The 1,153,433-nt window shown below is 34.1% G+C and overlaps 3 protein-coding genes, 3 non-coding genes and 2 pseudogenes across 11 annotated transcripts; 5 read left to right on the forward strand and 3 right to left on the reverse strand.

Moving 5' to 3' along the window:
• The window catches only part of LOC105085538 (chromatin target of PRMT1 protein-like), an 11,855-nt pseudogene extending 6,978 nt beyond the window's left edge, over positions 1–4,877 (forward strand).
• Positions 4,878–15,313: 10,436 nt separating this feature from the next.
• Positions 15,314–15,386, reverse strand: TRNAG-ACC (transfer RNA glycine (anticodon ACC)). Its single transcript has one exon. It is a non-coding gene; the product is annotated as a tRNA-Gly (tRNA).
• A 53,724-nt stretch (positions 15,387–69,110) lies between these two features.
• On the reverse strand, positions 69,111–659,876 carry PCDH11X (protocadherin 11 X-linked). Of its 6 annotated transcripts, none has more exons than XM_031445557.2 (8): positions 659,572–659,876; positions 615,285–615,868; positions 586,149–588,644; positions 378,594–378,674; positions 335,207–335,236; positions 237,882–238,080; positions 170,853–170,876; positions 69,111–70,125 (listed from the first exon to the last, which is right to left on the reverse strand). In XM_031445557.2, the coding sequence occupies exons 2-8, from the start codon at positions 615,822–615,824 to the stop codon at positions 69,515–69,517; spliced, it is 3,981 nt and encodes a 1,326-aa protein (XP_031301417.1). In that variant the 5' UTR covers positions 615,825–615,868; positions 659,572–659,876; the 3' UTR covers positions 69,111–69,514. The 6 variants fall into 6 exon arrangements, with proteins under 6 accessions (XP_031301417.1, XP_064339064.1, XP_031301418.1 ...); XM_064482995.1 differs by lacking the exon at positions 170,853–170,876 and adding an exon at positions 105,297–105,417 and having other exon boundaries at positions 70,039–70,125; XM_064482994.1 differs by lacking the exon at positions 335,207–335,236.
• LOC116151080 (small nucleolar RNA SNORA72) lies at positions 349,485–349,574 on the forward strand. Its single transcript, XR_004134864.1, has one exon. It is a non-coding gene; the product is annotated as a small nucleolar RNA SNORA72 (small nucleolar RNA).
• On the forward strand, positions 513,049–513,442 carry LOC105085515 (DET1- and DDB1-associated protein 1-like; annotated as a pseudogene).
• On the forward strand, positions 552,671–555,722 carry LOC105085520 (cytochrome b5-like). The gene is made up of 2 exons (XM_064482860.1): positions 552,671–552,726; positions 554,962–555,722. Exons 1-2 carry the CDS (start codon positions 552,671–552,673, stop codon positions 555,464–555,466), a joined length of 561 nt encoding a protein of 186 aa, XP_064338930.1. The 3' UTR covers positions 555,467–555,722.
• Positions 659,877–813,288: 153,412 nt separating the features above from the next.
• LOC116151100 (small nucleolar RNA SNORA18) lies at positions 813,289–813,419 on the forward strand. The gene has a single exon (XR_004134884.1). It is a non-coding gene; the product is annotated as a small nucleolar RNA SNORA18 (small nucleolar RNA).
• Positions 813,420–931,079: 117,660 nt separating this feature from the next.
• PABPC5 (poly(A) binding protein cytoplasmic 5) lies at positions 931,080–933,274 on the reverse strand. The gene is made up of 2 exons (XM_031446358.2): positions 933,060–933,274; positions 931,080–932,488 (listed from the first exon to the last, which is right to left on the reverse strand). Exon 2 carries the CDS (start codon positions 932,345–932,347, stop codon positions 931,199–931,201), a length of 1,149 nt encoding a protein of 382 aa, XP_031302218.1. The 5' UTR covers positions 932,348–932,488; positions 933,060–933,274; the 3' UTR covers positions 931,080–931,198.
• Between the last annotated feature and the right edge of the window lie 220,159 nt (positions 933,275–1,153,433).

The following is a 1,153,433-nucleotide window of genomic DNA, read 5'->3' on the forward strand; positions in this document are numbered from 1 at the left end:
ACCATAAGTGGGTGGATTTCTCTCTGGGCTCTCAATTTTGTTCCATTGATCTATGTATCTGTTTTTGTGCCAGTACCATACTGTTTTGATTACTATAGCTTTGTAGTACAGTCTGAAGTCAGGGAGTGTGATACCTCCAGCTGTGTTCTTCATTCTCAAGATTGTTTTGGCCATTTGGAGTCTTTTGTGTTTCCATACAAATTTTAAAACGATTTGTTCTAGTTTTGTGAAAAATGCTATTGGCAGTTTGATATGGATTGAATTGAATTTGTAGATTGCTTGGATAATATAGTCATTTAAACAATATTAATTTTTCCAATCCATGAACATGGTATATCTTTCCATCTGTTTGTGTCATCTTCGATTTCTTTCATCAGTTTCTTTTAGTTTTCCAAGTACATGTTTTTTAACTCCTTAGGTAAGTTTTTTCTAAGTTTTTTTTTTTTTTGATACAATTGTAAATGGGATTGTTTCCTTAATTTTTCTTTCTTATAGTTTGTTGTTAGTGTGTAGAAATGCAACAAATTTCTGTATATTAATTTTGTATCCTGCAAATTTACCAAATTCTTTGATAAACTCCAGTAGTTTTTTGGTAGCATCTTTAGGATTTTCTATGTATATCATCATGTTATCTGCAAACAATGACAGTTTTACTTTTTCCTTTCCAGTTTGAATTCCTTTTATTTCTTTTTCTTGTTTGTTGCTGTGGTGCATTGCAGTTTTTATTTATATTTCCTAATGACTAATGATGTTAAGTATATTTTTATATGCTTATAGGCCATTTGTATATCTTCTTTGGAAAAATGTCTATTGAAGTCCTTTGCCTATGTTTTAATTGACATATTTTTTGTTGGTTTTGAGTTTAGGGGTTCTTTATATATTCTGGATATTAAATTATCAGATACATGATTGCAAATATCCTCCCATTATGTGGGTTGTTTTTTTCCCCTTTCTTGATAGTATGATTTGATTTACAAATTTCTTAATTTTATTGAATTCCAGTTTATTTATTTCTCTTTTACTGCCTTTGTTCTAAATGTCATATTTAAGAAACATTGCCAAATGAAAGATTATCACAATTTGCTCCCTCTGTTTTCTTCTAAGAGTTTAGCATTTCAGGTCTTAAATATAGGTCTTTAATCCATTTTGAGTTATTTTTGTATGTGATATAAAGTACTTATTCAATTTTATTCTTTTACATTTGAATATCAATTTTACCAGCACCATTTGTTAAACACTGTTCTTTCCACATTGAACTGTCTTGTCACTGTGTTGTAAATCAATTAACTATATCTGTGAGCATTTATTTGTGTTGTAAATCAATTAACCGTTATCTGTGAGGATTTATTTTTAGGTTCTCAATTCTATTTCACTGGTCTTTATGTATATCCTTATGCAAGTACTACACTGTCTTCATTACTGCAACTGTGAAGTAACCTAACTTTATATCTCAAGGAACTAGAAAAAGAAGAAGAAACTTAGCCTAAAGTTACCACAAGGAAGGAAATAACAAGGATCAGAATAGAAATAAATGAATTAGAGACCAGAAAAAAATACTAAAAAGACAAAAACTAAGAGCTGATTTTTTTTGAAAAGATAAACAAAATTAACCAACCTTTGACCAGACTTAGAAAAAAGAGAGAAGATTCAAATAAATAAAAGCAGAAATAAAAGAGGAGAGAATACAACTGGTACCACAGAATTACAAATCATCATAGGAGATTACTATGAATAATTATACATCAACACATTGGATAAGCTTGAAGAATTGGATAAATATCTAGACATAAAGCCAAGTAAAACTGAATCACAGAGAATTAGAAAGTCTGAAGAGAACAATAATGAGTAAGGAGACTGAGTCAGTAATCAAAAACCTCCTAACAAAGAAAAGCCCAGGGCCAAATGGTTTCAAAAGTTAGGTTGATTATTTTCGATCTTTCTTTTTTTAATGTTACACATTTATCACTATAAGCTTTCCACTTGGACTGCTTTTGCTGCATCCCATAAGTTTTGGTATGTTGTGTTTCCAATTTTGTTTGTTTCAAGATTTTTTAATTTCCCTTTTGATTTACTTTTTGACCCATTTGTTGTTCAAGATTGTATTGTTTAATTTCCACACATTTATGGATTTTTCATTTTTCCTCCTGTTATTCATTTCTGGTTTCATACCATTGTGGTTGGAAAAAGATACTTGATATGATTTATGATAATGATTTTCTTAAATTTGCTGTAACTTGTTTTGTGAACTAACATATATTATCCTGAAGAATGTTCTATGTGTACTTGAGAAGAATGCATATTACGCTAATGTTGGATTGAATGCTCTGTATATCTCTGTTAGGTCATTTGATCTATAGTGTTATTACAGGTCCATTTTTCCTTATTGATTTTCTATGTGGATGATCTAGCCACTGTTGAAAGTGGGTATTAAAGTTCCCCATGACTGTGGAAGCTGGGCATTAACTCACAAATTTTTCTTTCCCCAGTGGTAGAAATCACAGGGCAAAAAGTTTCTCTTGGCACTGAACTTTGTTAGCTTGAGGAAGGGTGTTACATGGGGAAAGTGAAACTGTTCCTCTTACCCTCTTCAATGTATCCAATCTCAGAATTTTTTTTCTTCAACTGTGTGCTGGAACTTCTCTGCTAGACTCCCAGACTTCCACAAAGACACTGTCATATGTAGGTAATTGTCAAAGTTGTTGTTCTTTCTTTGGGGGAGGTGGGGTGGAGAAAACAGAAAACTCCTATTCTGTCATTTTGATGATGTCAAACTTTGTAATATATTTTCAAATCAGGAAGTTTGATGCCTCTAGCTTTTTGTTCTTTCTCAGATTACTTTTGCTGTTCAGAGTCTTTTTCAGTTACATACAGATTTTAGGAATTTTTTTATATTTCTTAACAAAATGCCATTGGGATTTTGATGGCGCTAGCATTGATTCTGTAGATCACATTGGCTTAGTATGGACATTTAAACAATATTGAATCTTCCAAACCATGAACATGGGTTATCATTCCATTTATTTATGTCTTTAATTTCTTTCATCAATTTTTTGTAGTTTTCACCTCCTTAGTTAAGTTTATTCCCAAGTATTTTGTTATCCTTATATTATCATAAATGGGATGCTTTTGTTAATTTCTTCCTTGGATAGTTCATTGTTAGTATATAGAAATGCAACTAATTTTTACACTATTTTTTTATCCTTAAATTTTATGAAATTCATTAATTAGTTCTAAGAGCTTTTTTTTGTGGAATCTATAGGATTTTCTACATATAAGATCATATTACCTTCAAACAGAGATAATTTTATTTCTTCCTTTCCAATTTGGATGCCTTTTACTTATTTTCTTGCCAAAATTTCTTGCTCTGGCTATGACTTCCAGTACTATTTTGAATAGAGGTAGTGAGACTAGATATCCATGTCTTATTCCTGATCTTAGGGGGAAAGTTTCATTTTTCCTCCATTTAATATGATGATAACTGTGGGGTTGTTATATATGTCCTTTATTTGGTTGAGATACAGATCTTCTATACCTAGTTTGTTCAGAGTTTTTATCACATAAGTGTTGAATGTTATCATTTTTTTTTCCTGTATTCATTGAGATGATCATGTGACTTTTATCCTTTTTTTCTGCAAATGTAGTGTATCACATTAATTGATTTGCATATGCTGAATCACCTTTGCATTCTAGAGATAAATCCCACTTTGTCATGTTATATGATCCTTCTAATGCCCTATTGAAATTGGTTTGCTAATATTTTCTTGTGGATTTTTGCATATATATTCATCAGGGATATTGCTCTGTCATTTTCTTTATCTGGCTTTGGTATCAGGGTAACGCTAGTCTCATAAAATATGTTTCTATGTTCCTCTTCTTCAATTTTTTAAATAGTTTGAGGATGATTGTCACTAATTCTTTCAATGTTTAATAGCATTCACCACTAAAGCTATCTGGTCTTAGGCTTTTCTTTGGATTCAATATCCTTACTTGTTACTTGTCTGTTAAGATTTTTTATTTTTCATGACTCATTCTTGGTAAGCTATATGCTTTTAAGAATTTACCCATTTCGGTGGTGGCCATTTTGTTTTAGACACTGAGCACGAGTTGGTGGCAGCTAGCCCATGCCAGAAACAGAAGACTGGCCCAGCAGATGGAGAATAGACCCTCTGTCCAGGCAGCATTAAAACTTAAGCAAAAGAGCTTAAAGCAGCACCTGGGTAAGAGTAACATCCAGGCACGGTTAGGCCGACCCATAGGGGCCCTGTCCAGGGGAGCAATCAATGGATGAGGCCTGCCCATAATCCAGAGAGCGTTGCCCAGAGGAGGACTATGTGGGGGATGTGCCACAAGAACCCTACTTAGGGGTGGGATGTTGCTCTGAGGTCAAAACCTGCTCCAAGGTGGAAGAGCCGTAGCTCCCCGAATGGCTTAAGAAGAGGTGGTGTTCGAGGTTGTGGAGGTCCTGGGAGAGGGGGCCTAGAGCGTGGAGCTATGGGTCATGGTGGAATCGGTGGTAGAGGTCGGGGTATGATAGGTCAGGGAAGAGGGGGGCTTTAGAGGCCGAGGCTGAGGCTGTGGACGAGGGAGAAGTGCCCTTGCTTGCCCTGTACTGACCAAGGAGCAGCTGGACAACCAATTGGTTGCATACATGTCAAAAACAAGAGGACACCTGGATGATAAGTTGGATACCTATATGGCACAGACAGATCCTGAAACTAATGATTGAAGCCTGCCTTCCCTCCTGTGACAGACTCTTGTTAAAGTCACACATCTGTAAATAACCTTGAGATAACAGATAAGAAGAAGCCTGATTGATGCTGGAAGGACCTATCATAATAGGCGGAGTGACTTGCCACCAGTTTGTGCATTTAGTGTGTTCCTTTGACTTTTTGATACTGTGTTATATGAAACCCTTTTTTCCCTCTGACTTGGGTTTGGTTTGGTTTTGTTGTTGTTTGGGGAGTTTTTCCTTCGCCCAGACTTCTCTATCACTATGAACGTGTTAGCCTTGTGGCTAGGACACCCTCTTCCCACCTCTGCCTTCCCTCACCTGTCATAGTCTTTGACATTCTAACGTTTCCTCTGTTCATCTCTGTGCCCCCATGAAAAAGTCCCAGAAAGAGCCCATCAATGTTCCTTCTTAAAATCTAAATTTCTGAGATACAGTTCTGTTTTACATCATTTTTAATAGCTTCTTAAAAGTGTTTAGAAAATCTGGAGCTCAAAAATGCATTCTGCCACGTTGATGTTTTAGTATCATAAATTAGGAACATTGACATAGCTATAGGTCCACCTAACAGGTTACACATGGTAGTAGCTCTGATTTCATTGCAGTTATTACCATGTACATTGACACCACATAACCAGTGTACTAGGTTGAGTATGTGCACTTTCTACCCTGGAATGAAATGTATAAACATTCCTCTTGGCTTTGCATCATGTCCAAAAGGGCATTTTGGTGTTGGCTTATATAAGCAAAAGAGGGAAAAGCCATTTGGTGTGGCAGATATTTTGGAAGGGAAAGGGCTGGGGAAAAGATAGCAGATACCTGGTGGAAGGGGTCAGAGGATACTCATGCTGAAATGCTATTATCTTTATGTTTATCTCAAACCAGTTTTGGGCTTCTCCATTCATTGGCTTTGTTTGACCCTCTTCTTACTTGAAGGTTTAATTAAGTTCAATCATATGCTGTCAACTGTTCCACTTTAAGTGGAATTTTTTGTTTCTGGTTCATTGTAATAAGAAATGCTTTTCTCAAAAAAAAAAAAAAAGAATTTACCCATTTCTTCTAGGTTACCCAATTTGTTGGTTTATAATTTTTCACAATAGTATTATAATCCTTGCTATTTCTGTGGTATCCATTTCAATGTCTCTTCTTTCATTCCTGATTTTATTTATTTGAGTTTTTTCTCTTTTTTCTCAGTTAGTCTACTTAAAGACTTATCAATTTTGCTTTTCTTTTCTAAATATGAACTTTTGGCTTCATTGACTTTAGTCTGTTGTTTTTCTATTCTTTATTTATTTCTGCTCTAATGTTTATTATTTCCTTTTTTCTGTTAACTTTGAGCTTAATTTGTTCTGTTACTTGCTCCTTGAGGAATAAAGTTTGGTTGTTTATTGCAGATTTTTCTTTTTTAATGTAGGCACTTATAACTGTAAACTTTCCTGTTAGTACTGCTTTTACAGCATCCCCAAAGTTTTGCAATATTTTGTTTTATTTATTTATTTTTTCTCATATTATTTTCTGATGTCCCTTTGATTTATTCTTTGTTGTTTAGGATTGTGTTGCTTAATTTCCTCATATTTTTGAATTTTCCAATTTTCCTTCTATTGTTGATTTCTAATTTCATTCCATTTTGTTCATAAAAGGAACCTGATATTCTTCTGTTCTTAATATGCTTGTATAACAAGTATTTTTGTTTTCTTCCCTCTTTTAATTTCTTGTTATGTAACGTAAGACCTACTGATTGTTGTATCATTGTATTTAAGAATTTTTAACTTTATACTGTTTTTGTTACAAGATAGAATAAGCATCACTCAAAGGCTGAATTTCATCTTCTGGGGACAGATTTAATGCATTTTGTATTGTACACAGGATAGTTGTATCATGATAGGTGGAATTATGACCTTGTTACTGTCTTTGTTTGGAGATTAAGTATGGTTTAAGGAGATGCTTATGGGTGCCAAGTGGACAATGGGTGGACTTGTGACAGTTAATTTGATGTGTCAACTTGACTTGGCCAAGGAGTGCTCAGATTAAACATTATTTGTGAGTATATCTGTGAGAATCTTTCCACACAAGATTAGCATTTGAATAAGGAACCCAATAAAGTATAATGCCCTTCACAATGTGGGTGGGCATCATTTAATCCATGGAGGGCCTGAATAAAACAAAAAGGTGAAGGAAGGAAGAGTTCATTTATTGTTCTTTCTGCCTACCTGCTTGAGCTGAGACATTGGGGGTTTTTTCTGCCCTTGGATTGGAATTTATACCATCAGCTCCACTGGTTCTCAGGCATTCAAACTCAGACTGGAACTACACCACTGGCTTTCCTGAATTTCCAACTTGCTGACACCAGATTGTAGTACTTCTCAGCCTTCATAATCATGTGGCCCAATTCCTCATAATAAATACTTCATATATATATCCTTTGGTTCTGTTTCTTTGGGGAACTGTAACACAGGTGCATACATTAAGGGTTAGGTCTTGAAGAATCAACCCCTTACTTATTATTTAATGTCCTTCTTTATCCCTGATAACTATCCTATATTCAAAATCTTCTCTGTCTGAAATTAATTTAGCTATTCTGCTTTATTTAGATAAGGGTTAGCATAGTGTTTTTTTCTCTATCCATTTACTTTTTAAAAGTATAATCAGTTTACAGTGTCATGTCAATTTCTCATATACAGCATAAAGTTTCAGTCATACATATATTCCTTTTCATATTCTTTTTCATTATAGGTTACTACAAGGTATTGAATATAGTTCCCTGTGCTATATAGTATAAACTTGTTGTTCACCTACTTTATATATAATAGTTAGTATCTGCAAATCTAGATCTCCCACATCCACTTACTTTTAATCTATATGTATCTTTATATTTAAACTGGGTTTCTTGTATATACGTGCTTACTGTTAATCTGAACATATCCTGTGGTTATAACTTGAGGAAGGTTTTCTGTAAATAGAATTTATGTAGGCTTCTGCCAGTAGCCAGTGGGAGTCCTTTAACCTATGATAACTCAGTCCTCTATAGAGGTTTTGGCTTAAAGTAGCTATCCCGAACCAAGAATTTATAAGCCTGAGTATATAATTTTATTTCCTTAAGCTCTTAAGTGCAGTCAGAAATAGACATCCAACCCACAAACCTTGTATTCCTCGTTCCAACAATAACAGTGTATCATAATACCTCTTCATTACAGTCACCAGTGAAAATTTAAGTAACTATTTGCCACTGTTTGCTATGAACTAACAGTGATGCATTCTCCAATAGTAACAAGATTGTCACTGCTTTTATACCCAATCAGGTCAGATAACCAATCCCAGATTCCCAATCTTAAAGTTTTATTGCCTGCAGTTACTTCTAGTATCAAATACTTTATGGGTCGGGGCTTGGTTTAGGTAGTAGAAGCTATTCCAAATATTTTAAGTAAAATGGACTTAAAATAGTAAATTCAGGATTTATGAAGTTTTCCAAGTGTTGGAGGATGAAGCTCAAGACTAGACCTCCAGTAGTAACACCTAGTACTCCTTAGAACATATATATTTGAAGCACTAATATTTTTCATCATAATCAGGAAGGTGGGGAATCAAGAGGTGACCCCGTAAGTTATGAACTTTAATGTAATATCATTGTAGCCATGATCCAGGGATAAGAAAGGCTGGTCAGGAAGCTATGACTACGACTACTACAAACACTGCATCTGTCCGGACACTGGAATGTGGAATCTAGACCATGATAACCACTATCTTTCTCAGCACCCATAATGCTAATGGCTGGACTCAGAAATGTGGAGTCTGGCCACTATTATTGCTGTAATTGCCACTTTCATGAAACTGGAAATTGAGCAATGACATCTCTACAGCCAATTTTTGCCAGCCAGAAAACTGGAAAGCCATTTTAATGGGCTTATGCCTAACTTCTGCCTTCCAAATCTTATGTTAGCACAACTCATTAGCAAAACTTAATTTGACTCTGTTGTTGTTTTATATTGCTGAGTAACAAGTTACTACAAACTTAGCAGTTTAAAACAACATTCATTTTTTAGCTCACAGTTATCTAGTTCAGAAATCTGACATGTCACCACTGGCTTCTCTGCTCAGTATATCACAAGGCCGGAATCAAAGTGTCAACCATGCTGAGTTATGGTTTAAATGGTCTGGGAAAACAGCTGTTGGCAAAATTTATCTCCATGGAGTTATAGGACTAAGGTTCCCATTTCCTTAAAAGCCATCAGCTAGGAGTCATTCTTTGTTCCTGGAAATCACTCTCTGTTCCATTTATACATGGTTCCCTTCATCTTCTAATGCTAGCAAGAGCAGGCCCATTAAATCCTCCTGCTTGAAAACTCTGACATCTTTCTGCCATCAGCTGGAGAAAATTTTCAGATTTGAAAGGACTCACTTGATTGAGTCAAGTCCATCCAGATAACCTCTGTTTATTAACGTCAACTGACATGGGACTTTAATTTCATCTGTAACATTCCTTCACAGCCATACCTAGATTAATACTTAATTGGATAACCAGAGTATGGGAATCTTAGTAGAGTCTTGTCTATCATGGCCTCCATAACTCCAGTCACAAGAGATTTCTGGATATTTATTTTTTAGCTTTCCAGTTACTATAGTACTAAAAAATCATGCTAGAAGGAACTTAAAATTTTGTCTTTTAAAAATATCCAGCCCAGGATATTGGGAATAAATACTTTTTTTAAGTAGCATATTTAGGAAACTGCAGAAGTTCATTATGGCTAAATTGTAAGGTTGGTACATGATGAAAGAGGCAAGAAATGAGCTTCTCAGTGTGGGTTGGGAAAATTGTGAAGAACTATGTATGAATATAAGGATTTTATGCTTATTTCTGCGGTTGACGAGAAGTTATATAGGATAGAGTTTAAATCATAAATATTGAAATGATATTGAAATCAGTAAATACTGGTTTACATCCTGATTTCACCATTAATTAATTTTTTACTTGACATTTCTGAGCATCAAGTAGATGAGGATAATAATAGTCATCTATTATCTGAAAAGGATAAAAAAAAGACTGTATATGTTAAGTGAATAAGATGTAGACAGCACTTTAAAATGCTAGTTTTTATTGTCATTAAATGTGTTATACAGTATAGTTAAAATCCCCAAGTTTTAGAAAGAAAATCCCATCATCAATGTGTAAGATAGTTTAGAATGGAAAAGAGACCAGAGGCAGTGAGACAAGTTAGCAAAGGTCCAGATAATAGATGATAAGAATGTGTAAACTAAGACACTGTTGATCAGAATGAAAAGGAGAAGAACTGAGAATCATTTCAGAAATAGATTTGGTTTATCTGTGCTAATTTATTTAATTCACAGGGGTCATCAATCAGTCAATCATAGTACCAACTAGGTCAAAGCCATTCCCCTGCTAGGGGAAGTGACCCCTGGTCATTTCTTGATCATATTCTACTTACATGATGTCCCACTTTATACTTTTCCACAACCAACACTTAGCTATAGGGTATTAGACTATGAATGGTCACTGCATTGTGACAAGCCATTCTCTGAACTTAATCCAGAAGCTTATGAGGTAACAACACATGAACAGTTCTGGCCAAATGAGGATAAACTAAACAATAATATTCTTTTTTTAATAAATATAAACTAGGAATCCCAAGATAATGGTGTAGTTAATAGACACAGCTGAGGCTAAAAGCATGTGCAGAGGGATAAAATGGCAAGGGGGACCATAAAAAAGGTGATTGAACTGAAGTTCATGGATTGGTCAAATTATAAGCAAGCAGACAATTTGTATAAGATGGAGATTGTTTTATAGGATGTTAATGTTACACACAAATTTTTTAAATTATTATAAATTAAATTTAAAATATTGGAATATGGTGAGTTATGCATCATCAACCTGGTTAATAGCAGGGAAGAGAGAAAATATACTGAATAGAGTTTAAAACAGTCAATGCATAGAAGGAGGAGAAATAAGTAGAAACAAAGAAAACATCAGAAACCAAAAGAGTAGCTGTGTCACATTAATGGTACAACACTAAATTGAAAATCCATGAGCAACTGCTACAGAGGTTCCTGGAAGTCTTGACAGTCCATAAAATGGCCTCAGAACTATGTTATAGTTCTCTCTGTGAAATCTGACTACTGTTCTGCTCAGCTTTTAGAATTCCCAGGGAAGCCCTGTCACAATTTTTTCATATTTATCCTCATATTATCACCCATGACTTGAACTCTTCCAAGAGAGACTATGTTCCTTCCAACTAGGAAAAACATATATAGTATGGAAACTCTTCTCTGTCTGGTCTTTGTGTGATGTTCCATGAATCAGTCTCTCTATTGCTTGAATTCTTAATATCTCCCAGTGTTGGGTTTTCCTCCTGTGTCTACAAACATGCCTCAACTCTCTCTAAACTAAAAATTCATCTACTACTTCCTGTCACCTCTTCAAGGTACTATCTTGTCTATTTTTCTTATTTTCACATTTCCTTCAGAGAACATTCCACAATGGTTTTCACTTCTTCACCACCCATTCACAGTTTTACTTCTTAAAATCAGTCTCAACACCACCATTCTAATGAAATTGCTTTACTAGACACTGAAAATGACCTTCTGGTTTCCAAATCCATTCATCTACATCAATATTCATTTTTCTTGACATTTCTGCAATATTTGAAGCTGTTGACAACTCCATACTTCTAAGAATTCCTCCTCTTTTGGCTTCTGTAAAAATGTACCCTCCTCATTTCTACCTGACTGGTTTTTCTGTATCCTTTGTCAAGTTCTCTTCTTCCAGGCTGCTAAATATATACAACCCCAATTTTACTATCTTATTATCCCACTTGCTGGCAAATTTTACTCCGATCCCCCTACAATGCCTGCCCTTATCACTTCTCACCTTGGAGGAATACCTTTCCGTGCTCCACTCTCAGTGTATCAGCATTGTATTAACTTGCTATGGCCGCCCCCATTGTTCAGCTAGGTATGGTTCTCTAATTTTGTTGGCTGCTTTTCTGCCTAGTACAGCAGACATTGATGCAGTGTTGTAGGTCAGACTGTTGTCACTAGTCTGTTCCTACTTTTGTGGATACTGTCATCTTTCTACTTGATCTGCTTGGCGTGACATTTCTCTCTTCTTGTTGCCAAAGGTGAAAGGGTTTGCATGACAGTATGATGGAGTGTAACTCCCTCCCCTTTATTTTCCAATTTGTTAAATTAATCCCAAAGAAGTGTTCTTGTGCATCCATATCTTAAAGAGTATGTAGTGAAATATCTCTCCATAGGTCTCAGACAGTCCAACTGGAGCTGAACCAGGAGATTAAACTTAATAATTAACATTTGTTGAGCCTGTACTACATCTCAAGAACTGTTTTATATTCAGACTATATTTTAACTTCTTTTACCACTACAACAGATTTATGGGACAATATTATTTTTTCAGTTATGTGTTTTAAAATACTGAGGCACAGAGAAGTTAAGATACTTGCCCAAAACCACACAGTTACTAAGTGGAAGGGCAGGAATTCAAACCCACACAGTCTGTCTCTAGTGACTCTACTCTTAACCGCTAGACTCTACCATGTTTCAGAGTCCAAGCTATGGAAATAATCTTTTTCTTAGAATGTTCTTCCCTAAATTAACTATGCTTTGTTACTGGGGCCAAGCAAGGGATTTTTAAATCTTCCTGCCAGGAGATTTTTGTTGGAAGAGCCCACCAGTTTGCTGGGCATGCCTATCTAAGTCTGAATTATTTCCAAGAAAAAAAAAAAATCTTCACCAAATTTACCTTGTGGAGCCATCACGATTATTTGCAGATCTTCCTTAAGCACTTTTATCTTTAAGTTGGATCTTGCTACTTTCATATATTCCTTAAGATTCTATTCCTGACCTTCTGGTCATTTGCTTTTTAGAATCCATTCCTCAGAAAATGTATCTGCATCCATAGATTCAACCATCACTTCTATGTAAATGACTCCTACATCCGTATCTTCAGTCCTAGTATCTCTCTAGAACAGAAGACCTGCAGAGCCAACTGCTTCACTGATATTTCCACTTCAGTGGCACTACAAATTCAATATTTTCAGAATTGAACTCCTCATTTTCTTGCTCAAGACAATTTATTTTCCTGACATTTAATTTATTCCAACAGTTCTACTCAGGCTTGAAATCTCTATGTCATTTTTGATTCGTCCCTCTCTTCCATTTCTTATGGCCAACCAGTTGCTGAATTGTATTAATTTTAGTTTCCATGGGATACTTTTTATCCATTCTTTTCTGTTTCCTCTGCCACTGATTAAGTTCAGGCTTGATTGACTCAATCTTGAGCTTTTATAAGGCCTTCTTAGCAGGTCTTCATCTTTTCAGCCTCCTCAATTCCAAATTACCTTACCCTTCTATTAGAAAAATATTCTTTCGGTAACGCCTTATATATTTTATTTTCTCACTTTAAAATGTTCATTGCTCCTCCTCAGTTAACTATCAGATTAACTTGAAACTATCACTTTGCATCCAAGACTCTCATCATTTTGTTTCAAATTACTTTTCCAGGTTTTTATTTGTCTAATCTACTAGACCATCTATAAATGATCACTCTACAGACATACTGGGGTGCTTACTGACTCATCCTTTGCTTCTTCCAAGCTTATTTTAATCCATCTTTTTGGAATGTCTTCTATTCCCACCCTGGAGTCCATATTTTAAAATTCTGCAATTTTATCTCACCACCTCTTTAATGAAACCTCTTTTAATCCCCCTAATTAGATGTGACCTTTTATTCATTTGTTCCCACACCATTTTGTACCTATTTTACTGTACTCATCACATTCTGATGACTACTCTAGCTAATTTTCACATATCTCCCTTCCATCTCTACCTTACAGCCCCACTCCCAACTTTATCCAAGCTAGTAAGTAAGCAATTTAAGAGAATGGGCAATCTTTTTTATGTTTATTTTCCCTGTGGTGATTAACAGATTGCTTACATATAGAAAGTACTCAGTAAAAATCATTTAGTTGAATTAAAACTTCAAATAAGTCAGAATTCCTAATGTCTGTGGTGGAGATATAAAACATCTGTTAGTGCACACGGAAGGAGAAGGAAGTCTACTAGTTTCTTGAGTAGGGAAAAGGTGACAACAAATACAGCTATACCAAAGGCTGTCCCCTAAAGATCTTCAGAGGCTCCCCCCAAATACGTTAGAGATCCTCATTGTGTATAAGCCACTGGCTGTGAAATAATGAACAATCAAAAATCTAGAACAATATGTGAAGCCCCTGAGGGCAGCAAATGTCTTTATTTTCCTCACTGTTTTATTCTCCATGACTGGTGGGCATAATACATCTCACATATTTATAGATTGAATATATAAAGGAAATAAAAAATTGAATGATGGAAGTGCGTGAATACCATGATGGAGGTGATTTCCTTTGTCAGTCTGTTTAAATGTTGTTCTTAGCTTAGAGAAGGGTTAAACTGGGGTAGGGACTCCTGAGTAGAGCGATAGTAAAGAAGGAAGCCATATGTTTAAACAGAGTGGTTATGAAAACTTTAAAATTTAATGATATAGTTGGTAATCACTATTCAAATAAAATCTCTACGTAAATATAAAATTGTACTAAAATTTATTACAATTGCATAAATGTACACATTTGAAAAATTTTATTCTACTGATACACAAAAATATACAGAGAGAACAGACCTGCCAGTTTGCAGTCCAGTCCATGATGGACTGAGCTTGGAAATTACCACTCTGTCCTAACAACAAATAAAAAACTGAACAAACTGAAAAATCAACAACTCTACTTAGATCCATAAGAGAAGTGAGTTCACAAGGCAAACCACTTTCCCCCAAATTGGAAAGACAGACAGGTAAATACAGAGAATAACAACTTACCAGACCAGAAACCCATGAACAGACACCTCCATGGGAACCTGTGCTGGGGTAAGAAAACCTGAATGGTCACTGATGAATCACTGGAGGCTCAGTGTGGACAAGTCTGAGAGTCAAAAACTCCTGGGGGACCCAGTCATAGTGGGGTGAGTTTTACCTCTAGGAGCTCACAAGTTCTCACAGTGAATATTTTGGAGGGGAAAAAACAAAAAAAACAAAAAAACACCCTTCTGTTTCTGGCAGAAGGAGGAAAGAAAAGGTAGCCATTTTGAAATACATCAGAGCAATCTGTTCTTATTATCAAGGCCTACATTCAGGAAGAGCTAGTTAAATAGGACTCAACTTACTAGGGTTTTATCAACTTACGAGGGTTTTGTCAGAGTCTAACTGACTTGGGAGAAGGGAAACTCCAACTCCTGCTCACTCTGTCCTTTCATGCAAGGGAAGGCAAATATCCAATTCCAGCCCACTCTAACCACTCTAACAATTCTGTCCCACCTGAAGGAGAGAAGACTTGTAAATATCATAGTCCAGAGGCACAGGCTCACTAAAAGACAGTTGAAATTAATTTTTTCTCTCCTTTTTCTGCCTTTTTTTTTGTTTTATTTATTTATTTTTGTTTTGTTTTGTTTTGCGTGTGTGTGTGTCGGGGAGGTAATTAGGTTTATTTATTTATTCTTATTTGTTTGTTTGTTTGTTTATTTATGTAATGGAGGTACTGGAGATTGAACCCAAGACCTCATGCATGGTAAGCATGTGCTCTACCACTGAGCTATTACCCCCCTGCCCTGATATAGTGTTATTTGAAAGCGGACTTGGATTAGTTGTAAATGTATATTGCAAACTTCAGGGCAACCACTATGAAAAGTAAAAATAGTATAACTTATATGCTAAGAGAAACAGGTTCACTGATGGAGAGGAATTTTGCCTCAGAATGAATCACATGGGTCTCACCCATATCTGGTTTACATGTCATTTAGATGAGACTTTGGACTTTAAATATTAAAGCTGATGCTAGAGAAAAGTTAGATTTTTGGGACTATCAGGATGGAATGTATCTATTTTGCATGTGAAAAGGACATAAATTTTGGGAGGCCAGAAGGAGAATGCTATAGGCTAAATGTGTCCTGCCAAAATTCATATGTTGAGACCCCAAGCACCAATGTATGGCTTTAAAAGGTGGAACCTTGAGAGGTAAGTAGGTTTTGATAAGGTCATGAGGGTAGAGTCCTCATGATGGAATTAGTGTCCTTATAAGAAGAGACCAGAGAGTTTGATCTCTGTCTATTCACAAATTGAGAACGCAGCAAGTAAATGGCCATCTGTAAGCCAGGAAGAACACACTCACCAGACACTGAATCAACCAGCACCTTGGTCCTGGACCTCCCTGTTCCCAGAACTTTGAAAAATAATGTTTGTTGTTTTGGCAACTCAGTATAAGATATTTTGTTTTAGCAGCCCCAACTGACTAAGACACCTATGTGTAAATCTAACAAAGTATGTGTAAGCTTTATATGAGGAAAACTATAAAACTCAGAAGAAATCAAAGAAGAACTAAGTAAATATAGAAATATACCATATCCATGAATAGGAAGATCCAGTATAGTCAAGATGTTAGTTACTCCAAACTTGATCTATAGATTCAATAAAATCCCACTCAAAATTGCAGCAAGTTATTTTGTGGGTATTGACAAACTGTTATTAAGTTTTCAGTAAGAGGTAAAAGACTCAGAATAGCCAGCACAAAAAGGACAAGAATGAAATTGAAGGACTGACACTTGACTTCAAGACTTACTCTAAAGCTACCCTAGTCAAGAAAGTGTGATATTAGCTTAAGAATAGTCAAAGAGATCAATGGAACAGAAAAGAAAGCCAAGAAATAGACTCACATAAATATAGTCAACTGATCTTTGACAAAGGAGCAAAAGTAATGCAATGGAGAAAAGATAGTTTAAGGTTTTTTTAAACAAATGGTGCTGGAGCAATTAGACATCCACATGCAAAGAAATTAATCTAGATACAGACTTCACAATTTTTAGAAAAATTAACTAATGATGGATCACAGATATAAATGTAAAATGCAAAACTGTAAAACTCCTAGAAGATAACATAGAAGAAAATCTAGATAACCTTGAGTTTACTGATGACTTTTTAGATACAATATCAAAGGCACAGTCAATGAAAGAAAGCAATGATAAGCTGAACTACATTAAAAATAAAAATTTCCTCTCTGCAAAAGGCACTGTCAAAAGAGTGAAAAGACAAGCCACATACTGGGGGAAAATATTTGCAAAAGATATACTACAAAAATGATTGTTATCCAAACTATTCAGACAACTATTAAAACCTAATTTAAAAGTGAACAACAAGATGAAAATAGCTCAGCTATAGATAGATACCTATTATAATTGAGATGAGGAAAACACTGGAATGAAAATTGCATTTAGATTGTTTTCAGAACAACTGCATTCTTTCACTATACAGCTTGCTACAATAAAAATCTGATATACCTTTAAAACATTTCTTTTCTTAGCCCAGGTTTTGTTGTTAATACATGATTCAGAATAGTGAAATTGTGTTTTGGGGTTTTTTTGGTTTTTTTTTTTTTTGAGAGGCTATTGAGTTAGAGTGAACTATGTTTAAATCCCTGCTTCACCACTGTCTAAGTCATTTGGTAATATTATTTAAACTTTTTAAGCTTTAATTCCCTCACTGTGAATAATAGAACCTACTTTGTAGAGTTGTTGTGAAGATGAGATAAAATAAGTAAATTTTATTCACACACTTAGAAGTTACACGGTCATAAAGATATACCATCAGTTGCCTTAAATTTCTTGTGGCTCAAACTCCTATAAAACATATTGAAGGAAATATCTTCATTCAGAGGTTTTACCTCTCAAGGAAATCTACGTTTCCTAGGTAGTTATAATACTTGATACTTTCTCAATGATTTTTTTTTTCACAGAATGTTAAAACTTTTGACAGGAAATTAGTTGAAAACCTATAGCCTCCAACATACCTAGCAACCCATAATTTCCATCTTTACCTTCATGAAGCACATGTTATTCTTAACACTTTCCTTATATTAGAGCAGGCAGATAGCTAGATATGAGCAGAGAAAGAGGGGCATGGGACAAATGGCAGGAAACCACACATCTTGTGAACAACAGCGGTCCTTGGGCAGACAGAAAAGCAGGAACCTCTAGAGTACAAGAAATCACACAGTTTGGGTTGACAAGTGTCCTGGAGGCAGACAAAGAAAAGTAGGAAAAGGGAGAAATCTCCAGTGTCTGAATGTAACCTTTTGCTCATTATGGCCTCATTACAGTAAAATTAGCCTTGCAGATTAGACGTATCCATCATGCAGTGATGTCATGACACTTCTAATCCAGACTACATAAAAGCAAAAATCTCTCCTCCCCTCAGGAAGGTGGGGCTGGGATGAAAATCAGGGAATATGACCCCAAACCCTTCCCCACATGAATATTCCCCCCATTCATTTTTACACCCTATGTAACCAAACTGCCAAAGAAACTCAGCAAAGCTACTCATCTGAGTCTGCTCACTCTCCCCTTGAGAGGGTAATATCTATAGCTTAATAAATCCTCAGTTTATTTTCTGGGCCTCTGTGTCTCATCTCTGAATTCTTTCTGCAATGAGACAAGAACCTGATCACCAGCAACACTTTGGAACCTAGTTACATGCCTTCCAGTAATGCCAAAGATTTTTAAAGACATAAACAAGTTTATTCTAAAATATATGCAGAAAGGCACAGAACCTAGAAAAACTAAAATAATTTTGAAAAGAAAAGTGAAGTGGGCAGACTCTGTCTCCTAGATTAAGGCCTACTATGTAGTTACAGTGATCAAGACAGTGTAGGATTGGTATGGAGGGATAGACACAAGATTAATGGAACAGAAGCATAACTCAGAAATAGACCCATTCAAATATGCCCAACTGATTTTTGACAAAAATTTTTAAAAATTCAATGAGTAAAAATAATCTTTTCTACAACTGGTCATGGAGCAATTACACATCCATACACACACACACACGCACACACAATTTTTTAAAGAATTCAAAATGGATTACAGACTTAAATGTAAAATGTAAAACTATAAAATTTTAGAAAAGTTATGGGAAGATCTTCATAATTTAGAGCTAGGCAAAAAGTTTTTAGACTTGACACCAAAAGCATGAGCCATACAAAGATAAGTTGATTAATTGGACTTCATCAAATTTTTTTTAAAAACATATTTTCCTTTGTGAAAGCTCATGTGAACAGGATAAAAGGACAAGTCTTGGTTTGGGGAAAACGTTTGCAATCAGCCTATCCTACAAAGGACTAGTATCTAGACTAAAGAATTCTTGAAATTAAATATTTATAAGAACTGTATTAAAAATGACCAAAGACATCAACAGACATTTCACTAAAGAGAACATGTAAATGTGAAAGAAACACATTAAAATACATTCTGCAATGTTAGCGATCAGGGAAATGCAAGTCAAGAACTACAGTAAGCTATCACTATGCACTTATTAGAATAACTAAAATAAAAAAGAGTGACACCACAAAATGCTAGCACATCCAGATCCAGAGAAACTGGAGCTCTTGTGCCTTGCTAATGTGAAATGATAGAGCCACTTTAGGAAAAATTGGCAGTTTCTAATAAAACTAAACATGCAATTACCATATGATCCAGAAATTTCATTCTTGGACATTTATCCAAAGAAATGACAACTCATGTTCACAGAAAAGATTGTACATAAATGTCCATGGCAGCTTTATTTGTAAAAGCCAAAAGTTTCGGATGTCCTTCAACTGGTAAATGATCAAATAAAATGTGGTGCATGCATAACATGGAATACTATCTCAGTAATGAAAGTAAACTATTGAAACATACAAGTAAGTACTGAGCAATTTAAGCAAATAAACATACTGATTCAACTTAGTTGCATCTCCTTGGAGTTATGTGGAGTGAAAGAAGTCAATCCCAGACTGTATACCATATGGTTTCACTTATGTACATTTTTGAAATAACAAATTTTAGAAATGGAGGACAAATGGAGGTTTACATGGGTTAAAGACAAGAGGGAGAGGGAAAGAGGTGGGAGCAGTCATAGAAGGGCAATATCAGGGATTCTTTTTGATTGAAATGTTCAGTATCTTGACTGTGGTGGTGGATTCACAAACTTCCTGGTGTGATAAAATGTTGTAGAACTAAATACAAACATACACACACACACATACACACACACACTTCACAAATGAGTACAAGTAACCTCATGAAATCTGAATAAGATCATTGGGTTTTATCAATGCCAATATTCTAGCTGTGATATTGTTGTATAATTTTACAAATATTACTGTTGGGAAAACCAGGTAAAAGATACACAGTAGATTTCTCTATAGTTTCTTAAAACGGCATGTGAATCCATAATTATCTCAATAAAAATTTCTTTTCTTTCTTCTTTGAAGAAAATGTCTCAATTTCTAGTTTTAGTGTTAATGGTGGAAGTTTAAAAAAAAGAATTATACAGAAAAAACCATCTAGGGAAATACTAAAAAATTCATCCTGCTGTATGTATGTAGAGCAATTAGCATTGTGTCCTCTTGCAACACAGAGTGAATGTTCAACAAATGTTATCTAATAGGCACAATGACCCCACCTCAGTGAGGGAAGAATTATTCCTGGTAGTCTAATTTGGACCTCTGAACATATTTTTCCATAGAAACTTTGTTAAACATAATATAATGTTTTGTGCTACAATCTGTTTAGAACAAAACTTAAGGGACCTTAGAAGTTCAGTAAGATTTTATGGGAGTGGTGTAGATATCTATTTGCCATACCAAATATTTCCTAGGAGAAAAATAATTAATTTCCAAACAAATAAAATACAAATGAACTTTACAACCTTCTCAAAAATCATAAACTGTTTTTATATTTACAGGGATTTAAAAATATTTTATTTTAATGCAAATATATTTTTCATATCTAAATATATGTATAAATTTTATTTCAAAAATTATTAGTGCCACAGTCATTATTTGCCATTGAAAGAAATTAAATACACTGCCAAGAAAAAAATTAAAAAGTTGATCTATCTTTAAAGAATGCACCAATTATTTTTATACATATTTTATAATTTTTGACTGATTTTCTTTCCATATATCTCTATTTTATATTTGTTTTCATTAATTGTGCTCTTTCTCTTTTTTCAGCTTCTTTAAATCAAGACTCTAATGTCTATGAATAAACTGTGTAGACCTGAAGAAAGAAATTATTTCATAAAAAGTGATTGAATATTAGGAAAATCTGAAAAAAATAATTGAGATGAATGTGCAGACAGCAAAATAATTAATGGGAATATTATGATGAAAATCAAAGTTAGAGTTAAAATAAGGAATACCTTAAAATTCTGCTTGTGATTATTTCACTTTGGGGGATGCATAAAGGAGAACAAAATCAAGTGTTTTTGATGACTTGCAAGTATTATAACAAAGCTAAATAAACACTATATACTAGTCATTGCTTATATGGCCTAAAGAATATTTTAGTTACTAGTATTAAACTTTCTCTCATTAAGCAACATAAAAGAGTTGAGTCTCCAGCACTTGGGCATCTCCTTCTAATTAGGGCAATTTAAATTTAAATAATTCAATTAAAATTTGGTCCTTGATTCTGATAAAACAGCACTGGGAGTTATGCATCAAAAGAAGCAGGCTCTATTTCTAGTAAAAGAAATGGAGGGAGAGAGGGTAGGCAGCCCAAAAACACTGACAATTTTAAGACCCATATGCTGCTAGTATGCAAGACATCTTGAGACCTAACTGAAACTCTCAGCTTCTCCATTTGGTATGAGAAACTAAAGATGTGGGCCCAGTTGCAGCCAAGATGTGTTCCAGGATGACTTAACATTATAGCAACAGTGGCTAGACACATCAATTCATTGGAACTGAATGGGATAGAATAACCAATGACATTGGATAGATGTGAACCCAGAATCCTTTCTGGCTTTAAAGGTGGGAGAGTAAGGGGCAGATGATTTTGGCATGATGTCATCTTTCTTTGCCTAAATTATTTAGATTATTTCATTTTTTTTAAGGGTCTGGCATGCATGGTGGTTTTGAAGATCCCATTTAGATGAGTTAGGAATGCCTGTTTACATCTCCCCTTAATACTTCTAAATAACTGTAAAGCCAACTAGAATAGTTAGTAATCAACATTATATATAATCTCTCTTGGGTCAGGAATGATTCATAAGCACATCTCTGTTTTGATTGAATAGATAATTTGTCTTTGACTGAAATGTAACAAGTTTAGTATATCTACTAAAATAAACATACTAATATAATGTCTAATTTTTTTTAAAAAGGAAACACATGTACAGATGGATCAGAGAATTCAAGAGGAATTCGAAATTCAGAGTTTTCCTGATATTGTGCCATTAACATACTTTGGGTAGGATTATTTTTAACACAGCAACTGATTTAAATTTTGACACTGCCGAAAAACACTAGTTAAATATACTAAACCAAGTTGATTCTTTATATAGTTTTCCTTTTTTTCCCCCAAGGTAGAGTTTGTTTTTGCATGACAAAGAATTATTAACACATTTGCAGATTTTCCCTTTCCATCTCCCTTATTCATACCAAACCTATCCCTCCCCCAGGAAAATTCCTGTGTTTGCCTATACTGTTAAGTTTTGGGACACTTTGTGCAAACAAGATAATGGGTGAAGAAAACACATGAGTGAAGTTCTGAAGTGCTACAATTGTTTATAAAATAATATATTGAAGTACAATTGAGAGGAAGAGGAGTAGATTGAAATTTAAAAGTCTATAATAATTAATTCTTGGGGAAGTTGAGGTGGTAGTGGATATAGAGGAGTTTGGAAAATAACACTGTGAAGAGTTAGACATTGAGATGAGAGGTGAGTAAGTTTAGCACATTTAAAAGTGTGTCCTGCACATGCATTACTCTGAAATTATTGAATGATGATTTAAATTGCTTTTTAGGCCTTTATAGTGGTTGACATTGAGTTTCTGTCTAATGTCACATGATACAGTTGACCACAGTGACCCACACAGACTTGGATTATGCATATTTTAGTTTATCTATAATTTTAATGTATTTCTAAGTATGGAAGTCATACCTGTGTATTCTACAAAATGAAAATAATACAGAAATGTAGGAAGTCAAAGTTGAAGGAATTGCATTCTCATACAATTCTGGTAGGAGTGTAAAATGTTAAAACTGTATTAGAAAGCCTCTTAACATGATGAAAATGGTTATATAAATTTTACTATACAATACTTAAAATGATTAAATGATAGATTGATAAATCTACAAAATATGATAACTAAACAATGTTGCAGAAAAGTATGCCCTATATGATAACTATGGTGGCAACCACTGAGATCACCTCTAATGATTCTCACCTCCTGGTTTTTATGTCCTTGTATAATCTTCACCTTATCAGTGCAGGCTGAACCTAGTAACTTGATTCTAATGAATAGAATATGAAAAAATCAATGAGATGTTAGTTCTTAAGAGTAGATGACAAAAAGACTCTGACTTTGGTCTTACTTGCCCTCTCTTGCTCTCTTACTTGGTAGCCCTGATGGAAGTCAGCTGCCATGTTATGAGCTGCCCTATGGAGAAGCCCATGTTTCAAGAAACTTAGGGGGGTGTGATGGCTAATTTTATATGCTAACTTGGGTGAGCTAAGAGATGCCCAGATAGCTGGTAAAGTATTATTTCTGTGTGTGTCTGTGATGGTGTTTCTGAAAGAGATTAGCATTTGAATCAGTAGACTGAGTAAAGAAGATTGCCCTCACCAATGTGGCTAGGTATCATCTAATCCACTGAGGACTTGAATAGAACAAAAAGGTGAAATATGGGCCAATTTTCTCTCTTTGCTTGAGCTAGGACATTCATCTTCTCCTGCTCTCAGACATCTGCACTCCTGGTTCTCAAGCCTTTGGACTCAGCCTAAGACTTACACTATTGACTTCCCTGCTTCTCAGTCCTTTGTATTTGGACTGAATTATACCATTCACTTGCCTGGTTCTCCAGCTTGCAAAGAGCAGATCATGGGTCTTCTTGGTCCATAATCATGTGAGCCAATTCCTATAATAAATCTCATATTTCTATATCTATGTCATCTATATATCTATCTATATCTATATCTATATCTATATCTATATCTATATCTATATCTATGTCTATGTCTATGTCTATTTACCCTATAGGTTCTGTTTCTCTGGAAAACCCTGACTGATACAGGAGACTTCTGGTCAATGACCAGTGAGGAACTGAGGCCATCAGTTCAACAGCTCACAAGGAACAGGATTCTACTAACAACTGTGTGAGTCAACTTGGAGGCAGATTTTCCCTCTGTTGAGCCTTCAGATGACACTGCAGCTATGACCAATGTCTTGACTGCAGGCTTATGAAAAAGCCTTGAGCCAGAGGCACCCAGTGAAGCCACACATAGATTCCTGACCCACAGAAACTGTGAGATAATAAATGTTTGTTCTTTCAAGTCACTAAGTTTTAGGGTAATTTGATATACAGCAATGATAACTAATAAATATCATTTATGTAAAATTTAAAAGCACAGTAAATTACAATTTTATGGACATGTACATATGTTTGACATGTGGGGAAAAAATATGAATGGGGACAATGACAACAACTTTTGGATAATTCTTACTTTCTAAAATAGAGGAGGAGAAAGGTGGTGGGTAGAAGTGGGTCAATGGCAAGGCATAGGTGGGTTTCAACTGTAACTATAACATTTATTTATTAAAAAGTATTTTAGAAGTAAACATATTAAATATAGGTGGAAGATATTGGAGTAATATCTCATTTTTTGTTTTCTTCCCTGTATTTTGGAAATACTTCATATATTAAAATAACAACAGTGAAAATAATGTAAATATTCTAAATATTTTCTTTTAAAAACTTATTATGCTGTGCTATTATTTTCTGCAACTTGATTTTGTACCTAAAAATATAAACTGGATATCTTATAATGACATTCTGTCTGATAGTTGCAGAGTGGTCCATTATGTGGAGGGACCAAGATTTAGACATTCAAATATATAGGCAATTTAATTGCTTCCAATATTAAAAAATTTGTCTCTGAATATTATTCACATTTTTGTGAATGCTTATACAGAAAAAAATTGGCCAAATTTTATAATTCAATAGTTTTCTTGAATTTACATTGTAATTAATATTTCTATGATCCTCTGAATATGCTCCATAAATTTATGCTTGTAACTACATTATAAAAGTATGCTTTTGCTGGCACTAAATTTTTTCTATATTTTAAATCTTTGAAAATGTGCAGAGAGAACATGTTTTAATTTGCATCTGTTTGATTGTAAATTTAAAGTTTCTTTTCCTATGTTTGTGAACAATTTGCAATTCTTCTTTTGTTAATTCTTGTGTTTACTTATTTTAAATGAGGTATTCATCTTTATTGGTTTATAAATTCTCATATAGTATAGACTTGACTCTTTTGTTTGTCACATATATTTGTCAATGTATTTCCCAGTTTGTTACTTGTTCTCTAAATTTGTTTATAGTGTCTTTTTTCACATAGATTTTAAAAAAATTCTGCATTCAAACCTGCCTAAATTTCTCTTTTAAATTTTTAATCTTTGACTCATGTTTATGTACATATTCTCTAATATTTTCCTTTAAGACTTTAACAATTTTTTTTATCATCCCTTTCGTTTACATTTAGATCTTTCCACCATCTGGAATCTATTTCTGGAAATACTGATGTGAGCCGAATATCTCACTGTATTCTTTTTCCAAATGGTTAATTATTCTAACATAATTTATTGAATAATTCATCCTTTCTCTCCAATTACTTGAAACATTACCTTTTTATATAAATTCGTATATATATTTTATTCTGTTTCTGGACTCTGTTCAGTTGATCAATTTTTCTACATTAGTTCAAAACTCTTGAATCTTAGAGCTTTAAAGTATGTTCTGATATATTTTAATGAAAGTCCTAAACAACTTTTTCTCCAAATTCCTTATCTATTCCCACACTTTCATTAAGCTATTAAGTCAATACATATTTGAATTTCTAACATGTATTAGTCACTGCATTAGGTGTTGGAGATAAAGTAGTGGACAAGCTAGATGTGGAAATTTCTATATAATTATATGGTCAACAGTACATTAGTCAACTTCTTTTTTGGTGCCTAGTGTAGAGCCTTGTACAGCATAGACGGTCAAATATACATCAAATAAAGAAGGAACTTCTATTCATAAGGGAGACAAGGCTATTGTTAATTCTTTTTTTTCTAAATTTACCATGTTTTATTATCAGCATCACTCCAGATTTATAAACGAATTTGGGTGTTTTCCTTCTCTATCTATGCTATACTGGTTTAAATGACATATTAATTATTTATTACTTGAAAGGTTGGTAGAATTTATATTCAATTTAGTCTAGTCCCACACTTTTGGTTTTGGGAGTGGATCTTTTTGACAATTTTTTAATATTTAGCAGCTTGGGCAGGGTTCAAAACCAGCTCCACTATTTATTAATTCTTTGATCTTGGGAAACATTTCTTTCTTATATTTAAAATACAGAGAATAACAGTATCAAACTTCAGGGTTCTTTTGAGGATTATATATGTAAAAAACACTTAGCAAGTGTTTGAAAAATAATAATTTTCTTCATGACATATAGATGATCACTATTTGAAAGGTGCCATAAAGATTTGAAGACAATGTAAATTTTCTGTTTAAAAAATACCAAATAGACAGAGAAATAGATGATAGATAGATAGATATAGCTAGATATGCTTTTGCCAGGGTATATTCTGCAAGTGATGTATCTCTTCATATAATTTTTGGCAATTTAAAAAACCCTAAAACACTGAGAAATTATTCCTTTTACGTAAGTCTGCACTTGATTTTTAAGTGTATTTCAAAGGATATGGCTTAGAATTTTTTCAAAGCATTCTCCTTTTTTTTTTTCTTTCTATGAAGCATCTTATTACACTCAGCCATTGGACCTGAATTTTCAATTTGAATTCTCTATTTTGAGCTACTAATATACTGATATGGCCAGTGATAAAATGGGGCCTGTAGTCTGGTATAGTGGATTTACTGTCATGTTCCCCAGAGTCCCCATAATCACTGATGTTTTCCACCAAAAATGTTTCACATAGTTACATTTCCTGACTGTTGTCTAATGAGTTTGCTGCTCCTGGTCTACGTGAATTAGTGTTGTTAGTGGGTGTGAGCTCCTTCCAAATGTATATAAATTTATTATTCACATTCTTCCCTGAAATTGATGATCAGTAGATGAAATCTCTTCCATTATACACTTGGGAATGGATGGAAATGGGCCCACTAGTGCGGGTGGAAGCTTTAAGGGTATTTGCTTTACACAGGTAGTGACAGGGCTGCATATTATTCCCTGGAAGCCTGGAGGCTTTTCCACAAGTACATATAAATGGCTGTAGATGGCTAACTAAGCAAGGTAAGAGGGCAGGATGAATCGTCTTCCAGGCAGTGTATGTGTGTGCTTTGGGGTGAAGTGCTGCTGCATGTCGATTCCAAGAGGAGTAAGGATCAGGAACAGATAGGCCTCCTCTTGCTATGTGGCTGGGAATAAAGTTCCCCACATGACAGGCTTTGGAAAAGTCTCATCATGCATTTTCTATAGCATTCTCATTTAGAAGCCTGAGAGATGGGACCCATTCAAGCTCTTTAAGTGACTTCTTTGTATAACTATTCTGACTCATTCCCAGGATAAAGTTGGGTGTACAGAAATATTTCCACATGCTTTGCTGTTGGGTACAGCAGTAGAACTTTTTACAGCAACTGTTTACTATGCAGGGTAAACCCTGAGGCCTACAGATAAGAAACTAAGTGTATTAGGACATTCTGCACAACAAAAGTTCTGTCTATTGAAGTATTAACCTTAAACCAGACAAAACTACAGCAGATTTGAGATTACAGTTATTTTCAGTTATACCCAATTCAAATTCTTAGATGGGACTCCCTTCCCATACCAAATACTTTTGCTTTCTGTCCCTTGTTCAGAGAATACCTCAGGCATGGTGGGTGTTTTCCCAATTTTATATGTAAATAAAGACAGATGGAAAAATACATGTAGATATAGAAATAAACATCTAGGATCAACTCTGTAAGCTTTTGTTACCTAAAAAAAATCAGAAGTAGGTTAAAATGGTTTCAAAAGATTTATTTGCTTAGCATTTGTTATTGTCTACCCTTGAAAATAATAAGAGTAGTGGGTGGTGAACACTTGCTTACCCCTTAAGCTATAGTGAATAAACTACATTAAAAAAAACTGAGAAAGAATCTGTAAATGTAGCTCCAGGGTCCTCCAGCCTGTTAGCTCCTGATTCCTTATCCTTCTTCTGTGCTTCAGGACAGATGATGTTGCTGAGAAACGACATTGTAACTGCCTGAGATGATTTTAAAGCAATAGCATATAAACTGCTTCTAACTTCTTTTATTATTGTTACTGAACAAAAGTTCATGTGTCTGACACACAGTGAGGCCAAACAGAACAATGCATACAAGGCTTCTCCATGTCGCTTGGGCTTCCTTACAACCTGGCAGCTGACTTCCTGGAGCTGCTGTCCTATGAGGAAGCCAGATAGAAGCTCTATTATGTTGTCAAAGATATGAACCCTTATCAAGAATATGACCTATTCTTGAACTTCATATAACATCACTTACACTGTATGTAACATCACTTCTATCAGTCCAGTAACAAAGTCCCACCCAACTTTAAGAGGACAGAATATAGGTTCTGACTCTTGATAGGGTTGTTGTGACAATCCAGAAGTGCATGTGGGACTGTAAACATGGTTGCAGTCCTTTAGAAATGCAATCTGCTATAGGAATCCAAAGAAAGTCACATAAGAGAGTAGTTAAGTACAGTTCAGTCTCTGACAGTGACTACAAGTGTGATCCCACGTAGGTAAACTGTTCCACCTTTCTAAGGCATGGTTTTCTCATCTGCAAAGTGGGGATATTAACTTCTAATTTTTAGGGCTAATGTGAGGATTAAATGAGATAATGCATTTAAAATTCTTGGCAAATTGGAAATGCTTAATAAATATTAGCTACTACTACTATTGTTATTACTCATTATTATTATTATTATATGACATAGAGCCACTCTATCCAATAGCATTTTCTTCATTAATGGAATTGTTCCATATTTTCATTGTCCAATATGGTAGCATTTAACCACATATGGCTATTGAATTCTTTAAAGGTGACTAGTGCAACTTACGAACTGAATTTTTAAATTTTATGAAATTTAAATTTAAAATAGTCACTGTTGGGAGGAAATTTTCAATGGGCCTCTTGAGTTTCTACATCTTTTGTGAGGGAAGTACGAACTGTCTCTTGTTCTGGACTAGCTTTTCAAAGATGTTTGTATAGAGAAGAGCTTTGGAAGACGGAGGTAGTGACTTCCTTCCAAAGAAAAGAGCAGTCATAATTAAAGCCTACTATAAAAGATGTGAATTCCATAAACTCAAAGTTCACCCACTATAATGCATCCCATTGTGTGTGCGAGCTTCAGGTGACTTTCTTTGTATCACCCTGCAGGTATTGAGGCTCAGGAAACCAGTGCAAAAAGGTGATACTCTAGCTAATTTTATTGCTGTGAATAATAAACTATCCTTTGTCTCTGATCCAAGAGTTTCAGGAAGCTGAATAATATGCTATTGTATGTATATACCACATTTTCTGTATCCATTCATCTGTTGACAGGCATTTAGGTTATTTCCATATCTTGGCTATTGTGAATAATGCTGCAATGAACATGGGAGTGCAGATATTGCTTCAATTCCTGATTTTAATTATTTTGGATATATACCCAGAAGTGAAATGTATTCAAGTTCACTGATTCATTTTTCTGCTTGATCAAGTCTGTTGTTGAAACCCTCTAGTGAATTTTTGCACTTCAGTTATTATATACTTCAGTTCCAGAATTTCTGTTTGGTTCTTTTTTATAGTTTCTCTTTGCTGTTATTCTCATTTTATTCATGTATTCCTTTCCTAATTTTGTTCAGTTGTGTGTCTGTATTCTCTTATAACTCACTGAGCTTCTTTAAAATGATTATTTTGAATTCTTTGTCAGATACACAGATCTCCATGTCTTTAGGGTCAATTACTAGACATGTTTCCTGTTGTTGTTCCTTTATCATGTCATGTTTTCCTGATTCTTTGTGTTCCTTGTAACTTTTCTTTGATGTCTTTACATTTGAAGAAACAGCCACTTCTTCCAGTCTTTATAGACTGGCTTTAACAAGGAAAGGCCTTCACCAATCAGCCTGGCTAGCAATTCTGGATGCCTCTCAAACGTTTTCTGTGAATGTATCGTCTCTGAACTTGTGCATGTAGATTGTGAATTCAAGTGATTTACTCATTTCCTTCATTTTTTTACCCCCAAGAATCTGTAATCTCTTGCTCCTTCTGTCCCTCTAGTGTCTGGCTGCTATATTGTGGGCTAGGACATTAGAGGTATGCTCTACTCCTCCCTCTCCTTCCCTGTGAAGATGCCTTAAGATATGCCCCTCCTCCCAATTTTGCAGCGCAGTGCAGGGAATAGCAAGCCATTTTTTTACTTTTACTTCTTTTTAGTTGCCTCCATAAAACTAGGTTGATTCCATCAGGGTCCTGAGTGAGGTGCGACAGAAACCAACCTCTTGGGCAGCCTAGTAGAAGGCCAGGATTTTGGAGGTATTCTCCATACCTCTCCCCACCTCCAAGGGGAGAAGCTTCAGGTTCTGCAGTTGATTGCAATCTCACAGAGCAGTGCCAGCCACAGGAGGCTCTCTGCCCCATTTCTTTTATTCTTAACTGCCCCCTGGCATCTAAACTATTCCAGTTTTACCAGTGCTACATATGATGCAAGACAGAAACCAATTTCTCCAGCAGTGCATGTAAACACCAAGATATTTGAAGCATGTTCCATTTTTCCTTTCCCCTTGTTGGAGAAGTTGCAGGCCAAGGTTACCTCTCCATGCTGAGCTGTGCCGACTTGAGGGAGGGGGTAGCTCAGGTTAAATAAAATTGCTCTTCTTCTCATTTCAATGTGCCTGTTCTTTGTTTTGTGCTCATCTGGAGTACTGCAACTTCCTAACAGAATTCTAGACTTCTCCTAAAGGTATTGTGGTCCATATATTGTTAAATTAGTGTTTTTGTCAGGGAACAAGGGCTGGGACTTCCTATTTAACCATCTTGCTGATATCACTCCCTTGTTGTTTTAATTGATAATTTATATTCTAATTTTCCTCAAAATTCAGTATTTATTCCAAAGGTAAGAATCAGGAACTAAAACGTATTTAGAAGCTCTATATAGGTTGATAGGGTTGAGACAGGAGGGAAAGGGGCGGGGCACAACCACTTAAGGAATGACACGGCAATTGAGGACAGGACAAACTGGTTAGAACCAAGATGGTGGAAGATTCAACTTCCATTAGACCCTGAGCTTCCTGGAACACCCACAGGTGCCATGACAATTCCTAGCCTGACCATAAAAGGTCCAAAAGTGGGCAGGGGCCCCAATTCCTGGAAATCCTCACCCTTTCCCCAAAGTAGTTGGAATAATCCTCCTTTCATACTTGTTAGCATATGAAATTGCCCAGCCCATAAAAACTAACAACCCCTCACCTCATGGTCACGCTCTCTCTCGCCTTCTTAGACAGTCTGCACTCTGTCTATGGAGTGTGTATCTTCTTTAAACTAAACACCCCACACCTCATGGTCTCTCTCCCTCTTGCCTTTGCAGATGGCCCACATTTTGCCTATGGAATGTGTGTCTCCTAAGCCACTTTCCCTTCTGAGTGAGATGGACCGCTCTCTTGTCTCTGGAGTGTCTATCTCTCTAAATAAACTTGCTTTCACTTTACTATGCCTCGCTCTTGAATTCTTTCCTGTGTGAGGCAAGAACCTATCCTCCAGAAATAGGACTTCCTTACTGATGAGCTTAGTGAGAGCTTTTTTTTGATTGAACTGAGATTTAGACATTATGCTAGTGGATGCCCAAAATGCTAGAACTCAGAAAATTTCACTCCAGGATTGTTTAACTTCTTTTGATTAGAAACTTTGTTGTATCTAGAAGATAGCCTTTGGGAGATAGTGCTTCTTTTATAGGGAAGGGGGAGCAAGTGGGAAGTTAACTCTTCAGTATTCACTCTTTCAATCACTTTCCTATTTTCAACCCAATATTTTTTTCTAAACCTCTTTTATCTAATAGAAAAGGTAACAGTAGGCACTGCAGAACTCCAAAGGAATTGAGTACTTAGGAAAAGCACACATAATGGTGGTGGAAACTTATTTACCTGACAGAGAAATGGAAGATTATGCCTTCAGGTACTCCAGTAACTTCTTCAGCCATAGATATGAGCCTGAGTACTCCAAGACATTTTCTAATTTTGAAAGGCATTGTAAAATTTTTGTAGGTTTTCAGGATTGGTTGTGAAAGGAAGGGTTGTTTACAAATTTGAAAGAAAAAATGAAAAGAGAGACAGAGAATCCTCACATGGAAGGAATAGTGTAAGCATGTCCTGTAAGGTACAGATAGTAGACTTTTCAAAGGATGGCAGAATTCCATAGGCAGAAGTGTTTTGTGTAAATGTAGATGAATGAATTGTAATTGTAATAGCACTAGCTACTATTATTGGTTAGCATGCAATATGATTTGCATTATTCAAATAATTTAATTTCCACAGTAACATGCTATTTTACTATAACACAAAAAGCTTATAATCCTGATGTTATTTCTGTCTTCAGTGTAGTGGGATTCAACTAATTTTGAAACTAAAACAGATTAAGCAATTAACAAATAACAACATAAACTCCATTAAAATACATTTGACCTATCCATTCCATAGACTGACGTCCTGGGACCAAAAAAAAAAAAAAAGGCTAGACATTATAAAAGTAGGTCACCTCTAATCCTAGATCCCTATGGCCTAATGTAGCTCATAAGTGTGACAGACTAACTCAAAGCATTGTTGTTAATATGTAGCATTTTCAGAAGGCCAGTTTTCAAGCAGTCATTGAAAACCATCAAGAAGTAATAAATATCACTTTATATAGAAAGCGACTGCATTATCATGGCAATCTTGATTGAAGTTTGGCTAAATGTATGGAATGGGATGCTTTGAAATCTGATCTCTTGAAGTTCATCCTAGCACAACAAGCTTTTAGTGTCAAGAAAACTGACTTTCTGCTCTGCATCTAATGCAAATTTTGCAATTTATAAGACATTCTTTTCATTTTAATTCATAAAGAATGCACTGTTAAATGTTTCATGTAAGAACCTGAATGCTACCTTGTAAAACTGTAGGTTAATGTGAAGAGTGATCCCTTCTGTTACATTTTGAATAGAATATTCAAAATATTCAATTTGAGTACAATTTGTGTAATTTTAGGTTCTTTGAATAATTCAGATGCATTCATTTATTCTTGATTAGTGAATCAAGTTCTGAAAAAGAATATATTTTACTTCATGACATGTAGCATTAATAATTTATTACTTCACTCACAAATCTTTCTTTCAGGAAAGCAGTAGGAAACATTCAGGGAAAGTAATTCTCAAAATCATGGATGTACTAATGCCAGGTACCCACAGCATGACATGAAGAGCAGTATTGGTGGATCTGATAAAAGTAGTGTTCTGACAACCACAGACATATAAAAATACCCTTTTTCTATGATTTGGAATGAAATCTTTTCCTTGGGACTATCTAGGTAACTAGATAAAATGTCTTCTAGATTATGGTTTACCCTCATAGGACTCTCATGTACAATTCAGTGTTACTACGCCTTCCTAATAGTGTTCACATGGTTGCACTTCTATAACTGACCAGTGACACTAAGTGAAAAATAGCCAGTTTGGCACTCTGAGACACCTTAGTAAAACAACTACAAGACCTTTATAATGAACAGATTATATTGAATTCCATCACTAGGATATGGACTTTCAATGAGTTGTGTGTGCTATAAAACCTTCCCAGTGTGTTGCCAAATAGTTCTTGAAGTGTAAATTTTATTCTTGTTATAGCTGAAAATATATACTTTATGGCAAAATCTGTCAGAAGAATACTGGGCTGAGCAGTTGTGAGATGCAATACAAGAAGGAAGAGATACAGCAAACCTCTCAAGCTGTTGTCATATACAAATCTCCTATACAGCGAAACACTAGTGAAATTTGCCTCATGAGTGTATAAGAGGGTAAGGTCAAGTCAGTAAGAAACCTTAATGATTTAACTAAAGTGAATACAAAGGTGAATAGAGTGATGAGTGTTGATGATATTGTAGACCTTCTGAGTCAATGTCATACTGTAGTAATGATTATTTTACAACTACTGTTGATTTGTTTAGTGGTTGTTTTGGTATTTTTAATTTCTACAATTCTGTCACCCAAACTTAGAACATTTTAAATGTATTGTGAAGTTCCTGATCAAAACCGAACACGTGTTTTTTTCTTGCTCTCCTGAGCTAATACTGCTTTGAGATTCATGAGTCTCTGGAAAGATGCTACCTATTCTTCAATGAAGATATTGGAAATCCAAGGTTTGGGTAACTGGAAAGGGCCCTGGTGCCAAAAGAGCAGAATATTTTTAATTCATGAGGGCCTCCCTGTACTAATCCATAACAAATCTACAATAGAAATATTTCCCTTAAAAGCCAGTAATAGATTAACCAATTAATTTTTTTTTACAATTATGCTTTTTTCATTATGAGAAGCTTCAAACCTATACAAAGAGAATTTTATAATGAAGTCACTCGGTCTCATCACTAAACTTGAAAACTCTTCAGTTATTCAAATTAGTCATCAACAGTTCAAGTCCTATCTTGTTTAATCTATTCATCCACCAAGTCCCTGCCCCACCCATACCTGAGATTATTTTGAAGCAAATCACATAATGATATTTTTTCATATTTAAGTATATGCCTCTGCAAGTTAAGAATTAAAAAAGAGTAACCACAATGCAATCATCACTCTTAAAATTAGCAATTCCTTAATATCATGAAATAGCCACTGTTATGCACTAATTTTTCTCATAGTCTTAGACATTTTTAAAGGCTTCTTTTTTAAATTCAAAACTTGGAATCTCTTGAGCTTAATTTAAGGTTTGCATTTAGTACAAAAAAATTGTAATGATTTTCCTTTTGCTTTTATTATTGCTCCTATGCACAGGTGGTTTAAATAACCTATAGGAAATATTTGTCACAGTGCAGAGTGGGAGGGGACAACCAATAAAGCAAAAGAAACAACACCATTTCTCTAATAGTGCAGTGCTTAACATAGAATTGGGAGAAAAAAATAAAAGAAAAGCAAATGTGCGATTTCTATAGTGTTTTTTTTTCTGTTGTTTTATGATAAAGGTACAACGGTGTCTATACCCAAATCAAGAGCTATTTGAATACTATTTGCTGAAGAAAGTAGATTTCCATTTGTTCTTTAATTCACTAGCATTATCCTCTACCCAGTTCCCACATATATCAGAATATAAATCCTAGACTTCCTGTGACAGGAGTCTGAAACGAAAATACAAACAGTATTGAGGCCAAACTAACAGCCAAGATATTTTGAACTAGTTCCACTCTGTCCAAGCTAGATTTAATCCTCAACATTTACTCTAGCTACTTATGTTGAATCATTTTGTCCCCTTTTTAAGATAAGATAGGAACTGACACATTTTTTGATTGTATGTGGAGGGGTGTCACTTCATATTATTTCTGTATAGGTACTTCATTCACATTATCATTTTTACTCATATATAAAGGAAATGAGGGCCAGAGCAAATGCCTGTAGCAGAACCAGGAAATAAGCCCAACACTGATTGTAAAGGTTGTGTTCTTTATTAATTACAGGCTTACCTCAGATTTGTGGGTTTGTTATCAGATCACTGCAATAAAGCAAATATCACAATAAAGCAAGTCACAATTTTTTATTTGGTTTCCCACTGCATGTAAAAGTTATGTTTACACTCTACTGTAGTCTATTAAGTGTGCAGTGATATTATGTCTTTAAAAAACAATATACATACTTCAATTATTGCTAAAAAATGCTAACAATCATCTGAGCCTTAAGTGAGTCATAATCTTTTTTGAAATAGTAACATCAAATATCACTGATCACAGATCACCATAACAAATATAATAATAATGAAAAAATTTGAAATACCATGAGAGTGACCAAAATGTTACCCAGAGACATGGAGTGAGCAAATGCTCTTGGAAAACTGGCACCAATAGACTTGCTCGGTGCAGAGTTGTCACAAAGCTTCAATTTGCAAAAAAAAATTAAAAGAAGCACTATCTGTGATAAAATAGAGATTAAAAAAAAGATAAAATAGACTATTAACCCAGAGAATGTAGGAATGAGGAGTCTATAAAATAGAATAAAATACATAATAAATAGATAAGAGGAAGACTAGTACAGAAAAGGAAAAATACACGATAATGTAATTATCTACAGCAAATAAAAGCAGAGTCATATGGACAGAAAAATTTTATAATAAAGACAGAAATAAGGAGAAAGAGGAAACAAGTGTATAGTCTTCCAAACTTCATCCTGTGGGAAACCATGGCTCTTTAGTGCTGCAGAAGTCTTCCATCTGGTAAGATGGCACCTGTAATTGTAGATGCTGATGGTATAAGATCACAAGGCTGAAGGAAGAGCAGGCTGTCACAGTACAAAATCTCGGCAGAACCCCTGTATTGCACATGTGGAAACACCTGATTGAAAGCTAACATGAGAAATTCACCAGTTTAAAAGAGGTGTAGTAAAGCACCACAACAGGAATCTAATGAATAAAATGTGGGAGACACAGAACTTGGAGAAAGGGGAAAAAAAGTGAGAAGAAGAAATATGGGTGCTAAAACTAATAGTACAAAAAAAAATGAACAGGTAAAAATATGGAAAGAGTAAAGCTTAGATATGAAAAAAGAGGGTAGAAAAGAAATACACAATAGTGATAGAAACAGAGAAAGGGAAAAATGTCTTATGTATAAAATGTGTTGCAATTACTCTTGTATGTACTGGAGAGATTTTTTAGTGCCAAATGGTGGCATAAACAGCAAATCAAAAAATGATAACAAATTAACTCAATATTTCATCCAAACCAAATATACTATGCTAATTTTTCCCTGTTCCCGTTTAGTACTTGCTCACGTGTGTGTGTGTAATATTGCTAGCCAGCTACCTAGATGACAGCTATAGATATATAACAATAGAGATAAAAACATAGATATAAATATATAGTCAAATAGTGGATATATTAATGTTTGTTTATTTTACATATGATGAGCATACATATTTAGCATATTTTGCTAAAATATCACTAGATAGCCTTTATAATTATTTATTTAATTAAATGTCTTCTACATTTTGTGTCAAGGCTGTTTGCTATATCTCCTCCTGATCCTTAATTCATTCCAGCTACCACAGCCACTGAGTCTGCATGCTTTAAAAAAAAAAAAAATGATAATCTTTGCAGTTTTTCCTACACTACTACCCACTCCCTTACCTCCAGGCATCTACCTCAACCACACTCTCTAAATAACCAATGGTCACATCCTGGTTTGACTCTCTATACCTTTCTCCATGTTCATATTTATCATAAACAAACATTTATACTCACATGTGCAATTTTTAACAGAATAAGATTGTACTATATTTCTCTGCATCTCTGCTCAATCAAAAGTATGTTGTGGAAATTAGGCAAAATTAGGTGGTTCGGTGCCAAATCTTTTTGAAAATGGCTGCATCATATTCCATTGTGTGATCAGTATTCACACTGTGTTTTCCACGTTTTGCCAAATATTGTGCAAAGAGGGCTTTGATTTTTCTTATGTAAGTGTTTTTCTATTGGATAGATTCCCTGATATAAAACAGCTGAAAAAGAAGCTGGAGAGGGACAGATCAAGAAAGGGACAGAAGAGAGGAGAGAAAAAATTTTTTTTTAATTTTAAAAAAGAGAAGACAGGAGACGAGAGAGAAGAGAGAGAACCAAATATATTAAAAGCAACAGAGAGGTGATAGTATATTTTCACTTATTCTCTATAGTTCCTGCAAGAGTACTTTTCCACATTAAAACAATTCACAAATCCACTGGCAATGAATGAGGATAATTTTCCACAGACCTTTCCTTGCCAGGAATAGTTTTATGGCCTTTCAAAATTTGGTCAAAATCTGTTGGGTGAAAACAACAGTTCATTTTTATTTTAATTTGAATTTCCCTATTAAGGATCTGATATTTATCAGTCATTTGGATTTGTTCTTCTGTTAATTATCTACTCATACTCTTTTCTCAATTAAATTTTTGTCTTTTGTTTTCAGTTTGAGAAGTCTGTACATTTTCGTATCAATGTTTTATTTGTCACCTGCCTTGCATATATTTTTTTCCTAATACATTATTTATGTTTTGACCTTGTGTAATACATCTGTGACAAAAACTTTTTCATTTTATACCTTTATTGATGAATAATTGACAAATGTATTTGTATATATTTAAAGTATACAATATGATGATTTGATATTCATATATATTGTAGAATGAATACAAGATCAAGATAATTAACACATCAATCACTGCACATAGTTAACATATTTAACTCTTTTTTTGAGAAAAAAAATTTTAATTCCTAAAGAATCAAGTGTTTCTTTCTTATCTTTTATAGCTTCTGTATTTCCTCTCCTAGAAAACTCTCTCCGGGTCATTGGTCACATATATAATCTATAAGTTTAAAAATGTTACAGGTGCTTTAGTTTTTATATTTACATATTTAACCTCTCTGGAATTTATTTCTGAATATGATGTATAGAAGTCCAACTTTGTTTTCTCCCAGATGGATAATGAGTTATGCCCATTATATTTATTGAATAAACGTTTTTTACCATTTGCATAGAACATAGTCTTTTGAATAGATTGCAATATATACTGGGATCTACCTCTGGGCTCTCTTTCAGTCCAGTTAATCTATTTACTCATGCTTTTGCCAATACCATTGTTTTGGTATGTTGGAAAAGCTAAATTCCTTTTTAGTTTTTCTGTTTCTATATTTCTATGTTTTTGGCTACTCTAATCTATTTGATTTTCCATTGAACTTTAAAATTATTTTACCCAATTTCTGCCTTAAACCTGTGTGTCAGATTGTAAATTCAAAAGATGGCCAATCCCACAAGCACTTCTTACAATCTTCTTACAATATGACTTTGATTCTCCTTTTGACCGTGTCGTTGTGACAATGTGTGACTTCTGAAGCTAGACCATAAAATGTGATGACGCTTCTGTTTGTTTTTCTTGGGTTTCTCATTCCTAGAATCTGGTCAGTATAACTCTGAGAAAATCCAAACAGCCATGTAGGGAGATCCGGTTGGGGAGGAACCAAAGGACCAAAATCTCAGGTCCAACAGTCAGTACTAACTTACCAACCATTTGAGTCAACAATTTTAAAGAGGATACTCCAGCACATTCCAATTAACTTCCAACTTTAGATAGGTCAGAGATTGGGTAAGATGATCTTGAATTTCTTATGGAAGAGTATGTATCTAGGAATTATCATTAACTTTATTTAAAAAGCTGTATTTATATGTACACAATGAAAGATGGTACATATAGATACTGAGTTTGAAAAACTGAAACCTATTTTTATAACTAAATGATGAAATTTTTATATAGCATTTGTCATTTAGTGTAGTGGGCATTACTATTGGTCACCAATACCTGGTTCTCTATATCCTGGGACACAAGAATATTCCATCACCCCATCCAGCAAAAGTTAGACATGGTTAGGTGAGCAGCTTTGGCCAATGATGTTTGAGCATCCAATGGAGATATTTAATTGTTGTGCTCAACTCTCCAGCTTTTCTACTTTATGGAAATACCTGTATAACTGGAAAATTAAAGAAGCCTGGAATAGTAAAGCAACTCATAACAGAATGCTACCCTGGAGAGTCACTGGGATCCTCAGCACATTTGTGTTTTAAGCTGATGAGACTATATGATAGTTAGTTCACTCAGCATAACCTAGCCTCACCTAACTATTCCAATAACATTACAACTAGAAAATAGTTACTTTTCTCTAGAATATATTCTATTGAATTATAGTTGACTTACAGTATTATACTAGTTTCAGGTGTACAATGTGAGTTGATATTTTTATACATTATGAAATAATCACCTCAAGTCTAGTGACCAATTGTCACCATAAAAATTTATTATATTCCCTATGCTGTACATTATGTCCTCATGACTTATTTTTTTTTTTTTGTAAGTGGAGGTTTGTACTTCTTAATTCTCTTTACCTATTTTACCCCCTCCCCCTAGCCCAACCCTTCTGGCAACCACTAGTATATTCTCTATGAGTATGTTTCTATTTTGTTATGTTTATTCTTTTGTTTTATAGTTCAGATTCTACATATAAGTGAAAGCAGATAATATTTATTTGCCTTTCTCTGTCTGACTTATTTCACTTAACATGATACCCTCTGCATCCATTCATGCTGTCCCAAATGACACACTTTTTTTAATTGAAGTATAGTCAGTTACAATGTGTCAATTTCTGGTGTACAGCATAATGTTTCAGTCATTCATATACATACATATATTTGTTTTCATCTTCTTTATACTACAATTTGTTATCCTTTCATCTATTGATAGACACATAGGTTGCTTGCCTATCTTGGCTATTATAAATAGTGCTGCTGTGAACATTGAAGTGCACGTATCTTTTCAAATTAGTATTTTCATTTTCCTCAGATGAACACTCAGAAGTGGAATTGCTGGATTGTATGGTAATTCTATTTTAAATTTTTTGAGGAATCTTGATACTGTTTTCCATAGTGGCTGTACCAGTTTACATCCCCACCAACAGTTCACTAAGGTTCCCTTTTCTCCAAACCAACAATTGTTATTTCTTGTCTTTGTTTATGAAAAGTGTGAGGTGATATCTCACTGTGGCTTTTATTTACATTTTCCTGATGATTAGTGATGTTGAGCATCTTTTCATGTGTCTGCTGGCCATCTGCATTTCCTCTTTGGAAAAATGTCTATTCAAATTCTCTGCCCATTTTTAATCAAATTTTTAATATTGAATTGTATGTGTTTTTTTATATATTTTGAATATTAACCCCTTACCAGGCATATCATCTGCAGATATCTTCTCCCATTCAGTAGGTTACCTTTTTGTTTTGTTGATGGTTTCACTCACTGTGCAAAAGCTTTTAAGTTTAATTAGGTCCCATTTGCTTATTTTTACTTTTGTTGCCCTTGCCTGAGGAGACAGGTCTAAAACATATTACCAAGACTGATGTCAAAGAATGTATTGCCTATGTTTTCTTACAGGAGTTTTATGGTTTCAGGTCTTATATTTAAGTCTTTAATCCATTTGAGTTTATTTTTGTATATGGTGTTAGAAAACTGTCTAATTTCATTCTTTTACATGCACCTGTCAGGTGTTTCCAACAGCATTTAGTGAAAAGACTGTATTTTCCCCATTATATATTCTTGCCTCTTTCTCATACATTAGTTGAGCAAACAAATGTAGGTTCATTTCTGGGGTCTCTATTCTGTTCCATTGATGTAAGTTTGTGTCAGTTTTTGTGCCAGGACCATGCTGTTTGATTACTGTAGCTTTGCAGTATAGTTAGAAATCAGGGCATATGATACCTCTAGCTTTGTTCTTTCTCAAGATTATTTTGGTTACTTGGAGTCCTTTTTGTTTCCATACAAACTTTAGAATTATTTGTTTCACTTCTGTGGAAAACGCCATGGATATTTTGATAGGAATTGCATTGAATCATTGTAGATTGCTTTGGGTAGTATGAATATTTTAACAATATTAATTCATCCAATCCATGAGCACAGGACATCTTTCCATTAATCTGTGTCATCTTCAATTTCTTTCATCAATGTCTTATGTTTTCAAAGTACAGATCTTTCACCTCCTTGGTTAAATAAACTTGTTCCTAGGTATTTTATTCTTTTTGATGTAATTATAATGAGATTTTTTTTTATTAATTTCTCTTTCTGATAGTTCATTATTAGTGTATAGAGATGTAACAAATTTCTGTATATTAATTTTGTACCTTGTAGCTTTACTGAATTCACTTAGTTCTAATAGTTTTTTTGGTCGGATCTTTAGGATTTTCTATATATAGTATTATGCTATCTGCAAATAGTAACAGCTTTACTTCTTTTCCAACTTAAATTTTTTCTTTTCTGACTACTGTAGCTAGAACTTCCAATCCTATGTTGAATAAAAGTGCAAAAAAGGGCATCCTTGTTTTGTTCCTGATCTTAAAGGAACAGCATTATGATTTTAGCTGTGGGTTTGTTATATATGGTCTTTATAGGCATATCTAGTTTTATTGTGCTTTGCTTTATTGTACTTCACAGGTATCACATTTTTTATAAATTGAAGGTTTGTGGCATCCCTGTGTTGAGCAAGTCTATTGGTATGATTTTTTCCAACAGCATTATTTTTAAAATAAGGTATGAACAGTGTTTTTTTTTAAAGACATAATGTTATTGCACACTTAATAGACTACAGTATGTTGTAAATGTAACTTTTATATGCAATGGGAGACCAAAAAATTGGTGTGAGTTGTTTTATTGCTATACTTGCTTTATTGCAGGGGTCTGGAAAAAAATCCACAATATCTCCACATATGCCTGTATTATGTTGAGGTATTTTCCCTCTGTATCCACTTCATTGAGAGGTTTTTTTTTATCATAAATGGATGTTGGATTTTGTCAAATGCTTTTTCTGTGTCTATGAGAAGATCATATGATTTTTACCCTTTATTTTGTTAATGTGGAATATATCATGTTGATTGATTTGCAGTTATTGAACCATTCTTATATGCCTGGAATCCTGGAACAAATCCTGCTGATCATGGGATATGATCTGTTTAATATATTATTGAATTCAGGTTGCTAATATTTTGTTGAAGATGTTTGCACCTGTGTTCATCATGGACACTGGCTGGTAATTTTCTTTCTTTTCCTTCTTTTTTTTTTTTTTTTTTTTTTTCTGTAGTGTCTTAGTCTGGTTTTGTTATCAGAGTAATTAATGCTGGCCTTGTAGAGTGAATTTGGAAGTATTCCTTCTTCAATTTTTTCTTAAATGTTTTTCTTAAATGAAGCCATCTGGCCCTGGAGTTTTGTTTTTTTTTTTATTACTTTTTCAATTTCATTACTAGTAACTAAGTCTGTTCACATTTTCTGTTTCTTCCTGATTGGGTCTTGGAAGATTTGTTCTTAGGAATTTATCTATTTTTTTCTACATTGTTCCATTTGTTGTCATATAAGTGTTTATAGTAATCTCTTGTGATCTTTTGTATTAATGTGATGTGGATTGTAACTTCTTCATTTCTGCTTTTATAAATTGTGGCCTTCTCTCTTTTTTTCTTGATCTATGTGTGTCTCTTTTTTGTTTCTTGAGCAGTCTGGCTAGAGGTGTTTTGATTTTGTTTATCATTTCAGAGAAAAAGCTTTTAGTTTCATTGATCTTTTCTATTGCTTTTTAGTCTCTATGTTATTTATTTCCACTCTGATCCTTATTATTTTCTTCCTTCTGCTAACTTTTGACTCTGTTTAATCATCATTTTCTAGTTCTTTTAAGGTGAAAAGTTAGGTTGTTTATTTAAGTTTTTTTTTTCTTTTCTTGAGTTAGGCCTGCATCACTGTGAATGGCTCTCTTAGAACTGCTTTTACTGCTTCCCAGGGATTTTGGAAAGCTGTGCTTCCATTTTCATTTGTCTCAAGGTTCTTTTATCTGTTTATTTTTTTCATTTCCTCTTTGATTTCTTCTTGGACCCATTGGTTGTTGAGTAGCATATCATTTAGTCTCCATATGTTTGTGTTTTTTCCAGTTTTCTTTTGGTAATTAACTTCTAATTCTAAATCATTGTGGCTGGAAAAGATGCTGGTTATGATTTCAATGTTGTTAAATTTATTGAGACGTCTTTGTGGCCTTGCACATGATGTATCCTGCAGAATGTTCCATGTGCACTTGAAAAGAATATGTATTCTGCTGTCTTGGTATGGAATGTATTGTATATATTTGTTAAGTTAATCTGGCTTAATGTGTCATTTAAGGCTAATGTTTCTTTATAGATTTCTGTCTGAATCATCTATCCATTGATATAATTGGGGTATTGAAGTCTCCTACTATAGTACTACTGTCAATTTCTCCCTTTATATCTGTGAATATTTGCTTTATATAATTGAGTGCTCCTATGTTGGGTACATAAATATTTACAAATGTTATAACCTCTTCTTGGGTTGTCCCCTTTATCATTATCTAATGACCTTTTTTTGTCTTTTGTTATAGTATTTGTTTTAAAGTTTCTTTTATCTAATATGAGTATTCCTACCACATCTTTCTTTTCATTTCAATTTGCATGGAATATTGTTTTCCATACTTTTACTTTGTGTGTCCGTGTGTGTCTTCAGATCTGAAGTGAGTCTCTTGTTGGCAGCATGCAGATAGGTCTTGTGTTTTTATCCATTCAGCCACCTTATGTCTTTTGATTGGAGAATTTAATCCATTTACATTTAAAGTGATTATTGATATGTCTATTCTTACTGCCATTTTGTTAGGTGTTTTTCTAGTTCTTTTTTGTTACTTTCTTCTTCTTTTTTAGTCTTTTCTCTTGTGTTTTGATGATTTTCTTTAGTGTTATGTTTGGGCTCCTTTGTCGTTATTCTTTGTGTATCTATTGTAGGTTTTTTTAATTTGTGGTTACCGTGAGGTTTATATATATTGACCTATATATGTATATATGGCAGTTCATTTTAAGCTGATAGTTACTTAAACTCAAATGCATTGTAAAAGCACAGCACTTTACCGCCCACGTGTTTATGTTATTGACGTTATTTTACATCTTTTTACTGTGTGTATCCCTTAGCCACTTATTGTAGTTATAGTTGATATTACAACTTTTGTCTTTTAACCTCTATACTAGCTTATTTTTTTTTTTATCATACTAGTTTTTTAAGTGGTTGGTCCACTGCCTTTACTATATATTTGTCTTTTTTGGGATGATTTTTTTTTCTTTCATATATTTTCTTGTTTCTAGTTATGGCTTTTTCTTTTCTACTTAAAGAAGACCCTTTAACATTTCTTGTAATGCCAGTTTAGTGGTGATAAATTCTTTTAGTTTTTGCTTGTTTGGGAAACTTTTCTCTCTCCTTCAATTCTGGATGGTAATTTTGCCAGGTAGAGTATTCTTGGTTGTAGAATTTTTCCTTTCAACACTTTAAATAAATATATCATGCCACTCCCTTCTGGCCTGCTGAAAAATCAGCTGATAACCTTATGGGGGTTCCCATACACGTGACTCATTGTTTTTCTCTTGCTGCCTTTAAAGTCCTTTCTTTATCTTTAAATTTTGTCTTTTTAATTATAATATGCTTTGGTGTGAATCTCTTGGGTTTATCTTGTTTGAGTCTCTCAGTGTTTCTTAGTCCTGGATATCTGTTTCTTTTCCCAGGTTAGGGAAGTTTTCAGACATTTTTTCAAACAAGCTTTCTACCCCTTTCTCTCTCTCCTCCTTCTGAGACCTTTATAATGCAAATGTTACTATGCTTGATATTGTCCCAGAGGTCCCTTAAACCATCCTCATTTTTTAAAAATTCTTTTTTCTTTTTGCCATTCTGACTGAGCAATTTCCACTATTCTATCTTGCAGGTCACTTATGTGTTCTTCTGTATCATCTAATCTGCTATTGATTCCCTCTAATGTATTTTTCACTTAGCTATTGTATTCTTCAGCTCTCATTGGTTCTTTTTTTATTTTCTAACTCTTTGTTGAAGTTCTTACTATGTTTCTCCATTCCTCTCTTGAGTTTGGTGAGCATCTTCATGACAGATGCTTTGAACTCTTTATCAGGTGAATTATCTCCATCTCATTAGGGTTTGTTTGTTTGTTTGTTTCCTGGGGTTTTCTTTTATTTTTTTCTTTTGGAAAAAAATTTCTCTGTCTCCTCATTTTGTTTGTCTTTCTGTGTTTGTTTCTATGAATTAGATGAAATAAGTACCTCTCCTGGTCTTGAAGGCATGGTCTTGTGTAGGAGTGTCCCTTATATAGACTGTGTGTGCCAGCAACTTTAGTAAGCTGGCTGGGGCTAGAGCAGGCATGGGCCAGGGTGATCCTGGGGTATACTGGCCTGGGCTAGGACTACTTTAGTGGAATGGTTGGAGCTATAGTGGGTGCCAGCCAGAGATTTCCTAGGGCACACTGAGGCCACCACCTTGGTGGGATGGCTGGAACTGGAGTGGGCACAGGCTAGATCTTTTTTGGGATGTGTTGGGGCCACCTCCTTGGCAGGAAAGCTGGAGCTGGTGCAGGCATGGGCCAGAGGCATGCTGGGGTGGCCTTGGGAAGCCAGCTAGAATGCCAGGTGCTTTCAAACTGCTGCCTCTGCACTAGGACTCAAAGTTTATGTGCAAGCTTTTTAAGAGTGGAGTCTTGGTTTCCTATAGCCCTCTGGAAGTAAGCCCTGCTGATTTTCAAAACTAATTGTAGGGGCTTATCTTTCTGGTACTAGTCACAAGGACTGAGCTGCCCAATGTGGGACTTGAACCCCTTACTCCTTAGGAGGACCTCTGCATTTGTGATATTCCCTTCTGCTTGTGGGTCACCACAGTGAGGATCTGGGTCCTGACTAGATTGCATCTCTGCCCCTCCTACCCATCTCAATGTGGTTTTTTTCTTTATATCCTTAATTGTAGAATAGCTGTTCTGCTTGTCTTCAGGTTATTCTCAGAAAGAGTTGTTTTATATGTAGTTTTAGTTTTGGTGTAACTGTGGGAGGAGGTGAGCTCAGGATCTTCCTACTCCTCCATCCAGATCCTACCTCTAGTAGAATTTATTTTCTTTATCACAATTTTGAACAATTAACTCTGAAAAGTAACTGAGTAATAGAACAAAGGCTAAAAGAATTTGTCTCTGTGAAGTAGAAATATGTTTATATTTCAGATACTTTTAGGCATCAAGTCATCTTAAAGTTGATGGCAATTATTCAATAACATAATCTGAAAAATGTCAACATTTCAGACAGAAAAAATATGAAAAATAAAACCATTAAGAAGAAAAGTTGTGAAAAGTCTTATAAAAATGGTATATTCAAACAGGCAAAGAACTTATCAAAATACATTATCTTTTTATTTAACATTTGTTTACCATATGAATTAAATAGTGTTATTTAGCTCAGATGTGACTCATGGAAATTGGATTGTTTCTCAAATATATATATATTTTTAATGAAATGTTTATATAGTCTAAATTTGGTAAGTTTTCAATAAAGCAAATTTAGTTAAAAACTGTACTAGGCAGGCCAGATGCTCAAATCTGAGTTGCCAGAACTGTCAAACTGTCAAAAATAACACATATTAACAAGGTCAAATAAATTTAACATTAGTTTGACTCAGAAAGTCACACTGAGAACTGTACAATATTCAATGACTATGCCCCGTGCCAAAGGTAACTGAAAAATCTTGAAATGAACCATAAGATTATTTATCATGTAGTTAGAAGTAAGATACCTTTACATTTCTTTCAAATCATTCAAAACTTAGCCTTCAGCCTTATTTGTAAACTTTATAATTATCCCCATTCCCATACTCAAAGCTCCAGATCATACAGTTTCAGGTTAGCAGGAGAAAAGTGCTCCTAAACTGTATTTCCACAGAGATTATCCTTCCAGCCCACCACTATATTCACACCAAACTACATACTGCAGTCATCTCTTTTTTTTTTTTAAACTCTGGTTGACATACATTAGCATTTCCAAATATCCAGGTGTGATTCAAGACGATATTTCCATTTAAAAATAACTTTGTTTTTAATGCAGAATTTATATCAGGAAGAATCAATAGTCTCTCTGTCCAGATAACCATCACTAACATAAAATTTTAAAATATATTACACAAATTCTGAGGCATCCATTTTTTTTTTCACAAAATAGCATATTTGAAAACAGGATGCAACTTGCAATTGATGATGTCTTGTAATTGCCTTTGTCCAGGAAGCAGTCATGGTATATAATTGTCACTACCTGCACATGTTCAAATGCAATCAAACTTTTCATACTGTCATCACTCAAATTGAGTTATGGACATTACTGTAGTACAGACATTGGACTTAATTGCTCTTTAAAATATTTGCAAAAAATATCACACTGATTTAGCATTGAAATGAAAAGCTACTGGATATGCATAAAAGCAGGAAAAAGATCAGGGGTCATGAATCTGATACCAGTAAACAAAATAATCTCATTAGTGGAATGACCTTTTTGCAAATTTAATTCCCCTAAGAGTAGACTGCAAGATGAGTATTAGTGTTCAGGATATTTATTAGGGAGTGTTCTTGTGATCAACACTTCTTGAAAGAAAACAAAGAAGCGGAACTGGACGGGAGAAAGTGGGGGCAAGATTTGCATCTTTACAATGCCTTGACTGTACTCATAAAGAGCTGGGATGCTGGGCTGGTTTGTCCTTCAGAATCATCCAGAGTTGAAATAGAGTGGGCCTTTAGGCACTTGATATCAGTTGCTCCATGAATGAAATGTGCCCTTGGATGTGGCAATTGTCTTTGGCCAAGACAATTCTGAAGAAAGTTGACACCTGTGGGCTGCCTAGTGGCAACACTCTTAGGGGCTGGAAGATTACATCCTTCATTTCTGAAAGATTCAGAAGGCGCATTACAGTATCCACCAGAGGATAGTTTCATTTTTCTTGCAAGACTAAAACCAGGTGCTTTAAGAGACCACAGAAAGAACAATCCAAGTATATGAAGCTCTGTTAAGTTTTATTACTGAGATATATGCAAACAGTTTGCCAATAACATGACAAGCAATGCAGTTGAAGGCAAGAGAATTTCCATATACCTGGGAATAGTTGAAAGAAAATTCAGTGTAATGAGAGGCTGATATAATCCATTCATATGTAGTACAGGATTATTATTAAAACATTCTGTTAGTCATGATCACCATTAAATTTTGTGTCATAGTCTAGTCAGCAGAATCCTTTTTCTTAAAAGTGTATAAGAATCAATGCTATCTCATATTTGATAAAATAATGTACATGTATATGCATTGATTTTTAAGACCTAAACATTACAAATAAGATATAAGCTGTAAAGACCCACTTGTCTCTCATGTTCCTGTTAATAAGCCCCTCTTTTGAAAGGAACAACCATTACTAGCTTTCAAGAGACTATTTCTTTGTTTCTCTCCAACTATTTATATGTTGAAAGTTTTTGATGCTACAGCAATGTTAAAGTATAACATAATGAGCACACCTGCAATAATCTCTTTCTCTTTCTTTCTATCTATATCTCTACATGTGCACGCGTGCGCACACACACACATACACACACTCATTTGACATAGCACATAAATCATTTGAAAATATGTTTCAGATGTCTTGAAACTCCACCAGTGTATACTTCAACATGTATCTCCTAAGACAAGGACACACATACCATTATCATACTTAAAATATTTAGAACTGAAACAATAATCATACCTAAAATACAATCTATGTTGCAATTTCTTCAAAAGTCACAAAAATATTCTATGGAGCTGTCCTGCTTGTTGAAAGGACATTGCGATGGACCCTTGTTAAAAATGGTAAGATAGATTTTATTTGATCTATTGTAGTAGAGGGAGAGACTTAAATACAAAACTGAGCTCAACTCCAAATACAGCCAGGGCAGATGTGGATTTATAGTCAATGGGCAGGGTGAGGGAGTCAGTGAATAAAAACATTACTAAGAGTAGTTTAATTAGATATTAAGGGTGGAGGAAGAGGAATTTGATTAGGTGTTAAGAATGAGGCTGTTCTCACTAAACTGTCTTAGCAGGATTCTTGCTAAGACTGGGATTGACAGAATTCTTTGCCCAAACTGGACAAGCCTCCTAGCTGGGAAGAGGGCTGACAGAAACCTGACTAAAGTTTGGTCAAGGAGGGCGTCCTTGTCACCTCTCACACACAAATCAGAATCTAATCAAGAAACACACATTGCATTTGGTTGTCACTGGGCTCTCTTTATCAGGTATAGTTCCTCCACCTTTACCTCTCTTTTATTATACTGATAATTGGAAGAGTCCCGGCCAGTTATATTTTAGAATTTCTTATAATCTAGATATAATACTTGTTTAATCATGGTTAAAGTTTGAATTCAACATTTCAGTAAGACTATTATAGAAGCCTTGCTTTCCAGACTACCTAAAAGTTATGGAACAAGAGTTCTCTTTAAACAATATTATGTAGGAATATGAAAGAGAAAGTGCTATTGATTGGGAAAATCTTATTTCCTCTTAAAATAGAAATGGCAGTTCTGGAGAATTAATATATCTTTGGGGGCTTGTATTCCAAATAAAACAAAATTCAGAAAGGCTTCCTAACTCCCTTGTTACATATCAAATTCAAGGGCACTGCAGCCTCCTGAAATATAGTGGCCAAATTGGCAGCATTTCACAGAGTATTCCTCAGTGGAGACATAATGTTAACTGATGTGACTCAGTGATATTTGGTGAAGTTTGATCCTGTTTGAAGGGTCCAAGATGGCTTCAATCACATGTCTGTCACCTTGGAGGCAATGCTTAGAAGGCTGCACTTATCTGGGCTTCTCTCTGTCTGTGTAATCTCAGAACCTGTGCACATCACCTCTACAGTAGGGTAGTAACTCTTTGAATATGATGGTTCAGGGCTCCTGGAGCAAGTGTTCTGCAATGCAGGAAGTAGAAGCTGCCAGTTTTTTAAAGATTAGGTCTAGAATCTGATTTGGCATTGCTTTTATTATATTCTGATGGTCAAAGCAGTAAGGGAGTCCACCCAATTTATGGTCAATGTCATAAACCTCTCCATGGGATCAGTATCAAAGAATGTGTGAGCATATGTAGTCTGCCACATTTCCCTGTACAGATTATACTTTTTCTTTTTTCAAATTACATTCAGATGAAAAATTTAGGAACTCAGGAAACAGATATTGGCCAAAGAGCTATCTCACCCTTAAGAGTTCCTTTCAGATAAACAATATATCTTTGCTCTCTGAAACTAAGAAACAACAGATGTTTAGATATATCTGGTCTCCATTGCTTACTTGTGATTGGAATAGATGACAGAACTGAGGCCTTAGCAGGATTTTGGACTTTGCAATGAATTTCTAGAGTATGATCTTAGTGAATGGAGTATTCTGACTTTTTATTAAAATATTTTTCTTAATTGTATTTTCTTTCAATACCCCTTTCTCATATTTTAACAGGACTATTTGTTTTATCTCTGCAGTTTTTAAAAGCTTTTTCTATTATTAGGGCTATTAATACTTACTCTGTAATACGCTTTGCAAATATTTATTCTCATCTGTTGTTCATAGTTTGTCATTGTTTATGGCTTCGTTTCCAAATGACGTTTTTTAGGCAATCAAAATATCGATAATTGGCATTACAGATTATGGATTCGCTTCCTAGCCTAATTATTTCCCCACATCTTATCTTTATACAAAATATTTTACGAAATTTTCTCCTAGCAATAATATTATATATTATATTTGTCTATTAAGATACTATCAATTTTATGATGCATTGTTATTTTATATACTGCAAAGAAAAAATGATACTGCCAATTCAACAATACAATACTTAAATTATCACTTATAACTTTAAAAAATCCTGTTGAAAAACTTAACACTTATTTAGATAGAGATTTTATACTATACCATTATTGTGCATGTATATAAAGGGAAACAAAAGGGAAGTAAATTGATGAAAATATTCCTCATATTTCTTTACTCTGAAGATCCAGCTGTTCTGAATTGTTTTTCAAATTCAAAATCATATATTTATGTATTTTGCCACAAAATATTGACTTCTGTGCCTTCAAGAGTACTCTACTATTGTCTGCTGGATTTTGCTAGTAACCTCAAGCACCTGTTCTGTAAGTTTTAATGAGTTCTCTTTTTCTACTTTACCAATGGGCGTCAATGGACTCATATTCCTTCATCAAATGATTCTGGTATGGTTTATTGAATTAATCTTCAAGGAAAGCAGCTCTACAGTCATTTTACCAGAAATGACAACCAAACTTGGGCATGTGCAAGCAGTGACAACTATGTCATGACTGCCATCTGTCTACAAGCAATTGTAAAACACCACTGATCGTAAGACATATCCCATTTCAGATGTTAGAATGTGCAAAATAAATATGTATCTTAAGATAGATGAAATATTGTATTTTTATAATTAGATATTTAATCCATTTGGCATGTGTTTTTATATGAGATAAGATTTAGGGATTATGTTACATTTTTACCCTGATAAACAGTATTGAATTTTATTTTATTTTCTATTTTATTTTATTTTATTTATCTTATTTTTTAATTAAAGTACAGTCAGTTACAATGTGTCAATTTCTGGAGTACAGCACAATGTCCCAGTCATGCATATACATACATATATTCATTTTCATATTCTTTTTCAGTAAAGGTTATTACAAGATACTGAATATAGTTCCCTGTGCTATACAGAAGAAATTTGGGTTTTTTAAATCTATTTTTATATATAGTGGCTAACATTTGCAAATCTCAAACTCCCAAATTTATCCCTTCCCACTCCCTTTCCCCAGGTAACCATAAGATTGTTTACTACGTCTGAGAGTCTGTTTCTGTTTTGTAGATGAGTTCATTAGTGTCCTCTTTTTTTTCTTTTTTTCAGATTCCACATATGAGTGACATTATATAGTATTTTTCTTTCTCTTAATGGCTTATTTCACTTAGAATGATGATCTCTAGGCCCATCCATGTTGTTGCAACTGGCATTATTTTATTCTTTTTTATGGCTGAGTAGTATTCCATTGTATAAATATGCCATTACTTCTTTATCCAGTCATCTGTCAATGGACTTTTAGATTGTTTCCGTGTCTTGGCTATTGTGTATAGTCCTGCTATGAACATTGGGGTGCATGTACCTTTCCAAATTAGAATTCCCTCTGGATATATGCCTGGGAGTGGGATTGCTGGATCATGTGGTAGGTCTATTTTTAGTTTTTTTGAGGACTCTCCATACTGTTTCCTATGACTGCTGCACCAAACCACATTCCCCCCAGCAGTGTAGGAGGGTTCCCTTTTCTCCACACCCTCTCCAGCATTTATCATTTGTGGACTTTTGAATGGTGGCCATTATAATTTGTGTGAAGTGATACCTCATTGTAGTTTTGATTTGCATTTCTCTGATAATTAGCAATATTGAGCATTTTTTCATGAATTTTAAAAGGTGGTTACATAAAATTCCTTTCTTCCCTCTGAAGATAGGGACCAATTGAGAGATAGATGCAAGATATAGATCAAAATGTCAGATTTATTACCGATACAGATGATAATAGAAGAAAAAAACTGTAGTTCTTTAGTTAAGAGAACTTTCTAATATCCTCTTACAGTGTCCTTCCTTGTGTGTACAGACCAGCACTATCCAATAGGACATTCTGTAATGATGGAACTGTCCTCTATCTGAATGTGGTAGTCACTAGCCATATGTAGCTATTAAACACTTGATATGGCTGGTGTGAATAAAGAACTGAAATTTTAATTCAAATTAATTTAACTTTACCTAATTTAAAAATAGATAGACACATGTGGCTAATGACTACTGCACAATACAGATCTAGCTTCTTCCATTAGATGCACTCAATTAATAATCATGGACAAATGAATGCCATCTACCACCACGCAATTTCTTTCTTTCAGGTGAAGAATGAAGAAGGGACGAATTGAAACTAAAATTGTTTCTCTACCTGAAGGTCTTTTACATGGAATCTCTATATGGAAACTTGAGGTCATGGAGAAATGAAGATTCTCTTTTTACAACAACTAGGGGTGCTGACATAATGTATGAAAAACAAAAAAACTAGTGGGCCTCAAATAGCAGCAGCATCTATATAACCTTGCATAGTAGCTATCTTTTGCTGCCTACCAATGTTTACCACATGCTTCGTGACTTTAAAACAACACATATTTATTATTTCTTAGTTTCTGTGACTGAGAGTTCTGGTCATGGCTTAACTGGGTACTCTGCAAGACTGGAACCAAGGTGTTGGCTAGGACCGAGTTCTCATCCCAAGGTTCAAGTGGGGAAGGATCTGATTCCAAGCTAACACAGTTGCAGGCAGTTTTCAGTTTCTTGTGGGTTATGAGAATAAGAGCCCTGATTTTTCTCTGGCTATCAATCAGAGGATGCCCTCAGTTCTTTCCCATGTGGCCTTCTCCATGCAGCCACTAAATGCATTGCATCTTGCTTCTGAAAAGTCAGCAAGGGAGAGTGTCTCTTAGCAAGACAGAAATTACAATCTAATGTAACATAATCATATAATCACATATATCCCATCTCTTTTGCCATATTCTATTGATTAGAATCAAGTTACAAGCCCTGCGAGCAATCAAGAAGGGAATTTCACAAAAGAGTGAACAGTAGGTGGTAGGGGTCATGGGGTCCACCTTAAAGTCTATCCTTTGATAGGAATTTGTTAAGAATGCAAATTTTGGGGCCGTATCACAGAACTTCTGAATCAGAAACTCTAGGGGTGAGTCCTAGCAATCTGTGTTTTAACAAGCCTTTTAGGTGATTTTGATGCATGCTCAAGTTTGAGAATCACTGAAATAACCCATCTATCCCCCACTGAATTGAAATGCTAACCTTGTCATCCTTATTTGAGATGACTAGTTGTCTATCAGTCTGTTCTCCCCTTCTTCTATACTTACATATCCTCTACTTTTCAGCTGGCTATGTGCTGCCTAAAAGAAATATGTCATCTACCAGTTTATCTTGTACTTGGTGTGGCTAAGTCACTAAATTCTGAGTGAGTGGAAGTGGTATGTGTGACTTGTCAGAAAGTACTTAAAAGAAGGGATTTTTGCCCTTATTATTCCCTTTCCTCTTTCTTGCTGAGTGGAATCCAGATTGAATGACTGGAGTTGAAGTCACTATCTTGGTCATAAATGACCTTGAAAATGAAGATCACACAACATTAAACGAGACAGAAAAAGTCAATACCACTAACGCAGTGGTCTTGTGTACCAGCGTTAAATTACTTCTTCCAGACAAATGAGAGGAATAAAATTGTCTCTCTTTTTAAGCCACTGATATTTTGGGTATTTTGCTGTTAAATGTAATCCTAACCAACATTATATATGCATTTGAATCTATTTCTGGATCCCCTAATCTTTCCCTTTCAAAGATCTATTTTTCTTTTTCTGTCTAATACTACTAATACTGTAGTCTATAGAAAAGCTATTGACATAAAAAAGCTTTTTTTTTTTACTTTTTAATTTGATTTTCAAATTGGCTTGCTGTTTTTACTAGTTCATAGAATAATCTGTGGAATTCCTAGAACATTTTTGAAAGTAATTTAAATTTTTAAGATTTATACTGAAAGCTTCATTTCCTTATTGCACTATATAAAATCTCTAAAACCAATGTTGAATAATAGTGATGATAGCATGAATATGTCTTTTTCTCACAGTAATGGAAATTAGCATTTCATTATTATTTATGATTGTTAGTTTTATTGCAAAATGTATTTACCATATTTTGTAATTCCCTTTAATTTCTATTTACCTGCATTTTTTTTTCAGTTGGATATTTAATTTCAGCATCTATTGATACAATCATCTATTTTCCCCTTTGACGTATTGGTAGAGTGAAATCTATTGATAGATTTTCTAAAGAAAAATCAATTTTGCATATATGAAGCAAAATATGCTCTTTCCTCATGGTATATTGGTGTATTGCTCTTATTTTATTGCTCAATTTGGATGACTAAATTCTTTTTAGAATTTTCATTTATGTATAATTTAAATTTGTTTAACATTTTCTTCTTTTATGCTACCTTTAAGATTTAATATTTAAGCAGTAAAATTTTGTTGGTTTCATAAAATGAATTATAGAAATTTTTATTTATTTATGGATAGTGTAGGGGAGCAAAATTTGCCACCCCAGAATGTGTCTTGTTGGTATGAGGATTCATTTAGGCTTATTATTTTTAAGGTGCAAAGGACTCAGGAAGAACTTTTGACCTTCTCCTTAACTGCCTAAAAGAATGTAGATAGAAGAGCTGTTCCAGGAAGGGAGCTGTCACCCTAGATCACTATAGTATGAACTAGGTGTGTAGGCAGGGAGGAACTTAGCAAAGTCTGTTTGTTAAAATTCCTCTCTGTGTCACATCATCTCTGCATGACCCTGCAAACATTTGTTTACCAAACATTTGCTTTTCTATCTCCATGTGAATTGCCTTCATTTCCTTTGTAGTCCCAAACCACTGCCCCCAACATCCTCTTTTGTCTTTAGTTGAAGATGGTGTTTAAGGTGAGGGTTTCAGCCATTTTGGTGAGTTACTCAGTTTTCCTGGGTCTCGCTCATGTATAAATGTTATTAACCTTTTGATTTTTCTCCTGTTAATCTCTCTTATGTCAAGTTAATTCTTAGACCAGTCAGAAGAACCTAGAAGGATAGAGGAAAATTTCTCCCTAATAACGGAATGAGTTTGAAAAATACAGGAGTTTCATATGTCTTAAAAGTTATATATGGGGGGGAGGGTATAGCTCAAGTGGTAAAGCACATGCTTAGAATGTACAAGGTCCTGGGTTCAAGCCCCATACCTCCTCTTAAAATAAATAAATAAATAAACCTAATTACCTCCCCCGACTTTAAAAAAAAAAAAAAAAAAAGGAGCTACTGTTGAAAAAAAAATACATAGTATAAAAAAAATTTTTTTTAAGTTTTATTTATATATATATATCTATATATAGTTGAACAGGAAAACATCTAAGTCTGGCCTCTTTTTAAATAGGTTGCTCTTTAACTGCTGCCCTTCTGTCTTTTAAGATTACTTTTATGTCTAGGTATTTTATGATTTCTTTGGTCAATTTGGTAATTTATATTTGCAATGAAATAATTTATTTCCTTCAGATTTTAAAATTGAGGAGTGTTCCACATTAAAAATATTTAAATAACTTTCATATCCATGATTCTATCTTTTCTCATTTCTTATATGACATATTTTTACTTTCTCTCTTTATCATCCTTACTAAGTTTAGACAGAGGGTTACCTTTTTTAAGAATTAACTTTTGGTTTTATTTTCTGTTTCTTCAGCTTTTAAGATTAAAGTTTAAGGAAATGGATTCCAGAACATCAGTGTGAGGAGCCTACTCCAATAAAACAACCATAACTTGTAAAAGTTATTAAATAATAAAAACAAATAACCATTTAAAGTCTCTGGAAATTGTTCTAAGGGCATAAAATAACCTTTTTTTTTTTCAGGGAAATATACTAAATCTTGGTAAGAACAGAAAGCATATGTGGCATCTGAGCCACAGTCCACTCCCTCTCTCCGACCTCAGCTCAGCATCACAGGAGGTCCACTCATGGTGGGAACAGCCAAGAACACAGTTTCCTCTCCCCCACTGACTTCCAATCTAGTGTACAGTGTCTTCTGGGGATGAGCCAGCTACCAATATGCATTATCCCTCCCAGTTCTGTGTTACAGAAGCTCTATTCCAGGCAAGACTGGTTCTGGGAATCTCTTCCTTCACCCAGCCTTCACTCATGGGTTACAAGCTCTTCTCCTGGTATGGTAGGCTCAGAATACGGGCGCCTATTAGCCTTCACTTTAGATGACTCTAAAGATGGAGGTTCTCTACCAAGGAGGCAAACTGAGAAAACCAGAAGCTACCATCCACCTTGGGCATGAACCAGGGATGTCTGAAGGTAGTGAGCCACCATCATCATCACAAGATGTGGCAGAAAGAGTTTGCACAGCGATAGAGACAAGTTTTAAGAACAGAAAATTCTGAAGCTTACCCTAAGTTATCAGGCTATATTTAGAACAAACTGTCGCAATGTTCAAGCCTAGGAAATCTATTAAGAGTAATGCCAGTTTTGGTTGTAAAGCAATTATGAGGACACTGTTGGCTCCATGAGAGCAGCAAGCCAAACCATGGACCAGCTAGAACTTTATCAGAAACAATCAGGGAAAGAGACAGCTACAAATATACCTCTTGGGGTTATAACAGGAGAGGAGGAAGACTGTATGGTGACAGATGCAGGTAGTTGGAAATAGGAATTGTTGGTAGGAGCTTGTGGAAATTCTGAGTTATTCCAATTTTCTCATTAAAATAAGAAGCAATATTGTCAACCAAGGATGAGTGAGTTAATCATCTAGATGAGGAGAAAAAATACACTAATGTGCTATGTTTGTTGGTCCTCATTAAGGTCCGCTTGCATTGAAAGAACATTAACTCAAAGTTCTGACATTTAACAGAGTCAAACATTCACATTTTGTTGGTATTTTTTCCTCCTCTGACTTCCGCAAAACTACTCTTGCTGTTTACTCTGTCTTGACCTCCTTGTCTCTATCATATTGGTTCCTCTTTTTGTCATTCACATCTTATCTCAAATGTCTTTTTTTTCTTTTTTCATTCATTTTTGGGGTGAGAGGAGGAAAGGTAATTAGGTTTATTTATTCTTAATGGAGCTACTGGGGATCAAACCCAAGACCTCGTGCATGCTAAACACCAGCTGTACCACTGAGCTACACCCTCCCCCTTCAAATATCTCCTTAAAGAGGCCTTCTAAGTTGTTGAGAATTTGGCTAAACTGCTTCAGAATAGTGCTTACTCAGCATCCATTTTGTATGGCTAACTAGTCTGCAGGGGCCTTGAATTGACACTAGCCTTACCTATAAGTGCATTCCCTTGACAACAGCATTCAGAGTCACAGCTAAGTGTAAGCTGATATGACTTGCCCCAGATCCCTGGTGATAAAAGTCTCTCCTGCTTCCCAACTCCTTCCTCTAGTGCACCCCTTAGATAAGACCACTGAGGAACTTAACAAAATCCCGCTTGTTGGTTTGAATTGATCAATTTAGCCTTAGTCCAGGAACCTCAAAAGCATTCCACTGTGGATCCTAATAAAGGTAAGTGCCCCAGGCCCTGCTGCTCACTCTCTAACTGTCCCTTGCCCTGTCCTTTCCATGTGGACCATCAAGGCGTGCTCTCTACATCTTACTGGGCCTGTGAGTAATCACCTTCTCTATTTCACTTGTCCTTGTGGGCTTTGTTGAGCTGATGGCTCACCATCTGGCACCCCAGGGCTTTACCTAACAAATGTAAATGTAACAAAAATCACAGCAAAACTGATTTTGTATTTGACTAAACCACATCTAGTCCATCTAGTTTAATTTATTCATGGCAACTCCATTTATTTTAACAGTGAGCATTTCGTTAGGGGCAGGTGACCTCATTTTGGCTGATAAAATAGTCAGCTGGCAAGTTCCTGAGAAAGATTTTTCCCATTCTTGAAATACGATGTCTCCTCTTCTTTCTCTGGATGTCACTGTGTCTAGATGTGACAACAAATTGCAGTCCTCTTCTTATTACTAGCCTGAGGGTGAAGCCAACAAACAATAGTAGGTAAACCAAGGGGATTAACAGAGAAGCAAAGTTGGAGCCTGGAGGTACGGTGTCTGAAACTTCTTTGCCTTACGGTATTGTGTTAACTCAATGAAATTTCTCATTTTGAAGTTATCTGAGTCAGAATTTTCTATTATATGGAGCTAAAAGTATCTTAATTAATATACATCCTAGATAAAATAGTCAGCCTCTATCAGATTGCTTTGTTGGATTTTCCTCACTTACCACTGTCAGTCAGCTAGTCTCTGATAAGTGTATGTGTATTCGTATTTATTGTCAGTTCCCTACATAACATTAGCTCATAAGCTCCATTAAGAGCAGAAACCGTTTTTCTTCTCATCATTGTATCTTCTGTGCCTGGAACAGTGCTTTCCACATTATCAGCATTCATTAAATACCCACTGAATTATGAATTCTCTCTTTCAAGCCTGTCTTTCTTATTTCTTTCTCTGCCTCACTAGCTCACTCTCTAAATATTTCTTTCTCTGAGTTCTTTCTGTTACTGCTTTCTTCCTCACTAATAATGTTGTAGGTACAAAACTTCAGTCATAATATGATGGCCACGATCAAGTTAGGGGTTTGAAAATGCCCATAAGCGTGGCCTCAAGGCCGATGGGATGAGAGGCCCTCGTGTTCTTCAGGCGACAGCAACCTCAGATCATCTGGTGGTTACAGTTCAAGTGTCTCAGGGCTGAGGCACCCTCTCCAAGGACAGAGCAGGTCTGACTAGTTCCTTCTTTATTTCACTTCCCCATTGAATGGAAAGAGATCATAGCCTAGTGAGGTGAATTATATCTAAGCATCACTCCAGAGGAAAATTTTTTCACATTTTTCTTCATTACTTAGTTCCTCCTTTCTCCAACCAAAGTTCATAAATCACCTATTGCCGTGATTCCTCACAAAACACTTAATACTAAGCCTATTTTACAATTAAGAAAAAGGAGGGTTAAAAATCACACACCCCCCCATGGTAATCTAGCTTTCAAGTGGAAGAACTGGAATTTGGGTCTAGATTTGTATGATTCTAGAATTTAACCTCTAAACAATGACTGGAGGAAGATAGAATTCTAGCTAAGCCCACCTACACGTCAAAAGAACATACCCCTCTCAGAACCTGAACACCGGATAGAACAGCACTTCACTGGGCCTGATCTTGTATGACAGATCTTAGTTTAGATAATTTTTAAATTAAAATCTGTTTTAGTCAGGGTTCTCCACAGCAAACAATACCAATAGAAAAAATATGTATATACATATATAGAGAGAGTGACAGAGAGACAGAGAGGTTGATTTTTAAAGAATTGGCTTACACAATTGTGGAGGCTGGCAAGTCGAAAATCTGGAGGTATCCTGACAGACTGGAGATCCAGGGAAGAGTTGATGTAGCACAAATCTGAAGGCAGTCTGCCAAGAGAATTCTTTCTTCCTCACAGAGAGGTCAGGAATTTTTCTCTTAAGGCCTTCAACTGTTTGTACGAGGCCCACTCACATTATGGAGGGTAATCTGCTTTACCCAAAATTCTCTTAAAGTTATTCTCATGTGAAAAATACCCAGACAACAACATGTAGACCAGTGTTTGACTATCTGGTACTATGACTTACCCAAGTTAACATATAAAATTAACTATCACAGAATCTCAGGACTCTGCCTTGGTTATCTACCAAACCTAATGCCTGGAATCGACTTTGTTGTAACATCTAGTGTGACATTTTTTTAACCAGAGCATAAGATTTTCTAAATAAATAATCCATTTCCTGGATTTCTCCACTTGCTCAGTGACACATGCAGATAAGCATATTAGGATGACTGGCTACTTCCTCCAATTGATTGGATGGCCAGGTAAGTACTTTGTATCTGTACTGTTTGTGTTTAAAGTTCAACTTCTTTCAATGTCATTCCTGGGTAAGAAACAGACTTGTGTGTACCAGAATCTTTCTTGACACCTTACCGGACACTACAAGGTAAACTGAAACTATTCAGGGGGTCGATGGCTGATCCTTTAAAGAAATGCTCCCTTCTAGGCATATAACTGAATTGTAATATTATAGGATGTAGGATTGTAGGATGACTTGAAGTACTGGAGATGGGCAGTGCATGACTTAGGCTGTTAGTTTCATTGCATTTGATCACATGAATGCTTTCATAGAAAAATATACAGTGACGCGCATTATCATCTTTGTGTCTAAAAGGCACTCACATGTGTCATCCAGTAATTGATTTTTTTTTCTCTTCCTATGAATAAAGAATGCAGTGGAAAAAATTTACCTTGGGCTAGTGCTGTGTAATTTGCTCCATAAATTTGAACTGTTCTTATAGAAGCATTCTAAATTGAAAGCTGCAACTTTTTCCCTTTAGTTTATGAAAAATCACTTCCCTCTCCCACCTTGAGTGTATTGTTTGGTCATAAATTTTTGTAACTTCCAGATAGATGGTGTCAAAGAGCCAACTGGTTTAGGTGTAAAATTTAAAAAAAAAAAAGACTTAAGAAAAGGGCCAGCAGTTTTCTCTCATTAGATAAATCTTCAGTAGCATTTCTCCCTTGACACTATGTAGTGAATATCCCCTAGTAGATAAACTTGAGCTTCAAAGCGCCAATCTATCACCTAATAATCAATTTATCTACACTTCTTCACAACTCAAAAACAAGCAAAGCAATTTAAATCCAGCAAATTTTTGTCCCCCACGGAAATAAGGGATCTTTACCTATATTGTTGTATTTGTTCTCTGTGTATCTGGATGCTCAATGTTTCCTTCTACTTGCCATTATAAAAGGAAAAGCCTCAGTTTTCCACCAGTGAGGGAAAAACCCAGTTCTCCACCTCCCGTGTCTGTCTTTCCTGTGTGTCTTCTTTCCTACTCACACAGAGTACTTCACTTCTAGTTACAAAATGTGTGGAGGTTTTTTCCCAGGCCAAGCAGTTGTCTGTGACACCAGCTGGGTGTCCTACAGTTCAACCCAATTCCGACACTATCTCTCCTGAGATAGTATCAGATTCCATAGGTTCAGCCTTCCATCCTACAAGACTGCCCACCCACCCCAACTTTAGACACAAGTAATAAGCACAGGTTGTTACCTGTGCTTCTGACTGACTGGCTACAGGTTGGAGGTTCCCTTGACCTCCTTGTCCGGTCGCATTAATTTGCTAGATCAGCTCACAGAACCTGTGGACACGCTGACTTAGGTTTACAGGTTTATTAAAGGATATGATAAAGGATACAGATGAATATCCAGATGAAAGAGACTGTAGGGCAAGATACGTGGGAAGGAGCACAGAGCTTCCACGCCCTTTTCCAGGCACACCACTTTCCCAGCACCTCCACGTGTTCACCAACCCAGAAGCTCTCCAAACCCAGTCTTTTTTGGTTTCTATGGAGGCTTTATCACATGGGCATGGTTGATTATTAACTCCATTTTCAACCCTTCTCTCTTCTCAAGGGAATGGGGGGATGGAGCTGAAAATTCCAAGCTTCTAATCATGGCTTGGTTTCTCTGGTGACCAGCCCCCATCCAGAGGCCCACCAAGTCATCTCATTAGGACAAAAGACACTGCTGTCACCCAAGAAATTCCAAGAGATTTAAGAATTCTATGTCAGAAGGGTCAAAGACCAAATACTAAAACAAAAATGCTCCTAGTGCTCTTAAGACTTAGGAAATTACAAGGGTTTTAAGAGCTCTGTGTCAGGAACCAAGGGCAAAATACCAATATATATTTTCTATTATCTCACAGATATCCAAGATAATATGTCAACAGGTACTTGGGTATACGAGACTCTAAATACAAAAGTGTGATCCAGGCTAGAGATGAACATTTCAGAGTCATCAGTACGTGGAGCTCACCCAGGAGGCCAGCCAAAATTGCCTCATTAGAACAAAAGACATTCTTATCTCTCAGGAAATTACAAGGATTTCAGGAGTCTTGTGTCAGGAGCTGGGGTCAGAGAACTAATATAAAAGCAAAGGTGTTCCTAGTGTTTGTATCATTCAGGAATTTACAAGGGTTTTAGGATCTTTGTGCCAGGAATGAGGGGCAGATATGAATATATATATTTCTTATTATCTTAGCCAAGATTCTTGAAATATTCATCATTAGTGGAACATCGCCACAGCACTCACTTCTTATTTAGTAGATGTGGAAAGGGAAACACAGTTACTTATTGTTTTCTACTAAAACATCAGTCAAAATTGCCCTACTAGAAACTGAAAAATTAAAACAAAATGTTAAGGTAATAATCTTTGTGAAAAGTGAAAATTTGGGAAAGGGCATACCCTCAATTGTCCCATGGACTTAAAGACCATGGAGGAAATGAGGGGATGTTCTGAGCCTGAGAGCACCAAACACTTGAAAAATTGTGGGTCTCTGATTCAATGGTGAAGAGTGAAACCCAAGCAGAAAGTAAGATGATGCGGAACCCTAACTGTGTAGGTTAAATGATGTACTATCAGGTACACCTGCTAAAATGGGATGATACTAGCATTTTACCTCTGTGGTCTTCAGCCCAGTCTAATCAAGAGAAAAACACCAGACAAATCCCAACTGAAGGACAGCTTACAAAATACCACACCAGTATTCCTCAAAACTGTCAAGGTCATCATTAACAAGGAAAGTCTGGGAAATTGTTACAGTCTAGAGGAGCCTGAAGAGATGTGACTACTAAATGTAACAGAGAATTCTGGATGGGATCCTAGGACAGAAAAGGGACATTAGCAAGACTCAGGAAATCTGAATAAACTATGGACTTTAGTTGATAATAATGTATCAGTATTGGCTCATTAATTGTATCAAATATGCCATGTTAATAATAGGATTGGGAGATGCGTATTTGGGAACTGGATTATCTTTGTAATTTGTAAATCTAAAATTCTTCAAAATATTTATGAAGGCAATGTACTGCGATTAGACACCTGAGTTATGTAAATTGCTGACAGGATTAAGCTTCCATTTATGTTTTTTTTTTTTTGTCTTTGACCTCTGTCTTCCCCCAATTAACTTTAGAATATTTTGATAAACAAGAAAGGAATTTAGCCTGTGCACAGGTTAAATTTCTGCTGTCTTTATGCAGCTGTAGCTCCTCAGATACTTGAAACGGCTATGGAATTTGGAACCCAAATTACAGAAATTAAACTCGGTACCTACTTGCCTACTTCACAATTGTGTTTTAGGAGTACCAAGTTCAATAATAGTTTTAATCAAACTAAATATTAGCTCACTAATTTTTCTACTTGTTGAAATATTACAGATTTTCAACATTCTTTTCTAATAGGGCATTTTTTTCCCAATTCACAGAGTATGCATTCATCATAGTCACTTTTTCAGGTTTTTAGAGATCTTACCAAGGTTATTAGGACAATGTTGATCTGTAACCTGGTGATTCCTAATCTGCACTTTATGGTTTTTTTTCCAAATGGCTGGAATCAGGCTGAGCAATCACGCAGATTAACCTAATACACATTATATTGTATTTCTTCTAAAATTCCAGTCTCCTTTGGCCAGAGATTACTTTTTTGCTTGATTTCAATGTTTGTTTGTAATCCTTCGTCAGCTAATCATTGCTGAGAATGAGTAAATTAATACCACAATTATTGAAAGGTGAGAAAAGAAAGAAGACAAAAAGCCCTAGATTATGTGCTCTATAACTCTTAATCAAACTTCCGGACTAATAAAAATGCCAAATGCAATTGAGTATTTCCTGATCCTGTGTAGGGAGGGTTCCATGACCTGGGATTCTCTCCATTTAGCCAAAGTGAAAGTGAAGCCAGGAGTGAAGTTATTTTGTTCCACAAATATTCTCAACGTTTTCCAGAAACTGACTTCACTTGGATCCTCAAGGGTTGTGTAGATAAATTCTTGGGCAGCTTTTACATTAAATGAGACCACGGGCTTGTTTGGAAATAAATAAATATCTCTTAAGTTTGTCATGGAAGACGCAAAAAAATAGTGTTCTAAAATGCTACAATACTTCTCATCAGTTTTGAAAAGTGGGTGAAATGATGTTCATTCCAAAGAATTATATTGAAGGGACTATTGGAGTAAACAAAAAAAGTGATCTAACTCATTGAAATATATCACCAAAAAAGGTGTATTTCAAAAACAATTTAAAATGAAATAAACCTTTGAGTTTTGCATTAACACACACAATAAATATGTATCGTTATTTCTCATAGCTTTATTAATTCCTTTATTAATGAATAAGAAAGCATGCAATACAGAATCTGATATCGAACAATTAATACACGTTTGCCACTGGACTACATACTGCCATCCTGGGCCGTACAATAACCAACCTTCTCACTTCCAAAGCATGGCGAGAGCTGCTTTGGGACACTGTTCACATTCAGATGCTGTATGATGTCACAGAGGAGGAATCTTCTCAAAATACAAACATAAATACATAGTTCATAAAATTCCAAGTATTTTAAGCAGGGATAGCATAAATTTCACACATTTTATTCATAAAATAGCACATACAATCACTAAACAATTGCCTTCATTTTTTTTCATTTGTGCACACACATTTTTCTGAGTGGCCTTTTCATCGCTACTTCTACAGATGTCCACTTGCACTGCTTTTAAAAATCATATTTACTGAAAGTACACGGATGGTTAGTGTAAGAAAGCTACTATGAATGAATATTTTAAGGCCTCTGCATAAAATTGCTCTGGTGTGGTAATTGGCATGTTAGCGTAAAAAGGTTGTTGCTCAAATATAGTTCTCTTGCTCTCGTGTTTTCCAGGACAGTTGTGCTAGCTGGAAATAGCCAAAATAGTGTCTAATGATTGCGAGAAAAAAATGTTTATCTAAATATAAGTTGGGTTTGGAACAAATATGAGAGAAGAAAGACAAGAAATGATAACCACAGTGGAAAATATACATCAGAAGAGTGTAAAAACAGAATCGCTTAAACAAATAGACATTTCATAAATGTGGAATAGGAGATATATGCACATTCAACTTTACTATAAACCACAAAAAAACCAATGCTGAAACACACATGTGGGTAAAACTTAATTTTCCCATGACTGACAGTGTGTGAAACATTTTCTTTGCGTGTGACATGGTTACATTTTAAGGATTGCAGAATTTGTGATTTTTTTAGTCTATTTTTTCTCCGTTTTAATGAAAGTGTGTGACAAATATTATTTTGAGAAGGCAGAGGCTCTTCGTAACTGTCACCAATACACAATAGCACTAGTCATTTAACAACCATTTTTTCTAACCAAATTTACACTACCAAAAATAAAATGTTAAGTAATTAAATGAGACTACACAAAATGTACTCTCTAAATTTATTACGTTGTTTGTACCATATGTAAGTTTGTTTTTAATACACTGACACAGTATTAGCTAAAACTTGAAGATAAAGTTCAAGGAAAAAATGTGTATGCACTTAGCATATAAGATACAGTGTTTGAATACATACTTACAAATGTGGTATATTAACATTATAACTAGTAAATTAATAATCACGTGTAATTGAACATGGCCACAAAATAGAACAACCAGTCTGACTGAATGTATCATTATCATACTTGTCTTTCAATTCAAAGTTTTTATTTCTGACTAAATCAAATCTTAGTTTTTCAAGGGAAATATTTTTGGTTGATTGATTGTAAAATAAGACTGTTTGTAGTTCTGGGACTAAATGTTTTGCACATCATAAAAGCCACCTGTGAGTTTTGTCAATCTACAGCTCTGTCCATCCATTCAAAGAAAGAATTTGCAATGTGATGAGAAAGCTCTCATCGGATCTGAAACCTTGGAAGTTACAAGTTGCCAAGGCCAGACCTAGTGGAAGCTTAGGAAGAGAATGCACAGGGGAGAATTACTGGGCTCACACCCCTTGCCTCTTTGGCTGCCCTGAGCCTGCTTCCATTCAAAGCCTCTCTGGTGCAAACCCAGAAGAGGGTGCCCAGTCATTTAAAATTCTAAACACAATCTAAGTCTGACTATATCATCAGAGTTAGAAAGGGCAATAAAAGCATATTTGTTCATTCCTATAGCTCTAGGAAAGGTATCAAAACTTCACAAATTTTTACAGATGAGGACTTAAGAGCCACCCTTACCACAATAAATCACACCACTATCAGAAAAAAAAAATCCCAAACATTGAACTTTGGTTTCTATTTTGATTTTCATTAACACAGATAGTAACTATTCATACTACTGACATATTATTTAATAGTCTTTCAGTTTTATCTTCTTTTTTATTTATTTCTTTTTGAGTGTGTAGATCTTAACTAATAATGTAGAGAAGAAAATGGAAATAATTAAAATGGAAGAAAAAAATTCTCACGTTATCTTTGCAAGTTTTTAAAGAAAAAAAAAAAGTTCTAAAATCTACTGGAAGCACTGATTTTGTCATTCTGGGTTTCTTTATCTTCCCCAGGTCTAAAATCTTCATCATCAACCATAGCAACAATAATATCAACATGTATACGTTGTCATATTTCAACAAACTTTCCAACATCATCAATCCTTCAGGATTCACATGCATTTGGAATACCACTGTGCTCCAAATCCCTTTGAACATTAACAAACACAAAGGAGAAATAAAAAATCAGTAACACTAATTAATTTGAAATTTCAGTAATTAAACTCTAGTAGTTAAAAGTTAAGAAGTTCTACACACCAAATCAGACATGATTTAAAGAGCTTCACAATGGGAACAATATATTCTCCAAACGCTACGTAATCTGCTGGGCACATGAAGAGAAGCTTTCTCAACATTCAGTGGAAACCTTCAGCAATGAAATTATACATTTACCACAGTTTATAATACAACATTTACACACAGTTTAATCATAAATTACATATCTTCAAGTTACACATTACAAAGTCTACATCTAATTTAATCGAGAAGAAAGTCACTCCCCACCCCAACACCCCAACTAAAACATCAATTGTCTCTTGGTTTAGTGTAATACTGAAACAAGACATTTTCTCAGTTTTGCTATGGAGGAAAATTAAGTTGATGGTGTTTCCGTAACTTGATAAAATGTGCACATAGAATATCACGGCCAGTTAAGAGGACAAAAAAAAAAAAAAAAAAAAAAAAAGAAAATAAAGAACAAACAACAGAAGGAAACTAATGTTCCCTAGGAATACTCAGGTATTCTTTGCTTAGAATGACATATTTTGTTTCATATATGAGATTTCGTTGGGTTTTTTTTTTCGTGTGTGTGTGTGTGTTATTGGGGTATTTCTTATCCACCCCAAGAGGCAGTCATGAACCTCATTTCTCCCTCTGCACATCTCCTTAAAATTCTATACTGTAACACATTTGATGTAAATTTATAATTGCGTCTTTTGAAAAGTTCCTTCCTGACTTTCATCTTGTTATCAGTGGTTTGCTTCAGTAGGTTGAGCTAGAATGACAAAAATCCCTTAGTCATAGATTTAGCATGTGGTTTTATCTACAATTATATTTATTTGAATTAGGTGTTGAATACATCCACTTTTTTGTGGTTTTCTAGGCTGCTATATACAGATTTCAGAACATAAAGACCCAATTAATAGTGGAATATAGGCTTAGGATGACAAATAACATGATTTCTGATGCACTTTAACCTACAAAGGTAAATTTAACAAAAAACAAAGAAAGAGGCCCTTTTTAGCAAATAATTGCCTAATTTGGGCACAGTTATTGCACTTTAGTGTCTCGAACTCTACTAAAGAGTAGAGAAATAGGTTATAGACATAAATCTGTACAGTTTTTATATATCTTTACTGAAAATGTATATACAAATTATATCCACAATATATTCTTAAAATAAAGGTAGAAAACATAAAAAAACAGGGACCAAAAATATCACAGATATTTACACTCCCTACTGTGCATTTTTGTAGAAAAATTAGTAACAGAAAAGTAGAGACAAACAACAAACAAATATCAAACACAAAGACAAACAAAAATGCTAACATACTTGTATCTTCTAATGTTGTCTAAGCAAAAGTTTAGATAGAATAAAAATACTCCTGGAAAATCAGATATTTGCTAGCTTTCCATTAGCTACATACTGGGTCCACAAAAATGAGAATGGAAAAAAATCAGTAATATTGCACATGTTGGTAAAAATAAATGAAAAATTACAGTGCATCAGAAATAATATATACTATATATTCATATCTGTCATGATAAGCCTTTCTGTACAAAGGGGTGTGACTTTTTTTCAATTTCTTTTCTTTTTAAATACACATTCTGAATTAATCAAATTGTGAATTCATTTTTAAGTTTTGACTAAGGGTCTAGCTCTAGACTTGATTCTGGTATCTGTTTCTATTTACACAGCTATTTACAAACCTAACAATTTGAAGTATTCACTGAAATTGGATCTTAAACTGTGATTATATACATCTGGTTGGAAAACGTGAAGGAGCCGGTTTAGCTTTATAAGGGATGTTCTTCCATAATGGGGGAATCATCCCTAGAGGGTCTAGCCTGTTGGCCTGGAGTGAAGGTGGTCAAGGGAATGACTTTAATTGAGTCATCACTAGGATGAAGTCTTTCAGACATGGTGTAAAACTGAGATCTTGTACTACCTTGCCCTCCCTGATCAAGAGCAAGCAGTCCATCAGGTCCACCACCTTGCCCCCAACTTTGCTGCAAGCCCATTGGTGGTTGTGCAGGGCCGCGATGGAGGGCGGCGGCCTGTGCCAGGGGAGGGCTGTGGCGAAGAGCAGTAGCCTGTGCTAGAGGTGGACTGTGGTGGAGAGCAGAGGTCTGTGCTGGTGGAGGGCTGTGGCACAGGGCGATAGCCTGGGTCACAGGAGGGCTGTGGCACAGAGCAACGGTCTGTGTCACCGAAGGATTGCGCCGGCGAAGAGAGGTCTGCGTCAGTGGCGGGCTGTGGCAGAGAGCGGAGGCCTGGGCCTGTGAAGGGCTGGGAGGGGTCAGAGAAGCTGGCATCCAGCAGGCATCAGAGTGGCCCAAGATGAGACATTCTTGAGTGCAGTTGTCAGAGGCCTCTTCCACAGTTGGTTGAACAGTTATTTCTGCAGCTGTTCGGGTGGGAAGCAAAAGATACAATTTATATTGCAAAGGCATCTTTTGATTGGCTACTTAAAATAAATCATGTTGTTACAGGAACATTGAATAATCTGTCTAAATGCATCAGAGATTTCCAATATTTTCACAACTGGTACTTGATTTGTCAAGAAATAATTTCTCCAGTAACATAAATAATTGGGAGTGGGTGGATGGCATTTCATTTTTATAATTAGGAAACTTTGGCCTAGTGTCTCAAATGCAGATATTTTAAATTGTGTTTGTGACTGTAAATGGAAACTACAGTCATTGATCTGCACACACAAGTCAGTTGAAATATGGCTCCTAACACGAAGAGAGGACATGAGTGAAATGAACGGAAAAACCAGTCACAGACACATGTGATGAACTAACCAATTATAGCTAACCATTTGGATAAGAATCTAATTAATTAATCTGAGCATAAATCTAAGAATAAGTTAGGTTAATTTGGAAACATAGTTTATTGAACTCTAAGATATGCCTTCTCGTTTCAAAAATATAGCTATAATTATCTCGAAGACAATTGATTTCTCTATTCCTCATTTTCTGAAAGCATGACAAATCAGAGGTTAGCAGCATAAGAAATTACAGATCCAAACTACTTAGCTTTAAAGTATAGTACTTTTTAAAGCTCCTTTATGAGGTTTATGTAAAGTTTTCAAATGCCAATAGGTATCAAATATCAGTAAGTACACTCTACAAAGACTGGCGAAGTAACGATAGAGTAGCTGTATCAATAGAAAAGTTGACTTTAGAGCAAGGAATGTTATTAGCTATAATGAATGATATTACATCATGATTTAAAAAAGATCATTTCTCTGAGAAGACATAACAATCCTAAAAGTTAAAAATAGAAATTCATGTCCCTATAAATCCTCAGCAGGATATAGAATCTAGGTATTGCTGATACCCTATCACACTTAAAACCAAAGAATAGGATGTATCAGAAGTGACTCTCATTAAGACTAATTTTCTCCATTAGGTAACTATTTATTTTTCTTCCTGAGAAGTCACTTTAAAAATGTTCCTATGAGATTAACATTTAAAATATTCTATATTTTTGCACATTTATATTAGAGAAATATTTGGGAAGGTAGAGTTTCATGTATTTTGGGTGATATTAAGTCATAAAAGCATGATGGAAATAATATGAACACACACATAACTATACTTTAAAACAAAATTTAATTTCTCTGCCATCAGAAAACCAACTGATCTGGCAGCCTTAAATTTTACAACAAAAGAATACATCACAATTTCAATGTTGAGTTATTTGCCTCATTATGAGGAGAATATAGATAGTCATTTTCACTGAAAGATATGATTTATAGACATTCCTTTTTTAACAGCTTTGTTGAGATAAAATTCACATACCATAAAATTCATGCATTTAAGGTGAATAATTCAATAGTTTTTTAATATATTCACAGAGTTGTGCAACTATCGTAACAATCAATTTTGGGACATCCTTATCACTCCGAAAGAAAGCTGGTACCCATTAGCAGTCACTGGCCAAACTCCACAGTTCTAAGCAACCATTAATCTACCTTTAGCGTCTACAGATTTGCCTATTGTAGACATGTAATAGAAATGGAATCCTTTAAATGGAGTCTTTTGTGACTGGCCTGTTGCCTTTAGCATCATGTTTTAAGGGTCATCCATGTTGTAGCATGTATCAGTACTCCAATTCTTTTTTTTATTGTTCAAGATTATACCATATTTTATTTATCCATTCATCTGTTGATGGACATTTGGGTTGTTTCTCTTTTTTGGCTGTCATGAGTAATGCTGTTATGAACATTTTGTAAAAGTTTTTGTGTAGACACAGTTATTCATTTCTCTTGAGAATGTACCTATGTATGCAGTTGCTGAGTCATATGGCAACACTATGTTTAACTTTTGAGGACTTGCCAAACTGTTCTCCAAATTGGCTGCACAATTTTACATTAGCACCAGAAATACATGAAGATTCCAATTCCTCTAATCACTTCCTGCAAAAATTCAGCTTGGATTCTACAGATTTTGATAGGAATTGTGTTGAATCTGAAGGTGAATTTATGAAGTATTATACTTCAACAGTATTAAGTCTTCCAATCTTTGAACATAGGATGTCTTTCCACTCATTTATATCTTTACTTTCTTTAAATAGTTATTTCAGATTTTTCAGAATACAAGCCTTGTGCTTCTTTTGTTGAATTTGCTCCTAAGTATTTTATTCCATTTTATTCCATTGCAAATGGAATTTTTTTTAAATTTATTTTTTGGAATGTTTATTGCTAAACTACAGAAATATGCTTGATTTTTATGTATTGCTCTTAAAGCCTGTAACACTGCTGAGCTTGATTATTAGTTTTAATAGGTTTTTAGTGGGTTTCTTAAGATTTTCTATATACAAAATCATATTATCTGTGTATACAGGTAGTTTTGCTTCTTTCTTTGCAATACGAAAATTTTTCTTATGTTTTTCTTGTCTAATTGTTCTGGCTAAAACCACCAGCATAATGTTTAATAGCAGCGGTGAAAGCAGGTATCCTGTATCTTGTTCCTAATCTTAAGGAAAACAGAGTATTTCACCATTAAAGTAGTTTTTCATTTCTCTTGTGATTTCTTCTTTGACCAATTGATTATTTATGTGCGTGGTTTTATTTTCCCGTACTTGTTAATTTTCCAAATTTCTTTCTGTTAATTTATTTCTAATTTCTTTCCATTGTGGTCAGAGAATATACCCTGTATGAATACAATTCTTTCAATTTACTGAGGCTTGCTTTATGGCCTAGCGTATATTCTACCCTGTAGAAAGCTGCATATGCTCTTGAGGAGAATATGTATTCTGTTCTCATTGGAAGGAGTGTTAGGTCTACTTGATTCTGAGTACTGCTGTCCCTCTTTATCTGTAGTAACATTTTTATTTTAAAGTTTTTTAAAATTTAAATAAGTCTGATAATAGTGTAGTCACTATCTTTATCATGATTTCTCTTTTCACATTTTCTTCAGTAGACTTATGTAGTTGCCCTTAATATTATTGATACCATTTAATTAGCTTAACAGTTTCCCAAATAGATAGTAAAAGTGCAGATTAACTCAGAGCAAATTCAAAATAATATGCATTGCAAATTAGTGGAGTTCAAATTAATTACACTTAAACTAACATTCTCTGAGGGCTTCTGTAACTCATTAATAATATTTAACTTTGAAGGAATGAATATTTTTCCTAGGGAAATATAGTATCCTCACATAGTTCCAAAATAGTCTTCTATAGGGAAAATATGATGTAGTCATATTGTTGACCATTTTATCACATTGAAAAGGCAACTTGAACTAAAGTTATGATTCAAGTGATCGCCAAAAGTTCTGCCAATATACACACCAATTGTGTATACCAGGAAAATGGAATATACAGCAGAGTAATAAAAATACCTATCTACAAAGAATATATTGCAGAAAAGACAATATCTCTCTTTGGAAAGTACTTACAAGAGGACTGTTACCATCTGCAGTTGTTGAGAAGGAGTGAGGAAAAATGACAGTATATTGAAATATATTTTTAGCACAATGAAATGAAAATCACTGTTTTGTCTCAGACAGAAAATATACTCTTATGAAGTTAAATAAATTCATTTGGATAATCTTTTCCTTCATTCTAAATGCTTACACTTATTTGACCTTTAAATTGCTTTTGAGAACTATCTATTAACTCATATTTATTTAATTGGCTGATATATGTGTTTCAAGAAATAGAGGAACAAATTCTAGTCTTTCAAAATTCAGATAACAAGTTCATAGATGTGATTAAATGTGCCCTGGTGATGCTCCCTATCATTCTCTAACCTTTATCAATTTGAGGACAAATGCATATTTTATAGACATTTTCCTTAGTGCTATTCCAAAACTAAATTGAATGTTCATTATACAGAAATCTCCAGTCAAACTGTTCCATTTAATGTATTTGTTAATCTCTGATAGCAAATTTCACATGATAGAGGTCTTATACAGATCATTTGATTATAGTTCAAAGCTGAACTCCCATGAAAAAGAATAAGATATTGTTGTAAATTTGCTTTGATCTTTCTTTCTCTTGCTCTTTCAGTAGTTTCCCAACTGCATAACTGAAATGTTTTAGGGGAATATCAGATTGTAATTGATACATTTATTTCAGCGAAAAAGAATTTATTGACCTGAATTGTTCATCATTTGATCTTCCCAAGCTAGTAACTGGGAAATTTATGGCTTGCCTAATGGGTTGATAGTAAAGAGTTTGGTTTAATGTGGTCCAAATGCGTAGCAAAGGTATTTGAAGCATTCAGTCCAGATTTTCACTTTTTATTTAGAGTTTTGTGTGACTTAAAGTTTCACCTATATTTTTGAAAATTATCTGTTGCAAATTGATAGCTTCAATCTATTCATGTAAGAGAACTTGCCAGAGTAGCAAAAGGATATGCTAGAGACAAGAATCATAAGAAGAGTGATTCTGTTTTCATCTGACATCTCTCCAATATCCACAGAGATTTGTTGGAAACTCATTGAGCAAAGTGACCATCACCAAGGAAATAATTTCAGACATACATGAGTAAGCAAACATCTGGAAATTGGTGGTGCTGGAAAGCTTACTATGAAAATATCATTAGAGTTGGCTACCTTATAGCTACAAATATAGCTATACTTTATGTTAATACATTATTTATTCTATGCCAAACTTTTAATCAATCCACGGTTTCAAAATTATATTTTAGTTTCAATTTTTAGTCTCCTCAGAGTTTTATTCCTATATAACTTAAAGTCTAAAATAAGTTACCTAGCTTAACAAAGAGCAGGTTTTAAGTTAAGCAAATTTTCAATATTAACAATCTAGGATTGCATTTAAAGTAAACTGATAAAAGAAGCTAAAAGAAGCAAAATTCTCACACAATGAAGCAAACTGTCTATAATTACACAGACATTTTTCATATTTCAAAACACTGCACATACTTGAACACATGGCTCATGATATCAACCACCATCAAACAACGAGAAGTGACTTTCATTTGCTATAGCATTTCTGATTAATCAACAAGGGTGGTAGTTTTTATATTATCAGGTTTTTGGGACCTCAGCAAAATGATGATGAAAACAACCTTACACTGGTTCAGTTAATAATACCCAGTAAGAAATGTCTTCCTTTTCCCTTTAAAAGTAGTATTTGGTGAAAATAGCAGTTCAGGTCTGGTGTAAGAAGAAAATCCTCTGAATTATCACAGCAATCAAAAATAATCCCATGGATAATATCACTGAATACATTTTGCTTCATATCTATCTGCAATACTTTGAATGAATTAAAACTGATTTGTTAATGTGAATCAATATACTTTAATAAAATAATCTGTGATATCTTTCATTTCCAAATTCTGTGACATATTCTGTATCATGTGACTGTAAAATATTTTAAACACCCAGATCTATCCAGAAGTAAGACAGAATGCATATAAATACCAAACTGTTAGTTACTTTATTCTTTTGTATTTTATCATATTATTGAAATAGTGTACACATACTTGAAGAGGCAATGACATTTTGGTGCAAAACATTATCATGCTAGGAGTGTTGTGATGCAAAGTGTACTCCAAAAAGCATTATTTGTATTTGGCTTTTGAAAACGGAAAGGAAAACATTTTCTTTTTTTCCAGGGGGTTAGAGGATTATGTTTTATTATTCCTTGGAAGTTTGATTTATAGCCTGAACTTGGTACCTACTGCAGTCCAAAGCAGAACAAGGCCATTGCCTTGGTAGGACTTTTAATTTTTTTAGTTTAATGAAGAATCTATCAGACTTATAGATTCTCCTTTTGGAAGGTGGAAAAAGTGCCTTTTGGTCTATGGCCATAGACACTATGAAAAACCCATACAGAATTATTAATGCCCAGTAAATGTAGCCAGTGCCGTTCATCCACTGATTTTCGCCCATTTGTGCTAATGAAGTGGGTTTGGTGATAACTATTGCTATTCTATAAAGCAAGAAGCCTGTGTTTATTTAGACTGGGAAAACTGGGACACAGCTGCCTTGTGCAAGAACTCATTTGGCAAAATCTTCACACTTCTGTTTTAACCCTTTTTTGGAATGTATCTTACAAAAAATAGAAATTATTCTCTCCATTTAAAAATTAGCAATGCTACCATTATAAACTTGCCCTATTATAAATTCTGGGAGTTTCTTGCAAGCACGTTAGGTTCTTCAAATAATGAGTTATTTTAGAATATTGAATAATTAATAATAAATGCTGTCCAGTTTATTTATTAGCAAAGGCTATTACCGTAAACATGTTAACACATGTTATTTCAGAAACTCATAAGTGACTATTAACATAAAATCATTCATGATATTTTAGTGATTTGGGAGGGGAAATATTTGTTTATAAATTCGGTATTTGTTACTTATTCAAGAACTATATTTTGCAAAAGCAAGAGCTAATGTTAGTGAGTAAAGAGATATATAATCGATTAATTGATATTTTAAAATGTAATTGATAATTTTTAAAATACGCCATTTCAATATGCCTTTCAACACAATCTTCAATATTGGTATCTTTGACATAAAGAGTAGGAAGTACAAGAAAAAAATATATTCAAAGATATGCAAAAAGTACCATTTCTGCCTATTAAAGAAAACAAACAAATCCTAAGTCTGTCATATGCAATACAATGAAATATTGCTAAAAGATATACATAGAAAGAAAACTCAGATATCTAAATTGCTTTGACATTCTATTTAAATAATTTCATTTTTATAAAATAGATTTTTGTATTGAAAATATACACAACATATACAACAGAGAAAGTATGTGCTATTACTATCATTGTTGCTCACTATTTGTGATCTGGAGAAGAGAAAGGATTTCTTCTAAGGATGGTCTTTGAATAGGGTAAGAGTAAGGATAAACAGTGGTGACACCGGATATTCCCACTGCTGGGATCACCTCTAGATTACTCTGGGTTAGAATCTGGAAATGTCAAAATATATAACGAAACAAATGTGAAAACATTTATTCTAAAGTAATTTGAGTAAATTGATTCAAATGTGAGTGAAGTCATGAAAACTTTCTCTGGTGGCAACTCTTACTCCTGTTACAGTGTTTATGAACTATTTTCTGTAAGATAGGTGGGTATGAATTAACCATTTGGGATTAAGTATTACATATTATTTGAATGCAATTTTCAATGAATTCTGGTTTACCTCAGCCAAACGTTATGTATCTGAGCATTTATTCAGTGTTTTGTGTTTTAATTAGTTTTAATTAGTCAAACTCCTTATGTTCCTCGTGTCAATATGCTAACTGCCTTTGAGCAAGAGCAAAAGAAATGGTTGCTTTTCCTTTTTGAAGCAGAGGATGCCTGGTACTTGCTTTTTGATTTGTGCTTATATTGACTTGCATATACTTTAGAGGCAGGTCATTGAAAAAATAATGCTTTATATAATTTTAAATTAGTAATGCAAGTATACTTTAATTGGTCAAGAGATAAAACTAATTGCTTGCTTTTATTAGTGCAGATATCATTACTGTCAACGTCACATGAAGATTTTTCTTTCAAATTGTCTTTTAGAAATGGCAAGTGGTGCTCCAGTTGTATTAGGCATATTATAGATTCAATATGCTATCTGAAGTTTTGTAATGAGGAGGCATTAGAATGTCTGTACAGATGTAAGATGGACAAGCAATGAATCAAGTTTAGTCTAATGAGCCATAACTTTGATGTTTGCATGGCAGACAACTTGTATTTGAATTACTCTGTACAGTATTTCAAAGGCAAATGTATGTATCATAGAAAACAGAGAGAGAATTATGGATATAGTCTTCATTTAAACAATACTTTTTCTTCACAGCAAACTAAAGTTTTAATGAATGATATAGATAAATAAATGGTGATAATATAATAGACTAATCATATTTTTTCCTTACAAAATGGCTGAAGAATGGGAGGAAACATGAGATTCCTTAAAATGCATTTGATCCAAATATATGTGTGTAATTTATGAATGACTGCCAATTTACTCCATTTAAGAGGGAGAGAAGCTAAATACGGTACGGGTTGCATTAACAAAGTAAAAGACCGTGTATGTATGCACGCGAACACACACGCAAAGATTGGGAGGATGTGATTCCATGTGGCCATAGAAGAGAGAGCACAGTATTCACAGAGGGCTGGAGATGATAGAAATAAGTGAAGAAAAGGAGAGTGATAGATACAGGGAGATTTGAAGTGAGCTAGTGTGAATAGTCCCTTGGACAGTTGATTGTAACCTCAAGTGAAGAAAAGGTCTCCTGAGGCAGTTCTCTATCAATTAAGGGAAAAGGACCTAAAACGATCCCTGATAAATGGACACAGAAATAGATGAAACATGTGCATTGCATATAGGCTGGTTGATTACAATAGAATACAAGGTTAACATTTCATGAATTAAGCAGAATACTTCTTTCAATGCATTTTTTTCCTGAATTTGTTTTTCCTTACTATTAACATGTATCCTCCTTCCCAAATATAGATTTTATTGTGCATCCATACATACACAACTTCAGTACAATTTGCTACATACCCATCGTGAACTTTCTTTTACTAAGAAAAGGAGAAAGGATTAACCTCCTATTCTTATTCTATTGTTAACTCATTAGATTTTCTAGAGATTCAATTGCAGGTCCGCTGTAAGGATGGACCTGCCTTTACTCACTACAGCAACACACCAGGTCCATGATATGGCCTTTACTCTTACCACCAGAAGCTAAGGCAAAATTGATATCAGAGAGAAACATATTTGATGAAAACTGTCCTGATAATTAGATAAAGAAAATTTGAAAGATATTAATTAATTTATAATTTAAATCAAATATTTAAAGTGTCTATATTTTTCTCTTTATCACTTTTCCAGGCAGATTGAGCAATGACTCAATAATAATCATGCTATTACATCCTGCAGGCACATTACAAGAAAAACATTATAATGTTACTGTAGTTAATACAAATATAATAGTTAACAGAAAGCATTCCAAGATCATGTTCTTAGATTCAACCCAAAGGATTTTAAAGAGTACTTCTTAACTAGGGTTGCCAGATTTGACAAATAAAACTACAAGATGCCCAGGAAAATTTGAATTTCATATAAACTACAAGTAATTTGTTACTGTAAATATGCCTCATGCAATATTTAGGCGTACTTATACTTAAAAAATGTTGTTTATCTGAAATCCAAATTTATCTGGACATCCTGGATTTTATCTGGCAGTCCTATTCTAGATACGAGGCTCTAATTTATCCATGAGTTTTCTGTAAGAGCACAATAACCAGAAACAACAATGGTAATTTATTTTCTTTCAATCATATGTTAAAAAGATAACTGAAAATAACTCCTGTGTGTGCATAGCAGGTAAAGATTTTAAAGGATAAGCTTATGATATATTTCTTATACACATACTAACATTATAAACCATACACTTTGTGGAGAAGGAGATTTATCGTCTTAATATTTAAATCCCAGGTCCTGACACTCTCTTTTTTTTAACTTATTAAATTGGACCAGCCCCCTTCCCTATTCTCAGGAAAATTCTGTTCATTTTTTCAGAGAATATATTATATCATTTTGGCAAAGACATATTGAGTAATTAATATTTATTTGGTTCTAATATTTCTGATACTGATGGTGGTTAGACCATATAGAAAAATTTTGGTAACTTTGTTGCTTTTCATTTTGTGATCCAATCTACGTTAGCTTATGTTTTAAAAAAGAGATGTTTAAGGAAGTATATTCAGTTATTCTGGTCATCTTAATATGAACTTATAAATTATTATTAATTTATGAATATTACTTTACTAATTCAAAGTTAGTAAGGGAGAAGATTTGAGAGACTTGCTGGAGGCAGTCATGGATCTATACTGAGATCATCACACTTTCTTACTTGGCCCTGCCTGTGACCAAGGACCCACATTTGTAAGAAAGACAAATCAAATTTTAAATTTTCTATCACGTGAAATGCAGGAAGATTTTTGAACTACTGTACAATAAAAATGTATTTTAAACACAAGTGGTAGTATGTACCCATATTATTTATTTTTGCCACAGCAATTATAAGTAAAATTGCATCTAAACAAGTCAGTAAGTATGAAGTATGTCTATATTTTTCTATTTATCACTAAAGTGTTTCAATTTCAACCCAAAATATATTTTCCCCAAGGTTTGGATCATCTGTCAATTTCACAGAGCAATCATTATATAATTGAAATATGCAGATTTTGGAATTAGGCATTTCATGATATTGTGTGGTTTCATAAGTTGTAAAATGAAACTCACTATTAAAACTACCTAGAATATTTTATCAAATCAATTTATGACATAGTTAATATACATAGTACTCTTTTCTGAAAATATGCCTTATACTTTAATGATTACATATTAAAAAGTTTATTATAGCTCTGTGGTGATGCATACCATTTACTTATGTAAAAAATATATTTTCAAAATCTAAATTTCTCTGACAATATTACACTTCTAGGAGCAATACAATGAAGGCAGTTTTCAATATTCAACTACTATGTTTATTCCCAGCTAGTCTCGCCACCAATTATTTATAATATCATAGAGTTAGTGAAATATAATTGAAATCTGTTTTAGGTCCCTTAACTGAGTACATTTTGTATATTATATAATTTAGAAAATTTTTTTAGGTTCCATTAGTCATGTTCCAAAGTATACAAACACAACTAATATGAAGCATATAAGCATTTGTAACACCGATGCCTCTTATTCACATCATTCAAAATAATGATGGACTAGATATCCACATACACATTTACATACATGTATATATGTGCCCACAATTAATTTGTATCTTGTAGTTAATATCTTATTGCCATGGGCTTTTTAAAGTTTGTTTTATATACATTTTAGATGGTAACTGCACATATTATCAAATAAAATAATTACTTCCTTTCATCTGAAAACAAATACACTTTGTTTTTCACAGAAAATTTAGATCATTCTCATCTAAATTAAATGTGAATCATCAAAATGATAGATTACATTTGTTTACACAAGACTGTGAATATAAACAGGTATAGGTAGGTACAAATGTCCTAAAATGTATGGTAATGCCTTATCCAGTGAAAAAAGGTAAAAGGCAATGGCATATTTTTATTATTAGTTATTTGTACCACAAAGTATAAACATAAAATGAAACATTCTTTGAAGCAACAATTTTATATTTTAAATGAAGGGAAAATGCCTAGTCAAACTGACAAATAGAACTAATATAAGCATTACAATTTTCATATCAATCTGAGGAAAATTTTTTGAATTATAGTCATCTTAATCCTATTTGATAAAGAAAATTATTTCAAATGTGTAATAATTTTAAATAGTATAATCCAGATTTCACTGGACCCCTACCAAATCTAACAGTGTAAGAGTGTGTTTCTGAGTAACGTATTTTACTTGGGGATGATATATCCGGTATATCTGAAAAAACAACTTAGATGTTCTGTATTAGAAAAGTGGATTGGGGTATACTGTTAGTTGGTTGCACCCTTATGATCAGGCTTTGAAAAGTAAAAATAACTTTTCACAAGATAGTCACCACAATACTTCACAGTTTGCCGGTTATAAGGGGTAATATTTTAGCCCTACAGATATAAAATACTGCATACACTAGATGTCGATAATATACATTATAATATGACAAAATAAAGGGTAATAACAAATGCATGAGATTAAATGTTTCTGACATTCTAAGATGTATAAGAGAGATTCCACTTATATATGTAATGGCAGAAATTGACCAAAAGTTACTGTGTGGCTTTTCAGGCAATCTATGAAATTTCCTCCCAGGGAAGTTAACTAGTTTATCTCAATGCATGATACTTAGAGTCACAGGGGCACAATATATTAAAATGATGTCAAGATTAATAGCTGCACATCAAGTCAGACCAGAAAGACTGATAAAATTTACCTTTGGGGGTTTCTTTGCTTCTTTATCATATAGATGTTCCTTAACACCCAGAGGGGGCTTATTTCTTAATTTTGTTCTGAAAGTATGTTTATAGGTATTTGTTGAGGGAGTTGAGTTATGAAGTGAATATGGTAACAATTTCAATTGTCTTTAGGCTAGAAGTACAACATTATCATTCATTTCAGTCAACTCAACACAAGCATAATAGTAGACAACAGTTACCTGAATAGTAACATATACTTTTAGTAATGAACTTATGATAATATATTATTCTATAAAGGCAACTATAGCCTAAGGTAAAAGAAGAAAACGAAGGCTGTAAACAATGTCCACTATTGCACATCACCTTATTTTCAATAAATTATAATATATTTTTTGCTTTATAAAATAGAAATTAAAAGCAAACCCCAATAGGTGTTAAAATGTTTTGGTGGTAGCAAGGGTGGAAGTATAGATTTTAAAAGATGAAAGAGAAACAAAATGTAGCCTGTGATACAAGTAGGGTGGTATAGATAAGTTTATTTAAATTAGCTATGAAATCTTCAAATTATGCATTCATTTATTTACATTCTTACATATCCTAATGTATTCTTATAAAATTATGTTTCACGTGCATATGTCCAAATTTGAGCAACTTGAAATATAGGTAGATGTATATAATGCTTAATTATTTGTAAATAAAGTAATGTAGCAAGCTAAATAGAACAAACTGATAAAAAAATCATAGATCTACCTTTCTTATATTTTAAACATTCTGGAATATTTAAACTATCTAAAGCGCTCAAAGAAATGTACTTTTGCACTCGTAGTAAAACCATTACCAAACACTTGAAGACATTTTCCCTAATATTTTCCCAGTTTTGAGGTAAATATTCATGTTGGCTGGCTCAACTAAACTTCTGAGAGGTAAGAGCAATAACTATTAAACCAAATACTGGATAATTTATAATAATATTAAAATATAGAAATCTGCCTATCAGGGAATCTAATATTAAAAAACTAGCTGTCAAAAGGATAAACTTTTGTAAATTTATAAGCAGTCACTGAAATAAGGGGGGTGGAGGGTGGGAAGGGATAGACTGGGATTTCAAAATTGTAGAATAGACTACATTGTATAGCACAGGGAAATATACACAAAATGTTGATAACTCACAGAGAAAAAAATGTGACAATGAGTGTGTATATGTCCATGAATAACTGAAAAATTGTGCTGAACACTGGAATTTGACACAACATTGTAAAATGATTATAAATCAATAAAAAATGTTAAAAAAAAAAAAACTATTTACCTCAGTAGTTAGTAAATCTAATCATTTCATGCCTATGCACTGGATATGAAGGAGGATTAATAAAATGGCTGCACTTAGGCTAACAGATCGCTTATTCTTATGTTTGCCCTTAAAACAGTCAAGTGACCTGACTGACTGGTTGCTACTTACAGCCCCAGGCCCATTGTTAAAACTAAAGCTATTGATCTTACTGTTTCTACTTTATTCCAGGAATCAAAAGCTATAATCAAGCTTGGTCTCTGAATTGATCTCCAGGGAGAAGGTCACAGACTTTAACCTTACAAAATAGCCTGAATTACCAAGAAGACCACACCTTGGGTGCTTATAAGATAAAGAGATGGAAAGAGATCTAACCACTAGCCTCTATAGAATTGGTCGCCTGGAGGCATTGTGACGCCATTCTAAATCTTCTGATGAGAAAATGATTCTGTTGATTGTTATCCATGCTTTATTGTTTGAGCTATGGCTACATAATCACCCTGCCCCATTCCCAACTGTGGCTTCACAGTTTTGAAGGCACTAGCTTGCCCCCTTTGCCTGGCAAAGCAATAAAATTGCCTCTTTTCTTCTAAGCTCCAAGACCTTGTCTTTGGGTTATTTGGCTCCTCAGGGACAGGGGCGGATCTTTCGGCAACAGATATGGGAGAGAACAGCTAAATCAATGAATTGCAATGGGTGATGATATTAAAAGACTTGAAGGACATTTCAATAATTGAAAATTAACTGAAGAGTTTACTACATTAATTTGTGAGAACGAACTAATGATTTTCTCTCTTCTACATATTCTATCCATGAGTTGAGGAAAATACAAGCGGATCTTAAAAGCATAATTTGAATTTTGGTTAAGGATTTTCATATCCCTACTCCATGAAACCCTATGTATCTACCTTAATTATCTCAGCACTTGGGTATTATGAGGCTGAGTTAATACATCATGATGAAGGCAATTCACATTTATTGGTCATGATATATTGAATATAAATAGTCATAGTGAAAACCTTCTATATAAAGAGAATGTAACTATTTCTCTCCAAAATAACTTGGAGGCAAAGTAGTCAGATCAGTCACCATTCACTAATTTCACTTAAACTTTCAGTATTGAGTTTAACAAAAAAAGCAGCCTCTCCATTTTGAACATAACAGGACAGTTAATAACCTTGAAAATTTACTTCTTAGGGTGTGACAAGAATGCTTTTAGCTCTTAAAAGTGAAGCTTTTTTCCAAAGAAAATAGAAACCTCTTTACCTTCACTCTCCATATTATGATGCAAATAATTTAGAAGTTATTCCTACCCTACAAAGTTGGTATGGAATGCACTGTATTTGCAGTATGGGAAAGGATTTATGCATTCTAAATATATAATTATATCAGGAAGAGACATTCAAAGTCTTAAATGGGGCACACAAATTACACCTAACAGCATTAAAAACTACCTTACTTTGTATGAACATGCATTAAACTGTAGTTTTTCTTTTAGAATATGGAGTGCTCAATTTTAACTAAGATAATCTGCATAAAAGAGGACGAATTTGCATTCTTGTGACTATTTATTATTCTTTTCTTAAGCACATATTTACAATCATGGAAAGCCTACCCAATTTTCTTTACATTAGAATCCTAAAAACTATCTTATTCTCTTATTACCTCAATTGCCATTATTTCCAAGAATTTTCAAAATTTAAAGATGAAATGGGAATGTGTGAAATAGATATGGTGCTGTCTATGTAACTGAATTTGTTGAGAGGATTTTGATGAAAATGTCTTGACTTCTTAACAAACATGAATAAAAACTTCAGTTCCTTTTCAACTGGATTGTGGTATAAATTTGTAACACCATCATATCATAAATGTGGCATGTGGTTCACTATATGTTAAATGAATACACTTCCAGACCTCAAGGATGACCATGTCAATTTTTAGTAGACCCTATTGTGAACGAAAAATACTATGAACCGTATCAGTAAACAAAGAATGCTGAAACCATCAAGTCATCAGCCCCTGCCGGCCACCCCCCAGTGAAGACAAGCCTGCAGCCCAGCCTCTGCAGCCACTCACAATGGTGCACCCTGAGGGGACTCAGAATAAGAAAGGACAGGATACTGGCCCTAGATGGCTAGGTGCTTGTCAAAGGAATGAATTCAATGAGCCCAAATGTTTGCTTCCTCCCATACATAGAAAAGCAGTAAACTCTTTAACTTGAGATGCCTGGTTTTCTTCAGTGAGCAAGCAATCTTTTAATGTTCCAACTACCTGGTCTTTGTTATAAAGCTCCTATATATCCTAGCTCCTCCCCTACCTCTTCGGAGCAGTCCCTCAGAGCGATCTGAGAGGACTCAGTCCTGGCTCAAGTCCTCCCGCCAAATAAAAAAACTCTCAACTTTTAGGCTGTGCATTTATTTCAGTCAACACTATGGAGGGAGTGAGACTGAATAATTACTCTTTTTCTGTGTTGTTTTATTTTATTACAGATTGTTCAATAAAGGTCAATTCCCTTTCTTCCAACCCCAATTCCTTAAATGGAATGATGGTTTGCTTTCTTTTGTAAAGAACTGAAGATACCTTAGAAATCATGTAGTCTTATTGCAGAGTAGGAAACCAAGGCAAAGCAAAGTTAAGTGAACTGCCAAAAGTCATAGAGCTAGTTAGCAATAGAGACAGACCTAGAAGTCTATTCTCATTACTCCCAACTCATTTTTCTAATTACCCTTAGCTCTTGTGGAGCAAAGAGCACAACATGCAATGAGCTATAATCTCTATATTACAAAGCATTAATATTCACATTTAAAAGGTAGAATGATTTTTAGGATTCACATTAAAATACAATGTTTCAGAAGTGCATAACAGGTTGTGTTCTGATTCTTTATGGAAAATAATGTGAATTCATTCTCTTCATTCCTAAACTTTCTTTTGACAAGTTGCATTCTCCTTTCCTAATTTACTTTTAACTCGTTGATAAGAGATTACATAATTAAGATACACATAAAATAGTAATACTATTTAAATCGCTGAAAAAAGGAAAGCATTCCTACGTTTTAGACATAAATTCATAAAATTCAGCCAGCCTTGAGGTTGGTAGTCAGAATATAGACCGTCAAGCAGTTTATCATTTCCTTTTCCTCGCTTTAGAACATAAGCCACAATCAGCCAATTATCAGCTGTACTTGATAGTTCTCTGCTGCACGGGTCTGTTATACAACAGGTGCTTATTAAGGACTGCTCTAAGGTCAGTGGTAGAGCGCATGCTTAGCATGCATGAGGTCCTGGGTTCAATCCCCAGTACCTCCATTAAAAAAAAAAAACAAACCAAAAACTGCTCTCAGCTCTCATAAAAATCAAAGAATATTGCAATTTCTGATTTATAATTTGCAATAAGAAGTCTAACAGTGAGAAGAATTAGTTTTTAAGCTTTATTTCTACTGCTGGTACACAGGGACAGTAATCTACTTATCTCCATTAGAATGTTGAGGATGACTTTTTAAATCGAATTTCAAAGACTTATTTACATATTAACTCTAAATTTTATTTATACTGCATAATCAAGATTAATTTGAAGTCTTAATTTAGCTATTTTTTTCACATATCAAATACAATTTAACTGAGAATTTTATTTCATTGTTCATTTGCTTGAATCATGGTTTCCAAATATATATTTTTCAAACCAACATATTTACATTGGTCCCATCGCACATTTGCCATTACTCCATTTCTGCTGAGCCTAGTGATAGAGAGACACTTAGAACATAGAGTAGTTGGTAGTGGTGGATAAGAGTTTAAGCCTTCAATGAATACAGATAATTTCTCAGTAGGGATTCCTATTAAAACCTAGCTTAAACCAAATGAAACTACCAGATCATATATAATGCCATTTTTCTTCTAGAATAATCATTGTTGTGACCCATCATGACAGTTCTTATATCTAAGGCTTTTCATAAGTCAACAATATTTATAATGCCTAATAGTTAATTAAGAACACAAATTGCTTTCTTTTCATAAGATTTTGAGTTGTAGTCCAAGAGACTCTAGACAATAGTCATTAAATATTTGATGCAGAATAATAACAAGGTTTGTGTATTCTGGCCATAACACTAAACAGAGCAGCCACATATTGCTCCTTATAATATGTAAATGGAAACTGTAAGCATCTGATTAAACTCCTTCTGGAAAGACAGTCCTGGGAGTAAATGGGAGCTAATCACACTCATTCCGTGTTTCACACACTATATGTGCCTGGGAATAAAAGTAAAGATGAGTTCTGGTTTTATAAAACCTTAAAATTAACTCTGCCAGTAATTTGAAAAAATTTAGGTAATTTACATAAGTTCTGAAAATTTGCCAAAGATATTCTTTACTATTCAATGAATACATGCAGATTAAACAAAGATATCTTGTAAGAATTCTGAAATATCTACCTGTTTATCATTTGTTCTCTGCTCTTATGTATTTTCTAATCTACTTTCCCAAGAAAAGGCCATTTATATTCTATAGTTAATTCATTATAGCCTACTGCTTTCATTGAAGTTCACGTTAGCAGAATATATTCATCAAAAACGATCAACTTGAAAAGATAGATGTAGATTCTGACAAGGAATAATTTATCATGGCTATGAACAGAGCTTCCCACCAACTGGACTGTTTGAGAGTTGGAAGATGAAAATGTAATGTTAGAGTACTCTGTTTTAGAAGTGATTAGAAAATGGAGAAAAATGAAATGAAAATCTGCAGATATCCCAATATTGAACTTGATTACATTTTAAAAGTCTTCCCCTCCCTGATACCATGAGGTTATAATGCTCAATAAAGTCACTGAATTACTTCTGTATACAGTGAAGAATTGTAGTTTTATAATGTGACCTACAAGGAGTAACTTGACTGACAGTGAGTAATTTAGATTTTCAGAAATACCATTCTCAGAGGAGTATAAGCTGTTAATCAATAGACTAACACAGTCAAGTGATTCGTGTTACACAATACATTTTTTTCACTCTTCATATACCATTTATAATTGTATATCATACAATATGAATTAATGTATTTGCAAAATATAGCAATGATAACCTTTAACTAAGTTTTTCTAGTAAGATATACACATAAGAATATACATGTGCATTTCAATTTTTATTGTATGTAGTAAAATTTAAACTACATCATTTAAAAAAACAAGCTATGTAAATTTAAGTTCACTGATACATTTCAGTTTTTGCAAAACTTAAATGCTTACTTTTAGAGTTAAACTAATGGTGGAGCATGTAAAAATAGCATAATATATGGTGATAACACTTCAATGAATATATGATTTCATGTGTTAATTTATTCAAAGGGAATATAATTTAAAACATATAAAATATAATGGAGGGCATACAGTGGAATAAAGCCGCTAAAAATAAAATTTTAAAAAATAGTTAAAAACAGTGGAAGAGGTAATGGTATAATATTAAGTTAAAAATTTGAAGACATCAACTATTTATGATCCAATTGTTTTAAAACCAAACCAAAAAACCCATCATATTCTAACACTTAAAAAACAATCGAAATAAATCACAGTGTCACACCAACATTTTAACAGTAGTTATGGCCAAGTGATTTTTATCTTTAAAGGTTTAATGTTTTTTATGTGAATAGTATTTTCTACAAATTTATAAGCATGTATTTATGCATGGGCAAAATAAATAAATTTTAAGTATTATATATATATAAAAATAGAGAGAGAGAGAGGCATGTGTGTTTGAGTGTGTTGCATGATACAATACTCAACATACAATTTGACCCCCCTCAATAAAAGGTTAATAACATTTATTAAGAACCAACTATGTGCCAAATGCATGGTCTGCTATATTTCATGTGATATTTTATTTAACTATTATTGCAACCCTATAAAGTAGGTAATTTTTTTATTGTAACAGATGAGGAAACTGAAAATGAAGAGGTTATAGAAATGTGTAAGGTCACACAACTAATTAAGTGACTGAAACAGGATTTTTAAATACATTGCCTAAGGCTCAAAATCTTGTGCTCTTTCCATTTTAGCACAGTGCCTTCCCAATGATTATTGAGTGAATTGTATTAGGACTATATGACATTTCATCACTTCTTTCCTTTAAAACTAAGGATCAATAATGAACAAGGAAGAGAGATTTTAACTAGTGAAAATTCCCTCAGCAAAGTTGAGGGAAGGGTTAAAATACTCTATTTTCATTATCTTTTAACATGAGAGAAAGTATATGCAAATCACTGAAAAGTAAATGCAATTCTAAAAGTTTTCAATAATCTTATTATATTGTCATTTAAAATGATAATGTTATAAATTTTACTTTGCTTCAGATTGGGAATATAGATATTGATAATCAGCCAGCAACATATTTAAAAGACATATTATCTATCTTGTAACTGGCCAGGTTTCTTTGAATGTTTTTTAACCCTTTCTCACTTTTATTATAAAATATTTTGTATAATTATAGCGCTTGAGGTCATATGCTCATTTCAGAATTCATAATACAATGGTGCTGGCCATGATGAAATCTTATTTAAAGATTCTGGGAGTTTAAATATAGCTTTTAAACAGTTTCAGAGAAAATTTTTAATATATCACTCATAAAAAACACAGTTCTTCTTGGAACCAACCTATAGTTTACTCTATTATTCCTCATGGATATTTCTTAGCCCTGGTGAATGTTGATTTCCAAGTCTGGCTTTAGGATATGTTAGAGTAATTCCAACAACCTTCAAAACATCATTGAAATCTACAAAATACAGAGCACTTTGAGAAACATAAAGAAATCAATATCACTGGGGTACAAGAATTCAAAAACAGTTGAAAGTATTTTTAAATGCTTTTAAAAAGGGACTAGTTAAGGTTAAATGGAAGTTAAATGCTCAATTACATTAAAATATTTACTTTTAAAATATGCAACAATGAGGTGAAAGTACTTGTTTTAAATTTTTATGTAGTTGAAAAGTAGGCACATTTTGGAGGGAGCAAATAAAGTGTAATCAAGCATTAGTTTTACCATATTCCTCTGGGTAACAATGTATATTTTAAAGTGTAGAAAATATTAATTCAGGTTGTTCTTCAGTGTCTGTATTTCTAAGTTTGGATTTAATTCATCTAAATATGCTTAAAGAGATGTGTATACATCTGTTTGTTTAAATAACTCAATATTTGTTTGTAATTGTATTTTCCATTTCTTTCGACATTAATTACAATTCGAGAGGAGGTCAAGTTATCTCATTTTTTAAAATGAAATTTTAATAGAACCAGTTCATTTGTCATGCTTTTATATTAATATTTGGCCTTTGCACAGTCTCAGGTATATTTCACTTCACCATTTAATGCTTAAATAACATAAAAACATAGTAAATAATTCCATATTCTACTTTCTTCTATCTCCTGGAGTTCAGATAAATGCAGTGAGTGAATATAGCGTGGCAGATTAGTTTGGATTTTGTATAGCTGATTACTTAGTAATATTTAGACCAAAACAACAAGAAAAAGCTCGTTTTTTTGACTGAACATTTTCTGTTCATATCATTTGGATATAGACATTGTGTGCAAGATAACTTTCACCCAGAATAACTTTTTCAGAGATCTCTAGTATATCCAAAATGTAGATCTATTTTTGGTTAATATGAGCTAAACATATATTTGTATTTTTAAAATGGCACATTTAACAAACAGCAATATTTATTAGTCATAAACAATTAGGAACATAGATCACATAATGCAGTATTTCAATTCTTTTTTCTTAATCCTGCAAATAATCCTTTCCCATAGATTTTCCAAAGCACTCATCGCAATAAGTATGAGTATAATTTTCAGACATTTTTTGGACATTTTTTTCATGCCAAGTCCTCTGAATTATTTGCAAAATATCCAAATGTCTTCACACACATCTCCAAGTGCCTGCTGATTACTTTGAATTAATGACAAGTAAAATAAACTACATACTGAATGGAAAAATCTATCTGGCAAAGATTGTCCAATTTATATTTTAGTTGCTACCTTAAACATTAAATTATAATGTGTTCACATAAGCAATATTTTAATAAAAATTTAATTATATGATTCATAATTTCTTAAAAATTTATCCTTAAAAATGTAGCAGGGATAATTATATTTGACTGTTATTTGACATGGCAATTAACTAAAAAGTATATGTGACTAACTAATCAAGAACTATTAATCAAGTTGAGATACCACCAACTTCTCCTGAAGCTATCTGTAATTCTTTAATCAGTAAAACAAGTACAAATAAAACACAGCTCTACAGAATGGCAAACATGTTTTGATAGGAAGTTAATCATCTCAAATTGGTTCTCATCTTTTCTACATACACTCTAAAATAATACTTTTCTCATAAGTGTCAGTATGCTTTCTGATACTTTAAAAGTGATTTATCTCATCTGAGTCCAGTAAAACATGCCAAGTTACTCATGAGTTGAGTGCAATGGTGTATGGCCTTAATTCATTTTCATGCTTCTATATAGTACTTCAGGTACTTAAGCTCTGGTCTAATTTACCCTTTACTAGCCCCTTCCCCATGAACTCTATAGATAGTTTGGAAAATATTTGATATATTCTTTCATATTATGGTGTTAGTAACAGTATCAACTCTTCTAAGAGCATGTGCATTTTTAAAAGATGATTCATTCATCTCTTCATTCAGCAAATTGATTTATTTTCTACAAAATGTCGGGGGAACAGAACATAGAGCTCATAGGAAAATGGGCGGATAAGAAAAGATATAATGAATGTTTTGACAGAAGCGTGTTCGGAGAAAGGGCAATGCCAAGATTAAAGTGTGATATTTTGAATGATGTATATTCAAATATTGAGTCACCTGGGAAACACATATGTATTTAGGCAAAGGGACTGTCTAGACACCTCTAATGCAATAGCTTATAAATTAAGACTTCTTATCAACAATTATTTTAACTATGACAAGGACAGAACCTTGCTAAAATTGATTAAAAGCTATGGTAAGGTAAATGCTATGTAAAGAGTGAGCTGCAATTTTGTAAGGGACATTATGACTATGGAAATGCAGTAGTGCTTTTAGTTTAAGACCTCAGACTTCTCCAAACCTCAAGTACTGCCTACAATGAATTTTAAAATATTCTATTGAAGTCTCTAATCTGTACAATTCATATTTTTTGGGTTATATCAAAATCATAGTACTATCATATACAGGAAAATATTAGGCATTTTTCTGCTAAAATTTTAAGTCAGTTGGGAAATAGGTGAATTTAAAAAATAATTTTCTCCCCATCATAAACCTAGTGTTTTTATCTGGTTGCCTAAATACCATCATGATAGATCCTATATAAGTATCTGAGACAGATGCTAAAGGTCAAATATTTATTCCACCTTTTAGATTTTATACTTGAGTTAAAGAATCCCTTCCACCCCAAGCAAAGCCCCCATCTTATCAACTTGGCAAATCCTTTCTGCTGATTGGGCCACCATTTTCCTTTCTTTAAAAATGCAAATGTAGGGGGAAGGTATAGCTCAGTGGTAGGGTGCATGCCTAGCATGCAAGAGGTCCTGGGTTCAATCCCCAGTACCTCCACTAAAACAAACAAACAAACAAACCCAATTACCTCTCCCCCTCCTAAAAAAAGTTTAAAAAAAAATGCAAATGTAGAACTAAACACTCTGTAAGTTCCTTTCTGATATTAGTATTATTTAACATGGCTTTTCAAAAATTACAAGGCTCCTATCTTGTGTCAGATACTGTGCTAAGCACTTCAGAGACAAAAATAAATGTCACAGGAACCCTGCTATTAAGACCCTGACATTCTAATGGAGAACTCAAGTATGTAAACACATTATTACATTAGAAGGTGCTACTTCAAGAACTGAGGTATTTTTGAGGATTAAGGGAACATAAGAAGGTCTAATACAGTATGGAAAGTTTGGTGGAAAGTGGAATATGGGCAGTGGGAAGGGCTAGCACACAGGCAGGAAAGTAAGGGTCCTTTGTAGGACCATTCATAGTTTATAGTTGGAGAAGAAAAGGACACACAGGAAGAGACAGGAAGAGATGACTTGGATAGAATGCAGGGGACAGATTATAAGATACATGAAGGTATTTCAGTCATTTCTTGTAGGCATTAAGGAATTGTTGAAAAATTAAGAGCAGAGAAGTGACATTAAATTGAAAAATTAGGAGCAGAGAAGTACTTTTGTTGTGGGAGAATAGGTTCTTGCCTCACACAGGAAAGAATTCAAGAGTGAGGCATAGTAAAGTGAAAGCAAGTTTATTTAGAGAGATACACACTCCATAGACAGAGTGCAGTCCATCTCACTCAGCAGGGAAAACGGCTTAGGAGATACACACTCCATAGGCAGAATGTGGGCCATCTCAGAAAGCTCAGACGGAGAGAGACCAAGAGGTGTGGACATATTTAGTTTAAAGTAAAAGTAGATACACACTCCAGAGACAGAGTGCAGGCCATCTCAAAAGGCAAGAAAGAGAGTGACCATGAGGTGTAGAGTTGTTAGGTTTTATGGGATAATTTCATGTGCTAATAAGTAGGAGGATTATTCCAACTACTTTGGGGAAGAGGCAAGGATTTCCAGGAAACACCCTACCCTCCCGCCTATTTTTTGACCTTTTATGGTCAGCCTGGGAACTGTCATGGCACCTGTGGGTGTGCCACAAGGCTCAAGGTCTACTGGAAGTGGAATCTTCCTCCATCTTGGTTCTGACCAGTTCCTCCTGTCCTTAGTTGCTGAGTACTTCCTTCAGTGGTTGTGCCCTGCCCCCTTTCTTCCCACTTCACTTTAAGATAAAAAATAGCCAGTTTATCTGAAATGGAAGATTATTGAAGGGGTGATAGCTGGATATACATCTTTGAACTATGTAATTGATATAGTCTCTTCTGATTTTAATGGTTTATTTTTTTTTTAAGTAGGCTAAGCCCGGATACTAGAGCACCTTGAGTGCCAGGCTAAATTTGAGTATATATTTATTTATGTAAGTACTGACTTTCAATATTATATTCGTTTGAAGTGTACAACATACTGATTCAAAATTTTTATACAGTACAAAATATCACCACAGTAGGTCTAGTTGCCACCTGTCACCATGCAAAGTTACTGCAATACTATTGACTATATTCCTGATGCTGTACATTATAACCCTGTAACTTCTTTATTTTATAAATGGAAGTTTGTACCTCTTAATCTCCCTCACCAGTTTCACTCATCTTCCCCACCCCCCTCCCCTCTGGTAACCACCAGTTTGTTCTCTGTATCTATAAGTCTGTTTCTGTTTTGTTATATTTGTTTGTTTTGCCTTTTACTTTCCACATGTAAGTGAAATAACATGATATTTGCCCTTCCCTGTCTGACTTATTTTCAAGTTGAGTATTTAGATGTAAATAATGCCAGGACTTTAGCTGATTTTAATTTAAGAACAATGGCATAAATAAAATCATATGTCATGAACAATGTTTTCTATTTTTCATAGTATGTAAAAAACATTGAGGAATAGAATGCAAAATGTTACTGAGTTTCCAACAAGTTCATGCTGTATAGCACAGGGAACTATATTTGATATCTAATAGTAACTTATGGTGAAAAAGAACATGAAAAGGAATATATGTATGTTCATGTATGACTGAAGCATTGTGCTGTACACCAGAAATTGACACAACATGGCAAACTGACTATACGTCAATAAAATACATATACAAAAATGTTATTGAGTTTTAACACTTAAAACATAATACTTAAAAAGAATATTATGTTCTGAGACACTCCCAAGTCATCAGACAGACGAGTTCGCTCTCCTCTGCTGTTGGGGGCACATTGGTGGAAAATGCCAAGAAGAATCAGGATAGCTGATTATTAAAATATGTTCTACTTCTAACATAGATTGTTGTATGATTCCAAGACTGTTCCTTGCTTATCTAACAGTGAAGACTTAGTGCTCATCACACTGGGATAAAATTGACTCTGAATCAAGAAGGAAATCTTTCTAGTAATGATAGATTGAGATATTGAATTTATCAAACTCCTATAATTTACTCTCTGTCACTTCTGCAACCCATCCATAGTTTAAATTCTGAGTAATGTAAAAGGTTGTTGTAGAGGTTTATCTAGAATTCCAGAAATGCATAAATTTCTGTTTGTGCCTCTTCTTTGTAACTAAGACAGAAAAAAATCTAGATATTCAAAAAATGTTTGTTGCATTACAACAGGAAAAATATCAACATTTTATTTAATAGTACATTTAATTCTTTAAAAAATTATATGTAGTACTATTAGTAGTATCCTTGGGTCTCTTTAGTGATATTTCAGTGAGATGATTTTGTTTTATTTATTCAAAAGCACAGATGTTCTTTATTCTCTCCTGCCATCATAAAAAGAATATCAGGGAAAGATTAAATAAATCACTAAAGTTGGGTTCAGATAAATCACAGAAAACAGGTGCTACTCAGTGTGAGAAATACATTTTTTCTTAAGTATTTTATATGGGAACTTAAAGAACCTAAATTCAGATATTACAAATTTGAAAATATTTCCTCAATTTCCATAGCTTCTCATTTTATCTATTATTCCAGAACTCATTTGCATACATTAAGAAACTGGGTTGAAGGTCAATATAAGCCCTGGACAGAGATACTTAATTTCAGATTGAATAGTGTTTCCTTCCGTTGACCCCAAGTCACAATACTGTCTAAATAAGAAGCAAATAAAATGAGATGAAAAACCACTTCATGTTCAAAATGAAATAAATAATGTATATGAAAGTCTTTATAAACTATAAATTATTGCTCTAAGATCAGGCAATATAATATATCAAATTAAAATTTAAATTAGGAAAGCAAAGTCAAATTACAAATATGTAATTTCCGAACTGAACATTACTGTGAGACTTGGTGATTACAGCTTAGTATTCCCCATAATGTAATGAAGGCAGAATTTTGGACCTCTATATCTCTGTACTTTGTCAGAATATATGAGTTTCAAAAATTTTTATTGTATCTAGTTCAATTGTTGTCAGATGTATCTGGTGCATGTTTTAAAATCCTGAGTGGTAAACAAAAAGGCAGCTACTGAATGGGAGAAGATATTTGCAAATGATATATCTGATAAGGGTTCAATATCTAAAACATACAAATAACCCATACAATTCAATGTCAGAAAAACAATTCTACTAAAAAATTGGCAGAGGACCTGAATAGACATTTTTTCCAAAGAAGACATACAGATGACCAACAGAGAAATGAAAAGATGCTCAACATCACTAATCATCAGGGAAATGCAAATTAAACCCACAACGAGATACCAACTCATACCTGTCAGAATGGCTATCATCAAAAAGACAACAAATAACAAGCGTCGGCCAGGATGTGGAGAAAAGGGGACCCTGCTGCACTTTTGGAAAGAATGCAAATTGATACAGCATCTCATACTGGAAAACAGTATGGAAGTTCCTCAAAGAATTAAAAATAGAACTACCATATGATTCAGCAATTTCACTCTTGGGTATTTACCCACAGAAAACAAAAACACTAATTCAAAAAGATATATGCACACCAGTGTTAATTGTAGCATATATTTATAATAGCCAAGATATGAAAGCAACCTAAGTGTCCATCCACAGATGAATGGATAAAGAAGATGTGATTATATATATGTGTGTGCATGTGTGTAATGGAATATTACTCAGCCATAAAAAAGCAAAATCTTGCCATCTGAGAAAATATGGACCTATCTAGATGGTATTATGCTAAGTGAAATGAGTCAAACAGAGAAAGACAAATACTGTATGATCTTACTTGTATAAGGAATCTAAAAAACAAAACAAGCAAAACAAAAACCAGCTCATAGATACAGAGAACAAATGGGTAGTTACAAGAGGATAAGGGGGTGGAAGTTGAAATAAGCAAAGAAGATTCAGAGGTACAAACTTCCAATTACAAAATAAATTAGTCATGGGAATAAAATATACAGCATAAGTTATATGGTCAATAATATGGTAACAACTTTGTTTGGGGACAGATGGTTACTAGACCTATGGAGTTGATCATTTCATAATATATGCAAATGTGAAGCACTCTGTAGTACAGCCAAAACTAATTTAATATTGTACATCAACTATATTTCAATAAATAAATAAAATATTGAGTGGTACAGTTTAAATCTGATTTTAATAAATGCAAATTACACTCTCTTTCCACACATTAAGGATATAGATTAGACATTTCTTAAGACAGACTGACCTTTCAGTTTCTTTTTTGACTGTTGCTTCACTTAATATAATTTTAATAACTGCGGTAATGCTTGCAACATTCTCTAATAATAGGTCAAACAGCACACTGAGAAAATATTTACTTTTTTCCCTGTGATTTTATGAACAAACATTTCAAATAGAATTTATGTCATTTGGTGTTAGCTCTGTCATCTTTTAAGGGGACTACTTCTGATAGCATTCTGAGAGATAAGGGAAAGATGGCTGAAAGCAAAACTTGACATTGCAGTATTAGTTTTGGTTCACATTTCAGAAGGCACTAGCTTTAAGAGAAATTAATTTGGAGATGCTCATCAAATTATCACAGGTTTGACAAGATCAGCAAGTGTCATTGTGAACACTGGTGATAAGATGTCAGAGGCTAGATAAAGGAATAAAAAATAAATGAAAGTACAGGAAGGAACTGAGCTCTTTAAGGTTACTTTATAGACAGTGATACATAATTTAAACTTCAGTTGTGCAGGGAGGAGGAATCCAGACCTTTTTTAAACAAAGGCTTTTGTTGTTAATCACACATACTTACATATACTGAAGTCATTGGCACTTGATACAAATAGACTTGAGTTTTAATGTAATTTCTATACTACCAAATGACATTTTAAATGATGCTAAAATTCTTGCAAAGAGTTTATTATCTATACAATGGTGATGAAATCAAATATTTTTTTGCAAAATCCAGTGTAATTTTTCTTATTTACAGGTGGAATTGATATAACTATGTAGCGGTGAAAGAATCAGTTTAATACCAAGAAAAAGCTCATTAGAATAAAAATGACCAGCTACCTTTTTTTTTTTTTTTAATCAAGGTAAGTGTGTATCTTCTAAAAGACTTGACAGGGAAAACAACACTAAATGTCAATGTCAATCCTCATGATAACATAAGGCAAATAACTAGCAGCATTCTGAATGTTAAAGTGAGGAGGGAGGGACAAATGGAGGAAAGGAGGGAGGAAGAGAGAGAGAGAAGAGAGGCTTATATTCACACTTCTTCTTGAGATTACAACCTCATCTTCCTGTAGAAACCCTAAGTGGGAAGCAGAATCTGCATTTAAATAGCATTTTTCCAAATAACAAATACTGCCTTAAGCAAAGTTAAAAAAAAGATCTGTTGTTATTTCACTATATTTTATTTTATAACCAATTCCTTTTATCACTAATCTCTCACCTTGTATGTCATTTTCTAAGTAGTTTATCAAGGAATCTTGACAGTGAGAAACTAACAGAGAAATCAACCATTAAATTTTAATGTTCTCGCCAAATCATCATGATGCTATTCTAATTCACAGACAGAGTTAACACTTCCTAATGGGGATGTATGTCAAATTTCTGATGGGAATAGTGCTTTCTAAAAGAACTATCTAGAAGCTAGTTCTTTTTGGCTGGGTTTTCCTAAAGGTGCAATAAATATGCCCACCCTGAGGAGGAAAATTGTCGTCCCCCCACCCCAGCAGTGAGCGATGTTAGTGTTCCAAGAAAGACAATAAGACACTGTGCTGAGGTGAATTGTGAAGAGGCAGAAAAGAGAGCAGCAGATCAATTTTTGCAATTCGATCAGCATGTCCTTGTAACATACTAATTAAATGCTGATTAGAGATATGGAATCTCTGTGCTCCGGAAGCCATAGATCCAATATTAAGGAAAATAAAACTAAAGGCCACTTCCCTTTATCCCTTTTTCTTTTTTAAAGTGAAAAGCAATATTCTTGTGTAAATGGAGGGTAGTGATGAAATAACTGTGTGGCTTGAAATATTGCAAGGAAATACAAAATTTCATCAGACATCCATATAGTTTTACATAGTTCTTAAATGTGGCGTCTCTTCTCCACTGAACAATGGATTTTTACTGTATAGTAACTTATTTTAGATTGAAATTGCATCTGTGATTTGTAAGAGAGGAAAATGGAGAATTGGCATTATCTTATTTTGGTCCTAATGTAACATAGGCTCACAGTTCCCTAATTATTTCTTATTTACTCTCAAAATAAGAGTTGATAACAAGGAAAAAAAAAAAAAAACTAGGAATGACTCATGTAGAATTTTTATTTAAAAAAAGAGTCTCATGCATACATGAAGATGGGAACTTTCTAAGATTTCTTCTTCACATATGTTGATGGAAAACAAAATTATTTGGGCTTTAAAGCAATATATTCTTCTGTGATACTGTATAGTTTCTCATGTTAGCATTATTCCAGCCAGATTCTAGTAGACTATTTATCTGTTCAGTCATTTTTCTTTCATGTTTTATTCCTTGTTCCACAACTAAATAAACATGTGAACTTAGTTAAGTCATATCCTCACTAAGACTCAGTTTTCTCATCTATAAAATAAACCCGAAACTCCATGATCCTCAAAGTTCTTTCAGATAAAAAATTCACCTATTTTCCTTTCCTTTGTCATTTTTTTTCGTTTGTTTATTTTTTGTTTGGTTTTTTTTGGGGGGGATTAGGTTTGTTTAATTATTTATTTTTAATGGAGGTACTAAGGATTGAACCCAGGACCTCATGCATGCTAAGCACGCACTCTACCACTGAACCATACCCTCCCCTCTGTCATTTTTTTGAAAGAGGAGAAAAGACTCTAAAATTGTGTAAGGCTCAGCCCACCACCTAATACCTTAACTGGATATTCAGCATTTCATTATCTGTTACATACTTTTAAAATAAAAGGAGCAGATCCATATCAACTGTCCCTGAAGGCAAGTGATAATAATGCTTCTACTCCCCAGCATATAATTTTGGAGAAAGAGATAACAGGGAAAATGTTACCTTCAAACCAAAGGCCTCAGGTATGACCATAATTTTATCTTCTTAAACTAAGATGTCTGAGATGCGGTCGGATCATGCCCCTAAACTCATACTACTGATTTTTCCATCACATTATGGGCAAGAGCCTTATTTAAATATATACACATGAGAACATCTCAGTGGATTAATTATCAAGTCAAGAATTTAACTCTTAAAGTCAGTGAGTCTAAAAATTGCAATTTTACAGATCTCCTTATCTGGTAGAGTAAGTATTTCCTGTGTGGTAAGATACCACTCATCTTTGAAACAAATAAACCCTCTAAATTATAAATTGCTCTGGCAAAAATTGAGTATATGCTAAAGTAAATCCTCATAAACTCCATTGGTGGTTATAATACTCACAAAACTCACACGCTTATCATTATGACTTCTCTCTCCACCCTCTCCCATGAAGTATATCAAAAGGTGTAATGGCCTGTTTAGTCCAGGTCACCCCATGGAAGCATGCTTTGAGACAACAGGATCTCCCCAACTATACTATTAAAAATGCTATCCTATTCACTAATGTTTCCAACTACTTCTAGGAGTCATGGACCATGGGTGCAGGTAGTAGGAAGATCTAGGTGCCAGTATACTCCTCCTGGGTCTTGAGGGATATGAGTCTGGATATATAAAATGCAGTAGTCTGGGCCATCAGGATAGATGCATCATCTAAATTGATTCTAAAATGTTCATTTCTACAAATTCTCCTTACTTTAAAAAACTGCTTCCACTATTAATTCACACCAACACATTTTCTTCATTAAAGATATTTCTAGAACTTGATGTGCAGGAAAGCTTTGATTACATTAAGACTTTAATTAAGATGAGTCTAAGAAAATCTAATTATTTCCACTAAATGTGTCCAACCATCTGAACGAAAATAAACTCATATGATGGGTTTAAATGTTAAGATGTCTCCAATGGTAACTGTTCACATATGACAAGAACAAAGAGGGTAAGACAAGATAAAATACAACAAAAGCAAAAACAAACAAACAAAAAAAACCAAAGCAAAGCAAAATCGCCTTGTGTTGAATTCTCAGTGTACTTCCTTGGCTAATTAAATCTAACATAGCTTCAATAGCTTTTCTAGTCCCACTATTCAAAGAAAATAAATCAAGGACAAAGTATTCTACTGTACTCTTTGTTAAACATGGTCAATCATTTTCTTACCTCTTCTCCAAGCCTATATGCTTCCTAAAACCTATTTTGGGAAGAGAATATACTTATATTTTCTCCAAAGGTAACTTACGCAGCTAGGGAAAAAGCTAACATCCTAAAACAATACATCTATTAAGGCATTTTGCTATTCTACTTAACTAGTTTTTGGGAAAATGTGAAATATGTGGAATCATGCCCTAAAAAGAAAATTCAATAATGAAATTGTACCTACCTGAAACTCAGGGTTTTATTCTAATTACTTATGGAAGCCATAGTGATGAGATGTTTAACAGCTATCTATGCTGACCCCCTAAACCTACCAGTTTTATCCAAGAGGGAAATGAAATTGTGAAAGGTTGTTGCTTTTAAAATTTTCTCCTTCTTTTCCTTCCCTCTTTCCTTCTTTCAATTATCTACTGAAAGTTGAATCTATGCTATTTACAAGGTTTCTTTTTTTTAATCTTGGATATCTATGTTCTTATATATCTTTTACATATTTGGAAAATAACACTGGCTTTTGATGACTTCCTTAGATGATCTGAGTATACAATATCCTGTTCTAAGGTTTATATTATGGCCAAACATTTTTTTTTCAAAATGACTCTGATTCTTATCTCATGAATTCATATGACAGCTTCTAGCCTACTTAGAAAGTTTTAAAAAAATGAATTAGCTAGAGATTCCACTCTACTTTCTGATTAGTAGGGATTATTGAGAAATTAAGGATTGAAAACAAAGTCTATTACAATGTATATTCTTGACATATCTATACTTTTGGAATAGGTTGGCAAAAAAATGTTGATTTGAATAACTATTTAATGCTGTGTTGATAACTGTAAATCATCTTACCAGTATAAAACTCAATTTTATATAATATTTACCTTCCAGCAGTATTTAAATAATTTACATGTGTCTAGAGGGAATCATGGCATTTTTTAAAAACAAAGTTTTAAAAGTTAAGGGCCATTTTTTAAGTCTTTTAAAAAAAATTCTTATTTTTTTATTGAAGTGCAGTCGATACACAATGTTAGTTTCAGATGTACAGCAAAGTGATTTAGTTATACATACACATACATATATATATTTCCAGTTTCTTTTCCATTACAAAGGCCAACATTTTTAAGTTCTATAATTCATATTGTATGATCTAGAACTGCAATGTCCTGATAATCAGGAAACATTAAACTGAGTAATGATGTTAGAATTTTTTTAAAAAAAGAAACAACTCTTTTAAGTACCTGTGGAAAACAGATACTCCCACTAGTTTCTCATATTCTAAATGAAAAAAAAAAAAAAAAAAAAAAAAGGAAGTGTGTGGCTTTATAATCCAGACTTAAAGAATACTTTTTTTGAAAGATGAAATGACATGCTGAGGAATTTTGATCTCTTATGATGAATAATCCTGTTCAGGATCATTAATAACAGAATTGGTTGAAACACTTCATTTTTCTGCTGTACCATAGAGTATCTAGAAAGATGGCTCTCTGGAGAGTAAAATGATATTTTCTTTATTGCATTTTTAAAGAAGATCCTATATTCTTTTTATTACAACTGCATTGGACTTTGTAGATTTCTGCCACTTGAGGGGCTTTATGTTTTTCACAGAGAATAGTAGTTACCAGAAAATAAATGACCATCTTTTTTTAATGGTAAAAGAATTCCATTTGTTGATATTATTTTGCATATATTCACAGAAAATAACATTGTATTCCTTCATCTCAAAGGAGACTGTTTTGTATCCCATGTAAAAATTGGTTTCAAATGATTTTCTCACAGATTAATTTTTTAAGAAACGTGTGTTAAGATGCAAAATTTTGGCTCTTATTATGAGCTCTTAAGAAAAAAAAACTTATGAAAATGTTATTTTTAATTTTAATTTTATTAAAATTCATGGACATTTTGAAAGGTGCTAATAGTCCTATTAGTTAAACAATGAAATATAGAATCCAGACACACCTTATTTTATTGTACTTCATTGCCCTTGGCAAATATTGCATTTTTTTCAAATTGCAGGTTTGTGGCAATCCTGCATAGAGCAAAGGCAAGTCTACTGGCACCATTTTTCCAACAGCATTTGCTCACTTCCTGTCTCTGTGTGACATTTTGTTAATCCTCACAATATTTCAGACTTTTTCATTATTATTATACTTCTTACAGTGATTTGTGATCAGTGGTCTTTGATGTTACTATTGTAATTGTTTTGGGGTGCTGCAAATCATGCCTATACAATACAACACACTTAATCAATAAATATTGGATAAATGTTGTGTGTGTTCTGACTGCTATACCGACCAGCCATTCCCCCATCTGTCTCCCTCTCCTTGAGCCTCCCTATTCCCTGAGACACAGTAATACTGAAATTCGGCAAACTAATAACTCTACAAAAGTCTTCAAGTATTTAAGTGAAAGAAAGAGTCACAGGTCTCTCTCTTTACATCAAAAGCTGAAAATGATTAAGCTTAGTAAGAAAGGCATGTGAAAGCCAAGATATGCCAAAATCTAGTCCTCTTGTGTGAAAAGTTAGCCAATGCAAGAGAAATACAAAGGAAAAGTTTTTAAGGAAAATTAAAAGTGCTACGCTGTGAACACACTAATGACAAGGAAGCAAAACAGGCTTATTGCTGATATTGAGAAAATTTTAGTGGTCTGGATAGAAGATCAAATCAATCACAACATTCCTTTAAACGAATCTAGAGCAAGGCCCTAACTCTTGTAAATTTTATGAAGTCTGAGAGAGCTAAGGAAACTGCAGAAGAAAAGTTTGAAGCGAGCAGAGATTGGTTCATGAGGTTTGAGGAAAGAAGCTGTCTCCATAATACAAAAGTGCAAGGTGAAGCAGCAAGTGCTGATGTAGAAGCTGCAGCAAGTTCTCCAGAAGATCAAGATGAGATCATTAAAGGAGGTGGCTACACTAAATATCAGACTTCAATATAAATGAAACAGCCTCATATGGGAAGAAGATGCCATCTAGGACTTTCATAGCTAAATAGGAGAAGTCAATAACTGGCTTCAAAGTTTCAAAGGACAGGCTGACTCTCTTCTTAGAGGATAAAGCAGCTGGTGACTTTAAGTTGAAGCCAATGCTCATTTACCTTTCTGAAAATCCCAGGAGCTTAAGAATTACGCTACACTTACTCTGCCTGTGCTCCATAAATAGCACGGCAAAGCCTGGATGACAGCACATCTGTTTACAATATGTTTTACTGAATATTTTAAGCCCACTGTGGAGATCTAGTTTTCAGAAAAGAAAGATTTCTTTCAAAATGTTACTGCCAATGTACCTGGTCACCCAAGAGTTCTGATGGAGATGGACAGTGAAATTGATATCCTTTTTGTGCCTGCTAACACAGCATCCATTCTGCACCCTGTGGATCCAGGAGTGATTTCAATTTTCAAGTCATTATCTAATAAATGTATTTCATAAAACTACAGCTTCCATAGATGGTGATTTCTCTGATGGATCTGGGCAAAGTAGATTGAAAAACCTTCTAGAAAGGGTGTACCATTCTAGATGCCATTAAAAACATTCATGATTCATGGGAAGATATCAAAGCATCAACATCAACAGGAGTTTGGAAGGAGTTGATTCCAACCCTCATGGATGACTTGGAGGGATTCGAGACTTCAGTGGAGGAAGTAATTGCAGATGTGGTGGAAATAGCAAGAGAACTAGAATTTAAAATGGTACCTGAAGATGTGACTGAATTGCTGCAATCTCATGATAAAACTTTAATGGATGAGATGGTGCTTCTTATGGATGAGCAAAGAAAAGTGGTTTCTGGAGATGGATTCTACTCCTGGTGAAGATGCTGTGAAATGACAAAGGATTTTGAATATTATATTTAGTTGATAAAACAGGGGCAGGGTTTGGGAGGATTGACTCCAATTTTGAAAGAAGTTCTACTGTGTGTAAAATGCAATCAAACAGTATTGCATGCTATAGAGAAATCATTTGTGAAAGGAAGAGTCAATTGACGTAGCAAACTTCATTGTCATTTTATTTTACAAAAATGCCACGGCCACTTCATCTTTCAGCAACCAGCACACTGATCAGTCAGCAACCATCATCAAAGCAAGACCTTCCACTAGCAAAAAATGATGGTTTGCTGAAGTCTCAGATGATGGTTGGCATTTTTTAGCAATAAAGTATTTTTTAAATTAAGGTATGTGTATTTTTTAGGGATAGTGCTATTGCACACTTAATACACTACAGTATAGTGTAAACATAACTTTTATATGCACTGGAAACCTCCTCAAAATTCATGTGACTTACTTTATTGTGATAGTCACTTTATTGTGGTGGTCCAATTCGAAATAGTTATGAACTATACCTCTATAGTAATACAGAACATGTTTAAAGTCAAAATAAAAGTTTGGGAATTATTTGAATTAAGATTTGCATTTATAGGCAGAACCACAAGCAAATCACAGGGCTTATTTACCTCCTTATGAAAAATTACTTACTGGGATGTCCTAAAATTGATGCAGAAATAATATTTAATGAGTTCTTTTCAAAAGGAAGGTATATCTATTCAATGTTAAAACAGCAATTTAAAAAGGAAAATTCAATAAAATAAGTTTTGAATCTCAGTTTAATTCATTATTTTAAGCTAAATTTAGTCACATATTCATTTAATCGTAATTGTGTAGGGTGAAGATGCACTTCATAAGAATTATACAAAATAAATATAAGCCGACATATCCTTGAGGGAGAAGTAAGATAAGTTCTTGAGAACTTTTTAAATTAGAAAGCATATGTGTGCTTGACTGGGACATTGTGCTGTACACCAGAAATTGACACATTGTAACTGACTGTACTTCAATTTAAAAAATACTAAAAAATTTTTTAAAAATAAAAAATAAAGCATATATATATTAAAATAATTTTAAGTATAGCATTTTATAGTCTTCTAATGATAAGAGTGGTAGATTTTTTAAAAAATTCTGTCCCTTTTTCAAAAGAAGTAAAAAACTTAAGGAAACAAAATCTGAGAAATCATGGAAAACTAAAGGGCTCATATTGAAAAAATGGCTTTGCATTTGAGTAATAAGCAGCATCATAAAAATGACAGGAAACCCCATTTGTATCACAGATAAGCCATATCCTTTATTACAGGATGCTGGGTAAAAGGCTGATTATGTTTAAATAAAATTTCAACGGTAAATTTATAAAAATTGTGCCATAAAATGTTGTCTAGTATTATTGATATATAATTTCCATAGGGTTATTTATTTTTAACAGACATATCAGGTCCATAAAAGTAATTTAGAAATAAAAATATAAAAATATAAATTAGATTATATCATCTAATCAAATATGAGACAATTAGAAGTTGAAGCAAAGACAGGAATATGAGCCTGTATTACCATATAGTACCAGTAAGTACCACATTTTAAAGTATGACTTTATATAGAATGGTCTTAGGTTAACAAAAAATATCTTCTCAAGTCTCTCCTATCCTAGAACTGTTCTGCATAGAATTGACTAAAGCTTTTACCTTCTCAAAGATATCATGTTGGTTGGGTGAATAAGATACATCTCAGAGGTTCATCCTTTAAACTTGATGTTCAGTCATTATCAAGTGTTTTGCTTTATCGGGTGTGATAATGCGGCTCCTCTGGTGAGTTTGTGTTCCCCATAATCTTTTTTATGTTAACATTTCAATCTCCCCAGAAAAGTTTCATCTCTATGGATCTCACTGGTAGTGAAGTTATGGTAGGTGTCCCACATTTTTAAAAATACAGAACAATAGGATATGGTGGCTTAGCAGTTTCAACAAAGGATTTGAGTAGCCTCATCTATTTCACCTCAATAAGAGTACTTAATTTCTTTCGGAAATTATCTGAACAAATAAGAATATTCACATATCACTATGTAATGAAGATTCCTAATAAAATTTGGTGTTAATATTAACAAATCACACTCCTCCCACAATCGATCTGGTACATATGTTGAAACCATGGCAGCTATTATAAATCTTTATCTTCACAAAATAGTAAAGAGTCATATTAGGATTAATCACTGAAAATTTCAATATTTGTAATCATTTGGCTTTGCTATACAGCTTAGTAAGGAGAAGATTAGTGTTTTTATCTGTTCTATAGTCTTTTGACTAAAGACACACAATATCAATTAATAAATTTCTCATCAGGAAATGCCCAGTTGTACTAGCTAAAATACTACTCTTGAAACATTACTGTCCTAAAAATAACTTCTAAGAAGCTTGTACAATTGTTTTCATTATATCATGGAGATTATTACACTACATGTCTTAAGGAGCCTACAAGAAGTTCAGGAAAGCTTAAGAATATAGTATGAATATCTTTGTTTAAAAATTGGTTGTCAGAGCTCTAAAGCCTGAGTCTAATAATTTATTATAATTGCAAAAGTCTTAATAAGAGACATGTAAGTATAATTTTTCCTTTTGCCTACTATAGATTATAAAAGTATTTACACTAGATAGTGAGCTCCAGGTTATAGTAACTAAAGAAGTGTCAAATTTATGTGATGTCATTAGTAGGTATGGTCACCTGCTTCAAGTCTTACAAAATCATCACCTTTTCAAGATGCCTACCTAGATAGGCCTATTTAAAACATAACCTGACCTGCCCCTAAAAATTAACTTGGAAACTCCCTACCTCTGCACTACATTTTTCCATAGCTGGCATTTGTCACCTTCTAACATATTATGAAACTATTTCTTAAGTTGATTGTTTATTGGCTCTCTTTTACCACTAAAATATAAGTTCATAGAGGGCAGAACATTTTTTTTTTTTTCTGTTTTGTCCTCTGATAGAACTCAGCCATCTAACAGGGCCTGGTATAGAGCATGAAATAAATATTTATTAAATACATTTTTATTATACATTTAAAATTACATGATAACATCAGAAGTATTAGGGCTATATTTTAGTATTATTCATCTTTTTTATTTTTCCCTCCTAAAGACATTTTATTAGTATTGTATCTTGACTATGATATCCTTCTCAAGGCTTGAAAACAAACAGCTCTTTCCGTTCTAATCAGTTTTTAATGTTTAAAAAAAATGTTTAATGAAAAAAGAAGGAAAGCAAACATTTCCTTGCTAAATATATTACTCCTCAATTTATCTTGAGTTCCTTTAAATGTATTCTTAAACCTCACTGCATCCTAATGTGAACATGTTTCCACTTTCTATTTTGTGTCTTACTTGATCCTAATCTGTATCTTTTCTTCCATTTCTACTATTTCTTAATTTCTTCTCCTCAATCTGACTAAACATACCTTGTCTCCACTGTCTACTTTCATATAGGCTTAAGTGCAACATAGATTTAGTTGATGAGAGTGACAGTATGGTATTTGTTAGTATATTGTCTTTAGTAAAGATTTTTTTCTTTAAAAAAATGAAGGAAAGTTAGAGCTACTTGTCATATTTGAATAGCAAAGGTGTTATTATGTCTCATTTCTTAAGGAAAAAACAAATGTAACTGAAATTTAGGTTAATTTAATCATCTCTATCTGAAAAGAGTTTCCTGTTGCTGTCCTCATTTCTCTTTTATTGACCACTTTAGGAGAATGAACACGATTTTTTATCAATAGCAGTCTTTATGGACAGCAGCTAAATAATGGAGACTTGAAATACAAAAGGACAGACCAGATACTCTAGAGGCACTGCAGGGGCTACCACAGTTAAAATGTATTTCTCTTGGTATATCTTTCTTTCATGAGACTCCATACACTAGACCTTATTTTCCCCAGTGTCTACTTTGTCCCTGTACTAGGTTAGCATGATTATTGAGGTGCCTCTATGGTATCATTACTAATACATTACTGCAGCATGACAGAAAAATCTCATTTATCCTTGGAATACCAATGAAAAATACGTATTACATTATCCACATTAGTGAAATTAATAAACTCAAAGATCTTTTCATTTCCAGTCCCTCAGGCACACTGTTAGGCCATGATCTTTCATGATTTTCTCTCTGAAAAAGATAATTGACTTTATTTTTTTCACAGTGTAAGACTCTCACTAAACTTAGCAAAGCTCACAGCCAAGAAAGATTACATAAATGGGTCAGTTGCTTAATATGAATACTTTTCAAGTCAAGGCCTCTGATATATCAAATATTGTCAAAATAAGATTTTTTTCAGTCTTAGTACAAATGTTTACCTGCTTATTACTATACTCATAAAAATCTTCAATTTTTCATAAAATCTGGTTGAGCAAATTCTCAGAGCATGATATATAATGTGTTAATAGCAAATAAGCTGGCTTAAGCAAATAATATGTAGGAACATATTTATGAATCAAACAAGTAAATTCACTAAGGTTATACACACAGCATTAAGATCTTCTTCAGAAAATAGCACATTTCTGTCAATGATTTCTATCACAGAAAATTATACTCACTTACAGGGGAAATAACTTTCACATCTAAAGTTAAAAAAATTGACAACACTGATATTCTGCTAAAAGATGTAGCTGTGGCATTTTTGATAATACCTATGGATGCCTTACCCTTTGCTTTTGGTGTACTGGGGATAGAGTTTTCTTTTCAGAGGTAAATTTAAGACATTACATTTAGTCCTAAATCCTTAAAAGAAACCTCAAAGGAGTTGAATTAAGACTGTGTGTGTCTACATATTTTAAAATTGGCACTTTACTCCTACTAAATTGATCTATCTATCTATCTAATTTTGACTGAAGGAAAACTTTCCATTTCTAGTGTTTTTCTCATATGTGGGAATGCAACAGATGTGTTTCTCTCAACATAAGAGAAATAGTTTTGGAGAAAATGCATTAACTTGAGAATTAAATATATATATATATATATATATATATATATATATATATATATATATATATATATATATATATATATATATACATTCTACATCTACATTTACTACCAATATTGGCACCAGTTGAAATTAGCACCATTTATATTACTTTACATCCATGGAAGGATAAGTTAAAATGCTTTACTTAGAATTCTGTGACCAACATGATGACTACATCAGATGACTCCCTGACTAATATAATTGTTTCTATGGTAATATGATGTCAAGAGAGACCAAAAAAAAAAAAAAAAAAAAGAGAGAGAGAGATAAAAACAGTTGCCTAAGTGATATCATATTATATCCTGGGTTTTTTTGGCTATTCCTTCTACACCCTTTTAAAGCTCTGCAATCTTACTCTTTAAGCACAGAAACATTGTGAAGCATTACTGTGACTTATATACTAAAAGACCACAGAATCTTTGAAAAGAACATGCATGACAAAGTATTAAGAAAGTGCTAAACATGCTGGAAGCATCACTAGCAACCATCTCTGGAATTTCTCCTGCCTAATAGCTATAGATTGTATCTACTACTGGGCAAAGGTTTAATATTCTTTTGAGTTGGCACACTGACAATAACGTGGGGCCTGTCGTGATGGGGAGGGATGCTCTGTCCCCCAGGCTTCTCAAGAAGGTCTGCACTTGCACACATTACAGGTCAAAGGAGAAGTCAGGCTAATTTTTCAAAATAGTCAATATTCAAATGATTTTGAATCTTATTGGAACAACTTCTACTCCTTCCATAGATGAAGACTAATTAGGAGGTCTAATATGTACCTTAAATTTTAGGTTCAAAGAATAATAGAGAAAACAAAAATATTCATCGTTTCTCTTTGAGGACCACCTGAGTTGAAAGCTAATTTTCAGGTCCAAAGGTTTCTTTTCTTTTTAGAGGAAAACATGGTGGCAGAGTATTTCAAACCACTTGTGTAGATATCCTTAAGTCTATTACACCTATTTTATTTACAAAACCCTGTTTCACAAAAAGGATCAGTCCTCGCTAAAGCATGGTATCTTAAAGAGAAGTTCTTTGACTGTACATTGCTAATAAATCCTTATATAAGGTAAGTTTCAATTATTATTTCTACCAAATCTAGCTATCAGCAATGATGGACACCATGATTGGCTCAAGCTGTACATACTTCCAGTTTTCCTTTTTCAATCACAAACATAATAGGTCTTACAACCTGTATTTATTTACATTTACTTTTTGAAAAGTTAGCTCTCTTTATTAGCATTCCGTACACCATACTTGAGAAAATGATAGTCTCCACTTATTTGTCTTTGAGTCCGCTAATTCTATTTTCTTTTTCTTCAACCAGTGAAACCCAGAGAAAGGATTATGATCTGTTTTGGCTACTTATATCTAATTGTGCATGATTTTAAATTAATTAATCCTCTGCATATTCATTGTTATCCCAATGCTACCCTGGACAAGACCTTAGACTAACTATGGCTCATGTAGATGTTCTTTCTTATTACAGTAGAAGGGCTCTAGTGCATTACCAAGATCCATGAACAGAAATAAATAACAGAGAAATAAAAATTTGGAAAGCTCTAAGAGTGGTAATGGCACTAAACGATACATATAGTATACATACATACATCAGTGGACTGTGATTAGCGTTTCTCTGGAAGGTATCTCAGCCGTGATCTGCTGTTAGAACGTTCACAGCCATGGAATACATCTAAATTAATGCTCGAAACCCTGACTAATGCATTTAGTATGAATAACCCATCCAAAAACAAGCAATGGTGTTTTGCTCATTACATCAACTCTGATTGCACACTAATCACTGCCTATTCTGTAAACATCAATCCAACTGTGTTCTTTTCTCCTGATTTCCTTTTTAAAAAATTCATTCGTCCTATAAACACATAAAAAGGGCAGCTTTCCACAGTGTAAGTATAATGCTTTAGGAAAAAGTGGTGCATTAAGAAGTTCTACCCTTTAATCCAGCCAGTGATCTAAATCTAACGTGGCACTATTTTTTTAAGGTATGTGGATCTGATTATTGTATCATTCAGTGATTCTCTCTGTAACCTTGATCAATCCTGCACTAATCTTTCACTGATCAATAATGGAATAAATGTTAGGGTTTAGGTTGAACGTAATTTTCTAAGTCTCAGTGCTGACGCTCTTTATTTTATTACTGGTGTTACATGTACCTTTGTAGGTAGTGGGTTTAAGGATAAAGACCACTGAATGTTCTCCTTTGTTCTACCCGCAAAGCAAATGTTACCTCTTCTTTTCTCAGAGACTTTAACATTATAATTCAACTTATTAAAACATGGAGAGACATAGTCTTGTCAGAGTTAAATGAAAATGGGTTAAACTGGAATTTCACTAAGAATTCCCTACAACCTAGGACTCATAAAATATATGTGCATTTTGCATGTATGTGTATGTCTGTGTACATGTGTATAATTCTAATTGTCTTAAAAGGAAACTTCTTTTTAATTTTGTGAGATGCATTCTGTGATTCCTTCTTCTTGGAAAAATAATCAAATTCCTTCAACCAACTCAAAAGACCTGTTTTTACCACTAGTTGCACAGTTACCAATCTCATTCCTCTTTTGATTAGTATCTCAGGCTAGGAGAGCATTTAGAGGTAGTTCTCACACTCTCCTTTCACTTTCATCCATTCATCTGGGAATGGGGAATGGCTTCAACTCTCAAACGTTATCGGGAAATCTATCAGACTGTGGTCCATTTCATTCACTCATGCATTCTTGCACTCATTCATCATAAATCAATAATTCGTTTTTAAATATGCTTGGCATTACTGACTGAAAGGAGGGAACTTAGTTTTAAAAGTGAAGTACAATTCAGAGATTTGCATTAAAAAATTTACTTGGGTCTTGAAGGGACGCCCTTCCGAAGAAATGGTCAGTTATTTTAGACAACTTCTTTTGGGCCAGATTCTTGAACAGCTGAATACATTTTACATATATATCTTTTTAAAAGTGTTTTCTTTAAGTGTAGGGTCTGATAAATTTTTTAAAGCAAATTAATTTTAGGGCTAAGTTCTCAGACTATATTAAATATTTCTAGGCTGTCTATCAAAATGTCCAGCATTTAAAATAGGTTATAAGCTTTCTGAAGACACTGGAGTAATACCATGTGTAACTAAAATAGAAAAAAAAAAATGTGCCTAGTGATTTCAAATATCCTTCATGAGAAAATGTACTCTTATAATACTTTTAAATGAAGACACTGATTTCATTTTTATATATTACATTAATTTTTAAAATATCTTCATTTATGCATGTGATCTGTCAGGCATTTCTATGATTTATGACAAAAATACTTCAATCTTGAATTCTATCTAATAAGGCACTATATAAAACTCCCTTTCAAGCTTTACACTCATCAAAGGCATTACATCAGATATTACAATGCTTATTTAGTTAAGTATATGAAAATTTCAATAATAATGTAAATATTTTAAAAGTATGCATCTCAAATTAGCCACAAATGAAAACCAAAAAGTTCAATTTTTAATTTTTACCAGTATAATAAAACACAATTTTTTTCACTTGGAACTAAACATACGCATGCATTGGCTATCTTTCTGATTAAAATCTACTCAATTTATTTGTTTACCATATGACTTCAGGATTTTCCAGTAAAAAATGTCTTTCTGTCTCTAACCAATTCTGTAGCATAAAAGCTCTACTTTCAGGAAATGCAGAGTTTTATTTTAAAGTGTGATAGTCTATTTTTACAAAATAAAACAAAGTGGACCAAAACAACAACTTCCATGTAAATAAACATGAACTGTTAAATATCAAGCAAGTATAACAGTGCTCATTAAAACAACAACAACAACAACAACAACAACAACAACAACAACAAAACCCATTCATTTAAAGTCTCAGCTTCATAAAAAATTAGATTTCTTCTTTCCTCACTTGGCTTCCACCACCTTCAGTATTCCAAAAAAGCTGCTAATGATCATAAAAGTGGGACCATACATCAAATGTTGCAGGTGATAAAAGAAGAAAGGAAGGAAATGCTAAAGTCAGTCTACAAGAACATAAACCTCCTGTGATGAATTAAGAGTGACTTTTATTTCAAGGACAGGTACTCTCTTCAAAGTTCAGATGCTGACCTATTGTATTCTGACACCTGAGAAATATTTAGCTACAGGGAACGGTAGGGAAGCTACAGCTGAAGTACTGAGTTCCATTTCTTAATTTTGTATGCCAATTCTTAGGTCACTTCATAGCACTCTGTGCTTTATCTTCTCATTAAAAAAAAAAATGAGAACAAGAAATTTGGAGATGATCCAATGAATGAATTCTATTCTCTAGCTAAAGTTGCATTATCATTGTAATATTTTTCTTTGAAATGGTTATCAATTAAAAGTTAACAGACTGGCTTCAAAAAAGGTTATGGTTAGGATGTTTTTAAGGCGAGGTTGATAGAGAATATACTAACTTTTGAATAATCAGTTGCATACCTGATTGGCCAAAACTTGATAGAATAAAGAGTCCATGTTTTCAAAAAATCCTATTTTTGGTAATTGTATGCAGTACCACTTTTGTGAATAGTTTTAATTATTTTTATCTTTTTCTTGACATCCTGACTGTATAAAGGAAAAAGCAGACAGTGACATAATTTGGAAAGGAAAAGTTAGCAGTTATCAAAAAGAGAATTCAAAATGGATAAAAATGACATGATAAAATTAATCATAATACCACATAGAAACTGAGTTTAAGTTCATTTTTATGGGTTGAAGACATAATAATTTATGAAGGTTCTACACAGTTTCCATTTAAGGTCTCTTTTCTGGCACTACTAACTGAGTAAGGAAAAGCTTTACAAGATTGTTTCTCGTTGTCTGACTGACTTTTTGGGGGTAGGTTGCAGATCAAATACCAAAAAGCATGGAGTTCCTCATAACAGAAAAACAAGGTCCTAGTCAGAGACATGAGCACAAACCATGTACTGGACTTTAGACATTGGAAATACACACTCTAAAGATGACATTCTCTTAACTATCTATCCTGTTATTAAGTGAACTTGGGTCAGTTACCACGTCTCAGGGGAACGGCAGGGCACAAAATGGCAACATATTGAAACAAGTGTCTGTTACAGGGACAGAATATGAATGTCAGAAAATAAATTTACTCTGTATTTAGTTACAGAAAAGAAAATGTCAAATTGAGCCTGAAGACTACTGATCCAATAAAAACTACTCTTTGTAGGGATACACAAATAGGAATGAAATAACTGATAGGTGGGAGTGGATACCCATATTGGAAGATAATATGTCAGAAATCAGAAAATAGGCCAGATAAATATATTGCCTTCATTTGACCATAGTATGCCTTGACAGGAGCTGCTTCTGGGAAATGAATAGATAAAGAATACAGATTTTGGATAAGACACCTAGAGCAAAAGTTGGACATCAGATAGGCTTACACCATCTAGATCATTCATCAGTCTGGGTCTTTCCCTATTAACGCTACCCGATTTATGGCATGATGTTTTTGCTTCATATTAAAAACACTTTTTCCCAACTCCAGAGTAATTTAAAGAGAGAAGGGAAAGAGATCTTCTCAGAAGACAAGCTCCTTAAAATAAGTAGAGATAAAGGTAGTTGCTGGGTACTGAGGTGTCATGATATTTATAGTTTAACACTGTATAATATGCAATAAATGAAAACAGAATTTGGGTCCGATGTATACTTGCATTTGAAGCCATCTTCCAGAAGTTCTAGAACACCAAACCATTTTTTTCCTTCTGTAGTAACCGTTTACTCACAGGCCTTCTAGCCTCCCTATTAGAGCTTCCTGAAAAATAGCCAGTTTGGTATCTGAAAGTAGCTCACCTTAATTCAAAAACGAAGTTATCAAAAAAGGATAAAGAAACAGGACCCCTTTCACTTGGGAAAAAAATACTAAAAGTCAACATTAAAAATTATGATGAGTTGTGAGGTTGAGGACATTTTTGAAAGTCAAGACAAACGAAAAAGAGTAAGTGTTAGATTCAGGATGTAAGAAAAGTGATGGTGAGTGAGTAAAATAAAGAACTTTATCATGATGTGAGCTATTAAGTACCAGAAAGGCTAACTGAGTCACTACTACCAAATCTCTTTCCCTGGAATTCATTAAAAGAGAAGGTTAAGCGTGCATGATGGTACATGCCTGCTCCGTCGGAGGCCATGTGAACTTTATAGGCCTGGTGACCAAAGTAGAGACAGAGGAAGTTGGAGAAGGTCCCTGCCACCGAGTCCCAGGGTGAACTTTGGTGGGCACAAAGTTAAGATCATGATAGCACTAGTTAATGTCACATTTCAATCTTTATGCAATATGTCTTTTTTCTGAGATGTGAGAAATGTCTGATGTTACTCTTATTATTTATGGAAGGAAAATGTAGCTTACAACTATCTAGTACACTATGAAGGAAAGATAATGAGTAGATGAATGGATAAAACATTTGTAGACCCGACTTAATAACATGACATTTTAGAGATAGGTGAACTATAATTCCGTGCATATCTAGAAAGGGATTCAAAAGAGCCTGTGGGCAGAGTAGTAAGCAAAAGAGGTGACTCATCCAAACTAATAAGTATCATCATTTTGGCTGAAAAGCAGTGCATCATTGAGGAAAACTGATATGACATTGGATAGCAATGACCAAATGGATTGCCTATCGCTGTGATGTTATTCTGGGGAAAAAGGCTTTAAAATGATACACCTTTTAAGAGAGATGCATATTTATGCCAGGTCTCCATGAGCTGAGCAATACTCCAGACCAAATCATCTGCAACCAAATTTTATAGTTTTCTAAAACACCCTGAGAAGTTTTACTTTGCTACCTTCAGCAATTTTGCCCCCAAACATGACATTTAATTAGTGATCTTTAAAATGGTGCAGGAGGCTTGACCCGTCATTTCCCTTCCTATATATTTAGCTCACTCTCCAGCCCATCTATGGCAGATTTGTCAGAGAGCCTTCCTTCCTGAACGGTAAAATCTTAACTGTGTAGAACAACTCTTGAATACATTTTATTCAAGTGGTGTCAAGTTCTAGTAAAAGTACAGGTATTAGGGTCAGATAGACCTGGACTTGATTCTCTGTTTTGGCACTTAAGAGTTTTTGATCTTGGGAAAGTTAATTAGCTCTTTCAGATTCCCTTATCCCCTTTTTCTTAAGCCCCAGTGTAATTCCTATTCCTCAGAAAGACAGCTTTGAAAATTAGACATGCTGTATGTAAATTTGCTACACACAGGACCTGGAAAATCAATAAAACTGCATTTATTACAAATAAAACAAATGTTAATGTTGATTCCTTTCTATTTCTCGCCCCCATCCCCAAGATATTTGTTTTTATCAGTACTTTTTCTATATAATGAGTCATTTTTATAAATGGTGCCCAATTATTCTATTTCCTCCCTCATTCATGTAATTAGAAACCAACCAAGTGCTCCTTCCACCCAACCCCACAGGGCAAAGAAAACACTTAATACATGTCCGTAACATTTCTCAACTGTCATAGTACAAATTCAAATCTATGAAGATACAGCTATTGCTATCATTGTCATTTCTGGTCACAAACCCTCAAAAAGCTAAAAAATTATATAAAGAACAATCATTTCCTATTAATATGTAAGTAAAGGAGGCACTTGAAGACAAACAGAGAGTGAAATGGATAAAGGGAAGGTATATTACTGTAAAAATGACATGCTGAAAAAAGAAATATATTATTCAAATATACTAAGACTATTAATTAACTAATGATAAAGAAATAATCTTGATTTATTTTCCTGTCATAAGTCGAAAAAACAAAGAATATGATGTCATTATGGTAGTTTTGCTTCCCGATGCCAACAATAAATTGAACTAATTACAACTGATAGGTTAATGTGCCTTTTGATACATGAGTGTACAGTCATTAATGATATTTTTTATCTCTAGCAAAGAAAGAGTAATAATTAATTATACTTAAGCACTCTGGAAGACAGAGAGTGGTACCAGCTTAATCATAAAGTAAAATAAAGACAAAGCACATATTACCTGGTATTAGGGGGAAAGAGAAGGTCATGTTTTGATAGAGATGATAAATCTATTTATATGATAATAGATGGATAAACATGAGTTTGGCTTTAATTATAAATGAGTTAACACCCAGTTTCATTACTTCCTAGCCATATGAGCTTGAATGAATTACCCAGGTTCTCCATATATAGTTTACCTGCCAATACATTGTATGAAGCACTTGAAGAGCTTTATTTTACGTATTCTCGTAAAAAAAAAATGAAGTAGTTAACATTATGATCGTCATTTTACAAATGAGGAAATGAGGTCCAGAGTGTCTAAGCACTAGTCCAAGGTCGCAGCTAGTAAGCAGCAGTAGCATGACTTGAAAGATCAGTACTCATACTGAAGGCTCCCTTGTTTTGTATCTAGCAAAGTCTTCTTTTGCTAACAATGCTCACAGAAGATCAACAGGTCACATGAGGATACAAAGCTGAAGGGCCTGATCATTCTAGTTTTTGTCAAATTGAGGGAATAGGACTTATATAAAAGTAAGTCCAAAAACAATACAAAACATCAGCTCTTTTTCATAGTTATGAAGGATACATTGTGATGTCCTCCTAAGAAGATAATTGGCTCAGTTGAATTGATCCAGATTATATTCCCTAGCAATCACTGGACCAAGCCTACAGTGTGTATATATACTACACACACATATAAACACACACACACACACACACACACAGAGGTGCCACTGTACTTTACAAAAATATTTTATAATATCAATCTTTATGCTTATATATGATGATAGAATTGCTGATAAGGAAAATGGAATAATAGCCATATGATAAAGAGAAAATAAACAAACATGGAAAGAAAGGCATTTCAAACCGAGATGATCTACCACAGCATTTTACTTCTCAATTTGGATGAGTTTACAAATACTCTTTAAGATAAAACATCCAATTAAACTACAACAAATTTAGTTAAAACAAACAGGTTTAGGACAGACAGGGAAGAAAGTCAAGTTTGTTTTTGAAAAATATTGAAAGTATGTGACCACTTTCACATAGTAAATTGTTTAAGACAACTTATAGTACAAAAGAAAAAGGAAACATGGGATTAATCTATCATCTAAGTTCAAATAATTTTCACCAACAGAAGATGGAGGTGAGAGCTCCAGTGAGTGGAAATACTGTCATTTTGCTATAACATCTTTTTAAAAAATCATCATAGAAGTCAAAGATTAGAGAGAGCATTTTAATGAATTTAATGTATGAAAAAGATGATTTTTTTTTACAAAATAGAGAAGGAACTCTATGAAATTAGGCAGCCTTGTTCAAGAAGTTTGCCCAAAGTTTCATGTCTATAAATATTTCATTTTGAACCTTTAATGGTAGTAAGTGGAGTTGGGAAGAGAAAAGGAAAAGAGGAACATGCTTCAGAGAAATGTCTGATTTAAGGGAATATTTTAGAAAATAAATGTAGTTTTAAAAATTTTCATATACTTACAGTAATATATAAGTAATATGTATATATAGATATAATGTAAATTCCATCTGATCTACTTTATTAAAAACACAAAGTCACTTAAAATGAGCAGTTCTTTTTATACAGTAGGCTATTCCTAATGTTATGTTTCAGACTAGTGTTCTGGAGTTCTGCATTTCCCTTGAAAGTTAGTTCACATTATTAATTTTCTTATCTCAAAGTTTTTTTTTTCATCGAACAATCCATGCTGGAATTATCACAAAGGCTAAGGAAAGTTTATACCATGACCTGCTTTACAAAAAGATGGTATTCTGATGCAGCCATGCGTAACTGTCGATTGTCGATTGTCAGTAACTGATAATTTTCTCAAGAGTCTGAATTGCTCCTCAAAGAGATCTCTGATGATGCTCCAATTCACTTTTGAAATCTGGCACACACACACACACACAGACACACACACACTCAAATACTCAAAACTCTTTAAAAAAGATACAGACAATGAAATAAAAGCAAAGAGGAGAAAATTATGGGATAGACAGGGAATAGGAAGGGTTTGCCTCATTCAAATAATTGTATCATTTCTCCAATTTGCCGTCAATAGGAAACAGTTAATAGATCGTGGGTACTTTAAGACATTACTTAGTTCATTTTCAGCCTGGACGGTACCTCACATAAATCAATCCACACTTAGTTTCTCACTTTTCTACATAACGTCATTCTTTTATTCAGCAAGAGTCACTGTCAGAAAACAAGCAGTCATGCTTAACGGAGAGCCCCTTATCTTACGCTTACATTGCAGACTCAGCCCCTTTTTTCTCCATCTGTCCTGAGGATATCAGATGACAAATATTGGAGAGTTACTATTTTCTGAAATGAACCTTCATATTTAGATGGTTATGTTTGTGCTTTAGGTTGTTGTTGAGTATTTTTGTTTGTTGGTTTTTTTTTTTTATGTGATTTTGGTTGGTATTACAGGAGGAAATTAAGAAAAGAGTTGGAAAATCTGAGTGTCTGTAGGACAGATACTGGCTATGGCTATTAAAATAAGAGTTTCCTTAGAGGAAGAGAATTTTGACAGAGGGGAGAGGTAAGAAGCAATAGCTGAGAAGTTCTGACTGGTCCATGCAAGGAGAAAGAGGGTGCTAAGGAGACAGAAACTGCTGGGTTGTGTATGACAATTTTCTTGTGATGAAAAAAAGAATAAGCAGCAGCAAACGAGGCAAAGACAGGAGGTAAATCCTCAGAACTCTCTCTCCTAAAGGGCCAATCAACCAAATCTTAGCAGAAGAGTGAAAGAACACAGGCAGGGAGAAAAACAAACAAAATCTGTGAGTTTTAATGAGAAAGATAGAAGAATGTCTCATCTCATATGTGCTTTTACTATCTCTGTAATAAGAATTTGTTTTACTTACTTATATATGCATAATGGAACATTTCTAATCAATAAACATCATTCTTTATTTACATAAGGACATTTTAAAACATGCAATGCAAATATATACTTTGGACAGGGAAACATTGATAAAACTTGAAATTCTAAGCTATTTGTCATGAACCTATCTAGAAACCATAGTTTAATTATATGATCCAGTAATATTTTCCCTGTCTCAGGATTTTTTTTTAAACCAACCTTAGCACTGTGTACTGAAAAAGTTGTTTTGTGGTTGTTAAACTATGTGAACTATAAGAAATTCTTCCAAATACTTTTCTCCCTTAGAAGATAAATCCTATTCTCCTCCTGTTTCACCTCTGTTAACAACAACAAAAAACTCATAAATCAAACTCTAATCAAGCTGAAAATCCTAATTTTATTTCTTTACCTCCCCAGGGAGTTCCAGGACATTTCACAGAATCTTTCATTTTCTGAACTTGTGACATCAACATTTTTGTTTAGTCCTGTTCTTTTTTCATTTAGAATCACCATCTTCTCCCTGCTTCTTTTCTAAAATCCATATGCTTTTTCAACCTTCCGTGACTAGAAATATTTTGAGCTCAGCAATCAAGTTGGCACAAACGTGATTGTGAGGGATTAATAACCCTTCAATTCAATAGGCAGAATTATGTTCACACAGCTGAAAAGATATTAATCAGTCACTTCTTTAGTTTCATTCCAAGGCTGGTGAAATTCACTAGACTTCACTTGGCCAAAGAGAAATTTATAGGGAAATACAGGCCTACGGGTCTTTCCTCTTTGCTTAAGCAGGATATGAGCTATACACATTCACTGAATGACGAGCAGTACAACACTGCAAAAATTTTTTTCTTTTTCATTTGATCTGTTGCTTCCCCAGATATATTTGCAAACGAAAGGAATTTTCCAACAGAAAATATCAGACATATGTATCCAAGGTCATGTTAAGAAATGTGTAATTTTTTTCTTATTAAGTAAATGTGCAATATTTACTTTGGCCAATGGGTTATTGTTACTATACAGAAAAACTGTCACCTCTTTCAATATGGTGGGGAACTCCTTTAGATAAGGAGATTTCAATTTGACCAACTACCCTTTCTTTAAATTCACATTAGGAAATTTGGACACTGAACTGCTGATTTATTAACTTACCGTGTTTGCAAAAATCTTCATTATGAAATAGTAAGAAATAAGGACTTAACTAGCAAATAAATGAAGAATATGTTCATCACATATTTTCCCAAAACACTTGCCCTAATGCCTGAATTTTCCATTAATTGATAAGATTGGTTTGATAATGTCATTTGAAGATTCATTTTTTCCTGAGATAAAACTATGCCTGTGGCAAGAATTGAAATCACTTTTGAAGGACAAGAGTGATTTATAAGTATTAATTTTGTTTATCACTTCAAACTGTTAAAATAGATATTCTTAAATAATTATAATGAAAACTGATTTGATAGTACTAAACCTTATCTGATCTTATTCAGCCTCATCAATTGCAAAATGCTAGTGGGAATGTAAGATGGTGCAGCTGCTTTATAAAGCTGTTGGGCAGTTCCTTAAAATGCTAACCAAAGAGTTACCATATGACCCAGCAATTCCACTCCTAGGCATATACCCAAAATAAATGAAAATATCCACATAGAAACTTATACATGAACGTTTATGGCCACATTATTCATAATAAACAAAAAGCGGAAACAACCCAAATGCCCATCAACTGATGAATGGATAAACAACAGGTGGTATTTCCATACTACGGGGTACTATTCAGCCATAAAAAAAAAGAATGGACTACTGACACCTGCTACAACATGGATCAACCTTGAACCATTACACTAAGTGAAATAAGCCAGACCACATATTATAGGATTACCTTTATATTAAAAGCCACGTATATTAAAAACAGGACAATAGAGATAGAAAGTAGATTTAATGGTTGCCTGGAGTTAAGGGTGGGCATAAAGCTTGTTTTATGGGGTGATGAAAATAGTCTAAAATTGGATTGAATTGTGGTGATGGTTGCATGGCTTTGTAAATTTGCTAAAAATGATTGAATTTCACACTTAAGACAGGTGAATTTTATGGCATGTAAATTTTACTTTGAAGAATTTATAAAAATAAACATTAAACATTAAAAAATCAATGTGAGGAACTTTATCAAAATAAGGCTATAAAAGGAAAAAAAGTACTTTTCAAATTGAAAAGTTCAAATGAAGGGAATAAAAATGTCTAGAGTGAATCTTCAGATGCTTAACCCTCATTTCAGGTCAGAGTGTTTCAGATGGTCAATAGATAAAATAATCATATATTGGAATTTTTTATAGTCACAAAAACCTTATGAAATGTCACATTATGTGGTGTATTCTTGTGTAGCACAAAACATTAAGGGATTCCTCACTATGCTTCAGTTTTTTTATCAATTCCATAAACTTCATCTCTCCCTTTATTTCCAAAGTTTCATTATTTTTGATAGTAACATCTTTAGCCCTTTCACATTAAAAAGGCTGCTAAGTTCCTAATAGGAAAAGCTTCTTTCCATTCTTGGTAAAAAAGCAATGCGCCCTTGTCTTTTAGAAAGATGGGGCAAAAGTTCACGTTAGTCAAGTTGTAAAGGATATGGGTACACATGTATGATAAAAAAAAATGCATTCACTTTTGAGTCTCTACTTTTCTTTGTATTTTAACAATAGTAAGCATGGGAATAGACTACTTTATATTTTATAACTCTAAAAGAGATAACTTGTAATAAGCACCATCCTAAGTGCTTTAAACCATTCTGTCTCTATTAATTAATCCTCAGAGCTGAAATATATGGGAGACTTAATATATGCCAGGCACTTTTCTAAACACGTTATATACCTCATCTTTCATTTAATCTGCAAAGCATTTCCATGAGGTAAGTACGAATATTGTCTCCTTTTGACAAATGAGAAGCCCAAGGCACAAATAAGTAACTTACCCAAGACTACACAGCTAGTAATTGTAGAGCTAAGAGTAAAAAATCAGTAGTCTGACTGCAGAACCATGTTCTTAACCACTGCTCAGTTTGCCTCCCAATTTGTTTTTAATTTTCAAGCTCACATTTCAAAATAATCCAAAATAGTTTGATTTAATAGATGTACTAAACAATCCCCAGCACATCCTCTAAAAATAAATAAATAAACCTAATTACCTCCGTCAAAAAATAAATACATTAAAATAAATTAAAAAATAGATAAATAAGTCACTCTTCTTTCCATTGTGCTCCAACACTCTGTACACTCACTGTGAGATGATGGCTCGGTTTTATGGCCTGTAGTTACAAAGATACTAACTATGGCTTTAATTAAACATTTTTCTTTCCTTTGTGTATCACCCTTTAAACATTCCTCTAGTAATTTCACCCAAGTTGATTAACATAGTTTTCAGGAGAAACTCATCTCTTTTCCATATTTCAAAAATCCAGTCTCCTTAAGACATTTTAGATGGTTCTCTAAATATGTTTGAACATGAGGGTGAACATTCTGATGAATTCAATATAATTATATTTAACTGCCCAATAGCTCCCAGTACTGTTTTTTGTAGTTGATTTACAATAATTGTGTTAGTTTCAGGTGTGCAGCAAAGTGATTTGATAATACATACATATATGTATATGTCTATTTTTTCCAATTCTTTTCCATTATAGTTTATTGCAAGATATTGAATACACTTCCCTGTGGTATAAAGTAAACCCTTTTATTTACCTATTTTATATATGGTAGTGCACATCTGTTAATCCCCTACTCCCAACTTAACCCTCCCCACCCTTCCCCTTTGGTAACCATAAGTTTGTTTTCTGTTGTCTATGAGTCTGTTTCTGTTTTGTAAATAACTTTATTTGGACTATTTTTTAGATTCCACATATAAGCAAAGTCATATAATATTTGTCTTTCTCTGTCTGACTTACTTCACTTAGTGTGATAATCTCTAGCTCCATCCATGTTGCTGCAAAATGGCATTATTTTATTCTTTTTTATGGCTAAGTAATATTCCATTACACACACACACACACACACACACACACACACAAATGTGTGTGTGTGTGTGTGTGTGTGTGTATGCACATAAACACATATCTTCTTTATCCAGTCATATGTGGATGAGCACTTAGGTTGCTTCCATGTCTTGGCTATTGTAAATAGTGCTGCTATGAACATTGAGGGTGCATGTATCTTTTCAAATTAGAGTTTCCTCTGGATATATGCCCAAGAGTGGGATTGCTGGATCATATGGTAACTCTACTTTTAGTTTTTTAAGGAATCTCCATACTGTTTTCCATAGTTGCTGCAAAATAATTTCCAGTACTAATGTGCTAACTACCATCTACTGATCTTGGAAATGTTGTAGTCATTAAAGGTGGTTGTACTTTCCAGTGATATGTCTATCTTTCCTTCATAAGAGGAAGCACTGATTCAATTCAGTGAACCGCAATGAAAAGTTAATATTCTTTTGCTTTCCAAAACACTGGTAAATGGGTAGGTATCTGCATGATTGTGTTGATGCCTCAAAGAGGTAGACTCATATGTTGGTATGCCCTTCACCTAGCAGATGGTATGTGAAATCAGCTTCATGGGTAATGTGACTTCTAAATATTCTGATTTGTAATCCATTTCTTTAACACCAAGTAATACATACTCAGGGAAGAGGTTCCCCACAGCAACATTTTATAATGATCCACATTTCAAGGAATATCCTTAAAGAGAAGCACAGACAAGCAATAGGCATGCCATAGGTAAAAGCCTTACTGGATTTCTGCTAAGTTTGCCATCAAGAAGCTAAACTTGTCATACTCTTAGGCACTCCCAAATCTTCCGAGAGTGTGGAAGTTCCTTGAAAGCTTTTGAGTCTGCTGTATATACAGTCAAAAAGCAAGGAACACTATGTGGAGTTTTGAGGGAAATAATTTAAATTATTTCTTAGAAAATAGAGGGAAATTTTATCACCAACAGGATCCTGCCTCTGTTCTCTGTCACTAAGATGCTTCAAGGTAGAAATGCACTGAATTAAGAATAGGATTCAGCCTCATCTAGTTCAGTTCACTTCTCTGTGCCTCGTCTTGTCGATCCATGGACTAAGAATGCTAACAGCAGCAATAACAACAATAGATACAATACATTTGGAAAACACTATGTTACAGGCACTGTGCTTAGTGTTTTCACACACATTACTGCATTACGGTCAATATAATTACCTCCACTTTAGAGTTGAAACATATTAGGTTAAGAACTAATGAATGCGATATTCAAACTCAGATTTGCTCTTCTAAAGCTTCACCCTCCTTTCCACCTTTAACCTTGTCTATTTTAATGTTGCCAATTTGCCCCCTTACTACCAAAGAAAGGGATATTGAATTTAAAGAGTCTCTGTTATCCCTTTTGATTGAAGTAACTGCCAGCAACATACTCTAACTAAGCTCTGAAACTGTCTCTGCCAGGGGTCAGGATCGTTCCTGGGATTCCTAAAATCACAACGCTGTCACAGGAATGCCTTTCAGACCTGGATTACAGACGGCAGCAATTCTTTGTATGCTCATCTCTCCAGAAGAGAGAGCACAGGAATGTGCATTGCCCACATGCAAAGACACAGCATCCAGTGAGAAATTGGACTCACTATAGGCCTGCCTTTGCTTCTCCAAAGTGCATTCGGGGAAACTGGCCTGCAACACAGCCCAGCACACTCTGCATTGCTGTCTGCGGTCTGAACATTCAGCAACTTTTAAAAGGTATTGCTAAATGTGCACTTCCTAGAGATAAACACTTAAGATAATTGAAAGGCTGAGAATGGATTTCCATAATTTAAGAATACCTTTCATGCACAGTAATTGAAAAGCAGAGTGAATCTGATGTGTTCAGGGAAGCTGTACTTAAAAATCGAGAGATGAGTTAGGATAATAAGAAGTGAATTTCTTAACAATCTTATAAAACGCACAAGCAGGAGAATTCTATTAAGAGAACTTGCACCTTTCAGAACTGCCCAAGATACAGTCTGTTAATCCAGGGAGGCATTGTTAAGAATATTTAGTCAAATTCACTCCAATCCCTGAATCACTGCAGGGTAATAAGGTTGCTCTGGTGACACAGCTACCTTTTCAAGGCCTCTTCAGGACAATTTAGTGCTTTGAAAATTGGCAGTAATGCGCTAAATGCCCTCGGGTTGCATCTTCATGGTTAAGCAAAGTAGAGATTTGAGGCGATTATTGTATCAGGATCATTCAGACAAAACCATTTCCCCAAATTTATACTGCGGGCTAATTTAAAAGATTCAGAGACTGACATTTGCAAGATTGCTGCCCTTTTATTTAATTCTTTTAACCATGTTGACACAGCTCAAGTGTTTATCTTATACTAAGTTGTTATTCATGAATAGGGGAAAACCAACTTCATTCGCTATTGTTAGAGCAGGCAGAGAGCTAGATGTGAGCAGAGAGAGGGGGTCATGGGCCAAATGGCAGGAAACCATACATCTTGTGAACAACGGGGGTCCCTTGCCAGACAGAGAAAAGCAGGAACCTCCGGACTGATACGAAATCACACTTTTTGGGTTGACAAGTAAGTGTCCTGGGGCCAACAAAGAAAGGTGGGAAAAGGCAGGAATCTCCAGCATCCAAATATAACCTTTGGTTCATCATGCTCTCATTACAATAAAATTAGCCTTACAGATTAGAAGTACCCATCATACACCAACACCATGACACTTTTGATCCAGAATAAATAAGGACAAGAATCCCTCCTCTTCTTGGAAGGTGGAGCTGGGATGGAAATCAGGGATTATGACTTCAAACTCCTCCTCAACAAAAGTGATTTTTCTACCCATTCATTTTTACACCCTATGTAATCAGCTTGCCAAAGCAGCACAGGGCAGCTGCTCACCTGAGTCTGCCCACTCTCCCCTTGAGAGTGTACTATCACTTAATGAATCCTTGCTTTGCCTTCTTCACCTGTGTGTCTCATTTCTGAATTCTTTCTGCAAGGAGACAAGAACATACTCTCCGGTAACACTATCACTAAAGGGATGAAATAATGTAATAAACGGAGAACAACTCTATAGTCAAGATATTGTGCCCTGGCAATGATCCCTATTAATTAAGTATTTCAGTGTTGTTCTGAATAAGTTATAAATTCCAATTACATCAAGATTTAGGTTTGTTTTGAAGCAATAAATTATTCAATTGCACTCACCCTCAAGTTCTATAGTGCATGTTTACTTTCACACAAGCATGACAATTACAACACTACAGATTAAAATGTTGGAAGAGAAAACATATTGTCTCATTATTAAATATCCTATAGTTTTTGAAGTAAGATTCTGACTAAATCTCTACTTATCTTAAATTGTGGCATATTTCACTGTGAGTCTCAAAAAAAGGTCAGGAGACACTGTAAGCCTCAAGTGAGAATACGACTTAATAAGAATATTTTCAGGTTGATGTCAAAGATCAATATATATTTTTTTCCTACCAGTGTTTCCATATGTCATCCAAAGAGGCTTTTATGACTTTGATCTCTGTCTAGCCAAACGATTCTTTACCCAGGGCTTAGGCTGGAAACTAACAGTTGTTCGGCATCTCCTATATATACTAGGGTCTAGACTAGAAACCAAGTCAGCTAACTCCCAGCCCAGGCCCGTGTTTTCCCCCATCTACTACTGTTGCCTTTCTTGAAATGCAGAAGAAACAAACAAGAAAAATATTACTGAGGCAATATTAGCTCTTACAACGAATGATTAGGAAACTGCCATCAGTAAGTATGTAGACTGCTCTCAAATAATACTTATCTAGAAGAAAAGGAGACTCTGAAGCAGAAACCATTTTGCAGAATCATAATAAGAATATGTCTCAAAAAAGGAAAAATAAATATTTCTTGTCACTATTAATAGCACTTTCTTTTTATCTGACCCTTTTGACCTTAAAGAATCCGGATATCCCAAGTTATAATTTATTGGAAGAAACTCTATGTCTAGTGCTAGACTGTCAATCATTGTAAGACTTACATGTGGGCAAATCTGATATCCTCATTCTCCCCACCCCTACCCGACCCTCATCTACACAGCACAATTTCCATCCCATCATTTCAGCTAAGAAGCAAATCTGACAATTTATTACAGCCCTCCTGCACCAGATAATGGTCCAATTGATGGTATGTGACAGAGCAGCTTAACTTCAAGAGCTGCTGGCGTTTTCTATAACTGCTGTCACTTTTGCTTTCCTCAGCTTCACCTTAGTAAACGATTTCCTTGCTGCTGTTTTAATTTTGGTTTGTCTTGTTTCCCTGGGAAATTGCTATGAAAGTGAATAAAAGTAGGTGGCTGTGGAGTTTTTTCCCCGATATGTACATCAACTTTTGTCTAACATAATCACAGAAGCAGAGCAGTGGCTAACACTAGACATGGTTTTTTGTTTTTTTCCTAGCCAATATGAATAAATGGGTACTGTCTCATCTTGGCAAAACTCTCCTTTTCAAGTGATATCTAATCTACAGAGGCAGGAGGAAAAAGTTTGAAAAATTTATTGTTTTGATCCTAATATTAAATAAAATTAGATGTTCTTCAGGCAATTTAAAAGTATGTTCTGTTTCATCTTATTTGTATATAAAAAATTATTTTCAGGCACATGATAAAATTACAGTTGAATTTCTGTTCCCAATGCTGTTTTTTAAATTTTGCCACAATTTTAGTTACTTTATTCTTATATTGATTTTTTTATTGAAGTATAGTTGGTTTACAATGTGTTAGTTTCTGGTGTACAACATAGTGATTCAGTAATACATATATATATTCGTTTTCATATTATTTTCTATTATAGGGTATTACAAGGTATTGAATATAGTTCCCTGTGCTATACAGTAGGATCTTGTTGTTTATGTATTTTATATGTAGCAGTTAGTATCTGAAAATCCCAAATTCCCAGTTTATTCCTCCCTACCCGCTTTCCCCCTGGTAACCATAAGTCTGTTTTCTATGTCTGTGAATCTGTTTGTTTTGTAAATAAGTTCATTTGTGCCTTTCTTTTTAGATTCCTTCCATATGTGAGTGATATCATAAGGTATTTTTCTTTCTCTTTCCGGCTTACTTCACTTAGAATGACAGTCTCCAAGTCCTTCCATGTTGCTGCAAATCATATTTTATTCTGTATACTGAGTTATTACAACGGATGTTATGCCAGTCTTAGCTTCATATCATTTGTAAAATATTCATAAAATGCCGTGCATCCTGAGAGGACTGGTGCGTGTTGGAGGTCCCATGGTTCAATGTTAATATTCTTCCTTCTTTTGAAATGTTTCTTCCCCTTTAGTTTCTTTTGAATCCCCACGCTTTTGGGCTCAGGAGAGCTTGGAGCAGTGCTTCCTCCAGTAAAAGGCTGTTGTTGCAACTCTGTCTCTTCACTGTTCCTCCAACACCAGGTAAACATCAATTAGTACATGAAAGTTTTTCTTAGGTGCAAATCAAATATTTAATATCCATGTGTAAGCCCAGATGATTCAGCATAAGTTTGTGCCAGGCCTTTTGATTTTAAATGAATAAAATGTCAGTTCCTAAAGAAATGTGTCTCACTTAAAAATCTGTATTTCCCATTGTAAAAAAGTGAACTACAGTCAGCTGTCACCAATCTGGTCCAACAGAGGACAGTAGTGAGATTAATCAATAAGGTATTTATATTTAGTTTTGAAATGCGTCTTTGACAAGGCATTTTTTTGCAATTGAGGGTTTTCTGATTTGGAGCATTCAATTCAAAGTGATTCACAGACATTATAAAGGTCCATTTCTGAAACTGCTGAAAAGCTGCTCTGGTGTGCATGTCCAGAACTGTCCCCCATCCCAGGCCTCTATGTTGACATTGCCTCTTACAGTTGCAGGATCTGTCTTTAGCTCAGCCCTGATGGAAAACAAATTTTTGCCATTTTTCCACAAGGGAAAACAATCAGAAATATATTCAACCTCTCCATTGTATTTTCCACCTTTATGGATGAAGATAGGAACTGATGTAAAAAGGAAAAGCAAAGGTAGAAGAAATCACCCACTTTTTATAGATGAAGGTAATTTTTTTTCCCCCAAATTAAACACTATATCTTAGAAAGAGCTACAAAAGGATCCTAATTCCTGGAATTTAAATGACTTGAAAGATAACTTGTTTGGATAAGCATATTAAAAAAGTGGAAGGCAGCCCCTTTAAAACATTTTACAACTTGATTAGATTTTCATTTCGATTTTTAATTTTTATTTTTTAATGAAATTCTAATTTTCATTCTGGGTATCAATTACATGAAAACTGTTTTAAGCTACAGAAATTTTCATAAATAAATAACCCCTATAAAGATTCAATAGCCACATTAGAAATGCATTACAAAGCAAATACAGTGAGGAACTGGATTCACAAGTGATGAAACTTATATACGTTACTGTGACCAGAACTAGAATTATAAAGGCCAGAGGAAGATTGGAATTACTTGTTGCCCTTTTTAATGGTATTTCTGAAGTGAGTTATTCATAGTGATGGCAGTAACTGTCTACTGGCTTTCAGAAACTCCAAAGGAGAGGCATTTTCATTCATTTTGTTTTATTTTTTTTTTTAAGTACAGAGCTTCTATGTAGGCAAAAATTACCACAAAAATTGTATGAATATAGAATCAGGTATTTGATTGTTTTGTATTTATTTGTATAAACTAAAGAGAAATGAATCTAAATTAATTGGTATCATATGATAATGAGTGAATTTTTCCTCAAAGTAAATAGTAATAGACAGTGAGACAAATTTCACAGAACCTCTAAATTCTGATTAAAAAAAAAAGATTTAGATTTAATGGAAGGAGCTAAGATATAAAAGAAACTAGAATGAAACAATTAGGAGCTATTGAGTAGATTTAGGAAGAATTTTTAGGGCAGTACAACAGTATGAGTGTCTGGGGACTTCTTTTCAGGAAGATTATAAAGAATTACCCCGAAAAAATTTTATACTATTGTTTCAGCACCCCAAATTATCTTTAGAATATAGTCAAGATATTTTGAATTTTGCTTATAATATCTAATGTATTGCTGATGTGCAATATATATTAAAGAAATACTCAGTTTTGCAAAGAGGCTACTGCTGTTGAAATTAAGGAATTTATCTTCTGGGAATTTTTACAATCACTGCCTCATGTTCATATTTTTCATTTCATATTTTAAGGTTGCATTTTATGTATATAAGTGTGATATTTACTTTTGAGCATTTTATAAAGAAAGGGCTATAAATTACATAAGTATACAATACACTTAAAGTTTGCAACAGTTTCATAATCACTATATTGTTTGTTTGATTTAGCAGTGCATTACAAGGCTGATTATATAACTAATAATCAGGCTTGAGGTTTCATTGTTGTGTCATGGTATTTATTTTTAACAGACTGGGCAGCAGAATTTTTGAGGAAAAAAACTCTACCGTAATAATGTAGCAGATTTGTTTTAAACTATCAAATGTCTGTATATTTAGTGATAATCCACCACATTCTGTTAGTGAACCACAGGTGTTTCTAAAAAGTGGGTAATTTGGCACACCATATGTGATGCCATGCTGTCCCAATGGGATAACATCTTTGCTATAGAAATTTTGCAATTTAGCATTATGCTTTTATTACTTTTTTAGGTGGGCTAATTTTACTCAACTTAAGACAAATGAAACTATCTCTTTTAAAGGGCATGCATTCATAGAAATAACTTGAAAAAGAGAGAAAAGGAAAACTCTCAGGGGATGTTTAATTGTAGACATCTGAGATAATGGTCCAACTGTGGAAGTCCCACTATACTCTATGCAAATGCTTGTTCTATTTTGCAGTTTAAACCAACAAGAAATGTGTCTTTACACATTACCAAACAATGAATTAAGAAAATGAAAAAAAAAAAAAATCAACTGGATGTCTGACTTTTCTCCCACAAAACAAATTAATCAGATTTTTTTTTGTCATCATGTAGATATAATTCTGGCATAGCAATCTTTACAAAAGCATATCAAATACAATTTTGATAACTTGGAATATTGATATTTTTGGCAAATAATGAGACATTTGTCTAGTCCTATGTATATATCTATATACATATCTGTCTAGTTCCAATACAAAATCATTCTTTATTAAGATAATTAATGATTTGAAACTAAGCAATATTAAAAGTTTCAGTGATAGAACAAATAGTCAGTTAACTTAAATAGTTTCCATTTTTATAATTACTAAGTATACATAAACATTTCAATCAAAAGTTCATACTTTGAAGGATTAATCTTTTGACCATAGAATCCCAGTGGCTAAACCCTAATGAAGATCTGATACTAATGTTGTATTTTAAAAAATAGTAGTTTAGATTTATCTTATGCTCTGTACTTTAAAGGTTAATTTCAATCCAACAAACACTTATTGATCACCTACTATGTGCAAGGCATTGGGCTATTTGTGAGGAATACAACAATAAATGCAGAATGCTCTTTACCTCCCTGAAGCTTCCAGTCTAGTGGGGGATATACAAAACTTTTTTGAAAAGGTATTTCAGTTGAGTGTGATAAATGTTGTAATAGTAACAAAGACTCTCCTTGACTAAACTTGGGCCAGGCTCCTCTAAGCCCTTTTCTCGCCCTGGCCTCATCCTTTGGGCTTTGTCCTCAGGCTTGCACAGCTAAATTTTAGCAAGAATTCCCCACCTCTAACTAATCACCCTAGCCTGACTTTAGCAAGAATTTTGCTGGGTCATTTTAGCAAGAATTCCCCCTCCCCTTGGTGCCTCTTCTTAGTAATTTGTCAGCTACCAACCCCTGCCCTCAACCTGTTCCTTAGCTATAAATCCCCACTTTGCTATGTTCAGAGTTGAGTCCAGTTCTATACTGAGATCTCTTTTCTCCTATTGCAATATTTCTAAATAAAATCTGTTTTTATCAATTCAACAACTGTCCAACTCTGATTTTCTTCAATGAAAGCTCAGAGTGTTACGGAATGCAAAGGCGAGGCTCCCAACTAGTTCAGTCAGAAATGTTTCCATAGAGGAAATGACTTCAAAGTTAGAGCTAAAGACTGAGAGTTAACTAGGCAAAGGGATTTCGGAATGGGTGGAAAGTATTCTAGGGGAACATATAGCAAAGACATGCAAGTTAGAAAAGAGTATAGTGCCTTCTTGGAATTGTTAGTTGTTTAGAATACCTGCAGTGTAAAATTTTAGGGAACCAAAAGTAAAAGGTAAATGTAGACAGGTAGGCAGTATGCTTACATGTCGGGATCTGTTCTCAGGGAGGAGGAATTACTTTAGTTTCTATATTAACATAAATTTGTTCTTACCATATTCCATGAGATCCATTGTCATCTTCAAAGAATATTCTATGCAGACATTTCTAATAGGAGTAGCAAAGTCAAAGAGTACACATCTATGAAAGAAAAGCTGGCACAACCAGTTTCACCTATCTGGTTGCTAGCTGCTATGATTCATACAACTTATTGTTTATTACTTGGTGCTCTGAAATCTAAAAAGTTATTTTTCTCCAACAGTTAATTCCTAGATGATCTAACTGTGAGAGTTGTTTAATCTTGATCATTACATTTTCATTCAGGTTATAAAATTATCATATAATTAACCAACATCCATTCTAAATCTTGTTTAAAAACATTGAAGCTTCAACTAAGGCACAACTATAGGGATTTTTTCGCATATTTGCCTTTTTGAAGGAATCACTTGTTCTTAAATGGTGGAAGATACATTCATAATTTGCATCTTATACTTTCTAATTTTTAGAGAGTCTCATACAAATTTTTCTATTTTTAATATTAAAATCAATTTAACCTCTTTTTGGATAATAAATTGCAATTTTATGCATATCAAAAATTATATTGCCTAAGAAATTCATTTCAATCAATGTCTGTTTACTAATTATTAGAATAGAAAATGATAGTCAATGCAGAAGATGTTGAGACTTTAAAGCTGATAAAGACATGGTCCTTAAAGACTAGCAGAGGAAAAATACATAAAACCAAAGAACTACGTAAATATAATAAGAGACCTCCAGTTTCTTCTAAGATAGAGAAACAGGGAGCAGATTTACCATTCTTCCAGAAACAAAAATAACAAAAGCAGAAAGAAACATACAAAATAGGTAAAACAATGGCTTTAAATATATTGGTTATCAGACAGTAAAGGATAATGATCCCTAAGTGACAGGAGACAAATGAGGTAATCTCTGCTTGCCCAGATTACTGCCTTAAATTTTCCAGGCCATAGAGTAAGGAGGAGAAACTAAGGCAGAGCCTGGCAGACTCCATTAGGTGAGAAGATTAAGGCTGCTAAAGTTAGCAGGACACAGTATTAGAGATAAGAGAGTTGGAGAGAGAGGGAGAGAACTGTGGAGATGTGCATGTAGCAGGTCACCCACAAGAATTCAGCAGAGTACTGATCAGCACACGCATGTGAGGAATCACTACAGAGGATGAAAGTAAATAGTTACCAACATTCCCAGAGGGGTGAAAGACAGTGCCTGTCCCAACCGGCCACACTGTAAAAATTCATAATTCCTAGAGCAATGGTAGCTTTCTCAAAAAGTTCTTGCCTCAGTAATGGTTAGCAATTATCTCTGGACTAAAAATTGCTCTCATGCAACCTAACAAATCTTAAAAGCAAGACTCAAAAGGATCAAAATGTTCAAAGAAATTAACTGTCCTAGAACAAAGGTCGAGAATATTTATTAGGGTACAAAAATATTGAGCATGCAATAAGTTAAAAAGCACTATGTCTGGCAGCCAATCAAAGATTACCAAGTATGCAAGGAAGCAGAGGGTTCTGATATTCATTAGCATACTGGTCAGTGCATACAGTTGAGGAAGCTACAGAAACCAGAGAAAAGAACCATCACGTAATTAGAGATAACTGTCTAGTGCTCACAAAGGACCAAGCATTGTTCCTAATTTCACCACCCAGATTGAAAAACCTGATAGTTCACAGAATACTGGGTATGATATTGAGAAGAACCGTGCCTTAGTAGTGGAAAATAAATGACTTGACTGAGCACTGCGGCAACACTGCCTAACATATCTTAAAAAACAAGATCCAAAAGGTTCAAACAGTTTCCAAGCGGCATAACAGCATCCCAGAATGAGGTACAAAAATATCTGTAGGAATACAAAAATATCTAGCACCCAATAAGGTAAAATTCACAGTGCCTGGCATCCAACTGAAAAATATTATGCATACAAAAAGGCAGGAAAATATGACCTAAAATGAGGAAAAAGTCAATCTGTTGACTCTAACTCAGATTGACACAGGTGGGAGAATTAGCAAACAAAAAAATTAAAAGTTATTACTTTATTCTTTATGTTCAAAAGTTACTTAGAAATGTGGAGTGTACTAAAAAAATGATAAATTGATCTTCTAGAGATGACAATTACAATGTATGTGATGAAAAATATTCGAGATGGAATTAAAGAAAGATTAGACATTAGAAAAGAAAGGATTAGTGAACAAGAAGACATAGCAATAGAAACTATTCACATTGAAACACAGAAAAAAAATTAAATATGAAAATAGCATGAGAAAGTTCTGCCTTCTGGTCCAACATATGAGGAGCTTGGAAGTTGCCACTCAGTTGTAACAAGTAGAAATCTGAACAAACTGAAAAATCAACAACTCATCTTAGATTTGAGAGAACTGAGGTCATAGGTCAAACCAATGCTCTCAAAATTGGAAGGACAGACAGGCAAATACAGTGAACAGCATTTTACTGGAGCAGAAACCCACAAGCAAAAACCCCCATGGAAACTAGTGTCACCATAGGAAAACCAAAAATGTAATTAAAAAATTGCTGCGGCCCAGTGCAAACAAGTCTGAGAGGTAAAAACTTCAGGGGGGGACTCAGTCATTGAGGAGCCTCAATACTTTTTGAATTTTACCCCCAGGAGCTCTACCAAGTTCTTACAGTGAATAATAGAGAAAAATCCCCTGGGGCTTCAGGCAGGGGTGGGGGGTGTAGAGAAGAACCATTTTGAAAGATACCAGAGCATTCTGTTCTTCTTAACAAGATCTGCAGTGAAGGGAAACTATTTAACCAGCGCTAAACATACTAGAGTTTTATCAGAGCCTAATCAACCTGGGATACCTTACTGCCACATTAATAAAGGCCTATTTACAGCAGTTCCTTTTACTCAACATATCCTATCCAGCTATCAAGGAAAAGTTACAAGGCATACTAAGAGGCAAAAAGCACAGTTTGAAGTAACAGAACAAGCATCAGAACCAGACATGGCAGAGATGTTGGAATTATCAGACTAGTAATTTAAAGCAACTATGACTACTATATTAAGGGCTCTAATGGATAAATTAGACAGCACGAAAGAACAGATGGTCAGTGTAAGCAAAGAGATGGAAAGAATGAAAAAACAATGCTAAAGATCAAAAACACTGAAACAGAAATAAAGAACGCCTCTGATGGGCTTAATAGTAGACTGGACACAGCTGAGGAAAGAATCTCTGAACTCATCTTAGCTGCTATGACAAGAGTCCATATAGGGTACAGTGAGGTCACAGAGGACAGGGTGTTCAGTTCTACCTGGGGGAGGAGTGATGGAAAGCATTGCAAAAGGAATTGACTCATAAGCTGTGGGTTGAAAGTGTTTTGAAGTGGACATTCCAAAACAAACAAAGAAGCTGAGTGAATGATTAAGTCAACTTTCAGTGATTTGGATTGTTTAAAGCATTGGGAGGAAGGGACAAGTACAGAAATAAACATTGAGGTGCAGATCATGGAAGACTTGTTAGACTAAGCAATTTGCATTAGTTGGTAAAAGAGATGGCAATCAGAAAAAAAAGTGCTGCATCAATATATAAAGTTTTCATACAAGTGTCACAGGAACCTCACTACTAAAATGCAGTGTGATGTAATGAAAAAAGCACTAGGATAGAGTATGACAAATCAGAGTTTAAATATCAACCCTTCTATTTAATAACTACATGACCACAGGGGAGTTACTGAACATCTTTGACTCTCAGTTTACATAGTAACAACTTAAATTGCTTAGATATAGTGGACATACCACCAATGCAATGCTATTTTTGTATCTGGCAGAGTCATCAACTGTGGAATGGCACTTTGTCATCTATATACTATGTAGACGTTGTATAGTTGTATACTGCAAAGTGAGAACCCAGCAAGGTAAATGCTTATGCTCAGTTTCCCTGACAATACAGGTGAACCACTCCCAAGTCTGATGCATTTACTGATAACTTCAGTTTAGAGAAAAAAGCTCCTACTGCTATTCAGGTTCTGAGCATTATTCCAGAAAGAGGACATAGCTGTAGATCAATGCATTTTCTTGAATGCATTATGTAAATTCAGTATTGTCAGTGAGAAAGGATGGATTACAGTGGTGCTGGCCTATAATATTCACTGGAGAAAACAAGGCTGAGTTAAAAAAAAAAATCAAATGTCAGCCTCTCTCTACTGAAACGAAGTGAAAGGTGAACTGTTTATACATATGGCATGACAGCCCCACTAACATATACTTCATTTTTCATAGGATAAACTGACAGTGACATTTAATACTCCTAACAGGGGATAGATGTTCTGATCTGTGAAACTGCTTTGCAGTTCATGCGGAGAAGACAAAAGTGCACTGATATCCTATTGCAAGGCCAGGGCAAAATACATCTCTTGAATCACAAATGACACGAAAAGGACTTAGAATGACTATATTTGCATGATCTTCAGGTTATTTTATGATAACAGGTTCACAACAATTTATATCTTTTTACTATTTCTTGTACAATATTTTGACCCTCATTTTCTTTAAGGGAATGGCTCAATTGTGTGAGTTCAGGGTGTGGCTTTCCAACTCCCTTTAGAGCTGATGGTGGGTAAAATAGCAAAATGGATTTTTAGGTAGGGCTTTGTGTTTGACCCGTCTGTTCATGCTTCTCTCTCTCTCTCTCTCTTTTTTTTTTTTTTTGCATTGTATTACTTAGCCTCAAGAAGGGAAAGAAAAATAACTTTTTCTGTAAAACGTTGGCAAATAGGGTTATAAAAATCAAGGGGACAAACATGCAGGTTTTACTGCTTTAGTCTGCTAGTTGCTGTGTTATGCAGAATCAAAGTACTGAATAAAAATTTCCTATCTTTTTTTGGCGTAAAGATGGATTTTATAATGGAAGTGAACACACTAGTACCTTACTGACTTCTAATGAGACCAAAACAGAGGTGTGAACTGCCCTATTTATTATATTGGCATGCCAGTGTTATCATTTATTTATGACAGTTTTGATGTGCTTACTGAAATAAGACTTTAGAGGTTTTTTAATTAACCTTGCAATAAAAATAAAGTATCTCACTGAATTATATTTATTCTCACATAATAAGATCTGTATTTATGACCTTTTAATAATGCAATATACATCCACAGATCCACATCACAAATGTATTTTATATAGATACTCTGGAAATGTATGTTTCACTTAATTCTAATTTTAAAAGAGGAAAATATTATAAATCAATTATTATCTTACCTTTAGAGAAATCACACCCTATTCAATATCAAATGTGGGCTCTCAAGCGTGTTTTATAAAGAGGTTTGCAAGTTTTAGAGCTTTTCCTCAGTTCTAAGCTATCACTTGGTAACATGGTAGATAAGTTAAAGAAATGTACTAGTAGACATTTGGGGAAATAAAAGAGATTATTATAACAAATAGAGAAAGATTAAGAAATTTTGTTCCTATCCTCTCTGAAAATTTGTCCCCATAATACTTGTCTCCAAACTTCCACTTATCACCCAGTATTTAGACTTTTGGAATTTTTATATATACAGCTTAACCAATGACATACACATTGATAAATACATCTTCTATGACTCATATATCCAACAGCATGTTATTATCAGTGCCTTAACTAATGACATTCTGCAGGGTCATTTTCCAGCTGAATCTCAATAAGGTTAAGGACCTTACAGAAGGACACACAGGCACATTTTAGTGCCTGATATTTAAATATTTAAATGTTCTGCCTAGCATAAGAAGCCATGCTGGCTTAGGGGAGAGCAATTCCTGGGACACGATTAATAAGGTGGATGTATTCAGATGATTTTCAGAGGGCATAGCTATATTCTCAGAAAGTTAAAAGACAGTCATCGCTATTTTCATATGAACAAACCAGCTCCACTACCCCTATGGTGTGCCAGTGTGTAAAAATGAACTGAAAATCCCAAAACCTGAAGAGCCAGAAGTAGCCTGAGTGATTTCACATCAGAGTCATTGAGACACACAGCTATGCCTAGTATGTTCATAGCACTTTCTACTTTGGTAATGAGTCTCTTACCTCCCTTCTGAGTCTCATGACAATCCAGGCAATAAAGCAGGGTGGGACTTCCCATCTGACGCCAGAACAAATGAACTATATACAGTGTGTATGCTTTTTCTCAAAATAGATGGCAGAAAAAGAGCTAGGACTAGAATGGAAATCTCCAGGTTCCCAGCCCTGGGCATGCTGAAGTTCCTGAAAAGCTGACGTAGTGACCTTGCCATCCTGATATTAGTGCTAAAAGAAGAAATCAGCTTAAAATATGTAGCATGTTTTCCATGATCAAAACATATCTGTTTACTTTTGCCTGGAATCCAGAATGGATGTTCAGCAAGAATAAAGATTACGGTTAAATCAAGGCACTGATGATTCAATACAGTCTTACATGTTTTCTGTGGGAAAGATGTAAAAGGTGTGACATCTCCATAATAATGTTAGCTTCCAGAGTTTGCACGCATGATCTGAACAAAATTGTTTTGACGGGCAGAATTAGATCTGAAACATTCTTTTTCCCCATTTGTGCACCGACCTAAGGGAAATTTTTGCTACCTAAAAAAGACACAGTAAGAGTTTGGATTCAGCCCACCAATGCATAGAAAACACAGCTTTCTCCAAATCAATTATGTTTCACTCTGAGAAACTGAGAGAGACAGCAAAGTACTAAGATGTTTATCTGAAGTGGAGAAATATACATTGAAGGTTATTTGAATATTTGGTACCAAGCTATTCTGTAGTGAAGGTAACATCACGATAAAAGTGGCTATGCTTGCAAAAGCGAATTCAAACTACTTGAATTGAAGCAACTTATTTGTATGAACTGCTATTATAAAAATACTGTTCTCTAATGATGTAGATTACCTTAAAGTTTAAGTGGCTTATTATTTTACTGTAGAAATATAAGTAGTCCCTAATCCTTCAAGTTGTACCCAGAGGCTCAGAACCAATTAGCAAAAATATTAATAAATACATACAATTTTTAAAAATTAAAAAGTTAATTCATCACAGCTCACTTTAATTTTTACAAACAGCTAAAATAAAGTAGGTTTGAGGATAAAACTGAAACTTAAAAGAGGCAAAGCTTGTCACCACTAAAGACTGCAATTTTTCCAATTAGTGCATATTTTGCTATACTGAATTCAAAACTGACGAGTTCCCTGACAGTTTGGGTACAGATATTGTCAACACATGCCACACGAATCATGCTATTAATAGAGACTTAATAAATAAAATATATTGGTAAACTAAGTCTCTTGTATTAAGCCACTTGGACTATACAACACAATCTTAGAAATGCAATAGGTGGGGGAATGCACAATATTTTATTTATTCCATTTGTTGTTTATATTACATCAGAGGGATTCTGGAATTTTCAAAGAGCAATTTATTATGTACCTTACATTCTTTTTGCCCTCTTTCTCCTCCTGTTTCTCTTTTAAACTGTTTTTTAATGAAATTTGAATTAGGATTCTGGCAATAACTTATATGTCATATTTTAAAATAAATTTGAATAGAAAGAAATACTCACTCATACTTTACTCAATTCCCTCTTCTTTTTGAAAGACATGTTTAACTTCATACTAAAAAAGATCACAAAATAGGTCACAAGGGAAGCCTCACAAGGTCCTCCTGAGGTCTAGGCCTTGTTTTTTGGGGGGATAGTTTTATAATTAACTGCCGTCATTCAACTGTCAAAATTCCCAGCTTAGAATTCCCTTAGACTCTACATCCAAAATCACAGTTGTCATTAATTTCTCTCCTCGTTGTCATTTCAGTAAATGTGCCAAAGACTGAATGGCTCAATGAAGACTGAATATCTGTCTCTCTCCTTGAACAAGTTCTCCAGGGCAAGCATGGTGGTGAGAGAGGCACATAAGTTCAGTGCCACTGCACAAGCCACTTCTGTACTGTGTATTTAATAGAGAACCATGCTCTCCGGGGTCTCTCTCTCTGACATCTGGCTTAAGTTCAACTGAAGACAAAATTATTATAAATACATAGACTGATTTTTCATGATCTCTGATATGAAATGTAGCACTTTACTTCCATCACTTCAACCTGCATCCATCTTCACACTGTAAGTTTTGTTCATTGTAAATACCTATTTCTAACATAAACCTAACAGCATCATCACTATAAATGCAAGGAGGGAAAATATTCCAGAGTCTATGAGATAAAGATATGTATCTATAGAAAATCTATAGGAAAAAAAATCTAAGCTTAGGTAATACAAATTATATTTGATGTTTTATTGCTGTAAAGCACATGGTTAAATGATCTACTCTAAAGATAATCCATGTCCTTATTTCTCTATCAATTTGACTCTGATGCTTTTGTTACTCTTTGAGGACAAGGAGCTCTCCTATCTCTTTTGTACAAATTCTTAGCACCAGAAGTATTGAGAATGTATTGACTCTCATTTCATCTGCTATTATCTGTTATAAAGAATTCATTAAGTTTATGTATCAGTAAAACTTTATCTACTTTCCTACAAGACCTTTCCTACAAGGTCTTGCATTGCTTTGCCATGCTCACAAAGTTTTTTTTTTTTTTATCTGTCTGCCTTGAAGATCAATTTTATTTGCAAAAGCTATTATTTTATTATTTCTGCAGTTATTATTAGTAGCACTTTAATTATTATTATAGAATAATAGATGTTAAAAATAACATACTAGAATTAATACTTATTGGGTTCAAATGAGATCAAGTTGTTTCATACAGCAGTGAGAATATTAGTGATTTGAAGGACAGACACAAAATTTCTGTGACATAAATCCTGTTATTTCAATAAATGAAATGGGCCAGAGTTAGAGAGATTAAGAGGGTGAAGATGAAGATTGTTGAAAAATAATTTTGATAGTTAGAACTGAATCAAGTCAGAAAGAAGGAGGTATATTATTTTGTCATCAGTTTAGCTCTATGAGGATCTGAAAGAAAAAAAAAATAAAAAGGAGGAGTGGAAATGCCTATAGAAATTGCCTAAGTAAACTCACAAAGTTTGACTCTGCCCAAGGAGAAAAATAAACATTGTGAGAGAAAGGGTAAGGGACAAATATACTTTGTAGTAAATGAATACACAAGTGGAAATACGTCTGGCTTCTTGGGCAAAGATCTCTAAGAAGCCATTGTTTCTCCCAAGCTTAATGCAGGCATTGCTGTGGTGGCCATTTTGGCTGTGGCAGCCATTTTGGCTCAGAGCTGATGGTGGGTGCCTTTCACTGGGATATAATGCCAGAAACATCATATCCTCATACCTTTATTTTTTCAGACACAGGAGTAATCCAGCAAAGTCCAGAAGTGCTGAAAAACCTCATTCATATTTGTATTTCTGGTAGTCTAATACCACCACAACTATACTAATAATAAATGCCAATCTATTGTGATGCTAAAAGAAAAAATCAATCCAGATCTGATGTTTATAGGTTAGAGATCCGAGTCAACAAAGTTAAATCATTAGTTTGGATATGAAACTACACTATAGGACAGGAGATTTAAAAATGTTCACTTGATGTGGGTGTATGCCCACATCCAGGGTCTGGGTGCATCTGGCCATTTGGAATAGGTACAAATTAGCTTGTGTATGAAATCACCCCCACAGAGCTGCAGGTGTCACTTTCTGGAAAGTTGGGCTGGAATAAGTTATTCCAAATCACCATCTTGAAAGTCGGTCAGATCAGCCCTGATTGTTTTTCCTTCCCTTCTTGTCCATGTAAAGATAGAACCTAGGGGAATTCACATATCACAGCTTCTGAAACAAGTGTCATTTCTGCAGATCAGAATTTATATAATCTATACCTGCTCTGTACTAATCAGAATTTTACTATATCTAGATTTAGACTGGTTAGGTCTTTTTTACAGGCCACATTGAAACTATTTTAAATAAAAACTTAGAATTACAAATAGCTTCCTCAAGCCTGCCTGAGTCTAACAATGCAAGCTTTTGAGCTTTCTAGTAGTCAGCTAGCTCAAAAATATAAATTCAACCTTAGTTATTATGCATGAGCCTTGTAGATATTTGTAAGACACCTAGAATAATTGTACTCTGTTAAAGAAATAAATGATTGTTACAATTGGATAAAAATTCACTGAACAAGTGTTTATTGAAAAGCTTCTATGTGCTAGGTACTGTTATAGGCAGGTGGGAAACAACAGCGAAGAACACAGACTGGAACACTGCCATCACAGTGCATCCATCCTAGTGAACTTACATTCAAGTGCCTTCAGAACAAAATTCCTCTGCCAATATTGAAGACCCTAAACAAAATTTTCCCAAGAATAAAGACCTCCAGTCATTTCTCACAACCTGCAGAGGCCCGATCACCTTAAAAAGAAGTTACTGGTGCTAAGAGGTTAATTGAGGAGATGATTATGCGATATAGTTCTAATAAAACATTAACCAGATTCACCCGTTACTGATATTCAGGCTTTGAGATTAATTGGGAGGTAATTCAATCACATCATTACAGAGTGTTCATTGAAGGATGAAGTATTCTTGTCAGTGGTGCATACACATCATTAGTTTGCCAGTATTAAGAGTCCTAAGAGAAACATATGAGTTCATAGGAGTCAAAAAAGGCCTTCTTATTTCTCCAGAGCAGAAAACCCTTTCATAACTAGTATCTTCACTTAGTATATCATATTGAAATTATCTATTTTTGAATCTAAATCTCTCTTAGAATCTGAGATTGCAGTATACTTATTTTTGAACCCCAGGGCCTACCACAATGCCTGACGCAGCATAAGGGCTCTGAATTGCTAACTGAACTATTCCTGAACAACCATCTTACTCTTTTTTAAAATGAAGATTTAAGTACCATTTATAAATAGCAACCAATTGAAAATCTTACCTTTTTATGCTGGGGTTTTTTTTCCTTCTGTATACAGAAGTAACTTGGCATAATGAAGAACTAAAATACTTAATATTTTACAACTGAATATGAGAAAACCGCATTACCACCTTGTGTTAGCTCAAATGCAAATGAAAAGGCATTTGGCAGGGGAGGTATATAGCTCAAGTGGCAGAGCTCATGCTTAGCATGCACAAGGTCCTGGGTTCAATCCCCAGTACTTCCCTTGAAATAAATAAATAAACCTAATTACCACCCTCCCCCCCAAAAAAGAAAAAAAAATGAAAATAAATTTTAAAAAAGAAAGGAAAGGCATTTGGCAGTGATTTCAACAGAAGGTAACTTTGCCCCAAGGAGACACGTGGTAATGTCTAGAGTTTGGCTGTCACAACTCTGGGGTGGGGGAAGGGTTACTACTGTATCACTGGATAGAAAATTGAGGCCAGAGATGTTCCTTAACATCCCATAATGTACAGCACAGCCCCCCAGGACAAAGAATTATCTAGCCCAAAATGTTAATAGTGCCAAGGGTGAGAAACCCTGCATTAGATAAATACAGGCTAAAATTATAGAAAATAAAATTCTAACATAGTTTGTCAATATCTAGGTGACAATAGTAACTAAACATCTCAGTGAATATCATTAGTGAAAAACTGGTAATATATGGTAAAATCTTTAATTATTTTATTTGTGACAGCTATTTTAAATGTTTATGGATGAGATCTAAAAGCAACTGGCTTGCTTGTTTATTGCAAAATGGTGGGGACGGGAGAGGTCAGCACATTGCGGTAGATAGAACTCGGAGATAAAAAATCAATAAGCATCTTTCTCCTCTAAGTGCAGTACTAACTCTGCGAGATCTCGGGGAGGTCACATCGTTTCTGGGCCATGTAGTTTTTGTTGTGCCATTTGCTTCTGATCAGTAAGGCCTCAATAACCTGCTCCTTTCCTCTAAAAACAGTGTTGTTCAACAAAAATCTGAGAGGCACAGATACAAGCACATGTGGAATTTAAAATTGCCTTGTAGCCCCATTTAAAAAAGTAAAAAGAAACAAGCGAAATCCATTTGAATGGTATGTGTTATTTAACATGATACAGCCAAAATATTACCATTTCAACGTGTAATCAAAATTTTAAAACTATTCAGATATTTTACATTATTTTTTAGTACTAAGTTCTTTAAAAATCTCATATTTATTTTATACTGAGAGAACATATCAATTTGAGCTAGCACATATCAATTTGAGCTAGCACATTACAAGGATTCAGTAGCCACAGGCAGCTTAGTGGTTACCATATTGGGCAGTAAAACTCGACTCTTAAATTTGTCCATGGGAGTTTGAAGAGAAAGGAAAAAAATCTAGAAATCATCATGGTGTTATCACTATTAAGAAGTTTTAGTGGTTCCCTCTTACCCCTTTTATGTGACTCTTGTGATAAGGATTATACCTAGAAACAGAGCCATTTTTTTTTCTTTTCATCTTAGGATAATTAGGTAAATAGGTGTAACATAAAATACTCTGGAATTTTTGTTTTAGAATCTGAAGAAAGCTAGGATGGGCATTTCCATATAGAACTATGTGTTTCAAGATACTCTCTGGTAATAGTAGTCAGAGATATTAACTAAACAAACAGGACCTGAATCATAACTCTGTAAGGGCAGAAAAAGTGACAACGTTAAGCACTATCTCTGCCATCTCATCATTCTTATACCCTTTCCAAAATGTTTACTAGACTAACCAAATTCGGAAGTTGTATTTTCCGAAGTTCATATTAAACAAAAACGCAGAAAGCATATTTCTTGGAATTGAGAAACTATATATTTGTCATGTCACTGAAGCTTTGCTAAGGAAAGCACTTTATCCACAATCGTACAAAGTTCTGAAGCTTCACAATTCAATACTTCAATTTAAAACTTAACACAGGATTATATGACAGTTGGAAAACTGCAGTACATTATCTCTAAGAGGATATACTAAAATCCTTTTCGACAGCACGATGATGTTACCACTGCTTAAAGACACATGCTAAATATGTTGTTTTCATTATGTGCATTTAATTGTGTAAGCAATGATTAAAAAAGCCAAAAATATTTGGTAAGATTATTTGCTCTTATCAATATATTTGTACAAGCAAAATCGTTCCCCAGAGTAAGAAAAAAATGAGTAAGGCAGTGAAAATAAATGAATTGTAAGTTATGATGTAATTGGGTTTGGAGCATATGAATTAAAATTAGCATATTTTCTTCTAAAGAAGAATTTTAATATAGCGGTATACAGATATCTATTATATTATTTTTAATTCTTCTTTTGTTTCGGGGGAGGGAGGAGGTAATTAGGTTTATTTATTTTTTTAGAGGAGGACTGGGGCTTGAACCCATGACCTTGTACATGCTAAGCATGAGCTCTGCCACCTAAGCTATGCCCTCTGCCCCCTGGTATACAGATATCTGAATTAACTTGGGTATGTGAGCATCACTTTACTTTTTAATAGCTTTTTGTTGAATGTCCATGATCTTTAGCTTTTAAGGTTCTGTATACATATATTGCAAGGAGCATCTAGTTTATATTGAGCATTTATGACATGACAGGTGTTCTGTAAATATTAATTTTAACATAGTACTGTCCCACATCTTTCTGATGAAGAAATCAAAGGTATTACAGTTTCAAACTCTAAAGATTAAGGAGATAAATAACAGTCATAAGTTGCCTGCTTATTATTTAATACATTTACGTAGGATTATTTTCATGAAATCCTTGAAGAGTGGAGAGATTTATAAATAAGATTTAATAAATTTAGATGCTTGCCATGTTAAATATAATGACTTTTGTATCATTTAATCTGTGAATCTTGCCCACCTCTATATCCCAGTTAACAGTTAAAATAGGTAATCTATATTTTCTTATACTCTGAGTATTTGGAGGAATCAATGTCACTTTTACTTAATAATAATAGCAATGAATATACTTCATTTTTCTTGCCGTTAAACTGCGGTAAGTGCATTTAGATAGTTAACACTTGATCTCTATACTCTGTTCTGCATTCTGACAGCACTTTTCAATCTCGTAATCTAGTACAAACAAAAAGTAGTCCCAGGAGGCAAGCTTCGACCTTATGCTCTGCTACAGAAAAAATTAGCACTGTCTATTCGTCCAACCCAGTTTTAATAAAGCTACCCAAATCCTCTTGGCTGACTCTTTGGCAGGGTGGTATCAATCAAAGTACTCAATTTGGTACTTGCTAATTCAATAGGCAGCCTGAAAAGGCTTTCAGTTCTACATTTAATGGGATATATAAAGCTTTTTACATATTTTCAATTTTTGCTCTGTTGACAGAAAAAAATGAGTTTCAAGAACTACAAGACTTCCATCTCTCATAATAAATGTTTCTTCTAAGTTTAACATTACTGACCATTTCATCAATCTTTCTATTATTATGCAAGTTTATATCTTAGGGGAATATAATATTAAATTTATTATCACAAGTAATAGAAACTTTATTGATTATTAAAAATAATAAATTGACATGTTCTTTCAGGGTTTACAAAAGCTTCATATCTTATTACTTTTATAAAGAAAATTTATATTTAAATAGACTACTTGTGTCATCCTGTTACATAATTAACCCCTTTCTTGTTGTTAAAGGCAGAATTATGCTTCACTGTAAATGTGCTTCTTCTGATATGAGAAAAAATATAAGCATGTTTGATAGAATAAGTGAAGATTTCCTGATCTTTTCCTATGTCATTATCATTAAAATCACTAATTTTTCTAGGGTAAATACACTACCATATGTTTACATTAGTTATCTTTTTAAATATTCTTAACACTTTTAGTCATATGACTGATGAAAAAGTACTCCAAATATAATAGTTATAATTTTGACTATTATAATAATTCTCAAAAAAACCCTCCAAAAACTTCTTTTACTTGATAAATCTTAACTCTAATTTTACAAATGAATATGTATTAACTGTTTTTTAAAAGTTGAAAATTCATATTTTCCTTTGATGGAAATTAGACAGTTTTAATATAATTCAAGGATGCTCATCTAAAATAAGTCTTAAATTATACACATGTTGTTTTTCTATACAATGTCTCTTCTTCATTTTATAGAAATCTTTTTTTAAAATACTCTTTTATGAAAACTTATGGAATTTCTCTCATATATATTATTTTGATATGTATCAATATAACACAAAGTTTTGATCTCTATTAATCTTAGAAGTTTGGTTGTCCATAATTGAATTTTATTGGTCAATAAGAAAAGAAAGTATACAAAAATTGTTCAATTATATTGTAATTAAACCACTCTCTGAACTTGACTGTGATGACCGAGATAAGAGAAAAGCCAACTAAAATTGAGATCCATTATCTTAACTCATTACTGAGAGTATGATATACTAATATGGTATAATATAGACAGAGCCTAGGTATGTATGAAGATAAAGTTCACCAACATAGGTTATCTTCAGAGACCCAGCATTTTTCATCTTAAGAAAAGCTGAGTATCCCCATGCAGGGCATGGGAAAGAAGCAAAACAAAACAAACCAGATATTTGGTAATTGGGTACAGTAGAAACTTGTCTAACAAATGTTTAATACTTTTAAATCAGTTATTCCTAATCCCTTATATTTTATTGGTGCTTTGTGGCTTGCACATTACCTTTTACAAGTATGAAAACTGGTTCATCATTCATCACTTGAATCGTAATTCAAGTATTTTCTTAAGTTTACACATAGCTATGATCTCTGAAGTCCACTGTAGTGTTCTTTCTACTGAACCATGCTCCTTCCCTAAGTTAAGCAGTGATGCTCAGAAGGGTACAGTTACATATGACACTGCTAGGTCACTGCTTCCTCAGTAGTTCACATTCTCTGGCAGAAATGCTATAAAATCAGAAATAACCTCGCACTGAAATAGGCTTTGATTTCTAAGCAGCATGTCAAACGCAAAATGTCACTTCCGTGTTTAAACCAACTACCTATAAAGGAGCCATTTATCTTATGGAGTGGCTTATGAAAGAATACAATAAAAGATAAGCTTGTTCTTTCTGAGGTTAGGAATTTAAACTTAACTGATGCTTATGTGCACATGAGGCCAAGGATGTTGCAAGGAGAAGTTTGAGTTTCCAATCAATTACAAGTTTCCTTGTAATCGTATCTATTGGATTTTTATGAGTAACTGAAGCTGGATAAAGCAATGCAGACCAATTTCATGAAAATATCTAAATCTCTCTAACAGAGAAATTTCTCTAACAGATCTCATATACAAATGGAATGATTTTAATATGGATCATGACATGTACATGACTGTAACTGAATAGAAACATTATTAAGGACTGATCATCTACATAATCAGTAAACTTTTAACAAGAGATATTATTTTCCCAATAAGCAAAGAGAAGCTACTGCTTGTTAGGGAGACTTCGCTTCACTATAAAAAAATCAAATAAATGACAATAAAGGGATGGAGAAAACTTCACTTTCTTCTAAACACTAAATGAAATGAGCATTATATGGAAAGAAAATCTCTTAAGCTAAAATCTCTATTTCTCCACCTAAGTCAAATTTCAAAATAAAAATTAAGATTTTCTAGGGATATTATTTGAAGTTCTTGTTAATGAGGGAAAACAGAATCAAATGAATAAACGTATGTGTATAAATATGTACTCAATCATATTCTGGTAAAATAGAAGTGGAGTATCTAAATATTTTGTGATAAATTCTTATGTAACATATGCTGTCATAAAATGTGAGTAGCATTTAATGTATAAACAATGCTGAACCTTCTTCTAAATCATCTATCTATAGGTGAGGTTCTCATACTATTGCTAACACATTCATTTCTAAAATCATTAAATGTAAATTTTAATATTTAGGGATAATTTCTTATGACAGAAAAAAAAAAAAAAAAGAAGTACTTCTAACTGTATCAGTTTCCTACCATATGTCTTCACACCTTCCCTTCCCTCTACCCACCCACCTAGAGATATCAATTGCAGTTCCTGGAAGATACTGGTTTCAGATAATCTCATTATACATCCAAAGAACTGTGGTGCTACTTTAAGCTCAAAACATATTCTGAGTTGACATCCACTCGTGATATGGCGTCACATAGTGTACAGTCAACTAACCCACCCTTCTATCTCTGACTCAGAATTTCCATAGATACTTGGCATATGAAGGCATACTTGGAGGAAACCATAAAATAGAAGCAGTAAAAATAACTCAGTCTGTTGTTTCTCAAGCTATAGACAATCATAAAATGTCAGTATGAAACGTATTTGTAACATTGCATGTGCATTATTCTATTTACTCAAAGGTAGCTCTTATCCTCTGTGATAGGAAATGGAATCCAGAACTTAATTTAAAAATGATGAAAATTATGTGAAATAATTTCAAAACCATACATCCATTCTGTTCTGTTTCGTTTTAGAAAATGGCATTGCAAATTATTACATTATTTGCATTCTCTCTATCATTTATTGCATCTTTTGGAGAGGGTATAATAGAGTGAGAAAGAAATTCATAATAATGTTCACTGGGTTTAAACTGTGAGACTGCTACTTAAAGTCTGGAGGCACAGAGAAATTAAGTGACTTGTCTTAATGACAAACAGTAAGTGGCATTATTTCTCAAATATCACTGCCAGTAATCTTCACAAGCCAGAATTGTAGTATTTTTACTACTAATATATGATTGATACAGTGAAAATTAATAGATGATATTGTATAGTTCTTTGCTAAATGCTCTATATCTACTTCCTCACATTTTAAAACAATATTATATTCATGGATTCAGAACATGGAATTATGCAAATTATACAGCAAAGTACCTGATGACAGAAGGAGTTTAAAAATGTTAAGTATTGTAGTTCTGTATAGAAAGTTGGACTATGTTACAGAGTCCTAGTTAGACAGTGAAGAACAGAGCAAAAGGAAATGTATCTAATTCCTGATTTTGAGGATGGTTAGGTCATGGGGTGCATTTCATTTCTCTTAATGTCACTACAGATTAGTGGATGAATATCTCACTGAAAATCAGTGTCCTCTCTTTTGTAACACCCCAGAGTGCCAGGTAGGATCACTGTTCAGTCCTGATTATTTTTAGAGCAAGGCTCCCTCTTATTCATGTCTATATTTTCACATCTCTTTCTAACTCACTGCTCATGTCCAATATTGTAAACCTCAAAAGTGTACAACTGACCAATAACAAGAGTTGTGATAGAATTCAGGAGATTTTAGAGAGATTTAATCCACTGATACAGTTTTAAATTATGTTACCTCAATGCAATTCAATGGGAGAAAGAATAATCTTTTTAACAAATGCTGCTCTATGTCTACAAGGAAAAGGATGAAAATGGACCCCTACCTAGAACCATGTACAAAATTAACTTTGAGTACATTATAGACTTAAATATAAGATCTAAGCCTATACACCTCTTAGAAGAAAACACTGCAGCAAATTGTGATCTTGGGTTTGGCAATAGGTTCTTAGATATGCCACCCAAAGTACAAGAAACAACAACAATATTGGATTTCATCAAATTTAAAAAAAACTATCTTTCAGAAAAAGCCTATTAAAAGGATGAGAAAATAAGCTAAATACTGGGAGAAATATTTCCTATAGTGGGGGTGGGGGTGGGGGTGGAGTGGAACAATTGGGGGTGACTGCTAATGGGATAAGGCTTCTTTCTGGGGTGACAAAAATGTTCTAAAGTTAGACTGTGGTGATGGTAGGACAACTCTATGAGTATACTAAAACCCATTGAATTGTATACTTTAAATGGGTAAATTTTATGGCATGTAAATTATATTCCAATGAAGCTGCTGAAATCAATCTATGTATGTATGTATGTATATATGTATGTATGTATGTATGTATGTATGTATGTATGTATGTATCTATCTATCTATCTATCTATCTATCTATCTATCTATCTATCTATCTTCTTTTATTAATGGAGGTACTGGGGAATTGAACCCAGGACCTCATGCAGGCTAAGCATGCACTCTATCACTAAGCTATATCAACCCCCACCCCATATCTTTTTATCAGACTTAGAGACTCACTTCTGAAGACTAGGGTATGAAAAGGGAAAAAGAACAACTTTACAGTGGGGAAACCTGGCATAAAATCACCTCAAGCAAATGTTCAAAGAAAATATATGCAGTGATATCATGAGAATATGTCCCGTCAATGTATCATGACAAGAAAGGCATTTCACCCTTTTGTTTTTCTCCCCCAAAACCATAATCCCAGTGTAACCATGAGACAGACATCAGACAAATCCAAATTGAGGGACATTCTAGAAAATGTCTGACCAATACTCTTCAAAAGTGTTAAGTTCATGGGAAATTGTCACAGACTAGAAAAGACATGACAACCAAATGCAATGTGGTATTGTGGATTGGATCGTGGAACCAAGAAAGAACATCACTGGAAAAACTGGTTTAATCTGAATAATGTCTATAGATTAGTTGTGTTTTAGCAGTGTTGATTTCTTAGTTTTGATAAACATACCATAGTGAAGATGTTAACATTAGAGTAACCTGAGTGACAGCTACAGAGGAACTCTCTATCTTCATAGGTTTTCTGTAAATAAAAAACATTCCAAAATAGTCAAAGTTTCACAATAATATATTAGATATGTAACAGATGTAACTATTTCACTTCTAATTTACAATTTGATTAAACAGAAACAAATACAAAATGATTATTTTCATGGTAAAATGACAGATAGTAAAATATGACTACTGATATTAAAATAAAATGTATATATGATTAAAATGTGCTCTTCTTATGTTTTTTCCCCTTCCATGATGAAACATATTCATGTTAAATTAGTGGTATCATTAAAATATAAAATTAAAAAAATATTATCACTTGTGTTAGATCTGGGGATGATGAATTTTAGCAATATGTCGCATGTAGTTTTATGAATAAAGTAAATTGTACAATATACAACACTGAAATACATAATTTATATAAATTAAATGGAAAATCTATAAAACTTAAAGAAGACAGGACTTATTCAGAGTGTGTTATTGGCTCCCTTGAGTTTTGAGCTTTCATAAACTAACTATGGATCCAGATATTACAGTCTTAACAAACTACTTTTCTATTTATGTATTCTCAGTCCTCCTTCAGTGCACCACTGTTCAAATGCACCATGATCAGTAAAAAGCAATATCTGCATCACATGTGAAATGGCTGAGAAAATTTTTTTCCTGTGCCAGGAGCACTCTTTTGGTCAAGTGGCACCACAGCCACACTCTCCACTGCAGGGATTATGTCTTTGAGGAATAATTTAAATGCCAAACTATTGAGAAAACATCATTTTTCCAGGAATCCTTCACTACCTCTGACTACAGTCTGGTTAAAGGCAATAAATTGTTTAGCTGTAAGGAATGTCAAACAAGCCATGTGCCACAATGGACAATTCTCTTTGTCTTTATGAAATTATGGTAATCCATGGGTCTGCGTTAATTTATAAATTCATTTAGTCATTTAAAAAATAGAATCTAGATTATCATACTGTCACACAAGAGGCAGAGAATTTAGTTTGAGTTTAGCTGTGTGTCATACGACTTCAGGGAATTTAATAAATACCCTAATTATCATTGAAGGGTAAAAAAAAATGACAATTAATTTACATGTTCCACGTCTTTCCTCCAAACACCCCATACACTAAGAAGTATCAAAGAATGAGATAAGAAAGGAAATACTGTTTAATGTTTAGTGTCAGATTCTTAATTCAGACACAATATAGCGTTCCCAGGGATGTTAAAATGCAAATGTTGCTGACTGACTCTTAAAGAGATATTCCTCTTTATAACTTACAATCAAGTTGAGACTATTTCTAAAGAGTCTACACACAAAAGCTTGAAGACTAAGAAAAACAAGTAAAGGTAGAATGTCCCTTTAATTTTAATAAAACATACGTGAGTATGAGAGAGATACTGTAACCACAGATTTATATGTGTACATATATTAATTTCCATTAAGATTTTGCTTAGATTTTAAAATATGCAAATTAATCTTGCTTCATTAATTAAGTTAACAGAGAAGTTAATTTAGTTAAAGGTAAAGGCCACATTGTATCTAGGTATGAGGATAGAGGGTTCAAAACATATTTAACAGTTATAAGGTTCTTTGATAAACTCATTAAAAAGTATCTCTCTTGTTTTTTAACTTAAGGCGTATATGCCTGAAAATATTGACAACAATAAAAGAATAGAATTACACATACAGCTTTATTTTTGAAATTCATAAAAAATTTCATGGATTAATAAAAACAAGCAGCACCTTTTCTATTTATTTATATTTGGAATAAAAATAAAATAAAATGAATTTTGTCTAAAGGCTAAGCAGACTTCCAGTATAATTTGCATCCAGAGAAGTAATAATAATGGGAAAACAATAATACTGTTATTATATTAGCATAATATTGAACATCTACAATGTCCAAAGGACAGTGCTAACTGCTTTGTATGCATTAACTCATTAAATCCTCACCACAGTGTATGAGGTAGTTGCATATTGGTATTTATATTTTTACAAATGAGGACATTGTGACTTTAAGAGGATAAATGGGTCTTTGCTACGAAGACAGATTAGTGTTTATAATTCGAAATGCTAAAGCAAGGAAATATTTTTACAGCAAGTCAGATTGTAAATTGTGGAATGCATCATTTAAAATCCACCAGGATTTAACATCCTAAAAACCTGAATGAACCTGGAATGTCAAAGTCACCCCAATTTCCACAACAGATCTTGACTTTCTTGGATATATTTCACAGTTACTGAAACTCTGTTTAGACATCGTTTAAGCATGGTTACAGCATTAAAAGTTGTTTTTCAAAGAGTAATGTGTGGTGTGGTAGACAGAATTATGCCCCTTACCCTTAAGATGTCTAAATCCTAATCCTTGGAATCTTTACATACACTACATTATATGGCAAGGGAGAAGTAAGGTTGTGAGTGGAATTAAGATTGTTAATGAGCTGATCTTAAGGGAATTATCCTAGTGGACCCGAGGATGTCACAAGGGTCCTTAAATGGGTAAAAGGTAGGAAGAAAAGTCAAAACCAGAAAGATGACAAACTCAATCATCTTTTGCTGGTTTTAAAAATGGTAAGGGAGGGGGGAGGTATAGCTCAGCAGTAGAGTGCCTGCCTAGCATGCACGAGGTCCTGGGTTCAATACCCAGCACCGTACCTCCATTAAAATAAATAAATAAACCTAATTACACCCCCCAAAACAATAAAAATGCTTAAAAAAGAAAGTAATAGAAAAATGGTAAGGGGTCATGAGCCAAGAAATGCTGGTAGCCTTTCGAAACTGGAAAAAGGCAAGAAAATGGATTCTCCTCTAGAAGTTCCAGAAAGCTACACAGTCCCACCAATGCCTTGATTTTATCCAAGTGAGATGCATTTTGGACTTCTACCCTCTGGCACTGTAAAATAATAAACTGATTCTTTTTTAAGACACTAAGATTGTGGTCAATTGTTGCAGCATCTGTAAGAAACTAATACAAGTGGAAAGCTGCTCTCATCCGCCAATTATTGCTCTAGTAATCTTAGGCGCTATCCAAAATGTTGCTCACAAATATTCACTAGAAGCCTGTTAATAAATTGACTCTGAAAACAGAGAAGGTATGCAACTCTTGAAAAGATTAATAAAATTTACATTCATCTATCTGTGTGGATATCTGTATCATCTATATCCATATATCCAAGTCTATACCCAAATATAATAGCCAAATAAATATTTAGGAATTAATTTGCAGTTATTAAGGCATAATTCCAAAACCGTTTCTACCAGTTTTCTACCTGTCTGCTTATTCAAAGCAAACATTAATAGGTTTGACATGCTCTTTTCTTTCAAACATCTGAAGGAAAAATGTTATCTGGTATGAATTATCTGGATTATTTGTGTGACTATTAAATTAAAGTTTAAAAGAAAAACTCTTAAAAATTAAATTAGAAAATGTAACCTAATTTCTCATTACCACTTGAATGGACAGCATTCTTGGAAACTTTAGTCCTATGAAAATTATGAGCCACTTAGATGATTAAATTCTTAATAACTGGCCAAATTTAATCAATTTAAAAATACTTAAAATGCCTATCCTTGTAGTATCTTGTATTTCAAGATTTTTATCTTCCTAAAAATCTAAATTTCATTATAGTGTTATTAATAAATTGTTTCATGCGGAAAATTTCTAAAAGTATCTGAAACTGTATTAAAGATCTATCATTTCCATAATCTTTAAAGCTTGTTTGATTATTAATAGAAGCCTGATACAGTAGAAGATCTATATTTACAAAGAAAAGCAGCCTTATAAAATTTTCTCTGGTGGACATGAGTCTTTTTTATGTTATTGAAATAGCAGAGGTAAAGAATGTGATTAACTATCCAAATGAAATCAAACTACCCTACATGAATTAGGTATTCTTTATGTCTTCAATATGCAAATTAAAGTTTTATTTTAAAAAATTAAGGATTTCTTTTAAGACATTAAAGTATTGTTAGTTGAAGTAGAAATTAATGATAAATTTTTTGTAATAAAAATTCAATATAAGGTTTATTTTGTAGCAAAAAAAACCCAAAGTGAAACTACTTTGGTTCCAGTTCTGTTGATTTTGTTTGTTTTATACACAATTTTCAGACTAATATACACTGTATGAGAATGACATCAAGATTTCTCATAATCCCTACCCTGTCATTATTGCATTTTATTTTATTTGTGAGAAACTTACCATAATGAAATGTATGAATTTATGCTTGAATTCACCTTTTATTTAGAAAAATTGTTATTTTCAATGATCATGACACATCTATCAGCTTTGAATATCAGAAGAAAAACCTCTCAATAAACTGACTTCCATCTATAAAATTGACATTAAACATGAATTTTTCTTTCTTAAATATAAGTAATGCCAAAATTATTTAAAATTGAATTTTTTCTTGTGTAAATAACCTCAAAATGTATACAATTTCAAGGAATATTGGAAAAAACAGAGCAGCTGTTATCGATTTAACTTTGCCATTTCTGTCAATGATCCTTAACTTATTTTTCTCTGTTGCCTTCTGAAAAAATTTTATATATTCTATAACTTCAGTAAGTTATAGAAGTTCTCTGATGTTAATTTTACACACATGCTCACATTTTTGATACAATTTGTACTTTTTATTCTATGCTGCTGTAAGGAATCCACATTAATTGGTACCATAAAACATGAATATTTGTTCAACCATAGATCTCAGTTCATTATAAATAATTTTCCTCTGATATGCTATATTGTTATATTCAACCACTACAAATATGAAAATTAATTAATCCAGTAAATAATTATTTATGAGTAGTTAAAGAATCTATATGAAGTCATTAATACATAATTGAGTAATCAGTATTAATTCATTATGTGTCAGACGCTATTCTAGGCATTAGATATATATCAGTGAGTATGCTACAAAGGGTAATCTTAGCTAATAAAATATTAGAATTTATTAAACATAACATAAACATAGTCCAATTGTTTTATTTCCCCATTTCACAATTTAAATTGTGGAAAATTATTTACAGAGTATTTAGCACCTGATATACCTTCATATATTTTGTTGAAAGTTAAATTTTGTATTGTTGTTATACTTCACAAGATACAAGATTTTTAAGTACTGAGATAGATTTATAATTAAATTTTGATGGTAAAAAGAATGGGATTTGAAGGTGGAAGAATCAAAAAACTTAAAAATAGATCAAATAAGATTGTGAGCAGAACTAAAAAAAGAATGAAGAAAAATGAACAGAGCCTCAGAGACCTGTGTGACAACATCAGATGGACCAATATATTCATAATGGGAATCCAAGTAGTAGAGAAAAAAGGGAAAGGGAAAGAAAGAATATTTGAAGAAGTAATCACCAAAACCACCCCGAAATTGGTAAAATACATTAACATACATATCTGAGAAGTTCAATGAACTCCAATGAACACCTAGACACAACACAGTCAAACTCTTCAAAGACAAAGAGGGAATCTTGAAAGTACCAAGAGAGACATGACTCATTCTGTACAAATAATCCTTAATAAGATTAATAGCTGATTTCCCATCAGAAACCAGAATACCAGAAGGCAGTAGGATGACATATTCAAGGTGCTGAAAGGAAAATACTTCAACCAAGAATTCTTTGTTCTGTAAAACTATCCTTCAACAATGAACAAGAAATTAAGGCTTTCCCAGATTTTTTTTAAACATGAGAGAGATTCCATTGCTAGAACCTTACTCTACAAGAAATAATAAAGGGAGGCCTTCAGATTGAAATGAAAGGACACTAGAGAGTATCTCAAATACTGGTAAAATAAATGCATAGTTAAAGATAAAAGATAATATAATTTATTTTTCATTTGTAACTTTTTCTCCCCTCTAATTTTAAAAGAAAATTGTATAAAGTGATAACTATAGATCTTTGACTGACATACAATGTTTAAAGATAATTTATATAACAATAACAGCACAATGGAAGGGAGAGAGAATGAAGCTATATAGAAGCAAAGTTTTGCATACTATTAAAATTAGGTTTGTATTCATCAGAACTAGATTGTTATAAGTTACATTGTTCATTGTAATCCTTAGGGTAATCACTAAGAAAATAATTCACAAATATAATAAAAGTAATGATATTTTTAAAAATAGTCACTTAACAAAAAAGAGGATAGCAATGGAGGAAGAAAAAATACATAATACATATAGAAAACAAATAGTAAAATGAACAATGCGAGTCCTAATTTAGTAATTTTCTTAAATGTAAACAGATTAAACACTTTAATTGAAAGGTATAGACTGACAGAATAAACTGAAAAATTATCCAACTATGTGCTGTCTATAAGAGAAATACTTTGGATTGAAAAGTCAAATAGGTTGAAAATAAAATGATGGAAAAATAGATACCATACAAACAGTAATCAAAAGAGGGGTGGAGTAATCATACTAACATGAGACAAAAGACACAGTAAAACAAAAAATGTTACTAAAGACAAGGATATTAGGTAAGAAAAAGAGAAAAAAGACATCCATATTGGAAGAGAAGAAGTAAAAGTATCTCTATTCACAGATTAGATAATGTTGTATACAGAAAATCCAAAGAAATACACATAAATACTATTAGAGTTAACAAACTGTTTAGCAAGGTTGTGGGTTACAAGATCAGAATAGAAAAATCCATTTTTTTATACACTAGCCATGAACAATTTGAAAATGAAATTAAAAAAACAATTCTATTCACATTAAAAAATAAAATACCTAGGAATATATTTAACAAAAGAAGTGTAAAACTTGTACACTAAAACTATAAAACATCAAAAAATTAAAGAAAATTTACAGAAATGTAAAGATATTTGTGACCATGGATTATAAAACTTTATATTATCAAAATGGCAATACTTCCTAAATTTGTCTACATATGCAACAAAATTTTCTATTAAAATCTGAGCTGATTCTTTTAAGAAACTGACTTGCTGATTCTAAAGTTCTTATGGAAATTCAAGAGATCCAGATTAGCTAAAACAATCTTGAGAAGGAGGAACAAATTTGGAGGGATGCTTTCTGATTCCAAAACTTACTGCAAAATTACAATAACCAAGACTTTGTGGTACAATCATATACCACAGATTTTTTTCCCCTCAGTTTTGCCAGGAGCACCAAGAGAGTTTAATGGAGAAGAAACTGTCTTTTCAACAAATGCTGCTGGAAAAATTAGATTTTACACATATAAAAAGATGAAGTTGGATCCTTACCTCACACCATATACAAACATTAAATCAAAATGAATCAAAGACCTAAATGTAAGAACTAAAACTAAAATTTTTCAAAGAAAACATGGGTGCAAATCTTTTTTTTCAGGTGCAAATCTTGAATACCTTGTGATAGACACTGAATTCTTGATATAAAACCTAAAGCATAAACAGCTCAATTAAATATTGATGAATAAGACTTCATCAAAATAAAAACTTTTGTACTTCAAAGGACACTATCAAGAAAATGAAAAGACAACCTATAGAATGAGTAGAATTATTTACAGAGCATATATCTTATATGTAACTAGCATCCAGAATTTATAAAGAACACTTACAACTCAATAATAAGAAAAAAATTAACTCAAAAGAAAAATGAACAAATTATTCAAATAAACTTTTCTTCAAAGAAAATACACAAATGGCCAATAAACACATGTAAAGCTTCTGAGCATCATTAATCATTAGGGAAATGTAAATCAATGCCAAAGTCAGATAATACTTCCAACCCACTACTATAGTTATGATTAAAAAGGCAGATATTGACAAATGTTGGTGAGGATTTGGAGAAAGTGGAACCCCCCACGCAGTGCCAATGGGAATGTTAAATGGTGCAGTCACTTTGGAAAACAGTTTGGCAGTTCCTTAAAATATTAAACATAATGTTACTATATGGCTCAGCAATTCTACCCTTTTAAATATACACTGAAGAGAATTGAAAACATATGTCCACACAAACACTTGTACACAAATGTTCATAGCAGCATTATTCATAGCAGCCGAAAGATGGAAACACCCACTTTTCTATCAACTGATGAATGGATAAACAAAATATGTGTATCATACAATGATATATTACTCAGCCATACAAAGGAATGAAGTACTGATATATACTATAGTATGGATGTATCTTGAAAACATTACACAATGAAAAGGAAGTCAGACATAATACGCCACATAGTATAGGATTCTATTTTATGAAATTTCCTATACAGGCAAATCCATAGAGTTAGAATAGAAGTGAGAGTATTGATTTCCAGAACGGGGATATGGGGATTGGGGTGTGACTGCTAACGGTTATGTGGGGTTTTGTGGGTGATGAAAATGTTCTGGAATTCAATAGTGGTGAAGGTTGCATACATTTATGAATATATTAGAAACAACTGAATTGTATATTCTAAAAGGGTGAATTGTGTATTATGTGAATTGTATCTCAACAAAAACACTAAACCAACATATTATAGTTCTGCTATATTAGCTTTCAAAAAGAAAACATTTATAATAGTTGTATTCAAGGGAAAATTGAAAAGTTGAAGAAACTGCAATGCACACTATAAGTAAATTCCATGACAATGCAATAAATCCTTTAAAATTAAGATGTGTTAATTAATTACTCAAAAAGGTTTTACAATTTCCAGTAGAGAGTCTTTTCAAGAAAGTAAAAATTAATTGGGTGATGTTTGTTAAGAGAATTCTAAAAGTAAGCAAATATGCATGGTATAATGCTGATTTTGAATTTCCATTAGACTGAAAATAAGAATTAATATTATAATATTATCTTAGATAAAATGGAAATTCAGATTTCTTGCTTGGAAACTTAAATGAACATATGGAATAAGCAAAATCTTGGTAGCATTTTCCTTTCATAACAATGCTGTTTTTGTGAGCACCAAGTAATTATAATAAAATATTAAGTTTAGGGATGTCATAACACTAACCTCAAAAATAAATTAAATTAGGCAGCACAATTACTGATGATCTGATAACTAAGGAAAGTGAATGCTTTTACACTTGACCAATTAGATTATGAAGTTAAGTATTTCTATTATCTGACTCAATCGATCCTGATAGCTTTAGCATCTTGAAAAACACAGAATATACAAAAGTATGTATGATTTAAAAGATGTTTTATATATAGTTTTCAGGAAAATTCCAATATCATTTTTTCATGATGAGGCTACTCATATACCATTTTGATTTTTAAACTGAAATAGAACCTTATAGCAGGCATGCAAGAGTACATTCTCAAAGTGATCCACTGAGGCCGACTTTGGCTTGTAATGCTTGTCTCTGAATATTTTGAGAAAATGTGGAAAATTGTTTATAGATTTTTTTTCTAGAAATCCCACTGAAAATTCATCTCTGTGTCATCCTAAAGCAAAGTTATAGCATATCAAATCTCCCTACATAGAATACCATGGAACATTAGTATTAAAAATCTCAATTTCATCTATTTATGAATAAATAACTCCACCTCTACCTCTAGCTAACTTCCATCTGTAACTATACTGTAACCCAGCAGGACCCTGTGGGGTCCTCCCAGGACAGACACTTCCCCCATATCTTCTGCTGCAGTTCTTCCTTAGGGCACTCACCCTCCCCATTAAGCATCCTTTATTCCAGGCCAGAAGTGTCTGGAGATATGATTGGTTAATTCTTGGTACGGAAGACAAACACCAGACCAAGGATCACTGGAGGAGGAGGACATGGTTTGATAATCACAGAAACAGGAGGCCCCATCACTAAGTTTTCTTGACAACAATGCAATTGTGTCAGGGTAGAAAGAATGCAGCCCCAAGATGTTTATCAGAAGCTTTGTTCCTTGGACTCTCACTATAAAACTCCCTGCTATCCCTTCCCAAATTGGTGCTTGCAGTCTTGAGGCATTTGCCAGGCAAAGGGGGCTACAGCAGGCTAAGAAATAAAGCTGTTTTTTCTGCCACACCCAAAATTCTATCTCCAGATTTCATTTTGGTGTCTAGGCACAGAGGCTGGGATTCTGCAACAATACTACTAATTTTCTCCCCTCTAATCCCTTGCTTATTGGAGAGAGACTAGAGCATAAAGGAAGAGAATTAGTATAGTGCCTGGCATATACCAGGTACTCAACAGATTGTTGAATTAAAGGAAGCAAAGGGAAACAGAGCTGTCAAGAGGTCTGGGAAAGGGAGGGATGGGAGGAAAAGTCAGGAATGTGTAAGGCTTTTAGGAAAGTCTTTGCTCTCAAGGTAAATTAGCATTAAACGAACAATAATAGTGCTATGTCTACAAATATAAGCCAGTTTGATGAAATATTGTTAGAAGAAATCATGCAACCATCTATTTAAAAATAACCCGTTGTTTGACAGTGACAGCCTTCATCTGTTGCTGCTTTGAAATGTGAACAATGAGTAATGTTTTACACCTGCTCATTAAAGGTTGATTATCATTATCATCAAAATCAATATTTAAAAAAGAGAATAGCTATTACTTAATGCCATACATCCTGCCTTCTACAATCAACCTTTCTTTCGAGAGCTATGTCTAAATTAATGATGACAGAATCACTCTAGAATTGAAACTTTTGGGAAAACTAACCAGAAGTAACAGTACTTTCCAGAGTGCACCATGAGAACTAATTTCAGTATTTCAATTCAAATTAATATTTTTATTTGTAATGTTTGGAACTAGTTTTGCCACAAATTATGCAGATATTGAGGAGTTAAAATTAAAAATTAAATTGAGGCTTCTTTCTTTGATTTATTTTCACATATTTTCCTCTCAATTGTATGGACCAAGGTTTATAGTCATACCTTTGATCTACTATAGTTTTCTTGGATCTGTATTTTGGAGTTAGGATCATTTGTCAAATACTTTGTCAAATTTCCCAGCACAATTTGTTTAATAATTCATACCTTCATCTCTGGTTTTGATTATTTTTATATCATATATTAATTTCAGATATGAATTATAGTCTGCTTCAGTACCATTTTACCACATCGACCTATCAGTTTCTCCACACCTACCATCTTGGTTTTTTGTTAAAGCTTTATGTGTTGACATTGGCTGACAACAATCTTTCCCCTCTTTTTGTTATTTTTCAAAACGTTCTCATTCTTTGCATTTTAAATACATTACAAAAAGCTTAAGAAGGCCAGAGTCAATATATTTGGAAAATATTTAACGTGAGTTCTCTAAAATCCCCTATTTCTTCCCTCTTATCTTCTAGGATATTATTACACTTGGAGAACAGCAACAAATGAAGGCAGCAAAGAAAATGTGATTCTGTTAATCTGGTGTAAATTCAAGCTATGTGAAAAATTCAAAAGTCAGTTTCTCCAAAATAAAAACTATTAAAATTTTATAAATTGCACTTGAATTCTGAATAATAAATAAATACTGCATTCCAAATATTTATCCATAAGCAATGATATAATTAGATTTGATGCAGTCAAGAATATAAAGTATTTATCAATTTACTCGAAAGTTGTCCTATTAAATGAGCATTGCATCTCATCACTTTGTATGGTGTTTTCTGTTTTTATTTTGATGATATTTTGAACCACTAATAAGTGATTATCAAGTGAAGAAATCAATGCTTTAAATCGTCTCTGACACACAGCACTATTTAGAATCATATTCATACCTGGTAAGTCTAGGAAATACACCCCCAAGCATGAGCACCATGAATACCACATATACACATCTGTTACATAAATCTTTTAGATTTGTTTAAAATATTGCAGGCTCTTATTTAATAGTTTTGGAAATTCACATCCTTACATTCACATTAATATGGTAAATTACATTACTAATCTTTTAAAATTGAAGTCCCACATTTTATATGAACTAGAAGATAGAAACTTTGCAGCCTTCTGGCTCCAGTTCCAGTAGTGATACCTATAAAACCCTAGACAATACACGTTCTAAAATCATCCATGCCTGTGTAGCCTCGAGATTAACAAGCACCAATCAGCGTTCTCTACTGAGGGAGCCTCTTGAGAACTACTTAAGAATTTGAAGGAGAGCAAATTGCAGTGAATTGTGCTTCTTAAGAGCCTCAAACATAGGGCACAAAGTCTGCAAGGGAAAGTGTTGACTTTGATCTCTACAGCCCTTTGCTGCTTCACATTCGACATTTTTTCATCCGCCATGGCAGCAAAAATCAACAAGAGTACCTTTCCCAAATGTTTTCTTTTTCCTTTGAACTTTGGCCAGCCAGGGGGAAAATGTTCTCAGAGGAGCAAGCATAAATTCAAGGGCTTCAAGGGCTTTTTGTTTGTTTGTTTTCCTTCAAGGTATAATATCAAACCAATGTATATTAAGGCCTCTTTTTCCACTGCAGCCCTATCCCAAATCCTTAGTCTTTGAGGAGGATCTGAAGCTGTGTTGATATATTAGCCACTAGCCACAGCTATTGAGCACTTGAAATGTGGCCAATACTTTGAATTGAGATGCGCTGTGTGTAAAATGCAGGCCAGATTTCAAGACTTACTATAAAAAGAAATATAAAATATCTCGCTCATAATTTTTATATTGATTACATGTTGAAATCATGATACCTTGCAGGTATTGGGTTAAATAAAATGTTAATAAAATTAATTTCACTCATTGGCTTTTTTTTTCTCTTTAAAATGTGGCCCTAGACCATTTAAAATTACACATGTATCTCATTATATTTCCATTTGACAGTGTTGGTCAAAATCAATTATAATAAATCACTTGAAATTCAAGACTCCTGGGCTATATTCTCAGACTGACAATTTACCAAATGAGAAAGTTGTCTTTTCAACAATCAATTTTTGTGTGTGTCCTAGGAAAAAATACTCATTTGTAAAGTATATTTCAACCAAAACTTCTGCCTCATAGTAGACTCAGCTTTTGATATGGCATCTGTAAATGAAAGTAAAGAAATGTAATATTTTATTGTTTTGCTGTGTCAGCCAAACAGAATCGGTTTCAAGACAATGTAGGAGAAGAATGATGTATATTAAAATTATGTTTTGTGAAATGAGGGTTACTACTCTGATTAGCTGTAGTAGAAATAATGTTTATGACCCATTTAAATGTTCGAACCATGTTTTGCTAACAAGCCACTGACTAATGTGCCACTTAGCAATACCTTTTATTATCTCCACATAGATTTTTAATAAAGACAATGGTATAAACCCAGAACATACCTCCCCCTCTCAAAAAAAGGCAACGTAAATAAATAAATATTTTAAAAAACAGAATGTGAAGTTAAAAGAATGTATTTTCTATTCACAAATCATATACTGTTTCAAAGCTATGCCAAGAGTTTTTATCAGAATGATAACACTGCAGTACCTCACCCATTTTCTAACTTTAATAACACTGTGTAGCCTCAAAAAGATACTAATTTTTCTTCCCTAGTCTACTTTTGTATGATAAATTGTATCATATCTGTTTCTTTTTTTTCATTATAAAAACATTAAAAAGCAATAGAATTTTATCATATGGTATATTTTTTTCTAGTTCTATATGTCAATGTATAATCTACAATATGGTGGAATGAACTAGTTATATATTATCTAAAGAAGGCAATTTTAGATGGTAAAATACACAAATGCTTCATAAAGTGTAATTCCTTCCACAAAAGTTCTATGACATTCTAGAGTCTACTATTAATAATCTAAAACAAAGCTTACAAAACTGCATGTTGATTTAGTCCTTTGGTCTGAGAATTTAGAAAGATACTAAATTAGCATGGAGTGATTAATATTATGGCCTGTGCTATACATTTTTCATTTGGAAACTTACACATGCATTTTCATTAAATTCCTGGCCATGAAAAAAAAAAGACATTACTTTTCTTACTAATTGACATATGGAAAACTCTGTATCTATCATGCATAAGGATGAATTATATTTTATGTTCACAAACTCTTATTAACTAAGTAGTCAAATGAAGATAGGTGAGGTGATTCATTTGGCTGAGAGATCATTTTCCCAGTCTCTTCTAGAACCTTCCATCACAAGCTGCTTTCCCCTCACACTCTCATCCCCAAACAGCTTCTCCTGCCTCAAATTCAACATTTCAAGTCTACAGTAAGAAACTCCTAAATTACAGCTCACCATTGAGTACTAACAATAAGTATGGAAACCTAGCTCAAGAACAGATTCCTAAGAGCTATCTGACAGAAGAGTAAAGGTTTTATAATAAAACACTGTAAAGATATGCCAACAATCACCTTGGATAACCTTGAGCGTTGCTATGGACAACAAATGACTGGAGGTAGACAAACCAGTTGACATTCTGTTGTTCAAATCCTACACCTCAATGAAAACAGAAAATGTAATTGATATATTAGAGCTGAAACCCTCACTCTCACATTAAAACATGTCCGCAGAAAAGGAAAGTATACTTACAAACAAATTCAATGAAAGATATTCATTTCTAAATGTTTATTAATGTGTATCTTCCTCAGGAAGAGGTACAAAAGAATTTGCTCTGAAAGAATTGACAAGTATATATTTGCAATTTCTTCCTTGGGGACAAGTAAAGCACACCAGGATTAGAAGTAATTCTCTTACTATTAAGGATTTGTATGTATTTATCTAATTTAGTATGAGGGGAACAGCCTACATACTTTTGTATTTAAGAAAAAACTCAATGTCATCCTGGTAATCAGTCAGCCTTAAATGGAAAAGTTAACATGAATGAACTAAACTTAGTTTTAGAAATTTATGATTAGAGTCACAGAGGGCATTTTCCTCTTACATACTAACATTTAATTGCATAACATATGCCTAAGAAATTGTATTATGTGAGTTAAATAATAGCAAGTCTACTCAAATGAGCTGATGATGGAAAGTGGATATACAAAACATGGTATGAAAATTATCATGAAATATAACCACAAAAGGTACTACAGTGTTTCAACTTGGAGTCAGAGTCCAGTTGCATTATGAATATACTAAATAACTATCTTTCAATTAGAGCAAAATTTGAAATATGAGGTTAATTGTGATGATCATTATTTATTGTTGTACTAATGAAGGTTCAAAAATCTAAGTAATAGTAATGTCTTATACAAGTATAGTGCTTTAAAAATTATCAAATGAATTTCTATATTACTTAATCTTTCTTTCCCTCAGTTTCTACTTCTGCAAAAAATGGATAAAATAATAAAACTTACACATAGATGTGTTCTAAGTATTAAAATTAAAACATTTGTAGAGTATTAGAAACAGTGTATAGAACAAAGTTACACACTCAAATACTGTTTCTGTTTTTTTTTATTTGTTTGTTATTATTATTCTCATTCTTTTTCTTATTATATTGTCATGTTTCAGCAGCATGATTTCTCTGTGAGGCGTAAGCATAACTACAATTACTACAATTTTTTAAATAAGGAAAAGAAGAAAATGAAGACTCCTAGTTTAAATGAGTTCGCCAAACATACACATCTAGTCAGGTGTAGAACTGTCATTAGAATTCCAGATGTCCTGAATCACATTCAAATGCTCTTTCCATTATAGCCCTGAATAGTTATGATCAAAACTCCTTGACTTTGCATCACAACTACAAAAACATCTCCATGACTGTTACACAACTGTAGTTCCTGAGCAATACCTATCAGTGGACACTTAAAAACTAGTAAGAAGGGGAGAGAAAAAATGAAAAGCACATGCAGTGCAGCCACTTTCAACTGAATAACCCATGTAAACATTGAATACTCAAGACTTTCATGGAGAATCAAATATTTAGCTTGAAATTTCACTTGTTAGATGATAGTAAAAAATTTATCATGGCTGGTAGAACTAATTATATAAAATCACAGAAGAACTACTCCAATGCAATATAAAAGGCCAAAGCAACATTTAAAATACCCAAAAATAATAAAGCATGCTGTTAGTATTCATGACATGTCAAAATTAAAGATTAAAGGGGAGGCTCTCAACATAACAATTTAGGTTTTTATGACTGATTTCAGAAAGATTTATTCTTTGAGTGCTCTTTATACTTAGTCACAATATCAGGGGACTATAAATTACATTTTAAAATGAAGTGTATGGAGTGAAATGAATTGTTGTCTTAAATAGCAATGGAAAAATATGATAGATCCATCCCAAAGTATGAAGCAGACAATAAAGAAATAGGTGCATATACATAGAGAGTAAACATATATTTGGAAAGTTCAAAATAACCTGCAGCATTTAAAAAATTTATCAGCACAAAAAAATTATATACATTTTAACTGATTGCTTAAACTCCATATGTATAGAAATTTGTTTTCTATGGATTGTATCTTAGTATAGATTCACATGTAATCTATGTATTTTACTTTAGCAAAGAAAATGCATATTATTTACAAGTTCACAAGGAATATAAACTTGAATATTTTCTTAGGCATGTATGTAGCATACACAGTTTACAGATCAATTTTGGATAAAAAACATACAAAAGTAGCATTATATCTTTATGTGCATCCTCAGACAATATCCTGAATATGCTTACACTGTCAGAGGAGAAAAATGAATAATTCAATTCACGGGTAATTTGAAAGTAACTACCATAAGTCAAAAAATGACTGTAAGGTCATGTTAACTTTGCTACCTAAAGAATGATGATTACATATAACTTGGAAAAAGCCTCCAGTTATATAAGATATCTAACTGACTAAATGCTTTTCCTAGATATCAGTTCATTTTAAATATACTAAAAATGTGTTTGAAGCAAACAGTTGAAATTGCAATGTTTTATGAGAAATGAAAAGGCCAAAACTTCTTAAACCAAACACAAATTCATTTTCAAATGAAACATGCACCATGGTTATGGTTTGTGTTGATTTCTACTGTACCTTTCTTTAGTCCAGGAATGAAAGCTAAAAAGAGAGTTTAACAAAGTTAAATATAATAAACATTTTCCCTTATCCCCAACACATTATATTAATTTCATTCAATAAATGTAAATTGTTAACATATTGCAATATATTTTCATCTTCATTTTGTAGAGAATGTGATGGCTGAGACAGATAAGCTAGAATATTGGTAGACCATAAAAATCTGTCTCCAGTAGCATGTTTTTATAAAATCAGACTAAGCCTGTTCTATATGCTGGCCTCTTGTGAAGTAATGATTGATCCTTCCCCTAAAGGCAATATATTGTTGAACTCAACTTTTTCCAAGAACTCAGTAGATATTCTAGCTTCATTACCTATGATAACAAAGTACAGTTCTCTATTAAAATTTCACTTCTTCTCGTGGAACTTCCTACAGGAAATGTAGTATAAGGAAAAACATTGTTTTTGACTTAATAGGTTGCTTTTCCTCCAAATCTGATGTGGAAAAAGTAGTGGGAAAAATCAAACATTAACAAACACTAACATGTGGATGGCCCAATAGGAATATTCTTATCTTGGTTAAGACTTTTTTTTCCTATAATACAGCTATTTTCACAACCATAATTTCATTTATTTCTCACAATTAGAAATGGAGGATTCAAGATCATTATAGTTATTATCCAGATAAATAAATTCTGGCATTGCATTATTAAGTGACTTCCTTCAGAACACTATGAGATCATGCTTGACCTAAGACAAATAGCAAAGTCAATTTTTAAACAAAATAATTATATATTTATAAACGCTTGGATATTTGTAAAATTGTAAAGCCAACAATAAACATGATTTTATGATATATTTAATAACATGCACATAAGGATAAAAACTTTAAAGATAAACATTTTGAACTTGTTTAAAAATCAATTTAGAATAAAATCAGAATATTATAAAACCAAAGCACATGAAATGCTTAGAGAGAAGGAATAGGTCAGAGACAGACAGAAAAACGGAGGTGAAAGTAAGTTTCTATGCAATGATATGGATTAATGAGAGAGCATTGCACAACATTTTAAGTGTCATTGACAGATACATGGCACATTTATTTTTCATCATAAGATGTTTCATCTATAACCAATATAATTTAATGGTAATACAAGCTGAAGCATAAAAGGAAAAAAAAAAACCAGTGTTTTCAAAAGACAGTTGAGGTAGGATTGATCTTCTAAATTAAATTCCTCAACCCCCTACCATTCAAATAATGATTCTATTTCAATGATAAGTGTCTTTCTCACACACACACAACATACAGATTCACGAAATATTTTAATTTATTGTTAGAATTAATACTCAATTCCTGTAGTACTTAAATGTAGAGTTCTCAATATACTGGAGTGAAAAGGAAAGGCTGCTTTAGGCAGAGAAGTAATAAAGTGCTTGCTTTCATTTTTAAGACTGTAATTTCAGCGTGGTCTAGGCCTTAGTTATTAAAATCCTATCTAACTTGGTAACTGAAAAGGTCAGAAAAAAAAATAAATGTGATGGGTCTAGACTTATTTCTAAGGGTAAGGAGGTACAAATAAAAGAAGCAAAACAAGTGACATGACAACAGTGAAAAAGAAAAACACATTTTAAAAACCTATCCCAGGAGACATTTAGTTCCCAAGCTGAGAAATGAAAATGGTTTATAAACCAGTAAAGTCAAATATTGATCAATTTTCCTTAAAATTCAGGACAATAAGCAGATTCTGAATAAATTTTCAAGACCAATTCTGAAGAGACACTGGAATTCATCACATGAAAAATGATCAAAAAGGGAACAATTTTTCCCCTCTAAAGCAATATAAGTACTTCTATGCTAACACAGAAATTAATAGATATATTCATTATAATTAGGAAGGTTTTTTTTGCATAATATAAAGTCCATCTCCAAATACATCCCTAAATTTCAATTGCTTCTTAATGTTTAAAGTTTTATCATTGATATTTTTGAAGCCTCCACATTATTCAAGAATTTTGCAACATCAAGATAAGCATAGTCCTTATCCTTTGAGATGTGGATCACTATGATTGAAATAAATTGCTTTACTAATTAATCCAACCAAAGTTATATTCTGAATGACTATGTGTAACCGAAAATGAAATTTTATTAATATATACAATTAATATATAATATAATATATACAATTAATATATACAATAATATATACAATAGCTAACAAGTTAAATTTGCACTTACCAAGAAAATTATTTTTAGGTTATTAAATATTCTGCAATTAAATGTATTAATTAATAAATTTAAACACAATGAATAGTTTAGATATCATTATTTTTACTTACACAAATGCAATAATAACATAAAAATTTAAGTTTATTTAAGTGCTTGCTTTGAAAACTACTTGAGCTTTTATATTCCATTCTAAATTTATGACTCAAATGAACATTTTAATTAGGAAAGTAAAACAATATGAAAAACTGAGATTCTTGCACTACTAACTTTCAATTAAGGAAACACATTTTATAGTAAAAAATGCAGTTTCTACTTAAGTCACATAAAAAGTACAAAACTTTATCACGAGAACAATACCAAAACACGTTGTATTACTCCATACAAATGTATTTTAATATTTTCTACAGAATCCTAACACAAATGTTTAAATACTCAACAGGCACTAGAAATATCTGGCTGAATGTGAAAAAATTACTGGTAAATAAATAATGCCTGAATAGCTTAAAGGTCAACAGGGCTCATCACAAAATTGATAGTATTGGCTTAATATTTGTTGATCAAGTACAATGCATCAATTTATAATTGCCACTTACTTCAATAAAGAAGTAATAATTGCACTTGTTTTATCATGTATAATTTTTAAGTCACATAATAAATCTATGTTGATGAAATTTTAAAAAGTCATCATTTTGTGGGTAAATAAGATTTGAAAACATTTTTAAAGACATTCATTTGGAGATAATCAGATATCTCTGCCACTGGAATCAATTGAAGGATAATGTTTTCTATAAGTATTAAATCAATATTTAAATATTGACTTATTTAATACATCACCACGTCTCCTCCTTAACTCAGTATATTATAAGTGTTTATTATGCTTCTTAATATAGAGAAAAATCTGATAAATCAAGATTCAATTCACCTAAAACCAAACACATATTCTAAGCTATTATGAACTAACTTTTGAGAACAAGTTCCTCATTTATTTTCTTATGCCAAGCCACACAGGAGTTTGTACTGAAGGTCACAGATATAGCAGAATCAGCATGAAAAAAAATGTATTTGAAGATTGTAATGCCCAATTAATAGGCCAATACCTAGTTTCCTTTGAATAATGCTAATTTTAAAGCATTCTACAAGATGTGCCAAAAAGATCCAATTCTTCTTGATGTATAATTCAAATCACCCCTGTGCATCTCTCCTGTTGATTGCAAAACTAATAAGCTGTGGCATTATTGTACTTATGTAAATTGCATAGAGTCTGAACCACAAAAATAGTGAAGCTCAAATCAAATTTTCTGTTCAAATTGTGTGAAAGGTTAAGGCTACAAATACAAAAGCTATGAGGTGATTAAGATAATGAGTATCTTATTTACAATGAAGACAATGTTGCAAATATAGAATAAATTTCTCATCTCTGTGTATTAAAATTTCCATCCATATCTCTTTGGGTCCTGAGTTTCCACATCCCTTTGGGTCTTGAGTTTCTGAGTTAGTTCACTACTGGATCAAAGAAATATTTATTTCAAAATTGACAACAACTAAAGTCCTAGTGTTGGCTTTATTGTAGAGGTAATGAAACCTAGAAATTAAAAGGAAACATTTTCACTAAATATGCAGTTACCATTTTCTTCATTAAGAGATTTTGGTTGCCCAAATTCATGCTGTGCCACACCAAATGGCTTCTTTTCCTTTTTAGCCTAGAGTAGTACATATTTTTAAATTTCTCAAGTTAACACATTTTCCCTGTTCATTACAAAAGCTTTCTAATCCATAAACTATTGGCTATATTTTCTCTCTTTTTATTTAGAGGATATCTTTGGGACCACAGCCTAGAGTTGTGTGAATTTTGAAATTCCTGAAATTAACTCATTTGCCCTATTCATCACAAAATCTTTCTAATCCGTTAATCTATTGGTTTTCTGCCCTTTTATTTAGGGGATATCTTTGGGACCACTGTAACAGGTAGTACTTTCAAATGTCATTTTTTTTTCATGCTGACAGTGCTTAAACACTTCAAAGAATACAGAGGTACAACTTAAACTATATCTAGAATAAAATAAGTTCACAGGCCAAGGACCAGAGCCCTTAGAAAGTCATCTGATTAAACATTCTTAGTATACATATGAGGAAATGAGGTCAGAAGTCATGAAATTAGTTTAAAAGTACAAACTTACGACTAGAAGATAAATAAGTTCTGGAGATCTAAGGCACAGCAAACTGGTTATAGTCAAAAATACTATATTGCATACTTCAAAATTGCTAAGAGACTAGGTCAAAAATGTTCTCACATCAAAAAGAAATGATAATTCTATGCGGTGATTGAGGTGTTAGCTAAAGCTACAGTGGTAGTCATTTTGCAATATATTACGTATCAAATCAACATGCTGTACACCTTAATCTTACACATTGTTATATGTCAATTATATCTCAATAAAAAATAAACTAAATTTTAAAATAAAAGGAAATGAAATTACTTATGTAAGATCCACACAACTAATTAGAGGAAGAAGCAGACTTAGAATTCACACTTTCTCTACCAAAGAACTCATACTCTATGAACTACTTTATTGATGGTTTATTGATCATTTCCAAGAGACAGAAATAATATTTATGTCTAAACCTATTTGCCCAAGACAAACATTTATTGTGAGGGGTATCAAAAACTCAGTGCTTTAAGAATATATTTTGGGGAAATTCCAACTTAGGTGAGTACTAAAAGTAATTTACTTTTTCAAGTACACACCAGTTGACAAGAACAGAAGAAAAGACTGTACTTTAAGAAATAAAATCATGATTTGGCAAATCCCCCAATAAAGAGGATAATGCCTATTAAAATAGTAATTTGTAATTCAGCTTGGTTTTGGAATGCAATTCCTCCTTTCCCTTAAAGATTTGAGTCAAAAAGTCCCATCTGAAAAATCTGACCTTAATGTTTTTTAAATGGTTCAGAAGCATATTGAGTGAATCTAGCCAATCACGGTAATTCCTTTTGACAGCAACAATTGAGAAGAAAAATTCTGAGATACACAGGATTGCATACCTTAGAGAAAAAGACTCATTCAAACACATTATTTTGTCACCTGTTTTTCTCCAAATGATTTGGTTTCACTTAATCACATTGTAAAACTGTTTTAAACAGGACAAACGTTAATTTCAAATCCTCTTGGTTTAGTTTTGGTATTTAAGGGAGAAGATCTTTCTTTTAAGGATTGTGCTGACTCCCTTCCCCCTTCCAAAAAAAAAAAAAAAACCCCAAACAAAAAAACCTCAAGAAAACTGAAACATGAAGGACTCTGAACTTTTCATGAAAGCAACAGTGGGAATATAAATGGTTTCACAGTTCATTGAAAGTTCCTATCAAGGTCCTAGTTATGCTACTTTGAGAGGTATCTGAAGCAATTCTGAAAATAATACTAATTTAAATGATCTTGAGAGATTCCAAAAACAAAAGCTTGAGGGCTGGATCCATTATTCTTTCTGTTTGGCCAAGAAAATACTAAGAAATCAATATTTCTGAAATCTGCCTCTAAGCTATCTAAAATGTTTGAAACAATTGTAGCTCTCAAACATTTCACACCTTTTAATACTCAATCTGTTCGTGAGTGACTGAATTCTAAATTAAGACCATTTCAAAATAGGACTTGATGGTGTATCTGGTCTGTGGGTCCATGGAGAAATTGATTTTTAAAGCATGTTCCTTTGCCTGATTTAATGCAGACAAAATACAAGGTAATAGTGTACAATTTGTACCCTACCAAAGAATTTAAGTTTTTTCATCTCTTCCTTGTGAAAGTTAATATGATTTTCTTTTAATCAGTTTATCCAATTTTAGAAGCTTTGGCTGGCTTGTCAACAACATATATGAGTTGTGCACATAGAAAAATAACAGAGATAAACCTCAATTATATCTAGAGACATGTACTATAGTAAACTTCCTTCTAAAAAGAAGTTACTTTCTGTGTTAAAAAACTTTTGAAATCTTTCCCTCACATTTCCACCAACCTGTTTGCTCTATAACAAATTTAAAAGTCTGCTGCAGTATAAAGAAAACAGTAGGCAATTAAAATCTCTGTATAGCTTAAGTGGATATGGTATCAGGAAATGGCTTTTACTAAAACACTTGAAGTTATTATTTTATTATTGGAAATCAGTTTTTTGAATTCCACAGAGCATTTTGTCCTTGTGCATGAATATATGCATTGCTAAAAATATTAGGCTCTGCACACCACTTAAGGTATAGTTTGGAGAGAAGTTTATGTTTATAATGTAGTATATGCACATCTATATTTATATTATAAATATATCATGTGTATTTCCAATTACACACAGTATGTGTAATATACTATATATATATAGTATATATAGTATATGTGGTAGGTAACCAGAAAAATAAATAGGTCATATAATTACCATTTCAAAAATACCTGCTTTAATTCTATTTTGGGCAGATGTTGAGACATATTTGTACATAGAAGCATAATTTAAAAAAATCCACAAGTAATATGAACTGATTTCAATGACATTCTTTCACTCTCAGTAAGTGTACAGGTCTCCAAAGCAAATGTCCTATAAATTTCACTTTAAAATTCTCTGCAAAAATAAAGATATGGCGAAAGACAGTGAACATTACTTACTGATAGTATTTTTTTCTCCCAATGCCTCAATTTAGAGTGATGTATCTGGGTGGACTACTTAGAAAATTACAAATAAATTGGTTATTTTATAATATATCTCTTAATATTTACATATCACATATTTAAGTAGATATAAAGACTGAGAGAAAAATATGGTATTAGAAGTGTAATCTGACTTGATGATTCTCTTTATGAATATGTCTTCATCTTCTCATATGCTATGTTAGCACCTACTGGAGTTGTGATTCCTGCAATCACAGTGAATTAATACCAGTTTAATCATAGTACCATGTTGGTGATTTTAAATATTTGGAGACTTTTTTTTTTGTATTCTTTCTCTCCAATATATATTTTATTGGGACTTTTGTGACAGAGTATAAACACAAGCTTTGGCAGAAATTTTCATTCTTGGAACTAACCAGCTATTCTTGTGCTGTATTTTAACATTCAAGAGGAAAGGAGTTAAGCTTGAAACAACAGGTCATTTCTAAAAAGATAGCCTCAGGCTCATTTTATTGTTTCCACAAATTGGAGCATTATATTGAAGAAAAAAAAATGAAAAGGAAATGTATTAGAAGACCTGTATTTCCATTAGGACAGTTAAAAGACTGAAATAAAATCCAAATTCATGTTTGTTTGATATCAAAAGCAATATGGTCATTTTTTTTTTTAGTTTAGATCTAAATTATTTTAAAATCTAGTGTTTAATGGCAATATCCAAGCATAACTGTTATCCATAGAATTATTAATTTTCTATTTCAAGTGTCAGTGGGTAAACCTGACATATGGAAATCTGCCTATAGATTTTACGAATAAACAAGAAGAGACATTTCCATGTGGTGAAACATTGGGTACCTACTGCAGAGAACCAATCTTCTTAGATGATATGTTGATAAATATTTTATGTCAGCAAAGAACAAAGTGTAAAAGACAGTGCCACAAACGTGAAGAGGAAATGAAAAGTAGAAGCAAGCTATTTCAAACTGAATTAAATAGAAGTTTCTATGCACAGGAAGAGGAGGAGGAGAATGAAGGACTTATTTTATCAGTCTGACAGATTAACTGACTGCACAAGACATGCTAAAAGGTTTTCTGAATAAACCCAGTGCTGGCTGCCTCAGAAATCATCTGCACTTCATGATTAGAAGACACAGATTCAAGGTAATGGCTCTTTGGATACTCAAAATGTGAATATTATATTTTTGGTATTTGCAAAAGGAACACATATCACTTAGGGATAAAATATTGCCTAAGACCTACTTTGCACATAATAAGGAAGGAAATATAAATCTTTCATATAGTATGAATTTGATTCTGTATTCGCTTGAATCCTTAAGTATTAATCTCACCCTTTACTTAACTAAGTTTCTTCAAATATAAAATGATCATGTTCCACTAGTCAGGTTAGGGAATTGATACACAAATTCTGTGAAATATAAGATTAGTATTGTTAAGAATCTGACTGAAATTAGGCCTAAGAGAATCTAAACAATGACCATCTGGAGCATTTATTTAAAATGTATGCCAGCCTTATCTTGTCCACTAATGCTCATTGTGCTCAGATGAAACATGATGACACACAGATGTGTAAGAAGGGATGATTACAATATTCTAGGCAGGTCTCTTGATACCCTGATCCCTAAGTAGCAATACTTTTCCTATTCTATTTGTACTGGATCATGCAGAAGAGTAACCAGTGTTCACTCATTTTGTGCAGTTAACTCACTGAAAAAAATTCCAAAAGTGACTCTACTATCTATTTTTTAATAGAATCAAATTCAAGTTCTACACATAGTTTTGTTTGTAAAAACTGAAGGAAAAATTCTGTCATTAAGTTAAATACCCAAACCACAATGTATGTTTTCAACAACTCAACAATCAACTGTTCTAATCTCTTCCCTGTAATTTGACATATTACACCAGGATTTCAAGTGTCAAGAGAGAGAGAAACATAGTCATATTTTAAATAAGGAATAATACTTGATTTAATAAGATCTAAGAATAGAGTTTTTTTCCTACTAGAAGAATTATTTTTTTTTTCTTTTCTTTAAGAATATAGGTTATTCTTAAAGGCTAAGCTAAAAGAATTTGATACGGGGTTTTAAACTAAAAATGCATGAATTTCTAATTCTTTTCTTTAAAGTTCACTTCCCATAGTTAATTGAATAACATCAAAAAGAACCAAAGCTAGTGCATCATTACATATTTTCAATATGAAACTATATACGATTATCAGTAAACTTTGAAGACCTATCACAAAACATTTTCATTTTGAAGATGGGCACTTTCAAGAATGGACACACAACATTCCCAGCTTTATTCTTAACTCAAATAATTTAAATAATAAATAATTTAAATTTAAATGTGATACATTAGAAAGAAATAATTCACAATTATATAATCTAAAATAAGGATTTAGGAGTCATAAATGTAGAATGTACTACTGATGCCAAGAAATAAACGTGATGCCACTAAACCTAAAAATAGTAATAAGTAGGGTTGGTGTCTTGACCAAAAAGAAGTCTCAAAGAACAAACCCTTTACATAGGTGAAATTATTTTGAGGCCATGTATAATCAAAACCCAAACATATTCTTGGGTAAAAAAGATAGAATACATGGAAGAACATATAATAATTTATTAATAAATTCTCTCACAATATTTTTGGTTAGTTTTTTAAGGCTAATGTACTATGCTTAGAAAAAGATTACACAGAGACTAACCTTGACTAGTGTCTGGCACTGTTAAGCATTTGATAAATATTTGTTGAGTGAATGAAAGCATGTTGAGTGTTTAAGTGTCAATATGCCACAATCAACCTTTGATGCTCATTCCAGCTCAGTGGAAAATAACAAAACCAAACCTAAGGATGAAAGACAAAGTCTTTAGTGTATGCCCATATCTAAGCCATTTATTACTCTTTTTAGGCAAATTTTCTAAATGGCCTTTTTTATCAGATTTTTGTATAACCTATTTCTATTATGATGAACATCCTTCTTCATCACTACTTTGGTTTGCCAAGTTACGAGTTTTCCAGCAATAAGAGCTTCTGGAACCTTGTATCCTTCATGATTTTTAATCTTAAAAGAAGAAAGAATTTTTTTTTCCTGAGTCTTCTTTGTTCAGACAGAAGCCCCAAATCCAAAATACCAAATGAAACATCTCTGACATTCATTAAACCAAGAAACATTTATCATGTGTTATGTTTCAGGCCTTCCTATGTATTGAAAATACTCTGGTGGGAAAAAAAAATCACCTGGTACTTACATTCTATTAAAAAATATGTATATAGTGAAAGACATGCTAAGATACAGGCTTCTACTTAGCATTTTTGAGCAATTTTGTCATTCTGTCTTTGGCATGCTGACTAAATGGTATAACTTCAGTGAGTCACTTTAAAATGGGCAAGTGAGGTGTCATTTTCCTACACGTGATTGATCCAAATTATCTCTATATAAGTACAGGTGCAGTTCATAGAACTTCAGCTCAGTGGAACTATCATTGGAATTTTAAACTTTAGAAAATGATTAAACAGCTAATCTATCTATCTATCTATCTACCCAGCAAGTAGGTAAAGTTAGCATTTAAAATGTTAATATTACAAGGGTCAAAAGACTAGACTCCAAAACACTTTCACCTGATTTGTAGGTACTTGCAATCACTTTACAAGCCTTAATTAAGAATGTAAATATTTAAAATACTATTTCAAATGGAAGAAATACCTTCTTTGATTTTCAAAGGCTGTCTAAATCATAGAGTGTCTCAGCAGAACCAATTATTCAAAAATAGCTTATTAGACAATTGAGAAATGTCTAAAAGATGCTATATGTAGGAACTATATTCAATATCTCATAATAACATTTAATGAAAAATAATATGAAAATGAATATATGTATGTATATGCCTGACTAGGACATTGTGCTGTACACTAGGAATTGACATATTGTAACTGACTATACGTCAATTAAAAAAAAAAGATGCTATATGTAGTACCATAAAATAGAAAAAGAATTTCATTCTGTTGACTAAACAGTTGGGGAGGATTCCAGTTTTATGACTTTTGAATTTGATGGCATTTTTTGAGTGTCTAAATTTGACTAGTGAGTCGAAAGATAACTGACCCAGTTTTCAAATATCTACAATTACATTCCCTACTTGGTATGTAACCTTTACTGACTTAAAGTACTTTGCAAGGTCAACACATGTATACACATCAAACAATTAAGACAAACAAGAGTTCACCTTCTTATATTTTCATAAAGTAATATTAATTAGGGCCAAGTGCAGACTGGATATTCATAACTATAATACTTGCTATCTGTTGTATATTCTGCAATTCTGTGGCATGCAGGATTACAAATGAAATGTTTATTACACAACAAGAAAACTAAGTCATTTCTCTAGTTTCCATTGACTTAGCAATCAAGGAAGCCACTTGGTCTATATCATTAATGTATAATCCAAAATTAATATTTAATACTGCATAAGATGTATCATTACCGGTCACATTTAAGAGAGGAACTTGTGTACCTCAAATACTATTATAAATATTGACATCTCTATAAATATTCAACATAATTATAATTCTACATGGGTCATTCACTAAGTAGGTAAGGGAACTTGAAAAAGAGGGGAAGAGAATAACAAAAACAAGGATATAGAAGTAAAAGAAGAAATACTCCAAGTATTGTACTGTTTCATACTCCATTATATATCTCATAATATATAAAATTTTGTTTTGTTTTTAGATCTCAGTTTTGCACTATAGTGCTCAAATAGCATTGCTATGTTCTGTATCAGGATGGACTCATTTTAGTTCTTACAGTAAGTTTTTATTGTAATTGTTACAGAACTCAGAAAATGAGTGGTTAAGCCTGACTAAGCTTACAAATATTTGAACTCAGACAATCTGACCCTGATGCCTGTATTCTTCCTTTTGATAAATGTTCTTGTTTTGATAAATGAATCTATGTTTGAGTCAATATGCTCAGAAAATATTCATACTGGATGTAATATATGTATATTTATCTATCATTCTTTCTAATTTGTCTATACATATCCATGTACAGATCATATTAATATACAATAGGATTCACAATTTCACGTGTTCTAAAATTATTTTATCAGTTCTTCAGTTTTCATACCAGTTCTATGAATACCCTCTGATTCATAAATATATTATGATATAATTAGGAGATGAAACTTTAATACCCATTTGAATAATTACAGATCACCTTCTTATTTCCTTTATTTTGAGAATTTTAAAATCATTGAATTTAGCCCAAGAAAAATTTGACATGATTAAAAGGAAAATTTTGCTTTTCATCTGTCTAGTATTTTTTGATCCTCAAAAAAAAAATGCTGTTAAATACTCAATCATAAACAAATTAGAATGCCAGAAATTTGTGGCCCTTAATTAAATTGATTACTATTAATCAAGTTTCTCGGCTTTTCTTATCCTGAAGCCTTTTCTATGTTACATTTAGCCTAACAAAGTTTTGAAAATATGTCTACTTAGTAAACACATTTTCTTCCCCCGTGACAAAAATAATTGACCAAATCAAAGATAACACTTTATCTTCATTCTCAGCAGAACTCAAATGGTGAAGGATTGGAAGATATTTTAAGTTTTTCCATTTAAATAGTGGTTCTCTAATTTGCCTACACACTTAATCAACTGGATAACTTTGCAAAAGCACCATTTTCAGGGTCTTTTCCTAGACTAAATGATAATAGTTGCTTGGAGTGAGGCATGGCATCGATATAATTTTTTGCCTTTTTTATTGTGGTCAAAATATATATAACATAACAATTTACTGAGGAAGAATCTCCACTAATAAGATCTCACAGATGATGCACCTGCACATGAAAATTTGAGATGCACTGATTTTAAAAGATCATTCATATGTACTTTTTTCATTCAAAATCCTGCGTCTGTGATTAAAGGCTGGTGCTGCAGTCATGTAACAATCAAGTAGTTGTGGAGACATGCAAACTGCAGGCAAACTGCTTTAGATATTAGAATGATAAAATGTATTGTCCTGACTTTTCCATCAAAATTTCAGTTTGGATATGTAAATATATAGTGTTCAATTATAGTGAAATCTACCACAATCGGATGTCTTATCTTGATATAGCAAATATCTTAATATTATGAAATTAAAACCATTTTTGATGTATCTCTACTTAACCAATTCATTGATCAAACAAAGTTCATTATTCTCTCTGTGAATAAAACATATTGACTTGTTGACCTCAGAAAGCTATACGTCTCCAATTAGGATGCTGCTTTATAGGACAGTCCATTCACTTTTGCTGCCAAAATCAGTTTCATGCTTAGGAAAAGTTAGATATATGTTCAAAGATATGTTTATATCAGCTACACTTGCTATTAAATATAATCAGATTAACTAAAATCTTACATTAAGTAATAAAATATGAATTGAATTTTTCAGAAAGACTTATTAAGGGCAAGTTGCACAAAGACTTGTCATAGTATTATGTCTGAGCAATAGAATTGCAGAAGATTCAGGAAAAGTACCGTAAAATCCTAGAAGCATTCCATACCCAGAAAGCTTTTCAAGAATGTTTAAATACACATTCTGTTTATGGGACCCAAACCTGGAAAACACAGACTATGTATTATGGGTATGGTTTATGCAATAAAGATGATGCATGACTCTAATCAGTGAACATATATCCAAACAAAAGGCAGAGGCTTTATGTCAAATAATGAAACATAAATGTGCACTTCTTTGCTTCAATTATTTATGAATCACACATCTGGAAGGTATGTATGCATTTTTTAATAATTTACTCCTTCATCTGGTTGCTTTGATAAACCATCCTACAACTGGTTCTTACGGCATCTGTTAAAAAGACTTCCTGTTAGAATTGAATGGGATTACACAGTTATAAATAAAAACCTTCTAATCAAAAGTTTGTTAACCTTGTGAATAAAATTTAGCTCTGATTTCAGGACTTTGTGGTTTAAGTCTTGGTATGTGTGCATGAATATATATTTATGTGAAGAAAAATTTCCCAGTGATCTGGGATGGACACAATTTAATAAGCTTTATCTTTGTCATCTCATGAACGCTATAATAAATAAGTTATTTATTCAATGTGAGATGAAACTGTAATTTTTAAAATTACACAATTATACATTTCCCATTTAAAAAACAATGCAATACACTTCTGCTTGTTACACATACTATGTGCCAAGAACTCTTTTCACATGTATTTTATTTCTTCAACAACTATCTAAAGTAAATACTATTTCATTCCTATTTAATAGATGAGGAAACTGAGGTTCAGATAAGAAGGTAAGGGGTAGAGCTGAGATTTAAAGAAATAAGTTTCTGACTCCTGACACTTTTGTGGACCTAATCACCATGTGACAATATTCCTCCAGAATGTTCACTACAGAATGCCAGAACACATGGCACGATCTCATGTAAGAATGGTTTTTAACCCATGAGCTATCATTACATTTTTTGTGTAACTTTGTGCAAATAATTTATCCTTCAGCCTCAATTCCACATCTGTGTAATGGGAGGTTTGTGTATATTATTTTAAATGTTCACTTAAATCAAAACATTTTTTAATACTGTCATATCAGGGACTAAGTTTTGATTTAGCAGGTAGACCAGAGACCCATTTTCTCCTTATTCTCTTGGTTGATATCATTTCTTGATCTTTTACTGCCTGCACATGAAAATAGCCCCTTGATGATGGTATGGAGTTAAAAAAATTCAACTTAATAGTTTATTAAAATATGTGATAGGGAAGATTGAAGCTGCTATATTAGAAAGTGTTATATTAGAAGTACTTTCCAAATACCTGCTTTGCCTTGATTCTGTTTAGTTGACTATAATTTTGTTCACACTGTATATACATGAATGTCTAAGTACAATACTTGTTCTATTTGCTAAGACTTTTCACTAGAAGTAAAATCCTACACCCTACTTGTATGTTAATGATTGTAGTCCATCACGAATGCTCAAAACCTTCTGAGTATGGCTATGCTGATCTTTCTGTTCTGAACCAATTTAGTTAGCAGATGAATGTCAAACATTTATTTGTGAAGCTTGGCAAATACAAGTAACGACTTATGTTTCATTTAAAGAGGAGTTTAGAAGAGTCTTATATGGTACATCACATTTAAGTGGTGCCTATCTGAGGAATGTCAAAGCCCTCTGCAAATGAGCAGATTTACTTACGTGAGTCATTCTAAAATGATATGAAAATCTGTTGCTATATATTTTAAAATGTAATGGTTTTGCCAGCTAATGAACAATAAAAATTCAGGCTATAAGTTACTGAAAATGAATTACCTAAGTCAATATTTACATATATATATATATATATATATATATATATATATATATACACACACACACACACACACACATATATATAAAATGCACAGAATTTTAGCTTTCAAAATTCTCAAATTGGAAATGTTTAAGTCCTGCTCCCTAATCCCCAAGAGAGATCAATCAAAAGAATATAAAAGTGAATTTATCATATATGATTTCCCCTTTTAAAATACGAAATCTCACAAATTATAAGAGATCACTAGAAGAATGAAAAGTTAACATTTAACATTATTTAATGTTAAAATCGAGACTTGTACTGGAGAATCTAAAGGGAAAAGCATGTTAGCATGTCCTAATAAAAGCAGATGAAATTAAGTTAAAAAAAACTAGCTATCACAGCATTGTAATTAAGTATGGTTATCAAGTAGAAACAACTATTTATCAGGGCTAGGGTATATAGCTCAGGAATAGAGCATGTGCCTAGCATGCACGAGGTCCTGGGTTCAATCCTCAGTACCTCTGTTAATAAATAAATAAAATTTTTAAAAAAATAAACTCAGGTACTTTTTTCATACGCTTACAAATATATACTATTAACTAGAATGGATTTAGTACTAGGTGATTTGACCCACAGCCACTCAGAAAAGTTGCATTTTTAAAAATCATCATATGGAGGGAGATCCTGTGGCTCTGATTCAGTATGTAGTCTGTCTATACTCTTCCAGATTTAGGTCACACATTGTCGTCCTTTTAAGCTGTGGTATGTTAGTTATTTCAATATAATATACATGGTCACAATCCAAGGTGATCGCTAGGACAATAAAAGAGCTAAGTTATTTTTATTATTGCAGCCCACTCGGTGTTATTACCTCCAGAGGTGTCATCCTAAAGACACTCCTCTTTCCGTCTTCATTTTTATGACAGATCAGAACCTCAGTTTAATTATGTAAATGCCATTAATCCACAATAGCACCTAAGAAGCCCAAATGGGGTCTGAGTTATATGTTTATGCATAATCTGATACTCATTGAAAGGCCAGCTTTCTCCTGTGTGTTTTGTTAACATAAAAACGCAAAAAAAAAAAAATTCCATGAATATCATGACATGTATGCTCAAATGCATCAGATTTCCCTCAATGAATGTTTAATGCATAATTCACTTTTTAAAATTAAATACAACAAAATCATCAATTCTCTTAACTAATAACTGCATTGAGTAAAGGCAATCACACACAGGTAGTTTTGTAATAGGGAAGAACAAATCTGACTCCATTTTGAATCTGTTTCTTTTACTTAAACCTTTGTATTCTGTTGCTTTTACTAAAGTTAATAACTGAAAGAAATGTTCAATATAGCCTGACATATGCAGAATAGCCCATTCTCAAGGCTCTGACCTTTAAAGGTATAACACCTTTCCATTCACATAGAGATAAACAGTTACAGAACAGAGAACTGCATTTGTCTCATTGGACGTTTATAAGAACACTGTGACCAGACCTACATGGACAGCTGCAAGAACAAAGGATTCCCCCACCAAAAAGTTTCCAACAACCAACTACACCTCTTCCCCTTTTAATATAAAAGAAGCCCAAATTCTAACTCAGGTAAGATGTTTCTTTGCGACACTAGTCCACCATTTTCTCGATTTGCTGGCTTTGTGAATAAAGTCACTATTGCTTGCCCCAACACCTTGTCTCTCAATTTATTGTCCTGTTGTGTGGCGAGCAGTATGAGCTTGGACTCGGTAACAGTCTTGTTTTGTTTTGTTTTAATTACAGTGTGTGTCATGTTTTGTAAAATATGGGTGCATACAATTTTTAACACAATGTAAAGAATCTTTCAGGTTATGATTTGACTGAGTTTGTCATTAGAGTAGGATTATGGAAAGGACAATTTGTGGATTAAGTTGCTTGACTGAATAATGAGATGGAATATATGACCTCTAAATTTCCTTATAAGACTGAAATTTTATAGACTTTAAAATACTGCCTTTTGCTTATGTCTGTCTGACTACCTATCAGACTATGTTCAAACCACGCAGCCTGCCATTTAGGTGGCACCCAGCTTTCTATTCAATCTTATCTTCCATTACTCAGCAGTGGTTCCCTTATTGTTTCTAGTACTCCTAAATCATACTTCCATCTGACCTGTTATCTACACCTGTAATTTTATTACCTTTCTCATCCATCTTTCTGCAAGCTGTACTTTAATCATGGCTTATAACAACGTCCTTTGCCACCTTCCAGTTCTTTCAGACTAATTCTAAGTTACAATTGCTTTCTTATAGAAATGTCATATGTGCACAACAATCATATATATTACATACCAACTAAGAAAAATTCTGTACCTGTTGCAGGATTTCTGTTTCCATTTAAAACTGTAGACCTTCTATGTGAGAAATCTCTTCTGCTTCTTTAAAAGCCTTAAAGGCAATAATAGCACACTGCCAGAGCAAATGATACAATTAACAAAGCCAATGAAATTAATTAATGAGCAGATACTAAGTTTAAAGAGAGAAGAGAAGGCACCCATGGACAATTAGCAAATTAATTATAGTCATATTTATACCTCTGTTATTAAGGTCAATTATGTATTTATTTTAAGTAAGGTGATTTATGCTTCATTATCAGTATTTGACTTTCCAAACTTACACTTACCTCTCAAATATATTGATTTTCTGGGTAGAGAATCACTCAAGAGATTCACTACAGAATTTCACTTGTAGAAAAGATATAGAATTTTACCTAAATGATTATGGGATTATCTTTAAGTAGAATTGTAAACAGAATCGTGATTTACTATTTTGCTAACCACCCATTCCTATTGTTGATTTGGAGCCATAACATAAAACATGCATACCTACACTATATCTCTTTATTTTTTCGAATGTGATGTATGTATTTTAGGTTACTTAGTGGCTCATTAGTAAACAGCACTATGAATTTTTCAAAGTCCATCTTTGAAAATTCTCGTCTAAAACTCCCATATTTTCACCCCATGTTGTTTCAGCCATATTGTTTACCTGTATTTATTGGTAACAAGGTCAAATGTTTACTTTTACTCAACACTTATATTTGGGTGTTTGAACTGGCTTTGTGCCCAATCTCATATCCACACACTCTGTGAAAGTTAAATACAATTATAGATTCTAAATGGCAATATATTAGCAACCTGAATAAAACCTTTGCTACAACACACACTCAAATTTGATGATTACCCTCTCCTTGATGAGAAAATGTCAGGTGATGAGTTCAAACACAAATTATTTTAGAATGAAAAAGAGAAGATATAAAGTCTCAAATCTCAGCCATTATAATCAGAATAAATTACTTATAATAGTATTTTTTATAGATAGACAGTTGAGGCTTAAAGGAAAGAAAGTTCACAGTGTTCAGATTTTATTTATTAAAAATACCTACACACAGGTAGTTCACAATCACAGACAACAATAAACGTGAAAAAATACAATTAAAAAAAAAATCCATGTGTATATACCCATGCTATGTGGGAGCTTCCCTCTGATGAGATAAAGTTATTAAGCACCACAGCGGAAAAATACATTATCACTGCTGAATTCTAAGTTAGTCAACAGTGATACATTGTTGATGTTGTTATAATTAACATAAAATGATGAAATATGAGACTTTTGCTTATTCTAATTCTTTGAATTAAAGCTTATAGAAGCAAGGGGATTGGTTGTGAGATACAACTATATAGAAATACTAGATATTTAATGAGGAAAATTCAGGATCTTACACATACTTCTGGCTTCTGGAATTATTGATTTTTTTGCCAAATTATTTTTTAAACTTATATTAAGTTCATGCTTTGTAAGGGTCTTTTTTCCACTATATTTATTACTATAATGACAATATATGTCAGCTGTTTCTCTATAACAGTTTCTATTATTATTTTGTTCATCCGTTTAGAATTTACTCTTTTTTGTCATTCAGTTTTCTCCATGCAGATTTTACCCAAATTAAAATGGGAGATTTTTTTTTTTGTTTGCACTATTTAAAATTACCTAAAACTTAAAATTTCAAATAGTTTTACCTGTTTGGACAAAAAAATGCTATTAGTTTTTTTTTTTTTTTCCAAATTGTTGAAGATCCTTTAATTTTGTTAGCCTCCAAGTTATTTTCACTATAAATTAGGGGTTTTAATGTAAGTCTTACCTGATGGTAATTTTTTTCCTAAATTGGTGCTAGACAACCTGTCAAAAAAGGAGGAAGTTTAAATTTTGGTAGTCAAAAATGTACATCATTACTTAAGGTATCCATTTATTGAATGTTCATAAAAAAGTAGCCTTTTTGCCATTTAAATTTTATTTTCTATGAGTAAAGATATTTAACATGCTCTGCCAAAGACTGACACTTACATTTTGCCTTTTTTTCCCCCTTAAGCTATGCCAGTGAAAAAAGTAGTGTCATTTAATTATGAAATCTTGCTATGATTTTAGAAAAATATATGTGTAGTTGTTACAAAAGATGGTTCATTCACATTCTTTTCATTCAGCTTCTTTTTGTTGATCCAAATGTTAAGCAGTGTACTGGTAAATTGCAAAAGTCTATTTGTACGTCACGGCATGAATGTATAATTAGAAAAATATATAGATGACAGATGATACAGAGATAGATGGATAAATTTAGGCTAAAATACATCTGTAAGAACCCTGTGCTTATGCCGTGTGATTTTAGAAAAGGGAAAAATGATGAAACAGATTCTCCTTGTCTCCAAGAAATGAAGCTAATGCCAGGCAGTTAGTTTGCTTTCGGAGTTCTGCTTCCATGAGCCTGCTGTGTGTTCAGAGCCTTTGGCGGGGGTGGGGGGGATAGATAATTAGGTTTATTTATTGATCTCTTAATGGAGGTACTGGGGATTGAACCCAGGGCCTTGTACATGCTAAGCATTCATTCTACCACTGAGCTATATCCTCCCCACTCCGTTCAGAGTCTTTTCTCACTGTTTTACCACTACTCACACCAGTGATGCCATCTGATCACGGCAGGACATGTATCTGACAAGTTGTACCTGTGTTCCTAAATCTCCATATGTCAACAAAAACAATGACAAAACCAACCATATATCATAACTGCACAGCTAAGAAGTTTCAAGCACTATACTATGAGCTTTATATATGTGTGTTATTGGATCTGCATATCTACCCACTGAAGTAAGCATTATTATATCCATTTTACAGCAAAATCAGCATCCACTTTTGGACTGATTTCAAAACTCATGTTCCCTTCACAATGCTAACTGAGGATCGTTTGAGGAATAAATTATAAAATTGCATAACAGTGATGTTTCGGCAACACAGCATGGACTCCTATCCATAGATGTTCTCAGAACATAACATCTAAGAAAAAAAGAGCAAGGTTTATGGGACATCTTTGAGCTGTCTTGCATATCCATATGTTCATGAGACTTTATGTTACTCATGGTTAAAGGTAGATATTTTCCACAGTGTAAAAGTCAGGGTGGCCGAGAGGATATTGCTCAGCAGTAGAGTGCATGCCTAACAAGCATCAGGTCCTGGATTCAATCCCCAGTACCTCCATTAAAGATAAATAAACAAATAAACCTAATTATCTCACCCTCCTCATAAAAAATAATAAAAGAAATTGCAATTAAAAAAAAAGTCAGCCTCTACAGAATACCTCCAAAATGTAGGTCACCCTTCTGGACCTACAGGAAAGAAGGTTGAATAGTATTTATGTATTATTATCACTTCTATAAAAAAAAGTCTTATTTATATGCTAACTATTCATTTCCATGCATTTTTGGTTGTTTGGTAAGGCCAATGAGGGAAGGAGATATTAAAGCTGTATAACACTAAATGGTTCATAAACCTTTTTTTTGGATAAGTTTATTGTTGGCTTACATTCCCTAGTAGCACTTACAATGACAATTTCTTAAAAAAAAAAAAAAAAAAAAAAACCCAACCATACAAGCCACAAAATCCACCACTACAAAATTCCTCCCCTACCATTTTCTACTGCAGAAATGAAAATAATTCATTTATTGTCTATTCCTTCTTAAGCCAAACTACATTTTGCCGTGCCCAAATTCATATTAATAGATTTACAGCATGCTTTGGAGTAATACAATATGCCTTAGTGTATCTTGACTGAAATTGTGTTGAAGATAATTTAATTCAAAATTAAGTCCTAATTGACTTAAAGCTTGAAAATGAAATATATCAATTTTGAAAACTTATGAAAGTTTGCTCACCAGGTTTTCTGGCGGATTTCTCTAAAGATTCAGCACTCTAATTATAAAATTTCATATCCAGGGGTAATAAAACAACTATAATGATGCTGTCAATACAATGAGTAGTTATTTTTAGTAAATAATTGCATTTTAACTTTATCTAACTGGTGTGTTTCTAAATAAATAAATACTAATCCCTCCATTTGAACAAGAAGTGCCCACAGAAATTACAGCCATGTTCTGGCAGAATTTCTTTAGCAACTATTTTTCATGCATATTCCATAAGTATTTATCTATCTCTTACTAGATATCAAGCATTGAACTAACTACCAAAGGATATGTAGAAAATTTTAAAAAGGAAGTATTCAGGGTTATATTGCACTTACTAATCCATGCGATGGAAATTTTCAATTTCTGAAGAAAATTAAAAAAAATTTTTTTGAAGTATAGTTGACTTACAATGTTGTGTTAGTTTCTGGTGTACAATGTAGTGATTCAGCTATACATGTATGAAGAGGTGGTTTTGATGCCACTTATATCTAGGAACATCACATGCTGGAGAATAAACCTTTAAAAAGAAAGTGTTTTAAATATCCTGTTTAAAGCAGAGCTGGATGTGCAAACTCTAATCTATGAAATCATTTGAACCAGCTAAATAGTATTTCTGTTGAAAGCCACTGATCTAAATATACAGCTGGTTATAGGAAAAACTGGTCATAAAAACTTCAGAAGTACAGTGCCACATTATTTGTCATCAACTAAAAATTCAAAAATTGACAATACAATTTTAAAGTGACTTTGAAACAAATGCTAAGAAAAATGAAAAAAAAAAAAAAGGAAACAATAACAATCCTGGTACAAAAATTCAAAGGGATCATCAACTCTGATAAATGGTCAATTCATTATTACTATTTGAAAGATGTTCTTATTCATATTTGTTGGGTGGTGTGTTTCTGGGCCATTCAAATATTAATACAATATTTCTCCAAACCATGTTCTAATGTATAATAAAATATGAAAAAAATCTAATTAATTACTAGGTCGATGCAATTTTAATTGAAGAGTTAGAGGTAGTATTTCCTTTATAGTGTTCCTTTAAAGGAAACTTTAAAAAAATTATTTAGGATTCTAACCTTATCTAATTTTCAGAGGAGTGAAATACATGGACACCTAGATGTAAGCTAATTAATTTCCATAAAGGTGATACACAGTGAGATAATTCAGTTTTTAAGCAACATGCAGTTTCCCCAATTGTTTCCGGTAGATGTAACCAGTGTCCAGGTTCTTGTCTTGTCCTGGAAAGAATTCAGAAACAAGACTCAGAGGTTAAAAAAGTAAAGTAGGGATTTATTAAGGGATGGATAGTACACTCTCAAGGGGAAAGCGGGCAGGCTCAGGTGAGTGGCTGCCCTGAGTTCCTTTGGCAAGGTGTAAAAATGAATGGGCAGAATATTCATTAGGGAGGGAAGGGTCTGGGGTCTTATTCCCTGATTTTCATCCGAACCTCACATTCCCGAAGGGAGGAGGGATGTTTGTCCTTATTTAGTCTGGATCGGAAGTGTCATGGCATTGGTGCATGATGGGTACTTCTAATCTGCAAGGCTAATTTTATTGAAATGACAGCATAATGAGCAAAAGGTTATATTTGGACACTGGAGATTCCTGCCCTTTTCTCATCTTTCTTTTTTGGCCTCCAGGCTGCTTGTCATCCCAAAATGTGTGACATCAGCCAGAGGTTCCTGCTTTTCTTTCTCTGCCCAGGGACCCCTGGTGCTTACATGATGTGTGGTTTCCTGCATTTGGCCTGTGCCCTTCCTTTCTGCCCAGTTTCTGCCATTTGGCCTGCGTCCCCCTTTCTCTGCTCATATCTAGCTATCTGTCTGCTCTAACAAAATAACTGGTTTAACTGTGCATTGTAAGTTGGTGATTTTCAGGCAGGAAAGGATACAGGCAAACTGAGAGTTTGTTCTCACACTGCTTGAAGATAATGTGATTAAGATGGCTGAAAGTTGAATTAATAGACATATCAGACTTGATATATAATAGCTTGATGATAATGTCCCCTATCTTTCCCTCATGCCCTAAACTATGTATCTTTAAATTCTCTGTGTTTACAAATGCTTTGATGACTTGTAAGTACATTTTCCCCCTTACCTTCTTATAGGTGTCAGTAAGCCTATTAAAAATGGAGATTGAGTTCTCTTGTAAGTTGTAAACTTGATGAAATTCTGCTAAATCCTAAATGTTTTCCTTTTATCACAGTGCTAATTCAACAAAAGTATTATCACCCAGGGAAAAAATGCCCCTTTAAAGTACAATTATCGAAAGGTCAGATGTCGTTAATGAAAAGTGCCTATGTACAAACAAATTTTATAAATGTATTATTTCTATCACACAAAACATCAACAAGACATTTTCTTCATAAGTGTGGAGACTTAGAGCTATAGGTATTAAAGAAAATATGGGAAAATACACTTTTCAGTTACATTCTGAGGGAGAGTTAGAAATCCTGTACTTTTCATTTTATTTCCAAAAAAAAATTATTATATAAGATGGAGTTGCCTTTTTGTTTTACATTGTTATCTTAAAAAAAAGAATGTGTCCTGCAGGTAAATCTGCATTTTGTAAAGTCAGTAAAAGATGAGGTACAATGGGATTCACTTTAGCTTTTTTAATTCTCAAGCATTAGTTCATCAGGGAAGAAGTTTCAAAGTCAAGGTTTTGAGAATAAAAGATACATTATCTTAATAGTCAGTGCTATAAAACATATGCTATCATGCATTACAGATGGATGTAGAGTTGCAAACCTGACTTATTTTCTTTCATATGCTATATATAGTGCTGCCTCTGACTAATGACCATGAATCAAATATGACAAACTACAATTACAATACATTGTACTTTCTGAATATTTCTAACAAATATTTTAAACCAGTCTTCCACAACAGAAACAACACAATTTTGTTCCTCTGTGACTTTTTGATATATTTTTGTAACACATCCTTAATGAATATAGATTTAAGATTGATGGTGGTGGAGGTAGCAAATTCTTTTCAGAGGAGAAATGTTGAAAGTCCAACCCCATAGCCAAGACGTTTACAGCCACGTTTACACCAAGCTACTTGAAATGAGACTGTTCTATCAGCAAGTTACCGCTTTCTCGGACTTAATTAGTGGAAAAACATGGAAATTATTATCACCAAAAAAATGAACACTCTAAAATAAAATGGATAAACTGCTCAATTGACACTGGAAATGAAAATTCTAGTCAAACAACTGTGCCAAAGTACTGAATTAACATGTAATCAATTGCCATGGGAAATTAATTCTTAACTGCTATTTTTCACATTTAATATTTTTTCTTCTGAATCTTATTTAGCTTTATCTCCATCCTCAGATAAAAATAGAACACAGAAGTTCACAAATGGAATCAGAACAGAAATATTATGCATATTAGGATGAACCATCACAAAGTGTGAACTTCCACAAGAAGGCCTAATATTTGGCAGAATGCCATTTAGCGGATATTTTTCACAAGGGACAAGATCCTCAAGATGCTCACAGTACAACAAGCTCAAGTCTGTTCATTTTAACCCGGAAAGAAGTCATTGATAACTGTTCTCTGAAGACATTAAGGCAGATGGTAAGTCTCATGGTCTCATACGAAGCATGCTTCGTGTTTCTATACAGACAGAAGCTGCTAAACCTGAAAGAGCTTTTCTCTCTTTTTTTTTTAGCTTTTAAAATTTTTTAAATTGAAGTTTAGTGGATCTACCATGTTATATTAATTTCTGGTATACAATATAGTGATTCATTTATACATATATGTTCCTTTTCATTGCAGGTCATTACAAGGTATTGAATATAGTCCCCTGTGAAAGGACTTTTCTCTTTTTTCGGTGGGGGTGGCTGGGAAAGGGGGTAGTAGTCAGGTTTATTTTTTCAATGGAGGTACTAGGGATTGAACCCAGGACCTTCTGCATGCTAGGCATGTGCTCTACCGCTGAGCTACACTCTTCCCTCAAGAGCTTTTCTCTTGATTAACAATACCCTGGAAGTTTTGAGAAAACGGATTATGGAGGAAGAAAAGTCACCAGTTCCTTAACTTTTCTTCCACGTCAACAAACCTGAGAGTGGTATTATCTGTCAGTGAGGCTCAGCAGGCAGTGATTCTCACAGGGCTATGCACCACTAGGAGGCTCAGAGAATCGGAGTAGTGCCGAGGTGTAATGTGAAAGAGCCCATCACTTATGAGCTGCGTCCCCTAGAGGCGCATCACATCATCACCACCCACTCGCCCTCCCTGAAAGTCACCGCTCTCTCTTCCCCCATAAGGCACAGACTACAAGGAACCAGGGCTTGTGGATAAAAGCCTCTAAAACTTGATCTAGTGCAGCTTTTCATTAGCCAGGTGTGGATTATTCTTTTCAAATTGCACTAACTCCCTGACATTACCTTTCAATGGCCTATTTAATTCCTAAAGGGTGTGCACGGCAGACAATAGGGTTATCTGTGACATTAATCAGGCTGGGGGCTGCCACATGTGCTTTCCAGGTGAAATGATTCTGTAGGAGGGTCACTCTGCCTTCCTCGGGTTGACAGACTTCTCAAGCTGTTTCTTTTTTATACAACGATTGTCACTTGCAGGACTTCTTTTAATTCCTAGGCCCCCGGGAGTTTCTTTTCAGATACTGTTGGATTTCTCATTGGTCAAGGGAAGCTTTGTCCTATAGGTGAAAGGGGGAAGCCACTTACCATTCTGAGCCAGTTAGCATTCTGAGTTATCTTCTCCCAAAGGAATGCCAAAGGTTATTTGTGCTAGTTCAAGTCACTTGGCCACTGAGAAGAAATTTATTTGCTATTTTCTGCACAAGCTAACATTTTTAAGTTTTCTTTTAAAATGCAGGACAAAAAAAAAAAAACCAAAAAACAGCATTGAGGCATCTAGAATGTATCTGATTGGACCCAGGCATTGTCTGGTGCAGGACATATTCAACTCAGTACCCTCGATAGGATTATGACTGGGCTTTATTCAGTGTTATCCCCTCTTGCTTTATTGAAAGCCAGAGTATCTGAGTCCATCTGCTCCAGATTCACCCTACCATATGTGTTATGAAAAGCGCTCCTGCCTCCGAGGAGAGGGTGAAACTATAAATACCCAGGTGCCTTGACAGCTGTGGCACAAGCTGGATTTATTTAGTTCATGTTAATTATATCATCAAAGAAGCTAAAAGGCTAAATTTTCAGATGGCACAACAGTGCCAGCATGATCACGGAAACAAAATAAATAAGTAAAAGTCTGAGAGTTGGCAATACTAAAAGAAAAGAAGGGGCATTTTTCTAAACAGAGATGAATAAAGACTTATAGATGAATAAAGACCATGGTATGCAAGGCATTCAACCACTTGTTCTATCTGGGTGGGTGGGAGGTACCATATCAGGATGTGTTATAAAAGGAGTTTTCGCCTAGGAATGTCGAGGGCACAGAAGGAAATCAAGAGGGACACCAGAAAAGGGAGACTGTGACAACTGGCACCTTCCTCCATTATCTCCAGACAGTGAAGTCGGGGAGGGAAAACCTCACTGGCACCTGAGCAGGCTGGATGATAACATCACCGAGAGCGGGGAAACAGAAGGGAAAGCACAGGAACGTGTACAAAGCAATCCACTGCCACATCACTCAGCCTGTTCCGAACACAGATGCACGATTCAATTCATGCTAATAAGGGCCATCAGTTCCCAGAGAAAAATCATGGCCTTTTTCCTTTTTGAGGCACACACATGTTCTGCAAGAGTTTTATTAACACTTGGAAGGTAGCACCGCGAGAACTGTTGCTGTCTCGTTTGTATACTTGCATGACAAATTATAATGGCATCAGTAAATGCTCATTTGAGGTTCATAAATAAAATTCTCTGTATCACTTTTCTTCTCAAATCCATTCAACAGTACAGTTCAACACTCTAATCAGAAGCTCAATTTGACTGCAATTGTTAAAAGAATTGGATTTCTTAGGAGGGAATGTGGACACATGCAAAACGTCTTAAAGCAAAGATAATAACTACTTTAGATTATGTATCTTTTTATGCCTCTGCTTATTTGTGATGTCACTAACTGAATTTTAAGTACACCAGGTCCATAATAGTTCACAGGTACTACTTACAGCTATTCTTTGAAACAATGGCTATTAATACGGTCATGAGTTTTCAGAAAGGTATTTCCCACTTGAAGAGAGTTGCTTATAATAACAAACTTAATAATAGTAATAAAGTAACACTTATGAGTACTTACACTGTGTCGGGTGTACCATTTAAACTAGCAACAGCATTATAAAGTAAACATTATTATCCTTATTTTCTAGATTAACAAACTGAAGATCTGAGGTGTTCAATCATTTGCAAATTTTAAGACTGATAAGTATGAGAAGTGGAATTCAAAAGCATGGTTGTGTTCACTCTTCAACCATGAACTCAGGTATATTGGTCAATAGCCCGGAGAAAAGACAAACCTCAGAACATGATTCATGAAATAAATCTGTAGAGTTACTGTTATTTCTTTCTGTCCCAGGATATATGGACGATTTTGTCCTCTGAAATAGTAGAGGTTATTTTTTTTTTCAACTACAAAGAATTTAGAACTTTAGAGCTCTTTACATTATCTCTTCCAGGTGGCTTTAAAAGTGTGTGTGTGTGTGTGTGTGTGTGTGTGTGTGTGTGTGTGTGTGAAAGTAAAGAATTATATGGAAAAGTATTAGAATAATTCTTCTCTTTCAACCTTCTCCAATTTCATTAACACAAATCTTCCTTTTTAAAGAAGAATAGGCAAAAAACTAAAAGGGAGTAGGGAGAAAAGAAGGGAAAGATGCTAGGGAAAAAGGCAGGTAATGAAGGGGAGGAGAGAAGAAAGAGGAAAAGACATTTTCCTAATGTCTTTGATTTTCTTCTCTAATTTGATTCTGAAAACTAAAGTGGCGAGAGTACTGAAAACCATCAGATTCCAATCTTTGTCAAAATTAGCTGTTACCTTGGGCGAGTCATTATACACACTGTATTTAAATTTCTACATTTATAAGTACATAAACTTGGACCAGATCAAATAAAATTTCAATAATTCCAAATAAAATTATATTATTTTCCTTAGTATTTTCACCTTCAGTTAAAAGATAAAATGCTGTTTCAAAAGAGTATATTAAAGATCAGCAAAATCCTGTTTTCACCATTTCAACATGTTTTCAACTTCGTGAATATAAGCAAGTGATATTTAATAATTTCCTAAAATAGTATGACTTTCTGTAATATGTAAGCATTGATATGAGGTATGATATTACTACAATTGAGCCTTTATATTATTCCTTATACTTGATTTTAGCATCTCCAGAAGAGTATAGTTTGATGCAAGTTTTCCCTTATTTTGAAATAGATGTCAGTCCTAAATATATAATTCAAAAATAATGTAGGCCAAATTGTTATTACAATATTCATGAAACTGATGAAAATACATTTCTTTGTCATTTTAGGTTGCACTCTCTCTCTACCTTGCATTGCCCTTTTAAGACAGGACAGTAATGTTTCAAATTGCTTGCAGCAATGCCTGAAGTCTAGAACTACTGAAATGTCCTTCTAGCTCTATAAATATTATTTATGCTCTATTTACTAGGAGTAGAACATTTTGGTCTATTCCATTATACTTTGAAGTTAATAGGTATCTATTGATTATTTAATAGCTTAATCAGAACAATAGAAAAATGAATGCAATAGCCAAAAGAAGCAACATATTACTAAAATCACAATGTTTGGTCAAAATACATTCTAGATTCCTGTTCTTTGAAAAAATTTCCCCTGAACTCACACAATTTCTCTGCTTCCCTTTTAGCAAACTCTTCACAATAATTGTCTATGCAAGCTGTATCCAATTTCTCTCCTCTCATCTGTCTTGAACCCACTTGATCCAGACTTTCACCTCCAATACTACACCAAAAATTCTCTTATCAAGGTACAGATAACTTTCACGGTGATAAAATCAAATAGTTAATTCTCAGATCTAATTTTACTTGCTCCCGGGACATACAGTCCCCCACTGACACTCAGTTTTCCTCTTCCATCCTCCTTGGTTGCTCTTTCTAAGTCTACTTTGCTTACTGTTCTTCTCATTTCCTCCACCTCTAAAGATTGGAACATGTTAAGAACATGTTCTCAGACCTTTTCCCTTCTCCATCTATACTCATTCCCTAGCTGATGTCATCCAGCTTCATGGCTTTAAATTCTATCTATATGCTCTTAACTCCAAGCCAAGACATCATGCCTAAAATCCAGCCTTGTATATCTAAGTGCCTATTTAATATCTTTACTTGCATGTGAAAGACGCATCACAAAGCCAATGTGTCCCTCCCTGCTGGAAGTTTCTTTTTAATCTCTTCTTCCACAATCTTTACCAGTTCAATTTAAAAAATACAAACTTCTGTTCCCTTAGGTCAAAAAACTGGAGTCACCATTGATTCCTCCTTCATTCTTAAATTGCATATCTGATATATTAGTAAATATTGTTGCTTTTTTCTTCAAAATATACCTACAATCTGACAACCATCCTCCATATGTACTGCTACTATGCTGATATAAACCATAATTCACTTGAATTATTGCAATACTTTCTAACTGGTCTCCTATTTTTCTTCTAGTCCCATTCAGTCTTTTTTTCTAAAGAGCAATCAGAGTGATCATCTTAAAACAAACATTAGACCATGCCACTTCTCTGCTCAAGACCCTCCTTTGGGAGTTATCCCAGCCTCACATCTTCATGCTGATGATAACACTGTTCCAGGAGCCACTGCTGAAACCAACTTGCCATTGTTTACACACTTGAAGAACCAGTCAGATCACAGCCTTATCTCAGAGACACTTGTGCCAACTGGCCAGCATTTCCTTCTCAAAGGTCAAAGTCTCAAGCCCACAGAAACCTCCTCTGTGCTCACAGACATAAGCACCAACTGGGATGCCCCTCCTCCTCAGAGGGTTCTAGCTTTGTCCAAAATGTAGTAAGCCCAGTATGGTCTATGATTATCATTTATACCTGGAAAATATTTAAAAAGCAACCACCTGAAGACCTTGAAATATATTTTAAAAGAGGGAAGAGTGTGAAAAGGAATCAAAATAAGGAGAAGCAACCTGTTCAGGGATGAGATTCCCCATATATTCTGTTCTTTTGTCTCATGGATTTGCCCATAGAGTACCAACTGAAAAGCTGGACAATGGTGGGTGGAGCTGGCAGCTAAATCTCTAGTAGAAACTGTTTTCCTGGCCAGAGGAATCTGAAAAGGGTCAGAGGATATGAGAGAGGACCTATAAATATAAATTTAAATAAAGAGACTCCTTATTTCTGTTTATGAACTCACACAAGTCCTAGGCTCACGTCTGAGCTGCACAAGGTAGAGACAGACTCAAAGTAAAATAGCAAAGGGTTTTGAGAAATGAACTATGATATCTAGGCATATCTCCCAGATACTGTGGGTTTGGTTCCAGAGCACTGCAATAAAGCAAGTCACACAAATTTTTTGGTTTTCCAGTTCACATAAAAGTTATATTTACACTATAGTGTAGCTATTAAGTATGCAATAGTAGCATTATGTCTAAAAAAATGTACATACTTAATTTAAAAATATTTTATTGCTAAAAATGCTAACCATCATCTGAGCCTTCAGTGAGCCATAATTTTTGCAATAATAACATCAGAGATCACTGATCACAGATCACCATAACAGATATAATAATGAAAAACTTTGAAGCATTGCGAGAATTACCAAAATGTGACACAGAGACACAAAGTGAGCAAATGCTGCTGGATAAATGGTTGCCAATAGACTTGCTTGATGCAGGGTCGCCACAAACATTCAATTTATAAAGAAAAAAACATAATATCTGTGAAACACAATAAAGTAAAGCACAATAAAAAGAAGTACCTCTATAAACTACAACCTAAGCCTCAATTAACCCTTAAGGAATGCATGTACTGGATTAACCAAAACTTCATAGCAAAGCCTTTCAAAATTGAGATTAAAAAAAAAAAAAAAAATCAGACCAGAACAACTATCGGCTAAACAAACAAATGAAAAATCAGCATTAGTCAGAGAATTGAAATAGGACTCAGGATCTACCCCATATAAAATTTGACACTGAAAAGACTTAAGAAAATATGACCAATTCTAAAGACTCAGGAAAAGAAAATGAACAAATGCCAATATTGAAATGATTTAGGTATTGGAATTATCAAAAATTTTTAAAGCAGCTAAAACAACTATGTACTAGCTCCATGAGATAAATAGAAAGGTAGAATTTCCATTCCTTTCATAGAAGTAGAAGCTATAAAAAATATCCAAATGAAAATTATAGTACTCAAAATGCAATACCTAAACCAATTCATTTAATGGGGTCAATAACAGAATGGAGATGATAGAAGAGTCAATAGACTTGAAGATAAATCAATGGAAATTATCCAATCTGAAGAACTGAGAGAGCAAAAATATTGTACAAAAGGATGAGGAAAGCCTCAGGGAACAATGAGACAATCTCAAAAGTTCTAAAATATATATCATTGGAGTCTCCGAAGAAGGAAGAGAAAAAGATTAGTGCAGAAAAAATATTTGAAGAAGTAAGGTCCAAAAACTTCCACATTTGATGAAAGACATAAAATTACAGATTCAAGAAGCTCAGCATACCCCCAATCACAAAAAAGGTCAAAGAAAACAATGCCCAGACACATCATAATCAAGCTACTAAAAACAATGGACTAAAAAATACTTCTGAAAACAGCTAGAGAAAAATAGTACATTACAATGATTCAAATTACCATTGATTTTTGATTAAAAACCATGAAAGCCAGAAGCCAATGGGGCAGTATCTTAAAGGGATGAAGGAAAATAACCATTAATCCAAAATTGTATGTACACCGAAAATCTCTTTTAGGATGAAGAATAAACAAAGACATTATCAGATGAAGGGAAACTTAGACACATCATTGCTGGTAGACCTGCTCTAAAAAAAAAAAAATGCTAAAAAATTTTTTGACTAAAAGGAAATGATATAAACTTGAATTTATCAAATTTCTTCCTCAAAGGAATACATTTTTAAATGTTATGTATTATTATAAAAAGGCTTATTATTATTATTATAAGTAATAAAAGGCTTGTCTGAAGATCAGTAGAATTTTCAGAAATGAAAGAGCAAGAAAAATAGTGAATATATGGGTAAATATAAAATTCTATTTTCTCTTAAGGTTTTGAAAATATGTGTGCTCACTGAAATCAATTTGTTTAGATTTAATCCATATGACAACTGTAATGAAAAGGTTGATGGAACAAAGTAAAAGGAACCTCTATGGTTGCAAAGCTTTCACATTTTTACTGAAGTGGTAAATACACGTCTGAGTAAACTATGGAAGGTTAGGTATGCATATTATAAAGCTTAGAGTAAGCACTACGAAATAATACAAAAGATACAGCCAAAAGTCAATAAGTAAATGAAACTGTAATATGATAAAAAAAATTCAAAGAATCCAAAGAAGGCAAAAAAAGAGGGGAAGAGGAGCACAAAAGAGACAAACAGAAAACAAATAATACAATGGTAGAATCACATACAACTATATCAATAAATACATCACAATAAATAGCTGTAACACATTTATTAAGAGATTGTCAGGTTGGATTAAAAAAATCAGCTATATTCTGTCAACAAGAAACCTACTTTAATCGTAAAGATATAGATAAATTAGAAGTTGAAGGATGAGAAAAGATATGCCGTGAAAACAATAATCAAAAAGAAACCGGAATAATGACATTAATATCAGAAAAAAACAGACTTCAGAACAAGGAATATAACCATGGACAAAGAGAAATTATATAATGATAAAAGGATCAATTCACCAAGAAGAGTTGACAATTCTACATGTCCATGTTCCATACAACAGAGCTGTGAAATGCATGAAACAAAAAGGAATAGAAGTACAAAGAGAAAATAGACAAAGCACTTCTAAATAAGACATGGGCCAAAAAGGAAGTTGCAAGGGAAATTAGAAATTTTTGCTGTTGAATGAAAATAAAATCACAACATAACCACAATTTGTAAGATGCAAGTAAAGCAGTGGTTAAGAGATGATGACAACTTTAAATACCGCAAATTAGAAAATTAGACAGTTCTCAATTCCATGTTGTAAATTTCCACCTTAAGAGATGAGAAGAGCAAATTATATCCAAAGCCAGCAAAAAGAAGGAAATAACAAAGAAAACACAAATCAATAAAATTGAAAACAAAAATAATAGGAAAAAGAATGAAACCAAAAGCTGGTAATTGGAAAGGTCCAAGGTGAGAAAAGATTAAAAGGAGCAATACACAGGATATAATATATACTACATGACCTTGTAAAGATACTTTGGCTTCTAGTAAAGGAAATCTATGGCCAAGATGATCAAAGTCCAAGCTACCCTCTGTTTTCACATGGACAATTTGATTTTAATTCATTCTACTTCTGTAGACTTGATGAAAATCACTATAATTGTATAAGCCAAGTGATGGATGAATCATGATCATGGAAATTGTCTCTACTGGTTTATCAAAACTTTAAGGTCTAGTATTGTGTAGCAGAGAATTAGAAATAAACTTTGGAAACAACAAATAACATTCAATAGCATGTTTTAAAATATCTTAAAGTATATTTGGTAGGAAAATGAATATTAATGGTGCCTTCCTAATATGGAACTATCAGAAGCCCAATTTGAGCCCCTATAAAAATTCAGATTATGTTGAGGTAAATCTACACAATCTACAAGTCTATGTATATTCCAAACAGATGACATTTTTGGTCTTAATTTTTCCAAAATAATAAGATATTATGTACATAACATTCGTAAATGAGTAGTAGATCTGAAACTCTCAAAAATATCTGGAAAATCATTGGAAATAAATATGATTTGAAATTTAATAAAGAAAGAGATGACAACTGTGAAAGCCTTGGTCACACATGCTTTGGTGATTACATGGTGATCAAACTGCTTCTCTGTAACCATAACAGTCTTTCCATAAAAAGTCTCAAAAGTTAGTGGGGGAAAAGAATAATGCCATATACATTTCATCAGAGAAATTAAAAAAATAAAACTATAAACATATTTACTTTTCTTAGTATATTTTGTTTATTTGTTTGTTTGTTCCTCTCACCATTTCATTGGGTGTCTTTTCAAGAGAAACTTTCCTCTAAAAATGGAATTTAGATATGTCTGTGAATATTCACACTGCAAAATAGCAGAGCCCCTATTAAATGTATCAGGCTCTGTAAAAAGTTGGATGTTTGTACTGATTAGGCTCTGGCTTGTTGCCCCAGGAACTCACATCCATGAAATGGCATTTGTCTGTCAATTTTCCCCCTAGTAAACAAATTATTAAATGAATTATGACAGTAAGTGAACGAAGAGAAACAACAGTGGGAAAGCAAGTGGAAAGCTATGAACCCCCTGCTAAATAGATCATAAACTTTTGTCCTCTGGTGCCATTTTCTCACTATTCGAAATATGTCACATTGCACTAAAAAAATGAAATTTACATAGCTATCATTTCCGTTGAAGTCCCTTATGCAGACAGCACAAGGTAATTTGATGCCATTCTAGGTGGGTAATATGAATAATTTATGAAAAGTCTCATGGGGACTAATCTTGTGTTATTCAAGGTTAAGAATTCCCTTCTCCCTTCCTTCCAGGTTTAGTGGGCTGATTACCTAAAGAAGCTTTTGATCTTAGTGACTACTATAAAAATAGCAACATATATCATTATTTTACGAATTGTTATTAAAACAGCAACAAAAGCCAGATCTGGTAAACATTCTGTCACTTGAATGCAAGTTGTATGCCACAAGAATTATTACCTTTTCCAACAACACACTGGTTTCTATTATGTTCTGAAAGTGTCAGCAGGAGAGTGAGAATAAAATGCTTTATAGTGCCCTAAAAGTGCAGAGAGTGCTTGGCAAATTCCTAAAAGTTGCTTTACTTTACCAATATTTTTTTTGTAAATGAATAATTCATCATTATCAAAGGATAGGAGAACCTAAAGTTTGTTATCAAAGCCCCAAGATATGGATAACTTATCATTTAAATATCACAGCAAACCTCTAAATAAAGTATTATGCCAAAAAAAAAAAATCTGGACATTATATCTGCCTTTGCCTCTGGGGGAAAAAAATTACATGATACATTTGAAATGCAGATACACTTTTACGATTATCTGACCATTTTTACTTTATGATTATCTGCCATTATGGATAATCAAGAACGTGCTCTGTTTTGAAATTTTTGTCTCCAGAGGCAACAAAAATTAATAGTAGTTATTCCACACTCCTAAACTGGTTAAAACTAATAGTAATATCAAACTTGTTAAATCGGAATAAATAAAAAATGAAAAAAGGTAAAGAAAAACTAGTAGTTAGGGAAGAGATCTAGCTTTGGGTAATAGAAGCAGAGTGGAGTCATGGCAAGTAGTTTTGGTATAAGCAAATGTACCTCAGTGGACAGTTAGTTGAATTTTATTCAACATCATATTAAAAACATGCAAATCCTTATTCAACTAGGTCCAAAGACTATTATTAAAAATAAATAAACTGGACACATCTCCTGTAGTAAACCAGTCTGTTTGTCGGGAGTGGGTTATTCAAAGCTTAGCTTCCTAGTATATGAAATAAGAACAGACTTTTGCATGAGAGAGGAAAGAGACAGAGATAAATAATAGAAGAAAAAAGAAAGCAAGTGTGTGACCATGGCTATAAGCCAAAGTGATTTGGTAGTTGTTCAATACTAATTAAACACATTAGGCAATGAGTTAAACCTCCGCAGTATTCATAGCGTATAACAGCTTCATAGTCTCCTTAAGCAGTCATTATTGCATTTCAATTTAATGCGAGCAAGGAGCAGAAATAAAGTTTAACACAAGTTACGTGTATAGATTAGAACTCTGTAAGCACTGAAATTGACTTTTCAAATTCATATTGTGTAGTCTCTATGTATCTTTCTTGAAAGAAAATTAAAATCACATTCGATTTCAATATTGTAAGTAATAAAAAGATTTGTTTTCAAGCTAGTATAGAAGATGCATAATTCAGTGACACATTGGGGAGCCATGTCAACTGCAATCAATGCAGGGCGCTTATCTTTTGTTCTAATGCTGACTAACTTTATAAAAATCTGGAAGAATCACAGCAATTTGGCAGCTGTGTACCTGGTAAGTCATTAGCACTATAATGGGCAAAAAAAAAACACACTGAAAAAATTAGTAATACATTGGAAAGGCCAACTCATACAAATTCAAAAACCAATATTTATTTGCTTTTTAGAATTCAACTAACTCTATTTGTTAAGTTCTACTAGGGGTTTATGAATTGTTACCTTTCTTTCAACAAATCATTAATTTGTATAGGTGGCATTTATCCCATGCGTAATGCACACTATACCATCACTCAGAAAAGGACTACAACAGCTAAAAAAAAAATACTCAGCCACAGAAGTCAGCCACCTACTTCTGTCACTGCTAAAATCAATGAGATGCATTTATATGAAATGAAGTAATTGTCCATTACACTAAAGCTATAATTATAAGATGATGTTAAAACTAAAAAAAATAAAATAAAAAGCCACTAAAGTGGCTTAGATCCTGAAAACACAATAAATTATGTACAACTTTTATTTATATTCAACAAATATTCAGTTACTAGAATAAATAGAGAAGAACTAGTTTTAATGTTCTCAGAGAGAAATATATGCTAAACAAAACAAAACAAAATACCCAGAGGAATCAACTTTCTCATTTCCATCTCAGTTAAGCTCAGATCTTCTTTTTAAACATATACCCCTTCCTTTTCTTCTCTCTTTAATTGAATATATAGGAGCTTTATATAGTAAATATTGATAAGTTCTCTTAAGAACACACACACACACACACACACACACACACAACAGCCGACCTGTGGCTTTTAATTGGTTAGAAAATATTAGAAATATTTTGAATTCAAGTCACTTGGGAAGCTTCATTATACATACATTCAGTACAGCACAGTAAGAAATAAAAACAAAAATAATGTTTACTTTCCTATAAGCAGATACTAAATTATTCTAATCATACAAAGTGAAAAATAACTATGGATATTTAATCTTCCCTAATAATACAAAGCTTTGGAAGTCCTTTTTTCTACGAAGTGAATGGAAGAATGTCACTATTGTAATTGTGGAATTTGGAATTTGTGCCATTTCACCTATAAGTTAAAACACATTCAGCATAAACTGTGCCCTGTAATTCACATTTGCATGATTGCTATTCAGCAAAATATCTAAATAGGTCAAACATACCTCCTATTGTAGTTATAAACATAACAAATTCTTTTTCTTTTCTTAAAATTCCATACAATTCAGTTTTAAAGTCACTAAAAGAGTTTCTATTGAAAATGTTTTCAAATTGTCAACACTGTTATCTTCTTGATTATTTGAATGCAAATAAATACTGACTTGTAGTTTAGAATATTTCAAAAATTTTCCTTTCATACTTATTGAGTCAGTAAAATACTATCATTTTTTGTTTTAGAAAATGTACCTAATAGTCAGAAAGAACAACTGATACACTTGTATTTTCATTAAGGGACTTGTAGTCTAACTCATATTAAGTAGAAATTAGGTTTTGTTAGTCAGTGACATAAAGTTACATTAGTGTAATAAAATAAAGGCCCATGATTTTTTGGAAATTATTTAAAAAAATAAAATGTTAAGCACACATATGTCCGCCCATATGAGGGAAATCATCTCTTCTAGGAAGTTCAAGTGGTCCTCCTGAAAGTAGGAGTGTAACTCAGAGCAGAGCACTCTCCTCTAATGAAGGTTCACGTCGCCCTCATCTCATTGAGCTGTGAATGGGTAATTATTAGTGAGTTATAGAACTTTCACTCAATGCCATCTGCTTCAGAGACGAAACAAAAGCTAAAATAGTGTAGCAAGTTTTGATGAGTACTACATTTCATTCCAAAGCCCCATGCTTGTGAAAAAAACCTTCTTTTCTCTTGAATCTACTATTATTGACCTGTGAGTTGATACTAAAATATATGACAACAAATTATTCAAAGATAAATGTTGAGAAATATAACTGCCTCTGGAAATCAATTTTTCAATTTGGAGGCCATTGGATTTGAGAATAAAAATTTCACTCTGATTGCTTATGTCATTCTCTGGAAAAGAATTTCATCTGAGACTTGAAGTGGTGCAGCCATGTAACTTGTTGGTTAATAGTGGTTTATTGTCTTGGAAAGCTGTAACCTTTTAGAATTAAAGTAAAAAATAATGATTCTCTGAAACAGTGATGTCTTCACTTCTTCTTGCTCAACTTGAAGTGGGAGGAAAGGGGGCAGGGCACAACCACTGAAGGAATGACACAGCCACTGAGGACAGGACAAACTGGCTAGAACCAAGATGGTGGAAGATTCGACTTCCAGTAGACCTTGTGCCTCATGGCACACCCACAGGCACCATGACAGTCCCTAGACTGACCGTAAAAGGTTAAAAAGTGGGTAGGGGGTGTTTCTTGGAAATCCTCGCCCCTTTCCTGAAGGAGTTGGAATAATCCTCCTACTCATTAGCATTTGAAATTATCGATCCCATAAAACCCAACAACTCCACACCTCGTGGTTGCTCTCTCTCTCACCTTCTGAGACAGCCCACACTCTGTCTATGGAGTATGTATCTACTTTTATTTTAAACTAAACACTCGCACTCCTTTCACCTTTCTGAGATGGCCCACATTCGGCCTATGGAATGTGCTTCTCCTAAGCCATTTTCCCTTCTGAGTGAGATGGACCGCACTCTGACTGTGGAGTGTGTATGTCTCTAAATAAACTTGCTTTCACTTTACCATGCCTCGCTCTTGACTTCTTTCTTATGCGAGGCAAGAACCTATTCTCCCACAACAAACTCATAATCAACTTTGTGCAGATGTCAAAAATCCGTAAGTAAGTATTTGGTCCAGGTTCACTTAATAGTCAATAACAAAGATATTGGAATCAGATGTACCACTGGTTTCATCATGTTCTAGTGGTATAACTTGGGCAACCTCTTTAACTTCTGTAAGCCTCAGTTTAATAACTTTTAAATTTTGAGATATTCAAGTTTATCCCATGTGTTTGTTTTTGAGAATAAAATCTTAGTGCCTTGAACACAATGAACACACGATAAAAGGCACTGATATTATTATTAATGAGTAGTTAGTAGCAATATTTAAACATTTAGTTTGCTATATTTTCCAAATTTTCCATAGTGATTACCTCTTGATTCGTTCTATCATGGTATATTAAGAGAATATACGTTGAGAGACTGTAAATAACTAAGTCCATCAGACCTACTTTGTGGTAAGACTTTTCTTAGAAAAGTACATGCACCAATGTTTGATTTCTCTCAAAAAAAGATAGCAATAGAATTTGTTGCATTCTTGAGAAAATGATAAATAAATATAAACCCAAAGGTTGTCCAGTTCTTCTTAGTAAAGTCTGGGTTGTTTATGCTGCAGGAAATAATCAAAGATTATTTATTATAACTTTTGTAAATTTCTCTGTGACACAATAATAAATTAACATGGGGACCCGAATCAGGAAAAATAAAACTAAGTTTCAACAACAACAAAGAACCAAGCCAAGGGTAAAAAGAATCATCAAATCGAATATATGATTACCCATAATTGGCAATTTATATTTAACATCTCTTAACTAGGTCATCTATAAATAAAAAAGAATGAATAAAAATGATGTTGGTTGGTTAAAGTCTTTGTAGGCACAAAGACTAATTTTTGAAACTTTGAAATTTAGGTAGAGTTTTCTGATCAGTATTCCTAAATCTGCTTTAAGTTTTGTCATGTCATGTCTGTTCTGAACAAAAAAAAATCATACATTAATTAAGAAAAGTAATTATATTGAATGCATAGTGATAGAGTAATAAAAAATTCATTTGTAAATCACTCTGGAATTTTTATAAAAGAGAAAATATTGTTCTAAAATTTTTTAATTATTATTGTTTCAAGTTTTATATTACTTTTCAGGAATACAAAAATAAAGAAGATGGAAATAAGTAGGGCAATGAAAAGCAATAATTTATCTAATGTGATCGATGCAAAATTTGATTAAAATGTATTTTCACTGAACTAATTATAATGATATGAGGCAACTTCCAGGTTGTACTTTGATATATAAAAAGCTTGCAACCTTACAAGAAAAATCTGAACAAGTTGAAAATCAATTACTTTTCTTGGACCTATCAGAGAACTAAGGTTGTGAGGCAAACTGCCAACCCCAAATCGAGAGAGATAGGCAAAACCAAAGTCGCAGGCAACCTCTGCATCCCTGGAGCAAAAGTCTCTGGAGTCATAAGCTGGTAAAAACACTTAAATGATAATTCTGATGAAACGCTAGAGGCTAAGTGTGGACTACCTTGAGAGTAAAAAACTCCTAAAGACCTTCATTTCTGGGAAGGATCTCATGATTTCATTGACTGTACCTCTTTGAAGGGCACCAGGTTCTCATGGTGAAGATCTGGGAAGATCTCCCTATGGTGCTGGCTGGGGAGGGGAAGAGTTATTATTGTGAAATACACCCAGATTCTTCTCTATCACAAAGGCCTAAAGATGTTAATGGGAGTAGCTATACCACTTGAGAAACACTTGTGAAGGTCACAACCTTGAGATACAGACACTCTAAAAGGCTAAAATTGAAACGTAAGATTACAAAATGCTCCCAGTCCCCTATACCTCATTACCACAACCAACAGTATTGCAAATACACCAGTAACATAGTATTGGATCACAGCTGAAAGAATTACAAGACAGACTTTCTGAGGAGGAACATTTCTGGAAGCCCAATGTCAAAAGGAGAGACAAAAGCAAGGACAATTGTAGAATCTGAAGCCTTGGGAGCCTACAATTACAGCAAATATTAAACACCATCCAAATCCTAGCCAAATGAGTATAAATCCTTACAAAAGAGGCCTGTTTACCTCAGTTCCTATTACTCGATACACAATGTCCAACTTGAAACAAAAAGTAACAAGGCATGCCAAAAGGCAGGCAAAAACATAGCCTGCAGAGATAAGGAATCATAATCAGACTCAGATATGACATGGATATTAAAAATATCACTTGGGGAATTTTAAATAACTATGGTTAACATATTTAGGATTCTACTAGAAAAAAAAGGGACAATGTGCAGAAGCAAATGGGTACTGAAAACATGGAGATAAAAACTCTAAGAAAAATCAAAAGGAGTTGTTAGAAATCAAAAACACTGTCACAGAAATGAAGTACACCTTGATGGGCTGATGAGTTACCTGGATGTGGCTGAGGAAAGAATGGATGAATTTGAATATTTGTCAGTGGAGACAGCCCAAATGGAAAGAAAAAATAAAGATGCTTGGAGCATCTTGTAGGGCTACAAATTATGGAAATTTGTAGCTCAAAAATGACAATGATGAGTATGTGTAAAAGGGATGCAAAAGCCAACCTGAACAAGCTCCCAATGTCCAAAGATGGAGTAGTTTGAACAACAAAATATAGTTGTATTAATTTATAACCCAAAGTATAAAATAAATATCCATGATCCATACTGATGTAAGTAAGGGACTGAATATAAATAAATAAGGGAGATGAGAGAAATTGCTCATATAGAAGAATTCCAAATAATTTATATAAGCTCTCTGCCCTCAAGAAAGTAGAGTGTAGCTACCTAATCCTGAAGTGAGGCTTGTGCAGAGCATGGAAAGAGACAAAGAAGAGAAACTTCACAGTGATAAACTTGAGGAACACTACCTCAGCCAAGGATCAGAATCAACATCCTCAGTGATAAGTCATTTGGATAATGTGTAACCTTGATATTATGTGATGACAATGGGACCTCACCTCTGTAGTCTTCCTCCCCAAATCTCAACAACTCATTCCATTCATGAGAAAAATGTCAGAGAAATCTGAATTGTGAGACATTCTGCATAATACCTGAGTAATAGTCCTCAAAAACAAAAAAATGTCTGAAACATTGTTACAGCCAAGAAAAGCCTAAGGAGACATGACAACTAAATGCAATGTAGTATTTCTGATTGGGTCTTGGACCTGAAAAGGACGTGAGAAATCTGAAAAGTGTGGACTTTGGTTAATAATAATGAACCTATATTGATTTATTAATTATAACAAATGGGCTGGACAGATGTCAGATTCATAATAGGGGAAATTGGACGCAGGGTATATGGGAATTCTCTGTTCTTTCTTGACAATAATTCTGTAAATCTGAAACATCTTTAAAATAGAGTTCACTTAAAAACTATCTGACTGCCAATTACTACGTTTGAATTAACATACAAACACAAACATCTCTTACCCTAAGTTCCTTTGTTAGAGTACTGATAATAAACTACTTGAAAATAAAGGCTATTTGTTAATTTTCAAAGTCAGATTTTGCCTAGCTTTGCAATCCAGACACTTGTCATTTCTGAATATGTATTCCTCCTAGGAAATTCACACCCACTTATAAAATTGAAATATACTATGTTTATTGGAGGGTAGTCATCTCTGTAATAGAAGATAGCAAATTCTACAAGTAGGGTATGTGAACCAAAAAAATATTTTCTGCCATTCCAGTAAACGACGACTGTTGCCTGCCATCATACCATTACCCACTGCAGCCACCACAACAGTGCACCCCAAGGGGATTCAGGATGGAGAAGAACAGGATTCTGGCTTTAGATAGTTAAGATGCATATCAAAGGAATGATTTCAATAAGCCCAGACTCTTGCATCTTCCTACACATAGAGAGTACTAAAATCATTAACTTGAGGTGTCAGGTTTTTGTGAAGAGCAGTAATCTTTTGATGCTCCACTACATGTTTGCTTTTGTTTCTGTTTTTAGCAAAAACTCCTATATGCTTGGTTCCTCCCTTACCATTTTGGAACAGTTCCTCAGAGCTCTCTGAGAGGTTGTCTCCCAGGCTATAGTCCTCAGTAAGTTCCCTAACATAAACATAACTAGCAACTTTTAGATTGTGCATTTTTTTTTCAGTCAACTGATATATCACATGAGTTTAAAAATATGGTTATATTTGAAATAAAAATATAAATATGGTTCTCCATATAAATATAGAAAAAGCAAGTCATAATTTTCAATTATCGGACTAGAGGGGAGATAGACAATAAGCTCTATGAAGCTATGTTGGTTTTTGCTTTGTTTGGTCCAGTTATGAAAATAATGCCAGCCCTGTATTAGTTGAAGAATAAATATATGTTAAATGCATGAATGAGTGCTATGGTGAAATAGTGAATCATCAGCATAGTTTTGGAAATAATTAGATTTATATTTAAATAGAGTTACTAATCTGTTGCTCTAGAAGTTTGGAAGCCCAAAATAAAATTATACACTGACCCCATTCTCTTCTACTGCTCCCCTCTCTCTCCTAGATTAACCATCCAGAATAATACAAAATATCAGATCTGTGTTCTCTATATTATTTAGAGATATATGCCTTTTCTCAAATGGGGCTCTGGGGAATTAGGGGTGATTTTTAAATGGCAGGATTTGTCTTGCTGTTTCTTCTAAATTAGGGGAAAAAAACTGCTAAGATCCAGTTTATTATCAACAAAGTAATTATGTCTAATTGATGGCAAGATAAGTCACAGTGTGAACAATCCCCCCGTGACATCTGAGAAATGATTGTAATTATGTCATGTATATATTATTGCTATTTAAAGATTCAATTAGTCAAATGTGAATGACTCAATCTTCAAAGGATTGAAGAACCTGTATTTTCTGGGTGTCAACACTGTCACACGTCTACTACTGATCTGTATGTTTTTCACCTAGCACTGGCCCAAATATTTCTCCCCACCATTAACCAAAAGCAAACAGATGAGGAAGAAACCTAATATACAACAAAATGAAATAAATTAAAAGGAAGAAAGGAAAAAAATAAAGGCACATTTATGTTACTCTAGAAGTGATAGCAAATCAACACTTAGACACTCTCTCCTTGCTTTATGTGGGCCGCAACCTGGGCTCTGCTTTACAGAAAACAACACACAAAAAAGAAACAATAGTAGCATGTTTTTGCTTACCCTCAGTTTATCTGATAAATCCTCACTGAAATGGCATGTTTAATTTGCATTTCCTGTTAACTCTGAACTGCCTTGAAAAATTAGTGCAACCACATAATTCTGCCAATTTATTCAACCTGAAGGTAAATATATGTCTAATGTGTCTTCATTGCACTGAACTACTCAGACTTTCTCTGACAATAATTTCTTGCAATATGTTGGATTTTAAAAACTTCCTGCCTCATATTTTTATTAGTTTTTAAAATTAGTGATACAAAACAACCAGGGATAAAGAAATAACTGAGCTTATTTAAACTATAATCTGCTGATTTTATCTACTTACACAGCTAATAATGGAATGTAAATAGCTTTTCTTGAATTGTCTGTTTCTTACTGACACCACATATATCTACATTGCTTTTTAGAGTTTGCAGATCCCTCTTTCTTACCCGCAAGGCACCGATTTTTTTCTTAATAGAAGACCATATCCTTTGATGTCATCAAACACCAGCTGACCTTTCTGAAATCTCTCAAGAAAGCAGTCCTTACTACTTAAGCAGATTCTTATTTTCCCTTTGTCCCTTATAACTTTTTGGCATCGTTGATTCTAATTATGACTTTCAAAATTCTAATACATCTTACTATCTTTTATAGTAATAAATATTATGCTTGGGCTTCTGGATATACAGGCTATTAAATCCTTTAAGTCAAATTGGCAAAAGTTAATGATAATCACAAGTTAAATTTGCCTTCATATCTTGAAGAAATCAAATATCTCTCTTCAAAGCTATCTTTTCATCACCCCCTTTCTTATTCATCCTTTCATGCAGATGTAACATTAAAATTCTCTTACTTGGTACTGCAGGGGCAATTCTGCATGAAGGGTACCATTCAAGTACCAATTTCACCTTGAAAATATGATAAGAATATATCTTTTGTTGCTGTGCAACTAATTCTCAATATTGACAGTATGTTGCCAAGAAAGTCACTCTCTATATATACTAACAAAGTGACTCACTCTATCTCTAGCTAAACACCTGGAGGGGTGCCTACCAGCCAGCCATGGGAGGAGGAGAGATAATCACGCTTGGTAATTCCTAAGTGTGAGTTTCTTCCCTTAATTACATTCCTTCCTACCAATTTTCCCAATAACGATAGGGGGAAAAAAAACCCTAAAATGCATAAAGGATGGTTTCTTTTAAAATAAATTATACTGATGCCACTGGAGGGAGGGAAGCCTTTATTCTCACATGGATACATCCTTCTAAAGTCCCCACAAAGTAATTAAAGCTCTTATCACAATCATATTTCTAGTTTAAATTCTGATATCATCAGTCCTATGTGTAAATATATGTTTATTTTAAAATGTTAAAAGATAGGCTTTTCAAATGCTGGGGAAAGATAAATATTTCACACTTTAGAGCATAAGTCTTGAATAAGCAATTTCTTGGCATTGATTTTCAGTAAATACAAATGTTAAGAGTCCACTAATTGAAACAGAATAAGCACAAGCAAAATGAGGTAGAGTAAAGCAATTAACTAAGAGTAATGTGAATCAAATAGACTTAAGGACCAAATCTTCACTTGAGTTTTAGCCAGTGTTACTATTTAACCCAATTTTTAACTAAGCATCATTTCAACACAATGCATTCAATATAACGCAATTGTGTGGACCACAGCGTTTGAAATTTTTTGTATTCCAGAGCGAAGGGAGAAAAAACACTGCATAGCTCTGTCATTTCAAACAAATGGCATTCTCTCACATGACCATCCGCTTGCCATATCTACGCTATTCTTCCATTCATCTACATAATTTGGAAAGCTTATTCACCAACATAGAATTTATTCATAGAATAAAATGGTTATAGCAACAAGGCAAATGGTGCTTTACAATTTGTATACCTCTTGAACTCAAAGACATTAAGAGTGGCAACAGTTGACCACTGTGATGCAGTCTTTAAACACAATGTCAAATCAAGCTCTAGCTTAAATATTGTGCAGTATGCTTATGTCTATATGAGATACCTACTATTTAAAATTGTCCTCTACTGAACTATGACGACATCAGGCGTATCACTGGATGACACATAATTTAGGTTAATTCTAAAAACCCATTTGGTATTGTAAATAGCATCTCTCAAATTGGTCCTGCATGATTAAAATAAGTACAGCCACAATCAAAGAAAGTCATGCCAGCAAAATAAATTCTACCAAAATACTTAAAAGCTTATTTCAAATTAGCAAATGATGTCTTTTTCCCCTAATCCTCAGGAAATATAGAATACACAATATATCAGTGTAATGCTGAAATTTCCCAGATTAGATTTTATCACTCTGAACAGAATTAGCCAGGTATCTTTTTAAAAATATTTTAATGCTAAATGTGACTTTCTAGAGATAAAATCTATGTAGATTTATATAAAAATATAATCCTGTAAAGAATAGTAATAAAAAAGGCATTTCTCATAATTATATGCATTCTAGTAGGCTATGGTAAACACTAACATTTCAGGTGATTCTTCTGCCTTCTGTATGAGTTTAACAATGCAAATTTCTATGCATCCAGTTTTATGTGATTGAGAAATTTGAGAATTTGCTCTTAAAAAACTGCAGTAATTGGTTAAAGTCCAATATATTGCAAAGTAATAATGATGAAGGGAAATTTTTTACAGTTGAAATGAATATTCTGGTGAACACATGTTAAAATATGCTAAGATGTCCTGTCTCACTCATAAGTATAGAAAATTACACCCAGACATCAATAAGACACATTTTTCATATGTCAGTTGGTCAAAATTAAAACACATTAATATCCAGTGTCTATAAGAGTGTAGGGAAAGAGCAAACTCATACACACTTAGTAGGATTGTAAATTATTTTATCCTTTATGTCAGGTAGCTTAGCAATATCTATCAACATATTTTTTAAAGGATTTATATTAAGAGGAGATGAATAGGAGAGGAAAATTTAATACGTGCGATGTACATACATGAAAATTTTGTTATCAATACTACATAAATAATATGTAAATGAATAAGAAACATATGATCCAAGAGACACATTGGCAGTGTTTATGAACGGATAATCTGCAGAAGGAACAAACAGTAAAAACTTATGAATTTTTGAAAAGGTATTCAACCTTACTAGTAAACAAGGAAGTGGACCTAAAAATAGAAATAGGTACCATTTCCCACATATCAGATTCGAAAAATTGAAATAAAAAATGTGAGAGAGTGGATATATTGGTGTTTTATTTATTCTCTTTATTTCTTGATAATACAAATATTTCATTAACAAATTGCACATACCCTTTCTTTCAACAATTCCATTTGTTTCCATGACAGATACACTAGAGGTAGAGCATGACAATAGATATTCAAGGATATGCTTTGCAGCATTGCCTGTTTTAGCAAAAACCTGGACACTGCCTAAATAGTGATCAACAGGTGAACTCAACTATGGTCCATCACTTTATTAGAAAACTGTGCAGCCATTCAAAGTAATATAATAGATCTTTCTTTTTAATGTGGAAAATTCTGCAAGGCATGTTTTAAAGTGAAAAAGCAAGGCACATTACCCTTGCATGTAGCATTTCCCATTTATGTAGTATTTTCAACATCATTACAGACATATGCATAAATGCTGGTACATGGATTTGGGGGTGGGGATGAAGCAGAAAAAGCTTTTCACAGAAGTTCTCTGTTCTAAGAGACCATTGTGAGCAGTGAAGAGAGCTGCTGAGGGAGACGTTGACTTTCCATTTCATTCCTTACAGTGGTGTTTAAATGTTTTACTGTGAAGGAGAGGCTGGGCTGGGCTAACAAGATAACTCACAAATCTAAGTATTGGAATACTGATCTGAGTTCTGCTGGACTAACTTGTAAATCTAAGTTAATTAGTGTTGGTTTGCTGTTCATGTTTTTTGCTAGCCAGCTGGATTTTCAAAGATATATATCTGGCTTTGGAATGTTGGTTTGCTGCCTCCCTGCCTCCACTTTTGTGATAATGATGCTGCTAAAGCTGTTCCATGCCTATTGGCCGAATACCCCAAGCTTGTACTTTACCCTATAAAACCTCACCCGCACATCTTGGAGGTGCTCAGAGCTTCGGAGCAGAAGCCCCTCTGAGCCCGCCAGCGTAATACATCTGACTACTCCAACCCTCAGAGTGGTGCTTGTTTCTTGGCTAGCCTGTCGTTTCCGTAACATTACTACATATATTTATCATTTTTATTTTAATGTAGCTGATATACTTGGTATGGAGATTATGGATCATTTTGTTTTCTTCTTTATTCTAAACCCCCAAATAAAGTTCTCTGTAACAGAAAGTAAAGTAGAGCTGCTAAAAAGAAGAAATACAACTAAAGCTCTGTCTCCAAATAAATAAAACAATTGGTTAACTCATTCATCTGGTTAAACAACAATTATCTTCTAAAAAGAACCAGAGACCATTTATTTACCCAGGGGACTGGTCTGAGAATACAAAACAGTCAATGAAACTCCCTCTAATTCAGTAGACTAAAACCTATGGCCTCACTTGTCCAGGTCAGAGACAACTGAATCTTGAAAGGGATCATAGAATTTGTGAAATCATATGCAAAAAAATGCAAGTGCACACATCATTCTGAGGAGGGGGTTCAAAGCTTGACTCCGAAGTATCCGTTATAAATTTTAACACTTACTGAATTGTTTAGAGTGTGTCAGATATGGTGCTAAATGTATTCCATTGCTTATATCATTTGATCCTGAAAATAATCCAATGGGGGAGGCATTATCATTATATACATTTACACAAAGGGGGAAACTTGATGGAGCATGAGTATGTAACTTCCTCAAAGTCACAACCAAATACCATCCTATAATGCACGTCTTTATTCTTCACAGAAATTGTTGGGGCAATCACAGGATGTTATTTGCACTCATTAAAAATTCCTCTAACACAACAAATCATTTGTGTCCTTTAAAGCTCTCCAGTTTTGTGTTTGCTTTGACAAAATGGCAGAGGTCAGAGCTGGTTATATTATATGTAGCTAAGTCCATTCTCCAATATCTGCCTACCTCACCCATGCACTGGATGGAGTAGGAGAATTTAGTGGTTAATTTCAAAGACCAACCTATGGCCTAGCCACTCTCAGTTCTACTTAAACTCTGCTAGAAAAAGTGTTCCAAAGATATGTAAGCAAGAAGAAGGGAAGTTATAATCTATTTGCAGCTCTATTATTTATTTTTTCCCTTAAAAGAAACTTTCTCTTTAGAAAAGAATAAGGTTCCTAGTCTTATACATAAAATTTTAATATAAGTTACAAATGGTATTATATTTTTACTATAGATTAAAACTTGAAGGTATAGTAAAGCTAAAATAGTACATAGATTTTTTGTTAATTAGGTAGGAGAGTAGATACAATTAAAAATTTCATTCTACATTTCCATACGATCCAGCTAAAGACAACTTCTCTATGTAGGTAATTTGAACATAAATGAGGGTAGACTGAAAGTCCATTCATTCATTCATTCATTCACTTCTGAGGCTGGTGAAGTATGTAAGTATTTTAAAATCTGGTTCTATTTTCTTTCATAACTTTTGATTCTTCTAAAGGTAGAAACAGAGTTTTGTTAGATTTTTGATTTAAGTATTAGTAGTAAAAGTAGATTAGATCAACTAGACAATGTACAGATATGACATAGCATTTATAATTTATTTTTACCAAAAGGAATTATGCTTTTAATATTAAACTGTGAAACTTTAGTGAAGCCTTCTTAGTTGAATGCTGCCAGTATTTCCATTGTGTAGAATTACTTACAATCATCATATTAAAGATAAGCTAGTGATTCAAATCAAATGAATTACTCAGTCCTATTTACCATTTTTGAAAATTATGGCTCAAACTAGGAAAATTAAATCCTATAATGGAAAGGTGAAAATGGGAGTCACTTTGATTTTTTTTTAGATTTTATCTAAGAGACAAAGCTTTGCTTATCATCAAGTCTTCTATTTTCCTGATTGCAATCTCATTTCACTTGCCCTTGATAAGACATGTTTGCAGTGACCTCCAGCTTGTTAAATATTCAGCAGAAAGTTTATGGAGTTTCCCATAACCTTGATTAAAAGCCTTTTGGGAAACTAAATGCTGAAACAAGAACTTTATTTGAAAAGCAACTTGAGTGCGCCATGCTGATTTCAGTCTCACTAATAGTACTTATAATCAGCAGTCAGTGGCATAAGATGAGGCCAGAGGTAAAATATGGAAAAGCAACCTTTCTCTTCTTATGAGTTACTGTAGCAGCAGACTAAATGAGGTATTTACAACTTGATTTAGCAAGCAGAAGAGATTTCTTTTTAAACTCATGGGAGGAATGCATGAAGTGACTTACAAACTCACATCTACAAAATAAATAGCAAGTATATTTCCCCACACGTATCTCTGCGCACATATAGAAACAGGTACTCATTTAGGTATCTGTTTCTATACATGCAACAACGCATCATGTTTTGAACCAAAATAAATAGGAGGTTTGTAGATTGTAAAGTTGAGATCTAGATGTAAATGAATAATGCAGACTGACTTGAGTTCATATGAAACTCAGGGAAATTTCTAAGATATGAGGCAGCTTCATTATCTCAAGACAGACAGTAATCCTCTGTCTAAATGTCTAAGTCATCTTTATCTTAAATTGGATAAAAATGGACTTGTTATACTTTATTAGTGATTTACGGTTTATCATTTTTTCAACGTATTACTTTGTTCTGGAAGCTATTAGCAGTAACTCAAAGGCATTGTAGTAAGATTTCCTGGATTTAAATGCACTATATACCATTAATTATAATCTATAAAAATCTAGTACATTTAGTTTTCAACCTGCTGTTTTATTATTATACATATAAAATAAGTTACTAAAATTATTCACTATCACTATATCTTCACCTTCAATAAATGCTTAGATTGGAAAAGAGAATATAGACGCTCAGAAGGAAAGTTAGTTATTATATAATGTTCAAAAAATAGAAGTCAATAACGTAGCTTGCTCTTCTTAAGGAATATTTTAGCTATGATTTTTCTTTCCTTTATTTACCCTTCCTTTTGAAAATAAGCTCCCTATCCAAGGTATTTATTTCTTACATTATTTACGAATGATCTTTGTCAAGTAGGTTTTTAATGCAAAAGCTGTCATTAAACACAATTTACAGATAATGACATTTAAGGCATTATTAGTATTTTTTACAAGTCCTATGAAATATCATTCAGTGATTATCCCTAAAAGTAATATTGACAGCAGAAGTAAGCCACACTCTCAGAGAAAAAGTGACTTTGTTGTTTAATATTATCAGGAAATAATGACAGTCTAGCTATCATTCTGTAATGCAAATTTAAAAACCAGAAGATATTCTGTCGAACTACAATTTTTTCACAGACTTAAAAAACCTACTATCATATGAAAGCCACCATCATTTCTATGGAAAACCTCAGAGAACCTCGGGTTTTAAACATGATAAATGGACTAACTTGGATAAAAGTCCCTAAGACCTTTAAGTACACAAATTACAAATAATCCATTAAATTGAAGTGATGAAAATGGGAGTGACCTCAGTATTACTGTCTTTGGATGGTAAGCATTAAGGATATCAGAAATTGTGTTTGAAACTCTATCAAGAATTCACCATATCATCATCATATTAATGACCTGAGAACAAAATACGAGTTCTTGGAGCATACCGTATGTGTTACATTTCTTAGAAACTGTATTTTAATGGATTTGAAGATACTATGTCAGATACGTAATACAAGTCTTTAATATAATATTTCCATGGGCTCTTAAGAACTTAATGAATCATTCCAGAAATAACACAAAAAATACAACATAATTGAAAAAATATATGTGTGTGTATTTGTGTTGTATAAATAGAGCACCTAATTGCTCCCAGTGAGAGACTATGTTCACATAAGGGTTTTCTTTCCTTTCTCTTACCTGTACTATATCCTCTAACAAAAATACAATTATTACACATTATTACCAGGCCTGTGTTGAATGAAGCAAGTATACTTTTACTTGCAATATACTTTTCATAGTATATTAAAAAAAGAAAGCAGTATGTAATTAACTTTGTCTTTAACTACACACATCCTCTCTTTCCACCCGAATGAAATCTAATGAAATAATAATCTTTATTCACCAACCCACAGGTAGGAGGTAAGGCTTATCATTAACCCATAAGAAGTGTAAGCCCTTGGCAGGTCTACAGGGAGAAAAAGCATATATTTTTCATTTCAACATTTGGCTAGATGATACTTTCTTCAATGAAGGGAAAAAAATGCTGAATGGGGATCTATCTATCTATCTATATATACTTTTGGCAAATGTATGAAATTATAAATACATATAAAAGAAGAAACATACAATAGAATCTGTTGAAAAATCAATGCTAATTGTTCATCTTGTATTTGCCTAAGAAGCAATTGTGAAATTCGGTGTTATTAAGAAAAGATCTAAGGACAGCTGTGTGGTCAAAATAGCCACCAGAAAAGGCATAAAAGACTTAGACATTTATGATAAGACAGTGGACAGTGGAAAGGGAGGATGTGTGTAGTTAAAGACAAAGTTAATTACACACTGCTTTCTTTTTTAATCATTCTAGGAATAACACAAAAAATACAACATAATTGAAAAGATACATGTCTGTGTGTATCTGTGTTTGTAAATAAAGTAGCACATGAAAAATAATAGGTTTTGGGGGGGATTATTTAAGTTACCCCTTAACATGTTAAAATAGAAAAATAAATATTTCTCAAGTCATAATGATTCTCCTTAAGTAATATATATTTTTTCACTGCAATCACCTTATGTTTTATCAGAATTCTCCAGGAAATTTTCTGTCTCCCTAAACTTATACATGATTGATTCAGTACCTGTGAATCACTGACAATAAATCAACACGTATCATAGAATACTTTAACGATATTTTTTAAAAAAGTCTCATTGCTGCCTGTGATCATTTAAAATATTTCCTTTATTTTCTCTAATATTTCTTAAAGTTATATTATACATATTTTTCTACTAGAATTTCCCTTAAGGCTTAAGCTGGGTAAGATATTCTCCTAGATATTTAGCTGGTGAGTTTTTGAGGTATCTAAGGTCTTCACCTTCATTTTGAAGTTATTATATTTTTCAGAATGCACACCATTTTGTTAGCTCAAAAAGAATATTCAAATTCAATCCTTTGGGATGAATAACGGGTATTAGCGATAGGTATTATTCAACATTAACAAATTAAGGTAATGTAACAGAAAAAAGTAGAGAATATTTAAATTGCCGTTTAACTGGAATATATTATGTATGGGAAAACTGAACCACAAAATTAGAGTTATTCCAAGCCTGTTATTCTACAAATATGTAACATAAACCTAAGGAGAATAACTGACCTCTTCAAGGTCACAAAGAGTTACTGCCAGAATCTAGGTATCTCAGGTCCCTTGATCCTTAACCATGTCCTTTCCAAGGAATATACAATACCAAGTAGACTTGTATCTATTAATTTGATAACAAAATTATTCTTTCCTTCAAAAACAGGAAAGAGTAACTCAAAGAGGACACTAGGGATTAATTCATGTATCCATCTAAGGGCCATTTACTTCTCCATACAAATGAGTATTTCTCTTGAAAGCCATTTCTGCATTTGCTTAAAGATGTAGATTCAAGAAAGAGGAGAAAGAATATAAATGAGGCATTATCATTTGATCTACAGTAATTTGTCAAAATTGCAAATCATTGCTTCAAGAACTCTCATGCATGCCTAACACTATCTTCATTAGATAATTACTCGTTATAAATCAGCACAGGCTGAAGTCTGATAGGACATTCAGCATCCCAGATATACAGCAGTTTCTTTACTAATATCAAGATAAAAAAAAATTTAAATTTCATTGATTAAAAACATATATTTGTGCTCATCTATGACTTCTTTTTTTTTTTTTTTTTTAAAGAAATGGCATTTTGCCATGAAGTTCCTTGCAATAAATCACCTTAAAATATTCCAATAAAATGGCTTGGTCTCATGTAATACAGTCATTGTACAGAGCACCTAAGAAATATAACTTACATCAAAATGCTTTTGTAATAGAGCAAAAACACGGGGCTGCCATGTTTATACAATAAAAACATAACGTTAAATATGGTTTCTGTCTCTGAAAATGGTGGTATGTTTTAAAAATGGCAAGTATTCTTTTTATCTCTTCCTGCTGAGATTAAGTTAGTTTGCTTTATCTTCATCATGTTCACTCCTCTCCCTGGGGAGGAATATTTATTTGCACTTGTGCCTACAGCGTATGAGGGTAAGCCTGATTTACAAATTAGCAGTAATGCGTTCTCCATCTACTCTTCTAACATATCAATCCACCCACTTACAAAGAAAAGTATACAGTCTATAAATTTAAACCTGAACATTTTATGTTGACTGTATGATTATTAATATTGCTGCTACTGTTGTTGTTGTTGTTGTTGTTAGGATCCTAAATTATTCATCTCTGGGAAAAAAAGTTCTGATAATTAATTTGAAACTTCTAAAATAACTGGAAATAAAGAAAGTAATTACTATATCTTAAACTCCATGAAATTTGAATTCAAATAAGCCACAATGTTGGATAGAGCTTGACTATCTTTGATGGCTACTGTGAAATAGAAAAAGCCAAATACCATAAGAGATGAAAATACATCTGCCTACAATTTCCCTCAGCATCTATATTCAGGAAGCATCATGCGTACTAAAAACACAGACTTCCCTTCATTTTATGTCCATTAGGCTTGAGGCATGGAGCCTCTTAAAACATATGGGGAGGAGGAGAGTACGGGAAAGATTGCAAAGAAAATGAATGATGATAATAAAATGCAATGCAAGAACAAATAATCAGTCAATAATTCTTCACTCTTTCCAACTAAACTAGGATATATTAGTAAGCAATGAGATAAAGGAAGAAATAAAGCTCACACATAATCAGCAGTTACCCAATTAAAGTTCCGATCATATAATACATCCCCACTGAATTGCTCAGCAAATATGCTTTCTCAAAACTATTAGGACTTTAACAACGGGACGTTCCTTTTTTATGACTCAAGAGGCATACACAAAGAGCAGATTCTTCTGGATACATGCAAAAGGAGTCAAATAAAATAGTCCAGTACCTTACATTCAATAGGAAACTTATCTGTGTCTTTGTGTTTACTTTTTGTCACTTTCTCGACTTTCTTTCTTCACCTTCCGCATTCTGATAATAGTTCGTGGAAATCAGAACATCAACACCAGCAATGATCCAGAAGGGTTCTTAAGCGGCTTGTGTGTGATGGGAAGCGTAATGACTTCATGTGCATATAAGATGTCTGCTGACTCGATTAGTTGATGGTGCAGCTAGATCTCTACTTCGTTAATGCCCTATCTGTCCTGTTGTTCTGATTCGTTTCCCAGAAATGGAGAGAGCCTGTGTATAGCTACACACCCAGCATAGAAAGAGCACTTATCCTCACCTAGATGCCATGGTGACTTATAAATAGAATGTACTGTTTTTCAAATGAGAATTGTCAAAGAAATAAGATGTGTGCACTTGTGTGTGTCTGTGTGAGTGTGTGTCCCTGTATGTATGAACAGACAGTAAGAAAAAAAATCTTTTTGTTGAAGAATTAAGTGAGTATACTCTAACACTTCAAAACCATCTAGAGTGCTCTTCTACACTTCAGTACAAGACTTATCCCAAACTGTATATGATATAAACGCCAATACAGTACATTTTGATAAATCTTAATATATAATGTAAACTTCACTGAGGCTTTATCACAGATGGAGTTATTTTAATGCCTTAATTCATCATAGCCAACTGCTGCACTGCTATCCCTCATCTCTATTTTGGTCAATTATTCAACACATTTGTTAGAACTTTGTTAATCAAAGTATGGGTCTCTGACTGGCAGGATCTACATCACCTAGGAGCTTGTTAGAAATGCAAAATCTCAGGTTCCCACACCAGACTACTCTGTCTACATGTTAACGAGATCTCCAGGAGTCGGGTATGCATGTGAAACTTTGGAAAGTACTGTGTGAGAATACGCATTGTCCCAAGAAATAAATCTTGTAAAATGCTATAAGTATACGTATATACTCAGATACATGTACATACACTCAATTAATACAACAATGCTCTGAGACAGCTGTTACTATTAATGTTATTTTTTAAATGGGGAAAATGGAGGCACCGGGAGCTTAAATGTCTTACCAAATGTCTTATCACTAGTTTTTTGCAGGACTGAGTGTCTAACCGAGTAGTCTGGCCCCATCCCATTAGAATGCTTCTCTTCAGAACTGATTAATCATACATATTACAACAGCAACTAGGCTGACTTTCGTAGATGTGAAACTAAAACAGAAATGGGTGAGGACAAAACATATCTACACTTCATCTTAATGTATTTTTTTTTAATCTCATGAGAGTTAAAATTCTTCAATTTCAGGGAAAAACTCTATCTGGGAGTGGGCAAACAAAGAAAATCAATGTCTTTTAAAATCAAGGTCTCTTAAGGTCTTAGCTTGAATTTGCTCCGATATTTTCTTCTTTTTGCAAAAACAGTACTGCTGAAACAGCTCAGAAAACTGAGTTTAAAAATGTGTGATTAATTTCATCTATTGCAGGGTCTTTTACTCTCTGTCCTGAAAGCAATCTGCTTTTTTTCTATATGGAATGATAATGTATAGACACGAAGTTTTTGGATATACCCTATTCTCCTGTCCAATTCAATTCGAATCAAAGCTGGGAGGATAGGGGAAAAACATTAGAAAACACTAGTATGGCAATGTTTGCAACAGTTCTAAACTAGTAAAACTAGCTTTTATACAAAATTATTTCTGGGGGAAAAAACGCAATTAAAGAGAAATAGCTGATTAAAAAGCTTGACGATCCAACTGAGAAGGTCTTTGGTGCATTCATATTTCAAAAATACCTCTGATGAATACTGCATCCTTGTAACTAAAGTCTGAATTAAGCAAAGAATCTCTGAATTTTTTGTTAATATTTAACTTAGTCTTAAATAATTTGCTACATCAAAGATTAATTTGCTACATTCTTTAAAAGGACTTAGACAACATGTATGTGCCTCTGTAAAATTGGCTCTCTTTCTGCAAATCAAAGCCAAGGAGTATTTATGCATTATGGGGACACATATTTTGCAGACAGGCATTGTGTAGTTACATAGAACTATCAATTAGGAAAGAATTATGCAATTCAGATTTAGATTAATTTACATGAGTAGATCTATATATAAGTATACCTGATCTGAGCCCAATCCTGGAAAATGAGGCCATTAAAACAAAAACTCTAATGTGTCATTGAGCCCTGCAATACACCACTGACGAGCCAAAGAACAGGAGAAGAATCTTCTAAAAGCCAAGTAAAAATAATCGTTTTTTACATGCTTAATTTTGAGCTGTAAAAACAATGCTATTTGTGAAACCAAAAAATATTTTTCTCAAAATATTTTTTTTTAAATTTCAACATAGCTTTCTCAATCCAGACAACTGAACTTCCATGTCATCGATTGAGTATAAATAAAAGCTAACAGACTTCCTACATAAGACAAACTTCTTCACTTAAAAGTGTGAGCAGAGTGCTACTCCTTTTTAGCTTCTAATCCTAAAAGTTACCCTGCTTTAATCTCCAGTTCTAATCCTTGCCCATAAGATTATTAAAATGTTTTCTCCAAACATTTTTACTATAATGTGAAACATGCTATTAACTCAGTACATTTGAGTCTATCAAAATCACTTCTCTATTAATTATAACTTCATCATCCTGCTAGAAATTTGAAGTAGGGCTGGACAGGAATTTCAGAATGGAGGAAGAGTTGAGTTTTCAGCAGAATGGATGAGGGATATATTTACATATTCATTCTGCGTTTCACCCCTTTGAGATTCCTTATATGTACTTTTCACCATATTCAGAGGAAATTTACCTTCTACAATTCCTTTTTAATCCCATTTGCTCTGTAAGCAGTACACACACACGCACACGTGTGCCTGCACACGCAATAAAAAATGTATCTATGTTAGATAATCATAGTAAAGATTAGCTAGCTTTCCTGACATAGCAATCATTAACATTCAGCATGTTTGCAATTTTCCCCATAAAACTTTTATTGGTTAGCACTAATAGTAATTTTAGAAATCATCAGTCCATATTGTTCAAATTGCCTTTCAGTTGTAGAAGATGCTAAATGGGAACCTTTTAAAAATTTTAATACAGGGTCTCATCACATATATACAAAATGTTTCCATATGGATATAGTACAGCATTCCCCTTGAGGGATGGTAAATATTTAAATTTTATACTTATCTATTCTCAACAAGTTGCTTCATTTAAATTACAAAAAAGGAGCTGCTTACCAACATTAGTGACTCTTCTAGTTTAGAACATGATAAACATTAAATCTTGGTTTAGGACATTAAGCTATTGCTTAAAAGGTCTAAATCTCAGTTCTCTTATTTGCATAATGAGGGAGTTGGACTAAATGACAGTAAGGTCCCTTAGAGCTCTGAAATTCAAAGACTGTATAAATGGCAACATCTGAACATGTACATTTTGGGATTTTAATAGTTATGAAGTTATGACCCTAGAAGGGATATTAGAGCTCTGTATAATCCCCTTATTTTATAGCTAAGGAAAAGAAGACACAGTGAGGTTAAAAGGCCTGTTGAAGGCCACATAGCTAGTTAATTGCACTGCCTGAATTAGAACCCTGTAATATGCAAAACGATGGCCTGAAAGATGATCCGCTGTGGTCTGCAGTAAAAATATTTCATGAATTGTGATTACAAAATGAAGTATTATAATAAAACTATTAGTCAACATCCAACTTTTTAAAAAGTATGATTTACGTAGATACCATAAAGTAAGATTTAAAATTATCTGCTTTCTCATTGCTTTTGAGAGCTAAACACGTTACAAGAGAGGAAATTTCTGAGGGAAAAAAAAAAAAAAACTTTTAAAGGTAGATTTTATATATACTACTTAGAAGAACTTTTTTATGTACCCTACAAATTGTTCCAATAAAAGATTAATAAAAATAAAGTGCCAGACTATCGTGTATTTTATTTTTATTTTAGTGGAATCGGGACAAAAATTACTAAGATTATTGATTAAAATGAGGAAAAAATTGGTTCAGCAAACACTGTGACTTCTAGCCTATTTTCTATTGGGAATCTTCAATATTCAATAAAGATGTAAATTAACAAATTGCAGAAATCATGGTAAGACAGATTGTCTATAATTATTCACTATTTAATGATTTCATTGATAAACTCCCTAGTTGTTGAGTGTTCTGTTAATGCAAGCAGTTACGAGGGTCTCAAGTTTCTGTACAATTTAAAAGTGTCAAGGGGACAACATATATTACTATAATGCTTCTCATTCATTAAAATTTATAAATTATTTTAAAACAAGAAATTGGTGTGTGGCTCACGCTACTAAATATTCCAAGTCACCCAAAAGTTACATCTTGCATTCCTGATTATATCATTTTTCAAAGAACTACAAAAAAGAACAAATGGCAAACATTCTTGTCTTAGAGGCAAAGAAAAGTGAGAACTAAGAGTAAGATAAAAGCAGCAGAAGAAAGACAGAAGAAGGTCATAAAAAGAACTGCCTCGTGGCTCATAAATAATAGAAACATAAATGTCAAATGAACTTTATTATCTGGTGTGGGTAGCCTAATAAAAATTTAGATGCAAAGGAAGGCTTATTGTGAAGAGAAGGCCACCTATTCTGTCACTGAAGGTGGTTATTCAAGCTTACTGACATTCCAGACCTTACGGCATTGGTTTTCAATTGGCAGCTTGTGTCAAGCTCTTAGTGCTTGTCATTTTCAAACAGAAAAGACAAGATAAAAGATTGCTTTACTTAGAGTGGCCTGCTTCTGAGTGATAAACCTCTATCTAATGCATATTAGATTTAAGATACTAAAGATACACTCATCTTAGAGGCTGTTACCCAAATGGAATCCTATCCTAAAGTTTCCAACTTTAGAGATACACTTTTCATTTTGATCCATGACTTTTGTGACTTTTTTTTTTAGATTATCTTTAGTATAAATCCTTCATTGCCTTCACAAAGCCTAGATACTCCAAATTAGATGTCATTTTTCGATTGGTCACAATATTGGGGTTGCATTTTCTGTATAGGAAAGTTAGATGCGATAGAATGGTATGTTAAGATTTATTTCATCCATTTCTTATTGTGATATATTTTTTAACTTTCCTAAATTTGAGTAGGAAAAAACTGACTTTTCAAAAGCATGTCAGTTTAAGTGACAACATTAATACATATTATGGAGCGTAAAATTAATACACATTACAGAGCGTCTGCCACTAGATAACTGTTTATATCTGCCTAAGCTCATTTAGTATACACACTACTATCAAGTGTGCCTTATTCTTTCCCAAGCAATGGTAAACAGCTGAACTCTTGGGTGGAACCAATCTTTCTCATCTATTTATAGACACTATTATTTATATAATATACCAGGGTCTAAAATAAACTGGTAGTCACAGACAGTATTCATGACTGCAATGCTTTTCCTGTGAGAATGAATAAAAGTGATTTTGGATATTCTTGTTAGCTTAAAAAAAGTATTACTCTATCCAAAGGAATCTTTTTTTTTTTTTTTATTATTTCAGTAGAAAGATAAAGCTATAAATTATTGTCTATCGGCAAGGTGATGGAAGTTACCAGGCATTTGTCTGATACCTGCAAAACACAGGAGCATTGAGTTCAGTCCCTTTTACCAAGTGGGACATAACTAATAGAACTGATAGTTGATGATGTCACTCCTTAGAAATAGTCATTGATTTATCTTTCAAAATCTGTGACTTCCGGTTTGTTGAGCTGATTCAAATCATTTATTTATTTCAGTTTCCCCTACCCTGGACTGACACTACTACACAGGCTAGGAATGAACACAGTTTTAGGAAACCATCTATCACATACATAGCCAGCCGAGACAGGATTGGCTTGGATGGATATTTAACCTTTAAAAGGAACATAACTTCTCTTTTTGAGGTTGAGTACATTTCCTACTTGGTTTCACGTAACAATATTAACGCAATGATGGCATTCACTTTTCTTTTTGTTGTAGTACAGGAATTGATGTGTGGCTTCCCTCAAAAATGCATTTAAAAAATGCATTTAAAAAATATTAGAGGGCCAATGAAGTCAAATGTCCTGGGTATTTGACAACAAGCAAAAGTACCTAATTAACATTTATATGGGTAACACTTGTGAAACTGTAGATTTAGGTCATTTTCTGTGACATCCTCTGAAAATGTAAGGGCTATGGTTCCCTTAAATATATAAACCATTATTACTCTTTTTTCTAACAAAAATGAATGGTTGAATTTTTCAGATGAATGATTAACACAGTCTTAGTATATCAAAATTTGCCTGAGAAAATATTTGGGTAGTTTTATTTTGCCTTTAGATATCTGACTCCTAATATTCTCAACTATGAAAGGCTGGGTTTCAATGATCCATTATTAAGCAATTCTTTTAAAGTTTCATACTTTTCAAAAATTTTACCAACTTCTGTATCTAGAATTAGATACTCAACTATCAAACATTCAACTAATAATTACCATGGTGTTATTCATGTCAACAGTCTCAGCAGAACAAGACAAAATTTGGCATTTCTCTGAGTAGTACTCTAGTCAATCAAATCGGTCTCCCACTTTCTATACCAATTAATTAGATTACTGGTAGAGGATCAATCAAAATGTGTTGCCAGGAAAAGATTAATTACTTCCTTTTTTGAGAATTAATTAGTACTGTGTTAGAGTTCTAAGCAAACCTGATCTAGTGAAAGAAAAATGAATGTCAAAGAGATGTGCTAACCCAAGATATACCTTAGCAGAGAGATTTATCATTTTTAAATTAATGATGAAACATATTACTCTTTAATTTAAATGTAGAACTTCTTTAGCCCTAAATGCTCTTGGAATTCTATTTTTGTTCCTTTTGTATCACAGAAATGATAAAGTAAAAGAAAAACATTACAAAACAATTTTTTTAAAGTTGATAAAATTTTACATGTGTTCAGTAACTTTAAGTTCAAATTTCAGACACTAGACCAATTGTAATGTAAGTAGAGTAACTTCATGTGCATAATGACCACATTCAATGAAGAGGTTTCAAAAAAGGCAGATGACATAACTTTTGCAGTTGAAAAACACTAAAACACAGACTAAACGAAGCCTTTTCCCCCCTTCATTTAAGAGGATTTTCTCTGAAAATGAACTAATTTATATCTGGTAGACTGAAGACTGACTTGAATCTTTTTAGTAAAAAAAAAATTTTTTTTTTTTTTACCATTTCTCTTCCACAGAAACATGAGTGTTATCTATGATCAGTCAAATTATAATATGCCAACAGATCATTAGAAATTTAGAGGTAGTTATCCTTTTCAATCCAACTTACCCATAGTGAGAGAGTAGCAATGCATTCTCTATTTAAGGGAAAAAAATTACACACATTCTGACTTCATATGGATGAACTATTCAGAAATCTCTGTAGTTTAACATGGTAGATCTTGGCGAATATTGCCATGTCTTTCAGAACTTAGTCTGAATTATAACATCAAAGCAATGTTTTACAAAAGAAAGTTGGGAAGTGTTTTTAACTCTTCTCTTGGTAAATTATATTTACCTGATGCTACTTGTAAACAAATATCTATGAACTTAGGGCCATATGTAATTTAGTGTGTTTAGAGTGGTCCCAAGAGGATCACACTGTCCTCAGATCTCTCCATGAATACTCCATCTTGACATACAAAATTCTTCACAGTGCACAGTCATACTCTGCTGTCTACTAGGGCCACAGTCTCGTGTGTCTCCACAAGATTCTTTGAAAATGCGAAGGAGTGACCTGTTACAGTATTCATAATAACACAGCAGCAACCAATAATGCTGTGTATGGGTTAGATTTCTGTTTGTTTATATTTTTTACCTAATTAGCCAGCTTCAAAGAGCAGGGCCCTTCTGTTTGAAATGGTACACATAATTTGATGGGGTTATGATGGGCGGAAAGCTCTGGGACATAAGTTGTTAGCTAAGGAAGAAAAAACTGCACAGAATGGCATTAAGTCATCCTCATGCTAACGGCTCAAGTCAGGAGATTGCAACTGTGAAGTTTAAAAATTCAAAAAGCCTCTAAATGGAATGAGACAGAATATTTTATTAAACTTATCTCCGGAAAGAGAAATAATTGGACTGAGTTTGCTTGTTTCTTCTTTATCTTAGAAAGGAGAGTTAATATTCTTGGCAAAAGACTCAAGAGAATGGATAGCATAATTTCTGCAGCTAATCAGCAGATTTTTATCAACCTGGGAACTATATTTTAAACTAGTATTAATAAATCCCTCTAGCAAATTTTGGGTACGATCTTATCCATAAAAGTTGTGGTTCTATCTCTTTTTGTGAACTTACAAGGAATTTTCAGAACTACATACTATTTTAGGCAATTCATTAGCAGAAAAGAAAGCAGATTGAGGATGCAATGCATTTCAAAATATGAAATGAGAACTGCATAAATTAATTCTATTGCTTAAGGACAGCGTTTATTTCCTCTAAACATTTACATTCTTATTCGTGGTGCTATTGACTAACATTACACAGTTTATTGGCATCTGCTCCATATCACAAGACCCATTATTATGTACTATTTCAGGGCTACAGAGTTTCTTTTTGAAGAATCAAAAGTACCTTATCATCTATATTAACCAAAGAAATTATTTTGTGATGGCAAATTTTGCATCAGCTCTTTTTTTTTCTTTTTTAAACAAAACACGCATGTATATGTTAACAATCTCACTAGTGTGCCACATTAAGATAATAGAACCTCATTTAAAATAAAATAGTGTGCTTACTGCACTTGTATTAAGGTCCTTTATTGTCCAAAATGGACAACATTCTCTTGGAACATGGTTTAGAGGGAAGTTTCTGGTTCAGTGGGAGAGTTGGTAGCTACTAATTTTACTTGTAGTAAAAATAAACTTTAAATGTTAACCCACAAATATTGTTAGACTTATAAAGAAATTGATATTCATTTTAATAGTTTCTGTCTTTTGTATAAGTTTCTAAAAATAACAAATAGCAAACAAGTATTATTTGTATTATCATTATTATTGCCTACTGCCATCCCAATTTTAAAAAAAAGCATAATTAATAAAGAACTTCATGAACTTGAAATTTGCCATTGCTTCATCCTGTAGAGTCATTATGAACAAAATATTTAATAGTCAAAATAATAGTGTCAATATGATTAGAGGAGAGAAATGTTTAGTCCTGGTAGAAACAAGCTTTAAAAATAAAGCTCTTGGCAGAAGGGTATAGCTCAGTGGAAGAGTGCATGCTTAGCCTGCATTTGGTCCTGGGTTCAATCCTCAGTACCTCCATTAAATAAATGAAGAGTCTAATTACCCCTAATTCCCCCCTTAAAAAAATAAAGTAAGAAAAAAAATGTTTAAAAAATAAAAATAAATAAAGCTCTTGAATATGTCAGCTCACACATGGTTGCTAAACTTAGACTCTTTTTTTAATTGAAGTATAGCTTACTTACAATACTATATTAGTATGAGGTGTACACTTGCATTCAACTACTAATATAATCAAGTTCTATGAAGAATTCTGCACTTGAATATTTTTAAACAACTGAGATAAAGTTGTATTTAATTTTAAATATTTTATAATAATTTCTAACCCATATCAATTCTGTCCCTATTATATCAATAATTTACCATCTTAGTCTCATTCAGCTGGAAAATTTATTTCAGGGTTAAATTCACACTGTGGATGTTTACTCTGAATTTATTATTTAATCACTGCTATACAATTCTCTAAGAAAAGGGCTTAGTGGCACATGTCATATACAAAAGAATCAATTCTCTCTAGTTTATAAAAACAATGCCTATTTCATCTGTAATTAACTAGCGATTAACAAGGCAGTGATAGGCCTACAATTAAAATAATAATTTGTGAAGTGAAAAGAGTAAAGATACATTTGCTTAATGCCTATTTGTTACTTATGACCATATTCTTATTCGAGATTGGCTCTGAGTTCTTTACAGTAGCAGATATAGTCACAGTCCTGTATTTCTACCAGAAGTCATTATGTCCTGTCACGCACAGTAAATAAAAGCTAGATTAGTGTTGCATTTTATAGAATGAAAAATTATTTTAAGTATAAAATTGAATATAGAGATAGATGTTTAAGACTTTCTGAATTTGGTAACTAAAAATTCTCTAAAATGTTTATATTGAAAACACCTTTAACTTCCAGGGTCTACTCTTGTAGAGAGAAAGAGGCTGTTATGCCGTCATTGGTCCTGTAGGTTTAGTGTTAGATTACATTTTCATGTTTAATCAGTACCTTTCCCTTCTTGTTTTGAGTTTCAAAAATAAGGGATTAAACTACAATGATGGGGAAGCCATTTTGTTTTTAAAACTAGATGTTTATTTAAATTATGTATCCATACAATCCATAATGATCAAAAAAGATTTTCAAAATTTCTATTTTATGCAAATTTTTTGGGGGGGAGAGGTGGGTAATCAGGTTTATTTATTTATTTATTAGTATTTTTTTTAATGGAGGGACTGGGGATTGAACCCAGGACCTCATGCATGCTAAGCACACACTCTACCACTGAATTATTTGGTCCCGTTTTTCAGTTTGTTTTTTTTTTAAATACCTAGGACTCTTCTCTGTCACATATATGGTGTGCTTTTTTGGACCTACACACCTTTGTGTATATAAAACATATCTAGAGCCAATTACAATTCTTCAAATACAAGAATCTAAGATATACATAACCTTATCAAATTTTGTTTTTCCCAAAATTATGAGGAAGCAGGGACGTTCAAGATACATGTTCAACATAATAAATTTAATGAAGTTCTCTATTTAGTATCAACTTCATGATCCTTTTCAAGAATTCAACAGCTTTGGATTGTGCAAAATACAGCCTTTATGCCTTCAGTCTGAAGACCAAATCTGGATGTCTTTCTAAACAGTAACATGGCTTAAGCCATGTGGTTTCAATACATTATTGAAAACCTCAGACCAGTTCCTCTACACTGGAGTCAGGAGCTTTTATTTTCTTAAAAAAGAACTGTCTATGGTTCTTGTCTCTATTAAAAATTAAAAACAAAATCTAGAAAGTAATTTATATGAATTACAAAAATAGTTTATCTGTACACAAATAAAATGAATAAAATAAAATAAAGTGGCTGATTATATACAAATAAATTCCTATATTATATATAGGTAAGTAGAAAATTCTATCCATGCCTAAACAAAATTACTATATTAAATTTCATAATAAACTTCAAAGTAGATGTGATCACACCTTTTAAAAATGTGCTGCTAACATAATTAAATGGCCCAAGGTATGACGGCTACCATTGTTTGACTTGCAAACACAAGAAGCCCATTTATACTGCAGGACTAGGGAGGTATCACTTACTGGATTCAGGATCAGAGTTGCCATCCCCTTCAGTGCGGTTGTTGGGTGCAGCATGATCAAAGTACTCCTCCTGAGGATAGCCAAGGGGCAGGGCATGGGACGTGCTTGGAAGGCTGCCCATATCATGGTCTCCCAGTCCACCATCACTGCTGCTTTCCTGAGAGCCTTCTGGTAGGTGAAAAGTGACACGCCGCTGGGACTGAAAAGAAGACAGAAAATTACAGGGTTTCAGCTATGATCTGAATAATTGCTTAATGCATACAATTTAGAAAATGTATTATTTCAGCTATCTAGTGAAGTCACATTAACATTATCTTGAATTGTGAACAATTTCAGGCTTTTGTGAACAGTCAGCTCTGTGTTCAAACTCGCTTCACCTGGCAGCAGAATTGCTTTTATTATATTTTTAAACAGGGCACATCCAGTTGCAGAATAAAAGTCAACTTGTTCTCAAGCAAGAGTCTGTCACCTTTCTAGACACTGGAGCACATTGGAAATTCTGATCATCATTTAAACATGGATTTATTTAACTATAATTTGACAAGAATTCATTTTTGAATAATAAGCATGAATAAATACAACACAATTTTATTGCTATCTCTGTAAGATTCTGGCAGGCCGAAACAGTAGATAATAATACAAATTTATTCAATCATGTAGGCTGATAAATTAAAAGTACAAATCATCTTTTCAAAGAATCTTTGGGACAAGCTTTTGAATTGGAATTCATTTAAATTGATTCTGCACTTTAAAAAATAAAAAATAATTACATGGTATGGATAACAATTGATAATTATAAAGGCAAACTATATATAGGTATCATCTTTAATGGTAATTATAGCAGAATACAAAAATATATACATGCCAGCATATAGAGGAAGGATTTGGTTCATGGCATCCAGCAGGAGGATAACTCCACCAGATGTAGCAGTATTTTTATTTGCAGCATTGCTATATGTAGTAGCTAATCTCCAAGGACAGCTTTGACAGTGGACCTCACCTCTTGGTATTCAGACCCTCACGTAGTCCTCTAACCACAGTGAATATGGGTAAGTCCTGTGTAACCAAACCTTGCAGCTTTTGCCTTGCTCCCTTTAAATACTCATTCAGGAAAATCAGCTGACTTGAAAGAAGTCTGACTACTGGGAGACTCCCATATTGTGAGGAAGCTCAAGCTGGCCATGTGGAAAGACTACATAGAACGAAAGTACAGCACCCAGAGAGGACCAGCTGCTCCAGCCACTCTAGTTCAGGTGCCAAATATGTATGTAAAGAATCCATTCTGGACAGTATAGCTTATAGTTTCATTTGAGCCATCCCAGCCATCTCCAGACATTTGAGCCACTGCATTTGAGACACCAGTCATTGTGGAGCACAGATAGCAACAATGTCTGCTGTGCACTACCTAATCCTTGACCTAAAAAATGTAAAGTACAATTGATTTTTGTTTTTTGTTTCGATGGTTTGCTAGGTAACAATAGACCAACCAAACACTTAACTACTAGTAGTATGAAAGATGCAATTTAGAGAAAATTATTTTAAGAAATTTATACATATCAAAGGTCACACATAATTAGGTACCAGGAATTTCCATGACAGAATGCATATCCTTTCACAAGTTAAGGTTTGACTGTCAGCCGTTTCTTCAAATGGAGATAGGAAAACATTTGAAGATCATTGCCATAGACTGCATGCCTGTGTCCTCTCAAAATTCACATGTTGAAACCTAATCCCCAACATAATGGCATTTGAAGGTGGGGCCTTTGGGAAGTGATTGGGTTATGAGGGTAGAGCCCTCATTAATGGGATTAGAGTCCTTTTACAAAAGCAGCCTTAGAGCTCTTTCTCTTCTCTTCTACCCTGTCAGGACATGGTGAGCTAATTTTGTCAGTCCAGTGAAGCTGCATTTAATTGTTCTGTCTCTAAGAGGCCATAAGCTCTTAGTTATAGATTAAGCCTCACTTAGTTCTAAAATTTATTTATAGTTAATATATTTTCAGTCGCTTCAAGTAAAATATAAACATTTTCACTCATAAGCCTGTTAAAAAGGCAAGACCTGGAAAAACAGAATTTAGAAATGCCTGAAACATTATATTGTAGACATATATCTATAATTAGCTGTTGTATATAACTTAAAGCCAAAGTAATACTTAATGCATAAATTTAAAAAATCATTGTATATGAGCCAGTTTAGCATGAGACTAATTGACAGTTGCTTACATCATAATGCATAACTATTAAAAGATATTTTAACTTTCTATTAAGACACAAGTAATGTATTTCAAGTATATGTATGTGTATATAAAGTATTTTTATCACTTAAATTTTTTAAAGTATTAGACCTAGATAATAGAAATAGAATCAATAAATGGGAAAATAATTGCTGCTGACAAAAATAAATGAATCTAGAATTTAAGGATGGAGTCATATACCCTAACAGAATTAAAATTGCCAGTGAATAGAAGGTAAAGTTCTATCAAATGATAGAAGTTGTGGCTTCTAAATATATATATTACTTCCTGATGTAAGAGAAATGGAGTTTTGTGTTCACTTGCTTATCTACACAGAAAAGAAGAAGGCAATTTAAGTAAAAAAGATATCTCATCCTAGGACACCTCTACTAGTAACTTAACTAGAATCTCTTGCAAAGGGATGCCCCACAGTGAATCTGTAATTGGCCAGGTCATGTACTGACCCCTAGCCCTCTGGACACATAAATTGAATCCCCTTAACGATAAATAAGAGGAAATAAATGGGTTGGTGAGGACTCCCTTTAGTGAACAGAACTATATTTTCGTCCCTTCCTAAACGCCCATAATGTACCACTGGCACCAACACTATGTTCCTGAGATGAAGTTATATGTGACATTACTGCCTATACATCTTTGAGGGTTCATATAGTCATATTAATAAACTCTCTTGTTTATATTAGCTTTAACAAATATCAGAAAGCCTCAAGTGGACACCAAGATATGTTGTTTGGTCATGAATGGCTATCTTTTAAAATAGTCTGAAGTTTAACTGAATAGTGGGGATTTGATTTCTTCCTCAATTCACAGTTTCATTTTATAATATGAAACACTTTTTTTTAATCTATTTCTATAATCCATAGAAGGCATTCAAATATCATTGATTAAATATTTCTATTCTATATATTATATTACACTAATTCTATTATATAAAGTGTTCTATTTCTTTATTCAGTGAATTCACAAGAGGCTCTTTATTTGCACAAGTGATTAACTAGGTTGTCCACAGTGTTATAAAATCTCCATGAATAGTTCCTTAAGTGAAATTGTTAGAATTTAATTTTGAAGGAATTGTTTTAAAAGGCTTCTGAAAATTTAACTTTTAGTGGGAAAAGAACAGTTAACTATATTTTCCTAGGGTTACTTTAATGATTCCTCTTAAGCTTGCATTTTGTAATTTGTGACACTTCCAGATAGAACTGAACATAAAATAATCATATGAACTTAACAATTTATGAATCCTTTGTAGTAAATTTTGGCAACTAGGTGTAACTCATTTGCCCTTTACTTTTTAATGGATGAATCCTTAATCTCTTAAGGCACTTTCTGCTCAGATTCATAATACAGAGGTATTTTTCTGATCTAATGTATTTAGAAATATTAATTATTTCATGAAAATTATTCCTTAAGTGTCTCAAAGAAATAATTTCCTTTTTTCAAGTATTGACGATGACTACTATGCGCAGTATAAAAGATCTACAACATTAATGACCATGTCATAATTTGTCTGTCTGCTGCCCTTCTAGGGCAAATTAAAACAATCTATTGACAGCAATGGTCATTTTATGGGACGGAAATAAATCCTGTATTATTCATGAATAAATGTCTGTACTGAAAGGCGAGTTATTTTTCTGCCAAAAGAGAAAAACACACAGAGTGCCTCCCCCTATAATCTACATGCCTTATTTTTAGCTCAAATCAATCAACATTCCAAAATGTATGAACGCTCAGAAGTGATACTGATATCGCCGAGATGAATCGTTTACAGGCAAACTATCAAATTTCCAAGGTTCTTGTGTCCACTATGCCTCATGAAGGCATAATTCCCAACTAAACATCAGGTGACTATCGTTACATTTCCATCACAAGATGTAAGTGGCATTTTAGAAAGGTTAACCTGGCAGTAGAGAGGTAGGCCAGGCTGGGAATCTCATTATGGAATGCTTGAGTATCATGTTCAAGAGGCCTCATTAGAATTACCTGTCAAACTTTTCAAACTAATCATACAACCTTGCATTCCCTCTGACTCCAATTCTAATATATCCTGACCCAGCCTACCTTAGACTCACTGCTATCACCAGGAGCTCTGATTAGAAAGGGTAATCATATGTAGGGTTATTATTTTTTTAAGGATTACCGTATGCAGGGTTGTTTTTTGATTCATATATAAAACAGTCTTGATATCAAACTATTTAGCATATTTTAAGTGTCTGAGTTTCCATATTTGATAATAATAATCAACAGCTTCATTCTAGATGTCAGAGGCACTGTCCCATGGGTCCTGTCTCTTAGCAAAAGAACTTATAATTACTCAATATATTGTGAAGGAAAAAGGGAAAATATCTTAGTTAGAAACTTGACTTGAAATTTTCACCAGCATTATGTGGTCGGCACACATATCCTACTTGTAGCTCATACACCCAGAGTAAAACTCCCAGATGTCATATTTTATAGTAGGACTTTACTATTTGACCCTATCTTTGTAGTCATAAAAACTCCTACTTTTCCAATTCAGGTTCACCTGAGTGTTTTCTCACTGTTCCATTTGATAAAATTTAAATGGTCTGTCTCATTTCTCATTTCCCCTTTCATGTTATGTTCCTGAAGTTTTTACCCTTCAAGACTTATTTTTTTCATACCATAACTTATTACTCACATATGCAGGAATTTCCTTAGGATGCTCTTTTGTCCCAGAATCAGATCTTAACTCTATTTTGACATTGTTTTTTTTTCATGGCACTTGGTAATTTTTTAAAACTTTATTTAACTTTTGGCAAATGAGTCAGACATATTCACTGGATGGTTAGAAGACTATGTGGCATTACATGAAGGCATCTTTCCTTGAGTAATGATTTATTTCAGCTCAATCAAAATGGAAACAATCTATTGGTATATATGTTGCCAGAGAATGGGTTCTTGTATCCTGTAGGAAAGAATTCAAGAGAGAGCCATGGTAAAGTGAAAGTAGATTTATTCAGGGAGAGACTCCATAGACAGAGTGTGGGCTGTCTCAGAAGGTAAGAGAGGCGGCCCCAGAGCACGGGGTCATCTAGGAAAGTGAGAGCGGCTGTAAGAGATAGATACACATTCCACAGAGGGTGGATCATCTCTGAATGGAGAGTGGCCACTAGCTATTAAAGTGGTCAATTTTTATGGGCTGGGTAATTTCATATGCTAAAGAGTAGGAGGATTATTCCAACTACTTTGGGGAAAGGGTGGGGATTTCCAGGAATTGGGCCTCCCATCCACTTTCTGGCCTTTTATGGTCAGCCTGGGAACTGTCATGGTGTCTGTGGGTATGTCATTTAGCATGCTAATGTATTACAGTGAGACTTTAATGAGACTCAAGGTCTAACGGAAATTGACTCTTCTGCCATCGTGGGCCTAGTTGGTTCTAACCAGTTTATGTCCCATTCTCAATTACTGTGCCACTCTTTTAATGTTTGTGCCCTGCTCCCTTCCCTCTTGTCTCAGAGAGGTACTATGAAGCTTCTTCTTTCCAGAATGTTATTGATTGCAAATTGTTAAATTAGCAATTGACACAGTTTTGTGAATTTGTAAATGAAACAGCATTATTATAAATGTTTGAGATATTACAATTGTGTGACTAACAATTAAAGTAGGACAAAACTGAAAACTACCATGCTTTGAAACTGGCATGTGTCCAAAAATGACATTAAGTAATATTAAGACCAGATATTAAAATTGAAAGCAGACCATTGCAATGGTCTCTAAGACAAAACTGAAGTATCAATTTTTAAAAAATAGACAAAACACTTTTACATTGTTTTTGGTGCTAACCACATGTAGATTTAGTGACAAATTTAAATATATAAATCATCATAGGCTCTTCATTATCCAGAAGCAGTTATCTGGTAGCCTCAAACTATTCAAAAAAACAGTCATGCCAGGAAGTAAGGAAGAAAAACAAAGGCATGTGAATTGCTAAAATATTTATCACTAAGTTCATGCTCAGAATCCTGTCTACCTTACTCTGCTTTTATATTTAATTTGAACAACTTTGGTTATCTGGTTCTCCAGCTCAAATTGTAACAGAACTTTTGGTAGCTGCTGGAAATGAAAACATTGACAGAAGGAGAAATTTCCACCAATTATTCGTAGATCTGTCTTCTGTAGCTATACAGAATACGTGTGATTCTTCTACATGACAAGCCTTCCAGTGTTTGAAGATAGTTAAGCCTCATGTATTAATATTCCTACTCCAAGCTAAAATCCCCGTCTTAATTTGGTATCTGCAGGGGAATGGGATTTGCCACCCTGAAATATGTCTCTTTGGCATATTAATTATTTGAAATTGGTTATATGCTAAGAAACAGCAGACATGAGGAAAACTCTGAAAATCAAGTAGGAATTACCCTTTTATAGGAAACATTTACATTTGTAAGGGAAATCTCCATTTGTTAAGAGTGTCTCCCTCCCTGTACCTGGAAAAGAAGGATGACTAAATCTCCAGAAACTCTTACCAATGGAGAAGTTATTGACAATAACACATAAAAACCTTATTCTTGTTTATTGTGCTTTTCCTGCTCATAACTGACTCTCTCACCCTCAACATCCTTTTTTGTCTTTAGCTGGAGATGATATTTAAGGTAAGGGTTGTGGCCATTTTGGCAAGTTACTCAGTTCTCCTGAGTCTCTCCCATATATACATGTTATTAAACTTTTTGTGATTTTTCTACTGTTATTCTGCCTCTTGTCAATTTAATTCTTAGACTAGCTAGAAGAATCTAGAAGGTAAAGGAAAATTTCTTCCTCCTCGATTCATCATTTTCAGACAGTTCACTCTTTTCCTATTGTTGGTGATAATATAGGCTTACGAGATTATGGATTTATAGATCACATATGATATAAATAATCATTTGATTTTTCATAATATTAGTCAATATTTAAAATTTTCAAGTTGTTAAATCATTGAAAATTTGTTTCCAAGACAGAAGCCACAAGTTTTGTTTTGTTTGTCTCTGGTGTGACTTCTTTATATTTGCAAAATAACTCTTCTATTGCCATAGTTACACAACATATCTGATTAATTGATGCATTTTGAACAAACCAAATGTCATTCAAGCAACAGATGGTTTCTGCCTTGAATTATATAGGTTGGAATCATTATGCAGTATACAGTGAAAGATGAAAGGCCTGGCATTGCCATTAATTGCATAAGCACTTGGAACAAAATATTCTCTTGTTTAATGTTAGTGGAAATCACAACCTGAAAGTATGTGATGGTAATCAAACACCAGTTCAAAAATCACAATGAACTAGAAAATTTTTCTAATAAAATCAAAGAGTATGCACATTAGCTAGCATGGTAATTTTTTTAGTGTGTTGTACCAGACATTAATGACCTGTTTGTTTTAGACCCTTTCAAGTGTACTTAAGACATGTTTAACTTCATCTTGTTTACCTGGTGCTCATCACAGCACATCAAAAACAACTCCTATTCATGTAAAATGTGTCACATCCTGGAAATTAATATAAGATTAAAAGACCAATATTTCCTTTGAACTCTTGTCGTTTAAAAAAATATTTGGAGGGCTATAATTCCCACTGATAGTCAAAGAGTAAATTAAAATAGCTGCATCTTCCAGTAACAACTGTCAGTGACAGAAGGCAGCAACAAGCAATGTAGGGGTGAATATAGTTGAGGGCAAAAGGAAAAAGAATTGTAAAGAATTAGAATCTGTAGTACTGAAACAAAGCAGGACCCTGTGGGCCCTCCTTGGTACAAATCCTTTCTGTGTCTCCTGTTTCTTGTTTGCAGGAAATAAGCTTTTTTCAGCTTCCTTGACCTTCTCTGAGTTCTAAAGGGCAGATTCAAATAGTCGTTAATCAGGGAAGGGAGGGAATGCAGAAAGAAAGGAGGAGCAATCAAGAAACAATAGTGCAGTGATTAAAGCTGGGTCCACGTTCCTCCTCAAGAAATATACATAGCAGTATCTTTGAGTTTTTCTGCAGACACTGAAACTCCCATCCAGGTGGAGGATGGGAACTTCAGGCTGAGCACAAGGTTCTGGGAGCACTGCCCTGTTACCTTACCCCCAACCAAGCAGAAGAAAGTCACACACCCTTCAGCCCTCACCCCAAATTTTGCCTATAAAAATTTCTTCCTGCAAACCATTGGGGAGTTTGGCTTTTTTCAAGCATCACCTAGCTGATGTGTTAATAATAATGTAGATTGCTGAGCACCAACCGTCAAATATTCTAATTGAGTAGGTCTAAGGTACAGCTCAGATGTTGTGGCATATGAAGCACTGACCACAATTTCAGGAAAATAAAGGAAAACAAGGAGTACTGCTTAGGTTTTCTAAATACTTTTAAATAGACAATTTGTTTGACATGTTTACATAAATTAAACTCATTAGAATAATGGGATTCTAATGTCAGGCTTTAAAAGAAAAATTTTAGGAAATCGTCATTTCATAATTTTTGTACACTAGACATCTCCTTTTGCCACAATAGTCTATTTAATCCCAACTACTACCTTGACACTTGGGCAGGGACCAATAAATGAAGACAACTCATAGCAAACCTACTGAAGGAAAGCAGAATTCAATACCCCAGAATAAGCTTCTTTGGCACAAGAATTATTTTAGGCTGATTATATTTAAGAAACCGCAGGCACAGGAGAGGCTCTGAAAACTGAGAGGAATTTATTCTTTTGTAAGAGACATTAACATGTATAAGGGAGCTCTCCATTGGTAAGGGTGTCTCCCTCTCTGTACCAGAAACTGAAGGATGACTGAGTCTCTAGAAACTCTAATCAGCAGAGGAGGCAGAGACTTAAATCTGCATAACAACCATATCCTTTTACTGTGCTTTGCTTGAAAATCTCTCATAACTGCCACCATCCCCTTCAACATCTTCCTTTGACTTTAGCTGGAGATGGTACTTAAGATTTCTTGGGCCACCTTGGAAAGTTACTTAGTTTTCCTGAGTATCTTCCAGGTATACAGGAGGTATCCATGTTACTAAACTTATTTTTATTCTGTTAAACTGTCATTTATGACAAGGGAGTCTCAGTCACGAACCTAGAAGGATAGAGGGAAAATTTTTTCCTCCCACATGTGATGAGAAAAACAGCTTTTGTTTTTCTGAGTTGCTGCCTATGCTTTTTACAGTATGACAATCCTGCTCACACCCAGATTCTGGACATTTGGATAAGAAGCTGGGATCTGGAAATTGTCATTCTAAGTGAAGTAAGCCAGAAAGAGAAAGAAAAATACCATATGAGATCATTCATATGTGGAATCTAAAAAAAAAAAAAAAAAAAAAAAAAAAGACACAAACGAACTTATTTACAAAACAGAAACAGACTCACAGACATAGAGAACAAGCTTATGATAAGGTAGTAAAGGGTATGGGCAGGGATAAACTGGGAGTTCGAGATTCACAAATATTAACTACTGTATATAAAATACATAAATGACAAGGCCCTACTGTATGGCACAGGGAACTATATTCAATATCTTCTAGTAACCTATAATGAAAAGATATGAAAATGAATGTATGTATATGGATGACTGGGACAGTATGCTGTACACCCAAAATTGACACATTGTAACAGACTATACTTCAAATAAAATAGATAGATAGATAGATAGATAGATAGATAGATAGATAGATAGATAGATAGATAGATAGAATTTAGGATTTTCCTTATAAATTCCTACTTGGCTTTTCCTGTGGCACCTTTTAAAATAACCACTTCAAGTTAAGCTCAGGAAAAGTTAGTGACCTCCACTCTAAACACCTTATAAGCAATAGGTGTTCGCTACCCTGCTCTCTATCTCCTGCTCCTTCATGACCTGGGACAGAGGACTGCCCCTGCCCTGACCCCCGATTCTGGGATCTAGAACTAATAAATCTTGTGACTTTAGTTCCTTCGTGTGAGTGTACTGAAATTGTCCTTTCAATCAGAACACTACCATGGTTTTCACTTCCCTGGAGTGGGAGCTCGGATGCTGAGGGAGCTACTTGCCTATCTTGTGTAGGTGGCTGATGCCTCTTGTTCAACAAGTCATAATCTGCATATTATTAACTCAATACACCAGTTCCAGCTCCCCAACACACCCCAACACCACAAAATGAAACCTCTTAAATTTGAATCATTACTTTTCTATCAATCAAAAATGACATACAAAAAAGGATATCTTTTGAAACTTTACAACAGTGGTCATCCCAAGGCATTTGAAACCATCAGTGGTAACATTTCTGGGATTTCTGTTGTCCATAACTTCTCTTTGTAGGTCATGAATGTATTGTATTGATCAAAGAAATCATGATTGCAAAAAAATTGTAATCTATTGAATAATTAAGTCCTGTAATACTTAAGAATGGTAAGATTATATTAAATATCAAAGATCAACTCTAAAACATAAATATATTCACTCTTATTTAGGAATTTAGATGAATTATCTTTGATTATATTTACAATTTCACATTTTTAAGCCAGGAAATCTACTTAACATAGTTGACATAATTTCATCAGTCCATTTTTCATTCATTTTAATTGGTACCTATTGCTAGAAAGAGTCTGCATCCAGGAAATGTTCTTGTTCACTTTTGATGACTGATAAATATGATATAGCTATGACATTACTAACATAGAGGTGATCATGGCATAAAATGATGCAAGTGTGTGTATATGTGTGTGTGTGTGTGTGTGTGTGTGAGGAAGCTTCATAAATACAAATTTATCTCTCTGTAACTTGATCATGCTAATATAGAGCACTGTTCTGAATAAAAAAAGATAATTCCAATGGTACTATATGTATTAAAATATACGTTCAGATTATATATGAATGATAGAATAATAACATGACTTCTATTTAACAAGCACTGATTTTTATTTGGTACAGTTTTTATAATACAAAATTCTGCTTTTATTGACACTGAATTCAAGTTCAATGACAGAACTGTTAAAATTAGATGTATGAATTTGATGCCATTGAGGAAAAAATGTTGCTAAAATATATGTCTTTAGAATCTCTATAAGCTCCCCAGTGTTGAGACAACTTCATTTCTAATACTCTGAACTAACTATAATGACTCCGGGTCCAATACTGAACTCAACTAATTTTTCAAATTCAGTAAGTCTTCCAAAAGTTCTTACGTCTGAAGTGCATTCTTCAATTTGGTTTAAGATATATAAACTGAAAAGATTAGATCCTACAAATTACAGTAGGTCATATTTTACAATGTTAAATGAGCAGTGTTATCTTTAGATCTGTGAAGTTTTTATGAGATTTTGAAATCATGTCTTTCAGTGCCTTCCAACTATGCTCTGACAATTCTTCAGTAAGTGAAAAATGAAGACAATAATTACGGTTATACCTAGAATTTATATAGATTATTTCCTTGTATGTTCAAAAATGTTTTTAGTATTACTCATTTCTCAACATTACTGAGCTTTGAAAAGAATGATTTTGAACATACTTTCAAATCTTTAAGTAAAAGATAAGTGACTCATGTAAATGACATATAGGTCAGGAGTTAAGAACAGGTGACACTTTAGGAAATGCCATTAGGTAATAATGTTTAAATTCAGACAGGATGCTAAAGTTAAATATATTTGAGCATTAAGTTATTGTCATAAATAAGAGATTTTTTTTCTCAAAAATAATACTAAAGAGTGTTAGGAGAAACCAAGCGCTATTTCTTTTACTGACAGAAAAACTATGTAGCAGACTGTTAACATTTGCTTCCATTTGACATCAGCCCCTGGAAAATATTCTGCTAATCAAGACTTCACCTTCACTTAGCAACCATGGGCAACCAGGCAACTTAAAATCCTTCACAGTTTCCTGATGGTGGAAATATAGCACAAAAGAATTAATTTAGCTCTATCGTTGAAAGATGAATTTGCTGTATGTTAGTGCTGCTGGATATTTTTGGTTCAATAGCTTCATGGAACTGCAAATCTTCAAATCTGTTCAGTGTCTTTAGGTTAAATTAGGTTAGTTTTCATGTTCCTCTAGATTGTCTATCTATGAACCTATTCAAATTTTGTTGTGGTAATAAAGCAAAATAATTACACCACTTTGAGAAAATAACACAAGTAACTTGATGGTGAAATGGTTAACTCTAAGGTTAGAAGGTGGTCATAAGAAATGAGATACATTCAAATTAAAGACAACTGTTCACCTCAAATCTGATTTTTAAAATATTTTTAGCTAGGTACTATTTACTGTACTGTTTAAAGTAATAAGAATTTAAAATAAATGTAAATTTAAGCCAATTTAAAAAATATAAACAAGTGGAACTGTTGACTGAAAAAAGATGTCCAACCTAAAAGTTGAGAATTATGTTTTACTTGGTGGACAAAACTGAGGACTTAAGCCCAGAAGATAGCCTCTCAGATCACTCTGAGGGACGGCTCTGAAGAGGTGATGGAGAAGCCAGGATATATAGGAATTTTTGCAACAAAGACCAGGTAGTCAGAACATAAAAAAATTACTGTTAATTAAAGAAAACCAGACATCTCAAGTTAGAGTTTAGTACTTTTCTATCTATGGGAAGATGCAAAAGTTTATTGAACTCATTCCTTTGATATGAACCTGAACTATCTAGGGCCAGTATCCTGCTTTTCTCCATCCTGAATCCCTGCAGGGTGCACCACTGGGGGTGACTTGATGACTGCAATATCCTTTGTTTACTGACCTGGCAGGTGATATTTTTACATCCACAGAATGATTCACAAGAAAGTGAGGTAGACTCTAAAAAAGTGCATGTTTACTTTGACATTTAATAATCCCAAACATTTAGGAACTGTTGTTTTTTTCATCTCTCTTAAAAAAAAACTTGTGATGCCATTGATTTATGAAGAAATCACAGCTAAGCTTTCTCACCCTGCATTAATATTAATGTTAACAAAAAAATACTCGAATATTTCATACAAATAATTTCAAGATGATTACTGATGATTCAATTCAATAGCCCTTTTGGAAAATAGTTTATTCTTATATGCACTTTAAATATGGATAAACAAGATCTGAATCACCGTACACACATAGTGATATGAATTTTCATTTTAAACATCCTATTCAATTAAATTCCAAAGGCATTTGTTAAATGTCAACAATTACTAGATACTGTGCTAAGTGCAAGGGACAGAAACATGAATAAAATATAGTTCCGATCATCAAAGCATTATAGAAGTCCACATTTCATGGTGAGGTTGCTCAGATAAACTTATTATACTTGAAAACAACTCATATCCAGAGGATGAGTCATTGAACTTTCTTTTATTCACAAATGAGCTAACAAAAGACTTGCTTTCCAAGAGAATCATTCTTCAGTCAAACAAGTTAAATCAATTATCAAACTAGAAAGGGAGCATAATATGAAGTTTACATACCTAATCGTCATTTCTTAAGGTGGAAAAGGACTTCTCATTGATACTTTAAAGGATTAGGAAAGGTCTTTTTGATTGTTACAATCTTAGAATTAAATATCTGGAGACACAGTGAGCACTCTCTGGGAGACAAGCCATAAACCATCTTTGGATAAAAGAGGAAGATTCAGATAAATGACTTGTGCTATGGAAACTTGAGGTAGTAATCTTGGAGGTAGGGTGAGGAGAATGGACAAAAATGTGACTCATAAATCAATCAATTGATAATAATCTTCAGAAATTTAGAATTTAGTACATGTATTTTAAAACAGTTGAATTTATTTGATTTTTAAGATTTATATATTAAAAAGTAGTATATTTATATGATAGTCATAGTATATTTACATAATTAAAAAAAGTATTCATTTCAGTGACCCACTTCAGAAGAGAAAAATTACGAATATAAAAATGAGGCTTTGAAAATCCAATTGATGGAAGAAATTTTTACATATTGAGGTATGGAGAAGTCATTCTTGTTTATACAAAAATTTAACTTAAACTTTATCCTAATTTAAACTGCCTATATGTGGACTAACATACATTGTACCTCTGCTTTAACTATTAAAAAAAAAGAATGTATTTAAAAATCAAAATGGAATAACTGTGGTTCAGGTATTCAAAATGGAGCTGGGTGGCTACTGTGGATATGATTTCAGATGCATTTCTGCATCACTGAGAACTTGAATTTTCTGAACTGTATCAGACTGAAGCGCGGCCACCAGCCATTTCTCAAAACAATGCTGGCATCTGCCAGCCGCAACCTTATGGTCTCAAGGTCTCCCCTTGTAACCGTACAACCACTTCAGACACCAACCAATCCTTGCTTAACAAGTACCCTTACTTCTTGCCAGCCCCAATTAGAGTTCCTGACAAACAACTTATGTAATCTTGTGAGTTTTGCCTTTGAAAGTCTCCTCCATTTTGCAGTCCGGTGGAATACAATTTAAATGCTTCTTGAATCTGTGTCTCCCAACCTACAGTCTTCAGTTTGGCTTGAATAAAACTCTTTTCTATTCGTATTATAGATTGGTTATTGAAAAGACTACATGAAAGTTTCCCACAAAAGTTATAGTTTCACTTACTTGATTAAATAAAACCATATCTAAAAAGTTCAAAATATCACCCAATCTTACTGTAATGATACACACCTTTGATCTTTAGAATGTTTAATTTTATAATTCACCAGCTACAATCAAGCAAATTATTATTATTATTATTTTTATTTCCAGGGGAGTCAGGGTACAATATGAGTTCCTGGGGTAAAATGAGCGCTGCGAAGACTTAGAAAAATAGGATGCAATTTCATCTAGATGAATGAAAGCAAATCAATCTGCTTCACCTGTCATTTTTGAACACTGTCTTGTTTAAATATTTAGGTGATTCACTAAAACATTACCCTTTAAAATATAGGCTCACAATATATACAAATATCAAATCATTATGTTGTACCCTTGTGGGAGAATAGGTTCTTGTCTCACACAGGAAAGATTTCAAGAGCAAGGCACAGTAAAGTGAAAGCAAGTTTATTTAGATAGATACACAGTCCACAGAGAGTGGGGTGTATCTCACTCAGGAGGGAAAATGGCTTAAGAGATACACACCCCATAGGCAGAATATGGGCCATCTCAGAAGGGTGAGAGGGAGAGAAGCTGAAGAGTGTGGGGTGTTTAGTTTAAAGTAAAAGTAGATACACACTCCATAGACCAAGTGCGGGCCATCTCAGAAGGCAAGAGATAGAGTGACTGTGAGGTGCGGAGTTGTTAGATTTTATGGGTTTGGTGATTTCATATGCTAATGGGTAAGAGGATAATTCCAACTACTTTGGGGAAGGGGTGATGATTCCCAGGAAATGCCCTCCCTGCTCACTGTTTGACCTTTTATGGCCAGCCTAGGGGCTGTCATGGCACCTGTGGGTGCACCATGAGGCTCAAGGTCTACTGGAAGTCGAATCTTCCGCCATCTTGGTTCTAACCAGTTTCTCCTGTCCTCAACTGTGTCATTCCTTCAATGGCTGTGCCTTGCCCCCTTTCCTCCCACTTTAGTAAAACTGAAACTAATGTGTTACATACATTTAAAACATATTATATATAGAGAGAGAGAGAGTGAGAGAGAGAGAGAGAAAGAGAGAGTTGTATTTCTAAGATAGTTCTCTTTCTGGCATGATTACTTGATTATTGATAAATGTTAGAAAAAAAATCAAGTGGTTAATGCCACTTAGCCTCATTCAAAAAGGCCTACTTCATAAATTGACAGTGATTTTGAGATTCAAAAGCATCCATTTAGGAGTAATAGTCTGATCTTTTCTTACTTTGAAATCTAATGCAGTCTCCAAAACACGTTTTTTTTACCACCGATTATCGATGTGTGAATATATGATTATAAAAAAAAAAAAGTGAAATCCATCTGAGTGATTTATACTAACTTGAATGAGATTATAGAGGAAAATGTGATTGAATTTAGAGGTGGTAAATCAAAACAGCAAGTACTTCAACTAGTCACAAGGATCTGAATTAAGCCTCTCAAAAATAGTAATGAGGAGCAGAATTTGTCACCCCAAAATATGTCTCTGTGGCATAAGGATTATTTTAGGCTGATTATTTTTAAGAAACAATAGACACAGGAGAAGCTCTGAAAACTGAGTAGTAGTTAACCTTTTGTAAAAGACATTTGCATTTAGAAGGGAGCTCTCCATTTATAAGGGTATCTCCCTCTTTGTACCAGAAAGAGAACAATGACTAAGCCTCTAAAAACTCCTCCTGTTAATGAAGGAGGCGGAGACTTAAATCTGCATAACAACCATATTCTCTTTCACTGTGCTTTGCCTGAAAACCTCTCATTTATGGCCCCCAACTCCACAACATTTTATTTTATCTTTAGCTGGAGATAGTACTTAAAGTATTTTCTTGGACCAGTTACTCAGTTTTCCTAGGTCTCTCGCATGTATACAGGAGCTATACATGTTATTAAACTTCTGTTTGTTTTTCTTCTGTTAATCCATCTTTTACAACAGGGGAGTCTCAGCCAAGAACCTGAAGGATAGAGGGAAAATTCTTTTTTTCTCCCACATAGTAGCATGAACTTTGCATAACTTAAACCAGTATTTCTCAGCACTTGGTCTAATGATGGTGGGGGTAGTAGTGGTGAGTGACAAGGTCAAATTAAATATTCAACTTAGTAGACTCCATCACAGGCCTACTGAATCAGAATCTAGAAATCTGCATTTTTACCTGCACCCTCATGTTTCTTAATGCTCATTAAATTTTGAGTGCCACCAATTTTAAGCACTTAGTTTGGATAAAATAATGAAAACTATATTATTAATTGGACACATTTTCAGCTAATTGAAGAAAAATAAAAGGGAGAAAATGCCCAGTACTTAAATGTGATTCTAAAAAAAATTTTAATTTACAGCATAATTCAATATTTATTAACTAGATTGATCAAAATTATTATTGAATACTTACATGTCATTTCTACCCCATTGAAAAGGCATAATATAAGTCAGGACACCTAATATGGTCAATACAAGCTAGAAGAATCAGATGTTCATATAGTTGTATCTAATTTCTTCAAATATCCACTCTCTTAAGATTGATTCAAATCTTTCATAGTGTATGACACTTCTAAAGTAGTTATGTCTACTGAGAGCGATGACTTCCTGACATAAGGACAAGATGTGCATTAGGGAAACAGAAGAACATATACCTAACATGCTTTTGTTATATTAACAAGAAAAGGAAAGCGTGATACCAGCAATGCTCTATGCCATTTTAAGAGTGGTTTCTTAAAAACTCTCTTCTATCCCTACAGACTATTTATTGACTATTTGAATTGACAGATTCATGGAATAAGTATGACCTCAGTAGAGCTGATAGCAGGTAGAATTTTTTTCTTATAAATAAATGTAAGTGGCAACTGCTTCATCAAAGGAAAAAAAAAAAATTTTTTCAAAACGCACGCAAACACACACACACGCATCCTTAGGATTTAAAATCTACAGTAAAAAAAATCAAAGAATTAAAATATCTCATTAATTTTCGAAAAGGAAATGACAATAGATAAGTCAAAGTTACATTAGAAATACCAGATGAGTTACATATTTATCTCTGAAATTAATCAACTAATATGCATAGAAATGTACAGTATTTATTTAAAGTTAAAGGTAAATATACATTTACCTTTATGCTTGCATGCAGTCATACATACTAACAATGAAAGCACACATATAAAGATGAATGCAAGTAAGTAATAAATGAATCTATAGAGCTCTAAGAAGACTACACTAGATTAAAAGTTTGTATTACATAGATTTTCTAGTCTATCTTGTGATATAATAGAAATTAGTGAAAATCCATTATCAATTAACTCTGATTAATACTATGGAAATATGGTTTCTTTAAAAACATTATCATATTTAGAATTTAAATTCACTTAAATCTCCTTCACAAATATTCATAACATTCTTAAGTTATTAGAACACCAAAATTAAACCCAAGCAATATTTTTTGGTGTAAACAATTTTTTGGAATATTCTCTATTATCCATGGCCTCAATTATTAGGTTATAATTTGATTTTACCTAATAAATACATATTTTAAAATACTCCTACAAATGTGATAAAATAATAAATTATAAAATGGTCATATAATCAACCTAATTCTTTATTTCCTCTTTAACCATAATATATCAACTTAATATAAAGAATCTCATATGCTATTTTTAATAACACCATCTGGCTGCTCTAAATTACCACTGCTCTTCCATTATCATAAAATATTGCCTGAAAATAGGAAATCAGTCTGATGTTAGAGAACGTTTTTGTGTGTGTGTGGTGTCGAGACAGAGGGAATCAGGACAATAATGAAAGATGTTCTACAGGAATATGAAAGAGTTGAGTGAGAAAATATTTACAGAATATTTTAAATATAAATTGAAGTAAGTTTGCAACTATCAAGACAATTTTAAGTTAAAATTGCTTCCATGATTTAACTAAATGGAACAGAAATCTCCTGAGTCTCACTGCATTACAAGCCATTTCCTATGATAACAGTACCATAAAAACAAACAAACAAACAAACAAGCAAACAGGCTCTGTTCTCAGTTCTATACATAATCAACATTAGGATCTTCCTGACTTCTTTTGTCATTCTCCATCTTCATTTAAATTACATGGTATGTCCTGGCCTATCAAGGTTAAGTATTATAATTAATTGATTTCAATATAATATCAATGAATGTACATATATGGGATTATAAGGAAATGTAGCTGCAATAATTACAATAAAGAATAAATTGGAAATACTGAGATTTAAGTCTAAATTTCCTAAGAACAACATAATAGAAAGTATTTAAATGAGTTATTACAGGAACGATGTTCTAAAATGGACAGAATACACATTAATATTTAATACTGATATTTCATCACCACAACTGTAATACTTGGTTGCATATTTATTTACATGCTTTCTCCAACTAAATTGTAAGTTGCTTCTTGGTAAAAACAGCTTACAATGAATAGATCCTAGTGTTAAGTGGTTAGTGACTTTTAGAAATAAATGAAATGAAATGAAAACAGTCTAAGAAACATTCAATTTTTATTATATCCTTTTTGTGACCACTAATTAAACCATGCCTTGCCTGTATTTAATCCTAACTAATGCTGATTATAGTGGTAATATTCTGTTATCTCAGGAGATTATGTTTATACTCCTATGGTGTTCTTAATTTCTGTGATAGATGTGTGTGCTATCACCAGGTGTTGAATTTCACCAATTTCACAGTCCCACACCAAGCCTCTTTATCCCTGGAATCTGTCAACTCAGTGGCAGTTATAATGCCATATAATTTCATTTTGCAGAAAGATATTGCAAACTAAATGATAGCCCAAGCTGAATAGTGCGCTGCGCAGAGCTTAAGGGTAACTGAAAATTAAGGGTAAGGTACCCATAGTGAAAAACATCTGTCTTAAAGTCTGTCATAGCTAATGGAGACACTGAACCATCTATGATGATTTCTGTGTAACTCGCTTACAACTCATTTCACATAGAAGTACTTTCAGGAACAGACACACACAGTAGACTTACTGTTCCCCAATTCTTTTACTTTAATTGATTTGAATTCTACCAGAAACAGTGTCTCTTAATCTAGCAGTTGTAAAGTAAATGATAATTGGTCTAGATAAAGGTTGTTAACACCTTAATCAATTGATACAGTGTTTTAAATGGAAGTAACTTTTACTCTTCTATCTAACAACTGAGACAGAATCCATTAAGAGATTTGGAGAAATTCATGAGAAGAAGCTGCATAAGAAAAAAAAAAAAATCCAACTAAAACTAAAAGTGAAAACCAAAGGAAATCATTTAAGATCTGACTTAGTTTAAAAAAAAAATTACAGCAATTTTGAGTTATTTTTCTATTATAAATAAGTAATTACAGCTAAGTCCTTTTTATCACTTCATTAATGGTTTACTGATAGTAAATCAAGTAATACTTAACATAGAAGGGGAGAGTCTATCAGTGAATTCACTTATTTGTCCAGTTTTATTGAGAAATAATTGACATATATCAGTGTATAAGTTTAAGCATATAGCATGATGGTTTAATTTACATATATTGTGAAATGATTACCATAAAAGGTCCAGCTAACATCCATCTTGTCACATAGCTGACATGAGAAGAAGGGGAAAAAAAATTCTCCTGTGATGAGAACTCTTAGGATCTACTCTCTTAACAACTTTCCTATATATCATTTAGTTAACTATAGTCATCATATTGTATGTTACATCCCTACTACTTATTTATCTTACAACTAGAAGATTGTAACTTTTGACCATTTTCTCCAATTCTCCCTTCCCTTAACCCCTGCCTCTGGTAACCACAAATCTAATCTCTTTTTCTACTTTAGTGGAGTTTAAAAAATATTTTTATTAGATTTTAGATATATGAAATTATACAGTATTTGTCTTTGTATGAATTGTTTCACTGAGCATAATGCCTTCAAGGTCTATCCATGTTGTAGCAAATGGTAGGATATCTTCTTTTTATGGCTGAATAATATTCCATTGTATACCACAATTTCTTCATTCATTCATTCATTCATTCATTCATGGATGGGCATGTAGGTTGTTTCTAGGTCTTGACTACTGTAAACAATGCTGCTATCACCACGAGGGTGCAGTTATCATTTCCAGTTAGTGTTTTCTTTTCCTTTGGATATATTCCCAGAAGTGGAATTGCTGGATCATTTGATAGTTCATTTTCAATTTTTCAAGATGCCTTATACAGTTTTCCATTGTGGCTGTACCAATTTACAATCACACCAACAGTGCACAAAGTTTTCCACCTCAGCATTTTTTATCTCATGTCTTTTTGATGATAGCCATTCTAACAATCATGAGGTTATACCTGATTGTGGTTTTGATTTGCATTTCCCTAATGACTAGTGATGTTGAGCATTTTTCCATGTATGTGTTGGCCTTTTGCATATCTTCTTTAGAGCAATGTCTATGCAGGTCCTTTACCAATTTTTGATTGTATTATTTGTTTCTTTGTGATTGAGTTGTATGAGTCCTTTATATATTTTGGATATTAGACCCATGTTAGATATATGGTTTGCAAATATTTTTCCCCATTCCACAGATTGTCTTTTTCAATTTGTTTATGATTTCTTTTGCTGTGCAGAAACTTTCTAGTTTGACGTAGTCCCACTTGTTTATTTTTGATTTTGTTGCTTGTACTTTAAGTGTTATATCCAAAAAATGATTAACCAAGACCCATATCAAGGAGATTTCTTCTTGTTTTTTTCCTAGGAGTTTCATAGTTTCAGGTTTTACATTTAAGCCTTTAATCCATTTCTAGTTAATTTTTGTGAGTGGTGTATGATGTGGGTCCAGTTTCATTCTTTTACATGTCAGTATCAATTATCTCAGCACCATTCAATGAAGAGACTGTCTTTTATGCATTGAGTATTTTTGGCTCCCTTGTCAAGTATTAGTTGACTGCATATATTTGGGTTTATTTCCAGGCTCTCAATTCTATTTCATTGGTCTATTTGTTTGTTTGTTTTTTATGCCAGTACCACACTGTTTTGATAACTAGAACTTTATGGTGTAGCTTGAAATCAGGAAGTGTGATGCCTACTGCTTTGTTCAAAAGATTTCTTTGGCTATTTGGGGTCTTTGTTGTTCTGTATAAATTTTAGGAATGTCTTTTCTACTTCTGTAAAAATGCCACTAGAATGTAGATAGGGATTGCATTGAATCTACAGATGGCTTTTGGTACTACTGACATTTTAACAATATTAATTCTTCTCATCAATGAATGAGATGCCCTTCCATTTATTTGTGTCTTCTTCCTTTTCTTTCAGCAATGTCTCAAAGTTTTCAGAGTAGAGAAATTTCACGACCTAGTTAAATTTATTCCTAAGTATTTTGTTGTTTTGATGCTATTGTAAATGGGATAGATAAACTTCTTTTTCAGAAAATTCATTTTTTAGTATATAGAGGTGCTACTGATTTTCATATGTCAATTTTGCATATTACAACTTTACTGAATTCATAGATTAAAGTTTTTCTTTGAGTCTTTAGGATTTTCTATACATAAAATCATGTCATCTGCTTCTTCCTTTCCAAATCTGATCTCTCTTACTTCTTGTTCTTGCCTGATTGCTCTAGTTAGGACTTCTAGTGAGAGTGGGCACTCTTGTCTTGTTCCTGATCTTACAGGAGTAGCTTTCAATCAGAATTAAGTATGATGTCAGTTGTGGGCTAGTCATATATGTCCTTTATTATGTTGAGATATGTTCTTTCTGTGCTTTACATATTGAGTTTTTATCATGAATGAATGTTGAATATTGTCAATTTTTCTGCATCGATTGAGATGATCATATGATTCTTCTATTAATGTGATGTATCATATTGATTGATTTGTGTATGTCAACTCATCCTTGCATCTCAGGGATAAATCACGCTTGATCATGGTGAATGATCCGTTTAATGTGCTGATTAATTTGGTTTGTTAGTATTTTATTGAGTTTTTTGGATCTACATTGATCAGGGATATTGGCCTATAGTTCTCTTTTCTAGTCATATTGTTTTCTGATTTTGATATTAGGATAACACTTGCTTCATAAAATGATTTTGAGAGTGTTCCCTCCTCTCCAGTTTTTTACAAGAGTTTGTGAAAGATTGGTGTTAATTCATCTTTAAATGTTTGGTAAAATTCACCAGTGAAGCCATTCGCCTCTGGGCTTTTCTTCATTTTGAGATTTTTGATTATTGATTCAATCTCTTTACTATTCAGATTTTCTGTTTCTCCCTGATTCAGTTTTGGTAAATTGCATGTTTCTAAGAAATTTTCCTTTTCTTTCAGGTTGTCCAGTTTGTTGGCAGAGTTGTTCACAGTAGCCTCTTAATGATCCTTTGGTTTTTTGTAGTGTCAGTTGTAATGTCTCCTCCTTTCATTTATAATTTTGTTGATTTCAGTCCTTTCTCTTTTATCCTTGGTTGCTCTAGCTAAAGGTGGTTTTTTTTTTTTTTCCCCTATTTCATTTATCTTTTCAGAGACAATCAGTTTGGTTAATGTTTTCTACTGTTTTCTATTCTTTATTTCATTTAATTTTGCTCTAAAAAATCAATCAAACCAAAAGCTGGTTTTTTGAAAAAGTAAATAAAATCGACAAACCTCTGGCCAAACTCACAAAGAAGAAAAAAGAGAGAGCACAAATTAGCAAAATAAGAAAGGAAAATGGATAAATTACAAAAACAAAACAGAAATACAGAATATCATATGAGAATATTATGAAAAACTATATGGAACGAAACTGGATAACCTAGAGGAGATGGACAAGTTTCTGGAAACATACTGTCCACCAAGACTGAACCAAGAAGAAACTGACCACTTGAACAAACCGATCACTAGAAATGAAATCAAATTAGCAATAAAAAACCTCCCTACAAATAAAAGTCCAGGACTGGACCGCTTCACTGGGGAATTCTACCAAACATACAAGGAAGAACTCATACCAGTCCTTCTCAAACTCTTCCAAAAGATTGAAAAGGAGGGAATACTCCCAAACTCATTCTATGAAGCCACCATCACCCTGATACCAAAACCAGGCAAAGACACTACAAAAAAAGAAAACTATAGGCCAGTATCACTGATGAACATAGTTGCAAAAATCCTCACCAAAATATTAGCAAATAGAATCCAACAGCACATAAAAAAGATTATACATCATGACCAAGTGGGTTTCATCCCAGGGACACAAGGGTGGTTCAACATATGCAAATCAATCAATGTATATATCATGTCAACAAGAGAAAGGACAAAAGCCACATGATCATCTCAATAGATGCAGAAAAAGCATTTGATAAAATTCAACACCCATTTATGATAAAAACTCTCACCAAAGTGGGTATAGAAGGAACATATCTCAATATCATAAAAGCTATATATGACAAACCTACAGCCAGCATAGTACTCAACGGTGAAAAACTCAAAAGCTTCCCACTAGTTTTTAATTATTTATATATTTTTTACTTTGGGCTAAGTTTGTTCTTCTTCCAGTTCCTTACAGTGTAGAGTTAGGTTGTTCACTGGGAATCTTTCTAGCTTTTTTGTAGGAACTTACTGCTATGAACTGTTAGAGTTGATTTTGCTGTGTCCCACAAGTTCTGGTATGTTGTGTTTCCATTTTTATTTGTCTCCAGAAACTTTTTTATTTCCCCTTTAATTCTTCTTGAACCATTGGTTGTTCAGGAGAGTGTTGTTTTATTTCATTACATTTGTGAATTTTCCATTTACCCCCTTGTTATTGATTTCTAGTTTTTAGCAAGGGAAACAAGAGAAGTTACATACAAAGGAATTCCCATAAGGCCATTGGTGGATTTCTCAACAGAAACTTTTCAGACCAGGAGAGAATGGGATGACATAGTCAAAATACTGAAAGAAAATAACGGTTAACCCAAAATCCTATGCCTGGCAAAGCTATCCTTTAGAAATGAGGTTATAAAGACTTTCTTGAATAAACAAAAGCTGAGGAAGTTCATTACCAACCAAATTCCCTTTAGCCTTTCTTTCAAGGCAAGTCTGGTGGTAATTAACTTTTATGTCATTTGAGTTTTACTATAATTTTTTAAAAGCTAACAGTGGAACACCACAGATGATCAGAGAGGAGAGTGCCATATAAAACAAGACAGTTAAAGAAAAAAGAAACAGGGATTTTCAAGAAGCTATGGACTGAGAAAAATCAGTTGATATTAGTAACCAGTGGTTTCCTTTAAGAAAATAAAATGATAAAAGTGTGAGAAATAATCCCAGGCTTCAAGAAGTTAAAGAGTTGATGTCTACTGGTAGCAGTTATGGAATAATATTTTAAATAATTTGGAGGCAAAAGAAAGTGAAGAGTTTGGGTATAAGTCTGAAGGAAAATCAGACTTATACTGTTTGGAATTATTTGTCTGTTTTTTAGAATAACGAAGACCTGATTACACAGAAGGATAAAGGAAGGCCAAATAAAATTATGATTTAAAGAAGCAAAATGGGGGAATTGAAAAGAAAGATACATATTTCCCTCAAAGATAGGAACAAAAGACAGTAAAAGGAAAGATTCAATAATATTCTGAAGTGTAGAGAAGGGAAGGTGAGAGAACCCAGGTTAAATTATCATAATCTTCTTAAGGAGATAGTAACTGAGATCATCTCCAGTAAATTGTTAAATGGCATAGGGTGGGACTACGAGTTTGAAAAGACTGAAAAAGTTTGAATCAGCTTTTGAGCGTAATGTGATAAGAAATAATAAGCAGACTAATAAAAATACTGCCCAGGGGCACCAAAAACCCTGAGAGCCTGGCTTTGCAGTGGTCCCAGACAGGCCATTTAAAAAAATATATTTTCTAGCAGTTCTTGGAAATCTGTGAACAGAAAAGCAAAATGCTTACTCTTGCATGATTCAGCCCATTACTTTTAATATGAGTGACACTTTAGTGACCTAATGAAGACCTACAGTGCCCAGAATGGTGCCCAAAGCATAGGGACACTAAACAGATTCTGTTGACTGATTAATAATGCAATGTCTTTTTAAATATGCATGATATGGTAGGAGGCAAAAAAAAAAAAAAAAGCTACATGAAAGGCTGTTTTGCTGATTTTTCTTAAAAAAAAAAAAAAAAAAACTACAAAGTAAAGGGGAGAAATTTAAACTTTAGACCAGAAATACTAAAACAGCATTTTCAGTTGAATGATGTCCAACTTTTTTCTCATCTCTATTTTTGTATAATATCCCTGTTTTAGAATTGCTTACCTGATTTATGGACACATAATTTAGATAATCTCAATTTCTAGAAAAGACTATTCTATTCATTCACCTCATGTGTAATAAATTCCACAAATTCAAAATATTTTGATTATTAAAAGTTCTAGTCTTTCAAATGTTGTAGATAGAAATGAAATGATGCTATTGCCCTAAAACAATTTGTCAGTGTAAGGGAAAGTGGCATCAGAAAAGCAAGAGATAAAGCTGTATTTCACTTTCACAAAATGATAGAAGAATTGTACAAGCACTTCAAAAAAGAGAAACAATTAGAATCCAGATAGTTTTAAAATGAGGTATATTTTAAGTTTTATTAGTCTTCAGATATTTCAAATTTAGATAATTAGTAAAAAAGATTTCCTAAGGAGTGAGAAAATAAGGACCTTAGCAATGCAACTTGATGGAAGAATTTCTTTTTTTATGCCTAGACAAATGTGTTTGCGCTTACAGACAACTCATTTAAAAAGATGCATATATGTGTGTGTGTGTGTGTGTGTGTGTACATATATATAATATGTATATACTATATACATATTATATATATGTAATATTCCATTGTTTATATATGGAATATATACAGCCATAAAAAAGAATAAAATAATGCCATTACAGCAACATGGATGGACTTCACACTGAGTGAAGTCAGACAAAGACAAATATCATATGATGTCATTTATATGTAGAATCTAAAAAAAATTAAAAATTATACAAATCCTATATACAAACCAAAACAGACTCACAGACATAGAAAACAAACTATGGTTACCAAAGGGGAAGAGAGGTAGGGATAAATTAGTGGTTGGGGATTAATAGATACACATTACTATATATAAAATAGATAAGCAACCAGGACTCACTGTATAGCACAGGGAACTATATTCAATTTCTTGTAAGAACATATAATGGAAAAGAATCTGAGAAGAAAATATATGTATGTCTGTATATGTATAACTGAATCACTTTGCTGTACATGTGAAACTAACATTGCAAATCAACTACACTTCAATAAAAATTTTTTTAAAAACGTATAAACAATAATATAAAAGATAAAAAGATACCTTAAGTATGCGCTGACTGCAAGGCACCAAGGAGGGTCAGAATGACTTTTTTTTTAATGGTGCAATATTGCGTTTTAAGAAACATTTATAAAATTAACTGATGCTTTAGATGATTCTATGATAGAATATCTTATTCATAGTATTACCTATAATAAAATAAGTCTGTTTACATGGTACTATTAGGTAATACTTTTGTTTGTTCTAGGAAGATCTAGTTACCATGCACATAACCCAAAATGCAATGATGGAGAGATTTCTTATACTTGCAGCTACCGAATTATATATATTTTATTTCATTTGCTAGCTATGTATATCTTAAATGGTGGAGCCAATCAAATCTATTGTGTCATGAGATGAATCAGATGTTAAGTCAACTGGAAACACTGGTTTGTGGTCCACTGAATTTTATCAGAGACATGAACTTTGTCTTAAACCAAAGTTTAACTTCAATTAGTTTGCTTTTTATTGTACTGTGTAAGAAATTGAATACAACAATCCAAGCTGTTCATTGTGTATCTGTACCAAGGGATACATTTATCCTTAACTGTTGTGAGAAATCTATTTGGATGTTTTAAGCTAATGCAGAACCTTATAGACTTTTAATTACAATTCATTCTCACGGTGCTTTTTCTTTCCTGGTGATCAATAACTTTAAATAATGAGATCCCAAATTTGACTTTTATTAGTGGTGATTACAAATAACCAATCCCTTCTGAACAATCCAAAAGGTAGGGATTAATCCACACATGCAAAATGTATGTCCGTCCTCTTTCATTCGCAAACAAATCAGGTGAAAATATACTTTTTCTAACAAAGGGCAGTTAGTAACAAAGAACACAAATGAGACGAGATGAAAAATAAGCCATTCCTGCCCCTGGCATGAGGCACCACCACTGAACAATGTGTGACAATCAATTTCCAGGGAAATTGTACACTTAAGCTACTGCCTTCAGATGACAGCTTTTCATGGGAATCAGATTATAAGGCTGAAGGACTGCAGGTTAGTGAGAATTGATGAAACCATAAATGTCCTTGCTTTATTAAGACTCTACAGCCTGAAGTATAAACTTCCTGTAAGACTAACAATGGGTCCCTTATGAGTAGAATTTGTAATAAATGAGTATAAGAACCTATAGATCTCAGATTCTAGATGATAAAAGAAAATAAGAGCAACAAACGGAGGTGAAATAAAATGTTATTCTGTTTGCCCAAGATCACATTTCTGTCTCTATCTGTGAGCATAATAAAGAGTATTTTCTCATGCCTGTGGGTCCCCAGACTGCGTTGTTGGCAACTTTAGAGCTAGGAGAAACACTGAGTTTCTTTAAGTCACAATATAAACCATGAGTGGTTATGGAAAGACAAAGAAATATCCAAATAACCAAATTCCTTGTGTGAGAACAAAGTTTAATGAAGCAAACAACCAGAAGTGTGTAACAGAAATATATATATAAATATATATAACTTACTAGAAGTATTATAACTTTTTTTTTCATAAAAGTCTGAAAAGTATAAATCTAGTACCTAAAAGGTTTTGGTAGTGGCCAAAAATACAGATTCTACTTAAATGAATGCACACTTTCAACGACTTTGTGTTTGTCAATAACATGAATGTTATAGCTTCTCATCATTTTGTGTGTGACACATAATTGGGCATCAAAATTATTCACTGAATACATGAATGAATGTGTATATTAAGAGGCTCTAGAATCTTCCTCTGTTGCACAACTTTAATTATCACCTCTATCCAATGACTTTGAAATATTTACCTTCAGCCTAGTCAGATGTTCCTTTTGAGATTTAGACCTGTATTTTTTTCCAGCTGCAAACTGGAGATGTCCAACTGCATATAAACATTTCAAAATCAACATATCCAAAATACAATCCATACTGCCCTTGTCCCAGTCTTCTCCTTGTACTTCCTTTTCTGTATCCCTTGTGGTTCCTTGACCTTGGCCTCATAAAGGAGACATCACCAATTCTTGTCCATTCTACACTCTCTACATGCTCCAAATATCCCCCTTCCCTTGCCCTCCAGACCCCTTGCTTTATTCCTCCAGTCACTGTCTGTGACTAAAACTCTATCTGCAGGTAAAAAAAATAAAATAATGAAAAATGAAAAAAATATGAATAACATATATCCCTGAAAATTAGCTTTCAACATCTTTAATTCTCTTAAGTATTAAAAAATAGGCAGAAGAGTCTTCTTCTGGGAGATACAAACTACTGGGTGTAAGACAGGCTCAAGGATGTACTGTACAACACGGGAAATACAGAATATTTTGTAATAACTGTAAATGGAAAGTAACTTTTAAAAACTGTATAAAAATAAAAAAAGTAAAAAAAGAAATTTAAAAACCCAGCAGAAGCCTGAAAAACTAGAAAATAAAATAAAGAAAAACATGTCTATACTGAGGTGAGTGCAGATAATACAGGGTGACAGAAACGTTGGATTGATTTTTTTTCAAATTGAGTAACTGAGATAAAGAATTACATCCTCAATTATAAGAGTTACTGGCAAAGACAATAATAAGACATGAACACACTTTTTAAAGATTCTTCCAGATCTTCAATTTTGATCATCGTATATGATTGCATTTTTAGAATGAAGCGAAGGAAACACCAAGACTTCTAATTAATGGCTTACATTTTCTGTTTTTAGAGAAATCTAACAAAAAATGCTTTTGGTGGTTAATTCAGCAAAGAACTGACTACGTTCCACTGAGAATCAAAGCGAGTTTTTCAAACTTTGCGCCATTCTGAGTCACCTACATTTGGCACTCGGGACTTAACGGCATTTTCACTATTTCATAGGGGTCACATTCCTCGCAAAGAGAAGCATTTCCTGCTGTCTAGAACAGTGACCATTTCCATTATGGTCCCTGAATCATCCAGAGTGGACATCTTTATGTAGACCATCTTTGGATAATAGTAATTGCTATAGAAATTACATTCACATTAAGCAGATAATGAAGAAAACTGACATGGCCAAAGACCCTACTCTAAAGATCACCGCAGTTCCCCAGTAAGATGCTCTGCGGCACATTCCTTCATAGTTTGGCTATATGTTACTCTATTAGGGTTGAAAGATACCTGGTTTAAGCTATTTCATTGTCTTAGTGATCATGGAAACGATACCAAAATGGTAATACAATAAACAAATGTCATTATCTCCTATAAAAAAGGCATCCTCCACATCAAACTAATTTTCTACTTTCATTTATGCTATTATAGTTTTGCTGCATTTGTTGTTTACTGTATTGAAAGGTGAGTACATGGATTTTAAATTTTATTATGACAAGGTGATTCAACTCTAAATTTTGTTGTAACTATAGGGGAAATATTTTGAAGAGTGAATCACTTAATAATTGTAAGCTTCAGATAAATAGTTAACTTAATGGAATTTATATGACATATAGCCAGGCAGAGTAGAGCTAAATTTGGTATTTTTTTTTCCTCTTTAAATAATGCAGTATTAGGTAATTATATACCACATTTGTAGAGACATGAAACTGTTTAATGTTGTTAATGGATGCTTTTTATCAAGCAATATAAATTCTAGTTTCTTTGCCGGCAACAAGGCCATTCTGTGAATAAAGTAAATGAATTCCTAGTGCATCAAAGCAGCAGAGAAAAAAGGCTACAACTTTTGCTTTGCTCTCCAAATTATCTTCCAGGGTTCCCTCGGCGGAATAAAAGTTGTAGCATTTACCAGGAGCACAGACATAGGAGGAGCATCTGGTGGTCTAATCTAAAGAGACAACAGGAGCTATTCTTTCATTCTATGTATGAATTACTTGGCTGGCCAGCTGAAATACGAGGCTACAGAAATAGCTACACTTGGGTGTACTTAAGGCAATATTTAAAGTATCTTTCTGAATTCATAATGATTATATGGAGATTTGTGAAATTGTATACTTGCACAGACTCAGGATCAGGTTGCACATGTCTCTGATAGCAGTGATCAGTTACAAATGTTCAAAAAATACTGCAGTATGAATCTATATTCTCTCCCCGTATCCTTCCTAATGGATCCTTAGGTGGCTTGCTAATGCTTGGGCATGACCAAACTAGAGATCTATGAGCCTGACACAGAACACAGAATATCTGTGTTAGATCATATGCTATTTGCCAAAAAAAAAAAAAAAAAAAAAAAAAAAAAAAAAAGAAAGAAAAGCCAGGATTCTTAGAAATTTACAGAGAGAGACAATTTAAACTACAGTTACTAAATGAAGAAACCATTCATGATGTCATGTTATAATAATGCATCATGGTAATAAAACTCAAAAGTGTATCTTTCATTTGTAGCCTTCAGAGAGTGGAGAGATTTTTGTTTGCTTATTTCTTTTGCTTTTGCATTATTTTTATTATAGGAGATTCTCCTTCAACAACTTTTTTTTTTCCTGAAAAGTAATCAGACTAGATTTTACCGGATGCCAAAGGAGATAAAGATTACAAGAACAGCAGTGCCTTTTAGAAAGTAAAATCAATAAAAATTACTAATTAATTAGAACTCTAATTACAGACTAGCATAAAGATAGACAGTTTATGTCAGTGATGCTGCTGCTGTTGACAACATCTTGCTGTATCTCTTTCAGATTGATCTGCAGTGCTAGCTTATAAGCCACATAAAACCATTGTCACTATTTTACTGATTGACCTCACATTTATCAAGCCATTTAAAACTCTACCACACTGAACTCATTTTTTTTTCCACCGAGTACTAATGTTTGATAATCTCAACCTAATCTCAACCATTTTACTTTCTCTTTGACTATATATGTCAATACCAACACTTGTCTTAGTGATAAAAAAAATCAGACACTAAATCATTTATTTCTAATCAAATGTGCAAGACATAGTTCATAATAAGGAGAGTTTAACAGAGTAGAAAGAGCTGTAAGTTGCGAGTTGAGAGACCCACATTTCAGTTCCAGTTCTAGTTGATGTGAATCTGGGTAATTAAAACACACTTGGCATCAGTTTTCTCATCTGCTAAATCAGAGGGTTAGGTCAGTCTATAATTTTTAATATCCTTTTCCTCTCTAAAATTTTACGGCTTTTGTAGCAATAGGTTAACTCTAGGCATGAGCCCCAATTTAATTTAAAATGTAAGGTCAGCAGATGGGAGTATGAAATCACACATCACACCTTCCAAATCGGTGATTTTTATTGAATAAAGTTGAAAATCTTGATGATAATAAAGAAAATTACTCTGCCAAATTTAGGGCAACTGGAAATAACTTTCTCCCCAATTGATGGTGTGATCATCTAGTTGGACTGAATTACTCTCCCCAATTTCCCACTGTTTGAAAATAGAGGTTTCCATAGAAACATTTCACAGCTCTTCTCTACAATCTATGTGATGCTTTATAGACAACATTTAGGTGTGGGACGATGATCTTAAGGAATCATAGCATCCTTTCAGTAAATCAATAGTTGGTGTGCCAGTAATTCAGGGTGAATGAACCTCTCCTGCACTCAGCACCACGGAAATTTCACTTCAGTCAGATTTGCCCAGATGAAGGGGGAAATCACAGTGGAGAGTTCTGAAGGCAGTTGAAGAAAAACACATTTCACCTCAGATACTATGACTCATATGATACTTGCAGTAAATGGGCATGCAATGTTTGATCACTTTATTAGAAAATCGGTCCAAGCTCAGTGCACACTATTCAAATGTAAAAGTAATACAATTAGTATTAAACTATAATAGCATTGATAACGCTTACGGTGAAATTGTGTATAGCATAGCTACAGATCTTAGAAAATTACTCTACTTGAATTTTAAAGATAGCTTAAGAAATGGAGAAAAACTTACTATTAAATGCACATCATAGATTTAGGTGAAACAAAACATTTTTTTTAGTATAATTAAATATCCTTAGTTTACATGAAGGTCATCCTTTAGATGAACCCAGTCTGAGTTTATTCTTGGGCAGTTATATTCTCAAGGCAAGGAAATTTGAAATTTTCTGTGAACCAACACAAAAGAGCTTTGCAAGGGTAGAATTCAATTGAAAGGATGGTTCAAAGGAACTGAGTCTTGTAAAAATAGAGGTAATTTTAGTTCTTGAAACAAATGTACCTGATTAAGGATTATTGTCTCTTAGGACTGAAGAAAAATGGAACTGTGATCACAGTAAGTAAACATTGCACCAAACTAAGGTTACTCAGAAGTTTGAAATCAACTCACAAGTTCTTTCTTTCCCTTTGAATTGCAAAGTAGTCTATGTAAGTTCAAAAGCTGCCAGCAGTGAAATGGAAAACCTAGAGGAACATGACAATTTTCTTTGTCTATCAGTGCACAAATATTTCATGACAAAAGAAAAGAATAATGGATGATATGAGTAGAATGGATATGTTTTGAAGTACAATAGCATAAAAATAAATGTAACAACAGAATAAACGGTCACAGGTCTACAATTTTTACACACCTACCGATAAACTATTCTGCTTCATTTGGATTCAAGTTACACATTTGTCGGTCTACGGGAATTTATATGAAGTATGGTTTTTTTTTTCCCTGAATTTAGGAAACAGATAGCAAGTGTTTTTAGACATCAATAAAATCATTACATAGACACATAAATTCTATTTGCCAGGAAGGAGAAGGCATGGTTCTGATTATTATGCAATCTACTTTTGAGATGATTCTCAAATTTCTTTACACAATTAACTTAATCATCAATTAAAACCCATTAAAAATTCATTTATATTCATTTAACAAATATTTATTCATCATCTACTGTATGTTAGAAGCTGTTGTATGCAGGGAGGACATGAATTAAAAACAAAACAAAACAAAATAAGAATTCCTGGTTTGGTAGAACTAATATTCTAGTCGGGGAAGACAAATAATGAATATTTCGATCATTATATAGTCTAAATAATGACAATTTTTGCTTGCAAATTTAAGTTGAAAATTGTGAAAATTATTTAATTCTTAAATATATAAGTACACAATGCCTTTAATCATCTAAATATACGTGTTAATGTCCATTTCACAAGGATCTAAGCAGAAGGTTATCATGTTTGAAATCCTATGAGCTCTACCAGCTGCAGCCACATGTACTGAGCTGCAATTACGCACATTAGTAATCCCCATATATGTAAGATGCTGAGAGTTCTTTTTAGAATTAATGCTTCACTTTAAGAGAGCAACTGGGCAGAAAAATTTGGCTACTGTCAAGAAGCCAATGGCGCTGACTATGATCAGTGTCCCATACTTTATTTGTCCATTATCATTTGGTGAGTTTGATTTCCCTGAGTTAAAACATCTCATAGATGACAGTCTTCATCCCTGAACTCTGATTTTTGAAGGTTACTGAAGAGAAGGAAGTTCCTGGGCTTGTGGAGTCAAATAGAGCAGAATTAGAATCCTACTTCTACTACTTAGTAGCTTAGCAGAGCCCTTGGCTTAAAATATTTAAAATTTATTTTTGTATTTTGTTTTAGTTTCCTTTTTATTTTGTGAACGAGCCAGGGGCTGGATCACTGGTTCCTGGTAGCTCACAGGTTCACCATTAGAGGTTGTCAGATGTGAAATGACAAAACTCCCTCAATTACTTAAGCAACCTCTTTGCCTGGGCTTGAAGAATCCAAGTGAGAATGTTGTGCAAATGAACAGATAAATGTTCGAGTTTGGTGGGCGAGAGTGGATACTGATACTATAAATTACCCTAACCAGAATGCTCGTGGCTCTAAAGTGAAAATGGGGCTCTGACTGACATCAGCCATTGTTCTCTTGTTAAATTTCTCTCTGGCTCAAGTGTATGTCTTCCTGTTTTATACAATCTCTATGGCCATAACTGGATATAATATTTGTCTTCAAGGATAGCATTAAGCCCCAAAATGATGTCACCTGAAGAAAATAAGAAAAACATAATCTTTGATTTGCAAACCAATTAAAGATGCAAATATTTTCATGGAATCTACTGTGATTATACTACAATATGGATAATGAGCATATATTATAAAGAGTTCTTCTTGTATAGCAATATATGTTTTGCTTAAAGGCAGATTATTAAAAAAAAAAAGAAGATATATGAGGTCATAAAGGAGGATGCAGATTTGATCCCATGCCATCTAGTAGTCTACAACCCTCAGCTACAAACAATGGAAAATGCACTGTGGCTCAAACCTGGTATCATAAACTTATATATGTATAAAGCCTTGGCATAAATGGCTTAGAGTGTTCCTGAGGGTTAGCTGCTTTCCTTTACACACAGGTATACTTAGGAAATCCATTCCTACCCAGAAGCTTCTCAGATTTTAGACTATGATGTCAAATGCCTTTTATTTTTTCCAGACTATTTTATTCTTTGCTTTCTAACTGCCAGAGTTTTTGTTGCACGTAAAGACTGGAAAAGCATCTGAAGGGAAAAAGAAATCTTCTTTGTTAACTACTAGTGTCATGTTTAACATCAAATATTTCATTACATCAAACTAGTTGAATGTATAATGACATCTAATTTTCTACAATTTCTTAAATTACTTAATGGGTTGCTTGTCTATGAATAAATTATTTATATGATTATTGATTAATTTGCCATTTATCACTAGCAGTACCATGGTTTATGGCTGAGCTTGGACACACACACACACAAATATGGCCACATATGCACACAACTAAAAAAATCTATTTTATAAAGCAAGGTTCAGTTGTAATTCGTTATATACTGAAGGATATAAAAGAGAATTTTAAAGGTATCTAAAGATAGAAAAGATTATTTTAGCACAAAAGACAGGTAATATAAGTAGATACTTCAAGTGAATAACTGACAATGATTTAATAAAACTTAGTTCTTTTTACTCTTGATTAACATAAAATTGGTACAAAATCAATTAGAAAGAATCCTATCGTGGTGCCACAAAAAACATTTTCTATGGGAAAAACATGCTATAGGCTTTTTCCTTTAAGGTTTGAATACCTGCAGAAAGATGCCTTTTAAAAGCTGTGAAGTAACAGTGAATTAAAGCATTATCTATTCATATAATAACAAAATACCTATGGCTGTCACCATGAGGATGGTCTAAGATAGGTCCCTTGACTAGAATGAATTATTGAACATCAAGTAAATAGAATTTGGGGGAATACATAATTGTTCTTTAAGAAGTCAAGATACACAAGCATTTATTGTTAAACATTTATTGTAGTCTACTCTATATGCCTTCACTGAAACATACAATTCTCTGCATCACAGGTAAATTTTTAATACAAAGTCTTGCTTTCTCAGAAGACAGTCAGATAAAGCTATTAGTTCTTGGATCTGTGCAGATTTTATTGATATTATGAGAGAAGGAGCTTTGGAAAGTGAAAACAGCTTCTCTTGCACAGAGGACCCATCTAAGTAAGTGACGGAGTATTCTATTACTGCAAAGTTTAAAGGATTATAAGCCTTGGGGTGTAAAATGAGGTAAAGATGCTTTGCTCTAACAAATAATCCATGAATCCCCATCTGAGTTGTTCACTGACATTAAACAGACATTTCTATTTTACAGGACAATATGACTGACTGATAAGAATTCTATGACCTTTCCTTTTCCTCTTTCTTCCCCGCACAACAAAAATTGTCTACTTCAAAATGTCATGGAAGGTATAAGAACTTAATCTTGAATCTGTCATACGAGTTGATAGATTCATTGCCAATATAGCATTGGTAGTTTTTAAATGTACATCTAAGAGTGCCATTAATATCCGTTGCTTCGATTAAATAAAGAAAAAGACCCATAACCTGTTATTAGAAATTCAAAACATTTTAAAAATATGGACTTCTATTCATTTTCTCCTTTATATTTTAGGATTATTTTTGAAGTACTAGTTATTCACACATTAGAAGTCAGTCCTTTTATCAGAAAAATAATATAGGTATTAACCCTTTGATACAATTCTGATACATGCTCAGGTGTGACTAATTAGTTATCAATACCACATCTACTGTGTTTACTTATTCTGGAAGATAATGAATAACTTTATTTTGATGAGTTATAGAATAACGCCAAAGAACAGATGCAGATGTCAGAAATAACTTGTTGAATTTCTACAATGTGAAAAAGAAGCTAAATAACTATTAAGACTATGAGTTTATTTTACAAAGCAGTTTTATTTTGAGATTTCTTCTGAGATTACTACAATTCTTGAAATTAGTATGAATTAAAAAACATAAATTAAAAGCATTCTGGATTTAATAAAATCTCTTTGAGGCATTTGTTAAAACCTCTTCTTTAAAGATGTTTACGGCTTCATCTAATATTCTGATAGTGTGTATTGGGAAGCTCTGTATCGTGTATTTGGGGGTAACGGGAGAAAGGGTATAAAGCATATGCTAAGTGAGTTTTTCTGTGGTTTTCTCGTTGCAATCCTTCCTAATTTATTATTTCAAGTTTTAAGAAGTTCTACATGAAAGCACTGCACACCCAGTTTACCTGCATCCAATACAAAGTGACTTTTGATGATTTGCCTATTTGTAAGTGATAGTAGTCATAGTTAAATTCAGTCATGTTATTAAAAAGCAAGTAGCTAGATATAACTGGAAAATCATGTGTCAAACGGATCTGTTTATTTCTATCTGTTTTTGCTCTCTTCCCAATGAAGCTATGCTATTGTATCTTTATATTTCCTATTGTTCAGTTAAGATGTATAAACTCCCTGTCCTTCAAGGAGCTCAAAAACCAAACCAAGTGGAACAGAACTACTAAACATCCAGAGACATATGGAAAAAGCAAAAGAAGGAAAGTAGAGAAGGAATAACACACACACACACACACACACACACACACACACAAAGGAAAGATGAAGGACAAGCATTGCCACCTTTTGATTGTATAAAAGTAGGAACAATTTGTGGGAGGAATTTGTCCTATACCTGCTTCTTGAAGAGGTAGTAGACAGCATTCTGTTAAGTCCCTGGATTCTCTTCCCCGATTTACACCCGTTATTTTATTTTTCAATTGTCATTTAACATTATTAATGTCAATATATTTTGCTGTTATTACTTCTGCCATTGGCTTTTTCATTTCCTATTCAAAATTGAGTTTATTATATAAACTTGGATGTTAAGAGAGAATATAAGAGTGGCTTAGAATCAAAATGTTCTTGACATATAAATCTGTTTTATTTCCTTATCCAGTGTCATTAGTTTGCTTTGCCTTGGTGATCCATTTATATAAAAGCGATGGAAGTTATTGTGATCAATAGCATTTTTACAATACAATTCTATAGTACACTTGTGGGAAGTGTGACGAATAAGATTTTATTTTTACAAGTGTTTAGCACTATATATAAATGTCTTTTGACATATGAATTGCTCCTCTCCCATAAAGTAGAAGAGAACAGCAGCCTATTATAAGCATATAGATTATGCTTCTCTCTCTGCCTTGTAATAGCCATATAGTTAGTTGGCTTATAAGATAGAATTAACAGTACTTCCTTGCTTATTACTGCCTCATCATTAATTAAACAGTATCTTTAACTTTCTTCTAAAGGCATCAGGAAAGGGCCAAATGGACGTAATCCCCAGGTATCATCATTCATTAGCTTCATATTCCATATATCAGAAATTATTCATTTACTGAGCCTCTATTATGTGCAGAATATTTTGCTAAAACTTGAGGAGCCAAAGAACTTGTTGGTGAGGAGTAACAACGACAACAAAAAAGTCATGTAATCCACCTTCTAAGAATTTATGATCTGCTGTAGAGGTATAATACACAAGGTAAAGTTTTCTCATATAGCTAAATTCTTAAACAATTGTATTCACACCATCCAGACTCAGCGTAAGAGCCAATTTAGTTTACATATAATGTATAACTGAATGTCCAAAAAATAATATTGAATGCTATTGAATTAGGTACTACATTTGATAGCCTTATTTTTCCAGTTTTCTTGATTAAAACCATTAAAAAAAAAACATGTTTAAAAATGCACAGTGTATTTTTTAAACTATAGGCAAGATCCATCGGATAATCCAACACTAGTTTGATAACACTAAAATCTTATCTAATGTGATCTTTTTCTCTAAAGACAAGAAGTCTTTTTATATGAATTATATCTAGAGATAGAGTCTTAGATAACACATTTTGTGTATGTTCCCTCATTTTTATATTCAATACGAGTGATTCTGAAGTAAAACGTAAAGTGTCATTACAGGTTTAAGATTTATTGTTTCCTCTCCCTACCCTTCGGTGTAATCTAACCAATTCTACTAAAGGGGGAGATGAAAATCTCTTTCGAAAGCGAGTCTGAATTTTTAAGTGCTTTTGGTTGATTTCTAAAGTGGCAGAACTATATAGGTTTATGTTATTAGTGTGCAACTGATTTCTACTAAATTCTATTCTACCTAAAATTCAAGAAGGCAGACAGAATTTCCAAAATGAATCCAATCTTAGACTTTAGTCTTCCAAACAGCTTTGATGCAAGCCATCTTGAAAGTAGACTTTGCCTGAACACTGTCTTCTACACATTTACAATGAGACAGTTATATGAGCTTCAAATAAAGGTGTTTAGCACAAAGCCAACTCTAGCAAATGGGGTCCTCATCATGACTCTGATTAAATAAAATACTCAATTTCATTAGAAATATTTTTACATTTAACCAGTCTTTTATCTTGGAAAATGTTTCCGATTAGCTACTAAAGAGCATGAAATAGGCATAATACAAAAATCAGACAAGATAAACAGAATAATCTAATTATCTTCAAGTATTTTTATTGTTCACTTTGAATTTCTTATCAAGGTGAACAAATTCAAATGTATACCTTTGATCAGCCCACTAGTAATCATGAGTGGGGAGAAAGCAAACTAAACACATCAAAATCAGTGTTAATACCTGAGCTTCAGGATATCAACCAACCAGTTATTGTAGAGGAATTGGTAGCAAGACAATTAACAATTTGATCTAATTGACTATGGGTTATTTAAAGGCATTTAGCAGGCTTGTGTTTTTTTATATTTTTAAGCTGCTTGAAGATTACTGTAGTGAGGACTAACTCCAACAATTATCCAAGGCAGGAAAATAGTATTATGTGTTGGAGTGCTTCCAATATTTGGTAAAGAATTACATTTATGTATATGCAACCTCATGAATGTGATTATAGGAAAGAAAATTAACTACAGGTTTTCTACTTAAATGTGCTTGGAGCTGTTTTTATACACTTCTTTATGCCTCCATGTCCAGATTACCCAATTTTTAAAAAAGGAATATTGTGACAGTACTCCACAGTTACAAATTCTGCACTTGGTTTTCTCAACGTGATTTAAGAATAGAGAATGTAGCCTAAATTCTCTAAAATGGTAGAATATAATTTATTATCTTTACCTAATTGAAAAGTGAGAAATTCATATAATAGGTTAATTATGGTAGTTATTTGAATAAGAAGATTCTATGCAAAAAGGCTGTCAAGCTGGTTCATTGTTTTATTTGAAAAAGTGACGTGGGTCTGAGAAAACTGAATCATACCCTCTATGTATGAATATAGGCTTTTGATTCACGAACATTTTTAAAGTAAACTGCATAGGGAAAAATAATTCTAGTTGTTAGATATGGAAATATAGACCTAGATGGGGGGCAATATAATGTAGTAGTTAAGAATGTGTATTTGGAGTCTAATCAAAGAACTGAGCTAGAGGTTGAGGATTTTTCTGTTTGTCAGCTTTTAATTATATCTACATTCCTTAGTATGGTTCCTAGGATATACTAAACACTATAACTGGTTGATATAGATATAGTTATTCATGTTTCCCACAGTAGATCACTACCTTTTATACATTTACCCATATTTAGCAACATCAAGAAACCCTTAAGATGATCTCTCTGCAATCAAAACTGGTTATAACAATTAATGTCTAAGAATATACTCTAATTATTCAGACAGATTTACTTGCTTCCTACTCTCTCATATCAATTAATATCTTCATTTCACAATTATTCACATTGTATTGCATCTTTAAATTGTCTTGTGTCTTGAAAGACTATGAACTTGACTCCAGCTGGAAACTTGTCTTATTCAGCTCTCTGTCTCCAGGGCCGAGAATAATGAGCACATTGAGGACATTCAAGAGTTTGTTGAATGAATGACCTATGGATACTAGTCTTTTTTTTTCCAGTGATGTTAATGAGGACAATGTATCGTCTATTTCTAAAAAAAAAACTAATGACTGAAACCATAAGAAGTCTGTTAACTTTACAAAGGGAACGGGGACTCACATTTACTTATCAACCATGAGCAAGGCACAGAGCTAGGTTCTTCAGAGAGAACTTGTAGACATCACCAGTATGCCAGAAGTTAGTGTAAGGCATCTTAGACAGCAAGGTAAGAGCTTCCCAGTTAACAAATGCAAATTTCCTACCTTAAAAGACAAAGTGCAGAAAACACATCACCCTACTCAGAGATGCAGCTTTAGTGTTCCAGCTATTTCCAGTTATTTTTTTGCCTTATAAAAAATATTCTAGATAGTTCTACTGTGAACTGCCAAATATGAATAGTTTAAATAGAATCAAACTCATTATTTGTGCAAAGGCTGAAGGATACCTTCTTCATCTCCATTTATTTTGAGAAACCCACTGTCATATGGAATGAAATGTTAAATATTTTCAGCCCATCAACCTCTTCTGACATAAATATAAAGCTAACAGAGCATTGTAAGGAACTGAATCCAAAAGTATGTTCTATGAATTGTTTGGTAGAGTTGAGTAAATGAGATCTTGGCCTTTCTGACTATTAAAACGACTCTGCTGAACAGATTGGCTCAAAATCTTACTAGAAGAGACTCAGATGCAAAGAGATAAGTATATTACTAAAGTTGCCCATGCATTGTACATCTCATAAATGTGATGAATGCTTGTAAATTTTGAAAAGCTGGAGTGGATTTGAAGTAGAGCAATTGTGTCATGACAGCACACATGGTGAAAGTCAATGAATTCACAGTCTAACCAAAAAAAAAAAAAAAAAAAAGAAAACAAAACAAAACAAAACAAAACAAAAACCGAACAAAAAAATCTATTGGAAATACATTGTTGACTCAAATGTGAAAGTTTTCATGTGTTGTCAGAAATTAGGTATTGACATTTTCAAGTTCGAGATAATGTGAACAATCAATAATTAATTAAAGGTTTTGGATATATTTGGCATGTACATAAAATAAGCTTTTTAATATATTTATTTTCAGAGTCATGGAGTTCCTAGGGTATGCTTTAGTAAATGTTAACTATTGCAGCATTACAACTGAGTCTTGCAAGTATCTCAAGATTCAATCTGATTATGACCTTGAAGCCACCTTTGATTTAAATAATTTTCTTTGTGCATGCTCTTGACAGATTTAATTGGAAAATAAACCTCCCCTACAGGTGAGAAATGATATAAGGATAAATTAAATTATTTTAAAGAATAATTGTCATTATATAATTGTGACCTATTTAGATGATAGTTTCCTTTTAACTATAATGTAATGACCGCAAACAAAATCACCAAGATTATTTCTGTAGTTGTTCTGTGGTATGTGTCACCTACGAGCATTTAAAATACAGCCCACTAGTTAACTTCCAAATCTTAACACAGCTTTGCTAATTGACCAGTACTGGCTTATATGAAGATTCAAGTCTTATTTTTATGCCACTCAGTGCACAAAGGTAGGTCAATTAAAACAAAATTTAATGATACAAAATAGTAGGAAAATTAGATATTAACTGTCAAATAATAATCACTAATGTGAATGTTTGATAAACATACTCCTACACCCAGTGTCTATTTATCTACTCACATATATATATAAACACTTATAAGGTACTGGCTAGAAATAAATGATCTCATTATAGTGAAGTTTCAGGCTAACCAGCAAAATACATTTAAAGAAACTTTTCTGCACCGTGTTCCTAGTAGATGCTTTCGGTTACTCATTTTAAGTGTGATTTTCACACAGTTTGGAAAACTCAAGAGTGTTGGCCTGCTCCATTAACAGATGGAGTGTTATTGATCCGATACTTGCAGATTAGAGAGGAGCTCATTTTCACTCTTAAGATTTGTTATCATTTGGTTGCTTCTAGTCCAACAATGGATTAGAAAACATGCCTATGCATGCAAAGCCCTTTCAAGATGAATACATTTCGATTTCCTACCAATGCCTTGATTTTCACTTATTTTCAGGCAAGTTTCAGGAATCAAAGCATGGAGTACATTACTTTTAGATTCCTGATTACAGATGCATGTATGATTTAAACATAAGAAGCTACTTACAAGTGAACCAAATAGAAAAGCAATCCTTCTTGTTGGATCAAGATTCCCTCGATGTCTAAAATTATGGACTTTAGTGCTCATCTGGAATTGAAAGTAGTTATTTTTATGCCTTGGGATCTGAAAAAATTTTTTTTTGATTTTACACAGAATCAACGTGGCTACATGCATCCAGTGTTGGGAAAATAATTTATTGTCTTCAAACTGAATAAAAAGAAGGGTTTATAGCATGTCAGGAATAGGCAGTGAATTTTGTTTTTTCTTTAACTGGGATTGATTGACCCTAAGCCCCAAAGCCTGAGAGACAGAACAAAATAGTCTGAAAGCAAATGCTATATTCAGAGCCTGAAATGCAAGCAGAAGCTTCCAGTGCAGTTGAATCTCAAAAGCACAAAGTTAAAATAGATTCCAAGCCCAATTTTCAACATTGATGATAATTTACAGGTTATTTATAAAGGCAAAAATACTGTTAGGGTTTTTCTGTCACTAAAGATGCTAATAAATATATCTTGCTTAATTGAGCTTTACTTTCTAGAAATATCAAAGATAATTTCTAAATGCTAAATTGATATCAAAAGATTGAATGGAACAGAAAGTATTTAAACCAAATTAGGCAAGTTGTCAAGTGAAACTAGACAAGCGATCTGTGCTGGTTACAACCTCTATTCAGAACCTGCTCTATGCCCACCTTCCCTCAGGAAAGGTCTCAAAGTGAGTTCTTTCAATATCTTTACCCATGTAGCTACACATCCACTTCAAGTGAATTTCTGAGTAGCAAAAAATTATTTCCAAAGTAATCATCCAGAAACTGAATGTGCTATAAAACAATAGTTCTTCAGTGCAAAGGCTGTCTCAAAAAGGTAGGAAAGATTCAATCATCCCATAACTCACATACAGACATTGATTGTCAGCTGTATGACATAAGCCACAAAAAAAGGCAAAAGCAAAGTCTTTTCATACAAAATCTTAGAATTTAAATCTCTTGGGATTCAAATCCATCATATGTAGTAACTCATTTAATCCTCACAAAATGTTATTCCTCAGGTATTAGTATTATCATTCTTATTTTGCGGATGTGAAATTCAATCACAGAAGTTTTAAATAACTTAAGTTTTGATCACTAATTCATAGTGAAGCTGGGCGTTAAACTTTAGCAGTTTCAAACAAAAGCAAAGGCACTAAAAAAATACTCTGTGCTGCCTCCCATTTGCTGGTTCCACAGATTTTCTGCCTCCACTGTTCCTTTCTTACCCTGGGATTTAGTATGATAGCATTTCTCATTGGCTAATCCCCTCTGAATGCCTAGACATAAACCCAGGCTGTTAAATTTCACTTGGTCTAACCCAGTTGTTCTCAACATTAACATGCATCAGAATAACCCGGAGTCCTATTAAAATGTCCATTCGTGGGGCTCATCCCTGGGGTTTTTGATTGAGTCGGTCTGGGTGGGGCTTGAGAATGTGCATTAAATGCTGCTGTTGGTCCAGATTGTTTTTTTTTTTATCTTATTACTGAGTTTTTATAGTTTTTAAAAATACATTTCTGGATACCAGTCCTTTATGAAATATGAGATTTGCAAATAAATTCTTTCTGTGGCGTGTCTTTTCATTTTCTTAAGAATATCTCTTAAAAAGTTGAAATTCTTAATTTTGATGAAGTACAGTTAATCTTTTAAATTTTCTTTTGGTGTTGCATCTAAGGAATTATTGTATAACCCAAGGTCAGAAAGGTCTTCTCACATGTTTTCTTCTAGAAAGTTTATGGTTTTAGGTTTTACATTTAGGCTGATGATCCATTTTGAGTTAATTTTTGTTTATTGATATATGGTGTGAGATATAAATTGATACCCATTCTTTCACATGTGGATATTCAAATATCCCAGCGCCATGTATTGGCAAGACTATAATTTCCCCACTGAATTTTTTTATACCTTTGGTAAAAATCATTTGTTTATGTATTGCATGAGTCTATTACTGGACTCTCCATTCCTTTACTCTGATCTATTTGTCTTCCTCCAACCCCAAAACTACAATGTATTTATTACTGCAGCATTATTAAGTGTTGAAGTCAGGTGATGTAAGTTTTCAACATTGTTCTTTTTCAAAGTTTCTCGTGCTGTTCTGGTTTTTTTCAGCATTCCCATATGATGTTTGGAATCAGCTTCTCAACTTCTACTGAAAAAAAAAAAAAAGCCTCCAGAATTTTGATTGAGATTTGATAGAAACTATAAATCATTTTGGGAAAATTGACATCTTAACAATATTGAGAATTTCAATTCATGATTGATATTTTGGTTATTCTTTGCTAGTATATAGAAATGCAATTGACATTTGTACATTGATCTTGTATCCTACAGCCTTGATAAGGTGACTTGTTCTAGCAATTTCTGTGTAAGATTTTTTGACATCTGTGAAGAAAGTTTTACTTCTTCCTTTCCAACATTATTTCTTTTTCTTACGTTAAGCATTGGCTAATAATTTTAGTACATGTAAAATAGAAGTAATGTGAAGGGACATTTTTGCCTTGTTCCTGATTGTAGGGAGAAATCATTCTGTATGATGTTAACTATACGTTTTCATAGATATCCTCTATCACACTGAAAAAAACTTCTCTTCTAGTCCTAGCTACTGAGAATTTTTAATAACAAATTAATGCTGGATTTTGTCATATTCTTTTCATGTATCGCTTGAGATGCTCATATGGTTTTCTTTGTTTAGTCTGTTAGTATTGTGAATTATACTGCTTGATTTTGAGTGTTTAAACCAATCTTGCATTCCAGGGATAAACCCCACTTATTCATGACATAGTATCCTTCTATTACATTATTGGATTTGATTCACTAAACTTTTGTTAAGAATTCCTGCACCTATGTGCATGAAGGATATTGGTGTGCAAGTTTTATTGCTAATATCTGTTTCTGGGGTTGATATCAAAGTAATTTCACCCTTGAAGAATGAATTGGGATATGTTCTCTCTTCTTTAATTATCTCACTGTTTGTACGGAATTGGTCTTGTTTAGTTCTTAAATATTGAATAGAATTCCCTAGTGAAGCCATCCAAGCTTGTATTCTTTTTCAGAAGATTCTTTTTAACTACAAATTCAATTTCTTTCATTGATACAGAGCCATTCAGGTTTTCTATTCCTTCCTGAGTGGGCTTTAGCATCTTTTTCCAAATTATTTTTGTATTTCATCAAAGTTGTCAAGTGTATAGTTTATAAATATTCATCCTTCTGTTATACTTTAAATATCTGTAGAATCTGTAGTGATGTCATCTTTCAAAATCCTGATATTAGGAAATTTTTCTTCTCTCTTTTGTCTGAAAAGTCTGGCTAGAGTTTTATTGATTTTATTAATTTTCTCAAAGAATAAGCTTTTAGTTTTATTGATTTTCTCCATTGTTTTTGTGGGTTTTTTTATTTCATTGATTTGTTCTCTAATTTTTATTATCTCTCTTCTTCTTAATTCGTTTTTCTTTTGCTTTTATTTTACTGATTTTTTAGTGTGGAAGTTTAGATAGTTAATTTAAGACCATGTTTCTTTTATGATATAAGAATTTTATAGTCTAAATTTCTTTTTAATACTACTCTGGGACTCTAGCTACCTCCCTTTACTCACAATTCTGGAGGAGTCTACTAGAGTCCACCATGCTCTGCCTGGTTTCCCTCTCTCTGTGCTACAGCATAGAAATGTTATCCAGGCAGTAAAGTAACAGCAGAAACCACCTTGTTTGTTTTCTATCTCTTAGTATCATTACCCTTGTAACTTTATGTATAATATCTTGAGAATCATTGTCCCACATGTTTGATGGTGGAGGATAAACTCTCTCCCTGTTACTCAATCTTGGCCTGAGGCAGAAATCTCAAATGATTTTATTACTTGTTTTATTTAAATATAATTATTACTTTAAGTATCTGGATTTCTGAAAAAAAATTTAAAAATAGGGCACTCTTAGTAACACCTTCCATGATTCAGAATCATTTGACCTATATCTCAGAGATTTTGTTATATTTCTGAGGTTGAGAGTATACACATCTTAATTTCTAATATCTTAGTTGTTCAAAGTAGGTCTTTCTGTTGGAGAAATGTTCCTCAAGAAGGATTAAAATATATTTTGATGATGTATACTAGTTGAATAGAACTCTCACCACGTGTACCAATGTCAAGTGCATACTATATGGGCAATTTGAGGTGTCTTCAATAATTAAATTCTGCAAAAGCCAAGATCAGTAGCTGCCAGGACCCAAGTGAAATAATGAAATTAATTATTTCTTTTCACAGTGAAAATTATTAATTCTCACACAATGGATGTTATTTCCTCAAGTAGCAAAAAGTGCATGGAAGCCTTACAGGTAGTGAAAAGGAAGCCTTTTATGTGTTCTTTCCAATCAACCCCCTTAAAGCTTCAGGACATAACTCAATATGCATTCACCTAGACTGCCCAAGTGCAGGTGACAAATGAGAAATTTTGAGGGCAATTGAGCACTGCAAAATCTCACAATGGATTGACATAAGGTTATTTATTACAGTTGCTTTTGAAACGATATAATTCAAACATTCAAAATGTTCAAGGGCTTCCAAGTTCATTCTTTGACCTTCTAATGTAAGATTTTCAGGTCTAATGCTAATCCCTCTAGTTCTACACTATAATGATTTCCTTCTGATATGGCCTTTGAATGCATGTAATTATGGGCTGAAGATATATGGGACATACATGCTCTAGTTTTTCAGACCATTAAAACAGATCCCTAAGAAGACTGATGAGGGACTTCATATTGGAATGTTTTATAATTCTTCACTGTATTATATTTGCAAATTGTGGAATGAAGGTTTGATATTCTAATAATTTCCACAAACTTTTTTCTTGTATTTTTCAAGGAGATTCTGACTTTTCAAATACTGATCTAGGTAACAATATCTTCCTTAAACACAGAAAAGATAAATAAGAGTTTAGATGTTTTGGGGTAGTCTTCCTGGGGGAAAAATGGGAAAAGAAAGTAAAAATTCCTAAGTGGCATTCAGTCAATGCTCCTATCATTTTCTTTTCTATTATATATTGATAAATATTTATCAAGAATAATTGAACATAACATGTTATAGAGTAAACATGATGAAGGCCACAAAATGCCGTTATTACTCATTTTGGCAGATTGTTATTTGCCAAAGATGTCTACAAAAATATACCCTATCTTACAATTTCCTCTAGAACCTTGCCACTCAACCATCAACCCCCCTGTAGGCAATCTGATTTCCCTGGGGCCACCATACTGCAAGGAAGTCCAAACCATTCCAGAATCTACAATGAAGAAAGTACTGCCCTGCCAGCCTTCAGCTTTTTCAGTCACCTGTTCCAGATTTAGACTTTTTTTTTTTTTTTTGGTTTTTGTGTCCTGTCTCTCTCCTTTTTCTTTTCTGTTTTCCTTTTTTTTTTAAATTGAATTATAGTCAGTTTACAATATTGTGTCAATTTCTGGTGCACAGCATAATGTTTCAGTCATACGTGAACATACAATATATTTCTTTTCATATTCTTTTTCACCATAAGTTACTACAAGATATTGGCTGTAGTTCCCTGTGCTATACAGTATAAACTTGCTGTTTATCTGTTTTATATATAGTAGTTAGTATCTGCAAGTCTCGAACTCCCAATTTAGCCCTCTAGGCAACTTCTGACTGCAACCACATGACAGATTCCAAGCCAGAACCACCCAGTCCAGCCCTTCCTGAATTCCTGACCTATAGATACTGTGAGACATAAAATAATAGTAATAATTGATGTTGTTTTAAGCCATTGACTTTTAGAATGATTTGTTACATAGAAATAGATAATCAAAGTACTCACTCCTTTGTTTCTTTTAAAACACCGACATGTGTTGCTGTCATCAATTATTAACACTGTGGTATTAATTTCTCTGAGCAGCAGTTGACTATAGAGGGAAGTAACGAGGGAAGGTTAGCTCTGATAGGAAAGTGGAGCTCAGGAAAATTCTGGAGCAATGGCTGAAACTTATATAACATGGCTTTGGGCAAGTAGGGTACAACATGAGGACAGGTGCTAGATTAAGGGGTGTACTGGAGACAGAGATAAGCTTCGTCTGCTGAATCGTGGTATTATTAAAGTGTAAGTCAGGGCTGTGCTGACTGTGGCATTTGCCACAGCTGTAAGGCTACCCAGGGCACAGTTACAATCTGCCTTCTCTACAGCACAGGAAGAAATTGGAACAATAAAAGAAAGTGATTTTTTTTCTCATTTGAGTGAAAACATCATTTAAAATCAACCTTGCTACTTAAATTGGAATGGTAGATTTTATAAAATTTATTTGTCAAACTACTGTTTTCCTTGATGTTAGAATTATTCAATTAGTGTAATTTTGATTGCACTCCTAGGTACTGCCTTTGGGGTTTTTTTGCTTTTTTTTCTAGGTACTGCCTTTTGAAATGTGAAATTTACACATAATTCGATGAGAACGGTAAGAGTTGAAGGCGACTATCATTTCATGTCTGTTTTCATTTATTTGATTTAAGATCAGACAATGTGTGGTATGAACAAGAGTGAGTCATGACCTCTCCGAATTCTTAGGCATATAACATTGCCAAGTTTGAGTGTATATAAGGCCTTCCTTAGAGACTCTGGCTGCTCAGTTTTTATCCTTCCCAACCAGATACTGTTTTGTACCAAAGAATTGCAGTATGTTAATAATGACATTCAAGGTGATGGTGACAAATTCTATTATTATGCACTACATTGTTACTTTTTCTATATTAGGAACTTAGCAATAAATTGTATGTAAACATTACTCAGGATAATCTATCTTCGTATTTCCTGAAGGCATCACAAGAAAAATAGAAGAATGTCACCGAGTTATTTCAATAACTCTACAGAATGCTGTGAAGCTCTAAAGCTATAAACGAAGGTAAATTTATCTGACCTATGAAGTCAGATTGTTCACTCTATTGACACTGCAGAAAAGGATTGCCAAGTTGATTTATAAGTGCTGTGGACACCACCAAATTAACTCTCTGCCTTCCAGCAACAGGTTGTCAGGTTTACACAGAAGACCATATGCACTGCGGTAGCCTCATGTGTGACCCGAGTGCTCCAGCTGACAGGGTAGAGCAGGCCTCTGTGACTTTAGAACATCTTGTTAAAACCCTTACTGTACTAGAACTGTCACACTCTTGCTCATCAAAACAAGTATATGAGGGTTTCTCTTATGATTCTACCTTTTATAAGCCAGGATTTTCCCTCTCCATGGTAGTCCCACCCTAAACTAGCAGCTTAAAGCAAAAAGACACTGATCACTGTTATCAAGATAATTTTAATAAAGAAATACGGAATATATGAGCTAGGATTAGATCACAATCTAAAACTACTCTTTGGAATATCGACTGCATTTTATTTTTACCACAATTAACTTTTCTGGATTGGCCATAGGTATGTTACTAAAGCCTAGAAAAGTTGAAAAATATATAACATAATCCCATTTCATTTTTACTATTAAAATTCAGAGAAATTCAGATATTTGTATGAAATGGATTTGACACTTTCAGAAGCAAGGTGAATCTGATAAGAGGGTCTGAGAGTGTGATAATGAGCCTCCCCTCTGCAAAGGCACACATCAGTGTTCCTAGTGAAATATTAGTATCTGAAAGTTGAGGGAATGGGCTATACGCCAAGATACATACAGAACATTCTCCTATACAGGGGCTTACCAGGCCACCAGTGAAGAGACAGGTATGGAAGCCAGGTTTCCAGAACAGATCTGTGGATTTATTGCTTCCTTATTCATCTTATGGTGGGAGGTAAATGACAAATCCTACAGTTACTCCTCTTCCTGGTCATGCAACAATTTGAATACCAGCCTATCTAAATAATACAACAGCAGGGGGAAAAAATCACAGCCTGATAGCTTTTTCCATTAGCTTTTATAATGTATCATACTTTTAATTGAATCTCTGTAAGAAAGGCCTTATTTTCCCTTTAAAACAAAAGCTGTAGTATTTTCTGTGCACAGAAGAACAGTGATAGCATTAAACAGAAAGAAATAGGCTGCTTCCTCCTACGAAACCTTTATGAAGTATTTGTTTATTATAATGTACTTGCTTGTTAATTGGCTGGTTTCTTGCTTAAGCAAGCAAATAACCTAGAAAGGATAGTGTCATTACTCAGCAACTGAAGGAAGTAGCTGTAAACGTATCATCAATTTCAAGTTAATAGTCTTTCCCAGTGGTTCCAATGAAAGGACAATGTGGAACGGAGAGAGGGAACACAAGCTATTTGACAGATCTAAAGGACATAACATCACTACAAGAGAGCTGAAATTTTGTTAAAATAAAATAGTGTTAATAAGCACATTCTTCATTATTTCAGCTTTACTGTAACTCTTTGATTTCAAGCTATTTTTTCCCTTGTCTCTGTCATTGTTTTGTCCTTAAAATGACAGTAGTCCCCTTGCAATAGGGTTTATTAATGCTGTTAGTATATTGTTATTAATAGCACTGCGGTAGCAATTGAATTAGTACTGTTAGGAAATGACTCTTATAACTAATATTTTGTCAAGAACTATTCTTAGAATTACCTGTTTATATGATGTGTCATACAGTTGGCCCTCTGTATCTATGAGTTCTGCATTCGTGAATTCAACCAACCGTGGATAGAAAATATTTGGAAAAAAAAAAATTCCAGAAAGTTCCAAAAAGCAAACTTCGAATTTGCCTTGGGGCAGCAACTATTTCCATAGCATTTACATTGTATTTACAACTATTTACATGACATTTACATTGTATTTACAACTATTTACATAGCATTTACATTGTTTTAGGTATTATAAGTAATCTAGAGATGATTTAAAGTGTATCAAGGATGTGTGTAGGTTATATGCAAATACTACACCATTTTACATAAGGGACTTGAGCATTTTTGGATTTGGATCTGTGGGAGTCCTGGAACCAATTCCCCATAGATACCTAGGGACCACTGTGCATATTTGTATTTGGATCAGGAGGCCCACGTAAAAGCTCTGTAATACCAAACAGGGAGGCAGGAATGGGAAATTCAGGTGGTTATCAAAGTTATCTAAATATTTCCACAAAACTTTTTGATGGTTAATAGAATCTTTTGGGTTAACTTAGAGATCTGTCCACATAGCAATGAGTCTGGGGTCAAAACGTGTGCAAATTAGGCTAGGAAAAAACCCTTATACAAAGATAATGATAGTTTCACTGACTAGGACTTTTCATGGTACAGTGCCTGTGAAGTCTTTAAATGACCATGGATTTCTTGGTCTTTGAGGATGTTAACAGTTTCCTTAACCTCTCACTGATCAGTAAAACTGATGAAATAGTGACAATTACAGAATTATTTGCCTTTACCTTGGATGATATCCTTTTCCATTTGTTCAAGAAGAGCCCATTTTTCTCTAGAGAGATAATGGAAGGCTTACTGACATTTTAGGTAATCAGACCAAATCAGCCCATTTCTATGTCAAGGAGCTTTGAAATAATAAAGATGCTGACCTACTCTTATACCTGAAGAGGATGTCAAACACCAATCTCAACACCAGTTCAAGAGTAAAAAGTATCACACAAGAGAAGCCAAAGGATTTATGCAAATTAACCTCAACTACCCAATCTCTGTATTTCAAAAGACAACTTTGAGTCTGGCTATGCAATCAGAGAAGAAATTTCTCAGCAAAACTGCTTCCTACTGACTATTCCTATTTTCGTCTTTGCGTTTACATGTGGTTTTTGATTGCCGGATTTCACAGGCAAGAGTTTTCTGGTTGACAACTGTCACAAAGCATGGCAAAATCAAGTTTAGTTACAATATATGGAATTCTCAGGGATGTGGCAAATTCCAAGTCAAAGGATCAAAAGATATCAGTTTTAAAATGCAGATCGGCAATAAAAAACACGAAGACATTTTCATCCAGATGGTATATTCTGATAGGACAATTTTATTCAAAGTGGGTTGTATCCATGGGCACTGTGATGCAAAATAAATTGTCCTAAATTTTTCTTAGACCAGATAAATATAGCATTAGGAAAGTAATTTTACATTACAGATTTAATGAAATAAGTTAAGAAAGGTCAAAAATAAGTTAACGGTAATCTTACATTTTCAGAGAAACTGTACTTCTGTTGCTACTAGTACTACTATTACTACTTCTACCACCACCATTACTAATAAGAATAACTAACATTTAACAAGAAGTATTGTGTATAGAGAACTCTTATGTCTATTGGTATATTTAATGCTAACAGTAACCAGAGGAGGTAGCGACCAATATCAGTTGGGAAAACTGAGTTTTAGAGAAGCTATATAACTTGCTAAATTTCAAATAGCTAGGAAATGGGGTCTCCAGGATCTAACCTCAGGTATTTCTAATGCTAAATGTGTGAGCTCTTCTCCTAAACTGTCTTTTGCACTGAAGTATTAGAAGAACAAGAAAAGATCTGATACAACTGCTTTTGTACGTAGTCATCACAAAGGAGAAATAATTAAGGTATTTTACAGATCACTGAAAGTATTCTCAATAATTATTGTCAATTTATGACTCTGCTTGATATATTGTGAACTGAGAAACAGTATTAGAAAATAAAAGATAGAGGGATTTTTTTTTTAAGAACTACACTTTAAACAAACAGAAATGTTCATATTTTGTAACCTAGAGTTTGGGACTCTTTAAATAAATTGGTAGAATGATGAAGAACTCTGAGGCAAGAATGTGGAAATATACTTCACAGATTAAAAGAGGATAAATAAGGAACTTTTAAAGACATATCCAATTATTTTTGTCTATGAGTATGTCTTCAATTAAATGTCACTCCTGGGGCAGCGGGTTAGGGGGACAGTTTCACAACATATCATATTTCCACTAACTACAATGTTCAAAACATAACAGCTTTACAGATGATTTTTTTCCTTTTCCATCCTTGACTGCAATTGTTTCTAACTGTATGTGTTTGCCTGTCTTTCAGACATGAACTTTTTAATTCCATTTTTGGCACTGAAGACCTGAATTGAGCTTTTCAATGTAGAAACACACAGTGAACAAATGTCTGTCAGACACTGGTTCTTTAGTGACCACAGGGACTTTATGAAATTAAAATTTCAGAAAGTGAGTTCCTTGGTTTAGCAGAACTAGGAGAAGAGTTTTCAAAATCTACCAATTCTAAATCCCTTGAAAGTTAAAATACAAAGTAACTTCACTGTTCTCAAAATTCTTTCTGATACCGGTTTCAGACCAGTTTTGACCCTAACAGATTATTTGTAAAGAGTCTCAAATTAAAGAAACTAATACTATTATGTCAATAACAGAAAAAACAAACAAACCTGACATCACTCCTTTCATAATTTCATAATAGTGTCTTTCAAAATGACACTAAAAATCCCTAATAATGTTTAATTAAATTTCTAAATGGAATGAATTATTGAGTGCATAATCATAGATAATGTCTTTTTCTGAAAAGAAGTTTCACATTCTTTTAAGAAGAGAAAAACATTACATTATATTTTAAATTGTCTTGCATATAAAGAAGTAGCTAATTTGGGAACGCCTTTTGAAAAATTAGTTTGGCTTAACTGATTAACTAATCAAATGCAGCATTTACTGTTCTATTTAGAGCGATCTCTAGATTTCTCTGCATTGTAAGCAATTTTCTGAGGGGATTATGGAGACTAGTTTCATTCAATGTGTCAGCAGAGATAAAGGATGATATAGAATAAACATATGATTTCTTTGGTTTATACGCTATTCCTTTAAAATAAAATCAGAGGACATTGATGGAAGTGAGTAAAAGTCTTTAAAGATATGACCTAGGTGCACAAAGTTCAAATTACAATTTCTATAATGGTGCCTTAGAAGTAATGCAGTTATTCAACAGTAATTCTAAAGATCATTCCTTAACTAAGTGTTTATAGACCTGAGAAATCACTTTCCCAAGCCATATACCATATATATGTATACAGTGTGTGTGTAAGTGTGTATGTGTGTATGTAGAAAGATAGTGAGTGACAGAAAGATAGAGATTTTCTGTCTCTATCAACTCTCCCCACTATCTGTGTATGTACCCACTAAATTAGCAAGTCAAATCAGACATTTTTATTTAATACTTATTTGGCAAATATAAAGTATTTAACTCTCCTGAAGAGCTTTTAGCACAACTATCCATAACCCCTACCATCTCCGCCATCAATTGATAACGTACCCTATTATAGTAAATTTGAAGATCATTATAAACTAATACACTTATTTTTTTCTTTCCTCTACCTGTTCAAAAATCTCTACTTTTACCAATGCTGGTTTCTTCCCAGTGATACCAAAAAGAAAGAATATTACTCCATTCTTCCTCTCTCTCATAATCCCTCATGTACATGGGTCTATGACCTCAACTGAGCTAAGACAACATTCTAGTCAATTCCAGAGTAAGCCATGCTCTGTTATTTATGTCTTGCTATTCCTTTGGTCTATAATACCCTCCCTTCAAGAAAATATCTAATCATTCTTCAAATTCAACTGAAGTACGCATCCTTTGATGATTTTCTCATTCTCCCAGTATTATTTGCCTAGCATTTGGTAATTTTTAGAGAAAATATTTAATATACTGTTTTACAATGTATGCTTTCTTTGTCTTCCTCCCTTACAGCATTGAGTTTGTCTAAAGCAAGAGCTATGATGTACTTGTTTATAATCTTAAGATTCTACCACAGTTCTGGGCACAAAAGTTGCTCAGAAAATGTGATGATTAAGTCATATGGGGTTCAATACTTCCCTTGACATCGGTACGACACTCATAATTTGTTCTATTAGTGAAAGCATCATTTTTGTTGCATTCATTTGCCAAGTCCACCTGGGTTGATAAAATAGAAATAAAGTACATCCTTGTTTTGGTTGTTATACTTTCATTAACTGCCTGAATCATTTTCTCAACTCCATATGGTTTCGGTTAAGAAAGTATAGCAACAATAAATGAAAAGCAATGCTCCCAATTTAGAGGATTCTATTATTTCCAACCTGGATGTTATGGTTCAAGGTCACTTCTCTGAGGCCAGTTCTGTGCAACTGAAATTATTCAGGGGATTCCAGTCAGTAATTAAGCAAGCAATCTAGTTAGCAAACAGGACAAAACAAAAGACAAATCAGCTATTAAGAAAAGGGAGTTTGACATACCTACACTGGCTGTCTGTAGATTAAAATTTATCAGAAGATGTCAATCTGGCACTGCACTTCATGCTATGTAAGTCTGGCGTGAGTAAGTGCTACATGTTACAGAATATTTTAGTACAGCATTGAGTGTACAGCTATTATCACTGTGCATCCATGTGCATCTCTAAAAGTTCAAAGATTTGAAAGGTGTGTAGGAATGCAACTTGCTCAGGGCTCTCTGGGAGGTATACATATTGATTGCACTCTTCCTGTGCCATGCACGTCCCAGGGGCACGGATGGAGATTCAAAAAATTCATGCTGGTTCTTGAAAGGAAAAGAAATTAAATGGAAACCCAGGTTGTGGCATATTATATATAAGGCGTTCACATTTAAACATATTGAAATCTGCACTTGCAGAGGTTTGCATGGAAATACTGATTTACTCTGGGCTCCAAACATTGCACTTTTCATTCTTCATAGACTGATAAACAGTCTTATGCCCTCTATTTTTTTAAATCTTATTCCCTATTTATATAATTAAGTATCTCAATGTTTTAGGCATTGTGAAAAAAAAATCCAGTGTTCTGTGTCGATGTATTTAATAAGACTGTGCAAAGAACAGTTTGGGGCTAGTATTAGTATCATTTAAATAAAATTACACCAGGGTAATGTGTTTAAGAAAACATTACTTAGCAGATGTTTTAATGTAAGGACCATAAGAAATGATCTTTTCCTTAATGTGAAGGCAGTGTGTATTGATGGAAAGAACATAGCTTTTGCCCAGATAGATGTAGATTTGTTTCCTGCACCTGTCACTAACTGACTGTGTGACCTTGGCTGAGTTAGTTCCTCAACCTCTCTAAGGCTCTGTTCCTTCATTGGCAAAGAGAGCTACAAGTACCTACCTTTAAGGAAAGTGTTTTGTAAATGTCCTTGTCACATAGTAGGTACTCAATAAATGTTAGTTCCCATTCTTCTTACCAAAATAAACAAAGCAAAACCCAAAAAACCTACATTCAGAGATGCTGTCTTTGTCACATTTTTGTTACTGTCACTGAACTACCTTGGTTCCCCTAAGTGAGGACTAATGAAAAACTCCTGTCCCTGGGAAAACATGGGCAATGATCAGTATATAATAACCCAGCCATTAATGAAGAAACCATCACATGGGGAATAGTAGCATGAGGACATTCAAGCAATCATCATTGACAGCTTTAGATATTTGATGAAAGAAGTCCATGTCATCAAAACACACTGGGGGAAACCTCTGTTGCTGAAAGAGTTAGGCATTTCAGGCCTTAGACATATCCTCGTTAATTCCTCTCATTGAAAGATACATATTATTTTTTTTTTAAAGAACGAGTGTGAGTAGAAAAATTATCTAAAATAAAGGCACAATTTCAAACAGTGGGAAATGTTTTTCAAATGCAAAAATAAAGCCACTCGATTGTAAATTTATGATTTGTGGCTGGTGAAAAATTCTTTCTGATTTCTAAGGTTTTAGCAACTGCTTGTCATTCCTGCAAATTGAAAACTAATTGAGGCAGATACCTGTCTTTTTTTTTTCTGTACTGTTCTTATGTAGTAACTTATTTGAAAATAATATTTATGTCAGTTATGCTATTAATTTAGGTAGATGAGTCAAAACATCTTCTGCAGGAGATCTAATCTCTGACTTTAACATATAAGTTAATATAAAAATAGGATTCAACTTCAACAACTGCAGTTTAAAGGAAATATGCACTGGAATAAAACTATTTTATTAAATATAAAATATCTATGCTAATTAATGTTTTCATACTATATACAAATTCCTCTTTGAACGTACTTCACAGTGATATTAGATGTCTCCATTTTCCTATTTTGCTCTCCAAGTTATCTAAAGGATAGAAGTACTTAATGCCAAACATTCCACTATATCATAAAAAAAGGGTAAATGACTATGTTTTGTGAGAGGCAAATAAAAGAGAAAAATTAGTTTATCATGTAACAGTTTCATAACCAATATCAGAAAGAGTCAGTGCATAGACAGATCTGACCCTTTTATCTTGGAGGACACCAAGGCATGCTTTTGCACAGCGAAGATGTCAAATTTGGTTATGAGAAATAATTTCAAACCCACAGTTTACTTGACAATGTTTAGATTATCTAATCTACTCAGCGCAGATACTTAATTCTCAAATAATGGCCTTTTTGTTGTCCTATTTTCTCAATAATAGTAACTATTATTTCTTTTCTTTGTGACGAAGTCTACGAAAACCATCCTGTTCTATGTAAAAACCGTTACTATCATTCTGCTGCTTCTTAATCGTATATTTCATACATCTCATCTCTGTGTCAAGAGGAAATGAGGAAAAAGAATGAGGAAATGAGGAAAAAGAACTATATCTTTTCTTTCTGTTTTAAAAAAGAGTAGTTAGAAGACTTGAAGACTTGAATTCCCATATTAAAATTGTAAAACCGAATGTTAGGGACAAAAAAATGTGTCATGGACACTGTAATCACTTCATTTCTGAAGTGCAGGAAGGCAACACTAGTAGTGATGGGAGATAAGTCCTGTGAGCTGCTGTGAAAATTTGATTTCATTGCCTCTCTGGAGAATGTACTTTCAATTGCCAAATGTAATGGCTCCTTATTTTAACTGAACAGTGTCAATATTTAAGTACTAGGGCTTTGGAAGAAAAAAAATAAACCAAATTTTGCTATGTTTTGTTTTAAATGTTTATCTTTTACCATGGTAAAATATACACAACATAAAATTTACCATTTTAACCATTTTTAAGTGGACAACTCATTGGTATTAGGTACATTTGCTTTGTTGTACAACTACCACAACCATCCGTATTCAGAACTTTTTCATCTTTCCAAACACAAACCCCAGACCATTAAACATTCTTTTCCCTCCCCCGCTCCCAATGCTTGGGAACCACCATTGTCCTTTCTATCTCTATGAATTTAACTACTCTAGGTGCCTCATAAGTGGATTCATACAGTATTTGCCCTCTTGTGAATGGCTTACTTCTTTTTGCATAATGTCTTCAAGGTTCTGCCATGTTGTAGCATGTGTCAGAATTACCTTCCTGTTTAAGGCTGAATAATATTCCATATTCCATAATATGTATATACCAAATTTTGTTTTTCCATCCATCCATTGATAGATAATTGGGTTTCTTCCCTCTTTGGGCTCTTGTAAAAACACCACTATAAACATAAACATGGGTGTACAGAAATCTGTTCAAGTCCTGGCTTTTAATTATTTTGGATATATACCTAGAGGTGGAATTTCTGGCTCATGCAGTAGTTCTGTTTTTAATTTTTCTGGTCCTGGGCTTTTCTTTGAAGGTTTTTGATTACTGACTCATTCTCCTTATTAGTTATAAGACTATTAAGATTTTCTACTTCTTCATGATTCAGCTCGGGAGGCTATGCATTTCTAGAAATTTGTCCATTTTGTTTCAGTTATCCAATATATTGATGTACAACTGTTAATGGTATTCTCTTATAATCCTGTTTTTTTTAAAATCAGTAGTAATGTTCCCTCTTTCACTTCTGATTTTAGTTATTAGAGTCTTCTCTCTTTTTTCTTAGTAAGCTAGCCAAAGGTTTGTCAATTTTGCTGGTATTTTTGAAAAAAACAACTCAATTTCATGGATATTCCCTATTGTTTTTGTATTTTCTATTTTATTTATCTCTGCTCTAATCTTTATCATTTTCTTTCTTTTGGTTTAGTTTCTTCTTTTTCTTATTCCTGGAGGTGATTCTTTATCTTTTTTGACGTAAGTGTTTACAGGTATAAATTTACCTCTTTGACTGCTTTCACTGCATCCCCAAAGTTTTGGTACATTGTGCTTTCATCTTCATTTATCTTAAGATACGTTCTAATTTCCTTTGTGATTTCTTCTTTGATTCATTGGTTGTTCAGGAAATTTCTCTATATTGTGGGTTTTCCTTGTGCTATTGATTCTAGTTTCATTCCCCTGTGATTGAAAAAGATGCTTTGTATAATTTCAGTCTTTAAAAAATGTTTAAGACTTGCTTTGTGGCCTAATATATCATTTTTCCTGGAGAATGTTCTATATGCGCTTGAGAAAAATGTATGTTCTGCTGCTGTTGAGTGGAGGGCTCTGCATGTGTCTGTTAGGTCCAATTTTTCTATAGTGTTGTTCAAGTTCTCTGTTTCTATATTGATTTTCTGGTCATTTTGGGTTTGAGTTTTTAGATTTCTTGCTCTTACCAGCTAGTTTCGTAAGGTCTTTTGTTACAGATCTTAACCCAGGAATACAAAGCCTTACTAACAAATATATTCACACCTTGAAAAGGATCAATTTTTCCATGCTCACTTTTGCAGCTTTGAATTATCATCTACTGTTAGTTTTCTACATTTATTTATACAGAGTTTTCTCTTTATTAACATAGTCATTCTAACCAGTATTACTGTACACTGACACAATGCCACACTTGGTTTCTATTCTCTCTTTCTCTATTTCTCTGTCCAGAGAAGCTTCCATCCAAACCACCATAAACTCTGCTTCTGCATCACTCAAGTAATGCAATGCCTCCTTCGTTAGGAACTGGAATGGAAGCATTCTGAATAATAAATGTGCTTACTGCTTCACATTTAAATAAAAGTGGCGTGCAAAGACAACATTTTACTGTTGTTTCAAACAGGGTTTTGTTATCAGGGTGTAGCATTATATCTCTTCCCAACTGGGAGCACCTTTCACTCTACTGTGTTCCAGATGATTGCTGCATACAAAGCTTATGAAATATTGACAAGGAAGCAAAACTTATTTATAACCACCTTAGAAATAATTTAAAAACAAACTACTACCATAGTCACCTATTTTATATTGGTTCAAAATTTTTCAGAAAAAGAGAATTTCCCTACTCTTTCATGTTGGTTAAGTGTTGTTCTGGATAAGTGCACCTAAAAAGCAAAAAATGTAAGCATGGTGACTAGCTTGAATGGATTGTGCCACTCAATTACATTTCACTGTATTAGTAACATGCAAGTAAGGTGTGATAATAAAGTAAAAGAAAATTGATATGTTTAAGAGGGGTTATGGACTGGACTATATCCCCTCAAAGTTCATATATTAAAACTGTAACCCCTAATATGACTGTATTTGGAGATATGGCCTTTAGGGAGGCATAAGGTTAAATAAGGGCATAAGGGTAGGTTCTTAATTCAGTAGGACTTGTGTCCTTAAAAGAAGAGGAAGAGACACCAGAGATTTCTCTCTCGGTGTGTGCACAGAATAGAGATCATGTGAGGACACAGCAAGAGGGCTGTTGTCTATAAGCCAGGAAGAGAGTTCTTATTAGAAATCAACCCTGAGAAGCACCTTGATCTTGAACTTTTATCCTTCACAACTTTGAGAAAATAAATTCTTATTGTTTAAGCCACCTAGTCCATGGTATTTTGCTATAGCAGCCCCGGCAGCAGGCTTTCGGCTATCTGTATGTGGCACCATTATCAACACTTTGGGGGTTTATTGAGGATTTTTTTGCTTAGCTGATGTAATCTGCTGCTAAGTGCAGCCTTGTTAAAATATACCAAATCAACAAAAAATATTTAGATTCAATTGGCCGAAGATAGGCAGATGTGAGTATAACAGATTGCTTTCAAATATTCCCATTTTCAGTATCATCTCTTGAGAAACATAAAAAAATAATTGCTGCAGAATTATATTCATTTCAACCATGGCTAACTTAAGAGGGCTGAGTGATTATCATTTTGCTAAGTTTATCTCAGTTCAACATCAACCTCTTTTCATCTCAAATTCACTAGAAGAATTGGTCAATGTAGCAGTTTTATTGCTCTTTGATCAAAGATTATTATGACTTTTAACATTAGAGGAAAGTGGAAGAAGATAGGGCAGACAGAGGTCAGAACATAGCACGGTTCTCCTGTTCCTGACAGTAAGGCGTTTTGTGAGCCAGGGAATATTGCTTAATATTCCTAAACCTCCTTTCAATCATCTGAAAAATGAAGGTGAGTGTGTAAACTAGATAATCCCTAAGGATTTCCCCAGTCCTGACAAGTATATTATCCTAAGATTAATGTTCTTCGTATATAATGTGCTCTCTTTATTTTGTTTGAAATGAATTACACCAGTCATAAATGAATACACCTAACATAGATAGGGACATTGTAAGTAGCATGTTTCTCCCATTAGATGGTTCATTTCCAATGTCATAAATACATATCAATTAAAAATAAAATTAATATATCTATTCAGCATTTTGTCAACTTAACACATTCCAGTGAATTTGAGTCCATTTCTGTTTCTGCTTAATACTTTGGATTTAAAGGCTTTCAATGATAGCACGATCATCATTTTTATATATCATATTATTTTATATATCACATTCTCTAAATGAATACAGTAAAAACTTTCAGTTAAAAACAAGTTTTACTTAATTATTTTGGTTAACATTGAGTCGAAGGTAAATTGGGAAACAGAAAGAAAGAATTTTGCAGGTATCTGATTAATATTATCAATTAAACTAGCCGATCAGAATGACCCTGGGTAGATATAACCTAAATGGGACACAGGCATAAAATAGTGTTTTAGTGATTTACCTTTGAATATTCTACCTGTTTGTTTTCTCTAAACATCATTGCTGACAAAATTTCTCATTCCATTGGGAGTTAAGGGCTCTCATGCTCCTAACATAAAATATCTCATCTCAGTCATTTAAAACTCATGTTGCATTGTAATAAAGATCTGAACTCATTTAAGCCCTGTTTATCTTGTGAGGCATGATTCTAAAACACTAATATAATAGCATTACAAAGGACTGTCTTGGGTTGTAACTGCAAACATTAGTGTTAGGTGTATTCATGGGAAGGAAAAGCAGCTTCTCAGTACAGGATTACTATGCAAAAATAATCTTTAAAAATGAGAATGGAATTTTACTCTTTAAAAGATTTATAATGAAAAATGAAGATGAAAGTATATATGTATAACTGAATCACTATGCTCTACAACAGAGACTAACACAACACTGTAAATCGACTAAAATTCAATAAAAAAAAAATGAAAGATTAATAAATATCACTACTTAAAGTTCTTCTTCGGAGCCTGAGAAACATTTAAACCCATGTTTACAGGTGCCAAACAAATGCAAATATAGTCATAGTTTGAGACACAAAAGGGGACCTGTACACAAGACATATGGTCCCTAACCACAACATTTGCGAGATAGTGTTTCTTCAAATGAAATGGACATATATACTGTCAAGATTGTTCCTTTTGTTAAGATTTATCCCACATGGGGATTTTCTAGGATACTATATAAATGATTATCTCTGAGGAGGAGATAAAAAGAAAATTCAACTGAATTTTAGAATTCTATGTTATCTTCCTTCTTCCATCCTATCATCTTCCTCCATAACAGCAAAATTTTTGGGCTCGTCTTCTTCCAATCATGTCATTGAAATTGTATTGTGCTAGGGTTTCACCTTCATAATTGTTACCTTCTTCTATGTGTTCTTCTCGGGTAAATGTCATCTATCCCAATGACTTCAAATAATATATGCCCTGTCATGACTTCCATATCTCTATCTCCAAGGTCAAAATCTCTCAGAACTCAAGACTTGTATTTTAGCAGCCTTCAGAACATCTTCATCATGATGTCCTACAGTTCTATCAAAGTAATGTCTCCAAAACCATATCCATTACCTTCTGCCTCAAGCTTTTTCCTCCTCCTATATATCCTACTTGTGTTGAAATCAGAACTTAGCCAAAAACTATGATTCCATTATCAAATTTCTACTTGTCCTACATTCAATCCCATATTCAATAATTTTTCAACTGTCTACCTTTTATAGTTCTTTTGAATTTATTATCTATCTATTCTTATTATTGGAGTCATGGTTTGGGCACTTAAGAAATTTAACATGTGCATCTGTGCTTAGCTTTACTCCAATACTTGTTCCATACACTGCTAGAATTATTTTGGAAACCCAAATCTTACATTACTCAGGGTCTTAGCGGCTACAAGGGTTCTACATTACCTAAAGGAAAATTTTCAATTTTCTTAGGTGACCTTGACATACAAGGCCCTTCACAATCCATGGTAACCTCATACCTTAGGCTCTACCCTATTTAAAACAAAACCATGTGTTTAACCTTTGGGCTAATTATCTTTTTTTTTTTTTTTTGATTTTTCATTTGATTCTCTGTTCTCTTTGCCCTTGAGTATTCTTAACAGAATTTAGTATTTTCAAAGGAAAAATATGGTAGAAATAAAAAAATTTAAAAGGGAAACATCTATCAGCATTTATTTTAATTAGTTACTTGGTTTATTGGTTATCTATTGATGCAATAATGCTTTCTAACACACTGATTATCATTTTTAATGCTCTCTTGGTTCTATAATTGCTTGCAGTTCAGTGTTTATTTTACAATTTTACTCAGAAATCGTATTTTTACATTTGTCCCTTGTAAAATTTAAGTTATGATTCATGCTGATTTTCTCTATATTTTTGGTTTCAGTCTTAATCATTCATGAAACTACAATGATCTATTCATTCCAATTAAATAACAAATACAATAGCTAGCTTCTTCTTAGGTAGTTACCATTTGGGCCTCCAGAGAAGAGTTTGAAATAGCTGAATGAGAAATAGGATTACTTCAAAACTTCTGTGTCTCCATTAACTTTTACAAATTGAGATTTTTCATTGTATAAAACTCAATATCATAATACCATCATGCTCACCGAAGATGGCAGGTGTATGTTTCTCTAGAGCCTTGAATTTAATAATTACTACCTATTTTAATGTATCTCCACACTGTAGTTCTCTGATAGGATGCCTGTGTTTTATAACTGAAAACAGAAGGTATTCTTGATGAGAACTAGCAAATAACACTTGAAGAACAATAGCTTATAAAAAATTTCTCTTTGCAGTCACTGTGGTTCCATTTGTCTTTCCCCAAGACCACAGCTCCTAAAATGTGTGAACAAAATTGTAATATCCATTACTGTAGAGGGTTGGAATGACTGGAGAAGTTGTGTCCTTTACTAATGGGCATAGTCCCTAAAAAGGGGGGTATTATTAAGCAGATGGGAGTAAAAACCATTAACACTGCTGAAGTTGTTACTCGGGCAAAACTTTCTGATATCTTTTAATATATTATTAAAATTGTTGTCTTTTATACATATTTTATTTACAAACCAAAGATAGACCCACAGACATAAAAAACAAACTGGTTACTAAAGATGAAAGGGTGAGGGAGGGATAAATTAGGAGTTTGCGATTAACAATACACACTACTACATATAAAATAGATAAACAACAGGGTCCTACTGTATAGCACAAGGAACTATATTCAATCTCCTGTAGTAACACATAATGGAAAAGAATCTGAAAAAAATATATGTATGTATATGTAAAAAAATAGATGATTGCACTATAAATTATATAATGACTTTTCCCCTTAACAATAAAATGTATGTAAAACCTCAAAAAATTATCTTTTATTTTAGAATCATTTTAGATTTCCAGAGAAGTTGCAAAGATAGTACGGATAGATCCCCTGTACTCCATGTTTTCCCCTCTTAACATTACTATGATACATTTTGCCACAACTAATGAACCAGTATACTATATACCATTATTAACTAATTTATATTTCATTTGAATGTCCTTAGTTTTTAACCTAATGCCTTTTTCTGTCTCAGGATCTCATCCAGGATTCCACATTGTGTTCGATCATCGTGTCTCCTTAGGCTCCTCCTGGCTGCAACAGTCTGTCAGACTTTCCTTGTTTTTGATGACCCTGATAATTTTGGGGATTACTGGTCAGTTATTTTGTAGACTGTCCTTTAATTTGGGGAAAACCTAATGTTTTTTGTTAATTCAGATTTCAGAGGAGAAGACACAAAGATGGGTTTCTATGTGCCAACATAGCCTTTGAGAATGTTTACAGTTTTAGTTCTAAGTTCAAAAGAAAGCAAGTAAGTGATATAAATCTCAGCTTTCAATTCTAGGCCTAGATATGTCAACATTAACTGATCAGACACAAGTTTTTAAAGCAGATAAAAACCGGAAACTTTTATGTTTTCATTGTATTTGATATGTATTAGACTGCGGTACCAAGTGTCTTCTCATCATTTATTTCCCCTTTATCTGCTTTTATTTTTCTTTTTACAACATAGTTGAAAAGTTATCTTGGCATAAAGATATCATATGACTAGAAATATAATTAGAAGTATATAAGAAAGTGCAAAATGCTGACCAAAATCCCCAACTTCTCAGAATCTGTTTTTATATCCTTGACATCTTAAGAGAAATACATAAATCACAATGAAAATAAACTTAAAGCAGGGGTTTACTCCCCACATAACTTTCAGGTTATGTTCTTTAATCATAGATTTAATCAGAATATTCTATACTTTGTATACCTATATAAAGTGGGAGCAGGGGCATCAGGGTTTACTCCTTTTCACTCAATAATTAATATTAAATAATCAATAATTAAGTCACAAGATAGATATTTTGGGGCAAGTGTGACAGTTATTTATCAACTTATCAATGAGATGGGATCCTGAAGATGGAAGAAAATGAGTTAATCACTGCATCCCAATTTTCCCATTTCCAAAATAAGCATCCCACCTTCCCTTGTGCATCTAGGGAAGGAAGCAAGAACAGGTCAGTTAGAGGTCTCTGAAATCCTTGGAACAAAATACATATGTAATACACACATACACACTTAAAATAAAACAAAATATTTAAAATTTTGCCCTAACTAGAACAGAAATGGAATCAAGTTTACAAAGGTGATTGTATCCATTATAACTCCCAAAAGACTAATTAAATTTTATTCAGTGTTACATTAAGTTTTACTTTTAGTCACACTGGAATATTTCATTTAAATGAAAAACCATGTTGTATGCCAGTCACCACATACAGCTTTTCTTAAACTTGGCATCAAAAATGACATTTTGGTGTCACTGGGGTCTGCCTGCTACTTCATTATTCTCATCACTTTATTTTCCATAGAAGAAACTTTCATGTAATGAAATCTTAGCTGGTACAAGCTTATGGTCAATTACAGTTTGGATCATTGTTAACCCACTTAAGAACACTGAGAAATCCTAAAGATGTTTTGAGAAATTCATGGAATATAACAGATAGTACATATTTATTTTTTCCTGTCAGCTCAACTTTTCCTAGGCAAGTAGACATATAATGTTGTCCCTTTTGAGAATTCTTAGCCATGGGATGTGATAACCATGATACAAGAAACCATCCAGTTGTTCACAAATCCTTAAAGGAAAAGAACATTTTAATTTGATTAGCTCTCGAAAATTGTTTGGTAGTGGCTGTTGCAGACACAGCAAAGGAATGCACCAGCTATAATTATAGTATTGGAGAGTTTAACAAGTAAAGTATCACATTACTCAACGTTTACCAAGCATTTTCTCTTTTCTTTCTTTCAAGGGATACATTTAAAACTCTCTGCACAGATGCACACACGTACAGCAAGATAACTGTTTTGGCAAAAGGTTCTTTGTTTTGCTGAATGGTCCCATTATGGTCTTCTGTCTTCTGGCTGTTGATTCCTGAGACAAATATGATTCTTTCTGGGTTTTATTAAGCTGGCTCTTTCTTAATTACTCTTAGTTCAAGTCACTTTGTGTTTCATTAAGGTCAACAAATTGAAGAAGTTGAATAAATAATTCATGTTGTAGCCTTACGACAGCTCTCTTTCCTTCACTTTTCAGTTGAATACCAATAAATAATAAAGTGGTTTTCTTCTTTGCCTACTGTTCTCAATAGTGACTGTGGGTAGTTATGTATAGGGGGGAAAGTCGATGGTTCTATGGTGCATTGTGCCCACAGTAAAGATTTCACAGCAAGAGGGAGGAAGACATCATCTCCCTTGAACATTTTCTTTTCAACTTTTCTTGTTTTCCTTCTCAGGAAGTTGTAGCTCCAGTAGGTGACAGTTTCATCTGAATGTTGAGAGATGTATTTTTTAAAAATCATCCTCTATGCACCAAACTCAGAAGAGGTCTCCTGAATTTTTTCAACTAAAGTAGAACAAGAGGTAATCTGACCTACCAAGTAGTACACAGAAATGACTTCCATGAAAAGATTTGAGTAAGTAGAAAAAATGAGAGTGAGAGCATTTAAAGGCCAGTGTGCAAGTAAAGTGCTCCGGGGACATGCAAATCCATTATGGATCTTTACGTTTTCTAAATTCCCCATTGTTTTCAGTAAAAAAAGCTACCTGTTGAACGGGATGGCATTTACATATTTTCTCTAAAGTGAAAATTTCTTTTTTTCCTGCAGTAGAATTTGAGACTTGTTCATGCATTGATCAAGCAAGATCAGCTACTTCATGAGTTCTAAGATGCAAATGACTCTTTGTATCCAGAATCCAGAAAGACGAGATTAAACTATATATTTTCTGTATCTAATATGTTATAAATATTGTATGTAAAACCCAGTATTACATATAACGGTCCATCTTTTCTTGGAATGCATATAGCCACCTACTAATACTTAACCAAAGAGATATAGTTGATTCTACATTCTATTCTGAGCTGATTTTCCAGAAAGTCTCCAGGATAGATAGTTAAAGAAAATAAAGTATTCCTGTTTTTATTGGCATTCAGGATTTCTAGAATAATAAGAAGTACAAAGCCTGCATCATTTTATTTGTTTTTAAAAAGAGAGGCAATGCCCTCCTTCCCTCAGATGTACTTTCTCTTGACCCTGCGGATCAGGGAACTTGATTATATGAATACCTGGTTACAATGAACTTGACTGGCAGTTCTAAAAACAATTTAGCCTAATAACCCCTAATATAATCAACATTACACTGTAACACTATCTTTTAGAATCTAAATTGGTAACTGTATTTTCAAGTGAACTCACTCTTCAAGGATGAGTATTTTATACAAAATTGCAAAAACAGACTCACAATGAAGATTTTCAAATCTATCTGGTAGTAGATACAACACTGTACCTACATATCCCTGATAGAAATATATATCTGACAATCAGAAATATTCAAGAGCAAAAATAGGAGAACTTTCTATTTCTCAGGGAAGAAACAATGTAGCTCTAGAAGTTTCTATTACATGTTCACCTAAAAATTATCCAAATATGCAATTCAATTTGATTTGATTTGACATATTTTTTCTAGAACCACATCATCTTCATATTTCTGAACACTTGATAACATACCAGTAACATTTATCACTTCCTTTAACCACGGATAAATTGGGGAAGAGGGAATGATGCTTTGAGACCTTCATTTGTGGCTTAGCTCTGCTGTTTGTAAATCAGACGAACTGTTATTTTCTGTCTAGTTCCAATCCCTGATGGACATGTCAGAGGATATCCTCTTCTTTACTTTCCTGGTTTCCTCTTTCTATTCAAATCTTTCATAACCCTTCAGTAATTTTCCTTAGAAAAATCAGCCTAAGAGTTAAAATGATAAGGTCAGAGACACTCTCTCTGTTACTTGATGCCTGCTGTCAGATGGTCTTAGTCACTTCTTTGAGCATAATGAGAATAAAAGTTCTGATCAAAATTGCAAATAGTGACCCCCTGCATTCAAAATTCAGAATCAGTTTCCCATACAGAAAGCAGTGGTTACATCAGTGATATATTGGAGGAGTGTCAGGGAAAAAGCCAACTTGTCAACTAACCACCAATTCCACCTTGACCCTTCCATACCCATAGTGTCCCACTGCAATGACTAACAACAGTTATTGGAGATTCATTCCTTCTCTTAAGCCAGTGCATTTAGAGCAATCCTTGAATAAAATCTAATTTTATCTGAGTAGGGTGGGTGATGGGGTGGGGGATTAAACCAAAATAGGAGGCATGGGATCATAAAGAAGAAATCTAAACAGCTAGAAACCTACAAGATGCAAAGCCTACAAGTGAGATGAAGCCCATTATAAAGGGAGGCAACAGAGCAAAACTAAATACAAACCTGGTCTATTTCAAGCTTTTCTTTAAACTGAAGTAGAGTCAGTTACAATGTGTCAATTTCTGGTGTACAGAATCTACGTATATATATGTATGAATACTCATTTTCATACATAGATGCATTTTCATATTTTTTTCATTATAGGTTACTACAAGATATTTATATCACCTTCATGAGAGGAAATGTCACTGAGCTGCCAAGCAATAGATTTTGGTTCTAGTCTTGCCTCTAATAGAAACCCATTGTTACCTTCTCTCTCAAAGCCTTAAAGTTCCTCATCTGTAAAATGATGTAGATGCGAGCTAATTATCTTTAAATTATCCACTAGCTTTAAGGTTTCAGAAGAGACACCTCAAAAAACCTCTCTATTACATAATTGGGCTAAATATTCTTCAGGGGAGATGAACACTTCTTAATGTGAATAGGCTGTGTCACAATTTCTAATCTGCTTTTGTAACTACAGCTCTGCCTCTGCTGATGTTCAACACAGCAGGGAGATGAATCACATCAGACGTGCAATTGCCTACAATAACATATTGTCCTTTTCTATAACTGCCATGAAATACTCAAACAAAAGTTTTTTGTTCTCCTTTCCTTTGTAAGGAATGAAAAATGTAAAGCTATTTTTCATTTCTCATTCTGATATTACTTATGCTTTCCCCCTTTGAGCTTTCAAACTTAATTATACTGGTAAACACAGTAAAGGGCTAGAGAATGAAGGTATTGACTTTGAAGAAAAGTCTGAGGTGTGTGAACATGTATTAAGTCCTGAATTTGGGGCTGAGAAGATTACATATTTTTTTTTCATATTAAGAATCATAAATTTAGTATTAGGCATCATTTTTCAAAAGTGCTTAAAATCTTCTCCTTAGGGTTAGGTAAATAAGGTTATTCAAAATATTTAGGAATTTTCTGTTTTTCCTAATAAGAAATACACATAGTTAATCAGAAATAACCCATTTCAAAATATTTATGACAGGGCTTGAAAGTGTATTGAAAGGTAATCTGATCTCCTACAGCTTTGACTGCAACCAGCAGACCACTCTTGATTATTTCTGCACACCAGGAAGCCAATTAGGATTACAGCAATCACTTCCTGGTGTCTAACTTACTGAAAATTGGTCATCTGTCTCCAGAAGCAGTCAGGGAAATGTACTAGATGTCTACCAACATGTAATCAAAATTTCAGTTTAGAACTAAGAGTAACAACAGAGACAAAAAATGAGAGTGTATCTATCCAGCTATTGACAAATTGGTAAATTACCAATTAGCAGTAATTTGTGTAGCAAATACACACATTTTCTGAGCTTTTATTATTTTTAAGTTTATTTTATACACATTTCTTACTTATTCTTGTGTGCAGTGTGACAGTTTATAGCATATAAGTAGCATGTATGATACTTCATGTAGACCTTTGGCAACTTGTTCTAAAGTTTTAAACTTGTCCTAAACTGATTGAACTTGAAAACACTCCTGATTCTTGCATAGGACATGGTTGCCTCTCTTCTTGAGAGAGGGAAGAAGCGATGCGGAAAGTGAAGAAAGGTTTAATGTTTTTGAAGGGAAATTAGAAAAAGAAGGAAAAGGAAAGTAACTCAGGGAAAGAAGAGAATGAAAGGGAAGAAGGGGCCTCAGATTGCCCGACGCCCATTCCCACCATATTGAAAAAGTCCTCCAGTTTATTCGGTCTGATCAGCTTACTACCTTTTATCCCAGCTACACTCCAAATCCAAAAATCACAGTAGCTCTACCAAAGAAATTGTGGTTGAAAGAGAGTTGCAGTAGGCAAAATTGTAGGCAAGCAGCATTTACTATGCATTTTCACTGAGAAGTGTTGGTAAATGTCTAATTTTTCAGTTCTAAAGGAAGAGCCGGCAGCACAACTTCATCATGGAAAAGGAGCAGGGTAACCTTAAGAGTCATATATAGGACAGAAGTAGAAACTCTCCTTCTCTCCTTACAATTCTAACCTGAGATCCAAGGCAGGGATTGCATTTTACATAATGGAAAGGATCCTTTTTTCCTGAAAAGAAAAATCTCTTCTTTCACCTATCATTTCCATTGATTCATTCAACAACCCCATCCCAGCCATCCCCCTTTTCTAATCCCTTCCCTGGATTTCAAGTTGGGAATGTGAAAAGAAGGGGAAAAAAAAGATGCTATCCACTTTGGGGCTTTATATGATTGTAAAATATCACAATCTTTTCCCATGATGAAGTGTTGCTATGCTCTTTTACTTCAGAACTGAAAAATCGGAGTAGGGAAGAGAGACATTTGCCAAGACTTCTGGGTGAAAATTACAGTAAATGCTGCTTCCCTATGATTCTTGCCTACACATCTCTCCTAACCACAATTTATGCATTTTACCAGTATAGAGATGACTGGCATTCCTGATTGCCCTCAATTGGTGAAATTCGCATGGACCTTGGGGTTACTACGAAAAGGTTTAAATATTTCCGATGATTTTAGTGTCAACTCCTCTACACTGTATTGTAATGCCTTAAAAAATGATCATCGGATGATGAAATATATAACTATCAAGTTTAACCAACCAGAACTCCTTTCTCCCTCGCTCTGATTAAAACCCAGCAACTTGACGGTCCAAAATCCTCACTCCCTAATGTAAGGAGTCAGTCTAAAACAGTAGGGGCAAAAAGCAGACAACCACAGCTGTATCTTTCAATAGCTGAAGGATAGCTCTGTTGAATGTATGACTTCAGATCTTTCTATTTTTCAAACTGTCCTATTCACAGAAGTAAACAGTGCCATGTAACTGCACTGTCAAAGAACTGAATATGGATGGAGGAAAGGAGGCTAAATTCATCCGAGTTCCACACTGCTATTTACTTAGAAAGCTGTCTTTTGTTGCCACAAAAGAAATGTTGTTAATATTCTGTAAAGTCTCATCTATACTATTTCCAGCAATTTACATTTTCATAATGCCACACAGTAGACTTCAGTGATGATTTTAAAGTATTTACAAAAGTCAGAAACTGCGTCTCTGATGCTTTTGTCCAAGATAGGATTTTCCACCTCTGTGCATTCAGGTACCAAAACTACTATTTGATTCACTTCCAAAGATGAAAAATAAAAGTAAAGCATATAATTTGAGTAATACTTAATGGAATTTTTTCAAAAGGAGGAAACACACAACAAAACTAATTATCTTTCATATATTTTAAGCAACACAGAGTAATTAGAGAGTTTGTTTTGCTAGCTTAAGATCCCATAACCATTTTTATCCCATATTGGTTGCATACATGGGCTTTAAAAGGTTGGAATTGGGTGAGAGCAGATGTGTGTTATATTTTACTGAACCTTAAAAGTTACAAATGTGGCGTATCCATCTGTGACTTTTCTCTATATGGTAAGAGGGTGGATCTTCTGTGATTTCAACAAAAAGGAATATTCTACTTTTTTTATATTACTGTTAATTATTTAAAGCTACCAAACATGCATCTAGGCCACTAGGTATATAACTCTCCACTCTAAATACACACACATACACACACACACACACACACACACACACACACACACACACACAGAGAGAGACAGACTTACTATTCCATAAATAAAAATGTTTGGAAAGACAATGTTATACCACTATCTTTTAACAGATGAAAACTTCTTTCTCAGTTCATCTCTCATCTACTAATGACATCCTCTATGCAAATTACATTGAGACTCTAAAAGTACAAATCATATAACTAATAAATACATAGTGGTACATTGTTCTTACTACTGTTCAAATGTAACTGCTGCACAATAACTTTGCATACTGAAATAATGTGACTGATAAAATAGGTCCAATGACTTCAATCATATTTATTTGTTTTCAACATATTTGCACACTTAGTTATGCCACTGGTTAGTCACTGCAAAATAGTAAACTTACTTCAAATATGACGACACAGGACAACTTCCTCAAACACCTGATTTTTTGCTTTTACAAATAACAAATTCAAGGGTCGGGGGTACAGTGCAGTGGTAGAGTGTGTACTTGATGTGCACAAGGTCCTGGGTTCAATCCCCAGTGGCCCCGTTAAGGAGGAAAATACGTTGTGGAAAAAAAACTAACAAATTCAATTTCTCCACAAGTCAAGACACTGATATTCTTTCTATAAAATCACAAAATCACTGAAAGTATCTTTACTATGACTTCCCTTGTTGGTTCCAAAATGATCGGCTGTGCTATACAGGCTGTGGCATCTGAATGAAGGTTAAAACCTGTGCTTGTGGAGTCAGATATTAGAAGTCAATTCTTCTTTCTTGGTTGTTTCATTGAATAGCTTTGACAATGCATTTTAACCACCAAGTGAATCCGTGGAAGTGGTATACTAATTCTAACCTCTTTCCAGTCATGATTGGGGAAATAACCACAGGTTTGTAAAGCCTGCAAAAATTAGCATATTTTATGTCTGATCATCTCTAACTATATGTATGTGAAAATTGAAGGTAAAGAAAATATGAACGTGCAATTAACATTAATTTGATTCATTAATGATTTTATTAGATATCAAACAAATGAGGACTGTCACATTGATCAAAATCAAATTATAACTATTAAAGAAAAATAATCAAAACTGCAGCTATATTTAATGACAATTTTAAATACCATCTCTGTCAGTGCTACTACTACCCTTATGTAAAAGAAATGTTTTTAGACTAATATGTTTCAACGTCTTGACTATGACTCAATGCTATTAAAAATACGTTAACAAATATGATTTAGGAAAGTTTAAATAAATGATACCCTTCCCTAGGAAATCTTCATTAGATGAGCAGATAGATAGTTCCATGAAAGCTTTCATATAAAGAATTATGATGTATATGAATTAGTTAAAAGAAAAAACTTCCTGGCTTCTGTATATTAAAATAGGATGTTTCATTAGATTGTCCCTCCAATTATCGAGTCTACATGGTATAAAACATAGTTGTATTTTTTAGCTGAATCTAAGTATCTGACCTAGTCATTACAGTTTGGTATTTATGCATATGTGAACATCCTCAGAATTTTATTTCCCTTTTTGTTCTAACTAACTCAATCATATTCAGCTCTTAATTCACTAAAATCTATTAAAATAATATTTACCTTTTCCATTTTAAGTACATTTGTTCATATTCATCAGTGTGTAAGTACTTATTTGTAATAAGTGAAAGCTCAAATAAATTGGGCTATAATTTAAATTGTAAAAATACAGTTATTTAACTTCCTAATGATTCCGAAGCTCTATGTTTTAGCCCTTGTTATACCAAGTGGGAAAAACAGTCTGATTTTCAACAGGAGAAAAATAAGTTTAATAAACATTTCGCCTTGGTGTTACATACTGCATTCATTGAGAAGATAGCAAATATGTGATTCCACATGTGATTTTAGGTACACAGACTGAAATTCAGACAAAAACTTCACTGTAATCATTCATAATATAGATATAATAGTAACAATTTGTACTTTAATATAAAATTTAATCATATGAATAAAAAACCAGTAGTATGCTTTAAAGGAATTTCAGTAAATAGATCTGAGTTATACAGTAGATAAGGAGCAGCTATAAAAATTGAACCAAGTTAAGATTAAGTGGTAACTCTATTTTATAGTTTCAGCACTAAATTCCCTAAAAGACAAAATGCATATAGTTCATTATTAAGACAAATATTTTCAGTATTTTAGTTGATGATTCAAAGTTCTTAAATAAATGGAAATTATAATGAGATCAAATGCAGAGTGATTACCTTTCAATATAATGTATTTTCCTATGATTTTTACTTTTCTACCCTGACAATGAAACTTAACCAGTGCAAATACCATAGCATGTGCAAGGAAATGACAGCCTTCCTTGATTAATGGTAAAAGTAAATATTTTCTATGTCTGGAATTTATCTCTACAACCTTAGAAAAATAACTAACTCAAAATTTATAGTGACCTCGATATCTCCCAGTGACTAAGGAGATCCTTTCATAAGGTAATATAAAAGCCCACTGACTGCTACCCCAGACCTCTCACAACAGAGCTAAAATTCCCAAAAGTAGCTATTAATTTTTGACTTTGCAATCTCTCTGTCAAAAAGGAACGTGCATTTCTAACAGTAGTAATACCTTAAGTCCAACAGCATAGACTTATTTTAGTAGAATTAGCTAGCTGTTATTGTATAGAGAATAAAGCCTGAAGGAATAAGATATTGGGTAAGAACATGTTGATGGAGGAAAATTTAACGGTAGAGACAGGGAAAACTGTTGAGGGACCTGGTGGGCTGCTGTCGCAGGTGGTAAAAGAATTTATCAGAAACAAGGAAAAGTTTAAGAGACAAAGAAAAAGTTTATAGGCAACAGAGGGCCACACAGATGACCGGTGTCTGTGTGAGCACCGAGGGTAAATGTGCAGGGTCTTTTATTGATGAAGGGCCTGTGAACACAAAAGGATAGGGGAACAGGTTTTTGATTGGCTATAAGTGAGGTAAGGGGCTCCAGTATATGGCAAGATAGCGGAATTGATGAGTCCGATAAAGAGGAAACATGGGCAGAGACGAGTCAGCCTGAGATATTGTGAGGTTAGCCATTTCCCAGGGCTATTAATTGTTAGGGCAAACACACATCAGAAAAGGATGTGCTTTATCTTCCACAGAAGAGTAAATAGATGACTAAGGGCTGGAAGTTTGTGGGTCTCAGGGCCTTGGCAGGCACTAGTTGGCACTGCAAGAAAAATTCTACAATCCAGGATATTGTCCAAATAGTGTTGGATCATTTGGGACATACAACACAAGTATCCGTGCTGCTGGTTAATTGAATGAGGGCATTAAGCAGAGAGACAGAGAATAGGCAGATGGTGGAAACTGAAAGGGAGATACGTTGAGACAGGGAGAACAGAATCAATATCTTCACATCCTATTTCTCACTGATAGTCATTTACAGAAACAAGCTGCTAGTTTGGTGTCCTTGGTTTTAAAGTCATATAAACACAGTGCATTGAATCATGCCATCACTATCACTGAGAATAATGAGAATAGCTAACCTTTGCATAGTGCTTCTATATGCCAGGTACTGTTAAAATTAATTTTAGATACATGAAGTCATTTAATATATACTTTTTTTAATCCTTACAACAACCCAGTGAAGTAAGTATGATTATTATCTTCATGTTCCTACCTTAAAAAAGACTTTATTTGATCATGTAAACTAATTTCATGTTCATAGATGTGAGATCACTAGAAGGGAACCAGTATCTGTAGATTGTAACCCCCTTCTTGTTATATTTTCAGATTTTCAGTCATCACTAATTTTTCTAGATCTTTAAATAGCACTAAAAACTGAATGGAATTCTCTAATAGAGAATCTCCAGAATTGGACACTAGTTCTATCATTTAGGCAAACATACCTTCGACTGAGGACCAATTTGAAAATATAGAAGCCCATTTAATTTAGAATGAGATAAATGGCCTCTTCTAAGGAGTCTATCCACACTATATCCATTTGTTTTTCCTTTATTATTTATGTACTTATTCTTTTACTTTTTGAATTGCATTTAAAGCATTAAGAAGAACAATGCCTAACACTCCACTCTATTTTTCAAAATGTCAAGTGGACTTTTGGCTAATCACCAATACTCCTTAATCAAGGGCTAATTCAGAATCTTCTGCGAATGCTGGAATATTTTTGTGTACCACCAATAAAGAATTTTTCTACACTCATTAATGAAAGCAAAGCAAAAGCCACCTCGGTGTGATAAAGCAGTGTTGTTTTTCCTAATAAATATTCCATACATATGACTAGAAAAATAGACAACTTAGGTCAATCTATTTACTTGTTTTCAATTTTAATTCTCTACCAAAATTCAAACTTAAAGCATAAAGAGACATTATTACACACATAGACTGACTTACGACTTTTCTTAAACTAGGCTGCAGTCTATCAGAAAATCCATACCAGTGGGACCAGTGCCACAGATTTTGCTAGCATATGTGTGTAACATTGCATACCGATATCCTAATAAGAATAATAGTGGAAAAAAAAACCTGGGCCCTGAATAAGTGTCACCTTTCATCACAGTAAAAAAACATCTGTGTCTTGTGTCTTCCTTGCAATATCAGAATAGATTGCATGTATGCAATCTACAGTTATTTGGAGTGAGAAAGCAGAGGGAAAAAAAGCAAAGAAAAGTGCTTTTAGTGTCTATGGGCCTCCAGATACCACAGTTCACTAGCTACTCAAATTGTTTTTCAGGCAGTTTGGCATATCTCATCAAGCCCTTCAGATTAAATTTGAAATGCAGTCTCAGATGTGAAAAGAGAGTATTTTACGCACTAGACCCAGAGTTCCAGTTCGTTTTTACACAAATTTCTGCGAAAAGCCATTGAGAGTTGACACCAGATTATCCCCCAAATAAAATCTCTATATTGCATTAGCATATATTCTGCTCCAACATAAAAATAAACTTTTTTTAAGCAGTAGGAATATTTTTGTGCACAATTTTAGCTTTCTTAAAAGCTTCTGAAAAGAGTGGCCCTACCTCTCAGCAAAAATTGGTCTTAGCCTGTTTCTTGACAGTTATTAACTGTACCTATCAAGAAGAGGCTTAGTAATATCACTTTCTCCCATTCTTAGAATTATCCTAAGTTGTGGACATTCGTGGTGGATTAAGATATTGTTGTTTGATGGCTTTTATTTAGGGAGGTGTAAGAGCATAAACTTTACAGCAGGTATCAGCATAACTTTTTCTTTTTGTGTTAAATTATAATTGTTTTAAAAAGCACAGAGTGATTTACAATGTCTAACAGTTTGCTCCAGTCTTACACATATTCTATTCCATATATACAGCTTTGATTTTTTTCTTTTTAAAAATATAATTCAGAAGCACAACCTTAGAGCTAGCAAGAATAAATATGAGCTGTTATAATGATTAGCACTAACCTGACTAACTTTCTCCCAAGTAAAGTAAAAGATAACAAGAATTTTTTTTGGTCACTAAATGTACATAAATATGTTGATTTATGTTAGTAATAATTGGCTACATTGACTATCAGTAGAACTCCAAATAGAATTCACATATGATATCTTCATTTGAATTTTATTAGGGAAAAGTTAACTACAACAATCCATTTAAAATGGCAAGTTGTCAGTTTGTGCTTGTACAGAGTCTGAAAATTTGAACTTATGAAAGGAAACATGGGTAAATTTGTTTTTAGAAACATGGGTAATTTAGTCAACTAATGAAAAAAGGTAACTTGTCTAAAATGAGAAATCTTAAAACCACTGATGAACATTGTTCTCATGTTTATTTAAAAAAGAAAATACACTAAAATAAAAGAAATAAATCTTCCATCATTCCATACATAGCTTCCTGTAAAAGGAAAAAAATTAATCTAAAGATTCCAAAATATATACCTCAAATAAAATAATTTATATGAAGCTGTATGGCTTGTGAGAGGTGAGTGAATGGAATCAATATGCTTTGTAACACTGGCGTATTACATGATGATATGTATATGGCCATCTGTGCAAAACTCTTTATCAGATCATGAAAAGTGCCAACTTCTTTGTATTAGAAAAGTAGGTGATTTGTGGAACTAGAAATGGAATCACGTGGGACGCAAATCAGACACTAGACATCTAAACATAGTTGTAATTAGCAAAAATAAAATGAAATAAAATCATATTGAATCACTAAGTCATCAATGTTGGCCATGACATGAAAACTGGACTGAAAATCTTTAATCTTCATAGGGAAAAGATATTAACCTGAAGTTCAGTGCATTCTGCTTTAATCCAGTTGCAACACTGAAGATTCACAGTTAGGGGATGAAAGTAACAATAATAAAGGAAGAGCATTTCAGTACAAACTATAAAGACATCCTTACTGACACTGTTTTTCTTGTTATTAGGAAGAACAGGGGCAAGGAAATTAGTAACTGTCTCCCATACTTCTAAATGCAGCATAATTCGGTTAATTGATTCAGCTTAAAATATCTGCTTTTATATGGTGGTAAGTATTGCCATACATGTTGGCTGAAACAATTCATGCTAACTGGAATTATCATGTAGTGAGCTGAGACTGTGGATCAATAAATTTTACTTTTAGCTCAAGAGATCCAGCTCTAGTGTCATACTGAGTCTTCAAATCCCAGCTTCACTTACTTCCTGGCACATAGCATGTGCTCAATAAATTTGAGCAATGGTAGGTCTAGAGAGAGAGATTTTTATAAATTCAGTCTGCTTTTTCTAATATCAAGAGATGATGATCGATTTTATGTGTCTTTTTAAAAGTTATAGAATAGATTCCCAATTTCAGCATTACAGAAGCTAGTAGTAATCATTCTCCAATAAAGAAAAATCTCTTAACAGTCTGCCCATGCCTTATCATCAGAAATAGTGAAATTAATATAAAAATCAATGTATAGCTTTACACTCAGCCCTCCGTATCCGAGGTTCCACATCCTTGGATTCAACCAAACTTGGATCGTATGGTACTGTAGTACTTAATTTACTGAAAAAAAAAATCCGCATGTAAGTGGACCCACACAGTTCAATTAAGTTCAATTAAGAACAAGTGAATTATGGATCTTGACCAAATAATGATCCTATATTTTCAACTCATCTGCAATGAGGATTATGTGTTCAAAGGTCAGCTATAATACTGAACCATGCTCTCTTTCAGTCCCTATTTTTACTAAATTCTATTATTTTAAATTCTGTATCATTTTCAAAAACTGAACCAAAGTATTATTTTTGGAGGACAGTAATATGTGAAGTTTAAAATCCTCTACATTTTGTAATTTTATCCATTTTTGAATATGAACTCTATCAAATTTAAACTTCAAGAGCTAAAATACATTTTAAATTTAGTAATTCATTAGATATTTTTCAAGCAATCATATGCTAGACAGCTCCAAAGGGATGAAATGACTCCTCCACAAACATGGTTTTGGAACTTCTGGTCCTCTCCCACTTCCCATTACCCTCCTTCTTCTCCTGGTTTTCCTTGTTTTCCTTTTCCTCCCTCCCCTGCTGTTCCCTCTCTCTCTCCCTGTCCTCCTCTTAACCTCTTCCCTTTCTTCTTTCTTCTCAGAGAACTTCTGGTCCAAAAAGTTTAAACGACTAACATCTATATATCTGAACGTAAATGTCACGACCTAACAACTAACTCAGTTCTTGCCAGACAGTGGGACTTGCATATATGTTTGGTAAATTAATGAATGAATTTGTGTCTCCATAGCATACATCATAATGTGTATTTTGCACAGCAGGCTCGTTCTTATCTGCCGAGAGTTCAGTCTAAACAGAATATGAGACCATTATACAGGATCCATATGGGTTGAATATATAGGATAATTATTAGATCAGTATCTATAATTCACATGTTCTTAATGTGAACTCTTGCTGTTTGAAGGGAAAGCCTTGTTACAAGGGAGTCAGAAAACCCAATTGCCAGAGATTATAATTCTATACCTCGTAAATCGGGACTTTTAAGATTAACTGATACTAATTTTTCCCATAAATTGTATGTCACTCAATCACATTGCTATCTGTTCTTGTTTCAATTTGACTATTTACTTTTATCAATCATCTTGCCAGATCCAACTTTGCAACTTCTACCGTCAGGTGCCTAAGTTTGCTTTTATTTTTTTTAACCATCTACTTTTTCCTACAATGTATATATGCAAACACACACAAACTAAAATTGGATACATTGAAATACAGATGCAACTATCAGAATGCGAGACTTTATGTAAATAACTCTTGATTCAGAAATGGAAAGGAGGTTAAGTTGCTATGGAGATAAGCAGTGGTATGGCCAATAGAAACATTCAGCAAGGCATTGAGAAGCATGCTTTGTTGGTGTGTCATCTTCTAGTCAGTTTAGTCCAATGAGCTCAGTGCCCAATGGCCCTTATCCATCACCACCACTGCCATCATCACCACTGATACTTAAAATTCAGTTAGTTCAAAAACAGATGCTCATGCTTACAATTCTATAGCGGGAACTTACTCTGAACTTTAACATATATTTTGTCAGTTCCTTGGTTTATTTCCTGAAAAAATTTTTTATCCTTCCTATCTCATAGATTTATTTTTGGCAGCAATAGTAGATGAGATTGCAAGTTTTTCCCACATTTCATACTACACCCAATAAATAAAGAGCTACTTTTCACTATGATATCAAAATAAAAAAAAAAAAAATTAGGTTAAATAGCTTTATGTCTCAAAGGATTGCTCAAAGTAACCAATTTATTTTCCCATTTTCTACCTAGTTTTTATTTAGTTCTATAACATTGTATGTTTGCAATCATTTATTTTGAAGCAGAATTTTCTTAGAGTTTAACTAAAACTGTGAAAGATACAGAACTGGACAGCAAAGTAGAAGAAAACATTTTTGAGTGAAATGTAACAATGGCTTTTTATTTGGGATCTTAAATCTATCACATCTGCAGTGAATTAGGTTGAAACTTCAGTACTTTGAATGATTAAAAGTGTGAAAAATAAGCTTGACAATATCCATTCATATATTGCCAAATATATGTCAACTAATATACGTACCAAGTAATAGACTGCCAAGTAAAAGTTGTTCTATGCTATGTTCATCGTGGTACACGTCAACTTTGAGAGTGAAATGATAAGTTAATTATCTTTATTATTATTCACCTGCCTCTTAGAGTTGAAGAAAGGGATAATAAACTAATTAGATATATTTACTGTAGGTTTAACTTATCTTTGTTCATCAAGTCATAGTAAATAAGCACTGGGCTGGGATTCTGAAGACCTAGGCTTTATTCCTGATACTTCAACTAAGAAATATAACTTTGAGAAACTTGCTTAATCCTTTGAGCCTTAGTTTCAAATATGTGAAATAAAATTATTGGATTTTATTCCATCTGAAGATGCCTCCAATTATTAAATTTTAGTATTCTACCAGAAATCAAGATAATTGGAAGTCAACATTCAAGTTTTATATTTTTTTCATTAATTTACTGAGAAGATACTTCAAATTCTTTAATATAATAATTATATTTTCAATTCAGTCAAAACATGCTGTATGTAGAATTATGAAAAGATTATGTATTAATTAACTCAAGAGACTTCTAATTAAGATGAAATAAGTAAAAATGCCTTATATTTACATGATACCAAATGTGTGGATAAAAAGTGAACTGATCAACTACTGAACAAATTTTTCCATGTAGCCTGGTTATTGACATGTTTCTAAAATTAACATTATAATTATTGAATAATTTTTCCACTTTCTGGAAAAAATTTTTGTAAGATATAAGCATAGCCTTAAGGAAGAAGAATGAAAAGATAAGAATGAGCCATTATAAAAAGTGAAAGGCTAATTAAGAGAATTATCAGAAGCAAAAAGAAGAAATTAAAATGATTGAATAACTGAAAAATTACTTCAATTAATTTAAAGTATGGTTAAATAGGAAATTGTGTAATTAACAGATGCTAGGCTTTTTTATTTCCAACCCAGGAAATTCACAATATATGCTACTCTCATTAATAAAAATAGCCAAACTACCTATGAGTATAGATATGGTCATGGACCAACGACCGAGACGAATTATGTACCTAAAACTGCACTGAAAATGTTTTCACTATAAGATGCAAATGGATATTACTTTCAATGATCACAAATGTATCTTTTTCAGTCACTGTTAAATTGTCATTTCAAAATGTCACAATTACTTCACATCATGTCTGCTTTGAGTTTAGATACTTTCTAGCAGACAAATGTGAAAATCTAGGCTATTATTAGTCTTAAAATGAGAGTGTGTGTGTGTATGAATGTGTGTGTGTGTGTGTGTGTGTATATATATATATATATATATATATATATATATATATAAAATCTAAATTCCATTTTACCATGGTAGGTCATCTAAATGGGGAATTAGGTATATGCTTTTAGAAATTATCTTATTTCTGTTTAATTGCTATGGATCATTTCAATGTCTTTCATTGGTACATTGTTTGACATGAAAGAACTTCTAAAAAACAATGTATCCTAAATGATAAAAAGCTGGATAGAAATTGAACACATTGAATTCCAACAGGAAATAGTGTGTATTAGAGTAAGCTGATCTTTCTACTTAGGAAAAAAGACTTCTCAGGAATAAAACTACACTTGCTTTAATAGGGTAAAATATAACTTAAGACAAATAGTATTGTCTATAATACCTTAGGATGGTGAATTTCCAGGGGTTAATACTTCCCAACTAATAAATTATTCTATCACACATGAATTTCCTGCCTCTTGACTTGAGGAAATTATGGGTTAATTTGTGTCCTGATGGGTGTTCAGGGAACAAAGTTGTGACAGTTTTCCAGTGGCCAATATCTGAATTGCTTTTTTGATTAGAGAAAACTTTGAGTCTACTGTTGAGCATTTTCTCAATAGAGTTAAGACCCTGCTTGAAAAGTTGCACAGCCCTTGTCAAGTCACACACCTCCGAAGGAGATAAAGTTGGAGTTGAATAACATTCAGATTCGAATAATATTCCTTCTTTCCAAACTTCTAACCTCTTATGCCGCAACTCCCTAAATTTCGATGAAAACTTAGCATAAGAGCATGTAATATATTTTCCTAACAAAAGGTTTCACGTATCTTAAGCAAAACAAAGTGAAGTAATTCCAAATAATGAGAGTAGCCGGGTGGAATTAGAAAGCAATGGTAGGACGCTATGCCCATGACACTATAGATTCCATCCGTTGAGAATATTTTTATAGTGAAAGCATATGATAAAATAAACCAGCAAAAAAACATAGACTATAAAAGAAAGTGATATTGTTTGCTTTCCCTTGATAGTGTTGACGAGAAAAATCAGCACTAAATATTAACTTAAACATGGATAGTACTTAGTATGAAGTGCCCCAGTGAGGTTGAATTTCTGCTGTTTTATATTAAAATATCAACAGGGATCCTGGAATAGCAGTAATATTCTCTGCTAGAAAAAGTATTAATAATGGAGTGTTGTAACAGCTCCATACACAATGAATATATCTCTCAAAAATACTGTTATGTGTCATGTAAACAGGTTTTATACATTGAATAGTATGTGCAAGGCAGATAATGATACTTAATTTAAAAGGTTCTCTCTAAGAAATTTCAATAATCCTCTAACACACTGCAAAGAATATATCAAGGATTTGTGGGGTGCTGTTCATATATAAGCAGATTTCTTGATAGAAGCCACTTGAATAATGAGTGCAGAGTGAAAGATCAAGGATTCACAGTTCACACTCTTCATGTAAGAGCAATAAAATCTTGGTTTGGTGCACATTTTGTGAGTAGGTCAAAGTGTACGCACATATATCGTAAGTTTACAGAGCTGTATTTCGTGCATGCCTGATGTTACCTCGCCATTCAGTTCTTACATACTTCCGCTTGTTACCATTGCCCTTAAGTCACCTCATCATTCATTTGGGCGCCACGTTTAGCCGGCTACCTCCTACTCTGATCATTTTCCTGCAATCGTTCCTGTCTGACAAAGCTTCTGTTTATCCAGCAGCACTACACTATAATCACAGGAAGAATGAAAACGTTATTCAGCTATTATGTGTTTATAGATTTCAAATGAGCATATTTAATACACTATTACCTTGAACTGGGAGAGTGTCAGGAAGCAATACTATTCCAATACTTCATTCAATAAAAACAAAATATGGGAAATTATACATATTGTGGTTGTTATTTGGATCAACATAAATGGGCACGTTACTATCCTTACTCAATACCTGGACTTGAAATTTAGTATACTATGATCAGCATGGAACTTTTAAAATATTACTAAATTGTAAGATTGGGAAAGCAATCTAACTTGGCTCTGTTAAGCAGGGATTGAATAAACATATTAAAAGCACATGCTGCCTTTTGGGAAGGTTTCCTATCATTTACTATCACACATGCCTATGTGTTCAGCAGGGTTGATTAATCTCACTGGCAAATGTGTTACTGGTCATCGCTCATCTTCTCTGTGACTATTGGTCCTATATTGGCATGTCAAGCATATTTTACAACAATAAATTTATGGTACTATTTTAATAAAATTCATAACAGACCAACCATTCCAATTTTTTTTCCTCAATGAAACTTAGGATTTTTTATCGAAGCTTCACCACAGAAACAAATAAAATTTACAAGATCTCAATTAAAGGCAGTAAAAATTGAATACAGTAGTTCTCCAAGTTGGCTATGTATTTGAAACATCAAGGAAACTGAAAAAATACCAATGCCTGGGTCCCACCCCAGAGATGCAGATGTAGCTGGCCGGGAGGCAAACTGGGTATTGCAAGTATTCAAAGGTCCCTACGTGATTCTAACAGGGAGCCAGAGTTGAGAAGCAACTGGACTAATTGAGCATTTGCTATCTACTTGTTTCACACAGCCCAACAAAAGTCAAAAACCTCACCCACTAGGAACTTTCCTTTCCGAAGTTTAGCTGCATTGATTTGTGCCGTGAAGTGTGATTTTTTTTCTTTCCTGTTGCAAGTGGCTTCTTTGCTCAGTCTTCTAATGGGATTTCCTGTTTTGCAATAGTCACTGCAATTTTTACGGCTAATCCAAAGCAGAATGTTTTAAATCAATTTAACACCCAGACAACGTTACACAGGCATTACAGAGATGGTATCTTATCATCAATAAAAATGATACATAGCCTGTTCCAGAGTTACACAACAAACAATTCCCAGCAATCACCTTTATTACAGAATATGAAACAGATCTCAGAGGCAGTTCCTTTAATGTTAGAGATTTACAGCATTGCGTTCACAACCGCTTACAGTGGAAAAGACTGAAGGTCAGTATTTGAGATTTGCTCCACTACACATCTTGTTTTCACGAAAAGAAGGGTGATAATCTGTCATGTTCGTAAAGAGATGCACTGTTTGAAGCATTATGCACTTCAAGGAGAAAACCCGACTCTTAAATCAATGTTTAAAGTATATTTGGATAACAATAGCTCTCATTCATAAATAATAAAACAAGCTGTTAAAGGGTATCTGATAAATACTTTAGGCCAAGAGGAGTCAAATATAATGGGAAGGGATAAGCCATTTGAACAGAATAAAAATACAATGGCTTATGTGACTTGAGACCAAAATGTAGGTCCTGAAAAAACAAAGGTAAACAAGAAGCCACTATATTTTTGTAAAAGTTTAGTGAATTTATGGAACCTCTTACTTCTAAATGAGTTAGCTTGACAGAAAATCTAAGTACATGTGAGTGGAATGTATCTTTATTCAAGAAGAATATTCTATAATAGGTTTTTGTAGTAAACTATGCTACTTATATAAGACTGAGTTTTTGGTTTACGTGTCTATTTTCCTTTCTATACAATGGGGTCTTTGAGGTCAAAGAAACAATCTCATTCCTTTCAATATTTTCATCACCAAGCACAGTTTCATACCTAGAAACCATTCCATATACGTTTCTTAAATAAATGCCAAATTTTCATTAAATATTTACTAGGTTTCAAGTAGTGTGTTAGGTATATACTAAAGGAACTTATAAGACATCTTGAATTATTAATTCTTTATATCTCAACATAAGACCATAGAAGTTACTACTTTAATGTTTCTAAAGCATTAAAGTTAATCCTAGAAACTTCTTTTAAGCAATAAAGAAATAATTCAAGTAACTGAGGAAGACTAGTGTCAATAAATGGGTTAGGAAATTGACTAACATTGATAATATTTTGGTAAAATAACAGCTGATAATTAATTCTCAGAGGCTTCCCTGTGATTTAAGTAGGATACCTGCCCACCTTCAAGTTTAAATGCATAACGAGGGGCAAATATATGAGAGGTAAAAGAATACAAGGAGATATGCCAAACATAATGGATCTAACTTAATGGTCCCAGGATATGAGACTTTAAAATCTCAATTCTTATTTTTAAGAGTCTCACTATCTGACTCAGCAACCCTGGCTAACTCTATTGAAGAAATATGTGTTCAGAAGAAACCTTCTTAACCTTCCAATATAAATGTTGCTTGATAGGAAGGAGATGACACTAAGTCACCTGTTACCGAGGATGCCACTTATACTGCATTCTTTCCTTTTTTTTTTTATTATTGAAGTATAGTCAGTTTACAGTGTTGTGTCAGTTTCTGGTGTACAGCACAATGCTTCAGTCATACATGAACATACATATATTCCTTTTCATATTCTTTTTCATTATAGGTTCCGACAAGATATTGAATATGGTTCCTGGTGCTGTATACTGCACTCTTAAGTCCAGATAATTTGTTACAGAAAAAGAAATTATTTGAGTCTGTACTCTCATGCATTGCCAAACTTCAGCTACCTGCATGGGTCCAATCTACTTACACCATTTGTCTAAACATTAGTGAATGTTTGTTCTTGTCCTCAGACTACACTGCCTAAGGGACATAACTCATATAATAAATTGTCTTTACAATAATAAAGGAGTTGAAAGACTCAGTGAAAGTTCTATGTATGTTATTACTATAAAACTTACAAAATTATGAATATTAGAAAACTATGAAAAACTGGCATCACTGCAAAAGAACACGGTATGACACATGACTATGACATGTATATTCAGTAGAAACTGAAAAAGAATCCATCCCCTACCGGTGGCCAAGAGAGCAATAGATCATGGAGTCACTAAACCTTAGCTCAGCCCTGGAGAAAAACATACGCTTTAATGGAATAAACATGATTTATCTAGTAGTCCAAAAGAGAATGGTCAGCAGATATCTCTATAGCAATGATATTGGCAAACTTTATTAGAAAACATTAACCAATAAATTGCCTCAGAAAGTCTCTCTGGCTAGTTACTTTCAGACATCAAAAGATAGGAATTAAGAAGGTTAAAGCAAAATATTTTGTTTTCCCCTAAAATAGGGGAATTTTCCACTTCAAAGGTGTCATTAATTTAGTACTGAGGACATCTCTATCACTGTTTCTGACATGAAAATCTAAGTTTGGAATAGAATTGTAGTTGTTTCAATTGTTGGGTTGAGATCAGAGATATAAATCCTAATCCGAGCTCTGTAGTTTGGAGGATCAATTTCAATGCATCAGTAGTTGAGTTAGTCATAGTACCAGACAAGGCCTCTAAATTATGCACTGACTCACATGGCATTGAATGAACAGAAGCAAGGACTTTCAACAGTTACTAGAAAGAAAGGAATGGAAAACTGTCCAATCGGTGCAAATGGAAAGAGTGCATATGCCAAAGGCTGAATTTGTAACTACACCTAACACTAATGTTAAAAGCTAAAGACCTGGGAATAGTGTATTTAATACACATAAGAGTGCTATTGAAATAAACCTTTAAAATGCTTTCTGCTTTTCTACTGCTTTGAATAAAATATATTTCAAAACCTTTTTAAAACTTCGACTTATTTTACTTAAGATGTCACTGTCTGTTGTTTCCCATACATTCAGGATAGGGCAGAGAGCTGAAATGAATATGTATGATTTTATTTCAGAACGTCCTGGATACTATGCCACACACACAGTGAAAACATCTGTTTCTCAGAGATATAATGGGTGGATTTTGATGCTGCAAGGTAAGACAATGGTAGGTATGAAAGCTTAGAACATTTTCATGGGCGATTTAGAGTTTTCGGTAAAGGATGAGCAAAGGTATGATCATGTAACCACCTCCACCCCACTTTTTTTGGCATCAGAGCAAAGAAAAATAACATTTTTAAAGAAACAAAGAGTTCAAATTGGACAGTTCAGTCACTTGGGACCTTACAGAAAAATACTTGAAAAAATATTCAGAGCATCAGAGTTTTAGAAAGAGGCTACCCCTCAGCATTGATTTTCCCACGATACTTCTATGTACCCCAAAGAATAGGATTAGAACTGCCTGAATTAGGGCTAAGGAATAGTTCGCCATTCGTGGCACATATTTCTTTCTGTTTTACATGAAGTCAGGGGACCTTGAAAAGAAGATTTTAAAATCCCTGTATAATCAAGCATTTGCTATTACATGAGGAGAATACTCCACATTTTATTCTGCAAAATTAGAAATCAGATTCCTTTGGATTAAGTCACTTCTGTTCAACTCTTCCCAAAATGTGGAAATTAAAAAGAAGGCAAATATAGTAAGTGTTTATTAAAAGTGAAATATGATAGCATGCTGGTAATGGGGTTCAGCGCAGGCCCCCCAAATATATGCAACTTTGGCACATTGATTATTTTGAATTAAAGTAACTTAAGAAACAGCAAGGGGAAGGACACTCTGACTCTCTTTTGTACCCTAAAAACAGGAAATAGATTTCCAATGTGAAAAGTACCCTTCCTGTACAAGGAGAGAGAGACCCCCATCACCAGAGACAAGGAATTGAGGGCCAAGAAGGCTGTATAAACAAACCTTATTACATCTTTACTAATTTCACTACCCCCAGCCTAAACGCCTTTGCTGTGTCCATTCTTCACACATTTATTGTTTCTTTGTCTAAAAGGTATAAAACCTGCCTGCTTTGATCACTTCTTTGAGCATCATATTTTTATGAGCTCCCATATGTACAAAATTTAATTTGTTTTTCTCCTGTGACTCTGTCTTATGTCAATTGAAACGTGAGACCAGGCAAAGAACCTAGATGGGAAAAAGGAAAAAGTTTTCCTCTCCTAGACTAGGAATTGAAAGGATACAGAAGAAATATGTACTTGATTCACATGAACTCACAATCCAGGTGTGAACATTATACTTTTGTGTAGAAATGGACGGACAGGTCACAGAAGGCTTTATGGAAGAAAGTTTTCCAGAGATACTGAGAGAGGAGCAGCATTTAAAATGTCAAATGTAACAGGAAAGTAGTAAGCAGAAAATTGTGGGCAAATGACAAAAGGGTTATACTGTGACTGGAAGTAAAGATAAGAGATTGTAGGAGGGAATGAGCAATGGGAAAATGAAATTAATAGAGATGATTCTTTCAATTTAATAGTGAATTACAGCAACAGTTAAAGAGGATATAGCCTACTTAAGGGGGAGGGCTTTTTACGTCATATTTATTTTCTTTGACAAATGATATTTATGTATTTTTAAGAAAAATGTAAGTGGCATGTAGAAAGAGACTAAAGAGCTAGATATTTCAATCCCGGAAAGGGAATGAAAGACTAGAAAGGAACTCGGGTTACAAAGATGGTTTCCATCTCAGGTTGGTAGGACCTAAAGTAATCTGCTGATAATTCAGGGTTGGAAATTGTGAAAGGAATTTGAAGATGGTTGAAAAGGTTTGGAACAATCATCAAGGCTCAGGATAGAAAGTTAATGAAAAGAGAAACAAAAAGACTTCTGAATAAGGATGAAAAGCCAAGGGAGGCAATGATGAGATGGGGAGGGAAATGTAACCAGGAAGGAATTTCATCAAGTGGGATGGGTAATTGGAGGACCTAACGAAGGGAAAGTTCAAGTTAACCAGCTAGGAGAATACAAGGCAGGTATTAAAGTTAGGATCATTAAAAAGGAGGATAATGTTCAAAATCATGGAGCCCTTATAATCACATGAAAATAAGATCCGGAGAAGGCACATATGTACAGGTAAGGGCCACAGAATCACCAAACCCAGCAACAAAAATCAACAACATCAAAAACAAACAGGTAAGACAAAATGGATATTTATGTGTGGTGACAGCTACATTAACAGAAATCCTTACACTTTCATTATGTCAGGTGCAAGCAGAAGTCTTCTATAAGTGTAGAAGAGGAGAAACCCAAAAAAAATCAGACCAGAGGTGTCCTTCAAATTATCTGCCACTTTTTTGTCCCTAACCAAATTTTCAGTCACGACCCATTGAGTTGACTAAAGACTCTATCCCAAAGCAAAATAAGAAGCTGTTAAGACACTACCAAAGGACACACAGCGTACCTGCACAATAGTTCTGGAAGATCATATCTATGGAACAAATGAAGGAAAAAGGTAAATAGTTTGCATGTAGGTGGCAATGGTAAAATAGAGCTCTTAGTGTGATTTAATTTCCTCTTAGTATTACTCATATTCAGTCACATGTTTGAGAAGGAACGCTCCCAATTGCTGCAGATCTGGCTTCATGCATTTGCTAGATTATCATGCTCCAAAAAGTATGTATGAAAATAATCCTTCACTAAAGCCAAGGTAAGTGGATACATCTCTTTTGAAACATACCCTTAGAAATAGTTTCATTTGGAGATAACCTTTAAAACATATCTCAGTGTGCTAGGCCATATTGAAAGTCCTACATTATACATTTAGGGCAATTTATGAAGAAACTTCCAAACATTTCTGGATTGTTTTGTTCTTTTTTAAACACTTTTTTTTGTGCTATGATTCCTGTACAGTAAACTACACATATTTCAGATGTACAATTTGATGAATTTTAATAGATGTGTACACCCATGAAACCACCACCACATCAAGAACATTTCTGGATTGTTGAATGGGAAAAGGGAAGAAGTACCTTGGACACACTAGTAAAATGGTTACTTTAATGTATTTCCCTTCAAACATTCTCATCGCCTCCCTCTTCTTCATGTAGCCTTGGAGCAAATGGTTACAGAAATGACAGGGGTCTGGAAGAAGACAGGCCAATGACAGAAAATGGCTTTTATTCGCTTTTTTCCTGTAGCAATTCTTTCTGATAACCTCTAGCCTCGTCTGAAAGAAGCCACTTTGTAAATTCACCTCAGGCAAATATCAAGAAAGAAGAAATAGACTCCTTTGAGAATCTCAGTCAGTTCTGTTTCTGCCATCTCCAGTTTAGCACTTTGGTGAACAAACTCTCTAACAAGCATGGCCATTTGTGCAAAGCCTGAGGGCAATTTCAACTCGGTTTTAGCCAAAGGGGGAGGGATCTTGAAGAAGAATGTCTAAGTGGAAATGTTCAGGTTAGCACCAACTAAGGGAACCAGTTTGTGTTTAAGCCAGAAATGTTTGTTTGCTTTAATATTAACTGGATTCAAAAAATTGGACCCTTCCCTTTTAGTTGAAAATAAACATTGCAATCACTAATTTATTCAACCACAGGTGGCTCTGTGTTGAGAAGTGTTTTTTCCCCTAATTAACTCTTAGCCATTTGATACTGACTGGTTATAGAATGAATGAACGATGGAGTGTGGCATTGCTCTTACTTTGCTCTTTCAATGTCCCTAGCTTCTCTGTGAAATATAATCTTTTAGAAGGGAGCTAGAAAACAGCTGTCTATCTCTGTAACTTAAACCTCTGATTTGGAATCTGAAACTAGTCCTGTTAGGTGAGGCCTCTGAAGTCATTTAAATTTAAATAGATGGGGAAATCAGTGAGAAATTCTAGGTCCTTTGATGTTTTAGAATTGAAACGACAATAAAGCATTCATTTAGATACTCCATTCTTAGCTAAGATAACGTGTCGCCCTAATTTTTTTCCCCACAAATGCAGAATCCTTGTAATTTTTACTCACTCTGAATTAAACTGAATATAACAGTTATATTTTATAATTTATATTAAAAAATGAAATAGGTGAAGTTCAGGAGCTCAAGAGATTGATTCAACTTTTTATGGAAACATTGGCAATAAATTCAAAGTTAATGAATATTCTGACACTTAATATATTTAAGGTTTATAGCTTCTTGGATTTAATATCAAAAATACCCTTCAAACGTATACATGAATGCAATGAACCAAAAATAAAGGGCATCAGAGGACAGACCTAATCTCCATGGTATATGTTAACCATATTATATCAGCCTGGGTATAGAATGTGTATAGACTAGTGAAAACGACTTGATAAGGGTCTGTAGCATCATCATAGTTGACAGAGACATCTTAAAACATTAAAGATATTCAAGCTAACTCATAAAATACAATAAGACAATCATTTTGAGATAAAGAAGTATCTATGATTTCAAGTCTTCCCCTTTTCTTTGTCAAAAAAGGTATTCTGGACTTATGGTTATTACTGCAGGGGAAGGGGTTGTGAAGGGATAAATTGGGATTTTGAGATTAGCAAATACTAACTAGTATATATAAAATAGATAAACAACAAGTTTCTTCTGTATGGCACAGGAAACTATATTCAATATCTTGTAGTAACCTATAATGAAAAGGAATATATTCATGTATATGGATGACTGAAACACTATGCTGTAGATGACAAATTGATACAACATTGTAAACTGACTATACTGCAGTTAAGAAAAAGGTCTCCTGGACAGATTGCCTGGGTTCAAACCATGGCTCTTCTACTTGTAAGCTCTATAATCTACATCTATATCTATATCTATACCTACTACATATTTAGTCCTAACAATAATCCTATAAACTCTTCTACAGATGAGGAAACCATGGTACAAAGAGCTTAAATGACTCACAAGTAGTGTGTATCCTTGCATCCCTCTTCTTAATTGGAGAACTCTTCTATGACCTTTTGCTTTCTGGGAGGAGTTAACTCTCAAAAAACTTATTGATCCCAGGTCACAGCGATAAGATATATCAGACAGGCATTTGAAAACTCTCAGAAAAGCAGACTGATGGAAAATTCTCTAATGCTATTATTTGAATCCTCTAATGCTGTTATTTTAGTTTATCTCTCAAACACAAATGAGAATTCATTTTGACATTCTAGTTGGGCTCTATTTTCAGGTAATTCTCATACTTGATAAAGCCATCCAGGGTTAACAGATTATTTCTGGCATAGTCTAGACCACCCTTTTTCAAGGACAAAATTTGGTCCCTCAAACTAGAATAGGATAATTCATCTTAAAGATTATACTCACATTTAACCTAACATACAGTTATGGTAATATTTTGGTTCCTAATCTGGTCAGCATTAAGGCTTATTGAATTTAATGTCCATAATACCTTGCATCAGAAGTTTAAGGGAATTTTATTTCTTTCAATTTTAAAACATGATGAGGAAACCAAGGCATAAATTTTAGGAAAGAAATGTCAGTGAACAGCTGAAAAATTGTTTATTTTCAGTGGTAGTGCAGTTTAACAAATGAGGAATTTAAAATTTCACAATGTGTGACACAGTTTATTTTTTAATAGTAGCAAACTAATTTTTGTAGAAAGCTAGACTGTTCTTATCTATGTGAGAACTTAAAATTTTTGCACTGAAAGGGGCAAAAATATACAGTGGGAAAAAGACTACCTCTTCAATAAATAGTGTTGGGAAAACTGGACAGTTACATGCAAAAGAATCAAACTGGACTATTTTCTCACACAAAATAAGCTCAAATGAATTAAAGGCTTAAATATAAGACCTGAAACCATAAAACTCCTAGAAGAAAACATAGGCAATACATTACAACATCAATTTTGGCAATATTTTTTTTGCCTGTCTCCCTAGGCAAGGGAAACAAAAGTAAAAATAAACAGATGGGACTATATCAAATTCAAAAGCTTATTCAAAACAAAGGGAACCATCAACAAAATGAAAAGGCAATGTACTGAATGGGAGAATACATTTGCAAATGATACATCCAATAAGGGGTTAATATCCAAAATATACAAAGAATTCATACAATTCAACATTAAAAAAAAAACCCTCAATTAAAAAATGGGCAGAGGAACAAAACAGACTTCTTTTCCAAAGAAGACATACAGATGGCCAACAGACACATGAAAAGTTGCTCAGCATCACTAACCATCAGGGAAATGCAAATCAAAACCACAATGACACACCAACTCATACTGGTCAGAATGGATATCATCAATAGAAAACAAGTAACAAGTGCTGGTGAGGATATATCAAAAAGGGGCCTCTCATGCACTGTCGGTGGGATTTGTAATTGGTACAGCCACTATGGAAACAGTATGGAGTTTCCTCAAAAATATTAAAAATAGAACTGCTATATGATACAGCAATTTTACTTCTGAGTATTTATCTAAAGAAAACCAAAATACTAATTGAAAAACATACATACACCCTAATGCTCATTGCAGCATTATTTACAATAGCCAAGATATGGAAGCAACGTAAGTGTCCATTGATAGGTGACTGGATAAAGAAGATGTGGGGGGGGTGTGTGTGTGTGTGTGTGTGTGTGTGTATAAATATTATTCAGCCATTAAAAAAAAAACCCAAGAAATCTTGCCATTTGTAACAATATGAATGAATCTAGAAAGTATTTTGCTAAGTTAAATAAATCAGACAGAGAAAGAAAAATACTGTATGATCTCATATGTGCAATCTAAAAACAAAATGAAACAAAAACAGACTCATAGAAAAGGAGAACAAAGGGGTGGTTGCCAGAGGGGAGGGGGGTCGGTGAAATAGGTGAAGGGGATTAAAAGATAGAAACCTCCAGTTTTAAAATAAATAAGTCATGAGGATGTAACATACAGCATGAAAGATATTGTTAATAATATTGTAATAACTTTATATGGGGACAGATAGTTACCAGACTTATCGTGGTGATCATTTCATAATGTATGTAAATGTCAAATCACTACGTAGTTCACCTGAAACTAACTTAATATCGTATGTCAACTGCATTTCAATTAAAAAATCTTTTTTTTCACATTGAAAGGTGACATTCTAAAGCCCAGTTTCTCAGAGGACATCCATTTACTGATGAACCATGTTTAGTTTATAGTCTTTTTCTCTATGACCTTATCAGACATCATCATGCTTCATAGTCACTAACTTTTGCTGTCATTGTTAAATTGTGAACTGACACCAGAATGGTCCCTTTTATTGCTAGAATTTATCATAAAATAACTGTATTACCAGAACATTCACAAAGTGATGCTGTCAGCAGTATGTTGTTTTGGCACAGTGGGAAAAGAAAGTGTTGGTGAAAAATAAAATAAAATAAGACGTGAAAACTGCTTCCAGGACTGTGTAAGTGATACAAAATGTAGAGACAGCTCAGCTTGAAGCTCTCTTAAGGCAGAACCACAACATATGTCATCTTAAATACTTACAGTTTTAACTCCACTGAGTAGCTACTGTAGCTTCAGAAATTTAAGGAAAAAATAGCACAACATATTTTGAAATCAATTTTCTTTGAAATTTACAATCTTACCTTTCCTGCCTTTTTCCCCTCGGATTTCCGCTGATTTAGGATAAAATGAAGGCAAAGGAAGCAAAGGAAAACAAAACAAAACAAAACAAAAACAAAAATCAGCTTCAATTTGTTACTGCAAATACATTGTAGAAAAAAAAAAGTCAATATTCCCAGTGCAATAATACAAAATTTTGTTTTTCAAATGAAACTATTATCAACTGTTGCATTCCTCAGTGGTTTCAGTAAAGAAATATAACAACATTGTAAATCTCATGCAAAAATATCAAGAGCCATATGAAAATCTTCGATGGGCATCAAAAAATTAAGGTATATGGTTAGTTAACATGGGCATTGGCCAAAAAGAGGCCTCCTTCCAATTGGATATTCTCTTATTATATCGTTCATTTTCCATCTATTTTTAAATGAATGAGCCTTTATCTCAAGCATGAACACAATTCTTAAAAAAAAAGAACGAGGCTGGTTGGAGATGGATGAATTAGGAGTAAACATAAATATCTATATGGCACTGGATACTCCCTCTGCATGTTAACTTTGGTGGTTCTTAGGAGCACCTTAATTCAATTCTGTTCGACTAAATCCTTTTTGAATCCATCCTGGTAAAGTCATTTTGTTCACTTTCATTTAAGGCCTTTTTCCCCTATCCAACCTCAGGAGATGGGTTAAATTAATTCTGAAGACGCCATAGGCATTTGGGCCATTTGTCCCTTGGATTCATTCCCCTTTGTCGAGTCTGAATACATCATATGATAAAAGGATCGCATGTCTAACATTTCTAGCTAATGATGCTCCCCAAAGTCCTTTCTCCTCAAATTTTACCTCAGTTCCCTGTCATTGCTACAGTTATGCAAAAGTATCTTTGAGAGCTGTCTGGAATACAAAGAATGACAGAAAATTGGGGTGGAGATAGGGTTGATTTTGAAATAAGGGTAAATATAAAAAGAGAGCTACGATAAATACAGTAAGTGGATGAATGCTGTTGTGCAGTGGTTCCATAGGATTTCAAATAGACTTGTTCATGACAAAAAGTAAGTTGTTTTGGTAAGTGAAGCTGTTTTGATACAAGTGAAGTTGTGTCAGTATGTCATCATCCACATCTTTGCTTAATTGTAGCTTAGCTGCTCAGGGGCACTGCTGGGGTCTTAGCAATAAGAACATATGAAGAAGCAACAAGGGGGCCTTTAGACTAGAAATACCCAGAGTTCGTGAGAGCCATCTGAGAGTGTTCCGTCTGGGCGGGGTGAATCTTTGCTGATCCAAGTAGCTCTCTGAAGACCTTAGGGTATTAACTCTTGCCTCGGAAGGCGGATCCCTGCTCAGCAGTAATGAAAACTATGTAGTTGCCCTGGGGAAGGAGATCATCTTGCCCCCCAGGACCACTGTCTTCATTTCCTAGCAATGTGCTCGAGCAACAAGGGACTTCCATTTTAGTCTTGGCAGCTAGACATTTGCTCCCCGTTGGCTAAGTTCTCTCTCATAGAAAGGTGCACCTCAACTAAATTTGGATTTTCTTTCCTCCCTCCCTTGGCCTAGAACAGTAGTGCAATTAATCTATCATTGGTTTGGAATATGCTATTTCTTTATTGGCTAATTAAAACACTATCTTGTATGCTGTTGGCTTGGGAAATTATTAGAATTCCCACAGTGGACCTGTGTTAAATAAAATATTGGCAAAGACAATCTCAATCTCTGAGCAAAATTTGCCTTGAAAAAAACAAATGCTCTAAATTCTGTCCTCCAATGACTTATTCTCAGACCATAAGGGTAGATATTTTTTCCTGTCATTTTAATATAACTTAAGTTTCCAAAATTGACGTTGAGGCAAGTATCTAGACATGGGCACAATTCTATTATCTAAGGAAATCAAAATGTGCCTTTTTTTTCCCCTTCTACTTTGGGTAGTTATTTTTAGCCTAAGATGTTCATATTGTCCTTCTGTGCTGATGTGCTGATCAAATTCAGCCATCAATGGAAATTTCTTTGTCTGTGAAGGCCTAGCCTGAGGCTAATGCCTTGAAGAATCTCTTTCAAGAACATGTCCTTGGATTTGAATGTCTTTAAACAATTGGTATTTACATCTCTCTTTACTATGAATGATCATTCTTAAATAACAGGTTAAAAATGTCAACTCTTCAATGGCAATATTAAGGATCAAAAAAGCTCCCAAATTTTATCCATATCTAAGAAAATAACATTAAAAAATACCAATCCCTCTTTTGCAGAATCACAATGAATCACTTTTTATTTTCTCCATTAGAATTTACTTTCAAGAACACAGTAGATTTTAGTTAGAGGTTTTATCACTTATCACTGAACAATCCAAAATCTTCAGTGAGACAAATGAAGCAATGAAAATGTTAATTATATCTATTTTGATAAATTAGCGAATTATTAAAAAATAATGACAATATTTAAGGCGCATTAACATACTGAGGAGAACACCTCCTTACCACTGCAATGAAAAAAAGACAACTCCAGGATATCTGTTTATTTCCCTAAATTATATATTTTAATTAACAGCATTGTCTATGCTGTGCTACTTTTGCCCTTGAGATTTTCTATTGAGAAAAGCTTAAAATACATCAAGTAGGAAATATTAAAATGATAGTCTTTGCATTTATCCACACTACGCAGACACAACACAATCTTTCACCGTAAGTGGGTCCCATTGCATGACAACTAGACCAGCATTAGAATTAAAAGAAAGCACACAAAGATATTGGCAGGCACGTGAGTAGGTTGGCAAATTGATACCAGATTTGATGTTAGAAACATTTTTAAAAAAATCAATTCTGGAAGGGGAAAAAACATGCTGAAAAGCAACTTCTATTTTAATGGAGACATCATTTTTATCTCCTTCTTTAAAAAATGGCCCCAAAATGACCAACATTAAATCAACAAAATCATTGCCCAAACTAAATTATATATAGTGAAAGAGGGAGAAAAGTTCACCAGTCTGATATGGCCTCAGAATTTTCTATAATATACTTTAGTCATGTAGTTTCATATATTCTTATTAACCTCCTGGTGTGAATAAATTCTAACTCTTACTACCAATAGATGAACATTTCTCCTATTATACCTAATTTTCTAGATTGATAGAGCTGATTGACTGTAACTAATGAGAAAGAGGGGCAAGATATAGGATACAAGAGAAGTAACCAAGTTTGTTAATATCACGGGTATGCTCCAACTAGGAGAGCATCCTAAAATTTTAGTCAGCTCTCTTCTGCATCACACAGTGTTAGCAGAGTAGAAAATGGTGGCAGAGAAGCCATCATTGTGAAGACTTATTCAAGTAGACACTGAGGGTATAGCTGTATTGGTAGAGTTGAAAGAAATAAGATCAAATGATTTTGGTATTCCTCAATGTCCATGTGCTTTTGTGGTTTACCTTTGTCTGTTTTGGGGTCTGTTCATGCAGAACGAACACGACAAGGACAAAGAGGGAGGTCAATACAAGAAGACATCTATAACCCAAAAGAGTATGGCTTGTGTGCAGACTGTCTGAGAAATCTGTAGGGTATTGTTGCTGCTTACGGAGCAGTTGTTTTCTTGACCACAACTATCAGGAATTTCTTTTCACTAAGACTAATAATAAAGGGAGCAAGACTAGAGTCAGAAATCAAGGAAGCCACACTCCTACAGAGGCAACAGAAAGAGGAAGAAACTTATTAGAGGACAAACACATCGGGGCTTATCCTAAGTCACTACCCTGCCTGCTGATTGGGAAAGAAATAGAACAGAATGAATACAGGAGACAACATACTTGATAAGCACAGATTTTAAAAGCTGATTATAATGATCACTCAGTAAAGCTTCAGCCATCACTAAATTTTTGTCAGCTAGATCTGGTGCAACATCCACTTGAGATATCCAGTAGTCATGAAGATTTAACAAAAAGCACTTAGAATGATACCAGCAAGGTTGTGATGGTATCTTTTCTTAATGGTGTGGTCCAAATGAAAATATTTGTGACTACACATAGCAGATTTGGAATAAATATTTGTCCAATAGATGGACAAAACTGGGATAGAAGGTTTTTTATCCTTGTGTGTGTGCATACACGTGTGTGTGCGCATGTGTGTTTATAAGAAAATAGAAGCCTATGAATTCAGGTTCCTAATACTATACCACGTGGAATACCCACCACCTCCCCCTAATCTACACTTTAAAAATATCAGAACTTTAATTTTTACTTGTCTTAAATCTCTGTATAACTACCATGGCCTAGTTTATTTTTTTAGTAGGCTAGTACTTGTGATGTGACATGATATTTCAGAACTCCATTCCGTTGTTAACTTAGACTGTTACTGGCTTTAAAAGAAAGATACTTGTTACTTAAAAGCACAAATTTTGGAGCCATATTGCCTGAATTCAACTCTTTCTCTATCACTTATTACCTATGTGACCCCAGGCATGTTCATGTTTCTTCTTGTCATTTTGCCTTAGTTTCATCATCTGTACAATAGAGAAATGAGAGTTCCCACTACAGAGTGTTTGTAACAAGGGTGAAATGAGTAAATTACGGGCATCGAACAGTAATTGGCACTTTTGCTAGTATATATATGTTAGCTATTATTGCTAGTAATTTATTTTAACTTCTTCATTGATATATAACCTACAGGCCATAGAATTCATCCATTTAAAGTGTAAATTCCATGTCTCTTGGTATATTCACAGATATCTGTAACTACCACTATAATTAATTTTAGAACATTTCATCACCTCAAAAAGAAACCTCACATTTCTCCCAAGCTTTAAATGACCACTAATCTACTTTGTCTCTTTATATTTCTCTGTTCTGGACTTATGAATGAAATCGTATAGTATGTGGTCTTTTATGGCTGGCTTCTTTCACTTATGATTTCAGTGTTCAACCATGCTGTATTATGTTTTTTATGGTGAAATAGTATTTCATTGAATGGATAGACTGCATTTTGTTTAAATATTCATCAGTTGATGGGAATTTGGGTTCTTTACACCTTTTGGAGTATTATGAATAATGCTACAGTGAACATCATATACACGTTTTTGCGTGGACCTATGTTTTCATTTCTCTTGGGTGTATACCTAGGAGTGAATGGCTGGGTCATATGATAACTATGTTTAATATTTGAGAAAATGCTAGACTATTTTCCAAAGCAATTGCACTGTTTTACACCCCCACCAGTAGTGTACAAGGGTTCCAATTTTTCCGCATCCTTGACAACAAGGTAATTTATTTTAACTCATTAAATTTAGAATTAAAGACAGCCTAATTATTATAATTCAACATTATATATTAAATTTTTTAGAATTCCTGTCTAAATATGTTTTAAACTATATTCCAGGCTCCAAACTTAGTTTAATTAGATGAAGAAAATTGTGTAGCATGAACTAATCTACTGTATGAGCTTAATGCACTATTCCATGGTACTAAGATCCCAGAGAACAAAATTGCCAAACTCATCCTTTCAGAGGGTTGAAAAGTTATCTATTTCCTGATATGAATTTATCCATAATTTGTTTTGTTTTGTTTTTGTTTTTTTTGGCAGGGGGTAATTAGTTTTGTTTATTTATTTATTTATTTTGATGAAGGTACTGGGGATTGAACCCAGGATCTCTTGTATGCTAGGCATGTGTTCTACCACTGAGCTATAACCCACTCTCTACAAATAATTTGATAAACATATTTTAAATAAAGAAATTCCCTCTGCTAAAGTGAATGAAACTTTTAAAAATGGCTGTCAACGTATTATTTGTTACAATCCACCTACCATATCTCACTATTAAAGTCTGATAGAACAGTTGGAAGAAGCCCTAAGATATCATGGGACAATGACATTGCATTTTCTGAGCATGGGGGAAAGGGATTGAGAGTATCGGATTAAGTCCAGTTGCAATGATTTTCCACAGGTCCTAAATCTTGGGATTAGAATATGTAGAGATTATGTAAAGTATAAGAATGAGAGTCAAACTAAGAGGGACAAAAAGCAATGTTTTATTCAAGATTGATACTAGAATTGATCTAACAAAGCTAAACTAGAATAAAATATTCTCAAAATGACCTAGAAACAGAATATTATGGATGATACCAAATTCCCAGCTTCTTATCAGAAGGCAGGGTTGAGTTAGAACACTGTTGCAATTGTTCTCATATAATCTTTCTGGTTTATTCAAAACCCTACTCTTGCCCTGAAACAGTCTTAGACTATGACAGTAACAAAGCAATGTGACAGACACATCTGCTTTCTTAAAATATTGCATGTCAGGTGAAACAATGTTTCATTTTTAATTGTTTGAATTTTGCATAAAGATACCTTTGTTTGCTGCTAAAGACGTATGCAATTGTCTCCAACATCACTTTAAATTACAGATCATTTTAACGTGTCATTCTTGTGAAATGCAAAACTCGGAGAATGTTGCATTGTGTCTATTAAAGCTTGTAGATGTTTACAAAATGAACATCAAAGTAATAAAGTGATTATGAGAATAAACATCAGAATACAAATGATCTTTCTTATTTACTAGGAGGAAAGCATTTTCTTTTTAAGTGCAGTAGCTACCAGACTGCTTAATTCTGTGAATGCCTGGTTTTTATATTAGATGAAAGAATGACTAACTAGATCTATGATAAGAAATAAAAATGTAAAAGTGACTGATGTGCTTGCCTTTATATCAGACTCTGAGATAGACAAAGGGTATTTAAAAATAGTTTCATTAATTCATTAGCCTCAATCTCAAGTGAAAGTTAAATGCTAATACAGTGATCCTACATAAATACTAGTTAAGTATATAAAATTCTGATAGTGACTTGAACCAAAGACATAGTTGCATTCCTTTAATTTATACTTCAGCTTTAGTTTTAATTTAATATAACCTAGTTTATAACAGGTTAAGTTATTATAATTGTCTGATACCCATTGTCATTTCTTGCTTATTTCCTAGGAGGGAAAAATATCCTCTTCTGGGATTACCATATAGTTTCCTGAGTTCTTAGTTGGTTACTGACATATTCTCCCCTGTTTCAAACTCCTCTAGCAATTTCTATGCTGAATTTCCACTTTCAGTACATTCTCTGTAGAATTTTCAACTTTATTTCAAATCATCTAAAAATACCTGGAACTCAAAGCCCTTCTTTTTTTCCCCAGTTGAATTCATTGTTTTTAGGTTTGTGAAGTTTCACTAAGCTTGTCTTGATACTAACAACTCAAATGAAGCATACAAGCTTTAGTGGATAGACTAGTGTCCTCCAACAATTCACGTCCCCTCCAAACTCAGAGTTTGATCGGATATGGAAATAGGGTCTTTCTAGATGTTAGGTAGTTAAGGATCTTGAGAAAAAAATTATCCTGGATTTAGAGGTGTGCCCTAAAGCCAATGACGGGTGTCATTATAAGATGAGGACACACACAGTCACAAAGGAGACCAAGTGATGGCAGAGGCAGAGACTGGAGTGATGGACCTACAAGTTAAGGAATGCCAAAAATTGCCCCCCCAAAGCTGGAAGAAGCAAGGGAGGATTCTTTCCTGGGGCTTTCAGAGGGAGCATAGCACTGAGGATACCTTGATTTCAGAATTCTAACCTGCAAAACTCGAGAGAATCAATTTCTGTTGTTTTCCACAACCAATCTGCTATGGCATTCCCAGTTAAAAATACAATCAGCAAAAGGGATACACTCCCATTTCAGGCAAAGAATGTGCTAGGATATAAAACGGATTGTTCCATTTTCTGATTTATCAAACCAAAATGCATTGAAAGAATATTGAACACAAGTCACTATATGCCACACAATATGTAAATCTGAGGCGGACTAGGATGATTCTAGGTAAGCATGTTATAATAGAAAGAGTATTAAGTTTGGAATAACCAGATATAGCTTCAAGTTCCAGCTCACTCACTCATTTGTGAAACATTTAGCAGAAGCTTATTTGGTATTATGTACTAGTCTTCTAAGTTACAGAAAAATGAACAGGATAAGGGCCTTGCCCTAAAAGATCTCACAGTTTAGTAGGGAAGCCAGAAGTAGAAATCAATAACTACAATATTACAATTTAAGTGTTCTAATGGGCAGATGAATAAAATACTATCATACCTCAAGGGAGCAAAGAGCTGTGTGACACTGAGCAAGTCCCTTGAGCACTCTGAATCTGTTTATTAATCTGTAAAATGGAGATAATAATTCATATCGCTCCCACTTTTAGAGATTATTTTGAAGGTCAAATAAAACCCTCTTCCTCCCATCCTTTCTTTCTTCTTTTTCCTTCTCTTCCAATGATTTTGGACAGCTACTATTTTTTAAGAGTCTGATGAATCAGACTCTCTTTTAGGTATTTAATATATGTTATCTGAATTAACCCTTAAAATAGTTCATTATGGTAAATACAATCATGCTAATTTTACACGTGTGGATATTGAGGTTCAGAGACTTACACTATGTGCCCCAATTGCATGGACTGTAAATCAGGAAGGAAATATTCTTTCCACCCAAGCCTGTTGAATGTCTTAGATACAAACACTTAAAAAATAAATACTATATTACTAGGAGTTAATGTTCTATGTGCCCCAATATCTAGCAATAAATATATTAGATGATGAATGTTTCAAATATGTGTGAATAATTCTAAGTAGATAAATATTATATATTCTCTATAGTACTTTATTTCCTAACTAATGACTATCTATGCTGGAGAGAGCACATTCAGATGTGTTTCTACAAAGTAGCTACTAGCATTGATTTCAATGTTAGGCAATTACATTTGTATTTACCTCCTGGAATTTTCTAAGTCAATTTTTCTCAAAAATGTACAATTATACTTAGATTAACTGCTAGAATATTCAGTGTCTTGTGTATGCAAGTAACATGGCCAGCTCCATAATCTGGAGTCTGTAGTACTGGCTTATTTTCTAGAATGTAGGCAAACTACTCTATTGTATAAGCGGCCAATCTTCCAATTCAACTATTGTAATTTTCTGCTCAGTTTCCATCTGATTAATTCAGATTCATCATATGTAAGGATGAAGCAGCACTATTTACAATAGCCAAGACATGGAAACAGCCTTAATGTCCATCAACAGATGACTGGATAAAGAAGATGTGGTATATTTATACAATGGAATACTACTCAGCCATAAAAACTGACAACATAACGCCATTTGCAGCAACATGGATGTTCCTGGAGAATGTCATTCTAAGTGAAGTAAGCCAGAAAGAGAAAGAAAAATACCATATGAGATCACTTATATGTGGAATCTAAAAAAAAAAAAAGAACATAAATACAAAACAGAAACAGACTCATAGAATAGAAACTTGTGGTTGCCAAGGAGGCGGGGGTGGGAAGGGACAGACTGAGAGTTCAAAACTTGTAGATACTGACAGGCATATACAGAATAGATAAACAAGATTATACTGTATAGCACAGGGAAACATATACAAGATCTTGTGATAGCTCACAGCAAAAAAAATGTGACAATGAATATATGTATGTTCATGTTCAACTGAAAAATTGTGCTCTACACTGGAATTTGACACAACATTGTAAAATGACTATAACTCAATAAAAAAAATGTTAAAAAAAATAAAAAAGAGAGAGAGCGCCTTATTTGCAGAGAAAAGACCAAGGATTCACAATCTAGCTCCTCTTTTGGGTAAAACGGCTTACCCAGTGTGACAATGCTGGGAAAATACAGCCTAGAATGAATTTTTGTTTCCTATATCATTTTCAACGTATTCATTCATTTACTCATTCTCCAGGCTAGCTACTAAGGACACAGTGATTGCCAAGAACAAAATAATCATCTTTACCCTTACAGAGATTAGAGTCTTCATAAGGGCATGGAGATAAGAATATAGATAATTACAATCCTTGTGGTTTCAAAATAGTTTGGCAGCTTTTTCTTTAGTAACAGAGGTACCTTTGAATAATTTTATTTCCCAGAGAATAATTTCTAATCATTTAGCTATAGCTTTAGCACAGATATAAAGTGAACATTAATTAAAGGTACAACTTAATATTTACCACAGCTAAACTCTGGTGTCTGTGATGCTGCCAGATTTCTATAATACAGAAACAAAAGCACTCCTCCTGAGTGATCCATGAAGTCTTGAATTATCAAAGACTTACATTAAAACTGCATAAGATAGGGTCTGAGCTTTATTTAAAAAAGTATTTCATTCCCCTAGAGGTTCATCCGCCTCAGGCGTCTTCCCAGTATTTAGCTCTTAAAGTATCTAAAATATTTGAAGCTTGTACATTTTTTATTGCTTTGTGAATCTATCATGTAGATTTTCACTTTTTTTTCCAATTTACCACATCAACATTGTTCTTTTCAGCTTCCAATTCCACATAAAACAACGAATGATTCCATCTATCTCTCCAACGGAGCTTATTCTCAGCAGAGCTCTGTATTCAGGACATTTTTATTTTTATTATTGGTTATTTATCGTTAGTATTTTTGGAAGAATGAGAGAGTTGTCATTCTTTGGGAGCTTTAACTCTAGAATTTTATAATTCAACAAATATTTATTGAGCATATACTTTAGGACAGTCATAGTACTTAAGATCGTGGGCTCTGGAAGTAGGCTACCTGCCTCAGAACCAAGGTCTACCACTTATTAACTGTTTGACCTTGGGCCAGTTGTTTAACTACTTCATTTGGTGTTTTTGAGTCTGTCTGGAAAACACCAATGATGAAGACAGCACCTATCTAATAGGGTGTTTATGAAAGTTAATTGAGTTAATGCAGTAAAGTACTTAACATGGTTGTATGGTAAGCTCTCAACCCTCTACTGTCTATTTATCCTTATCACCATTATCATCATCATTATTTTAACTATGTGCTGTGTGAAACCTTGAGAGCACTCTAACAAACCAGGAAGAATCTACCAAGCCACTGACCAAGTCAGTTAGTAAAGAATACTTAGAGATGATCAATTAATTAATTGCGGATATATACAAAAGTGCCTTGAGTGGTAGTAAAAGACTGTGAGAGGGAAAACTTTTGCTTTGGGATCCCAAGTGAATCATTACCTCATGAAAATGAATTATAGAGAGAATTTTATAATACTGATCTAGTTTGCCTGAAGCATATAAAATAAAAGTCCCACTTAAAAAAAAACTCAAACATTTTATTCAGCTAGTGACTATGGTCCAAAAGTAAAAAGCTAAGTTTATTAAGGGCTTTAAACATTTATAAATCTCCAGAGCCATAAGACTTAATGCATGGCCCTTCATGTTAAATCAAGTAGCGAAACAGAGGTTTCTATCTTGGGCTCATGGGATCAGAATCCTGGCCCAGATGATGAGCTCTTTATCATATTCATTCTAATTGTGGCTCATCTTGAAATGATTAGATCTATTGTTAGAAAGAGACCTTGTCAGCACTAAGGATGCAGTGATTAATAGAAAATTCAGTATAATTCCTTTTGCTATATGTCCAAAATCTCAACTGAGCCCTGGAACCACATTATTAAGTGATTAAAGAAACTGGAATTGCCACCCTCTATTCACGTTCATCACCTAACTAGGAATTAATCATCACAAGCAAAGAACAGCAGAAAGCAAACTATTTCATAACTAGTACTACACGAATAGATAGCAAAACTTTAAAATCGGCTACAGGAATGATGCTTGATACAATAAGCCAGAACAAAAGTAAATCATTAGACATGCTCTCACAAAATCTGGCTTAATTTCAGATGATGGTCAAATTTACCCTTGGGGGGGCATCAAAAAATTTCTTTCTTTCACTGTTAGGGCAACCTTAGTTATTTTCTTTCATTTCAATAAAGGGTAGAAAGTCAATTTCAGGCAGCCCTGCCTGATAATCTGCAAAAGTTTTATCTCAATATTCTGCTGTTCTTAGGTGAGTTACCACTCACTTTTTTGTTCAGCACAAATACATATTTCCAAGTTGTAGCACATCAACATTAAAAGATCAGGACTGCCTCACTGTTTCTCTAAATAAGGTCATAGCTAAAATAAGCAGAATTTAATGGAGGTACATTTCCTAGGAGTGAGAATATATCAAAACAAGAGTCAAGTGAAAGGGGAAAGCTCAGCTAGTTGAAAAGTACAGTGATATGACTGAAATTCTGGAGAATTCTGACAAACATTTAAAAAAAAGGTTGATGCCAAGGATACTCCAAGAAAAATAAGAGGAGAATGCTTCCCATTTCGTTTATAAGGCTATTATTATCCTGACACCAACACTAGACAAAAACAGTCTAAAAAAAACAAAAACAAAAAACTACTCATGAATCTCTCTTGTGACTATAGAAGCAAAAATCCTATAAACAAAATACTAAGAAATCAAATTCAACAACGTATAAATATAAATACACACCATGACCAAGAGCATTCCAGGTATGCAGGACTTGTTCATCATTGGAGAAACAATGTAATCCACTATATGAACAGGCTAAGCAGGAAAATCATATAGTGCTATCAACTGGTGCAGGAAAAGCATTTGGCAATTATCAAACACACAACAAATAACAATTGTTGGAGAAAAGGGAACCTTCATGTACTGTTGGTGGGAACATAAACTGGTGCAGCCATTATGGAAAGAAGTATAGAGATTCCTCAAAAAATTAAAAATATAACTACTGTATGACCCAGCAATTCTACTCCTGGGTATTTATCAAAAGAAAGTGTAAATACTAATTAGAAAAGTCATGTGCATCCCTATGTTCACTGCAGCATTATTTACAATATACAAGATATGAAAGCTGCTTATGTGCCGTCAATAGATGAATGGATAAAGATGTGATAAACACAGACATGCACACACAATGGAGTATTATTCAACCACAAAAACGAATAAAATATTACAATTTGTGACCACACGGATGAAACTAGAGGGTATTATGCTAAGTGAAATAAATCAGAGGAAAATCAACACTGTATCACTTCACTCGCATGTGGAATCTAAAAAACAAAACAAATGAACAAACATAACAAAACAGAAACAGAATTATAGATACAGAGAACAAACAGGTGGTTGCCAGGGGGCAGGGTGGTGGGAAGAGGAAAGACATAGGTGAGGGCAATTAAGAGGTACAAACTTCCAGTTGCAAAACAAATGAGTCAAGGATACGAAATGTATAGTGTGGGGAATATAGTTAATAACTATATAATATGTTTGTATGGTGACATATCATAACTAGACTTATCATGGTGATCATTTTGAAATGTACAGAAGTATCAAATCACTACACTGTATACCAGGAACTAGCATAGTGTTTTGGTCAATTATCCTTGAAAAGCAAACTAACAAATCTCATAGAAAGAGGTCAGATTTGTGGTTACCAGAGGTAGGAGTGGAGGGAGGGGGAATTGGATGATGGCAGTCAAAAGGTACAAAATTCCAGTTATAAGATAAATTAAGTACCAGGGATGTAATGTATAACATGATAAATACAGTTAACACTGCTGTATGTTATATACGGAAGATGTTAAGAGAGTAATTCTGAGTTCTCATTACAAGGAAAAGGTGTTTTTTCTTTTTCTATTTCTTTAATTTTGTATCTGTTTGTGATGATGGATATTCACTAAACTTGTGATAATCATTTCATGATGTATGTAACTTAAATCATTATGTTGTACACCTTAAACTTAGACAGAGCTATATGTCAATTATACCTCAAAAAACCTGGGAGGAAAAAAATGAAAAAAATATAATAAAGTCAACTAATTTTACTAGAAAAAAAAAATGTGCAGAGGATCTGAATAGACATTTTTTCCAAAGAAGATATACAGATGGCCAACAGACATATGAAAAGATACTCAACATCACTAATCATAAGGAAAATGCAAATCAAAACCACAATGAGTTATCGCCTTACACCTGCCACAAGAAATAACAGGTGTTGGCCAGGACGTGGAGAAAAGGGAACCTTCGTGCACTGTTGGTGGGAATGTAAATTGGTGCAGCCACTATGGAAAATACGGAAGTTCTTCCAAAAATTAAAAATAGATCTACCATATGACTCAGCAATCCCACTACTGGATATCTATCTGAAGAAAATAAAAACTAATTTGAAAAGATAAATGCACCCCTATATTCACTGCAGCTTTATTACAGTAACCAAGATATGGAAACAAACTAAATGGCCATCAATGCATGAATGGATAAAGAAGATGTATTAATTGTATTAACCTTCTATGGTTATAGATTGTAACTAGACTTATTATGGTGATTATCTTGCAATGTATACAAATGTTGAATCACTATGTTGTACACCTGAAACTAATATAATATTACATGTCAATCATACCTCAATAAAAATAATATATAAGAATAGATCATTATATTAAGCCCATGCATGTGCCCTCAGACCTGGTTCTTTCCCTAGGTTTGGTTTTATAAATGCTAGTGATAAACCAAGTCTGATTTATATGATGCATATTATATGGGAAATGTTTGTGACTCTAGGTATCTGATCACCTTGAGAAATGACAGCACAGCTAGTGAAATAACTTTTGAAGACAATCATTGCTAATTTGATAATTACCAGTTGCCATTAAATGAATTGTAAAATTAAAAAAAATAGATCATGAACTTAAATGTAAGATACAAAATTATAAAACTTATAGAAAAAATATAAAAGAGAATTATCAAGATTTAAGGCTACGTAAAGTGCTCTTAGACTTGACACCAAAAGCACAATCCCTAAAGGTAAAATTGATTAATTAGGTTTCATAAAAATTAAAAATATTTGCTTTGCAAGACCCTATGAAGGGGATGAAAATACAAGCTATAGTGTGGGAAAATATATTTGCAATTCATGTATCTGACAAAAGAATCATATCTGTAGTATGTAAAGAGCTTTCAAAGTGCAATAGTGGAACAAAAAGCTCAAGCAATCCATTTAGAACATGAACAAGATATGAACAGCCATTTCCTTGAAGAGGATATACAGATGGCAAATGAGAGGATGTCCAACATCATTAGTATCTTAGTTTGCTTGGGCTGCAATAAATAAAGACCATAAACTGGGCTGCTTATAAATAAATATTTATTTCTCATAGCTCTGGAGGCTGAGAAGTCCACAATTTGGCTGATTTGATGTCTGGTGAAGGGCTACCTCCTGGTCTATAGAAGGTGACCGCTTGCTGTGTTCTCATGTGGTGAAAGGGCAAGGGAGTTTCTCTGGCTCTTTTTTATAAGGACACTAATTCCATTCATGAGGACTCTGGCCTCCTGACCTAATTACCTTCCAAAGGCCTCACCTCCTAATACCATCACCCTGAGGGTTAGGATTTCAGCATATGAATGAGGAGGTGTGTGGCACAAGCATTCACATCATAACAATTAGCCATCAGAGAAATATAAATTTAAACCACAATGAGACCACATTATATATCTATCAGAATGGCTAAAATTAAAAAAAAAATAGTAATAACACCAAACACTGGAGAGATTGCAGAGAAAATGGATTACTCATTCATTGCTGATGAGAATAAAAATGGTATAGACACTGTGGAAAACAACTGGACAGTTTCTTATAAAACTAGACATGTGACCCAGCAATTACACTTTTGGACATTTATCTCAGAGAAATTAAAACTTACATCCACACCAGAACTCGAACACTGATGTTCACTGCTGCTTAATTCATAACAGCTCCAAATTAGAAACAGCCCAGATGCCCATCAACAGGTGAATGGTAAGACAAACTATGGTATATCCACACCATGGAATACGACTCAGCAATAAAAAGGAATGAACAATTCACCCATGTAACAACTTGGGTGAACCTCCAGGAAATTATGCTGAGTGAAAAAAATCAACCCTCAAAATTTACAAACTGACTTCATTTATATACATTCTTAAAATCACAAAATTATAAAAATTGAGAACAGATTAGTGGTTGCTGGAGATTAAGCATGAGGAGTGCTGTGAGAGGGATGAATGTGCTTATAAAAAGGCAACAAGACAAAATGTTTTGGTGGTAAAACTGTTCAATTTCCTGACCACGGCAGTGGAGACATCAACATATGCATGTGATAAGGTTCTACAGAACTACACGTACACATACACATAAACACAAATGAGCATATGTAAATCAAAGAAAATCTGAATGAGGCTGGTAGATTGTATCTATGTCAATATCCTGGTTTGGATACTATGTTAGAGTGTTGCAATATGTTACCATTAAGAGAAAACAGATAAAGGATACAGAGGATCTCCCTTTATTATTACTTAATTTAAATCCAGAATTATCTCAAGAAAAATTACAATTTCAAAAGCAAAGCTTACTTCAGTTTACAAGAGATTAACCAAGGAAAAGCAGGAATTTTAGGAGTCAATAAGTTGCCATGTCTTGGATAAAATATTTTTGCTATAAACATTTTCTCTGGTGTAACAGACTTCTACTTAGAGGCATGTCTAATTTTTATACTTATAACAAATTTTAGTTCTTAGTAACTGATTTTTTTAATTGAAGTATAGTCAGTTACAATGTGTCAATTTCTGGTATACAGTATAATGTTTCAGTCATACACACACATACATATATTCCTTTTCATATTCTTTTTCATTAGAGGTTACTACAAGATATTGAATATAGTTCCCTGTGCCATACAGTAGAAACTTGCTGCTTATCTATTTTATATATAGTAAGTAACTGGATTTTGTAAACGCTCAGTTGTTTTAAAGAAATGACAAGAGTATATAAAAAGTGGGAAATGAAATAAGATCTAACCCTGAAACTGGAAAGATCTCATCATGGGAAATATTGGGTTTGGGCACCATTGTAGCTCACCTTTCACATGTGCTGTAACTGACAAGATTAGATATATGGAGAAGAATACATTGTTTTTCATAAGTCACTGCACACCATTTTGCTGTTGATGCATTCATTTTATTCTTTCTAATTTTATTTAGCAGTTTGTTAAAGAAAGACTATGATACATATCACCACCTTTTTTTTTAGAGCTATACTCATTTGTGTTGGCCCTCAGTAATATCACATCCAACAGGTCTTTATTACTTTTTGCAAGGTGACCCTAATTTATAATAACTGTTCAAAATATGATGTGATTTATTTGGACCACTATTCTCATTTATATTTAAATGCATACCATTAAAATCAGTGCAACTTTATCATTACTATTTCAATATCAGCTCCTGTATATCATCACATGAATATATGCTAAGTACCAGTCCTCTTGGGCAGAGTAACCTGCATTAAAAACGTATACATATGCTAGCTTCTTATTCATAATTTCAAAATTTTTGCTGAGATTAATAAAAAAACAAAAACCCCTAGGCCTGCATTATACTGTGGTTGTCTGACATGTAGACATTTTTAGCCTGGTTCTAGTCTAGTCAAATGGCAAACTTCAAGTGATTGAGACAATTTTAACTGTTTTTTTAAAAAAATAGCAATTCTACAGAAACTTCTACAAACAGACTTGTATAATTTTCCATTAGGAGAATCACTTATTTGACCATTATACCAACATTATAATTGGGAAAACTGACTAAATGATTACTTAAAAATGCAAAAATTTAATTTAAAATGCAAGCTTTATAATCTAAGAGGTAAGGGTGAATTTTATTGTACATCTAATTGTACTTCAATGAAACAAAAAATGTTAATGACAGAATACAGGTGGTAGGTTGTACTAGCCAGAATTTGAAGCTGACCTCCAACAAGTCCCACCTTTGACTAAGCCCTTGTACTTTGATCGTAGGTAGAACCTATGAGACATCACACTCATGATTATGTTTTATTATATGACCAGAAGGGAGATTATCCTGGTTGGATCACCTAATCACTTGAGCCCTTTAAAAGCAGAGCATTTTCTCCAGCTGGCCAAAGAAAAGGAAGTCAGAGAGATGCAAGAGCAGGTGTTCTGGAAGAAAACAAGCACTCATGTTGTGAACTGCCTACATTGAAGGTCACATATCAAGGAACGGCAGGTGGATTCAGGAGTTGAACCCAGCCAGCAGCTAACAGGTAAACAAGGACAGTCATCCTACATCTACAAACAAATGAATTTTGACAACAACCAGTCTGCATGTAAGAGGACTTTGAGCCCCAGATGAGAATCACAGCCCTGGTCCATGCCTTAATTTCAGCCGAGTGAGTCCCTGAGTAGAGAATTCAGTCATATTGGGCCAGGACTTCCAACTTATGGAAACTATCACACAAATTTGTGTGTGTGTTTTAAACTAATTTAAGTAATATGTTAGCCAGCAAGAGAAAGCTAACAAATGGTTATACATACATTCACTGGAATATTATTTCAACTTTATAGTATATTTGAACATTCTTTTAATTAAATGTTGAGATAAGAAAAAGTCTAAAGGGTGGGCAATATCAGAGAGGTGGCATGTTAATCGTCACAACAATAAGCTTTGGTCTCAGTGGAAAAATAAAGGGTGCTACTTACTAATCTTAGGCATAATTCATCTGAGCATGTGCCAGAGGGTGCAGATACGGGTAATGGAAGATAATAAATAACTACAGTACATGGTGCATGATGAAGGGGAAATAAAGTGCTCTGAGTTACATTACAATGTTCAAGCAGACAGTTGGGTCAGTTAATGTATGAGCTAAAGGTTGGCACATCAATCTCCCTAGTTGTCTGGGAAGAGAGTAATGTGTATTGTCAGTGATCTAGAGCTTCATGATTCAGTGAAGATCATTTAAAAAGTCTCAGAGACCAAAAAAATATCATTTCAATTGCAGTTCCTCCATATCAGTACTTTGAAGTTAATTTTCATGATTAGGTATATTAAAATTGATTGAAAGCGAAATTTACCATGGATACTGCAAAGCAGATGTGCTTTCCATTTGAAACCAGTTCATTTCTCTGCAGAATGGGTTTTAAATTTGGCATCTGCATAACACTATCTATGTTACTGCTAAATCTATGCCTGGTGGATTCCAGAAACCACAGCCTCTATGTGAATTAAGTAAATAAGAAAAAGAAATGGCCAAATATCGGTGACTCACAGAATCCTTTTGGATAACAGATTGCATATTAAATGCAAAATGCCAATCTCATATTCTTGCTCCTTGAATCAGTATTTAAGCAGTGACCCACTCATTTCATAAACTCTTATTCCAAATTCCTATACATGAGACACATGGAAAATAAATGAATGAGGAATGAATGATGGATGGAAATAAAGGCAGATGATATCTGGTGAGATGAAGTGAAATGACTACAAGTAAGATGGATAAAGCACATATTTCAAAGACTTGCAGAAAGGTAACATATATAGACCTATGGATAGAAAGGAAATATAAAAAGCAAATTAACTAATTTATTTTTCTAAAATAATGACTAGAATATTTTGTCATGAGCACATGTGAGTCTCCAGCCACAGACTGGACATATAAGTCTCCATCAATAGTTGTGAAGACTGTAGGTGTGTAGACAATGTGCAGTATTCATACTTTTAAAAATACAGTTCATTGAGCACTTAGTATTTACTAAGCACTGTACTTTATATGTATTTTATATGCATTATTCAGGCAATGGTAAAGAATTAGGTACAACTATTTTCCCAATCTAGCCTGCTTAATTGTATGGATGGACAACAGCAATAAAAATGATAAAAAAAAAAAAAAAAAACAAAAGCAACACCTAGAATTTATGAGAGCTCACTGAGGATCAGACATTATTGCGAGCCCTTGTGTTATTATTAACTGTATCATCGCACTTAATCTGGGCAATAACTCAAAGAGATACTTTTTGTTAACTCCCACTATATAGATGAGGAAAGTGTAGATCAGAGATGTTATATAACTCACCCCCAATTCATCACCTTGTAAATGGCAGAAATATATGTATATTTTTATGTGTGTATATACACACACAATGTGTATGTGCCTGAATTGTGTTTATCATCATGCATGAGGCCAGCCTGCCTGTTGAATATGATATTGTCTACAAATAACAGTGTTATATAATATGATCATAGGAAACTGGATTTCTATGTAAAATATTCATAGTACACACATACACACATAAAAAGGATTGGCCTTTGTTTTAACCTTATAATCCCCAAGCAAGATAAGAAGTCCAAGTTTTCAAGATCACAAGGTATCACTTAAAAATTTTTTTAGTTTTCAATTTCTGAAAATTGTGAGAGCAACCCATGATGCTCAGAAACATAAAATTTGGGCTGAGTTCTGTTTTCTTCCAAAGACATGAAAGTTTATCTCATAGAAGGGGCACTTGTTAAAAAGCCTCTGAGCCTTCCATGGATAAAACACTGGAATAAACTCACCATCATGACAGACAAGAACATGGACACAAGTAGGTAGACCATTCAACCACAGATTAATGCCATCAATAGGTAAACTCGTTACTGTTCTGAAGCTGCAAACAATTACCACTGTGTGATTCTGTACTAAGTTGCTGGCTTGTTTTAATCATGCATCAGCATCAATGATTTCATAGATAATGGACTTGTTCCATCACCTGTAATTAAATGTGGGCCCAGAAACCAATGGAAACAACAACAAATATGGAACTGAAGATTGAAGAGAGTCAGTGTTTTGTAAAATAAGGCAATATTAAGGAGGTACTCAGTATAGCTACTTACTGGGTATTGCTAATCTACCACAAGAAATTTATGTCTTCTTTTCAATTTGGATCCATGTACTGACAATTGGATTACAGCAATGATAGAAGGAAACTTCATTATAAATAATAATAACTACTTTTATTAAGGATTTATACCTTTGTCAGGTATTATGCTTTAATTGTACATGCATTATCCTATTAAATTTTCCAGATATACCTCTGCATTAGGAACTGTCACTCTCCCATTTTACAGATGAATTAACTGAAACATACAGAATTTAAGTGATTAAATGGAGTAAGGGGGATAAACTATATGCTCATGATGACAGAGCTAAAATGAGAAGAGATAGGATTCCAACCGAAACCCATCTGATTCCAAAGTTTGCTATAGTGACAACATTAAAGTAATTGATAAAGTTATGGAAATCATTTTCCCTCATCCAAATCTAATTATAAATTTCAGGTAAATTACATTTCACTATTTAACCAATTTTAAAAATCCACTTTTTAAAAGTCAGTCACCTCTTCCTATAGAAAACCATGTTTACCACTGTATTAGAACAATGAAAAGGAATTTCGCTTTTGATGTAAGTATAAAACATAAATAACCAAGAGAAAGCAAAATAGAGAAGAAAATATTAAATAACATAGATTTGTTTAATATAGAAAGAAAAATAGGGAATAAACTATTGCAATGTTTAAGAAAAATTAAACCCTTACAGAATATCTCATTACATAGATTTAAAACATGATGAATGATTTAAACATAAATACCACTACTGTTTAAATTATAATTTCATTAAAAATCAACTAAAATGTATGCTTGCCTGCAAAAGAACTCTAACCTCTAAATTCATAACAATCATCTTCAGTGAATTGAGTCCCAATGTCAAAATAGAACAATATGTTCTTTGAGAAAGTTACCCATTCATGACTGAGATAAGTGAAAGGAAGCATTGGCACACTGGCTGATCTCTTTACATGAAATTCCGATTTTCTGAAATGAGTTAGAAATGAAATTAGAGTCTCCTTTCACACAGATCCCGACCTAACAGATCATGGCAGGTGCCTTTTTATTTTTGCTCTTTAAGCATTTGAAACCCACAGTTTCTAAGTTGGATGTAAAATGGTCATTTTTTTTGGCAAAAGGTTTTACCAGACCCAATTGTCTTTATCAGAGAGGAAAAAAATTCAAATAAATAGATCCCTTCATTGATAGTATCCATGAGTAACAAGCTGTATAAATCGCTATTTCATTTGAATATGGTGGACAATTCCTAATAAGATTATTTAATGGAAGTTTGTTTTCTGTTTATGGGCCTATTAAGCAGTACCAACATATTCACCAGATAAAAGAATTTATCTCAGTTATGATATTTCTGGAATAAATGAAACATTTTTTTCGACCTTCTTGTACAGCAACATAGTAAGAATGGCCAATATCACCAGCATCATCCTGCCACGGTTCTCTTCTTTGCTAGTTCGATTCTTATTAGCTACTTGGGAAATGATTCTTAGCCTTTAAAAAAAATTGTGTCTTCTTTATGTTGTATATGTTTTCCCAATCAATATCCCATTCTTCGATCATTCTAGTGGGGTATCACGGCAGTCAGGTGAAATTTTAGAAGCTCAGAAATATGTCAGAGTCATGAGAGGAATTGGTGAGGAAGGGAACACAAGGACTACTTTTACAAATTTTTTAAATTGTTATTAAGAAAACTATACAAAATTATTAAGATTTAGTTTTGTGTTATCTATTCATACTTCAACATGCAAATAAGTAGAGATCATTTCCAAAATTACTTTTCATAAAAATACCCACTTTCCCATCTCCGAGTTTCAAATCCCATTCATTAATACTGTTTAGTCAAGACTAAAGGAGGTGGGTCTGGCATTGTTTCTCAGTTCTCAGCTGGCCGTGCCTTAACTTAATCCCACGGTACATGAATTCTTTGATCTTCAGATGTTTAAAGTAGTTATAGTATTTAAATTGACTTAACAGAGCAAATGTCTCAGATTTCTTTGTTCAATTTGTGAAAAATACAGTATATTTAATAGAAATTGTTAGCCTTTTAGTATCTAAAAATTAAAAAAAAAAATTATTACAATTACCTGACTCTATGGAAATATCAGTATAAGTTAATGCGGTGGAAGTCGGTTAGGTCATCTAAGCCAATATTCTGGGTTTTTTTCTTTTTTTTTAAGAAGACCAATTCAATCTTGAGTTGACAAGTTTTTCTGAGAAAGACAAAAACCCCATATCCTGCACATAGCTGTACATGAGGGATGACATCCAATTCTGAGGTGCACTGCAAACTATGGTTTGATCAACAATCATTTGATTTTGAGATGCAGTTCAAGCAAGTGTACAGCTGGATTCCTCTCAACATTATCTCCCATTACATTAGGCTTCCAAATTGGTTCGTTAGGTAAGTTGACCTCCTTATTCCTTTTTCTCTTCCTTATGGGCAAAGGAATATAAAGACAGCTTTGAATGGTGGAAGGTTGCTCTGCTGGCTTGAGCAAAGCTCTAGAGCTGCAAACCAACACTGCCATTTTCTACAGGAATGAAAATCAAATAACCAAGTCCATTTGCAGATTATTTTGAGAGTTCATTCCAGCTACAAAAGCAAAATTAGAACTTCTGTATTACAACGGAGAAAATACTTCGGAGTTTATTTGATTTCCATTCAGTTTCCTATTATCATTTACATTATACAATCCTTATCAGAAAAGATTTGTATTAAGATTAAGGGGCATCATTCCTCAAAACCCTTACATAATTGGTTAAGAATTAACATTGTCACTGAAATCATAACCCAGACCTGACAGCTAGAATTCAATGCAACTCAACCATGCAAAGCCTCGGGGGGGGTCTCAGGGTTACTTCTGAAAATCCAAGAATACAACCAAGAATCATCTATATAAGCAAGCTACTTGATTCCTGGACTGTAATATAGCTATTAAATAAGAAAGGAATACATTTTGTGCTTGTATTTTTTCCTTTCTTATTGTATTTATGTGGACTTTCAATTTAAAAAAAATCGTGCTTCTGAAATTTCTTTCCTAATGTATGAAAATACAGTTTGAAGATATATAATTGATAATGCAATTTTGTTCTTTGCAATTAAAACCACACATGAGAGAAGGAATTCTTTCATTATCTTTTAATGCACCAATTCTTAAGAACGATGTGGTTTAACCAATGATAAAAATTCTTCCTTCTGAGAATTTGAGCAAAATGCATTCGTTCCTCCATGGCCCAGTTACTAAAGTGATAGTTTTCTCCAAATGTAAATGCTCACAATAGGAAAAAAAAAAAGAGAGAGAGAGAGAGAGAAAGAAAAAGAAAAGTGCTTTTGGAGCTAGAATGAGTGCAATAATACTTTATAATTATTCATTCTTTCATTTACAGCAATGTGATGTGTTCTGTGAGCTTTGTTATAAGGTGCTACAGTGTATATCCATTACATATATGTACAAGTCCTTAGAAAAGAGCCTAAAAACAAAAAGTCATGATGAGCTTGCTGAATGCCAATATGAAGATGCATGATAAAACTACCTTCTATGTTAGATTTGTTGGTGTCTGGTTTTAACTAGTGCACTGAGTACATGCAGTTATGCCTTAATAACTAACATGTAACTCTGCATAGGATATTGTCCCCTGCACCTTTTCTGGGATGGTTGTGAGAGCCCCTTCTTTCTCTACTTGGGCATCCGCTATCCCAGATCACTCTGTCAAACCTATATCCATGGTTATCACTTTCTCTGCATGCTCTGACTAGTCAGTCTTCTCTTTGAAGGTAACTTGTATTTCAGTACAACTACTGACATGCCATAGGCAGGCACAAATAAAGATTGTGCTATTCGATGCTGTAGAGTTTATGCCAATTAAAAGCAAATGATGTATTTGAAAAGAACATCTTTTTCCTAGAAAAGGAGCAAGTGCTTCTCCCAGTTTAGACACTAATTGTAACAATATTATTGAATTACTTGGATTGTCTTGGCTCCCTGATGGCATCCTCGAACATGAGGTCTAGAGATATTGATTATTCTACTGAAGTCAAGCTGTTAAAACCAAGCCAGTACGACCAAAGGGAATTGAAACCACTATGTCTTCATATCGTCATAAACTTGGAGTTCCCTTTCACTTAGGAGAACTGCTTTTTTTAATCAGTAAATATTGCAAAAAGAAAGGAGTATGTTATAAAAAAATGTAATAAAGGTATAACTGAAACACCACTACCCTTGCATCAAAGACCCAAAATCTTTACTAGTTAAGATTCAAACACACTTGAAATATTTGTTGAGAATGTAACTACTCTATGGATTCAAAAATACCCATAGTTTTAATGAATATTCTTCATTATGTTGGTTTCAAATAAATAAATATACATATAAATTCAAAAATTAAAATAATTTTTTCTTTGAGCTAACACACACACACACCCCCACACACACCCCGACTAGTTCCAACAGTGATTTGAATTAGCCTTACACAATAAAGCACAGGATAAAAATAGAGAAAAATTCAGCAAGAATTGAAAAATAAAAATATCAGGAACTGAAAAAGACATACTACCGTAACTCCTAGGTGGTTTACTTTTATAGTTAAGTGGTGAATTTTGCTCTGACCTTGCATGACAAGTAAAGGCCAATAACATACTGTTCCAGCAATTTATGAGGAGTTGAATATTAAATAAATATTATGTAGAGTGTTACATAATACTTTCTATATTATGAAATAAATGAGAAAAAACTATGTGTTACTAGGTACTAAGTATGACAATAAGAAAAAGAAACAATCAGTGAGGTCATAGTTTATTACCATAGCACAATACTACTACGTATAAGGAAGCAATCCACAATATGAGTTATTTCCTAAGAGAGTACAATTGAGTGAGGCTTTAGGAGGTATTGGGAGGTGTTTAGGGTGCCCAGAATCGGAAGAAGCAATAGGTAGGAATAGGTAAGGAGTTGGGATGGAGTCAGATTTTACTGCTATATTTAGGGCATGCCTGAATGTCAGGATTAGCAACTTTTCTCCTAGTTGTGAGTCTCTAAACTACATTACCAACCTTAGACTCATTGTATATATCTATATGGCCTGGGAAAAAGAAATGAGTGAGCGCATGCATCTGCCCATGAACACGTGTGATTCCCCCAGGGGCAACAAAAGTGTATTAATTGGCAAGTAGAGTTGTATGCACTAGCTTTTAGAGAGTTAGAAGTAAGACAGATAGTCCACATTTCTAACAACCTTGGAAGGAATATTTAAATATTTTACAGACCCAAGGTATTGGGGTATCTTTCAAAAATTTTGGGAGAAGATGTAATCAACAAAGTTGCAGAGTGCGCCATCTAGTGGTTCAGTGTGGTACATGACAAAATAATCTAGGGTTTGGCAATTTTACTTCACAGTTGTGTCACCTCTTTTCTTTGCCTCAGTTGCCACTCACCATTCTATTCCACTCTTTTGAAGAGAAATGAACACAATTAGGATAGCTTTTATAATATCCACTGCTCTAAATCTGTTCTGTCATTGCTCATCTTAAACTTCAGAAACTTTGCATCAGAGACACCAGATTTGTGCCACAATAATTGCTGTGATAGATATCATGGTCAAAGAGTGGGTGAATTTCAAATGTATTCATCTTTCCTCACAAAACTGACACTGCATTTGGAGCACTATATGGAACTTTGCCCTCAAGAGTTTTTCAAATCTCCAAGGCTGTGACCTACGTTGGAAGTTGCTCTCCGTAGTCACATTTGACTGAAATGAGCCTTCTTTGTTCCCTCCAGCCAAAGATATACTCAAGAGATTCATGATGGCCCCATGAGCCATTGCACCATAATACAGCATTATGGACTTCCCATGGCCAAGTGTTTTCCTTGGGGAGAAGTGTGTTGTACTAGCCTATGTCCGTCGAACTTAAAATTCGCATGTCTACTTATTTCTTATTTTACATACACTTTCACACACCATGTGATCCTTTTTGTACTTGTCAGATTCTCATGCAACTCATTGTTACTGACTAAAGAACAGAAACCATGTACTTAACTGTGCCAGTATATCATTATACCTCTACTCAGATGCAAAGGGCAAGTATAAACACATTAAAGGCCCTGTAGGCCTAGTACAAACAATAAGCTTCCTAGCACTTGGGTTTCCCTTAATCCAGAAGGGAATTTCCCCAGTTCACTCACTTAGTCTCCTACTGACATTTTTATTGCTATTATTAGAATTGTTTGAAGTAATGAAAAAAAAAAAGAATATTTTCATGGATGCCCTTTCTTCTAGATAATTTGGTTTTTTTTCTTAGATCTTCAGCTACAAAATAGCAAACATTACACACAAGAGTTACAATTTTTTCCCCACTAGCTCACTTTGTTAATTGTTAAACAATGAAAAAGAACTCATTTCTTTTTTTCCCATTTTTAAATTGAAGTACAATCAGTTTACAATGCTGTGTCAATTTCTCATGTACAGCATAATGTTTCAGTCATTCATATACACACACATATTCCTTTTCAGATTCTTTTTCATTAGACGCTACTATAAGATATTGAATATGGTTCCCCATGCTATACAGTAGAATCTCGTTTATCTATTTTATATATAGTAGTTAGTATCTGCAAATCCCAAACTCCCAATTTATCCCTCCCCCACCCACTTCCCTCCCTCGTAACCATAAGTTTGTTTTCTATGTCTGTGAGTCTGTTTCTGTTCTGTAAATTTCATTTGTGTCTTTTATTTTAGATTCCACATATAAATGACATCATATGGTATTTTTCTTTCTCTTTCTGGCTTATTTCACTTAGAATGACAATCTCCAGGTCCATCCATATTAAAGAGCTTATTTCTAAATCTCTTCGTGTACCTCAAAATGGGCACATTATGGGAAACAAACTGAAAAAATAAAATGCTCTTCTCTACTAAGACAGACTTAATAAACAGAATTCGAGTCCTCTTTCTATATCTACTCTGGACAAAGTTACCTATTACATACAGACAAATTCTCTACTAGAAGTGAAGTATTTATTGAAAACTGCCTAAAGCCTCTATCTTTGTTCTCCATAGTCACAGATGTTAGTGAAAAATTGCTGTGATTTTACTGCTTATTCCCTGTGGCCACCTTCTGTACCTCCAGACTGTATTCTATAGCTGTGGCAGATTGAAAATAAGAAGTTCCTGAAACAGTGACTAATGTACTCTATGGCCATTCTGCACAGCCACATCCTCTTGTGGTAAGACTAGCAACAGAGAATCAAATTGGAATGTCCCTGCAGTGTATGGCTTCTCTAGAAAATTTGCTGACAGTGGCAGAACATTTGTCAACAGCTCTGGCAAGTTGTACAGCAACTGCTTCCTGCTGTCTCTTCATCACTGAAAAGTAAAGGAACAAGTTCCCTGGACACCCACTCAACTGGTCACTCTAGCAACGCCCATCTTCTCCAAACCAAGCTGCCTTTTTGGCAGAGAAATGTGCTTGCATTCCAACATTAGACAGCATGGACAGAAACTCTTTAGGACAAAACTGAGATATAAAAAACAAAAGTAAATGGGGGAGGGTATAGCCGAGTGGTAAAGTGCATGCCTAGCATGCATGAAGTCATGGGTTCAATCTTCAGTACCTCTATTAAAAAAATAGATATATAAGTAAATCTAATTACCTCCCCACCCCCACCCCCACCCCCCAAAAAGACAGTGAGGGAACAACTTGTGTTCCAGGGGACACTGTGAGTATGCATGTTCAAATGGTCTTAAGGTTATGTTTTTACCTTATCTGCCGCACAAATTCCAAAAATAAAAGAGCTGATTTTTTTGCACATGGATAGTGTCTAAAACAATTTTCCTCATACTTAAAATAGTTTTCAAATATTTTTAGCATAAATATATTTCAGAATATGGCCAGGATTTTTGCTTTCTAAAGATTCTGACTTTCATATTATCCAAAATTTCTGTGATTGCCCTCCAATGACTTTAATTACCCAGTATAATCCACAGGATATTAGTTCAAAGCAATAAAGTCATCAATATTTCTGGGTTTTTAAACTTGAAAATGGTTTTAATACCACTTTTATAAGGTATTATAAACTGTGCATAACTAGGCATTTTTTTAAGAATTCATTTCTTAGGATGGCTAGAAACTATTTTTCGATAAAGTGAGATTGTAAAACAAAATCATATAATTTCACTCATTGACTAATATCAGGGTCTAGACTGCATAGCAACTGAGGCCATGCTCTAAGAAATAAATAAACCTGCTTACAACTTCCTTTATTTTATTTCAATTTATCCAGAATAAATACTAAAATCTTATTTTAGCCTCATCAATGGCCTGGAGGGCTAATGACTTAATATAAAATTGGAAAGGCTATGATATAATTAGACCCAGGAAAAACTTATGTCAACCCTGCCACTCCTCTGATACTAGCTAACAATTCATTTCAGGTGCTGTCATGAAAGTTTCAAGTTGAGAATTTTTCTCCACTCTAGGCTGTTAATGCATTCTGACATTATTAATGGCTCCCTTATGGAATCACACAGTAAGCTGAAAGCGCAACTCTCTAGGCGTTAGCATTTATATTTCAGAATCACTTAGCAGGGAAGAAAACAAATTTAAACTCCTCTGTGCCAAGCAAACCTACCACTCAGTTATCTTTGGGAATTGTCTGAGAAGAAAAATGAGACATTGGCAAAATGAGGAGAGACCTGATGGCTACTGCGTGTCGTCCTTAAGATCTGATTGCTATCCCCACCCGGACAGATACCACTTTTGTTTCCCCTACTGTGACTTTACTCTCGCTGTTGATGATTTCCCCATTTTACAGTTCAACAGACTATTTTCCTTTTTCTTTTTCTTCTATCCCAGTCATACCCATCTCTGAAGATCCAGTTCAAATCTCATCTTTTCTAAGACGCTTTACTGAATACCATAGCCCACATCAATCCCCGGAGTCTGTAACTCCTGCCGGGTAACTAAAGTCTGAAATCCACAATTTAGTACTTAATTAAAGCAAATGTGTGACTTTTTAACATGATTTTTTCCTCCCCATCCAAGGTATAGGTTTGTTGGAAGAAAGAAGTCGTCTTTGAATATCTATGCATCCCTTAGCCTATACAATATACACTTGAAAATCTGATCAATTATTTTGGGTGAGATGTCTATAAGGATTGATAAGGTCTCACAGAGTGAAGGAGTTAATCACCACTTTTTAGTGAAAACAAAACGATAACAACAAAAAAGCCTATTGCTAGTACTTGAAGATAAATAGTACAAATGGCCCAGATAATGTCCCTTTTTAAATGTAAAAAAAAAAAAGATTCTAGGAATAATAACAGCTACTGTTTGAGCATTGACTATGTCCTATCACCGGCCCAATTGTTTTCCATACATTATGGCATTTCATCCTTCCAACAGCCTTATGCAGCAGGTATGTTATAATCATCTCCATTTTACTGATGAGAAAACCGAGACTTACAGAGATTAATTAGTTTGTCCGTTGTTGCATAGTTAGTAAGAAGGGCATTAAGATTCAAACCTGGGTGTGCCTGTTTGCGAAGCCCACGTTTTTAAGCACTAAGTAGGTTTTACTGCCTCCCCAAAGTGAAACTGAATTCAACAGAGAGGGAGTAAATGCAGAGATCCTGCTTTCAAATTTGGATATAAATCACGTGGGAAGACAGCGCTACCCTGCGTCTCAGTTTTCTTCTGGCAGTTCAAAATCAGTCTCCAAATCTCTCATTTGAGTATGACTTTAACCATTACCTTCTCATTTTGAATTATTTAATAAAGGAGGAAAGAGAAACTGAGGCAAGTCCTCTCTGCTAAATCTTTGTTTCATACTTAAAATAACCTTCAGAGTCACTTGATCTAAGATTTAGAATGCCCAAGTTTAGCTGAACTGAAGCCCCAAAGGAAAAAGCGAGTTCTCACATTTCTTAGGCATTGTTGAAGATGCCAAATGATTGAATAGCAGTGCCAATTACAGGTGTTTCCAAACGCGGTCTAGATATAAAAGCTTTGAATTCATGTTAGAATTCTTAGATTCTATGTCTACTTCTATTACTTTTATATTGTTGCTTGAAGCTCTGTGCCTCTAGCAGTAAAATGTAAGTTTATTCTTTTTATCTGTTAAATAGCTTGATCTCAAAAAAATATGTATAGGTAGGATAGATCCACTAGAAGTCTACTCTTAGTCCCTCCCGTTGGGATGACATAAATTACTCCTTCAGTTACTGTTGTCTTCTGAATACATCATTAGTCTATCACTGAGCCATGTTGGTACATTGCTGGTGGCCTCTTCTTTAAACAGCTCTTCAACCTCAAGATTTTTTAAGTACAGATTGTTTACATTTTCTTTGCACAAATCAAATTGTAGTATCTCTACAGTAACTTTCCTTAAGTCCATTATATATTCACTTAACAAGCTTCTCTTACCCCTTCTCGAGCATGAGTCACAGGAGTTTAACAGTATGGAAAAGGAGTACCAGAGGGGACAAAACAGGTTTGTTGCCTATTACACACCTATATATTATTATAAGACTAGTACCACGAGATAGTAACAGTATATCAAATAACTAATGAATATTTATTTTCTTATGTATTGTCTGAACCCCCAAATTTAAGCACCCACTTTCTTTGTCTTGCCAGGATTTTAAGTATTTTCTAAGTATCTGTTAGAGAACATGGAATACATCATAAACTTCTTTGAGGTCACTAGTTAGTTCAATTAATCAATATGCATTTATTCCTTAACTATTACAGGGTATGGGAAAACAATATGTTAGCTTTTTTAACACAAGTTTCAAAGTCCAACTAACTACTAGACACCAGAAAACAAAAATCTATATCATCAAGTTTTGGCTGTAGTTTCTTAAGGACATTCTCTTAAATACTGAGAACACCAAACTGGAAAGGTAAATAAATTGATAATTTTTCAGTAGTGGGTATAACAGTTTTTTCCTATTTCCAGTCAATTTCTATTCATCTTATTATGGCATAATTTTTACTGTCTTGTTATAACTGCTTACTTACATGTTTCACTTTCAAGGACACAGTCTTTTTTTTTTATAAAGTGTATACACCTATTTTTCATTGTTTGACAGAACAGAGTTCATGTTCATTATTATATGAATACGCTTTTTTCACTACCTGAATTGTAATGATTAGCAGAATTTTTTTATAGGCTGCTGCTATATCTTAACAGTTTCTACACTATAGCATCTATGAACGTAGAAAAATAAATGTGAAGCACTCATGGTCTGAATCATTAAAACCCCCACACCTCCACCTTAGTTTCTCTCCCCAAGGAATACCAAAATTGAGAAATGCAACAATTTGAATTATAGACTTGAATTTTTAAAGGACCACAGTAATACTATTTAAGTTTAGGTGGTATTTCTTCTTAAAAATACAGTATGCAACCATCAAATTATGTTCAGGAGGATCTAAAACAGATCAAACAATCACAAGGGGATTTCCTTTCAATGAACAAGAGACACAGATTTATTCATTAAAAATTGAAAAAACAAAATAATGTATGCCAGGAAACCGAATGGTGTTAGGATTTTAGGCAAAACCAAGGTGCATTGTCACATTATCCTAGAGAATATATTTCTGAACAGAAAATAAACTTGGGTGAATGCAAATAACTAATTTATTGAAATTTGTATCAAGTTTATAGATCTTGACACATTAAGTAACGCCAGGGAAAAACAAAAAAGCAGAAAGAGAAGTTAAAACTAGCATATTTCATAGGATCAGTGTGGGGATCAGGTGTTACATTTGGCAATGAAATAAAAGAAGGAGAGGAAAGCTGGGGTCAATCCAAGATGTGAAATTCAAATTCAGAAGTTCTAAGTGCACTCCTTGAAGGGAAGTTGATAATATTTGTGGGTCACTGTGTATGACAAAAGGACAGTAATATATACAGTCATTTGCAAACTTGCTGATGCTCAGAATGTATACTTTATCTATTCACTATTAAAACTAAATGTGCCCTTAAATTATATTTACAGTAAAGATTAAGTGAGGACATTTCCTCATCTACTTCAAAAATTTCTTCTAAGGATGACGTTTTTAAAATACAGACCACTTGAGAGCTCACCTGTTTTGACCTCTTTATCTCTGAATCTTTTTCTGTTCTTCCCTGATAAAAGCTCAGAATCAAAATACTATAAAATACCCAATGGATGTGTGTGTGTATGTTTAATATTCTCCAAAGGTTATTGTGAGTTCTTCTGAATTTGGGATGCAACTAACCTTTCAGTACCTGACCATCAAGAACGATTTTTGAGCTTTCATCTGTTTCCCCCATGTACTTGTTCCCCCAAATGGAAGTTCTTAAGGTAATCCAGTTCAACCTAAAATTGATCCAGTTGGATTTTTAATTTCCCCGTTGATATTGAGACAACTCTGTTAATCAGGGCACATTCTCTTCAGGGAGAGAAAAATATGGGAGAAAGAAACTTGTATAAAATGGGAGCTCGTGTTCAAATCCACCACTTACCACCTGTGTAAAGTTGTGAAGTAATACCTATTACTGCTGATTAAGGGCCTGTTGAATACAAAGCACTGTTTTGTTTTGTTTTGCTTTGTTTTTAACTTAACAAACATGTCACTGATTCCAATCCCACTCGGCACTGTTCTTTGAATTCCAGCTCCAATGCCACCACCAACCAGAAATCTTTCCTGATTTCCACTCCCAGTCAAATGCTGTCACTTCTGTATCATCATAGTATTGTTACTTATTCAAGCATTTAGCCCCCATTTATTTCTGTTTCATTTTATAACTAGTGGTTGGTACAATTTGTTTTTTTACTAGGCTGTGAGCTACTAGAAGACAGGGCCTGCATTCTTTTTTTTTTTTTTTTTTTCTTTTTCATAGTTTGCCTCAGGACTCAGTACAAACTAAACCCTCAATAAATGCTTTTTGGGGGGAATTATTGTGTTAAGTGACAATAAAGCAAGCAAGAAATAGTACAAACAGCTTCCTTTGGAAAATATTAGACCAAGCAGAGAGAGTGGGACATATGGCACAAATAATTTATTTACCTTCATTTAGAGCAAACTGCATTTTGTACATGTGTAAATTATATCACCTCAGAAGAGCGAACTCTCAAAGAGGTTTCTTATTAGAATATTAAAAGAAAAAATTTGCATTTGGCATATTGTAAAACTCCCTTTCAAACTAACAACAGAGCTTTTGAAAGTCGTCATCATAGAAAATATATCAACATAAGCTCAAACTGTTTCTACGCTACATATTAACCACAAGGCCAAACAGTGGAGGTGATGGGAAGGAGAAGAGGAGGAAGAGATACGGTCTTGGTGGAGAAGACCCACAGAATTCTCAAAGCCCAGCTGATTAGCCAAGGCATAACCATTTTAGGCAGAGCAAAGGTAAAGGATGTTTAGGGAGCATGGTCCGTGATTAAGTATGACTTTAAGGAGTTGAGGGAGTTGAGGTTCATTTAATGATCTTTTTGTAGAAGTGCATGTGTTAAACATCTTTCTCTCACAGACATTCTCTACTACTATCTCCTTAGGGTGTCAAAGAGAAGACAAGCTATGCCGGTTAAGTGGCCTCAGCATTGCCTTAAGTGGCATGTGCTGAAATAACCATAATTGCCTCAAAGAAGAGTCAGCACAGATGTGCCACTGACTCGTCATCCTACCTTAACTCTCTACATGCCTGGATTAGATACTTCTTCAGGTTGTCCTGTGGGAGGTTGCGGGGGTGGTTGCAAGGGTGGAGGGCAGAAATGTTGCTCTTCTTATTCCTTGTATCTACATATGAAGGACACCTTAAACTTCCACAATATGTCAACTGTATCTCAATAAAGCTGAAGAAAAATAGCCAAAGGGGTCCTCACAGTCATCTCTCATGGTACACATATCATGTGCATTTAGAGGCAGGGCAGATCACTAAACCCTCTCTCTGTGTACCTTCAGTATCTATGCCTAGCAAGCAGGGTCCCATTTTTGTAAATACACAAAACATAAAAGTGTTACTGGAGAGTAGAGTCTTGCCTCGGGCAGGAAAGAATTCAAGAGTAAGTCATAATAAAGTGAAACTAGATTTATGCAGGGAGATACACACTCCACAGACAGAGTGCAGGCTGTCTCAAAAGGTGAGAGGTTGCAGCCTGAGGTGTGGGGGTGGTTAGCTTTATGGACCGGGTAATTACATATGCTAACAAGTGGGAGGATTATTCCAACTATGTTGGGGAAGGGGTTGGGATTTGCAGGAATTGGGCTCCTGCCCACTTTTTGGCCTTTTACAGTCAGCCTGGGAACTGTCTTGGCACCTGTGGGCGTGTCATTTAGCAGCTAATGTATTACAATGAGCCTATAACTAGGCTCAAGGTCTGCTGGAAGTCAAATCTTCCACCATCTTGCGCCAAGTTGGTTCTAACTGGTGTATGTCCTATCCTCAATGGCTGTGTCATTCTTTTAATGGTTGTGTCCTGCCCCCTTCCCTCCTGCCTCAAAAATAGCTCATATTATAACAGACACTTCAGAAATAATCCACTCCCCAAATTCTTTTATAGAATATTTTAAGAGATCACTTGACAGTTTTGAGCAAATTAGTTATAGTTGATTTTTAAAATGTAGCTTTAATTAGGATGTCAATTATTGAGGCCTCCAAGCAGCAGAGTTCATTTGATCGTGTTTCAGATTTAGCCTCACGTACCAAGAACACGGATGGAATTCTGAAGAACAGCAGTGATGATGGATGGAGAGTAAAATAGCTCTACTTCATGGGTCTCTTGGTCTATTAAGTCCTACCATTTGACCTCTTGCCAAAAAAGGGCAGAGTTTAATGAATTAGTTATTTTAGAGGCTAAGTAATCTTCCTCTTTAGAGACTTTAAAATAAAAATGGAAACCTCTGTGTGATATGATATAGGTTTAAAGAGAAGGCAGCATGGACTTTTTGAGACTAAATGGATAAAGAAATGAATAAAACTGCATTAAATCATAAAACACTGATGTGTGGCCTGGAGCTCAATAAGTGAAACAGCATATGCATACAATTAAGTATATATTAATATATGATGTAATTAACATTTATTGAATATTTACTATGTGCCAGACATTGTACTCAGTACTCTATACAGGTTATGTAGATAATCTACATCAATTCCTAATGAAAGAGGTGTATTAGTATTGTCATGACAAATGATGAAAAGCTATTAAATAGTTTGGCAAAGATTACATAACTAGTCAGTGGCAATGATGGTATTTAAACAAATCAGATTTATCTGACTCCAAAGTGCAAAGTCTTATCCAGCATGATGTATTGCCTCTTCAAGAAATATGTAGGTGGACACCAGTGCTTAGAAGAGAAGGATGTTGTGCCTGGCACCCACGAACTCACTGTGAATTCAAAATGCTATACTAGATGTAGAGTCATGAGTTGAAAACCAAAGAACCAAAGAACTAACATTGTAATGGGAGAATAAGACTCAGGCAGAAATACCTGAAATGTAAGCCTGGGAGTGATAAAAGCCTTGAGAAGTACAGACACAGCTATGGGAGCTCAGAGAACAGAGAACCAATAGCCAGTTGGGTGGATTGAAAACTATTTCACACGGTACCTTAAAAGATGAGTACTATGCCAATGGTTAAGCACAGGAGGAGATAAGGGAGAAGAATTCTTTGGAAATGTAGAAATATGTCTGAGTCTCTCTGTTTTGTAAATAAATTCTTTGTATAATTTTTTTAGATTCCACATATAAGTGATAAAGGATACTTATCTTTCTCTGACTTTCTTCACTTACTATGATCATCTCTAGGTCCATCCATTTGCTGCAAATGGCATTATTTCACTCTTTTTTATGGCTAAATAGATAAAAATAAGTAGGTAGGGAAGAATAAGAACACTGAAGGGAGAGTAAAGAGTCTAGTTTGATTGGAACGTAAGTATGCATTAATCAATTAGCCAGAAAGAAAAGTATAAAATAAAACCAGAAAGAAACTGTGGGCTGAAACATGGAGACGTGTGAATGAAACTAAATATCTTTCAGTAAGTAATGGGAGACATTTGAAGATTTTTAAAGCAGGACCATCGATAAGTAGTGTTGGAATTTAGGATGAGAAAGACGGTAATTGTTGGAGAATGGACCGATAGGAGAAATCTAGAAGAGGGGAGAGAAGACGGAGTTTGCCAGCAGTTGTCCAGGTGATGTGCTTTTGCAGCCTTATTGTACAGAATATGCAGGTGAAATTTATTTAGAAACTTGCTCTGGTGAATTCTAAGATAACTCAAATCTGACCGAAGATCTTTGAAGAAAACCCTATGAGAGTTTCAATATGAGTACAAAGTCTTCAGTTGTCCTACTCATTTTTCAATAACTTTAGTTAACAAAAAGAGCTCTGTATCATAGAGAAGGGCTGACAACTGCAAACGATCAGGATGCTCTACAATGTATGCTAATAGGAATTATCAGCAGGAAATAGCAGCAGGGGAGAAGGACTATCTACTGCAAAGTCAAAGAAAACAGAAAACCAAACAAAACAAAAAAGGGAAATCTTTCATGTCAGAAGTAGGCAACCAGCTAAATTGCTCTAGCTTTGCTTCTCTGACATTTGGGCACCCAACATTAAATGGAGCAATTTGACATCAGTGCACGTGAGACACAATGTGTTCTAAACTAACAAGGTCTGGAAGGACGGACTTCCTATTCAGATTGTTATCAGCCAAAATCGTGAGGTGAAGTACTTCCACATCACATTAAGGAACTCCCTGCCATTATACATTCCTTAAAAAATGTATATATGTATATATAAAGTGCATATGTGTGTGTGCATATATATATAGTGAGGATATCAGTTTACACCACATTTATGTTGGAAATCAACAATTGGTTTAATGATTAGGTCATACACTAGACCTGTGGATGAGATTTTGATAAGACTCACATTGATTTTTATTAAATTTTAACTTAGCTCTAGATCACGTCAACAAGTGTATCAAAGTAACTTAGAGACCTTACGGATTTGTCACTGTGGATCTGAGCAAACTCAGCAGTGTTTCCCACAAAAGAATTTCTTTACTTTGATTGGCTTATAATGGCTTTAGATTAGCCAACATGAAGTATTTTAAGCATATAGTTTCACGCTGATTTGAGAAACTGATATACAAACTTGAATCAACTGGAATCTTTTTCCTTTGAGATAGCTCCTATCAAAATGAAGAGGCATGGATATATGATGTCTGGCAATTATCCAGTTTTCCTTTATAGATATTTCTGAAAGTTGTCAGCCCACTGAACCACAGGAGGTGAAAGCAAACTCTTCCTTGGACCTAAAATGATCTGTACCATATCTGGGAGTAATTCAAGACACCCAGTTATCTCGCTACCTAAGTGCAGAATCGAATGTGTTAGGGTGGTCATGGGACACCTGAATGTCCATGTTTGCTAATGCCAGTTTCACTCGCCCAGCTCATATGCCTGGAAGTATTCCCAGCTTCTCATTTTACTTTCCAATTGCTAGATGGGATTGGAGAAAAATAAAAAGGAATTGGATATCTTCATATTGAACATGTAGCATGTGCTTGCTTTAGAATCTATTGTGTTAACTCTCATAGCAATTCTATCAGAATAATATAAGTATCCTCATATTCTAGGTGTGGAAACAAATTCACATATTTTCTCACTGGCCCCAGGCTTCACATATAGTTAGCAGTAGAGCCATTGGCTAGAGTCATATACAAAGAGAACACAGTAATATGGTTGACTGACCATGAGTATCAGCACTGCTTAAATATCTTTTCTACAGAATCCCTCCCACCAGTTCAGAACCTTTGACTTCTGAAAGTTAGTCCAAATTTATCATGTTTCCCCTTGGGCATTCTAACTTGCTTGCTGATAGATCTCCTTTGAGGATCATACCTTCCCCCTGAACCGTGCCCCCGACTTTAGCCCGGCCTAATTTGATGTTTATTTCTCTCTCGTGTGGCCGTCATTTAATTCCCAACGTGCTTTACTTGTGAGCCCACATGATAGATAAACCAAGCGATGAGCTTTTAGCACTTTGATTTCAATGTCCTCAAAAAGTTTTCATCTGTGATTACTAACACAATTTATTTTGCTTGGGTGCTAGGCATTGCTAGAGAATTCATGTGCGGGCTGACAAGTCCTAATCCAGACTTCACTTAAAGAAAGGATTAGGATGATAAAAAATATATTCATCCTTGATGTCTTCCTTATATGATGAAATCAGAGTCTATATTCTATTCATTTGAATTACTATGGTACCAAATGGTGTTTGAAGTCTATGCTTATTTTCTACTTTAAAGCTTAATAAGCATGTGATATTAACATCAGTGTTGGCCACTTCTTTTCAAAACTGGTTTTCAGTATTTTGTAGTCCAAGAGCTCCAGAAGAATGGTACCCATCTGTTGCAGTGTACATGCACCCCATAAGCCCTTTATCCATGATCACAGCACAGATTTGCTATGCTGCTGACATGGGAGTCAGTGGGTTGTCAGATTACACATGGATGCATGTTCACTGAAGAGACATTCTCTATGAATATAATAAGAATGGGAGGCAGCATATGGTTGGGGAAATATCATGGACTTTATTTTTTTATTACTTAGGGGTGAGGTAACGAGGTTTTTAATTAATTAATTAACCAATTATTTATTCTAATGGAGGTACTGGGGATACCACTGAGCTATACCCTCCTCCCATGACCATGGACTTTAGAATCAGAGTATTTATGTTTAAATCCCCATAATGCTCCAAACTACTGCACTAAACTGTACAACCTTAGGCTCATTATTTAACCTCTCTGAGCCCGTTTCCTCAACTAAGAAAAGCAGATCTTGATCACTACACTTCAACAAAACTACTGTAGGGACTGAATAAAAGGAAATAATTACTGTAGAGTTCCTAGCATGACGCCTTTAGTAGTCACTTAAAAATAAGTTATTAATGATTAAAAGGAAAGTACTTATACCACTAAAGGTCAAGGGAAATGGCTAAATCTTAGGACTCTGGTCAGAGAACAATGTTGAGTATTTTCCATATGTTTGAAAATAAAACCTTAAACTTATGTATAATGTCATATTCCAAGCAGATTGATTTTTTTTTCTTTAAATTAGGCTTCCTGTTGTGTAAAGACTTACATCTAAAGTTGGCTTGGCATTTTAAGGCCTTCCACAAAATAACCCTTAAAGATGAAAACAACCCCCAAAAGTTCCCAGATTAAGCTTTGGAAAAACTATGATCTCAGATGGTTGTATGATACTCACTAGCTTACTTCCCTACACTTTTCCTCTACAACATAAAGGAATCATAATAACAACAACAAAGAAACACATTCTGAATTTCCAGCCAAAAGGTAAGTGCTTTGGGCTTTGAGGAAAACATGAATTATGAAGTGTGTGGTTCCAAAAAAAATGTTTTTAAATAAGTGTATATCTTAAAAGCATTATCAAAAATATCATCTGATGTGAAACTAAGGCTGGCAACTAAAGGAAGTTAATGGTATGGGCACCTTGGAAACTGTTTCGTGGTTTCGTGATCCCAATGAATTTTTTTCAAGATATTTTTGCTGCTAATGAAGAAACATTGCAAGTGGCCCCAGTGAGTGGACACAAATTGAAATCAATACAAAATGCTGCCTAAGTGTTGTCTAACATTTCATGATTCAATTATGCATAGTCTAGGAGGGCAGTTTTCTTGAATTATCTTTTTTTTTTCCCTGCAAGAGAAGCAAAGACACTAGTATTGGTTCTTAATCTAAGCATCGAAACTTTTCTTTAGGGTTGTTTTATTTAAAAACAAAACACAACGAAAAACCCAAACTTGTGTGACTTACTCTGTCACTAGCTGTAGGCCATTTAGAATATGCAAGAATTATAAGAGCTGATTTTACTTTGTGAAAACTGATTAGCCAAAGCCCTGTGGATTTCCTAACCATGCTGTGGTAAAATATAAGATTAGTGTAGCAATTCCTTCAACGAATGAATTTACTGTTAACATATTGAATTAGTGATCCTGACAGCCACTCTTCCAAGATTACAAGGTAATTCTTTCAAACTGTGGGAATTCTTGCATTCTATCACTGTTAATTAGCCTTTCTCATCCTGCAGATTTGCATTAAGGATTATCATTGTAGATTTAATATTTCTAGAAATTGCATTTTTTCTGATTATTTTAAAACCTCCTATTCTTTAGTCTGTGTGTCTTATTGTTCTTTTCACTTTAGCATCATAAAGGGGTCATCTTACTTTCTCATTTGCAAATATGTGCAGGTGATCTAGCTGAATGGAAAATTATGTTAGTTTAAAACCAGAAAGAGACTCCTTTCAAAGTATTTCTTGTCCTAGAGACCACCTTCCATTATTGCTACTCATTCTTGGTGGGAAAATATCATATAGTTGTTACAAAGAGGAGCTTTTGAAAAGCTACTATGGATGATTTATTTTCCAATGTTATTTAAAAATCAAGTGAATTTAAAAAAAATCTGATTTGGAACTTCAAGACATGCACCCCAGTTATATACATAAATATTCCCTAAAGAGTTTAATAGAAATGCTAAAGGAAATGGACTTACAAGGATATTTCTTGTAAGGAAATGGACACTTCCGTTCTGATTTTCTTTACTCAAAGAATAAGTGGCCTCTCTCATGGTTCACAAGTTACTTTAATTAGTTGAATAGTTGGCTTTTACAGCTAAGAACCATGGTGCTTTATGGGACACCACTGTAGTATTGCCCATTTAAAAGAAATAAACCCTCCAAGTCACTATCTGTATCACTAATTTTAATTAATAGGCATCTGAATGGTTGAGAGAGGCATTATCAAAGAGTTTAAAGATTTCCAGAGAGGAACAGAAATAATTTAATTTGCCAGTTGCACTTTAGTTTCAATAGTCTCCATTTTCAGACTTCCGCTTTTTAAATCCCGCAAATGAGTATTGTATATCTTGCTGGATATGTTTCACAAGGAACCAGAAAAGCTTATTCATAAAACAAGTATTTTCTTTAAACTCTTCAGAAGCAAGCACAATATCAAAAACAAGGTTGAAAATCCCTATTCATATCATAGTCATAGTAACACTATACTGCGTAGTCCACCACTCTATGACCTATCTTAAATTTCATTTGAAGTATCAGGCAGTAAGGACCATCAAGGTTGTCAGATACCTAAAAGACGTAATAAACAGCCTCAAGCAAAATGCATCCACTATATAAGAAACAGTCATGTCTCTAACAAGATTTTAAGTTCTTAAACAAACAAAAGAAACAGCAATTGGCAAGAAATTAGTAGAGTTAATTATATTGCACTCTGTTTAGTAGAATACAATTGGGGTAACTGGCTAGATAAAAAATATTGCTGATAGAGCAATGTCTTCTTCATAGAGGTGGAATGTTACATGACAATGTCTAATGTCATCTGACATCTGTTTATCCTAGTCTTACCTCATGTCACACTAGTAGTTCAAATTTTTGGACCTTAAATTACGTATTTTAAAATTGTGTACTTTTCCTCAGAACTGCTATTCTGTAGCATGCATACTTTCTTAATCAAGGATATAGATGTGGGTTATATCACCGTGTATTCCACACCCTCACCCATTTTCTTGAGACTGAATCAGAGATGCAAGATTTGAAAGTCAGTTTGAAATCTGGCAAAACTTCATGAATTCACACTTGAGCAACCTAAAACAATTCGGATAGCTTCTGGGTTGCAATGAACCATTATTTAATTAATCATTTCTTCCCACAGTGCATATATTAACTCTGTAACTCTTCCTAAGGAGCATAAATTAACTTGGTAAAATATTGTAAGCTGTTACTATTATAGACTACATGACTTTCATGAGTTTCCGAAGCACTATGAAATAATAAATAAAAAACAATGTGATAATCTTTTCATTCCATGTGTGGGTTGTTTTTCTAATACTACAGATAAGCATTTATATATCTACATTTTCTAAATTTATATCCTTTGTAACAAATAAAAGACATTTGAAAATAACTGGGTAGAGGACAATTTGTGGTTATTCATTTGGCACCCAAGGGGTCAGATTCAGGACCTGTACTGTTATTAGCAACAGTAACTTAACCAGCCACAGAATAACAAATAACATACAAAAGTTTAGATTATTCTCCTCACTTCATTTTTAAATTCCCTTTAGGGCCTCTATGAAGAAAGCAAATTTTTTTTGAGGGGAGGGAAGTAGTTAGGTTGGTTGGTTGGTTGGTTTGTTTAATGGAGGTACTGGGGATTGAACTCAGGACCTCGTTCATGCTAAGCACGCACTCTACCAGAGCTACACCCTTCCCCCAAGAAAACAAATTTGATTGAGTTTGTTAGTCACATTTTGAGCTGTCCTGACTGAAATGAGTAAAAGTGGATTCTTTCAAAACACCTTAAAACCTAATTTTTAAAAAATTCAAACTGGTTTGTTTTAGGTAGGTTTTACTAAAATTTGTCTAATTAGCCTAAGAGCAAATTGCCCTATATTATGTTATGCTTTATTTAAGTCATATTATAAAACAGCAGTTCTCAATTTTTTTTATTCCATGACATCACAGCTAGACTTAAACATCAGTGGGATAGACCACCATTTAGAAAACACTTTTTGAGTAATGCTGTACCTGACCCAACAAATAAACCATGTCCACTATTATGATCAAACCACACCAGGAAGAAATATATATTTACTGTCAGATTTTCACACCAGAGTCCAGCACAAAATCACCTAAGGAAACTTCATGGAACATACATTGAGAAATACAACTTAAGAAGATTTGGTATACATTCATAAAAATCAATTAAAGGGAATATAGAGGAAATGTCAAGTGTTTCCCTTCATACCTGTGGTTGGGGATGAGTCCAGATCTCCACGGTAGTTGACTCTTTCATGGGGGTGCGAGATCGTACAACCTCCTTCATTTGCTTTAGAAAGAGACAAAAATAGAAGTATTTTTAAGTGGTTTGTTAGAAGTGAAAAACACAGTATATTGCCCACATGCATCGAACACAGGTAGATAAAATAGCATCTCTTTCTAAACATTATAGTTCAATAACTACAATGTGATAGGTACAGTTCTAGGTTCTGGGAATAAATAAGAGCAAAAAAAAAAAAAAGAAAAGAAAAGAAAAGAAAAGAAATTCCTTTCCTCCCAGAGCTTATACTCCAGTGTTACATTTAAGAGTTCCATTAAACATATGAATGGGATTGTGGAGGTCAGAGAGAGAAAGAAAAATATCATGTGATATCATTCATATGTGGAATCTCAAAAAAAAAAAAAGACACAAATGAACTTATTTACAAAACAGAAACAAACTCACAGACATAGAAAACAAACTTATGGTTACTGAGGGGAAAGGGAGTGAGAATAGATAAATTGGGAGTTGGTGATTTGTAGATACTACAATATATAAAATAGATATATAATAAGTTTCTTCCATATAATACATGGAACTATATATAATACCTTGTAGTAACCTATAATAAAAAAGAATATGAAAGCAAAATAAAATAAAATATTTAAATGGCTGAAATTGAAGCTTGGAGAGACTTTCAGTCCAATGCTTTTACAACTCAATGCTTCAACAGCTTGCATTTGTGAATTTACAGTGTCTGAAATTAAAATCTACCCTGTGTGTGCCACCACATCACAAATTTGCTATCATATAAAGATATTTAATAGTTGTTATAAATGCCAAGAAATTTATGAACCAATACACAGGTACTAGCATACCAACCCAGAATAATGACCAAGATCTTGAAAAGATGATGTCTATATCCATTTCATTTTCTTCAGGACATAGAGTATATTTTCTGTTTTAAAAATACTGAATGGATACAATGCACATTTTCTGTATATGTGATTTTATCTACCCAAGGGAGAAGTTTTGCAAAGAACCTAAGAAAACCCAATTCAGTGACAGTTGGAAACTCTTGGGCTATCATAGCAGAATTGAGTAGCAGTGACAGAGATCTTATGTCACACTCTTAGGACTTGTCATACAAGTTAGAGTTATGCAAATATTACTTCATAGGGCTTTGAAGGGGAGCATATTTGTCACCCCAAAATATGTCTCTTTGGCATGAGGACTATTTTAGGCTGATTATTTTTAAGAAACAGCAGACACAGGAGAAGCTCTGACAACCAAGAGAAGTTACCTTTTTGAAAGGGATATTTATAACGGATATCTCCATTTATATAGGTGTCTTCGTCTCTTTACCAAGAAGAGAATGATGACTAAATCTCCAGAAACTTCTATCAGTGAAGGCAACAGATCTCAATCTGCATAACAACCTTACCCTCGATCGCTGTGCTTTTCCTGCTCACCTCCCATAACTGACTTCCCACCCCCAACATCTTTCCTCTTCAGCTGGAGATGGTATTCAAGATGATGGCTTGGAACATTTCAGAGTTACTCGGTTTTCCTGGGTCTCTCCCACATATACATGTTATTAAATTTTTGTTTGATTTTCTCCTGTTCATCTGTCTCATGTCAATTTAATTCTTAGACCAGCCAGAAGAACTTAGAAGAGTAGACGAAATTTCTTCCTCCCTGACAACATTCAAATGTCCATTGAATTAAATAGGGATGGTATTTTAGGTGGTTAAATGCTTAAAGTTATGTGGATGTATCTATCTCATCCATTTAAATTTGGCATCGAAACATCTCTGTCACATAATATGCGTCAATATTCAAATATTAGGACAGTTTATTGAATTTTGTTTTGTAAAAAAGTAACAATTTAAAGGTAAAATAGGACTTCCATCCCTAACAACGTTCTTCCCATTATCCCTCTCCCTTCTCCCCAATCCCAGTTATAAGACTAACAACTAGGTAATCATCTAATAAAAAAGCTCCATCTTAAGAACTGCTGAGGATTAACTCTAATGTAAGTGAGAGAAATGGCAATTTTAGGAAGTATTAGTGCTCAAAAAAATGTATGCTTGACTTTTTAAAGAAAACGGAATATGGTTCATCCTTGACACCTGAGAAATAAAATTCAGCTCTCCATTTCTGTTTCCTTACATGCACCACATTCTGAACCAAACTGTATCTTCCCTTTTATGGAATCAAATGTCAAGCTGTCAAGTAAAGAGTAAAGTGCTTTATAATAATCACAGTCTTTACAGATTTAAGCCTTATTTTAATCCAGTTCATATTAAGACAGTGTTCAATAGTGAAAAGTGAGAAGCATGTCTTACCATTGATCTTAAAGAGTTTTGAGAAGTGTCACTGGCATTATTGCTAAAAATAAAAAATGATACTTCTAAGAGAAGGAGGGATAGATATTGGATCGTCTTATCATTCTTGAGTCAGATATTACTAGTTCAGAGTTTAGACCTTGGAAGGGAATCCAACGTTGTTTTAAAATGCATTAAGTCCTTTAAACACTAATATAATATTTCACCAGTGATGCCCTGTTGGTCTAATGAAATAGTTATACGTGAAGGAAAAAAAATGTTCATTTATACTATTTCACTTCTCAGAATCCAGAAATTTCATAGCTTAAAAAGTTGTCCCTAGTCTGTTTGAAATGCTTTTATCTATTAATTTGGGAAGAGTCTGGCTAATAAGGAGCATTGATTCAAAGTAAATGCCCCAAACTCTATTAAATCTTCCCCAATTTTTTGTCTGAGGCAAGAAGTAAGGCATTTTGCAGCCAAATTTCCATTCACAGAAATGTGAATTATAGGTCAAAATAGATAGAGTGATATAGCTTTTGTGATAAACAGGAAAATATTTCCAGCATCCAAAGGATTTAGTCTTTCAAAAAAAAAAAAACAAACAAACAAACAATAGGAGACTGTTACAGGTGACCTAAAAGAGTAAAATCCACTTCCCAAAATGTAACCGCCTTGCAAAAAAAGGCTTACAAAGCAACTTAATTTAATTGAACTTTCTAAATATGGCAAGACCTTCTAACTGTTCTTCCCAAATGCTTTCCTGATTGTCATACAGAATGTGAGCTTTAGGGACTTGATAAATGAACTGCATTTCTTAACCTGACTAATCCCCAAACTACTGGGTCAGGTAAACCCAGAATAATTCTGTGCTAGTTTTAAGGAGAAATGTGGAATGCTTCCTTTATTCTCCCCCTTGGAAATTTTATTGCCACTTAAATCTGATGGTAAGAAAATCATAGTTAGAATAATATCATGATATTTCTGACTACAGTCTCAACATTACATTATTGTTTCAAAGTCTAACAGAGAATCCAGAGGCGCTTCAGTGATTCAGCAATTACATTTCTTTCTCAAATGTAGCAGGTTTTCCACTAGAAATATAAATATGGCTCTATTTTCTTGCTAATCACACACACCCCAGGAACCTCAGATTTTGCAGAGATGTGACATTCTAAATTGTCACAATCATCCCTTTATTTTTGCTACCAAAGACTACAAGTGAGTTTAACTGATAGATTATTGCTATTTTATTGCCGTATATTTGACATATTGACAGGTTAGGGGAAGAAAGCCTTCTCAAACCAGCATGTGGGACATCTTTTGGAGAGTCTTCCATAACATCTACCACAGTGATATATGCCTAAAGACATGTAAGTATATGAGTGATGCTTCTAGTGATAACATTTATAAAAACTTTCCCCCATTTTCATTTACTTCCTTAAAATTAATCAAAATCCTTACTATGGAAATAATATCCATCGAAACTATGGCATAATTTATAAATATGAAGTATAATTTGATCCTTATTTTTGCCCACAATATATTTAGTTGAAAGAGTTAATGTTAAAAGCCTTGGCAAAATATCAACGTTTAATTTTTATAATAAATTACAAGGAACATTTTTCAATGGCAGTGAATACCCTGCAGAGATTTCCTGAAACTGGAAAAACTCTTAGTTAATTCCTACTCTCCTTCCTGTTTCTTAAGATCCTTCTGCCATGGCTTTCTGTCTTACAGTTAGCAAAGTGGTCACCAATATCTAAGGAGGAAAAGATAGGTGTTTAAAAGAAATTAACGTCTATTCAGCAATATAGTGCAATAGTGGAAAAGGCAGGGCCTTTGAAATCTGCATCTGGCTCTACATCTTACTAGTTTTATGAACTCTGTCAAATTGAAGATGACTCTCAGTTTCATCATCTGTGAAATGAGTACAATAATATGAGCCTCTTAGGATCACTGTATTATACTGAGTAACCATAGTCAAGTGCCTGGCACTTCCTAATTGTCCTCTTCACTTGAACTATTATGGATATATTTTCCCTAACCACATGAAGTGGAAGCCATCTAGAGCCATCCATGTGGTTCTCTCCCTCCCTCCCTCTCTCTCCCAACTCTCTCTTTTCACCTGATCGTTTTTGAAACTAGAAATTGCAATTACTTACAAAAGGTTTTCTGTATACCTGAAAAATTTAAATTATCAACTGCTACAATAATGCACAGTAATGTGATGCTTGAGGGTGGAGGGAATGGGGAAGTCAGACTTTACATTAATTACTCTTTACTTTTTCCAATTACTGTATAACCTCTAATTGGGAGAAACCTCTTTTCATTATAGATAAGTCCTCTTAGTCACCTAGAAATAAACTATTTGTGAATTCAGCTGGCATTTCAAAAAAAGTTGGTTTACAGAACTGGAAATTTCCTGAAATCTTTAAATTCTGAGAATCAATGTTAATCATATTTACGAAGGGCTAAAGATAGATAAGGCCAAACTGACTATTGAAAAATTTTAAATGAATTGACTAATTAAAATGTTCTAGAATGTGTGTAAATTTGCTTAAGATTCAATAAAATATTTTTGGATCGAAGCAAGAAGCAGAGGGGCTGGATTGAATGAATTTAAAGATAGAGATTAATGTTTGGTATTCATTCAAAATTTTCAATTCTCTTTAAAATATTGTTTCCTAAAAGTACTGTATAGATAACATGCCTGAAAAAAATATGGCAAATTTAAGCTTTCCTAATAAGTTTTACAGAGTAAAGTTTTCCCACATAAACTCACAAACTAAATTTATACCGTATTTTTTGGAGATGAGGCCAGGCCAGCAAATACACAATTTACTAATGTTTCCTTCCGATGGGGTAATTGGGAAACATTTGTCAGAATTAAAGGGATGTGAAAACCTATGTTTATCAGCATTTTGGCATAGATAGCACATTGTGAATCTGGAATACCTTATATCCTATGGTTAATCCTCCTTGAGTGTTTGGATTTTTTTTTTTTTTTGCTTTGTTTGCTTTGTTTTGTTTTTTACTCCCTAATTGATGTTAGAAGACATGAGTTTCTAAAAGCCAAGCACACATTTGATAATGGTAGATGGAATGGTACAAAAAAGATTTAACAGCAGGTTAATATAAACTAAAATGCATTTAAGATGATATGTTTTTCTAGGATAACTGCTATTATCAAAGCTAAGATGATGAGGTCTTAAGGAAAATTGTGTTGGATTATTCCATAGGCATGCCCACTATTTTCCAGACTGGTCTGATCTCCTCTGAAGTGGTTTGGAATCACAAGAATCTATTGAGACTCCTTCTGGACATAGTTAGACTTAAGGGAACTGTGAATAGTTTGGGAGGAATATATTCATCTATCCATAAGGAGTCCAAGGGTTCTGCCAAAAGCAAACAGCTATTTTGAAATCGTCTTCAAGGGTAACAAATCACCAGGTGGAAAAATCAACAAGCTTGGAGCACTTAATTAGATCTTTTATCTTCATCATCAACATGTCAAGTTGTTTAGGGAAGGGGGAATATTATAGAAGGGGGATGAATTAACACTTAGAAAGCTCAGAGGTTTAACAAAACCTGACATGAGATTTGCCAGATGGTTTGGTACCGGATTGTAAAACTTGAAACTAATCTTCGTTTAAGAGTTTTAATGGTTGTATCTCTCTTCTAAAGCCTCTTGCTCTTCTGCTATGGTGATTCTGCAAAATTATAGATCAGGCTTTAAAGAACCGCTTCTATGAACAGAGTCTCCTTAAATCTCAGCTAAACTGAGCAAGAAGATTACATGTTATTATGATGTAGCACAGCAGGATTTTCCCCCAGCAAACATAATGATGTGAAAAAGGATAAAGCTATCATTCTGTGCAAAGAGGTCATCCATAGACGAACAATGCTTTTCACACAGATTATCCGTCCATGTTGAAACGTTCACATTGCAAAAGCTTTTTCTTAATGTTTCTTTGAAGAGCTCTGATCCTGACAAGCATTCAGATCTAGATAACAAGACCCAGTGATCATGTCTACGAGGTGGCCTGCCCCAGGGCACTTGGGAGAGATGGTATCTGTCACAGGTATTACTGGAAACAAAATAAAGTATACTATTTATTTCTCAGGTAATTTATATTTAGTCCCAGCTTATCAATTTAATTTGGAGAAATCCCTTTCCTCAATTTTACATAACTTAAGTTTACTACACTTTCAAAATACATATTCTTATTAGCACACAGAGCACCAAAACAGTAATCCATAGAATGGTAATTCTCCACATATTTTCATATTTCACTGTTCCAACTGAAAGGCAATTAAGGTATATGCCATAATAATGAGCCTCAGATATTCAGTAGAAGAGTTAGGCCATCATCAGATCATTTAACACCAGAGCATCTGAACTTTCATACTTTAAATATCAACGCTTATCAGAAAATGTCAGTAAATTATGCTTAACACCTTTAAAGAATAATTTCTGTTTGCTTATTCCCTAGATTATTTCTTGCTTTTACCTCTCTGAGAATGGCTGGAAATTACTCCTCAAAGAAGACACAGATATTTCACACTAATGGCTGCCAATTATTTTTCAAGGACTAGACCCAAATAAAGACACGCATATGCACACACATGCACATGCACCACTATAAACTTCATTTAGTCCTCATTTTCAACATAATTATTGTCATTCCTGTCACAATAAATTCCTAAGGATGTGTAAGGAGCATCTGGGCTAATGTCTTAAATGGTTTCAAATTCTTTGAAGGTGGTTATGAAAGTATTAAAAACTATTCTAAACTTAATTCAGAAATAACAATTAAACATTTTCAGAGATTTTATAAATTGTTAGAGCAAGGGTAGGGCTGGTGGTAAACCTTTGCTTTAAAATACTTTTTTCCAATAGCAATTGAAAGAGCTCAAAAGAGTGAGATTAATTATTTAACAGCTTAATGTAGGGTGATTTTTATATAAACGTTTACTTTTATGTTTTTCTAAGAGGTGTGAGAGTGGAAATAATTCGTGCACTTATTGTACATTTTTCAACCTGTGTCTTTCACTTGGAAACGTTTCCATATATAAATCTCCTTAATGGAGAAAACATATGATAATTTATCACATGTTACAGCAATGTTTAATTTGAAATATAAAAGTATTATTTTGAAATTGGAAAGAAAAATACAGCAGGTTTGGCCAAATTTAGCCTCAAAATACTCAATGTGCATATTTTGTTTGATGTGAGTTTGATGAGTTGTGACACAATTAATCACAAATTATAATATTCCTATTATTCATAGAAATAAACACAGTAAGGATGAAGCTAAACTCCTAAAGATTTAACTATTCCCTGCAGTGAACAGCATGACACAATAAAAAGAGTTTGTTATTGGCATCATTCCCATCTCCAATAAAGGAACTTGGTAAAACTAGATGCCATCATGACGAGGATTTGTTGTATATCAACAGTACTAGTATCTACACCCCCCTCACAATCTATGGGAAAGATGAGTTAACCTTTCTCCAGGATGCACACACAAAGTAATGTGTTTATCACTACCATCAGTCTGTAATCTTGTTTGCAGGATGTCTTCCTAATGATCATGTCAGAGGAAAATTAAAAATCTCTCTTTCAGTTACATATTAAAATCTGGACTGGTAATTCCCAAATGTTAAACAGGTCTGCCCTTAACTATAAATGGATTATCATCTGTGATATCATCTGTGTCTACTTTAACTTGCCATCATTCAGACATGGAAATGACGACACCAATTAATTAAACAGAGAATGGAATTATAGACATACAGTTTTATCTTCGATCATTTCCCACGTGAATACAAAATCTATGCAAACACTTGTCAGTGAGCTGGTGGTCACAGCAATTATAAATTAGCTTTCTTTCCCCCAAATCCAATTACATATTAAAGATTAAAGAATTGTAGACTTTTTGTCCCTTCCTATCAGGATATTAGGTTCAAGTGTAGGGCAGAAAGAGGGAACATAAGTCCTATTTCATTATGGAAATGATAATTTCCCTCAAGATTTATATCATAAGGCACAAAAAGGCACTTCTTCCCAACCGGGAGAATTTGGTGAAGGTATGTTAAAAATTTAGAAAATCTGTTTTCAACTCCAATTAAGATTTACATGCTAGGTAGAAACAAAATTTTACTAGACATATTCTCCAAAAGAAAGCTGTCTTGTGAGGTTGCATGTCAAAAACTTGTGAGTTTTTCCAAGATGCTACTTATATTGAATTATTTGGCAACATAAACATGGCCAAATAGGGGCCCTCATGGCTATTATGAAAACTTGGCTTTGTAAGTACAAATTCAATATTAAAGAATTAAAAGCCATTCATGTAGATATACTATTTAAGCTATTAATTACAACTAGTTTTCAGCACCAAAAAAATCTTACTAATCAACTACTTTTAAAAAGCATTCATCAGTATTGCTTGCTAAACACACACATCTCCAATTCCTAGGTTGACATCAATAAGCCAGTAATGAACTGACTTAAGGTGATTTCTACTGTTAAAAAGTGAGCTAGACTAAGGTATTGGTAAATCTAATTTCCTTTTGCAAGAGCCTGCAGAATATGAATTATGATTATATTAAAGCCCTTCCTATGATAGTGACATTTCTCATTCTTCAAGAGATCCTTCTAGGAATCTCAAGGGATATGCTAAGAAAATATTTTGACCTGAATTAGTCAACAATCTACATCATTCAGCTAAAAACCTGAAAGAAAGGGTTAAAGGAGGAATAGAGAATAACACAAATAAGTAAGAAAGGAAAAATAATAAATATAATTAGAGAGGAAAGAAAGAAGCTAGCTGTCTGAAATATGACTGGAAATAATGTAGGCAAAATAGAAATGTGACCTATATAATTACACCCTTATCCTAATCAATTATCTATTGAATTTAGGACGGTAGTAGGGGAAAGGGGCAATATTCTAATGTCAACAATGAAAACAAAATAGAGTCCATATCAGCTTCATTAGAGCAAAATTACCTTGAACAAAACAAAGGAATAACAAGCAAATAGGAAAATGAAATTTTAAAATTGGAGTTAATTTACAAAGGATAGAAAAATTAACACTGGTTATTTTTGCATTAGAGCATTAGGGAAGATTTGCATATTACAACATTATAATACAAAATAACAAGAGATATCACAATTATGTCTCTTTATTAGATTTTCTACACTTAAGAAGCTACATTAAAATCTCAAGTTCATTTCATTGTAGATTTTATAGTAAGTGGTCTTTAAGGACTAGTTAAAATGGGGAAAAAGTAAAAATAAATGATGTATATCTCTGAGGAAGCCAACATCTCATATATCAAGAAACCTTATGATCACTATATTATTATGTTCCCATCAAATGTATTGAGGAAATATTTATTTACTAGACTCATTGGAATTTAATTTTAAAAGAATTGCACACTCATTATGTACATACATGGGAACAAGAATGAGACTGATGAGAAAGAGGAATGTTGAAATCCTTTTGAAGTCAAGGGAAAATGCAATTGTTTGGCAGTGTTGACTGGGCACAGTGATTGCAGAAATAAACTAAACTAATAGCAAAGGTTTTAAGCTGCCTACTTCACCCTAAGCCTAACATGATTCAATATGTCAAAAGAGAGGTTTTCAGACCCTAAGAACCTAGAAATGAGAAAGAGATAGGCAACAGAAACTGACAGGATAGCTCCTCACAGCCTTTTCTCATCGTTTTCCCAATCACTCCATTCATGGTATCTAGTCACAGCAGAGTCAACCTCTGCCACCCAGATTATAGGAATCCCTACTCTCTCCAATGGGTAAATAGGAGTATAAAACCCACCCTTGGAAGGAGGTGAGAATTGTCTCAATTAGATGTTTGACCTTCCTGGGCTTTTCAAGAACTTTGTGTAATCAGTTCTCATACGTAAGTTTCACTCTCCCTAGGCACTTCATCCACGTCCTCACCTTTCGCTTCCTATTTTCACTGACTATAAAAATCAATACAGGGGATTTTCAAATCTGTGATAACACAGGGAAGAGCAAATACCCTCATGTTTATATTCAAGATTAGCCATGGTTTAGAGCAAATAAAAGTCACTTGAAACCTTCATCTCAGACTAGAAACAAACCAGTCACGCTATTCAATAAAGATCTGGTAACATTTGAAATCAAATTTTCAGAAGTATCTACATTTCTTCTTTGCTGAAACGAAACCCAAACTTACAGACTAGTTTGTAGCATCTACTCTTTCTACAGTACTGGCAGAATTATAAGCAACACACAAAAATTCTTTTATACCTGATTTTTTATATATTGAGATCCATATACTACCTAGGGAATGATTTTTTTTTAATTGAAGCATAGTCGGTTTACAATGTTGTGTTAATTTCTGGTGTCAAGCATCGTGATTCATTTGTACATATATATATATATATATTCCTTTTCATATTCTTTTTCATTATAGGATATTACAAGGTATTGAGTATAGTTCCCTGTGCTATACAGTAGGTCCTTGTTATTTATCTATTTTATATATAGTGTTAGTATCTGCTAATCCTGAACTCTTAGTTTATCTCTCCACGCTCCCCTCTTCCCCTCTGGTGACAATAAGTTTGTTTCTATGTCTGTGAGTCTGTTTCTGTTTTGTAAATAAGTTCATTTGTCTCATTTTTTTAGATTTCACATACAAGTGATATATGGTATTTTTCTTTCTCTTTCTGGCTTACCACACTTAGTATGGCAATCTCTAGGTCCATCCACGTTGTTGCAAATGGCATTATATTATCATTTTATATGGCTGAGTAGTATTCCATTGTGTATATATATACACCACAACTTCTTTATCCAGTCATCTGTCAATAGACATTTAGGTTGTTTCTATGTCTTGGCTATTGCATATAGTGCTGCTGTGAACATTGAGGAGCATGTATCTCTTTGAATTAGAATTTCCTCCAGATATATGCCCAGGAGTGGGATTGCTGGATCATATGGCAAGTCTATTTTTAGTTTTTTAAGTAATCTCCATCCTGTTTTCCATAATGCCTGCACCAAATTACATTCCCACCAACCATGGAGGAAGATTCCCTTTTCTCCACACCCTCTCCAGCATTTATCATTTGTGGACTTTTTAATAATGGTCTTTCTGACTGGTATGAGGTGATACCTCATTGCAGTCTTGAATGGCATTTCTCTGATAATTAGCGATATTGAGCATTTTTTCATGTGCCTATTGGCCAGGGAATGATTTCATTATTTGTTTAGATGTTGAGAGTGTTTCCTATCACTTTAAATTAATTCCATTAAAAAGTCAGCCTTTTGTGGTAGGCAGAATAATGACCCCTCGAACATATCCACAGCCTAAAAACTGAATTTGGCATTTGACTATGTCAACTTGCAGAATATATACATAGGATCTGAAAAGCATTATGAGTACACTGACGTTTATTCTGAGTGAGTGGTAAGAAATTAGAAAATTCTGAACAGAGGAGAGATGATCTGACTTGCATTCTAAAAGGATTTCTCTAGAGTCCATGCAAATAGTTTGGAGGACAATGGGAAATGTAGGGATACCTGTGGGAAAGCTGTTTTAATAATTCAGGAGAGAGATGATGGTGGCTTGGACAAGGATAGTAGCAATGAGGTAGTCAAAATTAGCTAGATTCTGTACATCTTAAAGGTAGAGCTCACAGGAGTGGCTGAAGGATTGGATATGTGGTGTGACAGAAACAGAGGAGTCCAGAGTGATCCCAGAGGTTTTGCAGGAGAAACTGAGATGGCAAAGCCTCAGGAAGAGCAGATTTGGAGGAAGGGAATCAGGAGTTGAGTCTTGGGAATATGAGATTAGAAATGCCTCTAAGACATCCAGGTGGAGACTCTGGAATTTTAGAGGAGAAGGACCACCTGTGGAGATACATTTGGAAGTCATCAGTAGGTAGATATTATTTAAGCCACGAGACAGTATAAATGCTCACCAAGAAAGCAAGACTAGAGAGAAAAGAGAAGTGCTTTGAGGACTGAGCTCTGGTCACTGCAATGTGGAGAGGCTGGGAAGATGATTCTGCAACGGACACTGAGAATGAATGGCTTTGGGGTTAGAGTGACAAGAGAGAGTAAGGTCCAGGATGACAACTGAGGAAAGTAATTCAAGTAGGAGTGACCAACTCAACCAAATACTATAGGTAGGTCAAGTAAGATAAGAATTTTGAACTGATCATTATATGTAGCCACCTAGAGCTAAGTATTGGTCTTGCTATAGCTACTTCAGCCGAGTGGTAGGGGAGACTCCTGATTGGAGGGGGAATGAGATGTCTGTCAGGCTCTCTGAATTTTAGACTTCTCCAATCATATTATCCCTAACTGCTTTCTAAATAAGTTCAAAATGATACCATGATAGAGGCAAGGAATTCATTTTTAACACTGCCTATTCCATTAAGTAAGCTATGCACAAAAGTAAAAATCACTCTCCTGATGAGAAACTGTGACCTTTTTTTTTTATACCAAAGCTTTTTCAATGAAACAGAACATTTTTTTCACTCTCCTTCTCCATATCATTCTAATTATATGGCTGAACAGTTAAAATGCATTTTTTAATACACATGTTCCTATGGTCAGTGGTCATGACTTTTATATTCCTTTTTTGAAATTCAGATGGATTAAAATTTTCAAAGGTTTGTGTTGTTAGAGATGGCATATAAAATGAAGGGAAAGCAAAAATGTTTCTGAAAAGAGGGTTACTTGAAGTATTTTGCCTTTTGCAATATTAAGCCTGATGCCTTTATGTCTTTATATCCTTCATAAAAATGACATTCCATAATTATTAACATTCACTTACTAAATTATCCAATTGTCTTATTTATGTACAAAGTGAAATGGAAAATTAAAGAAATAATTCAAACACTTTAAGACAAAAATACCTAGCTTTTACTTCTGTTAGTTGTAAATTTCAGGGACTGTGATCTTTTTTGGCTTGGATTAGTTAAACTGTTTCATTCTTCTACCTTCTTGTATATGTGGGGTAGGTAACATGAGTGTTAATTTTGAGAAACAGCATACATGCAGGGAAAAGCTGATGGAGAAAAATAGAGTTATTATTTGAAAACATTTCATCTGAATCCATGTGTTTAAGTAGTATTAATAATGACGGTGAAAAATGCCCTTGCCCACTTTTCATAAAATGTTTCATTTAATCCTGAAATAGTCTCTGACTTCAATTGGAAACAAAAAACCTTTTCTTTATAACTTATTCTTAATGATCATGAATTTTGTTTGACTCACAGTAAGTGGTAAAATCCATTATTTAAATTATTAAGATGAAAAATTTGCAAACTTGGGAATATTCCCCTTTATCCCTGGTAAATCAACACAAATATTAATATACGTGAATTATTGAATAAGCCTTAGAACATAGAATCCATGGAATATAGGACGTGGGAAGTGAAAGATTGCACAATTATCTGACGAATTTTAAGCAAGGTAAACAGTCAATTTAGAGATGATGTATTTTCAAATATACATTTCCAAATTACATGAATTCACCATAATATTTTGTCACTTTCAATACCTTTAAAGTATGTAGGCATATCATTAGGCCACTGCCTTAACTAACACAGAATAATATCACAAGAATATGAATGTCAAATAAATTCATGTTTTAATTCTTGAGATACGTCTGCATCTAGACGTGAATCTATAGTTATAGAATATCTGAAGCAGGAAAGAATGGATGCAAATAATGAACATAAATTGAACATCTATAGTCATCCTAGTTTACTGAATAACAATCACTGGTTATTCACTGTGTATTATTGAAACATACACTGTTGTGTGTTAACAGCTGCAAAATCCAGACATTATTCTTCAACTTCCATTATTTTGAGAGTCACTGGGGACCTTCAGGATTTTAGCAAGAATTTAAGCACTTTCATTCTACCTGGGATTCCTACTAGTCACAAAATAGATTTTAAATTATTTCTGTTAAAAAAAAAAAAGTCTTTTGTATTTGTAAATTTTTTATCTTTAAAATAATGGGGAAATAAATCAGTCTGAATTCTTCTTACAACTCATTTATCCATGGCTTATAATCTTTCTTTGAAACAAATGGAGACTCCGTGGAAGGACATTCACGGGTAAAAAGTGAGTGGTGGTGGTGGCTGGGGAGAGGTATTGGAGTAAACCAAAACAAAACAAACATTCAGCAGTACTACCAAATATAGAACATTTTGAAAATTGTACCTATGTATATGTATCCACAAATAAAAATTCTTCTGATCATATATAATCCTTACACACCATTTAAAAACATGTACAAAAGACTGGTTTGACTAAAATCATTCTAGGTTTTGTTTGAATGTTGCATTGAAATTCAGGAATTCACCTCAAAAATGACTATTACATTTGTGCCTTAAACACATCGAAATGTTTCCAAAATTTATATGCACAAGTCCCAAAGGATAAAAATTTATTTGGCTAAATAATGACAAACTTCATGGCCCCATCATTCAACTGACTTGTTGTAAGTTTTACTGTCTATTAGAAAATAGGCCACCTCCAGGATGAGAGGGTTTTAGATCATCTGAACTCTGGATTCTAGCCCCCAAGTAGCTTTTGTAATAAAGTCAAAATGTGCTATTGTCTATATGTGGAGTTTTTTAACCTCTGTTCACTAACAGGCTCATTGTTTATACAAGAACCTCTTCAGAGAAATGTAAACACAGGGTGCAATGTTCCAAATTAAGTTTGGCTTAATAATAGCCAAGGCATGGAAACAACCTAAATATCCATCAACAGAGGACTGGATAAAGAAGCTGTGGTATATTTATATAATGGAATACTACTCAGGGATAGAAAAGAATAAAACAATGCCATTTGCAGCAACATAAATGGATCTGGAGATTGTCATTCTAAGTGAAGTAAGCCAGAAAGAGAAAGAAAAATACCATATGAGATCGCTCACATGTGGAATCTAAAATAAAAAGAAAAGAGAAGACAGTAATGAACTTATCTACCAAACAGAAACAGACTCACAGACACAATAAACGAACTTATGGTTACCAGGGGGAGAGGGAGCGGGAAGGGATAAATTGGGATTTCAAGATTTGCAAATATTAACTACTACATATAAAATAGATAAAAAAAACAAATTTCTTCTGTGTAGCACAGGGAGCTATATTCAATATCTTGTAGTAACCTTTAATGAAAAAGGATATGAAAACGAATATATGCATATGTATGACTGAAACATTATGCTGTGTGCCAGAAATTGACACATTGTAACTGACAACACATTGTAATTTCAATTAAAAAAAATCACTTAGTTTTCACTGCGTAAAACAACTGCTAGTTACAGTGAGGACTGTGACACCCCCCCAAAAAAAGTACGGAAAACTATTCTAAGGACTTCTGATTTATTCCCAAGAGAACATTAAAGAACATGACAGAAGCTATTAACCTAGGTAAAAATACTGTAATATCTCCATATATATAATTTTTTTCTTCTTCCACTCACATGTAAAAGCAGTAGACAGCTTGAATTACAGAACTGCATATGGTTTTATGAGCAAGGATATAAAGGTTAACTTTCAAAATTGACAAATGTTCTGCATGTTGAATCTGGATCTCATTCTTGAGACAATATTCCCTACGATATTGCACATTGAATGATTGTATGCATTGGCAGGTGTTGTACGAATTGAAGGAAGTTAAACTTGGAAGATTAAGGGAGCTTTACTTTTCAAGCAACTCAGCACATTGCCTGAAAATATCTACAAGCCTGTGATTTGACTAATCCATTAAATTCCTGTGGCATTTTCAGGGAGGATTTTAAAGCTCTAGTGAAATCCATTACAATGAATAATAAGAATCAAGTCAAAAGTATCTCTAAATCTACTCATTTTTGTCCAGACCCCATCTGAAAAGTCAGTTCCTAGGTACATCCTAAATTTTTGGAAACCAAGGTGACATTCCAATGCAGAACCATATGTCGACTGCTCTTGTTCATTTTGCTTCATTCCAGTAAACTTGTAATGTAGCAGTATGCTATAGTGAAAAAGAATACAGTAAAAAGTGAAAAGAGTAGAGTGAAAAATCAGGAGTTTGGATTCAGTTTTATTTTGCCACTAACTTTTCTGTGGTTTGAAGACAGTTACTTTGTTAAATAGAAAAACTGCTGCAATGTTTTACTACAGGAGGAAACCAATCTGAATACAGTTACTTCGTTAAACAGAAAAAAAAAAGCGAAAAAAAAGCAATGTTATACTAAAAGGGGAAGCCAAACTGAATAATTTGCCTTTATTGAATTAGAGATGGCAAAGGTCTTATTTTGGGGTTTTAGCTTATCTCAGAGGTGTGTGACAATCTGCATATTTTTGTATATAAGTGTGTGTCCTTTTCAGGGGAGAGTATCTTCTTCAGTTAGCAGTAATTTCTATGTATCATTCGTACCTGCTTCAAAAAGTTAGAAATTTTTAACTACAGGTGCCTAACATTACAGACCCACTAGGGCCATTTAATCATCCCAAAGTATGGCTTATTCTTCATGACTTCCTTGCAAAATCAGACTTTTTTTCCCCCTGTGTGTTAAACTTTATGTTAGGCCATGGCAGTTTTGCAGGGAATCTGCAGCTGTAGAGTGTCTACCTTTCTTCTCCCTGAATGATTAAATGACCCTTTAAAAGTTCTGTATATTTTAGATGCTTTTATGCTGAAACTAATTTTCTTAGAATTATTCTGTTGTGGTTAACCACATTTAATAGCTGCTGGGAAACTACCATTTTTCATTACTAAAGTACAAGGAGCTATGAAGCTCTAATTTTGCATATTTTGTAGAACAAAAAAATGGTTAAGGCTCTCTCTAGATCTAAACGTCAAGTAATAACATTTATTTTGGATAATTTAAGGAATTAACTATAGGCATCCAAGTGGCCTGAGAAACACAGGTGAAAGTTGGATGGTATACAAACATACATTTTATCTTAGATTTGGGAGGTGTCACAAAAGCTGTCATTCTTAGACAAGTAGATCTTTCTTTTAAAATCACTTTCTTGGTTTCAGCATGCTGCTGTCTCAAATTTGCATTTCCAAGTGTGACTTAGCTCTTTATCCAGTATTTGATTTTCTGCATTTTCTTTTTTTTTTTAATCGATCAATTGATTGATACATTTTTTAAGTGGTGATTATGTTTATTTACTTATTTATTAAAGGATAATCAGCTTATAATGTTGCATCAATTTCTGGTGTACAGCATAATTCTCTGCATTTTCTTGATTCTCCATACATGTGATACCTGCAACCTAACAAAAACCACACTCATCAATGCTCAGCCATTCCCTGTTTTCCCATAACCATCATGGTCAGTATCATTATCAGGCAGTGGAAATATCTTTGGTCGTTTCCATTTCAATAATGTGAGCTCAAACTCAAGAAAGACTCTAGTAAAATCCTCACATTCTCCACATTCTCCTCCAAGCCAAACAGCATTTTTACCCTTCACTCTGTTATCCCTCTTTGTTTATTTAAAGCTGGGTTCTATGAGTTTCTTATTTTCTTGTATTATTAATTTTAATCACTCTTGTTGATAGCCTCTTGTTTTTAGGATTACCTTTGACACTAAAAATAAAAGCAGTGGCTCCTTTGCCCCAGTTTCCTTCCAAGATTCTATGGACTACTGCATCTGACCCTGTCCTTAATAGTCATGCTCTGATATTTATTCTCAGTTTATCAAAAACTTTTGTCTTAGGTGAGCAATTGGTTTCCTGATTTCTGTTTCTTGTTCCATTTTTAAATTATTTTTTATGGAGGTAATATTGGTTTATAATGTCATATAAATTTCACATGTACAACATTCTATTTCTATTTCTGTCTACACTACAGAATAACAAGTATATTTAGAAGTCACAGATTTGTAAATCAGACTTTCCAGGAAAAATATTTATGCAAATTAAGTAGGAAAGTAGAGTTTCTATATATTCCTTTTTCTACATGTCTCCTTCCCTGGTGTATATTGAAGTCATCACTAATGTGTGATGCAATCAGTTCTGGCTGCTTATTTTCAAGAAGGAGCTAAATGGTATTATTTGAGTTGTCAGATTATTTCATTATTGCTTCTAACAAATTCAGAAGTAACAAGAAGAAGTTTAAAGCAACAACTGCCTCAAGCAAATAAACAGAATTAATGGCTCTTTTTATATTCTTTATTCTGAAAAGTCACACAGTGGGGGCTATTTCATGAGGTCAGCACTGACCTACCTGCAATAAGTCCTAGACTTTCAGGATATGTCATCTAAAAGCAATCTAATCTCAAAGTCAATACTCTGCATTGCTTAAAGTTTTAGAACTCCCCCAGAAAGAAAGGCTAATGCTTTTCTTGGCATTTTGTAGGTAAAATTGTTTTTCTATTACAACCTAACATTAGGAAACATGATGAGATGTCTGGTCATAGAAGATTAAGACAATGGAATGATTTCTTAGAGAGATAAAAAAATTTTTTTAACTATGAACAATTTAAATTTTGAGGTACTGAGACAATTTTCTGGATAATTCAAACACAAATGTGTCAATAATTTGGATACTTTGTGCAAAAAAATCTTGGAAAGGAAGTTGCTGACCATAATTATATAGACAATTGCCTTAAATACTTTTGGAATAAACATACAATGTCTAGTGACTGCAATATTTACAAACATGTAAAGAGAAGATTCATTCATGTTAAACATAGAAAAAAATCTATATTCCTTTAAGAACAATCTCAGTTGTTTTCTAGGCAACTAATTTTCTTTGGAGCTTATCCACTGCCCGGATCAGTGTTCCACACTTAATTAGTTGTAACTATGTGCTGATATGTGTATAGATTAAACATTTTGTTTTGTTTTGTTTTGCTTTGCTTCTCTTCTACTGAATTTTGAGCAATGGGACATATAGTTTCATTAGTAACCTAAAGTCAATTAAATTTTTTAACTAAAATCTCAGTGAAGCCAACACATCTTGGTGACTAAAAACTATAAACAAGGACTACAAGGAAACTCCCTCAACCTGATAAAGGATAACTATAAAATAACCACAACTAGCATCATACTTAATGGTGAAAGACTGAATACTTTCTTGCTAAGATCAAGGATATCTGGTCTTGCACTTCAACACTGTACTGGAGATTCTAGCTGGAATTAGGCAAGAAAAAGTAATAAACAGCATCCAGATTGGAAAGAAAGAAGTATGGCTACTTCTATTTTAAGATGGCAGGATGTTGTATATAGAAAATCTTAGCTGAAATTCTTTACAGTGGCAATTCCTATCCATAAATGAAATTAAGAAAATAATTCCACTTATAGTAGCACCTAAAAAATAAAATACCTAAGAATAAATTTAGCAAAACGGAAGTACAAAATTTGTACAATGAAAATTCAAAACACTGTTAAAATAAATCAAAGAAATCCTAAACCTATGGAAAGGTACACCATATTCATAGATCAGAACACTTAATATTGTTAAGATGGCAAAACTATTCAAATTGATCTACAGATTCAACATAATCCCTATCGTAACTCCAATTGCATTGTTTTGAAGAACTTGACAAGCTGATCCTAAAATTTATACAGAAACACATAGAACTTCGCCAAAACAATTTTGAAAAAGAAAAACATTAGAATACTCACACTCCTCAACTTCAAAACTTAATACAAAGCAAAAATATCAAGGGTATGAAACACTGACAAGGATAGACATATAGATGAATGGAGCATAATTAAGAGTCCACAAATAAACACATTTTCAGTCAATTTCTTTTCTTTGGTACCAAGATAACTCAATGGAGGCAAAACAGTCTTCTCAGTAAATGTTGCTAGAAAAACTGGATATTCACATACATTGAACTCCTTTCTCACACCATTCTAAGAATTAACTCAAAGTAGATTACAGACCTAAATTTAAGAGCTAAAACTTTAACCTCTTACTAAAAAATACAGGAGGAAATTTTCATGACTTTGGATTAGGCAAAACCTTCTTAGCTATGACACTAACAGGACAAGTATCAAAAGAAAAACAAGTAAAACTGGAATTCATCAAAAATTAAAGAAAACTTTTGTGCTTTAAATTATACCACGAATAAACTGAATCAGGGAAAAATTTGCAAGTCATATATTTGGTTATGGACTAGTGTCCAGAATATATAAAGAACTCATAAGTTAGCAAAAAAAATAAGAATATAATTTTTTCAAAGATGATACACAAATGGACAAAAAGTGTATGAAAAGATGCTGAGTGCTATTAGCCATCCGGGAAATGCAAATTTAAAATACTATGAGATATCACTTTATACCCACTAAAGGATGGTTGTAACCAAAAAGACAAATAATAATGTGCTTTTGAGGATGTGGAGAAATTGGAGCTCTCACATATTGCTGATGGGAATATAAAATGGTACAGGTGCTTTAGAAAATAGTTTTGCTCAAAATGTTAGACACAGTTACCATATCACTGACCCATCAATTCTACTTTTATAGACTTGAAAACATATATCCATACAAAAACTTGAACACAAGGGAATGCTCACAGAGCACTACTTATAACAGTCATAAAGTGGAAATAATTCAGATGACCATCAACCCTTGATTGGATAATTAAAAAGTGGTATATACATACAATGAGATATTATTCAACCACAAAAAAAGGATGAAGTACTGGATACATGCCAAAATGTGGATGAACCTTGGAAACATTATGCTAAGTGAAAGATGTCAGACACAAAGGACCACTTATTATTTGGCTACATTTATATAAAATGTCCAGAATAGACACATCTATAGAGACAGAAAGTACATTAGTGGTGGCTTAGGCATAATATAGGAATTTGGTGATTGACCTCTAATACTGGGTTTCTTTCTGGAGTGATAAAAATGCTTTAAAACTCTTTGTGATGATGGTTGCAAACTCTATGAATATATTAAAAAACATTAAATTGTACACTTTCAATGAGCGAATTTTACAGTATGTAATTTGTATCTCAAAAAAAGCTGTTATAAAAATAATGTTAAAATTTATTCAGCATTCATTCAATGACCAGTTTCTGAACACCTACTTTGGGGTTCTCAACCTTGAGTGCACATTAGAATCACACGGAGTGCATTCAAAAATCCTAACACCCAGGCAGTCTCCCAAACCAATTCTATCAAAATCACCATGGGTAGGATCAAGGTTATCAGTATTTTTAAAGCTTTGAGCAAATACCACGTACAGCCAAGGTCAGAAAACACACTGTAAATGTAAAGAACTCTTCTAGGCACTGAACTAACTAAAAAGTGACTCTGAACCTTATTTGTTTCTTTATTTGTAAAATCCTCATAAAAATATTTGTCCTTAGTATTATAAATGAGTGTTTGTATAAGAAAGGGTTTTGACCATAAAAAATAACCCCAAGAAATCAGGTTTTAAAGAGAGATGTTAGTGGTGGAATCCAAGTGTTGGGTATATTGGTGTCTACTATTCTTAAATTCTTAAATTCACAGTTAAATTCTTTCCTGTGTGTGTTAACACTTTCATTTCCCCACACCTGGAAGAAAGTTTGAGAACTGATTTTATTACAGAGACTACTACATTTTCTTATGTTTCCTTTTTATTTGAACTGTCCTTTAGTAACCTTAATTTTTTTATAATAACAGATTAAAATTCTGTAGATGTATTACTCATATATACTTTAAATATATAATGTTGTTTGGCTAGAAAAGCATAAATTGTAAAATATTCATAAAATTAATAAATTTTATCTTTAATATTGGGTAGGAGAAGAAAGTATAATCATTTATACATCTTAGCCTGGAATATTTTGAGGCAATTATAAGTACAACTTTGTCAGGAATTGAGGGTGATATGAAATACATAAAGAAGTATTATTTTATTTCTATGTCCATATTTTCATATAAATATATGTTTATCCTAAGCAACGTGAGGTTAACCATAGAATAATTAGACTGGTTAAGTACTGTTTATGAATTTCTGCAGCCAAAGTTAATTGCTGCTACTTCTGGATCTATACTGCCCTCTGTTCATACCCCTATATGTTGTACAAAGAGGCTATTACGGTGAACATTTTTATGTGTAGATATATTTATCTGCCCACTAGATAGTGAGGTTCTCGAAGGTAGGAACTTTGTCTTGTTAGTCATTGTATCACCAGTTCATAAAATTTTTCTGAGTATTTATTTTTGACCAGATACAGTGCTAGGTGGTCAGAATTCAATTAACTTAATGTTTAGCACAATTCCTAGATTATAGTGAGCATGGAAAAAGTGTTTATGGAACTCAGAGAAGGAATTAAATAAATTTTAATGTATCAATAACACAAAATAAGGGAGAGAGGTTATACTAAGAAATCATCCAGTCAATTATTCAATAAATTGGCTAGATTAATTATAAATAATGGATGATACAGTCTCTTTCTAAAGTTACTGGTCCAGGAATATATGGGGGTAGTCGAATTCATATAATAAGAGTTGCCATTTGCTATTTTAATTAAAACCTAAATCCAAGAAGATCACTAGGTCTTTTCATATGAAACTGAAACTGCATTTCAGTCTTCATTTGTTGTGATCAGGATTGTGGATGAAAACATTCAGAAGAGTAAGGATGCTTCTAAAACTCATCCGTTACTCTTATTTTGTCGTATAAATTTAGAGAAAAAACTTGTTTTTCTTTCTTTTGGGGGGTTTTGTTTTTGTTTTTGTTTTTGTTTTTGTTTTTGCTATCTCTGAAAGTATGGAGACCATATTTTCCTTACTCCCTTGAGAGTTATAAAGCTCAGCTGAAGTCTATAATTCTCACAATGTTTCAAGGCACTGAACCAAATTTAGCCCTCCATTTGAAATGAACATAACTGACTTCCCCTAATAGAATGGAGAGTCAGGGGCAAGATTAAAGTAGGGAAGAGAATCCATTGATACTTCCCGAATTCTGCTACTGAATACTCTAGCTACCTTACATCCTTCCAAGTGAATTTAAACATAATTGGTTTTTGTCCCTACAAACAACTTCCCAGAAATGAAGACTAAGAAGTCCTTTTCCTCCCATTTCTTCAGTGTGATTTAATAATATTTTATAAAACACACACATAACATGTTTTAGGTGATGCACTATTACCAAGCTTTGAACATTTGAGGAAAAACTGTCATACTCTGAAGCTAGATCCAAAGCTGACCTATTAACCAGCAACTAAACTGAAACCAGTAGACCTATGATTCAACTTCTAGTTCGGTTTTGCCTAATCATATGAACTTAGAAAACTCACTTCATCTCTCTGAACCTAATTTGGTTTTTTTCACCTTTTAAATGAGACTATTGGACAGATGATATCTAAAATAACTTTCAAAGGTACAACTCAATGATTTTATGGTAAAAAGTGGAAAACTGGTCTTTTTCCCTCAAAACTAGAAAAAATGGGCTCATTCACAAGTTTATTTTCTGCCAAAATGTTTGCATTTATATACTTTAAGGGATTATCATGTACTCTATTATATTTATTGGCCAAGTAAGGCAATGGTGTTGACCTTTGCATCACAGGCTGGACTAGTCCTTATCCTAGAAAGCTCTAAGTTGTTTTCTTTCTTTAATAATCCCAATCAGAACTAATTGGGCATGTACTTACCCATTTTCTATTACATGAGTGAGTAATTTTATTTAAACATACATTCATAAAGTATATTTTAGTGATATTACACCCTATAAATTTTGCCAACTGCCCCATTTTTAGGACAGAACAAAAACAGACGACCAGCGATTATGATACGAAACCACAAAATACCAAAAGAGGTAGCAAGATCTCCAGGAATTTAACTAGATGGCCAAAGTCACCTACCATTGAAAAGCAACAAAATATCTATAACCATTTTCTAAGACTTGGCTTAGAAATTAAATATCATTAGATGTTTTCCTATAAAGTAGAAAATAGACACTTAAAAAAAACTTTTACTGAAATGGATTGTTATTACATTGCTCTTTTCAATTGAAACATGAATAAATATTTCTCTTAATGATTCTATGGCTTGAGAGTCTCTAGGTGGCTTATTTTCTGATCTAGACTAAAACTGTTCACCTGCAGTGTCACTCAATGTCTATTTTAAAAGTTCTTCAGAGAAGATTCCCTGTCAGCAATATAACCTCCAATTTTATAGTTTTTAGAGAAGCCTTTTAATACATACTTTAAGGATTAATATGGCACTTCATATCGAGTGAGGAAAAGGAAACAAAAATTAGCAGGTAAAACTATAGTATACAATTGAGGTTAAGATGTTTCAGTAAAAAGAAATGCAGGTGCAGGTTTAAATGACAGGAAAGTGATCATTTTAATGTTCATAATAAGGAGAGTTGCCAACATGATAATGAATAGAATCATCAATTTACAGCCATTGGTGACATTTCCTCTTGTCATTCATCAAACTAATTGCCTCTTTTGTCAGACGAATTTCTTATAAGAGAAATGTTACAGGAAATTCTATTTGGGCAAAAAAGTTCTGATATTTAAAAACTTCTGCTTACACAATTTGGGGGGGGGGATATATGGGTAGTGCTCAGATGATTGAGATGGGATTTATTAACAAGAGCTTCATGTGAAATATTATACAAGGTGTAGGATTGTGAAGGCTTTGGAAAATCCACTTGTCAAATAAAGGGTTTATAAAATTAGAAATTATTTTCTAATACTCAAAGGCATAGCCATAACTGCATCTACTCAAAATCATTATGTATCAGAAATACATCAAACTATAAGTAGAATATCATTTCATAAAAATAAGATTATTTTATAAAAATCAGATTGATACAACAATTATGCTAACAGAATAGAAATAAAATGTGTGCATTTTCTGAACATTTAATCTCATAAGTACTAATATATACCAATGATAGCTTTTTTGTCTTTATAAGTATGGAAAATACATTTTATTATTGTATGATGAAATAAAACAATACAGCAGTTAGCTTTGGAACTTTAATAAGAGAAATAGATGTTATACAAAGGAATAATTGGAAACTCAATTGCTATTTAAATATTAATACTACTGTATATTATCTTTAGTTATACATTACTTAAGACAGATTTATGTAAATTTACACAATAGAAGGAATGTCACTCACAAATCTTACCCAACACAGTAGCTAAAAGAACCAGGAAAATGCCCCTCCGTCAGTGTTGAGCATTCAAGCCTTTTTGTAATGCAAATGGTATATCATTATTAGTTTGCCTTTTTTGGCCAAATTCCCCTTGCAAATCCTGTGTATCTAGGAATAGTCGCATAATCCTTTTAGGAATTTCATGAAAATTATTTCCTGCTGTGGAAGATGCATTATAACAGGAAGTACTAGAAATGCAAAAGTGCAAACAATGATTTTTCATTAGCTGGATAGCCATCCTTAAGCATTTAAATATAACACAGACACATTACCAAAGCAATTACAGGGCACATAACTACTCAAATCTGAGCATGGACCAGTTCTAAATTGCTTTAAAATCAATAATATATATCACTGGTCATAATTACAGAACATCAGAAGCAATGTAGGGTTGTATATAATTATGGTACATCCATGGCACTTTACAACAAAGCCAATAGCCTCTTGGACTGAATCTCTTTCACTTGTGCTGCCTAATTCTGTTTAAGTGGGACATTACATATGTAATAGAGCAAGAAAAAAAAAGACAGATTTTATAATGACAAATGCCCTGTACAGAGATCAAAATCCCATAGGCAAGATGACTTGAGAATACATTAAGGGTATTGCAGACGTTGCTTTATTTGAGGGAGTCCATGTTCATTGTCAACAATATCAATCAAGTAGAAAAGCAGACTGTGACCTCAACTGATTTTCATCTTTCAAAATATACATAGAGATTGCTGCTTATCAGAGCATCTTCCTATTACAGATTTTACCTTCAGTCTGCAATCAGGCTCTCTTTGTTTTTATACATCAGGAACTCTTTGTTAAATCTGTTTATGGTATTTTAAAACTATTGCTTTATTTTTATCCAGTCAATAATCTTAACCTTAAAATACCATCATAAGGATAATTTATTTACCATACATCATACTACAAATGGAGTCCTTGCATCAATGTTCCAAAGAATGCTTTTTTATGTAACTCAAGAATTCTTTGTGGTGAAATAGTATTTGTTTTAAGCAATTGTCTTTGTTTTTAATCTTCATTTTCATTGCTTTTTGACATATATTCCCACTTCCCTCCAAAATTTGTAATCAAGGACACTCATAAATATATCATTCATTTCTGGCATATCTCAGACCATTTCTGATGAGACAATACAAAGCAAAATATAATTACTTATAATTAGGAAGACAAAGGAAGAAAAAGTAGTTATCTTAGAGCTTTCATAACATCTTTTTTAGATGGTGGTCTATTCCTCCGTAACCGATTTTCTACTTTGCCCTCATTATATGAGCTAAACTGGATTTTTTCTGACTCAATGATGACAATTTAAAAAAACAAAACAAAACAGCAATCAGGTTCTCTATTAGTATATCTCAGTAACAGGAAGGCAGTGTCGTAAATGTTATTTCTAACTTTCTGCAAGGTGCAGATATCATTGTGGGGTACTTGAAAACTAGCTAATAATACTAATTAAAAAGTATTTCCTCCTAAAATCATTGAGTTAAATTTAGAAAACCTGACTTAATACTAAGTTAAATTTCAGAGGATGGTAAAGATAGTGATATAATTGGATTATTAAAGTTTTCTCTTTGGGTCAGGATGATTCATTTCTACTTAGAAAATACAGTTTGTTTAGATGATAATTTAATTTTTTAAACTGTGAAATGACTAAACCTTTTGATTATTTTGAAAAATAATATAAAAACCAACCTCCTAAATTGCCATCGTTTTGCTCCCGTGATTGAGTTCTCCACCAAATCCCTTTGTATTTTCTCTGGATAATTCTTTTTGTATACTGTAGAGCATACAGATATTTTTGTTTGTTATTCTTCTGAGCAACCAGACCCTTTCTAAAAAGGAGTTTTATAACACTAAACTATACAGACTGTTACCCTATAAATTATGAAAAGTTTAAAAAATAATAAATGCCATGAGTTCATTTTATAGATGCCAGAAATTCATACATGTGATTCTTCCTCATTTTGAAGGATGTTTTCCTCCATTAAACATCTGTAAAATCTTTTGCAGTGGCTCACATGAGAAAGAACCCAGAAAACCCAGCCTCTTACACCCACATCTGAAAATACAGCAGACTGTGGGAGATTCTACCTATGTATTGGTCCACAACTAGGCTTTCCAAACTTTATTCATTCATATATTATTGCTTCATATGTTCCTATATATCATTTAGTTTAAATCCCTTCTAAAGTTTCTGTATTTTAAAATATTTTTAGTAGAAGAGCAAGAATTTGTTTACTACAGTGTTAATTTGATAGGGGCTACAAAATCCACAAGACACTAAGTTCTTTTTACAATGTGTACTTGCTTTTGTCCTCAAAATCTCAATTACTCAGTGCAAAACAATGAAGGCAAATAGAGTGTAGTTCACTAAATATAAAAATCTATTCTAGAGAAAATGTTAACATGCATTACTATTTGGGCAGTCTTAAAATCCAAGTTAATGATCACAAAGATAAATAAGGTGATTAGAGTCAACTATAAAATACATTTCATGTGAAGTCTAACTATGTTAGAACTTAAAACATAGGCTATTAAAAGTATTCTTGATAGTCCCTAACCCAGAACAGAAAGGCATTGCTGAACTGGTTTATAACATTTAAGTAATTCTTATCTATGCTATAAGTAACAAGTCTGATGATTAACATTGTTCAAATATTTGTTTATTTTATAGAAATGAACACAACAAAAATTCTAAAGGAAAACTGATATGATGAAAATAAAAAGCTAGTAAGAGTAAATATCTTTAAGTGCTCGTTGAGCTTCTGAAGAATAGATGCTGATTCTGAGACCAATAGCAAAAAAAAAAGTGAATATTTAAGTCTATCAATAATGATTTATTCCTTTTTAATGTAAATATAAGTTTTTAACAGAAATGAGCTACTGCCACAAACTACTTCATTTTAAATGGTAATCTAATGTGCTTTAAAATCGTTTTGTTACAATAATTGACCATGTATTGTAACAACTTTTACACTCTGTCATTTTTCTTTTACACTCATTTTTTCTCATTTTATTTCTCTCTTTACCAAGTCTTTTTTCTGTTTTGTTTTGTTTTGTTTTCAAGCTTTTTTTGGAGGGCGAGGTAATTAGGTTTATTTATTTATTTTAATCTTTTTTTAAAGGGAGGTACTGAGAATTGAACCCAGGACCTCGGGCGTGCTAAGCATGCGCTCTGCCACTAAGCCATACCCTCCTCCCTCCACTCTGTCATTTTATTTAATTAATAGACCAATGATTCTAGCTTTTGCCACTAAATGTTTCTACATCCTCTACTTTCACTCTTGCCTAATAAGTAGTGGCAAATGATATTAATCCTCATTAGGGAAAAAATATAGACTATTCATAAGTTGTTGACAGTGTAATTAAACCACTGTCTACCATGACCAGTAGAAGAAGACAAACCATTTGATAAGTTTAAGGTGAGGGAGGATAGGGTCTTTATTTTAGTAATAGGAAATTGATTTAACTCAGACATTCATAAAAGCCACAATCCTACACACCAGAAAGATGCTATACTGTATGGTTCCCAGTGCTTAGGGTCATTGGGTAGATGACCCTCCCTGAGTTTTATGTTTGGAAAATATGCTCTAATGGTCTTCTAAATAATTAGACTTATGCATTAATATAGAACATACTGCAACCACTTGATTTTGTATTGCAGAGACAGATTTTTAGAAGTGGTAATGCATTAGTAAAATACAGCATCTGTCTTATTTAATGTAAAGCGTAGTCAAATATCTCTCATCAGTGTCATTTTAAACCCATCCAAAAAGTTAAATTTAAGTACCATTGTTATCTTCTGACTTCTTATGCAACGGAGATGTTAGGACATTTATTTCATGGGTGTGAACTTACCCTTTGTATATGATTTTAAAACAGTCAAGTCCACATACATACAAAAACATAATGGGTATATCAATGGTAAATAAGTCAAACTGAATTATGTGTGAGTTAATCACCTACAGAAATGGAAAAACAACTCTAATTTGCTAGAAATATGAGAACAGAGTGTAAGTTGCATTCCTTCACTCAGGAAATATTTACTGAGCACTTATTATTGGCCATGTACTGTACTGGGTGCTGACAATAGAGTAGTTATCCACTCTCATGGTGATTTTAGTGGGGGAGAGGATGAAATGCATACATTAAAAATTAGTATATTACACAGTAATATTAGATGGTGATAGTGCTATGTATAATACCCAGGAAAGATTATGAGGAGTGCTGTGGATGTGAGGGGGTTGCAATTTTAAACAAGATGAGCGGGGAAGGCCTCATTGAAAGAATAACATTTAAGCAAAGATTTGAAGGGGTGAGAAACTGCATTATAGAAGTACCTTGTGAGTTAGAGTTCTGGGTGAGAGCATCCATTAGTGCAAAGGCCCTCAGGTAGAGTCACATCTAGCAGCTGCCACAAACAAGGAGGCTGGGGTGGCTGGAGGTATGGGAGGAGGGCAAGGAAGGGAGGAGTAGAAGATGAAGCCAGAGAGGTAACTGGGGAGGATGCAGATTGCGGAAAGCTCTGTGCCACTTTGAGGCTATTTTAAGTACTTTGTTCTTTACTCTGTGTGAGCTGAGAAACCCTAAGGGTGTTCTTAACATAGGAGTGATTTTATCTCAATTAAATTTTAGCACAGTCACTCTGGCTGCTGTGTTAAGAACTGGCATGGACAGCCGGGGCTGGAAGCTGAGACCAGTTAGGAAGCTACCAAAGTGATCCCGGTGACAGTCAATAGAAGCTTGGACCAGAGTGGTAGTGATAGAGGTGATACAACGTGAGAAGTTTCTAGGTATATTTTGAAAAATATCACTTATTTGTGGAATCTTAAAAAAAAAAAAGACAAATGGACTTATTTACGAAACAGAAACAGACTCAGACGTAGAAAACAAATGTATGGTCACCAGTGGGGTAAGGGGGTGGGAAGGGATAAATTGGGAGTTCGAGATTTGCAGATCCTAACTAACATATATAAAATAGGTAAACAACAAGTTTATACTGTATAGCACACGGAACCATATTCATTATCTTGCAGTAACTTATAGTGAAGAAGAATATGAGAACGAATATATGTATGCTCCTATATGACTGAAGTATTGTGCTGTACACCAGAACCTGACACAACATTGTAAACTGACTATACTTCAGTAAAAAAAAATGGGAGTTAAAAAAAAAAAAAAAAAAGACCCAGTGGGATCTGAGATGGAGGAATGTAGGTATGAAAGAAAGAGGATGACTTCAAGGTTTTTGACTTGAGCACCTGGAAAGATGGTGTTGACATTTGCTGATCTAAAGATTACTGAAAGACCATGTTTGATTGTAAAATGCTAACTTGGAGCAGTTTTAGAATTATTTCACCTCAATTTACCCTGGAGTTAAGCCTTCTTGACCTGGTAGACTCCTGGTCCTCACTTGCCGTATTTTCTTATGAGAAAGTAACAGATAAAGAGAATATATGATTAACCATTCAACAAGTATACTCTTGAGAGTGAAAGGGATTGTTAATATATTATACCAAAACAACAGGCATAAACCACACTGTCCCAGAAAAATTAACAAAAGTAGATTAAGACAGAGATTAACTACTTGGAATTTAACTTTCATTTGTCAAGGACCAAAGGGAATTGCTCTTCATGACAGAAAAGAGATTTTATATAGGAATACCTTAAATAACTTTTCCTGAAGTATCTTAAATCATTTAAACTATTTTAGTACCATTACATAACAGAGCTGATCAATAATGGAATGAAAGTTGAGAAAACTGGTGGTCAAGTTTCCTACTCCCCAGTCAATAGACAGGTAGATGGATTTCCATTTACAAATACATGGCTCGTCACAGCAGATTTCATTCATCAAAGCTGAATAACAAATTTCTGGTATAGCTCTTACAGACTTATTTCCAACCTAAATATTTTGAGGCTTCATTTATAGTTAGGCTGCTCATCTACATCCTACTTTTAAAAAATTTCCACAGCCATTAATTTTTGGTGTTTTTCTCACAATATAACTACCTTTTCTGTTGTTGGTTGCTATGGTGCTTTTATCCTCCTTTGTTATTGCTTTCATCAAAAGGAATAAAGACATCTATAATAAAACGGCTTTATAGACAAGAGCACTTTGTTCTTACCATTACTTCTGCTATATCTGTTGATTCTTATAAAATTACTGTTGGTATTAGAACTATATAGTCCTTAGAAAAACCCCAGATTTATTTAGTGACAGAATTCTCATAGTCCCTGCAATGTTCAATATCCCACTTCATGTCTGTCCCCTTGTGAGCCTCCCATTTATAGTGAGTGGGGGAAATCTTTTAAATAAAAACAGTATAAAAATTTAAATATAAATTAACAAATAGACAGCATGAAAAAATGACCTCATTCTATAGCTAGAATAATTGCCTCCAAAAGAAGTGTCTGGGATTTCAATATACCCCCAGGTTGTACTTAGAATTTGTTCTTACATTATCTAAATTGTCAATTCCATAAAGAATAAACCACAAAAAAAAATCACTGAAACACAATGATTACTTTCAAGCTGCACACAAAGTCCAATGAGGCTCTGTTTTATAGAATTATCTTCCTTGTATATACATCATATAAGATAGCATCACAGTTGGGGGCGTGGAGTATAGCTTAAGAGGTAGAGTGCATGCTTGGCATGCCCAGGGTCCTGGGTTCAATCCCCATTATCTCCTCTAAAAATAAATAATAAACCTAATTACCCCTCCCCCAAAAAAGATAGCATCACAGTCTAAGATAGGAATGGCATTTTATTCTAACTGGATTTGGTTCATGAAAGTGAAAGTGAAGATTCCACTTAAAGAAAGTATACAGATGCATCTTCCTGCATGTCAAATATCAGACTTTGCGACATAGATTTTAACGTGTGCCCCAAGTATGTCTTCTGGGAGAACACCGTATCCTCAAAAGAATCTCACTGTGTCTCATCAGTAGTAGCAGTAATACTATTATTATCAAAAGGGGTTCAATGAATCTTTACATTTTTTTTAGACTTTTGTTAATGAAACTTGAAGAAAGCTCTGCTATTCTGAAGTGGGCTTCATAAGATTATCCTACCAGTATTTCGTGGATGTGTATACACATAAACATATAAAACCACTCATCTTTTTTAAATAAACAAAGGTTATTGAAATAAAAGTTTAAAGTAAAATTCCAAAGCACATTGTCTTTATGACTTTCTTTCCACCATTCGAACATTTTAGTGTTCCAAGTAGTCATGAAGTGAACTTGAAGTGTAACTGAAACTAAACAAGCAAATATCAATCTGCTCCAGTATATATAAACTTTTGGGAAAGAGTTTCCTACTTTGAACTACAATTGAAAAATACATAAAGTATTTTTTACTGGACTATTTGGCTAATATTAAAAACAAACCAAAAAATGTAGGATGATATCTTAATCAGTTTCTGGTATAATATGATTTTGTTTCCTGAATTCAGTACTGGATGGAACTATTCAAATATAAAAATGTGAACATCAGTGTTTGTAAAGGCATTTCCGTACTTCACTGAGGTCCTCTTAATCATAAGCACGCATTCTTTCCTGTTTTAAATACATCCTGCTTCATTGGCAGGTCTATGCAATCCACATCTGTTAGTATGACACGATGTCCATCTAAAAGCTGTAATGTCAGTGTCAAAAGATGCAGGTATAAAACAAACAGGTTAGGTTTTAAAGCCCATCTACCGAAATATATTCTGTTTTCATCATCTATGTGCTTTTGTTACTTCTTCTTATAATGCCTTTGTAGTATCTTATCCTTTGCTGTTATGAGATTTGCCTCCTGAAATTTTAGATCTAGAATGTTAAAAGCATATAGTAAGGTGTAGTCATATGTTACACTGTCACATGTTTTCAGGGAAATAGTTCAGCATTCATTTTATGCTCATAGCACATCTCAATTCAGAGCAGCGTCATTTCAAATGCCCCATAGCCACCTGTGGCTAGAGGATTCAGTACTGCCCAGATTTCAAAGGTTTTAGGAACTCTTCCTAAAGATCCTGAAATATACTAGAGCCTAGAATCTACTAGAAAAGATTGCACAACTATATTGTTCTACCACTAACTTCTAAAAACTGGTACTTGCTTGTCTTTATTTAAAATCTGATTCATTGAGTACTGTAAAAAAAAATTAAACATTTCAGTTACTGTGCCTGAAAATAAGGGTAGAAAATGAGTCATTGTCTTTCATCACATGCCTGACACTTCTCCAGGTGTTCTGCTCCAAAGCTGTCAACTTGCCTTTGGCAATCCTGGTCATTTCCCTCTTGATACATAGATGTGTAGCAAATTAATCACTGATTTATTACTGAAAGAAGTTAAACTGCCATCCAGTTCTCAGCTGGATATTAGAAAGAACTGAGAGGACTTTGCCAATTGATTAAACAACAGCAAGATTTACAAGTCACTCCTTTTTATTTTCCCCTCCCCTTCAATTATTTGTCATGGCACTCTCAAGCTTGGCTGGCCCAAAGCCCAATCAAGAGCAGCATCTTCCTTTCAGATAAACATTAAAGTGGAATCTGAAAAGAAATCCCCTGGGAATGAAATTCGAAAAGGTTTCCAGAAAAATCTGAAGACATAATATAAAGTTACACGGAAAATATTGCAATTAGAGATTATGATTAAATGAGGGGATGAAATCTTCAGGTAGTATTGTCACTTAAAAAGATAATTACGTTAGACCTAAAGTAATTCCACAGTGCCATTCACAATTTTGTTTCTGCTGATGGTTTAGAAAATTTTTCATCCCAAACTACACCTTCTGCCTTCTCAAAATAAAATAATAAGGGTCTCAAATAATAGCTATCTCTTTCCCACTTAAGAGAAATCAAAATGTGCCCCCATATCACGTACCCTTACATCTATTAGTGGCATTCTATGAGTATATATATGACTAAAGTTATACTTTAACCTCCAAATTATCCACACCTCAAATTCTATGTGGCATTTATGGTATGGCAATAAGTCTTCTACAATTTTAAGAGTGTATTTAGGTATTGAACTAAGAATTACCATGGGAATTCTGCAATGTGGCCTTGCTCACAGATAACCTAAAAGTCCACCCCAAAAGGCTTAACGTCATTTTGCAAGAAAAAAAGAAACATGCATTTTGAGGCAGTAAAGACCTTAATTAATGGAGAAAAAGCCTGTATTCTCTATTGTTCCTTTTTGTGAGACATTTTGACTTCTAGCTATAGCAAAAGTTGCACATACATAAGGGCTCTACATTGCTCCCGACAACCCCTAAAAGCAAGCAGTTGTACGCGGCAGCATTTTCCAGTTTAATAGACTCCCAGGGTGAAAGAAAAGATTGTTGTACCTGACTGGAATGTCTTTAGGGATTCTCGGTTGTCAAAATTAAATTTCAAAATAATAGTTCAGTTTTTATTGGCCTATTCTTCGTCATAGGCAGGGAGAAAAGAGGAGTATACTAAAACACCCTCTAAATGTGATGTTTATGAAAAAATATTACTCATGGCAGTTCTATAGAATGTTCCCTAGGTCTTATGATTTTGATGATTAAAAAAAAAAAATTCAGGGGTTGTCTGTTATGTGCAAAGCACATTTGCAAGGCACTAGACCAGAGGCAATGCAACAATTTAATGCTTTTGCATTCTCCAAATGGATATATTATACATTTTTTTTTTAAAAATGAAAACTTTGGAACAGCTTGACATTTTTATTTGAAAAATAGTTTCTAAGCATGTGGAACTGAACCATCTTTCAAGAGATCAGAAAACTGCTGAAAAAACATTATTAAATCGTCATGAAGTATATCCAAAAGTTCAATGGGGTGGGGGAATTCCAGAGCCATGCAAAATTAAATCTGACTTCCAACTCTCTATTTCCCAAGGAAATGAGTGAATTTTTATAATGATAGTTTAAGTGAATAAGACCAGTTCATCCATCGGTTTATTTATAAATTTCAAGTACCTGCCTGTGTCAGGCGCTGACAGTAAGGTTTTGGTACTGTTACGACCAATAATATTGAATAGGAGTTTCAATCTGCCACTTCTAATTAAAATGCACACTTTAAAAAACATAGCCACAATTATATATTTTTAAATAAAATAATTTGGCTATTTTCTCTCCTTTTTGGGGGGGTAGGGGTAAGTAATTCGGTTTATTTACTTATTTATTTTTTAATGGAGGTACTAGGGATTGAACCCAGAACCTGGTGCATGCTAGGCATGCACTCTACCACTGAGCTATATCCCCCCAATTTGGCTGTTTTCTACATGAGCAGTTTATAAACCAAAGACGTCTTATTTGGTACAAAAGCCTTTTGCTAAAACAATTTTACGTCTCTGGGAAACATCCTTTTTACTTGCAATATCAGATGCTTTCTATGAAGCGTAAATTCTGTTCTATAGTTTCCTGCTCACCATAAAAAGCAAAATAAATAATATAAAAATAAAACAAGTAACAGCTGTAGATATTTGGGTTGATAAATATTCATCAAGTGACTACAGCAACACTTCTCTGAAAGTTCCAATCTTTTTAATCTGTTCGAGGGCTGTCCTCACATTTTTCTGATTCCCTTTGTTTATATTTAATGAATATCAAATTGGAGCCATTGTATATGCATTTGAATTAAATACAAGCAGTTATTTACTTTACACAATCATCTCACTGTCTACGGGTTAGGTTCATTTGAAAGCCAAGCTTTTTGCCCAAACTGACACTATGGTGATTATGCAATGGTTTTTAATAGATAAAGCAATCGAAATAGATGGATCAATAGTGCTTAGCAGAATAAATGTTGGGTAGAATGGAAGCACTGTTTGGCAGTTCCCCAAAGATGTTTATATATAATCCAATGACACCATGCCATTTAGATTTTGTCTATGCAACAAGCAATTCTGTGGATCTAGTTCAAAGGTTAGAAGTTGAAATCAATTGGCCAAAGTCATCGGTAGACAATTATCAATGCTTAAATTTCTAGCACATGTCAATGTTATTGTTCCATTCCTCTCCACTGATCTCATGAAGAATAAAGAAAAATTCAAAGCTAAAGAATATATTCCTGTGAAAGCCTAGGAATCATGACTTTAGGATGGGTGGCTAGACAGAATTGCAGAACAGGAGGGGAGGAAATCTGAAGTGAGGTGTTGGGTGATACTGTGTGAAAATACCAAAATGCAAAACTGCCAAATAACCAAAAGAGAGCCGCCAAGGATAACTAACTTTGTGATGGGATTTTGAAACACTATATATTTATTATGTCTAGACCTAACAGAGCTGAAAGGAACTTTGTAAGGTGCATATTCTTTCACTTTTTTCTTTTCTTTCCTTCCCTTCGATTAATTGGACTTATTTGAGCATTTTGACTTACTCTGTTACTCCATCCATGACTGACTGAAATAACCACAACTTCTGTGGACTTCAGTGTCCTGGAGTTTAAAAAGCAGAACACTGATGTATGAGTTCTGTGCTATCACATCCAAATGAGGCTCAGATTGTGTTCTGAAAAAAAATACGTTTCCACAGTAGATTCAAATTCCACTGGCTTCTGGGAGAGAATGAAAATTCTAGGAAATTGTTTTCCCTTTCCTACTATAGAAAAGACAAACTTTTGGCAATTGAAATGGCCTCTCTTGAGTTTGCTCTGTGAATCCATTGGTATGATTTAGGACAGTGGAGACAGAACAGAAATTTACTAACTTAATAGAAATATTCAGGGCACCCAATTGTTTTTATTGTCAGTATGTAATTTGCATGTTGAGGTCAGTATGCAATCACCTCATATAGCAACCCCTTTTCTTGATTTTAAAATCTCTATGGTGACCATGACAGAATTTGCTCCCAAGGTCAGAATAATAATTTTTTAAAACAATCTCATAATATTGGAAGACTTTTTTTGGATGAGTGTTTCAGAAATATAAATGACTGCTCATGGAAAAAAAGCAGAGACCAACATATATTAATGCAATCCCTATACATCGTACAACATAATCAAGAGTAATCTTAAACTAAACCATAAAATTAATATATAATGCATATTTGAAATAATTTAAAACAATGCTATGTCGTATTTATCCAAGTTTTGGGACTTGTGAAAGAGGAATGAAGAAAAAAACAGGAATTAAGAAAAGAAGGGTTGAGAAGGTAAAGTTGCATGGAATTTTAAATGCATATGTGTGTGTGTATGAAAAATAATTTAGGGTAAACTTTTGAGATAAAGATTGGAACCATCCTATATAAGGCTGTCAAGATTAAAAAATTAAAAGACAGTAAATAAGGATGTCAGATGATCCAGCAATTCACTGCAAAAAAAATACAAGGAGTTATTTCTATTTGTCAAATGGATTAAGAATTTTGAAGGTGTAGTGTGCGGACATGCCTGTGTGTGTGTATGTGTGTATGTGTGTGTGTGTGTGTGTGTGTGTGTGTGTGTGAGTATGCACATGTGTGCACGTGCAGATAATGAAATTCATTAAGGGATTATGCACAAATACTTCAGTTAAGCGCTAAAACGATGAAATACTTTGGTTGCCAAATTGTGCTTTCATTATTTCAGTCATTAGAGTCATTCATTAGAATAGTCACATTTAATCCCTATCTCTGCACTTGACCTACAAAGAACTGAGCCATTGGATTATTGGAAGCACCTTGTATACATGGCCACTGGAGGACAGGGGTGTTTTATAGTTATATGATGAATTTAAGACAGTCTTTAAAATGTATTCAGCTAACCTTAGACAATTAGTTTTTAATGTTAAAATTATATAAGTTAGGTACTTCTATCTTGTCTGATAAAATGCACCCAAACAAGGCTACATATAGAACAATATTTAGCAATGATGCAGAACTTTATGGAGTGAATAGTCACATTTAAAATTTACATATAGTATTAGGATAGATGGAATATTCAACTCACAGGCAACTAGAAACTTATTCTTAAATATAGAGCTATTATTTGAAATTAACTTGGTTGGGTTCCCTTAGAATACCTCTCTCTGCTGTAACTTGGCATCCCAGACTACCATGTACGTAACGAATGTATTGTAGAAATAACTGCAATCAAAGTTATTTTTTAAAATGCTGATTTGTTTAACTAAAGCACATGGATTTATTATAAATATAAAAATGGTAGTGCAGTTGATGTGAGGAAAAAATTGGTATTTGAAAGCCAACATTGGGTTTAAATGTTTTTTGTTGTTGTTGTTGAATCAAGCATCTTACAAACCGCATGGAATTCAAAATGGGAAAGGAGAAGTCCCATTTTTCATGTAGCCGATAGTTTCACTTTTTAAAATTAAAGCAGTTTTTGCCTGGCTTAAATTAAGATGTGATAATCTCTTAACAGCATTCCCTTGTTCTGCTTTTATGTTTTTTAATAAACTAAGTAATTTATCATGTTCCACTTTACACTTGCTGATCCAGCAATCTGTCAAGATGCGGTCCCCTACTAACATGGCATACTAATTTGCAATGTTAACACTTTCATAAATGACATAAACAATGAAAAATAGAACCTCGAAATAAAAAAAAAAATTCCATGCAACATTCAATACTACCGATTACCAATAAAATCCTGCATGCCATTCATATCAAATTTCAATTAATTCAATTCATTTGGGTGAGAAGACTATTAAGAAAAATGGACTAAGTTAAAACAAGTCAGTGTAGTTTTCTACTCTCCACCTGTTTCCCCTCCTTTAATAATAACTAAACAAATTCTATAGAGGGTGGCATTTTATGCAGACACAAATGGAACAAAATGATGTCAAATGAATCACAGAGTAACAATGAATGAAAATGTATATTACCCACATGGGCCATTCATATAACTTTACCATTCCTATAACTTTGTTTACATACTCGTCAACCTTTTCTCTGTAACTTTAAAAGCAAAATATATATTCACTAGCATATCTTCATTTCATATACATTTTCTCAGGTAACTCTTAGACTGTACGCAAAGAGAGATGAATCACAAGCTTCATACAGACTAACACTAAATAAATGTTTTGGGGGTAACCAGACTTTACAGCACATAGCTGACTGTTTTTATAAACTTTGTTCAGAAGGGGGCTGAGGGAAGTATAAATTCACAGGAAAAATAATTTGGGGAAAAGGGGGCCATTTGTTCTGTAAATTTACATGTAAATTTGTTTTTTCTCAAGACTTGATTTTTCATGAGTGAGTGTTTTTAACACAAGAAAAAAAGTGTAAAAGGACCTTCACTTAAAGATTAGGAAAAAATGATATACAACACAGTATTATTTTTATTTTTATGTACTGCTTTATTTCATTTACTGTTCTTGGGTAAATTACACAAGAGCTATGAAAGACATATCTCTTTTAGTGTGTCCCCTCTTGATAAAATCTACAGCTAGTAAGGTCTCCTAGAAATAACTTTACTTAAAGGTAACCATCCTCTATAAAATACAGTATCACAAAAAAATGTAAAAAAAAATTTTAAATATGTGTGTTTGAACAGATATCAAATTTAAAACCTACTTAGATATTGAAAATTATACTGATAAAACATCTTTTGGAATAATCACTGAACTCACAAATGTCTCCTCCTGTTTATTATATTCATATGCATGATCAATATATAAATGCATATATATACACACATACATAAATTGTGCACACATAGTTTTTTCCATATATACATAATTTACATTGTGCATTTCAAAATTCCATTCTTGAAGATATATTTTAAAATGTTGAAAATAGTATGTATTTTTCATACTAAGTTATTTTTTCTGAATATATATTAATCCTGATCATTAGTTCCTTTCACATTTTCTGAGGTCTAAAAAAAATAAAGGAGTAAAAGGGCATGGATAGTAGGTAGTTTTAATCCTTTCTTAAAAGTGATTCTAAATGGAATATAACCTTTAAAAACTGTGAATCACTATACTGTATACTTGTAACATATAATATTGTACATCAACTAATAAATACCTAAATAAATAAAGTTTAAAAAAGTGATTCTATAAACACAGTAGGTTGAAACAAATATGAATAAATGGGAATAATATAAATTGTCCCCTTTTTGTTGATAGATCATAGACTCTAAATAGCATTTTAATAATGAAGGTGTATATCACATTCCATGCTGAATCGTGTCACATAAACACTAGTGTGTACATTGTGCTTAATTATTAAGTGTTACCATTATTAATAAGTCTGAGAAATGGCTTCTATAGCCACAGTGCAGAGATTAACTCTCTTTCTGATAAACGTTTCGTATTCTTGTCTTATGGATAGATAGTTCATAGAGAACTACAGGGTTTATTTGAGTAAGGTCCATGTCCCTGCAACTGTCATTCTGATTAAAACTCTTCTTAAGTAAAACCTACTTTCTTTTCAAAATGTACCAAATATTATCTGTATGCTGGTGTAGAGAATCTTAATGTTAGGACCTTAAAAATGGAAAAAAAAAAAAAAACTAAGCTGAATTTTCATGAAAAATCAAAATGTTCATTTATTACATCCACATTACCAAAGAGGAGAGGTGGAAATAATCTCTATGTAAATGCATTTTCAAGGACATCCGCCCTGCTACTGCTATTAACAATTAGCCACAACATTTGCATCCAGATTGAACATTCTCCTCTGGCCAATAAAATTCAAATGTGCTGTGCATGTGTGAAAAGCCTAGGAAGATTGTTGGTGAAAAAAATGACGTTGATGGTAGTCTTCACCCTATCATTTCTTGTTACACACTATCTTAAATGTGTTAGAAAATTGGAATCTTGGTATAATTATTTTGTATATAAATGCTGTTCAATGTATTAGGCATATGATTAGAGAAACTATACTACTATAGATAATATAGATAAAGAGTAGGTTTCTACTGTATAGCACAGGGAACTATATTCAATATCTTGTAGTAACGTATAATGAAAAAGCATGTGAAAACGAATATATGTATGTATATGTAGGACTGAAACATTATGCTGTACACCAGAAATTGACACAACATTGTAAACTGACTATACTTCAATAAAAATAAAGTTAAAAATAGGTTAATAGTAAACTAAACATTTGGATCTTAGTATAATACTAAAAATGGTTGCCCATTACATATAATTATATTGAGTGTTCCTTTAATTTCAGGGTTCTGATACATTAGGCACTTCTTTAAGCCAAGACTAACAATTACAATGTGCTTCTGTACTCTAGGCTATCTCAATATTCAGGGAGTATCCTACATATCATATTTGATACTATATTTCCAATGTCCATATTAAAGGCTATTTCCCCCCAAGTGCAACCATTTATGGAAATGAAAATAGATTCTGATGCTACACTTAAACTGAGGCCATGCCAGTCTTTATAACCTGACATGCCACTAAAAAGCCTTCACAAAACATTACGCTAAGTGAAAGAAGCTAGTAACAAAAGACAATGTATTGTATGATTCCATTTACATGAAATGTTCACAATAGGCAAATCTAGAGAGACAGACAGGATTAGTAGTGGTCTGCAGTTGGGTGGAGGGATGGGAGAGGTGATTGCTTCTTTTTAGAGTGACGAACATATTCTAAAATTAATTGAGATGATGGTTGCACAGCTCTGTGAATACAATCAAGAACACTGTACTGTACACTAAATGGGTAAATTGTATGCTATGTGATTTACTTCTCAATAAATGTTACCAAAAATAAGGACTTCACATACTCAAGCATATAGGGCAACACCTTATGAGATGCCTGCATGCTTCATTGCCTGCTGGAAGGAAGGACAACATAATTTACAACCATTAAAGTCACTTCAAGTTGATCTTTGCTACTGTAGACATTCTTCAACTTGAATTGCAGGCTCTCCAAGGTGACTTTTTTAAGGGACAAAATAGAATGTTTCCTTTCTTTGACAGTTTAACAAAAATCAACTCATTATTTTATAACTACACTTCATACATACACACACGGACACCAATATTGGTATACAGGTGTGTGTATATACACAGGTGTCTATCTATATTTGCATATGGTATAAGAAAAATGACCAGTAGAGGGAAAATGAAGACTATTAGGAAGTTTGTTTTTCTGTTATGAAGATAAACATTTTTAGGAAAAGGAAAATAGAAGCCACTTACCCTACTAACCCCACCCAATTTATTAATATAGCAGGTAGCAGATAAAGGGATCCTATTTAAAAAGGAAATAAGCTGGTATCATTCCTCTGCTCAAAAACCATCCAAGGGTTTCTCGTCTCATCCTGACTAAAAGTCTTTAAAGTGGCCTGCAAGTCTCTACAACAGGGTCGGTTGGCAAACAGTTTCTGTAAAAAGACAGAAAGTAAATACTTCAGACATCGCAGGGCGCTAAGGTGCATGTTACAGCTGCTCACTTCTGCCCTTGTGGGACGAAAGCAGCCACAAGTGGCACATAAAACAATGGACATGATTGTGTGCCAATAAAACTTTATGAAACTGAAATTTGAATTTCATAGGATTTTTACATGTGACGTAATATGATTTTTCTTGGGATTCTTTGTTCTAACCATTTAAAAATGTGAAAGCCATTCTTAGCTCTTGGGCTGTCCAAAAACAGGCAGAGTGTGCTGACTCCCGCTGTCTCTCTTGCCCCATCCCCTATTCTCTCCTTGCTAGGTCTGCTCCAGAGACACTCATCTTCCTGCAATCTACATAAGGCAATAGACAGCGAGTGCCTTCGCAATTGCATTCCTTCTGCGAGGAATCAGCTTACCCCGGATAGCCACATGGTTTACTCCTGCATCTCTTTCAAATCTTTGCTCAGATATCACCTACAATATCCACACCAAGATGCTTGACTTTTATTTCTTCATTTTGCTAATGAACAGTGCTTAAGAGCTAATGTGGAGCTAATGAGCATTCCAATGTCTTAATTTGAACATATAAGAAGACTTCTTTGAAATGTGCTTCTAATTTGTAAATGAAAACCAATTATTGACTGAATAATTGCAAGTGAGCAACCTATCACCTGCTCCCAAATATTTTTGTTGAGAGCTAATGACATTTTTTGCTTATGTCATCTTCAAATTACAGCGTGTGTGTTCTGGGCTCTATTAGTTCTTTCTCATTACCAAAGACTGAAAGCCCAGATTTTCTTCACCAACATTATAATTTTCATTTCAATTACTGTACTCAACAGGCAGATCCTCCAATTGACTTCATGTATTCCACTACACACACACACACACACACACACATACCCGCCACACACAAACACACACATATGCACATCATAATCACAGAACTAAAGCCTGAGTTACGAGGTAGGTACAACTTGTTTTGTACTAGTGTACTGTTCTCTCCAAGAGACATGATAATTTCCTTGGGCAGTGTTTCAAAATAACATTTATATTGAAAGATAAACCCTGCTCTTGGACAAGCACTTGAGGGACATATTCTACCACTCTTCTTGGAATAATAAAGCAGAATATTAATGAAAGGTAGTGACTTACCTGCAAAAAAAAAAAATATTAAGCCTTTCACACAGGACCTTTTACTGCACAAAATCATCATGGCCCATATAGTAAAAAGCACTGTTATTATACTTGAAGAAATTGTTCATTCTTGGATAGGATATTCATTGAATGGAAATAATGCACTTAATTAAGCTATCATTGTGACAAATTGGATGTGATGAGACAATGAATGATGCTAATTTCCCTTTTAGTTAAGCTACATTGAAGAAAGGGACAGATACAGGATAATAAACTTCGGAGCTAAGACCAATAACAAAATTACATTATAAAATACATTAAATATGCTGTCTTATTAGTTCATAGTAAAATGAGGAACCAAAATCCAAGCAGATGACCATTTTTTAATACAATGGAAACACTCTCAAGTATCTTATTTTTATTTCCTAGTATTTGTTACTTTGTAATATCTAAAACATCCCCTCTTCTGAGAAAATATTTGTTTCCATTTGAGGGGCAGTTTTTCTGAAACATATTATCATAACATTCAGTTCTATTACGAACAAAGTATGATCCATTTCCAGGATGTGTATTCTGTTTCCCTCTGAAATAGTCTGTTCCTCTGTATGCACAGACCACATGTATTGTCCTTATATCCTAAGGTGTGTGGTTTCTAATAAAAATAAATTTATCAAAGTAAACAACAAGAAACTTCACAGCTTCCTATAATGCCAGCTATCTGTGAAAAGTTTCAAAATAAATTTCTTAAAGTATCTAAATTTTATTCAGATTAGTGTGAACAAAACTTTTGGGCTCAATAGTAGCAAAATATAAATAATCATTCACCATTTGTAGAGAAAGTTGTAACTAGTCAGCATAATGGCATCAGACAACATTGTAAGCTCATTACTGTGATTTTTAAAGAACTACATCAAGTAGATTTTATATATTAACTTCATACATAAATCAGTGGACAGTGTCATTAATTGAGGAATTATTTTACATGAAACTGAAATAAAGCGAAGTGCTTTCCCTTTTAAGAAGGCCTCAAAAAGCCAGAATCAGGAACACTGAATTTATGTTGTTTTGTTTCTAAACAGGCACGCACTTGATGACATTTTTAAATGTTAAGAAATGTCAAATTTTTAAATTATTAATTGAAAAAGGTATGAATTCTTAATCCAAAAGGAGTTTGTTTTTCCTATTAATTCTTTAGATTAGAGCAAACTGTGAATAAAGTTGGAAATTAAAGAAATAAAAATAATTCCGTGTCACAGTAGGTTACTTTCTCACCGTACTGAAGAGGAAGTTTCTAACTCTTGCTGTGTCTCCTGTAAGTAAATCCTCCTTAACCTTTATTTATTTTTTGTCTCTTGATTTAACATTCAAATCCATAAAAAATTTAGCCTGACCTTAAGACTTTGAAAGGTAAAATGAACACTGTACATATTTTTAAACTCAATAAATATTAATCACAACTTAACATAATAGAATAAAACTATTCACTTTTTAAATGATGTGATAGAAGACACTAGAAAATCATCTTGTCCAGACCACGACTTAGTAAGATCAAGTCAAGTATATATTGTAATTCACACGTGTTTTGTTTTCAATATTATGAGGACATTCTGCTAAGTGGCAAGGGATTTTGTAGTCATAACTGAAACTTTCTGCACAAAGTTTGTAAAAGCACAGAAAATATTCTAACTTGATGTTTGAACACTAACTGTTTTAGCTCTAAAAATCCAAAAATGACCTCAATTTCTCCAGCTCAAAAACTACTCCTAGGTTGATAAATGCAACATATGATACTTTTGAAGCAATAATTTATTTCCCCAAATCTTCATTGAAACAATACAATCATTCATTTATTCAATAAATCTGTAGGAATACCTATCACATACCAGGTATTCTGCTGATTCCCAGAGATTTACAGAGTAAACCAAGTAGATATTCTCATAGTCTAATGAACATTTTTTTTTAAGCAAGGAAGTCTATTCATTCACATTAGGGTAGGAGAATGCATTCCAACATACACTCTAAATAAGCAGATGTACATGTTTCTTCTATATGTTTCCACAGGTAATTATATTCTACAAGCAGCAGCAGAGCATCTCTGTGCTAAATGAGTTAACATCATTTTTCCAGGTCATTCTAGGTACTGTACCACAAAGAGAGTATTAACTACATCAAACAGTAATGATGTCATATAGGTATCTTACCAACATAAAAATACATATTTTGATCACAAAGAACCAGAGTACTAATTATCATTAATGTGATACAGATATAAAAGCTAAGTCTCGCACGGAAAATTTAAATGTCTAATTTATTCTTTAGTAATATTAAAACTGATTCAATAATAAAAGTTTCTTAAAGGATATAAACTAATTTGTTTACTGACCTAGTAGGAAGACACTATAATGGGATTCTGACTAGATGGTTGTTCAAAGGAGTTTTTTTAAGAAATAGGAACACAGGAGTATATATGTGAAATGGTTTGCAATAATACTACAAAGAAGAATCTTGCCAATATGTACAACATTTTTACTTCATGAATAGATTACCAATCCTCAAAATTTTGTTCTGATTTCCTAGTATTATATAAATGTATCTATTACATATATTATATACATTCTTATACAGAGATGTATATAATATTAAGAAAACCAGATCTTAAAGTTGAAAATGTATATAGATATGCATGAGCTATATTACTCATAAAACAGTTACATTCTAACAGGATAAAACTATACTAAGGAATATTGTTAAGGAATTAATTACAAGTATATACTATTTATGGTATTGATATCTATATAAGAACTAGATAAAAAGAAGAATTCATTATTTTTATTAGGTTCCTTATTTTCTGGCAGCATCAATTCCAGTAATGACAACTATAACAGCCATAATGTACTGTATTTGGGCTCTTGGGTGTGTATGTTTGGAATATTCTACTCTTCTCATACTGATTGTATCACCTGTAAAGACATGTCCTTTTAATAGCAAATCATTTTGTTAGAAGATGTGAAATGAATTTTGACAGATAATCTGCCTTCTGTTCAATTATTTGTTTAATGGGTGAAAAATATTTTCTAAGAAATCAGGAATTATCTTAAAAAGCCAATACTGAGCGATTTCAGGTAAAGATCCTATTTTTAGTTATCTCTGTCCTTTCCTCTCCAAGACACATACAATTCCTGGAACATTATTCCTTCACCAAGGATGTTGCTGACTGACTGAAACCCCAGAATGAATTCAGAGATGTCAGATCAATTCCTTCTTTTCTCTTTTGGTAAATATTACTTAGCTCATACCGCCACCAGAATAATGTTTTCCATTTCTATAGCAGTTTAAAATGGCTTCCACACTCGTTATAATTAACTGTAACAACTTACTTGGGAGACCCATTGGTGCAGGAGTTTGAAGACTAGAGATTTTAAGAAGCTACTTACAAATCTTCCCACACCACATAGAGAAGGAGCCTAAATCAAATCAAAATACTCCCTACTGTGACCAAATTATTCTTTTGGCTATTTAATCTTTTCTAATAACTAGATCCCCTGTTCTGAGTCGAATCTGATTCAATAATCACAATAACAGTAACATAAAACTAAGAGCTCTGCATGGACAATATTTTACATTTGGACTGAGGTATACAACTCAAAGGGGAAAAGAAAGAGAGGAAGGTAACGATGTGGTTGCTTCTGCTGTAACATTTAAATTATTTATTTAAACCCGGCCTTATTACAAAAAGCACTGAACACTAATATTTCAATTCTCAAAATAAAATTGCAGCCTAACCATAACCAAATGCAATCAAGGTAATCAATCGAATCCAACAGTGGAGGAAATAAAACAAACGAGTCCAGAAATAGGGAAGTTCAAAAATTTTGCAATTCAAGTAAGTCACTCAGCATCAACTTCTATAGTAAGGGGAAAGGAGAACACCATTAAATTACATGGAATATTATAAATACTTATTAATATTTATAATGACTTAATAACAATGCATTTTAATAATAAATATACTTAGTGGCTTGGCAATGAATACACTGGATAAAATATGCTTCCTAGAAGCAGTAATTAATGAGGCCCACATATCTCATTTTATCACATCATCCTGAAAAAATTTTCATTCATCACATGGAATCAGTTTTCAAACAATTATGAATATTTCTGTATCAGATATACCCATTTATGAAAGGTTAAAATGAAAAATAAAAGACTTATCTTGGATTAGAACAGAATCAAATGATTTATTTAATCAAAATCTTGCAACTTGGCAACAGAATTAAGCTTTTTTTGTTGAAATACTGACATCATTAGCAGTGAAACATTTTTTTTTTACATAGTTCAAGCAAAATCAAAAAGTGTATATTCCTCCTAAGCATCAGTTTTAAGATATTATTCTTTAAATTACTTTCTCTCACACTCTAAACCTTTTCCCTTTAAAACCTGACTTAATACATACACACATACACACATAGATCATTCTGGTGAAAATGCTATTCTCAATCAAAAGAGGGAAAATTTATCCTTTCAATGTTTAATTTTAAAAATCTGTGATTTTTGTGACATATTTAATGAAATGTAAGGTTTTAAACAAACAGCAAAAGAATAAAAATGCCGATGTGCTTAGAAAACAGCTAGTCCTTTTTGTAGTTCTGAAGTAAACCTTTTCTTTTAATCATTTTATGGAGGTATGATTGCCATATATGCTATTCCTCTTTTACTTTTTCTTTTTTTTTTTTTGGAGGTACTGGGGATTGAACCCAGGACCTCAGGCAGACTAAGCACACACTCTTACCACTGAGCATACCCCCAGCCTTTAAATTGTTAAGAATTAGTTTGGTGACTCCTTGAACTGATGCAGAAAGGTCAGATTAAAACTAAGCTTACATTTGAAAAAAAAATGTGCAAATATCCTATAACTATTAGTTCATTATAACACCCTTGTAAAGAGCAAGCATGTATCATTAGGTTAGGAATAGTTCTGTTTATTTCAAAAAACTTCATTTACGATGCTTGCAAGAACCACTGTTGTCTACTGATATATACTTTGCCTATAAAGCACTGAGACAGAATTCAGTAAGTCATCAAAATCAGTCCCCTTACTTGTAGTTACAGCTGTGTAACAACGCGAAACACAACTTTCCTTCGTTTGAATACAGAACACTATGCCTCTGGCAATGTCACTTTCTAAGACTTTTCTAGGAATGTAAAACACATACAATCAATGTGAATAACTTTCTTTGATGCAAAGGCCATTGTAATTTCACTAACTCCACTGTTTTGACTGAAAGGGCGCAATATTGCTTATGTTGAAGTTATATTTATAAGCAATATTCTATTAATATATTTTTATATATGATCAGAACCATTCATAGTGGATATGCAACTAAATGTTGCCTGCCTCTATCGCATTGCTCTTTTCAAATAATTCATTATTAAATTTCATTTTTTATTCATTCCTTCAGAATGCACGATTAAACCGTATGTGTATAACATTCAAATATATTCATCCACTCATGCAATAAATATTTACAGAGCTCATACTATGCGCCAGATAGTATGGCACTGGAGGCAATTATGAACAAGACAGACACATTCTCTTACCCACACTGAGCACCCCATCTAGCAGGTAAGATAGGCACCAAACAGTAAAACGAATGGGTGAATGAATCAAAGGTCACAACCTAAGGCCCAGGGTCAGATATGGGCAGAAGACATGTTTTGTTTCATCTATACATTGTTCCAAAACTATTCTTTTATCACATTAAAAATGTGGAACATTTCCATAAACATTTAGAGTCTACTTTTTCTTGAAGACCTTAGAATATCTCCAACATTATAGATCTACTTCCAAATGGCCTGGTACCAAACAGCTACTGCCCAATTTAGACCCAGAATGTCATACCCAATGAGCCAGAGTCCTTGACAGACCTCATACAGCTTTACAGCAGACCCCTTTTACCCATGTATTTTACTTGACTGGCTCCTATTGCACTTGAGTTTGTCATCCCTGAAGTACGTCTTAATTACAATGTGTGACACACACAATAGAGAAAAAAAGAATGCGGTATTAAGAGCAGATCTACTTAATAGGTAGGAGAGCTCTGGATGGCTTCTCTGAGGATGCTGAAACCTGAAGTATGAGAAGAATGGAGGAGGCAATAGTGTCTTAGGAAGAAAGCTTGTAAAGGGCAAAGCCACTGAGGCAGGACAGAGCTTGCCTTACTTCTGAAAAATGAAAAAGGGAAGCCAGTGTGCCTGGAATATATACTGAGCAAGGAGTAAAGGGGAAGGAAATGAAGTTAATGACATAGACAAGAGTCAGTCAAATCATATAGGGTGTTGTAGACGGCAGTAAAGATTTGTTGCTTTTTCTAAATGCATTGGAAAGTCATCATGATCTGATGTAGGTTTTTCAACATCACTCAAGCTATTCTAAAAGGAATGTAATTGTGAAGAGATGTGAGAAGTTTAGTTGGGGAGACTGTTTAGGAGGCTAGTACAATAGTGTGTGGTGGGTGGAATGGCCGGGTTTAATATGGAAACAGTGCAGATGGGAAGAAGTTGATGAGTAAAACAGAGTTTTGAGATGGAATCAATAGAGTTTGGTGACGGACTGAATGGAGGCTGGGTAGGGGAATAGAACAACTGAGCTGATGCTAGTATTATTTATTGAGAAAAGGATGATGAAGAAGGAACTAGGTTTGGTACAGCAGAAAGGCAGCTAAAATGTAAGGTACCTGTGACTTATGCCAGTGTGGATTTAAAGTAGGCAGTTTAGATATACATGTTTAGAGATAAAGGAGAGTCATCAGCATATAGATGGTAATTCATGCCCTAGGAAATGATAACACCAAGAGAGGCATTGCAGACGAAAAGTAGATAGTGATCTAGCACTGAGATCTGAGGAACTACAATATTTACAGGTTGGGTAGATGCTGTGACAATGATAACGTTGTATGGAGCCTGCCCACAAAGAGCTTACAGTCTAATTGTATATATATATATACACATAAAATCACTATATTATGATAAACTGAGGAACAGCAACAACATACTGTGGTAGATAAGAGAGAAGGGTAGGAATATTCATCGAGGCGGGAAAAATCAAAAAAGAATAGTGAAAGTCGATGTGGCATTAAAGAAAACAGTTATGCAAGTCAACATGCAGAGGTGACAATTAGGGACAAAGGGAAGGGATATCAGGTGAGAATAAACTTTCCCCAAAATGGAGACACAGGACAAATTTGTTCACATTGCAGGAACCACAGGTCACCCAACTGGTTAAAGCATAGGATGAATGAAGGGTGATACTTTGAGGTTATCATTTTCCAAAATGTAAGCAGTAAGCACTCAAGAGTATCACTTGGCCTACCTTATCACTACACCACCATTTAATGTGACATTGGTTGATTAGTTTTACTTCTTTTCTTTGTTGAGGAATTTCTAGCCAGGTTCACAAATACAATAAGCATGGTAAGTAAAGAAGAAACACAGAAGATGATGAACTAGAGACTTCTTACCATAAAAAACCATTTTGAAACTAATTATAAGCAGACCAAGAAAATAACCAATTAAAAGTTCAATACTTTCAAAACTTGTTTCCGAAATGGTGCTATAATGCTCACTTCAGGCGTAGGAATAATATTGTGATTAAAATTCTAATTGGACCTGGTTTTTCAAGAGGTGACCACTTCTTTTATATTCATTTGTCCTTTGAAGATTGATGTCATAGATTGCCTTTCTACGTCCATTTCAAATTATTCATTTGTCTAGCAATTTGACATTGTTTTTTTTTTTTAATTTGTTTTCTTGTGGCAGGGGAGAGATGGTGGATTATAAAGGTATATTCTACTGTAATTTTCGTCCTTTACATTTAAAAATTAAAAATATATCTATGCTAATTAAATTGAGAAAAAAGTATTATTTCCTTCTAATCATATAATGCCCACCCAAAAGTTACTGTTCAGTTTTCTTCAATTTCTAAATATCTAAAGACAAAAATGAGTGAAAAATAAAATAAATTCTTAAGGAAAAAATGTTATCTTTCTTTGAATAAGGGAATTATGTTTTGCCCTAACTATTTAATTGTTCCTTAAGAACTCCAAGAGATAAGGGAAGCATTGTGTAACAGATTACACACAGATTAGGAAAAATGTGCATTGAGAGCACAAGCACCCAGGTAACTTGACATCATGTTTCTGAAGATCTAAATTACTTAACTGAGTGTCAGAATCAATTTTTTTAAATGTAGAAGATATATCTGAAAATAAATACCATGTTATTAAAATTATAACACATAACAACTAATTGTCATAAAAATTAGTAAAGAAGTTTGCTTATTGGCCAATGCTACATATTTCTACTATGGTCAGAAGATCATATGTATGGTCAGAAAATTTAATAATTGACTAGAACAAAAAAAATACATGAATGTGTACCAGACCTGTGAAATACTTTTTTTTTCTTTAATAAAGGCTGCATGATTCAAAGGTGTCACAATCCAGTGTGCACACACGACAAATAATGAATGCTTTTGGCGAATCCTATGTTATTAATTGCCTTCAGCTAAAACATTTATGCCTGAGAGGACAAAACTATATTCAAATAACTTTTATTCTCACCTATTGTCATCATATTATAATTGTCACTTTGTGAAAGACAAGCCTTTCTCTGCAACAAGACATTAGCTTCCAAATCCGTATGGTCTGCCTTCACTCAGGGGTCTTAAAGGCATCACTCTACTGCAATATCACTAAACACATAAGGCTTAAGATCAAAAAGTATAAAATATGAATTTGGTAATTTGCATCTAACATTACTTCATTAGAAAAGAAATTCTACCTAATCTTAATCGCCATTTTAACTATACTTATTTTTCCACTTATCCAAACATCTAAGTTAGAAAATGTTGCCATTCTACAAGTGATTATCTTTAGCTCATAGCACGTAACATGGATGGCATAGGGATAACTTTTGTCATATTAGAAAATATCTATTTATTCATTTACAAAACAGAAACAGACTCACAGACATAGAAAACAAACTAATGGTTACCAGGGCGGAAAGGGGGTGGGAAGGGATAAATTGGGAGTTCAGGATTTGCAGATACACTACTATATATAAAATAGATAAACAATAAGTTTCTACTATATAGCACAGGGAACTATATACAATATCTTGTAGTAACCTATAATAAAAAAGAAAATGAAAATGAATATATGTATATATATGTAGGACTGAAACATTACGTTGTACACCAGAAATTGACACAGCATTGTAAACTGACTATAGTTCAATCAAAAAAGAAAAATATTAGCATACTCTTCCTGCCCCTTTTCATCTTAATCCATTCTGACAGTGTGTTTTGAAGCAGTTTTATGATATATCATCTTGAAGCACCTGACAAGACCACAAAAGTATTTCTTCTCTCAAACAATATAAGACAAAAATACTATTGTGTAAAAGCCTCTAGTTTGATTTTGCAAAAAAAAAACTGAAAATGTGTCTTCCCTCACAGATCAACAAAGAAATGTATAAAATATTAAAAAAGCATAAATATATCTTACGTAGTTGACATACATTTAAGGGCACACACAATTTGCCCAGCGATGTGCCACCCATTCAACCTGGCTTGAATGCATATATTCTGTAAAGAAGTTTATTTGGAAAGAATAGAGATAATAGAAATAAGAAGAAAAACAATGGACTCTACCACAAATGAGTTAACTTCATTTTAGGAAGTTGTTGAATTGCTTTGGGCCTTCCTCAATTCCATCTCCATTTGTCTAATTTCCTATCTATTCTAATAAAGTACTTTTGGTTAATGTGGAATATCTCTACCCAGTACTGTACTCCAAAAAATTATGCCACCATAGGTAATCTTCTGCTGATAAGGTCTGGTTCTACCATGTGACTTTGATTTTTTTTAAATAACTTATCAGATTTTCTCAATACTGTATTACAACCAAACCAAAAAATATGCATGCCTAGTTTGCAGCCATAATTTTGCATGGATTTTGGAATGTGACAAATTTGAAAGAAAATGTTTATAGAATTATTCATTTTAAAACGTGTGTTTAATTCATATTCTGAAGCCCATGTGGAGCAGTGCTGTAAGCTGGATAGGCAAGACTTCCCAGAAATGAAGGCGATAGCAGCTAAGATGTTGATATCATCGTTTTCTGGTTTTGAGGTCTTTAAGGATGTTTAGAAATGAATGAATAAATGTGTCTATTCCACCCACTTCCCTTCTTGTGGGCTTGGAGTTTTTAGACTGAAGAGATCTCACGCTGCTAGTAAAGCAGAAAACCATATTTAATTCCAACCTTAGAGTCTTGTTTAGTTACATGTTAGCAGGATAGCTTTTTTTCCCCCCTGATATCTTGGGTTGCTCCCTTTAAATGAAAGATTTTTATCAAACATTAGGAGAATGTACATTATTATGGCTGGAGAACCAAAACTGCATTGTTTCTAAAGGGCATATGGCTTCATAAAGCTGTTGGTGATAGATCTGTGCTGTAGGTTGGGGATCTATAGCAAAAGTATTCCGTGGCTCAAGAAATAAGGTAGGTGCCAAGTACCTGCATATAAATGGGACATTTGGGGCTGTTAAGAGACTACTGTTTTAAAACAGCAGCGTGCATGACCATAAATCCATCTGACATTTATATAGCCCAGCTCTAATCTCAATGTTCCCTGCATGTGGAACAGCAAGAGCCATAAATGTTATTACACATTGCTCATTAATATGCAAAGGTGAACCTGTATACTCAGTGCATATTGCCTCGGCTTGTTAATGAGCATTTCATGGACTGTGTAACTGCTGAACTACATTTTGATAGAAACATTGAGCTGTTTCTTCAGGCCTTCTGTTTCAGCATGCTTGTTCTCACTTTGATGTATAAATTAGAGGCACTACGTTGAAGGGACCCAGGGGTTACTAGAGATGTTGAATCTTTCCTGTGAAATTGAATATAGCTCTAGTAAAATGCACTTCGGAGGCATTTTTTTTTCCTTCCTCTATTTAATGCATGGAAGAATTTCTACTGTCACAGAAATCAACTCCTACATTTAAAATTACTTTTATTTGCTTTATTTAACGAAAAGTTAATGTATCACCTTTCCCCTGCATTACATGAAGGAATAAGATACCAGATTTTGAAGAACAACTTCCACTTGTATATACATATCCTTTTGTATTTGTTCTTCTGGAGAGTATTTGTGTAAATGTGACATTACTTCTTTGAGGATTTTTCCTACCTCTTGCAAGTCTAAAGACACAGAAGGATCGAACTAGAGGAATCTTAGAAATCGGCAAGTTCCAAATCTTCATTTTAAAGGAGACAAGTTCAGGTGAATACAGGGAAAGAGACTTTCCCAAAGCCACACAAGGTGATTCCTACCCAGAATTTCCAACATTCAGGATAGTCTTATATATACTATATAAACTGCCCCTCTAACATTGATATTTTTAATTATAAAACACTTTTGCAGAAAGAAGCAAAGAGCCAGAGTGATTTTCTAAGATTTTACTTTTCCTATAGCTTTCTATATCTGTGTGCAACTGCATTAATACTAATGTATTAATATTGGATTTGGCCTCCATTGCTAATAAAGTTGAAATGGGTCCATCAGGTAACCCAAAAAGATCATAGGAAAGGCTGCTTATTGATTCTCACTTCAGTTCAATAACTTAATCTTGTCATCATGAGTCAATTTGAAAATTAAAAGCTGTTTTTCAATTAAGTTAAATGTTATAGGCTACAATAAAACCATATCCTCAAGATAATATTCGAATACAAGACCTAGGTCTTAATGGGTTAATCCCAGTTTTAGGCAAGAAAAATTAAAAATATACTTCAAATATCCTATTCTAAGTGTTAAAAAGTAAAGTGTTGAGGAGCTAATTAAAACACATCTGCAATTCTTATAAAACATACTGCTGCAGAATAATACATTTAAAATTTTAAATTACAAGGAACTATCACTCAGAAACTGAATCTGAGACTATAGGCTCTGAGAGCAATAACATTACATGAGAGCGATTTTGTAAAAACTTCTCCTTGTTAAACACATATTTTTCATTGTTTTCATACTGCTTGAAACTTTAAGAACAATAAAAGTAAAACTTTATTACTCTTGCAAGACTTTTAATCCATGAACAGTTCACTTCTGTTTCCTTCATTCAACACATATTAGTTGTCAAAGTCAGGAAATTTTAATCTAGTGTACATAGATAACTGCAGTATAAAGCAGTGATATATATTAAATAGATAAACAAGTTCATACTGTATAGCACAGGGAACTATAATCAATATCTTGTAGTCACCTATGGTGAAAAATATGAAAATGAATATATGTATGTTCAGGTATGACTGAAGGATTGTGCTGTACACCAGAAATTGACATGATGTAAACTGACTATATTTCAATAAAAGAAAATATATATGTATATACACATATATATATACACACAGAAATGAATGAGTAGTAAATGGTACTGGAGCTCAATGAATAGAGAGGTCACTTCCAGCTATTATAATTCAGAAGACTTCATGGGAGAAGCTTAACTTAAATAAAACCTTGGAAGGGCAGGTGATGTTTTGAGAGCAGATATTGATGGGGTAGTAGCAAATGAGGGCTTTCAAGGTGGAACTTACAAATATACTTAAAGACAGAGAGCAAGAAAACCCCATAGTGTGTTCAGACAAAGTCTAAGAAATAAGCTTGGATGAGACAGTGTTTGCATGGAGGAAGAAACAAAAAATATAATGAGAATCTTGAATAACCGTGATCTTCGTCCTTTAAGCAAGGGATTTTCAAAAACTTGAAAAGTTGAAACTTTGTAAAGGATCTCCCCACCTTTTTAATGGAAACTTAGCAGAACCAAAGCCACAATATAGAAAATAGATAAAAATGCAGCTATTGTGGTTGATGTAGGCAGTAGTACCTCCTCCCCTGTACTGAACCCACATATACTCGCTGACCTTCCTCAAACATTTAGGATGTGCAGATAGTTTTAAAATGTCTGTTTAAGCTAGAGAGTGTCATTATAGGTTCTTATGAAGGAAAACTGAGCAATAAAAAAGCTGTTTTAAAGAGAAACAATCTATCGCCTGTATTAATGCCTTGCATCAAAAATACAAAATATAAATCATTTTCTTTAAAGCTAAGTAACTTACAATGAAACAACTTGAGTAACCCATCAAAGAAATCTCTGAATGATCAACTTAAACATTAAGTTATTAGCAGTCAGATGTCCTGACCCCTCCCCTCAAAAAGGAGAAAAATGGCTAAACAAATTAATAGCAGATTTTCTTAACTCAAGATTAGAAGTTTAGTAATAGTGAATTAAATCCCCAAATGGAGCATCATGGTAGAGTAAAAAAAGAACAGTAAATAATTTTTTAAATAATATAAGCAAAAAACATGAGATAACAATGACATATGAAAACATAGTAAATCTAGCTGAAAAAAGAACATGCTTCTTTAAATTATCCACACAAGCAACAGTAAGTAGCAATTATATGATCAAAATCATTAATATCTTAATTCATTTGCATTTTGCATTGGAAGAAGAAAAATACCAAACATCTCTTTAACTTTTTAGGAAATTACTTTAAAATTTTAAAATAGTATGACACTATAATAACTATAAAGTATTATTTCTTACCACAATGTCATCCTACCCCCAGATACTCCCTATTTGTCAAACCTACCCCAACCTTACAAGCCTAGCATGATATATTGTCTTCTGGTCCAATAGAACGCATCTAGCCTGTTCTGATCATGTGCAGTTTACATCTTGTATATATCTTTCCTCCTAAATTATAAGCTCCCAAGAGCAAGGATTATAGCATGTATCTTTTTTTTTTTTTTTCCCATTTCCCACAATGATTGGTTGAGTGACAATCAGTGCAGTTTAGGGAAATGAGCATGAGTGAGGGATGCAACAAAGACATTAGCCGCAGTTCTGTCACTAAGTATATTATTTGGAAAAACTACTTTATCTTTCAAGGTTTCAATTCTGCCTTTCTTTTTTTTTTTAATGTTTTTGTTTTGTTTTTGGAGGGGAGGTGATTAGGTTTATTTATTTTTAATGGAGGCACTGGGGATTGAACCAAGGACCTCGTGCACTTTACCACTGAGCTATGCCCTCCCCCCTCCTTTTTCCTATACCATTGGACTACATATTCTAGGGCTCTTTCAGCTCAAGGATTCTATGACTAAAGAAAACTGGTAAATATCTGATCTTTGTTTTCTTTCTTATGCATTTTCCTTCTTACATGCTACCTTAAAATTAAAGAAGTATGTAACACATTGATTACTATTTGGGGAAATTTACTTTCATCATGCGACATGACATTCTTGGTTGAGACAAGTGGGTAGAGCCTATTTTGAACTGAGCTTCCAGTAGAGGGGCAACTACATTTTCATGAAAATTCCTTTCTTATCAATAGCTAGAAGCATTAAGGTAAGATATGAAATTTTTAGGTAGATGCACTTTTTATTATTGTTGCTCTGAGTACTCAGGTGTCTTGGGAAAAGTCATGCTAACTTTCTAAGTAGTTGAAAAAGGGAGAAACAATTTTAAATTTATTCTTAAGTGATTCAAATCCAACTCAGAATGTTTAAGGCTAATACAGAGCTAACTTTCATATCTCCCAAACCTACAGAGAGAATGCTAGTAATAAAATATCACTGATGCAGATTACACTAAATCAGACTCATAATAATCTTTCTTTTGCCAAGAAGCCTAAGGACATAGACACTCTCTTCAGGTGAAAATATTTGCTGTTTGCGGAGCCACCAGAATACCCCAGATGCTGACTACACTTACAGATTAACCCACCTCAAGAAAGGTTATCTGCACGCCTTGGTCCCACTAAGAAAACAAAGGAGAAGCTGACAGGGATATTTAGAGCTGTCAAAAATATGATGTCTTCTGAAATTCAAAATTTTCTCTTTGAGTTTTTAGATATCTAGTCGATCCTGGCATTCATACTGTGAATTCTTAATCTAGGATTTTATTTTTCTCTTTCTCTGAAAGATCCTAAGATTTTTTATTCCAACTGAATTACTGAAACTACATGAAAAAATTCTCTTCATTTTCAATTAGCTGGAATTTCCAATTAGTTTTATCCACAGGCTGTTAAATATAAGTTTAAAATTAAAACCCTTTAAAACATAAGATTCATTAATATATAGGGGCTAATTAATCTGTTAAAAATAGCCATTTGAATTATGAAGTAACTTTTAGAAAAGATTAAGTGCTAAGAATTGCAGCTCCATTGGCCAATAGCTGAATTATATAGTGTCTTCTTCAAAAAATGGACCTTCAAAGAATAACTTCATCATATTATAAAACTCATAATGGTAATAAAACATTTTATATAGCATTATTCAATGCTTAGAAATACACATTTTAGATTAATCTTAGATAATTCTGACCATAAGTACCTTTTCATTTTAATTCTATGTCCCTACTTCTTATGGTTTACTCAAAAACTAAAAGAATAACATATTTTATAGCAAGGTTAACACTTAGTTCAAAGGATAGAGGTTATGTTTACAGATGCATTATTGGAATTCTATTTAAAAATTTCCTCCCATAGTCTGCTATAAAAAAACAGTTTTTGTGGTAAAGGTCAAAATGGGAAGCTGAACACTTGGCATTATATTCATACTGTAATGGCGAAACATCAATCTATATTGATAGATCGAGAGAAAGTTTTGATCATATTGAAGTATGGAAGGTGAAATTCAATGCAGCAGAAAACTAACCTCAGAATGATAAGTGTCTTGTATTTTTCTAAGCCTCTGCTAAACATTTGTTTTAGTTCCTTTCTTAATATTCAAAATTGATGCCTGCTGATTTAAAATACGATGCCTTCCCTAGACAGTCAGACTTGGAAGTACTAAATTCCCTTTATTTCTTTTCTTATCACAATTTTAAATTCTCCTGAGTGAATCACAAGTCTAACTTTGCTGCATACACCTGCCAGTCTATTGCCATTTGCAGCACCTTAATAAAAAAAAAAAAAAAAAGGAATAAACTAGAGAACTCAATTGTCATATATTTCCTTTGATACTGATGTAGACATGGTGAGAAAAAGCTATGTTTTGAACCTGGTGTATTTTCAGGGACAGACCTTGGACTGTATGATGCTTACAAAGTAAGCGACATCCAGGACTTTGACAAGCCCAGTAAGTAACTTTTATTCACTGGGCTTGTCAAAGGACTTTGCTTCCTAATAATCAGAGTTGTATTTCCTCTTTATCCATTCGTACAGCTTACACACACAGACATTTTGCAAACTATCAAATAACAATGCTAAATTAATGTGACTAGTGATTTTCTAAGTGTATTATAATGGTTACTAGCTCAAGGAAGTTATACTTTTAAAATCTGGTAATATGATATTCTATCTAAAGATTATACTTCAGTTATTCCACCCTTAATTGAGCTTTGCCTTTACATCAGTTTGGCTACCATCTTCTCCCTTCTCATAAAAATGCTATCCCATTAAGACTACCCTTGCTTCCTTTTTTTTGGGGGGGGGGCAAAGAGTTTGTTATGAACAAGTAAAATTAAAATTGTGGTTTGTAACACAAAATGGCAATCTTTTTTTAAAAATCCTTGTAAATTTTGTAGTTCTCACTCAAATCACTGGAGAGGGTTTGAGTTGTTCCACAGCAAGAGCTGGGAAAGAAATAAAAGAAAGTGACAAGTTAAGCTCAGCAGATGCAAGGTTAGCCCAGCTAGCTCGTGGGCTAGGGAGCTGAGAGCAAGTGTTGCTGTTAGAGCAGGCAGCTAGCTAGATATGAGCAGAGAAAGGGGGGACGCAGGCCAAATGGCAGGAATTGAGAGAAAGGAGGGGCACAGGCCAAATGCAGGAAACCCTACATCATGTAAGTACCAGGGGTCCCTGGGCAGAGAAAGAAAAGCAGGAACCTCTGGGCTGATAAGTGGCCACACATTTGGGGGAGATAAGCAGCCCTGAGGCCAACAAAGAAAGATGGGATGAGGCCAGAATCTCCAATGTCTGAATGTAACCTTTGGCTCATTATGCCCTCGTTTCAATAAAATTAGCCTTGCAGATTAGAAGTACCCATCATGCACCGACACCATGACAGTTATGATCCAGACTAAAAAAGGACAAAAATCCCTCCTCCCTTTGGGAAGGTGAGGTTGGAATGAAAATCAGGGAATATGACCCCAGACACTTCCCTCCCTAATGAATATTCCGTTCATTCATTTTTATACTCTATGTAACCAACTTGCCAGTGAAACTCAGGACAGCTGGTCACCTGAGCCTGCCCACTCTCTCCCCTTGAGTGTACCATCCATCCCTTAATAAATCCTCACTTTACTTTTTTTAACCACTGCATCTTGTCTCTGAATTCTTTCTGGGACAAGAATCTGGAAACCGGTTACATCTACCAGCAACACTGCTACACACTGCAAGGTTTTTGCACTAATTCTCTGCTTCACATTTGTACTTTGGATTTGGTCTAGGCCTACATCCAACAGCAGTTGAGTTCAAATAGCTACCTTTTCTTTTAACCTTGTGAATTAGTTGGCCTCAGTAATTTACTGGCCTTTGGCTAAAACGGAGGGGAAATTATTTCCTCCCTTTTTAAAGCTGTTAGATTTCATGAGTTAACAGTGCTTTAAAGATGAAAAGTGCTTAATATTACTACTATATATATATATATATATATATATATGAAACGAAATGAATAAAGAAATCTATAAAAAAAAATACAGCAGCTGTGACATTACTGCCTAACAGACATGTTACATTTCCAAGCTGCTCATTGAAATTTAAGCAATGGATCCCATTAACATCAAAGGGTGTCACACAGCTAAATCCCAGCCAACAGCTTAGAAAATGTAAGTGATCTCTTGTTAACTATAGAGTTAATTCAGTATTTGAATTTTTTTCAAGAGATAAATCACTAAATAAAGGCTCTTTTTATTTTCTCCAATTTGAACATTTTTATGATAATATATTAATCAGCAGGTATTTGAAATATTCCCAGTCCTTTACTATGGCATCATACACTCAGTATGAGAAATCATTTTTCATTAAATCTTAATGCAAATAAAGTATTTGGATTAGCATATATTTGAGGAAAATACACTGTGTGCTACAACCAATTTTGCTCAACTTCCTCATTTCTTACATTTACATAAGTTAGTTTGCTAAGACTGTAAGGACATGTACAATAGCAACAATGAAAAAGATAAAGTACTGTTACCTAAGGCAAGTTCGTGTGCCTGCTGCGCTCTGAAGCCAAACTGAAACGATGGAGTCTGGAGCACAGAAAGGTTTTTCACAGGGCAGAGCAAGCAGGTCAGAGTGGCTCCTGCCCTAGAAAGCCTCAAACTCCCTGAGGGGTTTTAAAGGCCAGGTGAGGGGAGGTGGGAGGGATCACAGGGTACTCGATCAGCTCGTGCACAATCCTCTGGTTGGTGGACGGTGAGGTAACAGGGCGGTCAACCCTATCAGCCCCTAGGCGCCAGAAGGTCTGGGGGCCAGGTGCTCTCAATCATCAAGTAGTTAATTTCTTCCCTTTGGTGGCGGTTTTTAGCATCTGAAAAACTCAGGAAATACACATGAGATACTATTAACTGGCTACTTCAGAGAGGAGCTGCAGCAGAGGATATGGGGGAGGGGTCTGACCCTGGAAGGCCCCACAGGGTCCTGCTTGGTTACAGTACTTAGGAACAACATAACTACAATTGTACAACGGTCATTAGAAAAATCTGCAAAATACTTCAGGAAACAAACCAACTAGAACAAAAGAAAAGAGAAGCTGTCATCTTGGATAGGAAGGCTCAACATCATAAAGCTGATGCTTTTCCTGAAATTGATATTAAGTTTGGTGTGTAAACTGAAATAAATGCGCAGCCTAAAAGTTGAGAGTTATGTTTTATTTGGCGGGAGGACTTGAGCCGGGATGACAGCCTCTCACATCGCTCTGAGGGACTGCTCCGAAGAGGCAGGGGAGGAGCTAGGATATATAGGAGCTTTACAACAAAGACCAGGTAGTTGGAACATTAAAAGATTGCTTGTTATCTAAAGAAAACCAGGCATCTCAAGTTAAAGAATTTAACGCTTTTCTATTTATGGGAGGAAGCAAACATTTGGGCTCACTGAATTCATTCCTTTGACAAGCACCTAGCCACCTAGGGCCAGTATCCTGTCCTTTCTTATTCTGAGTCCCCTCAGAGTGCACCATTGTAAGTGGCTGCAGAGGCTGGGCTGCAGGCTTGTCTTTGCTGGGGATTGGCGGCAGCGGCTGATGACTTGATGGCTTCAGAATTCTTTGTTTACTGGTATTGTTCGCAGTATTTTTCGTTCACAGGTGCAATTCCCAAAAAGAGTAACATTTTTCTAGATACATTGATTTTAAAGTTCATTTGACCCAACAATCACTTCTGGGACTGTGTATGAACGATATCTGTGCAATGTTATTGATTACAGCCAGTGTTTACCACTTCAAGATTGTACATAAATCTTGGTATCCATCTATGGGGGACTTTTTATAACAACTAGGATATTTGCTTATGTCTACATAAAGAAATTCTGGAAGCATATATAAGAAAAATGAAAGTGATTGCCTACAGAGGCAAGGACAAGTGGGATAGATGGGGACTAGCATGAAAGTAAGGTTTCTAGATGTGTACCTTATTACATGGTTTTGATTTTTGAACCATTCAAATACATTTCTTATTCAAAGTCCAAAAAACTTAATTCAAAAAATCAAACGCCTGAAAAAAAGGGAAAGGGTGAAGAATATACTTTCACTTAAAGGCTGTAAATGATAGGCCTGCCAATATAGTGGAAATTTTTTAAAAACATATTTGAATTAATGATAATTTGAGAGGGAGGCTTTAGCTCAGTGGTAGAGTGCATGTTCAGCATGCCCGAGGTCCTGGGTTCAATCCCCAGTAACTCCACTAAAAATAATAAGTAAATAAATAAACCTAATTTCCTCCCCCTCCAAAAAAATAAAGATAAATAACGATAATTTGAATTCATCTACTGAGCTCAGCCAGCATTTACCTTTGACTACTTCTAACTTGGAGCTGATTTTCAGAGAAATTATAGAGAAGACCACTTCTTTCCACCTAAACATCATACCATAGTGCACACTGCAGTTGGTTTTGATGACTATCAAAGGCAGAACAAAACTCTGGACAAGTTTTTTAGCATGTAATATAAACAGATCTTCACTGAGTGACAGCAGGAGATGTAGCAATGGATTAAGTTTTGTATAAAAGTGTGGCACTGGCCCCTGTTCTTAAGGTGCTAATAGTCTAAATTTACTCAAAACGCATATTGCCTGCCTTCTATGGGACAAAAACTGTCCCCTTTTCTTTTCCTATAGTTATTCCAGGCAAGAGATGTAACAATTCAGCACTGGGAGAATAAAGGACTTCTTAGCAACCACAGTTTCACGGAGGTTAAGGTTACTCCATTTGGGGGAATTTTATTCAAAAGATTAAAATGATTAATGTAGCTCAGCATATGACCTGCAATTGAAGACACCTGGCTCACAGCTTGCTATAAGTTTGATACATGAGGTTCTTCGGCATTTACTGCCATGAAGTTTGAAGGGAGCATACTGAAAAGAAGACACAGCAATAAACTTTTGGCAATAATTTCTCTCTCACAGTTTCTGCCAAGCTGGAAAGAAATGTCATTTATATTTCTTAATTGGATTCGTTTCCAAACAAATACAGACTTTCTGTAAAAGTTTCTAAACATCTGTACACATGGAATGAATAACAACACCAAGCACTTATTGGGCCAAGTTGTGAATGAACAATTCAAACAGAAAAATGACAAAGGAATCTAAGAGCAAAAAAGTGATTAAGTTATGAGAGCAGTTTTTAGAGATATTTCGGTAAAATAGATACGAATTACAAGGTAATCGTTTCCTTGATGTGGCCTATGTGGCTTGGCATTATACTTTTAGGAACACACACATCCATATGTATACGCAGTGCTTAAATAAAAGAGGGCATTTAGAGCTTCCTTGGATGAGCACAGACATCTCAGTTGATTTCTGGCAATCCCAACATTTCCAGAATTGTGCCTGTGCTTTAACCATGGATAAGATTCTAGCTAGTGGCCCAAGGGAAGAAAAATACGATGAGCAAATTCTAATATGATGTTTCAGTTTAGCCTTTTTTTTTTTTTTTTAATCTTACTATTATTTTTTATTGAAGTATAGTCAGTTACAATGTGTCAGTTTCTGGTGTACAGCATCATGTTTCAGTCACATATTTACATACATATATTCCTTTTCATATTTAGCCTTTTGGTTTAAATGGCCAACTAAATGTGTATTTAAATAAGAGTTTATCACATATTTAATAAAAACAAAATAGAAACGAAGATGCATGATATTGCCATCACTTATCTTCTGAGTTCGATGTGTCCTACCTGAGAAACCCATTTACTAAGGACTTAATTATCATTAGACTTGAATCTAAATCCACCTAAATCTGTTCCTGTGCTCAAGTTCCAATCGCATAACTTCATAACATAAAATGTAGTTTTTCACTATTTTGATTAGTGTAAGTCAGAAAAAGCTGGTGCAAGTGGGAAAAAAGTAAACTCTTAGGCTCAATGAGACATCATCTACTACATTCCTTTTTTCTTAAACATCTGTGTCTTAGGATTGACTTAATTGTATATTTATAAAATATATATAAATATAATATAAAATACATATGAATAAATATATATTCACATATGATTATATATTTGAATATTTATTATGTATTATATAGAGCGAGCACAAATAATGATTCATGTCTTGAAATTCTGTGCAGTTCTGCTTAACTTATTTTGAGCTATCTAATCATAATTTATAGCTTTGTATATTAACTGAGTGCTATTTTTGTTAAATAATAAAATTTTCACATGAGTATACACTATCATGAGAGATGTAAAGGCTTAGTGAGGAAGAAAAACGGAAAAAGAAAATTTGTTGGTGTCAGGGGAGCTGTGTAGTGAAATGTATTTCCTTCCTTCTTCCCTGAGGACTTTCTAAATTTTGTTTTCTAATCTGAGAAGAGAAAATACATAAAATTAAAGACAGACTGAAGTAATATTATCAATATTTTTATACCTTCTTACTTAATTAAAATGTTATCACAAGATGGACATCTCTGTCTAATAGTGATTGACTTGTGCATGGCAGATCTATTAAATTCAGTTCCCATGTTAATTTCAACTTCTCTCAGATTTTCATCCAACCCCCCCCCCACACACACACAAACAGACACCAGTCTGGGCCCTCTAAACTATGTGTAAGCTTAGCTGCTTCTTTGGTCCTCTCACATAATCTCTGTGAGAGCAAGTAGATGTAATGTCTTAAAAGTGCCTTATATATTATCTCAGAACAGTGAGAGGAGCTTTCATATATATATGAAAATTCAGAATGGATCTCCACTTCTTCTGTCCACACATCAGGTGATGTTCCCTTAATTATTTTAAATTTGAATATGTTTGGTATTTGTAGATACTAACTATTATATATAAAATAGATAAACAACAAGGTCCTACTGAATAACACAAGGAACTATATTCAATACCTTTTAATAGCCTATAATGAAAAAGAATATGAAATGGAATACATATGTATAAATGAATCACTATATTGTACACCAAAAATTAACACAACATTGTAAATCGACTATACTTCATTAAAAAAAAAAAAACAGATTGCTCTTGCTAGTGACTTCTATTATAGGATATATTAAACAACTTTTCTATTCTACCTTATTGTTCTTTTAAAATATATATAAGGAAAATTCCTTGTTCTTGATGCCCACTGTGATAACTTCTGTTGGTGACTAATTCTATTATTTGAAAGTTTATAACTTTTATTGCATCATTGCTTTCAAGAACTTGCCAAAAATGTGAAATATCTTAATTTTTCTCTGACAAAAAGACACATAACGTTTGGCCTAAAAGTGCTCAATGATCCTCCTGTCCAGGAAATTGAACAGTAACAAGCAATTCTGCATCAACGCTTTTGCCATTCGAAGAACATTTCAAAGATTTTCCAGGAAAAGGGAAGATTTCCCAATGTAAAGATCTCTGGCTAGTCAGTATCCATAAGCAATTTCACACTGTGTACAGATTTAATTATTAAAAAGCACAAAGTCACTGCCATTGAAGTGTAGGGCATAAGGTTTAAACTGCACATCTTCTTATATTATGGCTCATTTAATTTTCAAACTCATATGAGAAACTGCCAAGTAATCACTTGATTAGGATTTCTCATCGTTTTAAACTTTGAATTAGACTTCTGTTAGACTACAGAGATCACTACATGAAAAAGAGGTTACTTCTAGATAAGAATCCCCCCCAAAATTACAGTGTGGGGGTGAAATGTATATTTCCCTCCCTTGGGATGTGCCAAACTAATCCTAGAATGAAATACTTTTATTTTATTAAATACACATTAAAAGGTGTAACTTTTTTAGGGGTATATACTTCTAAATAACAACCTAGAATATTCTGAAGTAAATAGCTATTGGAGAACAAAAACATATTTCATATTAGGAATAGAATTCTGAAGACATATAGTACAACCTTTCATAAAAGTAACCAGAGAACAAAAAAAAAAAAAAAAAACAACAGGCAGAGAGGCAAAGAGAAGATATAAAATACAGAACAAGCCTGAAAAACAGTGGGCAATGGGAGAGCAAATGCATTAGCTTTTATCAAAACACTAATGGCAACCTAGGTATTTCTGCAGTGAAGATGCCACCGAGGGGTGGGCGGTCAGGGGGAGCGGAATGGGGGTTGAAAGGATATCAAGTGAGTGACTTTCAAGTACAGAGATTTCAGATTTGACATTGAATCATTAGAATGAAATCCCCCACAGAATTCAGTTGTTATTAAATGTTCATTAGGTGATACTGAAAATGTCACTATATATACTGTAATGAAAAGGCTCTGCTGTTGGATAAAACATCTTTAATGTATTTTAGTATTGATAATAATGTGTGTGTGTGTGTCACTATAAGCAATCAAATCTAAGGAGTATTTTAATATTTTAATCTCTAAATTTTATAAATTCCTATGATACTAATTTCAAAACACTCTCTGAGCACATTTTAAAAGCATTAAAATATTTCTGTCTAAAGCCAGGAAGTATTCATGATGGCACAGCATATTGTCTGGGTGAATTCTGTTGGCAAAATGAACCTGTTCTAAATGCTGAATTACGAGAGGCTAGGAGAATTGGAAAGACTGATCATCCAATTGGCAGGTAGCCTAGTAATGGAGATGATAGAGCAGTTGGAAGTTAGAACAGGCATCTCGAATTGTCCTCCTCAAAGTGAAGGAGAAATAAGACATATTTCCACACCCTGATCTTTTGTATATTCCTTTAAGAAGAAAGAAAAAAGGGGGCTAGTACTCAAATGTAGCAAGATATCCTCAAAGTTAGATTTAAGCATTTAAATCGAGTAACACATGCATACCACAGGATATCAAAGGATTTTTTATCAAGGGGTGATGGGTCAAAATCAAACTATTATTTTAAGTATCTCCTAGAAATAGATCCAATAATGATTGTTAAACTTCTCTCTATTTTATGTATAGATTTCAGATATTTTTCAAAGGAAAGGTTGATGGTATTGTTCATTTTTTCAGTTATTTAAGCCAGTATGTGTAGGATGCTAGCCAAACAATTATGGTGAATATTTTTGAATAGCAAAATGTAAATAAGTGGAAATGAATAAAGCTTTATGATTAAAAAATTCATATATAATTTACATTTAATCAAAACAGGTAGGTTTAGGACAAAAATAAAGTCATGAGTTTAAGCAACTGTGTATTACATTATTTATACCAAGTCATAACCTAACTAAATGAGGAATGTGGACATTTTAATATACTGGACCAAAACGAGTTTTTAAAAATTTTAGAGTTAATCTCTTGCATATCACCATATATTTGTCCTGCAAATGCTGGTACACTGGAACACCAAGTCACTTTCTCTGATAAATCTGAGCAAGTCTTATGCCTCCTTTTTGCTTTACTAGAAACAACATTCTTGGTGGCAATCTGCAACTGATTTTCTAAGGCTACTGCTTTTCACTGATAGATTCCTTAAGAACTTACAGCTGAAGGGCCAGATACACATGAAGGAGTCTCTAGAGAAACAGTGATTAGGTATGAAATCATATGAGACATTTGTGCCTATTTACTTCTCATTGAGGGGAATTTTGTCCCAAGAATAAGGGTAGTTTCACTGAGGGAATTCTTACTACTGCTGCGGAACTCACTTGACGGGATCTTAAATGATCTATTCAAATATGGCCCAACTGACATCAACATAGTAATAGTCAATAAATTAGTAATAAACTTCTTCTGCAATTCAAACTTTGCATAGCGTTATCTCATAATGAATAATGCTTTCTTCTTGCTAAAATGGTTACCTGGTTTAAAATGTGCAAATCATGCTGAAAGAGAAAAACAGTGAAATGATACCTATTCATTAAAGCACATTCTCAAATAGATTCTTCTTCACACTGTTCAACATGTGAAGATGAAAACCTATCCCCTTGGCACACAATAGTCCCCCTTCTCCATATCCATGGAGATTACTACTCCATTTGTATACATTAGAGAAAGACTGATGTCTTCAATGCATTACCTTGTCAGCTCCTGAAGGGTATAAGTTACATTTCCTTGTCTGCTGACATATCGGGCAATTATATAACCACATCAACTTACCTGGATTTGAGAATAACTGTGTATAGAGCTGAAAAATGCAAAGATAGACATATCTGACAACAGAGAAGACAAGAAGTCTGAGAACAAATCTATACTGGCAGTCTAATCTGGGAGCTTAAATGGAATATGCAAACAATTGTAAGGATGTACTTCATAGCCTTCTGCTATTATCCTTGGATTCATAACTCTGCAGTCTTCTAAATTGACTTCCTGTTTTAAGAACTAGAAATCCCTGAACCACTTGATCGACTATAGAAAAGAGAAGAAAGAAAAAGCAAAAACATCACTAAAGCATTACAACTTACGTTAATATGATAGCAACTCAATTTATTCAAGTGCTGATCAATGCTAAACAATCAGAGAGGTTCATGAATTATGTATTTCAAAAAAAAACCCTGGTGCTTTTTAGTGGAATGTCACAAGGTTAACCAACTGGTAGACATGGGTTCCCTTGCGCACAATTTCAGATGCAGTGCTTACTACTCCAGTCAATGGAAGAACAATAGCAAAATAGAGCTTTGTTTGAAAAACATAATGAACTGCTCTCACAAACCTCAACCTTCAAAAATCATTATACATGAGAGTTTGATACTGCAGACAATTACCGGACCTCCATTTGTCTGGCAATATCATCTCTTGTTGCTTTGTCTATTCCTTAACCATGTCTCAGTAATTATTGATAGCACAATTGTCATAGATTGCCCTGTTAATACAAATGCATTAGCAATTAAAATAATTTGTTATGTATTTCCTATTTCAAGGGTCTCTAGTCTAACTCAAGTCTGTCTCCATTTCTCGGTATTGCTTACTTCTGAAAAACCTGAAGCCCTAGCCTCCACTTTCTTATGTCTGACTCATTCATGTAACAGTTTCCCCACTTTTCATTTTTATTTGGATTCATGTCAGTATCCCTTTACCCTACCATTTTAAAATCCACGGCAATTATGTTTGAAGCTAAAGTTGGAATATCGATAGCAAAACTGGCATTTTCTAGGTGTTTGTAAAAGCTGTCAACTGTTGGGGTTAGAAACAAATAATCCATTAACTCTAAGACTATTTGGAACCCATTTTTGCAAGGAGGTCCTCTCCTGCTGCCCTTATTATTGAAAATATTGCCATTATTCAGAACTCTTGTAAAATTTGCGTTGTCATTAGCTTATCATGCCCTCAATAAAATGGTGGCAATGTATCTAAACTGTATCTGAAAGCATTCAATTCTCTGTATAGCTCTTTATACACTCAATGGTAAATCCTGACATTTCTAACATCTAAGACTCTTAGCAATGCCACACAATCAGAGTCTATTCTTTCAAAATGTGGTTCAAAATAGAGACTATGGAAAAAAGTGAATGAAATAGCTATGTGACTTCACTAACATTATAATGGAGATGCTGATCTTGAAGAAAAATGGGAGCAAATCGCAAACAACTTATTGCAATAACAGTAAAATGCTGAATCAGGCTCTGAGCAGACTGTCAGTTCATTTAATCAAACCGCAAATCACCTGCTGCCATATGTTTATGCTACATCTCTTTCTAAACAAGCAGGAAAATGCTTAAGAAACAACTTACTTAGGGTAGGCATGGCCCCATTCCTCCCAAAGGAATGTAGAATGTGGGCTTTTATTTTATTTTAGATGTCCCCTATAAACTAGGTTCAAAAGACCACGAAACATTAAAAACATGAAAAGACACTAACGCCGTATAATTGTATATGACCATATGATGCAAAAATGATTTAACATCTACCCAGATTAGGCTGCTCAGAAATCAAACGAATATATAGATTAGGAGCTTGGGATTAATAGATACACACTATATATAAAATAGATAAACATCAAGGATCTACTGTATAGCACAGGGAACTATGTTCAATTTCTTGTAATGAGCTATAATGGAAACAGAACTGAAAATATCTATATGTATGTACGTATATGTATAACTAAATTGCCTTGCTGTACACCTGAAGCTAACACTGTAAATCAACTACACTTCAACAAAAAAATAAGGATTTTTTTTAAATAAATAAATTTTTTAATGCAAGTTTCAAGAAAGAGGAAAAAACTGTTATTTATTTAGGAAGATTACATGCTCTTCAGTTTAATGAATGGACACCATAATTCTCTCTGTACTAATGCACTTGCTGTCTCCTATATTATGTGTATAGTTATAGCAGAGTTTATAATTGCCTTGCAAATATTTCATATTCAAGGTGTGGAATTAGAAAACCAGTATGTTTATGCTTCTTATGACATATCTGTAAATATCTGAAAGAATCGTTGCACACTGCCTAGTGACAAGAAATTGTCTTCAGACATTCAGGTGAGATGTTTCCTCATTCCAAGCGTCATTTCACTCACCCATTCTTCCCTTTAGTAAAACAACCTGTCTTAGGTTTTGTCTTCTTTTGTTTCGATAATTTCTTCTTTTCTGGTATCTGACCATAACAATAGTGAAAATATTCGGAGACTAATATATGAAAGTGTTACCTTTAAAATGGTGGTATTTTGTGGGATACTACAAAGATCTCCAAAGTTGATGGATATGCCAAAAAAATAAATAGTCCTTAAGGAGGTAGAGGGAAAGAAATCCCAATTGTGATAGAACTGGGGAAATAAAATAATATAAAAAGTTATTGGAGTATTTTCCACTCAGTTCACAGAAAGAAACACACTTTGCACTAGGGAAATCCAGTCAGTTTCTGTCTCTCTACTTTGGCATTCTGATTTGAATCTATATGATATTTCCCAGGTGTATGTTAGCTCCTCCAATCACACAGTAGCTAATAAATTGAAAGTGTCTTTGAGCTTTAGAGCATCATTTTGGGGAACTGTAATAAGCAAAAGTAATTTCTCTTCTTATAGCCCATTTCCTACTTATTTAAAATGAGAATTGTCAGATAATTCAAGGACTAACTAAATGAGCAGACGTGCATACAAGTTCCTAATGATTTCCCAGGACGAGATCAAAGTATTGAAAAATGGAGAATTCCTTAAAGGAAGAATATCTAATACTTAATCTAAAATAATTACATAATTGTTACCATTTTTTTAAAAATGTATTAACAAAAAAGAATAAACTGCTGCAACTATTAAGACAACTGAAAATAATATTCAAAAGAAAAAATGTGTTGCACAAAATTATATAGCCTAATTTACTACATCCATTTAATCTCTTTAAATGTAGTTTTTTGTTCAAGTTTTTGTTCTCTTTCAATACATTTTATTTACCTATAATATATATTCAGAAAAAATGCACAAATCACAAGTGACCAATTAATTTTTGTGAAGTACATGCACCTTTGTAATCACCACTGAGATAAAAAGAGAACATTTCCTATACCCCTAAAGTCTCCTTTGCGCCTCTTCCTAATCAAAGGTAACTGCTGCTGTTCTGACTTCCAAAATCTTAGATTAGTTTTGCCTGTTTCTGAAGTTTAACAAATGGAATTATATATATATATATATACACACACACACTCTTTTATGCATGGCTTATTCCTCTCAATTAGTATGTGAGATTCATCCATGTTGTTACTGGTAACAATACTTCTTTCTTGTTGCTATATACTATTTTTTAAATTCATTTTACTATTTTTGTATCGAAGTATAGTTGATTTACAATGTTTCAGGTGTACCAATGGAGTTTTTATAATGATATATATATATCTATTTCCTTATTTATTTTTACAGAATATAGCTGAGATAACTTCAGATTTCCATGAAATGTTGTCACACTAGAAATCTCACACTCAAAATTATTGAAGCTTTAAGAGAACCCAGGAGATCAAGACCTTACTGATTAAGTTAAACTGCTTATTAGGCAAGTAAGAAATTTCAGACTAACTAATTAACATCAGCATTCTTTAACTCCCATTAATCATCCAGCATAATCATTATTCGCCATTGCAAGTACATAGTTGGAGGGCAAAAGGACAGGAGATGCTATAAAATGAGTACCATTTTGAGCTGGCTCAGTCAGAATCCCAACATTAAATGATGAAGGAGACATGCAGCAAACATTTGGAAGTAATTATCATGATTTGATTAGATACGAATCACAGGCAAATGTCCATCACAAAATATACTTAATATATTAAAATAAAAGTGTGCAGTTATCTCTCATAATTCAGAAATACTTAAAAAAAGGAAAAACTTGGATTTTCGAGTGCAGGAAAATATGAAACACAAAGGGGCAAAATGAGTATGTCCTCTATAAAACCTATGTTGTACAGTTTATTATTTTGAGCTTCAGATGATTCCATATCATCAATACACAAGCTTTTCATACACATCATTTCCAATTAGGCAGTTATCACAATTTCTGTGGCCTATAGGATAATCCCCTTTAGAAGATACTGTGAAGAGAGGTAGACATGTTAGGTAGTTAGATAGAAATGAGCACCCGGCAAGGGGAGAAGAAGGGGCAGGGAGCAACCCAGAAAATAGCAGTACACCTGCGCTCAGGATAAGGGGCTTCAAAGAGTTTTACTTTCTCTAAATGAAGGAAAGAAGGCTTTCTTCCAACAAAGAAGCCAGTTAGAATCAAACGCTGCAGCTGCACAGTATAGAGATGGGCCTGGCTTAATATGACCCAATGTTCATTATAATGTAATTAGCATTGCAGTTTGGGCCCCCTCCTGTAGGTTTTTCTGTGTGCATCATGGGTAAAAACATGCGTAAAAGAGATGGGCGTGCCTGAGCACTCAAGGGATGTCCGTCAATCAATCACGAGAACACCCCTAAGACAAGATATAAGACAGGAGAAACAAAGCAGTGCCGCCATTTTCCTCTCTTGGGTTGGCCCACCTTCAATTCTTGAAGGTATACTATACTAACTTTTGCTCTATAAATAAAATTTTCTGTTTGTATCATGCTTTCAGTCTCCCATTTATTTTTTTCGTGTAAGACAAAGAACTGAGGGCTTTTTACCCTCCTCGATGTAACAGAATCTCTAATTAACTTGTAAGTTTCTGGATCCTTAAAAGCATATTTAATGTTAATAGGCATGTGATTAATAACAGCAATTTCATATTAATATTTAATCTTAAAATCCATATATGGTACATGCCTTTGATATTAGATTTTTAATCAGCTGTAACATGATAATTAGTATCAAGTAACCTTCAAACAAAATCTTCCTGACTACTTTTGGTATAGAAGATCCACAAAATGTATGACAAGCTTCATATGTAGTTTCTAGTAGCCACAGTAAAGAAAGCAAGAAGAAACAGATGAAATTAATATATTTAACCCACTATGTCTGAAATAATCTCATTTCAATATGCAATCAATATAAAATTACCAATGAGCTTTCCTTACATTCTTTTATCCATAGTAAGTGATTAAAATCTGGTAAATAGCTTACACTTATAACACAGCTCAATTCAGACTGGGTGTATTTCAAGTACTCAGCCACATGTGACTACTAGCTACCAGACTGGGCAGCACAGGTGGAGAAAATCTCCTGCAATGGTATTTTACTTTTGATAGAGACAAGTGAATTAAGCCTGTGAAGTCCCAGCTCTGTGATATTTTTGTTTTCTTTTCTTGCATAGGTGCTATTTGCAAAGAAAAAAAAAATGTTCTGACCATAACTTAACATTCTTTCTTTAGTTTTCAAAGTCTCCATATGCCAGATGGTAGAATTTCTTTGGACTATTTTTTTTCTTTTGCTTCTACAATATGAGAGTGGGGGTTGTAAAAGATTTAACATAGCTGAGCACATACTGTTAAGTAATGGCAGAGTTCCAGGGTAAAAGAACACAGGCAGCCAGCCATGGCATGTGGGTGGCATTTTTTTTTTTTTTTTTTTTTGCAACCAAGTTAAGAAGAGAATTTAGCGAATGAATTGCTATACCACAAGAGGAATCAGACTGGGGGTAGGGTAGTTTTAAATTGAATCTGCAGGACCTAGTGAAAGGTTAATTTTAACTCCAAAAAATTAGAGCCACATGTAACAAATAATGTTTTCCCATATCCATAAAGAAACCTATGGCCAAATACATCCAAATGAGTACTTGACTCTAACGGTGTTAAAGAAAGTAAGCTAAGCTCATTTATAATCAGAACTACAGCTTCAAGCAATTATATAACTATAGCCACCAATGTGCCATTGTGTAATGACTCTTTTAAAAACCCTCTTAAGTCATAATGAGTTCCAACTCTGGTAGTCCAACCAAGTGCCTGTGATCCTCTAGAGGTGCAATTACTGTGTGCTAGCTACACCCCGCCCCCACTTTCTTATTACTATAATCAAATCTCTTTTAATTTTACATGTATAAATTATTAAGGTCAAAACTTTGATCACTTGTTAATATTAGACAATCTCAATGAAGCAAGATGTTCCAAGGTTAATGCAATCATATTCACTGAACTCTTCCAAGTTCTCCAGAAAACTAGACTATTTTGATTAAAAAGGGGTAACCACAAAAATGTTCCAGTAAATTACATAGATCAAATAAGCTACTCAAATGGTTCTACCAAATGCTTCTTTCCTCTGCAGGATGCCTTTTGTAAATTAGCGGTTATCGCATATGTAGATTCTCAAAATCAAGTAAAACAAAATTTAATTTGTGCTTGAGAAGGAGGGCTTATGAGTTGAAAAGGAATGTAAAGTCTAACACAACTCAAAATAATGGAAAAGACAAATTTTTAGAGTCCTTTGACCTTTGATAATGCAGATATAAGAAACAGTGCTGTTTAAGGGAAATATATACTTAAAACTTGTACATTCCCTAGTTTGTAGTTTACATAACTATGTATTGGAAAATTCTTCTCATATTTAAAATAGACAAAGTGCTATACATTTTTTTTCTGGAGTCTAAAACAATGCAGAGAAAGTGTTATTTAGATTAATTTTCGAAGTCACATATTCCTTGAAGTTGCAATTTTGTGAGTTTGCTCCAATTTATTTCTTGGGTTTATTCTGCATGTTCTTAAATGGGCATACAGCTTGAGTTAGGTGCAGCTTTCAAAATTGGAATATACTTCTCTTAACCAATAGTGAGTCAAGATACTATTACAGTAAGGTTTTCATCAGACAGTGTCAGCACTTAGTAAAATCTAAAAATAATATATAGTAAACTAAAGAATTTCATACTTCACATAAATTTCCGGTGGCTTCTGCCAGTTCTGACATAGTTACATCCAACCAGGTATTTCCTAGATAAATATATTATACCTGACAAGATAACCATGTCTAATATTATAGTATTAGTATTAACTGTGATCATTCATGGTGTTAGTACGATCTAGGCCTGCAACTGTAACTATAGACCTGTCATCTAAGCACTGCTGTGGTCTTGAACCATTTTATTTTTTTTTAATTTAATTTTTTATTTTTTCAATTGAAGTATAGTCAGTTACAATGTTGTGTCAATTTCTGGTGTACAGCATAATGTTTCAGTCATACATATACATACGTATATTCCTTTTCATATTCTTTTCATGTTAGGTTACTACAAGATATTCAATACAGTTCCCTGTGCTATACAGTAGAAAATTGTTGTTTTTGAACCATTTTAAATCTGTATTCCTCTAAAATTATTTAGTAATATAAAGTGTTATCATGTAACAGCATTTCAAGACCAAATATTTTTAATTGCTACCATTGTCTATTATTTTCTCTCATTGCTTCTTATAATTACTACTTTATAATTTCTACTAAAATTAAATATCTGAGAAAGTATAATCTTTTACCAACACAGAAGAAATAGTTGTGTCCGTTTAACTTTTCAAGTAGAGCCAAGTGAATGTAATCATTTTCTTGAGAATGTATAAAGCCTTGGTAACAGCCAATGTCAACAAAATCAAAGGACCTGCATTTTAGAGTGAGAAACATTCTGGATAAACATCTAATCAACCACCTCACTTAAAAATGTGGAAATGAGGTTAGTAGAGCTGGGAAGTACATTTTCCAAACTAACATCACTAGAAGCTATCGCTGTACTAGGCAACAAGTGTTCCAATTCTCAAATCAAGACAGCATACTGGTTGTTTATTCTGAAATTAGCAAATCTTGATGGTTCATATAGTTACCTTACTTAAACATAATAGTTGTACATGTTTAATTTTTGTAGTATATATACTGACTTAAAACAAACAACTTAACTATCAAGAGTTGTTTTTCCAACATGGCTTCCTAGTGCATGGAAATACACACAGAAAATTAACAGCAAGTGTCTTCATTTACATATAACACTAGTGCTCCCAAAGATGAATGCAAACTCTAATATCTAATATCCTTTATTCCTTTACTTATTTGATCATCTCTAGTTCTTCACATTTCAAACTTTACATATTCACAGTTATATAATTCAAATAAAATTCCACTACATCTTCTTTAAATTCTGCAATAATTATGTTATTAATATGTGCATATATGTGAAGTTAATACTCAGTTCTTTAAGATAGTGATGAAAAAATTGGAAAGCCCAGAAAAGCTGCTAGTTGACAAAATGTATTTTCTTCCACTTATTTTCAACCTGAGATTAATAGCACATGCCATCACCTGGTAATGTCTCTGTAATTATTGACAAATAATAAAATTTTGTATACTCTTCTGAAGCATTTCATATTTAATCTGAAATAACACTTCAGATTTTTATAGGCTCTTAGTCATGCACAAGCTTTCATATGCAGTGAAATTATTCCAGTTCAAGTCATCTGCCCACTTGCTTTAAGTATCAGTGATTGACATTTCCATACTTCTTAAGAAAGCAATACCCCTAAGCACACTCATCATCTTTGTAGTATGACTTACAAAATGCTTAACTTAATACAACTATCCTAGCCTATCACATATTCGGAGAAGTACTCCATATTATCCCTGTGACAATAAGAGCAAAGCTTATCACACCATTAACTTCATTTCCATGACATTCAGACAAATGATGTTAGATGTTAACATGTACTTCAGCAATTTACATAGTTATGTCAAAGAAATACAGAAGCCTCCTGGAAATTGCTAGTTTAATCTACTGAAGAAATAATTCCTCAAAGGTTAGGCATGTATGTATACAAAGATACGCCTCGTATGGAAGCATGCTTACCTATAAACTGAATGAAGTTTTCGCTAAGTGTTTGAAACCCCCCCAGTCTTACTTCCTCTCTGTATCCCAGCTCCTCAAGTGAGAGCAGATTGGTATCAGACAGACCTGAGTTTCAGTCCTGGCTGTGTCACATAACAGATCCGTGACCCTGGGAAAGTTGTTAAATCCTTCTACCTCTCAGTTTCTCCATCAGTGAAACAAAGATAGTAAATAATCCCTACTCCAGAGGATCATAACAAAGATAAAATTCAATGGTGTAAGGCACTCAGCCTGTCAGATATATTTTTACTTTTTTTCTAATCAAGTCATTCCTTGTAGTATTCATAAGATGACTTGTTTTCATCTATTGTGCCATTATTTGAGCAGCTGTTACAGATTAAATAGACATCATATAAAGTCATCCCTTAAGACAAAGTCTGGATCTTAGCTCTTCTAGGAAGCCAAGTGTGTGTGTGTGTCTTATTGGTTCAGCTAAAGATGTACCTTATTATGTTATTCTCTAATTTCCAGTGCCTCACATATTAGTGCTTAATTATATATTAGATCATACTAATGATGATGTCTGTGTGCATTTTATCTTCCCAATTAGACTGTAAGTTATTAGTGAAATTGGAGTGAGTCATAGATCTCTCTTGTAGACCGCAATGATTAGCCACATAGTAAGTACTTAATTGATCAGCACTAGATGAATTATGTATTTGGTACCAGTTCCCCATCTCTATCTCACTCCTCGTGTATCATTGTCATAGGATCCTTCACAACGGAAAATGAATTTTGAGAGGAAGCCATGCACAGGTGTACATGAGACACAGGTGTTTCATTCTGCCTACATATTTTTGGTCAAAGTCAATCTCTCTCATTGTCTCTGTCTCTGTCTCTGTCTTTAAATTTCCTGATAAGGTATTCAAGCAGGGGTGCATCTAGGTTTTCTGGACCCTGGAAATTACGTGAGAGACACTTTCTAGGATCTTAGTATTATTATCTTAATAACATTATTTTTGCAAATGTATGGAAACATATGACCCATATGATACACTGATAGGAGAGCAACCCCCCACCGCCGGGACTTGAAATGAGTGGTGTGCTTTTATTGGTATCAAGGTAAATCATCTTTTGTATCCAATGGTTGCTCCTGGTAAAGTTCCCAACTTGTATTATAATTTCCAGTCATTTGTACTACATGATAACAAATAATATTGAAGGGGAAACTTTTCAGCTAAAAGATTGTTCCCACTTGACTCTGTTTTAGTCCCACTTTAATTTTATCATTTGGACAAAAACAACATCAACGACAGCAAAAAAAAAAAGCTCAAACTTATTACTTGAAGACATCTGTATTTGTTTCCTATTGCTATTGTAAAAAACTTCCTACATACTTAGTCGCTTAAAACAGCACAAATTTATTATCTTACAGTTCTGGGGGTCAGAAATCTGAAATGGATCTCATGGGCAGAAAATCAAGATGTCAGCAGGGCTACATTCCTTTCCGGAAACTCTAGGGGAGAGTCTGTTTCCTTGCCCTTTTCCAGCTTCTAGAGGCCACCCACATTCCCAGAATCACAGTTCCCTAGCAATTTCACAGCTGGCAGTGTTCGGCTGAGTTTTTGTCACGCTGCCATCTCTGATTCTCCCTCTTTTGCTTCCTTCTACTTTTAAGGATCCTTGTGATTACACCGGGTGCACCATGATAATCCAGAATAACCTTCCTATTTTAAAGTCAGCTGAAGATCAAGTTTAACTACATCTGCCACCTTTGATATAATCCTCCTTTGCCATATAGCCTAACATAGTCACCTTTACCAGAGATTAGAATGTAGACATCCCTGGGGGGGCCATTATTCTGCCTATCCTGACATGTTTGGGGAAATCATTGAATAATAATTAGTATCGATTCATGTAAATTGGTCATAAAATAATTCACATGAATTACAGTTTCAGTGATTCATTCCTTCATTTGACAAATACAATGATCTCTATTTGCGGTAGTTCTATAAAGTCACTGTGAGCAATGGAGTAGCCAATACTGAATCATTATTTCTAGGGGAAGTATGTGTATGTATTTTTATTTATTTATTTTTATGGTATTTATTTTTTAAATTATTATTTTATTTATTTTTTATTTTGGGGGGTTCATTAGGCTTATTTATATTTTATTTATTTTTTCATTTTTTTGGGGGGGAGGTAATTAGGCTTATTTCTATTTTATTATTTTAGTTTTTAAGGGGAGGTAATAAGGCTTATTTATTTGTTTATTTATTTATTTATTTATTTATTTATTTATTTATTAATGGAGGTACTGGGGATTGCACCCAGGACCTTGTGCATGCTAAGCAGGTACTCTACCACTGAGCTACACCCTCCCCCCCCGATATATATACTTTATATACATATATTCTTAAAAGCCTAAAATACAATTCTTCCTTGTAGATTCTATTTATTTTACAAAAAGAAAATGACGTTCATACATGTTGAATGACTTGCCTGAGGACACCCCATTAACAGGTACCATAGTGGAGCTTTAAATCCCATTCAACTGGCCCCAGTCACAGCCTCTTGCACCACACCACACTGCCCCATACTGTCCCCGTCTTCTGGTAATTTCTTAAAGCTGAAACAAGGCAGAGCGGCTCCTGGAGAATCTCAACTAGGAATGGGCACACCAGCCACTCAAAATTTTCACCACTCTCCACAAGTCCACAAATGACTGTGAAAAACGCCACAAGTAGTGATTTAGTGGGTACAAATAAATTGTAGTGAGAAAGCATATTTGCAAACACAGACTTTGCAAATAATGAGGATCAGCTCTATTTTTTAAGCACCTACTATGTACCAAGCACTGTTCTAAGTTCTAGAAAGAAAGGCAGATTCCTTGGTCTCATGACACAGGGAGTAAATCTGACAATAAGAAAGGGGATAGATAGATAGATTGATAGATAGATCGACAGAAATCCATGGAAGTTCTATATAGGTTATGTGTGTGTGTGTGTGTGTGTGTGTGTGTGTGTGTGTGTGTGTGTGTGTGTGTGTGTGTACAAGATCATGAAAGAGGTACAGTTGGACCAAGATCTCCAGGAATGTAAATATGTAATAAAACACTAAGTGACAATGCCAATGAAACAGCCATGTAATCTCATTTTCCCTAACCTTGAACAATTTCATTTTCTCTTGCTATTCCTGGCAAGTAGGCTTAGCAGAAAAAAAAAAATGAGTAAGGCTTAACTCAACTCTGAAGAATTAGCATAGTCAGCTGCTCAGCTGAGCAAAAGTTTTAATGTAAAGTACTGTTAATCGCGAGAGTGGTACCATGCTATACAGACCGTGTTGCTGTTCCTTTTTATAACTGCCCTCATTCTGCCAGAAATCCTAAGAATCATTCATTAGCAGCCTTAAAACAACTTGAAGCTGGTACCCCCTGCAAATATTACAAGCAGATCTCAAGAAAACTCACCTAAATCAACAACACTTGTAAACACATATCTAATGTTGAATTTCAAAAAGTAAAGCAAACGGTGCCTAAAATGAGTGTATTGTCTGTACAAGTGAAAAAGGAGGAAGAGAAAGGAAGGATTTAAACTTTCTGTACCATTGGTATTCAATTGCATTAGATAAAACATTTTATAAATATTTTGCTATGTGAGCAGATCTTTGCAATGCTTAAACTGAAATATTGTAAGGATGCCAAATCTTCCAGCATCTTCATTTTAAAAGGAAAAAAAAAAAAAAGAACCTGAAGTTCAATTTTCAGTAAATAAAGAGACAAATTTATTCATAACTGACTGTAATTATTTCAAAAATTAAAATAAAGGTGAAAGCTTAGCAATACATATATTTCTGCTCAAGTGGCAGATGAGAATATTAATTTTTTTAAGCATGCAGGAAAGAGCCAAAATAAGCTTTAATAATCTATTGAGTCCACAGGGCAAAACTACTCTACTTTGTTTCCAGAAACAAGCATAGTGCTAATGCGAACAGTAATAATAATAATATTTATAAGGCACTCATTTTCCCTACTGAGGCACTCAAAATATGACAGTTTAAAAATGATCATAAATCAGAATTTAACCTTTTTATTACTATAATAAAAATCGCGAAAATGTTCGATTAAATTCTTGGAGGTCTAAAGTCTTAGAAATAAAACTCTTCCTGAATTTGCCAAATTGGAAGTATTTAGCTCTAAGCTTTAGCTTCAATTCTCTCAAGAAAGCAGCACAGATATACCCCTATGTGTTTTTTACCTTTTAGTTTATGAACTATGTGCTAAGGTGGGATTTATATGATCAGTTTGTTTCTACTTAACAGCTTTTCCTTCCTTCCTTCTTCCTTATCTCTCTCTCTCTCTTTTTGTTTTTGAAACATTTACTATAGGCAACCAACAAGAATAGGGACTGCAATGGGAGCAATGACAAATATCTTCTTCCAAATGATATCCTCAGTATTATAAAGTGCTATATTGGTGGAGCTAGAAGGAAATAAATTTCATGAAGTTCACTGTCCTGATTTTACAATTAAAGACATTGAAGTCCACGAAAGGGAAACAATTTCACAAACAGTACATGGTGATTCAACAATAAAATTAAATCTAGAATCAATATCTCCTTCCTTTTACTCAGGTGGTCCTTCAACTGCATTGTGCCATCTTCTATTCATGCAACAGGGATGCACGGATTGCTTACTATGGGCCAAGAATCATGAAAGCTATGGGAAAAAAATGCATGGATTTTCTACAAAGTTTCTATGATTGTGGGGCTGGCTCACCTCTGTGTACTCAACGTTTCCAGATTAAGGTTTAAACCGAAAGTAATTAGAATTTACTTTGAGACACGTGGAACAACTGCTGATGACTTAAGGTATGTACACACTTACCAAAGAAAGTTGCATGCTAGAATAATTGTTTTCGGGCCATCATACCGGCCGTATGTAAGTAGTTATATATGTCAGAAAAAGACTCCTGTCATAATACTTACCATCAATAAAAAGATGAGAACATTTGATAGCTGTGCAGAGTTCTGAAAAGCTATCTGGGATAGTATATAAACTCTACAAGGGTCAGTAACCTTTTTGTCTTGCTCACGGTTATTGTACCTAGCACAATTCTTGGCTCATGGTAGGTGCTAAAGAGTTTTGTTGTTTGAATGATGTATGTAAAAAGGTATACTAGCAAGAAAAATGAAAGACAGTGAGTCTATTTCATTGAACATCAGTGTTTTAGAACTCACAGGGATTTTATGAAATTATTTCTAATATTTCAAGTGAAAAAAGAGCTTTCTTGATCAATTAAGTCTATTCCTCCTAAGATTTTCAGCCCATACTTCTAACACACTAGATCTAACTTTGTATCTAGATCATTTGAATGCACAGAGAAAGGTTTTTGTGTATTTTTAGTGCCAGAAAATAAAAACTGAGGATCTAGAAATTTTGAGTAAACCCAGCTGGGCAGATGTCAATTTTATCGTATTTATGTATTCAGCTCAGAATATTGTGTTAGCTGGCAGGAAACAAAAAAGCCAAATGCCAATAAAAATAAATGACTCAAATTGGGTTTTACTGAAATAATGTAATTTGAAGATTTTACATATTTCATGAGGGAAACTTCAGTCCCACAAAAGCTATGGGGCTTCAGTTATTTTTCCCTTTTGGTGTAATTCTGCCTTTATGACACTGATCCTTTTCCAACCCTTTTAATATGACTGTTCCACAATGTGAGCATCAAAGTCTGATCTCAGTAAAATCCAGCAGAGGAACCACTTAATTGATCACAGACCTTACTGGAAACATTCCCGAACAAACTATAGCTGGGTCCTCTGCTTCCCTTTCTGGGTGATAAACACTGGCTTCTCACTACATTGCATTAGGAATGATTTCTAAGTTGGGCTCATCTTCATTCGATGATGACAATTACTAACAGTTGCTGTGGTCTCTCATTGGTTTTCTCTCCGAGACAGGCAAAATGTTACAAAACAAATTCAAGGAAAATGATGCATAACCTTTTTAGAGACCATAAACCTGCTGTCATTGCAACAATGTTGCGGCTAGAGGCTGACATATTTCCTTACACAGACTCCTTTTCTCTTCATCTTTTACCAGTGAGGCTCTCTAACCTCTCCTATACCCATTCAGATAATTAGTTGTCATTATAAGGATGGCGCCACATGTCTTCCAACTGGATTAATTTCACTGAAGTCTTACTATTCCTTCATTTCCATATAAAGAATGGGATGCCAACAAGAAGTCACTTACACCTTCCCATCACCTCTGATTATAAATAAAGTATCCACTATGTCTTTGTTTGTACACTAGTGTCTAATACAGTGGAAAGAGTGTTACGGTCTAAAGTGGATATATCTGAAGTCTAGATTTGTTTTTCCTAAATGCAGGAATTAGGGAAATTGATCATACTCAAGTTTGTAAAGTGAGAAAGTGATTTACCCATTCGTAAAATGAGAAAGTGATAGTTACTCTCATTGAATTTTTGTGAGGATTAAATCAGATTTTTTAAATGTGGTTGAAATTTGTTCAGTTCTTACAAGTTCATTTCACGGTTCTGGATGATTTTTTTTTTTTTTTTTTTGAAGAAGCAGCAGAATGACCTTGGAAGAGAAACTTGATTTAAGTCCGAGAAAACGAAAATACCCTTGAAAAATGTGAAGTTTGCTCAAAGAATGAAAAAAAAAAAATCTTCTAAAGTAATACATAGGTCTGAGTCACTTTCTGAAAGGCTGACTGTTGCTTTGCTTCGAGGCAGTTTTTTTCACACTGTGGCACTCATGTGCCACCAAAGGGAATATGATTAGTTTATTCAAATGGAAATCCCATACCAGGAATTTGCTCAGGATAGGCCTCACCTCAATCAATGCTTTCCAGAGCTGAGTCCGAGAATCTGCAGTGAAAGGGTCTGAGGTACCTGTTTCCAATGCAATTCCCTGAACATGACCTCTGACCTACCAAATCTACAGGGTATCAAGGTTCTCAGGTGATTTTGCTGAACTCTAAAAGTCAGAGACCCACTGACCTCTGGAAATAAAATGGCTAGTTATTGTATCATTTCAATGCAGGCTTCTATGAGATTTAGGTAGAAACTAGAAAAAAGTATTTCAAGGATTTTTGAATCTGGAGTCCAGCATTGCACGAAGGAGAAAATAGCCCTACCACATAGTTACTTCCAAGAATGCAAGTATTCCCATGCGTATATTGTGCAACTTTGTTTTGCTTCATTCCTTATATCGATTTTAACCTATGAGACCTATGTCCTTTAAAGGCATAGATACAGAGACAGAATTGGGAAAGCCTGCTAACATGGGGAAATTGAGTGGCTGTGATGTCACACCACACAATTGCTTTTAACTCCAGGGTAAGTAGAATTAAAAGTAATGAAATGATACTAGGAAAGAAAACTTAAGAAAGGAGGAAAGAAAAGCAATTTTTCTAAATACAGAAAATAAAACAATGATTTTAGTGGGAATTAATACTCTTCCAAATTAATAGATAATTCGTTATTTATGAAATTAAATATTGGGTAGGAAAAATTCTCAAAAGTACATGATATGGAAAAAAATATCGAGTATTTTGAAATAGAATGGGTGATCTATTGAATTGTTTCTATCCCTGAATTTATGTTTCCATAACTACATTTTCACACAAAGGGATGTTTTCCAATAAACTAAACTGAGTGGCCAATAGGTGAAAAAATAGAACAATTTTGTTCAAATAACATAAAGACCTACAGGTAGTGGAGAATGAGGATAGAAACACATCAAGAAAGGTAATTCTGTTATAAAATACATCAATACATTTGAAGTTTTTAAAACTAGATCAGTGCGTACAAGAGGAAACACGAAGGTTTATTTTCCCTTTTCAATTTCAGGCATAAATAAGTTCATTTAAATTTCCTAAAAATAGCAAAACTTTACTGGCACAAGCTTTACTTTACATCTGAAGCTAAATTATAATTGTCATTTAATTTGGTCTCACTTTAAGTTTATTTTGTTGGACACAGAATAATTGCCAACATTTCTGTTCTCTTCCAGCGTCCAATGTCATAGTTTGCTTTTAAAAGATCTTTCACTACAAGAGTATTACAATCAATTGCTAACAAGAGGAGGAGTTTAATACAAAGTAGCACCGTGGCAAAAAGAATCAAAGAGATAGATGTTTCTTGCTGTACAGCCAGCAATCACCTGAATCAAAATTATACTTTTACCATGCTCCCAAATAATTCTTATTCCAATTTTTATAGACCATGCATTGAGAAACATATCTAATGGAAATAAAGCAGCTTTCAGTGAGCAGATGAAAATGACATCATAAGAAAATAGAAGAAATGAACCCAGTGAGCATCAAATTGTATTCCATTATACATACACGAAGCGCTTGGAAGTAGCACCTTAACACTGTCCCATATATGTTTATAGCTTTTGCCTCAGCTGGATTGATCTACATTATTCTCACCTGCCACAATCCCAAAATGGGTACAGATGCCCAATACGTTAATCATCCAACTGTTTCCCTATACAAAACAAACTGCTCCCACTTTTCCTGAATCATCTGGATTAACTGTCTCAACATCAATGAGTCTACCCTACCTCATCCAGGCTCCTACTGCACCTAAAAGCTGACCCTCCAGAAAACAACATTCAGATCCTTACTGATCTCACAATCTATCCTGCATTTATTAACACAGACAAGTCTATTCCCTTCCATCACCTCCAGGTTCCTCTATAATTGCTCTGTAAATACTCAGAAAATAAAAGGTGGGTAAGGTGGATGAAACATAGTAATGTAGCCTATTTTATTATTACTCATTTTATCAGTTGGCTTTCTAGGTTCCACTTATTGTATTAGATGTGGAATGATTAATGTCTGCCTCATTTTCAGTATTGGTTTAAAGTAAAAGAAGCATACTACGTGCTTTTCTTTATGAAGTGCATTGCTACTTTCCCTGATCTCAGTGGGCAAGTCTGTCTGATTCAATTTTACCACTCCTGCATGGCCTAAATTTTATTTCTGAAAAATTTCTGATCATTTATCTTATATCAATGGCCATATTTGGAAAAGTCAAAGCATATTTGGGACCTGAAAATGTATCATAACTGGACTTTGCAAATTTTATAAACCATTATCCTTAGGCATGTCTGACTATGTGTAAGACAATTCTTCATGTCACTCTAACAAACATCTCTAGGTGTCAATCTTCCTGGACACTGTAACTTATATTTTAAACTCTATGCATAAGAAATTGATTTTAAAGGAAATTTGGATTCTGTTTGCTAATATTTTGTTGAATCCAACACAAAGCAAACAAAAAGAAAACCTGCTGAATGGGAGAAAGTATTTGCAAAAGATGAGACTGACAGGGGCTTAATTTCCAGAATATATAAGCAACTCATACAACTTAATAAGAAAAAAACAAACAACCCAATCCAAAAGTTGGCAGAAGTCCTAAACAAGCAATTCTCCAAAGAAGACATGCAAATGGCCAATAAGCACATGAAAAAAATGCTCAGTATTGCTAATTATAAGAGAAATGCAAACCAAAACTATAATGAGGTATCACCTCACACAAGTCAGAATAGCCATCATTCAAAAGTCCAGAAATGATAAATGCTGGAGAGGGTGTGGAGAAAAGGGAACTCTCCTACACTATTGGCAGGAATGTAGTTTGGTGCAGCCATTGTGGAAAACAGTGTGGAGATTCCTCAAAAGACTAAAAATAAACTTACCATATGATCCAGCAATCCAACTCCTGGTTATATATCCAGAGGGAACCTTAATTCAAAAAGACACCTGCACCCCAATGTTCATAGCAGCACTATTTACAATAGCCAAGACATGGAAACAACCTAAATGTCCATTGACAGATGACAGGATAAAGAAGTTGTGGTATATTTATACAATGGAATACTACTCAGACATAAAAAAGAATAAAATAATGCCACTTTCAGCAACATGGATGGAACTGGAGAATGTCATTCAAACTGAAGTAAGCCAGAAAGAGAAAGAAAAATGCCATATGATATTACTTATATGTGGAATCTAAAAAAAAAAAAAAGGCAAACAAACTTACTTACAAAACAGAAACAGACTCACAGACATAGAACACAAACTTATGAAAAAAAAAAAAAAGGAAACAAACTAATGGTTACCAGGGGTGGAAGCAGGTGGGAAGGGCAAAATTGGGAGTTTGAGATTTGCAGATACTAACTAATATATATAGAATAGATAAATGACAGTTCATACTGTATAACACAGGCAACTATATTCAATATCTTTTAGTAACTTATGGTGAAAAAGAATATGAAAATGAATATATGTATGTTCTTATATAACTGAAGTATTATGCTGTACACCAGAAATTGACACAACATTGTAAACTGACTATACTTTAATAAAAATATTAAAAAGGAAGTATGGATATTTAGACATGTATAATTTTAATGTGCCTTTAGGGGTTCAATGACTGAACAGATAAATGGTGGCTAAAGTAAGCATTGCTTGCGTAATGTTTAGAAACGAAAACAAGTTTGATTCACAGCAGTAACAGGTTTGTAATAGCATCAGTACTCATTAGCATTAGAAAAACAATTTCTCTTGCATGGGAGAATGACTGATACAGATAATCACAGGGATGATATTAGATGAAATTGAGTCCAATATACTCTTCTAAGAACAGTGAGCTTACATTATTTTTTACTGTTTATATTTTTTCTGAGTAGGTGTATACTAAATTAAATGTATCCTTTATGGAATTGAGTTCAGCAGCAGCCATTTTAAGACAGTTAAGAAGTCTTCTCTTTTTAAGTAAATATCAGATAGGTACCTCTAAATGAGGAGGTGTAGGGAACAACAGTTTTTAGAATGTTCAAGTTTTGTTTGATAGTAATCATATTAACACAGATATGCAGATATACTATATTCTCATACACAATTGAATGTAATGCTAAGAACCAACTCCTGAAGGAGGCAGAATAGGTTCTTACTTTAACCCTTAAAGCAGAAGTCCAGGGAGGTGAGGGGAATGGTTCGTGGATAAGGCAAATGATGGAGCCAAAGCTGGAATGATGGTCCTTCAGAGGCATCAGTGCAGACTTCCTATTTCCAGACAACATAATGCATCTTGGGTTGCTCTTTTCTTCGAAATATTTTCTAAACTAACTGACAATATCATCTGATAATTAATACTAAATATTTCAGCAGCATTTTACACTTCCTATCACATCAAGATTATTTCTTCTTTCTGATATTAAAACAAAAATGAAGAAACTCAAGCTCAGAAAGTTCAAATCATTGTTGGAGCTCAGGGAGACCCAAGTCTTCTGACTTGGTTTACTACTCTTCCTAAAATATTACAACAATAGTGATCTAAGGAATGGAGGGGTAGAAATTCTTTCATCTAAATTTTTTTCTAAACCCACTAGTGTGACAAAAGAAAGACCACTGGGGCTTGTGCTAGTGACTAGATCAATGATTCTCAACTTTGGTTATGTATTAGAATGACCAAGGGATCAACAGTATCTTTCAAGGCACCCAAGAAATCCCAATGTGCAGTCGAAGTTGAGGATCACTGTTGGAGGTGCAAAAACAGAGGTATGAAAACAAGTTCTAAGTATAAACTCTCTTGCCTCTTCCATGCTGTTTTAATATATCAGTTAGTAAAATATTTTTCCTAACTAACAGAAGAACAAACTTGAGGCCCTAAAACTTTAGGAGGGCTAAAGATCATCTAGTCCATTGAGTCTCAACTTCGGCTACACATTTCAGTCACCTGGAGAGCTTTTAAAAAATATCAATGCCTAGGTCCAACCCAGAGCCATAAATCAGAATATTTGACTGTAGGGCCTGGGTGCTAGTATTTTCTAAAAGCTACCCCGGTGATTCTAATGTGCAGCAGGATTGAGAAATACTCAACCAGTTCCTCAATAAGTTGCGATTAAAAACTTAAAGCTATTTGTTCTAGGAAGGCAAAGTTGAATTAGCTGGGTTGAAGAATTACCTTTTTACTTAAAATAATAATCTGCTTCTAAATATAGAAGATGATTTAGTGCTTCACGATATTTTTTTAAAGATTGCCAATATCTTCTAATACTTTCACTGAATACAAAAAATAGGAGCTTTTGAAGACAGACTGTATTTTACAAGAGCAGACATACATAGCATATCTACTGTCAGTCGTGATATCCTCAATGTATTTATTGAAAGAGAAAGAGAGAGAGAGAGTGAATCTATTCCACAGACCTCAACAATGTGTAAGATTTAGTCTTTCTTCATCAGGTCAAATTTTATCCTTTTGAGAAATTTCATACTGAGTAATTCTCCCTCACATCTTCCATGATAGCTTCTATATTTGATAACTTTGCTCATATCAAAATTCAAATGAATGTGTGGTATAGTTCCTGAAAAACCATAGCATATCAAAATTTTTCTTTGAATGCACAGCATACTCATAACTTTTCCATTTTAGTAGTTCGGCGTAACAACTGACAAAGCTATAAAAATAACTTTTTTTCCTTTAATACCTCAAAGTGCCACTGGGCTATTTACAGTGGATATGTTAATTTGACAGAGCTTCAGAAAAAAGCAAGGCACTGAAGGGTCACTCAGTTTGGAAATTTGGATAGACTTGTATTTTACATGAAATCCTCAGTCTTCGTTATACACTAGAGGTACTAGATTTCCACACACTGTCTGAAAAATAAAATTTAAAATGTCAAACATCCTCAGCTATAAGGGTTTCACATTACATTGAATCTCCAGAGTAATTTCCTTTTATAAACATTACTGTGGAGTTCAATTTGGAACTAATAAATTCTTCAATTATCATGCAATCACAAATCTATAGTCATTGTGTGATTCCATTTGTATAAAATTCTAGAATTTTCTATAGTGACAGAAAACTGATTAGTAATTGCCTGGGACAGGGATAGGGGAAGAGTGACTACAAAGTGTTAGGGAACTACACACTTGGTCTGATGGAAAATATTCTATAACTTGATTGTGGTGGTGGTTACATAAATGTGCACAGTTGTCAGAAGACATTGAGCTATACAGTCAAAATTGGTGCATTTTATGACATGTACATTATATTGAAATAAAGTTACATTTTTCAAAGGACAAAAATATAGAGCACATGGTAATAGGCCCTTCAAAAGGTTTATAACTAGAATGACCATACAATTTTATGGTAATTTGAAACTTAGAGATACTATCCCACTCCATATGGAACTCCTTTTATCTTATGACACATAGAATAGAATAAAGCCATAATCTTTAGTTTAAATCATTTTTTTCAGTATTTCAAAATTGAGAGTTAATCAGGGTATGGATGAAATTGTCTCAAAGTGCCAAGCAATTAGCTAATCCAGGTTTTTAGAGGCAAACTTTTTCTCATGGATGCAATTTTATTGCTTGCAACAATCTGTACCTCTGAATAAAGCAGAAAAGCCTAACTGGATCAAAGAAAATGCTTGATATTCAATTGGTTGTACATATTGCATTGCATATGCAAGCAGAGCAGATGCACTTAGCTGAGGCCAGAATACACATAACGTTTTTCCAATGGTGAGTAAATTGACATGAAATACCTGTGAAATAGTTAAGCAGAAGTTTTAAGTAGTAGCTATCCCCATGCTTGCAGAGTTATCATAAAATTATCACACTGAAGAGGTCTAAATTACAGGATTTTAATTCTAAGATCAGAAGTCTGGCTTTGTTCCCCATCGTAAAAATCAACGTGTCACATGCAGGTATGATACAGATATATTTTTTCTCAAATGTGACATTTATATAACTTTTAAATGTTGAAAATAGATAAGGACTCAAGGTAGCAAACTTACTGGCTAGAATTTCCTTATTTTAGGATTCATTTGATGGATACCTTGTTGTCACTATTGAAACGCCGTATCTACACACATACTGTAAGGATATATGGGCCTAAAACTGTTCTAATTTTCCAATCATTCCTTACCCTTGATTAGGTGAAAATGAGATTCTGAATACTCAGAAGCAGTGTGGTGTACTAAAAATACCACTGGACCTAAATTAGCACTCTACAAAAGTAAAATACCTTCTTGAGTTTCAGTATTCTCATTTTTAAATGGAGAATAAGAATCCTTGTCTTAGCTAATTCACAAAAGTTTTGAGGATCAAATAATATGGATACATGGGAAAAGTCCTGTATAAGCATGAAGTAGTATCACTATTATGCTTAAGTTTTCTGCCACACAATATTTATTGTCAAGAAGTATGCATCAGATTTCTACTGTTTATATATTATTTGGAACTTTAACTTAGCCATTTTGCTTACAAAACTAATGCATTCACGTCATACAGCCAAATGTTTATCTGACACTAGGAATCACCTCCATTTTACAAGCTTCAGTTTGACATAGACCCCAAACTGAATTTAACCCTTTGTTTTTTATTTTTTAGAAACACTTACGAGCATACGTTTTTCCTTACTCTTACAAGAGCTTGACTCTGTTAACAATGATGAAAACCATTCAGACAAGAAAGAAATATATGTACCTTGAACTGTGATGTCAAATTCAATTATCTACCAAAATTTCTGGAGATTATAAATCATCAGGAAAAATACAGCATTGAAATAAAGATCAATATTTTGAATCTGAATATTTTTTAGGTTTTTCTTTTGTTTTACTGTAAATCTGAATTCTGATCAGAATTCATAAGCATAAACACATGTCTTAGTATACTTAAATTTGAAATATACCAATATCAATGACTAAACATAGTATCTTTTACTTGGTCCAAAATATTTTGAAACATATGTCTTTCAAACACAAGAAAATTTGGCTGTGCTCACTGTGGAAGTACTGTGACTTGTACATGTTTATACACTATTTAGGCACACTATTTGAAAATTAAACACATACACACAACTGATCTTACTCATAGCATTTGCAACTTCTAATGGCCCACCTAGGTAGGTTTACAAAATATATCCCAGAAATAGTTTATAAAAACATGTCATGTCTCACCACCAACCCTTTCCCTTTTAGGCATTAGTATTCACTGATAAAAGCAGAAAAGTAAATGTCTTATCTAACTTGGAAACATCCAGCCATGTGACCATCTCCATTAGCTACTGGACTCTAGAGGACTGAGTTACAATAAGGAGGCCAGAGAGAAGTGGAGAGAAATCACTGGGAAGTTATGTCTCAAGACTTGAGCATCCAAGACAATACTGAAGTCAGAAGAGCAGTATAGATAATGTGACTGTGAAATCATCTACTATCATTATGATTAAAATAAAATTTCAACTGCAATGGCAAAATAGCTGGTCTCAGAATTGAATCCACAACATAATGAGCAAAATGTCTAGTCTCCAAAGAGTGTCAGTACTCATTAAATCTATAAAGATAAGTTAGAAATCATATCCCTAATATATGTAAATGACATAATTTAAAAAAAAGAAGCTATCCTATGTAAGTTCAAGTTGAACACATGACAAAGACTGTAAATGCAGAATTGAAAAATCAATTTTCAAAGATTGCACTTCATTGGCATTTTGGTAAGTGAGCTAAGCACCATTAATGTTCCTTATTTTATTTATTTTATTTGTGTTTTTGAAGGGTTGGGTCCCAATTCAATAATAAAATGAAAGCTTTGTATAAGTGAAAAGACATCTTGCAATATCTGAGTGATATTAAGATAACAGTTTCCAATCATCAAGGTAAATTGAGTTTTGGCATCAGCTGGCCAATACTAAAGACTGTCAGATTCACTATAGTGTTTCAGATATATTACATGGTATCTTTAACCACATTATGTAGAAAACTCCTGTGGTAGGATCTGGTACCATTTAGTGGCCATACAGACCAACTATCAATTATAGGTCCTGCTTGGTTGGGACCAAAAGGAGGTGTATTATAAAGAGCAGATATTGACCCTCCAATCTGATTCAAAACAGAGAATTTGTAGACTATCTCTATGATTATGGATGTAAATACGCCCCCTATAATCGCTCACAGAAAGCAAGTTATTTATTCTTTCTTTTAATGTTGCTAATTTCTTAAATAAAATCATTTTTACATGATAGAATACCATGCTTCCCTGCTCACTTCAGTGCCTATTGTGTTGTTTGGAAAACCTACCTGATGGCATTAGTGTAATTTAGACCTAAAGACATTGCTAGATATCTTTGCCCAGAATGAAGTATAAGGTCATAAATGTAGTATGACAATATAAATGCATATGAAAGCAAAAATGAATTGTGTTATCCCTCCAAACATTAAAAAAAAAAACCTTTTCCATATAAACAAAGAACCTTCAATTCCTGTGTATAGGTTATTTCTTTGTATGTAAAAATCAAAAAACTTCAAGCAGTTTAATTTTGAGAATAGGAATACAAATTTTAAAACTTCACTCTAGATAACTGAACATTAATTTAAGTAATTGCAAACATGGTTCTTATGTGAAGCCTAAAACACACATGATAGAAATATATTCAGCAAAAATAATGAAGGCATTTGCTAACATTTCAAATAACCCACAAAAGATTCAGGGTCTCTTTCATTCCTGTACACCCTTATAGGCAACTTTCCACAGTGCTGATTTTGTTTCAATATTGACTTTCTGTTGAAAAATAAAATTCTAAATTGGCTGTCAATGGATGGTTCTTAAATTGGTCTTTTTCTAACAGAAACATAGTAATGAAAAGGTCCTGCTAGGTGTTAAAATATGTAACAAGTGGCAGTATAAATCAAAGTAAAACAAAAGAACCTAGTTAGAATTTTATTCAGGCATATTTATCAGGATATCTCATGCCAGTGTATCCCTGTAGATTTATTTGCTCTTCGTAATCACTTTCCTCTAGGAAAAGTTCAAGTGATGATTACTTAAGAATTCCATTCACCTTTTCTGAAATAGGTAGTGCAAGGCTTTTGGGATACCAGGTAAGTGCTCTTGTTACCCACACAATAGATATTTCATATTCGTTGAAAGGCAAATTCCCTCTGTCTAAAGTATACTTTATATATACACTTTGGTAATTTCTCTTGAGCAACCCTCTTCCTTGAAAGACTTTGTTTCGTTTTAAAAGACTATATCAAAAGTCACACTGAGCTTACTTTTTAATCCCTTAAACTGGGAGAGGAACATTGACTCCATTAAACTTGGCATAATGTAGAAATTTCTTACTGAGGAAGCTTTGAATGATGAAGTAGAAGTTTTCATAGGAAATATCTTATTGGACTCCCACAAAACCCTGCGAGTTGGGTGTATGTCATCCCCATAAGCCACTTGAATAGATAAAGTGACTTTTAAAAGGTTACACACTCAGGAAATGACAAGGACACTGTTCTTGCCCATTCCTTGTAAATTGCATTGCTTTACCTCTAGGTCCAAAATAGACATAAAGAGATAAAGCTAAGCTGAATTTACGACTTGTAAATGATTTAGGAACTAATGAGGCATTTATATAAGCTCTTGACATACTTCAAATTATCCTCATAGCAGTGGTGAGTTTTGAAAGGTTAGACATTTTCAATTAAATGGCTGTCTTCGAAGTGGAATCAAGAGTACACGAGCATGGACCTAGGTTCTACTAAGTATGAGTTCTGTGACCTTGGCCAAGTTTCTTATTGTTTCTGAGCTTTCATTTTCTCATTTGGAAAATGGCGATAACAGTACCAACCTCAACTCACTAGTCTGAAAATTTAAATAACGTAGTGAGGGCAGATGAAAACGCTTGGCATGAAACTTAAAAGATAGTGAGAATAATGATACTCTCATTTCAATGTTAGTTTTGCCTTCTGCTTCTTATCTGAAAAATAATTGCCATAAAAATGCTAGTTAACCAAATCTCTTAGGGTTTTAGTGATTTTCAGAGCATCCCCTAGTCATATCATATTAGGAAATTTTTAATAATTACACAGGTATAGGTCACTAATTATAAATTACCATTATGAAGAATACAAAATATTATAAATCTGCTGTAAAGTCAATTTTATAGCTATTTTTAAAAATAATAGGAAGACACCTGGGGTTTATTATTGTACCATTGCCTGTTGAGTTAACGTAGTTTGTGGCTTCGAGCCTCATGATACACTTAAAGCAAGTATTCGTGTGCCAATAAAACATAAATTGTCTTCTGTTAATGCAATAAAGCACACTCAGGAGATTTGAGAAACACCTGAAATGTAATGAAGTTATCTCTAATAACTTCCTAAATTCAGGTTACAACTCAAATATGTAAATACATGAGTGGTATTGTAATTAATGTTAGCACACATGAAATAAGAACTTCTGTGAATAAAAATGCATTTACCATTCAATGAACGTATATTAATAAACTATTCACAGATTTTTTCCCACAGTGTTAAAATATTACTGCATCAAATTCCTGCAATGAAAATACAATCTATTTACTTTTTAATTTACTTTTTCACTTTAATTCAAACAAGAAAGTCCAAAGTAAGTAATAAAATTTCCTTACTTCATAAAGCTTTGATAGTGTGTACCCTAGAGAGCCTAAGTAGAGAGAAAACTAAGAATTCCTTGGGAAATGATAACAATTTTTAGAGAATCAAAATTATAAATACAATGAAGTTCAAATATATCACAAGTAGACAGAATATAATCTGCAAATTGATGATGTTAACATAATGTTTGCTTGGGTTTAGGAAAAAATAAATTAAGTAAAATACAGACAAATCTGTATCAGGTTCATTGGACTTTTGAGAAATGTGTGTGTCTGAGAGTTTAGTTTCTACTCTATTTAAGTAGGCTTAGTATAAACCCAGAATAAATTGAGAGAGAGAGAGAACGAATTATAACTGGGCTATAGACATGATATTGTTTTTTCATAGTTTTTTCCTCAGAATTTAGTGATACCCTCACCATGATTTTTATTCCTCTGTGATTTATAATATATTAAAGAGAGCAAATCAATCAATGCAGACTTGAAAATCAGCACACATTTATCTATCCTTTCTGAAACAAATCATTTCAATGACGAGTATCACCCATTCCAAAAAACTCACATACAAAGATAAATGAATAAATGGTCCCTTGTAAGGATATTCCTCATTTTTCCTGCAATAATCAACAGTTTCGAAAAATACTGTGCCTACCAGTTTCTTTAATCACATCAAATCTAAATTCCAAAAGCATGAGTCAATTCACACTATGGAAACAAACAGATTTACTAAGGCAGGAGAAATGAGGGGTGGAACATTCATTCCAACTCCTCCATGCTACTTAAGGGGATAAGATGATGTGAGGAACAAATTGGGAAGGAAAATGAAAACAGGATTTTACCACTTTGTTATTCCTCAGTATGTAGGTGGCAGCTTTCACTAGCGTTGGATGGAGATATTTCTGCTTCTTGGTACGATTTGTGATTTTCAATTGAAATCTGGACACTTTAAGTATTATGAGAGCTTGAATTGAAAATGTTCAGAATAGAGTTTACAGTTTTAAAATGATTGCATGAGTATTTTAACAGATTTATTGAGATAAGAAAAAGGCCATAAAGTTCGCTTTTTAAAATGTATAATTCATTGGCTTTTTGTATGTTCAGATTTGTGCAATTATCAGCACTAGCAAACGTGCTCTTTTGATTATTCACTAGAATGCTTAGAGTTATTTACTCAGGCTCTCTCTAATTTCTTAGCAAATTTTAATATCTTTTAGTTTTAGAAACTCTTACCCTAACAGCCATCCGATGCTTTAGGGATTTATTGAGACCAACGAATTTTGTACAATCTTAAGAATGAAATCCCATACACCCTCACATCTTCCTATATGGCTAGAGAAAGGAATGCAGATTTGCGTATTTTGCATTGCATTGTTACTGGTAAAGTAAAAATAAGAATGTCATCTACACACATACATGTGTCTCTACAATTAATATTTTGTTTCTAACCATAAATATTAAATACCTAATTAATATATAGGTGCATTTCCAGCAGCTTGGAATTGAGAGCATATTGTGCTTGAAATCATTTCTGGGCATTTCTCTTAACACAATCATAAACATTTTCTCTTCTTAAGCACCAATGCCTTTTAACATGAAATGTTTAACAACAATTTTAACTATCCAATTTTTAGTAGTGAAGAGGGGCAATGATAATTGTAAACCAACACTGAGGATGTAGAAAAGAGAGAGATATTAGGACAGAAAGATTTGTCAGATGCTGATAAAGGAAAAGGGAAGAAATGAAAAAAGTATCTTACTGGTATAGTGTTTGGAACTGAGTGGGTAGTAATGTTTCCAAACTATATTCCATATTTTGCATCTAGTTGTCTAGCCTTCCATTCACCCGTTTATCCCTCCATTCGTCCATCCTTTAACCAATGATTTGGTTCTATCAAATTGTAGAGTGCTAATTTTCATGCTATAGACATTTGTATGTATAAACTCTTGAACATTGATTGTATCAAAAATTGTATGTATGTATGTATGTATGTATGTATTTATGATTGTATAAAAAAAAGAATGTCATCTAATGGTGTTGATACAAACAGAGAAAAAGGGGATGCCGTGTTATGGAGATCTTTCAACAAATATTTCTTGCATTAGCATGTGAACCATCAAACTTGGTCCAACATAGAATTTGAGCCAGAAATGGTAAGGGAATTATAATTGACTTCTAACATGCAATGGAACATTTATTTTCCTTCAAAATATTTATTATTTGCTTACCATATCTAATAGGTACTCTCCTAAGTACTGGATGTATAAAGATACATATGCCATAAGCCTTACACCTGAAGGGTTTACAACCTACTTTCCTGGTACTTAGGTTAACTACCCTTTATGGTAAATAAAGTAGTATTATTAATAACTCCATTTAAAAGGCTGAGGAAACTGAGGCACAGAATGATACATTGACTTATCCCAGATCACACACCTAGAAAGCATCAAAGAACAAGAATTCAAACCCAGAGTCCATACTTTTCAAAAACAAACTGTAGATACAGTGTTTTCTATAGTGAATACTTAATAAATGCACAAAGCATACGAACATAATTCCAGTAGACTGAATTTTATGCTGGGAAATCATTCTACCTTCTTCCAAATTTATGCCAATAAAATGATAAGCAGTACAAGAGAAAAGAAAACTTAATTCATATCAATATCTTGTTGTATGCTATGAAAATATTTTTCTTGAGGTATGAATTTGGGCTTTCCGAGGAAGGAAAGACAATTTTATTTATTATAGCTATAACACTTAAGGTTGTATAAGTAACTGGAAAAGAGAAAATGAGTCAATGTGTGTTTCTGGGTCATCAAAACTTTGGCATGTATGTATCAATAAGATCTGTATTTTAATGCCAATTTTTGGTTAAATTTGGAAATTAAATCCTACCAATAGTCATTGGTGCTAGGATAAACTTGACATGATAAATAAAATATTTTTCAATTGTGCTAAAATTAGTAATTTTGTATAATAAATTATGGAAAATATTACAACAGATATGGAAAGAAACAATCATTTGAGTAAATATAAAATGTTTGTGATCTATTTATTTTTAATAAAAACATATTTCTCTACAGATATTGGCCTTTTCCAACTATGAATGGAGCTTGAATCCTTTAAAGGTTCACTTCACTATTGCTTTAACAGAAACTTGAATTACTGTAAATCCCCTTAAATTTCACAGAAGATCCTTTAAAACTGCATTCAATGTGAAATTATGATGGTTAATGCCATAAAATGAATTTATTTTCTAATAGATATTTTCACGTGGCACTTTCAAGGAAAAAAAGTATTATTTTTAACCAAAAATTTCAGACCTTTTGCCACATTTAGCTTCTTTGTGCAAAAAGCCACACAAAAAGAAGGAATATTCTTTTTTTAGTACCTAATATAACTAAGCTTTGAATTGTTTGGTAATTAGTACCTGGCTCATAAATATTGAGTGCCTTGAATTTATTCATCAAAACTGGATAGCTTGTTCTCTCACTCCCAAGAAAGAGCTTTTTTGTTTCATTCAAGTTGTATCATATAAAATAGAAGTCCTGTAGTCTCAAAATTGTAAGGAATGAGTATTTGAGAGAAAGAACCCTTTGAACGTGGCCAAAGTGAGAAAATAGCTATTGGGGAAGAGAGAAAAATATTTTTGTCCTGAAAATAAAAGTTTCATATCACTTTGTAAGCAATAATTATCTTTTGAAACGATGTGTTCTCAGATGTGCATATGACTCCTCCAAACCTCAGTAAGTTAGACTATCAGTCGTTTCTCCTGAACCGTGAAAGTCCTACATTTGAAGACTTTCATGGCACAGTATATAACTAGGCAAGAATCAACATCTGATATTGATAGGGATGATATTACTTTAGCCTGACCTGAAAAAAAGTAGTCAACAAATATTCTGTTCCCTCCCATGCATCTGAATGTGATGAATCCATTCATCTTGCACTTAAGGTTCATCTACAAAAGGAGTGTGTAGCCCACTGTAGCTTCTGTGGATATATCCACTTTGATTTTGACAATTCATTGAGCTGGATAATGCTTGCTTTTTTCGGGCCTGTTAAAACCTTCTTTTCTAACTGCTTCAAAATATATTGTGTGAATGTTCCTAAATTAGACTTCCAAAAATCTGTCTCTGTATTCTTCTTACCACAATGGATTTCAAATTTCTGTGTGAAAGATGAGAAGATGGGGAAAGTTATTTATTCTGACTTCATAGAAACAATAACAGAAGAGAAAATATTATTCCCCTTTCTCTACCTTACCTGGAAGTGTAAGACATGAATATACTCTGTTTAGGTTACACTACGTCCCATATCAGCTTTTAATATACAGCACAATCACATCATACCCCAGACCAAGTGAAAATATAACTAAACAAAGAGCCAAAGTTAAAGTACGTAAAGCACAGAATCATCTTAAATGTACTGATGAACAAAAAAGCTGGAGGCTGTATCAACCCAGAGGCCCAGTAGTGACTCAGTCTATTTGTAAAGAACGTGATCAATCAAGACACAAAGACAATGGCCGAGGTGGAATCCCAGATTTTCCAGGTGACACACATGGACTATAGAGATCAAGGAATATAAGAAAACAGGAGAACACTGAAATGCAAAGGAAATTATCTCCAAATACAAATTGTACAGTATTTTTATAACTATAATCACTTTAGTCTGTTTTCTAGAGCTTTATATTTCATATTATAACGTAGGATAATGTCATGCAAAAGAGACAACGTGTCCAAAAAAACCCATTAAAATGTAAGATACCATTACAAAGATAATCTTATTACTCTTACAAGCAGTCAGAATAACTTTAGTAGCTGTGGTTACAGATACAGGGAAGCATATTAAGGGCAGATATTTCATTCATACTCCTGCCAAAATAAACCTCCTGAAGTAAAGTTCTGACTCTCCAACCCCCAAATTATAAATGTCAACAGAGCTCCTTTACGTAACATCCAAGACCTAAAGCTAACATTTCTAATTTTCTTCCAGCAACTCTATTTCATACATTTGACCCAACAAAACAAAACTAATCGACGTACATCAGTGCACACCAGAAATGTCCTGTGTTTGTGCCTTTAATAGTTCTGTTATTAGTTTTAAAACACCTTTCCCCTGATGACCCACATCTCTAAACTTCATCTGTCAACAACCTGCTCAAGTGCCACCTGCCCTAGAAATCCTTCTCTTGCCTGAATAGATCTTTCCTTCCTCTGGTCTCCCATGGCTGACTCTCAGTCTCCTTTCTGGAATCAATCAGTTTCTCCCTCCATTTATAATTATTGGCTTATATGTCTTATATCCCCTAATTTGACTATGAATTTCCTAAGGGCAGGCACCAGGTGTAACTCATATTTATATTCTCCAGCGCTTCAGACACTGTGAACTCATTGAAATAAGTATCTGCGCCTAATTCATTGTTAGAGCACGAGGATCAAGAAAACAGGCAGTATTGTCATTTTTGAAAAAGCACTATCAGCTTTTAGCAAGATTTCATTTAAAGCTTATCTTTCTTGGTTATTGCTAAATATGAACTTAGGGATCATGTAGTTTTCTCCCTAGGAATCCCTTCTGTAATTCAGTGAGAGAAATAACGGGTAGGAGAGGACTGAGAACACATGACCATGTAGATGTGGTTACAGATCATACACACTATTTGATGCAAATAACGGAGCCCCCAAATAACTCATTTTCCTACCTGATGCTTTGACTTTCAGCTCCATTGTACTTATATTAATCAGAAAATATTGTAATGATAACTCTTAACTAAGTCACAAGACATTTCTCTTAATAAAAAGAATTCACCACTCTGGTCTTGACCATAGGTTTCTAAGAAACACACTAAAGGTTTAAGATTTGACACCATGAGAGAATAGATGCAAACATGGCTGTGGGCAGGTGGATAACCTATATGCAAAGAATAACAACAACAGCAACAACAACAACAAATACAACAAAAACTCGTGTAATCAAAATTATAAGGTGGGTAAACGCAAACTCAAAGTTAGATGCCAGAATTCTACGTATTTTTGATTGTTACATATTTATGCTTTAAAAGCCTATGTCTACTTACCAATATAATAAAGCCATGGAAAATACTGGCCTTCTATTCCCTACATCATTAGTTATGTATTAAGAAATCTGAGTCCCTTTGTGAACTTTTTTTTTTTTACTATATATGCCCATTAAATATACAGATATATGGTCTCATTATTTATCTGGAAAGGGAGGTGTTGGCAAGATTATAAAGCATATAGAATTACATTTCTTCCTGGAAAATAAATCAAAACAAAAACAAATCCTCTAAACAACAGTAAAATATATTCATCTCAACTCAGCCTTCAGCTCCTGTCAGTGAAAACTTTCATAGACAACATACTCATCAGAATTACTCTGTCACAATTCTACAGAGATTTGGCTAATTCTTTTCAAGTCCATTTCATTAGTTGGAAAAAATAAATATTTTAAAAAGTCAAATCCTGATTTAATAAGTGGGGGATTTGAATAAATTACATCCTTCCCATGTCAATGAACTTTAAATGCATTCCACTACAATCCATTGCCAGGCAACTAGGCTCTATCCTGAGGAATTTCAACAACATACTTATATTAAATTGACAAGTTGAACAAATACTTTACTGGGTATTTCAGCCTTGCAAGATTTTAAGTAAGTGGGATTTTTCTCATTAACTCTATCAATCATCTATAAATACAAGATTATAAATACCTAATACATTGATGCTGCTATTTTAAACCTCAAGAAAGTTATGTCTGTGGTAGTATGTTTGTCAGTGAAGCCCAAACCATTGAAAGGCAAATTAAAATTTTATATTAGGATTTGTATATGATTGAACTTCTGTGGGGATTATACGTCATTTTGACTGATAATTGACAACCTGCTATTTTTGTGAAGCTTTTTTTTTCATACAGAGAACATTTGCTTATAAATTATAGCAGCAGAGGGATTTTCATTCTGCATATATTAATTTTCTTTTCCTAGCTCCAGGTTTTAGGTCTATCACTCTGGACCAATGGCCCATGAAAGCTTGAGAGGAAAAGATCATTTAGTACTCTGATGAAGGACTAAGAGAATATCAGTATATCTATTTGGGAAAAAATGTTCCTTCCTAAACACAAGCTTTGAAATATCTTAGAAATTATGGACCTTATGAGATAACAACTCAGACAATCTGCTAGAGATTTTTTAGGCCCTCAGCTGTGCATAGATTCAATGATTTATACCCCAGTCCTCTATATTTTACCCAACCATTACATACTTGCACTGGCAGGGAAACAAATAGAGCAATAGCCACTAATTGCAGAAATTGCAATGCAACTTCACTGAACAAAAAGCCAGTAGGAGTAAAATGTGTTAAAGAAATGATTTGTCTATTTAAGCACTGTTGTTCTTATGTGCTGATATACCAGAGATGATATTTAATTTCTGAAAAATAGTATACTCCCTTACTTTTTAACTATATATGTATTAATATACAAGTATTAGCCCTTTCAAAAAGAAAGCTATACCATCTTTCTTCAATAATGATATAAAATATCTAATATGTAAAAAATGCATACTTATATGTAGGTCATGCACAATGATATAATAAATTGAAAATCCCTGAAATGTGCTATTAGAAAAATGAGCAAAAACTGTACAGCTTCCTGAACCACAGTCTTTCTTCAGATATATCTGCATGTGAAAACAGCTACTCAATAGCAGAATATGTTTCATTGATAGAAAATCAGTGTATGCCTGTTACTGTAGAAGCCTATGGTAGGTGTTCATTAGAAGAAAATAATATAGTATTTGTCAAAAGCTTTGTACTCAGAAATGATAACTCTTATAAGTTATGTGTTTTAATCTGAGTTGTATGTTATTTTCTATATAGAAATCTTCAGAAAGGTATATTTATTACAGATTAATTTTCCACTAACATACATGTATTTAATAAAAGTAGATATGTTTAGTGGATAATTTATCCAAGAGAAAAATTCTGATCATTCAGCAAAGAATGTGACAGCACCCTACTCCATAGTATATTTTAATTTAATAATTTAATAATTTAATATTTAATGAATAATGTAATATTTTAAGTTATTATAGGCTATTTATAGACAGTGTTTCTTAATTTTGAACATTAAAGTTTAATGGATAACATAGGAATCGTCATGTTATCACATATTTGAATTTAAAATAAATTATTACTAATTCAGATAAACTATTTGCTTTAGAATTACATCATATTTATTAAAGTTGATTTTTTTAATCATTGTGGGATCAAGATCAAATGAGTGAAGAGTTTTTTTTTAATTATAATGCTGGTTATTTGCATATTACTCATTCCCCCTTTTACACCTGCAAAATACATACATGATATATTAAAATCAATTGAAGTCCAAGGAATAGAGCCTGAAATCATTTACTCCTTTGCTGTCTAACTACCAAAACATGTCACCTTACATTGCCATTTTGTAATGTGAAAACTTAGGAAGAAGCAGAAATCCTGCACTGTTTAAAACCCTGTCTGTATATATAAACAAATTATGTTATGGTTTGCATTGGATTCTTATAAGACAAAATATCAAAGCAGAAAGAGAAAAATGATCTTATCATAAAACAGTACCAGTAAAGTGGTTGTATAAGAAAATAACTTAAGTTTTCTATTTTGCAGGCTACTATATGAATAGGTCTACTTTTCAAAGTGTCATTTTTTGAAATGACCGAGAACATAAGCAGTAACTCCTAAAACATTCAAAATACTGAACCATAGCTTTGCCTTAATGGCAAAATTCTGAAACTATCGAAAAAGGAACTGTTCCATCATTTTCAAAACGCATTAGTCTTTGGTGAAATCTTTGCCCCACCAGAAAACACTGTAAAAATATAAAATAATTACAATTTAGAAATGCTATAGGGTTAAAATCTGCTTATTGTACCTCTTAGTGTCTTATTGGTGTGATTTTTCAGTGTTAATCAGGACCCCAGTGTGAAATGGAAAAAAAATCAGGTAAGATTTTTCTTTATGTAATAGGTGATAAAATAAGGTGTTACCAGGAAAAACGATAACAAATTAAATGTTCATTAAGGAATATTTTTGAAAATCAAAATATTTCTCTTGATTTTCAGAAACATTTAATGCTACCTAAAGGCAGTAACAGTTTTGAAATGTACTCCTTCTCCCCTACTTCTTTTCAAAGCAGATTCCTGAAATAGCATATGCTACAATAAGTCTAAAGAATAACTCGTCTAAAGTCAGATTGAATTGGTAACCTAAAGGACATAGATACAGTAATCCCTGAAATATGGTGGATTTGGGAAAATTATGACAAAAGAAGCTGAGTGATATAGGCAGTCCCCCAATCTCATATCCATTATAAATGCCTGATCTCTTCCAATTTCTGATGATGTCACATATTTTAGATTTTAACTACAGAGAGGGAGAAATTTCAGCCTCACTTGACTGCCCGAAGTGAAGTGGAGATGGGTAGTCAGACAGCGAACTGAGGTGGAAAGGCAGTTGAAAGTAATGGGGGGAAGATCTGAGCATATGTTTATTATAGTCATTTAATTAGCTGTGGGAGGGGATGATAAAAGGCACATTGGACTTTGAATATAATCTTTAAGCACTTTGTAATCAGGACATTTGCACTGTGAGCACTCTCTGAAGGCACAGTCACTGAAGTCTCCTTTAATCAGTAGTCTTTCCTGTCCTGTCCTATGGCAGATGCCCATTTCACCAACAAACTAAGCCAGATTCTCCTAATGCATGAGTTACTCCTGGGGAGTGTAATCATTTCTGGAAGCTACATTAACTCTTTCAGGCACTGAAGCAATCATTTTCAATGGTACCCTCTGGCCAACCAAGGAGACAAGAAAATGTCAAAACCAACAGTGTGTGTAGGATGCTCACAATGCCTCATTGAGCCCCCTATTCCAACCTGCCATAATTTGTAGTTTAAGCAAAAAAATCTCCAAAGGAGAGAAAAGGCAGATTCTTGTTGCTCTTCCTGGGTTTTGATTTTCCTTTGTACCAGTGTTTATACCTTTTGAGTCCTATGCAAACTATTCAGAGGACAACAAAGTAGACAGTGATTCGTGAGTATTTCAGCTTCACGGAGTTAAAAAAAAAAAAAAAAAAAAAAAGGAAATGTGAAAAAGAAGTCATACATGATAATTCGTAGAGAAGACCAGAGTCTAGTTTGAATGAGGGAGAAAGTAGTAGGAGGTGAAGCAAAATAGAAGTGACTCACACTGCTAACTTGAAGGAAGATTTGGTAGAGTTGGCTTCCTTTTCCAGATTCTCTCTCCAGAGGCTCTTTTGAGAATAGAGTGTGGGGAAGAAAACAAATGGGAAAGAAAGGAGACGATTGTAGAGATTATTTAAATAATTTAGGTGGGAGATACCTGTTGCTCAGGCCGGGGTACAAATAGTGAAGGTGGTGAGAAAAGGTTGTCTCAGCAATTCTAGGTCTGACTTCAAGTCACAAGTGGGAAGCTTCAAAACAAAGATCAAAATTCCAAGTTGGCCTTAATCCTTGCTGGCCCTCTCTTCCAGAGTATGAGAGATGTAATGGAACCCATAGAGAAGCTTTGGAGAAGTTTCTGCCAATTTTCAGAGCCTTCCCTCACTGTGATCTTTAAATAAATGTTAACATTTACTTTTGTTTCTCTTAATTAGTTAATAAGCTTTTGATGGCACTAACTGTGCAGAGAGCTTTACACTAGACGCTGTGAGATAATTAAATAATAATATTTAAAAAAGTCTGTAGTTAGACTGGAGGGGGAAAGCTGGATGACAGGAAAGCTGGTAGAAGAACTATTAAGGAATTTAATGAGCGAGAGACAGCACAGTCAGGACTCATCTATGACAAACTGTAAGAGGGAAAGTGAAATTAAATGGTGAGGGCCTATAATTTTAAGCAAAAAAAAATGCTAACTATTAAAAATGCATTGTTCAGATGGTAAGAAAATTATATAGTAGGCTTTCTTGCAATTCAGCGTCACTGAAATGGTCACATACACCTTGATGACAATAACTTAGATCTCATCGCCTGGCTGAAACACTGCATGTTAAGCCAGTTCCCTCTGGAATATTATAGTTTGGTTTATATAAGTGAGTGTCAGATACTTAACTATATTTTTGCAGCTATATTATAGGATTATATGGATTTTATAATGCCTGTTTCATGCATGGACTAACCACTAAGCATAATTGATAAATCTAATATTCATGGATGAAGGAAAAGAGGAGTGATATGGTATCACTTTCATGCTTCTCTTGCTGCACCATATACAAGATCTAATAAACCTAATTTACGACTCACATTTCTGTCTTTCTTGGCGATAATACACACAGTCCCTAGGGCTATTTAACTTGTTCTGCACATTTCTTATCCTTCAACTAAGAAGCAATCAGTGAAAATGACTTTGGCCCTCTATGCTCTATATCATTTGGCTTCTCTACAGCTAGGAGGTGGAAATTTAGCTACTGTGAGGGCATTTAGATACCAATTAGGAGTTTTCTTATACAGATCAACAAGCCCCTTGGTGACTGTATTCCAATGAACTAAGAAAGCTAAATTTTATTAGATCATACCATGATGTTGCTATGGCAATGACACGATCATGGGGACACATACATGCATAAATGTAATATGCAAATAACACATATTATATATATGCTCACACATATATGTGTACTCTGTGTGTGTGAATATATTTGTGTATCATGTGGATATACTCACACCCAGTGATTTTAGGACAAGAAAGAAATTAAGAGCCTATTCCACAAGTTTATACTGTATAGCACAGGGAACTATATTCAATAACTTGTAGTAACTTATAGTGAAAAAGAACATGAAAACGAATATATGTATGTTCATGTATGACTGAAGCATCGTGCTGTACACCAGAAACTGACACAACATTGTAAACTCACTGTACTTCAATAAATATATATATATATATAAAAAAATAAGAGCCTATTCCTCAACAAAAGACTAAATATAGTTACAAGAATGGCAATATATGACCCTGATGTTGTGTAAAATAAATACCATCACAGCCACATTTCTATGAAATAAAGGGCAGAGGTTGCTCAAACAGGCTAAATTCCAAGAGGAAACAATTTTCCCCTCTGAGCCTAGAAGTGTTCCTTGGTGACTTCAGGGAACAGGACCACCAGGTAATAATCACACTCGTCTTGAAGCCGATACAACTTCTCCCCTTCACATGAAGGATGAAGAAGAAACCAAGCAATAGGGTGGAATCGCAAGCTGTCTTTTCCTCTTTCGACCCATGCTCTCTACCCTATGTAATGTTTGATGTAAGAACCAAAGTATTTGGAAACATACGCTCACAGTGGTTTAATGCCTAAAATTAGGAAAGTAGTCTTCCTCCATGTCCCAAGGGAAAGCCACAAAGATATTATTTTGCTTCATTCATATCACTTGTTAAACTCATACAGTTTTATCTCAAGCCTGGATAATGAGGATTCCTTGAGTCCAGAGGGGAAACATATCCCCTCTGTTACCCTCACGTTCTATTTTCCTAAGTGGATAATTTATAGCCAAAGTCAACATTTTTTTTCCCCTAAAGGGATAGATAGCAAATAATTTAAGCTTTGTGGACCATATGGTTTCTGTTGCAACCACTCAGCTCTGCCATCATATTGTGGAAGCAGCCACAGACAACATAAAAACGAATGTGGCTGTGTTCCAATAAAACTTTACTTACATACACTGCAATTTGAATTTCATACAATTGCCACACACCACGAAACTTTATTCTTCTTCTGATTTTTTTCCCACTTTTTTTAAAAAGTAAAAACAATTCTTCACTCACAGGCAGGCTGGATGTAGCTCAGGAATCATAGTTGGCCAATCCCAGATTTACAGTTAAGAGGTCCTTTCTCGCACATGTGAGATTGTGAATAAAAGCAGAGTGGAATTGGAAGACAGGAAATGAGGTATTTCATTTCTGATGGGACGGGAAATAAAATTTCCCCCATGTGTGTGTGCTTCTGCACAAACAACACAGATACTGAATGAGGCATGGCTATACACTGATATAACTAGTTGTTAACAAACTTACCAGAATGTACATCTCTGAGTAAATGCCATTTCTGAGTAATTATCTTGAGAAGCTATATTCATTACTCACAAGGAGGCGTTTATTGCTTGTACCACTTTTGGAATATTTCATTTGAGATTGTATTTCTAGATGACTGCTATGAAGGCAATAGCATTTTGGACTCTGGACATACTAGTAAATTTGTTTAAACACTGGTAACATTACCTTTATAATAATGTCTTACTTGGTGATGCACAACATTAATTATAATTTCATTTGTAATTCCATCAAGGTATTAACACTGATGTATTCATTCTTTTAACTAACTTCTTAAATTATTATTATTTAAAAATCAAAATAAATCTACACAGTTTTATTGAGACATATTTATTGAATAAATACTTGAAAAACAAACTTTAATATAATTTGAGGTTGAGACTCAACTAATGCATAATGTTTTCAGATCATCTTTCTCCAGTCATTTATATGGTAAACCCCTTTCAACACTTCTCATCAGCTCTAGCAGCAAATAGTAATGAGACAGAAAGATGAAAAAGAATATGAAAAGGAATATATGTATGTATATGTATGACTGAAGCATTGTGCTGTACACCAGAAATTGACACAACATTGGGAAACTGACTATATTTCAATAAAAAAAAAATGAGACAAATAGATGCCAAATAGCTACAGTTGCCTCAGCCTAACCATTTGACTGCTTTTCTAAAAGAAATTATTTTTTTAGTTCTTTTATATTTTGTTGGGGGAGGTAATTAGTTTTATTTATTTATTTACTGGAGGCACTGGGGATTGAACCCAGGACCTCATGCATGCTAAGCACGTGCTCTACCACTTGAGCTATACCCTCCCCCCATTTGGCTACATTTTATGGCTGTATTGGTATCCATACAATTCATAACCTGGTAAAATGTAAATACCAACTATTTTGCATAAAGTTTAAATATCTATTTTCTATTAAAGAGATGCCATATAACGTTTTCATTAAGTCTAGACAATTTTTCCTGATGGAACTGTGGACCTATCCCAGGTTTACCTTTTTAAGCCCACAACTGATTTTAAGCAGGAATTTTAGAAAGCAAGGCATATACTAATTTAACTACTTGTCTTAACACTGATTGTACTTGGCTCTGTTTAAGTCTTGGTATAAATTTATATTTTTCAAGAAGACCAAATTTGCAGAAAGTGATTTTTAAATCCTTCACTCAAATTATTTAAAAACATTTTGTACAAATTCAGTTTTCTACATTTTATTTTCAAGAGAAAAACAACTTGTTATAGAAGCCAAGAGAATATGGTTTCTAAAGCAGTACAGATGTGCAGAACAATTTTACATATGGGATAACTTCTCTTTGCCCATTTAAGGAAGTATCATATATTCACAGCTGGAATTTCTTTAGTGAAAGGTCTTCTAGGGTATAACCAGCTGCCATTTTACTGTCTCCCAAAGACAAGGCACTCAGCAGCACATCAAAACATTAGTATACTAAGCAAAAATAACACACGGTCTTTATGAACACACAGCTGTTGGATGTATTCACCGCCAATTCATTATTTTCACATACAGCAAAGAATCAAGTTGTGTCTGAAGTTTGGGGAGTAAAAAGGATATAGGCTAGATTTACCTATTAGGTTGTAAAGACCACGTATGTCAAGATTGCCTTTTTAAAGCTATCATGAAAAACAAGAATTCCCTCTTAGGTATTAGAAGAGTCACTAAGGTGACTTTAAAATGTATCAGAATTACTGCATGGGGTAAATATTTGACCAAGACTCCGTAGGCCTAGATTCTAAGGCTGGCTTTACAGCTAACAAGATTTTGGACTTTGGACAAGTCACTGTTATTCTCTGAGTTTTAGTGGCTTCATCTCTAAGACTATGATTTTCCCTAAATGATTTTTAGAATCCCTTCTAGTGCTAATTCTAAAGACTAAGTAGCATTGTTTTTCCTGTTTTATCAATAAATTTTTCTCTATCTACCATCTATCTATCAAATTTCCTCCATCATTATCTCTCTCTCTCTCTATCACCTACCTATCTTTGTAATATAACTTATACATTAAACAGTTATGCTAGTAGGTATGAAAATGGGGAATGATATCAACTAAAACTTTTTTCAGAAAATAATTTTTGGTATGTAGAGTTTATACTTTCTTCAGGTTGTAAAATCCTTTAAGACCATAAACTTCCCCTTCTACTGTATATTTCATGTATTAGATTTGCCTCTTAAAAGGAGGTTGATTGAGCAAGTTAAGTAAGAATACATTTGTTTTCAGAAACATTTGTCTTCACCAGATTGAAGCACAAGTTATATTAAGTTAGTTAAGTGATATACTGTGAAACTAGGATCCTGGATAAAAATAGTAACTGTTGGCTTTTCACTAACGTGTGACTTCCTCAGTATTCATCTAAAAAAGAGATCAGATCTGTATATGTCAACCTTGTAGGGTTATTTTACCAAATATTTGAACACAAATAAAACCAAACCTTTCAGTACCTGTGGAAAAATGTGTGGATCATGAATTAATGAGGTAATGACAGAACACTTTGGGATCGTAAAGTGGTATCGGTATACCAATCATTGTGATGAATTTACAACATATCTGGGGAGGGGACCATCATGTTATTGGCTATGTATGTAGGCACAGAATAAGTAAAAAGTGAAATAGGAGATATGATCACTTAAGATATTTCAGTGATCACCAGATGACATATGTTTTGACAAATCTCTGTAAGTTGGTTTCAATGTTCAAAATATGAAGGCCAATTTACATTTGGGTATTAAAGCAACTTATATGTTTTCTGTTTTAAGTGAAAGTTGATAATTTGCAAGAATATTTTTTTTTGCCCAATCCCTTTTAAGTAGCTATTTGTTTATTTTGATGGAAGAAAATGTTATTTTTCATCACTTTTAAAACACGTTCCTATCATAGTATTCTTTTGTGAGAAATTCCAAGATACTAGTATATTTAAAATATTGAAATACTTAGACATTGCTTGTAATTAGATCATCACTTCATTTTATTTTACATCCTTCATAAAAGATCAATGGGAAAAGTTTCTGATAATTTTGTAACATAATCCCATCACAAAATATAGTTTTTTTAAAAGTAGATATTGAAAAAATTAGTCTAAATACTATTAAATATTATTAAAATTTTGGTAAAATTATAGCTTTCAAAAATTGTTTTTCTATAAAAAAAATTCCATAATATTACTAGTGAGAGAGAAATAAATATTTTCAATCTAAAATATATAATTAATTACATGCAGAAAATAATCTAACTTTTGTGGAAAACTTTAAGTTTGTAGTAAATGATTAACAATAACTACATCAGAATTATTCACATGAAGATAGGAGCAAAATGAATAGAATATATTGAGGCAAAAATAAATCAATATTAAAAATCTTCCATTTTATTCTTGGCATTGATGATGGCATTGCCTCTTATATCATAGACAAGAAGCCACATACTTTTTATTATTTCAAGATTTCCTTAACAGTGGTCTTATTCTATGCCATTTTGTGGCTTATTAGTATATTTAAGCTTTAGGATAGAATACCTCGTTAAAAACATTGAAGCTCAAAGACATAAAATTATGCTCTTAATAATTTTAGAACTGGACCACAAAATAGTCTGCATAATTTTTGCAAGTAACAATTGCATTTTACTATTTCCATTATTCTTACCTGGAAGGTAGGAGAATAGAGCTAGAATATTTCTTTTGAAGGGAAATCCAATCATAACCATGTCCAATCTTAATAATGGGAGTAAATTTAGAATTGTTAATATAGTTAGTAAAAAAGAAATAGAACATTTACTCCTTATCCATAAACACAGTTATATTTAGTGTATTCACATTTGGCTAAAATTATGACTTGTGGAAAATAAATTATTGGTGGGATTAGCTTGCCTGTTTTGTTTTGGGTTTGTTTGTTCTTTTTTTGTATCAGTGCCTAAGCATCAGAGATATACCGATAAAATAGACTAGTCAGAGTTTTGTTCATGTTCACCTATTATCTAAAGAGGACACATTGGTGTTGATTTATCTGTAAATATACTTTACTTTTGATCAGTACAACTGCCTGTGTCATTCATGTAATAGTGTGTACTCAGTCCACTAAGTACAAAAGTATACTTATATACAAAATGTATAAAAAGGAAAATGAACATATTAATTAGGAATAAGACTCAAAATATAACTTTAAATATAATAGAACTGAACAAATAAAATACCTTTTTATTTCATTGCATGCAGTAATACCTCAGTTAACTAAAACACATTTTTTGTATGTGGATTTGCCGAGATGCCAGGGGACTGGGTTCTAGTTAACTGAGGCATTCACATTAATTAAGGAGTAGAACTTCAGAGTACCCTATGTATGCTCCAGCCCTTATCAGACAGAATCATTATTTTCTTACCTGGGGAGGGTAGAACCTATTTGCCTGTTAACTGCCTCATGTTTTTCAGTCATAAGCTTAGGATTTGCTCTCTAGCTGGAAGAACCAGAGCCAATGTTAGACTTTAAAAAAAAAACAATTAAATCTCTATTTCAATGCTGTCACTTTAAACCTGCTTACTTTGAAGCAGAGAGCAAGGCTGCTACGCCTACAGAGCCTTAATCCAAGAACACGCAGCTTAGGTAGGGATGAAAAAAAAAAAAAAAGAAATAATAAGAGAGAAAGATAGGCCCTATTTGATTATGTGAATCAATACTAGCAATGAAATCTCAATGATCAAAAATGGGTCACATGTCTACCCATTTGATTCCATGAATACCTCCTAATCTCTCTGTCTTCAGGTAGAACTAGTGCTAGCTTTATATTCCTCAAGTAAAATGTTTGAAGCTGTGGTCTTTTATGAAGCTCTGTTCTCTCTACGCTTCTAAACTATGTGAATTTTGGACTAAATATTTGTTTTTCTTCTAATTTTACACTTTGTGTGTAACACTTACATATATATATATATTTATTGAAGTACAGTCAATTACAATGTGTCAATTTCTGGTGTACAGCACAATGTCCCAGTTATACATATACATACATATATTTGTGTATGTAATATTTTTAATAGCAAAGTTGTATATTTCTATGTGGCCTCTTTCTAAGCCGATTGCTAAGTTTCATGAGAAACACAGTTGTTTCCCCCAAAAAAGATAATTAATAGTTTAAGCAAATATCAATACACAGAATTGAATGTTTTGGTATTTGATATTCTATTAGGAGGATATCACATCTTAAAGAACTGCATTGCGTAAAATGGTGGAAACCATTAAATGAAAAACTAATTAATCAAAATACCATAGTCACCAGCATGCCAGTTAACTGAAGTGTTACTGCATTATTCTTTTACTGAAATGTGATATCCATCAGGCAACGGATTTACTGATACATATTAAATGATCAGTACTGTATTAGGCATGGAGATAAAACAAAAAAAATCAAACATTCAAACCCTGATCCTCAAGATACTTATAATTTAGTTGGAAAGGAAACAATTATGTTAAATGATAATACAAATATAAATAAATAAATAAGTGCACACACGCGTGCACACACACACACATACTCAAAATGTTATGATACATACCATAAAGAAATGATTAGTCTGAATGGATGAAAACTAGAGTTAAGATACAGTAGAACTGTGTGAGACTTTTACAGTATAAACATATATCGCTATAGCAATACAGAAACAATAATAGAGATGATAGAACAAAATAATTATAAAATCATTTAAATCATACATATTCTGTAATTGAAGTAAGATTGAAATGCAGTATGTCAGTGGCCTCTGCTCCTTATGAGTGTCCATTCTAACGCATGACAGTATACACAGTAAGTATACAGTATGCATATTATATACTTTTATTTCGGTGAAATACACATAACATCAAGTTACCATTATAAAGTACATATGTCAGTGATATCCAATACATTTGCAATGTTGTGCAGCCATCACCACTACCTAGTTTCAGAACTTTCTCCTCATCCCAAGTGGAAACCCTGTATCTATTAAGCCATCATTCCTCATTCCTTCATCCTCCAAGCCACCGGCAACCACTAATCTGCTTTTTTCTTTATGGATTTCACTATACATTCTGTTTCATATAAATAGAATCATATAATACATAGGCTTTTCTGACTGGTTTCTTTCACATGGCATAATGTTTTCAAGGTACATCCATATTGTAGCACGTATAAGAACTTCATTTCTGTTTTATGACTGAGTAAAATTCCATTGTATGGACAAGCCACTTTTTGCTTATCCATCCATCAGTTGATGGACTTTTGGATTGTTTCCAACTTCTGGCTATTGTTAATAGCATATGTGATATATTAATCAATGTATTGGGTCTATATAATAAACACAACAATCATACAAACATACACATATACATACACACAAACATTCTATTTTTTCTGTTTATATTGGTTGTTAGTCTTTTTGTTTAGGCAATCCTGATAAAAAAAGGTAATGGGAAAAGCTAGTTGTTTTATGTGGAATATTCTGGGAACAGTAGACATGGGTTTAAAATGGGCTGTCTTAACGCATATTAAGGCAGAGTTTCTGCTTACAATCTAAGCATTAAAATTAGACAAGACATTCTTCTACATCAAGAGGTACCTAAGGTATAAACATAAATTTCATAGTCCTTTATGCAAAAGCTTTTTCCCTCTAGTAGACATTTGTTAAAATTATAACATTTTGAAAGTTCAGCTGTTTGTAATTTTACTTTACCTCACATAAACGTATCATATACTCTGAGGCTTTCAACAGCCTTAGTTCATATTTTTTCTATGTTTAATAAGGGTTAATATCTTTGAGACAAGTCTCCAATAGTAAAATAATAGTTAAATTTTTTTCTTTTTTTTTACTTTTTAAAAAATATGTTTTTTGGGGGGAGGTAATTATGTCTATATATATACTTTTTTTTTAATGGAGGTACTGGAGATTAAACACAGGACCTTGTGCATGCTAAGCATGTACTCTACCACTGAGCTAAACCCTTCCCGCTTAAATTTAAACATATCCTAAATCAAAAATTCTAAAATAAAGAATAGAAGAGGTAGTTATAGACATAGAAGGCTGTGTTCATATTCTGCTAGCTTCAATAATAAAAACTAAAGTAAAAAACATCATACAATAATTGGCAAAACATTATAGGGGATCAGTATACACTGAATAAGCACAGTAACAGAAAAATGTATTCTTGATATTAATAATAAGTGTAAATGAAGTCAGACTAATTACCAGAAAGGAGAAGGGATGAAGACCCTAATAGGCCTATTTCTTTATATTTCCCTGAAAGAAGCCTTGTTAAAGCAGTTTTGTCAATCTTCCTGCAGATTTTCAGGTCCTGAGGAAAATTAGGTTTTTCTAATTCCATCAACTTTACGTTTATCACTTCACAGGAACACAACTTTAATGTACTGGCATCCCCCCTCCCCCGCCCTGCACACACACCTCCTTTTCTCAAAGAAGAGGAGAGAAAAGCCAAGATTGTAATCTGAATTTTAGCAGACTTCATAGTATAAAGTTTTTAAAAATATGTATATTATTCATTTAACCTGCAGCTTCCCATTTATAAAAAGATAATTCAAAACAGTGGTAGCCATAGCAACTTTTCTCTAATCTTTGAAATAAATCACAGTCTTTATAGGTGGGGAAAAAGTTAATAGAAGATACACTGTTTCAATTTCTGTTTGAGTGCTAAAAGCACTAGGCAATATTTGTTCAAAATTACTTTTCATAAAATATAAACCATTCTACTGTTAACATATCACATTGTGAAACTAATTAGCAAGACCATAGTCCTGGCAAACTTGTTAATCCGAAAAGACTATAAACTTCAATAAATTTCACCTTGGTGTACTCAGTATGTTCATCTTTGCAAACAGATCTAAGCTGGTTTGCAAAATGTTTACTTATTCCTGCAAATGAACACTGGTACAACTTTTACATGACCAATGTCACCTCTGATTTAGTGATTTCTATTGCTTCTTGATAACAAAGGCTCCACCACTATTTTTCACTTTAACATTTTCAGGGCTAAGCCTTATATCTAGCATATGATATATTCATTAAATGTTTGAGGCATGCATAAATTAATTAATGAAAAACATAAGTTATTGCTCAGGAGTTCTAACCCAAACTACATCTCTATTTGTACCAGTAAAGGAGCAGTCTCTATAAAATTAAAAGCATGGAGTTTAACGTTGGCCAGACCTGAGATGAGTCCTTGTTCCACCATTTATTAGCTAACTGTGCTGTTGTTTAAATCACTCAATCTGTTACCTAACCTAATAATATAGAGATAATAATAATACTTGCTCCATAAAGTTAGTGTGAAACCAAAACAAGATAATATTTCTCAACCTCTGAGCACAGAGTAAGTTTAATAGAGGATGATGCTGAGAAGGTGGTGGTGGTGGCAGTTATTGAAACTTCCAGAATCCCCATAGAAAAACAGAGCAACTAGATTGCAAAACAAAACAAACAAACAAACAAACAAAACCAGGGACAATATTTATAACTGAACTAAGTGACAAGGTATTCTCATGATTCTCAAAATAAAAGGGGTTGAGGAAAAATCACCAACTATTACAAAACCAGCATGTTATCAAGGTCTGTGTAGGAAGAAGCAGAAGAAGCAATAGGGCAGCTGATGGACCTGAAAACAGGAGAACCCCAAAATAGCAGAGAAGTATTCACTGGAAAGCACAGTGAACAAAGTTGAGAGAGCAACTGGAGTTGATAAGGGTTTAGCCTTAGTGAGTGGGTGTGAGAGGCCAGCATTTGTGACTGCAGAGACAAGGCCCTACACTGAGTCAAAACTTCTGAGAGTGGAATCAAGATTGAGCAGGATAGGGACAATAGTGACAAAGGAAAGAGAAGGTCCAGGTAAAGTTGGGAAGGGAAAGAATACTATGATATCTCTGAAAGGAAGCCATCATTTTTTTAACACAACAACAGAAAAAGGAGCTCTGTGAAGTTATAGCTACTTGTAAAGGTAGGCTACCCTATCTACTCCATCTAACAGTTCAAGAAATCTAATAATTCTACATAAGAATGAACAATCAAATATTATTGAGGTAAACCTCATACAAAGTTATTATGACAAAAGAAAATAAGGCACAGAATAGCATTCCTACAGTTCACAAAAAATGGATTAAATCTACAGCTTACAATTTAAAAATGAGCTGAAAGACATGAAGAAAATCATATGACATGAAAAAACAATATAAAGCAGACATAAATTGTAAAAAAAAGATAAGGTGACAGAATTCCAGAAAAAATTAGAAATAGAAGAATTCATTTCAAAAATGTTCCTTCAAAATTAGAGAAACAGGAAAATAAATATGAGATAATTAAATGTCAAATGGAGGAAAAACAAAGAATTTTAAAAACAGATGATAATGGCTTCATAGAAAGGGTCAGTTATTGAAAGCAGGTAAAGAAGATCTAACAGGCAAATAATAGGACTCATTGAGGAAGAAAATCAGACCAAAGGAACAGAACAAATTGAAACTGAACAAAAAAATTGAAGCTACATATTGAAAGAACACGCCATGACACCTCATGCCTGAAAATGTCAGCCCAGAATGACCAACACCATCATGTTTTCTTTAAAAATTACTAGAATTAGCAGAGAAGAGAAAAAAAATCTCTAAACACCTAAGAGAGTGGCTTGTTAGGGAATGAAATGTACTACCATAAGAGCTTTCAGTAGTAACTATGCCAGAAGGAAATGGAGGATATAGTGATTTTAAATACAGTATAACTGACTTACAACTATTAAAAAACATAAATTATGTTTATCCATATGAAAGAACTCAGGAATATTGTTTCAAACATGAATGAGCCAAGATTCCACTGGAGGATAAGCTTCAAACAACCAAAATGACCAGAGAGACTTAAAAAGTAGACACTAGTACTAAGAAATAAACATGTAAGATGAAGACTAAATTAGGACTAAAAAATAATGTAGCAAGTATATTTATGTACCATATCAATATAGATATAGTACAACATTTTTTAAGGGAGTGCACAATGAGGGAGCAGAGCCAAAAATATTTTTAACTTTTTTCAGTGGTGATAGTAATCATGTTAGTGTGTATGTCATTTTTCTGAAACCATTTTAGGTGTAATATATAGGATGAGCAAATGATAATCACAGACTTCTGATTTTTTCATACCTTATGTCCTTGAGAACCAGGATTATGGCTCTGAAAGAAAGAAGGTACAAATATAATACAGCAGATATTATATTAAAAATCTTGTAGTCCCGAATTTGAAGGATCAGTGTACATCTATGAAGTGTTTTATCTTTAAATATATATATATATATATATATATATATACACACACACACACACACATATATATCTGGGTATATATGTATACACACACATTTCATATCTCTGTCCGCTGGAAAGGCCTAATGAATGACCCAACCAGTAGCAATGAAGATCCTTAGCACCTAGATTATGGTTTCAAAATATTACTCACTAAAATAAAAGAGGCCCTCTTACACTAATGACAGATTCAAGATCTAAGGCAGGAGATAGACAAGGTGGTCCTTGAACATTTTCTCTTACCAGATTGCAAATAGCTGTCAAGATTATTAGGATCTTGTCAAAAGGACTCTGGAGCCAAACTGAAGAGGTGCTCACTGGCCCAAATTTGGACAATTTGAGCACCAATAAGGATAAGTATTATAATGAAATGAAACACATCAAATATGTTTAAATCTATAAATTCATAATGATATGAAAATAATCCACCTGGTCTCTCTTTGGGGATGACAGAATCAATTCATTATCTTAGAAACTGGTAAGTAGAGCTAAAGAATCATGCATTTATCTTGCTTTTCTTATATGACTTGTACCACTAGGCAATCAAATAATAGATAAGGGGAAACAATTCTTTTATAAAAAGTGTCGCTGGAAATAAATGAAAAGCAATAGTGGAATTAAATATCATGCTGCAACCACAGTGTATTAATGGACTTGGGCGCTGAACATTTGTTATATCACACAAAAAAGATATAATCAAAAGATAAAGTAGATATTATTTTCCATATTGTTTCTGCTAACTACAGCTAAAAACACTGAACACTGTGTATAAAATAAACATAAGGAGAGTCTGAAAGTTGGAAAGAGGGCAGATGAGTGGCCAGGGACCTCAGAACCCCAAAGAAGACATGGTGGTGAGGCCCCTGGGTTTTCTTCTTGCCTCATGGTATCCAGACTGTGTGCTGGAGAAGTCAGTATCCTGCAAACACCAAGAGACACAGACGAAAAAAAAAAAAAAAGTCCCATCAAAAGCCTGCTTCTAGTAACCAAAAGTCCTGGAAATGGACAGTCTAGCAAGAAAGAAAACATTAGACAACAACCTCTTGACTTGAGCTGTCAAGAAATACAGAAAAATATGGTTCCATTCCTATTATTAGTGGAGACCCTAGTTTTCCCCCTTTGCCAGGTTGTAACAAGGGGCTTTATCTACTCTCCCCGCCATCCCATCCCTCTACCACCCCCTTGTTATTTTCCCAGAGAGATTTCAGAGAAGACTACACGAGGGCAGTAATGAGTCACTCCTACCCCTCCCAGCCAGTGTGGCATCAGTGGAGGATTAGCGGAGAGCCAGAACTCCCACCTCACCGTAGCAGTAACAAGGAATCACCCCCACCCCTCGGATGTCCACAGAGGCAGAGTGGGGAACCTCGATTTATTCCCTCCACACCCAGCAGTAACAAGATGCTCCTCTCCCTCCTCACTGGAGTAGGCGGTGCCAGAGAAGACCAGGTCTCAGCACTGCACAACAGGAAGGAGGCCAGCCTCCCTCAGTGTTAGTGAAGACCACTTAGAGAGTAGCAGTTAGGCAACTCTGCCTCTCCCAAGGAGGATGGTATCAGCAGAGACCTAGTGGGGGAAAGAGACTCCTCACCCCACCCAGTAGTAACCCTTGCGCTCAGTGAGGGTCAGCGGAGGCTGAGTAGGGGACTGGATGGTGTCAGATGAGGCTTGCTAAAACAGAAATTTTACATAAAATCCAGAGTCTCATAATATAATACTTAAAGTGTCCAAATTTCAATTGAAAAATCGCTTATCGTACCAAGAAGCAGAAATATCTGCACTTGAGTGAGAAAAAAACAAGAAGATACGAAAAAGAGCCAATGGAAACCCTAGAACTGAAAAATAAAATAATTGAAATAAAAAACTCTATGGATAGGTTCAACATCAGAATGAAAGGGATAGAGGAATGAGTCGGATAACTTGATAACAGATACATCAAATTTATCCAATTTGAACAAGAGAGAGAAAACAGACTGAAAAAGGAAAAAAAAAAGAGCAGAGACTTAGGGGCCTGGAGGATTACAATAATATATCTAACATTCATATCAGAGTTCTGCATGGAGAGAAGAGGGCAGGCCTGAAAAGGTATCTAAAGAAATAATAGTGTGAAAAATTTCCAGATGTATCAAAAAATAGAATTTTACAGATTCAAGAAGCTGAGTAAACACATTTCAGTTCATTTTCTTCAGAACTTCTCAGAACCTTGGGTATACTAATATGCATTATGAAATCAGAATTTCACAAATGGATTACATATGCAACCATTTGTTCATAACTTTAGATAGGGGTCACTCCATCACCTCCCACCTGGGATCAATTTACAGTCTGCATTGATTTATTTTCTTTTTCTTTAAGAAATGTTGGGAAATCGATGATAGTAGCTTTTCTTATTTGAGAAGTATAAGCAACATTGGAATCAAAAGGGATGCACTTTCTTGGGAACTCCCAGAATCACGGAAGGCAGCTCCCCTCAGAAAGATGTGTGAGAAACAGCACTGTCTAATGAAATCAGGTCTAATCTGGTCTTCTGTGTTTTGAAAAGCTGCCTAACTGCTAGTAGTAGATTTTTGGATAGTGAAGGTGATAATGAATCTGGGTCCCTGAGGTCATAGATGCAAAAATCAAGCTTGACTCAGAATTTCTTGAACCAGCTAATCCCTTGGAAAATGGATATATATTTGAATCAATAAGTGAATCCTTGGAAACCCAAGAAGGAATAGGCTTGGACAGCTGAGCTCACTTGCATGGAGTAGTATGATCATTATTTTTGGAAGAAACATAAGAGCTGGTATTGAGATCTGGTCCCACACTATGCCATCTTAGCACTGGATTGTGTCCTCTGTGACCAGACTGTGTGGGACTAGTGTATTAGACAGCATTAGACAGCGACCAGCAGCAATGGCTGGAATGGACTGATCAAATTTGACTGCTTGGATTTAGAATCCAAACAGATCCCCATTTGAACTGCATAGGGAACCAGAGTATTATTGGTCAATTTGAGGTGAGGACAGGGGAGAGCCTCAAGAAAATATAAAGAGAAGTGACCTTATCTCCATATGGTATTTGCGGGGACAGTTTACACTGCTCATACTCAGGAATATTTCCTACTCTTTCTTTCAAGTTCTTCTGATGTACAAATACAGCTTCTGTCCTTTGGTAAATATTAATTGAAAGCCTACTGTGTATGGTTCAGGCTAAGTGCAGTATGTCAGAAGTGCTGGTATTATTCGTGATATTTTTCATGTATTTCATAGACATTTATTGACTAACAGGAAAAGGTCACAGAAATTAATGTCATAATCACTGCCCCTAAGGAGTTCAAAATATACACAGACAGATATAAATACAAATGTATGAATCACAGTACAGTTTGATAAGTACTATAAAAGGTACCGAAAAATTCCTGTGGAAACATAAAAAAGCCAGTGTTTTTCACTGCCTATGGGACTAACCATAAAAAGGGTTTGCATGTAAGATTGTGGAAAGGACCCCTGACAGATTGACATAAACCTTTAAAGTATATTTCTGTATTCTAAAAAAAATGTAACATTATGAAATCAGGTAATGTCCTTTCTCGGGTGTATTTTATAGAAATTACCTCATAAGTGAATATAAAAGATGTTTTCTTACCACTAAAGATACTATTTAGGGACCTCAGTAAAGATACATTCCCAAGATGATTATAATTTTAAAATAAAGTTCAGGGAGCCCCAAACTACCTAAAGGTCCTATTTCTCTCCCTCTGAAACTATTCTTTGTCAAGGGCCCGAAACATCCTATTAAAACTGAGCTTTGAGAAGCAGCTATAATTTATTACTGTTGATCCTGATTAATACATCAAATTTACCTCCTCTCTTACTGATTCTTGCATATGTTGTTGTATGTTACAGTTAAAATTAAAATCTGCTCAAAATATTATTTACTTATTTGAATTGTGTGGAATTTTAATGCTTCATTCTACTGCTTCAAAAGAGAATGTATCGAGGTTTCTATAACCCAAGCTGTTGACAAATTAAGCTTCCTAATGAAATCCTCTTATACCTTTAGAACTTAAACTCAACTTAAAGTGGTTTAAAAGACAATGGCAAATGGCTTAATTTTCAAAAGAAATTAGTGGAGTAGGGGAGGGTATAGCTCGAGTGGTAGAGCGCATGTTCAGCATGTATGAGGTCCGGGGTTCAATCCCCAGTACTTCCTCTAAAATAAATAAATAAACCTAATCCCCCCCACCAAGGAACTAGTAGAAAGGTAAGTTACACTAAGCATTTTACCAAAACAAATGTTATCTAACCCTGTAGATACATTTCACATCTTTATTCTCTGTTATTTGACATAGAGATACCAGGAGGGACATGGAGGGTCTATATCAGGTGAATTCCCTCAAAAAATGATAACAGAGCTGCCAAGATAAAATGAATATGATTTAAAATTTTAGATTTGTTATAAGTACTTTCTATTTTGCAGATTTAAAGTAATTGCAAAATCTCCAAGCAGTTCATTTAATCAAACGCTGCCTAATCTCTGATCACTTGAACACATAATCAGCTTCACACTTTTGCCCACTTGAGAATTATTGATTCTTCCTATTAAAACAAATACAGATCCAGGTGATACATATTATAATTATCACAGCTAATGTGATTACTGCATGTAAATTGATTACCATAATTAGGATATAGTTATTTGTATGAGAGAGAAGTAAATTGTCTGCAGGGTTTTTGGAGAAAAGAAAGATGAAGACAATCTATCCCTCAGCAACCAAATTAAGGGGAAAATATATTAAGTTAATATCATATGTCACTATTACATATATTTTAATATATATTAACTAACAATTTTTAAATAGCAAGGTTTTGAATGACTTTAGTATGAGAAGAGGGAAGGGCTAGATTGTGGGAAAACGAGAGGAAGAGAAAAACACCAGCAGCAAAGAGAGAAATGGAATAAATAGAAAAAGAAGGAAAATAAGAGGAAAAAAGGAAGATGGAAGGAGGAGAGAAAAGGGAAGAGAAAATAAATACACATTTCCACACAAAATATTGATCTAATGTTGTAATAATAATGCTCTCTTTTGCATAATTACACACACTGTGTATGGCACTCAAATGATGGCACTCAAAAATGTCCACACCCCAATCACAGAACCGATGACTATGTTATCTCACATGGGAAAAGAACTCTGCAGATGTCACTAAATTCCTTGAGATAGGAAGATTATTCTGGATAATGAAAGTGGACCCAATTTTACCACATGAGTTCTTTTTTTGTTGTTTTTTTTTTCATTGAAGTATAGTTAGTTACAATGTATCAATTTCTGGTGTACAGCACAATGTCCCAGTCATGCATATACATACATATATTCATTTTCATATTCTTTTTCATTAAAGGTTATTACAAGATATTGAATATAGTTCCCTGTGCTACACAGAAGAAATTTGGGGTTTTTTAAATCTATTTCTGTATAGATTTTGTATAGTACCACATGGATTCTTAAAAGAGGTAAACCTTCCTGGATGCAATCAAAGGATGATATTAGGAGAAGAAAAGTGAAAGAAATGCAAAGTTGCTGTTCTGAAGATGGAGGAAGGGGCCACGAGTCAAGGAATTTGGGCAGCCTCTAAAATCCACTGAAAGCAAGGAAACGGATTGTCTCCGAGAGCCTCCATAAAGGAACGTGGCCCTACTGTCATGATTTTACCCCACTGAGATCTGTGTTGGGCTTCTACTCTTCAGAGACATAAGATGAATAAATATATTTGCATTGCCTTAATCCACTAAATTTGTGATAATTTGTTATAGCAGCAGTCGAAAACTAATACATATGGCGTATGATTCAGTTCCTGCATATTGACGTTGACATAGTATCAATGACATACATAAAGAATGTGTTATAAAATGGTTGATTCATACATAGTTTAACTTAGAGTTGGTACATTTGTGATTCAATTAATTTAAGTCTATATTGACTTTATTTTCCTGAAGGAATGTGAATTTTTTAATTTCTTTTTTGGTGGACCTAATTTAAAATGGTCCCTCCAAAAATTGGCAGTTGGAGCTGCCAGCATATTTAGATGAGTTGGTCTACTTCTTCCTCACGTCATCCCATAAAATCTACTTTCAAGAAAAGACTGAGGTTCACTGTGCTGAAATAACTTATTTGAGCTAATCACTGAAAGAAATAGATTCCCGAGAAATGAAGCCAGATAAGAAAGTGGGAGAAGAGGCATCTGCCGTCCTCGCTGTGGTGGGATATATCCCTGTGGGAGGCTGAAAAACATCTGTGCTTCATGAAACCGCTTCGTGAAAGAATTATGCTTCTCCACCAGACATTTCGAGCTCTTAAAAAAGATGCATTTAAAAAAGACAATTTTCCATACTAGCATTTAACTTAGCATTTAGCTCATTTTTATTCTGAATTAATTTAAATGTTCCTATAAAATAGATTTCAAGTTAGACATGATTTTTTTCTAGTTTTATGAAGAGTACCCTTTCCTTCTGAAACGGTAACTATGTGAACTTAGAAAACAAGAACAATGTAGTTAAAAGTTAAGTCCAGATCTAAGGAAAACAAAACTCTCAGAGAAATCCCCAAGTTTCTGTTGGAATATGGAAAGTCTTTGAAGAAAGCATTCACTACAAGGAAAATGTAGATTTTGAGTATGTTTTTCTCTGTAAATCACAAATGAAACTTTTGTGTATGTAAACCCAGTAGACTTCCATTTCTGGTGATATGGCAGAATAAATAACCTGAAAGCTCTGTTACAGAACTCAGAATTGTAGGATAAAATATAACAACACAAGAAAAGGAAAGCAATCCTCAGGAAACAAAAGAAGAAGGAGGAGGAGAAGGAGGAGGAAGAGGAAGGGGAGGGGAGAAATTGACAATGAGGCTGCCCTGGTGATTATGTTGGGGGAGGAGGGATTCACAGGTCCTACAAACCAAGGGGTTTGTGATTCCATTGCAAGGTCTAGTCTTAGGTTCATATGAGGTGGGGATTGTAAAGGAGATCTCTGAATAAAGCCAAGACCTTTAAGGGCCTATAAATAGGTTATTTATTTTTTTAATTACCCATCAAAGCAGTGAGATTCCAAGAATCTATGGTTATCTTAGTTTGGCCTCTGGGTGGGAAACAAGTTTCTCTTAAGAATTTGTAAACACAAACCTGTATTTTAACAAGTTGTGGTCTAAATGTATACAACTCATATGGTCTAGGGATGCCTCCCAAAAAGTTAAATAGTGGTCCCCAATAAGTAATACTCCTGGGGTGCCTGGCAATAATAAACTCAAAACGTGTCTGGAAGGAGGCATGTTCAATCCAGGCAGAACAGAATTCCTACAGATAAATCACCTTTAAAGATTACTTCCAAGTTCAAAATTTACCATAGAAAAGAGTCAATGGCCACCCAAATAGCCCTGTTGTTACCCCCAGGAACTTTTGAGAATCAGTAGATAGATGAAAAGAAGTACTTTTAAATCAATTAAAGAAATAATAAAAGAATTTTTAAAACATAAGCAAAGAATAAAACATCAGAAAACATATTTTAAAAGAAATTAAGCTACCAAAAAGAAATACACAGCAATTAAAATAAAAATCTAGCACAATATTTATTCAAAAATTGAAAATCTCTAGAGTGATATGATTCTAATGAGTAAAAAACTATTAAAACATTTTTAATAAGGTAATATAGTAAAAATTAGGACAGTCATGCCACATGGAGTTCACCTTATTTTAGATTTCCCCCTGATTTTAAAATAATACTGTAACAATCACTGATTTATAGATGTCTAGATGTATATTTGTAGTTCCCCCCAAAAAAGGAAAGAAAACTAATTTTCCATATGAAGTATGCAGCAATAAATTAGGATGATTTTCAATGTTCAGCTCAAAGACTTCAAAAGAAACTTTAAATGTTAATGGTGCAATAAGAACATAGTTTGCATACTTATATGATAAATATTTTCTATAGTTTAAAGGAATTTTTATGCAATTTTTGTGATACTTTTTTGTCTACAGTTTCTAACAGTATGTATCTTTCACACTCATATGTATTCTTCATTTTATTAAATTGGCTTTATTGGTGGTGGTTAAGTGGCAGATCAACAACGAGAAACTATAATTTAGGATCTGAATTTTGTTTCTAATTAATTCATCTTCTGTGCGACAACAGCAGGCAGTGGGTAACTTATCAAATAGCCACTCATGCTTTTTATTGGATCTTGCGTCATTGTATACTGCCAGACCACTTAAGAAACCACAACTACAAATCCCTGTTGAATATCTGATTTTTGCAGGGACAAGTCAAGTTTCTGTTGAATTAAAAAAAAAAAAAAAGGATTTTCTGAGATAGTGATCAGTTTGATGGAACTTGATTCCCCTCCATTTTTCCCTTGTTCAATTCCTCATTCAGTGATTGAATGGGGAGGGAGGTATAATAAAACAAAAACAAAAACAAACAAACAAAAAAACAACCTGCCTGTTATAGCACTGTAGAGTCCACTATTAAACATTTATTAACTGTAAGATTTTTGCTGTACTGTGAGCTTCTTGGAGACATGGAATAAATCTTGCCTACTATTTATACTCAGAGCCTCACATAAAGTTTCAAAAAGAGTAGACACTCAATGGTATTTACGGAATTAATAAATTAACTAATTTCAACTGTTCCTCCTTATTTCCTTCCTTTTTAATATAAAATAATTAATAATGCAGTTTCATCATTTTACACATACCCTTCATCAAGGTGACACAAAATACTCTAAAATCCCCACTCTTTCTAATTATCACTCATTAAAACTCCTTTCCTAAGATATCCATCAAATGATATTAAAATGCTAGACGACACCTTGAATACTAGTGAGAAATCATTCAAATGGGGTGTGATTGGTCAAGGACATCTCTGCTATTTGGGTCAGCTCGACTCTTTGAAAGAAATGCTACACGTTATTGGTGGAGATGTGTGTGGAGGGCAGTTCAGGAAGCAAGAATGGCTTAACCCAGGGTCCTAGACCTATTTTCAAAAGATAAATACTTCCGGTTCAGGTTAGAGCCATCAGTTTTTTAAATGTTAAGATTTCCACTCCACTTCTTGCTTTCATTCAATTTGATTTTGTCCTAAACTTAGGGTAAACAGCCACAGCTGTCTTTAATTCTTAGAAATTAGAGACCAAGCATATTCTTGCTAATTTTAAACCAGGGCAATTCAGGATAAGATATACCATTTGGTAAACTCTTCAGTGCCTCCTCAGTTTCTGACGTACTCCTCTAAGCATTCACTACTGAGAACTTCAGATCTTATTCTGATGAGTCAGAATTTGGAAAATTATATTAATCCATGGCTTTTTAAAAAATGTTTGCCTTCAGATAGAACATTTGACAATTAGATTGGCTGCTATTTGTCTGTTTTGCTTTCCAGTAATTAGCATTTTTTTATACTTCATGGGCTGTGATGATAAGGTATTTTCAAAATTTTGTATTTCAATTACTTGCAAGAACAAGTATGACTGTAGTTCCACACGATCTCCAATCACTTTATAGAGAAATACAAGTATCTTTTCTGTGTAGTAAATAAAATTGCACTAGTTTTGGGAAAAAACGTCAAATGAAGGGGAACAGCGTAGAGTACGTAAAGATCCCCAACATGGTGATAAAGAGACTGGGATTCTAGTCCCAGCCCTGTTGTTAACTAGTTGTGTGTCTTTGCGCAAGTCATTTAGATTCCTTGAGTTTCTGTTTTCTTATCTATAAAATTACATGCTCTATTTTCACAATAAAAACAAAGTAGTAAGAATGTTGTTGCTATGAGGGAGAGATGGAAATACATTAAGAAGACAACATAAAAAGGAACATCCTGTCATTTATTATTCTTTCTTGTCTTGCACCAACACTTTAGCAAAAGTATTAAGGTGTCTTTAACAGTTTTAAGCAACACAAATTATTACACATTGAGTTGGACCCTAGAAGACTAACTTTGCCCAATTCATATTCCATGTCTTGCCAAATAGCAGAATTGCTGTTTTAAAATTTGTGTAATCTCACTCTCAAGAACAAATGTACTGATTTTTACAATGGTTATTTATTTACAGCTGAAACCCTACTCATGTTTGTTACAGCATATAAATAAGCTATCATTAGTACACTAGGTTTCCAACCTCAATTTTATCTAAATGCTGTTAAGATAATTTCACAATAATGCATTCGGATATATAGAAAATTCAATATCTTTGATTTGTTGTTAAATTTTAAGCTGACAAAACTGCCCTTTATGGAAGGCTTATATTGTATAATAAATGCAGACATGAAGTACTAAATTACACATACCATAAGCCTCAAATCATCAGCGATATCTCTAGAATTATACTCTGCCCTAAGATATTGGAAGAAATCCTAGAAATTGAGAAAAATGATGGCAGCTGCTGTCACTGATGCTGGAGCCAAACCAAACTGCAATGTCTACACGTAATCAATCACAGCTCCCTGGGCCCTGCCTTTATCTCCATCTCCAAAAATCAGAGGCCACGGGTGTAAGATGAATAAGCACAATGTCATGAGGAAGCCTGAGCGGTGATCAGAGGAAGAGATTGAGATTCAGACAGACAAGCAGTGGGAGAGCGGCCGCCCACGGCATATAAGTCGGGGTAAATAGGGAGGCCACTATTTCACCTCTTCAACAATCATCCCTCGTGCACCTATTACGTGCCAGGCACTGGTGGGTGCTGGTGATACAAAAAAATGAATTAGATCCAACCCTGCTTATCAGGGAGCTCCCTGTATAACAGGTGAAGCAGAGATGCATAAATATTGTCACCTTTCCTGTGGATGGCTGTGACAATAAAGCTAGGTGCAAAATGTGCTTGGTAGCCCAGAAAAAGACTGAACTGCCAAGGAGACTCAGGAAACTCTCCCCAAGGGAATTGTCACTTGATTTGATGCTTAATAGAAGAATAGGAATTTTCCAGTTGGAGGAGGGAGTCAAGGGCATTTAGGTCGGGGAAAGAACAAGTAAAAGAAAGGGACATGAAAAAGCACTCAGGCTAAAGGAACTAGGTTTAGTGTGCTCAGCCAAAGCTCTTGGTGTAGTTGTAGAGGCAGGAGGTTAAGAAAAAATAGAAGTGAATTGACTAGAAAAGCAGACTGGAGCCATATGATGAAACTTCTCATCTGCCATGTTGAAGAGTCTGAATCTTAACCTGCACTCAACAGGGAAGTCAACAGGATTTATAAAAAAAGGTCTTTTTTAGAATGGGACATCGGGGGAAAGTGTGGAGGGGTAATTTGATAGGGAGGACTGCAGGAATGAAGGAGGAAATACTAATTAGGAGGCTGGGTCACAATCGTCTAGACGAAGAAGACAAATCCAAATGCTTTCAAAGGCTGGCAAGTAAAGTAAATGTGAAGGTGGACCCCACCCTCTTACCCCGGACATTAAATTCAAGTAAACAAACTACCCTGGCCAAGCATCACTCAGGATACAATTTGGTTCAGGAATGCCGATTTTTAAAATCACAGGTAGGAGAAAGGATGATAACATTTTGAATTATGCAGTGGAAGAATGAAGAATGAAAAAGGGACAATGAAAAGAATATGAAAACAAATACATGTATGTTCATGTATGACTGACACATTATGCTGTGCACCAGAAATTGACACAACATTGTAAACTGACTATACTTCATTTAAAAATATATATATATACAAAAAAAAAAGAAAGAAAAAGGGCTGGTTAATTCCAGATCTATTTGAATGGCAAATAGAGCTGTTCCAGCTATTTCTGAATAGTTAAGAAATTAGAATATACACCAAAATGGCCACAATGTGTGCTCACTGACTCCATCCAGTAACAGCGAAGGAGAAAGTAAGAGAGAAAACCCTGCCTCTTATGCACTGCCAGTGGAAAAAAAATTCTGCATAGATACTTACAAGTAGAAGTCAATGTGATTTTTTTAAAAAACAGGTTGAAACTATAGTTTGGTCCTAGCAATACAGAAAATTGCCTAGCCTTAGTCAGAGGCTGTTTTATTTTTTCCATTACCTATTTTTTAAGGTGGACAGTGCATCTGGGCAAAAAAATACAACAAACAAACAAAAACTATACTAGAGCAGTGACAGAAGTCAAAATGATTATATTATTAAAAGTTATTCTCAATTGCAATTCTGCTATTACTTTATACAATTAATCCTCTTACTCCCTTAATCTATATCTAAATAGATGTGCTAGCAACAACCACAGAGTGGCAGGAAGGATTGCAGACGTGGAATCTACTTCGACTTGGAGTGAGGGAAACATAAATGAGGAAATACAGAGACTTAATTCTAAGGGCTGAATAATTTCTGGACAAAAGAGGAATTCTAATGGATAATAAGAATAATGAACTGAATAGAGGTAGTTATCTCAAAACCAAAGTGGAATGTTAAAATGATTTTCCCCACTTAAGCTAACCGATCATAAATTATTACTGAGGTAATATGGATAAATATTATCTTACTATTGTATGTGATTTAAAAAAAGCACCATATGCAATTCCGATACATTTAAGCATGCAATTTAAGTGCATGTCCTGCTTTCGAAAATGACTGCAATTTATATGTATCACTTACATAAACATAGTATGTCTTATATATGTCAGGTGATTAATGAATAGGTTAACTGAACAGTGGTTAGACAGCATAATAGAATGGCAAAATTTGTGTCAGAAGACTGATATTTTGAAAAAACAAAGTCAAGAGCTGAGTGAGAATTTGGAGTCTTGATCATATCACAGTTGGCCATTTGCTGTGCAACCTTCAGCAAGGCCCAATCTCTGTGTTCAGATTTCTCTTTTGTGACCAGAGAGAAAGGAAGGCCAAACTGCAAACTAAGGGTTCCTTCTAACAGTCTATCAATGGATGCCCTTGTAAAAACAGAGAAAGAATGTCTGGCTCTGAAGAGGAAATAAATGTGGATGCAAAATTCAATTATCCCAAGCTAAAAATCAAGGTTCTTTACATCTATAAGACTGGAAATAACTCTGCCTTCAAAACTGTATCTGATTATTTTCTGTGTCAGAGCAAAAGTGTACTTAATGTCCAGGACTCACAAATTCAAAAGCCTCCAAGAGCCAAGCCAAAATCATAAATATGTGACATCTCCCAAATGCAAGATAATATGGGATGATAGGGTCCATGATCAAGAAGAGAATACGTATCTTCCAATACTTCTCACATTCAAATTCTTTTTCTAAACATTGCCTTTCAAAGCCCATCTTTGGCTAGATTTGAGCAGTGTGTCATAAGATTGTGACCTCTGAACCCTAAGTCATCTGTTATTAGCAGTCTTAAAGTATCTTTTTTCACTTGGGTAGCTATATTGCTTGTCACAAGTCAGTAAACTATCTTATCAATGCTCAATTTATTCCTCATTTTATCTGATGCTATCAGCAGCATTTAACCCATTGGATCACTCACTCCCTCCTCTTTGATAGCTTTAGTCACCTGGCTCCCTGGACACCACATATTCAGATTTTCCTCTTACCTTTGGAGCCACCTGTCACTCTCCTTGACTGGTTCTTCCTCTTCTCTTAGCTCTCCAAAAGTTGGAGCACTCTAAGGTTTCTTCCCCTCTGTGTCTAAACATTCACTCCTTTGGTGATACCCAGTCACACGTCTTTAAATAACAACAATATACTGTCAATGACCAAATTTATATTTCCAGCCCAGACCTTTCTCTCAAACTCCAGATTCATATATCCAACTGATCACTTAACATCTACATATAGACATTTCAAACTTCAGATGTCTCAGTGTGGGCTGTGCCGTGGCTGGAAGTTACTGTGCTGCTGCGGTGGCGGTGGCGGTGGTGGTGGCGGCGGCAGCGGCAGCGGCAGCGGTTGAGGCCGTGGCCGAGGCGGCGACGCAGGAAATCAAAGATGGCAGATTTTTTGAAAGGGCTGCCTGTCTACAACAAAAGCAATTTTTGTCGATTTCACGCCGACTCTGTATGCAAAGCCTCGAACCGACGTCTCTCAGTTCACCTGCCCACTCGGGAGTACCCGACCGAACAGAAAAAAACATTCTTTTGCGCTAGCTACATCAACAATGGGACAAAAAGAATGCTGCCAAGAAGGGAGACCAGAAGCAAGTGGACCTCGAGGGCGAGAGCTCGCTCCCTGCTCCGCCCGCCCCCCCAGCAAGGTCGCCCGGACAGACAGCCCACACATGCACGAGGACACTTAAGGCTCCCGCTTCGCCACCTGCGCCTCCTGTTCTGCCTGCTTCTCGCCCGCCCGTCTTGTGTAAGCGCCGCCACCCACTCCCGCCGCCGGCCCACCCATGCCCCACCGCCCACACCACTTCCAACCTCATAGGAGCCCATTGATTTACTCTCCTTGAGTTTTTATTTATGGTGTAAAATATACCAAGCCATGGTTAAAGGGGAAAGCAAACCCAGTAGTAGCGTGATGTTGGTAGATGCTTTTTAAAAAAACAGCATTGTTACTCACCTCTCCACATCCAGTCCCCCTCCTCTTGCCCCCCAGTTCTCCTCTGGAAAACTGGAGTGAGTCTGCGAGGGTCTAGAGCAGGGGCCCTGCTGTGGCTTGGCGTTGGGGTGGGGGGCCTCCTCCCAGCTCCCACTTGCCGATCTGGGCCTTAAAGACTTTGCCTTGTCTCGAGTTCCACCGGGACCTATTCTGTGCCCAGACCTTGCTCTGAGCATGCGTAAGGGGGAGAAGTCAGCCCTTCTGGCTCTTTCTCTTAAGTCATTTTATCATGTTCTAGTGCGTGGTCCGTGTCCACCCCAGTAAAAGGATCTTTCCTACTCGGTGAAAAACAAAAACAAAAACAAAAACAAAAAAAAACTTAAGATGTCTCATACTGAAATCCTGATATCTTTCCACAAAAGTGCCCCACTGGTATTCTTTCCAATTTCAGTTCCTAGTCACTCAATTATTTCAGTTACTGAAACCAAAAATCTTGGTGTAATTGTAATGTCTCTCTTTTTCTCACACCTTACATCTTAGTCTATCAGGGCGTCATCCTAATTTTACTTTCAAATAAATATGGACTCTGACTTCTTTTCACCACCTTCACTGTCTCCATCCTGCTAAACAGCTCTCTTCTCTCCTGGGGATTACTGCCATAGGTCTCTACTTGCACCATTACCCCCATAGACTCTCAACGCAACAGCCAGAATGAGCCTTTTACAATCCGAGGAAAGTTATTTCACACCTCTGGACAAAAGCCAGGCCATGGCTCCCGGTTTTACTTCAAGTTAAGCCATTGTACTCACAGTGGCTTCTTCCAAAGCCCTTCAAGATTTCTCCCCTGCCGCTATCAACATCCCGCCCCACTATGTTCTCTCCTAGCATTTCCCCTCAGTTCAACTTGCTTTAGCGACAGTGACTTCCTTATAGTTCCTTGAACATACTTGTCATGTGTTCATGTAAGGATCTAATTCTTTCCCCCAGGGGGTGGAAAATTCTTCCTTAAATATTTACTTAACAAACTCCCTCAGCACATTTAATATTTGCTCAAGTATCACCTTCTCCATGAGTCAAAACCTGAGCATCTGCAAAATTACCACCACCTCAAGTTCTGGCGCTTCTCACCCCATTTACGCTGCTCCAAAAAGGTTATCGTTTCCTCATAGTCTACAATTTGGTAATCTGATGAGCATTTAAGATTTTCTCTCCCTTTGCTAGACTGAAAGTGCCATAACAGATATCCAGTGTTGTTCATCTCAAGCACCTAGAAGAATGTCTGGACCACTGGTACTCAATAAATATTTGTTGTGGTTTACTAAGTTATCAGAAAAGATAATTTATCACGATATTTAAATTCCGTTTTTAGAGTCATGGTCTTATTATTCACAACAACTCTCAGTAAGAGAGGAAGTAGAAGTAAAGGATGTGTTAAGTGCTTACTATGTGTCAGTCATTGTGCTGAGATATTTGCATATATATTATTCCATTTGATCCTCATGACAATCAAGTCAGAGTGGTATAATGGGCCCTGTTTTCCAACAACAGAACCAAAGTCATATAACTTGTAAGTAGCATAGTCAAGCTTTGCACCCATTGTTACTTCACACAAGATCTATGATGTTCAAAGAGAACTTGTATGTCATATACTCTTAAAGATAATTAATGTACAAATACGAAATAAATCCTGAAAAATTAAGGATAACTGGCCATGAGATTGATGTACAATTAATCAAGGTCCATTACTTACATTTCAATGTTTCTCTTAAAGAAATGTTGGTCGTATTCTAGAAAAAAATCCTTTTTTTTTAGATTTGTAAAAACTCTTCTCACATTATAAAATTGAGAACAAGAAATTAATTGGAATGGGAAATATCCTTAATATAGAAGCTTCACAAAATACCTGTTCATTTTATTTTTCAAGTAGAGCTTACATGGAGTTAACAGTTTGTGGTAATATAGAATAATACATGAAAAATTATACTAGAAACAGTAGAACAAGTTTTCCTCCAGTTTCACTTAAACTTTCACTGCTTAAAATTGAACAGATCAGCCACTTGAAGAAATATCAAGGGCTCGTTTGATAGCTTCTGTTTACTGTCAGAATTCTGCCAACTAGTTTCCAGAACAGGCAAAATTGTGTCACTTAAGAGGCTAATGCATTAAGTCTACAAGACAAATTGTTCACTAAAGGTGCAGTAACTATTTTCAAGAAGAAACAGCTGTGTTATCATTAGAAGGTAAGCTCTCATGATCATGTGGCCACTTATAACAGAAATTCAGCCACCTTAACAGCGGTGTACAATTTGTCTTCCAGACTGAATCCATTGTCTATGTAACTGACAAAACTCGCTGGTTTAGAGCTTATTCACATGCTGAAAACTGAGTAACATGTTTATACAGATACAAATGACTATAAAACCGCCCTCAACAACAGAAGTCAAAGTCCTTTCCAACCTTGCTACAACATCAAGATATACTGAGTAAGCTTAATTGAATTGTTTTGTTTTACCAAATTTTGCAAAGTAGTTCAGTTTCTTTTATTTTTTTGTAATAATCGTGACCTCAGGCTTTCATGAATGAATTTGCTGCTCCTTTTGAAGAAAAAGATCAAGAAAAATTCCCCAAGTGCAAAACCAAAAAGAAAAGGAAGCTTTCTTTGCTTACTTGAACTATGTATCTTGTCTTACTGTTGCTTTAATGTTTGCTTAAATAATGAAAATTTGTACGAAAGGGGTAGTTTCACTTTTTTCTCCCTTCCCCGATCTTCTAAGGAAACAAATTTATGAAAATTGCAGTGCTTTTTAAAATTATAATAATACAAAGTAGCACTTGCATGGCACTCCAGTTTAGAATGCCTTATATTTTCACCTGCATTTGGACTTCACAGTCCATTCAAAATTTGAAAGTAACTGACGGTCATTGGAAGCTTATGGGGTCAAACACTGTTAGGTACATTCCCCAAATCACCTCATTTTACTATGAAGTAGATATCATTATATCCCAATTTTTATTCTTTAATTTTTTTATTTAAATGAATTCTTACATTTTTCTTGGTTTCCTTTTTTTTTATTTTTTAATTTGTTTTAGGTGGGAGGTAATTAGGTTTATTTATTGAATGGAGGTACTGGAGATTGAACCCAGGACCTTGTGCATGCTAGGCATATGCTCTACCACTGAGCTACACCCTCCCCACCTTCATATCCCAATTTTTAGTTGCAGAAACTGAGTCACAGAAAATCAAATAAATCATATAGGACCATATAATTAATAAGAGAAAGAAGTAGAATTCATACCTACATAGGTCTATCTTACTTTTAAAATGTATTCTCAATTGCACTTATAAATTAGGTACCTTCTCTCATTTTGTTCATCTATGATCCAAAGGATTTTGGTGGAGTTTTTTTTTTTGGCATCATGTTTTATGACATTTGATGCTTTAAAAAGCAGAATACTAATCAGAACTGCCTTTATTGAGTGTCTGCTGGGTACTGTACTATGAAATTTAAACCTATTGCTAATTTTCACTAAAACCATGCAAGAGAGGTATTATTATACTTATTTTAGGAATGAGAAAACTGAGGCTCAGTGAGCTTAAATAAATTATCCCAGGTCCCATGGCAAGAACTGGCAGAAGCAGGATTCCAGGCTACTGTCTTTCCACCAGACGATACTGCCAAGCAGGATGACCCTCACTACCTGGAGGTTCAGTAAATTCTAAGCAGTGTGTCTTGAACTTTCTAACTTGATGCTATATTTTACAACAATCACAACTATTTTCTATCTAACAAGACATTATTTCCCAAGAAATTGCACATAAAATGAGCAAAGTCTTATTTGGATACTAATTTTATAGTGCAAATTGGTACAAGGAAATCTGCTTTGACATGTGGATATATTTGTAAATGTTGCCTTTGGGCTTGCAAACTATTTTTCTCTGGAGTCAACCAAATGCAAATATAATTAAGCTACCCTTTCTAAGGTGACCACTTTTTAACCAACTATCTTTTGTATCAACTGCATTCCTTTGGGTAATAATGGAATATCTGGCATTATGCAATTACGCTGTATAGTATTTTAATTAAAAGATGTATCACTGAATACTTAAACATTCTGTGTCTGCCAGAACCTACAATCATTATGCAAATGGAAGGGAGCAGGAAAAGAAAATACACATCTTTTCTGTTTATATTTCAATTAGATTGTGAAAGTTCACTGCTGAAACTGACGATTTCACATTTTCTAACAGATATAAAAAGTTCAGGCATGCCCTTTTCTTAGTTCTAAGCTACATCAAATTCTACCAACATTAACTAAAATTTAATAATTTCATGTGTAATTATATATGTATAATTACATATGTATAATCAAACCTGCAAAGTACAACTGAACAAGGTCACCCACTTTTAGATTTATAACAATATGTTGTCAGAAATCACAGTGTTTTATTGTAATATTTCAGTGTGACATGGTGAACTAGATCGTTTCAAATTGATGTTCTTCTGGATTTGAAAATAACATTTCTTATTTGAGGGGTGAGTACTTAGATTTATTTATTTAGTTAGCTATTTTAATGGCGATATTTGGGATTGAGCCCAGGACCTTGTGCATGCTAAGCATGTACTTTATCACTGAGCTATACCCTCCTCTCCCAAAATCATGCTTCTTAAAAGATACACATACACATTTGTCAGGTCATCGGGGTATGTGATAATAACATGGAATGGTAAATGGTTAAGCATGGCTGAAGCATATTATGTAAAAGTCCTATAAAGTCTCAGAACAATTAAGCTAAGACTTCATAAGAAGAGATGTACAATAAAAATAAATACTTCGGCTGTTTAAAGCACTGTGGTCTCAAATCAGGCACATGAGATTGGTGTTGTACACAAACTGTATGTGAGACCTTATACAGCACTCTTTACTTGCTTGGGACTCAGTTGCTTTAACTGTTAAATGGGATAACAAAGTAAGAAGAAAAAACAGATGTGGTAGTATTTTGAGAGGGGAAAATACTAGATACAAATCTAAGGCATTTCTATTGTTATTTCGTTGTTTATACTGAAGATAGATTGAATATAAATATTTAACCGAATGAACCTGTTGGAAGAATATTAACATGGCACAGAAGGGACTTATTATAAAGAAAAGTGGACTCCTTATCCAAAATCCATTCTCCAGCAATCACCACTGCTAACAATTTCTTCCCTTATCAGATTTTAAGAAATACATGCTAAGGCTTTCTATGAGAGTGAAGAGTTCAGTTTTTAAATCATCTCAGATTTGAAGACTTGCTTTTCCAACCCAATGCATAACTCTGAATTCTGATTTACTTTGTAGTTCAGATGGCGAGTGCGGGGTGGGGCAAAAAGCAAGTCAGAAGTAGTCAGCAGACTTCGTTCAAGTCCTGGCTTTGTACCTCATCGGCTGGGTTGCTGGGTAAAAAGTGAAAACTTGGAGTATAAATTGCTTATCAGTAAAATCAGAATAAGAATATTTTCTCTCAAAGTTGCTCTTGAAATAAGAATATAAACAGGCTTTTTAAACTATAAGTGAAATTTTAAGTTATTATTAATATGCTTTCTCAAAAGGTTAAATATTGATCTGTGTAGATAGGGACACTGGAATAAAGTACTCCCAAATTCAGCATGCCTACTCATGTCATACTGTTAAGGGTTTCCGCCTCTGTTCTACTTTGTCAGCTCTCTGGGAATGTTGGGCGCTGACTATGAAATAAGGCAACATTTCTGCTTAACTTCTTTTCCCACAGCATTCTCACCCATAAAGTCTATTCACACCCTTCTAATAAGCGCACGCAGGTAACTGCAAGAAACAAAGGAAGAGAAAGGAAAGAAACTGACACAAAAACAGTTCCCTCCAACATCTCGCCCTTAAATTCAATTTCCCTTCATCGAACAAACTGTCAAAAGCAATAGGAAAAATATATGGGATATAATCTTCAGGTGAGAAACACATCTTCTCTCTACTCTAGGAAATAATCTTCTCCATACGCTCATTTGCCTCTGAAAGCATCAAATATTCATGCAGGCAACTCACAAAATGTAGCCTTCTAAAACTTAGAGAGAACCAGAAGTACCATTCTATAAACTTCCCTTCTCTTTTAAGTCAATGTGTTTGACTTCAGAAAGTGTAACTAACGGTTGCTTAAAGAACTTTCTTAATTGAAGCAGGACTTTTATTAACAGATATAAGGAAACAAAGAGTGGAAAATCAGTTCTTTCTAAACTGAAATAAAAGAAATCAGGTTCCATGAATTGTGGAACTGACTCTGCGTTCTCTGTCAAGTCCCTTAATTGTTTGGTCCCTTTCTTACTCAACTATAAATTAGTTTAACTCACAAGTGTGTCTAGAAAGCACTGCATTTAATGCCTGCTGTCAACCAAGCCAAGGCTGGCAATTGCACGTTTGATATACATGGCCTCCAATTCTGATTTTGGCTATGAATGCAGAGGGTAAGACGGATGTCAAAAACTGAGCCTGCAAGAGCCCATTAGGATGCTTAACATGTAAGAATGATGGGGGGAGCGGGAGAACAAGAAAAGAATGATAAATTGTGTTTGTGTGAATGAACTCCATATCTACCCTCGTGTGAACCCCCTCAGTGTAACTTACTCACTCTCACAAATAGAATAAAATAAAGATCAATCTTCCTGGCCACTACAATTTTACCTATCATTCCATATTCTTCTTTCCCATTCACTGTCCTTCATTTTAGATTACCTTCCACTCTCATTATAACGCATCAAAACAGAGGATTCTCACAACTTTGCATCCTTGTTCACTCCCTCTATTTGTGATACCTTTAAGTGCATCCTCTGATTGTTAAAGAGCAGAATGCAGTTTAAACTACCAAAAACAAAAGTGAATAGAATATGTCCCTTTTTCATGTATCTTTAAAACGTTAAGACTGCTACAAATTCAGGATGTGTCATTGTTATGTAAAAACATCTGTAAGATAGAAACTCAATGACCCACAAATGATAGCTAGATGTGGCACCATTTGAACTAAATGTAAGCGGTTTCTTTCAGCTCAGGCTTTATCTTTTCCTCCCGTTTTCCAGAGCTGTCTACTGTTGCTGGAGATCCTAAGGGTCTAAGCTTGTACCCTCTTCATTACAGATCATCTCACATTGCATGTTGCTGGGCCACAGAAGCACAGATACAATATGGCGTATGAACTGGCACAATCTGTCAGTTCTCTAAACAAAGCACATGTAAGTCCTTCTGATGGAGGAAAATTCTGGAAGAGAAAACCACACTTCAGCAAGAGCATTTTCAAGTACAAAGAAGATGTAAAAACATTTAAATGCAATGAGTATAGGGGGAGGGTATAGCTCAGTGGTAGAGTGAGGCATGCTTAGCATGCATGAGGTCCTGGGTTCAATCCCCAGTACCTCCATTAAAAAGAGTAATAGTAAAATAAAATAAATTTAAAAAAGAAAGTAAATTCAGTGAGTATAAAGCTCTATAGTATTACCATCATGATTCTCTTTTAAGTGGCCTTCCTGCAGCCATAGTAACTAAGTTTTCAAATAAAAATGCTACTGTTTACTAATATAACATTGTCTCATCATATTAACACTTGACATGTATTTTTTTCTAGCTAAAAAGCTGGATGAAGCCTTTCAACATAAATAAGAGCCTTAGGCAAGACTCGATGACTTCATAGTCATATCAGCACATATGTCAAGATTGAGAGCCACACTCATTTCCTAACACTGTCATCTTTTCTATAATGCTGCCATTTGTGTATATAATAAACATTAATCTTATATTCTTATAGATGTCAGCATGACTTACGTAATCAAAGCTACACAATAGAACTCCAGAAGAAAAAGCCTGACTTCCAGACCTTACTCCCAAATAACAGTGATATGGCAAACTGACCTTATCTGGTGCCCAGTCTCATTATAGACTACTAAGAAATATACCAAGATCTGGATACATTGATCTTAGGACTTGTAGAAAAATAAAACCTATTGGTAAGATATTACAATTCATGGAGGAACAAGCTGTATATTTCAAAGCAAGAAGGCAAGTTGTATTGGTGGCTAGACCTCTAATGAGAAATTAATGGTGGATGCTAAATTTCTGATTTTTTTCCATCTGTGCCAACTTTCTCTGAAATTAAGAGGGCAGACGTATATAGCACAGGTGTCCTGGTAATTATTTAGTTACCAGATGTGGCAATTAATTTTACTTTAGTTAAACTATCCAATCTGATACCTCTTCATGGTCCCTCTGCATCTCTTCAGTTTAGGTTGTGATTAGACCCTCTACTGGTTGATATGTCCCAAAGCAAATGATTTTCTCCTTCCAATATAGTTATACAAACAATGCATCAAAAGAGCTGTTGTTTGTTTGTTTCTTTCTTTCTTTCTTTCTCTCTCTTTCTCTCTTTCTCTTTCTTCATTATTTCATTCATTGGCAGTTTTATAGTTTTTCAAAATTGAAAAATGGTAACTTCTTTTTAGCCAAAATGAGGTCATTAAATTGACTCAAGAAAGGAGATAAATAGAAAAATATTATTTGTTGCTGAATTTAGTCAAGAAAAGGTCATGAAGTGCTTTTGTTCAATCTACCTCAGACGTTATGTCCCAAAATAGAACTCAATTGTTATTACCTTTTATTACAAGAGATTACTGATTAATAACTCATCCATTGTCAAATCAACTCTAATTTGCAAAAAAAAAATTTATCTAATTCATCTGTTATAGTTACTCTTAAAAGTGAAAGTAACTGTCATTCTAAAGTATTTTCAGTGTGTATATTCTTTGGTATTAGATAGATACTCCAGAAAATTTGCTACAAAATGAATTTCCACAAAGCCTATTTTCCAACAGAAAGTTGTGGCAGAGAAGCTGAGATTGTTGTTGGGTTATTTAAGGGAGTTTTGCTTTTGGCATCCCGCTCTGATGACTAACTGCACTTGCAGGATGCACTTGCAAGAGGTGTGGAAGAACAAGGTATCAAGAGTTACGCTCATGATACTGACACAGTGGCAGCCAAACCAATGAGCAGGTCAAAGCGCTACGACTTTCACTGCAACTTCAGCAGAAAAGGGCTGCTCAAAGAGCAACGGGAAGCCTTCCTTCCCACCAGTGCTGATGGAGAATCCCTCATCTATAATCATAAAAACAGAAGAAGTTCCCAAAACCTTCGCTGAGAATCATCAGAAAATGTAATTTTCTCCATGGCTTTATTACTTCAATGTGAGACAAAGTCATGCATATTGACTTACTGTTTATTATTTGATTGTTGGACTGGGACAATTATGAAAGAACAAATATGAAGATGTCAGAAGTCACATCAATTTCACTGAAAATTTTCTCTTGCTAAAAATGAATTTCAGGCAATTGGGATATCTGATGCACCAAGGAGAACATTCAATGCTAATAACATTTAGTTTAAATGAAAATTTACTTCACAGAATGTCAAAATTTAGTAATTTGATCTGATTCTACTTTGTGTGCCCAAAATGTCTGCCCTGTTCTTCTTAATATTGATGATAATGCAAATAACTTCTAGATCTGTTAAAAATATTTCAATATTAGGATTATGACTTTAAAAATCACATAGAAGAATAGAAAGACTATTCTCCAAACCTGCGGAAAATGAAGTCCACACAAAATCCGTTACTACGAATACAGCTGCCGTCCTGCTGCTTTAAATCGTTTCAAATAGTATATTCACACACAGTGTTCCCTACCAAACAGCTGTACTCATCCTGACTTTCAAATGGCTTTCACTCCAGTGGCCGAGGTTATTTTATAGTCTAGGTACACTCACATTTAACACAGTGCCCCGAGAGTAAAATCATAAACCATGGTTGGGTAGTTACCATTTCTACAAGAAAAATGAAGATACGCTATTTACCAATACTTAGGATGTAGTCATAAATGCCTTCAGCTGAAAAGCTATAAAAATGTCTAGATCTCCTTTTGCAAAAATAATAAGGTTGCTCACAGCAATTGTATCTTCCTTATATCTCTCTATACATGGGAGTGATTTCACAAGGATCCTTTAATGTACAAGATCCCATTTTTCAAGATGTGAAACCAATTCTGATTTTTTTTTTTAAAGCAAACTGTATAGGCTGGGTAAAATGTATTTCTATTCCAAACACTATTCTAAATGCTGAGAATAAAGAAGGAATAAAGTAGACAATAATTACATGGAGCTTATACCCTCGTAGAGAGAGTGAAATAATCCACATCATGACTATGTTTTTTAAAATATTTTGTGTTTTGAAATATTTTGAAATGTTGAAATATATTTTGGTCTATTAGAAATTAATATCCTAGTATAAATCGCCAAATCATGCACTTCTCTCTGATGGGTCATTTTTGACCCCTTACTCGAGTCAAACTGGTCTCTTTACGGGCCAATTTACAATCCACACCCCTTCTTCTCAAATACACCTAGACGTCTCCTCATCACTCACTTACTCGTACTGACCTTTTTGTCCTTTTTCTCTCTGCCTTTAAAAATCTTAACCAGCTTTTTGTTGTTGTTGTTGTTGTTGTTGAAGTATAGTCAATTTACAATGTTGTGTCAATTTCTGGTGTACACATAATGTTTCAGTCATACATGTGCATACATATATTCATTTTCATATTCTTTTTCATTATAGGTAGCTGCAAGATATTGGGTATAGTTTCCTGTGCTATATGGTAGAAACTTGTTCTTAATTTAATATGTAGCAGTTAGTATCTGTAAATACTAGCTAACCAGCTTTTTAAGCAACTGTGATATATATAGTTTAAATTCTATCTCATCTCTAAAACCCTTCCCATCACTTCAGCCTTTATTTCTTTCTTCTTTGAACTTTTATAGTACCAATTAAGTGCATAATTATTGTCCTTCTCTGATGAAATTCTCAAAGATTAAACCATTACAATATATCTGGAATGGATTTTAAAGATTTTCTAATCTAATCTCATTTTACCTGAGAGAAAGCTGGATCCTAGAGACTCAGTGATTTACTCACAGTCACCAAGGTTACAAATGCAGAACTGGGTCTGAAGCCTCAGTACTTGATTCCCAGTAAAGGATTTTTCCACCTCACCAAATTGCATATACGAGTTTATTTTGATTTTTTTCCTGGTCACTAATCTATATTTTACAGTAATAAGATGCAATCAAGCTCCAAGTGCTTTAGTCTATGATAGTATCGCTTAGGTTAACTTGTTTATTTAGAAAGCACAGTACTTCTTTTTTTTTTTTTTTTTGTCTTTTGATCAGTTTGGGTACAATATTTTAATCAAATATAAAATTGTAGTGACAAGAGAAGGTTAGAATGGGTAATTTCAGCCTGATGTTCACAAGTCCACCTAGTCGCCTAGTCGTAAAAAATTATTTTTCTCCTTCAACAGAACACAATTTTTTTCATGAAAAAAATAAAAAGCTCACGTCCCATCTGGAATGGGAGAACTAAGAATCCTTTTTCCTTTAGCTGATATTGACTAAACTCATCTTTCTAAGAATCTTCCTTGAGGTAGTCAGTCCTCAACGATCATACACAATACCTTTTTACTGCCCCCTCCAAGCACTGTAAACTTCAAGTGACGGACCCACCACATTATTGCCAAATCCATGTTGCCCATGTGATGGGAAAAACCTTCAACTATTATATAAACCCAGCCTTCTTCTTTGCTTTGCTTGATGATTTTATTGTGTCAACTTTTTACTACATTTCTCTTTTTATATATTGGTTTAAGCTTCCCTTGATATGAAAATTAAGGATGTCATTTAAAACTAATTTTATTCTGATAACAATCAAAAACTCGTAAAGCATAGCACTGGAAGCTAAGCATCCAAGAATAGTAAGACTGTTTACGTGTGAATGAAATATACAAGCAGAGGCTTAGGTCTGCTTCTAGGATATTCTAAAATGATGGTTGCCATATTGCAAAATTCAGAACATTTCTGGGGTTTCAGGAACCTAGGTTAAGAAGGTGACATGGGTTAAGTGGGATGACTCGACAGAATGCCTTGAAGGCATTTCTATCCTAGTGGTTTGGTCTGATTCTAGAAATCAAAACAGAATTGCGCTTTGATTCTCAGAAATTTGGGTCGTCTGGAGAATACCAGCAGGATGCTCAAGTTACTACATGTGTATACCTAGAGACACTATGATTTAAGGTAGCCATAGCCCACACGCTAATCAGGAAATTGGAAATTACAAGATACACTAATTTTGGTATATTTCCCATGCCAATGCCTGAGGCAAAATCACTCTCTATGCTACTAGAAGAGTGGAAGAGGAAGGAATTGTTACCACAGAGCCCCGCCCTGTAGACTGTTTGAGAAAAATCTTTATAGGCATTTCCTCCTCCTTAAGATTTCTTTTCTTTTAAACCTCACACTGCAAAATTATACTTAAATCTCTAACAAAATTATCCTTGAAATCTTTACCTGAAAAAATGTATCGATTTCTAGCTGCAAGATTATCAGTTGCATCTAAAATGACCACAGTGAATGTAGGCGTTTCAAACATGTCTCCCTCTAACTACGAAGTGGATCAAAAAATGACGGAATTTTTGTAAAGGATACTTATGCAAAACATATCATGCAAGTGTACATATGTTCCCTGAGTGTGAATAGAGAAAAAAGGATGAATTTTGTCCTCTCTATTCTTAGATTGCTTCTTACCTGCAGTTTCTTATATCTTATTTACATCAAGGTTTTCACCTGGGTGAAGTCGACACAACCATTTCTGGGACCCCAGTATCAAGGGGTTTTATATTGCTACATCTCTCCCCCTACAACACAGACACACCTTCCCCTAGTTTGCAAGCACAAGTGCACAGATACGCATGAAATTTTCAGTGTCAAAATTTTTGGAGTGGGTCCCAGGATCCCAGCATGAGTTTTTGTGGTAACCACACCCCCTGGTTGACCACTACCCAAAATCAGCTTTGCACATACAGGCACCTGGGGTTTATCTTCTATAGATAACAGTTGCATTAGATGTCTCAGAATTAAACTGCATGCTCGCCACCTCAATAATTAAAGCATGCATTCAGGTAGGAAAATATACATGCAGAGTAAGTAAAATGAACTTGTATTGAGGTCCACTTTAAGACATTCTAACTGACCTGCTTTATTAAACACCTAGAAGTATAGTTTATTGAACTATCTCTATAAATATGGATGAAATTTGCATAACCATAGTGGGTAAACGCCAAAGAAGAAAAAAATTAGAATTGGTCAGAGAAAGAAAAGAGTGAAATTTAGAATTAATGAAATGCAAATTACTGCTAAATTTTAAAAATGTACGTTGCTTCAAACTGTGCTTCATTTAAAGGGAAAGAAATGAAAAGCTTTTCCTAATTGAATACTTTAAATACAGAAAAATAGAACAAGGAAACGGGTTTAAATCCAACTCCAAATTCCAAACATCAAGCATGGGTGCCAGAAACACAGTTTCCTGATAATTTTTATGGTCATTTACAATACTCACAGTCAAATACAATACAGTTTTTCTTAACCTTGTGTGAGATTTCAACATTTTTCAATTCAAAAATGATGCGCTACTAACAATTTCACGTTACTGAGATCGCTTCTTCAGCATCAATACATGAATTGTATAATGTTTAAAGTATAAATTATAATATCTCTGACAATAAAAGCATGAAGAAAAGCAAAACAACATCCAGTTGAAGCAAAATAATGTTGGTAAGCACTTTGAAAATGCCTCCTAGATAATTGATTCTGGGCCTGTAATGTAATGTAATCTACGTGAGCTTCCTTTTTTGTCAAATGGGGATAACCATAATCCCTATAGCAGGAGGAGAATCGTAGGGACTGTGAGGATTGTAATCCGCATAAAGTACCCAAACACCCTAGTGTACTAAATAATATAGCCCAGAGTGTTCAATTTCAACAGGGAGATGATTGTGTGTGCATGTGCGAGTGCGCATGCGCGTGCCTGTGCCTGCGTATAATCTCTCTCACCCATTGTATCTGTTGTGTGCCTCTGCTAAAAATATTATCTAGGTACAGCACGTACAATACTAAAAGTTGTTTAGCTACTGCCAGAATAATTGGTTCATATGAAAAGTAGTTCATACTAAATGTCTAAACTGAAATCTAGTGACACAACTAGGAACAGAGCTGAGAGGTAGAGTATAGAAAATTCAAGGTGGGTTAGGAAACATGCAGCAATTTCAAAATGGCTGAAGATTCAGTTAATCCTACAATTACCTAAACATAGGAGACAAATTTCGGTTTTTGGAAAGGTTAATGCAATTCCTTCTCTGTAACAAAATTGTAAATTTGCCATGATTTTGAGCTTATAATATTTATCAAATATGATGTTTTGAACAGACATTTTCAGAACATCAGAAAATAAAACCCTTAAACATTTCAGAGATTTATTATACTGTACTCGTCTTCTGATTTAAAAACCTGTTCAAGATAATAAAGAGTATGACATTCTTTCAAGGTTAATACAAGGACATCATTTATCTCTTTCATCTTGTTCATCATGTACATCAGAACTGGTCTTTGTTACTTTTAGGGATTAAAGAAGCCCTGGAAAACTAAGAATTTCACTTAGGGTTATGTTTGACTTTAATTGTAAAAGCCAGAGGAATTATTTATATTTCCTTCTCTCCACCATAAAATCTTAGTCTTTCAGTTTTGACTGCTAGCACGTGGCAGCAAAACGAATTGACATGGCATTCTAGTATTGTCACAATATTTACTTGCATATTTTAGGGACGGGGCTTAAAGATTTACTCCTGAAAGATTATGAAGTAGAAATAAAATTAGTCACTTCACACAGACTTACATTTTATCACCTGAATAGTATTTTCCCTTAACGTAAACTTCTGAGATTAATTTTCCATAGGAATAGTATATTTTTTAAGAATCTCATCATTTCCAATGGATATGAAAACAGGGACATCATTCTGATATTTAAAAAAAATATGTATATGTATATAAGTTCTATGAAGACAGAGAAAAATAAATGAGACAGCTGCAGTTAATACACAGACTTTCAGAGAATAGGGATTTCAAGTATGACTTACAGTACTATGTGTCAGGTGATGGTTTTGACCTAATTATTGGTGTGATTACTTAATGGATTGTTGTATTTGATTTGTGTTTTGAAAACTATTCATTGTAATAGTATTAAATGTCTTTTTAAGAGTTCTACAAAAGGATTATTTTCTGTCAACTAATGATAACATTATGCTAAATAATAAACACTCTAGTTTTATATTACATGGACTGATTAAATGTGTAAGTCCATTTCCAAAGTAAACCATACATAATTCTTTCACTATTACTGAGGGATTTTGAGGGATCAACTAAAATAAACGCTTTCAATTTGCATTCTGTAAGAATATTTCCTTTCCAACCTATTTTCCACAGATAGAGCCAGTGTATAAATATCCAAGAAAAATGAGGAAGTATCAAAGGATTATTTGATGTTACATAATGATGCACTACATGATTCATTTGAAAAATTACTTCCTTTATGTATTTTGTTTCTTAATATTTAAAAAAGTATTAAAGTATTGATTTTTTTGGTGAATATCTCTACTGTCTGAGCAAAATACAAGCATTTTAACAATTTTTGAGTTGATTCAGGCCACTAGTTTTCACAATGATTTCAATGTAGTTACGTTTTCCTATTAGAATTTCAAACTAAACTAATTGTTTTTGTGAGTACATCTTACCAATTAAATTCAGTCACTTTACTCATTTCATTCATTAGTATCAATTTCCTCTTTTGTTCGTGGAAGAGATAACCCTAATTTTATCATGATGTGATCAAGGAAGTTCTAATTATGTATTAAAGGGGCAAAGCTGTTGTAGGACTGTTACTAAGCACTGAGCAAGAACAGCAAAAACAACAACAATCCAGGAAGAGATTATCATTTTGGACCATGCAGTTCTAAAAGGAGACAAGCAGTTAAGCAAGCTAAGGGGAAATCACAGATGGTTCTCACCACATATGTCAGATATGTTAATGGTTATAGCAAAAACTGGAAATAAGCCTTTAGGCCTGTTGTTGTTTATTTTTCAGTATGTAAGAAATGTATAGTATCTTGGTTAACATAATTGATGTGTTCTCTCCCAAAGATGCCAATAATGTTTTTCTGTTCTCAAATGTCAGTTGTGAAGTACTGATAGATTAAAAATTACATTGTTGGCTTCTTAATACACTAGTTTCAAATAAACATTTAAACAACTCTTTATGTATGCATCAAATGTGATTTTGACCCCAAAAAAGAGAAATCTAAACCTTTGAGCAATAGTTTTAGGTCATGCAAAAAAAGTATAAACAAAAAAATGCCATAATACAGAAAAAATATATTAAAAGCATCTAATTTGGGGAAATAAACAACATAACTTTGTAAAAGTTTAAGTTTTCTGTTGTCTAACTCAAATATAATTTGATAGTGGGATTTTAATGAGCTGATTTAAATCTAATTTCTAAAATACGTAATTGTAACAGCTTTATTGAGATATAATTGATGTACAAGAAATTGCACATAAAGTGCATAGTTTGGTAAGATTTGAAATATGTATACATCCTTGAAAGCAAGAACACAAAGTAATGAACATATCCATCACCCTAAAAGACCCCTGTTACTCCCCACTCTGCAGGTAACCATTGTTTTCTGCTTTTGGTCATTATAGATTAGTTTGCATTTTCTACACTTTTATGGAAATGAAACAAATGAAAGCAAATAGTATGTATTCTTTTTTATCTATATTCTTTCACTCAGCATAATTGAGATTCAACACATTGTACATTTATCATTAACTCATTCTTTTTTTATTGCCTAGTAGTATTCTATTGTATGGATATATCGATGTGTGTTTGTTTACCCATTCACTTGTTGATGGACATTTTTGAGTTGTTTACCATTTTTGATTAGTACAAATAAAGCTGCTATGAATATTACTATACAAATTTTTGTATAGACATAAAGTTTCATTTCTTTGGAGTAAATAAGAATGGAATAGTTATATCATATAGTAGGTGTATATTTAACATTTTAAGAAACCTCGAAACTGTTTACCAAATTGGTGGTACCATTTGCATTTCAACTAGCAGTGTTTCAGTTCCTGCACACCCTCACCAACCCTTGGTCAATGACTGGTCAGAATGGTCAGTTTTTAACATTTCAGCCATTTAAATTAGTGTGGAACTACAGTCTTAATTTGCATTTCCCTAATGACTAATGATACTGAGTGTCTGCTCATGTCCTTCTTTGCCATCTGTATAATATCTTTGCTGAACTGTCTGTTTAAATATTTTGCCTATATATATATTTTTTACAGGTTTCTTTTTTCTTTCTTTTTTTAATTGAAATATAGTTGATTTACAGTGTTGTGCTAGGTTGGTTATGTTTTAATTGAGCTGATGACATTCTTATTTTTAAGTTTTGAGAATTCACCTATAAATTCTAAGTCCACATCCTTTATCAGATATAAGCTTTGCAAATTTTTTTCTTAATTGATGGCTTGCCTTTTCATTCACTTAAAAGCATCTTTTGAAGAGATTTTAAAATCTGATGAAGTTGAATTTATCAATTTGTTCTTTTACTTTTGATGTCATATTTAATAACTGCCTAATCCATAATCACAAATATTTCCTCCTGTTTTTTTCCTAGAACATTTATATTATTAGGTTTAACATTTAAGTGTATGATCTATGTTGAATTACTTTTTGTATATGGTGCAAGTTATGGATTGGCATTTGTGTTTTGTGCCTTGATAGTCAATTTTTTCAGCACAATTTACTGAAAATACTAATCTTATTCTTTTTTTTAAAATTGAAGTGTAGTCACTTTTCAATGTGTCAATTTCTGGTGTACAGAAGAATGTTTCAGTCATTCATATACATATGCATATTTGTTTTCATATTCTTTTTCGTTATAGGTTACTACAAGATACTGAATATAGTTTTCTGTGCTATACAGAATAAACTTGTGTATTTATTTTATATACAGTAGTTAGTATCTGCAAATCTTGAACTCCCAATTTATCCCTTCTTACCTCCTTCTCCCTGATAACCATAAGTTTGTTTCCTATGGCTGTGAGTCTGTTTTTGTTTTATGAATAAGTTCATTTGTGTCTTTATCCTTACTCTTTTAAATGACCTTTGCATCTTTGTCAAAATTCAGTTTTCCACAAACATGTAGGTTTATTTCTGGAGTCTCTTTTCATTTCCCCGATGTATCTGTTTATCCTCCTACTGATACTACATGCATTTCTTTACTGTAACTTTCCAGTAAGTCCTGAAATCAGAATTGTTAGCTGTCTAAATTTGTTTCTCTTTTTCAAAGTTTTTTAGGCTATTCTAGGTCCTCTTCATTTCCACAACAGTTTTAGAATCAGCTTGTCAATTAAAATAAAATTCTTCTGGGATTTTGAAAGGGGTTGTGTTAATCTATAGATCAATCTGGGGAAGAATTAATAACTTAACAATAACCTTTTGATCCATAAAAAAGAATATCTCTATTTATTAAATCTTCTTTAGTTTCTGTCAGTAATGTATTGTGCATTTCAGTATATCTGTCTTTCACAACCTCAGCCAATTTTATCCTGATTTAATATTTTCATGCTATAGTAAATGATATTTTTATTTTAAATTTCAATTTTTTGATTATCCCTGCAAGGGTAAAGAAATACAATTGATTTTTGTATATTGATCATGTATTCTGCAAACTTACTGAATTCAGGCTCATATAGGTTTTACGCAGATTCTATTGGATTTTCTACATAGAGAATCATGTTGTCTGTGGACAGTCTTATTCCTTCATTTCCAATCTGAACATCTTTTATTTCTTTTTCTTGCCCAAATGCACTGGCTAGAAACTCTAGAAACATGTTTAAATACATGTTAAAAGTGGGTATCCTTGCCTTGCTTTTGATATTCAGGGGAAAGCATTCCATTTTTCACCATTATTGCCATGTTAGCTGTAAATTTTTCATAAATGCTCTACTTTAGGTTGTAGAAGTTCCTTTCTATTCCTACCTTGCTGAGAATTTTTTAAAGAATCAGATGACAGATTTTTGTCAACTGTCTTTTCAGCAACCATTATGATGATCAGGTGTCTTTTTTTTTTCTTTTTCAGTTTTTTTAAATGGTAAAATATATTGATTAATTTTTGAAAGTTAAACCATTCCTCCATTCTAGGATAAACCCCACTTGCTCATGATGTATATTATGTTGGGTTTGATTTGATATAATTATGCTTAGAATTACATCATCTATATTTGTTGAGAAGCTCGGTCTTTCATTTTCTTCTGTTGCTTTTGTTTGATTTTGGTATCAGGATGATCCTGGCTTGATATAATGAAATGGGAGATAGTCTTTCCATTTTAATTTTCTCAAATTTTTCTTTGTGAAATCAGTATTATGTTTTCCTAAAACACTTGGTAGAATTCACAAGTGAAGCCATCTGGTCTTGTTCCTGTGTGTGAAGTTTTGTAACCATAAATTCTTCATGGTTAACAGATATATTCAATTCTACCTCTTTTGCTGTTGTCTTTGTATGTATTTTTTAAATTATTATTTTAGTGGTTGCTTTAGAAGTAAATCTATATATCTTTATCTCAGGTTATCTTCACTGATATTATATTAATTCACATATAATATAAAAATTTACAATAATGTACTTCCATCTTTCCTTTCCCAGCCTATAGTTATTATCGAAATACATTTAACTTTTTACTTGTATGTGCTATAAACTCTACAGTATACTGTCATTTGTTTTGTATAGTCAAGTTACTGTTAAAGTGAGTTAAATAATAAGAAAATACCTTACATACTTGCCCTGTAGTCATCATTTCTAGTGTTCCACATTCCTTTGTGTACATCCACACTTTATGCTTTTTCATTCTGCTTGAAGGGCTTAGTTTAACATTTCTTATAATGCAAGTCTGCTGGTGATGAATTCTTTCAGCTTTTGCATTCAAGAATATCTTTATTTTGCCCTCAGTTTTAAAAGACATTTCGCTGCCTATAAAACTTTATGCTGATATTTGTTTTTCTTTTAGCACTTTATAGCTGTTCCTCTACCATCTTCTCATTTGCATTGTTTCAGACAAAAAGTCTGCTGTCATCTTTGCTGCTCTCTACATAATGTGTCTCATTTGTCTGGTTACTTTCAAATTTTCTTTATCACTGTTTTTGAGAAATTTGATTATGATGAGTTTGCTGTAGTTTCTTCCATGTTTCTTGTGTTTGAGGTTCATTAACCTTCCTGACTTGGTGAGCTAATAATTATTTAAAAATCTGGGAAATTTTGCTATTATTAATTCAAATATATTTTCTGCCTGTACCACACCTCCTCTCCTTCTTGGCCTCCAGTTCCTCAAAGATAAAGCTGCCCAAAGTTGTCCCTCAGCTCACTTATTCTTTAATCACTTTTAATTCATTTTTCTGTATTTCATTTTGGAGAGTTTGTATTATGGTTTTTTCATATTAACTAACCTTTTCTTCCATGTCTAATCAGGTGTTAATCCCACCCTATGCATTTTTCCATCTCATACGTTGTAGCTTTCATCTCTAGAAGTTTGATTTGAGTCTTTCTAATATCTTCTATGTCTAAACTTGACATTTTGAACATATAGAATACAATTGTAGCTTTTAAAAATGTCATTTTATGCCAATTCCCACGTTTGACACGTTTGTGTGAGCTTTGGGTCAGTTTCTATTGACTGATTATTCTCCTCATTACAGATTATGTTTCCCTGCTTTTGTGTATGCCTGGTAATCTTTCTTTGGATGTCATTCATTTTGCATTTTACTTTTTGGCTTTTGGATATTTTTCTATTCCTATAAATATCATTGAGCTTTTAGCTGGGATGAATTTAAGTTACCTGGAAATAGTTTGATTCTTTCAAGTCTTCCTTTTGCTATATGTTAGATAGGTCCAAAGTAATGCTTTATCTATGGCTAATTAGTCCTCACTGCTAAGCAGGACCTTTCTGAGTATTTTACTCAGTGCCCCAGAAGTATGAGTTTTTCCAGTCTGGCTGATGGGAACAAGTACTATTCCCAGCTTGGTGTAAACAACTGGCACCATTCTATAATACTAGCAGATGGTTGTTCACTGGCCTCAGACAGTTTCCTCACACATACATTGATGAGAAAACTGATGAATACCTGAGGGAAACCCTCTGCTTATTCCCAGGGTTTCCTTTCTGTGTATCTCTCTTCTCTTCAGTCCTGTGTCCTGGAAAATCTAGCCATCTTGGTCTCTTTGGAGTCTCATCTCTGTCTCCTCAACTCAGGGAATTTCCTGGCTCCACCTGGATTACCTCTCCCTGTGTTGTTCCCTGGAAACTCCCTCAAGATTGTAAACTGTGGTAATCTTAGAGTTTACCTCATTTGTTTCCTGTCTCTAAGGGACCACTGTCCTTCATTGCCTAAGGTTCACAGGTTTAGATATGTTGTTTAATATATTTTGTCTCTCATTCTCCCTATCTATCTCCACACTTTTGGGCTGTTTCCGATGGTAAGGTAGATCTGATCCCTTTTACTCCATCTTGGGCTGAGGCAGAAGTTATTAAGTAGTTTAAAAACCACAGATGTGCTTCTCAGGATGTACCCTGTGAAAACATGTAGATTCCAAATTAAAAATTTCAGCCTACGTTGACTCCTTCAAACTTAGGCTATTAAAAGAAATTTATAGCATTTTGATTCAGGACAATATTTATTTATGTCTATTACCATTCTTTTGAAAATGTGACGTGAAGATGTATACATAATAGAAGCTTATGCATTGAAAGAATTGACACAGTTTCATTATGTCATGTTTTAGTGCTAGTTTTCTCAATATGGGAAAGAATTGCATAACATCAAATGGGTAATTTAAAATTAATGGTGAATTTATTGGCCCAACTAGACAAATAGACATACATAATGAATTTAATCCAATTGCATGAGATATAAAGGTCTTACTTGCATAAGGAAATTGAGCTTAATTTTTAAAAACTGACGAGGAAAAATGGCTGGAAGCATACCATATGTTGAAATTACACTATAAATGAAGGAAAATCATGTACAGACACTAAAGGCAGAGAGTGATACTGTAATGTTTTAAACTAATGAGAACAACTAATAAATGTAACTACTTCTCTACACATATAGTGAAAGCTGTGCATGTCAGAATCATAGAGAATTATTGAAAGTAACACATGATTAACAAATATATTTTCTAATTTGATTTTTTTAGATTCATAAAAATGTGGATAAAATAAATTAGTAAAACTGACAGCAGCAATTTCACAAGCAGCCAATACACAGACCTCCTAAATGTTGTTGCATTCATTTGAACTAAATGATATTTCACTTTTTCATGACACATAAATTTTGGACGTTTAATACTAACTCCTATGTATGATGCACTGAACCATTATTCTGAGTTTACTCACTATGCACGTTCATTTTACAAATTGCATAAGATTACTAGACAGATAGTATTTAAGATGAAAGCAAAGAATTTTATATACTAGGTAAGAAAATTAAAAAAAAAATTCTATTATGCTTCTGAAAATATAACAACACAGTATTGGTGCATATTATTATTTAAAAGGACAAAAGGTCATATGTACTGAGTTATAGACATACAGAAAATGCTCATTCTATTGTTTTTCTACTTAGTATGTATATGAATGGTTGAATGAAAAAAGTCAGCAAGTTTAAACCCATTCTCACTTACAAAATCTGTAGATAGTGTTAGAAAGATGGATTCATATTAGGTGGCAATTATATAATCAGTTGTATAGCATTCCAATCTAGACTCTTTAAAGCTATTATAATTTAACAAATTATTCATTTGCCAGTTGTGACTTTGAATTAAACTACTGAAGTCATTACCTAAATAATTTCAATAACATATAACATATTTAAACTTGTTGAAATAATAGAGTTGATTCTAACAAAGTGAGAAAATAGTAAGCATCTTTACTGAATATCAAGAAACCCCCAAAATATTAAGCCCATAGAATTATCATTTTCTTAATAATACTTCAATACAGGAAAGCAATGAACTTTACTCATGCAAGGTTTGATGCTATGACAATACAAAAATCTGGCCTACGCCTGATTAAACATCAATCCATCATAAATCATTCTTTTCAGCATTCTCAAAGACCGAAACCAAACAACTTAAAATGTTATCTTCAAGTTAAAGGCAACTAGCAAAAATCACAGGCAAAGAAGCATTTCCAAAGTTACCCAAACTATAGTTTATAAGGGGCAGGCTATATATTTCAAAGAGGAGCTGTATGTTTCAAAAAGAGGAACAAGTCAGGAATGAAAATACAACTAATTGGCAAGGCACTTGAGATAATCATGAGGTCAAATATGTTTCTATCTGTGTTATGCATCAGCTAAATGTGAAAAAGGCTAACATTTCTCAGGCAAATCTAATTTTCATCTCAGAGGATTGCCAATTACTGTTTAACTCCAATGCTTTCCAATTTTTTAGACACTGTTGATTAAAGAGTACAGAGGAGAAATATTACCCCAGTAGACCCTGTTCTACTGAAACAACACATCCCCCTCTTGGATCTTATATAACTTGATTGAAAACTATAAGGCACCTGGATAGAACAAAAAAACTGATGTTTCCCCACCAGGGGAACAGCAACAAGAGTGTGACAGGGTTTGGTAAGTATTTTCAGTACTAGGTCACTATGGAGATTTGATTCTGTATCATTAAAATAACTGAAGCTCACTGAGAATACAAAATAGCATATAAATTTAGGAATGAATGTGGCTTAGGGGAAATAATTTATCTTTAGAATAAGTGACAATATAGTGGGGGACATTTCAGTGTAAATAGTACACTGAATTATCAGAAACTATTTTAGCTATCTATGAAAATGGAAATTTTTCTTTGATCACTTTTATTTCATGATGTCCCTTTCACTTATCCCTTTAGAAACATTCCTTCACTCAATAACTCTTAAAGCTTTTTGTTCTAGATCTCCCGTAAAGGCCACTTTTTATATCTAGAGCCATGATACATTGAAAATATGTTCTAATATTCTTTCTCACATGCATAGTTTACCTTCTTACCCAGTGGCTTTTTCAAAACTTGAATTTCCTCCACTTGATAAATAATTGGGATAACACATCTTGCTGAGATATTTTCTACTTGAATTAGCATACATTACAAAAATACTCGTTTCCCTTTCAAATTTCTGGTCTTCATTAAGCTGTGCCTGTTGAATTTCATTGCTTTGTTACTTTTTAGGTTGCGTCTTATAAAATGAACTGTTCTCCTAACAGCCCAGCCACTCTCTCTGTTTATTGTTCCAGCTTTAAGATGATTTATTTCAGACACAGTGTTATTTCAGTTTAAATTTACTAAGAGATCTACGGTGAGATTCCTTGTCTAAGACTCGTAGGTGGGAAATGGCAAAACTCAAGCTCCCTTTAATTCAATAAAGAACAACCACAACAAAAGTACTTCATTGAGGGAAAAACAATGAAGATGGTCTCAGTTGGATTTGAGACATGTCAGACACACGAACATCAACAATTTGATGGATAGAACAGTTACTAGAATTTTGTGTCAAAGATTAATTGAACTAGCCTACTCCAAAGTGAAATTTTAAAGTCATTGCTTGACTTAAAGTCTAATGGAAACTGTTTCCATATAGTTCTTAAGAACTGGATAAGGTCTCCTTAGCTTATTTTAGAGTATCCCAGAGAGATAGAAGACACCCTATAACTAATGTCTCTAAACCCTAGCACAGTCAGAAATCATCTAGCTAATGGGGAAGTGTTGTGCCAAAAATTTCCATTTTTAGCAAGAAGCAAAATGTGACCCATAAGTCTCAGGGGGAAAAAAAGCCATACTCTCAAAAAGAGCAAATTACCTTTTTAAATAGTTAAGACTAGAGGCATAACAGCAATTGACAGACATCTTTAATTGTGAGTATTATTCTAATTCAATCCTGAAGGAACTGAGTTTTCCCGTGGTGCTGGCGAAATTTGAATGCCACTAATCAATGATTCTTATCACTTGGGCAGTGCAATGTTTCTAAGAGAACATTCCCATGGTTAGGGACAGTTAACAAAGGGAACAGCAAAGAGAAAGACCAGGACAAAGCCCATCTTAAAAGGAAATAAAGATGTAAATAGCTGAGGTGAAATATTTAGCTATCTTTTCAGAAAAGAATAATGTGTCTGGGTGTCTGGGATGTTAGTTCTATTGTTGTCCTAATTAACAGACTTAGAATGTTTTCTTGGGATGGAGACATATCCTTAACCACAACTTTGCTATCACCTTTCTCTAAAGCACACTTAACAAAAGGGCCATTAAGAATGTTTCTATTCAGAAACCTGATTTTTTTTTTTCTGATTTGTGTTTATTGTTCACATTGCGGTTGTTATTACTTTCTCACTAGAAACTTTTTGAAGGAAATTTAACACTGATTTCAAGCAATTTGCTTCGGCATGTCTGACACCTAAAATATTCACTTATTCACACCAACTATCCCATTCAGCAATTCTTATTCACTGACAAATTTAGAAATAATTGCTTACTACCTAAGCAGTTCATAAATATGCATTGATTGTTATCAACAAACTAGGAAACTAGGGTATATTTTAATAAAAAAATGCATCTAAATATATCAAGATTCCTAGCTCACATTAATGCTGCCTTTCCTATATAAGCTGGATTCTTCTTTCCTTAGTAAGAGTTTGTTTTAAAATACATCAAGGGTGGAAATATCTGCAAATTTTTGCACAGAGAACTGTGCTAAATAATGTTTGAAGGTTGAAATAATGTATTGTAGGTATTTGAATTGCCTATGTTGTACTAAAAATACACTAACATGAAATGATACTAGACATAAAAATTTTTAGTAAGGGTGGTTCACTCTTTTTTTAAGAAGACCTGGCCAATGAATAGTCCATTCTCTCTCCCAAGGAGATAGTTTTCTCTGCTTGTGTCTGAATTTTCCGAATACAGCTTGGTCTGTTAATTACTTCAGTCTTTCAATTGGCTCTAATCAGGAATTAAGAAGTAGCAACTGCTTCGCAAGGCATAGTTCTGCTTTTACCGGTTGGAGGGGATTTTCAAAACAGGTAAATCAAAATAGGTAAAACCCATTTGATTATCCTACAATAATCATAATCAAAACAGTGATATTCAGGAAGTCAAGAAGTGAAATAAGGTTTTTCATGATAAAATTTTTCAGGCCCTCTGCAAAAAATGCATTGTTTCAATATGGGTCGTTAAAGGAGGATTTTCCATCCAAAGGTAAAGGAATCAGGATGAACAGCAGGTGGGTAATTCCAGAAGCCCTACACTTCTGGAAGACTTTGGCGAAGAAAGGTGGGGGAGCATGGGTGCAGCAGTCTGTACTTCCTATTTGATATGCTACTTATAATCCAATCATTCATTTCCTAGAATGACTGCAAGATGTTTTATATTATTAAGTAGATATTGTTTAATAATGGATATGTTTCAGTACAGAGTAACTCTAGAAATTATCTTTCTATCTTTCATTCCTTGATCTCTCTCCTCCACAAACTTCTCCACACCTTCTCCCACCCTTTTCCCTCTTTCTTCGCTGGCTATAGATTCTCTCTGCCTCACTCCATCTCTCCCAGATTTTTTCCTCCCCCTGTCACTTTCTTTTTAATTACTTCTCTACCTTCCCTTGCCCTCTTCCCATCTTTCTCCATTTCATCTCTACTGTTCTCCATCCCTATTTTTCACTCCCTTACTTTCTCTAACCTCTCTCCCTCCATCTCCCCTCCTACCCGCTCTCCTTCTCACTCTATCTTCCTTCTCCCCCTCTCTTCCTTCTCCCCATCTCTCTGACCAAAAATCACAACACTGCATGCCACTTTTTGCATTTTCTTTTTTATACACACTCACATAATCATGAACAATGTTTCAAATCCACAATTTTTGTTGGCTCAGCTTTGGTCAAGAATAGACCATAAAACAACAAAAATGGTGTAGTTTTCAATTGAATGGAGAGGAGGCCGGAGCCAAGATGACAGAGTAGAGAGACTCACAGCTCGCCCTCTCCCACAAATACACCAAGAATTACATCTACAAACTCACTGAATCGCACAGAACACCTACTGAACTCTGGCAGAGTGTCTCTTATTTCAACTGAATAGAGAATTTTTAACTCCCTAAAATATGACTTTTCTGAGGGATTCAACTGCTTTCATCAAACAAGGAAAAGTATTCTTTTAGACATCTCTTGCTGAACACAACCCTTGGTGAAAGACTGAATAATGCACATCTAAAATGCTTTTTTTCTTTTTTTAATTGAAGTATAATGTTACAATGTGTCAGTTACAGTGTGTCAATTTCTGGTGTACAGCATAATGTTTCAGTCATACATATACATACATATATTCCTTTTCACATTCTTTTTCATTATAGGTTACTACCAGATACTGAATATAGTTCCCTGTGCTATATAGTAGAATAAAATGCTTTGTTTCTTTTACAGCTAGAAGTGTTTAAATAAATCATAAAGTTAAAAAAAAAACACAGGTAAAAGTAGCCTTAGAATTACTACAGTACAACCTAAGATGAACTTCAACAGGATCCTCTGTAGGTGGTCATGTAGCATTTGCTTTTTAAATTCCAGTATTGGGACTCTCACTACCTCATTAGATAGCTCATTCCATTTTATTAGAAAATTCTGCCTTCTAATGAAATAAAATCTGCCTATGTAAACTCTGCTCATAGGTATAGGTTACTACTAATTACGCCTAGTACATTACCAGACTGTTTTCAACATAATTAATTCTGCCTTTCATATTTTTTCTGGCAGCCCAACATGCACATACTTTTTACTGTCTTATTATATAAAAGTTAATTAAAAAAACTGAAAAAGTTTCAAAAGGGTCTTCTTTCATGCCAGTTTATGTTGACAGTTAATTTAAGACTAACGATGTCACACACACACACACACACACACACACACACACACACAGAGTTTTGTGGGAAAATGAAAGAGAAGTGAAAATGTTACCTATTTGAACCCCAAAGACTAAATTCACCCAAGTTCCCTTTCCAGAACACTGTTTCTAAATATTTCTTCTAGAATTACTTGGGTTTTTTATATGCTATATATTTAGAGATCTAAGTCTACTTAAGACTAACCATAGTGTGGCCATAAAGAACTTCCCTATCTGCACATAAATGTTTTGCTTAGATTTCATGTCTGAGCACCATAACCACAATGAAATTTACACTATAATGACCAACTCTGGGAAGACACTAGGCTGGCTTCAGAGCTTACCCACCATGCCTTGTGGTGCCAGCATCAAGGACCAAATTAGGCATCAAACCTAGTTCCAAGTCAAAATAAATAGTAGTCACTGTGTTGGGAATTTTATGAAAAACTAAGCCCTAAATGGGCTAAAGTTCCTGGCAAGGGCCCCAGCTCTGTTGCACCTAAGGGCTACTGACCCCACCTCTCATTTTCGGCGACCATAAGTTGGACCCCAAAGTTTCCTCTTCTTCTGATCAAGGGGAAAAAATAATATCTCTGTAAAGAAGATCTCTTTTTTGATCCCTACTGTTTTACCCAAATATCTTTCCTTGTTATTTTAAAGAATTACATGACTATGTATTTTCCCATAGATCCTTAGGGGACATGATTTTCTTTTCTTTTATTCTTTTACTACTCTCTCTCTCTCTCTCTTTCTCACACACACACACACACACACACACCCAGAGCGACTTACCACTACTATCAGACATACTTCTAAATTTGGTCTTTGTTTTATATTTAAAATGAATTTCTACCTATCTCTGCTAAGTTTTCCTATCACTTTAATGTACTGAATATTCTATATTTCAGAGTTATCTATAGACATGGGCTGATCTAACACCTTTAAAAGAGTGTTTTGGCCTGAAGAAACTCCTCTTATTGGGTCTATTTTCTTTTATTGTCTTTCTAATTCCTGGATTTATTCTGCGAGATCATTTATATGAGTTAATATTAATCAGTTTTCCTGCCACTTTAAGGATTTCAACTTGCTTTCTGTCATTTCTAACATCCTCTTTTTAAAAAGATCGTCCCGCTCTTCTCCATGAAGATTATTTGTGATCCTGCCTAGTATCTGAAGAGCACATAAACATCAATATAGCATGAATTTGCAAAAACACTGATAGAAGTAAAGCAGTTTTAAAAATGAACCAACTTTCTGGGAATCAAACTCTACTAAATCTTTACCACATATCTTTCCTATAGATTCTGGGAACTTATTTGAACAACTGAAGTTATTAAACATGCTAATTCCTATTTCACTTACTTTTCCCTTTCTCTGCTCTAAAGTTAATTTCATTAAATGCCCCAGACTTCTATTTTCAATAGCATGTCTGAATCTTTTATAAGTGTACTGGTAAGAATGCTATTTACTTTGTTGACCAATATAGCCACAGTCATCAATGGTTAGTTAACACTGGATTTCTCCAGCCAGACTGCCTGAACTTGAATTCTAGCTCCTTTACTTCCTAGGCTGGTGATCACCGGCACTTTTACTTTCTGGGATTTAGGTTTTCTTACCTAGAAAAAAGGTTATAAAGGAATATATTTCCTAAGACTCTTGTGTTACACACATTCAAGTAGCTTATGTTAGCACTTGGTGCATAGTAAGAACCCTCAAACCTTGTTATTCCTCTTTTTAGACTATATATGTACATGGACATCAGATGGACTATAAATGTAATATGTTAGCTAAAGCTAAATATAAATCAAAGAATTCACACCACGTATCAAAATGATTAAAGTGATTTTATGAAATATGTGAAAATCAGGTCATTTCATTTTTCAGGAAAAAATAGCTAAATAGAGTTAATTGATTTTTTCAGAATTTGAATTTATTACTTCACCTTATCATTCAAATTTACTAAACTGTATAGAAAATAGGCTGTACATTACTATATAGGGTAGGCACCATTTAATCAGATTCAGTTTATGGTTTTTAAGGTCCTTAAGTCATAAAAGCATTTAAAAAATGCCCTAAGGCATCCATATATAAGGTGTACCTAAACAAAAACAATTATTTACATCTATACAGTAGACCAAAAGATTTGATTCCTTTGCCCTTATTTAACTTTTGTTCATATGCTTATGCAATTCATTTGTTCTCCTTAATTTACCCATGGCATTTGATTATTCTATAATATCCTGGAGCAGTGAAATCTGTAAGTTGAAATATGCTATTTAATGTCAATTTCAAGGTTATTATATCAGATCACAATACTTGAAAAGAAATCAACATTCTTTTGTGTCATTTTCAGAGCGTGTATCATTCATTATGAACTTTTACCCATGACATTTACATTCTCAGCTGGGATATACCAGCCATACCTTTCTCGCTATAAAGACATTTACTCACACAGCAAACCACTAATTGTTGAATTGCAATTTGAGTGTGTCTGAAAGTGTATTGCCTGGGCAAACTCCTGTTAAATTTAAAGTTCAGTAAATGTGATAAAATCCTATTTCCTCCCTCTCAGACTAATATTTGCATTTGATTTACACTACAATTTTTTTTCTTGATTTACAGTAATCATTTGTATATCACATTATGTCTGATAAAATTAATCATAACCCTTTTAGCAACTTCTCTATTCAAAGCAACCACTCCTTATGTAATATATATGAATAAATGATGCTCCTAAGCATGATATAAGGCTATGTTTTCACTATGGGTACCTGCAAAGAATACAAACCACAAGAGCCAAGTTTGATTAGGTTGTTCATTTGACAAAACCCCAAGATAGTTCAGTCTTTTTTGTATGCATAGTGAGAGAAGGGTTACTCAGTGCAGCAGTGAAGAACATATTCACAGCCTGCTATCAGTGGTGAGTACAGATAAGGGAAATCATGAAAATAAACCTTGAAACTTAATTTCCAGTCTAGGTGTCTATTTGTCTCAACTTCTTAATTTTTAACTGAAAAAATAGGTGCAGGGAAATAAACGTACTTTCATTTATTTAGACTATGAATTAGACTAAGTCTACTTTTTAACAGTGGATGGATTATTAATACTCTCCTAGTAACTCTGGGGCCTTAATACAATCCTTCCTCCTTCACACCCTTGTGAATTATGAAGTGTAGTCATGTCTAAGCTGGTACCTAATTAAGTAGCAGATCAGAACCTGGAAACAGATTCTGTAGGTGTTATACTGCCTCTCTTCAGTATTCTCAGTATGATTTTTCCCCTCATCTTCCCTACCTGCCATCCACCATCTGCATTGGGGAGAATTCTCAGAAAGGCTGACAGATATCAAAGATATGTTGCAGGAACTTAGACAAGTCACTTAACTTCTCTGGTTTCCTGAGATTCCTCATCAATAAAATGAAGGACTATGACAAGAAAGCCCTTCCAGTTTTGTGAGGCTAAAATCTCTACCATTTACATTATTTACCATAGTTATAGAACTTGACTGATTTTACAACTACTAACTATATTATAGAACAAAGGCTCATTTAAAAATGAAAATTTATATGCACATGTGTAATACCAAATATGGACCAAAATAAAAGCCATTTCTATGTGATAGAAAACACAGAATCATAAATGGCTGAGATATTATCTGTTATCACCTTGAGAATAAAAGGGGATCGAATATTTCTAAGGAGAGAAATGCTCTGGGGGCAGGCCTATAAATGAGAAATTCATCCACAGACCGATCATCCCTGGAGGGGATATAAGTAACTTTTTGAGTGACAATTTGACTCTGTCTGGCAATCCATATGGCCAAAAGCATTTGTAGATCTAGAATTTTTCAAGTCTCTGCTTTCTGGAAACACACAGATTATGAAATTACAAACTAATTAGTGTAACTGGCTATATAGGTCTCAACTGAGGTTTACCTAAAATTATAGGTCTGCTAATGAGCAGGTAAAAGAGAATCTACATGATTCCAAGATTTCCTGACAGAATTTTTCAAATTATGAACACAGTAACAGTAGAATTGTAGTTAGTGGAAGAAAAAAAAATTAAGATGAAAGCAAGCTAAATTCGGGAATTTTTTTTCCGACAAATATATTTTTCTCATCACTCTGTTATGTTCATATAAAAATATAAATAATAAATGCAGCCTAAAATGTCTCAAGAAAGTGTCACAGAGCAAATTACAACAACAACAACAACAAAAGATCAAAGACCTTTAATTTTTTTGTAGGATGCCCGATATCTCTGTTCCTCTTATCCCTAGCAATTTGGTAGGCAATTCAGGATATTTTTTTTTTAACATATTCACTTTCCTTTTAAATGGAAAGAAGTCTACTGACTGAGCAAAATTCCTTTTACAACTTCATCACCTTCTCAATTGTTTGCTGAATGCAAAATACAAGTTTGAATTATTTAGCATAGAAGGGACTTATTGAGGGCTCTAGAGAAAATGCCTCTGGTACAATATAGTGCGTCCCTATTTTATCCACCATTGCACAGAACATCTATAAACGGCCCCAGTGCTTGCACAGTGCTATAGGGCTCATTCCCATTATCCCTGAGCTGTGGTTACTTCAAATGCTCTGCTAATCGTTCTGTGCTCTAACATGCTCTGGAGGAAAATCTAAATGTTCCCACAAAGTCAAAGAGGAGTCCTGCTAATGAAATTAAGCAAAGGGAATAAAATGTGTTTTTGTCAATGTAGGCGCCTTAAGCTAAACTTCAGAAGATAATTCACATGGATTATTCAGTAGAAAAGCTTTTAATTAGTGTTACTTTACACTTACTCCGTAAAGGGCAAAAATAATCAAAACAGTCCATCAGGCTTGTTTAAGGTGTAACTAAGCAAGTTTTCAACAAACTGAGTCCCCATCAGTTCTCTACTTGAAAAGTACCTGAAAGTTAATTTAAGACCAAGTCACAAGGAGTGGCTAATCAAGTTATTTCAGAGGAAACATACTTTGCTCCTTTAATATTTATAATAAGAGTTTTTTTTTTATCAGTCTTGTTTTTTTTTTAATTGAAGTACAGTCAGTTAAAATATGTCAATTTCTGGTGTACAGCACAATGTCCCAGTCATGCATATACATTCATATATTCGTTTTCATATTCTTTTTCATTAAAGGTTATTACAAGATATTGAATATAATTCCCTGTGCTATACAGACGAAATTTGCTTTTTTAATCTATTTTTATATATAGTGGCCAACATTTGCAAATCTCAAATTCTCAAATTTATTCCTTCCCACCCCCTTTCCCCGGAAACCGTAAGATTGCTTACTATGTCTGAGAGTCTGTTTCTGTTTTGTAGATGAGTTCATTAGTGTCCTTATGATAAGAGTTATTTTTATCAAACCCAAACTTCATTCTTTTTCTTTCTCATGTGTATTTCTTTCTCTTCCTGATAAGATTCTCTTTTGCTCAATACCTCACTGTTTAGTCCTGGTCTTGGAGTATAAGGTGCCTTGAAGACAACAATTTCCAAAAGCTTCGGTGAGGACACAGCAGAAAAAAAAATATGCAAATACTCTGCCTGTGCCTCAGTATTGATTTCCAACCCGCCCGAAGTGTTAATGTAATTGGTTTAATGGACAATTGTCTACAGCTTGTAAACTTGAATCAACCCACATCACTCTTTTACTGCAGTGCCCCAAACATTATTGATTCAAATATGGTCTCTAAAAACGAAGATAATCCTTTTTTGAGACTTCAAATTTAATTTAAAGACTGTGTGTAAGTGACACTAGGTCAGTGCTGCCCTCAGCTGAATGCCAACTGACCTTGACAGCTCTGACATTTTAAACAGGCAGTTGGTAGTGATTGACTCACTAGAGAACAGCTCATTATTCATAGGGCTCCCTCTTTACTGAACTGATTTGATTCTGACCTGAGTAGTTTCCATCTGCACCTGAGCAGGGTAGAATTACAGACCTTTACTGAATTGAAAAGTAATCTGTTCCTTTGTATTCTCTAATTTTATGGCTTTCATTTTTTTCAATCTCCCTGAAGGGTTTTATCCTCTCCTGCAGGGAAGGATTGCTGGTACACCCACTTCTCTTAAGTGTATATTGTCCTGAATTCTATCCTGTGGATTAGAATTTTTCTTAATATTTGAAAAGGGAGAGAGAACCAGAATACCAGTGGTTGTTTGAGGAGGTCATTTATCACGAGGCCATGGGAAATTTAAAAAGAAAATCCCATACCTGAATCCATAAAACTCAGGTTGACTTTCCAGGAGGTTTAATAAAGCCCAAATTCCCTAAAGTAATTGAGAACTTCCCTTGATTAAAAGTGGAAAATCTACCATTAGTTCAAAATGTGAAAAAGAAAAGTTTTTGCAGGAAATATCCCCATGGCAATATTCCCTGAACGCATTTCAGGGAATGCGTTGATCATCTTGATTCACACCAAGCTCATAGTTATCTACCATTATAAGATATCTTCTTCCTCTTACCCTCCAATGTTTAGGTGTCAATCTTACATTCTTGGAAGATTAACATATGTCTTTTGTGTTGGCAAAATTCTGCTTAAAAATAAGCATTTGAAATGAAATTTCAATTACTAATATGCATCAGTCTGCTTGTAAAAAAAAAAGCAAAATACTTTCATATTTATATATGATCTCTCTTCAAGATCAAAATACTACAGTGAGATGTTATGTCAAATATTTTTTTAAAAAAACACTTTTCTTTCTAAGAATGGAAACAATCTAGGAGATTGAAAGACTTGATAAATTCACAGTGCTAGCAGTTATAGTGTCAGAACTAAACTCAATCTTAATAGGCTTTATGTTCAATGTCTTTTTTTGTATACAGCCCTCCAACATAAGGGCAAGTATGGCACCATGCACACTGCGATTTTAAGCAATAGTAATCATTGTAAGAATAACAACTATGACACTTAACTCTCCACTCTAACCCCTCAGGCACAGGCACACGCGCATGCGTGCACACACACACACACAGCATTATAAGGAGACTTAAAGTTGACTATTTATGAAGTTGTAATTTCCTTGGGAAGGCCAAAAAGTTGACTAAAATGTGATAATAATATGTCAAACTGAAAGCAATCAGGTCAGAAGGTAAGTGACAAGTAAATAGTAAGAAAGAAATCTCAGCAGAGAGGTGATTACCTCTGATTAAGCACAGCTAGGAATGAATCAACAAATTTAGCTTCAGGTATGTCTAAGAATTAATTAATCAAATATCTCAAGGCATACACTCTCTCTCTTCAAATCACCTAACTCCAGATATTTAAGTTAACTCTCCTTTTATCGGAAGGCCAGTTCTCTAGGGCAAGGCTCTATGCTCAGTTATAGTCCATAGGAACAACCATTGTATTTGATTCTTTAAGTTACTTTATTTGCTAATAGATCAAAGAATAATGAAAAAATTCTAAGAATAAAAGTAGGGTAGCAAGGCAAACAATTTTGAACTCAATATCATACTAACAAAAAGGAACTTACAGTTAAGATTTTATTTTGCTAGAATTTTCTGGATGAGGACCTCAGTTCTCTATGTGGTTTACAATGGGAAACTAGCAAAAGTTTGTATGTTTGTTGACACATAGACGTTAACATCAAGATTTCTAGAAAACATAATAGGTTTATACATAGGATATTCTCCTACTAATTATATATTTATTAATATGATTCTAAATGAATGTTTTATAGAATTACAATTTAATGTATATATAAAAATACACATTCCTTATAAAAGAATTTCTCATAAGTTTAAGTTGAGTAATTTAGTCTCGTCATTGTGTAATGTACCAAGATTTTATGAATATAGAATACCTATTTTAAACATATTGCCATGAATTATTTTATCATAAAGTTTAAACAGTCCCTACACATCTCAATATTTTTCAGTTCAAATTAGTTATTGTAATCCTAGAATCAAAATCTAAAACCTGTAACTTCTGTAGGACAAAACTCTGATAAATAATCGTAATTATCTCTAGATGAATATACTCTACAGCTTGCATTTATTACAGTTTGGTTGTATGTTGCAGAAGATAAGGTAATCTTGAGAAATGAGTTGTGAATTTCAGTTTACAGCCAGATCGTGGAAGATCTTAAATACACGGTGAGGAAGTTTATACCCTCCTTATTAAGTGGTGGGAAGTTTGGAGTAGAAGGTGACATTATCAAAACATGACTACAGGAGGATAACTCTTAAACCAATTGGTTCAATAGGCTGCAGAGTAGATTAACTTGGAGCCAGGGAAATGATTTAGGAGATCATTTTAATACTTAAGATTAAAGGTAGTGAAAGTATATGTTTTACTTCAATTACCAAAAAAAAGTTACCAAAAAATAAGAAAATAAGTGCCTGAATTAAGATAGCAGTATTAGTAATAGAAATAGGTGAGCTATTTCAGTTAGAATCAAGAGAACTTGGACCTAGGTAGATCCAAAGTGATGAAGAAGGATGTTTAACATCAGTAGTTTTACTACTTTTCGTATTACTTCAAAGATCTCAGAAACCCATCGTTTATGATTAAATGTCTATAAATGAAGTCAAATTGACTAAACAAACACACAAACACATCTTAACAAAAGTTATGCATATGTAGGCATCCCAAATTAGCTTTCCATCTTAATACAAATGAATATGTCTTGGCTGTACGACCGTTGTGCTTTCGGTCTCCTACACGTTAATAATTCATGTAATTTTTAAGGCTTGACTTAAGAACTATAAGATCTTTTCTTACATTTAATTCAAAGATGCTCTTTAATTCAATGTTAATTTTAGAAATTCATATTGTCACTTACTTTACTCAAAAGCAACTTCAATAATAATTGAAAGATAAACAAGTTTCAGGAAACCAAGGTTAAAAGAAATCTCATTGGCCTGATTGTATATATTTAATGGTTTTATAGGAATTCATCAAGTCTACTATCAATGGTGAAGAAGCTGTCTTTAGAGAGCATAGACAATGGATGGCTGCAGTTTTTGAGTTCAGAGAATTACTTGCATAAGTTTATTTACTTACACCATGATTGGAGAGAAATATTAGAATATGTTTGATACTTGACCAGTTGAAAACAAACCTCCTTAAAAATACATATACACATTGGAATGCCTCAACTCTAATTGTTTATCCTCAAGTATGTTTATCTTTACTTAATATTTCATTAAAATGTTGAATTTTGTTATTTGATCATAATTCTAGTTTATTTCAGTTGAGTTTACAGAGTTTTCACCAAATTTGTTCTATCAATATCTTTTAGATTCAATTTGTGAAATTCTAACCTGTGGTATAGTGCTGGAGTTATACTCATAACAGTTGTGGCCTCTAAATATGCTTGCTCTCTCCTTTTGCTATCAAAATCAACTGGACAACTTCACAAAATAATTAGCTTCCTTAGCTGAAATTAAAAGCTATCAGAATATCTTAAAATTTGTTATATGTAAGATGAAAAAGTCACTAAACTAATGGATTTTGCAACTTATGATTGTTTATCAGATCGCCAAATCATCTAAGGGGGACCACAATATAATATGTATCTTTGCATTCCAAGCACCCAATATTGTACCAGGTATAAAACAGATCCTCAAAACATACCTTAGTTGTTTTTGAATGACTCATAATAATCCAAGTAATTTTCATTCCAACAAAATGTATACCATCAGACAGTAAATTTGCTCCATTCTTTCTAGGGGATAGATGTATCTCCAGAATGTTACCAAACAATCAATAGAGATATGGAAATTGTAAAGTGCCATAAATATCTTATGGTTATTTTGAGAATGTTGACTTTAATCACTGACAATTTCTAAATGATTTGATTGGAAGATTTAAAAGTCTGGTTACATGCTAAGTCAAATAAATCCAAAAATGTATTGCATTTTCCAAATCATTTTGCACATTAACTAATTAGTCATGGTGAGAGATGGTTCACAAAACAGGAACAGATACAACTACCTAAAACTTCATGATTTGGAAGCCACTCTATGTTAAGTATAGCCAGTTCTTTAAAATCACTGCTTTAGAATATTTAATTTCATTATTTTAATAGCAGTTTCTCCATTTCTATTTTCTTGGTAGGTTAACAAGTGTTATAAATACAGTGGTTAAATTTATAAAAGTCTAATGTATGTAAAATCAGTTTCTGATAATATAACCCACTAATTGAAAATGATGTGAAGATTTAACAAAAAACACTAAAGATGAGTGTTTCAGTGGAAAAGAAATGCATTAATATAATAGATTTTTCTAATAGAAATGTTGTATAGCATTCCAGTTTCATAAATTGAAATAACTATTACAAAATTCATGATAAAATCTGTTCCTCTAATAAAGTTTTATGTAATTTTTACTAAATGATGTTACCAGAAAAATTCATCTTTCATGTAATCAAGTATACAAATTATCCCCAAACATATTGCAATATACATGATTCTATGCTTTGCCTGGGTAATACTCCATAACATATGCAAATTATTTTTATGCTCCTATAATATAAAAAAAATATAGACACTTGGAGTCATCAGGAAGTTTAGCATTCCACAGACAAAGCATCATTTATTCAAACTATTAGATGATATATGCCAAGTATATAGAAACATGTAAGACAAAATCAGGAGACTCCATAGATTAGTGTAACCAACACCCTGCTTAATGGAAATGGGATGCTTCCTCTCTCCTTGCTTGAATATTTATTTTACAGACTATTGTTTGCTTTTGAATAGGTAGCCTTACCATTTCAGTAGGGGTGACATTTCTGTTAATTAATAATGGAGGAGAATACATACTGTTCCCACCAGTTGCAGAATTATCTGTTGGACTAAATCTCTTATTAATATAACTAGAGAACACATAATGATATATTTTGTTTATTCTTTCTTCACCTGAGATAGAAATAAAATGGAAAGCCTCTGAAAAATTGATGGTACATATAATGCATTATCCAGAGTCCACTTTACTTCCAAATTTGAGTTTGGTTACAATAAGAATATTTAGAACTAAGTCATTTTCATTCAACTCCTTTGTGATAGGGAGAAGACTAAAATGCCGCTCTCTCAAGATATACATGGTAGTCTCCGGGACTGTGAATTTGATGAGATGTCTGTGATGGTGGTTTTTTTTGTTTGTTTGTTTGGGGGGGGAGGGTAATTAGGTTTACTTATGAATTTTCTTTTTTTTATTTAACAGAGGTATTGGGAATCGAACCCATGACCTCATGCATGCAAGCATGCACAGTTCCACTGAGCTATACCCTCCGCCCCCCCCCCATGATTGTGTTAAATTAAGTGGCAAAAGGAATTTTGCGGATGCAATTAAGGTTACTAATCAATTGACTTAGAGTTCAACAAAAAGGAGATTATCTGGGTGGGCCTGATCTGATTACATAAGCCCTTTAAAAGCAGATAATTTTCTCTAGCTGGTAGCAGAAGATGTCTGAGAGATTCAAAACATAAGAGGGATTCAACACCAACACCTGGGAGATATTTCCTTTGCAGAGATGGAGGGGACCCTGGACTAAGAATCTAAGTGGCTTCTAGAAACTGAGTGATCCTCGAAAGACAGTCAGCAAGAAAATGGGACCTCAGTACAGGAATTAAATTTTTCCACAACCTGAATGAACTTGGAAACAAATTCTTCCCCAGAAACTCCACATAAAAGCCAGCCTGGCCAACACCTTGAATTTGACTTCATGAGACCCTAGGCCAACAACCCAGTCAAACCTGTCTGAACTTCCAACCTACACAACTGAGATAATGAGTAGTTTTAAGCTGCTAAGTTAGTGATAATTTATTACACAACCACAAAGACTAATGCAGCCTTCATTCTTTATAGATAAGGAAACAGTCCCAGCAAGATCTACAAATATAAAATGATGTGCTTACTCTTTATTTTTCATATCCTACCCAATACACTTGCTTTGTGTTCCTCTATTGGCAACTGTCTGTGAGTCCCACAGAACAGAGATATCTAATTATTTTTAAACAGCTAAATATCCATAAAACTCAAAATGCTGACAAGAAAATAATACATGAATTACTGAGTTATCAAATGTATTAATATGGGAATTATTGTTACACATCTCCATACTCTAATTAATTGAAGCCACTTTCCTTTTAGCCTTGGCAGTAATAAACTGATTAGACTCTGTATTTTAATAGGTCCAGAATCTTTGGGTCCATAATAGCTTTTATACATATATATTCAATTAATTATTTAACAACCACTTCTAGAGATAAGCTTAATTACTCTGATTTAGCTAGTTTCATTATTTCATATTGAATGAATATGCAGAAGTCCCCATGTGTTTGCAAATTTCATAAAAAAATATAAAATCAACTATTTTTGTATAGACCTAAATGAGCTTTTAAAATATATCATATCAAATTAATGGGGTTTCAGTAGTCCTCTTAAGGAAGAGAAATTGCTGATGTGACTTTGGAAATCTGTCACTTGCTTGCTTGAGTTAGCAACTGTTTTTTCTAAACAGTTTGTCAGGCGTAAGGAAAATATCAAACTATGGCTATATTAGAATCTTACAGCCAAATAAAGTGGAACAATTAAGCCTTCAGGATGTATCCAAATACCAGTTTACTTGACATTGTGTTTGTGTGTGTGTGTTTGTACATGTATCTTTATGCATGCTTCTTGGCATTATCATTGGGAAAATAAAAGTGAATTAAGCAATATGAATCTAGAATGTGGGTTAATGTCTTGGGAAAAAAATCAGTGAACTATGTTGCAGTCGGGATATGTGACTAGTCTGTCATGAATCCTATTTCACAGCCTCTGTTCTACGTAATGCCCCTTCCACTTTATGGATAGATTTTACAGATGAGTTTAATTAAGCTGCCTTTGCTTATATAAAAGATGTTTTTCTTCTTTTCAGTTATAAGTCCTCTTCTTCCTCCATAATTATAACACAATGATCACAGTATTATAATGCTTAAGACTATAAGAAGAATGCACCTAGAATTATTCATCAGCGGAACTGGAGTCTGACCTCTGATCTATCTTGCTTTTGATGCTATAGTCCAACACAAATTGTTTTATTTTATTCAGATTGTTCAGGCTCTCAGTTTATCTTTACGATCTTGAATTTCTACTTTCAGGGACCATGACACAGTGTGCTTTGATTTTGGGGGAAAATAAATCATCCTTTTTGAGAAAATGCTTTGTCCTGTTATGTGCATCTGTATTTTGGTGCTTGGTACACATAAACATACAGGTACGCTTTATGCAGTGTGCTGATTATGTTAGCTGAGGATCTTTATAAGGCTGATTTTGTTGAGTCAAGTATGAGTACTTGATCTGGTAAGATTAAAATTATTTTGAAGTAAAGCGATAAATAGAATTAATACTCTAAATGCGGCTGAGAAGCTCGCTCTGCTCTACCCGGCTCCGCTGCTGTTTCCAGGGCCTGAGGCTCGACCTTTCCGAAATGGCCGAGCAGTCGACAAAGCCGTGCAGTACTACACTCTGGAAGAGATTCAGAAGCACAACCACAAGAGCACCTGGCTGATCCTGCACGCCAAGGTGTATGATTTGACCAAATTTTTGGAGGAGCATCCCGGTGGGGAAGAAGTCTTAAGGGAACAAGCTGGAGGTGATGCTGCTGAAAACTTTGAGGATGTTGGGCACTATCCAGATGCTAGAGAATTGTCCAAAACATTCATCATTGGGGAGCTGCATCCGGATGACAGATCAAAGATAACCAAGCCTCTGGAAACTCTTATTACTGCAGTTGATTCTAATTCCAACTGGTGGACCAATTGGGTGATCCCAGCCATCTTGGCACTGGTTGTAGCCCTGATGTATCACTTCTACACATCGGAAGACTAAACACATTCTCAGAAATCGATGAAGGCAAAGATTGCTTTGGCCCCAGGAGAAAGAAGCCACTGTTAACTGCTTTGACAGAGCCCTTCACCTGAAAATAATCTGAATACACCTGTTCTCCTTTTCGCCTACATTAGACACAAAACAAACCAAAAAGAACTGTTCTCTTTCTACTTCCAAAGTTTTAGAGTGTGCCTTTTTATTCATCAGTTTTATTCTGATGTTCCATCACTATGTCATTTGCTTATTGTGGGCACAGTCACTTAAAACATACCACCTGTCCGTTTGGTATAAAACTGTCTCTAACCTTTAGAATCGGATTGTTGGGCAGTCATTGAATGTGCTAATCATTCAGGCCCAAGTTGTCTGTGTGATGTGAGGAGGGGCATCCTTGAATCTCTCCTTTTGTTGCTTCATCTCATTGAATAATCAGGTATTGCATGTTTCCAACGTAGTTTTTTTTTTTTCAAGGAAATTAAGAAAGGCCCAGAAATAATAGCTTAAAGATTTCTAATAATTGTTCTACCTGAGCAATTAGATAGATGATAAAAAGAAAAAGTGGCTGGTAGGACCTAGAAAAGAGACTCCATCTCTTTTTTGATTAAAAAACACCAACAACATAAAGAAAAAGCCTGTGAACTATGAGAGAAAATTACCACTGTCCCTTCTCTCAGCTTAAAAATGTTATTCCAAAGAGCTTCTCAGTTACACAGGTTCTGTGGTTTTACAGAGTCTTTCAGAGGTGAAAACTCTTTATGTACTCCTGTAAGGAAACACTGATTCTCTAATTTGTAAAAACACAGTTGAAAGAGATCGCAGGACATTTGGAATCTGATTTTTGGAGAAATCGGGGAACTCTGGTGTGGTTCCCATGGACCGTTCAGTCATCCCACCTCGGTTTATTATTCTCTTCCCCATGCCTTCTTTCTCTAAAGGTGGAAACTTGGGAGGTGAATTTATAGCCTCGAAGTACTTCATAGCGATGATTCTGCAAGTTTCCATCGGCGTGCTAGCCAACTGACGACCATGGAGTTCTTCAGAAATAACTAAAACACATTGGAAAGGAATTTTTTAAAAGCCTAGATTTTTATAATCAATAGCACATATCAGCCTCTGCCTTTTTTGTCATTGAAAGTTAGGGTGAACGTAGGAGGGTGGTGGGGCAGGGTGGCCATATAATGTGGGAAAATGCCTTGCAGAGAATCCTTTGTTTCAGATTTTAATAAATGTGCGCCTGAAACAAAACAAACAAACAAACAAAAAATACTCTAAATGCCAGAATGCCAGCTTCAATGTTCCAGGGTTGGGACTGTAGTGAGACAAGGGGGGTTCCCTATCAGGGTACTTGCACGACCTTGACAGTGAATGTCTCCGAATTTCATGCCCTGGTGCTTCATTCACCTCAACTTGGTCCTGGCTATGTGATGTACATTAAATGATTTTTATATTATTTAATTTTACGTCACTTTTTCTGTTCAGACTCTATATTCAATGACAATTGCAGGTGTAAAAAACTGCCATGGATGTATGTATGCATTTTCAATATTTGAGAAAAAAGGACCCAAATGTGTCATCTTTTACAAAGAGTATTTGAAGGTACCAATAAATATGGTCACCAAATACTTTCTTTAAAATGATGGAACATTTATTTTTGATATAAATTACAGGGTAATAGATTTATCCCTGGGCATGGAAGAAAGATTTGGCCTCATATAATTATTGACAAGGCCATGTATATGTAGTAACAATAAAGAAAGGATCTAACACTTATCAGATTGGATCAGTTTTATATTCTCTCCTGCATTTTGTGATTTTACTTCCAAATAAATACCCTTCAAAGTTATAAACTTATAAAAAGCTGTGTTTGAAATTCAGATAATGAACTTTGATTAATTTAAAATTTCTGAAACAAAAACAATAACTTCAAAACCTTCTAAAATATGCTAGCTTGCGTTCTGTTTTTAGATTTCCTAAAATAAGTTGCAAATTAGTGATGCAATATGAGGTCAATATTGAACAATTTTGATGGGATTTTATGAATTTTCTCTCATAAGGATGTACAGTGTTAAAAAAAAAAAAAAAGCTAGCCAAACTGCTTTATACATCATTAACTGAACCAAGTAATTATGATTTAGGGAATAAAGTAAGAGTGACATTTTAAATAAAGGTCAGATACTCTCACAGAAAACAAAATGTGCATTTGACATTGCTGAACTTTGCAAACTAGACAATGCTACTGGTAAATGTGATCTGATATAAAAATCCTTCCAATCTTTTCTTCTTAGATGTTTTTCTCTTCTTGCAGATCATCATGTAATGTCCTTTGTGAGGTCTGCAAATGTCGATATTAGGATGTAACTTATTTAAAGAGGTCAATTGTTTATCTAAAAGCTCACAGAAATGGTCTTTATTTTTGTCTTGATGAATATTTTTAAGAAGAATTAAGAATGTGCTTAAATCTGTGGATGAATGTTTCTAGACAAGGCAACTGGAGCTTTCCTATAGTAACATTTCATTGTGTGTGCAAATCACCACGTTTAAATAGCAACGTGTTTTGGCTGCACCTATAAAAGCAATGTATATCATAGTTCAACATTAATGTCAACTTTTTCCAACTTCTAATTTCATCTCTTCCCACCTTAGGTAGTCTTTACTGGGAACTAATAAGGCTCATCCAGGGAAACATAAGTGATATTTTTATTGCTTCACATAAAGTGAAACTTTATCATGGTGATATCTATAGACAAGCCAGAGATAGAGAGGCTGACTTGCTCATCACAGTCCTTTCAGATTAGTTGAAACATTTGTCTCACTGAAAGATGCTGTTAAAAAAAAAAAACAAAACAACACTGTATATCCCTGGGATCATATCTTAATGAAATTGGCTTAAATGGCTGGGTACTACTGGGCAATGACTCTCTGCAAGTCGAAAACAGGAGATGTTATAAAGCAGACGTTACTAAAGAGTGAAATTATCTTAAAACTGGCTATCTGATCATGTAATGTGCTATCTTAACAGACAAATTAGGAAATGGATGTGACATGCCAGTTTCCAAGATCTCTCTTGAAGTTTTCAACTATTTATTAGGCGATACCTGGTAAGATTCTGAATCTAGTGAGGCATCAAAAAGATTGCTAAATTTGACTTTTTTTAGCCTGAATTACTCTCCTTTGAAGTTAGCAAGCCATAATGAACGCCTGCACCTTCTTTCACTGTATCAGTGAGACTTTTTTTTAAACTAGCAAAACACTGCAAGACTTTTAAAGGAATTCTTTCAACATGTGAGATGTCATATATATTTTTAATGCATTTTCCTTTGGGTGCATTGAGTTTCTCATGACTGTGAATGTTCAGAAGGTGGGACATATTAGCAACATAGGAGTTACCAAATGTGACAGAAGCAGAAGACCAAAAAGACAGTTGGATATTTTTACAGACTAATTGTGGATGGCAACATTTAATTGTTCAAAATAGTTTTTATCTTTTTCTTTAAATTTGTCATTTTAAACTTATTTTTTCTAAAAATATACTTCTGCTAATTGGGAGCAATCAAATCTCCACTCAGCTTTAACTTGGATACAAATCGTGGAGCAAACCATTTGGAAGAGCTTGTGTTGAATAGGCTGTGTAAAACTGCCTCTTCTCAAAGGAATGACTCTAAAATGTGCTATTTTCTACTTTATCTTGAATGTTTTGTACAGTTTTAGAATTACATAATTATGTGTTATTGAAGAACTGGTAAGAAATAACTAAAGTGAATAAAGTTTTCCTTTATCTTGGCAATATATTATATTTGATTTTTAAAAATATAAACTGAGAAACATCAGTACTAGTTAAGACCATGGCAGCTTGAAAACCTGCATTTGTTTATTACAATAAATTTAGGTCAAGGTCTGTGCGTGTGTGTGTTGAGGGTGGTGTGTACCTGTATGTGTATGTGGGTACCAATGGCTACTCTTTGGAGAAGAAATAGAAATAGAGAAATTCAGAAGCCACTCAACAAATAAAAAATAAATAGTAGATTGACCTGACCTATATCTAAAGATCAGTTATTTCCAAGCCACCAAAATCGGTTTAATACTTGCTCACATTTTTAATTTATACTAGTGAAAACAGTTTCGTACTACACATGATTTTTATACTTCCACTTGCTATTTTATTTTGTTTTATTTTATTGTAAAGGTACATTTCACACTATACGTAGTCTGCATGTCACTGAGTTGGCAGAGCTCCCTAAAGTTTATTTCTTGGCAATGTTCAGTGTGTCCATTAGCACCTTAATGGTGAAAATGCTTTTCTAGCAAAATTATTCTTGATTTTCCTCAAGGAGACTTATCCATCTTAGGAAAAAAGACTAAAAAAAAAGCAAAGATAATATTTGTTCCAAAAGTAGTTCTGTGTTTGATTTTTAAATAGAGATTTCATGAACATTTTGTTTGTCACTTAGAATGAACCTAACCAATGTCATGATTCTTCATTGATTTAAGGAGATATTACTACATTAATTAGCAAGCACACAACAACAAAAACATTTCCTAAGTGCCTATGTGATGAAAACTTAGCTAGTTACTGGGGATACAAAATGAATATGGAATGACTGCCATTGAAAAGCTCAGTTAATGAATAAGCTTATTAATGAGCAATGTTTCAAATATGTGGATGAAGATACATTTAATGGAGGTATGTTTGTGTTTGGTAATTATCATCTCTGCACATCCAAATCACCTGTTAAGCTAATAAAAAATAAAGACAGCCAGGCTTCAATTCAGACCTACTCTATTAGAATCTCACTGGAGAGATTCTGACCTATATATGCAATTTTAATGCACAGCCAGTGTTGTGAATCACTGGTCTAGACAGTGATCAAATAAAACATCACTTTTATTAAAATGGTTAATATAATAGGTCAATGATGATTCAGCTTGTTTGTCCAATTCTAATAATAGGAGAGTGTGAAGTCCTCTTTAAGTAAAAACAAATTGGGAAAATGCTGAAGAATCTTCAATGTACAATTGCTTATTAGACAGTTTAACTCTCCATGCTCAATGGAGAAAACAAAGATTTCAATATGCTGAATTTTATTAAAATAAGAGTTAAAGTTATCTCTACACATTTGTGATCAGTTAATGTCAGTTTCTAGAGCCATTTGTAAGCCAAAAATGTCTTCTCTATTAAAATATTATATATGTATCATTACACTTTTTTCTAGTCTTTAAATATGGCCCAATATTTTAAAGATATTACATGTACATTGAAAACCACACCGATAATTATACATTTTCTAAGTGAATTCTCTGAAACACTAGTTTTGAGGTATAAAAATTACAAATGGCTAGTTATATGTATAAAGATTAAGAACTAATGGGTTGACATGCTCTTTGATTAGTATTGTTAAAATGGCCATAACTATCCAAAGCAATCTACAGATTTAATGTGATCCTTGTCAAATTACCCATGACATTTCTCACAAAACCAGAACAAATAATCCTAAAATTTGTATGGAATCACAAAAGACCCCAGAATTGCCAAAGCATTACTAAAGAAAAAGAATGAAGCTAGAGGCGTAACCCTCCCAGACTTCAGACAATACTACAGAGCTACAGTAATCAAAACAGGGTGCTATTGGCACAAAAACAGACATATGGATCAATGGAACAAAATAGAGAGCCCAGAAATAAACCCACACACCTATGGTCAATTAAGTTTCAACAAAGGGGCAAGAATATACAATGGCAAAAGGACAGTTTCCTCAGCAAATGGTGTTGAGAAAGCTGGACAGCTGCATGTAAAGCAATGAAATTAAAACACTTCCTCACACCATATACAAAAATAAACTCAAAATGGTTTAAAGACCTAAATATAAGATGTGACACCATATAACTCCTAGAAGCAAACATAGGCACAACATTCTCTGACATAAATTGTAGCAATACTTTCTTAGATCATTTTCCCAAGGCAAAAGAAATGAAAGCAAAAATAAACAAATGGGACCTAACCAGTCTTAAAAGCTTTTGTATAGCAAAAGAAACCATCAACAAAACGAAAAGACAACCTACTGAATGGGAGAAGCTATTTACAGGTGATATGACTGATAAAGGGTTAATATCCAAAATATGTAAAAAACTCATACAACTCAATATCAAAAAAAAAAAAGAAAAGAAAACGATTAAAAAAAGGGGCAGAAGAACTGAAAAGATATTTTTCCTAAAAGGAAAGGCAGATGGCCAACAGGTACGTGAAAAGATGCTCAACATCACTAATCATCAGGGAAATGCAAATCAAAACCACAGTGAGACATCACGTCACACCTGTCAGAATGACTATCATCAAAAAGAATATAAACAACAAATATTGGCAAGGATGTGGAGAAAAGGAAACCCTCATACACTGTTGGTGGAAACGTAAATTGGTGCAACCACTGTGGGAAATAGTATGAAGGTTTCTCAAAAAACTAAAAATAGAGCTATCATATGACCCAGCAATTCCACTTCTGGGTATATATCCCCCCAAAATAAAAACACTAATTTAAAAAGATACATGCACCTCAGTGTTCAGAGCAGTATTATTTATCATTGCCAAGGTATAGAAGCTACCTAACTATCCATCAACAGATGAATGGATAAAGAAGATTGTATATATATATATATATATATGAGTGTGTGTGTGTGTATATATAAATTACACATATATAATACATATATACTACACACACACACACATATATATATACACATATACATGGACAATGGAATGGAATACTACTCAGACATAAAAAAGAATGAAATTTTGCCATTTGCAGCAATGTGCATGGACTTGGAGGGCAAGTGAAATAAGTCAGACAGAGAAAGACAAATACTGTATGATATCAGTTATATATGGAATCTAAAAAATAGAACAAACTGGTGAATAAAACAATAAAGAAGCAGACTCACAGATAAAGAGAACAAACTAAAGGTTACCAGTGAGGAGAGGGAAGGGTGGAGGGACAAGATAGGGGTAGGGGGAAAAAAGAAATTATAATGAGATTATATGAAATCATTTGTGTAAAACTTTTGAAAATTGTAAAGCACTACAGAATTTAAAGAAATTTTCATTCAATAAAAAAATAATCAACTACACTTCAATAAAAAAGAAAATTAAAAAACTATATATAAACCCATCTCATGGAGGTCAAAGGATCTGAGGCTGGTGTTCATACTGAGAACAGACTGACATATCAAAGAAGCGAGTGGTCCTCTCATTTGGAGACCAAGGCTCCCAGGAGTTTGATTTTCCCTTTAGTGACAAGTGGAACTCCCTGGAAGGATGTTTACAGGCTTGGAAGAATGGGTCTGAGGTAGGAACAGATTCAAAACAATAAAGCCTTTGTCAATGATAAGCTCTGGCCTTTCCATTCCATGCCAACTTGGGAACCCACTTGGGACACAGGCACATAGATGGGTCTAAAAGAATAGCAATTTGTCCTGGATCTGTGAGTTTGCTTCTTATACCCTCCCTAACTGTGCTCAGGCCCATCACTTTACAATATAATTTTTCAGCAAGAGATTTACCATGTACCTACTAAGCTGTGAGCGGGGTGATGTGAATGTGTAGATAGCTTGGGAGAGCTAAGAGTCATAACTCAGTGACTGAAGGAAACTTGCATAACATATAGTAAATATATTTATATATATTTTTATTTCTCTCTTCTGCCTCACATATCACTGTAAACCTAGAGAAAAAAATTGAAACATCCAACAATATTAGATAACAATATATTACAGAACTTCTATATAATGCAATATCATACAGTTATCAAAAATTTTGTTTTTGAAGAATATTTAATAAAATAGGAAAATAATAATCCTTATTTTGTAAAACTAAAAAAATCACTAGTATATACACAGAAAAGACTATTGGAAAATATATTGTCATCAAGTTGGTGGGTTTGCAGGTAATGTATTTTTCTTTATCTTATTTACATATTCATCTGTATTTCTCAAACATTCTACAATTATTACACGCTATTTTATAGTCAGAAAAGGGTCGATTACCAATAAGTACAAGTTATTTAGGAGAAACATAATGTTTAAACTGAACGGTAGTTGAAAAACTCTTTGCTCATTAATAGATCAATCAATCATAAGTGAACTGTTTCCACTAAACTATATAGTAAAGAAATACAACTACGTAGTTGTATTGCTTAACACTTGAATATATTATCATATGTAAAACTATGCCAAATATCTATTTATTGATGAGATAACAGTTTTCATACATGCCATACTCATCTCAAAATATTTAATCCCTGCACTCATCTTCTCACCCTTTTTTCCCCACAGATAAAAGAAACTAGAGTGTCTCCATCTTTACATGGAAAATGCATACACATTTTTCTCCATCTCAACTCCCAGTTCTTTACAGAAATTGCACTTTTAATTACCTTAATTCAAACTCCAATTAGTCATCTCCAACTAACTGCCTTAAATTTTAGAATCATGTTTGAAATGTTATTCAGTCCCAATCTCATTTGTCAAGCCCGATTTTCAGTTCCTCTCTCTACTATACTAGTTCTGGCACTTATCTCTTATTTTGATCTCAACACAACATTCTGCTAGCTGATTTCCCTACTTTAAACTTGCTTTCTAGTGGGATGGTATAGTTCAGTGGTAGAGCACGTGCCTAGCATACACAAGGTACTGGGTTCAATCCCTAGTACCTCCATTAAAAACAAATAAGTAAACCTAATTACCTATTCTCCAAAACAGAAGAAAAAAAGAAATAAGCTTGGCTTCTGTCTTCCTTAATTCCTTGGTTTGTTGTCTCAAAATATTTTTCATCATAATATTTTCCTGCTCAAAGACTATATATGTATTATATCCCAGGAATGTGCTTATGCTGGAAATACAAGAATTATTCTCCCGAAGTCTCACGGATAGAAAAAGATTTCATGTGATCATGGTAAGAAGGAAGTTGGTCAGGGAAAGCTTCATAGAGAAACCTGAGCTGAGTCATAAACAATTCATGGAAGTTAATCATGTTAATAGAATGACAAAGAGTAGGTGTCCACTAGGAAAAACAGGAATGCATTTGCAGAGACTACAAACAGCATGTTGTGTAATAGAAAACTGAAAGCAACTTGATTTTCTTGTAAACTATGACCCTGGGAGGGATGGGTGAAACCGAAGCCTGAAAAGTAAGCATATACATTTTGGAATTGTTTGTTCTAGTTCTGTGAAAAATGTTGTGAGTACTTTGACAGGGGTTGCACTGGATCTGTAGATTGCTTTGGGTAGCATGCCATTTTGATAATGTTGATTCTTCCAACCCAAGGGCACAAGATATTTTTCCATTTCTTTGTATCATCTTCAATTTCCTTCATCAATGTTTTACAGTTTTCAGAGTATAGGTAACCTCCTTGGTTAAGTTTATATCTAGGTATTTTGTTGTTTTTGATGCAATGGAAATGTTTATGCCAGTTATAAAATTCTGGTTTTTGAAATGGGAAAAAAAAAGTGAATGAAGGGCTGCAAATGGCAAAATATCCGTCTTTCTTATGGGTGAGTTGTATTCCATTACATATGTATGCTGCATCTTCTTTATTCATCTATTGATGTGCACTTACGATGCTTCCATATCTTGGCAAGTATAAATAATGTTGCTGTTAATAGCAGAGTGTATGTATCTTTTTGAATTAATTCTTACTTTGTGGTTGGCTTTATTCCTTTGATAACTATGTAAGTTAAAAAAACTAAAGCTCTAAAAGTTCTTAGCAACAATGAATAGTACATTCATGTAAATTTTAAAAATATGTGCAACATATTGTGTATATTTATTTACATGCAATACATTGTATATGTGCAGTCAAATTGTAACAATTCTACCTAATAAAACTGAAAAATGAAAAAAAAAAGAAAAGCAGAGACGACATTGTGGAGAGCTTTGCATGCTATGCTAAAAAACTAGGGTGTTTATCCCCAAAAGTAGGAGGCGCCAATGAAGGATTTTAAATACAGGACTGAAATGATAAAATTTGCAGTTGAAATAGAACATCCATTGGTTGTGTAGCGATTGGTTTGAATGGAACAAGGCTAGATACAAGATGAATGCCATTCAACAGGCTATTGCATTTGTCTATGTGAAAGATGAAGGGGACGTCAAATCGGACAATGGAGTAGAGACAGGAAGCAATATATGCTACCATTGTGTGTAAGAGTGTGGAATCCGAAATTAAAATTTTTGGATTTAAATAGCAGCTCTACTGGCTATTACCTGTGTGACATGTGGCAAAGCACTTGACTTCCCTAAGCCCCATTTTTTCCCATAGGTGAAAAAGGAAGAACACGATCTGTGACATGAGGATAAAATGAGATGCTCTTCAAGTTCTTGGCATATGCCTGGCCTGTAGTATATTTTCAAAATATATTCCATTGTCTTCATTATTAATATTTTAAATGTAAAATCAGAAAAAAATGTTGAATTATTGGAATGGGGAGGGGGCAAGAGAGAAGGAAGCATAGGATATTGCCTGAGTTTTTAACTTCAGTGATTTAAGTGAATGGTGGCTCCATCAGTTGATCACAGGCAATGAACCAGATTTGGGAAAAGGAAGTCGGAGGGAATTGATCTCATTTGGAGAATGTTGAGTTTAAGGATCCATGGACCACTGATGGTAAGATGTCCAAAGGGAAGTTTTATATATCTGTCACAATTTCAGGGCAAGGTCAGAGCTATATATGGATATTAGGACTCATCAGGGTATGAGTCATAAATAAAAACAACAGGGAGAGTATAAGGTGATATGAACAATAGGTGAAGGATATAATTCTAAGAAAAACTAACACTTATACCATGGACAGATGACAAAGTACTCACATACAAACACAAAAACAGAATTGTCAGAAAGCAGAAGAAAAATCAGAAAAGAATTTCATCATGGAAGCCAAGAAAACAGAACTCCCAAAGGAGTGAATGAATGAGAAGTGTCACATGAAGGCAAAAGCTACCCAAATGAAAAATGTCCTCTGAGTTTAGCAAATAGGAGGCTACTGCTAACCAGATGAGAAATGTGAGTAGTGAGCAGATATGGGAAGAGACTGCATCACAATGTTTGGAGGAGTGATTGGGAATTGAGGAAGTACAGAGAGTAAATTTAGTTTTCCCATTTGAGAAAGATATACAAGAAACAGTGTTATAAAAATAAATATCAAAACCCCTTTAGTCTGGTAATTATTGCCTTCTCAAAGTTGTCCATAATATGGTCCTAACCTATCCTCCTAAACTTATCTCAAAGGTAACTGAAACCCTGTTTTAATATAATACAACATGTGCTTTAGCTCATTTAATTGCTACCAACTGGGACATTTCCTTCTCCATTTTCCCATCCTACTTTAAAATTTGAATTATGTTCATTCTCCTTCATGAATCTCTCTCATTCTACTCTAGCTCAAAGTGGTTTCTCTCTTCAAACTCAAAATGACAATAATTCCTATACTGCCTTGTATTTATTTTCGTAAGTGTACAATTTATGGGTGTAGATAATGTGTTTTCAATTTCAGTCTTTGTGTAACTCAGTTTTTAAAAGGAGAAGGTAACAGAATCATTTATGGAGTCACAGTATTGTCAGAATTCCCTTTTTAAATAATATACAAGTTTCAAATATATAAGCTTATGATTAGAAAAAATGAGAAATTTATCAAAATGCAAAAAGGGGATAATTTTGAATAGCAGGACTATAGAGCAATTCCTATTTCCATCACTGTATTTTTTCTTTATTTTCTAAATTTTCTATCATAAAATTTTATAAGCAGAAAAATTGGTATAGTAGAAATAAAATAAAATGTGCTTCTGAGCTGAAAAATCTATAAACTATTCATTTAAGGTTTTATGGATGTGTAATTTGGTTTGTTAAACCAATATAAACAGCTTAGCATTCCAGGTGTGATGAAAATGAAAGACTCTAATTAAAAATTATTTAAGAGTCTAGACACTCTATGATATAATTTAAAGTTTCAAACAATTTTTTAGGCAATTTGGTTTCCATAGTGTATGAATTCTAATTATGTTGAACCTAGACTCTATTAAAATTTTTGTCTTAATGTTTTATCTCTGGATACCTATTTTAATTAGAGCTATCCTTTGTCAGATAGCCATTCATGTATGTGGCAATAATAGAGTAAAATGGCTAATAATAAAACCACATATTAAGTCAGATTCTTATCATTATACTATAAACTTGCCCCTCTAAAGCCATTTATTTATAGTTCAGAAAATAGAGTCCTACTCATATCTCCCTAAGCCTAAGGAAAAAGAACGTGAAAAAGATAATTAACTATATATTTAATGCCATGCATAACAACCTGAATTTTCTGCGTTTGTAAACTACCTCTGAACAGAGGCATTTTGGGTCTTATGCCAGAGGCAGAATGGTGGACAGGGAATGACTTGAAATTGAGATTTAGGCTAACCTTGGCAAAATTCCAGACAGACCACTTACCAGTTGCCCAAGTTTGAGCAAATCATTGAAACTCTGAGACTCAGTCTCTCAATTTAGTTTGCAACCTGAGGATGACCTGTTTACTGGGTAGTTGGGGTGGATTAGTTGAGACAACAGATGAAGGATATTAGGGCTTCTTAAATGCCCGTTATGTGCTGGTCACATTTCATATGTCATCTCATTTAATTCTCAACAACCACCCTATGAATCTGACATTATTTTAGCCATTTCTATGGATGAAGATCCCGAGATTCAGAAACATTACAAAATTTTATGCAAGACCCAACGGCTAAAGACCACAAGGTCAGGGTTAGAACCCATGTCTGATTTGGAATATCATCCCCTTTCTGCTGCTCCAGTGTGCCTATCAGAGTAGGTACACAGGCACAGTTTTCTCCCTCTCTCTCTCTCTTTTTTTTTTTTTTGATAAGACTTACTCTAACTCTATCATTTTTTAAATGGCTCTGACTTGCCACTGAAAGCTGTCTCCGCTTCCTTAAATGCCATAGAAAACCCATGGTTTTAAGGAATTGGATTCCATGTGCTTATACACTTTTCTAAGAAATACTTTATACAATTTAGTTCAAGAATTAGAAAGTGCATTTCAGAAACACATGAGTCTCCCAGTCTCCCCATACAATCACAAGTTGGTCATTTGGGGCATTTGCATGAAATATTAAGAATAAATTTGTAATCAAAAACCTATCATTTTCAGTGTCTTGTGAGGGAAGACAGCTGATTGTAGGCCAGTTTTAAAGGCCTAGTTAGTTATATAATATTGATAACAATGATCATTTATGTAGATCTCTCAGTTTTTCAAATGCTTTTTGAAAAATCATCTCATTGGAGTTTCTTAAAAGCCCATCCTCCTCATTTTGCATATGAAGCAACTGAGTCTCAGAGAGGATAAGTGATCTTCCAAGGTCACAGCGGATTTATTACGTAGGAAAGCTTAAATCTAAACCGTAATCTGATTCCTACAACAGTTTTGTTTTTGTTAGTTTCAGTTTTTGACAATTTTGCTACCATTCAATACCGCTTTGTGCAGTTAAAATTCAGGGCACAAAGTTATCACAGACACATAGGCTGTGTATGTAGTGGTAAGAATCCTGAACTGGAAGTCAGGAGATTAACACTCAACAGCCGATTCTTTTAAAGTTTAACTGTATGACCTTGGGCTAATCACGCTCACATTCCGAGTCAGTCTTATCTTCTTCATCTAATGTTTCCTAATTCTAACACTAAGGCTGTCAATAGTTTTCCCAATCATTAGAATGCAAAACTTTATTTCCCCCAGCTACATTTAAAAATTCATTTGCCTACCACTGAAAGGATTTTAAAGTTAACATTTTTGCCTAGACCAATACTCCACTCCTGAAAAGAACACATGATAGGGTTCAAGAGGCAAGACTGCTGTGCGGGTCACCTTTAGTTAAGCAGTGAACAAAAATAGGGTTGTCAAGATTCTTGATTTGAGATAGCTGTGATGTAGGGGAAAGAGCACTTAAACTGGTTAAATTGGGCTTGGGCAAATTTTGGAAGCCCTCTGAGATCCAGTTTATTTGTTTTTGATCTCTAAAATGGGTATGATATCAATAATATCTAGCTTGTTATATTGTTCAGAAGATTAGATGAGTTCATCAATGTGGAACAGGATTGACATTTATTGAATGTCTACTTTACACCAGACACTGTGCTATGCACATTTTTATGCATAATCTCATTGAATCTTCACTTCCATTCCTGTTAATTGGACATCTTGATATCATAGATGAAGATCCTGAGGTTCAAAAAGGTTAAAAGCACACAGTTAATACCTACAAAGCCTGATTTGGAAACCAAGTCTCTCTGACTTAAAGCCCAAGCACCTCCCACGACATCTTGCTGCACAGTGTGCCCAGCACTACTCTGGGCCCCTAGCAGGCACTACCAGAACTTTCCTTGAACTATCCTTTCCTTCTTTTTCTCCAATCTTTATTTTCAGAACCTGATGTAGCACAGGCATCATGATATATGTTCTCTAAGTGCTCTTAAGGAGTCAATGCAGCTTTCTAAGTAAGTGTTGCATATTTTCCAGTTGAAAAAAGAGTATTGTATAATATCATTTAGTTTATATTGGACACTATTAAAAATCAATATTCCTATAGCTACATATGAATTGGTTAAACTGGGAAGTGCAATTCAGAAACAAAATATTTTTCCAGTTTCTCCTGTGTAATCCAAAGTTAATGATTCTAAATGACTAAAGGAAAAATTCATATTGTACTTTAATTAGTAATTTTCAATACTTTTTATAGCAATTTGGAGGTCCATAGTTGATATATATTTCTGGTTACCCCAATACACCACATCATGCTAATTAGACCTTCATAACTACTCCTGGATGTTCTTTTTTATTATAAATTGCCATAGAAATTAATTTACATTTGGTGACACATATATACCCTTCTCTTTCAAACTCATCTTGTGCCTTACCAAACTGCAGGGCATTAAAATCATGTTTTAAATATTGGAAAGGCAGAATGGAAAAGGAACTTTCCACAGAAAGTTCAGTTTCATTAAACACTTTTTGAATATCCAGTATTTTTAAAGTTTGTTCAGGGTCTGGTATATCAAGAGTGGAAGTAGATAGAAATTAAGCCCCCTAGCTTCCAGAATGAACGTGGTGCTTGCCAAACTTATTGAAAATCTAGTAACAAGAATCATCCAAAAGATCATCTGTCTGAGTTGAAATACAGGAGAATGACTCCAGGAGGGGGCAAAAGAGAGTTGGGGGGGAAAAAAATCTACACCAGTTTACCAGATGTTGATTTGCATAGCGGAGGAGCAATTTAATAAGAAGGTGTTAAAAGTGAAGATCTCTAAACTTCAAATCAAGAGCTGTGAGAGCTGCAGCTCTGCCAGACATGTGATGAAGCAGAGAGGAAGGAGAATTTGAGAGTTAATTAGATTAAGCCACTGATCATCTCTCTGCCACTTACTTTGAGATGAAGAACTATCACATGTGAGGTGCCCAGCACACTGCCTAATATAAAATAGGTGCTCGATAAAGGTCGGTTCTCTCTCTGGGCCTTGGTTCCACCATCTGTCAAATAATAGAGGCAGACTAGGATACCACATGATCCCTAATGTTCATTATATCTCTAAAATAGAAGCAGACCACAGATGAAACAATACACTTCATGAAGGTTATAGGGAGCACTGCAGATCTGAGAATTAGATGGGTCAGCATAATATAACCAGAAGAGTAAAAATTATTTTCAAATTCAAGTGAAGTACGTATTCAAGTTCAAAACAAAAATGTCACCATCAGAAGAAAATCTTAGTCTTCTTGGTTTTTCTTTTTCAATTAGGACTTAAATTTAAGTTCTATTATTTCTATTTTAATATATGTATCTCCTATTAGTATTATATAGATCTAGATTTGTATGGAAATGGAACCTATATGGAGGTCTTTCTGGACTATCAGATTCCTTTAGGCAAAGGGAAATCTCAAGGGGAATATAAATGACTATTTGATGTTTCTGCCTGAGAAGAGAGAAAGAGAAAAACCTTAGGGGATGAACATATGAAACTTTAGGAATGATCATTTGTGCAAGGACCAATAGTAGGCATTAGCAGGGAGAGGCAAATTAATAAAGATACAAGTTGATGAAATTGAAGAAATGTAAGAGAGAAAACCATGATTTTAACGCTTTGGCCCTACCACTTCTTTCTCTTTCCCTGTTAGGCTTTTAGCTTTTTCAGCACCATCAACCCCTTCCCTGTGTCTCAATCTCTGTTTCACAAGACTCAACGACCTTGTTGCTTTCGTTATGCAAAATATACCTCTTTCAATGTGAAAAAATGTAATTTCAGAATAGCAGGTTATGTGGGTAGATAAACTTGACTCTTCACACAGTGCATATTTTCACTGTAAGGAGTGCAGTGATCACCGCTCAGAAAATAAGAGAATTCATGTGAATTGACTATAGCAGATCAGAGAGTGATATTACTAAGAAAGAGTTATAAAAATATATTATAAGGACAGGATGGTCAAAGACTTGTTTTCCAGGGTAGAAAGGGCCACTTAGTCCAGAAAGTGTCTAAGTAACTGAGACTTGTTCTCCTATTGGACTGAGAGAGATTAGATAAGAGACAAGACACTTGTCCCTATTGGAACATGAGGCCACAAAAGTTGCCCAGAGAATAGGAACGACTGACCCACGGCCTGTTTTCTTTATGAGTTAAGAGGACAAGCCTCTCCCAGTGGGTCCAATTCTTCCCAAGCCCATATATGAGTCAACTTGGGGTTCTAATACATTCCACAGGCCAGACCAATCTGAAGAAGAAAGGAAATGCTGACAACTCTATTTTCAGACTTTTCTCTTAGGTTTTCATATGAGAGGGCTAGGGAATTTTTCTCCACGAAAAGAATAATGCCCCATGAAAATTGAAATTTCACAGGCAAGCACAAAGACAGTTGTGGTAGGAATATAGTTAAGGCAGATTTGGAGTATAGCTATGGTAATTTTTGAGTGAGATTTAGATAGGATCGTTCCCAAGAAATAAATCAGAGTAAAAAAAAAAAACTTTTTGGATCTATCAGATTAAAAATCTTAATTGGGGATGTGTTTTGTAAATGATAATCTTCCCATGGCCATGATAGAAACACTTCAAAAATATAGGAAAAAATACAAAAAGGAGGGGAAAGTTTGTTCCCTAGAGATGTGTCAGTGTGCTACTCTTGCAAGGTTTTCATGTTATTGAGTCTGTAGCCTTGTCTTTATATCCAATCTTCTACTTTATTATCCCTTTATAATGACTTTATATTCCCAGGGAATATGTACTGAAGAGAACAGCCACTGACGAAAACATCCACTGACTTTATAAGAATTTTAGTAATTGCTTTTATTTTATCTGGGATGGTTGGAAAACTCTAAATAATTATAAGTGAGCTAAAGAAACATTATTTCCCTACTCATGATGGTGTTCATTCCCTTGACCCAAAGAGGTGACATAAGTAATGAATTTTTATAAACCATCTTCAGGTTGTATGGAAATGTTTTCTAGAAATGCTGGCATTCTAACATCCTGATATAAGACTGTCTAGCAAAAATATGAAAGAGAAGCTAACCAACACAAAACCCCAATCTCCAAGGATGTTTCTTGCCTGCAACTTAGATTTTTTTCTGTCCTAATAAGGACAAAAGAAAAAAAAGGGCTAATTTAAGAACTTATGCTATTTATTTTCATCTATTTCTAGGAAGCAGGTGGTATATTTGCTTTCAGTATGCATGCCAAGAAGTGCATTCCTTAAAGATATTCCTTAAAGATGTGTGTATGTGTATAATAAACCCTCAGTTCTGAGTAGACATTTGTGGTTTCTGAATTTTCAGGGTAACTCTATCATGTTATAATTTGGATGTTTTCTGCATTTGATATCCCATGGCTTTCTCCAGCTGTTCTGTTCTCACAAAGTTGATAACTTTGACTTTCGGTATTGGGGGAGAAGAATTAAATGATTTCTATATGGGATGACCACTTCATCTCAGTAATTCAGTGACAGTTTTTGTATATTTTAACTAGAGTTCTCAATATCTGTTTGTTATCATTCACTATGGAAAAAAGTTCCTCTATTGAGGACAAGAACACATTTTGGGAGCCATATTTTTAAGAAATGCCACATTGAGATGCTTCTTTTGCTAAAATACCTAAAACCAGGATGTGTTTCTCTGGTATATGGACTATATAGTAAGATCAATAAATGGGCTAAATTCTTCTGTTGATACTTTTTATTTTAAGTGCAACTCATGGATGGGAAGTGTAACAAGAATCAAAATACCTGAGGTAAAATAAACATTTTAAAATCTTTCCAAGATTTATGAGGAAAAACAATGAACAGCAATTTGCTAGAACTAGTTTCCGGAAACTAACGTTTGAAAGGTTATATGACCTAGTCATTTATTGAGGCTTTTAATTTTACAAGAATTATGTAAGGTTAAAGTTAAGAAAAAGGAAAAATACTGAAGAAAATGACACCATTGGTGCTTCTTTAATTTTTCAGGTAACAGTCTTTCATTTTTATCATAATCTCTCTGCTATTAAAAGTATGTTTTCTTGTCTCATCTCCACAATGGGACTTCTACTTCACTGATCATGGCTTAGTTACTTTTGTTGTCCTCACAACTGTGTCTTTACCAAACGAAGTGCTCAATACAATTCTGGTAAATTGTTCAGATTTACGGAAGCATCAAAGTGCATTAACATAGTTAAGGAACAAAGAGCAGCAGGTGTGACAAATATGTGGGGTGAACGGAGTAGCAGGAAAGAAGGATGAACAAGCAGACCCAGTTAAAATTGTAAAACACTTGAAAAATACAGTAATTAAGGTTTTATTCTATACGCAGTGGGGAAAGACTTGAAAGCTTTTCTGTCATAGGCGTCACTTGATCAGATCCGTGTTTTAGAAAAAAAGTATTCTGGGTATAGGCTAGAAAAGAAATTGGGCAAATGAAGGTAGGAAGAGGGACAACCTATTAGTAGTGGAACAGGTAACTAATGATGAAGACTGATTGAGGAAGTGGCAAAGGGAAAAATGTCAGAGGTACACTAGAGGCCAGATCAACAGTATTTGGTTGCTACTAGGATGTGACACAGGAAAACGCTAATCTTTAAGATGCTTCCTGAAATGGGTTAAGTGTATACTTGCTCAGTTCAGATTTCAAGAAATCTGGAATGAGTATCTAATACCTACTTGTAAGGTACTTTATTAGCAATATTTTCTCTCTCTCTCTCCCTCTCTCTCTCTCACACACACACACAGACAAACACACACACACACACACTCCTAATTATTATGATAAAACCTGAGGCTTTTGCATTTTGTCACTTGTATGTGCTCTTACTTTTTCTTTTTCTCTTTTTTTTTCCTTAAAAAAAAAAAAAAACCTTGTGTATGCAGGGATTTTCTGCACTGGAGAAAATGAAAGTTTTTTTCCTTTTTAACATACTTTCCATTAAACTTCTTGGGTAAGGGGCTTTTTACGCTAATAGCAACCAGGGGAGAACCTTGATTGTCCATCCCTACTCCTTTATACCCCATCCCTCACCATAACCACCATCATTTTCTACATTGCTTTGCTCATAGTAGGAGTTTGAGAAATACTGAATTAATCTCATCTGAACTCATGGTAAATTCCATTATCTAGTATGTTCTATGAAAAACAGTAGTTAACAAGTGGTGCCATATTACCAATATTCAAGAATTCAAGTACAATAAAATGCACAAAAATAAAACTTTAGTAAATATGAGTCTATTCTATCCACTTCAGTGCTTAGGGTTAGTTGAAAAAGACCAGTTATCTCCCAATGGTAGTGACCAGGAATACCAACATATAAAGTTCTGGTTAAGATAACACAGATAATGAATTATACCATGAAACTGTAGGATGTTATGTGCTAAAAATTATTTTAGGATCCTTGATGATGTTAATGAAATGGATAGCCTCTACTGACAACAAGCGCTTCAAAAAATATCAGAAGATATGTTATTGCAATGCAGAAACAACTTTATTTATAGGTATTTCACTTAATACAGATTACACACACTTTATGCACTGAAAATACATCAAATCCGACCAGTGTTAGTATCTACATGTATTCCAGTTGAAAGATGCTGTATAATATTCACTCTAGTATATTCACACACAAACCTGTTTATTCTTTTTTAAAATTACAGCTACAAATAACAAAGCAAAAACAAAATGTTAAGAGTGACTGTTTGTGAATGTTCTTGTATTTTACAACCTCACGATTTTCATGCTACTTTATACAGCTTTTCTTCTATTGCAGTTCTTAGTACTAGCTCCACTCAAAAGCAGAAATGGTAGTAAATTGTACATATTAGCCAACCTAAAAACTGAGCCTATCCTTACAAATATTTCCACGATTTTTGTCAATCCACAGTCCACCCTGGGTTGTTTATAAAAATGCATGTGTGTATATACACACACAGATAAGCATGCATGCATGTCTATGATTAAGATAAATCCATATCTTAGCATTTTGTTGTAAATATAAACCCACAAAGTCCAGACTTACGAAACGGAAAATCTGACATTGTACAGAGCACTACAGAGAACTACTTATCTCTTTTTCAGTTTCAGAGGTATTAAAACTAAGTAAGGTATTAATGCAAAATAAAGAGGATTATTTTGATGGATTCTTTTGTATGTGTTGTAGTTATTCTAACTGAGCAGAAGTTGGCCATTACTGAAGGCAAATTTATCTAAGTTTTTTTTTTTTTTTTAATGTGCAAAAGAAGTAGAATCTACACTGGTATATAGACAGGAAAAAGAGTTTAATTTTTAATGTATAATTGAATGTTACTGGATCTGCGATCCTTCAGAAAAGAGGGCAACTTTACGAAGAGAAGTACTGCTGTTACATTAGAGGCAAAATAATTTGACTGAAAGCACAAAGCACATGAGCAGATATGAGAATGCACTGAATATGACAGGAGTTTTATTAAATAAAAGGTGTTGTATACGATGATATAAGGGATAAAAGGATGATTAAAGTTTGGAAGGGAGACATGAGTTTAAAAGAACAACATTATAAATGTAGATGTGTAATCTTTGAACAAATTTTTAGGTTGATGTTTATATTACTTTTTTCTGCTAAAATTTGACAAACATAAATATACACACATTTATGCAAACATATGTGTCTATACATACCCTAATCCATTTTAATCCCACAATACTAGAATTAACATAAGTATCAAAGTAAAATGAATTTTCCTCTAGACACACAATTAGGTCTCTTCATTTTAAGAGTTTGGTATCTTATCTTTCCAGTCTCACCACCTAAAACGATTTAATGGTATCTACCTCATCATTTCTAAAATTTGTGTGCATTTTGAAATAAATATGTGTATAGTTTTACAAACAACTGAAATTTATATACATAAAGGCGAATTGTAGCACCATGTAGAATTTTGTTGAATAATTCTCAGCTGCTCTAGATTCAGATAATAACTTTATACAGCATGTCAAACTCCTTTTCCTATCTAAAATGAAACAATTATAATGCCATTCTGTAGTACTTGATAAAGTCTGCATCTTTATAAAGTCAATCAATTTTGTCAAGTAGACAAAATATCCCCGTATTCAGTGAAAAATTGTATTTTGCCTCCAGATGTTTTGGCATCATGTCGACAAAGCCATGATGCCTATCTGGAAAAGAGCTCAGCACCTTCTCTTGAATAACTCTATTTGTGTGAAAAAAATGTAATTATTCAATCTGAACATCATAAATAACGTATACAATTTTCTGCCAAAAAACCACCCAATCCAGAGTTCGGAATGAGTGATCAAATAAATAAAATTAATAATGATATATAATCTCTCATAGATTTCCAAAGTCTATGCAATTCCATTTTTGTGTTTTTTTGCCATCTTGAATATGAGACTTAGTCTGTGTTTACATACCAAAAGAGCTGGTCGAATTTGTGTGTGCGTGTGTGTGTGTGTGTATGTGTGTTTGTGTGTGTGTGTTTTGATTACTTTGAGGTTGTGACACTGAACAACTATTTGAGCTGTATATCTGAATTACTGGAAATATTTTTGTGTTAAGGTGATTATGTTTATGACCAATTCTCTTTAGTTATAAAGCCTCAATGAAAAGGTGATCTGCAGTGATTTTGAAATTGAGGTTAAAACTGATATGCAGTAAGACAAGTAAATACATTTTAAAGTTTATCTTATGGATATCTGAAAATAACGTTTTTTTAATCAGTGTTACACATTCATTTATTTCTAACTACCAGCAAATAGTAAAAGTGGTATTATTTAAATGTTCTCGAGGTATCTAATGAAAGCATTATTTTATTATCTAATGGTTTTTACCAAGTATTAAGACAAAAAAATGAAAATGCTTTTAAGATACATTTCAAAAACATAACATTTTATGAAATAAATCCACTAATAATTAATAAATATAAGGCTGGAGAAAAAGGGAGACCAGTGCAAATATTTCTAGAATATTCATTGAAATACTTCATTTTCATTATTATACCAGTTTGACTAGCTGAAACCTAATGGTATGTGATTCTTTACCCCTCACAAAGAAAGACTTACTCCTAGTTGGATGGTACCTATATATGTATGGATAATTAAGCATAATTTATCACTTCAAAAGGGACAGTTAGAACAATTTAGAGTACCTAGAATATGAAAAAGGATAGAGTTGGTTATGAGACTTCTTGGAAATACTTAGATAACTTGGTTGTTCATTCTAAGGGAATTTTTGGCAGATATTTAGATGGCGTTCTTTTTAATGAAAAATCTTTTCCACCAAGACTAGAAATTTTCACTGAGGGGAGGTTAGTCTCCTGCTGGAGATATATAGTATGCTTCTGGATTATACTGTCTAACTAATCAGGTCAACTTATTACATAAGTTTGTCTAATCACACATCTATAAAAATAAACAATATGAGTAAAAAATAAGTCAATTTACCACTATGTATAAAAAATCCTGCATGTATAATTTATAATTTAAAAAGAACAGAATACTTCTGTAATTTTAAAGTGCACCACTTCCAAAAGTTAAACAGAATTACTAAGCAAATGATAAAGAAAAAGTTACTGGTATAGTTTGAAATAAAAATAGTTTTAAAATTCTTCATCTAAAATCTACTTACTATTTCCTAAATTTTTCTACAATGAATGTGTAGAGTATGTGCAATAAAAATAAAAGCCTATGACTACTCTACAATTTTAACAGTCTATTCCTAATTCTAAACACCGCATAAAACTGTGGATGTTCTGTGTATGAACACCCATAATGCATGAAAAAACAAATTGCACAATAGTTCTTTTTCAAAATACTAATTATATACAACACATACAGTTTTATATTATCACAGCACCTTCAAATAGGCTAGAAACCTAAATCTAAACAATATTTAAAATAGACAAAAAGTAAGCTTCACAAAGTCTAAGGAAAAAATGTCTATTACACAAGAGCACCTAGAGAAAACATTTACAGAATGTGGCTTAAGTTCAAATGAGATTAGTCAAGATTTACTAGGCCTGTAGCACTTGGCCTGTTGAGATAGGCATCATATCACACCGAGATAGACACACAATTACAAAATCTAATTAAACAGTGATGAGTGTGGGCGACAAATTGTAAAATGAAGCAGTGATATTTTGCATCGAAATAAAAATGATTAAATATTATACAAAATAATGGTTGATTGAAGCTAAATTCAACTTTTAAAAATTATTCTGAAGTATATGTGTTCTCATTGGTAAATGGACAGGGTAGTCAGCAGAGAAAACAGAAGATGCACACACAAAATTTTAATTAATGGGTAGAATTAAAACTGTTTTATGAATTTTTCAATTTAAATCATTGAAAATAAAAATAATTTAAGAAATGTAATGGTTTGATTATCCTACTTCTAGAAATAAACTTTTATATTTAAAGTAAAACGTGGGAATGTACTTCATTAATTTTTTTTCAATTTATGCACTGTGGATTTTAATCAAAAGGAAGTAATACTCCTTTAAGTGCTTGCAAGGGTGAAATTATACAGCAGGTTGTAGTTCATCAACGAGATAGTTCCTAGAAGTTTCTTTGATGACTAGTCTTAAGATTTGCTTTTCTTCTGTTTTTCTCTATGCACTGACTAGAATAAGAGAGATTATCAAGTGCACTACATTGAGACAATTCCAGGAGTCCACTGATGCTAACACAAGAGATGGGAAGATATTTGACACCTTGTAAGTCAAACATGTAATAATAACAATAATTAAATTAAAAGTGTCATCAAATCAACTGATAAGAAAGAACCAAGTAGGAAAATACCTATTTTTGTTCTCTCTGGTTTTTGTGGAAAACTAATTTCAGTGCCATCCATATTATTCTCAAATGGTAATATTATTTCCTCAAGCATAAGCAAAGGACAGATCAAGGTAGATAATAATTAAAACCAGAATCCATTTTCATATATAGCCCAATTTTAAATACAGTTAAATCTCAATCACCGTTGCTTTATACAGGTAAATATTTTAGCTTTAAAGGGCAGGAAATAAATCAATTTAGAAGTTCCTTTCTCACAGAAGTTGTATTCTGAGAGATGGAGTTACTTGCAGCCTTAAAAATAAAGTTTCCATTTTCACCTTCTGCAAAGATGACACCCATAAAACTACTGAGGAATTTTTTTTTTTTTTTAGAGATTCTGGATAACTGTTTCAAGACATTTTCATCTTCATATATACAAAGGAGTGATTAGAAGTTTTCCTATTAAAGTCATCAAGGAAAGGGTCACTGATGCAGAAGAAAAATGACATATTCTGTAGCTCACACAATGTGCAGGAAAGGAGAGACTAGGGTGGTCATGACACAAGCATTTAAAATGCACTTCTATAATAATCACATGTACAAATGATCATGAAGCCACCACAGTTTATTACAGTACATGTGAAGTATTGATTCATTTTTCTTGGACATCATCATTTTACTCACAAATTAAACTGAGACTATGGATCTTGGAAACTGCTACTCTTAGTACGTTTTGCTACCTGCAGGGCACTGACTCTAGGGGTATAATAAGTTGGCTCAGTTTTGACATTGCTTAAAATGATTTTAATTAAACTGAAATATTAGGAAACAATGGGGGAGAAATTATGAAGTTATTCTATATGAATAACTTTCATAAAGGTAAATTTTAATTTTAAGTATTTTTCTACAATAGTTGTTTATAAGTATGTAATACAATATTGTAACTTACATGACAGCTATATTCACAGTCATTATAATTAACTATATAATGTCTTAAAAGCCAGATAGGAAGTATGTTCAGGGAACTTGACATTATTGGAGGTATCAGAGATTCTATATTGAGTAAATGGGAATGCTAAATTTTAACAGAAACCTTTTAAAAATATTACCTGCATATTAAATATCCAAAAATTAAATAAATTTGAAGGGCTAAATAAAGCATAAACCTCTTCTAAATACCTTTACATCAAAGAACACTTCAAACAACACACTAATTTAATCTAAATACATAATAGACCAAACCCTATTCACATTTTGCAAGGTAAAATGATATACAATGAAGTATTTGAATAAGAATCCAAGAAACATACGTTATGTCATGATTGTAAGGGTCCTTTATACTCCCTTTGTGTCCCAGGAAAGCATGTTTTTAAAAAAATGCTGTTAGTACTGTTAGTTAAGTCACAAGCAGCTTAAAGAGTACAGTGTAAAATTAAGACATATCATTCCTTCCTCAATAAATTTAATGTACACCCAATTTGAGGCATTTAGTCATTTGTGAAGGAAATTAATTAGTCAACATATTGTGAAGAATGACTTAATTTAAAGGGCAAATTACTCAAAGCAATGAAATATATTCAGCAATTTAATGCCAGAGAAATAAATTACATGGCTCTATTTAGCCATGACTTTAGTATCTTATATTTTCCAAGGTAGTTTCAAAATTGAGATAAAATCTTTCAAACTATCCTATTTAAATCCTGTCTCTACTCCCATATGACTGGAATTATGTTTCATTATACCAGAAAAATCAGTACTTTTCCCCCCAAAATATCAGGGAGTATAAAGAACTTCACATTCTTCTTTTGATAGACAAAAATAGAAAAAAAACTTTTTTAGTATTTATAGAAAAAGGAAACATGATTACAACAAAAATAATTTTTTAATGATTAAAGGAGTGGAACAACATGATTACAATCAACATAAAAACACATTAAAATTATTTTATATCTAGCTTTTAAGCACTGATGAATAATTATAATTATTTTCTCCATAATGCTGTATTAGTGAATATTTTCCTCAAAATGAACTAAAGTGGTTTTTCTCTTGTTTGTTTTTGGTATTAAAGAAAATCTCTTGCCCTGGATACCTTTCAGAGGGTAGCTTGGATAGCTCAGCTTCACTTCCAAACTCCCGGAGATGATGTATAAATTCTTCAGCAATCAGACAGGGCAAGTAATTCCATGTTTCATGACTGATATATTAACCATCAGTTTGTACAACAAGACACATTACATCACATCACACTTGTTAACATTTAGAGCAAGCAAATGGAGAAACAGCATAATAAAACTCTTAATACACTGCACTGTTTCTTCCACAACTTTTAAATTTTGGTTGCAAGATTACAGCTAAAGTAAGCATGAGGTTCAGTGGGGCTTGATTTTTAAGGTTTTTTTTTTTGTTTGTTTTGCTTGCCTTTATAGTGGGAAATCCAGATTACAAGATTAATAATCTTGGCCAAATTTTGAAATCGCAAATCATTGGAATTTTTGGAAGGGGAATGGAATTATGTTGTTCCTAGAAAGTTATATCTCACTGTAGATTTCAATAGTTGATGTCCTGGAATCAGTCTAGGACAAGAAAAATAACATGTTATCAAAATCAGACGGTTGTGTTCTAGGAGTCTTAGTTGCCAAGCATGCTACATGGCTAAAATTCACATCACTAAAATACAGATGAACAAAATCAAAGTTATGGAATTTAGCAGCAGTGAATACCAATCCTATTCCAAGCTAACTCTGACTCTGCTTACCATTTTGAATCCAGGTATAATACTTACAGCATTGGCTACATACATGAATTATAACTCTCCAAACCTTCAACCATTCTTTTTACCTCATTTCTGAAACTGCAAGACTATTTCAGCTCCAATCATAGGAATTTGTTAGGAAAAAGAATTTTTTGAAATGAAGTATGTCAAATACATGGTTAAGACAGTTACTTGTACATAGAAGGCCCTTTTAAAATAATAAGTTCACTTTTATTCATCTATTTTTCAAGTGCGTAGTCTTCACAATTATTTCAAGGGGAGAGCTGCGTTAAGCAAGACTTCATTTTGGCACTGTATCTCTTTTATATGACCATTATCAAAATTGATTCTAAAAAGATTATACTTATTGTTTTTCTAAAGTCACACCAACCAAATGCTATCTCCTTGCCCTGAGAGACATTAATAGAAAGTAGACTGTAAGATAATCTTTTAAATTTCATGTTTTTAATTTCTGCTACAATATATACAAAAATGCCTTCCAGAATACTTATAAAAATTTGTATCAAAGAGGAGCATCAGATTCCCCAGGTATAAATGGTTTTATGCAATAGATACATTTCTATCTAGTGAACGTTCCATATTTTTTCAAAATGCGAGTCAGAAAGACATCTATAGAAAATATTTGATTCCCTTTTAAAACATGAAATTTTGGATAAGTTCCCTTATATCTTACAGCCTACCTGAACCATTTCATTTCTTCACTTTCATATTTCCATTCAGTGAGTAATGGACTCAATGTAAATATCACCCTAAACCCTCCTTTAGAAAATATATTTCTCACTTTGTTTAAAATCAGTTGACTATAATTCTGCCTTCTGTTAACAGTAATATTTTATTCCACCATCAGAATCTCCTTAAGGAACAAAGAATTTTTATTTTATTGGCTGAAACTTTCCGCCATTTTGTCTGATGTTCCTTTAAAAGTTAGAAGACACCTACTGTATTTGAATTTGTATAAATACAGGAGTTCTTTTTCAGTGCTCACTTATCTTGTTAGCATTCTGCAACATCAGTGAATATAAGATGCCTCTCCTGGCATTAATCAGAAGTTGAAGCATATATAAAAAGGGTGAAGAACATTGTAAATGTAGCACAAAATATATGGATTTGAATTATTTTTAGTATCACATTAGTCTGCCTAAGTTCATCAATTCATGTGAATTAATCTGAAACATCTGTGAACCAATGACATAAAATGTACAATTTACCTATTTTTCAAGATGTGAAAAAACAGAATAAGTCATCTGAGAACTCAATGATTCTAAGATAGTCCTTTCAGCTAATAAAAAACCCAACAATGACTGAGAAATTATCAGCATTTACTCTTCTTATTTTGCCTGTCTTGTGAAGTTACTCATCCTGTGCTTGGAAAAAGATTTCTTAGCTAAATAAAATAACATAAACTGCCCTAATGAAAAAGTTATTAATTTTATTGACTTTTAGGGATTATAAAATATTAAAAAATGAAAGAGATATTTGGAAAACACTTCAATTTTCTCCTTCACCTATGCCTTGCTTACTGTATGTAAAACATCTCAATGCCTTCAAAAACATTTGAAATCGGCATTTGTTCTTTTAACTAACTTCAATTATTAAAAATGATGATCTGCAAAACTAATTCAAAAATCTCACCCTTTGTCTATATTTTTAAGTGAGTCACCAATTCATCTCGGGGAAAGTGCTATTAGTATACACAACACACCTGCAGTGCGACTCATAAAGGCTACTTTTCTGTTGAGAAATGTTTCCAAAAAACAGAATAGTAGCAATAAGAATTAGAAAATGAGTGTGGTCCTTTTAATGGTTAAATAAAACCAAAAACACACCATGATGAGATGTTAGGCATCTATTATGTTTGCCAGTCATCGAAGATCCACCTAGGTCGGAAAAAATGGGGCTCATTCGAACTACAGAAATAACCAATGCCCTGTAAACTCATTCAGACAATAACATAAACTCTCCAAAAGACAGTCGGGTTCTATTCCACCATTTGCAATAGCATAATTATGAACCAATTGTAACAAGAGTGAACCCACAACTGATTTAGTATCTTACCTTCACTGTGTGATTAAAAGAGAAAGATTAATGTTATTATATAATTTATGCAAATCCTTGCGTGACCTCGTTTCTTAAAACCATTTCCTCAATTATGGTAAATTATGTTCATTGTTATTTCGAATCCTGATAGACTTCTTAAATATCTCGAACTTTGGTGAGAGGAAACCTTTTCTGACTTTCACATTACTGCCATTTTATTTAGCCTGAATAGGTTTTCAAAAGCCTTTATTCACTGAGACTGAGATGAAGACCTTCTTAAGAGTAATAAAGTCAACATGTGGCATGACTTCAAGAGAAAAAAATGTAGATAAATTCCATCAGTTGGCTTTATTAAGGAAATAATCATACTTAAATCATTTAATTTAGTTATGAATTTCTAGATACATATTCTTCATTTCTCCATGGAATACAGATAAAAAGGACTGTATAAACTCTTGTTATCGTAAATTTTTAAATTTATGTATACATACATTTTTAAATGTATGTAATTTTTTATTTTTATTTTTTTATTTTAATGTTTTCACTACAATTTTAAAAAAATTTGTATACAGATTTCTTGGGTCTTAATGTGCTCATATTTCCCTTCAGGCCCAGTAGGGAAAGCAAACATCTCATTTCCAAGAGTCATTATCATTTTTTTAAAAATTTTTTTGGGGGTAGGTAAATAGGTTTATTTATTTATTTGCTTATTTTAGATTGAGGTACTGGGGATTGAACCCAGGACCTCACGCATGCTAGGCACATACTCTACCACAGAGCTATACTTCCCTTCTCCAAGAGCCATTATCTTTTAAGATTGTCTCCTGAAGGGCTCTCAATACCTTGCATGAACATGCAAATGCCTAAATGGATATCTAAACTAGAGATCTCCTATCTCTTTCATTCTCTGGCTTGAAGATGAGAGTGAGTAGCGTGACTTCATTTTCCTAATCCCATTCTTGCTGCATTGTATCAAGACAGATTTTGCGGACCAGAATAATGGTGAGTTCTTCACCTGAAAATGGCACTCTTCTTTTCATTGTTGGGGCTTGGGAGCATGGTGGGTAGGGAGGATATCTTGATGCTATCTGATTGTCTTGGGCAGACACAGATTTTCCCAAGTGGAACTGGGATTCTCAACACCATTAAGTACTAAAACCTGCTTATCAGATTCCAAAAGGCTTTACTGTGATGTATCTAGTCCCGACTGTTCTGATCCTTATGCACACAATAGTATTGAGGACAGTGCCATGACCCTTTATTTTGGAGTTTTTCCAGTATATTCTCTAGCAAGAAGTATCATACTGCCATCTACAGATAACACTGCCCCTTTTGTAACCATCATTCTGCACCCAATTTTCTTACAGTCGGGAGTCATTTTGCTCTGATTTTTCACCAAATTTAAAACGAATCCATACATCTCTTTGGATACTTCTGCAGAATATGATCGTTTTTCTCCCTTGCTGGGTCAGTAGATTCGGTAAGACCTACTTCAACTGAAAATAATTTTAAAAAATAGAAGAAAATAAAGTTAGAAAAGTTAGTTAGAAACTTGGATTACCTACCGGTCTGGTGTGGACAGACACAGGGGTCTTGAAAGTTGTCACTGGATAGCTGCACTCAGAAACGCTGTAGGGATCAGAGCTGCTGGAGGAACACTTGGAGATGGAATCACAGGCCACGAAGGTGTTATCAAGAGGCAGTTCCTGGATGATGTGGTGCTTCGAATTCAGGGGCGTTTCTGGCTGGATCTGGAAGGCAGGCTGTGGGGAGGCAGATTTGTAGTGCCGGGCCAGATCAGGGCTGTCAGGCTTGAAAGTAGTAGGTGTAGTGCCCCAGTTGTACTTGCCCATGGTTTGCTCTTCCAGCTCAATGGGAAGGTCTAGTGTGACGCTGTTTCCATCATTGTCAGCATCATCTGCCTTGGATTCTTCAATAGTGACAAAGTTAAGCAGCAAGTTCTTAGGGGCAGGCTTCTTCTTCTTCTTCTTCTTTTTCTTCATCATTATCATCTGTCTGTTTTCTGGGTTTGGAGTAACCCATTCTGAATTCTGCTTGTTTTTCTGAGCATTCTTAAGGTGTGGTGATTGGCGGCATCTTACTACAGCAGTGATGAAAATCACAAGGACGACAGTTATGGTGCCAGCAACAATGGCAACCACGATCTTGACATAGTCACTGGATGGTGAGGATGCATCAGCTGGCTCAATATTTTGGGTCACTGGTGTTTCAATGTTTCTGCGCACCAATTCATAAATCAGTGTAGCATTGGTCACTGACTCATTCACAAATAGATTGACATTTATGACATTGAAGAGAGAATCAGGTTGTCCTAAGTCCTTAGCTTTGACTACCAGTCTGTGTAAACCAAAGTCCGCAACAACACATTTCTCCTTCAGTGTAATGTTGCCTGTTGTTTGGTCAATCATAAACAGACCTTTTGTGTTTCCTCCTACAATGCTGTAACGGAGCTCTGCGTTCATACCAGTGTCGTTGTCAACAGCAACTACCGTGAAGACCACTGTGCCTGGATTAGTGGATGGTAGAACCAACTCAAAGGAGTAGTTGGAAGAAGGGACAACAAAAACTGGTTTGTTGTCATTGACATCAACCACATTTATGGTGACCTTGGCAGTGGAAGAACGTGATACCCTACCACCGTCCTCAGCCTTTACATAGAAAGTGTAAGATTCTTGTTTTTCTCTATCGAATGAAATATTCGGTCGGATGACACCAGTCTGTGGGTCGATGGTGAAGTCATCATTTGCATCTAAAATAGAGAGAGTGACTGCCGAATTTTCTCCATAATCAGGATCAGTTACAGTGATTAGTCCTACTGTGCCATGTCTTGGAAGGTTTTCTGGGACATAGAAGTTGTACTCATTGTGAGTGAAAATTGGACTGTTGTCATTCTGATCAAGAACCGTCACTAAGACGGTGGCATTGGTTATTAGAGGTGGCATCCCGTTATCTTTGGCCAGAACTGTGAATGAATATTTTTCCTGTTTTTCTCTATCCAGTTTCTTCACTGCAGTCAGAATGCCTGTACGACGATCCAGGTTGAATTCAGGTGGAGCATCAATGCCTAGCAGGTAATTTACCTCAGCATTACGCCCACTATCTGCATCCGTTGCACTTATTTTTGTCAACTGGGTGCCAGGAGAGTTATTCTCAGGAACAGAAAGACTTATGAAAGGCTGAGTGAAAACTGGAGCATTGTCGTTTTCATCTTTCACTTTGATAAGGAGCATGGATGATTGATTCAAAGGAGGTTTGCCAGCATCCGCGGCCAGTAATTTAATGGCGTATTCTCTTGTGGACTCGTAGTCAAGATACGCAGCAGTCTCTAGGAGGAACTGATTACTGAACACTGGCCTTAATCTGAAAGGGACTTCATGATCTGTGAAGCATGACACCCTACCATTATGGTCAGCATCTTTATCTGTCACAGTTATGAGAGCAATTTTGGTATTGAGTGGAGCATTTTCTGAAAGAACCACAGTGCCATTGATTGGATTGATGATGTATCTTATGTCAATTGATGGGACATTATCATTGATATCTGTCACATTTACTAGCACCATTGCTCTTGCTGGCATCAATCCACCATCACTTGCCAAAACCAGTAACCTGTGGTTGGGTGATTCCTCCCTATCCAGTGGTTCTTTGATTGTGATAAGTCCGGTAGTGGAGTTGAGGTGAAATAGCCTCTTGGCGATGTTGGAGACTAGATTGCTGAAATAGAAGTGAATCTTGGCATTTTCACCTATGTCGGCATCTGTGGCATGGAGCTGTGTCACTGAGGTACCTACGGGAGCATTTTCTGGTATACTGACTTCGATCTCGTTTTCCTTGAAGACCGGCCGGTTGTCATTTGTATCAGCAACACTTACTTGCAGAATAGCCGTACTGGATCTTTGAGGGAAGCCACCATCTTCCACCTTTACTTTCATTACATATGTATCTTTCTCTTCCCTATCTAACTCCTTTTGAACTATCAGTTGTGGCATCTTCTCTCCTTCTGGTGTTTCAATGACATCGAGCCCAAAAATACTTTGACCCTGCAAAACACAAAATGAAACATTTTACCTCATGTTAGTATTTAATCAGACCAGTTTTCAACTTCTTGAAGCCACATGACATAGGGTCATCTCAGAAATAAGTCTTAACTTTGTCAATAACTAATATAACTAATATTGTGACCACAAACAAGTTGTTGAACAACTCTAGACATTTGTGAAATTCGAGCTGTGCTAGAAGATGTTTGGAGGGCTTCTCAGATCATAGTGTTTTATGGTGATAAATGTAACTCATTTATGTGAACTATTAAAGATTTCAAAGGAAGAAGCACATAGAATTTTAAAAAGAACTGTCAGTAAGTTTCACATGGTGAACAAAGCTATTACTGAATTCACCACTGTTACTCCAAATGAATTAAAATATTTTTCTGTAGATTTCAGTCATCTAGGTCACCTTCTCACCACCAGTAGTAACAATCAAGTATAAAATATTATCCAAGACAAAAGCACATATATCACATCTAATAAATACAGCTAAAACCTTTGGCAGAGAGAGAAAATATGCGCTCTGAGAAGAATAATACCTTGTGTGAAATACACAGAATTTCCTTTTTCCCCTATAGAAACAGCTGTTAATAATCAAATTTTCTTGGAGATTAACAGCACAATGTTATTTAACTTTTAATTTTTTTCATGAGCAGGCACAATGGACTGAAACTCACATGCCAAAATATCAAATTAGAAAATACAGCTTGGAATAGTACCGGTATTTTCTTCATGACCATAAAGTCAGGCTATGAGAATGTTTAAAATCAGTCTCCTCTGGTTCTGGCTTCCCTCAAAACCCTCAAGGAAGTGGTTCAATTAATGTAAAATTATAAAATACTTAATGTGCTTGGGTGCTCTTAAGTGCCGCTGTTTGTCAGCACATAGAGGGTCTCATACTCTTTTTTAAAAAATTCAACACCTTTATTGTGGCATGGCTCCTGTACAGTAAACTATACATATTTCAGATGTACAATTTGATGACTTTTGATGGATATATACACCAATGATACCACCACCACAATCAAGATAGCAACAGATCCATCACTTCCCAAGAGATGCAAATTTCAAATTCCCAATTTATCGCTTCCCACCCCCTTTACCCTTGGTAACCATGAGTTTGTTCTCTATGTCTGTGAGTCTGTTTCTGTTTTGTAGATATGTTCATTTGTGTCTTTTTTTTTAGATTTCACATATAAGCAATATCGCATGGTATTGTTCTTTCTCTTTCTGGCTTACTTCACTTAGAATGACAATCTCCAGGTCTATCAATGTTGCTGCAAGTGGCATTATTTTATTCTTTTTTTAATGGCTGAGGGTCTCATACTCTTAAGTCTTTAAAACAAATACCTTAATTTTGATAAGGTCCCATTTATCAAATGAAAATAAAAACTTGCAAAAGTCCCTTTTCTGAACTGCAATAAAATGAGCCCTACACAGATAAACAGTGATCTTGCTAACTGATTGAGGGATATTGTTGACTGGCTCTCAGGGACACTCCTAGTCAGTGTCAGTTGTAGCACTTTGACAGAAACGAATGACATAAAAAATTACTGGAGGCTCTGAAGAAAAGATCAGGATATCTTAAGATTCTAGTACGTCGGTGATTATGAACCCTTACATATACATACACACATGCACACACACAGATAACCACACACTAAAATTTTTAATTCTTCAACATATATATATATATATTTCTCTTTTTTTAATTGAAGTATAGTCAGTTATAATGCGTCAATTTCTGGTGTACAGCATGTTTCAGTCATAGATACACATACATATATTCCTTTTCATATTCTTTCTCATTATAGGTTACTACAAGATATTGAATATAGTTCCCTGTGTTATACAGAAGAAATTTGTTGTTCATTTATTTTATATATAGTAGTGCATATCTGCAAATAACAGAAGTTGCTGACATGTGGTGAGGATCAGATATTGAGCTCTCATCTATGTGCTCTGTCATGAAAGGACAGAGTAACATCTAAGGGGTTTTTCCATAGTTTTGTCATATCAGTGTCTAAAACAAGATCCTACAACTTAGAAGCTAATAAATGGTATCAGGACTTCAGGAACCACTAAAATATCTGGTGACATTATATGGTCATAGTATCTTTTTTTAATTTACCAAAGTGTTACAGTTTACGTGTAATCTTGTATGATACTCAAGTACAGCTACCTTTCCTCATAAATTGCTTGAAGATATTTCTGCAAATTTTTGGATTCTTTTGTGGTTAGATTCACTTATACTTTTATTCAAATCCAGATGCATAATATATCTTGATGGGGGAGTTAAATGTTTATTATGAAATTTCCAGTGGCATTTCAGAAATACTAATTAAAATCGTCAGTTTGTGTCAATGTAATTTTTAAACATTTTCATATGAAGTAACCAATGTGCATCAATCTTGTTTTTAATTCGCAAAACTAAAATGAGCATTCTATTAATATTTTATTCAATAAACCAATAAAAAATCTGCCTTTTCTTTGCCAAGGGAAATATTTTTCATGTCATATCTATTTACAAGTGTGAAAATTAGCAAAATGAAATCTATTCTTCAACTCTGTATTTTAAGAAAAAACAGCATTTTACAACAATAATATTAAATACATAAATACAGTACTTACTATTATAATTTGATCTAAGTAAACTTAGTGATTAATGCTAATTTTATCTTGTAATGATTTTTCAAAAGGCTTTGAGGAAGGTTCAGATCTAGAACGCCTCATTTATGGATAGAAAACATAGTTTTTAAATTGCACTTCACAAAAATCTATGGCACTTAATACAATTTTGTTAATTCTTGGCACGCCAATATTCAGTGGCTAATACGGTTACAGCATTCTTCTAGGCACTGGGAATATGTTGGTGAGTAAACATATTTTACTAATGTAATGGAAATTAAACTTTAGCTAAGATGAGAGAAAGTCAATAACAATCTAAGTATCTACTGTTGTTGATACTAATAGATTTATGTTAATTGAGAATAATTACATTTTAATAAGCACTATAAAGATGGATTATAAAATATTACCAGAAGTTATACATGTGGGAACTAACATATATAGTATAGTATAAAAAGAACAAGTAAATATCTTAAGTTTTTGAGTTTCAGAGTCAATTATCAAATTTATGACTATAATACATCTGAGGAAAATAATATGCTGGCTTTAATTTTACAGTTTTATGTCTATGTATTTTGCGTTTGTATATTTAAAATGTAGTCCTATGTGTTTGCTAGAATTTTGAATTGACCTTTGCTTTCCCAAGTAAATGAAAGCAAATTTACACTGATTGAAAAATCCAAGAACAGTATGTTTACTGTCTTTTAATTATTTTATGTGAAGTGACAGTAATGTTAAAAGATTTTTCAAATTTTCAAGTGATAATGCGACATACACACCAAGAAAGGATAATGTCCATATTGTTCTTCTGCCTTCTATGACTGCTCTGTCCAATCTGATAGTGATTAGTCACGAGTATTTCATTTATATTTTAATTAATTAAAATTAGATAAAATCTAAAAATTGGTACCTCAGTCTCACTAGCCACATATAAGTTCTCATAGCTACATGTGGGTAGTGGCCACCACATTGAAGAGCGCAGGTATAGAACTTGCTCATTATTACATAAAGTTCTATTGGAGTACTGTTCTAAGATGTCATATTTTTCTTTAATAAAAATCTACGTTCAGTCAGGTGATTGTGTGCCTACCACCCACTCAATTATTTAGATCTCTACAAATGACTTGCTGCATTACATATTTAAATTGCTTATTGCCCAAGAAATTTGAAGAAGAGCTGCCCACACCTAAGTCATAAATACTTTTGAACAAAGTTTTGGCCAGATATCTAAGTTTGGTGCCAAAGTGTGGTACCAACATGACCTTACTATCATTATTGATGACTATTCCAAGGCTGTTCCTCTAGCTTTTCTCCTTCAGGAATAAAGAATGACTAACACATGGATCCAACATTAGTTCTACCCCGTGTCAGTTACCGCAACTGACACTCAAAGCCACATGAGCAATAAAAAACCTGAAGCCATTTGCCATAGGTTAGACCATGACATGAGAACAATGGGAAAGGTGAAAAGGGGAAATAAAGATGTATGGCTCCCTAACTCAGCACCTCACTAACTTTAGCATAGATATGTCCTATATACAAAAAAAAAAGTTAGAAGTTGGGGATAACTGATGTGTAGTATCCTGAATTCTACGTCTTCTTAAAACTTCCCCTTGTTTACAAGGACAAACAACCAGAGAAAATCCTTGACTGTTTCTCCCAAATGGTCATCCTCTGGTGAGAGCCCTAGCCATCACTCATATGTGTGTATCTCTTGGTAATTTACTTGAGCTTGGATTACATTAATGAATGTGAGTGTAGGATAAAATGGCACCAAGCTTCATTTACATGTACAATCTCTAAGGACATAGCACCCAGCATATACGAACTCACGAAATAAGCATTTGTTAGATGAATGAATGCATGAATTAAAAGGCTAATTTCTATTTTAAAAGACAAAAAGAGAATGGGCAGAGTTTTGTTGTTCTTTTCTTTTAATTCTCAGTCTGTGTGGGCATAGGCATACACTGTAATGGTTGACTTAGTTTTTTTTTTTTCTTTTACTTCAAGTAAATTGTCCAGAAAACAATTTCAGAATTATTTTTTAAAACAACTACTGTTTTCTGTTGGGGATATAATAAACTACCATGTCAATCTCTGGTAAAAATTTATAACCTAGTTGTAAACCTTTATTTTCAAAAGAAATAATGACAAGTACTTAGTGTGGTAAGTGTACTACTTATACAACACAAAACGCTACATCTGTCAACACACATATGTACAAATAGACAAAAAAAAAAAAAAACCCAGAGAAGAAAACAACATATTATATGAAATGGATGCAACACATTATATGTTGATTTTTGGTTCTAATATCTTAAACTAGTTTGATCTCAAATACACAAAACTGCCTATTCCAGTTCAGGTTAAGAAAAAATTATGGACTTTCTAATAACCTCATGTAATTCAAAACACTTAATCTCATTTGTGATATTTCATCCTAAATTCAAAAATAATCTTTGAATTTGCAAATCCAGGGCAATAATCACAAAATAAGCAAGATGTTATTAAGCTCATCTGAGACGTGAATTCTTTTTAGGGATTTGTAAAATCAAGGAAGAGAAAGTTGGTATTGGCTATGAAATTCCCAAGAGAAGTATTTTTCTTTTGAAAAAAAATGAATACGGAATATTCCTTGCCAAATTAAAAGCTATTTTTTGCCTATTGTTCTGGGAAAGAATTAACTGAACCATTGTACTAAACTTTAACACTTTTGACATATGCATGTGCAAGACACCACTTCATTGCCTATTGGAAGGTAATAAATAACACAGCACTCCCAGAGCTATAAATCTAGTACAGTTGCCCAGAAAATGCATACAGTGCCAGTAAGTACTAAAAATAGTTCCAAAGAGATTGGATTCTAAAACTGATTAAATAAAAGCTGTTTACTCTGTAGATCAAGGAATGCTGAGGGAAAGACTAAAAACTTATTTCTGAGCTTTACCACTGCTTGAATTACCAAGAACCAGTCAGATTTTTGAAATTTTTTTTTCATTTTTTTCTTACTGATACATCTTTGGGCCAGAGAAATGCAAGGACATAGTTTCAAATGGATAAAATTACAGAGATATGGCTGTGTTAGAAAATAGTAGGGAAATAAATTTAATGTTCTCAATACAAATATAATGGGTACTCCAATAAATTAATTTAATTCCTTTGAAAAGTTTATTGGTTTGCTTATAGGCTGCCTACAATTATTGGAGAAAATAGTAACTGTTTCTGAAATATTCAAAATGGTGATGTCATTTAGATTCTATGCACTATTTCCAGAACACTGCTTTCAGCATTCATTTGTAGCAATGTCAAAGGAAATACAATAAAAAAAATGGATTATATGCATAATGACCTGATCTGTTAGTCACATATTTGACAATAACCTTGAAGTCATCAAGTCCCTACTTACTTTAAAGTTATATTATGAGAAGGAGAGTCATGTATTTAAGAAAGTACCAACTCTCTTTGGAAGAAATGAACTTACATTAAAATACTAATAGCAGTGGTGTTAATTTTGGCAAAGCCATGCACAAGGTTTAAGATATCCCATGTTTATTTTTCCTCTTTGGTATTTAGCAAAGACTATTTAGTAGAAGAACAATGATATTTGTAGCATATGAGTCTCCTTTTTTTAATGTTAGTTCCCCAAAAAAGTCCTTCCTTCCACTGACTTTTTTTTTTTCCTGATGAAATAATCAGATTTCAACACTAGGAATGGTGTATTTGTTTTACCTCTCTGTCAAAAGAGTAGGTACTCAGGAAGGTCATTGGAAATGATGGCGTCTTGATAGTAAGTTCTGTCTTAAAGGATACTCCTCCTTTGCTTCCATATTTTTGACGCTATATGATAAATATTATCTATTTTTTGTGGCCATGTGTCATTGTCACTATTCTGTGTCCTCTAACTGGGAGAATAATCAAACTACTTGATTATATTCTTTGGGATAAGGATTCAGCTTGAAACATCTTAAGATGTTCACTTAAACTCATGTTATGACCTGGAACAAAGGTTATTTAATTGAAGATGTCAGGGTGGTTCTATCCATGAGAACAGATGGATGTTGAAACAAATCCATTCATCAGGTTTCCATTTTTTCAGTCTATTCTTCACTTAGTTTGGAAGAGCCAGATTTTGACTTTCAGAAAAAAGGGGAAAATCTAAAACCAATGACTAGGTAGGAGATATATAAATGAAACTAAAGACATAATCTGATTCATTATAGTAACATCCTAGGAGGAAACCAATCATTTTTACCAGTATGTATAATTCAGCATTCTCTTTCTTACTTGTTCCATTTTCTGCTGTCTCTCTTTCTGCTTTCTGCAGTTTCTAACACTTGCAAAGACTAAGCATGCCTTGTAACATAAAAAATAAAAAAATAAAAAAATAAAAATCTCTTTAATACTAGGCAAATGTTTAAAATACAAATTGGACGTGATCCCAGAGATTTTAGTGTTTTACATTTTATTTGAAAATATTTTCTTTTAAGGAATATATTTTCAAGCATGTGATTTTAATCACTAACTGCTTTTAATTGAAAAGACATGCAAAACAAATGAAATGTCACTCCTAATTGTTGTTAATCAGCTCTTTTTAGCAGCTGCTTCCCCTGTGCTCAAGTTAGATGAGCCAGTTTTCATAAGAAAGCGTGAATACAGTGCATTGACTCACTGAATGTGCCACTCACGCTAGAAGGGACATCAGACATCACCTAGCCTTCCTTCTTTCCTTTTACAAAAAGCACAGTGAGACTCAGTGAGGCTAGGTGACATACTTGTGATCACACAGCTAGTTTATTGCAGAGCTGTGTTTGAAAGTCAAGTCTCTTGACTTTGAGTTCAATAATTTTAACTAAGGTTATCTCTCAAAAGGGAGGCCTTACTGATGCTGGCAAGAACTCTTGTACTATGGAGAGCCCTTGGGCATGAGAGAATCATCAGGTAATCATTATCCAAAAAGAGCAAAAACAAAACAAAAAACTGTGTTTCTTGATCCCCATTGAGCCATAGGCAAAAAGGTTTCTTCCCTGCTCCCTTCAAATCTACTCTACTACTCTAAGGAGTAATATTTATTGAAAAAAGAAAGCAAAGAAATACCATCTAAAATACTAAGAGCCATTATTTCTATACATAAAGATGGGTCAAATTCTCAAAATGGAATTTATCATCACTCTTTCTAAATAATTGATATAAAGTATTTTATATTTCCCAGAAGACTTTCTTAAATTTTTCTTTTAAGAAAGTATATATAGAAGAAAATCCAAGTGCATTTTATGTGGCTGCATACTTCACCTGAAGCTATTGTTTAACAAAAAGTAAGGTAACCATCTACTGGTTAATTTTAATTAAAATTCATGATCAGGTCAAACCATATAAAACAATTAGTCATCAAAAAACTGAAAATATGATCTTTCATTAATAGACACTCTTGCAAACTTGATTGCTTATTAATATCAGGAACATAAAATTCAAGATGCTTCTAGACCAGTGTGTCAGAGAAAACTTCAGGTAAAGACAGTCAGTAGATAAGGTAAGTCCAGGGGTTGAGAGGAGATACTGTTACAAAATCTAAGGTATTATGAAGACATTTTATCTTTTAAGTCTCAGAGCTTCTTGAGCAGTTATAACCCTGATTGGTTCTATCCTCTGAATTGTGAAAAGTTCTCAACCAATTTCCGTTGAAGTTATTCCTCAAAGCCCAGAAATCTCCTTTTTTCCAAAAGAAGATTTCAGTTTCTATATTATATGGGAAGGCCATTTCTTCTGTGTCAGGGGGTCCAACTATTGATTAACTGGATATCCCAATAAAGATGGTGGCAAATTAGTCAATGACAAATTTGTCCATGGATTACATTCTCTAAGAAATGGGTAATCATTGCAAGCATAGCGCAAATCCTTTGCTTTTGGGGGCAAATGGAGTTTCAAATGGGCAATGATTAATCAGAGATGGCTCATTCTAATCAAAGCCATATTGAATAATTGGAAATTATTAATGCTAATGGTACCGTAGGTGAACAGCCAAATCCTGTGGATGATATATACATATATATGTATGTAACAAATATATTTCATTTGTTAATGAATGTACTGGATATCTCAGTGATCTGGTTTTTGAGAGGTAGGTTGTAGCACAACAGAGTCAGATATTCATGGAGATGGGGTAGGGTTTGTTGGAGGATGGCACAGGAGAGGCAGCAAACATGGGTCTTTTTTTCCCCTGCACATTTCAAACAGACCAAAAGAATATTTTTTTCCCTAATGAAGGTGAAGGATTGGAAATCCCAGACATGGCTTTCTACAGACTAGACTTTAACTCAAATGCATACTCTTTTTTATTGGAGGTAGGAGTGGGCAAGAAGTGGTGGCACGGGATAGTTCTAATATGCATCTGGGATAAGAGATATTAAAGAGACAAAACAAAGCAGGGCAGACAATATTAGGCCATGCCCAGAGAGGAGTATGTTGTCCACTGAAACAGAGAAAGCTCCAGGTGAGGCTATTATATAGTCTAAGTTATTTTCATAATCCAAGGTCTACCCAGTTGGTACTGACTCCATGGGATACATCTTGAGGCATTAAAAAGACCTTACCTCTGACCCATGCTTTCCTGTGTAACTGAAGGGGAAGAGGAACTCATTCCCATTTCCCTAAGTGTTTTTCTGATTCTATTTTAGAAAGAAGTACTATGTCCTCTGAAATATTTCTGATTCTTTATTATTGTCCATACTTTGAGCAAGATGGAGACATGAAGCCCAAACCTCTCTGATGTCAAGTAATGCATGAGTACCATTTTTTATCATCAAATAAGTGATCATCACTAGAAAATTCATTATTTTCACCATCAACAGTATCATCATCATCATTGCCATTATCCTCATCATATTCATCATGGTTATGATTATTGTAGTAATTTTCATCCTCTGAAGGATACTCTTCTATATCACTGGCACTACCGGTTCCACAGGCCAAGGTAGGTATTTTTTACATAAACAAAAGGAACCAACAAAGTCAAGATAAATTTTAATATCTATTCACTTTGAAAGCTAAAATACATAAACTATTGCTATCTAAGTTATTTATCAGCATAGTATATGACAAAAATATTTTTGCCACTACCTTCTAATAAAAGAAAAATCATGTCATCTTAAAGCAGCTCTTCAACAGGAAAAAAGTCATCAGTGTTCTATAAGCATTACTGTGTTTATGCATTTAACAGTCTTAATCTACTCAAACTTACTACAAGTATTTAATATCAGCAAACATTATGGCTGGCACTGATGCCAGGAGTGATTTAGATTGCTCCTGGGATCAGTTTGAATTAGAAGAGACAATGATATTTTCAGACTACTAGTAATTTTTTTTCCTCAAGTGCATTGAATCACACTCTTTAATCAGAGCATCAATAGACTATAATATCTAACCCTTACCCAGAGAATAGTAATGTTTATAAAAGTTCTCCATAATTAATTAAAGCGATGCCTTGAAAGTTTGAACCAGTATTTGTATGCCGTGACATCTAGTAACTATGTCAATCAATCAAACAACTGAAACTTCCGGTCTTACTAAGTTAGTCAGTTCTTTACAGACCCAGTCAATGACAAGCTGAATCAAACTGGTCCCAATTTCGCACATTAAAGCATAGACATTTTCAACGATGAACAGCATTTTAGATAAAATTATTATAGGCATAGGGTCAAAATATATCTTCAGGCCCAACAATACTGAAAGAAAAAAATTATAAAATTTAAGATGTAAGAACAATTGACCATACATAAACTCATTAATAAAAACATTGGCTTAATAAATGCTTCTTTTAACAAGGCAGCCATATTAGTGTTATCAAACAACAATGCAAACTGTGTTCCATCCATATACTGTACCTTCAATTAGTTCTTAATTTGTCTAATACTAGAAGATGTTAATTTTATCCTTTCTTAAACTTAAGAATAACAAACAGTTTTTGCAAAGTTTAGTATTTTAACATTACTAATTATTCTTATACCACCATGAAATCCAATTAGAAAAATAATGATTTTACTAATGAAAAGAATAAACCTTTCTTTACTAGCTGAGCTCCAACAATTTATAACATTTTACAAACAAAAATACTCATACATATTAATATTATCCTCCTAATTTTTATTCCAAGATCAGAAATTAATTTGGCAAAGGACACAGATATTTAACATAAATATTCAACTTATAAAGTGGATTCATTGCATAAGTTAAGATTTTGTTAGTGTTAATAATAAATGTTTTTTCTTGATATATAATGAAACAGAATAAATATTGAAATACCTTTGCATAACTAATGTTTCTCCCACTTGAAATTAGAAGAAAACCACCACTCAAGCTACTCTGCTTTATCATTTAGCATGGTGTTCCCCTTCAGTTCCACAGAGAAGAAACACTAAAAATTAATTATGACATTTTGCAAACTATAAAAAGCACGATTACTTCATAAAATCTCTATCAAAGGATTAGGGTGTGCTAATGTTTTTCTACTTACAATCCCTAAGGTTTAAGAAACTGTTCAAATTGCATTTATTGTTTAAACACTTGTGAAGTTATTTTCTCCTCTGGAAATGCTCATCATTTGAAGGTTTGGAGAAGTGTTCAAAACACCCTGACTTGTCCTTGTGTTACCCAAAAAGGAAACAGAAAAAAAGAGCCCGATTCTTGTCTTACCGGAAAGATAAGATTTACAGATGGGAGACAGAAAGGGTTGTGTAGGAAAAATATTTTAAAAGATTTATTTAGGAAAAGAAGAGTAAGCCTCCAAGAGTGGGAGGCTGATTCAAGGAGGAATCGTGGTGTTCTTTGTCTCCTCTTTCTCTTATACCCTCGCTTAGATGTGCTCTTTTGATTAATTGATGGCTCTTGTCCCTTTGCGCATGTCCTTACCCCTGGTGTACATAGAAAAACCCAAAGGGGTAGCCTAAACCGCAATGTTAATTATACGATGAACACTGGGTCCTGTCTGGTTAAGTCCTTTCTGCTACCACACAGTTGAGGCTGTCAGGTTCTAAGTGGTTTCTTGCTGGCACTCATTTAGAAGTGAAGTCCCTTTATGCTGGAAGTGGGCGGAATGGCATCCTCCAGACCGTCCTCCCTCTCCTCTACCAATCTGCCTGGTGCCCTCACTTATCTAACTACGTAACATTTGGAGTTACTAAAAAGGACAAAGCCTGCTCGTACCACACTAGGAAGGGTGGGCTAAAGGAGTAGTTATCTGCTGAGGCAACCCTGCCCCTCCCCCACACAGGGACTATTTAGCAAACTAAGAAAATATTTTTGGTTGTCACATCTAGGCAGGGGGTTGCTACTGGGACGTAGTGGTCAGAGGCCAGGTATAGTGAGAAACTTCCTACAATGCCCAGGACAGCCCCAGTCCTGTCCTACCTCATCCCAGCATAAAGAACTGTCCAGCTCCAATGTCAATAGTGCCAAGGTTGAGAAACCCTGGGCCAACAGGATTGAGAATGACAATCTTAAAAGGAAAGGATTACATTATATCTAAATAAAAAGCTTTACTCTGAAATCAGTATAACTACAATTATACTTGTAGTGTCCGGCAAATAAATTCATCAAAAGAGAGTCAGAAATGTAAATGGAAAGAAACTAATCACACATGTACATTAAATTCATTTGTATAAACATCACTTTTCTATGCCAGTAAGCTGACTATAAACGTATTTTTGTACAGACTATCTTATCTTGTGGTTAATTAAACTTTTAATAATCTTGAAATCACTAATAAGTAATATCTAATTTTATGAAAATATAAGTAGTTTAAATGTTTCTAGGAGGAGAAGCTTTTAACTTTGCTCATTTTTATGCTAGGCCATAATAGCAGGAAACTAATTTCTATTTGTCACCAATGGAAGTTCCAGGATTTACACAACAACTTGAAATTACAGGTAGTAAAATCAATACACGTTTAAAATACAATATTTCAATTTAAGTGAATCCAACTAGTGTCTAATGATCAGACCATCTGACTATAGAACTGGGAAGGTCCTGATTTCCTCAGCTGATCTTTGGTTGTCAACTAAAATTTCAAAGTCAAGTGTTGAGTCAGTGTCCAAGACATGTTCTTATTCAATCAGAGTTAAAGCTATAGATGACAAAGAAAAACTTAACACATGGGAAACATTATTTATACATAGAAGGCATTATTCTATTGATCTGATATGAAAAAAATCCAACTATTTTCCACTTATGTTATCTTAAATCTAGTGTTAGTTATTATTTTTTTAAATAAAAATGGTGAGTATACTTGACATGTGACAATATCATAGGAAAAACCACAGTGGTTTAAATAACCAGGTTTTTATAGATATTTTCACAATACTATAATGTCATTCTCTTAGTGATTTACTGATATACAGTCAGTAGACATAAGTTAACGACAAAATATAAGAAATTTTCTATGTCTCATGATATCTCTTAATTTGCATCATATTGAGTCATAATGGATAATCCAGGGGACAGTGCAGGAAAAAACAAGAGCATGACAGCAGAATTATCACTAGCTTCAGTCTACCAGAAAGCTGCTCTAGTTCATCCTTTACCTATTGAAACAATGCCTTTTCCTTATTCTACTGAAAGAGCTGTCATAAATGTCAAAAGATATGACAATTCTTGACAGTTAAGGATTAGAAAATAAATGCTTCAAAGGATAAAGTTAGTAGAAAGGAATTTTTAGTTTAACACTCTTTTGAACTGGGACATTTTGGGGGTTTTAATCTCCTTTTTAAAGACCTACATTAATTAAAGTTTACCAAGTAAGGTCATAAATAAGCAAAGGTCTTTTCAGTCCTTGTGCATCTACAAGTCTCAGTTTAAAAGGGTGGGATGAACGGGACAAAGAGAGGTACAGGCTTAAATGTAACAGGAAAATATTGTATGTTCTATTTGGAAAGTCACATGTCTTGATAAGATTTTTTTTGACTAAAATGTTCTTAAAATCGAGTACCAAACTATAATGTTCACAAATACATTCTGTAGTATTAATAAGTTACTATGATTAAAGTATGATAATTGAAGAGTGTAGTAAAAATAAGAAAATAATTTATCTTGACTAAAAATTAATGTAAATGTCTTATATGTCAAAGCCAGTATAATATTATATTTCCCCTCTGGAAATCAAAGCAGAAGTTAAAATTGTAGGTATCCACAGCCTCTGTATGTTATCACAGCCTCAGTAAGCCAATAGTTACAAGAAAAATGGCTTAAGGAAACATATATAACTACCAAAAAGGTCTTCAAAGTGAATGTAGCTACATCGAAATAAATTGTTACAAGAGGAATCTCTTCATCAATGATGCCCAATGCATTGAGGTGTGTGATACCTACAAAGTCCAATTTGAAATTCCCTCTAAAAATCCCTACTATTGTAAATAAATACACCAATTTGCTTTGACCTACCTTCTTAGAAGATGCTGCTCCTTGTAAAATACTCTATATGTAATGAAAACCAAGAACAAGGATGCTACAACAGTGATCTGAACTAAAGAAGGGAGTTTACTAATAACAGGAAAAAACACCTAATAAAGATTAAATGTATCCCAATTCCATGAATAATTCTGGAATTAAAGAATGCTTTCTGAAACAAAAATGCTTTCTGAGAGTCTACTTTTTTAACTGAAGTATAGTTGATTTACAATATTGCATTAGTTTCAGGTGTACAGTCTGAGAGTCTTGATACACATTTGCTGAAATAGAAATTTTCTCGGTAGTATTTCTTAAGTATTTGAAGAAAAATCATTGCAACAGGAAAAGATGATTTACTCAAATTTGAATATTAACTATGGAATAACAAAGTACTGACTACAGTTTAGAATGAATGGTTTACACAGAATTATACTCTAGTTTCATGAACATAATATCATGCACAAGAAGTCTGAATATTAAGGTGATACTCAGGTGATAAACTTTGAAGTTATGTTTTGATTATCAAACTAATTTAATGTAATCACAATTTCTCAAAAATCTGACAACACTGGGATATATATTTTTGAAATGTAGTAAAATCCTATCAATGACAGTAGACTGGTAGACATTTAGTAAATGCTGGTTTTAACTTCTGAAAAAGACATTTTTCTCTGATCAAAATTGTTTGTGATTTGGCAAACTGCCAAGCAGTGGAATAAATATACTTAATAAATACAAAATCAAAGAATCTAATAATAAACAACTTGCATTTTAAAACTGCATTACTCTAAAATCAAATGTATACTATTAAACTATTGGATTATTAAACTAACTGAACTCTTTACCACACTTTGCATTTAACTTAATTTTTATTATCACCAGAATTATTTACATTTGTAGCAATTGCTATTAACTGTATTAACTAGGTATTTTAATGTAATTTAATTATTTTTATTAGGAAGTAGGCTAAAATACTCAAGCTATCTCTAAGAAAGGCAAGTTTCAAAGTAAACACACTTGAAATGTGTTTACCAATTTATTGAATTACATCACTTTTTATGAATAATGTCATATAAAAGATCAGTGATGATGATCATGCTCAACTGACTTTTAAAATAGAATTCTCTATCATATCTGGTTCCATGAGTTAATTCACATAGAAAATTTCTGGGGTGAGGGGAAGAATTTAAATTTATCTTTAGTAAAATAATTAGCTTGACTAGAATAGGATCTGGGCACCTAAATTACCATCAGAATATATATGATGCATATATGAACATTTATATTTATATGTATTTATAAATATATTTAATCCATATTAAATTTATATTTATTAATACGTATATATACACCTTCTGATGGTGACTTAAGTGAGACCCCTTTCACTTTCATAATTTTCCTTATTTGGGGGATAAATTATATAGTTCTTTTCATTTTATGCAACAGAAATAGGTAAACAGAAAACCAGATGAGCATAAAGTAGAGGTAAAAAATACACCCAAAGATACATGTAAGGCACCCAAAGATGATTCCTTTTTGAATCTACAAATGGAATGTGAACTGTACAGGTCAAACCGTTTGTCCACTCTCTGTGAAAATCATTTGAGAAAACAATATTTAAAGTAACTACAAACTTTGCCTAAACAATAATCAAAATAAGCAGCTATCCTTTAAAGAAACTACTGATACCTGAAACTAGGACAGCAAATCCAGTTATTTGTGTGAAAGCACAGATTTATGCAGTCAGGTTTTTTTTGTGGGGAAAAACAATGAAAAAAATCTTTCAACATCACACTAACACAAAATACAAAAGCTGCTGTCAGTAAAAAGAATTATCAATAATTCATTGTGGCAATGCACTGCAAATATCGGTGAATCAACTATCACTAACTCATTGGCACAATCACAAGTTAAAGAAAGCTTAACAGACACAGCAGATGAAAGAACTGTCAATAAACTGTGTAGCAAAGCATGAAAGTACTCTGGAATAATTCTTGAGGCTACGTAAGACAACAGTTTATGTTTACTTACAGCCATATCTAATTAATACACTATGCCTTAAAATGAGGGGAAAAAAGAACTCAAAAATAATTGCTTCACCAAATTCCACAGTTGTCTGGTAAAAGCAGGAGGTTACTTGGTAAAATGCTATTCTTACATTAATCAATACCCAAATAAAGCCAGCCACTAACTTGTGAGGTATGTAGAACATTATCTCAGACAGGAGTCAATTTTTTGTCTCAAACCTTCAATAGTCTACATTATAGAAGACCAAACATAGTTAAAATGAGATCACTATTTACAAAACATCAAACAAAACAAATGGGGAAAATTTTTTAATTACTTTTTACTTAAATTTGCCATAATATAATTATATTTGTATAGACAAATATAATTCAAGAAGTCATATCTAATAAATAAATAACCAAAAAATCAGACTTCTAAGAGTTAAAAGGATTAAAACTTCAGTTCTATTAATCTAGCTATTCTGCGTGATTAATAAATAAGCTGGGTTTCTATGTGAGACCTCTAGCTTTATAAAAGTACTTTCATTATACCATTTAGGTATTTGATCTTGAGTATCATTTGAAGGACTAAAGCAAAACTCCAGGCACCTAAATATGCCTGAAAACTCAAGATGGGTTTTCTGGAGAAGATGGATTTCAGAGAAATGTCTAGAATCCTAAAAGCTACAGATGGATAAACTAGTTCAGCCTATATAGAAACCAGCCAACAGTGTTCCAATGAAGTGCCATATACACTTTTCCCAATGAGGAAATTTTCACTTTTCCAGTCCCATGAGTATATCTATTTTAAGGGGCTTTCCCATACCATGACAATGGTCTCCAAGGGCTTGCAAATGAAAGGATGGTCATTGCTACTTCAACTTAGAGTGTTCTAGACTAGGTTGAATGCTAGGATAATGATGTATTTTAGGGGGATATAAGGTGTTGAAGGAGATGTTTTGGCTCCGTAGCTGATCCTTTTAGGAATCACTTCCCTCACAGTAAAATTAAAAGGTTTAAATGCCTCCTGAAACTGTTAAATCTTTAAGTCCTCAGAGAAAAAGCAGTGAGATACCACTAAGTAAAGTCAAGAATATAAAAAGCAACATCAGAACTTACAATCTTTCTGTGTATTCAACCAACATAAGTAGCCTTCATTTTATATTTATTTATTTATTGAAGGGAGTTGAATATCTGAGTTAATTGAATATTCATTAATTTGTAACTAAACATGATTATATTTCCAGCCCTTTGACAGCTATATGCGCTCTCATATTCATCCATACAATCATTCAGTGACTTAAATAAAGCACTATTCAACTAAAAGTAACCTATAAAGTTTTACACTTCTTAATTTATTTATAATCCATTAAATTCGGTTTCTTATTTATGCATCCCTGAGTTGTTTAGAGCATCACTTTGTTCTTCTGTTAGCTATTTACTTCATTATTTTCCTTATTGACAGCAAAGCTCTCCTTCTCCCCAGCCAAGCTACTTTTAAATAGATGCTTCTAAGCAAACTCTTATCCTCAGAGACTATAATGACCCCTTCATAAACCAGGAAAACATACTAGTTTCCGTGAAAGGAAAGTCTAACAAATCTCCTGCTTGGAAAAATGGTATTTAAAACCTATTTAATTTAGAATGACTAAAAATTAAAAAAAAATTCAAATTTAGCATTACATCTCTCTCCTAGAGAATCCACTGCAAAAATAATAATAATAATAATAATAATAATAATAATAATAATAATAATAATAATAATAATAATAATAATTGTGACTGACTTACAAGGAAAGAAAGAAGAAAGTGGAAAAGCCTTCACTGTGAGAAAAGACAAGATAAGAAATCTTATTTTTTAAAATGGCATATGAATGAGATGTAAATAAAGCAATTCCAGATGGTAGAAGCTGTGTATGAGAAAGTATTCACATTAGCAGTATCAAGAGTCATATGGAGGGCCAGGAGGAGGCAAAGACAAATGAAGAGAAGGAAACATTTGATTCAAGAGGCAAGCTAAAGAAGGTAAATGGTATTTTGTTTGTTTTAAATTGAACTAGGGCCAGAAATAAACATGGAGCCAGTGGCATTGACTGAGAAAGAGAATCATGTTGTCATATTTTTCTCTGTATACATATATAAAATATGTATGAAAAGTTTAGGTGGTAAAATAAGCTTTTTAAAGAGAATAAAGGATAATTGTAAAAAAAATTGGGAAGACTGTACAGTTAAACTGTAGTGCAAAACCAGTAACTATTCTTTCTAGAACACTTTTCTTCAAGGCCTTCAGCAAATTTTGTATCTTTTTCTTATTTCGTTCATTTTTATACCTGCCTGTTAGATAAGGATGGTTTTCATTTTCTCCATTATATGGGAGAGGAATTGGAGGCATAGATAACAAGTTTGAGAATTAAGGTTATAGAAAGGCTCATGTAATTACCACCATTAGCATAGGAAACAGCATGTTCATCAAAAAGATTTTATTTCCAATTTCAAAACTGTTTTGCAGATAAACATCGGCAGAAAGTATCACAGCAATAATTGCAGATCTAGTAAAAAATAAAATATCATAAATTAATGAAAGTCTTGGGTGAAAATCTACTAAAAGTAGATTTAGAAATTTTTACTTTTCTGAAGATATGAAGACTTAAAAACAATTCCATGTTCTTAGTGGCAGAATGACCAATTCAAGATAAAATGTTCTTTTCATATAATAAATACGTTTTCCTCCTTACTATCATTAGTGTAAAAATATACTCCCTGCAACGCCTCTTATTAAGCTCCCTGGAGACAGTGACTATTTTTCAAACATATTTTTATCCTTCAAGACTTTGTACACTGGGCACTCATTAAATATATGTTAAATTTAGGTGACTGGAATTAGACTAAGGTATTAGTTAGTTACTGTTACGACTAAGACAATATTTAGTAGATCAGTGCTCCATTCTTTAGAATTTTACTTCCTTTTATTGAAGAAGCTTAAAATAATGGACTTCTATATTCAAAATAAGCAAAAGGATGAGAAATGTTCATGAGAACGCTCTCCATAAAATAAAATTCCTGATTAAATGAGATCTCAAGGACAAATGTAAATTAGGTTAGATAACCCCAAACTTCATTTTATAATATTCGACTTTTAAATTCTTTGTTTTATTTAATGAAACAAAGTTTAAAATTACTTTTTTCAAAAGGTCATTTATATGTATTTCCTCTTATATATCTTTGCCCTACTTTTCTTAGTTTACCTGCAAGTTTACAGATGTCAACATGCAGCAATTAACATATCATACCATTAAATATTCTTTCAGTGCATTAAAAAAATAGGTTTTTTAATGAAGGGTCATCTAGAATTACATCTTACATTTCATAGCAAATAAAAAATACATGGACAAGCATAGTTTTATTGTTTTAGTTGCTAAAAGATAGAGATTTCTGTGTGCATGTACATGGATGCACACAGCTCTTTATTCCGATGCACTGAGCTCTTTAGTAATGAATATTTAACATTTTATGGATAAAACTTGTTATCACATATTTGTAGAATAATATTGGTGGAGCTATATTAACTTCTGCAAGCAAAAGACCGATGTATAAAGAACATTTCAAAAATAGTTATTTAAGCTCTGTGTTTTACAATTAAATTGAACCTAATACTTTCCTTCCTCTGTTATCTTCTACCTGCATTCAGAAAGTAAAAGACACCTCAACAAATACATACTAAGATTTAATTTGTGGTCAAAGCAATTTAGTTGATGTATTATGCTACTGAATTATTCACACTTTTTTTACTGATTTTAATGAAGATGACTATAAGCTGATAATTGCAAAGGGAGAATATTAATTTCTTTGGTATTTGATTTTGAAGTGAGAACTACTTTTCACATATATTTTATATTTTTTGCTGAAGAATAATTCTTCAAAAACTCACCCAAATTTACATAAAAACATAAAGCTTGATGAAAGCATAAAGCTATATGAATTATTTTATTGATCAAATTAAATCAAAGTCAGGCATTTTCCCCCAAAATGAACCTTATTGCTTTTATCATCACTTCTGAGCAAGAAGTTACCACTTCTGGTACAAAAACTTTACCAATCCATTAATATTTTTTGGGTCTAAGAGTGAATCAAAGATCATACTTTAGTTCACTAAGAGTGTTGTTATATAGTCGGTATAAAGCAGTGTAGACAGAAAGAATGATTTATGCTGAACTAACTACCCACATTGGGACATTCATTATCTTAGATTATTAGCATCGATCAGAATTATGGGAACCAAGTAGATCTGTATAACCAAACCTCATGTTTTCATTAAGGAGTTCTATACCAAATAATTTTGTCTTTTGTAAACATATATTTATTTAGAGTTTAGTCATTCCTTTTGGCATGCACAAGATTAAGTAAGCATCAAATTGTTTTTTTACCTAGATACAGTGAACAATAGAATAAAGATCTGTGCCCAATAATAATCAACATAAAATTTTGCAGTATTTCTTAGTTGCTATAATCAGGTCAAAGGGCAGAATGTGAGTAAATTAATCAAACTTGGGGACACATTTGCACCTCAGTCTCGATTTACAAATTTTAGAATTGAGCTATATAAAGTGTCCTACATGTATGTGTTTTATGGAAACTCCTAATAACACGTGTGTCTAATGAAAGGCATTAGTGGACTATGAATATTAACCAGGACTCTGATAATAGCAATGAAGTCAAAAGTTACTTAATCCTATTAGTGTCACACTCTCATTTTAATAAGACCTGACAGCATTAATAAAGATCCATTTATGAAGAGAATGAGTTTTATGTTGTCACTTTTCCCCACTGGAGTGCACTCTGATAATAACCCCCAGCTCTCAGGGACCTAATAGTCATTAGCATTTGATTGTCATCTCTTTTGCTTTTTAACACAGATCAAAAATGTTAAGCTGCACATCACAGTATTCAGAGAATATAAAATCAAGTTATCTTAAACCTTAAATTCTAAAGGAAACTTCAGGTTATAGTTGAAAAATGAGGAAATCACTATATTCAAACTCTTCTGAGCCTTTTTAGAGGCAACGATGCTTTCAAAAGCAGTTAAACACACTCTTATAGCATATTTTGGTGGGGGGATTAGGTTTATTAATTTTAATGCCAGTACTGGGGATCGAGCCTGGAACCTCATGCATGCTAAGCATTCACTCTACCACTGAGCTATACCCTCCCCCATGTTATAGCATATTATGCCTGCAATGGCTTTAATGAACCTTTATTCACTTCTGATACTACACATTACTTTGAACTATGGTTACATATGTTAAAGAAATATTAATTCCTTCAGAATCATAAAGTTTGCTTGCTCTTTGTCTCCACAATATATTATTCGATGTCTCATTCTTGGAAATTGTATTCAAGGTTACCAAATCTAATGGTAGATGAAGTTTTCACAATTTGAATCTTCTAATCCCAGATTTCAAAGTAAATCTAAGTCTAACCTTGGTTGTGTAAATCCAAGCTCTTGATCAACAGGGGAGATGTTTAGTTCTCATCTAGTTTTAAAAGTAAAACCAAATCTATCTTGCTTTAAATAAAATAGAAACAAGGGCTCAAATCTTGATTATGTGAAAATACTCTGTCCAAGATTAAAATTTTGTACTGAGCTTGATGGGAGAGATGAAGATGCTTTATGGGATGGGCAAAAGTGTGTCAGGGCTTTGAGTGGGATCACCAATCTGAGAAAAACTTGATCTTCACGCTCCGTCGGCACAGTCAACCTTTGAAACATCGTCATGCCTGCCTCAAGGGAACCAATCAACATGCTGTCACTGGGCTATTATAGAAATATTACTGCTGATATATGTAAGGGAAGATGAACATCTGAAGCAGAAAATGAAGACACATGTAATATCATTACACAAAATAATTTCCTCTGAGTTCCAACCATGGGAAGAAGTAGGACCCTGTGGTTTATGCACATATCCTGAGTCAGACTAGGTGCTTGAAGTATATCTCTATTTGTGAAACTCCTGGCCTCTCTGACAATGAGACTTAGAAAAGGAAAAAAAAAAGCTTTATAAATAACAGGCCATCAGAATAATAAAGTGAAAGTTAAAGAGACATTGTAATATCCTACTCCTGGACAACAACTCTGTCAAATACTCCAAGGGTTCAATGAGGTATAGATATAGATATAGATATAGACAGAAGATACATAGATGCAGATAATTATATACATATATATAGTGTACACTAAGATAAGTGTATAGATACTATATAGAATATATATTTTAAAAATATATTATTTAATAACATTTAATACAATAATATATTTATGACATATAAAATATTAAAATGGCATATATAAACACATACACATCATGTGTGTATATGCAGGTGTGTATATATATATACATATAGTTATACATCTTTAGCACAGGTAGTGCACATTAAGGGAAATTATATCAAAATATCAAGGGGAATGAATTCTCATTATAGTATGTCTTCACTTGAAACACGGAAAATGGAAGATTTCACTTCAGGATGATTTTTTAAGTGGCAATTCACATCGAAAACTTTTATAGATGATTTTTTCTTAGAGTAACTTAACCTCTCAAAAAGTTGAAAATTAACCTTGCCAAGGTCACACAGACAAGTTTTATTTTAACAGAATTTTCTTTGTACTAAGCGTAATCACGTCATTAGTTCATGCCTCACTTTCTTGTTTTTCTTCTTTCTTTTTCTTTTTTTCCCCTCTTATTCCTTCTTGTTAAATTATGCACTTGCTGTGATCCCCACCCTCAAGGTTATTTAACTGTCTTTCTGTCTGTCAATCAAATTTAAGAGTCAGAAGACCTTTTTCTGGTTCCCAATTCTATTATTTACTAGTCATATGATCATAAGCAAAATAAATTATTACTGTGAAATGCGTTTTGCAAATATTTAAAATGTGGAATAATAGTGGTTATTATTACTGGTTATGCCAAAGCACACCTAATACCATAAAATGCATAAATTAAAATAAATATTAAAGTTTTGAAGATCAATATTGTATGTTTTGTCTTATGGTACTTTTTATTGTATACATATTGATACATTTATCTAATGCCTCTATTTTCAGTTAATTACCTTAAATTAATTAATATAGAATTGTCGATAGCAAGACACTTTCATGTTCAAATTGATTTAATTTTCTCTAGAATTTTTTTATCTCCCCCTCCTTCCCTTTGTTATCTGAAGTTTTCATATAAATTTTATATTTCCTTACTTAAGATAAACTGTGATTTTGCTAGTCTTGTCTATTCAACAACAACGGAACAAGCTATTATTAATTAAATTCTCATCCTATTCTGCAGTATAGATGGTATCTTAAAATAAATTATTATGGTTGGCCTATGTACTTTCAAATTGTAACATTTATTAAAGTTTATGAATGAATCATAACATGTTTCTTTTCTTTCTTTTTATTTAACCTCCCTTTCCCCCCCAGCATACATACCACCTTCATGGTAGGACCTTCTTGTAAGTCAAAGTGCACTCGTTAACCCATGTCACAGCCCTCTGCAAGCCCGGGGCTATGTTCCGTGTTCCGTAGGCATTATTTTTAACAAGTAGTCAGGACAGTGTTTGCCCATGGGGTCATACAAATGCCCAAGTACTTTAGATACATCATATAGTTCACTTCTGGCTTATTACACATTCTAAAACAGAATGAAATTTTAGAGCATGTCTATTTCTAAGACTCATCTAGTCAGCCTGTCTTTCTGTCACTTGCTGACAACCTTTCAAAGAAATTCAAATGAAAACAGACTTAACAAACCTAAATTATGCTAGTAGGTTTATTTGTTTTATTTGAATTTGTTAAGCAGCTTTCAAGACAAATCAGAAATTCTTGAAAGTTTGTTAAGCTGCCCTGAGGGAGACATGACAAAATTATTCTTTTAGTAAAACACTGCATTTCAAAATAACACAATTGTCAAGACAGTTGAGTGGAGAGATCCTATTACTAATTCCTAATTTAAATTTGGTAAGGTCCCGTTTTCATTTTAATATGTCAAGTTTTATTTTCTTAATAAACTGTTTTTCTTTGTTTACACTGTGCTGTCCAATATGGTAGCCACCTACCATATGTGGCTATTAAAATTAAGGTTAAGTAAAATTAAAAAATCAGTTCTTCAGTAAAACTAACCACATTTCGAGTACTCCATAGCCACATGTGGCCAGTAGCTACCATATTGGACACCACAGATTATAGAACTTCCATCATCACTGCCAAAAGTTCTATTGGACAGTGTTACTTTAGAAATAGTACCCATTCTGCTACACAACCTACTATTTAAAGTGATAAGCCTCACATTTCTAATAAGTCAAATGTTTCAAAGTATCTCCAAAAATCTTCTAGGCAGGTGTATCTTCCCTCTACTTAGTACTTATTCTTCCCAATTCTGCCCCTGTGACATTTATATCATCATCCTCACATAATGATTGAAGAAACTAAGGGTCAGAAAGATTAAGCTGGAGGTAGCTTGTCTAGTCGGTGGTAAGCACAAAATTGTAATGCATTTCTTTCTGACTCCTGTATATTTTTCCATTTCATCAGATAAGGAGACCCCATTGCAGGGACCTTACCTAAAAATGCTCATTTATAAATCACCCATCCTTTTTCTGTTTTTACTTCTTTTTTTCCCCAAGAGAAGAAACTATCTCTATTTTATGAAAAGAAGCTATGAACATACTTCCAACGAGCATCTATATGGAATGACCTCAAAAATGAAAGACGACCCAGACCCTAATTCACTAGGCGTTACAAAGTACAACTTGACTGAAAAAATGACACATAAATCCATTTTCCATTTATAGCAACAAGAACAACAACAAAAGGAGTAGGTATAAGGGGAAAACACTTAAAATATGCCCTAACTTCCTTGACCATGTAAAGTAAAAATCTCTGTACCTCCCTTTATAACTCAAGCTAAAGTAGAAAAGTGTTCTGTGGACTAATAGTGTTTTGGAGTAAAAATCTCTTGTTCTGAGCTCACACTGAGTAGTATCTTTTCATAAGAAATTATACAGCAGCACAATTATAATGAAATACTAATTGCAACAAGAAAAGATGGCGGCTGCAGAATTTAACTCAGCCTTAATAGATATTCTAATGCCTCTCTTTATACCAAAGGGAAATAACCCATTAGCTACTTATACTCACACACAAATTTGTATTTCACTTGAAATCACTCAAAAGATCTGCAGAGTTTGATTCCTGAATGTATTTATAAACAAACAGATCTTCACAACGTATCAGTATCATCTCAGAAGTTTTCCAATATTACACATCCTCCAGGCTAAAACCTCCAGATGATATACATCAAAATATATTATTTATGTGTTCTTTGAATACTTGTTTAACATTGGTCATTATGATAGTCATAATCTGGTAGTGAATAGTCAGAAAATGTTCATAAAACTTTGAAAATCCCTCGACTACATCTATATTATATCTGCACACGTGTTCTTTTCCACATTTGCCAAGATCATTCAAGTGAATTGTACTATTTCACATGCCCAAGTCTGAGTTTTCCACATACCAGATTGGTAATTAAAAAAGAATCACCCATTCACTTGATAAATGCAGTCCCTCTGAACATATTTCAAAGAATATCAAATATTCCATCTATTCTTCCCTTTGCATTCCTCACCCCAAGACCCAAATCAAACCAAAACAGGTTATTCAGGTTAAGCAAAAAATTTTGGCTAAAAAACTTACTTACCCTTTACAGGAAATGTTCTGTGTTTTCAAAGAAGTGGAACAAAATGAAAATATTTAACACTAACAACACCCAGCTAAAATTTAATCTCATTTTGTGACTCAAGAGATGCTTAAAGATCTTACCTTCATTTGAAATCAGCATGAAGAATATTTTTCATGTTATTCTATACATGTGTAGAAATGCTAGCAAGAAAAATGTCCAATTCACCCCTCAAATAAATTTATTTGGCATCTTTTCAAATGGCAAGACAGAGCTTTCTGTCTAAAATAACCTCTGAGAAAAATGGATAGGTTTGTGGATTCATTCTTAATGTTAGATTTGCTTCTTTAGACCAAGTTTGAAGCAGAATCATGACCAGACAGATTAAAAGTAAGATATTGGGTAAGTTATTGATTTGTAAGCAGCAGGGCTGAGCTCCTGGTCTGACCCCTATAGTAGATTGTTAATGGCAACGCAAACAACTGCTTGAAAACGAATATACATAAAGTGAAGATTCATAAACTCCCTGCAAATGCAAAAACTGCAATGATAAATTTTCTCCACTATGCTTTGCTTCAACTTTGAAAAACTGTGGTGGGGGTTGGGTAGAGCTCAAATGGTAGAGCACACGCTTAGAATGCATGAGGTCCTGGGTTCAATCCCCAGTACCTCTTCTAAATAAGTAAATAAGTAAACCTAATTACCCCACCCAAATTAAAAAAAATAATAATAAAAGAAAAACTGGTGATGGCTTACTCAAAATCAGAAGTACACTGAGATTCTTTTTTTTTTTTTTCATTCCTTAAAAAATGAGCTCTCTTCAACAAAGTATTTTTAAAACGCACCTTAATTAGTTGGTAGTTCTGAACTCCGTTTATTCCTGTGTCTGGATCAATGGCCGCTGGGAGAGCATATCGAGAGTTTATAGCCGAGTTTTCTGGGATTGATATGTTGATAACCGTAGCTGGAAATAACGGTGCATTATCATTTATATCTTCTATCAGAAACCGTATCTTAACCAGTCTAAATATTTCATCCGGCAGAACGGCAACCTCCACCTCATAAAAGCAACGCGAGTCCACCAAGATACCAGCACATAATTTCTCTCGATCGATGCGAGCTCCAGTAGTGAAAATCTCACCGGTACCCTCTTCAATTCGAATCAGTGGCACATCCCCGGTCTTGTACACTAGTTTGAACTGCATTGGAGTGGTTAAGGACTTGTCTGGAATTAGCGACAAGTTGAGGTCTTTCAGCAAGTCGCCTATCAGGACGTTTTCTGGCATTTCTTCCCGGATGGTGTAGTTCTTCTCCTGGGCGCCAGACTGAAATACGACGCATGCTAACAGGACCGCAAATATATACGTCCCGGACAACAAGTCCATACCAGGCACAATGGTAATAGTTCTTTGTGTCAGTCCACGGAATACTGTCAAAGAGAAAAGAAAAGAAGAAAGAGAACAGGAAGAGAAAGAAGAAGGACTTATTAAAGCCAAGCATTAAACGGATGTTAACTAAAGGCTCAGTTTTAAATTAAAATCGTTAAACGAAAGTATTAGCACAGTCGACACTGTTAAATACACTAATGACAGATTTGCTTGGAATCTAATATGCATTTTTACATTAAGATGAAAGGTAAATTAAACAAGATACCTACTGCAATTAAGAGACCCAGAGTGCTTCTGAAAGTGTTCACCACCGAGGAAATATATAAAAGAAAATATTATAACAAGATAGCTAAAAGTAATAAAAATGATTTAAAACATTATATTCAGTAGTTAAGGAAAAAGGAAGAGACATTTGTTACTAATCACAAAAATGTAATCATTTACTCTTTGTTATAATACTACTTTCAAATGCAATTCTTCTATGAGCAATGGAGGTTTTATACTATATTCTGTGTGTTCAGCTCGGGACATCAGAATATATATCAATCTAAGAGATTCAGAACGTTGGGATTAAGAAGAGAAGTCCTTTCAGAGAGGAGAAGGTTTGATGTGACAAATGCCTAAACATGGAAGAACAATCACGCGAAAAGGGGATTAAAGTTGTTTTTCTTTGGATGAGAGGAACAAGAATAAAAATAAAATTACACAGGGAGGGGAGGCAACTTCCAGATCAACATTAACAACTGCCCATTAAAGCATTCTGGGGGAAAAAAATGGCTTTCAGGAGAGAGTAAATTCCATATCTTTGGAGGTCCTAATCCAGAAGATGGATCACCAGTTTAGCTCTACATATTTATGATTTGTTAGATGACATCTAAACAGTCCATGAGAGAACTGGACTAAAAGACTTCCCAACTCTGAGAATTTATGTTTACAGACGGCATGAAGTAGCCCATGTGAAAAATGGGTTTTCACAACTACAAACTGGCTTAAGAATTATCCAACTACAAGAAACAGCTTGACTAGGGTTTAAAAATAAGAAAGGCATTTAAAAAGACTTTATATCAAGTTAAAACAGAGAGTCAAAAAAAGAAACAATCTTTCTGGCTGCTTTTCCGGCCCTTGCTATCATTTTTCATTCACTGAAATCTGCCATTTTATTTCAGTTCTCTAGTTCTTCCGAAAAAATTTAGGGAATTTTTATTTCTTTATAATTTGCCAATTTTTATCTGCAATTTCCTTTATTAATTCTGAATTCCTAGTCTCAATTTGATTTGCTGGATACAGTCTCAAATTGATGTATTAAATATATTTTAATATCTAGTATCATGAAACATTTCAATGTGCTTCTGTATGTTATTTATAGGTAATATAGTATATAAACACAAAGTGAAATGTGCATTGCATTAACCCTATCAGACATTATGTTTTTATAATAGGGATTAATGCAGCTATTGATGCATTCAGAAGTTTTAAAGGAGCAGTTGACAGATGGTCATTTAAAAATCCATTACAGAAAACTATTAATGCACACAGGTATCTAATTAAGGAATTTCTCAATTTTTATTGGTAATTGATAACCAGTTTAAAATTAACAAAAATTTTAGTAATAGTTCTAAAAACAAGAGGACTCATGAAATGATAGAAATAATTTGCTATGGATATTATGACCCAATTATGCCAGACCACATATTATATTACATAATTTTAGGAAATATGCATATTGACAGGCCTAAAGACACAAAAGTGGGAAAAGAAGCCATCCTATTTGCAATTAGTAATGGAATAAATGCATTTGTTGCAACAATTCAGATAGTTTCGGTCATGAACAGAACCAAGAAATAAGCCAAACCATCCTGAAACATTTCCTTTTGTAAGTTCTTGTCATAGAATTTAAAAGTTATATATTATGGATCCAACCACTTCCTATGTTCAGCAGATAGTGTTATTTATAAAAAATGTAAAGTATAATAGTAATGCTAATGCTGAAGACATTTTCTATCCTAGTAAACAACACAAAAAGACTATTGCCTGCGATATTTTTAGCATCATTTTCTCAATGATGAGCATTGGGATTACATAATATAGAAACCTTTTCATGATTCATTCTCTTGTGAATTATTGGCCTTATACTCCTCCGTGAATGTGAGAATAAAAACACCCCATTAATACTTACTTGAGTTGATATGCATACATATACATGTGTCTTATTGTGAATCTAGGACATCTAAAAAATTGAGTGTCTATGTGTGTGATTTTATAAATACCATGCAAACATAAGCAAAACTAAAAATGGGACAGTGACAATTAGAATTAAAACGATCAGTCTATTCTTATCTTACCCTTAGGTATTACACATTATTACAACTGGCAGAAGAATGCCACAGACCATTTTTAAAAACACTGCATGCATGTTGCAATATCTGTACATGAGGAAGGATTAAGAAAGTGACCCAATTCTAAGCAGTCTCCCTCTCCCAATCCATTCTAAATAGGTTCTACTCTACCTTTAATAATATCGTCAACCAAAACATTTTAAAATATGCTTCATCAGTTGAAATTCTTTTAGGGGTTTTAAAAATCAGGAAAAAACAATGGGGGGAAAAAGACAATGCAATTTCTAAAACTTAGGTAAATATACATATTTTAAACCTAGTAGGACTATTTATTGTCTCGTTAGTAATTCATTTCAAGAAGGTTTAGTCACGTATTCAACAAATAATTATTAAGCAATTTGTATATGCCAGGCACTATTGCAGGCACTGAGAATAAATCAGAGAACAAACAGGCAAAACTCCCTGCCCTCACAGAGTTTCTATTTGATAGTATAAATATTCCAGAATGGCTTTAATTCAGTGTTCAAATATAACAAAGTTAACTCTATGGGGGTAAACATGCATGATACAATAACCTCCATTCCAGATTTTGAGTCTAACCCTTACATTTATCGCTTGAAAATGCATTGTTATCTCTAAAATTTAAAAAGGTTTCCTTTAAAACGCTGAGTTTAATTCTCTGAATGACTGTGAATGAAAAATGTTGCCTGTTGCATCAGTAAACAAAGGCTGTTACAGCCATCAAGCCACTAGCGCTGCCTCCAGCGGTGCGCCCTGAGGGGACTCAGGATGGGAAAGAACAGGATACTGGTCCTACGATGCTAAGGTGCATGCATATCAAAGGAATGATTTCAATGAGCCCAGACTCTTGCATCTTTCTATACACAGAAGCGCTAAATTCCTTAACTTGAGATACCTGGTTTTCTTTAATTAACAGTAATCTTTTCATGTTCCGACTACCTGGTATTTGTTGCAAAAACTCCTTTATATCATGGCTTTTCCTTTTCCTCTTCGGAGTAGTCCCTCAGAGCTATTCTTAGAGGCTGCCTCCTGGGCTTGAAGTCTTCAGAAAGTCCGCCAAATAAAATATAATTTTCAACTTTTAGGTTGTGCATTTTTTTCAGTCAACATGACCGATACAGAAATTTAGCTACTAAATATGGATATAAAGAGTCACTGCTTAGTTTTATGGAAACACGATGAATTTAACTCAGATATTCAGGGAAAGTATTCCTACACACATAACTTTACTTGGCTCTAGTTTTCTCTCTCATGAATAAACGATAAGATAACCTTAAATTTCTTTTACCATCTCACTCCTACTATAGTCTGTGGTTAGTTTGGAAATTGATAGGGGAGATACAATGAAAGCAGATACAGAGGATTACAACTTTCTACAAGCTTCAATGGTGCCAGTGTTTGTTTAAGTGATGCTTTTACAGGCAATGCACAGTGATTGGGTAGGCAACAGTCACAGTTAAAGGGACAGCATCATGACAACCAGAGAAAGCAAAAGCAGAAATAAAATAAGCAACCCTGAAATTTTAAGTTATGAAAAGCAAACATGCATGTTCATTTGATAGTCTCTGAGCAGTTTAGTTCTCAAAAGGTAAGTAGGTAAGGGAGCTAAGTCTCTACTTTATGCAGTTCTAGAGATTTCAGACCATAAAAGTGATCTTCAAATGGTTTGTCAGAATTTCAATGCATCATTTCCCTGACATATTTGTTGCATTGTCCTTTATTATAGTGCTGTGTGTTTAATTTCTAACATACTTAAAGTAGTTCCATATGAACGAGTGACTTACATGCTACAGTAACAAAATGTTAAAAATAGTACAAATGTAGGTATTACATGAAAATAAGAAATATCTATATGTTTTCCATGATCCTAACTCCACTTGGCTGTCGTCGTTCTAATTACTATATGTCCCATGAAGTCAAAAATACACAATTAAGTAACCATAATGTATTATATAGTCACTTCTATGTTCTTGTACTCTTGCACAGTCAAAAGTTCTTTCACAGACTGGGAAAACAATCAGGTAGTGTTTTGGGTTGACAGGAAGGAATCTAGGGCATTGCAAGAAAAGTAACCACTTCTGGAGAAAGACAAACTGGAGCAACTGATAAACTCAGTACTTTCAAAGGGTTTGACCACAACAAGTAGAGTGGCGTACTTCAACTGGCTGTCCTGTTTGATATGACTATTTCCTATACATTCTGAAACTTGAAAGGTCAAAATGAAAGACTTAATAGGGTACTTTAATTCTATAAAACTGATATTTTTATTAAATTTTATTCCACAAAAGACTCATTCACATTTGGGTCTAGTCTTCTCCAAGAAGTGGATTCCATTAGTATTTGCTACCTTCTCAAAAAATGTTTGTTTTATTGATTCAGTCTAGCACTCCACAGTAGTTAGTGCAGTGTTCTCTAACAGGGTGTCAAATCTGTTAATAATCAATGCTCAAATATCACTTGTAAGACAATTTATGAAGATTGCTCTTTTATGTTAATTTTTCTGGGTTTTTGATATATGAATTAGGGAGCATTTGAAAAATGGCTTTAAAGACTAATCAAGCAAGAGATGTATTCTATATGGCAAAAATATAATGTCTGTCCATCATCATACACCCTTTTATCACCTTGGGGTAGATTTAATCTTGATTATTTCAGTATCTACTAATTATTTTAGTATATTTGGTCCATAAGTTACGTATCATCAAAATAAATAATTCTTAGATTCACTAAGGATAAAAGGATAATCTCCATTAGGTGTAGCAATTTACTTGCTCTAAGTAATTTCAAATCAGTTATTTAATTTAACCTTTATAATAACTATGTGGTATATATGAATATCTGTAGGCATTAATTTATATAGTAAATGTTTATACCAAATAAGCAGATAATTTCACACTCTATAAATCCTCTAGATGATCATGTTTTAAGATCACGTTTTAAGTAAGTAAATAAATGGGAAAAATTTCTGACTTCACTGGGAATTTGTTGAATACCCTATTTCGATTTTTAGATATGTAAGAGAAGTAATTACTTTTATTACTTCCTGTTCCCATGAATTAATAAGACAGTGTGGGTCTAACCAGAAAAAAATAAGTAGTGACTTAGGATATTTTTTATTTGTGTCAGCTGCTAATTTATCAAAATCATGATGCAATAAAACCAACAGTTAAAAGCAAATGAGATATACCACCAGAATCTTGGAAACGGTGTTGAAAACAAGATCTCAGTTGATAGTCTGAAAAATGAATCAAGATAAGGTATTAGTTATCAGAAAATGAATAGTATCTATCAACTTATTGTTCCAAGGAACAGGGAGATGACTTCCATCCTTAATAGCTGCATTCATTCACCCAGGGAGGCAAAAAAGCTTTTCCTCGTAAGATGACTTTGGGGTGACATAAATCCTCAATCAGTGGCTACACATCATACGCCACCAAGCAAATTGACATAGGAACTTTTTAAAAACCAATCTTGCTACTTGGTTAATCAACTGCCTAATAACATGTTCCTCAGCTTAAAGGTTCAGCAAAAATCCCTTCTAATTCTTATTCTTTTACACATATTTTAATATTACTTCTGTGATTTTCATTTTGTGTCTTCTCAAAACCAAAAGAAGCTGGATGACAAGTTAAAAATAACAACATCGATGAATCAGTGGATAGAAAAATATTTGAACCATAAATGAGACATACACAGGCCACATTTTGATACATTTAATTTAGGGCAGAACAATAATAAGATAGAATTCTGGCTTTAAAAGCTGAATTAGTATTTATGAATTAAATTAAGCACTACTTCTTGTCAGTTCTTAATTTGTACAATAAATTCATATTCTGGGATCAGCCTGATTTTCATGAAGAAATTGTGTCTATAACAAATACAGTTCAAATGCATTTACAAATAGCTCACACAAAGACAAATTATATACACTAATATTTCTATTTTTCCTTTCTCTTTCTTCAAAGTTAACACATAAGAAAATGTTTTGTTCATTTAACAATATCCCTCAAGCCTCTAATGAGTTATTACTTTAACTTTGTCTTACCTCATTTTAATTCCAAATATAAATATAATATTAATCATTCAAACTTCAACTTGGGCATTCAAAAACACCTGCTAAATTTGAGAAATCCTAAATTTAGAGGTCTGCTAGTTCTAGTTTCAATATTATTAGTACACTTGAAAGTGTACAAAATGGTTAATTATAAACTAGATGTTTTTATGTGTAAAAACTTACATAATATATGAAGATTTAGCTCTTTAAAAATAGAAATTTAGGTATAAACTTCATCTTTATGAATTTCAATTTAAAATATTTTACATTGAAGTAATTGTATAGATCCATAATATTTTACAGCATAATCCTCTATTCTGATTGCAAATTAATTACTTGAAATATATAGCAAAATTTATTAATAGGCCTTTATATTTAGTTTAACAGTGTATGGGCACTGTGTCAAACACGTAAGTGTTTGAGAAATGTTTATTGGTTCTTTAGGTTTCTGATTTTTTTGTTTGTTTGTTTCTTTTGAACTCTATTTTTCAAGATCATATTACTACTAGGACTGGCAAAGATTCCAAAACACAATAGGAATGATATATAACAACTTGATATGTTCATTATATTGTGCATTGTTTTATTAAAAAACCTACATTTTTCTGATAAGAGTGTATTTTAAGCACAATCTTCTCCTGCAGGTATTTTCATTACAAATTACACTAAGTTGTTCGTAGGCAAGCAGTTTTCCCAACTATAAGTAAAAAAATTACTTAAATTAATTAACAAATCCTATACCTTTTCAAAGTATTTGTAAATTCTTATTATTCAAAACTGTTTTTTTTTTTTTTTTTTAAATCGTGTTTCCAACTTTGGAGTACCACAAATCCCCCTTCGGTTCATTAAAGAATTAAAAGTGATTTCCTTTGTCATTAGCCTTCACTCACCATAGTCCATGCTTTCCCACCATAAGTGAAGAGAGAGTCTTTCCTCCACATAGTAACAGACTAGCATATTGGAAGAAGTTTTTTATGCTACCTTTTTATAAATCAAGCAGTGCATTGACTGCAAAGTGACTTTAAGAAACTGTCAAATGGGAAATCAAGGTTATACAAGTTCCATTTTTACAGAGTTGGATACAGTTTTGTTCTCTGGACTAGCAAATGCCAGCCAAATCCTAATTGTGGAACATTCATGAGAGATTTCATTTTTATGCTGAAAATAATCATCTTCATGTTCCACTGTGGAGTATGTCCTTTTGTATACATGTGTGCCTGGGCACAGACAGTTAACTTCAATGAAACCTGCCAAGTGAAATGCCATTACATTAAACAACAGTTGAAATCAAAGTGTGTGGTCAGAGTTACTCTCATATTAAGGCAGTCTCTTTCACCGTGTCCCACACTAATGCATAAGGAGACAAATAGTTATTTTTATTCAGGCGTTTGCAGTCATTATTATTTTTTGAATTTAACTCTTGCGCTGCTTATGAAAAACATGACTTGAACTTTGCTTATTTATGAAGGTTTGTAAAAAAAAAACCTTAATGTTATCGTCTGAAAAATAGATTTCACATTGGTTTTGAAAAAGTTTGCTGAAGAAAGAAAATAAGGACATCATTCTTCCTATTAGGCACCGGAGGCTCAAATCATTGGTGTTACTTTAACCCCTAAAATATTTTTGGTTTTTAGAATTACAACTTACATTGTGAAGATTTCAACTTGAAATAATGAAAAATGGGTGAAAAATGGCCATTGTATTATTTTAGATAAATCACTATTTCTGTATAGATAATAAATGTATAATATTGTCCTCACATTTTCTTATTAGCCTAGGAAATATTCGAAATACTGAAAAGCTTTTTTTCCTGTGCAAAGGTATTCAGCTCCTTAATGGAGATCATAGAATGAGCTATCACAACCAGAACTATTTCACACTTGCTCTAACTGGCACTCACTCTAGGAAACTGTGATCACATGCTGCATTAATTCTTCCTATAAACTGACAACCTTGGAAAATGAAGGCCAGTGCTATTCAGGATAAAATTGCTTTGTATCTGGACTTGATATAATAGATGGCACAAGAACAAAAATTTAAAAGCAAAGGTGATTGTGCCCTGAAAAAAAAAAAAAAAGAGGTCTTTTCCACCTGATAGTCATATTTAGACTATAAGCGCCTAGAGCTCTGCAGATCAGTATAATTGTCCTGCCCATACGTAACTACAAAATTAAATTAAACTAAATTAAAAATTCGATTGTTTAGCTGCACTAGGCACATTTCAGATGTTCAATAGACAAACATGGCTAAGGGCTGCAGGACTAGACACTGCAGGTTATAGAACATTTCTAACATGGCAGAAAGTTCTATTGGACAGTGCTGGTCTAGAGCAAGAGAAAAGTATTCTTGAGCTATGCATGCATCTAAGAAAGTGAAATGACTGGGGTACCTGATTCACAGGCAGGGGACAAAAAAAGGATAAAACAAAATGATGCAGTAAAATTCATTATTGACTCATTTAGGAATGAATACTATTTTATGATATTAAATCTTGAAACTATTAAGTAGTGAATAATTTTAAGAGATTGGTAACTTGTTAATTCAAGGAGAAACAATCAAATTTCCCCTAATTTTAAATTAGAAATCAAATGGCTTGAAATTTTCTGAGAGAAAAAAATGTGCAATTTTATAGTGATAAATAAATAGTATCTTGGAATTATTTTCATAAAACATTATATGATCCCCATAAAACCTATGAGAAATACTACATAAATAAATGTACTGTATCTGAGACACTAAAATTATAAAGAGGTATAATTTGTGTAAGGTCAATGGAAGTGTGGGGTACTCACCATGTTCTCCTGATTTACCTCCATCATAATGCTTATACGGATAATATGACGAATACAATGCATGATAGAAATCACTAATTCTTCAAGAACTTCACACAGGAAACTGAAGGGTACAGTGTAAATATACTAATAGATAACTATATAAGTTTGTCTTGCTTTATAATATCAGAAATGCATGCATACTATAAATAAGTACCTATAAGGTAGAACCATTCAATGCAAGCCACTGTTTTTTAACATATCTAATTATCATTTTACTTTCAATCCTTGTCTATCATCCCCAAGTCCACATGGCTCTCTTCCTTCTCTTAACATACAGAGCACTGATAAACATTGGCTCCGACAATTTATAAATTTCCTCATATTTCAATTCTGGTGCAGACTTAATGCTTGACTTCTAAGTTCTCCACAGTGCCGGATACCATCTTAATAAGTGCTGCTGATTTTTAGTTTTTAATGTGTTTAATACAGAAATAGTATTTAATACATAAAAGGCTCTGAGAGTCTAAAAACTTAGACAAAGTGTTTTAAACCACTAGTAAAAGCCATTACTCCTCGAAATAGAAATGGAATCCTTCCGTTTCTCTGTGCAATATCTAGTCTTGTTCCTTGTCCATTTTTTCCTTAAAATTCCTATTTCTTATGAGTGTGCTATTCCCAATTTTAATGTTATTATCTTTAAATTCTATTTAGAAAAAATGGACAAATAGAGGCAATCTGTGGAGGAAGATCTAACATTCTAATTTCATTCAAGTTTTTATATAATACAAAGCTTCAGAATTCATTACATCACTATACATAAAACAGTAAATTAACATGAACATTTTTTGTACATTAGGTATTGTTTTTTATATTTTCCATATACACTAAATAATGTTGCTGTAATTGGTTTTCATTTACTTATCCTTATTTCCTTCTCATATGTCAATAAGTCAACTGTCAATGTCAAAATATGCTCTTTAAAAGGGTATGATTTTGCCCAATACTGCTTTCAAACTAGCAATTGAGTCCACAGACTAAAACAAGCTAGAAAAAGAAAAAAAACAGGACTTTTATTTCTGTATTGTGTGCCATATTCATGAGAAAATGTTAAACCATTATCAAATGTATGAAAAAGTAATTCTTTGATAGCTGATTCTTTTATGCTTACAAAAAAAAAGCCATTTTATAGACGCATTGTTTAAATATACTTTGGGTTTGATCTCCTAGTTTTAAAAATAAATGAAAATTGGTCTATAAACAGAATGAACCAGAAGACTCTATCTAGGTCCATTATTGCAACTGTCTTAACGCCCAATACTGATAACTTCGGACAAATTATTCATTCAGGGATTCACATACCTTGTCACAAGACCATTTATTTAGAGTTACTGTTAAATATATTTGACATGGAAATTGAGACAAGCATTCATTTCCCTACTTAAAAATCAAAATCATAAAAATTATAATACTTGCTTAAAAATCAAAATCATAAAATATTATTATATCCAAATATAAACTCCCCTGGCACAATGAAATTAAAAAAAAATTTTTATTTAAGATTTTGTAGCATGAGCTATGGAAATGGATCGCCTGGTTTTAAATCCATGATCCACCACTTACTGGCTGTGTAATTTTAAGCAAATTTTTAAAAATTCTGTCTCATTAAATACAGAGATAATGATACCATCTACCTCACTGTGTTACTGTGAAGATTAAATTAATTAACATATGTAAAGCACTTAGAACAGTTCCTGGAACCACACAAGTGTTGGCATGTGTATGTAATTGTTGTTGTTGTTAGTATTAAACTAAAGAAAAGAAGATAAACAAAAGTGTTTGTATATCCTGAACTCACAAAGGCAAATAAATAAGTCTAATCCTGTGGAAGAAAAATTGAATTCTAGTATTAACTTTGCCTTTAAGTAGGTATGACTTTGGACAAGTCATTTAATCTTTGTGCCTCATTTTCTTCATTATGGTGAGTAGAGTTGGGGTTCATCTCTAAGATTTTTCCTTGTTCTAGCATTTTATGATTGAAATAAACTTTCCTCATAAATCTCTAGTCATTTGCATAATGGATCTCAGCTATGTGCAATGCTACAGCTGTAAAAATTTTACATCACAATTCCATATGTAAATCCAAAATATCTTATTGTCATCTACTGCATATTTCATATAATTTTAATTGATTTTAAACTATGTTTACAAGGTTTAAAGACTGTATGCCTTGTTTTCAGTAGGTAGTGATTTTATGGTTGTTTCTAGCTTGGCAATAAATAATTTTTCATATAATTTAGAATGGAAATTTTATTTAAAAGGAGTATTTTAATGATTATTTTTCATTTGCAAAGTTTTTTTGGTAATAAATTTTCCCCTTGAAATTTTATATCTCTTGATAACATTTTCAAGAAGGATATATTCCAATGACATTTATCTTTAGATATTATTATGATTAGTTTTCAAATGCTAAAATTGACCAATTTATCTCTTTAATGAAATAGGAAATATATATTGACTCTTTGGATGATTTTAATTGACATTTGAGTTTTTAAAGAATAAATATAAGTTAGAGAAAGTGGGGGTTTATTTTAATTGGATAACTGTAATACATTTTGAATCCCTATAATCCAGCACTGTGTTGAAAATATTGAAGCAAACATATCTCACAAAATCAAATGATTTTTCTCAAATAGTATTTCCAACTAAAATATGTCATCATGATCTTGTATTGAATATGATAAAAATCCCACTTCTGTAAAGTTGAGCACTCTAAAATTAAAAAGATAATTAAAACCTGTTATAGCTGACAACTACAACATTGCACCTTCAAAATTTTCCACTAATTACAGCTGCTAATTTTCAAGAGGAGCTGTTAAAGTGAGTCAGATTTGACATAAGGACAGCTTCTCCACCTCTTTTTTTTTTTGATTCAAAAGAAAAGTTTTTTTTTTTTAAAACAAAACATTTCCAAATATATTATCTATCCAACCAGCACTTTTTCTATTGGACTACTTTTACTTTTTTTGATGTTGGAAAATAAATATTAATTATTTTGCAAAACATTATATACAACAACCAAAACAAAACAACAACAAAAACTAAAAACAAAAAACAACATGTGTTACCTATTAAAACCTACAGACTCCAAACTCTGAGGCTTAGCATTTGAAGGTCCTTAATTAGTTGCTTCCAACATATGTCTTTCTCATTAACTGATAATCCATGACCTCCCCTCATCAGCGAAGCCAATACCCACTTTCTAGCCATAACGTTTTCCATCTATCTGGTCATTCAAGGTCATCATCTGCTCCAGGGCATTTCACAACTCATTTCCTCCAAGAAACATTCACAGATTAATGCCACAAGGAGAATATCTGAATAAGAGTAAGGGTAATGTTAAACGTAAGTGCTTAAGGGATTTGTAGTTAAAATATGGCAACTATGGAGAAGGCAGTCAACAAAGTCATGGAGAAATCAGTTTTGTTTTCTTAACTTTAATTTGGAAGAAAAAAAATATCATTCAACGTTCCTATGTGTCATGTGCTTTTGAATAGCACATTCCCTTACTCATCTATTCTTTCTCTATTACCCCATCATAAAGGCATACAGAATATTGTTTTGAACTGAATGTCTTGTTGAATACAATATTTTTTACCTTGGTTTAATTTGGCTTTGCTATCTTAATGGTAGACTGCCACTAAGAAAGTGGGGACTGTGCCTACTAATTTTTTTTTTTCTGAGGGGTAATTCCTCTCTACTATCTCAAGTCCTTTGAAAGCAAACCTGGTACAAATCTCAGGTCTTTAAAATATTGTGTGCATGTTAAGAGACAGTAAAGGGTAGGACTGAATCAGCCTGTCAATGATTCAAGTTTGTAGACTCAAAGATGTTTTTAAATGTAGCAAAATGTGATAAGTTATGTTCTATCTACCTATAAGGGGCTTGAACAATTCAGGAAGGACTGTGAGGCACCAGGGAAACTAGGAGGAGCCGAGGACGTGGAAGAGGCCATGGAGGAAACTTGAAAAGGATGTGGGTAGTGAGGAGTGACAAGGAATGGCTTTGAGTATTGAGACGGACTAGGAGAATAAGTATTGATAGAGTGTAGGCAGGACTAGGATGGATGAAAATTAAATGGGGCAAGTTGAAGTTGGGGAACTGAAAGAGTGGGTAGAGACTTGGAAGAATCACAGAAACTCAAAAGCACAGTGAGGAATTTGGCGCAACTATAATGGAACTGAGAATGACTTCCAGGAATGGGAGACTTGAAGGACTGAAAAGAACAGGGAATGTCAAGGGAGATCTGATGGATCTGGGAGGTCTTGGGCACCATCAAGAGTGGAAATTGACACAACACTATAAACTGACTATATTTCAATAAAAATACATAAATACAAAGCAAAAAAAAAAAAAAAAGTGGATTTGAGTACCTGAAGGGAATAGTGGGAAGAGACAGAGGAGTAATAGAGATAAGGGACGACAACAATGAAAATAATAATGTAAAAAGTAAAAGATTGTTTAAATTTTTTTTCCCTAAGTAAAGATTAAAGTACCTGAGGAATTTCTATATTCCCTGGTGGATAAAGTGCTGTTTAGCAGCAAATCATTCAGGACTCTGAAAGGTAGGCACGAAACATTCTAGGAATTCAAAATGGGACAAAGGTTCTGCTACCCTTATTTGTCTGCTAAGGGAAGCTTAAGTAAAAATGTCATATCCACTAATTGGGCTTTCTCTTTTGGACTTTTGTAACAGTTCTATTAACCTAGCACATAGAATTGGGAACCTGCAGTAGGATTAGGAAGCAGCAGAATGCATAGATTCACGGTACTATATATGTGGACTAGATGTGATCCTTGCCCCATTGGCTAGTAGTATTTGTTCCCTGAAGCTGAGGAACAAATCATTCCTTGAATATTAATCACCTATCATGTCACTAAGACTTTATAATTACCTACATACTAATTTCAATTTTCTTCGTTATGAAACTGATCTTGACTAGAATGCTTCTTGATATCAATTCGTACTATCTTAGAACGGGACTCCTAATTCTTTAAGGAGGAGAGCAAAACGTTGTCTCACCCAAGCTTGTCAGCTTCTTCACAAGACTACGAAGTTCAGAGAATCTGAGGCAAGACCTCTCTGGCATGTGATCTATGGAATCCTTATTACCCACAAAAAGGTTTCCCTGTGGTAGGTCAAAGACTTTGAGCTGGATTTCAAGAAACCAAAAAAATCTAAATTCAACAACTAGACTACACATGACAGTGGTCCTTCATTATGTGACAGGCTCCTCCAGTGTGCTGTAATGGCTACAAATCAAGAAAAGGTTAATGATTTTTGTACAATTTTAAATTTTGGAAGAGGGGAAGCAAGACATAAATTTGTGTTTTCAAGATAATCTTATGGATCTTTCTTAGATTAAAAACCAAAAAGTCCACAATACTTTTGGAGGTAGGGTATGCTGGAAAGGTATTTCCAGGCTTTGGAACAGAAGAAGCTTTTAAAAATTTGAAAAGCCAGTCTATACTACTACATTCTTGATTCCAATTAAGTCAGATCTGTTAAAGCATTTAAGGCATATTTGTGTAGAAATTATGGCAACTTACTACCTATTTATAAGTTTTATACTGGTGTTTCAAAAATTTGTAGATTAAATGAAAATGTGGTTAGAATGATACTGATATAAATGATCTTCAGGGGATAACTGTTTACATTGCAAATGGCTGTAATTTCTATGTTTAAATATGGAAAATGGGAATCCTATGTCTTATTACTTTATGCTTCTTGATATCAATTCATACTATCTTAGAACAGTTTATGATTATGACTTTCCTAGAATTCCAGAGACATGTGTTTCTCACACTCACTTCTCCATCAAAACTTTCTAGAGCAGTGCTATGCCACAGAGATTTCTGTGATAGAAATATTCTCTATCTGCATGGTCTAAAATGGTAGCCACAGGTAGCTATTAAACACTTGAAATGTGGCTAGTGCAACTGAGAAAATGAAGTAAGTTTATTTAATTTTAATTATTTTTTATTTAAATAGCTACATGTGCTAATAACTACCATATTGAACAGCACAGTACAGAGATACTTCATATTCTGTTTTTCTTTTACTGAAGTACAGTCAGTTACAATGTGTCAATTTCTGGGATACAGCACAATGTCCCAGTCATGCATATTCATACATATTTGTTTTCATATTCATTTTCATTAAAGGTTACCACAAGATATTGAATATAGTTCTCTGTGCTATACAGAAGAAATTTGTTTTTTAATATCTATTTTTATATATAGTGGCCAACATCTGAAAATCTCAAACACCCAAATTTATCTCTTCCCATCCCCTTTCCCCTGGTAACCATAAGATTGTTTACTATGTCTGAGAGTCTGTTTCTGTTTTGTAGATGAGTTCATTAGTGTCCTCTTTTTTTTCTTTTTTTAGATTCCACATATGAGTGATATTGTATGGTATTTTTCTTTCTCTTTCTGGCTTACTTCACTTAGGATGATGATCCCTAGTTCCATCCATGTTGCTGCAAATGGCATTATTTTATTCTTTTTTATGGCCGAGTAGTATTCCATTGTATAAATCTATCACAACCTCTTTATCCAGTCATGAACATTTAGGTTGCTTCCATGTCTTGGCTACTGTATATAGTGCTGCTATGAACATTGGGGTGCATGTATCTTTTTGACATATTCTGTATTTAATTTAAGGTATGCAGGGATTTACTTATAGAAAATATGTTTTGTTAGGATACTCCCTGCTCTTCAACCCACCCATCAATCCATCTATTCATCCATCCATCCAGTTGAACTTTAATTCTGAACCATCCTAAGTATGTAAAGAACTATGTTAAGTGTATATAATAGAGGAGATTTATAATAGATTACATTTATATGGTGGAGGAGAATTGTACAAGGTAAATAATACTGTACATTGAATAGGCTAATTGACAGACAAATGAGCAAATGTTATGGGAGTACTAAAGAACACTTGTAGATAATTGGGTTACAATGAAGCTCATACAGGAGGTAGTTTTTAAATGTTTCTGGTAAATGGCTACAAGGTATAGGAAGGATTATAAGGGAAAGAGATTGCAAGACAGGAAAGTCTGAAGTTTAAAATGGAACATGAGAATAAGAAAGAGGAAATACCCCAAGTTTTTTTAAGTCTGAGTGACTGAAAAAGTTAGTGCCAAGAACAGGTAAGGTTCAAATCAGGAGAATGAACATGGTTTGCAGGAAAATGTTGAGGCTAAATGAAAGAATGTATTTTAATTTAAAAATTTTAAAAGTTATTTGCTATAAAAGTTCATTTAAATTGAATGAAAATTTTAGTCATCAAACTAACTTTATATGTTAATTGCAATTGTATTAATGATAAATAAGATCAACGTAGAGGTCGGATATGCTTAAAGAGACCACTAGTAAAGTGAGATAGTCGATCGTCTATCTAAACTTCTATCTTGGACTTTAAAGACCAAAGATTGGATAATTACAGTAACAACAGCCAAACACAAACATGTGCATTTTCCCTTAATTTCTATATAGAATTCCTGTTGAGCAGTGTCAGATAACTTAAGATATATGAATTTTTTTTTCATTCCCTAGAAGAGTGCCTTAAATTCTTTAGGAAGTATTGCATTCTGTATTAATCTAAAAGCAAAGACCAAAATACTTTGGGGAAGTAGATATCTTTATTATGTGATGCAGGCAGCTAATCAAATGTCATAAATACAGAACTAAACCAACAGATTTACAGATTTCCAGGTCTATCACATGTTCCTTTTGAAGATAAATTTATAAACATGTATTAAATTTGAATAAAAGTTAACATTTATCTGCAGAGATCATTGTTATTTTTGTTTTGCCCCTCTGAATTAATGTTCCCAGTTTCAACCAGAAAATAATTTTTGCTTCCTTTGCAAACTGAGAATTGAATATTTCTGTAGTTTGAAGAAATACAATTTTAAAGAATCAAGTACTGAATATCAGTACTTAATTAATTTGAATGTATGCTGAAGTGTGGGAGATAATCGGGGTTTTATCTTTGCCTTTCATAAAGACCGGGCCTGTAACAGGCAAAAGTTATTTTCATAGTTGAATTTTCACCTCTTGAATCCTAGAGCTAACAGATATGAGTGTTTTCTTTTGAGGAAATTATGATTTCCAGGAATTTGATTAACATGAGTGCCCATTTTTTCCATTAATAAGAAACTTGAAAGTTGAGAAGTTGTAGCCCTTTACATTTAATATTTTATGACCCATTCAGGTGCACTTTATGACTCAGGGGCTATGCCTATGTAGGTAATTTTCTTCCTACTAGAATGATATATGAGGATCAAGAGGTTGTGAATATACAGTTTGCTGACACATGGATTCTTAACTCCTGGAATTTCTGCCCTCTAATAAAAAATATCCATATTAGCTTGTCCACCCAATGGTATGTTGGTGGGTGAATTAAAATACTACTTTTCTGATTTCTCTCTGCCTCTCTCTGTCTCTCTCTCTCTCTCTCTCTCACACACACACACACACACACACACACACACACACACATACACTTCACACACTTTCTTTCTCACACTCACCATTTTTACTATTAATTAAGAGCATAAATGGCAAATGTCTAAGACTGAATCATATTTATCTTTTCAAATTACTTTTAGCTCTTGGTAACGCAACATGTCAATGTGCCTAATTTTCACCAGTTCGGATAATGAAATTTCATGACTTGTGAGGCTCTGAGAAATTACTAAAGAATGCTTGGAATAAAACAAACAACAAATCTTTAAGAGAACTGTCATTCATAAGTATTTTCTAGGTGTAAGAAAAAAGTTATTCTAATGGATTTTAAGTATGAGAGATGGTCAAGCAAACAACCACAAAAGAGGCTGAAAGGTCTGACTTAATATTTTGCTAATATAGTGGAAAATCAGATAAAGATGACTGGGGAGAGAGGAAACTAACTTACCAGCTAAAGGAAACATGCTGTGCTCTCTGTCAACAGTCTTCATTAGACAACCATCTTCATTGGTTGATTCAACCTTATGAATTAATTTATCAATTTCAGTCACTGTCTGCCTTAGATATTGCTTCTCCTTGTTCACCTTTACATCAATAAGGTTTACTAAGAAGTTTCTGTTAAAAGTTAAACTATTTGAATTTTGCTGAATTAGGAGTATTTATCTCATTGCCTCTCCCTTATCATTAGACAGATAGGTCTACAAAACCACATCTTTCGTGTTTTTAACAGTGGAAAACCTTCTTTATTCATATTTCACAGAAGCTAAGAGTAAAACATTGTTTGCTCTGCTCTTCTGCACATGTTCAGATGTGACTGCATGAACCCAACTGGTAAGGAAAAACAACAAGGAGTATAGACAATAGCCCTTGTCAATATCAAGAAAGTTTATGAATTTTGTTGTTGTATTTTTCCTGCACTCAGTTAAGTGTGGTCAAGTACCAAATTCCACAATGCCTTTTATCCTTCCACCACTTTAAGCCTAAGCCTAAACTCAAATTTTACCTTGAAATTTAGTTCTTCAGTGAGATTAAAATTCCCATCACCTAGGTGCCTTACTAGTTGAAAAGTAATAAGAAAACAAATTCCCACAGGTAAGGTAACTGAAATTTACACTCCTTGTGACTTATCCTGAGAACAGTTTCTTTAGTAGTTTCAGATTTCTGTAGGCTACAATTTTTTAAACAGGTGTACTGTGGAATTATGACAAATCTCCACTTAGAGAATTTAAGATATCTAAGAGAATTATCACAACCGTGAAAGGTGAGAAACATCAAATGCCCATTCTCTCCTTTTAAAACAGAACAACTTTTTCTAGTGGAAATCAAACCCTTTTAAGTGGCTGTGCTTTAGCAAACACAAGACATTCTTTCACCTTCATTCTTTTTATTCTTCTGGCAAGTTTTTTTTTTTTTTTTTTTTTTTTTGCACACCTGAAGACAAGGGGGAAAGTGTAAATATTTCTTCCCAATTTAGAAAAATCAGTATATTTTTAGAATATTGATCATAAATAGATCAAAACATTCAACCATATGTCATTATAAATGCAATCAATTTAAATCAAGTTTGAATATCAAAACCTTTCTTCCCCGCCTCACTTATATAGTCCTGGTGGTCTCCCCACTTTATTGTACTTTAAATTATTCACATAAAATGTTTTAAATTATTCAAAGAAAAAGTCCTAGGCACTTCACTTATCCAATGTCACTTTCATATTACCAAACTTCGTTTTCCTTTTATTTGGATGGGGGTAAGCAGTCTGTTTATTTTGTCCTATATCTTTTTGTCCTGATCACTTATTTTAGTGTGAAACTGCTCTAAATATAATACATGTAACTAATGAAAATTATTGTAGTAAATATAATGATTCTATTCTAATATTAGAGCTTTAGAATATTTGGGATTCCTTTTTGAGATAAGTTACTACAAATACTGATTTAAAATATACATGCATACTTACATGTATGTATATGTGTATATATTTAATGTGTATGTATGAAATATACAATATCTAACTCAAAAGAGTCAAGTGTTTAGTTTAAAGAATACCAGAAGATTGTATGATGAAACTACATTTTAGAGAGAAAGAGAATTTGGGGCCTCAAAATTCATCTTCTGTGTGTATTTATTTGGGGAGAAGGGGGGACTAAAATTCTGCAAATACCTAGTACATTTAGATATGTTGTCATAAGTATTTTAAAAATAGAACAAATGAGTAGAAACAGAATCAGTGGAGAAAGAAACTTATCTGATTATTATCTTTTATAGCCACAAAAAGTCTTCCTTAGGATAGAGTTTGATATATTCATCATTTTTAAATATATCGCAAAGGGAAACTTCAACTTCTAGGAATAATGACAGTAAGTGATTCTATCATTATTTTTGTCACTTCCATGTTCATAAATTGAAATTGAGTATTTTTTCTTAGCTATTTATATGTAGGTTCTATTTACTAGTTTTCAAAACTCTCTGACTTTATCATGCTAAAAATTAAAGAAAAATGATATTCTTGGATCAATTTCTAGGACTGAGTTAACTTCCTCAGGAAAATTAGTCTTTATGAGTAGGACCAAGAGATGTCTTTAACTTAATGTCTTTCATCATGACATTTTATAGTATGCTGCTGCTGCTGCTTCTGCTGCTTCTGCTGCTGCTGCTTCTTCTTCTTCTTCTTCTTCTTCTTCTTCTTCTTCTTCTTCTTCTTCTTCTTCTTCTTCTTCTTCTTCTTCTTCTTCTTCTTCTTCTTCTTCTTCTTCTTCTTCTTCTTCTTATATGACTCTTTTTAAAACTTGCATGCTTAGCTAGGTTATTTCAGTATCTGGTGGTTCAAAACTAAAATAGTTGTAAATGTTCATCTTAAAAAGATATAATTATACTTTAAACTATATCCCCTTTCATCAGACAAGGTGATCAGTTTAGAAATAAAATACCATTTCAGGCCTAAAATAAAGGAAACCCATGATCACATACATGTTGACTGAGTAGTCATTTAAGCATGATGAAGTAACATTTATTTTAAAACAGAATTTTCTTAGATAAGCCAATAAATACACTACTAAAGGTTTATAGACAATAAATTTAAAATAAATTTAAATGTTAATAAATTAATAATATTTTAAAACAATCTTAAATTTTGTTCTTACTTCCTCCCAGGTTAAGTAAAAGCAGCCAGAACCACTTTAAATATAACCCTGCTATTTCATGTTTTGTAGCATTCTTGTAGATAAATGATATTCAGAATCACCACAAAAATCCAAACTAAAATGGCAACTTTAATGATATAATCCTTTAAAAAATAATTTTGATGAATTTTTCTAAAGAATTGGATTAATTTTGCTAAGAGTGTGAAAAGACTTGTATTTGGTAAAAAAAGAGAACATATCACATTGCCTAAACCGTCAAGAAGAGTATTTTTGTTTGTACTGACTTCTGTTGCCAACACGGTCACCAATTCAAGAAGTCTAAATTTTCCACTATTTAGCAAATAGTAGGCTTTACTGGTAATCAAACTATCAATAAATGATTTTTTTTTAAATCTAGGAAATTGAATAGTCCTCCACTCAAGCTATTTGAACTCCTCCTTCCAAGATTACTTACATGCTGGTATATTGTTGCAAGTCATAATCTTATTAAAATAAATTATAAAGGAAATAAAGATCCATATTCCTGCAAATTATTATGATGTCAAATGTCTTGATACATTCAGCAATTAGATTCATCTTAATATAACTTCTAATGTATATAATCAGTTACTAACGGTAGTTACCGTCTGAGTTCTTAGTCCATGGCAAGCACAGTGCTAAGTACATTTAATACAACAGTCCTATAATATATGTACTGTTATCGTCACTTCTATTTACATATGAGGACACGAGGTGCTAAGAGCTTAAGTAACTTGCCCAAGGTCTCAGAGCTATTATGGTATGCAGAATTTGAAAGCAGATTTGTTTGACTTCAAAGGTTAGGCTTTACTTAACTACTAAACAAACATTACACATGACAAAATATGTTTATGTGTTCACTTATGATAAAACAAACAAAACCTAAAAATGTCTTAGAATTAGAATCTAGATCAAGATTATCAAGGGGTTCACCCAGTAAAGGCTTGATCTGTATGAAAATGTAACTTTAGGGAAAATGGGAAAGGTAATTGATGACAAATGGTTTTGTTAATTTAACTTTTTCTTAGGAATCAAATTTTCTCAATTTTCTGATAATAAGATAAACAAATTTGTAGAGGTCTCATTCCATGTGTTTCTATAATCTGTATTAAAGTACAAACACTACAAATCTTTTGTAGAAAGAACTAAATACCATCTTTTGATCCAAATGCCTATCTTCTTATTAGAAAATTGTCTGCTCATTCAATAAGTAATTGAATTGGAAAATAGATTTGCATCATGCTACATCTCATTGAAATTGATGTTGCAAAATTGGGTAATTTGCACTAAGGACATTAAATGGAACTAAGTTTCATTTTCGGGAACTCATGTGAAAATTAGATCAGAAGTCCCAACTTTACAAATCTCACTTTCTCCAGAAATATGCATTATTCATAAAGATTTCTCCAACACTAATTTTTACTTAAGCCTTATGTAATGATCTTGACAAATCTGCATATGTGAGGAGTATACACAGGAAATATCTCTAGTGATACCATTAGAATTTTGGAGTTAACAGTAAAGCTGTGATTTCTCCCTTTCAAGAAATCTTCTGGACTGTGGCCTTTGATTATTAGGCTGAACCATATCAAATTGCTGATATTCAACCAATTTTAACCTGAAAAATAGCAATTTCATATGGTCCAAATACATATATTCTACCTAAGTATTTAGTCAGACTTTCCACTAATGTTCAATTCTCTATATCAACTACTATATCAATAAAAAAAGATTAATCCCAAATATCTGGGGAATATGCAAACTGTGTGTGCAGGAAAAACTTATTTCATGCAGGTGGACATTAATAAATAAGTGGAAATTATTAAAATGTGTGGGCTTATTAATAATGTAACTTTGATGTGGAGTAAGCAGCAGGATGCCTAAATAAGTAAAGAGAAATGACGACTTTGAGTTGATAGAGGCACCGCAGACAATATAAAAGTTGTGGTGGTGAGAAGCAGGCAAGAAAAAGGATCAAAAAAGATGAGTTTTTGTCAACAGAATTAATTCAATGTAAACTAAATGCAGTATACTCCACCAGCATAGGTAACTGTAATTAAAGGACTACAAAGGCAATACAAAGACAAGCTGGAAGGAAATAAAGAAAATCACCTATATTTAACTTGATAGATTTCCTCTGAATTGGAACACAGAATGTCAATAGCAACTTGGGTAGACATATTGGGTACTCCATCTCTTCTAATATATGCATTCAGGGATAACATTTGCATGTGTATGATTGTCCTTTAATCGTATACAGAGCTATAAAAGACAGGATGAGTACCTGTCCCACTTGAATGGACCAATTTTCCGAACTCCCTCAGTTAAGTATTTTCTCCAGTAACCACTTCTTAAAGAAAGCACGTTGTTAATGTATCAGTGCCTTTTCAAATCAGTCAAGATTTCATTGTTTAATTTAAATTAAGTTCTTTAACAGATTTTGGCATCTTTAACAAATTTGGCAGATTCTTGCATCTACTAAGCACCTTTCACTTATTTGCCTTCTAAACGTGACCATGAGTCGTTAGTCATATGTGTTACATATAAGTAACAAATGCCGTTTTTATAGAGTCTGGGAGCCTGATATTTAAAAAGGTTTTGATCCATCTATTCACACTATTTGTGAAATATTTTTGCAAAACAAATAATTGACATTTAATGTAATATATTATGCTGATAGCACATAGTTTAGTTTTATCTAATGTCAAAATATTTCTTGTTTCAAAATATGTATTTTTTTCTCTATGAACGTACTTTGTAGATAAAGTTTTAAAGTATTTATGTCATTCCAAATGAAAGTAAAATGTGACTTTCACTAATGAAAGGAAAGTTTACTTCATTCTGGAAAGTCATGCTCGACTATTTCCTTCCCTTTGAAAATAATCAAGGGTAAATCTACCGTTTCTATGCAAATGATTTTCAATCAGTTTATGTTGAAGAAATTTCTGTTATTCAGATACAATATGCAGCTCATCTTACCTTCTGTTAATAATTTAGAAATGAAGTAGCCCTCATTGCAGCTCAACAGCCTCTTTTAATATCCACTAACAAAGATAGAAATGATTCTCTTTAAAACCCTGTTATTTGTTTTAAATTCTTCTGAGCTGAATCAGTAAGTCCTACTTATTAAAAATCACTTTATTTTAAGCCTAGATGGGATAATAAACTTTAAAAAAAAACATTTCTGTTTTCTTAAAAAGAATGAAAACCTTTAAAAATTAAACTAGACATTCCTGAAAGTTAAATATAAGCTACCACCTACCTGAAATTGAATGATCAACTGAATGTACAATGATAGGATTAGTATGGCTTTGGTTTTGCCTTTTATCAAGAGTTAGTGGATAGCAGCAGATAGAGTCTTAGTTTTTAAAAGAAAGCTATTGCTGGGGGAGGGTATAGGTCAGTGGTAGAGTGCATGCCTAGCATGCAGAAGATCCTGGGTTCAATCCCCAGAACCTCCGTTAAAATAAATCAATAAATAAACCTAATTAACTACCCCCTGGAAAAAAAAAAGAAAAATTACATAAAAATTAAAAAAAAAAAAGCTACTACTGCCTTATATCCTAGATGGGAAACAAATGAGTATATAAACATAATGTTACACATACAGAATCAGTTTCATTACAGGAAAATTATCCATCTCCTATCACGTTTGTTCAAAATGCTAGTCAAAATTATCTGTATGTTTATATGTTTGTTTTTATCTGGCAACATTTACATATATAAATCAAAGCCTTATTCTCCTAGGCATACGATCCTTTATTGTGCATTTCCAAGACTACTGAGAGCCAGCAAGGGACCAAATTCACAGCATGGGGCAAAGATTTGCTTTAAAGAACCCAAGAACATATTACTAACTGTAAATTTTTTCTTTATTTTTAGAAAAAGGAACACTCTAAAATCAAAATAATAAAAAGAATTTTCAAACATTATTTTTTTTGGCATAGAGGCACATGTGTAGAAGAACAGAAATAGAAGAGTGACTTGTAGCAAAATATTTAATCTTTCAACAATTCACTTTATAAAGAAAGAAGGTGCAAATTCAGTGAAAAAAGGAAAAACATAGCAGAAGGAAAGGATAAGGGGACAGAAAGTGAAGAGTATGCAAAGTGTTGGGCTAAAACCCTAATGAGGTATCAGGTCAGTCTCCCTACTGTGTAAACTTTGCAACTTTCTCTGACCAGGATTGTGGTTGTGCCTGTTACTAAGGGGTCTAAGTGCTGCTCGTGTGGAGGCAATAAAAGGTATTAGAATTGGTTATGTAGATGAAAATTTAAAAGATCTAGTTTGTTTTTCCATGACTAGTATATATAATAATTTCAAATTTTTATTTAGGAACATGTATCTAATAATTATACTGCCATTTGTCTAAGCAAGAATATATGGGCATATGTATCCACAAATACTAATGTCTCATATATGAATAATATACATGTATAATAATTCTACAAAGGCAATAATGTTAAGGAAAAATATACAACTTAATTATACACCATCTCATCTGGTTTTATAAGGTTATTTGTAACATCTAATTTTAAAAACCTATTTATGAACATATCAGTGTTCAGTGTGGTCATTTATGAATATAAATGTGTAATATTTAAAATATTTAAAACCTCTTATCTTTCAGTTCTATTCTTCTGACTAGTACAATTTTTTCATGTCTTATGACTTCTTTGCACAGTCTCTTAGAATAATTTTTCAACGGACATTATTTTTATTTCACAACCAGGAAACTATTTGGGTAGTTATGCAGAAATTCATAGTAAATCAAGTCAATGGCCAGAAGTCTATCTTCTCCTGTGAATTTTTAAAAACCGTATTAAGTTCATTTACATCATTTATTACACTATATCAAAAAATTAAGTGCTTGACTCATAACAGATAGTCTCTGAAAGTCTTTTCCACATGCACTCTTTCTTTTTTTCCTTTGGGGTTTAGGATTTTTTTTTAATTGAAGTACAGTCAGTTACAATGCATCAATTTTTGGTGGGTTTAGGATTTTAACATATGAACTTTAGGGTACACAAACATTCAACATGCACTCTTGTGAGCCTAACACAATGCCTCAGTAGAAATGGAGTCACTTAACAGAACTACATACATTTGTGATTTATTATTTAACTGAAAGCTAATAGAAACTTCAGTTACGGATATGCCTTTTAAAAATCAGTCAGACGTACAACAATATGTGTCTAGGAGAACATGGATTTAGTTCAAATCTCTACCTTTGTGGAATATTCTTCTAAAATTTCTATTTTAAATTTCCATGGATCCAAGATACTCTTTCAAAAGAAAATAGTTCAGGAAAATATTACAAAATATGGAGTAAATCAGAAATAAGCTAATCAAGGTCTCAGGAGAAGACTAGGGTTTGATTAGGTATTAACTGGTGACATAGAAAGAAAATATGCTAAATTGGTCCTAAATATTTATTTTTAAAATATTTTGAATATAAACATAATTGTGACTTTTATACAATTTCAGGTACATATATATTTGAAGAAGAAATAATCTATGTCTGAGTGAAACACCTACCAAACAAGAACTGAATTCTTACAGCACCACTGCTATCTGGAAGACAACCTAAGTTCTTCAAAATGGGTTCTTTTCTGTGAACATTAGAATTCTCAAAGAACAAAGTGGCATTGAAGATTAGTAAGAGAAATATAATTTTTAAGCTTTATTAAAGAGAAATGTACATTTGTCTATATCTAATTTGAAGGCCATCATGTATCATAAATTTTAAAAGGGGATGTGGGGGTGGGGTGTGTCTGTGTATGTGTCCTTGTGATTTAGAAAAGTGATTCTATTTTTTTTCAAGATTTTAAAAGTATCACTATAAGTTACAAATGCATAATGTTTGCCTACTAGAATGCGAGTCTACTAAAGCAAAATTCCACCATGTAAACTTCCCTGTTTGTACTTATCAAGCAGAGGCCTCTGTGTTCATATATGTTCTGTATTTGCACTACATTTGCATCATTATTGCATGAAATAATGTTAAATATTTTTTTAAAATTCAAGACAAGATATTTTAACTTTTGACTGACCTTTGATTAATATCCTTGACTCACTGTTTTCCATCCTGGCTGAGAAGCCTTAAGGATATGATTAAAGAATAAGGAATTGCTGTACTGTGTTTGTCTGAGGTAGAAATACAGACTGAGTTATTTGGACAAAAAGATTAATGTCCACATAAAAATAAAACTAGCAGTTAATTTGAAAAAAAAATCAGTTAAAATAATTGATTGACTCAACTAGATGTGATACTATGCAGATTAATTGTAAGTTCAATTCTTCCTTTGGGGTTCAAGAGAATGTTAGTGATTTAGTTGTTTAATGCTGTGATTCATTTTATTCTTCTAGTATTTATCCTAGCATTATGTATCAGGATTTCTGAACAGAGACTAGAATCGAAGGCTATTTATTATTTTAACTTGGGATCGTCCAAGCAAACCCATTAAAAATCAGAATTGCTACATGCCTCTAGATCAAACTGGTCAAATTTCTAATACAAATGAAATAAAAATGCAACAGTCTTTGATGGGAAAGATCAGAAGCCATCTATAATTTTAATTTGCTTAAACTGATTATGTAATCTACAACAAAAAATGGAATTATCAAAGGATAAAGTCTAAGTTTTGAATTAGACTAGTAAAGCATGTGTTCATATCTTCCAGGCTGTAAATGAATTGTTAATGACAGGTGATTTTATAGACTGAATATTCCTCATACTATTAAGATGTCCAGAAGGTGAAAAAAAAAAACTCCTTAGTATTTAGTTTAACTGATGAAGTTTTTTGTCTCCTCAAGGCATGGTGTTCTACTGCTCTAATGCTGAGAAATAATAAAGCTGAGAAATGGATATATAATTTGAAACATGTCTAAAGAAAAATAAAAATAAAATCTATGTACATAGTCATTATTAATATGGTTAAAGGATATTTCAAAAAATATAGACAAAACAAACTTCTATCATTGTGGTTAAAAATCTGAGCTGTGAAGTAAAAAATATGTAAGTTTGGTTCCTGACATAATTGTTTACTATCTGGGTAACTTTGGGCAAGTCTCAATTTCCACATTTATAACATGGAGATAGTTAGAATGCCTCCTACCTCACAGGGTACAGATGTAGATATTCAAGATAAAGGTAACAAAAGAACAAAGGAGGCTTCTGATTATTTTGGACCAACTTAAATTATTTTGGACTAACATTGGATCATCAAATGTGCAAAAAATAATTGTGAGTAAATATGCATTTATATTGTAACTATCATTTTCAGTTCAATGACTCTGGACTTTTCAGTTATTGTGAACTTGTTAGTTTTAAGAATCAGCTTATCAAGTAAGCCTTTTCTAGAAGAAGAGCTAAGAAAATTTTTGTACCCTTTTAGTCATTTAACAGTTTCCAACTTTACCTGTTTGTCTTCAGTAGCTTCTGAAAGGAGATTCTTCTATGGTGACTTTTTCACCTCAAAGCTAATATTTCAAAATTTACCTCTATAATAATAGTTCCAAAATAGTCATGCTATTAAAGAAAAAAAAAACTACACTTAGAAATTTTCTCAGGAAATCAAATTAAGTGAAAGATATCTAAATTATTTCTTAAAACAATTTAAGAATTTATGCTATGCAGAGGGAATAAATGGCTCTGGTAAAAAAAAAAAAAAGGGGGAAAAAAACTGTAGACCAATAACTATGGAAGATAAAATGCTGTCAACGGTTCATAATAAAGACTCTAAATTTTGAAAGAAAAAAGATATAATCTTAGTTACATAAAATACATTTTTCTTCCAACAAGTACTACTAGGGCAAAATATGACTGAGGTTTCTGGCTTTTAGACTATTTCTTTACATTTACCCAAAAGTCTTTAATTTATATTTTGCAAAACAGCATGACCTTTGAAGGTGTGTTTGCTAAGCAAAAGTTTACAACTCCATTCCATTAATCTATTAAAAGCCTAATGTGTTAGACATTTTTAGCAGGAGGGCAAACACTTTTAAAATAAACAGGGAAAATATTTAATTTTCTGTAAATAAGCAAAACATAAGTTTAATAAATTGGATCATTCATAGCGTTTATGGAACATTAAAACTTTAATGTATTTGGGGGTCCTAAGTAACAGGGACATGCTATTAAAATTAAGATGACTATAAAACTGTTTTTATAGTGTTTCTTCAAAACAAAATTCTTGGAGTCAAGACAGATCTATGTTGCAATACAGCAGTCTTATAGTGAAATTTCAGTCAAGTTTAAATTGCAGCATAAAAACTTCACGTAGAAGGTGTATCTAATATTCAACATGGTAAATTATTTAAAATATGTAAAACTGCCTTATAAAATGTAGGTTTTATTCATAAAATTTGTCAACGAGTTAACATCTTTAATTTGTTCAAAAAGAGTCACCATTTTTGGTACTTAATACACTTTTGTTTGGTATTTACTATCCAACTCTATAACCAAAATTAGTTGTAGCACTTTGGAACATTTCAGGTTATATGATCATTAAACATCTAATTTTGTGTTATTTCTGTAAGCTCTTTCACAATGGTAAAAGGTGTGATGGTATGATACAATAAAAAGCAGGGTGGCCAAAGAGGCCTAAATTCTATTCCAGACTCTCACTAACTAGCTTTTGTGACCTCTGGGGGCAAGTCACTTCAAAAGAAATGTAACCTTCTAGAAAACAACAAATCTTAAGTAGGTGTAATTAATTGTACTTAAATAGTATTTTTGTTTTATTAAGTTACTTCAGAAAAAGTGCAAGTTATGCAACAAAGACCAAAAATCCCAAAGGATGACTTTCCTAAGCAAAAATAAAAACAAAACAAAACCAAAAACACTGAATAAACCAGAGATTCAAGGGTATTACATGATGTCTAGGAACACGTGTTTCACTGAAATATCCCTACTTTCTCTATCTGGAGGCAATAATAATAAGAACAGAAGGAAAATCCTAACAGCAAACAAAATTAGTGTATTTTCATCAAAACATTGCTAGTTATGAGTTACCTCAGCAGACTGCTAGTCCCATCAAGCTTAAGAATCTCAAAACCTTTGCATTTTTGTCTGCAGAGAAATGTGAGCCCTAACCTAAAGTCCACATCTAAGAAATATCTCCTTTTCTCTTCTTTCCTTTATTAAAAATTTTAAATCACTGCATAATTCCCAGGATAAGTTATCTACAACCAATGACCCAATCTATTTAGCACAGTGAAAAGCTCATGAAATTTGTAGTTACTCCTAACTTGGTGGCCTTAGGTAAGCCATTTAGCTAATTCTGGACAGGGACGATTCTTCATTTGAAAAAAAAAAAAAAAATGAAAGGACAAGGGGGACAGAAATGTCTGTACCACCTAACTCACAGGGTTGTTTGGAGTGTTTGATGATTATATGTGACATCTTTTGTCAGGTACAAATTCACAAACAAATATTGATCTTATGTAGAGGAACTGCAGTTTAAAGGGAACTTTACAATAAGGATAGTGTTTACCTTTTATATTCTGTTGCACTTTGGCTGAATATGTGTCATCGTTTATACTTTTAGGTCTACTAATTATCTCATGAGATTCATTAAAGAAACTAAACAGGGTTTGCTTCTCTGACAACAACAGATATTTTTGTAGTACCTTCTAATAATCGAGTTCTTCCAAGGGAAAACGAAGTGTGATGTCCCAGTGGGTAAAACTATTCACCTCCACGTGGTTAACTACTATTATAAAAATCTATCGTACAGAAATGCTTAAATGTAGTTCAGATAAAATGAGAAATCTGAAATCTCCCCGAAGTTCCATGCTGCAAGGACTTAGGCAGAGCAGCACACCTTGGTTTACGATTTAACATTCTACGCCTAAGTCAACCCATAGCAGTAATAGATTTTCCTTTTTTTCTTCCAAATACGCTCCCTCCAGACCTATGCTCACAAATATTTTTACGTTCACAGAGAAAGAAAACTCTCAGGAACTTGGCTGTTGTGTCTGAGCCCATTTTAAATTGAAACCAAATCCTCATTTTTTTTTTTTTCTAAAAAGGCTTATCAGATTTATCCATCTTACTACTCTTCTCTTGTTCAATTTGATCATATCCTTATTTCTCAGTACACTAGAATTATTGTGTCATTGCATATTTATGTTATATGTTTTAAATTACTGAGGCCATTAATATTTTTTTAGTTGTACGTAATAAGATTTAATGAACGCTCACCAAAACTTTCTAATACAAATTCAAAACACCTAAAAGATCAAATATAATCAGTACATTGTTAATTTTTCCTTTGATATATAGCTTTAATCATATTTGAACCTAAAATCTGAGTACACACATTGGCTGATGGATGAATATTGTTCCGGAAATCATAAGAATAAAGATCTGGTGCTGTCTTTGACACTTAATAGATACGTGCCCTTAAGGGAAAAAAAAAAAAAAAACTTGTCTGCATGACTTTCCTCGTATGTCAAAATGGTCTAGTACCTGTTTCACAGGACGGTTGTGAGATTCAGATGAGATAAAATTTGTAAAACCCTTAAGTGCAAAGAAAATAATTTTTAAATGATAATGTAATCATTCACATAGTTAAAAACCTGGTGGTAGTGCCTTTCATACTTACTGAGAGGTGCTATTTCAGGTAATTTCTTTAGATTTAAAGCAAAGACTCATGATAAATCTACTTTGTTTTTATTAGTTTTTTTTTTTTTTCAAAAACTCAATTGTTTCCATTACAAGCAAAGCATGTTCTTAAGTGATTTTGTTGCTATCATGGGTGTACGATATAAAGATATAAAGTGTAATGACATTTTCAATGGAAATATTGAACATGTCCTCAAAGTGTCTTCTATTTCTTTGAATAATGATACTTCCTTGAGTTGTCAATTTCCATCCTGAACCTAACCTTAACTTAGAATTCTATTTTTTTTCCTGGTTAATATAACCAACCCATTTCCTTGGTAATGCTATAACTAACTTTTGCAATCCTATTATATTATTAGCAATTATAAGTATTTCAATAGTTAAGGTACATTACATGGCATTGTGTACTGCCCGATTGTATTCAACCTTCACTGACATCTATTTTAAATCTTTACTAAAATTATATGACTTATGATTAAAATTCTGTCCAGTTAAACAATATTTTCCTCTAACTAAAAACATCTCATTCTATTAAGATGTATCCATATTGCCTCTAAAACAGGGAAAAAAGAATTGACTTAAAGTTATACAGCTGGATTTGATTACTTTAATTGACAACATTTTGTTTAATATTTTTGGCTTTTCTAATATTTGGTAGATTAGTCCAAGAAATTATCTCATGTTTTTTCTTCCAGTTGTTATGATCCTGAAAGAGTCTGGTTTTTATATCATATTCAGTTTTATATAATTTTTGAGCTTTAATGCCACTATAAATTAACTCAGTTTTTTTCCCATTCTGTCTTAAGTCTTGACCAGCATATTTTCATAGAAGTGATATTTCTACTTTCTATAGAGTGAGTTTCCATCTCTAGCCTTTGAAAATAGAATCTGAAGAGGTCTGTTTGTTTTCATCTTTTTTGTCTTTTTTTTTTTTTAATTTCTTTTCCTTTTTGTGTAGTTTTGAGTTTCCCCCTAAAAAAGATATATGATACTTTGCCTGCTATACATGCTTCCTCAGCCACATGGAAAAAAATCTATGCTTAACATTATTAAATAATGTTGAGAATAATGAAATCCAAGGCAATTTTGGCAGACACCCAAGTTCATTTAGCACTTACAAAAAACATTTTAATCCAATCGGCCCTTTAGTTCACTGGGATCCTCAAGTTGCCACCAAACAAGCTCTGCTGTTGCTATTAAAGTATCAGAGCTTAGAAAAGGCTGATACAGTTTCATTGGGAAGGTGGGAGTTGCTGAATCCTAATGCCACAATTAAGACAGGAATCCCAGCTTTGAGGTGACAACTTTTTCCGTTGTTTCCCTAACCCTGCCAGAACCACAAGTGTGCCTTTCAACAAACACAGTTTAAACACTTATAAATTGACTTATCTCAATAGCTGCTTTTAGTGTTGTTTTAATTTGACACTGGTTCCATACCAAGTTGTACTGCACAGACAGAAATGGAACTATGAAGATTTCCTAAAGGGATTATGAATGAAAAGTTCACTTAGATTAAATGGCTATTCTGCTATAGTCTATGATAAAAATCTACGTGTGAAGAGAGCAGTTAGCATGGTGTCTAATTTATCATTTGTTCCTGCTTTGAGGAGGGTTTTAGCAAATGTAAAATAACTTCTACCAAATCTCTTTTGTTGTTCTTGTTGCCCTGCAAAATGCTGGACACTAAAAAGAGAATAAAAATACTCTCTTTAAGTTAGGTATATGAAAATTTAATTGGTAACTTTATTCTGATATCTGAGTAATTAACTGACATGTTCATTTTCAATATTTGACAAATGAATACCTTCAAGGAGCTCTACTATATTAAACTGCTCAGAATTTTTGGATCTCTTTAAAAAAGTTTTAAAAATATTGGTGAGCTATTGACACTGTGTGATCAATGGCTTTCTTTTTGAAATGGTATAAATGTATGTATATAGTGATTATAAAGTAGATTTGACTATAAAATGAGCAAGCAACTATTTTTTTTTCTGAACTACAGTTTCACCTGATCTAGTCACATCAAAGGTTAAAATAAATTTTAATATCCAAATGCAATAATTGTATATTAATTTTTAAAAATGTCATCCTTTACAAAACAGCTACATTGAATCTTTTTTTTAAAAAAAATCTTTTACCTTTTGCTTACTTCACCTTTTTCATGCTTGTTTACCAGACTGAGAATTAACCTCTTGCTGCTCAATGTGGTTTGACCGGCAGCAGCCTCTACATTCCAGGGAACTTGTTTGAAATGCAGAATTTCAGGCCCCAGCTAGAATCTACTGAATCAGAATCTACATTTTAACAAGATTCCCTTGAATGAATGGTATGTGCATTAAAGTTTGAGAAGCACAGGAATAGAATATAACTTCCTAGAAATTGGGGTTTAAAATAACAAGTCATCAGCAGTGATGGTGATTGATTAGAAATCGTGTTTTGGCTCTATTTCTTTCTAAAGTGCTTAGATTCTGTTAGAGCTATCCTGCTACATATATATTTTTAGCATTGGCATTTATATATATGTAATTATTTACACTTTATTCAATTCAGAAGCCATGTGAATTCAAACTCCCTTCCTTAAATAATCCTGCTTTGCACTCATTCACTTTATAAAATGGTCAGCTTGTATTCTACCTATTTATTGTATCTCATGGATGTTAAAACTGAGTTCATGGGCCAAGACAAGTTGCAGGACATGGGACACTGTAAGAAATGTGGAGCCTGACTGAAGGCTAAAATACCAGTATTAAACTTAGCAATCTTTTTTCCTGGTGTAAATAGAAAAACAGTAGAAATCCTGCCTGAGAACCGCAGAGCAAGTGCCCATGTGAAAGTTTTATCGTGTGTGTGTGTGTGTGTGTGTGTGTGTGTGTGTGTGTGTGTGTGTGTATTACACATTCCTAAGTCTCTCTTTTAAAAAATTCAGTATATTCACATGTTTTTTGTAGACATTTGATCCTAGTAAAACTAGCAAGTAAGTATCAAGTAACAGTTAAGGATTCCAAATATACAATATGAGAAGTGAGAAGCCAGCCTAGGTAGTTTCCAAAAAGCTGCATATTCCACCTCAAACTGAAAACCAGGCCCTAGCACCCAACACTGTGGCAGTGCTCTTCTCTACTTGATTTCCTTTTTTCCCCTTCCTTTCCCTCTGTCATAAAGTAAAAGGCTTTGCTTTCTCCTATTCTGCCTGCCTACCTTTGCCTGACCTAACACACACACACCCCCCTACCCCGACATGAGCAATAAGATCATGCAACAAACAGATCAAACTTCAGGAAATTTACTTAAAATCTTTCCCAAATTATATTTAAGCCTTTACGAAAATGTACATTTAAGTCCTTAGGTAAATATGCAATTATAAAAATGAAACCATCCTCCAGGGTATGTAATATCTTGCTATCTTAAGTAAATGGGCTTTTCAAATCATTTTTAAAGAGTTAAAATATTCATATACTTTAAGGCATTGATAGTTTAGTCTATTCACTCGGTTTTCATGTCAAGACTACATTTTACATGTTTTATAATGTAATATGCACAACCGAGGTGCTGTTATTTATCTAAATTCAAAACAAAGTGTGGAAAATATAGTATTTTCTATATCTGGGTCAGATTGGGAAATTGTCCAGCTTAAGAAAGCCAAAGAAATAAACAAGTCCTGTATATATTTAACTTTCTGATAAGGGACAAAACTATTACTGCATTTGATCAAAGCAGGGAACAAGCAAGGTCGTAGAGTCAACTAATTAACGTTATCACCCAATACCTTACATGAGCTCCTGTTGCACTCATTTCACATCTCCAAGCCTTAGTTTTGTTATCTGTAAAATTAAGGGGTCGGGTGAAATGATCTTTCTGTTCCCTTCCATTTCTAGACTTTAAGAAACCTGTACTACACTTAGTATACCATAATGTACCACCTGGACTCAATACGTGTTGAGTCTTTATGCGACTATTTATTACTTTGTTGTTGTTGCTTATTGTTTTTGCCCAATTGGAATGTAAGCTTCTCAAAGCAGATACTGCCTTAAATTTCTTTAAAGGCCACGTTGCTCAACCCAGTCCAGCCACCACATTTAAAGTATTGCAATGCTGGACAAGCAATAGGTTTTCAGATATTGATGGTTAATGGATCGATGCGTTGAAACTAGAAATACCTGCAGAGCCAAGGGACAAGGAAACAATATGTGCTGCAGCTTTCTGCAAAACATCACATAACTTTTTTTTCATTGGAAAGGACCTTGAAATAATTTTAAATTTCTTCCTTTTTACTTTTGGGAAAACTGTATTCCAGGGAAATGAAGTTATTTGCCCAAGATCTCTCTCTGGATACTAATAAAATATAAATCATAAAATATCTTGTGTTCACACAATTTCAACAAACCTGCTCTCACTTCCCGTACCAAAAACCCCAGGATAAAGAAATTTATAATCCTGAGGACAACAGAAAATGATCTGCATATTGGGAGCTTACTGTCCTTTGGTTGATATGATGCAAACCTACATGCAATTGATTCCCAAAGACATTTTGCTTCAAAGATGGCATGTCAGAAGAAAATCGCTGTTTAAAATCCATTGTCAAATATTCTCTAAAATAAATCGTACATAAATACATAGCTGTCCTAAAAGAAAAATGAATTAGGCAGTAACACTAAATGTTTGCCACAGTAAGTAAACTTAAACTTTATGGAGTCTCATCATGATGGGTAATAATTTGAATTATTCCTATAAATAAAATAGAGGAAGTACACGAGCATCTATGAGCATATACTGTTAAATTTCAATAGTCCCACTATCTTATACATAATTTTTACAGGGTTAGTGTACAAGACTCCAGATAGGAGAAGATTATGACACCAGTAGACAGTTAGTTGACAGACTTATTTAAATGTGCTTGGATACACTTGTCAACGAAATTTTTTTTAATCCAAGGAGCATTTTTTTGGTTTTTGTCTTATTTTTTCATTCAGAACTTTGAGAAAGTATACTCAAAGAAATGAGAGGCAAGGCAGGGCATGGGGAAAAGCCCTGGATTGGAAATCATAAATCCTGTATAGGTTTCTCCTCTTACTAACTGGAAAGCCTCAGAGACCTGATTTCACCTGTCTGACCTTCAGTTTCTCCATTGACAAAATAGGTATAACCATGCTTTCTTTCTCTACTCAAAGTTTTTTAAGAGACTAAAATAATCTATTTACTTTCAAAATTATATAAAATATAGGATACTGTACAAATGAAAGGCATTAAACTAAGAGAATGACTTAAAGCAAAAGGGTGGCAGAAAATTCAATGTTTTGTTTTCATTTCATATGATGACAGTAAATGAATTGTAAAATCAGTAAAATCTCGATTTGTATCCTAATCACTTAAAGATTTTAAAAGAAATGAATTTTCATATAGTTTAATTAAAATCCACTAGTAAATTAGTTTTATTATTGTCATGCTAAAGGATATGTTAGATTAATAAAAATAGTTCTTATTGAAGAGAGAAAAATCCTCTCCCAGGATTTATTCTCTTCCTTCTTTTGTCTTTCCTTTTTTTGTTTTCCTAAATCTACATATTCAAGATGAGGAGATTAGGTGGAAAAAATCATTCTTTCAGATCTGGGCTGAAAATGACAACTATAGCCATTGTCACTGTTAGCTTCAAAATTTATTACACTGATTTGGTGCTTAATACATTCATGACAATTAAAAGGACAGTTTAAATCCTTGATCAGTTGAGGATTTTCAGAGTATGAAAGATAATAGAAGCATTTATGATTTTTGCCAAGTCACTCTTCTAATTCAAAAACCATAATTGAAAAAGACTCTTTATCCAATTTATTTTTACTGTTTGATAATGAGAATGCAGTCTTTCCACAGATGTAACCAAATCTCAAAAGACACTTTTCACCCTAAAATAGCTTTCTCCATGTGATAAACCTGTGCTTTACAATTAATGCTGCACAGGGCATAAATCTTGAGGGACCATGGCACATAGGTCCCTTGATGTTTTCTCATGGCAACAGATGACCACATTTTGGGGATGATGCCTTCGTGATGAACTTCCATTGAAAAATAGCACCATTTCAAATATGATTAGAATAACTTAAACACTGCAAGTCAGTCTGGAATATCAAGGCATCTTACCTAGTTTTCTTCATTCTGGATACCGAATGATCAATAAAGTCTTCAGATAATAGAACTCTGCTCAGACAATGACATGTAATTTGGAATGTTTTGAAGTCAATCCAATTAAATGTACTTATACATTTTATTTTTCCCAAAGGTAAAATTTACATATGTTATTGATGAAAGAATGTATCATCTATTTTTATGGCATACTCTTTCTTCCCTCCCCAGTTCCCAATGATGTTGGGCCAACCTCAATGCATGTGAAGATATGGACAACCTGAGAATTGCCCATTTTTCACACATACAAAAAAATAACTTCCTAAGAATGCAGTAAAAAACAAGGGTTCCTGTCTGAAGACTGACATGGTAACTGTGTATGTTTGTATAAACATTATGAACATACTTTGACAAAGGCCTTAAAATCCTCCGTGTGTGTGTGTGTGTGTGTGTGTGTGTGTGCGCGCGCGTGCGTGTGTGTGTTTCTGTTTGTGGGGAGATCTGTCTGAGGAGGACGCCCTCTCAAAGTATTTAAATTTCAGTCACTATGACAATCCCACAAAGCAAAAAGGAGAGGGGACTAAAAATAAGAAACTTTCACTGAAAACATAAAAAGAATGACCCACGGGAAAAGGACACTCCAGAAAGGACGAGACGCAGAGAAACATTTCCAGGCGTGTGTGGTGAGAAATTCAGAAAAGTTGGAAATACTCCCCAAAGTACAATACTTAAATTCCTCGTTGTAACCAAAGGGAAACAGACATTTGCAGGCATAATAAAAAATATAACAAATCTCAGGAATTCCACTATAAATGTTGTTTGAAATAAAATAGCAAAAGACACACACAGACAGCAAGAAATCTCAGTGAGGAAAACTGGACAAATCTGTAAGTTTGAAGTAGAGGTTCCTCAGTTCCTTTTTTTTTTTTTTTTCCCAAGCTTCTTTGAGGTCACTGAAGGGGAAAAGAGTCCACATGGTTAGTGGGAAGGAAGACCTAAAATATGGATGAGGGAAGAAATTACCTAGGTAGGTAATGCAGGAAAGAAGACTGACAAGAGAAGGGAATGGAATAGAGACAGAGGTGTTTGCTAGTGCCTGAGGGGAGGAAAAAGCCAAGATTAAGGGACTCTTAATTGTTGGCAGGGAAAAAGCTGAAGTGGGTAAGGGTGGGAGACACCATTTAGGGCACCGAGATGATGTAGTGGGGCTGGTACTGTGTGGAAAACGGAAGGCGGTGGGGATAGGTGTGCTTCCAAGTGGCCGAAGGAGTTTACCGTGACGGTGGGAGAAAATGGGGACTTTGGAAGGCTGGGTGGGGAAGGTGAGATGAACATGGAGATATAACTGTATAGATGATAATAACTAAAGAGGAATTTGCTTTCCCCAAATAGCAACCTTTTCTTTCTTAGATCTAGTGATCTACCTTAGACTCTCTTCATTCATTTGTCCTTTTTCCTGGATGTTACAGTATCTTCTTAACTTATGTGCTTCCACTCTCTATTCCAATCCATGAGTTGATTCAAATATACATTTAAAGACAACAACAAAAATGTTTTTATTGTATGCCACCTACTGCCCAATTTTCTCACCGTTTTGTCGTGTTGTTTTTAACACAGCTGCTTGAAACATCTTCAAAGGTGGCCTATGCCTACAAAATACACACATACCTCCTAACCACACAGTGGGTGGGATGTCAAGCCCTCCACACCTCCCCTTACTTAGTCTGTATTAGGCTCTTCTAGGTCTACTTCCTGGCTAGCCACTGCCTAGGAATGCCTATTTTTCAAAGCCAGAGAGACACTTTCTTTATGAATCTTTCCTCAACCTCTTAGCAAAAATTAATTCCTCCCTCCATTATGTTCAATTAGAGCATTAATCACATTGGATCATAAATTTCTAAGCCTCCAAACTCCAAGAGGCCCAAACTACCTTTCCACATTCTCTTTTGTATTCCTGGAGCCTAGCACATTGTCTGGCACGGTAGGTGACTAATTCGTGTTTGCAGATTCTTTGCTGAATAAATAGATGACACCTCCTTTCACACACGTGAAGCAAGATTATTGGAGAAAATTAGATTTCAAATTTCCACCCCCGTCCCACTAATAGAAAACGTGTCAGCCATACATATGTCGTCAGCTTAACTTAAAGCCAGTGGTTTATATAAAGTCTCCTTGTCGGTGTGTCTCCCTTCCCTTCCCTCAAAACCTTCTAAATCCTGGCTAAAGGCTGTTGTGGACTGCTCACATAGGAAAAAAGGAGAATTTTCTGCTTTCTAAATCCCCTACCAGATTTCTTCCTGCCACCAGCAGTCTGGAAGCTCTCTATCAGGAATTTCTATCTTGCAAAGAACATAAAGTTTTGAATACCAAGAGAAGAAATAATGTGAAAACTGCAATTCCTCCTGCCAGGGCTCCCAGCTGCCAAAACCTACCATTGCTTGGGCATCCATCAGAATCGCATTCTGGTGATTAAAAAAAAAAAAAAAGGCTCCTTTCAACCCTTAGCAAATGACTAAATTCTAGAAAATGAATGTGTTTTTATGCTTGTTCTGAGTTTTCTTCCCATTCTTGTATTTCAAACGCATAGCAACTTTAAGTTTGCTGCCTTTTCTGATACATCACGTAAGGGAAGACTTCCATCCAAGGAAAGGAAACAAAACGGAAGAATTCTTCGCTCCTGCTCCCCTTCCCCCAAATCTCCCACCTGCCTACACACCAAACTACAGTCAGTAGGGAAGCAGTTTGCTGCGATCCCCTCTGAATGCAATTTCTTTGGGAAGGAAACAACTCAGTTCCCAGGCCCAGCTGCCTCTACGCACCCTGCATTCGTCCCCTCCCTCTTGCCCTGTGCAATCTTCTCCGAATGCGCCCTGCGGTCCCTCTCCTAGGGCTAAAGAATTGTCCGCAATCAGGGGAAACGGATTAGCTTCCAATTCGGGAAAGCAGGGGGCTGCTCCTTCAAACGAGAGCAGCAAACTCAGAAGGGAAGCCGCAGCGGGCTTCCGTCTTGTAAAATCCTATTCTTGAATCGTCCCAATTTGGCGCGCAGGTCTCTAGAAGTGACTGCGCAGCCTTATAATAAAGAGGACAGTGGCCTCTCCCCTGCGGCAGCAGCTCTTAGAGTCTTCTCGCAACTTCCCGTTTCCAGTGCCTTCTTTCGGTTATGGGGACTCTCCTTCCTCACCATCGCCTCCGATCCCCCCCCCCCCCGCCCCATTTCATTGAGAAGACGACCCTCTTCGCCTTCTAGGCAGCTCTGCTCTGTTGAAGGCAAAGAGCCACGGGATTTTAAGGATGCCGGTCTTCATATCTCCCTTCCTCATCACTCGGGGAGGAGAGAAAATAGCGGAAATTTAACACCGGTAACTGTTACGATTTCACCTGAAGAACTTGCCCTCTAGAATGCCGCTAAAGAAGTAAATTCATAGTGTAGTGAAGGTGCAAGGTGAAAATGGGAGGGAATGGGGGTAGGGGGGCAGGGAAAAGGAGGAAAGAGTGCGGGAAGACTCTCCTTGTGTATTGGATTCCCGGGTTCCAAACCGGTCACGGCCGGGGCCCGCAGTCGCCGCCCCCGCCGCGGGCGCCTCCGCGCGCCTCTGGGGAGCGAGTGAGCGGGAAGGAGGGGCCGAGAGCGAGAGCGCGGGAAGGAGGCCGCCAGGAAGCGACGGCGGCTGCGCACGGGGAGCGCGCGGGGCAGGGCCGCCCGCGCTCCCGGCCGAGACCAGCTGCCCGGCCGCCGCTCTGCCCGCCGAGCCGCTCCGGGGCTGACATCATTGCCGGAAGGAGGGGCTGCCCGGGCAGGGGCGACTGGAGAACAAGGTTCTAGGGCCTCGCTGGCGGAGGCGCTCCCTCGCCGCTTGGCAAGCGCAGCGCGGTGGCAGCGGCGGCTCGATTCAGCCCGCGTGAGCTGCGCGCGGCAATTCTTAATTTAGCGGAGGGAGAGAGGTATCTTTAGACCTTAGCGCGTCCATCTCTTGGTTCATTCGTCAAAACCGCCCGCACACCGTCCGCGCTTCCTCGGATGAATTAGACAAAGGCAAGAAAGGGGGAAACATGTACAAATGCTATTACTTCGACTTGCTTTCAAATGCCCCCCACCCCCACCCCACGTGAAAGGACAGCCCCGAGGCTGATTTCCCGCCGTGTTTGTTTCAAACAAGATTGAGAGTGGAATTCCATTAAGTCTTCAAGTTCAGAAGGTGCTCGCAAGTACTCTTTTTTTCTTTTTACTTTTTTGAGTCACACCTGTTTTTAACCTTTTATGGGAGGGACAAGAGTCGCTTTAGTCATAAAGCACCGCTACCTTCCCCAATGTTTTTGTTCAGTGTTCAGAATTCTTCTCCGCACGCTCCTCAGGTTGTTTCCTGGTTGCAGCGCTAAGAACACGTAAGCAGCCTCTCTAACACCATCATCCCCTCCCCATATTTCCTGCCCCTTTACCCGCCTATCCCGATTTTTAAACAGTTTCTGCCACACACTTCCCTGAGCATAGAAACGGTTCCCATGCTCTGTTTAAATCCCACCTGGAGATGTTTCCACACACGGACTTGCTCTTATTTTGTTCCTATTTCATTTTATTTATTCTTTGGTCCCAGCCCCTCCTCTCTCCGGTCTTTGCTTTGTGGGTGTGTGCCGCAGTGGCGCAAGTTTCAATCCCCAGCCCCGCCAGGAGCCCACATTTTGGAAGGGCACCCGGCTCGGAGATTCGACGGCCCGCCCGCAGCCACGCGCGCGCGCACGCACACGCACTCCACACGCGCACCCAGCGCCCTGCACCCCAAACCGCAAAGGCGGCCAAAGCAGGGAAGCGCGGAATAATTCATTCTGGAAGCCAAGAGGCCGTTTTCAGTGGAGCTCTGGAAGTCTTCCCTTGGGGGAAGGAAGGAAGAGGTTCGTTCTATACACTCTTGAAAGCTGACATCCCCCCCCCTTTTTTTTTGCAAGGGGAGGATGTCAGTTTGCGGGTAATCGCTCCTGTGCAAGTCGTGTCTCCAACCGAGGGCAGACTGCCGCTCAGCTCATCTAAGTCTCTAAAGAAAAGGACCCATTTAAGGCGACGCGCTTTTTAAAAGTCACCTTTTCCGATGACGCTCTTAAGAGGCATTCGTTTTCGCGAAAGGGGGCTGTTTTCTAGCTACGCGCTTAAAAAAAGACTAATTCTTTTGTGGACAGATAACTATTTTCCGGTTCTATCTTAGTAAACGTCATTCATTTATGGGATAGGTAGGGGGTTTGGGGCTAAGGGATTAAAAGTCAGTTCTTTCGAGAAAGAGGAACCCTTTTATGTTGAGCTACGCTCTTAGAAAAAGTCATTTTTTAAAAATTAAGAAAATGATGCCGCTTTTCGGCTACGCGATTATGAGAAGTTCTTTTTTTAAAAAGCTAGACAGAATCTTCCACACCTACCATCTCCACATCCAGCAGGTGCTGGCTGAGCACAGCCCCAGAAGTAGGGCGGGAAGGAAGGGCGGGGAGGCGAGCGGAGGGCGGAACGGCGCGGGGGTCCCTGTGCGCTCCGTGGTGCGCTGCGCTCTCCTCTCTGCGCCAAGGGTCGGGTCCCCAAGGCTGAGAGCGAGCCTGGCAGGGATCCAAACCACGAGCCCCCGGAGACAGGAGCGCAGCTGAGCAGACCCCGGCGCGTGGTCGGAGGCGGGCTCTGGGCTCCAGGCACTGCCCCTCAGGTCGGACCGCTCCACCAGGCTCACCGGACTGTGATCTTTGCTTAGCACCTGCCCCAATCTTAGAGTTTCTCTCAGTTTTGCGGAAAGCTGGCTGTTTCCGTAAAAGTGAAAGACCTTTTTGCACGGCCAGTGTCGGAGAAATTCATGCGCGGACACTTTTCTGACAGAAGTGAGAGTTTTCGCAAAGTAACCAAGCCAAGCCGACTGGTGGCTGTGCCAAAAAGATATTCGAGCTGCGCTCACCTCCGGGATTTGCTCTCTCTCTTATCTCCCAGGAGGAGATGGGGGGAAGGGAGGACACAGGAAGCGTCTCTAAAACCACTCGGTGGTCACAGTCGAGACCCCAAAAGCAGGCAGCCGGAAGCCTCCGCGCAGTAAGTGCGGAGGGACTCGCGTCTCACACGCCGCACTCAGTTCTGGCACCCGGACCGGATACTTACCCTGTTGTCGAAGCCAGTAGAGAAGAATGAGGTGGGAAGTGAAAAAGAGAAAAGGCTTCCGCCGACTCCACGGAGACTGCGATTGCTGTAGCGGGGCTCTACCGCTACAGCTCGCAGTCCGCGGAGCAGTTGGAGTCGCGCAGGCTTCCTTTGAGGCTGTTTGGGCAGCCCGGGTTGCCTGGGCTGCCTGTGTCGCCTATGTCGCCGCGGCCCCTGCCACTCTGCGCACTCTGTTTAGCTGGCTTTCTGCTTTGCCGCGCGGGCCGCTGCGTGCAGCTCAGGCTCACGGCTCCTCCCGCCCTGACAGTTCGCCGACTGCAAGGAGCCAGTGCCGAGCCAGCCCTTTTCAATGGCGAGGGGGAGGGACTAGATTGAGGGGGAGAAGGGGGAAGGAAGGGGGGTGAGCGAGTGGAGGGCGGGGGCGGGGGGAGAGAAGTGAACCAGTGCCCGGGCCGCCTGCTGGGAGGGGATGGCGCAGCACCAACTGCCGGGTACCCCCCTCTGGTCCCCACTCTCGGCACCCCACATCCCCCACCGCTTCGGGGGCGGCCCCTCCCAGCTGATGGGGAACCGGGGAAGAAGGGCGGGGGCGAGATGGAGGTAAGCTTAGGAAGTTACTGTTAGCCGCCCCAAGAAGGCGGCAGGAAGCGTGCTGGAGGCACACTCGCGTGCGGGACCCGCTGCTGGGAAAAACGCGCCGCTTTCGGGCTTCCCGCTTTGCAGAGCAGAAACGAGGGCAGGCACCGCTCTCCGCTCGGTCCTCCGCTCGCTGTTCTCTTACGCTTCCCTTTAAGTTGAACTCATTCACATTATCTTACAGAAGTTTTATTTTTCTTGTTCTGTGTGCTTTTCTCGCTATCCCGCTGACCGCTGTGACTCCGGCTTGAGAACCAGCATCCAGCAGCACCATTTTCTCATACAAAGGATACTTAAGGCAGAGTAGTGGAAGTAGGGGCAGGAGTCGGGCAAAGCCGCAGTTGGAGCCGAGAGACCGTGTCTGCAATGTATCATACTCAGCTGTGAGCTGGGTCTGGTGCCTCGATTGCCTTTAGATTGATCGTCTGGGGGCGGCGGAGAGGGGGTTGAGGGGGGAGATCTAGCATTTGGCTACCCCCAGAGAGTAAGTACGAGTGAGCAAAAGCAGGTCGGTGGCTTTGGGCTGCTTTAGTGGGGTCCAGCCGCTTGGCTGCCGGGGACCGGGCAGCAACGCGGGCGTGGACAGCGCGTTTCCGAGGTAGGGAAAGATGCAGGAGAGGGAGGAACCCAGCCGCAAGACTGGTGTTTGCCAGCTCGCTCCAGCTGCCTATTCGGCGACGCCCGGGCGGACATCGGGGTGCCAGGTCTTACAAGACCACTAAAGCGACCAGGGGTAATGTGGCTGTTTTTTTGGCTCTGATGCGTCGTGGGTATCTAGAAGCGTGGCTAATTCTCTCGTCCCTGTTACTAGACTAAAAGCAAATAGCAATAACAACCAAATCCTTCCCTGTTGGTCTACTCTGATTCTTGCTCCAAGGAGCAAGTCCTTAAATTTACCCAGAGGCCGGAGAATGAACCAGGTGATTGAATTCTTTAAATTCCTCTCCAGAAAGGTATATAGTTTTAGGGGAAAAATCCATTTTCTACTCTTAGCCAATAGAAAAACTTATCTTTCTAGTGCTCTGCTTTGTTTTTGGAAGGAGGAGGCTCTCTTTCCTGAAATAAAAGGAGGAAAAGTAGATAATGTTTTCGGGCGCCAAGAGCGCAGTATTCATTTTTATTTTTGTCTCCTGAATAGAAGGGGGAATGCATCTGCATAGGGATAGAACATCAAGAAGGAAAAATCTTGCCAGATATCGTGAGTTGATTCTATCTACCAATCTCTTCATGGAAAGTTATTGTTATTATTTTTTTTTATGGAAGGACAAATCTTTCTGACTTCTTTCCCTAGTATATCCCTCTCCATCTTCATAATTGCCTTCTTTCCAATTCCTGATATTTTTAAAGGTTAAAACTCTGGTTCAAATAATTCTCACATCATTTTTTTTCCTTCTACATTTTTAACACCTAAAGCCACTACAGGGAGCGACATTGGAATCACAGTTCAGTGCAGTTTGCATGAAAGAGGACACAAGGAAGTATTTACTATTACATTTTACTCCTCCTGTAACTCTGCCTCCATTATTCACGGTATCCAGCACATGCATTGTCCCCTTCTGGGGAGCTAGGACAGGTCTTGGAGTTGAAATCAGAAGCTGTCAAATGATTACAGCTCTGACTCTTGGGGTTTGCGCTACTGGATGAGAGTCATAGGTGATGGCAGGAACTCAATGAAAATAAAATAAGTGATTGATCCAGGGGAGTGTGGCAAAGCCATGCCATGGAGGGATTCTCAGAGCACTAATGATCATTCATAACATCCGCATTAGACACCAATTAATTGTATGTTAAGATTTCCATCTAAATCCAAGGCAGGGGGAGAAAACTATTTGGTGACTATTCTGAAGTATTTAAAGTTATCATCGTGCCAGACTCATGAGGTTAATATTATTATTCACATTTTACAGTTCCTGAAATGGAAGCTCACAGCCAGGTAATTTGCACAAGACCATGTTGCTGAAGAGTAGCAGACTCTGGATTTTCATTCAGAGTGTGTAACTCCTAAATTCAGCTACATGGTTGCTTTAGAGTGAATCTGGATTCTTCTGTAATACAAAGTACAACATTTAGTTTTAAGTGTATAGTCCAATAGAAAACGATCTCTCTATAGTAGAAACATTACTTACAGACAAAAGGATTATTTGTAGAACTCAGTAACCCAGAAAATCATCTGAAAAATTCAATTTGTTGATAAAACTGACAGAAATCCACATCTGAAAATAATGAAAAAAATTTTTTTTCCCAGTTTCTCTTCTCCTGTGTTCTGTCTGATGGTGGCACCAATGAGCAATGGAATAACCAAAGGCCAGGACACCTAGCAAAAGCTGTCTGCGTGGTCCTCTAACTAAAATGACTGATGTGGACTCACTGTGCTTACTTACAGAGAGATCTCCTTGACTGAATGCCTTTTATGCACTATTTGCATTATATACATTGTCTGATTAATCCTCAAAACCATTCTATAAGTTATGTATCATTAGCTTCATATATTTTTTTTTTTTAACAAGTGAGGAAACTCACAAAGACTCACAGAGGCTAGGTAAAGTGTGCCAGGTTATATAGCTATAAAGTATAGAGTTGGGAAGTTCAAACCCATGTCATTTCCAGTCCACTCTGCTGACCCTCAGCATATGGTCCTCAGATTGTGTGATTACACATTTTCAGAATTTGCATTACATCCAAAAATTTATAATTAACCAAAGGAAACTTTAAGAATTTGTTTTCTGGAGGCGATGCCATGAATGAACTGTTACATTTATTGCACTTTGTTTGTTCAGTGTTCCAATTTGAAACTTGAGCCAGGGTTCTACTAAGATCAAAAAAAGGGAAATTTTGGTAATAGGTACCATATAAACATGGGACCATTTCCCATCTCTGAGGATTAAACTTTAGAGCCATTATATAATTATAGAATGGACCATACAAGATAATTAAAATACTTCAATGAGTCAGGATATTTCTCAGGCCAGTGAGAACTGATTAAAACTGAGGAATAATGTGTTAATCTGAAGAAGGGTTGGTCAGCTGTGGCGATCTAGTAAAAGAAGACTCAAAAAGATAAGCATTGCTAACTCTTATCCATGGTCATTTTCCTCTCACTGGCATGAGATTTCCTCTCACTTGATATGAGATTGATGAAGCTAATCAAATACTCTGAGATTTCGGTTGCCCTCGCACTGAAACACCCCTTATCAAGCAGTCTGCCATCTGATTGTAATTTGCCTTTCCATGTACTCTGTGGGGAGAGAGAATGCACAGGTCTTACAGATGAATGAGAATGAATACTTTGCATCATGCTCCAGTTATTTGCATCAGAGTCCATTCATCCTTGTGTTGTCCACAACTACTTGCACCTACATTGCACATAAATGTTACAATCAATAAGTCATCATTATTATTGAAAAAGTAGGTGGATGTATGGACACAAAGCTGTCAGAATGGATAAATTACATTCTCCATGGTATTTTTCATATTTAATGTTAACCACCACCACCAATTGCAGCTAATAGGAGGCAGTGAAGCCCAGTGATTAAGAAAAGAGCTTTGGTTTCAAACCAAATTTGGAATTCTGGCTCTGGTATTTTCTAGCTGTGTGGCTGTGGGCAAATTAATCTCTAGACTTGTACTGTATAATAAGATAGCTACTAGCCACATATGGTGATTGAGCACTTGAAACTCAGCTGATCCAAACTGAGATGCACTGGGAGTATAAAATACACATCCTATGTTGAAGACTTAGCATGTGCACATATGTGCATGTATACAAAATATATAATTAATATTTTTATATAAATTGCATGATAAAATAGTATTTTGACTAATTGGTTAAATACAATATTATTAAAATAATTTTACCTGTTTATGTCAAATATGTTAATGGGCTACTAGAAAATTTAAAATTACATATGTGGCTCGAATTATGCTTTTGTTGAACAGAGCTGTCCTAGAAAGCTTCAGTTTCTTCATCTAAAAATGGGGATAATTTATTCAGCTCAAATTGTTGAAGTGATATTTAAATAAGATAATGCACTTCAAATGCTTAGCACAGTGCCTGACATTTAGTTGAACAGTAGTCACTCTCTAAAAGTTAGAAAATAATGATAGGTAAAATTAAAAAAACAAAACAAAACCCATAAACCCAAAAGGGTTAGGAATTGCTCGAAGAGAAAGCTTTAGTTACAAATTAATTTACTTTATCTCACGTGAAATCATTCTACTTCTCTCTCTCTAAAAACAAGGGCAAACATACATGTGTGGTGGGGAGCGGGAAGGACAATACTTTCGACATACAAAGATAATAATGTGTATGCAAGTGTTTTGAAGAGTTAAAAGTACTTTCTTAATTCCAAGCATTTCTACTATCATAATTCTTACAGGCACTTTTACATTTAACTGGTAAATATTTCCAGTGTTGAGGCATTCAAGTCACAGGTAAAGATAAGGCTGAGATTGGTGTAGCTACACATAAGGCAAACGAATTTCTGCAGAAGATACAGAAACTGGAGAAAGCCCGGTAGTTGTAGAGCACTATGTTTTCAGTAGCTGGGCAGCAGGAATACCGTATCTAGCTGACGACAAAATGCATTGCTCAACTGGAGACACTAGAGGGTGCTATTAGTGAGAGCTTAGAGGGAGGAATAAATCTTGCAGCCCCCCTCCCCCTCTCCATTTCTATAGATTATAAGAATTTGAAAAGGGCATACCTGTGAAATGAAACTAACACTTCTCCATTCCCTCCTGGACATGACTTTCAAGGGTTTTTTTTTTTGTTGTTGTTTTGTTTTTTTGTCCTAATACTGGCCTTACAACATTACCCGAATAATAAAATATTAGAAGTTTGTTATAGAACTTGGGCAAATAATTGGGAAAAGTTTGAAATGGTTCCCTGCTCTGAGAAAAACACTTTACCAACGCCCAAGGAGGGGAGTACGCGAAATAAAAATACACGAGAAAGGACTTTGAAAGAAGGAAAGACTTCAACAACTTCTGTAATTAAGTAGGGGTGGGACAATTGTTTAGTAATCGTGCCATATATGATTTATTTTTTTCTCTCTAGGCTTGAACAGCTACATGCTTGCAGTGGACAGAAACTGCAGCTGAATTTCTTTCACAGGAGCCTGGGAATTACAGCCTTATCTGTACTGCTGAACTTCGCTGAAGCACTGAGCTCTGATTAATGCAATTAAATGAATAGAAGGTACGTGGTGTTGTCGTCAAGGTTGCTGTTTCCTACTAAAGAATGCACTTCTACTGTACTCTCATTTTTTTTTCACAGATGAGTAGTTGCAAACTGTACCGGATGAGGCTTTTCATCTGTGTGTTATTTGCCTATATTGTGATGGAAGCACACAAGCAGGGAAAATTATTGTGTCTTTTAAAGCATAGAAGGCTGAGAATGCTATTAACAGTTTCTAGTCTTCTTATTTCCTTAGGACAGGCTTTAGCTTGAGGTATCCAGATGTTGCCTGGCGAGGTGAAAGATTCAAAGAGATTTTGGTTGCTGAGGAAAGCAAAATTCGTTTTTGTTGTTTAATACTGAGATTGAATTTTTTTTTTCATCCTGCCAGAACTCCTATGTGGTCCTGTCTTCAGGAAGTCAGCATCAGCTACTGCTCTAAATTTAGAAAATACACACACCTATGAAAGCCATCACATAATGTTTCCAAAGCAATATATATTGGGATTGACAAAAGTAAACATTTTTAAAGAATCCTGGACGAATCCCACACCACTCTGAGCCTTCTTTCCTTTTTAAGCCTCTTTATTTCTATTATAAGATATGACTATGAAGTAAGTAGATTTAACTTTTGTACGGTTTGGGAAATCAGTTATGTTTTCTGATGTATGGTAACAAATATACTGTACATTTCAGTGAAACACCTAGGAAAACTGCTTTACTTTTTTTTTTCTAATTAGCAACCATGGCTCTGGTTTAGTCAACATAGTGTTTAATGAATGGATGGCTACTTTGAGCCATTTTTCATTGACTAGGGTACTGGCAATGTCGCATTTTAAGTGATTAGACATGCGATTAGATAATCAACCTAGGGTTTCTGTTTTCTTTTAAGATCAAACAGTTTTATTTCATCATGACTGAAACTTAGCTGAATGTTAGTTTCTATCTTAGGGTAAAATATAAAAGCCAAGAATTCTTCTTAGTTGCCAAAACGCAGCTGGTCTCCACTATTCCTTTTAGATTTCCTGTCACATAAGGTGAAGAATGGTGATTCATTTTACTTTTATGCAAAAAAAAAAAAAAAAAGATGTCTTTGAATTTTTCAATTAATTTTTTCTTTCTTGACTAACTTCTAAATAAAGTGAAACTGTAGACGCAGTCTGGCACAGTATTGATCCTGTTTGGTTATCTTCTTTTGACAGGCTAGATAGTGAGGGAAAAGTGTTTGGAACATAGAAGGGTTCTCCTTTTAAGGAAAAAATGTACACAAAATTGGCAATGAAAATTAAATATTGTTCCTGGATTCCTTCCACTGTGAATGTTGTTATTATTAGGCTCCATCTTTTCTAGATCTGTTGCTGGAACTCAAAGCACTAAAAGCACTTCCTTCTCCTTCAGACTGAACCTAATCCTGTCATACCAAAGAACTCTTCAAAAATTTCCATCTTGTCAACTGATGAGTTTTCAAATTTGATGTCTTTTCAGACCCAGTAGTTAGTGTCCTTGTGGTGAAGCCAGCAAATCTGAGTTTTACTCCAAGTCCAGTCCTAGTGCTCTGGTTTGTACGATCAGCCATCTACCTCAGTTATCTGAGTGGCACTTTAGTACCCACTACCAGTACCAGTGTGCGGGCTGTGATGCTTAGTTGGAGCACTGGCATCCTGCCTACTTTCTACCAGTCCATTTCCTTGGTGCCCTAGGCTCATTACCAATGAAATATTACCTGCTTGGCTGAGGGTTGTGATCCTGACAGGACAACTTTCTTAGAACTGTCCTATAAATACCAAAATAACTTATGACTCTAGCCTCACATTTTATGTTTTACATTCTTGGACCATTTATTCTATGGAAGATGCTGAAGTGGGTAGGCTGTGTTGGAAAGCCGTTTGCAATTCATCATAATAAGTAATGTTATGTTACTCAAAGGTGTTTATTATTCTTGAACAGTGCAACTGAATTACTTAACACCCACACTTCCAGTCCCATCAATTATAAATTATTCTCCAAAAATACCATGGGGATGTAACAATCATAGAAAAATTACTAATAAAAATACCAGAAAATGTGAAATTATCTTTGTCATAAATATGTTAAATGACAGATGTTTCCAAATGTCATATGAATTATAAAAAGTTTCCCTTTTCTATAAGGATCACTTGGGGTGGGGAGCCTGAATGGATTTCTGAGAAGGCGATAAAGTTTTGAAAACACATTTGCAAGATAAGATGTGTGGTAACTTTGAAGTATATATCAATCAGTGACACAGACAATGAGATGTGTGTATCTAAATCTAGTCAAGGACCTCAGGAATTACATACTTAGATTGAAAGTATTAGACTATATTTGTCAGCTATTGTTATAAACTTACATTTCGTGGAGAATTAAATACTACTATAGTTTGTACTAAATTAATTTTTGTTTTTAACTCGGCGTCATTCTACTCTCTTCTTCTTCAAAGGTCTTTCTGGGTTAACAATGCATAAGAAGTTTGTAAGTTAAAATTTTCTCTGAAGTGTAGCACCTGTTTCTTACACTTCACTTATACAACTATGTCATGAGATGCAGTCTTGACTGGCAAAATCATCAGATAAGCAATACTTTTATTGTCACAGTAGATTTGTTCTACCAAGAAGCTATAAATTATAGTTCAATAAACTCTTAACAAAATTAGCTTAGAGTTCTATTCAAATAATAAAAAAATGAAAAGAAATATAAAAACTAGAAGATAGTCTTTTGTCTCCAAAGCATGAGTGTCTCAAGGAGGAGGAAGAGAAGGAGTTGCTGGGGGGGTGTTTGGGGGTTGGTTGGGGGTTGCTTGGGGGAAGAAGTGTGACAGAGGGGGGCGGGGGGAGGAGTATGAAGAATAGGCAACCTCAGGGTCCTGAGGGAGGGAAGGCCATATAGGTCCTTTTTCCTTTTAAAATTACTTTAAAAAATTTCTCCTCCAACTTCACTATGATTATCACTTTTGAAACTTACTTTATGCAGCTTCTCTTTCAACTTTGCAACAAGTACTCTGGCAGGGTAAAATGCTCATATGGAGACTGGTGTATGGGACAAGTGGAAGTGATAGTGAAAAAGGAACTGAAATCACCATTCTCTTCACAAGGACTTTTATACTGCAGATTCTGGAAAGAAATGCAGGGAGTTAGCAGTTAGCAGTAGTGGAGGGACGCAGATCGGTGTTCAAAGCCTGCCCCCAAACTCCTAACTTTTTTACTTGGCGTTCCCCAGGCCTGAGTTCCAGCAGTGTAGTCCGCACTAGAAACACAAGTCCAAGGGAAAAGGACAGTCAGTGATGGAGTGTGGCTGTGTCTGAGGCCCTTTAAAGGGTAGCAAAGGAACAAGTTTAGAGATGGGGGAGGTGGGGTGCTGCTCAAAGGAGAAACAGGTTGATTTAGAATAGGACCTCATTGTCTTTGATACGCAAATATGTATGGTGACTCTCCAACACATATGAAGAGTTTATTCAACCAGGGAACCCTTTTGAAACAGTACAAAAAATGCTGCTAGGCAGTTTTAAAAGCACCTCTTTGGGCTCTTCAAACCGGTGATCAGGTTAATCCTTCTGCATATGGCTAATTTCATGCTATTAACATTCATGTTCCCCTAGATCTTTGCTGCCCAAAGCAGACCAGACCCCATTTCAAAACCAGAGGATAAGAAGAGAAATTTATGGATATGGAGATGAAAAGGAATAAATTGAAAAAATCTGTGCATTGTTGCACAATAATGAGAGATTCCACTGAAACTATTTCTGCCCTATTACATTTTTGTCCGGGAGTTGTCTAGAACACTATTTTAATTTAACAGTGCTCTTAAAATTTGTTTTGGCTATTTTTTTTTTTTTTTTTTTTTTGCTGCATGGCATATGGGAACAGAAACATCTACGGTGTATTTTACCTAAGAGTCTAGAAAGCTTGGATTCATTTTGTGATTCTATCTAGCTGCAGAACATTTGATAAGTTACTTAAACTCTCTGAATTCCAATTTCAGTAACTGTGTATTGAGAAATATAATTACCTCAAGAATTGTTATGAGGAATAAATGAGATAATGAACATAAACACAGCTAATGGAGTACCTGACACAGATAGTTTAATGTAGTTGAATGCTCCAATAGATTTAGATTTCATTAGACACCTAAGGCAGTCATTGAGGTAAAAGAAAATGGGAGGTGAGGATATCTCTATTATTCACCACCTCATTTATTAGTTCATTTATTCATTCATACACAAATATTTAATGAAGAACTGTATATTCAGGGCACATTTTTAGGTAAATTAATTCCTTAAATAGCCTTCCCACTTCACATGTATTTTATAGATGTAGATGGTGAATTATATAATGCTGAGTACAACCCCATTAATTGAGAGAGGCAGGGAGAAAGGATTGGTAACCTCAATTTATTTGCAGAAAATAAATAACTGCTTCTACCCCACCTCCAACCATATGACTTACATCTTCCCTGAGGAACCATTTGCCCTTAAATACATTTTAAAATTAAAATTAGTGCTTTGGAGTATGTATGTATATGTGTGTGTGCATACATATATATGTATAGATAGATAAACAGAGGTAGATAGATAGAAGATATTTTGAAACTTCAGCCTGTCACCAGTTTACACTATTTGAACAGCCACACAGTGGTCCAATGACATATAAACAGAGACAGATTTACAATGAAGCGAATGCAGTTTTTTCTTAAAGCTTCTCACACTCACATAGACCTCTTCTGAGGCCCAATGTTGGAAAATCATTGTCATATGAAGAGATCATCAAATGATAATACAGCAAAAATGTTGGTAAAAGTATTCTAAAGCTATATCAAGCAGTTTATTACACATATGCCATTGTGATTTTTGTGAGGTCATCTTCTATAAATTTGTCATTTGCTGTAATCCGCTTTTTCTCTATAAATTAATCTTTTGTTTATACCAAATTTTGTATTAGTAATTTTGTAGCCTTTTGTTAAAGAGACCTTGTGTATAAGCTCCAGACTCCACAATACCACAATTCACCTGCTATGTATCCATGTCAAAAGACTTCCCTTTTATTCTTCTGGAGGAAATAAAAAACATCATTAAAAATAGAATTTAAGTTATAGGCTTGGATTTTTACTGAGTGGGTTAATTTAAACCTCCAAAATAACTTCAATTTTTGATCCTGAAAAAATGTTAACCATCTCTATAGTCTTCTGGAATATGATTCTTAGCCACATCAGAAACTAAAGGGCAAATAAAAACGAAATCTCCATACCCTTATGGAAGAGATTTCCGTCCTTTAATTAAAGGACAAAAAGCATGCAATCTGTACAATATGGAGCTCTGTAAACTAGGAGGGGCCTTTATCATCTTAGAAATAATAGAATTTGTTCAAGTTTTGGACTTTTGGTCATAGGGCATTTTTCTTCTCAGATAATCATCTGTCATGTTTAAAGGATATATGAAATTCCAGAGAAATCAAATGAAATGGAATTTTGTATTGAACATAAAATGGAAAACTATCAAATCAATCTTTCCTTCGAGTTCTATGATGACAATCCTCTCTTGGACTAGATTTTTTTCTACTTTGAACTGCTAAGTATATTATATTTCACACAAAAGGAGCTTTAGTCAAACTTCAAAACTTTTCTGCAGAACAGTTGTCATTTTTGTTATTTTTAAATGACAAGGGATAGGAAGCAATGCAATGATTTTATCCACTCCAATTGAAATTCTGTGCTATTATTTACAATCTGCTCTGAAGAGAAAAATGGAATCATAATTTACAGACTAAATTAGAGTGAATGGGATTCTTTTCTGAAAATACAGAGTGATTTGATTTTAGCAGATAATAATAGACCATGAATCTCTTAATTGTTTTTGTGTTTGTTGTAATACTACACATAGTATTTTTTCAATTAAAAAAAGGTTGATACTTGTTTAAGAGAAAGAGCAGCTTGAAATTTGTTAGTTAAAAAGTAGTATTTACAGTTAAAATGTGATTAAATCTTGAGTTTTCCCCCTTGGGAAAGTTCCTTTAAGTTACGTTATGTATTTAGAGGTATGGCTGAAGATCTGCTAGTTAATAATGATGAATAAGTGTGATGCCCACAAATGCATAAGATCCTGCTTGCTCCTTTTTCAAAAAGACATAGCATCAGTGATGGATTTCCTTTTTGATCAAAAAACTAGACATTCATTAGAGGGTTGGTAAATGGCAAAGGGCCTAGTGTGGGTGGAAACAAAATATTTTTTTCTGTACAAAATTAACTGGCCTATATGTGACTCAAATCCATGGCCTTGGACTCATTAGCACAATGCTCTAACTAATTAAACTAATGAATTTCAAAATAATGACAAATCCTAAGTTTGAAAGAATATGATTCTTCCTTAACTTGGTTTGTTAAAACAGATGCAGAGTATTAAGCAAGGATGCCAAAAATGTGCTAGCATTTTCTGAAATCACAATGACAATAGCAAGAAAGAATTATCTTTCTCTCTTTCCTCCTGGTCCTTGTTTATACATGCAGAGAATGTCATAAATTAGCGTTAAGTAGTCCACTGGCCAAGTGTTGATAATACTAAGAAATGTGAAAGATAGTAAAGGAAAACTCTAAAGATACAAATCAGAAATGCTGGATATTGCTAAAATACTGTGTGTGCGTATTCACACCAAAAAATTGGAAACCTGAGACATCTAATAAGTTTTCTATTCTGAAATATTTGGTGCTGAATCAGAGGTCGTGCACCACCAAATCTAATTTTGGAGGATCAACACAGCTAAATTGGGCAATTAATTTTTTGGTTCATTGATCATTTCAGTAATTTTAATACCCAATGCAAGAGGACTGAGGACTGAGCTATCAGTTTGCTTATTAAGCTACCTTACAGATTCCTTCAGACAACCCCATAACACTTGCAAAATACCTATTAGCTCAGTGATACATTTACTGAGAATGGTGTTTTCTAAAGCGTGTTCCTTGGATTTGTAATTAATACTAGCTTTAAAGGCTCTGAGCTGTATTGCAGCAAAGAAATAGGTTCAACAGTTTCTAACCCAGAATTTCCCCAAAGTAATTGCCTGTGAAGTCTGTCTTTTTTTTTTTCTTTTCTTTTTATTAGTGTGCTGTTGAACCCATTTTGAGATATGGAGACATAAACTAATTATATTCTTACTGAGAAAATATATGAAAGAACAGATGAAAATTACTTGTGTATTGAAGAAATATCACAAGGGAGAAACTGAGGCCCAATTATGTGTAGAATTGCTTCTTTATGTCTCTGAGTTTTACACCTTTATATTTTAATGTATAAAACTATGTAATGTAATGTTTTAAATGATTAAAATCAAATTAATAGATTTAAGTTGCAATTCTGTAAGTTCTAGGCATTTGGGCTAGAGTGTCTTTTTTACGTGTCAAAACATTCATGAGTACAAGAAAAGCAGTATTAATTACTTGGTCAAAGTACAGTTTCTGCTAAATTGCATTCTGCCTAATTAAAATTCCCCTTATAGAGTCCATTGCATGTAAACTTTCACTTCCTGCCTCAAACCTCTATGTATTATCCTGTCTTACGTTATTTTGTTGCTGAGTAGCACCCCTGAGATGACTGATACATTGGTTTGAAAACTGACTTCAGATGAGAGTCGCAGTATAAGTGAAATTCATTTTACTTTATCATAATTTCTTTGCTAATTTTCTTTTGTCTATGTTTTGTTAAGAGATTTTTTTTAACAGACATGAAAGAGAACGCAAATGGCCTACAACATATGTAATTCAGCAGATGAATTCCATGATCACTCATAGACCAATTTTACTTTATAAATTATTGGTATACTAGGTGACTATGGTGTGACATATTAATTTTGGCTGTCAACAGTCAACCATGGACACTTAAGCCACATTTTAAAAACACTGTTTGTTTTGGTTAAGGTGAAAAATATGTTCAACATAGGCAATATTGAAAGTAAAACACTTATTTTTAGTATTTTTATTAAACTCTCCACAGGAAGTAGTATAATTAATAGATAAATGACATTTGCATGTTCATTCTGTTTACCAGAGCAGTTTTTGAAAAATAATGAAGGAATTTATAGTACCAACTTTGTCATTTCTATTTGTATTCCTGTTTAAACCCATCAGACATGCTCTTTTCTAAAATTATCCTGACTCAGATATACATATTGGCTTTCAATTAGTTTTAAAATTATGTTTCTAATTGGACAACAGAATAGTCCCTTATAGCTGTAAATGGTTGCTCCTATGGTAAACTTTATCATAAGTTTGGGACAAATACAAGTCTTCTTTCAAGTGAAATTCTGGAGTCGTGAGGTGGATGTGCTGGGTGCACAGGAGATGCATTTTCATTCATTGCATCCCTCATTGGAATAGTGCCACTACCTATTTTTAGCTCACTGATAACCAGCTATTCTTGATACCATTTTTAGAAGAGCACGATCATGCCATCTAATTCCATGGTCACAAACTTAGTTTTTAATCACTTGGAAAGAAATAAATATTGTGTTCTGAAATGTATCATTATAATGGGATCTGGGTCTTCCTATGTGTCTAATAACCTCTGTAGGGTATTGATTTTTCTTGGTGAGTGTTTATTATCATGGAATTCATCAGTACTGCAATACAAATCTCACCATCACTTTTGGAGCTGGTAATAACTAGTCCTTTGTGTGATGAGAACACTAGAAGTCGTTGTTTTATAATGATGTTTTAAATGAAAAATTAATCTGCTTTAATCTCTAACCAATCAAAGTAGAAAAAGTAAACACATTTTATGACAACCAACATCGTTTCATAACTGGGGAGGTACTATAGTCTTTTAAGGTACGGAAATTAAAGGACAAATAACACCAATGAAAAATGGTGGTTATAAGTATTGGATTTACTTCCTATTCTGTTCTTAGATAATACAGATTTTTCTATATGCAAAACTGAATAGATCTTTTCAGCTGTCATAATTTTAAGCATATATTTGAAACTGGAAGGCATATTAAAGATCATCTGCTCCAGATGTTGTCACATTTATTCCTCAGAGCCCTAGGGCTTCAGGGAGGTGCCTTAGAACTAAGGTTTCGGTGCACTGAGAAGGAAGCTTGTTGGGAAAGGCCTTGAGTCATCCTTAGTTAGAATTGCTCTGCTTCCTTTTTTTTTCTGATGTCTGTGTGGCATTCCACTTAATATTTTGTATGAAGTCAGAGTTCTGCCGCTAAAAAACGAAAAGTAACTTGAAAAAAATCAGTGATCTAGGCCATCACCCTCATTTTACAGTTGAGAAAACTGAGGCCCAGTGGATTTATATGACTTATTTATGAGCATACCCATTTACTGAGTGGCAGAATAAATTGTTCATCAAAGTAACTTGCCAGGGTATATTTATTATTCCTTATATTTATATATGATTTTGAACTTTTCAAAGCAGCTTCATGTCTGTTATTTGATTTGATCCTCAGAAAAGAAGACTATTAAGTGGTTAGAGAAAGCCTTAGTTCAATTTTAGAGATGAGGAGATGAGGTTGAAAGAGAGAAAACCACCAGGGTGACACCACATTATTGGCAGAGACAGGATGAAAATGAAGTTCTCTTGACTCTCAGGGGCTTGCCCTAGATCATAGTTTGTGCTAATAACAGCTTGTCTAGAAAGTGGCGAATTACATAGATGTGGCATACACCCTTACAAAATGCTTATCAGAAGTCCATGAGGCTGTCACTCTAGACTCTTGGAACTCACTGGGATCTTAAAAACATCTAGAACCACTTTGCCATTTTACTGATGAAGAAACTGAAACTCAGGCTAAATAAAAAGGCTTGAATTAAGATCTACATATCCTAAAGGCAAGTCAGCGTTTTCTCCTAACAATCACATTGCACCTTAATTTATAAACATATGCTAACTAGTGAAAATACACATTCTTGCCAGAGTTCCAACACCGTGGCTTTTAATAATCTAGCTCCTCTCTCTTACAATGCCAAAAGACCTTGCTGCAGTAGATTTACAAATCCTCTAAAATGGGTGTGATGAGCCCTTTTATGATTTGCCAGTACCCTAAGGAATAAAGGAATGTTAATGTGTGAAGAGGGGTTATGGTCATCTAATATTTGCATAGAAATAGTAGTCTTCTTAGTCAATTACAATGAGAGCTTGTAAGTGAATAAGTTCATGTCCACTTTTCTATCCAGTAGAGAGATCGGCTGGCTCCATGTTTTCTAAATGAGGTGTCAATCCACCAGAAGGTTAACTCTTTTGAAATGTAAATCAAGTTCCTTTTAGTTCCCAGACAATTCAGACTCCAGGACTGTGCTAATTTAAACAGTTGTTTTTCTAAATCTCTACTAGATCTATTAAAAATATATTTTTTTCATAACAACTTTTCTGTATGCACTCAGTTTCCACTATTATGTCACCTCAGATGCCTTCTTAATGGGAGCGTCATTCACAAATACACTTGCAAAAGGAAACGTGTTTTAGTGTATCTTGGGTAATAGCCTTAGCAGCAATTATATACTCGTCAACTGACCATAGTCTATATTGGAATTGAGCAACTACATTTTTGCCAGTGAAAAATAAACAAGGAAAATATAAGCTGCTCTCCTGGGTTTATGGCTTTTCATTTAGTGGAAATTAAAATGAGAAATTATTGAACAAGATCCATTTGAATGAGGCAGTTCCTTGGGGAAAACCATGCCTCCAGTGGTAGAAATAAATTAGGCATAGAGATGTATTCCAGACCCACAATTCTGTGTAAATTATTATCAAGCATACATTAAAATGTTCAAATACAGGAAAACAAAGATTAGAGTTTAGGAGAAGGTGAGAAGGAGATGTGTTATGTAGATAGGATCTATTCAGTAAATAAGGTTGGGCAGGAAAGGATCTAAGAAGAGAAAGAAGACAAAGGGTAACGGAAACACCCTTGACCCCTAGAAGCTATAGCTTGGGATTGCTGTGTATGGTTGTGCAGTTCACAGCACAAGAGATTTACAAGTAGGGCAAGTGGGGACTTAAATCAAAGCTGAACATTCTAGACGTCTTCTTCTAGAGGGAGGACTACTATGGCAGCCAGAATTTTAAAGATCCCTCCATTTCTGGACCTCTCCCAGGATTTTCATGCCCTGCTTAGCCAATCAAATACTTAGCAAGATTCTATCATGAAAGGATTTTGCAGATGCAATTAATGTCCCAAGTCAGTTGACCATAAAATACAGGTATTATCTAGGTGGCCTAGCCTAATCATGTGACTCCTTTAAAAGCAGCGAGTTTTCTTCTGCTGGTCACAGAAAGGAAAGTGACAGATCCAAAGAACATGAGGGATTCAACATTGCCTTTGCTGACTTTTGAATACGGAGGGGCTCATGTGAGACGGAAAGCGAATAGCTATCAGGAGCTGAGAGCAGCCCCTAGGCAACAGCCAGGAAGGGAGCAGTGACCTCAGTTGTACAACCAAAAGGAACTGGATTCTGCCAACCACCAGAATGAGCTTGGAAGCAGAGTCTTCCCCAAAATCTACACTAAAAGAACACAGATCTGCCAACACTTTGATTTCAGCTTTGTGACACCCTGAGCAGAGAACCCAGTTGAGTCCTCCTGGATTTCTGACCCATAGAACTCTGAGATAAAAATGGGTGTTGTTTTAAGTCTCTCAGTTTGTGGCAATTTGTTATGTTAGCAATAGAAAAGCAATACAAATGCCTTCAAAAAATCATATGAAGATGCTCTAATGGCAGCTCTCTCTAAGCTTTAAGCCCAAGTTCTTCAGAAAAGAAAGCACAAGAAAGTCTTAAGGGTGACCAATCACATGTTTTTCTTTTGATTCTCATTCCAAATACCATTGCTTTCAGGGGCAGTTGTGACAACTGTCAGTGCAACTACTGACCTGAAAAATGCCATCAAAGGTAGAGGGTTGTTTGTTCTCATGCTTGTTTTCCCTTTCAATTTCACTTCCCTTTTCACCTTTAATCTCTTCCACAGAACATCATTAAGCATGACTTTGTGGCAAACCCATTAATGAGGCTAAATCTTTCATAAACAGATTTTGAGGTAAGACTTTTAATTGTGAATATCATTAAGTGCTTCTTAGGACTAGCTTCCTGTTTATTGGAAAGAGGTGATGATTCATTAGGGCTTTGGGTGAGCAGTGCAGTGTGCTTAGAGTGACCAGAGGGTGTAAGATTTGATGCCTAACCTTGTAAACTAAAAGTCCAAGTCTTGTAATTTAATAACCCCTCTGAAATACGGGAGAGCAGAACTCTTGTGACTCATCACACAGATGCTTCAAGAAAAAGAAATAGAAATATGGCTGGGTGGGTACTGCTGAAATATTTTCTGTTATAACAAAAATGCAACTTTGACACCCTACTGTGGACTTAAACAACTATAAAGTAACTTAAACTTTGTATTTTGTTTCCTTTTTGTGCATTCATAGGCTAGGCTTTCTACTTTTCCTGAAGTGACTCAGTAGTTCAGTATGTAATAATAAAATTGGGGAAGAATTTCATTTAACCCTATTAATTATAAAGTTAACTAAAAGTTCTAGTTAACTCTTAGCATCATTTTGGATGCAAAAACAAAAATCAAGCCAAAACAAAACAAAAAGCAGTAGCATTACATGAACTCTTACAAATGGAATGTCTTTGCTTCTCTAGTGTACTTTTTTGTATTTGTATTTCATCAGATTTAGAGATTGCAAATTTCCTAAGAAAATGCCACTACAATATGAACTCCTGAAATATGAACTCCTGTGGCCAGGAACATGTTTAACTTATGAACAGTTTATTTGTTTGTTGTTATAAAGGAGAATAGACTACAGATCTAGCAGTAGCCTGCTGACTTTTATAATTTAATGCACCCTAAAGGAAAAATAATAATTTTGTCACCTAAGGGTATAATCGCTAATGAAATGGATGCAAATGCAAGTGTCATATACACTATGACTAGATGAAGATAAATTTTATTATAAATAAAGTGTTATTACAGCAAGGCAATAGTCCTGTTATGTAATGACGACTAGTCATTATATCTAAATTAAAATAGATCCTAAAATAGAAGTGACGATATATAAAATACTGCATGCAAGCTGGGTGGACTCAGACAGGGTCTAAAATAACACATCCGTATACTCGGACATGTAAAGTGCTTGCCTGAAACTTTTACCATTCATGAATTCCTATTTAAATATTAAGCCTTATTCCTGAAATTCAGTGACTGACTTGTTCTCTGAATCAGTCTCATTTATCTACTTTGTGTATATCTCCATTTCATCTAAACTACTGTTTAGAAGTGGAAAGTGTAGCAACATTTAGGAGAAGATACTTTATCTCTTTAATAAGAGCTCTCTAGAGAAATGTAATATTGGATTATGTTTGGTTTGGCCTATAAATATTGATTATTAATATGGCATGGTGAAGAAAACAATAATAATTCCTCTTTGTCTCTATGAACAGAAAAGGAAAAATTCTGAAGCTGTATTCTTTAATGTTTAGATATACCACTACGGGGCAGTCATAACAGCTAAAATGCTAAACTACTTTAAACAAGCTATTTGTGACTTTCAAACAAAGCTGCATGTGCCTGAATTCAAAGAAAATGTACATATAATCATTTTTTTGAGATCTTGAAAATTTTGTAGCTCTTTTTGCTAGTGGATTTTTAGGGGTTTGGTTTGTTTATTACCCTTTATTTTTTGCTTATTCTTACCATTTCTTCTTTGTAAAATTACCCTTGAGTTACAACCAAATTGAAATACCAAAGTAATTATTTGTCATTATTTTTTAAAACTGAAATGCTCATCCAGAAAATGTCAGATAGTGAGTGGCACCCAATCTGCATTTCCTAAGTGCTGCATTTACTTTCTTCTGCATCAGTTAAGAGATAAGTAGAGATGTCAATAAAGATGCTACAATTATTCTTATGAAATTTATTAGAAATTTGGGCTAAAGAGAATTTGTAACATTCTGTCACCACAGTGTTTGTGTTAGTATTTATGTTAAAGAATTATTCCCAAGTGTAGGACTGACAGGATTTTTAGGATGAATGCTTACTTCGAACAGATTTTTCAGTACAGTGACAATGTCAGCCCCAGAGATAAGCAGGTAACTCTGCAGACAGGTGGACAATAAAGTTGGAAAATCCAAAAGCAGGCAATAGTAAGGGAAATCTAATAGCTAATATGGAGACCAGCCATAGGATATTAGGGAGCAAGACTTTTTCTTAGGAAGACAATTGTCAAGAGTAACGTAAGCTCTAACCATTGAGTTACTGGAGTATTCAAGACTACAGGAAAAAATACAGAGTCATTTATTAAAATTATAATAGAAGATCTTCAATTTTCAGAATAAAGCAAAACTCACTTGTCAGGACATAAAGTCAGCATTGGATCCCTCCTAGCTAAAGATGAGATTGATTTAATAACTAGGGCACAGCGAAGCCAGCAGATAGAGGGCAAATAGCTAAATCTGAGAAGGGAAAAGGACCTAAGTTTTAGGGTCAAAGAGTCTAGTCAAGGGTTTCTTGACCTTGGCACTATTGACATTTTGGATTAGAAAATTCCTTGTTGTGGGGGGCTCTCTTGGGCAGAGTAAGATATTTAGCATGGTTCCTGACATTACTCCAGTAGCTGCCAGTAGCACTCCCCGCCTCCCAGTTGTGACAGCCAAGAATATCTCCAGAAGTTGCAAAATGTCCCCTGAGAAGCAAAACTGCCCCAGGTTGAAAATCACTTGAGTATAGGAAGGGCTCAGTCTGCTGTGGAAAAAAAGCCTAACCACATCAGTGAAGAGTTTGAAGTGGAGAGCAGGAGGCTGTTTCTGAAAATGGACTTTAAAATGGTCTAGTATGTGCCCTTGAATGGATATTAACACAAATATCAGTGACCACAATAATTCATTATTATCTTACCACAATGTATTTGTTACGTAAGATATTATTTTTTACAAAGTCAAGGGTAGAGGTACAGTCACCAATTAATTTGATATTTAAGATGTTAAATCAACTTCAGTCTGTAAACACACAAGTTATAATATAACGTAAAGTTGTCTAATATTTATTGTGCATATTGTAAGGCAAGTTACTATAGGAGAAAAATGTATAGTATGTTATAGTTGTCCACAAGAAACGTACATTTTCATAGGGTCAAGGTATGATCCTGTACATTTTAAATGTTAATATGAGATTTGCAAGGTAAAACAATTGATTAATTACAAAATCAATGGCAATACAAGTTATAAATTCAGAGGAGTTAGGGTTGCAAAAGGATGGATTTTGGAAGGTTTTGGAGCCAAATGGCAAAGATTTATTGAAGAATGTTGAGTATAAGATTTTATGAAACTACTCTTCAGGAGATTAGTTTAATAACAATTAGTGTAATGAATGAGGAGTGGAGTGGGAGAGGGTGCAGAAAGAATGCCTTGCTAGAAGGTTAGTGTAGTAATCCAATAGTGGGAAGAGAAGAATCTGCGCTACTAGAGTAGCAATGGACATTAAAAGGAGGTAACTGATGAAAGATTTGATAGGACTTGGGTCAGGGAGGATAGAAAGTGTAGAAGTTGACCGAGACTTTAATTTAAGATATCTAGTTAATGATGATGACTTTAATAGAAATGGAAAACTCAGGGATAGAGAGCTGGATTTTGGGGAAGGGCTGACATCTGTATTCAATTAGTTAAGAGAAAAAAAAAAAACAGCATTTAGGATTGTGTCCAGCAAAAAAATTGTATCTGTTAGTTTGAAGCTTGGAAAAGTCTCCAGAAGAGCTGGAGATGTAGATTTGGAAATTATTCGTATGTTTTCTGTGTGTCAGGCACTGTTCAGAGTGCTGTATATGTATTAACTGATTAAAATCTTTTAATAACCCTGTAAGGTAGATAAGTCATTGTCTTTATTTTGCATATGAGGAAACTGAGGCACAGAGATGTTCAGTTATTTGTTCAAGTTCGTATAGCAAGATGAGCTCTGTGAGGAGAAACGTGAAAAGAAGGAAGAGTAGAACTGGTGAAAATATATTGCTATCAAGTGGATTTTTTTTTTCAGATTTTTTTTTAATTGAAGTATAGTTGATTTACAAAGTTGTGTTAGTTTCTGGTGTACAGCATAGTGATTTAGTTATACATATACATATATTCCTTTTCATATTCTTTTTCGTTATAGGCTATTACAAGGTATTGAATATAGTTCCCTGTGCTCTACAGTAAGACCTTGCTGTTTATCTATCTTATATATAATAATTATTATCTACAAATTCTGAACTTTCAATTTATCCCTCCCCCCTTCTCCTCTGGGTAACCATAAGTTTGTTTTCTATTAGACTGGATGTTATTATACCCACCAAATTCATATGTTGAAATCCACCTCCCTCTACCATGAGATGGTATTAATAGGTCAAACCTCTGAGAGGTGATTAGGCCCCTAGGGCAGAACTTTCATGAATGGGATTAGTGCCCTTGTAAAAGAGACCCCAGAGAGCTACCCAGTCCATGGTATTTGTTATAGCAGCCTAAATGAACTAAGACACCTTTTAATATAACTTCAGAGGTTGAAGGAAGAAGGTGAGCCTGGAGAATAGTTAATGAAGAACTGATGCAAATGGTAGGAGATACACCACGGTAGTATAGCATCATGTAAGCTGAGAGGCTGTCAAGAAGGAGTTGGACAGTAATGTGATGCATCAGCAAGGCCAAGAAGGATTGGATTTTTTTTTCAAAAACCAGGTGGATAACACAAAGTGGTCAACTTTTAATATTTTCTTGAACTTTTCCCTCTTTTAGATTGGTCAGCTATTTAGTTTGAATTAGTGAAGTGTTAATAGTAATAGTGAATCAACAGTAGTAATTAACTCAGCCATTCAATTATGTATCATGGTTGGTGAGTAAGCTAGGGAGAGGTAAGAAAAGTTAAATATAGATACAGATATAAATTAAAGTATAAGTTCCTAAGCCACTATTTTGAAATATTAATATCATTTTGACTAGCACAAATAGATGGAAAAGAAAGACAGGAATGGGGCAGTTAAGGTATTTTTAGATGCTCAAGTAGTATATAGCATTTTAAGATTCCAAATTTGACATATTTTCAAGCGAACAATGATGCTTGCTTTTGCTTAGCAATTTTTATCCTTCAGAGCCTTTTTACATCCATTATCTAAAATTAACAGGAGCAAAACCCTGACCCCAAGATGTTTCTTTTATGGTAAAATAGCTACATTACAAACTGAAGACATTATTTTCATTTAGAAGAACTAGATTCTGTGCTTCCCTTCCAGTAATTGAAAAAATATATACCATGCTTATCTATCCCCAACTTTGGAGTAGATGAATAAATAGAAGAAGTGAGGAAGCTAGAAATGGCTTCTCAAGTGTGAATGGGAATGGGGGTTTCTGGAATGTATCATGGAATAAACCAGATTCTCCTAGAGCCCAAATTTTCCCTTGGCTATGCCAGTTTGCACTAAAATAGTAATTAACTAATTTGAATACAGAAGGCCTGAAGGAGTGATGCAGAGTTCAAAGATAGTTTGGTTTAGGGGAATAGTTTATTCACTGTGAAAGAGGAAAGTATATTTGAATCACTCTTCTTCAAAAAAAAAAAAAAAAAGAAGAAGAAGAAAGGAAGGAAGGACGGATGGAAGGAAGGAAGGGACTTCCTGACATGTTTGTTTAAGATTACTTCCATTAGGTAACATGTTTATGGCAAGTGATTAACTATATCCTGGAGGTTTATTTTTAACAAGTGTTGCTCAAGCTGCAGTGTGCGTACAAATCATCTGGATTGGGGATCTGGGTAAAAATGCAGATTGTGATTCTGAGGGTCTAAGGTGAAGCCTGAAATTCTGTTTCTAACTGTGTACCAGGTGATGCATTTGCTGTTGATCCATAGACCACATTTGGATTAATAATGACTTAAATTCACTCAAATTCAATTTCTTCTCCATGAAATGAAGATTTTAGGTTATATAAATCTGCAGTTTCCTTTAACCATAACTGTTTTCTGCTTGATCTTGAGTTAATACCTTTTCTGTTATTTTTGTTTTCAGTTGGTTTGGGGCAAGAAAGTGTTCTTTTCAAAACCTTACTAGTTTTTTTCTTTGTTCTCTCCTTAATTAAATACTATGATGGCAGAAATAAAGAATCTTTTCACCTCTCTAGCCAAACAGAGGGAAACCTAGAAGAAAGTGCTTTTTTGAATAAAGCATTCAGCTCTTTGCTGTATGAAAGTTGGCAAAAGAGCAAGTTTGGATAGTTGGCTTTCCAAGGCTACTTGGTATCAATCCGAGTAATAACTTCCCACATGGTTTAGACAGGATGAAAGTAGAATTTGGAAGCTGGTAGCTTTCTAAACTTGATTATCAGAGGAGATAAATCAGAGTCTTTACTGTAGATTCACAAGTCTACGTCAGATTACACACTCCTATTCAAATCCAGCTCCGGACATGTCAAACCAAATACTGATGTGTTTTTCAATACCCACCATTGTGAATTTTCTATGCAATTGCCCCCACTCACTGATACAGATAACAGGAAATTAATTGTGCATGAGCAACGTCCACTCAATTTATTTTACGCAAAGCCTTTTACCTGTCAGTTCTCACTGGCTGTTTTGGAGCATGTTGTCATGCCTCAGTTGGAAGTGATGCTCATTTTCTAAAGGAAAATTTTCCTTTTGATTCTTAAGAATACTGTAGAGGTGCAGTTTTTCCCTTAACTTGTTTAAGAGGCTAGACACTCTCAAATGTATTTTGCTACTCATTATGATTTTTTAGTGAGGAAGCAGGTAATCCATATACAGGTGTGATCTGTGTAATTTAGTCATCCTAAACAAAAGCGCTTTTCATTCGCTGTAGCTTTAGTTGCTGTAAACCAAATCCTGTTTTTAGAGGTGTATTCACAGCTCCTGTCAACATCAGCGGGTGTTGTATGTGTGTTGATAAAGGATAGTTCTGGCTAAATTGTATTTCTCTTCTCCATATCTGAACTCTGATGGGTGGCTCTGGGTCACTCTGTATGTGAAATTTCCAAAATATCTTTATAATAATTCTAATTAAAAATCCTCGCTATCTCCCCCCAAAGGCTAAATTTCATTTGCTTTTAGAAGATTTCTGCTTATTAATTTATCCTTTGATTTTTCAAATGTATAGACTGCCATTGTAACTCTGTAGGAAATATCATATATAGCTTAAAAAAATATAGAAATCTATCTGCCTTCTAGGACATTCAGTCCTTGAAATAATTTTCTGTGTATATGTGTATGTGTGTGAGAAACGAGGTAGAAGGAAATAGATTCACAAGTATCTGGGGACATTATGACAGTAAAGAATTAGAGAAATTATATACTTTATAGCATTTTATTTTTCCCATAATCATTTTTCCCTTACCGGTTGAGGCAGGAAAGAATGTTAAAAAGAAAGGTGGTAGTAGCGCAGGAAAGAGAGCATCACAGAGGAGAGTGAAAGGCAAGGACAGGAATTAAGGGTCTTGCCCAAAGGGCCCAGAGTACATTGTCAGTCATGCCTAGTTTGTGGGATTCCTTGCTCCGAGTTTCTCCCCGTGGAAATCGTACATTGACAGGAGAGCGATTTCATGAAATAAATCTCCTCCCTTCTGTTAGCTGGCTTATCCGTTGTAAAAATAGTGCATTGTATTACTATTCAGTAGTTCCGAACTCCTGCTACCACGTCCTTCCAAATAATGGCTTGAGAAATCTTAGAGTAACAAGCGGGGTTTGTCTGCTCAGGGTAAAAACATCAGTGCCATCTTCCTGCTGTGGCCAAGTGGCCGCAGGCTATTTCATCAGCACCTTTAGCACACTCACGTTTTCGTATTACGAAGTCTGAATTACCTGACAAGAACCCCCCCCTTTTTTTTTTTTGCCCAGTGATTTCCTTGTTATTGTTGATCTTGTTCATCTGTGTTCTCCCTGATTGCACTGGCTTACCTAACCAGACAGCTGGAATATATTAGAGAGCCGGCTGCTCACAACAACGAAACTGTTCCTTTCGAAAAATTTCCAGGAATGACTGGAAGATCTTAAGGCCCCTTTCAGTTAAAAAAGACTGCAGTTCCACATTGGTATGGTCTATCTTTTATTTGAATTTATTTTCCTTCATCAAGAAGAGTGCTTTCTGGAAGCAGCTTATTAAATTTTTTTTTTCTGTGAATGCACTGGGTGACTACTGAGACCCTGGAAAATAAAAAAAAATAGTGTGAAGAAATTATATTAATTAAAAGATTTTTCTGAATATATTTTTGGAACTGCTTAGGTCTGTTAACACAGAACTCCTATCTGTGGTTCCCACCCCCCCCCCCCCCCAAACCCATGCTAGAAAGTAAGTTACCTAATAGCATTATCAGGAAATTTTTTTATAAGGCTGTGTCCTTGCTGGTTAAAAGACCTTTAACTAAGAAGAGAGAGATGTTTTATATTTCAGGGAAATACTATAAGTCAATGTTAATGGAATTTTTTTCTTGTTAAAAATAAAACATGTAACTGTGATATCTTTTCTAGTTTTATATTTTACCATGGTAATATTTGAGTGCATTCACTTAGGTCTTGCTCGAGCTAAAAATAAATGCTTAGTAAATCTGATGCTTCCTGAGTTTCTGGCATGATTGACTTCTTTGTACTTACCAACATTCATTAAAACCGTATTTCCCTGTAAGAAGTGCTAAACATGGATTCTTTTGTCCCTTTATTTTTTTTTTTCCTATTGTCTCCTTCACTCAGGAGGTAGGTAAGCTGCTCTTTACTTGTTTTGTCATTCTGTTGAAATGTGATATTTACTCTTATTTTACACAGTACTTTACGCAGAAGAGGAAAAGAACAAATCTTATAGGATGACCTCCTGGAGAGGTTTATTCTGACCTCATCAGCTCTGCATCCAAGGTCTATGAAAACAGCTTACCAGATGTGTGGCTTATAACTGTTTGGATAGCTCTTTCTGCCAGCAGATGCTTTATGAGTCTTAGCTCACACTCTGTATAGACCATGATTTTTGGTGCCAGATAGCCTTCATGCATCCCTGTCACTGGCGCCAGTGATTCTTTGTACCTGGGCTCTGTAGGGTAATAACTCATTCCTGACTGACAGTTGAGCCATAGCATATCAACTTTCAAAAACCTCCTCCTAATAACTGTCATATATTATTCAATTAGCATTGCTTCATAATTAATACTCTGTGACCACTCTATCTACTGGTATCATGATAGTAATTTCCTGCTCACACATGACATCATCTAGATATTTTCAAATGAGTTTCTATCCACTGTTATGCTTTTTAGAAACAGGTGTCATCTTACTACTCAAATCTGTGATAAAGGGTAAATAATGCTCATGTTTTAATCTTGTATGTCTAACCAACAGGGGAAAAGGAGGCACCATTTATAAATTTTGTCAGGCTGGCTGGAAGAAGTATTGTAAAATAATCACACTGCCTTTTGTGAGTGGTTAGTGGCTCTACAAAATCAGGTGTTCAGAATTATAAAGAGCTCATATATACCCTTGTCCACCATGCTAATTTCACGGATGCAAAAACTGGGGCCCAGGTGAGTTCTGTCCTCTAATGTTGGGTTGGGAATGGAAGCCAGCACTCTTGAGTCTTAATCAAGAATCTTTTGGCATGAAGCTAACTTTTCATGATCACATCTTGCAGAGGTATACTGACCCTGTGTGGGTCATTGCGCACGCTGCATCTGCAAGATAAAACACACTGAAACTCTCAGTCTGGTGATTAAAAGGCTGCTTGGAAGTTGTTATTTTGTATGCTGTGGTGTGTTTAAATTGGGCACAGTTTCATACACAACCAGATTTATAATGTAAAATAAAACAGGTAAATAATATTGCTAATGTTACAATTTTAAATTATTGGGCCCCAGAGCAGAAAGAGGACACCTTACGCATATAAGTGCTTTGAATACAGTTGCTTCACAAGTGTGAATTGATAGCATTGCCTTTTATTAGCTAAACAATAAATAGTTCCCTGGGGGAAAGAGATCTTGTCCTTTTATGTCCTTCCCCAAAATCTTAGCAACACAGGGAGCACGAGTGCTAATTAGCCTATATCATTCATTTGTTGACATTAAATGGATCGATATATGTATATGAGTAGAACATTGTTGGTGTGTCATAATTCTATGTTAATGTTTGCTGTATGTTTTTCAAATAATGACTGAGAACTTGGACTCTAGAGTGAGATTGTATGGATGCAAACTCTGGTTCTACCATTTACTTCTTGTGTTATTTTGCCTTCAGTTTACGCTCTTTGCCTCAGTTTTCTGATCTTTAAAATGGGAACATCGATAGTACATACCGTAGGTTATTATGCAAAACATTTAGAAGAGTGCCTGGTATATAGAAAGTGCTTTATAAGTGTTAGACATAGCCATTATTTTATGCTGAGTATCTTAATGTTATTCATTTATTAACATATTCATTCCACTAAAATATCATTTGCACCCCTACTATGTTTGACTCATGATGAGGATACTGTCTATTGTGGGAAGCAGGCAAATAAATAAGCACTCTGCAATGTCATTAATGATATATTGTGTGGAGTGCCGTGTGTTCAGGGAGTACATTTTAAAACCACTTTCCCTGTGTGGGTATGTATATGGGTGGAAAGGGGACTGAAAGGTGAGGTTGGTAGGCACAGTGGATGAGAGATGATAACCGCTCAAAGAAGACTTCCTGGATGAAATTTCATTTAGACTGAAAGAAAAAGCAGAATAAGAGTTAGGATAGGGTGAGAGGAAGGATGGAAGAAAGAGAAAATTCATGAGAAGAGAGTCTAGAGAAAGCATAGGGGTAGAATCAGATGACAGCAGTAACCCCAAAGCCATTGATAGTACATTGAGGGGAGAGATTGGAGAGTCAGTTAACTTTTTAAAAAAGGGGAGTGATGATAGAATTTGTGTTTTGAAAATGTTACCTTGACTGCAGGGTGAAAAATAGAATTAACCTGGGTAAGGCTGGAGATGGGGAGACCACTTAAAATCCGTTGTAGCAGTGAAGGTGAGGGATGATGATAGCCTATATGAGGGAAGAAGGAATAAGATTGAATGGAAGCAGATTTCAGACATATTTAATAGATCGAATCAACGGATTTAGATAAGAGATCGAATGTAGGGACAGGGAAGAGTTAGATATGACTCTCAGAGTATTGGCTTGCACAATTAGACAGGTGGTGGTACTGTCCACTGAAATAAGGCAGGCACAAAAAGGAACACATTTTGGGGGAACAGAAGTCATCATTTTAGGTTTAGATATCCTCTGAGATATCTAAGTGGAGATGTGAGGTAAGCAGTTGGATATGTGGGTCTGGAGTTTACAGGAGAGATTAGGGCTGGAGATTTGGGAGTCGTTTGTGCAGAGATGGCAAGCGAAGTCACGGGGAAAAAACGAGATGACCCTGAGAGAATGTGTAAGCCTACAAGGGAAAATGGCTTATGATAGAGCAAAGGATTCTAAAACTTTTTGTCCCATTAACCCCTTCAGGAGTCTGGCGAAGCCTAAAGGACCCCTTTTCAGAATTATGTTTCCTAATTATATAATTGTATTTGATACATATATATACCCATATTACAATGCATAATTATATATTTAGTATATCTAATATAATTTAGTATATAGTAATATAATTACAGAAAATTATATTGAAATAGTTACCAAAATAGTTTCAAACATATTTGTTATAAATAAATGTATGTCCTTTTTAATAACACATAAAATAACAAGACCTAGGGGGCCTGATAATCACCTTAATGTCAAAGTAATGAGAACTCCAAATAATATTTTGGGATATTTTTAATAATTGTAATGCAGTATAAAATCATCTGATTTCTTCTGGTGACAAAGTTATAGGTATTATTCTTAATGTTTTGACTTCTTGAAGATAATACTAACTTTCCTTTAAATTCTAAGAGGTTAGTAAATATAAGGATGTAATTCTCCCCCATCCGAATCGCTGGAATACAATCCTTGGGCTCTTGAGAGTCTCTGGACTCCAGACTAACAGTGAATTAGAGCCCTGGTAAACAGTGATACTTACAGGAGTGTGGAGTAGGACGAGCTCAAAAAGGAGGCCAATTTGGGAGTTTGAGATTTGCAAATGTTAGCCACTATATATAAAAATAGGTTAAAAAAACAAACAAGTTTCTTCCGTATAGCCCAGGGAACTATATTCAATATCTTATAATAACTTTTAATGGAAAAGAATATGAAAATGAATATATGTATATATATGCATGACTGAGACATTGTGCTGTACATGAGAAATTGACAGATTGTAATTGACACATTGTAACTGACTATACTTCAATTAAAAAAAAAAAAGGCCAAAGTAGAGACGGGAGAGAAGTCAGAAAAAAAAACCAAAATGTAATGTTGTAGTGGAAAGCAAGGAAAGAGAGTCTTTCTGGAAGACGTAATGATTACCAGTGTCGAATGCCACAGAGAGGTCAAGAAAGTAAGAACTGGGAAGTGTTCTTTAGATTTAGCAGGAAAGAAGTCAGTGTTAGACCTGACAAGATTTCAGTGGTAGTAGCAGGTGTGCTGTCAGTGGTAGCGATGGTGGTTAGCTAAATTTCAGTAGGTTAAAGAGTGATTGGTAGGTGGTGAAAGGCAGATGGCAAACAAAATTGTCTTTTTGGAAAGGTGACGATATAAAGGACATATTCAGATGGAAACGTGCGGTCCAAAGAAACATTTTTTTTTTTTAATTTTTAAGATAGCAGTTGATCATACATAAATGCTTACAGGAAGGAGTCTCTAATGTTAAAATGGGTATAAATATATTCAGTAGTGTTTTAAGGAGGAGCAGAGGAGGAGACGGACTAGGAGAATTACTGAAAAATGCTTTGAACTCTCCCAAGGAAGATGCTATCCAGATCAAAGAACCTATTTAAAGACTGAGAAGTCTGTGGTAGTGTGGCACTTCCTAGGTCAGTGGTATGCCTCCTCTAGCCTTTTTCCTGTGCTTTTCTGTTCTGTCTTCTCCTCTGCCTTGTTCTCTCTTGCTCAAGATACATTCCTTGAGGGTAAACTAAAACTTCAAGAATACTGTTTTCTTATGTATCTTGATGTGACCTCCCTAAGTTTTAGTCTTTGATTACACCAGAACAGTCTGAGAGTGCAATGCCTTACCCTGGGATTCACCTTTTTATAACCTCCTCCTCTGCAGTTTTCTTCAATTTAAAGGTTTTTTTTTTTTTTTTTCTCTATACCACTGAAATTTTTTTCTGTGTTATATGAAAGTCCAGGTTAAAACAAACAAGGAGTGTAGAAAACTTTGCTTCCTTAATTGTTCTGCAGGTATCCATATTACTAAGAATATAGTGGTATTTAGACATTTTTTAGACAAATCACGTTTCTCCACACCCAGCCTAACACACAATCTGTGAAGTACATCTCACACTATGTTAAAAACACACTGCAATTTTCAAACACTGTTTAGGGATATTGTACCCTTTCTCTTCTTACCTTATAAATCATCAATATGTTTGCCCTTGACATATACATTTAACAAAACATTTGTGAGCAAATGTAACTCCCATGGATGCAAATCAAAGTTATACAGATGTAGATTTCATTGTCCCGGATCAAAAGTGTGGGCTCTGGAGTCAGACTGCCTACCTTTGAATGCTGCCTCCAGCACTAACTAGCTGTGTGACCTTGGACAAGTTATTTAACAACTCAGTTTTCACATCCGTAAATAAGGATAATAGTGGTACCTGTTTCTTAGTGTTGCTGAGAAGATAATGAGTCAGTAGATATAAATGTAAAATTATGTCTGGTGTATAGTAAACACTTGATAAATGTTTACTATAATAGGCCAAGAAATCCTTCATCATTTTATTGAACATGAATCTCCTATGTGTAAACCACTTGCTAACTGGGTTTTGTGGACTGAACGGTGGCCCTCAAAAAGATAGATCCAGGGGGGAGGGTATAGTTCAGTGGTCGAGTGTGTGCTTAGCACCCATGAAGTCCTAGGTTCAATCCCCAGTACCTCCATTTAAATAAACAAACAAACAAACAAGCAAACAAACCTAATGACCTCCTCCCTCAAAAAAAAAAAAGAATTAAAAAAATATGGGTCCATTTCTTGATGCTGGGAACCTGTGAATATTATCTTACATGGTAAGAGTGAATATTACCTTACATGGCAAAAGATGTGATTAAGTTAAGGATTTTGAGAGAAGATTATCCTGGATTATCCCAGTGGGTCCTAAATCCAATGACAAATATCCTTTTTAGAATGAAGCAAAGGCTCATTAAACACACAAAAGAGGACGAGGCAATCTGACTAGGGAGATAGTGACAGGAGTAATGAGATCATAAGGAAAGGAAAGCCTGGAGCCCCCAGAAGCTGAAAATGACAAGGAACAGATTCCCCTTTAGAGCCTTCTAAGGAAGCATAGCCCTTGATGACATGTTGATTTCAGACTTCTGGCCTCCATAACTGAGAAAAAATAAGTAAACTACCAAGTTCGAGGTAATTTGTTCCGGCAGTCCTAGGAACTTACCACACTGGAGCAAGTTGTTTAGTTTACTTGTGTTTGCTTGACCAGCTTTTTTTTTTTAACCTGTTATTCAGCGTTCTGTTCGATTTTTTTTATCCTCTCAATGGACTGTCTATAGCATTTTTGATTTGTAGACAGAAGCAGCTCCAGTGTTAATTTTTCAACACACAAAGGAAAAAAGTTTAGATCTCATTCTTATCATCATCATCAACATTATTACATTTTAGTTAACAAACAGCTACCATTTGTTTGGAAAGTGCACATCATGCCAGTTCACACTTTATTCCTTAACATAATTTCTTTTCTTTTTTTTTCTTCCTCACTTAGCTTTTTGGTGTATATTGATTCAATTACTCACCATCCCATCTGTTTTCTCTCTGTGTTACTCCTCCACCCTAGAATCCTTTCCTAAGGAGATCAACCACCATATTGTTTCAATCTATTTTAATGTCTTGCATTTCACATAATATTTTCACATAAATGCTAATTTGATCCATATATTAACTCTGAAGTAGTCGTATCAGAATCAAACATCAGAAACCATTGATGTTTGTAGATGAGGAAACTGAGGCTTGGAAGGGCAAAAGTTGCAAAGCTAAGCTTTAAACCAGGTTCATTGTTTCTTCTATTACACTAAACTTTCTGCTCTAGACCTGTGCTCTTCCAACATCTCTGGGCACATAAATCATCGGGGGACCTTGTTAAAATACACATTATTATTCTGTACATCTGGGCTAGGACCTGAAATTCTGTGTTTCTGTTAACTTCCCAGTTGACACCTACGCTACTGTTTTGTGGAACACACTTTGGGTGGCAAGGAGGATTTAGTTGATAGATTTAAAATAAAAACTAGAAACCAAAACTGTAAAATTATCAAGTCTATGGCTTTAAACTTTGTATGTCTAGTTCATAGCCACACATTTGCAAAGCAAAAGAAAAGTACAGATAGTTGGATGTCAAAAATCCAAGTATAAATGTTTTTACAAGTGCTCCAGACTTTCCCCTTGTAATGTTTTTCAGTTATTTGTGGAAGACGCCCCATAAAAAGGAGACATTTATCATGTGTTTGTTTATACGGAGCATATTATTCGTATAGAAAACTCTGATTATACATACTATGAATAAAAACAGATGTGGCATTTAAACCCTCACAGAACAGATCAATGATGCTGTATTTTCTTAACTTGGAAGGTTAGCTGTTCATCGAGCCCATTTGCCATTTATGAAGCATTGTGTTAGTATTGCATTAGTTTACATATTGTTTTAATATGACTTGGAGCAGTAGGGTGTATAATTGTTTGAATGTTTCTTTCCACTGACTGCACAGCATTGCTTCTTCCTGCACCTGAGAAAGTGTTTTCTTCTACCTGACACTTTACGAGCAAATTTCCAGTCATTTGGCAACAAATGCATACAATTTAGAATACATCTCATTCATATAATTAGGATTTAAAATGAAGCAGATTGCCAAATAGTATTAGGACAGCAGACACACAGGGACAATTGTCTTCTCATTATTCTGCATTCTATTATGCATTCATCTTGTCTTTATCCTCTCTTTTTTTCTCTCTCTCTCCCTCTACTTCCCCTTCATCTGTCTCTCAATCTCACTTTCTCTCTCTCGGTCTTACTAAAATCATAGAAGTAAATTAAACCAATGAATCAGGTTTTCCTCTCACCAAGATTGTAATGCTAGCAGAATCAAGAAAAGGACTAAAGGCAAATGACCTTTTCTTTGTTTTCCCTGGAATTTCAACTATTAATATGTAATAGGAAAGGATCTTGAAATTTAAACTTCATGTAGGGACTTACAGTACCCTGCAGAAAAAAGTCAAGTACTTCTGAGCAACAATAATACATTCACTTGAGAAATGGTGGACATTATTTTTCACAAAAAAAAAAGATGTTCCTTCAAAACCTAGATGACTAGGACATCACTCAGCTATGATTAAAGGTTATATCCTTGAGTCTTTGTACAAGGGTATTTTCTTCTTCAACTCATTGTCACTAGGGAAACAGCAGTTCCTAAACTCTAGTAAGCTTAAAAGTTGAGTGTCAATGAATACATCATATATTTAACCTGACATTTTCATTCCTACCCCCCTTTTAAAAATATTCCATTTTTTTCCATTAGTATCTATCTTTGCTATTTTTTCCCTCAGGAGGACAAAACCTTACATGGTGAGATGCTCCATTTGTAAATATTTACCTCCTGGTGTAGTGACATGGACAGGGCATATGGAAAAAATATTGGGAAAAAGACTTCCACGTGTTCCATGTATTATAAAAAGAACTCTCTTTTTGTATTAAGAATTTGTAATAAAAATATTCAGTCTCTTGAACTAATTTGTTTCAACCTAACCGCTGCTTTGTATACCTACCCCAGAGTGTTTTGAAAGATGGAAAATAAGATTCCTTACTGTTCTTGATATAGATTTGTCTTCCCTCCCTGAAAGATCTCAGTCAGATGGGAAGGGGAGATAGGCTTTTAAAATGTCCCAGATTCAAACATGAACAGTAGGATCCATCTGGTATCAGGGAAAAAAAGAATGATTCTGAAATAGATGTTGCTGCACCAACTCTGACATGCAAACACTTATTTCTTTCTAAATATAAATGATTGAGAGGAAAGTGTTAACAATTCCTCATGTTATTTACTTATCTTAAAATGCATATATTTGTAAATTATTAATCGCTCCTGTTCTTAGACAGTCATTCATTATATTTACATCACTAATAAACTTTGTATAATATTTTAATAGATAATCATTTGACAGGGGAACTTATAGGAATGGAAGATTATTAAAAGGGCAAATTTTCGGTTAGCATTAAGCAAAAATCAATTTCTTGCTGTTATTAATTTCAAACAATGCTCAAAAGTGTGCATGCACATGGCAGAATAATAAGTTCATTTTGATCTTAGTTAATTAGGGAGCAGATATGATGGAGATTAATCCTGATCTCTGCCACTGGCTTCCTTTGTGACCATGGCCACACGTTTCCTGTCTTCTTTTTATAGTTGTGATAATAATAAGCCTAATTTTCCTCAGAAGGATTTGATATAAAAGCACAGAATACTTCTTCATTTTAACACTTGCTGAATCTTCCTGGAGGGAATAAAGGACTCCAAGTCATCAAGTCTGCACTGAACGAAATGCAGGTGCCTTTAAATCTTGGGTGCATCAGTTCAAGGCTCCCGTTGACCATGAAAGATTTATCTTCAATATAAAAACACACTGATAGAAGAGGAGGAGAGCATAGTCCGGTAAGATAGAAACTGAAGGTGTTGTTTTGAAAGAAAATGGCTCTAAGGGTCTCAGAAAAGACAATTAGACTGTACTTCTTGAAAGCCAGGAACAATGTCTTGTTGAACTTTGCATTCATAAGCTCTAACATCGTGCCTGGCACATAGCCGTCTTTTAATAAATTTTTGTTACACTGGCTTGAGAACAAAAACTAAACTTTTTGAACTTGTGGGAGAAGTCTTTTGCTTTGAGGAAAATGTTTCAGGAGACCATTTTCATACTGAATTAGCTGGAGGTTGGCATAGCAGACGTTAACCATTGCACTTGGAAATTAGGCCTTTTTGTAAAATGAAGCAATGTGTTGCTAAATTTGTCTCATCCAATTTCCTTCCTTTATTGAGTACATGGCATTGATTGCTGTCAGCTCCTTCATCCTTTGAATAGTGTTAAACAAACTGTACGAGGCTACCAACTGGGACTCTATAGCAAAGAGAAAACTTAGGCATTTACTAGAATTTTCCAAATAAATAATACCTTTGAAATTGTAAGCAATTTGAAACCCCTATCAGTGAACATACAATGTTGAGGTCTGATACCACTCCACAAATTACAAGCAGGTCCTCCCTCAGATGGAGCAGGGTTTAGAAAGCTGCTGATACAGGAGCTTTACCTAGGCTTGAGGAGAGCAGTGAAAGAAATAGGGACTAGTTGAGAACAAGTAAAGAGTAGTCACTTGTGAAAGACACAGCCACCCCTATGGAAGGGGAAATGATGGAAGAGCTAGGGTGTCATTCCAGTCACTGTGTTTGTGTTTGGGACATTTCCTTGAAGTCCTAGTGAGGTGATATTCCAGAAGAGAAGACATTGTCTCTTTTTATGTGATACCACAAAATCTACATTATTGTGGACTCTTGAGTTCTGTGATTGACCAATATATCTAGGTGTGTAAAGTTGCAAACAGGTGGAAAATCTTTTAAGGTAGAACACTCTGTGATGAAAAAGGCTTTTCTTAAAAAATGTTAATCATTGCCTTTTCTGGGAAATATTTTCAAGCTTTCTTGCAGTTTCCTTGCATTAGTTAGAAAATGCTAGATTATGCTGTGGTGAAAAACAAATCTTGATCTCAGTCACTTCAGACAAAGTTTATTCTCTACTCAGACCTGTCGTCTTAAGGGTGCAGGCAACTCCACAAAGCAGTTTGTCCCCCATGTGTTGACTTGGCATTCCAGATTGCTTATGGCAACTCTATGTCGACATGGTTCTACAGTTTCTATAACAGGGAAGGAGCAGAGTAGAAAGGAAAGCACCAACACATTTTATTTGCCAAAGCATGTCATGTAGTCAAATTTCTGGCTATGGTTTTTTTGAGTGGATGCTCATTCCATTGTTTCGTGATTCTTTTCTAGATTGTTAACGGTCAGTGCCATGATGTAACAACTGAATTAAAGTACACTAACACAGCCTAACATAGCAAATCAGAGAAAAATACTGTACTTCATACAATGTCCATTCTCAATATCATCTTCCTCTAAGCTCAATATGTCCATATACTTTGTCTTGGAAGCGCTTATTGCCTGTTACTTTCCACATTGTTCTGCATTTTAGTCTTGTTTCAAGACCTTAAACTCCCCTTGTGACTTTTTCATCAAGCTATCATTACATTTCTCTTTTAAGATAAAATCTCACATTTATTTTGTAGTTATTCATTTATTAGGAATTTAATGTATTTTTTTTAACCAGTGCTACTGTTTTATTAGGATTTTTTTTCAAAATGTGTTTGCTTTCCACGATTAATACAGGGTTTGAGTAGACTGCTCCAACCTATTTCCCTCCATAGCATCTTTTCTTTTTGGTGAGTGATTTTGCAGATTGTGGAAGTTCACTTAATAATACACATGTTGTTTATAGCGGAAACGTTCGCTTTGCAGCCAGTGTTGTACCAGTACTAGGGAAGGAAATATAGCCAGAGTGAGGATGTAGAAGGAGCTTTGCTCTAGCAACAATTCCATCTCAGTCTGAGGCACACATGCTAGGTCACTATATAAATCAGAGAGTCCCTGGACTTTGAGTAGCACTTAGAGTCACCCAGAACTTTGTTTAATAATCAATCATTTCAAAATGTTCTTTACACTCATTTCATTGTTTCACTGTTTTACTCTGTATGGCAATGATTCACCAGTTGCAAAATACCAGGTAATGAATACTTTCATTTATCGCCAGTTGCAAAATATCAGTCAGTGAATACTTTCATTTAAATTTTTTCTTATTTTGGGGGAGGAGGTAATTAGATTTATCTACTTATTTATTATTTTTGGTGGAGATGCTGGGGATCGAACTCACAACCTGGTGCATGCTAGGCATGCATTCTACCACAGAGCTATCCCCTCCCCTCTCATTTTAATGTAACATCCTTTAGTCACATTAAGGCCAGAGTGCTTTTAGATGGAGAATTTTGCACCTTTTGTGAGGCTGCCCAGTAGAGAGATTCCTCCTGTTTTTACATGGAGGATTACTCCAATGAGAAATAACCACTTGAAAAATTAATGCAGGCTCTTTGTGTCATCTTTATCTTGGATCCAATCATTATACACACGATTTCACCAGTTATAAGGTTAGAGAAGCTACCTTTCAGTTAAAAAAAGTTTTATTTAAATGTGAGGATATTATACCAATCAGATGCTAATAATATAATAATAGTTAAATTCAAATAACTTCCACAAAAACTTTAAAAATTTAACTCCTTACTTAAAAGAAAATTAACTTGATTATAAGAAAATGAGAATAAAGTAAGTAACTGACAATTAGTGATCATTTGTTTGTAATCTTTGTAAGAAATAGTATTAATAATATTCTCTTTCCCCTTAGTAAAATAAGTGCTACTCAAAGTCATTGGGAGTTCTGGGAGGATTATTTCTTTTTTTTTTTTTAATTGAAGTACAGTCAGTTATAATGTGTCAGTTTCTAGTATACAGCACAATGTCCTAGTCATGCATACACATACATATGTTTGTTTTCATTTTTTTTTTTTTCATTAAAGGTGAGGCTGTTACTTTCTATGCTCAGACTCTTGGAAACTCCATCACATCTAGGATGGGACCATGTTCATGGTGGGCAGGACACACTTGTTTTTTTTTTTTTTTCCTTTGGAGTGAAAATGAGAGGATGATGAAATAGGAAATATTTTCTATTAAAATTGCTTTTGATTATACAAAGGCTTAAAATTAAAAGCATGGGCTATGCTTAAATATCGTATTCCATCTCTCTGTCTCTAATTGCTTTTGGTAAAGGAAATGGTGAGTGCACTGAATGAGGGTGCATTCAGAACTGTTACACTGACGAGAATTCTTGTCACCCGCATGCCTGTAAGTCAGATATACTGCAGCTGTGCAATGTGAAACCTTCGCCAAGAGATTTATTCCACCTGTGCTTTTTCAGGATTCTGTGGCTGAGGCAAAGGAAGGGATATCAAAAAGGGTTTGAAAGTGATTTATTGTAAAACATACTCCTTGACTACTAAACTAGATAGTAGCACTAGGGAAACTGCCACAATTTTATGAGATGAACATAAAATAAGAGGTGAACAAGCTTTGGAGTTCTCAAAGGTCCCCTCATCAGTTACCACCTTCATCCAGAAGAAAGGAGCTCTTATTCCTCCAAAGCGGGTGTACCCAGTGTTTTTCTATGCCAGACACATAAAAGACATTTTGTTGTTAGAATATTAGAGCCTTAGTGGAAAATTCTCTGCAAAGTACTTTGACTTTAAAGAAAGGTTTGAGAAAATTGTGTACATGAAGAACTGTTTATTTGTAGTTTTTTGCTTTACAGGGTAACTCAGTTCTTATTAGAAATGACCAATTAGTCAGTGTTTTTGATGGAAGATGCTGTCAAAAATAACAGCAACATTTGGATATTTAATAGATTCTGTAGAAATATACACTTACTGTTTAATATACCACATTGCAATACTTCTCTTTTGGTAGCCATCATACAGTGAATCAAATTGCTTTTTGAAAAAATATTCAGGCATAAGAAGCAGGAATTCTGAACCTTATTTGTAAATTGAGAATAATATTTATTTCCTCAGAGTTTTGCTGAGAAACCAAATAAAATAACATATATTTACAGGCTTTGTGAATTGTAAAATATTTTACAGATATTAATCCTAATTCCAATGTCAAGTACAACAAGCATTATTATTCTTTTAAATTCTGGTAAGTGTTCTTTATTCCAGTGTGAGAGAAGAGTATCTTTTTTTCACTCACCAATTGTGTGAATTTTCTGGTGAAATCAGGTGTCTATGTCATTTGATCACTGATAGAGAAAAAAAGAAAAAAATAGCATATCTATTTTGTGAAAGGGAAAAGGGAATAAAATTGGAGCTAATCTCAGCCATCTAAGACATTTTTCAAGAGATGGCTTCATTTTTATCTATACGTCGAATTCTATTTACATTTTTATGTATTTCTGAACAAATATAAAGGATCGGGGAAAAAATTGTTCTCTGGCTGACTTTAGTCTTTCTATTTGCCTTTCTGGATCATTCTTCCCTAGGGGAAAATTTCAGAGAAATTTACAATCACTCTGATCATATTCATCCTCTGGGTAATGTGCAAGAGGTCTCAAGATATAAACAAGAAAAATAGCACTGAGCAATTTTTAGATTAATATATCTTTCAACTGTATAACATTGTCTTAATTAACCATGATTTGAACTTATCTGTTGAATTATTTCAGTGAATAAAGGATAAAATAATTATAACTTCTAAAGCATGTGTGTAAGTGTTTGAACATTTGAACTGCTGTTTTATAAATTTAACAATTTATATTTCTTTGGCATGAATTGTGCCACTCTGAATTCAATCATTGTTTGAAAGAAGCTAGTTTTTCTAATAATATGTGTCTGTGTGTGTTTATCACCAAGCACCAACAAATTTTCACATGTACTCCATTAAATATCTGGACATGTATTATAATATATACAACATGATTTTAAGTTACTTATTCATAGATTTGAAAAAAAATGTTGGTTTTCATTTTATTTATAGACTTGAAGTTTCAATTCTTTTTTTCTCTCTCTTATCCTAAATTAATTTAATTCTTATTATGACTTATTATGACCAAAATTACAGCCCCTGGAATGTGCTATCCATCCTTATGAGTCTATTCATCTCTGTGTTAGTAAAGCATATACACAGTTTGAATACAGAAAAAAATGCTTTTCAGTTGTTTAAGAAAGAAAAAGTTGAAATAATCATTGTCTTGGATTGGGATAAAAGACCAGATTCTATAGTCCTTCTTTATTTCAATCTTGGCTAAAGCTGTGATGCTGATCAAAAGCTTTCACAAAGATGGACTCCCTCTACCTTGGAAGCAACATCATAGAGAAGTGCTGGGATCACCAAGATCAGTGAGTGTGCGTTCATTATCCTACATAATCCTACATTTCCTGCTTGGGACAGCTGAACTTGGGGTGGAGGAGGAGGAAGGGGAGGAGGAGGAGGAGGAGGAGGATGCCCCTGAACTGACAACCCAATCTGGAGCTGGAGGTCAGAAAGTCTGTCAGTGCAGGTCCCAGGAATTTTACTGCAGCTGGACCAGGAGTGTTACGAAGATTAGGGGCCAAACTAAGCAACATTGTACATTCTCCATATATTTGTTGAACAAATGTCAAATATTTGCAAATTCCTCTAATACATGCTTTTACTTCTCATGTCCTACATCAGATCACAGACATTCATGTTAATGTATGTCTATAAAAATACAGGTGTCCAAATGTAAAAATATTTTTAGCTTTATCTGAATTCTGTGATTGTAGTAGACAATCAGGAATACAGACTTTTAGGGGACAAGAGGTCTGTGGTAAGCTGTGCAGTAGAATATTGTGTTTGAATTCTGTCGAAAGAAGAGATCGTTTCAGCACTTCACATCAGTGAAGCACTGCTGTGGGAGCCATGTAAAAGCTGTGCAGGAAAACCAAAACAGGAAGAAAGCCAACTGACAATAGTCATGTCTGGGTTTGTTAGCTATACTAAAGTAGAAATTAAAGATATATTTTATCTAGGATATGTAAAACAATTTGATTTTATTACCATTATCTCTCTGACCCCTGTCCAGTGTAAAATGCAAAAAATAAGTTTACATCCCGTTACTGAAATCAGACCTTCTAAAGATATTTTAAATATATTATTGAGTTCTGAACATGGCATCTTTTATGACATTTTGTATTGGCCATAACAATGGAGGAGGCTCATATTTGTGTGGCTGTCACTCATTATGCAATGTATTTCTATCTTTCTCACCTGTGAATTAGATCTTAAGATATTTTCTGCTTGTGGTAAAGTTGAAGTACGGTAATATATATAAATTTCATAACCGATGCCCAGTGCTCACTAATTGTAGCTGTGGTCATCGTCATCATTTTCATCATCTTTTTTAAATGTCAAAGAATATATATATATATTTTTTTCATTGAACTACAGTCAGTTACAATGTCGATTTCTGGTGTACAGCATAATGTCCCAGTCATATATATATTCATTTTCATATTCTTTTTCATTAAAGGTTATTGCAAGATATTGAATATAGTTCCCTGTGCCATACAAAAGAAATTTGTTTTTTTAATCTATTTTTATATATAGTGGTTAACATTTGGAAATCTCAAACTCCCAAATTTCCTTTCCACCCCTTTCCCCCAGTAACCGTAAGGTTGTTTACTATGTTTGCAAGTCTGTTTCTGTTTTGTAGGTAAGTTCATTAGTGTTCTCTTTTTTTTTTTTTAGAGTTCACATGTGAGTGATATCATATGGTATTTTTCTTTCTCTTTCTAGCTTACTTCACTTAGAATGATGATCTCCAGGTCCATCCATGTTGCTGCAAAAGGCATTATTTTATTCGTTTTTAATCACTGAGTAGTATTACATTATATATGTGACTATATATATTTACATATATATGTAAATCTAGCATCCTCTGAGTCCCTTGACATACCTTTCTTTAAACCTTTTCCTTCTCTGTTTCTAGCTCTCTAATAGAAGTTGCCAAATTTAGGGTAGTTTAGACACAGCGAACCCCAGTATATAGTATGGGGATATTAGAGTAAGTAAGATTCTTTGTCTTTGTTATTTTCTAGAGTAATTCACAGTCAATGACGACTTAAGTCCTGTTCCTTGGCCTTAAGTAGCAGCATAGATAAAATAGTTTACATCATTTTTTCCCCTCCTTGAGCAAATTGCCTCACATATACTTATCTTTAAACTTTTTCTTTCTTTCTTTTTGAGAACAGGGGCTGAATTTGTTTGTTTATTTTTGCTGTTTATTTATTTTTTTTATTTTTTGATTTACAATGTTATATTAGTTTCTGATGTACAGAATAGATAACAAGGTCCTACTGGCACAGGGAACTGTATTCAATGGCTTGTAGTAACCTGTAATGAAAACAATAAAAAATATGTGTGCGTATGTGTGTGTGTATATGTATATGTGTGTGTGTGTGTGTGTGTGTATATATATATATATATCTGAATCACTATGCTGTACACCAGAAACTAATAAACTTTTCTTGAAGCTTATTCTGATACTTTTTGTCAATTCAAAGAGCCATGTTGTAGCTTCTCATGGTTTAACACACTGGTATAAACTGGCATTTTTTTTTTCTTTTTCCATTTGATTTTGCACCATTTAAATTACCCGAGCATTAGGGAATAAAGCCATATAGCAGTGCACTCTGTTATGCAGGCTTTCTGAAGATTGTCCTGAAATAACTTAAGGAGTATCTTCAAGTGGTCAGAATATAAGGCCACACTGGTGCTCTCCTTTGAGGGATGCTATAACTCCTCCCCTATCCTCATCTACTCTCTGTTATGCTTAAAAATGGCTCCAACGTTCAACTTTCTGTACAGTGAATGTGTTAAGCAAATTTTAGAATGCTTTAGGTCCTAATGACTCTCCCGGGTTCAAGAGAACTTTACTAATCATTGAAGACCCAGATTAAATTTCATTTTTCTCTGGGAATGCCTTCTTGATTCCTCGAAGCAATGCAAATTCACCTCTTTCTCCCTCTGCTCCCTGCCCACACTTAAGTTGTAGCATCGTGTTAATGTACTTGCCCTCTCGAAAGTTAACACGGTGCCTAGAAGAAAAACGCTCGATAAATATGTGTGAACAAATTTTTAAAAATGAATGAGCCAAATGCTTAAGGGAAAGATCTGATTTTCAGCCTAAAATGCCTCAGCAGGGAATTCTTAGTAAGATCAGTGTGTGAGTTGGTTCATTAAGAGTGGGTGTTTGTGAGGAGTGAAGGGAGCAGAGAGATTTTTCTCATCCAGATGAGAGAGGAGTTCTCTGTTGGAGAGAAGTGTGAAAAGGACAGGTAGATAATTCTTACAGTTTTACTTAGAGACCGCCTTAAGTAAACACATCTTCCTACACACTCTTTCCACACTCTATTCCAACACCTTCTTTTCATACTCTTGTCTTTACCTAAGAAATTACCTACCTTATACAGGATCAAACATAAACTGGGAATGGCTATTGATGTGAACAAGGTATAGAAACATAGAGACGAACATATTAAGAAGCCAAAGAAAAAGGAGTAACAAAATTTAAAGCTGCAATATTCTAATTTGTAAATGTCCATTTAGAAGGATTCATTTCTTTGATAAAGAAGCTATGTTTTAATTTTTCATAAAGTATAACATGAAATATTAAAAATTTTGAGTACAAATGTTACATGAACAAAATAAAAACCGTCATAGGATTTCTCTTGGATGAATGTCTGTCACTCAGATACATGGTTTTCTGCTTATCTGCCCATAGTGGGGAGTTTGATGGAAGGTTCTTTTTTCTTTTTCTTTTTTTTTTTAGCAGTTTGTCAGAAGAACAGAGGTGTTTAGGAGGATTAATATCTTTCTGAGTGACAAATGCCTATGACTTTATTACTGTGTGCCCACTACTGTTTTGTTTATAGAGCAATGTTTTATATGAGATCTTCATTCAATTTTATCGTGTTTCCTTTATTAGAAATAAAATAAATAGAACTTTTTTTCCATTTAGGGAATATCTTAAGGAATAGCATTCAGTGATCGAGCTAAAACTTTATAATAAAGCAATACTGATAAAGATACAGATAGATGTAATGTTGAATATTACACATGGAAATAAAGAAAAACACTTTTAGGATTGTGAGCGGGAAACATTGAAGCATAATTAACATAAATTTTAATATTTCAGAGAAAATGTCAATTCTTGACACTAGATTCCCTATAGGTGTTTTGAGCATTTTGGCAATGTTGCCCTGAGATATACCAACGTTAACTGTACTCATCTAACTGAATTTCTGGTCCCATAAGTGTTTTCAAAACAATTGTCAATCACCAGTGGCATTTTCTCAAAATTAACAGGTGGAAGGTAGCGTATAATTAGTAGAGAGCGTGTGGTTTTCTCCCTAGCTGCACCTTCAGAACATTTTCCATGCTTCCCGCATCCATCTACCTCATCCCACAGGAGCAAACAGCCCATTTTGTTCTCTCTTCATTCAGACCATATGACCCATTCTTATGAATGAATGGCCACCTATGATGTGAAAACTTCTGACATGCCCCTTAGTTTCTTAATATCTCCCCGGTGCTCCCTGCCAGTGTTCATGACAAGCTCCTTTATTATCATTTCGATTGTAATTTTGAACAAACATTTTAACTTTTATTAGCCGCAGTATTTTTGTATGGACAGCAAGAGTAATAAGACTTCTTCTTAGGTTCAAGGGAGATTATCCATCTGAAATGCTTAGAAAAATCTTAAAACACTATACAGAGTAAATGTGGTAATAACAGCAATAATCTAACTATCGCAGTTGTGAGGATAATTCCATTTTATTTTTGTGGAAGACATTACTACTCACCAGTATTTCTGATTCTTTTCCCTTTCAAAATATAGTTGAAGTTTGTACCTCCTTTCCCCTTTGAAAATAGGTGTAAGCCATTAGAGTTGCCTTGAGCAGGCAATAAAATGTGAGCAGAAGTTACGAGTATTACTTCCAAGCAGAGATCTTAAAAATGTGTGACTAGTTCTCTCTCATAACTCTCTGTGTCAGTTAAAGTAAATGGCAACCATCCAGACAGCAAAGACTCTGGCAAACTGTGTCGCTGAGTGAGGGCCACGTGAGGCAGAGCGGTCCTCCCCAGTCTACACAGTGGACACGTGGGGCGTGTAATATGAGGGAAAAACAAACAAATATTTTTAAGCCGGTGAGATTTAGGTATTGTCATTTTACCATACCACATATTATTCTATCCTGATCAGTTTAATCTCATCAGTTTATTATATTGAATATTTTTATTGTGATAAAATATACCTGAATGCACATTCTTTCCCTTTTATTTATGTGTTGTTTAATTTCTTTCAGCAATATTTTGTTGTTTTCACTGTACAGTTCTTTCATCCACATGGTTAAGTTTATCTCTAAGTATTGTATACTTTTTTCCATGTGCTATTTTTTTTGTATAAAATAAATATATACATGACATAAATTTCACCATTTTAACCATTTTTAAGTGTGCAATTCAGAGGCATTAAGTATATTTACATTGTTGTGTAACCATCACCACTATCCATCTGCAGAAAATTTTTATCACCACAAACTGAAACTCTGTGCCAATTAAATAATGACTTTATTTCCCTCACATTCATCCCCTTTTACTACTATTCTTCTTTGAGCCTATATGAATTTGACTACTCTGGGAAGTTCATATAACAGGAATCATACAATATTTGTCTTTTGTAACTGGTTATCTTGTTTACCGTAATGTATTCAGGATTCATTCCTGGTGTGACATGTCAGAATTTCATTCATTTTTAAGGCTGAGTCATAGTTCATCGTATGGATATACCACATTTGCTTATCCATTCAACTGCTGATGGGTACCTGGGTTGTTTCTACATTTTGGCTATTGTGAGATATACTGTATACTGAACATGGGTATCATGCTTTCACATTTTTTGGGTATATACCCCAAAGTGGAATTGTTGGATCATATGATTCTATGTTTAATTTTTTTTAGAAATTTTCACACTTTTTCCATAGTTCCTGCACCATTTTACATTCCCATCAGCAATGCAAAATGGTCCCAGTTTCTCCGCTTCTCCATATCCTTGCCAACACTTACTGATTTTTTCCTTCCTTCCTTCCTTTCTCTCTCTCTTCCTTCCTTCCTTCCTTTCTCTCTCTTCCTTCCTTCCTTTCTCTCTCTCTTCCTTCCTTCTTTCCTTTCCCTCCCTCCCTCCCTCCCTTCCTTTCTTCCTTTCTTTCTTTCTTTCTTTCTTTCTTTCTTTCTTTCTTTCTTTCTTTCTTTCTTTCTTTCTTTCTCTCTTTCTCTCTTTCTTTCTTTCTCTCTTTCTCTCTTTCTTTCTCTCTTTCTTTCTCTCTTTCTCTCTTTTCTTTCTCTCTTTCTCTCTTTCTTTCTCTTTCCCTCCTTCTTTCCTTCCTTCCTTCCTCCCTTTCTTCCATCCATCTGTCTGTCTTTTAATAGGTTTCAGGAGCTAAGCTGAACTGGTAGAGAGAGAGAGAGAGAGAGAGAGAGAGAGTGAGCGCTAAGCTATTAGATGTCACAGTAGCCGATTAAACCAACAAGCCAAAAATGAAAGAGCAAAGCCTTTAATCACTGTGATAGTAAAAGCAAGAGGTTAAAACCAGAAAAAGTGCCACTCCTCCATTCCATTTTCCCCCATGAAACAGTGCACAGGTGGCAGATCAGGTGTATCAGCACAGACATGGGCTTCTTCTCACTGTTGAGAGAGTTCCAAACAAAAAGCTCCAACATTTTTATAGATTCTGGGATTGGGGATAGGTCAGGGAGATGACTCAGGGTGGAATAGTACTGGGTACTGAGTTCAGAGTGGGCAAAAGGAACTTCATGTTTTCCTCCTCCTTCCATAAGGAGGTCTTGGCAGAGGTGTCTGAAGAGGACCTCGAGGGAAGTCCTCAGATGAAAAGACCTAGGAATCAAGGCACCAGGGCTAGGAATGTAAATATGTGAAGAGCATAACTAGCTAGGGGAGCCTGAGACCTGGACTAGGACTCTTTTTAGAGATTGGGATGCACTGGTTGTTCCCCACGTCTGGTGTGGGAGGACAGCTTTCCCCTTCATGAGGCTTGTCATGTAAAACCTTTGTAATTGCCTATGGGCAGGCCTGAAAAATCACACATTGTTTTTTAACTAGGAGTTGGACTACTCAGTAGATATTTTAGCATGTATGAAGTGGTATCTCATTGTGGTTTGGATTTGCATTTCTCTTGTGACTACTGGTGTTGAGCATCTTGTTTTTATGTGCTTATTGGCCATTTAGATATCTTCTTTGGAGAAACATCTATTCAAGTCCTTTGCCCAATTTTTACTCAGGTTGTTTTGGGATTTTTTGTTGTTGTTGTTACTGAGTTGTAGAAGTTCTTTATAAATTCCAGATATTAATTTTATCACATATTCCAACACCATTTGTTCAGTCTTGGTAGGTGGTATGTTTCTAGGAATTTGTCCATATCAACTTGGTTATCTAATTAGTTGGTGTTCAAAGTAGTATTTTATAATATATTTTTATTTCTGTAAAATTGTAAATAGTCTCAACTTTTTGATTTTAGTAATTTCTCATCTCTTTTTGTTCTTAGGCAGTCTAGCTAAAAGTTTACCAATTTTGTTGAACTTCTCAATGATCCAATTTTTTGTTTCATAGATTTTCTGTATTGTTTTGTATTCTCTATTTTATTTATCTTTTCTCTTATGTTTGCTATTTCCTTCCTTATGGTTCCGTTCTGTAGTCTGGTTTTTTAAAATCTTATTCCTTGAGATATAAACTTAAGTTGTTGCTTTCTGATCTTTCTTCTTTTTAAATAAGAATTTGTAAGTATAAATTCCTCTTGTAGCACTGCTTCCACTGCATCTCATAAGTTTTGGTGTACTGTTTTTTCTTTTCATTTATCTCAAGTTATTTTTCTAATTTCCCTTATTATTTCTAACTATGCTTTCCTCAAATTTGGGGAATTTTGGACCATTATTTCGCCAGATAGTTTCTCTGGCATTTTCTCTCTTTTTTTCTCTCTGGGACTCCCATAAAGCATATGTTGGTGTACTGATTAGTCCCTTAGGCTTTGTTCACTTCATTTTTTTTTCCTTCTGCTATTCAGACTAAAATTTCAAATGTTATATTCAAGTTTGCTGATTATTTTTTCTGCCTGCTCAAGTCTGTTGTTGAACTCCTATAGTGAATTTTTCAACTCGTTTTTATATTTCTTATCTTCAGAATTTGTTTGGTTCCTTTTTATAATTTCAGTCTCTTTGTTGATATCTTGTTTTGTTCATACATTGCTTTCCTGACTTTCTTCAGTTCTTTTTCCATACTTTCCTTTAGTTCTCTGAGAATATTGAAAACAGTTGTTTTAAAATCTTTGTTTATTAATTCTGATGCCTGTGTTTCTTCAAGGATGGTTTCTGAAATTTTTTTTGAGTGGGCCATGTGTTCCAGTCTATTTTTATGCCTTATGATTTTTGTTGTTATTGTTGAAAATTGGGCTTTTGAAAAAAAAAAAACAACAGCCATTTCTCTCAGTGTTTGCAGATTAGCTATTTGCTGGGGAAGTTCTTTACTAATTAGTTGGACTTTGGTTACAAGCTTTGGTATTAGCCCAAGATGAAAACATAAAGTGTATTCACCATGTCTTTTTTGACCATGCTTCTTGTTTAGGCCTGTATGTAGCTTTTTCATTTCCCCTGAATGCATAGATTCTATTCAATGTCTTAATTTAGCAAAGAGTTTCACCTCAGCTTCCCCTCAGGGCCTCTGATGGTCTTTTGTACTCCTCCTATAATCTCTTGGCCCAGGCATCTGCTGGTCTCTAGTTTCCTTACTGCTTTTATGAATAATGTCCACTGCTTTCTGCTGCTTCTCATTCTGAGAATGGAGTTATACTGTTTTTTCTACCTGAGCTCTGAGTTAAGCAGAACAGAGACCAGTCCTTCAGACAGCCCCCAAACAAGTTAGAACCTTGCAAGTAAAGTCTGATCTGCTGTTTCCAGTTTAGGGAAGGTAGAGGATTGAGAACTGGGCTGGAGCCTTTGCCAGACCAAGTTTGGGTTGCATTATGAAGGTTTGGACTAAAGAAAAGTGCCATGAATTTTCCTACTGCTTTGAATGTTGCTTTTCTTAATTGGGCATTAGCTTGGTTGCTGAGGAATTTTGTTTCCCAAAGTTTCTATAAAGTTATTTCAGCCAGGTTTTTTTTTCTTCTCTTTTTTCATGTACCAATGGGAGAATAAGGGCTTGGAGCTTCATAGTATGCCATTTTGCTTGAGTACTTTTTTATTAAGTTGTTTTTTAAAAAAATCATAATTCTGCAATCAATACATTTACTATATCTCTTTGCTTTGCCATCTGTGATTGATATTATTTATGCTGAATAAGACTGAACCAAGTGAAAAAGCCTATGGCAGACGTCTAGAAATCTCTCTCCAATTTTGTCATCTATCCATTAAGTAATATGCTTTTAAGACCAGTTGTCCATCAAGTTAGAAATCTCCCTAACATTATCTAGGTCACATTTTTTTTTTTTACTTGTCTCATTTTTTTTGGCATTAATTAAGATAATAAATAATCTTGAGAATTGCTCTGATCTACTGATCTTATAACTCAATTAAAAATAGATTTGTTTCCCCCTGACTTTCAGAACCATTTCTTGCTTCCTAGTGAGCACCAATTTCTTGGACACATTCTCTTAAACTAGGTATTTGATAATCTTTTTCATTTCGCCATTAACTCTTCATCATCAATTTCAACTCTTGAATTTCCTTCCAAAACCTGCTACTCCCCAAGTTTTCTTCATCATGTTTGTGGCAACTCCATGTGTCCAGCTGTTCATGCCAAAAATTTTAGTCATTACTGACTCTTCTATTTCTCTAATACCCCACATTCAACCCATCAACATGCCTTTCCATGGCTATTCCAAATAGTAGTTTAAACATGGCCAGTTTTTGTTAAAAATTTCAATCATTTCTACTTTACCTATAAGTTCTTTTAAACAAAATCAACCAGTTAGACAGCATCACTTATTGTTTCCACAAAGTTCTTTAACAAGTGAACATTTCTTCAGTCTTTTCTTTCTTTTTTTTTTTTTTAACATTTTTTATTCATTTATAATCATTTTACAATGTTGTGTCAAACTCCAGTGTTCAGCACAATTTTTCAGTCATTCATGGACATATACACACTCATTGTCACATTTTTTTCTCTGTGAGTTATCATAACATTTTGTGTATATTTCCCTGTGCTATACAGTGTAATCTTGTTTATCTATTGTACAATTTTGAAATCCCAGTCTATCCCTTCCCACCCTCCAACACCCTGGCAACCACAAGTCTGTATTCTCTGTCTGTGAGTCTATTTCTGTCCTGTATCTATGCTTTGTTTTTGTTTGTTTGTTTGTTTGTTTTTGTTTTTGTTTTTTAGATTCCACATATGAGCAATCTCATATGGTATTTTTCTTTCTCTTTCTGGCTTACTTCACTTAGAATGACATTCTCCAGGAGCATCCATGTTGCTGCAAATGGCATTATGTTGTCGGTTTTTATGGCTGAGTAGTATTCCATTGTATAAATATACCACCTCTTCTTTATCCAGTCACCTGTTGATGGACATTTAGGCTGTTTCCATGTTTTGGCTATTGTAAATAGTGCTGCTATGAACATTGGGGTGCAGGTGTCATCCTGAAGTAGATTTCCTTCTGGATACAAGCCCAGGAGTGGGATTCCTGGGTCATGTGGTAAGTCTATTCCTAGTCTTTTGAGGAATCTCCACACTGTTTTCCATAGTGGCTGCACCAAACTGCATTCCCACCAGCAGTGTAGGAGGGTTCCCCTTTCTCCGCAGCCTCTCCAGCATTTGTCATTTGTGGATTTTTGAATGACGGCCATTCTGACTGGTGTGAGGTGATACCTCATTGTAGTTTTGATTTGCATTTCTCTGATAATTAGTGATATTGAGCATTTTTTCATGTGCTTTTTGATCATTTGTATGTCTTCCTTGAAGAATTGCTTGTTTAGGTCTTCTGCCCATTTTTGGATTGGGTTGTTTATTTTTTTCTTATTGAGTCATATGAGCTGCTTATATATTCTGGAGATCAAGCCTTTGTCGGTTTCACTTGCAAAAATTTTCTCCCATTCCGTAGGTTTTCTTCTTGTTTTACTTCTGGTTTCCTTTGCTGTGCAGAAGCTTGTAAGTTTCATTAGGTCCCATTTGTTTGTTGTTGCTTTTATTTCTTCTAGGAGAAAATTTTTGAGATGTATGTCAGATAATGTTTTGCCTATGTTTTCCTCTAGGAGGTTTATTGTATCTTGTCTTATGTTTAAGTCTTTAATCCATTTTGAGTTGATTTTTGTATATGGTGTAAGGGAGTGTTCTAGCTTCATTGCTTTACATGCTGCTGTCCAGTTTTCCCAACACCATTTGCTGAAGAGACTGTCTTTATTCCATTGTGTATTCTTGCCTCCTTTGTCGAAGATGAGTTGACCAAAAGTTTGTGGGTTCATTTCTGGGCTCTCTATTCTGTTCCATTGGTCTATATGTCTGTTTTGGTACCAATACCATGCTGTCTTGATGACTGTAGCTCTGTAGTATTGTCTGAAGTCTGGGAGAGTTATTCCTCCAGCCTCTTTCTTTCTCTTCAGTAGTGCTTTGGCAATTCTAGGTCTTTGATGGTTCCATATGAATTTTATTATGATTTGTTCTAGTTCTGTGAAATATGTCCTGGGTAATTTGATAGGGATTACATTAAATCTGTAGATTGCCTTGGGCAGTGTGACCATTTTAACAATATTGATTCTTCCAATCCAAGAGCATTGGAATATCTTTCCATTTTTTAAAGTCTTCTTTAATTTCCTTCATCAATGGTTTATAGTTTTCTGTGTATAATTCTTTCACCTCCTTGGTTAGATTTATTCCCAGATATTTTATTACTTTGGGTGCTATTTTAAAGGGGATTGTTTCTTTACTTTCTTCTTCTGTTGATTTATCGTTAGTGTAAAGAAATGCAACTGATTTTTGAACGTTAATTTTGTAACCTGCTACCTTGCTGAATTCTTCAATCAGCTCTAGTAGCTTTTGTGTGGACCTTTTAGGGTTTTCTATATATAGTAACATGTCATCAGCATATAATGACACTTTTACCTCTTCTTTTCCAATTTGGATCCCTTTTATTTCTTTCTCTTGCCTGACTGCTGTGGCTAGGACTTCCAGGACTATGTTGAATAGGAGTGGTGATAGTGGGCATCCTTGTCTTGTCCCAGATTTTAGTGGGAAGCTTTTGAGTTTTTCACCATTGAGTACTATGCTGGCTGTAGGTTTGTCATATGTAGCTTTTATCATGTTGAGGTATGTTCCCTCTATACCCACTTTGGCGAGAGTTTTTATCATAAATGGGTGTTGAATTTTATCAAATGCTTTTTCTGCATCTATTGAGATGATCATGTGGTTTTTGTCCTTTCTCTTGTTGATGTGATGTATACATTGATTAACTTGCGAATGTTGAACCACCCTTGTGTCCCTGGGATGAAACCCACTTGATCATGATGTATAATCTTTTTTATGTGTTGTTGGATTCTATTTGCTAAAATTTTGGTGAGGATTTTGGCGTCTATGTTCATCAGTGATATTGGCCTATAATTCTCTTTTTTTGTAGTGTCTTTGCCTGGTTTTGGTATCAGGGTGATGGTGGCTTCATAGAATGAGTTTGGGAGTATTCCCTCCTTTTCAATCGTCTGGAAGAGTTTGAGAAGGACTGGTATGAGTTCTTCTTTGTGTGTTTGGTAGAATTCCTTGGTGAAGCCGTCTGGTCCTGGACTTTTATTTGTAGGGAGGTTTTTAATAGCTATCTCTATTTCCTTTCTAGTGATCGGATTGTTCAAGTGTTCAGATTCTTCTTGATTCAGTCTTGGTGGACAGTATGTTTCCAGAAACTTGTCCATCTCCTCTAGGTTATCCAGTTTGGTTCCATATAGTTTTTCATAATATTCTCGTATGATATTCTGTATTTCTATTTTGTTTGTTGTAATTTCTCCATTTTCCTTTCTTATTTTGCTAATTTGTGCTCTCTCTTTTTTCTTCTTTGTGAGTTTGGCCAGAGGTTTGTCGATTTTATTTACTTTTTCAAAAAACCAGCTTTTGGTTTGGTTGATTTTTTCTATGGTCTTGTTAATCTCTATTGTATTTAATTCCTCTCCGATCTTTATTATTTCCTTCCTTCTGCTGCTTTTTGGGGCTTTTTATTCTTCTTTTTCTAATTCATTCAGGTGGTGGGTTTAATTGTTTATTTGAGATTGTTCTTTTTTGAGGAAGGCCTGTATCGCTATAATCTTCCCTCTTAGCACTGCCTTTGCTGTGTCCCATAGGTTTTGAGTGGTTGTGCTTTTATTATCATTTGTCTCAAGGTATTTTTTAATTTCAGCTTTGATTTCCTCATTGACCCATTGTTGTGATTATTTCTATTTCCACTCTTCTCTTTGATCACATTATATAATGAGAAATTTGCTGGTTATTTCCTTTTCTGGTGAATGGAAGTATTAGTTAATATCATATTTTTCCACTTTCATGAATAAATACATTTATAACAAATGAGTTTTAAAAGTTTTATTTCAGGTCACATATTTTAAATTTTAGGCAAGTGGTGACAAAATGGATTTCTGGCAAACTGTATGACTAGCTGATCTTTACTGTGTCAAGATATTGCATCTATTTTGTTTGTTCATAAAAATAGAGCATGTACTTATTTTTAAGCACATTTACAAAAATCACTAATGCACTTTGATTGAGCAAGGGCTATTAGTGTTCTACTGGTGCAGAGACATGAAATTAACTAATGGAACCTAATATTCTTGAAATTCTTTTTTTCTTTAATACCTTTATTATAGTATGATTCCTGTACAGTAAACTACACATATTTCAGATGTACAATTTGATGAATTTTGATAGATGTATACACCAGTGATACCACCATCACAATCAAAATAGCTTACATTTCCATCACTCCCCAAGAGGTGCAAATTTCTTGTGAATCTATAAGATAATAAGGAAGAATTATGAAAACAAGCATGTGTGAGGAATTCAAGTGTTACTTCCAGGAGGAGGAAGTGTAGACTGATGGTTGCTGCTTCTTTGCTAAGACATAAGTGACAATGGGATAAATGGGATAAATGATCACATGGATTATTATAATAAAAAAATTGAAAAGACAGTTTTAGCAGTAGTGTTAGCTTTGACTTTTAGCAAAGCATGATAGCAATTAACAATATTAGCTAAAAAGAGATCTTTAATTAAACAAGTAAGAGTGTATATAACCTAGGGAGAGGCTATATAGTGTGGAGGTTAGAACTCAGGCTTTTGAAACAGACTATCTGGGATCAGATACTCACAAAAGTTAGTTATTAATGTAATTTTCGTTTTGTAGACAAGAGAGATTTTGCTTAATATGTGTAGGCTAGATGAATTTTCCAAAGTCTAATTGGAAGTGGCAGAGCCCGATCTTAGACCTATGGCTTTTTGACTTAGGGCCAATACTTTGAAACCAGTATTTGATTTTTCAAACATATAGCATACTTTCGTTTCTCCATATTTTTATTGATGTTGTTTATTCTGCCTGTAATACTCTTGCCATGCTTCCTTTTGATTTTTATTATTTACTCTCTTTATTTTTTATAAATTTTTTATTTTATGCTATTTTAAAAAAACAGCCACAAAAGGAGTACAACATGATTTTTTGATATACATAGTGAAATATTACTAGAGTTAAGCTAATTAACATATTCATCTTTTCACATATTACTATTTTTTACATGTTGAGAGTTCCTGAAATCTCCTCTCTTAGCAAATTTCCAGTATACAATGCAGTATGATTAACTATAATTTTAAAAAAAATTAAGAATAAATTTAATCAAGGAGATGAAAGATCTGTACACTGAAAACTATAAAACATTGATGAAAGAATTGAAGATAACACAAATAAATTGAAAGGTATTCCATATTCATGGACTGGAAGAATTAATATTGTGAAAATGTCCATACTGTTGAGAGCAATATGCAGATTCAGTGCAATCCCTATCAAAATTTCAATGGCATTTTTCACAGAAATAGAATAAACAATTCTAAAATTTATATGGAACCACAGAAGACTCTGAAAAGCCAAAGCAAACTTAAGAAAGAAGAGCAAACCAGGAGGCATCACATTTCCTGATTTTAAATTATATTATAAAGCTCATAGTAATCAAAACAGTATGGTGTTGGCATAAAATCAGACACGTAGAAAATGGAACAGAATCAAAAGCCCAGAAATGAAACCAAGTATATGCAGTCAACTAATTTTTGACAAAGGCACCAAGAATGCACAGTGGGGAAAGGAGTCTCTTCAATAAATGGTGTTAAGCCTCCTTTACCTGCTAACACTCCAACTATCATCCTGTCTTACTTCAAGATAACCACAATTCTGGTTACTGAAGATTATTTTTGCATATTTAGAAACATATAAATGGCATTATATGGTGTATGTTCTTTTGTATCTGGATTTTTTTGTTCAATCTTATGTCTGGGAGATTCATCCTCAATCTACTGTTGTGTGTAGCAGTATAGTTCATTATTTTTCATAACTGCATAGCAATCCATTGTATAACTATATCTCAGTTCTTTTTTATGATCTACTGTCTATGGGTATTTTTTTTCATCTTTTTCTTATAAATATTACTGCTATGACCATTCTTTTACATGTCTTTTGTGTGCATGTATCTGCTACTGTGGTATTTTCTTGAACATTATTACTCTTCTAGTATTTATCAGAGAATTATATTATTACAGGTTTCTCAAGTTCCTAGCCTCATTTTTGGATTATAGGTAGACATCAATAACTGTTTATATAATGAATTAATGACTGATCAATTTCTTGGCAGTTTTTAAGAATTTCCCCTAATAAAATCCAGAAAAAGCTACTTTTTACATAACTATATTCTATGAACTTGTAAACTACTTATAATAAAGGAAGTTCTCTGACAAAAGCAACTATTAGCAACTTTATCAGTTATATGTTTCCAACATTGAAACTATTCTCTTCTACTACTGTAAGTGTTTTATAGTATTATTTTTCCAACTGAGAGCTGGGATGTGAGAATAAAGCAAATGTCTGTGCCTCTTATCTGTTTAAACTTGTAACAGTAATACCTCTATTAACAGACAGTCTTTCACCCTTGTGGTTTACATGTAAAAAGTAGTATAATGATTATTTGGAGAAAATAATGAGAGATTTTTATTTATACACAGACTTGAATTACTTCCTATAAATTCCTCACAGAATCATATGAATAATTAATATGCTTATTTTTACAGTTATTTCAGCCACAATATTTTTCAGCATTATTGTTTATTATGGATTAAATTACTACTCTTTGACCTCTTGGAGGCCAGTTTTGGATCCCAAAATAGACACTACGGAAATAATTGCTTCTCTCCCCAAATTTCCAAAAGTTTGGTTAAAATAATTAGCTTCTTAAAGTATATGGGCATTAAATTTAGCAAAAGCTATTGAAACATTTTTTCAAGTAAAATTTAAAACGATTATTTATTGGGCAATCAATTAATATAATGTTTTTGGTGATTGACTAGAAAGATTATAAATTCATCTTAGAAAGACAAAATCTGAGGATAGTTACAATTGAAATCTATAGAATCATACCAAATTGAATGCAAACTTTTCCACAACATGTGAGAGTACTAAAATTTGGGTGCATTTGATTGGGAAAGGCAAGCTTAGACTAAGTAAAGAATAATAAGGGCTGGACTTTATTATTCTTAATAAATGGTACAAAAAGAACACATAAAATTATTTAAATAAAAATTTTAGTAATTACATGGATGAAAGATCTAAAATATATTTTTAAGGGAACTAGCAAGCCTACAGATGTATGGTAGTCAAAACATATGTCACCAGATTTTAATATTAGGCCTAAATTTCCTTTATTAGCCTTGGACATCTAAGGCAAGATCCTTCAGTTTTCTCATATGTAAAAGAATTATTTCCATCACAATTACCATCTGCATTTCTTTATCTTCTATAGTTGTGGAAAAGAACTCATAGCATTGTGGTAAATATGTATGTCAGTAGATCTTGCAAACTATTGATTACTATCCAGATATAATGTATTATTATTATTGTTTTTCTTAACATCCTGAAGGTAATATCCAGGAAGCCATCTCTGACATTTAAGACATTCTTTTCTCTGAGAGAGAATATTTGATTGGATAGAACATTACTGTGACCCAGTTTCGCCATCCGTATGTTCTTGTTTTATAGAATGTCAGTTCATATGAGAGATTTTTTCCCTTTTTTACTTGGCTTAATTTTACAAATCTTTATGATATATTATTTAAATTACTGGAAACTTTATGCAAAAATCAAAGTTAGAAAATCAAGAGGCTCTTTAAGATACACAAACTGCTATATAAAATGTGTACTATGTTTACACAAGAAAAGTAAAAAAAAGGGCTTGAGAAAAATATCTGGATACTTGGATAATCTGTGCCATATCAATACCATTGTTTGAAATATTCATGGAATTGGGTTAAGAATATTTACTTATTTGTATATATTTCTCTCAGATTGTCACTTCACTGTTACAGACATAGTCACAAAAATATTTCATCTATGTTTTGTACTTGTTTGGTTTCCTTTGAAATTTCACAAACAGTTGTGCATGTTTTCATACTTTACATGATGCAAAGTGTGAAAGGCTGTCAGTTGTATCAGGTTAGACAAATATCATTCTGCCTGTTGAAATCAGATGAAGAGAGTTCATGTAGCATGTTTACCTCATCTGTCAGACTAGAATAGAATGGCATATTATAATTCTGAATCTGGTTGCATTCACTCATCCTCTGCTTTATGAAACTTGGCTGGAAACAGTAAATAATGCTGGGTTTCAGATCTGTCTTGCTGTTTCTGAATTTGGAATAAGTAACTGTATATGATGATGCCAATATTGTATGTCCATATGACAAACATAACATTTAAACTTTCTCTCCAGTACTTCCTGGAAATACTTTTGGTGCACTCAGTAGAATTTAAAGTGATTCTTATGAATTCATACACCCTTTCTGCCTGAGGAGAGAGATAAATTGATTGATTTGCATATTTATTAAGTATATCTTACCAGGATGCACACACCTGAGATATTTCATCTCATTCACAGGGTCATTTTTGTTGAAGATAGTCATAAATGGATAATATGAGACAAAAACTCACATAAATTGAATATCTAGAAAAATAAAATATGAGAAGTAAGTAGACATATATTCTATAGACATTAAAAACTGCATATATAAGGCAAGCAAAGCATATGACTTTTAAGGAATTTCAGAGCTTTATATTTTTTTATTTAACAATGTTACAATAAAAGCAAGCTCTTTAAAATTTGTTAACTATTACACTTAAATATTTTCTGTAAAATAGGATTCAGGCTTTCTTTATCCTCTGATAAACAAAAGAAAAAAGAGGAAATACATTCTAGATCTTCTTATAATTTCTTTATCTAAAAATGGCAGTCTCTATTAATAGTATGACTTGAAGATTGTTTTTAGCAATCAGAAAGTATTCATTTTTGGTATTTCTTTAGCTGTAACATCCACTTTGAAGATATAATCATATACAATTCCACGAATGAAAAAATAGAATAAATATTTGAAAGCCAACTATTTATTCTACAGATAAGAGTAAATTCTTCAGAGTTTGAACTATGATGTAATCTGGAGATTTATTGCTCAGCAGTGGAACACTGCCCCATATAAATTACCATCATATTTTATGTCTCTTTTGACCCCATGGATCCTGGATCATTATATTTCTATGTCCTTTGAAACTGAAAAGAATCAAAGTCATTGTTTTACTAAATTTGGTTTGATTTACTCCTTTAAGCAGCTTCATAACTTTATTTAGAACTCAAGTTCACCTAGGAGATATCAATATATCACAGTATATAGTACTTTATTGGGGGACTAAAGTTTTCCTGGAAGTTGTTTCTTATGTTAAGGTACATAGGTACCAGTTGTCTCTTAAAAGGGAATACCAAACTCTCAATAGAGCCTCTAGGTGGAGATGTTTTCTTGCCTGTTCCAGCTTCTGATAGCCCCTGGTGTTTTGTGGCTTGTGGAAGTGTAAATATGATGTCTCTATCATCACATGGCTGTCTTTTTGTGTCTGTCTCTCCTCTTAAGAACACCAGTTATATTGGGTTAAAGGCCTACTTTACCCAAGAATGACCTCATTTTACCTTAACTAATAAAATCCTCAATGATTCTAATTTTCATGTAAATTCACATTCTGAGGTATTACAGATTAAGACGTTATTATCTGTCTTTTGGGAAGGACACAGTTCAACCCACAACAGTCCACCCTGTGAATCCCTAATATTCATATCCTTCCCACATACAAGATACATTCACCCCACCCCAAATCCCTCAAAACTCTAATCCATCAACTCTAAGTCCAAAATCTCATCCAAATATAATTAACTCAAAAAGTTCTGAATTTTACCTTCTAAATCATCTTAATAAGGTATGAATAATATTGAGTAAGATTCATTCTGGAGAAAAATTCCTCTCTATCTGAGGGCCTGTAAGAATAGAAAACAAGTCATCTGCTTCCAAAATATAGTGGTAGGACGGGCATAGGATAGTCATTCCCATTCCCAAAGGGAGAAGTTGAAAGAAAACATATTGTGGGTCCCAAGCAAGTCCAAAACTCATCAGGACAAATTACACAAGACTTAAATTCCTGAGAAATATCATCAATGACTTGATGCTTAGTCTTCTGAGCTTGCTGTGGGTGGAATGTCCCATCCTTTTGGCCCGATGAAGTCCTGTTAGCCCCAGTCTCTAAATCCATGGCTTTGCCCTTGGAGCCATTCTTCTTTGACTTCATCCTGTCTCTGTCCATTTCATTTCAGACTGGCAGTTTTTCTGCTGGTATAAAATCCTCAAAAACTTGTTGGTCTTCCATGAATATCATGGGGATTCACCCCATTAGACACAAAGTTCTCCACAGATCCTTTACTGAAGACCTTGTGTCTCTTCCTGGCTGTTGCTGAGATGGGTGATTGGCTCCACAAGTCATGTAAGTTGATTGCCTAAACTCTTGTAAATATTTGCCCAGCCACCATCTTGGTCCTGTTTCCAGAGCACACTCTGACTCTCTGGATGGACTGAGATGATTTTCCAAATCATCAAGTGCTGGTTCCTTTTTGCTAAGCAATTCCTTCCTGAATTTATCTCTTTACTCTTATATTTTACTATAAGCAGCAAGGAGAAACCAGGTTTCACCTTCCATATTTTGCTTGGAAATCTTTTCAGCTTATTTAGTTCATTGCTTATAAATTCTACTTTGGACCCAATAGTAAAACATAATTCAGGCAAACTCTCTGCCACTTTATAACAAGGATCACCTTTCCTGCGGAGTCCAACAGTAGGTTTCTCATTTCTGTCTAAGACATCAACAGAAGCACCTTTAACAATCATTTTTCCAACAACATGATGATATATATAAAATTATATATATGTAATATATTGTATATATTGTTTGTATATATATATATATGTAAGTAAGAATGAATCTTAGTCTTATTCATACCTTATTTAGATGATTTAGAAGGTAAAACTTGGAACTTTTTGAGTTGATTATATTTAAATGAGATTTTGGACTTAGAGTTGATGGATTACAATTTTAAGGGATTTGGGGATGGGGTGAATATATATATTTATTTATATGATTCCCATAGACTATAGAAACTTTCTCACAGCTCTCCTTCTCTGAGACCTCACCAGAATTGCCTATAATGTCCTTATATCAACCAACAATCTCTCCAAGACAATTAAGATTTTTTTCTATCAAATGCTTCAGAATTCTTCTAGCCTTTACCCATTATCTAATTCCAAAGCTACCGCCACATTTTTAAGTGTTTGTTACAGCAGCATCCCACTTACCACTACCAAAATCTGTATTAGTTTCCTAGGGTTGCTATAACAAAGCACTGCAAACTGAGTGGTTTACAACAATAGCACAGAACAACATAACACAGTTACGTAGGTTAGAAGTCTAAAACTAATGTGTTAGCAGGGCCATGATCCATCTAAAGCCTCTAGGGCAGGGTTCTTCCTTGCTTATTCCAGCTTCCAGTAGCCCTAGTGTTCCTTGATTTGTGGCCACATAAATCTAATTTCTGCCTCCATCTTCCTATGGCTATCTTCTTTCTGAATCTGTTTCTTTTCTTCTTATAAGGACACCAATCATATTAGATTGAGGGTCCATCCTTCTCCAATATGATTTCATCTTAACTAGTTACATCACATTAACTCTGTTTTCAAATCCACTCACATGCTGAAGTACTGGGGTTTAGGGCTTCAACATATCTTTTGGAGAGATACAGTTCAACCCATAACCATACATGAATTGTGAAATGAGTCCTAAAAATGAGCAATATTTCAGTGCTTTGAGTTATCCTTACTTCATATGTATGGTGTTGCTAACATCCATTACTTTACTTTTCCAATCCTGCTGCATTTATAAGTGAATAATCAGAATTTTCAGCATGTATTTAAAAGTCAGGAAGATTTGAAAGATTAAAGATTCTGAAAGAGATTTTAGTAGTGGAGGTTACGGTAAACTAATCATGTAAACTAATGTGTCATCATGTAAACTAACGTGTCAGTTCAGAAGACAATATTTTAAGAGCAAGACATGATTTAAGTAAAGTGTTTTGCTTCAGATGTTAGCTTTTTGAACATTAGAAAAATGTAATGCATATTTCTAGATTTACTTTTCTTCTCCAAAAGATTGTGTATTAGTTTTCTACCGCTGCATAACAAATTAGCACAAACTAAGGGGCTTAAAACAACATTCGTTTTTTATCTCAAAATTCTGTAGGTCAGAAATCTGGCACAGCACAGGTAGGTTCTCTACTCAGGCTGAAAAATCAAGATTTCTGTCAGTTGGGGGAGGATATGGCTCAGTGGTAGAGCACATGCTTAGCATGCACGAGGTCCTCGGTTCAGTCCTCAGCACCTGCATTAATCAATCAGTCAATCAGTCAATCAATCTCCACCCCACCCCACCCCGCAAAAAAAAAAAAAAAAAAAAAGATGTTGGTCAAGCTGAGTCCTCACCCAGAAACTCTGGGGAAACATCTGCTTTCAAGTTCATTTAGGTTGTGCGCAGAATGCAGTTTCTTTTGGTTGTAGACTGAGGACCCAATTTATTTCCTGGCTGTCTATTGTGGACTATTCTCAGTTAAATAGGCTGGCCATATTCCTTATCAGGTCCATCACCTCCAGGAACAGCATGTTGAATCTTTCTCATGTTTCAGGTTTCCGACTTATTCCTCTTTCGGGGAAAAAAAATGCCAGAGAGAACTCTCTACTTTTGAAGGGTTTCATGTGATTAAATCAGGCTCACCTTGATAATCTCCTTATTTTAAAGTTAGCTGTTCAAGGGGAGGATATAGCTCAGTGGTAGAGTGCATGCTTAGCATGCACAAGATTCTAGGTCCAATTCACAGTACAGCCATTAAGATAAATAAATAAACCTAATTACCCCCCCTTTAAAAAATAAAAAATTAATAAATAAATAAAATTTTTAAATGTTAGCTGTTCCATAGAGTCTAATCATTGAGAGTAAAATTCGTCACCTTTACAGTCTCAGGATTTATGCAATGTGTGCATATAGGGAGCAGTAAATCCTGGGGTCCACTTTTGAATTCTGCTCCTCTAATTTAGTACCTGATATTTCATGTTATTATTTGTTTAAAAAAATGAGTGAACAAAGGGGATAGATTCATTATTATATTCTTCCTCTTTCATAATGACATGTTATTACTTTTTGAAAGAAATATCTGCTACATAAAAGTAATATATATTTATCCATTATTATTTGTACTATATATATATTCACCATATTAAATGAACAACCATAAACATATCTTGCAACCTAAGAACTAGAACTTCACCAGCACCTTGGATATATTTCTATGGAATGCAAACTTTTGAGAGTTTCTCCTTTTTTTTCCCTTTATATGGATTATTTTTATTATCTCACCTCGGTGGTATGCTTCTGGAGATCAGAAGCCTTTACCAAAGCAGTTAGCTTAGCACTGTTATGTTACAAGTACTCAATAAATCCTTGTGGATGAGTGGGTTTTTAAACATTGCAGAAATGAGGAAAAACCAAAACAATGAACACCATGATACAATGGACAGGAATGACGTGAAAACCGATTTGCGTGGGAGCTGAGGCTTCCCCAGGGGTTTCAGGGCTTCTACCTCAAGAAGTTCCCAGATGCCAGGTCTAAGGCAGAGTTTCCAGGACAGGAGCTCCCTGACTGCTCCCTTCACTGAGTTCTGAAGTCCACTATAAAGTCCTCTTCAAAGGCCCCAGGGTCACGGTCCAGAAAGAAAACCCAAGTTTGGACTGTTTGACAGGTCACCTTGCAGGACAGGCCCCAGACTTCAGCGGTTGTCTTCGGTGACCCAAGCATGGGTGGGAGGTTCCGCAGGAGTTCTTGGATCCCAGCACAAGGCCACGGAGGATGAGTCACATTGGGCTTGAGAAAAGCCAGATGCTTGGGAAAGAAGTAACAGGAGATACTGGAAATGCTGTATGGTCTAGACTGAATGCTTCAGTGGTCTCGAGATAAACAAAGTAGGCCAGGGGTGAAATGTGTGAGCTCAGTCAGCTTTACCCCTAAGAGTTCCAGCTCGTATCTTCAGGAAGTGGCTAAGGCTCGCTTCTGTGAGCAAGGCAAACTTGGCACGTACTGTTCCCGCTTTCTTTCAGCCTCATCGGTGAACTTGAATTTATAGGATGGCACGTTCCCATCGCAAGCATTTCCCCAGATTCTCCGGCTTGATTTTGCGGCATATGGAAAGAAACTCTCCAAGGGCGTTTCCTTCCTGCAGAAGGTGCTAAGTGAGGTACCTTCCTCTCTGAGGAAGGATGGGTGGTCTGGGGGCTCTGCTCCTGCTGTTTGCACTCCTCGGATGTCGCCTGCTGGCAGATCAGTGCTGATGATCAGCATGTTCACCAGGGATAGGTTGGCAAAGGTGGAGGGAGGGCTGGTTGGTCCAAGGAGAGGCATGAGCCTAAAGCTGCCTTATCCAGATGGCATTGGGAGAATGTTATCCTTCACACAGACAAAAGAGCATCAGCACAAATCCTGAGAGTCTCCCTTTTAACTTAGAAGACTTGTAGTCATAATTTGGTCTTAAGTATGCTACGATATACTCTCAATGTTCTTTGATGCCCTTTACAGCTGAGAATTGGAAACACTGGTGTAAATTTAAATTCTGAGCAATTCAGAGAAGAAAGACATTAGCTGGAGGAATGAGGGAAATTTTTATGGCAAGGCAGAGATTTGATCTGTTGTTGAAAGAGTGATGAGTAGTGCTTTGTAATCAAGGAGAAGACAGTGAAGAAAACTCACCTGGAGGAAATACCTTGAGAAATGATTTACATTTGAGAATGAATATTTCTTATTTAAAGGATAGTGCGGAGACTTCTCTGACTATATTTGAGAGTTTATGTTGAATAGTATTGAAAGAGATATATGTAGAAATTGTTTGGAATTGTATCTTGAATTACCTTAAATACAAAATTGTGGAATTTGAAATTGTCTCAAAAACAGTGAGAGACATTTTAGGTTTTAATTATACTCAGGCTATAAGCTTTATGAGAGCAAGAATCAATGTGTCTTTTTCACCACTGTATCTACAATACCTGGCATATAGTAAGTGCTCAATAAATGTTTGTTGAATGAACAGATTGTAAGATGGAAGAGATTAGATGCAGGAAGATAATTTTTGAGGCCATTCCATGAAAGACCTGGCCCAGAGTGGTAGCAGTGGGAATAAACATGAAAACTGGGATAAATATGATGGGCATAACACAAACTGTGGTTGTTCAAGAGCATCTTAAATAGTGGTGAGGTCAGCACTGAAGCAGGTGGTGCAGAATTTACTCTAGAATTATTATGTGCTACTGTACAGGATGAAGTGGGTGCTTTCTGAATAGTTTGAGGTCCGAGTAAGAATACTGAGCAGATTCAGTGGGTCTGAGAATGTTGATAATTTTGATTTAAATTATTTCATTTGGGAATGTGAATGACTTGGAGAAGTGTCATAATTCTTAGCAGACAATGCAACATTTCAGAATGCACAAACAGTGGGCATTTGTCCAGTGCATTATGCATTATGCCAATAATCAGACTGATTTTAGGATTGTTCTCATCTCTAATGTGAGGATGATAATGGTATTCACTTCATAGGACTTTTCAAAGGATTAAATAAATTAAAAAATGAAAAGCACTTAGTGGGGGATTTGCCACATAAAACAGCTTGATGAATATTTTCTAGTATAATTAGTATTATTATTTCAACATTAACTTCTGGTTGAACATTTATCTGATCAGTTGTTACTAAAGCTCAACCAGTATTACAGACTGGGGACTCCTTAGCTGTATTGCAGAATACACTTCACACTCTTTTTTAAAATTCTTTTTGGCCTTGGATTAGATTTATATTAAGACAATAGTTCAGTGTCTTTAATCTATTATATTTTGGCTAACCCTACCTGGGGGAAAAATAAACAATTAGTGTTTTTGAAAATAGCGTCATCTTATAGATTATTTGCTTGTGTAACTAGTGCAAATGTTATTTGAAGTAAATTTAGCATCAAACCATGGAGTTTTTGTATGTCTGCCAGCCTTGAAATAGGCTTCTGAATTCTCAAAAAAAAAAAAAAGGAAATAGTTTCAAATGTCTTGAGTGACATATAAACCACATAGCTGCCTTTAATTTAAAGGCCTTTCTATTAAGAAAAAGAGAAAATTTAAAGGACTTTTTATTAAGAAGAAGAGAATCTTTATGCTTTTGGCTATTTTCAGAAAATGAGGCACGTTTAGAGATTAACTTGACATGGAAATTTAAAGAATAATTATTCAGATTAATGATTTATCTGAATATATTGTCATTCTTTAAGCTATGCTTATAGTATAGTTACAAATAATTTACTGAGGGTGATTCCTGCAGATGTTTATTGTAAACATTAAAAGATGTTTAGGGTATTGAATTTTTGCCCCAATTTTTTTTTTTTTACTTAAAGAGGAATAATATAATTTTTAAGAAAATGGCATGAAGAAACAGATTGCCAGTTTGAATCTTGTCCCACTTTTTTTTTGCATGCTTTCTCTCAGTAAGAAAGGGCACGATAATTAATACTACCAATCTCATAGTTTTGTTGTAAGGGTTAAGTGAATTAATACATGTGAATTGTTTAAAAAAATTGCCTAGCATATATTAAATGCTCTATAAGTATTATCCACTATCATTACTGTTTGATTTTAGAAAATTATCACACTTCAGTGTCTTTTCTAAGCCTCTCACTTTATATTATTTGTGTGTCTCGTGTGTGTGTGTGTGTGTGTGTGTGTCTGCCAGTAGTGTAAGTGGTTATTTCGGGATGTCATTTTTTGACTTGCAGCTTGCTTTTGAAAAGCTACTTAAAACATATATGAAATAAAATCTCCAGTGTTGAAGATGGAATTTCCATATCTCTTATGGACTTGACAGTTTTCTTTATTCATTCTAACAACTAGAGACACTAGGTTCCTCCTATACTTTCTTTACTTTAGAAAATTCTTAAATAATATAAGACTACACGAAGATATTATTTATAGATACCTATGGGTCTTGAGACAAGAGGTTACTTTTTCAAGGTGGCAGTCATTATCTTTAGTGAATGGCAAGTTTCTTATTTTAAATGATCTTATATCTTTTACTTGTGTATAAGAAGACCATTTACAGTTTAGACTGTAGGCTAGATGAGAGGTTATCTAACATACCTTTTTAGTGAAAAGAAGACATTTGGAACCTCATAACAATGATGATTGTCTCAAAAGATTGTAATGGATTGTAAGCTTCAATATCCTCTGTACAATTTTGCCATTCTCCTTTACAACAGTTTTGCTCAGTTTTTAGACGAGTGGCATTTGTCATTTATTATACTGAGGCTGATTTGGGCTCTTAAAACATCATCTTTTCTGTCAATAAGCATTCTCTAGTATGGTTTCTCTTCAGTTTTCCTGGTTCTATCATATCCATTTCCCCTCTTCCGTGTATTTAGAATTTATTTGTTCCAAAGATATATTCATAATCCTAAAATATTTTCTTAAAAAATCCAATTTGCAATTTATTTATCATAGAAAAGAAAAGACTTATTTTGCAATTGACAGAAATAGATTTACTTTGATAATTTCAAGTAGAATATAACCATTGATAGCCAATAAGAAAATTTTAAGTCCTCTGTCATCTACTCGGTTTTTAAAGCATTTAGCACTTTGTAACTTTTAGTTAAAAATTTTTATCATGTGAAATACATAGAATAACTCAACATATTATTTACAACTATAAACCATGATTTTCATTAAATGTGTGTAAAACACATAAACACCTTAACTTATGTATATATGATAATTACATAAAATAAAAAAAGTGATACATTATTCCCTGTGTTTATTTTAAAATTCACACTTGGGCCATTGATTTTATATTAAAATACTCTTTAGTTATTGAAGTTTTATTTTCTTTATTGCAAATGTTCAGAATTATTACCACTCTTGACTGTTTTTTATCATGACATGATTTTAGCAAACACAAACTATGTTTCATGTAAAATAGGAAAATTATTCTTAATGAAAAAACACCTTTAGGGAACTTTACTTCATTAACAACGTATTTCCTGACAGTTCTTAGATTTTAATTTCTGGTTCTCTCTCTTGTGTCTCAATTTCCATTTTGTTTTAAAATATCTAACTCTGGGATCTGTCAATCAAGATCAATTTTCACGAATGATTTTTGTTTTATATATAGCACGAATAATTTGAAAAATAATGCATTTCTGTAGGCTAAGTAAAGAATTTTCAAAAACTGAGTAGTCATGATTACCTCTAAACCAGGGGAATAAATTATTCAAGGAGTTTATGTTCTTGCATTTGATAGGAATGCAGTACATGCTGAAATTAGTTGATCCAGGAAAATGAAGCTGAAATGATTTTTCTTTGTTCTTGTTCTTTCCATAAATTCCAGCCCTAATTTATCTTTAGGCCTGAAGCTGCAGAAGGAGAAAGATCTAGGGGAGTATAAAGAAGAGATAGAAGGAAAGAGCCCATGGCTGGGTTGACTGAGTCTCGATCTCACAAATGTAGTCACAGACTCAAAAATAAAAATCGATTTATTTTTTTTACTTCTTCACATACCCCTGCTTCTCTACTATCCTCTTAAGCAGTAGCCCAGCTCCTATGTGTCCCATAATGTTTTTCTATACAGTGTATACATTTAGTTTGCTATAGATGTTTTTGCATAGTAGGTGACAGCTTTGCATTGTTATAATGCTCTTTCTTGAGATGAATGTGTTCTAGTAAAGCATAAAGGTGATATTTTAAACTCAATCCTTGAACATTTTGAGAGTCATCTAATTTATATGCCACTGCGTTAATCAGGATCCCTGTAATTAGAGCTAGTGGATTAACAGAAGTAACTAGCATTCATGTAAGATAGTTTTTGGAGAATACTCCAACACATTTTATTCTGTTTTATTAGGTCTTCATAACCATCCTATGGAATGTAGAGATTTTTAGTATCTCTATTTTAAAGATGAGGAAATTGAAGCTTGGTAAGAATAATATGAGAGAAAATAGGATTAAAATTAAAAAACTTTATGTAATCTTATATATTATTTCATCTGCTTGACCAGAGTTTACTGAAATTTCTTAGCTCATTGGCTGGTGTATGTACAATGTGTCATACAGCCAAGGAATTTCACAAACTATTACATAAATTCTGTAACTTCATCTATTGCAATAGCCAGTCTTTTAATTATTTTCCATAATTATTGAAAATAATATTGCTATACACTTCCAAGATGTTAGATTATAATACGTGAATCCATTTTGAAATGATTTATAATAAAATAAACAGTTGATAACATAAGGTTGAATTCGATTCTAATACAGTCATCACACTGAGTTTAAGAATGTGGATAAGTAAGAGGAGGAACAGATTTGTAGGTATGCATGCAGGTGGTTAGACACGTTGTTGAAAGATCATTGTCAAATGAAGATATGTTAATGTACCTTGTTTACATTTACCTTGTTTTCCTTACCTTAATTCTCACATACTCCACTAGAACTTTTTCTACTTTCTTTGGCCTTAATGTACTTAGGAAACCCCATACCATGCTCCTCCTTAATCTCCATTGATTAACTTCTCATCTGGTAGCCTTAAGAGTATCAGATATAGAAAATTCCCATGAAGTCAGCAAGAGCTTCCAACTATAGCCTTTCCCTCAATATCCCTTCATTACTCATTATTATCTTGGTGCCTTTTTTTGTTGTTGTAAGTAAATCTTTTCCACGTGTAACAGAAATCTCCTGTGTAGCTGTTAGTTTCAACCATCTAGATTTACCACCGAGACTTTACCAAAATGCTAATGAAGCATAAGACTGATTTATTTATAAAGGTGTTATTGGAAGTTCCAACAGGGAGTAAAATGAAGGGAAAGTAAAGAAAAGTGAAATTATAGTAATTCATTGCTCCAGGGTCACCTCAAATTGATTTTGTGTTTAATATTTTATTTTCTTAAAATTAAGCAAAATAATATAAACTGATATTAAAATTGACAAAAATTAAAATATAAAATTATCTATGCCATTAGCAAATTAATCATTGCTTGAAGTGATAAACATATCTCCTTAGAGTTACAAAATGCTCAGTCCTAATTATCATTTTGATGAATAATTCACTAATTTGATCAGTAAAGTAGTCTCTGAATTCTTGTTATCTGAAAGAATAGAAGAATTTCTTTCTGCCTCATTTATAAACTTTAATAATAAAAGATTATAATATTACTTTAAAGTTTTAAGTGTATCAACCAATAGCTGATGTAAATTCCCATTTTAAGGTATCTTTATTATGTCTGCTCCACAGTTTCCCTTCTTAGTAAATAATGACAAAATCAATTTGAAGTAAAACTACTACTCAGAGCTTTGGGAAATCAAAAATATTAGCTTTAATTGAATCAAAGGTATTGTTGAATAATGGCTACTGTATAAATGGCATCAGACATATACCAAAATAACTAAATTCCGTGTGTCTTTTCAGAAGCAACAGCCACTGAATTTATAAATAGTGTAAAATCTCTTGTTCCCTTTTGATTTTTTTTCTTTTTAAAGTTGGGTTGTCCAACGCAGTGTTATTGACATTTTCTTAGCCATATGTATACATTTAAGTTTAAATATTGGTTTCCTCTTTTAACGTGCCATATTTATTTCCGATATGGCACATTAGATTGCCTTAGGCTTGGTTTCTTTATTCTGCTTTGACAGTGCATTCTTCTTCCTCCTCTTCTTCCCCTTCATTTCATCTTCTTTATATTTTTCCAAACTATGAAACAGTGAATTATAAAGAAGTGGACAAGATGATAAGTGTACACCTTTGGTTACTTTGGAAATTCTACTCCAAGCCTCCCAGACTCCTCTACTTCTAAAGTTATTCCATATACAAAATAAGTGATTGCAGCATTGTGCCTTTGATCCCAAATTTCTCATTCAGATAAACAGTAATTATTAAAAATATTTTCCCTACACACTCTTCAGCTTTATTTAATAAATCTGGTCTCAGGCTTGTGTGATTCTAACTTATTTGAGCTTTGGTCTCTGCATTTCAAGTTAAGTATAAAATTCCTCCCATCTGCTTAGTGAAAAATTTCCAATGTTCCAGATTAATATGATTTAAATTGCTTTACAATCCAAGCATAAAACATCATTGAAGAGTGAAACATATTTATTGCTTCTCTCTGTTAACACCAAAGTCAAGTACAGATTTTCTTCCCAGGTAAGAGATAAAAGGTTTTGTACTCTGATTTATAGAAAACAATCACTATGCCTTTAATCATTAAATACATACCATTAAGAGAATCGGCAGTGTATTCATTAGAAGTCAGAAAACAGCCTTTAGAATTTCTGTTAATAACAGAAAATTTATTAAATATACCAGAGATAATTCTAGTACTTAAACAGAATATAATCTATTTTTTAATACTGGAGAACAAAATAAATGCTTTGGCTACCTATCTCATTTCTTATGATAGCAATTAAGTAACAATAAAAAAAGGAAACTCACTAAATACTGTGACATCTTCTGATATAAATAATTATAGTCAGGTAATTACATTCACGTCTGTATAGAGAGGTAACTGACATAATGGGCCATAAAATACAGTAAAGACAAGGGTCAAACTGGATGAACTAGGAGATCAGCTGGTATCATGAACCCTCCTCCCATTCACAATATATAATCTTCAGTTTAGCTACACCAGTTCCTATTGTCCATGAATATTTCTAATCATTCTTGTCTGTATCTTTGCTCATGTTTTTCCTATCCCCAATAGTTCTCTTTCTAACCCTGACCTTTAATGCAATGCCTCCCATTGCAAGTTCAGGGAGCCTCCCTTAACTATTTCCTTTTTTAAATATCTACCTTTTATTTCAATGATTGATAGTATTTGCAGTCTACCCCACATAGTTTAGCATACAATTTATATTATATACATTTTTTCTTGTTGTTTCACTAGTTAATCTTGCCTCAATGGCTATATTATAAACTGCTTGGGGGATATGTTTGAATATTTGTATTCTTGGTGTCTCATGCAGTTCTAAAAACAGAGTAGCAAGTAAAGAGTTAGTGATATTTCCTAAATGAAATTGTCCAGTCTATGTATTCTACCATGAAAACTGCTCACTGATTTTTTAATTTGGATCTTTGAGATTTTACTCTATGTTCCAAAACCACCTACAAGGTTTTGGAGGATTTACATACGTATAATGGAGCTTTAGTTTTTATCAATGTATAATATCTCTTCAGCTGACTTTCATAAGTTCGGTAGATATTTGTTCAGCACTAAATTCTGTTGCAGACCTTATATTAGATGCTGGAATTAAAAGAATAAGAATACATAGTGAATATCCTAGAATATCATATGATTTAGTGGGAAAGAGAACTCATGGACCCCAGAAACTAGATCCATGAATCTTAGGCATTTGTGGACCTCATTTTGGGAAATCATAATACAGCAACTTCAAAGGATGCATTTAGAGATTTAGGAAGAGAATACAGAGAGAATGGTGCCTCAGAGGTTAAAATAGGAGATAATTAAGAAATGAGGATGTGGTCAGGGCATTGCATGCTGTAGTGAGGTTAAGTGAAATGAGAAATGAAAATGAAATTGTCCACTATATTTAGCAATTAAGCTACTACTGACAATCTTAGAGCAGTTTAATTAGAAAAACAAGACCGCAGTGATCTCAGAAATAAATGTTAAGTGGGAACATTTCTCTTCCTGGGGAAGGGCATCAATGGAAGGGGAGATAGTAAACTATCGCAACACACGGTTTTCAATGCAACGTGCACACTAAAAAGTAACCTAAAATTTTATGTTTGCTTCTGCCAAGTAGCTTCCTAGAAGCAGAATAAAATAGCAAACTATCTTTCAGCAAGTAAAAGAAAGCAAAGACTGAATTCACCGTGGTGTAAAAACAAAAGAAACAAAAAACATGATGTAGTAAAGTAGCTTATAGGCCTTTTTCGGGGAAACAATGTGGAATATACCAGTTTATAACCTCCATAAGGCCAGGGGCAGTGTGCAGTTCTTTCTTTGTGTTTATCCTGGAGCCACTAAAACTGAGATTGCAAGTGTTAGTCCACAATAAATACTAGATAAAATGATTTGAGACAATAGAGCAGAATGCTTAAGAGCATAAGAGAAAGGCCAGGTTTGATGCTCTGGCCCCAGCACTTATTAGACAAATAACTTGTCTTATCCTCAGTTTCCTTCTCTGCAAATGGAGATGATGATTGTATTTGTGTCAGTGTTATTGTGAACATTAAGTGAGATAATGCATATATAAAGCCTATCCTAATAACTTAGTAAGCATTCGATGAATGTTAGATAGTTTTAATAATGATAATAGTATTAAATATAACACTAAAATATTTTATCAATACTGTATGATGTATTTAGGGAAATTGAGTATTTATTCAGGGAAAGAAAGCCCTAATCAATTTACACTCTATATGAAAACTTATGTTATATAAATATGTCTACATCTAATATATCTCCCAGAGGCTTTTATTCTATATTGCCAAGTTTCAAATAGGATGTTAATGAATGTATGGAATAAAAAGCTAGTATTCAGAATCTTTATTAAATTAATTGGATTTGATCTTGGTTAATAACACTGGGATGCTAAGTTAAATCATAATATGGGTTAAGATTGATTATTTGGTCTCTATTCTGTAGAGCCCTTACAGAATAAAAATTATCACTGAAGAAATTTAATTTTTAGACTCTTATCCTCAACATTATGTATACATTTATTACTACAGCTATCAAGAATCAAAAATTTTCAATATTTACAATATAAATTCAATTCATTTAAGAGTTATTTGTAGATGTGTATTTCTGGACTATAAATTTGTGGCCAAGAAACTTACTACTCTATATTCCTGATAACTGTGGAAACAGATCTAATTTTAAAGGAGTCACCCAAACATACCAGAAATAGTGCAGAATGTATTATAGCAAGGTGGTTAAGAACAAAAGCTTGGGCATAAGGTAGACCTGGGCTAGAGTACCTCTTCTTGTCCTCACTGTTTCTTAGTTTCCTCACTGGTAAAGCGTGGAAAGTAACTGTATCTTCAGTAAATAAAATAATTCATTACATTGATTACTCCAGAGCCTGCTACTGAGTAAAAATTCAATAAATGTTAGTCACTATCATTACTGGAAAAAAATCTCAGATCTCATGGTAGACTTGTGATGTATCACTGTGTCACATTTGTGTAGATACTGATTGACTCTAAAACACCGTGGTAAAATCCTGATTTAAATTATTCACTCTTGCATTTATCTCAGCTTTGGTGACTTGAAGATTTTGCTGTTTTCTTATCTGATGTTAAAATGTAGATCTTGTGCTGAATATAATTTCATTCAAGTGCCTCAAAGATGTATTACACTTTCAGTGGGAATTTAGGGAGGATACCTAGTTCAATTCTATTAGCTAAATCATGTTGATAACTATGTCTTATCCTTCTTTTACAAATGTAATCAATTTGATTTTTAGAGACATCAAGATACTGAATGTTATATTCAATACCTAAGCGAACAGTGTTGTCCATAAAGGCAAAGAATAATCAATTGGCCAAACACTGAATTTTAAAAATCTAATTATGATTAAGTGTCTAGCATCTGTGGTAAGTCCCTGTAAGTATCAGCAAAGCAGGGACACATGTTGTTGTTTTGTTGTTGTTTTTGCTTTGTTTGCTTTATTTTTAGGAAATGGATATTTGGTATTTTATTTAAAATAATGAAGTAATCACCATGAGATAAATCCAGAAATGTGTTGGGCTGTCCTCTTTTAATTTTGGTGTTAACATTGTTTTTATTTTCAATTAAAATATTGCTCCCCCTCTCTCTGTCTCTACATATATATATAGAGAGATATATACAGATATATATGTATATATTTTTGTCATTTTTTTAAAGGATTCTAAAGGCACTAGTTGGGTTTGAATTCAAAACATTTAACTTGAGGGGCAGTAGGAGTTGTGTAGTGGGGACAAGGATACACTCATGAGATCTGGTACTTGGTCCACTTAGAAATTGGGATGTTGATTTTGTTTATCATTTATGTCCCATGTATAAGTAGGTGTGAATGAATTGAGTTTATGTGTATTGAAAATCATTAAATGGCTAGTCAATGTTTTTATTAATTATTAGTGTTTTCATCATCACTGGTTATGTAGTTTTCAGGCATGTCGATTATCACTACTGAACTTTTATTTTTCCCACATAAATATTATGTGTGACATCAGCAATCCAGTAGATAAAGCATTTTCAGGTAAATATCTATGCTTATGGATTAAACAACACAAATATATCTAACAGTTCTAGAGATAATAAGTCAGAAAAAAAAATTTCACTAGGATAAAATCAAGGTGTTGGTAGGTCTATAGTCCTTCTGGAGGACCTAGGGGAGAATCAATTTCCTTGACTTTTCAGAGGCTACCTACATTTCTTGGCATGTGGTCCCACATCAATCTGACCTCTACTTCCATAATAGCATCCCCATCTCTATCTCAGACAATCTTGCCTCCTTAGGGACTCTTGTGATTACCTTGGACCCACTCAGATAATCCAGGATAATGCTCTCATCTCAAGATCACATCTGCAGAATCCCTTTTGCTATGTAAGGAAACATATTCCCACTTTCTAGGATTTGGATGGGGACATATCTGGGAGGCCATCATTCTGCCTACCACATCTTGTATGTTTTTCAAGGGATACAAATTTAGTTACTTAATACATGAATATCTTCTATTTAAACACTCATATTTTGTTAATGGTACAAGGTGATTTTCTTGTCACCGGTTATAAGTGATAGGAAATTTATTTTAAGATACTGATGCTTTAAAATTCATGTTGACTTTAACAATTATAATACCAGTTAGAAATGAAGCACTATTCCATAATTTAGTGTTGTTTATCTGTAGATTAGATACAGTTAAATATTTCTAACGATTCATTAGTTAACCTCTAGCCCTTTGTTGACACACATATTTTAAAGTAATTTATTGCAATAGTCTTACCCAAAGTGTATTTCAGAAGCTTAGGCTTTTGTTTCATTCACTTACCTGGTCTGAGACTGGGTTATCTCAGCAGAACAAAATAATTTTGTTTCAAAATAGTAAAAAATTTAAAAATGGATAGAAGTACTCCTTTCTGTTTCCAGAGGTTGAGAGACATGTTTTCCACTTTCTTTTAAATGGCTAACACTGGCTTTTTTTTGTGGTGGTTGTCAATCAGCTTGGAAGGTCATGATTGAGGCCAGGACTAAGCCTGTTGGATAATGTTTGCAGTGTTCTCAAATGACTTAAAAATGGACGAAATGTTTTGATTCTACAGTAGTAAAGGTCAGAGGGAAAATCAGTTTAGTCAGTCTTGTTTAGTTCCTAAGTACGTATATTAAAATATACTATAAAGTATAATGAGGAGCTTTTAACTTAAAAAGAAATTGGTAGCATAGAGTAAGGATGCACGTCTTGTGTATTTAAATTGCTAGACAGGGACTTTGCAATGGGGGTTGTTAAAGGATTCAGACCAATCACTCCTAGATTTTCCTTTTTATATGTTAACTCTTAGTCACATTAGAATACATTATTTATATGAAAATATTTTAATTTATCCCCTTTTCAAGTTATTGGCTATAGTTATTGTGTGTGGGAGAGGAAGGAGAGAGAAAATACTTGTGATTCCCAGTTGTTACATATATGGTTTGAAAAGCCAATATTAACTCTGGTTTAGGATTTTATTCTCCTTCTCAGGAACCAAATAAATAAATAAACTTTTCTCTTTTGTGGCTTGGTCCTAATGAACTTTGCACAGTTTATGCAATTGTAATCCAATAAAATGTCAATTCAGAAATACCTCAGAAGGATTGTTAGCATTAGTTAGTCTCCTCTAGCAGATTGCTGCTGCTGCATCTGCAGAATCTATGGAAATAGGATTTCTTAATAGACTTGTAACTTGTTCATTAGTCAGAGTACTACTTATTTAGACTGGCAGCAATTAAACAAATTTTCAAGTAAAGTTTAAGCCAGTGATTAGTTATAGTTGAAATATACAAGTGAGAAGCCATTACTGTGAGCTCAGCTCAGAATATTTTAATGTTTTTGGTTTGGAGGATGGGCCAAAAGCAATGATTATCTTCCAGCAAATCACCCCATTGTAATATAAGTAGAACATTTGAGAAAAATAATAGAAAAGAGATAGACTATTTCATTAACACCTTCTGTGGCTTACTAGATCTGTTCATCTAAGACTGAGAGCAGAGGACTTGCCTTTAACACATATTAATATGATGTCATGTAAATACACATGCATATGGTACTATAACTTACTGTATCTAAGACATGTAGTCTTGGAAAAAATCATTATTTCCAAGTGTGAATATCCCAGTTTGGGATGCCTTTTGCACTCCATTCCATGTAGTCCAAATTATGGCTCTGTTTCTGTTCATTCCCACTTTTCCATCAAAATTTTCCATTCCTCTAGTCTAGTCCATCACCCTCCCTGTAAACCTCTGACTGAATATATTTCTTCTGCACTCCCCAACATGAAGTTACTCCTGTGCTTAATTCATATTTAACATCACTAAGCAATATTTATTTTTAATACATATATATATATACATCACTAAGTAATTTTATACATTTTTTTCACAATTTTTGTGAATAATTTAAGACATTCAGCAAATGTGAAAGAATTATACAATCAACACTTGTATACACACCACCTAGGTTTTACTCTTGACATTTTACTCTACTTGCTTTATCAAACTGTTACTGGATAGTGGGTTCTTGTCTCATCGCAGAAAGAATTCAGAGATAAGACACAGAGATCAAGAAAGCAAACTGATGATTTATTAAGCGATCGTATACTCTCAAGAGGAAAGCAGGCAGACTCAGGTGAGTAGTTGTGCTGAGTTTCTTTGAGAAGCTGGTTATGTGAGGTGTAAAAATGAATGGGCAGAATATTCATTGGGGAGTGAGGTGTTTTGGATCATATTTCCTGATTTTCATCCCAGCTCCACCTTCCCAAGGGGAGGAGGAGTTTTGGCCCTTATTTAACCTGGGTCAGAATTGTCACAGAGTCAGTGCATGATGGGTACTTCTAATATGCAAGGCTAATTTTATTGTAATGAGGGCATAATGAGCAAAAGGTTACATTCAGATGTCGAAGACTCCCACCTTTTTTTCGGTCTGCCTCTAGGACCCTTGTCATCCCAAAATGAGTGGTTTCCTGTCAGTCCAGAGGTTCCTGCTTTTCTTTGTCTGCCCACAGACCCTGTTGTTCACACTGTGCATGGTTTCCTGCCATTTGGCACATACCCCTCTTTCTCTGCTCATATCTAGGTATCTGCCTGCTCTAACAATACATCTGTTTGAGTATTGTTTTTACATGTTTTGAAACTTTATGTAAGTTATCTGGTGTGTTTTTTTTTTTCAGAATGCAGAGTCATACTTTAGTCCCAGTACTTTATTATTATTGTTATTTCATTTTACTCTACTCCAGCTTATTTTAGGAAGGGTTTAATTGACTCTAATGTATTTACAAGATGAAATAAAATTTAAAATTTAAAAAATCCACAAACAATAAATGCTGGAGAGGATGTGGAGAAAAGGGAACCCTTCTACACTGTTGGTGGGAATGTGATTTGGTACAGCTGTTATGGAAAACAGTGTTGAGATTCCTCAAAGGCCTAAAAATAGACTTACCATATGGTCCAGCAATCCCACTCATGGGCATGTATTCCAGATGTAACTCTAATTTGAAAAGTACATGCACACCCACGTTCATAGCAGCACTATTCACAATAGCTAAGACATGGAAGCAACCTAAATGTGCATCAACAGATTATTGGATAAAGAAGTTGTGGTACACACACACACACACACACACACATACCACACAATGGAATACTACTCAGCCAAAAAAAGAATTAAATAATGCCATTTGCCCCAACATGGATGGATCTAGAGATCATCATACTAAGTGAAGTAAGTCAGAAAAAGAAAGACAAATATCACATATCACTTGTATGTGGAATCTAAAATATGACACAAATGAACTTATTTACAAAACAGAAACAGACTCACAGACATGGAAAACAACCTTGTGGTTACCAAAGGGGAAAGGAGTCAGGAGGGATAAATTAGGAGTTTGGTATTAACAGATACAAATTACTATATATAAAATAGATAAACAATAAGGTCCTACTGTATAGCACAGGGAAATATATTCAATACCTTGTAATAACCTATAATGAAAAAGAATACATATGTGTATGACTGAATGACTATGCTGTAAACGAGAAATTAATACAACATTGTACAAAAATAAGGGAATAAGAACATCTGGACAAAAGGAAAACAAGCATAGAAAAGATGTAGTAGCAAAATACATGCTGTGAAGTTCTGTACACTTACTAGAAAATGTTCACAGATTTGTCTCTGTATTTTATCAGCCAAAGTGGAGAAGGAAACACACTTATTTAAAAGATGAATTTATTCATTTATTTAAGAGTATTCATTGAGTTCTATTAAGATACTCCCTTGAAAGTTTAAGTGTACATAAAAATAAAAGCAAAGTAGTTTCCCAGGAGAAGCATAACTCTTCTGGGCCTGAGGCCAGAGTGAAATTTCTTTCCTGGGTCACTATAAAGAGAATATTGTGTAATGTAGTGAACATCTTACTTACCAACATTCTCACAGTAAACAGAATGATGAGTTTCAGAGGATAGTTTCTTACAATGGCCTTTGCTGTAGGTTGATTACCTAATGCCAAATAGCCATTCAGAGAAAGCAATTATTTGAGAAATCAAAATGATTTGACTCCATCACAGAGCTCTCTGGTTACCTGGTTTCCTCTAGGGATAGATTTTAAAGTATAGTTAGTTCTGGTATTATATGACTTATTGTGTCCTAAAATTAACCCCATTTTTTTTCAAAATTGCAACATATAAACCACAGGGCTCATAGGAAAAAATGGGGTGGGGGCACAACTTCAAACACTTTGTTAGTGACATATTTTTTTTAAAAGATAGGAACCTAATAAATATGGTAGTACAGTTTTACATATATTAAATGATTAAAATGTAAAATACATAAATGGTACAATAAATATGGCACTTTATCTTGAAAAAGATCTGAAGTTTTCTCATGGAAGTGAGCTTTAGAAGAGTTATAGCTTCTGAATTATTGTAAGATTGCATGGAGGGATTATCTGAAATCACATGGAAAGTTGTAGCATCAGATTTGGATGGGTACAAATCATTTTTCTAGGTTTGGCACTGTTGCTAAACATCACATTTAAGAGTCTTTCCCAGTCTTACATCCTGGCCATGTTGCTCTGCATTTAAGAACTGTTCAAATCCTTTCTGTAACTCTTTAAGGCATGAGTTTATAATAGATACTTGTTTAACCAAAATTGAAATTTGATTTAATGTATAGATTAACTCATGTGTCACTGCTGGGAATTATTTTGTGGATTTCTCATCTCCACTCATGGCTTTGTCTGACAGCTAAAGGCTTTGAAAATTGTAGCTATGTTTGAAACCACTAAAGTAGCCACAAGGATTAAAAGTGGTCACTTCTGCAGGATTCGGTGATTTCTATTTAAGGCTGCAGTGTATAGGTAGTCCATTCTCTTTGTGAGAAAATTTATTCCCAGTTTTTGCACTTTTCGGTCTATTATAAACTTGGCAATTTTTTTTTTTTTTTTTTTTTTACTTTCTCGGTTTCCTTAGGCCTTGTTGCTACTGACTTTGCAGCACTACTTGAAGTTTTTCCAGCCTGTATGGAGTTTTTTTCCAAATCAACAACCAATTCTCTGAGTCTCCAACACTAACTGGGTGTCCAGCAACTCAATTCAGTTCAATTCTGACACTACCTAGAGCATCAGATCCCACAAGACTTTACCCAGTTCTGATGCCAGTAGCAAGTCCTAGGGGCATCCCATACTTCTGACTGACCTGCTTCAAATAGGGGATTCCCATGACTCCATTCTTAGGTTTGACAATTTGTAAGAATAGCTTCCAGAACTCAGGAACACACTACTTACATTTACTGACTTATTGTAAAGGGTACAATTCATAAACTGCTAAATAGAAAAATGCTTAGGAAAGTTTGGGGCTATGTGGTGTGCAGATTCCATGCCCTCTTTGGGTACACCACTCTTTTAACACTTTGGTTTGTTCACCAACCCAGAAGCTTCTTGAATTTCATTGTTCATAGGTTTTTATAGAGGACCATCTCCAGCTCTCCCTGCCCCCCCCCCCCCCCCGAAGTCGGTGATTGGGGCTGAAGGTGCCAACCCTCTAATCACTTGATCTTTCTGGTGATCCGCAGCATCTTGAGACTATCTAAGGGCCTCACTCTAAGTCACTTCATTACCATAAATTCAGTTGTTATTAAGAAAGGCTCATTATGAATAACAAAAGACACTCCTACTACTTCGTAAATTCCGAGTTTTATGAGCCCTGTGCCAGGAATCAAGGATAAAGAACAAATATATTTTCTATTATACCACACAGCATAGATATTTCTTTTGTTTTTGCACTTAGTCACTGATGGATGACAAAGTGGATTCCTTTCTCTCTGTAGGTTGGAATTCATCGCATGTTTTTTCACTCATTTTCTTTCTAAACACTTTATTATTTCCAACTTCTCCTCAATATTTAAAATTTACTTTTTCATTCACTACTTGGTATTTTTGAACTAGGATACTTATATGTACTGTGGAAGCTGTTTTTTTTTAAATATAAAGATGTTCACAATTGCAAAAGGATGGCAAAACAAAACATCACAGGATAATACACATGGTGAACTAAGGTAGCTGACAGATTTTTGAGGTGTTTATGTGTATGTATTTTTACACTGGGCAGTTTTCTGTGTTCCCCGAGTGATTCTTGGACTATAGTCCAATGTGAAACTCTCTTTATGCTCAAATTGTTCCTTAATATATCAATCGTGTTGAAACAAATTCATGTCTTCCAAAAAATGTTGTGGGAGAACTGACTATATCTTGAGGAATGTATGGGCAGCATATTTTTCAGACAACACTACCTACATAATGTATGTTTTTCCTGCTACAATTTTTTTTTATAATATTGAACAATAGCACTCAAGATGATCTTCTGTAAGTAACTGGAGTGCAGTTGTTCTATATTGGTATTTTATATGAAGTACCACATGCCCTAACCTGAGAAATCAGAGCTAGGATTCTGGACCCAGAACCCTACCATCTTTACCAAAATTAGCTAAGTATTAATTTTAGGACCAACCTTTAGCAAAAAGAAAAAAGTTGAAAAATAAAGTTAAAATTTAAAAAAGGGAAAGGCACTGATTTCTAATACTACTGCTGTACTTTAGTATTTTAAAATTTAACATAGATTGCAATGCAACTTTAAAGACTTAAGCCAACATTTACAATGTTTTTAAAAAGTCCAAGAGAGCAAGCCATTTACCCAGTTAATCAAGCAACAAATATCTGAGTCCAAGTATAGACAGTAAGTTTAAACTCCTTTAAGAAGCATATATCACACTTTCCATTTCCATTTCTTTGTATCCTGTTTATTTGCTGCTGCTGCCACTGTGTTACTACCACGAAGTTTATTTCTACGACCATTAGAAGTTGCCCTATAATTGATGAAGTGCAACTTAGCTCTAGTATGCTTTATATGAAAATCACTGTAGAAATCTTTACCTTAGAAGAGAGCACAATATTATGGTTATGTCATATTTTATCAGCTGGTCTCCCATAAGAGAAAAATACTTTGAGAAGTTCCTTTGCTTTTTGGCATTGTATAATTTATCAAACAAAATGAACAGCATCATCAGCAAGAGAAATGTGAAAAGCTGAGTGACTGATTTGAACATTAGGCTCAAAATATTCCCTTTCTTGTCATTTCCAGTAGACAGCATGAAACTTAAATTTGAAAGCTTTCTGTTTAGCAGAGCTTTGGAATAAGTCAGTCACCCTTAGGGTGTGGGACTGTAACCTCTGGTTCTACCTAGCGGGAAAGCACTGTAATATGCGAAAAAACACTATTTTGAACAATTTGCAATATAAAGACAAATGCTTACTATTAAAAAGGGAAGAAAAAAAGAAAAGTGTACCATTTAAAATACTAACTAAAAAAAATAGTGCCTTTTTTTAAAATAAATCCATGATATCATGAATCAGAGTACAGGACAAGGTTTTCCATTAATTTCTAGTTAGAAGGGATATCTCCTTTGAAATGCTTCCAAGTGTTGCTACAAAGAGAAGTACACTTGTGAAATGTGAATTATAAAGATACAGTGAGATGGAGAATATTACTTAAACTTAGAATGTTCCATTATTATTCCTGTAGGAAACAGCAAAATAATTTACTATTTTCATCTTAAAACAAATTAAAAATAGAATTGACAGAAATATTATCTTAGGGATGATTATTTCCTTGAGTGGGATCAGTGTTAAAAGAAATAATACTTAAACAGTGTAACTAAAGAAACATATTTTCTGTCATAATTTTGTAGGGTAATAAGGCAATATGCTAATCTCTTTAATTATACCTTATAACTTTTTTTAAGGAAAGATTTTATTGTATTTTTTATTCTTATTTTTTATTGAAGCATAGTCAGTTTACAATGTTAGTTTCAGGTGTACAGCAAAGCAATTAAGTTATATGTATACATACATACATACATACATACATATATATATATTTTTAGTTTCTTTTCCACTATGGCTCATTACAAAAAATTGAATATAGTTCCCTGTGCTATACAGTAAGTCCTTGTTGTTTATCTATTTTATATATAGTAATGTGTCTGTAAGACTTTGGAACAAGATATTTATATAGTATGTTTCAAAAGACAAACAACATGCCTATATCCTATACAGTGCTGGACATTCTTAAGGCTATTTTACTTTGATATTTAGGTCTAATTACAATAAATAAGTTAAAATTTAATATTATTTTTCAATAAACATTTTAGAAGAATAACTATGTGCTAAAGACTCTGCTGGGCATTGGGGACAAAATAAAAATAATACATACTTTCACACTCTAGGAATATCACAATATAGCACGAAGTTCCACAGATTCTATGACACATCCTAGTATTACTGATCAAACTATCTTTTTGACTTGTGTAGTGTCATTGTAAAGAGATGGTGCAGCAGCTTTCTTAGAATCATCAATAGCATATTAATTAAATGGAAGACATCATAAATAAGATAATTCATTATTTTTATTGAAGTATATTTGACTTATATTAGTTTCAGGTATATAACATGGTAATTCAATTTTTATAGATTATACTCTATTTAAAGTTACAAAATATTGACTATATTCCCTGTGCTGTACATTACATCCCTGAAACTTATTTATTTTATACCTGGTAGTTTAGAAATCAGTTAATACTGTTTCTATTTACATAAAAAGAAAAGTTTCAGAGTAGAATGAATCTGCTTTGAGCATTACGTCATGTAATAATTCGAGAAATGTTTCATTATCCATAAACTTGCTATAATACTCTTACCTGTTCATAATTGAGCCCATTTTCTATTTCATTCATTCATTTATTTATTCATTGGTTCATTGGAGTGTTAATTCATTTATCAAGCAATGCCTCAGCACTTGGCATAAAAAGAGAAATTAACATGGTCCCTGTTCTCAAATAGCTCAGTCTCTTAACATGTTATAGCCCTCTATCCTCTTTTTTTTCCCCTTTAAATGGCAGCACCTTTGAAAGTTTTCACAATAGTAGTGTAAGAACAAACAATTCAGGAAAAAGGTTTAAAGCAAATAAAGTCAGACTAGAGAAAAGAGGAAGATAGCAAAATCCTCATAGCCCATTGGTAGTATGAGGTCAGCATTGTACCATAATAATAGAGGAGAAAGATTGGCCCAGGGATTCCCCCTAACTTTCAACTCTTTCATATACAAGGCAGCTTATTTTATTCATTTATTTTACAGACAATTAAATAGCAATTAACACTCACTGTGTTCCAGGTACTGCTTGAAACACTTAAAGATCACAAAGCACTTTATTAAGTAGGCCTTGGGTAGAAGAAAATATACAGTATTACAAGTTGGTAGAATTAAACCTTCTGGTGAAAAATTAATCATTAGGTTAATAATAATGACTAACAATCTATGCCTGGGACTATACATACTTTTTTTTTAATATCAATTGAAAACCTACAGACAAACCTTACTGACATCCCAGTTTTACAGCCAAATAAAATAAAGGTTAAATAAGTTCAAGATCATGAAGTAACTGATGGAACCAGGATTCAAATCCACATCTCTTTGACTCCAAAGCATAAGCTCATACCTATCTCACTGAACTAGTTGCATGTGAATTTGGATGCACAGCTCTACAACTTTTACTGCATAGCTTGTTAAATTTTCTGAAACTGTATCACTATTGATTCATTTTTAGGGATCTCTTTTTTATTTTTAATTGTTCAGAAATAGAACAGAAACAAAGAACCCAGTAAAACACATAAATAATGTTATATTCATACAATGGAATATTATAAAATAATGAAAAAAGGTGTGACTTTCAGTACCAAGATCATTAAATTTACAGGCATAATATTAAGAATTATTCTATTTACATAAAGTTTAATTATTTTTAATTGAAGTATAATTGGCTTACAGTATTACATTAGTTTCACTTGTACAACATAGTGATTCAGTATTTTTACAGAGTATGCACTATACAGATACTATAATATTATTGACTTTATTTCCTGTGCTATACATTACAACGTCATGACTTATTTATAAGAGGTAGTTTCTGCCCCTAAATACCCTTGACCTATTTCACCCATCCACCATCCACCTCCCCCAAATCACTAGTTTGTTCTCTGTTTCTGTGTTTCTGTTATATTTGTTTTTATTTTGTTTTCTAGATTCCATGTACGTGAAAACATACAGTATTTGTCTTTTTCTGTTTGACTTATTTCACTTAACATAATACTCTCCAGGTCCATCCATGTTGTCACAAATGGGAAGATTTCATTCTTTTTTATGGCTGAGTTGTATTCCATTTTGTGTGTGTATGTGTGTGTGTGTGTGTGTGTGTGTATACACACACATACATGCACCACATCTTCTTTATCCAGTCTCTGTTGATAGATACTTTGGTTGCTTCCATATCTAAGCTATTGTAAATAATGCTGCAATGAACATTTGGGTGCCGTATCTTTTCAAAATAGTGTGTTTGTTTTTCTTCAGATAAATACCCAGGAGTAGAATTGCTGGATTATATAGTAGTTTTATTTTTAATTTTTTGAGGAACTCCATATTTCCATAGTAGCTGTACCAATTTATATTCTCACCAGCAGTGTACAAGGGTTCCATTTTTCCACATCTTTGCCAACACTTGCTATTTATAATTTTTCAATGATAGCCATTCTGTCAGTTGTAAGATGGTATGTCATTGTGGTTTTGATTTGCATTTCCCTCATGATTAGTGATGTTGAGCATCTTTATATGTGCCTGTTGGCCATCTGTATGTCTTCTTTGAAAAAATGGCTATTCAGAATCTTGGCACTTTTTAAAAATTAAGCTATAGTTGATTTACAATATTATATAAGTTTCAGGTGTACAACATAGTGATTCACAATTTTAAAAGAATATACTCTATTTATATTTATTATAAAATATTGGCTATATTCCCTGTGTTGTACAATATATCCTTGTAGCTTATTTATTTTATATATAGTAATGTGTATCTCTTAATCTCTTATCCCTATATTGCCTGTTCCCTCTTTCATCCCCTCATTGGTAACCACTAGTTTATTTTCTATTAATGGGAATCTTTTTCTTTCGATATATTCACTAGTATGCTTTATTTTTTAGATACCACATATAAGTGATAACATACAGTATTTGTCTCTCTCTGTCTGATTATTTCACTAAAGAAAAACACCTGCCAAGTCCATCCATCCATGTTGTTGCCAATGGCAAAATTTCATTCTTTTTACGGCTGGGAAGTATTATCTTTCTCTCTCTGTCTCTGTCTCTCTCTGTCTCTCTCTGTCTCTCTGTCTCTCTGTCTCTGTCTCTGTCTCTCTCTCTCTCTCTCTCTGTATATATATATGTATACACATACACACACACACACCCCACGTCTTGTTTATGCATCTGTTGGTGGACACTTAGGTTGCTTCTGTATTTGGCTATTGTAATTAACGCTGCTATGAACATTATTGTGGATGTTTCTTTTCTAAATAATGCTTTTGTTTTCTTCAGATATATACCCAGGAGTGGAATTGTTGGATCATATGGTAGTTCTGTTTCAGTTTTTTTAGTAACCTCCAAATTATTTTCCATAGCTGTTGCACCAATTTACATTCCTACCAGCAGTGTACAGGGTTCCCTTTTCTCCATATTCTCTCCAACATTTGTTATTTGTTGTTTTTGTGATGATAGCCCTCTGAGAGGTGTGGGGTAATATCTCATTGTGATTTTGATTTACATTTCTCTGATAATGATTAGCGATGTTGAGCGTCTTTTCACGTGCCTGTTGGCCATCTGTATGTCTCCTTTGGAGAAATGTTTATTTATGTCTTTAGCACATCTTTTAATGGGTTTTTTGATATTGACTTGTATCAGTTGTTATGTATATTGGCTATTAACCCCTTATTGGTCATATAATTTGCAAATAATTTCTCCCATTTTGTTGATTGATTTGTTAAGTAGTAGTAGTAGCTCCCATTTTTTTTATTGAAGTATAGTTGGTTTACAATGTTATGTTAGTTTCCAGCTTACAGCATAGTGATTCAGTTATACATATGTGTATATATTCTTTTTCATATTCTTTCAAATTGCTTATGTTTCTAGTTGTGGCCTTTTCTATTTTGCTGAAGTAATTCCCTTTCACCTTCCTTGTGAAAGTGAAACGTTGATTTGGCAGTGCTGAACTCTTCATGCTTTTGCTTGTCTGTAATACTTTTGATCTCTCCATCAAATGCGAATGAGAGCCTTGCCAGGTAGATTATTCTTGGTTGTAGGTTTTTTTCTTTTTATCTCTTCAAACATATTGTGCCACTCCCTTCTAGCCTGCAGAGTTTTTGTGGAAAAGCTGGCTGATAGCCTCAGAGGAGTTCCCTTGTAAGAAATTTGTTGCTTTTTTCCTTACTGCTTTTAATATTCTCTCTTTATTTTTAATTTTTATCATTTCAATAACAATGTCTTGGTCTGTTTCTCTTTCTGATCCTCTTTAGGACTCTTTGTGCTTCCTTGACTTGGATATCTGTTTCCTTTCCCAGGTTAGAGAAGCTTTTAGCTATCATGTCTTCAAATATGTTCTCTGCCCCTTTATCTCTTCTCCTTCTAGGTCCCCTATGATGTGAATGTTAGTACACTTGATGTTGTCTCAGAGATCTCAAACTGTCCTTATTTCTTTTCATTCTTTTTTCACTTATTTGTTCAGTGTCAGTGATTTCCACTACTTTCTTCCAGCTAGCTGATCTATTCCTCTTTATCCTTTAGTCTACTGTTGATTCCTTCTAGTGTATTTTTTAATGTTTTATTTCAGTTATTATATCCTTTATGTCTATTTTATTCTTCTTTATATTTTCCAACTCTCTGTTAAAATCTTCTAACTTCATGCTCTGTGTATCCATTCCTTTCCTGAATTCTTTAATTATCTTTGCAATCATTACCCTGAACTCTTTCTTGGCTAGATTGCCTATGTCTATTTCACTTAGCTCTTTTTCTGGGCTTTTTTCTTTTTCCTTCATTTGGAACACACTCCTCTGTTGCCTCATTTTACCTAACTTGCTGTTTTTATTGTTATGTATCTGGCAAGTTGGTTGCGTTTCCTGACCTTGGTGAATTGACCCTCTATAGGAAATGTCCTGTGCATCTCAGCAGTGCACTCCTCTCTTGTAACCCCACATCACATCAAGCTGTTTGCTCTAGAGATGATACCTATGTGGGCTCTGTGAGTCCTTGTGTTGTTGTGGGTTGACTACTCTGAGTGATCTGGTAGGCTCGTTTGGCACCCCAATCCAGTTGGTTGTCATACCCTACCTTGTGCAGAGGCTCACAGATGCTAGTTGTGGCAGGCCAGGTCACAAGGCATCTGGCTGCAGAACTCCAGGGGTCCTCATAGTAGTTCTTGCTTACTGGTGGGCAGAGTCAGGGTCCAGGAGATCCTGGGGCTGGTGCCCGCCCACAGGTGGGTGAAACCAAGTCCTGAAGCTATTGCCAGATCACTGCTGTGCAAAGCCAAATCTTGAGGTCTGGCTGCAAGGCTCAGGGGTCCCAGAGCTAGTGTTAGACCACTGGTGATTGGGACCAGTTCCTGACACAGCTGGCGGTGGGGCCTTGGGTATCCCAAAGCTTGTGTTGGCCTGCTAATGCGTGGGTTCTAGGCTCTACTGGTCCCAGGGCTGGTGCTAACCTGCTGATAGGTGGAGCTGTGATCCCAAGTCTGGTTGTAGGGCCCTGGGGGGTCTTGGGTCTACTGCTTGTGCACTGGTGTGTGGGGCCAGGTCCTGGGCTTTCTGGTGGATAAAGCCATGTCCAGAGACAACTGTGGGATCAGGGAGGTCTTAAGGCAGCTTCTCTGATGGTGGATGGTACTGTGTCCTTCCCAGTTATTTTCTTGGCCCGAGATATCCCAGCACTGGTGCCTACAAGCTGTAGTGTTGGTGTGGGGCTGGGCCCTGAGGCTAATAAGGTAGAGGGGAAATTCCAAAATGGTGCTTGCCAGCACCAGTGTCTACATGGTAGAACAAGCTTCCCCAAACGACTGCCACCAGTATTTTTGTCACCAGGGTGAGATTCAGTTACCTGTTGCCTCTCCTGTTGACTCTCCAAGTTCAGTAGGTAGATCTGACCCACGCTTCTTTCAAATTACTGTTTCTGCCCTGGGTCCTGGACCTGTGAGATTTTTGATATACCCTTTAGGAGTGGAGTCTATTTCTTATAGCCCTCTGGATGTCCCAAAAGTAAGCTCCAAAGTCAAATATTTGGCTTTCAAAGTCAAATATTCTGGGGATTTGTCTTCCCAGCTCAGGATCACTGGGCTGGGTAGTCTGATATAGGGCTCAGAACCTCCACTCCTTGGGGATAACCTCTGCAAATGTAATTATTCTCCCATTTGTGGGTCATGCATCCTTGGGTGTGGGAATTGAGTATCGTGACTCTGCTCCTCCTGTTTCTCATTGTGTTTCCTTCTTTAGATGTTTAGTTGTAGATTTTTTTTTTCTGTTAAGTTCCAGTCTTTTTCATTGGTAGTTGTTCTATAAATAGTTGTAATTTTGGTATGCCTGTGAGAAAATGTGAACTCAGGGTCTTTCTACTTCATCATCTTGACTGATTTCCCCCCATTTTTTAATCAGATTGTTTGTATTTTTGATAGTGAGTTGTATGGAATTTCTTTTTTTTAAAATTCATTTTAAACATACAAAAAGAAAAAAAAGAACCCAGAATCCTAGTAGTACATTGATGGAGTTTTGATAGTGAATTGTCAGCCATGAGCAGTGAGACCTAGGAAGAGAAGCGGGAAAAGTCACTGAAGAAAATGATCTGGCTACACAGAATGGCGAAGGTGATAGCAGCTGCTGACTTGATCTACTTAACAGTTTACCTGTCCACCTCTGTCTACCGAGCACTGGTTGCCAAATGTAAGAATAAGCCGGGCTTATTTATTGAAACATGAGATTATATTTATGCCATCATTTAATTAGCAGCATGTATTCCTCCTTTCTTGTGGATTTAAATTAAAGTAATAGGTTTGTCATAGAGTTATCTACATTAACACAAGAGTATCAGCTTTGGCACACTGGGTTTTATTTACCAGATACTAGATTAATAATAGTGATGTCTCAGGAAAAGAAGTCTTAATATGTTTGTATTCAGGACCTAATTTGTCCCTAAAGTAGATCCCTTTCTTTTTCTTCTTTAAGTCTTTCCACTCAGATCAGAGCCCCTATCCTTGTTAAAACATGCTTTTCTAGCATTTATTTCCATCTACTGTTGTAGTTTTAGCTATTTCTCTCATACAGAAGCACAGAGTAGTGTCTAGATATTTCTCTTTTTTAAAAAAACTTTTCAGTTCGAACTGATATACACACTTAATATGTATACAGAATTACTCCTCTGCTTGAAATCCTTCAATGGCTTCCCATCTCAGTAAGATTAAAAGCCCAAGTCCTATAAAGCTCTGTAAAATGTGAATATTCTGAATGTTGATCTTAATAAGGAAGAACAAAAGTGAAAGATAACCCCATGTTACATCTTCAAGCCTTTCAGTAATTTTCTTAATCTTCTAATGAATCTATAACAGTTTATTTTTTAAAATATCTTTAGAAAAAACTGTCATAGGGCATCCCAAACATATCTTGTTAACCAAATCTTGAAGAAAATCTCTTTGGCATCAGCAAAAGTAAACTTCCCACGCAGTTTACCTAAATTTGTTGTTAATCATGGAACTGACATTCATACATTTACATTCCAAAATAACTCAGAACTGGCGAAAATCTTTCCCTTTTTTATCTTCTAAAATGGGGAAAATTTTAAACCTTTTAGCAATAAGAAAAAGGCTCTTTATGCCTTATGGCATCACTTCTCCACACCAATGATGATAAAGTTTGAAGACAAATTGAATTCCATTCTATACATAGCTGAATTCAATAAAAGCCTGTGGCCACGTAATAATGAACATCATAGTAAGATGAGCCTTCTGCTCATCATCATAAAATTTGAATTCATAAATTTAATAGTGCATTATTATGCTTTTGTATTTAATTTTTCTATGCCACTAATATACAACATAAAATACAATTGTAGAAAAGCAATGGGAAGACAAAATAGTGGCAATCTCAACGGAGATATGAACAGAGAATCCAAAGTTACTGAAAAGACACAGGGATCCCACTAAGGCTGAGAAACAAAGGAAATATGCTGTAACTAGGAAGTTTTGCTAGCTCTTGTTTTTATCATTCGGGGCACGTCAGATCATGTTACCCTTCTGTCTTAGTCTGTTCAGGTTATTATGATAAAATTCCACAGACTGGGTGGCTTATGAACAGCAGAAATTTCTTACAGTTTTGGGGCTGGAAGTTTGTGATTAGGGTGCCAGCATGGTCGGGTGAGGGCCCTGGTTGTATCTTAACATGGTGGAAGAGGCTTGGGAACTCTGAGATCTCTTTTTTAAGGGCATTGATTTCATTCATGAGGGCTCCACTCTTATGAGTTAATCACCTCCCAAAGGGCCCACCTTCTAACACCCTCACATTGGCAATAAAGATTCCAACATGTGAATTTTGGGGAGACACAAGCATCCAAGCCATAATATCCTCTGCTTAAAATCCTCCAGTGGCTTTCCATAGCAGTAAGGGTTAAAGTCAAAGTCCTACAAGGCTCTGTGCAATCTGAACCCCTCACTCCTCCTTTGCTCATTCCACTCCATCAATATTGTCTGCCTCTTTTTTCTCCACAGTCAAGCTCAGAGTTGTTGTGTTACCTCAAAAGAGAAAGGGAAAAGACCCCAGTTCTTGTCATACCTGAAGATAAGAATTCAGACAAGATACAGAAGCATTGTGTTGTGAAAGAATTGAAAGGTTTTGTTAGCAAAGGAATAGTACACCTCCAAGAATGGGAGGTGGATTGATGCAAGGGTGTATAGCAGCGCTGGTCTTTGTCTGGTCCCCTGTCTTATACCCTCACTTAGACATGGTCTCTTGATTGACTGATGGCTCTTGCCTCTGGAGTGTCATGCTCATCCCCTTTTGCATATGTCCTTACCCATGATGCACACAGAAAAACCCATGGGGGGTGCTAAGCCTCAATGCTAATTAGATTACACTGAGCATTGGGTCATGTCCTGTTAGGTCCTTGTCACTGCCGTGCAGTTGCGGCTGTTGGGTTCTAACTGGTTTCTTGCTGGCATTCATTTAGAGAAAGTAATGCCTCTGTATGCTTGAGGCGGCATACTACCATTTTCCGGACCATCCTCCCTCTCCACCATCTATCTGCCTGGTGCCCCCACTTACCTAACTACCTAACAGTTGCATTTGCTTTTCCTTCTGGTAGGAATTATCTTTTCCCAGATACCCATATGGTTTACTCTAGTGCTTCCAGATCATTGCTCAAATGTCAGTTGGTTCTTCTCTGATCATGCTTTATAAAATTGCAAATCCCTCCCATTCCTCTTCCCTGTTTCATTGTTTTCTTAACATTTATCACCTTCTAACATGATAATAATTTACTTATTTATTTTCTTTATATTCTGTCTTCCCCCACAAGTATGTGAGCCCCATGAGGGCAGAGATTTTTTTGTATTTGTTCACTGCTCTTTCCTCAGTGCTTATAACAATGTCACTCACATAGTAGGTGCTCATAAATACTGGTAAGTGAATAAATAATTGGTGGAGAGTAATGTGAAGGAAAGCATCTCTCTATTACACTTGTATGAACCTCAAAGCTTGCTCCCAGTTAAATATATGCAATGTTCTTACAAAAATCCTGTATACGCCACCTCCCCCTCTTTTGTTTCTGACTGAAACTTCCTTTTTACCCTCCTAAGACCAGTATGATGCATATTTTTCAAACAGATGATTTGCATTTTCCATTGGAGAGTGAACTGGAATGTTTTCAAAGGGAGAGATAACCTCATAAGCAAAAGTGTATTTGAAACCCAGAACATAAATAGCATTTCAATGCTCTTTGATAGGGTACAATATTACAGGAAGCTAAATGTCAAAGTATAGAAGCTTGTCCTTTCCTGCCATATAATACAGCCCTAAGAATATGCTCTCTTATAAGTTTAAAAATTGAGGATTATTCATATTCTAAATGGAACTTCCAGGAAAGTGTGTGTATATGGGGGGGTGGGTTAGACAAGATGGAGGATGTCCTCAAAATTAACAGAAGCCCATGAGATCTGATCCTGAGATCAATGCCTTTTATTCTCATAACTTTCAGTGTAGTATTGATATGAAATATTTATTTAGCAGTATATCATCAGCTGAAAAGGACTGGTAAGTACAGTAAATAATTAATTTACAACCCCTTTGAACAAAAAGCTAGCTTTTTAATCACTAGGCTGCTAAAGAATCCCTTAGCATAAAATAATAGATATCATCGCCAACATGGGAAATGTCAGTGTGATTTTTTAAATAACTCTTCTATTATCTCCCAGATTTTCACAGAAAAAGCAGGCTAATCCATCCTTGAAAATCAATTCACCCAATATCAGTCACATATGCTAAAAAAAATTGCAAAATGATTGAGAGACAGGAGTAACTATTGTCTGCACCATATGAATGAGTAGATGTAAACTGCTTTTAGAAGAAATAAATGACCTAATTTGGGTTAAAATGTTATTCATGGTAAAACTTTATTATACAACACATCATTAAAATATGCCCCATTTTCCCAGTAGGCAGCTAGCAATCTAGTTAATAAGTGAAATCACATGGACTGGCCTCAGCCCCGTGCATCACACTTGCTGCATATTCCTGAGGCTGGAGTAAGTCTGTTTGCACACTGGATTGTTTAACAAACCATAACCATGGGATATTTTCTGAAAAAAAATCTTTCTAGTACAAGCCACCTCTTAAATTAATTATTCATTATTTTTGGTTATGGATTTTAGTAGATTGACCAGTGTGGGATGTACAAGAGCAAGTTAATTCCCTTAAAAAGTGAAAAAAGGAGATTTTAATTTTAAGATTATATGGAGAATTACCTTTGTACTGTAATCTCTGTTTATAATACATAGTTCTTTTCTGAGTTTCTAATTCAGGAATTTAAACATCTCAGATTAGTTATTCTTTTTACTCTCTAACAAAATTATATTCTTCTCCAGATAACACTGGATACATTTTGGCAGAGCCAAGCTATGTAATTACAGTACCTGGGCTGGAGCAACTGCAGGGAGGGGATTATAAGAGAGTTATTATTGATTATACTATAAATACACACGTGCATATGCACTGCCCCTCCCCCCAATTAATGATTACTCATTTGTTCGTTCAACAAACATTTATTGACATATTATATACTGAAATCCAAAATACAGACATGCTTTCAAGGAGCTCACTATCTGGTTGGGGAGCAGCATGTAACACAAGTAACTTATACTCATAATATTGTTCTAACTGCAATTATAGAGATAGATTTTTAGGTTTAGTAGTACTGTAAAAGGGCTGCTAAATTGTGCTTGTTTAGGTCAGAGGCATTTTTATAGTGGAGGAACCATCTGACCTGGATCTTGAAGGAGTGTCATATAACTATTTATGTGGAAGTTACAATGAATTTATAGTGTTCAAGTGTAGACTGGAATGCAATACTTTTCAGTAATTCTGCCACCAAAAAGATAAACTCTCAGATTCCTTTCCACTGCTTCTCATTGTCTATTCCAGACTTATATTTTCCCCCTCAAATCTAACATTCCACCTTCTCCTTCAGTCTCAACAGAGGACAACCTCTCACTGCACTAAGGAAATTGAGACCATAAAGCAAAAAGAAAGAAAAACTTCCTTCCTGCCTACTATTTTCTCCATATCCATTTATCCTTTTCTTCCTCACTTATAATTCAGATGGAAGAGGGGTCCCTTTCTTCCCCACATGGCTAATTTCTCCTCTTTTGTTTCTCTAAGGAACTTTTTCCATCAGATGCCTTCTTTATATCCTTTGTCAATAACATCTCTGTAGCCATCAAGCTATTTTCTCTATAGGTAACAGTCATCACAAGGGCAGTCTACATTTACTACCTCTATTTACTTGCTGCCCATTGTCCCCAACATACAACCATCTGGAGTCCCAAAACACCCTACCATTCCTTTGAAATTAGGTCTTCCTAGATTTACCATTGGGCTCAGTATTTTCAAAGGCATCTGTCACTTCGATTTTCATATTTCATCTCTCTTTGATGTTTGGTACTGTTGGACCACTGTCTCCTTGAGACTGTATATGTTCAGCTTCTATGATCCCTTTTTACTCCTGGTTTTCTTCTACACCTCTAGTTCTTCTCTCTTACTCTCTTTTCAAGTACTTCTGCATGGACACCCCTCAAATGTTGATGATGTTCAAAGACCCATCCTCACCTCCTGTTCTTTTGACTCCATAGGTTCTTCCTGGGTAACCACAGATGTACTCATATCTACACTTCTATGCCTTTTAAGTCCAAAGTTACTATCTGTACTCACTACAGAATTCTGAACCATATGCATTCAACTTCCAACTGCACACATCCATTGGAATATTCCAGTGGCATCTCAAAAAGCAAAACTTTCTTCTTCCAGTTTTCTCTTCCTGCTTCCCATGTTTCTTCTCTCCCCAAGCACTATCTGGTACATACTAAAGTTTAGGCTTTAAAAAATCTGCCCCCATGGAGTTCTTATTACATGCATACATACCCCTCAAAATAAGAAAGAATGCAAGCTTAGCATTGTTCTAATAATAATAATTTGGGGATGAATACATACCAATAAAATTACAATTAATAGAATATCTTATAGCCTTCAAAATACCCTAGTTTAATGAAAGTCTTTAAGCAACAGCATATTGTCTATAAACACATGTTCACTTTAGAAAGCTATAAGAAAACACCTTGGAATTATAGTGCCAATTTAATATTTCATTTAGAATAATCTGAGAGCATGTTGTAGTCTACATTTAAAATAGATTTATATGTGAGCCACTATATATAAAAATACATTAAAAAACAAATTTCTTCTGTATAGCACAGGGAACTATATTCAATATCTTGTAATAACCTTTACTGAAAAAGAATGTGAAAAGGAATATATGTATGTATATGCATGACTGGGACCTTGTGCTGTATACCAGACATTGACACATAGCTATCTGTACTTCAATAAAAAATTAGATTTATAGGAGTACCACTAATTATCATAAGCTAATAAGTAAGTATAACTTATAATTATCATCTTAGGCCTCCTACCAAGTATTTTCTCAAAGCGAGGGGAGTGGTTGAGAATAGTACCATTTTAAGCCAAATGCATGTTTTGGCTTAGGTCATAACTGAAATAAGGTTCTTACAGGTCTTTATACCTAGAAGAAGAGCATTAGCTTCTCAGTGTGTTTGATTGTGAAGATCAAACACAGGTTAGTTAGTTAGTAAAGAGCCTAGCTTTGCACGTTCTGCTCTCATTTTCTAAAACAATCTTCAGCTTCTTAATTCCTACATCCAACTAATGCAATATGTTTCCTCGGGTTCTCCATAATCAGCATCAAATCTGGGGAGGGGGTGAAAAATAGAAAAGAGTGAATTTAATATGATGTATTCAATGTAATATAACTGGCTTACTTGTTGGTTTTATGTTAGTTTTATGTCAGTTCATTTATACTGAATTAATTTTCTCACAGAAATGTTTGAATTATCTATTTACTTTGGATTCCAATTTAGAGAAAATGGAGTATATAAAACAAGTCTCTGAAAATCCCCAACACAAGAGACAGTTTAAGACAAAAAAAGAGTATTTAGTTGTGTCAGATATCATAAAACAATCTCATTCTGCCTGCTTCTCAGCAGGAGTTGAAAAGGAATAGTTGTAGTTATTTTCTTCATAGTCAGCTCAGCTATCAAAAAGTGACATTTGAACCGAAATATATAATTAAGCATTGCCCTTTATTTATGGGAAATTGTAATGGAGAGAGAATAAGCAAAAAGAAAATGAAAAGGATTGGCTTGAGTTATGTTGCTGCTTCATGTCAAACTAAGGAGCAGATTGGAATGAGCTGTGAAGTTAAATTCTGATGTTAACTAATTTACTATCAAGAACTTCTAGGTTCAAAGGTGAATATGGTATGACTCTAATCCTCAAAAAGCTTGTGGTTTAACAAAGAAAACAAGACAGGTTTTTAACTCTGGTACAAAATGAGAAAGAAGTAGCAGTATTAGTTGCTTTGAGGATTTACTCTTTAGTCTTATAGTTCTCCTTGATTTGAGTGTTTAGATCGTAACATTTCTATGTTCTTTGAAATGTTAAAAATTCAGAAAACACAAAACATAGCATATCCATATGCATGTTTACATGACTTTTAGAATTTACACCATGGATATTAATTTCTTGATAGGGCAGCATGGGTTTCCTAATCTGTTATACAATACAAACACGTCAAAGTGCATCTACCTATGTGTAGACAGCAAATAGTCTGCCTGAATTTCTCCCTCCTAAAAAAAAAAAGAGAATTAAAGTAATCATTACAAATTTAATAACTCTGTTGCTTTCTACATATCCTCTCTCCTCTGGAACCAAAACATTTGATAGCAGCAAAAATACATACATTATGTACTTTTAAACAAAAAAAAAGTGAAAGAGACAATGCATTATATTGGTATGTAAGCCAACAAAATTAACATCATTAACTTACATTAAGAGAACAAGAATAATAGCAATTTTAAAACTAAATTGTGTTCAGACATATGATCTATGTAGTGTTTAGACTAGCAAAGAAAAGTAATGTGTCTGGAGAGCTAATCACCCAGCCCCACCAATTCACAATCAGCTGGAATTAAAGAATATTCCTCAAACTATAATTTTCCCATTATTTGTCTCACTTGAAGAGTGCAAATTTTTCTCTATCTTAGGAGCCATAAACTAAAAGATTGATATTAAAATAAAAAGATAGATTCATGCAGTGAAGAATACAAGCATATCTATGGCAGTGAAAACCTGGAAGATTTAGAGGAATATTTAAACTTCAAGCCAGACCTCTTGATTAAAACATGTTTTGTGAATCAGAATTGATTTTGCCTGAGAACATTTTAGCTTGTTTCTGTAGTATTGGGGCTTTCTTTTCTAGCCTTACGAATTAGACCTTGGTTAAACATTCCCTTTCTACGGCTCGATATCCTTTTATCCTTACATCTCTAGCAGCCATCTACTCCAGCTGGCTATCAACTTAATAATTTATCTGGGAAAATATTTGAATCGTATCTGTAGAAGTTTTTAGTCTATAATTTATTTTCTTCTGGATGTGATTCGGCACATAGTGTTTCAAGGAGAAGGATACTTTTAGTTATTATGCTAGGGATTAAAAGGTAACTTTGTTTCTGCTTTGATTAATACACATTTCCTTTGAAATGTGGTAAATCCAAAAATCTAATGAGAACTTATACACACCCAGTGGGGCTTTTATATGGAACCATCTATAACACAAACACAGGGCTGTCAAAAAGGAATAAATCAATGAAATGGGGTAAGGTATACTTTGATACTTCTAAATTAAATCTAAAAAAGAGTTGGGCATTAAGGCATCCCAATATAGAGACGTTTTTGTGGATAGTTATGATTGAATTCAGTCATTGTTAAACATGGTTGTAAATCCTTAGAAAGATGATTCTTTTATATTCAAGTCAGTGTCTAATAACATGAAAGATTTAAGCTGTGACTCTCAAGCCCAGAGGGATGCAAAGAAAAGAATCAGCAAGAGCACCAGGCATAGTAAGGAAAACTACCACTCTGTGGTCCTTTCTCATATCAGCCCTTAGAGGGAATAGCAACAGGGTCTTCAGAAGCTTCTAGAAGCTGTTCTTCCAAGCATTCAATAGGAGAGGTAGAAAATGAGATGGAATCAAAACATAAGTTTGCATTTAAGGTTTTAAGTTTTACATGCCTACCATTCCAAAGGTCTATCATATGTTTTTAACTCAATTTACCATTGTATTCAAAAGCTATGAACAACTGTACTTCTTCATGCCAATTATGACAAGTTTAAGCTACCAATAAATATATTTTGTTCACTTACAAATTCTTTAACATTGTTTTAATTGGAAAGTTGGATGAGAAATAGCATAAGAGCAAGAAATGTTGATAGATAATTAACAAATAATATCATGGAAATAATTATAAAACCTATTACTCATCTCCTATGTTGACATATGTATGCGTGTGTGCGTGAATGTGTATGTATGAAAATGAAACATTTAGTTGATAAGTTAGAAATATCTATCTAACCTTTAATATTAAACAGATGGCTCACACTGTCTAGACAGTATTTACTTAGTAATTATGCATAATCACAGAAATGGTTCAATAACAATGAAATGCAAATGTTAAAATATTTGCACAAATAATTACTAAGATTGATTTTTATAAAACTGATTTTTCAATCATTGTATTGTATTTCACATCTGCTTTAGACTCAATTTTTACTCTAATGTATTTCCCCTAACTCTTTATATACTTCACTAGCTGTTGTCCACAGTTAAGTACTATACTTAGTGTTTGACTTTCACCCTGTCCCTTCTCAGTCAGATTCTTTCCTTCACTGGGTTTTCAGTCTTCTGAGGATCGCTTCTCTCCTTTACCCATTTAACTTGTACTTCTCCCGTAGCTCTTGACTCCAGTAAAATTTCCTTGTGAAAACCTTCCTTGGGTTTTCTGACTAGGTTAAGTTCCTGTTATATGCTCCCATAGCACTATGCTCCTTGCCTTTGTATCAGTTTTCATAGTTCTAATTTTTTATTCATTGGTGTGGTAATTTTATTAATGTCATTTCCTCCAAGAAGATGGTCAGCCACGTGAAACAGACTGCCTGTTTTGACTCCCTGTCCCTTGTTCCTCCTTCTCCGTCACAATGCTTGATATCAAGGAGGTGCTCAATAAGTGCTGAAGGAAGGAAGGAAAGGAGGGAGGGAGGAAGTAAGGAAGGGAGGGGAGGAAGGAGGGAGGAAGGAAGAAAGAGAAGAAGGAAGGAAGGAAGGAAGAAACAGAGGGAGGAAAATATAGATGGAGGGAGGGAGGAAAATGCCAAAATAAAGCTTGATCAGCTGAAGTACAATTAAGCAGACTTTGATTTTCTTCTTTGATAACAGAGATGAAGAGTTGTGATGTCTCATTTCTTCTTTCTTACCTACCATAGGTTAATCGATGGAAATCCATAGGGCAGGTGAGTTATCCAGAGAGAACTCTTGAACTAAGGGGAAGAAAAGGAAAAATTCACCTCTTTTTTTAATTCATTTTTTTGTTTTTTTTTTGGGGGGGGTAATTTAGGTTTCTTTTCTTTTTTTTCTTTTTTTCTTTCTTTCTTCCTTTCTTCCCTTCTTCCCTCCTCCCTTCTTCCTTTCTTCCCTTTTTTCCCACCTCCCTTCTTCCCTTCTTCCTTCCTCCCTTCCTTCCTTTCCTTTCTTTCTTTTTCTTTCTTTCTTTCCTTTCTTTCTTTCCCTTTCTCTCTCTCTCTCTCTCTCTTTCTTTCCTTCTTTCTTTCTTTCTTTCATGGAGTTACTGGGGATTGAAACCAGGACATTGTGCATGCTAAGCACGTTCTCTACCACTGAGCTATGCTCCCCCCAGGTTTTACCTCCTGATCTCAGATTTTAATGATTGAACAGGAATTCAAGTGAAATTTGTAGGTAGTGAAAGTCGTAGTGGAAATCACGTTCACTATTCTGGTCAGACTGATCCTGAGAAATCTTTATTTTAGATGCAAAGGTCATGACAATATTTCTCTTACTCTTCTTTATGATAACATTGTGGAATACTACTAGCTGCAAACACATAGATAGATGAGAGAGCCAATCCATTCCCAAATGCTCAGCAGTGCTTCTCTATTTGGGGATTAGTGATTTGCTCCACTAAAGATCACAAGTCAGATGGAGACTGAACTTTTTGTTTTAATATTTATTAATGCTGTTCGAGCATCCTTTTGGTTTAAAAATTTTTGCCCATCTCATCTTGACCCTGCTTTGTCATTTCTTTCCCAATTGAAATTATGAATCCTCTTATAAGAATCATTTAGAGGAGAGGGTATAGCACAGTGGTAGAGTGCATGCTTAGCATGCACAAGGTCCTGGGTTCAACTCCCAGTACTTCTGTTAAAAATAAATGATTAAATAAACTTAATTACCTCCCCCCATAAAAACATTTTTTTAAAGAATCATTTAAACTTTCTGCATGTCTATGTTGTTTTCAATGTAACTGAAAATCTTTTTACTTTCATCAGTCATAACATTTGTGTTTCATTTGAAAATTACAGTAAAATGTTGGTTGGGTGTAGATATCGAGGTGGAGAGTGAGTGATGATAAAGAATCAAGATTCATAGTGTATATTTTATTGATGATCAGATTGAATTGAACTTGAGAAAGAGGTTCCAAGACACATGGCTCACTTTACCAAATATTCCCTTTATATGGTCCCTTTCTATTTTAGATATAATTTAACACAGAGATGGTTACAAAGTGCAGGGAAACATAAGCTCCCTAAGCAAAACCAAATGATATTGACTAAGTGTTGTGTCACTAGAAGCAGACATTCAGACTCCCTGACGTTTAATTTTTGATTTAATTTTTTGATAATGCACATAGTTACATCTCTGTGTCTCAGACAGGAAAGAGAAAAAAAATGACAAGCTAAACCATTAGGGGGTTTGTATCTACTTACCAGTTTTTTTTTAATACTTTCTCTATTTTTAATATCCCAAATCCAGAGGCCTCCCAGGATAATAAAAGAGATGTGATTGGGTTATTATCTGTCAAAGATAAAATACAGTGACTCATACAAAATTAAATCAAAGAGAATTGTAAAGTCTAAAATGATATCACTTTCTCCACATTCTCATAATCAAGTTCTCATTTGCCTTGGTATATAAATATGCAGTTAGATGCTCTATCTTCCTATTTCCTGCACTCTGATCAATGTTTCTATGACCTACAGTTATGTAGAACACATCTACTTCATGAGCATTTATCTGAATCGTAAAATGAAACAAATAGAAAATTACATTTTATTCTAAAGCCTCCAGTTGATCATACAAAAGTCAAATATACTGAAAGCTTTCCAATTGTTTGATTTCCAAAATTAAGGCGAATGTTCAACTCATCCACACTTTTCGAAGCTTAGGAAGTTTTGTTCTGTCTGTATCACTGTGAATCACTTGATTTTGTAACTTAGATTCTTAGGTTGGAAAATTGTGTGTTTTACTATTTTTATTCCAACTCAGGGGCTTTCAATAGCAAAATGATTCTGTTAGCTTTGGGGTCAGAACTAAAGAGTGGTGAGAAAGAGATAAGACCTAGAAAAGGGAGTTACAGCCACATTTTAAATGATCACATACACAACAAATAAATGTAAAGTTTCTTCTCACATTTTTTGCCTACTGTGATGATAATGAACATAAAATGAATAGCAACCTTTCTTTATTCAATGTCTATCATGTGCCATGAATTGTGCACTCAGTAACTATTATACATAGGTATTATTATTCGTATTTTACATACAGATCACTAATCTAGGTTATTGAACTCCATGTTCCTCAAATAGTAATTGGCTAAGATTAAACCTGATTCAGTTAGACGTCAAGGCTTGCTCTCGTTGTTTCTGCACTGCACTGACCGAGTAGGGTATAAACTATTCTTCATATACTGGTGAAATTTAACTTACTTCTTTAGCATATATCAGGTGAATGTGTTACTTTGTAGCAAAGGATTCTGCTTTATCAGGCTACGAACACAGCCAAATGAAACTGTATGTTGTTATACTTGGTGGAAACAATTCAAGGGATGACATGATTCTTAATTAGCATGTAAAAATTTCTTGCATGAAAGGTATTTTTTTCCCCACCATAGCAGAGAATATATATTTATTCCTAATAGAGTGGTAAAAACCAATGGGAGTTGTGTGTGTTTGTGTGTGTGTGTGTGCATGTGTGTGTTATAGAAGAACTTTTGTGATGCTCAGGGTTAGATGCCAAGGAAGGAAACATAATCTATTTATAGCAGAACACTAACAATCTCTCTTACAGTAATGTTACAGGGAAGCATCTGCAGGCATCACACTGAGAGGGCTTGTGATTTTGACCTATCTTGACTGTGGATTTTGATAACTCTCCCTATTAGCAAGTTTTGCTTTAGTAAGTAACTCCTTACAAACTGTTAGTGACTTTTGAGGAGCTCAAGTCCCAGGTCGCCTAGACATCTGTTATGAAAATCGTGGGTAGGTGTTGATTGATTCTTGCGAGGAGTGAAAAACTAAGAGGCATAGAGTTGCCTGGAGACCCAGATAACTTCTTGCAGTGCATTCTGATGCTATGATTTCACAATTCTGTAGTAATAGTGATGAGGATAATTTCTGTTCTTTTTAGCTTCCCAAACTCACTGCAGACCACATTCTGAAATTTCCCAGATGATGGAAGTTAAAATTTGATTAAATTGAGAGTTGTGAATTAGTGGCTGGAGGGCATACTGCACAGTTAAAGAAAATAAATCTCAAGTGAGAGTTTACTGTCTTCCTCAAAAGAGGGCCTAGGGTTATGGTTCTGTTCTTGCTCATGAATATCTGTAGTGCCAGGTCTTTTTATTTTCCTGATCCTTGGTTAGTACCATAGAGTGAAATATGAAGGTTATTGAATGAGAAGTTCACAGTCGTGAAATGGTTTAACTATTCCATCTATATGTTTGACATGGAACTCAAATAAAGAAAATAAATGATCTGGACTCCTAGGAAGGCAGTTCTTTAGAGAAGAAAGAACATAAGAAATGATTCAATTTAATTTTTCTATATCATAAAGCCTTAGCCATAGATTGGAAAAATTTATCCAAATGAGGAAGAAATTTAAACTTAATTTAACAAACATCTGAGCGCCTACTATGTGCCAGCGGGAGTGGGAGGAGAACGCAAATGTGAATTAGAGGAGACCTTTACTTTTGAGGAGGTTACAGTACAGCCAGAATCACAATTAGTGAAAAATCACTTTTTTTTCACGCACCTTAATGAACTTTTAAATTAGATTATTTCAGGGTGTACCATCTGGCAGTAATATTGGAAAGCACAGCAAAACCATTTATGAATTCATTTCCAGCATATTAACTGAAAACTATAGCCAGAAAAAAAGATTCAATATTAAGGCCCAGGTTAATCTCATTTCTTTCGCAGAGTTTTTTCTGTTTTGCTTCAAAGTATACACTCCTTTCTTGGTAACTGCTGTATTTTGTATTGCCTAAAAAACATCTACATAAATTTGGTGGTATTCTGTGTCATTATTTACATCTTTACGAATGAAATTTCCTCCATTAGAATGTAAGCTATGTGGAGTAGAAATTTTTTTTTCTCTGTTTGGTACACTATTGTACCTACACCATAGTTATTCAACATTTGTTGAAAAAATGAATATGCTTATTAAAGGTGGTGTTTTGTTACTCATTAAGTTGCTTGACCAAAAATTCATTCTGGTTATTTTATTTTAATTGGCCAAGGTACCTCTTACAACTTGCTAATTCTCTTTTTCTCTTTTGCTTCGAAGCAGTAGGGTGCAAGCAGATATCTCTGACTTCTCAAAGGTGAGACTATGTAAAGAGAAGTGAAGTGTCTTTCAAATTATGACCCACTGAAATATACTGAGAAATCTAAGAACAAATAGCTAGTTCTTAGAATCCACATTGTTATTTGCTCCTTTTCTAATTGATTGGATATTTTTCAGTTGAAGGAATACTGAGTAAAGGGTGGTTTTAAATACATTTATATATACACACACATATATGAATATATAAATGCTTCACTAAATCAAAAAGATTTTTTCTACTATTATGTTTGAACCATATTCTCAAATATTCTCATAGTTAACTAGAATCCAAATATTGAAAAAGGCCATGTATTACTGTAATTCTTTGATTAGCTTGCAAATTGCTAAGAATATACCTCCAAGGAATGCACTATAAACCAAATACCATAAATATAGATTTTAAAAATCAATTGTGTCTTGCCATGTTTCTTATTTGGACTATTAAAAATAAACCAGAATAATGTGTACTCTTAACTAATAAAAATAAAATAGTATCACATTAAATAGAATAGAATACATGAATTAAATTCATTTCTGTGGAGTGAAAAATCACACTGTACTTATACCATGTCCTCCATCTCTGTTCTCTCATTTGCCATCATAAATTCAGGTAATTTAACATCCTTGCTGATGGCTCATTCATCTCCCCAACATTGCAGTTATTTTATTTCAGCTAATCAACTCTTACACATACTATCTTGGAAAGCAGCTGTCCCCAAAATACAACAATCATCAACCACCAAGATCACATGGCATCCATTCCTCCTGCTTTTATTTCTGTACTTAGACTTACCCCTTTCACACCATAAGTTCCTTATCATTTAGTGTATCCTGCTCAATTCCACTCATTGTATCAATGTTTTTCTCACTTTAGGTCCATTTACCACCTGGTCTTTATTAAACTACTAATTTAATGGCCTATGATTTTTTAAATTAACATTTTTATTTTGAGATAATTGAAGATTCACAAGCAGCTCTAAGAAAAAGTATAGATAAATGCTGCATACCCATTACAGTATTTTTAACTATAAGCCCAACGTTGCACAACAGATTTTTAAAACTTTTTCATCTTGCATGATTGAAACTTTATATGCATTGAACAACAACTTCCCAATTCCTCTTTCCTCCAGCCCCTGGCAACCACTGTTCTACACTCTGCTTCTATGAGTTTGGCTATTTTAGATTCCTCATATAAGTGGTATCATGTAGTATTTGTCTTTCTCTGTCTGGTTCATTTCACTTAGGATAGTATACTCCAGGATCATCTATGTTGTTACAAATGGCAGGATTTCCTTCTTTTGTAAAGCTGAATAATATTCCATTGTGTTTCAAACTTTCCGAGAATTTATCCCACTTAGTCATGATGATTCATTCTTTTAATATACTGTTTAATTTGGTTTGCTTGTATTTTGTTGAGAATGTTTGCATCTATGTTTATCAGGGATGTTGACCAATAATTTTCTTTTCTTGTAGTGTTTTTGTCTGATTTTGCCATCAGGGTAATGGTTGCCTCACAAAATGAGTTTGGAAGTATTACTTCCTTTTTAATTCTTGGGAAAAGTTTTGAAATGATTGCCATTTATCCTTCTTTAAAAATTTGATAGAATTCTCCAGTAAAATCATCTGGTTCTGGCTTTTCATCATTAGAAGGTTTTTTACTACGGTTCAATCTCCTTACTAGTTAAAGGTCTGTTTAGATCTTCTCTTTCTTCATTATTCAGTCTTGATAAATTGTATGCTTTGAGGAATTTATTCATTTCTCCTAGATTATCCAATTTTTGATGTTTAATTGTTCATAATAGTGTCTTATGAGCCTTTTTATTTCTATAACATCATTTGTAAAGTCTCCTCTTTCATTTCTGAATTTTTGAATTTGAGTCTTCTCTCTTTTTTCCTCAGTCTCTCTATCTAGTGTCTTATCAATTTTACTGATCCTTTCAAAAATTCAACTCTGATTTCCATTGATTTTTCTTCTCTTGTTTTCTATTCTCTATTTTGTTTATTTCTTTTTTTAAAACATTTTTTATTGATTTATAATAATTTTACAATGTTGCGTCAAATTCCAGTGAAGGGCACAATTTTTCAGTTATACATGAACATATATATATACATTGTCACATTTTCTCTCTGTGAGCTACCATAAGACCTTATATATATTTCCCTGTGCTATACAGTATAATCTTGTTTATCTATTCTACATTTTGAAATCCCAGTCTATCCCTTCCCACCCCCCTGCCTCCTTGGCAACCACAAGTTTGTATTCTATGTCTATGAGTCCGTTTCTGTTTTGTATTTGTTTTGTTTGTTTGTTTTTGTTTTTTAGATTCCACATATGAGCGATTTCATATGGTATTTTTCTTTCTCTTTCTGGCTTACTTCACTTAGAATGACATTCTCCAGGAGCATCCATGTTGCTGCAAATGGCGTTATGTTGTCGGTTATTATGGCTGAATAGTATTCCATTGTATAAATATACCACCTCTTCTTTATCTAGTCACCTGTTGATGGACATTTGGGCTGTTTCCATGTCTTAGCTATTGTAAATAGTGCTGCTATGAACATTGGGGTGCAGGTGTCATTTTGAAGTAGGGTTCCTTCTGGATATATGCCCAGGAGTGGGATTCCTGGGTCACAAGGTAAGTCTATTCCTAGTCTTTTGAGGAATCTCCATACTGTTTGCCACAGTGGCTGTACCAAACTTCATTCCCACCAGCAGTGTAGGAGGGTTCCCCTTTCTCCACAGCCTCTGCAGCATTCGTCCTTTGTGAATTTTTGAATGATGGCCATTCTGACTGGTGTGAGGTGATACCTCATTTGTAGTTTTGATTTGCATTTCTCTGATAGTTAGTGATATTGAGCATTTTTTCATGTGACTATTGATCTTTTGTATTTCTTCCTTGGAGAATTGCTTGTTTAGATCTTCTGCCCATTTTTGGATTGGGTTGTTTGTTTTTTTCTTATTAAGTCATATGAGCTGCTTATATATTCTGGAGATCAAGCTTTTGTCAGTTTCATTTGCAAAAATTTTCTCCCATTCCATAGGTTGTCTTTTTGTTTTACTTATGGTTTCCTTTGCTGTGCAAAAGCTTGTAAGTTTCATTAGGTCCCATTTGTTTATTCTTGCTTTTATTTCTATTGCTTGTGAAGACTGTTCTAGGAGAACATTTTTGAGATGTATGTCAGAGAATGTTTTGGGTATATTTTCTTCTAGGAGGTTTATTGTGTCTTGTCTTATGTTTAAGTCTTTGATCCATTTTGAGTTTATTTTTGTGTATGGTGTAAGGGAGGGTTCTAGCTTCATTGCTCTACATGCTGCTGTCCAGTTTTCCTAACACCATTTGCTGAAGAGACTGTCTTTATTCCATTGTATATTCTTGCCTCCTTTGTCAAAGATTTGTTGATCAAAAGTTTGTGGGTTCATTTCTGGGCTCTCTATTCTGTTCCATTGGTCTATATGTCTGTTTTTGTACCAGTACCATGATGTCTTGATTACTGTAGCTCTATAGTATTGTCTGAAGTCTGGGAGAGTTATTCTTCCAGCCTCTTTCTTTTTCTCCAGTAATGCTTTGGCAGAACCCAAACAGACCCACACCAAGACATATCATAATCAAGATGGCCAGAGTCAAGGATAAAGAAATGATCCTAAAGGCAGCAACAGAAAAGCAAAGAGTCAGTTACAAGGGAACCCCCATAAGGCTCTCAGCTGATTCCTCTATTTTGTTGATTTCTACTTTTAGTCTTAACTATTTCCTTCCTTCTGATATATTTGAGTTTAGTTCATTTTAATTTTTTTCTAGTCCCTTAGGTTATAATGTTAGATTAATTATCTGAGATCATTCTTTCTTTTTAATATATCCATTTATCACAATAAAATTCCCTCTTAGTACTTCTTTTATGCATCCTATAAGTTTTGATATATTTTCATTTTAATTTGCTTCAAGATATACTCTAATATCCCTTTTGATTTCTTCTTTGATCCACTGATTATTCAACAGTGTGTTGTTTAATTTCTACATATTTGTGTGATTTTTCAGTTTTCCTCTTTCCATGGATTATTAATTCCATTCTTTTCAGATCTGAAAAAACAGTTGGTACAATATTAGTCTTGGTAAATTTTTTAAGACCTGTTTTTTAACCTAACATGTGATCCATCCTGGAGAATATTCTATGTGTATTTAAAAAGAATGTGTATTTTGCTGTTGTTGTGTGGAATGTTCTGTATATGTCTGTTGGATCAATTTGGTCTATAGTGTTGTTCAAGTTCTCTGTTTCCTTGTTTATCTTCTGTTGTGATATTCTATCCATTATTAAAAGTGAAGTATTGACTATTAAGTAAGAATTTTTAACTTGTGAAACTGATGATCTCTGTGTCTCAGTTTTCTTATTAAAATATGATAACTAGATTTCTAGGGTTACCTCTAGTTGTGGTGGTGGTGTTTATTAAAAAAGATAAAGTATTGAAATATCCAAGTATTATTGTTTCTAATTCTCTTTTTTGTTCTGTCAATGTTTGCTTAATAAAATTGGGTACTTTGAGGTTGGTTGCATATATTTAGAATTACTGTATCTTCCTGATGATGTTATCCTTTTATCATTATATAATGTCATTCTAGGTCTCTAATGATAGTTATTGATTTAGGGACTCTTTGGTCTGGTGTGAGTATGGTCACACATGTTTTCTTTTGTTTACCATTTCCATGGATTATCATTTTCTATCCTTTCACTTTCAGCCTGTGTGAGCCCTTAAATCTAAAGTGAGTCTCCTGTAGACAATATATACTAGGACCTAGTTGTTGTTGTTTTATAATCCATTAAGCAACTCTATATGTCTTTTGATTGGGGAATGTAATCCAATTACATTTAAAGTAACTATCTGTAGGGGAGGACTTACTATTGCAATTTTGTTAATGCTTTCTTTCTGTCTTACAGCTTTTTGTCTTTTGGTCTCATTTTCTCTCTTGCACTCTTCCTCTATGTTTTGTTGATTTTTTGTAATCACATGCTTTGATTCATTTATGATTCTTTTGCTTATCTTCTATGGATATTTTTGTTGTTACCATGGGACTTACATAAAATACTTTTTAGTTACAACAATCTTTTTCAAGCTGATAATACTAATACTATACACTTTTCCTTCTTTCTTAAACTTTTTTGTTGGTGTCATGAATTACAACTTTTTATATTGTATATCCATTAACATAATTTAATAATTATTTTTATACTTTCATCTTTTGACTTCTATACCTAAGTTAAATGTGATTTACACACCATCTTTACATTTTTAGAGTATTCTGTAGTTCTCTGTATATTTGCCTTTACTAGTGAATTTTACACTTTCATATGCTTCCACATTGAGCTTTAGTGTCATTTTATTTCAACTTGAAGGACCGTCTTAACATTTCTTGTATGGCAGATCAATCCAGTGTTGACGAACTCCCTTAACTTTTGTTTGGGGAAGTCTTTATCTCTCTTTCATTTTCAAAGAATATTTCCTGGGTGTATTATTCTTTGTTGGTATTTTTTTTTTCTCTTTCAGCAGTTTGAATATAACACTCCCTTCTAGACTTCAAGGTTCCTTTGACTGGACCATTTTCCCCTGTTTCTTCATGTTCCTTGTCATTTTGCATTGGTATCTACACACTTAAAAAAAGCCACCTCTCCGTCTTTATGGACTGGCTTTGTATGGGGAAAGAGCTTTACCAATCAGCCTCATTATTGATTCTGGGGGCCTCTCAAACCTTTGCTGTGGGTTTATCTTCTCTGGGACTTATGCATGTAAGCTCCCAGTTTGAGGGATTTGCTGGTTTCTTTTTATCAGGCGCTCTTGTGCCCTCTGCTTTTGTCTGCTGTGCCATAGTTTCTCTCAAACAGCAATATGCCCCCCAGGTCTTTTGTTCTCTGGGCCCCTAGGTGTTTAGAATATGCCAGTTTCTGTTTGCTGTCAGACACATTTGATCTTCCCACAAGCCATCTAGGGTGATCCTATTTATCTATATCGTTTCCAGCATTTGTTACTGACACTATATTTTATTTTTACCATTCTGATAATGTGTATTATCAGAATCCGGAATGTGTATCAGTATCTCACTGTGACTTTAATTTGCCTTTCATTGATGGCTAATAACGTTAAATATCTTTACGTGTGTTTATTTGCTATCTCTATATCTTCTTTGGTTAAATGTCTTTTCTTGTGTTTTTCCCATTTTCTAGTTGAACTTTTTCTTTTAGTTGATTATAAGATATAAGAGTTCTTAACATATTATAGAAAATAGTCCTTTGGCAAGTATGTGGTTTGCAATTATTTTTTCATAGTTTGTCACTTTATCAGAGCAAAAGTTTTTTTTTTATTTTTATGAAGTCTTTTTTTTTTTCTTTTATGGATCATCTTTTGATGTCAATTCTAAGAACAATTGCTTAGTCTTTACTACAAAACTTTTTCATTTTTTTAGAATAAATATTTTATAATTTTATGTTTTACATTTAATTATTCTACTAGTTTTCTGTTTTCTAGATAAATTTCTGATTATATATACTCTATAAATTTTGTGTAAGTTCAAAGTTTGCCATGAAAAAGTAAAAATAAAGTTAGTGAAATATAAAGTGTTAGAGATGTTTTAATAATCTTTATTTCCATGCAGGACAAAACACACAAAAGTGAAAAACAGTTATGTTTCTGATAACAGAAACAACACACAAAAAATGCAACATATCACTAAACATCTAATATCAAAAAGGCTGTTAATAGTGTAAAATAGGAAAGTAAAGGTGCCTTTTCTTTAAGCAAATATTACTTTGCTTCCAGACACATTTTAATTAGTTGAATGGAAGGGACTGTGGCAGACATAAAAATGCACCTCTTAGATTTCCAACTGCAGGATATAATTGATGTAAAGCCTCAAGTATTGTACTCTCAAGTCACACACCTCATGGACTGCTGTCTATTGATGAGCAGGTTTACAAAGGTAGACCTGTTCCTCAGAGAACTGAGACTCCTCATAGGGGCAACTGCTCTGCAGGTTGAGCTTGGCTTGAGTATTCTGAATAGGCAATGATGAACATTCTTAGAGGTGCACCTCGGTCTGCAACTTTTTCATACAACCTTCCGTCCTTCCCTCTCTCCTTCACAAGAGTCAGACCCACATCATGGCCTGACACCTCTCCCAAACTCTCCAGGCTCCTTCCCTTCCTCCAGGAATTTACCCTAATAAATCTCTCTTCTGTTTGGCCACACTTTGGCTTCTGCTTCTTGAAAGAATTAGATTAACATGAGCATCAAATAAGTCTACTGGTGGAAAATAGCCAAAATGTATTTCAGTTACAATTTTATTTTTTAACGAGCATTGTGTTTTGTTTTATTTTGCATATGTAGTCCTTGATGAGTTGGTAAAATGTGAGATTAACACTTAATTGAGTAATTGTCATGACCAGAGCTGTGGTATGTATTTCACATGCATTCATGTGAAGTGATTCTCTTCAGTGACCATAATGTTTGTAATATATGGGTGAATTTTCAGTCAATTACTACAGCACTTGACAGATATTTCTAATATGATAATTATCTAATTGGATTATGATAATTTGTTTATGTACTTCTCTCCTACTATATTATGGAATCTCCAAAGTGGGAAGTTTTTGTGTATTTACTGAATGCCTAGCAGACTCCCTAGAACATAGTTGTTTTTCAGAAATGTTTATTGAATAATAAAGAATATTAAGCCTCAGAAAGACCTAAATAATAAGGCAAAATTGTCTTTAGAATAGTCAATACAGCATAAATTTAAGGTGGATTATAGAAATTGTGTTTGTATAAATTATTTTTCTTTTGAAATACCATCTATAAGTATCTCAGTCAAATAAGTCAAAATATATGATTAAGCTGATTACATACTGGCTTATCCTACAGAAGTATAATACAAAACACATGTCTTTTAATTCCCATGTGTAAACATTCTTCTCTTTTATACTGCTCCCAGATAAAGAAACACTAATTTTTAAAATAATGTTTTAATCAATCCTATTCTTTTTTCCATTTAAAGATTAAAAAAATAAATATTTTTGCTGTTTACCACAAGGAATAAGAAGGAAGATTCTAGGTTTAAATCTTTGTAATTGAAATTGTATGTCTATTCCTCTTGTCTCAACATCTGGAAGTGTTTCAAATAAGGTGTCCCTCTCAACAAGACATTAGTGGCAAATAATAGATTGCTTATTTTATAGTCTGATTCATGAAATCATTTGTTCCTTCCCAAGTGGAATGTCTTTTATTTTTCCTTCTTTATTAGGTGGCTATAAAATCTAGTGTTATGATGAATGGGAATGGTGATAACAGATATCCTTGACTTGCTTCTGAACCTAGAGGGAATCTTTCACCATGAAGTTTGATGTTACATGTAGGATTTTTGTAGATGCTCCATATCAGGGTGAAGTAGTTTCCCTCTATTCTTAATTTTCTGAGAATTTTTTTTATTATGAATGGGCTTTGTCAAATGCTTTTTCTATCTCAGATGATATGGTCATATGATGTATCTTTTTAAAATCTTATTAAAAAGGTAGATTACATTGATAGATGTTCAAATACTGAACCTGTTTTACACACCTGGAATAAATCCCCCTTCTAGTGATACATTATTTTTTTGATATATTGTATATTTGATTTGCTAATTTTTAATGTGGTTAGTGTGGCTGGGGAACTAACATTTTGACTTAAATTAATTTTAATAGTTTAAACAATCTCATGTACCTAGTGGCTACCATATTTGACAGAGTAGGGAGCACCTTCTAACTGATGTTCTGTTTGAACTGTCTTTTTTTAAATTAAAAGTTACTGAGGTATAATTGACATAAAACATTATACTACTTTCAAGTGTATAACATAATTATTTGATATTCATATATATTATGAAATGATCATCACAGTGTCTAGTTAACAGCCATCATCATACATAGTTACAAAAAAATGTTTTTTCTTGTGATAAGGACTTTTAAGATCTACTTTTCTAGCAACTTTCAAATATACAATGCAGTATTGTTAACTATAGTTACCATTCTGTACACTACATCCTCATGACTTATACTGGAAGTTTGTACCTTCTGACCCCTAAATTTTTTTCAGAATTTATGAGTCTAAGTTCATGAGAGATATTAGTCTGTAGTTTTCTATTTTTGTATTCTATCTGTCTGATTTTAGAATCAAGATGATGGTAAATTCATAAAAACAAGCGGGGAAGTGTTCCCTCTTTTTTTATTTTTCTAAGAGATTGTGCAAAATTAGTATTCATTGTTCTTTAAATAATTGGTGGAATTCTCTGATGAATCCATCTGGAACTGGAGACTCCTTTTTCACGAGGTTTTTTAAAATGAATTCAATTTCTTTAATGGTTACAGGGCTATTCAGATTACTTATTTGATTATGGTTTAGTTTGGTTGACTTTTGATTTTTAAGGATTTGGACAATTTAATCAACTTGAGGAATCTATGTGCATAAAAATGTCTGTAGTATCACCTCACTTTTAATGGTTGTAAGATCTTTAGCAATATCTCCTATTTCATTCTTGATAGTAGTGATTTATGTCTTCTCTATTTTTCTAGAGGCTTCTCAGTGTTACTGATATTTTAGAAGAAAAAATTTTTGTTTCATTATTTTTCTCTGTTTTCCTAGTTTAAATTTTATTGATTTCTATCCTTATCTTTATGGTTTTCTTCCTTCTTCTTGCTTTGTATGCATTTTGCTCTTTTGTTTCTAGCATTTTGAGGTAGAAGCAGATTATTATTTTGAGGACTTTATTTCTTTTCATGTAACTATTAGCAATGTTTTCTTCTCAGCACTGCTTTATTTGCATCCTACATGTTTTTATATATTGTATTTTCATTTTCACTCAGTTTTATGTATTTTTAAAATTTACTTTGAGATTTCTGTGTCCCATAGAGTATTTTGAAATCTGTTGTTTAATTTCCACATGTTTACTGATTTTCCTTTTTTCTTTCCATTACTTGTTTCTAGTTTGAGTCAATTATGGTCAGCAAAAAGCTCTGTATAAACTCAAGAATTTTTAAATATGTTGAAGTTTGTTTTTTGACCCAAGACACTGTTTATTTTGGCAAATGTTACATGAGTCCTTGATAAAAATGTGAATTCTGTTGTTCAGGTGAAGTGATCTATTAAATATCAAGTAGATACTGTTGGTTAATGGTGTTGTTTAGATATTCTGTATCATTACAGATTTTCTGTTTAGTAGTTTTATCAGTTACTAAGAGGGGGATATTGCAGTTCTCAACAATTGTGGATTTGTCTGTGTATGTGTTTGCACCATCTACTTGGGGACTTTGTTCTTTGGTGTATACTTATTCTGAATCATTTTAACTTCCTGTGTATTTACCTTTTTTTAATCATTACATAATGTCTCTCATTGTCTCTAAAAATTTTCTTTGCTCTGAATTGGTGATGAGTATCAAATTAATCTGATACTAATATGGCCATTACTTTATTTGATTACTGTTGAGATGATATATCATTTTCCATGTTTTTAGTCTGAACCTATGTATGTTGCTGAACTTGAAGTGAGTTCCATCTAATTAGTATATAGTCAGATTGTGTTACCTTTATCCACTCTGCCAAGGTATTTAGACCTTTTATACTTAATATAATTTTTGATGTGTTATTGCTTAAGTCTGCTATTTTATTATTTGTTCTCTATTTCTTCTGTTTTTCGTGCTTCTGTTTCTCTCTTGTCTTCTTGAGGGTTACTTAATATTTTTAGGATTCCATACTGATTTACTTAGTGTTTTTGAGTGTATCCCTTTATAGAGTTTCTGTAGCTTATATATATATATATAGATATAGATATAGATCTTTCTCTCTCTCTCCCTCTCTCTCTCTATATATATAGAGAGAGATCTATATCTATATCTATATCTATATCTATATCTATATCTATATCTACACATATATATATCTTTGTATCTGCATTTAAAACTTTTTGGTGAAGTGTGGAAACGTCACTTCCATTTAGGTTCCTTTACTTTCCCTACTTTTAAATATCATTGTTTTGAGTGCTGAATCATGTTATAATTTTTGTTTTAGTCCTCAAATATGATTTTTAAAACTCATAAGATGAAGGGTAGTCTGTTGTGTACTGTCTTTCTAATTTTTCCTTTGTGCTTCCTTCCTTTCTGATACTTAAGATTACTTCTCTTATCACTCATTTTATGTTTAATGGATTTGGCTTTAGCCAAACTTTTAAGGTTAGTCTGCTAGTTTAAAATTGTTTTGGTTTTCCTTAATCTGAGAATGCTTCTATTTTCCTTTTAGTTGTGAGAGAGACTTCTGCTGGATATAGAATTCTGGATATTAACAATTTTATTCTTTAGCATGTACAAGTGGTGTGCCACTTCCTTCTGGCTTCCATTACTTTAGATTAGAAACCCAAGGACAATTAGTGTTAACCCATAAGTAATGTGTTATTTCTCTCTGTACACTCAATGTTTTTTCTTTGTTTTTAGTTTTCAGAAGTTTAATACTGATGTGTTGTGGCATGAACATCTTTGGATTTTTCTTATTTAGAGTTTACTCAGCTTCTCAAATCTGTAGGATCCTCTTTACTCTATCGTATCTTTGTCTTCTTATCATACCCTTTATTCTTTTTTTTTTCTTTTTTTAATTGAAGTAGAGTCAGTTTACAATGTTGTATAAATTTCTGGTGTATAGCATAATGTTTCAGTCATACATATACATACATATATTTCTTTTCATATCTTTTTCATTTTAGGTTACTACAAGATATTGCATATAGTTCCCTGTGCTATACAGTAAAAACTTGTTGTTTATCTCTTCTATATGTAGTTAGTATCTGCAAATCTCAAGCTCCCAATTTATCCCTTCCCATTCTTGATTTAGGAGAAGAAGCATACATTTTATTTCTAAAGCTAATATTATTTCATTTACTTATGACACCTTTTCTTATAATGTCTTTCAAATTTTTGCTAATGTAGCTTCTCCTTTTAGGCCTTCCTACATGCATATGTTTTCTTATCTCAAAAAAATTTTTTATGGACAAACAGAATTAAAGAAACGTAGAGTAAAAACTCAGTTTTGCTACATATTTGCTCTCATTTCTTCTCTCTCAACCTCAGTTACTTCTTTCTAAAGTTATGATAGCATTAATATTATGTCATAAAATTGAGACAATTAATATCTACCTAATAAAATTGAAACAATTAAAACACTTATGTTAGTAAAGTTCTTATCACTTTAATGTGCCTAGCGCGTTCCTAGTTTCCAAAAAGTTGTACCTATCCTTATTGACATTATTATCATCCTCATTTTTATAGCCTCTGTAAACCACTCTGGTTCTTTTCTTACTTTGACTTCTTTATTGTCATCTCTTCCTTCTATTTTACCTGAAATATAAACATTATCCTTAAACTTGATACTTAAGTTTTCTGTTCTTCTCTTTCTGTGCTTTCTTCTAGTGTCTTGGATGACTACAGATGGCTCCAAATTTTATTTTCCGCCATGGCCTCTTTTGTAAACACCAATTATCAAATTCTTACCAATACTTCCTTTATGAAGTATATTTCCCCATATAACTGGAGTTATTTCCACTCATTCTCATTCCATTCCAAATCATATGGGAGGCTCCTAATGAATCTCTCTGCCACAAATCTTTTACTCTTAGCGTTCCAAACTGCATGTTGCTTAGATTATGACTCTTATCTGCTCAAAAACCTTAATGTCACTTTGTGTGAGACAAATATACTACTGAGCTGACATTTAGAGACCTCCTAAATTTATTCCTATCTTATTTTCCAGTCTTTTTCTTACTAATTAAATACCTGAAACTGCTACTCCAACTAAGCTGCTTGACTACTCACTATTCCTTTAATATACTTAGTTCTTTGAAATGTCCATGTTTTCACACCCAAAAGTTGCCTCTCTTGAAATCCCTTTCTCCCTTCTGGTATTAAACTTTACAGATCCTTCAAGGCTCAACTCATAACCTTAGTGAAGCTGTCCCTCAGTAATTTTTCCCCTTGTGATCTCAATCTTACCTGAACTTCAGTTGTATTTAGTGTATGTTCATTCCTTTTCACTTGCAGCTAATTTGCTTATGTAGATGCTTATTAAGTGACCATTTCTTGAATGTCTCCTCTATGAAAGACACTTTACTAGTCCTTTGGTCGTTTCATTCTTTCAAGAATTTCATGCATCACCTTAAATTAACTGCATATTAATGGTGAACAGGGTTGTGCTTAATCCTTAGCTGGTCCACAGTAGAAGGCACTGTTGACATCTGTGGATGTTGTGACAAGGGTAACTGTGGCATTCTAGACCATTCCAGGAGGCCACTCCCCTAGACTACCTGTCAGTGAGCCAGGGGCAGAAGTCTACTTCCCACAGCCCTAGGCATGTGATATAAGAAGACGACATGATTGTGGGCCCACTGATCTTCCTGGGAAATGCTAAAGACCATGGTATGCAGGGGTGAACTTTGTCTCCTCCGTGTAATAGATTTAGGCCTGGCTGACCAGGGCTGCTGTTTTCCTGAGTCTTACCAGGAGGCATCATGCTGCTCCCTACCTTTGATGTGCCCTCTGTATACACTTTCAATAAAGAAGAAAATGAAAAAAATTTTAGATGAAAAATCACCTGTTATGCTCAGTACGGTGCCATGCATGATTCTTAGTGATCAGTAAATATTTGTTGATTACTAAGATATTGTTAAGATGTTTTAGTTGGATAAGTTCATATGGGCAGAATTTGTATTAGATACGTTAGAATTGATGTCTTCAGATTGGAGAAATTCCGGCTGTGTTGGCATATAGGGCATGTTAGCCAGTAGAAGAAAGTATAAGAAGTCAACTGGGTATAATGATACATGTATGAAAAAGTTGAACAAAGAAAGCAGCAAACAGCCCAACATAAACTTGCACTGTGGGCTAATTTGTCACATAGACTAAAGGACACTTTTTCTATTGATACCTAGAGAGTCAATTACAAGTACAACTGCCTGTCCTCCTCCCTATTGGATTGCACCTACAGCTGTCTCAATTGTTCTTGCCATTTCAGTGTCAGCTTATTGGACTATTGAATGCACTGTATGATGACAACAGCTGGACAACTGCTGGACTATTGTGTCTAATTATGGTAGCAGATGGCTCTGCCATGACAATTAGACTTGAAATGGGCAACATGCTAAGGATATGAACGTTATCCAATTTATGCTTATAGTTTTAAGTTATAAGAATCAAGAGGAGCAGTACACACCAATAATGAATAAGTTTTAAGGTACAACAAGCATTGCTAGCTATCTATTTTTAAATAACTTTAAAAAATTCTGATAATGAAATCATCTCTTAAATCCTGCCTTAGTTAATGACACCAATGCTGTATATGATAGCTCTAGCATATTGTCAAATTTGACTTCTCTCCCTCCAAAGGACACTCAAGAGAAGAATTTAATGGAGGAAGTAAATCAGTTACCTGTGTAATAAAAACTACTTCCCCCTTAATTAGTAAAATAGATAAACTTCTTTAATGCATACCTATATTTGAAAAAAATCAGCCACTCCTTAGTGAGAAAATTCCTATAAAAAGAGAGAGATTTTTTTCAAGATATAAATAGGTTCAGGAAATTATTTTTTGATGAGATGGTTACTGCCAATGAGAGGCTTATTTGTGTGACCAATTTCACCTGCGTCATGGTGAAACCTTGTCTGAAGGTATTAAACATTAGTAAATCAAATAAATCCCATCAACTGTTATGGGTGCTCATTTCTAAATTATTAAAAGTTTTTCTTTCTCTGCTATTATAGCTTAGCCTGTATCATTGAGTTTGTGTTAATTTTCATGCCCAAAACCACTCATTAATGGAAAGCAATGCATTTTAATAGAAAGAACAATGGATTAGAAGTCAGAAAAAATGATTTTAGTGATGTCTCTTGCTGATTAATCCTGTAACTTTAGTAAGAAGTAACACTACTGAATTTAAGTTTTCTAATCAGTAAAATAAGAATAATAATATTAGTCCTGTTCTCCTCAAGGTTGTTCTGATTTTTAAATGAAATCATGTCAATGAAAACATTTTGAAATATGTAAATAAAGGTATAGATATAAGGAGATAATTTTACCATTACCTTATTTGAGCAATTTCTACCCTTAGGGCTTTAAAAGTTTTTTAACTACTACCTCTTCTTTAGAAAGTTATCAAAATAGCTGACTCTTCAAAGTAGACTCATGGTATTCATATTCATTGACAATTTAAACAATAAAGAAATATCATCCTTAAAACTTTTACAGGTAATTTGGATTTATACATTTGACAGTCTTACAGATTAATCGATCTTAAAATTACAGACTCTGGCAAGAAGAGACCTTCAAAGTTATGTAAACCCTCTGCAATATCCCTGACTTCTTGTCTTCCAGCCTGGGTTCAAATACCTGGAATAAAAGAAAGTTTACTTCCTTAAATAAATACTGGAAAAAAGCTCCTTTATATTGACCCCAAAGCTTTATATATCTTCTGCCCTCGGGGGTCATGGCTTTCTTGAAGACCACACGGGATAATTCTAATCACTCTTCTCCATGACAACTTTTCAGATATTTAAAGATACATTTCAAGGCTGTCTACTTTTCTTTACTCCAGGTTAAACATTTGATATTTCTTCAAATGCTTCCTACATGACCTAGTTTAGTTCATAGGAAGGCTATTGCACTGATCAAGAGGAAGGGCAGTGAGAACTTAACCTAGGGTATTTGCTCCGGAAATGAAGAGAAAGGATCAGTGCAAAAATATATTATGAAACTTGAACCAACAGGACTTGAAAAACAATTGGTTTTGCATGGCAAGGAAGGACTCAAAGATGACAGTTTCAAGACCAAGCTAATAGGAAGATAGGAAATTGAACTATATTGGCACTTAACAGCATAAATAAAGAAAATTAGGAAGAAGAGTTTGAGAAGGGAGAAGCTAAGTTGATGTTTAGAAATATAGCTTTAAATGTTAAAAGATCTAGAAATGGAACTGGCTAACACAGAGTTAAAAATGTGGCTTTAGAACTCAAGAGAGTATTTTTTACTAAAGATGTGAAAGACAAAAGTATTTGAGACTGGTGGGCAAAAATAAGTACCTAAAATGGGTCAGTTACAACACAATAGTAAACTAGAAAACGCATGCTCAATTTGAATGCTCAACAGACAAATATTATCTATGAATCATGCTTGATATAAAGACTGCCAGTTTATATCTTTGTTATGTATAGAGAAGAGAGCTAAGAAAAAAGATCCCAGGAAACAAAATGCTTTCATAAGAGAAGAAAGTGGGGTCCAAAAAAGGAGACTGCATAGGTCCATGAAACTGAGAGGGAATGGTCAGAGGAGGGGGAAGAGAAGAGCGAGGAGAGTATACAGAATTGCAATAGCCAGGAAGCAGTCAAGAAAGTTAAATAAGTCAAATGACAAAGACCTAAGATGAAGAACGAGAAATTCTATTGGTTTTTTTAGCTGGCGACCTTTGAGTGATGTAGTACATTTTAATTAGAGTGCCATAGGAAGGATTTGCAGAATGATTTGAATAATGAAGTTATGAAGATAGAGATAGATTATTTTAAGAATTTTTAAATGAAGGGAACTGAAAAAGGCATTGCAGTTTGAGGGGTATCAGGATTTAGGGACTTTTTGCTTCTGTTTTCATTTTTTTTCCGTGAGTCGGGACATCTTGAATTTGTTTTTATAATGAAGGGAAAAGATTTGGTATCAAATGAGAGACTGAAAATAAATGAAAGAAGAGGGAGGGCATAGCTCAGTGGTAGAGTGCATGCTTAGCATGCATGAGGTTCTGGATTCAATCCCCAGTACCTCCAGAAAAAAAATTAAAAAAAAAAAACCTAATTATCTCCCCCACCAAAAAAGAAAAAATTTTTTGAAGAAAATAAATGAAGGAAAAGACTGAGGTGAGGGAAGGGAAGGAGAAATCTATAAGAAGAAAGAGTAGAAGAAGAAGAAAAAAATCTAAGACCTTAGAATGAGATCAAATGTTTTCTCTGAGATGGAAGGAAACAAAAGATGATAGGTATAAAGAAAGATACATTTTGAAATCAAGAAGAAAGACATTGAGGAAAGTCATGTGATGATGCTTTCAACCCAGATTAGATCCTGTTCCTGTTTGATAATATTTAATTCAAGAAGAACTAGAAATACAACTAAACATCAAAAGAATATAGATTGAACATGTGCCATATATGTTTTAAGCTAATTATATTAACAGTTTTCTAATCAACAGGTAAAGTTAAATTTAACTGCTGGAATCATAATGACTAGAACTGTGTTCAATATAGTTCTTAATAGTGAGATATATTTAATACTTCCTTGCAAAAATTAATAAGCCTTTTACTAGGAAAATAAAGAATAAGGAAAAATTCCAGGATATATTTTTATTGAAGTATAGTTGATTTATAATATTCTGTTAGTCTCAGTTGTACAACAAAGTGATTCAGTTATATATGTATATTTTTTCAGATTATTTTTCATTGTAGGTTATTATAAGATATTGACTATAGTTCCCTGCACTAGACAGTAAATCCTTGTTGCTAATCTATTTATGTAAGTAGTTTGTATCTGTTAATCCCATAATTTGTCCCTGCCCTCCTCCCTTTCCCTTTTGGTAACCATTGTTTTTCTATGTCTGTCAGTCTGCTTCTGTCTTGTATATAGATTCACTTGTATTATTTTTTAAACTCCGCATATAAGTGATTTGTCTTTCTCTGTCTGACGTAACTTCATTTAGTATCATATTCTCTCAGTCCATCTCTGTTGATGAAAATGGCAATATTTCATTCTTTTTATGGCTGAGTAATATTCCATTATCTATATCTGTATCTATATATCTTTATCTTTAACCAATTGTCCTAAACCAGTCATCTGTTTTTTATTAAACATTTTTTTTTGTTGGGGTAATTTTTTTTAACATTTTTTATTGATTTATAATCATTTTACAATGTTGTGTCAAATTCCAGTGTTCAGCACAATTTTTCAGTTATTCATGGACATATACACACTCATTGTCACATTTTTTTCTCTGTGAGTTATCATAACATTTTGTGTATATTTCCCTGTGCTATACAGTGTAGTCTATTCTACAAATTTGTAATCCCAGTCTATCCCTTCCCACCCTCCACCCCCCTGGTAACCACAAGTCTGTATTCTCTGTCTGTGAGTCTATTTCTGTCCTTTATTTATGCTTTGTTTTTGTTTATTTGTTTGTTTTTCTTTTTCTTTTTTAGATTCCACATATGAGTGATCTCATATGGTATTTTTCTTTCTCTTTCTGGCTTACTTCACTTAGAATGACATTCTCCAGGAGCATCCATGTTGCTGCAAATGGCATTATGTTGTCGGTTTTTATGGCTGAGTAGTATTCCATTGTATAAATATACCACCTCTTCTTTATCCAGTCACCTGTTGATGGACATTTAGGCTGTTTCCATGTTTTGGCTATTGTAAATAGTGCTGCTATGAACATTGGGGTGCAGGTGTCATCCTGAAGTAGATTTCCTTCTGGATACAAGCCCAGGAGTGGGATTCCTGGGTCATGTGGTAAGTCTATTCCTAGTCTTTTGAGGAATCTCCACACTGTTTTCCATAGTGGCTGCACCAAACTGCATTCCCACCAGCAGTGTAGGAGGGTTCCCCTTTCTCCGCAGCCTCTCCAGCATTTGTCATTTGTGGATTTTTGAATGACGGCCATTCTGACTGGTGTGAGGTGATACCTCATTGTAGTTTTGATTTGCATTTCTCTGATAATTAGTGATATTGAGCATTTTTTCATGTGCTTTTTGATCATTTGTATGTCTTCCTTGGAGAATTGCTTGTTTAGGTCTTCTGCCCATTTTTGGATTGGGTTGTTTATTTTTTTCTTATTGAGTCATATGAGCTGCTTATATATTCTGGAGATCAAGCCTTTGTCGGTTTCACTTGCAAAAATTTTCTCCCATTCCGTAGGTTTTCTTCTTGTTTTACTTCTGGTTTCCTTTGCTGTGCAGAAGCTTGTAAGTTTCATTAGGTCCCATTTGTTTGTTGTTGCTTTTATTTCTTCTAGGAGAAAATTTTTGAGATGTATGTCAGATAATGTTTTGCCTATGTTTTCCTCTAGGAGGTTTATTGTATCTTGTCTTATGTTTAAGTCTTTAATCCATTTTGAGTTGATTTTTGTATATGGTGTAAGGGAGTGTTCTAGCTTCATTGCTTTACATGCTGCTGTCCAGTTTTCCCAACACCATTTGCTGAAGAGACTGTCTTTATTCCATTGTGTATTCTTGCCTCCTTTGTCGAAGATGAGTTGACCAAAAGTTTGTGGGTTCATTTCTGGGCTCTCTATTCTGTTCCATTGGTCTATATGTCTGTTTTGGTACCAATACCATGCTGTCTTGATGACTGTAGCTCTGTAGTATTGTCTGAAGTCTGGGAGAGTTATTCCTCCAGCCTCTTTCTTTCTCTTCAGTAGTGCTTTGGCAATTCTAGGTCTTTGATGGTTCCATATGAATTTTATTATGATTTGTTCTAGTTCTGTGAAATATGTCCTGGGTAATTTGATAGGGATTACATTAAATCTGTAGATTGCCTTGGGCAGTGTGACCATTTTAACAATATTGATTCTTCCAATCCAAGAGCATTGGAATATCTTTCCATTTTTTAAAGTCTTCTTTAATTTCCTTCATCAATGGTTTATAGTTTTCTGTGTATAATTCTTTCACCTCCTTGGTTAGATTTATTCCCAGATATTTTATTACTTTGGGTGCTATTTTAAAGGGGATTGTTTCTTTACTTTCTTCTTCTGTTGATTTATCGTTAGTGTAAAGAAATGCAACTGATTTTTGAACGTTAATTTTGTAACCTGCTACCTTGCTGAATTCTTCAATCAGCTCTAGTAGCTTTTGTGTGGACCTTTTAGGGTTTTCTATATATAGTAACATGTCATCAGCATATAATGACACTTTTACCTCTTCTTTTCCAATTTGGATCCCTTTTATTTCTTTCTCTTGCCTGACTGCTGTGGCTAGGACTTCCAGGACTATGTTGAATAGGAGTGGTGATAGTGGGCATCCTTGTCTTGTCCCAGATTTTAGTGGGAAGCTTTTGAGTTTTTCACCATTGAGTACTATGCTGGCTGTAGGTTTGTCATATGTAGCTTTTATCATGTTGAGATATGTTCCCTCTATACCCACTTTGGCTAGAGTTTTTATCATAAATGGGTGTTGAATTTTATCAAATGCTTTTTCTGCATCTATTGAGATGATCATGTGGTTTTTGTCCTTTCTCTTGTTGATGTGATGTATTACTTTGATTGATTTGCGTATGTTGAACCAGCCTTGTGTCCCTGGGATGAACCCCACTTGGTCATGATGTATAATCTTTTTTATGTGTTGTTGGATTCTATTTGCTAAAATTTTGGTGAGGATTTTGGCATCTATGTTCATCAGTGATATTGGCCTATAATTCTCTTTTTTTGTAGTGTCTTTGCCTGGTTTTTGTATCAGGGTGATGGTGGCTTCATAGAATGAGTTTGGGAGTATTCCCTCCTTTTCAATCGTCTGGAAGAGTTTGAGAAGGACTGGTATGAGTTCTTCTTTGTGTGTTTGGTAGAATTCCCTTGTGAAGCCGTCCGGTCCTGGACTTTTACTTGTAGGGAGGTTTTTAATTGCTATCTCTATTTCCTTTCTAGTGATCGGATTGTTCAAGTGTTCAGATTCTTCTTGATTCAGTCTTGGTGGACAGTATGTTTCCAGAAACTTGTCCATCTCCTCTAGGTTATCCAGTTTGGTTCCATATAGTTTTTCATAATATTCTCATATGATATTCTGTATTTCTATTTTGTTTGTTGTAATTTCTCCATTTTCCTTTCTTATTTTGCTAATTTGTGCTCTCTCTTTTTTCTTCTTTGTGAGTTTGGCCAGAGGTTTGTCGATTTTATTTACTTTTTCAAAAAACCAGCTTTTGGTTTGGTTGATTTTTCTATGGTCTTGTTAATCTCGATTGTATTTAATTCCTCTCCGATCTTTATTATTTACTTCCTTCTGCTGCTTTTTGGGGCTTTTTGTTCGTCTTTTTCTAATTCATTCAGGTGGTGGGTTAAATTGTTTATTTGAGATTGTTCTTCTTTTTTGAGGAAGGCCTGTATCGCTATAAACTTCCCTCTTAGCACTGCCTTTGCTGTGTCCCATAGGTTTTGAGTGGTTGTGCTTTCATTATCATTTGTCTCAAGGTATTTTTTAATTTCAGCTTTGATTTCCTCATTGATCCATTGTTTTTTCAATAACATATTGTTTAATCTCCATGCTTTCCTTTTTTTCTCCTTTGTTTCTCTGTTGTTGATTTCCAGTTTCATGGCATTGTGGTCAGTAAAGATGCTTGAGATAATTTCTATCTTCTTAAAATTGTTGAGGTTTCTTTTGTGCCCAAGTACATGATCGATCCTGGAAAATGTTCCAAGTGCACTTGAAAAGAATGTATATCCTATTTTTGGGGGGTGTAATGCTCTGAAAATATCCACCAAATCTAGTTTTTCTATTGTAGTATTTAATTTCTCTATTGCCTTGTTTATTTTCTGTCTGGAAGATCTGTCTAGTGATGTTAATGCAGTGTTAAAATCTCCAACTATGATTGTATTCCCATCCATATCCCCCTTTATCTCTGTTAGTAATTCTTGTATGTACTTAGGTGCTCCTATATTGGGTGCATATATATTAACGAGTGTAATATCCTCATCTTGTATCACTTCTTTAATCATTATAAAATATCCTTCTTTATCTTTCTTTATGGCCTTTGTTTTAAAGTCTGTTTTGTCTGAAATCAGTACTGCAACACCTGCTTTTTTGGCTTTTCCATTTGCATGGAATATCCTTTTCCATCCTTTCACTCTCAATCTATATGTGTCCTTCTCCCTAAAGTGGGTCTCTTGTATGCAGCATATTGAAGGTTCTTGCTTTATTATCCAGTCTGCCACTCTGTGTCTTTTGACTGGAGCATTTAGTCCATTAACATTTACAGTAATTAATGATAGATGTGTGTTTATTGCCATTTTGAACTTATCTTTGCAGTTGAATTGGTATATCCTCTTTGTTCCTTTCTTCTTCCTTTTGTGGTTTGGTAATTTTCCTTTGTATTATCATGGATTTTATTTAATTTTTGTGACTCCTTTGTAAATTTTTGGCTTGTGGTTACCCTTTTTTGTAAATCTGTCAACCCATTACTATAAGTGTTTTTATTAGACTGATAGTAACATGATCTCAAACCCATCCTACTGTTAAAAAAATTTAAAAAAGAAAGAAAAAAATATTCTATATTTCCCTGCCTCCCTCTCCCACTCTCAGTGATTTGTATGTCTTCTTTTATAATTTCATGTTTACTTTATTTGTAATTCATGAGTTATCACCTTTCCAGTTGTGTGTTTCTCATTTCTGTAGCATCCTGCTGCTTTTCTATTTAGAATAGCCCTTTCAATATTTCTTTTAGCATGGGTTTAGTGTTGCTAAACTCCTGCAGCTTTTTTTTTTTGTCTGTGAAACTCTTTATTTCTCCTTCTATCCTAAAGGATAGCCTTGCTGGATAAAGGATCCTAGGCTGCATCTTTTTTTCATTCAGGGCTTTGAATATATCTTGCCACTCCCTTCTGGCCTGTAGTGTTTGTGTAGAGAAATCAGCTGAGAGCCTTATGGGGGTTCCCTTGTAACTTACTCTTTGCTTTTCTCTTGCTGCCTTTAGAATAATTTCTTTATCCTTGACTCTGGCCATCTTGATTATGATATGTCTTGGTGTGGGTCTGTTTGGGTTCTTCCTGTTTGGGACCCTCTGAGCTTCCTGTACTTGGATATCTGATTCCTTCTTTAAGTTTGGGAAGTTTTCAGTCATGATTTCTTCAAAAACCTTTTCAATCCCCTTTGATCTTTCTTCTCCTTCTGGGACCCCTATTATGCGAAGATTGGGACGCTTTATATTATCCCATAGGTCCCTTATGCTATTTTCATTATTTTTTATTTGCTTATCTTGTAGTTCTTCTGAATGGGTGCTTTCTATTGCCCTGTCTTCTAGATCACTAATTCGTTCCTCTGCATTATCTAGTCGGCTTTGCACAGCTATTAGATCATTCCTCATCTCTGTCAATGAGTTTACCCATTCTACTTGGCTCTTCTTTATAGCTTCAATTTCATTTTTGACATATTTTATATCTCTAAACACTATCTCTTTTAATTCCTTCAGCAATTCGATCACTCCTTTTTTGAAATCTTGATCTAGTAGGCTATCGATGTCTATTTCATTGATCTTTCTTTCAGGGGATTTCTCTTGTTCTTTTAATTGGGAAAGGTTTTTCTGCTTCTTCATCTTGCTCATACCTCTTTGGCACTGTGGTTTATGGAGTATCAGTTGTTTATTTTGGTCCTTAAGGATTTTATCTATCTGATGCCTATTTAGGAATAAAACTTAGGAGAAACAGAAAAAAAAAATAAGAGAGAGAGAGAATTTTAAAAGAAGAGAGAAAGAGGGTTTGAAAACAGTGTATAATGAATAATAGAAGAGTGATTTGAAGCAGAGTATTAATCCGGTTGAGACGTCCTTTTGAAACCTTTACAAAAAAAGGGGGGGGGGGAGATGAATAGATGTATTTGAAACCTGTGTCTAATCAATAGCAGGACATCAAAACCCAAGAGAAATAGAAATGAATTAAGAAGTAAAGATTAAGAGAGTAATAGAAAATAGAACAGGTAAAAACAGATTAAAAAAAAAAAGGGGGGGGGGGTTGTTGGTGGTCTCCTGGAGTCTGTGTGCTTTTAATGTGAAGTCTTTCTGTCTTCGTCCTGTTTTGGAAGCTCAGCTTGCTGTTTTCAGAGGCCCTCCGTTGGCGCCCTCTTCTGTGCTGCTCCTAGCACCTGTCAGCAAGCCGATCGCGCCTCCTCCTAACACTGGGTCAGGTGCAGCTCTCTGCTGTGGGCGGGCGGGTCGCTGCCCCTCCGGATGCCTCAGTCAGATGTTGCAGACTGGCCGGGTAGGGGGGCGGGTCGTGCCCCCTCCCAGCACCTCGGTCAGGGGCTGTGTTCCTGCCCGAAAGGCGGGGGGCAGCTCTCGCTCTACCTGCGCCGCCACCGGTAGCTCCGCTGCTCTGTGCGGCTGCACGCTCCGCCCTGGTCGGCGCTCCGCCCTGGTCGATGCTCCGCGGGTGGGCTCGGGGAAGACCGAGGGACAGCCCTGTCCCTGCTCCAAGCCAAAACCCAGCTCCTTGTTTGTCTTTGTGGAGCAAGTTCTCTGAGGGACCAGGATGGAAGGATCCTATCTGCCCCGGGCTGCAGGCCAGTCTCAGTCTGGCCTTTGAGGCTGCTAAGCCCTTTGGTGCGGATGCAGGTTTCGCCCCCACCCCCGCCTGAGTGCTCAGCGCGGAGGATATGGCGGCTGTGCCTGAGCCCCGCCTCTCTTCCCCCGAAAACTTTCCGCGGGTTTTCAGAGATGGGGGTGTACACCCTTCCCCCGAGAGCACATCAACCTTGCTGTTTTATGGAGGGCCCAGGTTGTTCTGCCCTGTGCACCCACAGCCACGGCGCGCAGCCCCTTGCGTTCCCCCGGGGCTGCCTCCGTGCAGCCACTTCCGTCCTCCGCCCGGCTTGTGCAGCCTGGCCTTGCCCGCCGCTGCCGGCCCGCGTCTCAGGCTGGGTGTCGCGGGGACGCTCTGTGCCCGTTTAACTTAGTTCTGTTAGTCAAGGGCTGCTCGGTACAGATCCGAGCCTCTGAGGCTCCCCCTCCGTCCCTCTGGCCTCTCAGTTGGAGAGGGGAGACCCAGCGAGCGAGCGCCAGTCCTCCTTTGCGGCACCCTCCCCGCGGGACCCGTCCCGCGCTGCTTTGCCTTTTGTTCTTTCTTTTTTCCTTTTCTCCTACCAGATTTTTGGCGTCTTTATCTTTTGAAGAGGGCGATGTTCTGTCGGAGTTCCACAGGTGCTCTGGTTGGCTGAGTGGGTCTGTAGTTGTGGGTCTTGGTGTATCTGTGGGAGAGGGTGACCTGCGAGCGTCCTTCTACTCCGCCATCTTCCGGAAATCTATTAAACATTTTTTGAGTTATAATCATTTTACAATGTTGTGTCAAATTCCAGTGTAGAGCACAATTTTTCAGTTATACATAAACATACATATATTCATTGTCACATTTTTTTCGCTGTGAGCTACCACAAGATCTTGTATATATTTCCCTGTGCTATACAGTATAATCTTATTTATCTACTCTACATTTTGAAATCCCAGTCTGTCCCTCCCCCCCCCGCCCCCTTGGCAACCACAAGTTTGTATTCTATGTCTTTGAGTCTGTTTCTGTTTTGTATTTATGTTTTTTTTTTCTGTTTTTTGTTCTTATTTTTATGTTCTTTCATAGATTCCACATATGAGCAATCTCATATGGTATTTTTCTTTCTCTTTCTGGCTTACTTCACTTAGAATGACATTCTCCAGGGACATCCATGTTGCTGCAAATGGCGCTATGTTGTCATTTTTATGGCTGAATAGTATTCCATTGTATAAATATACCACATCTTCTTTATCCAGTCGTCTGTTGATGGACATTTAGGCTGTTTCCATGTCTTGGCTATTAATGGGCATTTGAATTGTTCCCATGTCTTGGCTGTTGTAATTAGTGCTGCTGTGAACATTGGGGTGCATGTATCTTTTCAAATCAGAGTTTTTGTCTTTTCTGGATATATGCCCAAAAGTGGGATTGCTGGATCATATGGTAGCTCTATTTTTAGTTTTTTTAAGGAACTTCCATATTGTTTTCCATAGTGGCTATATCAATTTACATTTCCTCCAACAGTGTAGACAAAACTCTAGGATATTAACTCATTTTGTATACATGTAATGTTTTATGTTGTAAAATTTCTACTAAAATAAATTTCACCGTTTTTCATCCTTATGTTTTTCCTTAAAACAAATTGCTAAATAGTACATTACTAACAATTTTTGACATTGATTCTCTTAATTGATGCTATATATCCCTAAGGAAAAAAATAATAAATCCCCAAAGAGATATTGTTATCCTTTGATACGTTCATTTCTCAAGGATCACAGAGGACCCAGGCAACATAATTTTTTTCTCTCACAAGATTTTTTTAACAGCTTTATTGAAGTATAATTGACACATGAACTGTGCACATGTTTAACATGTACAACTTGATGTTTTGATATGTATACATTGTGAAATGATCACCCTAAACAAGCTAATTAATATATCCATCACTTCCACATGGTTACTATTTTCTTTTGTGTGTGTGTATGTATATGTCTGTGGGAGGGGGGGAAATACTTAATATAAGATCTACTTCCTTAGCAAATTTCAAGTATACACTACAGTACTATTAACTGTAATCAGCATGCTGTATATTAGATCTCAAGGACATATTCTCCTTGCATAACTGAAAATTTGCTAATGCTGGTCAAAGGATATAAAGTTTCATAAGATTTCTGATAAAAAATTTTTGATAACTCTAACCACTAGAGCTGCTTTTGAAGCAACGGATTGATAATCCTTTATGCCAATAGAAGATAAGTTTGCAAGTTATAAATTTGAACATATTTTGTAACTCAACAAAGTGATTTTCTTCTTTTGTAGTCTTCTTTGAAAATATTCTTACATATTTCCATTAGTATATACAAAAATGTGTGAGTATGGTGTCAGTTATATACTCTACGTCTAGGAGTTTGGAGTTTAAGATAAACTGTCTCTAGGGATCTCAGGACACTTTTGTTGTACTTATTGGGCACCATGGTATGATGTTCAACTTATAGAACTCAAATTTTATGTTTTGTTTCAGAATACTTGGGCATGGCAAACCTTTGAAAGATATGTTTATTAAATATTTCAAGACCTGTTTTGGATATTCAGATTTCTCTGTATGTATAGAACCAAACACAATGTGCAAATGCAAACACCTCTACTACTCCATTTTTTTCTTCTATGAAAGAAATAAGTAGAGCAAATTCATTTCTCCCAGCTCTTAAAAAAAAAGCACCTATTTTCTCTAGAACTCATTTAGTAATTATATCTATTATCTAGATAATATTCTTATAATGAAGAAGAATCTTGTTATAGTCATAAAATAATGACATCATTATGTGTGAATGCTCTTGAAATGAACAGCTAACCCAGAACTGAGCCCCACAAGCAGTATTACTGAAAACTCTGTATACAAAGTGTGGTATACTGAAGCCCTAGAATCTTATTCGTTAAAGTAAAAGTGCCAGAGTCATGCTGACATTATGGAGTGCTGCTGCTAAATACTGGAACCCTTGCATACAACACCTGAGTCATTAGAAGTCTCCAAACTCTTGTTCAAACAGGATGAGAGCAATGTACTGTATGTAACTACGTTTTGTACTGCAGTGCAAAATAACCTCTCTATAAAAGGGTAATCACAAAAAAAGTATTTTGTTGGAAAGATCTTTTTGATTGCAGAGAAGTAATGGAATACTTTGTGATGAAGTGAAAAGTGCTCTGTATATTTCAAATTACTTAGAGAGGAAAGAAAAGATGTGCTTTTGGCTTCATACCACCCAAAGAATGCTTTTATAAAACAACTTTGTGAACTTCAAAAGTTATTAGTTCCAGTTAACGTACTTCCTTTGACAGCCATTTTGAGCTATAGGCTACTTCTTAAATATTCACCTGAATTAAAGTGTTTCATTTTCTAATCAATAATCAATTCTTAAATGTACATACCAAAAGGATATCTAAACCTCTTATATGCTCAGATGTTCTAAAATACACTTGGTTTACTGAAACAATAATCTCTACCTCTACCACGAGCATAATTTTCAAGTAATTTTCATTTGTTTTTAGGTGGAATACTTCTTCCAAATTGAATTTATTTCCTTGGTGCTCTGTGATGGCATTTGTTTCCCTTAAAGTTATTAAAGAAAATATGAAGCTGATTCATAGGAACCTTAGTGAGGTCTTAGGGATGACTGGTCATCTTGAGAATTGATAAAAGTTATGCATTTTGGATCTATGTACTCAGCTCTAATATCTTTGCATCTGAATTATTTAAACGATACTTTGAAGACTATGTTGTGGAAATGTCGTGGACTCTTATCACTTGGACCCGTGTCATTGAATTCTTGTTTTGAACAACAGCAAAAAAGAAAGAATGCTATTAACTTTTAAATACCTACTTGCTCTCACATCTGTCAGCACTTCTGAGTATTCGCTAGGCTTTCAATCACGTGGCTCTTAATTGGCATCTTAGTCAGCCAGTTAATAAAGTTTGTCTTATATGTTAATTGTGGAAGAAGCTCCTAATTTAGCTTGTGATATCGAGAACTTACTGGGTAGCAGAGGTGAGCTATATTTGGCTCAGCTCAATCTGCTTGAATTCCAAGCTCAGTAAGAACAGTGAGAAGGTGGTAAGGAAAAGTTATGCATTCACAACATAGGGTAATGGTTAAAGAGCCAAAACCCTGGAGTCACATTGCTTGGGTTCCAATTCTAGCTCCACCACTTAATAGCTGTGAGATCACTGGCATGTAAGAAATATTTGATGGTCCTTGTTTTCATCATCTGTAGGTTCAATCGCAATGCCCTACCTGTAAGATTTATATGAGGATTAATGAAAATGTTTTATGTCAAATACTTGTTATAGTATCTGACATAATAAGCTTTCAATATTTGAACTTTTCAGTGTTCATATTTATTAGACCATTGAAAATGTTCAAACCTTGTAATTATATTGAGTGTGTCACTTCATCCTAGCTGGATTTGCCATTTCCTCTAATAACTGACCTTAAGGTCTTTTTTTGGCATTTTTTTTTTTTATTGAAGTATAGTCAGTTTACAATGTTGTGTCAGTTTCTGGTGTACAGCACAATGTTTCAGTCATACATATATATACATAGAGTCCTTTTCATATTCTTTTTCATTATAGGTCACTACAAGATATTGAATATAGTTCTCCATCCTATAGAGTACAAATTTGCTGTTTATCTATTTTACATATAGTAGTTAGTATTTGCAAATCTTGAAATCCCAATTTATCCCTTCCCACCCCCTTTACTCCCTGGTAACCGTAAGTTTATTCTCTATGTCTGTGAGTCTGTTTCTGTCTTGTAAATAAGTTCCTTTGTGTCTTAAGGTCTCTTTTTAAGCAGCAGCTTCTCAAGTGAAATAGAGGCATGTGTATAGAGCAGTTAATCTTGTGAAGACATTAGTCTCAATAAAGACTTTGGCTCTGCATTCTGGAACCAAGGGAGAGTGTTTCACTGTTTACCAGGTAGTCAGGCGGTGCCACAGCATAAGTATAACATGAGTGCAGCCAAGGTTAGAAGTTTATGTTCTATAGCATATAACATAAGTACTACCCAAGGAAGAGACTAGTGCCGAATCGAGGTCACTGAGAGCAGAAAACATACACACCGGCTCCAGTGGTACAGTGTTTATTTAGAGGAGGAGGAGAGATTGCACAAGATCCAGCCCCTTACAATGCATTGGTCCCTCAGGGCCAGCAGAACTACTCAACAGGCAACATGGGTAGTGTGCGTATGCACACACTACATCGTGCTGCAGTAGAAAGGCCCTGTTCCCTCTGCACTGGCAGCAGATATAGCAGTGGTTTGGCTAAGTGTCACGTGATGCATATTTAAGCAGGGCAAAGAAGTATGCATGAACAGGGAGAGAAACTCCCATACAAGGAGGTATGCCCAGCACAAGGGAATGTTCCAGTCCCAAAGCTACTCTTATGTGCCCAGGCAAAGGCTGGCCAGCTGAACTGACTGTCTTTCCCAACAGAGGGCTTTTTAGAAAATGGGATATATTAAAGCATGTTTATTTGTTGATTTACATGAGAAAGCAAGACTTTTAGATCTAAGAAAGAAAGAAGGTGATGGTAAGAGTAAAATTTGGGGGCAGGAGAGGGTAAGATTCAGTGAAAAAGTAGAGCTATTCACTGATGACAGGGACAGGACAGCATATATGGGTCTAGGGGAAAATAGGATTGGCATACATTTAGGGAAAAATGAAGAAAGTCTCTTCTGTCAGTACTATGTCAGTGAAACAAGAAGCAAGGACATTAGCCAAGAATAAGAGGGAGGAGGTTTTAGATGTCTGAGGAGAAATAAGAAGGTGATATATAGCCATCTTAGAGAGTTGAGAAAGTTAATTGACAAGGGAGTTGAAGATGATTGCCAGGCTGCACTAAGGAGCTGCTTGATGTTTGTATTCATAAATTTCAAGTAAAAGCAATCAGCGTGATGGCGTATTTTCCTCCTGTATTCAGCTCCCCAAGTTTGACTACAGAGAAGAAAGGCAATTGGATTTAACTGTATGAGTATGTTGGAGGCATAGAAGGTCAAGGTAGTTAGGTGAGAGAGTAATTATAATAATGGTCCATGGAATCTAAGATAGAAGATAAATTACTTTTCTATTTGGATTTGAGGTACATGCCTTTTAAAATTCAGGTTAAAACTATTGTTCTTATAGCTGTTATTATGGACAAGTTAATTAAAAATCTCTGAGCCTCAGTTTCTTCATCCAAAAAATGTGATTGTATCAATCAAGGTTAAGCTAAAAACAAAAGAAATCATTCTAGGTATTTCAAGCAGAAAGGGATTTACACAGGTAACTAGATACTTACAAAACTGTAGGAAGGCCTAGAAGAGCAAATGTCAGCGGGGTTTTCTACTAGCTTTCTTGTGTCATTGAGGAACATTGCATCAGAAATAGGTTCCTACAATCCAGAAGAAATCAGGACACTCTAGTAAACCACTCCTGAAGGAGCTTTCCCATAACTATGTGACAACTGAGAGGAAAAGTCTCATGTTAATTTTCTTCCAAGTCTGGGCAGATACACAGGGAAAATTGGAAGAAAATGTATGGGAGACAAAAGATTGAAGAGAGAATAGAGGAAGTAAAGTTAATGAGATGCAGCAGATGCTTCTGGGAGCAGGAGACCAAGATGCAATGAAGCACACTGATAGCAGGGCTGTCCTCTTCTCATATCTCAGGTGCTGGGAATTGCTCTCTTTCTGCCAGGTTCTTTTTTTTTTTTTTTTTTTTTTTTTTTTTAATGGAGGTACTGATTAAACCCAGGACCTCGTGCATACTAAGCGTGTGCTCTGTCACTGAGCTCTTATCCTCTCCCGGTCTCTTTCTTGTTATTGACTTCTCTCTCCCTCCCACCCTTTATATCTAATCAGTTTCCTAAGGTGATTCCTCTTTCTCCATAAGTTCAACAAGTATTTATAGAATATTTACTGATCATTCAGCTATTCTATTATTTACTCTTTCACGCAACAAATATTTATTGAGCACCTAATACATGCCAGACTCTCGGTGCACAATACTGGTCTTTTCCCTCATGTGCAAATGAGTGTACTAGTGCTGTGTTTGGTAATACCAGTTGTGTATTAGAACACTTTGTTTGGCAACTGACAATATATGTGGGCATAATCAAGGCTCTAGGAAATGATGCTGTTTTTAATCTAGCATTTCCCAACCATTTTGGGCCACAGAATCCTCTTTTTTTCATTGAAACATCTATTAACATCCCATGGAATATCATATCCCTCTCTTTAGAATAAAGCCCTGATTAAGTAGTTTAGCACACTAAGCCTATTAGTCTAGCCCAAGCTATATTATTGGCTTCTTTCCCACTCCCCTCCACAAACCATACATATCAGTGAGAGTTCTCAACTACTCAAGATCCACCCCCTCTCCTAGAACAGAATACTCTAGTCTCTTCACCATAGTGATTTTCAAAGGAATATGGGCTGGGATCTAATGGGATGAATCTCTGGGTAATAGTGAAACTACTGTCTTACCCATCATTAAAATTGAGATACTCCTTATCTGTCAATTTGGGAAATGCTGAGTGTTAAGAACAATGTTACAGATGAGAATGTTCTTTACCTGTTAATTTCTGGAGGCTCTGTGTACCACCGAATTAGAATGACATCCCCACTCCTCTGTACGTATCAGCATCATTCCCTTTTTTTCAGTGTCTGATGTTCTGTCTTTTCCTTTCAAAGGGCCAAGAATTCATTTCATGTTGCTTTCAGTTAACTACACCTTACAGCAAGCAGATTCCGAAGAAAACTTTCATATCCAATTCACTCTACTCTGAGCTTCCATATTTAAGTCATCTAAGTTTTGTATATCTCAATCTTTCCATCTGTGAAAAGGAGAGAAAAGTGCTGAATATGTATCATTAGCTATTTGTAACAAAAATAAGGTATTTGAATATAGAATGCTTTAAATGCACATACATGCAGCATTATTCACCATTCTCATGCTAATTTTGTGCCACTAATTGAGATCACATATAGGAAATCTCTTTTTAAAATTGTAAAGCATGATACAAATAGAAGGTATTATTATAGAAGAACAATATGGTATTTGCATCTTTGCTAAGTACTTTACATACATTATGTCATTTAAAATTCTTAGCAAAGTTGTATGAAGTGAATGCATGGTAACTGCACTCAATAAATGTAATGGCTTTGCAATAATAGTAATAATTTTTATATAAAATATTAATATTATTATATGTGTAATATGCTTAATATCAAGTAGATTTTCTAGAAATGATAGAATTTGTTCAGGTGATTAGGGAAACCTAAATTATAGGTAGAACATTTTCTGAATTATCTTGCCCTAAGTACAAATGGCTATATAATTTTTAATATGCTTTCATATAAACTCTAAGATAGTAACATCCTTAGAAATTTAATGACTGGAAAAATAAAACCACTTCACTGACTTAAATGGTTGGATGGTTTATTTCTGACTGTTTAAATGTAGACAAGTAAAAAAATACCTACTGGTTCTTATTTCAATATGTTAAGGGTAAATCAGTGTAGCCCGAAGTGGACGACATCTTGAATAACACTCAAAGAAATCCCATAATCTGCATACCTGGACTTGTTTGTTTATATTTTAAGGAACTATAGCCTTTTGTCACTGGAAGATATTCCATAGCTATGATAGCCAATGTATTGAGAAAAATGTAACTACAAGTATTAGAGGCAAAGCATCATTTAGATATTATTTTACATAGGTTTTAGCATGTGTATCTGTGTAATGCATGTATGTAAATGGAAACATTTTTTATTCATTTGCAGTAACATATATATATGTACATATGTAGCATAAGGATAAAGAACACGAGGCAGGAAGATGAGACATTTTATTAGTCAGCTGAGGGAGTTGAAGATTTCTGAGCTCCTTTCTAATCCTTGATTTGAAAATGATAGTAATAATGACAATGATAAAAGCTCCATTTATAAGTAGTTACTGCATCTCAGAATTTTAATGTTTTATCACTTCACAATAACCTTGCATATTTGATATCATTCACCCCTGTGATACAGATGAGAAAAATCGAAGCTCAAAGAAGGTAAGTAATTTGCCTATATCCGCACGACTAGTAAATAGGGAAACCAAATGAATTTTTTTAAGTTGTGCTTTTTAATGACATCATACTTTTATATTGAGATGTAATTTACGTAACAGAAAAATGACCCTTTTAAAGTGTGTAGTTTTTTAAAAAAATTTTTATTGAGTTATAGTTAATTTACCATGCTGTGTCCATTTCCAGTGTAGAGCACAATTTTTCAGTTATACATGAACATACATATATTCATTGTTGTATTCTTTTTTGCTGTGAGCTATCACAAGATCTTGTATGTATTCCCTGTGCTATACAGTATAATCTTGTTTGTCTATTCCATATACACCTCTCGGTATCTACAAATTTCAAACTCCCAGTCTGTCCCTTCCCACTCCCCTCCCCTCTGGCAACTACAAGTTTGTATTCTATGTCTATGAGTCTGTTTCAGTTTTGTATTTATGTTCATTTTTTTAAAATTCCACATATGAGCGATCTCATATGGTATTTTTCTTTCTCTTTCTGGCTTACTTCACTTAGAATGACAGTCTCCAGGAGCATCCATGTTGCTGCAAATGGCGTTATGTTGTCATTTTTATGGCTGAATAGTATTCCATTGTATAAATATACCACTTCTTCTTTATCCAGTCATCTGGCATGGACATTTAGGCTGTTTCCATGTCTTGGCTATTGTAAATAGTGCCGCTATGCACATTGGGGTGCAGGTGTCATTTTGAAGTAGGGTTCCTTCTGGTTATATGCCCAGGAGTGGGATTCCTGGGTCATATGGTAAGTCTATTCCTAGTCTTTTGAGGAATCTCTATACTGTTTTCCACAGTGGCTGCACCAAACTGCATTCCCACCAATGGTGTAGGAGGGTTCCCTTTTCTCCACAGCCTCTCCAGCATTTGTCATTTGTGGACTTTTTGAATGATGGCCATTCTGACTGGTGTGAGGTGATACCTCATTGTAGTTTTGATTTGCATTTCTCTGATAATTAGTGATATTGAGCATTTTTTCATGTGCCTATTGATCATTTGTATTTCTTCCTTGGAGAATTGCTTGTTTAGGTCTTCTACCCATTTTTGGATTGGGTTGTTTGTTTTTTTCTTATTAAGTCATATGAGCTGCTTATTAAAGTGTGTAGTTTTAAGTACTTTCTTTAGTATATGAACAAAGTTGTGCATCCATCACTACTATCTAATTCCAGAACATTTTCACAGCAGTCACTTCCCATTCCCTCCTCCCTTCAGTCCTTGGCACCACAAATCTACTTCCTTTCTATATAGCTTTAGCTTTTCTGGACATTTCATATAAATGATATCAAACAATATGAGACATTTTTATGCCTGGATTCATTCACTTACTATAATGTTTTCAGCATTCATTCATGTTATAGCACATAACAGTACTTCATTACTTTTTAATGTCAAATGATACTCCATTGCATGGATATTCCATATTTGATTTATCTATTCATCAGTTGATGGACATTCAGTTTCATCCACCTTTTGATTATTATAAATAATGCTGCTATGAATATCGTGTACAAGTTTTTGTATGAACTTGTGTCTTCAGTTCTCTTGGATACATACCGAGGAGTCACGTTGCTTAGTCATATTGTAATTCTATGTTTAACTTTTTGAAGAACTGACAAACCGTGAAAGCCGAACGGAATTTTCTTTTTTTTTTCTGGCTTTGTTCTTTTTTAAAAAATTATTATTCTTATTTTTTATTGAAGTGTAGTTGATTTACAATGTTAGTTTCAGGTGTACAGCAAAACGATTCAGTTACACATATACATACATACATATTTTTTTTCAGTCTCTTTTCCATTACAGCTCATTACAAGAAATTGAATATAGTTCTCCATGCTCTACAGTAGGTCCCTTGCTTGTTATCCACTTCACATAAAGTAATCTCTGTTAGTCATTCCCAAGTTCCCAATCTGTCTCTCCCTTTTTCCCCCTGGACCTAGGGATTATCAAATTAAGTGAAGTAAGTCAGACAGAGAAAGATAGACATCATATCATGTTGCTTATATGTGGAATCTAAAAAGAAAAGAAAAGAAAAAAGATACAAATTTTATTTACAAACCAGAAATAGACTAATGGACATAGAAAACCAACTGAGTTTTTAAAATAATTTAATAATTGAGTACAGGGGGTCTAACAGCACTAGTTTTTAAAACAATTTAATACTAAAGAAGTAGCCTTCAAAATTCATAGTAGCAAGATGAAGAAAACCCCACAGTTTCCCCTTTCATTAGGAAAAATGCCCAAAGGTAGCTCAATGAACTAAATGATAAATGATTTTTCTACGTAGTCACTAGTATAAATATTGGCCAACCAGCTCTGGGGTTTGAGGAATCAAAGTGGTACAAGAAAGGAGAAACTTCTCTAGTGAAGTTCTCCTTATTTTCCTATTACACTATCTCATTTTTTGTTTTGTTTTGCACTTTTAATGTTAAGTGTGCATGTTATCTTAAATAATTATACATACAGAAGTAAAAATTTGCATTAACTCAGTTACTGATTACTCTCTATATTTAAAGCTGTGTATTTGAAAAGCTAGTATTACTTTGCAATATTCATGAATGGAAAATCTGTATTCTGTTATTTACTTGTACAAAATCAAAGAAAGAAAAGTCATTGCAAAAGGAATTTATAACTGAGTGGTCTGTGGACGTTAGTACTGTTATGTAGTTTGGTGAGGGTGCAGTTTATTGTTTCTGAATAGCAGTAGAACATATTTTCTCTATAAGTCATTTTGTTTAATGTGATTTCTCTTAAAATTTGCTAATTGAAAGCATTAATCTTTATAATAACCTCTAATTTCTTCTCTATGTGCTTTTATTAATCAGGCCCATGATGTTAAAGAATTGGTAGTAAAGTGACTAATCCAAGATCCCAAAACTAATAAGCCAGATGAAGGATTTGAACTTATTCCTCTGTATAGCGATGTGAGCCTCCATGCTTTTAGAAATTTTTTTATTTTATATTTTTTAGGAGGGTGGTTTGGAGTGGTGGTTGGTAGCAATAACAAGAAAAGCAAAATCTTTTATATTTTCAACACTGGAATGTTAAAGACAGAAAGAATAGGTTTTACAGTACCTGAAATAAGTCTGGGAAATGAAGATAAATTTGGAGCTGAAGTCTCCATTTTTGGAGGATGCAGACAATGTGAGCTTTGAATGGATTTGGGAATTTTTTTTCTTTTTCCTTGCTAGTTGTTTGAAACCAAAGTGAAAGTATTAATAGGCTATGCACTGTGATCATTATGGTTTACCATATACATTCATGGACAATTGAACTGAAAAATGTATGTGCAAGAAAAAGAAAGTGAATGAATTAACATGAAGAGTAATATTATAGAGAAGGATGTCAAACTACACAATTGGATGAGATACTGAAGATGGGGAAACTAATTTATCCCAACATTCAAAACACTCCTGGCTCTGAGAATCTACCCTCAAGGGTTGATGAGAAGAATTCCAAGTTAAGCATGAATAACAAATAGAACTCCATGCAGTATTGATAAGTACATAGGGCGATCTCAAAGACTGACCTTTTTAGAGCCTTCCCTTATCAGAGCTCAGTCGATGAAAAGAGGACTTTTACATTGATACTGTCTTGTCAGATACTATCATTGCAATGGCATAGGGCAAGATACTCCCAAGTGTCTTTTACTGCAGTGCTATGATAAGGTATCCCTTAACATTGGAGAATAGGAGACTATTTCTTCTTATGGTTTGTCTGTAAAAGAGGTTGAATGTATGAACTTGATTCAATTTTAGTGAAACCGTTTCCTTGGTATATTTTCTCACTACTTTTTAGGAACAATGTGAAACACTGAGGACAGTGTTTTTGTTTTTCATCTCTTGCTGTTAGAGCCCCCAGCACTTCTAACAGTGTCTGACACCTGGTAGGTACTCAATAAATATCTTTGGAGTAAATGATTTAATAGCTAATTAAACAAAAAGTTATTAAGAATGATTTTTGACTCTAAAATCTTTGTAGAATCACTAATTGAAAATCAAGATTCCCGGCAGAATGAAAATGCTGTACATTTATTCTAAAATGTGAATAAGGTGAAATTAGCTAGAATTATGTCAAAGATATTTGCTTTTATAAATGAATTAGGTGATGGTTGAGGCAACATCTAAATACAAAACCACATTTCTACTCCAGGGTGCAAAAATCTGACAGTTAATTTCCCAAGATGGATTAGTGAAAGTAAAAAGCACTGCTTTTATCAAGGCTGATATAGTTTGTAGGATTTCATTTTTTGCATCAACGCTAAACACTTTTTTTAAAACAGAGGTGTTTATTTATTCTTTTTGTGGGGGCTGGGGAAGGAGGTATTTAAGCTTATTTATTTATTTTTTAGAGGAAGTACTGAGGATTGAACCCAGGATCTCGTGCATGCTAAGCATGCACTCTAGCACTTTAAGCTATACCCTCCCCCAACGCTAAACATTCTTTAGTGTGTTTACTTGCTTTTGGACTGCACCTCTGGGAACAAATGTCTGTGATCTGTGTGGGCTTCTTGTATTTCGAGTTTCCTTTGTAGATTTGTCTCTTCCTCCCTATTTTGCCTCTTATTTTTCCAACACGAACAGCTTAGATGATCTTCAAATAACGTTGATTCTCCATTGAATGTGAAGTTAATTCATTATGAGGCATTTTCTTTTCACAGAGGGCCATCTTTCCCATTCTTTGGGAAAGCAGCATTTTTCATTTATAAGAGTGATTGTTTTGTTATAAGGCTATTTTAGATTGTTTGAGCTGCTATAACAAAATACCACAGACCGGATAGTTTATAAACAACAGAAATGTGTTTGTCACAGTTCTGGAGGCTGGGAAGTCCAAGATCAAGGTGCCAACATGGTCAGGTTCTCTGGCGAGGGTCCTTTTCTTAGCTGATAGCTGGTGCCTTCTGATTTTGTCCTCACCTGGTGGAAGGGGCTAGGGAGCTCGGAGGGATCTCTTTTATAAGAACATTAGTCCTATTCCTGAAGGCTCCACCCTCATGACCTAATCACCTCCCAAAGGACACACCTATTAATACCATTACCTTTGGGGGTTGGGATTTCAACATATGAATTTGGGGGGCACACAACACTCAGTTCACTCCAAACTTTATTTTTTACAGCAGTTTTAGGTTCACAGCAAAATTAAGAGGAAGGTACAGAGATTTCCCATGTACTCCTGCCCCACCACATACACAGCCTCCCCTATTCTTAACACCCCTCACCAGAGTGGTACATTTGTTACAATTGATGAAGCTACCCACACTGATGCAACATAGTCACCAAAAGTCCGTAGCTTACCTTAAGGTTCATTCTTGGTGTTGTACATCCTAAGGGTTTGGACAAATGTACAACATATATCCATCATTATACTATCATATAGAATATTTTCACTGCCCTAAAAAATCCTCTGTGCTCTGCCTATTCATCCATCTCCCCCTAAAATCCTTGGTAAACATGGATCCATAGTTTTTCCTTTTCCACAATGTTATATAGTTGCAATTATACAGTATGTAACCTTTTCAGATTGGCTTCTTTCACTTAGTAATAGACATTTAAGGTACCTCCATGTCTTTTCATGGCTTGATAACTCTTCTTTTTTAGTGCTGAGTAGTATTTCATTGCCTGGATGTACCCGAGTTTATTCTTCCATTCACCCACTGAAGGACATCTTGGTTGTTTGCAAGTTTGGCAATTATGAATAAAGCTGCCAAAAACATCTATGTGCAGGTTTTTGTTTGGACATAAGTTTTCAACTCCTTTGAGTCAATACCAGGGAGCATGATTGCTGGATCTTATGGTTAAGAGTATGTTTAGTTTTGTAAGAAACTACCAAACTGTCTGCCAAAGTGACTGTACCATATTGCATTTCCACCAGTAATGAATAAGAGTTCCTGTTGCTCCACATCCTTGTCAGCATTTGGTATTGTCAGTGCTCCAGGTTTTGGCCATTCTAAGAGGTGTGTAATTTTATCTCTTGTTTTAGTTTACATTTCCTTATGACGTGAAATGTGGAGCATCTCTTCATATGCTTATTTGCCATCTTTATATCTTCTTTGGTGTGATGTCTTTTGCAGAACAGAGGAGTTTAACTTTCACAAAGTCTGTCTTACAGATGCTTTCTTTCATCAATCATTCCTTTGGTGGGGTATCTAAAAAGTTGTTGCCTGGCTTGAAGTTGCTCAAATTTTCTCCTATGTTATTTTTTAGGAGTTTCATAGTTTTGCATTTTACATTTAGATCTGTAAGAATAAGTTTTAAATTATCTTTTTATTTTGGAATAATTTTTAGATTCATAGAAAAGTTCCAAGAATAGTACAGAGTTCCTATACTTCCCTCAACTAGTTTCCCTCATTGTTAATATCTTACATGATCTTGGTACAGTTGTCAAAACTAAAACTTAACATTGGCTCTTTAGTAGTAACTAAAATCTGTGATATTTTAATAGCTCTATGCAACTTATTTGGTAAATAAAAAGTGATTTTGAAGGTAGAGCCTTCAAAACTAAATAATCAAAAATCAGTTGATAATTAAGACATTTTAAAATATACTTTCAATGGAAACTTCCTTTAAAACAAATTAAATGGAACTCTCCAGCTTTGTATATCAAAGATTACTATGGGAAACACAAGCAGGCTTATTATTATTAAAAATATCTGAATTCTGTGGGATGCTCAGTTTGTTTTCTTTTGAATTGCCTTATAGTTGGCCACATTTGTAGATTTCAATCTCATTACAACTTTCTGGTTTTTCCTTATAATTTCTGAAGTTCAAGGATCAATCTGCTGATTTTGTTCCAATTTGTTTTGAAGAACTAGACTAGGAATCCCATCTCTGCTGAGTAGCCACTGAATTTGTCCTTAGAGTTATAACTGGACTATGACTGTATAATAATTGAAAACCTAAAGTTTGCAAGCTGCTTTAGGAAGGATTATAATATTCTTTACTTTTCCCATCAACTCAAGGGATTTATTTTTCTATAGTGAAAAGACTGGATTCCAGTAAGGCATAGAAATCTGAGAAAAATAACAAAATCTACTATATCTACAAGGGTTAAAAATGTCTACAAAAGCAGATGTGAATTTAAATTAACCACATGTTCGCTCTGATGTTTACTGTACTTTGGGGTTCTTTGTTAAAAATGTAATGCTGAGATATCATTTGGAGACTTGGGAACCATCTTTCTTATTGGATTCTGGTCGTTCAGACTCCTTTAAATTCAGTAAATACCTCCCTTGAAAATGTTAGTGTATTTGCTCTTACAAACTGTAATTTTTCACTTGGAACACAGTAACATTTTCCCTTTAATCCTTTGTATTTCTGGTTATTAAATATACTATCATACTGTATATGGAAATTCTCTTTATTTCAGCTATAATCAAATGGAGATAAATGCCTTTGAAAAAAAAGAAAAATTTAAAATTAAACAATACATTTGACAAGCTAAAAGAAAAATTGTGAGAAGTACACTTCGAAATATGAGACTTATGTGATGGCAAAAGCCGAGTGCCCCTTTAAAATAGATAACTAAAATTATTTAGTTTGAAATTTTCCTTGTAGAAAAACCTCTTACTTTATGTAAATAGTAGAAATGATCCATTTGTCCAACATGCTAAGAGAAGGGATTCTTATTTTTTCATTCAAAGTGAGAACCAAAAGCATTTCTTCCTAAAACATGTTCATAAAGAACTTGCAATGTGTGTGTTTGCGTGTGTATGTGTATCTTTATTTTTACTCAAGAAGCAAACTGTTTCATTGCAACCCAAGCCAAAGCATATTTACAGTTTTTAAAATAAAAATTTCCAGTTGAATACACACATGGAAAATAACTTGAGGAAATGAACTCTCTTAACCTCTAAATGTAGTTTTACTGTTCTTTAAATATTTCAGAATAGAAAGCAAATTACTGAGTATTCAATTGGCAGTTACTTTGTGTGCAAAAGGAAAAAAGACATCATCCTTGTGGAGGAGGACACTGACTTTCTCACTAATGTCACTAAAAGCCATTCTATATAATATGAATTAATTGACTTACTGATAATCTACCCACCAGAATGTTCATTCCAGAAGGTTTACATATATTCCTTTGGAGAACTTCCCAACTGCCTCCCACTCTTCCCAACCAAAATAGAGTTATACAAAGTATGATCTTAGTCTTTTTTTTTTTTTTTTTCAAACACTGCATATTTCCGTTCTCCTCTTGTGGTGCTTCTTCTGAAAACTGCTTCTCAAGAGTGAACACAAATGGTAATATCCATGAGAAGTGTGAAATGAATCATGCCACCAATTAAGATGAATCTAGTGGTGATTTATCAAGTCTACAGTTTGGTATAATTAATTATATTAATTTTAATTTATTCCACTTCTGGTCATTTTATTAGCACTTCTGTGAGAGATGGATAAAATCAGCATTTTCAAATATATTTCAATTTCATATAGTCTTTTTTCCCTATGAAGGTAATAGAGGAGCTTGTGTAGATGGGACAATGGATTGGTCAGAGTCTTCAGGTCATGTCTAATTTTCACCTGCTTCTCTTGGGTTAGCAAAGACAATTAAGATTAAGCTATATAGGGGGAGGGTATAGCTCAAGTGTTAGAGGGAATTCTTAGTATGCACAAGGTCCTGGGTTCAATTCCCAGAACCTCTGCTAAAAGTAAATAAATAATAAACCTAATTATTCCTCCTGCCAATGAAAGAGATTAAACTATACATGAAAATCTCTCATAGAATTTACTTAACCCCAGCATAGTTGATCATGTCAGAAAATGGTTAAAGCAATAACTGGAGCACTGAATTGTGGCATTTTTCTGAATCATAAAGATAATTAATCTGGAGATGCAAATATGAGGCATTTACAAACCCCAGAGGGGGAAAAATATATATATATATATAAATATTCTTTAGAATACTTTGATAAAGTATGGCTCAATAGATGAAGTTTCCATTCTCAGTAAGTTGTTTGACTCAAAGGATTAAATAAAATGTGTTGTATTACAACTCTCTTTTTGTAAAATAGTAATCTTGTTTGAGTTCAACTTTTTAGTTACAAAGGATCCATTTTTCCTCCTTCCATCAGATATTATGTCACTTCATGATGTTTTAGCCTTTGATTATGGTGAAATGTCAACATGTGGAGTTACTCTAATGCAGAACTAAAAATTAATATCAAAAGTAAATTTAGAGCAGTAGGTGAGAATAAAAGGACAACTAGAACCTCGTAAATGTATTTCAGTATCTGTGTGTTGTGTGCTTTAGTTACTTTTATCATCCTTAGCGTCAGAAGACGTATTTGTTTATAATCTACAAAGCAGTGAAGTCATAGAATGAAAATTAAATTGATATGCCATATATATGCTGGTAATAATTCTTTGGATTTTAATGAAGATATGCTAAATCTAGGAACAAATTACTGTAATTGTAGGCACTGATCATTAAATCAAGTAGAAAAATCATTGTAAAAGAAGAGAGAACTCAATCTTGGTTTAAAGCAAAAAAACTAAAGAACACACACATATACACAAAGGCACTGAAAAATCTAGGACTTCTAGATTACAAACAAATATAAGTTTAACCACTAGTAGGGAAAAAGTAGTTGTGGCACAGCTGAAATTTTACCTTCCTTTAAGACAACCTCATGTGCCAATTTGCTGTACTTAATACGCATTGAAAAACAATATATTCGTAATAGCTTGCATATAGTTTAATTAAAAAACATGTTTCTTCTTTCTCATCATCTTTTCATTTGGAGGAACTATTGCCACTGCTATATTATAGCTCAGCTGTTAATATCATTTCAGTGACTTATAAGACCAGTCACAGTACTCAACTACCGTTAGATGGAGTAAAAAGAAAAAATATACACATAATTTGAGGGAAAAAAAAACATAGTCACACTGTTAGTACTATTATGAAAAGAAATAAGACTCGGGCTCTCCAGTGTTTTTAAGGAGATATACAGGTGTTGCTTGAAACTGTTACTCTTGCTTTGAGGTGTGAAGCTTGGGATTCTCCTTGCTCAAGTTGCCTTCATGTTGGTCTGTGTATGGTTTTGAACTGCTTGTGAATCACTGAGTGAATTTTCTGACTCCAGATTTATGCAGAGTGAGTTTGTTGTATTTTAGTGGTAACTGGATTTTCATCTATTTTTAAGTCACCGGATAGTTGTATCAAGTTTTCATTTTTAAATTGTTTAGAGATGATTATTTTATTTAAACATGACCAACAGTCCCCATTACATTTGAAATGATGGGAAATGTGTACCATTTTACATTAGGTGCCTCTCCGGAAAACAAAAGAGAGGAATTTAATAGCTACATGAGACACTGTAAACACTGCGCCCCCTTCCCCACCAACACACAAATTTTTTGTGGTTATTTAGGGACTATAAATATTTAAGACTATGGATAAGTTTGCCTTATGGCATGTATATTGTTGGAAAGCTAAAAATGCATCTCACAAGTGTTCGAATATTTTGTACAACATAGAAAATTGACTGTGTGCATAATTCATTAGGTATCAAGAATGAAAGACACACTGACTCCAGTGAAGTTTAATAAAGTGAAATCATTTTTTGCCTTGTAAATCAAAATAGCACAATTAATTTTACTTTCTCTAAACTGGATAGTTTTCTTCTTCTGTCCTCTTAGCCTGTGAGAAACTTGTGTGAACTTTTGCAACATTTTAATTTAAAACCCAGACATTTCTTTCGGTGCTGCAACTCAAGCAATCAGTTAATTATCCGATAAAGATTAAAGGAGGCGTGCAATACAAAATTCAATTAAATTGCATATGATTGCTTAATATGTTGAGAGCTGTTTCTACAGGCAACCAAAATTATAATTATGTGTAGCTAACAAAGTATTGTTTTATCTTCCATATCTGTATTTCCCACTGACTCACAGAGCTTTTGCTCCATTTTAATGGGATCTCTTCCCAGCTGCTCTAAAAAGCTATTTGCTATAGTCATCCTCTTAGTTATTTTACTGCAATACTTGCCATGGTGGTTTTATTAAATCGGAGGCAAATGTTTAATCATCAGGATATTTCTAAAGCAGTTTAATTACCAACACTGAAGAAGATGACAGAGCTACACACAAGTCATGTTTATGCCCCTGTTTAATTGAACACCCACACCTTTTTAGACGTAGAGAGAATAGTTTGTTCTTCAATGAAGTTGCTGGTTGCTCTGTACTCTCGGCCTGTGTAAAATATGATGAATCCTAGATTTTAGCATCTTATTGACTTTCATGCTTTGGGGTTTTCTACCTGTGATTAAAGGATAAAAATGATGCATAGTGATAATTTTATAGTTAGAATGGTCAATAGGCAGTTGTGTAAGTGCAGGAGCCTTTTCTTAACAAGATTCTGTGTTTGCAGATAAATTCAAAAGTCTACCAGCTGAAATACACACTCCAAACTATATAAGATGGCAGTTAACTATGAGGGGTAGAATTAAGAAGGGGAATACAGCCTTGGGGATTTCATTCTTTTACGTCTTCTGCATTGTTAGAAATTGTTACAGTGAATACACCACTTACAATGATTCTCTTTATAAAAAGCAAACCTACAAAAGAGTTTACTAGTCACAAAATTTCATTCTCCTCTGAATCCAGGCTAGGCAGTGTCTTACTTGTTTTGGCTTTTCCATACTTCTCCACCCTGAAGTCTCTACACTTCTCCAGAATTTACCTACCTACAGCTACATTTCTCCAAACTGGCAATGTATACTTTTAGATTTATCTGCTAAATGAATCCTTTTTACTGTATTACTAATGGTGTTTTATAGTTCTCTAAATTCCTCTCACATATTGACTCAGGTAAATTACAGCCTAAAACAAGAACCTTAAGGTGTCAGAATTTTTTAGTCAAAAGCAAAGCTTGGGTGGTGAAGTATTTGGTAGCTCTCAAATCAAGCCATGTAATTTTTTTTTTTCTTGACTGGCACTAAGGCTAGCCTTGGTACTATGCTGCAGTTAAAATATACCAAATAGAAAGAAGTATAAAAACTCTCATGGACCCACTTGTGAGTTGTACTTATATTTTTAATTTTAAATGATATTTTCTAATACATGGGATTATCAGTTATGCATGATTGATATCCTCATTTTGTGGATTTCGGATGAATCCATGCCTTTTTTTCCCCCTTGGGAAGAACAGAATCTCATTATACCAAAGATCAATTTTCAAATGCAGCTACTGAAGGGAGAGATAGCATACTGAATCATTAACACCTTAGTGAAAATTAGATTTTATTAGCTCATAGAGTTTGGTGAAGAAAAAAAGTGAACTTTGGTCTGATGTATTAATTGATTCTCTTTATTTATAGAAAAGCACTGTATTGCTATCTTTTCTAAACCATGGATTTGATTTTACAGTTTGAAAAAAAAAAGTCCTTTGGCACTAACAAATCACAGTTACCAATTGCTCTATTAAAAGTTACACTATCTTGAGAAAGCTTATTAAAAGTATCCTCGTGAGTTTTCAGACATTCTTTGGCAAACAAGAGTTAACGCAGTACCAGTTTCTTAAGTACTAGTAATAAAGGAAGCTTTGGGAATATTTGAGAGAAGTAAACTATGATTTAGTTTACAATGTTGAAGGGTTTTTTTTTTTCTTTTTACTTGTCAACATATTTGTGTTTAATAGAAAAGTTACAAGAGTCTTCTGATAAAAATTGTTGCCGGCATTGGTGCCTACCCTAGCTTCTGCTTTTCAATAGCCTAGGGGCATTTCCAAATTGTTGTTTGTGTAAAGTGCCTTTAGATGTATCACATCAAATTTTGGAAAATGCCTTAAAACAAAAATATGGGGAAATAGTGGAAAATGGCACAAGCTTCACTGTTCTCCCAAGGTATAAATGACACTGCTAATAAACACGGGTGGTTCATTTTTACACTAACCTTCCCATTGCTCCCTGTCTTCTCTGTTGCCCTTGATCATGTTTGTGTTTAGCTTGTTTGTGTTTAACTTGCCCAAGGTCTCTTGGTACTTTTTGCAGAAAATCATTCAGCCCTCTTGATTCCTCAGATAGTAAGTACTCTTTCCACTGCCCCATCCTGATTCTCTCTACTCTCTGTTCATAAATGATATGTCAGAGAGGATTTCTTTACCATTTGTTAACTCTCTAAGTAACTCTCTAAGAGCTGGACTTTAGGTGATTTGAGGCAGGTTACTTTCTCTCCCTCCATGTTCAATCATGAAAAAGATGAAAAGACGTGGTTTTGTGTAAACTAAAATTAGCTGTGATTTGTAGATTTATATATCACAAAGCATATAATCACCCTTGCCTCTAATCTACATTGTTTAGTCCAAGCCATCTCTCAATTAGACTGTTACGAGTTAGAATAATAAGAGTTTAAAGTGAAAAGGGATTTTCCTGGCTTGAGTTCACATTTCAACACTCTCTTCCCCTAATAGATTCTTAACAGTACTTGTAAAATTGCCTTTTTTGCCCACATGGGCTTATGCCTAGAATCAGTAATTCAGCATCTTGGAAATATTCTCTTTGTCCAGTCATAAACTTTAACCATGGAAGTATTCAGATTTCTCCCATATTTCTTTCTAAGTTGTGAGAGAGAGCAGAGAGTTAAAAAAGAACACAAATTAAGACAGAGATCAAAAGGGATGTTTTAGAGTAATCTGTGCCAGGTGACAATTAGGGAAACAGACTTGATTTTTAAAAAAATTTTTGGAAGGGATAATTGGGTTTATTTATTTATTTATTTTGTAGGCTAGGTACCAGGGATTGAACCCAGGACCTCGTGCATGCTAAGCATGCACTCTACCACTTGAGCAATACCCTCACCCCCAGACTTAAATTTGCCACAAAAATAACTAAATTGTACTATGCTTTCCATTTATCTCCAGCATTGGCTATTTCCTTAAGGAGTTCCAAAACATTTTAGATCGGAAAATAACTTTTGCCCCTATCTAATATAATACTGTTTCTGCATAAATTAATTACTAAACCCAGAGTCAGGTAGAATTGGATTTGAGTTCCAGACCCTCCAATGCTGGTTTTGTGAGCTAGTATGAATCATTGCGCCTCTTAAAGCATGCATTTCCTAAACTTTAAGCATGCACGAAGAGAAAGTATCCACTGTTAACAGTGATTGTGGTGATTATATGAGATAATCTATGTGAGAATGCTTTTCTAAACTGTAAAACGCTATCAAATGTAAACTGTTTAATTCAACATGCTCTGGACACTGCTTATCTCTCCAAGCATATCCTGTTATTCTTTTCCTTGATATTTTTTCTCCATTTCCACCTGCTTTCCTTCTGTTCCTTAAATGCACTAAGCTCATTTCTGTCCCAGGGCTTTTGCACAAACTGTTTTCTCTTTCTGATATGTTCTTTTCTCTGATCTTTGTATAGCTGGATCATCCTTAGTAATAGATGTCAACTTGATCAAAAATACAGTCAACAATACTGTATTATAAACATCAAAGTTGCTAAGACACTAGATTTTAATTGTTCCCACCACACAAAAACAAATGATAATTATGCAGTGAAGGTATTAGCTAACACTATAATAGTAATCATATTGCAATATATAAATGTATCAAGTGAACACATGGTACACCTTAAACTTACATGGTGTTTTATGTCAATTATATTTCAATAAAAAAAAAAAGGCAACAGAGCTTTTGGGTGCTGTGTAGCCTGGATTTAAAGCTCTGCTGTAGTTGAGGTCTATCCTGATGGGGCTTTTTCTGTAGACCTACATCGTTGAAAATGCCTCATAGAGAAACTGTGCGGTTTCCTTTACTCTCAGAACTACATGTTAGATCTGTGGGAAAGAACTGCAAGACAGCTGCTAAATAAACTATGAGAAACCTAACCTAACTTTTTAATCTTAAATATTGGCATATCCCAATGATCAGTGCTGTTCTAGGGTGTGATAAGCTTAGGAGTATATATGATTTGGACTTAATGCATGTTTAGAGGGTGTCTAAAATTCAGAACCAGGCAGATCTATCTTCTTTGACCCCAAATATAGTCCTAAAGTAAATTGCTTGAGGAAATTGGATCCCAAAGATTACAGGTGAGGAGTTTTTGAAGCGTGTCCATGTTCCTTTGGAGATCAGAGAAGCCCAACTAAAAGAATTGTGAACTGACTGACATGACAACTGTTGATTGAGCAAAAATTCTTTTTGAAAGGGCTATCTTGAAGATTACGACTCAAACATTGGAGAAACTAAGGTGATGGGCAGTGGAAGGAAGGAATCAGAACATGTGAAATTCTTTAAAAATTTATTGACTTAAATAATTTTATTTATGTCACACAATAAAAAAAAAGCCTTTTACACTTTTTGTAGAAAAAGAAAAAAAAAAAAAAAAGAAAACCTCTGCTGTAATTCTCACTTAGCTTTATGACATTTCAGTTTCTTCACCTATACAATTTCTGCAATAGTATGTACCATATACAATTGTTTGGGGGGTTTACATTTGTTAATATTAGAATACATAAAAGCTGTAATATAAATGGTTGCCATTTTTTTAATATCACTTCCTGAGAGAGGCCTTCCCTGACCACCCAATCTAGAGTAGCTACCCATTCAGGCCCTTAGCACACATTTTAGTTCTCCACATAGTACCTATTATTCACTAATATATTTTGTATACCTGTCGATTTATTAATTTTTTCTGTCTGTTGTTCCTTTCTCCCCACTAGAATCTAAGCTCCATGAAGCTGTGGACAATGTATCTCTTGCTGGGTACCGTAACTCCAGTGCTCCCAAATTACCTAATATATAATAGTCAGGCAGTAAATATTCATTGGCTGAATTAATGACACTTTTAAAATGCCTTTATCTAATTTTATGTTTGAGACTCAAAGAAGGGAAATAACCCAGGAGCAACAGGGCTAGTTAATGTCAGAACTGAGTTTTCTTGATGTACTTTCTGCCTAAGCCCAGGACCGAAAATAAAGAGCCTTGTGTTCAAATCCCATTTCTCATCTCATTCATCTTTGTGGAAATGGAAAAGTAATTTAAACATACTAAGCCTCATTTTTCACATCTGTAAAGCTAGGAAAGAGGGATGAGATGACCCCTCAGGGTCAGCATTTTTAAAAAGACAAGATCCAAGAGGGCTTTTGGTTTCCAATTTAGCAAGACAGTTAGAAGCTTTAGACTACAGACATAACTGTAAGGACTCTGGGTTATGTTAACTGTGAGGCCCCTTTGAACTATTAAGAATCCTTGATCCATTCTTTCTACTTATGAGAGATGATGGAGGGTCATAACACTCTGTATCAGTGCTAAAGCCATCTCTGGGTATGTTTAAACATTTCTCTCTAGAACAGCCTTGAGAATCTTTTATTTTTTCTCCTCCAAGTGTGTTCTTTCCAGTCACTTTAATCTGACATGATCACTGATCCCTTGTCCAATCATTGCACCTATGAAACTGTCATATAAGTATAAAATATTATGAATGTGAAAAATGAAATTACCAAACCACTGTAGCACCTCTTTGATATTTTAGGCAGCTCTTAGATGAGCCTAGTTTCTCTTTGAATTCTTCAAAGATCTCACTATGCCTTAATTCTACTGAAGTTAAGGATTGATAGATAACATATATGTCGAATTATCTGTCTAGTTTACATTTCTCTTCAGTCTGTAGGGCATCTACATGTTCGGTACAGTCATCTGTTTCCATCTTGGTGTGCAATACATTTGGTTGCTCTGTGTTGGCCTAAGCCCTTTTTGATAATGTTCTTTACTTCTTTCTCTACAAAGCTTAGAAGCCATGGCAGTTAGGTGTTGTGTAAATTCAAGGTAGAATGAAGTGTTTGGAAAGATAATTACTCACTTTGTTCATTAGTCTGCATTCTGAAGGAAAAAAAATCTATTAAAAAACTACATTAGGTGTTTTTTTCTTCTTGTATTCAGTATTGGAAATATTTCTTACTTCAAAAGTAAAAGACAAATTTCCAAATGATCAGAGATATAAAAGTTGGGTAATTTATTGATTCTGTAAAAAAAAAAAAGTAAAACTCATGTCCTCTTCGATATTATTAAATCAAACTCAGGTGGTGTCTGTGTGCTTGGCAGCAGTAAGGTTTCGACCATCAGCTTAGGTCACGCTAAATTACATAGTGGAATGAGATGTCTGGCCAGGAGGCCTTGTCAGAATGAGTCTTGGAACAAATCTGAAAACCATTTGGCCTCCATGTGAGTATTGTCTTAAAACAAGAGGAAACCAGGCTACTAGGTCAGCAAGCTAGGAAATTATTTTGAATGCTGGAATACAGTGTTGTAAAATAATGAAAGAATTAAGTCTTCTCTTGTGTTGTGGATTTCTGTCAGGCAAAGATTGTTTTTTGTTTTTTGTTTTTTTTTTTTTTTAATTCCATTAGAGACAGTAACATATTTCTGAATGGTGATGAATTGTGAGGACAGTGGTACACAATAGGCGAAGTTACTTCAAAGTCTTGAATGCTGGTTATTTTGTGTTACATTGAGGAAGGTGATGCATGAACACATTGACTTATTATTTTTAGTGATGATTTCACAGACTGTACAAGCCAACTGAGGAAGTGCAGTTTAAGTGGAAATGTATTTCTCAGATAAATGAAAGAAATAATTATTAATTTTCACTTTTCAGTTGTAACCGTAAGAAGATTAATGAGGGCAGTAAGGGAATCATCATAAAAATGTGGCAAATTTCCAAATTTTTTAGCATTGATGGACTAAACTCATGAAAATAAAAATTTATAGTATTACAAAATAAAACTGATACTTATGACATTGAGTTAAAGATGAGAAATTATATATGTGTATAGGAAATCTATATATCTATATATATCCAAATATAAAGCATACATAATGTTTTTAAGCAGAAGATCCTTAACAAGTTTTAAATAACTAACTGACCAACTCTGGAGAATCATTAACAAACATTAAATATGTAAATTCTTACTACTACCCATTCTGCAGAGAGGCAACAGGCCTTTGCGAGCATTTCAGATTGCTCTAGAAAGTAACTTCCTCTTGTTTGAAAAACTGCCATAGGGTATCCCAAAAGAATCCCAAATATGTTTGGAAGATTTGGTGAAATTGTCTAAATTTTTAAAGTGATGCAATACAATAGAAATTTGTAGTATAAATAGAAACAACATTTTAAAATTAATAATAATAATGATGTCTGATTTCTACTGTTCTGAAGTCCTGTCATGGGATCTCAGCCTTTGGAGGGCATTCTGAGAATCTCATGAAAGCTATGATCTGCATCCCTAGAAAAATTGGAGATACAGAGACATATATATTTGCATATTCTTTCAAGTGTTTGTGGGATGCTCTTAATACTCATCTGTGGGTTCCCGGGGCAGAGGTAGACCCCAATTAAGAACTTTGGTAGTAAGGTGACTAGATATCCTTGCTAGTTAGAGTTGGGATCATTTTTGAATATCTCTACCATGTGAAAATTTGTCTTGGGTAATGTCTTCAGCAGAGCAGGTTGAGGTTCAGATGTGATATGTTCTAGATAACTTTCTGTGAATTACCTGTGAGACTTGAAGAAGTAGTAATTCACAGTCATCCCCAATCCATACGCTACAACTTGAAATTCCAGTTCAGATCTTTTTTGTCATAGAAGCTTCCAAGGTTATTTGTTTTAACAGTGAAGAAGTGCATGTTTGGAGAATATATGGGGCTACAGAAACTCTCTGGGAAAATGTTCTCAGTCTCTCTTCACCATGCTGCAGTGATAGGGCCATGTGAGAGTACTAGTGGTATAGTGGAGCATATCCTGGCTTAAGTGTTAAAAGACCTGAGGTCAAGCCCTTTTCCTTATCTTACTTTGCACAAGTCACTTAATATTTCTGAGACCCACTTTCTCTTTTGGTAAGCTAGAAATAGCAATACTTGTATCTTTTTGGAGGAAATTGTGAGAATCAGTGAAAATAATATACGTGATTTTTTTAATGTAAATCTATTGATTGACAGATAAAGGGACACGTAGTATAATAGTTATGACAGATTGGAACCTTCATTCATTCACCATGCATTTATTCATTAGTAAATACCTATAATCTCACATGCACAGGGCATCTTTAATTTCCTTATGCTTCTGGTACGAAACATGGACCTTCTATCTCTCAAATATTTTTTAGAATCTATATATCTTGTTTAGAAAAAAGAAAATAAAAGGGGATTACGTGGTAGAGAATGAGGAAGTCAAATGATTTGTGTAATGTTTAAGTTGGAAGAAAATCTGTAATTGAATAGTTTTATGTTCGCTCTCAAAATGAAAGTCAAAGCAAGCATGATGTTTTGGGCTTTTCTGAAAATAGTAAGATCTCATCCTGCTCCACATCTTGACCTGGACATGACCTAGTTATGGGGAAGTGATAACAACTGCCATTTTCTGAGAACTTTCCTCTTTTTACACATGTTCTATCTCATTTAATCATCACTTGCCCAAAGTCCTCACACCATGGTTACTCCCAGAGCTGAAATCCCAACTCTGGTCTTTTTATTTGCATAGTCTATGCTCATAGCTACCTATAAGCAGAAAATCAAGGCTGAATTAAAAGGAGCTGAACAGGCATGTGCCATTTCTGAGATTCACAGGAATCAGTGTTAATTCACATTCTTTAACCTTCGAAGCTCAGAATAATTGTTGACCTTGCTCTTCAGGACTTACAGATAGTGACAGTTGTCATCTGAAAGCAAGACAGGACTCAGATTGAACCAAGTTTTAGCCTTATGAAACAAGGTTCTCACACATAACCTTTTCAAGTGGGAAATTTAAAGTGAATCTTTAAGAAATTTTGTAGTAGGAAACAGTCCTATGGCATAGACTAAAGATTTGGAGAAGTTGAACAAATAAGGTTTACCACTCTTGAAACAGTACATAACAGGGGGGCACTGAATACACATTTTGGCTGAACCCCCCAAATACCAAGTATTAAAGTTAGTATTTGGTCAGTGTTGGATATCAGCATCATTGAATGAAGTTCTGAAATATAAGAATAAATTAATCTTATATTTTAAAATATGAAGTTTTGCATTTTATTACTAATGGTCCAGAATTTTGTTACAATATTACATTATCTTCTGAATACACAACTAAAGAGTGTGAATAAAACATTATGTGTTTGTAATTTCTTAATCATTAAAGTCTTCACAATGTTTACTCTATCATCAATGATAATTGCATAGCTATTTTAAAAATTGGCATTCCATTCTATAATCATCTTTTACCATACTGATGCTTGTGACAAAAGCAGCAACTGAGTTCCACATTAGACTTATGCCCTAGTTTCAAAATATACTAGGGATCTCTTTAGAAGAAAAGGGCTTGTGTGCTTTCTTGCATGCTCTCTCTCCATTTCTCCTCTCATTATCTCTCCCTTCTCTCTGTCTCTGTTTCTCTGATTCTGTCTCTGTCTCTCCTCTCTCTCTGTCTCTCCTTTCCCCACGATAATGATATCACTTGGTGCTTTTCATATTTTTGTATAGGTACTTAGGGTAAGCCAAACTTCAATCAAAAAGTTGAAAAAATATTTCTAAGTTAGTGCTGAAATTGAAATTTTATGGAAATTAACAGTCATAGTACACCCACATGCACACACATGCACACAAAGAAAACAAATGAATAGTCAAATAACCCTTGTCATAACAGAATCACTAACCTGCAGAAAGAAAACTAGTTTGCTAGTTTGCTAAATATAGCACTGCACTGAATGAGGGAGAAAAATATGATGGTAACTTTTGTGAAAGAATCAGATTTCCATTAATCAAAAGAAATTTTACTTAAACTAACAACTTCTTATTTACTCCATTCCAAACTCTAGTTATATTATCTTGGAAGATTAATAGGGGATAGTGGCTGGTGCTAGTTGTTTGTAATATTTCTAAGAAAAGTCGTTTCAATGTATAGATTGGTCAACTTCCAAAAAAAATCTCCCACTGATAATGCAAATGTAGAAGAGCTGAAATTAAGTGACAAGAACACATTTCAGAAAGTGAATTAGAAATGTTAATTTAGAAAAGTGCACAGACTAGCAGAGGGAAGTGTATTCAAGAATGACTGAAAAAGAGTTCGTGATACTGTTTTTTAAGCTCATAGTTTGTGACACACACATAATACAATAAATGAAAAAAAATACTTTAAATGAAAGCTACAAAGATTTTTTCCCACTTGCTGGAAAGAGTGTTCCAAATCTACATAAAATTTGAAAGAAAAAGCAACTAACATTTAAACCTAGGTATATGATGAGTAAATTCTACTTCCTTTCTTAAAGAAGTGTATAAACAAAATGCCTCACTGAAGTTATTAGACAATTTTTCCAAAGTATTCTATTTAAGACTAAATTTTATTGGTAAAATTAGAATGGTGGGGGTCCCAATTTGGTAGACATAAGACAAGACTGCCCTATTCTAATGGAAATTTTGCTTTCAATTTTATAGTTGTACATAATTTCAGCCACAGCTTGTAGCCTTCATGGAATTATTTACTCTTTCAAAATATCAGGAATTGCTTGCATAATAAATTCAACAAAATACTGAAAGAATGAGAAGATGTAATGTACTCTAAAATATATACTTGTGAGATCTAGTTCTACAGTTATAAATTGTTAAATTCTTTTAAAAGTTGAGATTTTTTGAAGAGACTATCCTTACCCCATTGAGTGTTCCTGGACACTAGTTAAGTATTAGTGGACCACATATACATGGGTTTGTTGATGGCCTCTAGATTCTGTTCCATTGGTGTATGTGTTTATTTTTATGCCAGTACCATGCTGTCTTAATTTCTATCATCTTCTAGTATAATTTGCAATCAAAAAGTGTGATGCCTCTGGGTTTGTTTCTTCTCATGACTGCTTTGGCCATTTTGGATCTTTTATGGTTCTATGCAAATTTTTGGATTTTTTTCCTATTTCTGTGAAAAATGTCTTTAGAATTTTGATAGGGATTGCATTGAATCTATAGATGGCTTTAGGTAGTATGGACATTAAAACAATATTAAATCTTCTGATCCACGAACATGGGATATCTTTCCATTTGTTTGTTTCTTCAATTTATTTCTTCAAGGTTTTGCAATTTTCATTGTACAGATCTTTCACTTCCTTGATTAAATTGTTTTCTAAATATTTTATTGCTTTTGTTACTATTTTGAATGGGATAGTTTTCTTTATTTCTTTTTCAAATGTTTCATTATTAGTGTATAGAAATACAAGTTGATTTCTGTATATTGATTTTATATCCTGCAACTTTACTGAATTTTTGATTAGTTCCAATAGCTTTTTGGTTGAGAATTTAGGATTTTCTCTACATGAAATTGTATTATTTACAAATAATGACAATTGTACTTTTTCTTTTCTAATTTAGATGACGTTTATTTCTTTGTCTTGCCTAATCACTCTAGGTAGGATGTCTAGTACTATGTTGACTAAGAGTGGGGAGCCTTGTTTTGTTCCTGATCTTGGACTAAGAGCTTTAGGTTTTTCACTGTTGAGTCAAATATTAGTTGTGTTCATCATATGTGGCCTTTATTATGTTAAGTTATGTTCCTTCTATACCTAATTTGTTGAGGAATTTAATCATGAAAGGAGATTTAATTTTGTCAAATCCTTTTTCCACATCTATTCTGTTACCTTTTATTCTATTAATATGGTGTATAACATTTATTAGTTTGTGTATGTTGAGCTGTCCTTGCATCCTAGAGAGAAATCCAATTTTGTCACAATGTATAACCCTTTTGATGTATTGTTGCATTTGGTTTCCTAATATCTTATTGAGAATTTGTGTATCTATGTTCATCAAAGATATTGGTCTATAATATTTTTTTCTTGTAGTATCCTTATCTGGCTTTGTGATCAGGATAATGCTGGCCTCATTAAATGAGTTTGGGAGTGCCCTTCTCTTCAGATTTTTGGAAAACATTGAGAAAGATTCCTATTAATTTTTTTTTAATGTTTGATAGAATTCACCAGTGAAGCCATCTGGTCCTGGGCTTTTGTGTGTTGGGAGGATTTTGATTTCTGATTCAATCTCTTTACTTCTTATTCTATTCGCCCATTCAGGTTTTCTGTTTCTTCTTGATTCAGTCTTGGTAGGTTGTATGCTTCTAGGAGTTTATCCATCTCTTCTAGGTTTTCTAATTTGTTGGCACAGTATTTTTCATACGAGTCTCTCACGATCTATGTATTTGTTTGGTATTAGTTGTAATGTCTCCCCTTTTATTTTTAATTTTATTTATTTGAGTCTTCTTTCTTTTTTCGTTAGTGTAGTTAAAGTGTTGTCAATTTTGTTTATCTTTTCTAGAAACCAAGTTTTAGTTTCATTGGTCTTTTCTATTGTTTTTCTGATTTCTTATTTCTTCCCTGATCTTTGTTCTTTCCTTCTGCTAACTTTTGGTTTAGTTTATTCTTTTCCTAGTTCCTGGAGGTGCAAAGTTAGGTTGCTTATCTGAGCTCTTTCTACTTTCTTAATACGTGCATTTATTGCTATATTTCCTCTTAAAACTGCTTTTGTAGTATCCAATAGGATTTGATGTGTTGTGCTTCCATTTTCATTTGTTTCAAGAGATTTCTTGATTTTGCTTTTGATTTGGTCCATTGGTTGTTCAGGAGTGTGTTATTTAATTTCCACGTATTTTTAGATTTCCTGGCTCTTGTTGTTGATTTCTAAGTACATAGTATTGTGGTCAGAAAAGATACTTCATATAATTACAATCTTCTTAAATTTACTAAGACATGTTTTGTGTCCTATCATATTTCTTATCCTGGAGAATGTTCTGTGTGCACTTGAGAAGAATGTGTATTGTACTTCTGTTGGATGAAATATTCTATAAATATCTGTTAGGTCCATTTGGTCTAAAGTATGGTTCAATTGTATCATTTCCTGATTGATTTTCTGTCTCAATGATCTATCCATTGCTGAAGGTGGGGTATTGAAATCCCCTACTCTTATTGTAATGTTATCTATTTCTCCTTTCAGCTTAAATAACTTCTTTCAACATTTCTTGCAAGGCAAATCTACTGATGATGAATTCCCTCAGCTTTTGTTTATCTAGGAAAGTCTTTATTTCTCCTTCATATCTGAAGCATAACTTTGTTGGATAGAATATACATAACACATTTTTTTTTTTTACTTTTAACACTTTGAATATGTCATTCTATCCTCTCCTGGCCTATAAAGTTTCTAGTGAGAAATCCACTGATAGCCTAATAGGGCTTCCTTTGTAGACTACAATTTTTCCCTTACAATTTAAAAAAATTCTTTCTTTATCCTTGGTTTTTGTCAGTTTTTTAAATCTATGTCTTGGAGAAGGTCTTTTTGCATTGAGATAATAGGATTATCTGTTAGCTTTGTTAAATTCTCTCTCCAGGTTTGGGAAGTTCTTTGCTATTGTTTCTTTAACTAAATTTTCTGCTGTCTTCTCCTTCTGTTTTCCATCTAGAATCCAAATTACTCTAATATTTGTTCTTTGAAAGGAATCCCATAAATCACATAGGCTCTCTTTGCTCTTTCTGTTCTTTTTTCTTGGCTATGTTCTAACAGTGTTATTTCAAAAATCCTATCCTCTATTCACTTATTCTATCTTTCATTTGCTCACCTCTACTTCAGATGCTCTCTATTGCATTTTTTATTTCACTTATTGAATTCTTCAACTCCAGAATGACTGATACTTTTAAAAATTTCTATCTCTTTGCTAAAAATCTCATTTTGACTGTGTATTTTTTGAGATTTTGTTACATTGCCTTTCTGACTTTTCTTGTAGCTTGTTGAGTTTCTTCAAAATAGCTATTAGAATTCTTTGTCAGCTAGATCACAAAATTCAGTGCCTTTGACCTTGGATATGGAGAATTGTTATATTCTTTTTGTGATGGCATGTTTCTTTGATTTTTCACATTCCTTGTAGTTTTGTGTTGCTTTCACATTTGAAATAGGAGACACCTCAAATCTTTGCTACTTGCCTACAGTGGGGTATTTTGTTCAATGATGGTGTTATTTTTTTCTGTTTTTCTATGGGCGTATCTGCTCCACTCTTCTTGCTCCCTCTTGTGGCAGAATTCTTATGTCTTTACGTCTTCATCTTAGAACTCACCAGGCTGGATACCAGTAACCTGTTTGTTTTCCAGAAGGTGGCATTATAGCTCAAGTTTGTGGTTTCTTCCTTGGCTCTAGACCTTGGCCTGTTTTCTGAGAGTGCTCCCTGTCTACTGGAACTCTCTCACTACCACACATGGAAACATGCACAATGAGCTGGCAGCAGGGTGAGAGGCAGTGTGGATTTAACACTCGAAGCACTGAGGGTGCCTCTGGACCTAGTAGGGAGATTCCCTAGGTGTGATACTCCCAGAGGCTTGTGGGTAGACTTCCTGCTGGGCACAATCCCTTTGATGCCCTTTGAAATTCATATTTGCCTCTTTCCCAGTCTCCTTCCTCCCTCAAGTCATGCACCTCTTGCCAAAGTAATCTGGGTGCTACTGAAAAGAAACGGGTTTCTCCACCACATCCTGTACCACTGGGGTAGTCGGGCACTCACTCACTGCTATCCGATTCCCCCATGGGAGAAGTCACTGCTACCAGATAGATCAACCCCATGCAGTGTTTCCTTGGGAAGGGAGCACCACTGGGAAAATTTCTCTTACCATCACCTCTCACCTCTGCTGCTACCCAACTCATTTATTTACTTATTATTTTTGCTTCAATAGCATCCTGGAATCTTCCTTAAGGAAGGCTGGGCTTCTGTAAATTTTCTTTCATGCATGGGTATCTGCCCATGTCAATACTCTCCAGGTTTTTCCCTGACCATGTCAAGAAGGGTCTGGGTAGGTTGCTGGCTTTGCTGGTTCCACAACCTATACGATGTCTGCCTGCTTCTTACTGGATGCACAAATGGGAGAGACTCCTCTTGGGTTTCTTGGCTTATGGTGCTAGATTGCAGAACACCCACAAAGGTGCTTTTGTCTGTGGGTGGATGTGTAATTTATTGTTTTAAAAAGAGGAAAACAAGGAGGAATGTTTTATGCCACCATGATGCTGACATCCCTCCTTTTTGACTGTTTCTTTCTCTGTGCAGATGCTTTGTACTTTGATATACTCCTGCTTGTTGATTTTTGCTTTTGTTGCTTGTAATAAGTTATTATAGTCTTAAATTTCTGTGGTAATACCCATATGGTGATATATAAAATAAGAAATAGTATCTTGATTTTTGTCATCAGAACAGTATTAAATATACTATGTATTGCCAATGTATAATTACAGTATTTATGAATGTTTCAAATTGCTTTAACCTAACATTTTTAAATCTGATTAAGAAAATAATTTTTCTAGTAGTGTTCCTAAGCTGACACATTTTGGTTTTCTCCTTTTCTCTCTTCTTTACCCATTTTCCTCTCTATCTCTCGTCCTTTCTTCTTTCTGTCCTTTGTTGTTTTCCTGTCTTGTATATTGCTGTACCAAATTGCTTCTATTAGCCGCATAAAATCATCTTCAAAAAACAGAATCACTAAATGTTTCTTTTTAATGAAACAATCCACTAGTCAACTAGCCACAGATAGTTTGAGTTTTAGAATATTGGTTTTAATCTCAAGACAAATATCGTATCTGTGAAAATGATTTTCTTGAAAAGTAAGTGTATAGTTTAAGATGCATATATTCTCAATATAATCTGCAAAAGTGACAAAAATTTTTCCTCAAAATAGCTGAAGCACTAAATTTATAGTAAGTCAATGCAAATAGGCACAAACATTACCAAAGTAAAGTTGTTTTACTCTACTTACTGGTTATAAATGACATTAGCAGTAATGAAAGCAAACTAGAGTTTCAACAATAATTATGACATGAAGATTATAGTGAAAACTGTTTTTTAAAGTATGATTCATTGGAATTTCTGTTTGAGAACTTGGTAAAGGAAGGAAGTAGAAGGTCCAGAGTTTCTTTGGTTATAATAGATGGCATAGATACCCCATGCCACAGAAAATGTTAGCTAAATAATAATATGTCCCCTTTGTTCTTACAGCATTTCTCCTTATTTATTATGTTGTTGTAGATCAAGTCTAGAGGAAAAACTATTGAGAATATGATACCAATTGAGGTTAAGATATTTAAGAATCATTTTCCAAGAATGAGTTTCATACTTGCTATTTAACCAAAGATCAAATATTTGGGGGTAATATTGATGCCCTGTCCTCCAAGCTTACTCCTGGCTTATTCCTTGGGCTTCTGTTTCAAAAACGGAAGAGTCATCTTCCCAAGAATATCCTATCTGTAAATAAAATAATATGGTGAAATATAACCAAATCATGTTTTTAATGGTATGAAATTTTATCATAGTGACATATTGAATACTAAATTTCAAGAGAAAAGATTGCTTAAGTACATCCAATATATTGAATTCATACATGTAAATTCATCTTTTAAAAATTATACAGAAATACTTTCTATACATTTCACAGAAATGTTGGTAAGGTTGCATCACAGTGTAAATAAAGCATTTATGTATTCTCATGTTAAATATTACTGAGATCTTTGTACTGTTGATTAACACATGTATGACACAAGTAGGAAGCTAATATGTATACTATAACTACTTTAAGGAAGTACTGTAACACATTTACCAGGAGGAATAACAAGTACATTATTCTTCTTACCATTTTAAACAGTCTGATATTGAAGTTTATGAAAATGTCATCTCTCTAACATCTATGAAAATCCATAACAGTAGCTCATGAACTCTGTTTGGCAGGGTAATAGCAGTTTCAATTACTTGCCTTTTAAATGTCGAATGTCAAGTCTGAACACTGAAACTGTCAAACTGTCAAAAATATATATCATAGGCATTTCTTTCTTATCAGTATTATGAAGTATGCAAATATAGCACAGCAATTCACTTCATAGAGCTAGCGCTATTTCTTCCTTCTGAGTAATAACATTTTTCAGAGTGAAAGATGCTGAAATAAATTCTGCACTTAAATGCATTTTTTTTTTCTGGGATTGGTGCAAAGGAGAACGTCAGGTCTGGTGGTGAACTTATTTATTGATTTGGCATTTCTTTTTTTAAGCATATAAAGAAGTTGAGAAGTGTTCACTTTGTTGATATGGGGAGAGGAAAATTAAGATTAGGAAAATTATTCAGCTTACAAACAAATTTCCTAATGCAGCACCCATTAGGTCTTAGATTTGACATGTTGCATGGCTCAAATAGTAATTATGTGAAAAGAAATGATATGAACATCCAGCCTGTTTTAGGCTGGACCAAAGTTCTATTAGGCACTAGGAACTTGAACAGAAGCCAGTTTTACTACCAATGGGACTACTTACATTTTTATATTTCTGAGCTAAAAATGAAAAATTTCATTGTTTTAATAACATTAGAAGACATAGAAATGGAAAGAGGTGTGAAAGAGTTGGAATTCTGTGCTTTTTCTGGGTACTAGTTGTGAATTTTAGAGTTGCATTATTGTTATTAAAATTTTTAGCAATTAAGAGCACATAACACACGTGGGCTTCTGCATAGAATGTTGGTGCTATCAAGGATATAGAATATGTCCTCAGTGTACTCCCTATCTTCAGGCAAATTACCACTTTGATCCAAATTACTGGGGTGAATAACATGTTATATATTATAAGAATATACCCAGTACTACAAGCTACTTTCTTAAATATAACCATCAGAGAATGTTGAGAATGAAAACTTCACTGCCACTGGAGCCAAGAATAGACTCCTTAATAGTAAATGGACCCCTCTCGTGATTGCTTCGAGTGGGCTGGACTTAGAAACTTGTAAATGAACATTTGTAGATTGTTAATGCTCATATTATGAGAACTCTGCCCAAGGCCAGAATATTTTACTTTAATCCTATCATTAGACTCTCAATCAAATGGCTTTTATTACACTTTCATTCTGCAAAGTGCTAGTTCGTCACTTCTCTGTCTCCTCATTCATCTTCTTGTCCTGCCTGTTCAGGAAGTTATGTTATAATACTGTGTGTGACATTCTTTTTACTATAGCACTGATTCTAATTGTAATTCTGTAAGCTGAGATTTATGAACAGTGATCAGTATGGTGTTCAGGATGAAAAGATGAATTAACACATGCATTTTTAAAAAGTCATCAATAAAAGTTCTATAATTGTGAAGTTAAATTAAACATAATTAATATATTTGACATTATATAATTTTTTCCATGCTATAGAGGAAAGTCCTTGAGCATCTATAGCTTTTCTAACTAAGATATTGACTAGATTTAAAATGATACCTGTTAGTTACAGAAATTTCTCATTGTTAAAGAGTTGCAAGAGTTTGTTGGAAACATTTCTGTATGTCAATGCTAGATCAGCCCTTTATTTTAAAAGTATCAGTGGAGTGGAAATATGTCATTTAGATACATATTCTTAAGTATCTTCCTTGATTTTCTGAAATTCTTAGGCATTTTTGTTTGTTTCTGTTTCTTAACTTGACCATACTTAAAGAAATAAGTAAACAAAAATACATATACATATGATATATCTAACATAAATCCATTTTTGTAGAATTGACAGTGTCTTTTATCTTTCCATGCAGTTACATGAAAGAGAAGATAAATTAGAATGCATACTAATACCAGTCAAATAACAAATCTAGAAATTATGTGTTTCTCTTCTCGGGCCAGTTTCCTGCTCAGATAACCTGTCAATCACACAAAACCTCACAAGAGATGCAATGATTTGTATCAATGGACCTTCATTTACTTATTTAAAGTAACTCACCATACAGTTCGATCTGTTTAGAAAATCACTAGAACTATTAATAGGATTATTGATACTGTCTTGTTAAGTGAAACAAGTTTCACTACTAGGGGGACTACTTCACATGTTATATTTCTGAGCTAAAAAAAGAAAATAGTTCATTGATTTAAATAAAATTATTTATTTAGGCAATTGTTAAGCAAGTAATTCAGCAAATTGTTAAGTAAAATAGTATCCATAACACTTGGCTCCTCTGGCTGGAACAGATTTGAAGCATAATCAGAGAACCTATTTTTTTTAACTACTTAAATCAACTTCACTTGTGTATGCTGGACAGCCTCAAAATTATCCAATTATCCACAAATGGCAAACTATATTTCCTTAAATCAGGCACAGGAGCTTATCCTGATGAGAAAGTAAGAAGTGTTGGGTGAAAGCCACTCTGCAAAATATAGCCAAATTTAGGGTCTGACCAAATAGTGTGGAATATATATAATTATTTCAACAGGCTCTTTACAATATGCTAATTTATCAAAACACACAACACACACACACACAGGAATGACTTTACGTGAGAAAACTTCTAGTCTCTCTCCACCTCAGGACCATGCTTGAAATTTAAATGACTGAAAAAAAATTAATCTACCTTCAAAAACACTAGAAATGTATACATTTCAGAGATAATTCTAGCCAGTTTCAATTTCACATTATAATTGTAATCTTAAACTTTTTTTCTCTCTTCATTGGAATTAAGAACAGTTTACTGTTTCCTTCCAGTTATCATTTTTCATTTAGTCATCATGATCAATATTATGTTACTTTTTTTTTATCTCCAGGCTGAATAACTGTAAATTTTAAAACATATTTGGTTTTTCCCTATTTTTCTGGGTTTTTTTCTCAGATAAGAAACTCTTCTTTGAACTCTTTCCAAATCCACTAACTCTTTGCTTAAAGAATCTTAGCAAGTCTTATCTTTTCAGAGTTTGCCAATGGGTGAAAAAAATTGAGGGTTGGCTAATATGGATTCTTTCATTCAGCAGATGTGTACAAAAATCCACTGTAAAAAAAAAAGCCTACTGTATACTGGGAACCATTTCAGGGGCTAAGGATATGACAGTGAACAAGACAGACCTATGCGTAGAGTTTACGATTGACTGGGGCTTAACGCATATCATAGGTCTTAAAAAAATCTTTATGAAAAAGGCAAAGTTGGTGATTACAGTCCAGTTTGTTATCCATACAATCTCCTGGTTCCCATCCCTGTCTTTAATCTGTGATGATAGTTAATTGAAGGGAGAGAATGGTGACACCACTAGTTTTAACACAGAGTGATAGTTGAAAATTGACTTGTACTAATAGAAAATTAGTAGCATGGGCTCATGTGTCTTAATAAGAAAAAAACAAACAACCCAATCCAAAAATGGGCAGAAGATCTAAACAAGCAATTCTCCAAGGAAGAAATACAAATGGTCAATAGGCACGTGAAAAAATGCTCAGTATCACTAATTATCAGAGAAATGCAAATCAAAACTACAAGGAGGTATCACCTCACACCAGTCACAATGGCCATCATTCAAAAATCTACAAATGACAAATGCTGGAGAGGCTGTGGAGAAAAGGGAAGCCTCCTACACCTCTGGTGGGAATGCAGCTTGGTACAGCCACTGTGGAAAACAGTATGCAGATTCCTCAAAAGACTACGAATAGACTTACCATATGACCCAGGAATCCCACTCCTGGGCATATATCCAGAAGGAACCCTACTCCAAAATGACACCTGCACCCCAATGTTCATAGCAGCACTATTTACAATAGCCAAAACATGGAAACAGCCTAAATGTCCATCAACTGATGACTGGATAAAGAAGAGGTGGTATATTTATACAATGGAATACTACTCAGCCATAAAAACCAACAACATAATGCCATTTGCAGCAACATGGATGCTCCTGGAGAATGTCATTCTAAGTGAAGTAAGCCAGAAAGAGAAAGAAAAATACCACATGAGGTCTCTTATATGTGGAATCTAAAAACAAAAACAAAAACAAAACAAAACATAAATACAAATCAGAAACAGACCCATAGACATAGAATACAAACTTGTGGTTGTCAAGGGGGTGGGAAGGGACAGATTGGTATTTCAAAATGTAGAATAGATAAACAAGATTATACTGTATAGCACAGGGAAATATATACAAGATGTTATGGTAGCTCACAGAGAAGAAAATGTGACAATGAATATATATATGTTCATGTATAACTGAAAAATTGTGCTCTTCACTGGAATTTGACACAACATTGTAAAATGATTATAACTCAATAAAAAATGTTAAAAAAAAAGAAAATTAGTAGCATAGGAAGTCTGAGGGTCATAGTCCTTTATGTTTGTCAGCCACTGCCAATCCTTCTCCATTACTGAACTTAAATAATAGTATGTGGTCTCTGAAACCGTGGCCAACCCAGTCAGGGAGGAAAACGTATTTTTTCCTAAGGGGACAAAATTAGCATTACAGACAGTTTTTATGCATGGTTTTAAAACTGCTACCTGGAATGATTGCTCTAAGCTACTTGAAGACACTACCCTATGCTTCTCACTGAAAGCTAGTGTAAGGCTCCATGTATTTTCAAAAATGTTATTTTGCAACTATGTCTATAAAATAGAAGCACGAAAAATAACAGTGCTTTAGTAGAGGCTTCTTAAAGGAGAAGAAAGTTCAGTGCAAATGCATTCAGGTAGTAAACCCTCAATTTTAAAACTTTGTCTTTATTACTGAAAAATAAGGTAAATATGTATATATGAAAAGAAATATGATTCAAACATAATGTAAAGAACCAGTTTCCTCATATTCTCTAATATAAGCTGGTGGATGGGGGAATTTGAAAAGAGGAGAATGTGAAATGGCATCTATAAATCATTTGTTCAATCAAAATTACCAAACCAATAATTTTTATTATAAAGTACAGTATTTTACCAAACTTAAATAATAACTGTGAGAGAAAACCAGATAGATTGAGAGATTCATGTAATAAAGTGTTTTCTCTATATGTTTTATTATGTTTTTAGATCACAACAAAATTAGTATGTTAAAATAAAATACATTAAGCATTCTCAAATATATCATCAAGCATAAAGAGTAAGAAATTTAAATTATGGTGGGAGGTGACATAAGCTATTATAAAGTAGACAAAAACATAATCACAATAATTTTAGTTATAAATACTCTCAAGAAAATAAAACAAGGTTTTATCTCCAAATCAAATTATATACTTCAAGGGTATATATATTGTATGTTTCTTAGAGTAAACCAAAATTTCTGTTAAATTTGTCATTTTTTAAATTTGAAGTATAATTGATTTACAATATTATATTAGTTTCAGATGTATAACATAGTGATTCAGTATTTTTACAGATTATAATCCATTAAAAGTTATTGTAATATAATGGCTATAATTCCTCATGCTGTACAATATACCCTTGTTGCTTATCTATTTCATACATAGTAAGTATCTCTTAATCCCATACCCCTAATTTGTGCCTCCCCACTTTCCTCTCCCCTTTGGTAACCACTAGTTTGTTGTCTATATCTATGAGTCTGTTTCTGTTTTGCGTGCAAATTCATTTGTATTATTTTTTAGATTCCACATATAAGTGATATCATACAGTATTTGTCTTTCTCTGTTTGACTTATTTCACTAAGCATAATATTCTCTAGGTTCATCCGTGTTGCTGCAGATGGCAGTATTTCATTCCTTTTTATGGCTGAGTACTATTCCATTTATATATATACATGTATATCACATCTTTTTAATCTGTTCATCTGTTGATAATCATTTAGGTTGCTTTCATGTCTTTGCTATTGTGAATAATGCTTCTATGAACATTGAGATGCATGTATCTTTTTGAATTAGTTGCACTACTGAAGGTGGGGTCCATGTGGTTTTTTCTGCATGCATTGGAAGGGGGTAAGCTGTGCCCAAATGGCTGCCATCAGAAATCTGTGCTGCTTCTGGGGTGCCAATTGAATAAGCACCAACAATGGTAGCTGCAGCCTCACCTGGGCTTCACTCTGGACCGGGTTGCCTCTGAGTCCCAAGATCGAGACTTCATTTATTTGTTTATTTGTTTGTTTGTTTTTAATAGATTTTATTTTTTTAGAGCAGTTTCAGGTTTACAGCAGAATTGAGCAGAAAATACAGAGATTCCACATAGCCCTCCCCAACCACACATATATACTCCCCTACCCTCAACATCCCCAAGATCGAGACTTTTCTCTGATCCTGGCTACCCCAGATCCAGTATTGTGCTGTGGCAGGAGTGAGTGGGACCAGCGCATTTGCTCAGCTCAGCAGAGCCTTAGGTGCAGCAAGGCAGTTGTGGGAAACCTGGACAGCTGCTAGGGTAGACCTCCCTCTGCCCTGCTTCAGGAGTAAGCAAGCAAGTACAAGCTCCTCTTAAGTAGAGTCTAGGCTTATGTCCCAGCAAGTCCCTTCAGTCAGCCAAGGGGGCTATCTCCTCTGCTTTGGACCCCAGGACTGGGACACCTGGTGTGTGGCTCGACTTGCTTATTCCCCAGGGCTGTGTCCACCTGTGCAATCTCTCTTTTCCTCTGAGTTTCCTCCCAGGAGCACAGGTCCCAACCTGATTGCTTTTCTTTTCTTCCCACCTGATTATGCATGTATCTTACTTACAGCCTTGGTTATGTAGAAGTCCTTCTGCCAGTTTCCAGTTAGTTTTCAGTGAGAATTTTAGATGTATTTCTGATGTGTTTGTGGGGGGAGGTGAACTCCACATACTCTTGCTCTGCCATCTTGATCTCTGCCCCAAATTTGTTCATTCTTAATGATATTTTTTCTTACATAAACTTCCAGGTGTTTTCAAATAAGTTACAAGTCCTTATTATTAATGTTCCTTTAATTATTCAATATTCTCACTGAGTACTTTTGAAAATTAGAGTCAGAAGTTTCTTCCTAGATTTTTCATATATGTAAAGTGATGAGATAACTATTCATTACACTGTTTACTCTTTACTCACCAAACAGTGCAGCAATAGAAATTCTGCAATATTTGATATTTAGCATAAAAATCCATAATGTAGAGATAATAAATTTATAAAAACGTAATGTTTGACATTTTCCCCTATTTCTCTATTTTGTTTCTTTAAGTATTTTAATTGTTATTTTAAAAATGCTTTCTCTTGTCACTGATTTCAGTTGCCTCCCTGAGAAAAATGGGACACTTGTTCATAACAACCACCTTCTCTTAAACGTTGTAATGGAAATTTTTATCCAGGGAAATTAGGAGAGAAAAATAAATAAAAGGCATCCAGATTGGAAAGGAAGGAGTCTCACTATTAGCAGATAATTGAAAAATCCTAAAGAATCCACTAAAAATTGATTATAAATTAATAATAAATAATTATTAACTCACGATTGAACTAATAAATGAATTCAGCAAGACAGCAGTATACAAGATAATTATACAAATGTCAATTTTATTTGTATATATTTGCAATGAGCAATCTGAACATGAAATTAAGAAAAAATTTTATGCACAAGGCATGAAAAATAATAAAATACTTAGGAATAAATTTAACAAAATATGTACAAAACTTATAGTCTGAAAACTATGAAACATTGTTGAAAATAATTAAAGATCTAAATTAATGGGAAAGCATCCTATATTCATGGGTCAGAAGACTCAACACTTAAAGTGGTAGTACTCCCCAAACTGATCTACAGATTCAAAGCAATCAGAATTCCAACTGACTTCTTTGTAGAAATTGACAAGCTGATTGTAAAATTCATATGTATTTGCAAAGGACCTAGAATAGCCAAACTAATCCTGGAAAAGAAAAAAAAAAAAGGACTTAACTCTTCCCATTTCAAAACTTACTACAAGGCAGTGGTGCTCAACAGCGTGTGCCACTGGCACAAGGATAGACATACTAATTAATGGAATAAAATTGAGCATACAGAAATAAACTCACGCATCTATAATCAACTGATTTTTAATGAATGTCAAGATCATTTACTAGGGAAAGAATAATCTTTTCAACTAATGGTAATGATAGCCACATGTCAAGCAATAAAGTTGGACCTTTACCTTACACCATTAAAAATAAAAACCCCAAGATGAATCAAACTCTAAATGTAAGAATAAAAATATAGAACCCTCCTACACTGCTGGTGGGAATGCAGTTTGGTACAGCCACTGTGGAAAACAGTATGCAGATTCCTCAAAAGACTACGAATAGACTTACCGTATGACCCAGGAAACCTGCTCCTGGGCATATATCCAGAAGGAACCCTACTTCAGGATGACACCTGCACCCCAATGTTCATAGCAGCACTATTTACAATAGCCAAGACATGGAAACAGCCTAAATGTCCATCAACAGGTGACTGGATAAAGAAGAAGTGGTATATTTATACAATGGAATACTACTCAGCCATAAAAACCGACAACATAATGCCATTTGCAGCAACATGGATGCTCCTGGAGAATGTCATTCTAAGTGAAGTAAGCCAGAAAGAGAAAGAAAAATACCGTATGAGATCGTTCATATGTGGAATCTTAAAAAAAAAAAAGCATAAATACAGAACAGAAATAGACTCATAGACATAGAATACAGACTTGTGGTTGCCAAGGGGGTAGGGGGTGGGAAGAGATAGACTGGGATTTCAAAATTGTAGAATAGATTATACTCTATAGCACAGGGAAATATATACAAGATCTTATGGTAGCTCACAGAGAAAAGAATGTGACAATGAATATATATATGTTCATGTATAACTGAAAAATTGTGCTCTACACTGGAATTTGACACAACATTGTAAAATGATTATAACTCAATAAAAAATGTTAAAAAAATATATAAAACCTTAGAAAACAGAGTGTAAATTTTTCTTCAGTTGTTGAATATTCTATAGATGTCTGTTAGGTCTAGTTGATTTGTAGTGTTGCTCAAGTGCTCTATTTCCTTGTTGATTTTTTGTTTAGTTCTTTTTATTATTGGAGATAGAGTATAGATGTCTCCAACTCTTGTTATTAAATTATCAATTTTCCTCCATTTTTGTCAGTATTTGGTTTTTTTTTTAGAGCTCTGTTATTCAGCACATATATATATTTATAATTGCTATAGATTTTGATATATTAAATCTTATATTATTATAAAATGTCCCTCTATACCTCTAGTAAAATCTGGTGTTTTAAAGTCCAGTTTTTGTCTGATATTAATATAGCCACTCCAGTTTTCTTGCATCTGGTATTTGCATATATTTTACTCTCTTTTTACTTTCAGTCTATTTGTATCTTTGAATATAAAGTGCGTTTCCTGTATATTTAGTTCATAATTTTAAAATTTATCTTAAGATCTCTACTTTTTGATTGGACTGTTTAATCTATTCACATTTAATATTATTATTAATAAAGTTGGATTTGCATCTACCATTTTACTTTTTGTTTTCTGTGTGTCCCATGGTTCTTTTTTGTTCCCCTATTTCTCCTTTGCTGATTTTCTTTTCACTGAGTGGATATTTAATGTACTTTTCTACTCCAGAATTTCCATTTGGTTCTTTTTGGTAATTTATGTTTCTTATTGATATTCTCTATTTGATGCAACATTGTCATCATATCCTCTTTTATTTCATTAACCATGCTTTCCTTTATTTCTATGAACATACTTAGAGTGGTACTTTGAAATATTTCTCTGGGTACTGGTGATCCTCTCTGCCCCTAAGCTTATTATTGTTATTTACTTGTTTATTTGTTTAGTGACTAGCTGGACTATTTTTGGATTATTTTAGGAAAGTCTGTCCACTACCGCCCCCATGCCATCTACACACACTAGGTGAGGTCTCTGATGTTGCTTTTCAGGAAGATACAGCTTTAGATATACCCACAGTCAGCCTGTGGTTGCAATGATACTGATGGAGTTCTCTTCTAAGATTTTCTAACCACACACAACTGTTTACTAACTGCTTGCTGGTTGCTCTTTGCAATAAGATCCTGAGGCACAAATTCCTCTACAGACTAATCTAATCAAATAGTGGCTCCTTGAATGGATTATTTCCCAAGGTAAAAGTTCCCTACTTCTCACCCCAGGTATGTTCCTCCCAGTCATCTTATTTTTCTATTCTATCCTGCAGGCCTACAGTCTAGGCTTTGTCTACACTAGATCCATAAATCTCTTCTCAGTTGCTTTTCACTACAACCTCTACTATTCTTGAGAAGACCTTTAGGTTTAAACTTCTCCAAGCTCTGTTTCCAATGAGGTTAGTTCCTTAGAGAAGAGATTAGAAATTATTTTACAGCCTGCTACTCCCTCAAAGCAAAATCTCTGAACGAGGATTTTGGAGCTGATAGTGAAGAAAATGTCAACCTTTTTTCTGAGTGACATCCCCAATCTAAGAGCTAAGTCATCAATGGAGAAAAAAGTAGTAGCCTGAGATCCTCTTGGTTTGCCTGATATGAAACCACTGCCTCACCAGTTAGGGAAGAGCTATCTGGAGGTCTGGAATTTCCAGCATGCCATACCCAAAGGCTCCATTCCACCTGTAGAGGAAGGGAGTTCTTACCCTTTGACTGAACTCACTTGGGGTTTATTCTCAGCAACCAGCATCCGGGGGCAGGATGAGAAATGCTGACATTCTTTTCCTCCCAAGAAGAAGAAAGGTATGGGCTGAGGGCTGGAAGACAGAGAGCCTTTTGCTCTTGGCTGAAGCAGTCTCAGGTGGAGTCTCTACCTCGCTTAGCTGAGAGTAGGGAATGGGGAAGGGAGCAGTTGTGGTTCAAATTCCACAGACTCTTATCTTTTTACTGACTTTTCTTAGATTTTCTTAAGTAGATCTATCATCATTTTCTGCTTGCCCTTAGGACCATTTCCAGAAGTTTTAAAATGTTGTTTGTGTTTTAAAAATATTTTCCACCAGATTCAGTGGAGAATGGGTCAGCTGAGCTTCTTAGGCTGTCATGCTGGGAGTCAATCTATGTGCTAATGACTTCAGCTTTTAGAAGAATCAGATCTCTTGCTCTTCAACTTGCTATTAAACATGTGCTCCTCAAAGAAACATCATGGATTTTACATAAATATGCAATGTCTTATCACATGTTTTATTGTAGTGGTCATAGGATGAAATAAATTACACAAGCTATGCTTTTTTCCTTTATTTCTGATAGAAAAATTGCCTTCTATTTTGTTGGCATAATCTGTGGTAAAATAATTCCTATCCCTCTACTACAGTGTGCCAAGTAGTGTGTTAAATAATGTTTTCACACTGTGGTGGTTAAATCAAGAACAAATTATCGTTCTTTCATTCATTCATTGAAAAAATATTTAGTGAGTGAATATTATAGCCAGGGACTAGTCTAGGATCTAAGTTTAACCTCAAAAGGAGAATACACATGATTTCTACCAGCAGTAGTACTAGTAGAAAATTCAAAAAAATAATTTGTCAATTACAAAACAGTATGATAAACAGCTATGATAGGGAAACAAGCTCATACAAATGATACTTAACATAGAGAGAGCAAACAGTTCAGAGGAAGAGGTACAAAAGAGAAAAAAACATATGAACAAATGTATAATCTTAATTATAAAAAGTAAGTGCAAATCAAAATAATATGATACCAACTTCCAGTCTGGACAAAATGGAGTAGACCCATTGTTTCTTGTTTATCTTCCACTAATTCCTAATATAAACCCTGGACATGGTACAAGAGGCAATCAAAAAAACTGAAAAAGTGGTTAAGAAGGTATATTGGTTTGGGACCCCAGAACTAGAAGAACAACACAGCAACAAGGCATCTTGTCCCCTTCCATGCAACAGAAGAAGGTGACACAGACCCAGAATTTCTCAACCCCAGACCTAGCAATAGAAGGCAACCCAAGTAGGCTCATTCCTCCATCCAACAATGCTGGGGACCAAGTGAGCCTGGCACCACCAGCAAGAGGAATTGATTGGGAGACCTGTCCACATTAAGCAACCAAAGGAAGTGCTATCTTTCTAGCAGGGCCAGGAATTCCCTTCTCTCACTGAGAGATACTGAAGAGGTACAGGCAAGAGGGACCCTGTGAAAACAAGTAGATCCGCTTGGGGACAGTCTGTCTCTTTGTCTCTGTGTGTCTGAGATTCCCTTGTCTTCCTCAGAGACGCTAGATAAACTGTGGAACACAGGTAGGAGAACCTCACTCCAACAAGTGGCCTGGCCCAGACAGCTTTCTCCATCCTCCCTGGGCAAAAAGGATACTGCCAAAATGAGCATCCAACCAGAGAAGTGCCCTACAAGCCTGAAACACCCTTCCCTTGCTGGGAGACAAGGTAGCAAGCAAGCACAATAGACAGAAAGAACCCATCCATAATGGGTGGCAATTCCCAGAAAGTCTCTATGCCCCCATGGGCCTGAAACTTCTCTTCTCCACTCAGAGACATAGGGGCAGCTGGAAGGCGCTGTTAGTGATATCCTTTACAATGATAGTATTACCAGGGAAGCCTCTTCATCCTAGGGGACCTGTAGTTTCCTTTCCCCACTGAGAGACACCCAGTGGCCTGGCCTGATGAAAACCCTTCTGCCCCTTTACTAACATAGACAATAGGAGCCCTGTAGCATCATATAAACTGAACAAAACAAAATAAAACAACAGTCTCTGAAAATTAAACTACACTGGAACTGCAGCTCAGAAAAGTAAGCCAGGACAACATCTTAACAAACAGTGAAGACCTGATGAAATAAAAGATTTAAACAGAACCCAGAGTCTCTGCTAACATATAGAATAAATATACAGTTGAAAATCACTGATCATATATAGAAGCAAGAAAATTCCAACTTGAATGAGTAAAGGCAATTAATACCAACACTGAGATGAATCATATATTGAAAATTCTTGCATCATCTGAGGATTTTGAAACGGTCATCATAAGAATGCTTCAAAAATCAATTACAAATTCTCTTGAAATAAATGAATAAACAGAAAAATATAACAACACAGAAAAAAACATCATGAATGGACTTTAAGAGGAAGGAATCAGTGAACTTGAAAACAGATCAATACAATTCACTATTCTGAACAGCAGAGAGAAAACAGAATGAAAAAAAAAAGAGAGAAAAAAATAGCAGAGCATCAGTGTCCTACGGGACAATAAAAAAATATCCAACATTTGCAACATTGGAGTCTCAAAAAGAGGGCTCTTTTTGAAAGAGATTATAGAGAAATGATGGGTAAAAACATCCCAAACTTGGTGAAATACAATAACTTACAGATTCAAGAAGACGAAGGAACTAATAGGATAAACTCAAAGAAATCTACATAAAATGACTTCTGAAAATGAAAGGAAACTAAAGACAAAAAAAAAAAAAAATCTACCAATCTTGAAAGCAGCCAGATAAAAAATGATACATTACTGATAGCAGAGCACCAATTCTAATGACAGTGTATTTCTCATCAGTAAATCATGGAGGCAAGAAGTGAAGTGTCACAACAGCCTCAAAGTGCTGAAAGAAAAGAACTATTAACCCTGAATCCTATATCCAGTGAAACTATCCTTTGGGAATGAAGGGGAAATAAAAATATTATCAGATTCAGGAAAGCTGAAACAATTTGTCTCTAGGATAGCTATTCTTAAAAGCTAAATGTTGTCAAACAGAAAGGAAATGATAAAAAAAAATACTCTTCAAACATCGGTAAGGAAGATCTAAGAGTAGAAATATGGATATATAAATGGATTATTGTTTTTCTCATAAGTTTTACAAATTGAGTCAATGATATTTACAACTGGGGATGGTAAAGGAACCCAAATTGAAGTGGGATTTCCCTACTTTAATCAAAGTAGTAAAATGTTGATATCAGTAGATTGTTATATATTTATATTCTAATACCCAAAGCAAGTATAAAAAGTATACAAAGATACACACTCAAAAACAACATAAATAAAATCAAAAAGAAAAAAATATGACACCCACATGAACACTTGAGGGGAACTCTGCAGATCTTGGGAGTTTGCTTTCTGTATAGCTCTCTCCTCTTGAATCCTCTGTCTTGTGAATTCTAGAAGCTTTGATATCTTCAAATTCTCAGCTGTATCTCCTTAACTCAGGATGATCACCAGGTGTCACCTGGGTTCCTTCTCCCTGTACCATTGGTTTGAAAATTCTCTCCAGGCAGTCTGCTGAGCATTAGTTGCATTTAACTCATTTGTTTCCTATCTCTAAGGAATAAGTCCTTTGTTGCCTGATATCCAGAGTCTTGAGACCCATTGTTTGATGAATTTTTTTTTCTGATTTTTCAATTGTTTCAGGAGTGAGAATTAATCTAGTCCCTGTAAAACAATGGCAAGACCTATGCTGCAGTACCAGTGTTTCTTACAGAAATCCCTTTAGAAAATTAAAGAGTCTATGTTAGACAGCAGAGCAAGAAGTTATTGTTTCTGTTTAGTGGGTAAAACTTTCCATTGCAAAGGGCTACTTTTTGCTTTCTAAGTTATCTTTTGAAAATCATTTTGATGTTTTCATACTGAAACAATTTTCAAATGTATTTTAATTGATATATGGATGGTTTTATTATTTGATTTTTAGTTAATACAGAATGTCAAGTGGTACTTTTGCTTTGTTTTTATTATTGCTCCAGCTCACTCAACAGCCTTTCATTCAAAAGGAGATTTCATATAAACTTTTAATGAATGTTGGTAAATGATACTTAAGACTTTATTAAGCAGAGCAATGATAGGGCTCAGCCTAATTAAACTGTAACTACCACCATTTACAGATAATTTATTAGAAGCTAATATATTCTTTAAAAAATAGTCACGTTGCCTGAATGTGGTATTGCTAATAAAATACATCAAAGTGATGGACACGTGCATTTCTGTTGTTTTTTTGAAGATGGCTTCTGGAAAGCTGGCTATAGTTATAAGGTTGCATATTACTCATTTAGTGAGCATTGAGTAAATATGAACTCTTTGTATGACTTTTGATGAATCATGTAGAAATTATTCATGGTGGAAGAAGGCAAAACCATATGGCACATCATCTGTTAAGTATATTTGTGTTCAGTGATGCCCACAGTCATATCCCTAGCAAATCATTACATGCTGTTAATTATTCAGAGACTAAGTCAAATGAGCTGGTAGTCTCACTCCAATGCCCAGTAGAACTCTGTTTACATCACAGAAGTACCTGATAGACCCTCCTTGACTGATTGATGTTCAAGCTATCCAGTTAAAACATATTAAATGAGAGAAATTTAACCTGTTCTATATGTAGTATTCTCAGAATCGTGTCAAGGATGTAAAAAAATAAACAGACTGACTTACTGTACATACTGAACCCAGCAATTAGAAAATATCATTAGCTAATTGTGAAATTTTCAATCTCTATATTCATTTAAAGATATAACCTTTCATTCCTGCTTTACAGGTTTTAATTAGTTTTAATTACCTAATTTTGTTCCATTTATAATATTTATGGCCAAGACAGTGAGAGTTGACAAATGATCAAGAATTTTTAAGAAAAAATGTCTTTAAGCAGGAGGGAGTCAACTTGTAATTATGTTTGAACATGACTCTGATAATAATCAGCATTCTATTTTTTCCAAAATAAAATGATATGAAATAGGTTTATTAAAACATCCATCTGTACCTAACATATAAAAACTAAGAAGTTACTTTTGAGTTATTAGTTAATTGAGAGCAATATCTCATTGATTGTAAACCTAATAACCTGATGACTGAGGGAATTCTAACAAGAATTACTGGAATATAGAAAAACATAGTCATTTATTGTTTTCGCTTGTTTTTATATGGTTTATTCCTTCATTCATCCATATTCACATATGTACATTCATTCATCAAACATTTATTAATCACTTACTTCATTACAATGCATTATTGTATCCATTGGGGATGAAAAAAAAGAAGACAAGTTGTTCACAGTTTAGTGAAGGAAACTCAAATTACTGTAAATTGAAGCCTAACGTAGGTACTACAACAAAGGAATAGGCAAAATTTTGTGAAAACATAAAGAAAAGTTGGCTGAATTCTGACTGGGCAGATCTAGGGAAGATTTCACACAGAAGTTGGCATTTGATGAACCTTGAAAGATAAGTAGGATTCTTCAAGTAGACAATGGATGAAAGTACAATCTAGGCAGAATAAACAGTGTTGGGAAAGGCAGGGGATCATGAAAATTCAAGGTGGAAATGAGGAAAAATAAGTAGTCATTTGTTACTATGGTTTAAATATACTTAGTCAATGAGGGTAAGAGAGATGAAATATTACCTACTTGTGGGATGGGAAAAACAAGCAAACAAGCATACATTTAGAAAATAGCTTAGATTCTGAAATGAGCCTTTAAAAATATGTGGTCAAGGTTTCTTAGCTAGAAGATTGATTTTAGATGGTTCCTAAATAGCTACATCAGAATAATAGTCATAGAAATACAGAGAATTTGTGAAAGGCTATGTACTAGTTCTCTGTTTTGAGGTGACAGATTGTATATAGAATGGATTCTATATTTCTCCCTAAGATTTCTTCTAGTAGAAAGCTTGACTTGGTTATTAGTCAGTTTGGGGTGCCATAAAGGAAATATCATAGACTGGGTGGCTTAAACAACGAAAGTTTATTTTCTCACAGTTCTAGAGGCTGAGAAGTCCAAGATTAAGGTGCTGGCCAGTTCAGTTTCTGGTGATGTCTATCTTCCTGGCTTGTAGATGACTGACTTCTTGCTGTTAATTCACATGCCAGAGAGAGAGAGAGACAGAACGCTCTCTGGTGTCACTTCTCATAGGGCACTAATTCCCCAGGACTGAGGCCCCACCATCATCTAACCTTGATTATTTACCAAAGGTCCCATCTCCAAATACCATCACATTGGGGTTAGAGTCTCAACATAAGGATTTGGCAGGGACAAAGATATTGAGTCCATAACAACTGGTAACCTGGGGTATTGTACTTGGATTAGTACCAGAAATCATCAGCAAGATTTATAAACATCTTTATGTGTGCATTTTTCTTTTTGAGTGTCCAGAACTTTCATCATATTTTCAAAAAGACAAGTGACTCAAAGATACAGAAAACACTGTAGTGTAGAAATTTGGATTGTACCCTATGAAGAAATAACCCTAGCATACTGAGATTAATGAACACTTCAAATTATCATATTCAGTTCTCCCATGCTCTTTCCAGCTCATTCCATCTCATCCTTCAGGTTTCAGCTTAAATGTCACATCTTCAGAGGGGTGTTTTCTAACCACTCAGAATAAAATATTTTCCTTAAATTTGTGTTCTCTATTTTAGTGCCTTGTTTGTTTCCTTTACAGTATGTAATCCACATCTTGGGGTTCTTTTATTTACTTTTTAACACATTTTGTTTTAGCACTGTTCTTGAAATCAATATCTGTCTTTTTTGCTCTTGTATCACTGGTGTCTACACATAGTAGTTACTACACAAATTGTTAAAAAATTAATTGACACAATAATAATGAATGGACAAAAGAAATGGCTAGGACTTTACAAAACTGATTAGATTTATTTGACTTCGACTATTTCTTCTACTCAGTTCTCTCTTTCTTATTCTGGTAATCCAATTAGACTTGTTATACCTTTGATATTGGTCCACAGTTCTTAGATGTTCTGTTCTGGGTTTTTTTTTTTCTCATTTTTTTCATTCCTTTTTCTGTCTATATCTCATTTGGGAAATTTCTACTGGAATGGAGAGGAATTCTCTTCCTCCGTGTGGGAAAAATTTTTAGTATTGTCCTAAATGAATGTCTTTCTCTGAAGAGTAGGCTTTTGCTATGGAAAATGATCTGGTGACATTCTACAGTGGCTACCCTCACCCACCCCCTTCCAGGGCCCTGAGAGGATTTTTCTCTGATCCTTACTGTGAGAACATGGTGAGTTTTCTGAAGGGAAATGATTAGAAAAGTGTTGGGATTTGGGGTGAAGGGACCTGCTATGGTTGGGACCCCCAGGAGTTTCTTACTCTCTGCTAATCCAACAGTCATCCTCCAGCAGCTCATCACAATTATTAGTCAAGTAAGTGGTCCCCAGTTATGACCTCTAAAAGTTTCTGCTCTAGGTAAACAAATGCTTGAATGCTTTATCTTTCTGGTTGAGCTTTTTCCTCCATATTTCAAAGTGACAGTTTGCCCTGCAACCTCAATTTTCTAATGGGTCCAGGAAAAGTCATTGATTTTCTGTTTGTTTATCTTTTCCTTGTTTTACAGACAAAAAGTATGACTTCCTAGGTCTTTACCTGTCATAGCAGAAAGCATAAGTCTAGGTTGACTTTTAATTTGATTTGTTCATTGGCCCTTCTGATGTACAACAGCACTGCTCTGTCCTCCTCCTGTTTGTCTTAACTATACTAAGAAATTTTAAACATTTAGTGATCACTAATAAATTGTTTTTCTCTTTGACACTTATCTTCTTAGCTGTGTCAAAGTGAAAAAATTGGGGTTGTAGGGTAGTTTCCTCTGGGGCAACTGATAGATTTATCTTAGCTTTGCAATGGTTTCTCTTTCATTATTGGTTGTAGGCCACAGCCTATTTTCCTATGTGAATTGCAGTAATTTACTCCAAAAATGAAAATTGCAGGCTATTGTTTTCCTCTATAGGGTTCATTTCCACAATTCTAGGCTAATAATTTAATCACTGATGGTGAATAAAGCTTTAGAGGTATTTTGGGGTTGGTAAATCAATTTTGTAAACTTGATGAACACTGTAACAATAAAGTAATCAATACTTCTAAACAATTGTTTTTTTCCATGTATGAATTATTGGGTAGCAGGAATTAGATCATTGTAGTGATGACAGTATTTTTGCTCGAAGTCCATATTTTCATAGGGATGTTCCTTCATAATGTAGCCAATATTAAAGCAGAAAAATAAGAATTTTTATCATATAGGAAAAACAAACTGCAAACAAAGCACACAGGTAGACATTTCTCACTTGGAAACCAGAATATTTCTTTTTGTGTGGTATCATCTAGTCTTTTTACCAGCAACAGTTTTACTATTATTGGAAACCTTTCTGCCATACATATGTGAGCTGAGCCAAGTCCTTAATTATAAGCTGTTTCTCTTCACAGGAACCTGACAGCACAACCAATTTTTTTCCCTCCAGATAAAGTGTTTAAGGAGAACTATTATAGCTTGCCAAAGTGATTGGACACTTTGGGCTGTTGTAAGGTTGGGCTGTTGCAAGGTTGTGGGCTGCTGCAAGGTTGTGGGCTGCGGCAAGTTTGACTGAATTTTTCGCTTTTCACCAGGTGCCCATCATGGTAATCAATGAAAGAGGGCTGCTTAGAGAAATGTCTAACTATCACCAAATAAAAGGTAAATCCAGACTTAGATAAAGAGATACTTTATTTGAAAAGACTATTCTTTCAAAGGTCAGACACAAAGGTGGTTTCCTTTTTAAAATTTAATTCCTATTATTTTATTTAGGTGCATTTGACAATTAAGAATTGCATATATTTAAGGTGCACAATTTGATGATTTTATATATCTGTGTGTGTGTGTGTGTGTATATATGTATATATATACACACATATACATATATATATACACACATTGTGATATTATCCCCACATTCAAGCTAATTGCCAAATCCATCTCTTCAGATACTCACCACTTTTTTTGTGGTAAAAATACTTAAGATGTACTTTCTCAGCAAATTTCAAGAATACAAGAAAAGTACACATTGCTGTACGTTAGATCTCTAATACTTATTCGTCTTGAATAACTGAAACTTGGTACCCCTTGACCAACATATCCCCATGTAGCCCCTCTCCAGTCCCTAGTAAACAGCATTCTACTTTCTGCTTCTATGAGTTTAACTATTTTAGATTGCACATATAAGTGAGACGACCCAGTACCTGTCTTTCTTCATTTGACTGTTCTAGGTTGCGTGCATAAGTGAGATCATGTAATACTTGTCTTTCTGCATCTCCCCTACTTCATTTAGTATAATGTCCCCCAAGTTTATTCATATTATCACAACGGACAAGATTTCCTTATTTTGTAAGTCTGAATAATATTCCATTCTGTATATATAACATATTTTATTTATCCATTCACGGATTGAAGACATTTAGGCTATTTCCATAACTTGACTAAGTGGAATTGTTGGATCATATGGTAGTACTACTCTAAATTTTTTCAGGAATCTTCACACTGTTTTCCATAATGGCTGTACCAGTTTACATTCACAGCAATAGTGTACAAAGATCCCTCTTCTCCACATCTTCACCATCATTTGTTTTATTTCATCTTTTTTTATAATAGCCATTCTAAGAGGTGTAAGGTGATATCTTACTGTGGTTTTGATTTAAAGTTCCCTGATGATTAGTGAAATTGCATCTTTTCATATACTTATTGGCTATTTCTATGTCTGCTTTTGAAAAATGTCTTTTCAGGTCCTTTGCCCATTTTTCCATCATCTTACTTGTTTTTTTTTTTTTGAATTGAGTTGCTTGAGTTCCTTATGAGTTTTGGATATTAACCCCTTATCAGAAATATGATTTGCAATTTTTTAATCCTATTCTGTATTGTCTTTTCACTCTGTAGATCATTTCCTTTGTTGTACAGAAGCTTTTTCATTTGAAGCAATCCATTTGTCTATTTTTGCTTTTATTTGCCTGTGCTTTTGGGATTATAGCTAAGAAATAATTTCCCAGACCAACTTCAAGATGCTTTTATCCTATGTTTTATTGTAATATATATATTTTTTCTGTTTCAGGTCTTATATTTAAATCTTTAATCCTTTTTTTAGAGGATAATTTTGCCTGATGTGTCATTCTTGGTTGGCAGGGTTTTTTTTTTTTCTTTCAGTACTTTAAATATATCATTATACTATCTCCTGGCCTGCAAGGTTTCTGCTGAGATACCTTTGATAGACTTATGGTGGTCATGGTGGTGGGTGTTCCCTTGTATGTGACAAGTTACTTTTCTCTTGCAGCTTTCAAAAGTTTCTCTTTGTTCTTCACTTTTGATGATAGTTTGTCTTCTTGTAGTCTTCTTTGGGTTGATCATATTTGGAGAATTTTTACCTTCACAAATCTGAAGGTCCATATCCCTGTCAAGATTTGGGAAGTTTTCAGCCACTATTTCTTTAAATAAGCTTTCTGTCCCTTTCTTTACTTCTCCTTCTGAGACTTCCATAATGTGTATATTGATTCGTTTGATAACATTCAATAAATTCCGTAGGCTTTCTTCACTCTTTTTCATTCATTTTTCTCCTCTGAGTAGGTTGAAATGACTTGTCTCCAAGTTCACAAATTCTTTCCTCGGCTTGATTGACTTAGATGTTGAAGCTCTTTATTGCATTTTTAAAATTTCATTTGTTGCATTCTAAAGCTCCAAAATTTCTTTTTTGTTGTTTTTTTTTTAAATGATTTCTACCTCTTTGTTGAGCTTCTCATTTTGTTCACCTATTGTTTTCCTTATTTTATTGCGTTGTCTGTCTGTGTTCTCTTGTAGCTTGTTGATCTTTAATACAATGATTTTGAATTCTTTTTCAGACAGTTTGTATTTATATTTCTTAGGGTCAATTACTGGAAAATAATTTGTTCCTAAATAATTTGGACTCATGCTTTCTTGATTTTTGTCTGTGTGCGGGCATGTGTGTGCTTTATAGGCTTGCCTGAATGTCTCTACATTTGAAGGAGCAGTCACTTTTTCCAAACTTTTTGGGTTGGCTTCAGTGAGGAAAGTCCTACACCTAGAGATGGGTGTAAGAGTGCCATCTGGATTAGTTCTGGCAGTTTCAGTTCAGTGAGAGGACAGCTGTTGGTCCAGTATAGTGGCATAGTCTCCATCAAGCTCTGTCAACTGAGGTCTGGGTTGGCAACAATTGCAGGGGTCCTCATCAGCCAAGTGTGCAGGTGGTAAAGACTGTCAGTGTCCATAGTGGTAAAAGCTACTGTGATCTCCCTGCTGTCCTTTTCCCTCTGAAAACAATTCATGACTGAAAGACATACAGGCACATATGCTGCAGCAGTGGTGGGATCTGGCTCACATGTGCATTTACAGCAGTGGTGGCTCTGATGTGTGAGGTAGGGGTGCATGCTGAGTGACTGTAGAGTGGGGACCTGGGGCATGGACATGGTTTTGGGAGGGAAAATCCATCTCTGGCCCCAGAGAAGATAGGGCACAGTTTAGCTCCAGCCTTGGGAGCAATGCACAGCAGCTCTGTCAGGTTTATTCTTTTATAAGGAAGAGTAAACAAGGCTAGAAGAAACTTGGTATGAGGGGGTGGAATAAGCAGGTGGCTTATTGAGACAGTTCTTTAGGCAATTCCCCCCCCCCCCAAGTTTAGTTTATTCTCTGGAGGAACTGTTAAGGAGATGGCTGTTCCACACTTTGATGCTGACTCTGGATGAGGGTGAGTTAAAGATCAGGTGCTTTAAAGGAGGAGAGACCTGACTAAAGACTGATAAAGTCAAATTAGTGGATATTTTATATAAATTGTTTAGTGGGGACAAACAATTCAGTTCATCATTTATGAGAGAGAGAATGAGAATTTGAAGTATCTGTAACTGGCCTTGTCATAGATAGCCAAGGAATTAATCTGCCAGTCTTATCTAAGTCATATAGGGAAGGGTAGGTCTGTGTGATAAGCCGTTTTCCAGAACACAAAAGGTTAGGGAAACTTTTTTTCTGTTTTCCAGGAGCATAGGACTGGTAAACTTTAACATGGTCACTATTTTTCAACCTGTCACTGGTAGATAGTAAAAAAAAAAAAAAAAAAAAAAACAGACTTTGTGACAGATTTCTTGTGAAGGAATACTTGGAATAATTTATCTCTAAAATCATTGGATGCTAAATTAACAAATGTATTGTCTATTGTTTCCTTGGACTGTTCCACCTTTACAATCAGGAATAGTATTCTAGACATTCTTTCCATTAGAGGAGACAGAATCTTTCACTGTTACCATATACAAATCTTTTGAGGAAATATAGTAATAAAAGTGTTATTTTTCTATAAACAGAAAATCCCTATAGAAGAATAGAGAATACTGTGGACTTAAAAATAGCAACGAGAAATTTGAGGGTTCACTACTCATGGTAAGAAACTTAGGGAAATTGAGGCCCTGGAGTAACAGTTTTGTTTTAATTTCTATCAGGGTGTGGACCTTTTGGAGTAGTGTAGGAAAGAAAATATCTGTTGTATAGCAGTCATTTCCTCTCTGCATGATCACCCTGTAATTTTAGCATAATCTTAGATTAAAAAACAAGCACAAAGTCTCTTATCACAATTTTAATTTACTGCTTGCCCGAGTAATTCAGACTCTATTATGTCTTCAGTGTAGATCATGAAGAATGTTTAGGTAGCAAGATTTGTGTTGTGTTAACCTTGTATTGGTAGCAAACCCCTGTGTTGGAAACTTGCTTGGTTTAGTAGAGATAGGCATAAGTCTGAGGCTGCATACTTTCTGAACACATAGATTTTTATGATATTGTGAGTTTTTTTCCTTTTTCAGATGTGCTTTTTACCTTTTTCACCTGTGTTGATTTAAATTCTGCACAGCTCCTGTGTTGATTGCTGTCACTCATGTGATAATCTATTTCTCTTTATAAATGACTTATCAGACTGTCCAGACCTTGTGGTCACCTTCTTTAACTTTGTTTTTAAATGCTTTCTTTACAAAAACCTAATGAAGTGAGAACAAATGATTCCTTCTGTAGACCTTAACTGTGCTGAATGGCACAGTAATTTAAATTTCCATAAGGTTATGTTTCTTTACATTCTGCCCTATAAACATGGTTGTGGTGGTTGTTATCTTCTGTTGACCTGGGAACTTTAATATAATAAATAATGTATTTTGTAATAGAGAATCCTAAATTACATTTCAGACAGTGCTTTGGTATACATTGAGTTGTTTTATTTACCCCATTTTCTCATAAAGGTATTTTAGGAAAAAATTCTTTCTTTACTGTATCAGTGGCTATAAACATTTGGAAAAGTGAGTTATTGAGTAGAGAACTCTTTAAAAAGAAACCCTGGAAAATAGTAATATTATCAACTGTTTAAAAAATTTAGATATCTTATCTCATTTATGCTGTTCTTATTTGTAGCTACCTTTAAATATTATATTATTGGCAATTATCTTATAATTATATCTTACCACATCCATAGAATAAATCTTATTTATTTGTCTGTGTGAAAACAATTAAAATGGTATAGTCACAGATACACTGAGACTGTCGGTTGAAACACAAATGTTTTATGTACTTTAAACACTAAAACTTACTGCAAATAATCCAGTTTGTGAATGTATCTTCTAGAACAAAAATTGCCATCTGTCTTTGCTTTGAATCTCTATAAACCAACATCTTTTAAAACCACAAAATTTGTGCTGGGTCATGTAAAATGACTTGGTTGGAAAGAGTGCTACAAAGAAATTAAACCTGGTATAATTCACTTCAATGCAATCCAGGTATTATTTTGCCACATTTTCTTCTTTTACTATGTGTACTTCCTAGAAATCTATTAAAGAAAGATTTTAACACAACAAGGATGTTGAATAACATTTTAGTACCTGTAGCATTATATTTCTAACTTTATAAATTACTAATTACTACAGAAATTTTGCTTGGTTTTTTTAAAGCCTGTGTCTATGATGTCTGTGTAATGGGAACAATTGATTTATTAAAGTGAGGCCTGATATATAAGTAATCTTATTTTATTTTTGGCTGGGGGAAATAATTAGGTTCATTTATTTTTAGAGGAAGTGTTGGGGTTTGAACCCAGGACCTTATGCATGCTAAGTATGCACTCTACTGCTTGAGCTATACCCTCCCCCTTAAGTAATCTTGAGTGATCTAGACTACAAGGGCAACCTGTCGTATTCGCTCTTAGTCTCCTTTTCACAGAAAAAAAATGGCCTATAAATATTTGCATCTTGTTGTTATAGCACTGGATGAAGCAGTAGCTTGGATTTCTTTCTGATCCATATTGTGCATTTAGGAAAGGGTGTTTTTAATTATTGAAAAATATATTTAAAAATCTGTATTTTTCTTCTTTTCTAACTCTTAAGCAAAGCGAAGTTGAGACCACTGAGGAAGCAAATGCTTAAGAATATAAACTAGAAAAGTAATTGTACAAATAATTGTATGGCTGCTAACTGATTCAGATATAATAGGATTTCTTGCTCAACTACAGCACATATTTATGAAAAACAAGGAATAGGGAAGGGGCCCAAATCTGGGTACCTTTTCTCCCTATGGACATGAAAGTTTGTGAGGGTCTTTTAAAAAATAGTTCCTCAAGACTTTTAGAAAAGTCACAACAAGTAACCTAAATCCTTTTGGGGAAAGGCATTGTTTAATTCCAAGATAATCATACAGAATCCTAGAACTGAGAATTACTTGTTTTCAGAAATTATTTTATTACAGCCAGAATATAATTTCTTTTAAAGACAGTAAAAGAGGACTACATGTCACCTTATATATGTGTTGATCTTGTAATTTTTTTCCCAAAATATTGTATCTCTCCTCACATTTGTGTTGCTGTCAAGACTGCTCTCTGTGGGTAATTGAAGCATTTAGTTACTGGAGGAACATAATAATATTTTTTTTTCAAGATGTTTAGAATCAGCGCAAATCTTTATAATTGTATAGACTCCTTCCCTGACTATGTATGAAGCCATTCATAGTCCTAACTGTAATGCCAACTCCATCTTTACAAACATTCCCAGCTATCTCAGAATATCCTGAGGCAGCAGTAGGGACCATGAAAGAGCACTTCCCCAAAAAGTAGGTATGCACATTAAAAAGATGACATTGACTCATGTACAAAATTAAATGGTTAATTCATGGATACTTCCTGTGCTTTCATCCCCTGTTCTCTCTTGCTTCTTCCTCTGATCATTTTATATGTATTTTGATTTCAAAGAAATAATAGTAATAATAAATAATGCATAAAAAATGACCTAGGCTAATAAAGTACACATTCTTACCTTATCCATCCTTAGCTTTTTTCCTTTGGCCTAATACAAAGTATTAACCCCACAGACTACCCATCAACAATTTAAGCTTTACCACAATGCAGGGAAATAAAAAGCCAATAATGACATTTTCACAGATGGGACTGTTGAGGCACAGAGATTTGGTTACACGCCTATGGTCACAGAATTGGTTAGTGGCAAAGCAGAGCAAAACTTCTTAATCTTTCCACTTCTAGCCATTTCTTTGATGCAATCTTCCTTGTTTTATTATTTAATATCAAGAAGTATGACTCAAACTTTAGAATGCTTATTCTGCCATTTAAACTTCCTCTTCTTTTGTTCTTTCTTCAATGGAGATCATGAAATTGATAATAAAAAGACTAAGTACAATAAAGTTAATATTAAATGTCATTTCTGGCTCAGGTATTTAAGGCAGCAAGTATAGAGAAAGTGAATAGATCAGAAAATGCATAAATGCATAATAATTTAAAACATTAACACTGAAAAAACCTTAATGATAAACTTGAAATAGCATTTGTAGAAACATCTTTTCTTTCTTCTTATTTTCTGAAGTAGTAGCTTGCTCTGATTTATGTATATATATATACATATATATATATATGTATATATATACACACACACACACACATATTTATTTAAAATAAAAAGTAGTAAAATGATTGAGATATGATTAACAACTCTTCTCCCAATTCCCAGTATATTTCATTCTCACTTTCACTTATGAAATGTGTTATTAAAGACAGAATGTATAAGATTGTTGTATCTCAACGTCTTAAAATGTACAAACATTACAATCATTTTAAATAACTGGAAAAAAACATTGAATGTGTTTCTTTTGACAGATTTAATGGTGGGTGATTACTAATAGGAATGTGGCAGCATGAACAAACTAAAACCCTTGAGTTTTTAGAAATCTTATAAATGAATGATGTTTTCCTAATAAGAAATGGCCCACAGGCCCAACTGCAATAGTTATTACATTTATGTGCATGACAGAGATTACATGGCATTTAGCCTAAATTCAGAAAGTGTTTTTTTCTTATAAAAAATAGGGAAATGCTTCCACTGGCCCATTTTCTCAGGTGTGGGAGGCCCACGAGGTTGGTGAGACATTGCAGGGATTTGTGAAAAGACATATGTGACCACTGGGAGCCATTGGGGGATTAGTTTAGCATGGATTTTTGTGAGCAATTTATTCAAGACCTTATTCTCATTCACACAAGACTGCTCAACAGGACACCTTTGATTCTGTGGAATCAAAAGGTGAGTAGCATGTGAATGGCATTTAGTGCTTAAGCAGTCTGTTCCCTGGAAATCCCCTATATCCTACTATTTGATTAATATGGAGGAAAACCATAAAAACATATGCAAACACAGTGAATGTTTTTCAAGAGCAGAAGAAACTGGGTCACTCCTGGTCTAATTTAACTCTTATCCATTTTACAAATTATTTTTCTTCACCTTTAAGTTTTTGATAAGGCCACTCATGGTTTACATTGTAAAGCTACTAAAGATCAAACTGCAAAATAATAAATTCTCTAATGGATAGAAGTAAACTTTTAGACAGCTTAACTGTAGGGAATACATTTCTGTATTGTAAAGGGCTACATGGTTCCCTGCATCCTTTTGTTAACTAATCACAGACATGTTCCCAAGATTTGAATCCTTCTCCTTTCCTGGATAACTAGTATGAAAGAGAGAAACAGGCTCTGCCTTGAGCCCATGTTCATTTATGCTGTTATCCTGTTTACTCAAGTCATGTTAATAATTGGAATTTTATTTTGCAATAATTGAACGTGCACCTACTCTGTGTTAGACACTCACTATGAACTGGAGTTCTCAGGATGACTCAGATATGATCATTGCCTTCAAAACTCTCAAAGTGTAGTAGGAGATAAACATGTAGACTATTGAAATACAGTGTGATAACATCAATATACAAAGGGCTCAGAGAACACTCAAAATAGAATATGTATATATGCTTGAGTGAAGGCAGTATCTGTGTATCCTGTATGTAAAAGGAAATTCTTTCTTTTTTTTTTTTTAACATTTTTTATTGATTTATAATCATTTTACAATGTGTCAAATTCCAGTGTTCAGCACAATTTTTCAGTCATTCATCGACATATACACACTCATTGTCACATTTTTTTCTCTGTGAGTTATCATAACATTTTGTGTATATTTCCCTGTGCTGTACAGTGAATCTTGTTTATCTATTCTACAATTTTGAAATCCCAGGCTATCCCTTCCCACCCTCCACCCCCCGGTAACCACAAGTCTGTATTCTCTGTCTGTGAGTCTATTTCTGTCCTGTATTTACGCTTTGTTTTTGTTTGTTTGTTTTTGTTTTTGTTTTTTAGATTCCACATATGAGCGATCTCATATGGTATTTTTCTTTCTCTTTCTGGCTTACTTCACTTAGAATGACATTCTCCAGGAGCATCCATGTTGCTGCAAATGGCATTATGTTGTCAGTTTTTATGGCTGAGTAGTATTCCATTGTATAAATATACCACCTCTTCTTTATCCAGTCACCTGTTGATGGACATTTGGGCTGTTTCCATGTTTTGGCTATTGTAAATAGTGCTGCTATGAACATTGGGGTGCAGGTGTCATCCTGAAGTAGATTTCCTTCTGGATACAAGCCCAGGAGTGGGATTCCTGGGTCATGTGGTAAGTCTATTCCTAGTCTTTTGAGGAATCTCCACACTGTTTTCCATAGTGGCTGCACCAAACTGCATTCCCACCAGCAGTGTAGGAGGGTTCCCCTTTCTCCGCAGCCTCTCCAGCATTTGTCATTTGTGGATTTTTGAATGACGGCCATTTTGACTGGTGTGAGGTGATACCTCATTGTAGTTTTGATTTGCATTTCTCTGATAATTAGTGATATTGAGCATTTTTTCATGTGCTTTTTGATCATTTGTATGTCTTCCTTGGAGAATTGCTTGTTTAGGTCTTCTGCCCATTTTTGGATTGGGTTGTTTATTTTTTTCTTATTGAGTCGTATGAGCTGCTTATATATTCTGGAGATCAAGCCTTTGTCGGTTTCATAAAAGGAAATTCTTAAGTCCCCAAATAAAGCACAACTGGTGGTCATGAGACGGGAAGACCATTCTGGATAAGGAGAAGAGCGTACCTGAAGGCACTAGTTATAAAAAAGATTATGGTGTCAGTCAACAGCTAACAGTTCAGTACAGGATCTATGAGAAAAGTGGTATAAGAGGAGATGAAAAATTCGGATCTTGTCCGTCTCTCTAAGTGACTGCATACAACACTCTGAGTATTTTATAATTTATCCTATAGGAGATAGGGTGCTATCAGTGAATAATTTTAAATTGATAAGTGAAATAGGCATCTGCATTTGAGAAAGATTTCCTTGCTGGCAATAAGCAGGGTAGATGCATGGTGATAGTGGGGAAGGTAAGTGTTGGAAGGCTGTGTGATCAGGCAGTAAAACTGGTTTAGGAGGCTGAAGACACTGTCTACTAGATATATGTTACCAATGCAGAGGCAACGGGATGGAAGACAAAAGGACAGAACTGAAAATTATTTCAGTATAATTAACCCATATTTGTTTCTTTTCCTTAAGTGTATGGTCCAAGGTGATTTAAAAGTATCTTTGACACAACATTGTAGAATGACTATAACTCAATAAAAATGTTTTTAAAAAAGTATCTTCAAATGAATATTCTAGAGTTTCAGGCTGTAAGTACCTATCTACATTCCCATTTCTCAGCTGTCTCCTACTGCAGATCAATGCCAGAATATTAGTATGATTGCACATATTAACTATTTTTCCATTACTTATCACTAGGACAAGGCACTGATATTAGGCAATGCATGTCCTTACTTGATTCTATTAAGATGTCACATATTTTAAACTTTTTTACAATTATAAAGATGAAATATTCCTCTGATATATTCCTTTTTTTTGCCACTCATGCACATCGCCTTCTTAAACAGTTGGCTTAAAATCCACTCTGGGATAAATTTATCTCTTCTTTTAGATGCTCTTTACCGTGCATCTCCCAGTAAGTAGTATCAAACTTATACTAGTTTTGTGTTTATCTATTTGTTGGGTTTTGTTTCTTACTTCCTTTAAGACCACAGAATATAACAGTTCATTTATCACTAACCATCAGGTATAGGATCTTCATGTAATGAAGTGTATAATTATCTAGATTGAGCTAGACTTGTTTGCAATTACTTTCAAAACTTGCTTTTATTTATTTATTTTTTCTATTCAACAGAATTTTAACTTTTCTAAGTTTAAGGGCTAAGTCTTCTGTTTCTCTGGAATCCACTACTGGTCATAATACATGATTCTAAACTTTAATGATTTAGTCTGAAACGAATTTCCTTTTGACTTTCTTGGATCAATAGACAGGCGGTCTTTCTAGTACACCTTCATGGGGTGGCAAGACCCAGAGTTCTACTTTATGCAGATCTTGAAGTAGACAGGTTATTTTTGCTTGCAAACTGGCCAATTCTTTTCTAAGCTTATCTCTTTTAATACTCTGTAAAAGTGGAAAATAAAAACAAGGCACAGTATGACCCTGACTTTAACTCTTACTCTTTAGAGCTATAGGCTCAATGAGCATATGATTTGCCCTCCAAGTTATAGCAGGCAAAAGTTCTTAAAAAGTTTTGCACTGTATATCATGGGGCTTCATCTTTTCAGCCTTCAAATCAGTTACCTTACTGCTCTCCGCCTGACTTAAAGTAATGAATTTTAGGTTGTTGTTCTGTCAGCTTGCCATTTCAAAGAACTAATTTCTTGTTTTTACTGAAGGCTAGTCAGTTTACAATGTTGTGTCAATCTCTGGTGTACAGCATAACGTTTCAGTCATACAGATACATACATATATTCCTTTTCATAATAGGTTACTACATGATATTGAATATAGTTCCCTGTGCTATACAGTAGGACCTTGTTGTTTATTTGTTTTACATATAGTAGTTTGTATCTGCTAAGCCCAACTCTAATTTTATCCCTCCCCTCTCTTCCCCTTTGGTAACCATAAGTTTGTTTCTATGTCTGTGAGTATGTCTCTGTTTTGTAAATAAGTTGATTTGTGTCTTTTTTTTTTTCAGATTCCACATATAAGTGATATCATATGGTATTTTTTCCAAAGAACTAATTTTTGTTAAATAAGATTTGCTAGCTACAGTAACAGATAAATCCCCCAAAAGAAGTAATTTAACATCTAGATAAAGTGAAACACAAAGTTTTCCAATTAGCTGACAGCTTTCATCCCAGTGGTGATTCAGGAACTCAGGCTCCTTCCATCTTGGGGCTCCTCTATCTTCAACACATAACTTCTAAAGTCACTGTGGAAAACGACGTGGGTGATCACAGTGGGAGATTTTTATGGGATTGTCTTGGAAGTAATGCTGAACACTTACTTCCACCCCCATTCTGTTATCCAGAAATCAGGCACAAGATCACACTTAAGGCAGGAAGGCTGAGAAATGTAGGTGAGATGTGTGCCAAGAAGCAAGTAATTAATTTAGTGAGTGTACATTAGAATCTGTCACCTTGGGAGAAATGGTGTTTTACATGACTCAAAAACATCAATTTTGTTATCTTCCTTCCTCCCATTTGCTCCATTTTTCCAGCTAAGCACTAGAGCAAAAATTTTTTTTAATCTAACATTATATACTAATGATAATGCTTCTACAGTTTTATCAACTTGTGTTTAAGGGAAAAAATAGACTAAATGCATTAAAGTGAAATGTATTTACAGACGTCAAGAATAACCTACTATACAAGAAAATATGTTCTCCAGCCTTTCTGTTTGGGAAAAAGTGTGTTCATTATCTCAGTTTTGGTCATATTTCCACAACTTTCCACATAGTGCTCTCCATGGTAGATGCTTAGTAAATGACTATTTCTTCATTACTGAAGATAACATCTTGTGCTAATAAACAAAGGACAAAACTGAATAATCATCATAATAATGTCTGTTTACATTATATTCATTTATTTAACAAATACATATTGATCACAGATTTATGAGCAAAGTTACTCCAAATTGCCTATGTCAAATGATTAGTATGAGCTGAGAAAGTGAATAAAATTCTCTAGGCTTTGCTTTACCCATTATAGTGGAGATTGCTGTAGAAATTTCAGTAAAGAAGAACCTTCACTGAATAGCTGTCTTAACTAGAATTTCTTTTTCATCATCTTACCCTCTGGCACAGTGACTTTAAAGATTTAGTGAGCATAAAAATCACTGTGAGCACTGTGCTAAAATGCGTATTCTTGAGTACCAACTACAGAAATTCTGTTTCAGCAGGTATGTTGCAGTGAGGCGAGAATCAGCGTTTTTAACAAGCTCACTAGATACTAATGCAAAGTGTTCTTGGATGGCACTTTGAGAAACAACTATGGAATTTTTTAGACACCTTCTTTTAGCATAGTATACTACTGTCTATAAAACAAATAATAGCTAATTATTTTCAAAATTCTAATGCCATATAATATCCAAGTTGAGTCAGTTGATGATTGCAGAGTTTCCTCCACTTCTGCTGTTTATAGCTTACTTTTATCTAAATGGATTATTAGGCATGTGGGATGGGAGAGGGTGTCTTCATCCATCAGAAGAATACATTTTATGAACTTAGTATCCATAATAATTAACAAATAGATATCTCCTTCATTTGCAAATTTTATTCTGGAATATTTTAGTCAGGATGGAAGATTGTTAGTTTACCTTTTCTACAACTGAAAAAGAAAGAAAAAATGCACTACATTTACACTCAAAATTTGAAATATAAAAGTATAAATAGTGTTAAAAGGAGTAAAATTGTTGAAATATATTTTCAGTTTACAGTAAAATGAGCATTGCTTTTTAATTTATTTTTTAAAAGCGTAGCATGGACTTCAGTACTATGAGGTTCCATATGGTTATCACAGCAGAAACTAAATAGGTAAAATAATCACAGTATGAAAAATAGTTCCATCTAGAGTCAACTTATATTTCTAATCATTTTATGTATTGTTCTGGCAAATTGATCTTGAATGTATCAGAAAGCTGACTTTGACTCATGACAGTGTATATAAAATTAGCCCATATAAAACTCATGGGCACTTAGATGCTGTGTTTGTTTTCTCCCTCATGGGATACTACTTTTCCCCATCATCCCTTCAAAAGCTTTTTTATTAGTAATTGCTGATCAAACATTCACATTAAATGTCCACAATTTTCATTATAGTTAATGTTTATGGTGCATTTTACATGCACAAGATTACTTATAATACCTTAAACTTTTTATTGTGGGAAATTTCAAGCATATATAAAAATAGAGAGAAGAGACTAATGAACCCTAATGTATTCATCGTCCAATTTTAAAGCCTTTCAACTCATGGCAAATCTAGTTTCATCTATAACACCACACCCCACTTTCCTTCTCACTGAATTATTACTTTTTATTGAAGTATAGTTGATTTACAATGTTGTGTTAGTTTCTGGTGTACAGCATAGTGATTCAGTCATACCTATGCATACATATTCTTTTTCATCACAAGATTATTACAAGGTATTGAATTTAGTTCCCCATGCTCTCACTGGATTATTTTAAGCCAATTCCACATTATATAATATTCACAATTTAAAAAATTACTCCTAAGTGAAGATCTTTTATTTTTCTGTTTTGAAGAAAGGGACTAGTCAGAGATGATGTAAATGCCTCTATGAACATGGGCTGGAAATGTTCTATCATTGGACTAGGCAAGGGTCAAAGACAAATCAATATTTCATACTGAGTGAGGTTTTTTTTTTTTTTTTGTCAGAGAGGGCATGTACTATATTATACAGTATTACAAAAGAATAAAATTATAGTATAATATAGAACAAAAAAGTATAAGAAGTAATCAAAGCATAAGCAAATTTCCTCCTAAATGGCTACATATACTCCTGTCATTATCTTTTTAACGGAAGGATTATTTTTTCTGGCCATTACCAGCAGCTGGGACACCAGCACAGCACCATATGATCTCCTCTACAGCCTTGAATTCAACTAGAACCTAAAGGCAAATGACTCTTAGGTGATCTCTCTCCTGAAGTTTCTCCTGAGATTATACTTTTATTCTGTGTATATCCGCTGGCATGCCCCACTTGCATTTCCATTGTAACGGATACTAAATCAACCTTAACCATCGTCTCTCCAAATGTTACAGCTATTTCGCTACCTACTGAGAATAGATATCTGGTAGTTTCCTAGCCTGTTTTCTTTCTTTCTTTCTTTCTTTCATCTTTCACAGCTATTTGTTCCACATAACTGATAAATTCTTCATTTAAATACGTTCACAGTCTGCCCTCTCATTTCCATCCTCACTGGCATTGCCTTAGTATAACTACTCTTACCTAGATCATGGTGGAGTGTGCCTAACCAGTGTCTTTATTTCCAGTATTGGCCCCTTCAATCAGTTTTTCATTCTGCTGCCTTAGTAATTTTTTTAAAAAAAAGTACAAATCAGACAGTATCAGTACTACTAAAAATTTGTCAGTGAGCTCCTTAGCTTAGCATATGAGGCCTGGTGTGATCTGGTGTTAGCTGCCATCCCAGTCACATATAAAGTCTATTTCCTCACTGAACACTTCCCTTGCCATACCTAACTATTTTGTCATGAATATGTCTTATTTTTTCTCATCTTAGTATCTTTGCATATGTTATTTGCTCCCTAAGAAATGTCTTTCTCCATCTGCTTTTCTGCATCAATTCTCTAGTCAGAGACTTCACTATTAAGTCATGAACTTTAGTCTTCAAGGAAGAGTTCACAATGATACAACCATCTCCAGTGGCAATTTAAGATTTTTTAAAAAAAGACAAGTTGCTCCTCTTGGTGAAAAAAGTCTAAGACTTCTGACCCTGAACATTATTGAACACTGACAAAATTATTTTTCCTTATATAGACATGTTGATATTGAACTAGTAGAAATGTGATGCATTTCAGAAATCCACTTTCCTTCAAATTGTTTGACATATGAAACATTTTCTGAAATTTATGATTTAGGCAAATTTATTTCACATCTTGAACCTTCTTATATCATCTGAGATGGTGGTGGTTTCTTCTTGTCACTGCATAAGTTGGATCACATCAGAACAACCATTACTTGCCTAATTCTCTAATTCATTATACCTAGTTTTAGTACTAAGAAAACACCGTAGCCACAAGGTCTCCGTGTTTTTCATGATATTATGCTATTCATGAGATAACTCATCATCTCTTTTATGAAACTAATCAGATTGGGATGCTTATGGTGTTTTGCAGTTGTATCACTCATTAGAGGGGCTCTTGGTGGCAATTTTCTAGCCAAATGAAGCTGCAGTAACAACGGTGTTCAGGACTAACGGAGATTATATCAGAAGTAGAGATTTTGCAACTGACACATGAAATATTCTGTCATTTAATATTAAAATCTAATAGCTACTGATTATAGTTAAGTTTCTAACTACACAAAAGACAGTAAGTAATTTCAAGCTGCCATTTTTATTTTTTAAAAAAGAACCTCTCAAACCTCAATGGCAATATTTATTACACAAAATCAAAAGTCTACACATCTTGGTCTCATTGGTCTTTCATAACTGATTATCCCATTAACAACTACTAAATACTGAGTATTGAAAGCAGCTGTGCTAAGGATTGTTTCAAGGCATTAAGCACTAATGAGAATTAGTGAATCATATTTGAATGGAACAAATTTTATTCAAAGTTTATGTGGATGTATACATTAGAGAATCCACAAATTTGAAAGCTCAGATTGTGCAGTACTTAAGTTTTTATTTTATTTTGAATATTGAGAGGACAGTACCAGTTAGTTACAAGATGAGTGATTATTGGTCCATCCTCACATTTGCTTCTTAAACCAGGTGAACTAATACTAAATTCACAAAGATCACAATTTGAGAATTTTCAGTATTTTTGAGTGACCTGTAAGAAAAATGAAGTTTTGTGGTTTTCTTGCAACATTAATGTGACTGAAAAGTTTGGGGGAAAAGTAGCCTTTACAGATTTTCTTCATTCTGATAACAGAATTGAGCTAGACCTCTTAAGGGTAAAGCCCTTATACATAGAGCCCTTACCTATAAGGCTGTACTGCTTTTTTTGGTTTGTTTTTAGATACAGTAAAGTCATGATATTAAAATTTAGTCTAAATAGTTGTTCTGATTCTAAATGGTGACCGTATTAAAATGTATATATTAGTTTACCTGGTTGCTACAGCTTTATTCTTAATATTGAAATTTGCCTCCCGGTAATGTGTTTGGTATCACACATAAAAGAAGTTTTGTCTTGATTGGAAATGTGTAGTTAATGTAAAAAATTCTTATGAAAGCAAAGGACAGACATAAAAATAAAAATAATCATTTAAAATGTCTTTAGTTATTGTACTTTGTAGTAACTAGCCCAGAATATGTTTGAGCACTTGTTGATGAGATGTAGAAATAGTAAAATAAATTGTGGAATATCTTGGATGAAAAAATGAACATGAAAGAGATCTCAATGAATATTTTCATAAAGAGGAAATAGTTTTGGTATAATATTGTTTTCTATTGCTTTCTTTTTCCTGGAAATGTTCTTTTCCAAAGAAAGTTTATGTATGACATGCAATAAATGATGAATAGCTGGATATAGGTGATTTATAATAACCTTTTCAACCTTTAGTTGAAATTGTAGTCTTTTAAATCTCAGAGGAAGAGAAACTATCCTAATATAATGCATCATTTTCAGCTCTACAAGATGAAGATTTGTTGCATTAAAAAAAAATCTCACCCTTATGGGAGAAGAATGCAAGATGAACTTTATTACTATAAAGCAATTAAGTGAAAATTAGATAATCACAAGGTGAGAAAAGCTCATTAATCAGAAAACCAGAAAAACACAGTAGGCCATCAAAAATGAAATACTTACAAAAAAAGCAGATATATGTAATAGTCATTATGACAGAGTCAGAATTAATTGCAAAGTTACTGAATATTAAAGTAATGACATATTTTTGAAAACACAAATGGATACATTTTTGGAAAAGGATTACCTTGTAAATCTTAGATCTGAGGGCTTTATTTCCTGTTCACTTTGTTTTCAACCCCCTCTTCTGCTTCCTTTAAAGGTCTCTTTAAGCAATAAATTTTTTTCCTTCTTATGGCTATTAAAGAATATACAATTATTCCATTTTACATTAATCCATTTTTTAATAGAACTAAACTCATTTCAGCATAAAAGGTCATATTTAAGAAAACAAAATGAGCTCTAAAGTGGTTATGCCCATGCATAATTCCACACACTAGTTCAGAGGCTGAGAAAGGAAACGTATTAGTCTGTAAAATTTGTGCTGTGTCTCACTTAGTACTCTTATTGAACACTTTATGTTAAAACCATATGGAGACAGTTTTTGAAGCTGTTTTAATATATATTTATAAGATAGTCTATGATGTTTCATTAGCTATTAGTGAAATTATGTTTTAAAGGGCATTTGATTATCAGTATTATTAGTATCATAAGAAAGCTCAAAATGTAAATTATTTAAAATCTTACTGTGAAATAAGCAATATTTAATGTTTTTGAAAACATTGGATTCCTTCCTGGAATTCTAATCCCATGTCAACAGAAGGAAGTCATCTCATCTGGCAAAGTCATCAAGTTGATATCTGGTCACTAATTTCATTTTAATAAATTGCCTTTTGGAAAAAAATTGCAAATTTTCACATACTTAGACCTCGATACTGATCATTATAATGTCCCATAAGAAATAATTAATTTCCAGCAATTTAACTGTCATTAGTTCTGTGCTTATATGATAACCTCCTATTTAGAATAGTGTCCACTATTGGAACACTGGTGTTGCGTAGTACAAATTAATTACTATGAGATTCACGATGGGAAGGAGATGGGTAGGAAAAAAAAATACCTAAAAGTGCAATTTGCTTTGAGGAGACATTCTGAAAGAATGCTTAGTTACAGATTTTATCTCCAAAGATGATTATAAATAATTTATCAATTTTTACATTATGGAAATAATACATTTTGAAGAGTTTCTAAGATGTTTACGAACAATAAAAATGGAATTAATTCTAACTATAGGTTAGGAACTCTGTTGTTGATGACAATTTATTTGTTCCATAGTCTGTAAGAAAAACATGCAGATAAAATAAAGTGTAGAGCAGTGTTTTTCTCATTCATTGTCAGGCTACCACTGTCATTATCTAGTGTTTTTCTCAAGAATTGCTATTAGGAATTGCATGTGGAGATTGTTGTGGTTTAATGGTGTACCACAAAATGTAGCTATGAACCAAAATACTTAAGGACAAGTTGCCATAAAATAATCATAGCAAAGGCTAAGTGCATAATTATTGGGAACCTTGGGATTTGTCTAGAAGAACCATTCAATAATGAAACCAATAGGTTGTTGGTTTTTCCTTAAGGTACTTCTCATATACCTAAACAGAACTTGTATTGTTATCATGGAACTCTAAAAAGTAAAACATTCCAAAATGCTCTCCCTTCTGACACTTTCTTTCTACTAAAATCTAACTAATTTTGGTATGCATTTGAACGGGAACGGTGAATGCAAAGATTTCTTGGGCAGTCTTACTGTTACTATATATATTCATTGGAGGGTGGGAGAATTGAAGAAAACAATCATTTACTTGGCAATGTCTTGCCTATAAATAATGCCCTAATTTTTATAAAAACTTGTATTTTTGTGAATGCTTTTATAAACATTCATTTGAAAGCAATTCCATTTTTTGGAGTCTAGATATAGTATTTTAGCAGAACTTAATTTTTTTCAGATTCAAATACCATAGTTAAGAGCAGACTGTGAGTTCAGCAAGAGTACTTCCGATCTTTTCATTAAGCACTTCCTATTTGTCGGGGATTTTATTTAATAGTAGAAATAGAGATATGAGTACACATAACAATTCTGGCTCTGTAAAATGCATAGCAGTAAGGTAAACATGAAAATATAATTTCAGTGCAATGTATGAATTGGCATGGAAATAATGAAGAAATTGCTTTCGGATCAAAGGAAAGATTGATAAACACTCTCTAGGAGTGTCAAGGAGCCATTTATAGAAAAGTTGAGATTTATGCAGTTCCCCAAAGGATAAACATGCCACCTAGTAGACACAGAAAAGTAGTGTGTCCTTGGATTTTTGTTCATGAAATAGTTCACCCAATTTTGTTCATGGAATGCTTTCACCTACTTAGTTTTTCAGTGTTTTAAATCAATTCTAATAAAAATGAAAAGTATATTTAGGAGAGAGAAGGAAATATTTTTCAATTTGTTAAGTAAATATTGGTTCCATTCATCCAACTGTTCTTCTAAAAAAATTCAACTTCTCACATAACTAACCCCATCATGGAAAAACTGTTGGTGTCAAAAAATGGTCATTTTAGGGCAATTGTTCACAGTAATGCAAGCGGACGTGTCTACAGGTAGCACACTTGCTAGACACAATTTGTTCCTTCATTTACCTAACTTTCTTTCTTAGTATCAAACAAATGAAAGTCTCCTTGTATCTGTGAGGCAGTGTAGTCTTGTGAATAAAAGGAGGCTTCAGGAATCAAACTACATTTAAACACCACTTTACCACTTGCTAACAGCATAAACTTGGACAAGTCACTTTAAGGCTCATAATCTGAGATTCCTCACTTCTGAAATGCAGATACTATATGTCTTTGTATGTATTAAATGGTTTTATATCCATAAAACTCATGGCACTATATCTGACCCATGGTATTGACCACACTGTGACATTTTCTCTATTTGCATAGATATAACATTCCCCTTTTGTCTTCAACTTAAAACCTACTTCATTCTCAGAATTCTCTTAATATTTTCAGATTTAATAGGTTCCATATTTTTCTGCCAATACTGAGCCAATTTCTCTAGGGATGAGTAGAGAGTATAACATAACAGTACAAAAGAAACAGTGAACAAAATGAAAAGACAAACTATGGAATGGGAAAAATATTTGCAAATCACATATCTGATAAGGAGTAATATCCAAAATATATAAAATCATACAAATCAATACCAAAAACCCCACAAATAATCCAATTCAAAATGGGCAAAGGACCTTAATAGACATTTTACCAAAGAAGATAGACAAATGGCCAACAGGTACATGAAAAGGTGCTTAATGTCACTAATCATCAGGGAAATGCAAGTCAAAACTACAATGAGGTAGCACCTCACATCTGTTAGAATAGCTATCATCAAAAAGTCAAGAGATAACAAATCCTGGCAAGGATATGGAGAAAAGGGAACCCTTGTACAATGATGTGAATGTAAATTAGTACAGCCAGTATTAAAAATAGAACTACCATGTGATCCAGCAATTCTACTTCTGGGAATATATCCAAAGGAAATAAAAACACTATGTTGAAGAAATATCTGCACCCCTATGTTTATAGCACCATTATTTACAGTAGCCAAAACATGGAAAAAACCTAAGGGACCACCAAGGGGTATATGGATAAAGAAGATGTGGTATAGTTATACACTGAAATATTATTCACCCATAATAGAAGGAAATTCTGCCATTTGCAAAAACATGAATGGATGTACCTTGATGGCGTTTTGCTAAGTGAAATAATTCAGACAGAGAAAGACAAATACTGTATGTGAGATCATTATACAGAATTAAAAAAAAACTCATAAAAACAGAGATTAGGTTTGTGGTTGCCAGAGGTATAAGGTGAGAGGTTGGATGAAGATAGTCAAAAGATACAAACTTACAGTTATAAGGTAAATAAGTATGATGAAATAAAAATTTGTATTTAAGGCAAGATAAGAAAAATGTAAACATAATTTTTTTCTCTGCCTGTTTGGGCCTCCTCCCTTCCCTCTAGTGTACACTGTGCATCTGTGCTATCCATTATCTAGATGATGACAGAAATACCTGCTGAACCATAAAGATCGTTTTCTTTTTCTTGCAACAGCCATGTAACTATTTAGAAGATAACATTCCTTTCTCAATCCTGTAAGGAGTCACCACTCACCTTATATGTGCAGACGTCTTTGGTGAACTTTATGTACAATGCCAACGTATCATTTCCTTTAAAGATAGTGATTGATGCAGAACAGACTGGTCAGACGACCTGGGGAGACACTGGGCTACACCTAATGGAAGCTGTTAGCTTAAATACTCATGACCTTATTAATGTTACTGGCTATATTACTTGTATTCTGCCTATTTTAGAAGATTATTGTCTCTTGCATTAGGAAATGCATGACCAACCCTCCAATAAAAATAATGAGGACTAGATGACTTGAGAAGATTAACCTAATATATAGATCTATGAGATCAATGATTGCAATAGTGTAACTCTAGACATGGGAAGAAGCAACAAGGAGGAATATTTTCCTGGACCATAACAGACTAGTAAGACATGTCTAGAGGCTTTTGGCTACTATTAACAGGACCTAGACCCGTAATAGCACATTGAGTGGCCTGTCAATGAAATCCTCCCATGACCTGGGGATGAGTCATCCTAGAGCTGTGGGACAAACTGGTCATAAAATGCCTCCCAAACCTTGGTTGAAATTAAGACCAAAAGGGAGGAGATTCTAAAATAAAGAATGTTGCCCACATCCGGTTCTACAAGAATCAAGTCATTAACCACTCCAGCTGCCGACCTATAACACACTCTGAAAGGAATTCAAGGCAAAGATCAGGATGAAGCATTTTGTGCTGTGGGAAAACTGTCAGAACAGGCGTTGAGATAGATACTTTCCGGAGAAAATTTTATAAATCCAGTTTCTTGCATCTTCCCCTAGGTAGAAGAGCACTAAAACCATTAACTAAGATAATCTGTTCGTCACGAATAGCAATAACCTTTTACCAAGATGTGTGCTTGACTGTGTGCACCCCTTCTCTAAAACCACATGTAGACTGGCCTCCCCTTTTACCTCTTCAAAACAGTCAGAGCTTTGTGAAAGACTGTCTCTCAGTTATAATCCTCAGGTTGGCTTGAATAAAATTTTCCATTTCTTTCTTAGTTTGACTATTATTTTTTTGTAGATAAGTAGTTGGGATGTAGTGTACACTGTGATGAGTTAACAATGCTGTGTGGTATATTGGAAAGTTGTTCAGAGAGTACATCGTACATCCCTAGAGTATTCATCACAAGGAAAAAAACCATTTTTTTCTTTTTCTTTTTTTGTCTTTATATGAGATGATGGATGTTACTGTGGCAATCATTTCACAACATCCGTAAGTCAAATCATTATGTTGTACACCTTAGAATTATACAGGGCTTTATGTGAATTAGATCTCAGTAAAACTGGAAAAAATGCATTCACTTGAATTAGAACTCTAAAAAAGAAGAAAGAAAATTGTTCAATTTACTACTTAAAATTATTCGTTTATATTTGACTTTTTAAATATGATAAACCTGTCAGGGCCTTCTAAATTCAGGAGAGGTGTGACATTCTTTGATAGTCCCACTGTTTCCAGTTGTGGAAATCAATTTAGATGACAGAGAGCATGTGGGAACAGTGCACAGAGCTTCATTCTTACAAATTCCAGTGACTGTTCAGCTTTCCATGTGATGATAGCAACTATATTCCTGCCATACTGATGGAAATCTCTATAGATAGGGATATTGTCAGCAGCCTACTGCTATTTTAAAACATTCAGCAATTCTAAAAACATTATCAGCAGTTGTTAGCTTACTTTTCATTGTCTTGTTCCTTTTGTAAACCCCAGTTTAGGACCAAGTGTAATTTATAATAAACCTTGGGTCTTCCTGCACAGGAAAAAAGGATTGCTATCCCAGCATTCCTGAGGGTTGTGACTAGGAAGAGATCCCTTAAGGGATATAGTTGGCATAATGAAATCTTTAAGCAAATTATGAAAGCCATTATAAAATCTACTACTGGGAAGAAATGAGGGGTCCAGTTTTGTAAAGAACCTTCTGCTCTTTTAAAAACACACACACACACACACACACACATATATATATATATATATATATATATATATATATATATATATATATATAATAGATGAACAAGATTATATTGTATAGCACAGGGAAATGTATACAAGATCTTGTGGTAACTCACGGTTAAAAAGAATATGACAATGAATATATGTATGTTCATGTATAAATGAAAAATTTTGCGCTACACTGGAATTTGACACAACATTGTAAACTGACTACAACTCAATAAAATAAAATAAAATAAAATAAAAAACAAGTTTAGGGAATCAATCATGGTAGCAGAATCTTGCCAGAGGAAACTTTTCTATCTCGAAATCTAATGGCACCCATCAAAGAAACCATGGAAGGTATCCACTGAAGACATTTAGACAAGAATATAAAGGAATATTTGATGTTTTAAAGACACATGTACCAATTGCTAAACTTAGAATTTTAACCTATGTAAAATATTATGTTTCACTAAGACGTATTGCTATCCCTAAAGAGTGGCCCACCTTGCTTGGTGAGGTGTTCTGGAGATTTTTCTCTGAAAACATTTCTTCATTCACTTAATCTTTGTTTGAATTATATTAAAAGTTGAAGTTGTACAAATGAAAAAAAAAAATAACAGCACAATATTATGGCTATCGGCAAAAGTTAAAGGAAAACAATGGATGTTGAAGTTCAAGTCTAATGTAATTTTCTCCAACAGTAGAAACAATTCACCCTCAGAATATAAAATTACACCTCAGTCATTCCTTATTGCCCAACAATTTAAGTTTATGCTAGCTAAGAGCAACTTTGTTTCTTGTTATTTTTTCTTTTAAAATGAAAATATGTACAAATAAGATACAAGTAAATGCTTGCTATGTATATTAATTAATTTAAATGGAAATAATATCAATATATATTAGCCAATGTATTATCAACATATGACATCAAATGTAATATTAAATTTCATTTTAAGAAAAAGGGAGCTAATTCTTTATTTATTTCATGTGCGTAAACCCCTGCAAAAAAATCACGTAACACACATGGAAGAAATGAAAAATATAGCAAAAAAAAAAAAAAAAAACAAAAACGCCTCTGCATCTACAGATATGTATCTCACATTCCAAATCTTTTATCTCTGATTTTCACAAAAGAAAGTAGCATTTGATATCTCCAAGCTTTGTAGCTCCTGACACATATATAAATATCCAATATATGCTGGAAGACTTTATCAGATATCAACAACTCGAGGACGTGGTAACAACTGCTTATGAACAGTATTGCAGATTTCAGCTGAGGCGCTCAAGAGGATTGTATGGGCACAGGTTCATCTGTTATGTAAATGAAAATATCTCTCTATTTCTTGAGTTAATCAATGCATTAAGTGGGCGATAGACTTTATGATTCATCGACAGTGATATACTGAAATATTCTACACAGTTAGCTGACTTTATGAGGTTTAATTCTCAGTTCAGAAGCTAACAGTAATAACTTTGGCACATATACTAAATTAGCATAAATGCTCATGGTAGCAGCACTAATGTAAAAGTGACGAGTGAGGCTGAATAAGGAAAAGAGAAACCTATAGGACCTTAATGCAATATTCATACCTTCCAAAGGCAAACACTAATTTACTACTTAATCTATATATCAGGCCATGAATAGTAAAGAATCTACATAATGCGTCAATTCTGTTTCAAAATACTTTACTTATAGGGAGAAAAGACCACATTAATAAGATGGAAATGCTGGTTTATTAGAGCCAGTAATGGTACTGAGCCTTTCATAACTTTGCCCAGGGCACTACTCTGACTGCCAGTAACAAAAAAATTAGCAATTGAATTTCTCTGAACAGCTGTCATTTACTATAATACTTAACCAAAATATTGCCTTCATTTGACTGCAGCAAAGAACTTTCCATAACAATCTGTGAAAACTTGGAAATGGCCATTTTATTTGCAAAGAAAAAGAATAGGCTTTTTAAAGTTTCTCAATTATTAGTTCCTTGGGAGGTTAACTGCAAAGACGACACAGATATTTCTGGATTACTTTCTGTTAAAAATCAAGAAGACTTAGATATTTGTAAAGATCACATCACTTACTCTGGGTATATTCTAGAGAATCCCGGTCACCTACTCTGTATCTTTGTGTCCAAGAAACTTGAGGCACAATTTATGAATTACTCTAGAGCAAGTAAAGTCAGTGACCTCAGAGGTAATCTTTTGATTCTCCGTGAATCAGATGCTGAATGAACACAGAATTTGAGTATGGGACTTTGTCAAGTCCACCTGATTAAGTCATAATAAAGAAATAAGTATAAGAGGAAAGGGTTACATGGTACATATAGGGCTGTATAGTAAGGATAAAGTGTGGAATGAAACTGGCTGGTGCAAAGGGTGAACAGGAGTCTTTAGTGAAAAATACAAGCTGTACCAGGTTGCTTATGAGTTGAAGATTTTTGATGAAAAGTAATAGACTGCTAATTATTGCTAATATCAACATTTATTATGAACTTGCTATTTACCAGCTATTATCCTCAGCATTATATATACAAAATATATAACTCTATGATGTGAATATTATTTGTATCCCTGCTTTACAGATGAAGAAACTGAAGCAACAGATGTTCATCACTTACCCAAAGTTAATAGCACCACATGATGGAATGGAGGCTCAAGGTGGTTGATCATATGGCAAATAAGTGTTAGAGCTGGAACTGAACCCAGACCTGACTATGCTCTACGAGTTATTTTTCATTGCTTCTGTGTACACTCTTAAAAGTACAGAGTGGGTAATATTGCAACTTTCTGATATAAAGCACATTAAGTATATATTTAAATCATAGGACTTCAAGTGATTTCAGCTTTGCCAACAACCTGTTTTCCTATGGACCACTTCCTTCCATTTGTAGGGGTATTTTTTAACGTTTTGTTGAGATATTTATATACTATAAAGTTCATTTGTTTAAAGTGTACAAAGGCTTTCAGAGTACATACAGAATTGTGTGACCATCATCTCAAACTGATTTTAGGACATTTTCCTTACCCCAAAAATAAACCTCATACCCATTAATAGTCACTTCTCATGTCCTTCCCAAGTCCTAAGCAGCAGCCACTAATCTTTCTGTCTCCATATATCTCACTATTCTGGACATTTCATATCCTTCCCTTGACCTTGGGATTTTAAAAAACCCATTCTTCTTCAAAGAGTTCCTCTTACTCTTCATATTTTACTTTAGTATATCTTACAGCCTCTTGAAGAAGTGGAGGCAGTAGAAAAGCAATTTTCCGAAAGGTTGTGTACTTTCATTGTCAAATAGATGTAAAAATGGAATTAGAGAAGCAGCAAGATAATGTTGTGGAAAAAGCCATATTGTCACGCAAGTGACATCTGTTGCCTATTATCAGGAGTAGAAGTCTGAGCACGTCTGCCAACTGCACCCTGATATCAGAGTCACCAAGGAAAACAACACAGTCAAGCGCTGGGTGGAACAATGCTTGACTCACATAGAGAAGAGGCAGAAGAAGATAAGCTTCAGTAGGGAACGAAGGCCCCCAAGACCAGTGAGTCCCTCAAAGATATTCCCACACAAGGTGATAAGTCCAGCACAAGCTGTGACAACTATTTATCTGTTAGTAAGGAAGTGTTCCAGATCGAAGAACCATTCTTACAAGGCCAAGTTGGGGGGCGGGGGGGAGGGTCGAAAACTGCACATGAGACTTATTTGCCCAACACATATTCATAAAACTTAGGTCAAGCCCGTATCCTTTCACTTAGTAATTTTTTTCAGGTACTAAACATTTGTTGAAATGTACCAAGCACAAAGGGTGTGTATGCGTGTGTGTGTGTGTGTGTGTGTGTGTGTGTGTGAATGCAAATGTGAATCAAAATATCTCTTTTTTCAAAGTGTTTTTAATCGAGTAAACAGAATCAATATTAAATAAATTCAGTAAAAGATAGCGCAGAGTTAGAAATCTGCATGCAGTGTTTTGAAAGGACAAAGAAGCAGCATTAACTTTAACAATTGAAGGTGGGGAGAATGTTAAATAAAAGACAGATTATTCTGAGAAATGATGATTCCTTGTATAATCTCCAGGATGTTACTTTACTTCTGAAAAATCTGGACTTAATTTCTTTTGAAGGTGAGATGCTTAGAAAAATGATCTTTAAAGTCCCTTTCAGTACTATAATTCTGAGTGAGAGGAAGAATATTATCTACACCCTTCATTCCCAACAACAGCAACAAGAAAACCAAAATAGAAACCAACCAACAAAAATTACCTATTTAGAGTGTGTTTGAGTGTAAGGGATTTGAGACAAAATATTTTAATTAATTAGGACGTCTTCAGGTTACTTCTAGCATGCATTCATTCATTCAACAATATTAAGGACTTAATATTACCAAATACTATCCTAAGTGCTGGTGTTACATCAGTGAACAAATTGACAAAAAAAAAAAAAAAAAACTAGATAATTTCCCTATCTTGATGTTTTTGACTTCTTGTAGCTTTCAATACATTAGGGTATATTTCATATATTAGAGGCTTCAGTTTTCTAGTGATCCAGTTTTCTCATGCTTGGAAAAATTGTGACCATACTTGTATTTGCTTCAGAAAAATATGACACTAAATTAAACATCAATAACACTTGCTTGAGAATTTATAATAACAGCCTTCTATTTCATCAACTGCTCTGTCGACTTCAGATGAACAAATGTGTAAGAATTATTTCTACACTCAGCTTGATTTTATTTAGCTACTATTTGTGTTCTAGATAATAGTCTACAAATCTAAGAGTTAGAAAGATTTCGAGAAGTGTTCTATCAAAGAGTTATTTAGGTGGTGATAAACATGGTTTCATGGAAATTCCTAAATAAGTATTATAGCCTATAACCAAACATGTAGTTAATGAGTCTGTCTTATTTAGGAAAGCACCACATTAGGCAGTGTGGCTTAGTGGTTAAAGGTATCAGCTTTGGAGTCAGATGGGCAAGGGTTTATTTCCATCATGGCCCCTTAATAGCATTTTGACTGCCTTTGGGCAAATACATTCTCTTGCTTGAACAATTATTTGACAGGGTTGTTTTGAAGATTAAATGACAAAGTATCTAAAACAGTATAGAAATTGGCACATATTAAAACCATATTAAAATAGAATGGGAACTAATACTACTATAAGCCCATAAGGGTATAACTGTGACATTTAAAGGAAAAACTATGATAGTTTTTCCTACACAAACCTCATGAGATATTCAGTGCCAAATTGACCTATGGTCAAATACATTTGGGAAACTTTATACTGTATAAGATTCACAGAGCACATTAGTATATTATAGCTTCTACAATCCTATGGTAAAGAATCAAGTTTAATATTTTTAATAGAGCATGTCCTAAACTTATATGAACAAGACTGTGGAAAAATACACTCTGGATAACACTAGGCACAGTATAAGATTTTGATGAATTTGCTATAAAATAAAATATGTAAGAGAGTTTACAATATGGCCTAACAAAGTAGTTTTTACTATCACATAAAAGAGAGGGTAATAAGAAAATGATTTTTGTATATTCAAGCTTTCATGTTAATATCGTGATCATTACACTAGTTTCCAGTATAACCTAGTGCCAGGTATGTAAGAAGACGTATGATGCTAATTTTATTTTCCTAAGTCATCCTCTTTTGTTTCACTTCCAGTACATTAGTGTGAAAATTGAGTAAGAGGGAAGAGCTGTTACAGTTTTTATAGATGTGTATTAAAACTTCATGGGAGATCATTTTTGCTTTTGATTCTAAACTTTTTATTTTGAAGTCATTTTAGATTTATATGCGAATTACAAGGAAAATGCAGAGTTCCTATATACCCTTCATCCAGCTTCCCCCAATGTTAATACCTTACAGTCCCATGGTACATTTTTCAAATCTAAGAAACTGACATTGTTACATTATTATTATTAACTAAACTCCAGACTTTATTTAGAGTCACCAGTATTTTTACTAATTTTTATTTTCATTTCTACGATTCAATCCAAGGTGCTACATTACATTTAGTCATTATTGCTCCTTGTTCTCCTTTTATCTTTGACAGTTCCTCAGTCTTAACTTGTTTTTCATGATCTTGACACATTTGAAGATCACTAGTTAGTTATTTTGTAAAGCATTCCTCAATTTGGGTTGGTCTGATTTTGTTTCATATTAGACTGATGTTATAGATCTTCAGAAAGAACACCACAGAGATAAAGTACTTTTCTCATCACATCATAGGAGGTATTACATGGTATTAGCAAGACATTACTGTTGATGTTGACTTTGATCACTTGGTTAAGGTGGTATCTGCCAAGCTACTACTTTGTTAATAAGCAATTTTTTTTCATCCCATACTTTACTGTTTAGAATTGAATCACTAAGTAAAGCCCATACACAAGAAGAGGGGAATTAAACTGCATTTTTGAAAAAAAGAATATCAAAGAATTTGTGGACTTAATGTTAAAATCCACCACCATCATTATTAAAAATTCAGGGGAAAATATTTTCAAAGTTATGCAGATATCTTGTTTCTCCTTAAATTTCACCCACTAATTTTAGTATCCATCAGTGGATCTTTCCTGCAGCAATAATTACTCAGGTATTCTAATTTTTATTTTCTATATTCTTCATTTTTCCACATTTATTTGTTAGTATTTTTTGGTGAAGTTTTGTCCCTTCTACCACAATTATTTACTGATTCAGTTATTTATTTTTATTACCATGGACTCATGGATATATATTTGATTCTTTGATTTACAATCCAATACTAAGAATTTATTTTGCTGCTCAAAACTCTCCAGCTTTGGCCATTGGAAACTCTTTCAAGTTGGCTCCTTTTGTCCTTTTGACAAGCCCAAGGCATTTTTCACTTTCTGGTATTATAAGATTATCATCTTATATTTTATTTACCTAGCCATTTGTCCAAGGCTGATCATTTTAGAACTCATTTTTGATTGTTACACCAAGAGTCAGCAATCATTTTCTATAAATGGCCAGATAATAAATATTTTAGGCTTTGTGAACCATACAATCTCTGTCACAGCTACTCAACTCTAACATTGTAGTACAAAACTGTGCTGTGTTACAATAATACTTTATTTAGAAAAACTCATGGTAGACCAGTTTTGGCCCCGGGCCACAGTTTGCCTATTCTTCATTTAGACAACAGAAAATCTAAAGTCAAAGTGGAAAAGACAATGATCCAAGAGACATGCTGAAAATCATGTAAGTTTCATTTTAAACCAGTTTTTACTCTTGAAACCAAGAGGACCTATCTGTTTTAAAAATTTTATCTAGAGAGTAATGTCAACAAGATGGTGGATCAGGAGGTCCCTAGCTTGCATTCCCCCATGGAAGCAATGATCTGCCAACCATCTATCAACAAAAGTGCCTTTGTGGGAGTTTTCAGATCTAGGCAAGAGATTGCAAATTCCTGGTAAAGTCAAGGCTGAGAAGAGCCACTTTGAGAAGACAGTCCTGCACTTATGTGGCAAGCTTGCCAAACATGGTCCCAGCTGCAGACTGAAAGCAACCCCATCACATTAAGAACCAGGCTGCAGCCCTCCTTAGCTACAGTCCTACCATCAATTCCATCCACCAAGGGCCCTGGGAGAAGCCACATCCATCTGTGCATTCTGTAACAGGCCTGCCAACCACAGACCTGACGGTAGATTTTGGAAGCAGCCCTGTGAACCAGCTCCAGCCCCACTGTACTGCAGTCCAGAATCAGTCTTGCCCATTCAGAGACCCACCTAAGGACTTGATGCAAGCCCATTCAGAGAGCCAGTGGAAGCCACACACATCTGAGCCCCTAGTAACAGGTCCATCACCTGTGGACTCAACTGTGAACTCAGAAATGTCCCCAGATATAGCTGTAGCACTGTTAGACTGTGGTCCCAGAAGCAGTCTTGTCTACTGGGGACCTGTTATCCACCTGCAGCCTGGGTAACAGACCTGCAAATCATGTATCCAATTGCAGACCTGGAAGCAGATATGTGACCTGGCCTTATCCACATTTCATGGCAGTTCTTAAAGGAATCCTATGTGCCCAGGGACTTGGCAGCAGAAGGTCTTTACTGCCAAAACTAGTCTGTAAAGGTATGAAAAGGAGTTTGCTACTTCAAATGCACAGACATCAATTTAAGTCTGCACAGATCACAAAGAATAGGCATGGCACCACAAAAAGAAACTAATAAAACTCTAGTAATTGACTCCAAAGAAATAAAGATCTAAGAACTGCTTGACAAATAATTCAAAATATTTGTTTTAAGGGAGCTCAGTCAGCTACATGAAGGCACAGTTAGACAACTCAATGAAATAAGGAAAACAAAGCATGAACAAAATATGAAGTTCTAAAAAAGAGTTAGAAATCATAATAAAGAACCAAACAGAAATTCTTTTGCTGATGAATACAATGAATTAAATAAAAAATGCAACAGAAAATTTCACTAGCAGACTCAATCAAGCAGAAGAAAGAATTTGGGAACTTGAAGAGGGATCATTTGAAGTTACCCAGTCAGAGGAGAAAAAAGAAAAAGAATGATAAAAGATATGGGATATTAGGAAGATGATCGATATACACATTATGGGACTCTCAGAAGGAGGAGAGAAAAGGACTGAAAGCTTATTTAAAGAAATAGTGGCTAAAAACTTCCCAAATATTGGGAAGGATATAGACATCCAGATTCATGAAGGTCAAAAGTCCCCAGATAGGATCAACCCAAAGAAGACTATGAGATAAATCATAATCAAATCATCAAAAGTTAAAGACAAAGAATGTTGAAAGCAGTAAGACAAAAGTGACTTGTCACATACAAGGGAGCCTCCATAAGACTATCAGTGAATTTCTCAGCAGAAATCTTGAAGGCCAACAGAGAACAGGGTGATATATTCAAAGTGCTGAAAGAAAAGAACCTGCCAAGCAAGAATTCTATACCCAGCAAAGCTGTTCTTCAGAAATGAAGGAGAAATACTTCCCCAAAGAAGCAAAATCTGAGGGAGTTCATCACATTTAGACCTGCCTTGCAAGAAATGCTAGAGAGAGTTTTTTCAAGTTAAATGTAAGGGTGCTAATTAGTAACATGGAAGCATATGAAAGTATAAAACTCACTAAAGATAAGTATATAGTCAAATTCAGAATATTCTGATACTGTAATGGTCATGCATAAATCACCTTTAACTCAAGTATAAAAGTCAAAAGACAAAAGTATTAATAATAAGCACACATATAATAATTTGTTAATGTACACATAGCATAAAAAGATCTAAAATATGATATCAATAACATAAAATGTTGGAGAAGTAAAATTGTAAACTTTTTGTATGCAAATTTCAGTTGTTATCATATTAAAATACACCATTATAACTATAAGATGTTTTATGTAAGCCTCATGGTAACCACAAGGGAAAACATCCCTCAAGCAGATAGAGAGAAAGGAATCACATAATACCACTACAAAAAAATCATTACATCACAAAGGAAGACAGCAATAAAGGAAGATAGAAACAAAAGGGTGACAGAACAGTCAGAAAACTGTTAACAAAATACAAGAGTAAGTCTTTACCTATCAGTAATTACTTTAAGCATAAATGGGTCAATTTAGTAGGAGGATCTAACAACTAGAAATATATAAACCCAACATCAAAGCACCTAAATAAATAATGTAAACATTGACAAATTTGAAGGAAGAATTAGCAATATAATAATAATAGTAGACTTCAATACCTCATTCTCTATAATGATAGATAGAATCTCCAGAAAGAAAAATCAATAAGGAAACAATAGCACTGAACAATACTATAGAGTAAATGGACCTAACAGACACGTATACAGTACTTTCCACCCAACAGCAGAAGTATATAAATTCTTCTCAAGTTCACAGGAAACATTCCTCAGGATAGATCATGTGTTAGGTTGAAAAACAAGTCCTAACAAATTAAAGGATCTTGACATCATTACAAGTGTCTTCTTGGATCACAATGTAATGAAGCTAGAAATCAGTAACAGTAGAAATGGGAAAATTCACAAATACATGTAAACTAAACAATACAATCTTGAGCAACCAAAGCCACTGGGTCAGAGAGAAAACCAAAAGGGAATTTTGAAAATCTCTCAAGACAAATGAAAATGAAAATGCAACATGCCAAAGAAGACCTAAATTAGACAAGATATAAGAATCTTCTTTATGAAAAGAGTAATAGAATTATAAATCTGGAGAGGATCAGAAGGCATAAAGCTCATGAGGTCCAATTCTTCATTGAATGAATTCCTCACAGCATCTCTGAAATGGAAGAAAGAAGTGAGCACTTATTGAGCCCTATGTGGGTGCAATATTCCTTTTAAAATGTGTCACCCAGTGTCATTAGTTATTTCTCAAGGTTTTGTGACATGCCCAGATTTAATAACAGTGTGTTACATGTCTTCATTTAAGCTAATGATACACAGATTTTTTAAGACTGATAACCTAGTTCTAGAGATATACCTTCTAGTCTGGAATGGATCTGTTCGTCTTTGGGTTATAGTTATTTTACCAGCAATGGCTAAATGTCAAGCTGTTACTGAGTCATGGTAAAGTACATAGGTGCTAAAGTCAGAATTTCAGTGTTCAGGTCTTGGCTATATCACTTACCGCCTATATGAACATGTGGAAGTAATTGGTCCTTTTTGTACCTCAGTTTCCTCATCTGTAAAATTGCAACAAGAGTAATAATACTTGTCTCATAGATATGTGGGAATTAAATGAAGCAATGAAATAAATGCATAACAAATATCGTGGCAAGTAGTAGAGCACCCAATACATGTTAGCTGTTGTTATTTATAATGAGGCCACACTTATCAGTCTTGCCTGTAAAGAGTTCATGATTATCATCGTCAGATGCCTTGTAGATATCTTGATTAATTACATATATCAGTTATAAGGATTTTTGAGTCCAGGGAACGAACATGAACTCTGATTTTCTTGAACAAATAGAGAATTTACTGGTGGGAAATGAGGTGGGTCACAGGTATAAAGAAAAAAACTAACTGGTCTCAGAAAGACTGGAATCAGGAATTCAGGAATTCAGTTTGTAGATGAATAGCTCCTATTTCCCCATTTTATGGCTTCGCCATTTTGGACTCAAATTCAAAAAGACAAAGAGAATACCATGAGCTTGGTTAGGGTTGCTTGTCCATCCCTGGGCCAGATAGAATGAAGCACACTGGGGATTTCACCTAGCCTGCATGCCATAAGGAAGGTGCAGTTTTCAAAGGAAAGGGAAAAGAATACCGGGCAGACAAAACAATAGATGCTGAGTACCCTGTGTCTATAACATTTTTTTCACTTGATAGTCACTTTGAAAAATAGAAATGTTTTGAATTTGACATGACAATAAGACTTATTTGATATGATAAGAGTTAAAAGGAAAATCCCTGTTTGCCGATATTAGTGTACAAAGTTGAGCAGTGAGGAAGCTTGGAGGAATTCACGTTCAAGGTACTCCTGATTAAACGTTACCTACATTTATTTATTCAGCCACAGGTTATGTATCATTTAAACGCTGTGAAACATACTTGACATATATATCTTTTTAATAATAATGGTTTGTAGAATTTTACCTCTCAAAGCATACGTAATAGTTCTGCCTCTCTGAAGCATGAAATTATGATGTTATTTTAGCGTTCTTTTTCTTTTGTATTCTTAACACTCTATCTTCGACTTTATCATTTACCTAGCCTTGGATCACTTCACAATCCATTTCCCATGTCAGATCTGAGAATCTTGAGAACCTGGAGAATAGGGTTAAATAGTATAAAATGAAGATCTGTGGAAAGTAGTGGATTAGAACGGATTTGTTATTGCACAGAGAGAAGTTTTATGGTTTACAGGACATAAGATATTATTTAAATTTATAGTCTAATTTCTTTTAAAATACACACACACAAAAGATAGAGAAGGAGAGGGTAAGTATGGAGTGCTTTCTGGGAATTAGATTCAGTGCTAAGAGCTTGGGGGTTGTCATTCAAGAATAATATTTAAAGAACAGATATTTTGTTTTTGTTTAATAGTCTAAGGTAGACACTTATTATGTAGGTCTTTGAAAAAAATTATCATTTTGCATTTGCAGGAGTTACACTAAATCGCTATTCCATAAGGAGCTTTTGATTAGAACCAAATTCCTTTCATTTTAGCTGCATTGCATTTGTACATGGAGTCTAATGAAAAGCGTATAACCTTTGGTGCCTGTCAGACCTAGAATTCAGCTTTCCTGTTAGATTGTGAGTTACTTAGCCTCTAACCTGCACACATGCACCGTGGAAATAGCAATTCCTCCATCATAGGGTTATTGTGAGTATTGAAGCCGATACTGTATGTGAAGTTCCAAACACTGGATTTGACACATGCAAGGAAATCACTACATTTATTTCCCTAAGGAAAGTAGATACTGGATATTGAATAGTTAATAGATAAATGAATCTTCCGACAACAGTTGATAAATTCTTTCAATCTTAATTGTCCAATCTTTGTAGAATTAAGTTTACATTATCCTAAGAAAAGTAGCAAAGTCATTTGAAAATAGCCAAAAAAACTGCTTTAAACACAACTCTGAATCTACTTTCTTGAAAGTGAAAAGGTTTTCTATTTAGCTCATGTAGGGTAGAGTGATACTTCTGTCCATTTTTGGTTTAGGTTTTTTTTCTTATTAAGTCATATGAGCTGCTTATATATTCTGGAGATCAAGCCTCTGTCAGTTTCATCATTTGCAAAAATTTTCTCCCATTCTTTAGGTTGTTGTTTTGTTTTACTTATGGTTTCCTTTGCTGTGCAGAAGCTTGTAAGTTTAAAGCATATCGATTCTTCCTTACCTTTGCCATATACATTCACAGACCCTTTCCTCTACATATTGATTCCTGCATTTTCTGTTTGTGTCTTTAAACATATTTAATATTTTCTCTTCAAATATTTCTATTAGAAGTTCTCAAAATTCTGTATAAATGCCCCATAATTTAATAGTAAGCTAATCTTTTAAAATGACTCTAGCCTGCATGTTTTGAACAAGAATTAGAATGACACTGTTGTGTTTCCAGATGCAGAAGGCTTACAGGTGTTTTTTTAAATAGCAGGAAGAAAATGTTGATTAGGTTTCGAGTATATGCCAGCTACAGAAATTAACTAGATTTAATTTGTTTCTTTCACAAATCTCATAATGTTCAGAAACCAATTAATGTTTTAATTTTCACCACTTTACCACATAAGAAAAATTTCCATTATGTTCCAAGTCACCTGAAAAAAATGAAAGAATTTGAAAATCATGGAAATACTTAATACAAACCTATTGGATTATTGTGACAGAATAAATTCATGTTCAGAGCTAACGGTAGTATTCAAGCTTGGGCTTACCACAACGATGCAAGCATTCTTTTTACTGTTGTTTTTTTTAAAATTATGCTCTGTGTATGTGTGCACCTGCATACGTGTGTTTCCAGGGATTTAGTTCTGTTATCCAGAAATAGAGAGAAATCATTGAAAACAGTATATTGTAACACTGTTAAATGCCAGCACATTTGAGTATTTCCAACTTATTAATGAATTACATGTATATAAGGCCTCTTTGTTGACTTTTTAAAAAAGAATAAATTTGAAAAAGTAGACCCTTCAGAGTGTTTCCTCAACTGCATACAAAACTAAGGAAAGGAAGCAAAGAATAAAATAGAAAGAAATGTGCCTGACGTTCAGTATCTCGGTGATAAAATAAAATTTGATTTTATACAATTTCTTTTGTCAAGTTTTTTAAAAAACTAACTTCTGAAACAATCACAAATTTATGGAAAACAAGTTACAAGTACACTTCAGACATTCTTTTTTTCCTGAACTACTTGATAGTAGATTACTAACATGATATCCATCAACCCCTAAAACTAGTTTAATGTACATTTCCTACAAACGAGGACTTCATTCCACATAACACAGAACAAGTATCAAAATCTTATATTCTCCTTGACCAGCCCCAGAATTAGTCATTTCTCCAAGCAGCTCTGGTTCTTTTTAGCACAAAATAGTGTTTATAATCAGGATCTGAGCACTACATGTGTTCATTGATGTTGGGATCAATACCTTTCTGTGTGTAACTAATCTCTTGACTATGCCCCTATCCTACCTCCCCTGTGCAGCCCTCCTGTATAGATGCCCTTCTCACCTTGCTTGGACCCTAAACCCAAACCAGGCTGCTCCCTGTATGGAAGTCTCCCTCACCTTACCTAAGCTGTGATACCCGGTGCCAGGCCACCTCCCTGCATATGTCCTTCTCAGCTACGAAGATGGAGCCCTCGTGAATGGGATTAGTGCCCTTGTAAGAGTCATGAAGGAGCTTGCTTCCTCTTTCTGCACTCTCATGTGAGGCTACAACAAGAAGTTGGCAGTCTGCACTGGGAAGAGTATCCTCACCAGAATTCGACCATGCTGGCACTCTGAACTTGGACTTGCAGCCTCCAGAACTGTGAGAAATAAATTTCTGCTGTTTATAAGCCACTCAGTGTATGGTCCTTTGTTATAGCAGCCCAAACTAAGATAGATGCCCTTCTCATTTCATTTGGATATGACTTTAAACATATTTAATATGCATGGCTTTTATGGAGATGCTCTTCTTTTACAACTCTGATCCCCTAATTTGAGCCACTGTTGCTTCCATATCCTCCAGCATCATTACCTACCTTGCTCTGGCTCACAGAATGGCTTTAGGACTGGTTTTTCTAGAAAGAGAGAAGATGGAAGGGGATAAAGATAAATAAGAGTAAGAACCAGTACTTAACTTATAAGTTGACTTGGGAAAATGACTTTTAAATTTGTGTCTTTATCTGCAAGGTGGTACTGCATAAAAACATACAAAAGAATATACAGTGAAAACTCTTCCTTCTCACACTCAGAAGGCAATCATTGTCACCAGCTTTTTGTGTGGGTACCCTTCCAGATATAATCTGTGCACTTACAAACAAATACATGTGTATGTATGTGTATACATATCACAATGCATTCAACTGATATTCAGTTTACAGAAATTTGTTTCCATTTTTTTCTATTAAAAAAGACATTACAATGAATATTCTTTCCTGTACATGAATCATTTTGCACATGGGCATGACTATGAAATAGAGCATCTGACTCATCCTTGCTAACACAGTATGTTACCAAAGTTTTTGACATTTGACAATTTTATAGTTGAAATCTAATAGTTCATTGTAGTTGATATTTTATGTCTCATACGAGTGACATTGAACATTTATTTTTTTGTTTTTATGTGTACTGTTCGTTAATCTGATTTGTCAATTTTTATCATGAGTTTTTTTGATTTTTGAATTGAAAGAGAATTTTATATTGAGGAAGTTAGCCTTTGCCACTTGTTATTTGAGTTGCAGTATTTTTCCCTGTCTGTTTTTTTCAAACTTTATTTTTAAATTTTTCTGCCATAGAAAATGTCTCATTAAAAAAAAAAAAAAGAATTGTATATACAGCTTTGCCAAAGTAGCAACAATTGTGTTGTGTCATCCAGAAATCCATGAAGACCTACTAAACATGTTTGAAATTTCCTATTACAATCAAATAAAACATAGCAAAGTAAGTCTGACATTTACTTAATGATGCACCTAATTGTTATTATGCTTCATGGTAATTAGGCCTTAATCATATGGTTCACATAAAGGAACTTTTGTATTACTTTTTGCAAAGCTAGAAAAATTAAGTGTAAGCTAATATTTTCTTGTAATGGAATTAGTTTTCCCCTTCTGTAAGAAGCATCATTGAGGACTTTTATCATTGCATATATTTTCTAATTGACTTGAATCCTATTGTTACTTTCTTCTAAGTCTACCATATATCTTGAAGGACCCCAGAAAATCTATTTTTCTGTCTCATCAATTAAACAAAAATGCTGTACCAGGGGCTATAGAGCTTGAAAAAGCATGATCTCTACACACTGTATCATGAATTATTTGCTGAGAAAGAGAAAATGATCACTGCGGATCAAGAAGAAGGGTGAACAAAAAAAAATTTTTATTGAAGTATAGTCAGTTACAATGTGTCAATTTCTGTGTACAACACAATATTTCAATCATGCATATATATACATATATTCATTTTCATTAAAGGTTACTTTAAGATACTGAATATAGTTCCCTGTGCTATACAGAAAAATGAACAAAACGTTTGGAAAAAAATTAGAGGGCTGAGATGTCCTGATTTCAAGATTTAGCATACAACTTCAATATTGAAGCCAAAGTGGTATTCAAAAAAAGATAAACTGATCAATGGAATGCATAAGGGATTTCTGAAATAGCCTCACACATATATGGTCAGTTGATTTTTTTCTTTTCTTGTGAATATTTATTTTTTCCATTTTTTAAAGTGAAGTATAGTCAGTTTATAATGTGTCAATTTCTGTGTACAGCATAATGCTTCAGTCATACATATACATACATATATTCCTTTTCATATTCTTTTTCATTATAGGTTACTACGTGATATTGAATATAGTTCCCTCTGCTATACAGTAGAAACTTGTTGTTTATATGTTTTACATATAGTAGTTAGTATCTGCAAATCTCAAACTCCCAATTTTTCCCTTCCCACCGCCTTCCCCCTTGGTAACCATAAATTTGTTTCCTATGTCTGTGAGTCTGTTTCTGTTTTGTAAAGAAGTTCTTTTGTGTCTTTTTTTTTTTTAAGATTCCACATATGAGCAATCTCATATGGTATTTTTCTTTCCCTTTCTGGCTTACTTCACTTAGAATGACAATCTCCAGGTCCATCCATGTCCCTGCAAATGGCATTATTTGGTCAGTTGAGTTTTAACAAAACTGCAAAGATAATTCAAAGGGGAAAATAGAGAAAAAATAGTCTTTTCAAAAAATGGTGCTGGAACAATTGGGCAGGCATATGCCACAAAAAAGAAGTAGAAAGGGAAAAAGAAGAAGAGAAGGAAGAGCTGGAGCAGGAGGAAAAAGAGGAGGAAGGGAAGGAGAAGGAGAAAAAGAAACTTAACTCATAAGTTTCTCACACCACATACAAAATGTATCATAGCCCAAAATGGAAAACCTTAACCTATAAAACATAAAATATAAAACTTAAAATAAGATATTTGTTACTTTAGCCTTAGGTTAGGTAAATTTGTATTTAGACATGACACAGAAAGCATGACCCAGAAAAGAAATAAATTATGAATAAGACATCATCAAAATTAAAGATTACCATTCCAAACTCCACTCTTGCTGCTTTATCACCTAGTTCAAGGTTCAGGTAAACTTGATTATATACTTCCCACTTCTGTGCCTTTGTTCATATTGTTCTCTGTGTTTAAAATCCTATTATGCTTTGCCAAAATTTGACCCATTCTTCACAGCATCACTTTGTCTTTCCAGAGCTCCGAGAACCCCAGTAATAATCTTACCACATTTGTGCTTCTATGCCATATGAATGTATATATGTAAACGTGTATGTGTGTTAGATGACATACCCATTTTATTGATTTTATTGGATTAAAAATACTTTGAAGGCAAATTATACATCTTCATCTTTTGTTATGCTTAAGCCCAACCAAAGGCCTTATACATATTAGATACATTAAAAATGTTAAAATGGATTCCATTACATGGGTGTAAGCACAGATTTGCTTTAGTTCATAAACTGTATTTGTTTGTGTCAAATAGAAGCTATGGGAAAACTTTCTGTCCTTCATCATCGGACATGAGAAATCCATAATAGAAATTATGCATGGAACATCAGTTGTCATTAGGTAACAAATACGAATGCAGTCTGCTCCTTCATCTGCCATTCTATCTGGACTCTGGGGGCTTCCTTCCTGTTGCTCCCCATGGTGGGTTAGCTAATTCAAAAAAGGCCTGTATTACTCCTATGCCTAATCAGGAGAGGAAAAGGTGAGAGCAAGTAGGGTTAAGGAAAACAATAATATGCTTCCTTAATGGTGTTCTAAAGAGGGAACCTTGAAAAGCTGAAGGTGCAACATGAAAACCTCAGCAATTCTTGGTTCTCATTTTTAGGACATCAGTTGCCTGCATCTTCTTTACAGCTTTCTCCCTGGCAAAATATTAAGTGTATTGGATAACCCTGCTCCAGTAGTAATTAGATTGCATTTGTAATTTCATCTTAATTAGATGTTTTTAACTAAGCGGATAAGAGTTGCTTTATTCAGTTGGACACTTTAGTTATTGTTACATCAGAATTTTGTAGTGAAGGATGTCTTTGTGTATTGAGGGCCTTTGGATGAGTATAGAAAGAAAGCAGTGGCCTGGAAATAGTGTTAATAATGTTACAAAAAACAAAAGCAAAAAAATAAATACATTCAGAATTCAAATTATTTTTCCAATTCATATATACCAAGTATGTTTTATTTCATATATGTATATACACAGAACACACAGCTGTGCTCTCACTATGGATATATACAGTACTGATAGATACAGATATAGATTGCATGGAAAATGGTCTAGATAAGGTTTAATTATATTCTCCATTTTTACTTATTCGTCTTTCATTAATTAAATGAAATGGGACAAAATGTTTTCTTGAGTTATGGTAGTGCTGATATATTACTTATGACTCTACAAATTTAGTAAGAAATGTTATATTTAATTCCTTACAATTTGGGTGTGTAATTAGAATTAATGTAATTTCCCACAAGCTAATGTCTGTTATTTTATAGAAATAAATTTGGAATATACATATTCTAAAGCGACTATTTAGAAATATTGAAAAGAGCACGATATTCAGCATATACAAACTCATTTTTAATCCTAAGTATATTTTGCACTCAACTAAAATTCTTTTTATAAGTTATCTGACAGAGCAGTTTATAAATTTCAAGTAGAATCTGAACCAACTAAAATCAGTACTTTGCAATATAGTATTAAAAATAGCAAAACTAGAAAATAAAAAGGGATTCAGTTTGATTTGTCAATACCAAATAGAAGAATATCTCTTCCCTTTGAAATCAAGTGTAGTGAGATCCCAGAGTAAGTGTTTTGTATCTTTTCTTTTGCACACTATTTTCTAAAATACTTGAGATTTTTCATAGCATCTGAGCCTATTTTAGATATCACCATCTTTTATTGTATCTGTAGAGTGTTTCAGCTAAAACAGATGCAGATAATGCTTAGATTTCTTTCCAGAATGTGTTCTTATAAGCATAATCTCAGCAGAGTTGCTGATTGCAAACAAGAACAGGGATAATGAAATCGGTAGCTAATATAAAGAGCTCATTCTGCCAATAACATTCAACCACATCTTTTTACCCAAGCTTCTAAGAAGCAAGAAATTTGTTCAGACAAGTTTTATTCATGATAGCCAACAACCGGAAATGTCCCAAGTATCCTTCAAAGTGTGGATGTTTAAAGAAACTGTAACACATCCATGTAATGTTACTTAGCGAGAAAAAGAAGAGAACTATGGATACACAGCACAGCCTGCATGGATCTCTAAAACATTATGATGAACAAAAGAAGCCAGATACACAAGAGAGTATAGAGTATGATCCCATTCTGTGAAACCCTAGACATGGCCAGTCTAACCTATAATGACAGAAAGCATATGTTTTCCTGGGACTGATGATAGAAATTAACTACAAAATGGTACAAGGGAACTTTTGGGGGTGATAGAACTATTACATAACTGGTTTGCAATTGTGTTCACAGGGTGTATGTATTTTTCAAAACCCACTGAACTGTGTACTTACAATATATGGCTTTTGTTGTATATACATTATTCCTCAATAAAGTTGACTTTAAAATGAAGAAAATACTATTATTAAATATATCCATATAGGAGAATGAATGTTGTAAATACATCGCCTGAAACACAACTGAATTAATTTCTTAAATTAATCTAGGTAGGGTCATCATATCATTTATTATCTAAATCAAGACACTTTAGGGAGTGAAAGGGGGATGTCTCCAGAATAACAGGCATGAACTGAGACTGTTCCAGGCAAAATGGGACATATGGTCACTGTAAATACAGGTAATTTTGATAATGTGACTAGGTCCCAGGTTTCATTTACTCATTACACACTTTCTCTTTCTTCCTTCCATCCTCTTTTGTTCCTTGTCTACTTCCTATACTAGCTAGGTATTATTATTATTATTATCATCTCTTCCTAGGCCATCTCTATGTCATGACAAATTACATATTCTGATAATTTTCACTGAACTGTGAAAATGCTATTTTGTCCTTAAATAATTATAAACAGTGCTTCCTTAGACATCTTCAAATTAGTGCACATTTAGGTTACTTGTGAGATGTAGATTGCAGTGAATAAGATAGGATAGTAACCCCAAGGCTAAAAGTATAAAATAATGTGCTGCTTACACATTATGACAATCTTTGAATTTCATATCATCATTTACCTTGATTTTAGCTGAGAGGTGTATAGTTAGCCCATCTTTGATGCGATATTTCAATGTTTATAAGAGTTTTCTAGAAGATTATGTGCATTCTTGCCTTTCTAAATGTGCAAAGTCATAGTTACAAGGAACAACATTTTCCTATTGTTTTCGCCGTGTAACTTACTCTTACGAAATAATTCATGCGAAAAAAATTCTCTGCTTCTATGGCCATTAGCCCTTTCCACCTCATTCCTGAACTTATTCAAGAAAAGGATGGAAAACCACCTGTCGGGGTACTTGCAATGATTCCTTCCTCTCAAGGCAAGGCTGACCTCTAAGTTCCCTTGTAACTTTCAGTTCTATAATTATGTTACAGACAAGAAAGGGAGACAGCTGGGCAAAGCAGAGATGTGAATGATTACTAACAAGCAGCATAAAATATTGTGTCTTCATTTATATACAACCTGAATACAAATGCAATTCATTGCATATTTTCAGTCATGTCATACTTGTAAAATTTTATTTACAACAGAATATTAAATATTAAAAAAGAAGTCATCCAATATTTTGGGTACTGCACACTCTTGGAGACTCCATGTCTATCTTAATAAAAACTTTGATCACAGAGACCTCCTTTAGTTGATAAAAGAAAGTTGTTTCTGCTTTTTAGCGAATACCTGTGATTCATCGCTAAGACTTCTTTCAACTGTGATTTATGTCATTATTAATGTTTTATTTTCATGAAAGATTAGAGATCTTTTCTATATGATTTAAGGATAATTGATACAGAACTTTGAAAAATATAGTGACTGATTACTGAACTACTATATTTAACAATACTTTCATTTATCTTATTTTTCACAACTACATATGAAAAATAAAAAAAAATCTTCCTTCTAATTTTTCTCTAATTTGAGTCACCCGGGAAAACAGTGAATTAAGTAATTTCTGAATTATGAACTTATTTCTGCTTTTTTTCTGTTTTGAACCCCCAAATCACATATTTATGAGGTGATTTTTGAGCATCAGGAAAACATTCATATTGCCATGTTATGTTCTTTGTTCGAGCAAAATACAGCATCTTATAATTTAGATGACACCCCTTTAATAATGGCATCTTACAGTTTAGACGACATCCCTTTAACAATTTTTGAAATCATGTTGGTTTATAGCAGTAACTCAAATATCACCAGTGTAAGATATAGTTACTCACATAATTTTTCTTGGAACAAAATGCATAGTTAGTATTTTTTTTAAATCTCTATGGAAATTTCCTCTAAATTGTTTCCCCACCACACAATGTAGCATTCTTAGAAAGAAGCTGAAAATCAGGTTGCATGAATCTGTACGCTTCTGCAAAGTAAGCATGACAGGAAGAGAAAAAGTGCTTTCCCTCATTAAACCCAAGAGTATAGAAAATAGCTGAAGTTTGGTCTAACATAATATTTTTCTCTTTTTAAGCCACATATATTTTTAAAAATTGCCATATGCAGAAGAAATAACAGTCAGTTTGTATTTTTCAAAATATACGCCAGGCACACAGCTGTAACCACTCCTGCTATGAACTAGCATTGCTCCATGTTCTCAGAGAATAGCACTGTTCAGTATGTAGTGAGCCTATTTCCTCAAGCATCAAAGTGTCAGACAACTCTCTATGTAACCATTAGTGTAGGAACATGAGTGTATTTGGCTAGGTTTTCCTCTTAACTAATCTTAAAATAGACTGAAAATGCAGAGGGCAAATGAAAAGAAATTACAGAACAATTTAATCATTAAATTAATGGAAAAATAATGTTTGAATAGCATTAGATACCCAAGCAGCCTACAATCAGTGATAATGAATTTGCACTGGGAAAAGTGGAATTAATACGTTCTTTTTTGTTTCATTTAAAACACCTTTCTAAGACAATGTTGCCTAGAAATGTTTCTTTTCTCTCTTTGTTTCTTCCTTCCTTCCTTCCTTTCTCTCTTCTTTCTTTTTTCCTTCCTTCCTTTTCTCTCTTTCTTTCTCTCTCTCCCTTTCTTTCTTTCTTTCTTTCTTTCTTTCTTTCTTTCTTTCTTTCTTTCTTTCTTTTTCTTTCTTTCTTTCTTTCTTTCTTTCTTTCTTTCTTCTTTCTTTCTTTCTTTCTTTCTTTCTTTCCTGAAAGAATGAACCTATGAGTGTGTCCAGAACTTTGAAAGAGCTGAGATTTTACTCTACTTGCAAACTAATGAGCTATTCTACCTGCAAACTAATGAGCTATTCTACCACAGTTTTATGGAAGCTGGCAGAAGAGATGAGAATTCTAAATCACACACAAAAAAGGAATTTTATTGCTCATGACAATGCCATTAGCCAGAGTGCCAGGACTTGTGCCAATTTTCTAAGCCTCAGTTTCCAGGTGATGACTGTACATGAAATGGTTTACATTACAGAAAAGGGACCCTGAGCTTAGGGAACTTGAGTCTTTTCTAATGGTCAGTAAGCCTGTCTGATATTTGCCTGGGGTAGAGAAACTATCTTTATCATATTGGACAGTTAGCAAAACTTCTCTGTGTTCTGGGGGAAGATATTGTTTCTGTCCTCTAAAGCAATTCACTTAACAGTGTGTGTCTTGTTGCTAACACAAATGAGAATAGGAAAATGTTGGGTGAAAAAAGTCATTAGAAACTTGATTCAAAAGGTTATTTTCACATTGTGAAATTTGAGATGATTTTCCTTTCATGTAAGTATTTGAAGAAGGATTATCAAAAAGTTTCACTTTTGTAGCTAGGAAATCTTTGACTATCCCGTGATCCAAAGACAAACTCAAAAGAAAATAGGTGCGAAGAGATGTCAAAGAAGACCTCCTCTGTGAGAAAGGGATCCTGTCTAATCAAAGAGAGTTTCTTTTCAGCTCTGTGTTCATTATTCTGGAGACACTGTCACTAAGGCCTAAGAAATCATTAACAAGGGTTATTGGTGGCTCTGGAGGTTGACCTATAATGTTGAAACCCCAGATGTACAAACAATACAAACATTTCCTAAGACTGATTTTCACAATATGGCATTTCAGAGTGCGCTGAAGTACATTATGAATCGTAAACCCATGTCCCAGAGTCATGTCCCTAAGATGCTAGTATCCTGAGGTCAGTGTGATTGAGAATATAAGTGAGTGATGAATATCTTCTTTCTTCCAGGTATGACTCAAAGTTAGTATATGTCATTTGGTTTGTGGTAAAGGTCAGTAGCTGCCTATGAATGATGTATTCCTTTTTTTTCTATTGTGACTGAATGCTTTGTGTAAACATATAGTTTTACCACATTCAGATGATGTTGGTTGTAGTTGGTTCACATTATTATTTATTTTTCTTATTACTTTGGGGCAATCTCACTACCTCCATATTTACTATCTCTTTGTACTACATACTCTGTTGCTGTAATGAAGGAGTTATCTTGAAAAGTTATCTTCATGAAACTGATTTAGAAACCATATTTAACATATAGCCTGCTAAAATCTTAGGATGAAACATTTGAACAATAAAGATTATTTTCTCACCATGAAATGGGTTACCAGCTAATTCATCAGGTGAGATTTCTAAAATACATGCCAGGGGTGGAGATATAGCTCAGTGGTACAGCACATGCTTAACATGCACAAGGTCCTGGGTTCAATCCCCAGTACCTCCATTAACAAAAATAAATAAATAAAACACATGCCATCTCTCTGAGTTTCATAATGTACTTCTTTGTCCATTAGTATAACATTAAATATTTCCCTACCCAAATAGTATATATATATTGTTCAAGGACTTAAGTCATGAAGACTGTAATTAGTGTCTACCTTGAGAGATGCTCATTCATGCATTTTTTATTCTAGCAAAAAACCAATAGCATGAGATCTAACCTCTTTATAAATTTTAAGTGTACAGTGAAGAATTGATAACTAACAGTTCAAAGTTGTATAGCAGATCTTTTAGAAATTTTCCATCTTGCGTAGCTGAAACTTTATACTCATTTCCTACTTCCCCTACCCCTGGCAATCGCCATTCTTCTTTCTGCTTCTGAGTTTGACTACTTTCAATAACTCATATAAGTGGAATAATGCAGTTTTTGTCCTTCTGTGACTGGCTTATGTCATTTAGCACAATGTTCTCAGGTTTCGTCCACGTTGTCACATTTGACAGGATTTCCTTCTTTTCTAAGATTGAATAATATTCCATTGTAATTATATACCACATTTTCTTTACTCACTCACCTGTTCATGGATATTTAGGTTGATTCCACAACTTGGATATTTCCCCTGTAAGTTATTCTTTGACCAATTGGTTGTCATAGAAGGTGTCACTTGATTTCCACATATTTGTGGGTTTTCCTGTTTTCTTTCTATTGATTTCTAATTTCATCCCACTATGATTAGAAAAGATACTTTATATGATTTTAATCTTTAAAAAATTGATTGAGTCTTGTGTGTAGCCTAAAATATCATTTATCCTGGAGGATATTCTGTGCATGTTTGAGAAAAATACTAATGTTGTTAGGTGGAGTATTTTATACATATCTGTGAGGAACAATTTGTCCATTGTGCTGTTCAAAGCTTCTGATTCCTTAATATTCTGCATGGTTGTTCTATCCATTAATGAAATAGAATTGAAGTTGCCTAACTTATTGTAGAGTTCTGTATTTCTCCCTTCACGTCCATTTTGTCTGATATTAATATCGTCAGCCCTACTCTCTTTTGGTTGCTGTTTGCATGGAATTTCTTTTTTCCAGTATGTCTCTTTAAGCTTATGTGTGCCCTTAGATCTAAAGTGAGTCTCTTGTAAACTGCATATAGCTTGATGCTTTTCTTTTCAATCTTTGTCTTTTGATTGGGGAGTTTAATCCATTTAGATGTAACATAATAATCAATAGGGAAGGACTTACTTTTGCATTTTGTCACTTTCTGAATGTCTTATAGCTTTTTGCACCTTATTTCCTGCTTTGTTTTGTGTTTGATTTTTTTGTATTAACATTTTTTAATTCCCTTCTTGTATAATTTGTGTATATTCCATAGATATTTTCTTTGTGGTTGCCATGAGTATTACACAAACCCTCATAAAGTTTTAAGAATTTACTTTAAACTGATAAGTTAACTTCAATTAATACAAAAACTCTACTCCTTTACACCTCTGTCACTCTCATTTTACATTATCGATGTCACAAATTGCATCTTTATATATTATGTACTCATTAATGTAGATTTATAACTATTTTTATGTTTTGTCTTTCAAATGCTATAAAATCATAAAAATAGAATTATGAACCAAAAAACCAGTAATACAGCTTTTTATGTTTGTCCATCTATTAACCTTTCCCAAGGAACTTTATATTTTCTTATGATTCAAGTTACATTGTCTATTTCAACTTGAAGGACTCCTTTTAGCATTTCTTGTAGGGCAGCATTAATGGTAATGGACTCTCTCTGCTTAGTTTATTTGAGAAACTCTTAATTTATCCCTCATTGTTGTAGGACAGTTTTGTCAACCAGATATAGCATTCTCTGTTAAAAGTTTTTCTTTCAGTGCTTTAAATATATCATCTCCCAGTCTTCCAACCTATAAGCTTTCTGCTAAGAAAATCACTAATAATATTATTTTGGATTCTTTGTATATGACAAGTCACTTTTTTCTTGCTACTTTCAAGAGTCTTTCTTTGTCTTTGATTTTGGACAGTGTGATTAAAATGTGTCTCTCCTACTTGGAGATCATTGAGCTTCTTGTATTTGAATATTCATGTCTGTCCCCAGATTTGGGAGGTTTTCAGCTATTATTAATTCAAATGAGATCTGAGATCTTTGTCCCTTTCGTCTTCTCCATCTGGGACTCTCATAATGTTTCTTTTGATTTTCTTGATGCTGTCCCATTAGTCCCTTACACTCTGTTCACTATCTTCATTCTTTTTTTTTTTTCTTTCTCCTCAGATTGGATAGTTTCAAATGATCTGTCTTCATTTTCACTAATTCTTTCTTCTGTTTGAATCTGTTGTTGAACCCTCTAGTGAGTTTTTCAACTCAGTTATTGTGTTCTTCAGCTACAGAATTTTTGTTTGGTTCTTTTTTATTATCTCAACTTCTATATTGATATTCTCATTTTGTTCATATATCCTTTTCCTGATTTCATGTAGTTGCTCATCCATGTTCTCCTTCAGCTCATTGGACACATTTAAGATAGCTGTAGTCTTTGTCAAATAAATCTAAGGCCTGTTTCTTTTTAGGGTCAGTTTCTGAAGATTTATTTCTCCTTCAAATGGGACATGTTTCCCAGTTTTGTTGTATCTTATCCTTTGTTGACAGTTGGCATTTGAAAACACAGTGATCTTCTAGTCTTTGCAGACTTGTTCCATGCCAAGGAAGATCTTTATTAATCAACTCAGCTTGAAGAATCAAGGTCCTCAGAGCCTTTTACCTGAGGCTGCATCTTCCCTGGGGCTATGCATGTGCTTCCCCTCCACCAATTCCTTTTTATATATAGCTACTTTTATATGTCCTTAATTTCCCTAAGAGTCTTACCCCTTCCTCTTCTCAGGATACATGTTCTATTGTATTCTTCTGCCTGTAATCTCTTGTCTTTAGGTGCCCACAGGTATGCATTTCCCTTGCAATGCTTTTGTGTGAGGGTTCTGGATACTCCTTTCAGCAGCCCACATCCAGATATCCAAAATATGCCAACATTCTATTCTGTGCTCTGAGTCACACGAGATAGAAACGAGTCCCTTGAGCTGTCCCCAGACATTGTAAACAAATCTCACTCTTTTCCTTCCATCTCAAAAGAGGAACTGGAAATTGGGCAGCTTCCTCCTGACAGCACTGTGCTGCACCAGAGGCAGTGGGAAGGGTAGGAAAAACACTATGAAATTTCCTACTGCCTTGAATATGGATTTTTTGGTTAGGTATTTGCTTGGTTGCTGCAACTTTTTACCTGGTTTCTAAGTTCTCATAAAGCTACTTTGGTTCATATTTGTTGTTTATTTAGGGTTTCTGTGGGGACACAAGGGTAGACTTCTAGTCTACAGTCTTGCATTTAATTGAATTTTGAAACTTTATTGTAACTCTGTATGGAATTTGTCTGATTTGATACTGTCTAAATAGAAATGATCTATGATCAAGAAAATGCAGCGAATGAGCACTTAAAATGTGTTGCTACCATGCTTAAGGAACTGAATTTTTAATTTGATTTAATTTAAATTAATTGCTTTACAATTAAATAACCGTGTGTGGCTAGTCAACATTGTTCAACACAAGTCTATGTTCTCAGTAGGGTGAAGGTAGGATAGAAAAATCATCTTTGAGATTCTTTCACACACCAATATATTGATAATTCTTTGTCTTGGGATCTGTGACATCATCAGGGAAAAAAAAAATCACTATTTTAGAGAGCCACTGTACCTAATGAGACTCTCTTGTGTCCCTCAAGAATGTTGTAATAAGGAAAATAAAACTTTGAGAACTAATTGTTATGGAAGGAAAATACCACACATGTTTTTAATATCCATTGACCCTAAGAAAACACTTTGCAATATTCTTTTTATTGAAAGTTTGTAGGATTATAGAGGTTGGTATATTGGGGAGGTAATTTAGCTACTTCAGATTCATTTGATTGCCATGCTTTTGCTTTAATATGAACTCATTTGCAAACTAAATACAAATGAAACTAGGTCCAACAACTAACTGGATTGGATTTGTCCTACTCAAAAATATAGTTGAATATTTCTAATTTCATTTTGCTTTCTTGACTGCCATTTGATAGAATTTGCATAAATCAAACTTTCCTCTACTATTTAAGTGGTATTAATCATAACACCTTATATTTTTATAATAATGTTTAAGGTATAAACCATGTTTACTGCAGTATCTAGTTTGTTATTCACAACAGTCCAATGAAGTAGGCAATATTGGTGATATTCTCATTTTACAGATGAGCAAATGTGGCTCTGGAAGATTAAGCAAACTGCCCAATGAAATAGTACTAAGCGGTGGAAGAGCTGGGATTCAAACCAAGTTCTGGTGGACTCTAAAACCAATGTTGTCTCTCAACACCATTTTGATTGATTGAAGACAGAAAAAAAATTTATCTCAAAGTCAGGCTGGACTTATTCTGAAGACTTAGAAAGCATCTTGGCTTTTCACATAAGCAAACTGTTTAAAGTTTGTAGATTCATTTACAATTTTAGTAGGAAATTGCAAAGGAATAATTTTCAATGTGTAGATACTAATATAAACAAATTAATTTTATTTTTAAATTCTAATGAAATTTTATCTTCAGAGTTTACAATATTTTGATTTCTAAATTGTTTTTACATTTACCAAATGGAAAGGATAACAATGATGTCCTTAAATGTACTACTACTAGAAATGTAAATCAAAAGAAATAAAATCTTATTAGTTGTTCATTGTCAGGAAAAGCATACAAAACAAACAAAAAACATAGTGGGGAGGTCTGCAGAGTAGATTGAAAGGAAAAACTGTCATAATATCAAATCTAAATAAGAGGAAATATAGAGATTCTTTTTTTTCTGCAGTATACGTCTCCCCTCTATATCATCCCCTAAATCTTACTTGGATGCCTGATAGGTAAAATAGATGACACTAGAGTAGATTTAGTTGAAGTAAGATATGGGAAGCTTAGTGCTTCTTTATCTGCAAACTTCATCTACTCCCTTTTTACTGAAAGGCTTTTTTGATAAAAGCTTTAAGAAGCACAATTTAATGTTCTTCCATTTAAACCACTTTCATAAGATAGCTCTTTTTAAAATGTTAATACAGTTATCATATTCATTCTAATTCTGCTTTTTTAAAGTCTCAGTCTATTTCAACAACACATCATTCTGTTCAAACCCTTTTATACTTGGTTATATTACCCTAGAAGCTTTCCAGTTTTGTTAATTCCTCTCTTAAGATCTGGTACTCAGAAACCAACAGATTATTTCAAATGTCAAATGTGAACTGACCTGAATAGAGAAGGCCTGCCACTTCCATTGTTCTTAATTTTACTCTTTATTGTTTGAAATTCCAGGCTGTGTGAGCTTTGGGGTAGATCTTCATACTTTTGACTCATTCTATGATCTAGTTTGATCAAAACTCCCAAATCTTTTTTCTCACATAGAAGCTCTTTAAAAAAATAACAAGTTCTTCTTCTTCTTTTTAGTTTTTGCTAATGGATGTATTTCTGATCTAATGATAACAATGGTAGTAATTGAAATGGTGATGATAATAATAATGGCAGCCATCTAATTAGTTCTTATTATGTGCTATGTGCTGGACCAAGCATTACAAATGTAGTATGTAACCTTCAAATCAATCATATGAGATATAGGGACTAATATTATTCCCATGTTACAGCTAAGGAAAATGAGGGAGAAAAATGTTAAATAGCTTGTTCAAGACCACACAAATAGGAAGTGGTACAGCTTGGACTAAAACCCAGATACGCCTGTCCTTACAGTTCAAGCCCTTCATTACCAATGGTTAAAGCAGAAATGTAAGGGCACATTGAAATATGATTAAAAATGAGGATGAATTATAACTTACTAGGAAGCCAGAAGAAAAGGGGCATTACAGAGAAACTAGAGAGTATGCTGCTTCTAGAGAGAAGAAACACTGATTTTACTGGATAAATGAGGGGTGACACAAGATTGCAAATATTACTAAAAATTTTAGTGACCATAATCTGACAGGACAAACCACTCCACACTCATCATACCACCAAAATACTCTTGCTAAAGTTCCTAATGAAATATGTGCTGCTAAATCTAGTGACATTATTCAGTATTCACTTTACCTCACATCTCAGAATCATTAAAAATGGGTGGTGTCTGATCTCTTCTCAAAATACTTTCTTCTCTTGGGCTTTGTGACCTTAAGCATAGTGTTTAGCCCTATTATATTTCTTTTTGTTTGTATGATCTGGCCTTTCAGCCTACAAAAATTATTTTGCATTGTAACTTTGCCATTTAATTTATTTGACATCATTTCTAGATTCTTGACATGAGCCAATTTCAGAATGAGGCACTTATGTTCTCTTTAAAGCGCTGGGTTTTAAAAACTGTGTAAGATAAAGTTAAGAATAGAGCTCTGTGTCATGCCATCAGTCCCCTCATATATAGTATATATACACATATATAGTAATGAATAAAAAGACCACAAGATAAAATAAAAACAATGACATTTATCTACTAATCTACATTCTTTGTATTTAACTAAGTAAACTTTTATCAATTTATCCAATGTCCTCTTTTCTATATGTTACACTAAAAGGTATCTTAAAACATATCAAATGCTTTCTCAGCATTCAGAGATATTATAGCCAAGATGATTCTCTGATTTTTACCAGTCTAGTGACCTTATTTTTTAATGAGTTTAGTAAGACACGTGGTGTTGGGTTTTGAATCCATGTCAGCTTTAAGTGATTATCTCTGTCTTTGTTAAATGCTCAAGAACCATCCTTTTGAAAATATTTTTCTGGGATTGCTGTTAGGCTCTCTCATTTGTAGTTTCTCTTCTTCCTTTTCCTTTCTATTGGTATTAATCTCACTCTCCCGGATTCTTCAAAGATCATGGATATCAAATAAACGGTCTCATCTCTAAATCACCATAGCATTCAAGGATCTAAAAAAGTTCATTAAGCTAGTAGTGTTAACATCATTTAGAGTTGTAAAATATTTCATTGCACTTTAACTCCTCCATACTTAAATTTTTCCTTTTCTAGCCAATAATGACCACTGATGGATACATAAAAAGGAACTGAGTACCTAGAACATTTCTGCTTCCTAATTCATTCATTCATCCAATGTATATTTATTGAACACCTAATATATGCCAAGCACTCTTTAAGTGCTTTCAATACTTCAGTGAAAAAATAAGCCTTCCTGTCTCCATTCTCATCTATTTACATTAAATTATCCACCTCAATCAGCATCTATATCTTCTTTCATTTTTTTGTTGCAAAAATAAATAAAAATACTTTTATTTTGGTTTTTCACAATTTTGAAAATCTTTAGGCATGTGGAGCTTTTACTTTATCAGACTCTCCTATGGGGTTCTTCTACATTTTTGTGTTTGTGCTTGTTTATATGTCTCTACATCCATCCCTTGGACATGTGTTTTGAATATACTGGCTTCTGTACAAGCTATCCTGGTCTCTTTCTTCCTAATCAACATAATTTACTTCTGTTCCTAAGGAATCTCCTGCAATCTTTTGAGTAACATTAAATGAGCAATTTCCATGACTGGGTTTCTGTTTTTGCTCTTTCTCTTGGAAAGCATTTTGTTTAAATTAGAACTGAGTCCAAGGCGAAGTACATGTTTTGGCTCTTCTAGGTATTTTACAATGTGGTTCTCATACAATATCACTGTAGTAAGTTGATATTTTCAAAGAGCACCCTGCTCTATACTTATAAGGGAAAACAAAGAGTAAGGCAGGAATTGTAAAGAATATAAGAAACAAAGCATATAGCTCTAACCCCTTCTCAGTAACAATCCAGAAAACAAGCTATTATATAATAATAGCTGTTCTTGCAAATAGAATCAATGGGAAAAACTGATTAGGAAAATTTAATGGAATTGTTTAGGTCTTAATGTGTCTAGGTTTGTACATTTACAATCCACATACAAACTGTCACCATAAAATGTTTTTGACTGAGTATTGTATAAATAGAGGAAGGCAATGGGTAGATGAGCTATCTAATTGAACAGATCATAAATTAGGGAGACATGTAAGACAAATTGTAGCTCATCTACCCATGTAGATAGCAAATAAGATATTGTTTAAAGACTTACATTTGAAAGGGAAAAGCCAAATACTTTCAGGAAAAAAAGGAGACTATCTTTATGGTCTTAAGATAGGGAAGGATGTATTAAATATGATATAAAAGTACTTATATTTGACTATATTTAAAGAAATAGCCCCCATTTCAAAAAAAAAAACCATAAAAACTCATTAAAATGAGTCACAGACTGAGAAAAGGCATTTTATACACATATAATCAAGAAGGGGTTAGTATATGGTGTATATAAAGAACTTTTATAAATCAATAATAGAAACCAAAAAAGAAATCAATAGAAAAATGGGTAAGGGTTTAAGTAGGTATTTCACAGAAGAGGAAATCTAAATAGTCAATTAATATATGAAAATATGCTTGCCTTCACCAATAATCAAGAAAATATAATTTAAACTATAGTGAGATAGTGTTACAAAGCAAGCAGATTGGAGAAGAAAATCCGGCAAAAAGAAATCAGGCAAGGATGAGAAAAAATGGCAATTTTCTGGCATGACTATTGGATATATAAATAATTGAAATCACTCTTACCACTATTTAGGGGAGGAAAATTGCAACATCTGGTAAATTCGAAGATGCTCACACCATTCAACCCAGAATTTTTACTTCTAGATATACTCTTTGTAGCACTACTTGTAGTTTTATAGTGGTAATTATCTGAAATAACAAATGTCTACATTAGGAAAACACACAGTACTATATTCATACTGTGGAAACATAATAGAAGTTATAATGACAGACTAGAGCTGCATATACACACATGGTTAAAACTTTAAAAATGTAAGTTTCAGCAAAAAGAAATGATCTAAAAAGTGTCATGATATTAATATAAAGGTTTTTTCTCTTGTTTACTGCAGAGTTGGGTCTTGCCTGTTAACCAAATTGATAAACTTTTTTTATTTTAATAAGTGAGTTAATCTCATTCACATGTATTGATGTAACTGACATACTTGGTCTCAACTTTGTTATATATTTTTTGCTGTACTTTGAGTCTTCTCTCTTTTTCTCTTATTGTAGTTAAAAGTTTGTCAATTTTGTTTAACTTTTTAAAAAAGCTCTTGGTTTCTTTGATCTCTCTATATATTTTTTGTATTCTCTATTTCATGTATTTCTTCTCTGATCTGTGTTATTTCCTTATTTCTACTAACTTTCACCTTTTTCTTTTTCTAATTTTTTGAGATGAAAATTTAAATTGTTTAATCTGAGATCTTTCTCTTTTCTTAACATAAGCATTTATCACTAAAACTTCCCACAACTTGCTTCTGCTACATCTGTAAACTTTGGCATGTTGTGTTTTCATTTTCATTTGTTTCAATGTATTTTTTAATTTCACTTTTGATTTCTTCTTTGACCCATTGGTTGTTCAGTAATGAGTAGTTTAATTTCCATATATTTGTGATCTTTTTCAGTTTTCTTCTTGTTATTGATTTCAAGTTTCATGATTGTTTGGAAAAGATATTTGGTATGGTTTCAATATTCTTACATTTGCTAAGGTTTGTTTTCTATATATCCTGGAAAATGTCCTGTGTACAGTTGTGAAGAATGTATATTCTGCGGTTGGATAAAATATTCTGTATATGTCTTTTAGGTCGATTTGGACTAAAATATAGCTCAAGTTAAATGTTTCCTATTCATTTTCTGTCTAGATAATCAATCATTGTTGAAAATAAGATATTAAAGTCCCCTAGTATTATTATATTGCTGTCTATTTCTCCTTTGTAAAATGTTAGCATTTGATTGAAATATTTAGATGCTCTGAAGCTGTATTTATATAATTTACAATTGTTATATGTATCCTCTTGATGAACTGACACCTTTATAATTATATAATGATCTTCTTTATCTTTTGTTCCAGTTTTTGACTTACAGGCTATTTTGTCTGATATAAGTATAACTACCCTTGTTCTCTTTTGGTTTCTATTTGCATGGAATATCTTTTTCCAACTCTTTACTTTTGAGTCTGTGTGTCCTTAAAGCTGAAATGAGTCCCTTATGAGCAGTATATAGCTGAGTCTTATTTTTTTTATCTATCCAATCACTTGATGCATTTTGATTGGAGAATTTAAGCTGTTTATTTTTAAAGTAATTATTGCTATGTAAGGACTTACTAACACTATATTATTTATTGTTTTCCTAACTGTTTTGTAGTTCCCTTGTTCCTTGTTTTTTTTTGGTTGTTGTCTTTCTTTGTGATTTAATGATTTTCCATAGTAATATGCTTTGATTCCTTTCTCTTCATCTTTTATGTATTTATAGTAGTTTTTTGCTTTGTGTTTAGCACAAGGCTTATGTAAAAAATCTTATAATAGTCTGTTTTAAGCTGGTAATGACTGAATTTGATCACATACAAAAATTCTACCCTTTTTTCCTTCCCTGTTTTTAATGTCACAATTTACCTCTTTTTATATGGCAAATCCATTAACAAATTATTGTAACCTTAGTTATTTTTAGTACTTTTGTCCTTTTACCTTTAGGCTAGAGTTATGTGGCTAACACCCCATTATATTAGATTATTATAATGTTCTAAATTTGACTATATACTTAACTTTTTTAGTGTGTTTTATATTTTCATGTGTTTTCATGTTACTAATTAGCATCTTTTCATTTTATCTTGAAGAACTGCTTTCAGAATTTCATGATAATCAGGTCTAGTAGTGGTGAATTCCAGCTTTTGCTTGTTTGGGAAAGTCTTTATCTCTCTTTAATTTCTGGAAGAAAAATTTGCTGGATAAAGTATTGTTGGTTGACAGGTTTATTTTGTTTCAGCAGTTTGAATATATCATCCCTTTCTCTCCTGGCCTGCAGGTTTTCTGCTGAAAAACCCACTGATAGCCTTATGGGTGTTCCCTTGTATGACAGAAATGTTCTCTTACTTTTAAAATTCTTTCTTTGCTTTTAGACAATGTTATCACAATGTGTCTTGGAGAAGATTGTTTTGAGTTGTAATTTTGGGAAGACCTATTAGCTTCATGAACTTGGATGTCTAAATCTCTTCCTAGGTTTTGGAAATAGTCAGCCATTATTTTTTTAAATAAATTTTTGCCCCTTTCATTCTCTCTACTTCTGGTATTCTAATAAATTTGTAGATTGCTCCTCTTAATGGTATGTTATACTTTCTGTTAGCTTTCTTTACTCTTTTCATTCTTCTTTCTTTCTGCTTCTCTGACTGGATGATATCAAATGACCTATCTTGTAGTCCACTAATTATTTCTTCTTATTGGACAAGTCTGTTCTCATCTGTTGAATTCTTATTTTATACATTGTATTCTTCTACTTTAGGATTCCTATTTGACATTTTAAGTGGTTTCTATTTATTTGTTGAACTTATTTTGTTCATGCATTGTGTTCCAAATTTTATTTAATTGTGTGTATGTGTTTTCTTATAGTTCACTGAATTGTGTTAAGAAGACTAGTCTGAATTCTTTGTCATTCAGTCCATAGATCTCTACTTATTTAAAGCCAGTTGTTAGAGAGTTTTATTAGTTTCCTTTGGTGGTGTCATATTTCTTTGATTATTTATAAACCTTTTAATCTTGCTTTTGTGTCTGTACATTTGAGGAAGTATACACACCTTCGAGTATTTACAGATTGGCATCGGTGGGCAAAAACGTTCACCATTCAGCCCATCCAAGGATTCTGGGTGGGCCATCTGGTGTTGACCATGATTGGGCTTGCTGCTGGAGTCCTTGAGTGGCCAGTTCTGTTGCATGTTCAACAGGTGGGCAGGCCTGGTACTTGGGTACATGGGAACCAGCATGGTGGGGCAGGCCTCGAGTCTGGGTTCACTGGAGTATGCTTAGCACTTGAGTCTGTGGTCATGGACCTGGGACCCAAGACTGTGTGAGTGGTCTGGATCCTGGATTCATAGGGGCCAATATGGTACTGAGGACTACTAGAGTGCGCCCAATATCAGGATTTGTGAAGTTTGGCCCAGTATTCAGGCATGTTGTGAATCCAGTTTCATAGGAACGGGCCTGGAGGCTGGGGCTACAGGGACTGGCCTTGGTCCTAGTTCAAGTCTGGATTCTGGGTCTGCAACAGTCACCCTGTAGCTAGGGTCTTTCCACTGGGGGGAATAGGGGCTGGCTTGGATGTTGAATCTATAGGACTGGTCTGGCTGTGGAGTGAGCCAGGACCGAGTCCATGGAAACTAGTCTAGGGTCTAGGTATGCAGGAGCAAGTCTGGTAGTTGGGTGGGCCAGGGATCTGGGGCCACAAGACCTAGCCTGGTGCTAGAGTGGGTCAAAAGCCTGGGTTCACAGTAGTTGACCTGGTACTGGGACCAACCAGGATCCTGGGTTTATGGATGCTTGCCTGCAGCCTCAGTTTGTGGGGATTGATTGAGAACCAGGGGCCACAGGGTCTTCCTAGATTCTTGGAAGCCAGTGAGCACTGGAATGTGCTGGAAGTCTGGATTCATGGGAGCCTCCAGGGAACCTTGTGTCAAGGAAGCCATTTAACACCAGTGTGAATTTAGAGTCTGGGTTTGTAGGAGCCCACCAGGAGCCTGGGTTCCCAGGCGCCATGTGGGTCATGGGAGCCAGCCAAGACGGGGGGGGGGGGGCGGTTTGGAGCCTAGGTTTTCTGAAGTCCATCTGGAGCCAGTGCCACCTGAGGCCACTGGAACCAGCTGGTGCTGAGGTGAACTGAAAGCCTGAGTTCACGGGAGCCCACCAGGAGCCTCGTGCCACGGAAGCTGCCTGAGTTTGCAAGAGCCTCCTGGGACTGCAATAGCTCCCTGTGGCTGATGGAGACAGAAGGCACCTGGGTAAGCTGGAGACCTAAGTTTTCAGGAGCCTTCTGGGAGCCAGGAACCAAAGGAGTCACCCAGGGCCACCAGAGCCAGCCAATATTGGTGTGAGCTGGGAGCCTGGGTTTGCTGGAGTCCACTTGGAGCTGGCTGTCATGGGAACCACCTGGGACCATGGAAAGCAGCTGCTGTTGGAGTGGACTAAGTGCCTAGGTTCATGGAAGCCCATTGAGGAAACTGGTGCCATGAAAGTTTCCTGGGACTGTTGGAGCTGCCTGGACATGGGAAACATCTGTGGGCGCAAGAACTGCCTGGATCTGCTGGGGCCAGCTGGTGGCTCGGGTTAAGATGAGAGCCCAGGTTCATGGAAGCCTGCCAGAAGCATGGTGCCACAGAAACCACCTGGAGCCAAGGGAGCTGCCTAGGTTTGCAGGAGCTAGCAAGCACCTGGGTGAACATGGGTCTTGGGTTCACAGGAGCCTAGTGCCATGGGATCCTCCTGGGGCCTTGGAAGTTGGTAGGTACAAGATAAGGTCGAGGGTTTGGGTTGATAGGAGTCTGCTGAGAGCCACCTAGGGCCATAAAATTTGTTTTAGTGCTGGGGCAGGATGTCACTGGGATCTGTAGTGAAGTCAGGTGCTCACTTCCTTCTCCCCCTATGCGGAGAGTGCTTCTCTCCACACGGGGCTGCCTAGTTTTAGGGGAGGGATGATGGGGATAATGTGAGTATATCATTTTTATTCTCCTCAATGCATCTTATTTCTGTGCTTCCCCCAGGTTCTGTAATCTCTCACTTGGAATCCTTAGATCTCATGAAGGTATTTTTATACATGGGTAGTAATTCAAATTGATGTTTCTGGGAGGGAATGCAAGCTAGAAACCTCTATACTACAATTTTGCTGATATCATTCCTATGAATGAAGGATAGTAATTATCATTAGTGGGAGGAGGGAGTGGATATACCAGTATAGATTGCACAGCCTGCTTAAGTATATTTATAACACATATTTACTAAAAATACATGTGAAGAAAATATAGCAAAATATTGAAATTTGATAAAACTGGGTGGCAGGTGAGTAGGTTTTTTAAAAAATTAATCTCTATACTTTATGTGTAATTGAAGTATATTAAATAAGTTTGAGTTACATCAGTTAAGATCTTCTGGAGCTTGGATCCTTAAACAATTGTTAATTTATATGGACACAAAAGACTAGGGGATTACATACAGTTCTGAGAGAAACTAACACTCTTTATTACATTCCAGACTTCTCCCCAAATCATTCATTGTAGTGATTGATGTTAGAAATCTTATCATTAAAAACTTAGAAATAATAGGTAAGACATATACCTATGAGGTTTTATCCTGCTTAATGCAAAAACAGACCTTCTTGGAAATGTTGACTAACTCTAACATTTATTGAAAAGTTTGAGATTGGTTGGATTATAAATTGTTACAGTTTTTCAAGTGTAGCATTTATTGTCAGTGTTGTTGGATAAGTAATATTTGGGTCCTTTGTGAATTCTCCCCTTTAGTTTTCTGTGACTACATGGAAATTTTTGTTGTTATTGCTTTGTTCTATTTTTAAATAAGATACCAGAACCTAAATGAATGAATCACAGTTTTTATTTTGTTTTTCTTCATACGAAGCAAAATTATCATACTTGTGAGCCCATTATTCAATTGATTCCTCAAAGATAAACTTTTTCCTCCTTTTGAACAGATAAGCATGTTTTGCTGTTGTTGCAAGTGAATGTCCTTGGATATAAACAGTTAACATTATATACACATACATGCGCATGGTCACGTGCACAACTAATTTTCTCTTAATTCAGAAAGAAAAATGAATGGTATTATTATTTTAGCATAAATTGTTACTCAGGAGAAACGTTCAGAAATAAAGCTAAACAGAAATTGGAAAAATACTTTTTCAACTTTTCCAATAGAGAAACTTTCGGTCATTTTTGGCCCCAGGATCTGAATGCCCTTGTACAATGCTGTCCTCTATGGATTAATGCCAGAGAAATATTGACGAACTCTTTTTAGTTGCTCAGTACGCTATTTGACTTAAACTTTCTTTCCAGTGGATGCCATTATCTCTATTTTTCTTTAAGGTAAAGCAACATTACAAGAGAGGTAATGATTTATGGTGTTACTGCATAGGTGCTGTTGAAACAAAAGGCAAATAAGAACGTCAAATTTATTTTGAATGTGAGCTGGAGGACAGGTGTAGAGGGACCTGGAGAAGCTGAGACTAATGTAATGCTTCTTATTACCATCAAAAATTGTTGACAGTTTGGTAATAATGACACGCCCTTTATTCTATTTTTAGCATAGTTTGGCTAATAACTCACTATAATTTTAAGCAAGGGTTTTTTTTTTTCTTTTGTCATTCTTGTTTTTATTTATTGAAAGGTACAAAATGACAATTGTCCTTGGTGTCCTTTGGCATGATGGATCAACAAGTGAGAAACCAACAGAAATTAATTTATCCTGAGCCTTGCATAAAGCTTTCCTTGATTTCAAAACTAAACTTGAAGTCAGTATTAAACTATCCTTCCCTTGAGCCTTCAGAACACATATAATCTGCACTGAACACTTTGGCATATGGATATATATGATTTATCACCTTCACTGACTGTTTCACTTTGCTCCCCAACAAGACCACAAGTGCCTTGTGAACAGGAATAAATGGCGTACCCTTCTTTTCTATCCTCACATTGTTTACTTCAAAATTCTGCATGAATTACATGCTCACTAAACATACATTGAATTGTTGACAATCTTGTCTATTCTTTCTTTCCTGTATCACTCTGGTTCTTCTCTTCCAAATCTGAGGTAATGATTCAAAACCCCTTCTTTTTTTTATTCCTAAGTTTCCGTGTCATTTCCTACACAGAACTTTAAGCAATTTTATTTATTTTTCAAGTAAAATAAAGAAAGTTTCCTATATAGAGAACCCTTTGACTACCAGTTGGAATACAACTTATTTATAATTCAAAAAAGCAGGACTTGGTGGGGAGGGTATAGCTCAAGGGTAGAGTGTTTGCTTAGCATGAGGAGGAGGACTTGGGTTCAATCCCCAGTACTGCCATAGATAAATAAATAAGTAAACCTAATTACCTCCCCTTGCCCCCAAGGGGGAAAAAAAAGGGATGCAGTAGTCACAAATAACCACACGTATTATATCAACCATCTTCACATAAGCTGACATCTGGACAACAAGCTCTTTACTGGTATAGTCGGCCTCCTGGGCAGTGAGCGTGCCATCTCTGTGATCTGTAAATATAACCATTTCTTGCTAACTGCCATGCCAAGCACTTTGTGCATGCTCAGGCAAACAGCCTTCAAACTGAAGTGAAGAATTGGGCAGGAAGAAGGAAAAACACTGGGAGCTGATGGATCTCTTGAAATTAGTCACTCAAGTAGGGGAAGGAGCTTGTTTACTCAAACTTGAAAAGCTGTATGTTTTCTGCATCTCTCCTTAATCAAGCTGGCTCTACCAACAACACAGTACAACTTCAAGTTGACATTTCTTTTCCTCTTTGTCATGTAGAAAAGTGGCAGTTTTGAAGCCTATATTTCAAAAATTCAGCCCTTTGAGCAAATATTACTTGATTTATTGATCAGAATTTTTGGATTTGCATGTTTTATTCCTTTTTCCAGAACAGCTAGTAGAATAAATGGTCTCATTCATTTATTCATTCGTTCATGTACTTATACTTTACTCAATAGATATTTTGCATAAAATACAAACTATATGTTAATGCATGAATTATTTTATACTGATTCTATACTAGCCATTTTCCTAGATTTTGTCATTTTCTCCTCTTCTGTTCACACACACACGTGCACAAAATGCCATTTTCAAGGTTAATTGCAATTTCCAAGTCTTAACCTTAAAACTCCCCAACTTTTTATGTGACCTTGCAAGGATATTATGTTCTTCAGCTTCCTCAAATCATACTTAATAAATGAGCTTTCCTTTTCTTTATAGAATTCTACTTATGAAAAGTAAGATTTATAATACATAACAGAAAAGGTCATGCAAAATAGTTGCAGATTTATATCATGTCGAAATAACAGAATAAAATTTAGATTTCTTATAGGTAAGCAATTCTGATAAGGCAGAGTGTGGCATGGAGGGAATCTGTAAAACAGATGGTGTCATAAGAGGGGAGATAAGAGGTATATTGTGAATTTATATCCAGTTCAGAAAGATTGTTATACAAACCGACATGCTTTTTAGAAGAAAAAAAAAGATTTCCACTAATTTTGATAAAAATTTTATAATTTTGCCAGCATTATTTTATAAAAACTCAATAAAGGGTTCAAATTTGTATATAAAATAATAAGTTAGTATCTATTTGAATGCTTACACTCTATGCCAAGTTCTATTCTAAGAACTTTACATACATTAACTCATTTAATGCTCCTGATGAATCTGTGAGGTAAGATACTATTATTATCCTCACTTCATATATGAAAAAACTGTAACATCAAAAGGATAAATAGTTTGCTCAAAGTTATGTAGCTAGTAAGTAATAGAATGGGGATTTGTGCCAGGGAGTCTGGCTCCAGAAACTGCTCTTAACTACTTTGTTTAACCATCTCCCGTAATAACGAAACCATTTCTTATAACTACACCAAATTATTCCTGGATAGCAAAGCACTTTAAAAATATTGAGTAGAGATACTTTTCTAAATATGTAATTTTTTAATTAATAAACTTCATGTTTTAGAATAGTTGTAGATTCATAACAAAACTCAGCAGAAAGTACAGAAAATTCCCATTTATCCCCACACAACCTCCCGCATTATCAACATCCCACACCAATGGTGCATTTGTTAAACTTGATGAAACTACATTGACACATCAGCACCCAAAGTCTATGGTTGATCGGTGTTTACAGCCTATGGATTTTGACAAATCTATAATGACATGTATCCACGATGAGAGTGTTAGATACAGTATAGTTTTACTGACCTTAAAATTCCTCAGTGCTCTGCCTGTTTGTCCCTCCCTCTTCCCTATAACAAGGCAATCACGGAGATTTTTACTGTCTTCATACTTTGGCCTTTTCCAGAAGGTCATACAGTCAGAATCATACGGTAGGTAGACTTTTCATAGTCTTCTTTCACTTACTAAATTGAATTTAAGGTTCCTTCATGTCTTTTCATGGTTTGATAGATCATTTCTTTTTAGCATTGAATAATATCCCATCGTCTGGACAGCTTATTTTATTTGTTCATTCATCTACTGAAGGACACATTGGTTGCTTCTAAGTTTTGACAATTATGAATAAAGTTGCTATAAACATCCATGTGCAAGTTTTTGTGTGGACATAAGTTTTCCCTTCATTTTAATGAATAACACGAAGTGTAAATGATGAATCATTTGTTAAGAGTATGATTAGTTTGGGAAGAAAGAGCCAATAGGAATGAATGAGAGTTCCTATTGCTCCACATCCTCGTCAGCCATGGTGCTGTAAACGTTTTGGATTTTTTCCATTATAACAGGTATGCAGCGGTATCTGCCTTTTTTCTCCTTTCCTGGTCTATCAAGTATACTTCTGTTGTTACTTCTTTTTAGTGGTTTCTTTAGACATTTCAATATACATTTACAACTAATACAAGTCTGTTTTCAAATAACACTATGCCACTTCACAGGTACTTGTGAGTACCTCATAGTAACAAAATATTCTTAATTCTTCCTTCCTGTCCCTTTATCATTGCTGTCATTTATTTTACTTATACGTAAGCATATATTTAAACATATATAATCAAATCAAACATATTGTTGCTGTTATTATTGAGCAAACTTTTCTGTTAGATTAAATTTTAAAAGGAAAATAAACATTTTGTTTTATTTATTCCAATTACGCATTATCCAATTATTTTTCCTGTCTTTGTAATCTAGAGTAGAGTTTTTGACCTATATTATTTTACTTCTCTGATGATCTTTTAGTATTTCTTGCCATACATGTCTATTGGTAACAAATTTCCTAATTTTTTGTTTGAGTTATTGTTTATTTCTCCAGCCCTTAGCCTATTAATCATATTTCAAAAAAAAAAATCCTCGTGTGATAATTCCAGCATTCCTGTCATATATGACTCTGGCCTTGATGATTGTTCTGTTGCTTCAATTTTCTTTTCTTTTTTTTTTTTTTTTTCCTTTTTAATATACCTTGTAATTTTTTTTGAAAGCCAAACATGTTGTACTGAATAAAAGAAACTGCAGTAAACAGACCTTTAGTAATGCAGTGGAAGTTTTTGTCCACATTGAGGCTCCAGCAATCTCTCAAATACAGTTTGGGTTTTCCTATCCTGGTGCTAGTGCCTGCAGAGATTCCTGCTTGTGGGTTAAGTTGTGATTCCATGTATCTACCTGTCTGACTCTTCCATTTTGGGGTAGCAGTTTGCTTTGTAACCTCAGTTCTCTGACAGACCTAAGAAGAGTTGTTGCTTTATCAGTTTGTTCCACTTTTTTTCTTGTTAGGACAGAGTGAATACTTTCAAGATCTTTACATGCTGGCCAGAAGTCTTACTTTTTAAAAATACTACTTTAGATGATAGTAGTGTTATTAGTATTCTCAAAGTAAACCTCAAGTATGATATTTAAGAATTGAAGGAACACGAAGAATCAACATTACAGATTCAATTTACATTTTTCTCTTTTTCATGATTGAAGCTTTATGCTTAGAGTTACGTATTGTGATAATTGAGCAATTTTTTGTTAACATCTTTCATTCATTTTACCATAATAGTAGTAATATAGAGACTTATTAGCAACAAATAGCATAAAGATACAAAATCATCAGTGATAAGTCTTTGTAGACATTGCTTTTGTAATACAAATTCTGCATTATAACAGCATGGTATTTCATTCTCTAACACTGATACATACTGATACAGGAAAATGAATGTGGGGTGAGAGATGGCCATGTCCCAGATTTCGGTTGAGTCCCTGGGATGCACCCCACCAAGTGTGGGTCCTGGACTTCACACAGGAAAGAATTCAAGAGTGAACCACAATTGAGTAAAGGTAGATTTATTCAGAGAGATACACACTCCACAGACTGTGGGCCTTCTCACTCAGAAGGAAGATCGGCCACAAGGTGTGGGAGTTGCTAATTTTTATGGGCTCAGTAACTTCATATGCTAACAAGTGGGAGGATTATATTCCAACTACTTTGGGGAAGGGGCTGGGATTCCCAGTAATTGGGCCACCAACCCACTTCTTGACCTTTTATGGTCAGCCTTGGAACTGTCATGGCACCTGTGGGAATGCCATTTACCATGCTAATATATCACAATGAATGTATAATGGAGCTCAAGTTCCACTGGAAGTCAAATCTCCCACCATCTTGGGCTTCAGGGCCCGCTGGGAGTTGAATTTTCTGCCACCCTCGTGGTAATTGCTGTGTTATTTCTTGAATGGCTGTGCCCTACCCTCTTTCTTCTTGTTTCAATACCTGTATTTCCCATTGTACTTTGCAGTTGTATATGTCCAAATAGGCAAATATAAAGAACTGTTTGCATATAAGTAGATTTGAGAGCATTATGGTGAAACTATTCTTAATCAAGTCCTAAACATGGGATATAATATGACATAATGGAATGAATATAATTTGTAACCATAATAACTAGATTCAAATCTTAAATTCTGCCATTTTCTAGCTTTGCATTTGCAGGCAAATTATATGGGCTTTCCTTTTCTCAGTTTTAAATATCAAGATATTAAGTTTATTTCTGTCTTTCTTTGGATTCCCATCAAAGTAGTCCTTGAGACAAATTCTGGGGTATAGTTATTCATTTAGAAGATGATTCCAGGAAGTATGACAGAGTGGAGAAAATGACAAAGGGAAGGATGTCAATAAGGGGTCTGTTGATGTGCGGGGTGCTTATTTGGGCAACTGATACCCAATCCTGCTGGTCATCTTCAGCGATATTGCACAGAACATACCTCTGAAATGTCCTGCGGAGGGACAAAAATGCTGGGACATTTATTCACCTATTCCCATCTCTTATTGTTGAGGATAATTTTATGAGAATCAAATCCCCTGCCCTTGGTGTTGCCCTGCCTTCATGCTGAGCAAACTGCTGACCTGCTAGAGAAAACACTGAGGCAGAGAAGCAGACAGTCGCATGTGTTTGAAGAATGAAGTTGCCACCATCCCTGCAGGGGAGCTTAGAGATGCGTAGACTGGATACAGGATAAGGCAACAATTTTTAACATCCTGTATAAAGAACATAAGATAATTTATCATATAATAGCTATTACATACATGTAGCTATTATTTATTTGTATTTTTTAATTAACTAAGATAATAACTGAGAAGGTATAATATCTACATCAAAAGTTATGTATGAAATTGAATGTTATGGAATCTTTCAAATAGTACTATTTTCCTTGCAAGCTCAATGAACTTACCTACTGACTCCTTTGTGGAAGGGAAGATGGCAGGTATATACGTATGGGTAAAAGTGAAAAAGATCATCTTTATTTCTCAGATTAGCATGTGCTGACTTCGCAAATCTGGTCCCCTCTTTACCGCAATTACCAGCGATACTCACTGTTCATCGTAGATAGATTTAGAGTTTAAAATGACACTAAAAATACATCCTGTCTTAATTTGATCTTACTCAAGTCCAGTAGGAAGAAGAGATCTAAGCTGATAGTAACATGTATATTACTTTCATGAACAAAGAAACTACAGCTAAATTCTCAGTCTTTGACAATACAATATACTTCAATCCGATTCTAGATTTGATTCTTCTATCTATTTTAAGTGAATTAGGCACTCAACTGACATGAGTGGAAATTGAAGTTCTCCGTACTGTTCCAGATAGCACGAATTCTGCCATGTGGGCTTTACAAAGATATCCAATAACCCTAATCTGAGTAGATCTCTTCTGGCAGTGGTGCTACATTGCCCTTCACTAATCCTTCCTAATCACTAAACTTGTCTGTTTTTTAAAATCAATGACTAGACAAAGATATACTGCCTGTTACTCAGGGCCTATGTGAGTTTTGGTGATATATGTATATATAAATTAAAATCGGCCAAGTCTATTCAAACTCTTTAATGCTACCCCTTGCTAATTGCTTTGAATTTGATCATGGATATAAAATAATGGCTTCCATATTACTACGGGAAACTCTGATGACTTCACTAGGAAATAAAAAAAATTTCTGATAATCAAAATGCTCTATTACCAGCACTAGGCATCTGACTATTTTATCCTCTTTGTGGCTTTCTGTTTTAAACATCAGTCCTTATGTTATGAAACAAAATTATTTATTAAGTTATGTTCTAATGGCCTACTTCATAAAACTCCTGGATGATGAGAACTTCTAGACACTGTACTTGGATCATAGAGTGTTGTGTTCATTATGTTTACATGTTTATTACCTTCCTTCCCAGTTACATAATTACTTACTAAATTCTGAAAATATTTGGTTTTCATAATAAGAGATTTCCATTTAATAAATGATGAGAATGTCATCATACCGCACTGTTAGAATAACTGTCTACAATCAATGATTTGATAAAATTACAAAATAATTTCTATATATGCTTTAATATATTATAGGAGAGGAGCTAACTATTTGCACCCAAGACCTCATACTGTATTTTCAACTAATGCAATTTTTTTTCTAAATTTTAGAATTCTTTTGTAAATGTTTTTAGAACTGAAAGTCTAACAATTGTGTTGAGAGATTATTGGCTAGAGTGAATCTGGGTAGTACATTATACTAGAACACAGCTTCGTTTGTTTTTACATTTTTAACACATTTATTATGAATTATAAGATATATAAAGAAACTACACAAAATATTTGTATAACTTAGCATTTTATTACAAAGTGAACATCTTGTAACCATCACTCAGGTCAAGAAGAAATAGAGCACCTTCTTGATCACAAAGTCCTCTCTCTTCTTTAGAGATAAGTATTACCATATTTTTTTGTGAAAATCATTTGTTTTCTTCATAGTTTTGCCCCCAACTCACATATCCCTAAATATTATTGATACTATCACCTGGTTTTGAACTTTATAATCTTTTGAATATATGTGTTCTCTTGAGTCTGGTCTTTATTTTTTTATAATATTATATTTATAAGATTAATTCTTGTTGTATGTAGTTGTAGTTCTTTCATTCATTTTCATTGCTTCATAGTGTGGTACTTGTATGAATGTATCATAATTCTATGACTATACACTTTTTGATGGCTATTTGGGTTGTTTCATTTTAGGACCATTCCGAACAGTAATGTAGCCTGGTGGACATGTGCATGCATTCCCTCATATATAATGAGGAGTAGAATTGCTGGGTCATGGGTATGAGTGTCCTCAGTCTTATTAGGTAGTTTGCAAACTACTCTTCAAAGTGACTTTACAAGCTTACACCCTCACCAGCATAATACAAAGTTCCACATCTTAAAGTAGCAGCTTTCAATGTTTCACCATTAAGAATGGTATTTTCCTAGCATTTAAAAAAGATATTCCTAATTGGGTTAAAGAAATTCCCTTCTATTATTAAAATTCTAAGTGTTTTAATCTAATATGGATTAAGCCTCCAAAGCAACACTTAGTAAATTTAGATATTTTAAATTTTGTCACTGGTGGATGTACAGTGATTTCTCAGTGTAGTGTTTATTTGTATTTTCTCGATTAATATGGTTGAGTAACTTTTCATATGGTTATTATCCATTTTGATTTTCTTCTTGTGACACTCCATTCAAATCTACTGAACATTTAAAAACTTGGCATTGTTTATTCTGTTTTTTCGTAGTCTGTAGGTGTTTATTATGTAGTCTGAAGACTTGTTCATTGTTGGTTATACACTCTATAAATATCTACTACCATTCTGTGGGGCTCATATTTTAATGTTCTTTTTGATGTCCTTTAATGAATATGTTTTAAAACTTAATATATTTTAATTTCTCAAACTTTCCTTTGTTGTTCTAAAGATATTCTCTAACACTGTTTTTTAAAAGTTTTGCTGTTTTGCCTTACAAATGTAGGTATTTAATGTACCTGGAATTGATGTTTGGGTATGGTGTACGTTGTCCAATTATTTCTTCACATGTATATTGTTCCAGCACCATTTCTTTAATAAAAATGCATGATAAATAGATGAAGGTGTCTTATATCTTTTCATCAGTGCAACCTCTGTTCATAAATCAAGTGTCTTTCCCTAATTATATGAAAGCAACTTTCTGGGTTTTCTATGCTGTTTTGTTAATCTCTCAAGCTTAATAATTAACTGACTATCTTAATTATTAAAACTTTACAAGAGGTTTTATTACAAGTTTATATAGTCTTAATATCTGACAGAAGTATTTCTTCCACCATGTTCTTTTTTAAACATTATCCTGACTATTCTTGGCCCTTAGAATTCCCATACAAATTTTAGAATCAACTTATCAAGTTCTACAGAAGAAAAACTTGAGAATTTGACTGTGATTGCATTTAATCTATAAATCAAATTTGTATAGTTAATCTTTTTAAGATACTAGGTCTTCTAATTTTGAATATTGCATTTCTCTCATTTATTTAGGTCTCCTTTAATGTCTCAAGGTGAAGTTTTCTAATTTTCTAATTTTCTGTTGGCTCTTTTCTCACTATTTGATATTTTTGGAATATATAAAATGGTATCTTTTAAAATTCCTAATGTCTTGCTTGTATATAGAAAGACAAATACTTTTAAACTGACTTTGTATCCAGTACATATCAGAAACAGTAGGGTGGGGTATAGCTCAGTGATAAAGCTGTGTGCTTAGCATACATGAGGTCCTTGGTTCAATCCCCAGTACCTCCATTAACAAAAAAAGAAAAAGATAACTAGTTTTCATCCTAATAGTTTATTTGCAGATTGATTTGGATTACCAACCTAAAAAACTATATCTTCTGTAAATAATAATAGTTTTATTTATTTTTAGTCATATTACCTACTATTTATTTATATGTGTAATCATTTATCTATGCCTTACTGGGTTACCTAAAACATGATACACTGTTAAATATAAGTTGTTATAGCAGTATTCTTGACTTCTACTGTTTCTGAGAAAATTGAGTCCAGATTTAAAAAGCGATCAGGACATCTTTAAAAACATTAATATTGACTTGGAATGTAGTGAGTTCCAAAACAGATAAGTTAATGAAACAGTCTATTTTGAAACCATCAAGCAAACAACTTATTTCATTACTTATGGACTCTTTAACTCAGAACTGTCCTTTTTTGTTTGTTTTGATGGAAGTGCTGGGGAGTGAGCTATACCCAACCCCCCTCAGAAGTGTTTTTACTATTAACTTTATTTTTATTGTTTTGAATTAGCCTTTTCTCAGTTATACTGTATTTGCCAAATTTGCTTAATTTTAGATAACTGAACCTTTTCAACAAGAACCGGGCTTCTTCATATGTGTGCATTTCCATAGAGTACACTTATTGGTCGATGTAGCTATCCTTGGGGTCACATGTATATAGCTACATATTTGTTGCAGGCTACCCTGGACTTCCTTAGCCATACAGAATGATTCAATATTATGGAGGAAGCTGTGGGTATGTAGCTATTAAGAACAGACTTTGGAAATTTCTTCTGGATGAAATGGTGGTAGTCACAAATGGTTTTTTGGTCTGGGCACCAATCCAACACTAATTGGGACAGGAACAGAAAACCTTTGCTGCATTAAGGGTTTAAGTTCAGGCAGGATGACACTATTTTTAGAAGGGCATATAGATTTAAAAATTGATTTGAATATATTTGTAAATCATTTACATAGTTGCTCATCTTCTCCCTTTCAGAACAATTTCAAAGCAGTGGAGTTTTTAAATCCATACTTAATGTTGGGAAACTGAAGACTATTTAACATACACCAAAGGCAAAGATGTGTAGACTCAAGTTCACAGATGTAAGTTTAGTCTTGGGGAAGAAATATACATATATTATTGATCACCTTCATATTTTTGTGAATATCATTCCTCAATTACTAAAGGATTGGTGATTATCTCCCCATCCCCTAAATGACTCAAATCTTTTATTCACAGATAAGAGAAACTAACAGTTTAAAATGGTTCAAGGATTTAAACCATGACTGTGACTAACACCTCAGGCTACGACTTAACACAGAATCTGAGTTTAATTATACACTGTGTTTGTTGTCAAACATACTGGCAGATAAGAGAGAATAAATGGTCCAGAGGGCAAGACTGCATATCCTATCATGGTTGGTGGTAAGAACAACATCCATTTACACTTAAGGCTTGTTTTTTTTTTTACAAAGGGAAACTTGGAAATGTGTTTTTCAAAATTAAAAAAAAAAGATGGCCAATATACATTGTTTAGAAATAAACTTATATAAAGAAAAAGAAACACTAGATAACATTTTAAATAACTACTGAACTTTTATTCTATGTAATTCTATATAGATTAAAAAAAATTGCCAAAGTAGTCTGCTTAATTTGCAGCAAATCTAACCATTTGTCTCAGTTCTTGGCATTGCTGAAATTAGATTGATGACATGCTTGTTTTGTTTATCTATCAATAGTTGCTCTGTTGGTTAAACAATTCATTTTACAAGTGACTACAGATACCTATTGAGACTGACGTATACACCATCCGCATTCCCAAGTATCTCTGTACTATTTGTTTTTCTGGGGGAGTTATAAAGAATATCTTGTTTCATTCTGTAACTGGTGAAATACAAACTATTTTTTTCGATAATGGTCCTTACTTAACACTTTTGTTCTGTCCCAGATACATACTTCATTTGGTGAAGCCTTTAAATTTTAATTTTTTTGCTCTTGCATTTCTGAGCTAGTAAATGCTGAAGTTGTATTTTTGAAAAAGTCAGAAAATTAATTAGAAACTATCTCTACTCTTATAACTGGTTCAAGTATTTTAATTACCTTAAACAGACAACTCAGATCATTCTCGCTCTCCCTGAACACACAAACACATAAAAACAAGCACATGCACACACAGAGACACACAAGTGTGTGCAAGCTTGCTTCTTTGGTCTAAAGATCAAATAAATATTTGGTGTAATTTGGACACCACCATAGAAGATAGTTTGCTATCAAGGTAAATCTACGAGTTCCAGGTTGGCAGACGCTGATTTCATTTGAGTCTCTCCCTTCTTCCTGGATTAGTCTCCATTTCTAACAATAGAGAACATACCATTTCAGGGTCAAAAGAGAACAGAATCTGTGTTTTCAATAAGTCAGTTTACAAATAGGTACTGCACACCTTCTATGACCTCAGCTCAATGATAGATGTAGCTACTTCAGAAAAGCACATAGTAAAGAGGGAACCATATTTGAAGAAAAGTGAGTTTTCCTTGCATGCAATAGTTAACCTTGCCAAAATAAAACACTTTTTTTTTTCTTGGAGATTATCTTGGGGTGTGAGGGTGGGGTGTTGGCCATAGGAAAGTGATGAGGCATGAAGATTACTTACAGAGATATTTAATGACGGTTGGAAAATGGAATTTTCCACTCTAATGGGGAACTGTACATATATAGGTTTTAGGATGGTAATCACTTGTTCAAAAGCTATGAACAACTTTAAGGATACTAAAGCAAATTGCCAAAACCATTTCAAAAGAGTTCTAAAAAGTTGATCAGCAATAGTTGAGAGTGCCTGTTTTAACTACAAGTTCCCCAACATTGACTAATTTTTTCCAGTATTACTAATTGGGTAGGTGAAAATGTTGTCTCATTAAATTTGCATTTCTTAGCTAGTTGCCTTGTATGTTACCACGTTTGCTATCCAGTTATTTCCCTTTTTTTCTTTTATAATTGCCTGTTGATATATTTCCCCTGCAAACTACTTTTGCCCGTGTGCTCTTGTATTGATTTGAGTGATCTCTTTATATAAATAAAAATTGTAACCATTGATCTGACATAATTGGTGTGAATATTTTCCTGGTTCTAGTTGCCTTTCGATTTTCATTTGGTTAAGAGAAACACAGGAGTAAAATGTTACTCTAGACAAAGTTATTGAGCTTTAATTTTTATTTATTCCAATTTATTTTAAGAATCTTTAAAGTTCATCCATTTTATCCATTGTAAAATTACATGTGTTCACTAAATAAAATTTGGAATAGCCAAAAAAAAAAATGAAAAAGTAAAAAAATTACACATTGTCTCCATTTTCAGAGAGCCCCATAACCACTGTAAATATTTTGCTGAATTTACTTTTGAGTTATTGAATTGGGAAAAAGTAATGAATATTTTCAGTATCCTTTTTGTCCTCTGTGGGAAGTTTTATGTTGCTGTTGTTATTTATTTATTAACAAAAATCCATTTTAACTCATTATATGATGGGATATGATATCATAATATTATATAACAATTTCTCTTTCCTGTCATGTTACATTCTATCATGTCATGCAATTTATTTATCAAAAAATATTTATTTACTGCCATTACATATCAGTCACTCTTCTAGGCACCGAGATACAGCAATGAACAAAATCCCTGCTTACACAGAGAAGACATTCTAATGGTAGTGGCGTGGGGGACAACTATGGGAATAAACATAAAATTTGTCATGTATTTTTAAATGCTATGAAGGAAAATAAAGTCAAATAAATAAGAGGAATAAAGAGTTCTGGAAGGGAGTAGGGTTTGCAATTTTATACAGAGGGGTGAGGAAAAGCCTTTTTTATTTGGTGATATTTTAGCTGAGTGAATGTATAGAATGAATCAGGCATATATCTGGGCAGAGTGTTCCAGACAAAAGGAAAGAGCAGGAACTGAAGGACTAAGATAAAAATGTGCTTGATATTTATGAAAATATTGAAGTGACAGTATGGCAGGAATGACATGAGAGAGGGGATGAGGAATGAGAGATTTAATCAACGAGGTGAAGTCGTGGTAAGGACTTTGAACTTCACCAAGTGTGAGATGGACTGCCATCGGACATGGGAGAGCAGGGAAGTTACATGATCTGACTTACATTTGTATGAGGAATTATTCTGCCAGTTGTGTGAAGAATAGAGTAGAGGAAGAAAAGGGGTGAGAGCAGGGAGATCTGTTAGAAGTCTGCCGAAATGATCTGGGTGAGAGATGATGGTGGTTTGGATGGACCTCTTGGCAATAGTGTTGGCAATAAGCCATACAATTTTGAATATATTTTCAAGGCTTTAGCGATCATAATTTTTTGACAGACTGGATGTGAGAAAAATAAAGGAGTCAAGAACAACTCCAAGGCGTTTAGCTTAAAAACTGCAACACAGGAACTACCATTTACTGAGATGGAGAAGATATAGGAAAGGCAGACTTAAAGGGTGAGAAGATAAAAGTTCAGTTATTATAAAATCTTAGTAATTATATTTTTGAAAGAGTTTTTTTCATTAAAGGCATTTTACTTTTGAGTTATTGAATTGGGAAAAAGTAATGAAAAAAGAAGAAAACAAAAATCACCTATAATTTTATAACCGAAGAAAATTACTCAATGTTTTGATGTAACTATATAGTCTTCACACACACACACACACAGTATAAACACACACATATACACACAGTATATACAAATATATACTGTATATAACTTTTTTTTACTCATATGGGATGCTTTTTAATAATCTGATTGTTTGAGATATTTTCATTTACCATTTGTTTAGAAATTTCCTCCCCCTCTCAAAAAAAGGAAATTTTTCCCCATCCAGAAATTAGGAAAGAATAATCACTTCTATACTGTTCTAGTACTTTTATGGTTTGATTATTTTAATTTTGTTTTATTTTTAGCTTTATTTAATTTTTAACTTATTTTATGGAATGATACCAGTTAATAAGGTGTTTTTTCCCCCTTGTCCTAAGGAGCTAACCTTGGAAATTACTTTCTAGGCCAAAGACTCTAGTCCAGTGTTTCTAGGTCAAGGGTTGGAAAATTACAACTTGCAGGCAAACCTTGGGCTGCCACTTGTTTTTACATGGCCTGTAAGTTAAAAAGAATTTTTACATATGAGCACAATATAAATATCAGTTCCTTTATAATTGATTTGATGATTGAGAATAATAGCTTTGAACCCTAATTAAGCAAATTGCAACCCCCTGAAATTCTTCTCATTAGAATTGTATTACAAAAATTACCATCATCACTATAGTTTGAATTTTGTCAATTTTAAAAATGTGTAGAAAATTGTTTTTTCTTGTCGTATAAGGCGTGTGGATAATATCCTTGATGTTACCTCTTGTCCCACAAAGGCTGAAGTAATTATCTGGTCCTTTACAGAAAAAGTTTGTTGACTTTTGTTCTAGATCTTTATAAGTGCGAATAAGGCTCACCCAGGAGCTATGAGAAAAATGTAAAATTTCTGTTGTTTACCCCACCTTCATCACTGCTACATCAATTTTGATTCAGTAAGCCAAGGGCAAGTCCTAGAAATCTCAATTTTAACAAACACTCCAGATGATTCTGATACACTCTGGGACTAAATTTTGAGAAACATAGAATGCTGACTTGCACTGAGCAAGTTTCAATGTTGAATTTTTAATTACATGTGGGCCAGGCCTTTACCACCAGCATGCTGGTAAATATTAGTTCTTTGTAAATATCTCACTAGAGTGAATTGCCACAGGGACCACAGTCACTTGCCTACGGCTCTTTCCAACTGTTCTCATTTGTCCTATCACCTTTCCTTGGAGCACAGCCTTGCTTGGGAATCAAAGCATTGCTTTTGGTGTAGGAGTTCTGTGGTGCTTAATTTGAACCCTTTTGAGAGGAGATGCCTCATTATTCCTGGGTTCCGTGCATTTGTTCTTATCTCCCTTTTTATTGACTCTTCATTATTCTTTATGCATATATTTATGTGTGCATACACATAGCCATCCATCCATCCATCCAATATCCCTATAAACAGAAGATTTTAATTTTACTAGAACTAGTACTGCCTCCCACCTCAATCACCATGCAAATCTTGAATTTTTAGATGGGAATGAGCTACCATTTGTATCATAGTAAATTTAGAAATTCACCAATGCACCTTGGAAAGAGCAAATATTGGGACGTTTGAGTACAAACAACAAAACACGGGGAGCTTAAAAAAATCAAAACACCATAGCACATTTCAGAGTCATTGTTGTTGGAAGTTAGAAATTATTGCTAGAATATCTTAATAAGAATTCCAGGAGGTCCTGAGATTTTAGGTAGCATATGTGAGATTAAGAAAGGAAGAAATAATTTATCTCCTAAGACAACTTTAAGCATTAAATCCTGACTCTTCTTAATGAAGTTTCCACAGGGCACCACAAGTTCATATTTCTAAAGGCCAAATCTTGTCTCTTTTCTCTACCTTCTCTATGTCTCATTGCTCCTTTGGCCCTAAACTGATGGTGCACCAGAGAAAGGGGGCTCCCCTCTCTGAGTAGTTGTGAAAGATTTCTATTAATTTTTTGCCCTTCTGTATCCAATCCTTACCTTTAAATATTTTGGTGGGAACTTTCTCCTTGGGGACAATGTATTAATTCATATTAATCCATTTTTTTGGCATTTCAAAATATGTATATTCGATTTATCTGAAATTCCTCTCTCTGTTACTGATGAATTTCTAATACTGACTAAAATCATTTAGTATTGTGTCCTTAGTTATTCAATGAGCCTTAATTTTGTTTTTTAGGTACAGATTCCATATTGTTTCAAATATTTAATGACATTTTCAGAAACCTGAGAGCTAGCCATTAAGTTAAGCAAGGTAAACAGTTCTACCAAACAATACACTAAAAATGTATGAGCCAAGATCAATTAAAACACAGTTCTCACAGCCCTAAATTCTTGGCCCAAGATTAGAGATAAAATTTCAAGCATGTGATTACTTGTATCAGAAATTCAGTTTAAATGATCTGTATGTTGAAACTAGCTCTTGAGGAAAGGTTGTGACACTGCTTTCTGGTTTATATATTGCCTTAAAAATAGAATAGCAGGGAGGGTATAGCTCAAGTGGTAGAGCACATGCTTAGCATGCATGAGGTCCTGGGTTCAACCCCTAGTACCGTCTCTAAAAATAAATAAACCTAATTATCCCTCCCTACCAAAAACAAACAAACAAACAAAGAAACCAAATTAAAATGCTGAGTTAAAAAAAAAGAAATAAAAAAAATAGATTGCAGAAATACATTTGTTGTTGAGCATTAAAATAGATTACATAAATGCATGTCTCACAACCTAAAGGTCAAAAATAATGAAAACGACCCAGTGGTCTAAGAAAATCATTCTGCCTAAAGTGAAACTGGTTCCTCTTGGAGACTGAAGTAAGAGATGTACTTAGTTCATACTTGTTTTTCATTCTTTCACAGTTTGTTTCACTTACATCAAAATATAATCAAAGTTTCAGAGAACTGTATCTTCCTAGATATTTTTGCTCTTTGCCTCAGAGAGTTCACATTATTGTGGTGTTGTCTCCACAAAATGACAAAAGGCTGCGTATAGATAATTTTCATTGCCTATGTTGCCCGTTCAGAAAAGTTGCAGTTTCTCTTCACATTATCTCCTGTTATGCTTGGAATGTTGCTTTCATATCTCAAAATTTGTTCCACGTTAGCAATATCTGTTTCTCATTGTTATTATCTAGTCTTTGCTACTCAGATGCTCCAGCCCATGTATACCTTATACAACCACAATTCCCAAGGGACCCCACAGCTTTGTTCTTGTTTTAATTAACATCATTTTGATATTTACATTTTTTAAAAAAGAATACCCTCAGCTAGATACACTCATCCCTATATAAACAGTAGATGTTTTCCACCCTTGGCTGTGGCTTGCCATGCAGGTCCTGAAACTTTATGGCAACAAAATGGTACAATATCACATACATGCTGATCTAATAGAAATTTTCAAGGTGATGCTGTGACAAACTGTATCAACCAGCAAAACTTTGTATAAACTTGAGTGTGAGAATAGGTGATGGAGGTAAGAGGACACAGAGAAGCAGACTAGCATGAATACTTAAGAAATTCACTTCCTAATGAAATACTCCTGAGGTTTAGTATTACTGTAGTTGTCAAATCAGTGTTAAGAATAACTATACATATTGACTGAAAATGATTCAGGATGCTTCACCCTAATGTAGATGTCAACTAGGTAGGATTTTGCTGTTTTTACAGTCTTCATTTAGATTTATAACTTATAAACTATTCCTTATTTCCCTATACTTTTTTAAAAAAATTATTCTTGAGTTAATTCGCCAATTCCCTTTTTAAAAAATTCTTTTAAAAAAATTTTTTTTTGGGGGGAGGTAATTAGGTTTATCTACTTATCTGGAGAGAAAGTACCAGGGATTGAACCCAGGATTTTGTGCATGGTAAGCATGCACTCTACCACTTGAGCTATACCCTCCCCTGCTAAAAATTCTTTAATGATCTGGGAAAAACATTCTTCATCTTGATTGGCATTTGTCACTATCCTTGCCATAATGTAATAAAGCTGTCCTTCATCACAAAAAAAGTAAGGTATTTACTCCTTTATTTAGGGACATTAAAGTATAATATATTTTTGTGCAATGAAACCAGTTAGGGATATATGCTGGGCTTCCTGGAACACCGAAAAAGAAAAGCTTGCAAATTCCTCTCTGTTTGTCTATTCAGGGATTTAGTCTGCTCAAAATCCTCAGAGAGGTGACTTTAAAAAGAGTCGTTTGCCATTTTGTGCAAATTAGCTTAAAGTTACTTTTTAAATGCTCCCAAATATTATTTTAAAAGGCCTTGATTTTTCAAGAGCATAATTTACCTGTTTGGAAGTTTCAAATCAATCCCATGTACATTTTATTTATTCTACATTATAGAACACTTATCTTTTTATACCAGTGATGCCAACATCTGGTATTTTACTTACTATAAGTTCTAAAACAAAGAAACTAATTGACTCAGGTGACTGCCATAGTCCTGCCATACGATGTCAGCCCTCATCCCATTTCTTGCAGTCTCTCTAAAGTAGTAAATTTTTTTTTTAAATTAAATAAACTAAACTATGAAGGCCCCAAATTTTGAATGAGAAATTTAGTGAGAACACTGATCTTTTCTGTGTGTCAAATGGGAGATCTTTTAAAATTGACTTTGCTTTTAGAGGGTGAAAGAACTTGGAATTCATTTTTTTTTTTTTAAAGTTGCATGGGCATTACATCCTCGGTATGTGGGGTTGGTCACGCCTTCTTCTTCTCAGATTTCCATTGGTGGCGAGATTATTTGTAACTACTGACTGTGATCCCCTCCCTGGAGCCAAGTGGGATACACTAACTCTCTGGAGGCTCCAAGAAACCATTTGGAAGGTTATACTTCTTGGGAGGTAATTAACACCCTGAAATATGTAAGAATTAATTCATTTCACATGCACAAGCAGTAGTGTCTCAGGGATTATTGTCATCACTTGGTTCAAAGCAGGAGCAAAATGTTGTGGAATAGTCTTAGAGCACCATACCATTAATTTATTTAACAAGCATGACTCTAAAAATAGACTTTTATGTAAAGTATGCCAATTATTAGACGCTTTGTGTAAGGGAGGATCATCAAGTGTTGAACATTAATGCAAAAAGAGAGCATAAGTGTGAAAGCATTGATAACACCTTAACAGGATAAGCAAGAGTCTATATTACAGGTAACATTAGCTAAGAAGCACCAATCTATGTAACCTATCAGTTCTTAATTATTTCTTCATAGGACAAGATTTAATAAAAATGGCTTATTCTGTACTAACTCATTTCTCTTGTCAAATACTGAGAAGAGAATTGGAAAGCAAACAAATGGAGGGATATAATCCACAGATTATGAATTCATTAATTCAACAAGTAACCATGGAATGCTAACCATGTTCCAAATATTGTCATAAGTGCTTGCAAACACCTGTATCATCTAGATTCAGTCATTTATTGATACATTTTTAACTGTTCCCTTAAATCAGACCATTTATTTATAGGTAAGATGGTATTCACTCCATTCCTAAATATTCTTTTAAAGAAATAATTATTCTATTTTTTTTCCACTGGGCTAAACATATCACTTACACATGTAACATCTGATTTTTTCCCTTAACCACAGATTCAACCAGAAAGGCATCAGTATGCTTGAAACTTCCTGTACAGAAATCCTCCCCCAAATAACCATTAATATGATGTTTTGCAATCACAAAAAAAAATTATTAATTTTCTTCTCCCTGGGCACATTTGAAGTTGGTACAAGTGACTGTTTTGAAAAGCTAAGAAAAAAAAGAAAAACAAAAAAATCTTGTATTAAACAGTCCATCATTAAGTTGATCACTGATAGTACAGTTTTACTAATTATCTTGTGCTAGAAAATGAACAATAATCTATATTTAATGCTTTGTCACTGATTTAAACTGTTCAGTTGCTTTGATCCCCTTTGGAAGCCTTAATTATTAGAAGCCTATTACATGTAGCTAAAAATGAAAAGTACAAGACTGAAAAACTACCCAGATGTTTGAATTCAAATAGAGATTACCTTTCCTTTATATTTCCTCCCTGCTTTTAACCTCTTGAATTTACAGAGTTCTTTTCACTATTTCTCAGGGTCCTAACATGTATTTTATCAGTACTTAACCATATTTTAATTACTCCTTTTCTTTATACTGACTTTTTGAAAATAGTAATAATTTAAGTACTTAAATAATTTCTCCAAAGGCATTAAATGCTTATACTTAAAGATTTTTACCCTCTAGAAATCGTCAGCGATTTATCCTGAATCAAAGCATTTGTAAAGGTCAGAGGTTAACACTGACATTTCAGGTTATAAATTTAAATGAAAACTGGAAATGGGGGAAAGGAAGAGAGAGTACATATGGTAAATAATTACCAATGTAAGGGTTTTAAATTTTATTTGAAGTTGCTTCATTTTCATATACTTTAATGATCACACGATGTAAAGCAAGTAGGCTCATAAAATATGAAAAATTATATCCCGTGATTTTTTTCCCTTTGTCAGTTTAAATGAAGAATATACCTTGAACACTTTTCAATCTTTTGATACATATATATCAATATAATGCATTTTACATGCTATAGATATTTTTATCAAGCTCATATAGTTCATACTGTTTTTAAGCCAAGATGTTTGTCACAGCTTGTTTACAAATGTAGAAAACATTGAAAAACATAAATCTCAATTCAATAATGAACTACTTAGATAAGTTAGAGTACATCCACACAATGGAATACTACACAGTCACTAAAATGATGATACAGATCAGTATTTATTGATATGAAAAGATGATTATGTTTTAGCTTAAACTTTAAATAAAAACATGACAGTACACATAGTATGTTTTCTTGTTTGTTTGCAAAACTGTGTATACATAGGAAAAGGCATGGAAGGCTATGTACGCACTTAAAATATTAATAGTGGTTATCTCTGAATTCTGGGAATTTTACTTCCTTCTTTATAAATTTCTGAATTGTATACTTTTTATTTTACAAGGAGCATTTATGTCCGTAATCAATAAAAGCAGAAATTTCCATTTGAAAATATTTGATAATGATATATAAGAAATTTATAGATAAATGATTACATAGAAACTGGTTATGCTCAATATTTTAGGGGCAAATAGCTAACAAAAGTGTTAATGAAAGTATGTCTTTATATTGTATTATGTATGAATCCAAAGATTTCTATATAAGGTAATAAAAACCAATTGGAAATAGAAACAAAACATTTTCAGATGGTTGGATCTGTGGTATGAGTGAATCTTATTTTTAGAAGGCAATTATTGATATTTGACATCAATTAGGTATTTATTTCTCTAACTCCAAAGTAGATTTGAACTCACATATATTAAAAGAAAAGCAACCCAAAGAAAACATAGAAGTAAGTGTAACATGGATGGAAGATAGATGAGTATGGAGAAGGAGGACCTGCAAGTGAAACACGGAAAATTTGTAACATAGAAATTACAGGCTGAATAATGTAACTGCAACATAGAACAGAACATTTTGTCACAACTTCCAAGCAGCCGGACAAAAAGAGAACCATGCTTGATTAATAGCTCTCATATGATAGATGGAGGCACATGATTTCATCAAGAGAGACCACCTTTTCCTTTGAAACATCTGCAAATATTATCTCCTGGATATATCCAACAATTTACAGGAGATGATGAGAACTTTAACAGAAGATGTACTTCAAAGTAGTTTTCAAAATCATTGCATGGATTATTTACTTTCTACATTGACGCTTAATAAAGGCTGAAGGTAATCTCAAAGTTACCCATACATAAAGGCAATTCAGTGCTGTTATTCACTTTTCTTGTTAATTAAACAGGATCCAAGTATACCTACTAAGGAGTTTTAAAAAATGAGCGCTAAGAATGCTCCTTAGACTAGTCTTCAAATATTAAATCTCTCAGGAAAGGTTTTTAAGATGAAACTTAGAATTTAAATAATCAATGCCTAAAGTGTTAATTTTCTAAGGGACTGATTGAGAAAACACCAATATGCTTATTTCTTTGGGTGTGAAATTAATAAAGAAATCTCTCAGCACTTAGTCAAAGCCACTATCGAGTCTGTGATATGCCCACAATATATTAAAAAAAGGAAAACTATATCAATAAATAAAGGGAAGAAAGAAAGCGCACATCTTTAAAAAAAGAATATTCATTTTAAATAATAATTTAAAGTGAAATTATGCACAAATATTAACTGGATCATATACACATTCCCCTGCTTTACTGATTTCTCAAAAAGCAAGTTAGAAGTTTTCACTGTGATAGATTCAGAAGTAAGGACCATTTAGAAAATATGTTCATAGAAGAAATTAAATTTAGTAATATTATTGAAATAAGGAAGGAAATATACTCTATCAGTTACTTCACCTTGACTGGTTTAGGGAAAAAAAGTGTGTGGAGGGATAAACTTTATTCTACACATTACTAAGGGTATTATATCGAAAAATAGTACAAAATGACAGTTTTACGATTAGAAATCATGTTCTTCACTAAAATGAACAAGGTTCTCTAGTTTCACTCTTTTTCAAAAGAAAGTATTCACTTAAAAAACCTGGGAATTGGCATAAAATAACCTCTTATCACAAAGTAGCCCAAACTAAGCAGGCACCAGCTTAAGGCTGAAACAAACTGGGCATTCTTCTTCTCACCACCTGCGCCTGGCCTGGCCCAGGGTGACATGCAGGGGCTTGGAGCCCACTATACGACCATTCATCTCATCTACTGCTTTGGTAGCTTCGTCAAAAGAGGAGAAGCAGACGACACCAAACCCTTTGCCCTGCCCCACTTCCACCATCACTTTGGCCCGGCTAATTGATCCAAAGGGAGAAAATTCCTCCTTCAGTTTTTCATCATCGATGGTCTCATCCAGATTCTTAATATAGACGGGCACCCCTGGAGGACGACTTTTTTCTTTTAATCTCAGCCGCTCAAATCTTCGCCTTAACTCAGCCAGACGTTCAATTTTCTTCTGTGCTCGCCCCACGTAGAGGACTTTCCCATCGATGGACTTGCCATGCAGGTCTAACACAGCCTTCTGAGCAGCCTCGTGTGTCTCGTATCTCACAAAGCCAAAGCCTTTAGATTTCCCACTGGCATCTCTTATCACCTTAACGCTCTCCGTGGGCCCATACTCACTGAAAATTTCCTTCAGTTTGTCGTCATCCACATCATCGCCAAAGTTTTTAACGAAAACATTGGTGAAAGTTGCTCTATCCCTAGTTCTAACTTCAGCCGCCCGCTCTTCGGGAAATTTGAATCGGCCAACATAGACCTGGCGGTTGTTGAGCCGCACCCCGTTCATGTGCCAGATGGCCCGATTGGCAGCGGCCAGGCTGTCAAAGTGCACATAGGCATAACCCTTAGAGCCATTGTCATCGCACACGACTTTGCAGGATAGAATGTTACCAAAAGCGGAAAATAAGTAAAACAGGGCCCTATTGTCTATGGATTTGTCCAGGTTTTTGATGAATATGTTTCCCACGCCAGACTTTCTTAAGCGGTCATCTGGCTGAGACCACATCAGGCGGAATGGTTTGCCGTTGATCAAATCAAAATTCATGGTGTTAAGGGCCCACTCAGCATCCGCAGGAAAGCGGAAGTTAACATAGCCATAGCCCAGGGGGCTGCGGGTCACCGGGTCACGGCAGATTCGGGTGAAGCGCAGAGGGCCAGCGGGCCTGAACTTTTTATATAACATGTCCTCGGTGACATCTGGGTCCAAGTCACCCACGTACAGGGCAGCCTTGAGGTACTTCTTTTTCTTGCCAGCAGGATTAGGCTCCCCACTCCCCATTTCTCTGAGCACAGGGAGGAGGCTCTCTTGAGAGAGAAAAAAAAAGCTGCTTTCTCTAAGCTATGGGCCAAGCAGCTGTTCACAAACAGCAAAAAGCCAAGGCGAAGGAAGCTAAAAGCAGACTCAGAATCACTGTTGAGGCTGAGAAAATGAAGTTCAGAAACAGCTGGTCAGCAGGCTCAGAACACACGCACCAGACAAAAAAAAAAAAAAAAGCACCCCAATAACGAATCTGTTCTCCCTACCGGGGGTGGGGGGGGGCGGGGGGCTTATCATTTCCACCCATTCAGATTTAAAATCAGTTTCCAAAGCCAGTCGTAGGAAAGAAATTTCCCTTTCCCCGTGAAACTGTAAGAAATCATCAAGCAGCTGGCTGGCTCCCCACATTTAGCTTGGCCGACAGAGGCCTCACGGCCCGTTTTCCGCATAAATATAGGCCTCAAGCTAGTGTTGGCTTAAAATGGTATCAACAGGGGCAGGGGCCGAGCGTGTATTCCTCCGCCGGCCGCCTGACCGCTCTCCGGCGGGCTCGCGGCTCACTAAGGCCGCTGCACACACTCAGCGTCAGCGAAAAGGGCAGACTGGACACTTGGTGCGCTGCGGCCGGCAGACAGGCTGCAGGCGGCGGATCGCACAGAGAGACAGACAGACAGACACACGCGCGGGGGACCGGAGACCGCCCAGATACCCAAGATGCCCACTGGGTACGGACCGAGTGACGCGCGGTGATTTCGGCAGCCCGAGACTCGCGGCGGGTCCGGAGGGACTGACTGGCAGACGCGCACTGGGTCAGCTCAGACGCGAGGCGGTTCCGGACAGATGCGGGGCGGAGTCAGGAGAGAAGGGCAGATGCGCGGCGGGCGGGCAGAGCGCCGACCGATGGACAGCGATTGCTCCCCGTAGGACAGACCGACCCAGGGACTAAAAAGCCTGTAGCTGTGGTAGGGCGGGGCGCAAGGAAACCCGGAACCGTGCTAAGTAACTTCCCGCTTGCTCTGTGCCAAGATGTTAAAAAAAAAAAGAAAGAAAGAAAGAAAGAAAGAAAGAAGATGAAAATGGTTTCTAGATTTTTTTTCTTCTTTCTGAAATTGTATTTATTATTTTAAAACATTATCTTTAGGCTGCTGACCCCCAAATCACAGAAGGTGACGACCTAAGCTGAAAGAACTCTCATAAGTTGTGGTTGTTTTCAACCAATTTCCTAAATCATTTCTGCTTCGAAAATAGCATATAGGATGCATACTCTCCTGAGTGCATTGGAAAGTCAGTCAACAGCTGTACGGGACTCCCAGTCCGGTGTTAAATGATCACAGGGTCAAATAAAACGCAGGGCCATGTTGTGGTTGGCCTTTATTCTTACTCCATTAAAGTGCAACATAATGGGAGCATTATCCCCAGGTAGTAGGCAGTGTTTTTCATTGCTCCAGTAATACTAAGGCTTTAATGATTGGAGAGCCATAAAATGGCTTTTAGTGGTACTTAGTGCCACAAAACGTTGAAGATGTGCTGCCTCCGTAGTCACAAATTACAAAATCTTACTTAAAGAGACAAAAGCTGCAGAATCAATGCAAAATGTGTAATGAATGTTCTCGGATGAAATAAACACGTAAAGATATAGGCACTTTACACAGTTAATTCCTAATTTTAACATGAGTTGTCAACTTTAAAGCATTGTAAGGAACAATGCTGTAAGGTTAGACACAAAGGGGAGGTATCCCAAGAAGACCTCTCTTTAAAGTTTGTGAGGAACTGTTTTGGAGAAGAATGTGACCGTGTCTTCGGAAAATCTTCAGTGTTTTTAACACACAAGTCAACCAGCCCCTTCCACGAGCCCTCCCCTCAAAAAGAAAATCCAGACAAACATGTAACAGTAGGGTGGGAAAGATCCTGGCCCCCCCCCAAAAAAATTGGAGAGAAGGACATTGCCCAAAGGGTGTTGTCTTAAGAGGAAATTCTTAGAATAACAGGCTAAATTCATGTGCATGTATTGCTTCATTTTCTACATTTTCTATTAGATGGTATCATTGACTAAAGAGGACAATTTACCCTTATTATTTACTCAAATATTTAGTGATTTTTCTTTACTGAGCCATTTGTTCTTGCTTTCTAGGGTTCCTGCTTAGCCAAGACATGGAAACTATGTGAGAAAAGGCAAATACAAGCAAAGAAGTATATAGACTAATAAAAACTGGTCTTAAAATATGACCACAGCGACTAACATGTAGAAACACTTGCAAACACCTGCTTAGTTTATTGTATTTTGAACGTAACTTTTATAAACATCGTTCCTCACAAACTTAATTAACAATGGACTAGAAATTTTGTTTTTATCTTTATCATTTAAAACTATTAGTTTACTGAAAATGCTATATTAAAATAACAACATAAATCCAAGAGAATAATTCCCACAATATTATCACTGAATCAAATCAATATTTTATTTATGTAACCACTTAAATATTGTCCATATTCCAACTCATTTATGCATATTTGCTCCAAGATTATAGGTGGAATTGGGTTGTTAAAAATAATTATTTCAAAATAGCTTCCTCTCTATACTTACCAGCCATTTTGGGGTCATTGTAGTATAAACATTCTAAACTATATTTCCCTTTTTATCAGACCAAAAGTCAGAAATTTAGAACTGCTGTGAAATAAATTTTAGTAGAGTTGCCTCTGCTAAGTAGAAGTGTATGGAAAAAAAAGAAAAGCATTTCCATCTATACTTTGTTTAATCATTTTAATATTTAGATTGAGAAGTGGCTCTGGAATAAAAATCAGATGTAGAACATTTCTCTGTCATTTTTATGATATATTAAAGGCAAGTTTATAGTCTATGTAAATCTGAATCATATCTGAAATCCATTAGAAAATCCCCACCCAGATTCCTAAGGCAGTTGGTTGAAGCATATCAGAGTCTGTCTAAATCTGAGAAACATTTTGTAAGAGGAAAGAATCGTGGACAACTGGCATTCTAAGTGCAGCCCACCACACGTTGTTATTTACAGTAGACGGTAATGTGTTAGCATGATGGGAAGAAGAGGAGAGTAGGAAATTTACGGTTTTCAGCCTTGTCTTAACAGTCACTTGAGTCTGTTTCCAATTAAAAGTCTCAGCTGTGCAAGTTGCTGGGACTTCACAATGAAAGAAAATTTGCTGCTCTCTTGAACGAAGTCTGGGATGGCTGAACAAAATATTATAAAGTAAAAACTTTATTACCTAGAAATTGGCTCATTTTTTTTTAGATAAAGAGAGACAAATTCCAAAAAAAAAAAAAAAAAAAAAAGGGAATTTGTCAGTGAGAATGCAGTATAAGCAGACATTTCTCCAGTAAGTCTTGGAGCCAATAGCAATTTTTTTCCCACTATTTGCAAAAGTTTTATCCCAATGCCGTGAGTACTTATGCTCTGGATGATAATCCTGAAGGCACTTTGATAAGATTTATTATCAAAGAAAGATTAAACTGCGTTTATTAGAATGTGCTTACTGAAGTGAGTAAGGGATCAAAACTGGGAAAATTTCAAAAGAGTTTACAGTGCAACTGGATTTGTGCTAAACTGCTAATAAACTAGCATATCTAATTCTTTAATATTTAACCAAAATTTCAGTATTTTTAAATGATAAAACTATAGTTTAGCTATTTATTCAAGACTGTAGCTATAGTTCATACATTTATAACCCTAGGTGGTTTGTTGGAAATTAAGATTTTTTTTTATAAAATTTTAACACTTTTTTCTTTTTTCATTTGTCTCATTAACTAAATGTCTGTTGAATTAAAAGGTCATGCATTCAACTCTGAAGAAATCTGACTAGTAAAACATGTAAAATAATATAACAACTTTATATACATTTAGGTTTAGTTAGGTGTCTCCTCAGGGAGCTCTTTTTTTTTTATTGAAGTATATTCAATTTACAATGTTGTGTTACTTTCTGGTGTACAGCATAGTGATTCACTTATACATATATATGTTCCTTTTCATATTGTTTTTCATTATAGGCCATTATAGTGTATTGAATATAGTTCCCTGTGCTGTACAGTAAGATCTTGTTGTTTACCTATTTTATATACAGTAGTTAGTATCTACAAATCCCGAATTCCCAGTTTATCCCTCCCCACCCACTTTCCCCACTGGTAACCATAAGTTTGCTTTCTATGTCTGTGAGTCTGCCTCTGTTTTATAAATAAGTTCATTTGTGTCCTTTTATTTTTAGATTCCAGTATAAGTGATATCATATGGTATTTTTCTCTTTCGAGCTTACTTCACTTAGTATGATAATCTCCAGGTCCATCCATGTTGCTGTAAATAGCAGTATTTCATTATTTTTATGGCTGAGTAGTATTCCATTGTATAAATATACCACAGCTTCTTTATCCAGTCATCTGTCAATGGACAATTTAGGTTGCTTCCATGTCTTGGCTATTGTAAATAGTGCTGCTATGAATATTGGGGTGCATGTGTCTTTTTGAATTAAAGTTTCCTCCAGATATATTCCCAGAGTGGGATTGGATCATATGGTTAGTCTGGAATGTAGTTTGGTGTAGCCATTATGGAAAACAGTATGGAGATTCCTTAAAAAAGTAAAAATAGACTTAGGGTGCTCTTTTTAATTAGATCCTATTAGTTTAAAATGAATCCATGGAATACTACAGTGTAAATGTATACAATTGCTATGCATTCAGAATCCAGTCTATTTAGAGTTTTATATAGTATATGATGTAGACTCAAAGTGTTTTCTCTTATGATGCATTAAAATAGGATAGGAGTATCACCCCCTTAGCAGATAGTCTCAGACAAATCTCTCCTTACTAGGGCTTAGGCCTCGTTTACTGAACATATGTCTCATCCCGGGAAAATACGCACATGCACACACGCACACACCACATTCTTTGATTAAAAATCCTGAGTTATATTTGTTTCACTGGATGTAGAACAAGAAATAAAATCGTAATTGTTTGAAAGTATAAACTGTCTGCTTTATTTTTATTTTCATTTTTTTATTTGTGGGAAAATACACATCAAATTTACCATCTTAATGATTTTTTAAGTGTGCAATTCAGTGGCTTTAAGTACATTCACATTGTTGTGCAACCAATATCACTATTTCCAGAACTTTCTTCATCTTACCAAATGGAGACTCTGTAGCCGTTAATCCATGCTTTTAGATGATATAAAACATATTAAGTCATTTCTTTATTGTTGGGCATTAAAGCTGCTTGCATTTTGTTGTCACAAAAGAGTGCTATAATAAAAGTCTTTATCTGCATATTTTTGTATATTATTGCTCTTATTTCTATTTAACTGGATTATCAGAAGTGGGAATTGCATACTTAAACGGTATGTGTATTTTTAAATGCTAATATATACTGTCAGACTTATGTCAAAAATACTGAAGCAATTTACTTATTTTACCAACAACATGAAAATTTAGAGGAAATGGCCAATTCCTAGCAAAATAAGAATGACCAAATTTGATTCAAAGAAAAAGTGGAAGAACAATTACCATAGAACAGATTAGAGAATGATTACACTTAGACTATTTAAAAAAAAAAAAAAGGCAGAGGTGATTTTATAGCTGAGTACAATTACGTAATCTTTAAGAAAATACATGATAGGGCCAATGTTATTCAAACTATTCCCAACCATAAAAAGCTCTCTAATTCACGTTTATAAAATTATCTCTGAGAGAGAATTCTCATTAGCCTCGCTCATGTTTTCAAACTGGAATAAAGTTATAGATTACTGGTAGAACTTGGATGTATACTGTCTCAGTTGTGTGTATATGTGGGTGTGGGAGTAGGCATGTTGCAGGAATAGGGTTAAACACTATACAATAAAGATTTAGAAGGGGCTGTGTGGTGGGAAGATAATTAAAGACTTCTGGTCTAGAATGTCAAAACAAAATGAAACATATGCCAGATACTGACCATCATATCTTGCATTTTTTTTCCCTTTCCTTCTGGACAATCTGTTCAGAAATGTAAAATATGAAGAACAGTTCATCACAGATAAGGAAAATTAAACATTTAAATAAACAGATGATTGAGAAAAGTTCTCTACTTGTCTTTCCTAAGATGAAAGTTCAAATATAAAACAATACATTGTTGTTTAATCCATATCAATGGGAGGCTCATAGAGTTTCTTTCTCTTAAAACATTGCACGTCCCCAGATTCCTATCTTGTGGCCATAGGCACACTAAGTACTCAGATAATCCCTGGGAAAGCTGTTGGGACTCCTCTTGTATATTTCTTTTTCACTTTTTTTTAATGAAATGCACTTTTTCTTTAACAAAAAAGAAAGGCAAGATTCTTTGGGCACGGTATATTAAATGATTAAGTCATTTAAAGGTTTCAGTAATTATCCAGAATTCTCTAAGTTTGAGAATACAAATATACATAGACATAAATTGTGATAAGAATTTAAATATGGTCTCAGTTATTGTCCTAAAGAAAAAGAATTAGTGTAAAAACCTTCTTCAGGCCCTAAGTTCAGGTTTCTCAGCCTGTGATATACATTTATGACACTTTCCACTTTAAGCTCCATTAGTTAAGTTACTCTCAATTTTCCTCTGTCCTCACACCCTTTCTTGCTTCTTTGCTCTCTCAATGAGTTTATACCTTCCTGTATATTTCTTGTTCATCCATATTAATTCTCATAATAAGGAACAGAAACTGTATGACCATTTTGTTCTGAAATCAATCATTATCTTCATGCTTTGATACAAAAAGCAGAGTTAAATTAAGTGGACATTAGATTTACAAGGTGAAATACCTACATTTTCCAGTTTTTTTTAAATTCCTTAGTACTTTAATTCCTTAGTACTTCCCCTTTGCCACGATTTCAGATACACTCTTAAAGTTAAAAGTCTTTCATTATGGAATTTTCTTTCCATATCTTCCTTTTTATGGGAGGAGGTGGCATAACAGAAATATTAATACCTTTTATAAAAAAGTTATGATTGCTTCTACCATGATTTTATTAAAATTATGCATTTAATTCCTTACTTTGTCTTTTAAAATGAATTCCTGTGCAATATCAGAGAGCCAAAATAACAAGACTAGCATCCGACTGCAAGTTTTTAGACTTGCAGAAACTCCAAGGTTTAAAGTAAACTGATTCATCTGATCTGGAGAGAAGATACATATTTTAATTACTTTGGTTTTCCTCAATAAAGAGTCATCAGTAATGCTTACTTCTGGATTAATAGTGTAATCAGAATAATTATTCATTGACTTGGAGCAATACCTAAGCTCTAGCACATTACTGTTAGAAATACAGTCCTCTTTTGAACATTGAAATTTAGCAAGAAAGGATAAACCCACCACAAAATTTCAAAAGATATAAAGGGTCCTGGGATTGTTACTGTTAACTAAAGAATCCTGCTTGTGACTCTAATTAGTCTCTCTTATTTCTTTGTGTAATATATTTAAGTCTTAATACTAGACTTTGGCTACTGAAATATTCTTGAAACTGATTTACTACTAAGACTAAAAATCACTCAATAATGAGGGGACATTTCTCTTGGTTAATTTATTTACCTATTTGTGGCTCCAATAATATTGAAATGACCTTTAGAATGTCTGGATACATTATTCATCAATTTAAGTGAGCTCTCTGTTTCAATTTGACTGCCAGGCATTTTGTGTTTGCTTCAGTTCTCCACCTTCCCCACCCACCAAGACATTTATTTTCCTTCACATAACAGTTTCAAGAAGTTATCCAATTTTCAGGACATTTGATATATGATGGTATCCAGATACATTTTAAGGGCTATTTGTGGTTTAGCCATTTACTTAAATAAAATGCATTTTTGGAGGGTCCAGACACTTTGGCACTGGGGATAGAATGTTGAACAAGATATACATGGTCCCTGCTGTACATAATAGTTCTTACACTCTAGAGTGGGGAATATCATAGACAAATAAAAATAAATGAAATTAATTAATTTCAATTTGTGGCAAGATTCATATAGGAAATTTTAACTGTGTGTGGTGACAGCAGTTAATAATGGAGCGCAGACTAGCACAGACTATCTAAAAATAAAAGGGTCCTTAAACATTTTCAAATAAACAACTATTTTACAAACTTATAAAATATATAAATAAAATTGATGTTGATAGATGTAATGAGAAATTATTACACTGAATGAGGTCTGTAGTTCCCAGATAATAAGTCATTTCAGCATCCCAGAATAGCAGCTGAGTGAGAAAGGATGTGATCATATTGAAAACAATATATGTTTAGAACTGATTATGTTCATAGTATAGTTTACTAGCTTTGGAAAATAGAGGTCAGGCATCAAATATGTTACCTCTATTAGACTTTTCCAAGATCTGAGTTATTGGAAGGGTTGCAGAGAAGGCAAAAGAATATAATAATTATATGAATAATTGCTACAAGGAAATAGCAATAAAAATGTTTAAAATTACTTTATGATGTTTACTTATTCATATTCATAGATGCTCTTTTTGAAAAATTTTTCTATGTATTTTTGTAGGATCCCTCCATCTCTTCCCTCCATTTCTCTCTCCCTCTCCCTCATTTTGTTGGCCATGCTAGAGAGGTGACTCCAGATTTAGGACATAAAGATAAAGGTGCTAAATATGTTTCTTTGCATTACTGACTTATCACATCTACTCTAATTGTAAGTGCTGTACAATTATTGAATTTAGAAAGGTAACTGGAGATGTAAAAACCAAAAAGCAAAACAAAACCAAGACATAAAAAAGAAACCTCTGGAATAAAAGAACATTCACTTTTGAGCTTGTTTCTACTTAGGCAGCCTCAGAAAGTTCTAAAAAGAAAATAACATGTAGCATTTCCTTGCTCTTTTTCCATTTCTTTACATTTATTAGCTCCTTCTTCATTCTGCTTTTAAAAAAACCTTCTTCAAAGCCTGGCTTAATTAAATTCTTTCAAGAGAGCCTACTCCATTTTTTTGCCTATTTAAATATCCTCCTTCTCCTATTTTAACTATCTTCCAATCTGTTTACCTTTTGACCATGTCCTTTCTTATATATCCACTACTTATTTTGGGTCCTTTGATTTCTTTTCTGGATGAAGTATAAGATCCTGGGGAATGGCTTTTACATTTTATACTGAAAAATATCACTTTTCTCTCCTTGCTCATTTGAATTGAATTGAAATGACCTAGATTGGATTGAATTGAAAAGATTTATGTAGGATCAACACATATTTAGGGTGTGTGCCCTCTTGGAGCCAGGAGAGACAAGACTAATTAGTCGTGCCACTGAGCCTGGACCTGGTTTCATCATACTTGTAAGCAAAGTGCTACAGGCAGCTACTACTAATCATTAGACTTGGAAGGCAAGATACAGCCTTTTTGGGATGTCAGGTACTTTGAGTGTGTTATTAATTATTTCTTTCTTTAGCGTAGAATTAAAAATAGCTATAATTTTAAAGAAGTTATAATTTCCAATTTTTGCCACAGTACTGTTATGAAGCAGGAAGAATAGCCACCCTCTTCTGACCCAAACGAAAGTTTGAGGACTGATATAATACAAAGATTAAAGATCATTGTAAAGCCTGAATGTATATTCATCTTGAAGAAACATTATTCTCAACTGAATATTTTTTAAAATTATTTTTTAATGGAGGTACTGGGGATTGAACCCAGGACCCCATGCATGCTAAGCACGTGCTCTACCACTGAGCTATTACTCTTCTCCCTAACTCTGAGTATTTTAACTTCATCTATGTATTTTTTTTAATTCTATGTGTGTTAATTTCATTTAGTACACCTTAATAAAGGTGTAAGGTTAATTTTTGAGGACTGACAGAGGAAGGAAGACAAACCAGCGGTATAACACAACTTCTAGTCTAAGGGACACGTACCTCTTTGGTTGAAAATACAATGGTAACACTTTTTTTCCTTTCTGTAAAGAAAACATACACCCACTTTTTTTGTGTAATAACAGGATGTGGGTAGATTAATATTAATGGAAACTCATGTCTGAAAAATTTAAAACTAAATCATTTTGCTTCTATTTTTATCAACTCATACAATGTTTTCCAACATGGAATTGTATTCCAAAGTTGGCGTCTAGTAAACCAATATTTTGTGTGCTTTTAAGGAAGTAGGGAAAGTTGGTTTTAGTGTCTAACTATGAATTATACTGTCCCACTATCACAAATGAAATCAGGCATTTCCCCAAGACTTATCTGTGTTGCTCCCATGACACTCAGGGACTCAACAAAAACAAGAATCTTTCCACTTTGTTGCCTTGACAATCAATATATCATGGCATGAGATAGCAGCTAGTTATCGTTATGAACTTAAAAAAAAATTAATAGACTTTATTTTTAGAGCACTTCTTTTAGACTCACAGAAAAATTGAGTGGAAAATGCAGAGTACCTACATACACTCTAGCTCACTCCAAACACAGCCTCCCACCATGAATATACTTCACCAGTGGGTACACTTGTAGCAATTGATGTACCACCATTGACACATATTATCAACCAAAGTCCATAACTTACATTAGGGGGTCACCCTTGGTGGTGTACGTTCCATGGGTCTCTACCATTACAATCTCATACAAAATAGTCTCATTGTCCTAAAAATCCTGTGTGCTTTGCCTATATATCCTGTCCTCTTCCCTAGACCCTGACAATCACTGGTCTTTTTATTGTCTCCATACTTTTGCCTTTACCAGAATGTCATATAGACAGACTCATACAGTATTTAGCCTTTTCAGATAGTCTCCTTTTACTTCCTAATATATATTTAAGGTTCTTCCTTGTCTTTTCATGTCTTGAAAGCTCATTTCTTTTATAGTGCTGACAATAATATTTCATTGTCTTGATGTACCACAGTTTATTTCTCCAACTACCTACTAAAGGACATCTTGGTTGTTCCAAGTTTAAAAAAATATAAATAAAGTCAATATAAATAGCTGAGTCCAGGTTTTTGTGTGGATGTAATTTTTCACTTCATTTGGACATATATCAGAGTGTGATTGCTGGATTCTATGCTAGGAATGTGTTTCATTTTGTAGGAAACTGTCGAATGGTCTTCCACAATTCCTTTACCATTTTGCATTCTCATCAGCAATGAAGGTTCCTGTTGCTCCGCATTCTCGTCAGCATTTTTTATTGTCTGTGTTTTGGATTTTTCACCAATCTAATAAGTATATAGTGGTATCTCATTATTATTTTAATTTGCAATTCCCGAGTAACATATTATATTGAGCATCTTTTAATGCATACTTGCCATCTGTATGTCATCTTTGGTGGGGTGTCTGTTCAGATATTTTGCCCACTTTTTTCTTAATTTTTTTATTGTGGAAAATATACTTAATATGAGAGCTATTCTCTTAAGAAACTTTTAAGTTTACAGTAAATTATTATTGACTATAGATATGATGTTATACAGTAGATCTCTAGAGCTTACTCATCTTTCTTGACTGAAATTTATATACCTGCTGATAAGTAACTCCCCACTTCCCTCTCTCCCTGGCCCCTGGAAATCATTATTTGACTCCTTAATTCTATGAATTGAAATATTTTTAGATAATTCCTAAAAGTGGAATCATGCACTATTTGTCTTTCCAACTTTCTGAGATTGGCTTATTGCACTTACCATAATGTTCTCAAGTTTCATTCATGTTATCACATATTGCGAATTTCCTTCTTTTTCTTAATGACTGAATAATATTCCATTGATGGCATATACTATATTTTCTTTATCTACTCATCTGTTGATGGACTAGGTTTTTATACATATTGGCTATTGTGAATAGTACTGCAGTGAACATTGGAGTGCTATCTCTTCCAGATAGGAGAAAATATTTGCAAACCATATATCTGATAAGGGGTTAATCTCCAAAATATATAAAGAACTCCTACAACTGAATAGTAAAAACAAAACAAAACTAATGATGTGATTTTAAAATGTGCAAAGGACTTGAATAGATATTTCTCCAAAGAAGACATACAAATGGCTAAAAGATATACAAAAAAATGATCAAAACTGCTAATCTTTAGGGAAATGCAGATCAAAACCAAAATCAAAACCTCACACTTGTCAGGATGGCTATTGTCCAAAAAACAAAACACAAATGTTGGCAAGAATGTGGAGGAACTGGAACATTTACATACTTTTGGTGGGAATGGAAAATGTAAAACAGTATGGAGATTCCTCAAAAAATTAAAAATAGAACTACCATATGATCCAGAAATTTCACTTCTGGGTATTTATCCAAAATAATTGAAAAAATTTTTTCCATTTTAACTGGGCTGTTGATATTTTCAAATTACTGAATTTTAAGAATTCTTTGTATATTTGGGATAATAGTCCTTTACCATTTACATCTTTAACAAATATTTGTTCCCATTCTGTGGCTTGTCTTATTCTTTACACAGTGTCTTTTATAGAGAAGACTTTAAAAATTTTTTAATGAATTCCGACTTAATCATTATTTTCTTAAAAGAATCGTATCTTTGTCATTGCCAAATTTAAGATTATCTAGATTTTCTCCTACATTATCTCTAGGAGTTTTATAGTTTTGCACTTTCCATTCATGTCTATGATCCATTATAAATTAATTTTTATGAAATGTATAAATTCTGTATCTAGCATCATTTGTTGAAAAGACTATCTTTGTCTGTGCTCTTCTGTCAAAGATCAGTTGATTGTATCTGTCTGGGTCCATTTCTGAGCTCTTTATTCTGTTCCATAGATCTATTTGTCTAATTTTTTTTGCCAGTAGGACACTGTCTTGACTACTACAGCTAACGTAAGTCTTGAAGTTGGGATAGTGTCAGTCCTCTGACTTTGTTCATCTCCTTCAATATTATACTGGCAATACTGGGTCTTTTGCTTCTCCATATAAACTTTAGAATCTGTTTGTCTATATCCACAAAGTAACTTGCTGAAATTTTTATTGGGATTGGGGTGATCTATACATTTATTTGGGAAGAAATGACATTTTACAATATTGAGTCTTCCTATTCATGAACATGGAATATATCTCCATTTATTTAGTTCTTTGATTATTTCATCAGAGTTCTGTAGATTTTCTCATACAGATCTTGTACATAGTTTGTCAGATTTATAACTAAGTATTTCATTTACATGATGATAATGTAAATATCACAATGTATTTTTTTATCTTGAATTCTAATTGCTTATCCCTTGTATGTAAGAAAGCAATTGACTTTTGTACACTAATCTTTTATCCTGAAAACTTACTATGATCCTTTATTAGATCCAGGAAATTTTTGAGGTTATTTTGACAGTCCTTTGGGATTTTCTACATTGACAATGATGCCATCTATGGACACAGACAGTTTAACTTCTTCCTTCTCAATTTGTATACATTATATTTTGTTTTCCTATCTTATTGCATTACATAGGGATTTCAGTATGATAACAAATAGTAGAGCAGGGGTATGGGACATTCTTGCCTTGTTCCTGGCATTAGTGGGGAAGCATACAGTTTCATGTCAGTGAGTATGATGTTAGCTGTTGGTTTTTGTAAATGCTCTTATATCAGGTTGAGGAAGTTCTCCTCTATTGTTAGTTTGTTGAGAGTTTTTATCATCAGTGAGTTTTAGATTTTATCAAATGCTTTTTCTGTAGCTATTGATGTGATCATGTGATTTTTCTTCTTTAGTCAGTTGATGTGATGGATTGCATTAGTTGATTTTCAAATGTTGAACCAATGTTGCATACATGGAACTGTATAATTCTCTTCATACAATGTTGGATTTAATTTTCTAATATTTTGTTGAGAATTTTGCCTTTATGATTATGAGAAATATTAATTTGTAGTTTTCCTTTGTTGTAATGCCTTTACCTGGTTTTGGTATTAGGGTAATGCTGGCCTTAGAGTATGAGTTATTATGTACTCCCTCTGTATCTATTTTATGGAAGAAATTGCAGAAATTGGGATAATTTCTTCTTTAAATATGTAGCAGAATTCACCTGTGAAATCCATATAGGAATGGTGCTCTCTGTTGTGGAAGGTTATTAATTATTGCTTCAAAATTTTTATAGATATTGACCTTTTCAAACTGTTTATTTCCCTTGTGTGAGTTTTGACAGATTGTATCTGTCAAGGAATTGGTCAATTTATCAAATTTGTGAGTATAGAATTGTTCATGATAGTCTTATTACCCTTTTAATATTTATAGTGTCTGTAGTAACTTACCCTCTTTCATTTCTGATGTTAGTAACTTGTATTTTCTCTCTTTTTTCTTAGTTACCATGGCTACAGTTTTACGAATTTTGCTGATCTTTTCAAAGAATTGGTTTTTGCTTTCATTGATTTTGTCTACTGATTTCCTATTTTCAATTACTAATTCCTACTCTAATCTCTATTATTTTTCTTCGGCTTACATTGGATTTAGTTTTTTCTTTTTTTTTTTTTTTTGATTTCCTAAAGTGGAAGCTTAGATTATTGTTTTCATAACTTTCTTCTCTTTTTAACTGAAGTATAGTTGACTTACAATATTACATGTGTATACTTTTTCAGATTCTTTTCCATTATAAGTTATTAAAAGATGTTAAATATAGTTCCCTGTTCTATAGAGTAGATCCTTGTTGTTTATTTATTTTATATATAGTAGTGCATATATGTTAATTCCCAACTTCTAATTTATCCCTCCCCCCTCTCCTTCCCTTTGGTAACCATAAATTTGTTTTCTATGTCTGTGAGTCTGTCTCTGTTGTGTAAATAAGTTCATTTGTATCATTTTTTTTTGATTCCACATATAAGTGATCTCATATGATATTTGTTGTTCTCTGTCTATTTACTTTACTTAATATGATAATCTTTAGCCCCATCCATGTTGCTGGAATTGGCATTATTTCATTCCTTTTTATGGCTGAGTAATATTACATTGTATGTATATACCACATCTTTTTTACCCATTCATCTGTTGGTGGGGATTTAGTTTGCTTCCAAGTCTTTACTGTTGTAAATAGTGCTGCTATGAACATTGGGGTGCATGTCTTTTCAAATTACAGTTTTCTCCGGAAATATATATATTTATTTATATATATATACATATATATATACCCAGGAGTGGGATTGTTGGATCATATGGTAGCTCTATTTTTAGTTTTTTAAGGAACCTCCATATTGTTCTCCATAGTGGCTGCACAAATTTACATTCCCACCAACAGTGAAGGAGGGTTCTCCTTTCTCCATACCCTCTCCAACATTAATTATTTGTAGGCTTTTTGATGATGGCCATTCTGACTAGTGTGAGATGATACCTCATTGTAGTTTTGATTTGCATTTCTCTAATAATTAATGATATTGAGCATCTTTTCATGTACTATTGGCCATCTGTAGGTCTTCTTTGGAGAATTGTCTATTTAGATCTTCTGCCCATTTTCTGATTAGGTTGTTTGGCTTTTTGATACTACACTGTATGAGCTGTTTGTATATTTTGGAAATCAATCCTTTTCAGTCACGTCATTTCCAAATATTTTGTCCCATTCCGTAGGTTGTCTCTTTGTTTTGTTTACAGTTTCTTTTGCTGTGAAAAATATTTTAAATTTAATTAGGTCTGATTTGTTTATTTTTGCTTTTGTTTCCATTGCTTTAGGAGATGGACCCAAAAAATTATTCCTGTGATTTATGTCAAGAAGTGTTCTGCCTATATTTTCCTCTAGGAGTTTTATAGTATCTGGTCTTACATTTAGGTCTTTAATCCATTTCGATTTTATTTTTGTATGTGGTGTTAGGGAATGTTCTAATTTCAGTCTTATAGGTAGCTGTCCACTTTCCCCAGCACCACTTATTTAAGAGACTGTCTTTTCGCCACTGTATATTCTTGCCTCTTTTGTTGTAGATTAATTGACCATAAGTGTGTGGGTTTACTTCTGGACTTTCTATCCTGTTTTATTGATCTATATGTTTGTTTTTGTGCCAGTACAATACTGTTTTGATTCCTGTAGCTTTGTAGTGTATTCTGAAGTCAGGAAGCATGATTTCTCCAGCTCTGTTCTTCGTTCTCAAGACTGTTTTGGCTATTCCAGTCTTTTTGTATTTCCATACAAATTAATTTTTTTTTTGCTGCAGTTCTGTGAAAAGTGCCATTGGTAATTTAATAGATACTGCATTGAATCTGTATATTGTCTTGGGTAGTATGGCCACTTTAACAATATTGATTGTTCCAATCCAAGAATATGATATATCTTTCCATCTGTTTATGTCATCTTCAATTTTCTCATCAGTGTCATAGTTTTTGGAGTACAGGTCTTTTGCCTCCCAGGTAGGTTTATTCCTCAGTGTTTTATTCTTTTTGACAAGACGGTAAATTGTTTTCTTGATTTCTTTTTCTGATATTTTGTTGTTAGTGTGTAGAAATGCAACAAACTTCTAAATATTAATTTTGCATCCTGCAGCTTTACCAAATTCATTGATGAGCTCTGGTAGTTTTTTGGTAGTATCTGTAGGATTTGCTATGTATAGTATCATGTCATCTGTAAACAGTGCCAGTTTTACTTCTTCTTTCCCAATTTGGGTCCTTTTTACTTACTTTTCTACTCTAATTGCGGAGGCTAGGACTTCCAAAATTATGTTGAATAAAATTTGTGAGAGTTGGCATCCTTGTCTTGTTCCTGATCTTAGAGTACATGCTTTCAGCTTTTCATGATGGAGTGTGATGTTAGCTGTGGGTTTGTCATATATGGCCTTTATTACGTTGAGTTATGTTCCCTCTATCCGCACTTTCTGGAGAGTTTTTATCATAAATGATGTTGAATTTTATCAAAAGCTTGTTCTGTGTCTATTGAGAGGATCATATAGTTTTTATTCTTCAATTGTTAATGTGGTGTATCACACTGATTGATTTGCAGATATTGAAAACTCCTTGCATCCCTGGAATAAATCCCACTTGAACATGGTGTATGATCCTTTTAATTCATTGTTGGAGTCCATTTGCTAGTATTTTGTTGAGGATTTTTGCATTTATATTCATAAATGATATTGGTTTGTAATTTTCTGTTTTGTGATATCTTTGATTTTGGTATCAGGGTGATGGTGGCCTCATAGAATGACTTTGGAAGTGTTCCTTGCTCTACATTTTTTAGGAATTGTTTCAAAAGGATAGTTGGTAACTCTTTTCTAAATGTTTGATAGAATTCACCTGTGAAGCCATCTGTTCCTGGACTTCTGTTTTTTGGGAATTTTAAAATTAGTGATTCAATTTCAGAACTGGTAATTGGTCTGTTCACATTTTTTATTTCTTCCTGGTTAAGTCTTGGGAGATTGTGCTTTTCTAAGAATCTGTCCATTTCTTCCAGATTGTCCATTTTTTGGCATGTAGTTGCTCGTAGTAGCTTCTTATGGTCCCTTGTATTTCTGTGGTGTTGGTTGTGGCTTCTCCTTTTTCATTTCTGATTTTATTAAATTGGGCCCTCTCCCTTTTTTTCTTGATGAGTCTGACTAAAGGTTTATCACTTTTGTTTATCTTTCTGAAGAACCATCTTTTAGTTTCATTGATATTTTCATCTTTTCTTTCTTTCTTTCTTTTTTTTTTTTTTGGTCTCTATTTCATTTATTTCTGGTCTGATATTTATGATTTCTTTCCTTCTACTAATTTTGGGTTTTACTTGTTCCTTATCTAGTTGATTTAGGTGTAAGGTTAGGTTGTTTACTTGAGATTTTTCTTATTTCCTGAGGTAAGCTTATATTGCTATATACTTTCCTCTTAGAAGTGCTTTGCTACATCCCACAGGTTTTGGATCACTGTGTTTTTGTTTTGATTTGTCTATAGGTATTTTTTTATTTATCTTTGATTTCTTCAATGGTCCATTGGTTTTTTTAGTAGCATAATGTTTACCCTCCATGTCTTTGTGTTTTTGTAGTTTTTTTTTCTTGTATTTAATTTCTAATATCATAGTGTTGTGATTGGAAAAGATGCTTAATAGGATTTCAGTTTTCCTAAATTTACTGAGGCTTGCTTTGTGGCTCAGCATGTGACCTATCCTGGAGACTGTTCCATGTGCACTTGAAAAGAATGTGTATTCTGCTGCTTTTGGATGGATTGCTCTGTAAATATCAATTAAGTCCATTTGGTCTAGTGTGTCATTTAAGGCCTGTGTTTCCTTATTAATTTTCTGTCTGGATGATTTGTCCGTTGATGTAAGTGGGGTGTTAAAGTGCTCTACTGTTATTGTATTGCTGTCAGTTTCTCCCTTTTTGTCTGTTAACATTTACCTTATATATTAACGTAAACACACACAATGGAATATATTATTCAGCCATAGAAAGCAAGAAATTCTATCATTTGCAATGACATGGATGGACCTTGATGGCATTATGTGAAATAAATCAGAGAAAGATAAATGCTATATGATCTGACTTATATATGGAATGTAAAAAATCTGTGCTCACAGCACAGATAGAATGGTGGTTGCCGGGGGCTGGAGGGTGAGGGAAATAGGGAAATGTTGGCCAAAGTGTACAAACTTCCAGTTATAAGATAAATAAGTTCTGGAAATTTAATGTACATCATAATGACTATAGTAAACAATACTGTATTGTATATTTGAAAGCTGCCGAGAGGGTAGGTCTTAAATGTTCTCACCACATACAAACAAAATAAAAATTATGTGATGTGATAGAGGTATTAAATAACTTTATTGTGGTAATCATTTCACAATATATACATGCATCAAATCATTACCTCATAACCTTAAACACACACAATGGTATATCAATTACATGTCAATAAAGCTAGGGGAAATACATATCATCACTGCTAATAATGCTGCTAATCTTTAGCCACCAGATTAGTACTGATGGATATGAACACTCACTTAGATCCAGGTTAGGTTTCTCATGAGCCTATGAACACTGTGTTCTCCCAAGGGACAGCTCAGCAGCTGAGACATTCCCTCTCAAGGCTTGATCTCATTCTTATGCTGAAATTAAAAATTTAGGAATCAAACTGAGAGGCTCTAGGTCAACAGGTTAATAGCAATTATTTCAGTCTGGATTAAGGGGCTTGTTGATGATTTTATTTTTCTCTTCTTGCTTATCTGTATTTTTTACCTTTTTTTTTTTTTACAAAAAGTATGTATTATTTTAAAGAAAAAATAGCATTTGATGAAATTCAACAATAATTTTGATCAAACAAAAATCTTAGCACAATATAGAATAAAACAAATACCTCAATTTGATAAAAGACAACTGCATGAAACCTATACCTAATGTCATATTTAATCACTCCACCTGAGATCTGAAGTGGGAAATGGATGTACACTATCTCAAATTATATTCAGTATAGTCCTAGAAGTCCCAAATGGTACACCATGGAAAGAAAAAGAAATAGTGTAGTAAGGTGAGAAAGGATGAAAGAATATCTTCATATTTGTAAATTCTTAGAAAGCCTGAAAATATGAGAATTAATTAGGGAATATATCATATTTTTATACAAAGTAAATAGATAAAATGAATTTTATTTCTATAAACATAAGAACAAAATAGAAAATGAAGTTTAAAAAATGATAATAATTACATCACCAAAAACATCAAATATGCATGAGTCAATTTAATGATATGTAAAACTCATAGAATGGACCCCCCCCCCAAAGAAAACTGTGAAAAACATGCTACTGTATATGATCTGTATCTCAATAAATCTGTTAAAAAAAAACAAAAGTAGTGCAGCCAAGACTATGGGCATAGTTTTATTAAGAGTTTTCACCCTTAACTACTAAGTACAAGGGGGAATTCCTCGTCCTTGTAACTCATTTACCAGAGAAGAGATTATCACTGCATTTATCTATAAACTCTCTCAGTCCATTTATTCACTCCATCCTTGGGGAGGTATAGTGACTCCTTTGATTAGTAAATTTGAGAATAATAATTGAGCATATTAGCTTAGATTAGATTTATAAGTGAGCCTACTCATGGACAGCAATAGTTTTCTACAACTCTGTGCCATCATACATAAAAACAACTCTGAGTAAATATGTTTTTCTAATATGGGATTCTGTACCAGTAGTCACACTTGCCCAGAGGTATAATTCATGTCTGCCAAGCTAATCTCTCTCAGTAATAAATATGAAATTTTGTCCCAGTCTGTTAACCCTTTTTAAAATTAGTCTCTTTTTTTTATATTTGAGACAGAAAAGTGGTCGTTACTAATTGGGTTTTCTCTCAGACAATTAAACATATACTGGCATAATGTATTAGTGCATATACAAATCATTTCTATTACAGTGAATCAATAAATTTACAATTATTTCCTACTCTAGTGATGAATGTAAAGTATGTTTAATATTTGATAGCATTGCTAAAATAGTCAGAGCAAAATTATCTACTTATTTATATATACAACTTTGAAAAATATTTTACCTTCTCTTCACATCTAGGAATCCAACACAATATTTAGAGCATTGAAACTTAAAACTAATTGGCATTTCAAACACTGTTTTCTAATATTTTATGGAAATGGATAACTTTTTTAAAAGATTAAGTTGTTTGTTGGGAGTACTGATTTAATTTCATCACTGGTAACTGGTCTATTCATATTTTATATTGCTTCCTGATTCAGTGTTAGGAGATTATACATTTCTAGGAATGTATCCATTTCTTCTAGGTTGTCCATTTTATTGGCATATGATGTTCATAGTAATATCATATGATTCTTTGTATTTCTGGGGTGTTGACTGTAACATCTTTTTCATTTCTGAATTGTAACCTCTGTCTTTTTTTCTTGATGAGTCTGGCTAAAGATTTATCAATTTTGTTTACCTTTTCAAAGAACCTATTCTTGGTTTTACTGATCTTTTCTATTATTTTTAAGTCTACATTTCATTTCATTCGGCTCTGATCTTTATTATTTCTTTCCTTCTAGTAACTTTGGGTTTTGTTTGTTCTTTTTTTTTAGTTCCTTTATGTGTAAAGCTAGGACATATGTGAAATAAATCAGAGAAAAACAAATGCTATCTTATTTCACTTATATGTGGAATCTAAAAGACAAAACAAATGAACAAACATAACAAAACAGAAGCAGCAGAGTCATTGATACAGAGGACAAATGGGTGGTTGCAGGGGTGGGGGGGTGGGAGGACAAGTGGAATAGGTGAGGGAATTAAGAAGTACAAATTTACAGTTACAAAATAAATGAGTCAAGGATGAAATCTTCAGCATGGGGAATATAGTCAGTAACAATGTAATATCTTTGTATGACGATGAAAGTGGCCAAAAGGTACAAACTTTCAGGTATAAGATTAATAAGTACTGGGATGTTATGTACAACATGGGTAATATAATTAACATTTCTGTAATATATATATGAAAATTATTAAGAGGGTAAATCTTAAGAGGTCTCATCACAAGGGAAAATTTTTTTTTTTCTTTTTCTTTAATTTTGTATCTATATGAGATGATGGTTGGTCACTAAATTTACTGTGATAATCATTTCATGATGCATGTAAGTCAGATCATTATGTTGTATCCCTTAAACTTATATAGTGCTGTATGTAAATTATATCTCAATAAAACTGGAAGAAGAAAAAAAAGATCAAGTTGATCTGACATACGAGTCTGTAGCCAAATGTTAAAAAACATTGGTCTTCAGTTGATCTGGGCTGAAGAAGGAAAGTTGAGCACAAAGGTGGGAAAGTGATTCAAATTGTTAACACTATAAAAATAACAAAAATATGAGAGGATTGTGAGAGTGTTTCTTAAAGCACAAAGTTAAACAAAACTGGAGATTCATAAATGTATACCTCTGGAAATATATTACAAATGGTTTCCTTACTTAAGATTTTTTAATGATGATCTTTATTATGTACTCATATCAGTGAAAGGCATATATTCAGATAGTCCCAGTACCTAGTTGGTGATACCACAGACTTATTCAAAGGGAGTTAATGCTCATATTGCTTTTTTAAAATAAGACCCCAATGATAAAAAAATAAGGATAATTTATTTTATCATCAACAAGTTTGTTCATTTCCTGTGTATTACACAGCTACCATATTACTGGATGTCATCCACAAGCTACTGCCTTAGCTGAACCTTTAATAAGCCATTCAAAATGTCTATCAGGCCAACTGATTTCAAGTGATACCGCAAATGTTAGGCATGGTATATAGTTCTTCAAACAAAATGGGTCCCTTGGTCTAAAACATTTATGTGGGATCCCATGTGGTTAATGAGATAGCTGTCAGTGACTGGATAGCAGAACTGATAGAGGTATTATAGGTAAAGAAAGAAAATCCACTTCCAGAATAGACGCCAAGTTTTGTGATAGTGAATTACTGTCCCATCCAGTGTGGAAAGAGTCTGATATAATCACTTTGAAACTAAGTGGCTGCTTGGTCTCCTTGTGGGATGGTATTATATCAAATGTTCAGCATTGATTTCTACTATTGAATGGTCAAAGATTCATCATAGCAATAGTTATATGAGCCTTGCTTAGAGGGATCTTATGCTATTGTAATCACTCATAGCTTCCATTCCTGCCACTATATTTCCTTCATTAGAGGCACTTTGTGCAAGTACTGGTATAGCTGAAGATAGGGGCTGGTTGACAACCACTAGAAAAATCTGTCTGGTTGTTGGGTGGATACTCTGGGGTGGGCATTGTTATCAGACACAAAGGTATGCTATCTTTCTGTACCTCCATCTAGGTCGATCCACATGCTTATCCCAGTTTGCATTGTCCCCAAAATATTCCAGTATTGCTTCTTACAATGCCTTACCAATGAAGCAAGCCCTTTGCCGTGTATATTCTTACTTCAGGCCACTTCTTCCTTGATGCTTGATTAATGATCAGGTATACTGCACACAGTTAAACATACTGGGAGAACTTCCCATTACCTGGCATATAGTTTAAACAAAAATAGCTTACTACTGGGCCTTTGTCAAAACTGGATGCCTGTCCCTAGATGCCTTGTGATATTCCAATATGATACTCCCTTTTTTTTTGTGAGTCAACTTAAATTCAATGACTACCAAACTGGGAAAGCCCCAGGTCTTGCTTTTCACTGGAAATAGCTTCCTTAAAACCCAGTGAGCCTGGGCACAGTGATATTTCAACTTTTACGTGAAAAATAGTAGCTATCCCTTTGTGGGAGACTTTATCTACCATTCCACTGTCTGAATCAAAGCCACTTTGATTGGTGTGTTGACCTACTGGTAAGGCTGTACTTAAACCCAGTGATATCTAATAGGCTTCTGCATCTCTTCAGTCTTAGAACCAGTGATGTAGAACCAAAAGCATACATTTTCTCTTTTCTCACTGAGCAGGACTCCAGAATATTCCCTTAGCTCCAGCTAATACTCTCCTTGATGAAGTTTGCAGTATTTTATACATCCCAGCTCCCCTACTTCCTGCCTATTAAATTGTTGCCAATTGCTTAGACGTTTGGTTTGTCACTTAACAAACTACACACTGGCAGATTAACACCACCCCATTTTGAATCTATGCACTGTGGAAATGAATCACCGCTGCTAATATAACTGTATGGGTCACTTATCTAGAAGCCCAATGAAAGACCTGGTTCTCTAATGAGACTGAATGGAATCAAGATGGCAAATAAGCTTGTGCCACCTAGAGTGCCACCACTGAGCCCTGGATCTATCATCATATTGGACATGGAAACACATACACAATTATTGAACAAGCACAGAGTAAAGCATGTTATATATCTGATGCAAAGGCTACCATCAACTGTCAGGTTTACGACTTCTGCCCAAATCATGCTATTTTATTATGGTGGGTGAGGCCACATTGCTTGGAACTTTGCCTCTGCCTGCTCTGGTGTATTGATTACATCAGACATTAGACTGCCTCTTGAGGCTATTGAGGGGTGTCTCACTGCTTTGGGCCCTTTTTCGAGATTATGACATTGCTATTTAAATCTTATCAGCTAAGTCCAGCCACAGAGTTGTGGCTCTTGAAGCTTATCATATGAGGTGTTTGGCTTTTCACCCTGTTTTCAGTCTGACAACGATGCACATTTTATCACAAAAGCCAGGCAGTGGTGGAATGATAGTCAAGGTATTCAATGAAACTTTCCTGTCCTCTACCATCCACAGGCATGTGGGGTTGATGAATGCTGGAATAATTTCCTCAAAAATCAACTCAAAAAGATATCTGGATTTTTAGCTTTCTCCTTCTGCTCTACACTCTTTAATTGTGCAGTTTATTCAGTGAATTTCTGCAAAGAAAGCAATCATCCCTTCTGAGTTGATTCCTGGGTAATTATCCATTTAAAATGGGTTGGAGATGTGCATATAAAATTATTTTGAACCATTCCTTGCACAGTGCTTCTTTCTTCCCCTTACCAACAACCTCATGCTGGACTGGTTGATACACTCTCCAGGTGTCAGCAAAGCTAAAAAGAGGCCCAGCAGATTCAAACTTAATTCTTGTTCAACCACTTGGATTTTATTGCTAAACTGACATGGTCTTAGAACATAATAATAAAGATGACCTGTTGAGTACACTGATCTCTGAGTCTCTTACAGCGGTATATGTGGGCCAAATAAGGGGACACAATGCATCTCTGTAACTTCTGTAAAACTGCCCTTGGCCCTACCGCAACTAATTCTTTAAGATGAAAGGTGTAATGTGAAGAGTAGATGACTGTAGTGTAGTTATAGCTACTATTATGTGGCACACAAACTTCACGATGGTGGAAAGAGAGCCATTACCCCTACACCTGGAGAAGGAACCACTTATACCCCTGAATGACAGAGGAATAAAGAATATTAATGATTTTTAACTTTCAAAATTGTCACTGAATAAAGTACAATGTCTTAGTGTAGGCACTTCCAAACTGCTGGAAGCACTGTATATTTGATTATTATATCTGCCAATCTCTACCAGATAGTTCTGAACACAATTTGATCAACATTTCTCTTACCCTTCTCCATGACACCTGTTGGAAACAAAAGAAGATGGCTACAGCTTCTGTATTTCCCAAGGAAAACACCTGTCAACACCTCTAAGTGTATTTCTTATTATTCTCTTACCTGTCACTCATTCATTGCTTGGGGTAGGTGAGTGCCACTTGACCTATGACATGGACAAATAAGATAGGTTGAATTGATTGTACAGTCAGTTTCTATTGAAAACAGGACTAGAATCAATTATTTGAACTTAATTGGGATCCCCAAGACCTATCCACTGTCTAGGAGGCCACAATAGAAGGACTGTTAACCTGGACCCTTGACTTACATAGTTTTCATTTCGGGGCCTCAGCCATTGTGAACATGTACACCCCTGTAACTGTATTCCTCTTGTGAAAACCAAGTATTAATTTGCCTCTGTTTTGAATCCAGTTACTTGGTCCTTAAAGGTGGTCAGAGGAAACCTTTGTATGTTTAATGACATACCACCTGTAGATCAGATGCCGCATATGACTGTAGAGATCTCTGCAAAATGAGTATAATTTTAATTAGAGAAGGGAGTTTCCCAGAGGGCTAGCAGACTCATTTTTTATGTATACCTTGCAGGTAGTTATCCCTACAATGAGAAACATCCAATTAGAAAAATCGGTTCATAATTTGTACCCAACTTTAGCTGAATTGATCAGTAACACCATCTCAGCTCTAGAGCTCATTCAGGCCAGCCACAACTTATTGGCCAGGGTTGTTATGGATGATAGAATTGCCATAGACCATAGACCATTGCATGCTTGCAATCCCAGATGGCATCTGTGTAATTTTTATATGGCCTTCAGTCCCTGGATTAATTCCTCTAATCAAGTGATATGGCCAATAAGGAAACTTAAGGAGAAAGCTACCTTTCATACTAAGCGGATCCAGTTGATTAATAACATTTGTTTGACTGACTGGGTCCAGGATGCTGGGAAGCATGGTGGAAGTCAATACTGCAGGTTCACCACATTCTGCTGATTAGAATCCTGTAGAGAGTTGTCTTAATTAAAAACAGTATGAGGATATTATTTTCAATAAACAGTGCTAGAGCAATTGAATGGCTGTAGCAATAAACGGACCTCGACCAAAACCTCACACCCTATATAAAAATTAACTCAAAATGGGTCATGGTTTTAAATATAAAATGTAAAATCATAGCAGTTTTAAAAGAATATATAGGAGGAAATCTTCCAGCACAGGGCTTGGTGAAAGGCTCTTAACTTGAAGCCAAAAACACCATCCATAAAAGAAAAAATAATTCACAAAGTATACTTCACAATTAAAAATATTTACCCTAAAACAGACCCTACCAGGTGATGAGAAGACAAGTTACAGAGTAGGAGAAAGTATTTGCAATACACATATCAGATAAGGATCTGTATCTAGAATGTCTAAAGTATTCTAAAACTCAACAATTAAAAAAAAGTAGGAAAGAAAGAATCCAATTAGAAAATGGTAAATATTTAAAGAAACATTTCACAGAAGAGGATATACAGATGAGAGAAAATGTTCACAATCATTAGCCATCAAGGCAATGCAAATTAATAGCACAACAAGATATCATCACATACCTATCAAAAATAAAAGAAATAATTGTGACAATATCAAATGCTGGTGTAGATACAGAGACACTTTCCCATATTGCTGGAGGGTATGTGAATGAAACAGTTTCACTAGAAAATAGTGCTGCAGTTTCTTAAAAAATTAAATCGGCACACACACGTACGTGTGTGTGTGTGTACATATTTGATCAAAATTTTGTCACACGATCACTGCTAGATGCAAAAGAAGCTGATAAATAAAGTCATTAAGCTTTTTTGATCACCTTAAAAGTACTTCTGTTGGTAAGAAAGAAGTGGATGTTTGATAAACAGCAGTGTATCACATAGTAGGTGATTAAACCTACAAAATGTATCTCATAGTTTAAAATATGAATACTTTCAACATAGTCCACATTTAAAATAGAATTTCTCTTTTTTATTATTTTAGACTGAACCTGAACTATAAATACATTTTTATGTAGGATGCACATTTTTGTTTTATAAATGGCCCAAACTCTTGACAAATAGCTTTCTTCACATTTTTTGGTTTCTTATGGTAAATTTTGAAATAATCACTGGTGAGTAGCCAAGCTCTAAATGATTTATAAATTGCTATTAAAGACAGAAAATATGTGCTTATTTAAAATTTTAACTCTTGTTTAGCTATTTTAAAGTTATCAGTGTGGATATCATTACCCACCTCCTAAATGACAGAAATACTTTCTTTTGAATATTGCCATAATTTGTAACAGCAGAATTTTTCAAATATTGTATTCATTCATCCATCTCTCCATCCATTCACCCCTCCATTCACTCATCTGGCAAATATTTATTGTGTTCCTTTGAAGTGACATGTATTGTACCAGTGATGATATTGCAAAGAATAAGGCAGAAACAGTCCATACTCTCCTAGAAATGATTAAATAGCAAAGAAGATAGCCGTTGAGCACGTTTTTGAAAGATTTATGAAGAAGTATTTTGAAAGTGTGTTATAAGGAGATCAAAGTTGGGCATATCAGAAAAGTCTTGCATGAAGAAGTGATATTTAATGTGAGACATGAAAGAGGAAGGATTCAGCTAGGCTAAGTTAGTTAAAATTGGGAATGAAAAATGTTGCAGGTTTAAGGAACATCTTGTGAAAATGCTCAGGTGAAAAAGCATGTAGCATGTTTGAGGGACTGAAAAAACAAGGGAGTGTAATGACCAGATTTGTGTTTAACCAAGACCTATGTAGAGACTGGATTGTAGGGAGAAAAGATATAGAGAAAGATTTATGAGGAGGTTTTTTAGTATTCAAGATTAAAAATAATGACTACCTTAACCAGAATGACACTTAGTGGAAGTCGAAAAAAGTAAATGAATTCCAGACATAAGAGGCTGAGGGTATGTAGGATGAATCTTAGGTTTCTGGCATTATCAATTGAGTGGCTGGTAATGCCATTTGCTGTAAGAAAAGTGGGTTTGAGATGAAAAATGTTGAATTTGGTTTTTGGATATGTTGAATTAGTGTGTCTGTGAGACATCCAAATAGAAGTGTTAAATAGGAAGCTGGATGAATAGGTGTGAAACTTAAGAGGAGAATTATGGGAATTTTTAGCACAGAGATACTGAAATTAAAATCAAAGTTTATGGTACCATCTAAGAAGAAATGTTATAGAGAAAGGGAAGAAAACCTAGAAAAGATGACAAAGAACTAAAATGATGCTGTTAAAGAATACCTTGCACATGAGAGGAACTCAGTATATTTAGGCTTATTTCAAATTGAAAACGATTTTATATGGAATTCATATATTTGAATAATATACTGTTATCTAAAACATACTATTAGTGAGAAACATTTTTCCATATTGTATTTACATCTGAAATAATCGTGCACACCTCTTTATGGGTCACATTTTATACATCAAATTTAACACCTGCTGGGGCTTGAATCAAATTACAGCTCTAGAAGCAAAGAAAGGTGGTGGTAGGTCCTGAGGAAAATCAGCAGTGTCTTCCAAGGAAAATACCTCAAGGGGAGCCATTTCAGTTCCCCCAGTCACAGCAAGGTGGATCTACTCTGACAGAGTTGGCAAGGCTGCTTCTACAGGCAAAGAGGACTAATCAGGATTTAGAGTTTCAATATCCCCAACGTCATCAGGATCTTCCTGTAAAGACTCATTCCAATTTTCAGGATGCATTCTTTCCCAATAAATGCCCCCACTTTAACCTCAGACACTCTGCAAGTTGGGAATTCATTTTGTATTGTGATATGGCCACACACAGGACAAGACTCGGGATTTGGTTTCTTTCAAGGCAGATATTAAAACTTCCAGATCATTTATGCAACATTTGAGCTGGGAATTAGAATTCCTGAGCTCATCCTTTCCTTTTTCTACTTTGTCCAACTCAATTAGGAGCAACCAGCCAATCTCATCACACTCGTTAGCTTGAAAAAAAATTCAAATGTGTCATGGACAGGTCATTCAGAGCCTTGCTGCTTATAAGTATTTGATTAGGAGCATTCCATAATGGTATTTTTAATTTTCAATAGATATTTGGATCTCCACAGAAATCCAATCATATCTCTATTACAACATCACACTACAGATTATCAGTGTTCTCTTTCTTACTAGAAATAGAACCATTTACCTTTAAATCAAATCTGAAGAGAAAAACAATTCCAGAAACTTCAGAATCAATTCAGAACATTTATCCTTAAGATTCTGTTCCTCTAGAACCACTTGTGGTATCAAAATCTATATTAGTCAGTGTTCTCTAGAGAAACAGAATGAAAAATATGTAAGTATGAAGGGTGTGTGTGTGTGTGTGTGTGTGCAGAGAGAGGGAGAGAAAGATGAGAGAGACAGAGAGAGATTTTTAAGAAATTGATTCATAATTGTGGAATCTGTAAATTCTGAAATATGCAGGGTAAGTTGGCAGATGGGAGACCCAGGGAAAAGTGGTTGATATTTCAGGTCAAGTCCAGAGACAGTCTGGACGCAGAATCCTCTTACTTTTGGGAGAACTCAGGTTTTTTTCCCTTAAGGCCTTCAACTGATTGGATGAGGCCCACCCACACTAATGAGGGACATCTGCCTTACTCAATGCTTACTGACTCAAATATTACTTCCATCTAAAAAATACCATCACAGAAACATCTAGAGTGGTATTTGACCAAATATCTGGATACTGCATCCTAGTCAAGTTGACACACAAAATTAACCATCATAGAGGTGAAAAACTTTTTTATAACTTGATTCTGATCCTATTTACTTTTAAAATTTGAAGCATACCAAATTTTAAAATATTCTCTCATCAAATAGGCAGATATTTATTACATGTCTACTTAAAATGTTTAGGCCATACATTGATTCTCCATTACAATACAAGGACATTATGGTGCTAATAAATTTACAGATGTGCAATAAAAACTAATGCTCAAAATGGTGATGCATACTTTAAAATGGATTTTAGACATCAGTAACAGTTAACTTTAATTTTTTTCTAGATTTCCTTTTGTTTAAAATTATATTGTTGAAATTTGCCTGGGGAAGGGGCTTAAATATTTCAAAATTAAAACTTCAATTGAAGAAAGCCAGTGTGGGATTTTCTTAAACTTCCAAGAGCAATGTTCCTATCACTGAAGTTAAATTTCACTATGTCCTTTGTAAAATAACAATGGTCATGAGACAAGGCCTCAGGGTTCCCATCACTAATAATACTATAAAGGGATCATTTTCTGTATGGAAAATTATAATGCAATCTCTGGTCTTTTAACAAATAACTGAAGATGATGCCCACTTATGATTATACAAATCACATTTACATCCTGACATTTTGAATTCTAATATAGTTTGTAAACAATTATTTTGAAGCACCACAGGCATCTTGTTTTCATAGTTTATGTGGCTGTTGATAATTTATATGGTATATGTTAACTTGAAAGTGGCATTAAATAAAGCATTTTTCAATGTGATTGACATTACCATGCTGGTGAATACATTGCAGTGTCTAGAGTGGTTGTCCTCAATCATGGACTTTTGTCTTATTTCCATTTCTCTTATAGTCTCAGACTTCCACAAAAAAAGTTATTAATAACACTAAAATATAATTTGTGAATGTTTGTTAAACTAGATTTTAAATATGCCTGATCCAGATGTTGAGATACCAAATCAATGGGTATAATGACAACTAGGTTCAAGGCAGTATCAAAATGTTTACCAATTTCCAGAGAAAGTCTACAGATGTTTACTTCCAAAATGCTTTATAACTGTTCTGTAATAGACTTCTTAAGTGCTGAAAATTGTTGCAAGACAGACTGGCTGACTCTATCACTTCCACAGTTAGACAATAACTTTGAAAGAGATGAAAATATCACCTGTTTACTGTCTCAGTCTCCTTCCATGGTTGAGGAGTCTGAGCAGGGCTTAACTAGGTCCTTGGCTCAGAGTCTCACAAGCCTGTAATCAAGGTGTCAGCTAGGCTGTATTTCTTTCTGAAATTTGGTATCCTCTTCCAAGCTCATCCAGTTGTTCCTTAATGGTATAGGACTAAGATTCTTATTTTTCTCCTGGCTGTCAGCCAGCTTTTAGAGGTCATTCACTTGCCCTTGCCACATAGCCCTATCAAAAACTGGCAACTTACTTTTTAAAGCCAGCAAGAGAATCTTTCACTTTAACCTGATAAAATGGAGTCTTATATAATGTAACCTAATCAAGAAAGTGACATCCTGTCACATTTGCTATATTCCATTGGTAGAAGCAGGTCACAGACTCCACCCACCCTTCAGGGGAAAGGAATGTAGAACAGTGTGACTCATTAGGGGTCACCTTTGTGTGTTTATGCCCATAGCATATTCTTGTCTTCAACATTATAAAGGTTATAATGGATTATAAAAATGCAGGTATAATGACTGCTAACACACAATTTGAAGAGGCCCTACATTTTCCTAGAAGACAATTTTACAACACTGTTACTTTTCCCATTTTTGGATTCCAGAATTATCAGTAAGTCAAAATTCTTAAATTATTTGTGCAAAAGTAAACTGAATTCATAGTCACCCATCTGATTAGAGCTATCTTGTATCATCTGTTTTCAACTCTCCAAAAAGATGTTTTCTCTCATATATAGCCAATTGCCTACCACTACCTAAAATAAGGATTTTGATTCATAGCAGTCATTTAGCTTTTAGCAACAGGAAAGAAGAGTGGAAGGTTCTCTGAAATATAGATTGTATTCAGTTTACAGAGGAGCTGTCTCCTAAAATGGCCAGTGCAGTATCAGTCACAGAAACTCAGCAGGTGAAAGGCGCATAGATGGACAACCCAGCAGCAGCCATTTATTTGCAGGGAGAAAGACTGCACCCTGAGGTTAGCCTTGTCAGATTCCCTGACATGCTCTTCACAAAGTTTAAAGATGTTTGTTCTTTCGCATGCCAAGTGAATTGCTGCACAATGCTCTGCTGTGAACTGCATGGTTTGAAATTGGTTTTTCTACCATCTAAATTCCACTTCTGATTAAAACTATCATTGAAGAATAAAATTCTTTGTTTCCTTTGAGTATGTAATGTTCTTTATTGGCTACATTAATCAATTTATACTCCCAATTATGAATTATACTTCCCTAATTATGTAGAAATTAACTTTTATTAAACTGTCAAATCTATTCCCATTTTTCTCTGTTGTCAAGTCCATAATCACCATTTAGTCATCTGACCTATCTTTCTCAACAGGAGTTCCCTTTATTCTCTCTTGTTTCAATGAAAGTACTTTAAAACTAAAAGGGAAAGTAACTATTTTAATTTTAGTTTAGGGCCTTAAAATTTCATGTGCTTATGAATTAACTAGGATGGCTGACAAATGTATACATTTCTGGGCTTAGCTCCTAGACATCATTATCCAGTATGTCTTGGGTGGGACCCAGAAATTTTCATTTTGACAATCACCTGGAGTGCTTGAGAAACACGTAATCGATAGAACTCAGTTTGAGACACATTTTGTAAAAACTCACCCCTGTAGAATATTTAAATATATATTTTTTTCATTTCTCTTATCAACTCCTGATTTGAAACCATAGCCTGTTTAAACTATAAACTGTGGTTGTGAAAAAAATTAATACTGGTCTTCTATTTCCAGTAATATAGGTAGCTACATATCAAGATTAACACTCTTACTGAAAGTAGTAGTCAAAGATGCTGGATAGAATATTTTTAAAAAATCTTCTTTAAAAACATGGAAGAATGGACAAGATAGTAAAGAATTATTGGGTGAATGAAGAACCATAGATGGTAAGGAAATCATTGAGCTATAGTTGCCCTAAGATTTTTTCCCCCAAGTCTGGCAACATTTAGAATAGATTTTTATAGTCTTGAAGGGTTTGAGGAACTGCAAGCAAAAGCCAGGGCATTCTTAAGATGGAATGTCAAACAGGAAACAGCTTCCCAACAAAACTGGGACCTCAAAGACCTATACCATCAGGCAAGTTTTAACTAGAAATAAACTGCATGTATGTACCTCTATTGTTAACTTAGTCCAAACTCATTCTGCTTGCCACACGACAGGCCAGTAAATTGGGAGACGAGGTGTTGGGACCAGGAATAATGTCCTTATTTGGAAAGCTAGCAGACCAAGAAGATGGGAGACTAATGTTCTAGAGAACCATCTTACCCAAGTCAGAATTCAGGCTCCTTTTACACTAAAAAGGGGAGGGGGTGTGATTGGTTGCTGCAGACTTCTTGGTGTTGAAATCCTTTGTTCTTGCAGCTGTCCACTGTAGGTCAGGTCATGATGTCCCTGTAAACCTCCAACAAGACAAATGTTATTCTCTGTTCTGCAACTTTTTATCTCTATCTGAATGGAAAAGTGTTATACCCTTAAAGATCAAAGCTTTGAGAATGGGCTATCCTGTAGACGTCAGGCTATAGGCAACATTCTTTTACAAAAGATGCAGAACCAGTATGACTAAGCATAGGAAACAGAGCACAGGGTTAGAGGTAAAGGAACAGATCTAATATGGAACCAGATTTGTTCTTCCTGATTATGCTATCTCTCATGTGCCCCAGACTACATGGAAAGTTGCTAAGGTACCAAGTAGTAAAGGACTAAAATAAAGTACCCCTAAATACAATCATAAACACGAACCAGTTCTTACAATGTTTTCACCCCAAATTCATACCACCTAAATAATACTTAAAGACTTAAACCTTCCATTAGAACATAGTGATCTCGTGCTTGTGTTGCCTAAAATCATCAGATAGAAGTAAATGCAAATCTTATCTATAGGACTGCACCTTTATTCTAGGCCTCAAATAATCCCAGCTGTTACTTTTTCTAAGAAATTAAGCAGTTCACCATCAAAAACAAATTCACACAAAAGGAAAAACAAAACAGGGAACTATTTATGAGAAATATCACAAAAATAAGACAGCAAAAACAGTCCACAAAGACTTAATATGCTTGAATTATCAGATGCTAATTTTTAAATAGCCATGTTTGCAATAGTTAAGAAATATATGGCAAACAATAAAATATATGCAAAGAACAGAAAACCAAAAACATGATCTAGCAGTTTTGTAAAGTATGAAATATAAATTATAAAAATGAAAACAATAATGTAAAATAACAACATATTAGAGGTTAATGTAAGGAGGATGTAAAACTAGAAAGCTCCAAGACCTTGTTTCCCCATGGAAACATTGAATAAACAACTACAGACTGATTAAAATAACTTTATAGGTGCTCTAGAACAAAGTGAAAGATCTGGAGAAACCATGTGAATGCCCAATCAAGCAAAAGCCACATTCAAAATAGTAGGAAATTACATGGCACTTTTACTCATCCTTACCCTACTCCCTCATCAGTATGTTGTGGCTGATGTCCAGAGGAAGTGGCCCAATTTCTGGTTCCCTCCCTTTGGCCGAAAAAAAATGAGTAGATCTTGTTTGCAATGTTCTGTCGTGTCCATGGGCTGTTAGACTAACTTGGTATCTTGTTTTGCCTGACTGGGAGTCAGATGGTTATGGTAGCACACTTGATCTCAAGGTGGAAGCCACAGAGGCAGTGGTAGGGGCCATGATGCATAAAAACTGCAGGGAGACTGCAGATCCGTAGATTCCTGGGAGTAAATGATTACAGGCAAAAGAACTACTTACTAAGATGGAGGACTAGAAAGTCCTAATCCTTGTTCTCACACAGAAACACTGATTTAACAATGATATATGGACCAAGATACCTTTATGAGAAGTTGAGCATCAAGTTACAAAGTTGCAATATTCCAGAAGAACATAAAACCCAGAAAAGCAGAATTGAAAAGTATAAGAAGAACAATTTTGTTTTACCCCCATTAACCCCTCCCCTAAGTTGGCACAGGTCAGCATGAGAGATCAACTCTGACCTTGACTTCTGTCTCTAGTGAGAGAGATAATGGAGCATGCCTCCAATGTCCTGGCCTTTCAGTGCCCTGCCAGTGGGGTCACTTTCTGTCTTACCTCACAAGGAATTCTGATTAAATCAGCATATGTGGATGCCTGGGGGCAGTTAAAAATGAAGAAAAGGGTGTGGACAGCCTGCTGACACTGGCATGATCTGCAAGACTGAGAGAAGGTGCAAAACCTTAGGCATCTCCTCCAGCAGGAAAGGAGTGGGAAGAAGTGCTCCTCCAATATCACAAACTTTCAGGGCACTGCCTGTGGGATTGGTTTCTGTTTCCTCTCACACAGCACTGATGGAACAGCACAGTTCAGACACCATGTAGCAGTTAAGGAAAAAAGGAAAAGGGGTAGGAACTTGCTGCAGTGAGAACAGTTCTGTGAGGTTGAGAGAAGGCGCAGAACTCAAGATTTCTCCACAGAGAATTAGAGAGACCACTGGAATGTATCTTCAACATCCTAGCCCATGGTATTACAGTCAACAATATGAAAGAATATCAAAGTATAACACTCACTAGTAAATATAAATATACAGACAAATACAGAATATTGTAATGCTGTAATGGTTTCACTAAATTACATTTAAAGTTACATTAAATAACTTTTAGTGCCAGTATAAAATTTAAAAATGAAAATACTAATAATAACAATAACTAAAAATTATTAATGGGTACATAATATAGAAAGAGGCAAATTGTGACATCAACAACATAAAGTGTGTGTGAGAAACAAAATGTAGAATATTTGAATGTGATTAAAATAGACTGGTATAAAATGTTCTATGTCAGCCTCATGGTAACCACAAAGAAAATACTTACGGTACATACACAAGTGAAAAAAAAAGAAAGGAATCAAAGCAGATCACTACAAGAAGTCAATAAATCACCAAGGAAGATAGCAAGAGAGGAGCAAAGGGACAAAGAACTATAAAACAGAAAGAAAACAATGAAAAAATAGCAAAACTAAGTTCTTACCTATCAATAATTACTTTAAACTACAAAACATAAATGAAATAAAGCAAATATGACATAAAAATGGAAAGACATCTCATGTTATGGATTGAAAAATGTAATATTTTTATACTGTCCATACTACCCAAAGTCATCTATAGATTCAATGCAATCTTTATCAAAATTCCAATGATACTCTTTACAGAAACAGAAGAAAAATCTTAAGATTCATTGGAGTCAAAAAAGACCCTGAGTAACCAAAACAATCTTGAGAAAGAATAAATCTGGAGGCAATCACAATTTTTGACATTAAAATATATTACAAAGTTACAGTAAATAAAAGAGTATGGTGCTGGCATAAAGATAGACATATAGATCAATGGAACAGAATAGAGACCCCAGAAATAAATCCATACACATATGGTCAACTGATATTTGACTAGTTTGCTAAGAATATAAATATGGGGACAGGCTAGTTTCTCAAAAATCATGTTAGGAAAACTGAGTATTCACATGCAAGAGAATGAATTTGGATGCTAATCTTACACCATACACACACAAAAAAACTCAAAGTGGATTAAAGATTTAAATATAAGAACTGAAAAGGTTAAACTCCTAGAAGAAAACAGGTGAAAATGTTCCTGGTATTGGTCTTAGCAATGATATTTTGGCTATCACACCAAAAGCATAAGCAATAACAACCAAAATAGACAAATGCAGCTCCATCAAATGAAAATGCTTCTGCATAGTAAAGAAAACAATCAACTGAATTAAAAAGCAACATATAAGATGGAATAAAATATTTGCAAATCCTATATCTGATAAAGGATTAATTTCCAGAATAGAGGTTTCCTAGATAATAATAGCAAATTAAGATGGGCAAAAGGCTAAAACAGACATTTCTCAAAAGAAGACATACAAATGGCCAAGAGACTATGGAAAGATACTCAACATCAATAATCATCAGGGGAATGCAAATCAAAAGTACAATGAGATATCACTTCATACCTGTTAGGATGCTTTCATCCAAAAGACTAGAGATACGTGTTGGTGAGGATACAGAGTAACTGAAACCCTTGAATACTGTTGGTTGGAATGTAAAATTGTGCAGCCACTATACAAAAAAGTATGGAGGTCTTTCAAAATACTAAAAATAGAACTAACATGTGATACAGTAATTCCACTGAAGGCGTGACAGTCAAAATATACTTTAAGTAAAAACTTTTACAAGACACAAAGAAGGACAATATATATTGAAAAAAGCATCAATTCACCAAGAAGAGATAACAATCATAAGCGTATATGCACCAAACAGTAGAGTTCCAATTCATATCAAATAAACATTGACAGAAATGAAGGGAGAAATAAATAACTTTACATTAATAGTAGGAGAGTTCAATACCCCACTTTTAATAGTGAATATAACAACCAGACAAAAGATTGATAAGGAGATAGAAAGCTTATATATCATTATGACTAATTGAAACTAAGAGACTTAAAGAGATCATTTCACTCAACAACAATAAAATACACATTTTTTCAAGTACACATATAACATATTCAAAGATAGACCATATATTAGGTGACAAAACAAGTATTCATAAATTAAAAATATTGAAATCATACAAAGCAATTTTTTCCTAATCACAACAGAATGAAACTTGAAATCAATAGCAGAAGAAAAATTGGAAAATTCATGCTTACTTGGAAATTAAACAGCATACTTCTAAATAACAAGGATTCAAAGAAAAAATCACAAAGAAAATTGGAAAATATCTGGATGTAAATGAATATTAAAGCACAACATACCAAAGCTTATGGGATGCTGTAGTGCAGTCCTATGAAGGATGTTATAGCTGTAAATGCTTACATTCAAAAAGAAGAAAAGACTCAACTCAACAACTTAACTTTGTATCTTAAGGAACTAGAAAAAGAGGAACATGCTAAACCTCAAATTAGTAAAAGGTAGGACATATAGATAAGAGCAGAGATGAAATAGGGAATAGAAAATCAATGTAGATAAGTAACAAAACTAAAAGATGGTCTCCTAAAAGATTAACATATTTAATAAAGCTTTAGCTATATTATTTATTATTTTACTAGGAAAAAAGAGAAAGAACTCAAATATCTAAAATCTGAAATGAGAGGCAGAATATTATTTCACATGTTACAGATATATAAAGAATTTTAAGAGAGTACTATGAAAAAATTTAGTCTCAATAAAATGGATAACCTACAGAAAGTTCAAAAATTACTAGGAACACACAACCTGGAGGAAGGAATAGATATTTACTAAGTCTATTAGTTGAGTCTACAAATTTGAATTTCTAGGTAATCACTAAAAGAATAGAAGTAGAATATAAACTTACCTAAAGTATAAGAAGGAAACAAATGGAATATTAAAAATAATCAATCTAAAAGAAGGTCAGAAGGAAAAGGAAGAAAATATTGAATGGACAAAACAAATAGAGAGCACAAAATGAGGTAGTAAATGTAAACAAGATATATTAGCTGTGATTAAATCAGAGTTACTGCAAAATATTCACAGTGAAGAAATTATCAAGGTTATAGATAAAGATATGGTCAATTACATTGCTGGTCAGAAGCCTTATTAACGCCAAAGTCAAAATCAGTATATTGATCCTATCTTTAGAATTTTTATATTTTGTTCTTTGTGGACTTTTTACATTAATTTCGCTTTCAAAAATATTGCTTTAAGCATCATTTATCTTGATTACTGAGACTTTTGGTATCCCCTTAAATTTTGTGTGAAAGGCCTTACTCTAGTCTTAGCCCTGCTATAAAATGAGTGCCTGGACACGGGGACCTCTATTAAGCCTACATGGCTCTGCTTGCCTGTAAGCAGTAGAATCAGGAGAAGCAAAACTTCTGCCTTACGTCTACAAATTTCACATCAGTGCCTCTGTTTTGAACCTAAATCACACCCGAGACCTAATTCAAGGAAGTCTTGGAAATACATGTTTTTACATTCTGGGATCTGCAGAAAATGAATGCACACCAGAAGAAAGGTAGCTTGGATAATGACTTCCAATATACTATTACCCTCTGCCCCAAACATTCCTCTTTTTCCACCCAAATCTGCCTTCCTTTTTCTCTACAATGTCGTTTTTTCACCATTATGATTTCTTTTTTTAGTCACTTAAAATATTTTCTGTACTGTCTTCAGTTTCTTCTATTATTTCTAATATTTTAATGGTATTCATCTTGTTTGTAGTATCTGTTAACTTTGTCATTGGAGATCATATCCTCTGAACTTAAAATTTTTTTCTAGTTACCTTGTCTTCAGCAAGAAACATGTATTTTTTATATGTAGACCTGTGTTGCCTGTATTGTGTTAAATGTTGCTCTTCCTGGTTGTGTTATCTGGGAAGAGGATTTTGAATCAGAGATGTGTATATAGAATTTTCGTTCAGGGTGTGCTCTCAGCATCAAAACTACAGCATAGTTGTTTTCCTTTGTATATGTGTGTGTATACACACACACACACATATATAGTATATATTAGTATATATATATACATTTAGTGTATATACAGTGTGTATATATATATACATATATATATATCAGCAGACATAATAGAAATTTATCTGAAGTCTGTGATTTTTAGGGCCTTAAAATTTTTAAAAAATTTCTTATATAATTTAAACAGTTACTTTCTATTTACAGTTATTACAAATTATTGGCTCTATTCCCCATGTTGTACAATATATCCTTGAGCCTATCTCACACCCAATAATTTGAACCTCTCACTCTCCTACTCCTATATTGCCCCTCTCCCCAACGGTAATCAATAGTTTGTTCTCTATATCTGTGAGTCTTCTTTTTTGTTGTATTCACTAGTTTGGTGCATTTTTTTAGATTCCACATGTAAGTGATGTCATGCAGTATTTGTCTTTCTCTGCCTAACTTATTTCATTTAGAATAATGTTCTCCAAGTCCATCCATGTCACTGCAAATGGCAAAATTTAATTCTTTTTTATGGCTGAGTGGTGTTCCATTGTATAGGATATACCATTTCTTCTTTATCCATTCATCTGTTGATGGACACTTAGGTTGCTTTGCTATGAATATTGGGGTGCATGCATCTTTTTGAATTAGTGTTTTTGTGGGGTTTTTTTTTTTGATATATACCCAGGAGTGGAATTGCTGGGTCATATGGTAGTTCTATTTTTAGTTTTTTGAGAAACCTCCATAATGTTTCCAAAGTGGCTTCATCAATTTCCATTCTCAGCAACAGTGTACAAGGATTTCCTTTCTTTCCACACCCTCACCAACATTGATTACTTGTGTACTTTTTGATGGTAGCCATTCTGACAGGTGTGAGATGATATCTCATTTTGGTTTTGATTTGTGTTTCCCTGATGATTAAGAATGTTGAGCATCTTTTCATGTGCCTGTGGGTCATCTTCATTTCCTCTTTAGAAAAATGTCTATTCAGTTCTTCTGCCCATTTTTTATAACCAAAATAGTCTTGAGAAAGAAAAATGGAGCTGGAGGAAACACACTCCTTGACTTCAGGTTATACTACAAAGCTACAGTAATTGAAACAGTATGGCACTGGCACAAAAACAGACACATTGATCAATGGAACAGGATTCAGAGCCCCGAAATACACCCATGCACTTATGGCCAATTAATCTATGACAAAGGAGGCAAGAATGTTCAATGGGAAAAGACAGTCTCTTCAGTAAGTGGTGGCAGGAAAACTGAACAGCTACACGTAAAAGAGTAAAGTTAGGACATTCTCTAACATCAATATACAAAAATAAACTTGAAATGGATTAAAGACCTAAATGTAAGACCAGATACCATAAAATTCCTAGAGGAAAACACAGGCAAAACACTTTTTGAGATAAATCAGAGCAATTTTTTTTTGGATCCGTCTCCTAAAATAAAGATTATAAAAGCAAAAATAAGCAAATGGGACCTAATTAAACTTAAAAACTTTTGCACAGTGAAGGAAACCATTGACAAAATGAAAAGACAACCTACTGAATAGGAGAAATAACTAGCAAACAATATAACCAATAAGGGATTAATATCCAACATACATAAGTAGCTCGTACAGTTTAACATAAAAAAAAATACAACACAGTGTTAATAGATGACTCAGAAGACCTTGCAAGTAGTGCTGAAAATTGTCTCATTGTAAGAAGAGAGCTTGGCCTTTATAGCATCACTTTGACAATTCTTTGGAGGCAGGCTGTCTTGAGAAGAAAGTGTGCCTCTGGGCAAGGTGGCTCTTTTCAGCAGAGGTAATTTCCCTAGGGGCCAACAGCTAAAGGCTGTCTCCTAGGCCTCACTCCACACAGCTGGGGGAAATCAGTTCTTCATTTTTCAGAGGGATCTGGGTAGCCCATCAAGGCATTCATCACAGTTACTAAAGAGTTTTTGCATTTGCTTCAGGGGTTTCATGTACATTTATTAGCCTCAAGATTTCTGTACCAGATACGTGGCATAAATTTGAATTCACATGCCCATTTGGTGCCTAAGCCATCATTTTTAAATGGAATACATTTTTTTCACCTGGAAATCCCAGGGAGAGTATCAAATTCCTTATAGATTTTGTGGGCTAGTGGGCAGAATCTTTCCAATTTCCTTTCATCAAAGGGTTAGCCTTACCAAGTTTTCAGATTTACGCTATTGCAAATATAATTCCCTGCTTTACCTTGATCCAAGACCAGATCTGTTATCTCCTTATGGATTTAAGCTCTCATCCTATAGATCTATACTGTAGTCAGCAGATTATCTCTAGATCACCAGAGTTAGCAAAGCTTGTTAGTGTAGCTTAGAGTTCTTGCTGGCACCATGGGATTTCCCTTTCTTTTGAGGACAGATATATACGTAAAAATTTTGGTTATGTTGAATGTAACACTTATACACATGTTTAGCCTGACAGCAGTGTCCACAGTAGGTCTGTTCACTCTATTTTCTGAAACAAAAACCTCCAAAATCCTTTCATTACTCTATAATGGTATGTCATCTTTTCTTCTTCTTTATTGCTAATACAGCCATGCAGACAGATTAACTATGTGCTTAGATATCCAATGTGAATGTTGGAAGACTGTTTTTTCTAATCATAGGTTTTTAATTAATTTTGAAACATTTTGTAAGGAGACCCACTATGCTCAACTAAATATAAAGATATGTTTGTATCTAATAGTTTAAAATATTTATGGAGTTCCTTGACCTAATTCAGTAAAAAGACCAATTATAGGCACTAAAGTAAAAAAAAATAATTGCAGGGGTCCATAGTAGACTATTACTTGATGAATTTTATATAATTTTAGTAATTGAAAGTATATTTATTATAAATGTCTGTATTTAGACTCTCCAGTGTACAGTTAAATTGAGAGGACAATTGAACACCCAAAGCATTGTCCTCTCTCTGAAGCAGTAAATGGCATGTATTTTGGGCATTTGAAGCCTAAGCAAATAATTATGACGGGAATGGGGGTGGTGGAATTAGTAATTGGGTTTATAAATAAATTTTGGACTTCCTATACTCTTCAGCCATTTTATTTGCATAGAAAATTCAGAGTTGATTCTTGTGAGAGTGTGTGCTTTAGCCATGTCTGACATAAATAGATAACAAATTGTAAACATCACAGTTTAAAATAAATATTATATAATAGTAAGAATATTTAAGAATATTATGTTATTATATAAACATATAATCCTCCATTTTAATGAACTCTATCTCAAATAACAATTTCTTTTTTTAAACATTTTTTATTGATTTATAATCATTTTACAATGTTGTGTCAAATTCTAGTGTTCAGCACAATTTTTCAGTCATACATGGACATATATACACACTCATTATCACATTTAGCTACCATAAGATTTTGTGTATCTTTCCCTGTGCTATACAGTATAATCTTGTTTATCTGTTCTACAATTTTGAAATCCCATTCTATCTCTTCCTACCCTCCACCCCCCTGGCAACCACAAGTCTGTATTCTATGTCCATGAGTTTATTTCTGTCCTGTATTTACACTTTGTTTTTTGTTTGTTGTTTGTTTTTGTTTTTTTAGATTCCACATATGAGCAATCTCATATGGTATTTTTCTTTCTCCTTCTGGCTTGCTTCACTTAGAATGACATTCTCCAGGAGCATCCATGTTGCTGCAAATGGTGTTATGTTGTCAGTTTTTATGGCTGAGTAGTATTCCATTGTATGAATAAACCACTTCTTCTTTATCCAGTCACCTGTTGATGGACATTTAGGCTGTTTCCATGTTTTGGCTATTGTAAATAGTGCTGCTATGAGTGGGTGCAGGTGTCATCCTGAAGTAGGGTTCCTTCTGGATACAAGCCCAGGAGTGAGATTCCTGGGTCATACAGTAAGTATATTCAAGTCTTTTGAGGAATCTCCACACTGTTTTCCACAGTGGCTGCACCAAACTTCATTCCCACCAGCAGTGTAGGAGGGGTCCCCTTTCTCCACAGCCTCTCCAGCATTTGTCATTTGTGGATTTTTGAATGACGGCCATTCTGACTGGTGTGAGGTGATACCTCATTGTAGTTTTGATTTGCATTTCTCTGATAATTAGTGATATTGAGCATTTTTTTCATGTGCATTTTGATCATTTGTATGTCTTCCTTGGAGAATTGCTTGTTTAGGTCTTTTGCCCATTTTTGGATTGGGTTGTGTGTTTGTTTCTTATTAAGTCATATGAGCTGCTTATATATTCTGGAGATCAAGCCTTTGTCAGTTTCATTTGCAAAAATTTTCTCCCATTCCCTAGGTTGTCTTTTTGTTTTACTTATGGTTTCCTTTGCTGTGCAGAAGCTTGTAAGTTTCATTAGGTCCCATTTGTTTATTCTTGCTTTTATTTCTACTAGGAGAAAATTTTTGAGATGTATGTCAGATAGTGTTTTGCCTATGTTTTCCACTAGGAGGTTTATTGTATCTTGTCTTATGTTTAAGTCTTTGATCCATTTTGAGTTTATTTTTGTGTATGGTGTAAGGGAGTGTTCTAGCTTCATTGTTTTACATGCTACTGTCCAGTTTTCCCAACACCATTTGCTGAAGAGACTGTCTTTATTCCATTGTATATTCTTGCCTCCTTTGTCGAAGATGAGTTGACCAAAAGTTTGTGGGTTCATTTCTGGGCTCTCTATTCCGTTCCATTGGTCTATATGTCTGTTTTGTACCAATACCTTCCTGTCTTGATGACTGTAGCTCTGTAGTATTGTCTGAAGTCTGGGAGAGTTATTCCTCCAGCCTCTTTCTTTCTCTTCAGTAATGCCTTGGCAATTCTAGGTTTTTGATAGTTCCATATAAATTTTATTATGATTTGTTCTAGTTCTGTGAAATATGTCCTGGGTAATTGGATAGGGATTGCATTAAATGTGTAGATTGCCTTGGGCAGTGTGACCATTTTAACAATATTGATTCTTCCAATCCAAGAGCATGGGATATCTTTCCATTTTTTAAAGTCTTCTTTAATTTCCCTCATCAATGGTTTATAGTTTTCTGTGTACAATTCTTTCACCTCCTTGGTTAGATTTATTCCCAGATATTTTATTATTTTGGGTGCTATTTTAAAGTGGATTGTTTCTTTACTTTCTTTTTCTGTTGATTCACCATTCGTGTAAAGAAATGCAACTGATTTTTGAACGTTAATTTTGTAACCTGCTACCTTGCTGAATTCTTCGATGAGCTCTAGTAGTTTTTGTGTGGACCTTTTAGGGTTTTCTATATATAATAACATGTCGTCGGCATATAGTGACACTTTTCCCTCTTCTTTTCCAATTTGGATCCCTTTTATTTCTCTCTCTTGCCTGATCGCTGTGGCTAGGACTTCCAGGACTGTGTTGAATAGGAGTGGTGATAGTGGGCATCCTTGTCTTGTCCCAGATTTTAGTGGGAAGCTTTTGAGTTTTTCACCGTTGAGTACTATGCTGGCTGTAGGTTAAATAACAATTTCTTAGCAGAAGAAAACATAAATCTACGTTTTAAAAATACAATTATACACAGGAAACTATACTCAATATCTTATAATAATCTTTAATGAAAAAGAATATGAAAATGAATATATGTATGTATATGCATGACTGGGACATTCTGGTGTTCTGGTGCTGAACACCAGAAATTGACACAGTGCAACTGACTATACTTCAATTAAAGAACACATAATTATACATTCCATAGCCATAGTATGAACATCTAGTCACTATTTGTTTATGAAGAAGAGAGCGATAATATGTGTTTTTAATCACCTTTTTGACTTTCCTCAATCCCTCTTCTGATTTCCCTTTTTTTTTGCTTTGAGAATTTTCTGCCCACAGAAGGAATGTGTATGCAGGCAACTAATAAAAATATGTGTCCCTATGGTTCACATTCTTAAATCATTGAAATCAATAACATATCTCAGGAGTGAAGGCATAAAATATGCTATTAAAAATGTTAAAACAACATAAAGGTTAATGCATACAAATCAAATTGAAAATGCTATACACATTAGATTCCAGAAATTGACATGAATATATGAGAAGCTGGCCCGGATCTTGTTGGGGAAGATAAATTCTTTTTTGTGCTCTTATTCTACCACTCTCAAGGCATCTTTAGGTTCAAAATATTCTGTCTAGATTAATGAAATGACGGCTAGATTTTCAGAAGGAAGATATTTTTCCCAAGAGCATAAACAATTATATGGCTAACAAAGACCTTATTTAGTGACCTGGAAATGGTTACTGATGAAGACATAATGGACAATGAATGTGAGTGGATGTAGGTTTTTAGACATCTTTCTAGTCAATGTCAAAAACTATACTACTTTTCTTTTCCTAGAATCCTTCTCTTCCTATATTATTCATGTAAATAAAATAATGATCCCTTTGTAACAAACTAGATTACCTTTGATTCATTCATTCCTTCCCATATCCAATGTTTGAACAGATCATGTTGATTCTATATCTCTAGATAATTTCTCAAACCTATAGCTTCCTCTTCATCTTTACTACCTTTTACCTGTAACCTGATCCAACAACTTCCTCCCATTTCTTACCAAGACTAGTGCAATAATTTCCTGCATTGATTTCTCTCTAGATTGTTAGTTGTTGTTGTCATTGTTTTTTTTTCTTTTGAGAGCAGAAACTGTATTTTGTTATCTTACATCCCAAATAAAGTGTCTCATATGTAATACAAATTTTTTTCAAACATAGTAGCTTTATTGTTATATTTCACATACCATAAAGTTCACTCTTTCAAACTTTCACTTCAGTGGTTTTCCATTTATTTAAAGATTTGTTCAATCATCATCTTAATCTAATCACAGGATATTTTCATCACTCTCCAAAGAAAACCCATAACCGTTAGCAGTCTCTCCCCAGTCACTCTTCATCGCAGCTCCAGTGCAACTACTAATCTGCTTTTTTGTCTCTAGGAATTGCCTAGATGGATATTTCAAATAAATGTAATCATATAATAGTGGGCTTTTGTGACTGGTTTCTTTCATTTAGCATAATTTTTTCAAAGTTTGTTTTGTAACTTGTATCAGTAGTTTATTCTCTTTTAATGGCTGATAACCATTGCACTGTACAGCTAAACCACTTTTGTTTACCCATTTTGTTTACTGATGGACATTTAAGTGGTTTCTTCTTTTGGCTATTAAGAGTAATGCTGCTACAAACATTTATGCATTAGTTCTTGTGTGGACATAATGTTTTCATTTCTCTTAGATATATTTAGGACTGGAACTGCTAGGTCATCTGGTAACTCATTTATGAAATTTTAAAGGAAATTTCAGAATGCTTTCCAAAATGGATACACAATTTTATATTTTCAGCAGGCATGTATGATGGTTCCAGTTTCTCCACATCCTTGCTAACACTTCCTATGATCCATCTTTTTGATTCTAGCCCTTCTAGAAGGGGTAAAGTAGTATCTCATGTTTTTGATTTGTGTTTCCCTAATGATGTAAGCATTTTTAAAATGTTAGTTGACAGAATGTGTGAATGATAAATAAATTATAATTTGACAGTATTTATATACCACTTTAAATAGAAATATGATAACTAATTTTTCATCAACTTATTTTAAAATGCCTTTAGATAGAGCTAAAATTTCCTTATGATTGACATCTATTCTTCTTGTTTTCTAATGTCTTTTGATTCACAATGGAGTTCTGGATGCTAGTTAAAGGAGCAAACCTGTAAGAAATAACTGTACAATGTAAACTCTGGAAAAATATATGCTTATGTGGCAATTCTCTGTGTGCACATTTTCTCCAGTCTTCATTAACATTAGTTAAGTTCAAAATGCTACAAGTTACAGATTGAAAATAAAATAAAGATATTAAACTGAGTTATTTTCTGTTCTGTTACTGTCTTCAGCCTTTACCTTACCATATTAAGTTGGCATATATTTAAACTCATAAAATAATAAAAACTTCAACCCATTATAGAACAGTTAACAAATAACTCTCACACACAATGGAATTTATAAAAAAAAAACAAAACTAATGTGATTTCATAGATAATAATAGAAACTATCACTGATAATATGTAGGTCCCCTAATTGAGCTTCAAAAACTGTAATTTACTTTTTATTCATTTGGCTATTTTTAGGCAATGAGCTTTATATCTTTACATTTAAAAATGAAAATTCTGTTTACTTGCTGAATCTTCAGTTAGAAGTTGTCTTAGGAAACTCTGGCAGTGGTATAAGTAAAAAGTATATAAATCAAAGCTGTAGATGAACTGGTTTTTAAGGAGTACCAAATTTGGCTATTTTACTTGCTATTTTTCATTTTTCAAAGAATGATTTACCAAAAGACAAGGAATAGTATCAAACAAGACTAAGATCTATAATACCATTTTAAAAAACAACTTTAAAAATTGACGTGGTATTTATTTTCATCTTCTAGAGAAGCAAACCCTGAAGCTAAGACATTGCACTGGGTTCAAAGTACCATCTTGAAATCATGATGTATTTTATACTTCAGGAAAACAATGAGTTAGTTGTGAGCATTTTTAAAATTTCATCTTACAGTTAACGTGCTATGCTGTTCTGCCTTAAGCCACTCTAGAGATGAATAAAACTAAGTTTTTACTTTCTAATGAAGTAGAAAGCTATTTATTATCTGTTCAGCCACAGCCTCAGAAATTTAAAAACACTGAAAATTGCTCATTTTTATCCATGCCAGTGAACTTTTATGCAAGCAGAATTTAGTAAGCTGTTTTCACATCTACTGACTTAAATAAAACTGATAGATAGAAAATTAAAGTAATAACATTTGAGACAACCACTTGTTATAAACATTTACTAGCGCAATACTGGAATTCCATTGTAATTAGACTATTTACTTAGTATGGTTTACCATACCGTCTTGGAGGAACAGCAGCACCAGCAATGATAAGCATCATTACTTAATCATTTGAGTGGACGCCATAGGCTCTGTTTGATCTTTCATTTTTGTGAGTGAACAGTTACAAAATTAGAAGAACAATATTTAAACCTTGGGAAGTTTGCCTAGCTATTGGCTCCAGTTTTCTCTTTTCACTAGCAAAAGCATATAGATAGGTTAAGATCATAGCCAATGAAGTTGTAGTAATCTCCCTTTCCACATACAACCAATAGCACCACTGGCAAATCTTTGGTGAAGGCATATCTCATCTTCAAATTAGTGTTTATGTATAATTGCATAATTAAAGTGACTAAAGATTAAAATTGGCTTTTAATGCTAAACCATGAGTACTTATTGTCAAGGTAATTAATTGGTGTCAGATTTCTAATAGCAATTGCAGGAAGAGATAATACACAGCTGCAGTATAGTAGAAAAAGTACTGGAGTGGCAGTTAGACCTAGAATTGAGCCCTGATTTTGCCACCAACTGTGTATTCTTGGAACAACTCCCTTTTTCTAGACCTCGTTTTCTTCATTTTTAAGTTAAGGAGACAGTATCCTTTTGAATTCTCAACTGCTGTGTTTTGTGAGAATATAAAAGGAATGTACTCAGTAAGTCTCACAAGTGAGTTTCAGTTGCACACTTGTCTTTTCAAGAGGTCTAACTTTAATAAAAACTTCATAAGATGCTAATTTATAGAAAGGTGAGGGATCTTATCTGAACTAAAATTATCTTTCACGATAGAACTCAAAACACAATCCTAGTAAATAAACTGATTAATACATCCATTAATATAAGTTTTCTTTCTTCTAGGAACTTAATTTGTTTTGTTGACACATATTAAGGTCTAGTTGCCACTATCTTCCATGAATAATCTACTCAATGAAAATATGCTACTTTGACAGTGTTCTGATAGTCATATCTCTGGGTTTTCATTCTTTCAGGTACATGATAAGATTCCACTTTCAGCTCCCATGGAGGATGAATGGGGCCATGTGACTAGTTGTAACAGGAGACTGAAAGTGTTGTATAAACAAAGGGTTTATTAGCAAAGTAAAAGAGGGCTTTGGTGGGCTAATACAAGAGAAGAAAAGCAGAGACTCCCTCAGTCCCTATTTCTTTTGTGTGTTTCCTAGGGACTGTCTTAAGCTAATTTGATAGTGGACATCATTTGAGTGGCATGTGTAAGTTATATAACCTTTTCCTTACTGTGCATGTCCTTCCCCACAATGCATACAGAAAAACCCACGGAGGGGTGGGGTTCCTAAACCACAATGCTAATTACATTATAATGAGCACTGGGTTATGTTAAATTGTGTCTTTCTCTCTACTGTGCAGTTGCAGCATCCTATTCTATCCGGCTTCTTGGTTGGCACTCATTTAGAGAAAGTAAAACTCTTTGAAGGTCTTTATTCTGAGTGCAGATGTACTGTTATCTTCTGGGGTTGCTCCCTCCCCCATCCTCTCCCCTTGTCCGGTGTCCACTCCTATCTAACTACCTAACGGTTAGTTTTGAGCAGACGTCACCTACAGAATAATCATCTGATTGTCAATAATTCAACATTCTCTTTTCCCTCTGGTGTAGGATTGACAATTTCTAAATTGGTGGTTTCTCTGTCAGCTTTGTTTCTGGCTGACGATGAAGAGCAAGGGAATCCTATGAAGGACATAAAGCAAGAGCAAGAATTAAAACTGTGTTATTTTTGTCACTTAAATTTTGGAATCCTTTCCACAGTATAACTTAGCCTGCCTTGGTTACTGCAAATGGAATATCAAAGGAAGCATTTTGACTTGGTGCCTTTTCCAGATCTTTTAAAGTATTGCATCCAATTGGATTAACTATGCTATCTAAATTCACTTTAAATATTTGTTGAGATTAGACTCTGTTTTAGGCAGTAATCTAGGGGCTGAGGATACACCTAGATTGGTGAACACATTAGAGAGTTCATGCTTTCATAAAATACAAGATAGATATTTTCCCTTTCCTTTCCAGATCTACTTTCTTTCACCTTGGTCTGTGCTCCAGGTCAAAGTAACAAGCTTCCTTACTCTTTGGCCTCTGATTAGGTTTTGTCAATGTTGTGTGTGTTGATAGGCAGAGGATCACAGCTGGAGAATGAAGTTGATGTATTTATTCCTCTAGCTCTGTTCCTGTCATTTAACCTGCAGGTAAGTTGTGTCCTTTTACCAAAGATCATGAAGGTCATAGCTCACGTAAGATGGCACACTCCATGTAGCTTTTCAGTCTGGGTACTTATAGTTAATTTCTCCCTTTTTCCTCTTCAGGACTAAGGGTACAAAGTCTCCTCATTGTTGTAATCCCTGGGGTATTTCATAATTCCTTGTTAGTTTCTCTAAACTCTATTCACACTCTGTCACTAATCCCTTTATTAAACTCTCCTCAAATTGCTTCTTTTTTATTGAAGTATACTCAGTTTACAATGTTGTGTCAATTTCTGGTGTACAGCATAATAGTTCAATCATACATATACACACACATACATATATTTGTTTTCATATTTTCTTTCATTATAGGTTACTACAGGATATTGAATATAGTTCCCTGTGCTATACAATATAAATTTGTTCTTTATTTATGTTATATATAGTAGTTAGTATCTGCAAATCTCAAACTCCCAATTTATCCTTTTCCACCCTTTTCCCCTCCAGTAACCATAAGTTCATTTTCTATGCCTGTAAGTCTGTCTCTGTTTTGTAAATAAGTCCCTCTGTCTTTTTTTTTTTTTTCCCACATATAGGTGATATTGTATGGTATTTTTCTTCCTCTTTCTGGGCTACTTCACTTAGAATGACGATCTCCAGGTCCATCCATGTTGCTACAAATGGCATTATTGTATTCTTTTTTATGGCTAAGTAGTATTCCGTTATATAAATATACCACAACTTCTTTATCCAGTCATTTGTCAGTGGACATTTAGGTTGCTTCCATGTCTTGATTGTTATAAATAGTGCTGCTATGAACACAAGGGTGCAGGTGTCTTTTCGAATTAAAGTCCCCTCTAGATATATGCCCAGGAGTGAGACTGCTGGATCATATAGTAAGTCTATTTTTAGTGTTTTGAGGGATCTCCATACTGTTTTCCATACTGGCTGCACCAAACTTCATTCCCACAAAGTGACCCATCTATTTTCTGTCTGAACATTTCTTGCCCTCTCTAAATGTCCAGGAAAACAATCAAGTTTAGTACAGGCATACATTGGAGATACTGTGTTTGGTTCCAGAACACTGTAATAAAGTGAATATCACAATGAAGCAAGTCACATGAATTATTTTGGTTTCCCAACACATATGGAAAGTTATGTTCCCACTATAATGTATTAAGTGTGCAATAGCATTATGTCTAAAAACTGTATATACCTTAATTTAAGAATACTTTATTGCTAAAATATGCTAACCATCATCTGACAAGGCAAGGTTGTGACAAACCTTCAATTTTAAAAAAAAAAATGCAGTATCTGTGAAGTGCAATAACGCAAAGCACAATAAAATGGGGCATGCCTGTACTTGAATTTTATTTGCCTCATGAATTCAGTTAAATGCATTAATTTGTATCAAAGCATTAGATTTTGTATCGATTCTCTCAAGATGCTTCAATTGTCACCCCAGTAATCTCGTTCCCTTCAAAATATATTGTTTCAGATACTGTAAGATAACAGTTTTCATCATGAAAATCTGGATAACTATCTTTTTTTTTTTTATAAAACTCATGCTATTATTTTTGAAACCTATAAGAAAAAGCTTTACAAAGATGGGTGTGCTTGAGGAATTCTCCCTCACATTAGTCTTAAATGGCAATTTTCTAGACTTTCTTTTTATTCAAGTTCTAGATTTCATTCCACTTAATATAAATGCAAAAACTGAAACTTACTTGAATTTTGTTTTTAAATTAGGCCCTTGAATCTAATTGTCTTGATATTGATGCATGTATGCCCTCCTGCTCTCTTAGTAAACAAAGACTTTGAGAGGTGCATTTGTTTTTAATTCATGGATAACCTCATCCAAACATTCAATAAGTAACTATTGGATGTTTTTATGTACCTTAAAATTGTTATAGCTGTTGTAGCCATGGAAATTAACTAAGAGGTGAGAGATAGGAGAGGACAAGTGTCATGAGCAATGAAACAGAGCACAATTTCAGCAACTCTCACATCACTTTAAACCATAGAATTTTACTTTTATTTGTGTTGTAAATTTCCATGTAAAATTTTGTGTAAATAAAGGGTTCCAGTGCTGAAACCAGCTTTTATTTTGCTTTGGCAATTAAAGCGCATATTTCATATGGAATTATAAGCTGTATATAATTCATTTCAAACATACTGGTTATGGATTTATGGTTATAATTTGTGAAGTTAACTATCTATCATAAAATTTATGGGATTTCAAGATTTTTTTTTCTATTCATAATCCACTGAAAAAGGGCTGTTGGAAAAAAAAAAACCTGCCCACTTACACTGCAAAAAGCTCACCATAATTAATGGGAGATATAAATGATTCTTTATGTACCAAGTAGTAACCATGTTCTAGGCAAGCTTCCTTGTTCTAACAGAGCTCGTAGTTTATTGTACAAAGCCCCTGATGACATGTTATGGGAACAAATAGATGATCAATTAATGCTTTAGTAAGTGTGAGGGGATAGGGAAGTCTTCACAAGTAAAGTAATTCATTTAATTATTAAAATAAACTAAATTATGGATTTAAAAAGTATTGTAAATACAGTGATTATGCTGGAAAGAAGTAATTTTAATACAAAATAATATACAAATGGCTAGCTCAAGGATTACCAGTAGGATTCCTTGAGACCCTTACTGGTTTTCAGTGATTAGATAACCTTTTATATAAAATAAAATGCAAAGTAATATTATACAAATGGCTAGTTCAAGGATTATCAGTAGGATTCTTTGAGACCCTTAATGGTTTTCAGTGATTGGATAACATTTTATATAAAATAAATTCCTCGTAAGATGTAAAACAAGAAACACATGAGAAAAAAAAAAAACATGAGAAAAGCAATATTAGGTCATATAGACCAATCTTCCTGTTGAAGACAACTAAAAATATACATTCTAATGTTTTTAAATTGATATATAACATTGTGTAAGTTTAAGTTGTACAACTTGTTGATTTGATACATTTATATATGGCAATATATTTATTGCACCGTAGCATTAGCTACCACCTCTATCACATCACATAATTTTCATTTTTTTTTGTGGTGAGAGCATTTAAGATTTAGTCTTTTAGCAACTTTGAAGTATATAATACAGTAGTGTTTACTATGATCATCATGCTGTGCATTAGATCTCCAGAACTTATTCATCTTCTAAATGCATATTTGTACCCATTGACCAACATCTACCCAATTCCTCCACACCCTAGTCCCTGGTAACCACCGTTCTACTCTGTTTCTTGACTTCAGCTTTTTTAGATTCCACATAGAATAGAAAGTATTTATCTTTCTCTGTCTGACTTACCTTACTTACATGAATGCCCTGAAGGTCCATCCATGCTGTCACAAATGGCAGTATTTCCTTATTTCTCATGACTGAAAATATTTCCTAATATTTCATTGTATACATATACCACATTATATGTAACCATTCAGCTGTTGATGGACACTTAGGTTGTTTCCATCTCCTGGTTATTGTGAATAATGCTGCAATAAATGCGGGAGTGCAAATAGTTTTTTGGTATGCTGATTTCATTTTCTTTGGATATATACAAAGTAGGAATGCTGGATCATGTAGGAGTTCAATTTTTAATTTTTTTCAGAAACCTCCAAACTGTTTTCCATAATAACTATACCAATTTACATTTACATTACCCTTCAACAGTAAACAAGGATTCCCTTTTCTCCACATTCCTGCCAGCACTTGTTTTCTCTTCTCTATTTGATAATAATCATTCTTACAGGTGTGAGGTGATATCTCACTGTGGTTTTGATTTGCAGTTCCGTGATGATTAGTTATGTGGAGTGTCTTTTCATATACCTGTTGGATATTTGGATGGCTTCTTTGGAAAAATATCTATTTGGTTCCTCTGCCAATTTTTTAATCAAATTGGGTTTTTGTTATTGATTTTTATGAGTTCTTTATATATTTTGGATATTAGCCCCTTATCCAATATATGATTTGCAAATATTTTCTCACATTCTATAGGTTTCTTTTTCATTTTGTCAATTGCTTCTTTTGCTGTGCAAATCTTTTTAAATTTGATGCCATCTCAGTTGAGTTTTGCTTATGTTTCTTGTGTGTTTAGTGTCATATTGAAAAAAAATATTGCCAAAAACCAATGTCAAGGAGCTTTTCCCCTAAATTTTCTTCTATGAATTTTACGATTTCAGGTCTTATGTTTAAGTCTTTAATCAATTTTGAGTTAATTTTTTGGGTGGATAAGAGTCTAATTTCATTCTTTAACGTGGTTATCCAGCTTTTCTAACACTCTTTATTGAAGAGACTATCCTTTCCCAACGAAGGATTCTTGGTTCCCTTGTCAGAATATTAGTTGACTCTATATGTGGGAGTTTATTTATGAGCACTTGATTCTGTTCCATTGGTCTATTTTTTAAAATTTATTTTTGTGTCAGTACCATAATGATTTAATTACTATAGCTTTGTAGTACACTTTGAGATCAGGACATGTGCTTCCTCTGGCTTTGTTATTCTTTCTCAAAATTTCTTTGGCTATTTAGTACCCTTTGTGGTTCAGTACACATTTTAGGATTTTTTTCTATTTCTGTGAAAAAAAATTGGAATTTTGATAGAAATTTCATAGAACCCATAAATGGCTTTGTGGATTGTGGACATTTTGACAATATTAATTCTTACCATCCATCAACATGGGATATCTTTCTATTTGTTTTTTCTTCAATTTCTCTCATCAAGGTCTTGTAGTTTTCATTATACAGATTTTTCTCTTCCTTGCTTAAATTCATTTTTAAGTATTTTATTGTTTTTGATGTTATTGTGAATGGGATTATGTTTTCATTATTTTTTCAATTATTTGTTAGTGTATTTTTTAAATTTTTAAAAATATTTAGTGTATAAGTAGAAATTAGTGTATTTTAGTTAGTTATTAGTGTACTTTTTGAAAAAAGTTGTTGGTGTTTAGTTGCTGCACAATATCATGCAAGTTACAGGTGCACAATATAGTGATTCCTTGTTGGTGTATTGAAATGCAATTAATTTCTGTACCCTGAGTTTACATCTTGCAACTTTCCTGAATTCATTGATTACTTCCAATTTTTTGTTGTTGAGTTCTTAGGATTTTCTATATGTAAGATTATATCATCTGCAAATAATCACAATTTTACTTCTTCCTTTTTAAAAAGGATGACTTTTATTTCTTTATCTTGTTTAACTGCTCTAGCTAGGACTTTCAACACTATGTTGAATATGAGTGGTGAGAGTAAGCACCCTTATCTTGTTCCTGATCTTAGAGGAAAAGCTTTCAACATTTCACTGTAGAGTATGATGTTAACTTTGGTTTTGTTGTATATGGCCTTTATCATACAGAGGTATGTTCATTCTATACTCAGTTTGTTGAGGATTATTATCATGAAATGATGTTGGATTTTATAAAGTACATTTTCTGCATCAATTGATATCATCATATGATCTCATCTTTTATTCTATTAATGTGGTATATCACATATATTAATACACATATGTTGAACTAGCTTTGCATCCTAGGGATAAATCTCATTTGATCATAGTGTACGAACCTTTCAATGTGTTATTGAATTGTTTGCTAATATTTTGCTGAGAAATTTGGCATCTATATTCATTGGGGCTGTTGATTTATAGTTTTCTTTTCTTGTAGTGTCTTTATCTGTCTTTTCATCTGTATAACACTGGCTTTGTAAAATGAGTTTAGGAATGTTTCCTCGTCTGTAGTTTTTTGGAACAATTTGAGAGGTGGCATTAATTCTTTAAATTTTTTTGGTAGAATTTAACAGTGAAACCTCATGATATTAGCTGTTTCTGTGTTGAGAGGTTTTTGATTATTGAGTCAGTCTCCTTACTAGTTACAGGTCTCTTCATATTTTGTATGTTTCATGATTCAGTCTTAGTAGGCTATAGAAATTTATTTCTTTTAGGTTATCCAATTTGTTGGCATTAATTGATCATAGCAGTGTCTTATGACTGTAGTATCAGTTGTGATGTCTCCTCTTTCATTTCTGATTTTATTTATTTCAGTCCTTTCTTTTTTGTTAGTGTAGCTAAAGATTTGTCAATTTTGTGCATCTTTTCTAAAAAATCACATCTTAGATTTTATCTTTTCTACTATTTTTCTTTTCTGTTTCATTTATTTCCATTCTTATGTTTGTTATTTCCTTACTTCTACTCATTTGGGGCTCAGTTTTTTAATCTCCTTTTTAGTTCTTGAGGTGTAAAGATGAGTTTTTTTTTATTTTTTCTTAATATATTTGAGATTTTTATTTTGTTTTATATATACTTTTGTTGTTTTAAATGTCTCTCTAAGAACTTTTGCAGCATCCCATAAGTTTTGATGTGTTGTGCTTCCATTTTTATTTTCTATTTTCATTTGTTTCAAGATATTTCTTGATTTTGCTTTTGATTTCTTCTCTGATCCATTGGTTGTTAAAGAATATGTTGTTCAGTTTTCACATGTTTGTAAACATTCCAACTTTCCCCTTAGTGTTGATTCCTACTATCATACTATTGTGATTGGAAAAAATAGTTGTCATGATTTCAACTTTCATGAATTTTACTAAAACTTGCTTTGTGGCCTGTCTTATGTCGTATTTTGGAGAATGTTCCATGTGAGCTTGAGAAGGCTATGTGTTCTGCTGCTACTAGATAGAATATTCTATATATGTCTGTTAGGTGCATTTGGTTTAAAGTACAGTCAAGTCCAATATTTTCTTGTGGACTTTCCATCTGAATGATCTATCCATTGTTAAAAGTGGCATATTAAAGTCCACTACTATTATATAGTTGTCCAGTCATCAATATGAATGGATCTCATAAATGTAAGTTTGAGTGGAAGTATCCAAGAGAAAAAGTAATATATTTTTCCATTTGTATGCCTATAAAAAACAAACAAGCAAATTCAAAGATAGTGTTAATAGGTTGCATGTTTAAGGGGAAAAGGCATAAAGAAAAGTAAGGCAAGATAACCATTTAAGTCAGGATAGTTATTTTCATTGATAGAGTAAATGAATGTAGTAATTTGGAGGTGACAGAAGTGGATTTTGAGGCTGCTAGCACTAGTCTATTTCTTGACTTGAGTATTACTTACATGAGTGAGTCTTTGCTTTATGGTAAATCATTTGACTGAACATTTTAGTTTTGCACATTTACATTCATGTATGCTATATCTCATTATGTAAATTGGTAAAAGAAACACACCTAATTCTACCTTTGTTGGAAGGAATAGAACTCAATTTCATGATTATTTGCATAGCAAAATGAGGCAGTTTAGCTAGTTTTGAAATCAAGGTGATTAACATGTTATTTTCTAAATACGCTACTGGTGGTTATTAACCTAGGAATGTTCTCTCTTAGAGTGCGTTTGGAAATGTGTGAGGGCATTTTTAGTTGTTACAATTACCAGCAGTGCTACTGGCATTTATTGCTGTGGGGCCAAAGATGTAAACATTATCCAGTAAATGGAATAGTATGACAGACAAATCACCTCCCTGCTCCAAATGTCAACAGCATCTTCTTTCAGGAATTGCAAGCTAAGTTAAAGTGATTTGAAAACATTTTTTCATAGATTATATATAGCCAGTCATGTTCTAAATTATCCTGTAAAGCTTATATATGTTTAGTGCTACAAAAGATCAATCTGGGTATTTGCATTATGTATAGCCCATACCCCTCAACAAACTACTTTCATTTATTGACGGATTTTCTTTCAGAGAATCGTGTTAGCATCAGGTAACTACAGCCAAAGCTTTCTCCTGGTTAAAAAATCAGAGATGTAAATGAATACTTACTATATAGATTTGTGTCTCTAAAGATTATCTTTGAAAAATTTGGTTTGGTTTATTTTAGTCCAGGCTAAGTTTTGTTATTTTTAAAAAATTCTTCACGTTTTAGTAATTCAAGTTATTTGCAAAAGATTATAGTTTCACAGTTTACAAAAAAGTATGGCTATACTCTTAAATATGGAAAAGTAGATTCCTAAAACAATCTCACTTCCTCAATTATTCTAACATCTTAATATACACAGGGACTCCTAAATCTCCTCAACTAAATTATGGTAAGCAAAAAGCATTAGTGCTGTTTTTAAGCCCTCTTAAAATACTATTTTCAATTTAATGGAAATTTCCTTTATACAGTTTTTTTATTCTTCAGCTTTACTATATCTACTTGGTAACATTTTAAGGTTCTTTAATGACAATGCATTCAAATTTGGTGCAGTTTTGTAGCTATTTCTTTAAACTTTTTCCCCTAAATGTTACTTAATATTATAACTGCATTATTATGTGATCCAATTTATTATGCTGAATCATGATTATATTTTATGTACTTTTTATTATTACATAAAAGTGATTGCTTCAAATTTATCACCAATTAAGATTATATTTTCATTACTTAATTTTATCAAATACAAAATGAGATGGCCTAGGAAATACAGCTGATTAATATATCCTAACAAGAAATAATCATATCTTTATTCTTTACAGGAAGAATAAAGAATAAAGTTACAGGAAGAATAAAGTTATATGCAGCTCAGAAAATCCATGGAAGACCAGGAAAACTATTAATCAAAAGGAGAAATTAAACAATCACTGAGTCAGTTCCTGATTTGGTGGCTTTCCTTGTTTAACATATGATTTTACTCTGATCCTCATCAGTCAAAATTTCACCTTCTTTTAAATTGCATTTAATTAAATAAAAATAAGTGCTTACTATATGACTAGTATAAAGGGGGATCTACATGAAGTATAGATCATAGTCTTCTCATTTCGGGAATTGACAGATGGATATTTCCTGGGGAATGTTTCACCAAAGATCTGAGGAGATTTCCATCTCTTCGGGCCTTAAATTAATTAATTAATTAATAGGTTATTTTATGAGAAAGATATGACACCATTAAATGAAAAAAACCTCATCAACAAGTGGCCAAGGAACCAGATTGAGTCCAAACTGATAATTACTTAATATTATATGAAATAAAATATAAAAGCAATGGTCACATTATTCAGAATCTTTTTTCGGAAGAAATCACTTCTTTTGGAAAACTGGTTAGGACTCTCCTTAGTTTCTTGGACATTTGTATCATACCTATAAACATTAAAAAAAAAAAAAGGTACACTAGTTTGTCTTCACTAGCTTTAGATTTAGAAGAGATTATCCACTATCAAACTCTCTACCTGGTCACTGCTTCCTAAGGGGCAGAATAAAGTATCCCTTTTATTAATATTTGAGATTATTAACACTGATGACATCCAGTTACAATACTAATAGTTGGCCTTCCTGTATTATGTAATGGAAATATAAGCATGCAAAATTCCCATTGACATAGAGCAAGATACAAAGACTTTGCAGTATATCTTAATATTTTATGCCTTTTCCTTTCTCTTTATTATAACATCCAAATTATCTCTTAAAGATGATCGAGCCTAAACTTCTCTGTGCTGGACTCTCCAAGTGACAGTATATCAAGATCATCTGTTTTAAAGATGAAGGAAAATTGTTACATTGTAGATGGCCGAGAGTCTTAGGCCACGGGGCACAATTTTCCAAGGGTCCTTCAGCATTGTCAGAATATAATTAGTTCAAAAGATAATTTTTGAGAACCTAATATGTTCCGGGCAATATCCTAGACAGTAATGATACAGAGATAAGAAAAAAAAAAAATGACATGGTCACTATTTTCATGAATCTTCTGGTATACAATATTCATGGGCAAATAAATGGGATATAGATAATAAGTGACCAGAAATTTCCTGATTCAGTCCAGTAAAATTAACAACTTTCTCTCCTCCAATGGATTTGATGTCAGAAAGCTTTGATTCTTCTCCTACTGTCCTCCTATTGTTCTGTTGCTTCCAGAAGACTTTCCAGATTTCAACCTCTTCATGTAGTTTACTTTGTTCTTTGTTGCCATGTTTCCTTTGAAATCTGATCTGTGAACTTGCCTATTCCCTTTTACCTGGTTCTTAATGTTTCTCAGTTGTCTTCTGAGGCCACAAGGATCAATTTTTTTCTGGTAGGCGGAATTTTAAGATGGCCTCATGGTAATCACTCCTTGGTGTGCACACACTAGGAATGCCCTTTCCTTGAGTGTGGATGGGTTTGATCTGATCAAGTGAGCCCCTTTAAAAGAGAGTCTAGAGGTCAGAGAAGAAAGAAGTGAGAAATATTTGAAGCTCTTCTCTCCTTTTGGCCTGGAAGCAGGAGATTTCCATGTTCCAGAGAGAGCCGTATAGTAGGAAATGTCAGATAGTAGCTAGAATCTGAGAGTGGCTCCAGACAATAGTAAGCAAGAAAGGAGAGATCTCAGTCCTATAGCTGCAAGCAACTTAATTTTGCCAACAACCAGTTAAACGTGGAAGACAACTCCAAGCTTCACGAAGAACTGCAGCCTGACTGGAATCTTGATTGCAGCCTTGTGAGGCCCTGAGCAGAATACACATTGCCAAGACTTGTAGATAGTAAGTATATGTTTTAAATAGCTAAATTTGTAGTAATGTGTTCCACAGCAATGGAAAAAAAAACTCTGTCAACGATATCCAACTCTTGCTCTTGGGACACTGGTGTGGCCAGTCTTTAGGTACTCTGATTGATCCAGGGAGAATGTTAGAAAAATAGTGTTGTAGAAATTTTATAAGTGTTATAGGCTGAATTATGTCCCTCCAAAATGTGTATGTTGAAGTCCTAATTCACATACCTTAGAATGTGATTGTTTGGAGAGAGGGCCTTTAAAGAAGTAATTAAGGTAAAATGAGGTCATATAGGTAGGCCCTAAGCCAATAGGACTAGTGTCCCTATTAAAAAAAAAAAGGTATTAAGACACAGATAGGCAGAGAGGAAAGACCATGTGAATATACATGTATAAGATGGCCTCAGGAGGAGCCAAACCTGCCAACAGACTTCTAGTTTTCAGAATTGTGAGAAAATAAATTTCTGTTGTTTAAGCCACACACTCAGTCTGTGGTACTTTGTCATGACAGCCCTGGCAAACTACTGCAATAGTTAAAAATCTGGCTTTTAGGCACATTATTGGCCCTAATTTTGTTTTTGGTTCAATTGCTCTTAAAATTTATATACTGTTCTCTTTGCCTTTTAATAATGGTTTTAAATATGAATCTTTTCCCGTTCTAAACTCAATGCTTTAAATATGGGGAGGGAAGAATTCTTTTTGTATATTGACATAGGGCAGCTGAATTGGAGCAAACATTACATATGTAATGAAATTGCCTCTGCCTTAGTTCTATAATTATCGGAAATCAATGGAAGATAGACTGTTTATGTTCTCCTTATACTCTTACCATTAAATTAATCTTTCCAAGCATTCAGATATTAAAGTTGTGATGCATACCTAGAAGTAGGAAAAAATACTGATTAGGCAGTTGGGTATACATACTGTGCAGGCTTACTCTCCCTATATAAGGACAGTGAAAAGTGATATCATTTCCTCAGAAAAAGCTACACTGATTATTAAGCACTCATGGTGCTTAAAATAATCCCATGGATTAGTAGTTCTGAGAAGGATAAATGCCACACCACTAATTTCATTCTTCAACTCTGTTTGGTTCTTTTTTATGTTTTCTAACTCTGTTAGAAACTTCTAACTTTTTACTCTGTTCATCCATTCTGCTCCTGAGTCCTTTGACCGTCTTTACAATCAGTATTTTGACCTCTTTATCTGATAGATTGTCTCTGTCCACATCACTCCTCACTTAGTTCTTCTGGAGTCTTATCTTCTTTCATTTGGAATGTGTGCCTCTGTTGCTTCATTTTGCCTAATTTACTGTTTTTATTTCTGTGTATCTGGTAGATTGACTATATTTCCCGACCTTGGAAAAGTGTTTTTTTGTAGGAGATGTCTTATGTGTCCCAAGAGCACACTTCTATGTGCTCTAAGGTGCCCTCTATGAGGTGTGGGTCTTCCTGTTGTGGAGGGCTAACTACTGTGGGCAGTCTGTTAGGCGTGGCTGTTCCCCTGTCCAGTTGGTTGCCAGGCCCTCCCTTGTGCAGAGGCTTCTAACCACTGGTTTGCAGGACTGGGTTATGTAGCAACTGACTGTGGAACACCGGAGTGGGGGGCCCAGCGCTAGTGCTGGCTCACTGGTAGGCAGAGCTGGGGTCTAGGGTGGGTGGTTGCAGGGCTGGGGTTCCCAGAACTAGTGTTGATCTACTGGTGGGTAGGGCCAGGTCCTGACGTGGCTGACTTTGGGTTCCAACTTGCCCCAAAGTGGGTGTTGCCCCAAAGTGGGTGTTGCCCCATGGGTGAGTGGGACTGGAACCAGTGTTGACTGGCTGAGGAGTTCAAGGTATCTCAGAGCTGACATTGGCCTCTTGGTGGCTGGGGCCTGGACAGAGAGTGTCTCGGGGCTGGTTTTGAATTGCTAGTGGGTGGGACTGAGTCCTGGAGTCTTTGGCTGCATGGCACTGGGTGTCTCAAAACTGGTTTTGACTCACTGTTTGGTGGGACTGTATGTATTCTGAGTCTACTGGATAAGGGGCCTATGGTGTCTTAGAGTTGGTTTTGGCCTACTGGTGGTCAGACCCAGGGCCAAGTGTGTCCCTTGGCTGGTGCTGGCCTGCTGCTATGTTGGCTGTATCCTGACAAAGAAGGGTGCTTGCCAGCACCTAGTTCCCATCTGGTAGAAGGAGCTCCCCAAAATGGCTGCAGCCTGTGTCTGTGTCTCTAGGGTGAGCTCCAGTAGCCTCCTGCTTCTTCGAGAGTCTCTCCAAGATCAGCAGGTGGGTCTGACGCAAGCTGTTTTCAAATTACTGCTTCTTCCCTGGGTCCCAGAGCATGTGAGATTTTGTGTGCATCCTTTAAGAGTAAAATCTGTATTTCCCACATCCTTTTGGGTCTTCCACAAGCCCTGCTGGCCTTCAAAGCCAAATATGGGGCTCTTCTTCCTGGTGCAGGAACCCCAGGTTGGGGACCCCAATGTGAGGCTCAGACCCTTTGCTCCTTGGAGAAAACTTCTGCAATTGTAATTATCCTCTCACTTGTGAGTTGCCCACCCATTTATGCGTCTTAACTCTACCGTCACTCCACCTGTCTTACTCATCTTGTCATGGTTCCTTATTTATATCTTTAGTTGTCAAAGATCTTTTCTGCTAGATTCCAGTCTTTATAATCAATAGTTATTCTGTAAATAATTGTAATTTTGGTGTGCCCATGTGAAAGAGGTGATCTCAGGGTCTTCCTACTCCCCCATCTTGGCCAGATTTTTCCAGCAATAATTTATATATGTACAATGTTCAAATTTCCCAATTTGTCTCACAAATGTGTGGATTTTTTTAGTTGTTTTGTTGTTGCAGTTGGTTTGTTTGAATCAGGATCCACTTAATTTTCACATATTGCCTTTGATTAATATCTCTTAATCTATAAAATCCTGATCCATTTTTTTCTTTGAAATGGATCCATTGAAGACCCCAGATGTTTTCTTATAAAGTGCCCACATTATGGATTTTCTAGATTGTTTCCCTGTGGTGTAGTTTAAAGTATCACTCTCTCCTTCATATTTCTTGTAAGCTCATATTTATATTTAGAATCTTCACAGATTCAGTTAGATTTTCTGGCAAGTGCAAATCATTGGCAGTATTGTGTTCAATTCCTACATTAAATCAGGAGTGACTTAATTTTAGATTCTCTTTTCATTATTATTCTTATTATTAATTTTAATTTTATTTATATTAGTTTATCACCATTTTTAATCCATAAAAATTTATTATAATAGTTTTGCAGTCATTGGTGGTCATAGTCTAAAAATAGAACGTTTAATTCCTTATTAGGTGTTTTTCTTATCATTTCTTATTTTTTTTCAGGTAGGGCAGGGTTTAGAAACAAAAAGCTCCCATTTTTAAATTCAGAGACTTTACATCACTCCTTATTCTCTCTAAACTCCTATTTTGTGTTCCAATATCCCCATAGAATACAATTCTAATGTAATCTATTTTATACTTGAAATAATTTATTGCAATTTCCTACAACAAAAATATCTGTAGAGACTGAAATTTATTTTTTAATTTACTGGGCCATAGTCATTAAGTGTTAAAAAATGTCTTTTAAACTGAGTTAGCATTAAAACTAATTAAAATGAATTAAAATTTATACAGCTGATCAAAGCATCATAAAATACTAATTTGATAATTAGCTATTAAATATAAGTAAAAGTGTTTTTTTCAATTAGTTCATATATCCATGGGTGAATAGCATTTATTGATAAAATAACAAGGTTGAACATTAATTCCATTCATATATTTTCCAGTTACAACAAGGTTGTTCACATAAAAATAGATGTGAATACAAGTGTTGCTTCAGCAAAGCCACAGTATTCTATGAAATACACCAGAATTATATGCCAAAAGTAATATAAGAATCTATTTTCAAACAAATATTCTTGATGATCTCAATTAGGTCTTCCTTCAGTTTGGGTGAACGCAAACAATGGGAAACAGCCATATTGTGAAAGGATTTGTTACCCAATCCTCAAGTCATTTACTTTCTCAGATTCTGGATAGTACAACAAAAAGGATTTTCTAAGAATTATTATATCTCTTAATTTTTCCTGTTACTCTTAAACTTAGAAGTTCCTTTTCAAACCCAATATATTCAGAAATGTTAGTAAGAATGTATTTTAAATTTTAGAATCTTTGTCATTCACTACTGTTTTTGTAAATTTTTTTTTTATCTTATCAGGTACTTTAAAAATATTGTTTGTTGAACACTTGGAGCTACATATTTAGCTCATTTAATTTATGGAAAATGTTCATTGTACAAATTAATTTCTCACTGTTAAGCCAATCAATGAAGTCATATTTATTTCCTGTTGCAGAAAGCCTGACATAAGTTTTCAGTGTATGATATTGTATTAAAATATATTCCCATGAGAACCACCTGAACTCTGCTTCAGTGTCTAGGTATGAATTGAATCAATTTCTCAAGTATTATTTTTAAGAAGATATAAAGTTTATCATTCTGGCCTGAATAATTTTTAGCATACAAGTATCCAAAATTTTGATAAACTATTCAACAGTTACATCTCTAGGCTATACTTTGCATTATGTATTTTCTCCAGTAATGCTGTTCAATTTGTTGTAATAGCCTAAATAAATTATGAAATGAGAATGATTGGAAATGTCTATAGTTTTGTAAGTCACATATTTTATCTACTGCAATTTTTGGCCATAAACTATGGAATACTTTCTGCTTTACTATGCACTCTGTGAAATACAGTTAGGTCTGAGTAGGGAATTATTTTAATTGAAGTGACAGACATAGATTTTAAGGATTTTTATCTATTAATAGTACACCTAAATATTTCAGTCTTTTCTAACATTACATATGATTTCCTTGCTTTTGCAGAGAGCAATGCCATTTTTATGAGGTCTTCAAAACCACCTTAAGATATCTATATGAAAATGTAAATACCATTTTCCCTTTTAGTGATAATTTCCTCATGAAAAAAATTATTTTAATTTTAGAGTCTGGATATTTGTAAATAAATAACAGCACAAGAGAGATTGATTAATATAAATATTTAATATAATCCCAGAGGAATTTCACTTAGGAGTGATACATGTGTTGTTTACTATGGTAAGCACGTGTAACATGAGGTCTACCATCTTGACAAAGTTTTAAATGCACAATTTGGATTTCTTAAATATAGGCACCATGTTGTACAGCAAAACTCTAGAACTTATTCTTGATTAACTGAAACAATATACTCAGACAGTAGTTGAGATGTAAAAGGTAAAGTTGCTAAGTGAAACTTTGTATTACTCCCATCATCCTATTTTATAATATATCTAAACTTAGAACATCTCAACATGGACCAAAATACCATATATCTAATGTCATGCTTTGTAAAAATCAAAATATGTGTAAGTCAGAAAGAGAAGCTAAGTTCTAACCTGTGTTACTGGGAAATCTCCTGGTAGATTTCTTCACAATAGGCCAGAAATTTAGATGATCTAGGTTTGTTGTTTAGTGAGGTAACCGAGCCTTCATGACTGAGGTGTTTTAATAGTCAATTGGCTTACTCCTTTTCCTGAAATGTGGTAAAATATACAAAATATAAAATTACCTTCTTAACATTTTAATTATACTTATTTAATTCAATTTTACACTTTAATGACATTTACTGTTTTGTTTAAAATATTGCAAGCAATATATTTTTTATTGCAGACAACTCGAAATACCTAAAAGCATAAAGTAAAAATTAACAAGCACTCACATTCCCCACCCCTAGAAATAACTATCCTTAGCATTTCAATGCATTTCCTTTCAGTGTCTATATATTTTTAATTGAAGTATAATTAACCTATAACTCTATGTTAGCTCTGAATACAAGACATAATGATTCAATATTTCTAGACATTTCAAAAATGATCAGCATGACATGTCTACTTACCATCTGTCACTGTACAAACATATTACAGTATAATTTACTATATTCTCCATGCTGTATATTTTATCACCACGACTCACTGATTTTATAAGTGGAAATTTAAACTTCTTAATCTTTTTCACTTCTTCTGCTCATTTCCCAAACCTCTTCCTCTCTGGCAACCACCTGTTTGCTCTCTGTATCTATGAGTCTGTTCCATTTTGTTTGTTCACTTATTTTGTTTTCCAGGTTCTACATATAAATGAAATTATACAGTATCTGTCTTTCTCTGTCTAACATTTTACTCAGCATAATGCAGTCCATCCATGTTGTCAAAATGACAAAATTTCATTCTTTTTTATGGCTGAGTAATATCCCATTGTATATATATACACACAACTTCTTTATCTTTTCATCTATGGACACTTAGGTTGCTTCCATATATTGGCTACTATAAATAATGCTCCAGTGAACATAGGGTGCATATAACCTTTCCCATTAGTGTTTTTATTTTCTTTGCATAAATACCCAGAAGTGAAATTACTGAATCATGTGGTAGTTTGATTTTTAATTTTTTTAGATACTCCATACTGTTTTCAATAGGAGTTGTACCAAGTTACCTTCCCACCGAGAGTGCACGAGGGTTCCCTTTTGTCTACATCCTTGTCAACAATTTTTATTTTTTGTCTTTTTGGTAATAGTCATTCCGATAGGTGTGAGATGATAGTTCACTGTGGTTTTGATTTGCATTTCTCTGATGATTAGTGGTGTAAAGCATCTTTTAGGTGAATTTCACATTCAGAGGTGACTATTCTATTAGGGAATGACTCATCCCAGCTAGGTTCTCCAGAGGCTAATACATTATTAACCTAAGTTCTGATTTATTAAATAACAATGAAGACTATTCCTTTCTGAAATGTCCCTGGATGAGAATAGAATCAGAATAAAGGGAGTTTCGAAAAATGTTTATCTAGGCCAGTTGTTCTTAAATGGGACAGTTCTACCACTCTACCCTCAGTGAACATTTGGCAATATCTAGAGACATTTTTTTAGTGTCATATCTTGGGAATGGGGGGACATGGAGTGCTATTGTGATTTGTTGAGTGTGGGCAGGGATGTTACTAAAGCATTCTAGAACGCACAGTATAGTTTTTGGACTATTTTTTTTAAAGTAGTTAATACTCAGTCCATAGGTTAGATCAGTCCATAGGTCATTATGGTCAAATGGGCCTGGGCCACAGGGAGGATTCTGGCAAGTAATCCTCTGTGTAGCATCCATATTCATAATGTCAGTTGTCACAGAGGACATTTCACCTCCCTGTCTTTTCTGTAGGACCAGTCACATAATTTGGAGGGCCCAGTGCAAAATGAAAACATGGGGCCCCATTCAAAATGTATTAACAATGTGGCACAGAAAGGAATTAAACCAAATGCAAGGTACTTCTGAGATAAGGATCCTGTTCTACTACACAGGTTGCATGCCCATAAAATCAGCCTTTGTCTTTCAGAAGTTGTCATTATATCTGTCCATCTAGCTGTTGGTTAAAAAAAAATAAGGTTGTTTTTGTTTGTAGTCAGATTTAATTTTCTCAATGGGTAAAGTACATGCACAATAAAAAATGTGAATAAGAATACACATAACACAAATTTATGTATACCACATACATACACGTATATTATCCAAGTTAAAAAAGTGGTGGTCAAAACATGACTGAGTATGGCCAGGAAGCTTGGAGAGACAGATGACCAGTGGGAGGTCAGATGTAAAATCTTAGTAAAACTTCAATCTTTAAGCTGTAGGCAGTTGAGGAGAAGCCAGTGAAGGAGACCAAGAAGAAATTGTCAAAGCTAAGAAGAGACAGAAGAAAGATGTGATATAAAATCCAAACAATAGATTGTTTTAAGAAGGATTAATAGCCATTAGTGTAAAATATAGTAGAAAAATCAATAAAAATACTACAAATTCATAGACTACTCATATATTTGGCAATATGTCAACAATTTTGTGAACAGAATTTTAGTGGCATAGAGGTATCAGAAATGAGACTGTAGGTCATTGAGGAGAGGACTACATGAGACATAAGAGACTAGAAAACATCTTAAGAAGCTTTTTTTTAAAAAAGAAGGAAAGATATAAAGCAGTAACCAGAGTGAGACTGATTTCAGTTGAGGGTTATTTCTTGATTTGTTTAGGATGGGCAAAACTTGGGTGTACTTCTAAGAGAGAGAGAAGACTGAAAATATGGGGACATGGAAGACAGAGAATAATTTATAAGGCCGTATCTCAAAGAATATGAGAAAGGTTGCAATTAGAAGTTCAGATGGAACTGGCCTTTTTATGAATTCATAGTCTGTTCTATTCAATTCAAGAAGAGAACACAGGATGTAGATAAAAATAATTTGTAGAAAGAGTGCCTCACACCAAATGACATGCGTTTTCTTAATTAAACAGAGGAGGTGAAGTTGTCTTGACAAGAGTTGCTTGGGACAATGCCTTTTCTGAATTGAGGGTCTTGCGGGAAATTATACTTTGTAACTTGGCTGTCTACTTAGATAGTTGAAATCTATAGACCTTAGATATGAAGCTTGGTAATAAAACTTGGTATTGCAGCAACATGAATTTAGGAAGAAATGTTATTTTTGAACTTAATGGGATAGTTTTTAGCTACATGTTTTAAAAAGTCTAGTAGACAAGTTTTGCTTAAGCAGTCTAGCATTTAATATCTGGCTGCCTTCAATATGATTAGGCAGCCCAGGCCTTGAATGCCTAACACTCAAATAAAAGTAATAAGGACTATAACCCAGATGACTTCATAGGACAGAGGGCCTAATGGTTATCTCTTTGGGACACTGTATGATGTATACCCATTCCATATACTGGTGCCTGATAAAAGAAATGCTTAGTTTCCTTTGACCACACACACACACGCGCGCACACACACACACACACAAAGAATCCAGTTTGCTGAGGAGTCGTGTCTTGTAGGAAAACTGCAGCCAATACTTTCTACATCGTTAGCAAGCACCTTCCCTTGACTGGAGTTTGAGAAATTATAACCTTTGCCTCTCCTTGGCTTAACTCCCTTTTCTCTTTGTCATTGTATCTTAAGAGTTTGAGTTACTAATACAACTTGATTGTGTATTATTCTCATTTTGACTCTTGTGTTTCATGGTTGTGTCCTTTGTCTCCTGGTTTGGATTTTGTTCTGGGGTACTAGCAGTAGAAAAGTTATGGTACTCAGTTAAAAATGTTGCTCATACTAAGGACTTCCAAATTCTGAAACATCATACAAAATTATTATGGAGTTTTATTTCCAGTAGGCTTTAGACTTAAGCTACCAGAACAGTGAAAGTGAGTTAGAAAGTTGTTCAATATTCTCTATTAAGTATGGTTCATATAATGCGAGAGAAGGCAGTTCAAAATACTTCATAGTAGATTTGATGTATAAAAAGAGTTACAAATATTTTTGTAGCAGCAAAATATGAATGTGTTTTGTAACAACTGTTGGAAACTCCAATTCCATACAGTGAGGAACAAAATCCAATGATCCACAGGCTTAACATTATTAAGTTATCTGCTGTTTACATTAACTTTTCTTTTTAAAATATTTGGATGAATTCCATTATGATATCAGACATTTATTGCTTATTTTAATTGAACATTTATTTTTTAAAAAATTTTATTGAGTTATAGTCAGTTTAAAATGTTGTGTCAATTTCCTGTGTAGAGCACAATTTTTCAGTTATACATGACATTCATTGTCGCTTTCTTTTTCACCATGAGCTACCACAAGATCTTGTATATATTTCCCTGTGCTATACAGTGTAATCTTGTTTATCTATTATTGAACACTTACTTTATGTAAGGTTTTGTGCTGGGCTCATTTCCATATAAGCTCTTTTTCTACTTTCCTACTAAGTTCTTTTGTCATTTTTCTACTTAGAATATACCAAGTACTTTTCTCTTTAAAAATTTATGAAAAATAGTTTCCCAACTTTTTAAAAATCATGTGAGACTATCCAGCTTGGTATTATTTTCTTGACTGGTTTAGCACTATACTTTTTTGAGAAGGACAGTAGTTGAAGGTGAATAGAACATTTCCTTTGAGCTATGTTAGCATGTGAATTCTGTTTTTCTTTTTTTTTGGCAAATGCAGTAGAATGAGACATTACATTAGCTTGTTCCATCTTTACATTTTGTAGAATTTTGTCAATGGGCTTTCGTTTCCTGATAGTGCATGCAAAGATCTTAAGGAGAGAAAACTTATAAGATAAAGGGGTTTGAACTATGTAAAATCAGTGTAATAATTAGATATACTAAATCCATCTGAATTCAAACCAATACACTTTACATTAAACATTTCCTTGGCTAATAGCATGCAGAAAGGAACTGACTTCATCTCACTACCAGTCCAAATTTCAGTGTTCAAATTGCACCAATATCTATTCATCAAAATGATAGCTTATTCTAGCTTCAAAGGAATGTTATTGAGTCATGCTTTGAAAACCCTAACCCCACCTTCTCCTGTCTGCCAAATGACTGGAAATTAAGAACCATGGACTATGAATATTCTGCATTATAAAACGTTTTGAATAGGTCATTCAGTCAGCATATACATACATATGCACATGGATTTAAATTAGTATCATCAGATAGTTACTTATTCAAAATGTTGATCTGATATCAGAGTAATGCATTATAATTTAACATATGATATTACAATATCAGGCTAAACTGATGTACAAGAGATAATATAGAAATCATTTTTGAAAAGATTTTATGAAAAATGTGAACCTTCAGAAGTGCTAACAATGCTAATTACAACCAGCATTTAGTTAAAATACAGGTTCAACTATTCAGGAAAAGAAACTCAAAGCTATGAGAATTGGGCACTGAAAATAATCATGCTTTTTATTTCAGGGTCTGTTGTATAAAAAATCCTTTTCTCTTTTTGTTGCTAATTTTTAGTTGAAGTACAATATATATTTATAAAAGTGAACAAACCATGAGTATGTAGTTCATTGGATTTTCAAAAAGTAAAATCTCCTGTGTAACCATCGCCTAGACCAAAAATGGAACATTAGCAGACCAGTAGTTTGTCTTATGCTTCCTTACAACTACTATCCTTCCTTGTCTCCTGTCCCACAATGGTGACCACTATTCTGTGTTCTCTTTGTATATATTAATTTTGCTTATTTTTGAACTTGATGTAATGCTCACACAGAGAAATGTATAATCTCTTTTACTCAACATTAAATTTATGAGATTCATCATCGTTGTTACCTATAGTTGTAGTCTGTTCATTGATGGTCACATGTAGAATTTCATTTGATTAATAAATCAAAATGTATTTTTCCTATTTTACTGCTAATGGAAATTTGGGTTGTATCTAGTTTTAGGCTATTAGAATAGTGCTACGGTGAACATCACTGTAAATGTCTTTTGGTGAATGTAAGTGTGCGTTTTTGTTGGGTAGATACCTAGAAGTAGAATTGAAAAGATCACAGGATATGCGTGTATTCAGTTTTAGTAGGTACGGTCCAACAGCTTTCCAAAATGAATATAAAAATATATACTCCAATAACATGTGTGATAATTTTAGTTGATGTAAATCAACACCAACATTTCATATTGTCATTTCTTTACAACCTAGAACTTCTAATGACTGTGAAATTCTATTTTACAATTCTATAAAGACTAATGTAATTGAATGGTGGTCTTATGATAGCCTCTTTTGTTGTGCACATTTGAGTATTTGTGGGTTTTTTTTTTAACTGAATACTCATCATTTTATTATTGAATTATAGCTCTTTATATATTATGGCTATGGGTCCTTTGCCAAGTATATGAATTGCAATTATATTCTTCTAGTCTATGCTTGCCTTTTCATTTTCTTAATATTAATTTAGATAAAAGAGAAGTTCTTAATTTAATGTAGTCCAATTCATCATTTTCCCCTTTATAGTTAGTCCTTTTTTTCCCTATTAAATGCCTTTGCCAGCCTGCATTGCATGAAGATATTATTTCATATAAACACTTTATTGTTATATCTTTTACATTTAGATCAACAATCCATTAGGAATTGCTATTTGCATATGGTGTGAAGTAGAGGTCAAAGTCCTTTTTTTTCCCCCAGTTGACTGAGTCTTATTTCATTAAAAGAAATATCCTTTCTCCAGGCACTGTAGTATCACCTTTGTCATAAATCAAGTGAAACTATATGTGAGTTCATCTTATGAACGCTATCCTGTTCCATTTGTCTATTTTGCCCTTGTACCAAAATTACACATCAGCAATTAACAATTAGAATTTGAGATTGAAAACACAATGCCATTTACATTAACACCACAGAAAATAAAATAATTAGGTATAAACCTAACAACATTCATCCATAGACACCTAAAAAATCCCGATGAAAGAAATCAAGGAGGAACTAAACAAATGGAGAGATATTTCATGTTAATAGAGAGGTGGACTCGGTATTATTAAGATGTTAGTTCTTGCCAACTTGATCCATAGATTCAATGCAATCACAATCAAAATGCCCGCAGCAGGTTATTTTAATTCTTCTGTAGATATTGACAAACATTCTAACATTTATGTAAAGAGACAAACGATCCTGAATATCCAATACAATATTAAAGGAGAAGAACAAAGTCAGAGGATTGACACTACCCCACTTCAAGACTTACTGCAAAGCTACAATAACCAATGTGTGTGGTACTAGCAAAGGTATGGACCAATGGAACAAAACAGAGAGCTCCAAAACAGGCCCATGCAGACGTAGTCAATTGATCTTTGACAAAGGAGCAAAAGCAATACAATATAGTAAAGATAGTCTTTTCAACAAGTGGTACTGGAATAATTGGATATACGCAAGGGAAAAAAATGAATCTAAACACAGACCTAGCACTGTAAACAAAAATTAATTTAAAATGGATCGTAGTCCTAAATGTAAAACAAAAAACTATAAAACTCTTAGGAGACTACAAACAGTCCTTCCAAGAGTTTTGTCCCCTCCCCAGGATCCCACATTTAGTGTCCTGGGCTGGGGACATTCCCGTGTATAGAGGTTGGGTGCCTCTTCCTTATTAAGAGAAATCATACCTCGTTCTAGGTATGCAGTGAGCTTCTTTGCATTGCTTAAATGTGTGCGTCATATAGCATCTTACCAGCCCCATTAATACATCTTCCCCACATAGGGAAAGAATGGGGTCTTTGCCTACATCACAAGCTTGGTGCTTTAGTTCATAACTCTGCCTCAGCTTTCAGGAGGGACCCACTGATCATGGGGAACCAGTGCATATGACACTTATCTTGCTGAGACTTTTCTCCTTTCTGTGATTAGAGTGTTATTCCAACCAGCACCTTGTTTACCAAGTCTGCTTTGGCAAATCTAAATCTACAGACGATGGAGTGGCCCAAGGTCACTGGACTTCTGCAGGTGGTAGGCATTTTTATGCTGTTTGCCATCCTTTACGAGGATGAAATTCTAACCTGGGAATGGTAGCTAGATCTTCCTACTTGAAAATCACTTGAGTTTGTCAATGACTTTTAGATATAACACCAATGACAGAATTCATGAAAGAAAAAATTGAAAAGTTGGACTGCTTGAAACTTAAAACTTCTGTTGTGTAAAAGATATTGTCAAGAGAATCAGAAGGCAAGCCAAAGACTTGGAGAATATATTTGTAAAAGACATTTCTGATAATGAACTGTCATTCAAAAATGCAGGTAACACATAAAATTCAAAAATAAAAAGGAACAACCTGACTAAAAAGGGGGCAAAGTTTCTGAACAGACATCTCACCAAAGAAGATACACAGATGAACAATTAGTATATGAAAAGATGTGGAATATCCCATGTCATTAGGGAATTGCAAGTTAAAACCACATTGAGATACCACTACATACCTATTGGAATAGTGTGAAACCAAAACACTGACAATGCCAAATGCTGGCGAGGATGCCAAGCCACAGGAACTCTCATTCATTGCTTGTGGGAATGCAAAAGGGTAAAGCTGCTTTGGAAGACAGTTTGGCAGTTTCTTACAAAACTAAGCATACTCTTACCATATGGTCCAGCAATCACAATCCATGGTGTTCACCCAAATGAGTTGAAAACTCCCATTCACACAAAAACCTGCACATGTATGTTTATAGCAGTTTTGTTTATAATTGTCAAAATCTAGAAGCAACCATGATGTCCTTCAGTAGGTGAATGGCTAAATAATCTGTGGCACATCCAAATAACAGAATATTATTCAGCACTAAAAAGAAATGATCTATTAAGCCATAAAAAGACATGGAAGAAACAAATGTTTATTGCTAAGTAAAAGAAGCCAATCTCAAAAGGCTATATGCGGTATGATTCCAACTATGACATTCTGAAAAAGGTAAAAGTATGAAGACAGTAAAACTATGAGTGATTGCCAGGGGTTGGAAAGAGGGAGGGATGAATAAGTGGAGAACAGAGGATTTTTAGTGCAGTGAAACTACTCTGCAGAAAATTATAATGGTGGATACATGTCCTTATACAGTTGTCAAAACCCATAGAGCATACGAAACCGAAACTAAACCTGAATGTAAACTACGGACTTTGGATGATAATGATATGTCAATGCAGGTATACTGATGGTAACAAATGTACCACTATGGTGCAGGGTGTTAATGGTGAGGAAGACTGTATGTGTAGGGGTGGGGCAGGGGGCCGTCAAGGAGTATGTAGGTACTATGTAAACATTCTCTTGGATTTTGCTATAAACCTAAGACTTCCAAAAAATAGTCTATTTTTTAAAGCAGTAATTTCCTATAGCTTTATAAGAAATTTTGATATCTTTTAGTGTAAATCATTTTTCTTTGTTATTTTTCTTCAAGATTACATTGTCTAATCTTGGCCTTCAGCATTTTCATTTGAATTTTAGAATCATCTCTTCAGTTTTCATAAAATGAACCTGTGGGATTTTAATCATAATTTAATTCAATCTACAGGTCAATTTGGGGGGAATAGACATACTAAAATTATTTTTTCTTGCATTCATGAACATGATATGTCTTTCCATTTATTTATTTTTTCTTTAATTTCTCTCAGTATTTTGTGTGTTTGGAATGAGGGTCCTGCATATGTTTTGTGGCTTCATTTTATAGATATTTAATGGACTTCTGCTGTTATAAATAATACATTTTGTTTGTTTTTAGATGGTGTGTAGTAATACAATTCATTTTTAGCATTCATCATATATCTAGTGACTGCTAAATTCACTTATTAATCCAAATTGTTTTTTGTAGAACATTTCCTATTTTCTATATAAACTGTAATTTCTTCTGAAAATGATATTTTTATATTTTCTATTCTAATTCCCTTCTCCTACATTTTATCTTTGCCTTTATTTCTTTACTAGCACTTCCAGTACAATTTGAATAAGAGTGTTGATCACTGGAAGCCTCGTATTGTCTTTTGGCCAAAATAGGATTCATATGGGCTAGCTATTAATGTGCAATGTGCTATTTAAAGTTTGAAACTTTCCTAGTGACAACCAGCAACAACTTGTTTACATTGTTAAGGAAAGTATAGGTTTATGTTTTAAACTTGGTTTAACTGGTTACATGCCCTGACTTAGCACCCTGACTAGTGGGATACAAAGGATGCTATTGGAAACATTCGTTCAAGCACTCCTGAAATAAAGGTTCCTCACATAGGTCCTGGTGGTTTATAACGTGGAGATGAAATTTTCTGTGTGATTAGGAAAAACCATTATGAGCTGCCACTTGACGTCTCTTGGGACCCTGATGTCCCTTGTGCTTTCTATGCCATCTATGTCATATCTTTTGTTTTTACTGAAGTCTTATATGTTCCCCGTGAAGTCATGTGAGTTCTTTCAAATTTCCAACCTGTGAGATAGTTGAAGTTTTATTTCCTGCACCTATTGAATTGACTATATGCTTCTAATCTTTATTTCCTGTTACTAAGGTACATTATGTGGAAGGATATTTAAATGTTAATAAACCCTTGTATTTTGGAACAAATTCCACTTTTTGTGATTTATTGTCCTTTTTATACATTGTTTTATGATTACTAATATTTTATCTGTTATTTTTACTTCAATGGTTATTTTTTTTTCTTAAATGTTTGAAAGAATTTAATGGTGAACCATACAGGCTTGAGCAAAAGTTAATTTAGCAAAGTCATAACATGCACAAACTTTCTTTTGGTTAAATTTTGCCAGGTATATATTTGTTGATTATCTCACTTCTAACCTCTCTGTGTTCTTTATTTAAAATGGCTCTGTTGTAAACAGTATGTAATTATTACAGTTGTCCCTTTGTACCTGTGAGGGATGGGTTCCAGGACCCCTCACTGTGGATACCAAAATCCGTAGATGCTCAGGTCCCAGAGTCAGCCCTTTGTATCTGCAGTTCTGAATCCATGGATTCCAACCAATTGCAGATAGTGTAGTACTGTGCATATTAATTGAAAAAAATCTGCATATAAGTGGACCCATGCATTTCAAACCTCTATTATTCAACGGTCACCTTTATTTTAAACCAATTTGCCAGTATTAGTCTTTTACTGAAATATACAACCCATCTACGTGACATGTAATTATATTAATGTAATCTCTAAGTTTAATATATTCTCTTACTATAATCTTCTATGTAGCCAAACTGTGTTATATCTTTCTCTCTTTTACTGCCTCCTTTTATATTAATTACTTAACTTTTTCTCTCTTACTTTGCTCAAGATACATTCTTCCTCTACTCTTTAAGCGGTTACCCTTGAAATAATAGTATGCACACTTGGTTCAATACATTTTAATACAAATCATTACTTTTACCACATACTCAATAATCTTATATCCTTAACATCTGTTAACAACACCCACTTGCAACATTTAAATTATCATTGTTTTACATTTTAATACTCTCTATATTTTAAATATTACAAGGCATTGCTGTTATTTTGTACAAATATCCTATTATTGTTCATTAATATTTATCCATGTATTTATCCTTGTTTCCTGCAAATCCATGTTTGTCTTGGAAATTTTTCCTTGCCAAGGAAAACATCCTTCAGTATTATATGTAGTGCACAGATTCTAGTGCATAGATTCTTAGTTTTTGTCTATCTGAAAATATCTTCACTTCATCTTTATTTTTAAAGAATGTTTCTGCTAAGTATAGAGTTTCAGCTTAACAGTTATTTTCCTTCAGCCCTTTAATGATACCATTCCATGGTATTTTAGCTTCCAACATTTATGTTGTAAAGTCAGCCATTCTTCTTTTTGCTCCTTTTAAGGTAACACATCTTTTTTTTTCTCTTTTTGCTTCTTTTAAGATTTGATTTTTCTAATTCTTTCTCAGAAGTCTTACTATGATATCTCTGTGCTCTTTGTATTTATTGTGTTTGGGCCTCTTGAGTATATGAATTGATGTATATTGTCAGTTTTAGAAATTTCAAAAGATTCTTATTGCTTTCTTTCTTCCTTTTTAAAATTTTGGGATTAAAATTATACATATATTAGAACTAGTGGAAAATAGAATTCTAAGATGCCCCCTAAAATCCCCACCCATGATGTGTCTGCCCTGCATAAATCCCTGAGCCTGAGACTGAGCAAACTACTTGAGCCCTTTAAATATGGACCTAGTGGTTAGAAATAGAGGAAGTAACGCTCATATGTGGAATCTAAAAAAAAAAAAAAAAAAAAAAGAACATAAATACAAAGCAGAAACAGACTCTTAGACATAGAATACAAACTTGTGGTTTCCAAGGGGGAGGGGGATGGGAAGGGACAGACTGAGATTTCAAAATTTGTAGATACTGACATGCATATGCAGAATAGATAAACAAGATTATACTGTATAGCACAGGGAAATATACACTAGATCTTGTGGTAGCTCACAGCAAAAAAAAAAATGTTACAATGGATATACGTATGTTCATGTATAACTGAAAAATTGTGCTCTACACTGGAATTTGACACAACATTGTAAAATGGCTATAACTCAATAAAAAAATGTTAAAAAAAATGTAAATAAAAGAGCTAATACAGCATGCCCCTATTAAGAAGGAAAAAACCAAGCAAACAAATAAAGAAAAAAAAAACCAAACCAAAAAAAAAAAAAGAAATAGAGGAAGTAAGAGATTAAATCTATGGCCTAAAAGCCTTCTGTTTGTTTTTGTAAATAAAGTTTTATTGAAAAACAGTCATGCTTATTCAAGTGTCATCTGTGGCTGCTTTTGCTACAATGGCATAGATGAGCAGTTGCAGCAGAGACTGTGTAGTCTGCAACCTACAATATTTGCATCTGATCTAGTAAGAAAAACCTTGTCAACCCTTGCTTTAGAGGATTATCCTCTCCTGCTGCTTTAGCAGATTCCTGATGCCTTCAGACAATTACTTTTTTTCTAGTTTTTCTTTATGGGATTATTGAATCCCTAAAGTCTTTAGTTTTAAATAAGACTATTTTATTGAGTTTTCCCCCCTCCATTTATATTTATCTTGGACATTCTCTGCTCCTCCAGATCCAATCTCAATTTTACTTTCCCTCTTCTGTGCTCCAGGTAGTTGAGTTCTGTGTAATTGATCAGCCAGGCTCCTCTGTTTCCTGGCTTCCAGTTGGGCAGGGCTATTAGGAGATATTGTCAGCTTTTCTGAAAGTGGATAAAGGACAATGTTAGGGTAGTAATTACTTTGGATCTTTTCCTATCACACTATAGAAAGGTTGGAGCTCCTGTTGGGTGGCTCCATCCTACAACCTAAGCTTGAGTTCTCACCAAGTCCTGGTAAATGCTTCCTACCTTTAATCCTTCAGGGCTAGGTATGGTAATGCTTCCTTGCTTTGGTTAGCTTCAGCATGCTTTATCATACAGTACTATCTTCACATATTTGTAAATGGTCTCTTTATTAAGCTCACTTTAATTACACTCATTTAGTGTTCCATCTGTTTTTCTGTCAAGAATTATACTGGTTTTGGGATTCATCTGTGTTTTTTCCAAGACTAACTGATCCAGTGCCACACAATACATTACTGCTTGTGGTACAGGTACTGGCTATATCGCTATCCAAAGAAGATACACCCACATTCTAAAAGTGAAAAAGATCTGGCTTGAGATTAAAATATTCTGATATATTTGACATGCCTTGAGTATGAGTAAAGGCCTTTACATCATTAATAACATAGATAAAATATCTTTTACATAGAAATAAGTTAGCTCTGATTTCCTATTAAAACTGGCATTTTATATTGAGTGTACTTATGAGTACAGAAAAAATCGAAATGGACATCTGTTTTGTAATATAAGTCATTATGTTCATACACTGAAAAAACAGTACAATGGATCATTGATTTTTATGTCTTCTTTACCTAAATTAAACTAAAAAACTAAAATGATTTTTTTTGTTCATTAGGGCAGTTACTCCCATATGGTGTAAATGTATTCCTTCATATAGTGAAGTGTCTTTGTAAATAGGAAATAATTATGCAAGATCCTTCTTCTTTAAATAAAAATGGAACCTGAGATTTTACCTTATTTGTAGGATAAGTTAACCCGCCACAGTTTCATGGATGCTGGCAGAAGACATGACACTCTTATCAGAGACAAAAGATAGTTTACTGTTCACAGTAATAGGAGTAGTCAGAATATCAACAATCATGCCAGTTTGCTGAATCCCAGTTCCCACAGGGCACTGAGAAGAGGGCCAGATGATGCCTGCACATGTGATGTGTTGTTACTAGAGAGATACCTCAAGCATAGGGTACTTAAATCTTTAAAACTGTCAGTAAGTCTGCCTTTGCTACAGAGAGACAGTTTAATTATGCTTATGAAAAAAGTGCCCTATGCTCCATGTGGAAACACTATCACTATTTTTCAAAGCTCTTCACTAAGCAAATATCTTGGAAAAGAGAATCTGGAATAAAACTAGTCAATTCTTCTGCTTGCAAGATACGAAGGAACGTGAAAGACCTAAGGAGAATTGTCTCCCAACAATATCCATTACTCATTTGTACACTACCTTGGCTCCTTAAGGATTCCCATGTGTATTTCACTTTATTAGCCACAACAAAAATACATCTAAGAGAGACTGGGATCATATCCAATCAATTTGTCTCATACTGCTTTTAATTAAGGGAACAGGGCTCAAGAAGCAGAATGGGGTCAAACTATACTATTGGCTTCATCCATGCCTGCCAACATCCTGGATTCAGTTAGCTGAACAAACATTATTAAACAGCTGGATCTAAGTTGCAAGGTGAGGTGGCTTTCTCCTTAAGTTTTCTTACTGGCCATAACACTTGACTAGAGGAATTAATTCAAGGAGGGCAGGATGCATTAGAAATGACCATCTTGGTCTGCAAATATGTAGTCTATGGCAATTCTATCATCCATAACAAGGCTGGCCAATAAGTTGAGGCTGACCTGAATGCCTTCTAGAGCTCAGATGGTGTTATTGATCACTTCAGATAAAGTCAGGTACAAATTATGTACCATTTTTTAATTGGATGACTCATTGTAGGGATAACTACCTGCAGGGCAGACATAATTAATGAATCTGTTAGTCCTCTAGAGCTCTAACTAAGGTGATAGTCATTTAGAAAGAGTTCTACTGTCATATGAGGCATATATGATCTACTGGTGGTGTGTCATTAAACACTTACAGGTTTCTTATGAACACCTTTAACAAATTACTGTGTTTTAAAAACAGAAACGTACTAATAGTTGGTTTCTACAAAAGTAGTACAGTTACAGGGGTGCATATGGTACCCTGTACAACAAACATTGTTCACAATTTTTAAGGCTTCAAAATGAAAACTATATCAATCTACAGCCTGATAATCTCTATCAAGTGGCCTCTTAACAAGCAGTAGGTCTTGGGATTCCCCGTTAAGTTTGAAAAATTGATTCTCATCCTTGTTTTCAGTAACAGCTGAGTATGCAATCAGTTCAACCTGTCTCGTTTGTCCATTCCACCAATCAGGTGGCATTCCCTTACTCTATGCAACCACTGAGTGGCAGCTAAGGAGATAATGATAGGAAGTACACCTGCAGGTATGGAAAGATGTTTTGCCTGGGAAATGCAGAAGGTGGAACCATCCTCTGCTGTTTGCAATAGATTTTATGGTAAGGTTAAGGGATATGTTGTCACAAATTGTGGCTGTGATTCATAACATGTAAATATATAGTGTTTGCGACAATTTGGAAGGGCCATGCCAGGGCATTTTCCGGCCCCTATCCCATGGAAATTCTGAAAGCTAAAGATCCTTAGCATCCCTCACTTCTTTGTAACCCCAGGGACATAAGTGGCTCCTTCTCTGGGTGTGAGGGTGGTTTCTTTCTACCAACATGAATTTGTGTGCCACATGTTAGTAGCTGTAACTACACTGTTATTTTAACATTTCTTTAAAAAATTAATTTATTTTAATTGAATGAAAGATTCTTTAAATTCTATAGTGCTTTACACTTTTAAAAAGTTTCACACAAATGATTTCCATATAATCCCATAATAACCCTTTTCTTCTCCTACCCCTTTATTTCCCCTCCCCTTTCTTGTCCCCGCTGGCAACCACTACTTTGTTCTCTATATATGTTTGCTTCTTTTCTCTTTCATTTACTAGTTTGGTGTATTTTTTAGATTCCACATATAACTCATATCATATAGTATTTGTCTTTCTTTGTTGAACTTATTTCACTTAGCCTAATGCACTCTAAGGTGCCCATGTTGCTGCAAATGGCAGAATTTCATTCTTTTTATGGCTGAGTAGTATTCCATTGTGTATACATACCATATCTTTATCCAGTCATCTGTTGATGGACGTTTAGGTTGCTTCCATACCTTGGCAATTGTAAATAATCTTTCTATGAATATTAGGGTACATGTACCTTTTAGAGTTAGTGTTTTTGTTTTGTTTTTCTTTTTGGATATATACTCAGAAGTAGAATTGCTTTTGTCATATGGTAGTTCTATCTTTAGTTTTTTGAGAAACCTCCATACTGTTTTTCATAGTGGCTGCACCAATTTACATTCTTATCGGCAGTGTACAAGGATTCCCTTTTCTTCACATCTTTGCCAGTATTTATTATTTGTATTCTTTTGGATGACAGCCATTCTGACTGATGTGAGGTGATATCTCATTGTGGCTTTGATTTGCATTTCCTTGATAATTCATGATGTTCAACATCTTTTCATGAGCCTGTTGGCCATCTGCATTTCCTCTTTGGAAAAAGGTCTATTCAGTTCTTTTGCCCATTTTTCAATTAGGTGATTTTTTAAGTTGCAGTTTAGTTGATTCACAATATTGTGTTAGTTTCATGTGTAGAACAGAGTGATTAAGTTCTATATATATATACACACATGCACAGATATTTTTTCAGATTTTTCCATTATAGGTTATTACAAGATGTTGAGTATTATTCCCTGTGCTTTACAGTAGGTCCTTGTTGTTTATGTATTTTATATATAGTAGTGTGCACCTGTTAATCCCAAATTCCTAATTTATACCCCCCTTTCCCTTTTGGTAACTGTAAGCTTGTTTTCTGTTTGGATAAAGAAGATATGGAATATTACTAAGCAATAAAAAAGAATGAAATATTGCCATTTGCAGCAACATAGATGGACCTAGAGATTATCATACTAAGTGAAGTAAGTCAGACAGATTTATATAAAATCATTTACATGTGGAATCCAAAAGTTAATACAAATAAACTTATTTCCAAAACAGAAATAGACTTATAGACATAGAAAACAAGCAGGATTATTATTATTATTTTTAATGTTGAGTTGTATAAGCTGTTTTTACATGTTGGATATTAACATGTTATCAGTCATATCATTTGCAAATATCTTCTCCCATTCAGTAAGTCGTCTTTCATTTTGTCAATGGTTTCATTTACTGTGCAAAAGCTTTTACATTTTATTAGGTCCCATTTGTTTATTTTTGCTTTTGTTTCCATTACTTTAGGAGATGGATCCAAAAAATTATTGCTGTGGTTTATGTCAAAGAGTGTTCTGCCTATGTTTCCTCTAAGAGTTTTATAGTATCTGGTCTTACATTTAGTTCCTTAATCCATTTTGAGTTTGTTTTTGTATATGGTGTTAGAGAATGTTCTAATGTCATTCTTTTACATGTAGCTGTTTAGTTTTCCCAGCACCACTTATTGAAGAGACTGTCTTTTGTACATTCTTGCCTCCTTTGTTGTAGATTAATTGACCATAAGTACATGGGTTTATTTCTGGGCTCTCTATTCTGTTCCATTGATTTATATGTCTCTTTTTGCACCAGTGCTATTCTGTCTTTATTACTGTTGCTTTGTAGTATTGTCTGAAATCAGGGAGCATGATTTCTCTAGCTCCATTCTTCTTTCTCAAGATTGTTTTGGCTATTAAGGGTCTTATGTGTTTCCATACAAATTTTAAAATTGTTACTGTTCTGTGAAAAATGCCATTGGTATTTTGATAAGGATTGCATTGAATCTGTAGAGTAGTATAGTTATTTTAACAATATTAATTCTGATCCAAGAACATAGTACATTATTTCATCTCTGTGTGTTGTCTTCAGTTACTTTCATCTTTGTCTTGTGGTTATCTGAGTACAGGTCTTTTACTTCATTAGGTTTATTCCTAGATATTTTATTCTTATTGATGTGATGGTAAATGGGATTGTCTCCTTAATTTGTCTTTCTGATAATTCATTGTTAGTGTATAGAAATTTGACAGATTTCTGTATATTGACTTTTGTATCCTGCAACTTTACCCCATTCATTGATGAGCTCTAGTAGTTTTCTGGTGGTGTCTTTAGAGTTTTTTATGTATAGTATCATGTCAACTGCAAACAGTGACAGTTTTATCTCTTCCTTTCCAATTTGGATTCCCTTTATTTCTTTTTCTTGTCTGATTCCTTTGGCTAAGGCTCCCAAAACTATGTTGAATAAAAGCGGTGAGAGTGAGAATCCTTGTCTTCTTCCTGATCGTAGAGGGAATGCTTTCAGCTTTTCACAGTTGAATATGATGTTAGTTGTGGGTTTGTCATAAATGGCCTTCATTATGTTGAAGTATGTTCCATCTACGCCTGCCTTCTAGAGTTTTTCATTATGGATGTTAAATTTATCAAAAGCTTTTTTCTGCAACTATTGAGATGATCATATGATTTTTATTCTTCAATTTGTTATTATGGTGTATTGCAATTGATTGGTGAATATTGAAAAATTTTTATACCTCTGGATAAATCCCACTTGATCATTGTGTAAGATCTTTTTAATGTATTGCTGGATTCAGTTTGATACTATTTTGTTGAGGATTTTTACATTTATATTCAATAATGATATTGGCCTGTAATATTCTTTTATTGTGATCTCTTTCTCTGGTTTTGGTATCAAGGTGATGCTGGCCTCATAAAATGAGTTCAGAAGTGCTCTTTTCTATGTCATTTTTTGGAATAGTTTGAGATGGATAGGCTTTTTCTCTTTTCTAAATGTTAGGTAGCATTTATACTTGTGAAGAATTTTGTTCTTCGACTTTTGTTTGTTGGTTTTTTTTAAAATTACTGATTCAGTTTCATTGCTGGTGATTTGTTCATATTTTCTATTTCTTCCTGGTTCAGTCTTGGGAGATTATACCTAAGAATTTGTCCATTTTTCCTACGTTGTACATTTTATTGGTATATAGTTGCTTGTATTAGCCTCTTATGATCCTTTTTATTTCTGTAGTGTCAGTTATAACTTTTCCTTTTTTCATTTCTGATTTTATTGATTTAGGCCCTCTCCTTTTTTTCTTGATTAGTCTGGCTAAAGTTTTATCAATTTTGTTTATCCTTTAGTTTCATTGATCTTTTCTATTTTTTTTTTTTTAGTTTTAGTTTTCTGTTTTTAAAAAATATCATTTCCTATTCACACCTATACTTTTCAACTGAAAGTGTCAGGTGCAATATGGATAAGGGCAGTTTTACAGAAATTGCAGAGATTCCTACACCCTTTTATTGGAATCACATATACTACTGTAGATGATTCAGATATCAGTGCTTTCAATAAGTAGTCTTTATCTTTATAAGACCATGTCAATCCCACAAGGAAATCCAAGGTGTTGAACAAAAATTAAGTTTGTATCAGCTGGGCCTCCTTTTGACCATGCTGACACCTGGAGGCTATACCAAGCAGAACAACATGGGATCATTGGCATGGGGAAGAAAGAAGTACTGTGACAAGGAATAATTCAAAATAGGTTTTATATGCACACATGTCGCTTCTTTTGAGTGGATCACTACCCAGAAACCACTTGGGAGAAAATTGCTTTCTAAAACAGAATATTCAAAATACAAATTGCCTTACTAGGGCATGTAAAGCACAAGGAGGGAAAATATGTAGTGTCAAAAATCTTTTTGAATTAATTTTGAGGAAGTTGGACCAAAGGTCATCAAGTCCCATATGCCTGTAGATGATAGGGGACATGCAAGTTTCATCGAATATGTTGATAATCAGCCCATTTATTAACTGTTTTTTGTAATAAAAGGTGTATCATTGTCAGACTAAAAATGTCCTGAAGAGTGAAGCACTTTGTATGATAAATTTCAAGAATCACAATGGTGTGGATGGACTTGGCTGATAAGATTGAAACAGTAATGTCATGATCTTTAATAAGTGCCCAAAGCTGTGAGATCCCCTCCCCCATTACCCTAGGAGAGAGGCCATGGTCTGATGTCTGATGTAATCATTGTGCCAGAGTGGGCAGGGAGAAGGCCAAGAAAACAGCATCATCTTTTGGCAGGAGTCAAAAACCTCACATTACATGGTAGCCTCTACATCAGAAACATAGCACGCTTTACATTCTGCTTGTTCTATGATGGTGGATGTGTTGCAGAGCAGAATAGGATAGTGAATCCAGGCAGCAATGTTGAAAGTCTAGTTGGTGCAGGCTCAGTCAGCATCTTGACTCTATTATCAGTCTCCATTAGTGAACTGGGTCTTTCAGTGGTCTTCTACATGAGAGACCCATACAGTTTTATGAGCAGCTGTGATTTGCCCACAATTCATGGATCCAAAGGGATGATAATCTGCCAGTGTGTAGTTTTCCAAGTGACACTGAACAACTAAGCAATTGGCAACAACATAATAAGTGGTGGGGGAAGTGGAAGTGTAAAATGTTACAAGGTTTTTCCAAGGGGAATATTAGTGTAAGCTGGAGTTCTGGCCACTGATCTAGTAAGAGGTCATGTCTGCTTTTGGTCTGCATAGCTGGTACTTAAGCTGAAGAGATGCAGGAGCTTATTGGATACAATTAGATTTCAGCTTAATATTACCATCAGGTAAGCAGGCCTAGGCATTTAGGAAACTTCTATGAATCAAGAGCCCTATTCAGCAAGTCCTATGATTGAGGCGGTGGATTGGTAGATAAAGTCTCTTACAAAAGAATAGCTACCATTTTTCATGTAACAGCTGAAATACCACTGTGCCCAGGGTGGCTGGTTTCTTTAAGAAACTACACTGAAAAGTGAGGCTTATTGAGTCTTCCTCCTATTGATAGACGTTGAATCTGAGTTGAACCACCACAAAAAGGGAGTATCAGTCTGGAGAATCACAAGGTCTATATGTGTTAAATATCTAGTTTTGTCAAGGTTTCAGGAACAAATGATTTTTGGAGGTGTTTACCTGGTGTTGGGACAGCTTTCTGATATGCTAATTTGTGTACAATACACCTGGTCATTATTCTCTTTTCAAGAAAGGAATGGCCTGAAGTAAGAATATACCTGGCAAATAGCTTGCTTTATTGGTAAGGCCTTGTCAGAAACAATATTGGAATATTTTGGAGACACTGCAGACTGGGATAGACATGCGATGAACTGAGGGGATTGGATAGAGAGTTAGCATAATTTTCTGTTTTACAACAGTGCCCATCAGATAGTATCCACCAAGAAGAGACAACATCTAGATAGATGCTGCCAATGGATGTCAACCAACCTCTATCTTCAGCTACCCATGTGCTTGTACAATGGGCCTATAAAGGAGTAACCACGGTGGCAGGAATGGCAACTATAACTGGTTGTAATAGCCTGAGTTCCCTCTCATATAACTACTTCTATGGATGAAGGCCTGGCCTTTCAATAGTAGAAATTAATGCTAAACACTTGATATAATACCATTCATCAATGAGACCAGCCAGCCATTTGGTTTCAAGGCGATTCTATCAGACTCCATCCACACTGAAAGGGACATAATTCATTCTTGCAAAAATTGACATCTACTCTGAATTGGGTTTGCTTCCCTTGCCTACAGTGTCTTTGGAGTTCTACTATCCAATCTCATACAGCTGTCTGATACATGTACATGGGATTCCCACATCAGTGCTTCAGACTTAGGGATCCATTTTGTTTGAAAGAACAATTTACCATTCCTATCATTTGCTGAATGATCTGAAATCAGTTGGCCAGAAAGACCTTTTGAATAATTTATTAAAGGCTTAGCTAAGGCAACAGCTTATGGATGACGTCCTGTTAGGGTTGAGGTGATATCGTACAGAATTCAGTGTGTGCATTGCACCAATCACTGTCATATAATTTTGTGGCCAAAAAGAACACACATTGATCTGGGAACCAAAGGATAGATGAAGGACTGGTCCTTACCATCACACATGCTTGCCCCCCTCCAAAATGTATTTCAATTTCCTGCAATTCTAGGGTTCTGCTAATGTGAAGCTCTTGACTTCAAAAGGAGCAATGCTTCCTCCAGGGGACCTGTTCTTTGAACTTAAAGGTGTGATTGTCACTTTGTCTCTTAGAGATTCTCAATTCAGTGGACAAGCAGGCAAAGAAATGTTTTCATTCAATCAGAGATAATAGACTTTGGTCATTATGAGAAGATAGGATTGTTGCAATATAACTGAGGCAGGGATTAATATGTATGAAATTTGGTGGATTCACTGAAGTATCTCTTGGTGTTTCCATGACTAGGGTTACTGATGTACACCCAATTGGGAAAGCATGTCCTAGGATCTCTGCCTTATGGAACCTAAGCTAAGACATGTAAAAAAAATTATAAAGCCAATGAATATTCTTTTGTGTTCTCTCACAGCTTCCTTTATGTGCTCTTACTTCAGCTTTTGATATCCTGTCCTATACATTCCTGTCCTCTGCAGAGCTCAGTGCCTAAATGCTGTCTATTGGCTGCCCACTGATACTTATTCACATGCTTCGTCCTCATGCTCCTCTTCAGTGTTTGACCTAAAGTTATCCCATCTCACCTTCTGTACTGCATTGACTCCTTCTCATACCCTTCACTGAAGATACTTGTTAAACTAAGATTTTTTTTTACCTTCCTTGATCTCTTCTCATATTGATATCAAGAGACTGGCTGACTGTTATTCTATTGAGGGTAAGAGTCATGTCTTATTAATCTTTATATTTCTTATGCCCTATAACATGGTAGTTGTGGAATACACAGGGAATTAAATAACTTATTGGTGAGATAATGAGTTATCCTTATGAATTTTTATCAATTAGGGATCTTATTGTAAAGAAGCAATATGCGCATTAACGCCTTTTGAAAAAGTATGTCACAGCACCAACTATTTAGTGATAATACTTGAACATGCACCGTTCTCTTAAATAAGTGTAGAATAAATATCCTTACTGAAAGGTCTAAAGGAAATCATTTGTACTATATTACTTGACATCATACATTTATAATTTCCAATTTTGTTTCAACATGTGCTTTAAGGAACACTCTTCCTATCAGGTGTTTGTTGTTTTTGTATTTTTAACAATTTGAATCACCTCTTAACCTTTTCTTCCCTCAGCCCAGATCTATTTGATCATTTCTGAAAGTTATCATTTTTCATAAAATATTAGAAAACAATGTTTGAAATGCCAGTTATAAGTTTTTAATGCTGTAAATAGTGAGTTTGGAGTCATAGGATTTGAAAGGGGGAAAATAATTTCCAAAGTTTTATAATAAATAAGTAGTTGTTTTTCCTTTGGCTATTTCAGCAATGCTATCAAATATCAAGCATCCTTTTTGTACATTTATTACAAGAGTAGGAAATAATAAAATTACTGGTCTCTAGAATACAAATGACTTGTTAATGTTCTATTACATTAATGTTGGTATACATTGAATTCTCTGAAAACCCAATTAGCAAGAATCCTATTCCTTGCTCTAATTTGAAAAAAAAGGAGGGGTATTAAAAAAGAGATTAACAGTCTGGGACAAAATTTTGCATTTATTACTGATAGAGATTAAGTTGGCAGACATATATTATATCTATGGGAAACTGCAACCACTGATACTGAATTCCGTATTAAAAGACATACCCACTCAAAGAGCTGTTTTCATGTCTGCTGGCGTGGAGTACCAGAGGAGAACTAGTGCCATCCACAAGCAGGCTAACTCTTAAGGCAGATTGAAATTAAGATGCTCAATTATTATTCGCAAATTTACTAGTGAAAGAATCACGACCTCCCTGAGGATGAAGTGAGTAAATGGACTGAGAGAGCTCACAGATAAACGCAGTGGAACTCTCTTCTCTGGTAAATGAGTTGCAAGGAAAAGAAATTCCCCTCTGTATTTAGTGGTAAGTGTGTATACTATGGTGTAAAACTATGTCCTTAATCTTGGTTGTACTGATTTATTTTCTAACAGCTTTATTGAGATACAATTCACCTATAATAAAGGGTCTTACCATGGGTTTTCTTTGTTTTTGTTTTGTTTTCATTCTTGAGGTTTTGTATATCATTAGATATGCTCCCATGGTCAGTTGATTTTTTTATGATGTAATTAGATCAGTTTTAACTTTTCATTTTAAATTTTTGTTGTTTTTAGTTTATAGAACCAAAATTCATTTTGTTTATTTACTTTGCATTCAAAATACAACATATTCTCTAACCAGTTTTAATATTCTGTCTGTGGATTCTTTTAAACCTTTTATGTATTTACAAACATGAAGATTTTCTTTCTTCCTTTTCAATACTTACTGCGGTGTTTCTTTTTCATGTCATAGTGCACAATTTAGGACTTCCAGTACAACACTGAATAGAGGTGGAGACGGTGTGTACATCCACTTTCCATTTCAAATCTCAGGTCGGGTGATTAAATATGATATTAAGTTTAGGTTTTGTATAGGTGGCTTTTATCCAATTGAGATATTTCTCTCATGCTACGTTTGCTAAGAGTTTTGCTTTATCTAAAATGATTTATTTTATCAAATGCTATTTTTACATCAGGAGATAATCAGATCTTTGCCTCCATTTTTCTGTTAATGGTGTGAGTTACGCTGATGAGTTTTTTTTAAAATTTTAACTACCCTTAAAGGCCTGGACCAAATCCTACTAGGTTGTGATGCATTACCTTTTTTTTTTAAACCTTTTTATTTTGAAATAGTTACAGAATCTCAGGAGATTGCAAAGAAACAAGAGCTTGATCCTTTGTATTTTTCATCCAGTTTCCACCAGTGGGTTCCTCTTATGTTACAATTGTACAATATCAAAAAGAGGAATTTGATGTTGATAAAATGTGTATGTATAGTTACATTCCATCTTGTCATATGTGTATATTCAAGTAGCCACCACCAGGGTTAAGACACAGAATTATTCCATCATCACAGATATCACCCTCAATTTATTCCTTTATAGTCACACCCACTCCCCTTTCCCAAACTCTTTCTACTTTGGCCTTGCAACCACTAATCTCTTCTCCATCTCTGTAATTTTATCATTTTGAGAATTTTGTAAAAATGATATCACAGAATATGTGACATTTTCAGATTTTTTTCACTCTGTATAAAAATCCTTTGGATTCATTAAAGTTGTTGCATATATCATAGTTTGCTCCTTTTTATTTCTAAGTAGTATTCTATGGCATGAATATACCATTCATTGAAAATTGCATACAGACTTTTGTGTGAATATAATTTTTCATTTCTCTGGGATAAATGCACAGGAAAGCAATTGCTGGGTCACATCATAAGTGTATGTTCAGTTTTTAAAGAAATTCCTAAACTATTAAAGCTGTACTGTTAACATTCCCACCAGCAATATATGAGAGAATCTCTGCATCTTCACTAGTATTTGATATTATCACCATTTTTTAATTTTACCTGTTCTAGATAGATAGGTAGATAATTATATATATATAGGTATGTTATAATTGTATAGTAATGTCTCATTGTACCCCTATTTGCATTTCCTTAATTGCTAGTGATGTTGAACATCTTTTCATGTGCTTACTTGCCATCGATATATCCTCTTCTTTGAAATGGCTTTCCATATATTTTCCCATTTCTAATTGGATTGTTTCCTTTTGTTCATCTGTCCATTTTGAGAGTTTAAAAGCTATATTCCTGATTCAAGTCTTTGGTCAGTAACGCAGTTTGAAAATATTTCCTTCCACCCTGCAGCTTATTTTTTCTTCCTCTTTACAATGTCTTTTGCAGAGCAAACATATTCATTGTGAGGAAGTTTAGTTTATCAATTGTTTTCTGTTATTGCTTGTGCTTTTAGTGACAAGTCTAAGGACTGTTCAGCAAGTGCTGGTCCAGAAAGTTTTCACCTCTGTATGCTAAAATTGTTATAATTCTATGCTTTACTTTTTTTCTTTTTTTTAAATTGAAGTACAGTCAATTTACAATGTTGTATCAATTTCTGGTGTACAGCACAATGTTTCAGTCATACATATACATACACATATTTCTTTTCATATTCTTTTTCATTATAGGTTACTACAAGATATTGAATATAGTTCCCTGTGCTATACAGTAGAAACTTGTTGTTTATCTATTTTATATATAGTAGTTAGCATCTGCAAAGCTTTACTTTTAAGAACATGATCTATTTTAAATTAATTTCTGTATAAGGTGTTAAGTTTAGGTCCAGGTTTATTTTTTACATCAGATATCTAATTGCTCCAGTAGCTTTTGTTGAAAATGCAATTCATCTCACACTGAATTGCTTTCGCACCTTTGTCAAAATTCAACTGGGCATAGTTGTGTCGGTCTGTTTATGAACTCTGCTTTCTGTTCCATTGACCCATGTGTCTGTTCCTCCACCAACACCACACTCTGCTGATTACTGTGGTTATACTGTATGCTCTAATATTAGGTAGAGTGATTCCTCCCATTTTATTCTTTTTAAAGATTGTTTTGGCATTTTAGGGCCTGTGCATTTACATATTATAGTATAAGCCCTGACAGTTGTCACTGTTGTTTCTTTTTGGTGATGCAAGTGCCTGACAAACTTTGATTGCTGAAGCATCCCTTTCACGGAAGCATTCACTTCAAAGATGGCTATCTCAAATAAACATACTGCCAACCACAGGACTAGATAAAGGGCCAGGCTGCCTTCCCATATGAAGGTGTCTTTGTTTTAAAGATCTTGGTGGATTTCAATAACTGACCATTTGGGCTACCTTTGTTTTTTTTTTCTTTTCCCACACTGTAAATTCTCAGTCTTATGTTTTAAACTTACCAATAGAGAGTGAGACCCTGAAACACTAGGCCCTTACCCTCAACCTCAATTAAAGCAAAACCTCAGGCCCCTGCTATTCTTTGCCTCTACCCTGTGACCTTGCTGTGCGGCCCCAGTTGTGCTATGTAATTTTCACGTCTTGTAAGTAATAAACCTTTAGTTTTTCCAAGTGTCCTGATGGTTATTGCTGAAAGGTGACTTGCAATCATAATACAAACCACAAGGGCCAGTCCAATCATGACATTGGTTACTGATAGGCTGAGACTGGCACAAAACAATTTACATAGCTGGCAGGATTGCATGAGTGTCCCTGGCAATTAACTAAAGGGCATGTCTTTTAGCTGCAACTTGCTGACTTAGAAGGGTAACACCACCTGGGAAAGGAACACTGCTTACTGGAGGTTTGTTGTTCCACTATGTGGTTTCCCATAATGCCTCTCTTGTGTTTGTCTTCATCCCAAAATATCATGGCTGCCGTAGTAGTCCAACAATCTCTCCAGAGCAGCCTGACCAAGGCCATATGGTCTGACATGCTGATTAGAACACTAATTTTAAAGACCTTCATTGACTATTAATGTGGAAGGATTCTCCATGCCTCAAGGCCAAGGAGAACTAAAGATGGTGACCTGGCCTCAAGGCTATCATCATCACCAAGGAGAGGCTCTGAGCCAAAGGCACTAGGAAAGAATTTCTATAGATGAGGAGGATGGGAGACCTCATCTGTACCCACAGAGTGGGTAGGATATGCCAGGACTATGTGTCTTAACCCAGAAGAGTGAAATAGCCTTGCAATTGGAAATCAAAGGCACTACCAGAAGGAAACACAACAGAGGCCTATGGTCTCTGTGTCATCACTCACCACTGTCGCTCATCATCCCCTGATCTGAGGGGGATATTGTGGATGCAATCCCTGGTGTGATGTTACTTAAAAAAATAATGGGCAAATATAAATGTTTTGAGCATCTGGTGCATGCACCTGCTAAGAACCCTGAAAGGTAAACTAACTCACTGATAAATGCAAAACCCCTTGGAAGCTTCCTGGGTGCTACTCAATGCCATACATACCAACATGATAAGGCTCTGGTATCATACACCAGAGGCCTAGGGGCTTTTTCCAAAGACCCCATGCATATTGTGCTAATGGAGGCATACTCTAGTCCCAAAGAGGACTCTTGGGACACCCTGGGAAAGAAAGCAGCTGCCTCTAAAGAGGGCTCACAGTGAAGGCATCCAAAATTGCTGATAACAACATGTAAGGTTATGTATAACTGAAACATTATGCTGTACACCACAGACTGACACATAGCAACTAACTATATTTCAGTAAAACAAAAAAGATTAACAGGAGAAAATCAAGAAGTAGAAACTAAGATACTAACTACTATATATAAAATAGATAAACAACAAGGTCCTACTGTATAGCATAGGGAACTATATTTACTATCTTGTAATAGCCTATAATGGAAAAGAATAGGAAAATGAATATATATGTATAAAACTGAATCACTGTGCTGTACACCAGAAATTAATAAAACATTGTAAACCGACTATACTTCAATAAAAGGAAAAAGGAATAGAATAGTAAAAGTAAAAAAGAAAAAGGAAAAAAAAGAAACTATACCTTATTTGAAATTCAAACCTTTCTTAAAGATTTTATGCACCAGGGAGGAGAGAGGGAAGCTAATTGGGTTTGTTTTGTTTTTTTTTTTTAGTTTTTTGTTTGAAATAGTCTCTGAATTGTTAATCATGGCTGCCAAAATGTGTCAACTGGCCATTATCTCTAATAAAGTTCCTAATTTTTTCTTAAAAAAGTAATCTATTTGGGTTACATGCTTGCTGATTTGGAAATATCACAGATCTTAAGCCCACTTGGTTCCCCTCTGAATGGGACAGAGCCAAGAAAGCCACCTCATGAGATATGCCTACCCCCAAGAGAAATGCTAACGGGGTTATCTAGGACTCTGTTTGAGAAGGAAAAGGGGAAAGGGAGAGGCATAGGCTCCTAGAGCCATAGATATTCATACCAACCCCCCCCCCCCGGATATTTGTCGCTTGGTGTCCTTCCATCACAGTGACCACTGCTAAGGCTCAGTGAATAGAAAACATTCAGATGAAGCCCATGTCCTGCTCTTCAACATTGGCTTGGTCCAACATGTTTATCATTTCTATGACCATAATGACCCAAATGACTTTCTCTTCATTTCCCACCCTGAAGAGACCTCATTTGACCTTGAATCCAGAGAATTATTTTCACAGCGCACTCCCCTAATTACCGGGCAGCCCTGCTACATTATAGTGGGACTGCCAAACTGCACAAAGGCACTAGAACTCCTAGGAGAAAACTTACCTATTCTTTCTCTGCCCTTTGAAGATGTAAATCTTACTATATCTTTGGAATATAAACACCCAGCAGGTAACTAAAAGTTGCTTGAGACTAATGAAAAAAAAAAAGAGGAAAAAAGTCTATTTAAATAAAAACTACTTAAAGAGTTCTCTTGCCCAAACTCTAAACCACAGTCTCTTTAAGACTGTTTATCAAGAACAAATACGAATCTTAAAAGTGTTCTCCACAAATAGGAAAAACTTTAGCCATCTGAGAGGAGGGAAAGCTTAACTTAGTCCAATTGTCAGTTACAAGCTAGTGAGTTTTATATTGTTATACCTGAATCATGACTAAAAAAATCAGAATGAAAGCATGTGAGACATGGGCCCAGTTAAGAAGCATGCTCAAAAAATACTTGAATATTGTGCCTGTCTATGTGATGTTTATGTATGTCTATAGATGTTTGTTGTGTATATGTGATTTTTTTTCTTCTTTTTCTCTCTCTACCACTGGATGGTATTATCAACATTAACTTGTAAAAAAGCTCTATTTATTTTAGTTTATTTCTTATTGAAGTATAGTTGATTTACAATATTGTGTTACTTTCAGGTGTACAGCAAAGTGATTCAGTTTTTTTTTCAGATTTTATTGTCATAGGTTATTATGAGATACTGAATATAATTTCTTGTGCTATAATATAAATTCTTGTTGCTTATCTATTTTATGTACAATAATTTGTGTCTGTTCACCCCAGACTCCTAATTTGTCTTTCTCTCTCTTATTCTCCCATTTGGTAATCATAAGTTTATTTTCTATGTCATGAGTCTGTTTCTGTTTTGTATATAGATTCATTTGTATTATTCATAGATTCCACTTAGAAGTGATATCATATCACATAGTATTTGCCTTCTTCTGTCTGCCTTCTTCACTAAGTATAATATTCTCTAGGTCCATACATGTTGCTGTGTATGGCAATATTTCATTTCTTATGGATGAGTAATATTCCATTCTGTGTGTATGTATATATATATGTATATGTTTTGTTTTTTAAACTTTATTTATTATTTTTTATTGAGTTATAGTCAATTTACAATGTTGTGTCAATTTCTGGTGTACGGCAGAATTCTTCAGTCATTCATGAATATATATGTATTCATTTTCATATTCTTTTTAACTGTGAGCTTCTGCAAGATATTGAGTATATTTCCCTGTGTTATACAGTATAAACTGGTTTATCTATTTTATGTATACCAGTCAGTATCTGCAAATCTTGAACTCCCAGTTTATCCCTTCCCACCTCCCTCCCCTCTGGCAACCACAAGTCTGTATTCTATGTCTGTGATTCTGTTTCTGTTTTATATATAAGTCCATTTGTCTGTTTTTTTTAGATTTCAGACATGAATGATATTATATGGTATTTTTTTATCTTTCTGGCTTACTTCACTTAGAATGACATTCTCCAAGGCCATCCATTTGCTGCGAATGACATTATATTATCTTTTTTATGGCTGAGTAGTATCTGTTGTATAGATATATCACAACTTCTTTATCCAGTCATCTGTCAATGGACATTTTGGTTGTTTCCATGTCTTGGCTATTGTAAATAGTGCTGCTATGAACATTGGGGTGCAGGAGCCTTTTTGAAACAGGGTTCCCTCTGAATATATGCCCAGGATATACCACATTTTCTTAAGCCAGTTGTCTATTGATGAGCACCTGGGGTATTTCCATGTCTTGCTATTGTAAATAGTGCTGCTATGAACATTGGGGGGCATGTATCTTTTCTAATTAGGATTTTCATTTTTTTCTGGATATATAGCCAGAAGTAGGATTGCTGGATCATATGATAGCTCTATTCTTAGGTTTTTAATTTTTTTAATTGAATGAAAGATTCTTTAAATTCTATAGTGTTTTACAATTTAAAAAATTTCACACAGATGATTTCATATAATCCCATAATAAACCTTTTTCCCCCTACCCCTTTATTGTCCCTCCCCACTCCCATCTCCCCACTGGTAACCACTAGTTAGTTCTCTGTATCTGTGAGTCTGCTTCTTTTTTGTTTTATTCACTTGTTTGCTGTATTAAGTTTCCACATATAAGTGGTATCATATAGTATTTGTCTTTCACGGTCTGACTTATTTCACTTAGCATAACGCCCTGCAATTTCATCCATGTTGCTGCAAGTGGCAAAATTTCATTCTTTTTTTTAATGGCTGAGCTGTGTTGCATTGTATAGATATACCACTTCTTCTTTATCCATTCTTCTGCTGATGGACACTTAGGTTGCTTCCATATGTTGGCAACTGTAAATAATGTGCTATGAACATTGGGGTACATGTACCTTTCTGAATTGGTGTCTTTCTTTTGGATTTTTATCCAGTAGTGGAATTGCTAAGTCACATGGTAGTTCTATTTTCAGTTTTTTGAGAAACCTCCTTACTGTTTTCCACAGTGGTTGCACCAGTTTACATTCCTACAAACAGTGTACAAGGCTTTCCATTTCTCTACATCCTCACCAAGATTTGTTATTTATGTTCTTTTGGATGATAGCCATTCTGACTAGTGTGAGGTGATATCTCATTGTGGTTGTGATTTGCATTTCTCTGATGATTAACAATGTGAAAATTTTTTTTTTAATGTGCCTTCTGGTCATCTGTACATTTTCACTGGAAAAATGTCTATACAGGTATTCTGCTCATTCTTTAATTGGGTTATTTGTTCATTTGTTTTGATAATGAGTTGTATGAACTGTTTATAAATTTTGAATAGTAACTCCTTATAGGTCATATCATTTGCAAATTTTTCTCCCATTCAGTAGGTTGTGTTTTCATTTTGTCGATGATTCCCTAATACTGAATGAATATTCCTATATAAATTTGGTGTAACCACATTTTTTTTTCATTTTTTTGAAAAAAAGATATATGTAAAATTGCTGGGTTGTATGGTAACTCTGTTCCATTCTTTGATGACCAGTTTTTCAAAATGGCTGAACCATTGCAGATTGCCACCAGTAGTTTATGTGTTCACATTTATCCCCATCTTCTCTAACCTCTCTTGTTTTTATTATTGCTGTTCCAGTGTGTGTGACATGATATCTCAGGATGATTTGGATTCACATTTTCCTAATGACTAATTATATCGAGTATCTTTTCATGAGTTTATTGGCCATCATTTCTTCTTTGGAGACCCATCTATTTAAATCTTTTAAATGGGTTGTCATTTTATTATTTAGATGTGTGAGTTCTTTTTATATCATGCATATAATTCCCTTATCAAATATGATTTGCAAATATTTTCTCCAAGTGTCTGGGTTGTGTTTTTCTTTTTTATTGATGTCCTTTGAATCATAAAAGTTTCTGCTCCTGTATTTTTTTGCCTTTGGAATGGAATATGTCTTTCCTGTTTCTTTTTATGCTTCTACCTTTTTTGCTGAAAGCTGGCCATTTGAAAAAGCTGCCAAGTGTCTTAGTCCATGTAGATTGGTTCTATGCCTGGGAAGTCCTTTGCTAATTTACTATTAAGAGCTGGATTTGCTCTGAGCCTAATGATCAACCCAAGGTGAAAGCTGAAAATCTTTTCAAGTATTCTTTGAGCATGCTTCTTAACTGGGCCCATGTCTCACTTTTATGATCTCCCCCATACATGGCTCCTTTTGAATGTCTTAATTTCCCAAGTAGTCTCACTCTAAATTCTCCTTGGGGCTTTAGAATTTACATTGTGTATTTCTACATGTAATTGCTTGTCCCAGGCCTCTGTGTGTGTTTAGTGCCCTTGATCTTTCACAGCAGCATCTGCCACTTCTCTCAAATCAATGAGACTATTTTTCCCACTGAGGGGCTCTGGATATGTGTGTATGTGGTGATCTGTAGGGGGAGAGGAGTATTTACAATTCTTCCTACGCCTTCACTTCCTTACTTCCTCCTAGTGCAAATCTCACGGTTAGCCAGAGGTAAGCAATTAGAGCCCTTTTGGGTCTTTGTTGGGCATGCTAATGCCCTGCACATGGATGTGGGCTTCCAGACATGCAGAAACGTGTCAGAGTTTTCAAAACTCTTATTTAGTCCATTTGGACTTCTATAACTAAATACCATAAATTGGATGGCTTAAAAGGAACAGAAATTCATTCCTCATAATTCTGAGGGCTCTGGGACTCTGAGAAGTTCAAGATCAAGGGGCCAGCAGATTCAGTGTCTGATGAGAGCCTATTTCCTGGTTCACTGATGACTGCTTTCTTATTGTAACCTCACATGGTGGAAGGGAATGAGGGAACTTTTTGGATCTTTTTTAGAAGGGCACTAATCCTATTCACGAGGACTCCATCTTCATGACCTAATCACTTTCTAAAGGCCCCGCCTCAAAATAACATCACATGGGGCATTAGGAATTAACATATGAATTTTGGAAGGATACAAACATTCAGTCTATATCATTCCTCACCTGACACCCCCAAATTCATCTCTTTCTCACATTCAAAATATATTCATTCCATCCCAATAGCCTCAAAAGTTTTAACTTGTTCCATTATCAACTCTAAAATCTAAACTCAAAAATCTCTTCTAAAAAACCCCCAAAAATCTCTTCTAAATATCATTTAAATTAGTTATGGGTGAAAAATCAAGGTATTGTTTATTCGGAAACAAAATGCTCTCTGGCTGTGCTCCTGTGAAATCAGTATGTTATGTGCTTCCAAAATACAACATTGGGACAGGCATAGGATAGATGTTCCCATTCCAAAAGAAAGAAACAGGAAAGAAGAAAGGGTTAACAGGTCCCACATAATATAAAAGCAAATGGGGCAAATTTCTTTATATCTTAAAGTTTGAGAATAATTTGTCTTGACTCAACTCTCTGCCCTCCTAGCCCACTGCTGTGGAGGTCCCATATTCTGGATAAATTGGAACAAGGGTCCCAAACTCCAGACCCACTGGGGTAGTGGTCCTTCCCTGACAGCTTTACCAGGCAAGGGTTGGGCCTCCAAGGTTTGGGGCAGCTACGCCCTTATAGCTTAGGGTGGTCCTACCCTTACAGAATCTCCGTGTCTGGGGGGTCCTGCCCACTACTTTCCCGAGGTGGGATCCCATGCTTATGGCCCTGCCTGGCATCATTTGAAATCTAGGTGGAGGCAGCTTCACCCTTAAGGCTCCTGCATGGTACATGACAACAGAAATGGCACCACAAGCATGCTCCCAAAGTTTGCTGCCTTTGCTGTCTGGAGGGGCAGCCACCATGGACTGTGCCACACCAGCACCCGCCAGAGTGGCACTGGGGTAGCCAAAGAGTGCCACTGGGGTGTAGGAAGCGAAGCTCACCATGTGGAGGCAATGCTGAGTGGGGCAAGCAGAGGTGGCCCCTTCTTTGCATTGTTTTGGTTCCTGGCTTCTGTTGAGTTGGCTGGCCAATCTCCTTATTAAATGGTCTTTTGGCCACACCTTTAGTGTTCTCTACCAAACATACTTTCTCATTCTTTACAATATGCAAAAGCTGATCATTTCCCAAATCTTTAAGTTCTGCTTCCTTTGTAATTACTAATTCTATCTTGAAGCCATTTCTGCTTCTCATCTGTTCACTCTAAGCAGTCCAGAGGACCCAAATCACTCCTTCAACATTTTGCTTAGAAATTGCCTCAGCTAAATATCTAATTTTATTGCTCACAAGTCCTACTTTCCACAATACACGAGAACTTAAACAGAATTCAGCCAAGTTCTTTAGAACAAGGATCACCTTTCCTCCGGTTTCCATCTGAGACTTCATCAGAATGTCCTTTACTATCTGGAGTTCCAAAAACATTTCTTTCAGGATGACTTTAGGCATTCTCTAAGAAGATTGGGACTTTCTCTACAGCTTTCTTCTTTTCTGAGATCTCAGAAGAATCACCCTTAAAGTTCTGTTCAAGGCAATGTAGGCTTTTTCTAGCATGCGCCTCAAAAGTCTAAAAGAGTTTTTGACAAGGCTCCTGTATACTTCAGGCCATTGACTGTTTTTGACAAACTTCTGGAAGCAAGCTCCTAGTCAGGTCACATGGCAAAACCTCCCTGGGCATGGATCTCTTCTAGGGAGATGCAGGGCAGTTTACAGAATGACAATGTTCTAGGGGCGGGACTTATCTGAGAAGCTCCAAAACTTGTCTGCCTCCTTTGGTGGGTGCAAGTCTGCTGGCTTCGGAGAAAGACATTGCTCAAGTTAAAATGCCTCAAACCATGCTTTTGCTGTCAAAGTTCAGCAGTTTTTCTTGAATAAATTCTTCTCAATTTTTTTAAAGCCTTTGGTTATCTTCCAGAGTTCTGAACATTATCATTTTGATAATAATATTTTGCTCCTTTAACGGACGGACAAATTCAGTACTCCATTCTGAAATCCCTACCTTCCTCTCTGAACTTATCAGTTGGGTAATTTCCACAGGATTCTTTAATTTTTCCTTAGTTTCTTTATCTCTAAATGGACATAATTACAGTACCTACTTCATATATTTATTATAGAACTAGTAAATTAAAACTTACACATAAAACTTTTAATACAGTAAGCCCACATTTGCATTATGTCAAGTGAGTAATATTCTATGTAAAGGTTGTCTCTATTCTGATGTCTAAATGCATTTCTCTTTTTGTCAACTAATGGTAGAATGAACTTCAATTTGCAGAATTTTAATTATAGATATTTTCTTAAATGTATGGTATATATCACAGAATAACTGTTGGTACTTTTAAGAATAATGATTAAAGACATGGTAATCTTGAAACAAAAGCACATGAGTAGTCCTGGTTTCATTCTACCAGAACCTGTTTTCCATCAGGACATGACATATTTGTGAGTGGTTCTCTGTCCAATTTCCTCATCAAGGATCTGCTTTCTTTCATTTCACAAGCAGTAAAAGTGAAACTTCTGAAAGACAGGCAATTTAATTAGGTATATTTACTAAACAACTTGGAAGGATGTTTGCTTGATGTTTTCACTGAAACTCTAACGGAGGCAAATTCTGGACAAGCTTAATTTTCTCTTAATCTGAAATCCTAAAAATCAAAATCACCTTTAGTTCCAAACACAGCTTTTCTTGATTTCTGTGTGTGAGAATGTATTTTCTTTACCTGAAAAAATTCTTATCCAAATTACAAGAGACTTTATCCTAAGTAAACTCTAGGAAAAATACGCAAGTATTTGCAATGGTATTATTCTTTTCTAAATGAAGTCAAATGCATTTTTAGCTTTATGAAAGTGTAGGGTCCAAATATCACAAAAGGAGAAATAATCCAGTAAGCAATGAGATACTATTCATACATCTCCCAAAGATTATTATCTCAAATCATGTTATTCTTTGATATATCATTTGTTCTGGCAAAGTCAGGAAGGCAGGATACAATTATAGAGCCACAAAACATGGAGGTAATAAATTCTTTGGTATAGTTAAAACACACACATTGCATAATGTCATAATTATATATTTCTGATATTAAAACATCAAGAGTATCTTTGAAAGCAGTGGCTGATGCTTCTCTTAAAATTAAAAATATTTTCAGTCTAATTTAGCCCATGGTGTTAACCCACTACATGGAAGTTATGATAGACTTTGGTTTTGAAAATCCAGTAATGTAATGCGGCTTTAAATGTAGAGTTTTAGTAGTAGAGGTGCTGAACTTCCAATATGGAAGCCTTGGAAGTAAGTATATGGACTTGGGTGAGGATTTAAAACTTTTTTTCAGGTTATAAATTACTACTTCATTCCTGAGTATTTCATTAAGAGTAATTTTTCAGTAGAAAAAGCACAGACATTCAGTTCCTCCAAGGCCTAAAGAGGGAGAAAGGTCTACTAATGTGAAACTATTTCCACCACAGCTCAGTGAATCAAAATGGAAGACACTAAGAGATAAAGCAAATCGATAGTTTAGAAAATGGCCTGTTGCCTCTCATCACCTATATGCATTAATTTAAATTGTGAAAGATTTCAAATCTACCTAGGGAGAATTTTGAATTAATTTTTAAGCCTTTAAGCCTACAGAATCTTTAAACTGAGGTTTGGGAAAATCTCCAAAGCACAACAAAATTAACAACATTAATGTTCTATTTGTAATCAGAATTTGAAGCTTTCTTTCCTGAGTCGGTCTTATTTTCCATTAAAAAGATGTCATCAAAAGTAAATATGTGGACATTATTTCTCGATATTTTTCTTTAATCCTAGGTTGCCAATTTCAATACTTAAAACATTTTGTCAGGAAATCCTTGAGGTTGTAATATTTTATAGTTTAAATGTCAAGAAGAATGCTTTTGTAGCAGATAGATAGATACAGTTTTCAATTAGACATACATAATTTCATTTGAATCTCATATTTTAATAGAAAAATATATTGATGCTGAACTTTTGATTCTCTATTTTTACTGGACTATCCACATAGTAAAAAAAAGTGAATATCATTCTGAATATTTAATTGATTGTTGGGCTACATTCTATCTATCTAAATCAACAACATGTTTTAAAAATCATGTACCAACATTGAAGCCATATAGATATTTTAAAGTAATTTTTTGTCTTTTATCAGCACAACTGTATGTACACTATTGAACTGTTTCTAGTTTTGAACTTTAAAATAAGGAACAGCTAAGACTGTATCATGGAATGCAATCTGATGCTAGGTAAATGTTCAATGATAATTAAAACCGATAACTTTGCCTTAAAATTTAAGAACATATCCTCGGTAGTCAAATTGATAGCAGATATTTTAAAAAAAATGAAAAATACTCTACTTTCATATCTGTCCAGATGTAATCAACATTTATAAAATCCTGGCTTGGGTCAATATCTCTTCTCTTACTTCTTTCATTGCATAATCTTTCCCATTATTGTTGAATCACTTGATTCTCAACATTGTATTGGCTTGCTTACATGCAAATTTGAGCAATCTAATGAAACACACAGATATACAAAAATACACAGGAAAATACACACAGATAAACATACACAGAGATTTTAAAGGAAGTATATGTGTAAATTAAATGACTTCCAAGAATGCTCCCTTCTGTCCAATGGTCAAAGAATCATGCAAGTCAGATGGTCTGATGACAGTACAAGTGCCTTATGTTCAAGCTGATTTGCTATGCAAAATTCTTGATTGAGGCTGGAAAAAAATATAGAGTTGGGAGCAAGACAGGCTTCAAAATGGATTAGAAGATATAAATCCTATTTGCTTAAAAAAATTAGACTATTATTTTAAGGAATCACTTTTCTTTTTTAGTTCTTGTTATTTGAGGTGGTTAATAGTCTAATAACTTTATCATATTAAAAAAATGGTTCTTGTTTTAGATAACAAAATACTATTCATTCACTCTGGAACTCTGATAGATACAAATTCCCTGAGACCAATTAATTCTGAAAGTAAAATAAATGGTGAATTCTAGCAAAACAATTTCAATTTGTGGTATTATGCCTCCTTTTAAAGAAGAGAATGAATACACAGCTTTATTTCTCTCATTTTTTCCCCATAGGCATTTATTTTATAATTAGGAAACAATGGCCTGGATGTTAGTAAACCAATTCATGGCTCATTTTTGCATCTTATATGGGGGCCAACCGGTTTTATTTTTAAACTTTTAACATATATAACATCTTAGGCTGCAAATCAGTGAACTTTTTTTCAATTTCCCATGTTCCAGAAGAATCAAGCAGAAGTTGAGGTACAAGTAGTATAAATAAATGCCAAATTCACATGGCATATACAGTCTATTTGCTATTTAGGCTCCACTCAAAACATTTGTGGAAATTATATACATATTCATAGATATTTGTAAATTGTAAAAATTTAATCATAAAAATTCTGCAAAATCATTTTTTGGAAAATAGTTTACTTTTAATTTAAACACATTTTTCTTAGAATTATCAAAAGTGACTGCATTTTGCATTTAGGATCAGGTTAAAACAACAGAGAGATTTAGATTTCATTTTGGTGTGAAGTATACAGAGCAGGGGTTAGCAGACTTTTTCTGTAAAGGCCAGACAATAAATGTTTGAGGCTTATGTTTGGGTCATAGGCTATCTATCACAGCTTCTCAACTCTACCAGTGTAATGGAAAAGCTATCATAGATAATAGTAAATAAATGTGCTGGTATTCCAGTGAAACTGTACTTGCAAAACAGATGGCAGGTGGGATTTGTCCTGCAAGCTGTGGTTTGTCAATATTCCTACTATAGAGTATTACTTCCTAATCTAATAGGTAAGGCTTGAGTCTTGAGTCATTGAGTGGTTATTAAGCGTTCAAAGACAAGATCCTAGAATTCCTTAGGACTCCAGGGCCTAAGAAACCAGGTTTTTGTCTGTCTGTCTGTTTGTTTGTTTGTTTTAAAAAGTTGAAGGAATGACAATAGAAATCTCTTCTTACTATTCCATTGTATTTCTCACCTGTGCTTTCTCTTAGAGCTCCCAACAAAGCCATCATGCATATTTCTAAAAGAAGCTTCTTCAGTTAACTCTGAAAGAAATATTCTTTAGGCCTAGATAGTGTGTGGGACAAGATGGATGTCTGGAGCATATAGATTAGGTTGCAAAGAAAATGCTTTATAGTGGTAATTAAAATACACATTTAGGGGGAGGGTATAGCTCAGTGGTAGAGAGCATACCTAACATGCACAGAGTCCTGCGTTCAATCCCCAGTACCTCTGTTATAAATACGTACATACGTACATGCAAACTTAATTACCTTGCTGCCTTAAAAAATAAAATACAAATAAAAATGTGAAATTGTTAAAAAAACTCAAAAAAAGAAAAATATTAAAAAAAAATGAAACACAAATGTATCCCAACAGTTTTCTAAAAATTAAAATCCATAATTTTTTTCTTTGTATTTTACTTTTCCTTATTTGAGAACATCTTAAATTATAGATTTGGTCCTTATTCAACTGAGAATTAACTGATACATATACAAGTGTCAGACATGTGATAGGTACAAATTGTCTACCAAAAATATTATAACAGAATACTCTCTAATTAATCATAAATTAATTAATTAATTAATTATGTGGGTAGACCTACAGTATCAAATGAGTTCTTATCTCATATTAGCATTTTAAAAAATTTGTTATAGTTGGTTTGGCAAAGTAAAATGAAATCTGTGCTAAATGTCCAGGCATAAATTTCAGAAAATACATTTTTCTTATTCCCTTAGTTTATTTTTTCTACGATACTGTATTTGACTTCACATTCAATGAAATAACACTTTCTATACAGCATATATATCTTTTAGTACCAGAAAACTTGTCTTTTCCTCTGCTTTTGGTGGAAAAAAAAACCCCAAATAATCAGCCAATATAACTCATGAGAATGAAGATGAAAAATTCTGAAAGTGTATGAATTAGAGGAGAAAAGCCTGAATTTATAAATGCATACTGAAAGTAAAGTCAAAGTACAGATTATTCTTAGAAGTAAATGATGAGAAAGCCAAACAGCTTTCTTCATGTTAAATATCTGCTACTGGAAATAAATGGAAGAGGCAGGGCAAATCTTCCTTCCAGGAGAATTCCAAATAATATATGTAGATACTCATCCTCCCAGGAGGTGGGACTTAATCTTCCTCCCTCACTTGAATGTGAGCTAGACATAATGATTTACTTCCAAAGAAGAGAGAATAAAAAGAGAGTGATAGTAACATAACAGTGAAGAATCTTTGTAGATACCCACCACCTTGACCAAATGTTCAAGATTGTTATCACCAGAGCTAAGTCATATAAATATCATGTACCCCTGATATGATGTGGGTCCTCAATGTATAACCTCAGCCTAATCATGAAAAAAACATCAGACAAATCCAAATTGAGGGACATTGTAGAAAACAACTGGCCAATACTCCTCAAACAACTGGCCAGTACTCCTCAAACTTACCAAGGTCATGAAAAACAAGGAAAGTCTGACAGACTGTCAAGAATTGGAGAAAGGATTAAGGAGATATGATGGCTACATGCAGTGTTGTGTCCTGGATGCAATCCTTGAATAGAAAAGAGTTCATTTGTGGAAAATATCAGAAAACGTAAATAGAGTCCATAGTTTGGTTGACAGGGTTAATTTATTAACATTAAATTAATATAATGTTAATTGGTACCATTACAATGACCAATGTTAATTTTTTAGTTTTGATCAGTAACACAAAGTTATGTAAGATGTTAACAGTAGGGGAATTTGGATAAAGGATATTTGGAAGTTTTTGTTCTATCTTTGCAACTTTTCCGCCAGTCTAAAAATATTTTCCCCCCAAAGTGTTTATTACTAAAAAAAATCTGCCATTGAGATCTATTATAATAGATGATTTTCACATATATGAATAATTTATAAAAGAAAATTCTTAAATATGTTTAAAAGGATTGTAAAATAAATAAAACTTTTTGCATTTCCACAACTAATTTAACACATTTTTGTTACTATGAATTTTTTTCTTTTAAAAGTTGTTTTCTGAATTTCAGGTTTTGTTTCATTTAGGCTTAAAATTTCCTAATGATGTAAGCGTTATTTAGGGTGCCTATAAAATACAAATTCCCTAGTCCTGATGCAGGAAAACAGATGTGGGGTGTGAGGAGGGCCGTGTCCCAGGCTGCAGTTGAGCCCCTGGGAAGTGCCCCACCAAGTGTGGGTCCTTTGCTTGGCACAGGAAAGTTGAGTAGAGGTAGATTTATTTAGAGATACATCAAAAGGCAAGAGAAAGGCCATAAGGTGTGGGGGTTGGGTGCTCAGATTAGGGTAAAAGTAGGTACACACTCCACAGACAGAGTGCAGGCTGTCTCTGAAAAGGGAGAGAGAGGGGTGGCCACGAGCTGTCATGTTGACAGTTTTTATGGGCCTGGTAGCTTCATATGCTAATAAGTGGAAGGACCAGTCTAACTAGTCTGGGGAAAGGGCTGGGATTCCCAGGAAGTTGGCCATTTCCTGCTCTTTGACCTATTGTGGCTAGCCTTGGGACTGTCATGGCGCCTGTGGGCATGTTATTCACCATGTTAATATATTACAGTGGGCGTATAATGAAGCTCAAGGAAGTCAAATATCCCACTATCTTGAGCATCAAGGCCTATTGGGGTTGAATCCTCTGCCACCCTGATGTTAATTGTTGAGTTGTTCCTTGAATGGCTGTGCCCTGCCCTCTTCCTGTCTCAGTCCTACATGATGTTAAATGTATACAAATATTCAAGGAAAATGGTATATTAAGTGAGAATTCTATATAATTCTTATAACCAAATAAGTTTGGGGCACACTGGACTAGTAAATTGGTTTTGTCAGAGTGGTTTTGCACTCCCAGGCCCCAGTCATAGAGAATAGACCTAGTTGCATGTCAATCTATCATAACCTTTTTTTTTTTCTAGGTGAAGAGCCTCCCACCTTATCGAGGTGTTGTGTGAACTTCCTTCTTTCCATCTTTCATAATTCATTGAAAAGAAATTTACTGAGTTCTGCTATGTGCCATATACTGGGCATGTGATAGGGAATAAAAGAGGATCTCTATTCTCATGGAGTTTTTCACCTACTAGGGGAGATAGAGAGTAAATGAATAACTGTGTCCACAATTAATTAATTACAATAAGTGTTGAAAGGTATATTATATTTTAATCATAAGTTGAATTAGCATGAGAAGGGGTCCAGGAAAGGATCCTTTAAAAAAATAACTTAGGATCCAAGATTTGAAGGGTCTCAGTAGTAAGGGGACATAAAATTATATGCTTGGTGATTAGAAAATAAGTTCTGGTGATGCATACTCTAGATGAATGTAGGTGGGAGAAAAATACCAGTCTGAAAGAGGCAAAAACTATATGCACACACACAAATAAACACACACACACACACACACACACACATGCTAGTTTCTAGCTCAGAAGTTCTCAAAAATTCCTTTTGAAAATTCTTAACCTGAAAACTGAATGCTAACAATATAATTTTTAAAATTGGTAGCCTGCAATATAAAGCTCAATAGGTAAAAGTTCATTCTACGGTCGATGATTTTTAAAATGCTTAGACCTTCCTTTGGATATTATCCTTTTGGGAACTTGAGATCCCAGTGAGAGATGATTTTGAAGCAAATGCTTACAAATTCTGAGAAACAATCTCTAATGAGCTGAACTATGCCCGCCCCCCCCTACCCCCCACCCCTTCTTGTGTTGAATTCCTAATCCCTAGTACCTCAGGATGTGACTATGTTTCGAGAGAGGGCCTTTAAAGAGGTAATTAATGTAAAATGAAGTCATATGGGTAGGTCCTAAGCCAATATTGAAGGAGTAGGAAAGGAACTAACATCCCTGAGGCTAAAACTGTTTGCTGATTCTAAGAAATCCTGCAGTCTGCTTTCTCTCCCTTACTGCTTTTGTGCTAAGCAACCCCCAAACTTCTCCCTTACAAATTCTTGACAATAGTTTTAACCCAGAGGCTGTGCTCCAGGAAGAAGGTAATGGGTCAATAATCGCAGAAGAATGACAGACACTCCGCAGTTCCCCCAGGACACCAGCAGTTGCACAGGACACCAAGGTTAAGGGGAATGTAGCAGCGCCCTGTAAAGTAACTTGATTGTTACCACCTTTTCTGATCCATCCAGTTTTTCTATAAAACTTCAAGACCCCAACCCCAAGACGGATTCACAGTCTCTAAGGCACTGGCCTGCTGTCACTCCCCTTTGCCTGGCAAAACAATAAAGCTGTTCCTTTTCTCCCCAAACTCTGCCTCCAAGTCTCAATCTGGGTTTTAGGGTGCAGAGGCTGGTTTTGCGGCAACAATATGACTGTGTCCTTATCAGTAAAGATTCGGAGATAGATAGGCAAGAGGAAAGACACGTAAAGACACAAGAAGATACTCATCTACAAGCCAAGGAGCGGGGCCTCAAAGAGATCAATTCTGCTGACACCTTGATCTTGAACATCTATCCTCCAGAACTGTAAGAAAATACATTTCTGCTGTTTAAGCCACCCCATCTGTGGTACCTTGTTATGGAAGCCATACCAAACTAATGCACTATAAGATACAAAATTTGGAAAAGTAGCCATTTTTCCAGTGCTCGCTCTTTACGCATACTTAATACTTACATTGAATCTTTAGAAGCTCAGGATAACACAATGCCATTTTCTGCTTTTATTACATTTAAATTCTCCATGACTACTACCCACCCCCACAAAAAAGAATATACAGCATTAAAATCATTATACTTTGGAACTTAGTATAGAAAATATTAAATTTTAAAGAAAATGGGAAAACTATATAAAAGATACCCCTTTTAAAGTATTAGAATATTGGGATATCCCACTTCTTAAACTATTAAACCTTGGTCAGTATTGATTAACTTATAAGAAAATTGCATGGATTAATGAAAATGTCAGTTTAAAAATATTTTAAAAAATACACTAAAAATTTGAAATATTTGGAAATGGGTTAAACTTTAAATTTTATTAGTCAGAATTTCTTGGGTGAAACTTTACTAGATATATAAAAATAATATACAATTAACACATCGATTACAAGTTGAAGGAGCATGGAGGCAAGATGTAGTTCAACCTCTATCATTAATTTTCTGTGACTTCATGCTATTCTTTTTTAAATTCCATCTCTCTGGTCTTCTCACTACTATAAATTAAAAGTTGTTTAAATCAAAGGATCAAATGATCTCTAATATTTCTTTCAATTTAGATTTTATTTAATTTCTTCCCTTGAAATATTTGGAGCTCCATGTTCTCAAGTTTTTGCTCCCAGTGTTTATTTTCTTCATACACCCTTTTGCCTTCTTTGTTCAAAATTAAACTTATAATGATGAAAAGTTCTGGATGTAGATGTGAATTAAAGATGTTTTACTGTAGTGATTACCTGTGTTTTTATGCTTCAAAAGGCTTTGAAAGAATCAGTTTTGTGAATTAAAAATAGAATATGAGGTAAAAGGATATTAATAAAATGGAAGAAGGGATCAATAGTAGAGTTAATATTCTGGCATCTGGTTCTCAATGAAGTCAAATGTATTATCATTAACACCTAAAGGGATATCAGGATGGTTGAAAATATTTGGGGCTTGGATACTTCATAAACCCTCTCCAAAGTTGAATAAGGTTTTAGATCATGCTTATGATATATCTGGTACCAAAAAAGTAGTCCAACGCCTGAGGAAAGTTGTATTTTCAGATTTTCTCAAATAAACACAATATTATTGCAAAATATTCAGGTATTTTTTGTCTCTATCATCTGACTATGTGTTTCCTTTCTCAATGACAATACGAAGTGAGGTTTGTGCTTTTGATGAAAACTATACCTTTGGGAAAAATATATAATAAAAAAATGAAGAGCAGAAAGTATGTCTTATTAAGATACTGCCTTCCAAATATCATATCACTTTTTCTAGCACAGGGGTTCTCAATCCTGGTGAACAACGAAGTCCCTAGGGGACTTTAAAATATATTTATGCTCAAGACCAACTCCAGACTGATTAAAACAGAATATTTGGGGTTGGAACATCTATACTTCTAAAAGTTCCCCAGGTGATTGTAGTGTGCAGCTAACGTTGAGGAACACCGCAAGAAAATCGAAAACATATCCAACTAAAACTGCATCTATTTACTGGATGTTTGATTGAATACCTGCTGAATTCTAAATTGACTACTGCCTCCTTATCTCCTCTGGGTTTTCCAACTATGTTTAAGGGCTATCACAACTCTATCTTCCAAAGCAAAGGTCACAAACTGTTGTCCCATGGACCAAATGTGTCCAAAAGATGTATTTAATTTAATTTATATAGTATTTTAGAGAGTTAGAATTATTTACTTATATTTCAGATAAAAATCCTGATTTCCAGCTTCTAAAATAATCTGTCATCAGCTAATCTGCATTTCCCTCCTGTCAACAATTGACTGGAACTAACAGCCTGCTCTCTTTAGAAGGTGTTGGTTCTGTTTACAGTCTCCCTCACCACTTACTATGTCTCAGATACCAAGGTAAAGTCAGTTTAGATTTATTTCAAGTTCATGACATCATACAGCCTCTGAACATATTTGAGATTATAAACCTTGGATAAATGACCCTCTGGGGAAAGTAGTGACTAGTTATGGACAGAAAAGAAGCGTGGTGTATGATGAGGAGAGTATAGGAAATAGGTCATGAAAGTGGAAAAGGAAGCAGACACATCTTGAGTTTTATTAAGTTCTCCCTGTCGACAAACCACAGTGTATACTTCTCCCTCAGTTTCCTCTGTGTCTACATTACATCCCTGCTCTCAAGGATAGGCTTTAAATATTTTCCCAATGAATGTAATATTTGCTCTAGATTCCTTACTGATGTTCTTATCAGAATAAATTCCACTTAAGAATTTTAAAAGAGTTTTTTAATACGTAATTATGAATTGCTTTTGAAATTTCCAAATGCTTTTTTTAAAGTCTATTGAGATGATCATATTTTATTTGCTTCCTATAGATAGGATCATAAAATTTTCTCCTATTTTTTGGACATACGGTGAAGTAACTAATAATTAAATGTCAAGCCAGCCTTGACTACTAGGGATAAACTCTGTGACGCATTATCCTTTTTATATATCACTACATTCAATTTGCTAATATTTTATTAAGAATTTTTGCGTCAATTTAAATGATAGAGATTGGTTTAAATTTTTTCTTTCTTATAATGTTTCTGTCAGATTTTAGAATCAAGATTACGCTTCTCCCATTAAATAAAAGTTATGAAGTATTCCCTTCTTTCTTATTCTCTGGAAGGGTTTTTGTGCATTGGTGTTATTTCTTCATTAAATATTTAGAAATATTCACCAACAAAGTCATTGGGATCTGGGATAGTCTTTGTGGGGAAATTTTTTAATGAAGAATTTAATTTCTTTAATAGATTTTTGACTATTCATATTTTTCTTCTTCTATTAACTTTTGTAGGTAGTAAATTTGAGGAATTTATTTCATTCAGTTGTTAAAGTTTTTAGCAAAATGATGTTCATAATATATTCTTGTCTTTCTGATGTCTAAAGAATCTGTAACTGCACTCATTTTTTCATTCCTAAAATAGAGGATATTTGTTATCTCTTTTTCTTTTTTATTGGTCAATCACACTAGATTATCAATTTTATTAATATTTTTCAAAGAACTAACGCATGTATTTATAGATATTCTCTATTTCACTTTTCTTTCCTATTTAATTTTCTACTCTATTATTTGTATTATTTCTTTGCTGCTGTATTTCTTAAGTTTAGACTTTATTTTTATATTTGCTTTAAGTGGAAATTTAAATCATAGGTTTTTTTTTCTCCTTTTAATACATTTAATTTTTGATTTATATATTTTAGAGCGATGTGGTTGGGTTAAAAACATAAATTTTAATATTTTTGTACTGGAATGATCTTTTATCCTCTCTAATAGTGCTTCTTGATTAATATTTTCACTGGCTAAAGAATTTGAGATTTCCAGGTATTTTTTTCAACCCTTTAATATGTCAATTTTGTTTTTGTCTTTTGCCTTCTATTATTTCCATTGAGAAGTCTTTCCTCAGGCTTATTATTGTTATTTTAGTAGTAATATTTTTATATGTTTACTCTGCCTGTTTTTAGCTTTTTGTCTTTGGTTTTAAAAGAAGTTTTACTATGATTTGCCTAAGAATGGTTACCTTTGTGTTTATCTTTCTTGGATTTTACTGAGCTTCCTGAATCTGTGGGACAATATCTTTCATTGGTTTTAGAAATTTTACTGGCAGTTATCTCCTTTGACTATTTCTTCTGTTACATTCTTTCCTTCCTTTCAAGGATTTCAATTTAATGCATATTGATGTATGTTCTACTTAGCTGTTACTCTCTGTTCAGTCCCTCTCCTCCCCATTTCTCGTTCTTTCTGTGCTACTGTTTGGATATTTTCGATTTACTTTTATATTCATTAATCCTGCATTGTGCTGTTCAATCTGCTATTAAACCCATACACTGTATTCCTAATTATAGATATTATACGTTTTGGTTCTGGGATGTCCTCTTGATCTTTACTTTTATATTTAAAATCTCTGATGAAATTCTCTATCTCTTCATCCATCTCATCAATCATTTACATCATTTTTTCTTTTACTCATTAATTAGAGTTATTTTAAATTCCTTTCTCCTAACTCCAGTATCTGCATCATGTATCTGCATTTTCTTGTTTGCCTTTTCTCTTGATTGTCTGCAATATTTTTCTGTTTTTTTTTTTAATTTCTATCATTTTTAAATTGTATGCTGGGTATTATGTGTACATAACTATATTGACTCTAGGTGATCTTGTTTTTCACCAGAAAGGATTCTCCCTTTTCCTTGTTAGGCTGGTAATGTGAACTACTGATAACTTCAATCCAGCATTGAGCTGATTGAGTCTAGGCTTCCATTTGTGAGACTCTATCTACTTCTTGTTTGTTCCTGATCATAGTTGTGGCCTGTCTGGGCTTCCAAATGGGACTTTGGTGGGTCACTTGTCTCCTGGGTCCTCTAGAGATTCTAGTTCTGCCTTTTAGATATTTTATCTTAGTTTTCTAGCCTTCTATCTCTGATCACTTCAAAGTCTGGCAAATGTCTTGAGGAAGAGAGCGGTAATACATTTGGGGAAAGCCTTTGTTTCCTATATCCAGCAAAATTGGGAAGATTTTTTCTTTGCCTTTTAGAAACTTTCTGCCTAGGTTCTCAGCCTCCTGAATTGCACCAGAATTAAGGAAATGTCTTTTGTTGAAATCTGATCATGTGTTCCAGTTTCCTTAATTGTCTGATTTGTCATCCAGGCCAGTGGCAAACAACCACTGAAAGCTTTGATAATTTTCCTTTTCCACAGCAAGGACGGTCTGCCTGGGGACGCCTGAAATATGAGAAAATCTGACATATTATTGCTAGCACATAGAATGGGCATATGTCCTCTAGAGAAGTAATAGCTGGAGTTCATCAACTCACCTTAGAAGGCTTCTTTCCTTACTTAGATTTTTGGTTCATTTACTCATCCTTGCTTCCACATCTCTCAGAGTCCTTTAAAATTATCATTTTTTTCAGGAATCTAGTGTAAATTTATTTTAATTGAGTTATAGTCAGTTTAAAACATTGTGTCAATTTCTGCTGTACAACACAATTCTTCAGTCATACAGGAATATACATATATTAATTTCCAAATTAATTTTCAACATGAGCTACTAAAAGATCTTGAATATATTTCCATAAGAATACAGTATAAAACTGTTTATTTTATATACACCTGTCAGTATGTACAAATCTCAAACTCTCAGTCTGTCCCTTCCAACCACCCTCCCCCCTGGCAATAAGTATGTATTCAATGTCTGTTAGTTTGTGTCTGTTTTATATTTAAGTTCAATTCTCTTCTTTTTTTTAAAAAAGATTCCACATATGAGTGATATCATATGGTAGTTTTCTTTCTCATTCTGGCTTACTTCACTTAGAATGACATTCTCCAGGGACATCCATGTTTCTGAAAACGGCATTATGTTATCATTTTTATAGCTGAATAATATTCTATTGCATAAATATACCACAATTCTTTAACCAGTCATTTGTGGATGGACATTTAGGTTGTTTCCATGTCTTGTCTATTGTAAATAGTGCTGCTATGAATATTGGGGGTGCAGGTGTCTTTTTGAATTAAGGTTCCCTCTGGATATATGCCCAGGAGTGGGATTACTGGGTCATATGGTGCATCTGTTTTTAGTCTTTTAAGGAATGTCCATACTGTTTTCCACAATGGCTGCACGAAACTGCATTCCCACTAACAGCATAGGAGGGTTCCCTTTACTCCACATCCTGTCCAGCAATTACCATTTGTGGACTTTTGAATGATGGCCATTCTGACTGGTGTGAGGTGATACCTCATTGTAGTTTTGATTTGCATTTCTCTGATAATTAGTGATACTGAGCATTTTTCCATCGGCTTAGTAGTCATTCGTATGTCTTCATTGGAGAATTGCTAGTTTATGTCTTCTGTCCTTTTTGGATTGGGTTGTTTGTTTTTTGTTATTAAGTCATATTTGCTGTTTACATATTGTGGAAATCAAGCCTTTGTTAGTTTAAACTTTTGCAAATATTTTCTCCCATTCCGTAGGTTGTGGTTATGTTTTGATTATGATTTCCTTTGCTGTGCAAAAGCTTGTAAGTTTAATTAGGTCCCACTTGTTTATTTTTGTTTTGATTTCTATTTCTTGGGTACTCTGCCATAGGAGAATCTTGATGAGATGTATGTAAGATAATGTTTCTTCTATGTTTACTTCTGGGAGGTATTTTGTGTCTTGTCATATTTAATTTATCAGGCTTTCTCTAGTTGTTGAAGTAGGAATATTAACCTGCCACTGTAAACATCTTATTGAGAAGCGGTGGATCTTTAAAGTTTTTTTTCAGTAATAGAGCTTACAAATATTAATTTAAAACCAGTTTTGCATATAATAATCTTGTTTTTGAAAACATCTTGCTTTCCAGTAAGCATTCTTTTTTGTGGTTTATCTAAATGTTTTGAACAAGAACAGAAGTATTTTATCCTATTGAAAAAAACCCTTTAATCTTAAAAGATAGAATCAGTTGTCTCATAGAGGAATCTTGTATTTTGCTCTCCTTCTTTTAAGTGAAAAAAAACCCAGCAATCACAACAACAACAAAAAATCCACATACCTTTTGTAAATCTATGTAAGCAAACATTATTAAAACCCAGAAGGACCCAAAATATATACAATTTAGTTTCTCCTTAAAATTCCTTTTTAAAAATTCTGGATAGAAAGCTGGATTAAAATATTAAATGTTTATATTTTACCGATGGTTTAATTCTTAGTATATATTTATGGTAAATAAATACATACTAAGAATTTTTTTTTTTTTTTTTTTTTTTTTTTTTTTTGCCAGGGGTTTAGAGAGAGTGCAAATGGTCACAAGGGATGCATTCCTCATAGCAGAAATGTTCCTTGGCATTTGGCCTAACTGCTTTACTCTGCTATAAATATCAGGCAAAAATGGACAATACTGTGTCTTACTGAAAAAGAATCTGATTTTTGATCAAACGTGGAATCCCACAGTTGATTACAATAGTTCTTTTCTTTAAGTTCAAGTCATTTCTTGCAACCAATACAAAGTCAAACAGGAGTGGGAAATTCCAGAGTCATATCACCTATTTCTTAAACAGCCTGCTTGACTTTCTTTCTAGATTCTAGAAGCTGATTATATGGGTGTGCATATCTTACTTTGTTAGGAAATTACCCCTTGAGGACTTCCCTTCTCTTGACCCCTCTTCTCTTTGGATGCCATCATGCCCCTCTGTTCACTCTTAAGTGCTTCTTTATTGCTCCTTTGCCCTTTGTAAAGGTTTCTAAGATTTTAGTTATGCCTTGTTTTACTCTGGACATTGCTTGGAAAGCTTCAGATACTGTAATGAAGAAAGGGGTGAATGGAATCTGCTTTTACAGTTTCAGCTTCAAGGCCAAGAATTAATGTGTCAGTTTATTATTGTTGCATAAAATACTACCACAATAAATTGGCTTTGAATAATAATTTTTAAATCTTATTTCACATTTCTGTGTATTTATTAGGTTCTGCTGGGTGATTCTGGCTTGAAGTTTCTTGTGCAGCTGCAGTCAGATGTTAACTGCGGCTGGAATCATCTGAAGGTCAGACTGGACTTCATGTCCAGGTGGCTTCTTCATTCACTGGCTAACATCTTTGCTGAGAAGTCTAGAAAAGGTGAGAGTTGGCTGGCATCTTGCTTTCTCTCTTCATGACCTTTTCACATAGCTAGCTTGGGTTTTGTTACGCTGTGGAGTTGTCAAGGTAGTTGGAGTTCTTTCATGGTGGCTGACTTCAACTAAGGAAGTGTGTTCCAAGAGACCAAGACAGAAGCTACAAGGTTTATTATGACTTCATCTTGAAGATTAGTCATCATTACTTCTGCTATATTTTATTGGTTAGACATAGCCAGCCCAGTTTCAGCTGTGGAGGGGATTATATGAGCTCATGAATATCAGGTACTGGGTTTCATATTTCCTTGGGAGGCTATGTTTGAAGAATAGCTGCTACAAGGCAGAATGGGCCACTACTTAGCATAAGTCTTAAGTGCTTTTTTAAAAGAGAATATCTATATTTTATTTTTCATTTTTGGTTGCATTGTGAAAAATCTCACTTCTATTATCTCAGCTTGGTATATGCTAGAGTCCAGATTGGGAGTTGATACACTTCCTAGGAAGTGATTTGGGGAAGATACTAGGGAGGAAAAAAATGTTCTGTCACATTTAGAGTTGATCCAGTTTGTCAGAGAAAGAAGTTGTTAGCAAATGGTTTTTTGTCTTGGTAGATTTGTTGCACGTAAGATGATAATGCCTACGGGAATTTCTATTGCTATCTAAAAATTACCTGCCATTCATTCAATCCTAATCATTCATTCTTTGTTAGCTTTGGGATTAAACTCACCATCACTTGATTTTAGTCACTATCTATTAAAGACTAGAGGTCACCATAAGTCTCCCTATCAATCCCTGAGTTGATGTTAGTGGTACCCTATGCACATCCAAAGAATGAATCAAACATATTGAGCTTGATTTTAAAGTTTATAACATAGCCCTCCCTGCACAAGAATAATTTATATTAGCTATGAATAACATAAAACACATAGAATATTTTATTGTTGGAAATCTGGACATATTAAATGGAACAGAAAAGAATGCATTGAGGATGAACAGCAATATCTACACATGCATTTACATCATGTAAATCATACAGAAAACATAAAGAGTACTTTGAAAATTATTTAGGATTTATTTTAGTTTACGTTACAAAATGCAAAGAAATCTTATGATGCTGATAAATACGCCCTGCAGAAACAAGGAAGAAAATGTTTTCAGCATCAGGAGAGTTATGAACAATGGGAGCATGCTCTTTCAGATATCCACAAGTAGAAAGTACCAGTCACTTTTATAGGATTTTGAAATTTGTGCTCTTATTCCAAGTTGGGTTGAAGACTTGTTCAAGAGAAACTTTCAAGCCACATTTTAGATTTCAAAAGGGAAACACAACATGACTATAAATCTAATTTGATACCTCTTTAAAAGCCTTGACGTCCCTGCTGATCAAATTCAAATCTTAACAAACTATCCAGTGTTCAGTCTTCATAAATAGATTTATTATTTCAATTTGCGTGGATTTTATGAAATGATGTGCTGCTTAAAACTTAGCTGACCTATCATGAAGTCTTCATTTACACGTATTGTAAAGTTAACAATAAAATCCTGGACATGAAGCAGTCAACACTTATTTCAGTTAACACTTCAGAAAGATGAAAAGTCACCTTTGTACCAAAATCCTTTGGGGTTAAATTTAATTTCATAAAATAATTTCCCCCATTTATAAGTTTCCTTCTAGTTACCTTAATTTGCAGTTTAAAAAATACCCAGAAAAAAAAAAAACAGCTCTAGATAAGTTAATCCAAGAGAATCTTCATTTGAAATAGTGAAATTTCAAATGTGAGGAAATGAGGGTTAATAATGGTTAATGCATACCTGTAATTTAGGCTTTCAACTCATTTTTCTTTTTGCAGGAACAAATCCCTATGATTACTGTTTGTAAATGTCAGGAAAACATCTATCACAAAAAAGAAACAGCTGAAACTTTGATTTGATTTGATTCTTTTGAGTGTATCTTTATTAAGAAAATGTTTATTTCTTCATGAACTGTTTTGAATATTTTTGGACAAAATTTCCATGGCTAATATGTTCATGCTTTTTAGTTTGTCATTTTAAGGAAGTAGATTGTATTTGTTTATGAGTAAAGAATAATCATAAATTAATCTTCTAAGGCATTCACCAACTAGGCTATGACTCTAATTAGACATCTTGGTGAATAAGGTACTAGGAAAGTATCCTTATTCTCATAAAGCAGTTCAGTTCTTTTGCCATTTTAACCTGTGAGATGAAGCACTGATAGATGTATGTTTTCTATTAGCAAATTGTTGACTCTTTACAGTATCAAAATATGGAAACATACCCATGAATTCCACCTCTGAAGTGTTTGCCAAATTTTGATATTTTTACTACATAGATGTAGTTCAAGTCAATTACTTTTAAGGAAAACTAATTGAGCACCTACTTTGGCTCCACTTTGTTCTAGATGCCAAAGAGGACTGAGTGAGCAGCGACTAGGATGTGTGCGAAAGGTGTAGGAGGAGGAGGAGGACAGTTTTAGTGAGACTGAAAAAAAGTTTTGTAATAGATTGTGATACGATGATAAGAAATTTGGACTTCATCGTGAAAATAACAGTCTTTAAAGTGACATGATTAGATATGAGTTTCAAAAAGTTGATTCTGGCATCATTGTAAAAGACAGATTGGAGGAAATTTGTGCCTGAGAGACTACTATTTTGGAAGCTGTTGCAAGAGATGATGGGAGAGTGTCTCAGGGAAGGAACAGTAGGGATGGAGAGATGGAGCAGATGGAACTAATTGGAAGTAGGAAGTAGGAAGAGAGGGAGGATTCTCAGGTGACACCAGTCTTTATTTCTGGCTTATTACTATCAGTTTCTAGGTGCCATTTCTGTGACAGGAACTGTTCTAAGTGTTGCTTGGCATATAGCTAATGGCATAAAGCTGTCCTTGAAAGGAGCTTACAGTCACAGGAGGAAATTTATTCATGCAAATTGTTTTGGAAAAAAAAAGTCTGCAGCCTCTTCCTACTTTTCCTTTGGTATCTTTTTTCATCCACATTTACACATATTGTTAAACACATTTCTTTTCAAGGGCTATCTCCAACCTCACAGTTCATCCGTGATCTGACTATTCCCATAGACAATGAAAACTCTGGCAACAGTTTTGTTTCATCTTACGTGTTATTTAGCCTAAATGTCTTTTTATTTCAGTGAACTGTTTGAACTATTTTCTTCATTTTCTCAAAATTCTCAACTGGCTTGCCATCAAACTTGGCATCAAATTTAATTTAGATCTTAGGATCAGAGGGGAAATCTGTTTATTCCTCTTACTTTCCAACTGAGAAAACTGAGGACTTAAAGAGGGAAAGTGATTTGTTGAAATCTCCAATGACAGACCCTGAGAACAGGATCCAAATTTCCTGCAGAAGACTTTACAGTTTCTTAGCTTTAAGGTTCTCTTGTAAATTACCCATATATCATGTTCTTGTCTCTATTCCCCATTTATTTCCATTTTAACAACCTTTCAGCATTTTTTTCCTATTTACATGCCCCTTCAGCTTGGAAAAATCATCCACTGAATCACTTTTCATTTGCCAAGTTTTCTCGATTTCACAAATATTTCACTTACTTTTAGTAGTGATGATGATAATAATATTAACACCTATCATTTATTAGACGGTTTTTATGTGGCAGACACTGCATTAAGCCATTTACATGGATTATCACTTTCCAAGTGTACAAAAATCCTATGAGAGATGAGCTATAGACTGGAAGTTTTTGTGCCCCCAATTTAGTAAAGTGAAACCTTATCTCCCACTGTGACAGTATTAAGAGATGACGATTTGGGGAGGTAATTAGGATTGGATGAGATCAAAAGGGCGGAGCTCTCATGAATGGGATTAGTGCCCTTATAAGAGTCATGAGAGGGTTTGCTCCCCCTCTCTGCTCTCTGCCATGTAAGGCTTCCAGGAGAAGACAGCAATCTGCAGCCCAGAAGAGGGCTCTCACCCGAACTGGACCATGCTGGCACTCTGATCTCAGAATTCCAGCTTCCACAGCTATGAGAGGTAAATTTCTATTGTTTATAAACCACCCAGTTTATGGTATTTTGTTATAGGAGCCCAAGCTGACCAGGCAATATGTATGATTATAATCCTCATTTTATATTTAGGGTTAAATGATGGATTAAGTCACTTGCCCAAGTAAAGTGACAAAAAAATGAAGCAGAGACAGAATTTGATCACAGTCAACCTGAGTTCTCAGAAATTTTTCTTCCTCACTAATTTGTTAAGTATGCCTTCCAGAGTGTAAATAAGGCATATAGTTACCTCTTGTATCACTGAAATTAAAAAGAAAATAGAGAGCAATGGGAAAAGAACAAAATCTTTCTAGGCTGTTTATCTTAGTTTCTATTGAGCAAAATATATTTTAGATATGCTCAGTGGTATTTTATATTTCGATATAAATAAAAATATGTATTTAATTATCAATATATATCCAGAAACTATTGTAAAATACATACTTGAATGAACGATATTAAGATTTTATAATCTTGTATTATTAATTATAACACTTAGATAAGTGCTGAGTAATATATGCAAATGTTAGATGGTATCATTTTGAGTAGTCATCATATATTGGTCTTGAGATAGTTATAATACAATGTGGGAAGTAAATGAATTATTCATTTTCCAAACCTCCTTGTTGGGGTTGTTGCAAACCATATTAGCACTTATCCTTCACAACTGACTACTCTTCCTTATCCAAATTTTTCTTTACTTTATCCAGTTAGATAGCTTTAAGGCTCTCCAAAACGACCATTTTCATTTTTGGTTTGTGTATTTACTTCCACTTTTTATCTGTTTCACCATACCTATGGTTCTCTATGTTTAATAATTTTATGATAGCAAACACCATCTTCTGTGAGAACAAGCACATGTCTTTATTTTACCAGTTAAATCCTTTGCTCTTCTTTGATGACACCAAAGATCTTGTTTCTGTAGATTATTTATTTTTTGGAAAACAAGATCAATTTGAGGAAATCACATGAGGATTCAAGGATTCTTCCTGTTTATTTCTAGTGGGAAACTTAATGCCAATATGCTGATAAAGGATTAAATAATAGTGCCCCTAACCCTTCAGGCTCAACTCAGAAGCCTGAAACTGAGTGTTATAAACTTGACAGAATATGCTTGCTATGTAAACTTGGTCAGATTCTATTGACAAAATATCCTGGGAAGTCTGTTGATTATCAACCTAATCTTCTCAGAGCAACTCATTCAATCTGGCCTTTAGGAGCCAGAACAGATGAGAGGAAGTCAAATGGGTACTCACTTTAGAGAACTAAGTCTTGTGTGGGTTTGCCCAGGATAACCTATCCATGTTTCAGCTATAAAGCCATGGACACCTACATTAAGTGCCTGTCTGAAATACCCTCAACAATTGGCATCTCATTTCTCACTCTTTGTGGTATGAGAAAATTACTACAAAGAGTGTTGTATCTTCCTACTTTTCTGGGATGGTTTTGATTAAGTAAGGTCTTATATATATGTGGAGTAGGGGGATATTAAGTACTGGATTCTCTTAATTCCTTCCAAAACCATGATTTTTGAGATGGAGTATTTTATAACATTTTATATTTTTTATAAAACATGAGGTTTGACCCAGCTTCCATAGGAAATGACAGTTTGGAAAATTAAGGAGTGCTCCATTACCATTTTTTTTTATAGTCTATTGGTATTCTTTCACAAATCTAGTTTCTACCTTGCTACTAAATAAATAAAGCTGACTGTATGGTACTGAATTAAATTTCAAAATGGCATTTCTTATGTAGTAATCTAAAATGTACCAATGTCCATATATTTATATTTTATAGATGTCCATAAAATACCAATCTGTAAATAAGTTCATAGACTCACAGACATAACAAACTGTGGTTACCAAAGGGGAAAGGGGTGGGGGAAAGGGATAAATCAGGAGTTTGAGGTTAACATATACCCACTGCTATATATATATATATGTATAATTGAATCACTTTGCTATACACTTAAAACTAATACAACATTGTAAGTTATTAACACTTCAATCAAAAAAAAGGAAAGAAAAATACCCGTCTGTAGCACACTTCTCCATCAGGGTGTTTCTAAGCCTTAGTAATGCAGAAATAACCAATTATAAATGTGTTTTCAAGACAGAATTTCTCAAAGGACAAGCAAGGTATTTCACCACCTCCCACCCCCCATGAAGTTCTAGTAGGTAAAAATTAAAATTTTACTAATAAACTTTTATATATATAATTATATCAGATGTGGGCCAAGAAAGTGGAGCTAATATAGTTACAGCTAAAAGTATATTCTTCAGAGTTACAGCTGAATTCAAATTCTAGTTTTTGCTTTTGACTAGCTGTATGACTTTGGACAATTTACTGAAACTTTCTGAGCTTCACTATTATTTGTAAAGTTCTTCTGAGGACTAAACGAGAAGTTTTGTAAAGTCCAAATAGAGTGCTTGATAAATGGCAGTTATCATTATCAAAGCATTATAAACATGCAACTTCTTACCTACTACTTTAATTATCTGCCAAGCCTGACTGTAGCTATAAAACCAGGATGCAGAGACTGCGACCAGCACCATGCGCTAGGTTTACTGTGACTCAGCTGAGACTCGAACTCCATGTTCACTCTGTTCCCCATTTATTTCCATTTTAACAACCTTTCAGCATTTATTTCATATTTACATGCCCCTTCAGCTTGGAAAAACCTCTCTGAGGTTCACTGCCTCCTTGCTCTCATGACATCAACATTGGCAGAATACTGGTCAGGTATTTTGGAATGTCACCCAAGCTTGGTTGGTTTGGTGTTTTCTCATGATAGAATGAGGTATATCCTTCTTATCATATCATATCTGTGTTGAGACAGTGTTTTCCAGATTCTTCCACTGTAAAATTACTATTTTTCCCCTGTCCATTCTCTGTTTTCTGGAAGTGAGTCATTAAGTCCAGCACACACTCAAAGGGAGGGGGGCTTAAACTCTACCTCCCTGTGGGCAGAAGTATCAAATACTTTGTGAATGTTTGTGAAAAACACCACAGTAATTAATAAATATGCTCGGGGAGATAATTTGAGGTTATTCAAATATCCTGTTTCTCTTTAATATTTCCTCCACAAATTTTAGAAGTTATTAATTAATCTTGCCTGCAACAATTACTACTGCTGCGTTCTACTGGTGGTTTTCAGTTTTCTATTCCCATCATTCCCTCTACCTTTATTGTATGGAATTCTTTTGTAAGAAAGACCTGTCCCTTGTTACCATTTATTATTTGTCTATTTAGTCATTTATTTATCAGTATTGAAGCACTGATGTTTGTTTTCATCTTTAGATTATAATCCAAAACTATAGTCATTTACTTTGTTGCTTAAATTGCTCCAAATTTGGTCACTGGGGTTGTCCTTTCAGTTTGGTTCTTGTGTTCTTGTCACATGACTCTATCTTTTCTTTCTTTCTTACTTTTTAATCTTTCTTTTTGAGGACATTCTCATTTTTTGGCACTACAAGATGCTCTAAGCTCATCTTGTATTTTCCCTGCCCAAGCCAGAGAATCATCCATTTCCCTCAAGAGCCCTGGTTCACTTTATTGGAGAATGGTATTTCCAATAGTTATGGAACTAGGTGTGCTACTGGGGTCGTTGCCTCTAGGCCTTCTCTGTGACCTAGACCAGGAAGTATACATGTGTATATTAACCCATATATGCACACATATAATTATACTTAATTCTATATTTATATATCTGTATCTATATTAAAGGAAATATAATATATCCAAGCTAATTATGCACCACAAGTTTCATTTTAATCTTCCTCCTTTGCGCTATTTATTCAAAACACTGCTTGTTAAAGATACTTAGGTTAGTTCCTTTTCTCCCCATACCCTTCAATGATGTAATGTCATACATTTATATTACAGTTGGATTCATTTGTTCATGATTTAAAAAAAAATTGTGTATGGTGAAGTTCACTCTTTGGCGTGTATAGTCCTGTGGGTTCTGATAGATGCTTAGAGTCATGTGTCATCACTGTAATACTATTTAGAAACAGCTCCATCATCCTAAAATTTCCCTGTATTGCCTCTTTGTAGTCGAGTTCTCCTCCTTTCTCTATCCCTTAGCAATCAAAGATCTGTTTTCCACCCCTATAGTTTTACCTTTTCCAGAGTGCCTTATAAATGGGATTATACAATATGCAGTGTTTGGATCTGGCTTCTTTTATTCAGCAAAATGCATGTAATATTCATCTACATTTTTCTGTGAATCAACTGTTTGCTCCTTTTTCTTGCTGAGTAGTTTTCCATTGTATGCATATACTGCACTTTGCTTGTCCATTCACCTACTGAAGGGTTTCTTGTCTCTTTTAATTTTTTGGAGATTATGAATGATAGTGTTACAAACATTTGCTCACAGGCTTTCATGTCAACATAAGTTTTCAGTTCACTTGGGTAAACATCTAAGAATGAAATGCCACAGTCAAGTCCATTAACATATCCATCACCTCATAGAGATCTACTTTCAGCAAATTTCAAGTATACAAGATAGCATTTTTAACTATTGTCACTATGCTGCACATTATATTTCAAGAACCTATTCATCTTGCATAACTGAAATTGTGTACCCTCTAACCAAGATCCTCCCATTTCCCCCACCCTCCCAGCCCCTGACAACCACCATTCTACTCTCTGCTTCTATGAGTTTGGATTTTTCAGATTCTACACATAAGTGAGATCATGCAGTATCTGTCTGTGTCTGGTTTATTTCACTTAGCTTAATGTCCTCTACGTTTATCCATGTTGTTGCAAATGGCAGGATTTCTTTCTTTATTAGGCTGAATTATATTCCATTATATATATTAGCTTTTCCAATGGGATTTAAGCAATATGACCTTAGTTCATGAGAGCCATTCCTCCTTCTCCCTAGGTTGCAATGCTCTCACCCCTACAAAGAGAGTGGGATTATGTTTGAAGGGATGGACTCCAAAGATTGCACTGGCCACAGAAGCAGATTAACACTTGACAGAATTATCAGCCATTACAGAGGCCACGGCATTGCCTTCCTAGCTGCTTTCAATGGTTCAAATTCCATTTATTCATTGCTGGTGTATTGTAATATAATTGCTTTCTGTATATTTACATTGTACCCTCTTACCTTGCTAGATTCGCTTATGAGTTCTAAGAACTCTGGGTACATTTTCTATATCAAACACCATGTTCACTGCAAATATAGGCAGTTTTGTTTCTGCCTTTACACTCTGTATGCCTTTTATTTCTTCATCTTACCTTGTTGCACTAGCTAAGACTTCCAGTATAATGCTAAATAAAAGTGGTGACAGAGGATATTTGTCTTGTTCCATATTTTAGGAGTAAAGCATTCCTTCTCTCATCATTAAGTATGACGCTAGCTGTAGATATTTTAAATGTTATTTGATAGGCTAAGGAAGTGCCATTTTCATTGCATTTATGTATTATTGATTAATTGAAGTATAGTGGATTTACAGAATTATATTAGTTTCAGGTGTTCAGCATAGTGATTCAATATTTTTATAGATTAAACTCCATTAAAAGTTATTACAAAATAATGGCTAAAATTCCCTGTGCTGTACAACATATCCTTGTTGCTTATGTATTTTACATAATAGTTTTTATCTCTTAATCCCATATATCTATCTTCCACCTTCTCTCTTCCCTTTCCCCACTGGTAACCACCACTTTGCCTTCTACATCTGTAAGTCTGTTTCTGCTTTGTTATGTACATTCATTTTTAAAAACTATTTTAGATTGCACATATAAGTGATATCATACAGTATTTATTTTTCTGTCTGACTTATTTCACTAAGCATAATATTCTCTAGGTTCATCTACATTGCTACAAATCACAGATTTGTGTTCCTTATTATAGCTGAGAATATTCCATTGTACATATCTGCCACATCTTCTTTATCCATTCATTTGTTAATGGACACTAGGGTTGCTTCAATATCTTGGCTATTTTAAATAAGGCTGCTATGAATATTGGGGTGCATGTACTTTTGAATTAATCTTTTCTTACTTTCTGGATCTATACCCGGGGGTGGAATTGCTGGATCATATGGTAGTTATATTTTTAGTTTTTCAAAGACCCTCTATACTGTTTTCCACAGTGGCTGCACCAATTTACATTCTCACCAACAGTGTACAAGTGTTTCCCTTGCATCACACTTTCTCCATAATTTATTATTTGTAGACTTTTTGATGATATCTATTCTGATTGATGTGAGGTGATAACCTCATTGTGATTTTGATTTGCATTTCTCTAATAATTAGAGTTGCTAAGCATCTTTTTATGTGCTTGTTGGCCATGTTATGTCTTCTTTGGAAAAATGTCTATTTGGGTCTTCTGCCCATTATTTGACTGGGTTATTTTTGTTTGTTTGTTTTTTTAATACTGAGTTGTATGCGCTGTTTATATATTTTAGATGCCAATCCCTTGTCGGTCATATCATTGGCAAATATTTTCTCCCATTTCATAGATTGTCTTTTTGTTTTGTTGATGGTTTCCTTTACTGTGAAAAAGCTTTAAAGTTTGATTAGGTCCCATGCATTTATTTTTGCTTTTATTTCTTTTGTCTTAGGAGACAAATCCATAATATTATTGCTACAATTTATGTCAAAGAGTGTTCTACCTATGTTCTCTTCTAGGAGTTTTATGGTCTCAGGTCTTATGTTTAGGTCTTTAACCCATTTTGAGTTTATTTTTGTATTTGGTGTGAGGAAAATTTCTAATCAGATAGTTTTACACAAAATTGTTCAGTTTTTCCAGCACCACTTATTGAAGAGAATTTTTCTCAATTTTATATTCCTGCCCCTTTGTAGTAGGTTAATTGACCATAGGTGTGTGGGTTTACTTCTGGGCTCTCTATTCTGTTCCATTGATCTGTGAGTGTGTTTTTGTGCCAACACCATGCTGTTTTTGATTATTGTAGCTTTATTATTGTAGGTGATACTTTCAGCTTTGTTTGGTTTTCTCAAGACTGTTTTGCAATTTGGAATCTTTTGTGGTTCCACATGAATTTTAGAATTATTTGTTCTAGTTCTGTGAAAATATATCATAGGTATTTTTATAGGGAGTGCATTAACTCTGTAGACTGTTTTGAGCAGTATGGCCATTTAAAAACATTAATTCTTCCAATCCTAGTACATGGGATATCTTTTTCTTTCTTTGTATCATCTTCAGTTTCCTTCATCAATGTTTTATAATTTTCAGAGTATAGGTCTTTCACTTTATTGTTTAAGTTTAGTTGTAGGTATTTTATTGTTTCTGATGGGATTCTAAATGGCACTTTTAAAATATTCTCTTTCTGATAGTTTGTTATTGGTGTATAGAAAAGCAACAAATATCTGTATGTTAATCTTGTATCCAGCAAATTAGCTATATTCATTTATTAGTTCTAATGGTTTTTTTGGTAGAGACTTTCCAATTTTCTGATAAAAGTATCATGTCATCTGTAAATAGTGACAGTTGTACTTCTCCCCTTCCAATTTAGATAAATTGCTTTTTCTTGTCTGATTTCTGTGGCTAAGACTTCCAATACTGTGTTAAATAGAAGTGGCAAGAATGGCCATCCTTGTCTTGTTACTGAATTTAGAGTCAAGGCTTTCAGCTTTCAACATTGAGTGTGATATTAGCTGTGGATTTGTCACAAATAGCCTTTATTCTGCTGAGATATGTTCTCTCTACACCAACTCTGATGAGAAATTTTATCAGAAAAGGATGTTGAATTTTGTCATATGCTTTTCCTGTGACCATTGACATGATAATGTGTTTTTTCTTCTTTTGCTAATGTGGTGTATCACGTTGATAGATTTGCAAATATTGAAACATACTTACATCCCTGGAAAAAAAAATCCCACTTGATCATTATGTTTGATTCTTTTTATATATTGGTAGATTTGGTCCTAATATTTTGTTTAGAATTTTTGTGTCTATATTTATCAAAGTTTGACTTGTAATGTTTGCTTTTGTAGCATATTTGCCTGATTTTTGTATCAGGGTAATGGTGGTGTTGTAGAGTGAATGAGGGAGTGTTCCATCCTCTTCAATTTTTTGGAATACTTTGAGGAGGATAGATACTAACTCTTCTCTGTATGTTTGGTAGCATTTTACTGTGTAGTCAGCCGGTCCTAGACTTTTGTTTTCTGGGAGCTTTTAAAAGTTACAAATTAAACTACTAGTGGTCAGTCTGTTCAAATTGTGTTTCATCTTGATTCAGTCTCGGCAGGTTGTATGTTTCTAGAAATTTACCTTTCTTCTAGGCAGTTCTATTTGTTGGCATATAACTGTTCAAGGTGTTCTATTATAATTTTTTATATCTCTATGTTATAGATTGTTATTACTCCTTTTTCATTTCTTATTTTATTTTGGTCCTCTCACTTTTCTTCTTGATGAGCCTGGCTAAAGGTTTATCTATTTTGTTTACCTTTTCAAAAAACCAGATCTTGGTTTCATTTAAATTTTCTTTTCTTTTTTTTTTTGTCTCTTATTTATTTCCTCACTTATCATCATTATTTACTTCCTTCTGAAGACTTTGGGCTTTCTTTTTTTCTAATTCCTGTGGAACAAAGTTAGGTCGTTAGTTTGAGATTTTTCTTTTTTTTTGAAGAAAGCTTTACTGATACAAACTTCCTTCTTAGAACTGCTTCTGCTGCATCCCATTAACTTTTGAGAGTTGTTTTTCCATTTTCATTAGTCTTGAGGTATTTTCTGGTTTTGCAGTTCTTCTCTGTTCATTTACTTCTTATTTTTCTTGTTGTTTAATGACTTTCTTTAATAGTATACTTGTGTTCCTTTCTTTTTGGTTTTTGAGTATCTGTTGTAGGTTTTTGATTTTCAGTTACCATGGGGTTCATATATGTTGACCTACAATTATTTCTACTTGTTTTAAATTGGTTGTCATTTAAATTCAAGCATATTCCAGGAGATCTATATTCTTTTACTCCTCTCCCACACATTTTGTGTTTTTGATATCATATTTTATATCCTCATGTTTATTCCTTAATTGTTTATTGTGGTTATATTTGCTTTTGCATATTTTTGTCTTTTAATCTCTACTGGCTTATTTAAGTGATTGATCTTCAGTCCTTACTATATTTGCCTTTCCTGAAGGGATTTTCTATTTCACATACATTTTTAATTCCTTTCCACTTACAGGAGACATGCTTACATTTCTTTTAGGGTAGGTTTGGTATTGATCAACTCTTTTAGTTTTTGGTTGTCTGTGAAGTTCTTTATCCTTCCTTCAATTCTTAGTAATAATCTTGCTGGGTAGAGTAACCTAGGTGCAGGTTTTTCCCTTTCAACACTTTTAATATATCATGTTCTTGCCTGCAATGTTTGCAGAGAAATCAGCTGATAGCTTTGTAGGGATTCCCTTGTATATAACTCTTTTTTCTTTCTCTTGCTGCCTTTAGAATTCTCTCATTTTCTTTGCCTTTTACTATTTTAATTATGTCTTGGTGTGAGTCTGTTTGGGTTCATCCTGTTTGGGACCCTCTGTGCTTCCTATACCTGGATAGCAGTTTCATTCTTCCAGTTTGTGAAGTTTTCAGTCATATTTCCTCAAATAAATTTTTGATCCTTTTTTCTGTCTCTTCTTCTGGGACCTATAGGTGCAAATGTTGGTAAGCTTAATGTTATACCAGAAATCTCTTAAACTGTTTTTATTTTTTAATTTGTTTTACTTTTTTTGCTGTTCTGATTAAGTGATTTCCATTAGTCTATCTTCTAGATCACTTATGTGCTCTTCTTTATCACTTAGTCTGCTATTCATTTCTTATAGTGTGTTTTTTTTCCCATTGTATGTTTTTAATTTCACACTTTCATTCTAGTGTGTATTTTATCTATTTTTGAGTTCTTCATTTCTAATTGGATCTTTTTAAAATTTTTTCTAGTTCCCTGTTAAAATTCTCACTGTGTTTATCTATTTTTCCCTGATTCAGTTAACATTTTTATTACCAATGCTTTGAATTATTTATCTGTTGAATTGTATATTTCTGTTTCATTATTCACTTTTTTTCAGATGTTTTCTCTTGCTCTTTCAATTGAGAGACTATTGCCTTCTCATTTTGATTAACTTTCTCTGCTTCTGTGAATTTAGATGAAAGAGTTACCTATTACAGTCTTGAAGATGTGATCTTATGTGGGAACATTGCTATATAGACCATGTGTACCTAATGCCTTTGGTGGGAGAGTTGGTTTTGTCATGAATGCAAATCGTGCCTTTTCTTGGAGTGTGCTGGCAGCTATAACCTGGTAGTGGGTGGGGCTGGAGATAGAGAGATTAGAGCTGGAGCCAGGTGTGTAGCCAAACTTCCTCTCTGTTCATTAGCCATCACTACTTTGTTGGGGGTTGAGCCTGATTCCAAGTTTCAGGAGCAAATTCTTGATGGTTGGGCCTATGCTGGTCTGTTCCCTTTAAATGTATGTTTTCCCCTTTCCCTTTCCTGGCACCAGACCCCTTGTCCGAGAGGGAGGCGATAATGAAGTAAGTGTTGCCTATGCAGGCTCTCAGCTCCTGTGGGCCATGAAAAGAGGTCCTATCTTCACTTCACTGCCCATGCAAGTGACAGCAATTATTTTCCTCTGCTCAGATGCAGCCTTGTGTACAAGTCCGCTTTGTCACTAACAACTGATCAGTGCACCCATCTTCTGCCCTTGCCCTGTTGTGGGGCTGCACCACAAAACAGATGTGGCCTGATGTGGACTTTCAGCATATATTGGGTTGTGAACTGTGGTGAAGTGCCCACTGTTCTGGGCTGTTTCTGATGTACCTCTTGATTAAACACCTACAATGGCCTCCACCATCACACCAAGGCTCTGCCCCACTACTGTCCCAAGGCCAAGTTTTCTCCCTTGTTATGGCAGCCATAAATCCCCTGCCATGTTGCTATTTTTAATAAGTAGTTCTGGTGCTTTTGCTCAGCTCCCAGTGGGGTGTGCCCCGAGGTGGTCATAGAAAATCCAGCAACCAGTATAGCAGTCTTCCAATCACCATCTCTTCCCTGCCCTGTGCGCAAAGTAGCACCCACGTGTTCCTCATGAGTGGAGTCCAGGCTTCCCACAGCCCTTCTATTTGTTGCAGTGGTCCTCCAACCAGCCAAGGGAGGTCATCTCTTTCACATAAGACCCTAGGACTGGGGTACTTATCTGTGGCTCTCACTGCTCACCCCCATGGGTGGGTGACTGCCCGTGTATTCTTCTTTTTCCTCTCAGTCTTTTCCTAGGGGCACGGGACCTGGCCTGATTGCTTTGCTTCCCTTCATACCGAATTACACGTGGATCTTTCTTAAAGCATTGGTTCTGCAGGAGTCATTCTGCAGTTTCAAGTTAGTTTTCAGTAAGAATTTTTCCACGTGCTATTCTGATCAATTCCCTCATTGCATTTAATTTTAAGTGAAAGCTTAATCTGTTTAAACTTGCATTTGCTTCTCTAAATAAATGACAGAAAATGTTTTAACATTTTTTAAATTTTGGAAGCAGCTATTTCTAGCTATGTTATAAAAATTTTCCATACACCATTGAGATAATCTACTTAATAACAAAGCATTTGATGTAACTTTAGCACCAGTTAAAAAACCAGTCTATGTATCATTCATGTTTAGAAAGTGATAATTTAGGGTTAAGGCTTTAAAATATACACTTCCCTCTAATTTAATACATTTAATCTACAATATTTAGTCTACGTATATATTATATCCTATGCATTTCATTTATCAATATATTTTTTTCCTGTATGCAGTTTTTTTGTTATTTTTTTCAATAAAAATAGTTCAAACTGTTAAGAACTGTTATTTGATCAGAGAATCTTAGAAGTAGAGATGAAAAAGACCTATTGGGTCTTACGCAGTCTGCTGTGAAATGTTTGTATTTCCCAATAAATCCTATTTCATCAACATTAAGCTAGAGTTGGGCCTGTTAGTCTCTGTAGAAAGAATGCCAGAGGGGCTTTTCTTATCAAAAATGTGTTTTTTCTTCATATGTATTAGCTATTTCATCCCATCATGCTTTTACATTTGGGAGGCAAATTAAAAAGAAGGATAAATTCCTTAGCAAATTTTCTTTTTCAAGATAATTTCTCTAAATATTTTTCATCTTAAATAATTCAAGAGAATATCACAGAAAGATTCATCTCTTCTCTTACATGAATATATTATTACTTGAGAGCTTAGAAAAAAATCCCAAACAGAACAATCTTAGCAGACAGGTTTGTAATAAATTAAGGAAGAGGAATGTAGGAAGTAAGAAATGGAGGCATGGGATGTCAGGGATGTTTGTGACAGGAATGACATATAGAGCAAGCGTAAGCAGTCAGAACCTTTTAATTATCTCAAGGTGAGTTGATCTTCATGAAATATTTGCTCTGCAAAGCCTCTGAAAATTCGGCTCTCCAGCTCAGAGGAAGAAATAAGTTCAGGATTAGAATTAGTGGTTGAGTTACAAGACTAGTGGTACTAACAGCAGGTAAGCTGATCTATAGGTCTAGAATGTGTTCAAATGTATTTTCATCAATACCCATCTACATAGACAGACTGCAGATGAATCCCCTAGTAGGAACCTTTCACATGAATCAGGCAAACAATGAGAATCAAACACATGTATCCTATAGTCATTTTACCATTGGGCTACTGACTAGGCCTTAACCAGGATCTTTTTTTTCTGCTTGCCTGTGGCCTCATAATAGTCAGGTGGCTTAATTCATTGATAAGTTATAATACTTAAATTCACAAAATAGAATGGTTATTTTCATTTTTTTTGCATCCATGATATGTAAAAGCATTCCAGTTTCTACGTGTGGTTGTTAACTCTGTAAGTTAATAGTGACTTAATGGAAATCTCAATAGCAAATCAAGGAAATATACAGCCAGTTATCTGAAAGCGTTTCCTCACCATTCCCTGTGCAGCGAGGCTACTGTGTAAATAAAGATAGTCTAGAGATACTTAAAATGCCTCCTAAATTGTTTTTCATTTTTTATACCACAAACTTTTTTCTGTTTGACAATTCAATGTTAAGTGTATCTTATATATACATATATATGCAAACAATCCATATACAAATATACACGCATATATATACACCTACAAAAACACACATAACATTTTATTTAGTGCAAGCACTTTCTCTTCTTTTCCTTTTAACTAGTAAAAAAATCTATGTATAATCTTAAAATCCTATTTGTTATACCTAGTTTTAATTATACATCTTGTTAAATAGGAAAAACATACCTTTTTTGAAGAATAACATTTATATGATAATAGCAATGTAATTGTTATAGTTCAGAAAACAAAACTAAAATGAGTAAATCTATTAAGGATTTTTCAGGGCTTTAAGGAATTCGGTTCGACATAGGAGGCTGTATAGAATCAGAACATGAAAAATATCTTCCATGGGAGATTTGGTCTGTGCACTGACAGCTTTGATATCTAGCAGCTGAATTATTAGTTCATCAGGTGAATCTAAATGCATGGGCATTACTACCTTCTAACACTGTGGTAAAAATCTAGTTTATTCTGGACAGATTGAAGATCTATTTCTATAAATATATGTTTGACATTAACTTATTTAGCTGAAACTTAGTCAATGATAAAACAATTAACTTTGTAAACATCTATTAAAACTATATTCCATTTTGCTCATATAACAAGAAATGGTACCACAAATTTTAAAATACTGTTATTCAAACACATGATTCATAAATATGTGTTTCTTTTATGACACTTTCATGCTGTTGCAGCTAAGAGTATACATTTTAAGTTATGCAGAAAGAGAGCCATAAATTAGGGAAAATAAATTAGAATGCAGGGGTATCACACATCAGTTATTCCACTCTGGAAGAACCAGGAGAATCAATTTTTTTGGTACAGCAGCTCCCTCAAAATTCTGGTATTTTTTAACCTCTTTAATAGAATTATTATAAATACCATTTAGATATCCACAAGTATATTGATGATAGAAACAATAAATAATATACCCTTGAAAATGGGAAATATAATGATTATTTCCATTTGTTGTGTATGATGATTTTTAACATAAATCTGAATAAATTAGTATGAGAAATGTAGAAGATATGGAATATTGTTTCCAAAAAGAGAAACAGCCAAAAAGAAAAAAAAGAGGACACAAAAAGATTCCTAAACTTTATCAGTAATGAAATTGTGAATAATACTCTAAACCCTTTACTCTCACATGAGTATTCACAATCCTGTATACATATATTGAGTATTCTATGTGTCTTCCACAGTGTATTAATATAAGGAATACATAGTTTAAAAATATTGCCCTTGCTCTGAAGGATATCACAGTCTATGATAGTAAATCTATACTATATCATTAGTACTATAATATTGCTAAGTATAATTGGTAGCACATGAACAGGGGTCAAATTTTATAATCTCAGAGAGGGGTCAGTTTCTAGCTTTTCAGCTGTGACTCTGAGAATCTAATGTTATATAATTGTGTTTTGTCACATGAGGACTTTTAGTTCTAGTAATGGCAGACTATATAATTCAGATCAACCATCCCATTGAGGACAACTGAAAGAAGGGACTAAAAACATATTTAAAAATCATCTTTCAACAGACTTCAAATATCTAACAGAGTAATGAAAAATTACCAAGCCAAAATTGACGAGGAGAATCCGGGCACGAATTCAGGTTCCAAAGCCATTTTTCCTCTGAGGGCATTTGCCAATCTAGAAAATCAGCTGTACAATTGATCTGTATGTTGGGAAACCTCATGGGGCTAGGGTAAAAACGTCTATGTCCAGAATCCACCAAAAGTGTAGACTCTGAAAGGCATTCTTGATTTAAGCTACAATTAGAAAGGTTACATGCTAAGAGTAAGGGTGACTTGGAAATAAAAGAGCTCTCAAACTGAAGCCAGCTTTGCTTCATCTGAGTGATTTAGGGAGCTTTAAGGACTGAATTAAGATTAAAGTATTCTCAATTTGATGCCTAGGAGAAGTAAAAGAAAAATTCTATTTGAAAAAATATCATCCCAGACTTCCAATTGTTTCTACAAATAATTTTCAAATACAATGTCACATGCACAATTAAAGATAATTAAGCATATCAAGAAATGAAAATCATGAGCAAGAGCCAGTGGAAACATGATCCAGCAATCCCACTCCTGGGCATATATCTGGAGGAAACTCCAGTTTGAAAAGATAAATGCACCCTAGTGTTCATAGCAGAACTGTTTACAATAGCCAAGACATGGAAACAACCTAAATGTCCATCAACAGATGACTGGATAAAAAAGCTGTGTGTATATAAATACAATGGAATACTACTCAGCCATTAAAAAGAATGAACTAACACCATTTGCAGCAACATGGATGGACCTGGAGATCATTCTAAGTGAAGTAAGCCAGAAAGAGAAAGAAAAATGCCATATGATATCACTTATATGCGGGATCTTAAAAAAAAATAACGCAAATGAAGTTACTTACAAATAAGAAATAGCCTCACACCATAGAAAACAAACTTGGTTACCAGGAGGGGAAAAGGGCAGGTTGGAGGCATAAAATACGAGATCACAATTTGTAGATACTAACTACTATATATATAATAGATAAACAACAAGGTCCTACTGTAGAGCACAGGAAACTAAATCCAATACCTTGTAATAGCCTATAATAAAAAAGAATATGAAAAGGAATATATGTGTGTTCATGTATGACTGAAACATTATGTTGTACACCAGAAATTGACACAACATTGTAAACCAACTATACTTCAATTAAAAGAATGGAAACAGTAGATAATAGAAATAAACATATAATGATGTCAGATTTTAGAAATGTTGGGGACATACTATAGGACTGTCATGCTTTTTTATGTTTTAAGAAGTAAAATTAAAGCTGGACAACTTTAACAGTAAACTGGGTGAGGGGGAGGGCATAGCTCTGTGGTAGAGTGCAGTGCTTAGCATGCACAAGGTCCTGGGTTCAATCCCCAGTACCTCCATTAAAATAAATAAATATAAATAAACCCAAATACCTCCCCTCAAAAAAGCAAAACAAACAAATAAAAAGAAAAAAACAGTAAACTGGAACTTAAAAATGGCAGAACTTTTGAAAAAAAATTACCAAATAATATTCTATGACTGAAAAATATGAAAACCATAATTAAGAACTAATGAGAAAGTTTATCAGCAAATTAGACATAGCTGAAAAGTGAATAGATGAACTGTATTGTAAGTCTGAAGAAATTACCCATAATGCAGTATAGAGTGACAAAAATATGGGGTAAAAACAGAAAATAAAAACAATCCCTGACTTCCTAAAACAATTTTAAAGAATTAGTATAATAGAGTATGTTTTTTAAACACAATGCAATTGGGGGTTGAGGCCAAGATGGCAGAGTAGAAGGACGCTGATAGCTCACCTCTCCCACAAATACACCTTGACTCACATCCACGGACCTACTCAGCCAACCAGAGCACCTGCGGAACTCCAACAGAACATCGCCCTCCTCAAAAGACAAAGATGCCAAAAATCTGGTAGGAGAAAAGGAAAAAAGAAAGAAGAAAAGGCAAAACAGTGTGGGACCGGGCCCGCGGGGAGGGAGCGGCAAAGGAGGACTAGCGCTTGTTCGCTGGGTCTCCACCCTCCAACGGAGGGATGGATGGACGGGGAGCCTCCGAGGCTTGGATCTGTACAGAGCACCCCTTGACTGACAGAACTAAGTTAAACGGGCACAGAAGTTCCCTGCGACACCCAGCCTGAGACGCAAGCCGGTAGCTAGGGGCTGGGACAGGCTGCCCGAGCCGGGCAGAGGTCTGGGGCGGCTGCACTGAGGCAGCCCCGGGGGCGCTGCAGGGTGCTGCACGCCGTGGATGAGTGGGTGCACAGGGCAGAACAACCTGGGCCTTGCATAAAACAACATGGCTGATGTGCCCTGGGGGGAAGGGTGCATACCCCCATCTCTAAAAACCCGCAGAAGGTTTTTGGGTGAAGGCAGGTGGGACTCAGGCACACCTGCCATATCCTCTGGGGCTTAGCACCCAGGCAGGGGCAGGGGCCAAACCTGAGTCCCTACCTAAGGGCTTATCAGCCTCAAAGACCAGACGGAGACTTGTCCACAGCCAGAGGCAGATAGGATCCTTCTGCCCTGGTACCTCAGAGAACTCGCGCCAGCCGCCAAGACAAACAAGGAGCTGAGATTTGGCATGGAGCAGGGGTGGGGTGGTTCCCCAGTCTTCCCTGAGCCCGCCTACATATGGAGCGTGGACCCGAGGTGGAATGGGCAGCTGCACAGAGCAGCGGAGCGACCGGCGCTGGGAGAGGGCAGGTGGTCCCCCGCCTTTCCGGCAGGAACGCAGCCCCTGACAGTGGTGCTGGGATGGGGTGCAAACTGCCCTCCTACCTGGCCAGACTGCAACATCTGACTGCGGCATTGGGAGGGGGAGTGACATGCCCGCCCACAGCAAAGGAGAGCTGCACCTGACCCAGTGTTGGGAGGGGACGCAATGTGCTTGCCGACAGGCACTGGGAGCAGCACAGACGAGGGCACTAAACAGAGGGCCCCAGAAACAGCAAGCTGAGTTCACAAAACAGGGAGAAGACAGAAAGACTTCTCATTAAGAGCACACAGTCTCCAGGAGAAGACCCCCCCCTTTTTTTAAAATCTGTTTTTACCTGTTCTATTTTCTATTACCTTTTTAATTTTTACTTTTTAAACAACTATATATGCTTCCAGTTTTAATCTCTTTTAACTTTTTTTAAAAAATATTTTTATTATTATTTTTAAAAATCCACCTCATTTCATATTTATTTCTCTTGGTTTTGATCTCCTGTTATTGATTATACACAGGTTTCAAATATATTTTCTTCCTTTTTCCTCCTTTTTTAAAAGACGTCTCAACCCGATTGCTATTCTGCTTCAACATGCTCTTCTATTATTCATTAGACACTGTTTTTAAACCATTTTCCTCCCTTCTTTTAAAATTCTCTCTTTATTTTATCTTTTATTATCTGTTTTATTTTCTATTACCTTTTTAATTTCTACTTTCTAAACAATTGTATATGCTTCTAGTTTTAATCCCTTTAAAGTCTTTCTTTTAAAGTATTTTCATTATTATTATTTTTAAAAATCCACCTGATTTCATTTTCATTTCTTTTGGTTTTGATCTCCTGTTATTGATTATACACAGGTTTCAAATATTGTTTTTTGATCTTTTTTCCTTTTTTTAAGGTTTTTTAAAAAGATGTCTCAACTCGAATGCTAGTCTGATTCAAATTGCTCTTCTATTATTGATTATACACTGTTTTCAAATCTTTTTTCCCTCCCTTCTTTTGAAATTCTCTTTCTCTCTCTTTTTTTTAAAGTTTTATTCCTACATAGGCGTTAGATAGATAAATAGATAAACTCCTTAAGGACCACAATAGATAACTGATACTCCATTAGCCACAGTGCCAGAGAGATATGAACAAGATGAAGAAGCAGAGGGACCATTCCCAATTAGAAGAGCAAGAGAAATCCCCTGAAAGAATGATAAATGAAAGAGAAATTGATAGCCTACTAGATCAAGATTTCAAAAAAGGAGTGATCAAAGTACTGAAGGAACTAAAAGAGATAGTGTTTAGAGATATAAAATATGTCAAAAATGTTAATGAAGCTACAACGAAGAGCCAAGTAGAATTGGTAAATTCATTGGCTGAGATGCGAACGGATTTAAAGGCTGTGCAAAGCAGAGTAGATAATGAAGAGGAACGAATAAGTGACCTAGAAGATAAGAAAACAGAAGGCACCCAATCAGAACAGCTGAGAGAAAAGCAAATAAAATCTAATGAAAACAACATAAGGGGCCTATAGGATTATATAAAGCATGTCAATCTATGCATAATAGGGGTTCCAGAAGGGGAATAAAGATCAAAGGGGATTGAAAAGGTATTGGAAGAAATCATGACTGAAAACTTCCCAAACTTAAAGAAGGAATCAGATATCCAAGTACAGAAAGCCCAGAGGGTCCCAAACAGGAAGAACCCAAACCTACCCACACCAAGACATATCATAATCAAGATGGCCAGAGTCAAGGATAAAGAAATGATCCTAAAGGCAGCAAGAGAAAAACAAAGAGTGAGTTACAAGGGAACCCCCATAAGGCTCTCAGCTGATTTCTCTACACAAACACTGTAGGCCAGAAGGGAGTGGCAAGATCTATTCAAAGTCCTGAATGAAAAAAAGATGCAGCCTAGGATAGTTTATCTAGCAAGGCTATCCTGTAGGATAGAAGGGGAGATAAAGAATTTCACAGACAAGCAAAAACTACAAGAGTTTAGCAACATTAAACCCATACTAAAAGAAATACTGAAAGGTCTACTGTAAATAGAAAAGCAGCAGGATGCTACAGAAATGAGAAACTCATAACTGGAAAGGTGATAATTCATGAATTACAAATAAAACGAACAAGAAATTGTAAAAGAAGACATCTAAATCATTAAGAGTGGGCAAGGGAAGCAAGAAAATATAGAGTATTTTTTTCTTTCTTTTTTAAATTTTTTGTTCTTGGTAGGATGGGTTTGAGATCATGTTACAATCAGTTTAATAAAAACAGTTATAGTAATGGGTTAATAGACTTACAAAAAAAGGGTAACCACAAGCCAAAAACTTACAAGGGAGTCATAAAAACTACATAAAATCCATGGTAGTACAAAGGAAAACTACCAAAACACAGAAGGAAGAAAAAAGGAACAAAGGGGAAATACCAAATCAACTGCAAAAATAAGTTCAAAGTGGCAATAAACACTCATCTATCATCCATTACTGTAAATGTTAAAGGACTAAATGCTCCAGTCAAAAGACGTAGAGTGGCAGACTGGATAATAAAGCAAGAACCTTCAATATGCTGCATAGAAGAGACCCACTTTAGGGAGAAGGACACATATAGATTGAGAGTGAAAGGATGAAAAAGGATATTCCATGCAAATGGAAAAGCCAAAAAAGCAGGTGTAGCAGTTCTGATTTCAGACAAAATAGACTTTAAAACAAAGGCCATAAAGAAAGATAAAGAAAGACATTTTATAATGATTAAAGGAGTAATACAAAATGAGGATATTACACTCATTAATATATATGCATCCAATATAGGAGCACCTAAGTACATAAAACAATTACCAACAGAGATAAAGGGGGATATTGATGGGAATACAATCATAGTCGGAGATTTCAACACCACATTAACATCACTAGACAGATCTTGAAGACAGAAAATAAATAAGGCAACAGAGAAATTAAATAATACAACAGAAAAATTAGATTTGGTGGATATTTTCAGAGCATTACACCCCCCCAAAATAGGATATACATTCTTTTCAAGTGAACATGGAACATTTTCTAGGATTGATCATATACTTGGGCACAAAACAAGCCTCAAGAATTTAAAATAGATAGAAATTATCTCAAGCATACAAAGAAGAACCCATACCAGTCCTTCCCAAACTCTTCCAGAAGTTTGAAAAGGAGGGCATACTCCCAAACTCATTCTATGAAGCCACCATCAACCTGATACCAAAAGCAGGCAAAGACACTACCAAAAAAGAGAATTATAGGCCAATATCACTGATAAACATAGATGCCAAAATCCTCACCAAAATATTAGCAAATAGAATCCAACAACACATACAAAAGATTATACATCATGACCAAGTGGGGTTCATCCCAGGGATACAAGGGTGGTTCAACATATGCAAATCAATCAAAGTAATACATCACATCAACAAGAGAAAGGACAAAAACCACATGAAAATCTCAATAGTTGCAGAAAAAGCATTTAATAAAATCCAACACCCATTTATGATAAAAACTCTCACCAAAGTGGTTATAGAGGGAACATATCTCAACATCATAAAAGCTATGTATGACAAACCTACAGCCAGCAGAGTACTCAATGGTGAAAAACTCAAAAGCTTCCAACTAAAATCTGGGACAAGACAAGGATGCCCACTATCACCACTCCTATTCAACATAGTCTTGGAAGTCCTGGCCACAGCAATCAGGCAAGAGAGAGAAATAAAAGGGATCCAAATTGGAAAAGAAGAGGGAAAAGTGTAGCTATATGCTTACAACATGTTACCATATATAGAAAACCCTAAAAGCTCCACACAAAAACTACTAGAGCTGACCAAAGGATTCAGCAACGTAGCAGGTTACAAGACTGACGTTCAAAAATCAGTTGTATTTCTTTACACTAACGATGAATCAACAGAAAAGAAAGTAAAGAAACAATCCCCTTTAAAATAGCACCCAAGGTAATAAAATACCTAGGAATAAATCTAACCAAGGAGGTGAAAGAATTGTACACAGAAAACTATAAACCATTGATGAAGGAAATTAAAGAAGACTTTAAAAAATGGAAAGCTATCCCATGCTCTTGGATTGGAAGAATCAATATTGTCCAAATGGTCACACTGCCCAAGGCAATCAACAGATTTAATGCAATCTCTATCCAATTACCCAGGACGTATTTCACAGAACTAGAACAAATCATAATAAAATATTTATGGAATCACAAAAGACCTAGAATTGCCAAAGCATTACTGAAGAGAAAGAAAGAGGCTGGAGGAATAACTCTCCCAGACATCAGACAATACTATAGAGCTACAGTCATCAAGACAGCATGGTATTGGTACAAAAACAGACATATAGACCAATGGAACAGAATAGAGAGCCCAGAAATGAACCCACAAAATTTTGGTCAACTCATCTTCGACAAAGGAGGCAAGAATACACAATGGAATAAAGACAGTCTCTTCAGCAAATGGTGTTGGGAAAACTGGACAGCAGCATGTAAAACAATGAAGCTAGAACACTCCCTTACACCATACACAAAAATAAACTCAAAATGGATCAAAGACTTAAACATAAGACAAGATACAATAAACCTCCTAGTGGAAAACATAGGCAAAACACTATCTGACATACATCTCAACAATGTTCTCCTAGAACAGTCTACCCAAGCAATAGAAATAAAGGCAAGAATAAACAAATGGGACCTAATGAAACTTACAAGCTTGTGCACAGCAAAAGAAACCATAAGTAAAACAAAAAGACAGCCTATGGAATGGGAGAAAACTTTTGCAAATGAAACCGACAAAGGCTTGATCTTCAGAATATATAAGAAGCTCATATGACTTAGTAAGAAACAACCAAATAACCCAATCCAAAAATTTACAGAAGACCTAAACAAGCAATTCTCCAAGGAAGACATGCAAATGATCAATAGGCACATGAAAAAATGCTCAGTATCACTAATTATCAGAGAAATGCAAATCAAAACTACAATGAGGTATCACCTCACACCAGTCAGAATGGCCATCATTCAAAAATCCACAAATGACAAATGCTGGAGAGGCTGTGGAGAAAAGGGAACCCTCCTACACTGTTGGTGGGAATGCAGTTTGGTGCAGCCACTGTGGAAAACAGTATGGAGATTCCTCAAAAGACTAGGAATAGACTTACCATAGGACCCAGGAATCCCACTCCTGGGCATATATCCAGAAGGAACCCTACTTCAAAATGACACCTGCACCCTAATGCTCATAGCAGCACTATTTACAATAGCCAAGACATGGAAACAGCCTAAATGTCCATCAACAGATGACTGGATAAAGAAGAAGTGGTATATTTATACAATGGAATACTATTCAGCCACAAAAACTGACAACATAATGCCATTTACAGCAACATGGATGTTCCTGAGAATGTCATTCTAAGTGAAGTAAGCCAGAAAGAGAAAGAAAAATACCATATGAGATCGCTCATATGTGGAATGTAAAAAATAAAATAAAATAAAATAAATACAAATCAGAAACTGACTCATAGACATAGAATACAAACTTGTGGCTGCCAAGGTTGCAGACGGTGGGAAGGGATAGACTGGGATTTCAAAATTGTAGAATAGATAAACAAGATTATACTGTATAGCACAGTGAAATATGTACAAGATCTTATAGTAGCTCACAGAGAAAAAAATGTGACAATGAGTATATATATATTTATGTATAACTGAAAAATTGTTCTCTACACTGGAATTTGACACAACATTGTAAAATGATTATAACTCAATGAAAATGTTAAAAAATAAACACAATGCAATTACTTTAGAAATAAGTAATATAAAAGTAACTAAAATGCCATAATATGTTTGACTTAAAAATATACTTTTAAATATTTTTAAATATTTTAAAATAATCTTTGGACTTAAGCAGAAATAATTTAAATAATCTTTGTTTATGTAGCAAATAATAATGGACCAAAAATTTAAATGATTTGGAAGTTCTAAAGTCTAGCAAGTGTCAGGGAGCAATTCAGAAAGGAATAGCATTGGTCTCCTCCCTGACACATTAAAATGGGGAATAGGGGCAAAGCCTCCAACAGAACTAATAGTATCCATCATGGCCCATCCATGGGGAAAATTTTGCTGTCTCAGGGACAAGAAAGAAGCTATGAGTCAGAGAAGACTTGGCACTTGTATCAGTCATAATTTAAACAAAGCATCCAAAATGGATTTTATGTTATTTGGGTGAAGATGTCCCTAGGTAATTAAAAATTCCCTCTAGTTGGTTGAACTATTACTGACCATCACAGGGAATATGTTATAATTTTGTTTCAGGTACTAGGAAAGTCTTGCCTCTAAAAACAGTATTTCTTTAGTGCACATATTGATTAAAATTGAAGTATGTACTAGAGTTTGAGGAGATATTACCAAATTTTACACATCAAAAAATTTCACAAGAATTAGTCTTAAAAGGCCACTTAGTGTTGACTGGCAAAGTGTCAAAGTATAATTCGGTGGAAGCAGTCCTCCAGTGATTTAATGCGATATATGATCTTGTTTGCTTGTTTAATGAAATGATGGATTTTAGAGACTCTAAGTGATATTTTTACTAAGATATTTAGACCTGATCTTTATTCAACTGATTCTTTGATGGTGGTAATGAAACAATAAAATCTAGATATAAGGAAACTTTTGCCTATTTTTTATAGTTGGGCAGGGGACGGGATAGAATTCAGGAAGTCATATATCCAACTGCTTCTAATCCCACCTATTTCCTTAGTCCATTCAACAGATGACATCAGAAGGAGAAAATTATTAATATTATGGATTATTTTCTGCTTAGAAACAATCTCTCTCTTCCTCTGTGCGATATGCATATGTATGTGTGTATAAATATAAAACAGTATGCTGACTATACTTTTCCTGTTGCCCAGAAATTATTAACTTAAGGCCTACAGCTGAAGCCAACGGTGGTGCTAAACATCTCACATTCTAAAGTAATGGTTTGTAAAACTTTACTGTGCATCAAAATCACTTTCAGGGATTGTTAAAATACAGATCACTTTCAGGGATTGTTAAAATACAGATCACTGGGCCCCACCCCAAGATTTTAATTCAATTTATCTGGGGAAGAGCCTGAGAATTTGCATTTCTCACAAATTCCCAGGTTATGCTGTTAATGCTGGCCCTGGAATCACATTTTGAGAACCACTACATTGAAGACAGCTGCCATTTTGGGCTAAACACCTTCCTCAAGGCTTAAGAGGTGGCCAAAACTCCTATACTCCTGTCAGTTACTGACTCCAAATTCTTTTTCCAATCTGGGTAAGGAAAATGAGGAAGGGAGAAAGGAATAGGAAAATCATTGGTATCAATAACCTTTGAGAAATAACAAGGTAGTAGTTAGAATCAATTTTCTTCTCACTGCAGGGCCATTTGAAGAACTCACAGTACAGAAACAGTATTTTGATGCCTACCAAACACAGGCTATTGCTCACTGAATTAGATTCACAAGCACTCCAAAGAGAAATGATTACAATGATACCAGTTAAGACATGAGACATCTTTCCTTTCTGACTCCCTCCTTCCCCCCTCCAGGTTTATTGTAGAATAATTCACATATAATTGCATATATTTAAAGGGCAAAGAGTGATTATTTGATACACATATACATTGTGAAATGATTACCAAGATCAAGGTAATTAACATGTCCATTACATTATGTGGTTAACTCCTGTTTTGTGTGTGTGTTGAGAACACTTAAGATCTACTGTCAGCAAATTTCAAGTTTACAAAACCACATGCTGCAGTATTTGTCTTTGTCTGATTTACTTCACTTAGCATAATGCCCTCCAGGTTCATCCATGTTGGAACAAATGGCAGAATTTCCTTCTTTTTTTACAGATGAGTAATAATCCCTGATAGATACATACCACAGTTTCTTTAATCACCCATCTGTTAAGGGACACTTAGGTTGTTTCCACATCTTAGATATTGTAAATGATGTTGCAATAAACATGGGAATGTGGATATTTCTTTGAGATATTGATTGCTTTTCTTTCAGATATAAGGGGTGGGGCTACTGAATCATACAGTAGTTCTCTTAATTATTTGAAGAATCTCTACAATGTTTTCCATAGTAGCTGTACCAATTTACATTTCCACCGAAAATATACAAGATTTCCCTTGTTTCCACGTTCTGACCAGCATTTGTTATCTGTTGTTTTTCAGTAATAGCCCTCCTAACAGGTAAGAGGTGATATCTATTTGTGGTTTTGATTTGAATTTCCCTGATGATTAGTGATGTTGAGCATCTTTTCATGTATTTATTGGCTATCTGTATGTCTTCTTTGAAAAAAAAAGTCTATTAATGTTAACAATTTTTAATTAATTAATTAATTACTTCATTTTTATTGTGGTAGAGTTGACTTACAATATCATACTAATTTAATTTAAGGGGTACAACATAGTAATTCAGTATTTTTATAGATTATTCTCCATTAAAATTTGCTACAAGATAATGGCTATAATTCCCTGTGATATACAATATATCCTTGTTGCTTATATATTTTATACATCATAGTTTATCTCTTAATCCTATAAGCCTAATTTGCCTTTCCCCCAATTTCTGCTCCCCATTGGTAACCAATTATTTATTTTCTGTATCTATGAGTGCATTTCTTTTTTTTTCATATATATCCCTTTGTATTATTTCTAAATTCCACATAGAAGTGATATCATATATTTGTCTTTTCCTTTCTGGCTTATTTCACTGAGCAAAATATTCTCTAGGTCCAAGTATGTTGCAGAAAATGGCAGAATTTCATTTTTTATGGCTAATTAATGTTCCATTGACTATGTATGTAAGACATCTTCTTTACCCATTTTTCTTTTGATGGGCACTTGGATTGCTATCATATCTTGGTTATTGTAATTTCTGCTGCTATGAATAGTGGGGTACATGTATCTCTTTGAATTAATGTTTTCATATTTCTGGATATAAACCCAGAAGTGGGATTACTAGATCATATGATAGTTCTACTTTCAGCTTTTTGAGGAACTGCCACAGTGTCTTCCACAATGGCTGCACTAATTCAGATTCCCACCAACAGTGTAAAAATGTTTTCTTTCTCCACATCCTCATCAATGTTTATTATTTGTAGCTTTTTGATGATAATCATTTGATAGGTGTGAAGCAATATTTCACTATCATTTTCATTTGAATTTCTCCAATAATTAGCTATATTGAGCATCTTTCATGTGGCTGTTGGGTGTCTGTATGCCCGCTTTTGAAAATTTCTATTCAGGTCTTCTGCCCATTTGCTCATTGGGTTGTTTGTTTTTTTGATATTGAATTGTATGAGCTGTTCACAAATTTTAAATGTTAATCCTTTGTCTGTTGTATCATTTGCAAATATTTTTTTCCATTCCATAGGTTGTATTTCATTTTCCCAATGGTTTCCATTGTTGTGCAAAGAAAGGCTTTAAGTTTAATTAGGTTGCTTTTGTTTATTTTTGCTCTTTTTCTTTTACCTTATGAGACAGATCCCCCCAAAATATTTGCTACTATTAATGTCAAAGAGCGTTCTGCCAATGTTCTCTTCTAGGAGTTTTATGGTTTCAGGATTTATATTTAGGTTGTTAATCCATTTTGAGTTTATACATTTATGTGGTGTGAGGAGATGTTCTACTCTTATTGTTTTACATGTAGCTGTCCAGGTTTCCTAGTACAACTTACTGAAGAGACTATTTTTTCTTTGATGTATATTCTTTCTCCTATTTCTTGGACTAATTGACCATGGGTGAGTGGGTTAATTTCTGGGCTCTCTATTTTTTTCCCTTGATCTATATGTTTGTTTTGTGCCAGTATCATGCTGTTTTGATGAATGTAACTTTGTAATATAGTCTAAAGTCTGATACCTCTAGCTTTGTTTGTCTCAATATCATTTGGCAATTCAGGGTCTTTTGTCATTCCATATGAATTTTAAGATTATTTGATCTAGTTCTGTGAAAAAATGTTGTGAGCATTTTATAGGGATTGCATTAAATCTGTAGATTGCTTTGGATAGCATAGACATTTTAACAGTATTAGTTCTTCCAGTCCAAGAGCACTGGATTTTGTTCCCTGTCTTTGTGTCATCTTCAGTTTCCTTCATCAATATTTTTGGTTTTCAGAGTGAAAGTCTTTCACCTCCCTGGTTAAGTTTATTCCCATACATTTTATTCTTTTTGATGCAATTTTAAATGGAATTTATTTACTTTCTCTGATGGTTTATTATCATTTATAGAAAAGCAACAGATTTCTGTATATTAATCTTGTATTCTGAAACTTCGCCAAATTCACTAATTCACTTTTTAGTTCTAATAGATTTTGGGGTCAGATTTAGAGTTTTTGGTATAAAATATCATCTTCAAATAGTGACAGTTTTAATTTTTCCCTTCCAATTTGGATGTATTTTATTTCTTTTTCTTGCTGATTGCTGTGGCTCATACTTTCAATACTATGTTAAATAGAAGTGGCAAGAGCAGGTATCCTTGTCTTGTTCCTAAATTTATATGAAGGGCCTTCAGCTTTTCACCACTGAGTGTGATGTTAGGTGTGAGTTTGTTATTAATGGTCTTTATTATGTTGATACATGTTTCCTATATATTCACTTTGATGAGAATTTTGTCACAAATGGATGTATTTTGTCAAATGCTTTTTCTGTGACTATTGAGACAGTCACGTGATTTTTACCCTTCCTTTTGTTATCATGGTGTATCTCATTGCTTGATTTGAAAATGTTTAACCATCCCTGAGTCTGAAATAAATCCAATCTGATCATAGGTTATGCATGATACTTTTTATATATTGTTGGATTCTGTTTGCTGATTTTTTTGAGGATTTTTGCATCTATATTCATCAAAGATACTGACTTGTATATTTCATCCTTTTGTAGTTTCTTTGTCTGGTTTTGGTATCAGAGTGATTGTGGTCTCATAGAATGAATCTGGGAGTGTTCTGTCCTCTTCAAGTTTTTGGTATAGCTTGAAGAGGATAGGTATTAACTACACTTTGTATGTTGGGTAGAATTCCCCAATGAAGTTATCTAGTCCTGGAATTTGTTTGATGGTATTTTTTTAAAAACAAATTCAATTTAGCTACTAGTGATTAGTCTGTTTCTTATTGATTCAGTCTTGGCAGGTTGAATATTTCTAGAAATTTGTCCATTTCTTCTAGCTTGTCCAATTTGTTGGAATATAAGTGTTTACACTGTACTGTTAAGATTTTTCATATCTCTGTGACACTGGTTGTTATTACTCTGCTTTCATTTCTTATTTTGCTTATTTGGGTCCTCTTTCTTTTTTCTTATCTTTTTTTTTCTTAAACCTGTCTAAAAGTTTATCAGTTTGTTTGTCTTATCAAAAAACCAGCTCTTGGTTTCATTGATATTTTCTATTGTTTTTGGCCTCTATTTTATTTATTTCCTCCCTGATATTTGCAATTTCTTTCCTTCTGCTGATTTTAGGCTTTCTTTTTCTTTTTCTAATTCTTTTAGATGGTAGGTTAAGTAGTTTATTTGAGATTTTTCTTGTTTCTTGAGGAAGACCTGTACTGGTATAATCTTCCCTCTTAGAAATGCTTTAGTTGCATTACATACATTTTGGTGTATTGTTTTTCTATTTTCATTTGTCTGTAGGCATTTTCTGATTTCATCTTTGATTTGTTCTTTGACCAATTGCTTTTTTAGTAGCATGTTCTTTAGTCTCTACAGGTTTGTTCTTTACCTAGTTTTCTTTCTGTAATTGTGGTTGGAAAAGAAAATGTTTGATATAATTTCTATTCTCTTTAATTTTTTGAGATTTGTTTTGTGGCTTAGCATGTGATCTATCCTGAATAGCATTCCATGTGCACTTGAAAAGAGTGTGTATTCTGTTGCTTTTGGATGTAATATCTTGTAGATATCTATTAAAACCAAATGGTTTATTGTGTCACTTAAGGCCACTTTTACCTTGTTGACTTTCTGTATGGATGATCTGTTCATTGATGAAAGTTGGGTGTTAAAGTTCCCTACTATTATTGTATTATTGTCAATGTCTCTCTTTACATCTATTAGTATTTGCTTTATATATTTAGATGCTCCTATTAAGTGCATATATGTTAACAACTGTTATATCCACTTCTTGTATTGACCCTTTATCATCATATAATGTCCATCCTTGCCTTCTGTTATAGCCTCTGGTTAAAAGTATATTTTGTCTTATATGAGTATTACTAACCAAGTTTTAATGCCATTTCCATTTGCACAAAATATCTTTTTACATTCCTTCACTTTCAATCTGTGTGTGTCTTTAGCTCTGAAGTGCATCTTGTAGGTAGCATATTGAAGGGTCTTGTACTTTGTTATCCAATCACCCACCCTTTATCTTTTGATTGGAGCATTTAGTCCACTGACATTTAAAGTAATTATTGATAGGTATGTACTTATTGCCAATTTATTACTCATTATATGGTTGTTTTTGTAGTTCTTCTCTGTTCATTTCTTCTTTTTGTTTCTTTGCTTGTGATTTGATGATTTTCTTTAGTAGTATAATTGAGTTCCTTTGTTTTTGGTTTTTGTGTGACTATGGTAGATTTTTGATTTGTGATTACCATAGGGTTCATATATGTTGACTTATAATTGTATCTATTTGTTTTAAACTGGTAGTCATTCAAATTCAAAAATATCCTAGGAGACCTATATTTTTACACCCCTCCACCACATTTTGTGGTTTCGATGTCACATTTTAGATCTTCATGCTTATCTCTTTATTCTTTGTTGTATTTATAGTTGCTGTTAAAATTTTTGTATTTTAATCTATGTACTTTCTTATATAAGTGTTTGATCCTCAGACCTTACTATATATTTGCCTTTCCTAGTGGGATGTTTCCTATTGTATAGATTCTTTTTTTCATTAGAGAAATCCCTTCAACATTTCTTTTAGGGTAGGCTTAGTATTGCTGACTTCTTTTTTTTTTTTTTTTTTTTGATTATGTAAGAAGTTTTTTTCTTTAATCTCTATTATAAATTGTAATCTTGATGGGTAGAATATCCTAGGTTTCAGTATTTTTTCCTTTTGGAATTTTGTATATATCATGCCACTCCCTTCTGACCTGCAAAGTTTCTGCAGAGAAATCCCTTGAGACCCTTATGGGGGTCTCCTTTGTATATAACTCCATTTTTCTCATGTTCCCTTTAGAATTCCTTTCTTATCTTTAGCCATTTTAGTTAAGATATGTCTTGGTGTAGGTATTTGGTTTCATCTTGTTTGGGACCCTCTGTGCTTTCTATACCTGGATGTCTGTTTCCTTCTTCAGTTTTAGAATTTCTCAGCCATTATTTCCTCAGATACATTTGGCCCCCTTCTCTCTCTCTTCACCTTCTGAAACCCCTATAATATGGATATTTAAATGCAAAATGTTGTATTAGAGCTCTCTTAAATTGTTTTCATTTTTAAAAAGTTTTTTTCTGCTGCTCTGATTGGGTGATTTCTATTATTCTATTTTCCAGACCACTTATGCATTCTTTGTAACAGTTAGTCTGCTATTCATTCCTTTTAGTGTGTTTTTTATTTCAGCTATTGAATTATTCAGTTTTGATTGGGTCTTTTTATATTTTCTAGTCCCTTGTTACAATGAGCAGTGTGTAGATCATTTCTTTTCCTTAATTCACTTAAGATTTTTATTACCAATGCTTTGAATTTTTTATCTGGTAAAGTATTTGTTTTTATTATTTATTTTTTCAAGGGCTTTCTTTCACTCTTTCAATTGAGAGTAGTTCCTCTGGTTTTTCATTTTGATTAACTGTCTCTGCTTATATGAATTTAGATGAAAGTGTTACCTAATGCATTCTTTAAGGGATGTTCGTATGTGGGAGTATCCCTACACAGACTGCAAGTCCCCAGTGCCTTTGGTGGGATAACTGGATTTGTCATGGATGTAAGTCATATCTTTCTTCAGGGTGTGCTGGCAGCTATCACCTTGATAGAGGGTGGGGCTGGAGATGGAAGAGTTAGAGCAATTGCAAGGTGTGAGTGTCTTTCTCTCTGCTCAGTGTCTGTCACTGCCTTGTCAGGAGTGAGATATGGTCTCAAGCTGCTGCAGCAGCAGCCCTGACAGTCTGGCTCAATCTGGTTCTGTCCTCTTTAACTGTGTACTTTTCCCTCTTGCTGCACTGGGACCTTTGCCACCATGGAGGGGTGTACTGAAGGAAGTAAGGCCCATGCTCAGATTTGATGTGTTGCCTGTGTAGGCATCTGCAGCTTTGCTCAGTAGCAGCCTTAGGTAGCAGCCCCCTTTGTCTCTCACAGCCTGTTACTGCCTTCTGCCTCCACTGTCCCTGTCCTGTTGTGGAACTGCTCTGCAAGCCTGATGGAGCTTGTGTGGACTCACGACTTGTGTTGGGAGGTTAGCTGTGATAGAGCAGTTGCCACCAGAAATCTGAGCAACTTCTGAGGTGCTGTGTGAATAAATGCCAACAGTGACTGCCTCCATGCCACCCTGGCTCTGCCCTGGGACCAGGTCACCTCTGCATCCCAAGGTTGAGTCCTTTCTGCCTGCCTGTCTGGCTGCCCTAGATTCAGTGCCACTCTGTGTCATGGAGTGAGTGGGTCAGAGCTTTTGCTTGGCACAGGCTGGGACATGCACTGAGGTGGTCACAGGAAATCCCATAGCACTAGCACAGACTCTCTCTGCCATGCCTTGAGGGATGATCAGCATCCAAGCTTCTCACAAGTGGAATTCAGGCTTCTCCAACCTTTCTGTCTAACACAGTGATCCTCCAGCTGGTCAAAGGAGTTTGTCTCTTCCTCATATGACCCCAGGATTGGGACACCCACTGTGTAGCTTAACTTGCTCACTCCCCAGGGTTTTGTGTCTGTTCTTGTAATCTCCATTTTCCTCTGAGTCCCCTCCCAGGGGCACATGTCCTGAACTGATCACTTTCCTTCCCTTACTACCCATCTGAGTGTGTATCTTTTTGCAGCCTTGGTTATTCAGGGATCCTTCTGTCCATTTCCAGTTATTTTTCAGTGAGGATTATTCCACCTGTAGATGTATTTTTGATGTTTTCATAAGGGGAGGTAAGCTCCGTGTCCTCTTACTCTACCATGTTGATCCAGGTCCCTCTTTGTCCATTTTTAAAAATTTTTTGTTTGTTTTTACTTTTTTTTTTTTTTTTTTGGCTATTGACTTGTGTGATTAATACTCCCACACACTGGAGAAACATGGTTTTGTAAAGGGAAAGATTGCCTGAGGTTCAGATGACAGGTATATTTTCTACAGTTTAAGTTCATGGTGGTGGTTTGTTGAGATGAATTTTAAGTATGTGTTGAGATTGACATTTAAACCTAATTAAATTGACTAGAAATATTATGGAATATTTAGGATGTTTACGTTGAACAGGAGAGGGAAATGCTACAAATCATGATTAAAAACAATGTTGGGAATTTTTCCCCAAATTTTAATGATAATCCCACATGAAGTTTATTTTCCTTAATAAACAATTATGTCTAGTGTACAGTGCTTCTTCTGCAGTCAGATTGACACCAAATATAGTTGTCAAAATTTATAAAACATTTTTTCTTGAATCTAAAATGCTTATTCATAAATCTATGTTCATCCTTATAGTTTTCTGCCTCCTTTCCTTTTTTCACACCTTACTCTCATCAAAACAGGAAGACTGTTTAATCTCACTCTAGTTTACTTTCATTGTAAACCTTACCAATTTAGTGTTTATACCTCTCCAATCATCATAGCATATCTTTTGTGTTGGTGTATAAATTGAATCTATAGTCAGTGATGGGGGTAATTCAAAGAAGGGGGATGGAGTGGCAGGGATTAGTCCAAGAAAAAGAAAGTACTGACAATAAGACATGAAAATATTTTAGGGGGAAATGAGTACCTTTCCTCACTTCGGTTTTTTTATGTATTATAATTCAGCTAACTTACATAGACATTAAGTCTTGTGGATAGAGATGACATCAGTTTTTTCCCCCCTCTATGGTTCTTTTTGTCCCACTGAAAACATTTGATAAATAATGTTTATAAACTCTATGGCTACTGATAAAATAGACTGTGCTTTCTGATAAGAATGATCTCCAGACAGTTTTATTCCTTCTTTCCAATAAAAGATGGTATACTAGTGCATTTTAGATGTAGCCAATATAACAGTGCCTGCACATCCGTAAAATCATGTCCATGACCAAGAAGAAATGGCTACAGGATACAAGAAGGAATTAAAAAAAAAAAAAAAAACAGGATAAAGTCTGCTACTTAAAAAGGATCTGATACATCGAGAAATTTTTATAGTTCCTTGTTGAGATGAATTCTTTAGGTCTTAACCTGAAGCAATAGTTACTATTCTTTTCAATCTCTCAAATGACTTATATTTAGCCTGTCTTCCAATTATAACCTGTAATTGACCTTGGATCACTTGTATTTTAAAACCCAATGCTTCTCAAAGCGTAAATTGTGAAATTTATACCAGCATAAAAATTACCTGAAGTGTTCCTTAAATGCATATTCCTGGGCCCAATCAGACTTACTCAGTTGATCTGAAGATCAAGCCAGGAGTCTGCATTTTTAATAAATCTTATTGTGATTCTTTCTGCAAATTAAAGTTTGGGAATCATGCAGTATAGGAATCCTTTCCTTAGGTGCTCATTTTATACTCAAGGCTTTACAGCATATTTCAAAGTATATATTTCACAACTACCTATATATCAATCTATCTACAAATTGATTAATACATACTGTGTAAAAGGAATAAAACATCTTATCCATGATTATGGAATATAACAAAATGTATTAGGAACATGGTTCTTGGATTCAGACTTCTTAATATGTAGTTAGAGAAATTTGACACAAAAGGAAAAATAGTGATACAAATCATATACATCATCCACAAATATTTACATCTCTGTAGGAACCTGAATTGAATGATACGTGTCACTCATATGGGAGAGTTCCTTGTATGCTATTGAGTTCAGAAGAAGGCAATATTTTTTAAGAAAGCTTTGAAGGTTCAGAGTTTTTGTTTACATACAGATGTTAAAATAGTCTTAAAAGCAATAAATGAGGGAATAGAAATTTGCAACTTATATCTAGTGTGGGTGGGAATATAATTAAAACAATCTGGTTGGAAGACACCTGCACCCCAATGTTCATAGCAGCACTATTTACAATAGCCAAGACATGGAAATAACCTAAATGTCCATTGACAGATGACTGGATAAAGAAATTGTGGTACATTTATATAATACGATACTGCCTAGCCATAAAAAGAATAAAATAATGCCATTTGCAGCAACATGGATGGACCTAGAGATTATCATTCTAAGTGAAGTAAGCCCAAAAGAGAAAGAAAAATACCATATGAGATCATTCATATGTGGAGACTAAAAAGAAAAAAAAAAAAGAAAATGAACATTAATACAAAAGAGAAACAGACTCATAGACATAGAATACAAACTTGTGGCTGCCAAGGGGGAGAAGGGTGGGAAGGGACAAAATGGGAGTTCGAAATATGTAGATACTGGTAGGCATATGCAGAATAGATAAACAAGATTATACTGTGTAGCACAGGGAAATATATACAAGATCTTGAGGTAGCTCGCATTAAAAAAAAGTGACAATGAATATATGTATGTTCATGTATAACTGAAAAATTATTCTCTACACTGGAATTTGACACAACATTGTAAAATGACTATTACTCAATAAAAAAATGTTAAAAAAAACCCAATCTGGTTGGAATTTACTATAAACAGTACTAAGATTAATACTTGATTGCTTTTAATAACATTCCACTTTCAGAACATGGATGAACCTTGAAAACATCCTGGGTGAAGGAACTCAGTTACAAAAGACTGCACATATTATATGATTCCATTCGTATGAACTATCCAGAATAGGCAAATTTATGGAAATAATAGATTGGTGGTTGCCAAGGTTGGGGTTGATGGAGAAAATGGAGGGGTGAGTACTAAAGGGTATGGGGTTTCTTTTTAAGATAATGAACAGGTTTCAAACCTGGTTTTAATCACTTTGTTTTTCTTTAATACACTTTAAATGGGAAAGGTATAGAGTATCTGAATAATATCTCAATAAAGCCATTAAAATAAATAAATAGATAGATAGATAGATGCACTGATTATTTTCAGAAAAAAAAAAAACAACAACAATCCTTGGCTGTTTACAAGAACTTCATCAGAAAAAGAAAGCAAGGAGTGTTCACCAGCTTAAATATGGAGACTATCATGCCCTAGTTTCTTAACTCATGAAGATTACAGACTCCCTTTCATTCTTGTACACAGCCTGACCTTCAATAATTGTCTTGCAGTCAGCAGTGGAGGGAGAAGATGTCTCCTGATGCTCGGGAAAGGGAGAGTAGATCTCATAATACCCAATAGGAGAGGTAAAGGATAAACCTTATAATTATAAATTAACTGTTTTCAAAAAGATTATTTCAAAAGGCTGATAACAGCACACCTTTTTTTAAAAAAGTTACAATATTTATCCAGTGAAATATTTAAGTTTACAAACGGTTCATGACATTTGTCCAAGAAAGTAAAACAGTAAGGATGTTTTTGTTAGTTGAGATTTTAAGTTTAAAAATATATGATACGAAATTCTATTTATATTGGAGGTTGCTTTGTTTTATAAATAGTTTGATTAGAGATGTAAGATGAAAAAATGTAGAGACTACCTCCCATAAACTAAAGAGACTGGAATGGAATAGTAAATCTGAATGTGAGCTTTGGCGTCAGGTTGAACTGGGCTTAAATGTCAGGTCCACAACTTACTAGCAGAATGACATTTAGCAAGTCCCTGAATCTTCGTTTATCACTCTGTAAAATGGAGACAATTGCGACTTATATGGCCATTGTTAAGTTTAAATAAAATAACCTCGATAAATTGCTTAACATGGGTCAGCACTCAATGAATGTTAAGTCTTTATCAGCTATGTGTAATATATCATATACCATTTCCAGATCATGTGCCAGTATGTTTAAAACAGTATTGGGTGAAACAGTGTCACATAGTTGATAACAACATCTTCTGGAAACAAATGTTCTTCCTTCGGATCTTAACTCCACCATTTATATGACTCCACCTTTCTAAGGCTCCAAGTTTTATCAGTAAAGTAGAGATAATAATGATTATTATCTCATAAGGCTGTGATGAAAATTAAATGTGATATTTGTAAACCTTTAAGCATAGTGCCCAATGTAGATTAAGTACCCAGTAAAAGTTAGCATTAGCAGTATATTTTTAGAAAGATGATGATGGAAGTGACTATGTAGATAAAAGGGAAAAGACTGTAAACAGGTGTTGATAAATAGGCAGTAAGAGCCTTGATAATAGCAGTGAATAGAACAGAAATGAAATGAAGATAAAGTAATAGATTCAAGAGACGGACAATGTTTTCGTCACTTAGTGCTGCCTTTCACGCTAGATGCCAGATTTTCTTTTAACGAACACATGCTGTGATATCGTCCCCTGTTTAATATTTGGATGTAAACATGTACAGTTCATTCTGGAAATAATGCCCTTTAACTCTGCAGTGTGATTTTAATGCAATTTCAGACTTCATTGCAGAGAGACTAGCGTGAGGGATATGCTTGGTCCAAAGAACTCAAAATCCATCAAGTTATCTTGATTGACAGCTGTTTATTCTAACTATGCATAGACACGTGTGCTTTGACATAACGACTGAGAAGAATATTTAATATATTTCAGATATATAAAAAGCCTAATTTTTAATCTTCATGGTTAAGGCTTAATATCCTTAGACTGTCTCTTTGTTGTATATGATTGATCAATGATATTAGGTTGCTAATTTTCTAAACGACTTCAAGGATATCAAATACATTCAACATTAAAACTCCATTGTACAAATATCATCTTTCTTTGATAACCATCCTAAATAACTCCCTGCTCCCTCCAATCCCAAAGATGGAATTTAGTAGACAGTGGGAGAAGAATGCCAGGGTGGCCTTTGGAGAGATCAGATTTTCCCTATTATGTATTTTGGTTTCCTTGCTTGGATTAATACTAGTTAAATACATGACAAATGAATGTATATAAATATTTTACCTCATAAATCATTAGTCTCTTTATCCATGTGTTTTCTTCAGTAGCAATTAAATCCTGAATTTAAAAGAGGATTGAATTTTCTTTTCAGGTACCCATTTGGGAAATTAAGGAATTGAAGGAGATGAAGGAGACTCCCATTAATCAGAGATACAAGTAGTTCATGTCTTGAAACAAATGTGTAAAGAAGTCAAAATACACATTACCCCAAAATGTGTTTCTGTGTGAGTGAGAAATGGTGTGGGAAGGTCAAAGTGGATGAGGAGCTGACTCTTCCTGAGCTCTGGACACCCCCACTGATGCACATTTTCTGGGAATCACTGCATTACTGAGGCTGTTATACCTACACTTAACTTGTAGGTACCAAATATGGCTTTGAATAACAGCTGACCCAACAGCTTCACTTCAAAACTTCTGATTCTAATATCAAAGCATCTCCATTCCATATGTCTATTCCAACATGAACACAATTGCCTGAAGAATAAAGTGGATTGATTCATAATTATATATTTTTAATCTTGTCACATTCTCAGAGATCTTTTTAAAAGGACTAAAAGAGTTCCTAAAAATCTTATAGATTTGAAATGGGAAAATAACCCCAAAACTCAGATTAATCTCTATACAAACTACAATATGTCTGAGATAATTAAATTCACCATATCATGACTCAGTTATTTGGTTTCAATAATGAATATGCTTTGTATTTTAAAACATAGCCGTTGGTCAGAGTTGCGTCTTTATTTGGAACCATCGGTAAATTATTACAATGTCATGCTTTGTAGGTCTTTCTATAGTGGTCCTAGTTTCTTTGGAATATATATATATATATATGTTTTGCTATGCTAGTGTGGGTATCATTTTGTTTTGGTGAAAAGGAAGCAATTGGTATGCTTACAAGTATGCTCAATTCAAGTTAGATAACGCATATTCCATTTTGTGCATGACAAGTTTACAAACCATAGTTATCAAAGGCTTCTTCCAGGAGAATTTCTACTCAAGTGTAGAGAGCATTAATCACACTGAGGAGAAGCACTCGGAGTAAACCAAATGAAAAAGTTCACTTAAAGCTCTTCATCTTCTAAGAGCAGAACCTCAGGACCTGTATTTATTCCTATTGCTTTAAGCAATCTCCCAGTAAATGTAATGGACCAAAATATATTTCATTTCTTTTCAAGTCACCTTTAATTTTCTAAAAAAAGACTATTGAAATGTCTACATTTTTCACTGTAGGCGTTTGCCTTCTGGGGAAAAAAAAAGTAACATCCTAAGAACTTCTTAGAAAAAGTAGGATTTATATATCACACGTGATACTTATCTCCTTTCCTATTTTAACCATAAACAACACACTGAGCCTCTACATCCACAGTCTACTTATAAACAAATGTGTTTGTTGTTACTCATATTTTACTTAATCATATTTGATATTTTAGACTGCTTGAACCCAAATCTATACCTAAGGCACCTTTTTTTTTTTTTTAAATTAAAAAAAAAATATTCTCAGTCTATTCCCTGCTTGCCACTCTGGGCTGGTCTAGCCTCTTCCCCTCAACTCTTTGAAGCCTCATACTTAAGAAACTCCTCTATCCTACTGGAAATAGTCTGGAGCCAAGAGTCCATAAATGTTGGTACTAGTTCTGGCTTTCTGGATGATAAGTCCTCAGCCTTAGGGAAAGCCTTACTCTTGCTGTGCGTCTGCATGTTTCTCTCCCTCCATCTTCCTCTTTCTCGTTTTTTTTTTTTTTTTTTAATTGAAGTATAGTTGATTTACAATATTGTGTTAGTTTCAGGAGTACAGCATAGTGATTCAGTATGTGTTCAGATTATACTCCACTATAGGTTATTATAAGACAATGGCTATAATTCCGTGTCCTATACGGTAGATCCTTCATCCTTATCTAGTTTACATATAGTAGTTTGTATCTGTTAATCCCATACACCTAATTTGTCCCTCCTCTCCTCTGCCACTGGTAACCAATAGTATGTTTTCTTAATCTGTGAGTCTGTCCTGATTTGTATATACATTCATTTGTGTTTTTTTAAGATTCTACATATAAGTGATATGTATTATTTGTCTTCCTCCGTCTGACTTATTTCACTAAGCTTAATAATCTCTAGGTAGGTCCATCCACACTGCTGCAGGTGAAAGTATTTCATTTTTTTAAGTCTGAGTTTTATATATACATGTTACATCTTCTTAATCCAGTTGTCTGCTGATGGCCAGTTTGTTTCCAATTCTTTGCTGTTGTAAATAGTGCTGCTATGAATATTAGAGTGCATGTATCTTTTTGAATTGTGTTGAATTTTTTTTTCCTGGATGTATAACCAGGAGTGGAATTGACGGATCATATGGTAGTTCTATTTTCAGTTTTTTGAGGAATCTCCATGGTACTTTTGATAGTGGTCGAACCAATTTACATTCCCACCAACAGTATACAAGGGTTCCCTTTTTCTCCACATCCTCTCCAACATTTGTTATACATGGACTTTTGATGATAGCCATTCTGAGAGGTGTGAGGTGATATCTCATTGTAGTTCGATTTGCATTTCTCCAATAATTAGCAATGTTAAGCATCTTTTCATGTGCCTGTTTCCATCTTCTTTGGAAAAATATCTATTTAGGTCTTCTGCCCATTCTTTATTGGATTGTTTGAGGTTCTTTTGATATTGAATTGTACGAACTGTTTGTATATTTTGGATATTAACTCCCTATTGGTCACATCATTTGCAAGTATTTTTTCCCATTCTGTAGGGTTTTTTTTTTTTTTTCCATTTTGTTAATGGTTTCCTTTACTGTGCAAAAACGTTTAAATTTAATTAGGTCCCATTTGTTTATTTTTACTTTTATTTCTTTTGCATCAGGAGGCAGATCCAAAAAGTATTGCTGCAATTAATGTCAAAGAGTGATCTGCCATTGTACATATTAGTAAACTAAGGTACAACAAGTTCAAGTAACTTGTTCAAGTTTACATAACAAGTAAGTGAAAAGAACTGAGATCCACATCCAGGCAGACTGGCTCCAAAACTCATGTTCCTAATAATTATCTTATGTTCCAGTTTCAAAGCATAACTATCATGCATTCATGTGTGCAAATTGAAAACTTTCTATTTTTATCATTATATTCATAAAGCAATCATACTTTTAGTGCTAGTTTTTCAAAATATTAACTTTACCATTTTTTGTGGCTATTTTAGTAACAATTTATAGCATCAATATATTACAGACCCAATCTATTCCCATTTGGAGATAGATTCACACTATTTCTTTAGACAGAATAATTTCTTTTTAACATTTTAAATAAATCAAATCCACTGATGACAAATGCAAAGGAATATCCCCATGCATTAAGGTAAGAGCAAAATTCATCAGTGAAACAATCCATAAATCTCCAAACGAAGCAGTGGTCAGCTCCAGTTATCATTGCATGAAATGTTTATATCAATTACAGATGTTAATCAGTGTTATCAACTACAAATAAATGTGTTCCTTACTTTTTAAGAAATTTGGCAATAATATTGGAAACACAGTTGAAGAAACATCAATAATGAGTTCATTAAATATTAAGTATTGTCCTTAGCTCTGTTACTTCCTCCAACTTTTGAATAAGCTTTACCAGTGTTAATTATGCTTTCCAGATATAAAAATATGAGCAAATTTTAATTCAAATTAAGTAAAAAGCTTAAGCATTGCATGCATGTTTGTTATTTGCAAATATTTTTTGTTTTGTGGAAAGTGGAAAATTTTTCATTTATGTCTGAAGATGGGCTAGAAATTTAGAGAAAAGCAATGAACTAATATTTTTGTTAATTTTATCAAAATCTTGCTGTTATATTTAAAAGTCACTTTCTGTATCAAATATTTCAATGATCATAACTTGTTTATGCCGGGTTTTTTTTTTTTTTGCCAACTAGCAATAATTAAAGACTTTTTAACCAATCTTCTTTACTATTTTGTCAATAAAGTTCAATAAATGTGATGGCATATAAAAACTAGACCAAATATTTGTCCATGCATGTCATTTATTGTGTATAAATGTTGAGTTATTTTTTTCTCAGAAAACGTTTTATAGTCATGTGTAAATTTTTTTAAAACAGATAATTTCTTGTTTTTCAAGTCTTGTGATATACTTGTTTCTCAATTATTAGAAAACAATAATATGATTCTATGGTAAACATGGGAACAATTTGCATTACATGTTGAATAAGAGAAAATGCATTGCAAAGGAAAGAAAGGATTAGAGCTCCACTTACCCAGCACAGATCAATCAACCTTATCCAATTTGAATGCTTTGATTGACATGTTCGGACAATTATTGAGTAAAATGGCATAACAAAGACAGAATATCTGTTAGTTGAGAGAGCTCTTCCATTTTTAATTCTTTTGAAAATTCACCCTTGGACAAAATTTTTGAGAATACATGCATAATAAATTTTGATTTATATTTTAACTTATTCACCCATTCCTCAATTATTTTTGATCATCTATTAAATACTGGGTGATATCAAATGAAATTTTTGATAGACAGTATTTTTGTAGATCAAAAACATTCACATATGAGCAACTTTTAAATCATTCAACTGAACACGCAGTACTGAGGTAGGTGCTAGTGTGATTGAGAATGTGGGGTATAGTTCTTTCTGTTTGGCCTACTTGGGCGATCCACAACGTTTACCACCAAGTTAACAAGGCATAGTAATATGTGTTTACAGGCCAAAATACTATGGAATTTTAGAAAAGGAAGAGATTAACATAGTCTAGAAGGTATTATAGGCAGGTGAGATAAGCATATCAATATATTGACATTGATGCCTTTAAATAGTCTTTTACAGATGTTATTTAAGGGTACCAACTTGCAAGAGTTATATAACATGATAAAGGTGTTGATTTTCACTGCAATGCCAATCACATCAGAATATATAAGTATATCAGATTAATGTATTGTACGTGTTAAATTTACACAATGTTATGTCAAATATATTTCAATTAAAAAGCCTTTTAAAATATTATGCATCTATGAAATATTTGGATGCTACTCTTTATGATTTTAATCTTCTCTAACTTTGGAAATATCTGGATATTTAATTTCCTTTTTTCCAGTGGTCATATGGATGTTGGATACTATGATCAAAAGGAATGTGTGATTTGCATCTTTCTTTTCTTTTTTTTTTTTTAATTGAAGTATAGTCAATTACAATGTGTCAATTTCTGGTGCACAGCATAATGTCCCAGTCATGCATATATGTACATAGATTCATTTTTACATAATTTTTCATTAAAGGTTATTACAAGATATTGAATATAGTTCCCTGTGCTATACAGAATAAATTGGGTTTTTATCTATTTTTATATATAATGGCTAACATTTGCAAATCTCTAACTTCCAAATTTATCCTTTCCCACCCCCTCTCCCCCTGTAAAAATAAGACTGTATAGTATGTCTGCAAGTCTGTTTCTTTTTGTAGATGAGTTCATTGGTGTCCTTTTTTTTTTTAGATTCCACATATGAGTGATATCATATGGTATTTTTCTTTGTTTTTCATTTTTTCTATTTTTTTCTACCAAGTTCAAAACAAATTATCAAACAACACAACACTAAAAGACTATCCTTTATACAAAACAATTCTTCTGTATCACAACACCTATCAAAGTTTTGACTACTCAATAAATAGTGAACTAAAAATATTGTGACTACATGATTATACACAACTTCCTTCAAGGCTTCAATAGTAATAAATCTCCTCTTTTAAATAAAAGGAGATATGCCACATTTGTAAACTAAGGAAATGTACAACATTTTCTTTATCATGAAATGTATTTTGATATTTAGCAAGGGCTCCTAAATCTCATTTTCTAAATTATAACCAAGAGTTATTACACCACAGCACTATTGATAAACAAGTTTGGGTAAGAAATAAGATTCTTACTCTGTAAGGAAAAAAAATTAAAACATATTTTTAAAAATTGCCTTTTCCGTTAATGGTTATTAAAAGTGCTTTATTTCTAGAGAAGATAGAAATATTTAAGGTAAAGCTGTTCCCATCCCAAGAAACAAAAACATTATTATTGTTATACTAGCAATCCCAATTTGGAAGGAAGCAATTGGCAATAAAGGTCACCCAATCATTGAAATTCAGACTCTCAGGGCTCAAGGTACATTACTGTTATTACTGTTTTTTACAGTTTTACATTCCTTGAAATACAATTTTAAGAGGCTTTGACAATAATTTTCTCCATAGCATAGCCAACCAGGAGCCAATTAATCTGCATTCTCACTCAAATTTCGTAATGGTTAGAAAATTAATTTCAACTGCTTACAAAGTAATTCATGTAGAAAAGCATGCTTCAAACACTATTTCATTTAGAGCCCAAAGACTATTCTACAAACGTTAGGGACAGGTATTTGCTACAGATTAAAGGATAGTTTTCACCTATTAAATACAACCAGATGCCCATAGATATCACAAATTCTACCCATCATTGTTTTTAATTTTCTTCAATTATACTGAGACTATAACCTTATGCACAAGTTCTACCTAAGACTATTTAGACAGTTCTGCCTATAAATCATCTAAACAGATGATTATTATCTGTTCTAGTTTTAAAGACATAAAAAAATATTCAGTAGTCATCCTTGGAACCCCATTCCATTGTTTAATCACCCTTTGCAGGCATATTTTTCATTATTTTTTATGTCAGAAGCCAAAATAGTGCTTTAGTATATTTAAATCTACCTGTACTATAAAATAAGTCCTATAACAAGTTTCCTACCAAAGATTTCCATTATCAAATCCACAGTATACTGGGTGTTTTATCATTTTCTTCCAGATTAATCTCAAACATTGTATAAAACAGGCAGCATGCCAATTACATTAGGTATAAAGCTAAATTAATAAAGTCAACAACATTTGAGCTCTCAAGAATTTTCTGTATAACCTATAGATAAAAAATCTTCTGGCATACTCACTCCCCCACTATGGAGATAACAAAACATTTTGGTCTACTCTATAATTGGTGTATACTATGGAATGTTTTAGTCTATTCCATAATTGGTACATACCACTGATCTTTTAACTAAAGACCCCAATAAATCTGAAAACTCAAGCCACTTAATACAGGATAGGGTTCTCTAATCATTCTAAGGACAAACTCTTACAGTCTTCGCCAGTTAATGGGAAATCCTATATTGCAGAATGGATCTAGCGTTGGGGAAAATGTGGGACTCTGTTCTGGCCCATGGCCACTCTGGAAGAGCTCATCCTAGGATTCATGTCATTGCCAAGAACAGCTAACACTGAAGGAAGATTTTGAGACTAATCCAACTAGCTGGAATCCCTTTGCCCACGATTTGAATAGGCATTGAGAATAGCTTTGGGCCTAAATAATTGCTTCAAGGCCAGATCATCTCTTGACCCACAGTTTTCAGGACTTATATTCAAGTTTGACTTCGATTGGTGAAAGCTCAGCATGAAATTAAATAAATGGTAAGCAGCATAAAATCTATCTTAACATTTTAACTTGAAATATCTATTTTATTTCCTCAACAGCCCAGAGTTCTAGAAAAGAACCAGAATTGTCATAGAACAGCAAATGTCTTGAGAAAAGAACTATCATGTATTCCTTTTGATTTATCATTTTATAAATTAAAAGAATCTATATAACATCTTTATCAGTTTTAAATTTTCTATGGCAGTACTGAGGAGATAAAATACCTCTGTTGATGAATATCTTAATATTTCATCCAGTAGTTGATGATCAACTTTACTAAGCTAATGAATTGATTTTTAAAATTGTAGTTTAAATTAATACATATCTGGCAGTAAGAGGTGAATCCAGAAATACAAGCAAAGCTTCAGAATACTCAAGGATTTAATTACATAAAACTCCTCGGTGAACCAACAATCCTTTCCTTTCTTTCGTCTAACTAAATGAATATTTTTATCTCTGAATTAAACTAAATACCTTGACATTTCTGTTGTAACCTAATTCTGAAGAAAAGTCATATCAAAGTTGCTCTCTTCTATTTGCAATCTACCTCTAAATACTCACAAATTTCCTCTACATATAATTTTGCTATTGGTTCTGTCAACTATAAAAGGTTACTTTGGAAAAGTTACAAAATAAAAGGGGACGTTTCTTTTTAAAATCAAGCGTTACATAAGCCATTGAGCATCCTTCTCAGACAGAACAGTTTCATTGACTATCAAGACATTCTGAAGTGATTGAATTCCAGCAGTTATGTCCTTATATAGGCAGGAAGTACCCCTAGCCAAAAAAAGTACCCCTTCAAAAGTTGTTGTTGTTGGTTTTTTTTTTTGGACAGCAGGTAGCTTCTCCTGAGGAGGAGGAGAAAGACAAAGAAGCAGTTGGCATAAGCTGCAGGTGGCTGCTGAGGAGGAGGTGTCATTTGGGAAGCACAGTAGGTGGCTTGGACTCCGGAGAAAGAGGTAACAGTTGGAGACAGCAGCAGGTGTTTGCTATGAGGGAGAAGGACCTCTCACCAGAGTTGTCAACGATTGTTTTTGAGCATTTTCACTGAAAAAATCTGATATTTGGCATTTTAACTGACAGCACCAGATATGCCTAAAAATACTTATAAAATCTAACATTTTGCAGGCTGAAAAAAATTACAAAGGCATTATTTCCGCTAATGATTCAGTCTCAATCTCAACAATTGGCTAAATGTTAAACATGACTTTATATTATACATTTTCAACTGAAAATTTTCTAAAAATAATCAAGTTTCTGAATATTTTAAGGAGAACAAAATTTGAGAATATGAATGATATAATCATAAATGTAATTAGTACTTCAGATCAATAAAACAAAGAATTATTACTCAAACTGATTTTTAAAAGAATTAAATTCCAAGCCACCATGATTATTTTTGCGGCTCACAAATTAGCTCTGCCAAGTCTTATCTACCTATTATCTAAAAGTAGAATTTATGAAGAGATAGCCTAATTGCAATTAAACCATAAGAAACTGAATTATAAATTTTGAGAATTATTAGAACTAGTGAAGCAGCTTCCATGAGCAACACGGGGAGATTTGGGGGACCTACAGGTTGAAAGGTAAGCAGCATAAAAGTGACATCAGCAATATGATTTTTTAAGGGTCTAATAACTTTTTTATAGAATATATAGAATCTGTACAATGACCATAGAACACTCAAATGTATAAAAAATACTGCAGGTATGCTCCATAAACATGGAAACTCATCTCCAGACAAATTATTTACTCTACCAAGATTGTACTCCTTTTGCAGCTCTGATCAGCATGTAAAACTGGCAAATATTGATGGGAAGAAACTAGTGCAATAACCCACAAAAGAAGTCTTGCCAATTATCAACTTTAGTATGTTCCATAAGCAGAGACTCCACTCAGAAATGCCAGCATGTAGAGGCAAAGGTGGAGCTACAATGTGTATAAATATTTATTTTGTTATCACTAAATGTAGGGTGGTGGGATTTTGAAATTTTTGCTTTAGAAACCAGTAACATTCCTAGGTAACAAGTAGCAAGAGAGTGTATAGCTATTCATTAGTTTATATTAAATAAAAACAGAAATTGGAGGAAATGAAAATATCATAAAAGGAAAGTGAAGAACATAAGGAGTATGATGATAAAATAAGTATTTTTTAGTGTTTTTATTACTCATTTCATCCAAATAAATTGTTTTTAAAAAAGCGCCATAGGAAAATTGATCAACATGGCTGAGTAATAGGATGTAGAGCTCACCTCACCTCTTGAACACATACAAAGTATATCTACATGAGGAAAAATTCTCACTGAAAGCTAGCTGAAAACTGGCAGAGGACTTCTATATAACTAAGGCTATAAGAAAGATACTCACATAAAAAAGTAGGGATGGAAGAAAAGAGATGAGGTCAGGACCTGTGCCCCTGGGAGGGGACTCAAGGAAAAGGGAGAATACACAGGTGGACACCCACCCTGGGCAGTGAGTGGTGAGAGCCAGATTGGATGCCCCAGTCCTGGGGTCCTATGCTGGGGAGACGAGCCCAGTTGGCTGGTTGGAGGACCACTGGAACTAAAAGGATGGCTGTGGAAAGATGGGACTCTGATTGTGAGGACCACGCTTACTGCCTTGCGCCCAAGGCAGGACAGAGAGATGTCTGCTCTAAGGGCTTCCAGGTTTCCTGCATCTCTTTAGTGTGTACACCAGCCCCAGCAGAATAAATGCTCCAGCCCCGATCACTCCACATCACAGCTGGGCACTGGATCTGGGGTGGCTAAAACCAGAGAGAAGACTTGACTTTGGGACATAGAGGGGACCTGATCCTGGTGCATAGCCTGAATGGGGCAGCTGCAGCCATTGTTGGCACTTACTCAAGGAGTGCCTCAGAAGCAGCTTAGGTGTCAGGCTACAGCTGCTTCATGAGAGGTCATCTCCTGATACACACCAGGAGTCCACAAGGGCCTCACCAGCTATGCAGTGCTGCTCCACAATAGGGCATCAGCAGTAGAGGTTGGGGCAGTGATTGGCTGTGAGGGAAAAAGGGAACTTGCAGTTGAAGAGCTATCTGAGTGGAAAGAGGGAAACAAATATGGCCACCTGCAAAGGCAATGCATCAGAGAGCTCATACTCTTTTTGTGGCCTACCGGAGCCGAGAGCCTGCACAGGCCCCACTTGCCTAGCACTACTCCCCATTTGGGGAATAAGTGCCAGTACAGGGAGAGGGAAAACACACACTTAAAAGGAACAGGTCCAGCTCAGGCCCAACCCTCAGGACTTCAACTCCAGCAACTTGGTATGAAACATCAACCCTAAGAGGGTACTGATGACCACTGAGCAGAGGGGAATTCCCACCTCATACTCACACTTGGCTCCAGCTTGAGCCCCTCCTTCTCCAGCCTCACACCCTACTAAGGTGAAAGCTGCCAGCACATCCTGAGCAGCTTGCATTCACATCAAATCTAGTCCACCACGCAGTCTGTGTAGGGACACTCCCACATAAGAACACTTCTTGGAGACTGCGATAGGTAACTCATATAAATTTAGAGGCAGAAAAAAATTAATTAAAATGAAAAGGCATTAGGCTCTCAATTGAAAGAGCAAGAGAAAACACATGGAAAAAAAATAATGAAAGAGAAATAAAAACTTTACCAGATAAAGAATTCAAAGCATTGGTTATAAAAATGTTAACTGAATTAGGGAAAAAAATTGATCTACACCCATTATAATTTTAGCAAGGGGCTAGAAAATATAAAAAAGACCCAATCAGCAATGAAGAATTCAATACCTGAAATAAAAAATACACAAGAAGGAATGAATAGCAGACTAAGTGATATGGAAGAATGTAGAAGTGCTCAATCAGAACAGCAAAAAGAAAAACAATTTTAAAAAATGAAAACAAAGCCCAGAAATAAGCCCATTGCACTTGTAGTCAATTAATCTACAACAAAGCAGGCAAGAATATACAATGGAGAAAAGATAGTCTCTTCAATAAATGGTGCTGGGAAAACTGGACAGCTACATGGAAGAATGAAATTAGTATATTCTTTAACATCATATACAAAAATAAACTCAAAATGGACTAAAGACCTAAATGTAAGAACAGATAGTATAAAGCTCCTAGAAGAAAACATATGCAGGACTCTCTTTGACATAAATTGCAGCAATGTTTTTTGGATCTGTTTCCTATAATAATGGAAACAAAAGCAAAATAGACAAATGAGACCTAATTAAAAGCTTTTGCACAACAAAGAAAACCAACAAAAAATGGAAAGACAATCAATGGAATGGGAGAAAACATTAGCAAACGATGAGACCTACAAGGGCTTAATTTCCAAAATATATAAACAGTACAGACAGCTCAATATCAAAAGAATGAAATAATGTCATTTGCAGCAACATGGATTGACCTACACATTATCATACTAAATGAAGTAAGGCAGACAGATCTATTTGTGGGAGAGGGTGAACTCCACATCCTTCTACTCTGCCATCTCGAAACCCCCTCAAAGTAAGACAGATAGAAAAAGACAAATATCATGTGATATCACTTATATGTGGAATCTAAAAATAACAATACAAATAAACTTACTTACAAAACAGAAATAGACTCCAGACATAGAAAACACACTTATGGTTACCAAAGGGGAAAGAAGTGGGAACAGATAAATTTGGAACTTGGGAATAACAGATACATACTATTATATATGAAATAGATAGCAAAAAAGTCCTACTGTATAGGACAGGGAACTATGTTCAATATTTTGTAATAACTTACACTGGAAAAGAATCTGAAAAAAGAATACATACATATAGATAGATAGATAGATAGATAGATACACAGATAACTGAATCACTTTGATGTACACCTGAAACATGATAAATCAACTCTACTTCAGTTAAAGAAAACCTTTAGAGTTAATATTTTATCACTTGAAATAATTATGAAAACCTTACTACCTTAGAGAACACTTTACCTTCACAAATTTACATCATTTTTGTCATATGTATTATATCTACATTGATAAGTTCAAAATAAAATGCTATAATTTTTACTTTAAATTGTCATATACATTTTAAAGAACTTAAGTGATGTATAATAGTAGACTATATTTACCAGTTTTGTTGATCTTAGTTCATTTCTAAATTTCTGGATTCCTTTTGTTATTTTCTTTTTTCTTCCACAGAAAAAAAAATTTATTTAGCATTTGTTTTAAACAGATCTACCAACAATTTCTCTTAGCTTTCCTTCCTCTGAGAGTGTTTTTATTTTACCGTCATTCATGATGGATAATTTTGATGGATATTGAATTCTATGTTGACATTTCTTTTTTTCTTCTAGCACTAAAAAAATGTTATTCAACCATTTCTGACTTTTTTCTCAAAAATCATTATTCAAATTATAGTTTCTACAGGTGTAATCTGCCTTTCTGGCTGATTTCAAGACTTTATTTTGGGCTTTACAGCTGTTTTATTATGATATGTTTGCCCATGATTTCCTTTGAGGTTACCCTATTTATGATTGCGGGGTTTCTTGGACCTATAAACATATGTCTTCTAGCAAATTTGGGAAGTTTTAAGAAATATCTCCAATATTTTTTTGCAAAAATTTCTAAATTTTCTCCTTCTGGGATTCTAATGGGATGTGAAATACATGTGTGTCAGATCTTTTGATATTGTCAACATAGATGCCTTAGCGTCTCTTCAATTTTTTATCATTCTCATTTTCTCTTGATTCTTCAGGTTGGATAATTTCTATTGATCTGTCTTCAAGTTCACTAAGTCTTTTGTCTGTCATTCCTATTCTGTTATCATTCTTTGTCTATAATGGTTCTCTGTTTTTTTGTTTTTTATTTTGGTGCGGGGGGGTGGTTGGTTCTCTTTTAACACTATTTCTTTGTTTTCTAATCATTTCAAGAATGTTTGCCCTATATATATAACTAAATCATTATGATGTACACCAGAAATTAACACAACATTGTAAATTGACTATACTTCAATTAAATAAAAGACAGTTTGCAAACTTGGAGCAGTCAAGCTAATTGTAGAATGGGACTCAGAAGTATATTGTTATAAGACAGCTATTATAGTGAAAATACAGAGGCTGTTTGTTCTTTGCAATTGTTGATTATAGCATTAGAGTTTTCTTAGTGGTAAGTTAAAAGTGGTCACTTCATGCCAATTTTGATGAACTGTTTACATTTTGTTTAGCAAACGATGATTTTCAGAGACATTTACAAGAAGTAGCCCAAGTTATGCTTCCATTGTTTTGCAGAATAGGCCAAATTAAGTTTCACTTATTGCGACTTAAATTGTTTTCTCTGCTCAGAGGATTTGCCATTTTGACATCCATTTTGCATTTTCCTTTAACAGCAGATGATAGTGTAAGCTTGGAGACATGAGAGACAAAAACAAAACAAAACACAAATAAAAGGTAACAAACCAAAGAAAACAACCCTCATGTGGTCGTGTACAATTTCATTTTCCTATTGAGTCTACCTGATCTTATTTCCTTTTTAGAAATCTCAGCTAGTTGCTTTCAGAATTCTGTCCAGGGTTCTTTGTTATAATCTGATCTCTAGGAAAGAAAAGGTAGAGTATGGTGATTCCATATTAATAAGAACCAAAAAATTAAGAAATTATATGCACCCTACACTGCTCAATACATGCTTTTAAAAATTGTTAAACTTGGTTTTGAAAAGAAATTGTAATTGTTATAAATCAAAGAATGTATCAGGATTGAATGAATAATTATTATGACCACAACCTAGGTGCTATCATTGCCAAAAATTAAAAAGCAATTTTAAACTATCCACAAAAAAGGAAAAGTGCTATAAAATGAAACTAACATTTTACTAAATCATGAAATTTTCTGTTAAATACATTTTAAAACTAAGACATAAGCAACTGCAGGAAAATGCTGCTATTCACAGTGGAATACTTTGTGACCTGTACATGATGGCACAAATGCTGGTCCAATGTGTGTAATTGCCTGGAAAGAAAAAAGAAAAACAAAATACAAAACAGTGAGTGATGTCAAAACTAATTTTTAGGAGAAAGAAATAACACAACTCCATACAATCTGTGAAAGGAAGGAAACATACGAATTGAATAGATTCTGAATTTATACCAAATATGTTAGAAGTTGTTTATCTCAAACAAAAACGAAAACATTTTTGGTAGGGCAGACAGCCTAAAAGTGAAATTCAGAGAGAAAGAAACTCACAGAATCTTGGTTTTTATTATTTCAGGGAAAGATATCTTTTAAGAGACTTTGTTAAGTAGTGCTCTTTTGTTACTCAAGGTCCTACTGAAATTTCATTTGGCAAAAACTGAAAAGCAAACATTCTGATCAAACTATATACTTCATCTAAAAACCTCAGGTGCTGACCTCTATGTGTAGAGTTCTGTTGTTTAATGGAATAACAATTAATTAGTACTTTGAAGAACTATAGAGGGAAAGAAACAAATACATATATTTGTCTCATTTTGCTTACAAATGACCTTGTAGCATTCATAACTGACAACTCTGAAGCACTGAGTCCTATCCATTTACATCAGTTACCATTTAAATTTATAACTGACATTTGTAGCAGGCTTTATGAAACTAAACAATATTATTCTGATTATAAATTGATATGATACCTTTTGGTATCACAGCTTGGAGTTTTCATATATTATTTTATATTGAATGTCTTTCCATGTTATTCAAATTTCAGAAGATCATTTTATTGGCTATTTTTGTCAGTTTAATTTATATTAAGTTTGGAATTGTTAGAAAAATGTAATAATTTATACTTCTGCTGTATTTGTTTTGGCTCATTTCCCTCAGGCACATTAATCAGCCATAGAATGGATCCGTGATTTCTGTCATACTTTCACTTACAATTTTCATTATTTTCCTCTGCATTCTGAGGAAACATCTCTAGTTTGCACTCCTCGTCATCACAATTTTGATTCTCTGAAATGCTGATTCTTATTTTCAACTGCTTCTTTTGCGGATTTTAATTTTGCCACAGGTTTTAGTGTTTACAGAGCCTTACTTTATATCTTATAACTCCTTTTCTTTTTCATTTGTCACATTGTTCATAGTATACATACTTTCATTTATTTTATGGAGGACAGAACATATAGTCTAACATTTTACTATTTTTTTATAAATAATTTTGATAAAGTTTTGTAATTTGTACAGTTTTATAGTTTTAAATAGATTTTATAGCTTTTAGTTTCTCTTTTATAGGAATAGTTCTTTTCTTAATGTAAGAGAATCTTTTTATAGGCTCCATGTTGTTCTTTGTCATAATGTTAACTCATTCTTGAATAAGGAAAGCTATATGTAGAATATTTACCAAACATATACTTTACTGAAATCTATATTATTGATTCCTTTCTATTGCTTAGAATCCTCTTGTAGATTTTAATCTGGATGCTAGTTTGACATCCATAACTATTCAAATATTAAGTTTGTATTAGTCTAGTAAAACTCCAATGATAATAGGCAGGCTACTTTCTTGCTCTCATTGTCCAATCTTGGGACTATACAGAGGTATATTTATTAGTTGGCTTGCTTAAAATTTGAGATTCACACTAGACGTATGACTTTAGGTGAAGCATTTAACCTGAACAATTATTCCCTGGTCTCTGCCAGTTTATTTTGATCTATACCCCAAAGGCCATATCATTTCATCTGTAATTTTAACAATATGTATTTATAAAATAAAAGGGTTATTAAAATAAATAACACTATTATCACACCTAAAAATTAGCAATAACTTCTAAATATTAACATAATCCAGTCATTGTTCTCATTTATCTTATTGCATTATAATATTTGATAGGTGATATGTATTTCAAGATTGTAAAAAATATATAGTTTCTCTTTCCATCTCTTTTTCTTGCTTCTTCCTTTACTCCATCCCTCTTTCTTTTTCTCTTTATTGTTTTGCTGAAGTAACCAGGTTGTTTTTGCTGTTCAATTTCCCAATGTCTAGATTTAGCCTACCTGTAATATTGTCTCATGTGTTTCTAATTATAGTCTTTTTCCTGTAAATTATATAGATACATACACACTTATTGTATGTAGATTTTCTTCAGGGGAGGCGCCAGATCACATCATAGGGGCATTATATATACACAGACTTACTTCTCAACTAGTATTTGGTAATACTGAGATGATGCAGGGTGTATAGAAAAGGCAGAATAAATGTTTGATTCCTTGTCCTTATTTATCAGGATCCAGGATTTCAAAATAATAAAGTGGTGTTTAGCATCCTCCACAAGTGATCAATGAGGTTTTTGTTTGTTTTTTAAGTATAATTATAAACTTGACAATATTTGACGTATTTAAATCTCTTGCAATTATTGATATTTAAATTAGCTTCTCATCTTTGCCCAGTGAGACCTTTTTTAAGTTGGCTTTTAAGTTCTTTACTGATATTGCTCTAGTAGCTTTTGAGAAATTTTATATTTTCTGGAATGGCAAAGTATTTCAGTTTCATTCTGTACCTCTCAGGCTCAGGGCCTAATTACTTTAGAGTGTATGAAATGCACCTACTCTATCATCTCTTGATTTTGCTACCATAAGTCAACAGTCTGCCATGTATTCTTATGTTGTTTTAATGACTTCAGAACTATTTCCATGTTCTTCCTTTTACCCCTTTCCATGCGATTATCTTTGAGGACTACAACACGTCATGTTCATGATCCCAATGACATTTTTATCATCTATTTCTTTTTTCTTCTTATTTCCAATTACTCTTACCATTCCCTTCAAATAAGCGCAGCTATGATTCAGATTTTGTACCATTCAGCCCCTTTTTTCCTTTAAGATGTTTAACATTTAAAAAGTTATTTTTTTAGTATATACCAACGTTATGACCTTTCTTGTTTCATTCCCCACAGAGATCTTCCCAAGAGTTTTCTACTTTTAAAAACTGTCCTATGTAACCAGTCTTTATCATTTTTAGCAGATGATTTTTCCTACAACTTTTCTGACATAATCAAGATCTTGGTACATGAGTCTGTTTGATGCTCTTCCATTACATTTCTGTGCATTTTCACATAGCATGCTTTTTTTTCCCCTTCCCTGTCTCTGAAGAATGATTGGCTGTGTACTTTTAGAAGATGGACTCTGTGCTCTTGTTTCTCTTCCTTTCCACTTCTTTCATGACCTGCGTTATCAATTAGCAACTATTTCTCTAGCATTGTTAATCTCTTTCAGGTACTGATTTATTTTTAGAAACATTTCCTTTGGTTCCTCAACACTATACTGACCTGGTTTTCCTCCCACTTTGCTGATTATTTCTCCTCTGATGTCTAATTCTGCCTTCTTGCTATACTTATTAACCAAGGATTTACTTTGATCAATTTCCCTTCTTTATATTCTCTGTGTTTGATAGTTTCAACTAGGAGGGCAAATGTTTTATACTGGTTAACAGAACAGGCTTTGGATCCAGAGTGCTTGAGCTTGAATGTTTGGTTGCATTGTTTTCTATACCTGAAAATTGCTCTACTTACTTATGCTCTCTCTGCCTGAGTTTTACCAACTAATAAATGGAGATACTTATTACTAGCTTAAAGAGTTGTTTAAAGTTAAGATTTTATGAATTATTACATGTAAAGTGCTTAAACAGTGTGTTGAAACATAGTAAATTACAAGCTGCTATTAATGTATAGTCTTATGGCTTCAACAAATATTATTAAGGTACTACTATGTGACAACTACTGTAATAAAAAAATGAAAAGCAGTGTGATGAAGGCAATATTGGTATTGGAGAGCAAGATCTTACTTCATCGTAGAAAAAATTCAGAAATTAGACACATAGGTCAGAAAAGCAGCGCAAAGATTTAGTACACAATAGATAGTACACTCTCAAGGTGAAAGCAGGCAGACTCAGGTGGGTAGCTGCCCTGAGATTCTTTGGCAAGCTAGTTATATGGGGTGTAAAAATACATGCGCAGAATGTTTACTGGTGAGGAGGGATTTGGGGTCATCTTTCCTGCTCTTTATCCCAACTTCACCCCCTGAGGAGAGGAAAGAGTTTTGTTGTCCTTATTTAGTCCTGATTGGGAACTCTAATAAAGGCATAATGAGCAAAAGGTTACATTTGGATGGTGAAGATTCCTGTCTTGTTGTACCTTTATTTGTCTGCCTCCAGGGCATTTGTCAACCCAAAATGTATGCCTTCTTATCAGTCCAGAGACTCCTACTTTCTTCTGTCTGCCCAAGGACCCCCATTGTTCACCAGATGTATAGTTTCCTGCTATTTGGCCCTTGCCCCATTTCTATGCTCATATCTTGGTACCTGCCTGCTCTAACAACATCATATATATTAAAAATTATATAGAAGGGTAAGAAGAAACTAGAGGAAGACCAAACTCTATGTGATTAGGATAGGGAAGATTTTTCAGATGATCAAATGCCTGAACTAATATTCGAAGAATGGATGAGAATTTTCAGTTGGATAAAGGGATGAAAAGTATTTCACAGTAAGAGTAGAGCATATAGGTGAACATAGCATATTTAAACTCTCAAAGAGAACTTTTTCTTATTGAAGCCTCAAGAAGGACAGTGGAGGGTCAGGAGATATGCCTAGTGAGACAGGCAGACCAGGCCATATTGTGCTTTGAATCTCTGTGAAGGTGACTCATTCATTTTTTTTATTAACATTTTTTATTGATTTATAATCATTTTACAATGTTGTGTCAAATTCCAGTGTAGAGCACAATTTTTCAGTTATACATGAACATATATATATTCATTGTCACATTTTTTCTATATATATTCATTGTCACATTTTTTTCTCTGTGAGCTACCATAAGATCTTTTATGTATTTCCCTGTGCTATACAGTATAATCTTGTTTATCTAGTCTACATTTTGAAATCCCAGTCTATCCCTTCCCACCCCCCATTGTTATCTTTAGTTTCGATCACTCTTAATTCTTACATTCCAGTTTCCTCTTTCAGGCCGCTAATCCTTCATGCTTTAAGTATTATATTAGCTTGATTATTGGTCATACCTTGTTCAACACCTTCCCACTACCAATCCCGTTCTCATTATTATTCTTCCATGTTTACATTCAATGTCTTCACTATAATTAACAAAGAAGGTCCAAACTTCATGACCTAACCTCAATCTAACTATCCAATTTATTTCCCCCTAGTCTTTTATTCATAGCCTACATTCAAACCAAAAAAAAAAAAAAAATTCCTAAAAGATTTTGTTTTTATACTTTTACACCATTCCACATGCTCTTCTTTCAAAGCAGAATGACACTCTCTCAACTCTCCCTGATAAAAATCTTATCTATCATTCAAGTGATATTTTCTTTTTCTTTTTTTGATAGATGTATACACCAATGAAACCACTACCACAATCAAGAGAGCTAACATTTCCATCACTCCCTAAGAGGTGCAATTTTCATATTTCCAATTTATCCCTTCCCACCCCCTCTACCCCTGGTAACCATAAGTTTGTTCTCTATGTCTGTGAGTCTGTTTCTGTTTTGTAGGTAAGTTCATTTGTGTCTTTTTTTTTTTAAGATTCCACATGTAAGTGATATCACATGGCATTTTTCTTTCTCTTTCTGGATTACTTCACTTGGAATGATTATCTTAGAATATCAAGTGATATTTTTTAAATGCTGATTTCATCTACTGAATGTGATTTCTCCCTCAGATTCATCTGCATGTCTTAAACCCCTTCTCTGTGCCAACCACTGTGTTAGTATATATTTTAATATTCACCCAAGTAAATTAAGGAGGCATTTTTGTTTCTCTTTTACATAATTTAAAACTGAAGACCAGAGACATTAAATTTAGGGGAAAAAATCCAGGGATTAAGAGATCCACAGTACTATATATAAAATAGATTTTAAAAAAGGACCTACTGTACAGCACAGGGAACTATATTCATATCTTGTAACAACCTATAATGGGAAATAAGCTGAAAAATAATATGTATGTATAACTGAATCACTTTGCTCTGCACCTGAAACATTGTAAGTCAACTATACTTCAATAAATTAAAATAAAATGAATTTGCAAGTTGAAAGAAAAAACAAGTTCAGATAGATATTAAGTGGGAGAGTCCAAGTTTAAAGCCAAGAGTCCCAGTTTAAATCCATGTCTTGTGTTATACCTCACTGTTGCCCTACTTTTAAACTCACCTTTGAATTTTTTCTTAGCATATTCTGTCACATATTATCATTTAAAAACATTCTTATTTTTTTCTAACTTTGATGCCTATCACAATACAAAGCACACTGTCTTGTACATATTTCTATTCAAGATGAGTTGTGGAATGCAAACATAAATTAATTAATGAGGAAAACTAGCTCCCCAATTTCATATAACCTTGCTGTCTAATAGGCTAAATATAGGAAGAAGGGGCAGAATAAGTAAACATTAGCCCCCCACCCCCAGTTCAGCACAAATCACATTCTTCCCTGGGAAACTGTGAAAGTAAATTAAATGATGCCTAAGAAACACTTAAAGCTTTTCATTTGAATGATACTTTATACATACTATGATTTTTTTAAAATCATTGTAGATATTAAGCCTTGTGGGAAATTAGTTAAATCTATTTTGAGAAGTCTTTACTGAGAAAATTAGTTTCATGATCTAGTGACCCATGATATAGCTTATGAGTCAATATTTAAACAGTCAGGCCCATTTACTGTACACAAGGGTACCACTGATCTAAAGACTACATTTAGTAAGTACAATATCCTTAGAGTTAGTGGCTATTATTTTTTAGACTTCATAAAATTTCATTTGGCCAATATTCAAGCTTAAACCTATGAGTGTATGTGTTTAAATATGCTGGACCAGTAAGTTCACATGTCTTCATCAGTACTTTTAAATTTTACTCTTATCCTTTTTAAATTAAATTTCCTTTAAGCTTAATCAATTAAATTAGCAAATTAAGAGCAAACATTAAGAGGCAGAGTAGTATTAGGCTAAAATAAATCTGATGCACTTAGAGCATTAGTTTGTCTCTTAGAGACAGTTAAATCAGTATTCAGTTAAATACTGAAAAACTTGAAAACAGCTAGAAAACAAACCTTCATATTCCAATGCTATAGGAAAAAACCACTATCATTATTGTATGTATGACACAGCTCGTTTTTTCCCCCCTTTTAAACATGCTCCTTTATTTCATGCTCCAGAGGCTTACATATAGTATGCTGATTTTTCACAGTCGTCGGGAATTTAATATGAGCCCTTTTACTTTTTAGCTCTCAGGATGTGTTTGAAGATCATTGAATTGTATATAAAATTTAATTGTTTTTCTCCCAATCAGAGAATAGCTAAAAGTTACAGCAGCATATCTGACCTACAGGTTCTGACCTCTATTTCTTACTCTGTGGGACACAAAATATTTTGTAATATGTCCTCCAAACCCAGTATATGATTAGAAATGATATTATGGAAAGTACTACTAGTGGTACATTTTGTTGAACTCATAAGTGGACAGATTCATCATAGAGGTAAAAAGAGTAAATCGGTGAGAAATATTGAATTATGACTCTGAATGGCTGAGAATAGAACTAGAACAGAAAAGAAGTAATGGACTAATAAAATGTAACATGAGAATATATTAAAAGTAGAAGTTAAAATGTTGGAGAGAAGTTCTTTGACCTGGTTCAAGTCACTTAAATTCTCTGAACCTCAGTCTGTTCATCTGTGGGAATAATAATTACTGTATCACAAAGATTTGAGGGCTAAATGAGAATGCTGTGAAGGGCCTTGGCATTGGGTTTAAATAATGACATGAGCATATCTGCTTTTTAACTTTTGAAATGATGTATAGTGCATTTTAAAGCTTTTTATATGAACAAGTTCTGTCATGGTCAAGTAAACTTCACTTCAATGACTCCTTTCTATTTATTCCCTAAGAATTTCTTTCAGTAATACAGTTTCTATTCAATGTAAAGGGCTAAGAACAGTGTCAGGCATAGTATAAGAACTCTTTAATTATTCATTATTATTACTTCTTGTTGCTTCAGGTTGAGGTGAAATTTTTTAAATTAAATTGTAGGTCAACTGCTGTTAGAAATACATTTAAAATGATACCATCTTCAAAAAATTATAATGATGAATCAATAAGATCTATTTCTTTGAGATTTTATCTAAATGTGTGCTATGCAGGTTAGAGATCATTTCGGCAAAGAGTAAAGTGAGGAAGTTGACAATCATAAAATTTGAGTGAGCTTTTCTTTCTTATTACCCTACATTTGTACCAGTAGTATACTTTGTACTGTGGTGTAACATTGGCTATGGAGCAAAAGGTTATCAACTCTGGTCCCACTAATTTTATCTCCTTGTGCAAGTCACTTGTTTCTTCTAAAGTTCAAAGTTCCCACAAGGTTTAATATTTACAATGATGTTTAAAAAATCCTAGAGATGGTGATTGTAAATGTGCTTTGTGGAGAGTAAAGTCTTATCAAAATAACTGATCTACTTAATAGAAGTTCGATCAAGATATGGTTCTTTAAGTATAGGAGATCAGCTTCTATTCTCAAGGCTGCTACTAAACTAATGGTGTGATTAGAAGCAAGTAGTGCAGAGTTTCAGAACGTCTGCCACAGAGCCAAGACATATAAATGGGACAGAGTAATCTTTTCAACAAATTGTTCAGAGACAACTGTATAAACACAGTCAAAAGAAGAAATTAGATTCCTACTTCAAATAATATACAAAAAAGTAACTCAAAATAGATTCAATCAAATACATAATTGTAAGGGCAAAAAGTATAAAACTTTAGAAGAAAACATAGGTGCAGAAACTATAAAAGAAAAAATAAACTGTATATCATAAAAAAATTTTAATTGTGCTTCAAAGGACACCATCAAGAAAGTGAAAAGACAACCTTTAGAATGGGAGAAAAATTTGCAAAAAATATATCTGATAATGGAGTCGTATCTAGAATATGTATTAAAAAACTCTTAAAGCATAACAACAAAAATACAACCCAATTAAAAACTTGACAAAGGGCTTGAATAGACATTTCTAGAAAGAAGATGGGTAAACGATCTTTTTCAATAAGCATATAAACAGATGCTCCACATCGTTTGCCATCAGGGAAATTAAAATCAAAACAAAAATGATATATCACTTCACATTCACTATGATGGCTAGAACCAAAAAGTCAGGACCCCAAACTGCCAATGAGGATGTGGATAAATCAGAACCCTCATATACTGCTGCTTTGGATAACAATCTAGCAGTTACTCAATTGGTTAAACATAGAGTTACCGTATGACCCAGCAATTCCGCACCTAGAAAATTTAAAACTTATGTCCACACAAAAACTTGTGCATGAACATTCTCAGCAGCATGGTTCTTTGTAGCCAAAAGGTAGAAACAATATAAATGTCCATCAACTGATAAATAAAATGTGATATATGAATATGGTAAATAAAATGTATATTCATATAATAGAATATTATTTGACAATAAAAAGAAATGGAATACTGATACATGCTACAACATGGATGAACCTTGAAATCATTATGCTAGGTGAAAGGAGCTGATCATAAAAAACCACATTCTATTTACATGAAATGTCTAAAAGACAAATATTTAGGAATATAAGTTAGATTAGTAGTTGCCTAGGGCTGGCAGTGGGGTGGAGGCGTTTGGAAGTGTTCACATTCTCTTATGAGACAGTCAAGCATGGCCACAAGAAGAGACAGAGGAGGAAACAAAAGAAAGCTTATCATAGTCGGAGATCCTAGAGACAGGAGATCCCGGCACACGAGGCGAGGCCACATGGCATAGACACCAGGGTGGTCAGGAGGCAGAAGGCAGAAGTGAGGGAAAGGTTTAGGCTAGAGCCTTGATTGGAGTTTCCCAGAAAGTCAAGGTGGGGTGGAGTGAAAAGATTATGATTGGCTAGTTTGAATAATTTCTGTGAGTTTGGGACAGGTTTCCTGGTACCTAGGCCTGGAATGATTAAGGCAGAAGTATATTGCCTCCTGGGATGCAAAGGCTAGCTAGAGGAGGTATGACCCTGAACTGGTTAATTTGCATATCAGAAGCATGCTTACAACTAGGGTCTGGGCCCTTGGCTATCTCTAAGAATTGGCTTGCCTAGGAAGGGGCAGTATCTCCCTAGAGGGACAAGTTTTTTTTTTAATATGTCAAAAGATCATAATACACAGAGTCACACACACAGTCACACACACACACACAATGCAGGGAGCAATTGCTAATGGCTATAGGGTTTCTTTTTAGGGTGATGAAATAATTCAAATTCGATAGTGATGATGGATCACATGCTATAAATGTGCTAAAAGTCATTGAATTGTACACTTGGTGAGATGTATGGTATGTGAATTATAGCTCATTAAAGCTGTTAAAGAAAAAGAATGTGCCAGGAGGCTAAAGTCTTGGTTTAAAACCTGGCTTTGTTACCTAGTAGCTTTGCAGCTTGAAACAAGTAATAACTGTTAGAGTAGGCAGAAAACTAGATATGAGAAGAGAAAGGGGGGTGCAGGCCAAATGGCAGGAATTGGGCAGAAAGGAGAGGGGCACAGGCCAAATGCAGGAAACCACACATCACGTAAACACCAGGGGTCCCTGGGCAGAGAAAGAAAAGCAGGAACCTCTGGGCTGATAAGTGGTCACATATTTTGGGGTGACAAGCACCCTGGAGGCCGACAAAGAAAGGTGGGAGAAGGCAGAAATCTCCAGTGTCCAAATGTAAATTTTTGCTGATTATGCCCTCATTTCAATAGAAGATTAGAAGTACCCATCATGCACCGACACCATGACACTTCTGATCCAGACTAAATAAGGACAAAAATCCCTCCTCCCCTCTGCAAGATGGAGCTGGGATGAAAATCAGGGAATATGACCCCAAACCCTTCCCTCCCCAATGAATATTCCGCCCATTTATTTTTACACCCTTTGTAACCAACTTGCCAAAGAAACTCTGGGCAGTTGCACACCTGAGCCTGCCAGCTATCCTCTTGAGAGTGTACCATCTATCCCTTAATAAGGCCTCACTTGACTTAACCTCCGAGTCTTGTCTCTGAATTCCTTCTGGGACCGGACAAGAACCTGGACGCTAGCTACATCTACTGGCGACATAACCACTCTAAGCCTCGGTTTTCTTTTTTACAAAATGAGTATAATAATAATAATAACAATAATAATAATTGTTGTGGTACACGATGTGGTGATGGGGCCGGTGACAAGGTTGGTAAAAGAATTTATCAGAGGCCAAGGAAAGTTTAGGAAAGTTTAATAGGGACACTGCTATAGGCAACAGCAGGCCACACAGGGAAGAGGTGCCTGTGTGAGCACAGAGGGTGGGCGTGCAGGGTCTTTTACTGAGGGAAGGGACTGAGCACACAAGGAGTAGGGGTTGCATGATCAATTTGCGCACAGGCCCCTGATTGGTTGTAAGATCTGTCAGGGACTTCTCTGAACAATAGGTTTTTACAACTTTGATAAGCGCAGGATGTGAGATTTGTTTGCCTAGGATATTGTGGGGGGTGCTATATCCTGGGGTGATGAGTCCTGCCAGGGTAAACACACAACAAGAAACGTCTTTATCCTGCAGAAATGCAGGCACCGGGAGTGGTTCTGCAATGGGGAGTGGGAGATAAGGTGTCCATGGCTCCAGGCACACAGAGAGCCCAGGAGTGGGGGTTTTCTTGAACTTCAGAGTGGCTTCAGAGAGTGCCAGCGGGCTCCACATTAATCTCTACTACATGGAATTCTTACAAAGGCCATTTGTCATAATGTTTGTAAAATGCTGAGCAAGGTGTTAGGCATTAAAGGTTAAACAAACTAAACAATTAACAAGGTATTTGCTTTGGGCATCAGTTTCTTTATCTGTAAAATGAAGGAGTTGTACTAAATAGATTCCAAAATTCCTCTAGAGTTCTGACAATTAAATGATTCAAAGCATAAGTGTTCTATATTTATATAAGAATGTCGTTGATCAATATATCTTCCAAAGCAATGTGTATATTAATGTCATTGAAAATTAGTATTTTAGTCCAATAAGTCATGCTAATAAAAATAATTTTTTACTGCTGGACTTCTCAAGGCTACAGAGCATATATCATTTCCAAGTCTGAAATATTAGAAAGCTGCCATTTAGGCAGGTAATTGCCAGAAGCTTAGTCTCTGTTCTGCTATAATCACCATTGTATACAACATCATCTTGTAGTTATTAGTAGTAGTAAATATAATTATTATTATTTTACCATTTATAAAAATTAATGTTTATAAAATATTTAAGCTATAGATTATGATAGGAACATTCTATTTTCACATGAAAAATAATATTCAGTTACCAAATATGTAATAAAATGTATAGCACATGTTGATTTAAACTGCTAGAACAGTTTAATATTCCCAGGGCCATATGTGTAGCAGAAATTTTTAAGCAGTAATTTAAAAATCATTGGAAAGTTCTTCTAACACTGAGGCATTTGTATTTAGTCATCATTTTGTCACTTTGAGAAGCAGGGAGTGTTGCTCAACATTCTGTGATACCCTGAAAACAGCATTTCCCAGAATGCAATTTGCAGTGTTTTTAGATGCTTAATTAGTGGGTGCAAATTGGGTCAACAGAGAGATCAGAGAGCCAGGTGCACAAGAAACATAACCACATTTTCTGATTGTGTTACACAGGATTTCAGAGTTCCAAGAGTCCTTGACAGGGGAGGAGGCTCTTTGAAGAAATCATGCTCACAGAGGAGAGATTTAATACTTTTCTCTCTAGGTTCCAGGGTATCACATTCCAGGGCTGGAACAATAACACAAATCAGAAGCAATAAATCACGGTAAGAAAGACAAATGCTTTCAGGTTTGAGACAAGTAAATGAGTAAACCTGGCAGCTTATAAAATATTAGAGAGTGGTGAGGAACTTTACATGCACCATGTAAAGATATTCAAATTCTAGAGAGTTTTTAAAACACTTGTGGTAGCTCACAGTGAAAAAGAATGTGACAATGAATATACGTATGTTCATGTATGATTGGAAATTGACTCAGCATTGTAAACTGACTATAACTCAATAAAATGAAATTAAAAAAACAAAACAAAACAAAACAAAAAAACGCTTGTTGGGACCAAACAAAATGACCTGAATTTAGTTCCTTTTCTGATGGTAGCAATCCTCTGTCAACTAAGTAGACTCATGGCTTGATTATCAAATATGATTTCATCTGAACTTTTTTCTAATGAACACTAGAATTTTCAGAAATGCAAATAACAGAGTGAAAATTAAGATGGGTTTGAAGGTGTGTGTTAAAAAGCAGGAGACATTCCTCTGCAAAATTATGAAATAGGATAATATTCTTTTATCCCTTTATCCTCCTTTCTTTTTCTTCTCTTTTTCCCATTCTGCCCACTTCTCTGTACCTATCCTATTGTCTACCAAAACCTATTTTCTTAGATGACCTCCATGTCCACTCCCTTACTTCTCTCTTTCATCTTCCCTCTGCTCTTAGAATCCTGTGGAGGTGTCTGTATAGCTAGCATGCAAATAACACTGGCTTTCCAACCTAAACCTCCAATGTCTTAAGACAGGAGAAGTGGGTAATGTGTGAAAACTCTGGAGTAGATAGCTTTAGTTAGGGGAGTGTTTTTTAGTGTTTTACAAGGGTCATATATTTCACCTGTGATCATGGCTAGAATGGCACAGGAGGTGTGCGGGGTGTTGAAAATGCATTTTTGTCACATTGCATATTATGTTCTACATTATTTTTAAATTCACTTACTACTTATCTATTCCAAAGCCAGAAAAACTTAGGAGAAAAATGGAGAAAGCCTCACTTAAATGATACATTTGAGAGGTGGAAAACATTTGATTTTCACTTTTTTTTCTGTAGTCTACCACTCTTTGCCGCAGTTTAAGACAAACTAAATAGTTGTTTACTTGTTATATATTACAGGGTAAGAGCAAAGATTCCATAGTAAGAAAATTGTAATTTTTAAGATATTTCTACCAAAGGAAGGAAAAGTAACAGATTAGAAGATCCACATACACAATGTGTGAAATGCAAAAAACCAATTTGTGGCCAAGTGATCAATGCCATAAAATTTGTCTGTAGACATGGGTAACATTTTAACAAAGTCCTTCCTTGTATGTTTCCACATTCTGTTGTTCACACCATGTAGTCTCTGTTCTGCTATAATCTGAGAAAAATATTTTGTCTGTAATGTCTTCAGCAAATTATATAATAGTTGAATAGTTAATAAATTAAATTTAACTCAATAGGTTGATCCTAAAGGAAATATTTTCTTTCCATATTTTTTAATTTAAAAAAGGTAGAAGAAAAAGATACTTTGTAACAGAATGGTCTGGATCAGTTGACAGAATTTTTGTTATAACAAAATTCAACTTAGAAATTTAGTCAAATAAATTTTATTTTATATCTAAATAAAGTTTGCCTAACAGCAAATTTTAAAAGAAAGAGAATGCTGGATAGAAAAGGCCTGTTATGGGTCAGTAAAACAAAGTCTCCATGAAAAATTAATATGTAGTTATTGGGTACCAAGTGGATTTCAAAAAGGTGGCATAAATGTATAGTCACATACATGCGTGTGTGTATGTATGTGGACAGAGAGAGCAAGAGAGACAGAGAGAAAGAGATAGAGGTCTATTTTAATAATAGTTAATGTGTAGGAGGGTATAGCTCAAGTGGTAGAGCGCATGCTTAGCATGCATGAGGTCCTAAATTCAATCCCCAAGACATGCTATAAACAAATAAATAAACCTAATTACTTCTCCCCACAAAAAACAAACAAACAAAACGTTAATTGGACTTTTTGAAAAACACTTGAGAGGCCTGTATGATAGACTTATCTATGCAGTTAGCCATCATTATGTTTTCTTTTTAAATGTTTATATGTGTAAGGCAAAAATTTTAGAAAGAGAATGACCATTCTGCAGGCATCAACATACAAATATATTTCCTTCAGAAGAGGAATAATAGAAGATCTGTCAACCTTCAGTTCTGCTATGATATTTGTTCTTATACAGGATCCCAAGGTGATGAGAAGCAGATATATAATAGCTTTATTTTAATTTAGTTTCATAAGTGCAATAAAGAGACAGACTAAAATAACATGGAGAAGGAGAGTGAGATTGAAGGTATCAGATAGAGGCTTAAATAAGCCAAAATGCTTGGTGTCATAGATCTTGAATACAGAACGTTTTCCACATGACACAGACAAGCATGAAACCAGCAGAAAATGACTTGCTGAAACACAGTGTTTAAACGGGAACATAGATCACAGATCTCCTGACACTACGTGCCTGCTCTTAACCACAAGGCTCTTTGAAACCTAAAGGAAACGTATTATTTTAGCAAATTAGAAAATTCCTTCAAATGCACATAATTTTGGAATCTAAGATTTTGTGAAGAGTCTGATTTTATATAAATTCTGTAATCACTTTGAAAGTCTTAAGGAACACAGGTCTGATCTTTGAGCTCCTCTTACAGTGGCCTAGGAAGAGTATCCTATCACTCAGGACAGATGATGGAACTTCTTTCCCAGTGAGAAACATTACTTTGTACCTTACTGCACTATTTTAAAACCATTTAGGAAGGACAAGGGCATTAATCAGAACAGAAGAAGATTTTAAATATGTATGAACTAACTTGGATGGAGCAGTGTAATTTTTTTATTAAGCATTCGTGGGCTCCTCTCAGTACAAAATGTCCCTTTTGTGATGCTATCTCACCATCTCTGCTGTTATTATGTACTCACTGGCTTTCTTGCTTATCACATTCAGACCATATTCCTAGTGTTCAGTCTAGTGTTCAAGGTCCTTGATATTCTAACCTACCCATCTTATCTCTCATTACGATCAGTGAAATCCCTTTGCTCTCGTTACACAAAATATAATTGTTATTAACCCCAAATCAGAGTTTTTTCAGAATATATTTCCCCTTCTTTACCCAACGTTCCGGTAGTAGCTTTATAATTCTTCAGGTTTCTTAATTTCACTAGTAGTTATAATGTACACTACACAACCTAACACTGAATGAAATACTACCTTCTAAAACACATATTATTTTAAATAATTATGTTTTTTTTTCACTTATTTTTCAGTACCTTGAGACAAGTGTCCTTGTGTTATATTTTTTGGTCTTTCTCCCATCACATCTACCAGAGCATTAATTTTATAAATCTTAAATATCTTTAAATTTTATCTGAATTCAGCATTTGCTTTAACAAGTATAATTAATGATTTGGGGAGATTGAAATTAAACCGAACTCAGGAATCAAAAATACCCACACGAGTGATTTTTTCACTATGTTATTAACATGGCAATCCTGTTGTAATAGTAAGGTTGAAACTTCTGAACTAAATCTCTTCTGCGCAAATCAGTCCTGCTTACTTAGTGGGGTTGGGCATGATTTTATATCATACATGCAGCTAGAATATGGCCACTTAATAATGGACTCAGCAAAAGCAGTAGTTAGCAACTGGGGCAAACTGTCTTAACTTTGTGCCCTCCTTCAACAGCTGTTCCAGTGCCTGAGTTAGGTCATCAGTCACAGATGACCAGACACGATAGTTCAAACTCTCACAGGGATCTTATGTCAACATCTGGAATTTTGTAATGTCCGCTGTTTTGACTAATTGTAAGTGTTAGAGTCATTCTGCCTAGAAGTTGACTTGAGTTCTTCCATTATTAAGATAAGAATTCCAATGATAAAACATGTTTTCTGACTGACTGCTTTTTTTTTTTTCTTCTGGGATGGCATTATAGGGACATTCAACTCAGTTTTAATCTATTTTGATCTGCCTTAAGACTTCAAGGTAAGAAGAGGAAAGAAAGCCACCAAAACGAGAAGGGTTGGAGTTGGATGCATTAGCTCTCATTTGTGGTTAAAGCAGCAGAATGGGAAATGTATGAACATTAAGAGTAAAAAGGTCTGGAAAATGCTTTACTGTACAAATTAATGTATAGAAAGGGTAATAAAAAGATATTAAACAAAAGACATCAACACATATTGGAAGATTTCACTTTAAAACAAAAAATAATTAAAACATGATTAAACAAAGAAATTCAATAGATGAGGCAAAAAAAAGTGGGAGTTTATATGGAAGTGTTAACTGCTTCTCAAACACGCTGCAAAACAGAATAGATGGATCAAGCATGCATGGACTATTACCAAGCTAAATAAGCAAGGGGGAAATGATATCCATAGAAAAAATGGTTTGTTTGGAATGTGGCCTGGGTGATGAGGTTGTATCTACTTTTATGTGAAGTGCTGGCATATTTGAATGTGTGGGAGGAGTTCAGCCATGAGAACGTTTTAACTTCTTTTGCAGACTCTAAGTTCAGTATGGGACTAACTCAAAGGGAAGAGTAGTCCTTATAGTTAGCCTCCTCAGTAATTAGAGACAAAGTGTTTTGGATGAATTGATGCCATTTTAGAAATATATGACTTCGTGCTATGGGGAAATTTCATTAACGCATAACCAAGAGTTGAACATTAAAAATTTAATTCTTAAAAAAATTAAATAAAAAAATAAAGTATTTCTGTTTGATAACTAAAAATAATCATGGGATACAAAGTAGTTATCCAACTCAGCTTTGCAAGATGAAGAAGTTCTAGAGTTCTGTTGTACAACAACATGGATATACGTAACACTAGGAGCTGTTCACTCAGAAGTAGTTAAGATGGAAATTTTTATGCTATGTGTTTTTATACCACAGTAAAAAAATGTATATATTAAAATCAAATATTGAAGAAGCTGAAGATGATGGAAAAACTGCAAACACAAGAAGAGCTATTGTAGGCTGAACATAGCTGGAAGCAAACTCAAGTATGGTCTTTCCTATTTGAGTCCAATATTTGAAAATAAACCATACAGAATGATACAAAATTATAAACGATAAAAACTTTTTTTAGAAGTTTATTTTTTTAACATTTTTTATTGATTTATAATCATTTTACAATGTTGTGTCAAATTCCAGTGTAGAGCACAATTTTTCAGTTATACATGAACATATATATATTCACTGTCACTTTTTTTTCTCTGTGAGCTACCATAAGATCTTGTATATATTTCCCTGTGCTATACAGTATAATCTTGTTTATCTATTCTACAATTTTGAATTCCCAGTCTATCTCTTCCCACCTCCTGCCCCCTTGGCAACCACAAATTTGTATTCTATGTCTATGAGTCTATTTCTGTTTTGTATTTATGCTTTGTTTGTTTGTTTGTTTTTAGATTCCACGTATGAGCAATCTCATATGGTATTTTTCTTTCTCTTTCTGGCTTACTTCACTTAGAATGACATTCTCCAGGAGCATCCATGTTGCTGCAAATGGCATTATGTTGTCAGTTTTTATGGCTGAGTAGTATTCCATTGTATAAATATACCACCTCTTCTTTATCCAGTCATCTGTTGATGGACATTTAGGCTGTTTCCATGTCTTGGCTATTGTAAATAATGCGGCTATGAACATTGGGGTGCACGTGTCATCCTGAAGTAGGGTTCCTTCTGGATATATGCCCAGGAGTGGGATTCCTGGGTCCTATGGTAAGTCTATTCCTAGTCTTTTGAGGAATCTCCATACTGTTTTCCACAGTGGCTGCACCAAACTGCATTCCCACCAACAGTGTAGGAGGGTTCCCTTTTCTCCACAGCCTCTCCAGCATTTGTCATTTGTGGACTTTTGAATGATGGCCATTCTGACTGGTGTGAGGTGATACCTCATTGTAGTTTTGATTTGCATTTCTCTGATAATTAGTGATACTGAGCATTTTTTCATGTGCCTATTGATCATTTGTATGTCTTCCTTGGAGAATTGCTTGTTTAGGTCTTCTGCCCATTTTTCAATTGGGTTGTTTGGTTGTTTCTTATTAAGTCGTATGAGCTGATTATATATTCTAGAGATCAAGCCTTTGTCAGTTTCATGTGCAAAAATTTTCTCCCATTCCATAGGTTGTCTTTTTCTTTTACTTATGGTTTCCTTTGCTGTGCAGAAGCTTGTAAGTTTCATTAGGTCCCATTTGTTTATTCTTGCCTTTATTTCTATTGCTTGGGTAGACTGTTCCAGGAGAACATTGTTGAGATGTATGTCAGATAACGTTTTGGCTATATTTTCTTCTAGGAGATTTATTGTATCTTGTCTTATGTTTAAGTCTTTGATCCATTTTGAGTTGATTTTTGTGTATGGTGTAAGGGAGTGTTCTAGCTTCATTGCTTTACATGCTGCTGTCCAGTTTTCCTAACACCATTTGCTGAAGAGACTGTCTTTATTCCATTGTATATTCTTGCCTCCTTTGTCAAGGTTAGCTGACCAAAATTTCGATAAAAACTTTCAATAATGAACTAAACTAACTTTTTAAAGGCATTTTGTTCTGCTAGTCTTTAATATGTATACATGAATCCCTGATCTAAGTTTATATAATTAAAATTGCTAACTATACATATATCCATTTATTCTTGTCATAATAACATTTCTTAAGCCAAGAAAATACAGATTAAAACCATAAACTTCAGGCACATTGTCAGGATTATTGGAATAATATATTTTGAATTCATTTGGCATTTGCTTAAAAAAGACAGCACTTTATATTTTTGATGTATTTTTTAAAACTAAGCAATGAGAATTTTGTGCTTTTGCATAGAAATTATCTCACTGTTTTATTGTAGTAGTTTATTGGTAATGTTATTTGTTTTCATGAAATTAAATCTATACTACAAAGATGGAAGAGTGTTGTTTGCCAATAACCTGTGTGAATGATTTTTTTAAGATGAAATTTCACACCACGCTTCTGAAATAGGAGAGTAGATTGTGTAAGTAAGCCATACTTGATATCTTCATCAAGAAGAATGTCAGGGTATTTCCATCTCAGTCCACTAGGAATTTTTAAGAGCAAGTTGCAATAATGGTATAATAGTTCAGGGGCCAAAAACCTAGAATTCTGATGTTACTTTGTGATTAGAGTAGACATGTAGTCACCTGAGACAGAGCTCTCACTGTCCAAATATTTGCAGAGGAAAACAAGTCTATCTCTATCAACTAGAATTATAGAAGTCTACCCTTTGGACCAGTGCAATTCAGAGGGAGAAAGAAGCAAAGCTGTGTTTTTTGGAATCACAGTAGGTCCTAATTGTTCCGGAAAAAACTGCCTGGGGTGAGCATGTTTCAACCCATCCTATGGCATTTAGACAGGAACCTTTCAGCAGCATGTGGCATGGTTTGAATATCACAGTAACACATTGGGGAGGACTGCTCTTAGCACTTCTGCATTAATCAAAAGAGTTCTGAATTGTTCAACTTCACTGAAAAAAAAAAAAAAAAACCAGTATTCAGTGATCTGCTTTCCTTAGAGCGTGAACAAAGGCTTTTTTCATCTCTGTCAAGGTAAGTGGAATCAGTGTCTGTTAGCCTGGGAAAGAAATGGCTTTAAGGAATTTCACAAGCTCATAAATCTAGAAGTGACCTTGAGAGGTCAACTGAACTGCACATTTAGACCACACCTAAGTCAATCCTGGAGAGATGAGACTCTGCCCAGACAAATGAGTTCTTGAAATTCTTTGGCAATAGAAACTAAATGAATTGTGCAATCTTTCTCTCCAAAAATAATATCTCTTGTTTTGAGTGTGGATCCCTGATTTCTTCTTAGAAAATCAATGAAAATTCCACATGTGGTAAGATTTTATCAAACCCAAAGTGACTAAAATATTAACCCATTTTTCTTAAAGCAACATACATTGTAAGAGATTCACTTTAACTATTAAGGGTCTTTATATGTATACAATATTTAGGGAAAACAATAAGGAATGCAGTATTGCTCTTATCTTCTTCCTTCAATTTTGTTTTTCATTACTTGATGTTATTTTATAACTTATACTTATACTGGGAATAGTAATTTTGTGTTATTTATTTCCCTTCAGCATTAATGTGATTCCCGAATAATATTACTGCATTATAATATTCATAGGTGAATTTTACTTTAAATATATATATATATTTTAAATATATATATATTTTTAAATAAATTAAAAAAAATTTTAAATATGATGCCACTACTTTCTCCTAAAAATACAAATCACATTTTCTACCTATCAGTAGAAACACTGGTTTGGAGCCAGTGGTTCTAGCCCCCTGTAGTAAGACTGCTATAATGCTTTCTTGGATTCATTACTTACTTTTATACCTTCTGAAGTGAGACTTCTTTTGGGTATGTCAATGTTTTAATAAATCAAAGGTATATTTCATTTACATGGCAAGGATTACAATATTAGCATATTGCTTTATATTCTTTACGATAAATATTCTTATTCAATGCCCATTTTAAAATTTTAATGGAGAAACTTAAAGTCAGAGGAAATTTGTTGTCCTATTTGAAAACTATCTGAGAAATTTTTGCTTAGTTAATACAATAGTTTTATATGTCGGGCCAAGTTCAGATGACACTAACATATATATGCATTTCTTATAAAATTGCTAGAAATTTCTTATCATGTTATTGCTATATTACATCTTAACTCATACTTAAACTCAATTAATCATAATATTGCAGTGGGAGAGTAGCAGCAACTGATGTCAAAGAGACAGTGGGTTGGAAAAGGAGGAGGTAATGTAGGATCTTGTCTTATGGAACTTGCTTATACTCTGGATATTATGGGACACCATCAGAGTATTTTGAGTGACATGATATGACTTATGTTTTAAAAGGATTGTGTCAGATGCTGTGTCAAAAATAGATTTCAGAGAAGTTTGCTGTAATAGTCCAGAGAAGGGATTATGGAGCAGCATGTGTAGCTCTGGAGGTAGTGAAGAGTAGTCTAATCCTGACAAAGAACTGACAGTATTTGCTAACAGATTGAATACAGGATATGAGATTAAAAATTCACAAAAATGATTCCAAGGTTTGAGGCTTTGGAAATGGATAGAAGCCATTGCCATTCATTGAAATAGATTATTAACCTTCCCCCTTTCACTCTCAAAGGTACCCAGGTTTGAATGATGAGTTGTGTGGTCACTCTGGATATAGAGAGAAAAATAGGAGAAGCAAGAGATTAGGGTGGGGAGAGAGAGTCAGTTGATTTTTTTTTTGACCATTATGTTTGAGATTATTCCTAGGTGTCCAAGTGGAGATATACAGGAGATTTGAATATGAATATTGATCTTATGGATGAGGTCCAGGTGAGTCAGGAGGGAAGGGAGCAGGGCACAACCATTAAAAGAATGACAGGAATTTGTACCAATATGACAGAAGATTCAACTCCCAGTAGACCTTGAGGCCCAAGATGGAGGGAGATTTGACCTCCAGGAGAGCTTGCGCTTCATTATATGCTCATTGTAATATATTAGCATGGTAAATGACACACCCGCAGGCACCATGACAGTTCTGAGGCTGATCATAAAAGGTCAGAAAGTGGATGATGGCCCAATTCCTGGGAATCCCAGCCCCTTCCCCAAAGTAGTTGAAATAATCCTCCCACTTGTTAGCACAGGAAGTTAACAAGCCCATAAAAACTAACAACTCCCACACCTCGTGGTCATAGTTCTCTTGTCTTTTGAGAAAGCTTTCATTCTATGGAATGTGTATCTCCTAGGCTGGCTTTTCTCTTGCCTTTGAAGACGGCCTGCACTCTGTCTATGGAGTATGTATCTCTCTGAATAAATGTACCTTCACTTTACTATGGCTTGCTCTTGAATTCTTTCCTACACAAAGCCAAGACCCTCACTTGGTGGGGTGCCTCCCAGGGACTTGAGCGAGACGTGGGACACAGCCATCCTCCCATGCCCTATTTTTCCTGTATCCCAGGCAGGATACATAAATCTGTATGTGGTCATCCTATGGATGGTATTTTGGCTCACAAGACTGAAAGAACTCACCAGACAATGTGAAATCACAAAATGAATATCAATTAAGGAGATTTCTTTTTTTCTGCTATTTTTGTCTTCTTTTAACAGAAATATGTACTTACTGTGCATATTGACATTTCTATCACTTTAAATTCTAGAACAAACTTATTGAACATTTTGAGTAGAAAATAACAATGACCTATTTTGTGTTGGAAAGGACCAATGAATTTGGAATTGCCAACCTCAGCTTCCTCCTCAGTACATTTAGAATAAAAATATACGATAGTATAGTACACAATTATTCAATAATACACAATGGCACTAAAATACAGTATTATTTCCATGAACTATTATTTGCCTTAAAAGAATCTTTTGAAGATGAAATGGGATAATATACATGCAGGTGCTTTACAAAGCATGTGAGGGCTGTGGTTAAGGCAGAAGATCAGCCACTTTGTAATTCACTGTGATTTCCACAGACTTTTCCATCTCTCGTGAGTAAGGTTTAGGAGAAGAACATAGTGAGGGAAAGAGTATATAGTGGAGAGTCACGTGACATTTTAATTTGTTACTTTTCAAACTCTGATACCAATATCTCTCTTCTCATATTGTTGCCTCCCATCACCTGTTCACTAACTGTTCATTCTCTGGAAGGGTTTCATATATTAAAGCAATATTCTTTTCCATATGATCGTTTGGAAAAATTATTTTCTGCTTAGGTAAGATGAAACTTGGCAGCTGAATGCAAGACGAGATAAGGCTTCTGAAACAGTTCCCTTAGCTTTGAGAAAAAATGAAAACAATGGTGATGTTGACAACCACTGAAATTCATGATTATTGTATGTTAATAGCTGGAAACTATAAGTTTCACCTTCTTATTTTATAGTTTTAACTCTCTGCAGGGAGGTAAAACTCCTTGTATTTATTTGTTGTCCGATACAATTGCTAATTTATGGACCTTTCCACCCCCTATGAAGGTTATGTAGCCTGAGGTCATGATGCTAAGGGAATGAGAGAACACAGACTATACCAAGACATTCAATATACTTTTAAAAAACTGCAAGTAATCACCTATATTTTCCAATATTTTAGGAAACTAGAACATAGTAAATTACCTCTCAAGACAAATAAGGGAGCAGATTAAAAAGCCTTGTAATCTAAAAATGACATTGTAATCTTATACTATGACTGGATTATAATTATATATCATAATAAAATATTATGATTACGTGTTATGTACATATTAATAATTATAAAATTCACTTTTCCACATGGATCAGTAATAGCATCACTTTAGAAAATATTGCACCAGTCTCCTATCTTACAAATTTTTTTTTAGCAATTTATGATTTCTTTGTTATAAAAGTCACTTTTAACACTTTGGCATAAATTGAATACAAAATTATGTCTTTACTATAAGATGATCAGTAAATAATTCTACATCTATTTTGTTAATTGTTTTTGCTCAACTTTTTTCTAGTTGTGGCAATGAATGACATTAATTTTAAACTTATCAGAAAAGTTAAATAATCAGCTTCCATTATCGCTATCAACAGCGATTTTATAATGCATGTAAGATATTAAATAAAATTGATTATTTTTAATATTAAACAAAGCTTAATTGAGGATAGTTTCAAAGAAGAGCTTAATGCCCCTAATTCAAATGCTTCAAATCACAGGTTGATTTCAAGAGACAGTTGTTACAGTGGAAATTTTTAAGCAAGGGAAGATGAGAAGACCAAGTTAGCAGTGTTCACAAGAATATCTAGATACGAAGATGGCACAGAAAATTATCCATGTTGTCCAGACTGTATGAGATGCTTGCAAAAGTTTCCAAGAAAATCCATTGGAGAAGAAGCCCTCTAGTATGCTATAGAAGGAAAGAAAGAATGGGAAATAAAATGCACTTTGACATTTTTTTAAGTCAACAATTTTTTTGCCTGTTTTCTTATTCTTTTGACATGAAACAGTACAAAAGGGAAGCTTGTTTTTCCCCTTCATGCATCATGTTTTAAAGGCTGCAGCATAATACACCCTTGTAAGTTGAGTATCAGTTCACTCCTTTTTTTAACTAGGTTAATTGTATAGCCTGTAATATTTCACTTGTGCAGAAAAAGGCATGTAGTAAGATTTTGCTGCCAATAAAAAGGGTAGATGGTTAACTGAATGAGCAACAATGGTGAGATAATTGCTCTCATATGTGTAGGAACACAGATCAAAGCATTATAATGCATATGAGCTTTGACTCATTAGTGAGCAACATAAGTGCAAGACATTTTCCTCCTTTTATTTTTGTTTTCATTAACAAAGTAACCTGCCAACATTTTTGACCCGTGCAATATCAAATTGACTTTTTAATGATTCCCATTTCTATCATAATCAAAAGGTTTAAAGGTTGACTTTGTAGTAAAGCTTAATCACTGTAAATTTTGGAGAAGTGGCACCGAGTTGCTGTTTTGTTATATATTTATGCTCTTTCATTATCTCCTAATATTTTCTTACTAGTAAAGGTGACTACAATTTTATTTTGTGGATACATATACGCTCATATGCTAGCAAATGCTTTTAATCTTGGGTGGGACAGAGAGAATGACCAATCATCCTGGGAAAGGTTTTCCAGGATGTAGGAATGTAATCGCTAAAACTGAGACCATCTTAGGCCAACCTGTACCTATCTTAGCAGATATCATTAATGTTAATAAATATTTGGAGATATTTATTATCAAAATCAAATCAGGTGTATTACAAGTGAAACTACTAAAGCTCAGTAAGATAAGGCATTGCCAGGCATCCAAAGTAAAAGATGTATGCAGGGTTCCAATGACCCCTGCAGTGCTCGTGACCCTTAAGGAGGACCCTTAATATAGGTACCGGGTCATTCCCCCTGAACCCTCACCATGTTCATGCCTGGCATATAATAGGTGCTCCACAAATGTAAAGGCAAAATGAACTTATTTTTTGTAATTTAGGAAGTGCTGACCAATGATAGCACCAAAATAAATAATGTTACCTTTGTTTAAAAATCTACATTTCTGCACAAAATTCCCAGACTACTTACCTTTGACAAACTGTGTTTCAAAAGCCCTATTAATAATGTTATCAAATAAATTTTACCCAAGCTTAAGTGCAATCTATGTGTAAAAGCTTATTTGCACACAAAGTAAAAAAGCATCTCAGACATGTGGGAAAAAATTATCTAACTTTATGTAGACAGTTTTTGAGAAAAGTAAGATAATATTAGTATGTTATATATTAAGAAATATTTAATAACTTTAATTTTATAAAGAACAAACAAAAACATCTTTTGAGGTTTAATTAGATAATATTTAAACAAACTTTTGTTCAGATACTTAGATTAATTTATAAGGAAAATAGAGCTAGAGCCTTATAACTAAATCAACATCTTACATTTAAATAAAATACCCTAATTTTATATTGTTACTACTCATAAACTTTTCAAAGTGTGATTCCATTTTATGAAACTTTTCTGGTTGTGTCAAATTGAGTTTTATTATTATATAAGAATAATGTTAGAATTAGTTTAAAAAGTCATTGGAGATATAACAGGGAGCTGAGTTAACTGCCACATAGAAGTAAGAGTAGTTAGACTAGGAATGGAGATAGTCCAACAGAAAATCAGAATTGCAAAAAGATTAGAGTGAAATAATTATTTTCCATATAAAAAAGAGACTGTCAGCAGAAACATATTTCTTCTTGGGTTGTACAATCTGGATGAGTTGTTAATATAGTTTAATAAAATGTAGCAAATTCCATGGTACCAACTACAATAATGACTCAGTTCTCAGACATGGGCAAAAAGACATTTTTTTTTTGGAAAAGATTTTATGTATCACTTTTTGATGCTTTGTAAAAGGCAAGGGATACAGTTATTTCTCATTTCTGAGCCATGTCTATTACACTAGAGTTGGCTTGGATATTTATTTGACACTCAAGAACACTCCTTTGTTGTAGAAGAAATCTAGTTATTTCCCTGCTTTCTCTTTGAGTGACTTGAACCAGAACTAATATGAGGGAAATGAAATAAACATGGAAAAACTAACGTTATTATTTAAACTGTGGGTATTGTGAGCTCTAAATAGAATTAAATCTTTGTTTATACTATTCCTCTCTTGCAATACCCTCTCTTCTCTTTTCTGCTTTTCATCTCCCATGAAAATTTCTCTGCCCATCTCAGCCCATTCCTGCAACTGAACTCCAGTCAATGTACTAGTCATTTGAAATTGTAGCTCCTTGAATAGATTGCTTAATATATACCTCCTAGTAAGCAATGAAATGCATTAGTTGACTAATTTCTCTAACTCATCCCTTATTTCCTAAAAATCATTTAAACTATTTAGGAAAATCTATGTAGTGCTGGAATTTCAGAGAACTGTGAGAAGAGTGAGGTACTAGGATATATGTTCCTGGTCTAAGAGCAAGAATTTCTGAGTCTAGGGGAGAGATGGATACTCACCAAAGATGCTTCCCCTGCTAATAGTCCTTTCAGAGCCACATTCTATGGTAATTTGCAAACTCAGGGCTAGCAAAGAGGCCCTCAATGTCCCAACACTCTAGGAAAGTCTACCCACAAGTGGTTGAACTTATCTCCAGATCAAGAAATAGCCAACATTTTATGTTGGGTTTTCATGTTGATATTCATCTAGTCTTCTTGTGGTAACTCCATAACTTGAGTGGTTTCTGCTATTTGATGACCAGATGGAATCCTGAGGATCCCAATTAATAAGGAAAGTAACATGCTATTGTTACATGTTTTGTTCGTCTCCCAAAGTGCTCGCTTCATTGATTTATTTTCTTATCACATTATTTGTTCAATTTTTTCAACTGCTATATAGCAAGTACCTACTTTATTTCAAGCACAGAAGTGTCATGAATAAAACACCTGCTTTTCTAGAGGAGCTTACTATATAATTTGGGAAATAGACATCAGTCATCAGTCACATAATACATGCAAAACTGCAGCTGTGACAAGAGTTTCTGAGAAGTACAAGGTGCCAAATTGGGGTAGATGACTTAAGAAAGTCAGTAAGAAATATCCGAGGAAGTGACACTTCAGCTGAAATCTAAAGGATAACTAGAAGATGCCTAGGTGAATAATGTTGGAAAAGCATTCCAATGAAGAGGGGTGCACAGTGCAATGGCCCATGGGGAGAGTGGGGATGAAGGCCAGTGTGACTGAAATGGAGAGAGCAAAGACATGTGTGATGCAAAATCAGATAAAATAAATGGAGAGATATGTATTTAGGCTCAAGGAAGTTAGTAATATGATCCTGATTCTATAGAACAGAATCAGCATCTTTTGCCTCATCCTGTGTCACCCAGTTCCTTGCATCCTGTCTTTCTTTTATCACATTATAATTTTATATTTACTTATGTAATTCCACATGAGACTTTTAGCCTGTTGACTATGTGTTGCTCATTTTTTTCTGGTCCACAACTCCTAACCCTATATCCATCCTCTACTCGAGACTCCTATTTTTGTGGGAGGCAGATTGAAGAGTTGGATTGAATTTCAAATGCTTCTGTATTTTCAGTATTTGGCATAGTGTTGAACACATAGACAATAATCAAGACATGTTATTGAATGAATGGTGGTTCTGACCCATGTTGTAGGAAGGCTTGCTTGTACGCTGACATCAGCCTTGAAGATTAAATCACTAAATTTCCCTAATCAATTTTCAGAAATAATTTATTTTTCTAACCTATCACAGGACTAGTAAGTATAATAGGAAATGAGGTACTTTATTCTCAATGAGTTGATTATCTGTTTAGAGAAGACAAGATGTAAATACAAGCAATACCTTGAGCAAAGAGTGAAGTAATACATTAACAAGTGGGAAAAATACTGAATACACAACATATGTGCTAAAAGAACATAAAGGAACAAGTGTTTAGTATGGAGTGGAATGAATCTGGGAAGGCTTTAAGATGAAATATTTTTTGACTCATATCTTAAATGGGAGAGGGACACTGGTTTCCAAAAAAGAAGTTGGAAGTTTGAGAAAGGGATGAGATGGGGAATGGTAAAAGGGCAAATGCACAAATCTAAAATTTTTTCAAATATTTGGCATCAATTTTCCTTCAAAAGAGACCACTGAACTTTGTTATTCTTATCAATGTGCAGTTGATCAATCTATATGCCTTATTTACAGACTCTTCATTACCTGTAGAATAAAAACAAGTTATTTGAGAGCAGTAAGACTTGATATATTTTTACAACCTAAATGATATATCCCAAACTTTAGATAGTAACATATCTGTCTACCACACATTTAAAGAGTATACATGTCTTGTAATAAAAAAGCAGTACTTTGTCCCATTCTCATTTTCTATTCTCCAGAGACATCTATTTATTTCCAAAATCTTTGGTTCATTATTTTGGTTTAGTTTCATATTTTGAAGATATTTGTATTTCTACTTTCCTACTTGTTGATTTACACATTTCAGGAATGAAACATTGACTTTAAATTCAGTCCTCTTTTACACTTCCCCGCCAACACACACACACACACACACACACACACACACAGGTACACACTTCCCATCCCTCTCATTTTCCCAAAAGTTATATCATAATTCTACTTAGAACAAAATTCAGTGCTTATATTATTTTAAAATCAATGACTTAATTATTTTCCTCTCTTCTACAATATTTTCTTCATCCCAGAACTAAGAAAGTCCTGGTTTCCCTCCTCATTGGTTTATTTTTTATGTACTTTATTAATTGAACTCCACACTCTCTCCAAGTGTAAACCTCTAGTTTTAATATAAACACATTGAGCATTCTGTCAATTTCATCTCCTTGAAGAGACTCCTCCTGGAGCTTTATGACCTACTGCAAAATTGACTGCTTGCTGTCTAAGCTTTCCACTGGGCTGTCATTTTGAAATTGCCCTTCATTAATGTCCTGGAGAATATTTTCCTATTCTATTTTGTTGGATGCTCTGTTCCCAGTCCCATGCTTTCCTCTTCCTAGGTTTTCACTCACTTGTGTACACGGACCATATCCTCCAGGACCTTTATCAGAAAGATTCCATGGGACATGACTTATTTTAAGCTATGGATCTAAAAGTATTTCAATTCTTCTTTCATACTTGAGTAATAAACTTTGGGGGCAAAGATTCCTAAGTGGGAAATCATTTTCATTCACAATTGAAAACTTTATTTAACTATCTTACAGCATCTTTGCCTTTGTTGAGAAGTTAGAGACCATTCTTCTACTTGATGTTTGCTTGAAGGCTCTCCTTTTTTCTCTCTTCTATAGAATTTTGTTCATTAATTCATTTTCAGCCAGTGTTCTGAAATTTTACAATGATTTACCTTGGTAGACATTGATTTTTTAACCCATCTCCTGGGCATCTGATGATCTCTGGAAATATGCAAGCTAGGAATTTCAGCTCTGTGACATTTTCTTAATTTTTCCTTTGATTTCTTCTCTTACATTTTTCTCTTCACCCTTTGTGGTTCTGAAATTTCCCTCTAATTTCATCATCTTGTATTTACTATCTTTTTTTATCTCACTGCCTTTTTATTCTACCTCCTGAAAAATATTATTTTTATCTTTCAAAGCTTCTATTGAGTTTTACATTTCTGCTATTGTGTTTTTAATTACCAAGAGTAATATTTGGTTCTCTGAATATTATTGTGTGGTGTTCCATTTTTGCTTAATAAAATAATACATTCTTATCATTTTAAGAATATTATTTAAATATTTAAAATTAGTTTAAAATTGTTTTCTCCTTGCATATTTTTGCATCATATATACTGCTTTTCTCTGTTTTTGTTTCTGTCTTTTATATTAAATGGTTTCCCAAATATCTGGTGATACACAACTTCCTTCTTTCTAAGATTTTTTTTTAATATTTTATTTTTATTTGTTTTTATTTTGGTGGGGGGAGGAGGTAATTAGGTTTACTTATTTATTTTTAAGGACGGCACTGGGGATTGAACCCAGGACCTTGTGTATGCTAAACATGCACCCTACCACTTGAGCTATACCCTCCCTGCCACAACTTCCTTCTTATTAAAAGTAGAGCACTAAAAATCTACACAAAAATTCTGTGCACACAATTTGTGTTTGTTCACTTCAGTTTTCACATCTTGGTGATCTGTCTGGCTGTTTCCTTGAGGAACCCATAATATCAATACATTTACACATTTTTGTCTTGGAGTCATCAGTTTTCCCAGAGACTATCCCTCAATTCTGCCAAGATGATACATCCCTAAATACCAGGTTTCCAGCAACTGAATAGGGGGGAAAAGTTAAAGAATATATAATAATTTGTTTGTGTATTTTCATTCAACCCCTTTGTTTTCAATATAAATTGCCTTTCTTCTAGTCTGTTTTGTGTTTCTGAGTTTTGTTTTGTAAAAATTCTGTTTTACCCTTTTCAGAAAATAAATCTGATTGTTAGAAGGGGAGTGGGTCAGTGCAGAGAAAAAGTTACAAGACTGAGAATGGGAGATCAAGTGATCCAACTGCTTCTACTAATTTCTTCTTCTTTTTTTTTACATTGAACTCGCACCATCCAAGGGTATCAAGTGGAACAATTCCCTTTGTGTTCACTAATGAAAAATTTTGTTGTTTCTTGTCTTTATCCTCTTCCAGTTTAGGATTTAGCTATCTTGTTATTAAAGCAGTTACTAGTTTTGTGCAGTAATGCTCTTGTGTAAAATATTGCTTTTGCTATTTCTCCTCCCATTCTCTTTGCTCCTGTTAGATTTATAACTTAAATGAATCCCTGTACTGTCTTTGAGTAAGTTTTCAGAATTTCTTTAATACAAAGTCTCATTTTGAATTTTAACACAAAAATGGAAAACCATGGATGGAGGATTATTTTGAATCAGGAGGAAAATGATTAAATGTACTTAAAAAACAGATCCCACAGTGTGATTTTTGCACATTTTCTATGTTGCTAATATTAAGAATTTCAACTTTTAGAAAGAAGCCATTAATATGTTATTATTTTATTAATATACTGCATATACTCTCTTTTACAGAGTCCACAGGAAGGAAAACTGAAGTCATTTTTCTCTTAGTGTTAAGGCAGATGTGTTGTCACTTTAATATAGTTAATTTGAAATTCAAGTTAATTACAACAATTTTAGATTATGAAAGAACTCTGGCTGGCTGTGTGGGCATTGGTATTACTGCGTGGGTTGGGATTCATTGACAGTTTTTTTTTTTTTTACAGAAGTACTGCAAAGAACATTTCATGAAGGAATAACACTTCAAAAAATGCTGTTTTACGTGAGAGGAAGTGTGGCCTGGTGGATGAAGCCTAAAAATATAAATAAACATCCTGAGGTTTACTCCACCGATTCTATAATCAGTAGTTAATTACTTGGCATATTTTCGCTATTTTATTTAGTGAGGCTTTATTCGCATATAGTGAACTGATCAGTTTTAAGTGAATTTTTGGATAAAAGTTTATAATTTTGTACAATCAGGCAACTTTTACTGTAATCAAGATATAGAATTTTCTCTCACCTTGGCAAGATTCCTCTTGCTCCTTGCACTCAAACTCCTCTTCCTAGTCTTGTCTCTAAGCAACCAATGGTCTGCTTTCTCTCATAATAGTTTTCCCTTTTCTAGATTTTTATTTTAATGAAATCATGCTGTGCACAGTCTTTTGTGTTTATCTTCTTTTACTTAGTGTGATGTTTTTGAGATTCATTCATGTTACTGCATGATTTTATATTCTGCTTTTCTTCTGCATAGTCGTGTATGGTATGACAATACCACATTTTTTCTTTTTCACTGGTTGATATTTGGGTTGCTTTTTGTTTTTGTTGTTCTAGTGAATGAGTACTAGCATTTTATTGTGGTTTTAATTTCTATTTCTCCAAAGTTACTGACCATTTTTTCATCTGCTTATTTGCCCATTCATATACCTTGTTTTTGAGGAGTCTGTTAATATTTTTTTTCCTATTTTGTATTGGATTGTTTCCTTCTTATCATTGAGTTGTATGTTTTCTTTATACATTCTGGTTATAAACACTTTGTCTGTCATATAGTTTGTAAAAATTTTCTCCCAGTCTATAGGAGTCTAGTCTTTTGTCTTGACATTTTTGATATTCCAAGAACAAAAGTTTTAATTCTAATGATGTCCATTTTAGCAATCTAATTATTTTATAATTTGTGCTTTTAATATACACTTGAAGAAATCTTTGTGTCACTAGTTTTATATTGCTGCCATAACACAGTACCATGTACATAGTGCCCTAACACAACACTAGTAAGTAATTTTACAGATCTATAGGTTATAAATCGAATATGTTGCACTGAGTTAAAATCAAGGTGTTGACATAAATGTGTTTCTTTCCAGAGGTGCTAAGGGAGAATCTGATTCTTTGCTGTTTCCAGCTTCTAGAGGCCCCACATATCCCTTTGCTCATGGCCCTCTTTCTCCATCTTCAGTGTAGATAGCAATGTAACAGAGGACCATTATTCTACAGTCCCAGCTTCCTCTGACTTTGACTTCAGCTGGGGAAGTTCTCTACCTTTAAGGACTCATTTCATTAGGTTGGGCTCACTTGGATAATCCAAGATAATCTCCCAATCTCCAGGTCCTTAACTTTAACCACATTTACAAAATAATTTTTGCCATGTAAACTACCATGTTCTCTGGTTCCAGGAGTAGGATGTGGAAATCTTTAGGGGTACATTATTTTGCCTGTCACAGTCCCAAGGATTATATTTTTCTGTTTTCTTTTAGAAGTTTAATCTTTTAACTGTTATTATATCTAGACATTTGATTGATTTTGATTTAATTTTTATGTATGGTATGAGATTAGAGCAGAGGTTATTTTTTTCCATAAAGGTATCCTGTTACTCCAGCAATATTTCCTGAAAAGACTGTCTTGTCTCCATTGATTTACCTGTGTTGAAAATCAATTGAATATGTAAATTTGAGTCCATTTATGAACTTCATTCTGTTCCTTTATGTTGATTCTTACATCCTTGGTGTGGCTTTATAGTAAATCTTAAAATCAGAAACCAAATTGTGCAATTTCAACAATTTTTAAAAGTCAAACTGAAGTAGTATTTATATACAATAAAATTCATGCATGTTAAGCATACAACTCAACAATTTTCAATACATTAGCTATTTTAGATGATTTACTTTAGTACACAAATTTTAAAATTGGTGTTTCAATTTATTTGATAAAGATTATTAGTGCTTTGATTGGTTTTTTAGTGTCTCTAGAGATCAATTTGAGGAAGATTCCCATTTTAACAATCTTAACTCTTCCAATCCATAAATATCTCTTTCCAGTTGTTTAGGTGTTCTTTAATTTCCTTTTTCAATGTTTTGTAATTTGCCATGGACATTTTTTAAATTAAATTTCTTCCTAATTATTTTATTTTGATGATATTTTGAATGGAGTTTAACATTTAATTTTCTAGTTGTTTATTGTTAATATATAAATATACAATTGATTTTTATATTGACTTTTTATTAGTTCTAGTAAATTTCTGTTAATTCCATGCAATCAAATTGTTTGCAAATTATAATAGTTTTACTATCCCCTATCCAATCAATACACTCTTCATTTCTCTCTTCTACAGAATACAAAGTACAATATTAAAGGATGTTGAAAGAGGATATATTTGCTATGTTGTTTAACTTATGTAGAAGGCATCGATCGTTTCACTATTGAGAGTGATGTCTGTAGATTTCTCATAGATATCTGTAATCAATTTAAGGGGCTTCCCTGCTATTCCTAGTTGACTGAGAGTTTTTTTTTTTTTATCATGAAAGGGAATGCAGTTTGTCAAATACTTTTTGCACATGTTTTGAAATAATGATATGGTTTTTGTCCTCATCATTGTATTAAAATGGTATCTGACATTGATTGATTATTGAATGTGAAAGCAACCTCATATTCCCAAGATAAACCCCACATGGCCATGGTTTAATGTCATTTAAAAAATATTGTTTTACTTATATTATTTAGATAATTATTTTTGTATTCATGTTCATGAGTGATAGTGTTCTATAGTTTTCTTGTAATGTCTTCATCTGGTTTTAGAATCAGGGTAATGCTGGCCTCATAAAGTGAGTTGGAAAGTGTTCCTTGCTTCTCCATTTGCTGAAATAACTTAGCTAAGATTAGTATGATGCCTTTAAAAAATATTTGATAAAATTTATCAGTGAAGCCATCAAGAGACCTGGAGTTTTCTTATTGAAAATGTTTAAAATTAATAATTTGATTTTACTAATTTATATAAGGCTTACAAGTTGAGAAAGTTTGGTAATTTTTTTCTCTCTGAATTTTTCCAGTTCATGTGGATACTTGTCAACTTAATTTTCATGAACTTGCTCATAATAATTCCTTTTTTAAAATGTCTGAAAGATGTATTGTGATATCCCATCTTTAATTCCTTATGTTGTTTAATTAGTTTTTCTCTTTGTTTTCCTTAAAGATAATGGGAAAAGTTTTTCTCACTTTTATTGATTTTTCGAAGAATCAGTTTTTGGTTTTGTAATTTTCTTTGTTTTCTGTTTCAATTAAATTGATTTTTTTCTATTATTTCCTTTCTTCTGCTTAATTTAGGTTTTATTCATTTTTCTCTTCAGTTTCTTTTTTAATTCAGTTTCTTAAAGAAAAAGTTTAAGTCATACGTTAAGAACTTTATTTTTTATGAATATAGACATTAAAAGTTATAAATCTCTAAGTACTATTTTAGCTATATCACACCAATTTTTGTATATTGTCTTTTCATTATCATTCAGTCAGTATAGTTACTAATTTTTCCTGTGACTTCTACTTTAATGAATGCTTATTCAGAAATAAATTATTTTCAAATCTGGGAGTAAATTTCAAATTTTTTCTTGATTATATTTATTCATTTTTAACTGAATTACGTTGTAATAAGAAAGCATATCTTGTCTGATTTCAATCTTCTTGAATTTAGTGAACGTATTTTATGACCCAGAATGTGGTCTATCTTGCAAATGCACTTGGAATAATGTGTATTCTGCCATTGTTGGGTGCTGTGTTCTATAAATATCAATTAAGTCAAGGGGCTTACTAGTGATATTTTAATTCAGGCGCCTTTACTGATTTTTTATCAAGTTGTTCCATCAGTTGCTTTGAGAGGATGTTAAATGCTCTAACTATTAGTTTTGAATTATATTTGTCCTCTTAATTTTGTAAATTTTTGCTCCATATATTTTGAAGGTCTCTTTTTGGGAGCAGACACATTGATGATTGTTTTGTCTTCCTGTTGAACTGACCTTAATGATAGGGTTTATTAAAGTCTATTTTATATGATAAAATACAGTGACTTCAGCCTTTATATGCTAATAGTTTGCACAGAAAATGATTTTTCATCCATTTACTTTCAATGCATCTGTCTTTATATTTAAAGTGTATCTTTTAAAAGAAAGCATATAATTGAGTCATATCTTTTATTCATTTTGACAATTTCTGCCTTTTAATTATTTATACCACAAACATTTATGTAATTTTTGATATGGTTATATGTGGGTTCCCTGTTTCATTTTTTGTTTTCTACCTCTTTCCTTTGTTCTCTATTTCTATGTTGATTCTGTCCTAACTTTGGATCATTTGAGTATTTTTAGAATAAAATATTGAAATCTTGCAGCCTTATACACCCATATCTTCTACTCTGTCCTTAACACTATAGTTGCTATGTGTAATGTGTTTATGTGTATTAAATCCCCATAGGACAATGCTAAAATATTAGTTTTTACGCAGTTACATGATTTTAAAGAATTTGAGAGGAAGCAGATAAAAAAACAACTGCCTTTAGTATTTACTTACGTATTTACTGTTTCTGATACACTTCACTCTTTTCTGAGGATCTGAATAATATTATCATTTCCTTTTAGCCTAAAATAGTTTTAAAGAATGTCTTGTACTACAGGTTAGAAGATGATGAATTCTCTTAGCTTTCATTTATTTGAAAATGCCTTTATTTCACTTTAATTCCTTTTTTCTGCACAAAAGTTAAAAAGTGAATCTAATAAAGATGACTTTTTGAACATTAATTCTTGAATGACATTTTTGTCATATACAGGATTCTAGGTTGACAGCTGTTTTCTTTCCAGCACTTAAATTTTTTTGTTCTACTTTCTTCTTGCCTCCATGCTTTCTGACTAAGTCAGCCATTAATTGTATCATTTTTGCTCCCCTGTATGTAGTATGTTTTAATCTTGCTACTTTCAAGATTTGCTCTTTGACTTTCAATGGTTTGAATACAATGCTACTATTCATGGACTTCTTTTGTGTGATGCTGCTTTGTGTTCAGCATATTTTCTATCTGAAAAATTTTGTCTTTCTATCTGAAAATTTTGTCAAATTTGAGACGTTTTCAGCCTTTATTTTTTTCTATTTTTGATCGCATTGTCTCTCTCTCTCTCCTCTCCCGCTAGTATTTTGGTATTCCTGTTTCCCATATATTTGACCATTTGATAATGTCTAAAATTTCTCTGAGCACTTTTTTCATAATCTTATTTCTCTTTCTTTTTCAACTTAAATCATTTCAGTAGTTAGGTGTTCAATTTAGTTTACTCTTATATCTGTCATATCTATTTTGCTATAAATTTATCAAGAATTTTTTTTCATTTCAAAAATCATATTTTTGAGTCCCAAATTTTTCATCTGGGTCTTTTTGAAATTACTTCTCTTTCTTTGTTGAGAATTTCCTTTTCTGAGGTTTTCATGCATTGAAAACACGTTTTGTTTCACTTCACAGAGGATAATTATGACAGTTGTTTTAAAATTCTTTCTGCCAACAGATTGCTGAGCCTCCTTCCACACCTTCCACACTTGAACCAGAACTAAGGTGGTGCGAGTTCAAAATAGTCAATACTCTTATTTTCCACGCCCCCTGGTTTCAGCAGGGCCCAATGGGAAGCTTAGCCTCCGCTCCCACCAGGCATCAATGAGGAAGAGGAAGGTGGTAGTAAGCTGAGCTAGTTGGTACTCCATTTCTCCCGCCTCCCATGAGGTCTCCTGGGAACTGAGCTTTGGCCCCCACTTAAGCAACAAAGCAGTGTGAGTCAATCCTCTCTTTTCAGTCCCCTGGTGGTTGCAGGGCCCAGTAGGGAACTGACCATACAGCCCACTTGGAGACAAAGAGACAGTGCAAGTCAGTGTTCTACTTTCACTAGGAAGATGTCAGCAGGGCCAAATTGGGATTGGAATTTCTGTATCACCTATCTGCTGTGAGGTGGTGTTACGTACTTCAAGAGGGGTATTTCCTCTTTAGAAAAAGGAGATTAAATGAAATATAAAATTGCATAAAATATCCAATATGTTAGCAAACAATTGAAAATCATTCATATAAAAAAAAAACAAGAAAATCACAACTTAAATAAGAGAAGGCAATGAACAGAAACTATTAATTTGCTAATAACTACAGAGTGGGGAGCTTAAACAATGAAAAATTGTTTCCCACAGTTCTGGAGGCTAGAAGTCTAAGATCAAGGTATCAGCAAGTTTGGTTTTTAATGAGACCTCTGTCTTTAGCTTGCTGATGGCCATCTTCTCACTGTGTCCTCAATGGTCTTTTTTTTTATGTGTGAGCGCATCCCTGGTTTTATCTTTTCTGTGTGACAAATTTCCTCCTCTTATAAGGACACCAGTCAGATTGGATTAATGACCACCCTAATCACCTAATTTTAACATACTCATCTTTTTAAAGTCCCTATATCCAAATACAGTCACATTCTAAGGTCTCAGGGGTTAGGACTTCAACATCCAAATTTGAGGGATGGGGCACAATAAGGCCCATAATAAATATCCATATCAAGAGGAATTATATATTGGAATTACTTGAAAAGGATTATAAAAAAGCCATCATATAATACTGCCACAAGCAGTTATAAATTTGCTTGAAACAAATGAAAACTTAGAAAATCTCAACAAGGAATTAGAAGTTATAAAAAAGAAGCAAATGAAATTTAGAGAAAAGAAAAATATAATAAATGAAAGAAAAGCTTGCTGAATGGTCTTAATGGCAGTGTGGAGGTGAAAGAAGATAAAATTGGTAAACCTGATGACAGATCAATGGAATTTACCCAATCTAAACAAAAGAGAAAAAAGAGTTAAGAAATGAACAGAGTGTTTTTTTTTTTTTTTAACTTGCTTCTCTTGAACTTTGGTAGCTGAAGCAGGACTGTTGTCATAATGCTCCTGACAATGCGTTCTCATAATGTACTGACCTGTGGGAAAACTACAAAAGACTCAACATCTGTGCAAATAGACTTACCACATGATCCAGCAATTCCACTCTCAGGCATATATCCAGAGGAAACTAATTGAAAAAGATATCTGTACCCCAATGTTCCTAGCAGCACTATTTATAATAGCCAAGATGTGGAAGCAATCTAAGAGTTCAAAGACAGGTGAATGGATAAAGAAGATGTAGTGTGTGTGTGTATATATATATGTGTGTGTGTGTGTATATATATATATATATATATATATATATATATATATATATATATGGAATATTACTCAACCATAAAAAAGAATGAAATCATTTCATTTGCAGCAACATGGATGGTCCTAGAGATTATCATATCAAGTGAAATAAGTCAGACAGAGAAAGACAAATACCATATGATATCACTTATATGTGGAATCTAGAAAATGATACAAACAAACTTATAAAACAGAAATAGACTCACAGATATGAAAAACAAACTTAAGTTTGCCAAGGGAACAAGCTTCAGGAGGGATAAATTAAGGAATTGGGATTAACAGATACACACTACTATATATAAAATAGATGAACAACAAGGATCTACTGTATAGCACAGGGAACTATACTCAATATCTTATAATAACCTATAATGGAAAAAATCTGAAAGAAGAATATATATATTTATATATATATATACACCTGAATCACTTTGCTGTACACCTGAAACATTATAAAACAACTATACTTTAATATAAAGAAATGTTTCTCACTTTGCTCTTACTATAATGTCTTTTTAAGAGAAAAAAAGTATTTTTGTACTGTTCACCAATAAAATATTTTTTAAAAGTACAGAAAAAGAAATGTTGTTGAAATACTGATTAGAAAGTTTTCCCTTAACCACCCCCCATTTTAATGCACTGAGATATCTTAGTAATTCAAGGGATTCTACAGGGAAATTCTTAATTACAAGAGGATAATTAATTAAATGAGCATAGTGTAAATCTAAGTGTTTAAGCATTTTTTTTAAAACCAGTATTACCTGAACTTCATCCTGTCTGACATTTTAAGACAAATTATTGGAATGTACAATATGCAGACAACTGGATTCTTTCATGTTACCATTCATCACTCTGAGGAAGCATTATTCCTCAGAGAGATTACTCCCTCAAGTCCACATATTTAAAATAATACCAGTTGCCTCTAGAGCCAATTGACACCTATTTGAATTTTTTTCTTATATTGAACTGATGTGGAAGAGTGCATCTGATCTACACAAAAATGGCACTTTTTTTTTCTTTTTCAATTTGAAAAGGCCTTCAGAATAAATTTTAGAATAAATGTGAGTATTCCATATAATTTCAGATGACATTTGTATAGTCTCATATTAATTGCAACTAAAATGTTTTATGTGATTTTAATTAATTCCTTTTACGAATAATTCTTCCAGTTGAAGATGATAAATTCAGATAAAATTTAATATGTAAAATGGGCATATGTACCTTTTTGAAACAATGTCTTTTTTTAATAAATGATAATGCAAGATATTTTATTGAATCAGGATTTTACTTAGTTGTGTGTAAATTTCTTTGTTTTTCCATAGCATGAGTTAAAATTAATTTTAACCATGTTTACAAAAATATGATTATGTCTAATCAGATTCTGTGTTGTGCATGTTTCATACGAACTCCCTCTAAATTTGTCATGTTACTAAATATATCAATTGCAAAGTTGACTAGGCCTTTGAAAATTGTGTTATATATGTGTTAACTAGTCATAGGCATATTTTGCTCCTTTTATGTTATGGCAGGGTGAATATGCAAATCAGTTTTCTAAATATAATCCTTTTCTTTGCTGATTAGTAGAATTTCTCTTCATTATTTCAAGCATTGGAAAATAATTCCATATTTAACTAACATTGAAAATTGTGACTCTTTTGTGGTACTAAGTTCCTTTAAGGAACTTTGGTTATTATCTGTATAGGATCCCAGTTCAAACTGTGTGAAAAAAAAATCGTCACTTTTTTTTTTTGTGATGCCAGTAGAAAAATGAAATCAAGAACTATAATTGAGACTTAATTTAATAGATGGTATTAATTTTAGAAAGGAAATTGTTTCCAAATAAATTGCACGTCTTTGCTCATATATGTCCCTGAAAATAAATTGCTGTGTGTGTGTGTGTGTGTGTGTGTGTGTTCACATGCCAACATGCGTGTGTGCCCTGGAATGAGCATGCCTATAATTCTTTATTTTTACTAACTTGGAAGTAAAACTTCAGTCTCTACATTTAGTTGCCTCTATGATGACCAGCTTTTATACACTCTCCATTTTGTTTTAATTATAATAGTAGGAATTTAGTCATGGAAAAGCTAATGAAAACAGCTATTTTCAGATAACTGCAGTGGGCACGTTATTGCAGAATGCCTATTAGAGGGGGGCATACCACCTCTTTAAGTACCAGCATTGCATAAATAAGTGGAATTGACAATAGGAAAAGATAATTGGAGCTACAAAAGAGTTAATAGAGATTTTTATCTTTGAGGAATTGTTCGCAGAAAGACAGCACTCTCTGTCGTTCTTCAGTCTTAATATGATACAGAGATGGCAGTGTAGCTCGCTGGATGAAGGGTGAAGAATAAAAACGATGGATGACAAAAGACGTAGATTGGGACTGGACAGAGACGTGGAAACTTGCATTAAAAACAATAATGATAAATATATTCACTGAGAATAGGTAAGAGCTGTTGAGTACAATATCAAGCATTCTACACATATACCACACAGACATAAACAAACACACACAAACGGGCACCAAACACACACATTTTTATTTTAATCTCACATCAGCCTCTGAGGTAGTTATTATTATTACTTTATAAATGAGGAAATTGAGGAACAAATAGGTAATGCGACTTTCCCAACATCCTATGGCTTTTAATTGGAAGAATCTGCCATTCTTAATAACCGAGCTATGATTTTACTGTTTTGTTCCAAATCAAAGTGATATATTTGAAAAATCAGTGTTATTATAAGTCTAGCACATGCAAATATTTAGGAAACTCCCTGGGTGTTAATTTTTTCATTCATTTGTTGATTCAACAGATATATTAAAGTGCCTAATATATGCCATATATTGTTCTCGATACTACACAAATAGCAATGAACATAACAGACAAAAACCTGCCCTCATGGAGTTTACATTAGAATGGAGAAGAAAGACAATAAATATATAAATTCAATGTTTATCAGATCATGATGGAGAAAAATAAAGCTGGGGGCAAGGATACAGGGCGCCAGTCGAAGATGAAGGAATGGGGATGCTAGAATGATGGAATTTTAGTTTGGGTAGTGAGGGAAAGCTTTACTGAAAAGATAAATTTTGAGCTGAGGCTTAAAGAACATGAGAGGGAAGACAAGAAGCTATTGAGGGAAGAGTGTTCTGAACAGTGGAGACAAGAATTGCCCTTTGTGATCTAGGAAACAATAAAGAAGTCAGTATGGCTGGTGAAGAGTGAGCAGGAGGGAAACCAGTAGAACTTAAGGTTAGGGGTAAGAGCTGAGGAAAACAAGTTGTATAGTGCCTTATCCTATTAAAAAGCCTTGTATTTTACTCTGAGTGACCTGGGACATCATTAGAATTATTTTTGGTATATGATATGACATGTTTTAAAAGGATCAGTCTTGCTGCTGTGTTATTGATAACATAACAATGACTAAGCAACCAGAAACACTTGTTCACTATTCTGTGTACTGGGAATCCAGCAATGAGCACAAACATCAAATCCTTGGCTTGATGGAATTTACATTCTGATAGGTTAAAACAAGAAACATGAATCATTTTCAAATGAGCTCGGCCACATTTTGGTAGGTTATTATGATCTGTAAGTTGTGCAAGAAATTCTGAACAGACCTATGAATTGTTCAACTTCATGCTGAAATATTGAGACCAACACCTAAGGTTAAGTATGATATATACAAATATTAAAATGAAAGGTTAGTATTACTTCTTTACTTAAACTTCTTAACATTAAAGAATTAGCTACTTCATTTGTCATTTATTGTTAAAAACCAAATCAGATTAGCAATATATTTTTAAATTTCATAAATACACCATAAAGAATTATAAATGATACAGGGCCAAATAAAGTTTTTCAAAACTCTTGTAACATTTATTAGTAAACTTAATTTTTACTGTGCAAAAATCAAGAAATTGACAAGTCAAGACAAACTGCATTATTTTATTTTATTTAAATCTTTTATTGGAAGCTGCTTCATATCCGTTTTGGAAAGATATGGGATGGATAAAAATAAATACAAATATATCAACTTTTTAAAATTATTATGACATCCAGAGCATAAAAATTTTAAAGGTACTTTAAATGTAGCATCAAGTTCTTTAGTTTTTTGTTCTATTACACTTTCAACAATCCCATATCTTATAAGGTTAACAACTATGAATGCATTTTAATGATGGACATGAACTCACAATTTAATTCTGAGCTTAGGAATCAGATATATATTGTTTATTTTTACTAAGCAGAATTTTCCTGATGATTGCTAATGTGTCACATTCATATGTGGCCTTATTGTAAACATCTTCAACTCTCTATCTATAAAATATATTTAGGTGGACAGAGACTTTGTGGGTCAAATGTTTGGAAATATTATAAATACTATGTGAGTTTTGGGAAGGAGGAGAAAGTTTAGTGATATGTTTAAAAAATATTTTCTATTCTCACTGTTAAATAACCATACTAACCACTTTCAAAATCATTCAAATTTTATCAATTTTAAATTTCCACTCAGTTATCTGAAGAACTAAGTTTTAAATAATGGGTGAGTTGGATTCTTGGACCCTCAAAAATGTGTTAAAAGGCAAAAACATCAACATACGTTATGTCTTATCAAATGTGTTTATGCAAAATTAGTATTAAATTGAAAGAATTTAAAGCATTGGTCTGGCAAAATGTTTGTATTCATTTGAAACATGTAAGCACAAAATGTCTAACTATTGAATATAATAGCTATATATGAGAAAGCTAAATTGAATCTCCGTATATATTCTACTTTTCTAACCCAAGAATTTAACTTAGATACCTGGTATTTGTGAATGTCATTGTATTGCTAGGGCACAAATGCAATTACAGATTTATGTCAACTGGTAAATTGCTTAAAAGATGCAAGTGGAAATGTTCATAAAACTAGAAAATGAAGTCAATACAGACATTCATTTGCATATACCACAAAGCTAAGTTTTCATCTGATCATACAATGTCAAGATTAGTATTCCAATCGCATTCCAATAACCTAACTAGATGATTCAAACATGTTAATCAAGTGACTACTGATTTAAATAAGTAGACCTTGCATTGAGATATGATGGCCAAATCTGCAGAAGTTTACTGAACTCTTTTTTAAAAGACAACACTGATGTCCTGCAGAAAATGTGGCCTATTCTCTGAAACTCAAAGTAAGTGCACTTTAATTTGTACCAACATGTATTGTATGAAATCTAAATTGCCCCAGTAGCTTCAAAGAACTTTACAAAAGGCTACCCAAACTTCTGCAGAAAGGAAACCGCATTGGCACCAGCTATCATTGTTACTCTATTTGAATAAGCAGAGTGTCTATATATGAAGGGTATTGTGTGTATAGTAGGGTCATTTTGCCACCTTGGCTTTGGTGCTATTAAAATTCTATTTTATTAGAATGATACTGACTCATAGAGAGATTTTCTATGAAATACATTATGCTCAATAATATCTTCTTCAGAAAATACAAGATTTGAGGAAGGACAAGTGGAATAATTATATTTCACACTTTCTAGTTTATTATTGTTGCTGTAAATTGGCCTTCTTAACACAAATATTAACTTGTTAATAAAGTACACCTCAAAATTATAAGAATATTTAAGATCATAAAGATGTCTAATCTGGATTGAAAAGACTAGTCTGGATTGCTTTCCCTCAGACTTCTGAGTGGTTTTCTTCTCAAACATTTTTTTTTTCTTTTGGTGAGTTGAGTGTATAATTTTACTTTTTATTTTATTTTTTATTTAAAAATTTAAAAAATTGAAGTATAGTTGATTTACAATATTATATTATTTTGAGGTGTACAACATAGTGATTCAATATTTTTCATAGTTTATACCCCATTTAAAGTTATTTCAGAGTAATGGCTGTATTTCTCTGTGCTGTACAATATAAATTGTTGTTTATTTATTTTATGCATAGTAGTTTATGTCTCTTACTCTTACCCTTATTTTGCCTTCATTATTCTTTTAATACACATTGATAATAATTATACAATATCTGGTATAAGCTGGTAACTTGGTTCTAGCTAATAAAATATTATTTCACCTCATAAACATATATTTTTTATTCTCTGTTTTCCTTTCATCATTCTCAGGATTACTGTGAACAATATGTAAGATAATGAAAGTGAAGTAAACAGCATAGTTCCTGGCACATTATAATTGATTAACAAATGGTAGTCACTATTATTACAAATTCCTTCCACTACTCCTCTCTTTTCCTTCATATGAATATTTATTAACTATCTGCTCCACGCATAGCACTATGTTAGTATGTGAAGCATACAAAGATGTGTGAGATATAGCTCCTAACTCCCATAGTACACAGCTCATTGCTTCTTTTTTTTCTTTTAGGTATAGTTGATTTATACTGTTGTGTTGGTTTTTGGTGTACAGCATAGCCATTCAGTTATATACATATATGTTCTTTTTCATTATAAGTTATTATAATATAGTTCCCTGTGCTATACAGTAGAACCTTGTTGTTTATCTACTTTATGTATAGTAGTTTGCATCAGCTAATCCCAAACTCCTAAGTTGTCTCTCCCTCTGCTTTCCCCTTTGGTAACCATAAGTTTGTTTTTTATGTCTGTGAGTGTCTTTTTGTTTTGTAAATAAGTCTATTTGTATCATATTTTAGATTCTACATATAAGTGATATCATATGATATTTGTCTTTGTCTGACTTACTTCACTCAATATGATAATCTCCAGGTCCATCCATGCTGCTACAAATGGCATTATTTCATTATTCTTTATGGCTGAGTAGTATTGTGTTGTATAAATACATCACAACTTCTTTATCCAGTCATCTATCGATGGACATTTAGGTTGTTTCCATGTCTTGCTATTGTGAATAGTGCTGCTAGGAACATTGGGGTGCAGGTACATTTTTGAATTAGAGTTTTCTCTCGATAGCTAATAAAATATTAAATAATAAAATACCCAGGAGTGGGATTGCTGGATCATATGGTAAGTCTGTTTTTAGTTTTCTAAGGAATCTCCATAAAGTTTTCCATAGTGGCTGGACCAAATTACATTCCCACCAACGGTGTAGAAGTGTTCCATTTTCTCCACACCTTTTCCAGCATTTATCATTTGTGAATTTTTTAATGATGGCCATTCTGACAGATGTGACATGACACTTGTAGTTTTGATTTGCATTTCTCTGATAATTAATGCTATTGAGCATCTTTTCATGTGCCTATTGGCCATCTGTATGTCTCCCGTGGAGAAATGTCTGTTTACGTCTTCTGCACATATTTTGATTGAGTTGTTTGCTTTTTCATTATTGAGTTCTATGGGCTGTTTTATATTTTGGAAGTTAAGCCTTTGTCAGTTATGTCATTTGCAAATACTTTCTCCCATTCCGAAGGTTGTCTTTTCATTTTATTTATGGTTTCCTTTCTTGTGCAAAACTTTATAAGCTTAATTAGGTCCCATTTGTTTATTTTTGTGTTCATTACTTCTTATCTATTTTTTAAAAAATGTTTAGTTTGGATCTTATATCAAGCATGTCCTGAAAGAAAGCTGGATATCATCACAGTGAACTTAAAAATAATATATTTTTTATTTCTGTTAGAATTTCAACAATTTGAAAGGAAATAGGTTGATAAGTAGGCCCAGTGTTTACAAGTATAAAGTAATCTTATCTCCCCAAACTGATGGTATGGTAGGCATTGACTCTTGATCAAAAGCTCTTTTCACTGAAGCATAGA

The sequence above is a fragment of the Camelus dromedarius genome, chromosome X (genome assembly GCF_036321535.1).
Source record: "Camelus dromedarius isolate mCamDro1 chromosome X, mCamDro1.pat, whole genome shotgun sequence".
In the NCBI taxonomy this organism is placed as follows: Eukaryota; Metazoa; Chordata; class Mammalia; order Artiodactyla; family Camelidae; genus Camelus; species Camelus dromedarius.

What these genes read in the sequence shown, in the direction of transcription:
- LOC105085520 (XM_064482860.1), top strand. Translation starts at nt 552,671, where the DNA reads ATGCCGCTCTCTCAAGATATACATGGTAGTCTCCGGGACTGTGAATTT. An exon ending in GACTGTGAATTTGATGAGAT is followed by an intron (nt 552,727 to 554,961) that starts GTCTGTGATGGT and finishes ATTATTTTGAAG; the next exon opens with TAAAGCGATAAATAGAATTA.
- PCDH11X (XM_031445557.2), bottom strand. Translation starts at nt 615,824, where the DNA reads ATGGACTTGTTGTCCGGGACGTATATATTTGCGGTCCTGTTAGCATGC. An exon ending in TGTCTGTCCACACCAGACCG is followed by an intron (nt 378,675 to 586,148) that starts GTAGGTAATCCA and finishes CTCTTTCTAAAG; the next exon opens with CAAATGAAGGAGGTTGTACG. An exon ending in GGACTCATCCCCAACCACAG is followed by an intron (nt 335,237 to 378,593) that starts GTATGAAGGGAA and finishes ATCCTAAATCAG; the next exon opens with CGGAAATCCGAGGGGAAAAA.
- PABPC5 (XM_031446358.2), bottom strand. Translation starts at nt 932,347, where the DNA reads ATGGGGAGTGGGGAGCCTAATCCTGCTGGCAAGAAAAAGAAGTACCTC.